General features: G+C 44.1%; 1 protein-coding gene across 4 annotated transcripts; it reads left to right on the top strand.

Moving 5' to 3' along the window:
- Positions 1 to 163,881: 163,881 nt before the first annotated feature.
- On the top strand, positions 163,882 to 969,181 carry ANKRD28 (ankyrin repeat domain 28). Of its 4 annotated transcripts, none has more exons than XM_029589217.1 (28): positions 163,882 to 164,354; positions 276,759 to 276,842; positions 354,338 to 354,416; positions 389,788 to 389,858; positions 428,231 to 428,431; positions 447,146 to 447,233; positions 454,956 to 455,098; positions 469,561 to 469,773; positions 500,078 to 500,156; positions 535,280 to 535,394; positions 552,201 to 552,283; positions 565,748 to 565,811; positions 602,929 to 602,997; positions 603,310 to 603,450; positions 642,684 to 642,795; positions 684,945 to 684,971; positions 685,645 to 685,719; positions 730,228 to 730,429; positions 753,508 to 753,595; positions 774,774 to 774,891; positions 782,245 to 782,464; positions 791,493 to 791,580; positions 791,671 to 791,754; positions 823,300 to 823,445; positions 840,656 to 840,738; positions 867,252 to 867,334; positions 918,968 to 919,059; positions 967,298 to 969,181. In XM_029589217.1, exons 1-28 carry the CDS (start codon positions 164,328 to 164,330, stop codon positions 967,582 to 967,584), a joined length of 3,162 nt encoding a protein of 1,053 aa, XP_029445077.1. In that variant the 5' UTR covers positions 163,882 to 164,327; the 3' UTR covers positions 967,585 to 969,181. The 4 variants fall into 4 exon arrangements, with proteins under 4 accessions (XP_029445077.1, XP_029445076.1, XP_029445078.1 ...); XM_029589216.1 differs by lacking the exon at positions 163,882 to 164,354 and adding an exon at positions 273,905 to 275,337; XM_029589219.1 differs by lacking the exons at positions 163,882 to 164,354; positions 428,231 to 428,431 and adding an exon at positions 273,906 to 275,337.
- The last annotated feature ends 56,013 nt before the right edge of the window (positions 969,182 to 1,025,194 follow it).

Genomic DNA, 1,025,194 nt, shown 5'->3' with positions numbered 1-1,025,194 from the left:
AAAGAAAAGAAGTAAAACTGCGGGTCACAGCCTTGTGCTTAGATTCATTTGCTTTGCTAGCAAAAGATGCGAAGGAGATTGGGCGAGAAGAGAAATCAAGTAATAAGTGTGAAATTAATCTCGGCTCAAAAAGGCACTTCACCTTTTTAACAAAATTCCATGGTTGAAGCCTTTTTTTTTACTTAATTTATGTATTTTCAAACATATTCCATCCAGACAAACTTGGAAAAGAAAAAAAAAAAAGAAAGAACAGCTCTTTAGAAAGGAAATAAGTAAAAATAAAATAAAACAAATAACATAATTTATAAGATCTTAATTAGCCCACAAGGGAAAGGAGATACAAGAAAGAAAACCACCAATGAGGGTTTAATATTAAATAAACTGGACCTTCCTGCATAACTAATATGATTCCCTATTAACCTGACTACCAGAGTACCATAAGGAGACTATGGTCCACCCATCTTCTTACAATCAAGAAATAAAGCTAATTAGGAGGGTTCATAGAAAGTATAGGAACATTTTAAAATTTAACAAAACAAATACAAGGGTAGCAAACAATAAAGTGAGCCTCCAAAGAATTCACTTCTATTTTTCATCTTCAGACATTTCTTTCTAGGTAATTGAGTCTTTTTACATAAATCAGGAAAAATCCACATCTTCCCTCCCAAAAACAATGAACCATGATTACAAAAAAACCCAAACGTATTACAGAATCTTTATCTTGAGCAAAAACAAAAGAAACTAATAAAATTGCCCTTCTAGATTCAGATTCAACAGATTGTTCCAAAATAGTAGTCAAATCCAAAGAAGCACATCCATCAGCAGAATTTGTTCTTGAGACTTAACCCTTTTACCAGTTGGCAGAAAATGTATTTTACTGAAAGGAGGAATTACTGCTTTAGGCATTTTCAAAATGTCAACCAAATACTTCTTAAACAAATCCAGAAATGACATAGTGGAGACCAGGGGCAGATTGCAAGAAAATATCAGCCCAGAGGATTTTTTTCAAAACCATTCAATATCGTATCTGACTCTCTGGTGCACTTTCCCTGCAGCACATGTGTCAACAGCTCCCAAAAGCATGCCAAGTCAACCCTGGAACCTGGCAGAATTGAGCCAAAATATTTCCAAAACAAACTTCATCTTTTCTAAATAAGGAGTTGAGCACATTCTAGATCAGTGATGAGCAGAGCTGCAGGTCCTGTTCCATCTATGCAAATCGATTGGACCCCCTGTTATAAAATTACCTTTTGTGGGGTTGGGATTAGGGCAGCGTGTTTGCCGGCTACGCTGGTTAGCGTGTCGGCCGGGGGTTCCAGTGGGGCTCGATCAGGCTTGTTTAATTCCGGGTGACTGACGTCGGGGGCGCGCATGAGTGCCTGACGTCGGGTCGCATGTAGGCGTGTTGGGAAGTATTGGTAATCGGGGGTAGGATCGCAGCGCACGCGCTTGTTCAGATTTTACAGGGAAGTTTGTGTTTGAATGAAAGGAGCTTCGTGGGAGTGGCAGGGGGCTCGAGCCAATTCCAACGGTGGCGGTACGTCACAGATTTCTAGTCTAAATGTACTGAAGAGAAGCGTTCAGGTTGCCTTGGCAACCAACAGCAACAGTGAACGCATCTCTTCAGTTTTATCTCTGCATTTTTACCTTGTATTTTGTCTTTTGCTTGTATTACATATATTTAATTTGTTGCCAAGTAGTATTCCTGTTCCTGGTGTTCATGTTATGGATCTACGCTGTGTTAGTCAATAAATACATTTTTGAGAATCTTCGCTGTGCTCAGCTTTACTTTTCAGCTCGAAGGTCAGTTACATATAAAGACTGTTTGTTCTCAGATCCATCTTTTGACTTTACAAAATCTTAGTCAAATAAGAGTCCACAAATTTACTTATAACAGTTTGCCAAGGCCATGGATTCAGTGAATCTCTCTGGCCTCCAGGCCATTCCCGGTCTGGCCCAACAGTTGCAACAGCAGCAACACTGTTTAGATGTTTTGTTCGCTATGGTAGAAAGATTAGTTAACCATCTGGAGGCAACACCCTTGGTAGTAACTCTGCCGCTGGCTTCTCCAGTCGTCAGTCCAGCTGCATCTACGCAACTACCAGTGCCACCTCGCTATGCAGGAGATGCCAAGCAGTGCCGAGGTTTCATCAACCATTGTCTCATGCGGTTCTCTCCCCAACCCACGCAGTTCCCATCTGATCAGGGCGACCCATATGACATAGTGATGGCAAAGGTAGCGCCGGCGCCGTTTTGAAGATTGGCAATACGGCCTGCGTGCAGGAGGTCGCTCCCGGACCCCCGCTGGACTTTTGGCAAGTCTTGTGGGGGTCAGGAGACCCCCCCCCAAGCTGGCCAAAAGTCCCTGGGGGTCCAGCGGGGGTCCGGGGGCGATCTCCTGCACGCGTGACGTCGGGAGCCAGGAACCAAAATGGCGCCGGCGCTACCTTTGCCCTGTCACATGATAAGGGCAAAGGGCCACCGGCGCCATTTCTCAATGCAGCCGTGGCCAGAGAGCTGGAGATCGCATCGGGACCCCCCCACTGGACCCCAGGTAATTTAAAACATTTTGGAGGGGTTCGGGAGGGTGGGGGATTTGTTTTAAAGGTTCGGGGTGGGTTTTAGGGTTTTTTTGGTGTGCCCGTTTTCCCGTGCCCTATTTAACAATACAATACAAATGCCCCTGACGATAAATCGGGGGCATTTGTATTGTATCGTGCACTCTAACGATTTTGGACGATTTTAAAATTATCTGATGATAATTTTAATCGTTCAAAAACGATTCACATCCCTACTGCTGGATGTAGATTAGCGAATCCCTTCTGCAGAATCTAACAGTAGTAGAGAGATAGCGGATGCCCTGCAAGGGGCATCCGCTATCTGTTCAAACAAATGGTAATGGAACCCATGAGGGAGAGAGCTACACTTGATTTAGTGCTCACTAACGGAGATAATGTCTCTAATGTCCAGGTGCCCACCTCAGCACCAATGATCATCAAACCGTATGGTTTTATATCACAAATAGGATACGGAGAAGTCGCACGAAGACCCGAGTTCTGCAGTTCAAAAACATGGATTTTGTTGAAATGGGGAAGTACCTGGAGGAAGAACTAGAAGGCTGGGAGAAAATGAGAGATGTGGAACAACAGTGGGCCAAACTAAGAGGAGCAATTGCCAAGGCGCTAATCTATATGTTAGAAAAGTAAAGAAAAGCAAGAGAAAAATGAAACCTATCTGGTAGGGATGTGAATCGTTTTAGGACGATTAAAATTATCGTCCGATAATTTTAATATCGTCTTAAACCGTTATGGAACACAATACAATACAGATTCTAACGATTTATCGTTATAAATCGTTAGAATCGTGAGCCGGCACACTAAAACCCCCTAAAACCCACCCCCGACCCTTTAAATTAAATCCCCCACCCTCCCGAACCCCCCCCAAATAACTTAAATAACCTGCGGGTCCAGCGGCGGTCCGGAACGGCAGCGGTCCGGAACGGGCTCCTGCTCCTGCATCTTGTCGTCTTCGGCCGGCGCCATTTTCCAAAATGGCGCCGAAAAATGGCGGCGGCCATAGACGAAAAAGATTGGACGGCAGGAGGTCCTTCCGGACCCCCGCTGGACTTTTGGCAAGTCTCGTGGGGGTCAGGAGGCCCCCCACAAGCTGGCCAAAAGTTCCTGGAGGTCCAGCGGGGGTCAGGGAGCGATTTCCCGCCGCGAATCGTTTTCGTACGGAAAATGGCGCCGGCAGGAGATCGACTGCAGGAGGTCGTTCAGCGAGGCGCCATTTTGGAAAATGGCGCCGGCCGAAGACGACAAGATGCAGGAGCAGGAGCCCGTTCCGGACCGCTGCCGTTCCTGACCGCCGCTGGACCCGCAGGTTATTTAAGTTATTTGGGGGTGGGGGATTTAATTTAAAGGGTCGGGGGTGGGTTTTAGGGGGTTTTAATGTGCCGGTTTTTCGATTTTTCGATTTTTCGATTTTTTAACGATTTTCACGATTTTTCACGATATTTTACCCCCCCAAACGGCAACAATACGATTCCCTCCCCCTCCCAGCCGAAATCGATCGTTAAGACGATCGAGGACACGATTCACATCCCTACTATCTGGTTCTCAAAGCAGGTGACTGATAAAATAAAAGCTAAAAGAACATCGTTTAAGAAATATAAAGGATCCCAAAGGGAGGATCACAAGGAAGAATATCTGGTGGAACTGAGGGAAACGAAGAAAATAATCAAGAAAGCAAAAAGTCAAGCAGAAGAAAGGATTTCCAAGGAGGTAAAGCGAGGTGACAAAACATTTTTCAAATACATCAGAGAAAGGAGAAAAGTGTTATAGTGAAATTGAAAGGTGAAAAGGAACAATGTGTGGAGAAAGACAAAGAAATGGCAGAAATATTAAACGAATACTTCAGTTCGGTGTTCACTAAAGAGGACCCTGGAGAAGGACCATCGCTAGTTAACAAGAAACTGGAGGGGAGTGGAGTAGATGAAACTCCATTTACAGAAGAGAATGTATGGGAAGAGCTAGGAAACTGAAAGTGGACAAAGCCATGGGGCCTAATGAGGTTCATCCCAGGATACTGAGGGAGCTCAGAGATGTGCTGGAGGGTCCGCTGCGTGACCTGTTCAATAGATCCCTAGAAACAGGAGTGGTGCCGAGTGGAGAAGAGCGGTGGTGGTCCCGCTTCACAAGAGTGGGAGCAGAGAGGAGGCTGGAAAGGCTGGAAACTACAGGCCAGTTAGCCTCTCCGAGGGAGCACTGGATGGCCAGTGCCATCCTTAAAAATGGCGCAGGCCATCCACTGCTCCTACCATGAGACAGGGGCCGGCCAATGGCACGGATACCCTGTCACATGGTAAGGGCAAAGGCCATCGGCGCCATTTTTATTAGTGGCAGCCGACGGCCCGAGAGCGGGAGATCGCTCCCGGGACCCCCACTGGACCACCAGGTACCTGTAAAATGTTTTGGGGGGGTCAGGAGGGTGGGGGAAGCAAAGGGATTAGTTTTAACGGGTCAGGGTGGGTTTTTTGTTTATCGGCTCGGACGCAGCCAATAAACAAAACCGCGATCAGGCCCAATGGAAAAAAACCCACATGTGAATCGGAACCGGAATCCGAACCGATTCCGGATCCGATTCACATCTCTAGTGACTAGGGAATTGGATCGAGGAAGAGCACTCGATGTCATCTACTTGGATTTCAGCAAAGCTTTTGATACGGTCCTGCACAGGAGGCTTGTGAATAAAATGAGAAGCTTAGGAGTGAGTGCCAAGGTGGTGGCCTGGATTGCAAACTGGTTGATGGACAGAAGACAATGTGTGATGGTAAATGGAACTTACTCTGAAGAGAGAGCAGTGTTGAGCAGAGTGCCACAAGGATCGGTGTTGGGACCGGTCCTGTTCAATATCTTTGTGAGTGACATTGTGGACGGGATAGAATGTAAGGTTTGTCTTTTTGCAGATGATACTAAGATCTGCAACAGAGTGGACACGCCGGAAGGAGTGGAGAGAATGAGACAGGATTTAAGGAAGCTGGAAGAATGGTCGAAGATATGGCAGCTGAGATTCAATGCCAAGAAGTGCAGAGTAATGCTTATGGGGTGTGGAAATCTGAAAGAACTGTATTTGATGGGGGGTGAAGGACTGATGTGCACAGAGCAGGAGAGAGACCTTGGGGTGATAGTCTCTAATGATCTGAAGTCGGCGAAACAATGTGACAAGGCGATAGCTGAAGCCAGAAGAATGCTAGGCTGCATAGAGAGAGGAATATCTAGTAAGAGAAAGGAAGTAATGATCCCCATGTACAGGGCCTTGGTGAGGCCTCACCTGGAATACTGTGTTCGGTTCTGGAGACTGTATCTCCAAAGGGACAGAGACAGGATGGAGGCGGTCCAAAGAAGGGCAACCAAAAAGGTGGATGGTCTTCAAAAAATGACATATGAAGAGAAATTTAAGAACCTAAATATGTATACATATATGTATATGTATACAAATATGTATATGGAAGAGAGGAGGAGCAGGGGTGATATGATACAGACTTTCAGATACTTGAAAGGTTTTAATGATCCATGGTCAACAACAAACTTTTTCCGTTGAAAAAAATCAGTAGAACTAGGGGGTCACGATTTGAAATTCCAGGAAGGAAGACTCAGAAACAATGTCAGGAAGTATTTCTTGACGGAGAGGGTGGTTGATGCCAGGAATACCCTTCCGGAGGAAGTGGTGAAGACTAAAACTGTGAAGGATTTCAAAGGGGCATGGGATAAATACTGTGCAACCTCAGATTCAATAGAGTAGGACTTAAAATTATGGACGAAAAGTATTGGGAATAAACCGGTAGTAAAAATAACCCAGTGCTCTTCACCTTAAACAGGATATTATAGACGCTGCACAGCTAACAAATATCAAAGATGACCATCATACTAGGCTTCCTCGTAAGGGCTTTCGCCTATTCAACTCGGCCTTATAAATAATCATAGGTCATATTGTTGAAACTAATTTTTTAAATATTTTTCTTATGCAATTAAAACTCGCAAAGTCATAGGCTGTGTTCAGCCCAAAATCATATTATGCTTTGTGCAAATCCATCATGTGAAATTTCAACTTATCTTAAACACTTCGATATGTGAATGGAAATTGTCAGTCTTAAACCATAACGATAATCGCAGTGCTGATGACCCGACACGGAGCCGTGTTTCGGACTGCTTTCACCATTTGCCAGTCCTTCTTCAAGGGTGATAATTACAGTTGTTGAACCTATTCAAAAATGGCGCTTCAGCCATGCCAATGCCAATGCCAATGCCAAAAAAACGCTGAAGCGCCATTTTTGAATAGGTTCAACAACTGTAATTATCACCCTTGAAGAAGGACTGGCAGATGGTGAAAGCAGTCCGAAACACGGCTCCGTGTCGGGTCATCAGCACTGCGATTATCGTTATGGTTTAAGACTGACAATTTCCATTCACATATCGAAGTGTTTAAGATAAGTTGAAATTTCACATGATGGATTTGCACAAAGCATAATATGATTTTGGGCTGAACACAGCCTATGACTTTGCGAGTTTTAATTGCATAAGAAAAATATTTAAAAAATTAGTTTCAACGATATGACCTATGATTATTTATAAGGCCGAGTTGAATAGGCGAAAGCCCTTATGAGGAAGCCTAGTATGATGGTCATCTTTGATATTTGTTAGCTGTGCAGCGTCTATAAATACTGTGCATCCATAAAGGCTAGAGGATGGGAATGAAGAGAAGAGCCATGGGGGTGGCTTGCTGGAATGGTGGCTACTACCTGGTGATTACTACCATTACTCAATAAGCCTTCACACGGTTAATGCAACTCCAAGATTGCTCTCTGCTTCAATGGCAAGGGGAAATGTGGAAAAGAGGATTTGCATTCAGACAACAATCAACAAGGTCTGAACTACACAGTCTGGGTAAACAACTAAGCATGGGGGTAGTTGCTATTTGTGGCAGTTACTACCCTAAACCAATTAAACCTGATACTTCACTTTGAATGCATATACAGCGTTGCTCTCTGCTTCCACGGCAGGGGGAAATGTGGAAAAGACTATTTACATTCAGACAACATCCACCAAGGCATTGATCTGTGCAGTCTGGGAAAACAAGCATCAGGGTATCTTGCTTGATGCAGAGGTTACTACCCTTAACTGTTAAGCCTTATGCTCACCTTTGATGCAACTCCAACATTACTCTCTGCATCAATAGCAGGGGGTGGCAGGAAATTTGAATCAAATAGTTACCAACAAGGTCCCTGAACTTGGTGATCAGTGAAACAGATAAATATGGGAAAATAAGTGTGGGAGCTTGTTGAGCAGACTGGATGGGCCGATTGGTCTTTTTCTGCCATCATTTCTATGTTTCTATGTAAGTATCTTAAAATCCAAAAATAGCCCGTTTTTAAAATATTTTGAAAATGCTGCTTAAATGTTAGCCTACCGTCAAATATAATACCCAAATTACAGACAGAGTCCCTAAACGGGATAGTCACACCTATAATCTATATAGAACTTATATTGTGGCTAACTAAAAAGTCAGCTTATCTAGAAAAACAAATAATCTCCGTCTTCTGAAAATTCAAGACCATATGATTTCGTCCCATCCAATTACTAAGTAGTTGCACACTAGTTGCAATTTTATTTAGAAGTTTCCTAAGGTTCCCATCAACAACAAAATAAAGTTGTAAATCATCAGTGTACATTCTAAAGGGTATCCCTAGCTCATCGAGAAGAGAGCAGAGTAGCCGCAAGTATATATTAAAGAGAGTAGCTGCCAATACTGACCTTTGTGGTACTCCATTCGAAATATTAAACCAATCAGAGAGTTCCCCTCCCAAATTTACCCCCTGCTGTCTTGATTCAAAATATGAACAAAACCACCCAAATACTGACCCACAGATACCTATTGAGTTTAGCCTCCCAGACAGTATACTATGGGAAACAGTATCAAATGCCAAGGCAACATCAAGAAAAAGCACTGTTACTGCCTCACCTCTGTCTAGGGTCTGCAATAAAAAATCTATAATAGATCTCAGAAGAGTTTCTGTGCTGTGTCGTAATCTAAAGCCACATTGAATTGGATGCAGGATCTGATTAGAAGAGAAAAAAATCACTCAACTGGATTCACTAGGGATAGGTCCTGTCAGACAAATCTGATTGATTTTTTTTGATAGGGTGGCTAGCGAATTGGACAGGGAAGAGCGCTCAATGTGATTTACTTGGATTTTAGTAAAGCTTTTGGTACAGTCCTACATAGAAGACTCATGAATAAAATGAGAAGCTTGGGAGTGAGCACCAAGGTGGTGGCATGGATTACAAACTGGTTGATGGAAAGAAGACAGCGTGTGATGGTAAATAGGACCTGCTTTCAAGAGAAAATGATGTTCAGTGGAGTGCCACAGGGATCGGTGTTGGGACAGGTTCTGTTCAATATCTTTGTGAACAACATTGCAAAAGGATAGAATGTAAAATTTGTCTATTTGCAGATGATACTAAGATCTGCAAAAGAGTGGACATGCTGGAAGGAGTAGAGAAAATGAGATGTGATTTAAGGAAGCTTGAACAGAGAGCAAAGGTATGGCAGCTGGGATTCAATGCCAAGAAGTGCAGAGCCATGCATCTGGGGTGTGGTTATCCAAAAGAGCTGTATGTGATGGGGGGTGAAGGGGGTTGTGCACAGAGCAAGAGAAAGACCTTGGGGTGTAGTGTCTAGCGATCTGAAGACAGCGAAGCAATGTGACAAGGCAACAGCAAAAGCCAGAAGAATGCTGGGCTGCATTGAGAGAAGAATAACCAGTAAGAAAATGGAGGTGATAAGCCCCTTGTACAGGTCCTTGGTGAGGCCTTACCTGGAGTACTGTGTTCAGTTCTGGAGACCGGATCTCAAAAGGGACAGAGACAGGATGAAGGTGGTCCAGAGAAGGGTGACTAAAATGGTGGTGGGTCTCCATCAAATGACATATGAGAAGAGGTTGAAAGTTCTAAATATATATACCCTAGAGAGAGGAGGTACAGGGGAGATATGATACAAACCTGCAGATATCTGAAAGGTTTGAATAAAGCACAATCAACGACAAACCTTTTCCATTGGAAAGAAATCAGTAGAACTAGGGATCACGAAATGAAACTACAGGGAGTATGACTCAGAAGCAATGTCAGGCAATATTTCTTCACAGAAAGGGTGGTGGATGCCTGGAATGCCCTTCCAGAGGAAGTGGTGAAGACAAAAACAGTAAAAGATTTCAAAGGGGCATGGGATAAACACTGTGGATCCCTTAAGGCTAGAGGATAGGAATGAAGAAAAGAGTGCATGAGGGTAACTGGCTGCTGTGGCCTTTAGGCTGTTGATGCAATTCCATCATTGCTCTCTCCTTCAATGGCAGGAGGAAAAGGGGAATTAGATTCAGACAGCAACCAACAAGGACATTGAATTACACAGTCTGGGAAAATAAGCATGGGAGTAACTTGCTGATACAGTGGTTACTACCCTTAACCAATAAGCCTTAATGCTGTTGATGCAACTCCAACATTGCTTTCTGCTTCAATTGCAAGAGGTAATGGGGAATTGGACTCAGACAGCAACCAAAAAGGACCCTTACTTTGACAGTCTGGGAAACTGATAATTATAAAGGTGGCTTGTATGGCCAGTAGTTACTACCATAAGCTTGCTGGGCAGACTGGATGGACCATTTGGTCCTTTTCTGCTGTCATTTCTATGTTTCTATATGTTTCTATGAAAATGAATTACTTTTTTCCAGTAGTTTACCCATAGAGAATAAGTTGGAAATGGGGCTATAGCTGGACATTTGATCCAGTTGTAAAATACCTTGCTTTAAAACAGGTCTAATAGTTGTCTGTTTGAATCTCATAGGAACAATTCCTTCTTTTAATGACAGATTAATCAGTGAAACAAAACTTTCACTGACCTCCTCTCATAAAATATACAACGAGCAGGCATAATGAATTATTTTCTTCGCTCATTCTCCTCTTGGGTTCTGTAAATCCAACTTCCTCAAAGGAATGCCAGGTTCCCAAAGATTCAGCAAAACTAGTCACAGGCTCTAGGGTTAACTGAATTGAAACAACTTAATGGTTAATCTGATCACAAGTAGCTCCCACTTTATTTTTTAAATAGCTTGCAAATTCTTCAGAAGATAAAATATAAGATATTTGATCCTGATGGGATCGCTCATTAATCTTTTTTACAGTACTATATAAGTCTAATGGCCGATAAAGTGACTTATGTGGAAGAGATGTATGTATAATAGTTTTTCCTTGCCACATTGAAGGCATATCTATATTCCTGATGACTAATGCTAAACGACTGGAAAGCTTCTTCAAAATTAATTTTCTCCAAGCCTTCTCATTGCGCCTCATTACCTGCTTTAACTAAATCAATGAACCATCAAACCATGGAACTCTACAACTTGGATTTCATCGCCTTTGTTGTACTAATGGGCACTACAATCATAGATAGAAACCAAAGAATCAACAATAGAATTAGCCATACTTTCAACAGAATTGAAGGTAAGATGGTTTTAACAGTAGACCATGTAGCTTTGAAATTATCTAAATCAGTTGGAGTCCTTACCCACCGCTTTGTTAAAATATTAGACCAGCTGAGCTCTTTTTTTAGCAATAGTAAATTGAAACTTAATCAAATAATGATCGGTCCATAATACTGGTAGCATAGATGAGATCTCAATTACCTTAGAGAGTGCTAGCTCTTCTGGGCATATTAGATCATCCAGAATATGGCCACCATGATTTGTTGGGGAGGACACAATGGAAACAAGATCAATGGAAATCAGGAAATCTAAGAATTCATTAAGAATTCCCTTAGGCTTACAATTCAAATGAAGGTTCAAATCACCCAAAAGAACAATCTTTGGGTATTGAACCAAAAGTGAGTTAAAAAAACTCATAATTACAATTTTAATTTTTAGCAAGAATTTTGGGAAGGCACTATGCCAGTGATGGCGAACTCCAGTCCTCAAGTGCCACAAACAGGCCAGGTTCTCAGGATATCTACAATGAATATGCATGAGAAAGATTTGCATGCACTGCCTCTATTCTATCTCATGCATATTCATTGTGGATATCCTAAAAACATGGCCTATTTGTGGCTCTCGAGGACTGGAGTTCGCCATCACTGCAATACGCCAATACAAAAACTACACATAATTTAAAGACAACACTCTCACAACTATGCCCTCTCTTATATGACAGAGACTGAAGAGCAAAACAATTTTTATTAAAAAAATCTAAAACCCCATCTCCTTTCTTCCCTATCCTATTGTCTAACAAATAAGAATAACCATCCGGACAATTCAAGTTTAATAAAGGTATTTCAGTTTCTGACAACCAAGTTTCCGCAAGGAATGCCTTCAAAGATAAAACTTCAGCATTTGAAAAGCTCAGCTTAAGCTTAATTGATAACATTCCAAGCATCTGTCTTGAAACATATAGCCTCAGTATTTGAAAAGCACAATTTAGGAGCATTCAGCTGCCCACAAACATCTTCCAGAACTGAAGAGCTCTTATTTTAGAACTTAGGCATGCAGAACTTCTGGTTATGCAAGCCATACAGGAAGTCGCATGATTGAGGAGCTCCATTGGGGTTGAACATAATTCAGCATTTAAACCTTTTTTTGTGAATTTTCTGTACTCACAAATATTATCATTTGTGTGGAGGCAACACAAATATTCAGCTTTTTAACCCGGCATGACTACAGAAATGCCTCAACAGGTGAGAGATAAAGCAAAAGCAATTCTAGTAATGGTGACTGACATGGAATCGATGCTGGACACACTGAAAGACAAGATGATAAAGGAAATATCAAAGAATGTGTCCATTACCATTACTGACGGTTTGATCAGCCTTAAGACCTCTGTGAATGAAATGTGTGACTCTTTATGATGTAGTTGGCATTCTGTGGGCTTCTCCTGCCACCCACCATACTTACCCCACAGGGTAGGCCTCATCTGTTGCTCTCCTAAATGGCTGGCCTCTCAGAATACCTGCGGCACTTCGCCGTGCACCTGCACATCAGGATGCTTTCAATAGTCCTTGCGGCAGGACACAGCTGACATCCTCTGGCCCCGCTCCTAAAGCATGCACATGCCAGATGCTTCTAACTTTAAAGGGCTTGCAGTGAGAAAAGGCTGAAGGCACCTCTGGATGATGTCACACCTCTGGTGTGACATCATCCAGAGGTGCCTTCAGCCTTCAACCCATGCATCCAGAGGTGCCTTCAGCCTTCAACCCATGCATCCAGAGGTGCCTTCAACCCATGCTACTTAGTAGAGAGACCCATTGCCTCGGCAATGGGTCTCTCTACTAAGTAGCATGGGTTGCTTCAGTGTCTCTTCATTCTCCAGTTCTTGTCTTCACCTTCAGTTCCAGTGGTTCCTGTGTCTTCGTTCTCCAGTCCTTGTCTTCATCTTCAGTTCCTGCATCTTTGTTCTCCAGTCCTTGTCTTCATCTTCAGTTCAAGTGATTCATGTCTTCCACGTCAGTCTCTGTAATCAGTTCTTCAGCTCTTCTAAATCTCCTTGTCTGCCCTTCTGTTCTCCACCTTATCTTCCTGCCCTGTCTATCCCGCCTTTCCCTGCAAACAGATTCTCGATATTGACCTCGGCCTCCCTCCTGGACATTCTTGAATGCCGCCTGCCACTGACCATTGCCTTCTTCCACACTCACCTGGCCTCCCTCTACTCCTTCCTGGTGACCCCCACATATCTCTCTATTGTTAGCAGAGGCCCCCACCTAAGACCTGCTGACCCCAGAACCCAAAGGTTCAATCCAAGGGGAATATGGGCTGGTAAAGAGCTCCAACTCCACCTGCGTCCAAGGGTCCATGAATCCAACAGATTGCCAAGGTCATGAACCCAGCAGATGTGACAGTTCTGTAGGCCATCCTGGATCTTGCCCATAAGCTACATGACCAATAGAAGATCCTGGAGATCCTGGCAACCACCATGGACTAACAGTTCATGTGACTGGACACCCTCTCTGTGTGGCTCCACCACTTTTTGTGCCAGCACCATCACCATCCATAGCTTCCAACCATCCCATACCCCAGCTTTCAGCTCTTCCTTGGTATGCTGGAGACTCCAAGTGGTGCTGGGGTTCTTGAATCAGTGCCAAATGCACTTCTCATTACAAGCACCACTATTTTCTGATGATCTCATGAAAACCATGAATATCCTCTCACTGTTGGATGGAGTAGCCTTAGCGTGGGCCTCTCCCCTTTGTGAGCATGAGGATCCTTTGCTGTATAACCTACAGCAATTCACAGACCAGTTCCGGACCGTCTTTGAAGAGCCAGGCCAGATGACCACCATGGGCTTGTAGGGAGATATCTTATGTTTTACCACTGAATCACCATATATGAATCATAATAGCCAAGAAATGTACAGGCCAGTTGCTGACAAGCCCCAAACACTGTCACAGCAAGAGAAAGAACATATGCCCTTAGCAATATGGCAATATCTCAGTGGAAAAAGAAGAGACTTTGCCCTGATACACTGAAAGATACTTTAAATACAGACAGAGATACAATATGACTTAAGCTCAAAAGCAGGAGTCATAGATGAGCCAAAGCAGAGTCCAGAGGTCACAAAGACCCTCACCTTTGGAAGAGAGAGGGGGCAGTCTGAGACAGAGGAAAACAGTCTGAAACACAGCTTGGTATACAGATGTGGCAGTTCTCCCTCCAAGGAAATGGGGAGAGGAAAAAGACCTACAATGCAGCAAAGACTCTCCACCCACTACGTGATTATGCATGAGCTTGTACATATTTATCAAAAGGAAAGTATAAGATGGGGGCAAAGAAGAAGAAGAGAGCAAGACCCGAAAAAGCAAAGGACCCCCTGGAGAAGCAAACCCTGAGGGGGAATCCTGAGAAAACCCCTGAAACCAGAGAAGGAACCCCTGAAAGAAAAGCAAGGGAAACTCAAAGCAGACCAGTAGCCCTGCTATCAAGGATGGAGAAGACTAGATGTGGCCAAGAGACTGGGGCAGGAGACCAGGCAGAGGAAACACCCTGCTGAGAGGCAGAGAGTGACATGGAGTCTGAGATAGTGAAGGGCGAGAGCAAGCCCAGATATCCCGGCAAGTACCTGAGCCAGAAGCAAGTCTTCTTCTGGGACCAACCACTCTGCCAGTATCAAGCCCAGGGAGCAAGCCTCTCCCCTACCCACCTTCTTCAGATCTCCAGCCAGTGTCTGCTTCAGAGATAAAACAGAGGGATGTCGCCTGAAGCTGGGACTAGGGGATAAGTAAGTTAGCCACAAATATTAATATATTAAGCAGGCTAAGGTTTATGGCATGTTGTTACCACCCATGATACCAAACTTTCTTTAGGGAAAACTGGTGCTTAGTGGCCAGGATATTACAGACAAGAATTGTTATTATTTTCTAAATGTTAAACCCTGTCTTTTCTTGACTTAGGATTGTGAAGTAAGGAGGGAAGGTAATTGGAAGTGTCCTGTAGCAGACAGGTCCCTGCACCTCTAAACTTGCTTACAGGCTCTAAATTGCTGCATCTTTACCAGGGCTCTAGAACACTGTTGGAGTACGTCATTGAGTTTCAGACCTTAGCTATTCAGCTCAACTGGTGAGAAGACTGTCTCACTACCATCTTCCTGGAGGATGAGGGCACCTAATATCAAAGACGAACTCACTGCTCAAGACTTCCCAGCCTCTTTGGAATAGATTATTTCCCTCACCAGGAAGATTGACCACAGACTCCTGCAGAGGGCATGGGAGGTTTGCTCCCCGCATAGGAATATTACCTTGGCACCCCGTTTCCAGCGGCCACTTTCACTTCTGGCTCCTGCTTCTCTGACCCCTGCTTCCTACGAAGAGCCCATGCAAATGGGATGCAGCTGTCTGGCACCCGAGGAGAGACTCTGTCGCAAGCAGCAGGGGCTGTGCATATAGGGGTAGATTTTTAAACCTGTGCGAGCACACACATGTGTGCGCGCTACCCAGCGTGCACACATGGACACGTGATTTTATAACATCGCGCGCACCTTGTGCGCACCTTGCACATGCCGAGCCCATGCCAGACCATGCTGCCTTCACCCGTTCCCTCCCAGGCTGCTTCCTCCCCGAAATCGGAGCGGCCTCGGATGGAACTTCCCTAACCCCCACACCACCTTCCCTTCTCTTCCCCTACCTCCTCCATCCTTTCCCCCTACCTTTTTCGGATTTTTTTTTCTTGTTTTAAAACTTACTTCAGCCCTGGGGTTGAAGTAAGTTGCGTGCGCTGGCCAACTGCTGGCGCGTGATCCCCGGCACAACGGCAAATGGCCGCTGTGCCAGGAGCCTCTGACCCTACCCCGCCCCTTTTTGCAAGCCCCGGGACTTAAACACATCCCGAGGCTTTACACGCATTGCCGGGCCTTTTGAAAATCCAGCCCATATTGTGCTGGTTAGAGACACCTCATGATCCTAGGTCTTACTATTCTAGCTCCCCAACTACTACACTCCGTGATTTTGGAATTAAGTCACATCAGCTTTTCCACACAAGTATTTGTGGATTCAGGTTCCAGCGAGAACTTTATCATGGAAGAATTAGTGAAACAACTTCTCATTACTTCAGTCCAGAGAACCCCTCCCCTGATAATTTTGTCTATCCATGGAGACCCTCTGCCTGGCCAGATCACTTTGACTACCATGTTGGTGACCTTAAGCACAGGCCTGCTCCATCAGAAGAAATTTAGTTTACATGTGATGCTATCCACCCCATTGTTCTGGGATTGTCTTGGCTCCAGGAGCACCATCCCCAATTTGATTGGATTACTCTTCAACTCATCAGATGGGGTCAAGACTGCAGGGTCTCTTGCCTGAAGAATGTGGAACCTCTTCACTGCCTATGAAAATCTACTACCCTACTGGGGCTCCCTCCACAGTACGTGGACTTTGAAGACATTTTTTCAAAGAAAAAGGTCGCAACCCTGCCTCCTAACCACTCATACAACTGCAGAATTGAGTTCCTTCCAGACACCAAGCCCCCTTGGGGAAAGGTCTACCCCTTGTCACTTCCCTAGACTCAAGTCATGTCTGAATATATTCGGAAAAACTTAGAACGTGGCTTCATCCACCCTTCTTCCTCCCCGGCTAGAGCCGGATTTTTCTTCGTGGCAAGAAAGGATGGCACCCTCAGGCCATGCATTGATTACCAGGGATTGAACACTATCACAAAAAAAGGACAGTTATCCTTTATCTGAGCTCTTCAATTGCCATCAATGTGCAAAGATTTTCACCAAATTAGACCTCAGAGGAGCATATAACCTTGTCCGAATCAAGGCAGGTGTTGAGTGGAAAACAGATTTTAACAATCGTGATGGGCATTACAAGTATTTAGTCATGCCCTTCGGGCTTTGCAACATACCAGAATTTTTCCAAATGATGGTCTATGAAATTTTTCATGATTTACATTACAGTTGTGTGGTCATTTATCTAGATGACATATTGATCTTCTCTCAAGATCTCACTCATTGCCGAAATGTGCACACAGCTCTGCAACACCTGCAAGAGAATAACTTACTAGCCAAGCTGGAAAAGTGCCTTTTCAAGAAAGAAGAACTCCCCTTCCTGAGGTACATTATCTCATGTGACTGATTCTAAATGGATCCTGATAAAGTGAAGGCTATCAGGGACTGACCTCGTCCAGTGGGACTTTAAGCACTGCAAAGGTTCATGGGGTTTGCCAATTATTATCGTTTGTTTATCCCAAACTACTCCTCCGTGGAAGCCCCTCTCACGGCTCTTACCTGTAAGGATGCCAGTACCAAGAACTGCCCCCCCCCCCCCCCCCCCCCCGAAGCTATGGAGGCATTCTACAAACTGAAGACCATTTTTTTGGAAGGGTCCTGTCTATATCATCCAGACCCCACTCAGCCCTTCGTCCTGGAAGTTGTCACTTCCACACTGGACATAGGGGCAATTTTAAACCAACACTTGCCAGAAGGAGCACTTTGGTCCTGTTCTTTCTTCTTGAACAAATTCTTGCCAGGGGAACACAAATTCAGCATCGGAGATAGAGAACTCTTGGCAGTTAAATTAGCTCTTGAAGTGTGGGGTCATCTGCTTAAAGGATCTCAACAGCGTATCAGAATATATACAGATCACAACAACCTCAAACATCTTCAACTTGCTTAGCAACTAAATGCAAGGCAAGCTCACTAGTCCTTGTTCTTATTGCGCTTTGACTTCAAGTTGCAGTATGGCCCCCATACTCAAGAATGGACAGATGACCTCTCATGCCCCTTCCAGATGCTGACAAGGAGGTTAACCGTCCATGAAATTATGCTGTTGTAAAGTTCTATGGAAAAGGATCGTGATTATAATCAGTAATAAGTATTTTAAGCAAGCTGTTGTGCTGTGGTATATATACTGCAGTGCATGAACTGGAATTCGTGTGAGACTAAAAAACCTTTGGATAGTGATTGATTTAAGGAAGACATTTAGAGAAGATTTGAGCGACGTGAAGAAGCGGTGTGGGAAGATTGGTGAAAACAGTGATGCTTTGATTTAGAAGACAATATTGGAATTCTGGAGGGATTTTGTCTGAAATTCACTTTGATGAATGTCCCCTGAAGAAGCCCGTTGAGGGTGAAACAAGGGTCCTCATTGGGAGCTGTATGAGTTATACCAATTGAAGTTGGGAATTCAATCTACTTATACTGTGGGAAGCTTAAGAATTATGCCAGTTGAAGTTGGGATTTCATTCTATTGATACTGTGTTGTTATTGTCATTGTTATTATTGAACCTCATTGTGGATTTTGGGTAACTTCCATATTGTATTATGTGGCACAATTTAGTATACTGGGGATCTGTTCTCTTACTACATGAAATTTTATTTGGGACAATGAAACACGTATTAATGAGTGTGTATGAGTGTAATAAGGTATGAGTGGTTGGGAATGTGTGAGTGTTGATTAGGGGGGTATGATTATGTTTTAATCATTAAGACTGTGGGATAGTTTGTTGTTGAAAACACCACATGTTAGGGGTATGAAGAAGATCTTAAAAAATAGTTTGTTTAAGCATACTATCGGACATAAGCTCTATTATATATGTACTCGCAATTATTGCATCATGTTAGTTTCTGTTCATCTGACAGTTTTTCTAATAATTAGCTTAGTTCTACCCCCGTTTTCCTAGTTCTATGTAACCCCTGTTCTATGTAATGCTTTTTGCAATGTTTTTGTTTCACTGTAAACCGATATAATATGTAATTCTCCACATGAATGTCGGTATATAAAAGTCCTAAATAAATAAATAAATAAATGTTAATAAAAAATTATTAGGTGATTGTGGAAATAAATGTTATTTTAACATATAGGTACCTCTGATCATTTTGATGATATTTATATGACACATTCAGAGGGTTTGCACTTATTTTGTATTGACCTTCCAGACCAAGGACATCCCAGAGCCTCTCAGATATGTCATTGACACTAATAAAATTTTTCTTGCTACCTCCATGAACATCCCTCCAGGGAAGATGATCATCCCTTCCCAACTGCATGAAAAGGTATTGAAATGGGCCCATGACTCTTGTGTTGCAGGTCACCCTGGATGGACTCAAACCTTTGAATTGCTTCAGTGATACTACTGGTGGCCCCAAATGAAGCAAGATGTCAAAGTCTACATGGATTCGTACCCTAACTGCGCACAGCAAAAAACACTGCATGGCCAACCCTGGGGGCTGTTACAGCCATTGCAAGCCCCCAGGGAACCCTGGACCCAACTATCCATGGATTTCATCGTAGACCTTACCCTCTCAGATGGTGCCACCATGACCTGGGTGGTCATAGATCATTTTTTTTAAATGCTACACTTTGTCCTACTACTGGGCTTCCCATCTGCACCAGAATTGGCCCACCTCTTTAGGGTTCACAGCTTCCACTTGCATGGTTTGCCAAAACATAACTTGTCGGACCATGGAGTACAATTTACTACAAAATACTGGCGGTCCTTCTGTAAAAAAATTTGGAATCACATTAGAGTTCACTACAGCATATCACCCACAAGGAAATGGACAAGCTGAATGCACCAACAGGACTCTCAAGACCTTTCTCCATTTGTACGTCAATGAGTGCAGGACAATTGGACCACTCTCCTACCCTGGACTGAGTTTCCTCAAAATATCTATGTTAATGCAGTCCTCTCCTTTTTGACTGGTCTATGGGAAGCAGCCTTTACCCCCTCTACTACTACTGGCCACAGTGCCCTCACCAGCATCCCAACTGTCTGCCCAGGAATTGCAAGAACTATGGGTACAGACCAACACTCTAATTCAGAAGGCTGCTGACAGGTCCAAAAGGACTGCAGATGCTCACAGTAGACCAGCACCTCAATTTAAGATTGGAGAGAAAGTGTGGCTAAACACACAGCACCTACCCCTACGAGACCCGTCTATGCATCTTGCCCCATTTACATTGAATCCTTCCCTGTACTTCAAAGAGGCAAGGGGTGGCTTGCTTGCGGGAATGACGGCTACTACCTGGAGATTAATATCCTTATTCAATAAACATACACACAGTTAATGCGACTCCAATATTGCTCCATGCTTCAACGGCAAGAGGAAATGTGGAAAAAAGGATTTGCATCCACAAAAAAGTAGAGATGTGCTTCGTTTTTTTCTACCGGGTCGTTTTTCGGTTCGAATACTTCGTGGTATAATTCGGGTCTTCTCGTTTCGTTTTCGGTTCGTTTGCCCGAAAACGAAATGAGAAACCCGAAACCGGACCGAAAAACGAATCGGTAACGAAGCGAAAAAAAAAAACCACCCCAAGCATTTAAAAACATTTTTAAGCATTTTCGTACATATATAACAACCCCCCCCATCCCGATCCCTCCCCAAGACTTACGAAGATCCCTGGTGGTCCAGCGGAGTCCCGGCTTCCATTTGCCATGCCCTCCGTGCCCTAGTTCGTGCCAGTGCAAGCTGCGCGCCAAAATGGTGCCGAATAGCCCGAACGACCATGTCACAGGGGCTTTCGGCGCTATTGGTCAGCCCCTGTCACATGGCCATCGGCGCCATCTTGTGCTCCTATCATGTGACAGGAGCTGACCAATGGCGCCGAAAGCCTCTGTGACATAGTATGGGCAAAGGCTATCGGCGCCATTTTGGTTACTGGCAGCCGAAAACGAAATCGCTTTCGGACCCTTGCTGGACCCCCAGGGATTATTGGCAAGCCTTGGGGGGGTCAGGAGGGGGCTCCTGTCACATGATAGGAGCACAAGATGGCGCCGATGGCCATGTGACAGGGGCTGACCAATAGCGCCGAAAGCCCCTGTGACATGGTCGTTCGGGCTATTCGGCACCATTTTGGCGCGTGGCTTGCACTGGCACGAACTAGGGCACGGAGGGCATGGCAAATGGAAGCCGGGACTCCGCTGGACCACCAGGGATCTTCGTAAGTCTTGGGGAGGGATCGGGGGGTGGTGTATTATAATTAATTTAAATTTGGGGTGGTTTGGGGTGGTTTTTAATAAAAAAAAATAATTTTTGCCCCTCTCCCCAGGCAAACCCGAAAACGAATTTTCCCCCGAATTGCGGGGAAAATTTCGTTTCCGGTTTCGGGGGCTCCGAAATAACGGCGTTTATGTCGTGTTTCGGATACTCCGAAACAGAAACGAATTAGGAAATTTCGTTAAATTTCCTAAATAGGGCGAAAAACGAACCACATCTCTACAAAAAAGCAGAGGAGTAGCTTGCTTGTTACGGCAGTTACTACCCCAAATCAGATAAGCCTGATACTTCACTTTCAATGCACATCCAGCATAGCTCTCTCCTTCAACGGCAGGGAAAATGAAGAAAAGATGATTTATATTCAGCATCAACCAACAAGGAATGAATTACATAGTCTGGGTAAACAAATAAGCATGGGAGTAGCTGGCTTGTTACGGCGGTTACTACCCCAAATCAAATAAGCCTGATACTTCACTTTCAATGCACATCCAGCATAGCTCTCTCCTTCAACGGCAGGGAAAATGAAGAAAAGATGATTTATATTCAGCATCAACCAACGAGGAATGAATTACATAGTCTGGGTAAACAAATAAGCATGGGTGTAGCTTATTTCAATCGTCCGAAGCCCGATTCACATCCCTAATAGATATCAAGGCAGACAGAACACAAACATAATGACAGACTACTGCTGGTGTTTACAGTGTGACAACCCTGATCATAACTATTCCAGAGCATCCAAAAAGAGAAACTTTCTCCCTAACAATTAAAATTTATACAACTATTGCTCACTTGGTTAGATTTTAGACTTGTTTTTTGCATGAAACAAATATATTACATGCTATCGCTTCTTCAGAACTTCTTATTACCCTTGATATTCTACCTTATAATCTTTAATCAAACATTTCTCATTTGTGAAAAAATTTGACGTATTGCATATTTTTTGACTTCATATTTGGAATCAGCACCTTTCATTTGGGTAAAATCTGCAAAACTAATTAGGTCAGCAGAAAACGTTTTTCAAATGTAGACCAGTGTAATTGATCCTTCCTGTATTCTCTTACCATCTTCAGTAACTATTCCTCCTGGTAAGAATGTGGTATCTCACCGTCTCCGACCTAAAGTCTTAAAATGAGCCTATGATTTGAGAATCGCTGGATATCCTGGACAAAAGCGAACCCTGGAGCTCCTTTGGCGTTACTACTGGTGGCCTCGAATGCAGACTGATGTGAAGGCCTATATGGAATACTGCCCCATTTGTGCCCAGCAAAAGCCATTGGTGGGGAAACCGAGGGGACTATTACAACCCATACCTCCTCCTAAGGAGCCCTGGATGCCTATATTCTCGGACTTGCTTGTAGATCTTCCCCCGTCCAAAGACAATACGGTAATTTGTGTTGTTATCGACAGGTTCGCTAATATGGCTCTCTTCTCTCCTCTTCCAGGCCTGCCCTCAGCTCCAGAATTGGCCCAATAGTTCATCTCACATATATTTTGACTACATGGACTTCCTAAATATATTATTTCTGATAGAGGCATGCAATTCACCGCCAAGTACTGGCGTGCCCTGTTTCGCAAATTTGACATTACCCTAGATCATATTACTGCTTATCACCCTCAGGCCAATGGTCAGGCAGAGAGAACTAATAGAACATTAAAGACCTTTCTAAGATCCTATGTCAACCAATGCCAGAATGACTGGTCTACCCTTTTAACATGCTGATCAAACTGGCTTTGTAAAGGCTAGATATGGGGTGAGCAACATCACAAGGGAGATTGAAGCTTTATGGACTTCCAAAATCCTAGATCAACAATCCTAGATCAATCCTAGATCGGAGCTCCCTCCCAACTAAACTCAGAATTCAAGAAAACCTAAAAACATTCAAAAAAGAATTAAAAACTTGGTTGTTCAACAAAGCATATCAAACCATCCAAAGAATCAACTAATCATCACTGCCCTCCATTACAACCTCATGTTTAAATGAATATCAGCACAATACTTTTCTAAAATAAGAATGAACTCGTTTTAATCTTAAGCATGAATTTGTTTACTACTAAGCCTAATAACATGTTATGTTTTTACACCCCTTGTCAACCCCTTTATCCCTATAACCTTATTTTGTAAACCGTTATGATGGCGTTATTTTGACGTTTCCAAATGACGGTATATAAAACTCGTTAAATAAAAAATAAAAAAAAACCAAGGGGTTTTGTAAGTTTAGATTCAGAAAAGGCCTTTAATAAGGTACAATAACCTTATTTATTTTGGGTGTTGTCGAAGTATGGTTTAGTATATAGTATGTAGTTCTTATATACTAATACACAGGCTTATATATTAATACACAGGCTAGACTTACTTCATTATTGATAATATCTTCACCAATAAGTCTACATTGTGGTAGACAACAAGAATGTCTGTGATCTCCGTTTCTATATATATTGACAATAGAACCCTTGGCCATTAAATTTAGACTTACCTCTGCAGTGCATGGCTTTCAGATAGGCAGTATTGTGCATAAAATAAGTTTATTTGCAGGTGATATGGTTCCTTTTTTGCAGACCCATATACTTCTTTGCGGCTGCATTACAATTTGGTTCCTTTGCTGGTTTAAAATTGAATTATGATAATAAATCAGAAGTCCTTTCTACTAGTTCTCTGATAAAGGATAACTGGCCTAGTATATTCCCTAGGGGTGTGCATTCGTTTGCAACGTATCGCGAATCCGCAACATATATGGCCGGATTCATTGTATTCGTTGCGTCGCGAAACGTATCGTGATTTCCCACGAATATAACGAATCACGGCTGAATCATAAACACCCCCCCCCTCCACCCTCCTGACTCCCCCCCCAAGACTTGCCTAAATTCCCTGGTGGTCCAGCGGGGGTCCCGGAGTGTCTCCTGCCCTCCCTCCATCGGCTGCCGGCGCCATCTTGTGCTCCTACCATGTGACAAGGGCCGACCAATGGCAGCGGTAGCCCCTGTGACATAGTAAGGGCAAAGGCTATTGGCACCATTTTGATTACTGGCAGCCGACGGCCCGAGTGCAGGAGATCGCTCCCGGACCCTCGCTGGACCACTAGGGACTTTTGGCAAGTCTTGGGTGACTCTCCTGACCCCCACAAGACTTGCCAAAAGTACAGCGGGGGTCCGGGAGCAACCTCCTGCACTCGGGCCGTCAGCTCCCAGTATTCAAAATGGCGCCGATAGCCTTTGCCCTCACTAAGTCACAGGGGCTGACGGTCGGACTATCGGCTATCGGCACCATTTTGAATACTGGCAGCCGATAGCCTTTGTCCTCACTATGTCACAGGGGCCGGCGGACCCCCGCTGGACCACCAGGGACTTTTGGCAAGTCTTGTGGGGTTCAGGAGGGTCCCCCAAGGCTTGCCAAAAGTCCCTGGAATTTAGGCAAGTCTTGCGGGGGGGCAGGTGGGGGGTGGTTGTAGTTAATTAAATTAAAAGGGAAATGAATAAGAATGGCACGTATCAACGGATCGGGGGGCCCCTTTGAATGGATACAACGTATCTGGCCCCGACGAATACGAATGCCATATGAAACGTATGTGGCTCCTCTGCACATCCCTAATATTCCCATTACATTGGGCTAATGGTTTGATTAAATATTTGGGTATGTACATAGTTGAATTGAATCAGTTGTATCAGCTTAATGTGGAAGCCAAAGATAAACCAACTTGTTATGCAGCTAACAACTGAGAAAGAACTTCCCCTTTCTTTATTTGGCAGATCTGCTTTGTTTAAGATGATTTTGTTCTCAAAACTCTTATTTATCTTGCGAATGATTCCTTATTGGTTAAAGTCCAAAGATATCTTGTCCTTGAACATAGCATTACAGTTCTTTCTATGGAGGGGTAAAGGTGCTAAGATTAGTTATGTTAAATTTCTTCAGCCTTGTACATATGGCGGACTTAATCTTCCTGATTTTTGTTTTATAATTTTGCATGCCAGATGAGATTTATCTGGGAAGAGTTCTTGCGACTCTATACTTATGGTACAAAAGGAATGCTAGCATCCTATACAACTTCTTTTTCTTTGGCCTCTATTTCGCATATGACTGTAACTGATATTCCTTTAAAGCTAAGGACTCTTCCTTATTTCTGCCGATATTAAGGGCGTGGAAATGTATTACTAAATGGGCCAGGACTTCTCATACTATTTCTAGTTATTTGCCCTTTATAGGCAATAAAGATTTCTCTCCTGGTTCGGACAATAGAATTTTTACTATTTGGTATAATAAAGGTCTATGCACTGTGACAGATTTCTATTGAACTGCTCATAATACTTTATAGTCTTTTAAACAATTACGTGAGATTTATGCCCTTCCTCGTAGACACATTTTTATGCTTTTTTGCAAGCACATCACTATGTTCAAGCATTGCAGCCCAGTTCCCTCTTTTTTTTTTTTTCAGAATGACTCCTTGGATTTGGAAAATAAAAACACTGGGTATAAAAGGCAATAGATTTCCTCATTGGTATAAGTTATGTCTGTATAAGATATTATCAGCTGTCTTGAATAGTTTATCATTGTTTTGGAGCACTGCTCTTGGTTCTTTAGTTACTTTCGAAGATTTGATCTTTCATATTTTCCCATTTAAGTAAGGGTTCTATTGAGGTTCGTTTCCAAGAGGTGCAATTTAAAATATTATATCATGAATATGTTGATGCTATATAAGTGCACAGAATGGGTGTTGTTCCCTTGGCAGCCTGTAACAAGTGTCACATAATTTGATGGTTCTATGGTTCACAATTTGGCATTATGTTCTACAATTTTTCTTTTTGGGATTCTATTTTCAATTTTTTTGATAATGTTTCCTGTAAACCCTCATTTACAGGTAAAAAATTGTTACTAGGCTCTTTAGAATAGGCAGATTTATCCCCTGGTTATTAGAAATTTCTCAATATTGCTTTATTGATTGCAAAATATTGTATACTGTTATGTTGACTTGACCCCAAACCTCCTACATTCTCACTGTGGCGACAACATATGTTAAATTGGATGCAATCAGAACGTATTGGTGTCATATACATCTCCAAAAAAGTAGCTAAAGACTACATTATGACTTGGAAACAGTTTTATTTATTGTTACCACCATTGCTTAAGACAAAAATTGAAAAAACTGAAATACTCAGTTGTCTATTTCCACTGCTTTCTGGAATTCCTGATCTTTTCTTTTTTTTCATAAGTTTATAGTTTCAGTGAATGATTGTACGAGTGTTGGCCCTGTGTTGTCTATATGTGGCCACTACAGTAGCCAAATTGTAGGGTTTTTTTCTCTTATTGTAAAAATAAGATGTGAACTTACATTTACATGAAGTAAGTTCTATTCTTATCTTTTTTTTCTTTTTGATTTATTGCTCTCCTCTTACTCAATCATTGATGATTGTTGTTACCTTTCTATATAATATGACATCTTTATAAATAAATGTTACAAATAAAGCAGTTAGGCATGTAGTTTTAACCATTCTCAAGCCTACTAGTCTAGCAGAGTGTTGTGATCATGCTTGTTATGCAGTCTTCCAACCACCAGAGATGCCTGTGGAGCTGCTCCTATTCTGGCTTCAGTCATTGCCTCAATGATCTCATGAATCAGCAGGGCTCTGCCTATTTAAGCCTGCCTCTAGCTTTGCTCACTGCCTTGTCATTGAGTCACCTCAGCTCTCTGCTTGGCCTTGTCTTGCTTTGGACTACTCTCTGGCCTCCAGGCCTCCCAGTCTTGTTTTGCTTTTGCCTTGTCCTGTGGCCTTCTCAGGTCTTTTGCCTTTGCCTTGTCCTATGGCCTTCTCAGGCCTTCTGCTTCTGCCTTGTCCTGTGGCCTTCTCAGGCCTTCGCAGGCCTGCTTTCTAGTCTGTTGCCGTCAGGCTTTTGTGTTCCTTGTTCTATTTTGTCCTGTCCTTGTCTTGTCTTGCTATTTCTGTTCCAGTCTGTTCCAGAATTCCATGCTTACATGCACCCGGTTCAAGACTCCAGTTGCATGCTTACCTGATTCCAGCCTCGCCTTGTCGCTAGTCTCCAATCCTGCACCTGTACATCAGCCACAATTTAAATCCTGCTGGCTGCCAGAACTCAAGGGTTTAACCTGTGGGGGAGGCCGAAGATCCTTCATCCTGTCTGCGTCTATCCTGAAGTCCTAGTCTGCCCCTGTGGGGATTCACCAGCCCTAGCTGGGCCTGCAGCCTTAACACAGTGCAGGGTTTCTTCTTATGAAACAACTAAGTAGACTTGATTAATAATTAAGCACAAGGTTTAAATATACTGCTCTTACGTCTCCATTACTGTCTCCACCAAGTTTATGTTAAGTTTGACTAGCATTACATCAGATCTGTGAATGCTTTCATTGATTGAGTTTAAATGTATAACTTCCTTGATTAAACTGTTTCAGTTTTCCCTAAACCTAAATTAACAAATGTTCCAACATAAACCAGTAAATTTCAGCCTTTGCAGTGGCAAGTGCTTCCCTCTTATTTATATAATCAGTATGTGCAACCCTTTCTAGATAATATGGGCCACTAATGCAAATTAAACCACCCATTCTTTACAAACTTTTTCCTTTCACAGAGCTGCTATCAAAGTAACTTGCTTTCAGCAGTAGTTTGCGCTCTGAGGGCCAGATTTTAAATCACCTACGTGCGGTTCTTTCTGCAATACTATGTGTGAATAATCACCTTCCCACCAATTCTTACATAGCACATCAATCACGCGGAAATGAAAATCTTGAAATTCATGCCGATGTTCCTGGAAATATGTAACCAAAGGAGCACTCTATAATCCTCACACTAATGGCCAGAGAAATTTTTCCTACATAAATGTTTTTGCATGGGCATTCTATGATATAAATGATCTCAAGCTACTATTGCTTATTAATTAATAACAGTTTATGGATTTTTCCTCTAGGAACTTATCCAAATCTTTTTTAAGCCCAGTTGCACTAACTGCTGTAACCACATCCTCTGGCAATGAATTCCAGAGCTTAACTGTGAACTGAGTAAAAAGAATTTTCTTTGATTTGTTTTAAATGAGCTACTTGCCAACTTCATGGAATGCCCTCTAGTCCTTCTATTATTTGAGAGAGTAAATAACCAATTTACATTAACCTGTTCAAGTCCTTTGATGATTTTGTAGACCTCTATCATATCCCCCCTCAGTCATCTCTTCTCCAAACTGAACAGTCCTAACCTCTTCAACCTTTCCTCATAGGGGAGCTGTTCCATCCCCTTTATCATTTGGTTGCCCTTCTCTGCACTTTCTCCAGTGCAACAATATCTTTTTTGAGATGCGGCGACCAGAATTGCACACAGTATTCAAGATGCGGTCTCACCATGGAGCGGTACAGTGGCATTATGACATCCACCATTTTATTTGCCATTCCCTTCCTAATAATTCCTAACATTATGTTTGCTATTTTGATCGCCACAGCACACTGAGCCGATGATTTCAATGTATATCCACTATGATGCTTCGATCTCTTTCCTGGGTGGTAACTCCTAAGATAGAACCTAACCTAATTACAGCAAGGGTTATTTTTCAATATATGCATCACCTTGAGCTTGTCCATATTAAATTTCATATGCCATTTGGAAGCCCAATCTTCCAGTCTCACAAGGTCCTCCTGCAATTTATCACAATCTGCTTGAGTTTAAACTACTCTGCATAATTTTGTGTCATCTGCATTTGATCACCTCACTTGTCATACCCCTTTCCAGATCATTTATAGACATATTTCAAAGGACCGGTCCAAGTACAGCTCCCTGAGGCACTCCACTGTTTACCTTTTTCCACTCTGTTTCATGGCTTTTAATCAGTTTGCAATCCACAAAAGGACGTCACTTCCTATCCCATGAATTTTTAGTTTTCTTAGAAGCCTCTCATGCGAGACTTTGTCGAACGCCTCTGAAAATCCAAATACACCATATCTATCAGTTCACCTTTGTCAACAAGTTTATTCACTCCTTCAAAAAAAATGTAGGAGATTTGTGTGGCACGCCTTCCTTTGGGTAAATCCATACTGGCTGTGTCCCATTAAACCATGTCTACCTAAATGTTTGCCAATTAAATGTATGTCATCGTTCACTGCTATACACTCTAACTCTCCCATCTTAGACTTCTGGCTTGAGCATACAAACATTTCAAAGTGTGTTTTTTGTTTGTATTAACATTCTGCTTTTCAGTTGACAGGGATAAATTGGAATCTTTTAGCTCAGGTTAGTCTTTAATTATAGGCACTTGGACTACTTTTCTTATTATTGGACACTCTCTGTTGGGATGCTCTAACTCTAATGCTTCATTAGTGTCTTTCAAAGATACCTCCCTCCGAACCATGCATTGGTCAGTGACTGTCAGCTTTCCTCTTTGATTTAGTTTAAAAGCTGCTCTGTCTCCTTTGTAAAGGAGATAGAGCACAGTCAAATTTTAAGTAACTATTGTAATCAGTGGGTTTACGATTTAGCATCATTTCAATACCCATCAATGTTTTTCTAATGAGCAGATCTAGGAATGAAATTAGTGTCATGAATAGTCACAGTAAATTTAAGATTTGAGTCTAACTGATTCAACCAGAATACAAACTGATCAAACTGAGCCATTGACCCACTGCACAGTAGAATAATGTCATCAATATAAAATATTTCCATAAGTGAAAAATTATTGAAAAGGGTGATGGGGCTACCAAGATGACTAAAAAAAAACATATAGAGGTTAGCAAAATCCGGTGCCATCACTGCACCCTTCACAGTCCCATGGACCTGTTGGTAGAACTGGTGATCAAAAGCAAAAAAGTTCTTGGTAAATGCTAGTTCTATCAATTTGATAAAAAATGAGGTGGGGATGCAATGTGGCTGTATTCATTGATCAAAATAATATTCATCAACCTCTAAAGCACGGGACTGAGGGTTGTTCATGTATTGTTCTTCAACATCCAAGAAGATCAGAAGTGGCACAATTCAAAGAATCTAATAAAGTAATCTTATGCTGAGAGTCCCTAAAATAAGATGGCAACTCAAGAACAAAAGTTACCAGATAATTTCAACAAACTTTAACAGAGCATATAATGAGTTTCTTCCTGAGACTATTTATTTAGTCATTTATTTATTTATTTATTTATTTATTTATTTATTTAAAAAGCTTATATACCGCACTCTTCTACAGGATGCCCAAGGTGGTTTACATATTAAAACATATATAATTAAAAGTCAATAACAAACACAGAACAACTATGTTTTGCATAGGAGGGTTAACCAGTCTTTTATGTATTTTGGGTAAAATATAGAATACTGGAACAATCAGATTACTCTTTTGCCACAAGATCCTACTATGGATCTGAAAATTGTTGTTGACCAGGTGGTGGATGGAGCTCTCGCTGTGGGTTTTCTGATGATAAAAGAAGCCACATTTTTTTTTAAAGCCATCCATCAGTCTGGAAGTGAATACCAGTGTCAAGATAAGTGATTTTTGTCTCTCTGATGCAGGGTAAGCCTAAAACATCAGCTGGTGTTTGGGTTGCATTGATTTTACCATGTTTTGCAGTCCTTGAGACAATGGGGTAGTTGGGCTTGAACATTACTCTTATCATTTTGATAATGATGATTGAAATGAAATTGGATTGCTTTGAGTACACATAACCATTTTTATCTGCAAATAAAAAATATTTACCAAAAATTGGACATTTGGGTTGGATGATTGAGAAGACTGGAGAGCCATCTTCTGACCCTAGTTGGTCACTTGAGAGGCTTTAAAAGACTGTTTGCTGACACCCATTCTTTATTGATGTGAGCCGTGCCTGTCTCTTTTATGATTCTGGCTAAGAACACATTTACTTCAAAAAGTGTGCTACAGTCAACATTGACATTTCTGGGTCTTATTTAATTTCCAACAGCTCTACCATATTTTCACCCAGGCAACAAGTCATTTGAAAACAGAACCCCTTATATTTCTCATCATAGCTGTCAGCTATTATGTTAGCTGGATTTCTTTAAAGGTGTTCTGCCAGGTTTGGTTTCATGGAATTACTGATTGGATTTTACAGCAACCAAGATTCTAACATCTTCAAATTTATATAATGATGAAAGTAAAACAATGAAATAAAAACCCTTTAAAAATGAAATACATCACTAACTTGATATAAAAAAATAATGGTAAGATGCTATGATCATTCTTTTAAAAAGTCGCTCTTTTCCTTTATGCCAGCAGCTGCTAGACTTTTGTGTTTCATATTTTGCACTAGTAGGAGCTGGCAAGGGACTGACTGCTGTTGGTCATTTATTGCATGATGAAGTCATTTTGTTTTAGAAAAGATGACTTTCTAATAAAAGGTGGATTACTGGGCTACTCTTGTAAACGTTCTTTTGAATTACACACCAATGTCTGAAGCAGTAGATTGCAACCATGCTCAAAGCATTCTGTAAATAACTGACAGAAAATCAAGAAGAACAATTAGTTATTGATCATATACAGAACATCCAGAACAGGTAGAAATAGACCCAGAAAATACTGAATAGCTGCAGTTGGAGCATATAGAAATCACAGTGCACTCCCAAAGTAGACAAAAATGATAATGGAAACCAAATAAGTATGGAATAAACCAGAGGATTTCTAGTGGCAAAGAGGATGGTAATGAAGCATTGGGGTAAACCTGCACAATGTCGTAATTACAACCAAAACAGCTGTGGTATGACTGTATTGGGCTTCCAAGAAGGTACTGGAGGCAACCAGCATGAAAGGGCAGTTAAAACCCTAAACAACAGTGCTAGAACAGCACCAGGCTTCCAAGAAGGTTGGAGTGGCCTGCATGGAAGGATCATGGTTAAAACCCAATAATAATGAGGATCATGCATGTTGCGATGATGATGATGATAATGTAGAGTTAGATCTTGGGTACAACTGTGCTTTTATTAGGTCAATTCCTCAAAAAGATGTGAGCCAAAAGAGGGTTCTGGTAAACAAGGGTAACTCTTTTCTAATTCCCATGAATGCTATCCCCCACCATCCCCATCATTTGGATAGCATATGCAGTGTATAGATTTTATTTTATTTATTTATTTGGCATTTTTATATACCGACATCCATTTGCACATCGTATCGGTTTACAAATAACTTGGAACTTGTAGGCAAGGCCTTTACATGGAACAGTAACTATAATTAAAAGAGAAACAAGAAACCAATTTACAAAAGAGGAAAACTAAATTAAAAAATTACAAAAATAATCAGTGACTGTATCACAGAGATGTGAGTGCATGCCATCCTAACAAGATGTGAGTGCATGCCATCCTAACAAGTCTGGCATAGAGAATGAAACCTTAGAATTGTGCAAAAGATATGGGCATGAGAACACGGCAAAGTATATGTGGTTGAGATACTTTTATTAACCACCTCTATGATAACAGCTCATAGTGGTGTACAATACAAATATAAATATAACAAAGTCATAAAATAAAACATACATATAAATAAAAGCATAATATAATAGATATAGATAAAAATAACAATACCAAGCTATAATCACACTATGGATCAAAGACTGCAAATAAAACAAGGTAAGGAAAATTTATTGAAAGCTGCATTACACAGCCAAGCCTTGAAACTCTTTCAAAAACTAAGATATTCTATTTCCACTCTCAGCTCTTGAGGTATAGAGTTCCAGACTTTGGGCCTTATTTTCCAATATCGCATTGGTAACGCATTAGGGGGCGTTACCAATGCAAATGAGGCTTCTTTCGTGCAGTGGGGAAACATCGTGTGCGGCGATGTTTTCACCATTCGCGAAAACATTAGTGCCGCACGCAATGTTTTCCCACTGCACGATGATTCTTTCAGTGTTTTATCGCGGTGCACAATATTTGCCAGTTTCATGTATCGTGGTGCATGATATTTGGCACTTTTTGGAGATAGTCCCAGACAGCCTGTTGCAGGCTCTGGGGGGGGAAGAGAGAGAGAGAGAGAGAGAGAGAGAGAGAGAGAGAGAGAGAGAGGAGAGAGAGAGAGAGAGAGAGAGAGAGAGAGAGAGAGAGAGAGAGAGAGAGAGAGAGAGAGAGAGAGAACCTTACTATAGTGCCTATGCCCTACATAGGTATTTGAATCCCTATGGGAGGGCTACCTACTAACTCGGGGTGGGGATTAGGTATGAGCGTCGGGGGTTGGGGGCCACTTTTGCATTCCACATGAGACCTACGGACAGAACAGTGGTCTCTAGTGCAGATTTGCTGGCCGTCGGAGTGAGGACGCTCACTCCAAGCGGAGATTTGGCCAACATTCTCTCCACCTAGCATGTTGTTGCCCAGGTAGAGTGTCCATCAAGCTAGGTAGAGAGAACGTTGCCCAAACCACTTCTTGGTGTGAGCGTCCTCACTCCGACGGCCAGCAAATCTGCACTAGAGACCACTGTTCTGTCCGTAGGTCTCATGTGGAATGCAAAAGTGGCCCCCAACCCCCGACGCTCATACCTAATCCCCACCCCGAGTTAGTAGGTAGCCCTCCCATAGGGATTCAAATACCTATGTAGGGCATAGGCACTATAAGAAAAAGCTTTCTTGCTGCTCTCAACTTGCTTGATCAAAGAAGGAGGCAGTAGAACAAGCAGCAATTCTTGAGAGAATTGTAGGGTCTCTTTTTGGAGCACATAGCTTCAGTTATTTGGGGCAACCATTTGTCAATGCCCTAAAAATCAAGGAAAGTATCTTAAATGAAGCCTTAAAGGCAATCAAAAGTGAATGCAGGCTTTTCAGAGCAGGCATGGCATGATAACTCATCTCCAATCACATTGATAAATGATCTGCAATATTCTGAACAAGCTTATAAAGTTGTTGTGTGGGGGGGTGTAGCCCTATGAGGAGAGAATTGCAATAGTCTAATTGTGTTATAATTAAAGCACAGCTAACAGAGGTTAAATGGGTGCAGATAACTGACAGTCTGAAGTTGTGAAATTTCGGTAAATTGAGCCCTAGGATTTAGAGGAGCATTTATGGATATGCATGTTGTATATGCAGATTGATACTCTTTAAACTGGCAAAATGTTTGGCACAGAAGTGTACCATTGCTAAAATCCAGAGATTTTTTTTTTTTTGGCTTTACGAAGGAAAAGAAGGCCTATGAGAAGATGTGTGAATGTGTATGGCCCAGAAAGTAGGCTCCTGGGTAGAAGTTCTAGTTACATTAGGATGTGGTTTGCCCAGAGTTAATTCAGAAAGTTTCCCAAAAAATATTAATTTACAAAAATGAAAACAAGGGAAATAGACTATTAAGAGGCAAAATGTTTGGGGTTTGTTTTTTTTTAAAAGATGCATTGTAAGATAAAGTGATAATCTGTCTGCTGGAGGATCATTATTATCTTTAGAAAAGTTTGGGGGGGTTTTTCTGGCTAGTATGTGCAATACTTGAAAATGTTTAACAGGATCAGAGAAATGCAGTGCTGCAGAGTCAGACATGGAAACAAGTCAGGCCAAAATACACAATCAGAATTCCCAGAAAATAAAAGGTCAGACTTCAGTGTGATTCAGACCTCATCCAACATAATGGAATTTCAGGAGGAAATTACAGACGATGGAAACTTTTACACATTAGAAGTGATTTCCGTGTCCTCAGGCATTCAGAATCCACCGCAAAAAAAAAAAAAAAAAAAGTTTTTCCAGTATTTGGAAGATTTTTGGAAAAGTCTTGAGAACTCAGTCAAGATTTTTTTTGCTCCAGATCAAACTTCAAAGAAAATTTAGATTTTTCTTTCTACTAATTTTGCCGTCACAGTGACTCTTGTTTTCAGGACTAGGACAGGAACCTGATAGAAATGCGCGTGGGCTTTATTGGAAGATGCAGTGTGCGTGCCAGTGCATGCAGCACCCATTAGGTGAGGGCAGATAATAAAGTGAGAGGCTTAAGTGAGGCCAATGAGCAGCAACAGAGCTTGTAAGCTGCAGAAACCCCAGGTCCATAAAAGTTCAGATGTATGTAGTAGTATTTATGTTGGCACTGTTTTTACACTCGAAATGCAAATATTTTCTGTTTGTGCTCTCTCCCTGGAATATCGCTTTGCAAAAATATTTGAACAACTTTAAATTTTACAGAATGCAGGCCTTGCTGCTTGTCATAAGGTCTTTATCTCATATTATAGGGGGGTTTTTTGTTTTCTTTTCTATTCCAGGGGTATCCATAGCTTCCAGCTCAAGGGGCCTAGCCCTTGCCCTGAGTCTGTGCAAGTTGCCACAGTGCCCGAAATCTCACCTGCGTTAGGGTATAGGGGGGGGGGAAAAGAGCCAGAGCTGGGGTCTGCCCTAGAAGAAAGGCCCACCTGCTGCTTATGAGCCAGAGGTGGCTCTGTTAGTTATAGCCAAGTAAGCTGAGGAGGCTTACATACCTGCAAACAGACAAACAGCCCTGTAACTCCAACCTGGAGGACTTGGGATGCTCCATAGGGGTTCATAAAGTTCCACTGGGGATATTCTAATGCAGAGGCTCCCAACCCTGTCCTGGACGACACCCAGCAAGTCAGGTTTTCAGGATATCTGCAATGAATATGGTAAGATAAGTTTGCATGCAATGGAGGGAGTGCATACAAATCTCCCTTGTGCATATTCATTGCAGATATCCTGAAAACCTGAATGGCTGGGGGTCCTCCAGGACAAGCTTGGGAACGACTGTTCTAGTATTCTTGGCAATTTTAAGTTTGTAAGGCAGGGGTGGCCAACTCGAGAGCCACAAACAGGGCAAGTTTTCAGGATATCCACCATGAATATGCATGAGATAGATCTGTATATAATAGAGGCAGTGCATGCAAATCTACCTCATGCATATTCATGGTGGATATCCTGAAAACCTGGCCTGTTTGTGGTTCTTGAGGATTGGAGTTGGCCACCCCTGTTATAAGTATTGCATTTGATGGCTCGCAGGGACAGCCTGCAAGCTCTCACCTTCACGGCCGGCACTCTCCAGCTGGTCGCTGCTGTCCTCGACACGGCGGATGCTGCCGAACGCTGCCAGCTCCTGTCTCTTCCTGCACCCCTTAGGCACACGAGCGCCCAACGGGCCTCTTAAAGGAACCGTGGCAGGAAAGCCCCCGCAGCCCTTACTGATAACATCATCCTTTTTACTCTTTATAAGAGCAGCTTCCCTGACACACTCTGCCTCAGCAACAGGTCCAGCTACGATTGTAGTGCGTGTTGCTTCCTGCCTTCGTCTGCCCAGCCTATTCTTGCCTTTGTATGCCTAGCCTATTTCTACCTTAATCTGCCCTGCCTACTCCTGCTTTGCTTGCCCAGCCTGTCTCAGCCCTATCCGTCTCTCTTCCTCTTTCTCGGACAGACACCTGGTTTTGGCCCTTGTCTGGACTCTCGATACACCTGATAACTGCCTGTCATTTGTCCTTGCCTGGGCTCTCGAGATGCCTGACCACCGCCTGCCTACGACCCTAGCCTGGCCTTGGACCACGACTCTAGTCATTAGCAAAGACCCTCGCCTAATTCCTGCCGGCCCCAGCACCCAAAAGGCTCAACCCAAGGGGAATGTGGGCTGGTAAAGGTGAAGCTCCAGGCCGGTCTCTGCTTCACCTGGGTCTGCCTTCTGGTGGTGAGAACCTGCAGGTCTCTTTCCTGCAGGCAGAGCCAGCCTCCTGTCCAGTCTGTGCTTTATACACACCCCAGCCTAAGGGTCTACAGATACAACAATAAGTTGTGCTGTGGATCCTGGGATAAGGAAAATCTGTAAACCTGAGCACCAGTGAAGCAAGCCTGCTGAACCTGTTGGTAGCATTTGTCATATATGTGAACGTTACTGGAATATTCGGACCCAGACTGGATTGACTGTGAGTACTGTGAACATATTGTTACATGGTTATAATCAAGTTAATGAAGGTGAAAAGAACGTGTTACCTTTTATGCTATGAAGAAACCCCGCACTAAATGAGAAGATAGCCCTGTTTCAATTCCTGTGGCTGGCAACCCGACTAGGCTCCAGGATGGGAACAGCCTGCAGTAACAGGCCCAACACTGTTGGGCCTGTTACTGCAGGCCCAACAGTGTTACCTGTTACCACAGGAGGAAAATGTGGTACTAGCTGCTGAAAAATTTAGGGAACAGCCAAATCAGATTCTAAGCTATTCCTCCCTCCTCCTTCCCAGCAGGAGGAAAGCAGCTGCAGTGCTTCTTATCTGTAACTTCCTGCTTTCTCTTCTGCTGACTTTACTAGGAAAACTGAGACGTGCGTTGATCATCTTTTTGGAAATTGCAGAATATAGAACCTGTGAAGTCATACTTCATAGTACAGCTGGTAGAGGAGGAAGCAGGTAAAAAGCATTGATGCAGCTTTTCTTCTGCCAGTGGAGCGGGGATCTTGTGGTCTGGTGTGAAGCAGGGAGGATCATTACGGGAGAGCAACAACAAAGGGAGAATGTGGGGAGGCTGGAAGAATGAAGGGGGGATGACAATGGGGAGAGAAAGCGAAAACTGAAGCTGGGGAGCAACTAATTAATTGGGGGAGGGTGGGCAAAGGGGCTGGCGGATGAGAGCAAGGGCAGATGGAGCAGTGGGATGGCAAGCAAGGGGACAAAGGGGTAAGAGCTAGGGGTCTTCAGGAGGCGAGAGAGTGAGCAAGGAGGGCCTAGGAGGTGAGAGCAGGAAAGGTGAGTTAGCAAATGAGGGGGGGGGATGGAGGAATGAGGGAGTGAGGAAGAGGAACTAGGGGTGAGAGGAAGAGAAATTTGAGGAGCTGAGAGTGAGGAAGGGGACAGGGGGTATGAGATAGCAAGTGAGAGGAACTGGATAGGTAGGAATGAGCAAATGGGGGGGCTGTGGTGGAAAGTGATCATTAAGAAGAAAGAGGGAGAAAGTGACAGAAGAACAAACCTGCTATGGGGCAGCGCTCCATCATTTGATCCAGATTGGAAGATCAGGATCAGGCAGGCCTAGCCACCTATGACATTAAGTGTAACTGAAACCAGTTGATCTTTTTAAAATGATATTTAATTGTATTTTATTTTGGAAGTTTTAGCCAGCCTTTCCAAATAATGCCCAAGGCAGTTTACAGCCTTTTTTTTTAGTTTTAGAATTCAAATGCAAGTTCCTACCTAAAAAAGCTTATAATTTAAATGGGTACCTGAGGCAAGGGGACATAAAATGACTTTCCTAAAGTCACAAGAAGTGGGATTCAAACCTTGCTTTCCCCGATTTTCAGCCCATTGTTCTAACCCCTAGGCCATTCTCTTTTAAATGGTTTACATATAACATGAATGTTGAGTTAGTTATGACCGTCGGTCGCAGACGTCTTGTGCTGCCCTGCTTCCCTTTCCAGGCCTGCTGATGGCGGGGGCCAGCCTCTACCGCCGTCTATCTCATGGTTCCTTGTGGCGGCTGGGACGCCGCCGCCACCCTTGTCGACTCCGTGCCTTCCTAGGCGCACACGCGTGTGCACCACCGGGCCCTCTTTTGAAGTTCTACAGCGGGAACCTCAGGGGTGGCCCTGACTGATGACAATATTTGGTCCAGGGTTCTTAAGCCCCGCCTTCGCCCCCTGCTAGCCAAGTTTGCAACGAGTTCCATGGCTACTCTATTAGCTCCTGTCTCCTCGGACCTGTGGTGACTGTCTCGGACCCTTCTTGGACTCTGGACCCTGGCTCAGGTACCCGCTCCTCGGGGGGGGGGCCCGCATACGCTCTCTCCGGAGACCCGGTCTCCTGGCTTCCCCCGCTCCTCGGGCTAGCCCTACGCCTTCCAGGAGTCCTACCCGCCTGCTTCCCGCTCCTCGGGGTTGCCTCTGGAAATGCTCTCACCACTTGGGAGATCTATCTCCATGCTCCCCCATTCCTCGAAGCAGTGCCTACGTTCTATACCAGAGACTGTCTGTGCTTCCCTGCTCCTTGGGGCAATGCCGAAGTTCAAACACCAATGGTTGCCGGTACTTCCCCGCTTCTTGGGGTTGCCTACATCATTACCTGGAGACCCGACTCGGGCCACCCCGCTCCGCGGGTTAGCCTACGTATTCACATCAGTACCTTCCTCTCTACGCAGCTCAGCCCCTCGGGGTTGCCTCTGCAGTATACCTCCTGCACTTCCTGCCTCACGCTTCCCGCTCCTCGGGCCTCTCTAGTGTCACCCTCTCGGAGGTCTCTGCCCAGGTACTGCTCTCCAGCCCAACCTGCTTACTGTGGGGTTCTTCATTGCTGTCTCTCTCACCCCGCTCCTCGGGACCTCCCCACAGATTCTCTCCCAGAGCTCCTGCTATACCTGACCTCGCCCCCCCCCCCCCCCCCCCCCGACGGTGTGGACCTGTGTGGCTCCTCCCCACAGGTGGTAACAACCTCACCTCGGGCCAAGGGTCCAGGAAACCCACAAACCATAACAGAGTTTTAGGAGAGGAGATTATGATTCTTCGGTTTAATTATCAAAATGTGGGGAGGGGGGAGAAAGGCCCTATGGGCCCGTGCCCAGCCCATGATTTGTCAATAGGCACCCATTATGCTTCTGCCTAGGGTGGTAAACATTTAGGGGCAGCAGGCTGGCTAAGATTTGCTGCCTTCCAGCTCTGCTGAATCTCATTCAACATAGGACAGCCCTCTGCTACCCTGTAACAGACCCTTACTGGAGCTGGGGGGGAGGGTTAACAGCACCAGAAGTGCTTGGAGCAGCAAATCTAAATCCATCCCTGCCCATGCACCTGATCTTTTAAGTACCTGGCAACACCTCTGTTCTTTTCTATGCCCAAATGGGGTGACTTTAAGGGTATAATTCTACTGAAAGATTTTGGTAAATTTAGAAGGGGAATTTGGAATTATTTTGGTGTATTCCATCTATCTGAGTCATACTTCTATGCTAAATAAACAGTGATGAATCTGTGATTTCAAAGGTCAAACTTGGATTGGAAAAAAGTCAAAAAAGTCATAATCATATATATTATATTCAATCATGTTTAGAACCTTTTAACCACGCTATTTATTTATTAACTCGTTTGTTATTTATTAACTGTCAGCAATATATACTAATTCGTTAATTTAATTAATATGTTCAATGTTCAATGTTTATGTTCAATGTTCAATGTTAATTAATATGTTCAATGTTCAATGTAAACCGCTAAATGAAGTGATAGTTCTTGTTTCTTGTAAACCGGGGTGATATGTATTTTATACAGGAACCTCCGGTATATAAACCCAATAAATAAATAAATAAATAAATAAATAAATAAAGTAAATCTTGTTAAAGTTTATTCACGCTATAAATATTGGCTCTAGCAGAAATATTTTCCCCCATATTGATCCCTGTCGATTCTTTTTTTTATAGTAGTCAAATCCTGCTACTAAAAAATCTCTTTACTACAAGCAGGGTTATCTTTGAGCCCATTTGTAGAAAAATGTAGCCCTGTACAGGAAATGTTTAATTTCCTTGATTGCAAGGGATTAGAAAACACAATCTGCTGTGAAAATTTAGCAGAATACATGATCCTCCTCCAGTTCCCTGGCTAGCACTCAGCTTCTGGCTTGAACCATGCTTGAACAGCTGGCAGCCTTACATGTTTCCAATACATAAGAGAAAATATTGAGAATGCAGCAGGTCTTAGTTCTCCTAAGGAATAATTTCTAAGGACCCTGGCATAAAGGCCAACATAGAAACCCACAATAGCTTGTACAACAACAATTGGCCATATAAAAGCAACAGAGATGGCAATTTGTTTGATCCCAAATTGGAAAACACAATGATGAGTTGATTTATCGTTTGATTCATTACAATTGAACCAAAATAATGAAGCACCCAAAAATATCCAAATCTTTTTTTGATTCATTCAGTTCCAATAGAGTCTATATGTGAAGCAAAGCAATGCATTTTTTTTTACTTCAAGCCAGAAAGAGCAGAGCTGGTTGGCGATGGGAGAAGGAAGGAATAGGAACAATCATGATGAAGAAAATTTTCAACCAACCCATCCTAGCTGCATGTCCTGACTTCATCATTTTTAGGTGAAAATGAACTATGAGCAATCACTATTTTTTTTTTTTAAATCTCAGAAAGAGAAGGCAGAGATTTTAAAGCAGGAGTGGGGGGATGTTTTTTTCTGAATCAGTAGTGATATGGTTCATCTATTTATTTATTTAGGCATTTTATATAACATTGTTCCAAAAGAAGATCACAACAGTTTAAAGTTTAATGGCTTACAGTATTATCATTCATAATCATGGTCAACGATCATACGCTTTGTACCATCTTTCATAGAGAAGATCACAACGGTTTACAGTATTAGCAATCATATTCATGGTCACAGATCATATGCTTTGTGTTATTGTTCACCTTTCTAATTCAACATTCCAGTGAATACAAATTTTAACTCATAGTTATGCATTTTCAAGGATGTCATAGTGGTTCCTATCTAATTTAGTTCCTATTAATTCATTCTAACTCTACATAATAGTGAAAACAGATTCTAATCCTATTAGTAATACCTATCTGTCATTCATTATATATTGTTTTTTCGACTAGCGTTATCTTGGGTACCATCAATGCAATTATCAGGTTTATAGAAGTTTATGTTAAATCGTATACCTTTCTAAACAGACATGTTTTTAGTTCACGCTTGAAGTTCTTTCTTTCTGTTATCTGATGTAATGGCTCTGGAAGAGAGTTCCACAGTTTGGGGCCTACTATTGCAAACATTCGGACTCTTATTTGCATTAAGTGAGAGTTCCAAGTGGAGAGTACCAATAGGAGACCTTTGTTTTGTGATCTTAGGTCTCTTTGAGGTGTATAGTGTTATAGTGTCACTCCTAATAGGCATGGATCAATATTGTTGATGATGGTAAAAATTAGGGATAACACTGTTACGGCCGCCGGCCACAACGGTCCGCAACCGGGGCCAGCCACTCACCCGCGGCGTCGGGCCCTTCCTGGGACGGCCGCAGGAGCCGGCAGCCGCCGCTGAGATCCCCTTCGCGGCCGTGCTGATTCCAAGATGTCCGCCGTCCTGCTGACTCTGCCCCCGCCGGGCTTCCTAGAGTTGCGCACATGGCTGCCGAGATGATTTAAAGGGGCCATGACAGGAAATGGTCATGGCTCCTCTTCGAGACTTCTTCCTGGTGCCCTATATTTAAGGCAAGGTCTGCTTCTCAGACCTTGCCTTGGTATCTTGGCTCTTGGTCCTGTGCCTTGAGTTCTTGGTCTGCTGTCTGCTTGTCTGGTTCCTGTTTGTCCTGATCTTGTTCCTGGTTCTCCCCTGTTGGATGGATTTCCTCTGGCTTCGACCCCTGGACTGGCTTCCGACCACTCTTCTGGCTTCGACCCCTGAACCAGCTTCCGACCACTCTTCTGGCTTCGACCCCTGGATCAGTTTCCGACCATTCTTCTGGCTTAGACCCTCAGACCGACTTCGGACTATTCTCCGAAGATCTACACTTGAATCAACTTTGACCTGCTGGAGATGCCAGCTATCTGGATTACACGACCTGCAGGAGGTGCCTGGATCCAGATCTTCTTCGGCCTCCAGGGAGTCTTCTAAGTCCCAGCAGCCGGGTTCCTACGGGCTCCTCCTGGGGGAATCGCGAGCTTCCAGGGTGAAGTTTTCATTCCACGTCTACATCACCAGGCCTCGCCTTCCGACGGTAGGGACTTAAGAGGGTTTACTCTCCTAGGTAGCGCTAACTCTACCTCGGACCAAGAGTCCACTGCCAGAACTATAATAGTATACCAAGGCCATGGACCCGGTAGAGGTCTCTGATCTGCAAGTCCATCCAGGTCTCACCCAAAGGATGTTGGAGCAACAGTAGATAATGGAGTCCTTGGCATTTTCCATCAGTCAACTCCACGCTCACTTGGATGCAGTGGTCGCAGCTCAAGCCAGTCCTCCACCAACATCGACAGCATCTGTAATACCGACATACCCCCGTCCGGTAATTCCTCTACCTGTGCCGCCACGTTACTCCGGTGAACCTTGTTTGTGTCTGGGGTTTCTCGACCAATGCAACATGCACTTCCGTCTTCAAGCTAATCTCTTTCCAGATGATTTAACGAAGACGACTTACATCTTGTCCCTGTTAGAAGGCAAGGCATTGACTTGGGCCTCTCCGCTGTGGCATCTTTCAGATCCAGTTCTACAGGATTTTCCTCATTTTTTGGAGTTATTTAAAACTGTGTTTGAGGAACCCGGTAAAGAGGCCGCCGCGGGGGCTGATCTGCTTCATATCCGTCAAGGAGGACGTACACTCACCGACTACATGATTGAATTTAGAATTTTAGCCTCTGAACTCCATTGGGAGGAATGCGTTCTTCGGACCATCTTTCTTGAAGGACTATCCGCTAAAATTAAGGACTAGCTGGCAGCTTGGGAACTCCCTTCCTCATTGAACTCCCTCATTGAACTAGCAACTAATATTAACCACCGTCTGCAAGAAAGGGCTCGTGAGACTCTGGGTTTGAGTAGGCATATGACTCATGGGTTTGAGTAGGCATCAGACTCATGTCGGGCCAAGGGCAGGCCTTAGCTCCGTGGCGCACCGTGATTGATCCCTCGATATAAGGAAGTTCCTGTCTACGCTTCCTTGCCATGGCAATCGGGTCGGTTTGTTCTAAGATTGCTTCTGCGTTTGTTCCTGCTCTTGCCTGTTCCTAGTCTCATTCCAGGATCCTGATGTTCCAGTTCTGTTCCTGATTCGTTCCTGCATCCTAGTTCCTGTTTCCTGCTTGTTCCTGCGTTCGTCTGTCTGTCTACCCAGGTAGTACCCTCGGACTGTCTTACTGGTACTGACCTCAGCTTGCTCCTGACCTGCCTGCTTGCCTGCCACCTGCCTCACAACCTCAGCCTGCTCCTGACCTGCCTGCCTGCCTGCCGTCTGCCTCAGACCTCAGCTTGCTCCTGACCTACCAGCCTACCTTTGACATCGTCTGACCTCCGGTACCTGACCCCTGCTTTGCTGACCATTCCTCGGACTGACCTCTGGATCTCGACCTTTGCCTGCCTGACCTTGTCTCCAGATTCTGGCTCTGTTCCTTGCCTTGCCATCACCAACTCTGTTCTGGTTCTCCTTGCTCCAACCAGCCTCCAACTTCGAACCCGATCGCGCTCCCCCTGTCCCTGCGAGGCCCACCTAAGTCCAAGCTGCCCAGGTCCATACGGGCTCCTCCCAGGGGGACCTCGAGCTTCCAGTGGTGAAGCTCTTCACAGCTTCTCTCTCCTCCAGTGCTCCGCCCCCTAGGGGCAGTTACCTCCTGTTCCCTTTCAGGAGAACTCCTCTACTATCCCAGGACAAGGGTCCACCCTCCGAGCGCAACAGTGGTATGCCGTGGAGCGACACAGAGACATAATCACATTCTCTGTTTTATTCACTGTTCTCATCCTAATAATTCCTAACATCCTGTTAGCTTTTTTGACCAGCTCCGCACACTGAGCTGATGATTTCAGTGTATTATCCACTATGATGTCTAGAACTTTTTCCTGGGTAGTAACTCCTAATATGAAACCTAACTTCATGTGACTATAGCGTGGGTTATTTTTCTCTATGTGCATCATTTTGCACTTGTCCACATTAAATTTCATCTGCCATTTGAATGCCCAATATTCCAGTATCGCAAAATAATTTGGTGTTATCCATAAATTTGATCACCTTACTTATTGTTCTCCTTTCCAGATCATTTATAAATATACTGAAAAGCACCAATCCAAGTACAGGTTTCTGAGGCACTCCATTGTTTACCTTTTTCCACCGAGAAAACTGACCATTCATGTTTAAATTTGTTTATTGAAATTTTAAACTGTATAACACACAGTAGCCAGGGTGCGTGTACTATGCAACACCCTGGTGGCAAGTATACAATGGAGGAAGCAATCAAAATAAACCCCTCCCAAACACACCCATCCCTCCCTTAAAGCTCAACAAATCCATAAGATAGGTGCATAACCCCTGAAAACCTACCCCTGTGCGCGCCGAGCCTATTTTGCATAGGCTCGGCGGTGCACGCAAGTCCCGGGATGCGCGTATGTCACGGGGATTTAAAAAATGGGCGGTCCGGGGACGATCCGGGGGCATGGCGGTGGTCCAGGGGTGGGAACGGGGGTGGGAACGGGAGCATTCCTGAGACCTCCGGCACAATAGCCATGCTGGAGGTTTGCGCACCGGCAGCTGACCGGCACGAGCCAAAATAAGGTGGGGGGGGATTTAGATAGGGCTGGGGGTGGGTTAGATAGGGAAAGGGAGGGAAAGGTGGGGAGAAGCGAAAAAAAGTTCCCTCCGAGGCCAGGAAAAGCTATCAGGGCTCCCCTTGGGCTCGATGCGCACAAGGTGCACAAGTGTGCACCCCCTTGCACGCGCCAACCCCGGATTTTATAACATGCGTGTAGAAGACGCGCATGTTATAAAATCGGGTGTACATTTGTGCGTGCCGGGTAGCACTCACAAATGTACCCCACGTGCATAATATTAAAAATCTGCCCTTATATATGTTGCATAAAAATGTTGTTCGCTCTAAAAGCATTTTTTGTGCATATAAATCATATTGTAAGCATACAAAACTAGCTTGATGGACTCTCTACCTGAGTCAAGCTAGGTGGAGAGAACATTGCCCAAATTTCATCTTTGGGTGAGTTTTCTCTCTCCGTAGGTCATCAAATCTTCACAAGAGACCACTGTTCTGCTCATAAGTCTCACGTTGAATGTCAAAGTGGCCCCTAATCCCCTACACTAATACTTAAACCTCACCTCGAGTTACTAGGTGGGCCACCCATAGGGATACAAATACCTATCTAGGGAGAGGATATTATGGCTTCTCTCCCTCTCTCTCTCTCTCTCTCTCTCATGGCTAGGCAGGAGCTTCAAGTCTAATTCCTCCTCTTTTTCAAATTTGCATTGCACCATACGATATGGTGCTATCACATGCGTTAACGGGGCTTTTCACATGCAATAAGCCCTTAACACATGCGGAAACGCCTTAGCGCATTTTGATAAATGACCCCCTAAGTTTGTACCTGAGGCAATTGAGGGTAAAGTGACTTGTATGAATGATATAAAATGCTCACGTCCCTGGGTGTGGGCCGAGAAGCACATGTGCACCTGCATGCCATCCCTGTGTCTTTAAATAGTTCTCCAGCACTGCCCTTGCACAAGTGCTGAATACTATAAAACTGAAGGGATCACATGCAGCTGCTCGTTGCCTGACCAAGAAAGAGGTATGATATGAGAAAGGAGCGGAACAGTTTTCAGACCCTATCAAAATCATTGTGATCAGAGTGGATTACCCTTCCTCCTAATTACCAATTGAAGGAATATGTGCATGCAAGAGTATCTCAGTATCTCATGGTAGGCCTGGTAATGTACGAGAGGCTGGGAGATTTAGCTGTGGCATGTCAGGAGCAGCCACCCTGTATTTCACATAGCAAGTCTTTCATGTCCAGTGTGTGACTCCTTATGAATGGCTGAAAGTATAATTTTATGTGATATTTAGCATCTGTTACCTCAGGTACAAACGGGAATGTGTAATCCCATCTGGAGACAGAGATATTCCCACAGTACGTAAATGTAATCCACTTTGAAGTGCCAAAAAGCACGATATAAATAAATAAATACTCTGTGTTTATCATGCTTGCATTGTCTATTTTCATTTTTATTTCTGGATGCCGATGTTCCAACTTTTATGCACTGCATGCCCCTTCTTACATATGTGTCCTTTTGCCTTTGTATGCACTTTCTCCTTGTGTCCAGGTGTAAGGAGGTTGAGCCAGATGGAATTGGAATAAGTCAATTGTCTTCAGACAGCCTGACCTTCATCAATTTTTTAGAATTATCATAAAGAGAACACTGGGTCCCCAGCTACACTGATAGTATTCTTTGTTCTTGAGATTGACAAGGATTGGACTTTGAAATTAATTATGGCCACAAAAACTACTCTCTCTTGGGGAACCAGGGTTCATGTTTTTCCTAATGTGATAGCAAAGCCACTCAGATGAAACAGAGGAAATTTCTGGAGTTACAATATCAAGCTGAGGTAGTTGAGGCCATATTTAGGCCCAGATTTCCTTGTAACACATAAGAACATAAGAAATTGCCATGCTGGGTCAGACCAAGCCCAGCATCCTGTTTCCAAAAGAGGCAAAACCAGGCCACAAGAACCTGGCAATTACTCAAACACCAAGAAGATTCCATGCTACTGATGCAATTAATAGCAATGGCTATTCCCTAAGTAAACTTGATTAATAGCAGTTACTGGACTTCTCCTCCAAGAACTTATCCAAACCTTTTTTAAACCCAGCTACACTAACTGCACTAACTACATCCTCTGGCAACAAATTCCAGAGTTTAATTGTGCGGTGAGTGAAAAAGAACTTTCTCCGATTAGTTTTAAATGTGCCACATGCTAACTTCATGGAGTGCCCCCTAGTCTTTCTATTATCTGAAAGCATAAATAACCGAGTCACATCTACCCGTTCTAGACCTCTCATGATTTTAAACACTTCTATCATATCCCCCCTCAGCCGTCTCTTCTCCAAGCTGAAAAGTCCTAACCTCTTTATCCTTTCCTCATAGGGGAGCTGTTCCATCCCCTTTATCATTTTGGTCACCCTTTTCTGTACCTTTCTAGTGCAACTATATCTTTTTTGAGATTCGGCGACCAGAATTGTACACAGTATTCAAGGTGCGGTCTCACCATGGAGCGATACAGAGGCATTATGACATTTTCCATTTTATTAACTATTCCCTTCCTAATAATTCCCAACATTCTGTTTGCCTTTTTGACTGCTGCATCACACTGAGCTATTTTAGTTGTATCTTGTTTATGATCTGTGATGGCTGCTAGTGGAAATGCCCTTCAATGTAATCTTTGAGTGGGCTAATAATAATAATATTTTAAGTTCGCAGCCTGTTATAGTGAGTCTAAAATTATTATAAAATCATATGTCCCATTGTACTTTTCTTTCTATGATATGTTTTGTGACTTGTTTCCATTTCAAGAATTTGTTTGCTTGAAAATGAATAGTTGCGTGTAAACATTAAATAAACTAAAAGAAAATCCCAAAGAAACAAAATTAAATTGAATTAAATTTTGTCCATGTGTGTATGCACATTATGTACTGTATATTCACACACATGGAAAGAGCAAAATTGTGCCGTGACAGCAGTTATGAAAACCACAGATGCATTTTAATGAATTTTTCTGAAAGTAAAATTTCGAGAAGGAAGGATCAAATTTCCTTCATGGAACGAAAAAGAATATGGAATTAGTTCTAGTTTTGGAAGCTTTTCAGTTAAGTAAACTACACACAGTTTTCTTGGTTCCCATCCATTACCCTCCTGCTCTTCCTGCAAAGAAGAGCTAGAAATGATTCCTAGTTCGTAGGCCTGTTTAGAGATAGAAAAGAGGACTTGTTCCCCTGGGATTCATCTGGTAAATCACAAGAAGCATCATTTTAAAAGTCCTGCTTATCATCATGAAAGGGAACTAGAAATATTAAAAAAAAAAAAAAAAAGAAGTTCAAAACATAGGCATTTGAGGAAAATGATTTTAGAAAACACAGTAGAATAACGGATCTTCAGCTTTTGAACCTGAATGTTTTCGAGAAGGCAATCCTAAAGGCCATTTTTTCCTCATATGATGATTATCCGTGGTCATTGGTCTGATTCCATGTTTTCAGGTAGGCTCTTACTGTGTGCATTTCATTAAATGCGCTTGAGAACGTTTTTTTGCAGGCATTGAATTTAAATACAATCCAGGCAAATACGATTGTTTGAACATGAAGATATATAAACATAGGGCTTGATTCATCCACCAGAGGTCTGGGCCTCCGCTGGGTGAATAGCAGCCGAATAGCAGCTTTTACTTAATGGCTGCTGCTTGGTCTCTTTTCAAACAATCAAATGTTTTGTGGAAGGGCCCAAAAAAAAGATATTTGGAGCATGCAAGAGGTGGAACCCACCCAGACTCTCTGTAATTAGTAGGACAACCAGGTGTTTGTTTACAAGACTGTTTGTAAGCAGGAACAGGATGCAGATTTGTCCTGTTTTCCAGTCTAGTCACACATTAAAAAAACCCGACTAATACCATACCTTAAATAAGAAATTAGTTAATCTACAAATAAAGTAGATATAAACTAAAATAACATTTGAAAAACTGTGTACAAAATGGATTTTTCTTGGCGTGCTGTGCAGGCTCTGAAACTCTCACACATGGTACCAAACAGTAATCTAGACTAGCCAGACAAAATGGATAATAATCATTTCACTTTTTTTTATTTTAAATGAATACAGTTCCAATAGATATTTAAAAAAAATACTTATGGTAAGGTGCTGTGTGTGGGTTCATCCCACTGCTCAAATAAAATGTGAGGGGATGAAGGCCATGTGAATCCTCATTGAATAGGTAGATTCCGTACTTCAACAATATCTATAAGTTCAATGTGAAAACATTTATCAGACTGACTAAATTATTTTCTAAATAAGACCCTAGTACATGTGCAGCCAACTCCAGTCCCCAAGAGCCACACAGGTCTGTTTTCAGGATATCGACAATGAATATGCATGAGATAGATTTGCAGGCATTGCTTCCCTTGTATGCACATCTATCTCATGTATTTATTCATTTTAAAAGGTCTTCTAACTCCCATGTTCCACAGGAAAGTTTCCAGCAGCTTACAAAGGCAAAGAACTCTGTGTACAATCTTAAAAACAAATAATTATATCTGTTACAGCATCTCATGCATGTTCATTATGGAAATCCTGAAAACCAGACCTGTCTACGGTTCTTGAGGACCGGAGTTGGCTATCCCTGCACTAATGTCACAACAAATGATAATGCCAACAAAGGACAGTTGAAATATTTGCTCCATCTTTACGTGGACTTATGAAATGTATTTATTCTGATGCCAACTATTCTGAACTTTACCATTAAGTTAGGGGTTTGCTTTTTAAGTCCTTTTTTTCCGCATTCTCCCATTATTTAAAATGATTACATCTAAAATGAAGGCTTTTACACCTGTTTCTAACTTAGATGTTCTACTGCAGTGGTTCCCAAACCTGTCCTGGAGGACCCCCAGCCAGTTAGGATTTCAGGATATCCACAATGAATATGTATGAGATACATTTGTACATCATGGAGACTCGATATATGCAAATGTATCTCATACATATTCATTATAGACATTCTGAAGACACGACTGGCTGAGGGTCCCCCAGGACAGGTTTGGGAACCTCTGTTCCACCAAAGCTTAAGCATTTTTCATTTCATTGATTTGATATGTTTTTAACAGAAATATACTGTGGATTCTGTTATCTATGCCAAATACAGCATAGGGATAGTGAATTGGAGGTTACAGAAAGTAGTGGATGGAAAATAGAAGACTGTGGATTGGGCAGAGAAAGGAGACTGGTCAGGTAGTAGTTGGAGGATTAGTGCCATTCTTAGGAATGAACAGATAGGGACCAAGAGAAGGAGGTAAACAAACAACTTGGAAATTCATGTGTGCAAATGCTCGTAATCTAATAAAATCATTGATTATTAGCCACTATGCTGGAAGATGACATTGGTTTGGCTGTAATCACTGAATCATGGTTCAGTACTAATCAGATAACTGTACCAAGAGAAAGGACAGGATTGGAAAAAATATGTGGAAGAGTAGCTTTATATGTTAAGGACAACATAAAAACCATTGAGAGATAAAGTGAGCAAGGAGCAGGTAAGTTGCTGTGGATTGTCTTATTTTGTATTTCTTTATTTATCAGTTTTTTAACATACAATGCGAAAAATAAAGTTTACATCACTATATCAGCAAACTTAATTTCCACAAAAACAGTTAGAAAGAAACAGAAGAATCTGAGACAAATAATATGGAACAATTCTGTTAGACAGTTACAATATTAGGAGAAGTGTAGCAGCTATTTATTCAATTATTCACCTGGTTGGTTAGGTATTACTGGCAACTTCTTTATACTCTCTAAATATTTTCTCATTTGTTCAGGTTCATAATAGATAAACCTTTTCCCTTGATGTTGCATTAGGCACTTACACTGATATCTAATGTTAACCTGTGCCCAATCTTTCTGGCTTCTTGACTTAATCCAACAAAAATGTTTCTACGAATCTGTGTATCCTTTACAATATCAGGATATATTTGTAGTTTTTGACCAAGAAACACTTTATTTCAATTTTTCAAAAAGGTTCTTAGAACCAAGTCTCTTTCTGATGGGAAATTGAAAGAAACTAATAAAGTACCTCTCTGTTCAATTTGTTCTTCTGAAGGGGTCTCTAAATAAGCTGTCAAATCTAAATCAAGTTTAATATTAGGGTACTCTTTCTTTCCTTCATTTCCATTTCTTACCAAAGGAATGAAATAGATTTTTGAGATTTGTGGTAGTTTATCAGAAGGTATTAATAATACATCCTTTAGATATTTTTTAAATTGTTCTTTAAGAGAAATCAATTTAACATTGGGAAAGTTGAGAATTCTCAAATTCAAATATCTCATTTTATTCTCCATATTTTCTAACCTCCTTCTTAATCCTAACTCTGATTGAATCATTGTTGTTTGTACCTTCTGAACAGATGTTATCTTATTTGTAATCTCAACAATTTGCTCTGCATTTTTATTTACCCTAGGTTCAATCAAAGATAACATTTCTTGAGAATTATTCATTGAGGTAGCTAATAAAGATATTGATTTTTCCATTGTTGTTATTGCTTGCCAAATTGTTTCTAATGTAATTACCTTAGGTTTATCTATTTTAGGTATAATTATACCAGCACTTACCATCCCTACTCGGCAGGTTTCGGAAATCATTTGGATTTCCCCTGTCGAATCACCTCCCTCCTCCATTGATTTTCCTGTAGTTCCCACAGTGACTCCCTCTGCCTCCAGAATTCCTTTGGTACCTTCCCCAGGAACCTGGAGCAGTCCCTGTGGGTTTCCAAGAAAAGGGGGTGGGGGGATAACCGGTGCACCTGGGGACAAAGATGTTTGATTGTCCAAGAGGGATAGGTTTTGTTCCTTACCCAAACCCTCAACGGACTGCTCTCCCGGTGTAGAAGCTGCAGCTGGGGTAAAGAAACCTTGTATTTTTGATTGGATAGAGGAATTTTGGGCAGAGGCAGTGGGCTCTGACCTCAATCGCCTCTTCCACTTAGTATGAGGCATAACTTGAGAATAGATAGAGGCTTCCTACCAAACTCTCCTTCCTAAATTTCCCCAGAGTCTTCTGGATAAGGAGAAAGACATTCAAAACACAAAACAAGCAATTTAAAAGAGAAAACAATGGCAGCTGAGCCTGAGCGTGGAGGAGGTACCTGGGTGAGCTGCAGGAGCGACTTCCAACATCCCCTTGCCGGCCCTGACGTCATCTTTGGGACCCGAGGCGCCTACAAAATCGGCGCTGTGCGGCGTTCAGGCTGCAGCTGAGCCTGAGCGTGGAGGAGGTACCTGGGTGAGCTGCAGGAGCGACTTCCAACATCCCCTTGCCGGCCCTGACGTCATCTTTGGGACCCGAGGCGCCTACAAAATCGGCGCTGTGCGGCGTTCAGGCTGCAGCTGAGCCTGAGCGTGGAGGAGGTACCTGGGTGAGCTGCAGGAGCGACTTCCAACATCCCCTTGCCGGCCCTGACGTCATCTTTGGGACCCGAGGCGCCTACAAAATCGGCGCTGTGCGGCGTTCAGGCTGCAGCTGAGCCTGAGCGTGGAGGAGGTACCTGGGTGAGCTGCAGGAGCGACTTCCAACATCCCCTTGCCGGCCCTGACGTCATCTTTGGGACCCGAGGCGCCTACAAAATCGGCGCTGTGCGGCGTTCAGGCTGCAGCTGAGCCTGAGCGTGGAGGAGGTACCTGGGTGAGCTGCAGGAGCGACTTCCAACATCCCCTTGCCGGCCCTGACGTCATCTTTGGGACCCGAGGCGCCTACAAAATCGGCGCTTTGCGGCGCACCGCAGCCGCCGGCGCACCGCCAAAGCCGCACGCGCCTAAGGGGCGCGCGCGGCTTTGTCCAGCTTAGTACGGATTAGTGCGGATGGGCAGGGCACTATCCTCGCGACCACTCAGCCGCCACAGAAGCCCAGAGGAATACTGCACATAGTAAGTTGGACTTATAAGCGACCTCTCTTGGAAACTGAATAATAAAGTTTGTTATGCCTCCTAAACGAAAGGGGAGGGTAAGGGTGTATCCTCAGGCACCCCTCCCATCCCCAATCCAACAAGAGATTGTCCGCTATATGACTAACGCAGCTCTGAAATCTCCGGCAACCAAGGATACTGCAGACCCAGCTCTTATGGGAGAAAGAACTGGGTCATTAGAGGAGGCTTCGCTGAGTCCAAACCTGGGATTGCCACCAATACAGAGGGGAAGTGAAACCTCGCCTGGGAATTCAATACAGCAGTTTAATTCCACTGAGTCCAAGTTAATCTTGGTAAATCGTGAAGAAAGCCCTCCAGGCATGGAAGGTGGTGAGGACGAAGCTACAGAATTTCTGGGAGCTTGTTCAACCCCAATTACCAGGAATGGAGGGGAAGATCCTGCTCCCAGTCACGAGGTAATAGAGATTCCAACACGCCCTCAGGTGGTAACACTGGAACAGTTGTGGGACTTGATGACTGTAATGAATATGAATATGAAGGGTTTGGAAAAAAAGATAGATCTTATTGCAGGGAATAATCTGCAGAGTGTAATGGCAGTACGAGAAGAGGTAAAAAAGTCTGAGGAAAGAATCCAAAAATTAGAGGATAAAGAGAAAAAAAATATGGAATTTCAGGCTGTTGTAGCTAAAGATAGAAATTCATTATCGGAAAGCAGAATAATAGATAGAGGGGTTTTACTTGTAGCATTTCAGAATTTACTAGACCTTAATAAGGTCATGAGAAAATATTTTTCAATATACCGCATATCATTCTGTGACGATGTGAAAAAAGATTTTTCCCGACCTATCATATGCTACTCAGCAAAAAAGAAAGGAATTTTTGGTTCACCATCAGGCAGTAATTTCTATGGGATACTCTTTCACTCTGAGATTTCCCTGCAAATGTATGCTGAAGAAGGAACAAGACACTTTTGTGTTTTTCACACCTGATCAGTTAATTAATTTTATAGAACAAAGGAGAACAGTCACTTCTCCTACACCTCCCAGTGAGTAGTAAATTAGTATTCAGAGCATAACTATGGATGATGTATGGAAAGAGAATTTAATTTGTTTTAGTACTCCCCTTATTTACTGAGCTTCTGTTTTTGTTTGTTGGTGGGTAACAATTTCTGATTGATGGGAAAATAATAACAAGAGAGAATTGTAGAGGAATTAAGTTGGAAACTTCACGAAATGTATACTTATTATTGGTTTTTTGTATTGAATTGAAAAAAGTCAATAAAGATATAAATTTAAAAAAAAAAAGAGAAAACAATAAGATTTATAAAAAGTCCAAAACAAAGTCGAAACTAAGTCACGAGCGCCCCTTGGGCACGCGCGGCTTAGGCGATGCACCGGCGGATGCGATGCGCCGCAGTCTTACCGGGTAATAATGCCCAGCTGGAGTGACGTCACACAAGAGGGCGGGGCTTCAGGGACGCCGTCGGGGCTAGGTCCAGCGAGACCTTACCCCCGGAGGACTGAGCAGTTCTTTTCACCTCTTTTTTGCAAGTTTCACAAAGAATTCTTTCCCAAGTAAGTCTTGTTCCAGCTCCAGCTTTAAGGTCCCCGCTGAGCTGATGTCACACGGGAGGGCGGGGCTTCAGGGACACCGTCGGGGCTAGGTCCAGCGATACTTTACCCCCGGAGCACTGAGCAGTTCTTTTCACCTTCTTTTTGCAAGTTTCCCAAAGAATTCTTTCTCCCAAGTAAGTCTTGTTCCAGCTCCAGCTTTAAGGTCCCCACTGAGCTGATGTCACACGGGAGGGCGGGGCTTCAGGGATGCCATTGGGGCTAGGTCCAGCGAGACCTTACCCCTGGAGCACTGAGCAGTTCTTTTCACCTCCTTTTTGCTGTTTCACAAAGAATTCTTTCTCCCGTGTGGATTGTCTTAAAGAAATATGAGGAGTTTATATTCTAGACGTGTAATCTATAGGCCGCTATCATAAAAGGAATAGAAATATTTGGAGAGGATAGAATCCATCTATCAGACAGGATGCAAAGGAGAGGTGCTGTTAATGGGATACTTAAGTTTTCCAGATGAAGACTAGAGTGCCAGTTGCAGGATCAACTAGAAGTAAGGATGCTAGAATCAAGGCAAGAGATATTTCTCAAGCAACTAGTTGAGGAATCAATCATGAAAAGGTGATACTGGAACCAATACTGACAAATGGAGATGGTGTCCTGAGGTTACGGTAGGGGAAAAACCTGGGTCTCAGTGATCACCATACTATGTAGTTCAACATGAACAGTGGATTAGGAACAAATTAAGGGCTCGATTTACAAAGCATTTCCCCATAGACACAGAATGGAAGAAAAGCCTTAGTAAATCAGGCCCTCTACTTGAATATTTTCTCTTCCAGAAACTGCAGGAAAGTAAATCCTTGGGCAAACAATGTGCTATTTTAAAACTGTCCAAGCAAACTGAATTGGGAACATTTTGTACTTGTTTTGCCCTATTGTTGCCAAAAACTTAAATCTGCACAAGGTCTGGTTTTCAATAGGATTTTGTATTTTATTATCCTTCTCTTATTTCAGTTGTGCTTCTCTTACCCAACTAATATGAATGTCTCTATATTTCTCAACTACCTCGCCCTCATTTTTTAAATTTCTCTTCCACCTATTATTTGTCTTTTCCTTAATTCCACGACTCTCTCCTATTTGTTTTGTTGTCATCATCCCTATTTCTTCTTTTCTTTTTCCCATTTTGCCTCTCTTCAGTTTGCTTCCACCAAATACTTTTCTCTCTCCACGTCTGTTTTTTCTCTCTCTTGGTTTTATTTCTGCCTCACTGGCATGGGGGAGGGGAAGGATGCTTCAAGCTATATCATCAAAATTTGCCAAACGAATAACTGCTGAAATACCTCTTGCTTCAAGGCATTAAATAGGGACATCTGAATGTAGTCAGTTGCTGTGTCACTGTCTAGGTATGCAGGGGTGGTTGAGGGTTCAGAAGGACCTTTCTTGTGTCCTAACCCTTAGAAAGCAGGTTCCCTCTTTGGCCCAGTTCAGCTTTGGAGTTGAACCAGTTGCCTGAAGTAGGACCTTTAGTGGTCACCCACCCTTTAACCATATGGGATACATCCCAAATGTCAAAACTGTTTCCTTCTTCTAGACTGCAAAGTCTCCATCGAAGGCTATTGCCACTTGGTTAGCTCTTGGGGATTGCTGGGTTGTATATGTAACCCCACCCTGCTGTGCCTCTCCTGCACGGTGGGTACATAAACGTATTTGTTACTCTTCGGGGCTGGAGTCTTTCCCTGGCTAGCTGCTCTGTCTCCCTCACTTCCCCAGGTATGGATTCGTTGGACTGGGGAAAGAAAGGAGTCCTTTCAGGGGAGAGGGGTGATTACTTTACACATTTACTTTTGTTTGCAGTAAATCCCCTGGGGAGAATGTCTCTCTTTTATGTGGGTACAGTGAATACAGAATAAATACTCTGGAGTCATTTGAGCAGTGTCCAAAATAAAAGTCTTTACTTTTAGCACTGTTGATGAATAGCACAAAACTCAAACTGCAACACCACAGAAGTATCTCCTCAATTTCTTTACAATTTCTTCCCTCTATCTGTGCAGGACTCACTTGTTTCGGAACCAGGCAAAACTCTCACTCTCTGGGATTAATTAAAAGTAGCTTGCAGATGGTCAGGGTCTTTTAAACTGGGCAAAACCCCTTCCAAAACTGATAACTTTGCAAAAACAGTCTATGGCACAGAGAGTTATATCCTCTCTTTCTCTCCCCAGGGAGGTAAACCCCAGAAGGGTGTTTCCAGTTAGTGAAATGTTTCTTTACTCATGGTTAGGAGATCTTCTGGATCTTCTTTTATTTTACACAGTCTTTTTAGTACTCTCTGTTCATGGTAAGGAATGCTTTTGGAAACAAGCAGTTCTCTTCAAACAGGAAGGAAAGGGGAGCCAAACTTCCTCCTGGATCTTCTAACAAAAGGAACAGAATCAAAATAGTGGTGTGTGTCCCCCTCACAGCAGGTCACCACCACTTCAGGGGTCTATCTTTCTTATCCCTGGGTGGCCCACACCAGGGTTCCCCAATCCCTGCATGTAAGACAGGCCCAGATGTCCAGGGAGGCTTCTAATAAAAATCTAAAAAATCCCTTAAAGTAACCCCAGAGAGAAAACTCCATCAAACAGGTTGCATACTGGAAGGAGAAAACCCTCCCAACTCTGTTCAGGACCCACAGGCTGGGCTGGCCTGCTTTTGCTGACTGGGCCTACAAAACCAATAAAAGTTAACTTCTCTACGCCTCTGCACTCTCTGAAAACCTAAAGGGACTGCCTCCTGAGCTCAGTTTGGACAGCTCCTAATAGACTCTCAGGGGGATGGCCATTCCAGACTCCATAAGAGAAGGAACTGTATTTGAATGGTACCTCCCACCGCTCTAACCTTCTCTCTATAGCTTAACTTAGGATTCACCCAGATCTTATTAGTGGTAGGACTGTGGTCCCTGTCACATATATGTCATTCTCCTTTTCTTCTATACTTCCATAGTCCCATCAATTTTTTATAATATATATATGATAATTATTATATATATGCATGTAACAGAAACCTGATTCTGTTACCAGTAAGGCCTGGGAACATCCTCAGTTAGAGATAGTGTAATTAGAGGGAATAGTTGGGGAAGGATCCATTCGGTACAGCCTCTCCTTTTGAGGGTGCTGGGCTGGACGTCCCTATGTGTGTTATAAAGCAGCTCTTTACTGAGAGCTCAGGGGATGCAGTCTTAACTTGAGCATTTTGGAGGAGGTTGAAGAGTTTTGTGTCTGAGTTAGTTTTGCGCCTACTTGGAGATTTATGCTCCATCCAGCTTGGAACCTCTGGGACAGGTTTGGGGACTCCGCTCCTGCTGCCCACGCCTGAGTTGCAGGGTGGTTGGCTCAGGATATTTTGGGGATTATTACTTTTGTTGTAAGAGGACTGTGAGACCCCAGGGTGTTGCTTGGGGAGAGGTTGTTGGGAAGCCTCTCCTTGGGGAGATAGAATCAACTAACCAGAGTAACCAGCCCCAGAGACTAAGACATTCTTTTATTGCCCCATCGGAACAGAACGCGCTCCCGAAGGTGGGGTCACATGTATATTATTATACCTGCTTATCATGGTCTGTATACCTGCTGATGTCATTAGGAGGGCCTACTTGCCAATGTCATTAGGAACGAAAGTCATGATGTGTATTTTGGAAGTATTAACAATGTTTTTCTAATATTCTGCTGGAGGTTGTAATATTATGCACCCATATTGGGGGTTGTTTTTAGGTTGTAATCTGCATTGATCAGGCCAATAATACGGAAAAGTGGAATATATGCTCCTAAATCAAATTAAAATAAAATATTTAAGTGTCCTGTGAATGGTAGGGTTTTGGGGTTCAGACCCCTGCATTCATCAGAATTCCACCCCAGAGGTCCTTCTTGCTTCTGCACTGAGGTTTCCTTTCCTGACTGCTTTGTATTACTCCCTGGGACTGAAATAGAGCAACTCCCATTTCATTACTTATCCTATTCACCTTTGCTCCTTTCTTGTCTGATTTTCTTCTTCTTGGGTGAGTGAAAATACTATCGCACCCATGTTTTGTATTTTTCTCTTACCTTTCTCTTCCTTCTCTCCCTCTGTCTTGTGTCTTTTTGGAAATTGTGAGATGATAAGCTAACTCCTGTTCAGTGCATGCTTACAACTATGCTCTATGGTAGTGACTCACCAAATAAGATACCTTTGTGACCCAAATGTTACCCATCTTAAGTATAAAGAGTGTGGGGGGGGGGGGGGGAGAGGGAATGTATTAAAGGAGTTGGATGGGTTTTTGGGGGTACTTAAGAATGTTTTACTCTGTAGTTTGTGTCAGGGTGACGCAGAGTCCACTCACCCTGGCTTATGCTGGTTGCCATGTTCATGTTTCAATAAACAGATTTAAACATATACAGGTTGCATATATACTATTACTTTTTTAAAACATGTCAGCAGTCTGTTTGATTCACTTCAATCATTTACTTTGAGTGTACCTGATATCTAGCAGATCTGTGGCATGCAGTCTGAGCAGAACTACATTCAATTGCAGTTGCTGCATTCATTTATGTGATTGCTATCCAACTCTGCGGTACATAGGAACAAACGAAACAACACTATTATTATGTTATTCAGTTATGCTCTTCCCCATCAGTAAAAGAAATAAGGGAGAAGAGATGAAATGTTTTATGTTTTTACAGTATAGTGGGTGACTGTCTTCTGGCTGTCTTCTTCACGCTTCAGATGAAATGTCAAATGAGATTTGTGGATTGAATTACCACCACCAGTAAATTCTTTCCACAGGAAATCTGGGAATGTGACAAAGAAAAATTTAAAATGGCAGAAGTCATCTCACTAATTCTAAAATGGAAAATTGGAAATAAAAAGGGTACAAGCTTAGCTTTGCTCTAGGGCAGCAGAGTAATCCTATCTGACACTAGGATACACTTCAGGCCAGCTCTCTAGAGAAGAGGATTTGCATAGAAGTAATATTAAAAGCAGAAAGAAAATGAATCATGTTAGCAGAATTTTTAAAATGTCATCACTTTTCCTTACACCAAGACAGTTTTTGTATTAAGCAACAGTATTAATCTGGCATATATTGTGCCTCATCTCTTTTAAAATTTAGCTTGCAGTGATTGTTAAGAAATGAGCAAAACAGCAAAACAGAACAAAAAAGAGCAGTTTACGATAAAACTCAAGGAACACGCAAGGCAGTCAATTAGGTCATACAGTATGGCAAATGCTGTCGTTTCTGCAACAAATGGCCTGTGAGACCAGCTGTGTGCCATCGCAACAAGGACGGAAAAAATTGTTCTTGCAAACATCATCTACCAAAGATAAGTCAAGATATTTCTTAACAACTAACCTCTGCACAAGATAGCCCCAACCAAAAAGGAAGAAGGAATAGAAGAAACAAAGCAGAGATAAACAGAAAAGGAAAATGATTTAAAAAAGGGGCAGAAAAGAAGATACCAGTAACAACTTACTTGCCCTATTAAACTAGAAAGAAATACTGCAGAGCTGTGGGCCTTCTATCAAATATTTGTTTTCAAGAAAATTTAAGAAAAGACGCCGTACATTGTGCTATTTGTTCTTGTTGCCGCTTTCCTAGGTGATTTCCTTCCTAGTATTAGTAAGCATATGCCAACTCCTAGATAGCCAGTCCTTAAAAGAAGGGAGGTCCAGAAACTTCCATGGAGCAGCAACTTTGGATAATTTCCAAGGCCATATCTGCAGAAATATCAGTTTACCCTCAGTGAGCAAAGACACTCCTAGGGGTTGGGGTGTGCCCTTCCATGCTTACTTTTGCATTTTCAGAGTATGCATGTAAATTTTTCTGGATATTCCATGTGCACAAAGTAGTAGATGTACGGGGAGTTTTGTCGAGATAATTTTCAAAAAGAAAATATGTGCATACTTGCCCTTTGAAATGTAGTGTAAAGTCTGCAGGTAAGTGCCTTAAAATCTATGCAAGCTGTTCTAAAAATATCCACTAACAACATACAATATGTAGAGATCCTACCAGATCTCTACCAGACGTATTTGGTTTCACCTAAAGTAGAGGAGAGAACAGTGCTAGGAAAGGTGAGTGTGGGTTTATAACTCCACCATCTGGGAGATTGTAAGTGGTATGCACCCATGCAATATAAACTCAAGCCACCATTTTCTTGTGTGGACTTTTTAGTTATTCCTTGAAGAGGCAGCATTTCACTCTACTGTTGCCGGTTCATTTATTTTACCTAGGGAAGACCTTTGAGCCTCTAGGGCTGAGGCTTCGGTAAAGGAAAGTATAAGGGTGTTTTCTCCTAATGTTAAGATGACCCAATAGAGACCTTTTGTTTTAAGGAGGAAGTTGTTTCCCTTTCTAAGACATTGGTTTTCCCACATGCCTGAGGACTCATCCAGGGGCTCAGTGTATGCCATTTAGAGGCATGGTGCCTCTTGACCAGGGAACACAGGTGGACTCTATCTAGTTCTGATGGAGGAGTAGGCTTTCATTCATTCCTGGGAGAAAAGAGTAAAGGAGAGAGAAGGAGACTTTGTAGACTCATCTTCAGGTTCACTATCATCTCAATGAGATAACAGAAGAGAAGAAGTACAACAGGTACCCATCAGGTATCAACAGAGAAGAGAGAAAGGACAAGAGAAGAGCTACAGGAAATTGGAGCTTTGTTTATGGATATGATTGTTGCGGTCCCCACAGCTTCCTCCCCTGTCGGGCTCGGGGCCTCTTACCTTCCCGCGGACCGCGGAGGCGGATCCCCTGCTCTTGGACTACCAGACCGCGTGGGTCCCGTGCTTCCCTCAGAGGACTCCTCGCTAGGCCCTGACTGTGCTTCACTCGAACTGGGGCTCCCTTGCCTTCCTCCGCGAGGAAGGACGCCGGTCTCCACCCGGGCCCAGCCGCATGGCTCTGGCCCTGCCTCACGAAAACGCCGCCGAAGCCTCCCTGGACTCCACCCTCCTCGACGGCCTTGCGCACGCGCGAGGGCTGGGTACTTCAGCCCCGGCACCCGGAAGTGCTGCTCCGCCCCCGAGGTGATGTCACGCTGCGGCTAAAGTATATAAGCAGACTCCGGACTACGCTTCTGTTGCTGATTCCTGGTCTTGACCCCGGCTTGTTCCTGATGCTCCCGCTTGCCGCCTGCCTCGACCCTGGTCTGCCTGCTGACTCCAGACTACGCTTCTGTTGCTGATTCCTGGTCTTGACTCCGGCTTGTTCCTGATGCTCCCGCTTGCTGCCTGCCTCGACCCCGGCCTGCCTGCCGACCCCGGACTACAGTTTCGCTGCTATTCTTGGTCTTGACTCAGGTCCGTCCCTCGACCTTGGATGCCAGTCTTGCTGCTGATTCCCGAGGCCTGCTCCTAGTGTGCTCCAGACCTTCCATCTGGCCTCGACCTCGGCCGTGGCCCTGCTGGGCCCCTGACCTCAGGACTCAAGTACTCTGGCCAGCCTAGGCCCAGTCCTCCTTGCAGCCTCTGTTCCCGCCCACGGACTAACTCAGACTCTGGGCTCCAGTCCTTGGTTACCTAGTCCTTGTTCCACTGCCTGGCAGCTACCTCCTACGTCTCACACCTAGCCCCGCGGTCGGTCCCTATGGGCGCCTCCTGGGGGGCACCGCACCGCGCGGGTGAAGTCCTCAGCCATCCATCACCCCCTCTGCCTACCGGCCACACCCTTACCAACCTCCCGGCTGGCCCAAGGGTCCACGACTCCGCTTGAACGCAACAATGATCACATTGACTAAAAAGACTAATCCCTATCAATTGGGAGGGAGCTTACCAGCTGCCCAAATTGATTGTAAAGGAAGGGAAACTACACTTATTAATTGAAATTGGAGGTTATTCATCAATACAAACTGAAGGAGAAAAGGTCACAAATTTATTCAAGAACTAAATTTGTAACAACACACGTATTTCACAACAACAAAAGCTGCAAAGAACCTTTTCCATCAACTGCAAAACTTATCAGTAAAGGTTATGTTGAAAACCATTCAATGCTTTCAGCATGATTATTGCTGCCAGTTACTTTTGAGTGATCATTGGTATTCTTTACAATGAATTTTAAATTGAGATTTGACTTGAAGGAATGCATAGGGCATTGATTATTCTTACTCTTGTACAAGGAATCATGGACACTCAGATGAATTAAAACATGGGAAGACATTTTCTACTCACTACCGCCACCTCTGGTGGCTTCATAAACTGTCTAATAAAAGATATAATCTGTGTTTGTGTGTCCGGAGCTGAACCTGACCTGTGGCCCCTCACGGGACTTCCCCCCATGGGCGTGGTCAGCTGCCACAGTGTCCAAGGGTCCACCCAAACCCTACAAAACATAATATACTGACAATTGATGCTGAGAAAGCATTCAATTTAGTGCACTGCCATTCTTATCTAAATTACTTGAAAAAATGTGTTTTGAAACCTTCTTTGTTAAATGGATTAACAAACTATATGACTCTCCTGAAGCCTGCCTTAAAATTAATGGGGGATATTCTGATTCTTTTATGGATCAACGGGGAAAAGACAAGGGTGTCCATTATCCCCCTTCTTTTTGCAATATTTTTGGAAACTCTCGCCAATCGAATCAGAAACAATCCCCAAATACAGGGGATTGAAGTGGGAGATTTCTCTACAAACCTCGCGCTTTTTACAGATGACATTTTGTTTACGGTGTCTGAACCAGCTACATCCCTTCCTGAGATCATAGCAGAGATATCAAAATTTTGCTCTGTTTCAGGATTTAAAATCAACTGGGACAAGTCTGAAATCCTAAATGTAACAGACCCGACTCCACAAATTAAAGCACTTCAAACTGCATTCCCATTTAAATGGGCCTCACAAAAAATAAAATATTTGGGGATATACTTCAGACCCTTACAGAACCTATTCCAATTGAATTATTCTCCTCTCTTAGCAAAAATTTATAAAGAGATGGAAGAGTGGGATAGGTACCACATTTTGTGGACGGGTAGAATAGCAGCAGTAAAGATGAATAACTTACCACGCATCATCTATTTATTTCAAACTCTTCCCATAGCTGTCCCCTCTGAGTTTCTGACCTGTTGACAACGATGCATATTAAGATTTATCTGGAGGGGTACGATACCTAGAGTATCCAAGAAAGTTCTATATTTTACAAATTTACAGAGAGGATTAGGAGTACCTAACTTACACTGGTATCATACAGCTGCTCATTTAAGAGCAATTATAGAATGGCATAAAGAACCTATTACCAAACCTTGGATAAAACTTGAACAAGCCAAGATAAAAAATATACCATTGCAAGCCCTTATATGGCAATCAAAAAGACTTGGCATAAAATACAAACGATTCCCGCCACATTAGAGACCTCTCTGCAAATCTGGGATCAATGGCGAGTAAAACTAACGAGGGATAGAGTTTATTATAACAGCACATTTCTTTTTCATAACTCTTTATTCCCCTCGGGCTTACCGCCTCGAGCTTTTCATGAGTGGAAGACCAGGGGCATAATAAAGTCGGAACACGTCTGGGAACCTAATGGAGTTCTAGATTTTCCCACATTATGTCTGAGATATAACCTACCTGACAAAGAAATTTATTTGTACCTCCAGATCAAGCACTTCCTATCTGCCCCCTGTGTAACTGGTAGCTTAATAAAAAGAGGTCTCTTTTTTTGAGGGTGAGGAGCGAAAAAAATTCCCAGAGTATCATCTAAATTATACACGCTCATGAACTCAGATCTTCAGGCGAAACCACATTATAAATGGGCAAGGGAAAAGGATTTGGCCAGAGAACTAGAACATGAAAGGTGGAAGGAGTTTTATCAAGAGGTGGGGAAAGGTTTAATAGCCTCATCCCTTATCGAATATTGCTATAAGATGTTATTTCATTGGCATTATTACCCGGCTCAATTACATAAGATTTTTCCTGAAGTTTCTGACAAATGCTGGAAAGATTGCAAGACAATAGGCACTTACATCTCTGGTGGGAGTGCCCATCTGTTCAAGCTTTCTGGCAGAAGATTTTTAAATGGGTCTTGTTGATTTGTCATATAGAACCTGTCTTCTCACCCAGCCAAGTTCTGTTAAATTTTGCTGGAGGGATAGAAGACACTTGTCAAAAGAAATTAGTGAAGTATACATTTATAGCCGCTCGATGTGACCTTTCAAAATATTGGTGGAAACCATGTACCCCTTCATTACAGGAAGTTCCAGGAAAGGTCTCTACTATTTACCGTCTAGGGAAAATAACAGCATTTAAAAATAAGACTAAGGGGACCTTTGTGAAAATATGGGCACCATATGAGGTTTACATGTTGGACTGCTTATGTTGTGACATTTGATTCCTTTGCTTTTATGATAGACAAATTAAAAAGAGGTACAACAAACTGTTTGATTTACTATACCGGTAGTTTATAAAAAATGATTAGTTTCACTAGGATTGGGAAGAGGGAAGTGGGAGGGTATGGGAAGGTAATAAATTGAAGTGAAATTTATGCGGAGTTTTCCATGAATACAGTTTAGCCTGATTATTATGGTCTTTTAAAACTTTGATGTAAACAACTTACCAAGAGATTGATGACCGAATATATATAATTTGCATAGCTATTTATGCTTGGCTAAATATGTATGCGTTTTACTTTCTTCTAATAAACATTAGAATGAAAAAGAAAATGTTGCAGTAATTTTATGAGTTTGACAGATGCTTGGTCTTGCTTGTAAATATACTATTTTTAACATAAGGCGTGGGGGTAACCTGCTCGGTGTGGCAGTTACTGCCCTTGGCAGACACTTGGAAATAACCTACACGGAACGGCAGTTGCTGCCATGGGAAGCTTGTTGGGCAGACTGGATGGACCATTTGGTCTTTTTCTTCCGACAATACTATGTTACTATGTTTCTTAACACTTGGGGTCCCAGTGTCATGCTTTGAACCACATGGTTCTAAATCACCCAATCAGGCCCTGGCAAGGGAGGAGGTAGGCTGCGCCTGAGCAACTGAAACTCCCATCATCCAGCTAGCATCGGGTGAGTTAAGGGATCGGAGGGGGTGTGGGGGAGAATCTATCCTACTGCCACCGGCCTCTTTCTAGCTGCTTCAGTTGGGTTATCAGCCCATGGGATAGCCAGGGGTGGGGGGGGGGGGGGGAGGGAAAGAGTGAATGGACCATTAACCCATGGATAAGGCGACCCTGTTTTTTTAAATGAATTTTGAGATTTAAATTTCTCGACTTATACATGAGTATATAAGGTAATTAAAGGGTATGAGCATCTTACAAAAATTCCAGCACACAAACAAAATCACCTGTCCAAAAAGACAAGATTATCAGTGGTCTAATGAAGGCTTTAAATGACAAGTCCAGTTTCCACTATATTTTTCAGAAATTCTGTAGCCTGTTTTAAAGGAGATACAATGAAGTTTAGACATTTTGGTTGCAGGAACGACATTCATGTAGATTTAATTTGCCTGTTCTTGCAATACAGAAAGTATATTCATTGTTTTTAAGTGAGTTATAGTGCTGTAAAGCCTGTGCTACTGGAAAAAAGATCGTCCTGTTGACCCCCTCTTGTGTTCAATGTTTAAAACAACAGTGCTGGGATAGTACTCACAGCCCAGCTAACCTTGCTTTCACTTCAGGCCCTTTTCCCTGATTGTCCTAAAAACTGAGAACACATTGAGACTGCACAGTACTGTGCTAACTATTATTAGGCTCCTTGTGCCACATTCAATGCAATCATGTTTTCTTTTGTTTCCATAACTATCAGGCAAAGGAAGGGAGGGGCAATTATATTAAACAGACCTCTAACTCACTTCCACATCTTACTGACTCCTTATCATCAGAGTAGTCGCCTCTTCTTCCCTACATCAATTTCAGTGGCAGAATCTTCCTACATATCAGACTTACTCTTGTTTCTTTCAGTTTCATTCACATTTCATCTTTGATGGAATAGTAAAAAGATCATGCGTAAAAAAAAAAGAGGAATGGTACCATTTCCACTTAGGGAGTGGGGTACACTTTGTCATCCCTGAGAAAAATAAACTACTGCATTTTTTTTATGTCTTTTGATTGATCAGACTGCATGAAAGCAAGCAGCAGTCTGGACCTGCTACTCTTGCTTTGGATGGTGCAGGGAGGCCCCCCTCTTCCTACCTTCCTGACTGGCTCTTGCTGCAAGCTGTGAGGTTAAGTGGAAGGGCTCTCTGGCAGCATGACACACCACTTCAGAAGATTCTAGTGGCATCTGGAAATCAGAACAGAACAGCACAACTGCAGAACTTCAAGGGAAATTCAATTTCAGCCCCACTGCACTTGTATTTGCTGCTCTGATCCATTGATCATAGACTACAATTTGCAGTAGTTACATAAAGGGAAATAATCAAAGCCATTTCCACAGCTAAAACATCATTTTACTGGTAGAACTGGGTTGCTTTAAAATTAGCCACCTTCAATGCAGGAAATATTTGAACCCCATTGATAGGAGGCGTTCCTCATTTTTAATTCAGGGGAAGGAAAACATGTATGCAGATGATATTCTTAAATTCATTATTTTCAAGGATGAAAATACCCAGAGACATATCAGACACAGATTTCTGCAGGTGCGTTTTCTGGCAAAGCAAAGCTGTATGCTGAGTTTTACTTTGTTATGGGTAAAAAGTACCCAAACTGGCAGGAGACCCTTGTCCATCATATTAGGCCTTCTTCCAAGTTGTTCAGGCATCTCTCCACCCAGTAATGTTAACAGCAGCTAATATGGAGGACAATTTGCAAAGCTGTTATCTGTTTCACCACATTTTATCCAGGTAAATTCTCCCTTTTTAGCCCTTTCTCCGAAGGGCTAAAAAGTATATGTAGAGTTCACAATGCATGAAATTTAATTTCAGCTGTATTAAAAAGGGGCATTACCAGGGGTAGAGGGCTCTTGTTTAAGACAGGGGAGTTAAGTATGTGTGCAGAATGGCTTTTTCAAATCTATATACCTATTTTTCCTTCTCCTGCTGAAAAGGGAGGTGCAAAGACCAGGTACCCATGTAAGCTCATTTAAAAAAAAAACAAAACATGCACACAATTTTGTTTCAAAATGACCTTCCAGCTTCATAGGTTGCACCTAGGTGGGCTACTGAAAATTGCCCCCAATATGTCCATCTTAAAATGAAATACAATACAACTTTTAAAATTCCTTCAATTAATTCTATATCTTATCATTGTTTGTTTGTTTTTTAATTTCCCCTTGGGGCCAGCCAGCTCTGTCCTTCAAACTGTATTGCTGCATACTCTGGCACAGGAGATTTTATTTCAAGCCTTCTGTAGGATGGGGTTGATGGAGCTCAGGCATGCCACTGAAGCAATGTACTCAAGCTCCAGGAAAAAAGGAAGGGTGGTGGAGGCCAAGCTTGAGTCAAATGTAGAGGGCAGTGGTAGGAGAGAGGGTTGAGGGGTTGAGTGGAAGACATGAAGCAAGATGCTGGGCAGACTGGATGGGCCGTTGGTCTTCTTCTGCCGTCACTTCTATGTTTCTATGTTTCTATGATGCTAATTTTGATTTGTGTATGGGAATTTGTTTGGAAAAATCCCATCTAGGAAGACTTGATGGACCAATTGGTCTTTTTCTGCCATCATTTTCTATGTTATGTTATGTTATGTTATGTTATCCCTACTAGTAGCACATAAAATGAGTGTCTAATGCTGGGTTTCTTTTATGATTCTGGCACCAGCCTCTGTGGGTTCAAACTTCACATTTTTAGTCGGGTAGATGGTGTACTGGTCCTGACCTTCAGACAAGGGCAATATTTTCACAGGCTGAACAGAGAAAAGTATCAAAATTATCATTTCCCCCCCTGCAATCAAGTGACTGAACCTCTATAAAAGACTCGCACTTCAGACCCACAGTCCTGGAGTTAAGTAACTAGACTCTCACTCACTGCAGTGTATGGCAAAATAACTTTTATTCTTCTGGGGTCAATACACAATAAAAATCACCAAACAGATAAGTCACAGAATTCACAGATGAGATAAACAGCAAAGCAAAAAAAGAAAAATACACTTTAAGCCTTCTCATCTCTAACATTCAGATCTTAATCTGGTTCCCAAATATCCTTGTGATATTCGTCATTCTTCAAACAAGATTCCATTAGTACTCACATTCCTTCACAAAATAATTTTTTTATTTTTATTTTTTTTAAATTCCTTCATAGAATTCTTCTCAGCAGTACTTCATATAACACCTTAAGCAATTCCCACAAGGTAATTACGGTCTATATGTATTTTTGATTCCATGGTAACATAGCTCTGTTGTGCTAGATAACCCTGCAGATCCACCAAGAATCACTGCTAAATACCATGGGGTAGATATTCAAAATACAATATAATCAAATGAAAGATAACAATCTGTATTCAACAAACAACATTCAAAAAATACTGTATATATATTTTTAATATCAGTTATACATACAAACAGAAATACTGAATATACATTTTATACATCGATTCTAAATACAGGCATTAATAAATATATCATAACAATTCAGGTACTATATAAATATACCTTTTAAGGCACACAGACATTTTAAACACCCCTTTGTACAGCGCCTCTGGGTGGATGCCTCCCGAGCCCCCCAATCCTTTGATTGTGGCATGCAAAATGCTTATGCTAAATGATTTGCAACAGTTAGCGTTAGGCAAAGAGAGGGTTAGACATAATCTCCCCAGGGAAGAATTTCAGGCCATTTTGATATTGAAGGATGACATCTCATTAGCTGTGAGACCTGCTGATAAAGGGGGGGGGGGGGGTCCTAGTGGTTTTGGATAGAATGGAGCAGTGCTTCTCAACCCAGACCTCAAGGCAGACCTAACCAGTCAGGTTTTCAGGATATCCACAATGAATATGCATGAGATAGATTTGCATACAAGGTGTCTATCTCATGCATACTTATTGTGGATATTCTGAAAACCTGACAGGGTAAGTGTGCCACCTTCATTGTTTATTGACCTTTAAGGTAGATATTCAAAAGCCATTTATATGGATAACTGAAAAGTTATCTGGGTAAACGGCTAATTTGGCAATTTCAGCCAGTTATCCAGCTAAATTATAGCTGGATATACAAGGGGCATTCCAAGGGCGTTCCAGAGGAGGCTTCAGTTATCCGGCTAATTTAGCTAAGTATTGAGTAAATCCAGCTAAGCTAGATAACTGCTTCAGAGGAGGTCTAAAGTTTCAGAGGAGGCCTAAAGTTATCATGCCTGGTGTGGCCAGATAACTAGCTACTTTCCCAGCTATCTTCAGAAATATCTAGGTAAGACGTACACCTTAAAAAAAAACGCACACACACACTAAGTCGTGGGCCTCCTAACCCAATGCCCCCCCCCCCCCCCGCCCCCTCTACATGTCTCTACCCCCACTCTCCCCCTGCTGACCAAGAAAGCTGCTGCAACCTATAAAATAACAAAAGAGGATCGCCACCGGCCTGGGCCTCCCCCCTTCCCTCTCCACTAAAAAATCTTTACATTACCCTTTCTGCGCCCCCTCCACAAACAGCCACACACACACACCCCTGTCCCAGGCAGACACCCTCCCACCCACCCATTGCCTTCAAAATCGGCCTCCGTGTCCTGCCGGGATTGCTGGTGATTTATTTGAGATAGTTACAGACGGTCTATTTTGAGGTGTGTGTTTTTATTTATTAGTAGTATAGGACCAGAATTAGGGCCTAGACCTATGGAAACAAGAGACAGAAATGAGAAGAGAAAGACGGCAGTATCAAGGTAGGAATCTGAGAAGATATTTAAGATAAAATGGGGAAGAGACTTGAGAAATGTACCATGGAAATATATGCAACTAAAAAGTTTAATACTATAACCTTTTTTTGTTTATTGTTCTCTTTTACCTGGTGGGTGGTGACTTGGATTCCTAAAATAATGGTGGACTTTGGTTAATTTGGCATAGAATTTCATAATTCCTGTACTCTATTCCATCAGCTATTTCTATCATGACTTAATATGACCATGTTTTTCTCTCAAGAATTCCTGAAGGTAGACTTCAGCCCTAATTTTCAAAGCGGATTTACACATGTAAAGCCGCTTTGAAAATTTGCAGGACCATGAGTATCTTAGCACGGCGAAGGTAAATACATTTACACTTGCAGCCGTAAATGCCCATGTGAACATTTACCTGCATACTTCTGAAAACTGAAAGTAAGCAAGTAATTGATGTTTTCGCCCCAGCTCTATCCCTGGAAACACCTTTTTGCAGTACATATAAAAGTATACACAAAATCACTTCTGCACCTATTTCTATGCATAAAAACCCTCTGGGGTAATTTTAAAAAAGCCATTATATGCATGTAAAAGTTTTGATAATTATTCCTAAAATGAATTATAAATAAAAGCTTTTAGAAGAAGAATGTATAACCTTTTTCAATTTAAATGTCAGATTACATTACTTATGAACTTTATTTTATTTGGATTTATTATCTGCCTTTTTGAATACAAAATTCACCAAAGATACCATGCATTAGAGCTGTAACATACAGCTCTAATGCATAGATGTAGCAGATTAACAATTCAAATCTGAAGGAGAAGGTGCACAGCTGAGGACTAACTTGGAATAGATCAACAAAAAATACACAACATCTCAACAAAACAACAGCAGCACATTTAGGCTGTACTGTGTGGTGCCAGGCAGTCTGTAGCAGTTGGTTTCCTTCTAATGCATAGGGAGCAGGCTTCCCACTGCTTTCAAGGGTGGAGGTAGTTATGGCATTAAAGTCCTGGCGGAAGAGGCAGGCCTTCCTGAAGTGGTATGTGGCCCCTGTGCCACAGAGAGGTATATAGAAGCTGAATATTGGGCCGATCCAGTACTGACGTATAAAAAAAAGTGCGGCAGTATCAGGCGCCCGCTTATTTGATGCGCACACATTTTGGTTCTCGATCCGCTCAATTCAGTATTCAAAGTAGACGCGAATCCAAGTGGCGTCAAAGGAGCGCCAAAAGCACGCCTATGAAGCGGTAGGCATTCGCAATCGATTTTACTGTATAGGGCGGTATAGAGCGGTATAGAGCACCTATACAGTATCCAGGGTGTGCTGGCTCCATACCTGTCATTTCTAATCTCATTTTGAAAATGTAGGAAATGTTATCGATCTGGAAATGTTACATTCCAAACTTTTCATCGATCTGGAAACTTATCCCATTTTCCCCCCCTTTGTGACATCATCGCCACGTCATAATCCTACCTTGGACGTGTTTATAAGTCGCATCGCCAAGTAGCAAAAATCCTTTTGTATTCGGTTCGGGCCAGGACAAAACGGTTACAGCGGTACCTTTGGATATCATTCGGAAGATCGGCAACACTTTCAGCAGGTAAGTGGATGGTTCTTTACAACAGACCCTGCATGGACACCGGGGCCACTGCCCTGAGCTGCCCTGAACATCCAGATATCCTTGATCGGAGGCCCCGCTACTTTCCATGTCCGGGTGCTCAAGGCAGCAGCCATGGACATTGGAAGGCAGCGAGGCCTCCGATCATGGACGTCCGGAAAGAGGCAGGAACGTCGGCCCCTAACTTCCACATCCGGGCGCCTGTAAAGGCCTGGAAAGGCGCTCAAGGCAGCCTGGACATCCGGAAATAGATGCCTTCCAATGTCCATGGCCACTGCCTTGAGCACCTTGAGCGCCCAGACGTGCAAGGTAGGGGCCTCCAATCATGGACGTTCCCGCCTCTTTCCGGACGTCCATGATTGGAGGCCCCACTGCCTTCCAACGTCCATGGCCGCTGCCTTGAGCCCCTTGAACACCCGGACATGCAAAGTAGGGGCCCCCGATAATGGCGCTCAAGGCAGCGGCCATGGATGTCTTTATTGCATGTTCTGCATGTGTTCTTCCGTTTTGTTGATTTTCCCTCTTTATTGTATTCAATCTTTATTGTATGTTCTGCATGTGCTCCTCTTCTGTTTTGTTGATTTTCACTGTTTACTGTGCTCCTCTTCTGTTTTGTTGATTTTGACTGTTTATTGTATTCAATCTTTATTGTATGCTCTGTGTGTGCTCCTCTTCTGTTTTGTTGATTTTCATTGTTTATTGTATTCAATCTTTATTGTATGCTCTGCATGTGCTCCTCTTCTGTTTTGTTGATTTTCACTGTTTATTGTATTCAATCTTTATTGTATGCTCTGCATGTGCTCCTCTTCCTTCGGGGTCATTCTCTTCTTGATTATCGCTTCATTCATTGATATCTTTCCTCCGTTTTTTTTTTTTCTCCTATTCAGACAATCATGCCAGGAAAACATTCCATTGCACGGGTAGAGGCAGAGTCCGGAGATCGGCAACCAATGGAAGGCACTAGTTCAGGCTGTTGCTTGATGTTGTCCATGGGCTTCTCTTGTTTCTGGTTCAATATTTTTTTCATTTATTCTGCTTCGGTCAATTTCCATCATGCTGTCTCTCCATTCATTCTTCTTTTTTTTTCCCATTCAGGCATGCTGGAAAACGTACTATTGCGCAGGTTGAGGCAGAGTACGATGAACATCAGGAGCAGGAAGGCACAAGTTCTAGCCAGCCGTCCAAAAAGTGAACCCGTAACGCTCGCTTCACAGATGAAGAAAAGGATTTACTGTGCCGTGCTGTCTATGACAAATATAAAGTTCTCTTCCAGTCCAAGGTTTCTTGCTCCACAAAGAAACGGATTTGGGAGAAGATCGCGCAGGATGTGAGCTCCCTTTCTGTCACGCCCAGGGTCGTAAAACAGGTACAGCACCGGTGGCGTGACACTAGAAAAGAGGTAAAAGAAAAGGCTGCCAAAATTGACGCGGCAGCAGAGAGGACCGGCGGAGGACCACGTTGTAATATTGTGTTGACACCCGTGGAGGAGCTGGTTCTCAGTACTATGAGGCCAGAGGTTGTCGTCGGTGTGCACACACAGTTTGGCGCTGACACAGGAGCAAGTCGAGGTAGGCATAAACGTATATCTTGTTTGCATTGGATGTTGACTTTTGTAAACTGACAACGCTAACTGCAACCTCTTTCTCCATCTTTCTCCACAGATCGCGTGAACAATGGTGACATAACTAGTGACGAATCCATTCCCACGCCAGACGATTTTGTATTCCCCATGTCGAACGTGAACTCCCGCAGTCAACACGTCTCCACAGAGGAAGTAGTCACACTTAATCTGTTCGAGGTGTCTCCTGAGAGCCAACAACCTGGGGCATCTGCAGCCCTGGAAGCGTCAATAACAGAACCTGAGGCATCTGTCGCCATGGAACCATTTCTAGCATCAGAACCATATCCGCTACAGGCTGCTGCTCCACCGGCACAGGAAATATCACAGGACTTGGAACAGGCATTATTCGGAATAGATGGCCTAAGTGAGCAGTTTATGAATGGAATCACCTCTCGACAGGATCACCACAATGACTCCATTTTCCAGGAAATGAGGTTGATCCGAGCCGACATCAATGGTACGCTGGCTTCCCACGCGATTTTGATGAAGGAAATGATGACAGACTTGATTGGTGCCATTAGAGATGTCGCCTCAGCTTTTCGTTCCATTAAACAATAAATTTGAAATAAAAATTATCTTTTGCATAAACTTTTTTATATGCCATGCCACTCCCGACAACACACAAAAGTTTAATGCAATAAATCAATCTCGTACAATTTTTAAATTCAAAAAACTAGGTATATTTTTAAACTATTTACAAATGTTTTTTTGGGTGGAAAATAAAATAAAAATAATTTTTTTGTGAGGGCATGGGGAAGGAAAGGGGAGGGACTGTACCATGGGGGAAGAGGAGGATCATCGTCATTGACGTTGATCAGACGGTGCCAAGCCTGCAGAAGCCCGTGCCATGACGAGCAGGGACTGAGCTCCTGCCATTGTACGCAGGAGCTCAATTATCTCCCGCTGGCCACGGCGCAGGTCTTGCAGGATGGTCACCGCCTGCACTGCCATTCCCTCCTGGACCTCCAGGCTGAGAATCAACTGTTCCAGAAGGACCAGCACAACATCCAGGCACCCCTCAAGGGCTGAGGGCCCTTCCCCAGCTGCTGCGCCAGCTTCTGGCCATCGACCCGCCCCTGGAAGCCCAGGAGAGACAGGGTTGATAACGTCAATGACGATGTCCTCCTCATCTCCCATGGCAGGTGGGGCAGGAGAGAGGGGGGTGGCAAAATAACTGGGGGGGGCTCAATAGCTGGGGGGGGGGGGCACAATAATGGGGAGGGGCTGAATAACTGGTGGGGGGGGCCATGTCGGGTGGATCATCCCCTTCCTCCTCTGCCGATGTGTCTGAAGAGAGAAAAAGTGAAAGCGTTACTGCTGTTGCACATACAAACATCCAGAACTTATCAACATTTTAAACAAGACCCTAACCTCTAGCATTACAGTGTGTATGACATTTAAAAATGCAAATGTGATCGACGTGCCACATGGCATTAAACATCCACATACATTTACTATGCTGATGCTATTAAAAGCTCACCTTGCTGTTCCTCTGGAGGAGCAGATTCAGTGGTAGATGACCCCTGCGTGGTGCTCTCTGAAAACAGAAATAGCAAAAGTGTCACAGCTACGCATGCAAAGATCCAGAATGGTACAAATGTTAAATTTCTTATTGACATTACTAAAGAAGACCTTGCCACTTGCATGGCAACCATGACAATTGCTAACAGCACATACCTTCTTCCGCTCTGCGGTGGGCCCGCAGGTATTCGGACTCCTCCTGCCTGATGCACCTTGCCCACTTTTCAATGCCTCAACCTGGCGGGAATACAACAGAAATAGGAAACACAAGTTGATATAAAACTTTTACTTTGCTTTTGAGGCAAAAAACAATTCAAACCAAACAAGTCAAACAAGTCAAGTGTCAGTTTTTCTTTTCTCACCCACAGCAATACAAAACAACCCCCAAAATACTAAATGTAATTTTACTTGGTTCAAACAAGTCAAGTGTCAGTTTTTCTTTTCTCACCCTCAGCAATACAAAACAACCCCCAAAATACTAAATGTAATTTTATTTGTTTTTTTCCTGCATGCTAGAAGCTTACAAGCAACATAGACCAGACCTTAGCCAACCACAACATAGGCCTACGAACTTACCTCCCTCGGGTAGGAAGACTGGGCGTTGAATTGCACCCTGAGCGCCCGCCAGGCCTCATCAGCCCAGTCCTGGTCCCGCGGGTGCCCAGGGCGGAAATACAGGTGGCCTTCATCTTCAATTATTAAGGATGCCAGCAGCCTGGCATCCCCCTTGGTAAAGTTAGGCATCCTGCCACGCGGCATGATGTTAGTGTTTAACAAAATGGCCATCCGGGCACGGCGTTACACATGCAAGCGTCATGCCACCTGCTCCCAGTGTCTGTACAGGTGATGGACTCGCGGAGCCGCAGGGACGCCTAATTGTGGATGCCGGAAGAAGGCCTGGCGCGGAGTCCTTCACCCGGCATCCATACAGACATCCATGTCTGCGATGGACCCGAGGAGCCACAGGGACGCCTAATTGTGGACGCAGGAAGAAGGCTTGATGCGGCGTCCTTCACCCAGCGTCCATACAGGTGTCCATGTTTGCAATGGACCCGCGGAGCCAAAGAGACGCCTAATTGTGGACGCCGGAAGAAGGCCTGGCGTGGTGTCCTTCACCCGGCGTCCATACAGGCATCCATGGCTGCGATGGACCTGCGGAGCCGCAGGGACGCTGAAATAACTTAAGGTAAGAAGCTATAATAAAAGGAAAGGAAGCTATTTATTGAGGATTAAATGTGAACACAATTCAAGACCTAATGGAAAACAAAGAGAGGACAAGGGGAAATTCAAACTCTATTTTATTTGTTTCACAATTATTTGTTAATTTAAATCGACTTTTGTGCTTGCTGGGAAATGGTTTGATGGATGGATCGGCTTGCTGGGTGTTACGCTCTTCTATCCAAATGGGAGGAGCTAGCAATCTGTTACGCTTACCTCCTCCAGAGGGGAGGAGTTAGTAATCTGCTGTCACTCACTCCGCCAGGAGGGCGGAGTTGGCAAGCTGTTCTTCTGTGCTCCTGAAAGGAGAAGGAGTAGCGATATGACATGACCTGCTCCTCCAGAGGGGAGGAGTTAGCTATCTGTAATTCTATTAGCGAACTGCTGTTAGATGCTCCTATAAGGAAAGGAAGTAGCAAACTGTATCAATCTGCTAAGGAATAGCAATCTGTTATAGGCTGCTGGCAAGTCTCAGAGAAAGAGAGTAGCTGTCTATATAATACTTCCGTGAGTGGAGTCAGTGGTCTGTAGTGGTTGGCTCCCACAAGGTGACAATGGTGAAAGGAATGACCACTTAGAGGAAATGGTGAATCCCTGGGCCGATGGCAGATGACAGAGTCCCCAGGAGGAGATCCTGAGAGGAACCACCGGCTAGGCTAGAATATGAGATAAACACAATAGTTCTTTATTAGACTGGAAGCTGGACCACCAGAGGTGGCAGTAGTGAGTCGCTGTGTCCGGCAATGCTGAAGTCCTTCTGATACTGGAATATAATCTCTGGGTCGCTGAGCTGTAGAGAGAGACTAGGAGTAGTGAGTAGAAAGGGTATATTAGATACAAGATGATACACTCACAATAGTAGATGTCTGCAATGGTCTCTATGCCACAGAGAGTCTTCAGTACATTCAGGAACAGGAACCGTAGGCGAGCACTGGTTCCCACAGTCTGTAATAAGAACTCACAATTGCTGTATATGAAATGGCTTCTAGAGTAGAAGAGAGTCTGTATAAGATTCTAGGAACATGGACCCTCTTGGGGCAAGTACCGATTCCTATCTGTAATCCTGCCAATGTAACTCTTGATCTCTGTACCTGCGATAATGTCTTGGACGGAATGGAGTCTTCAGAGCAATAGGAATGTAGGCCCTCGTGGAGCGAATACCAATTCCTATGTAATAGAACTCACTGTGTTCATGTCCGCGATTGCGTCCAGGAAACGAGGAGTCATCGGGAACATGGCGGATCCGTAGCGTCAGGCCAGCCCGGGGGAACCGGGACCAAGAGGCGGAGAGAAGCCACGGCTGCACTGTCCGTCAGAGCCAAAGGGAGTCGCATCCCAGGTAGAGAGGGTGGGGCGAGGGGCGAGAAGAGGCACGGATGCATCACTGGGAAATGGCTAGATGGATGGATCACAGCTCCTGAAAGAAACACAACACAAGATTTAACATACAATTGTGTACAGGCAATTAAAGTATTATATCTCAAATTTTGCAGAGCTATGAGCAACAATAAAAACGCTATATCGAATGGAGAAATTAATGTATAATAGATAAGAACTTACAGGAGAAATAAGTTTCGATGATCCTTTGTCAGACATCATTTCCCCGTGCAGTGTTGTCCGCCTCAGCAGCTGGTTCCACAGGCGGATCTGGCAGCAAATCTTCTGCTACCTCTGCATGCACACCAAATCGCTGACAAATGTTGTGTAGCATGCAGCAGGCAACAATGATGTTCACCACCTTTTCTGCACTGTACTGCAGGGCTCCCCCAGAGTGATCCAGACATCGGAATCGTCCTTTCAGAACTCCAAAAGTACACTCGATAACGTTTCTGGTGCTGCCATGAGCCCCATTGTAGCGTTTTTCTGCCGCAGTGTGTGGAGACTGGAGTGGAGTTAGCAACTAGGGCTTACAGCCATAGCCACCATCACCTATAGGGGGAATAATCAGGAATGCATCAAAAACTACATCACATATATAAATGAACACATATTGTATACCGGACATCCCAGATATAGAATCCCAGGCTCGGTCACTTACCAAGTAACCGTCACCATACTTTCCTTCTGGGAAATGAGTGCCCATAGACGAATGTGCCAGAATGTAGTCGTCATGACAGCTCCCAGGATACTTCGCTATAACATTTAGAATCCAAAGGTGTGCATCGCAAACCACTTGAACATTCATTGAATGGAAGTGCTTGAAATTCCGGAAGGAACTCTCTTCCTCCGACCTGGGGGAAAACACAATATGGGTGCAGTCTATAGCACCCAATACGTTCGGCATCCCTGCAATACCCATGAACCCACTGCAGATCTGTTGCAGCTCCACTGGATCTGTAGGATACACGATATACTTCCTCATCCACTTCATCATGGCCTTCAAGACCTGTGCCAGATGCCGTGAAAAGGAGGCCTGTGTCATACCCGCAATGACATTCATGGGGGTTTGAAAACTTTCGGTACCAAAAACATTTAAGGCACCAAGAAGTTTCATCAACCCTGGCACAGCATGGTGGCGATTGGCCAGTGGATCAAGGTCTCAGCGCAGATCTTCATAGAGGAACCGGATTGCCCATGAACTCAGCCGGTAGGTTCAGACTACATCTCGCTCCGACATGCCAAAGATAGTTGTCCGTGGGCGAATGATACGTCCAGGTCTGCCGATGGCCCTTCCTGGTCTACCGATGTCCCTGTCCTGTGCACGGATGACTCTATCCCGCTGTGCCTGCGTAAAAATCAACACAAGAAAATCAGCCTAATACATCTTGATTATTCACTTCATATATAGAAGCGGAACCTCAGGGACGCATAATTGTAGACTCCCAGACACAAAATGCTAACCTTAGATATTAAAAAAACAACACATGTGCATACCTCCTCCAGTCTTTGTGCCAGGTACTCCTGTTAGCTGTTGTCTCCCATAGGCCGTCTAGAATTCACTCGTAGAGCATTTCTTAATCTCCTTCGCATCCGTTGAAAAAAAATCGCCAAAGCCAATATATACATGTAGTCCATGACGCTGTCCAATGCTGTCCGTTGGATATTCACGACTGTCAAGAGCACAGCACCACACTAACGCCAGGGTCAGGGTAGGCAGTAAATATTGAGGGTAAAGACACGAAAAATGTGCAGGTTAAAGACGAGCTATTTTGGGCGCAAGTTACTGTATCGAGGGGAATAGCTAATCAGCTCATTATACATCATTAAACACCATTAACATAGCATCTACATGTGGTGGGTGTCAATTGTTATGCGTCGTTTTCAGCACCCGCTAAGGACACGGTAGAGCGTATACTGGATCGCGCATCCGTCTTACGCATCTAAAACGTGCATCCAAGTCGCGTAAAAAAGCGCACAAGCCGGCCCACGCTTTACTGTATCGGCCTTTTAGAAGAAGAATTTATAACATTTTTCAATTTAAATGTCAGATTACATTACTTATGAACTTTATTTATTTTATTTGGATTTATTATCTGCCATTTTGAATACAAAAATCACCAAAGGTACTACGCATTAGAGCTGTAACATACAGCTCTAATGCGTAGATGTAGCAGCTTAAAAATTCAAATTTGAAGGAGAAGGTGCACAGCTGAGGACTAACTTGGAATAGATCAACAAAAAATACACATCTCAACAAAACAACAGCAGCACATTTACAGGTCGATACTGTAACATGCGGTTAAAGATTTCCCGTCTGTAACGTGCTGGGAGCGCACAATTCGGACGCGTAAGGCGATCCAGCGATACAGTCTTCAGTTTCACGCGTCCTTAGCGCTTCTTAAAACAGACGCATAACCCTTTCCGCACGCAGCATGTATATGATATGTAAATGAACGAATTAGCTGTATAATGAAGGAATTAGCTATTCCCCTCCGATACTGTGACGCGCGCTCAGATCATCTCCTTTGTAACCCGCTATTTTGCCGCGGCCTTAACGTGTTAGTTTACCGCCTACCCTCTACTTGGTGCTAGTGTGGTGTTAGTGTGGTGTTCGAAAATTAAAACGGGAATAAAGTGTAAAAAATGGTGTAAAAAAATTGCTTACCTGCCCTGGCCCCGTCGGTCTCCGGTGCAGCCCCAGTCCTGTCCCCTCCTCCCGAAGCAAAAAAAAAAACGAAAAAGTAGCAAGGCTCGGGCCTGCTACGGTAGTCCCTTCTCCCTTCTCCTCTCCTCCCAATTTCGGCGCTCAAGGCGGCCGGGTGGGCGTGCATTCAACCAGGCAGAGGGAGCCGGCGGCGAAAGCGGCCACCGGCTCCCTCTGCCTGGATGAATGCACGGCCCCCGCTGGCAGTGAATGAATGCCCGTGCGATTTCGGCGCTCAAGGCGGCCGTGCATTCATCCAGGCAGAGGGAGCCGGTGGCGAAAGCGGCCTCCGGCTCCCTCTGCCTGGATGAATGCACGGCCCCCGCCGGCAGTGAATGAATGCCCGTGCGATTTCAGCGCTCAAGGCAGTCACATGCCGTGAGGTCGTGACGTCACGGCATGTGACTGCCTTGAGCACCGAAATCGCACGGGCATTCATCCAGGCAGAGGGAGCTGGCAGCGAAAACGGCCTCTGGCTCCCTCTGCCTGGATGAATGCACGGCTGTGACGTTGTGACTGCCTTGAGCGCCAAAATCGCACGGGCATTCATTCACTGCCGGCGGGGGCCGTGCATTCATCCAGGCAGAGGGAGCCCGAGGACGCTTTCGCCGCCGGCTCCCTCTGCCTGGATGAATGCACGGCCGCCTTGAGCGCCGAAATCGCACGGGCATTCGTTCACTGCCGGCGGGGGCCGTGCATTCATCCAGGCAGAGGGAGCCGGAGGCCGCTTTCGCCGCCGGCTCCTTCTGCCTGGATGAATGCACGCCCACCCGGCCGCCTTGAGCGCCGAAATCGGGAGGAGAGGAGAAGGGAGAAGGGACTACCGTAGCAGGCCCGAGCCTTGCTACTTTTTCGGGTTTTTTTTTTTTTTGCTTCGGGAGGAGGGGACAGGACTGGGGCTGCACCGGAGACCGGACGGGGCCAGGGCAGGTGAGCGGGGGCTGGGGGAAAGTTTGCCGAGCATCGGGGAACATAACTGTCCACTTCCTGGTATCTGTCATTTCAAATGTCATTTGAAATGACAGATACCAGCACGGCCGTGAAGCGTTAGGCCCGCGAACCCAGGATACTGTATAGGCGCTCTATACAGTAAAATGGGTTGCGCGGGCCTAACGCTTGCCTAAGGCTTCGCAGCCGCGGCATGCATTTGCATGCAATTTGAAGAGAGTATCGAGCGGTAGGTGAAGAGAACTGTGCGAGCGGGGAACGAGGGTGCGCCTGACACTGCCGCACTGTTTCTACCGCGGCCTTAGAGTATCGATCTGTTAGGCTGTACTATGTGGTGCCAGGAAGTCTGTAGCAGTTGGTTTCCTTCTAATGCATAGGGAGCAGGTTTCAGACTGCTTTCAAGGGTGGAGGTAGTTATGGCATTAAAGTCCTGGCGGAAGTGGTATGTGGCATGTGGCCCCTGTGCCACAGAGAGGTGTATAGAAGCTGAATATCAGGTCAATACAGTAAAGTGTGGCCGCGGTTACCCTGCTCCTAACCCGCTCTCTACTCACTTTTTGGCCGTGTTAGTCCAACCCGCGATACACTATCCCCTTTAACCTACTCTTACTGCCTCTTTCAGTCACCGGGTAACCCCTTCCTCCCGCGGCATGTATATTACATGTAAACAATCGAATTAGCTATTCCCTCCCATACAGTAACGCGCGCCCCGACTATCGCTTTTTTACCCTTTCACTTTGCTGCGCATTTAACCTGCTAATTTACCGCCTACCCCTACCCCTGCATTAGAGGCAGGGGTAAGGGTAGACGGCAAACTTTCCCCCAAAAGGAAACCTAAAAACCTAAAATCCCCTCCTCCCGAAGCAACTTGACATGTTACCAACTTACTTTTTGTTGCTTTCAGCCCCTTCCCTTCTCTGCCGTCCTCCGGAGGGGGCAGCCGGCGGCGAAAGCAGCTTGCAGCGGTCCCCTCCACGCAGGTCCCGGTTCTCCTGGCTCAGCCCTCATCTGAAGATTGTGAAGTCAGGTAAGAGCCCACTGTTCTGTGCCCTCTCCAGTCACGGCACGAGCGAAGCAAAGCGAAGTGTACTTTCATTGGCTTGAGCGCCCGTCAATTTGGGCGCTCAAGCCAATGAAAGCACATGGACGGGCGTTCGTGACGCACACCGTGATGTCACGCCCGCCCGTCCATGTGCATACATTGGCTTGAGCGCCCGTCAATTTGGAATTCAGACAGAGCTTGTTGTTTTCAGTCCACTCTTGGATGGCTGTGAGGAAGGTATTTAGCTTTTTTTTTATTGCCATTATTGAGTCCATGTCCATAGGTAGTATGAGCTGGATATTGTCCGCCTAAGTTGTTACATATTATGGAGATCATTTTCAAAAGCACATAAGCACATAAACCCTGGTTTTATGCATGTAAATGGTCTTTTGAAAATTGCCCCAGGACTGTGTGCATTAAAGTACATGCAAAAGCCATTTTATCCATACTTTTACATGCATTAAATAGAGGCATTCCGAGGGTGGAGTTGGAATGGAGACAAAACTTAGATGCATGCTTTTGATTTTCGAAAGTATGCACGTAAATATACGTGCACAAAGTTACACCTACTCCTGAGGTGCGAGTTTGTTGGCTGTGTTTATATACACACCCGCAAATTTTCAAAGTGGATTTATGCTCGTAAATCTTCTTTGAAAATCCCAGATAAAGTCTGCAGGTAAAAAGTACCTGCAGACTTTAGACTATGTGGGCTGTATGAAAACTACCCTCATATGTATTTTTTTTTATTGTTTTCAAAATTATGAATGTAATAACTGACATATTGCTTACGCTGATTGCACTTCCTGCACTATTAAGGACATGCTATTACTGGCATTTTTCTTTTGGAGGGGAGCTGGAGGAACAATCGCATACTGTAACTTTTTCTGTCCCTTCTGTCCCTCCCTCACCTCATATCTCCCTGAAGTCACAAATCAACAATCTAAACGTGGGCTGCTGGAAGTGGAGGAGCAGAAGGAAATTAGAGGAGTAATGGAGGTGTGGAAGGGAATAGTTGAGCTGAGAGTGTGACATAGTGAGTGGTCTTTGGCTTGCCAGAGAACAGATTTAATCTGGACTCTGGCTATCCTTTTGCAATTTGTTTTTTGTTGGGTTTTTTTACATTCAAAAATTAACAAAACACAAGCCTGCTTACCTCAGCAGTGCTGGAAATGGAAAATCTACAGTTTACATATATAAGTCATTTAGCAAAATTCCTGCATTCTCCTTGTATCATCTGGGGCTTCCTCTCCTCTCTGAGACCTGCCTTCTTAACCCACTCCCCCCCCCCCCCCCCCACCAGGGGAAACACTCTGCATGCAGGATTCCCTTGTGGGCGAAATGCCTGGTGCTGGACTTTTAAGGAGGCTCTAACATGCCTTCCTTTACAGAGAGAAACAAGGACATTGAGAAGAGAGGAATATTGGTAAGGGTAAGATAGAAGGGTTGAAAGAAATGCTAAGAGGGAGATAAGAAAATAGAGGCAGAAGGCTTGGAGGTAGAGTGTTGAGTTAGAGAAGACAAGGGAAAATGGGAGGATGGGTCTAGGAGAGGAAGAAGAGGAAAGAGACAAAGGAAGGTTGAAGAGTGGGAGATGAAGGAGGAAGAGAGGGCAATGAAAGATGGAAATGAAAGAGTGATATACTGCAGGAAGGATATGGAGGGGAAGATTATAAAAATATCATTCTTCTTAATGGCGCAGCAGTTCTTCCTTTTTTCTTATAGCTCAATTAGAGCCAACGCTAGGATTCTGGCACTGTGAGCCTTCATTCACAACTGTCAACTACTGGAGATTTTCCCCCTGTTTTAATAGATCCACCCTCCCTCTGCTCCTAGTCTTGTCATAGCAGCAGTGGTCCTGAGACCGGGAGCTGTGCACCAGAGCTCTTCCTAGAGCCCTCTATCATGGGATCTAAAGCCGGCTACCACGTATTATCCTTAACAATGGCCATGACTCCCTCACCCCAGAGGGGTAGTAAACTCTGCCTCTGCAGCATCCCTAGCCCCAGACAATCCAGGGTGCAGAAGACCCAACTCAGAGATTGCAGTACACAGGCTAGCCCATAAAAATCTCATTCTTTGGCGACTTATTTCCTCTCCTAGTTCAATCATCCTTGTTATTTGTAACTGCTTTCTTCCACACTATGGGCCTGATTTTAAAAAGCATTTACTCGAGTAAAACAGGGTTTTACTCGAGTAAATGCACTTTACTTGAGTAAGTGAGCTTTTGAAAATTGCTATAATATATGCCATTGAATTGTCCATAGGATTTACTTGTGTAAGTGCACTTTACTCCAGTAAATGGCTTTTGAAAATTGCTACAATAGTAGTTACATTTACATGTGTAACTCCTTTTGAAAATTACCCCCTTGAGTTCTAGTCTGAAGTTTATTATGCACCCCTGTTTAACTGTAAACCAGCATGATGTGATTGTATCATGAATGCCGGTATATAAAAACCTTAAATAAATAAAATAAATAAATAAATGAACACTTGGTATTCTGCCTTTTCTCAAAGTTGGTTTTAAGGCAGATTACAATAAATGTAAATGAACAGAGGCAATAGAACAGCTTACAACTGAATCAGAATGTGCAATTAGTGCAGCATTAGGATCCAACATGAAAATCCCATTTAGTATCTTGACAGCTACAGAGAACCTAATCTCCATACCAAGGCCACGTCCACTAGATACAGAACGAGAAAAAGCAAAACCTTAGCAAATCAGGCCTGAGATCTTGGTGAATGCTGAGAAGGCACTATGCTACCTGCCTCTTTTGTAGCCACCACTCCTCCTCTACCTGCATACTTCCTGTTTAGATTGAGGGAAGAGAGGACCCCGCAGGGACAGGGTACACAGTGCTCTCTGAACATCTCCATGGCTTACCCTGCCGCTACTGCTGGAATAGGAAAAGGAGCTTAGAGGGCTGCAAGAAGCTGGGGGAGGATACAGAGGCCAGACAGAGTGGTGTGAGAGTAAGAGAGGGATACAGAGGGGTGATAGAGGATGGTGGCTGGGGGCAGAGGTGAATATGCACCATAGATACATTTGCTTTTTTGTCCTCTGTTTTCATGCAGTAAACGCTGGGGTACATACATTTTGGTACAAACTTTCAGGCCTGCATAAAAATTAAACACTGCACCACAATGTTAATGTAATAATAACAGGAGCATGGGAGAAGTCATGCTCCCATGCTCGTACTTCCCCTTTTCTTTGAAGTGAGAGCATGTGCAGAGCTGCCAGTTTTTAAGAGGGAAACTTTTTTTTTTTAGCAAATGCCTCGTCCCTTCCAATTCTACGCTCTCCCCCCCCCCCCCCCCCCCCCCCCGCGCCCTGCACCAAATGAATACTTGCAGGTCTGAGAGGGTAAACTGCAATGATAAGTGGAAAAAAAACCTCTGAAATTATATTGCAGAGATGGAATGCATAAATTTTAGATCCTGCCAGTGAACTGCCTAAACGGTGTATCCACGTTGATAGGCCAAAACCTTTTAGCAAAATGTAATCAGTGTTGGATGGCACTGACCAGGCTGTCTCTGGTCACTGTGATGTATTTATCTTAGTCCCTGAGAATGTTCTAAGCTCAGGATTGCTTGTTCATGTATGTTCCATAAACACAGTTGCTATGGATGGGAGCTTGCGTCATATGATATTTGCCATTTTCTAGCAGATGCATATATTACTAAGAGGATGGAGAAATAAGTTGTCATTATCTTGGTTTGTGGGAAGCTTCATGACAGCTTAGCAGCTGAACAGCTAATTAGGGTCTGTAGTCACCATTTTAGCAGATCAGACAGGAGAGCTGGAAATAGAGGAAGAGGAAGAAAGAAGGAAGAAATCCCTTGCTGTAAGAAGAGCAATAAAAGACGCTTGTATTATTACATGAAGCAATAAATGAGCAGATTATCAGTCAGTGTACTTGTGTCTCATCTATGCAAGAATGATGGATATCAGCTAGACTCTCATACAGCAAGTACATTTATTCTAAATGCAACAGAGTAACTAATGGTATTGCTGGGAATGGTTCGAGGCATGATACTGGTCACAGGGAACTAAGGTGTTGTTAGTAGGGTTGCCAACTTTTCCATAGACCAGGATAGGAGGTGGGGTGGGGGAATGGTACCTCCTCATTTGCATAAATTTTAGATCCTGCCAGGGAACTGCCTAAACAGTGTATCTATGTATCTGCAGAACCACTGGGAGCTGAGGGCTGGGCTGTGCACCACCTCCTCTCCCTATGCTGTCCAATCGCAGCATGGGAAAGGAGGCAGGGATACAGCACAGCTCTCCTCTGATAGGCTCCAGCCTGTCTTTCTCTTCCTCTAACTAAGAGGCTATGGGAAAAAGGAGGATCCACCTGCAAAACCAGACATTTAGCATCCGGTCAGTACCTCTAATTGTACAGAATGCCTGAAAATCTGCCTGTCTAGTCCAAAACTGGACAGTTGATAACCCTAGTTGTTAGATGTAGAGGGGGGTGCCATTTTCTACCCCTAAGAAAATATCCCTGCCCCTTACAAGCATGTTGTATATGGCTTCAGCTGGTCTCAGTGCCTTCAGTATGTCTGTCCTTTGGTGATACCAGGGAGCGTCAGTGTGGTAAGGAGAAGCACCACTCCCATTGAGAGGATTGGCCACTGTTGGAAACAGGATGCTGGGCTTGATGGACCCTTGGTCTGACCCAGTATGGCATTTTCTTATGTTCTTATGTTCTCAATAAAGTAGGGGTATAAAAACCCCTGCTGCCATGTGAGCAAGAGGAGAGTTTTGAGGATGGATTGAGGATCTGGAGGAGTTGGATTGTAAGTCCTAAAGTCCTGAGTGGTGTTCAGAGCCCTCTGACACTGAGGGGCTCCAATAGGCCCGTCTCCCACTGAGCTGGTCCCAGAGACATTTAAAAGGTGTGAGTGGAGGAGAAGAATTCCAGGGAAAAAATATCTTAAAGACCTAGATGAGAGAAAAGAATTTCCCTTAGAGTTTTGTGGATCTGTGCACTGGAAGGTGCAAAGAGAAAAGGTAGCCTGCCTGGAAAGGTTCACCAGAGTCAGAGGCAGTTTCAGCTAAAATCAGCCCAAGACTCAAAGGAGAGAGAGAGAGAAGAGAGAGAGAGGAAGAGAAAAGGACATTGGAGAAACAGATTACATGTATCAAAGAGGTACTGGGAGGTCCCAGGGAGGAAGAGGGGACCTGTCCTGAAGAACGGGCCTGTTTGAAGGAGAGGTGGAAAGAGACAGATTTTTTATTTTTAGTGCTGAGGATTTGAGTTACAGTATTGGAGTACTATCCTATGGGGCGGATTTTAAAAGGCCCTCGCGCGTAAATCTTTCCGGATTTACGCGCGCAGGGCCCTCTCGCGCCGTTGCGGCTATTTTGCATAGGCCGCCGGCACGCATAAAGCCCCGGGATGTGCGTAAGTCCCGGGGCTTTCGAAAAGGGGTGGGAGGGGGCATGTCCGGGGCGTTCCCGAAACGACGTGGCATTTCGGGGGCGTGCCGTGGCGTTTCGGGGGCGGGCCCGGGGGTGTGGCACCGGCCCGGGGGTGTGGTTGAGGCCTCCGGACCAGCCCCCGGGACCGGAGGACGGAGCGGGGCTGCCGGTGACGCGTGCAAAGTTAGGGGGGGGTTTAGATAGGGCCGGGGGGTGGATTAGGTAGGGGAAGGTGGGGGGAGGGCGATTTAATTGCAATACCATCATAGGTAAACCCTGCTCCATTGTTATTCATTTTGTTTTTTGTATGTCCCATTTTATATGTGTATCATTTTTTGACATATATTTATGTTTTAAATCTTTTCCTTAAGCTATGTTCAGTTTTTATGTTTATTAATTTTTTATTATTTGATTCATCAGTGTCTGTATATTTAAAATGTCTATATGTGTGATTTTTATTTATTTATATTTATAATAGCCCCTGAAGCTGCTCATGAATGAGCAAAACTCAGACTGAGTCGGGCTGTTTACGACGATTTGTGATAATAAAGAATCCTTGGTGTTTTACTGGTCTTCTACTTTTGGTTGGGACACTGGAAGAGGCCTGCTGGAATAATGCTGTCGCAGGATCCCATCCTCATGGTGGCAAAAAAGTGGGCCTCGGAAGAAAGGCCGTCACAAGATCCCATCCCTGCAATGGTGAAGAAGAGGTCCGGAGCTGCAATGCCTTTGTGGGATCCCATCCCCGCAACAGCGGAAGTAGGAGTTTGGTTGTGCCTAATGAAAAGGTCCCGTGGGGGGAGGGGGAGGTGAGAATAGAAGCCTGGGTATGTGTGGGTGTGGATTAGAATGAGAGCCTGAGTGTGTGGGTGTGTGGGGGAGAAATGGGAACCTGAGTGGGTATGTGTGGGTGAGAATGGGAACCTGAGTGTGCATCTATCAGTGTATAAGAAAGGGAGCCTGAGTGTGCATCTGTCTGTGTATAAAAATGGGAGCCTGGGTACAGAACTGTGTGTGTGAGAATGGGAGCCTGGGGGTGTGTGTGAGAGAGTGAAAACTTGTGTTTCTGGTAGAGCATGTGAGAGTGAGCGCTTTTGACTGAAGAAAGTATAAACCTTCTCCCAGAATTTCCAAGTCTTTATCCACACTTGGAATGGGTAGAATATAGTACCAATTACTCAATTAACTATCAAGTCCAATATCTCATACCTCTCCAATAATCTTCTATTTTTTCATTCCCTCTAGTCAGTTCCAAGAAGTACTGATTTACTCCTCTTTTTTCTAATATTCCTCTTCTGGGACCATATTGGAAAATCTCAGAAAAAAATTACTTCACACTTTCTCTCTGGTAATGAATAGGAATCCATTCCTCCTTTATAACAAATTGATACAGCTATTCTTTAGGGTCTTTCTAGATGAAAGACACCTCTTTTCCGGACAAACAATAATACTGAGTCCCAGGGCCTTAGGATTCTCAGATGATGAAGACACAGCACAGGTGAAATATTACTAAAAAAAATAATAGGGGGAAACTATATAAGAGACAGGACAGATGGGAAAACTTCCTTCTCCCAAACCAAAGTCTCAGAAAATGGGGACCAAAAACATAAGGTGAAGGCTCTCTGATCCAACTCTCTTTATCCAAGCCTCTGTGAAGAAAACCCTCAGAGTCCTTATTCCTTGGAAAAAAATAAACAAACAAAAGTGAGAACTGCACAAAGCAGGGCAAACCCACAGCAGGGTAACTCGGGAACCTAACCAGATAATCCACAAAAGAAACCCACACCCTAAAATGGTAGCAGGGGTTTATATACTGCTAGAGCACGCCATCTACAGCTCCCACATGGGGGAGTCAGAGCCCCAAACTCTCTACACCAAATCTCTCTGAACCTCCCCGGCATTTTGGACACTTCTTTTGGGAAGGGAAACCAAAAGGTTCCTTACATAAGATAAATATTTAAATACTAGTGAAAAGTGCCTGGTCTGTGTGGATATCCTCCGATAAGGGCAAGTAGGAAAGGGCGAACATCAAAAGGGCATCAATAAAAGAGCGCCACGAACAAAGGCGCGGCTTAATAAAAGCGAAGATGAAGAACTGCGAACCTCATAATGGTGATGAGATTAAAGGCCCGTGCTAATAAAGGAGGTGATGAATATGGGCACCTCTAACGCCTTTATTAGCACGGGCCTTTAATCTCTTTTATTGAAGCCCTTTTGATCTTCTCCTTTTCCTGCCACAAGTCTTTTATAAATAGAGAGAGATATTTACATATAAACCCCCCTCTTCAGGAACTCCCAGAATGCAGGGGCACACTGCTGTACCCAGGGCCACTCTTATTCCCAGCTCTCCTCCTTTACACTAACACAGTCCACTGGCCCTGGAGTGCTGGGATTCATTCTGGAGAGGAGGAGGATAAACCTCCGGAGCCTTAGGTTCACAAGGACTCATTTCCTTCCATCTCCCTTAGATCATAGTTCTTACGCTTGGGATATCCTTACTTGAGGGACACTTTACCACTGAAGAATAATGCTGGACACTATGTTGGGTGTTCAACTGCAACCAGAAACACTTAAAAGTCCAATTGAAAACAAAAATTCTCCAGATAATCTTCACACAAAAATTAAACAGTCCAAACGTGCCTCTTTCTCAGGTTTAATAGCTGAGTCGAGCACTAAGGAAAACCTAACACTCCTGAGTGATAGAGTAGGCTCCTTCTAGATCTGGGATCTCCTATCTCTTTCTCTGATGGTACTGGGGACCTCTGGGTTAGAAAGTCCCAAAAGTGTTAAAAAAAAAAAAATCCAAAACCTTTCACCTTCTCTGAGGGCAGGAACTGTGACAAAAATTCCACTGAAAACATAAAACAAACGTCTTGCTGCATGCAAATGGCTCTGCACAAGTACTTCACTCTCCATCTCTGACCAGTCCCTGCTCTCCCTTCTTACCTGGACGAAAGGAGGTCACAGCACCTTCCTGACCTTCCAAAGCAGGGGTAACAGACTTCCTCGGGTAGGAACAGGATCCCAGAAAAACAAATGCTCAGAAAAATAAAAACAGTTCTCGATCTCTTCTCCGCTCTCAGAGACACCTCCTGCTAGACTGTGGGTTGCTTAGCCAGGAATATGTCTCTATTCCCAGGTACCAGGCTGTGAGGCCTAGAATGAGGACAACACTTCAGCACATCTCTTTCCCAAACAAACTCTAACTCAAAAATCCACACTTTTCCTCATGCGCAACCAGCTTTTATAGTGCACTGCTGACCAATCCAGCCAGGCCTCTGTGGAGGTACTGCAGTGATGGTCTGCATCCTAGCTTAGGGCTTAAAATGGGACAATTTGGTTAGTGGGGATCTAGTGGGTCCCTCATATATATGTAACCCCTATGTCCAAAGGGTCACTTTCTCAGCCTTAAAGATGCATTTTAAAAGGCATGCACACACCAAAATTAGGATATATTCGCACATGAAGTACATGTGCATGTGCACCCGATTTTAAAAGGCACCCACATGCGTGAATATCTCAGTTTGAACCAATAAAGGGCATGGATTGGGCGTGGTTTGAGTGGAGCAGGGGCATTCTGGGGCGGAGCCAAGAGATGTGCACATAAGTAGGTACACACCTGGGCACAAACCCAGGTCCAGTGCTGCATAACTTTACTTCTCCTTTTGAGGAGGTGTAAGTCTAAATACAATTGTTTCCAGGCATCTCTGAGCTGTTTGAAGGGTCTGGGTTTACTGGAGGGGATGCAGGCTAATGAACTAAGGGAGTTAAGAGGACTTAGCTGTACACTGGGCAAACTGGTGGGCAAACTGGTGAAACTGGTCATGGCATGGATGCGTACCTGTTATAAAATTCCCCCACTTATGTGACTCAAACCTGACTTTACGCAGCTGTGTACACCCACTTGCAAAATTGAGCATACATATATGCGTGCTTGGGCTAGTTTATAACATATGCACCTATGTGCCCACAGGTCATAAAATGACCACATATCTGGCCGCACACCGACACACACGTATATATGCACCCCTCGCCCGTTTGAAAGTTTCCATCCCTGAGAGCATTGGGTAAACACTCTAAGGTGAGGAAATAGTCTCTTCTGGGTTGTGGGCTAGGGGCAGGCAAATCTGCAGGGCCAAACTGAGCCGAGGACACTCACTAATGCACCTCCAAAAATCCACTGTCCACTTCAAGGGTTGTGCTCCAAATAAAAAAAATATATATTTTATTTAAGCAGAACCTTCAATCAGTCCAAAAATATTTTAAAAAACCCAACAATATTCAGGAAAAGATCTCAAGTTTCACCCACTGTCATTTATAAGTTCAAGAATATCAAATCACAAATCTCTATATATTCTCTTCAGTCTGCACTAGGCCCAAGCATCCATAAAATCCCGATACTAAGTCCAGTCTTTTACTCAAAACACTTGTTTGGATGGCTCCCTCTTTTGTAGAAGGACTTTTAGTTTCTCAGCCCTGCCCCGAAACTCCAACCAGGCACAGTTCTTTTTTCTGATCCCGATGGCCCTCTTCACAGTTACATTTCTCTTGATACCACTTCAGATTCAAAGTCCAAACTTCCTTCAATTCCCTCAGGCTTCCTGAGATACTTTGAGCGTATCTCTGCCCAAAGTCCTTCTCCTCCACCCCTGTAACCCCATGGAGAGGGTCACGTTTACATCCTTCTGCTGGCTCGGTGACTCGGGGAGCTTCAGGCCAAGGAATTTTATAATTTTCTAGTTAAACCATGCCCATAGGGCTGTACCAAACTGTCTGTCAAAGAGTTATTTGTAATCAAAAGATGACCTTTGTTTGCTAGAAACTTCCCGACTCACATCAACAGAACCCTTCATGGATTTCCATTAGGAGAAAATAACCAACTTTATACAATGCATCACCAATATTTTGCACTCTGCTCACTCTCTGTGGCAGACAGGGGCCACATATATATGGAAAAATCTGTGCAATTAACATGGATAGATCTCCTATACCAGAGCTTCCCAAGCTTGACCTGCCAGTTGTGTTTTCAGGAGACCATCCATGAATATGCCTGAGATAAATTACCTGAGATAAATGACCATATATTGAGTCTCCATGATAAGCACATTTATCTCAGGCATATTCATGGTGTATCTCCTGAAAAGCCAACTGGCTGTGGGGTCTCCAGGACAGGTTTGGGAAGCCCTGTAATAATACATAGCCCATAAAGAACCAGAAAACTTGGTGATGGTGAGGTACTAAGAGAATTTCACTTGGCTGTGTCTGGAAAGTTCTTGTTTTAGCTTTCAGGTTTATCTGAAGGGCAGTTTCTTTTACTGAAGTGTAGTGGTCCTTAAGTACTGTTTGTTTGATAGCAATGCTGACTGTATAGAAAATTAAAACATTTCAATTGCCGCTCAAAGTGCAATAGACATTCTTCCTATTTTGTAGTGTCCCCATTTCAAGTAAAGTGGATTTGTAATGCTATTGTGCATGCACTTCATTCTCTTTTAGTAAGAAGACGAAGATTGTAGCAGGATCAGTTGCAATACATAATTCTTGCTACATTTTTTGTGATTTTATCCTCAATCCCCAGGGCAGCATCCCTGCTCCTTTAAAAAAAAATAAAATGTGCTTTTCTATCAGCCACTTTACCCACTCCCCTCCCTGGACAATCATATCTACCTACAAACTTATTCCCCTATTGATATTTACATTTCCCAAGGGAACTCCTTAAGTGTTTGTAGCCTAAACACTGCTCTGCCATTTCTGATCCAGGCATGAAGTAAATGTGAGACACACTTCGGATTAAAAAAAAAGTAAGATGATTAAATAAATGAATGTATATGAAAGATGCACAAATGAACAGTAACCAGGGTTGAAGCTTTGACGATTAGCGCTACTGCTCTGCTCGCAAATTTCAAACTTGTGCTAATGTAAATCAATCTGGTAAAAAAAATTAATGATTAAAAAACAAGTTTGTTTATGCTCTCTCTGTGCACCAAATTCTCGCAAGGAACATCCTGAGGGTGCACCAAGAACGCAACCCGTGTCTAGGAAGTCCAAGATGTAAACTGAAAGAATCTTCAGCTCACTCAGGTACGGCCACCGATGGCAAAGTTTAAAGGGGATGGATGAGCTCCTGCGGATGGTCCAGACCTTCGCACGTCTGATAGAAATGGAGTTTCTCATGGGGTGGTGCACTGCTCAAAGCATCCAGATGGTATCTGAGGAAATCGGCTGGCACTCAGAGCAAGGACAGAATTTCTGTACTGAATCCACCTTAAAAGTCTCGCCAGTTAAAAAAAACCAAAAAAAAAAAAACCAATGTGAATCATACACATACAGAGTACAGCAATGGCCTCCCCACTTCCCTGTAACAACCACCCTGCTCATCCCTTCTGTTTTTCACCTGGTGGAAGTTTTTTATGCAGATCCAAGGGAGGAGTCCTCTCATCGTGACTGAAAATGCCGTCCTATTTTTATTTTTTATTAAGATACTGTCTGAAACATATGGCCAGTTCTCCAGAAATTTTTGGACCTGATGGAAGCCTCCTTAGATCAACAAGTTTCTGTTTGAACAGTGTAAAAGAATGTGCTTCCCGCCCCTCACTGGGACCAGAAGTGCATTCAGTTTTCATTCTTTCTTTCATTTTTGATCCCTGTCACGTTATCAGAATTATCACAGAAACAGTAGCATTCCAATCTACCTTTTCTTTTTTTTTTTTTTTAACAGGACTTTGCAGTGTTTGTGCAACCGTTACTCTTCGTCTGGTTATAGAATTAAATCATGAAGTGTGTGGTTAGTGTGCGTTTACCATTCCGAACTTACCTGGAATTCAGCGGACCTTTCTCAGCACAGCAGCCAGCCCTAGGGATGCAATCTCTAAAGGTATTTTCTCCACTGTCACATGATGGCAGGTCAGGAGCTAGAATAACTGGGGAGTGGGAGGTGTAGCAACAACTTTGTTAATCCTGCATATGTCTGGTTTGGGTGCAGTGCCTTGCTCTGCTGCAAATTTTGTCTGGCTGACCCTCATAATGAGCTGGGCCAAAAGCCACCACCAATGCAAGACCTATCCAGAAAGTTGTATTTCATGCTACGCTAGCTTGACAGTTTTAAAACTAAACTAATAAGTCTGGCAACACTATTATTGCTTTCTGAACTGGTTCGGCTGCTATTCCCACACTAAATTCATAAGGACTGGCTGTTGAATTTGATGATTCTAGTTTGAAAGCCACTGTCCCTTTCTCTCCATTTATTAGTTTCGAAACTATGAATTCCTGCTGTGAGGCCTTCCTGCTGGGCTGTTTCTCAGACAACATAAGTAAAAAGAAATGCAGATGAAAAGAAGAAGCGATGATACACACACACCAAGGATTCCGCTCCTGAACCAGTCTGCTTTTAAGACCAGTTGAGGACTAAAAGTGGCAAATTTGGAGCCTCGTCTCTTTGTAATTTATGTGGCAAATGGAATGAATACATGTGATTCACTAAGCTGTACGTCAACAAGACACCGATTGTCTAATGGTTGGGCTCATGGGGCATGTGTGCTTGATGTGAGAAACAAAGCAAATCCTGAAACAGAAAAAGAAGTACTTTGTAGTAAAACATGAGAATGGGCCCCTCAGCTTTACTAACAATCTATCTGAGTTTCACATGCACAAATCTTACCTTATTCTGCATGATGAACTGACCTCAATGTAACCCCTGGGTGGGAAAAATCAGATAACAGACCCAAAGGCACACAATAAAAGTTCGGAATATATTTGTAAAATTCTCCAAAGTGTTCGATCAATCTGAGTCTCCAGGACTCCCTGTGGGAGGAAATTTAGCTTCAAGGCCCTTTTGCATTGTTAAATAATTACACTGCCCAGCAAGTCCCTTGTAAACAGCACTGATAATCTCCAACAATCTATTGTAGCAATAATCATGCTGAAAACTGAGTGGTTTCCAACTTTACTGATAGTTGCTAAGATGGATGAAAAGTTCTTTTTAGCTCTTTGATGTTAAGTCCAATTGATTTACAGGTTGAAATAAATAAATCTGTGACCACCCTCTTCCAGAATTTGTAATAACCAGTTCCTTAATGATTTAGCTCCTTCACCTTTCTAATGAGTCAGACTGAAGAAAGTGTAAGCCTTCTCCCAATTTCCCAAATTTATATCACATTCTTCCCACTGTGAAATGGTCAAGTTGGTAGTTCCAATTACTTAGAGTGAAAAGTGGCAATTTTCATATCTCCTCTGAAATCATCTCCATTCTCCTAAATCTTCTGGTGAGGCCATTATCAAAGTCCTCTTCAGGCCCAAACTCTTAGCTCTGTATTACACTGTCTGAATTTATACAAAAATACTTTTAAAAACAAGAATCAAAAGTAGTTACAATTCTTCTTCCTATATTTCTGATCAGATGCATGCATTCTGATTGTAAAAAAAAAAAAAAAAAGGGTTATTGTGCAAAACGTTAATTACAAAAAAGTGGAAGTTGGGAACCATGTTCAAAGGTAAAGAGGAGTTTAGTTTTTTGTTATTTTCATGCCCAGCCAGTTTTAGCCAAGCAAGTCCTGTTTGGTGGTCCTAGCTAGGGTCGGGAGGGTTTCTGCCCAGCCAGTACACAACCTGTCTAGTGGGAGATCTCTCTGAGTGCATTTGTTCAACTTTTACTTTTTAAGTGTAGGGGCCTTGCTGAAGCCTATTCAACTCCTCGCTCAGGGAACGGGGAACCCTGGGTCTGGGCCTAGGCAGGTTAGGAAGACCTGCCCCCCATTTGCCTTGGTGAGTAGGGGGTGCCAGTGACCTGTTGTGAGCCACACCAGAGTTATCTTCAGTTCTGTAAGCCTAATTTCAAGATACAGGTTGAAAGTTCTGACTGCCCTTCCTTCCTGCTGTGAGCATTGAGAATTCTGTTCCAAGGGAATCCCTCCACTCAGGGATCCAAAGAAAAAGCAAGGGACTGCATAAGAGCCAAGAAGGTTTGAATCATTCAACAGTGAATAAAAAGCAAAGCCTAACATCTGTGAAGCTACTCATCCGGTGCTTCAGTAACCTTGGGGAGAGAGAAAACTCAGGCCTGGTGCGACTGGGTATGCATGCCGTGCATTTCCACGGGGCAACATACCTGGGGGTGGCATGCCGGCGGCAGCAAGAGAAGCCAGGAGCCGCCGGTGGAGCCTACCCCTTCGGCGATTGAAGAAGGAGAGAAGCTGCAAGCTGTTGGTTCTCAACCTGCTGGTTGAAAATGAGGGGCCCAGGTCTTCTATTTGTTTATGTGTGGAAGAGCACACACACAGCTTCCACACCCCGCCTCCTCCCCCCAAGCATGAAGGTAAATAGGCCCTGTTGGAGTTCATCCCACCACAGCCCTATGGCAAGAGGAGGCCCATGGGGCCATGGTGGAGCTCATCCGACCACAGCCCGGTGACAACAGAAGGCCATGTGTGTATATGTGTGAACTTGTATGTGTGAGTGAGTGAGAGCCTGTGTGTGTGTGTGTCTGTGTGTCTGTGGGTCTGTGTGTGTCTGTGTGAGAGCTTATATGTGTCTTTGTCTGTGTGAGAGTCTGTGTGCCTGTGAATGTGTCTGTATGAGAGCCTGTGTGCTTGTGTGTTTGTGTTTTTTTGTGTGCCTGTGAGAGCCCATGTGTCACATATAGGCTCTCACAGGCACACGCACACACACACACATAGGGGTAGATTTTCAAAAACGGCACGTTGGCGTACTTTTGTTGGCGCTCCAGGCGCAAACAAAAGTACGCGGGATTTTAGTAGATACGCGCGTATCCGCTAAAATCCTGGATCGGCGCACGCAAGGCTGCCTATTCCGTGTAGCCGGCGCGCGCCGAGCCGCGCAGCCTGCCGCTGTTCCCTCGGAGGGAATTCGCTAATGCCCTCCCCTCACCTTCCCCTCCCTTCCTCTACCTAACCCACCCCCCCGGCCCTGTCTAAACCCCCCCCTACCTTTGTTGGGGGATTTACGCCTCCCAGAGGGAGAAGTAAATCCCCGCACGCCAGCGGGCCACTGGCGCGCCTAGACGCAACCCGGGGGCAGTTCCGGAGGGCACGGCCACGCCCCTGGACCGCCCCGGGCCGAAACCACACCCCCGGGCCCGCCCCCGAAACTCTGCGTCCCGCCCCGAAAACGGCGCACCGCTCGGCCCCGCCCCCGACACGCCCCCGACACGCCCCCCTCGGAAAACCCCGGGACTTACGCTAGTCCCGGGGCTCTGCGCGCGCCGGTAGGCCTATTGAACATAGGCACACCGGCACGCAGGGCCCTGCTCGCGTAAATCCAGGCGGATTTACGCGAGCAGGGCCGCGTAAATCCGCCTGGATTTACGCGGCCCTGCTCGTAATCCGCCCCATAATGTATCTGTGAGGGAGAGGAAGCCTGTGTATGTTAGAGAGAGGGAGTGTGTGAGAGAATGAATTTCTTATCATTCGTGTGTGTGAGAGAGAAGATAAAATTTGTGTGGCTCTACCTCCCATAATCCACAACAATCTCAGGGTGTCTGGAAATCAGAAGATCACAGGTATGGAGAGCAGAAGGTTTTTTAATCCTTATTAGTTTTCATTATAGGGTGTAATTTGATGATTCTGCTCTTTCAAAATATTTAATTTTGGGGGGGGCAACAGAACATTTTTAAATTATTGGATTTTTTTATTTATCAGATGTTTCGAAATATTTTATTGGTGTATGGGAAATTTTGTAGATACTATTCATTAACTGGTTTGAAATATTTATTCTTTTTCTGAATATGATTTTACTATTATGATTGATGTTTTATATTTCTTGATTTTATTATTTAATGTTTTATGAAGAATGATAATGTTTTTCCATTGTTGCTCTGCATATAGAGACTAGCTCCAGTTCAGTTCAGTTCCAGTTCAGTTCAGTTCTTCTCAGCACATTTCTATTTATACTTTCTGATCTCTTTATTCTGTATTTGGTTAGGGTCTCTCTATGTTCTGCATATGTGTCTGAGGTGAGGTATTTTGCTGGTATGTAATTTCTGTGTAGGGATCTATAAAAACATAAGAACATAAGAAATCGCCATGTTGGGTCAGACCAAGGGTCCATCAAACCCAGCATCCTGTTTCCAACAGAGGCCAAACCAGGCCACAAGAACCTGGCAAGTACCCAAACACCAAGAAGATCCCATGCTACAAATGCCAGTAATAGCAGAGGCCATTCCCAAAGTCAACTTTATTAATAGCAGTTAATGGACTTCTCCTCCAAGAACGTATCTAAACCTTTTTGAACCCAATTACACTAACTGCACTAACCACAACCTCTGGCAACAAATTCCAGAGCTTAATTGTGCGTTGAGTGAAAAAGAATTTTCTATGATTAATCTTAAATGTGCTACTTGCTAACTTCTTGGAATGCCCCCTAGTCCTTCTATTATCCGAAAGTATAAATAACCGTTTCACATCTACTCGTTCAAGACCTCTCATGATTTTAAAGACCTCTATCATATCCCCCCTCAGCCGTCACTTCTCCCGCTGAACAGCCCTATCTTCTTCAGCCTTTCCTCATAGGGGAGTTGTTCCATCCCCTTTATCATTTTGGTTGCCCTTCTCTGTACCTTCTCCATCGCAAACTATATCTTTTTTGAGATGCGGTGACCAGAATTGTACAAAGGATTCAAGGTGCAGTCTCACCATGGAGCGATTCAGAGGCATTATGACATTTTCTGTTTTATTAATCATTCCCTTCCTAATAATTCCTAACATTCTGTTTGCTTTTTTGACTGCTGCAGCACACTGAGCCAATGATTTCAAAGTATTATCCACTATGTTGCCTAGATCTTTTTCCTGGGTGGTAGGTACTAATATGGAACATAACATTGTGTAACTACATCACAATCCGCTTGTGTAACTACTCTGAATACTTTTGTATCATCCGCAAATGTGATAACCTTCCTCGTTGTATTACTTTCCAGATCATTTATAAATATATTGAAAAGCAGTGGTCCAAGTACATATCCCTGAGGCACTCCACTGTTTACCCTTTTCCACTGGGAAAATTGACCATTTAATCCTACTCTCTGTTTCCTGTTTTTTAACCAGATGTAATTCACGAAAGGACATTGCCTCCTATTCCATGTCTTTTTAGTTTTCTTAGAAGCCTCTCATGAGGGACTTTGACAAATGCCTTCTGGAAATCAAAATATACTACATCTACCGGTTCAGCCTTGTTTCCTAATAAGAGTTTTATTGGTGTTCTAGGGCCTGGTGTAATATGTGCAGTGTTGCCTTTTCATAGATAAGGTTGTTTTGGTATGGGAGGTTAACTATATTGTAATGGTAATTCCGTTTATTCATGACTTTCTGAGGGCCAAGCCCACACTCAGCACACATTACAAAAAGTCTAATTCCATAGGAGCTCCAAGAGTCTTTTTTTGCAGTTTTCTGGTTCACACCACAGGAGTGCATGTAAATATCATATGCATGATGTAAGTAATATTTTTGCCTCAGAAGACTGCACTTTCAAATGTTCTTTTTCATATAAAATTTGTTATAAATGCATAATTTAATTGTGTGTGTCTGTAAAGGGTGTGGGAATGTGTGTGTGGGGGGGTGGGGGGGGGAGGTATGCAAGGCTGTAAGTTTTGCCTAGGGTAGCTCATACCCTTCCCTATCCATGGGTTCTGGGGTGGGGGGGCATGTCAGTTTTTAAAAATATAGATTTAAGGACAGAGCCAGGCTAGATGGACCTGGGACAGACACTGAATGAATCGGGGGGGGGGGGGGGGGGGGGGGGAGGGGGGCAGCACAGTAACTTTTCGCACAGAGCAGCAAAAAAGCCAGCACCAGCCCTGAGAAAACTTTATCTCTCAGTGCAGAGATAGAAAGAGAGTACTTTGCTAGTTGGAAGGAGTGTTTCTGCCCATTCAAAGGATGCCCAGCCCACCTGGATAACCTATTTTCCAAGCCCTAGATGATAAGAGATTCCCTTGGTTGGCCCCAGATATTCCTGTACAGATTGAAGAAGATATTGTAACCAAGTAGTTCAGTGTGCTGCTGTGGATCAAGATTTGTGCCATTTCTCATACATTATTTTCGGTAAAGAATTATTTTGGACACTCACACATTGATTCCTGTCTTTATTTGGCACCCCAGAACACACAGTAAAGTTAAGTGTAATATCACTACAGGAAGCCAGAGAGAGGGAGAGCTAGCCACCCTGCACTGGGAACCAAGAAGACTCCTTTCATTCTCCAAGCTAACAAACCTACCACCTGGGAAGGAAGGGAGAAAAGCACAGCTAACCTGGGGTCCTGTCCCAAAGAGCTTACACATTTTTTTATGGCCCCCATTGATGTGCAATCCGCACCCGAGGATGGAGTTACATAAAATGGCGCTCAAGAGCGTTGGGCTTACAGTGCAGGATGTGAAGACGGATGAAATCAATGTAAGATTCGTTGCAGAACAACTTATACAGTTAACCGGCTGTATTGGGAAAGCATTGCAAATTTCACCAATTTGGCCACCGTTCCCGCCAAAATCATCACTCCCGCCAATGTATACAGTAGCAAGGAAAAGCGCGCCAAAATAGGGGACATGTCGCCGAACGCGTGACATCATTGCCAAAACGTTGCTGGTACGTCAGCGCAACGTCATCACGCAAGCACTTCAGCACAAGGCACAGCCTACACGGAGTACATTCTCAGTGTCGCAGTGGATCTGGACGCAGCAAGCACCAATATCAACTATGCAACATTCCAGACTCGAATGGTCATGGCCAGGTCCCGCCCGTTCTGGCACAAACAGCAGTCATCACTCTGCCTGTGGCTCAGAGAAGGGGTCCGATCAACAGCAAAAAATTTGCGGCAGTGTAGGATCACTGGAGTACCTGACAACTTGGGTACTTGCCAGGAACTTGTGACTTGGATTGGCCACTGGTGGAATCAGGATGTTGGGCGTGATGGACCCTTGGTCTGACCCAGTAAGGCATATCTTATGTTTTTATGACCTGTGCAGGGGAGTTTCGTCAAGCAACGCCATGACCTCTACTGAGATGGTGACTTTCTTTACCCCTCATGGGAGAGTCAAGGTCACTCTCCAAATTGCCCAAGCGATGGAAGCATGTGAATGCCAGCACTGCTACAGCTTGCAGCTGGCACAACCAGTCCAGCTCCAGCGCTGTTATTGTCTTGACCTGATGTATAGAGCGGCCAATTTAACCAGCACTGTGTCGGCTCCCAGAGTGACCAGCACCCAGTTTGCTACTACCCTGGAGGGAGTTGCCATTAATGGATGGTCCTATTCCAAAACAGAGATTGCCCACCTAGGGGCGGATTTTCAGAGCCCTGCTCGCCTAAATCTGCCCAAAACCGGGCGGATTTAGGCGAGCAGGGCCCTGCGCGCCGGGAAGCCTATTTTACATAGGCCTACCGGCGTGCGCAGAGCCCCGGGACTCGCGTAAGTCCCGGGGTTCTCCGAGGGGGGCGTGTCGGGGGCGGGCCCGGTCGTCGCGGCGTTTCGGGGGCGTGTCGGCAGCGTTTTGGGGGCAGGTACGGGGGCATGGCTACGGCCCGGGGCGGTCCGGGGGCGTGGCCGCGCCCTCCGTACCCGCCCCCAGGTCGCAGCCCGGCGCGTAAGAGGCCCGCTGGCGCGCGGGGATTTACGCCTCCCTCCGGGAGGCGTAAATCCCCTGACAAAGGTAAGGGGGGGGTTTAGACAGGGCCAGGCGGGTGGGTTAGGTAGGGGAAGGGAGGGGAAGGTGAGGGGAGGGCAAAGGAAAGTTCCCTCCGAGGCCGCTCCGATTTCGGAGCGGCCTTGGAGGGAACGGGGGTAGGCTGCGCGGCTCGGCGCGCGCCGGCTATACAAAATCCATAGCCTTGCGCGCGTCGATCCAGGTTTTTAGCAGATTCGCGCGGCTCCGCGCGTATCTACTAAAATCCAGTGTACTTTTGTTTGCGCCTGGAGCGCAAACAAAAGTAGGCTATTCGCGCTCCTTTTAAAATCCGCCCCCAAGTGTATAACTTAATACATAACAAAATCGTCACTTGCTTCTAATGTTTTAACTAAGATATTTACTGTAGCCTTACTCAAAATTTTGTTTATGAAATCAAAAAATCTTTTGGAAGGACGGGGATGGTTTCATATAGTTAATGTCCGGCAACCCGCTCGGTGCCTTTATCGTTTAATCATCAACACACCCTCCAACCTCCGTATTTTTATTTCAAAAATGTATTTTAAAAACTTTTCAGAGATAGGCCTCAGTAAATTCCATTCTTTATTCTTTTTTTATTATTATTCTTTGTTTTGTCTTTATTTTCTTCGTGCAAAAGCACTATCTATTGTTACCCCAAACCGTCAGAAATTGAGTTGCTCTACTTAGCTTTAAAATGTCTTCGAATTAATCCCGTCTTGCGCATATCCATATGCATATGGATAAACCCTGAGGAAGACATTGGATGTCGAAACTTGCGCAAGTCGGGATTAATTCGAAGACATTTTAAAGCTAAGTAGAGCAACTCAATTTCTGATGGTTTGGGGTAACAATAGATAGTGCTTTTGCACGAAGAAAATAAAGACAAAACAAAGAATAATAATAAAAAAAGAATAAAGAATGGAATTTACTGAGGCCTATCTCTGAAAAGTTTTTAAAATACATTTTTGAAATAAAAATACGGAGGTTGGAGGGTGTGTTGATGATTAAACGATAAAGGCACCGAGCGGGTTGCCGGACATTAACTATATGAAACCATCCCCGTCCTTCCAAAAGTTTTTTTGATTTCATAAACAAATTTTGAGTAAGGCTCAGTAAATACCTTAGTTAAAACATTAGAACCAAGTGATGATTTTTTTATGTATTAATGGATGGTCAGCATCACCATCCTTACTGGATTCGATGACAGTGAGGACCATGCTATCACAAAGTTGGCAGCAGAAGCTACAGCCACCGGTCCTGCCATTTCCAAAGTCGGCGGCAGAATATTTCCTTCTGAAGAGGCGGATGAAGCCTACAAGACCAGCATTTTGGTGAGTCAGCTGTGCCAGAACCTGAACAATCACCATCGAAGCTGGGTAGACCCGACTGGGGAGACCTGGTAGAGGCAGCATTCCCGCTATCGCAGTTGGAGGCAGATAGGGCTTCTGAAAGAGGTAGGCCTCCCCTTAGGAGACTGCTCACCCAAGCAGGGCCCTGGGAAATGGGGCAAATTATGCCAGCAATGCAGCCCGGAGAAACCATGAGAGGAAGAGACCGCTGGTTGGATGCAGGGTCAACCAGTTCCTGCTCATCGGGAAGAACACCGAGAGGAAAGAAAGAAGGGGTCAAGGAGTCGGCCCAGTGGAACATGGCCAGCAGCGCAAGAGTGGCCCAAGAAAGATTTCACATTATGCCACCCAAAGTCAATCTATATGCAAAAGAGTCAAAAACCTGCAGAGAATACTGCATCAAGCAATGAAGGGGTGCCAAGTGATCTCCAGTTCAGGGGTTTCTTCAGCAGCACACCCGGATCTGGGCAGACTGGATCTCCATACATCAGGTCCCCAGCATCCAGTGGCACTCTCATACAGCGGGTTGTGGATGCCTAGCAAATAGTTCGAGCAGGCTATGCAGGTGAATATTCGAAAACAATCATGGGTTGTCCCTAGTACCTGTCCTGATGCTAAGAAGCTGCTCAGAGCCTCCCAAGCAGAGAGGTTAGTCTGCCGGAGGGTGCACCTGGATTTCGGACTGTACTACTCTTATGTGCCCATGTATTTAGCTTATTGGATGTTGCAGAATTTTTTGGTTGTGTTTTGACTTTTTTTCTTGCTCCATTAATTTTATGGACAGCTGATACAGCCAGTTGCACAGATTCAGTCAGACTGTCAAGCTTGCTGTACTTCATCATTCTTACTCGGCTCATGAGATTGCTGCACCTTTGTACTCAGCTGCAGTGTTTTTGCTAATACTTGATCTGTTTTTATGGGAAAGACTACTGGAGCTTTGGTTACCTGCTTCTTTATGGTTTCTTCGTCTTAGTATTTTTCTTTTTCATTTTGGACCCTCAATAGCTGCTTTTTGTCATCTCAGTGTGCAGCAGCTTGTTGTCATCTTACACTGCACTGCAAGAAGACCTCAGACTTTATATTTGCTGACTCATTCTCATTTTCAGAACTGTCCAATTTTAAATTTCTTTTTACCTTTTTCGTCTGCTATAGTCATCTAATTCAGCAGGCTGACAGACTTTAGATACACTATACTCTGTGGTTGTCCACTACAGTGATTTTTTTTTGTTTTTGTTTGTGGTTCATTTTTTCTTTTATCTATCTTCTTTTCACTCTGTTCACTGTATTTTTGGGTTGGTTATCTTTTAAGAGTAGTTAGGTTGGGGGTAGGTGGATAGAGATTATAAGGGGAGAATTGCATCAAAGTTTAAGTATGTCAGTTGGTCATCTCTCTAGGTCCCGAAGAACATCTCTCCTGGGGGTTTCTTGACCACTCTAGTTTGTGATTGTTCCTGCCAGTTTTCTAGCCAAAGGGTGGTGAGATCCCTAGGGCTATTTGATTGTTTTTGGCTGGGTTGGGTGGTGTGAGTAATAGGGAGGTTGAGGTTAATAGGTCACTAGGCCTAGGGGTTGGTAGGGACAGGACAGGTGGAAGTTTTGTAGGAAGTTGGGGTTGGCTACTAGGTCATTAGGTAAGTGGGGTAAGTAGCATGCTAGCAGAGCAGACAAAATGTACTGCAACTTAACTGTTCTGTTTCTGATAGTCATTCTTTATGATAGAGGAGTATATTTTTTTACTGATTTGTCATGTCTCTTTTTCTTATCTTTTTTTATATATGCTTATATATAAATGAGTCCTTTGTGAATCCTGTATCTCTTAATGTTAAAGGAATTTCCTCTCTGATCAAAAGGAAGCAAATTCTTCAATTTGCTAATTGAAATAAAGTTAAAATATTATTGTTTCAAGAAACCCATCTTATGAACTCAGAGCTTGAAAAAACAAAAGCTGGCTGGATTGATTTGATTTATTATTCTTTCTACGACTCAACAAGTCAAGGTGTTTGCATTTTAGTTGATAAAAACCTGCCTATGACAATCCATCGTTTCATTGTGGACACGAAAGGCAGGAATGTTATTCTTGAATACTCTTTATATTCTGTGAATTTTACACTTGTTAATTTATGGTCCTAACTTTGATCAGGTGGAATTTTATCAGATGCTTACTGACACAATTGCACTTTTTGTTTTGATAAGCAATTGTGAATTCTTGAGTCATAGAAAGAATAATAAATCAAATCAATCCAGCCAGCTTTTGTTTTTTCATGCTCTGTTGGCATCGGTAGGTGGATCCTGAAATGTTTGCCCTGATCCATTATTGGATGTTACGATGCTGCTCGTGGAGCCCATCCTGCGAGCAGCCTCTCACCTGCCGATGCTGCTACTGCTCCAGCAGGATGTCCTCTTCACCCGGCCCGACACCGTGCCACTGCCTTCTCACAGCCTAGGCCGCTCTGGACCACTACTGCCGCTCCCGTGCAGCCTGACGCCACTGCCGCTCCTCTTCCTCATTGCATTGCTGGGCTCACCGGTGCATGCAGGTCCAGTGGAGGGCTGAGCCTGCCTTGTTCCTGATGTTCCACGCCTTGATCCTGGTCCAGCCTTGTTCCAGCTCCAGCCCATGCCTGAACACTCTCACCTCCCATGGTGTGTGTCTCAGGGCTCCTCCCTGAGCCGCGCCATGGCCCAAGGGCTCACAATCCCTCTACAGTAAGCGACTGCACCTCTGCGCTCGCAAGATTGGATAAAACTTTCCAGCCTAAGGCTTTAGTTAATACTTTCCAATTAATTGATATCAAGAGAAGGCAGCATCCTAACGAAAGAGACTATACCTTTTATTCCCCAAGGCATAACATGTACAGTAGTCATGACTATTTCATGTGCACCTCAAACATGGTCATTCAAATTCATAAAAGTGATATTTTGATCTGTGCCATTTCTGACCATCATCCTGTTGGGATTCATCTCTCTATTAATTTCTCCTGAACTAAAACGTTTTCCAGGAGGCTGATTACTTCAGTGTTGGGGACAAGCATTTCCTGACTTTACTCAGAGAGGCTATTTCCAAATTTAATCTTCATTATCCGGAGGTGGAGTATGCATCTGTCCTTTGATGGTAAGCTTTGAAATCATTCCTCGGGGAAACATTATTAATTATGCTAGTTTCTTTCAAAAGGAATGGAGGAAAAAAGTGGATGTCCTTTTGATTAAAATTAGGGGCTTAGAAGCCCAACATAAAAGCAATTGCTCAGCCAGGACTTTAAAACTGTTGGAGGAAAATAGAAAGGAACTAAAGTCCGTGGAAGTCTGTAAAATGGAGAAAAGTTTAAAATATACTCAACTTAAATTTTATGAACATAGTGACAAACCTGTGGCCCTTCTGGCTAAAGAAGTCAAGAAGAAGGCTTGTAGATCTACTTTTATTGGTAGATCAACAAGCAGGTGATAGTCAAGAAGCCCTGAATCCAAATGGGGACCTATGAGTGGTTAAGCCATAAGAAATCCTGCTTACATCTGGTTCTCCCAGTTTGGGGACATAACAATTGAAGAAAATCCCCAGAGTATCTCATTACTCCAAAGCAGAGAGAGAAACCTTTTGAAACGCTGCAGCATTGAGTCTTTTATTGGACTTCGTTTCATCATACTTTGGCTTCATCTCATTTAGGATTTTCCATCAAACTGTTTCTTCTAAGTAACCAGTGCTCCCCAATACTTGGACTCTTCACAGTGTTAAGTGTTAAGAAGTTTTTTCAAGCATAAGGATTTTTTAATATGTTTTTATTTGTATACAAAAACTCCTAAAAGATTCATAGACATTGTCCTCTATATGACCAATGATTATACCCACTATGTTCATTTGGACATAAGTCATATAGACCATTTAAGCAGTGTAATGCTGTACTACATGATGGTCATACAAAAAAAAACTAAGTAAAAGTATCCTTTACTTAACTTTTGGTTGGGGACTGTGCAGCATTTAGAGTGAAATTATTTTCCTTTTGGTACTTCTATATATGACAACCCCACAGCTATCTGGTCCAGCTCTTTTGGAATTTTTGCTCATTTACAATACCCTTTCAGGGTATAAAGTTAACTATGAGAAGTCTGAGCTGTTCCTGGTTGGTGATAAGATGACTATCCCTGCCCGCCTATCAATATTTTGGGTGGTAAAAGAGGGCTTTAAATATTTAGGTGTGTTTGTCATGAGGAAATTTAAAGATCTTTATTCCAAAACCTACAGTGCCTTAATCGGGAAGATTAAACAAGATATGCTGAACTGGAAAAATTTAGCCATTTCTTGGGTGAGCAGGATTAATTTACTAAAAATGAATATACTCCTCAAGCTATTACATATGTTTCAGAATATTCCTTGCACTATTCCTGCCAGTGTTTTTGCTGATTTGCACAATTTCATTAATAAGTTTATATGGAAGCATAGATGAGCCTGGATTCAGCTCAGCCAGGTTTGGCTTCCCAAGAGACAGGATGGCACTGTCCTTCCTACCTGCAGCTATACTATTGAGCCATGCGATTGGTCTGCTTGAAGATATGATTTAATAACTCTGATGCTCTTTGGCTAGCATTAGAAAAAAGGCAAGCTGATATGGTTAATTTGGTTGTACTCCCTTTCTTGCCCCCGATGCTCCACCTTGTCAGCAATCTGTTGAGCCAGTGCCGTTCTAGCACACACCCTGGAGATAGGCGTAACATTTCTTGGGCAGGGAGAAGGAGATTCTGTCTCCATAACTCCTATATATGAAACTTCTATTGTTTCAGGATATACTTTCTCTGCAGTCTTTAAAGAATAGAGAGACCAGGGCTTGATTTTAATTTCCCAACTTCGGGATAATAATAGTTTTCAGACTTTTTTTTAACCCTGACTCCCATGCATGTTATTTGCAATTAAGACAAGCCTTGACTGGTCATTTTGACTTGACTAAACTTCTCAGACCTTGGAATGATCTGGAAGACTTTCTGATTAATATGGATGCTTTAGCTAAAAGCATTATAACATTATACCTAGATATGTTAACTGCCAAACTGAGTTCAGCAACTCCAAAGCCTTTGATTGATACTTGGATTGCAGACTTAGGCTTAAACCTGTGTTCCAAAAATTGAAAAACGATATGGGTTTCTGCTTTCTGTATATCCATTTGTGCTAGGTGGGTGGAGCTAATGGTTAAGTTGTTACGTAGAACATATCATACCCCTGTCTTTTACGCTAAACTTTTTTCAGATACGAAATGCTGCCTGTTGGAGAGGTGTGGTGAGGCTGACACATATCTGCATATATAGTGGCACTGTCAGGGAGTCTGGCAATTTTGGTCATGGTTGGTGCAGGAAATAGCCGACATACTGGACATCTTAGTATATTTTAAGCCCTTATTGGGTCTCTTAGGGCTGTGGGACAGGTCCATGGTTCCTGTGAAATTTAAACCTTGGTTGGGCAGTTGTTACTGGCGGCTTGGTTCACCATTTCATCTTTCTGGAAATGTAACCCTTGCCTAGACTTTTGGTATGTCCAGGTGCATGATAAGCTGATCTTGAAAAGCTAAGATATGATCTTAAATGAGAGAATTTTAAATATGATATAATATGGGATTCCTATCATCAGTTCTACAGTCTTGCATGATATGCTTATTTTTCTTCCCTTTTTCACATATGGTATAGACTGTTTTGATGCAAGCATATATACTATTTCTTTATCACCTACTGTATTGTTTTCATCTGCTTTTGATTATTTAATTGTTGTATTCTGTAAAAATCTAAAATAAAGAGTTAAAAAAGGAAAAAGGATAATCATGTGCTGCAAGGACAACCTCTAATCATTGCCAGATAAATGGGGTCAAAGACCCAGACCTGTATTGCCTGATGCAATTGTTCAGTGATGGTGTAGGAAAGGGAAGAAAACAGGCGCAAACTATTTTTAGAAAAGGAAAAAGAGAAAATCAGTGCACAAAGGAGTTGGCTTGCATGTAATTAAAAAACATAAACTAGCAGCTTAATTCAGCTGTGTTTCCCGCAGCTGTTTCCAGGGTAAAGAAAATGTAATTTACAGTTACACTGCTGCCACTACAGTGGAACTGCTGTATTTGATATTGCTCCCAGCAGGCTCACAGACGGCAAGGCTGTCAGTGTGACCTTGATGAGGAATGCAGGATAACTGAAGAATGGTGCAGTAATTGAACAAGATGGCTGGTAGTATAAAGTATGGATGACAGCCCTTGGCTTGCATTTGTTAATACGCTCCTGGAAGCCTTTTATTGTGCTTTAGAAAGTTGCGTAAGCCTAGAGCAAATGGAGTTCTAATGATCTGGAACTTGTTGCTGCAGAAACTATGTTTTTGATGCAGCTTAGTCAGGATTTTTCTAGCCTTGACAGAATGGCTGAAGCATGCGCTCTACGATATGGAGCTGCCCTGCACAAGTTCCCAAATGTCTCTCAGCTGACATTTCCTTGGCACAGGTTTAGAGGATAAAAAAAAAAAAAAACCTCTTCTACTCAGCTGATTTTTAGCTTGAGCTTGTGAGAGAGAGCTGCATTGATAATGACAGTAGATGTGGTAGGCACCTAACAATAGCTGACAAATCATTTATTTCTGATTCAGGCATAAGAAATTGTGATTATTAAGACATTTTTCCAATTTAAAACAAGGAGGTAATTCATATATTTAAGTGGATTAATCACTCATAAATTAGATCAGACTAAGGGCATTATACAAAAAGGGCTTTTTCCTATTCTGTACCTACGGGGATAAAAAAAACTTGATTGAATAAGGCCCAAATAGTTCTGCAAATTCAAGCTCTCTCCTTATACCCAGAAAATATACCACTTGAGCAACGATAATGCAAGCAACCCTATAGCAGACAGCCAGTGATGGCCTAAAATTACCCATGAGAAGATTGGTCAAGCTGCAGGTCCATGTGGAGGGCCATTTTCAAGGTCATTTACCCAGGTATATGTTGCGCCGAGGTGGGGTTGACGCTACCCATAGGAGGGATCCTACAGGTCCCCACCATCAGTAGGCAGAGATGGCTAATTGACGGAGGCTGGCTGGCACTTCACCAATACCAGCCCTCGTTCCCCGCGGGTTGAGCCTTTGGGTGCCAGGGCCGGCTGGACTTAGGTGGCCTCCGTCGGTGGTCGTCGATGGATGGATCGAGGTCAGCCCAGAGGCAGCAACAGGGATAAGATTCAGTCTGTACTGAACGAGACGGAGTCCCAGAGACCCGGGCGCCAATAGGAACACAGTCTGACAGGGGACGCCTGAACAAGAGCAGGCTGAAACCTGAATAAGCCACGTCCAGGACAAAGACTGAAGAGACGTCGTTGAGCAGGCTGGGTTCAAGGCTGGCAGCAATCTGGAAGTGGTGGCAAGCAAGGCTGAGGTCTGGACGAGGAGAGAATCAATGGAGTGGTCAGGCAATGCAGAGGTCCGAGGCTGGAGAGAGGCAACGGAGTAGTCAGGCAATGCAGAGGTCCGGGGCTGGAGAGAGGCAATGGAGTAGTCAGGCTATGCATAGATCCGGGGCTGGAGAGAGGCAACGGAGTAGTCAGGCAATGCAGAGGTCAAACCAGGTCAGCAATCCGAAGGAAGACGAAGGCACTGGAACACAGGAACGAGGAAACAGGAATGAGAAGACTCAGGGTTAGGAACCAGGAACAGACGAAGCAACGAGCACTCAACTAATAAGGGGACCTGTTGCAAAGGCAATCTGAGGAAGTGGGGCCCGGGCTTATATACCGGTACTCCGCTGACATCATCATCCGGGGCCTGCGGCTAGGTTCCCGCCGCGGGCCCTACTTAAGGTTTGGCTGTGCGCACGTGTGCACCTAGGGAGGAGCGTGGCGCTGGTCAGGACAGCATCTCTTCGCAGGCCACGCGGAGAGGCCTGACGCGGAGCACCAAGAGCTGCAGTAGAGTCGGAGGCACCAGGGGCAGCCTGAGGACGGAGTTGGTGGCCCCCAGCCGCCAGAGATGAGGGACCAAGCACTGGATTGCTTTGGAAAAGGTGAGGGGGCCGAGCTGCGGGTCTGCTGCAGCCGGAGCTCGTAACAGATGGTATACCTATGGCTGTAGTACTGGATATGCCACTTCTAGAGGCCACCATAGTTGTTGTAGAAATGCTGAAGAATCACTCTTCCCTGTGGAGGATTGCCATGGATCCAGCAATAATACTTGCTCCACAGACACTGCACTAGCAGAGCTGGTGGAAGAGTATTAGATACATTAGTCAAAACTTCAGCCATGTGCCCCCACCCCACCCAGGAGCATTCCTCTCCCTCTCTCCATCCTTGCCTGGTCCCAGGAACATTCCTCTTTCTCGCTACCCATCCCCCCTTAGCCTCAGCCCTAACCTAGCCCTAACCCTAGCTCCAGTATCATTCCTTTCCTTTCCTCTTCCCCCCCATCCCCCAGCTCCTGGACCCTGGTTGTGCTGAGAAAACAGTAGAGGAGCATTTCACTAGTTCCTGCCACCACAGGTGAGGCCTGGGAATGCAGCCAACAGTTTCAGCATTGCTGCAAAACCAGAAATGAAGCCGGGTCATGGCACTACTGAAAGCCCCAGCTCCAGGAGAGAGCCGGCAGAGCAAAGAAGGTAGAGGAAGTGGCAGGAAGCACACTGGCAAGCTTCCAGCACTACAGTAAGGCTTGAGCTGCAATTGATGCCAGACCTATCCAGTCTTGTCGCTGCCGTCTCCAAAACTGTAGCAGTCTAGGTGGCCACCTAATCTGCCCAGTGCTTCCACTGGTCCTGTGAACTAGATGCTACAGATTTCCCATATCAGCTTGGAAACTTTGGCACTCAGTGCTGATTTACTGTCAATAGATGTTGCTCATGAGAGGCTTCTAGGAAAAGTTAAAAGTCATGGGATAGGTGGCGATGTCCTTTCGGGGATTGCAAACTGGCTAAAAGACAGGAAACAGAGAGTAGGATTAAATGGACAATTTTCTCAGTGGAAGGGAGTGGGCAGTGGAGTGCCTCAGGGATCTGTATTGGGACCCTTACTTTTCAATATATTTATAAATGATCTGGAAAGAAATACGACGAGTGAGATAATCAAATTTGCAGATGACACAAAATTGTTCAGAGTAGTTAAATCACAAGCAGATTGTGATAAATTGCAGGAAGACCTTGTGAGACTGGAAAATTGGGCGTCCAAATGGCAGATGAAATTTAATGTGGATATGCAAGGTGATGCATATAGGGAAAAATAACCCATGCTATAATTACACAATGTTGGGTTCCATATTGGGTGCTACAACCCAAGAAAGAGATCTAGGCGTCATAATGGATAGCACATTGAAATCGTCAGTTCAGTGTGTTGCGGCATTCAAAAAAGCAAACAGAATGTTGGGAATTATTAGAAAGGGAATGGTGAATAAAACGGAAAATGTCATGCTTCTGTATCGCTCCATGGTGAGACCGCACCTTGAATACTGTGTACAATTCTGGTCGCCGCATCTCAAAAAAGATATAATTGTGATGGAGAAGGTACAGAGAAGGGCTACCAAAATGATAAGGGGAATGGAACAGCTCCCCTATGAGGAAAGACTAAAGAGGTTAGGACTTTTCATCTTGGAGAAGAGATGGCTGAGGGGGGATATGATAGAGATGTTTAAAATTATGAGAGGTCTAGAATGGGTAGATGTGAATCGGTTATTTACTCTTTCGGATAATAGAAAGACTAGGGGGCACTCCATGAAGTTAGCATGGGGCACATTTAAAACTAATCGGAGAAAGTTCTTTTTTACTCAATGCACAATTAAACTCTGGAATTTGTTGCCAGAGGATGTGGTTAGTGCAGTTAGTATAGCTGTGTTTAAAAAAGGATTGGATAAGTTCTTGGAGGAGAAGTCCATTACCTGCTATTAAATTCACTTAGAGAATAGCCATTGCCATTAGCAATGGTAACATGGAATAGACTTAGTTTTTGGGTACTTGCCAGGTTCTTATGGCCTGGATTGGCCACTGTTGGAAACAGGATGCTGGGCTTGATGGACTCTTGGTCTGACCCAGTATGGCATTTTCTTATGTTCTTATGTTCTAAAGTAGATGGTCAGGTGGCAGCTTATATGCCAACCATGCAGGACCATGCAGTACATTGTGGACCAACATGAGGAAGAGAGATACTATAGAGACCTAAGTCCCTGAATTCTGTAGGATGCATGATTTCAAAATGTTTCTAGGATTGCTAACAGGTCAAGTTTTCAGGATATCCCTAATGAATATGGAGAAGGGTAGGATAGATGCATGCAAATCTATCACATGAATATTCATTAGGGATACACTAAAAACCCAACCTGTTGGTGGCCCTAGAAGGCTGAGAGTGAACACCACTGCAATATTCAATTAAACTAATTTTGACTGAACTTTGTTAGGCAATAAACTATTGCCCTTTGGGGAGAAAGTATAATCTCCAGAGCAGAATTATAACTTCATCCAATGACTATGGGCACGATAATCCCCTGTCAATCATGTTTCTCCCCTTGAAAGTATTATTTTCAACTGTAGCAGTCCGATCAAGTTAATGTTTCTGTAAGAAATAATACTAGTAGAAGCATAAGTGGTATAAAGATTAAACAGAAAGTCAATAATTCAACATTTCTAAATGTTAAATAAACAGATCCAATATTTTACCAATTTAAAAGGGAGGAGATGATAATCCCTCCAGTATGTCTCCCCAGTATAAAACACTGATTCACTGCCTTTTTTTTTTATCCTTTATTGCTATACTTAGACTTTTCCCAAAAAAATCCATATGAAGTGAGTGAACTATGTGATAGCAGTAATTGTCCCCTAATAATTGTTCAAATTATCATCCCTGCTTTTTTATTTTAAGATATGAATCATCAGCTTTACCTGTAGTTTTCTGTCCTCCCACTGTTTTCGCTTTCAGGACTGCAGTAAGTTATTCATACAGCAGTTCTGGGAACGCTCATCCAGGGCCTAGGGTAATGCAATTGAAAAATTCATTTCTTAGAGTGTGAACTGTGATGCCACACTCAAGACAACAACAACTGCCAATATATTAATAGCATTATGGATGAGTCATAGAGCTGTCAGGGGAAAAAAAAACTACAATAATAACGATGATGAAAATATTTTCCTGTAGTTTATTTTATCAATGGATGTGCTAGCTCCATTTAAAAAAAAATAAATTTCCAGCATGAAACCTATTGAACACCAGCAGATGCAAGCTCTGTTGGTAAAGCATTGCATCTTAAAAAGATATGCATTCCAACAATTAAAGTGGCCTATCATCAACTGTGTTCTATCACTCCCTAGGGGAAAGGATTGAGATAGTATTTTCAATAAATGGGAACAGTTTTATATCTATACGCTTGAGATTGCTTCCCTACTGGATCTCAATGAAGAAACAGTGGCACCCACTATTTTGAATGGTGGTTCAGCTATATTTGTTCTTTCATCAAACATATTTTTATAACTTTTATTATATACACAGTTGACAAGTGTTACTATTATATTTTAAACAATATTCAAAACTGTTCATGATCTTATGCTGATAACATTTAAATATTTTTCAAGCAATAATTTGGTTTGAAACTTATGTTATGATCGGTTGATTTTCAGTCTCTATCCACATGTATAAAATGGTGGTGTCTTCCATTTGTGTAGGAAGAATCATTAACAGCAGTTGAATCTATCATAGGCAGTGTTCGAACTAGACAGCCCCTGATGAAGACCCGAGTTTTGAAACATTGAGCCGGTATTGACAGTTGATGTTGACAGTCTTCCTTCTATGGGAAGGTAAGTAATGTGAATTTTTAGGAGAATTTTTAGTGCATAGACAAAAATTTTAACCCCTGTTTCAGTGTTTGGGCCTCGAAGGATCCCATGGCCAACTTTTCTATCTCTCTCTCTTTCTGCTCCACAGCCTCAGAGGTCAGGTTTTTAACTGACAAAGGGGAGGAATATTCATCTAAGACCCAAGGTATGTTGGTGACTTTCTTTTTCTTTGTCCTGGGGAGGTCTCTCTTCACTTTCAGTGGGAGGGATGTGAGTGCCAACAAAATAAATCTGGACGCTTGAGTTGGGTGTCCAAGCAAAACTTTGCTGTAGCAATTATTCGAAAGCAAATTGTGGCATTGTACACATTTCTTTCTTTCTTTCTTTAAGTGTTTTATATACCATCATTCCATGTGAGAATCACTAGTTCACAATGATGTACAGGTTTGACACTTACAGACGATGAGTTATGGAGGTAGGCATACACAGCAGAGTTAAACAGGGAAAATAAACTGTAGCAATAGAGGTAGGCATACACTTCAGAGATAAACTAGGAAAACAATCTAAAACTAGTGGAATACTATAAAGATAGACACATACAGAGCAAACGTAACCAGATTATAGGGAGAGTTGAGAGTAATTGGGTAAAGTTCAGGGCATATTTTGGTCATCGGGGAATTGGGTATACCAGATTATAGGGAGGGCTGAGGATCAGGACATATTTTGGTCATCAGAGTCAAGGCAGATTAGATGTACCAGTCAAACAGTAGGCACATCTGTTCTTGGCACAAAACACTTTATCACAATTCTCCAGCTTTCTTTATCTTTGCAAGTATTTTTCAGTAAATGGGCCAGGGAAAGAACTCATGCTCCAGGGCTTAGAAAAGCAAGACTTCCCAGGTAGACAGGAAGATCTTCTTTTATGGGTGAAAAATCCCCTTCAAAAAATACTGACAGACAAAAAAACATCAAGGTCTCATCCACTGCAGGACTCCTACTTATAATTCTTTTCTCCAGGGTGAAGACTCCAGATATGGGGGTCTCCAGATGTAACAAAAAAAGATCATACTCAGTTCTCTTTCTCCAGATGTCCAGGCATCAAGGAACAAACAGATTTTTCTGGTTGTCCCCACTTTAGGGCAGGAGCGGTGGCAGCAAAACTTCCCTCAAAACATAAGGCAAATCTTCAGAAAAAAAAAGTAAAAACTGGAACTGTCTTGCAGCAAGTTGCCCCTGATCCAGCCACTGTTAGTGTGATGGAAAGCAGCGGAATCTCCACTACTGGCTTTTCCAAGCAAAGGGACCCCCCAAAAGTCCCCTAACCTACCTCAAGTACCAGATATCTCACATAAAAACTCTCAAAACAAGTCCAAAAATCCCTTAAACAATCTGGAACACCCTCACTGGACAGGACTTGTACCAGCAAGGGAATTGCCCCCTTCCGATTCAGTGCAGAGTCCAAGCCGTGAGGCCTAGCACACCAAGAATAAGAAGAACATCAACTCAGGAAAAACAGCTCCTTCTCTTCTATTTCAAACTGAAAATGCGACCCCCTCTAGCTATGATGCAACCTGCTTGTACACCAGCAGGGGGCTAGCCATTCCAGCAACCTCTGTGGAGGTGCTGTTCTGAAAATGGTGCACCCTCCCTCTACTATCTCCTACTCCCAGCTGAAAGGGTTTAGGAAGGAACTAGGGTCATGTAGTGGCGATTGTAAATCGCTTTGAGAGATGAAATCAGTGAAGCTAAATAAGCTAAAGCGAAATGAAATAGTAAAACTAAACGAAATAAGTAAAGCTAAAGTAAAGATAAATCAGAAAAAAACTTGACGTTCAGAAATAAACTAAAGACCTGGCTGATTCAACAAGCCTTCCCCTAATTCAGATCCGCCCCAGCTACTAATGCCTTATATTCAGTGCACTCCATTTCAGACATAGTAAATGATTTGTTATAGTTACCGAGTTACCTTCCGCTATTGACTTCTTCTCCCCAGTTCCATTACTCTTGCTTTATTGTAACTTTTGCCTTTCTCCGCTATGTTAATGTTAACATTATAACCCCCTGTTTCTTGTAAACCGACATGATACGATCTGTATCATGAATGTCGGTATAAAAAAGCACTAAATAAATAAAATAAATAAAGCAATTAAGAGGTATTTCTAAAAAAATTATAAATAAATCCAAAGGGTTGCCACAAAATGTATTAGAAAATTGTTGCATTGACAGTTTTTGAGAGCGATGATTACATACATATGATAGCCTCTAAGCATTAGCATTGGTGCAAAGATAGCATTCTAATAGGATGGTCTCATTTGTGCTACCAATTGAATCATTCATATGGTGCAGGAGGATTTCATTTTGGTATTATATAACTTTCCTACCTATCAGGTTCTCTTTGATTAGAGAAGCATCGCTTTTTTTTTGTGTGCCAGAAATCAGATTTTTTTTACTTTATTTAAAAAGGAATTTTTTTTCCCATTCTGTGCCCACAGAGAAAAATCTATATTGAATAGATCTTTTAGTGAGAAGGAATTAAGGAAAGTCATGTACACAACCATGTAACATTCAGTCAAGTATCACACGAGGGTATTAGGAAAAGGCGGCAAATGTTTCTTGAACCAGTCCAAAAAAATCCAGAAGGAAATTTTAAAATATATAATATGAAAGTGTTTTTTCATTAAGACCTCAACCACATATTAATGTGCGATCGGTGAAAAGCAGCATAAGAGTAACAGCTGGGCGGAGAAAATTGCAAAGACAAAACATGATGATGGATAAAGAAGGCAAGGCCCTCTAGTCTGCCCTGCTTTCCCTGATCTTCAGTTTTAGTTTCAGTTATGCTCATCCGAGGAACTCCAGACTCAACTGCCTATCAGGACTTCTATGCATATCAGGACCTCTTTTTCTAGAACTTTCTTTCCACTTGAAAAAATGCTTCTTATCAAAGATTTAAACCTTTGAGATATTTGCATGTCTCTATCACACCTCCCCCCCCTCTCTCTCTCCTCTAGAGTGGGCATATTTAATTCCTTACGTCTTATCTCATGAGGCTTATGATGCAGACACTGTGGCATTTTGGCAGCCCTCCCCTAGACTGTCTCTTCTTTTGGATTATACATCCACGGGCCCGATATTCAGACATCGGACAGCTGGATAAGTAGGGCTATCCAGTTATGTTCAGCAGCCGCTAGGTAGCTGGATAAGTCACTTATCTGGTTATCTGGCTAGCCAGCTATATTGGGGACGGACAGTGGCTATCTTGGGGATGGATCAGGGCAGCGCTACTTAACCAGATAACTTATCTGGTTAAGTAGTAATGTTAAGAGTTAGCCAAATAAGTTTTCCATCTAAATTAGATCTGCTCAATAGCAGGTCTAAACTTAGACAGATATAACTTATCCAGCTAAGTAGAAACTTCTACGCAGATATTTAGCAGCATTGTCATGCCACTGAATATTCTTGTAACTTAGCCAGATAAGTGTTTTCCGGCTACTCTACTTAGCTGTATAGGCTATGAATATCTACCGCATTAATATTTTCCTTACATTCACCACTACCTTGATCACCCCAAGATTTTTCTTCTGTTTAGTGCCTACATATATCTCACTCTCCATCTTGTACTGCTTTCTTAGGTTTCTATGTTTCAAATGCATGACTCTGCACTTCTTTGTATTAAATCTTAGTTGCAAAACTTTTCAAGATTCTTAGCATCAACCATAGAAAGACACTTCAGCATACTATAAATAATTATACCTCAGTCTGTTAAGTTACTATAGCTTTGTTTCCTCTTCTCCCAGTTGAACAGCCTTGTTTTTATTGTAACTGCATTGACTCTCTTCACTTGTTCAAGGTTCAAAGTTATCACTCCCACTGTTATTTTGTAAATCAGCAGGATGTGATTGTATCATGAATGCCGGTATAGAAAACCGCTAAATAAATAAAATAAATAAATAAGATTTCTTAGTCTGCATCTTATTTTTTTTCTACTCTATCTAGCATATCCACCTTATTTTGTATTTTAGTATCCTTTGCAAATAAACCTTCCCTACTAGTCCCTCTGTAACATCAAACAGAACTGGGCCCAGAAGTGATTTCAATGCCCCCTTTCTTTAGGAAGAGGAAAACAACTTTTCTTAAGATGTATTTATTTCCTGTTCTCATAGCTCCAGCAGGTTTTGAACATACACATGTATCTTCATTTTTGTGTGGAACCATTAGGAATTCTGGGATCTGAGCCAAGATAGTCCCGCCTTACAATATATCGTTAGTAAAAGATCTGGAAAGGAGGAAATGAATAGCAATAGCTCCAATTTACAACATACTATTTGATTCTACTGATTTTCTTGCTGTATCACATTTCTCTGGATACACAGTTTCTTCCCTTCTCTTTTACTGAAAACATTTGCCAATGCTGACATAGTCTGTGGGCAATGTGTTAGCAAAGTTGATACCAAATTGGAGTAACAGAAAATGTTCCTTTGTTAGTTTCTATAACTTGATTTACATTTGTAACATTAATAAAATCAGCCAGTCACAGTTATCTCTAGTCAGAGTATGAGTGCAAGGCATATGAATGTTATCAGTACACTATGGGGTTTTTTTGGTCTTAATAATTATGTAACATCTTTTCTGCTCTGTTATTTTAAGATAGTAAATTTCTTCAAGAGTTCTTTTGAGATGTCCTGGCATAAGACTCTTTGAATTAGATTGATTTTGGCATCCAAAATGCATGGACAAAATATTTGAACGATTAAAGGATATGTCAATACAAGGCAATTTCAAAACTGCACAAAACATGCACTATGGAAATCAAAGATCAAACATAGGAAAGCCTCATAGTGCTTAATTTAAATATATTTCAACATGTTTCTACAGCACTATTTCCATTGGAGACATTAGGAACTGGAGGATGGAAAAATGAGTATTTAATATTTGTGAGTCAGGGATTTTGGAAATAAAAGGAAGAAATATATAATTTGACACTAGCAAGAAGACTATGGCAGTGGCCTAGGGTGGTTGGACTGGGAAAAGTAAAGTATTAGAATTAGGGTTACAAAAGGCTTCATGTCATCTAACAAAAGCAAGACTACAACTGCATGGATGCAAATGTTGTGGAGGTAGACCCTTGGCCCAAGGTGGAGTTGGCGCTACCCATGGGGAAACCCCCATGGGTCCCCACCGTTGGGAGGTGAGGCCAAACAGGAAGCGGCGGCCGACTGGAGCTTTGCCAATATCAGCCCTCATTCCCTGCAGGTTGAGCCTTTGGGTACCGGGGCCGGCTAGTCTTAGGCTGGCCTCCGCATGGTTGATCCCAGAAAGAGTGTCCAAGGCAGGATGCCAGGAAGCAGCAGAGATGCAGGGTCAGAAGGAGCAAAGTTGAAGACAAGGCCAGATTCCAGAAACCCGGATAGACAGAAGCAGGCAAGCGATTAGGAACAAAGTTAAGTCCGGGCTTATGAGTAGGCAGATGCCTAAGAAAGGCCAAGTCCTAAGACAATCAGCTGGAGACGAGACCAGGTCCAAGCTGGAGTCAGGGCAGACGGCTGAAGACAAGGTCAGGTTCAAGCTGAAGTCAGGGCAGGTGGCTGAAGACAAGGTCAGGTTCAAGCTGAAGTTGAGGAAGGTGACTGGAGACAAGGTCAGGTCCGAGCGAGGGTCAAGCCAGGGAATCCGTCCAGAGAGTAGTGTTGCGACTGTCGCTGCCCGACGTCTCCACTACGCCCACCTTACCTCTTTGGCGACTCCCTCTTTGCCTGTTGGAGGTTTGGAGTCATCGTGCCATTCTCCTCCGGCGTCCCCGGACCGGCTGAACGCCGCACTCCGCCATGTTCCTAGCAGCCTAAGGGCATGCGCGTGGTGCGGCCCTGACTCAAGTACCAGCAGTGGCGCGAACCTCAGGGGTGTCCCCCTGAGGTGACATCATCTCCACCGGATATTTAAGATCTCTGAGATCGCTAACTAATCGAGTTAGCATGGAGTTGGATTCCAACGGAATAGGAAAGGATTTCTTACGCTCCTAGCTACTCTGCCTTCTCGGATTTACCAGGGGTACCCGCTCCTCAGGGGCCTCGTTTCTCTTTGCTTTTCAGATCACAGTCTGGAACCGGTACTCGCTCCTCGAGGACCCTGTACCCGGACTTGCTACTGAATTCCACTTCTGCCAGGAAGTCATCGTTGCCTACAACACCAGTGAGATACAATCTCTCTCTCAGAGCGTTCCCTGGAACCAGGTACTCGCTCCTCAAGGGCCTACTTCTTTCCAGCTCCTGGGCTGCTTCTAAGAGACTATTGTGTGAGTGTTACCATCAAGGTTCTGTTCCTGAACTCTGCATACCCTGCCTACTCACTATCTTCAGTTTCTCTACAGCTCAGTCATCCAGGATCGCTGTTCCAGTTTCTGAGGGACTACAGCCCAGCCGGGCGTTCCAGCTCACTACTGCCACCTCTGGTGGTTCCATATACTGTCTAATAAAAGAACTAGTGTGTGTCTGTCTCCATACTCTGAGCCTGACCGGTGGTCCCTCTCGGGATCTTTCCCCGGGGGCGTGGTCATCTGCCACCGGCCCAAGGATCCACCCACAACAAGTAGTCAGGTACAAGTGAGGGTCAAAGCCAAGGAATCCATCCAAAGGGTAGGGGGAACAGGAAACTGGAACTGGAACACAAGGACTAGAACAGAATCAGGTATTGGAACAGGAACATGAATGCTGGAACAGGAACAGGTACTGGAACAGGAACATGAACGAGCAGCAACTAAGCACACAACAGGAAGTGTGGAGACCTGTTGCCAAGGCGAAGAATGAATGGCGAAGCCCGGCTTATATAGTAAGGCTGAGAGACGTCATCATCCGGGGCCGCGAGAGGGTTTCCTGCCACGGCCCCTTTAAAGTCAGCGAAGGTATGCGCGTGCGCATACCTTCGCTGACCTTCGCAGCCCTCCTTAGGTATGCGCACGCGCATACCTAAGGAGGGCTGGCTGGAACTAGGCGATGGCGGCGTCTCCCCTCGACGCACGCGGGGAGACCCGACCGGGACCGGAGGAGGCCGCGGAGCTGCTGGAGGAGCCTGGGAGCGTGGCAGGGCGACTGCCTACCACTGCCAAGGAGGAAGGGCCAGGTCCGGGACCTGGATGTCGGGGAACACAACTGTACCCCCCCCTTTACGTCCCCCTCTTTGAAGTCTGGGTTTGCCCAATGGGCTTGGTGGAACTGCTGAAGGAGCCCTTTATCCAGGATATTACAGGCTGGTTCCCAGGAATTTTCTTCGGGACTGTACCCTTCTCAAGAGAGGATGTACTCCCAACTGCGGCCTCTCCTCCGGACATCCAAGACTTCTTGTTCTCAGTAGATCGTGTCAGTCTCTGAGACGACTTGTAAGGGTACTGGATCCTTATGGGATGGCAAGAAAGTACTACAGGCTTGAGTAGCGAGACATGGAAAGAGTGTGTACTCCCAGCGTAGATGGTAGACGGAGCTGATAGGTCACTGGACCAATGCATCGAGCAACCAGGAAAGGCCCGATATACCTGGGAGCGAACCTCTGAGAGGGGAGCTTCAAAAGGATATGATGGGTGCTCAGCCAGAGTTTGTCATCAGGTTGGAATTCAGGAGCAGGTCTGTGAAGGGCGACTGAGGATTTCTTGGCACGTATGGCCGCTTGACACAATCATTGGTTAGTGTGCGTCCATAAGGCCTGAAGGGCAACCGCAGTTGCCTGGGCTGCTGGAGAAGGCACCGTAAGGGGGATCGGCAAAGGAGGCCGTGGCAGTCTGCCATACACCAGAGAAAAAGGGGAGACTCCCGTGGCTGGAGTGATGTGAGAATTATGAGAAAATTCGGTCCACGGGAGCAGTTGGGCCCAGTTGTCTTGCTGATCATTGGAGTAAGCATGGAGAAAGCACTTGAGGGAGCGGTTCATCCGCTCGGCTTGGCCATTGGCCTGGGGATGGTAAGCAGTGGTTAGGCTGATGGAGATTCCAAATTTTTTGCAGTAGTGGGCGACAAACTGAGGCCCCCTGTCAGAGGCGATGTCTTCAGGCAATCCATGGAGACGGAAAACGTGGAGAAAGAACAGACATGCAAGTTCAGGCGCTGAGGGCAAGGTGGGAAGCGGAACAAAATGAGCCATCTTGGAGAACCTGTCCATGACCACCCAGATGACAGTGTTCCCCATCTACACTGGAAGGTCCACCACGAAATCAGTGGACAGTTGAATCCAGGGTTCTTCAAGGGCAGGCAGAGGCTGCAGCAGGCCCCAAGGTTGACCCACAGGAGGTTTCTGTTGAGCACACATAGGATAGAGGTCTATGTAAGCACACGTGTCAGAGGACATGGTGGGCTACCAGTAGTAGCACTGTAGGAGGGACATAGTCTGGGTGTGTCCAGGATGGCCAGCTATTCTAGATTTGTGTGCCCACTGTAGCATTTTTTCACAAAGCCTGCAGGGCACCACTGTTTTCCCTGCAGGCACAGTCACAGCGGCAGACAAGGAGATGCAGGCTAGGTCTATGATATGCCAAGGCTCGTCTTGGGAATCCTCAGATTCAAACGAACGAGACAAGGCATCAGCCCGGAAATTCTTCCCGGCTGGACGATATCGGAGATCAAAGTCAAATCGGGTAAAGAATAATGCCCAGCATGCCTGGCAAACGTTTAAACACTGGGCATGCCGGAGATGCTCCATGTTCTTGTGGTCTGTGAAAATCGTGAACCCTCCAGCCAGGGGAGCCATTCCTCAAGAGGAAGTTTGATTGCAAGCAGTTCTCGATCCCTGATGCTATAGTTTCGCTCCACGGGGGAGAACTTATGGGAATAGAAAGAACAAGGACGCAGAACCCCTTTTGGGGAATGCTGACTCACCACCACCCTGGCTCCAATAGTGGAAGCATCAACTTCAACAATGAAGGGGCGGTTCGGGTCCAGGTGTCGCAAGCAGGGTCCTAGCATGAAGGCATCTTCCCTTCATCTTCCCATATCACTTCCCTTACGGGTAAGGGCCGTGAGGGGTGCGGCAACTAGAGAGTAATTGGCTATGAAATGGCAGTAGTAGTTGGTAAAACCAAGGAACCGCTGGAGTGCTCGGAGGCCCATAGGTCGGGGCCAGTCTTGGATGCTTCATAGCTTACTGGGTCCATGGAGAAACCATGACGGGAAATGATATATCCCAGGAAGAGTAAGCTCTGCTTCTTAAATAAGCACTTATCTAGCTTGTGAAAAGGCGATTCCCCCGCAGGCGCTGCAGCACCGTGCGGACATCCAAACGAAGGGTGGCAAGATTCTTAGAGAAAATAAGGATGTCGTCTAGGTAGGCAACGGCCTTCACGTAGAGCAGGTTGCGAAAGATTTCATTGATCATGTGCTAGAACACCGCAGGGGCATTGCAAAGGCCGAATGGCATCACATGGTATTCGTAATAACCATCCCTGGTATTAAAGGCTGTCTTCCAGACATCTTAGGGACAGATACGAACCATGTTGCAGGCTCCTCGTAAGTCCAGCTTGGTGAAAATGGTCACCCCCTTGGAGGCGATTGAACAACTCAATAATCAAAGGCAGAGAGTAGTTATCCTTGCGAGTGATGGCATTCAAGCCATGATAGTCTATGCATGGTCATAGTGATCCATCCTTCTTGGTGACAAAGAAGAAGCCTGCACCAGCAAGCAACGTGGAGGGACTGATAAAGCCTTTAGCCAAGTTTTCACGGATATAGTCTGACATAGCTCGGGTCTCAGGTACAGACAAGGGGTAAGTCCTGCCCCTAGGGGGTGTGGTACCCAGTAACAGGTCAATTGGGCAGACAAACTCACAGTGTGGCGGGAGGATGTTAGCCTTCTGTTTCAAGAACACATCCCCAAAGTCAGTGTATGGTGCAGGGAGGCAGGGAGCCACTCATTAACCCTCCTTTGTTCTATCTTGTTGTATGCTTGAAGACTCTTCTTGCCTTTTTCAGTGATAAGCAGTTAGAGTAGAAAATAAAATACATGTGAGGAATTATACTAATTGTGAACAATAAATGGAAAAACATGTGATGCTGCTGCACAGTATAGCCAGAACGGATTCCCAAACCAAAATCTTGCCCATTGCATTGGTTAAGGGCTGAGAGAGTGATGGAGTAGCAGTTAAACACGGCCACCAAGCAGGCACAATGGTGAGATCTACTGGCAAGTCTCAGAGGAAACATTCGCATGCTGGAATCTCAAAGGAGTTGCAATCCATGTCCCCCAGTCAGAAAACTTGTTTCTGTAATGACTGACTGGTTGACATTGGGGGAAGAAAAATGGAAATAGAATCCTGACTCCAATGTACAACGGGTCTCAGATGCAGACCTCTTCTTTCACAAATGGTAGCAAACAGGGCTGAAGCAGGATGCAGTGAAAGCTAGTTAGGTGAAAAAATAAACCCAGGATTTTCTGCTGATCTGCAATGCCAACAGCAGGAATACATGGAAGTGAATACTAATCTACACAAGAGGAGGCTTTCCAATGTGCTTCTTTATCCTGACAAGCTTAAAGTTTATGGGAATGGCAAGTCTAGAGTATTCAAATCCATCACAGAGGTAGAGAATTACTCAAAGCTGGAGGGAGGCAGCACATCTAATTCTGCTGACTGAAATGCAATTTTTGTGTTTAGGAGGTTTGTTAATCCTATCTTGCCCTGGCTCCACAGAAGCATGGTGTGATATGCATTGATGGTTGGGTCTGATCATGCACTCATTTTTCTTTTCTGCAGTTTTGGGGTTGGGGTTTTTTTTTGGGGGGGGGAGGGGGATTGGACTTTTGCATGTTTTTCTTGTTCTACAGTCTACAATAATGTTTCCCAATCCTCTCCTGGAGGCACATCTAGCCAATCAGGTTTTCAGGAGTGCCACAATGAATATGCATAAAATAGGTTTGCATACCCTGCGTCCCCAATGTTTGACAATCAATCTTATGCATATTCATTATGGATATCTTGAAAACCTGACTGGTTAGGTGTGTCTCCAGAAGAGGGTTGGGAAACTAGTCTACAATATGGATGGACCCCTTTCTCAAGATGCATTTTGTTGGACTTTTGCTATGCTGGGGTTTTTGCAATGTTTAAAGTTATGTGCCCATAGGCAGGCTATTTTGCCTTGTTTTCTCTTTTCTCTTACTCTTTTCTGTAGGCCAGGAATTGTTGCATTGTCCATGTGCAGTTGCATTTGTGACAGAAAATAGACCCTCGAATGGTGGTTGCAGTATCCCTTACTTCTGCTGTGCACATGGGATAGAGGCAACTGCACAGACTGAAATGTTATCCATGTGCCATCTTTTCCCACTGCTGCTACATCTCCTTTTTCAGTGGGTGACTACAACAAGGTGGATACTGAGGTACATTTGCGTGACTTTGCTGCAGGAACAAAGTAGTCAAGCGTATGCCATCAGTTTTGATTCTTGGAGTAAGATTTCTCCAAACGTTTTTGGTTCATATCAGTAGCTTATTATAGACAGTCTGGGGTGTTCTTGTCCTTGAATCTTTACCCACTTAAAATTTAGGTGCAGGATTTGGGGCAATTTTTTAAGACCTCTGGTTTTGTTAACATGTTATATGACAACAGGCTTTTTGTGATGGTCTTTAATCTATATAAATAAAAATCTTAAATAGTTTGGACAAAATCACTAATCTCAGAAACCACTGAATCGATTGCTTTCAAATTTGGACACAACCTTCATTTCGCATACAGGAAGGTTCTCCTGTACTTACATTACAGATATGTCACACCTGTGACAGGTAAAATAGGTTTAAAAAATTTTTCCAGAAAACAGCGACATCTGCTGGACGTAAGCGCCATCTGTTACACCTTACACTAACACATGCTACACTAATCATTTTGCCAGTCCAGGTCCACGTTTCACTTCCATTTTAACACATTCGCGCACTTTTTTCGCCAGAAGATAACTATTTCCTTTACAGATAAAATACACCCCCCACCCTCCTCACACCCCCCCACACACATGCCAAATTGATTTACTTCCCACAGCCTCCCAACACACACAAAACCACCCTTCTCACACACCCCACACACATGCCAAATTTATTTACTTCCCACAGCCTCCCAACACACACAAAACCACCCTCCTCACACCCCCCATACACATGCCAAATTTATTTACTTCCCACAGCATCCCAACACACACAAAACCACCCTCCTCACACCCCCCATACACATGCCAAATTTATTTACTTCCCAGCCCCTCACAACACACACAAAACCTGACAGAAGTCTGGGAGGCTCCAGCGGGGGGCCAGGACCTGTCCGGGACACATCTTCTGCACTACGGCCGTCAGCTGCCAGCAATCAACATGGCGCCGACGGCCCTTTCCCTTACTATGCCACTCAGGGACACCAATGGTGGCAGTAGCCCATGTGACATAGTAAGGGCGAGGGCCCCTCGGCGCCATTTTCAGAACTGGCAGCCGGCGACCCTTTGCCCTTACTATGTCAGAGGACCTACCACTGCCATTTCTCCACCCCACTGACATAGTAAGGGCAAAGGGCCGTCGGAACCCATTTCAGTGCTCGCAGCCGACGCCAATACATCGCTCCCGGACTGCTCCTGAAAGCCCACTACACTGACTGACATTTTTATCAGGTCTCGGGGGGTCTGGAGGGTGGGGGGGTGGTAATGAATTTATTGCAAACATCTTGGGGAGGGGTCACGAGGGGGGGGCAGGTTTCATTCATTCGGCAACTCTGGGGGGATAGGGGGTGGGCTACTGTTTTTCGCAGGGCTGGGGGAGTGGGGGCAGGAGAGTGTGGGATGGTTAGTTTAAGAGAACGTTTCTCATAGGGTTGTTTTTTGGGGGAAGGGGGAGATTCACACACAAATACATACACTACACTTGCACGATCTCGGGAACGCACCAAAATGGCCCTCCCCAGACCACAAAACAAATTTGGGAGTGCAAATTTGGTTAGGCACTCCCCTATTTGGCTACATAACATGCACAGACGCCCAGGGACAGACCACAGGTAGCACCAACAATTTTAATTTCCCAGGTCTTGGGGGGGGGGGAGGAGGGTGGGGGTTATTATTTGATTTAAAGGGTTGGGATTGGGGTTTTGGGGGGGGTGGGGCGGTTCCCACAAAAATAGAAAGACAAAAGTTTTCTGATCTGAAGGGTAGGCAGTAGGCGGGGGGAGGTGACAGTGAGGGGAGGGAGAATGAGGGGAGAGGTGAGTGTGAGGGGAGAGAGTTGGAGTGGGGACAGGGGAGGGAAGGGGGGGGTGAGTGACCAAGGGGGAGGAGGATGAGTGACTGAGGTAAATGAGCAAGGGGAAGGGGGAGGGATGAAAAAGAACCTGACTCTGCCACTGCAACACGTGGCGGGGTAATGCTAGTTTTGTACAATTATGTTCAAAGTTTATGGGTTACACTGCAGGCTATTTTTTTTTAGAGGGGGATTTTTGTGAACAGGCAAGTGATCTGAGGGGGGCAGTGGGATTCAATAGTTGGGAGATGGGTGTTGGAGGCAGGCTGGGGGTCCTGAGGCTTCTCCCACCTCTTTGCCTGCTTACCATATGGGTGTTTGGGGTTGGAGATGTGTACATAGGTAATTTGTGCTATTGTTATTGCTCAGATTGTGATAGGAATCTGAATATAAGAACATAAGAACATGCCATACTGGGTCAGACCAAGGGTCCATCAAGCCCAGCATCCTGTTTCCAACAGTGGCCAATCCAGGCCATAAGAACCTGGCAAGTACCCAAAAACTAAGTCTGCATTGTTGGATATTTGCTGGTTGGGTGGGCTGTTGTGTTGGTAGGTATCAATGCCTAGGGGATGGGGGTTGATGGGCTGGTTTGGGGAAGGGGGCTGTTTTATTGAAGTTATGTCTTTAAAATTTAAAAATGGACAGACTTGAAGGAGTTATATCATGAATTGCGTTTACTTTTGGTTCTGGAGTCACAATTCAGCTGTGGAGTTGGGTCCCATCATGTTTTGGATTTCACACTGGGCTTACCTTTGTTGTCATTGCCTGACTATAATTTTTGATTATGGGGGATTTGAATATTAAGGTGCAGGGTGTACCTTCGCTCAATGTGCGGGGTATATCATTGTCTATTAAGAGACAGAAAATGCTTCAATTTTTCAAATATATTGGGGCTCAGATTGCTTTTTAGGATACACACCTGACTGATCAGGAATATATGAAATTTAAAACGGACTGGTGGGTCAGGTTTATTGTGCCTCTTATAACTCTAAAAGTTGTGGAGTTTGTGTTCTAATAAATAAATCCTTGCCTGTATTGATACAGCAAATCATTTGGGACCCTGAGGGTCAGTGGATTGCCTTAGTATGTGATTTTTTTCTCTGACAGCATTATTCTGGCTCATGTTTATGGTCCTAACGTGGGACAGGTTTCTTTCTATAGTGAGCTGCAGACTTGCTGATATGCTTGCTGGTCACGGCAGGCTGCCATAACCTGCTACACTTACCCCCAACACCGCTGCAGGCTCGGGACGCTGCCATCTCCTGCAGGTTGCTGCTCCTCCATCTCCCCTTAGACACATGCGCATGGCAAGCACTAAAACTAGTAGGCCCCACGGTGGGAAAAGTGGCTCCGGTGCTCGCAGATGACATCAGCATGGTGGGGCATTTAAACCCCAGTCATGGTCCATGCAGACAACTCAGCAACGGGTCCTCTGTCTAGCCAGCAAATGTATTCTTCCAGTTTGTCTAGCCTTGCCTCGTCCAGTTTGTCCAGCCTTATCTTATCCAGCTCATCCAGCATTGCCTCATCCAGTCTGTCCAGCTTGCCTTACCCAGCCTTGCCCTGTTCCTGCCCTTGCCCTGTCTCTGTTGCCTGGCCCTGCCCGCCTGCCTTGTCTTCGGAGTCTTGTCTTGCCTTGTCCATCATGTGCTGTCTTGGCCTGATCCTCTGGTTCTGGTGTCTCATATGGACTTTGACTTCTCTCTTGCATGCTGTCTGGCCCTAAACCTGCCTTGTACCCTGACTCCGTCCTGCTTGCTGCCTGCCCTGACTCTTGGCCCGTCTCTGGACTCTCTCTTGGATCACCCTAAGGACTCACTTAAGTCCTGCCAGCCCCTGGAACCCAAGGGCTCAACCTGTGGAGAAAGGGACTAGTTTAGATGAAGCTCCAGTCTGTCCCAGACCTGTGCATGTTTGTCAGCTGTCGGCGTGAGCCTAATTGGCTCGCTCACGAGGCATCATCAACCATGCCACAGCACAAGGGCTCACAATCCTTATGCTTGCTTAAAGGGTTTGTCTGATTTGCCATTGGTGGTGGGGTTCTGTTATTGACCCTAAGAAAGACAGATTTTCTGGTTTCACCCATGCATATGATAGTCATAAAAATCTTTTAAAGTTAATTTCTCATCTTTATTTGCAAGATTTATGGATAACACAGAACCTCTCTAGTAGAGATTACACTTGTTTTTCAGCACATATTCATTCATATAGTAGAATTGATTATTTTATATGCTCAGTTTCTATGCTGGCTAAGATTCAATCTTGTGATATCCTGACTAGCACCATTTCTAATCATCCTATCTCTGTGTTGTTTTCTCCATTACAGACTTAATGCTTCATTTCCTGAACATCAGCAATTTACTGCTTTGGTGGAGGGAGGCAATGGCTGTCTTTTTATTTAATCTCTGTTTGTTTTACTACTAAATCATACTATGGGAAACTTTTAAGGCCAGGGTGTGTGGGCACATCATTGGGTCTGCTAGCCGTATTAATAAAATTATAAGGCAGAAGATCTAGAGCTTAAAATAGGTTTGGAGAGTAAGCATACAATCATGGGTTCCAGCAAAAATATGTGCTGAACTTAAAATGGCTAGAGAAGAGTTTAAGTCCCTTCGGGTGGAGAGTATTGAAAAGTCCTTGCGGTTTTTGAAAATATACATACATGGCAATGTCATGTAAACTTTTTTTTTTTTTCAGGTAATGCAAAGAAAAAAAGCATAGGACTTTTGGTAGTAATAATGATCCACTGAAGTTCATTACCAACAGTGCCCGTTGTTTAACTCCTTTAGCTGAGGACAGAGAGGTGGAGATTTTGGGGAGGCACCATTTGGTACAACCCCTCCCTTTGGGGGTGCTGGCATGGCTGCCCCCCCCCCCCCCCCCGTGAGGAAATAAAAGCAACTGTCCCTGAGAGCTCAGGAGGCAGTGCAGCTTGAGTTAAGAGTTTGGAGGAAGTATAGGAGGGTTTCCTTAGCTGGATTTTTGGAAGGATTCAGGCAAATCCTGCCTGGGGTCCCTGAGAAAGGTCGCGAGGCTGCCCTTCCAGTTCCCTCAGTAGCTGGCTGGGTTTGCTTCCAGGGTTGTTTGGGGTTTTTGCTGAATTTTTTATTTCTAAGAGGCCTGGGTGTTGCCTGGAGAGAGGTCATGTGGAAACCTTTCCTTGGAGCAGTCCAGGATAGGGAAGCCTGGTCCCTCTGCACCCGCCTGTGAGTAGAAAGGAATGGTGGTGACCCACTGCAGAGAACTTCTGGTGTTTTGGGACTCAGATTTTTGGAAAGAGACTTTTGGTTAAAAGAGCAGGGAAGGAGAGTTTTGCTGCCCTCTTCCTACCCTGACAAGGGGAACATCTGATGGCTGAGTTTTCCTGAGGGGGATCCTTTTCCATAAAGGATTCAAGAGAGAGAGAGAGTAAACTTGGACATTTGGAAGGTAATTTTCAAAGGTGTTATGTGCATAAATGTAACGTACTATCATAGCAATTTTCAAAAGCCATTTACTTGTGTAACGTGTACTTTATGCGAGTAAAGTGCATTTACATGCGTAAACCCAGTTTTACACATGCAAATGCTTTTCAAAATCAGGCCATTGGAGAACTGTGAATAAGATCAAATTAAAACTAAGTCTGAGGACCCCCACCTGGAGTCTTCACCCCTGGGGAGAGAGGAGATTGGGACTCGCTATGCATAGACTGTTACCATTTTTACCAGCATTGGAAGGGTCTTTTACTGAACACACAAAGATACCCTGTCCACTTTGGAACCTCATTTTATCCAAGCCCTGGACAGTGAGTGTTTTCCTTTGTCTTGGAGGTAAGAGATCCATGCACAGATAGAGGAAGCACTGTAAACTGAAAAGACCAGCTGTGGTGTTAGGAACTGTGTTTCATCTGTGCCATTAAGTCATCTGATTCACCTTCAGTACAGTTTTCTTTTGGACACTCAGAGTTTCCTGTGTGTTATTGGCACTGACAGCATTCACAGCAGTAAAAGATTTACACCTCTCCTAGGGAAAAGAGTTTCAAAGGCACCCCTGTCACTTCAGGCCTCAAAGGAGAAATTCCTTCCTCCCACCAGCAATTGACCTAAGCCCTGGGGCAAAAGAATTGTGTAAGAGCAAGTATGAGTGGATCCAGCCCCAAGACAAATAAATTATTTTATGGCCCCATTGGTAGTGAGCAGCTACCCGATAACAGGCTTACAGTAAGATTAAACAGCCTTCTGGTTACAAGTGCTTTCTGCCCTCTGAAATTTCTGAAACTTTTGGTAATTTTTACAGGTCCTTATATACTCCAGACCACACTTCTAGTCAGGCGAAAATTGAGACCTTTTTTATCTCGATTCATCTTCCCTCACTAATGGAAGAGCAGAGACAGAGATTGGAGGCTCCAATAAGTGGTCAGGAAATATATAATGCTACAATGTCTCTTTCATTGAGCTGTCCTGGTTTGGATGGATACCCTGGCCAATTATCCCTCCTTGTTTATCAAGATTTCAATTGCAAGCATCTAAATTGTATTATTTGCGGGTTATTGTTACAAAGAAGCCCAATACATTATTTAGCACAAACTACATTCCCTTCACTGCTAAACTGTTTGTAAGCAATCAATTGCTGCAACAATCTTGATCCTATCTCTTTAAAATAATTTAGAAACAGTTCCAAAACAAAATTGTTTTAAATATAATTCCTACTGGTGCAGTTCAGGATGGGCATAATGAACCTTTGTCTATCCTAAGAAACAGAAAGCATTGTTACATTGTTTGTTGTTGATGCTCAGCATGATTTTGCTACACTAGAAGCAAGCTCTACTGCCATATGCACAAGCAGGGCCAGTGCAAGAGTATTAAGAGCCCTAGGCAAACCTTCAGCCTTACACATTCTTTTTCCCAAATGACTTTCAAGCCCCCAGCTTGCCATCCTGAGAATTTGCTAATAAAACTCAATAGTCATGATCACCTCGACAGCAACCCTCCCAAAACCGATCCTTTAAAAACATAAAATTTGACATCATACTTTTAAATATTTAACTTTGTTTTATATAATATAAACATTTCAGAGATCATGGGGCAGATATTCAGCTACAGAACGGCTAGTAAAGTTGACCGGATGCACTTATCTGGCTAAATTAACTGGGATATTCTGCGACGCAGCAGCACTGTTGAATATATCTGGCTATGTTAAACTTAGCTGGATATGTCTATCCAGCTAACCTTTGAGCAACCCTACAGCGTGACCAGAGTTAGCGGGATAGGTTAGCCGCCTAACTCCAAATGTTGGAGTTAGCCGGTTAACTTATCCCACTAACTCTGCTCCTTCTAAGAACACCTACCTCCCGTCTCAGGAATGCCCCCGACTTATCTGTCTAAATTCTAGCCGGATAAGCTATTTAATATTGCGGCTAAGCCATTTAGACAGATAACTTTTCAGTTATCCGTCTAAATGGCTTTTGAATATCGGCTTCCATATCACAGTGTCTTATGAATGCATAATCAGTGATTTTTTGGGGGCATAGATTTCAAAAAAAGAATCAAGAAATACATAAATTGAAAGAAATCTATACCACATTGCCAGAAGGTAACCTCTGAAATGGATGGCTGGCCTTAACTAGAATGTACCTCACACCATACAAAAAAAAAAATAAAATAAAATTCTGTTATTGTCTCAGAAACAGTGACTCAAACTCCCTCCGTAACACAAAAACTTGCAAAATAGACACTCTGGTACTGATATCTAGCACTACTTTGCTGGATAAATAGGGACTTATTGAGGTAAGTGGCAGCCGCTGATTATCTGGCTATGTTCAGCAGCTGCCACTTAGCTGGATAAGTATTTATCTGGCTAAGTAGACAGTCAGATATCTTTTGGTTGGACAATGGATGGATCAGAGCGGAGTTACTTATCCAGTTACCTTAACTGGATATGTGCCAATATTCAGACTTATCCGATTATGCTAACCAAATAAGTTAGACCTGCTCGACAGCAGATCTAATGTTAACTGGATATAATTTATCCCAGCTAACTAGAACTTATTCAAGTATATCCAAGTATATTCAGCAGCATAGCTATGCTGCTGAATATCCCATCTAAATTAGCCAAATAAGTTATATCCGGCTAACTTAAATAGCCAGATATCTTTGAATATTGGGCCCTCTCTGTTTATATTGCAAACCTCCCATACCAAAACAGCACTAACTCCCAGAACTTAAACAGCATCATCCTTACCTATGAAAATTTTTTTCTACCCTTGTTATCTAGGAAGAAGTAGCAGCAGAAGATAATTATACTGCCCATTACAGCTTGCCACTAGGATTGCACCAGCCCTGAGAAAACCCCCCCCCCCCCCTATAATACACATTCAGACTATCTAAGTTTAGATTATTTATATGCAAGATCCTTAAAAGCTTTCCAAAGTTATAAAATGTTTTATATTTAAATTGTAAATAAAAATCATTTTTACCTTTTGTCTTTTTCTCACATCATACCATTCTCTCTCCTCTGCTTCATCTTCTGGCTTCTCCTGACTCCTTTCCCCATTTTTCTTTCTTTCTTTCTTTATTTTGAATTTTTATATACCGACATTCATGTGCAAACAGTACATATCATATCGGTTTACAGTGAAACTAGGGAAGCATAAAACGATAGCCTTACATCAAACAGGGTTACAGGAACTGGGATCAACAATAACATATGGATGGTATGGGCTTCCTGTTATAAATCAGCCTTACATTAAACCATGATATAGGACCTGCAGTCAGGTCTAAACATATAAAAACTCAGATAATAAGATACCTGATTGAAAGAACTTGCATGAAAAAAATGATGGAAGAACGAGACTGAAAAACTTGAAAGAAGCAAGACCTGTCTACAGGTAGAGTCTGGTTGGAAGTTCAGGAGGCTTCACTGAGTAGGTAATTCCTGTTGTACTAGGAAAGGCAGACGGAACCTAAGAATTTATTGAAAGGCTTGAGTGAATAGCCAGGTTTTGAGTCTTTTTTTAAAGGTGGTCAAAGATCTTTCTTGCCGGAGGTCTGGCGGGAGAGCATTCCAATGTGAAGGGCCAGCTGAGGAGAGGGCTCGTTTCAATAGGGAGCATATGATAGGGGGGGAGTAAAGCGTATCTCTATATGCAGATCTGATCGGTCTGGTGGAATTGTGTAGACGAAAGGGGATATTTTGATCCGCAGGGGTGAGGTTGTGTATGGCTTTGTGTATGATCATAAGCACTTTATATTGGATATGGAATTTAATTGGAAGCCAATGAAGGTTGCGCAGAATGAGTGTAATGTGCTCTCTTTTGTTGGTCTTGGTTAAAATCCTCGCCATAGCGTTCTGCAGCATCTGCAGGGGTTTGATGGTATTGGCTGGTAGACCGAGCAGAAGCAAATTGCAGTAGTCTATTTTCGAAAAAATGATGGTTTGAAGAACAGAGCGGAAATCTTGGAAATGTAGAAGGGGTCTCAGTCATTTTAGGACTTGTAGCTTGAAAAAACAGTCTTTTGTGGTGTTATTGACAAATGTTTTGAGATTCAGTTGGTTGTCCATGATGACATCAAGGTTTCTTACATGGGCGGAGAAGATAGGTGGAGTGGTGAGCTGGCTGTTGGGGATTGTTTTAGTGTCATCCATGGAGATGAGGAGGAGTTCTGTTTTATTGGTGTTAAGGACTAAGTTGAGGCTTGTGAGAAGGTGGTTAATAGATTGAAGGCAGTTGTTCCAGAAGCAGAGGGTTTTGTGGAGAGAGTCCTTAATCGGGATGAGTATTTGCACATTGTCGGCATATATGTAGTGAGTTAGTTTTAAATTTATTAGGAGCTGGCAGAGAGGGAGAAGGTAGATGTTGAATAGAGTTGGGGAGAGAGAGGAACCTTGGGGGACTCCTCTGGTTGAGCTAACAGGGTGGGATTCCTTGTTGTTGATTTTGACCTTGTAGAATCTGTTGCACAGATTCTACAAGGTCAAAAAAGTCTTTCTATGACTTTCTTCCTTTCTCCAGCAATTCCCTTCCCCTTCCATGTCACTTCGCCCCACTTCTGATCTCTGTTTCTTCTTTCCCACTTCACAGCTTTCATTCTTTTGCTCTCATCTATTTTCAGCTCTTATGCCTCTATTCTCATCTTGTTCTTCCATCATACCATGCTAGCCATTCATTTCTGGTATCTCACTTCCAACCAATCAACTTTCTCTTACTCTCCAACCAGTTGTCTTCCCTCTTTTCCATTACCCGCTCCTGTCCTTCCGTCTTTGTCTTCCTCATGCCCCCCTTTGTTCTCTCCCTTCTCTCCTCATATCCCCAGTCCCTCTCCCTTTGGGGTGGATTTTCGAATGTGCGTGTGTGTATCCAGGTGTGCGCACAGTTTCCGGTGCATGCACATGGACGCGATTTTATAACATGCATGCATTATGGGAGTATCTACTGCTCCGCACAACTGTACAACCCATAAATTACTGCTAGCAACATTTTTTACTGGGTGAGGAGCCTTCTTCATAATTTAGACAATGCTGCTTGACGTTCTTTGCTTTGGGACTTGGTTGTCGAAGCTGTCCTGTGCTTTTTCTCTTATGTGTGTTTCTGAAGTTAAAGCAGTTAGAGTGTGGGTCAAGATAAAAATTTACATAGGTATTACAGCAGAGAGACTTAAAGGGAGAAGCACTACAATTTACTGTACTAAACATGTCCATCCCAAAAAAACAATGGTTGTCAAAGGGAAGAGAAGAAAAAGAGCCCTTAAATTAATAACTATTACTTTTTTGCTACACGCTCCCTTTCTAGGGGGAATTTACCCTTGCTCCAGAAGCCTCTTCTTTCCCCTAGTAAGCAATGTTCCCTCTAAGGACTGGGTTGCTGTGTGCAAATATTTTTTGTTTCATTACCGTGAGGACTACTTTCTTTGATGCAAAAAGCCTATCACTATTATACTCACAGCAACCCAGTGCTTGGAGGGAACATTGGTAGCAGCATGCACACAAACTTTATCACACACTAACACACTTGCATATTCATTCTCATAGTCTAACACACATACATGCTCATTCTCACAAACACACACACACACACTTTCTCTCATTCCTCTCATTCACTCCCCAGATTCACATGCACATGCATACTCACTCAATTCTCCTTCTCTTCCACACACACACTCATCTCAGTAACTAAACCCTTCACTGCCAAACACTTTGAGAAGTAACACAGACATCTGCAAAAAACGACACCTAGAACCTTGCCATACCATACCAGCACTATCTCAGGAATCAAACAGCATCATACTTATCTATGACACGGCAGCAATGCAAATATTATACCATGCCCTAGAACACTAATACACCACCTACTGGAGTTAACAGAACAAGCTGTACTGCTACAAAGCCCTACAGAAAAACTACATGCCAGCAGAAATACTGCACCTCAGTTACACAGACAGACCCTTACCTAATTCAGAATAAGGCACTACAAATTAGAAACAGAAACATGCAGACAAAAATAAAATGGAATGCCTGAGAAATCAGACTGAACAGTGGACTACTTAAGAAAGAACAAAATACAAAGATGTAGGATATCACGTGACGCTGTGAGAGGGAGCGGATGTAGCCAACCCTCTCTGGCTCCCTTTTCACTGATCCAACCCCAACCTGTGCCGTTTTATCGACTCTGCTGACTCCAGACAACATTTCTAGTCGGCTGCAGATACGTGGACCTGGTTTCAGTTACGATGTCGACGCAGACTGCACGTAGGGAGAAGGATCAGGCGAAGGAAAAATCGCGGCCTGCGGACACGGCGTCCCATGAGGATGCCGGCATGGTGGACTCCCCGGTGTCGGAGAATTGGGCAGATCTACAGGCTGCAGTAGTGGAAACCCTCGAGCCCGAATTTAAAATAACTGTCCTACCAGATCGGGGAGGTGACCTCGGCGATTGCTGGATACGAGGTGCGTTTCTCGGCACTGGAGCAAAGGATTTCCAATTGTGAAGATGGCGCGCAGAGCACGAGGTCGGAGGTCGCGGCGCTACAGGCCGCGATCGTCCGGCACACCGAATGCCGCAAGGACCTGGAAAACAGGTCCCAGAGTTCCAATCTGCACCTGATTGGTCTCCCGGAGGCCATTGAAGACCGAGACCTGCCACGATTGTTGGAGCGCTGGCTAACCCAAGAACTCTCCCTGGCTAAGGAACATGGCCCCCTGCACATCGAGAGGGCCCATCGCCTGGGGCAGAAGCGCACCCACCAAGAGAAACCAAGAGTAGTGTAATGTTTTTTTGGGGACAGAACGCAGCTTGATTCTGTACCTGGTGTACTGGCTGGGGGGGGGGGGAGAGATGGGCTCCTGGTTTTACTGTTTCATGAGGTTTGTAATTTCATACTGTTCACAATTATAGCTGTAGACGCCTTCATAGTCTACGCATTGGGGTAGATTTTCAGAGCCCTGCTCGCCTAAATCCGCCCAAAACCGGGCGGATTTACGCGAGCAGGGCCCTGCGCGCCGGTGAGCCTATTTTACATAGGCTCACCGGCGCGCGCACAACCCCGGGACTCGCGTAAGTCCCGGGGTTTTCGGAGTGGGCGTGTCGGGAGGCGTGTCGGGGGGCGGGGCCGGATTGCGCGGCGTTTCGGGGGCGTGCCGGCAGCGTTTTGGGGGCGGGTACGGGGGCGTGGCTACGCCCCGGGGCGGTCCGGGGGCGTGGCCTCGCCCTCCGTACCCGCCCCCAGGTCGCGGCCCGGCGCGCAGGGGTCCCGCTCGCGCGCGGGGATTTACGCCTCCCTCTGGGAGGCGTAAATCCCCCGACAAAGGTAGGATCGGGGTTTAGACAGGGCCGGGCGGGTGGGTTAGGTAGGGGAAGGGAGGGGAAGGTGAGGGGAGGGCAAAGGAAAGTTCCCTTCTAGGCCGCTCCGATTTCGGAGCGGCCTAGGAGGGAACGGGGGTAGGCTGCGCGGCTCGGCGCGCGCAGGCTATACGAAATCGATAGCCTTGCGCGCGCCGATCCAGGATTTTAGCCGATACGCGCGACTATGCGCGTATCTACTAAAATCCAGCGTACTTTTGTTTGCGCCTGGAGCGCAAACAAAAGTAGGCTGTTCGCGCTCGTTTGAAAATCTACCCCATTATGTTCTAGTTTCTTCTCTGTTCTATGCTGACAGCAATTTGAAATATAATTGTGGGTGAGGTATTCTTCTGTTAATTTTTTTGCTGATTATTTCTGGGTACCCACGATGTTCTTGTGGGGCGGGGATGGGGTTGGTGAGGGAGGGGAGGAGCTTCAGTGTCTAGTGTGATCTCAAAGGAGGGGGTTAGTTAAGATGAGATTTCAAGGGAATGGGGGTGGGAGACGATGGAAGCAGGTGAAGAGGATGAACAAGGGGCGGGGATGGGAAGGGTGGGCTGCTGGGAAAGGAGAGGGTTCCAGGTCCTGGCAATATGGTGACTTGGGGTATATGGTTATGTGGTTGGTGTACGGGGTGGGGAACTCACTGTCACAGGGAGATGGCCAGAGCTGGGATGGTCATTTTTCCCTTGGAGTTGGAAATTTCTCATTGTTTAGATTATTCTACAGTGGAATGATATGGGGTAGATGGCTAATCGTGGCCTTAAATTGATTTTATGCAATGTGTGTGGTATCAATTCGCCCATTAAAAGGTCTAAAATTTTACAGGCATTGAAAAGACAATCACCAGATATAGTATTTTTGCAAAAGACACATCTTAATGATGTCGAGCATAAGAAATTGCATCAAACTTGGGTGGAATCGGTGCACTTTGCATCTGCTACCACGAGTTCGGCAGGGGTGGCTGTACTGGTTCGCAAAAATACCCCGCTGCAGATTCTCTCTGAACTCAAGGACCCTCAGGGTCGCTTTATCATTTTAGAAGCTCAGATTAATCAGACTCCCTTGGTGCTCTGTAATATATATGCCCCGAACTCACATCAAATGCCTTTCAGAATTTGCATAAATTACTACTCCCACTTTGCATAAATTACTACTCCCACTTTGCGGGATCCTGAGTTGGATAGGTCCTCAACTGTGCGGAAGGCAGGGGTTATGGGGTGGGGGTTCCACCTCTTTGAAGATAACTTACATTTAGCTGATACTTGGCGCACCTTACATCCCTTTGAGCGAGACTTCACACATATTTCTAGAGCGCTTGCGACCCACTCACGCATAGATTACTTGCTGATCAGTATGCACTCTTTTTCCAAAGTCTCTGGGGTGGGAATTGGGGATATTGCCATTTCAGACCATGCCCCCATCTGGGTTGAATTGGCGCTACTTCCCCCAGATGGTGCCCGACGTCATTGGCGCTTCCCCTATTATCTGGCCACGGATAGTGCATTTCAAGCATTTTTACTCGAGAGATGGAAAGATTTTGCAACACTTAATGCCCAACATAGCGGGGATCCTACACTATTTTGGGATACAGCCAAGGCTGTACTCCGGGGAGACATCATTTCATACCTAGCCCACCAGAAAAAAGGCTGTTGATACTTACCAAGAAACTTCGGCAGGCTAAATTGGCGTTATTGAGATCTCATACGTCAGCTACAAAGGGGGCTAACCTGGCCACTCAGTCTGCGCTTAACTCTCTCTTACATCAACGGGCCAAACACAGTCTACTATTCTATCAACATCGGCTTTACCGACATGGCAATAAATCAGGGAAGCTTCTGGCTAACCTAGTCAAGTCCAGCAGGGGCTCTCACCATATCGCAGCTATTCGTAACTCCAATGGATGTATAGTACATGACACCCACAATATCTTGAATGCTTTTAAAGATTACTACTCCACGCTTTATCAGGCGGATGGTTGGCATCCTTATAAATGGGAGGCCTCCTGTGCTCATCTAAAGCTTCCTTCACTTACCCTGACCCAGACTGAGTGGCTAAATAGGACTATTTCTGAGGAGGAGGTCCGGAAGGTCATACGAGGCTCCCCAAGATTTAAGACCCCGGGGCCGGATGGCTATAGTTCTGAATTCTACCGCTGCCTAAGTGAGCCTATCTCCCCACTTCTTTCATTAGTATTTAACGCATTGATATCTGAGGGTACTTTCCCGGTTAACGGCAATGTGGCTCATATCACCCTGATCCCTAAACCAGGGAAATATCCTTTGCAGCCTGCTTTCTTTGCCCCATTTCCCTGCTAAATGTGGACCACAAACTCCTAGCAAAGATTTTGGTGGATAGGCTGGGTGCTATTCTGAAACAAATGATCCAACCGGGGCAGGTGGGATTTGTTAAGAAACGTTATGCATTGACTAATATTTGATGCCTGGCAGTGGCTATAGACTTATGCACTCGGCACCACGCTCCTTTTCTCATTGCAAGTTTGGATGCAGAAAAGGCTTTTGATTATGTGGAGTGGGGATTTATGTTCGGCCTCTTGGGGGAGATGGGGTTTGGGGGCTTTTTCTATCAAGCGCTCCAACTTTTGTATACTAATCCGGTTGCTTCATTGCTGGTGAATGGTCAATGCTCCCCCTCTTTCCCTGGGTTTCGAGACACATGGCAAGGATGTCCTTTATCCCCCCCCCCCCCCCCCTACGTTTCTTACTGATTCTGGAGCCCTTATTATTGGCCATTCAGGCCTCTTATGAGATTCGAGGGCTATTATTTCACGCCCATGGACAGAAAGAGGTCTTTAAATATGCTGCTTTTTCAGATGATTTATTGGTCTTTCTCACTAGTCCCTGTCATTCCTTGCCAGCCTTATTGGGAGTGGTTCAGGACTATGGCATATTTTCCAGCCTGCGGATTAATTGGGACAAATCCGAGGCTCTGGGCTTCCCGTCGACTCTCCGAGAGCAGTGGGGGGCCCTTCCCTTTGCATTGGGCGGAAGGCACTATAAAATATTTGGGGATAGGTCTCTCCCTGGACCTTTCGGCTATGTATGTTCTCAATATTCCGAGGTTGCTCAAGTATACCAGGGAAAAACTCAGTCTCTGGAAAAATTTGCCACTTTCCCTGGGAGGGGGGGGGGGGGGCATATTAATCTGTTCAAAATGACCCTCTTGCCTAAATGGTTATATGTGTTACAAAACCTACCTCTGTCATTTAGACGTTGTGACAATATTGCCCTGCAAAAAATGATGAGGCATTTTATTTGGCAGGGAAAGAGAGCATGTGTACCACTCTCTTGGCTTACCCTGCGTTGGGGTGCTGGTGGTATGGGCGTCCCCAATTTCAGTTCTTATTGTACGGTGGCAAATCTCCGTATTATTCAGGAATGGATACTGGGTACATCCTTTTATATAAATATCTTGGCAGAGCGTACTGTGGTGGCTCCACTAGATCTTAAGTATGTCTTGAGGGGGCCGAGCAAAGAGCTACTGTCTGCGCTCTCCCAAAATCCGCTGATTGTTCCAACTCGAAAGGCCTGGGTGTACCTAACAAGGCAGCTGGGTATGCCCCAACGCTGTCCTTACCTTCTTCCAGTACAAGGAAACCCAGAGTTTCTCCCTGACTCCCAAGATGCCAGCCTAAGGGGATGGGCACAGAAAGGCATTACCCACCTGGGATACGTGATGGATCCTGAAGGGGCCCTGCTGTCGTTTACCACCGTACAGGGGATTTATGGCTTAACTACAGCCCAGATTTTTGGCTATATCCAACTCAGGCACTATGTATTGTCCTTAAAGCTTGATAGCCAAAGTCCAGCTCATTTTTTGGCCTTAGAATCCTTTCTACATTTGGAGAGGCAAAGCCCTCTATCCCTTTCTATGTATTATAGGGGACTCCAACGGGATATGTCGAAGTGCATGTAGGTCACCTCAGTAGAGCATTGGGAAAAAGATGGAGTATTCAAGATCTCAGTGACAATTTTTTCTGCTTGTATGGGAACTTAACCAGCACCACTGGTAATATGTATTTTCGGGAAATGCAATATAAATTTCTGCAGAGGGCCTTTATCTCCCCACAAGTAGCTTGGCGAGCACATCTTATTTCGGACTCAACATGTCCTCACTGTCATTTTGCTATTGGTACGCTATCTCATGTTTTTTGGGACTGCCCTCTCATACAGCTGTTCTGGGGGAAAATTGTAAATTATCTGCAGCATTTATTGAAGGTGCAATTCACGGTCACTCCGCAGCTGATTTTATTTGATTGCATTCCCCAGTCTGTCATTAGAAAAGTGGGTTGGCATACTCTGGCTAAAAAGGCCTGGCTGGTGGGGAAAAAAGTTATTTTACTTAATTGGATGGAACATTCAGCGCCCTCCTATTGGACTTGGCATAATCACTTTCATCGCATGATGCAAATGGACAACCTCAGTTCTAAACTTTCACTGGCACAGCGTCGACTTTTCTTGGGAACTTGGGAGGTATATCAGCAAGCCTTGCCGCACCACGCTCGGAGTTTGATCCTCAATGACTGAACGCTGAATGAAAACTGCACACTTGGACGAGATATGGGTTCCCATATTCTTGATTTTGTTTTGATCACCGACTATCTTGTCGTATCATTGTGTCTTATCTGCTAGGACCTGGGTGGGAGGGTGGGGGGATGGAGCTGGGGATGGGGGGGGGGGGGAGGAAAAAGGGGGGGGCATGGGGGCACTGTGTTTCCTGTACACATTGATTCTTAGGTTCTCGTCCTCCTGTAGTTGTTTGATGAATCTGGTATGGGGGATGTATCAGAGTGCAGCATCCCTGAATACCACCCAGTAAGGGCCACCAGGATGGGCGACCCTGGCGTTTAGAACCTGTGTGGAAATGGGCACACAGGAAAAAATATATAATGGGTGTTTCCTATTATTCGATGAGCATCATTGTCAATATCTGTATTCTGTTCTATGTTTCACTGTTTCACTGAAACCCATGTTTTACAGTTTAGTGTGATACACTCAATAAAAAAAATTGTTTCCTCTTCTTCCACAAAGATGTAGTGCACATTCCCAAAGATAACAATGCCAATTACTAAAAATTCAAAATATATATATATATTTTTACTTTTGTTGTCTGATCTTATTTTTTTTTAATTGATTGGTCCCAGGCTTTTTTCCCCCACATTTCCTTTCTCAGTCTTTTACCAATTCCTTTTACAGGGTTTTGGTTTTTTTTCCTGTTTCTTCTCTCTCTACCTGTCTTGTTCCCTTCCTCTCTCAAACACACATTCAGGTTCTCATTCTCATGCAGTCTCTCTCTCTCTCACGCACATACAGCAATCACTTTCACATGCTGTCTCTCTCTGATACATACACACTGGCTCTTTTACATGTTGTCTCACTCACACACACACACACACATAGGCTCTCGCTCTCACACAGTTTCTCAACTCTCTCTCCCCTCTGGGTTTTCTCTTCTTGGACCACATGAGATGGGATCCATAGCGGCCCTGCTACAGACACTGCTCCTTTTCTGCACATGGGCTGTCACTTCTCCTCCTTCCTGACTGCGTCTCTGACAACTTTTTTCTTCCAAGCTGTGCAGGCAGGAAGGAGCACCTGGAGTTTTGGGGCCTCTTCTATTCTTTGTGCCATGGTGGGATGAACTCCACCACAGCCCTGCCAGTCTCCTCACTTGTTTCCTCACTGTGCATGGCAGTGAAAAAAGTTTTGCATGCCCGTGAATGCGCACAACTTAGAGGGAACAGTGCTAGTAAGAACACAGAACTGAAAGCTACTAACTCAAGGTCCTATCAGAGAGATTGACATAAGGCAAGACAAACTCCTTAAAAAAAATCATAAAGGTTAAAAACATAAAACTAAATAAAGTCATGGTGAAAAGCAGTACCTGATATGGTTGTATTATTGTACACATGATATATATGGACTATTTTGGAGGTATGTTTCAGCATATGGGAGGAGGGTTGTGTGGAAAAGTGTTCTAACTCCAGCATTTGATTGGTGTGAACCCCAAGAAAGATAAATGCCAGGAGAAATACACATTGTGGTCACCTGTCTTTTTAATTAATAGACTGTAAATGTGTTTTTATGCACTGTGGTCATGTACCTGGTTTTTAAAAGCTTAATATATTCCAATTTTAAATGCAATATCAATAAAGTGACATTTTTATTGACAGACAAGTCACTTCATCAGTGTGACTCCATTTTATTACATGTCTGATCCCAGTGCTGCCCCTTAACAGGCCCTGCATGCTTGATCCAAAGATTTCTAAGACCAGTCCCAAGTGTGGAAATCTCTGGACCAAGGAGGCACAGCCTATGACACCATAACTCACTTGCCCACCCACTGGGGAATAACCCACAAGTAACTTTTTATCATTATTTCACTTCAAAAGTAATTGTAGAGGTAAAAATGTAAGATTGACTTCAAAGCAACTGCATATTCAGTAGGAGTCCAGTAATATTTCAAAAGCCACACAGACACCCAGGGAAACTGAACATATGCTAGCTAGCCTATGCAACGAAAGTCCATATGTGCAATCAACAGATCCATAAACTCGAGACGAGACGACCAAGAGGGATAAGCATCTGCGCCAGAAGAAAGAGCAGGAGTGCAACTGTCATTTCTGCATTCTGCAGAGATGAGGGATGATGATGCACCCATCTGTATAAGAGAAGGAAAAGAGAAAAAAAGTAAGAAAAGTAAGTCTGAAGCCATCTAGTGCCCACCAGGGAACCAGCAAGAATTGTGCTGTGAAATAGTGGAATGTATATACTCTTGGGAAGAGAAGAGACAAGCAGTGATGGCAATTCTAGCGATGGCAGAGACAAGGTGTCCAAGTGGGAAAAGCATCTGTGCTGGAAAGAAGAGCAGCAGCGCAACCACTATTTCTGCTTTCTAGGAAGACGAGCAATGACATTGCACCAACCTGCAAAAGAAAGGGAAAAGAGAAAAAAAAGTGAGAAAAGCAAGTTTGAAGCCATCCAGTGTCCACTGGGGAACAATACTCACGGGAGGAGAGGAGAAGAGCGTCAGTGGCAGGTCCTGCATTGGCAGAGATGAGGCATCTGAGTAGGAGAAGCATTTGCATAGAGAGCAGGTGTTTGAGTGAAAGAAGCATCTGTACCGGAAAGAAGAGAAGGAGTGCAACCTCCATTTCTGCCTACTGCAGCAACAAGCGCCAATGATGCACCATTAGGAAATAAAGTCTCATCCATCATGCAGCCCTAAGAAGACAGTGTAATGTGGTTCAGAAACAGTCATTGGAGGTCTGGTGTGGCAGATGACAGCTGATGTCTTGCTACTCTTCATAGGAAGGGGTTCCTGGGGCTGTCATTCATCTAGCCTGGGCTGGGTAGGATTCAGAAACAGACATTTGTGGTCCAGTGTGGCAGATGACAATCAATGTCTTGCTGTTCTCTGTTGAAGGTGGTTCCTGGGGCTGTCATTGGTCTGGCATGGGTTGGGTGGGATTCAGAGACAGACACTGGTAGTCTGCTATGGCAATTGACTGCAGGATAATCATTGATGGTCCAGCATGGGTCTAAAAAAAAAGTGGACCATACCAAAACGTCCAGCTCTGAAACTGTTGTCAGCTGCACATCGCAGGGTGTGGGGGAGTGGCATGCCCAGGATACTTGATGGACAGCAATGTGCCAGCAACTGGTCACAGAAGAGAACAGAAAGAAAGTCATGGGCGATACAGCATGGGGTCAGAATAGGTCCAGTTGGAAACATTGGTGGCAAGGCATAAGGTCAGGTCCAATACAGTCAGGAACAGTGGGATCTTGCCTCGAGGACACTAATATATATATAAATATATATTCTGCTTTATGGCACTTCACATTATACCCCTCTGGGGATAGGTGTTTCCCTATCCCCAGAGTGATTATAATCTAAATTTGTACCTGAGGCAATGGAGGGTAAAGTGGCTTGTCCAAGGTCATGTGGAGTGGCAGTGGGATTTGAATGCTGGTTCATAGCACTAGGTTACTCTTCCATTCCATCCATGGTTCCTACATCTAGCTCTACTTGGGGAGCTACTGTGTTCGGTGATTTCAGAGTTTGATGAAGAGCTTGCCTCGTGGGGGAACATGCGCCCATGGATAAGAGTTCTGTTCATTTCCCTTATGGACAACTCAAGTCCTCACAGGACACTATCAATGTCATTGAATGAAGCTCAAACTCTATCATCCAAAACATTGGCTACAGCAGTGCTCTCCCTCGCAGTCTGGACTCTCCTCAGCTGACCATCTTCTTCCTCCTGCATTCTATCTTTTGTTGTATTACCATCCAACACGCCATCATACTGGCCTCGATGAGTTCCTGCCATGCAGGTAATTCCACCTCAACCTGTTCTGCCATTGCGTCAATGCTATAGAGTGGTGTTCCTATTGGTGGGAGAATGTTGTGATATGGACCCTCACCGCTGACCATAGTGGCACCTGTAGAAATGCCCTCGCTGGTGTCAAGTGTTGGTACATTCAGGATGTCTGACATGGATGTGTATGACAGGTTCCTCTGTGGCAGGCTCCTCTGCGGCCATCGGCCAATGATCATCTGGGAAAAAAAAAAAGACATGTCAGAGTCAAGTACTATTACATCTGTAATGGCCCCTTCAGGCGCATTACCATCAAGCCCTGGATGAATCCTTAGTTCAGCTAGAGAAGTATAGGTTAGTAAGTGGGGAGTTTTCCATTCAAAAGGAGCCTCCTCCCTTTGAGAGCTGGAATGGCCATCCCTTTTGGAAGGTTTTTTTAAGCAGCTCTCTCCAGAGAGTCTGTGGGCAGTATCTTATGGTTTGCTAAGAATTAGGAAGAAGTAGAAGAATCTTTTTGTGTTGCATTTTCAGGCCCACTCGAGGGGAACCAGGCAGAACCTGCCTGAGGATCCTGAGCAGGGCCAGAAGGTGATTCCATCAGGTCCACTCATTGGCTGGTTGGGATTTCCCTCCAGGTTGATTTTCAGGTTTTTACACTTTTTCCCTGGTAGGAGCCCTTTGAGACCCTTGGGCATTACCTGGGCATCAGTTGCACATGGTAGGCCGCCTTCTGTCCAGCGCTTGCACCTCGTGATCAGTGCCACCTTGGCATTGATAGCCCCTCAGGTGTCCTGCCTTTGATGCTTCAGTTGGTCCACTGTTCTGGTTGTCACTGACAGGCTGCTGACATCCTTGGCAATGCTCTTCCAGATCTTCTTCTTGTCCTTCAAGATTGACTTCTGCCTGAAGAGCGCACGGTGTCTTTCACAGATCTGCTGCATCAGAAGATACTTCTCTTCCTCTGTGAAGTGCACATTATGCTGATGCTGCTTCTACTCCGTCTGCTGGCTCCCACTTGCTGATCACTCCCAGATGATGACTGGGGTGGGTCCCTACTCCCACTATCTGCTTCTCTCTGCTCCTCCCCCTGCTCTGATCCCCTCCACCCATTTTCTTTTCTTCCCCTAAAACTACCATTTCTATCTCATGCACGCCATTCCTCTCCCACCCCATCTCCTCTTTCTGGCTGCACTCCACCGATTGATGCACCACACTCCTCCTGGCCTTTCGGTCATCACTCACCTGCCTTTCATGCTCACCTGCTCCCTCACTCACACTCCCTCTATCATGCTCCATTCTCTCCACAACCATGAACACCCACTTCATTTTCAGGAACCGAAATACAGATGAACAAATCACAGAGCAACAATCAGATGCACTCTAAAGCAGCAGTTCTCAACCAGTGTGTCACCATGCACCAGCAGGTGTGTCATGCACTTCCTGGTCTCCCGCTGTTCCCCCCTCCCTCTCCTCACCCTAGCGAGAAGCACACAATTCTTCAACGAACACTGCTGCCTTTCCTGCCTGGAAAGCACATTCAAGCTTGGAAAGGAACAGCAGCAATGTTTGTGGAAGCCAGCAACAGGATCATGGCCTTTTCTTCTTCCCGCCCCTGCGGCCCAGAAGAGGAAGTGATGTTTACTGGGTGTGGGAGAAGAAGAAAGGGCCATGCTGCCACCACTGCAGAAATCCTGTCTCAAGAATTCCTCCACCTCCTGTGATTGTGGGAGCACTTCCATCTCCTTTCTGAGGCAGTCCTTCATCACTGCAGACCTGGGACAGCTAATCGATGGATTTTTCAAACAGCCGCGTGGCAGGAAATTGCCATGGCTGCATTCTTAGCTGACTGCCCCTCTGCTCTGCACTGCAATGATTGCAGCACAAGAAAACAGCTGAGTGCTGCCTTTTTACCATTGCAGGGTCAGGGGAGTCACTCCTGCTGCAGTTCCCAGCCTGTCACACTTCTGCTTTAATTGCAGCATACTGGCTGCCTTGTGCTGTAGCTGCCTTGTGTGCTGGGGGTGAGTGAGACAGAGAGAGTGAGCCAGCATATGTGTAAGTGTGTGAGAGAATGTGTGTGATTGAGAATGTGTTTGTAAGTAAGAAAGAGAATGTGTGAGAGCAAGAGACTGGTCAGGGAGGTGACTGGTGTGGGTGTGAGAAAGATTGGTCAGAGAAGTGACTAGTATGTGTGTGTGAGAGAGAGACTGGTCAGGGAGGTGACTGGTGTGAGAGAAAGATTAGTCAGGGAGGTGACTAGTTTGTGTATAAGAGAGAGAGATTGGTCAGAGAGGTGACTGGTGTGTGTGTAAGAGAGAGAGATTGGTCAGAGAGGTGACTGGTGTGTGTGTTTGTGTGCGTGAGAGACAGATTGGTCAGGGAGGTGACTGATGTGTGTGTGTGTGAGAGAAATTGGCCAGGGAGGTGACTGGTGTGGGTGTGTGAAAAAAAGAGATTGGTCAAAGTGACTGGTATGTATCAGAGAAAGAGAAGAGAGAGAGAGAGACTGGTCAAGGAGATGACTGGTGTGTGAGAGACAGAAAGTGTGTGTGTGTGAGACAGATTAATAATGGGCCCTAAGGAAGAGGAGCATGAGGACAGAGCTTCAGCAGCCATTGCTGCTTCTGGTGTGTGCTATTGGCCTACAAGGGAAAGGAGTAGGAGAGCTGCTGGAGAGGGTAGGTAAAAGTGGCATTTTAAGTTTATCTTTCTTGATTGACTGCCATTTTAATTATTGGGTATTATGGGATGTGTCTGCTGTTTGAAATATTTTATTGGTGTTTAGAGAATTGCTAATAATTTTCTAAGTTTGTAATGATTTGATGTTATTCTATTTATCAGTTGTTTTGAAAACATTTATTATATTTATTATTCTAGTTTTAGAATTATTTTATATTTATTCAGAAATGTGTAAATAGAAATTGTGAAGACAAAAACTGAACTGGAAACAGCAAGAAGCTAGACTGAGTGTATGCAGTGCAACCATGGAAAAATAAAAATGTTAACTTGATGGTCACTTTATTCTATATTTGGTGAATGTCTGTCTGTGTTCTGTTTGTGTGATCCAGGTAAGGGTATTCTGCAAGCTTGTAGTTTCTGTGTAGGGATCTATAGTAACTTGGCTTGTTCTGTTTTCCTAATAGGAGGTGTATTGGTGTTTAGGGCCTGGTTAAATATTTGTAGTGCTGCCTTTTCATAGGTAGGGTTGTTACTGTTTGAGTGCATTCTATAATGCAGGTGTAACTTTTTGCACATTAGTTTGGATACATTATTGCAGATCCTGGGAGTCTGTTACATGCTATATTTCTTTTTCCATTTCTCCAGTTTTGCATTGCATGGAGAATGGCTTTTCTGGGTTTCAATTCCAGTTTCTGTCTCCATATTTGTAATTTGCAGTCTTTCTGTATTTGGTGAAGGTCGAGTCTATGTGTGTGACTGAGGTGAGATATTTTATTAACATGCAGGCATTTGTACCAATCGTATTTGTTGTGTTTTCTCAATAGGTCATGCATTACTGTTTTTTTCATAAGGAGGGCTATTGCGCCTGGTAAGAGAGAGAGTTTATGTTCTGTACTGAGATCACACCAGAAATATCTTTTTTATATGGTAAATTGAACAAGGAATGTCCTAGTTTTGTTCTGCACCCATTGTTGGGGGGTGGGGGGGTGATTCCTGTAGATACAGAGTATATGTTTACATTTAGCCCCATGAAGATCATGTGTTCAGTGTATCACGCATGTGAGAACCATCTGTCAGGTATGTCCCGACAGAAAAAAGTTGAGAACCACTGCTCTAAAGAATCATTCATCAAGAACACAGACAAAAGACTAAGGATAGGAAACAGCAAGGGAAAAGCAAGAAGCACAAAAGGCACCACTCAGCAATCGCAAAACACCAAGAATGACCACAATTTCTACATCACGAAAACCTCCAACGCCTAGTCCAGAGATTGTCTAACACCACTCAACACTGACAAAATGGCCCCAGAAGAGGCTGCCTTTTATTTCCATAAGAGAAGTGTCCACGAAAACAGACATCTGTGTACCATCACTCATACTACAGGTCATCCTAGGTCACTTCTATCAACCAACCAATAGGGAACACTGCAGAATTTCTCCAAATGGCGCCAATTTTAGTGTGATTTCCTGCATGTTGGTTTTGGCATGCTTTTTTGGTTTACCACAGATTTATAGCGCCAGTTTGATTTGCATACCATTAGTTTATAGCATCGCATGAGATTGCAAGTTTTTAATGCATGCATTACTAAAAATTGGTGCTATAATTTGGTGCCATTTTTATGCAGGTTTTATTACATTAGTCCCAACGTGATTTAAAAGCACGTTGACCCAGTTTGTGGTGCTGTTAGGACCTATTGTTTTATTTTGACTGCAGTTGCTCTTTGACATCCCTGAATAGCTGACACCCTAGGCAACTACTTAGTCTGCCTTATGATTAAGCCAGCCTTAAGAACAAAAATGGCCTTAAGAACAAAAATGAAAGTGCAATAATTCTTTAAAAATGTGGCAGTACTGTCCACTGCCGTATATAGGACCTCGATTTGATTCCTTGGTCAGATTTTCTATTCTGTTAACCAGGGTTGGGGATGCTGTGAAGGCAGGGTTTACGGCCCCTGAGGAAAGGGAATCTTATCCATCGTGTGATGGTGACACCTAGTATTAAAACTTATGTTCCATGATTACAGGATTCTGGATAGAGTCCTAGTGTGTAGCCTCTGGCTGACAATTATCACTACGATGACTTGGGTAAAATAGGAAGGGGGATATACAATAGGGGGAAAAAAGCCCCGGGCAGTTGTAAATGAAGGCCAGTTTTGATTGACAAACAGCAAGGCCAAAACAAATCAAGCAATAAATAAAACAAAAATTCAGAATAAGCTGCATGCAGAGCATGGAAATCACTGGAGAATTTTAATAAACCCTGAAGTGACTTAGTCCAGGACCTCAATATATATAAAAAATCCTTTCCCTTTCTGTTTATTAAGAGCTATTATGTAGAATGGAAGATAAAAAAGGATGCATGGTCTATTGGAAGATGCATGCACACTCATTGTGTCATCTTGATGTGGTTACCTTATGGGCATACTAGCTCCTTCCTTGTGGCCTATATTTACCATATCTTTGTGCTGTCTAGATTAAAATAATAATATTCAGCTCTGTTCAGTTCTATTGTAACTTTGCTGCTTTATATATGAAAATCTATTAGAAAATATTTGTTGAATGTTTTTATTTTTCTTGAAATTATTTTCATATTTCACTGCAATAGAATATAAAGCAAAAAGAAAGAAAATGGCCACCTGGCTCCATAGAGTTCCATAAGAGGAAAAGAACATAAGAACATAAGATATGCCATACTGGGTCAGAACAAGGGTCCATAAAGCCCAGTATCCTGTCTCTAACGGTGGCCAATCACAAGTAACTGACAAGTACCCAAACATTAAATAGATCCCATGCTACTAATGCTGGCAGCAAGCAGTGGCTATTCCTAGCAGTTTATGGACTTCTCCTTCAGGAACTTATCCAAACCTTTTTTAAACCCAGCTACACTAACTACCTTAACAACATCTTCTGGCAATTAATTCCAGAGCTTGTGCATTGAGTGAAAAAGAATTATCTCTGATTTGTGTTAAATGTGCTAGTTGCTAACTTCATGGAGTGCCTCCTAGTCCTTATTTTATCCGAAAGAGTAAATTATTGTTTCACATTCATCCGTTCAAGTCCTTTCATGATTTTGCAGCCCTCTAGCATATCTTCCCTTAGCTGCCTCTTCTCCAAGCTGAACACCTAACCTCTTTAGCCTTTTCTCATAGGGGAACTGTTCCATCCCCTTTATCATTTTGGTGCCCATTCTCTATATTGTTTCCAGTGCAACTATATATTTTTTGAGATGTGGCAACCAGACTCGCATACAGTATTCAAGGTGTGGTCTAACCACTGAGCGATACATTATGATATCCTCCATTTTATTTACCATTCCCTTTCTAATAATTCCTAACATTCTTTTTGCTTTTTTGACCGCCACAGCACACTGAGCCAACGATTTCAATGTAATATCAACTATGATGCCCAAATCTTTTTCCTGGGTGGTAACCCATAAAATGGAACCAAACTTCATGTAGTTTCAGCACACCAGTCCGAATACATTCTACCCCAATGAAAGTGACTTATGTTGGAAGCAATGTGGTGAAAGGGGTACTTTTTGGCACCAATGGTGGGGATGTTTATGGATAAGGTTCTCGGGCAGCACCTGCCAATAACTCCCTTGCAGATATTGCTAAATTTACCACTAGATATGCCAGCACAAACATGGGCTTTAGTTCATCAAATCATAATTTCTGTTCATTGTGAATTGGCATTATTTTGGAAAACTAGTGAGATACCTACTTTGGAAAATGTGGTAGCCAAACTTGACAAAACGTGCTTTCTATATAAATTGACAGCAATCAGGAATCATTACTTATCGAAATTTCAAAAGATATGGGACCCATTTTATAAATGGAAAACAGAGTCTGCTTATTGCTTATAAGTTTGCTCTGGAAAGCCGTTGTCATTTAAGTTGATTGACATTCTGTTTAGTCGGTTCAGTGTGCTGCGGCAGTCAAAAAAGCAAACAGAATGTTGGGAATTATTAGAAAGGGAATGGTGAATAAAACGGAAAATGTCACATAATGCCTCTGTATTGCTCCATGGTGAGACCGCACCTTGAATACTGTGTACAATTCTGGTTGCCGCATCTCAAAAAAGATATAATTGCGATGGAGAAGGTACAGAGAAGGGCTACCAAAATGATAAGGGGAATGGAACAGCTCTCCCCTATGAGGAAAGACTAAAGAGGTTAGGACTTTTCAGCTTGGAGAAGAGACGGCTGAGGGGGGATATGATAGAGATGTTTAAAATCATGAGAGGTCTAGAACGGGTAGATGTGAATCGGTTATTTACTCTTTCGGATAGTAGAAAGGCTAAGGGGCACTCCATGAAGTTAGCATGGGGCACATTTAAAATTAATCGGAGAAAGTTCTTTTTTACTCAACGCACAATAAAGCTCTGGAATTTGTTGCCAGAGGATGTGGTTAGTGCAGTTAGTATAGCTGTGTTTAAAAAAGGATTGGATAAGTTCTTGGAGGAGAAGTCCATTACCTGCTATTAAGTTCACTTAAAGAATAGCCACTGCCATTAGCAATGGTAACATGGAATAGACTTATGGCCGGATTTTAAATGCCCTGCGCGCGTAAATCCGGCCGGATTTACGTGCGCAGGGCACATGCGCGCCGGTGCGCCTATTTTGCATAGGCTGCCGGCGTGTGCAGAGCCCCGGGACGTGCGTAAGTCCCGGGGCTTCGTAAAAGGGGCATGTCGGGGGCGTTCCGTGAATGACGCGGTGTTTCGGGGGCGGGCCTGGGGGCGTGGCGCCGGCCCGGGGGCGTGGTCGAGGCCTCCAGACCAGTCCCCGGGTCGGGTGATGGCGCGCCAGCAGCTTGCTGGCTCGTGCAGATTTACATCTGCTTTCAGCAGGCGTAAATCTGCCAACAAAGGTAAGGGGGGGGGGTTTAGATAGGGCCGGGGCGGGGGGGGGGGTTAGGTAGGGGAAGGGAGGGGAAGGTGGAGGGAGGGCGAAGGAAAGTTCCCTCCAAGGCCGCTCCGAAATCGGAGCGGCCTTGGAGGGAACAGGCAGCGCATGCTGGGCTCGGCGCGCGCAGGTTGCACAAATGTGCACCCCCTTGCGCGCGCCGACCCCGGATTTTATAAGATACGCGCAGCTACGTGCGTATCTTATAAAATCCAGCGTACTTTTGTTCGCGCCTGGTGAGCGAACAAAAGTACGCGCTCGCGCAAAATTATAAAATCTACCCCTTAGTTATTGGGTACTTGCCAGGTTCTTATGGCTTCGATGGGCCACTGTTGGAAACAGGATGCTGGGCTTGATGGACCCTTGGTCTGACCCAGTATGGCATTTTCTTATGTTCTTAGGACTTACTGATGGATGCAGGACTTTTTACAGATTGAAGAATCTCACTGATGGTAATCAGCGTGTTATTTTGGGAGGGGGATGGGGGAAACATGTACAATTTGCTCATTTGTGTATAATGATAAATACCTGTTGTAATTGATTATTGAGCTCTGGATAATTATTTGTTTGAATATGAAAATAAAAATGCAATTAAAAAAAAAAAATAAAGGGCAACTTTGTAAAGTTAGACTTCGAGATTGAATCGGCAGACCAATTTCTCAGCCATAGCTGACACTTAGCCGCAGCTACCGAAACCACCCCTCTGGCCGAAGTATGGACCAAATTGCAGCCCGCATCTGCCAAAAAGGCGGCTTCTGGTTCCATCATTGTCCTGGAATGTATACCAGACTCATTGACCTCCTCAGAGAGCAGCAAACAAAAGCAAATCACCAGGAAACAGCAAGAAGGTCATTGCCATATCCTCAAAGACCTGCTTAAGTATAACCTCAATTCTTCTATCCTGTGCATCCTTTAAAGCCGCTCCCCTTCAATGGGAATAGTCGTCCACTTGGTAATGGCACAGACAAGTGCATCCACCCTTGGAAAACGCAATTGCTCTCTCTCAACCGGATCCAGAGGGTACAGTCCATCCAAGACTCATTCAAGATAAATTAATTCTTGAAGAGCCTCCATAATAGGGCAGAAATATGAGGCTTTACGCAAGGAAACCAGAATGGGATTTTTCTTTGGCTCAGACATAGCTTCAACTCCAGGTACCCCCAACATCTTTAATGACTGGGAAATGAGATCTGTTAACTCATCTCTATGAAAGAATCGCAACATAATTCTATAAAGTTTCAATCACGGAGGAATCTCCCCATCCTCCAGCGAGTAAGGATCGGTCTCATTATCCATGGCATTTGGATCCCTATCGGGAAAATTTGCTCCAGGCGTACTCTGACACTTACCCGCAGCACCAGGAAAATTGGTTCTTACCTGCTAAATTTCGTTCCTGTAGTACCAAAGATCAGTCCAGACCGCTGGGTTGTGTCTCCCTTCCAGCAGATGGAGTCAGAAAAGAAACTGAAAAGGCACCCCCTCTTAGTCCGGTTTACCACCTGCGATCCTTCAGTACAATAAATATCAAAGCAGAATGAAGAAATTTAACAACCAATGGTTAGACCAAAAAACTAATTTGAACGATAAACCTTGAAAAACTATGGAGTGCTGACTTGAACATTTCTTGTTGAACAGTTGTGATATTTTTATATTCTGCAGAAAAACTGATCAAAAACCGAGCGGACTCTCCAGAACAGAATATCCTGGGCGGGCATCTGGACTGATCCTTGGTACTACAGGAATGAAAATTAGCAGGTAAGAACCAATTTTCCTTTCCCTCTCCGTACCAGGATCAGTCCAGACCGCTGGGATGTACCCAAGCTGCCCTAAATGGGGTGGGACCCGGACAGTCCCGCTCGAAGCACACTGCTGCCAAAACAATCGACATCCGGGTCTCAGATGTCCAAACGGTAATGCTTAGCAAAAGTGTGTAAAGATTTCCAAGTAGCTGCTCGGCAAAACTCCTGCGGCGAAACACACTGGCTTTCCGCCCAAGATGCCGCTTGAGATCTGATCGAATGAGCTTTTAGACCATCCGGCACTGGCCTCCCATGACATATATATGCCGAAGCTATAGCTTCCTTCAACCAACGGGCAATGGTAGCCTTAGATGCCTGACATCCTCTTTTAGGACAGCTCCATAGGACAATAGGATGATCTGACAAATGAAAATCATTAGTCACCTCCTAATACCAAAGGAGGATCCGTCGGACATCTAATTTCCGCAAATTGTGATCCTGAGAAGAGTTCCGATCCAGATCTAGGAAAGCTGGCAGCTGCACTGATTGATTCAAATGAAAGGCAGACACGACCTTCGGTAGAAAAGAGGGTACCGTTTGAAGCGATATCCCGGACTCCGAAATCCGCAAAAACGGTTCCCTACAGGATAACGCTTGAAGCTCAGATATCTGCCTGGCCGAACAGATAGCCACGAGAAAAACAGCCTTGAGCGTTAAATCCTTTAATGTGGCCCACTTGAGAGGCTTAAACGGAGGACTGCATAAACCCCGGAGAACCAGATTCAAACTCCAAGAAAGACAGACTGGACGAACCGGAGGATTAAGATGCTTGGCACCCCTCAAAAATCGTGCCATATCCGGATGGGTCACAAGAGATACACCGTCAACCTGCCCTCTTAAAGGACCCAGAGCTGCCACTTGTACTCGATGAGAGCTGTACGCCAAACCTTTCCTCAATCCCTCTTGTAAGAAGGCCGGAATTTGTCCAATAGTGGCTCGCCCCGGTGAAACTCCCAAGCTGCTACACCATGAATCGAAAACCTTCCAGACCTGAACATATGTGAGCGAAGTGGAAGTTTTGCGCGCCCATAGGAGGGTGGAAATAACCGAATACGGGTAACCCTTCTTCCTCAACTGTCTCCTTTCATAAGCCAAGTCGCTAGACAGAAGCAAGCCACCTGATCGAAGAATACTGGACCCTGTCGAAGTAGATTTGGAAGATGACTGAGATGCAAAGGGCCGTCCACCGCCAAGTTGATCAGGTCTGCGAACCACGGCCTCCTTGGCCACTCCGGAGCAATGAGAATGACAGACCTTGGGTGGCCTCTATTCTTCTTAAGACTTTGCCCATTAATGGCCAAGGGGGAAAAACGTAGAGCAGGATGTCGCGGGGCCACGGAAGGACCAGGGCACTACTACTTCCACCCTGTGCTCTTGTCTGTGACTGAAGAAACGAGCCGCCTTCGCATTCTGCAGAATTGCCATCAGATCCAGACTGGGCACGCCCCACCGATGAGTCAGGAGCTGCATTGCTTCCTTGGACAGCTCCCACTCTCCGGGATCTAACTGTTGGCAACTGAGAAAATCCGCCTGCATGTTGTCCACACCGGCTATGTGAGATACCGCTAACCGAGTCAGATTGTGTTTCGCCCAGACCATCAGTTCGTCCGCTTCCCCGCCACCAGCCGACTTCGTGTGCCCCCTTGATGATTGATATATGCCACAGTTGTCACATTGTCGGACAGAATTCGTACCGACTGATGCCGGACGAGCGGGAGAAAAGCGCGCAGTGCGAGGTGCACCGCTCTTGTTTCCAAAAGATTTATGGTCCACTTTGCCTCTTGACATGTCCATCGACCTTGTGCTGTTCGTGATTTGCAAACTGCTCCCCAACCGGAGAGACTGGCATCCGTCATCACAATTACCCACTGAGGATTCTCCAGATCAACCCCACATAGTAAATGTTCGGGAATTAACCACCATTCTAGGCTGGATCTGGTTGGGTCCATGAGTGGCAGGGGTAATTGAAACTCCTCTGACTTGGGATCCTAGCGGGAAAGCAACACCCTCTGCAAAGGTCTCATATGAGCAAAGGCCCAGGGGGACCAATTCCAGAGTAGACGCCATAGAGCCAAGAACTTGCAAATAGTCCCACACTTTGGGCATTGATAAGTCCAACAACCGCTGGATCTGAGCTGTCAGCTTGTCTATCCACTCCTGCTGAAGAAAAACCTTGCCAATAGCTGTGTCAAAGTGGGCTCCTAAGAAGTCCAACACTTGGGACGGGATCAAGTGGCTCTTGGTGAAGTTGACGATCTAGCCGAGAGAGTGTAGACGCTGCATTACCGAACGCACCACCAACTTGCAAAGCTCTTCTGTCTTCGCACGAATGAGCCACTCATCCAAATAGGGATGAACCAAGATCCCTTCTCTCCTGAGGGCCACTGCCACCATTACCATCACCGTGGTGAAGACGTGGGCAGCCGTCGCTAACCCGAATGGCAGCGCTTGAAACTGGTAATGCTCGCCCCTGATCATGAACCGCAGAAACCTCTGATGATGCTCCTGGATCCCTATGTGAAGGTAAGCTTCCGTCAGATCCAAAGAGGCCAAAAATTCTCCTTTGTGGACAGCCGCAATGACTGACCTCAAAGTCTCCGTGCAAAAACGAGGCACCCGAAGTGCCCTGTTCACTTTCTTCAGGTCTAAGATTGGGCAGAAGGAGCCCTCCTTTTTGGAACCATGAAATATATGGAGTATCGGCCTGTTCGGAGCTTGGAAGGCGGAACTGGAACAATGGCTCTCAGGGCTTTCAAGTGAGACAAGGTTTGGTCCACCACCAGCTGCTTTGCCCGAGATCCGCAAGGGGACACCAGAAAAAGGTCTCTTAGCGGACGAGCAAAATCTAAAGCGTAGCCATGTTCTATGATGTTTAGGACCCACTGATCCGAAGTTATCTTGACCCATTCCTCGTGAAACAGAGAGAGACGACCTCCAATCTCCGGAATGGAGGAGTGGGCCGGCGCACCTTCATTGGGTAGACTTGTTGCCGGAGAAGCTTTGGAAGCTCCACCATGAGCTGGCCGCCGGCCTCAAAAGGAAAGCGCCCAAGCCTGAGACCTCGTCGGCGGCTGCCGAGGAGCAAAGGCCGGGGCTCTGCTGGACAAAACCGACATTGCCCCCGAAAATGACCCCAAAAGGAACCGAATGTCCTAAAGGATCTAGGCTTGTCCTCCAGCAACTTATACACTTTATTGTCCCCTAAGGACTTAATAAGCAACTCAACGCAACTCAATTTTCTTAGGGCTTCCTAAATCTACCCTAAAACCGCTACAATTACTGCAGAATGCCGCTGCACGAGTGCTCACTGGCAAAAAGAAGTTTGATCACATCTCTCCAACTCTAAAAAACCTTCATTGGCTTCCAATTTCACAAAGAATTAAATACAAGTCCTTAACCATTCTACATAACGAAATTTACAAGGACAACAATTCATCTCTGGATAACATGATTGCAATTCACAAATCACCCCGCTCTTCAAGGTCTTCTGACAAATTACAACTAATCATTCCCCCACTGTCATCTGCGAAACTATCCGCTACAAGACATAGAGCCTTCTCGATAGCTGGACCGACAGAATGGAACTCCATCCCAGGATACCTAAGTTCTATCAGAGATTCCAAAACCTTCAAAAAAGAATTTAAAACATGGTTGTTTAGACAATCATTCGCGGACTGCTATGATTAATATCAATTTTTCATCTTGAACCCTAAAGTTCCTTTAATAAGTATCTTATAACCAAGTCTTAAATTGTCTCCTGATAACATGTTATACTCTGCTTTTTGCAGAGATGTTATAGTTCTGTTATCTGTACTGCGTTATTTCTTATAACATGTTCATTGTATAATGTTGTTACTCTGTAAACCGGGGTGAAGGCCCACAGCTATACTTCGGTATAAAAAAGAATATAAATAAAAAAGAATATAAATAAATAAGCTGTTCGAAATCATCGCTAAACAGAAGCTTGCCTTTAAACAGGAAGGAACTTGTTGTGTTTGTGGCATTGTGGACCCTTGGTCACTGTGAAGATGACTCTGCCCACGGGGAGGAGCCCCGTGGGGAACACAGTGATAGACTAAACTCAGATAGCAGACACGATAGAATGGAAGGCTTTATTGTACTGCTGTGGGTAGATGGAATGAAGCAGGAAGATAAGGCACTGAGGTCTGTGAGGTGCCAATACATTCAATAGTCTCAGAAGTAGATTCTCACCCAGATGTTTCAGAGAGGCGGGGACCCGCGGTGTGGGCAGCACCGAGCCTGGTGGGTGGCGTTGGAGCACCAGATCGCAAAGGTACTCACAGGAGTGTAGGTGTCTTCCTGGTAGAGAATGGTGGGACCGAAGGTCCGTGGTACAGAATACTAGAACGGTAGGCCCTTGAGGAGCAAGTACCAGGTAGTCCAGAGGTCTTGTAGAATAAGAGAGAGACCCCCGAGGAGCGGTTGTCTCAATTAGTAAGGCCCCAAAGGGAGATGGAAGCAAGAGACCCACAAGGAGCGGGTGTCTTGAGCTTCTGAAGGAGCGAGGCCCTTGGAGTGTAGAGCGGCATCTAAGCGAGCAGCCTAGAACGGTCAGAGTAGCTTAACCAAAGTCCAGCGTAGGAGGGGAATCTGAGAAAAAAGGGAGTCGCACGAAGAAATCCTGGAGAAGCTAGAGATGCAAGAGGGAAGTCCAAAAGAAGGTAATGCTTGTATGAAGAAATCCTGGAATAGCTTGAGAGGCAAAGGGAAGTTCAGAAGAAGGTAATGCTTGTATGAAGAAATACTGGAACAACTTGAGATGCAAAGGGAAGTCAACAGAGAAGTCCTTGCTAACTCAAGGAATGGAGGACGGAAGAAGCTTTAAATAACCCGCTTTGGACGATGTCATCCATGGGGCAGGATCAGGGCTTCCCGCCCTGGTTCCTTTAAACATCTTGCGCTGGCGTGCGCACGCGTAGGTATGTCCAGGAGGCGGAGTTCAGGGAGACAGCAGCATCCCGGGCTTGAGCCCAGGCACTCCGCCCGCGAGGTAGGCTGCGAAACGCCGCGAAATGCTGGGAGGTGCTCTGCCCTCCTCCGGAGAAGCAGGAAGTCTGGCCAGCTATGAGGTGAGTAGCTCGGCCACATCGAGCGGAACTGAGTAGCGCAACAGAACTCAACTGAGACTTAGACGAGACATCAGCAGACCAATTTCGGAGCCAAAGAAGCCTCCTGGCCGACACTGCCATGGACATTGTACGCGATGAAGGATCAGGACTGCAGGTTCTGTCAACCTCATCTGCTGGAGTCAGAGAAATACTGAAGGATCACAGGTGGCACACTGGATTAAGAGGGGGTGCCTTTTCAGTTTCTTCTCTGACTCCATCTGCTGGGAGATACAACCCAGGGGTCTGGACTGATCCTGGTATGTACAGGGAACTCCCGTTCTCAAGACATTTTTTTTTAAACTTTACCTGAGCTCAGCCCGTCCCGGCTGAGTACAAGCATGGTCTCTGGCTGCAGGGGGAGAGGGTATATACCTTCACTGCTGCACTTGGCTTCCTGTACCCACTTGCCTTTTAGCTGTTTTTTTACAGCTAAGTTCACACCAGCTAAAAAGCCAGCTACTGGACCAAGGCACTCATTTGAGGGACCATGGAAATCACCTCAGGAATTCTCAACTGAGAGAGGGATTTTAATGTATCACAACAGGAGAGTGGGGCAAATTAATTTTCTTCTTCTTTTCTCCTTAACTTTAAAGCAATCCCCAGTAGGGAGATGTACATCCACTATCTGCTGGAGATGGAGAATGCTGGGGGGCTGATGTCACTGCAGGGGTATATGTACTGTGATGTCAGCTTTGCTCTGTCTCCATCTGCTGCTAGAGGTGTATAAACCCACTGGTTCTGGCTTCATCTGTCTAGATGCTAAAATAGTATAATAATTTTGTCTCTCCAATCCAATTTGCATTTGTTTGAAGTTAAGGCCAAGATGCCAAATAGAATAAAATGGTTTGTTTTTTTAAAGTTGATAAAGCAAATATTTTCTTTGAGGAACTGATTTTACATGTGCATTAATCATTGCAAAGATGTGAGTAGAGGTATGGTGTTTGCAGAGGAACCCAACCTGAATGGTATGCAAGCTTTTGCTGTACATTAATTTGATTTATATTTTACTTTTTCAGGCATTTCAAAGAAGATTACATTCAAATATTTCCCTATCTCCAGAAGGTTTACAATCTAAATTTGCACCCAAGGTACTAGGTAAAGTTTGAAAGAGCATCAGTTGGATCTCCTAGTTTCCCTGGCTCCTAGCTCAATACTCTAACCAACAGGCTACTCCATTCAAACATACGCTCTAGCAATTTCACGAGGTTTTTCTCCCTCCCCACTGATGGTGGGAAACTGCTAGAATGTAAAAATCTCGAAACACTTGACCCACAACAGCAGGTTTCTCCAAAGCTACCACTTTCGCTCCAAACAACCTGCCCGACTTCCTATGACCCCCCCCACCCCCCATGCTCCGCCCCCTTCCTTCCCACAACGAGCAGCGCCGTGGTTACTCCCCCCGCCACCAAACCCCAGAGGCAACCAATCCCGGTGCCTGTTACTTTGTAGAGAGCGCTTTCTACCTCTCCGCTACCTCACCTTCCCCTTGCTTGGGGGAGGGTAGCGGGTATTCGCCCAATCAGCCTCGGCCTTGACGCTTGGTGACGCGGCGGCAGCGGGGTGGCAGGGTTTAGTCGCGGTTGGTCCGTTTCTGGCGAGGGAGGTGCGGGGCGCGTGCGCATGCGTACACGCGCGCGCACGCACGCGAGCGGGGCGGAGAGCTGGGAAGCCGTGGCCGTTCCTGACAGGAGCCAGCGGCGCGGTGACTGGAGGCGGCCGGGGAAGGCTCGGGGTGGGAGGCAGAGGAGGAGGAGGAGGACTTCGGTCAATTCTGGCCCGAGAGACAGAGAGAGTCTGCTGAGGGGGAGGCGGACGGGACAGTGTGACCGGCGGTGGCGGTGCCGCGGAGCCGCAACGTGCTGTACGGTGGGGGTCTCTGCGGTCGGGGGGCCACCATGGTGTTTTTGAAGCTCCGGGAACAGGTAAGGTGATGAGCTCGGCGCTCCCGGGTTGGGGAGTAGGGAGGGGGGGGGGCTGACGCGAGGACTCGTCGGTCTGCTGTTACCGGGAGTTATTTCTAAAGTGTGCGGGCCCCGGGGGTGGGCGACAGGTGCTGGAGTCCAGGACCGCCTCCTGGCGGCTGAGGGATCCTGTGCGCTGCGGAAACGCGTCGAGTCCCATTTCTGTGGCAGCTCCGGATTCACACACACACTCTAGAAACAAGTTGGGGAGTGAGTTTGTGTGTGTGTGTACATGTTATTAGATATCATGTTCTTCTGACTTATAGACAATCCGCCTCTCTGGGAGTTCCAGCTCTTGTGCCGGTGGGCTCAGGTAACGTCGGCTTGGGCCTAACAGGTGGGAGTATGGCTCGGGGCTGGTGCTCTTTTCCTAGAGGAGCTGTAGGGAGTAGGGTGGTCCGTCCTATTTCTTTACGTATGTTGACATTGGCTACCGAGGCTCCTTGCATTTCCGATGCCTTATTTTTTATAAGCTTTCTCTTTCTTAGCTAGACTGCATATACTTGAATTGTATGTGCTATTTGTAGAGCTGCAAGGTGCTACTAATTTCTTATTCAGAGTCTCTCGTTAGCTCTGCTCTACTCTTACACGTTATCTTCATAAATTGTTTATACAAGGGTCTTCCAGGAGCCTTCTACCGGCATGCGATTGCTTTAGACTAGAGTATGCAGAAACCTTTGCTGCTTTGGTACAGTGGGAGACACTAGCAACTGGATTTGTAAAGCCATACACCATATGATGCTTAATGTGAGTGTGATAAACGTATTAACATTCAGTTGTATTGCCTTCAGCTTAAACATTTTAAAAAGAGGTAAATTTGCACACAAGACCATTCAAGCAAATTACATTTTACTTCAAGTGGCAGGGATTCTGAAAGTTAGCCTTAATTTTAGATTTTTAAGCTAAATTGGATTATTAGTGTATAAATTATGAAATTTTGTTTTTATATTTTGATTTTACCTCACCTGGACTATTTATTAATTTTCACAATTATAAAGCATCATATCCTTGCACACAGAAAAAACCATGAAAATTAGCTAAAGTACAATATTACACAAAAACCCCCAAAATAAGGAAGTGTCAAAAACAGTAATTTCCAGTGTTTCAAACAAATTAGGGAGGAGAAGTTGAAACCAAGGAGACCTAAGGAAAATAATGAAAAAGAAAAATACTTAAAATGAAAAAAAAAATCTGCAGCTAATAGATCTCATCACTGGACTTATTTAAGGACTCGAGGAAGATGTTAATATTCTTCTGGAGTCCAAAAATGACATCAATTGCTCATTAGCAAAGAAAATGTAACAGCTATTCTATTTAATCATGCATTTACACAGAATAAAAGAAGCATCCAATGTAATAACTTGCCTTAAAACAAGAAGTCCTTTCCTCCTCTCTTGAGTTAATTTAGACAGATCAGGAAAAATCGTAACAACTTGGCCATGAAAACAAGTTTGTTTCTAAAATGTAATCTCATCACATTGCTAAGGTCACCATCAGTCAGCAAAATTCCATGCACTGTAATTCAGGGCCTGAGTTTTCCAAGAAATTTGTCAGATTAAAAAGTTCTGTAGAAGATGAACAGCTTTGATTTTGTTGAAAATTAGATTGAGCGGGCATAGGCAAAAAAACCCAAACCTTGTTAATAGAACTTGGTTAGACTCAAAATATAATACATCAAGAAAATATTTCTTTAATGTCATGGATGGTGTCTCACTTATCACTTTAGGAAAATTTAACATGCCAAGATTTAGATGATTTTCTAGAAATTCTAATCTTCTGGAAAGGAAATACCGATTTTTAACCAAGGTAATATTAACAGCATTAATGTCTCTCTCTATAACTTAAATTTTGTTTGTGCTCCACAATTGACCTTCATGTTTCATCACCAGTGGCTCAAATGTAGACAGAAACATGGATAATCTTGCCTGCACGGTCATTGAGGGATTGATTTCCCAAAGTCCTTAGCTTCCAAACAGGCCGATACAGTACAGTGCGCTCCAACGTTTTAAGGGGCAGAAAACGCGCGTCCAATCCACCGAACCTAATAGCACCCTCAACATGCAAATGTAAATTTGCACAAAAGACCATTCAAGCAAATTACATTTTACTTTAAGTGGCAGGGATTCTGAAAGTTAGCCTTAATTTTAGATTTTTAAGCTAAATTGGATTTTGTTTATATATTAGTGTATAAATTGTTTATGAACGTTTGTATTTTTATATTTTGATTTTACCTCACCTGGACTATTTTATTAATTTTCACAATTATAAAGCAAATGCATGTTGAGGGCCCTATTAGGTATGCCCGCGGGATTCAGTAAGTAAAATGTGCAGCCAAGCAGCACATTTTACTTTCAGAAATTAGCGCCTACTTAAAGGTAGGCGCTAATTTCTTCGGTGACCGGGAAAGTGCACAGAAAAGCAGTAAAAACTGCTTTTCTGTGCACCCTCCAACTTAATATCATGACGATATTAAGTCGGAGGTCCCGAAGGGTAAAAAAAAAAAAGGAAAAAAAATTTGAAGTCGGCTGGCGGCTGTCGGGTCGAAAACCGGACGCTCAATTTTGCTGCGTCAGGTTTGCGAGCCCTTAGCTCTCAGTGGGGTCGAGAACCGATGCCGGCAAAATTGAGCGTCGGCTGTCAAACCCGCTGACAGCCGTCGCTCCGGGCCAAAAAGAGGTGCTAGGGACGCGCTAGTGTCCCTGGCGCCTCCTTTTGCCCGTTTCTACCGCCGGACCTAATTTAATACTGCATCGAGTGCACAGGCGAGTGGCCTGTACGCGCGCCGGGAGAGCAGGCGTTCGCCCGCTCTCCCACAGACTTTACTGAATCGGCCTAAAAGTGATTCCAGGGTCACTACTGTCAGTTTTGATGGTATTTTGAAAGACTTACCAGGACGAACATGCTGCTTCATCTATGGTAAACCAGAAGGTAGAGATTCCAAAACAACTTCTGGATCACTACCAAAATCTAATCAAAGGGAGCGAGACTGCAGGGCAGAGTCAGTTCCTCTGAGATCCTACACAGATGACAAGACCTTACTGCCTACCTGTTCCGCAGCAATAATGTCATTTGCAAGTGCCATTGGAAACTTATATGGGGAGTTGCATCTCTCAGCCGGTGGAGGTCTTTAATCTAAGGGGCTGAGGGAAACCTCCCCAGTGATACGGACTTTCCTTCGCCGGAAATCACAATGGGATATTGACATCTTGTACAGCAGATTGCTGTGAATAAAATACATTTTTTGTAGCGAGGGTGTTTGAACAATGTTCCCTCTACTTTTTGAAAGGCCTCAAGCGCAAACTTGTTTTTCTTTTGTGCAGAATTTTTATAACTGATTTAAAATTTGTGCGTTACGAGCTAGTATAATGCAAATAATATCTGGTTTTCTGGTTCGCAATATGTTCTGCCGTGTACAGGTGTTTATGACCTGTGTGCATGTGCACAGCTTAGCGAGAGCAGTGGTGCTGAAAGCCCCTTTTTGGTCCCTACATCTAGATAGGGACCTTTGTTTTCAGTTTTTATTTTATTTTCCTTTGGAATTTATCAGTGTTATGCTAAAAAAAAAAAAAAAAGCGGCAGGAAATCAGTGGGAAAGGTTTTCCACTGATTTTCTTCTGTTTTTGTTATAATAAACATACATTTTTGGAGAATGTAAAATAAAAACTGAAAATGGAAGGCCCTGTCCTATAGGTGAAGCCAGGGGTGTGCTATTGCACTTCCATCAACTTTACTTCAACTAGGGTTATTTTGCATTGTGATTAATTCATAATTGTAATCATATATGGATTTGAATACACTTTTTAATGTTTAAGCTCAAGTATTTTTCATTGTGGTTGTTGTAACAAAAGTTGTTTTTCCTGGGATAATCACGCCTAATGGATTTGTTTTGTGCACACCATGACAGGAGTGGCTCTCACTCATGACCCAGGGTATGCTGGGTATGATTCGGTCTTTTAAATTTATTGCTGATGCCTTTCTTTAAACTTGCATTGTGCCAATGACGGCTTCCTTCTGGAGGTCATATCTACAGGCAGCACATCCAAGATGTGCTTGGAAGTTTTTAAATCAAGTTGGTGGTGCTCAATACAGTTAGAAGTGTGTGTATCTTTGTCACATTTTCTTGGTCTGATTGCATCTCTTGGTACTTGTTGATTTTCTTTCTCTCCATATATCAAACAGTGTAGTTGCTTGGTACTTACACTTCTTTTAGCAATGATGGTCTTCTTTTTTTATCATTTTTTTCCATATTTTACCACAATATGTTTTCTAATGGGTTCAATATTGTCATGCTCATAATGTTTTTTTCTATTTATCCATCTGTAATGTATCTAGAACTAGAATAGTCTACAAATAGCCTATTTATGTAGCTAGTTGCAATTTAACAATTTTAATTTCTAGGTTTATTTTTCCCTGTTTTTGTATTGAGCATTTTTTTTGTCTTGGTTTGTGACTAAATACAGAACGTGCTGGTTTTATTGCTTTCTGGGATTCACTTCTGCAGGAAGTAACATGAAAATGAGAAGTATTGTAATTCACATTGATATAGCATGTATGGAAATTGAATACTTGTTCTCTATCATAAAGAACTTTGAAGAGCTACAGGCATTAGTATTAAATGAAGAAAAGCTATTTATTAGTTGATTTATCCTTTTTTTTTTTTTTTACTAGTCATTTCCCTCCTCCTGCTTTTAACATCTAACTCAATCAGAATTAGAATCTGTTGGGCTGAGATACCATGAGAACATTTGTTCATAACTACCGGGGGGGGGGGGGGGGGGGTTTCAGCTATTTTTTTTCTCTGTCCCCTTTAACTCAACCCATCATTGCAGTGAGGGTCTTCTGCTAGGTGCAACAAACCATGGTTCCTTCCTGAATGTGGCTAATGTGGACCTTTATCTGACCTCTAGGTGCTGTCATTGTGTGATAACTGAGGCACCTTTGCCACAGGGTCTGAGAATGCCAACTCTGAAACATTCCTGGACAGTCCAGGGAGCAGAATAGCTGACTTAGGAATCCAATCTAAGTCCTATGCATGGCAGTTTCAACAATGTCTGGCCCTGTTGATTATCTTAAAAAAAAAAATAAATTTGTGAAATATTTCTTCAAAAAATGGATATAGCCTTTTCACAGATGGCAAACATGCATAGCAGAGACAACTTTATTGATCTGCTGCAATACAATAATAAAGAAAATGACAGAAAAATTATATAAAAATTCACCATAAACAAATGCAACGAAGCAGCTATTACAGTATTCAGAAGTCATATTAAAATTGTTTATTGCAGGAAGAAAATTGATCAAAAAGTTACTTCCTGTCAAAATGAACTTATGTGCCACTTGGCAAAAGTAAAACAGTTTTTTTATGATTTAACTTGGTGTTTGGGGGGGGGGTCTATATATATTTCAAAATGTTGATGTAATGTTTTGAGTCCTCTGCCATTGTTCAGTCTCTTCTGGGCGTAGGACATTTGAAATTGCTGGCTTTATTGTGCTATGGGATGAATTGGCTGCCAGAATCCTGTAGAAAATTCCCATAATGCAACAAGGAAGTCTCTCTTTCATGTGCTGAATTGTAAACAATTTAGTTGGGAGAGACAGCGTTAGTGCTAAGGAAGTGATAAACACCTTTTTGAAACAAACAAATGTAGTCTGAGCTCCTGGCATCCTCCTGCTATGAATATAGGCAGGTGCAGTGAACCACACAGGTGATTCTTGGGATGACTTCATAGGATTTTTCCAGAAATTGTAAGGAAGGCTTCTGTGGATGGTTGGTTGGGTGTTCTGTACCAAACCACAGCAGAAACGTCTTCCCCTTTTATTAATGCAACCAAAAAAGAAGCAGCAAATATCACTTCAAAATTTTCTTTTAAACTTTTTCTTTCAGAATTTCCCAATTCATAATGCAGACAAACACAGCATCAGACCATTGGTGCAACAAATTCAATAAATTGTCTCCTGCTACACAATGGGCTACAAACATGTTAGCTTCATTCATGTGCTGGTTCCTTAGGCAAACTTAACCCCTTTCAGACCAACCTAATAATCATGAATGCACTTATCTTATATAAATGTAGCTCATAAACATAAACCACAGTCACTTTTAGAACGGCTCCAACGCTGTGTCATCTCTAGTCATCTTGAAACGCAACCCCACAAAGGCCCATGTTTCAGCAACTCACTCGCCTGCATCAGGGGTCAAAATTTCTAAAAATACTAGCTATAACAAACACACAACAAAGTAACAAAGTCCCCTGGCAAACCCATATGCCTTCAAACATATATCTCCTTTATTAATGGCTTAACGCTCAACCCTATATCCAGTCTGATGATAACATTTAAACACAACAGTCGTTAATTACACTTCAAGATGTCAAATGTAAATTCATAAGCACCAACCCTGTCCAGTCCTTAACGCCATTTACACTAACACATAACCCAAAATGCATCTGCTAACAGCAGGCATCCTAATCTATCTCTTTTTATTTAACCCAAATGAATGTACAGAATTCAACCTGTAAATCCATCGCTGTTCTCTACATATTAATAAAGCATCCAAATTGCCCCCTTGTGCGTCCAAAGCCACTTTTTCCAAAACTGCAAAAGTGAAATTAGCAGATGAGTGCTGCCTAGCTAAACAATGCGCAATCACAGATGCCTCGACCCATAATAGAGCTCTGATGCTCTATCATTGTTTTCAAAGATCTTTCAGCAGAGTGGTTTTTGTGTGATGGCTTTCCCTGGTGTTTGGGAGAATGGGCCTAGTTTTTCAGCAGCACATATAAGAATGTGTTGGAGACTTTCTCTGTTTTCCAATTCAGTGTCTGCAAGTGAAACAAGTGTGGGCTGATATGGTGAAGTTAAATAAGAGACTGATCTGCATCGACCTGCATGCTAGCACATTGAGTATGTGAGAGCCCAGCACATCCTGCGTGGTTTGCGAATGTTTTTATATGGATAATACTGAACTGCAGGCCTTGTCTTTCCGGGAGCCATTCGTTCGGATGACTCTGGGGGCATTACAGCTGCGTACTGTTCCATCCTTCTTGCCCAAGGTAGTCTTGGACTTTAATTTGAATCGGTCCATCTCCTTGCCGACCCTGGATAAGTTCAGGGATGCTGAGGAGTTTCACCTTTTCTGCTCCTTGGATGTTAAGCATCTTGTAGGGTGGTATCTGGAGGGCTCTTGAGTCTTTTCAAAAGATGGATCGCCTGTTTGTTTTCCATGGTGGGAGTAAGCAGGGCACTCCGGCTTCATGGACTACCTTAGCTGCTTGGATTAAGGAGGCGGTCACAGCCGTGTATGTGGATGCTGGAAAGTTGATGCCTACTCAGGGCCCATTCCGCTGGGGTTCAGGCAGTGTCATGGGCGGAGGTTAGTTTGTCTTCCATTGCTATCTGCTGAGCTGTGACGTGGTCCTCCTTATAGGTTTTCTCGTCTGGATGTGCAGGCCCGAGAAGATGTAGCCTTTGCATGCAAGCAGCCTCCCACCCTGTTGGAGTAGCTTTGGTACATCCTACTGATCCTGAGTCTATCTGTCTACACGCTAGGAAATGGAGAAATTACTTACCTGATAATTTTGTTTTCCTTAGTGTAGACAGATGGACTCAGCTTCCTGCCTTTGGTTGCCGCATGAGTTTGTCAGTAGTCCTCCTGTGGGGCTCTGGGTCCCAAGGGATTACTGGTAAGTGTTCATCCAGTCCTTAGCTTGGGGTGCCTAGAATCATACATGAGTTCAGTGTTTATGGTTGGTTGAGTACAGTTCTGTTTACTTGTTTTTAATCAAGTTTTTTGTTAGTCTGTCCACAGTTGCTTTTGAAGAGAATACTGGCTGGCTGGGGTCAGTACAGGACTATATATACTGTGACGTCAGCTTGCTCCGTCTCCATCTGCTGGCAGGGGAGCATAAACCACTGGTCCTGAGTCCATCTGTCTACATGCTAGGAAAACAATTATCCGGTAAATAATTTCTTCATTACTTTCATTATGTTTGAAGGCTATCGTGGAGGCTTATGAATCATCTCTAAAAGATTTCCAAACTACCATGGCTATGTTTATCAAGGATTTGAAAACTCAGGAACATACATTTTATCTTTCAGACAGGTGAAACCAGTAGTTTATGCACCTCTACCAGCAGATGGAGACGGAGCAAAGCTGACATCATTGTATTTGTACCCCTGCAGTGATATGAGCTTGCCAGTATTCTGTCTCCAGCAGATGGTGGACGTGTAGCTCCCTACTGGGGATTGCTTAAAAAAAGTAAAGGATTATTTGTCCCTTTCTCCTGTGGTGATACCTTATGGGTCCCTACCTCAGTTGAGAATTGCCGAGGTGATTTCTGTGGGGTCTGATGAGTGCCTTGGTCCAGTAGCTGGTTTTTCAACTGGTGTGGACTTTGCTGTAAAGAAAAAAAAATCCCCAAAAAACAGCTGAAAGGCAAGCAGGAAGCCGAACATGGCGGTGAAGATATATGCCCTCTCCCCCCACAGCCGGAGACCAACCTCGTACTGAATTGGGATGGGCTGAGCTCAGGTAAAGGGTAATTAAAAAAAAATAAAAAATATAGAGAAGAGAGTTGGGTAAGGATTCCTTCTGCCCCACCCCTGGTCTTCATGCTGGCGTGAGATCATAAGGTCGTTCCTGCCTCTTCGAGAGCTCAGGGATGTGGTCAGCTGGCGGGTTGAGAAGCCTTTATGGCTTGGCCCTGCTAACATGGCTTGTCTTCCTCGCTGCATTACAGGCTGCAGCAGCATTTTCGTGCATTTTTTGTGCACCAAAGACTGCCCTCTTCAGTTTCTGTTGGTTCGTGCTTATGCATCTGGCAGAGCAGCCAGTTGTGTACTTAGTTGGGTTCTGAGGGAGCTCAGTTTGTGCACTTATTATGGAACACTGAGTTCCTAAGTTTTGCATGTCTAAATTTTGCATGTACTATTGTCAGACGCCTGTTAGGGCTTATTGATGAATTGATGGTGCCCATAGCAAAGAAGCCTAAGTGCCTTGCCCTATGTGTTGCTTGTCATATTCGGGCATCTAAGCCTGGCGTTCCCTCTAACTCAGTGATGGCTAACCTATGACACGCGTGTCAGAGGTGACACGCCGAGATGTTTTTGCTGACACGCGCAGCATTTCATGGACTATCGGGAATTTTTTTTTTTTTTTTATCGGCTGCACTGAGCCTTTTTTTTTTTTTGGCTGCGCCGACCCTTTAAAATTAGGTTTTTAGTATCCCCCCACCCTCCGGACCTCTCCAACCCACCTCCCCAATGCCCCTGGGCGCAGGGAGGCTCATTCGGCGCAGCGATAGGCAGGGCCGTGGTGAGGCTCACGTCACCACGGCCCGAAGAAACATTGCATTTAAACGTGCTGATGCTCCTCCTCCTTCCTGCCTGTACGGCCCCGGAAGTAAACGTTGCCGGAGCCGCGTGGGCAGGAAGGAGGTGAAGCATCAGCGCATGCAGAAGAGGACCAGCACTTGTGCTTACGGGCCGCCTTGAATTCCAAGTCACAGCGGCCCGAGAAGAGGAAGAGGCCCGGTAGCAGGGCCACCGCAGCCCGAGAAGATCAGGGCCGCTGCAGGGCCCATCCTGCGGCGACCCGCGAAGAGGAGGCCCAGAGGTGAGAGAGAGGCTGAGGGTCTGTAGAGTGTGTGTGTGTGCGTGTATGAGATGAGTTGAGAGATTGTGTTTGAGAGTGAGGACCTGAATGTTTCAAGAGACAGCATGTGCTTGAGCAAGACAGCATGTGGGGGAGAGAGAGAGAGAGAGAGCCTGTGTGTGAGAGTCAGACAGCATGTGCCAGTGAGAGACTGTGTGTGTGTATGAATGATTGTATGAGAGAGCATGTGAGAGCCCGTGTGTGTGTGAGAGAGAAATGCATGTGAGAATGAGACCCTGACTGTGTGTTTGAGGGAAGAAGATGGAGAGAAAAGAAACAGAAAAAAAGACAATATAAAAGGAATTGGCAAAAAAAATAAGAAAGGGAAGGTAGGAAAAAAAAAGCCTGTGACCAGCCAATTAGAAAACTAAGATCAGACAGCAAAGGCAAAAAAAAATATATAGATTACTTTTTAGTGATTGGCACATGTAATCTTTGGGAATGTGCAAGAATAGCACTTTCTCAACGGATCTCACAATGTACGAGATCAGCATGGAGAAAGTGGAAGCCCACAGGGCCTGCACAGAGGAGGCAGCAGAATGGACTTCAGTGTCAGTAGCAGCAATCGGCACCTCCCCAATAGCCATGTGGCAGCAGTGACAGTGGCAGCAGAGGAATGAGAGAGGTTCCGAGGTTGCTGGCAAAAGAGAGGGGGGGTCTGCCTTTAGTGTGTGCATGTGTATGAATGGGACTCTGCCTGGGGGGTGTATGTGTGTGAATGCATGGGTGCCTGCCTGGGGGTCTGTGTGTGTGAGAATGAATGTGTGCATGCCTGGGGGATGGGGAGGGAGTGGTGTGAAAATGAATGGGAGCCAATAAAAGAAACAGACTGACAGATGAAGTTTGTAACTCTTGCCTGGGCTTGAAGTGTACGAAATACCAACCTTCAATTGAAGATTTAGCCAATGAAATTCAGCAATAAAAAAGGCACTAAGCAGGTAAGGTAAAGAATTATTTGTTTTTGCTTTATTAATAAATACAGTACATATATTAAAATTATAACTTGTTATTAATTAGAGCTACAAATATCACAAAATTATGGATTTTTCTAGAAGTGACACACCACCCGAGTTATGCTTGGGTTTTTTATGAATTTTGACACACTGAGCTCAAAAGGTTGGCCATCACTGCTCTAACTTGTTTCAGCGCTTTTTGGAAGCTCAGGACGAATAGCTTCAGTCTGATTTTACTAAGCCCGGTTCTTCCCAGCCTGGTGTGGGAATGGAAGAACTGCCAGAAGGGTCGCCTGACTTTGGAGCTTCCCTAACTGGATCATCAGTGGGGGAAGGTAGTTCTGTGGGCACAGGCCAGGTGCCCCCTGCTTTTGGCATAGATCCCTCTGCCTTTTCTTAGGTAGGATTTTTTTTTCAAGGACTGTAGTCTCTTCTTCAGGCTCTGACCTCGGCCCTGGCCACTGTTAACAGATCAGGGTTGCAGGCAGTGAAATCCTGCATCCCTGGTCCTGCAGGTAAGCATTGGAGTACGCCGGGAGCCGGTCTTCCCGATAGGGATCCAGATGGCACGGATGATGATGAAGCTGATTCTTCCTGGAGGATGGGGGAAATTTCTTCGGGATTGCAGCTATATAGAACTGTGGAGGCTCTTTCGTAAAGATGAGTTACTATCTCTGATTTCCCAGTCATTTTATTTTTTTATTTTAAAACATTTATTACCCGCCCTTCCTACGTTCAGGTCGGGGTACAATAAAACACACAAAATGCATGCAGATGCTGGGAATGCCTGGGATTGAATCCATGTCTGAGCCAAAGAAAGATCCCATTTTGATTTTTTTGCATAAAGCCTCATGTTTCTTCTCTATTTTGGAGGCCATTCAAGAATTAATTGATCTTGAGTAGGACGCCCCGGAAACTAACTTAAAAAAATGGGGGGGGGGGGAGTCTTGGAAGGACTGTACCCCCTGGATCCAGTTGTGAGAGAACAGTTACATTTTCCGAAGGTGAATGTGTTTGGGTCTGCTGTCCCTAAGCAGATGACTATTCCCGTAGAAGGGGGAGCGGCCCTGAAGGATGCCTAGGATAGGAGAATTGAGGCTATCCTTCAGCAGGCCTTTGAAGCAATGAATTTGCAGATAGCTTCGTGTTGTTCTCTGGTGGTTTTCTCTTGTTTACTTCTCTTGCAGGAGATTGATGAATCTGATGTGAATTCCAGGGCAGATGCAGGCTGTGATTTGGTCTGCACTTCGGTAATAGCGGCAAGGCGTCAGCTATGGCTGAGAAATTGGTTGGCTGATTTAATCTTGAAGTCTAACCTTATGAAGTTACCTTTTAAAGGCTTGCTCTTGTTTGGGAGCGAGCTGGAGAAAATGGCCAATAAGTGGGGCGAGTCCCCGGGTTCCTCAATTACTTGAGGATAAGAAGCAGGCGCCATGATCCTTCAGCACGAGAAGTCATACTAGGGGGTTCAGCCATTTTCAACCCTATAGAGCAGGGGTCAGGAACCTTTTTGGCTGAGAGAGCCATAAACGCCACATATTTTAAAATGTAATTCCATGAGAGCCATACAATATGTTTAAAACTAAATACAAGTAAATGTGTGCATTTTATGTAAGATCACACTTTTAAAGTACAATAAGTCTCTGAAAATATTACACCAGGCCTTAAGACACCAATACATCTCCTATTAGGAAAACGGACCAAGTCAGGCTGCTATAGAGTCCTACACAGAAACTACACGCCAGCAGAAAACCTCACCTGAATCACGTGCTGTCCCTCACCTAACATAGAATAAAGAGACCAAAACGCATAACAAGAAGCATGCAGAAAAAACTGAATTGGAAACTGCAACAAGCCAGAGTCTCTGTATGCAGTGTAACAAAGGAAAAAAGAAACATCACCCATCCTTATAAAACAAATCAAGAAATATAAAATCATCAGCAGTAAAACTGTACTAACAAAAAGAACATATTTCGAAACAGCTGATGAGTGGAATATCCAATAATTAAAAACTCATATAAAACATTTCCAGATACCAACAAAATATTTCAAAATAGCAGACACAAAGACCCAGTAATGAAAAATAAGGATACAAAAATTTTTTTGCTCTGCATACCTGGGAACGTTTGATATCCAGGTGTCCTGAGATTGTTCTGAATTAGCAGGAGGCGGGGTGGTTTGCTTGGAACTTTCTCCTCTCTGTCACATACCAGCGCTCTCTCTCACACTGGCTCTCAATGACACACCTATACACACATGCTCTCAGTACTCACATATACCCATGTTTTTTCTCTCTCACTTATATAGGCTCTTAATTACGCATTTACACACATGCTATCTTTTCACGCTTACACACACACACAGGCTTTCAATCACACACATACATGCTGTCTTTTTCTCTCACACACAGACTCTCATTCACATGCTTACAAACATGTCCTCTTTCTCTCATTTACACACAGGCTCTCAATCACATACTCACATGCTCCCTCACCTAAATCAGCTCTCAATCACACACAGACACACATGATCTCTCTCTTACTTATACATACAGGCTCTTAATCATACATACACATGATTTCTCTCACACACAAAGGATCTCAATCATACACACATACTCTTTCACACAAACAGGTTTTCAATCACAAACTTACACATACAGGTTCCCAATGGTAAACTTACATTCATGCTCTCTCTCTCTCACAGGCAGGCTCTCAATCACAGACATACTCTTTCACATGTACAGGCTCTCAATCATTCACATACATGCATCTCACACACACACACACACACACACAGGGCCCCCCCCCCCCCCCCCGCGGCCCGGAAGAGGAAATGGAGAGTATTGGGTGCCTGCACGGCAAGAAGAGGCCACGCTAGTGCGCTCGGCATCAGCCCGAAGAAAAGAAGACTGCAGCGCGGCTCGGAGGAAAATGAAGAGGTTCAACCGCGGCCGATGGGACTCCGCCTCCGCGAGGGCTGAAAATGAAGAGGTTAGCGTTGGGAGGAGGCTGCTGCTGCCACGAGTTCCCGGGGTGGGGGAGAGAGAGAGTGAATGAACGAGCAAGCTTGCTCGCTCATTCACTCTCTCTCACCCCCACCCCCACCCCGGGAACTCGTGGCAGCAGCAGCCTCCTCCCAACGCTAACCTCTTCATTTTCAGCCCTCGCGGAGGCGGAGTCCCATCGGCCGCGGTTGAACCTCTTCATTTTCCTCCGAGCCGCGCTGCAGTCTTCTTTTCTTCGGGCCGATGCCGAGCGCACTAGCGGGGCCTCTTCTTGCCGCGCACGCACCCGATACTCTCCATTTCCTCTTCCGGGCCGGGGGGGGGGGGGGGGGGAAAGAAGAGAGCACGTCGGTGCCGCTGACTCCAGCTGTCCTGCCGCATTCCGCCCGGGCTGACAGCATTTTAAGCCCGGGCGGAGGAGGACCGGGGAGCAGCTGGGTCAGCGGGAAAGTGTGGCGACTGTCTGCGAGCCAGATGCAGCCCTCAAAAGAGCCATATCTGGCTAGCGAGCCATGGGTTCCCGACCCCTGCTATAGAGGAATGGCTTTTCAGAGGACTCAACCTTTGGGTAGATCTCAGTCCTTTTGCGCCAGGCAGCCCAGATGTGGGTGCAGGCTCAGGTAATGGAGCATCCCGAGGCTCCAAATGAAGGTGTGCCGACCCACCTCTGGGGAAGGATATAGTTGGTCGCCTCTGTCTTTTCTTTTTTTTTATTGGAGTAGGTCGAGGTCACATTATAGACCAGTGGGTTCTGGAGGTGATAAATGGCTATGCACTGGAGTTTTGCAGTGTTCCTTGGGACATGTTCATAGTGTCTCCATGCAAATCTACAATGAAGAGACAGGCAATGGAGTGTACGTTGTTGAGACTCCTCAGCCTATGGGCTGTGGTTCCAGTGCCAGCAACTCGAGAAAATATGAGCTGATATTCCATTTATTTCGTTGTGCCCAAGATGGAGGGCTCTTTTTGTCCTATCATAGATCTCAAGAGAGTCAGCTCTCATTTGCATGGAAATCTTGCACTCAGTGAAAACGGCAATACATTCGGGGCAGTTCCTGATGTCTCTGGATCTGTCTGAGGCGAACCTGCATATTCCCATTTGGCTAGAGCATCAATGATTTCTGCATTTTGCAGTTTTGGGGTGTGATCAATTTCGAGCGCTACCTTTTGGTTTGGCCACCGCGCCCAGAACTTTTTACAAGGTTGTGGTGGTAGCAGCAGTGGCGACGCAGTTGAGAAGATGGGATCCTGGTACACCCGTACTTGGACGACTGGCTGATTTGTGCCCAGAGTCTGGAAGAGAGCCTCTGGATCTCGCACAAGTGATCTTGCTTCTGGAGCTAAGTTGGGTCATGAACCTGGCCAAGAGCAATCTTCAGCCAGCACAATTGCTAAAGTATCTCGGTGTTTGGTTCGACACGAATCAGGGCAGGGTGTTCCTGTTGGAGGGCGGTATTCAGAAACTGATGGCACAGGTGCATCTATTGATGAGCACAATATGCCCGACAGTGTGGTCCTATCTTCAGGCGATTCCGGATGTAGTGCTGAGGGCGAGGGTGCATATGCATCCTCTTCAGCACACTTTGCTGTCTCGATGAAGCCCACAGTCTCAAGACTATTTTTGATTCTGCTCCAACTGCTGATTGAGGTCTGCACTCTCCTGCAGTGGTGGTCAAAAGCATGTCATTTAAGAGAGGTGGTTTCCCTAAGATCACCGGACTGGCTAGTACACAAGACAGATGCGAGCCTCCAAGGTTGGGGAGCTCACTGTCAGGAGCTGTCAGCGCAAGGGCGCTGGAGTGGAGAAGAGTCTCTCTGGAGCCTCAATTGGCTGGAAGCTTGTGCAGTCTGGTTGGCATGCTTGCGGTTTGGTGATTAGATTGCAGGGTTGAGCGTTCCGGATAATGTCAGACAATGCAACGACAGTGGCTTACATAATTGGCAGGGAGGAATCAAGAACCAGCAAGTGTTGCAGGGAATAGCCCAACTTATGGAATGGGTGGAACTGTATCTTCAGGAGATCTCAGCCTTGCACTTTGCAGGAAAAGACAATGTAGGAACCGACTTTCTCTGCAGACAGTGTGGATCCAGGAGAATGGGAATTGTCAAACGAGGCATTTCAGCTAATAATGGATTGCTGGGGCCTTCCATGTATGGATCTAGTGGTGACTTCTCGCAATGCGAAAGTCCCTCGCTTCAGTCGCAGGAGAGCTACAAAGTCTTTGGCCATCGATGTCCTTGTGCTAGAGTGGCTGTAGGACAAGCTGTATGCCTTTCTCCTGTGGCCCATGTTGGGCAGAATTATTCAGAAGATCGAGAGTCACAAGGGGATAGTGCTGGTGGCACCAGATTGACCCAGAAGACCATGGTATGCAGATTTGTGAAGACTTCTGGTGGACTCTCCTCTCCGGTTTCTGGTACACAGGGATCTGCTACGGCAGGGCCTTGTTCTTCATGAAGATCAGAAACTATTTTGTCTTATGGTATGGCCCTTAAGAGGGCTTGTTTGCTGAAGCATGGTTATTCTATTGTGGTGAATGTCACTTTGCTACAAGCTAGCAAGTTCTCCACTTCCTTAGCCTATATGCAGGTTTGGCAAGTGTTTGAGGCTTGGTATGAAGATCAAGGGGTTCTTCGTTCGGTTAAGATCCCGCTCGTTTTGGAATTTTTGCAGACTCCTGAAGAACCCTCTTTCGTAACATGCTTATGTTATCTCGTGCTATTGTTGGTTGATCTTTATTTTTATGTCTTTTATTGTGTATGTGTTATTAATTTTATGTATGTTTTACTGTAAATCGCTTAGACCTATTTTGTGTTAAGCGATTAATAAATTTTAATAAATACAAAAGGGTTGGTCCTTAATTCACTAAAGGTACGGGAGGTGGCTCTTGCCTGTTTCAGAGGTCAGGTGAATGGTGGGCCCCTGTCAGTTCATCCAGATGTGGCCTGTTTCTTGAAAGAATTGAAGCAACTTCATCCTCCTTTGTGGTTACCGGTACCCTTGTGGAGTCTTAATCTAGTTTTGGAATTTTTAGTAGGCCCTACTTTTTCACTCGATGCATGACCTTTCCTTGAGGTTACTGACTAAAAACTGTTTCTTGTGGCAATTTGTTCTGCGCATCACATATCCAAGCTACAGGTCTTGTCTTTCCAGGAATCGTTTCTACTAGTGATTCCGGGGAGATACAGCTGTATACTGTTCCTTCTTTTTTGCCAAAAGTGGTCTCGGATTTTCACTTGAATTGGTCTATTTCTCTGCCGTCTCTGAACAGCCAAGAGATGCGGAAGAATACTGCCTGTTTCGGCCCTTGGATGTCAAGAGGCATATCTTGAGGTATTTAGAAGTTTCTGAACTCTCAGTAAGACAGACCAGCTGTTTTATATTCCATGGTGAGAGTAAACAGGGTGAGTTGGTGTTGCAGGCTACAATAGCCTGCTGGATGAAGGAGGTAATCACGGCCATGTATGTGGATGCAGAGCAGCTGTTGCCTAGTCAGGTTTGGGCTCAGGCAGTGTCATGCATGGAGGTTAGATTGTTGACGCCTGTCAACATTTGCCTAGCTGCCTTCTCTTTCGTACCATCTGTAATGGATTTTTTTCCCAAGTAGAATTATGTTTTAATGGATTTATTAGGTCTCTATTTGCGTCAGTTCTTTTTTGGCAGCGATAGAATGTCGGCAGATGATTCGATAGTTTGTGGTCCTTCTAAGTGGACACCCTCTGGTTCAGTTGATCTTGTAAGTCACACATTTAGCAAATTGATACGAATGGACACTCGCGATGTTTCCAGCAGGTATTCAATATGATGAAAAAGGAACATATGGCAATAAGAGAATTACAGTCTGATTGTTCATTTGTTGTGAAAGCAGCTGACAAAGGGGGAGCAATAGTAGTTATGGATAGCACAGCTTATAAAGCAGAAGTGTTGTCAGCTCTCCAATAAGTCCTTTTATATGGTGTTGACAGCGAATCCAGCAGTTGATATCAAGTCTTGGATAGACAACACTTTGGAGGCAGCATTTTTAAGATCTTGGCGCACTAACAGAATATAATTTTTTGCAAACTGAGTCACCGGCAACACCGGTCATGTGTATATTAACCAAAATACACAAGTCTATGGTAAAACCTGCTGGGTTTTTGTTAGAACCTCTGTCAGTTTATGCTGACAGATTTCTGAGACCTTATGTCTTGAAGGTGTCCTGTTATGTATGGGACTCAGCTGATATTATTAATATGTTGCAAGTTTATCAGGGTCCATTCCAGTCGTAGGGTTTAGCTACAATTGATATTGTTTTCATTGTATACTAATATACCACAAAGGGAAGCTTTGGCAATTATAGAAGAAAAATTACAATTTAAAGAGATGTTGACACAGATTCCCTCTTCATTGTCTGTCTGTGAACTAGCCGCTTATGCCTTTTATGAGAACTTTTTTATGTTTAATGTTTTTTTTTTTTTTTAATAAATAGGTGAAGGGTGTAGTAATGGGCACAACGATGGCTCCTGATGTAGCCAAGCTATATGTGGGTTGTTTTGAAGATAGATGGCTTAAAGTGTGTCCTGTTGATTAAGTTGAGGCGTTGGTACATCAATATTCTTGTGTTATGGGCAGATCAGTCATCTTTCGAATAGTTCATGTCCTGGCTAAATCTTTGTGATAGTAATTTGCAGTTCACTTACACTTCAGTATCAAGGTTGTTTCATTTTTGGACATTAGAAAACTCGATTTGGGCCTGAGGGTTTTCACTTTTCTTTATATAAAAACACCCCCACTGATCGCAACACTTTATTGCATTGCCAAAGTTGTCATCCGATTGATAAAACTGACCTACCTGTAAGTAGTCTTTCATTTAAGGCGTGTGCTCATTGTTGTCTGATTTTAAAATGAAAGCATGGGAGATGCGGATGCATTTTAATCAGAGGGACTATCTGAAAGCTGTGGTAAATAAGGCCTGTATGCAAGTAAGGTGGATTAAGAGAGACTTGCTGTTACAACTTCGTGCACAGGAACAAGAGAAGCGGATTGTGTGTTTTGGCATTTTCGCCACAGATTTATCAAGTGCAACGAAGCATAAAGAAACATTGGGGTGTATTACAGTTTTATCCAGCGTTCCAAAAGGCCCCTGTGTCCTCTTTTACAAGAGAATGCAACACACGTGATAAGTTGATGCTCTCCATGTTTAATGACATTGACGTTCCTTCCAGTATAGTGGCAGCAGGTGGCCACAACCCCTGTGGGAGATGTTCTGTATGTGCACAGTCATTTGATGGGGATGTTATTACCTTTGGTTCCACTTTATATGTATAGAAGGAGTTTAAATTTTATGGTGCAAGCGCCCACTTATCTATGTTGGGAAAACCAGAGGATCTTTAACAAGAATGATAGAGCATCAGAATTCTATTATGAGACAGCAGGTTGAGGCACCTGTAGTTGTGCATTGTTTAGCTAAGCAGCATTCATATGCTAATTTCACTTTTGTGGTTTTGGATGCATAAGGGAGCTATTTGGAAGCTTTATTAATACATAGAGAACAGTGATGGATTTACAAATTGAATTCTGTGCATCTGTTTGAGCTAAATAAAGAGATTGGGGTACTTGCTGTTAGCACATGCAATCAGTTATGTATTAGTGTGAATGGCGTTAAAGTTGGTGCGTATGACATTTTCATTTGACATCGTGGAGTATGATTAGTTATTGTGGTGTTTAAATGTTATGATCATATTGGGTACATGGTTGAGCATTAAGCCGTTAATGAAGGAGATATGATGTGTTTGAAGGTATGTGGGCGTATGGGTTTGCTGGAGGACTTTGTTACTTTATTTTGTTGTGTGTTATGGCTAATATTTTTGTTTCTATTCTTAGAATTTTTGATCCCTGATGCAGGCGAGTGAGTTGCTGAAAAATGGGCCTATGTTGGGTTTTGTTTCAAGATGACTAGAGACAACACACCGTTGGAGCCATTCTGAAAGTGACTGTGGTTTATGTTTATGAGCTACATTTATATAAGATAAGTGCATTCATGATTATTAGGTTGGGCTGAAAGGGGTTAAGTTTGCCTAAGGAACCAGCACATGAATGAAGCTAATGGTGCTTTTTTTCTAAGACTATAGCCCATTGTGTGGCAAGAGACAGTTTATTGAATTTGTAGCACCAATGGTCTGATGCTGTGTTTGTCTGCATTATGAATTGGGAAATTAAAAAAAAAAGTTTAAAAGAAATTTGAAGTGATATTTGATGCTTCTTTATTGGTTGCATTACTATGGTTGGGGGTTTCTGTGCTGTTCTTTTGTTATTTGTTTTCCGTTGTTGGAGAAAGTTCTTGCAAGATTGCAACTTTTTTTTTTTTTTTGCACTATTCTGAATCATAGATGAGTGTCTTTTGAAAACAGTTTTTGTTTTCTTTAGTCAGTTTAGATAGGCCTTTAGACACTTTTATGCTTTTTATCTAGGTTTTTTTAAATTTAATGATTTGAGCAAGTCATAGTTTCTCTTCACTGATGCACATTTGGCACTTGTGATGTCAGTTTTTGCTGTTTTGATATGTTTTTTCTAAAATTTCTTATTCTGTTGAATTTACATCTTTTTTTTTTTCCTCACCGTGATTGAAAGACACCAGCAGCTTCAGAAGATGGTCCTAAACCCTCAAGATCATCATTCTGGGTTCTACAAATGATTGGTGAAGATCATGACATCTTTATGCTACTGCTATTACAAGTTGTCATAGTGAGAGTTGTGAGCCTTGTAGGAGAGGATCTGCACCCACCTGACCAGTGCAAGTAAATACAACTCAACGTTGACATCAAAGCCCAAGGGAAAGAGTCTTGTTAAACCAGTCCTCAGTTGCTTCAACTCCTGAGTTACAGAATAAGCTTTGGAGTAAGAACAAGACCCTCTACCTCTGTCTGACTCATCACAAGGGCTTGAAAGACTCTAAAGCAGGCAAAACTAAGCCTTGAGTGGAGGCTTTTGTGTGCTGGTGCTTTTTATCAACACATGGCTGTGATGGCTTGAGCATGGTGCAAATTCTGAAGCTCAGGTGCAACTTCATTTGGAGGAACCACATAGCCTTCCGTGCAGAGGCCAAATTTAATGTGTTCTCCCAGAGGCCATCAACAATTCTTATCACTCTAGATGTTGAGGTTAGCATAGGAAAGATGATCATGGCATCAAATTTAAATGATGCTTTATGAGCACCATGGTGCACTTGTCAGACTTTTTGACAGCTGTGGATTTGCTAGACTCTTCAGTATCTGCTGGTTCAGATTTCTTTGCGTGGACAAAGATGAGGGTGGCATCAGCCTCATCAGCCAGAATAGTTGCAGAAATAACTCTTAATTCCAATCAGGTTTACAGTTAAACCTGTGCCATTTGCATCTGTGGTGCCTAGGTTGGCCCATCCTCAGAGTGGTCATCCTATTGAGGACTCTTGTGTTGAAGATGTATTTAGGCTCTAAAGACGTTCTGAGTACACCCTGTGCAACTGACAGGAAATCATTCCCATTGGAGAAGGTTCCTTTCTGTACAAAAAGCAAGGAAAGGGGCTGATGAATACTATAAAACTTCTACTTTGCAAATGTTTACATGAGTCTGTGTGGACTTCATAATCCAATAGGATCAAATTGTTGTAAGTGGTTTTAATGTGATGTAGTACCTCAGTTTCATCAATTTTGTGATTAATTGATTTAAAAATCTGGGAAATTAAAGTATCCTGGTCCAGTTCAATGGTTTTTCATTTTATGTATTGCTTAATAAATTCAAAATGTTCAGATATCAAACTCATAATACAATTAATTATTTATACGGATCTTGCAGTTGTCAAACCTTTCATACAATATCTTCACTAGTAGTGAACAAAATCAAGTCTAATGAATGCTGTTTTGTTCAAAAACCGCTTCAGGGACAGAATCTCAACATCCATACATCAGACCATTACTTCAATAGTGCTGCTTCTTGCTTCATTTTAAGAGTCCTGCGGCACTATCCAACTAAAAACTGGCAGAACAATGTCTCATCCAGTCATATTTAACTAATTCAACTGTTATAGTTCAAATGTTCGTCAGCTTCTGTGATACCAAAAACATACAACTCCATAATCAGATACATATGTTAGTGGGGCTTTCTAGCTGTACTGCATTACTGTCTTGTTTCTTCTTAATTCTTGAAATTTCTTCAGACAGAAATATGGGACACAATTCTCACCCTACAACTCACCAAAAAAAACACTCTATGCTGTGATTTTAATCCCTGCGGATGAATGGAGTCCAGTTTTATAAATCCAGTGATGTTAAGTCTGGTAAAGGAACTGTTCATGATCACCTCTACTGTTGTCCACCCTTACATGGTTAATTACCAGGCTTTGTGGCTCATGAAAAGAGCCCATCCTCGAAGGAATATTGTTCCTGAGTTGGGGACACAAGTTTTTCTTTTTAAGACAGCTTCAATGTTTTTCAATTTTTTCTTCGAGCCAGGTTTTATTAAAGAAAACTAGCAAATTTAACAATTTTTGTAGAACAATATCAAAATGCATGAATATTTGCAAACAAGATAGAACTCTTAATTTTTTTACATCATAGGAACTCTCCCCTCCCTCCCTTCCCCTAGCCTATAGAAGTCATAGGAAATCATAGGGTATAAGGATAGAAAACAAGAAAAATCACACAATACCATGGTTATGCAGCCACAATATAAAATGAGAACATATCTTTTCAAATCTATCTAAGGCATTAGTGTATTATCCACCTGGTATGAGCTGGCATTTTTCTGGAAGAGGGTTCCTATCCCTTTATTGGAGGCGGTATGTCAGCACTTGGGGACAATTTATCATCTGTCCCAAGTGCTGACATACCACTTCCAATGAAGGGATAGGGACCCTCTTCCATAAAAATGCCAGGTCGCACCAGGTGGCTAATTCAATAATCTTAATAAATGAATGAACCATACTATGAACAATAGGAAGAATAGGCAAACTCAAAAAAAAATACGTAGCTTCTAATGGAAAAGTAGTACCAGTTATATCAGTGATCAAAGTACATGGTCCAATAATTATGGCTAACTGGGCAATCCCACCAAATACAACAGTCCCCCTCCTCCCCCCGCAGTCACAGGCACTTATCCCTACTGAGTAAATTTTATGGAAATGATTAGGAGTAAGATACTATTGAAGCAGTATTTTATAGCCGTTGTCAACTAAAAGAAGAAACAAAATATTTATCCACAATCAAGAAGCAATGAGATTCAGACAAATTCTCATCAAGATCCCTTTCCCAGGCCACAATATATTTGGGCTTCTTTAAGCATAGTATAAATCTTTGAGATTAATCCTTTAATACTATCTGCCTTTAAACAGAAGACTTCAAATAGTCTTCTGTTTAAAGAAGATCGGATAACATTTGACTGCCCCACAAAATGTTTAACTTGGGAAAGAGAAGATTGGTCCCTTAACCTTAATGGAAACATATTCTGTAACAAAGGAAATTAAATTATACCCTTCCCAAACATGTTCTAATCTCGAAATTCCTATACTCATCCAATGCTAACATGTTAGAAGAAATCCCAGGCTTAAAATCATTATTATGAAATAAAGATGAACGAAAGAAGAAATCTCTGTTCCTATTAATACATTCTTTCCACTTAATCCATAAACTGTGTAAAATGAGTATAAGGGGATTTGAATGATAAGGAAACCATACCATAGTGCTGAGTGGCATTGTACCCACAAAGTGATGTTCTATGTGCAACTGCTGAATTTTATTTTCCATGTGCCAGTGTACCATTGCCTGAAGCTGGGAGGTAGGAAACTATTATTAAATGTTAGAAACACCAAGGCTGATACGAGATTATCTGTGAAACCTAAGGTAGCCTGCATCACCAAATATAATGAAGAATCTTACTTTTTTGCGAAGCTTTCAGCATTTTGTCAATATTAAGATTGGGCAAAGTTTGAAAAAAAATAAAGGCGGGGCAAAACATTCAATTTAACTGAAGCTATACTGCCCAACCAAATCAAACTGTATAGCTTCCATTTCTCAAGATCCTGAGAGATAGCAGCAAGGAGACAAATTAAATTGGAACTGATCCGATTTCATGCCAGTATGGACCAATGATTATTTAATGCTATCTTTAGCCCATTTAAGTGGAAATTGTATCTTTAAAAAATTCACAAATGGTTTATCCAAAGAAATATTCAAAATATCACACTTTGTCTATATTCACCTTAAATCTAGAAACCTGATCAAATACTGCAGAAAGTGAAGATTCAAGGCTGGCTAGAGTGAACTTAAGATTCTCTGTGAACAAAGAGATCTTAGTCTGTCTTGCCCATTGTTAGAGACCAGCTCCCCAGAGGGGAGGAGTTAGCAATCTGTATGATTCTGGATACTCCCGTTGAAGGAGGAGTTAATCTATAAGCGATCACCCCGCCAGGGGTGAAGTAGCACTCTGTTACGGATCTTGCTAAGGAGTAGCAATCTGTTAGTGCTCTGCTCTTCCAGAGGGAAGGAGTAGTAACTGTTATGCTTGTTCTTGTAGAAAGATGAACCAACAACCTGTATGATTCCCACGGGGAGATAGCTATCTGATATGGATCAGCTTCCGCAGAGTGAGGAATGATGGTCTGATGTGGGTTGGCTCCCACAGAGTGGTAGATCATAATACTGCTCTTATTAGTGTAGGAATAACACAGTAGAAATAGTGAATCCCTGGGTCGATGGCAGTTGACAGCGCCCTCAAGTGCAGATCCTGAGAGAGACCACCGGCTAGGCTGGAGTATTGGGACAAACACAGTTCTTTATTAGACTGGAAATAAAACCACCAGAGGTGGCAGTAGTAAGTTGATATGCCTGGCAGGGCTGAAGTCCCTTTGATACTGGAACAACGATCTCTGAGTTGTTGAGCTGTAAGGAGAGACTATAGGTAGTGAGTAGACAGGGTATGCTGAGCATAACCAGTGATAGATGATACATTCACAATTGTAGATCTCTGTAGTCTTCTATATGCAACAGAGTCTTCAGTATTCAGGAACAGGAGCCGCAGGCAAGTACTGGTTCTTGTAAGCAGTCTGAAATAGAACTCACAATTGTAGATCTCTGTAGTTTATTTAGAGATTTTTTATATACCGCGGCACGTTAAGCACATCACCTCGATTTACAATAAACAATAATTCAGCAACAAGCTTTACAATCTATAGGCCATCGAACAGAACATGTATCAACGAAACTCAATGCAAAATAGTAGAAACATATAACACAATTAATACAAGCTTAATATGGAAGTTATATAAAACTAGGTATCAAATAACTAGGTATTATCAAATAAGAGTAGTCAGTTGAGTAGTAGATTGTATTCTATTTGGAGTAGGGTAATGTATTGACGGGGAGAAATATATATATTAAAAAGATGTTGCCAGAGAAAATTTCTCGAGGTATTGTGAATAACAGTGGGGGAGAGAGAGTTTGGCGGTTCCAAAGAGTAAATTTCCCATTATGAGTAAGCTTGTTCGAATATCCAGGTTTTAAGGTTTTGTTTAAACTTCTTATGGCAGGGCTCCTGGCGTAGGTCAGTAGGCATTTTATTCCAAATGTTGGTTCCAGCAATAGTAAATGAGCGTTCTCTCGTCGAAACATGCTTGATATGTTTGAGTATGGAAGTCTGGAGTTTGGCTTGGTGAATTGTTCTTGTTGGTCTATGTGATTTGTGGAAAGTGAAATGTTCAGAGAACCATTGCATATCTTGATTATAGATGGACTTGTGTATGAGGGTAAGGACTTTGTATAATATCCTGGAAGCTACCGGTAGCCAGTGAAGGGATTGTAGGGCGGGGGTAATGTGTTCGTAGCGGGGTGCATTAGTGAGTATGCAGGCAGCTGCATTTTGTAGCATCTGTAACGGTTGTAGCAAATTTTTAGGCAGACCTAGAAGGATAGAATTGCAGTAGTCAAGTTTGGACAATATTGTGACTTGTAGAACTGTTCGGAAGTCATGAGGGTGTAGGAGAGATTTAATTCTTTTCAGAGTATGAAGTTTAAAGAATCCATTTTTAACGGTGGCAGCTATGAATTTTTTCAAAGAGAAATGGTTGTCAACGATTACGCCGAGGCTGCGTACCTGCTGTACAATGAGAGGGCTAGATTGTGAAAGAAGGGTAGGGTTGAGGGAGGAATTGTTTTGTGGTGTGATGATTAGTTCTGTCTTGCTAGTATTTATTGCCAGGAAGTTTTCCGTGAGTAGATTCTTTATTTCTGCGAGAGCAGTATCCCAGCTTTTCAGGGCATTAGGTAGTGAGTCCTTAATGGGGATTAGGATTTGCATTAGGATATAGTGTCTTCTATATGCAACAGAGAGTCTTCAGTATTCAGGAACAGGAGCCGCAGGCGAGTACTGGTTCTTGTAAGCAGTCTGAAATAGAACTCACAATTGTATATCTCTGTAGTGTCTTCTATATGCAACAGAGAGTATTCAGGAACAGGAGCCGCAGGCGAGTACTGGTTCCTATAAGCAGTCTGAAATAGAACTCACAATAACTGTGTATGGGATGGCTTCTGGAATAGAAGAGAGGCTAGGAGAGATTTAGGAATGTAGGTCCTCATGGAGCGAGTACCGGTTCCTATCTGTTAATCTGTAATAGTAATCCATAAGATATAGGTATGCGATATCTTCTGAAGAAGAAGAGAGTATGAGAGAGGAATTAGGAGCATAGGCCCTCATGGAGCGAGTACCGATTCCTATCTGCAATGGTAACTAACGATCTCCGTACCTGCGATAACATCTTAGACTGAAGGGAGCCTTAGCGATTAGGAACAGTGGAGCGAGTACCGGTTCCTGTCTGTAATAGGACTCACTGTGTACATGTCTGTGATCGCCTCCAGGCAATAGGAGTCTTCGGGAATGTAGGCCCTCAAGGAGCAATTATCGGACCCCGTCCAACAATTTGAAATCGAGAGAGAGAGAGAGAGCATAGCCCCCAAGGAGCGGGTACTCCTGGTAAGTTTGAAAAGGTCGAGCAGTGGAGAAGAATTCCCCTTGCTGACTCAGAACGTAGTTGCAAGTAGCGTGGACTGCTGAAGCAAGTCCCGTTGGAGTTCCTTGCTAACTCGCTAGTAGTTAGCAAACAAAGATCTTTTCAATTGAAAATGGATGACGTCAGTATGGGGGGGATGCCCCCGAGGTTCGCGCCCTTGCTGGTACAAAGTCTGGAGTGCCCACCCTTGCGTCATCAGGAACATGGCGGATCTGTAGTGTCAAGCCAGCCCGGGATACCGGGACCAAGAGGCGGCGAGAAGCTGCGGCTGCATCTGTCCGTCTGAGCCGAAGGGAGACGCCACAAAGGTAGAGAGGGTGGAGCGAGGGTGAGAATAGGCACGAACGCAACCCCCATCTCAACTCCTGTTATTATATTAGTGCGAAGAATCCTTTCAGCAAAGGGATGCAAAAACAATTACAAAAAGAAGGGGAGACAGCAGGCAGCCCTACCTATTTCCTTGACTAACTAACTAACTTTTTGGGGGTTGCGTTCTGAGTCAGCAAGGGGAATTCTTCTCCACTGCTCGACCTTTTCAAACTTACCAGGAGTACCCGCTCCTTGGGGGCTATGCTCTCTCTCTCTCTCTCTCGATTTCAAATTGTTGGACGGGGTCCGATAATTGCTCCTTGAGGGCCTACATTCCCGAAGACTCCTATTGCCTGGAGGCGATCACAGACATGTACACAGTGAGTCCTATTGCAGACAGGAACCGGTACTCGCTCCACTGTTCCTAATCGCTAAGGCTCCCTTCAGTCTAAGATGTTATCGCAGGTACGGAGATCGTTAGTTACCATTGCAGATAGGAATCGGTACTCGCTCCATGAGGGCCTATGCTCCTAATTCCTCTCTCATACTCTCTTCTTCTTCAGAAGATATCGCATACCTATATCTTATGGATTACTATTACAGATTAACAGATAGGAACCGGTACTCGCTCCATGAAATTTCCTGATCCAAGTAATAAAATTAGGCCCAAATTTCATCTTCTCCAATAATTTAAACAAAAACTACCAATTCAATCTATCAAGACTTCTCAGTATCAATTGCAAAAAGCGGATAAGGCAACCTCTTGCTCATCACCCACCAGATTAAATCTAGTATTTTGGGCACATTATCTGCAGCCATCCAGCCTGGGATAAATCCCTATTGATACTTGTGAATCAGAAAAGTGGCTAAGTAATTTTGCTAATCAGCTAAACTTTCACAAAGATTTTTAAATCCAAATTAAGGAACAAGATGGGCCTATAAGAACTATATAAAGTAGCATCCTTACCACTTTTTGAAGTAACAGTTATCCTAGCCAGAGGGAAGTTGGGAGGGATTGAGATCCATTCTGGATTTACGTTGGCCTTCCGTCCACCTGGCCAAAATAAGATGCATGATGAAATGCCAAGAGAAATAAGGGAAGCTAACCAATTTGGCAGCACAGTAATAATGGGGGATTTCAATTATCCCAATATTGACTCTATAAATGCTAGAGGTAAAGTTCCTAGATGGAAAAGAAAATGATTGCTTCATTAAGCAATTGGTTCAGGAACAGATGAGAGGGAGCAATTTTAGATCTAATTCTTAGTAAAATGTAGGATTTGCTGAGAGAAGTAACAATAGTGGGGCCACTTGGCAATAGTGATTTCAACATGATCAAATTTGAATTGAATGGAAGGGGGGACTAAGTAAATCTACAGCTCTAGCACTAAACTTTCAAAAAGGAGACTTTGATAAAATGAGGAAAATAATTAGAAAAAAAATAGGAAAGCTGTACAGCAAACATGGACATTGTTTAAAAATACCATCTTAGATGGGCAGTCCATATGAATTCCAGGCATTAAGAAAGATAGAAGGAAGACCAAATGACTGTTAGCATTGTTAAAAAGCAAGGTGAAAAAAGCTAATCTAAAGAATAAAAACAGAACATATAGAAAGACATGGTTTAATAGGACACAGCCAACATGGATTTACCCAAAGGAAATGTTGCCTCAAAAATCTGTGACATTTTTTTGAAAGGGTTAATAAATGTGTAGATAAAGGCGAACCGGTAGATGTAGCGTATTTGGAATTTCAGAAGGCGTTTGACAAAGTCCCTCATGAGAGGTTTCTAAGAAAACTAAAAACTCATGGGATAGGAGGAGATGTCCTTTCGTGGATTACAAATTGGTTAAAGATAGGAAACAGAGTAGGATTAAATGTCCAGTTTTCTCAGTGGAAAAAGGTAAACATTGGAGTTCTTCAGGGATCTGTACTTGGATTGGTGCTTTTTAGTATATTTATAAATGATCTGGAAAAGGATACGATGAGTGAGGTGATCAAATTTGCAGATGACACAATTTATTCAGAGTAGTTAAATTATATACAGATTGTGATAAATTGCAGGAGAACCTTGCAAGATGGGAAGATTGGGCATACAAATGGCAGATGAACTTTAATGTGGACACCTTATTTAACATTTACATGCTCCCCCTCACAAACCTCCTCTCCAACCTTGGTATCACACACTTCATCTATGCGGATGATGTGCAAATCCTCATCCCTTTCAAAAACTCTGTTCTCACTGCACTCCAAAACTGGAACACCATTCTCGCCTCCATAAACCAGCTCCTCACTGACATGCACCTAGACCTCAATCCGCAAAAAACTGAACTCCTCCTCGTCTCCTCTAGACATGCAGCCGCACCCACTCTCTCCACTCTCCATTCCCCCAACTTTCTCTCCGACACAAGAAACCTGGGTGTTATACTTGATAACCAACTAACATTCAAACCATACATCAAATCTATCCTTAGCAGCTGCTATTTCAAACTTCAAACCCTCAAAAAACTCAAACCCCTTCTCTACTTCTCCGATTTCCGCACGGTACTCCAATCCATAATTTTCTCAAAAATTGATTACTGTAACGCTCTCCTACTTGGACTCCCTTCTAGCCACATCAAACCTCTACAACTCCTCCAAAACGCTACTGCACGCATCCTCACCAGTGTCAATAAGAAAGACCACATCACTCCCACCCTCATTGATCTCCACTGGCTTCCCATTCACTCACGAATTATTTACAAGACCCTCACCCTCATCCACAAAAGTATTACTAATGAACACTGCAACTGGCTAAACCCACCCTTCCTCCCTCGTACCTCCACAAGACCCACCCGTGCTTCCCTCCGTGGAACACTTATCCCTCCCTCCATAAAATCCACTAGACTCATTTCCACCACCAATAGAGCCCTTTCCCTTGCAGGCCCCTCCCTCTGGAACTCTATGCCTCTTAATCTACGTACCGAAACCTCCACACCTACTTTCAAGAAGAAACTCAAAACCTGGCTTTTCCTCCAAGCATACCCCCATTCTTCATCATCTTCACCAACTAACACGCTAGCCCAACCATCATCCCTCTCCAACACCCCCCTTTCAGAACCTACACCCAACACCCTCCCCCTCTAAAGTTTCCTACATCTCCTGTATATAACCAGTGTACAACATCTGTATATATATCCAGTGTACAACTTCTGTATATAACCATTGTACATATTTCTTCCTCGAATCCCTATTCACATTTTATCCCCATGTATCTATTTGCACCCTCCCCCTGCCCCCCCTTTGTATCGACCCCCCCCCCCCCCTCATCCCTCCCCAGTTACTTAGTTATTTGTTCTGTTACTGCGTTTTACGTTATACACCGTTCTCTGTAAAGGCTATGCCTATATACTTTCTGTTGTAAGTTACTTGTGAACCGGCACGATGTGCAAACGGTTGCCGGTATATAAAATTAAATAAATAAAATAAATAAATAAATAAAGTGCAAGGTGGTGCACATAGAGAAAAATAACTCATAGCGTAGTTACACAAGAGTTAATACCCAGGAAAAAGATTTAGGCATCATAGAGAATGGAATAATTTGATATAATTGTCCAAGGCTGTTTAATGAATTTTCTGAAGAATGAGGCACGCTTTCTTTATTTTAAGTTTGTTTTAGATTTATTTCATATTATCTTATTTTGGTAACTTGTTTTTAGAAAATATTGTACTTTTGGATTATTTTATGATTTCTTGATTTTACTGTTGTATTTATTGTAAACCATTGTGATTGAATATGGAAGGACGGTATATAAAAGCTTTAAATAAATAGTGGAAAATACATTGAAATTGTCAGCTCAGTGTGATGCGGCAGTCAAAAAAACAATGTTAGGAATTATTAGGAAGGAAGGAAATGGTGAATAAAACGGAGGATGTCATAATGCCTCTGTATCGCTATGGTGAGACCACACCTTGAATACTGTGCAATTCTAGCATTCAAAGAAGATATTGTTGCACTGGAGAAGGTACAGAGAAGGCTGACCAAAATAAAGGGGGTGGAAAGGCTAAAGAGGTTAGGGCTGTTCAGCTTGGAGAAGAGATGGCTTAGGGGGGTTTTGATAAAGATCTATAAAATCATGAGAGGAGTAGAACAGGTAAAGGTGACTCAGATATTTCCTCTCTCAGATATTAGGACTAGGGGCACGCCATGAGTTAGCAAGTAGCACATTTAAAACAAGTCAGAGAAAATCTTCACTCAATGTGCATTTAAGCTCTGGAATTCGTTGCTGGAAAATGTAGCTAGGGCAGTTATTGTAGCTGAGTTTTAAAAAAAATGTTTGGATAAGTTCCAGGAAGAGAAGTCCATAAAATCAAGTTAACAGGGAATAGCCACTGCTATTGTTGGCATTAGTAGATGAGATCTATTTAATGTTTGGATACTTGCCAAGTACTTGTAGCCTGGATTGGCCACTGTTGGAAATAGGATGCTGGGCTTAATGGACCCTTGTCTGACCCAGTATGCCAACTTCTTATGTTCTTCTGTCCCTTCTGAAAGCTGAATAGCCATAACCTTTTAGCCTTTCCTCATAGGGGAGCCATTCCATTTCTTTTATCATTTTGGTTGCCCTTCTCTGTACCTTCTGTAGTGCACCAATCTCTTTTTGAGATGCGGCGCCCAGAATTGCACATAGTATTCAAAGCGCTGTCTCACCATTTCCTTCCTAATAATTCCTAACATTGGCCTGGATTTATCAAAATGCACTAAATATCGCATGCGATAGGAAAAGGGGCATGTTTTATGGTAATAGCGCACTTTGCAATAAACTGCCTATCTTAGCGCTTCGCATAGGTATTAGCGCAAACTGCGATAACTTTTTTGCACTTCGCGATAAGTGCCAGAATTGTTGTATTTCCTACATACAACCACTGGGGGGGGGACGGGGGGACACCATTTTAAGCTGCTGGAGATCCAGCCTAGCTATCAGGGCCCTTCTACAACCACTAGGGGAGAGAGCGAGAGCCTAGCCATAATGCCCTCATACTAGGTAGGTATTTATACCTCTATATGAGGCCTACCTAGTCACTCGAGGTGAGATTTAGGTATTAGTGTAGGAGTTAGGGGCCACTTTGTCATTCAAAGTAAGACGTATGAACATTTGTGCAATGTTCTCTCAACCCAGCTTGATGTTACCCAGGTAGAGAATCCATCAAGCTGGGTTGAGAGAACATTGCACAAATCTCATCTTTGTGTGAGTTTCCTCACTCTGAAGTCATCAAATCTTCGCAAGAGAGCACTGTTCTGTTCGTACGTGAAGGTGAAATTGGACCACATGATGACAGCTGGACCCAGATTACTACAGTTACTGGACCCTACACCATGACTCCAATTTCCCTTGAACAGAAGAACTGGTATGCAGCCCTGGAAGTGGAGGATGAGAAACCATCCCAGGATGATGAGGAACTGAAACTTGTAAACCCCAAAGTTGCGGACTCAACAACCACTGCACCTAGGAGGCAAAAGGTAGTGGTAGTTGGTGATTTGCTTTTAAAGGGCACAAAGGCATCCATCTGCCAGCTGGACATGGTGTCCCAAGAATGCAAGAGAGATTGCTGGACAGATTGCCGAAAATCTTTAAGCCTACTGACTATTATCCAATGCTGCTTATCTATGTTGGCACAAATGATACTGCTAAGTGCCCCACAGATCGTATCAAAAGTGATTTCATGGCATTGGGAAAGAGTATAAAGCAGGTACATGCCAGGTGATATTTTTCTCCATACTAATCAAGGATAAAGCATCAGGCAGGGAAGCTTGCATTCAGGAGATAAATGAATGACTGCATAGATGTCAGTGAGAGCGTTTAGGCTTTCTGGACCACGGGATGATTTTTCAAGAAGATCTGAGCAGAAATGGGGTGTAGCATCTTCCAACACAAATGGGCAAATCTACTGAGGAGGGCTTTAAACTATGGTCTTCGAGGATGAGTGAATAAAACAAATACTTATATAGAAATGGAAAAAAAGGGCAACATCTGGAAAGCTATGTACATTATTGCTCATTGTATAGGGGAAAAAAATCCCAGATCTAAAGGCAGTGATGGAATAACCTGATTTGGATGTAGTGGCTATCACAGAGATGTGGTAGATGGAAAACCATGACTGGGATATAGTTATACCAGGATACAATCTCTATTCAGGAATGACTGGGTAGGAAGGAAGGGAGGAAGTGTGGCATTATACATAAAAGAATATTAAAGCAACAGAATTGCAGGGCTTGCGAGATTTGGCGAAAGCACTGTGGGTTAATTTGGAAAGAGGGAATGGAACATCTATTTATATTGGTGTAATATACAGACTTCCATCAAGGATAGAAGAAATGGACAGATTTAATAGAGGATATTCATGAAATTGAAACCCCCCCCCCCCCTCCAATAGCAATCTGCTGGATGTTGATTGGGATATCTCGGCTGCAACATCGCTTCAGGTACAAACTTGGGGATTGATTCATTAAGGCTTTTCTCTCATTCTGTTCTATGGGAAAAATGCTTATTTAATCAGGCCCTTAGATTGTAAGCCCTCTGGGGATAGAGAAATACACCCAGTACCTGAATGTAATCAGATTTGAAGTACCTGAAAAAGCAGAATACAAATCAAATAATAAAGAAGCAGGGAGATCCTGGAATGTCTGCAAGGAGAATTTTGTCAATGGAACCTATATGGGCAATACTGGATCTGTTGTAATGGATGATCATTTGAGATCTGGTGGTTCAGTATTAGAGCATAGAAGATGCAGATTCATTCAAAGGTGAAGGTCCTAGACTTCAGGAAAACTAACTTTGTTAAAATGGGAGAGTACCTTGTGGAGTCAGCTAGTTGGGAAAATCTAGGAGAAGTAGAAGAGCAGTGGGCAAAATTAAAGATGATATAAAGACAAAGAATCTTTTTATTAGGAAAGTAAATAAATGGTAAAAGGACAAAGAGGCTGCTATAGTTTTGTAAAGAAGCTGAAAAGGTAAAAGAAAAGGTTAATGTTCATAAACCTGAAGAGATCACAGAGGAAGCTGGGCGACAATAACTGGAAAATATAAGAGAAGTAAGAAAAGTTGTTAGGAATGCAAAAATTCAAATGAGAGAAAATCATAGCAAATATCGTAAAATGGAGGGACAAAACATTTTTAGATATGTTAATGATAGAAGGAAGTGCAAAAGTGGCATTGTGAGACTCAAGTGAAGGGGAGGAATATGTAGAGGATAAGGAAAAAGCAAACTTGCTTAACAAATATTTCTGTTCAGTGTTCATTGTGGATAGTCCAGGAGCAAGATAACATAAAACGAACATAAATAAGATTGGAAGCAAGGAAAACTTCAATTGATTTTCAGAAAAGTTTGTTTGTGAGGGGCAAACAAAACTTAAAGTAGATAAGGCAATGGTGCCAGATATGAAACATCCTAAAAGAACGTAGAGAAAGCCTAGCAGTACTGCTGGCTGGCTTCCTTAATGCTGCTTTAAAGTTGGGGGAGGCTGTAGACAGGTGGCCGTGGATCCTATTCATAAAAATGGAAGTAAGGAGGAGGTAGGGGAACTACAGGCAGGTTAGTCTGACCTCTGTGATGAGCAACTTAACGGAATAGCTGTTAAGACAGAGGATATTGTGGTGTTTAGAATTCAAAGGATTGCAAGATCCAAAGCAGCATGCTTTTAGCAGAGGTAGAACTTGTCAGGTCAATCTTACAAATTTCTTTGATCAAGAACATAAGTTGCCATACTGGGTCAGACCGAGGATCCATCAGGCTCAGCATCCTGTTTCTAACTTTGGCCAATCCAAGATAAAAGTACCTGGCAAGTACCTAAACATTAAATAGATCCCATGTGTAATAGGTGGTTTGAGTGTGAACCCTTGTTGCTGTGCCATAGTTGACCACGCCTTATAGCAAGACAGGCTGGAGCTTCTCGTATACCAACCGCCTCCCCTGCATGTTGAACCCTTGGGTTCTGGCAGCTGGCATATGTTAGGACTAATATCCTGCTGTCCTAGGAGAACATCTGTTACAGGTAAGCAACTCTGCTTTCTCCCAGTTGAAAGAGCTGCATTACTGATGGACCCAGTAAGATCTCCTTCAGTGGGATTGAATGTTAGTAAGGTCAGTCCTGGTCCTTCTTAGACACATGGCTGCTACAGTGCATATGGTTCCTCTGACTCATTACCATATGCAGGGCCTTTGTGGGCCTCAAAAGTCATTGGGATCAGTGTATCAGCCATTATCCCATAAATGTAATCCACTGTAAATGGTGGAGCATGCAGATAATACATTTTTCCCGTCGATAGCAGGGCTGAATTAGCCATGCTGTCATGGGAACATCCTCTGGGTGACGTGAAGCGGAGCTTGCCAAAGCTGTTACAGAGCTTAGCTCTGTGTGGCTGCATGTGTGTTCCTACGCAGGAAGGTAGTTTCTCCTTAGTCTGTTCTTTCCGCGAGCGCAAACAGATGCAGAGCTGTCTCTCTCCTCAGTTAAAGAGCAAACTTTCTTCAGCCGATTGACCGACCAAAAAAAAAACCAAACCAAAACTGTCACGCAGGTATACCCCGACCCTCGGGATTCAAACCGTGTGCGTGTGGCAAAATTATGTCCATAACAGATGGACTTTCGGCCTGTTATATATGTCTGGGCCCAAACCTCGAGTAGGTGATATGCAAACATGGCCACATGTTGCCTAGGGCCCAAAGGCAGAGGGCACAGAAAATTGAAAATCTACAGCTTGCAGCCAAGGGCTCGTGTGCCGCCCATTCTTCACCAGGGCTGGCACCGAAACAGGCCCACAAAGAAAAGAGGGCATCGTCCCCTAGGGCCCCATGGATCTATTAAGCAAAGGAGCAACAAATCAAAACCAAAACATAGCCATCGCAACTTGCCTCGACGCGATCGTCGGCCTTCCGAAGCATCGGCGCCAGCACAGAGACCTTTATCTGGGGACACCGTGCGCAATACCATGCATGCGCCTTCGACGTGACCGTCTGCTGGAGGCTTCGATGCGGCTGTCGATGCAGGAACAGCAGACTCATACTGTGATGCAATCTTTGGCGCAGGCATTGGGAAGCAGCTGCGTCGATTATCAGCAGGAACCGACGCAACGCCTTTACTCCCGGGAACCTCGCCAAGATGAAGAAGAGGGCAATATCCCCTCTGATCATTCTTTAGTTCCACAGCCTCGATTGCCTAAACGCACATCTGGAAACACAGATGCCCAGGGTCAACAAACAGGACAGATGAGGACTTCATTGACGTTTCCTCCCCTTCCGACTCCCAGGATTCTTCATCTTCATCATCCCTGCAGGTCTACTCAGATCTCTCATCCATTTCCTGACAGTGTCATACCTCCACACAGGCAATCCCAAGGCAACTACCAGGGGATGGTAATACTTCACCTTTCCCCTGGCTCTCACCGGAGTTGTCTCCACAACCATATTCCTCACCAGGGTCGTCCACGGGATACCCTTCTTAACCTGCAGAAGAACCCCAGGAACCCTACTCCCTCCTCCCCCCCCCCCCCCCCGATAATCTGTCATATCCTAAGTTCATTGAAAAGTGGGCTCCACCCTGCACATTGAGATCCACAAGCTCCTGGATCCATTTGGGCATTCTAAAGATATTTGAACTTCTGGCAGAACCAACGGCTCTCCCATCCCACTACATGTTGGATGCGGTCCTGGAGAAATCTTGGGATACACCATTCGCCATGACACCAGTTTCCAGGAAGACAGACTTAAAAGTTCAGCATGAAACAATCACCACTCTGCACTCTTCCCCCCCCCCCCCCCCCCCCCCCCCCAGGTACCACATGCTTCTATAGTGGTCGAGTCAGCCATGAAACTTGTGAAAAATACAAGATTGCAATCCAGCATGCCACCGGGGAAAGACCATCACTACCTAAATGAGTTTGCGAGGAGATCCTTCTAATCTGCCATGTTGGGTGCTCGGATCCTCCAGCACCAATTTTATATTGTGCAATATTTGTATGAATGCCTACAACTCATAAAAGGTCTTATGCCAGATTCTGGTCCTTCATTTCCCCCACCGCAACCCATCCAGGACATGGAGGAAGGTATACGCCGCCATCTATGCACAATATATGAAGTGTTCGAGACATCCAGAGCATCGGCATCCACGATAGCTGCGCGATGCTTGGCATGGCTTCGAGTCAGTGCGATACATAAAGATGTTCATGAGAAGCTACCCAACCTCCCCTGTTGAGGAGATAATCTGTTTGGCAACAGATTACAGGAAACAGTATCCCAATTAAAGGAAAAAAATGTGGCGGTACCCTAACCAACCCGACGGATCACACCGTATTCACTCGACGGTACTTCATCCCGTTCCGTAGACAACCGTACCAGAGACTGCTTTATCGGGCCTACCCTCTGTACTGTCCACCCACCTTTCCACAACAACGCCAGCAATCAGAACAACAGCAACAATGACGAGGCATACCCAGAGCCCAGTGACAACAGGGGCAGCAACCCCCTGCCAACCCGAAGGCCCCACCAACTTTTGAGCTTCACGGGGCAACCACCCACTACTGCAGTGGGAGGCAGGATATAGTCTTCCTACAGCGCCTGGTCAAGAATCACCTCGATCATTGGGTTTTGGATATTGTGTGCCACGGTTATCAACTACATTTCAAATCCGGACCCCCACCTTACCCAACCACACAACCATCACGGAAGTGTGAAGTAGCCCTCTACAGTTAGCGGAAGAAATCTCCGCTCTTCAGCTTTAGAACGCAATCCATCTTCTGCCCAATTCTCTCTGGAATATGGGTTTCTACTCCCTCTATTTCCTAATTCCCAAGTTTCTGGTACGAGAAAAGTTCAAGATGTCTTCCCTCAAGACCGCTCTTCCTCTTCTTCATCCCAACAATTAGATGTGCTTCCTAGACTTGAAGGATGCCTACACGCACACCCCAATGGCACCCTTCCTCATGGCGATATGTGTGCTTCCAGTTCAATGGCCAGCACTACCAATACAAAGTTCTCCCCTTCGGCCGCTCCCTGAGTCTTCACAAAGTGCATGGCAGTGGTGGTGGCCCTCCTCAGGAAACAAGGAATCCAGTTGTTTCCTTACCTTGACGACTGGCTCTTAGTAGCCTTGGACCCAAAGACTCTACAATGCCACCTTCTCCAAACCATCCCCTGTTTCCAGGAACTGGGGCTGATCATCAACTACGAGAAATCGATCCTCCAGCCCTCATAAAACCTACAGTTCATTGGTGCGTATCTCAGCACATCCCAGGGCAGGGCCTTCCTTCCCCGGGATCGGAGGTTGGAGCTTTGCCGACTGGCAAAAGAACTTTGCTCCACCACAAAACTCTCTGCTCGTCAGATACTCATAGTTTGAGTCATATGGCAGCAGCCATTCACACAGTTCCCCATACCAGACTACACATGTGTTGGCTTCAGTGGAGCCTGAAAAGACAAAGGTCACAATACTGTCACCCACTATCCTGAATAGTCTCCCTGACTCAAGAAATGACTAAAGACTTGGACTGGTGGCTAAAAGCCCATATACACACCAAGGGCGCTGTTCCGACTGCTACCCCACAGCGTAGTCCTCACGACAGATGCATCACACACAGGATGGCATGCCCATCTGGACTACCTGCAAACACAAGGTCAATGGTCCCCTTGAAATCAATCCTACCAAATCAACCTCCTGGAGTTGAGGACCATCAGACATGCCCTCTGGACTTTTGTCACTCACTTACAAGGGAAAAGGATCATGGTATATACTGACAACCAAGTAGCCATGTTATCCCAGGACAAGCAGGATGATAGTCCTCACATATGGGTGGTGTCACTGGACGGAGTCCTATCACGGAAAACGTTCTGTCAAAGTTTCTAGAAACTTTTGACTGGCACACTGAGCCCACTGAGCATGCCCAGCATGCCATGATTCCTTGAGCCACAGGGGTCTCCCTTCAGTCTTCTTTTTTCTGCGCTGCAGTTAGCCTCGCGGTGAAGGAGCCCTGTGTGATACCTCACACATTTTTTCCTCACGGAAAAAGTTGAAAAATTCTCAAATTGAATTCCCTTCATAGAGGTCTCCCATTTTCCATCTGTTGGTGAGTAAACTTTTGTCGCAGTCGATACTGTTCCGACTTTTCTTGACAGAAAGCCGTCGACGGCTGTCCGGCCTTCATAATGACAACAGGGTTTAAAAAATGCCCAAATTACCCTCACACCATGTCCATCACCAACCCTCATGTTGAGTGTGTCCTCTGGGCGAGGGACATAGTGTCGCCACATGTCCACAATGTGCCGAGGTGACGGCCAAAGGCAGACGGGCCTGTCTGGAGAAGATGGAAAGCCTTTTTCATATTCAGCTACTTCCGTCGACATCGACACAGTCGTCACTGGCAGGAGTGGCTAAAAAGTTAGTAATTAAGACCAAGTGGCGTCCCGATGGCAGCGGTGACAGACTGTCCCCGACTTCATCTCGGTCATTCATTAAATCGACCTCAGTGCTCGAAAAGAAAAGAACCGAAAATCGTGAGAATCATCAACACCGACACCGGACTTCTACCCCCGATGTCGATACCCATCGATCCTCCACTGAAGAGGGCTAGAGTAGAAGAGCCATCAATGCCCCTTACTCCAAGGCGGTCCACACTGATATCAGTGCTGGATACTGCGCCACCACAGGGATCTGTGGAAGAGCCAGTTCTGCCTTCTCTGCCATCCCTTATAGCTGCTCTGACCTCACCAGCTATAAGGGAGGAACTGGACGGTTTCATCCACCAGGCAGTAAGGGAAGCTTAACGAGACATTCATCCATCGGTGCCGATGCCAGCACCGACACTGATGCCCATACTGACACCGATGCTAGACTAGATGCCCTGGTCGGTGCCTTGCCGATGCCACCGAAGACACAGATAGATTAACCAATTCTTGATCCTCGGGATGACGATGCCTCTGATAATTCACAGATGCCTGAGCCAATACCGGGACCATCGGGAATTTCTCAACCGAGGCGCCCGATTACTCCATCGATGCCGCATCAACCTCCATTGATGCCATCGACAAAACCATTGATACCTTCACATCATTCGGTGCCATTTTTCATCCCTCACTCCATTCCTCCACGGCGTACTTTTATCAGACACTGATTCTTCTTCAGAAGATGTATTATCAGATCCATCTCCACCAGAAGACCTCTCCTTTTCCAGTTTTGTGAAAGACATGTAAGATACAATTCCTTTCCAGTTGGTCACTGAGGAAGACACGAGGCAAAAATCTCTGGAGTTTCTACAATTTGTAGATCCCCCTAAAGAAGTACTTGCCATACCAGTGCATGAAGTCCTCGATCTCCAGCATAGGCTGTGGGAGCATCCTTGTTCAATTCCACCAGTGAACAAGCGGACTGACGCCACTTACTTGGTCCAACATATACCAGGTTTTCAAAAACCTCAACTCCCTCACCAGTCTGTAGTGGTGGAGTTCACGCAAAAAAGATCCAAAAGAATCCGCCCTCATTCATCCACACCCCCTGGCAAGGAGCAAAAATTCCTAGATGGTCTGGGGCGAAAAATGTTCCAAGATTCCATGCTTGTCTCCAGAATTGCATCATACCAACTATATATGACACACTACCAACAAAATTTGTGGAAACAGATGCAGGAGTTGTCTGAATCTCTGCCTCAGCAACACCAAGAGGCCTTCACTTATATTATTCCTAAAGGCCTAGAAGCAGGTAAGCACGAAGTGCGTGCAGCCTATGACTGCTTTGAAACATCTTCCAGAATGGCAGCAATGGGGATTAGCACCCGTAGATGGGCTTGCCTAAAGGCTTCTGACTTCAGGCCTGAGGTTCAGGACAAATTGGCAGACCTACCTTGTACTGGGGACATTCTTTTTGGAGAAAAGGTACGTTACGCAGCTCAAGGAAAATGAGACACTGCAACAACACTCCGCTGTTCCAGCAGAGACTTCATCTTCTGCAAAACGCTCAGCCAGAAAAGATACCAGGAAACCTTATTACAGACCACGAAGGTATTATCCACCAACTCCTCGTGGTAGGACAACAAGACCATCTCAAAGAGGTCAATCCAGAAAACCAAGGGCATCCAGGCCTCCGCCTCCCCCTCAGACAGGCCCAGCATCGGGGTTTTGAAAACCTGCCAGAGAACAGCAGCCACTCCATGAACCTGATCCCAGATGTTCCGGTTGGAGGCCAATCTCCTTCTTTCTACCCAATTGGTTAAAAATCACAACAGATCAATGGGTACTATCCATAATAAACCAAGGTTACCAACTGGTTTTCTCACAGTGCCCAAGGACTCTCCACCAAAGTCCCTTTTTGAGTACACAAAGATCATACCACTCTTCTGCAAACAGAATTCACTACCCTCCTGAGAGCCAGGGCCGTGGAACCAGTTCCCTGACCTAAGCAGGACAGAGGATTCTACTCCCGCTATTTTCTCATTCCGGAGAAAACAGGAGGCCTATGTCCCATCTTAGACCTCTGAAATCTCAACAAATTTCTACGGAAAGAAAATTCAGCATGCTCTCCTTAGGCACCATGCTTCCCCTTCTTCGAGCAGGCGATTGGCTCTGTTCTCTGGATCTTCAAGACTCTTACGCTCACATTCCAATATTCCCACCTCACCGCAAGTACCTGCGCTTCCTAGTGGGACATCAACACTTTCAATACCAGGTTCTGCCTTTCGGACTGGCCTTGGCTCCCCGTGTATTCACAAAGTGCCAGGCGGTGGCAGCTGCCCATTTACGCAAGGAAAGCATACACGTTTTTCCTTTTCTGGACGACTGGCTCATCAAAAGCCAATCAAGTCAAGGAGTTCTCAATTCTATAGAGCTCAAAATCAATCTGCTTCACTCATTGGGATTTCTAATCAACTACCAAAAATCCCACCTCATACCATCTCGCCTTTTACAGTTCATTGGAGCAGAATTGAACACCACTGTATCAAAAGCCTTCCTCCCAAAAGACCGTGCAGACACACTCTCCAGATTAGTGAAATCTCTGCGCACAAAGGAAGCGGCGACAGCCCATCAGTTCCTAACTCTGCTAGGCCATATGGCTTCCACAGTCCACGTCACTCCTATGGCCAGATTAGCCATGAGAATAACGCAATGGACATTGAGATCACAAAGGCTCCAAATCATTCAACCACTGTCGTCTCCAATTCAAATAACCCACCGGTTACGTTCATCTCTCCTCTGGTGGATGAACAAGAATAACTTGCTGTTATGGTTTCGAGGTGTTTGAGTAGATTCTTGGGTACTGCGGAGATGGCCACTCCCACAGGGAGGAGCCCCGTGAGGAACCGCAATACTAGGCTAGACTTTATACACGCAGACACAGAGAATTCGTGTTTATTATACAGCTTGGTGGTACTGCCCAGGAGATGGCAGCAGTGAGGTAACTCAGTAGAGTAGTCCAGGGGTCCTCAGCAGAGGAGACCCGTCCCACACTTCAATGATGGTAGGTAGCGCTGGGTAGAGGAGAGAGTCCCGGATGTAGACTCGCAGCGCTGAAGCTGAAGGTGAGACAAGCTGACAAGTTTAGTTTACTCACTGAATAGAAAGCTGTATTAGATGATGATCCTGGCAGGGAGAGCAGGCCCTTGAGGAGCGAGTACCTGGTATCCCAGGTAGGCACCTGAAAGAAAGCATAGGGCCCCTGAGGAACGGGTGCCCAGGTTAGAGGTGAATGGCCCCAGAGGACAGAGAGAACTTTCAGTGGCAGCAAGGAAGCGGCAGAGTAGCTTAGACCAGAGGCATTCCAATCCTTGCTAACTCAGTTTGTTAGCCAACGAAGGGTAGGCTAAATACCCGGATGGCGTGACGTCACTCGGAGGGGACGCCCCCGAGGTTCCCGCCATGACGTGGATAAAGACGTTGATGGCATGCGCGCGCGCACCCTAGGAGACCCTCGGGAGAAACATGGTGAACACCGTCGCCGTAGCCGTTCCGGGGACGCCGGAGAGAGTGGCATGATGACGTGGCAGCAGCCATCTTCCCAAGGCTAGTATAGAGAGACGGAAGAAAGGTGAAGCACAGAGGTCGAAGCCGTCTGAGACCAGACGCAACACTTGCTTAACAGGCTTATCTTTTCAGCAACCAGTTCCACAAGTAACCTTAACTACAGATGCATCCACCTTAGGTTGGGGAGTGCATATAAACAATCTCCAAACTCAAGGTTCTTGGACAAACCTCGAAGCAACATTTCAAATCAACTTCCTAGAGCTTCGAGCTATACGTTATGCTCTCTATGCGTTCAAGGACTGCCTTTCACACAAGACTGTTCTAATAGAAACAGACAACACAGTTGCCATGTGGTACCTGAACAAACAAGGGGGTACGGGCTCTTATCTCCTCTGCCAAGAAGCCGCACAAATTTGGGACTGGGCCTTGTCACATTCCATGTTTCTCCGGGCCACTTATCTAGCAGGCATACACAACATAGTTGCAGATCGCCTTAGTCGTCAGTTCCAACCCCATGAGTGGTCCCTGGATCCTTTAGTAGTGGCCAGGATATTCCAACGTTGGGGTCAGCCATCGATGGACCTCTTTGCATCTGAACTGAATCACAAAGTGGACAGATTCTGCTTCCTGCACAAACAGAGAAACCACTTAGCCAAGGACGCCTTTGCTTGTCCCTTGAACTCAGATCTTCTATATGCGTATCTCTCGATACCGCTAATACCCAAAATTCTAGCAAAGCTACAACAGGACAAAGGGTCAATGATACTCATAGCTCTGTATTGGCCTCAACAGGTGTGGTTTCTCCTACTGCTAGACCTCTCGATCAGGGAACCACTTCGCCTGGGCACAGCACCCACTCTCATAACTCAGGATCAGGGCAGGTTGAGCCAACCCAACCTTCAAACCCTATCCCTCACAGCCTGGATGTTGAAAGCTTGATCCTGCAACCACTCAATCTTTCAACTAATGTCTCTCAAGTGCTTGTAGCTTCACGAAAACCTTCCACACGAAAGTCCTATCATCGTAAGTGGAAAAGATTCACCACATGATGTACGCAGAAAAGTATGGATCCTTTTTTCTGCCCCACATCATCTTTATTAGACTATCTCTGGCACCTTTCAGACTCTGGTCTTCAGACTACGTCAGTAAGGGTACATCTGAGTGCCATCTCAGCTTACCAAAAGGAGTAGGGGATGCCTCGATATCGGCGCAACCCCTTGTCAGTAGATTTATGAGAGGTTTAATTCAGCTAAACCCCTGTTACGGCCACCTGTCACAGACTGGGACCTTAATGTAGTACTAACAACACTCATGCGTTCTCCCTTTGAGCCTTTAGATTCCTGCGATATTAAATTTCTTACATGGAAAGTTCACTTCTTAATAAATTATTACATCTGCTAGAAGAGTTAGTGAGTTACAAGCACTTGTCACATACTCACCCTATACAAGGTTCCTACATGACCGAGTGGTCCTCCGTACTCACCCTAAATTCCTTCCCAAGGTAGTTACGGATTTCCACTTGAATCAGTCCATAGTCTTGCCCACATTCTTCCCAAGACCTCACTCTCACCAAGGTGAACGGGTTTTGCACACCTTAGACTGTAAACGTGCATTTGCATATTACCTAGACCACACTGCAGTCCATAGGAAATCCACCCAGCTCTTTGTTTCTTTTGATAAAAACAAACCAGGTAAGGCAGTGGGCAAACAAACTCTCTCCAACTGGCTACCAGAGTGTATAGATTTCTGCTATGAAAAAGCAGGCCTTCCTCTCCAGGGATGAGTAAAGGCACACTTAATAAGAGCGATGTCAACCTCAGTAGCGCACTATCGTTCAGTTCCAATTGCTGAGATTTGTAAGGCTGCAACATGGAGCTCTCTTCACACATTTGCAGCCCATTACTGCTTGGACATGGAAGGACGACAAAATTCACCCTACGGACAATCTGCTTAAAGAACTTATTTCCAGTCTGATTCCAAATCCTTCCACATCAACCTGCTGTGATTTCAGGCTGCTTCATCTTTTCCAACAGTACACCAGTTGTTGTGCCTGTTGTACAAGTTGTGTGCTGTTGGTCCACTACAAATATGACTCAGCCTGTAGCTTGCTAATCACCCATATGTGAGGACTATCATCCTGCTTGTCCTAGGATAAAGCAAAATTGCTTACTTGAAATAGGTGTTATCCCAGGACAGCAGGATGTAGTCCTCACGAAACCCACCCGCCAGCCTGCGGAGTTGGGTCCTAAACGATTTATTATTTTAATTTTTGCTAACGCTTATTGCTACAAACGAGACTGAAGGGAGACCCCTGTGGCTCGAGGGATCATGGCATGCTGGGCATGCTCAGTGGGCTCAGTGTGAAAGTCAAAAGTTTCTAAACACTTTGACAGAATGTTTTCCGTGATAGGGCTCTGTCCAGTGATGTCACACACATGTGAGGACTACATCCTGCTGTCCTGGGATAACACCTATTACAGGTAAGCAATTTTGCTTTCTACATCAACAAGCAAGGAGGGTCCGGTTCATGGAACCTCTGCAGAGAAGCGATCCTCATCTTAGAATGGACAGGCCTCCATTCAATCCTTCTGCAAGCAACGTACCTACCAGGAATCGACAGCAATCGAGCAGACAGATTGAGCCGAATATTCCACCCTCACGAGTGGTCGCTATACCAGCAGGTGGCCGACGACATCTTTGGCCACTGGGGAGTTCCGACCATAGACCTCTTCGCCACAGAGTAGAACAGGAAGCTGCCATGTTTCTGCTAGGTATTTCCCAGTCTTCTCCGCACAGTGCAAGATACCTTTCTATTTCCTTGGTCGGAGGGACTACTGTATGCCTTTCCCTCGATTCCGCTCTATACTCGCACGATTCAGAAGTGCAAACAGGATGTAGCAAATCTAATCCTAATCGCTCCAGCGTGGCCCAGGCAACCCTAGTATGCTTATCTGCTCTGTTTGTCAATCGAACCACCCATTCCACTGGACTACAGGAGGAACCTCCTATCCCAAGAAGAGGGCTTCCTCCTCACCTGATGCAGGACTCGCTGCATCTATTTGGCATGGAGATTGAACGGTCATTACTAAGGGAGCAAGGAATCTCCCTGACCGCTCAAGACGTCCTGATGCTACCAGAAAACCCTCTACCAGACTAAATTACCAGTTGAAATGGAAGCGATATTCGACCTGGTGCATACAACATCACTTGGACCCATTCGACTGCTCGCCAGAAACCCTCCTGGACTACCTACACATGCTGTATATGGCAGGATTGGCAATGCCTTTGGTTAGAGTCCACCTTGGTGCCATTGCAGCCTACCACAAACGAGACCAAGGTCACCCAATCTCTAACCATCCACTGGTTACATGATTCATTAGGGGCCTCTGTCATCTTAGACCCCCGATGTCTAAACCACCAGTGGCCTGGGATCTCAATCTCGTTTTGGAGCAGCTGATGCTGCTGCCATTTGAACCTATGGAATCCTCACACATAAAATACCTCACGTGGAAGGTAGTTTTTGCTTTTAGCAGTCACATCTACAAGATGTGTGAGCAAACTACAGGCGCTGGTACACTATGCACTGTATCTACAGTTTTATCACCACAAAGTGGTACTGTGGACTCACCCCTCCTTCCTACCGAAGGTGGTTTCTGCTTTCCATCTTACGGCTCGATACAGTAAAGTGGGGCCACGGTTACCCCGCTCCTAACCTGCTTTCTACTCACTTTCCGGCCGCGTTAGCCCTTCCTGCGATTACACTATCCCCTTTAACCCATCCTCACCGCCTCCTTAAATCACCGGGTAATCCCTTCCGCACGCGGCATGTATATTAGATGTAAACCATCGAATTAGCTATCCTCTCCCATACAGTAACGCGCGCCCCGACTATCGCTTTTTTACCCTGCCGTTTTGCCGCGCATTTAACCTGCTCATTTACCGCCTATCCTTACCCCTGCGTTAGAGGCAGGGGTAAGGGTAGACAGCAAACTTTCCCCCCAAAAAGAAACCTAAAAATATAAAATCCCCTCCTCCCGAAGCTACTCGACATGTTATCAACTTACTTTTTGTTGCTTTCAGCCCCTTCAACCTTCTCTGCTGTGCCCCGGAGGGGGCAGCCAGCGGCGAAAGCGGCTTGCAGTGGCACGGCCCCCCCCCCCCCCCCCCCGCGCAGGTCCCAGTTCTCCTGGCTCTCGACGATGTTCCCGCAGGTACTCCAGCTCGACTTCTGGCTGACAGCTACCCCCCCCCCCCATTGGCATGAGCGCCCAAATAGCCAATGAAAGCACAGGGACGGGCGGGCGTGATGTCACGATGTCACGCCCGTCCTTGTGCTTTCATTGGCTTGAGCGCCCAACAATTTGGGCGCTCATGCCAATGAAAGCACAGGGATGGCCGTGACATCACGCCCGCCCGTCCCTGTGCTTTCATTGGCTTGAGCGCCTGTCAATTTGGGCGCTCATGCCAATGAAAGCACAGGGACGGCCGTGACGTCACGCCTGCCCGTCCCTGTGCTTTCATTGGCTTGAGCGCCCATCAGTTTGGACGCTCAAGCCAATGATAGCACAGGGACGGGCGGGCGTGACGACTTTTTTTTTTTTTTTTTTCCTCCTTGGCTGCACCCGCGCTCTTCTTTTAATTTCTTGGCCGCTGCTAGAACATCATTGAGAGCCAGGAGAACCGGGACCGGGGGACACCGCTGCAAGCTGCTTTTGCCGCCGGCTGCCCCCTCTCCGGAGGACGGCAGAGAAGGCTGAAAGGGCTGAAAAACAACAAAAGGTAAATTGGCACATGTCGAGCCGCTTCGGGAGGAGGGGATTTTAGGTTTTTAGGTTTTCATCGGTTAAAGTTGGGATCCACTTCCTGGGGCCTGTCATTTCAAATGTCATTTGAAATGACAGGTACCAGCGCACCCAGGATACTGTATAGGCGCTGTATTAAGCGCCTATACAGTAAAATGGGTTGCGCGGGCCTAACGCTTCGCCTAACGCTTCTTGGACGCTGTTTACATTTGCATGAGATTATAGTACAGGATCGAGCGGTAGGTGAGCCGGACTGTGCGTGCGGCAACCGCGGGTGCGCCCGGCACTAACGCAGCTCTTCCTACCTGCCCTTACTGGATCGACCTGTTAATCAGTCCATTGAACTGCCGACATTCTTTCCAAAACCTCACCAGAATGACAGAGAACGTCTATTGCACACACTAGACTGTAAAAGAGCGTTATCCTACCACAGAAGACGGACTCATTCTGACACTAAGTATTCCAACTATTTGTCACCTTTAACCCGAATGCCCCTGGCCTATCAGTGGCAAAGTTATCTATTTCCAGCTGGATTTCCCAATGCATCCAGTTCTGCTATGACAAGTGAAACACTCTGCTCCCGGGTAAGCTGAATGCTCAACTACGAGCGGTCGCCACCTCTGTTGCCCACCTACGGCACATACCGCCCCTGGACATCTGCAAAGCTGCCACACGGTTGTCTTTCATATTTACCATACCTTCAATTTTTTTTTCATAGTAGGGGGTGGTTCTGGGAACTCATGCCAAGTTCCTTCCAAAAGTGCTATCTGCATTTCACATTAATCAAGCTATTGTGCTACTTAAATTCTTTCCAAGATCTCATGAGCACAAAGGAGAATGGACTTTTCATTTTTTGGACTGTAAGAGAACCTTACATCCTTACAGTAGAGCTTCTCAACTATTCATGTATTTTGATCCCAATAGACTGGGAAGGGCAGTTGCGAAACGAATTTTGTCCAGTTGGCTAGCAAACTATATATGCATTTTTATGTGCTGGTTGGCTTAAAGATTAGACTGTCAAGGCTCATCAAGTGAGAATGATGGTGACCTCAGTAGCTCATCTCAGGGCCACGTCTATTGATGACATTTGCAAAGCTGCTGCTTGATCATCTGTGTTGCACCTTCATATCCCACTATTATCTGGACCGGACGTCCTGAGGAGACAGTAATTTTTGACAAGCAGTTCTGTGTAGCCTGTACACCTGATGTGCTGTGTTGTTTTTAGTAAGTGCTTCTGCTGTACAACCCTCAGTTTGTGGCCTCCCTATGTGTAATGACAAATTCATGCTCGCTTATTGACAGGGGTTCTCCATAGACAGGATGAATTAGCTATTCTTGTTGACCACCTCATTAAAGCTTGAGCTCTGAAGAAACTGAGGGGCTTATGAAGCACTGTGTATGCACGAGAACTCCTGTGCATACTCAGTAAAGTCTTTACTGAGCGCTAAGAGCTGAGTCTATCTGTGCTGTCAGATGATATTACCCATGCATAATGGCTAATTCATCCTTTTGTTTATAGAGAACACCTGTTTAAAAGTAAGCAAACTTGTTTTCTTATGTTTTTTTCCTACATAGATGTCATATTTCTTTGCTTTACTATTCTGTGTCTATCCCACAAAACACACACTTGGTTCTAAAAACCCCCATCACTGAAGTCTTGATTGCTTTGGATATAAAGGATAACTTCCACTGCTTTTCTCCGAGAACAAGCAGGCTGGTAATCCTGACACATGGGTGGTGACATTATCAGATAGAACTCCAATGCGGGAAAACTGTAAAAGTTTCTAGAACTTTGACTAGGCACACTGAGCATGTCCAGAATGCCCTATATCACGTGTCTATGCGGGGTCCCTCTCCAGTCTCTCTTTTTCCATGGAGCTGTAAGCTTTGCAGTGTGAGTGAGCTCACTTTGGCTATTTTTGGTCTTGTGGAAAACTTTGGTTTTTTTCTTGCGGTTTTTGAGATTTTTTTTAAGTTCTGTTGCCGGATCCCTCTTGGTGCCCTCCCTTGGTGTCCTAGTCAGTTTTCTTAGATTCAGATAAGTTTACTTTTGCAGTAGATTCCCGTGGCGGCAGTGCATCGGTGCCCGCTGGCCATCTATGTCTAGCCGCCATCGCTTTTGGTTTGTCCCCCTTTTGTTTCATCTGTCATGGCCACATCCAGTTTTTTGGTGATGCCTCCAGTGCCCAAGGACTATGTCCATCTCAGATCCACATGAGATGTGTGTCCTTTGCCTGGTGGCATTACATTATGTCTGGGGTTGCAGCTTATGCACCCAGATGACCCCGAAAGGATGTCTATTTCGACTTGACAAGATGGCGAAGCTCTTCGGGTCGAAGAAGTCCAAGCTAATGGCGGCATCAACATGGAAGGACCAAGGAACCACACCAGTGGACTGCGAGCCGTCGACATTGGTGGGACCTTCGGTTCTGTTGATGCTGCCAGTGGACAGGGGCATCGGAGACCGACCATAGTACATCTCCTCCAGGCCGAGGATGTCTAGTTTCTTATCATTGTCCTCGGCACCTGGGAAGGACCAAGCTGAGCATTGAGGGAAGCAGAAGAAGCATTGGCACCGATCCTTGTCAATGCACAGTGCTGGGCACGGGATGCACCTCGCCATGATGCCCCCCCGAAATACCCCCGTGGCGAGGTGCAAGGGATCCAAGACGGGCTCCACCGGTCCTGATGCCAGTCACTGATCTGCCTCGAGGGTCCGAAGAGGATCTGGCCACCCCTCCTTCCTTCCAGTTGGGGTTGGAATTGGCAATGTTTGGGGAGAAGCCGGAGCACCAAGTCCAGCTAGCGGTGGACCGGGCGCTGCAGGTGGCACAGATGGACCTGGTGCCGCCGATCTCGTACCGCTTCTGGATAAGCTCAATGTGCTTATCTGTGCATTACCGACCCAGTTGGCGCTGGTACCTGGGACAGCATTGGGACCTTCCCCTATCAATACAGTGGTCATTGCCAGCTCCACCAAAGCTGGCAGAGATGCAAAAGCCTACAGCTCTGCCTCCAGTTGTACCAGTGTCTGCACCTCTGGACAAAGGCTGAGCATCTTGGAACCCCGTACCTGTGGCTTACAGAGAGGATGAGGAACCCTATGATCACTGGGGGATTGACACTTCAGAGTCCTCAGACGAAGGCTCCAGGGGTCTCCCTTCAGAACCTTCTCCTCTAGAGGAGTGAAGGAAGTCTCCGCCTGAGGACTTAATCTTTGCAGGTTTTGTGAGGGTGATGGCGGAAGCCATCCCCATTTGTTATTGATGGAGGAGGATGCCAAGCACAAAATGCTTGAGATTCTCCAGTTCCTGGAGCCTCCTAAGGAGATCTTGGTGGTCCTGGTACATGAGATTCTTAAGGAGTTGCTCTGAGGATATGGGATCAAGCCCTCACAATGCCTCCCATTGTTAAGAAGGCAGACGGGGTTCTACCTCATCCAGAAGGCTTCTGGATTCAATAAGCATCAGCTGCCTTACCAGTCAGTGGTTGAATCCACCCTTAAGAGGGACAAGTGTGCTCGGACTTCTTTGGCAACCCCCGGGGAAGGACCATAAATGATGGACGCTCTTGGGAGGAAGGTGTTTCAAGGCAGCATGCTCATTGCCTGCATCGCTGTCTACCAGATCTGCAAGACCCAGTACTAGCAGGACATCTGGAAGCAGGTGCTGCAGGTGGCCGAGCATCTGCCTCAACAGCAGCAGGGCATCCTCTATGTCCCTGGAGCATAAAGGCCTGGAATGTGGAAACACAAGGTCTGTGCGATTTATGATGATTTCTAGACTGCATTGAGTCTTTGCATCAGTAATCTGTACCCACAGAATGGCATGGCTGTGGGCCTCGGATCGCCAACCAGAGGTACAGGAATGACTTGCCGACGTACCATATTCTGGAGAAAATCTTTGGAAATAGGGTAAGTGGTGCTGTGACCCAGCTTCGAGACCACCATGAAACCCTCCAGTACTCTGGATCCATCCTCCTCTTATAGGAGATGGGCGAGACAGGGGCCAAGAAATTCATTTTTTCGCCAAGAGAGAAGTACTATCCTCTGCCCCCTCATCCCCATCAACACCATCAAGGCTCCCGTAGCTATCCTAGACAGCAGAGAGCCCCCAATCCCCAGCCGGCTCTTCATTCAACTCTGGGGATGGAGTTTTGACTGAGTCATAGGGGAGTGTATGTCAGTTGGCTGTACCCAGAAAAATGGACTCTTCGGTCGGATGAAGGCTGTGGTTCTTTGTGTACCAGTGGCCCAGTATAACCTTGGACTAGTGGATTCTGTCCATTGTCCGTCAGGGATACCAATTGAACATTTTGGGTGTCGGGCCAAATTGCCTTCTGTGCCCGTTTTGGATGTTGAGAGGTTAATCCTGTAGGATGTCTCTCGGGTCCTGGTAGCTTCTAGAACGCCTTCCACTAGAAAATCTTAGGGACTGAAGTAGAGGAGGTTTTCCGTGTGGGCTGAGCAGAAGGCCCTTGATCTGTTCCCCTACCCTACACAAAATCTGATTGACTACCTCCTACACCTATCGGAGACTGACTTAAAGACCAACTCTTTTAGACTTCACCTAAGTGCAGTTGGTGCATACCATCAAGGTGAGATGGTATGCCCATCTCTGTACAGCCTATAGTAGACTGCTTCATGCGGGGCCTGCTTCAGTTGAAGGCTCCCCTAAGACCTCTGGAGTGTCTTGGGACCTCAAGGTGGTGGTAGCTCAGCTAATGAAAGCTCCTTTTGAGTACTGCACACCTGTGATCTGAAGTACCTGACCTTGGAAGGTTATATTTTTGATGGCAGTCACTTCAGTGCGCAAGGTCAGCGAGCTCCAGGCCTTAGTGACTTATCTACCTTATACTAAGCTTTATCATGACAGGGGGGTAATGCGTACACACCCTAAGTTCCTGCCTATGGTGGTGACTGATTTCCATCTTAACCAGGGAATCGTTCTGACAATTTTCCAGGCAGCATTCATACCAAGGTGAACATGCACTGTACTGTTTGGACTGCACTGTTTAGACTCTGTCTGGAGTGGACAGAAGCCCATAGGCAGGCCACCTAACTTTATTTCTTTTGATAGGTATAGGTTCAGAGTGGTCGTTGCCAAATGGGCACTATCCAGTTGGCTAGTAGATTGCATCTCCTTCTGTTATGCCCAGGCAGGACTGCATTTTGAGGGCCATGTCAAGGCTTACTCTGTCAGAGCATGGCTGCTTTGGTGGCCCACATGCGAGCAGTTCCTGTGGAGGAGATCTGCAAGGTTGTGACGTGGAGTTCTCGCCACATTTTCATTTCATTATTGTCTGGCTAGGGATGGCTAACGCGACAGTAGGTTTGGCCTGCCTGTCCTTCGGAACCTGTTTGAGGTATAAAACTCAATTCTTCATCTAGGGCCCGTTGTTTGGGTTCAGGCTGTCTTCCCCCCTCTGTTACCAACAGTACTGGTGGTGGTGTGCCCATTGGCACCTAGTTGGGTGTCTGTTGGTCCCCTTTTGTGTTGGGGAACAGACTATAGGTAGGGATTCACTCGTCTGAGGACTACCATCCTGCTTGTCCTCGGAGAAAGCAGAGTTGCTTACCTGTAAAAGCTGTTCTCCGAGGACAGCAGGATGGTAGTCCTCATGAAACCCACCTGTGGAGTTGGGTTTCTCCTATTTTTTATTTTAATCATAATTCTATATTATAAGACTGGAGAGGGTCCTCGCATGAATGCATGGTGTAGAGCATACTGGGCATGCTCAGTGTGCCTAGTCAAAGTTCTAGTAACTTTGACATAGGTTTTCCGCATTGGGGCTCCATATGATGATGTCACCCATGTGTGAGGACTAACATCCTACTGTCCTTGGAGAGCACCTGCTACAGGTAAGCAACTCTTTTTTCTTCCCCCGTGCCCCCCCCCCCCACACCAAAGCTTGCTTACTATTTTCAATGTTCTCTTCACATAAGTTAACAAACAAGTTGTAAGTGGAAACTTTTTTTTTTTTTTAAATTGGGCTTAGCAGTGAATTTGTGACTAGGTTATGGGAGCTATGCTCCCTTCCTTTGATTTGTGGAAAACAAAGTATGTATGAAGTTATCTGAAAATACAAATTACAGGTTAGATTAGTGTGGTAATGTGGTTTTTGTGTGTAATGTGTTTACAGAAGAGTAAAATATGTTTAATCTTTTTCTAGGTATTCAAGTAGACTAACATGGCAACCATGTCAATTTTATTCTGTAAAATTCCACTAGATGGAGAAGTTGTAGTAGAATTTGTACTGAGCACAAAAATGTAGAAATGCAAATTCTGAGTACTAAGTGCCATCTAATATAGAATGCTTAATGAATTCATCTTTTCCATTTGACAGAGATTAATGACAATCTAAAATGCTTCTATGACTGGGTATGCTTCTGCTATAGTACGTCTTCTGTTTTCAAACTTGTCAGGCTACCGTAAATGAATATAGATCATGTACTATTGAATTTGAGAATTTGGAAACTGCCTCTGTTTAAAAGAAAAAAGGACCCTTTAAAAAAATATATAGTTCTGTTATTGATTCCAGCAGTGTTATGATAGTGGGAATTTGGCTTCTGATATCTCTGCAGGAATTCAGCACCATATATGTATATTCAGCTGCTGCAGTTTATAAAAATCAGAACATAACTTCCATACTGTGTCAAATTTCTATACCAGCATCCTATTTGTGATACTGGCGAATAGCATGTGCTTATAAGGAGTGTATAAGACTGTCACTGCAATAAATGCATGCATGAAATAACATCAGAAGCTAGCTTGAATTATCATAGTCTCAAATTATAAATGATTAACACCCCCCCCCCCAAAAAAAAGAACTTTGTTTCCAGAATAAGTTTTAGATGATAAATGATTAGTTTGCAATGATATTTAAAGGACTATGGCAGACTATGTTGGTACTTTCACAAAATGATGCCCTCTTTTTCTTCTTTCTTGTAATCCTTATGACACTGTGGTTCCTTCTAAGTATGGTGTTTGTGCATCATCCAATAACCCCAATTCATTTTGCCACTGGAAGGCAAATAGCAAGAGTTGATGAAAAACTGTAGTTAAAATATTTTGATCTGAAAAATAGAATATTCATTAGCACATATCAAAGATATATATGTTCACAAAAACACATTTACTCAGATGTATGTGCTTTTTATTTGTCTCTTTGAGCACTCGGACTCAAATATATTTACTCCTACGTTAGGTTGATGTAAGTCTGGTCCTGAGAGTTGCTGCAACAATGAATGCATCTCCAACTTTCTATGGAAACTATTTTGACACTTCTAAAACTTTTGTATACTTGCTAAAAAAGAAAAAAAAAGTGTAGTTAGTGGGGTGCCGCGGGGTTAAATAGATTAGGGCTCTTTAGCTCTGAAAAGAGATGACTAAGAGGGTATACGATTGAGATTTATAAAATTGAGTGCTGTGGAATGGGTAAATAGGGCATAGCTATTTACCTTTTCAAACTACATTAGGACTAGGGAACACTCCATGAAACTAGTGACAGTCATATTTAAAACAAATCATAGGAGGTATTTTTTTCACTTAGCAACAATCAAGTGATGGAATCTGTTTCCAGAGAACTTAGTCAAAGCATTTAAAATAGTAGGGCTCAAACGAGGAGTGGACAAGTTTCTGAAGGGAAAGTCCATAAACATATTTTAGCCAGGTGGACTTAGGAAAGCCAGCACTTTTTCCAGGGAGTGAGAGACAAAAAACAGACAAACCTTTGGGGACCTGGACTGGACACTGTCTGTGACAGGATACTGGGCTTGATGGACCTTAGTCTGACTCAGCATAGTAGTACTTGTGTTCTTAACCATCTTTATTTTTTAAACTCACATAATATCACTAAAGAAGAAGGGGAAGATAATGGGTTTAAGGTGAAAAGCAGCATTGACACATGTGAAATGATTATAAATCAAATTATTGAGGAGGTACTTTTGAAAATGTTTGAACAATGCCTTGGCGCCTAATGGTGCCCCCTTGACATTTACCCATAGTTACTTGCTGCATCTACAACCAATGCAGAGTAGTGTAGAATCTGATGAAAATGTTGCTTGCATATACTGTTGCCTTTCTCTGTATTCCTCAGTCTAGAGTCTTACTGTTTTTTTGTTACAAGGAAAATAGCCTTGCTTGCCTGAGAATAGATTTAATCCTACTCTAAATCAATGAATTTTATGATCATTGAACCTGTCCAAGTGGCAAATAACATTCTTTGAGATCTCTGATCTTTCTATTGTTTCTTGGAACATTTTGCTTTGATTGTGAAGGAGTCCATTCTCCAAATTGAGGGTCTCTGTACATCAGGGCAGTAGAAAGATATGACAACTTATTTTGAACCTCATAGTTGTCATCTTTACTTTAGCACTTATTTTTTGTTGTGTTAGATCCATGCATTTTGATCAGAATCACAGGGTAAATCTTTGTTTCAGGTTCTGAAATCCTTTTCACAGATGTGCGCACACAACCTTTATGATCACATATGGCAGCATTAGGACACTGAATGGGTCAATGAAAGAAGCTATAAGTTCCATCCTTTTTGTTCTTAAAGGCAATTTAACAGGGGTCTTGCCTAGAAACCGCTTTCTTCTTTGAGATTAAACTGTCCGGTGCTGCAGTCTACGAAGCCTTGAGTCGTTTACTGGCAGCTATATCGGGAGTGTATCCATTTGGGTCTACCCATCTTTTGTTCAGTAACTCAGCTCTTTATTTGCTTAGGGATCACACTTAAAATTGGTCATGTTCCCAGTTTCATCTTCAGTTCACCGATGATGGTGGCTGTCTTCTGGAGGAAGGGGAGATTCCCCCAGATTTGGAGCCACATAGAACTCTCTTCCATTTTTTTCATAGAGATGAGTTGCCGAGCTTGATCTCTCAGATATTGAAGACTCTTGGAGTGGCTGGAGCTGTCTCCTCAGGGGTACAGAAGGAGGACCCCATTTTGGTTACCCTATGCAAAGTTTCATGTTTCTTTCCCCTCCTGGTTGCGATTCAGGAGTTGATTGATCTGGAATGGAGATCTCCAGAGCTGTCCTTCAAAGGGGGGTGTGCCTTGACGGATATATATCCCTTGGATTTGCAGGCCAGCGAACAGTTGCATTTTCCTAAGGTGGATGCTTTGGTGTGTTCTGTTACGAAGTGAACCACCATCCAGGTAGAGGGAGGTGCAGCTCTTAAGGATGCTTAAGATAGGAGAATTTGGGTTATCTTAAAGAAAGCCTTTGAGGCAGTGGAAATGAGCTTGCAAATTGTGTGTTATTGTGCCCTGGTAGCTCGAGCTATTTTGTGTCTTTCTCAAGAATCTAGCAGTACCACGTCAGATATCGGACCTATGGTAGAACCAGGGGCTGCTACCTTAGCTGATGCGGGCTTTGACCTGGTTTGCACAGCTGCCAGAGGAGTTGCTTCTGTTATAGCTGCTGGATGATAGCCATGGCTACACAACTGGTTGGCAGATACTATTTCAAAGTCCAATCTTACTAAGCTGCTCTTTAAGGGTTTGCTTCTATTTGGCAGTGAGTTGGAGAAACTGGCAAATAAATTGGGGGAAACCTAGGTCCCTTGCTTGCCAGATGACAAGAAGCTGGTTTCCTGGACTTTTCGGGCAAGTGGCCACTCTCGAGATTACTGGTGTTTTCGACCTTATAGGGGGAGTTCTTTCCAGAGAGCCTGACCCTTTCGCATATCTGTCCTTTCACCCACGAAGATCTGGAAAGGATGCGGGCTCCAGAACTGGAACAGTTAAATCTTCTCAATAAAGACTTGTGGGCTCACCTGTTGGTGCAGAAGATAGGTGGGTTCCTATCTCGTTTTTATCACAGATGGGTCCAGATTATTTCAGATCAGTGGGTCCTTGAAGTGGTTCGTGACAGATATGCTCTGGAATTTCTTCTCATTCTGCCGGATGCCTTTATGATATCTCCATGCAGCTCTTTTCAGTAGCGGATAGCAGTGGACGTTACATTACAAACGCTAGACCTGAAAATGGTGATTCCTGTTCCCGAATCACAGCAAAATATGGGCTGTTATTCCATTTATTTTGTCCTGCTCTAGAAGGAAGGGTCTTTTCAACCCATACAGGATCTCAGGGGCATCAACCATCATTTATGAGTCATGCCTTTCAGGATAGAAATGGTGCGCTCTGTCATGGTAGTATAAGCAGGGGAATACCTCACGTCTCTGTATCTGATGGAGGCATATCTTCATATTCCCATTCGTTGGGAACATAACCATTCCCTAGGTTTGCTATTCTGAAACATTACCAGTTTCAGGCCTTAACTTTTAGCTGGCCAAGGTACCTGGGATCATTTCCAAGGTCATGGTGTTGGTAGCAGTGGCCCTACATAAAGATGGGATTCTAGTTCACCCCTATCTGGACAATTGGTTGATTCGGGCCAAGAGCGTGGAAGACAGACTTTGCACTTCTCGCAGAGTAGTTTCATTGCTACAGGACCTAGACTGGGTGGTGAATCTGGCCTAGAGCAAGATGCAGCTCAGACTTTGGAGTATCTCTGGGTTCGCTTTGATACGAAGCAGAGTATTTCTGCCAGAGACTCAAATCCAAAGGTTGATGGGTCGAGTTTAAACCCTGATGAACACTGCTTGTCGAACTGTGCGGTCTTATCTGCAGGTCCTAGGATTGGTGGCTGCTGCATTGGAAGTAGATTCCTGGGGAAGGGCATATATGTGACCTCTTCAACGCACATTGCTTTCTCGATGGAACCCACAGTCCCAGAATTATGTGGTGAGGCTGCTCCTACCAGTGGAGGTGAGGTCTCAGTTGAACTGGTGGTTACAGATGAATCATCTTAGGAAGGGAGTTTCCCTGGAGACGCCAGATTGATAGATACTCATGACAAATGTGAGCCATGTGGGCTGGGGGGGGGGTTCAGTGTCAGGAATTGATGGTGCAAGTCGCTGGGGAGCGGCAGTGGATCATCATCAGATTGGAAGCATGGGCGGTTCAGTTAGCATACTTGTGGTTCACTGAACATCTAGAGGTTTGAGTGGTCTGGATAATGTCTGACAATGCAACGTTGGCTTACATCAATCATCAGGGTGAAACCAAGAGACAACAGGTGTGAAGGGAGATAGATGCGCACATGGTGTGGGCAGAACAAAGTCTTTTAGCATATCTGTCTCTCACATTGCCGGAAAAGACAGTATCAGATCAGACTTTCTCAGCAGGAGAAACCTGGACCTAGGAAAATGGGAGCTGGCGGACAAAGCCTTACAGCCCCTTTTGAACCACTGGGGCCTACTGGACCTAGACCTGTTGGCAACCTTCAACAATGCAAAGGTTCCACGCTTTTTCAGTCGCAGATGAGACCCAAAAGTGCTAGGCATAGACGCTCTCTATGCAGAAAGTCTGTGAGGGAGTCAGTTGGACCGTAAGATGATCGAGGAGTTAAAGGGGCACTTAGAGAAGATAAGGCCATTGCAGAAAGATTAAATGATTTCTTTGCTTCGGTGTTACTGAAGAGGATGTTGGGGAGGTACCCATACTGGAGAAGTTTTTCATGGGTAATGATTCAGATGGACTGAACCAAATCACGGTGAACCTAGAAGATGTGGTAGGCCTGATTGACAAACTGAAGAGTACTAAATCACCTGGACCGGATGGTATACACCCCAGAGTTCTGAAGGAACTAATGAAATTTCAGATCTATTAGTAAAAATTTGTAACCTATCATTAAAATCATCCATTGTACCTGAAGGCTGGAGGATAGCTAATGTAACCCCAATATTTAAAAAGGGCTCCAGGGGGATCCGGGAAACTACAGACTGGTTAGCCTGACTTCAGTGCCAGGGAAAATAGTGGAAAGTGTTCTAAACATCAAAATCACAGAACATATAGAAAGACATGGTTTAATGGAACAAAGTTAGCATGGCTTTACCCAAGGCAAGTCTTGCCTCACAAATCTGCTTCACTTTTTTGAAGGAGTTAATAAACATGTAGTGTATTTGGTTTTTTCAGAAGGCGTTTGACAAAGTTCCCCATGAGAGGCTTCTAGGAAAAGTAAAAAGTCATGGGACGGGTGGAGATGTCCCTTTCGTGGATTGCAAACTGGCTAAAAGACAAGAAACAGAGTAGGGATTAAATGGACAATTTTCTGAGTGGAAGGGAGTTGGCAGTGGAGTGCCTCAGGGATCTGTATTGGGACCCTTACTTTTCAATATATTTATAAATGATCTGGAAAGAAATACGACGAGTGAGGTAATCAAATTTGCAGATGACACAAAATTGTTCAGAGTAGTTAAATCACAAGGAGATTGTGCTAAATTGCAGGAAGACCTTGTGGGACTGGAAAATTGGGCATCGAAATGGCAGATGAAATTTAATGTGGATAAGTGCAAGGTGATGCATATAGGGAAAAATAACCCATGCTATAGTTACACAATTTTAGGTTCCATATTAGGTGCTACCACCCAAGAACGAGATCTAGGTGTCATAGTGGCTAACACATTGAAATCGTCGGTTCAGTGTGCTGCAGCACTTAAAAAAGCAAACAAATGTTGGGAATTATTAGAAAGGGAATGGTGAATAAAACGGAAAATGTCATAATGCCTCTGTATCTCTCCATGGTGAGACCGCAACTTGAATACTGTGTACATTTCTGGTCGCAGCATCTCAAAAAAGATATAATTGTGATGGAGAAGGTACAGAGAAGGGCGACCAAAATGATAAGGGGAATGGAACAGCTCCCCAAAAGTAACTGAGCTATTTTTGCTCTCTTTCTGCTTCAGGCCTTAGCACCTCATCAGTAAGAGTGCATCTCCGTGTCATATCAGCTTAACATGTTCAAATCAAGGGCAAGCCAATTTCCACTCATCCATTAGTTTTCAAGTTCACGAAAGGCTTATGGCACATTAAACCTCCAATTGTGAAATCTGTGCCATGGACCTAAACATGGTTCTGGCACAACTGATGAAGCCACTATTTGAACCATTGGTCGGCCTCTCTCAAATTTCTGACATGGAAAGTAATATTCGTTGTAGCACTAACATCAGCAAGAAGAGTCAGTAAGTGTCAGTTCATTAAATATGATGGTGCTCCACAACCATCTAAAGTTTGTACCAAAAGTAGTTATCAGCTTTCCATATTAATCAAGCCATGGTGTTAGCTACATTCTTCCTGAGACTACACACACTTGAAGGTGAGAGAGCCCTTCATACCTTATAACGTAGAGTCTTGGCTTACTAAAGGACTCAGCCACATCATCAGGCTTTGCAACAGTCTCTTATGATCCTAAAAGAGTGGGCATAACAGTGGCTAAACATACATTATCCAACTGATTAGCAGATTGTATCGTGTACTACTCTACACTAGGACTACAAATTTCAGACACCATCAAAGCTCATCAGGTTAGAGCCATGGCTGCCTTAGTGGCTCATCTGCAAGCTATACCTCTCGAAGACATTTGCAAAGCTGCATCATGGTCATCTGTACACACCTTTGTGTCCCATTATTGTCTGGACAATCTCTCACAGAATGACAGTAAATTCAGACAAGCAATTTTGTGTCGCCTATATACCCAGTAATCTACTCTCCACGGTGGGGTCTGAGTTGCTTATTTAATAAATCTTCAGTTTGGGACTCCCCACATGTCATGGTTAATCTCAGTTTATTGACAGAGAAAGCAAGTTTGCTTATCATAAACCATGTTCTCTGTAGACAGCAGGATGAATTAGCCATGCTAAATACCTGCCTGCCTGCCTCCCTAGAGAGTTGACTACCTAGCTAGAATTAGCTTTAAAATCACAAGGCAGTGCCTGCATGGGAATTCCTGTCCATACTCTACCAGCTAAGAAAGAGGGTTCCGTTTGCTGCTGGATAACGTCACCCATATGTCATGGCTAATTCATCCTGCACTCTGTTTACAGTAAGCAAACTTGCTGTCTGGAGACATCTTTTTTTTTTTTGTCAGTCTCTATGTGTGAATCTATTGAAGCTGCATGTTGGAGAAAGTGAATTGCTTCCCTGCAATTGTGGTTTTCTAATAGCAGCTCAATGAATTCCCACCGCCCACATGACGTCCATTGAGGAATTACGGTTCTCAGTTCTTTATTTAAGCCCTTGCCAAAAAAAAAAAAAAAGGGAACTGGTCAGCTGTTGTCATATTATCTAGTTGCTTAGCGACTTGCTGAAAAGCATCAAGATTCCAAACAGCATGGTAAGTTCTTTCCATGCAGAACAAGAGAGTGACTCCATTGCACTCTTCAACTGCTGTTGGAGAATCACAATTGCATGTAAGCAATTTGCCCTTCTCTGATGTGCAAAAAAACTTGATTCATATGTTTATCTTAGAAATTTTACCTGCCTTTTTGTCCTGTTTAAATTGGAGTTAAGCTTGTCTTGTTTTCCTTTTCTTATTAATTTGCAGGCTTTGCCTGATACATCTAGCACTGATTAAGGTGCCAATCCTTTTCCAGTACTTTTTCATATATAATTAACAGCAGTTAGTGCCAGTGCTAAGCCTATATATAACACTGGTAGTAATGTTTGATACAGAAAGCCTATGGCTTTTAATCTTCTTTTCAGTATTGTTTACATTTTGTCCCTTGCTGTAGCTCAGTAGTTCTCAGCTTTTGTCATCTAGAGCCCCACTTGATAAGGTGCCTCTGGTTATAGTCCTCTCTCAACTCATTCCTACTCATTCCTACTCTGCTCTCCTCTTCTTTTTTTCATATGTTTTTAGTTTCCCCTTCCATGTCCTGCTTCCTTTTCCATTTTCCTTAAACCCAGGCCACGTATTCACAGCTGCAGCATGGTGATAGAGAGCAACATGCATTCTCAAATTGTCTCCCCTTTCCCCTCCTCTGCTGCTTTGTGCTATAGCCATGGTTCAGGATGTGGAGCGTATCCCAATTCATCGAGGACTTGGGGTTGGGGGATCTTTTTTTTTTTTATTTTGAAACTGTTCATAGAAACACACAGTCAAATAACAGTATAACCACAAAGTTCACACTCTGATAATCCTACGTTTAAAATACGTTTAAAAAAAAAAAGTACATATGCATGTAGGTTCAGTGACTATATCACCACTCATAAACTCAAAACAATCCAACAAGAGGAAAACTACAAAGTCCTGGCAAGGAATTTCATACAACATTCTCATAAAAATAAAATGAGCATTATCTTTATAAAACATAAATAGAAATGACGGCAGAAAAGGACCAAACAGCCCATCCAGTCTGCCCAGCAAGCTCTCATACTTATCAGTTTCCCATACGTATCAGTCTCCCAGACTGCCAAGGTCAGGGCTCTTGTTACTGTTTGAGTCCAATTTTTCTTCCACCCCCTGTCGTTGAAACGATGTTGGAGTTGCATCAGAAATGTAGTATCAGGCTTATAGGTTAAGGGTAGTAACTGCCACATCAAGCAAGTTACCCCCATGCTTATTTCTCACAGACTGTACAGTTCGATGTCTTTGGTTGTTGTCTGAATCTAATTTCTCTTTTCCTCTTTACCCCCTGCCATTGAAACAGGGAGCAAAGATGGAGTTGCATCATCTGTAGGAAGGCTTATTGGTTAAGGGTAGTAACCACCACACCAGCAAACTACTCCCATGCCTCTTATTTCATTTCCCTCCTCTAGCCTTTAGGTATACACAGTGTTTATCCCTTGCCCTTTTGAAATCTTTCACCATTTTTGTCTTCACCGCCTCCTTCAGAAGGGCATTCCAGGCAACTACCACCCTCTGTGAAGAAATATTTCCTGACATTGATTTTGAGTCGTTCTCCCTGGAGTTGCATCTCATGGCCCCTAGTTCTACTGATCTCCTTCCTAAAGAAAAGGTTTGTTGTTGATCGTGGATCATTAAAACCCTTCAAGTATCTGAAGGTCTGTATCATATCTCCTCTGCTCCTCCTCTCCTTCAATATATACATAGTTTGGTCCTTCAACCTCTCCTCATAAGTCATTTGATGGAGGCCTATGGTAGCCCTTCTCTGGACCGCCTCCATCCTGTCTCTGTCCCTTTTGAGTTACGGTCTCCAGAACTGAACACATTACTCCAGATGAGGCCTCACCAAGGACATGTACAATGGGATTATTACTTCCTTTTTCTTACTAGTTATTCCTCTCTCTATGCAGCCCAGTATTCTTCTACTTTAGCTATCACCTTGTCACATTGCTTCACCATTTTCAGATCGCTAGACACTATCACCCCAAGGTCTCTCTCCTGCTCTGTGCATAGCAGCATGTCAACCCCCATCACATACATTTCTTTCAGATTACCGCATTCCAGATGCATAAATCTGCACTACTTGGCATTAAATCCCAGTTGCCATATCTTCGACTACTCTTCAAGCTTCCTTAAATCTTGTCTCATTCTCTTCACTCCTTCCAGCATGTCCACTGTGTTACAGATCTTAGTATCATCCTCAAATAGACAAACTTTACCTTCTATCCCTTCTGCAATGTCGCTCACAAAGAAGTTGAACAGAACCAGTCCCAACACTGATCCCTGAGGCACTCCACTTAACACCATTCTTTCTTCAGAATAGGTTCCATTTACCATCACATGCCGTCTTCTAACCGTCAACCAGTTAGTAATCCACACCACAACCTTGGCATCCACTCCTAAGCTTCTCATTTTGTTCATGAGTCTTCGTAGTGGGACCATATCAAAGGCTTTATTAAAATCAAGTAAATCACATTGAGCGCTCCTCCCTGATCCAATTCTCTAGTCACCCAATCAAAGAAATCAATCAGATTCATCTGACAGGATCTTCCTCTGGTGAATCTATGCTGTCTCGGATTGAGCAACCCACCAGATTGTAGGTAGTTCACTATCCTTTCTTTCAGCAAAGTCTCCATTAATTTTCCCACCACTGAGGTGAGACTAACAGCCTGTAATTTCCAGCCTCCTCTCTGCTCCCACTCTTGTGAAGTGGGACCACCATTGCTCTTCTCCAGTTTCTCGGCACCACTCCCTTTTCCAGGGATCTAGTGAACAGGTCAGGAAGTGGGCTCACCAGCACATCTGAGCTCCCTCAGTATCCTAGGATGAATCTGATTAGGCCCCATGGCTTTGTCCACTTTGTTTTCTTAGCTTTGCCCATACAATCTCTTCCGTAAACGTAGATTCGTCTACTCCATCCTAACTAGTACGTCGTCTCCAGTCCCAATACCTCCCCCGTATTGAATCATATTGTGCAGCCTTATCCCAATTCATTATGTAATCTTGTCCATCAGGGCAATTTCCACTAGAGTAGTATACCAGTAAAAGAGTCATGGACAATCCTTCCAAAACAAGGTAATGGTGAGTCGAGCAGCATGTAAACAAAGATCCACCAACCTCCATCTATTCTTGTTCAAATCTACCTTATTCTAGTACCCCAGGAGGCATAACTGTGGGATCAGATCAAAGGGAGGAGCCAGCTATATCTTGAATAGTCATATTTTTCTCTCTCCAAAACGTTTGTACCTTAACACAGTCCCACCACATGTGAAAAATTAAATTTTTGTTTTGGAACATTGTGTTTTATATCTATATAAATAAAAATGTTAAATAGTTTGTACGTCATCACTAATCTTGCCAACCGCTTAACCGAATGTGTTCAAATTTGCACACAACATTCATTTCCCATACGGGAAGGATCTTATACACTTACATTACATATAGGTCACACCTGTGACAGGTAATACAAGTTTAAAAATTGCTTACACAAAAAAGCGACATCTGGTGGCCGTCAGTTCAAGCGCAACCTCTTACACCTTTCTCACACACACACACTCACGCACCACACCCCACCTCCACACAGGGCTATTGTCTTTCATTCACACTCCCTCATAACACACAGAAATCCACACTCATCACACCACACACCCCCACCCACACGCCTGCCAATGTCACTTACTTCACCCACCCTCCCAAAACACACCAAAACACGAATTCCTGGCTGCTCCATTGGGAAGCCATGCATTTCACACACCCTCCGAATTTAAATTAAAGTACCCTCTTCCACCCACCCACGCACTGCACTACGATCACACACTACACCTGAAACAAGTCTGTGCTTCTCCGCCGGCACTACAGGAACGGTCCGGGACACATCGCATTCAGTAGGGCCGTCGGATGCCAGCAAGCAAAATGGTGCCGGCGGACCTTGCCCTTACTATGCTATACGGAGAAAACAATGACGTCTGTACACCATGTGACATAGTAAGGGCAAGAGCCCGTCGGCGCCATATCCTCAGCGGACATTTGCCCTTACTAGGTCAGGAATCCTGACGCACCACTTTCACCGGTGAAGTTTTGCGACATGGCAGCCGGTGGAACAAACCCTAGCACACACCCTCGCCACCGGCTGGCAGTTTACACAGGTAGCTGGGGAGGAGCACGGTGGGGGACCGTTCTTATTTTCCGCCACGCGTTTTTCACAGGGGGGGGGGGCCACTCATTCTCCACATCTCCCGAGAGGGGGGCTGTAGCGTGGGTTGCTCTATTTCGCCGGGTTGGGGGGGGGCTGGGAAGGTGTGCTTGCATATTTAAACTATTCTTTGCTGGTGCTGTTCATTTGGGGTAAATAAAAAACCAAAAAAAACACACTAACTGTAACCTTTACTGCTCTGTTCTGTTTTTTCAACTTAACCAGGCTCAGCCACAGCAACGCGTGGCAGGGTTCAGCTAGTATTTTATATGTGTAAGATGGTTTAAAGTGCTTGTGTGTTTTATATGCATTTTTACTGGTTATTGTATTATTGTACTGTTTTATTTGTACACTCAGTTGTAATCTGCCCAGAACAGATATTTGGTAAGTGGTTGGAATAGAAGTGTCTCTAAATAAATAAAATAGGTCCAAAGGGCTAGAATAACTAAACTTAGAAAAAAAAACCCCCTCTTGATACCTATACACTCTATGTAATAACTTGTCTTCTCAGAAGACAAGCAGGATGGTAGTCCTCACATGGGTGACATCATCGGATGGAGCCCGGCATGGAACTTTGATCTCAAAGAATCTAGAACTTGCAAATATATTCTACGGAGCATGTGCAGCTGTAGTCGTCACTCAGTCCCTTAGTCTTTTTTCACAGAGCCATGTGGTCGTGGGAGCCGTGTGTGTCATGGTATTCAGCTTTGCTCTCTCCTCACTTTTTTTGTAAGTGATTGTTTCTAGAGTTTGAGCTTTTTTTCCTTTACTTTACAGTATTTTTATTTCTTTTCTTCTTCTTTCCTCTGCCAGCACATGGCGGGCATTAGATCCTGTGCAGTCTGGCAGAGTCTGTTTCTATTGCTTATTAAATAAATACCTCATCATTTAGTATCTCTGTCCTCTCCTTGCTCTGCCTATTTTTGTACCTTTGTCAAGTGCTGGCAGGATTGACTGTAAGCCGCTGAGCCTGGGGACTCGCCTGAGTGCTGGCAGGACTGACTGTAAGCCGCTGAGCCTGGGGACTCACCTGAGTTTTACCCGGGCAGGAATTCCATGTTTTTCACTAATCGATCAATGTCTGTGGAGGTTCAGATAGTGCAGAGATTGAGGACCAACTGTTTTTGTGAGGGGGAGAGCTCATCCTCCCCACATTCAAAGGAACTAGTCTCCATGGGCAGGAGCCCTGGATGATGTAGCCTCCCCTCCTGCTTGCTGGTGATGGCAGTACAATCTCCTTGTGAGAGAGGGTGAGCAGGAGCCTGGGCAAGCAGCTTACTGCCTCACCTTCGGTGTCATATCCAGTAATGGTTGCCGGTGCACGTTTGGGGCCAGAGTACTGTTGATCTTAAGCAACAATGTCAGAACCGCATTGGGGACCAGGACTGCATTGAAAACCATGGTTACCCTTGATGCCGTTGAGGTGCTGGGGCACCCTCAATGCCATCAGGGTGCGTGACTGCCCACGTTGCTGTAAAGGCCTTCTGTGCCGTAGGCATCTGTGGACGTGGAGTCTCGATGCACCGGAGTCATCGAGCGCCTTGGGCCTCGATGTGGAGTAGTGGCACAGACCTCTAGTATCTGGGACCAGGTATGCCATCAAGTGCCATGACCCCCCTCGATGCCGATACACTCAGGCCATTGATGCCTCAGTACCATTAAGGTGCATGAGGGGCCGTACCTCAATGCTGTGGAGGTACGTGACCTCTGTGCCATCGAGGTGTGAAGCTGTCCCGATACTATCGGGCATGTTGGCCACCAATGCCTTTTGTTGCCACTCTAGACGTCGAGCACCATTGAGTGCCCTGGTCGTCCCTGACTCCATCAACTGCTAGGGCTCTTGATCCCTCGAGTACCACTGAAGCCCTCGAGCAATAGGGATTTCTGCCTTGAACAGATCGAACGTCGGGGTTGCCATTTACTCAAGGCACCCTAGTTCGCCAAGGCATCCAAGCACAGTGCTCTGGTGCCCTCGAGGCTCCTTGGCAGCTTCCTAGCGGAGCACTGAAGGCATTGTGCTGTCCCATCACTGTCCTTCAGCTCTCGTGCACCATGGATGCCGATGATCTCGGGGGGCTTGAGCCTCTAAGATCGGGTGGCATTGGAGGCCCCGCCTGGATTTGTGTTTATAAGCACTAGCAAGGCTATTGGCCTTAGCCGCTGGCAAGGGATGCCATCAAGCTAGCAGCAACAACATTCTCGGACGGATAGTTGAACCGAGGAGAACAGTCGATGGTGCTGGAAGTCATTGTTTCCTCTGGGCAGGATGAGACGTGTCGGGGCTGCAGCCTTTGCCTGCAGGTGTCCCAGGCATCTTTGATACCACCGGTCCATCAATGCCTTTATGCACCGGGGTCTCTATCGCTGTCACTGGGCTGTTGAGGTCCGCGGGTGCCTGTGGTGCCGGGGATGGCACTATATAACATCAAACTTATCAAGATGCGATCGCGTTGTTTGGTGCCCTTGTGAGTGCGAAAGCGCTATGAGCCCTACAGGTGCTGTCACCACTGTGGGCACCAGTGGATGTGGTCAGATGCTGCATGACATGACCATAGAGCACCATGGGCAGCACAGTTGGTAGCCATGGACTTCGCTGCTGCTGTTCCATGAGGGAAATGGCGATGAGCCATTCCTGATGCACTTTCAAGAACTGTGTCCAGCCTCTTGGAGCTTTATCAGGTGCTGGAGGGGGCGACGCTATAAAATGCCACCCACCATACCATACCCAAAGCCCCAATGGGAGAGTTAGAGCATATAGCACTGGATAAAGAGCTAGATATAATTGACATCTCAGAGACATGGTGGAAGGAGGATAACCAATGGGCCACTGTTTTACTAGGGTACAAATTATTTTGAAATGATAGGATGGATCAAATTGGTAGAGGGTGGCACTATGTTAGAGAGCATTGAGTCAAACAGGATAAAAGTTTTGCAGGAAACAAAATGCAATGTTGAATCTTTATTGGTAGAAATTCCAGGTGAAAAAGGGAATAAAATAGCAAGGATAGTGTATTACTGTCCATCTGGCCAGAATGAACTAACAGACAATGAAATGCTAAATGAAATTAGGAAAGGTAACAAAATCAGCAGCACAATAATAGTGGGAGATTTCAGTTACCCCAGTATTGACTGGGTGAATGTTACATCACGATATTCTAGAGAAGTAAAGTTCCTAGATGAAATAAATGATTGCTTCAAGGAGCAGCTGGTACAAGAAAGAACAAGAGGGGAAACTATTTTAGATCTAGTCCTTAGTGGAACACAGGATTTGGTGCGAGAGGTAACAGTGTTGGAGCCATTTGGCAATAGTGATCACAAAATTATCAAATTTAACTTAATAACTAGAGGGAACGTAAGAATGAAATCTACTACAAAAGCATTTAATTTGCAGAAAGGTGACTATGATAAAATGAGGAAAATGGTTAGGAAAAAACTGAATGGAGCAACTGCAAATGTTAAGAGTTTAGCTTAGGCATGGATGTTTAAAAATGCCATCTTGGAAGCCCAGAGCAGATGGATTCCACACATTAGAAAAGGTGGAAAGAAGGCTAAACGACTACCGGCATGGTTGAAAGGTAAGGTGTTAGAGGCTATAATATCTAAAAGAACACCTTTCAAGAAATGGAAAAGGGATCTGAATGAAGACAAAAAGGAAACAGCATAAGCACTGGCAAGTCAGATGCAAAGCATTGATAAGGAAGACAAAGAGAATTTGAAAAGAAGCTTGCTGTAGAAGCAAAAACTCATAATAAAAACTTTTTCAGGTAAGAACATAAGAAATTGCCATCTCCATCGAACTATATCTTTTTTGAGATGCACTGCAGAAGGTACAGAGAAGGCCTACCAAAATGATAAAGGGGATGGAACAACTCCCCTACAAGGAAAGGCTGAAGAAACATAGAAACATAGAAATAACGGCAGAAGAAGACCAAACGGCCCATCCAGTCTGCCCAACAAGTTTTGCACCTTTTTTTTTTCCCATACTTATCTGTTTCTCTTGGCTCTTAGTAACCTTTTGGTTCTATTTCCCTTCCACCCCCACCATTAATGTAGAGAGCAGTGTTGGAGCTGCATCTAAGTGAAATATCTAGCTTAATTAGTTAGGGGTAGTACCGCCGCAATAAGCAAGCTACACCCATGCTTATTTGTTTACTCAGACTATGTAATTCAATCCTTGTTGGTTGTCTGTATATAGATCCACTTTTCTTCATTCCCCCTGCCGTTGAAGCAGAGAGTTATGCTGGATATGCATTGAAAGTGAAGTATCAGACTTTCTCCCCTGCCGTTGAAGCAGAGAGCTATGCTGGTATGGTTGAAGTGTCAGACTTTCTCCCCTGCCGTTGAAGCAGAGAGCTAGACTTTCTCCCCTGCCGTTGAAGCAGAGAGCTATGCTGGATATGCATTGAAAGTGAAGTATCAGGCTTATTTGGTTTGGGGTAGTAACTGCCATAAAAAGCAAGCTCCTCCCTGCTTTTTTGTGAATGCAAATCTTTTTTTTTCCCACATTCATTTACGTCCTGTAGACTTTATGGATCCACAGTGTTTATCCCACGCCCCTTTGAAGTCTTTCACACTTCTGGTCTTCACCACTTCCTCCGGAAGGGCATTCCAGGCATCCACTACCCTCTCCGTGAAGAAATACTTCCTGACATTGGTTCTGAGTCTTCTTCCCTGGAGCTTCAAATCGTGACCCCTGGTTCTGCTGATTTTTTTCCGATGGAAAAGGTTTGTCATTGTCTTTGGATCATTAAAACCTTTCAAGTATCTGAAAGTCTGTATCATTATTATTATTATTTTATTTTTTAGTTTTTTCTATACCGGCATTCATGAGAGAATCACATCATGCTGGTTTACAATAAACAGGGGAGTGATAAAAGGTATAGTGAACGAAATAAATAACCGGTGCTGAACAAAAAACAGTTACAGTTACAATACAACAGGGATAAGTACAACTAGGAGCAGAGAAAAAATGATAGGAAAATTAACATAATATATTAACCGAAATTTGACGAGGTACATTTACAAAAGATTATGGTATTTGCTAGGTCTTGTCCATTTGAACTTATTGTAGTTTTTTACGTAAGGGTGGTGATAGGAAGTAATGGTTTTCTGCATATGGGTAGTGATTGGAAGATGGTTAGAGGAGAGTTATGATTTAATCTGAGTCTGGGAAGGCTTTTTTGAATAGCCACGTTTTGAGTCTTTTCCTGAAAGTTGGGAGGCAAGGTTCCTGCCGTAGTTCCGGTGGGATGGAGTTCCAAAGAGGAGAGGTGCTGCTGTGGAGAAAGCCCTGTCTCTGAAGGTTATATGAAGGGAGGTTTTGGAATGAGGTACCTGAAGAGATTCCTTATAGTACTCTCTTATGGGTCTGGAGGATGTGTGTTTTTTGAAAAAAATCATATCACCTCTACTCCTCCTTTCCTCCAGGGTGTACATATTTAGATTCTTCAATCTCTCCTCATAAGTCATTCGATGAAGACCTTCCACCTTTTTGGTCGCCCTTCTCTGGACCGCCTCCATCTCGTCTCTGTCTCTTCGGAGATACGGTCTCCAGAACTGAACACAGTATTCCAGGTGAGGCCTCACCAAGGACCTGTACAAGGGGATAATCACTTCCCTTTTCTTACTCGATATTCCTCTCTCTATGCAGCCCAGCATTCTTCTGGCTTTAGCTATCACCTTGTCACATTATTTCGCCGACTTCAGATCATTAGACACTATCACCCCAAGGTCTCTCTCCTGCTCCGTGCACATCAGCCCTTCTCCCCCCATCGAATACGGTTCTTTTGGATTTCCACTCCCCATATGCATGACTCTGCACTTCTTGGCATTGAATCTCAGCTGCCATATCTTCGACCACTCTTCCAGCTTCCTTAAATCCCGTCTCATTCTTTCCACTCCTTCCGGTGCGTCCATTCTGTTGCAGATCTTAGTGTCATCCGCAAAAAGAGAAACCTTACCTTCTATCCCGTCCGCAATGTCGCTCACAAAGATATTGAACAGGACCGGTCCCAACACCGATCCTTGAGGTACACCGCTTAAAACCACACTCTCTTCAGAGAGTTCCATTTACCATCACACATTGTCTTCTGTCCGTCAACCAGTTTGCAATCCAGGCCACCACCTCGGCACTCACTCCTAAGCTTCTCATTTTATTCACCAGTCTCCTGTGCGGGACCGTATCAAAAGCTTTGCTGAAATCCAAGTAGATGTCATCGAGTGCTCTTCCTTGATCCAATTCCTTGGTTACCCAGTCAAAAAAGTCAATCAGATTTGTCTGACAGGATCTTCTCCTGGTGAATCCATGCTGCCTCTGGTCCATCAATTCTCCCGACTGTAGATAGTACACTATTCTCTCTTTCAACAGTGACTCCATTACTTTTCCCACCACCGAAGTGAGGCTAATCGGTCTGTAGTTGCCAACCTCTTCTCTGTTCCCACTCTTGTGAAGCGGGACCACCACCGCTCTTCTCCAATCACTCGGCACCACTCCCGTTTCTAGGGATCTATTGAACAGGTCACACAGCAGACCCGCCAGCACATCTCTGAGCTCCCTCAGTATCCTGGGATGAACCTCATCAGGCCCCATGGCTTTGTCCACTTTCAGTTTCTTCAGCTCTTCCCATACATTTTCTACTGTAAATGGAGTTACATCTACTCCACTCCCCTTCAGTTTCTTGTTAACTAGGGATGGTCCTTCTCCAGGGTCCTCCTTAGTGAACACAGAACAGAAGTATTCGTTTAATATTTCTGCCATTTCTTCGTCTCTCTCCACACATCGATCCTTTCCACCTTTCAATTTCACTATACTACTTTGAACTTTTCTCTTTTCACTGATGTATCTGAAAAATGTTTTGTCACCTCTTTACCTCCTTGGCAATCCTCTCTTCTGCTTGACGTTTTGCTCTCTTGATTAATTTCTTCGTCTCCCTCAGTTCTACCAGATATTCTTTGTGCTCCTCCCTTTGGGATCTTTTATATTTCTTGAATGCTATTCTTTTAGCCTTTATTTTGTCAGCCACCTCCTTTGAGAACCAGATAGGTTTCATTTTTCTTTTGCTTTTCTTTACTTTTCTAACATATAGATTAGTTGCCTTGGCAATTGCTCCTTTTAGATTGGTCCACTGTTGATCCACATCTCTCTCATTCTCCCAGCCTTTTAGTTCTTCCTCCAGGTACTTCCCCATTTCATCAAAGTCTGTGTTTTTGAACTGCAAAACTCAGGTTTTTGTGCTTCTTTTCCATATCTTTTTTGTGATATTAAACCATACCGTTTGATGATCACTGGTGCTGAGGTGGGCGCCCACCTGGACATCAGAGACATTATCTCCATTAGTGAGCACTAAGTCAAGTATAGCTCCTTCTCTCGTGGGTTCCATAACCATTTGTTTGAACAAAGCTACTTGCAGGGCATCCACTATTTCTCTACTATTAGATTCTGCAGATGGGATTCTCCAGTCTACATCTGGCATATTAAAGTCTCCAACGATCACCACTTCTCCCTTCTTTCCCATCTTTTGAATGTCTTCAACCAGATCTCTGTCCAGCTCTTCTTTTTGGTTTGGAGGCCTGTAAACCACTCCAATAAAAATGGATGTCCCATCTTTTTTTAGGTTGGCCCATAATGCTTCTTCATTGCCCCATCTTCCTTGCAGCTCCGATGCTTGGATATTATTTCTACTGTAATCACAAACTGATAAATATGATGTGAAAAAATCTTCAATTCAACAATAACATCATATATTTGGAAACCAAATTTAGATTGTTGTTGTGAACTGGAATCTCATAAATTGCTCACTCGTAGCATCAATAGCTTAATTCAAGCTTTCATCAGTCTTACTCTTTTAGACTGTGAATATAAATTTTCAGTCATTGATTCCAGTTCCTCAAAGCGATTGGGACACAGTGAAAGAATTTTAAAGTTTTTTAAAAGTTTTTTTAAAGTTTTTTTGGAGCTATCACTATATAATAAAATTGTTGGGGCTCCGTTTTATCTTTTTAACGCTGTTTGTTTTTATAACAATTTGTGCATGAGAATCATTGTTTATTCTTTTAACAGGTGAAAAAGCTACTCTTTATTAGAGCTGCCGCCGTTCTGTTTGTGTGCGAGTTGCCGCTGCTCCGTTTAACTTGTGAAGCTAGATACCGCCGCTTTATTTAACTCAAGCTGGCAGGCTGTGTGCGAGTCACAGTATTGCTGTGATCCTCAGATTACCGGCATTGTATTGGCTCCAACAGAAATTTGTGAGTGCTGTTAGTTCATGAAGATCCCAGCTCCAAAGTGATTCAGTTCCCAAAGCACATGAGACTCTGAAGAAGTTAGGGCTGTTCAGCTTGAAGAAGAGATGGCTGAGGGAGGATATGATAGAGGTTTTTAAAATCATGAGAGGTCTAGAACGGGTAGATGTGATTCGATTATTTACTCGTTCGGATAATAGGACTAGGGGGCACTCCATGAACTTAGCAAGTAGCACATTTAAAACAAATCGGAGAAAACGTTTTCACTCAATGCACAATTAAGCTCTGGAATTTGCTAGAGGGTGTGGTTAGTGCAGTTAATGTAGCTGGGTTTAAAAAAGTTTTGGATAAGTTCTTGGAGGAGAAGTCCATTAACTACTATTAATCAAGTTGACTTTGGGAATAGCCACTGCTATTACTGGCATCAGAAGCATGGGATCTACTTAGTTTGGGTACTTGCCAGGTACTTGTAACCTGGTTTGGCCACTGTTGGAAACAGGATGCTGGGCTTGATGGACCCTTGGTCTGACCCAGTGGTAACAGAAGGAGAGTTTTTGGACTTGACGGAGGCCTATCTCCATATTCTTGTAAAGGAAGAATACCAGAAGCAACTGAAATTTGCAATCCTGTGAGTTCGTTTCCAGTTTTGTACACTCCTATTTGGCCTGGCAACAGCTTAAAGAACCTTTTCCAAGGTGATAGTAGTGGTGGCAATGGCTCTTAGTTGAGAAGAGATTTTTGGTTCCTTTGTATCTGGATGATTGGCTTTCTGAGCAAAGTTTGCAGCAGAGAGTGAGGTGGCCACTGCCAGGGTGGTATAGTTACTGGTTGGTTAACTTTGCCAAGGGTAAGTTGGTTGCTTCACCAGAATTTGGAGTACCTGAGGATTTTGTTCCACATAAAAAGGGCACAGGGGTGGGCAAACTATTTTATGCTGGGGCCAACCACATTACAAGTTATCAGCATCAGCAGGGGCCGGAGGTTCCCCCTTGGAGTTCCGTGGCATGACAGACAAAATCCCAGCACTTGCTGTGGGCATTTCAATATCCAACAGGTTAAGCACCACCCTTTTTAGCACATGAGGAGCCCCTGAAATCATGGATCCCAGCCTCTTCCAAAATCAGCAAAACCTTCAGCCCAACAGAAATGCATTTTAAGGGCAAGAGGCCCAAAGAATTTTCCTGGCTAGCAGACTACCTCACCTCGGTCACAATTGGAGAACACAGACTCTCACCAAATAAGAATAATAAGACCATAAACTATAAATAGAAAGATGCAGATAAAAAACTGAACTGGAAATCACTAATAGCCAGACTCCTGTGCAGTGCAAACGTTCAGAAACATCATCGTATAGCTAAGGGTTTGCTGTTGGCTATGGTCTGAGAGCGCATCCTACCAGGGTACAGACAGACCTCCATTTGAGTTTTCCTTTGTAAATGTGCAATGTGGCTGTGTAGACTTCATTATATTCCTTTGTAAATCATTATTGACATGTCTGAGCTAGCAAAGAGGAGTCCTTTGGCCCTGGAGTTTTGAGAGCAGGGCTGGTAGGTAGTATTCTACCAAGGTGTGATAACTTGGGTACATCCTATGCATCTGGATTGCTCTGGATGAATGAGGAGGAAGGAGAAATGTAATCTTACCTGATAATTTTCTTTCCGTGACTCCAGCCAGATCAGTTCAGGTCTTTCTTTCCAGAGGTATACATATTTCAGATGCAGGTATTTAAGTGGGTTGTTGGGATTAACTATGCAGAATATGTACCATTTTAGAGGGCTGTGGTTGGTCCAGATAAGTATGTTGATTCCAAATGTTGGTCTATTTTAGTTGTTCTTCCCGAATGTCTTGTTGGTTTGGAAATGTAGGCAATGTTTACAATTGTTAGTTTGTTACATTCAATACTGGCAGGCTGAGGGCAGCATGGGGACTCTAAAAGTGGTGATGCCAGCCTATCTATTGTTCTCTGCTTCCATCTGCTTGTAGGGGAGTATAAACCCATGTGTGTGGACTGGTCTGACTGGACTCAAGGAAAGGAAGTTTATCAGGCAAGATACAAATTTTCACTTCCTCCTCGGCCTTCTCACCCTTCCACTCTCAACCAATTTGTCCTCTCCCTAAATTTTTTCCCCTCACCTGCTGTTTCTCTCCTTTCCCATCTTTCTTCTTCTGCTGTTATGCTTTTTCCTGCATTTCCTTATTCTTTCCTACAGGTTGAAGCAGTGGGAGCCACACCAAACATCTATATCAGCTTCTCTAATAGAGGTGATGCGACATGAGAATTTCTAAAGTGGAAATCGCAGTCACACCACCTCTATTGTAGAAGCTGGAAAATGTGCCTTATGTGTGTGGGTGTGAAGGAATGATGAGTCCTGGAGGAAGCGTGTGTGTGTGTGTGTGTGTGTGTGTGTGTGTGTGTTGGGGGGGGGAGGGGGGTAGGGGGGTGGAGTTGAGGGAGGTAGAAGTGGTGAGACTGCAGTGGGAGAGGATGGGGAGAGATTGTAAGGGTTTGCAAGACTGCTTGGAGGGAGGATGAAGGCATGGTACTATGAAGGGAAAGAATGGGAGAAGAGTGGGATCCAGTCACAGTAAGGGAAGAAAGAAGTTATCTTTGAGTATGCTAGTTGATAATGCAATTTTCCTGTCTTTTCTGTTTCCATCTGAGAGGGAGACTACATTCTTATCCTGCTGGTAGATGATGCTGGTGCATTAAAATCTTACATCACAGCTGTTTACATACTCAATATTATATTTCAAAAAATAAAGTTTGCCACACTTATTACTTTGCAGTGCAGTATTGGGATATTTGCATCCTGTGACATCTCCTGTGCTTTATAGAGTAAAATGTAAAATTTAGGTTTATACAAATCACACTTGCACTGCTCAGACATGTTTTATATATATAATTTTCAAAGAGTCTTCTGCGGATAAAGTAGTATTTTATCCACAGAAATGGCCCTTTATTTTTTTTATTTATTTTAAAAACATCTCGCAACTATTCCCTGTAGAAAATTACGTATCTGATATGCATGTAAAATTATGCACTTACCTGGTCAGAGTTACGTGAACGATATGATGTGGGTGGTCCAGATGTATTCCCATACTTGCAAATGGATCACTATTTGAAATCTTTGCCTTCGGCCTTCCTGCACCTTCCCATGTTTCAGAAGCTTGAGGAGATGCTGTAACTATCCAGAGCTCAGGCTCCCTCTATCTCCACTTATTATCGCTCCTTAATTAAAGACAGTAGCAAAGAGGTTTTTGATGTTCTGGCTGCTCGTTGGAATATTGACGGGGAGTATCTCGTGACTGCTTATATGCTGCGGGTTTGCTTTAGGGGGGTGCCCAAGATCTCGAGTAATAGCGCCTATCGGGAGACGCAATATAAGTTTCTAGGACGGGCCTATATTTCCCCTCAGAGGGCGTTCCAGCAACGGCTAGTGCGATCAGACTGTTGTCTTCGCTGCCCAGACTGTGTTGGCACTTTGATCCATGCCTTTTGGTCCTGTCCGGGGGTACTGCGGTTCTGGACTCTTATTGCTAAATATTTAGCGGAAATTTTGGGGGTCTCCATTCCAATTGCCCCTACTTGGTTGCTCTTTGGGTATATTCCAGCAGTGCGCATTCGGGATCTGGGCACCGCCTCTTCATTCAAAAAGCTGGAGTGGTGAGGAAAAGAGTAATTTTATTGCAATGGCGAGAGGTGGATCCACCCTCTTTTTGGGTGTGGAGAAATCTCCTTTACACTATGATGCATATGGAATCTTTCTTCCCGTACGCTGCCTCAGCTGAGAGCCCGGTTCTTGGACATATGGGAGCCCTATCTCCAAGCACTTCCTCATCGCGCCAGAAGTAGAATCCTAAACGCCTGACGTCGAGGTGATTGACCTGTTAGCTTTCTCCAGCCATCATATCCTTCTGGTACCAAGCGCGGTACAGCTCTGTGGATGAACTGGACACTACATTTGCGTAGACCTGTTGCGTGACAGAGAAGTTGGGTGGTTGTGGGTGGGGGGGGGGGGGGGGGGGGGGATATTGTTGGTATGGTTTCTATGATGTTGCTTTCAGTGTCGCTGGGAAGCGGGTGCAGAACCAACCCGTGACCAGACGGTTGTTTATGTATAACACGTGAAACTTAATAAAAATTGTTGCAACATAAATAAATAAATAAATACATACAGCTAAAAAGGCAAAAAAAAATAAATTATGCACCTACACACTGTATGCACGTACTTTTACATGCATAGGGGAAAGAAATCTGAGTAGGTTTGGACTTACATGCATACTTTTTGATTTTAAAAGTATGGGGCAAATTTTTAAGGCCCGGCGCATGCAAATACTGGGAGATACACACGTGGCTGAGCAGTGCACACATTGAGCGCATCTTCGAAACTGCCCAGTCATGCGCGTATCTCCTGGTATGTGAGGAAGTGCTGGGCCTTTAGAAAAGGGGTGGGCCAGGTTAAGGGTTTGGGTGGGAGCGGGGCAGGGGACGGCCGGGACAGTGGCCATTAGGCTCTGTCCCGGGTAAGCTGCTGAGGCATGGAACTTACTGCTGCTCCTGGGAGCAAGTAAGTTTAAAAAAAATAAATAAAAAAAATGAGGGTAGATAAGGGTATGTTTTAGGGGTCAGGGAGGAGAGGGGAAAAGGGAGAAAGGGAGAGGTAGGGGGATAGGGAAGTTCCCTCCCAGTTCATTCCTTAATTGGAGTAAACTTGATTGCATCACTGCGTGTTTTTTACTAAAATTCCCTCCCCATGCATATGCGACTGGGCACCCGTGTGCACATGCGTGCACCGATATAAAATCGGGTGCACATGTGCATGCGGGTATCGGATTTTCTCTCGCAGGTTTTAAAATTTTACCCCTATGTGTATAAATTCTCTTGGCAAAACCATGCACATCAAATAGGTGTAATTGTGTGCGCATAGTTTTGTTGAGGTAATTTTAAAAGCAAATTTATACACACACATTCACTTTGAAAATTGGTGCAGCTTGGCGCATAAGTCTGCAAACATTTGCAACCTGTTATAAAAGTAGCCCCAAAGTAGCCCCCACAGCTCCTAATGTGTTTTTTAGGTGCATTCTTTATTCTTCTGTTATGACAGTTTGTGATTCTTTTTTGTGTCGTTCCTAATTTTCTTTACTGAAAATGTCTGGAAAGGAATATGACGAGTGAGGTTATCAAATTTGCGGATGATACAAAATTATTCAGAGTAGTTAAATCATAAGCAGATTGTGATACATTACAGGAGGACCTTGCAAGACTGGAAGATTGGGCATCCAAATAGCAGATGAAATTTAATGTGGACAAGTGCAAGGTGATGCATATAGGGAAAAATAACCCTTGCTGTAGTTACACGATATTAGGTTCCATATTAGGAGCTACCACCCAGGAAAAAGATCTAGGCATCATAGTGGATAGAATTTTAAAATCAGCTCAGTGTGCTGCAGCAGTTAGAAAAGCAAACAGAATGTTAGGAATTATTAGGAAGGGAATGGTTAATAAAACGGAAAATGTCATAATGCCTCTGTATCGCTCCATGGTGAGACCGCACCTGGAATACTGTGTACAATTCTGGTCGCCGCATCTCAAAAAAGATATAGTTGCGATGGAGAAGGTACAGAAAAGGGCAACCAAAATGATAAATGGGATGGAACAGCTCCCCATATGAGGAAAGGCTGAAGAGGTTAGGGCTGTTCAGTTTGGAGAAGAGACGGCTGAGGGGGGATATGATAGAGGTCTTTAAGATCATGAGAGGTCTTGAACAAGTAGATGTGACTCGGTTATTTATACTTTCGAATAATAGAAGGACTAGGGGGCATTCCATGAAGTTAGCAAGTAGCACATTTAAGATTAATCGGAGAAAATTCTTTTTCACTCAATGCACAATAAAGCTCTGGAATTTGTTTGCAGAGGATGTGGTTAGTGCAATTAGTGTAGCTGGGTTCAAAAAAGATTTGGATAAGTTCATGGAGGAGAAGTCCGTTAATGGCTATTAATCAAGTTGACTTAGGGAACAGCCACTGCCATTAATTGCATCAGTACAAGGGATCTTCTTAGTGTTTGGGTAATTGCCAGGTTTTTGTGGCCTGGTTTGGCCTCTGTTGGAAACAGGATGCTGGGCTTGATGGACCCTTGGTCTGACCCAGCATGGCAATTCTTGTTCTTAAGGAAGATAGAGTGAGGATTTAATGTTCTGCTATTTGTGACCATGATGATTAGTACCTAGATATGAATGTGCAGCATTATGACTGACTGATCTGCAACATTTTTTGTACATTTGAATTTTGTTTTAAGTTCAGTTTTGGTTTTATTAAGCTAAAGCTGTAGTTAGATACACATACCAGTATAATCTTGGAAACAAAATGATCCCCGGAGATTTTTTGCTTTTATAGGAGTGAGTTAGTTCTAAGCATGCAAACTGGTATTTTGTGAAATGTCTGCTTCATGTGGTTGGAAATACCCAAAGATCTTATGAGTCACTATCAAAGAATTTAAATAGTTATATTCAGCATTTGTCTCCACCCTTCTATAACCCAAAAATGTCATGAATTCTTTTTTTTCTCCAGTGTTTCCCAGATGGCAATGTTACTCGGAAATGGTTCTTTCTTTGTTAGTCATTTCCATTTGAAAATGTAAGGAATATGTTCCCTTTCACCACATGCATTTCTTCATGGGAATTGTACTGGGATTTCAAAACTGTTTCTAGTTATAAGGGCAAATGTTTGGTTTCCCTAGTAACTTGGTGTAACATTGATTCTCTGATGACAAGCAGGTGCAGTGAAGCCACATACATGTCACATGACTCTGTCTCATGCCAATGTGGGGGATTGTTCCAGAGCAGAGAGCTTCTAGGCATGTGTGGTGATTTCCTGTGCGCCCTTGAACCTGCAGCCACTCAGTCCCCTCCCTCTCTCACCATTGTCTGAAGAGGAAGTTCCCTGGACTGCTCTACAGCTGGCTTTTACCTGAAGACATTTTTTTTTTCTTACCAGATACTATTTTTGCACCTTCTTCTTAGAAAATACCCTAGTTAGATTTTCAGCATTATTTTAAATCTCTTCACTGCTGCCTACTGGCACAGAGGCATAGCAGTTTTCACCCTGTGGACGTATATGTAGTGTTAGCATTTCAGCTGGAAAATTTCTTCTCCTATTTCTTTACTCTGAAGATTTTTTTTTATTTGCATCTTAGATTTTTCTTGCCATGTCTGAAAAGCAAGCCAGCTGCTTCAAAACGTGTCTAAAATACTCACAATGTACCTCGTGAATTGTCACACTGAGTGTTGCAGTTGTCAAGGTGCAAATCATGTTTGTGTGGTTTCTGTGCTGACATATCACAGATAGTGGGTTGGATCCTCCAGGAAAGATTCCATGCTTATTTGTCTGATATGAGTAAACACAGCTTGAAGCTGGCCACAAAAGCTCAAAGAGAAAAGTCAGGAATCTAGCTATGATCATGCTGGTGGCCAGGCTTTATTGAAGTGGTCCTCAGTCAATTTTATGTCATAGGTTGAAGCCAGATCCAGGACTTGGGACAAAACCCACACCTATAGCTTGAGCCGGTATAAGGGCAGAAAGACTTGACTTAAGTTTAAGTGAGCGACACTGACCCTCAAGTGAAGGCTTTGGTACAGTGACTCTCCTAATAGACAAGGCTCCAATGGTGCTCTTACTTTCTTCAAGTTGTAATATTTGTGTACTGGGGAGTCAGATACGAGGTTTGTGTGCTATGCAAGCCTCCAGAAGAGCTTGTGGCAAAGTAGGCCCATGGTGCTCAGGAGGTAGCATCTGGTCCATTGATTGACAGGGCCAGTAGAATCATTTTTTTGACCTGGCAGTTTCTTCCTGCTCCTATATACTTCCAGCTCAGTTTCAACTAGGTCTGTGATCTGATGCCATGAACTTTAATTTGTCACTTCCCAGGGATTTTTCTGTTGTATAACTTCCACCATCTTCAACATACCTAGTCTGGTTATTGCAGAGACAGGCCTTTGCCTGAGGCCATGCACTGGGGCTGCTTCTGGAAGCCTGCAGTCATGGATTTTGATTCCAGTCATTAGGTGTCATCCTTTAAACAATGACCATAAATCCCTGCTCCCCTACCCTGTGGTCTGTGAACTACAGGAATAGTCTTGAAAGAGGGCTAGGGCAGGGTGGGCAAACTTTTTTTATGCTGGGGTCAAGTTATAGTCCTCTATGATGCGCTGAGGGGGGGAATACCCTTGGAGTTAATCATTAATTCATAATTACAATAAAATAGCAATAATCATAAGAACAAGTGCAATGCAGATCTAGGACAGTTCACATTACAAGCCATCATGGAAAACAAGTATTCAAATTTTGGTATCCAGCAAAAAATAAAATTCTCCACTGCTAAACACTTGAAGTAACAGAAACCCCTGCAAAAAAAAAAAAAAAAAAAAGACGCCTAGAACTTTGCCACATCATACCATAACAGCACTAACTCTCAGGACTCGGCACACACAGGCTCCCACTCTTTCATACACATGTACACAGAGGCTCCTACTCACTGTCACATGCGTATGCGCTCAGGCTCATATAGGCTTTCACTGTCACACATGCACAGGCTCTCTCTTACAGATATACACTCTCACACACACTGTCTTACATATGGCATCTTTTTTAGCCACTGCCAGACCTCTCCTTCGGCTGCTGTGGGATTGGGGGTCTATGGCAGCCCTCTCTGCTACTGAGTGGGATCTGTGGTGGTCTTACTGCAGGCCCATTCATCTGTTATCTGGCAGCCTTGATTGGGTGGATTCCTGCCCTTATGTACCTTTAGCTGCTGACATCAAACTGATTGTAAGCCCTCTCGGGATAGGGAAATACCTACAGTATCTGAATGTAATCTGCTTTGAAGTGCTGAATAAAGTGTGAAAAGCAGAATATAAAAATCTAAATAAATAAAATCATCAGAGTCCCACTGGCGTATCAATAAAAGAGGCCTGCTGAAGGGCGTGATGGCAGACCCACAATGATGATGTAATGTCATTCAGTGTTGGCGGGCTGGATATAAGAGCGAAAAGAAAAATGTATGTGGGCCAAAAAAACGGTCATCGGGCCTATTCTGGGTGTGGGCCTTAATTTTCCTACCAGGGCTAGGTAAATAAATCTCTGGACCTGAAGACAGCTTTGTTAGCATCCTTTTCATGCTTCTGCTTGGTGATTTCAGGGTTCCCACATCTCACTTGTTGTGGAAAAAATAATTGGCAAGGAATGGTGTTATTTTTATAGATTCTGAAGCTAATTTTGCTGTTTGTTTTTGTTTTTTTAAATTGATTTGTAATATTAGTCCCCTGAGGAGAGAGCTCTGTACTTGGCCTATCAAGACATACTGCTGTTCCTTTGTTTCTTAATGTAGTGAGAATAAAGGAAAATCACCTTAAAGTGGTGAGTTCAGTGGGGTATTATGAGAAGCAGTGTCTTCAGAGTATATGTCCAGGGTGGTTATTACCTGCTCCAAAAATCTTTAACCCAACTTGAATAAAAATTAAATGATTAAATTTGTGGCATATGCACTTGGAATGGTCATAAGCCAATAACATATGAAAGTACCACCTTCCATCCTAAAAATTTTTATTCAAGTTGTGTTAAAGATTTTTGGAGCAGGTGTAAAACACTTGTGGGAATGTTTAGAATTTTTTTGCAGATTTGTTTTCTTAGCATCCAGAACAAGTGGATTATGGAGATGGAGCAAACTGACGTCACAGTATAGGTACCCCTGCGATGACATCAGCCTGCCAGTATTCTCCATCTCCAGCAGATAGGGAATATGCATCTCACCACTGGGAATTGCTTCATTTTAAAGAAAAGGAGAATTAAGGAAATAAATTCACCACGCTCTCCTGTGGTGATACCAAATGGTCCCTCCCACAGTTGAGAATTCCTGAGGTGATTTCCGTAGTCCCTCAGACGAGTGGATTTAGCTGTATGAGCAGCTGAAAGGCAGCGGATGCAGGAAGCCAAGCACGGCAGTGACAGCACATGCCCTCTCCTCCTGCAGCTGGAGAATGCCTCTGTACTCAGCCAGGTAAGGCTGAGCTCCAGTAAGTTAAATAAATAAATAAATTATAGAGAGACTTAGGTTTTTTTGTTGTGCAGGGCTTCCTCCTTCCCTGGTTTCCGTGCGCTGGTCTGACATTAGACCCGCTCCGTGGGAGGTTGAGGGATGTGGGCAGCCTTGGTGGATTAGGCAGCCTCTTTAGGCTAGGCCCTGCTCCGAGGCTTTTTGCTGCGCGCCGTGTAGTAGGCTGTAACGGCTTTTTGCAAGCTTTCTAAGGCTGCCCTCTACAGGATTGTCATTCTGGCGTGTGCGTCTAGCTGTGCATCCAGGTTGTGTGCCCAGTTTTTGGAGAAACAGTCGGGCCTTGTAGTCTGTGTGCCCACATTAAGTGATGCCGTAGTGGCAGCCCACTTACCTCTGCACACAAGTGGTACTGTGTGCTTACGTTTTTTTTGTGCGCTTATTTTTTGGATGCCTAGGTGTGTGCGCCTAAGTGTTGGACACACTTTTTTTTATATGTGCCTAGTTGAGCGCGTATTAAAAAATAAAATAAAACAGCTAGACGCACGCTTCTGGCCACCGCTCAGTGCACTGTCAGCCATAATGGTGCCTATATCTATGAAGCTTAAGTGTCTTTCTCTTTGCACTGCTTGTCATATTAGAGCGTCTGAGCCAGGAGTGCCCACTGATTTGTGCCAGTGCTGTTTGGAGGCTCAGGGAGAATTGTCTTCCTCTGATTTCACTAAGCCTGGTTCTTCCCAGCTAGATGTGGGTCTGGGTAAAGACGACTCAGGTGCGGCACCTGATTTTGGAACTTCCCTAACTGGTTCCTCAGTAGGGGAAGGTAGCTCATGGAGTACACCGAGGTACCTCCTGATCTGGATACTTCTACTTTTTCATGGGTAGAATTTTTCTAGGAGTTGCAATCCTTTCTTCAGGCTCAGCCTCAGTACTGTCCAATGCTCCTAGAGCAGAAGCGCAGGTAGGAACCTTGCCTGGACCTTCTGTTCAGTGTTGGAGTACTCCTAGAGAGGCAGCGGGACCTCTGGATAGAAATCTGGATGGCACGGATGACTATGCTGATCCTTCCTCTCTTGAGGATGGTGAAATCCCCCCCAGATTAGAACCATATAGAACTATGTTACAGTTCTTTCATAAAGATGAACTGCCAGCTCTGATTTCCCAGGCCTTGAAAATGCTTTGAGTTCCTGGGGCAAATTCAGTGTTGGAGCCAAGAGAAATTCCATTTTGGTTTCCTTGCGTCAAGCCTCTTGTGCTTTTCCTCGTGATCAAGGCCATTCAAGAATTGATTGATCTTGAGTGGGGCACCCTAGAGGCTAATCTCAAAGGAGGTGGGATTTTGGAAGGCCTGTACCCTCTGGATCCAGTGGTAAGAGAGCACTTTCGTTTTCTGAAGGTAGATGCACTTGTGTGTGTGCAGTCTCTGAGTGGACCACTATTCCCGTGGAAGGGAGGGTGTAGCCTTGAAAGATGCTCATAATAAAAAGATTGAGACTATTCTTAAGCAAGCATTTGAAGCAGTAGCAATGACCTTGCAGATCACTTATTTTTGTTCTTTGGTGGTTTACTCATGTTTGCTTCTCTCCCAGGAGGTCGATGACTCTGGGGTAAACTCCAGGTCAGTTATGGAACTAGCTGCTGCCTTCTTGGCAGATGCGGGTTGTGATTTAGTCTACACTTCAACCAGAGGGGTGGCTTTCATTGTAGCATCCAGGCATCAGTTATGGTTGAGAAATTGGTTGGCCAATGCGACCTCTAAGGCTAACCTCACCAAATTACCCTTTAACGGCTCGCTTTTGATTGGCAGCGAGTTGGAGAAACTGGCCAGTAAGTGGGGCGAATCTCCGGTTCCTTGTTTGCAGTAAGATAAGAAGGAAGTGCAGCACTCCCTTAACATGAGAGAGTGTGCTAGACAATTCAAGCGTTTTTGACCCTATAGAGGAGCGACCTTTCAGAGGACTTGACACTTTGGTAGTTCTCAGTCCTTTCGTCCCCGACAACCCAGAAGAGGTGCAGGCTTGGGTAGTGGAATCTTCCAATCCTCCCAATGAAGGTTTGCTGATTCACCCTTGAACAGGCGATAAGGGGATGCCTCTTTCTCTTTTATCAGAGGTGGGTCAAAATCACATTGGATCAGTGGGTTCTCGAGGTGATACAAGAAGGATATGCGATGGAGTTTTGCAGTTTTACTTGGGACATGTTCATGGACTCTCCCTGCCACTCCCCGCAGAAGAAGCAGATAATGGGAGGGTACATTGGCAAGGCTCCTCAGTCTGCGGGCTGTGGTTCCAGTGCTCATGTCTCAAGAAAATATGGGGTGATATTCCATTTTTCATTGTGCCAAAAAAGAAGGGCTCTTTTTGTCCCATCCTGAACCTCAAAGGCATTCAGTTTGACACAAAGCAAGGGAAGTTGTTCCTACCGGAAGCTTGAATTCAGAAGTTGCTAGCTCAACTCCGTCTGTTGTTGAACACTCTGTGCCAGACCTTATGGTCTTACCTGCAGGACCTTGGCTTAATGGTGGCGACCCTGGAAGTGGTATCATGGGTGAGGGTGCATATGCGTCCTCTTCAGCCCTTCTGTCTCGGTGGAATCCGCAGTTTCAGGACTATTTGATTCAGCTCCACCTGCTGATGGAGGTCTCCTCCCAACTGCAGTTGTGGCTGCAGGCGGTTCATCTACAGAAGGGAGTTTCCCTGTCCCTATCGGACTGGCTAGTACTGACAATGGATGCGAGTCTCCTTGGTTAAGGAGCTCACTGCAAGGAGCTGACAGCGCAAGGATGCTGGAGTGCAGAAGAGTCTCTTCGAAACATCAATCGGCTGGAAGCCAGGGTGGTCCAGTTGGCATGTTTACAGTTTGGTGACGCGCTGCAGGATCGATCGTCTGAGTAATGTCGGACAGTGCAATGACTGAGGCTTATATCAATCGTCAGGGAGGTACCAAGAGCCAACAAGTGTTGCAAGAAATAGATCAACTTATAGAATGGGCAGAGATGTATCTCCAAATGATCTCAGCCTCACACATAGCAGGTAAAGACAATGTAAGAGCAGACTTTCTCAGGAGGGAGAGTCTGGAACCAGGAGAGTGGGTGTTATCAGATGAGGCATTTCAACTGATTCGGGATTGCTGGGGTCTCCCGTTCATAGACCTGTTGGCGACTTTGCGCAGGGAAGTAAGTTCCATGATTCGTTAGCTGCAGAAGAGGTCCAAAGTCATTGGGAATCAATGCCCTAGTGCAGGAGTGGCCAGAAGACAAGTTGCTGTATGCCTTTCCTCCATGGCCCATGTTGTGCAGATTGATTCGCAGGATTGAACGCCACAGAGGGATAGTGCTCTTGGTCACTCCATATTGGCCCAGGAGACCATGGTATGCAGATCTGCAGAGGCTCCTGATGGATTCACCTCTTCGACTTCCAGTGCTCAGGGACCTGACCTTCACAAAGATCCATGTTTCAGCAAGCAAGCCCTTGAAAGGGCTTGCTTGCTGAAACATGGATACTCTGCAGCAGTGAGATCCACCTTACTAAGAGCTAGAACGTTTTCCACTTCCTTGGATTATGTGCGGGTTTGGAGAGTGTTTGAGGCCTGGTATGAGGATCGACGTACTCTTCCTTCCTTGGTCAAGATTCTGCTCATTTTGGAATTTTTGCAAGATGGCTTGAAAAAAGGCTTGACTCTCAGTTCCTAAAAGGTACAAGTAGCGGCTCTCGCCTGTTTCAACGGTCAGGTGTATGCTTGTTGGCTCATTCTGATATTGCCTGTTTTCTGAAAGGAATGAAATATTTTCGTTGTCCTTTGTGGTTTCCCGTGCCCTTATGAAGTCTTAATTTGGTTTTGGATTTTTTGGCAGGCTGTACTTTTAGACTGCTATGTACTCTCTTCTTGCCATTGCTGACCTTGAAAATGGTGTTCCTTGTGGCAATTTGTTCTGTGCGTAGGGTTTCTGAACTGCAGGTCTTGTCTTGCTGGGAGCCATTTCTCCAGGTGACTCCAAGGGCGGTACAGATGCGTACTGTTCTTTCCTTTTTATTGAAGGTGGTTACTGAGTTTCACTTGAATCAGTCCATCTCTCTTCTGTTTCTGACAGAGAGAGAGATGCAGAGGAGTATCGTCTGTTGTGACCCTTGGATGTCAAGAGACATATTGCAAGGTATCTAGAGGTTACTGAGCCTTTGCAGAAGTCAGATCGCCTGTTTCTTTCACGGCGGTACTAGACAGGGAGAGCCAGCTTCGTGGGCTACAATAGCTCGCTGGGTTAAGGAGCTGGTCACGGCTGCATACGTGGAAGCTGGGAAGCCGTTACCTAGTCAGGTTAGGGCTTATTCTACTAGGGCTCAGGCAGTGTCATGGGCGGAGGTTAGATTGTTGTCTCGCATTGACATTTACCAAGCTGCGACATGGTCCTCTTTACACACCTATTCCAGGTATTGTCTGGATGTGCAGGCCCAGGAGAATGCAGCCTTTGCATGTGCGGTTTTGACAGGACTGCGCACAGCCTCCCATCCTATTTGGGAGTAGCTTGGGTACATCCCACTTGTCTGGATTCATCTGACTGGTCGCTTAGAAATGAGAAATTACTACTTACCTGATAATTTCCTTTTCTTTAGGATAGTCATGAATCCAGCTTCCCTTCCTTGGCTGCCAAATGATTGCATATTGATCCTCCTGTGTGCCTACATGTTACAGGGATTACTGGTAAGTGTTACTCCAGTCCCTAGTCTAGTGTTATTACATTCTTGTCTGAGCTCAGTGTTTCCGGTTGGCTGAGTATTGCAATGGTTATCTTTTTTTATCAAGTTTTTTGCTAATCTGTCCACAGTTGCTTTAGAAGAAAATACTGGCAGTCTGATGTCACTGCAGGGGGTATATATATACTAGAGATGTGAATCGGAACTGAAATCCGAACCGATTCTGGTTCCGATTCACATCTATAGAGATGTGAATCGGAACTGAAATCCGAACCGATTCTGGTTCTGATTCACATCTATAGAGATGTGAATTGGAACTGAAATCCGAACCGATTCTGGTTCCGATTCACATCTCTAATATACTGTGACGTCAGTTTGCTCTGTCTCCATCTATTGGTAGAGGTGCATAACCTACTTGTTCTGGATTCATCTGACTGTCCTAAAGAAAAGGAAATTATCAGGTAAGAAGTAATTTCTCAGTGTTCCCTGTGCAGAGAGTTGTTTGCTATTTGGGGTGGTTATTGGGCACGACTGGTGCTACAGTTCCAGCCTTGGGCAGGGACTGAAAGACATCCAGACTTTCCTTGGAGCTTGCTTTCTTTGTGACGGGTGGGGAAGAGATTAAGTACAAGACATGGTTACAAGTTAGGGAAAGAGCACTGTCACTGGCTGGCCCCGTGCTATGGAACACCATGCCACTCGACATAAGGCTGCAGAGAAATTTGAAAATATTCAAAACCAATCTAAAAACCTGGCTCTTTAAACAAGCTTTTTACAAAGATAGAGATAAGGAGAAAAACAGTTGAAAGATAGACGCACCAAACTAGAAGTTATTACTTGTAACCTACAAATACATATTAAGGTTAAATTTAAACAGCCTAATATGTTCCTAACAAACAAGCTTAACTTACACATACAGTTTTTTTTATATATTAAATTGTTACTGTTCTTTGATGGCACATGGTTAATTTGTAATCTATAGCACTCATATTTTTTCATTATCGTGCCCTTTTGTAAACCATTGTGATGGTTATCTAACCCGACGACGGTATAGAAGAGGTTTTAAATAAATAAATAAATCGTTTTAAAGCTTGCCGTTGGTAGATAAATCCCAAGTGCTAAAATTCAGTGTCTGGCACTTGCTGGAAACAGATGCTTCTGGTAGGGCACAGGAATAGAGCCCAAGGAAAGCTACAACTGATGCCCTTGCCAGCTGGGTCTGGGACGAAGTGCAGCAGCCTAGTGCTGCTACTAGATCACTTGAGATATCCCCGAGGGAGTGAAAAGTGCCTGGAAACAGGGAAAGAAGATGGAGTTGAAGGGAGAGAGAGAGTACCTGTAGGAAGGGGTGAGTTGGAGAATGCCAAGAAGCATGGAAAAATGCTGGGAAGGATGTGGAGTTGGATGGAGATTGCTTAGGGGAAAAGGAGGTGTTTGGGAGTGCTTGGAAGCTGAGAAAGAAACTGGGAGGGAAAGGAGGGTGGGCACGCCAGAAGAAAGAGAAAAGCTGGAAGAGGTGTGAGGGAGGCAAAAGGGAAAGTGCCTGGAGGAGAGGGAAGGGAAAGCAAGATCAAAAAAGTAAAATGTACTCAAAATAAAAAAAAAAAAACCCAATGTACTAAACAAAGAAAGAAACAGCCCCTTCCTCCCATCTCCAAACAAAACATGAAAGTAAAATAAGCCAAAAAAACAAAACATTGGCACCTCAAACCTCAACTTTCCTAAAAAGTTCACACCTCTTTCTATAGCTAATGTTCTCCTGTTCCAGGATGTCCCGGAGGCTGTCGGGATGGTGTGTGTGTTTTTTTTGGAGGCAGTTTTTCCAGTCCCATTAGCAGAAAGATTTTTGCGCGGGTCCCTTTGACTGCATTCAGTACATCAAGCTATCAGTCTGAGGGACTGATTGTACACAGTGCCGGTGCTAGCATTTTTGCTGCCCTGTGCTGTCGTCCCCCTTTCTGTTTTTTTTGTGGGGTTTTCTTTTTTTTACACAAAATTTCTTTTCCCCAATAACAAATACAATGCATCTGACAAAGTGGACTATCCTCGAAAGCTTATGCTTTAATAAATCTGTTAAACTATAAGGTGCCACTCATTTCCTATCGTTTCAGCATACAATAGAAACTGTCAGTCTCATGCTCTATCCGAATCTCTTTTCTATCGCCGAAAAAAAGCCCTGCTCTCTCCAGCGATCCAAATTGTGAAAATCAATACACTCCCCTGAACCTGTTTTACCCCATGTCCAGGAATGATCCTCTGGTGCTCCTTTCCCCACCTACCAGTATATAAAATTGATGTGGGCTGGGCCTTGTAAGTAGCAACAGTTTGTTGTACAGAAAAACATGCATTGCTGTGGTGCCAACCAGAAAACCCTGCAAAAAAAGACACTTGGAACCCATATAGTACTATTGTAACGGGTCTTAGGTGTGGGTTTGGCCCCTGGACAGCCAGCAATAGAGTAAAAATACCAAAACAGTACTTACTGCAAGCATTCAAACAGGAACAACCCTATGAAAAGGCAAATATTACACCAGGCCCTAAAACACCTCCTATTAGAAAAGCAGAACAAACCAGTCTGCTCTAAATTCCTACATAGAAACTATACATGCTAGAAGAATACCTCACCAGAACACAGACAGACCTTCACCAAATATAGAATAAAGAGGCCATAAAATAGAAATGTATAGATGAAACTGAACTGGAAACTCAAACATGCTAGACTGTATATTATAAAGCAATGGGAAAACAGAATCACGAATTCTCATAAATCAAACAAAATCAAGAACATAAGAAATTGCCATACTGGGTCAGACCAAGGGTCCATCAAGCCCAGCATCCTGTTTCCAACAGAGGCCAAACCAGGCCACAAGAACCTGGCAATTACCCAAACACTAAGAAGATCCCATGCCACTGATGCAATTAATAGCAGTGGCTATTCCCTAAGTAAATTTGATTAATTGTCATTAATGGACTTCTCCTCCAAGAACGTATCCAAACCTTTTTTGAACCCAGCTACACTAACCACATCCTCTGGCAACAAATTCCAGAGCTTTATTGTGCGTTGAGTGAAAAAGAATTTTCTCTGATTAGTCTTAAATGTGCTACTTGCTAACTTCATGGAATGCCCCCTAGTCCTTCTATTATTCGAAAGTGTAAATAACTGAGTCACATCTACTCATTCAAGACCTCTATCATATCCCCCCTCAGCCGTCTCTTCTCCAGGCTGAACAGCCCTAACCTCTTCAGCCTTTCCTCATAGGGGAGCTGTTCCATCCCCTTTATCATTGTGGTTGCCCTTCTCTGTACCTTCTCTGTACCTTCTCCATCAATCATAATAAGCCATACTATTAAAAAGAATATTGCCAAAAAAGATGACAAATAGAATAGCATCAAATAATTATGAACTCATATATAAAATTTTAAAAATTTCCAAACAGCAATAAAATATTTCAAAATAGCAAACACATCAAACACCTAATTAAAACAAGAAGGGAAAAATACCTTGCTTCCCATTCCTAAAAATCTTTGATTTCCAGGCACCCTGACCTTGTAGTGGATTAGTGGGGGTGGCAAAATTTTTCACCCACCTCCCAAGGCAGGCTCCCATTCACAGACAAACACACCTATCCCCCCCAGGCAGATATTCACATCCACCCATCCAAGACCTGCTCCCATTCATACCCAGCAATCCTCCTACCTCAAGCACACTCCAATTCACTTGTCCATCCCAGGCAGGCTCCCATTCACAACCACTCATCCCAGGCAGGCTCCTATTCTCTCGCACACAAATACCTATTCCCCCGCAGGGCAGGTTCCCATTCACAACCAACCACCCTCCTCAGGCATGCTTCCATTCACAACCAAATAATCTATCCACCCATCCCAGGCAAGCTCCCATTCATGACAACTCATCCCAAACAGGTTCCCATTCTCAAACACATACACCCGGCCACCCCCCCCCCCCGGCAGGCTTCATTCACAGCTATTCCCCCCCCCCCCAAGGGGATACAGACAGACAGACACACCCGTTCCTTAAGAGAGCGCAGGATTCGTGTCAGAGCTCTGTAGGCATCCTACCTGTGGCTGCTCCTTGTGTACAGGCTGGCCCGTGGTATTCGACACTCACACTGCTTGAATGCTTATCTTGTGCATCATGAGATGACCATACAGGAAGTGCTAGCACCACAAGTATTGAGTACCACAGGGCTAGCAGCACACAAGGAGGAATTGTAGAATGAGCTCCCGTCCGCATGGGCGTCTGCAATCTTTTGGTCCTGGTGGGATGGGGTCCATTGGCGACTACATAGGCCTCTTGCTGCTCCCTGTCCTGGGCCCTCTTTCATCGCAGCTGCCACATTCCTGGGTGTGCTGCCCTGTGCAATCGCACGGTTTGCACACCGGTAGAGCTGGGCCTGATTGTACACATCTGGCCTGGCAGAGTGTCATGAACAGTGGCTGAAGTTTGTGGGCGGAGTACATTTCCATTTGAAACCATTGTAATTCTGCTTTGCATTGACACTAAAACTTTTTACAAAAAGTTGTCAACCCTGTGATAGTCTAAGGGAAGAAAGGTATTTTTTTCTTTCTCAAATTTACTGTACGAGTAGAGTTTAATATTCTGGAAGATCACAGATGGGCTTTCAGTCGGAGGAAGTCCTATTTGTCTCTGTCTCAGTGTTTGTGTCCTTTTGGGGCAAAGTTTGCCACTTGAAAGGGTTTAGTGGTGGTTTGTTTGTTTATTTATTTATTTATTTTTTACGTTGAATAAAGTGTCACGGCTGAAGGAGGCGACCATAAGATTCAGATGCCTCAAGTTAGCCATTGGCAGGGCAGTAAGGCTGAGGTTGGAGCAGACTTGAGCCAAGCCACACTGCTTCCTAATCCAGTCCTTTTCCTCCTGTTATTCCCAGTTACCTCCTGTCCTGAAGGGAACACGCGGGGAGGGGTGAGGTTGAAGTGGATATTTTATTTATTTATTTATATATATTCTGCCTTTAGTGACTGGTCAGCCACTTCAGAATGGATTACATTCAGGTACTTTAGGTATTTCCCTGTCCCCAGAGGACTGGTAGCTGAGGATTAGAAATTGCGTTCTTGATTTCAGTGTATGATTTAAGGCTGAGCTTAAAATATTTAACTCCTGATGCAGTAAGTTAATGCTGTCTAAAGGCATCAGGATTTTAAAACAAACAAACAAAAAAAAAAGCATAAACTTTACAATGTGCGTTTGACACAGACTGAACGCACATTTTAACTCAGGAAGGGAAGAGAGGTATCATTGACTGGCCATTATCTAGGTAAGTGGCAGCAGCTGCTCCTGCCATGACTTACTGGTTAAATACTGATTTATCTGGTTATCTGTTATTGGGTAGCAGCTTCCAGATAGCCAGATAAGTCGCTACAGAAACTTTGAAAATCTGCCATAGGAATCCTGGTTATCTGCAATCCCATGGTAACTGCTGCAGAATCTTTTTTTTTTTTTTGAGACAGAAATTGCCATTCCTTGTATAATTGCTAGAAACCAATAACAGTTCAGTTGATGCCAGCTGCCTCAAGTCTTACAACTCTCGGATGCCTACAGTTCCTATTTCCTTACAGGGCTGTGTCCCCATACTCTCTTAATATTGGCCAAGAAGCCACTACAATCTTTTTTTTCTCTTACCACTATCAGGCAGCAACTGCAACAGTCTTTCCTTCTCCATCCTGATAGGGCCAATGGCTGCTGCACCTGCTAACAGAATTTGAATGCTGCTGACAGTAGTTATTCCTGTTGGAAATGTGAGGCTTGGAGGAAATTGAACACTGTGACTACAGCAGAAGAAAGCATGCCAAAGATAGCATTGAGGGGGGAATGTGAAAAGTGGGGCCAGAGGCAGTGTTGGAGATGGATGGTGGGGTAGAAAGACAGTACCAAAATCAACAATGGGGTTGGAGAGGTTGGGTGTTACAGGAGGCATGTGGAGGGGGAGGCACAGGGTTGTGACACTAGGGTAAGAATTGGGAAGGAAAGATATGGAAGAGTAAGAACCCTGAGTTAAGAAAGGAAAGAGGTTGACAATAGGAATGGATGGACGAGGGACTGAAAATATTGAGGGCATGATTGTAGATTTTTTTTTTTCGCTCCTGCTCCATCCCCTACTCCCTGTTTTTTGTAATTTCCTCCTTTCTCAAGTTTATTGTAAACTGGCGTGATGTGCTTCCACGAACACCGGTATATTAAAAGCTGTTAAAATAAAATAAATAAATAAATAAATAAATTAAGATATGAGAGGGAGTGAGAATAGGGAGGGGTGAAAGACCAGAGGGGAGGATGAAATGAGATTGGGGGAGAGAGGCTTTATTCCATTTGGGTGGAAAAGATGTTAATGAGTTAGTGGGGTAGGAGGAAAAAGCATGCGGCATGAATACAAGTTAAACAAAAACAACTCCTCCAAAAAGAGATCCCCCAAAACAAGTGGAAAAAAAAACATTTCAAAAGGAAACAGGTCTAGAATTGCATGGCAGTTTATGATCCCATGACCCTACATGGGTGCATTTTTGACTTGTGGTTGCTGTGTGATGTTGGAGGACTAGGGTATGGGTGGGATGTAGTGTGTGTGTGTGTCAGTCACTTCCTTTTCACCATCTTTCCCCACTCCATTTCTCTTCCCATTCCATTCCATCCTGCCCTGTCTTCAGTACTCTTCATCTTTTTTTTTCTTCAGGTGTAAGTTCTGTGTTCTCCAGTTGCCCTCCTCTCTCCACCATTAAAATCACAAGATATGCCATACTGGGTCAGAACAAGGATCCATCAAGCCCAGCATCCTGTCTCTTAACAGTGACCAGTCCAAGTCACAAGTACCTTGCAAGTCCCCAAACATTAACAGATCCCATGTTACTAATGCCAGCAACAAGCAGTGGTTATTCTCTATTAATTAAAAAGTTTATGGACTTTTCTTCCAGGAACTTACCCAAACCATTTTTAAACTCAGCTACACTAGCTGCCTTAACAACATCCTCTGAGAATGAATTCCAGAGCTTAATTGTGCATTGAATGAGAGAGTTTTTGTCAATTTGTTTTAAATATGCTACTTTCTAACTTCATGGAGTGCCCCCTGGACCTTGTATTATCTGGAAGAGTAAATAACTATTTCATATTTACCCATTCAAGTCCTTTCATGATTTTGTAGATCTCTATCATATCTCTCTTGAGCCATCTCTTCTCGAAGCTGATCAGCCCTAATCTCTTTAGCCTTTCCTCCTAGGGAAGCCTTTCCATGCCCTTTATCATTTTGGTCGGCCTTCTCTGTACTTTCTCAAGTGCAGCTATATATGTTTTGAAATACGGTGACCAGAATTGCATACAGTATTGGTGTTGCTATTGCTCCTTTACTTTGGTGGGAGATGGGGTAGGGAATGGGCTGTGCTGCAGCTCCACTCTTTGGCCACAGCTGCCACTACTCTGGCAGCCATGCTTCTTGGTTGACCGGGTCTGGTTTCCCTGCCTGCTGCCCTGCTCAGTTCAGCTTCCATAGGTCATCTCTTGGACTGGCAGGGCCTAGCCTTCCTGTCAGCTCTGCTTTTCCTTCTGCCAGCATGCATTTTCTTTTGTTTGTAGGGCCTGACCTACCTTTCTTCTTGTCCAGCATGGTTTCAGTGCTTAGTTTGTACTTTTGTCTGCTTGCTCTCTAGTTTTATCTGTAATGTCTTTTCTGACAGTGTCGTAGACAGTCAAAAGTGAAAATTGTAATTGTTTAGAAATTGCATGGAACATGCTAAAAAATGAAAATGATTGTCAGACATAGAATAGAAAAATATTGTAAGGGCACATTGTCTTAAAACAATAGTTTCATTAAAATTTGCTTTTCTTCATATAATATGCATGCAGATGTGTTGCAAAAGTGCTCCATAATCTCACTATGCCATAGAATGTTTCAAATTTTGCTGCAGAATCTATCCTTGAGCTAGCAGAGGAAACCAGAGTCCTATATGTAATCTTGTAAATTTAAGTTGGCATAATTTGCAATTATATCTTGAGCCTTAGCTGTGGAGAGAAACATACTGACCTATTAATGGGTAAAATACAACAGATGAGTCCATATTTGTTTCATTCGTAATCCCCCAAAACAAATGAAGGGGTCCCATGAATGAATTGAAAAATGTCTCATTTATTTCTCCCATTCAAGTCTATGTCCCTTTGAAGTCTATGGCTTTGTACTGCTGAGCAAAAAATTTGTAACTGTGGGAACTAACTCTTGCCTGTGTGACCTCACAGCTTTACAGAACTGAGTTAGGACAAGATGGCAAGGAAACTACGGAAGACAAATCACAGTGCAGCATCTTTTTAACTAACCTGTAGGAACCACAGAAAGCAGGATTTTTTTTTTTTAAAGCCCTTGAGGGGGGGGACAATTCTGCTTTCTGTGGTTCCTCCTATTTAGTATTGTGACAGTACTAATAGGTAGAATCACAGAAAGCAGTATTTTTTAATTTTTTTGTCAGCCCTTGAGCACAGCATGTTTTAACGCCTGCTCCTGGGCAGGTGTTACATTTGCAATGTTAAAATGGGTGCTGTTGCTGTGTGGCAATTTTTTACATTGCAGGGTAATAACCAATATCCTCATCTAAATGGAATTTGCATGTGAGTGCTATTAGCTATGTACTCGATTGGATGCATTAATCCCGGTATTGCATTGGGAATTATTTTTAGTGCATCCAACCATGTGTTGCATGCTGACCTGAGCGCCCGATATTTTATCGGCCTGAGAGAGTTTAAATAAAGGTTAGAAATTTTTGGATTTGGCACTGTTAAAGGACTGCTTCTGATCTTCTCTGTTTTGCAGTGGTGCCACACTGTGCAAGAAAGAGATACAATACACTGCTGTTAATTTGGATTTTTCTCTTCATTGGGGGAGGGTTGGGGTGGGAGACAGGAGATTGCAGTTACAGCAGTGCTGGTGTGGTTTTTTTTTTTCCGTCTGTCTGGACACCAGTGAAGTGAGCAGAGTACCCTCAGAAACTGAAGAGAAGTATCTTACTAGACTGCCAGCCTTTTTGGTTCTGTTAGTACTTAAGTTTTTTTGTGTGTGGAGTTAGCACTAATGTGCACAGCACACATATACTGTATATGTGTCTGTGTGTGACATTTCTCTGTATAATGAGGGGGTACTATGATTGGATATACAGTTACAATATAAAATTCATTTGTAATATGCAAACTCCTACTGGGCAGTGCATTTCAACAAATTCCATCATGTCAGGAAAAGGGAGAAGGAATGTTGGCAGGGGCAGAGAAAGTGGTGCAGCCCAGTCTGTCTAGTAGCAGTGATTTAAAAAAAAAACCCAAACATGTCTTGCCATGAAATTAAAGCGAGACTTTTTAAGCCATAGAATGGCAGGAGTAGAAAGTATTGGCAACTCAAGACAGAAGCAGTTGAAATTTGGGGATCATGTGCCACTGATGCTTGTTCTTCTCCCTCTTGTTTTGGAGCGGAGGGAAAAGGTGGGAGAGCCATCCAAGGCAGACAGTAGTAGGGCAGGGGCATGGACTGGGGCAGCAGAAGTGCAATAGCCAAAACCAGCTGCTTCTCTACATTGGTTACTGCTTTTGAAGCAATGGAGGCAGTATTCAACAATTGATTCTGAGGAAGAATCTTGTCTGGGATTCCCTGAATCAGAACTTGAACAGCAAGTAGCTGAAGAAAATTTGGATCTGACAGTGAGAGAGAGCAGTTGAGTTTTTCAAAAGTTCTTGGTTTACCAGAGGATTAAAAGCACGTGCCGTGCTCTTTCGGCATGAGGGGCCGTGCTAGGGGTATCAGACATTTTTGACCCTACAGAGAAACGACTTCTCGGAGGGCTCGAACTCTGAGTAGTTCTCAGTCCTTTTGACTCATGTAGCCCAGACGAGGCATAGGCTCAGGTGGCAATGCATCCCGACCACCCTCAATGAAGGTGTGCTGACCAACCTGCTAGAACTGGAGATAGGGGTTCGCCTGCCCCCCTTTCAGAGGTGGGTCAAGATCACATCAGACCAGTGGGTTCTGGAGGTGAAAAGGGATGGCCATGCTCTGGAGTTCTGCATTCCTTGAGATAACTTCATGTTGTCTCCCTGCGACTCTCCTGAAATGAAGCTGGCAGTGGAGGTTACATTGTCGAGGCCCCTGAGCTGGTGGGCTGTGTTTCCAGTGCTTATGTCACAAGACAGTACAGGCCGTTATTCCATTTATTTCAGTGTACTCAAGAAGGCAGTTTCCTTTTGCCCCATTCTGGTCCTATAAAAAGTCAATAGTCATTGCGAATGGCTCATTTATGCATGGAAACCTTACGCTCAGTGATAATGGCAGTACAGTCGGGGGAGTTTTTTGTGTGTCTGTATTTGTCAGAGGTGAATCTATATATTCCCATTCTGCCGAAGCAGCATCAATTTCTGCAGTTCGATGTTTTGGGGGTGACATTATTAGTTTTCAAGCGCTACCTTTTGGCCACCACACCCAGGACCTTCTTCAAGTTCCTGGTGGTGTTAGCAACAGTGTTGAGACAGGATGGTATTCTGGTCCACACATACTTAGACATTTTGATAATTTGGGATAGGGAATGGAGAGTGTCTTCAGGCCTTATGCAAAGTGGTTTCCATGCTACAATTTGTAGATTGGGTGGTGAACTTAGCCAAGAGCAAGTTAAAGCTGTCTCAGACAATGGAGTGTCTTGGTGATCGTTTCAACACAAAGCAAGGCAGGGTGTCCTGCCGGAGGCCCGCATTCAGAAATGGATAGCGCAGGTGCGTCTGTTGAAAGAAGCAATTCGCCCGGAGGTATGGTTTTACCTGTAGCTGTTTGGTTGATGGTAGCCACCCTAGAAGTGGTTCTGTGGGCAAGGGCACATATGTGTCCTCTTCAGTGAACAGTGCTTGCACAATGAAGTCCATGGTCTCGGGACTTCTCGAGGCTTCAGTTACCAGTGAAGATTAGCATCCGAATGCAGAGGTGGTTGAAAGCAGATCATGTAAGGAAGGACATTTCCCCATGAACTCCGGACTGACTGGTATGATGGATACGAGCCTCCAGGGTTGGAGGCTCACTGTCAGGAGTTTGATGGCGCAGGGGTGCTAGACTGCAGAGGAGTCTCTCTGGAGCATCAATCTTCTGGAAGTATGTGCCATTCATTTGGCATGCTTGCGATGTGTTGACTGCTGGCAGACTCAAGTGCTCCAAGTAATGACAGACACTGCGACGATAGTGGCTTACATCAGTTGCCAGGAAGGCAACAAGAGCCAGCAAATTTGCAGGAAATAGTCTAGCTCTTGGAATGGGTGGATGTACATCTTCAGGAAATCTGTCTCCCACATTGTGGGAGAAGACAATGTAAGAGCCGATTTTTTTTTTTTTTTTTTTTCAGCAGTCTGGATCCAGGAGAATGGGAATTGTCGGACCAAGCGTTCTAGCTCATAGTGGGCCACTGGAGCCTACTGTTTATAGACTTGATGGCGACATCACTCAGTGCTAAGGTTCCTCCCCTTTTTCATTTGCAGATAATATCTGAAGTCCTTGGCCATCGACACTCTTAAGCAGAAGTGGCTGGAAGACATGCTTCAGTATGCTTTTTCCCTTGCTCATGTTGGGGAAAAGTGATTTGGAAGATCAAAGGACACACGGAGTGGTGCTTCTGGTGGAATGCAGATTTGCGGAGGCTCCTGGCAGACTCTCTCCTTTCCAGTTACCGGTCCACAGAGACCTGCTATGATAGGGACCTATTCTTTGTGTAGGTCTGTCAGATTTTGTCTTTTGGAAGGGCTCATTTGCTGAAGCATGGAATTTCCACTGCTGTGACTTCCACCTTGCTTTGAGCACAAAAGTTCTCCCCTTCTTTAGATTACATTCATGTTTGGAGGGTGTTTGAGGCTGGTGTGAGGAATGATGCTTGATTCCTCGTTTGGTTAAGATCCTGCTTATTTTGGAATTTTCACAGGATGGGTCACCTAAGGGCCTGGCCCTTAATTCTTGAAGGTGCAGGTGACAGCTCTTGCCTTTTTTCAAGGGTCAGGTGAATGGCAGACCCTTGTCGGCCAATCGATGTGGCCCAGTTTTTGTAGGAGGTGAGGCTTCTTCGTCCTCCCTTGTGATTGCTGGTGCCCTCATGGAGCCTTAATCTGGTTCTGAAATTTTGGCGATTTTCCACTTTTCAGCCACTGTGTAGCTGTTTGAGGTTAAAGTCTTGAAGAAGGCGTTTCTTGTGGTGAATTGTTTTGTGTCTGTTCTGAGCTGCGGGCTCTTTCTTGCCAGAAACCGTTCCAGCAGGTGACTCCAGGGGTGGTCCAGTTTCTAACTGTTCCGTCCTTTTTTGCCGAATGTGGCCTCAGATTTTCATTTGAACCAATCTATTTCCCTGCTAATGCTGGATAGGGAGAAAGATGTACATGCATTTCATCTGTTGTGGATCTTGGAAGTCGAGGCATCTGATGTGGTATTGGAGATTATTAAAACCTCTCAGGAAGACTTGACCGCCTGTTTGTTTTCCATAGTGGAGGTAAACAGGGTGAGTCTGCGTCACAGGCTACGTTAGCCCGTTAGCTAACGTAGCCTCAGCATCAGCATGAGGTTATCACTGCTTTGTATGTAGCTACTGCGTAACTGTTGCCTAGACAGGTTAGGGCCATTCCACTAGAGCTCAGACAGTGTCATGGGCAGAGCTTCGATTGTTGTCTTCCATCGAGATTTGCTGAACTGCAATGTGCTCCTCCTCACACACTTTTTACAGGTATTACCGCCTGGATGTGCAGGCCTGGGAGAATGCAGCCTCTGTGTGTGAGATGTTGTTTGAACCTTGGGCAGCCTCCTGCCCTGTTGTAAATAGCTTTGGTACATCCCACCGTTTGTGGATTAACCTATCTGAATGCTGAGAAATCAGAAATTACTACTTACCTGATAATTTCCTTTTCTCTAGTGAAGACAGGTTAATCCACCTTCCTGCCCTTGGCTGCCGGCCTTTGGTGTGTGTTTCCGGGGATAACTGATGTGTTAATTTTAGTACCTAGATTAGTGATGTTACCCTCTTTGTCTGAGCTCAGTGTTTCCTGTTGACTGAGTACTTGAGTAGCTGTCTATTAAAAGTTATAATCAAGTGTTAGTTTGTCCATAGTTGGATTTTGCAGAAAATACTGGTAGGCTGTCGACGGTGCAGAGGGTATATATACTGTGACGTCAGCTTTGCTCCGTCTCCATCTGCTGGGAGAGGTGCATAACTCACTGGTTGTGGGTTAACCTGTCTTCACTAGAGAAAAGGAAATTATCAGATAAGTAATTTCTCTTTATTGGGTGCATCAGTTTAAATAGAATTCTTAACAATTTATAGCTGGTTTACATAGAAAATTACTGTTCTTTTCTCCATCTAAAACAGGGATGAATTGTCCATAATGCATGAGTGATGTCATTTGACAGTGCTGACATGGACATACTTCTCAGAGCTCAGTGAAGTCTTTACAGAGCATATGTGGGAGTTCTCACACGTGCATACTGCCTCAGTCTTTCGTTGTCTGAGCTACTGCACAGACATTTCCCAGTTTCTCAAATGTTTTTATCTTTTGACCTTGTACCTTCTTTTACTGCTTCATTGCTTTTTCAAAAATCTTTTGCTGCTGCTTTTAACAAAATTAAAAAGTATACTGCCTGTGGTAAGCAGTTTAAGGCCTGCTTTTGTGGGCACTGAATGACCATCACAGATATGTACTTAGTCTGCTATCAATGCTTGGGCTCGGACCACAACTCCTGTAGGTTGTACAGCTGTGATCTTTTTTCCATAGGGTATGGCTGTATTGTGCTAGGAAGAAGGGGGACTAAGGAAGGTGCCGATGGATAAGAGCCCCAAGCCTTGGCACAACGCCAGAAATAATAAGAACTGCTATATGGGTCAGATCAAAGGTCCATGAAGTCCAATATCCTGTTTCCAATAGTGGCCAATCCCGGGTCCCAAATAGACAAATTCTATGTTGTTTATGCCCAAGCATAAGCAGTAGCTTTCCCCAAGACTGTCTAGTTAATAGTTTACGGACTTTTCCTCCATGAACTTGTCCATACCTTTTTTTAAAACCCAGGTATGTTAACTACCCTTACCATATCCTCTGGTAATGAATTTTAGAGCTTAAATGTGTATTCAGTGAAAGTATTTTCACAGATTTGTTTTAAATGTGCTACTTAGTAACTTCATTGTGTGTCCCTTAGTGTTTTTACTTTTTGAAAGTGTAAATGACTGATTTGCATTTACCTGTCCCACTTCATTCTCATGATTCTATATACTTCTATCATCTTCCTTCTGTCATCTCTTCTCCAAATTGAAAAGCCTTAACCTATTTAACCTTTCCTTGTAGGTTCCATTCGGTTTATAATTGTGTTCACTCTTCTTTGAATCTCTGCCAATATTGCTATATCTTTTTGTGAGATGTGGCAACCAAAATTGCACATAGTACTTTAGTTGGGGTTGCACCATGGAACAGTGCAGAGGTGGTATGATATTTTCCATATGTTCTCCATTCCTTTCCTAATAATTCCTAATGTTTGCTTTTTTGACCACTGCTAACTCCCTGAGTTGAGGATTTTACTGTATTGTCCATAATGGCACCTAGATCCCTATCCTGGGTGGTGCCTCCTAATATATGGAATGTAATTAGTCTGGATTACTCTTCCTAATGTGCAACACTTTGCACTTGTCCACTTTAAATTCCATCTGCCATTTGGATGCCCAGTCTCTCAAAGTCCTCCTGCAATTTCTCCCAATCTGCTGTAATTTAACAGCTGAGAATTTTTTGACTGAGGGTAATAGAGGCTATTGCTTGCCTCTTCCAAACAATGAAGCTGCTTTTTGTCAAGGAGAAAAGCATCATTGGGCTCCCGGGGTAAGAAGTCAAGACAGGAAGCTTCTCCCACTCAGTTCTGCAAGCACAGGAAGGCTCCCTACTCCCCTTCCCCCTGGCAATACTGGCTTCTGGATTTACCTTAGGTCTGGATTGAGAGTGGCACAGAAGCCTGGAGAGGCTCAGAGATGCACCTAAATGGCAAGAGGTGCCACCTTTTGGGGTCCTTCTCCTCGGAGCTGAAAAGATCAGGGTCATTAGCACAGGGCTCTGCAAGAGCAGGCCCTTCTTTGATGCTGAGGCAGAACATAGCCTCGTTGGCACAGATACCTTTTTCATTAATGGATCAAAAGATCCCCATGGCACTAAACCATCAGATTTATCTGAACCCAGGGCTGACCCAGGGCATCCTCCGTGTCAGAGGCATGGAGCTTGAAATCTAGGGTGCAGTCCACTCACTTGGAGAAGCAGCAGCATCAGTGATGTCAAAGCATCCTAGGGTGGATGTCATGACATGGCAGGAGCTACCCGAGTCATCTAAGGAGTAGGATGCTTTTCAACGAAAGTTGTTGATGCAACCGATGTGGAGCATCTTGGCTCTGTCTGCCTTTATGGCAGGAATGGCAGTGGTGCCAGGTGCCGTTTTCAGCCTTACTGGCAACCCTGAGTATTGATGAGCCAATCTGGATTTCTGAAGAGGATGTGTCTTCCAGCTCAGGAGGTTTCCCCAGCCAGTAGGAGTCCAGTTGTTGGCACTAGAATTTCTTGGCTACTTAAACCTTGAAGTCCAAAGAGGAAGATTAGAACCTTACCTCTCCAAGATGGAGGACATTTTCACATACAGTAGGACTGCTCCAAATTTCTTGCCGGTACACACTTTACCGCAACAGCTTCCAGCATTGAGAGTAAGTCCTCACCATGAGCTGGTGGATTTTTCATCTTCCAGGGGAAAACATTCACACATTGGGGGTGAAGAAGTGGGTTTAGTCTGCTCTGAGTTTCTCCCGGAGGTCTCTGATTTGGTCATCACCTTCTATCATCAGGATTGTGACTTAGCGTTCCCCGTCGTCAGTAGACGAGGAGAATTCAACAGGGATTCTATTCGATCCCCTTGTACACATGCTGCAGCATGCCACGCCTCTGGAGGATCTCTGCCATGCCAGGTTCTTAGATGGAGTTTTTACTAACTTTTCCATCACTGTCAGGAAAGAAACAGACCCGAGAACAGATGTCTTCGGGCTCCTTCAGGTTCTTCAACCCCCATTGTACTTCTCCGGGATCTTTAGATGAGGGTGTTGCAGATGATTACTTCATGCCTTATGGTGGCTTGAAAGGTGGAAATGATATATTGAGTGCAGGCTCCCTGGAATTTGTGTGGTCCAATTATCACATCATTCTGTGGTGGTGAAATTTGTTAAAGGATGCTAAGCAACATATCCCTTGGAAGGACCCAAAGGTGCTGGATGCGTTTGGGAAGAAAGTCTTCCAAGGTTCTCTGAGTGCCCTGCTTGCAACTCATTAGCTCTACATTGTGCAGTATTTGCATGAATGTGTCTAGAAGCTAAAACCGTTGTTGGAATTGTCAGACTATGAACAGGTAGACATCCATGGAGCATTAGAAGATATGCAAGGACATGAGAAGCACCTTATTTGTTTCATATACAAAACATCTGATACTGTGGCCAAGACCATAGCTACTTCTGTAGGAGCCCGAAGACCCATATGATTAAGGGCGAGTGATTTTCGCAGATTTACGCAGATTTACCTTGTACAGGTAATAACTTATTCGGTGACAAAGTTAGAGAAACAGTAGATCAAGTTAAGGAGCAGCAGTTTTCACTGCATATTTTATCAACTGTGGTGGGAGACCAGCTGGCTCTCACCTCATACTATAATTTCTCTTATAAGTTCCCAATCTTCCAAAGGCACCCTTTTCATCCCATTGGAAATTCCTCAGGTTTGTGATGAAGGATGCACATTACTCATACAAGGTGCTTCTCTTTGGCTGCCTGGTGGCCTCAAGGATGTTCACAAAAAGCCTTGCAGTAGTGGCATCACAGATTTGATGGCAGAGATTCTTTCATGCTAAATTTATAAACCCAAACAATATAACATGAAAAAATTATGAATTCAAAAAGAGACCTGTTATATGGATGTCAATAATCTGAGTGTACCTTCATACGATGCTGTAAAAAAATACGGCTATCGTGACTGTGAAGCCTATGTGTAGGCTTTAAAAATCATTAGGTACCCCAGTGTTGGATTCACTGTCACAACATCTAATGTTTCACTGGAATACCGGTCTCTCTTGCGCATATCCAGCCCTTGAAGAAGGAGCCAGCCTCCGAAACATCAGGATGTCGGCTGAGGCAAGACCGACTATAATTTTGAGATAAGTGAATATTGCAACAGTATCCACGTGATCATTTCAGCAACAATTGCACAGTGGACAGTGAGCACTACAAAAGTTTGCATTCCAACACTGGGGTACCTAATGATTTTTAAAGCCTACACATAGGCTTCACAGTCACGATAGCCGTATTTTTTTACAGCATCGTATGAAGGTACACTCAGATTATTGACATCCATATAACAGAGATTCTTTCATGCCATTCCTGGATGATTGGTTGGTGGTGGGTCCATTTCCACAAGAGTTCTAGAGTCCTTCAAAGTCCCAGTGGCTCATCTAGTCCTTGGGTTTCCTAGACTGTTTTGCCCAATCAAATCTGGTTCTAGCTCAAAGAATTCAGTTCGTAGGAGCCTAGATAAATTCGCTTAAGGAGGAAAGTGTTTCTTCCTGTCCAAAGGGCCGCATTGTTGAGGGCCTAGTAAGAGTCTTCCTACGACAGGACCAAGCATCAATATTGGACACATGGCAGCAGCTGTGCATATACAGTACCTCTGACTCCTCTGCACACGTGGAGCCGTCAGTGTGGGGTCTAAAGCAAATGGGATTAGCTTTATCAATGATGTATCTCCCCTGGAAAATGTTTCTCATGGTTGTCTTTCAGCACGAAGAGTAAATAAACTACGAGTTTGGTTTCATATTCACTATATTTTAGTTTTTTCTTAAGTTCCTTCTGAAAGTGGTATCTGCATTCCACATTAATCAAGCTATTGCACTGCTTACGTTTTTTCCAAGACTACAATGCACAGAAGAGAAAAAGCTTGTCACTCCTTGGACTGTAAGAGAGCCCTAGCATATTTCTTAAAGAGAACTCAGCCTCATGGTCATGCTTTCCAACTCTGAGTCATTTGCTCCAATAGATTGGGAAGGGCAGTTGCCAAACAAACTTTGTCCAATTGACTAGTGGACTGTATAGAACACTGTTATGCACTGGCAGGCTTACAGATTAGACTCTAAGGCTCATTAAGTGAGAGCCATGGCACCCTCTCAGGACTACTTGAATTAGGCATTTGTAAAGCTGCTACTTGGTCATTTGTGCATGCTTTCACATCCCACTACTATCTGTACAGCACGTCCCAAAGAGACGGTAACTTAGGTCAAGTAGTTCTACACACAGGGTTGCCAGTTGGCTCCAGATTTTCAGGACAGGTTGATCCAGTCCTGGTTTTGTGCCCCTGCATGCAGATACTTAGTCTTGCTTTTCTTAGGGAATGCAATAGGGAAAGCAGAATAAGTCACAGCATGCAATGGGGTAAAACTAGGACTAGATCAACCTGTTCTGAAAATCTGGAGCCAATTGGCAACCCTAACTAAGCTGCCTTTTCACCCTATAATCCACTCTCCACTTAGTGTGCTTCAGGTTGTCTTTAAGTATTGCTCCGTAGTGCAGCCCACTCATAATAGCTAATTCAGCCCTGCTTGTCAATTGAGTAAGCAAATTTGCTTACCTGTAAACAGGGTTCCTGTAAACAGGATGAATTAACCATACTTACTACCCACCCACTTCATTGGCATTGACTACTTTGCTAAAGCTTAAGCTCTGGAAGAGGCTGAGGGGCTTACGAGACTGCGTTCATGGGAGCTCTCCTGCATGCTCCGTAAAACAGGGCTTCCCAGACTTTTAGCCAATATTGACCACATTTTATCCTTTGAAAATTCATATGACCCCCGAAAACGACCAAAACAAATTAGTAAGGATGCAATCCCCCTCCAGTGGTCACTCCAGCTGATTCTGCCTCTGAACCTCCACTTTCACCAGTCGATCCATTCTCTTAATTTCCACCCCTTCCAGAGGGCTTTAACTTCCTCCCCTCCAGCGGAACCCCTTTTTCAACCTCAGCCCATCTTACATCTCCTAGCTTCTTTCACCTCTCCAGCCATTTTCATATCCCCTTAGCTGCTTCTCTCTCACCCCCAATTCCTTTTAAACCACCTACTGACCCTCTCTCATCCCCTCTCTCTTGCCCTATCTCCTATTCCCTCCTCAATTTCATCTCCCATCCTCACTTTCAATTCTCCCAGCCTCATTTCCAGTCCTCTCATCCCCCAATTCCTCTTCCCTGGCTGATCTTCTGATAGTCCTCTTCTCTCATCCTCCATTGCTAATCCCTTTCTAGCTGATTTGAACCCTCAAAACTCTCCTGCATCTGATCCATCCCTTCAAGCAGCCCCTTCTCCAAACAGCCTCCCTGCCAGGATCAGGAGCAACATTTTCCTTTGGCCCTGGGCCACAGTTGATGACAACCGATGGGAAAAGAGGGCAGGCAGCTGAAAGGGGCAACATTTTTCTTTTGGGTAAATTCAGTGGTTGTGTTATGTGGAAAGAGAGGAGCAGTGGCAGTGTCCACTGGCCTATGCACACTCAGTCCTCCCTCATGACTGCTCCCAAGCCCAGTGGTGATCTGCAGTGGCAGCAGCATTAGTAATGAAAATCAGCACAAGGCCTGAGCCAGTGCAGGTTTACAGGCTCTAATCCCTCCTCGAGCAGGCCTTTCCCATTGCCTTGAAAACTCATGGGAGGGGTGGGATCACTTCAGGGCCTGTTAGTGTGTGCTGGCTCACAGGCCTCATGCTAACTTCCACTATTGTTGCTGGCACCTGAAGAGCACTGCTGTTTGAGGAACCTGTGACCCCCAGCTGAAGGTTTTGTGACCCATTTGGGGTCCCGGCCCATAGTTTGGGAAGCACTGCCGTAAAGTTTTTTACTGAGCTCAGAGTGCAGGGTCTGTGTCTGCATTGTCAGATGAGGTCACCCTTTGTGTTTCTTATTCATCCTGTCTACAGAGAACTCTGTTTACAAGTAAGCAAACTTTCTTTTCTGTTCATTTTTAGCTGATTGAAAATGCTTTTTGAGGCATTTTTTTTTTTTTTAAAGGGTTAAGTGTTTGGGATGTATTTTCCTTACATATGAAAGTAGTTAAACTGTACAGTTGGTCTGCAGTCATACCAAATTTTCTTGTGGCTTACAGTGGAAAATGTTAAAAGCACAGTCACTATTGAATTAAAAAAACATTTAAGCTGATTAGTCACAGCACTAGTATGCTTATTTATATTGTGAGCCTTGTTCAAGAGAGGGTGGTCTGCTCTCTTCAGGTCCCTCCCTCTCCCCCCTCCCTCAGAGGAAGTTACAGCTTCACTCAAAGCAGTAGCTGGCTTCCTGGCTCTCTGATAACATGTGAGCATTACTGGGCAATTTATCCTGCTGTTCTGCAGTCTGTGCTTTTTAGAGAACAGCTCAGTTGGAATTGCTGCTGTGTAGGCTTGATTTATGGGTTTTTTTTAGGTTCTTCTATTACTGCCTGTTTACGAAATAGCGTTTTGGCTTTTGCAAAACCATCTACTGAATGAAGAGCTTGTCTAAACTACAGAGAAAATAATTTTTATTTGATGTTTGGAAAGGAAGACTGACTCAAAGATTTTAGAGTAAAGAAGTTCGCTTACAGCAGATTCATCAGACTGATTTTTTTCTTCCTGATCAAGGGCTGTTACCGGAGAAAGATTCTCGTTGATCAAAGGGGAACCCTTTAATGATAAACCACTTTTTCAGGATAAATCCGAAGCAATAATTCCTGTTTTTATGCTTTTGGGAGCTTGTGGTGTTGGAGCATTATACAGCATTTACTGCCTTTTACATTCCCTGCCGAAGCAACCACAGTAACTGCCTGATGGAGGAAAAATGAAAGCTTAGCATTGCTTTTGTAGCTCATAGAGAACAGCTATTTATGTTTCTGTCATTTGGGACCTTGGGATTAAACCAGCCGAATCGCACTGGGAGTAATGTTGTCCCTTGTGATCTGACTCATCACATGTTAATGTACTGCAGCATTGCAATTTGAAGTGGCTTTTTTATATATGCGAAAATCTACGTGCTGTGAATTCGTGCTAAGAATAAAGAAAATAGTTCTGAAAAAAAGGAATATATTTACAGTTGTTACAGCAAAGTTCCAAGGGCAAAAGCATGGGATAAATACAATTTAAATTTTTTTTTTTTTTAATTTTGTGAAGGCAAAGAGACTAACCTTGCAGTATGAGATATTATCATTTGTCCTAGGAATTGTTGTGCAGATTGGTGTCATGTTATCCTAAACCCTGTTTTATATGTTGATGGCTTTGTTTGATATGAAATAGTAAATCTAATCATAAATTAGTAAGATTTTTCATACCACGTTCTGCTGCATCTCTATAGGTCTACAATGCGTTTATTGTAATTCTTTAAAGAAAGTTTTCAGAGATGCACAATATGAATGTTAGATTAAAAAAAAATCTGATGGTTGTAACTGATTGCATACTTTAATTTTTAGTCTGCAATCATTTTTTAACTTCATTTTTCCTACATACTAAAATATGAGTGCATGTAAATTTTAACTTAACACACCAACACTGGTGAAGTCAAATGCATTATGGTTACAAGCAAGGATAGAAAAGCAAGAGCAGAAACTATTTGGTGTACTTTCCCTACTGTGACTTTTTATGGTACCGCTTGACATATAGTCTTGATTTAAAACTGGATGGAATGAGTCGAGTATGTATAGTTGTTTTGGAAGAGGTGGAAGATGATGCGCCAACATTTATTTCTAAGTCGCCTCAGGAAAATGTGTGTTGTCGCCCCTCGCCTTCTGGAAATGTAATGGTAAGATGTCGCCTTAAATCAGATATGCCCTTCTGACTGTAACCATGCAGCAAAATTCGTGTGTGTGTGTTATATGCTTCACATAAACCTACCAAGAAGTACATCAGCACAGTAGATCTCGTCGTGCAGATGGAACACATTCAGATGCAGAGCACGTTCATTTGTGTTCTCAGGTTTGTAAAGCAAAAGGGATAAACTCAAGACTTGTAAATGTTTATTTTGCACCATATAAAAGAACAGTAAACCAAGTTAGGATGTCTCAAATACACATCTAAAAATCTTTTTATAGAGCATGTAGTAAGCTAAAGCTATAAGTCTGAAGAATTGTAGTTGCTATAGAACTTTCTTGACTTTTTCCTTTAATTTTAAACTTGTATGTTGCACTATCACCATTTCTAAGCAGGTAACAGGATAACCATTCATAAAATGATCATACACATACATACAAAAAACAGAGAGCAAAAGGCAGAAACCACAGCAATTTGAGATGGAATAATCCCAGTCAAGATCAGAAATAGGCCCAAGATTTAAAGGCAGTTGTCCCTGTTAATCCCCAAGACCTACAGTTATTAGTTCAAAGATCTCTGTTAATCTGAACTCAGAGAAAATTATGTAACCATCATTGCCACACTACAAACTGATATAACTAGTGTAGCAATTTTTTGTGCAAATTTTAAAAATATACTGCTTATATGAACATCAGTATTTTGGTAGTCCTTTCCATAGGCATATATGCTTAAAAAAATCAGTTAAACATGCCCATTTGCTTTATAGAGAGGCATAAACTGGAGAGTCTACTTTCTTGAAAAGTAAACATAGCTTCTGTATTTCTCATCTGTTTATATTTTTGATTATAAGAACACACCCCGTAACAAGTTTTTGCGTGTTTTTCACTTTACTGTTTAAGGTTACTGTTATCTCAAGGGTCAGCAATATTCCTTTATATGTCATCATTAAATCGTAAGCACAGCATATATAAACAGGAAGGCTTCAAATCAAAACTTTTTCCTAGATTTATTGAATCAAAAGATAATTTTTAAATTTCAAAAGTACCCACTTTTAATATATTGATATGTATTAGATTATTACCAGAAATCTTAAAAATATTCAAGTATACATATGTATTTTCAAGAAAAATACACTTAATTCCTTAGGTTCTCTTTTTCCTCTCCCCCATAGATTTACTGGTTAACTTTTAAACAAAACATGATGCAACTCAAGAAGCCCCCTTTTAATTTATTTCTAACACTGAAAAAATGTGCTATAAAATTTAGAATAAAGCATTCACTGTTTCATTGTCTTCTGAAGAATCTTTTTTATCATCTTAACTTGACATTTAAATGTTATGTCTTTAGAAAAACACATGCTGAACTTAAGATGTTACTTTTACACACTCATTCTTACATTTATTTGATTTGCAGCCACCACTAGTTCAGGCCATATTTAATGGGGACCCTGATGAAGTCCGGGCACTGATATTTAAGAAAGAAGATGTTAACTTCCAGGTAAAAATGAAAATTAATTTTACATAATTTTGATTTGATTGTTTTAATAATTTTGCAGTTGTGGGATTTGTTTCATTTGCCTGTTTTCAATTAAATGGACTAGAAGTGATTTTTAAAGTATAGATAAATATTGTTTGTAAAACTCTGACTTGAAGGAAAAGTTACTGCATCCAGTTTTCATTGCATTGTTAAGCAGTTGTCTTTTGCTGATATGTTAAAGTTTTTGCTCTTTAGATTTTAGCCTATATTATCTGTCAATATATGGGACACATGCTTCTACTCATTCTCTTTCCCTTCCCTTAGTTTCAGTCAAACTATACTATTTTTCCCGCCGACTTTCCTCATGGCTATTTAAATTTCCACATGACTATGTCCTTAAAGGCTAGCTGTGAGCCAGTAGGAGTACATATGCAGTATATCATTCTCTTGACTTCTAAGTGAAACACATATGCATTTTCCTAGGCCCCACTCCTGTACCTCAGTATTGTCCTGCCAGGCAAGGAGATCTGTTTCAGATTAATTTATCTCTTGGGTTCTTATTTCAAAATTTTCAGTTTTGAGGTTTCATCTGATTGTTTTCTCTTACCAGTTTTAGAAGCTTAAATTTGCTTTGGTTAAAGAGCATTTGTGTTCAATTATGTCTTGCCAGTTTGGGTCATGTAGGATAATAGTACCTGCTGGTTTGGCTGATCAGTGTCACTCTTGTATGTATACGTTCTCATGATGCTGCCTTCCTTCCAAGATTCCTTCTATTGCTTCTCCTCCCTCAGATTTCACTTGGGATTGCAGGAATGCAAAAGTAGTATTCTCATATTGCATGCCTCTGTTCTACCCATGGGTGGCCCAGTGGTTCCGATGGTACAGCTGAGGCTTATTCCACTGCCTGATAAGCTTCTAACAGATGGCCTGTATCACAATTTGAAAAAAACTTGGTCTAGTTTCCAAAATATGATTAAGGCCAATTTCATCCATGGATTCCTTGTGATTGTGGGACCTCCAGAGGGCTATGTGCTGAGGATATGAGCCTGAAATTGTTGACATCTAGCTGGCTAAGCCCTATTTGCTTTTGTGAGGGAAAGCATTATCTGGTGGTAGAAAGGCATGTGTATCGATTGCCAAGTTTGTCCTGTACCAGATGCAAGGGTTAGAAACAACCAGCAATTGATTTTAAGACAACGTTCATGGAGAATATATTGTCTCAGTAGTGCCTAATCAATCTGCTCAGTCTGCAGGCTGGCAGATCAGAGAGGGTGGCGAGGCTTCTGGATTCCAAAAGCAGGAAGGGTGGGCAGCAGTGGATGAGACCTTGGAAGGGGGTAATACTGAAAAGATATTGGCTCTCTATTTTGAACTGAATCTAAGCTTTATAAGGAAAGCATCAAACGTTTTCAGTCTTCAACTCAAAACGCTTCTTTCCCCACCAGAGAGAGACAGTTAAGCCGTTTAGACCCTTTTCTGACAACCAACTCCTTCCAGAAAGATATCTCCAGTATCCTTGGTAGTGCCATTCTGTACAAAAGAGGAGCTGGTGACTAGAAGGACTCAGTTATTTGCAGAATTAGATGGTGGTTAACCACAAAGGTGGTATTGTTTTTCATGTTAGAAACAGAGAAGCCTGATAAGTTCAGGAAGGCAGATTTAAAAAGTCTGCCTGTTCACCCTGTGATAAAAGATTATAGAGAAGGAATGGGCTCACTCAGCATGCAAGAGAATCATTCTGTAATGTCTTTCAAAACTACAGAGGCTACTGAAGGAAGCCGTGGACTAATGAGACATGTTCCTGAGTTGGGAATGCTGTATCAAGACTATAAAAGCATGCAGCTATTCTGTTGAGGAAACAATTACTCTGCAAGATAGCATGGATGGGCACAAGGAAATATCTCCAAAAAAGGATATTATGAGCTTAATGGGGCCATATTATAGTATGCAGGGGCCTCAGCGTATATGCTCATAGTTATCATGAAGTGAGCTCACCAGCTGGAGGAGAAAAATCTGATGGCAGGGAAAGATAGATGCGAGTCTAGTTCTCTTGTATCTCTCATAAGACTGACAGCCAAGTACCTTACAGTGCTAGCTAAAGGGCCTGTAGCTAAATTAGTGATTGACTGACATTTCCTCAGAGGAGCACTTGATTGGCTTACTCTTTGAAAGTAAATATCTACTTGTCTCGCATCTGGGTAAGATTTGACAGAGTAAGATGACTTTCCTGTCACCAGAGAGCACCTCAGAGGTACTTGCCTTACAGATCCTTTGAGGACTACAGAAAGAGGTTTACTTTTATACCTTCCTGGAACTTCCAGTCTCATAGCTCCCTGCCCACTCAGAACTGGGAAGAAGCAAGCTGAAAAGTGTCTTAAGTAGTCTTCCTATTCTTCCTGCCCTGAAGGAGGTACTGGGGCTGGGAAATCTCATTGGTACTGGGAAGTCTGGATTGCATCAGTAAGGGCCAAATCAGTTGTAAGAGTGATAAAAGGTTATGCCATTGTTTGGATTACACAGACCAAAGATTGTTTGCTTTAAAATCCCAGGAGACAGAGAAGTCCTGCAGAAGATGAGGATAGAGAAGTCCTGCAGAAGATGAGGCATTTGTTAGACATAGCAGTGATTCCTTTGTCAGGTGCTTGTTTAAATTTGGTGGTGCCTTGAGACTTATCCATCATTATGGCAGTAAGATTGAAGGATTTTCTGTATACCTGTATACAAGAACTCTATTTCCGCATTCCTATCAAGTTTTTCACCATTAAGCAGAAGTCCTTCTGGTGACACTATCAGCATTTTCAGCATAGAGCCCCTTACTATTTAGCATGATATCTGCTCCAGAGGTGTTCTCAAAAGTGCTGTTTGCTCTAAGTAGCAATTCTTCAGGAACTAGGGATATTTATATATGCTTACCTGGACAATGTACTGATAAAATCCATGTGCTTTTCTGTGGCAATAGACTTGAGAGAGAGTTGTGAAATCACTGCAGGATCCACAGCTGAATCAACTGGGAAAAGTCTTATTTTGAGCCTTAGAGGATACAGCATGCATATTTATTTAAAAAGTGTATAACCTGCACTATCAACATTTCTAGGTGGTTTACAGTAATCCATTCATAATTACAAATGCCAAAATAAACTTAAAAACATAATAAGATACAGATAATACCAAAAGACAAAAATGCTTCTCAAGTGTGGACTTAGCTGCTTCCAGATTAATCATTTTAAATGACTCCATAATCTACTTCAGAAAGCCTGCTTAAAGAGGTGCATTTTTAGCAATTCCTTAAACCTCAGAAGAGATTTTTCTATCCTAAACTCATCTGGTAAAGTGTTCCTCAGGTTTTGCCCCACTATACAAAAAAGATGTTCCCAAGAGACTGAGTCTTAAGCTGCTGGATGGGAGGTTATATTAACAAATTCCTTGAAGCTGATCTCAATGGTCATACTGGTGGAGAAATCTTAACAAAATTAATTGGGATCAAGGCCATAAATGGCCTTGAATACTAATAACAGTACCTTAAATTTTAATATCCAAATAATGGGTAGCCAGCAAAAGTCCTGCAGTATTGGAGATGTGTGACCAGTTCTTACTCCTGTGGGAATTCTGCGCAAAAAAATGTAAAATTCTGTGCACAAAAACTTAAAATTCTGTAAAATTCTGCATCCTTTATATTGGTCAAAATAACACAATTTACATGGCAGTCTTTAAGTAATACTATATTAAGAGTCAACACAATCCTGAAGTAAGACATTAATATAAGACGCCTAAATTATAACAACTCATAAATAAAATTAGCATATATGACCATCATACTAGGATTCATCATATAGTAAAATACTTTGACTCGGCCTTATGCATAATCATTGGTCAAAAGTTCAATTTTTTTTAAATATTTTTTTAAATTAATGTGCAACAGTGAATGTCCATTGACAGTCTTATATAATATATTGTGTTCTTCTTAGTAACAATGGGGCGGATTTTAAAAGGGTTACATGCACCGAGCCTATTTTGCATAGGCTCGGCAATGCGCGCAAGCCCCGGGATGCGCATATGTCCTGGGGCTTGAAAAAGGGGGCGGGGCAGGAGCCTCCAGGCACAGTGGCCATTTGCCACTATGCCTGGGATTGCGGGCCAGCCGTCGCTGGTGCGGTAACCTACGCCTGTCCGGAGGCAGGCACAACTTCGCGAGCAAAGGTAAGGCGGGGTTTTAGATAGGGCTGGGGGGCAGGTTAGGTAGGGGAAGATGGGGGGTGGCGGAAAGAAAGTTCCCTCTGAGGCCGCTCCATCCAAGGCCGCTCCGATTCGGAGCGGCCTTGGATGGAGCAGGGAAAGCCATTAGGGCTCCCCTAGGGCTCGGCACGCGCAAGGTGCACAAGTGTGCACCCCCTTGCGTGCGCCGACCCCGGATTTTACAACATGCGCACACATGTTATAAAATCAGGCGTAGATTTGTGCGCGCCGGGTTGTGCGCACAAATCTATGCCCGCGCCTAAGTTTTAAAATCTGACCCAATGTATTACACTTATCTTTTCCTTGTGATTGATATAGAGTTGAAACTTCAGTTCCAAATTGCAAGCCTAAGTATCTGAAATCTATGATGGTGGAATATGTTTCTTCCTGTGTGGAGGAGTTTGGGCCTGAGAGGGCAAAGTGGCCAGGGGAGTAGGGAGAGCCAAGTGGAAGGGACACTTTTATAGTAGAATTTCTAGGGAAATTCTACTCAAAATATTTAAAATTCTGCATCTCTAATAACTTTTTTATTAATTTAAATGTAATTACTTAAATACTTGAAAAAACAAAAAACTGTCAAAGAGATGGAATCTTAAACTGACCAATTTCTAAATACCATCACCATACCACGGCAAAAGATGCTGTAGCCTTAATTATTGAGAACAAAGAGACCTCATACAAATGTGGCTGGGTTACCCTTTGCAGTGCCCAAAACGCCACTCAGGTTGTGCGGTGATAACTTTTCTGAGTGCACCGTCATCAAAGTTCAAATCATCGGTCTCTTTGTTAAAGGATGAAAGTAAGGACAACTTGTGTCGGTTTACTAGCAAAAAGTTAGGCAGTGAGAAATTATCATCATTATTGTCATAACATTTTACTTATCGTAGCGTTGGTAGCGTTGTAGCGGAGTGTGCAGTAAGGATATAAATGTTGGCACTGGGCCAGTGCCAACATTTATATCCTTACTGCACACAACCTGAGTGGCGTTTTGGGCACTGCAAAGGGTAACCCAGCCACATTTGTATGAGGTCTCTTTGTTCTCAATAATTAAGGCTACAGCATCTTTTGCCGTGGTATGGTGATGATTACTTAAATACTGTCATGTAAACTGTGTTGTTTTGACCAATATAAAGTTTGCAGAATTTTAAGTTTTTGTGCGCAGAATTCCCCCAGGAGTAATGTACACACACCCTCATACAGGCTCCCTCATTCTCTCGCACACACACATTCCCTCATACAGGGTCCCTCTCTCCTGCATACACACCCAATCAAGTTCCCTTTCTCTGTCACACACACATCCTCACACAGGCTACCTATGTCTCTCATGCACCCCTTCACACAGGTTCTCTCACACACATATACAATCCATTGACACAGGCTAGCACCCTCATATACACACGATCCCTTTTTCATACACACCAGCTCCCAATCTCTCACACACATACACATTCCTTCTCAATCTCCTCATATAGGTTCGTGGCATGCTGGGGTCTCCTCTGCCATTTTCTACGCAGAATTTGGCAATTTTGTGCAGGGGGAGAATTTAGCGCAGAATCCCCCCAGGACTAAGATCTGTAATCCGGCAACAACTCATTCAGTGGAATTTTGCACAATTTGCAATGCACGGAAACTTGATTGATGGAGTCCAATATAGAGCACATTGCAATAAATCTAGAACAGATCACTAACAAATGGGTGACAGTCATTAAATCTGAAACTGACCAGACAAGTTTTCATAGTTGGAGCATCTGCAATTTATAAAATGAAGATTTTACAACATTCCAAACTTGGAGTAGCAAAGATAAAGAAGAATCCATAGAAAATCCTAAATTACAAACTTGTCTGACAATAGAGATCTGCATGCCGCTGTCAGTAAGAAAATTGAGAATGTCAGCGGAAGGAAATCTGGCTAAACAAAGTATTTCAGTTTCTTAATTGATTTCAGACAGTAGGTGATCTTCTCAAATGTCTCTGTTATAGGTGATAGAATAGGCACAGAGAACTGAATATTATATCTATTAAATTGGAAAAATATAGATATTGAATAATGGTACAGATAAGGCCGAACCCTGAGGAACATCAGCATTCAGCCTGATGAGAAAAATAGAATTTCTTAGCGTTCAGACAGGTGGGTCCAGAATCAGTGGGTTAAGCCCGGTCCTTCCCAGCTTATTGCGGGAAAGGGAACAAAGTTGCCAGAGATCTTGCCTGGAATTGGGACTCCCCTAACTGGTTTCTCAGCGGGGGAAGGTAGTTCATTGGGGACAGTACTAACACCCCCTAGTTTTGGCTTGGATCTATCTACCTTTTCTTAGGTAGAATTTTTTCAAGGGTTGCAGGTTTTTCTTCAGGTTCAGTCGTTGGCCCCAGTTAATAGCGATTCAAGATCAGTCTGACAATCCCCGCGCACCTGGTATTGCGGTAAGTGTTGAAGTAAGTCTAGGCCTGTTGCGTGGTGCTCCGATAGGGACCTGGATGGCCCGGATAATGAAACCGATCCTTATTCCATGGAGGATGGGGAGATTCCTCTGGGGCTGGAGCCGTGTAGATCTATGTTGCGTTTCTTTCATAGAGATGAGTTACTGGCTCTGATTTCTCAGACATTGAAGATGCTAGGAGTACTGGGGTGGGGGGGCTGATTACTTGTCGGAGCCAAAGAAAGATCCCATATTGACTTCTTTGTGTAAAGCCTCATCTTTCTGTCTATTATGGAGGCTCTTCAAGAATTAATTGATCTTGAATGGGGTGCCCTGAAGCTAATTTTAAAGGGGGACGAACCTTGGAAGGGTTGTAACCTTTGGATCCAGCTGTGAGGGAGTAGTTGCATTTTCTGAAAGTGGATGAGCTTATGTGTGCTGAATCCAAGCGCACAACTGTTCCCGTGGAAAGGGGAGCGGCATTGAAGGATGCTTAAGATAGAAGACTTGAGGTCATCCTTAAGCAAGCCTTTGAAGCAATGGCAATGAATTTGCAAATAGTTTCATGTTGCTCTCTTGTTGCTTCCTCTTGCTTACTTTCTCAAGAAGTCAACAAATCAGGTGTGAGTTCTAGGGCAGTGATGGAACCAGTAACTGCCTTTTTGTCTGATGCAGGCTGTGATCTGATCCGCACTCCGGCCAGAGGGGTGGCTTCGGTAGTAGCAGCCAGATGCCAGCTATGGCTCAGGAATTGGTTGGCCGATACAATTTCAAAGTCTAGTCTTTCTAAATTGGCCTTTAAAAGAGCACTCTTGTTTGGGAGTGAGCTGGAGAATATGGCCAATAAGTGGGGTAAGGCCCAGATTCCTTGGTTTTCAGAGGACTAACGCAGATGCTGCGCTCTTTCGGCACGAGAGAGGGGTTTCAGATGTTTTTGTCCCTATAGAGGATTTGGCCCTTGGGCAGGACTTGGTCCTTTCTACCCAGCAACCCAGAAGGCTCAGGTAGTGGTGCCCCCCACCCCCCGCATTGTTCAATGAATGTGTGCTGACCTACCCCCGGGAGCAGGAGATAGGGGATTGCCTCTTTCTATTTTATCGGCGGTGAGTGCTGAAAGTGATGAGACTGTTATGCTCTGGAGTTTTAGTGTTCCTCGGGTCATCTTCATGGTGTCTCCCTGCAACTCTACACAGAAGACTAGCAGTGTAGTGTATGTTATCAAGATGACTCAGCCTGTGGATTGTAGTTCCAGTGCCCAGGTCCCAAGAAAATATGGGCTGATATTCCGTTTACTTTGTTGAGCCAAAGAAGGAAGGTTCCTATTGCTCCATCCTAGATCTCAAGGGAGTCAACCGTCATTTGCAGTGACTCGATTTCACATGGAAACCTTATACTCTGTGATAATGGCAGTACAGTCAGGGGAATTTGACATCACTGGATTTGTCAGAATCATAACTTCATATTCCTATCCGACTGGAGCATTAGCAATTTGGTTTTGGATTTCTTGCCGGGTTCCACCTTCCAATCGCTGCTTAGCTTGTCCTTGAGGTTTCTTACATTGAAAATGGTGTTTCTTGTGGCGGTTTGTTCTACACGAAGAATCTCCGAACTTCAGGCATTGTCTTGCCAGGCACTCTGGGGGTGATACAGATACGTACTGTTCCGTCTTTTTTGCCCAGGGTGGTCTCGGATTTCCATTTGAATCAATCAGTTTCCCTGCCGTCTCTGGACAGAGAGAGAGATGCGGATGAATATTGCCTGTTATGATGCTTGGATGTTAAGAGGCATATTTTGAGGTATTTTGAGGTTTCTGAACATCTCAGGAACCAGTGCACCTGCAGGATAAAGGGAGGTAGTCACGGCCGCGTATGTGGATGCTGAGCAACCATTGCCTAGTCAGGTTAGGGATCAGGGGCAGGGATCAGGGGCAGAGATCAGATTCTCGCATCTAGATTTGCCGAGCTGCGACGTGGTCCTCCTTACATACCTTTTCCAGGCATTATCGCCTGGATGTGCAAGCCTGGGAGGGCTCAGCCTTCGGAATGCAGTTTTGACTGGACCGTGGGCAGCCTCCCACCCTGTTTGGAAGTAGCTTTGGTACATCCCACTTGTTCTGGATCCACCTGTCTGAACACTAAGAAAGGAGAAATGACTATTTTCTTGATGATTTCCTTTTCTTTAGTACAGACAAGTGGCTCCACCTTCCCGCCCTTGGCTGCCAAATGGTTGTGCTATGGTCCTCCTGCGTGACTACATGTTCCAGGGAGTACTGCTAACTGTCAGTCCAGTCCCTAGACTAATGTCATTGCACTCCTTGTCTGAGCTCAGTGGTTTCCTGTTGGCTGAGTACTGGAGTGGTTATTTGTAAATAATCCAAGTTTTTGTTAATTTGTCCACAGTTGGCTTTTTTTTTTTTTTAAATTTATACTTTATTGAATTTCTTGCCATTTAACAATGCACATGAAAAAAGAAAAGTTTGATTTACATCATCATTAATTAAACAAGAGGAAAAAGAAATACTTTCACATAATTATTAATATGAAACCAAACAACCAGCCCACATTATGGGGAACCATCCAAAGATATTTTTCAAGGAAAATAACTCAAACAACAAGCTAATATTTGGAGATGAACCTTGCAATTATTAATACCAGTTAAATATTCCCAATTTCTGGGGTTGTTACAATGACCTGTCCTCCTTTATCTGCAAGAAAATTTTCAAGATGAGTTGGTTCCTGAAAAACAAATCTGTTCTTTTGATAAGTAACTAGACATTTGCAGGGAAATTTAAGATAGAAGGTTGCCCCAAGGGCCAATACCTTCTGTCTTAATAACAGCAACTGTTTTCTTCTTGCTTGTGTATCCTTTGATACATCCGGGAACACCTGGATTTTCTGACCGCAAAAACTAAATTCTTTGTTTCTAAAGTACTTCTGAAGTACTAAATTTTTATCCTGTTCTAGGCTAAATTCTACTATTAAGGTAGATCTAGACTGGATGTCATCCACTGAGGCCTCCAATAAGGCTGTTAGATTAGGACTATCTGTAGTTAATGCCTCTATTTCCCCCTCAGGTAATAATACCTCTCTTCTCCTTGTTGAAACATAAAACATTTTAGATATAGCCAATTCTTTTGTAATACTCAGAATTTCCTTAGTATATTTAGCAAATAATTCTTGAGAAGATAATAACCTAGTAAAAGGGAAATTTAAAAACCTTAAATTTTTTCTTCTCATGGCATTTTCTAGGCCTTCCAGTTTTCTATACATAATCAAAGAATCTTTGATATAAGTTGTCCCAGTGGCTTGCAAAGCTGTTATTTGCTTAGACGAAGTACCAGATTGCATGTCTAACTGTTGTAGTCTTTTGTCATGATCATCCAGGGTTTTCCCTGTTTCTTTAGAAAAATTGGAGGACTGTCTCATGGATGAAGATAGCAACTTCTCCAATTTTGTAACCGCCTTCCACACATCTACCAGCGTTATGTTCTCAGGATTGACTATTTCATCATCATTCAGTTTTTCAGAAATCATTTGTCTACCCCCATCTGTTAGTAACAGTCCTTCCTGGCCTGCTGGTAGATCTGCTGACACAGCTGATGTTATTAAAGCTGGCGTACCTGGGGCGATACCTGTAGCCCCAGTTTCCTCAGCAGATATATTGAGACACTGGTTACTGGCAGGACTTAAGGAAGCACCAGAGGAAAAGGATATATCAGGAATAACCTCCCTAGAAGGTTGACTCACCATTCTTGTGAGGTGATGGTCCATTGGTCCTGAAACTTCCTTCCTGACTGGAGTGGATACCACCATTTTGGCCTTCCTCTTTTTTCCCATCGATGTTTAAATACACAAGTAGAGATCTTATTCAAAGAGTCAAATCTCTACCAGGGGCGCACGGCTTCGGCAGCGCGCCGGTGGCTGCGCGCCGCAGCCCCCGATTTAAATAGGGGCAGTCGGGCTCAAAATGACGTCAGAGGTAGGCGGAGTTAAGTTGTACCGGGGCGGGTTGTTGTACTTCCTTCTCTGTCCTTCTCGCCTCAGCTGTTCCGGACACGCTGAAATCGCTCTCAGCGTGCTTCTCCTTCGCAGGCTCCCGCTTTCCTCATTGCAGCCCCCGATTTAAATAGGGGCAGTCGGGCTCAAAATGACGTCAGAGGTAGGCGGAGTTAAGTTGTACCGGGGCGGGTTGTTGTACTTCCTTCTCCGTCCTTCTCGCCTTAGCTGTTCCGGACACGCTGAAATCGCTCTCAGCGTGCTTCTCCTTCGCAGGCTCCCCTACAGTTGGCTTTTGCTGAGAATACTGGCAGGCTGATGTCAGTGCAGGGGTATATATATCCATGATGTCAGCTTTGCTGTGTGTCCATCTGCTGGTAGAGGTGCGTAACCCACTAGTTCTGCATCCATCTGTCTGTACTAAAGAAAAGGAAATTATCAGGTAAGTAGTAATTTCTCCCTTCTGAACTTGATTTTCAGCTCTTTGAAAATGAGCTGCTAAAAGATTGAAACCACTTTAGAACAGAGGACAGACCAAACTGTTTCAAGCATTGCACCATGATTGTATGATCAATAGTATCAAAAGCTGATGAAAGATCTAACATAGAAAAAAAAATCAACATTATCAAATCCTCAGCAAATTACATCAAATGTAGAGAGTAGAGAGTTGGTATTGTGTGCAGTCTCTAAACCAAACTTATCATCCAACAGTGATTTCTCTTCAATAATAATTAAAAAAAAAAAAAAAAAGTTGTGGAACATTATCTTTTCTAAGAGCTTAGCCAAGAAAAGAAGGTTGGAAATTGGGTGATAATTCCCCAAATTAGTTGAATCAAATTTAGGTATTTTTAGCACTGGCCAAACTGATGCCATCTTCAGTTTATAAGGTACAGAGCCCTCACTTAAAGAGCAGTTCACAAAGGTGGTAATGAATTCTGCTAAATCTTCTCTTAAAAGCATCATGGGAGCATTAAACCAGTCAGCAAAAGGCAAGTGTTTTTTATGCCAGCAATAATTGGTGCAACTTCACTAGAAGAAACCGTATTGAACTGATTCCAAGTCTAGCAGAATCCAGTCTTAGATCAAAAAAAGGAGTTGAGTTTAAGATAAGATAAAAACTCTTACTGCCCACTTTATCATAAAAAAATTGAACAAACCCATCAGAGCTAAATCTAATTTCCAATTAACATTAGGATGTATACACAATGTTAAAGATCTAACAGTGTAGAAAACTCATGAGGATGACTAGGTGTGGCTTGAATGCATACGGAATAGTGATGCCTTTTTAAATCTGCCAGTGTTCTAAAATCGTTTAGCAGAGCTAAATACAACTGTGAGCCATAAGAAGCCTTTGTTTTTCACCAGCACTTTTCAGCACAACAGATTTGCTGTTCCATGGCCAAAAGATTATTGTACCAAGAGGCCTTGTGATGCCTATTAAGGTTCACATTTCTAAGCTGAACAATCGAATTTAAAGCACATTGTAGGGACTGATTCCATATAGCAACAGCACTCGCAGAATCACTCACATTTGCAGTTAGTTCAGGAATCCAAATCTCATGAAGTTTCTCAACCTCAAACTGGCTCTGCTTCATAACTCTAATTCGTGATGCATGTAAAGCAACAGAAGCAACTGATATGACTGTATACAATCTAATCCTAAAATGATCACATCAGGGGCTTTCAAAACACATAAGATCATAGCTAGCATAACAAGGTGATTTAGATTTCAAGAATAAAAGGCTAAGAGTATGGCAAAGTTTATGGGTGGATTGCTGAATAATCTGCAACCAACCAATCCAACCATAGTTGTCAAAATAATTTTACAACTCTTTGACATCGGACACGCATCAATATGTAAATTAAAATCTAAAACAAAATTCTTCATATCTGCATTAAAATTAAGTAAAAAATTCAATCTGTGATGACTAGCATGGGTGTGAGTCCTTTATGCTGTGGCGTAGTTGACGCAGCCTGAGGCGAACCTACAAGGCCTACACCGACAGCTGGCAAACGCACCCTGATGCGGGACAGGCTGGAGCTTTGCCAATATTAGCAGTCTCCCCTGCAGGTTGAGCCCTTGGGTTTTGGAGGCTTAAAAGACTTAGATGGGTCCCAAGGGCAGTGTAGAGAGCAAGAGTGCAAGGGCATGCCAGGGTCAGGGCAGGCAGCAGGCTGGAGATACCAGGACAGGCGGCAGGCAGTCTTGGTAAAGTCCAAAGCCAAGAGGTCAGTATCAGGAAATCAGGTCAAGAATGGACGAAGACACAAGAAACACTGGATAAGACAGGCTGGGCAAGGCAAGACTGGACGATGGGAACACAGAAACAAGGAACCAGGAAGGCAGGAATAACACACACTGCTCTAGATAGGAGAGCTGTTGCTGAGGCGACCAATGCTGTGGGGCTTTTGCTTAAATAGCTTGATAGGGCCAATGTCATCAGGAAACGTGCCTCTGTTTCCTTCCATAGGGCCTATAATATGCATACACATGCCTAAGGGGAGGCCTATGTCGACAGCTGGCGAACACACCCTGATGCAGGACAGGCTTGACCTTCATCTATTCCAGCTGCCTCTCCACAGACTGAACGCTTTTGGCGGCTGGCAGGACTTAGGAGGGTCCCAAGGGCGGTGCAGAAAGCAAGAGTCGAAGGGCATGCCAGGGTCAGCACAGGCAGCAGGCTGGACATACTAGGTCAGGCCAAGGGTTGGGGCAGGCTGCAAGCAAGCATAGTCAGGTGCAAGGCAAGAGATCAGGTCCAGGCGGCAGGCAGTCGTGGTCAGGTCCAAAACAAGAGGTCAGTATCAGGATGTCAGGCCAAGGATGGATGAAGACCCACAAGAAATACTGAACAAGGCATGCTGGGCAAGGGAAGGCTGGACAACAGGAACGCATCAGGAACTCGCACAGCTCTAGGCAGGAGACTCAATGCTGAGGTGAGGCAATGCTGCACGGCCGTTTCTTAAATAGCCTGATAGGGCTGATGTCATCGGGACATACCACTCTGAATTTACTATCGTGGAAACTATATTATGTGCGCACATGTGCAAGCCTAAGGGGAGGTGGTGATCGGCGGTGTGCAGCAATGGCAGCATTCTCCCATGACAGGAGGCCTCTGGCAGCGTCGGGCGGCAGCTCAGGGGCAGTCCTGTGAGCCGCCAAACGTAACAGAGTCAATGGGTAGGAACTTAAAAAGGTAAGAGGGCCATACATTAAACAAATCCCCCATACAGAATTATGAATTGCCAAGATCTCCAGATTTGCAACAGACTCTGTTGCTATAAGAAACATATTTAGAACCATGATTAGAACATATTTTGACCACTCCTAAAAGACTGCTACTTCTCCTCGTAGGTTTGGATTGGGAAATTCTCTTAGGTCAAGCGGGATGGTAGTCCTCATGCATGTGTGTCATCATCTGATGGAGCCTGGCATGGAAAACGTATAACAAAGTTTCTCGAACTTTGAGCCTCACTGAACATGCCCATTTATGCATTGTGCAATATCGTAAGCACAGCACCACAGAAATTTCTATCAATAAATTAAAAAAAAGAGGTGCAAAACCAATTCTTTACAAAAATGTAAATCTTGACTTGATCTTAAAAAGGTATTTTTTATGTTAATACTGAATAACTTCAAATGCTTAGAACTTGCTATCAGAATACATTGGTGTTTGTATTTCTATCGGCTTCCATCATCTATTTAATGTTTTGAGTACTCGCCAGGTACTTGTGACCTGGATTGGCCACTGTTGGAAACCGGATACTGGGTTTGATGGACTCTTCGTCTGACCCAGTGTGGCATGTCTTATGTTCTTATGCCTCTTGCCTGCAATGGGCTATAAGCATAATCAGTTAAAAGCACTCATCATATCAATCATATACCGGTTCTTGAGACATACATAAAATGACTTGTAAAGTGAAGAAAAATAATCCACACAACTAATAGATTATCTTGTTGGTCTTCAAATCGACTGCAGATTTCCCCACCATGTTGCAAATACAAAAGTTAGATCCAACCCCACACAGGCTCTTATTTCGGCAACAATGCCTTCCTCAGCGGTCAAAGCTGCCTAGTGGAGTAATTTCAGCAAAGTATGAAAGCAGTTAAGGGCTGGTTGATAGAAAATGAATTGTTCAACTGTGAAAAAAACGAATATTTTATTGTTATTGTTAGGGAGAACCTATTTCCAACCCGTGTTGACCGTGAATTTTGATAATCACCTGGCATGAAAGCGGAGACCCATAATTTAGGTATTATGTTGGATTCTACATTGACACTGAAGGCTTAGGTTAAAAAGGTAACCTAGATGGCATTTTTTAAAATTGTTTTAAGGTGTTTAAGAAACATTTTATTAGTTGATGATTTTTAATTGACCAGGCATTAGTTCTCAGCTATCTGAACTAAGGTAATGGTATTTATGCAGGAATGCCAGTTAATTTGTTAAAAATCCAATTGATTCAAAATGCTGCAGTCAAGGTGATATTTAATTTACCTTGGAGGCTTTCTCTTGAGCCATATTTGCAGAAATCACATTGGTTTCCAGTTTAAAATGTATGCCATCATATATAAACTCATTAAGATAAAATCAAATGGGGTGGCAGGTAAACTTGCTAAATATGTCCCTACCTGTACACTAAGATCTACCTCTCAAGACTTACTAATTATGCCTTCTATACAGGATTAACATCTTAGTGTTACCAGATCAAGAGCATATTCAATTGCAGTGCCTTTTATGTGGAATAGACTACCTGTATGGCTGCAACAAGAGCAGGGTTATTTAAGATTTAGGAAATTATTGAAAACTGAATTATTTAGGAATGCATACAGTGGGGAAGAAGATTAAAGACTGAGAATGTGCGTTGGTTTGTACAGGACATATGTTTTATTGCAGTTATTCTTTTTAGTATAGTCTGTAAATTGTTTTATTTTGATTTTATGTTTGTTAATCTGTTGAATGGATGGATTATGCGGAATATAAAATAAATCTATTGGGTGTCCTAACAAAGCGTTCTCCAAGCCTGTCTTGGGGGCTAGTAGCACATCAGGAGATACTGTTTTTCTCTGAAAATAATATCTCCTGATAGTATCTATCAGATTTATTTTTTCTTCCTCTTAATGGCCAGAGTGGTTGAACCCTTTCCACCAGGCAAAGAGGGTGAGGATTTTAGTTCTGGTACTTCCCGATTCCAAAGAAACTGGCGGGTTCCATCCCATTCTAGACCTAAGGGCCTTGAACAAGTTTCTCAGGAGGGAAAAATTCAAGATGATTTCCCTGCACGCCTTCATCTGTTTTCTGCAAAAAGGGGAATGGCCATGCTCTCTTGAGCCAAAGGACATCTACACTCACATAGATTTCCCAGTCACTGGAAGTTCCTCAGATTTGTGGTGGGAAAGCGGTCTGTCATTTGTTCTGGCGTCAGCCCCACATTTCTTCACAAAATGCTTAGCTGTGGTGGCAATGCACCTTCACAGACTGAGGGTGCATGTGTTACTCTATCTGGATGATTGGCTGGTCAAGAACATATCTCAGGCAGCTGTTGACGAGTCAGTGCATGTGACCATCTGGGTGTTGGAGTCACCCGGCTTTGTCAACTACCCCAAGTCTCATCGCGGCCTGTCACTTCAATTGGAATTTATTGGAGCTCTGCTAGACACAACTCAGGCCAGAGCCTTCCTTCTGCAGGAATAGGCTGTCACCCTGATAGCCATTGTGGCAGAGATCCAAGAGTAAACAGACATCAGCTTGGCACATGTTGAGGTTGTTAGGCCACATGGTTGCAACCATTCATGTCATTCCTTATGGCACAACTGTTGTCCGCCCAGGAGTGTGAGTAGTAGATAAACTTCCTGGAGCGCAGGTGATGCGATACGCAGTATGGGCTTTCAGAGAATAGCTGTCCAACAACATTGTACTAATTCAGACAGACAAACAAGTGGTGATGTTTTACATCAAGAAGCAGGACGTAAGGGATCCTACTTTCTGTGTCTGAAGGTGGGCCAGTTGTGGACCCTGGGTTCGCTCTCAAGGGATGGTGTTAAGAGCCATGTCTGGAGAATGTGGTGGCAGACAGTCTGAGTTGGTCCTTCAGACCCCATGAATGGTCCCTGGACCAGAGAGTAGCGAATAGGGTTGTCCGCCTCTGAGGGGCCGTAGAGGTGGATGTGTTCACAGCTCTCTGGAACAGAAAAGTTCCTCTCTTCTGTTTCCTGTACAGGGCACATGGCAAGCTACTCTCGAATAATTTTGCCTTCCATTGGGGATAGGGTCTTCTGTATGTGTATTCTCCGGTTCCACTGGTTGCAAAGGCTTTGTTTTAAGCTCAGAGAGGACAAGGGGGCTATGAAAATAGCCGAGATAGGTTTGGTTTTCACTTCAGGAGCTGTCCATCCAGAAACTGGTAAGTTTGGGGATTTCCCCAGCTCTCATCACTCAGGATCAAAGCAGAATGTGGCATTTCAACCTTCAAGCTCCTTTGCTCACAGCTTGGATGTTGAAAGGCTGATCTGCAACCTCTTGATCTTTGAGGATGTGTCTTTGTGGATTCCAGACCGCCTTCTTCGAGAAGGTCCAATGGACTGAAGTGGGGGAGGTGTGTGTTGCATGATGTGAGCAAAGGGCCTTAGACCCCTTTTCCTGCTCAACACAAAAACTGATTGACCACAGTTTACATTTCTCCGGTGCTGGCCATAAGACCAACTCAATCAGGGTTCATCTTGGTGCGATTGGCACAAAGCATCTCCATGTAGAAGACAAGCCGATCTCTGTATTGCTTTTATTTGTATGCTTCATGTGGGGTCTGCTTCACTTAAAGCCTCCTTTAAGCCCTTCTGCTGTTTCATGGGATCTCAATGTGGTTTTGGCTCAATTAATGAAAGCTTCTTTTGAGTTACTTTGCTCCTGTAACCTATAAGGTTGTATTTTTGGTGGCAGTCAGTTGAGCGTGCAGGGTCAGTGAAATTTCAGGCCTTAGTGACTTACCCACTTTATACTAAGTTTATTCATGATGTTGTTGTCTTGCGTGTGCACCCTAAGTTCCTGCCTAAGGTGGTGTCAGAATTTTATCTTGATCAATCCATTGTCCTTTAAACATTTTTTTCTCAGGCCTCATTCCCACCAAGATGAACAAGCCTTGCAACAGTTTGGACTGCAAGAGAGCCATGGCTTTCTATCTGGAGCAGACAGAAGCCCATAGAAAGTCCACCCATCTTTTTGTTTCTTTTGATCATGGCAAACTGGAGATTTCCGAGCATGTAGCAGATGGACTCAGGACCAATGGGTATAGTGTACTCCTGCTAGCAGTTGGAGATGGATCAGATTTCAATCTGACGTCAGTCCCTAGTACATATACCCCTGCAGGAAGTGCAGCTCTTCAGTATTTTCTGTCTCCATAGCAGTTAGGGACCATCTGCACGCTCTCACAGCGTTAGAACCAACTCAAAGTAGAAAACCCAAAATTTGAAGAAAATCTACCTCTGAAGACGAGCCCCGCTCTCCTGCGATGATACCCTCGGGTCCCTCCCCCAGTTGAGATTTCCCGAGGTGATTTCCGTGGTCCCTCTGAGGTAAGCCTTGGTCCGGCGGCCGAATCGCGGCAAGGACCTAGCCCCCGATCCCGGGCGCGGCTGAGAGGCAGTGGGTGCACCCTCGAGCGCGGCGGTGAAGGTATTTTCCCTCTCCCCCTGCAGCCGGAGACCGCCTGGAACGCAGCCGGGAAGCGCCAAAGACAAGGTAAGGTAGAGATCCTCAGCGTTGACTCCGGTCTCCGAGGTTCGAGGAGTCGCACAGGTCGCCGGCCGGGACCAGTGCCGCCGGGTTGATCCACCCTAGCAGGGCCAGGCCCCGGTTAGTTTCAAGTGTCTACCCATGTGGAGACCCTCCGAGGTGGTTGCCATATTGCCCGAGTGGTCGCCGTCGCCATCTTGGCCCTATTCGCCCTCCGTTCGTTGGCTCATCCCGAGCGCACAAGTCTAGCTAGGGGCACAAATTACATGTGCGCATAAAGCCACACGTACATAAACCTTGTGCGCATAAAGTTACACGCACAAGGGCCGTGCGCATAAGTTATACGCGCGCCGCACACCTACCGGGCTGAGCGCATAACCATGACTTGGGCGCACAACTGCGCGCACAACCCACACGCATATCTTAGACGTGCCGGAGTGCATAAGGGATTACGCGCCGATAACCACGGCACCACCGGAAACAGAGATAAAGGCTCAAGGCCTCTGCCCAGCATGCCATGTCAGAGCCGCACAAAGTGAGGAGGCCAATGCCTTGTGCGCTCAGTGCGAGGAGGCCCTGGGATATCCAGCCCAGGGCCAGTCCCACCCAGGGCCGAGTAATAGCGCCTCGGTGGGTACCCCGGACCTAGCAAATCCAGCGGGACACCCCCGCAGACGGGGACCCCCAGGGACCCAGCGCCACTTGGCTTGGATCTGGCGTCTATCTCATGGGTGGAGTTCTTCAAAGGACTACATACCTTTGTTCACATGCAAACGGAACCTCTGGCTGATCAGCCACATTTGCCGCCAGAAGACCTGTATGCCCCAGGCCCCTCGAGACCTAGACAAAGGTTTCCACTGCCCAGAAGCCCCACCTACAGGGACACGGACTACTCTGAAGAGGAAGCAGAGCCCCTAGAAGAGGGGGAACTTCCCCCGAACCATGAGACGCTTCTTCACCAAGGACGAGCTCCCTGACCTGGTCACTCACAGCCTGAGGGAGCTCGCTATCCCGGGCCCAGGTGCTTCGGGGGAGCCTAAGCCGAATCCCCTGCTAGAGGGCCTCCGCCAGACCTCTCACCATTTCCCTCTATTACAAGCCGTCCAGCAGCTAATTGACCTGGAATGGAGTGCTCCAGAGTCCTCATTCAAAGGGGGACGAGCTATGGCAGCCATGTACCCCTTGGACCCGGCGGCCAAAGACCTCCTGACATGCCCAAAAGTTGATGCCATGGTCTGTGTGGTCTCAAAGCGCACTACTATCCCTGTGGAGGGAGGAGCAGCACTCAAAGACGCACATGACCGGCGCCTGGAATCCATCCTTAAACAGTCTTTTGACGTAGCTGCTATGTCCCCTGCTATGTCCCCTCTTCCTTCCACACCCCTCTCTTTCAGGCCATTCCTCCCCCGCTCTTGATCCCCTTTTTTCAGGCCATTTCTCCCTTCTATAACTTACCAAATTGTTTTAAGTTTTCTTCATGTACTAATTTATTTGTTGCGCCCAAGTTATCTCCTCCCTTGTTCTATGTAAGACAACTTTTGTTACTGTCAATGTTTTGTTGCTATGTAAACCGGAATGATAATTAACTCCGTTAATTGAACTTCGGTATAAAAAAGTTATAAATAAATAAATAAATAGCAGCCTGCTGCACCATAGTGACACGTGCCTGCTTATCTCAGACCAGGAGCAACACCCCTGGAGAAGTCATAGAACCAGCAGTATCATTCCTTACAGACGCTGCTTCCGATCTGGTGCATACTGTGGCCAGAGGAGTGTCATCTGCGGTGGCTGCCAGGAGACAACTCTGGCTCCGAAGCTGGTCAGCCGATGCATCTTCCAAAACTCGCCTCACAAGGATGCCCTTCAAAGGATCCCTCCTGTTTGGCAGTGAGCTAGAGAAACTGGCCGACAAATGGGGCGAGTCCCCATTGTCTATACTACTGCCGCGCCTACCGGAGGACAGGGCTAAGAGAAACCAGCGACCCTTCCCCCGATCTTTCAGGGGCAGAAGCTCTCAGCGCTTCAATCCATACAGAAACAACTATCAAGCGCCCCGACCTACGGGCAGGAACCAGTCCTTTCGGAACAAGCACAACAAGAGGGGAACCAGCTCAGGTGCAGGCTCCAGCCGTACCCCACAATGAGATTCAGCCGACCCATCCAAGGGACGAAGCCATAGAGGGCAGACTATCCCTATTCTACCACAGATGGGTCGAGATAACTTTGGACAAGTGGGTCCTAGCCATCATTCGGGAGGGGTACTATGTGGATTTCCTGCGAACCCCTCCGGACAAGTTCGTGGAATCCCCCTGCCACGACCTCCCCAAGAGGGCGGCAGTCGAAGCTACATTGACCAGGCTACTGGCCCTTGAGGCCATCATCCCAGTCCCTCCACAAGAAATAAATACTGGGCATTATTCAATTTATTTTATCGTCCCCATCCTGGACCTCAAGTCAGTCAACTGCCACCTAAGGATTCCCCGCTTCCGCATGGAAACCCTATGCTCCGTAATAAGGGCGATACAACCGGGAGAGTTTCTCACATCCCTGGATCTTTCGGAGGCCTACCTACACATCCCAATTCATCAGGAACACCAGCGCTATCTACGCTTCAAATTCCTGGACAGTCACTACCAGTTCCCGGCACTACCCTTCGGGTTAGCCACAGCACCCCGGACGTTCTGATCGAATCCTGGAAACCTTCGACCAGGAAGTCCTACAGCTCAAAATGGAAAGGCTTTTCCATCTAGTGGGGGGGGCATGGGTTAGACCCGTTCTCGTGCCCTCTCCCCTGTCTGTTGGACTACCTGTGGCACTGGTTCGAGTTTGGGCTCCGGACAGTTCTGTCAGAGTGCACCTCAGCGCTGTTTCATGTGGGGTCTCTTCCAACTGAAGCCCCCTCTTCGGCCACCAGCAGCCTCCTGGGACCTCAACATTGTTTTGGGAAGACTAATGCGGCCTCACTTTGAGCCTCTGCAGTCCTGTGACCTGAAGTTCCTCACCTGGATAGCCATATTCCTGGTGGCGATCACTTCCGCTCGCAGGGTCAGTGAGCTTCAGGCCTTGGTTACATATGCACTGTATACGAAGTTCTACAACGGCCGAGTGGTCTTGCGTATGCATCTTAAGTTCCTGCCCAAGGTGGTGACTGATTTTCACATCAATCGATTGTTTTACCCACCTTCTTTCCGAGGCCACATTCCCACCCTGGGAACGTGCTGTCCACACCCTGTACTATAAACGGGTGTCCCAGAAAGCATGGCTAATTCATCCTGCTATCTACAGAAAACACTGTTTATGGTAAGCAAACTTGCTTTTAATAGTACATGATTTCATTTTCCCTTTCAGAAGGTTGTACAGTATATTGGGTGCATAAATCTTGCTAGTCATATGGCACAAGTTCATACAAAGGATGCATTTTCTGTTTAGGAAAAGAAAAGCTGTTTAAGGACATCCTTCTGGGAGGGAGACAGTTAAATTGAAGCAGCACATAGTTCACATGCGCGTGCATACATACAGATTGACATATTTGTTTCTCAGACTAACAATAAACAGATTATTTTTATACTGTAATATAGAAGTCAAAAGCATCAAAGCTGTTTTGTTTTTTGAAATGTATTTAATCTCTTCCCATGTGACTAGTCTATTTTGATTTTCTCATAATGAGGGGTAGAAATAAAAGTATCCTCGGAATACTTTTTAGAATTGTTTTGGATAATGAGGATGCTTTGAATTATTTATGATGGTAAAGGTTAAAGAAAAATTCTCATGCAGTATTTATCTTCTGTTTCATTTCATCCTTAGAAGTCTTCCCTTCAAGGCTAACTGAACAATTTTTTATTGGTTTGGCTGGAAGTCCAATAGCTAGCTTGTAGAATTAAACTACACATTCAGGTAGAGGCCCAATGAAGCCCGTTTCTAAAACCAAACAAGTGTGATGATTACCATATCTTCTCTCTTGCTGTTCTCAGACCATGAAGTAGAGGGAATGGATGTGCATGTTCAGTTTCTATATACATTTGTGCTGGGTGCATGGATTGACTTTATCTTTCGAAAAGGAAACTTTGAAATCTTTTGACAAAAAAACATAAGTGGTTATGTATGGAAAGGATTAGAAGTGCATAATACTTAAGTGCTCACATTCACAAGTCAGATTAAATGTGGTCAGAAAATAAGGTTAGATCTTTTGCATTTGGGCCCAGGGCATAGATTCACAGATGTAGAACTCTTTCCTTGTGGATTCACCACAGTACTTCTTTCCATTAGGGGCTTTCCTAATAAATGTAGTATAAATTTAATTTGAATAAATCTTCCTCCACTATCATTGCTCTGTGCTTGAGATTTGACTTTCTCCATGGGTGAAGAGGATGGAACTTTACTAGACAGAGCTAGAAAAGTACAGAAGATTTTTCTGCATATGTGTATCCAGTACCACACAGCCATGTGTCACAAAGCTCCCTCAGCCTTTTTCTACAGAATGAGACGGATGAGTTCCCACTTCAGGAAACTTTCTTCAGTTTTAAGGCTCCCTCAGGATCTCTTTCAGAACTTTTTCTTTCAAACTCCTTTTTTGTTGTCTTTGCCTCAACTATGATAAGCCTGAGATCTTTTTTGGTCAAATGCCCAAACTCCATTTTTCCCACAGTGGCGGACTTGAAAGCCATGCTGTTTAAGTTGTACCCTACTTATAACAGGAGAAGATCATGGAGTATTTGTGTTGTCTGGGACTTGAACATGATATTCTCGCATATCTTAAAGAGCCATAAAACTTCGAAGGCTCTATCTTCAGGATATATTTCAGATTATCCTGAAAACTGACAGCATCAAAATCTTTGAAACCAATAGCATCGAAGATGTCCAGTTCAACTCATGAACCTTTGTTGTCTAAGGGTGTCACTACCTCTTTGGAATCAAGATCAAGGCAAGTTAAGAGTATGTCTAACAGCCACTCTTTCCTTACTCCTCTAGACCAGCGCTTCTCAACCGGTGTGTCACTAATCACTGGCAGGTGTGTTGCGTGCTCCCAGTCTCTCCCGCTACTCTTCCTTCCCTGCTGCCGTTGCTGCCGGGCTAACAGCACGTTCAAGCCCAATGAGAAAGGCAGCGTTGTTAGAGGAAGCTGTGGCACCCGTGGCTGGCCTTTAGTTCTTTCCACACCTGCCCCGGAACAGGAAGTGATACGCAGTGCAGTGTGCGGGAAGGAGAAAGAGCCATGCTGCATGGAAAAGTAGCAGCGGCGGCAGCAGTATTGGCCCCCGAACAATAGCGTGGCCCAGAGCAATCGAAGCAGCCGGCAATCGGCAAAGGAGACAGCAGTATAAGCCTCCAGCGGCCGATGGGATTCTTCTTTCTTGGCCTGCAGGGGCTGGAGGAAGCTGCTGCAGCTACCATTTGTGCTGGGGGAAGGAAGTGAGTGAGAGAGAAAGAAGACAGCCAGCCTGTAAGTGAGAGAATGTGTGTGATTGTGATTGAGAGCATGTGTGTGTGTGAGAGAGCATGTGTGTGATTGAGAGAAACTGGTCAGAGAGGTGATGTGTATATGTGAGAGACAATAAAAGTGAATGGTCAGGGAGATGACTGGTGTGTGAGAGTGAGAGATTGGTTAGGGAGGTGACTGATGTGTGTGTGCGTGAGAGTGAGAGAGAGAAAAAAAGCATGGAAGTGAGAAATCTGGGTATGTGAGAAAGCATGGGAGTAAGAAGCCTGGTGTTGTGGGGGGTGTGTGTGTGAATGAAAGCATGGGACTGAGAAGCCTGTATATGTGAGAGAGCATGGGAGTGGGAAGCCTGTGTGTGTGCATGCATGAGAGAGAGACTGGTTGGTAAGGTGATGGAGTGTGTAAGAGAGAGAAAGCGATTATGGGAATGAGAAGTCTGCATGTGGATAGAGTGAGCATGGGAGTGAGAAACCTGGGTGTGTGTGAGACACAGTATGGGAGTGAGAAGCCCGTATATGTAAGGTAGAACACGGGAATGGGAAGCCTGTGTGTGTGTATGACATGAGAGAAACTGTTCAGGAAGGTGACTGGTGTATGTGTCAAAGACTGGTTGGGAGATGATTGGTGTGTGAGACACAGAAACTGGTAATGGGGGTGTGATGGTATGGTGTGTGTGTGTGTGAGAGACAGAGACTGGTCATGGGCCCTAAGGAAGAGGACCATGAGTATAGAGCTTAGCCACTACTGCTTCTTCTGGTGTGTGCTACGGCCTGCATGGAAGAGGACAGGAGAGTAGGAGAGCTGCTGGAGGGGGTAAGTAAAGGTGGCTTTTCCTGGCGTGTAGCCAGATGGACTCAGAACGAATGGGGATAGTATCCACGTGCTAGCAGTTGGAGATGGATCTGACGTCAGCACGGGGTATATATATCCCCACAGGAAGTGTAGCAACTTAGTAATTTCCGTCTCCAAAGCAGTTTGGAGTGCCTGCACGCTAGTTGAGCGTGCTTTCCAAGACTACTTTAATTTTTCTCTTTTCTTATCATTCTAGATTCTAATTTCTACTTTTTACCAAAATATCGAGCCCCGCGCTCCTGCAGTGATACCCAGGGGGTCACTCCCCCAGTTGAGCTTCCCGGGGTAATTTCCGTGATCCCCCGGAGGTGTAAGTCCTCGGTCCGGTGGCCGACTTGCGGCAGGGACACACAGCCCCCTGGCGAGGTTCGGGTGAGGCTTACGAGGCGCCTCGGTCCCGGCGTGGACGAGGCTGCGGGTGCATATCCTCAAACGCGCTGGTGAAGGTGTTTGCCCGCTCTCCCCGCAGCCGGAGACCGCCTGGGTTCCAGCCGAGAAGCGCCGAGGTTCAGGTGAGGCGTACATCTCGTGTTTCGGGTCTCCGAAGGTACAGAGGATCGGCGGCGTGGCACGCCAAGGGGGGCGCCATTTTGTGGACCGCGTTCAGGTAGGGCGCCGGTAATGGGCGCAGGTTTCTTCCTCCTTGTGCGTATATTGCTAAACCGCTTGTTGCTGAGAGCATATTGAATGCCACTGAGCGTGTATTGCTAAACCGCCTGTGGCTGAGAGCATATTGAATGCCATTAAGCGTGTATTGCTAACCGCATATTACTGTGAGCATATTGAAGGCCATTAAGCGTGTATTGCTAACCGCATATTACTGTGAGCATATTGAAGGCCATTAAGCGTGTATTGCTAACCGCATATTACTGTGAGCATATTGACTGCCATTGAGCGTGTATTGCTATCTGCTTATTGCTGAGAGCCTATTAAAAGCCATTGAGCATGCTTTGCTAACCACTTATTGCTGAGAGCCTATGGAATGCCATTTAGCGTGTATTACTGACCGCTTATAGCTGAGAGCCTATTGAAAGCCATAGAGTGTGTATTGCTAACTGCATATTGCTGAGTGCATATTGCATACAATTGAGCTGTTTTCATGGCCGCCTATTGCTGAGAACATATTGTTAGTGTGCGCCTGTTGTATTGCGTGCATATTGCTGCCGCATATTATTATTATTGTGCGCCTGTTCTATTAAGCGCATATTGCTGCCGCATATTATTACTATTGTGCGCCTGTTGTATTAAGCGCCTATTGCTGCCGCATATTATTATTATTGTGCGCCTGTTATATTAAGCATTCAGCGCATACTTTTCAATGGATCAGAATGCTGCAGCGTCTTCAGCGGCGGCGCCGCCTGCCTCGGGCATTAAAGCCCTGGGCCTCTGCTCTGCATGCCAGCTTAGAGCCACACACAGTGAAGAGCCAGACTCCTTATGTGCCCAATATGAGGAGGCCGTGGGACCCTTGGGCAAGACCCGTCTCAGCCGCGATTTGCCAACAGTTCCCCAGGGGTTACCCCGGATTTAGCGGGCAGTCTCGACCACTCGGGAATCCCGGGGGATCTTGTACCCCGGCGATTAGAGGCTGCTTCCATTTCCTGGGTGGATCTCTTTAAGGGGATTCATGCCTTTGTGCAGATGCAAATGGCTTCTCATCCAGGCCCTGCGGTACCTGCTGTTCCGGTTGTTCCCGCGGTTGCTGCGGTTCCTGCGGTGGCTGCGGCGGCGGCGGCTGCTGCGGCTGCCGCTGCAGTGGCAGCTCCTGCGGAGCCTGTTCCTGGACCCTCACGCCCCTATCGTGAGCAGGTCCTTCTGCTGCTGGACAGTCCGGATCAGTCAGACGAGGAGGTTTCACCGGATGAATCCGAACTCCCGGACGAGGGTGAGCTTCCCCCAGGGATTGAGCCATATAGAACCATGAGGCGGTTCTTCCCCAAGGAGGATCTCTCCGACCTGGTGTCTCAGTGTCTGGCAGAGTTGGATATTACAGGTCCCAGCACTACGGTCCCCTCTGCGCAGAACCCCCTGCTGGAAGGTCTTCGTCCTACAGACCGCCATTTTCCATTCTTGCAAGCAGCACAACAACTGATAGATTTAGAATGGGCGGCACCAGCGGCTTCCTTCAAGGGAGGCCGGGCCCTCACGGGCATGTACCCATTGGCACCGGCTATCCAGGACTTGCTGGCGTGCCCTCAGGTGGACGCCTTGATTAGCGCTGTGGTTAAGTGCACTACCATTCCAGTCGAAGGGGGGACGGCCCTCAAGGAGCCTCATGACCGGCGACTGGACGCCATTCTGAAGCAGACCTTTGAGGTGGCAGCTCTATCTTTGCGGATTGCGACCTGCTGCACAGTGGTGACGCGTGCCTGTTTGTCACAGGTTAGGAACAACGCTCCTGCAGCTGACATGGAGTCAGCTCTCTCGTTCCTCACGGATGCTGCATCTGACTTAGTCCGGACAACAGCTAAGGGGATCTCTTCCTCCGTAGCTGCCAGAAGGCAGCTCTGGATCCGGAGATGGTCGGCTGATGCGCCTTCAAAGACACGCCTCACCAGATTGCCTTTTAAGGGCTCTTTCCTGTTTGGCAGCGACCTTGATAAACTGGTCAGCACATGGGGCGCTTCTCCAGTACCCTCGCCTACCGGAAGATCGATTCAGAAGGGGCCAGCGCGCCTTTCCAAGGCCCTCCAGGGGCAGGAGTTCACAGCGCTTTGTTCCTTACAGGGGTCGCTACCAGGCACCACGTCCTCAGGCCAGGAATCAGTCCTTTCGGATCAAGCAGCGCAAGAGGGGAGCAGGCCCGGGCTCAGGTCCCGGCCGCGCCTCACAATGAGAATCCGCCGATTCATCTGGGGGACGGAGCCATAGGGGGCAGGTTAACCCTTTTCTACCCCAGATGGGTCGAGATCACGTCGGAACAGTGGGTCCTCGCCATTATCCGAGAGGGATATTATTTGGACTTTCATCATCTCCCTCCGGACAAGTTTGTGGAATCTTCATGTCCCAGACACAAGAAGGCAGCCTTGGAAGCTACCTTGGCGAGGCTCCTGTCCTTGAAAGCCATCATCCCAGTACCTGCATGGGAAGTGAATTCTGGACACTATTCCATTTATTTCATGGTACCCAAGAAAGGGGGCACCTTTCAGCCTGTGCTGGACCTCAAGTCAGTCAATCGCTACTTACGGGTACCGAGGTTTCGCATGGAGACTCTGTGCTCCGTCAAGGCTGCAGTACAGCCAGGAGAATTCCTCACGGCGTTAGACCTGTCAGAGGCATACCTGCATATCCCGATCCATCCGGATCATCAGCGCTACCTACGCTTCAAGGTTCTAGGCCGCCACTTCCAGTTTCGGGCTCTGCCCTTCGGGTTGGCCACGTCACCACGAACATTCACCAAGGTGGTCGTAGTGGTAGCAGTGGCACTCAGGCGGGAAGGAATTCTGGTCCATCCCTACCTAGACGACTGGCTGATCAGGGCGAAGTCTAGAGAGGAGAGCCTTCGGACAACCGACAGAGTGATCGCCCTTCTGGAAAGCTTGGGCTGGGTCATCAACCTCAGCAAGAGTTGCCTACAGCCTTCCCAGTCATTGGAATACCTGGGAGTGCAGTTCGACACGCAGGCAGACACAGTCAGTCTCACTGCCAAGAGAAGGTTGAAACTTCAGACGCGTATCCAGTACTTGATGGGAGCCAGTCGGCCCATAGCTTGGGATTATCTGCAGGTTCTTGGTCTCATGGCATCCACCCTGGAGGTGGTACCTTGGGCAAGGGCCCATATGAGACCTCTACAACACTCCCTGCTCTCTCGCTGGAGCCCTCGTCTACAGAACTATTCCACGCACCTACCTCTGCCTGCCAGAGTCCGGACATAGTTACGGTGGTGGCTGCAGTCCGACCACATGAGCAAGGGGTCGAGGATGTCCTCTCCCATGTGGATGCTGCTCACCACAGATGCCAGCCTGAGCGGCTGGGGAGCACACTGTGAAGGACTCACCGCACAAGGGCGGTGGCGCGGAGAAGAGTCAGCGTGGAACATCAACCGTCTAGAGGCTCGGGCAGTCTGATTGGCATGCCTTCGATTTGTGCACAAACTGAAGAACAGAGCAGTCAGAGTGATGTCGGCAATGCCACCACAGTGGCATACATCAACCGTCAGGGCGGAACCAGAAGCCGACAAGTATCTCTGGAGATCGCCCCACTGATGGTTTGGGCAGAGGCGAATCTTCAGGACATCTCCGCCGTCCACATTGCCGGGAAGGACAACACCACGGCAGACTTCCTCAGCAGAGAACGTCTAAATCCAGGAGAGTGGCAGCTGTCACCCACAGCCTTCCAGATGATTGTGGATCACTGGGGGATTCCGGACATGGATTTACTGGCGGACAGGTCCAATGCTCAAGTACCCAGATACTTCAGCCGCAAGCGCGACCCGTTCTCCCACGGAATCGATGTCCTGGTCCAGCCGTGGCCTCCAGGGACTCTGCTATACGCCTTTCCTCCGTGGCCTCTGCTGGGCGCCATCATCCACAAGAATCGGAATCCCCGGGGCTTACTTCTGCTAGTGGCACCAGATTGGCTGAGAAGACCCTGGTACGCAGTCTGGCCAGACTGAAGAAAAGAGGTTACTCGGAGCCCGTGATAGATACCCTCCTCCGAGCTCGCAAGTTTTCCACATCCCTCACCTACGTAAGGATCTAGAGAGTCTTTGAAGCATGGTGCGACACTCATGGCACTAATCCACATGCGACCACAATCCCTATTGTGTTGGATTTCCTGCAGGATGGACTTCAGAAGGGTCTCTCCCTCAGCTCCATCAAGGTTCAGGTGGCTGCGCTGTCTTGCTATGGTCCCCGGAGGGATGGCAAGACCATCGCCAAGCACCCAGATGTTTCTCGCTTCCTGCAAGGAGTCAAGCATATTCGTCCGCCACTGAAGTGGTCAGTACCCTTATGGAACCTCAATCTTGTTTTGGATTTCCTCGTGGGGTCCACCTTCAGACCCCTTCGGGGCCTGTCTCTTCGTTCTCTAACCTTGAAGATGGTGTTCTTGCTGGCTGTATGTTCAGCACGCCGCATCTCAGAGCTACAAGCACTGTCCTGCCGTGATCCATTCCTCAGAATCACTCCGGAAGGCTATCCATCTTCACACGGTTCCCTCCTTTCTACCGAAAGTGGTTTCAACAGTTTCATCTTAACCAAACCATATCCTTGCCGACCACGGCGGGTTTGAAGAAATCTGAAGAAGGGCGTTTATTACGCCATCTCGACGTTGGCAGATTGCTGCCCAGATATCTGGAAGTGACACACGAACTACGAAAGACGGGACCATCTGTTCGTCTTGCACAGCGGGAAGAAGCAAGGTGAAGCGGCCTCGCGGCCCACCATCGCCCGCTGGATTAAAGAAGTTATCAGAGCAGCTTACGTAGAGGCTGGGAAAGTCTCCGCCTCTACAGGTCAAGGCTCATTCTACCCAGAAACACAAGCGGCATCCTGGGCGGAATCCAGGCTGCTGTCCGCCTGCAGAAATATGTAAAGCGGCGACATGGTCCTCCCTCCATACCTTCTCCAGATTCTACCGTCTGGATGTCCAGGCTAGGGAGGATTCAGCATTTGCGAGGGCGGTCCTACATGGTCCTCGGGCAGCCTCCCGCCCAGGCTGGGAGTAAAGCTTTTGTACATCCCATTCGTTCTGAGTCCATCTGGCTACACGCCAGGAAATGTTGAGATTACTACCTGATAATCTCCTTTCCTTAGTGTAGACAGATGGACTCAGCATCCCGCCCAGCTGCCTGTGTACATGGGTTTTCACCGAATTCAAGGTAAGGCCATGTCCTTTGTTTACATAAGAGCGTACACTCTACCAGGTGTCGACGTCTTCTGGTGGGAATGCTGGGCGGTCTCCAGCTACTATCAATCAGTCAGGGGAATCCGGTTTTCACTTTTCACTGAGCGTCAGTACACACATCCATAACAGCTTTTGCAAAGGAAGATTACTAAGTTGCTACGCTTTCCTGTGGGGATATATATACCCCGTGCTGACGTTCAGATCCGTGTCCAACTGCTTAGCACGCGGATACTATCCCCATTCGTTCTGAGTCCATCTGTCTAACACTAAGGAAAAGGAGATTATCAGGTAGTAATCTCAACATTTTAAAGTTTATCTTTCTTGATTGACTGCCATTTTAAATTATTTTAATATTATGTGATATGTCTGCTTTTTTGAAATATTTATTGGTGTTTGGAGAATTTTTAATAGTTTTTATGAGTTTTTAATTGTTGGATGTTATTCTGTTCATAGCTGTTTTGAAACATTTATTCTGCTTATTAGTATAGTTTTACAATTATTTCTGTGTGGGGATCTATAGCTGCTTGCTAGTTCTGTTTTTCTAATAGGAGGTGTATTGGTGTTTAGGGCCTGATTTAATATTTGTAGTGTTGCCTTTTCATAGATAGGGTTGTTACTGGTTGAGTTCATTCCATAATACAGATGTAACTGTGTGCAGATTAGTTTATGTGCATTACTACAGATCCTGGGAGTATGTTAGGTCGGTTCTGTGTGTGTTACCGAGGTGAGATATTTTACTAGCATGTAAGTGTTTGTATCAGTCTTATTTGTTGTGTTTTCTCAAGTAGGGCTATTCAGTTTGGTAGCAGAAGGAGTTTGAGTTGCTGTTACTGAGATGGCAACAGAACCAGAATATCTTTTTTTGTTGGGTGAGTTGTATGGGGAATGTCGTAATTCTGCTTTACATCCATTATTGTGGGTTGGGGGGGGGGGGGGGGGGGTTCCCATGGATGGAAACTGTACTTTTACATCTAGCCCCATGACGATCATGGGTTCAGTGTGTCATGCATGTGAGAACCATCTGTCAGGTGTGTCCCAACAGAAAAAAGGTTGAGAACCACTGCTCTAGACAATGCACCAGGGTTGACTGTGAACTATCGAGGCTGAGCAACAGCCTCTGGCATTGATGTTTCAACATCAGTCTAGTCCTTTGGCTTAGTCCAAAGACAATGATGATTTCATGGAAGTTTGTGTTCCTAAGATATCAAAGTAAGAGGAGATCCCTTCAATGCAGAATGCATCGCTAATGTTTCCTATAACACCTAATTTGCCTGTCTCTTCTGTTCAAATGAGATAACTATTTCTGTATTGACAAGCAGGACTGAATTATCCATGACATGTGTGATGTCATCCAATGTTGCTAAACAGACCCATCTCTCAAAACTTCAGTAAAACCTTATTGAGCATGCACAGTGGTTCCCGCACTGCCTCATGAATCCTTGGTCTAATTTTGTCTGAGCTTCCTCAAGGACATGTGCCCTCTCTTGTGTTTTTCTCTCTGGATTTCTTCCTCATTGCCTTTTTGGGTTTGTTTTTTTTTCACACTGCTTTGGCAGCCCATCAACAGCACTTCATGTGCTTTTTTTTTTTTTTTTAAAGAAAACATTTAAGGATGTTAAAGGAAAAGCAAATGTCCAAGAAGCCAGTCAACAGTGGCTTCAGGGTTTTGCATCTGTGGGCACCTGATGTTTGGCGCTGATTCTCATGGGTGTTCTACAAGTGCCTTGTACTAATTAATTCATTTGCACTCTATGCCTTTCGCCTTGTTGTTCTCTCCTTCCCTGCCCCTTCTCTTTACTCCTCCCCCCCCCCCATTGTATTTCTCATAGTTCTATGTAAACAGATATGATGTACCTACTAATATCTGTATATAAAAGCTGTTAAATAAATAAATAAATAAAGTGCTTGGGCCCTAATCATGTTATGGAGAATTGTTACAACTCAATTATGGCCAAAATAGTCCTGGGCCTGGAAGATGCAGGAACTCAGAAGGGTGCTGAAGGGTAAGTACTGGCATGAGGTGTGGCGCTTTATGTCCAGGATGGCATAGAGTCCAACAGGATAAACATCCTGCATGAGACTAAATATAAAATTGAATCTTTATGGGTAGAAATCCCTTGTGTGTCGGGGAAGACTATAGTGATAGGGGTATACTACCGTCCACCTGGTCAAGATGGTGAGACGGACAGTGAAATGCTAAGAGAAATTAGGGAAGCTAACCAAATTGGTAGTGCAGTAATAATGGGAGACTTCAATTACCCCAATATTGACTGGGTAAATGTATCATCGGGACACGCTAGAGAGATAACGTTCCTGGATGGAAAAAATGATAGCTTTATGGAGCAATTGGTTCAGGAACCAACGAGAGAGGGAGCAATTTTAGATCTAATTCTCAGTGGAGCACAGGACTTGGTGAGAGAGGTAACGGTGTGGGGCCGCTTGGCAATAGTGATCAAAATATGATCAAATTTGATTTAATGACTGGAAGAGGAACAGTGTGCAAATCCAAGGCTCTCGTGCTAAACTTTCAAAAGGGAAACTTTGATAAAATGAGAAAAATTGTTAGAAAAAAACTGAAAGGAGCAGCTACAAAAGTAAAAAATGTCCAAGAGGTGTGGTCATTGTTAAAAAATACCATTCTAGAAGCACAGTCTAGATGTATTCCACACATTAAGAAAGGTGGAAAGAAGGCAAACCGACTACCGGCATGGTTAAAAGGGGAGGTGAAAGAAGCTATTTTAGCCAAAAGATCTTCATTCAAAAATTGGAAGAAGGATCCAACAGAAGAAAATAGGATAAAGCATAAACGTTGGCAAGTTAAATGTAAGATTGATAAGACAGGCTAAGAGAGAATTTGAAAAGAAGTTGGCTGTAGAGGCAAAAACTTACAGTAAAAACCTTTTTAAATATATCCGAAGCAGAAAGCCTGTGAGGGAGTCAGTTGGACCGTTAGATGATCGAGGGGTTAAAGGGGCACTTAGAGAAGATAAGGCCATCGCGGAAAGATTAAATGATTTCTTTGTGTCGGTGTTTACTGAAGAGGATGTTGGAGAGGTACCCGTAATGGAGAAGGTTTTCATGGGTAATGATTCAGATGGACTGAATCAAATCACCGGTGAACCTAGAAGATGTGGTAGGCCTGATTGACAACTGAAGAGTAGTAAATCACCCGGACCGGATGGTATACACCCCAGAGTTCTGAAGGAACTAAAAAATGAAATTTGATTACCTATTAGTAAAATTTGTAACATATCATTAAAAATCATCAATTGTACCTGAAGACTGGAGGATAAAATGTAACCCCAATATTTAAAAAGGTCTCCAGGGGCGATCTGGGAAACTACAGACCGGTTAGCCTGATTTCAGTGCCAGGAAAAATAGTGGAAAGTGTTCTAAACATCAAAATCACAGAACAGTATAGAAAGTCATGGTTTAATGGAACAAAGTCAGCATGGCTTTACCCAGGGCAAGTCTTGCCTCACAAATCTGCTTCACTTTTTTTCAAGGAGTTTAAATAAACATGTGGATAAAGGTGAACCTGTAGATGTAGTATACTTGGATTTTCAGAAGGCGTTTGACAAAGTTCCTCATGAGAGGCTTCTAGGAAAAGTATAAAAGTCATGGGATAGGTGGCGATGTCCTTGTCGTGGATTGCAAACTGGCTAAAAGACAGGAAACCGAGAGTAGGAATTAAATGGACAATTTTCTCAGTGGAAGGGAGTGGACAGTGGAGTGCCTCAGGGATCTGTATTGGGACCCTTACTTTCAATATATTTATAAATGATCTGGAAAGAAATACGACGAGTGAGATAATCAAGTTTGCAGATGACACAACATTGTTCAGAGTAGTTAAATCACAAGCAGATTGTGATAAATTGCAGGAAGACCTTGTGAGACTGGAAAATTGGGCATCCAAATGGCAGATGAAATTTAATGTGGATAAATGCAAGGTGATGCATATAGGGAAAAATAACCCATGCTATAATTACACAATGTTGGGTTCCATATTAGGTGCTACAACCCAAGAAAGAGATCTAGGCGTCATAGTGGATAACACATTGAAATCGTCGGTTCAGTGTGCTGCGGCAGTCAAAAAAGTAAACAGAATGTTGGGAATTATTAGAAAGGGAATGGTGAATAAAACAGAAAATGTCATAATGCCTCTGTATCGCTCCATGGTGAGACAGCACCTTGAATACTGTGTACAATTCTGGTCGCCGCATCTCAAAAAAGATATAATTGCGATGGAGAAGGTACAGAGAAGGGCTACCAAAATGATAAGGGGAATGGAACAGCTCCCCTATGAGGAAAGACTAAAGAGGTTAGGACTTTTCAGCTTGGAGAAGAGATGACTGAGGGGGGATATGATAGAAATGTTTAAAATCATGAGAGGTCTAGAACGGGTAGATGTGAATCGGTATTTACTCTTTCGGATAGTAGAAAGACTAGAGGGCACTCCATGAAGTTAGCATGGGGCACATTTAAAACTAATCGGAGAAAGTTCTTTTTACTCAACGCTCAATTAAAACTCTGGAATTTGTTGCCAGAGGATGTGGTTAGTGAAGGTTAGTATAGCTGTGTTTAAAAAAGGATTGGATAAGTTCTTGGTGGAGAAGTCCATTACCTGCTATTAAGTTCACTTAGAGAATAGCCACTGCCATTAGCAATGGTAACGTGGAATAGACTTAGTTTTTGGGTACTTGCTAGGTTCTTATGGCCTGGATTGGCCACTGTTGGAAACAGGATGCTGGGCTTGATGGACCCTTGGTCTGACCCAGTATGGCATTTTCTTATGTTCTTATGAATCCAGGCATTGGAGCCCCTCCTTTTCCTGGAACAGTACTTCTTCAGATTCATACTGTGTGAAGGTAAGCCTGGGTTTTTCACCTCTTATATCCTGCTCAGTTGGGAAGGCTTCTCCCCCCCACCCCATCATGTCAGTTCTTGGATATGTCCCAAGGCTGGAGTCAAGCAAGGTGAAAGAGGCCCATGGCGCTAGTAGAGGCATGGAGCAAGGCGCCTATGTGGGGTCCATCCCTGTGGGAAGGCCCATAGGAGCCGAAGAGACATAAGCATGTGCTCAGTAAGGTCCCTATGTTGTGTTCGACTGGCACTAGGAAGGACGGGCTGCTTCAGCATAGGTGTCATCTTTTCTGGCGTGGATAGTTCTCATGGCACCAATACATCTAGTCTACTTAGGCCCCAGCTTCATGAGGATGTTATTTATTGCTTCAGCATGGAGTACCTACTCCAAGGCACAATTAAAACACTTGGTGTGGAGTCGTACAGTAGCAATGCATTTGGTGCTATTGGCACAAGAAGCTGTGGTGCTGTCAGAGAAGATGCCAATCTTATCTCTGCTGGCATGGAAGACTGCACATAGTTTTTATGCAGTGTTACAGCAGAGTCTGCTTTCTGTTTCTTGAATGGTACCTCTTTTAGCTTACCATAAAAACATGCTGGCATTTGTTTGGTCTTCCTTCAACCTTTTTTTTTTTTTTTTTTAAATACTCTTTATTAACAGTATGAATATAATATGGACAATATCCTCGACAGCAGACAACATTAACAATCACATTTTTTCCCCAAACATAAACCCCTCCATTCCCAATAAAATAGACATACAATGCGGGTACCAGGAAAGAATTCAGCTGTTAATTTGTTTTAACAGAGGTTTAAATGGAAAATTACTTATTTTCTGAATGTCATCTGGCAATCCTTTAATATCAATCTCTCCCATAACTTCAACAGTTTTCTGAGTCCAAACTCAATACATCCAACATGTGTACTCTCCATAGCCCCATATCTGGCAGTTCCTTTTCTAACCATTTAGGCAAAATATCTTTTGTTAACAGCTGTAATTTTCTAAAAATAATTTGAAATTTACCAATAATTTACCTCAATCCAGTGTATCAAGCACATGTTTAATGAGCCTGGGTGCCACCTCCTTCTTAGTAAACTTAAAAGAAAAACAAAAATATATATAAAATGGATATTACTAAATTTAATATATGCCATGTCTCATTCTTATTCAACTCCAAATAGAGGAAAAAAAGATTTACACATTTCTTTGGAGACTTGTATATCTCATCATTCAACTGGAATGTAATATCAATTGCAGAAATAAAAATAGAGAGAACTGTTTAAGAAGAGTATTAAGACAAACAATATTATGAAATGCTTGAAACCACTCAAGAACTCTTAGCAAGTTAAACCACCTCCCTTCCACAAGTTCTATTCCGGAAGGTAAGCATAAATATCTTCACCACCACCTGAGCCACTTTTACTTTTTCTAGAAATTGCATTCCTCCATTATATCAAATCTTTAGCTTTGCAGGGAAGAGTAAAGGAAATCTGATTGTTTTCCTTAACCAGCTCCAATAAAATAGAGTAAATTCCTTATCTTTTCTGGCCACTCCACTGGAGAAATCTTGGATTATTAAAATCTTGACTTTGATGTTGCAAGTTTTGCTTCTTTCAGTAAGTTTGAAGAATGAAATTTTTATGAGCATTGTTCATTGAATGTTTTCTCTTTCAAAGCTCACTTTACCCAATCAATCCACCAGGCTCACCTCTTGAATTAACCAATAACTGACCAAGTTGCTATTCACAACTATTTATAGTATTTCTTTATATTGCAGATTGCGCCTTCTGGATTGGTTTCTAGATCTTCAGCCTTAGTTTCTCTCTTTCACAGCTATTTCCATCTTTGCACTTTTTTTCTTCAGCTTGTTCTCCAAGTTAGAAATTTGCGCCTCAGCTTAGTCTATGCATTTAGCAGTTTCAGCAATAAGTGTTGTTAATGGTACCAATTTAATCAGATGTCGCTGCATTGGAGAGCAGGTTTGAGAATATAAGCATTTAGTGAGGCCTGTAATGAAAGCATCACAGTAGGCCCATCTTCCTTTACATTCTTGCTATTGGCCATTTTGTGTTCAGCAGATTCATTTTGTCTTATTTTTGTTTCATAACCCTTTCTTCCTTTCTCCTGAACAAACTTTTCATATACTCAATAAGATTAAAGTGTCACTTGAGTGGTTAAAAGCTAAAGTAAGAAAGTGGTAAAACACTGTTTAGATAGGTGGCACCTGGAATTCTCATGCTGTACAACTTCCAGAGCTTACCTGCATCATGCGACTTCCATGATGCTGTTTTTTTGTTTTTTTTTTATTTTTGTGGTCCTGGCACCAGCTGTCAGTTTCTCCACCTATGGAAAGCCAGAACAATCTTTTATAATTTATAGAATACATTTTATCTGAGCTCCCGAGATGGTATTTTCAAACAGTACCCAGTCCTCATGCAAACTTTTAAATCTTTGCAACTTCTCCTTTTAGGTTTGTTTTTTTTTTTTTCTATCTAAATTTAATGTCTTTAAATTTAGATAGAAAAAAAACAAACAATGGTTTTAATCCATAAAGCTTTAAATGGTTTTAATCCATAAAGCTTTAAATGGAGAAACTCTCACCTTTTATTAGCACATTGCTAAAGATTTATAGACCAGTACATACTTTAAAATCTGAGAGAAGGTTGGCAGTTACTTCTCAAGCAAGAACTGTTATGTTTGCTGGTCCTCAATGGAGATATATATGCAAAACCGTTAACAAACACCTTTAAATCCTTTTTTTCATAGGCATTAGCCTTCTTGATATGAAGCACTGATCTGATTTTTTAAACTTAGAGCATGCAGTTGAATGGTATCTAGATGTATTGGCTGTATTCTGTGTGTATTTTATAATTTCTATGAATGTGAAACTTGACTTTGCCTAGAACATTATTATTTTTATTAAACTTGAAATACTGCCCGTAAATCAATTTAACCAAGTGGTTTACAATAAAAACATTCATAAAATTGGTCAGAATACATAGAAACAAGTCAAAATATTAGTATACAATGTTGTCATTATTATACACAAAATGTAGCCCAGCAGACAAGGTCTGCCACAAGTTGACAATCATAGGTCTGAGTAAACAAACATGTTTTTACTACTTTTTGAAACATAATTTTTTAACTCTGTATGAATGTCAGTAGAGCATTCCAGAGGAGTGGAGCCTGCTAGGTAAATAAATAGTCACTAGTAACATCCAGCCTGATGACCAAAGAAGATGGAAGATAAGAAAACACTTTCAAGATGAAATCAAAGTGTAGGATGGAGTGTAAGAAGTCAGAAATTTTGACAGATACAGGGAGAAACAAAATAGAGGGTTGAGAAAGTGAGATACAGAATTTTGAATTTGAATTGGCAGGTAACCAGTGTAATGTGTATAAGATTGGGGACCACGTAATCAGATCTTTTTTTTCAAGCCATAAATAACCTTGGCAGGTGTATTCTGAACTATTTGCAATCATTTAAGGGGGGAGGGGGGGGGGGGAGACCTAGGAGAAGGCATTTGCAATAGCTAAGTCTGGAAATTATTAAATGCATGAATTAAGAGTCAAGTCATGGGACTCAAGGAGCAAATGAAGGTGACAAATATAACAGAGGAAACTATCTTTAAACAGTATTAGAATATATGGAAACTTGGATAACTTGGACTCCAAGAGCAGTAATTTCATTTTTAAGCAAAATGGGAGAGCTGAGCATTGGTGGGTGTGTAAATTGATCATGTCTTATTTTGGTAATCCAGAGAACTGATTTTAAAGGATCAACCTTTTAATTTATGATTGAAGAGCCAACCAGTCACAAGGCAAGTGTTAAAATCCTTAAGTAAAAATGAAATTTTTGTTTTAACAAAAGCAGTAGTCTAGATAAAGAGGGTGTGAATCTGCAGTTTTGAATCAGAATAGCCAGAAGGGAAAGATATATATTAAAGAGGAGAGGGGAAAGAATAGAACCTTGTGGGACCTCCAAAAGTAATAACCCAGTATTTGAGAGATGTTGGTTCCATTCAACTTTGAAAGAGCAATCCTGTAAATAAGAACAAAAACAGGCCAGAGTTAAGTCAGTAAGGCAAATTTCTTCTAGGTGCATGAGAAGTTCATGGTCTATGGTGTCAAAGAAAGTACTCATATCCAGCATGACAAATAAAAGCGTCTTTGCCACCATCTGCCTGAATCCTATTATTTGTGAAATATGTTTATTAGTTTCAAGACTGCAATACACACCATAGTCCTGGATAACAATAACAATAACAATAGAGCATAAAATGCGCAAACAAATAATACCAGGAGAGACCATTGCAAACCAGATATGCATTAGCCAACAATATAGCAATAGAACAGAGTTTACACAGCAATGGGAAAGCAGGTGGATATATAACAGGCAATAACATAACAGTAACTCTGTCTGCATCCCGGAACACAAGGAAGCTCAATGGAAGTTTCATAATATTGTGCAATGGATATGATGTAATGGATATGATGCATATTCCCCCCACTAGTGCCTACCCCCCCCTCCCTCACCCTCCCAAGTAACCCTTTCCCCTTATCCCCCCCTCCCTTCCCGGTTCCCCGGCGTGTGAAAAGGTTGTCGTATATGTGCTATGTGTGTCACCACAGTGAGACATACCCTGCCATAGGACAGGCAGTGCCAACGCTGCGTGTGTACAAGGTATGAGTAAAGAGTGTCACAGTCCGTGAATAGTCTGAGAATAGCTGCCCTTGTTTCAAACCCTGTCAGAGATCGCCACTACACAAGGGACTGCAACCGCCAGACTGCTAATTTGACATCTAGGAAGTCGCAGGTGTCAGATAATCCTCTAGCGGCTTCCAGATGGCATTCATCTCCAGCTTCCTTTTCCCTGAAGCCACCTGCCCGCTAGAATACTCCAGGGTGTATAGTCGGATCAACAGTTTAAACCATGTTTCATAATTGGGGCCTTCTGGAGAGACCCAACATGCTAGTATAGATTTTTTCCCCGTCAAACTTATTTTTTGTATAAACTTCAGACTATATTTATTTGGTATGTGTGCGGGTGCTTTATTAACTCCAAATAACCACAGCATAGGGTCCATAGGTAGTTGTGTTTGAAGCAGCTGATTACACTTGTCAACAATTTGTCCCCAGAAGGTATTAATAACCGAACAGGACCAGAAATTATGAGCATAGGACCCAACATCAGATTTGCACTTCAAACATGCCCTGAATCCTATTATTGACCAGAGCCAGTAGAGCAGTTTTGATGCTGTGCCCCTTTCAGAATCCAGTCTGATAGGGTTGCAAGATATTGGTTTTTGAAATGGTTATTTAGTTGGTCAAAGACAACCTTTTTAATAATTTTTGATAATAGAGCAAGGTTAGAAATTGGCCTATATAGGTAGCTAAAACAGAGGAGTCTTAAGGATTGTTCCTTTAGTAAGGGCTGAACATTTGCAGCTTTAAGTTGTTTGGCAAGTGTTCCATAGGCTAAGGAAGAATTAATCGATGAAATGGGCTTGGCTATTCCTGAAAATGAATTTTTCAATAATTTTGAAAGCATGGGGTCTAATTGAGAAGTATTAAGATGTAAAGAACTAAGCAATAGTCCCATGCTGACAGCAGAAGTCGAATTGAAAGAAGGAAAATTACTTCTCAGGGAAGAAATAGACAGTATAGATTATTGGTTGACTGCTTAACAGAGTTGAAATCTTTGCAGATGGTGCTCATCTTACTTAAAAAAAAATCAGTGAAACCCTCAGCGGAACATGGGTTGACTAGAGGCTGACTGGAGAGATGGACAATGGTTTTAAACTGGCAGGGGAGGCTGGCTGCCAATGTGATTTTGTTAGAGTTGTTTTCGTAGATAATATTTCTGATTGGTAGTGTCTGTCGGCCTTAATGCATTTGTTCTTGAACTCTGCCAATTTGTGCTGGCATTGGAATTGTTCAAAGTGGCAGACTTGCTTTTTTAAGGTTCTTAGCCTAGGATGGTTCCAGGGATGTGAGAAATGATGGTGAAGTGTTTGGATTAAAGAAATGATTTTATCAATGGAGGAACTAAGGGTACTGTTCCATGTATCATTCTGGTGATCTAGAGGGAGGGAATCAAAATTAGGAGGAAAGAAGTCAAGTTTAGAAGCAAATAAGATACAAATCTATTTGCTTAAGACTCCTGGCTTGAATGATTTTCTCATCTCGAGAAAAACTTGGAGAGTTATGGTTATGACTGAAAGATCAGAGAATGGTCAGTCCATAGGAAAGTAAATGAGAAAGAATTAGCAAACAGTAAATCATTAGAAGAAATAACAAGATCTAGAGTATAGTCTGTTTTGTGATTGGGGAAAGTGACCCTTTCAGTTAAGCTTAGGTCAGAGAAATGAAATTTTTATCTGATAGCTAAACTTGATTATTGGCATGGACATTACAATTTCACACAATTAGCAAGTTCTTATAATAGGTAGAAAGATCAGAAATGAAATCTATCTTTTCAGAAAGTAAAGATAGGAGAAGAGTCAGGAGAATTATAGATTAGGAGAAAAGTGAGTTATATTGCTGAGGAGAATTGGGCTAAAAAAAAAAAAAAAAAGTTAATGCACTTAGATGATCTGAACCGTAATTCTTTAAGGCCTAAAGTCTTGCGATAAAGAATCACTACCCTGCCTCCAGAGCGATGATTCTTGCACTTGTAAAAGAAAGAGAAGTCCGAAGGACAAGTTTGAGTGAGACAAAGAGTCACCGTTTTTGAGCCAAGTCGCAGTCAGAAATAGAATATGAAGTTTAGATAAGAGAATCAAATCTTTGATGTAATTGTACTTAAAATTAAGGGATCTGACCCTTAAAAGGCCACAAGAAATATTTGAACTAAAGGGAAGGATGGAGTGGTTAAGCTGGGGAACAGGGATAAGATATTCATGTGTAAGGGAGCAGAATGAATACGGATGATGAGAAAGATTACCTTTATTTATTTTACTTATTTATAAAATTTATAGCCTTATATATACCATTGCTGCAAATTATAGGAATAGATGACATAATAGAAATAACTAGAATAAGAACAGTGAAAGTAAAAGACTATGTAAATAACATTGCGAAAACTCAAAGTATAAACAAAAAGCTAAAAACATAGGGGCAGATTTTAAAAGCCCTGCGCTCCGGTGTGCCTATGTTGCATAGGCTGCCGGCTCGCACAAAGCCCTGGGACGCACGTAAGTCAAGGGGCTTTGCTTGGGGGGGGGGGGGGGGGGGGGGGTGGGGGGGCGTGTCGGGGCGGCACTGCATTTGGGGGGCGTTCTGGGGCGGGGCCGTGGGCATGGTGCCGGCTTTGTGGCGTTCCGGGGGCATGGCCGAGACCTCCGAACCAGTCCCCGGGCCGGCAGGCGTAACTTTCTGAACAAAGGTAGGGGGGGGGATTTAGTTAGGGCTGGGGGGTGGGTTAGGTAGGGGAAGGGAGGGGAAGGTGACGGGGGCGGAAAAAAAGTTCCCCTCCGAGGCCGCTCCGGTTTCGGAGCGGCCTCGGAGGGAATGGAGGCAGGCTGCTCGGCTCGGCGCGCGCAGGTTGTACAATTGTGCAACCCTCTGCGCGCGCCGACCTTGGATTTGATAACATGTGCCCGGCAGCGTGCACATGTTATAAAATCGGGCGTAGATTTGTTCGCGCCGGGTTGCGTGAACAAATCTACACCCGCGCATAACTTTAAAAATGTACCCCATAGTGAATTAAGATAAAAATATTAAAGCAAGTTTTAAAACTCAGAGGACTAAAATGGAAAAAAACTAATAAACGTAATGAGCAAAATAAGATAAATACCTAAATATATCACAAAATCAAGTGAATAAAAGCTAATAAGTAAACTAAAAAGTGGGGAAAAAAACTCAAGTATAATAAGATTAGAATAAAGAATAAAATAACTAAGATGAAATAAAGGTAAAAAAAATAGATAAAAACAGGGCAGATACAAGATAGGAATCAAATAATATGGAATTGAATGCATGGTAAGATTTAGAAGGAACAGGCAATTAATACAAGACGCTTTATAAAATAAGTGAGCATAGTGCTAATAGAAGAATGCTGGAATACAAGTTCATATGAAAGGTAGATAAGCAAGTAAAAACTAATAAACAGGTCTCAAGCATAAAATTAAAATACATAATAAAACTTAAAATAGACGAGTATGGTACAAAACAGGGAAGGAAGCAGAAATAAAACACTAAATGGATTATAAATGAATAACAGTAAAAAAAAAAAAAAGAAAATCGTGTGAATAAGTCAAGACTAATAAAAATGTTATAGTCAGATCAAAATAAATGTGGGACTAATCAAAAATCAGGGTATAATAAAATCAATAAATAGGATAAGACATACAGTTAAACAGAGAATAAAATTTCTCAACATTAGGCAATGAGCAGGATAAAGTAACTAAACATAAGCAAGTAAAAAAAAATAACACAATCATTTAGATTGCAGCCATAAGACAATACTAATACTGAAAAGATAAAAATTAACATAAGTTAAAAAGTTACAAGTTAAAGTATATACAATGGAACAGATAAGAGTGGAAATGCATAATAATTGATGAGATTGAAAGAGGGAATGGGAATGGAGAGAGAGAGCAATCAGTATTAGCGAGTTTGCTTGAGCCAATGGAGGAAAAGAAAAAAATGAGCCAACAGGAGATATGTATAAATAATTGTCACTGCAAAAAGCTGGAATAAATTAGAGAGTCTGAAGTGATGTAAGATGACCGGGTCTGACGGGGAATCAAGACTCAGCCTCCCAAACATTGCAAGAAAGCAGTAGGAACAGCAGGAGCAGTAAAACTTGACCAAACCTGGCAAGTTCTTACCAGGTCAGGTAGGTAGGTGATGGCAGAATTGGGCAGATAGTAAAGTCCCTGGAGGAAGCTGGAAATTGAACAGGTTTCTGAACCTACTATGGGAAAGTAGTAACAGCAGGAGCAGTAAAAGATGATTAAACATGGCAAGTCCTTACTGCATCAGGTAGGCAGGTGGTGGTTATAAATGTTTTAAAATTTCCTTATTCTACCATAATCTCCCTTTTTAAAATTATAGGCTATTGCAGCAGTTTTACTGAATGCCCTTCCTATATTGATTGTCAGATTTGATAGCATCATCACTATTGCTTAGGGCAGAGCTTTCCAAACTGTGTGTCGGGACACGTTAGTGTGTTGCCTGCAGTGTGCAGGTGTGTCGCGCAAAGCCCGGTCAACTCTGATGCGAGTTTGGGCTTTTTTTTTCTAGAGATTCACTTTTTTTTTTCAGTTTATGGGTTGCTTATTATTGGGTGATTTTTGCTGTCAATCGCGTTTTTTTGGGGGGCTTGGTGGGTGGAACGAGCCCAGCCATCCTTGCATTGGCTGCTGCTGCCGATGAGGCCTGGCCATGAGGAGTACTGACTGCAAGCAGCAGTGTCTGGTGATCATGGAAGGGAGTGAAGCACTTAACTGGCACAATCAAAAAGACGAGGTACATGAGTTTGGGGGCCAGAACATGTGCTGGGGAGAGAGAGATGAGTGAGTGGGGGGGGCAAACGTGCTGGGGGGAGGAGAGAGATGAGTGTGTGGGGGACAGACAATTTGTTTTATTATTGTTTCTCATAAATTATAACAATAACATGAATCTTGGAATATATATTTTTAATATAAATTTAAGGTTTTCATGAGATAGGTGGTGTCGTGAAACATTTTATTTATGTATATATTTAAGGAAACATACATAAATTGTCGAAATATGTTTCGTTCTTTTTACCCTTTAACCTCTGGTTTACTAGTAGACTGAATTACCGTGTCGTGAAATTATGTTTGTCTAAAAAGTGTCACCAACATGAAAAGTTTGGAAAGCTCTGGCTTAGGGGCTTTACCACAGAAACCTCTTGTACCAGTTTGTGCGTTCCACTAAGGACTAGCTCTAACATATGGTAGTTGCCTCTCTTGCTTGTTCTAGGACCAGCTGCTCTATGAAATAGTCATTTATGGCATCTAAGAACTTATCCTGATAAAAAAAAAAAAAAAAATGGATCCAGTGAATACTGGAGTAATTTAAATCTCCCATTATTATTGTGTTGTCAAATTTGCCTTGCTAATTTCAGCTACCATTTTAATGTCTGTTTCTTTATCTTGGCTAGGTGGACAGTACTATACACCTTGTGTATGGCTTGTGTTTGGGAAACATTAGGAAAATTCAGGGCCTGAGGCTAAACTAAACAAAAGCTGCTAATTAATATCTTGTTTGTTAGAATTCTGTGCCTAGACATGCTTGGACAGCTTCAAAGGAATAGCATACTGTACATAATAACCCCATTGACTGTAGCCTCCGTAATATAAATACACAATGGAAAGACTTTATGCTCTGAATTAATTCCTGGAAGCACATGGAAGGATCTTTAGTTGTAAAATGTGCTGGAAGTAACTTGAGCATGAATTGGCTGAAAAGGAACAGCTTTTAGACAGATCGGTGGAAACCCAGGGAAAATATGTGCATGTTTTTATTTAAATTTGTCTAGCAGAACAACCAGATTGAGACCAGCCTTGTTTTCAACTAGGTACTAAGGAAAGGGAGTGGGTAGCAGATTGCTGAGCATATTAAAACAGTAGATCACTTACATCAATTAAATTGCAAATCAAAACATTTACAAATATTTAGTTATTAAATATTAATGTTAAGAGGATTTGAAGCTAATGTGGGTCATTTTTGCAGGTGAGGTGAAAATGTGTTATTCTTTGAAGACAAGGAAACTCACCAGTCGTGCAGATGGTTGATACCATCATTGCTTAGTCCATATAGGACTTTTTTTTTTTTTTTTTTCTCGATTATTCTAGGCAATGTGCCTCAGATTTTTTCCTCCACACAACTGTGCTTTTTTTTGCTTTAGAACATAGCAGTGTTTCCTTGCTGGCTTTGCCTTTCTTGACTGATCATTACATTTTTTTTTCTTTACATGCCCCGAAACATTTTATGCACCTACAAGTTCCATACCCAGGATTTTTAATACTTCGTACATTTTCTTATATTGTACTTCGTACATTTTCTCCTGGTCATGTTGTTTTTCTTCTTGGGTCAACTTCTAAGTGAAATAATTTACCTATTTTTCACGATATCCACTGTAATATGCATGAGAGAGATTTGCATGCACTTCCTCCACTGGTTTGCAAATCTAGCTGATGCATATTCATTGTGGATATATTCTAAAAGTCAGGTTTGTTTCTGGCTCTTGAGGTCCGGAGTGGGCCACTCCTGTTCTAGATGCTTGGGCAGCCTGATTTTTGGAATTAAGAACATAAGAAATTGCCATACTGGGTCAGACCAAGGGTCCATCAAGCCCATCATCCTGTTTCCAACAGTGGCCAATCCAGTTCTTTTCAAAGAGGTATGGTTGATGTTAGTTTGAGAGAAATTTTTGACGTGATATGCTGTAGCAGCTTCAAGAACTAGTTTTCTGTCATTGGTGGCTATATGACCATCAAGTTGCACAAATGTAATGAGTGGTAACTATAACGTTTGTCTATCACATGGCTACCTAATTTCAAAGATTTCTTTGGCTTTGAATGGTATAACAGAAAATAAGATCTCTTTGTGATGCTTGACATATGATGCCAAACTTTTCTGCTTGGATTTCAATAATATATTTGTGTAATGTCTTGGTTTGCCATACTGCAGGTACAGTCTTTGGCCAGGACCACAGACCACAACTCTTTCTGGAACCCAGTACATGGGCCCTCTGTGTTTGGTTGCATGGCTGCATTGTCACTTCACCCTCACCCAGCAATGTTTATCATAATTTTGTGTTATCTTCCTTAAAATAAATACATAAACCCCTGGAAAATATGAAAATTGGGGTTTTTTTTTTTTTTTTTTTGCAAAAGCATATTCACCATATGTTGATGGGTCATTGGTGGTATTCCCCTTTTCTTTTCTTGCAAGGCAGCCCTTAGCTATAGAATTCCACTTGTGTGACTGATTGCTCCTAATTGTTCTCACAGGACAAGCAGGATGGTTATCCTCACAAATGGGTGACATCGAGGATGGAGCCCAACCACGGAAAACTTCTGTCAAAGTTTCTAGAACTTTGACTGGCCCCTAATGGGCATGCCCAAGCACGGCACTAACCCTGCAGCCAGCAGGGGTCCCCCCTTCAGTCTTCTTTTTTCCGCGCAGCAGTAACCACGCAGTTAAGGAGCTCTTACCAACATTCCTGACAGGACATTCTTCTTAAACTTCTTTGAAGTAAAATTAGCCCCACAAGGAGTCCCTCTTCTACCCAAATTAGTCTGTGCTGTTTCGGTAAGTTTTTGCCCGTTTTTTGCCGATTACTGTCGAGTTTGGCCTTCGCGGCCTGCTGGCCGTCGACCATCCCGCGGCTACATTTTTTTGATTAATGGCCATGGCGTCGGGGTTTCCGTCGGTGCCCAGACTGTACGCACACCATGTCTATCACAGACCCATATAGAGTCTGTGTATTATGTTTAGGGAGTGAGCATGATGTCCTGACTTGCACCAAAAGGTCGCAAAGCCAGAATGGAGAAGATGGGACTCCTATTCCATGCTCACACTCCGACGCCGTCCATCTCATCGATGTCCTCGGAACTGGCACCGTCGAAGTCCTTCCATCGTCGGCAACCTCCTGGTGACCGTTTACCATTGACGTCTCCACGGCCATCGACCCCCCGTACCTTCCCCCGAGGATCGTGGGGATCGGAGGAGAAGCATCGTCATCGACATCGCAAGTCTCGGACCATCGAGGAATCGAAGTCTTCGACCCTCGGTACCGTCCGAGCCACCACCGAAGAAGTCTCGATCAGAAGTGGCACCGTCCACTTCTGTTTCTGAGACATTGAGGCAACCCTCACCCCATCGGGGTTTGGGAGCCGCGATTCCACCCGGTTGATTGTGGTCCCTCCGGCTCAGCCTCAGCCTCCCTCTTCCGCGAGCAGGGTATTGTTACCCCAGGTCTCCGGGAAGAACTGGACTGGCTGGTCCAGGAGGCCATCGATAAAGTGATGCAACGGTTCCAGACTCCTTCGGCACTGACTCTGCCACCGAGAGTGGAACCAGTCACCGACCCGATTCCAGCAGCGCTGGCACCGCTGCTCGCCCGGATGGAAGCGCTAATGAGCGCCCTTCCACCGGTGATACCTGGGTCACAGACAGCACCGGTGCGCTCTCCGATGCTATTTCATCGGGTGCAGAAACACCGTATCGAATTCCTCCTTCGGGAGTAGTTCCCCATCGGTGCCGTGTTGTCCATCGCCACCGATACCTTCCTCTGTGGCGATACGCACTTCGGCTCCATCGATGCCTTCGATGCCCGCACCAATGCCTCCAAAGGTATTTTCGATGCCTCCGGTGATTCCTTCGGATTTTCGGAGCCTCAGCCGGGACCTTCAGGTATCCAACCCCCTTGTTGTCCTACAGGTCAACATCCTGACCCTTATGACACCTGGGGTGATGATACTTCCACAGATACCGATGATTTACCTTCACCACCCTCTCCTGCTGAAAGCAGAAAGTGTTCTCCCCCTGAGGACCTCTCTTTCACAAATTTGTGAAGGAAATGTCGGAATTGGTCCCTTTTCAGCTTCAATCTGAGCAAGATGACAGGCCACCAAATGATGGAATTACTCCAATTTTTGGATGCCCCAAAAAGTCATCACTTCCATACCAATTCATCAGGTTTTTCTAGACCTTCTTAAAAGAATTGGGAAACTCCTGGATCTGTTGCTCCAGTAAATAAAAAAAGCTGACTCTACTTACCTTGTACAGTCAGCACCTGGCTTTTCAAAACCACAGCTAGACCACCACTCAGTGGTGGTAGAGTCCGCTCAAAAGAAAGCTAAAAGAATGAAGCCATACTCATCCATACCTCCTACCAAGGAGAGTAAGTTCTTACTATAGGCAGAAAAGTATACCAGGGAGCCATGCTCATTTCCAGGATAGCTTCTTATCAGCTGTATATGACCCAATACAACAGGGTCATTTTTAAGCAGATACAAGAATTGTCAGATACCTTACCAGAACAGTTCCAACAGCACCTTCAAACCCTCATACTTAAAGGATTTGAAGCTGGAAAGCATGAGATAAGAACATCTTACGACATCTTCGATGCTTCCACTAGACTATCTGCTACTGCCATCTCAGCAAGACGCTGGGCTTGGCTTAAGTCTTCTGACCTTCGCCCGGAGGTTCAGGACAGGCTCTCTGACCTGCCCTGTTTAGGGGATAATTTGTTTGGTGAGCAAATTCACCAAATAGTTGCTGAATTAAAGGATCATCACGAGACCCTTAAGCAGCTTTCATCCATTCATTCTGACCTCCCTTCTAAACAACCTTTTAAGAGGGAGCTCAAAAAGTCATTCTTCCGTCCGAGGAAGTATTATCCCCCTCACAGCAAGCCTAGATCAACGAGGCCATATCAAAAGCCTCTGCCTCGCCAACCTAGAAAACAAAAGCCCACAGCAGTTCCGCAACCAGGCCCTGCGTCGGGGTTTTGACTTTCACTTAGAGAGCAGATGCCTAGTCCCTCTACCAAGCATACCAGTAGGAGGTTGACTAAGCCACCTCAGAAAAATGGCGTCGCATCACCACAGATCAATGGGTGCTAGCGATAATTGCGCAAGGTTACCATCTAAACTTCCTAACTCTTCCTTCGGACTCTCCACCTCTACAAGCGTGGAGACTTACCGACCACTCTGTTCTTCTAGAGCAGGAAGTTTCCCTTCTCCTCCAGGCAAGCGCTATAGAACCAGTTCCTCTCTCACAACACGGACTAGGGTTCTACTCCAGGTACTTTCTGATCCCAAAAAAGTCAGGAGGACTTCGACCAATCCTGGACCTGCGGGCTCCCAACAAGTACCTTCACAGAGAAAAGTTCAAGATGGTAACCCTGGGCTCGCTTCTCCCTCTTCTGCAAAAAGAGGACTGGCTCTGCTCTCTAGACCTCAAGGACGCTTATACCCACATTGCGATAACTCAGTCTCATTGCAAATACCTCCGATTCCTAGTAGGCCAAAACCACTATCAATACCGAGTGCTCCCATTTGGCCTAGCATCCACACCACAAGTCTTCACCAAATGTCTCGTAGTGGTTGCAGCGTTCCTCAGGAAGGCAGGCGTCCATGTCTACCCCTATTTGGACGACTGGTTGATCAGGGCCACAACCCAGCAAACAGCTCGGTCTTCTCTGACCCTGACAATCCAAACTCTGATTTCTCTAGGATTTCTTGTCAACTACGAGAAATCCTACTTACTCCCATCTCAAACCTTATCCTTCATTGGAGCAGACTTGGACACTTTACAAGCAAAAGCCTTCCTTCCTCATCAACGTGTTCAAACCCTTGTGTCCCTAGCTTGCCAGTTGCAGTCTCAACCCACAGCAACAGCTCGCCAATTTCTCATTCTGCTGGGACACATGGCCTCCTCAGTTTATGTGACTCCAATGGCCCGTTTAGCCATGAGAGTCATGCAATGGACTCTGAAATCACAATGGATCCAAGCAATTCAGCCTCTGTCGACCATTCTTCGCATCACCGATGCACTCCGTCTGCCTCTTGCCTGGTGGAAAAATCAGTCCAACCTCTTACAGGGCTTGCCCTTTCACCCACCAGACCCTCAAATAATTCTCACCACCGACGCTTCCAACCTCGGCTGGGGGAGCCCATGTAAACAGTCTACAAACTCAAGGATTCTGGTCTCTAGAGGAAGCCAAACACCAGATAAATTTCCTGGAGCTTCGAGCAATCCGATACGCTCTCAGAGCTTTTCAAGATTGCCTATCAAATCATATAATCTTGACCCAGACGGACAACCAGGTGGCCATGTGGTACATCAACAAACAGGGAGGCACAGGCTCTTTCCTTCTTTGTCAGGAAACTGTGCAGATTTGGGCAGAAGCCCTCTCCCGTTCCATGTACCTCAGGGCCACCTACTTGCAGGGAGTAGACAATGTCTTAGCAGACCGGCTAAGCCGTGTCTTCCAACCACACGAGTGGTCACTCAATCCCTTGGTAGCGACCTCTCTTTTCCAGAAATGGGGTTATCCCCACATAGACCTCTTTGCGTCCCCTCAGAACCACAAAGTGGCCAATTACTGCTCTCTCATTCAGTCTCAGCACTCTCGGCCCAGGGATGCATTCTCCCTCCCGTGGACAACCGGTCTGCTTTATGCATTCCCTCCACTTCCTCTTCTGTCGAAGACTCTTGTGAAGCTACGTCAGGACAAGGGAACCATGATCCTGATAGCACTGCACTGGCCATGCCAAGTGTGGTTTCCCATACTCCAGGATCTCTCCATCCGCAGACACATTCCCCTGGGAACGGACCCGCATCTGATCACTCAAAACGACGGATGCCTCCTCCATCCCAATCTCCAAGCCTCGTCCCTGACGGCATGGATATTGAAAGGTTAGTCCTTCAACCATTTAACCTATCGGATTCAGTTTCTCGTGTCCTCATCGCTTCACGAAAGCCTTCTACAAGAAAATCTTACTCCTATAAATGGAAAAGGTACACATCATGGTGGACTTCGCAGTCCCTTGATCCTCTTTCCTGTCCAATTCCTAACTTTTTGGACTATCTTTGGCATCTTTCGGAATCAGGTCAAAAGACCTCTTCCATTAGAATGCATGTCAGTGCGGTAGCCGCCTTCCATAAAGGTATCGGGGGTGTCCCTATTTCAGTACAACCCCTTGTAACACGCTTTCTTAAAGGCTTGCTTCATTTGAAGCAAGGGAAGGTCCAATGAAACAAACCGGAAGGTGGTCCACGTAGCCAAGGCGAAAAAACAAAGGGGACTACCTTACACCGTGGAAAGACTTTTATTAGAAAAGCCCGACTCAAAATACAAGCTGAGTTTCACCAAAAGGCTGCATCAGGGGCTTTGTCAGTCAGTAGAACATCTTGCAAAACTGGCACTGCAACTAAGTGCAGCCTTTTGGCGAAACTCAGCTTGTATTTTGAGTCGGGCTTTTCTAATAAAAGTCTTTCCACGGTGTAAGGTAGTCCCCTTTGTTTTTTCGCCTTTGCTTCATTTGAAGCCACCTTTAAGTCCTCCGGCCCCATCTTGGGACCTTAATCTGGTTCTTGGTCGCCTTATGAAACCACCCTTTCGAACCTCTTCACTCCTGTGACCTTAAATATCTCACATGGAAAGTGATATTTCTTCTGGCTATCACTTCAGCTCGCAGGGTTAGTGAGTTACAGGCCCTAGTTAACTATCCGCCTTACACTAAACTCCTGCAGGACCGGGCGGTACTCCGCACTCACCCTAAATTCTTACCTAAGGTAGTTTCGGAGTTTCATATTAATCAATACATCATACTACCTATTTTCTTTCCCAGGCCCCACTCCAACTCCGGGGAACAGACTCTGCATACCCTCGACTGTAAACGTGCTCTAGCTTTCTATCTAGACCGCACAGTTGCCCATAGGAAAAGCACTCAATTATTCGTCTCTTTCCATCCTAACAAGTTAGGGCAACCTGTGGGTAAGCAGGCTCTTTCCTCCTGGTTGGCGGACTGCATCTCTTTCTGCTATCAGCAAGCTGGCATTCCTTTTCAAGACCGTATTAAGGCACACTCTGTGAGGGCCATGGCGACTTCAGTAGCACACCTTCGATTGGTGCCGCTTCCTGACATCTGCAGGGCTGCTACCTGGAGTTCTCTCCATACATTTGCAGCCCACTACTGTTTGGACAAAGCTGGAAGACAGGATTCCATCTTCGGCCAATCTGTCTTGCGTAACCTTTTTCCAGCATGATGTACCAACACCCTTCCGCCTACCCGGTGGGGTGCGGATGTCCTCTACCAAATTCCACCCCAGTTGTTGTGCCTGTTGCACGCCGTTGGGTACTTTTGGTGCATGTTTGGACATCCTCAGCTCGGTACTCACCCATTTGTGAGGACAACCATCCTGCTTGTCCTGTGAGAAAGCAAATGTTGCTTACCTGATGTAACAGGTGTTCTCACAGGACAGCAGGATGTTAGTCCTCACGAAACCCGCCCGCCGCCCCGCGGTGTTGGGTTCGTTTTTATTTTATTTTTAGGCACTGCCTGTAGCTTTGAAACAAGACTGAAGGGGGACCCCTGCTGGCTGCAGGGTTAGTGCCGTGCTGGGCATGCCCAGTAGGGGCCAGTCAAAGTTCTGGAAACTTTGACAGAAGTTTTCCGTGGTTGGGCTCCATCCTCGATGTCACCCATTTGTGAGGACTAACATCCTGCTGTCCTGTGAGAACACCTGTTACCATCAGGTAAGCAACATTTGCTTCCTCAAAGAAAGTGGTAATAGGTATTCTCTGTGGATAGCAGGATAATCGACCACATGTACTCACCCTCCTCCCCTTTGGAGCTGGTTTCTTTAAAGCTGTTATATATGATTGAGGGGACCCCATGCCCCAGCAGCTACATAGGAAGTTCCTCTTATTCCCAAAAAGCCACATAGGCTTTTCCATGACTCTGGAGACTGGTACTGTTATACAATGTCACCACTTATGTGGCTGATTATCCTGCTGTCCATAGGGAACACCCATTACAGATGAGTAAGTGTTATCCTTTCCTTCAGTAATTTTTTCACCACTAGGGTAAGGTTATTTATTTATTTGTTCACTTTTATTTACCGGCATTCGTGTTAACTTCATGTCGGTTTACAGGGCAAAACAAATACAGACTGAATCATAAATAGATATACAATATAAAACATTTCAACAAACTTAGGCAAGAAAATTCTTCAAAAACAGTTAATCTAAAAAATAACTCATTGTATAGTACAAATAAATCACATACTTAAATCACTATAAACTTAAAATCAATTTGGTCTGTAACTTCCAACCTCCTTTCTATTACCATTTTTATGAAGCGGGACAACATCCATTCTTTTCCAGTCCTGCAAAATGGCTCCTGTCGGCAAAGATCTATTGAACACATCCATCAGTGGAGTTACAAGATGAGCTCTTAATATCATAAGATATGTAACATCTAGCCCCATAACTCTTTATTTGCGGTTTTATTAGTTCTGACTAAACCCTTCTGTAAATGGTGTGGTAGCTAGCCTTGTACCATATATGTCCCTCCCAACAATTGGGAGCCTTTCTCTAATACCTTTTTCATTGAATACCTAATATATCAGAACGATCACTGTAAAAACTTTGAATTGCTACTTAAATTGGCTAAATTCATATACAAATTAAAATTCTGTGTTTTGTATGTCTCAGCTGCCACACAACCAAGAAAAACACATCAGAAGGTTTAAGCAAAGATTTGCAGATTGATTGCATCAGGATTAGCCCATTATTCTGAACTAGTTAATTAAATTGCACTGGAATTTGCTTTTATTTCAGTTTGCAGATCTTTATTGCTGGTTGATTCTCAAAGCAACAATTATTCCTGGTTCTTCACTCCCAAATTGATGTAGGAGGCAATGGAATGTAGTTTGTTCCTTTCTTTTCTTACCCTTTTATTTTAATTATTCTATATATTACTTGGCAATACATACAAGATTGTTATGCCAATAAAAAGTAATGTTTAGTCAAAATAATTTAGTAAAGTGCTGGAGCAAATGCTCTGCATTTTCACTTTGCTTCTTCAGGGTTGTATATGTATTATAGCATTTTAATAAATGTTTATTTTCCAAATGCTGGCTTCTGAAGCTTTTTATCTAGTTAACATATCTGTCTTGGGCAGCTTTTTTTTAAACAGAGCTGAATATGCAGTGTTCATGTAACTCGTGTAACAGGTTCCTAATTCAGAACTGAAGCAGAGATACTCCAATTGTATCTTAAAGAAATTTTGCTTATGCCCAGCACTTTTTCTTATCAAATTGTGACCAAAAATCATTTTAAATGCTACTGAAAAACAGTTGGTCATACAGGATGTTATATCCTTATCTGAAATTGAGCTCTTCCATTTATCTTGAAGATAATACTCCTGAGGAGCTTGGTTTAAAGCAAAAAATGTTGTTTTGTTTATCTATTATTCCAGTGTATATGTTGAGGCATGAGAGTTTTTGCATGGGATGTAATTGTTGAAGTTTTGCTGTTTGCAAACTCAGGAAGGAAGCAAACCTGAAATGCATATTGTGGCTTTGTTCTACTTATGTAAGACTTTGTAGTATGTGAATATTACTCAAATAAAACTGTACTTTGTACTGAAAGTCGGCCAGCTCCTCCTCTACCTTGTAATTTGTATTCCCTACAGCAGATCAATCTAAGAAGACTCTGGCAAGACTGCAGATGATGCAGAATTCAGCAGCCAGAGTTCTGACTGGCAGCTCTAGAATGGGATAGGGCTACCAGTCCAGGGATGTTGGAGTCCCTAGGGTTTGTTTTCAATTACCCAAAGTCCCATCTCAGCTCGTTGCCTCAATTGGACTTCATAGGAGCCCTGCTAGACACGGCTCAGGCCAAGGCCTTTCTGCTTCGCCAGAGGGCTGTCGCTGTGGTGTACATTGCAGCAGAGATTCAACAGAGCCAGCAGGTGTCAGCCTGGCACATGTTGAGGCTGTTAGGTCATATGGCCGCAACCGTCCATGTTACTCCCTTGGCACATTTACATATGCGCAGAACCCAATGGGGACCCTGAGGTCACAGTGGAGTCTGGCTACTTAGAGTCTCCAGGATTGCATCCTAGTCACCCTGTCTTTCCGGGAATATTTGTCCTGGTTGGCGGGCACTTTCCAATCTGGAAAAGGGGATCTCGTTTCAGAGTGTCCCCACTCAAATTGTCCTAACCACGGATTCATCTACCCTGGGGTGGGGAGCTCATGTAGATGGGCTCGGTACGCAGGATCTTTGGTCTACTCAGGAACATTTTTGTCAATTCATCTTCCTGGAGTTTCGGGCAGTTGAGTATGCTCTATGGGTCTTCAGAGATAGACTGTCCAACAAAGTTGTTCTGATCCAGACCTACAACCAGGTTGCCATGTGGTATTTCAACAATCAGGGAGGCAAGGGATCGTACTTCCTGTGCCAGGAAGCAGTCCAGATATGTTTGTGGGCCCTATTTCATGGGATGGTTCTCAGGGCCATGTACTTGGCCGGGATGGAGAACATAGTGCAGACAGGCTGAGTCAAGCCTTCAGACCTCATGAGTGGTCCCTGGACCAGTGGATAGCGAATTGGATATTCCGCCTCTGGGGGAGCCTGGATGTAGATCGTTCGCACACCCCTGCAACAGGAAGATACATGGGTTCTGCTCACTGCACAGGACAGATGGCAAACCAGCCTCTGATGCTCTCACTGTCATTGGGGCAAGGGTCTTCTCTATGCCCCTCATTGGCTGAGACAAGTCTGATTCCCACTCCTTTGTGAGTTGTCCATCTGGAGACCGATCACTCTGGGGACTTCCCCAGATCTCATCACGCAAGACCAAGGCAGGCTGCGGCAGCCCAACCTCCAGGCCCTGTCGCTCATAGCCTGAATGTTGAGAGATTAATCCTGCTGCCACTTGATCTTTCAGAAGATATGTCTCAGGTTCCAGTGGCTTCTAGAAAACTTTCCACTAGAAAGTCCTATGGACTGAAGTGGAGGAGGTTTTCTGTGTAGTGAGAGCAGAAGGCTCTAGATCCGATTTCCTGCCCCACACAAAACATGCTTGATTAGCTTCTACGTCTATCGGAGGCTGATTTAAAAACCAACTCCGTTAGAGTTCATCTTAGTGTAATTGATACATACCACCATGGTGTAGATGGTACATCCATCTCTATACAGCCTATAGTTGTATTTTTCATGCAGGGCCTGCTTCAATTGAACCCTCCTGTAAGATCTTCCACTGTGACTTGGGACCTCAGCATGGTGTTAGCTGATGAAAGCTCCTTTTGAGCTGCTGCACACCTGAACAACCTGACCTGGAAGGTCATATTTTTGGTGTCAGTCACTTTGCACACAGGATCAGCAAGCTTCAGGCCTTAGTGATTTATCCACCTTATACTAAGTCATATCATGACAGGGGTGTTCTTTAAGTCTCTGCCTAAGGTGGTGATGGATTCCCATCTTAAAACAGTCAGTTGTCCTGCCAGTATTTTTTCCTAGGCCCCATACACACCAAGGCAAATGAGCCTTTTACAGTTTGGACTGCAAGCGAGCCTTAGCCTTCTATTTGGAGCTGACAGAAACCCATAGACAGTCCGCCCAACTTTTTGATTCTTTTGATAAGAGTAGGTTGGGCGCTGCCGTTGGCAGACACCATCCAATTGGCTAGCAGATTGCATCTTCTGTTATGCCAAGGTGGGATTGCATCTTGGAGGTCATGTCAAGGCTCATTCTGACAGAGCCATGGCAGAGTCGGTGACCCACTTGCAAGCATTTCCCGTGGAGGAGATCTGCAAGGCTGAGAAGTGAAGTTCTCTCCACACATTCACATCTCAAGTGCCTGGATAGGGTTAGCCGATGCAACAGTAAGTTCGGCCAATCTGTTCTTCGGAACCTGTTTGAGGTGTACACCCCAGCTCTCCTAAGCTAGGGCCTGTTGTTTGGGTTCAGGTTGTCTCCCCCTCTGTTACCAACAGCACAGATGGTGTTGTGCCCGGTGATACCTGTTTAGATGTCTGTTGTTCCCCTTTTGTGTTAAGGAGCAGCCTGTAGCTAAGGATTCACCCATATCTGAGGGCTACCATCCTGCTTGTCCTTGGAGAAAGCAAAGTTGTTTACCTGTAACGGGTGTTTTCTAAGGGACAGTAGGATGTTAGTCCTTACAAAACCCGCCCGCCACCCCACGGAGTTGGGTTTCTCCTATTTTTCATTTTTATTGTACTTCTATGTTATGAGACTGAAGAGAGCCCCATGGGACGCATGGTATAGGGCATGCTGGGCATGCTCAGTGTGCCTAGTCAAAGTTTATACTGAAAATGCGAAATAGGCATGCACCCAAGTTTAATATCCACAGCTGTTTTCTTTATCTTTTATCTTTTAAAAATGCTAGAAGCGCTATATTTATGCTTTTAGTATTTTTATTGATTTAATACTTGTTTTTATTATATTTTATTTTTAACAGCTAATGTGTTTTTTGTAACTTTCATTCTTTTAATTATTTTAGCTGTTAATTCTTTTATGACTGATTGTAATTTCATCACTTTTATATATTTATTGAAATGTTAACCGCTGTGAAGGCTATGCTGAGACAACGGTATATAAATGACAAACTTTGACATACGTTTTCCGCATCAGGGCTCCATCTGATGATGTCACCCATGTGTAAGGGCTAACATCCTACTGTCCTCTAAGAACACCTGTTACAGATGAGCAACTCTGCTTTCTTACCACCTACAAATGATAAAAGAAGGGGGCCACCTGGATCTTTGTTACAAAATAAAAAAAGAGGATTCAAATAGAACTGGTGGCGTTTGCGATAACATATCTGAGAATGTTTTTCTTGCATTCACTGCTGTATAATCCAAGTATTTTAGTAGCTTACTGAATGTGGAAAATGTCCTCCATCTGGCCACTGGCAAACAAACAGCTACATTTCGGCAGGTTATATTCCTCAAAATGGGCCCAAGATGCACACTGCAATAGTCAATACAAGGAGGACAATTTCCAAAGCAATATGGGTAAATTGGCTATCTGAAAATTTCCCTTGATTCAATTTAAAGTAATATATAATACAAACCCAATAGAGTACTAAATCGCTAATACTATATAACAAAAAAAACCAATAACCGTAACAAACCTGATGAGAGAAAATAAAATCTGTATAATATATATACTATACAAATGCTAATCACATAGAAATTAATCGAAATAAATAAATTAATCAGTCTCAAATCATGTCTAAGTTAACCCCATATATAGACCTACAGTATTCCACTGATGTTGTATTCAATTGCATGCAAACATTTTTAGGCACTCCTGGTCAAATTGTATGTTTCAATGAATTTCTAAGTAAACAAAAGCCTACATAACCTTTATATTGTATGAAATTAAAAGCATCTTTCTGCAATTTTTAATGCAAAAGTATTTATTTGCTGATTAACAGATTTAAAATAGCACAGTGAATATGATGTGCAAATGTTTGGACATTCTGGCAGCTGATTAATTAAAACTATTTTTTTAAATGTTGATTAACTGATTAGATCTTCAGTTAGATGAAGTCAATTCTAGGGTTGAAGAAATATTCTGACCCTTCTGATCTCTCACAGGCTGATGCAGAAAGCTGCATTGAGCACAATGTACAGCTTTACCCGTATTTGAATGCTCATTTTGTGTGCATAAACCTTACTGCAATGCAGAAAAGAGTTTGTGCTCACAAAATGTGTGTTCTCAAATGTGAATAATGCTTATTGCCCTCACATGGAAATCCTATGTAAATGAGGGTATTAAGCAGTACTTCCCAATGCAAATAGGTGCGCTCTTTATATGCTGGAAACTTAACTCCTGGGTCAGAGATGGAGTTAGGTTTTCAGCACTGTTGTATGGGCACAGAAAAGAAGCCTTTCCCATTCCGCCTCTATTTGGCTGGATAAGTATGACTTATCTGACTATCTCGCCACGGTTAGCTGCCACCATTTAGCCAGATAAGTCAGTATTTATGCGATTATCTGGCTGCGGTTAGCTGTTGCAACCTAGCCAGATAAATCCATATTTATCTGGCTAAGTGGTGGCGGCTAACTGTATCCAGATAATCAGATAAATACTGAGTTATCCTGTTAAGCGATGGTGGCTGACTACCTCGGGTAATTACTATTTGACTATCTCTTTGTGAAATCTATGCTTGGTCTTTCTTCCCCTGTCCCCCCCCCCCCCCCCCTTCCCCTCTTGAGTTAAAGTGTGCATTTGGCCTGTGCTGAACACACATTTTACAATTAACGTGCTTATTTTTAAAGCTCCAGTTGCATTCACATAGCATTAGCTTACTGCATTAAGTTAGTGTTTTTTTTATTCTGAGCATTAAAACTGTGTGCTCAAAACCAGCTTTCTGTTTCTTAATGCTCAGATTATTGCATCATAAGAACAGAAGTTATCTAACTGGATCAGACCAAGGTTCATCAAGCTCAGCATCCTGTTTCTAATTGTAACCAATCTAGGCTACAAGCACCTAGCAAGTATACAAACATTAACTAGATCCCATGCTACAGATGCTGGTAATAAACAGTGGCTATGATGCTGGGAGCTGCTACTAGAGTGCGAGCCCAGCTACACCATACAAGCCCCTTTCCCCAAAATAAAAGGCATAAAAAAATAAAGTGGAAATCAACAGGCTGTAGCTTTTATTTAATAACATCCTAAATACATTACCCTGTATCTGGGTTGGTATAAATTTTCTATAATTGGATCTATGACCCCTTACCACCCGCCACATCACCAAGCAAGGCAGCACAATCAACCCTGACTACCGCCACATTTCCAAGGAAGGGGACCCTAAATCCCTAGCGTGGTACTTGTCCTTCAGATGATGTGCCCTTTCTGTCAGCCCTGTGGCTGATGTACCTCCGTGGGACAGCTTCATCCTGTTGTGAGAACTCCCCACTGGCTGGGGTACTCACTATAAACATGAGGGAGTGCCTGCACTTGCCTTGTGCCCCCCACAACCGTGTTTAGCTGCAGCCATCTTATGTATGCCCAAACAAACCCTCTAGGGCCTCCTTTACAGGATAGTAACCAATATTAGACAGATGTATCTTGTCTTGCCGGTAAAGACCTTCACAATTATATTTCACCCACTCATAAGAACATGCCATACTGGGTCAGACCAAGGGTCCATCAAGCCCAGCATCCTGTTTCCAACAGTGGCCAATCCAGGCCATAAGAACCTGGCAAGTACCCAAAAACTAAGTCTATTCCATGTTACCGTTGCTAGTAATAGCAGTGGCTATTTTCTAAGTCAACTTAATTAATAGCAGGTAATGGACTTCTCCTCCAAGAACTTATCCAATCCTTTTTTAAACACAGCTATACTAACTGCACTAACCACATCCTCTGGCAACAAATTCCAGAGTTTAATTGTGCGTTGAGTAAAAAAGAACTTTCTCCGATTAGTTTTAAATGTGCCCCATGCTAACTTCATGGAGTGCCCCCTAGTCTTTCTATTATCCGAAAGAGTAAATAACTGATTCACATCTACCCGTTCTACACCTCTCATGATTTTAAACACCTCTATCGTATCCCCCCTCAGCCGTCTCTTCTCCAAGCTGAAAAGTCCTAACCTCTTTAGTCTTTCCTCATAGGGGAGCTGTTCCATTCCCCTTATTTTGATATCCATTCTCTGTACCTTCTCCATCACAATTATATCTTTTTTTTGAGATGCGACCAGAATTGTACACAGTATTCAAGGTGCGGTCTCACCATGGAGCAATAGAGGCATTATGACATTTTCCGTTTTATTCACCATTCCCTTTCTAATAATTCCCAACATTCTTATGCTTTTTTGACTGCCGCAGCACACTGAACCGACGATTTCAATGTGTTAGCCACTATGACGCCTAGATCTCTTTCTTGGGTTGTAGCACCTAATATGGAACCTAACATTGTGTAACTATAGCATGCGTTATTTTTCCTTATAGGCATCACCTTGCACTTATCCACATTAAATTTCATCTGCCATTTTGAAGCCCAATTTTCCAGTCTCACAAGGTCTTCCTGCAATTTCACAATCTGCTTGTTATTTAACTACTCTGAACAATTTTGTATCATCTGCAAATTTGATTACCTCACTCGTCGTATTTCTTTCCAGATCATTTATAAATATATTGAAAAGTAAGTGTCCCAATACAGATCCCTGAGGCACTCCACTGCCCACTCCCTTCCACTGAGAAAATTGTCCATTTAATCCTACTCTCGGTTTCCTGTCTTTTAGCCAGTTTGCAATCCACGAAAGGACATCGCCACCAATCCCATTACTTTTTACTTTTCCTAGAAGCCTCTCATGAGGAACTTTGTCAAACGCTTTCTGAAAATCCAAGTATACTACATCTACCGGTTCACCTTTATCCACATGTTTATTAACTCCTTCAAAAAAGTGAAGCAGATTTGTGAGGCAAGACTTGCCTTGGGTAAAGCCATGCTGACTTTGTTCCATTAAACCATGTCTTTCTATATGTTCTGTGATTTTGATGTTTAGAACACTTTCCACTATTTTCCTGGCACTGAAGTCAGGCTAACCGGTCTGTAGTTTCCCGGATCGCCCCTGGAGCCTTTTTTAAATATTGGGGTTACATTTGCTATCCTCCAGTCTTCAGGTACAATGGATGATTTTAATGATTTTAATAAGCCACCACCTGGACCCAGCACTTGGCCCCAGGTCACAGGCCCACTCATTTTCCTAAGTCAACATGATTGATAGCCGTTTATGGACTTTTCTGCCAAGAACTTATCCAAACCTTTTTTAAACCCAGCTACACTCACTGCCTTAATCACAACCTCTGGCAATGAATTCCAGAGTTTAATTGTGCATTGAGTGAAAAAGAATGTTCTGATTTGTTTTAAATGTGTTGCTTACTAACTTCATGGAGTGCCCCCCCTAGTTCTTGTATTATCATAGAGAGTAAATAACTGATTCACATTTACCCATTCAAGTTCATTCAAGCTTCAGCATGTCAGGTTGTGATTTTTGTTCTCTCTAATTTCAATGGACATGGGCTCCTCTATGCAGCAATTATCTGCGCATAGAGGAGCCCATGTTTATAAAGGGAAAAGCAATAAAAAAAAAACCCCCAACATTTTCAGCTAGCAATTTTAACCATCAGAAACATTAAGAAATGGAAGCTACATGAAACTGTTGAAGTCAAGACGAGATCTAGAAGACTAAGCAAAATCTCTAATAGAACTTCCCAAAAACTGGTCAGATCTGCAAACAGAACCCACAGGTTACTGCAAGCAACCTGGTGAAAAGTTTAGCTGACATTATAGTAACTCTGTACAGGTGCACAGTACGGTGTTGCTTAAACAGTGATCTGCATGGGAGAGTTGTCAGAAGGAAACTTTCCATGACTTCATCACAAAAGTCCTCATCGCAGTGTTTCCCCAACCTTCTTCTGGAGGCACACTTAACCAGTTGGGTTTTCTGGATATCCATAATGAATATGCATGAGGGAGATTTGCGTACTTTGGAGATCCAGGGTATGCAAATCTACCTCATGCATATTCATTATGACATTCCTGAAGACCCAACTGATCTCATTTGCTGGAAGAGCATATTATAAATAAACTGATGATGGTTAGGTGTGCCTTCAGAACAGAGTTTGGAAACAGTGATTATAAAGTATGCATAACAAGCCTTTATATGCCTGAAACCTTTTGGAAAAAAGTGCTTTGGACTGATGAAAGAAACATTGAACTGTTTGGCCACAACCACTATGTTTAACAGTTGAAATTGCTAGCTGGAAGCATATAGGGCGCTTTTTATAGCCTTCCACTGCTTTATAAGAGTGAATTACAGTATTTTCATTTTCAAATGCTTAGAGAGTTGCTTAGAGGGGCCCATAGTGTAAACTCAGAAGTATGAAGGCAGAAAGACCATATGGTCCATCTAGTCTGCCCATCTGTCCATTTAATTTAGTATTATAATTCTCATCATATTCTTAAAGATCCCCTGTATTTATCTCTTGCTTTCTTGAATTCAGATACTGTTTTTGTCTCTACCACTTTCACTGGGAGACTGTTCCATGCATCCACCACCCTCTCCGAAAAGTAATATTTACTAAAATTGCTCCTGAGTCTACTTCCTTTCAACCTCATCAGATGACACTTCATTCTAGAGCAGGGGTCAGGAACCTTTTTGGCTGAGAGCCATAAACGCCACATATTTTAAAATGTAATTCCATGAGAGCCATACAATATGTTTAAAACTAAATACAAGTAAATGTGTGCATTTTATGTAAGATCACACTTTTAAAGTACAATAAGTCTCTGAAAATATTACACCAGGTCTTAAGATACCAATACATCTCCTATTAGGAAAACGGACCAAGTCAGGCTGCTATAGAGTCCTACACAGAAACTACACGCCAGCAGAAAACCTCACCTGAATCACGTGCTGTCCCTCACCTAACATAGAATAAAGAGACCAAAACGCATAACAAGAAGCATGCAGAAAAAATTGAATTGGAAACTGCAACAAGCCAGAGTCTCTGTATGCAGTGTAACAAAGGAAAAAAGAAACATCACCCATCCTTATAAAACAAATCAAGAAATATAAAATCATCAGCAGTAAAACTGTACTAACAAAAAGAACATATTTCGAAACAGCTGATGAGTGGAATATCCAATAATTAAAAACTCATATAAAACATTTCCAGATACCAACAAAATATTTCAAAATAGCAGACACAAAGACCCAGTAATGAAAAATAATAAGGATACAAAATTTTTTTTGCTCTGCATACCTGGGAACGTTTGATATCCAGGTGTCCTGAGATTGTTCTGAATTAGCAGGAGGTGGGGTGGTTTGCTTGGAACTTTCTCCTCTCTGTCACATACCAGCGCTCTCTTTCACACTGGCTCTCAATGACACACTTATACACACATGCTCTCAGTACTCACATATACACATGTTTTTTCTCTCTCACTTATATAGGCTCTTAATTACACATTTACACACATGCTGTGTATCTTTTCACGCTTACACACACACACAGGCTTTCAATCACATAAATACATGCTGTCTTTTTCTCTCACACACAGACTCTCATTCACATGCTTACAAACATGTCCTCTCTTTCTCACAGGACAAGCAGGATGGTTGTCCTCACAAATGGGTGACATCGAGGATGGAGCCCACCACGGAAAACTTCTGTCAAAGTTTAACAGAACTTTGACTGGCCCCTACTGGGCATGCCCAGCGCGGCACTGACCCTGCAGCCAGCAGGGGTCTCCCTTCAGTCTTCTTTTTTCCGCGCAGCAGTTGCCACGCGGCGAAAGGAGCTCTTTACCACGTTCCTGACAGGAAATCGGAATTTTATATTCTGAAGAAAATTTGCCCCTCAGGGGTCTCCCTTCGACCAAATTTTACATCTCGCGGAACTCCGGTAAGTTTTTTGCCGTTTTTGGTCGACTTACGTCGAGTTTGGCCCTTGAGGCCTGTCGACGGTCACCAATCCCGCGACTAAATTTTTGGCCCAAGGCCATGGCGACGGAGTTTCGTCGATGTCCGGATTGTACCCGGACTATGTCAATCACAGACCCCCATAGGGTCTGCATTTTGTGTTTAGGCAGCGAGCATGATGTCCTGACTTGCACCAAATGTGCCTTAATGACACCCAAAGGTCACAAAGCCAGGATGGAGAAGATGGGGCTCCTCTTCCATGCTCGCACCCCAACGCCATCGATAGCATCGACGTCATCGGAACCGGCACCATCGAAGTTGCACCATCATCGTCAACCCTCCGGTGACCGTCCACCATCGATGACTTCCCGGCCGTCGACTCCCGTCCCTTCCCCGGATGGGCGAGGGGATCGGAAAGAAAAACATCGCCATCGACTGCACAAGTCTCGGCCCATCGAGGATCCAGAACCATCGACCTCCGTACAGACCGAGCCACCGACTAAAAAGCCTCGATCAGACCTGGCACCGTCCACGTCTCGTTCGCAGGCACCGAGGAAACCCTCACCCCCTCGGGGTGTGGGAGCCGTGATCCCACCGGTTACGGTGGTCCCTCCGGCTCAGCCTCAGCCTCCCGCTCCCGTCGAGCCGGGTCTCGTTACCCCTGGTCTCCGGGCAGAACTGGACCGGCTGGTCCAGGAGGCCATCGAAAAGGCGATGCAGAAGTTCCAACCTCCACCGGCACCGACTCCGGCACCGACTCCAGCACCGAGGAAGGAACCGACCACCGAGCCACTGGTGGGAGCACTAGCACCGCTACTGCACCGCATGGAAGCGCTTCTAACGGCCCTTCCATCGGTGATTTCAGTAGCACCGACAACACCACCGTCTCAGACAGGATTATCATCGGGAGGGGAAACACCGTTCGTAATTCCCCCTTCAGGGGTGGTCCCATCGGTGCCTTCTCATCCCTCGCCACCGATATATCCTTCGGCTCCATCGATTCCAAGGCCGGCACCGATTCCATCGACAGCACCGAAGCCCTCAATGCCGTTTCCAGCTCCGCCTTCAGCACCGATGCCATCGAGATTATACGCGATACCCTCGGTGGTTCCTCTTAATATCCCTGACCCTCAACCAGGACCTTCAGGGCTTCAAGCCCCGCATGATCCCTATGATACCTGGGGTGATGATACCTCTTCTGACACGGATTTATCTTCACCACCGTCTCCTACAGAGAGCAGAAAGCGTTCTCCTCCTGAGGATCTCTCTTTCATCAATTTTGTGAAGGAGATGTCAGAGTTAGTCCCTTTTCAGCTACAATCTGAAAAAGATGACAGGCACCAGATGATGGAACTACTCCAATTTCTGGATGCTCCCAAAATCATCGCTTCCATCCCTATTCACCAGGTGTTTCTAGATCTTCTAAAGAAAAACTGGGAATCTCCTTCATCTGTCTCCCCAGTCAATAAGAAAGCTGACTCCACATATCTTGTCCAGTCAGCACCGGGATTTCAGAAGCCTCAACTGGATCATCGCTCTGTCGTTGTTGAGTCAGCTCAAAAGAAAGCTAAGCGTCTAAAGCCACACTCTTCAACTCCACCTACCAAGGATAACAAATTCCTAGATAGTGTAGGAAGGAAGGTGTATCACGGAGCTATGTTAATTTCACGCATAGCTTCGTATCAGCTTTATATGACTCAATATAACAGAGCTATCCTAAAACAGATGCAAGAATATGCGGACACCTTGCCTGAGCAATATCAACCACAGCTTCAAGCCCTCCTTAACAAAGGGTTTGAGGCCGGGAAGCATGAAATTAGGACTGCATATGACATCTTCGATGCTTCCACAAAAGTTTCAGCCACAGCCATCTCAGCCAGACGTTGGGCTTGGCTAAAATCATCAGACCTTCGCCCAGAGGTCCAGGATCGGCTATCTGATTTACCCTGCCTAGGGGACAACTTGTTTGGAGAACAAATTCAACAAATAGTAGCCGAATTAAAAGATCACCATGAGACGTTAAAACAACTCTCATCCACGCCTTCTGATGTGACCTCCAAACAACCATCTAAGAAAGACTCTAAAAAGTCGTTCTTTAGGCCGCGTCGGTATTACCCTCCATCGGCTAAGCCTCGACCTACACGGTCTTCCAACAGAGCTCAGCCACGCCAGCCTCGTAAGCAAAGACCCACAGTAGCCCCACCCCCTGGGCCTGCGGCGGGCCTTTGACTTCCCTGTAGAGAGCACTTGCCAAACCCCTCTTCCAGCCATCCCTGTGGGAGGTCGACTGTGCCACTTTTTAGACCGCTGGCTACAGATCACCTCAGATCAGTGGGTACTAACAATTATAGCACAGGGTTACCACCTCAACTTCACTACTCTTTCTGCAGACTCCCCGCCTCTACAAGCATGGAGTCTGACCAGCCACTTGGCTCACTTACAACAAGAAGTATTCCTTCTTCTGCAATCATACGCTATAGAACCCGTCCCTCCCTCTCAGCAAGGAAAGGGATTCTACTCCAGGTACTTCCTGATACCAAAGAAATCAGGGGGGCTTCGTCCCATCTTAGACCTTCGAGCCCTCAACAAGTACCTTCAAAAGGAAAGGTTCAAGATGGTAACCCTGGGCTCGCTTCTCCCTCTACTGCAAAGAGGGGATTGGCTATGCTCTCTCGACCTCAAAGACGCTTATACCCACATTGCGATAACACAATCCCATCGCAAGTACCTGCGGTTTCTGGTGGGCCGAAACCATTACCAATATCGAGTACTACCTTTCGGCCTGGCATCTACACCATGAGTCTTTACCAAATGCCTCGTCGTGGTAGCAGCATTCCTCAGGAAGGAAGGTGTCCACGTCTACCCCTACCTGGACGATTGGTTAATCAGGGCCTCCACCCAACAGATTGCTCAATCCTCCCTAAAACTGACAATTCAAACACACCTTTCCTTAGGGTTTCTTGTCAATTACGAGAAATCTTGCTTAGTCCCATCTCAAACCTTATCCTTCATTGGGGCAGACTTGGACACCTTACAGGCAAAGGCTTACCTTCCTCATCAAAGGGTCCAGACTCTGATATCCCTAGCTCGCCAGCTCCAGTCTCAAAACACTGCCACAGCTCGCCAATTCCTCCTTCTCCTAGGACACATGGCATCCTCGGTTCAAGTCACTCCCATGACCCGACTAGCCATGAGAGTTACCCAATGGACTCTGCGACACAATGGATCCAAGCTCTTCAGCCTCTGTCCTCCATTGTCACAATTACACAAGCGCTACGCCTGTCTTTAACTTGGTGGACGACTCAAGACAACCTCCTTCAGGGCTTACCTTTTCTTCTACCAGATCCACAAGTAATCCTAACCACCGATGCTTCCCACATCGGTTGGGGGGCCCATGTGGACGATTTACAAACTCAAGGCCTCTGGTCTCGAGAGGAAGCCGAACACCAGATAAATTTCTTGGAACTGCGAGCAATCCGCTATGCGCTCAGAACTTTCCAAGCTCACCTATCGAATCAGATAATCTTGATCCAGACAGACATCCAGGTGGCCATGTGGTACATAAACAAGCAGGGAGGCACAGGCTCCTTCCTTCTGTGTCAGGAAGCTGTGCAGATTTGGGCAGAAGCCCTCTCCCACTCCATGTACCTCAGGGCCACCTACCTGCCGGGAGTAGACAATGTATTGGCAGACCAGCTGAGCCGTGTCTTCCAACCACACGAGTGGTCACTCAATCCTCTCGTAGCGACCTCTCTGTTTCACAAGTGGGATTATCCTGACATAGACCTCTTTGCGTCTCCTCAGAACCACAAAGTGGACAATTACTGCTCTCTCATTCGGAGCCAGCACTCTCGGCCGAGGGATGCCTTCTCCCTCAAGTGGGCAACCGGTCTGCTCTATGCATTCCCTCCACTTCCTCTTCTGTCAAGGACTCTCGTGAAGCTACGCCAGGACGGAGGAACCATGATCCTGATAGCACCGCACTGGCCACGCCAAGTGTGGTTTCCCATACTCCAGGATCTCTCCATCTGCAGGCACATTCCCTTGGGGACGGACCCGCATCTACTCACTCAAAACGACGGATGCCTCCTCCATCCCAACCTCCAGGCCTTGTCCCTGACGGCATGGATTTTGAAAGGTTAGTCCTTCAGCCTTTTAACCTTTCGGATACGGTTTCTCATGTCCTGATAGCTTCGCGAAAGCCCTCCACCAGAAGATCCTATTCATATAAATGGAAAAGGTACACATCATGGTGCACTTCTCAGTCCCTTGATCCCCTTTCCTGTCCAATCTCTAACTTCTTGGACTATTTATGGCATCTCTCAGAATCAGGTCTTAAAACCTCTTCCATAAGGATGCATGTCAGTGCGGTAGCCGCCTTCCATAAATGTATCGGGGGTGTCCCTATCTCAGTACAACCCTTGGTAACACGCTTTCTTAAAGGCTTGCTCCATCTGAAGCCACCCTTACGTCCTCCGGCCCCATCCTGGGACCTTAATCTGGTTCTTGGTCGTCTAATGAAACCATCTTTCGAACCTCTGCACTCCTGTGAATTAAAGTATCTCACATGGAAAATGTTATTCCTTTTGGCCATCACTTCAGCACGCAGGATTAGTGAATTACAGGCCCTAGTCACCTACCCGCCTTACACTAAACTCCTGCAGGACCGGGCGGTACTCCGCACTCACCCTAAATTTTTACCTAAGGTAGTTTCGGAGTTTCATATCAATCAATCCATAATACTACCTATCTTTTTTCCCAGGCCCCACTCCAGCTCCGGGGAACAGACTCTGCATACCTTAGACTGTAAACGAGCTCTAGCTTTTTATCTAGACCATACAGTTTCTCACAGAAAGAGCACTCAATTATTCGTCTCTTTCCATCCTAACAAGTTAGGACAACCTGTGGGTAAGCAGGCTCTTTCCTCCTGGTTGGCGGACTGCATTACTTTTTGCTATCAGCAAGCTGGCATTCCTTTCCAAGACCGTGTTAAAGCACACTCTGTGAGGGCCATGGCGACTTCAGTAGCACACCTTCGATCGGTGCCGCTTCCTGACATCTGTAAGGCTGCCACCTGGCGTTCTCTCCATACCTTTGCAGCCCACTATTGTTTGGACAAAGCTGGAAGACAGGACTCCATCTTCGGCCAATCTGTCTTGCGTAACCTTTTTCCAACATGATGTACCAACACCCTTCCACCTTCCCGGTAGGGTGCGGATGCCCTTTCCCAAATTCCACCCCAGTTGTTGTGCCTGTTGCACGCCGTTGGGTGCCTTTGGTGCAAGTCAGGACATCCTCAGCTCGGTACTCACCCATTTGTGAGGACAACCATCCTGCTTGTCCTGTGAGAAAGCAAATGTTGCTTACCTGATGTAGCAGGTGTTCTCACAGGACAGCAGGATGTTAGTCCTCACGAAACCCGCCCGCCACCCCGCGGTGTTGGATTCGTTTTCTTTTTTACTTTTTTGGCACTGCCTGTAGCTTTGGAAATCAGACTGAAGGGAGACCCCTGCTGGCTGCAGGGTCAGTGCCGTGCTGGGCATGCCCAGTAGGGGCCAGTCAAAGTTCTGTTAAACTTTGACAGAAGTTTTCTGTGGTGGGCTCCATCCTCGATGTCACCCATTTGTGAGGACTAACATCCTGCTGTCCTGTGAGAACACCTGTTACATCAGGTAAGCAACATTTGCTTTCTCTCATTTATACACAGGCTCTCAATCACATACTCACATCCTCCCTCACCTAAATCAGTTCTCAATCACACACAGACACACATGATCTCTCTCTTACTTATACACACAGGCTCTTAATCATACATACACATGATTTCTCTCACACACAAAGGATCTCAATCATACACACATACTCTTTCACACAAACAGGTTTTCAATCACAAACTTACACATACAGGTTCCCAATGGTAAACTTACATTCATGCTCTCTCTCTCTCACAGGCAGGCTCTCAATCACAGACATACTCTCTTTCACATGTACAGGCTCTCAATCATTCACATACATGCGATCTCTCACACACACAGGCCCGTTCCCCCCCCCCCCCCCCCCGCGGCCCGGAAGTGGAGAGTATCGGGTGCCTGCGCGGCAAGAAGAGGCCACGCTAGTGGCTCGGCATCGGCCCGAAGAAAAGAAGACTGTGCAGCGCGGCTCGGAGGAAAATGAAGAGCTTCAACCACGGCCGATGGGACTCCGCCTCCGCGAGGGCTAAAAATGAAGGAGATTAGCGTTGGGAGGAGGCTGCTGCTGCCGCGAGTTCCCGGGGTGGGGGAGAGAGAGAGAGTGAATGAGCGAGCAAACACACATGCTTGCTCGCTCATTCACTCTCTCTCTCCCCCACCCCGGGAACTCGCGGCAGCAGCAGCCTCCTCCCAACGCTAACCTCCTTCATTTTCAGCCCTCGCGGAGGTGGAGTCCCATCGGCCGCGGTTGAACCTCTTCATTTTTCTCCGAGCCGCGCTGCAGTCTTCTTTTCTTTGGGCCAATGCCGAGCGCACTAGCGTGGCCTCTTCTTGCCGCGCACGTACCCGATACTCTCCACTTCCTCTTCCGGGCCGCGGGGGGGGGGGGGGGGGGGGCGGGAAGAAGAGAGCATGCCGGTGCCGCTGACTCCAGCTGTCCTGCCGCGTTCCGCCCGGGCTGACAGCATTTTAAGCCCGGGCGGAGGAGGACCGGGGAGCAGCTGGGTCAGCGGGAAAGTGTGGCGACACTTGTCTGCGAGCCAGATGCAGCCCTCAAAAGAGCCATATCTGGCTCGCGAGCCATGGGTTCCCGACCCCTGTTCTAGAGTCTCCTTTCCATTGAAAAAGGCTCACCTCCTGTGCATGGAAACCTTTGAGACATTTGAATGTCTCTATCAGATCACTTCTATCTCTCCTTTCCTCTAGGATATACACGTTTAGTCTATCTGCATCTGCTTTAAGATGAAGACCACTGACAGTTTAGTAACCACCCTCTGGACTGACTCCATTATGTTTATATCCTTTTGAAGGTGCAGTCTCCAGAATTTTACACAATATTCCAAGTGAGGTTTCACCAGGGATCTATACAGAGGCAATATCACCTTCCTTTTTCTGCTGACCATTCTTCACCCTTTGAAGTCCATCATCTTTCTGGCTTTTAACCTTTATCCATCTGTTTGGCCACCTTAAGATCATCAGGTACAAAACCCCCAGATCCCACTCTTCCTTTGTGCTTAGAAAAATTTCACCTCTAAAACTGTTACTTTCCTTTGGGTTTTTGCATCCTAAATGCATTTCTCTGCATTTTTTTAGCATTAAATCTTAGCTGTCAGAACTTAGACCATTCCTTGAGCTTTGCTAGAATCCTCCTCATGTTTTCCATACCTTCCTGGCTGTCCACCCTGTTACAGTTTTTGTGGTATCAGCAAAAAGACAAACCTTTCCTGACAATCCTTCCGTTATGTCACTCACAAAAATGTAAAGAACCAGTCTAAGGACTGATCCCTGAGGCACACTGCTAAAACCCCCTCCTCAGAGAATACTCCATTTACAATGGTACATAATTTGAGTGTCAGGCTGAGCCATATAAAAAGTTAGAAGGAGCAGCAGTGGGATTTGAACCCTGGTTTCCCTAGTTCATAGCCCACTTCTCTAACCACTAGGCAACTTCTCCACTCCAGTAGCAGACATACTATTTGATTTTTGGGGGCTGCTGTCAATAGATATATTGGCCTTGGAACAAAACAGAAAACTAAATCAATTTTGCTCAGTTGTACTTGGTGAGCTCAAGATAGCTCAGGACGCTTTCCTGTTCGACCAGGGAGCAAGCCTCATGTACACTTTTCCATCGATACCTTTGATTGCTTGAATGGTGCAGAAACTTCTCCAGCATTATGCTTGCCTGGTCCTCATAACTCCAGTATGTCCCTGACAGATAACATTTTCATATCTAGTTCAACTCTCCAGCAGTCCCCCCATATGTTTAGGGACAGACCTTACTCTGTTGATTCAAGATGGAAGAATGCTTTATCATTCCAGCCTTCCAGCCCTCAACCTAACAGCTTGGATATTGAGTGCTTGATAATTGCTGATCTTGATCTACCCACAGAGAAAATGGTCATACTAGTCTTGCCCACGAAGTCCACTAGGAGAAATTATATTTTCAAATGGAATACGGTATATATTCCAAATAGTACCAACAGAATAATTTGGATCCATTCTCTTGTGAATCAAGGTATTTGCTGAAGTATTTACTCCACCTTTCTGATTCAGGTCTCTCCACATCTTCAGTGCGCATGCAACTCTGTGCCATAGTAGCGTGGCATATGCTCTAGTAGATAGTAAGCCAATCTCTACTTATTCATTAATGTTTAAATTCATGAAAAGATTATGACTAGGGTGGCCAATTCCAGGCTTCAAGATCCACAAACTGGCCTGGTTTTCCAGATATCCATAACAAATATAAATGAAGTAGATTTGCATGTACTGTCTCCATTGTATAGAAATCTATCTCATGCATATTGCTCCATCGTGAGACCGCACCTTGAATACTGTGTACAATTCTGGTTGCCGTATCTCAAAAAAGATATAATTGCGATGGAGAAGGTACAGAGAAGGGCGACCAAAATGATAAGGGGAATGGAACAGCTCCCCTGTGAGGAAAGACTAAAGAGGTTAGGACTTTTCAGCTTGGAGAAGAGACAGCTGAGGGGGAATATGATAGAGGTGTTTAAAATCATGAGAGGTCTAGAAAGGGTAGATGTGAATCGGTTATTTACTCTTTTGGATAATAGAAAGACTAGGGGGCACTCCATGAAGTTAGCATGGGGCACATTTAAAACTAATCGGAGAAAGTTCTTTTTTACTCAACGCACAATTAAACTCTGGAATTTGTTGCCAGAGGATGTGGTTAGTGCAGTTAGTATAGCTGTGTTTAAAAAAGGATTGGATAAGTTCTTGGAGGAGAAGTCCATTACCTGCTATTAATTAAGTTGACTTAGAAAATAGCTACTGCTATTACTAGCAACGGTAATATTGAATAGACTTAGTTTTTGGGTACTTGCCAGGTTCTTATCGCCTGGATTGGCCTCTGTTGGAAACAGGATGCTGGGCTTGATGGACCCTTGGTCTGACCCAGTATGGCATGTTCTTATGAAATCTGGAAAACCAGGTTTGTTTGTGGCTCTCGAGGACTCCTGGACTATGGCATGTCAAATCAGTGCAGAAACCATTGGTTCCATGTGACTTGAACGTTGTCATTTCTCAAATCATGAAGCCTCCTTTTGCACCATTAGTCAGTTTCACTTAAGTTCTTGACATGGAAAGTATTATTATGGTAACCGTTACATCAGCTAGAAGAGTCAGCAAATTCTAAGCTCTTGTTTACTATCCACCTTAACATGTAATTCTTCCACGAGAGGATGGTCCTCTACTCACCCAAAGTTTCTGCTGAAGGTTGTTTCAGCTTTTCATTTCAGTCAGTCCTTCGTATTACCTACCTTCTTTCCAAAATCTTATGTTCATGATTGGGAGAAAATGTGCCTTTCTGAAATTGTCAGTCCTTGAGAAGTTGTTGAGACAGTAATGGGATGCAAATGTTACTCCTGAGGGAATTCTGCGCTACTGCGGAACGCAGAATTTGCGCAGAATTGCCAAATTCTGCACAGAAAATAGCAGAGAGACCCCTGCATGCCGCAAACGGCGTGCGTCACATGGCATACGGTCTGTTCGTGGCAAAGATGAAGGCCCCGTGTACTGCGGGACGCGCTCCATTTGCGGCGAAGTGAAGGCCCGGCATGCCGTTTGCGGCACACGAGGGGCCTTCCCTTTTTGCTGCGAATGGCGCGCTGGACCTTCATCTTTGCATTGAACGGAGCACGTCCTGCGGCATGCCGGTGAGAGAGAGAACGTGTGTCGGGGAGGAGAGAGTGAGAGAGAGCATGGGGGGGGGGGGATGCCAGTGAGAGAGAGAGTGTGTGTGAGAGAGAGGGGAGGGTGACAGAGAGTGGTTGGTAAGAGGGGGGGGGGGGAGGGTGTGAGAGAGAGCATGGGAGGTAAGAGAGGAGGGTGGATGCTTGAGTGTGGGTTTCAGAGAGAGGGAGCCTATATGAGGGGAGGGGGATGCCGGTGAGAGAGAGAATGTGTATGTGAGAGGAGAGGGGGTGTGGGGGGAGGGTGAGAGACAGCTTGGTAAGAGGGGGAGTGGGGGGATGTTTGAGTGTGGATTTCAGAGAGGGAGCCTATATGAGAGGAGGGTGTGAGAGCATGGGAGGTGAGGGAGGGGGGCTGGGGGGATACTTGAGTGTGGGTTTCAGAGAGGGAGCCTATATGAGGAGAGAGGGTGTAGGGGAGGGTGAGAAACAGCTTGGTTGGTAAGAGGGGGGGAGTGGGGGGGATGCTTGTGTGGGTTTCAGAGAGGGAGCCTATATGAGGGGAGGGTGACAGAGAGCAGGAGGGTGTGAGAGAGCATGGGAAGTGAGAGAGGGGGGGGCTGGAGGGATGCTTGAGTGTGGGTTTCAGAGAGAGGGAGTCTATATGAGGATAATTGTGAAGGAGTGTGTATGTGTGTGAGAGATTGGGAGCTCGTGTGTATGAAAAAGGGATTGTGTGAGGGTGCTAGCCTGTGTGAAGGGATTGTGTATTTGTGAGACAGAGCCTGTGTAAAGGGCTGCGTGAGAGAGAGACATAGGTAGCCTGTGTGAGGATGTACGTGTGAAAGAGAAAGGGAGCTTGTGTGGGTGTGTATGCAAGAGAGAGGGCCCTGTATGAGGGGATGTGTGTGAGGGAGCCTTTGAGGGTGTGTGTATGTGGAAGGGACACTTACAATGATTTTCTAGGGAAATTCTGCTCAAAATATTTAAAATTCTGCAACTTTAAGTAATAACTTTTTTCTGTAATAATTTAAAATGTAATAACTTAAAGACTCATGTAAATTGTTATTTTGACCAATATAAAGTTTGCAGAATTTTGCAGAATTTTCAGTTTTTGTGCGCAGAATTCCCCCCAGGAGTAAAATGTGTAAACTGACAACCAAGTTGCAGCTTTGCAAGATGCCTCTGAAAGATATTTCTCACAACTGAACAATGGAAGAGACCATAGCTCTCACTTGATGAGCTTTGATGGAGTCTTTTGTCTGCACACTGCCAAGGTATAGCAGTGTTGAATGCATTCTGCTATCCAGCTGGACAATGTGCACTTGATAACTGGCAGTGCATAGTCTGTTAGCATCATATAACTCAAAGAACTGAGAAGAATTACAATGTGTCTGAGTTTTTTTCTGCTCTTTTGCAGTCTAAGGGATAAATGATTTTCTCCCCTTCATGAACATAAGATTTTGGAGTCCAGATTGCTTATGCAGCAATCGCTCTGTTGCAAGTCTGATTGGGACACCCCAATTATGATGGTAATTCAGCCTGCTTATCGAAGGGAAAAAGCAAGTTTGCTTACTGTAAATTGTATTTTCCATAGATAGGATGAATTAACCATGGAATAGTCGACTACATGGCTAGATTTAGCTCTGATGTAGACTGAGGAGGCTGTGGGAACTCTCACACATGCTCAGAGCTTAAAGCTCTATTAGCATGGAAAGACTAGTCCATTCTGTACCACCGGATGATGTCACCCACATGTAATGGCGAATTCATCCTGCTATCTATGGAAAACACCTTTTACAGTAAGCAGAATTGCTTTATACAGTCAGTACTCTAAGAGGATAACATGTAGGGATATTACCACTATCAAACTGTTGCACATGACACAAGAGTTTTAGATAGGTAAAGGAAAGGTTTGTTCAGTAGGCTCACCTCCAAAATGAATAAACATAAATATGATATAGAAAGAGGGAGAAAATATACTTTACAATTTTATTTGTAATACAATTTTGAACATTTCTTTTGTATACACATTTTCATATCCAAAATTTTACTAAAACTAACAATAGCCCAGGGTCACCACATATACTTGTTCTTTTTCAAGACTATTATACACACCTCATAATACAACCAACAGCCATACACACATTGCACTCGAGTTTTGGAACAATAAATTAAAACATTGACAATATTAGAATCTTATTTCTAAATGTATTTGCTTCCTAATGTGTTCATTTTTTAATACTGAAGAATCCTTTACTTTTAAACAGCCTTATTTATACTCTGTGCTTCAGATTGTACAAGTAAATAAAATGTAGCTATTTTTCTTACCACAGGATAATGAAAAGAGGACTCCTTTACATGCTGCTGCGTATCTGGGAGATGCTGAAATTATTGAACTACTTATATTATCTGGTATGTTCATGTTTATTTCACAAGATTTTAAGTAAAAAAAATAAACACAATAAGCATTTCCATCTAGCACCTAGATGCTAATGCAATAATTTTCCCATAGATAAGCAGCTGAATTAGCCGTGCTATCTGGGTACGTCCTCCGTGCCACTAGGTGGCAGAGCTCTCTAAGAATACCCAAAGTCTTTAGATGAGGTGTTGTCTCCTGCCTGTGCCTACTCGAAGCTCCTCAGTCTGTTTTTTTCCGCGCGACTGATCGCACGCAGAGCTCTACAGTTCTTGTGAGGAAAGGTTGCTGTGAAGAGAAAAACTTCAATTATTTCTTCAAAACTTCAAATTTCATTACAGAATACTTACATCATGCCTCGTCCAGGTTTTAAATTCTGTGACTGTGGCAAAATAATATCTGTAACCGACAGACATCAATTTTGTTACATTTGCCTTGGTCCAAAACATGATCAGGTAAACTGTACTGATTGTGGACGGATGTCCCCCAAGGGCACAGCGCCAGAGAGCAGCGCGGATTACCCAGCTCAGAGAGGAGGCAACGGGCTCGTATGCCCCCTCTGACGCTTCAGCCAGGTCGGCTCCGGGACCGCAGTCAACCCCTAAGACCCATGCCCTTTAGAGGTCTGCTTCTGCTGACCCTCCAGGCCTCAAGCAGAAAAAGAAAACTAAAAATCCTTTGATGCAAGCTGCTGGGGACATGCCGCTGACACAGCCTGCTTCGGACGCGTCGAGACCTTTAGATAGGCCGACTCAGCGGTGCCCGATGCCTCTGGGAAAGATCAACGTACTGACGCATTGGGGCAGCACCGATGCAGCGGAGAAGCACCGGCGCACCAAAACATCTGAAGAGCGTCGACACCTCGAAGCACCTAAGGAAGATCAGTGCAGCAGCGTATCTACACCTCGGCAACCTGTAAAACAATATAAAAAACATACATCAGGTCATAAAAGGCCTAGGAGCCCATCCCCACTCTTAGTGGTGGACTCGGAGGATTCCTTATCTCCACCACAATTATCAGAGGCCTCTTCCCATTCATCTGATGTTTTTTCAGGACTTTCTATAGCATCTCAAGATCGTAGAAGACCCTTATATCACGAACCTCTACATTCCAAACTCCCTTATCCACCTGAGGATATTGGACGTCCACAAGGACCGAACCAGGACATCCTTAAGGCAGCCGTGCCTCAGTCGGGTCAAGGACCGAATATCAGACCCTCCACATCAGTTTCGGCTTCTGATACACTGACACAGATTACCTCTATCTTGTCACAATTTCTAACATCAGTTCAGCAGCAAAATCAACCAACCCCAGATCCACCGACGGAGGTGCCTTCATCACCTATACCTGGGCCAGCACCAAAGATGCTGCCTAGCAGACAATCCCCTCGGCCAGTAGATTCTCCTACTCCATCTTCATCACCAGGGTTGTCAACTGGCTAACTGTCTGACCCACAGGAATTGCCTCCAGAACCAGTATCACCACCGGAGGATCTCACATACTCCCAATCTTTTAGAGAAAGTTGGTCATAGATTGGGAGTAGAAACGAAAAAGATTCCCGACCCTAGACAAGAGATGTTTGATGTATTAAAAATATTTGATACTCTGGCTGAACCTACAGTACTCCCTTCTCATCCAGTGCTGGAATCTCTTTTGGAAAAGATTTGGGATTCTCCAAATTCCACGACTCCAACTTCAAGAAAGACGGATTTGAAGTATAGGATGCGAGATTCCCCTTTTTACACCAATGTGCAGTTACTGCACGCGTCTGTCGTGGTTGAATCAGCCATGCAAAAGGCACGCAAATCTCCCTTACATTCAAATAATCCGTCTGGCAAAAACAACAAAAATCTGGATGACTTTGCACGGAAAGCGTACCAATCGGGAATCCTTAACGCTAAGATACAGAACCATCAATTTTATGTAGCTCAGTATCTTTTTGAATGCCTTCAGTCCTTAAAACCTTTGCTACAACAAAGCTCGGCAGATAATACAATTCCATCTGAATTCCATGATATGGAAGAGGGGCTATGGCATCTGGTACGTTCCATTTGAGGAGTTTGAAACCTCTGCAAAAACAACAGATAATGCTATATTTATTTATTTTATTTATTTTTAATTTTTATATACCGGAATTCCTGTATGCAATACAAATCAATCCGGTTTACAAGTAACAAAAAGGTTGCCCTGGTCTGGGAGGTTAGACCAGGGTTTTTTACATAGAACATTGAACAATAACAATCAACCAATGAACATTATTACAAGGAACAGTGAAATATCAATAATATTTAACAAATAATAAATAACCTGGCTATAGCAGCCAGGAGACTGGCATGGTTACGTGCAAGTGCAATACGTGAAGATGTTCACCATAAGCTGACCAACCTACCTTGTCGCCGCGATAACTTATTCGGGGATTAACTTACAGAAACTGTGGCGAAGTCAAAAGAGCAGAAAGTAGCTGTACTTTCCTTAACTCAACATGATTCTTCATCATCTAAACATCAATTCGGTTCATATAAAAAACCTTACCAGAGACGTCAATATCGGCTTTATACTACCTATAGGCCCCAACCATATCAATCAAACCGCCAACAGCCTTTCCAACAACCAGCTTCTCATCAACGCCCACATGCACCATGTCAACCATGCCAGACTACAGACCCTCAACCCCCTAAAAACCAATAGAGCTTTTTAGAAATGATTCCGCCACCACTACATGCCCAGATAGTAGGTCGACTTTCCCACTTCTTCACACAATGGAGCCAATATCACAACGGATTCCTGGATCCTGAACATAAGAGACGGGTATTCCCTCAATTTTATATTCCCGCCTTGTCTTCTGCATTTGAGTACCAAAAGATCTCAGAGTATTCATTGGGAGATTCTCCTTCAAGAGGTCAGTCACTTACTTCAACAACACTATGTACAGGAAGTACACCCCTCCCAACATCTGAGGGGATTTTATTCAAAATACTTCCTCATTCCCAAGAAATCCGGAGGTCTACGTCCAATTCTGGACCTACACTTCCTCAAACACATTCGGAAAGAAAAACTAAAAATGACTTCTCTCAAATCAATTCTTCCATTCCTGCAACCCATGGATTGGATGTGATCCATAGATTTAAAGGATGCTTATGCTCATATCCCAATGCATCCCAAATCTTGGAATTACCTATGCTTTCAGGTAGGAAAAAGACATTTTCAATACAAAGTCCTTCCCTTCGGTCTCTCATCTGCTTCCAGGGTATTTATGAAATGCCTAGTGGTAGAGGTGGCACACCCCCATCGTCGGGGGATTCAAATATTTCCTTATGTGGACGATTGGCTACTAGTAGCCCCAACTCCATCTTCTCCGAAACAGTTTAATTCAAACAATCAATTGCCTAGACAATCTGGGTCTCCTGATAAATTACGAAAAATCTCATCTTCAACCTACCCAGACCTTGGACTTCATAGGGGCATCCATAAACACCATTCAGGACAAAGCTTTCTTGCCTCAACCCCGGGCCATAGTGCTTATTTTTCTAGCCCAACATCTCATAAATCTTGCGACTACCTCTGCCTGCCAAATCTTGACTGTCCTGGGTCATATGGCAGCATATACATATGTAGTCCCGAACACAAGACTTCACATCTGTCACCTTCAATGGGGTTTAAAACACCAATGGTCTCAATTCCGAAGCCCTTTGTCCACCCAAGTGAGACTAACCAACAGCATGAAAACGGACCTTCAATGGTGGATTCGCCCACCAGCATTGACAGAAGGCTCACCACTAAGGCCTCCTCGGCATCAATTGATTCTTACCACAGATTCCTTCCCCACAGGATGGGGAGCCCATATTGACAACCTACAAACTCAAGGATTGTGGTCGTTCCAGGAACGCACTTACCACATCAATCTCCTGGAACTACGAGCCATCAAATACGCTCTTCGAGCTTTCAGACACAAGCTACGGCAACATGTCGTCGTGATCCATACCGACAACCAAGTGGCAATGTTTTAAGTAAACAAGCAAGGAGGGTCCAGTTCATGGAACCTCTGCAAAGAAATGGTAGAGATCCTGGACTAGTCTCACAGCAGGGGAATCTCCCTACAAGCCACAGATATTCCTGGAATCAACAATTCCAAAGTAGACAAGTTGAGCAGAAATTTTCACCCACACGAATGGGAACTAGACCAACGCGTGGCTGACCGGATATTTCAATTTGGGATCTTCCCCAAATAGATCTTTTTGCAACAGAACGTAACAGAAAGGTTCCCCTCTTATGCTTAGTTTACTCCAGTGTTCACTGTCTGATACAAGACGCATTCCTACTGGATTGGTCTCAACATCAGATCTCTCGCACAATACAGAGGTGCATCGAGGACAAAACGGACCTAATTCTGATTGCGCCAGCATGGCCACGTCAACCATGGTACTCTTACCTACTCCAACTATCGATCTCCAGACCAATTCCTCTGGGGAACGCCCCCACTCTTCTCACCCAGCAAAAGGGTTCACTTCTCCATCCACTCCACACATCCTTGAATCTCACTGCATGGAGATTGAACGGCTCACGTTCCAAAACCTAAACATATCTCCACAACTACAAGATATTTTAGTAGCTTCAAGGAAACTATCCACCCATCTGAACTATCAACATAAGTGGAAACATTATGCCACATGGTGTTCCTCTATGGACATTGATGTACTCACATGCCCACCTGAAAGGCTATTGACTTACCTCCACCTCCAAGATTTGGCCACCGCTTCCTTATGTGTTCATCTCAGCGCGATATCCGGGTATCACACTCCTCTCAATGGAGAATCTATAACATGTCATGCTCTAGTTTCCCGATTTATGAAGGGCATTCTACATTTATGACCTCCAATCAAGAAACCCCCAGTGCCTTGGGATGTTAACCCAGTTTTGGAACAACGTATGCTACCACCCTTTGAACCAATGCACAGCTGCCATCCTAGATACCTTTCCTGGAAAGTAATGTTCTTAATTGCCCGAACTTCCGCATGAAGAATCAGCAAACTTCAGGCACTGGCTCACTGTTCTCCTTACTTGGAATTCTACCATGACAAAGTTACACTATGTACACACCCTAACTTTCTACCTAAGGTAGTTTCCACCTTTCATGTAAACCAAACCATAACACTACCGATCTTTCATTCTAAACCACACGCAAACAACAGCGAGCGGCATCTTCGTTCCTTAGACTGTAAACGTGCTCTTGCATATTATAAACAACACACTCTATCTCCTACAAGACCTTCACAACTCTTCCTCTCATTTAATCTGAACGCGCCAGGTCTTCCTGTATCAAAGAGAACATTATCTTCCTGGCTTACCAACTGCATACATTTCTGTTACCAAAAGCGTTCGGAATCATTATCTGCCACACCCAAAGCACACCAGATTCGTGCCATGGCTGCATCCGTTGCTTATTTTCATGATGTATCTCTCTTAGATATCTGCAAAGCAGCCATATGGTCTTCACTTTACACCTTCGCATCCCACTACTGCTTGGAAAAACAGGCGTGGGATGACACAAAAATGGGGCAGATAATTCTCCAAAAGAACCCTTAATTAGTTCAATCACTTTAGAACTGTCCACATCCTATTCTGTATTGAGCGATAACTGACATACAAAGGACCATATGCCTACTATGCTCAATACTCAGCTGGGGACTCCCAGACAGCATGGCTAATTCAGCTGCTATCTACGGAAAACACCGTTTACGGTAAGCAAACTTGCTTTTCTTGTAAAAAATGTTTAAAGGGAGAAATGCTCATTTTTGTTCTCACAATTTTGGCATATATAGATAATTTAATGACTGAATTGAGAATACATAGTGTCATGTTGATTACTTTTAAAATGGAACAAAAGACATTTTAATATTGATGAATATGGAATTTATTTGCCAATTTGACCTTTTCTGTTTTCCTGTCTTTAAAAAATGCAGGTACACTGCTGCATATTGTTACACAGTAGTTTGAATTTAACTGTTCTCTGAGAGCAAATTTCCAGAATACTTTAAAACAGAGTGCTTCTGAAAAAGTTTAAGCAGGGCCTTAGATGCAAGCAGAGCTCCAGTTTATCAGTGCGTGGATAGGACAATGATGCAGGGAAGAAAGCTTTCGATTCGTTAGGAACTGGGCAACATTCTGGGGGATGGGTAGCCTATTCTGATGGGTTGGGCTTCATGTTAACCAGAGTGGACCCGGCTGCCAGTGCTAACTTTTTAAAAGGAGAGAAAGAGAAGCTTTTAAACTAGATTATAGGGAAAAACAGTCTTGTAGAAGCACATGGTTTGGAGGAAAGTATTTGTCACTTCACCCTCCATTGCATCAGGTGCAAACTTAGGCGGTCACTTACTATGTTATTGCATAATTTTGTTTGCCTGCAGTGCACGTGCAAAAAAATAAAATCGCAAATGAGCATGCAGATAAGCAAATTCCATGGAAATGAAAGTCCCTTTTGTCTTCTTGCGTTAGAATAATATGCGTTTTTGGATGAAATAGTGCAAAAAATAAGTACGTCTTTTCATTTTGGGATAGGGTTTTGTTTGTTTGGTTTTTTTTTTTTTACACAAAATAATGTGAAAACGGGCAATATCACACGTTGTTTTTTCAGTTTCTCCCAGACCTGTCTATAGAGGCCTGCAACAATAAAAAGAAATCTTAAATTACCAGGCCAGGATTCCAGGAGCCTCAGTGTTAGGTGGCTATGTAGTAGTATTGGTACACAGGCAGCTATTCAGCAGCACCAAGTGGGAAGGGAAACAGAGATGCCACATAGAGAAGTCCCTAGCACAGGGGGCAGAGCAGAAACAGGTACTGGTGGGTCAGCAGGGTTAAAGTCTAGTATCACCATGCAGGAGGTGACACTGAGCCCACCACAGGGAGTGCATCTTTCATACCTGCACCACATTACTGGGTCTTCCAGAGAAGGAGGTCATCTCAAGGTACTGATTAAACTCTCAGGCCATAATGAAATTATTTGTAGATCGGAAAGAAGACCTCAGTACTGTCACTGAGAGGTCCAATGCCATATCAGATCTTATGAAACTGTTGAGCTCCCTCCGTTGCATAGCTTCAGGTTCTTTCCAAACAAATGGGGTTATAGGGGACATCTCAGAAGCATCTTTTCGAGGTGCTTGAATCAGATAACTGCAAGCCATACACAGCCACATTCGTACTTAACATTAGATTCTTTACTGAAAGGCAGGAATTGCTAGCACTTAAGAGGGGCTTCTAAAACATGACACAGTTTCCCCTTGTTCTGGGAGTTCTCCTAGGACAAGCAGGATGGTAGTCCTCACATATGGGTGACATCATCTGATGGAACCCGGCATGGAAAACTATTGTCAAAAGTTTCTAGAAATTTTGGCTAGCAGACTGAGCATGCCCAGCCTGCTACTGTCCACTTGAGGGTCCCCCTTCAGTCTCTTCTTTTCCACGGTGCAGTTGCTTTGTGGTCCATGGGGCTCCAACTTTTTCAAATTGTTTCCTCGATCTGTCGAGTTGTGTTCCAGATCCTTGTCTGGTCCCCCTTCGCGGGGTACGCCACTGGGGTACGCCGGATGTGGACCTGTTCATCTCCCCTCTCAATCACAAGATGAGCAGATTCTGCTCCCTAGTAGCAGGGAACTACCATCCGGCCTGCGATGCCTTCTCCCTTCAGTGGGGGCAGGGTCTCCTGTATGCGTAACTACTTTTCCCGCTCATCTCGAAGACTCTGTCAATGCTTCAGGAGGACAGGGGACCATGATTCTCGTGGCACCCTTCTGGCCTTGGCAGGTATGGTTCCCACTTCTCCAGGACCTATTGGTGCGTGCGCCCATCCCACTAGGGAGGGTTCCTGACCTCATATCGCAGAACCAGGGCACTCTGTGCCACCCAAACCTCCGGGCACTGGCCCTCATGGCTTGGATGTTGAGCGCATAATCCTCCAGCCCTTACAGCTCTCGGATGGTGTTTCCCGGGTCCTGATCGAATTCCGGAAACCTTTGACCAGGAAGTCCTACAGCTCAAAATGGAAACACTTGTCCATCTGGTGCGGAGGGCATGGTGCCCTCTCCCCAGGCTGCTGGAATACCTGTGGCACTTGTCCGAGTTGGGACTCCAGACCAGTTCTGTCACAGTGCACCTCAGCGTGGTCAGCACATACTACCAAGGGGTCGCTGGTACGCCTGTTTCGGTCCAGTCCCTCATTGGCCATTTCATGCGGGACCATGATTCTCGTGGCACCCTTCTGGCCTTGGCAGGTATAGTTCCCACCGCAAACACCTTCTGAAAATCCAAATACACCACCTTTATTCACATGTTCACCTTTGTCCACATGTTTATTCTTCACTTCCAAAAAAATGTAGGAGATTTGTGAGGCGAAAAGATCGAGGGGTTCTTCCTTGTTCAGTTCAGATCCTACTCATTTTGAAATTTTTACAGGATGGTTGGAATAAAGTCTGACCATAATTCATTAAAGGTACAGGTAGCAGCCCGAGCCATGGCATAGTTGGTGGCTCGTCTGCGATCTGTCCCCATGGGGAGATCTGCTAAGCTGCGACGTGGATGTCTCTCCATTTCACCACAGTTTAGCCTGGGATGGCCAAGACAACAGTAGGTTTGGCCAGTCTGTCCTGCAGAATTTGTTTGTGTTTCAGGGTTTATGTGAATGGTGAACCCTTGTCGGCTCATCCAGATGTGGCCCGTTTCTTGAAAGGAGTGAAACATCTTCATCCTCCCTTGTGGTTTCCGGTGCCCTTGTGGAGTCTCAATCCAGTTTTGGATTTCTTAGTGGGCCCTAAGTTTTGACCGATGCGTAGCCTTTCTTTGCGGTTACTGACTTTGAAAATAGTGTTCCTTGTGGCGACTTGTTCTGCGCGTAGAATATCCGAGCTGCAGGCCTTGTCTTGCCATGAGCTGTTCCTTTGAGTGATTCCAGGAGCGATACAGCTACGTACTGTTCCTTCCTTTTTTGCCAAAAGTGGTCTTGGATTTGCACTTGAATCAGTCCATTTCTTCGCTGTGTCTGGATAGAGAGAGAGTTGTGGAGGAATATTGCCTGTTGCAATCCTTGGATGTTAAGAGACATATTGTGTGGTATCTGGAATTTGTAAACCTCTCAGGAAGACTGATCTCCTGTTTGTCCTCCACAATGGAGGCAAACAAGGCGAGCCGGGTTCGCGGGCTACAATAGCTGACTAAAGTAATGTGGTAGTCACGGCTGCGTATGTGGATGCTGAGCAGCCATTGTTTAGACAGATTAGGACTCATTCTCTATGGCTCAGGCAGTGTCATGGGCAGAGCTTAGATTATCTCCTGTAGACATTTGCCGAGCTGCGACGTGATCCTCCTTACTCACCTTTTCCAAGTATTTTCGTCTGGATGTGCAGGCCTGGGAGGACGCAGCCTTTGCACATGTGGTTTTGATTAAACTGCGGGCAGCCTCCTGACCTATTCAAGAGTAGCTTGGGTACATCCCACTGGTTCTGGATTCATTTGTTTAGATGTTAAGAAATGAGAAATTACTACTTACCAGATAATTTCCTTTTCTTTAGGATAGACAAGATGAATCCAGCTTCCTGCCCTTGGCTGCTGAATAATTGTGCTATGGTCCTCCTGCATGGCTACATGGTCCAGGGTTTACTGGTAAGTTTTAATCTAATCCCCAGACCATTGTTAATACATTTTGTCTGAGCTCATTTTTTCCTGGCGACGGAGTACTCGAATGGCTATCTGGTGTTAATCTAGTTTTTGTTAGCCTGTCCACAGTTGGCTTTTGCAGAGAATACTGGTGGGTTGACTGTGATGTCAGCTCCATCTCCATCTGTTGGTAGAAGTGCGTAACCCACTGGTTCTGGATTCATCTGGCCTAAACAAAATGAAATTATCAGGTAAGTAGTAATTCTCAATCTCTCTGATGTGTCTCAAGTTATTTTGGATTCCATTAGGAAGCCCTGTGGAAATTAAAATGGAAGAGATTTGCTTTGTGATGTGAGCAGAGGACCCTAGACCCTTTCTCCCACTCCACACAAAATCTGCTTAAGTGCCTTCTATATTTGTCCAAGTCTGGTCTCAAGACCAACTCAGTAAGAATTCACTTTATTGCAGTTGACGTTTACCACCAGCATATAGAAACTCTGTACAGCTTCAGCTTGTCCAGTGTATGTGGGACTTACTTCATTAGGCCTCCCATCAGACATCCAGCAGTGTCTTGGGACTTCAGTGTGGTTTTGTCCCAGCTGATGAAAACTCCTTTTAAGCCACTGCACTTCTTTGACCTGAAGTACCAGACCTGGAAGGTTGTATTTTTGGTGGACATCCACAGCAAGCAGGGTTGTGAGTGTCGGGCACTAGTAATTTATGTACCCTATACCAAGTTGCCTAAGGTGGTGTCTGAGTGTCATTTTAACCAGTCTATTGTCTTTGCAGCATTTTTTCCCAGGCCACATGTCCACCAAGGTGAGCAAGCACTGCACAGTTTGGACTACAAGAGAGCCTTGGCCTTCTACCTGAAGCAGACTGAAGCCCATTGAAAGTCCACCCAGCTTTTATTTGTTTTGACATCAACAAATTGGTGGTTACTTATGCCAAACAGATTTTATTCAGTTAGATAATAGATTGCATTTCCTTCTATTATGCTCAAGCGGGCCTGAATCTGGTGGGCCATATCAAGATTGACACTGTTGGAGCCATGGCATTGTTGGTGGCTCACCTACGATCTGCCCAATGGAGGAGATCTGTTAAGCTGCGACATGGATTTCTCTCCACACATTGGCATCTCACCACTGTTTAGCCAGGGATGGCTGAGACAACAGTAGGTTTGTCCAGTCTGTCCTGCAGAATTTGTTTGAGGTATAGAACACAACTCCACTCCTTCCTAGGGCCCATTGTATTTGTTCCAGGCTGCCCTCATAAATAAGATAAAATGTAAAAAAATAAAAAATACTTAATAAGATGGAGTGTCTTCAGGTCGGAGAAGACTGAGCCATTGGCATTAGAGGCATCAGTATGTTGTGCCTGTTGAAAAAAAAGTGAAAACTATTTCCATTTGGGGCAATCTGTAGCTAAGGATTCCCCACTTGTGAGGACTGTCCTCAGAAAAATTAGAGTTGCTTATCTATGACCATATTCTCTGAGGATGGCAGGATATCAGTTTTCACGAAACCCACCCACCTCCCCTTAAGTTGGCTTCCTTTAAATATGATAACATACAAGACTGAAGGAGACCCTGCATAGTCACATGGTGTGTTGGCATGCTGGGCATGCCCATTGAAAGTTCTAGAAACTTGTTTTTTTTTATTTCAATAATTTCTATTTAGTATACAACAAAGAAGTGGTAAGTATAGAAACAGTCTTCAGGTGTCCGCAGAAACATAATGATATAGAGGAGATCAAATTTTCTTCATACAAACTAATTAGTTCATTTTTTTCAGCTGTGACCAGAAACCTTTTGACATAAACATTTCGGGCCAAGCTCCATTGAATGATTTCCTCCACTTGTGAGGACTGATATCCTGCTGTACATGGAGAACACTTGTTACAAATGAGCGATTTTGCTAGTCAGTTGATTATAGTGTTTGGATTTTCAGAAAGTCCCCCATGCATGAGACCTCAAGAAATTAAAAAACTCATGGGATAAGAGGCAGTATCCTATTATGGACCTGTGACAGGGTCTGCTTTCCAAATGGAGAAAGGTCATTAATGGAGTACCACAGGGATCTGTACTGGAACATGTGCTGTTTTAACATGTTCATAAATGATCTGGAAATACGAATAAGTGATTTTATCAAATTTGCAGATAAGACAGCATTATTCAATGTTGTATAAACTGCAGTGGATTGTGTGGATTTGCAGAAGGAACTTGTGAGGCTAGGAGATTGGGTATCTGAATGGCAGATGGAATTAAAAGTGGAAAACTGCAAAGCGATGCATATAGTACTCTTGGGGGAATTCTAGGCAAAAAAAGTCTCCTATTTTATTTTTTATTTTTTTCATAATACAATATTACGAGACTTAAAAGGGACCTCACATAGATGTGTGGTTAGTGGCATGCTGGGCATACTCAGTGTGCCAAAGTTTCTAGAAACTGACAAAAGTTTTCCGTGCCGGGCTCCATTTGTTGATGTCACCCACATGTGAGGACTAACAACCTGCTGTCCTATAACATTTGTTACAGGTAAGCAGCTCTGCTTTCTTGCAGGTCTACTCTTTGATGGGCATGTCAAGGCTCACATTAAGTCTGTGGAGACTTTCGAAGAGATATGCAAGGCTGGAATGTGGAGCTTTGTTCACAGATCCACCAGTCACTATTTATCATATTTATGAGAGACTTGATCAATTAAAATATCTAGGCAATGTACAAAACCGGTAACAATTGAAACAGTCCATTTAAAATTACTACATCCAGTATTATAAAACCGCTGGTGGTCGGGATTCTAGGTTTGGATTGTCTGTTCCAAGGCCTGTTTGTGGAGTAGAGATCAACTCTTATACTACTGTGAGCCATTTCTATTGGTTTCTAGATTTTGTGTTCTATATTCTGTGGTTTAAAAAAGCAAAATGAAGTGATAAGATTTCTTCTCACAAAAATATAGTTTACTTTTGAGTGTTGCTCCTATTTCCCCCTTTTAAATTGAAGACTACCCTTAGCTAAGTAGTCCTGTGTGTGTAGATGGTTATTCTTGTTTTCTATTAAAGAAAAGATAATTGCTTACCTAATTGATCTTTAATAGCAGCAGTACAAAGATCCACACAATGTTCCTGCCTCTGTATTCAAGAGTTATTATTACTACTGCATTTTTCAAATTGTAAAGTAAGCTCATTTATTCAATACACTGGAGAGTAGGACATATTGCAGTGCGTAGGAAATTGGCACGTGATCAGAAGCTTTTATTGAATAGGTTTAGAAGAATTCTGTATGCCTGCACAAGATGGAGTTATATGACCCATCTGTGCATTGTCCTGCTATTCAAATGCAGTAGGAAGGTAAGGCACTGTATGCCCCAAAGAAAGTGGAACCTAGCTATCCATGCCTGGCAAGCTGCCTATTAATTACCATGCTCCGGGGCACATGCTGTAACTAGGAAGAAGTGGCATGCATGACAATACGTGCTCTCAGAAAGGAGCTCCTACATGTTTGAGCAGTTGCCGATGTCTCTTATTACTGAGAGCAGAGCCTGGATCTCAGTATCAGGCAGTGGTGACTTTTCTGTGGCACACCTGATCAGGCGTGAAGGCACACTGGTTGAGGAACACCATTTTAAAACAAGAGTGAAATTGGAGTTCAGGGGACTGGCTTTGGACATCAAACAGACAATTTTAGTTTATTGTAATTGCTTGTATGTTTGTTTACTGTATGGATTATATATTTATTTTTTTTGTTATAAATTTAAAAAAATGATTCATCTTAGGCTAGAGGGGAAGTAGGTGTGGACTAAGTTGCAAAAAGGAACTCATTGAGAGAAAACAAAAATATAAAAGGGAAGCCTGTTAATGAGGATGTGACTATTAAAGCTATTTGCTGCTTGGAAAATCCTGTTTATAAAAATAACTTTATCACCAAATCTAGGGAAAAACTTAAGACCTTATGTATAAAATGTTGAAATCTCAGAACATAACTTACTTTATTGCTTCATTTGGGGGGGGGGGGGGGGAGCTGGGTTCAGTTGTTTTGTTCCTTTTTGCTTCCAGCACCGTTGGACCTGACCTGATAAAGTGCTATGAACATTCATTTGCTATTAGGGGACATTCCTTGTTATGTGGAATTGCTAGAGTTTTATATTATGTGTTCATATAGGTACAAACATCTTATTCTGAAAAGCAGGCAATTATGAATACTTGCCTGCTTTTCAGAATAAGATGTTTGTACTTGGGCAGACTAGATAGGTCATATGGTCTTTTTCTGATATTTCATTTCTATTTTTCTCCAAGGACAAGAAGGATGGCAGTCCTCATAAGTGGGTGATGACATTGGATGAGCCCAGCATTGACCTTTTATCTCAAAATTTATACAACTTTGAGCATGCCATGCATCCATGTGGGGACCTTTGGTCTCATCTTTTCAACAGAGCTCTACTGGTTGTGGATCTTTGCTCTTTTTCTCTCTCTGGATTCTTAGATTTAATCTCTGGGCAGGAATTCCTTCATCACAGGGTCCTGTAGTCTTATTCTTCCCTTTTAGCAATCCTTAGGTAGATTTTTCAGTTGGATCTTTGTTTGCTTTTTGGGCTCTTTTGTGTTGCTCTAGAACCAGTATACTGAGGGACATCAATTGTATGTCATTGAGTCTTTTGATTTTGCTGTTGGTTTTACATCAGTATCCCAAATAGATAAGTGTTACAAGCAGCTTCAAGAGATACCTCCTGTGTGACAGGGTCATGTCTATCACAGATCCTCATGATAGGTGGTCCTGTGCCTGGAGTCTAGTCACAACTTCGAGAAGTCTCGTCCTAGGGGGGCAAAGGTTCTGATTTGATCTCATGGAAAAGCACTTCAGGAACCGTAAAACCAATCCATCAGAATCTTCATTGACATCAGCAGACCCAGAAGCCACACTGGATGCTGGTAGTTCATTGTAACTAAGAGGACATTGAACCCCCGATAGCATCGAGCACTGGGAAGTATTGGAGAGAAAGACAATCTGTGTCTTTCTTCTCCCTGAAAAAAGCAAATGATTCAGCCTCTTTCGCTTTGGCAATGAGGAATTCTGGTTGCTGAGGGTTGAGCAAAGACCAAGAAGCATTTCGTTGCTGAGAGTTGAGCAAAGACCAAGAAGCATTGCCATCTATCTTCATTGATGCACAGTGCTGGGGGGGGGGGGGGCGCATTCCATTCCCGAAGCATTCCCGTGGAGAAGAGATCTGCTTGATGCATTTACAGGAATCGCAACAGTTTCCAGGGGTCCTGGTATCTGCTGTTGATACCTCAGGTTTCCCATGAGAATGTGACCATATCTTTTGCCTGTCATCCTGTGTTGATATCGCAATCTTTGAAGAGGAGCTGACTAGAAAGATCTAGCAGGCCTTGGACAAGGCAATGCAAAGCACTGGTGCCACCAGCATTGAGAGCATCAGTGCTGATGCAGACTGAGGTCCAGCCAGTGCTGGAATCCCAGCGGCTGCCTGGAAGTTCAGTATCGATGTTGATTCTTGGAGGAGAATTGACATTGGTGTCTGCTGCACCAATGGTGATCTCCAGCCTATGAGGGGTGGGGAGTAGCTTTCCCGAGATGCAGGAGAATTTTGGAATCCAGGCCCCAACAGGCAAGTACTTTCCCCTCTGAGCCCTTGTCTGCTGGCCAGGTGAGATCTGGGTTCTCATCACTTGGAGCTCGGATTTGGAGTATTCTTGAGATATGGCTACAGGTCTGGGGATTTCTCTGAAGGGGAAGAATTGACAGGTCTCCCCTCTGACCCCTTTCTCTACAGAAGAGAGAAAAGTGTCTTTCTGAGTACCTCCCTTTGCTGGACTCATCCACAGAATGGTTGAGGCCATGCTATTTACTATGAAAAAGGAGGATAAATCCAGGAACAGGATGCTTGGTACTATACAGTTTATGGAATCTCCTTAGGAGATTGTGGAAGTCCCAGTGCACAAGATCCTTCAGAAGGTATAGATAAGAATGTGGGGAAAAGCCCTTCTCTGTGGCTCTTGTGACTAAGAAAGCATATGTGATTTATATTGTCTAGGAAGCTTCTGGATTTGAAGAGAGACAGCATTTTTCTGGGTTCCAGAACCTTGGATGTTCTTGGAAGGAAAGGTTTTTTTTTTTTTGTTTTTTTTTTCCCCAGGCAGCTATACTTAATGCCTACATAGACTCTTATTGGCTCTATTTTTACCTGGACACTGGTGTCTCCAGGGCACCATCGGTGAACTTGGCATCTAGTGCACACTCTGTATGGTGTGGAGACATGAGATGCTGATGTTGATTCTGTCTGTTAAATCTCTGGTGTTGAAGAAACTGGCAAGAACACTCTGGTGTGGGCAACAGAAACTTTGGGGTGGAGCCCAACCAGATCAATATGAAATGCCTTGGAACCTAATCTTTCTTTGGAGCCAAGTATATCTGATCTGTTCCAGCAAGTGAAGAGAGGCCTATTGTTTTTGAAGAGGATGTCTTTCTTCCAGCTCCAGCCCAGAGAGCACAACAACCAGTGGACCAGCTCATTTTGTTGGTGAAAAATGTCTTTCCCTCCTTAATTACTGAAGACAGGAGAGATGCCTGAAGCCTCTTCTCTCTAAAATGGGAGATATTTTTTCCACAAACTGGAGCTCCACTAATGTATAGCCACTGCAGGAGTTGCCAGCCATAGATGTTGGTCTCCCTGCACCTGACAAGCCTCTTTAGTTGGGGAATCCCACCCTGAGCTGGAGGATGAGGAGGGTGCTACAGTTAGATCAGCTTCCCTCCTGGGCATGTCCTCTCCTATGCATCAGAGGCCTTTCCTCAATCACCATCTTCATCATCAGTCATGTATCAGTGATGGATTTCCATCAGACACTTTCTCTGAGGACAAGCAGGATGGTAGTCCCCACACGTGGGTGACATCAGATGGTGCCCAGCATGGAAAACTTGTCAATTTCTAGAACTTTGACTTAGCCTCTTTGAGCATGCTCAGCATGCATTATATCATGTGTCCATGTGGGATCTCCTTCAGTCTCTTCTTTTCTGTGGAGCCTGCTGCTTTGCGGTTGAGTGAGCCTTATTCTTTTTGGGTGTACTTGGTCTGTGTTGGAAAAACTTTTCACGTGGTTTTCTTCCTTTTTTTTTTTCCTCTGCCTCCTTCAATCAACATCGGGTCCCTCTTGAGTTTCCCTCTAACTCCCTAGATAGGGTTTTTGACGGGCTGGCGGCGTGGTCAGTGCTTGCTGGCCATTGACATCTGTCACCATTGATTTTGACATTGCATTCCTTTTCTTTTGTCCCGTCATGTCCACCTCCAGTTTTAAGCGATGCCTCCGGTGCACAATGATTATGTCTATCATGGACCCGCATGATAGATGTGTCCTCTGCCTGGGGGCATCGCATGATGTCCGGGATTGCTGCAAGTGCTCTCAGATGACCCCGAAGGGACGCAAAGTCCGACTTAATAAGATGGAGTGTCTTCAGGTCGGAGAAGACAGCAATTGGCATTAGAGGCATCGGTATGGAGGGACAACAGAGCTGCACCGATGGACTCTGGGCCATTGACATCAGTGGGGCAGTCGTTCTATCGATGACGTCCGCTGATAGAGGCACCAGAGACTGGCCATTGTCAAGCTCCTCTAGGCCAAGGATATTGGGCTCTCGTCATTGGCCTTAGCACTGGGAAGACCCATGCTTAGCATCAAGGGAAGCCGAAGAAGTATTGACATCGGTCCCCATTGATGGTCTCCTCTCAGATTTATCTCCTCCAGAGGGAGCCAAGGAAGTCTCCCACCTGAGGACCTCTCCTTCGCAGGTTTTGTTAGATTGATGGTCGAGGCCATCCCCTTTCAGTTATTACCTAAAGAGTATACCAGGTACATAATGCTCAATATCCTTCAGTTTGTGGAGTCTCCTATGAAAATCGTGGCAGTCTCAGTGCACGAGATCCTTAAGGAGATGCTGTTGAGGATTAGGAACACCCACTCTCAGTGCCTCCCCGTGAACAAGAAGGTGGACACAGTCTATCATATCTTGAAGGCTCCCAGGTTCGACAAGTGGTGGTCGAGTCTGCTCTCAAGTGAGCCAAGCGTTCTAAGACTTGTTCCTCAGTGCCCCTGGGGAAGGATCATAGAGTGATGGAAGCTCATGGGAGGAAGGTTTTCCAGGGAGTATGCTTATTGCCCGCAGACCCTCCTACCAGCTCTACATGAGCCAGTAATCGTGGGACATCTGGAAGCAGGTGCAGGAGGTGGCCGAGCAGTTGCAGCAGCAGGACACACTCCTCTTGCTGGTGCTACCAGATCCCAAAACGTGTTCGGAAGACAATTTGGCAGGTCATCCAATACGTTCACAATTGGGGTCCCGTGACGGACAATGGAAAGAACCCATGAGTCTGATGTTATCTGGGCCCCTGGTTCGCAAAGAACCGCAGCCTTCCCCTGACCAGCAGATCCAGCGCCCTCAGGTTCAGGTAACTGGGCTATGCTTCCTTACGATCCAGTCAAAACCCCATCCCTGGAGCTGACGGAGGCACCGGCTGGGGCTTTAGAGCTCTTTGCTACCTGGGATGACCACGAGAACTCTGGTATTGCTGACAGAAGCGAGACGGCAGAGGATAATACTTTATTTGAAAAAAGAAAGAGGACTTCTGCCCTGATCTCGCCGATCTCCTGGATGAGGAGCACAGGTCAGGAGGGCTAGTGGAGAGTTGCTGAAGGGTCTCAATCTTTAATTCAGACCCGTCTGTTTGCACATCTTTGATAGGAGGTGGAATCGCTCCTTCAGCAGTAAAGCTAGTTTCTTCCTGGGGGTGTAGCCAGGGGTTTTATTTCCATTACTTCCTCATCTCCAAGAAAATCAGGGACTGAGATCTATCCTGGATTTATGAAGTGAACAGACTACTAACTGAAGAGAAATTAAAAATGAACTCCCTCCGCATGATTCTCCCATTAATTCAACCTGAGGATTGGATGTGCATCTTGAACCTCAAGCATTCCTTTGCTCATATCTTAATTGATTGATTTTACTGTAGATATCTCAGATTTTAGTGGAGGGGTTCATTTCTAGTACAAGGTTCTTCCCTTTCACCTGTCTGCAGCCCTGAGAATGTTCACCAAGTGCCTGGCTGTGAGTGGTAGCAGTATACCTGTGTTTGCTGGAAATTTGTGTCTTCCCTTTACCTAGATAATTAATTGGCGATGGGGTTCTCCCAGTCTAGGGTTCTGGAGACCCCCGAAGAAAACCTTTTAACTCTTTCAATCCCTAGGATTGCTGGTTAACTTTGCCAAGTCAAGCCTCATCTCTGTCCAAAGGATTCATTTCTTGGGCGCATGGATAGCTTTGGTCAGGAGCAATTATTCCTCTCTGATGAAACTGTTGTGCTAAGGAGCCTGGTGAAGACCCTCCTGCAATAGATTTGGACTCTATATAAGTTAGTTTTGGTCAGCCAGGGCCACATGGCTGTGAAAATGCATGTCACTCCAATGACTCCGCTGAACATGAGTTCTTCAGTGGTGCCTTTGATGTCAGTGGAACCTACTCTGGCAATCATTTTATGGCATCTCAGTGATTGGGATGAAAGGGATGTGATCTTTGACAGAGGGGTAATGGTGGTGGGGCCGCTTGGCAATAGTGATCATAATATGATCAAATTTGATTTAATGACTGGAAGGGGACAGTAAGCAAATCCACGGCTCTCGTGCTAAACTTTCAAAAGGGAAACTTTGATAAAATGAGAAAAATAGTTAGAAAAAAACTGAAAGGAGCAGCTACAAAAGTAAAAAGTGTGCAAGAGGCGTGGTCATTGTTAAAAAAAAATACCATCCTAGAAGCAAAATCCAGATGTATTCCACACATTAAGAAAGGTGGAAAGAAGGCAAAACGATTACCGGCATGGTTAAAAGGGGAGGAGAAAGAAGCTATTTTAGCCAAAAGATCTTCATTCAAAAATTGGAAGAAGGATCCAACAGAAGAAAATAGGATAATGCATAAATGTTGGCAAGTCAAATGTAAGACATTGATAAGACAGGCTAAGAGAGAATTTGAAAAGAAGTTGGCCGTAGAGGCAGAAACTCACAGTACAAACTTTTAAAAATATATCCGAAGCAGAAAGCCTGTGAGGGAGTCAGGTGGACCGTTAGATGATCGAGGGGTTAAAGGGGCACTTAGAGAAGATAAGGCCATTGCGGAAAGATTAAATGATTTCTTTTCTTCGGTGTTTACTGAAGAGGATGTCTGGGAGGTACCCGTACTGGAGAAGGTTTTCATGGGCAATGATTCAGATGGACTGAATCAAATCACAGTGAACCTAGAAGATGTGGTAGGCCTGATTGACAAACTGAAGAGTAGTAAATCACCTGGAACGGATGGTATACACCCCAGAGTTCTGAAGGAACTAAAAAATGAAATTTCAGACCTATTAGTAAAAATTTGTAACCTATCATTAAAATCATCCATTGTACCTGGAGACTGGAGGATAGCTAATGTAACCCCCATATTTAAAAAGGGCTCCAGGGGCGATCCGGGAAACTACAGACCAGTTAGCCTGACTTCAGTGCCAGGAAAAATAGTGGAAAGTATTCTAAACATCAAAATCACAGAACATATAGAAAGACATGGTTTAATGGAACAAAGTCAGCATGGCTTTACCCAAGGCAAGTCTTGCCTCACAAATCTGCTTCACTTTTTTGAAGGAGTTAATAAACATGTGGATAAAGGTGAAACTGTAGATGTAGTGTACTTGGATTTTCAGAAGGCATTTGACAAAGTTCCTTATGAGAGGCTTCTAGGAAAAATAAAAAGTCATGGGATAGGTGGCGATGTCCTTTCGTGGATTACAAACTGGCTAAAAGACAGGAAACAGAGAGTAGGATTAAATGGACAATTTTCTCAGTGGAAGGGTGTGGGCAGTGGAGTGCCTCAGAGATCTGTATTGGGACCCTTACTTTTCAATATATTTATAAATAATCTGGAAAGAAATACGACAAGTGAGGTAATCAGATTTGCAGATGATACAAAATTGTTCAGAGTAGTTAAATCACAAGCAGATTGTGATAAATTGCAGGAAGACCTTGTGAAGCTGGAAAATTAGGCGTCAAAATGGCAGATGAAATTTAATGTGTACAAGTGCAAGGTGATGCATATAGGGAAAAATAACCCATGCTATAGTTACACAATGTTAGGTTCCATATTAGATGCTACTACCCAAGAAAGAGACCTAGGCGTCAGAGTAGATAACACATTGAAATCGTCCGTTCAGTGTGCTGCGGCAATCAAAAAAGCAAACAGTGTTGGGAATTATTAGAAAGGGAATGGTGAATAAAACGGAAAATGTCATAATGCCTCTGTATCGCTCCATGGTGAGACCGCACCTTGAATACTGTATACAATTCTGGTCGCCGCATCTCAAAAAAGATATAATTGCGATGGAGAAGGTACAGAGAAGGGCGACCAAAATGATAAAGGGAATGGAACAGCTCCCCTATGAGGAAAGACTAAAGAGATTAGGACTTTTCAGCTTGGAGAAGAGACGGCTGAGGGGGATATAATAGAGGTGTTTAAAATCATGAGATGTCTAGAACGGGTAGATGTGAATCGGTATTTTACTCTTTCGGATAATAGAAAGACTAGGGGGCCACTCCATGAAGTTAGCATGTGGCACATTTAAAACTAATCGGAGAAAATTCTTTCACTCAATGCACAATTAAACTCTGGAATTTGTGCCAGAAGATGTGGTTAGTGCAGTTAGTATAGCTGTGTTTAAAAAAGGATTGGATAAGTTCTTGGAGGAGAAATCCATTACCTGCTATTAATTAAGTTGACTTAGATAATAACCACCGCTATTACTAGCAACAGTAACATGGAATAGACTTAGTTTTTGGGTACCTGCCAGGTTCTTATTGCCTGGATTGGCCACTGTTGGAAACAGGATGCTGGACTTGATGGACCCTTGGTCTGACCCAGTATAGCATGTTCTTATGTTCTAAAGCAGCCTTACAATGCTGGTTGAAACCAGTCCTGGAAGTGGGTCGTCCTCTGTGGGCTTAGCCTCACCTAGTGCCCTTTTCCACAGATGCTTGCATCAGGATGTAGGGAGCTCATATTGGTACTGCTCAGACTCAAGGGATGTGATCTTTGACAGAGAGCCATCTTCAGATAAACCTCCTAGAGCTGTGTGTTATTCGATATGCATTAAAGGTTTTCTCTCACGTCTGGTAGGAATGAGAATCTTAATTCAAGCAATCAAGTAGCAATGTTCTATGTAAACAATTAAGGGGGCACAGGCTTATTTTCCCTCTGTCAAGAAGTGGGCTGTCAGTCACGGTGCTCATCTACAAGTAACATATCTTCCAAAATTCCTAAACACTCTAGCAGACTGCCTCAGCCACATCCTTCTGTTGGTGGATAGGTTCTTCAATCTCTGTGGTCAGCTGACAATACACTTGTTTGCTTCAGAGAGCAACAGGAAAGTTAAAAAGTTTGGTTTCATGCTTCCAAGCAGGTTTAGTTAAGCTTTCGATGCTCTTCTGCTACACTGGGATGTCAGCCTTTTATTAGCATATCCATCAATTCCTGTTAATTGCAAGGACAATTCAGAAAATGTTTCGAGGCCGTGCTAGAATAATTCTCATTGCTCCAACATGGCCAAGACGGGTGCGGTTCCCCTACTTCATTCAGTTGTCTGAGGCTTCCAAACCCGTCATGCAGGAAAACAGACAACTCTGCTATCCGAACCTCTTCTCTCCAGCCTTCATATTATGGATGTTTGACATACAGTAGTTTCCTCCCATCTTCTTCCAAAGGTAGCGGATGAGGTCTAGATCTCTATTTGCAATTATAGAATCTATAGAAAATCCAATAGCTGTAAATGGAAAAGGTTCTTGGCCAGGTGTCAAGCTGGCTGCTCCATTACTAGCTTTCCCTTTCTTCATTGGGGCTCAGTATATCCTTGGTGAAAATATGTCTCAGTGCTGTTGTGGTATACCATCAACAGGTGGAGAGTGCACCAATATCTATTAATCCTTGGATTCAACATTTATGAAGGAATTGTGGCATAATAAACCTCCTTTGCCTTGGGATCTTAATGTTGTCTTAGCTCATCTTATGAAGCCTCCATTTGAACCTCTAGAGTCAGTTAAGTTGTCATAGAAAATTACATTTTTGGTAGCCATCACATTTGATCATTGGGGCAGTGAATTGTAAACACTGGTCTCCTATTCACCATACCTTCAATAGGGTGGTCATATGTACTGACCTGAAGATTCTTCCAAAGGTGATGTCAGCTTTTCATATCAATCAAGCCATTTTTCTTCCTACTTTTTTCCAGGACCTCATTCACATAAGGGTAAGAAATCTCTCTATTTCTTGAATTATAAGAGATCCTTGGCCTATTATTTGAGAAGAACTTAGCTTCATTGTCAGATTTCTCATTTGTTTGTATCATTTGATCCTAATAGATTGGAAATAGCAGTTGCCAAGAGAACTCTACCCAATTGACTGGTGGAGTGTATTGCACATTATGTGCTGGCTGATTTACAGATTAGACTATGGAGACTTATCAAGTAAGAGCTACGGCGGCTTCAGTGGCTCACCTAAGGATTGCTTCAGTTGAAGACATCTGCAAAGCTCCAACTTGGTTGTCTGTGCACACCTTCACATCTCACTACTGTCTGGACAGCGGATGAAGGGATGACAGTTTTTGGATAAGCCCTTCTGCACAACCAGTTCACCTACTAGTCCAGTCTTTACTGGTGAGAGTGGATTGATCGTTCAGAAGTGTTCCACAGTACAAATCTCAGTTTGAGCCTATCCATATGTCATAGTAACTCAGCCCTGCTTGTCGATTGAGAAAGCAAGTTTGCTTACCTGTAAATAGAAGTTCTCAGCAGACAGGAAGAATTAGACATGCTTATTTCCTGCCTGCCTCCCCAGAGAGTTGACTACCTTGCTAAAGATTAAGCTGCAAAATAGACTGAAGGGCTCATGAGTTAGTATACACGCAAGAATATCTGAAAATGCTCAGCAAGACTTTTACTACGCTTTGAGAGATGGATCCATTCGGTGCTGTTATATGACATAATTCATATGTCATGGCTAATTCATCCAGCTAGAAATCTTGGATTTTGGTATGAGAAAAAGGTTCTAGATCTTTTGTACTCCGCACAAAAGCTTCTGGATTACTTTCTGCATTTTTCAGTCGGGTCTCAAAATCCAACTCACTAAGGGTTCATCTCAGTACAGTTGTTACTTATAACCACCATATTAGAAGGTAGACCTATGTCTGTACAACCTTTAGTTATCCAATTCATGTGGGACTTTCTTCACTTGTAGTCTCCCATCAAGCCTCTCACAGTATCTAGATAGTTCAGTGTGAGATTGACTCTTCTGATGAAAGCTCCATTTTGAGCCTCTGTATGCCTGTGAGCTGAAGCATCTTACCTAGAAGCTTGTATTTTTGGGATTGGTGACTTTGGAGCGCAGAGTTGGTGCACTCCAGGCTCTAGTAACTTATCCACTTTAAACCAAGGTTTTCCATGATAGGGTGGTTCTCACCCACCCCCCTAAAATTCTGTTTAAGGTACCAGTTCCGGAGATGATTTTCAAGGTCGTTGAGTCAGACGAACTGAACCAAATTACTGTGAACCTGGAAGATGTAGTAGGCCAGATTGACAAACTAAAGAGTAGCAAATCACCTGGACCGGATGGTATGCATCCTAGGGTACTGAAGGAACTAAAAAATGAAATGTCTGATCTATTAGTTAAAATTTGTAACCTATCATTAAAATCATCCATTGTACCTAAAGACTGGAGGGTGGCCAATGTAACTTCAATATTTAAAAAGGGCTCTAGGGGCAATCGGGGTAACTATAGACCAGTGAACCTGACTTCAGTGCTGGGAAAAATAGTGGAAATTATTCTAAAGATCAAAATCGTAGTGCATATAGAAAGACATGGTTTAATGGAACATAGTCAACATGGATTTACTCAAGGGAAGTCTTGCCTAACAAATCTGCTTCATTTTTTTGAAGAGGTTAATAAACATGTGGATAAATGTGAACCGGTAGATGTAGTGTATTTGGATTTTAGAAGGTGTTTGACAAAGTACCTCATGAGAGGCTTCTAAGAAAACTAAAAAGTCATGGGATAGGAGGCGATGTCCTTTCGTGAATTACAAACTGGTTAAAAGACAGGAAACAGAGAGTAGGATTAAATGGTCAATTTTCTCAGTAGAAAAGGGTAAACAGTAGAGTGCCTCATGGATCTGTACTTGGACCACTGCTTTTCAATATATTTATAAATGATCTGGAAAGTAATACGAGTAAGGTTATCACATTTGAGGATGATACAAAATTATTCAGAGTAGTTAAATCACAAGCGGATTATGATGTAGTTACACAATGTTAGGTTCCATATTAGTAGCTACCACCCAGGAAAAAGATCTAGGCATCATAGTGGATAATACTTTGAAATCATCGGCTCAGTGTGCTGCAGCAGTCAAAAAAGCAAACAGAATGTTAGGAATTATTAGGAAGGGAATGATTAATAAAACAGAAAATGTCATAATGCCTCTGTATCGCTCCATGGTGAGACTGCACCTTGAATACGTTGTACAATTCTGGTCGCCACATCTCAAAAAAGATATAGTTGTGATGGAGAAGGTACAGAGAAGGGCAACCAAAATGATAAAGGGAATGGAGCAGCTCCCCTGTGAGGAAAGGCTGAAGAGGTCAGGGCTGTTCAGCTTGGAGAAGAGATGGCTGAGGGGGGATATGATAGCGGTCTTTAAGATCATGAGAGGTCTTGAATGAGTAGATGTGAATCTGTTATTTACACTTTCAGATAATAGGAGGAGTAGGGGGCATTCCATGAAGTTAGCAAGTAGCACATTTAAGACTAATCGGGGAAAATTCTTTTTCACTCAACGCACAATAAAGTTCTGGAATTTGTTGCCAGAGGATGTAATTAGTGTAGCTGGGTTCAAAAAAGGTTTGGATAAGTTCTTGGAGGAGAAGTCCATTAACTGCTATTAATCAAGTTTACTTAGAGAATAGCCATTGTTATTAATTGCATCCGTAGAATGGGATCTTCTTGGTGTTTGAATGATTGCCAGGTTCTTGTGGCCTGGTTTGGCCTCTGTTGGAAACAGGATGCTGGGTTTGATGGACCCTTGGTTGGACCCACATGGCAATTTCTTTAATTTTTATGTTATTTTTGGACTTTTATCTAATCACTCAGTTTCCCTTCCAACCTTCTTTCCCAGACCAGATGACCCTTAATATGAAGAGGCGCTGACAGTTTGAACTATAAAAACTTTGGCATTCTGCCTGGAGTGGACTGAAGCCTATAAAATGTCTAACACCCCCCCCCCCCCCCCCCCACTTTGTGTTTCTTTTGACACTAGCAAACGTGTGTTTTTGCCATTGCCAAACACACATTATCCATGTGGCTAGTAGATTGCATATCCTTCTGTTATGCTCAGGCGGGTCTGAATCTGGTGGGTCATGTTGAGGCTCGTATAGTCAAAGCCATGGCACTGTCTGTAACCCATTGAAGATTGGCCTCCATAGAGGGTATCTGTAAAACTGTGACATTGAGTTTTTGCCATACATTCACATTGCATTTTTATTTGGATGGGACTCCAGACATGACTATATTTTTTGGCCAGTCTGTCCTGAGGAGTCTCTGAGGTGTAGAACTCAACTCTTTTTGTTTGTGTTCCAAGTTGGCCCTTTAAAAAGGCATATACAGAAAAAAGGCTTGCTGCTCCAAAAACAATTTGGTTGTCCTTGGCATTATGTTGGTTCTTTCCCCTTTTTTCATTTGGAGAAGTCTGTAACTAGGGAATCCCTACTTCTGAGAATTGCCATCCTGCTTGTCCTTGGAGAAAGCAGAGTTTCTTACCTGTAACAGATGTTTTTTGAGGACAGCAGGGATGTTAGTCCTCATGAAAATTGCCTCCCTCCCCTTGGAGTTGGATTCTCCAAAGATTTGCTAAGGAATTAGACTGAAGGGGCCCCTGCTTTGATGCATGGTAGTATGGCATGCTCAAAGTTCTAGAAACTTTGAGATAAAAAGTTTTATGCCAGGCTTCATCTAGTGATGTCACCTAATTGTGAAGACTGCCATCCTGCTGTCCTCAGAGAGCACCTGTTACAAGTAAGCAACCTCTGCTTTCTGTGATTCTTCATTCAACATTTCTGCTTCAATTGGATTTAGTCTTAAAAAAAAAAAAAAAAAAAAAAAAAGGGAAATGCACCAATACACTGCTGTAGCGTAGGAGTGCATTGATGTAAAAGAGGATTTCTTATCAGTCATATGTGACTTGTAATCAGATCAAATACTTCAGTGATTGATAACAAGAAGGCAATAGAGGTTATAACTCCATCAAATATTTTACTATAAATGATTCATGGGCTGTGTCTTGTATGCAGGTAATCAGCTGTTAAACTATTGGAGTGGAGTGAAGCAAAGCCTCTTGCATGCCATTTTTTCCCGATTCTTTGTTCAACCATAACTAGAATGTCTAGCTGTGCAATATGTACATTCTCCTCTGGTTTTTACCCTCTCCTCTTTCCTCACTATACTTCACCTTTATGGCTTCACTTCTGTGTCAGATTCAGATAACTTTATTGGCATGACAATTTATATGTTCTGCTGAAGTAATACAAAGAACCATTAAAATAGAGAGAATGAAAAAGGAAAAAATTATGAAATAACAGTAAAATAGTTACTGCTTACAGAAAGTACAATAACAGGGACAGACTAGTGAGTCTGACTTCAGTGCTGGGAAAAATCATGGAAACTGTTATAAAAAAATAAAATCACAAAACATTTAGATAGACATGGATTGATGGAAACAGCATGGATTTGCCCAAGGGAAGTCTTGCCTCACAAATCTCCTACATTTTTTTGAAGGGGGTGAATAATCATGTGGACAAAGGTAAACGATAGATGTGATATATTTGGATTTTCAGAATGTTCAACAAAGTCCCACATGAGAGACTTCTAAGAAAACTAAAATGTCATGGAATAGGAAGCTATGTCCTTTTGTGAATTGCAAGCTGATTAAAAGTCAGGAAACTGAGTAGGATGAAATGGTCTGTTTTCATAGTTGAAAAAGGTAAATAGTGGAGTGCCTCACGGATCTGTTCTTGGATTGGTGCTTTTTAATATATTTATAAATGATCTGGAAAGGGTTATGATGAGTAAGGTAATCAAATTTGCGGATGACCAAAATTATGCAGAGAAGTTAAAGCTCAAGCAGATTGTGATGATTTGCAAGAGGACCTTGCAGACTGGAAGAGTGGGCTTCCAAATGGCAGATGAAATTTAACCTGAATGAGTGCAAAGTGATGCATATAGGGAAAAATAACCCTTGCTGTAGTTACCCAATGTTAGGTTCTATCTTAGAAGTTACCACCCAGGAAAGAGATCTAGGCGTCATAGTGGATAATATATTGAAATCGTTGTCTCTGTGTGCTGTGACGATCAAAAAAGCAAACAGTATGATAGGAATTATTAGGAAGGGAATGGCAAATAAAAGGATGTCAAAATGGCTTTGTATCACTCCATGGTGAGACTGCATCTTGAATACTGTGTGCAGGTCTGGTCACCGCATCTCAAAAAAGATATAGTTGCATTGGAGAAAGTGCAGAAAAGGGTGATCAAAATAAGGGACATGGAACGGCTGCCCTATGAGGAAAGGCTAAAGAAGTTAGGGCTGTTGGAGAAGAGATGACTGAGGTGGGATAGGATAGAGGTCTACAAAATCATGATAGGACTTGAACAAGTTAATGTAAATCAGTTATTTACTCTCTCAGATAATAGAAGGACCAGGGGGCATTCCATGAAGTTAGCAAGTAGCTCATTTAAAACAAATTGAACAAAATTCTTTTTCACTTGGCACATAGTTAAGCTCTGGAATTCATTGCCAGAGGATGTGGTTACAGCAGTTAGTGTAAGTGGGTTTAAAAAAGGTTTGGATAAGTTCCTAGAGGCAAAATCAATAAACTGCTATTAATTAATAAGCAGTAGTAGTTTGTGATTTATTTAATGTTTGGGTACTTGCTAGGTACTTGTGACTTGGATTGGCCACTGTTGGAGACAGGATGCTAGGCTTGATGGACCCTTGGTCTGACTCAGTATGGAATATCTTATGTTCTTATGTTATGTAGGGTCAAGCTTCTGTTTGGGGGTGCTGTTCTGTGCTGTCCCTGGTCAGATTTCATTTCTGGCTTGATGGTAGGTTTTCCCATAGATAAGTAGCTGAATTAGCCATGCTGTCTGGGTACGTCCTCCGTGCCACTAGGTGGCGGAGCTCTCTAAGATCACCCAAAGTTTTTTGGTGAGGTGTTCCTCCCTGCATACCAGCCGTGTCTCCTCGAGGCTCCTCAGTCTGTTTTTTTCCGCACAACTGAATGCATGCGAAGCTCTTCTCTCTGTGAGGAAAGGAAAACTTCTGTGGAAAAAACCTGACAGGAAACTGTTTTAAACCTTGGAAAAGGATACTCCCTTCACTAAACATGCCTAGACCAGGGTTTAAGTTTTGTGAATGTGGGAAAATCATGTCTGTGACAGACACCAATTTTGTTATTTATGCCTCGGTCCTAGACATGACCAGGCTAATTGCAGGGACTGCAGCCGCATGTCCCCACGGGCACAGCGCCAAAGAGCTGAGAAAATCACCTGTTTAAGAGAGGGAGCATCGGGCTCGTATGCCCCCTCTGAAACTTCAGTAAAATCGGCTCCGGGACTGAAGTCGACTCCCAAAGCCCAAGGCCACCAAAGGCCTACCTCTGCGGAGCCTCCCAGTTCAAAGAAAAGTAAAAAATCCAAAATCCAACTGACGCAGAGCGCGGGAGATGCGCTGAGATCGCGTTCCGCATCACATGCGTCAATGCCTCATGACGTCGAGGCACCTTGGCATGAATGCGTTGAAGAAACTTCACGGCATCGAAGATCCGAAGCACTGAAAGTATATCGACGCACTGACGTGTCAACACACCATCGACGCTCCGACTCCATGCATCGACGTACCCAAGACACTGCGTCAAAACCGAAGCAAAATGGCACACAACTTGTACAACCGACGCTGCCGACGCAACCAGGCATAACACACAAAAAGCACTTTACAGAATATAAAAGAAGAAGAAGTCCTTCACCATTAGTGTTATCACTGGAATAAAGTCCATCTCCCCCACGGAGATCCGACTCTTTTTCTTCTTTTACTTCTTCGGAAGTTCTCTCTGTACTGTCTATGACTTCTCATAGACACGAAGTCTGGGATCTGCCAGAACCGGTTCATTCGCCCGTGGATGAGAGCCATCCAAAGGCTACTGACACTAATATTCAAAAAGTGGATGTATTACCATCACATCTCCAAACAAAGCCAACACCATCCACTTCAACTTCGGCTTCAAATACCATCTTGCAAATTACTAGCATTTTATCTCAATTTTTGGAATCCATTGAGAAACACCAACCTCTTCCCGCTGAACCACAAGAGAGGCCTTCGTCCCCTCAGCCGGGACCAGCACCGAAAACACTACCTAGAGCCCCTTCACCTCTACTGAGTGACTCTTCATCTTCTTCTCCGGGATCATCAACGGGATACCCGTCCGACCCACAAGAGTTGCCACCGGAGCCCATCTCCCCGCCAAAAGATCTCACATATTCTCAATTTCTGGAAAAAGTGGGTCTCCGGTTGGGCATGGAAACCAAAAAGATACCAGACCCCAGACAAGAAATGTTTGGCGTTCTTAAAAATTTTTGACACTCCTGCTGAACCTACAGCACTACCTTTCCATCCAGTTTTAGATTCACTCTTGGAAAAGTCCTGGGACTCGAGGAAAACAGACTTGAAATATAGAATATGTGACTCACCTTTCTACACAAACATACAACTACCACACGCTTCAGTGGTTGTAGAATCAGCCATGCAGAAAGCAAGGAAAACCAGGCTACACTCAAACAACCCACCAGGTCGTGACAATAAAACTTTGGATGATTTCGCTAAAAAAGCTTACCAATCAGGGGTTCTAAACGTCAAAATACAAAATCATCAATTTTATGTGGCGCAATACCTTTGAGTGTCTGCAATCTTTGAAACCTATTTTGCAGCAGGGATCGCTTGATAACACCACTCCACCTGAATTCCATGATATGGAAGAAGGGTCTTCGTCATCTCATGCGATCTATTATGAGGGATTTGAAACCTCAGCAAAAACAGCTAGGCGACTGGCTTGGTTACGTGCAAGTGTCATACGTGATGACGTGCATGAAAAGCTTGCCAGTCTTCCCTGTAGACCAGACAATTTGTTCGGAGACAAATTGACGGAAACTGTTGCTAAATTAAAAGAACAAAAGGTAGCAGTACTCTCGCTAACTCAGCACGAGACACCATCCTTTAAGTGACCCTTCTGTTCATATAAAAAACCTTATCCCAGCCAATATCTTCCTTACCCTGTCTAAAGGCCACAGCAATATCCAACTCCTCGTCAACAGCATTACCAACAGCCAGCTCCTTGTCAGCGGTCACGCGATCCCAGTCAGCCACACCATGCAGCTGATCCTCAACCATTCAAAAATCAGCAAAGCTTTTAGGGATAACACAGCCACCACTACCCGACCAGAAAGTTGGAGGATGGCTGTCCCACTTTCTGTCTCAATGGAGCACTATAACATCGGACTCATGAGTCCTCAATATCATATGGAACGGATACTCTCTCAATTTTACATCCCTTCCATCACTACCACATCCAGTGGCATCCAAGCACCAGGGAGTTCATCGGGAAATTCTCCTTCGGGACGTACACCAGCTACTCCACCAACACTTATACAGGAGATGCCTGCATCCTCATACCACAAGTGATTCTATTCACAATACTTCCTCATCCCCAAAAAATCGGGGGGGGGGGGGGGGCTCCACACTATTCTAGACCTACGTTCCCTCAACAAATTCATAACTAAGGAGAAATTCAAAATGACCTCTCTCAAATCCATTCTTCCCTTCCTAAAACCAGGAGACTGGATGTGCTCCATAGTTCTGAAAGACGTGTACGCCCATATACCAATGCATCCAAATTCTTGGACTTACCTCTGTTTTCAGATGAACATGAGACATTTCCAGTACAAAGTTCTTCAGTTAGATCTCGCTTCTGCACCAAGAGTATTCACGAAATGTCTAGTGTCGACAGGGAATTCAAATCTTTCCATATCTAGATGACTGACTGTTAGTAGCCCCAATCCAATCCTTCTACGGAACAATTTACTTCAGACGATAAACTGCCTAGACAGTCTAAGTCTTCTCATAAATTACGAAAACTCATATCCACAACAGACACAAATGCTGACCTTTATAGGAGCTTCTATAGACACCATTCAAGACAGAGCTTTCCTACCACAACCTTGAGCACTGGCTCTCGCTACACTGGTTCAGCATCTTTTACAACTTGCCAGAACTTCAGCCCATCAAGTCTTAAGTTTGCTGGGTCACATGGCAGCATGCATCTTTGTGATCCCACACATGAGACTGCATATCTGACTACAATGGGTCCTAAAAACACAATGATCTCAATTCCTAAGTCCATTATCAACACCTGTACAACTAACAACTGACATGAGTCAACCTCCACTGGTGGCTGACTCCACTGGCATTGACGGAAGGCTCACTTCTCAGACCTCTTCGACACCAATTGATTCTCACCACAGACGCCTCCCCCAGAGGCTGGGGAGCCCATCTTTCCAACCTTCAAACTCAAGGGTTATGGTCCACCCATGAGCGCAATTATTACATAAATTTCTTGGAATTGAGGGCTATCAAGTATGCCCTTCAAGCTTTCCAACATGCCCTTCTGCACCATGTCGTCATGATCCACACTGACAATCAAGTGGCAATGTTTTACATAAACAAGCAAGGCGGGTCCGATTCATGGAACCTTTGTAGAGAAACAATACAGATTCTGGATTGGGCCCACTCCAAGGAGATCTCCCTCCAAGCCACGTATCTACCCAGGATCAACAACTCCAAGGCAGACAAGTTGAGCAGAATCTTTCACCCTCTCGAGTGGGAGTTCGATCAAAATGCTGCCAACTGTCTCTTCTCCATTTGGGGTCTTCCTCAAATAGATTACTTTGCAACAGAACACAACAAGATAGTCTATCTCTTTTGCTCAGTGTACCCCAATGCATGCTGGCTGACACAAGATGCTTTTCTCCTGGACTGGTCTCAGGACCTCCTGTATGCGTTCCCTCCTATTCACTGATCTCCCGCACGATACAGAGGTGCATCGAAGCCAGTTAGAATTTGATCCTCATCGCTCCAGCATGGCCACGTCAACCATGGTACAGCTACCTAGTTCAACTATCAATTTGCAAACCGATACCTCTAGGAAATGCCCCGATCCTCCTCACCCAACAACGAGGATCACTACTCCATCCACTACATGCATCACTGAATCTCACTGCATGGAGATTGAAAGGGTCATGTTCCAAAATCTGAACATATCACCTCAACTGGAAGATATTTTGATCACATCCAGGAAACCATTAACACGAGAGAATTATCAACGCAAATGGGCACATTACGTATCCTGGTGTTCCTCAGCAAAGGCAGACCCACTAACTTAAACCCTCACCCACCCTCCCTCCCCTCGCCCTCCCCCTCCTCTCCCCCCCCTTCCTCCCTCCTTAAATCTTCTGCTCCATTGGTTCCTTTTGTAATGCCTTTGTACTGTTTTATTTTGTTCAGTTTCTGTCTTTTATTCTTTTGGTTAGTAATATTATATTACATTGTTTATAAAGTTATCTTGTTATACTGCTATATTGTTTTGCTGTATCTCATCTGAGTTCTTTGTAAACCGGCATGATGTGCTTCACGAATGTCGGTAAATAAAAGTAAGTAAATAAATAAATAAATAATGTGTCCACTGGAACTTCTTCTTAGTTTCCTTCATCTACTTTATACTCAAGGTCTGGCCACTGCCTCTCTTTGTGTTCACCTTAGTGCCATAGCAGCTTACCACACTCCCCTAAACACGGAATCAATAGCCTGTCATGCTCTAATTTCTCGCTTTATGGAGGGTGTTCTACATCTACGACCCCCCTTAAAGAAACATCAGTGCCACGGGATGTCAACCCAGTTCTGGAACAACTCATGTTACCACCTTTCGAACCAATGGACAGCTGCCATATTCGATACCTATCCTGGACAATCCTATTTTTAGTCGCCCTTACATCCGCAAGGCGAATTAGTGAACTCCAAGCGCTAGTATACTACCGACCTTATCTTGAATTCTACCACAACACATCCTAATTTTCTTCCAAAAGTGGTCTCTACCTTTCACTTGAATCAGACCATTACTTTGCCAACATTCCATCCAAAACCGCACGCAAATGACAGCGAGCGGCGTCTCCATCCATTAGACTGCAAACGTGCACTTGCATATTACAAGAAACGAACTCAGTCTACCAACAGACATTCACAACCTTTCCTCTGATTCAATCCAAACGCTCCAGGACTTCCTGTATCTAAAAACTTTATCATCCTGGATCTCTAACTGCATCCATTTCTGATACCAAAAACATTCTGAAACCTTATGCTCCACACCCAAAGCCCATCAAGTACGAGCAATAGCTGCCTCCGTCGCACATCTTCACAGTATACCTATCTCAGACATCTATAAAGCAGCCACATGGTCCTCATTGCACACAGTCACTTCTCATTATTGTTTAGACAAACAAACCAAAGATGATGCAGAGATGGGGCGGATAATCCTATCCAAGAGCACTTCTACTTCAACTCACTTATAGGAACTGTCTGCGTATTGTATAATATCGAGCTTTCAATTACATATAAACAATTACATAAACTACACGCTCAATACTTCAGCTGGTGACTCCCAGACAGCTTGGCTAATTCAGCTGCTTATCTATGGGAAAAAAGCAATTTTGCTTACCGTAAATGGTGTTTTCCGTAGATAGCAGATGAATTAGCCATGCTTTCCTGCCTGCCTCCCCGGTTAGTTCGGCATTCCATTTTATCTTGCTTTGACATGGACTGAGGAGCCTTGAGGAGACGGCTGGTATGCAGGGAGAAACATCTCCAAAAGACTTTGGGTGATCTTAGAGAGCTCCGCCACCTAGTGGCACGGAGGACGTGCCCAGACAGCATGGCTAATTCATCTACTTTCTATGGAAAACACCGTTTACGGTAAGCAAACTTGCTTTTACCACATATTTTACTGCAGTGTCTCTACCGTCTGTTCACTGCCCCATTTTCTCAGGTATACGTGCTTTGCAAATCATATTGATTCCATTTTGTGTTTTTATAATTATATGACTGAGTCCAAACCTTCTAGTTTGGTTTAATAATTTTTGGCATAGGTACAAACTTAGACAAAAAAGGTTTTAGTGAATAAGATTCCATAATTGTGTTTTCTCCTCAGTAGTCAAATAATTTTGGTGTATCTAATTCCCCAGTTTTCCCAGAAGTCTCTGCTGACTTGTACTGATGGCTGTAAACAATTTTTACTTTTGGTAAGCAATGTGTTGCGGTTCTACCCAGTTAGTGAGGAGCAGAGTTGCCATGCTGATTGTATGTTTCTCCAACATCCCTAATTTATTTGATCCTAAATTTCTAATGCACAGGTCTTATTGTAATAGCATAAAGCATTATTTGTTGGGATTGATACCTTCAGTTTTGTTTTGTAATTAAACTAATTCATTTTTTTTTCTTTTACAGGAGCTAGAGTAAATGCCAAAGACAGCAAATGGTTGACACCTTTGCACAGAGCGGTTGCATCTTGTAGTGAGGTATTAAATATATTTAGAATGATTTATATAGATAAGATCCTATATGACACAGTTCACCATTCCTATGTTAAATAGAATGAAAGAGGACCTCTAGTATTTTAAACATTTTGGTTTTCTTTTTCTTATTTTTCTATGAAAATTCTAACAGCTGTCCTAGTTTTCAGTATAAAACAATTTACCCTGATAAACTATGGAATGAATTTTTAAAGGATATGGCAGAGTCTCCAGTCAGCTATTGCTTTTAATTCTACTTTTTATTTACAGTGCATTCAGAAAGTATTCAGATCTCTTCACTTTTTCCACATTTTGTTGCATTACAGCCTTATTCTAAATTGGATAATATGCATTTTTCCCTCCTCAGTCTACACACAATACCCCATAATGACAAAGCCAAATCAGGTTTGTAGAAATTTGTGCAAATTAAAAAAAAAATTGAAATATCACATTTACTTAAGTATTTTGACCCTTTATTCATTACTTTGTTGAAGCACCTTTTACAGCAATTACAACCTCAAGTTGTCTTGGGTATGGTGCTACAATCTTGGTACCCTGGATTTGGGGATTTTCACCCATTCTCTGCAGATTCTGTCAGGTTGGATGGGGAGCGTTAATATACAGCTATTTTCAGGTTTTTCCAGAGATGTTCGATCTGGTTCAAGTCCGGGCTTTTGCTGGGTCACTCAAGGACATTTACAGACTTGTCCCAAAGCCACTACTACGTTGTCTTGGCTGTCTGCTTAGTGTTGTTCTTCTGATGAAAGATAAATTGTCACCCCAGTCTGAGGTCCAGAGTGTTCTGGAGCAGGTTTTCATCAAGAATCTCTCTGTACTTTGCTTTGTTCATCTTTCCCTCGATCCTTATTAGTCTCCCTGTTCCTACAGTTTAAAAACATCCCCACAGCATGATACTACCACCACCATGCTTTACCGTAGAGATGGTATTGGCTTAGTAATGAGCATTGCCTGGTTTCTTCCAGACATGATGCTTGGCATTCAAGCAAATTAGTTCAATCTTTGTTTAATTAGACCCGAGAATCTTTCTTTTGGCAACTCCAAGCGGGCTATCATTTTCCTTTTACCGAGGAGTGGCTTCTGTCTGGCTACTCTACCATAATGGCTTGTTTGGTGGAGTGCTGCAGAGATGATTGTTCTGGAAGGTTCTCCCATCTCGACAACGGAATTCTGGAGCTCTATCAGAGTGACCATCTGGTTCTTGGTCACCTCCCTGACCAAGGCCCTTCTCCCCAGATTGCTCAGTTTGGGTGGGTAGCCAGCTCTAAAGTCCTGATGGTTCCAGATTTCTTCCATTTAAGAATGATGGAGGCCGCTGTGTTCTTCGGGGTCTTCAATGCTGCAGCAATTTTTTTGTACCCTTCCCCAGAGGTTTACAGACATTTCCTTCAACTTCATGGCTATGATTTTGTTCTGACAAGCACTGTAAACTATGGGACCTTGTATAGACAGGTGTGTGCCTTTCTAAATCATGTCCAATTAGTTGAATTTACCACAGATGGACTTCAGTCAAGTTGGAGAAACATCTCAAGAATGATCAATGAAAACAGGATGCATCTGAGCTCAATTTTGAGTGTTATAGCAAAGGGTCTGAATATTTACGTAAATATGATATATGTTTATTTTTAATTAATTTGCACAAATTTCTACAAACCTGATTTCACTTTGTCATCTGGTATTCTGTGTAGATTGAGGAGAGAAAAAATGAATATTATCCATTTTAGAATACGGCTGTAACGTAACACAAATGTGTAAAAAGTGACGAGGTCTGAATACTTTCTGAATGCACTGTACATTCCTCCAAAAGGAGTGTAGTGAATTTTCAGAAGTAATATATTTAATTTTTTAAAAGGTGTATTTGAGTTCTCCCCAAGATTTCATTTGCCTTTTTATCTTAAGGAAAAAAGTGGTTGAGGGCTCATTGGAGAAAAACTGATTTGAAATAGAAAAGAACCTTTTTGAGTTCAGTGATAAGAACAGCAGATGTCATAAAACATTGACTCATCATATGATAAGGAAGTTCAGGAAGTGCTGAACCTAAAGATGCAAACAGGATAAAAAAGGCATCAAACATAGAAGTGATTCTATAGCAAAAGAAAAAAGCCTGATTTTCCTAGTGTGTAGCCAGATGAACTCAGGACCAATGGGTTTTGTGATCCCCTGCTAGCAGATGAAGACAGAGGCAGGTTTCAAATCTGACGTCACCCTCGATATATCCCTGCAGTGACCTCAGCCATTCGGTATCTTGCTGTCTCCTAGCAGATGTGGATGTGCTATCCCTACACCAGCATTGGTGTTTAGTGGGATTGCAGTAATCATTAAAAGAAGGAAATTTTACCTTTGAATTGGAGAAAGATCGAGCCCTGCTCTCCTGTGGTGATATCTAATGATCCCTCCCCCAGTTGAGAATTTCTGAGGCGGTTTCCAAGATCCCGAGGAGGTGTGCCTTGGTCCGGTAGCCGGTTTCCGCCATAGATTTTGCTGCTGAAGCAGCTGAAAGGCAGCAGGTGCAGGAAGCCGAGCGTGGCAGTGACAGCCAAAGCCCTCTTCCCCTGCATCTGGGGACAGTCTCTGTACTCAGCCGGTAAGTGCTGAGCCCAGGTAAGTAAAAGTAGGATTCCTCCGATTCAGAGACGTGGAAGGGCTCCGCTAAGTCTTTCCTCTAATCTCTTGCTCGGTGCGCCGTACCACGATATTACTGATCCTGTTGGGGCAAGGGAAGGGGGTTTCCGAGCAGGTTGAGTGGCCCTCCAATGGGCTAGGCCTCACTTCAGGCTCGGTGGGCACTCCACGTGGCAGGCTGCGGCGGCACCATCTTGCTCATAGTTTTGTGCGACACCATTTTTCCCATAGACTGTCGGTACGCACGGTGTGAGTCTGCCCTACTGTGTGCTTAATGCGTGCATACCTGTGCGCATACAGGCATGCATAACCGCGTGCATACATGCGCGAGTAAGTACACACATACACTTGTGCACAACCGGAAATGTATACTTACGCGTCGGGGTGGATTTGTGCACGCTCGAGTCCAAGCGCTAGCCGGCTGAACGCACAAGCTACAGCAAAGAAGCACAAGCGATACTCTTTGTGCTGCCTGCCATATTAGGACTGCTCAATCTGACCTAGAATCCTTCCTATGTCAGCACTGTGAGGAGGCCCAGGAAGGGCTGGACTCTCAGAACTTTTCCAAGCCTGGACCCTCGCAGTTAGAGGACGAGTCAGCTCAGATCCAGGGTGCCACCTTATCCGGTGGCACCCTGGATCTGAGCAATCCCCCAGGGCTGCATCCTCAGAAGAGGGCAGTTAGCAGCGCCTACCCCAGTTCCTCCAGGCTAGGTATGGACCCAGCAACCTTTTCTCGGGTGGAATTCTTTCAGGGCCTTCAAGCCTTTGTTCAGCGCAGTCAGCTCCTGCCCCTGCCTAGGCTGAGCCCCAGCCGGGAAGACTTTGTCCTCCCGACATGCCTCATCTCACCAAGTTGTACCCCTGACAAGGGACCCAGACACCACAGATGATGAAGGGGATGAGACTCATTGGAAGATGGGAAAATCCCTCCAGGCATGGAGCCATACCAGACCATGTTACATATCTTTCTACAGAGATGAATTGCTGGCCATGGTTTCCCAGACCCTGAAAACTCTGGGATTTGATGGCATGGACCTTATGATGGAACCAAAGAAGAATCCCATCCTGGTGTCTTTAAGGAAAGCCTCTTGCTATTTCTCGGTGCTGGAAGCCATCCAAGAGTTGATTGACCTGGAGTGGGATGCTCCGGAAGCCCACCTTAAAGGAGGTCAGGCATTGGAGGCCCCCGTACCCTCTGGACCCGAAGGCCAGATAATGCCTGTACTTCCAGAAAGTGGATGACCTGGTCTGCACCGTTTCGAAGCAACAACTATCCCAGAGGAGGGAGGAGCACCCTTGAAGGATGCGCATGAATAGGCAGTTGGAGACCATCCATAAGCAAGTCTTTGATGCAATAGCAATGACACTACAGATCATTTCCTGTTGTGCCCTGGTGGCTTGCTTGTGTCTACTTCTCTCGAGAGAGGCAGATAGCTCAGGGGCACATTCCAGAGAGGCGAAGGAACCAGCTATGGCCTTCCTAGCGGATGCAAGCTCTGGCCTAGTGCGCATACCTTGGCCAGAGGAGTATCCTCAGTGGTGATGGCCAGAAAACAGCCATGGCTGCAAAATTGGTTAGCGGACACGACCTCTAAGGCAAGCCTCACAAAGATGCCCTTTAAGGGATCCCTCCTATTCAGAAGTGAATTAAAAAAGCTAGCCAATAAGAACATAAGAAATTGCCATGCTGGGTCAGATCAAGAATCCATCAAGCCCAGCATCCTGTTTCCAAAAGAGGCCAAACCAGACCACAAGAACCTGGCCATTACCCAAACACCAAGAAGATCCCATGCTACTGATGCAATTAACAGCAGTGGCTATTCCCTAAGTAAACTTGATTAATAGCAGTTAATGGACATCTGCAAGAATTTATCCGAACCTTTTTTGAACCCAGCTACACTAACTGCACTAACCACATCCTCTGGCAACAAATTCCAGAGCTTCGATGTGAGTTGAGTGAAAAAGAATTTTCTACGATTAGTCTTAAATGTGCTACTTGCTAACTTCATGGAATGCCCCCTAGTCCTTGTATTATCCGAAAGTGTAAATAACTGATTCACATCTACTCGTTCAAGACCTCTATCATATCCCCCCTCAGCCGTCTCTTCTCCAAGCTGAACAGGCCTAACCTCTTCAGCCTTTCCTCATAGGGGAGCTGTTCCATCCCCTTTATCATTTTGGTTGCCCTTCTCTGTACCTTCTCCATCGCAACTATATCTGTTTTGAGATGCGGCGACCAGAATTGTATAAGGTATTCAAGGTGCGGTCTCACCATGGAATGATACAGAGGCATTAGGAAATTTTCCGTTTTAGTAACCATTCCCTTCCTAATAATTCCTAACATTCTGTTTGCTATTTTGACTGCTGAAGCACACTGAGCCAACGATTTTAAAGTATTATCCACTATGATGCCTAGAACTTTTTCCTGAGTGGTAGTTCCTAATATGGAACCTAACATCATGTAACTACAGCAAGGGTTATTTTTCCCTATTTGAAACACCTTGCACTTGTCCACATTAAATTTCATCTGCCATATGGATGCCCAATCTTCCAATCTTGCAAGGTCCTCCTGTAATGTATCACAGTCCGCTTGTGATTTAACTACTCTGAATAATTCTGTATCGTCCGCAAATTTGATAATCTCACTCACCCGTATTCCTTTCCAGATCATGTATATATTGAAAAGCACCGGTCCAAGTACAGATCCCTGAGGCACTCCACTGTTTACCCTTTTCCACTGAGAAAATTTGACCATTTAGTCCTACTCTGTTTCCTGTCTTTTAACCAGTTTGTAATCCACGAAAGGACATCTCCTCCTATTCCATGACTTTTTAGTTTTCTTAGAAGCTTCTCATGAGGGACTTTGTCAAACGCCTTCTGAAAATCCAAATACACTACATCTACCGGTTCACCTTTATCCACATGTTTATTAACCCCTTCAAAAAAATGAAGCAGATTTGTTAGGCAAGACTTCCCTTGGGTAAATCCATGTTGACTATGTTCCATTAAACCATGTCTTTCTATATGCTCTACGATTTTTACCTTTAGAATAGTTTCCACTATTTTTCCCGGCATTGAAGTCAGGCTCACTGGTCTATACTTACCCGGATCGCCCCTGGAGCCCTTTTCAAATATTGGGGATACATTGGCCACCCTCCAGTCTTCAGGTACAATGGATGATTTTAATGATAGGTTACAAATTTTAACTAATAGATCAGTGGGGTGAATCACCAGTGCCTCGGCTACCAGAAGCTAAGAAAAGGTTGTAGTGCCCCTCGGTCATGAGGGATTGGGCCAGGGGCTCCCACCGCTTTTGGCCCTACAAAAACTCATTATTTCAGACATCTTGGCTCTCTGGAAGGTTTCAATCCTTTTGAGCCGACAACCAAAAAGAGAAACTTGTTCGGGCCTAGGTTTGGCCCAAACTTCCCAATGACGTTTTGCCGACCCATCCACGGGATGAAGAGATAGGGGGTTGACTATCCCTGTTCTATCAGCAGGGGGTCGAGATCACGGTGGGCAAATGGTACTGGACATCATGCAAGAAGTATACACTCTGGAATTCTGCAGCATCCCTTGGGGCATGTTCATGATGTCACCTTGCCACTCCCAGCATAAGAAACTGGCAGTGGAATCTACCTAAAATTTTTGTTTGTTCTTCACATGGGGGATGTTGAAAATAAAATTTTTTTTTATTTTCTGTATGTATCGCTCTCTGTTTGTTATTTTCAACAGGGAGTAAACAAGGCGAAGCAGCTTCACTAGCTACCATAGCTCGCTGAATCAAGGAAGTGATCACGGGAGCTTATGTAGAGGCAGGGAAGCCATTACCCTTGCAGGTTAAAGCTCATTCCACTAGAGCCCAGGAATTATCCTGGGCGGAAGCTGAGCTGCTGTCTCCCGTTGACATCTGCCAAGCAGCGACGTTGTCTTCCTTGCACACCTTTTTCAGGTTCTATCACCTGGACGTCCAAGCCCGAGAGGACGCAGCCTTTGTGAGGGCGGTGCTAACCGACCCGTGGGCAGCCTTCCACCCCATTCAGGAGTTGCTATTGTAAATCACATTGGTCCTGAGTCCATCTGGCTACATGCTAGGAAATGGAGAAATGACTTTTCTGATAATTTCGTTTCCCTTAGTGTAGACAGATGGACTCAGCATCCTGCCCACGGCTGCCCATGAACAGTAGCAAGGAATCGCCCATGAGGTGAATCTCGATTCCAAGAGGTTACGGGTAATCCGTCACTCTTTCCCTAGATCAGGGCATCTATAATATTGCTGGGATTCAGCGCTTATGTTTGGTTGAGTACAGTTACTGTCATCCATTTTTTTTTAATTCTTTCGAGTTTTTTTTTATCAAGTGTTAATCAAATTTTAATCAGGTTTTTCAATAGTATGTCCACAATGGCGTTTGAAGGGAATACTGAATGGCTGAGGTCACTGCAGGGGTATATCTAGGGTGATATCAGTTTTGAAACCTGACGCCATCTCCATCTGCTAGCAGGGGAGCACATAAACCTTTGGTCCTGAGTCCATCTGTCTGCACTAAGGAAAACAAAATTATCAGGTAAATCATTTCTCCATTTTATGACCTCAAGGGAATCATCAGTGTTGTTGGTTATAAGCTTCAAAATAAATTATATCTCTTTATTATATTTTATTTTTTTGCTGCTGCTAGTGACCTCCAAACTTACCTTTGGTTTGAGGGTGACATGCTGACTAAAAAAGTCCCTTTCTTTAAAACATCTATATCAATTCATACCATATAATTGTGAAGTAAGAAAAGGCGTAGCTTAATTAAAATATTTGAGTTTAAGCACGTCTCAGTATCAGTAGGTCACTGATATTGAATTACTTGCTGTAATGTGATATAGGTAAGTGTGGGTTGACTGGGTATAGTTTGGGCTTTTTAACATTTCAAATGTGAATCTTTGAAGAGTAAGTTGAGTGCCAAATTCTGTTGTGAAGTATTAATGCTTTGATAAAGATGCAAGATATAAGGACTTAAAACATACTTTGTTTTAAATATGGTAATTGGCAGTGTAGCTCAAATTATGCATTTAGAGCTATGAATTTAGAATGCATAAGTACTGGCAAGTCAGATGCAAAGCATTGATAAAGAAGGCAAAGAGAGAATTTAAAAAGAAGCTTGTGGAAGCAAAAACTCAAAAACTTTTTCAGGTACATTTGAGGTAAAAAAAAAACAAACCTGCAGGGGAGTCAGTTGGACCATTAGATGATCAAGGGTAAAAGGGACACTTAGGTATGACAAAGCTATAGCAGAGAAACTAAATGAATTATTTGCTTCGGTATTTACTGAGGAAGATGTAAGAGATATTCCCATGAACATGCATATTCAATCAATTACTGTGAGCCAACGGTTTGGCGGGCTTTTTCACTAAATATCGCGATAACCATAAGAACATTTAAAAGCCATCATTTTTCCAACTCACTGTTTTCTGCTTCACTATGCGCTGCGGTTTCCTACCGATGCTCACAGTAATTGATTGAATGCGGGGGAGCCCGTTATTGCCACTTATTATGAAAGACTGTATCACACAATTCGGTAACTCGATCAATTATTCAAATACTGCTCTGAGTGGCATTGACCGCACTCGCAGCGCTAAGGTTTTGTTACTTAACCAATTGCATATGGCATTTTTCTGAATGCAACATCTGCGGCATTGACCGCACAGACATCGTTAAGAATCATTTTCAGTATCTTGTGATGGTATCACATTGAAGTTAATTTATCCAAAAGAAGCTATTTATACAGTAGCCCCTGAGGCAGCTCATACGTGAGCGAAACTCGGCCAGAGTCTGGCAAGTTCAAATAAAGAATCCCTTGTTACACCGATCCTGTTGTTTCTTCGCTACCCAGCATTATTGATCGGCTTCCGCTTTGTTTTTTGGGATAATTTAATGAGTGCTGAATCATTCCCATCTTATATGCAGCTCTGGTTCAGATATAAACTTCAATTTGCCCCATGTTGTAAACTTCTCTCTCCTCCTGGGTCTCCACCTATTTTTCTCCTTGTAGCGCTGAATTACCTCTTCAAATAGCTCAACATAGTAAAACATCACCCTACAAGAGGCCCTTGTTTCTCCATAATCGGCTTCGTCAGGGGGAACGTAACCATCAAAACGTTTTTACCACAATGCTTATAATTTCAGACCTGCTGCTTTCACCTGGAGTATTTCACCATTAGCCAGCTCCAACCAAGTTGAACAACACACCTGGGGTTACCACCTGTTCATCCGAGTCCTAGAGCCGTGGGGTATCTCTACCGATCCACCTTAAGAACACAGTACATCCCACCTCTGAGGATTGGTCTGCCTGAGTGGAGAGAAAGGAGAAATTACTATTTACCTGATAATGCCCTTTCCTCTAAGGAAGGAAGGCCAATCCATAACCTGTCCTGGGCTGCCTACTTGCTTTTAGTTTATCTCTTAGATCGGACGATGAAGAGTGTTATTTCTGTAACTTTGTTTGCAGGACTGGTAAATGCCATGACCAGCCTCTAAGGTTACTGCATGTTAATTCTTTTAACTGAGCTCAGTGTTCCCATTAGGTTGGAATCATGAGTGGTTGTCTGTTGTCATGTTCAAGTATAATCAGTTTGTCCATAGTTTGGAGTTTTCAGAGAATACTGGCAGGATGATGTCTGGACAGGGCTATATGTCTGTGATGTCAGCGAGTCAGTTTTACTTTGTCTCCATCTGCGGGTAGAGTTGCGTAACCCACTTATCTGGATTGGCCTGCCTTCCTTAGACGAAAGGATATTACTAGGTAAGTAGTAATTTCTCCTTTTTTACTCAATGCATAATTAAGCTCGGGAATTTGTTGCCAGAGGATGTGGTGAAAGCTACTAGTGTAGATGCATTTAAAAAGGTTTTGGACAAGTTACCGGGGGAAAGTCCATTAACCATTATTAAGGTAGAGTTGCAAAAATCCACTGCTTATTCTTGGAATAAGCAGCTTGAAATCTATCTACCCCTTGGGATCCTGCCAGGTATTTGTGACCTGACTTGGCCACTGTTGGAAACAGGATACCGGGCTTGATGGAACTTTGGTCTGACCTAATATGGCAAGTTTTATATTTTTATGTTAATGTTCACAATAAAATAAGCAGAAGGACCTGTTCAAAGTCCTTGGAAGCAAAAGAATTAAGTAGTTTTACATACATGCACATATACATATGTAGAGCATGATGATAGAAAGATAGCAGAATCCGGTCCTGCCCAATATAGTGTTTTTTTTGCTTCTGCTCATCAGGTTATCAAGGACTGGGGGCTACTGCAAAATAAGTGTTTACAGCCCTGGGGAAAGGAATCCCAGCTATCACATAGTAGTGACAATTGTCAGTGAGATGGCATGCATGAGCTCTGGGTTCCAAAGGAAGCAGCAGTCTGTGGCCACCTACTGAAATCTGTTTCTTAGATGACTGGGTTAGAGCAGTGGTGTTCAGATCTGTTTTAGGATATCCTTAATGATTATTTATGGGAGAGATTTAAATACACTAATCTAATTTTTAACCCAGTGTATGCAGATATATCTGATGGATATACATTAGGGTGGGGAGCTGGAATACTATTTTGTTTGAGCCCCATTATTAAGGTCTAATTGTGGGGAAAACTTTTAGCTACAGTCAGTGAAAACATATAGATTCTGAATGGACTGGAAACTCAAGTGTGAAGAAAGATGAACTAGGCTGAGGCGGTGGGGTGATGGGTGATGAGGTAATGGCTATATAGTCAACCCACTTTTCATGGGTTTTTGTTTTTTTTTTAAATCTCTGGCTGTACTTTTTCTTTCTTACATGTAAGGGTTTTCTCTACCTGTCCCTTTCTTTTGTGAATTTACCATTTTGCCCCACCACCTCCTTTAAAGAATTTTTCATAGTAGATGATGGCAGAAAAAAATGCAATTGATTCATCCAGTCTGCCCAGCAAGTTTATTTTATTTTTATTTTTTTAGGGTAGTAACTGCTGCTCTGTGCAGGTTTCCCCAGTTAACCCAGGTTACCCATTGTCTTCATTTCCAACCTTTAGCCACTTGGGTCCTCAATTTATCCCATGCCTTTTCAAATTTCATTACCATTCTTGTCTTCACTACCTTGTCTGGGAGTGCATTCCAGGCATCCACTACCCTTTCCGTGAAGTATTTCTGGATGTTGCTGCTGAGTTTACCCTCTCAGAGTTTTATATCATGACCACTAGTTCTACAGCTTTCTTTTATTATACAAGGTTTGATTTGTATGCATCAGGAATTTGTCTGTATCATATCTCCCGTTTCTCCTCTCCTCCATTATTTATATATATTTAGGTTTTTCAGTCTCATCTCATAAGATACCACACCATTTTGGCTGCCCTTCTCTGGACCTCTTTCATTCTGTTCCTATCCTTTTTGAGATAGTCTCCAGAACTGAACAGAGTATTCCAGGTGAGGCCTGTACAGGGCATCATCATCATCTTTTTCTTGCTGGTTATGCCTCTCTCTATGCAGCCCAGCATCCCTCTGGCCTTAGCCACTGCCTTGTCATATTGCTTCATTACTTCAGATTGTCCGACACTGTCGCACCATGATTTCTCTCTCCAGTTCTGTGCATATCAGTCTTTTACCTCCTGACACATACAGCAACTTTGGATTTCTGCACCCCCAAATGCATAATTCTGCATTTTTGGCAAAACTTTAACCACTACTTCCTGAACATACCCAGATCAGTCCAGAACAGTGGGTTGTGTATCCCTACCAGCAGGTGGAGTCAGAGAACAATTAGAACTTTGGGCACTGCTACATAACTAGAGTGCCACCTGTAGTCACTCAGTATTTCTTTGACTCCAGCGGGTGATACAGATGCACACCTGCAGTCTTTAGTTATATTTTTTATTTAGTTTGAATTTAAGTTTTTGGTTTACGGTCGCTTCCTGAGGTGTTAGACGCCTTTGTGGGCCATCCCTCAGTAGAAGCCGGTCGTCCGGGGAATTGGATATTCCTGTCAGGGTTTCGCTCACTACAGTTTGGTGTCGGACGACCAGGGGCTCCTGGCTATTCACCACCGTCTCTGCTACAGCTGCTCCCTTGTCTCCTGCAACAGCTTTTCTCTGTGTCTTGGTAAAGTTTATTTAAAAAAAGAAAAAAAAAAAAGCTGTTTTCACTGCAGCTGACTGACAGTCTTCAGTGCTGAGGTAAGGAGAGGTGCAGGAGGGGACCGGGTCTTTTAAGGCCGGCCGGGGAAGCTGTCAGCAGTGTTCCCCTCAGCTCCCGGGCCTCCGGGTCGTTTTCTGAGGGCATGAGTGAGTTTTTTTCTCCATGTGCCTCGTTTACTCGCCGCTTCCCTGCTGGGGGCCTTGCGTTTTCACTATAGACAGGCTCCTTTCCCGCGGCCCGGCTGCGCGCGTTTTTTTCTCCTCAGCCGGTAGTCTCTTAGCCCGCAGCATGAAAAGTTTTGTTTTTTTTGTTTTTTTTTCTGGTCCTGCCTGACTGAAATTTTCTTCTCGTCACGGCTCTGAGCATTTCTTTTTTTATTCATGCCCTTTTCTATTTCACTTCAGACTATCGGCGTGCTGCTGCGGATGGGACCGAAAACAGAATCGCAGGCCTGCCGTGCTTGTGGGTCACGCGGCCAGGCGTTAGATGAGGCCTCATTATGCGCAGCTTGCTCCCCGGGGTTAGAGGGCTCTTCTTGCCTCCTCCCTCGGGGTGGGAACGTCTGTCTCGGCTTCGCGGGAAGAAGATTCTCCGCCTGTTCTAGCCCTGGTGAGAGAAGACCTCACCGGGGGAACTGATGATATCACCCCAGCCGACTCTCCAGTGGGGGAAGGGGGGACCTGGAGGGGTTTTCCCCAGAATTTGTCCTCCTTATGCACCAGGCTTTCCTGGCAAGGAAACGCTCGGCGGTAAAGCGGCCCGGTCTCCTAGGGGCAGGTTGGGACCCGCCTGAGAAAAGAGGTCGGGGTACAGACCCTCGTCAGCGCCTCCTTGATCAGGCTCACCCCACTGGGAATTCTCCCCAGGGTACGCGAGATCTGAACCCGGGGTCTGGGGCGACGCTGGCTTCTGGGGTAGTAGGGGGCAGCAGACCCGGATCCGCAGCCGTATCCGGCTGATGTGTGGATACTGATGATCCGGATGAACCCAATGACCCTACTGCAGAGGGGGGATGACACCAGCGTGGTGTGTTTGTTCAAGCGGGATGAGTTAAGAACCCTCATTCCCCAGGTCCTTGAAGTTCTGGGACTTAAGGTTTCTCAAGAAGAGTCTGACAAAGAGAGCGTCAATCCAGTCCTCGACGGCATTAGGGGTCCCACGACATCTTTTCCTCTGCCTAAGAAGGTTTGCAAACTAGTGACCCGGGAGTGAGAGATTCCGGCTTGAAGGTGGGCAGAGCTGTGACGAAACTGTACCCGTTATCGTCTGATGTTTTGGATTTACTGAAGATTCCAAAGGTGGGCGCCGCGGTCTCGGCAGTCACGAAAAAGACCACTATATGGTTGCTGGGGCGGCTGCCCTTAAGGATGATATGCAGTATTGCAAGCTGGAGATCCAGTTGAAGCGAGCATTCAAGGTTGCCGCATTTAGCCTTTGGGCGGCGGTTTGGACTAGCCTCATGCAGAGGGGCCTGTCTGTGTTGGGTCCAGGAGTTGGCTGCCGGGGCAACAGTGGGGCTCTGCAGTCCGCCCGCCTAGAAGCAGGCATCGCTTATGTTGCAGATGCTTTGTATGATGTGGTGAGGACCTCGGCGAGAGGTATGGTGCCTTGGTGTCAGCGCGGCGTCTCCTCTGGCTGCAAAATTGGGTGGCGGATTTGTCCTCCAAGTCCCAGCTTTGTAAACCCTTTAAGGGCAAGCTCTTGTTTGGGGAGGATCTGGATCATCTGGTAAAGCTGCTTGCTGAATCCAAGGTTGCCGGAAGAAAAAAGATCTTCTAAGAAAGTCTTTCCTCCTAGAGCTAGGTTTCGGGACTCTCGCTGCTTCAGAGCAGGTAGATACTCTGCACCTCCTACTTCTAAACCTGCTTCAGGGCAACAGCAGTCCTTTTGAGGGAGTCGCTAGCCTGCAAGAGATTCGAGACATCTTTGTGCAGGAAGTAATAAAACCCCCCAATGAATCTACGAGCACCCATTCCATCATCAAAACTGTCGGAGGCAGATTATCCAACTTTTACACGGAATGGGCAAGAATTACATCAGACCGCTGGGTCTTAGAAGTGATCAAAGACGGGTATGCACTGGCGTTCTCGTGCCCGGTTCGGGAGGTTTTTGTGGAGTTCCGAGTGGCCTCATGTGTCAAGCGAGAGGCAGTCCGGGTGACTCTACGAAGACTTCTCGAGCTCAAAGCTATTGTCCCAGTTCCGGAGGCTCAACAGGGACGAGGTCGGTACTCCGTGTACTTTGTGGTCCCCAAAAAGGAGGGCACTTTTCGGCCCATCTTCGAACTGCAGAAGGTGAACCGTTGCCTTCGGGTTCCTTGCTTTCGTATGGAAACCCTGAGGACAGTGATGGCTGCGGTTCGAAAAGGGGAATTTCTCACTTCTCTGGACCTCACTGAGGCGTATTTACACATTCCGATCCGGCTGAATCACCAGAGGTTTCTGCGGTTCAAGGTCTTGGGACGAAACTTCCAATTTCGAGCCCTCCCATTTGGTCTCGCAACAGCTCCTTGCACGTTCACCAAGGTGATGGTGGTGGTGGCGGCCTTCCTCTGTCAGGAGGGAATCTTGGTCCACCCATACCTGGATGCCTGGTTGATTCGCGCAAAGTCTCGGAAGGACTGCGAGAGATCAGTGCACATGGTGGTGATTATATTGCAATCCCTAGGTTGGGTAATCAATGTGCAGAAGAGTCATGTGGAACCCATTCAGAAGTTGATTTATCTCTGAGCACAATTTGATACCTTGCTGGGCAAAGTGTTTCTAGCGGCAGACCAAATAGGGAAGTTGCAGGAACAAATACATTCTCACAGGACAAGCAGGATGGTTGTCCTCACAAATGGGTGACATCGAGGATGGAGCCCAACATACTTTCCTCCACCTCAGCACAGGGTGAAGAGAGCATCAGCAGCAGCACTTCCAGGCTCATTGGGGGAAGATAAAATTGGTGTCCCACCAGGCAATGTTGGCAATGTCATGCTCTGGGTGAAAGAGGAAACAGCCTCCCACAGGGCCAGAAATTGGAGAAGGAAGCAAGAGTATCCTCCTGTCAGTCCCAATTAAGGAGCAGTCAGCCGGCTTACATCTGTTCTGATGAGAGAGCAACTTCCTGCTGGCCCTACAACACACCTCCCAGGACCTTGCATCACACCAATGTGTCCTGACACACCTGTTGAGAACCACTATCCCAGAAGATTAAGAAAGCCATTGACTTCAATAAGTGTCCTTGGTGTAAACTACTCATGTTTTTATTGGCCTTCACCTGGCCCTGAATACGTCCAAAACAGAAATGATCCTCATTTCTCATCCACAATACCCTAAACTAAAGATCATCTCCAAAGACCCAGCCTTTAGCTCCTTGTACTCGCAATCTAGTGTAAGAGACTTGGGGGTTTTCCTAGACCAGCAACTCAGCCTAAAAAAGCACATAAATTCAACGCTTAAAGAAGGCTTTTTTAAACTCAATGTCTTAAAAACCTCCAACCTTTACTTCATCAACAGGATTTCTGGACAGTCATCCAGGCTACCCTCTCCTCTAAATTCGACTACTGCAACTTCCTCCTGCTTGGGCTCCCCTATTCTACCATAAAACCTTTACAAATGTTCCAAAATGCAGTAGCCAGGGTCATCACAAATACTAGAAAAAGCGCCCACATCACACCCATACTCAAAGACCTCCACTGGCTCCCCATCCCCTCAAGTATCCTGTTTAAAACACTCACTATTATCCACAAAGCCATTTATAGTCACAACTCCAGCTGGCCAGATGAACCTTTCTGCCTCACACTTTCCAACCGGCCCACTAGGACAGACAAAGCAGGAACTCTTCAAGTACCTTCCCTCAAAAAGGCCCACCTATCATGCACTCGGGAGCACTCCATTTCCATTGCTGGCCCCATGCACTGGAACTCCCTCCCCTCCTCTCTCCGGCTTGAACCCTGCTCCAACAAATTTAAGAAAAAACTAAAGACATGACTCTTTAGACAGGCCTACCCTGACGAGACCTCAGCCTTCTCACCTCTGCTCCCCTGAGCCCACCCATCCTCTTCCTCCATCAATTCTGCTCATTTTTGTAATTAGTTTCTGCTATGTTAGCATTACATGCTCATTTTTGTAAGTAGTTTATCTGCTATGTTAGCACAACACTGTTAGATGCGTTACCCGTTACTACTTTCTGTTATGTATCTCACCTGCTTTCGTTTCTCTCGTTTACCCCCACCCCCTAACTGTTTTTTGTACTTTTCCACTCTTTTAGTTACAATGTAAACCGGTATGATGTTGTACACTAATGTCGGTATATAAAAGTCCTAAATAAATAAAAATCCCCATGATACATGTGTACTTTGCCTGGGGGAGGACCACAATTTCTCAGGATGTTCCTGATGTGGAAAGATATGACCCTTTAGAGGATGTCATTCCTGTTAAGAGCTAATGGAAAAGCTTTTTGGGAGAGTTAAGTCTAGCTCATTGGCATTGGAACCATCTGCATTGAGGGATCCAGGAGTTGCACAGGCTTCTGGTAGTGAATCATCATCAGGAGATAAGTCCCTCTCAGCATTGAGCAGCCATAGGGGCCAGGGAGATAGGCCATCACCCAGCTTCTCCACTTGAAAAAAAGCAAAGGGTTATGCTTTGGTTCCAGCATTGAAGAGCCCAGATGGTGTGCATCAAGCGAAGGCCAAGACTTATCTGCATCGGTCTACATCTGCATGCAATATCAGGAGTGGAGAAGTTCTGGCTGCTGCCTTGAATCCCCTAAGGTGTTCCTGTAGAGAGGACAACTCTTCCTCTCATCATTCTCAGGACTGGCAGCAGCTCCAAGAGTTTAGATGCCAGCCTCCAAACTTTCAAGAGTGATGAGGAAGACATGGCCTCTCCTTCTGCTTGCCAGAAGCATTGTCAGTATTTTGACAGGGAAATGGACAGAAGGATCCAGGAAACGTTGGACTGAAAGATTGCAAGCTTTCGAAATCCATAACCTTACAGACTGAAGTTCAACCTCTGCTGGAGACACTTAAGAGCATCTGGTGGAGGGATCCTGATACCGGCTCCTGGGGAACATGGACATCTGGTACAACCACACTGATGTTAATTTACAATGCATCAGTTGAATAAGCTTCTCTAAGGCACACAGGGTCTAGTCCTTAACATACAAAAGCTGTGCTCACTGAGGCCTTGTCTGCTAGCTGGATGCAAGCTCAGTCCACAGTGTTAACCAACTATTCTGTCTTGGACTCTGAGTATTTCTGGGGATATAGAAATGAGCTGAGGGGGAGGGAGTTAACAGGTCTCCCTTCAGATCTTTCTCCTCCATAGGCAAGAGGTATTTTCTCTAGAGCAGTGGTTCTCAACCTTTCTAATGTCGTGACCCCGAAATACAGTTCCTCATGTTGTGGTGACCCCTTGCCCCGCCCTCGCAGGGCGAGGGCGGGGTGAGGGTGGGACTTTGGTCAAATGGGGGCGGGGTTATGGATGGGGTTGGATTTTAGTGCATACTTATTTATTATGACATTTACAAACAGAACCACCATTCCTCATAAAACAATAAAATTAAGAAACATAAAGCATCAGTTATAATAGTAAAACCATACTAATAAAAGAATATTTTAAAATTACTGATAAATAGAATTTCTATTAATTAAAATCATATACATTTTTATAATTTCACACACACCAATAATATTTCAAAACAGCACATATATCAAATAACACACAATAATTAAAACTAATAAGGATTTTAAAAGCCCCTGCTGTCCATACATGGGAGCTCTTGATTTCCAGTCACCCTGATATTGTCGAGGATTAGGAGGTTATCCTCTCTCTCTCACACATACTCACATGTCCATTCTCTCTCACACATACACTGTCACATACTTACACATTCATGCTCTTATACCCACCATAACCTCTCACTCTCACAGACACTGATACACTCTTAGGGTGTAAGACACTCTCTCTCCCCCCCCCCCCCCCACTCACAACACCACACTCTTACTCCCCTGGATTTTCTCATACACACTCATGCTCTCACTCTTACTGGCTCCCTCACAACCTCAGAGCCTCTCAGATAAAACTCTATGCAGCAGAAATAATGCTGAATGTTGAGAATTGTGTTATGCAGACTAATCTGGAAAATGCACTAATTTCTACATGAGTCATAATGAATCAGTCCTCAGCTGCAGGCATCAATTGATTATCCTGGCTCCCTTTATGTTTGCCAAATACAGTTCATGTGTAACAGCAATCCTAATTCTCCACCAGATCAAGCTGATTTCACATTCCACTTCATACTTTGTCACCTTCAGCTGAGTCAAACAATTAATCTAATTACTGCCACTGCTGCCACGTGGCTATTGGGGAGACACTGATTGCTGCTATTGGCACTGAAGCCCATTCTGCTGCCTCCTCTGTGCAGGCCCCGTGGGTTTCCACTTCCTCCATGTTGATCTCGTACATTGTGAGATCCGCCATAGAGAAAGTGCTACTCTTGCACATTCCCAAAGATTACATGTGCCAATCAGTAAAAAGTATTTTTTTTTACATCTGCTTCCCTTTCTAATTTTTGCCATTTCCTTTTATATTGCCTTTTTTCTATTTCTTTTCTCTCCACCTGTCTTCTTCCCTCAAACACACAGTCAGGTTCTCATTCTCACATGCATTTCTCTCTCACACACACATACACAGGCTCTCACTGGCACAGGCTATCTGAGTCTCACACACAGGCTCTCTCACACCCCCACATGCTGCCTTGCTCAAGCACAGGCTCTCACTCTTACATGCTGTCTCTTTCACACACACAGAGGCTCTCACATGCTGTCTCTGCAAACACACACAGTCTCTGAACATCTCATACTCACACACACCTCTCTCTCACCTCTGGGCCTCTTCTTTACGGGTTGCCACAGGATGGGCTCTGCAGTGGCCCTAGTCTTCCCGGCCCCGCTGCTCCTCTTCTGCACGCGGCTGAAGCGCCTCTTCTACCCACGCGGCTGACACGCCTCCTCCTTCCTCCCCATGCGGCTCCGGCAACATTTGTCTTCCGGGGCAGGGCAGGCAGGAAGGCAGTAGGAGGAGCACCTGCAGTGGCTGATACACCTCCTTCCTGCCTGCGTGGCTCCAGCAACATACGTCACTGCGACGCGCTACCTTTTTGGGCCATGTCTCTTCTCTTTTGGGGTTGGAGGAGGCAGGTTGCCAGCTTCGCCCCGCCTCCCCGCAGCAGCCGTGGCGCCACGGACCGGCAAAAAACCCCAATGGCCCGGTACTGGTCCGCGGACCGGTGGTTGGGGACCTGCTTTTAGGCGACCCCTGCGTTTTGGTCGTTCGACCCCCGCCGGGGTCGCGACCCACAGGTTGAGAACCGCTGCTCTAGAGGATTTCTCCTTTGCTGACTTTGTAAAAAGAATGGCAGATGCCATTCCATTTGAATCATAGAAGGAGAAAGAGTCTGGGGCCAAGATGCTCAACATCCTCATGTTCGTGAATCTCCTCAAGTTTATTGTGACAGTTGCTGTCCACGAGATTTCAGGAGATGCAGATAAGAAAATGAGAGAACCCTCCTCTCTGTCTCCAATGAATAAGGAGGATGACACAATATATCACATCTAGAAAGCTCCCAGATTTGAGAATCACAACTTCCTCATCAGTTGGTTGTAGTTGATTCGGCCCTCAAAAAGGTGACAAGATCTAGAACCCACTCCTCTGTACTCCCGGGGAAGGATTTCCATGTTTTGCATGTATTGGCTCTCCTCCAGCTCTTTATGAGCCAGTACATGCAAAACATCCTGAAAAATGTGGAAGTTTTGTCAGAGTACCTCCCTCAAGATCAGCATGATTCCCTGGAGTTACTAGTGGACAAGAGGTAGGACTGTGGAAAACACACAGTCCTGTCCTTTGATGTTTTTGAAGTGGTCGAAGGTTTGGCAATTGAGATTCAATGCCAAGAAATGCAAAGGCATGCATTTGTTAAACAGCAATCCAAAGGAGTTGTATGGTTAGAAGGCGAAGGTCTGATGTGCACAAACTGGAAGAAAGACCTTGGGGTGATAGTAACTGAAGGTGATAAAGCAATGTGACAAAGCGGTGGCTAAGGCCTGATGCTGGGCTACATCGAAAGAGGCAAAGCCAGCAGGAAGAAGGAGGTGATAATGCTGTTGTACAGATTCTTGGTGAGACCTCATTTGGAATACTGTGTTCCGGTCTGGAGTCCTCATCTAAAAGGATAAGGACAGAATGGAAGCGGATCAGAGAAAGGTGACCAAAATGTTGTGGGGTCTGTACAGAAAACCATATGAGATGAGACTGAAGGACCTTAAAATGTATACCCTGGAGAAGAGCCGTGATAGACTTTCAAATATCTGAAAGGAATTAATGATGCATAAAAATCATATGTTTTCCAATGGAAAGGAACCTATAAAACGAGGACTCATGGGGAAGACTCAGGAACAATATTTCTTCACAGAAAGGGTGGTGGATGCATAGCATGCTCTCCCAGAAGTGATGAAGACAAGAATGGTAATGGAGTTAAAAAGAATGTGGGACAAACAGAGGATCCCCTGCTGGCTAGAGAATGGAAAAGAAGGAATGGAGTAACTTTTCTATTTTACCTAAAGTTTACATTTTTGCTTGGGGGTAGCTTGCAAGGAGCATCAGTTGCTACTACCCTTAACAGAAGGCTTGGGTGGGTAGCCTGCACATAATGACACTTGCTACTAACCTTAATAGAAGACTTGGGGGTAGTCTGCATGGAGTGGCAGTTGCTACTACCATAAACTTGCTGGGCAGAGTGGATGTAACATTTTGATCTTTACTCACTATATTACTATGTTACTATGAGTGTGTCTGCAGTGGGTATTGGTGCCTGCGTACTTGCATAGCAACAAGCCTCAGAAAAATATCTAAAACAGATTCATTGACTTGTCTTCAAGGGAGAATCTTTTTGGAGAAGAGGACTCTCTATTGCCATGCCAAACCTTCTCTCCTCATCCTGGAGGTATTTGATTGGAGCACTGAGGAGATCTTATCCTCTGCTCCCCTCATATCTGTCAACAGCAGGGAGAGATGATGGGGTGGTTCTAAATATTTCCTGTTCCAAAGAGAACAGGGGACGCTGTCCCATTCTAATAAGAAAATAAGATATGCCATACTGGGTCAGACCAAGAGTCCATCAAGCCCAGCATTCTGTCTCCAACAGTGGCCAATCCAAGTCACAAGTACTTGACAAGTATCCAAACATTAGATAGCTCACAAGCTACTATGGCTTAATAATTACCATCATAGCAGTTTATGGATTTATCCTTTAGGAGCTTATCCAAATCTTTCTTAAACCCAGTTACACTAACTGCTGTAACCACATCCTCTAGCAATGAATTCCAAAGCTTAACTATGTGCTGAGTGAAAAAGAATTTTGTTCGATTTGTTTTAAATGAGCTACTTGCTAACTTCATGGAGTTGCCCCCTGGTCCTTCTATTATCTGAGAGTAAATAACCAATTTACATTAACTTGTTCAACTCCTTTCATGATTTTGAAGACTTCTGTCATATCCCTCCTCAGTTGTCTCTTCTCTAAACTGAACAGCCCTAACTTCTTTAGCCTTTCCTCATAGGGCAGCCGTTCCATGCTCCTTATTTTGGTCACCCTTCTCTGCACTGTCTCCAGTGCAGCTATATCCTTTTTGAGATGCAGTGACCAGAACTGCACACAGTATTCAAGGAGTGGTCTCACCATGGAGCGATACAGAGGCATTATGTTATCCTCCGTTTTATTTTCCATTCCCTTCTTAATTCCTAACATTCTGTTTGCTTTGATTGTCACAGCACACTGGGCCAACAATTTCAATGAAATCCTAAGGGCTTTGAACAAATTCCTGGTAAAGGCAAAATTCAAGATGGTTTCCTGGGCATTTTAATCCCTTTCCTAGAAAAAGGGGCCTAGTTATGCTCCCTAGATCTAAAGAATGCTTACACCCACAGAGAGAGAGAGCTCCAGGTCAAAGGGAAGTATCTCAGATTTTTAGTATACAAATGCTACTTCCAGTTCTGCATACTGCCCTTCATCCCAATGTTTGCGACACTTGTATTCACATAATGTCCTCTGGTATGGCTGCGCATCTAGGCAGATTGGAGATGCATGTATTTCCCCACCAGAATGATTGGCTGGTCAAGAATGTGTGTCAAAAAGGTGCTATAGAACCAATGAGCAAAATCATCCAGGTATTGGAGTTGCTAGGGTTTGTCATAAATTACCCAAGTATCATTTCAGCCCATCATCTCAGAGTTGGAATTTATGGGCAGAAGCCTTTCTTCCATAGCAGAGGATCATCATGTTGATGTCCACAGTGGAGGGGGATACAAATGAGTTGGCAGACAAAGGAGATGTTGAGGATGTTGGACCTAATCAGTACATATCACTCCCCTGACACATCTTCATATTGGATGGGCCCAGTGGACCCTGATGTCATAGTGGACTCGAGTCACTCATTATCTACAAGACAAGATCCGCGTCTCTCAGCAACTCAAGCACTCTATATCCTGGTGGCTGATTCAATCCGATCTGGCCAAAAGAATCTCCTTCCAAATTCCTCCAATGCAAATTGTCCTTATTATGGAGGCATCTGACCTGAGCTGGGGAGCTGATGTAGAGGAGCTTCACATCCAAGGCCTCTGGTTTGCTCAGGAAAACACTTCAACCCTAGAGCTAAGGGTGATAAGATAGACGCTAAAGGCTTCCAGAGATTGTACAACAAAATTGTCCTCATTCAGACAATCTGATCACTATGTTCTATTCAAACAAGCAGGGAGGAACAAGCTTGTATCTCTGTCAGGAAACTGTCCACATGTGGAACTGGGACATTTCTCATGGAATGGTTCTGAGGGCCATGTGCCTGGCCAGTAAGGAGATTATCCTGGAACCTCATGAATGGTCCCTGGACAGGGGAGTGAGTTGCAAACCAGATTTTCTGTGAGTGGAGAACATTCATGGGAGATCTGTTTGGTCTCTTTTGAACAAAAAGGTCCCCAAATTTTTGCTCCAGAAGAGGGAGGCAAGGCAAGCTAAACTCTGATGTCTTCTCCCTTAATTGGGAGAAGAGGGCCTTCTGTATGCTTCTCCTCCAGTTCTTCTGATGGCAAGAACCCTACTATAACTCAGATAAGGGGAACCATGATTAAGAACATAATATATATGCCATACTGGGTCAGACCAAGGATCCATGAAGTCCAGTATCCTGTTTCCAACAGTGGCCAATCCAAGTAACAAGTACCTGGCAAGTACCCAAACAGATAAATCACAAGCTACTGTTGCTTATTAATTACCATAATAGTTTATGGATTTTTCCTTTAGGAACTTAACCAAGCCTTTTTTAAACCCAGTTACACTAACTGCTGTAACTATATCTTCTGCAATGAATTCCAGAGCTTAACTATGTGCTGAGTGAAAAAGAATTTTGTTCGATTTGTTTTAAATGTGCTACTTGCTAACTTCATGGAGTGCCCCCATAGTCCATTAGAGGGCTATGATTCTCCTTCAGAAAGTCTCTTCTCTGCCAGCTTGTGACTTTGGATCCCCTGTTAATGAGCTCAACAGAGGTTACCATGCAACAGTTTATTACTCTGAGCTGTCTGAGGAAAAAGCTAAATTTCTAAGCTATGCCCAATGATGGCACATCCTATGGTCAGCCAGGGGCAGCTCCTTCTTCTATGTCCCCTAACTTTCTAGGGTTACTGGGAGCTAAAATGCTGAGGTGTGGAATTGCAAGGCCTTTTAGATCCCTGGTGTTTTTAGTTCCAGATACTGGTGAACTTGTTGATTGGTGGTGAGGTCAAGGTAGTGGGGATTTGGTGTTAAGGTCACCACTGCCACTGCCACTCTCCACTGCCACTTCAGCCTCACTATCTCTAGACAAGGGATCAAGGATGGGGTACAATAGTAAAGGGAAACTATTTTCTTTTGATCTCTTGAACTTAACTGCTTGTTCGTTTCTCTTGTGAAGGAGAGCAGAGGATGCAAAGACTACAGTATAAACTGGCTAGGGGTTTTGACAGGATTGGGGAAACATTGCTCAGATTCCAGTGTTGCTGTTGTAATACCTCCCATTTAAGGGGAGGATGAGAGTTTAAGTAAAACCAGAGTATCACAAATCAGTCGTCATCAGCACAATCACTGAGGAGAATAAGGCCCTATTCCAAGTTCTCATCCAGGAATTGCTTTTGTAGCTTCTCAGGGTCAGGAAATGTTCCATTCTTTCCTATTTAGAGGCCCATGGGACCTGACCAATTTACATCAGAGGTATGAGGATAGGGTCTAGTTATGTGTATTCCATAGACTCCTAAAATGTTGGGGATCTCAGTCCCATCCTGTTATTAGTGTTATGCAATGCCTGTTAAGGGAAAGCTTGAGATGATTTCCCTTGATGCCTTAGGGGACAGATCCAAGTCCTGCAGATTACATCTGAGTAGTTCTTTCCAGATCTTAGAGAGCATATTCCTAGTAGAGGAAGTCCATGTCCAATATTGTATCCTGTTGGTTTTGTATTAGAATCCCACATTTCACAATGCCGGTATGGGCACCTGCACAAATTAACAGTGCAAGAATTTCCTGCCCGGACAGGTGAACATTTGTTAGCAGTGCTTAAGGAGTTGCCACATGAGGAAGGTGCATCTGGATTTTGGAACGAGGGTTACTTATATTTTTTCCTGAATTCAAGGGGATTGATGGAACCTCTGCTAAGTGTGGCTGGGGAGGAAAGAAAATATTTCTCCTGCTTAAGGTGATTGATGTCTGCTGTGGAGTGGATAAACGTCACCTGATGTCAGTTCAGGACAGATCAGTTTAGTCCTTATAGGATTGACTGCAGTTCTTCTGTGTTGCAATGTCACAGTTAATATTACATTAGCCACTAAAATGTGGTGGTTCCAACCATGCCACATCTCCTGAGCAACATCCACAGTAGTCATCTGCAAGAGACTGAGTAGTGGCTGATTCATTTCAAAGTTGTCTTGACTATGGAAGTCTCCAACTTTGGACTGAGGAGTTCAGATAGGGGGTTCCATCACCAAGTTCTCAATCACTCCATGGAATGTCATTGGCTTCCTTGAGTGAAGGACAGTAATTGTTATTCCAGGACAAGCAGGATGCTAGTCCTCACATATGGGTGACGTCACTGACGGAGCCCTATTGCGGGAAAAACTTCTGTCAAAGTTTTTAGAAACTTTTGACTGGCACTGTGAGGCCACTGAGCATGCCTAGCATGCCATAATATTCTCTGCCACAGGGATCTCACTCTAGTCTTCGTTTTTCTGCGCTGCTGCAAGCATCACGGTTATCGGAGCCCTCTGAGACTTACTCTCAGTTTCTGACTTAAAGTCATTATTTGAAAATCTCTCCCTCATGGGATCTCACTCTTTTCTCCTCTTCACTGGCTGGTGAAGTTTTTCAGCGTTTATATTTTAATAACACTAATTCAAATTTTTTCTCTCAGTCATCGACGGCCATTGATATCACAATGGCGTCTGATTTCAAAAAATGCCCGACCTGTAATCGCACCATGTCGATAACAGACCCGCATCTAGAATGCGTCATCTGTTTAGGTGAAAAACCCGACACTTCCTTCTGTCAGCAATGCCAAGAGATGACACCAGAAGGAAGAAAATTGAGACAGGAAAAAATAGAACAACTTTTCCATCTACAATTGATTCCTTCTCCATCGACTTCTTCAAAATCATAAACGGCAAGAGCTCCAAAGAAAATTTTGCTGAAAAAGCGCCGACCGGACAGTTCGGGAGGCAGACCCTCGCCAACTCCGTTGACGGTATCGATACGTTCAGATACAGAGGTAAGGCCTAGACATAAACACCGTCATCGGCATGCCTCGACATCACTGACCGTTTCCTCCCATGAGGAACCGAGTGAAAAACGGCCTAAACACAAAGATACCTCGCCGTCGCCTAGGCCTCCCTCTGTAGAACTGGCTCCACCGCAAGTAATACTATCTCCGCCTCCACCAGTGTCAAGCAAGACTTGACATAGTTCATAAAAGAAGCGGTACTGCAGGCCATAAAGGAGCATATACCGGTGACTACACAGATGCCGGCAGTATCGCCGATTCCGGTGACGTCTTCTTTACCTCTGACGTCACCGGTGCCGGTACAGCCAATACCGATGACCGATCCGCCGATGCCGGGTACCTTACCGATGCTGGGGGAATCCCCGATGCCGCGGACATCAAGAACACTTACTCCATCGATGCCGATATCGATGCCTCCTCTCTTTTCGGAGATCACATCGATGCGAACCACATCTTCTGTTCAAATATCAGTGCCTATTTTCACCTCTGCACCGTCTCATAAGAAAACTGGAACATCAATATGGCTGATTCTATCCCCTTTAAATTGGAATCAGAACAGGATCTCCGCCAACAGACCCTAGAGGTCTTACAATTTGTTGATCCTCCTAAACAAGTAATGGCAATACCCATACATGATGTCCTCCTACAACTGCAACATCAACTGTGGGAGCATCCCTGTTCTGTTCCCTCAGTAAATAAAAAGGATGGACACCACGTACTTGGTTCAAGCCACGGCTGGCTATCAGAAATCACAACTACCCCACAATTCAGTATTTGTGGAATCTGCATAGAAAAAAGCTAAAAGGACAAGAGTTCACTCATCCAATCCTCCTGGAAAGGACAACAGGTTTTTAGATTCTCTTGGCCGCAAGGTATTTCAAGGTACAATGCTCAATTCTAGGATTTCCTCCTATCAATTGTATATCACCCAATACCAGAGAAACCTCTGGAAGCAAATGGAAGAATTTATTCCATCTCTTCCACAAGAATATAGGGAGCCTGCACAAAACATCACCAACAAAGTTTCGAGGCTGGTAAACATGAGGTAAGAGCTGCATACGATGGTTTCGAGACAGCTTCACGGGTGGCGGCCTCAGGCATTAGTGCCAGAAGGTGGGCCTGGCTCAAGGCCTCAGACCTTAGGCCAGAAGTCCAAGATAAATTGGTAGACCTCCCCTGTACAGGGGACAGTTTATTTGGTACAAAGGTACAAGAGGCGGTGTCTCAGTTGAAAGAACATATTGAAATCTTGAGACAACTTTCCTCCCTTCTCCAGGACCCCACTGCACATGCCACCCGTAGACCTCCAAGGAGAGACATGAGACGACCTTTTTACTGTCAAAAAAGATATTATCCTCCTGCGTCTAGGCCCAGGCAATCCAGAACCCAGCAAAGAACACAATCACGTCAGCAAAGAACAGCTAGGCCCCAACCTGCTCCTCAGACAGGACCTGCAGCGGGCTTTTGAAAATCCATCCAGGGAACTCAGGCTCTCCATACATCCTCGACCAGAACTCCCAGTAGGAGGCAGATTATCCAAATTTTACCACAATTGGGTTGCAATAACAACGGATCAATGGGTTCTGTCCATAATATCTCGAGGATACCAACTCAACTTTCTCTCAATTCCCACAGAATTTCCACCGACTCAGGTTCATCTCAACAAACATCACATGTTTCAACTACAAGTAGAATTGTCCACCCTTCTGAAATCCAGGGCTGTAGAACCGGTGCTCTGGTCTCAGCAGGGCAGAGGATTCTATTCCCGGTATTTTCTCATTCCAAAGAAAACCGGGGGCCTACATCCCATCTCGATCTCAGAAATCTCAACAAATTTCTCAAGAAAGAGAAGTTCAGGATGATTTCTCTAGGCACCATGCTTCCACTTCTTCAAACAGGAGATTGGCTCTGTTCTCTGGATCTTCAAGACGCTTACGCTCACATTCCAATATTCCCTCCTCATCGCAAGTACCTGCGCTTCATGGTGGGTCAGCAGCATTTCCAATACAGAGTTCTGCCATTCAGACTTGCCTCTGCTCCCAGAGTATTCACAAAATGTCTAGCAGTAATAGCAGCACACTTGCACAAACAAAGTGTCCATGTGTTTCCATATCTAGACGACTGGCTCATCAGAAGTCCATCTCTACAAGGAGCTCTAACTTCTCTCAATCAATCACTGTTCTCCATTCGATGGGTTTTCTCATCAATTATCAAAAATCCCATCTTACTCCATCTCATCTCCTTCAATTCATAGGAGCAGAATTGAACACCACCCTTGCCAAGGCCTTTCTACCCGAAGATTGAGCAGAAACACTATCCCTATTGGCAAACTCGATTCATTCAAACAAACAAGCAACAGCTCACCAGTTCCTAACTTTACTAGGCACAGGGCATCCACAGTTCATGTCACTCCTACAGCAAGGCTAGCCATGCGAGTAACTCAATGGACTTTAAGATCACAATGGATCCAAGCCATTCAACCTCTGCATTCTTCAATTCAAGTAACCCACCAGCTACGTTCATCTCTACTTTGGTGGGCGAACAAGGACAATTTGCGCAAGGGCCTACCCTTCCAACAACCGGTCCCACAGATAACGTTAACTACAGATGCATCCACCTTGGGTTGGGGAGCTCACATAGACACTCTCCAAACTCAGGGGACTTGGACAAAACTCGAAGCAACATTTCAAATCAACTTCCTGGAGCTTTGAGCTATACGCTATGCGTTGCATGCGTTGCATGCGTTCAAGGACTGCCTTTCTCACCAGACTGTTCTGATCCAAACGGACAACACAGTAGCCATGTGGTACATCAACAAACAGGGAGGTGCGGGTTCGTATCTCCTTTGTCAAGAAGCTGCACAGATTTGGGGCTGGGCCCTCAACCACTCAATGTATCTCTGGGCAACTTATCTGGCAGGCATTCACAACATAGTGGCAGATCGACTCAGTCGTCAATTCCAACCACACGAATGGTCCCTGGATCTCTCAGTAGTGACCAGGATATTTCAACATTAGGGACAACCAACAAGAGACCTCTTTGCGTCACATCTAAATCACAAAGTGGAAAAATTCTGTTCTCTACACAAACAGAAGAGCCAGCCAGCCGAGGACGCCTTTGCTCGCCCTTGGAACTCAGGCCTACTATACGCGTATCCTCCGATACCACTCATAACCAAAACTCTAGTGAAGCTACAACAGGACAAGGGGTCCATGATACTCATAGCCCCGTATTGGCCTCGACAAGTATGGTTCCCCACACTTCTAGACGTCTTAGTCAGGGATCCAATTCGCCTGGGAGTAGCTCCCACTCTCATAACTCAGGATCAGGGCAGGTTGCGCCATCCCAACCTTCAATCCCTATCCCTGACAGCATGGATGTTGAAAGCTTAATTTTACAACCACTCAATCTTTCAACCAATGTATCTCAAGTGCTTATAGCTTCATGCAAACCTTCCACACGAAAGAACTATTCTTCCAAATGGAAACGATTCACCTTGTGGTGCAGGCAAAACAATATTGATCCTTTCACTTGCCCCACTACTTCTCTCCTAGACTACTTATACCATCTTTCAGACTCTGGTCTCCAGACTTCATCTGTAAGAGTCCATTTAAGTGCAGTCTCAGCTTACCATAACAAGATGGGAGATGCACCTATATCCACACAACCTCTTGTCAGCAGGTTTATGAGAGGTTTAACTCAAATTAGACTACTAATTCGGCCTCCAGCCACAGAATGGGACCTGAATATGGTTTTAACAAGACTAATGCATTCTCCTTTCGAACCCATTGATTCCTGTGATCCTAAATTTCTCACATTGAAGACTATCTTCCTCATAGCCATTACATCAGCTAGAAGGGTTAGTGAGTTACAAGCACTTGTCATGTACTCATCCTATACAGAATTCCTACATGACAGAGTGGTTCTCCGTACACATCCAAAATTCCTCCCCAAGGTAGTTACGGAATTCCACTTGAACCAATCTATAGTTTTACCCACATTCTTCCCAAGGCCTCATTCTCACCAAGGAGAACAGGCTTTACATACTTTGGACTGTAAGCATGCGCTATCTTTTTATTTAAACCGCACTGCAGTCCACAGGAAATCCAATCAACTTTTTGTTTCTTATGATCCAAACAAACCGGGTAAAGCTGTGGGTAAACATACTCTCTCTAACTGGTTGGCAGATTGCATACAGTTTTGCTATGAAAAAGCAGGCCTTCCTCTCCAAGGGCGAGTAAAGGCACATTCAGTAAGAGCAATGTCAACCTCAGTAGCACACTTTCGTTTAGTCCCAGTTCTTGACATATGTAAAGCAGCAACATGGAGTTCTCTTCACACCTTTGCAGCTCATTACTGTTTGGATAAACAGGGATGACAAGATTCAGCCTACGGACAATCCGTTTTAAAGAACTTGTTTCCAGTCTCAACCCAACTCCTTCTACATCCAACCTATTGTGATCTTCCACTGACTCATTTCAACTACAATAATTCACTATTGCCTCAATCTGAAATGAATCAGCCTCTAGCTTGCTAATCACCCATATGTGAGGACTAGCATCCTGCTTGACCTGGGATAAAGCAAAATTGCTTAACTTGTAATAGGTGTTATCCCAGAACAGCAGGATGTAGTCCTCATGAAACCCACCCACCTCCCCGCGGAGTTGGGTCTTATTCCAATTCTTGGTTTACTATTTTAATTTTGCTAAAGCTTATTGCTACATACAAGACTAGAGTGAGACCCCTGTGGCAGAGAATATTATGGCATACTGGGCATGCTCAGTGGCCTCTCAGTGCCAGTCAAAAGTTTCTAGAAACTTTGACAGAAGCTTTTCCCGCAATAGGGCTCAGTCAGTGACGTCACCCATATGTGAGGACTACATCCTGCTGTCCTGGGATAACACCTATTACAAGGTAAGCAATTTTGCTTTACCCTAAAGTCTTTTGAGATTTGATGGACCAAATTGATCCTTGTCCAAATGGACATTCATTTGTACCTCTTGTAACAGGAAACTGTCCTGTGGAAGAAAGGAGACATTTTTTGAAATATCCTTGGGGAGATGTGCCAAGTAGACAAGGAGTCTGTCCTGGCAGTCAGACTGAACCTGGTCCTGGAACGCTCAATAGTCCTTGGTCAAGGATAAAGTTTAGATATTGCACAGATGCAACACACTAGTGGTACATTTGTTTCCCTCTCCTTGAACAGAGTTTCCTGCCTAGGGGAGCACAGCAATTTTCTCTGGATATCCTCATCCTAGATTGGAATCTGGGTTTTTCTATGAGCTTTTCTTCCAGTTATTCTGATTTATTAGGCCCTACGTAAAGTTGGAAGAATCTAGGAAACTATGTTCCTCATAGCTCCCTATTAGCTGAGACATTCAGTTCAAGCTCCTTGGGGATATGTCTGTCAGGGATCTCATCAGGTTGAAGAATTCTCCAATGCTCATCTTTAAGAACCAGAATCTCAACATGGGATTTTGGTTCTGTTAGCTAGATGCCCAAAGGCTGGCCCTGCAATCCTGGTGATGTCTTCTATTCCTCTGGCATACAGAAGGAGGAGAGCCCATGGTGTGGGAAGACAAATTTCACTGGGTGGTTTGAGGGAGAGGTCCCGTTCCCCTGTTTTACATGAAATCTGTTTGATCATCTCCTACATTTCTCCAAGTCGGTTGAATAACAGATCCAGATAAATTTCACCGAGGACAAGCAGAATGGTAGTCTTCACACATGGGTGACATCATCTGATGGAGACCTGATGTGGAAAACATATGTCAACGTTTCTAGAGCTGTAAGCCTCGTGGTCTGATTGAGCTCACCTTGGTTGTTTCTGGCCTAGTGGAAAACTTATTTCATCAAGGTTTTCGCAGTTTTTCAATATTAATTCATTGCCTAGTCCTCTTGGTTCCTTCCCGTAGTATCCTATTCAGGGTTTTCAGCGTTTCTGGTAAGTTTTATTTTGCGGTCGTTTCCCCCTGCAGCTGCTGTGACCCAGTGCCCACCGGCTATTAACAGCCGCTACCTTTGTTTTTTGTTTGTGGCCACTTGTTTTTTCGTTCTGTCGTGACCACATCCGGTTTTCATCGTTTCCCGAGGACCATGTCCATTACGGATCCTCACAAAGATATGTGTACTCTGCCTGGGGGCATCACATGACGTCTGGGGTTGTTGCTTGTTTGCACAAATAACCCTGAAGAGATGTCTTCTTCAACTTGACAAGATGGATCAGCTCTTCTGGTTGAGGAAGTCCAAGTCATCGGTATTGGTAGCATCGTCATCGTTGTACCTTGGAGCCATACCGATAGACATTATGCCATCAACATCACCTGGACTGTCTGTTCTGTCAGTGCTGTTGGCAGATAGATGCGCCGGAGACAGACTATTGTTGATCTCCTCTGGGCCAAGGACAGCAGAGTTCATAGTCTTCTGTCTTGGCACCGGGAAAAGACTGGGACAAGCATCGAGGGAAGCCTTTAAGAAGCATCGGCATGGGTCACTGTCGATGCACGTGCTGGGCATGGGGATGGACCAGCTTTTGCTGCGATGCCCCCAAAGAGACCCCCGCAGCAAGGAGGGCCTATCCACTACCAATGCCGGGGGTCCACAGTGGTCTCTATCAGTCCTGGTGCCAGTCACCAATCCACTTCGTGGATACGAAGATATAGCTACCCCCTCATTCCTCCCAGTCAATGTTGACATTGGTAGCGTTTGAGGAGGAGCTGGACCGTTGTTTCCAGCTAGCGGTGGATCGGACACTGCAGGGCAATGGGCCTGTGGCACCGAAAGCACTTGATCCGGTTCTGCTTACTGCTACTGGAGAAGCTCAACGTCCTCATCGGTGTGTTACCAACCCAGCTGGCACCAGTGCCTGGTGAGGTACCAAGGCCTCCCCCTGCCGATACGGTGGTCATTGCTGGTTCCTCCTCAGAGGAAACTCTGCCGATGCCAGCAGAGACACCGAGGCCTGTAGTACCCTGCCCAGTTCTACCAGCACCTGCACCTCTGGACGAAGGCCGAGAACCTAGGCCCCATCCCTTGTAGCATACAATGAGGATGAGGAGTCCCTATGACCACTGGGGGGGGGGATGATCGATGGAGTCCTCCAAGGGCTCTGATGGTCTCCCATCAGACCCTTCTCCTCCAGTTGAACGGAGGAAGTCCCTGCCTGAGGACTTAACCTTTGCAGGATTGGTGAGGGTGATGGCAAAGGCCATCAAATTTCAACTTTTAATAGAGGAGGATGCCAAGCACAAAATGCTTGAGATCCTAGAGTTCGTGGAGCCTCCTAAGGAGGTCGTGATAGTCCCAGTACTTGATATCCTTAAGGAGTTGCTGCTGAGGATACGGGAACACCCTCTCACAGTGCCTCCCATTAACAAGAAGTGGACAGGGCTCTACGCATCCAGAAGGCTGCCGAATTTGATAAGCGTTAGCTGCCTCACCAGTCTTTGGGGTTGAATCTGCTCTCAAGAGGGCTAAGTGCTTTCAGATCAATTTCTCAGTGCCCCTGGGAAAGGACCACAGAGCGATGGATGCTCTTGGGGGAAGGCGTTCCAAGATGCCATGCATATTTTCTACATCGCTGCCTACCAGCTCTACATGAGCCAGTACTCGCGGGACATCTGGAAGCAGATGCAGGCGGTAGCTGAGCAGCTCTCTCAACAGCAGCAAGACACCCTTACGTCGCTGATGTACAAGGGTCTGGAGTGCAGAAAACATGATGTCCGGGCAACCTACAATGTTTTCGAAATGGCACTGAGTGTGTCTGCAGTGGGAATTGACGCCTGCAGAGTGGCATGGCTGCGGGCCTCGGAACTTTGACCAGACGTACTGGAACAACTTGCTGACGTGCCGTGTACTGGATAGAATCTCTTCGGTGATAGGGTGAGAGATGCTGTGGCCCAACTTCGAGATAACCATGAGACCATCCAACAACTCTTCGCCAGTATGCCGAACCAGTCGTCCTCATCCAGGAGGCTGTCGATGCCAGGGCCAAGGAAATCTTTCTTTCACCAGAGGAAGTACTAACCTCTGCCTCCTCGCTCCCATCAACACCATCAGGGATCTCATGGCCGTCCCAGGCAGCAGAGAGCCCACAAACCCCAGCCAGCACCTTAGTCCACTCGGGGACGGGGTTTTAACTGGCCCGAAGGGAGCATATCCCAGTTGCCTGTACCTGGGACACTGGGTCGGGGCAGGCTGCAGTTCTTTGTGAACCAGTGGCCCACTGTAACCTCGGACCAGTGAGTTTTATCCATAGTCTGCCAAGGGTACCAATTAAATCTATTTATTGGGTGTCCTGCCAAATTGCCTTCAGTTCCCATAGTTTGGGGGCCGGTAATGCATCAGGAGGTACTACAAGTAGCACTCTCTTCCCTCTTAACAGCCAGAGCAGTTGAGCCTTTACCACCAGGGCAAAGAGGGTGGGGATTGTACTTCAGTACTTTCTGATTCCAAAGAGAACAGCATGACTCCATCCCATCCTAGACCTAAGGGCCTTGAACAAGTTTCTAAAATGAGAAAAGTTCAAGATAGTTTCCCTGGGCACCTTGCAAAAAGTGGACTGGCTATGCTCCCTCGACCTAAAGGAAGCATATACTTATATCGAGATCTTTCCCGGTCACAGGAAGTATCTCCAATTTGTTGTGGGAACACAGCACTTCCAGTACTGGGTGTTGCCATTCGGGCTTGCATCTGCTCCATGGGTCTTCACAAAATGACTGGCCTTGGTGGCTTTGCAACTCCGAAGTCTGGGAGTACATGTCTTCCTGTATCTGGACGATTGGCTGATCAAGAGTATATCTCAGGCAGGGGCTGTCGGATCCATGTGCGTGACTATTCAGGTGTTGCAGTCATTAGCGTTCATTCTCAACTACCCAAAGTCCTATCTCAACCCGTTACCTCAGTTGGACTTCATAAGAGCCCTGCTACACATGGCTCAGGCCAAGGCCTTTCTGCCTTGCCAGAGGGCTGTCGATGTGGCGTCCATTATGGCAGAAATTCAACAGAGCCAGCAGGTGTCAACCTGGCACATATTTAGGCTTTTGGACCATTTGACCACAACCATTCTTGTTACTCCCTTGGAACATGTACAGATGTGCAGAGCCCAGTGGACTTTGAGGTCACAGTGGTGCCAGGTCACTCAGAGCCTCCAGAATTGCATCCAAGTCACCCCCGTCTCTCCGAGATTCATTGTCCCGGTGGTGGGCACTTTCCAATCTGGAACAGGGGATCTCGTTTCGGGGTCTCCCCACTCAAATTGTTCTAACCACAGATTCATGTACCCTAGGGTGGGGAGCTCATGTAGATAGGCTCGGTACCCAGGGTCTTTGGGCAACTCGGGAAAGTTCTTGTCAAATCAACTTCTTGGAACTTCAGGCGATCAGATTCATGCTATGGGCTTTCAGAGATAGACTGTCCAACAAAGTTGTTCTGATCCAGACCGATGACCAGGTTGCCATGTGGTATATCAACAAGCAGGGATGCATGGGGATTGTATCTCCTGTATCAAGAAGCGGTCAGACGTGGTCATGGGCCCTGTCGCACGGAATGGTTCCCAGGGCCGTGTAACTGGCCGAGATGGAGAACGTGGTAGCAGAGAGGCTGAGTTGAGCCTTCAAACCCCATGAGTGGTCCCTCGACCAGGGGGTAGCGAGTAGGATATTCTGCCTCTGGGGGAGCCTGGACATAGATCTGTATGCATCCCCCTGCAACAGGAAAGTACCTTGGTTCTACTCACTGCACAGGACAGATGGCAAACCAGCCTTGGATGCACTCTCCCGTCAGTGAGGCAAGGGTCTTTTGTATGGTATCCTCCGATTCCCTTAGTGGCAAATACACTCATGAAGCTTTACAAAGGCAAAGGGACTATGATTCTCATAGCCCCTTGTTGGCCGAGACAGGACTGGATTTCACTCCTGCAGGAATTGTCCATCCAGAGGCTGATCAGTCTGGGGACTTCCCCAGATTTCATCATTCAAGATGAAGGCAGACTGTGGCATCCCAGCCTCCAGGTGCTGTCCCTCACAGCCTGGATGTTGATAGGTTAATCCTGCAGCTTCTTGATCGTTTAGAAGATGTGTGTCAGGTCCTGGTGGCTTCTAGAAAGCTTTCCACTAGAAAGTCCTATGGACTGAAGTGGAGGAGATTGTCTGTGTAGTGTGAACAGAAGGCTCTAGATCTGTTCTCCTGCCCCATACAAAAACTGCTTGATTAACTTCTACACCTATCGGAGGCTGGCTTAAAAACCAACTCAGAGTTCATCTTAATTCAATTGGCGCATACCACGACGGTGTAGATGGTATGCCCATCTCTGCACAGCCTATCATTCTACTTTTCATGCGAGGCTTGCTTCAATTGAAGCCTCCCCTAAGGCCTCCTGCTGTGTCTTGGGACCTCAACGTGGTGTTAGCTCAGCTGATGAAAACTCCTTTTGAACTGCTGCACACCTGTGACCTGAAGTACCTGACTTGGAAGGTCATATTTTTGGTGGTGCTCACTTCAGCACACAGGATCAGCAAACTCCACGCCTTAGCGACGTATCTACCTTATATTAAGTTCTGTCAATGCAGGGTGGTCTTGCGTGCACATCCAAGTTCCTGCCTAAGGTGGTGATGGATTTCCATCTTAACCAGTCAAGCATCCTGCCAATATTCTTTCCCAGGCCCCATTTGTACCAAGGTGAGTGAGCACTGCACAGTTTGAATTGCAAGCGAGCCTTAGTCTTCTGTCTGGAGCAGACAGAAGCCCATAGACAGCCCACCCAACTTTTTGTTTCTTCTGGTAAGAATAGGTTAAGCGTTGCCATTGCCAAACACATTATCCAATTGGCTAGCAGATTTCATCTCCTTCTGTTATGCTTAGATGGGACTGCATCTTGGAGATCATGTCAAGACTCATTCGGTCAGTCATGGTAGAGTCGGTGGCCCACTTGCGAACAGCTCCCGTGGAGGAGATATGCAAGACTGCGACGTGGAGTTCTCTCTACATATTCACATCACATTACGGTCTGTATAGGGATGGCCGATGTAACAATAGGTTCGGCCAGTCTGTCCTTCGGAACCTGTTTGAGGTGTAGAACCCAACTCTCCCACCTAGGGCCTGTTTGGGTTCAGGCTGCCTTCCCCTTTGTTACCAACAGCAGCGCTGGTGTTGTGCCTGTTGGCACCTAGTTAGGTGTCTGTTGGTCCCCTTTTGTTTTGGGAAGCAAAACAAAAAGGGATTAACATCCTGTTTGTCCTCGGGGAAAAAGCAGAGTTGCTTACCTGTAATAGGTGTTCTCTGATGATAGCAGGATGTTAGTCCTCATGAAACTCACCTACCACCACACGGAGTTGGGTTTCTCCCATTTTTTATTTTAATCATAATTCTATGTTATGAGACTGAAAAGGGACCCTGTGGTATAGAGCATGCTGGGCATACTTAGTGCGCCTAGTCCAAGTTCTAGAATCTTGATATAAGTTTTCCGCATCAGGGCGCCATCTGATGATATCACCCATGTGTGAGGACTAACATTCTGCCATCTTCAGAGAACACCTGTTACAAGTAAGCAACTCTACTCTCTGTACCGCTTTAGCTGTATTTTGTTTATGGGGCGGCTTCATTTGTATCTCATTGCTGAACCTTTTGCTGTGTTGTGGAATCTTAGCATCAGTGCTCTTTTAAGCTTCTGGGTTCTTGTCAGCTATGTTTCTGACCTGTAAGGTCAAATTTGCTAGTGGTCACTTCAGCAGGTGGGGTCTTTCAGCTCCAGTCCCTAGTGCTTTTCCCACATTGCTCTAATTTTTTTTCCTAGTAAGTGTTTTTTTCTTTGTATGTTTATAGTCATTGCCTATGGTCTTGCATAAGTCTGTAAAGGTGAGCTACTGTTTCTGTTTGGATATGAATGATCCATAGCCTTCTGACTGGAGCAGTCTAAAGCCCTAGATAAATCTACTCAGGTTTTCTTGACAACAATAAACTGGAATGACTAGTTCTACTTATCCTGGTTAGTGAATTTTGCCCTTTTTCATTTTCAGGAAGACCTGGACTTGGTGGGGCATTTCAAGGCTCATTGTACTGGAGCTACAACTTTGTCAGAAGCAAAGTTTTTCTAGACACTTTCACACCTGACCCCTGTTCCTGTTTCAGCAGGGTTTCCTGATGCAAAACAGAATTTTGATATGTCTTGCAGAGTCTCTTTGAAGAATTCCATCCCTCCTAGGGACCGATATTTTGTTTGACTGTCATAAAAAGAAGGAAAAACCAGTCTTTTTTGTGATACTGTTTAATTTTCCTTTATCTTTTTATTGGTGGCTGCTTGTAGTTTGCTAATCTCTATGTGAGGACTGCCATCCTGCTTGTCCTCAGAGAAAGTGAAGTTAATTACCTGTAATGTTAATTTTTTAATGGACAGCACAGTGTCAATCTTCACAAAATTCTCCACCTTTTGGAGTTGGTTTCTACAAGTCTTAGCTTTATGCATGGACTAAAATGCCATTTGAAGTGAAAGTTCCGTTGATGATGCCACGCCATGTGTGAGGACTTATATCTTGCTGTCCATCGGAGAACCAGCATTACAGATAAGTAACTTCACTATTTAGAGAGAGAGAATTTTTTTCATAATACCCTTTGCGGTTCTTGCATATACAACCACATTTATTGAGGAGAATAAAAACCTACATGGACAATAAACACAGCACACAGTTAAATTCCTCGTAGTTGAAACATTTCTCTTACAATTATTCTTTATTTGCTGATATTTTCAGGATGCTGTTCAGGTATTATTGAAGCATTCAGCTGATGTCAATGCTCGTGACAAAAACTGGCAGACACCCTTACACATATCTGCTGCAAATAAAGCTGTAAAGTGTGCTGAGGCTTTGGTTCCTCTTCTAAGTAATGTAAATGTGTCAGATCGAGCTGGTAGAACTGCACTGCATCATGCAGCCTTCAGTGGTCACGTAGAGGTAAGGGCAGTTTTCTTTATTTCTACTTTTCATTCTTTATTTTTTTTCTTTTATTACTAAACTTTTTTGCACCTTAGTAAATGCATTAATATGGCTTAGTTAAAAATGTATCTTCATAATTTTCTTCTTGACAGCTGTAAGAAAAGTTAGTTTTGTTAAGTAGAAGGTTATTGAAGTCATATACACTAGATAATCAAGTGTTAAATAAGCTGTGTCCAATATTAATGTCAGTATTGCGTTTGGCAGTCCGCGGGCTTGCCCCATGGACTGCCGCACTCACCTCCAGCTCCAAGCCAGAGGGAACAAACTGTGAGGCCAACACGCTCAGCTCGCTTCTGACACTATCTTCCTGGCCCCTCCTAAGGTGCGTGTCTGCCCGATACTGATGTATTTAAAAGGCCCGCAGCGGGAAAAGGCCAGCAGTGCCCATTAATGACCTCACTATCAAAGGCCTATAAGAGATCACTGCAGCAGCTGCTCCTTGCTTCGGCAGTAGGTCCACTACTGTTTAATAGAGCGAGTTTCCTCAGCATTCCTGACTGTGTTCCTGATCTTTGTCTCTTCAGTTCCTTGTCTCCTATTTTCCATGTTCCTTGTCTTTGTCCTGTGGCTAGTCTTCAGTATTCATTGTCTTCTGTTGTCTCGTCTGCCCGCCTGTGCTATTCTTGCTTCCCTGCCTGCGCACCCATCCTCCTTTCCCTTGGTCAGATCTCCGGTTCTCACTTTGGCTTGCCTTGGACTCTGTTTGAACTCCGCCTGCCACTGTCAACTGCCTGCTCTCTGACCATATCCATATTCCTCCTGCCACTGACCACTGCCTGCTCTCCAACCATGTCTGAACTCCGCCTCCCACTGACCACTGCCTGTTCTTTGACTTATGTCTGATCTCCACCTGTCCCGGACCCTGGCCTGTAACCTGACCATCTTTACAGATCTCCAGTTTGTCAGCAGAGGCCCCCACCTAAGACCTGCTGGCCTTGGCACCCGAGGGCTCAACCTAAGGGGAACAAGGGCTGGTATAGGCGAAGCTCCAGTCAAACCTGTGCCTCATCCAGTTCCGCCAGCCGATGGTGGGGACCTGCAGGGTTCCACTCTGCAGGCTGCGCCAACTCCATCTCGGCCCCAAGGTTCATGCCCACAACAGTCAGCAGCTGTATTATAGTTGTAGTCTCTGAATTCCTGCAAGTCAGCAACAAGGGCCATAAAATTGCAGAGCCATGAAAAAAAATCTGCAAACTTGGACAGAGCCAAGAGAAGGGAGCTGGGGGTGGTGGCATATGTGTAAGGCCTCTCATAACTTTTTTGCCTAACTTTGATCTACTTTCCAGCAAAAGGAAGAGAACAGTATTTTCACACCACATCTGCTGTTGCTTAGGATCAGACTAATGGTTTGACCCACATAGTGACCCAATACATCTCTATGAAGTATTGTGTGGTTCAAAAAGCAAGTCTGGCCTTAGGTAGCAGTAGAAGGAAGACATGGCATAAAACGCCTCTTCTCCTGTAAGCCTATTATAGACTAGGTATCAGGATTTTGGGGGAAAAGGTAGGAGAGAGTTAAGTAGTGGGGGGGAGGGGCAGAGAGATGGAACAAGGACCCTGTGGATGGGAGAAAGGGATGAGGGAGTGACAGGAGGAGGAGGATGAGAGAACAAGGGATTGGGGGCATAGATGAAACAGGGGAAGTTAATAAAGAGAGGGATGAGAAGATGGGTGGTGAGGCTGGGGAAAAGAAGAGGGTAGGAGGAATTGAGGGGTTGAATAGTGAGGCAGAGTGTAGGGCTGGAAAACAGAAGTGAGATAATGGAGAGAGGAAAAACTGCAAAAGTTGTCAAACAAAACAGGAGGAGAAGAGTTTAAGAAGAAAGGAGAAAATAGCAGAAGGGTGGTGCCAGGCAAGATAAAAGACAAGCTGAGATGAGAGAAAGTCTATTGTGAGAAGAGAACATAAGATAGAAAAATTGAAAATTAAACATGAAGCAAAAATGGAATGAAGGAAAACTGAAAACCAAAATAAAATATACAGCCACACATAAGAGATCAGAAAAACTACTTTGTTTAGTTTCTTTTATGGAAATTGGCCTTATAAGATCACCCTGTCTTGTCTGCCTGTTCCCCTGCCAATATCCTTTGAACTGTTTATCAAATTTCATTCCAATTTTTGCCCTATATAGAACAGATGATAGTGGTACTGCCTGCCCTGCTACTCCCTGCCCTGTGCTCCAGGCTTGCACATTTTTCCTGTGCCCCCAATACTTAGAATACCTTTTTGTTTTTACCCTAATTTCCTACAGAGCAGTAGTCTTCATCATTCTCTGTGAACAAGTAGGACAAATCAACAACACAAGTGGGTGATGTCATCTGATGGCACAGAAACAGAAGCTGCTTTTGAGAAAAAAGTCTTTCTGAGCATACATGGGAATTCCTGCTCAGCTGCCCCTGCCTGAGGCACCTCAGTCTTTTTTTTGTCTGCCAAAGTAAATAGAAGTATTGCTCCCTCTCTTCAGCTGCTGCTGAGTTTTTTTTTCTTTTTTTTTCTTAAGCTTTTTCCATATTTTTTTCTCATTTCAGTTTTTTCTTTTATTCTTTTCAAGCCTCTAAAAAAAATTAGTATTCTAGATTTTCTCAGCTCTTTCCTTATGTCGGACAAAGAATCTCGATCAGGTAAAACGCCTTTCAAATTATATTCCCACTGACAGGACTTCCATGACTTTTGTCATGATATATCTGCCTGCTCAGCATGTAGAAGAATGTCCTCATAAGCTCAAAATAAGAGAGCTTATGAAGTAATATTTTTTCATTCCCATCAGATGAGAAGAGAGTATTCTTAGGTAGACCAGTATATAGCTTGAAAAGGTCAATAATCTAGAAGTCATAATCATATATCAGAGTTCCTGCATGGAGCAAAAGGTGTCCAGGAAAAGTTCTCCATCAGTGCCATCCTCTTCGAAGAGACATTGCACCAATGATATTTCAGAGTCAAAGTCATCGAAGTTGAAAACTGCAGATGTTGGCTTGAAGGCAGAGTTCTGATGTTTGTGTTGTCTGCACCATCCACTTCAGCAGACTCCTGTTTATCTCAGTATATAGTCTCTTCAAGAATCTGCAGATGAAGATGTGGTTGGTGCCATATAAAGTCTTCCAGTAGCCTGAAATATGGAATCCAGTGATTTCCAGGCTTTGGGGTAGTTCCACTGCTGCATCACTCTGATGTGGAATTGACGTTGAAGTGGGTAAAATATGCCCAGTAACATGCTAACATGCCTTTTAGAAAGGATCCAAAAGTGTTGGATATGTTTGGAAGAAAGTCTTCCAGGAATCCTTCTTAGCATATGGATTGTGACTCTCCAGTTGTTTTTACAAAAGTGTGTGTGCACAAGCTGAAGTCTTTGACAAAATCATCAGAACCTGGGCATGCCAAATTCTGTCAGGCTGTGGAAGATACAAATGAGCTTGAGAAGTATCTTATCTATTCCGTATATGAAGCTTTTAATACCATGGCTAGAACCTTAGCTCTGAAGATGTACACAACCATCTGGCAGATTGTCCCTTATTTAGTGATAAGGTGCAGATTGTGGCTTTGATTAAGAAACCTCTATCTACTCTGTAGTTGCTCTCTGCAGCAGTGGGAGACCAGGTGACCCCAGCTGTCTCTGTTCTGTTCTGATAGGTAATTCTGAGTAAGAAAGATGTTATTAAGGAGTTCCCTTAAAGATTTCTCTCTTTACCTCAGAATACTATGTCACATAAGTTTAACACATCAGCGCTCCTTAGAGTTGTATGTATCATTTTGAGCTCAGTTAATTGTTTGAGATCAGAGCCACTCAATAACTCAGTCAGAGATATATTCTTAAAAAAGAATGTCCATTTGTGGATTTGAATATAAGGTGTTGATGTTGATCCAAAAAATGTTGAACCAGGTTGGTGCTCTCTGGCTTAGCGCAGTGTTACGGATATGTATTCCCACAAGAAATTTAAGATCACAAGATAAATGATTCCTTGAGATTCCATGACATACCTTAGTAAAATTAGAGATCGAACATTTTCCATAGTCGGTCCAATATTATGGAATAACATGCTGATAGATTAAGAACTGAAATCACCACTAGCATTTTATTAAAGAAAACAACTTCTAAAAACGTGCGGGCCGATTCAGTAAAATGTGCGGGAGAGCCAGCGCTTGGAGGCGAGCACCCGCTCTCCCAACGTGCTCCCAGGCCACTCTCTTGGGCGCGTGATTCAGTATGCAAATGAGGGTCCGCGCTGATAAGGAGGCGCTAGGGACACTAATTTTACCGGCATCGGTAAAATTGAGCATCCGTTTTCCAACCCGCGGGCTGTACAGAGGGTGTACAGAAAAGCAGTTTTATCCCAGGACAAGCAGGATGCTAGTCCTCACATATGGGTGACGTCACTGACAGAGCCCTATTGCGGGAAAACTTTCTGTCAAAGTTTCTAGAAACATTTGACTGCCACTCTGAGCCCACTGAGAATGCCCAGCATGCCATGATGATATTCTCTGCCACAGGGGTCTCTCTTCAGTCTTCGTTTTTCCGCGCTGCGTTAAGCATCGCGGAGATAGGAGTCCTGTGAGTTTCCTCACAGATTTTTTGACTGAAAAGTCAGTGATTTTCAAAATATTTTTCTCCCACAAGGGATCTCTCTCATTTCCACCGGACAGTGAGAAATTAGTCTTGTTTTTACTGTAAGTAAAAACTCTCTCTCAAAATTTTTCTCCCTCTTTTCATCGACGGCTGTTGGTGAAAAGATGGCTTCGGGGTTTAAAAAATGTCCGATCTGCTATTGGTCTATGTCCATAACAGACCCACACCTTGAGTGTGTTCTCTGTTTAGGGGACAAGCACGATGTCTCATCCTGCCTTCAATGTGCAGAGATGACTCCCAAAGGAAGAAAACTTAGACAGGAGAAAATGGAACACCTTTTTCATCTCCAGCTTCTTCCTTCTCCTTCGATGTTGATGAAATCGTCCCCAACAGGAGTTTCCAAAAAAGTTTTGCTGAAAAAATGTCGTCTGGAGGGATCGGGAGATCAAGTATCGACTTCGACGTCGATAAGGTCGGTAGTCGAGCATAGGCCCAAACATAGGCACCGACATCAACTCACACTGACAGCGTTAACTCCTTCCCCGGGAGAACTGACCACAAAAAGGCAAAAGGACCAGGAAATTCCGCTACCACAGTCAGGGCCTACATCATCGATCGAACCTCCACAGACATCGGTGGAGGTATTGTCAACACCCACACCACCACCGCATACAGCTACTCCATCTACCCCAGGTGTATCGCAGGAATTGTCGATTTTTATAAGACAAGCGGTAATCAAGGCCCTAAAGGAATAGATTCTGGCGACTGCGCCGATGCTGGCGATGATGCCGGTGACATCACCGATGCCGGTGACAACACTGATGCCGGTTCTTGAACTGATGCTGATAACAATGCGATTGTCGATGACCTTACTAACACTGGTAACCATACCGATGCCGATGTTCACAATTGCACTGATGCCAGGGACTAAATCGATAACAACTACGGTGACTTCAAAACGACCACCGAAGACAACAGCTCCATCTTCGGTCCTGAAGCCGTCACCATTGGTGCCACTTCCTCCTGGGGATTCAGGACACCCAGAGTCAGCACTATATCAGGCCTTAATGAAAAAATATCAGGATCTGCTTGATTCTCTTCCTTCTAATCCACAGGAAGAGCATATGGAGGAGTCACCTATTGAAGATCCATTACCAGGACCTTCAGGAATTCCTCTACCTCCTAAAACTTCAACAACTTCTCCACAAATCCAAGAATATGTACTTGGAGTGACACACAATCTGATACTTCATCTGAAGATTTTATGTCAGATCCATCTCCACCAGATCCACGGAAGAAATCTCCTCCAGAAGATTTTTCCTTCACAACCTTTGTCCAGGAAATGGCTGACACCATTCCATTCAAATTAGTGTCAGAGCAGGATACCAGACAGCAAACCCTGGAGGTACTTCAATTTATAGACCCTCCAAAGCAAGTGGTAGCTATACCAGTGCATGATGTTCTCCTAGATTTGCAACATCGTATTTGGGAACATCCCTGTTCAGTGCCAGCTGTCAATAAACGAATGGACAGTACATACTTGGTTCAGTCTGCTCCTGGCTACCAGAAGACACAGCTCCCTCACCAATCGGTAGTGGTGGAGTCTGCACAGAAAAAAATCCAAAAGAATTAGACCACATTAGACCACATTCCTCAAATCCCCCAGGTAAAGATCATAGGTTTTTGGATTCCCTGGGCCAGAAGGCCTACCAAGGGGCCATGTTAAATTCGAGAATCTCTTCATACCAACTTTACATGATCCAATATCAAAGAGATTTATGGAAACAAATGCAAGCGTTTATGCCATCTCTTCCATCTCAATATCAAGAGGCAGCCCAAGCCATCATCCACAAGGGATTGGAGGCAGGTAAACATGAGGTACGCACATCCTATGACGGGTTTGAGACAGCTTCCAGGGTGCCTGAGGTCCAAGATAAATTAGTGGATCTGCCATGCTTGGGAGATAATCTTTTTGGATCCAAAGTCCAGGATGCAGTTACTCAGTTAAAAGAACATACTGAAACCCTGAGACAGCTTTCCTCAATTCCACAGGATCCCCCTACGCACTCTGGGCGTAGGCCTCAACGGAAAGAAACCAGAAGACCCTTTTATAGACAAAAGAGGTACTACTCTCCTACATCTAAGACCAGGCCTTCTAGAACACAGCAAAGGCCTCAACCCAGACAATCTAGGGTGACTAGGCCTCAACCTATGCCACAGACAGGGCCTGCTGCCGGCTTTTGAAACCACTTCCAGAGAACACAGCTACCTCTCCAATCCTCAGCCAGAACTTCTGGTAGGAGGTCGAGTATCCTGCTTTTACAACAATTGGATTGCAATAACAGACCAATGGGTACTTGCAATAGTTTCTCGAGGTTACCAACTCATTTTCCTCTCAATTCCAACAGATTCTCCTCCGAGACCTCTTTCTCTCAGCGAAAGTCACATACTCCAATTGCAAGTAGAATTATGCACCCTTCTGAAAGCCAGGGCTGTAGAACCAGTACCCAGGACTCAGCAGGGCAGAGGATTCTATTCCCGTTATTTCCTCATTCCAAAGAAAACCGGAGGCCTAGGTCCAATCTAGACCTCAGAAATCTCAACAAATTTCTGAAGAAAGAAAAGCTCAGGATGGTTTCTCTAAGCACCATGCTTCCGCTTCTTCAAACAGGAGATTGGCTTTGTTCTCTGGATCTACAAGACGCTTACACTCACATTCCAATATTCCCTCCTCATCGCAAGTATCTGCGCTTCATGGTAGGTCATCAACATTTCCAGTACAGAGTACTACCATTCGGTCTTGCCTCTGCTCCCAGAGTATTCACCAAATGTCTGGCAGTAATAGCAGCACACTTGCACAAGGAAAGTGTCCATGTATTTCCCTATTTAGACAACTGGCTCATCAGAAGTCAATCTCAACAAGGAGCTCTGGCTTCTCTCAGTCGAACAATTACTCTACTTCATTCCATGGGCTTTCTCATCAATTATCAAAAGTCCCATCTCACATCGGAGAAAGTTCTTTTTTACTCAACGCACAATTAAACTCTGGAATTTGTTGCCAGAGAATGTGGTTAGTGCAGTTAGTATAGCTGTGTTTAAAAAAGGATTGGATAAGTTCTTGGAGGAGAAGCCAATTACCTGCTATTAAGTTCACTTAGAGAATAGCCACTGCCATTAGCAATGGTTACATGGAATAGAATTAGTTTTTGTGTACTTGCCAGGTTCTTATGGCCTGGATTGGCCACTGTTGGAAACAGGATGCTGGGCTTGATGGACCCTTGGTCTGACCCAGTATGGCATTTTCTTATGTTCTTATGTTCTTCTCACCTGCTTCAATTCATAGGAGCAGAATTGAACACCATCCTCTCAAAGGCCTTTCTACTCGAGGATTGGGCAGACACACTTTCCCTTCTGGCAAATTCCATTCACTCAACGAAACAAGCAACAGCTCATCAGTTTCTAACCTTACTAGGCCACATGGTCTCCACAGTTCATGTCACTTCTATGGCAAGGCTAGCCATGAGAGTAACCCAATGGACTTTAAGATCACAATGGATCCAAGCCATTCAACCACTGTACTCTCCAATTCAAGTAACCCACCAGCTACGTTCCTCTCTTCTTTGGTGGTTGAGCAAGGACAATTTGCGCAAGGGCCTACCCTTCCACCAACCAGTCCCACAGATAATTTTAACTACAGATACATCCACCTTGGGTTGGGGAGCTCACATAGACAATCTCCAAACCCAAGGTACTTGGACAAAACTCGAAGCAACATTTCAAATCTATTTCCTAGAACTTCGAGCTATACGTTACGCATTGCATGCGTTCAAGGACTGCCTTTCATACAAGACTGCTCTCATCCAAACGGATAACACAGTTGCCATGTGGTACAGCCACAAACAGGGAGGTACGGGCTCTCGTATATCCTTTGTCAAGAAGCTGCACAGATTTGGGGCTGGGCCCTGAACCATTCAATGTTCCTCCGGGCCACTTATCTGGCAGGCATTCACAATGTAGTGGCGGATCGATTCAGCCGTCAGTTCCAACCACACGAATGGTCCCTGGATCCCTCAGTAGCGACCAGGATATTTCGACGTTGGGGACAACAAACAATAGACCTCTTTGCGTCACATCTGGATCACAAAGTGGACAAATTCTGTTCTCTACACAAACAGAAAAACATGCCAGCAAAGGACGCTTTAGCTCGCCCTTGTAACTCAGGCCTTGTATACGCGTTTCCTCCAATACCGCTCATAACCAAAACTCTAGTGAAGCTTCAACAGGACAAGGGGACCATGATACTCATAGCCCCACATTGGCCTCGACAAGTATGGTTTCCCACACTTCTAGACCTCTCGATCAGGGATCCTATTTGTCTGGGTGTAGCTCCCACTCTCATAACTCAGGATCAGGCTCGTTTGGGCCATCCCAACCTTCATTCCCTATCCCTGACAGCATGGATGTTGAAAGCTTGATCTTACAACCACTCAATCTTTCAACCAATGTATCTCAAGTGCTTATAGCTTCACGTAAACCTTCAACACGGAAGAGCTATTCTTCAAAATGGAAAAGGTTTACTTTGTGGTGCAGGCAAAAGAGTATTGATCCTTTCACCTGCCCCACAACTTTTCTGCTAGATGACTTACAACCCCCTTCCTCCTCTGTCTCCCTCTCCCATTCCCTTCTCCCTTTCAACCCTCCCTTTCATCTTCTCCCTCGCTGCCAGGGCCAGCCGACCGCTCCACATGACCGACGTAGACCCATCGGGGTCAGGAGCCACCACGACCGCCTCGCTCGTCCCTCCTGCAACACGCTCCGAGGCCCGCCCACCCGTCGACGTCACCGCCTGCTACCGGGAAGGCCTTAAAGCCTGAAGCTTACCTCTGGCGCTCTGCGCCGGGCGTCGCGCGCCCCGCGTCGCGCGCCCCTTGTTGTGCCCCTTAGTGTTGCAACTTAGTGTCATCACTTTTTATTTGACATTGCCCCCCCACCCTTTCCCCCTCCCCTTACCACCTTACACTACACTGCTCTCCTTCACACCCACTACCCTCCTCAGTATCATAACTTCCACGCCCATCATAACATGTTCGGACACCCCATACCCATCCTCAGACACCACACCTACAAACCCATCTCTCAGTCTTTGACTCACCCGACACACCAACCCAGACTTCCACTTCTAATCATGCTCACTCCCCTTACCCAACTCCTTGGCCTCGCAGCATTCTCTCTCCTGCTCTTTAATTCACAATCGATAGTAAAAAAAAACAACAAAACGCATATTCTCCACGACATCCTCTTAGATGAAAAACCTGATATTCGCTATCACAGAGACTTAGCTTAAGGACACAGACATAGTCTTGCTTAACCAGCTTCCCAATCACAGCTATGACATTTTCTCTATCCCTAGACCCAAAAAACGAGGTGGAGGATTACTGCTCGCAGCTAAAAAAGACCTGAAACTTATGCTCCACCCTGTCCATATGGCATCCAGATTCAAAATAGGTCTCTTTAAATCCCCACAACTACAGATCTGTCGTATCTATGCACCACCTGGCCTGCTGGACAAAAACTCATCCCCCTCATTGAATTTATCATTCAAAACATTTATTTATTTATTTATTTATTTATTTATTTATTTATTTATTTCTTTTATATACCGACGTTCGATCGAGATATCACATCGGTTTCCAGATAACTAAAAGAATAGGGTAGTAACAGCCCTATTTTACATTATAACATTGTAATAAATATAATAAATTATAACATTGTAATAAATATAACGAATTGTAATATATTGTAATATATTATTGTATAAATATATTATTGTATAAATATATTCTTGTATAAATATATTCTTGTATAAATATATTATTGTATAAATATATTATTGTATAAATATTGTATAATATATTATTGTATAAATATAACAAATTGTAATATATTATAACATTGTAATAAATATAACATCATCATTAATAACCCCGCTATCATTCTGGGAGACTTCAACATACATGTCGACACTTTTCCACTCTCCCCCACCTGCAAAAGTATCATATCCTCACTAAATGCAATGGGTTTCAAGCAAATCATAATAAACCCCATGCATAAAGCAGGTCACACCCTAGACCTCATATTCACCAACAAATCCATCTCACCTGAAACCCCTATCCCACACCCCAATACCCTGGTCCGACCACTATCTCATACGTACCAATGTCTCTATAAAAAGTGTAGCCCCCCAAACACACTCAGCAACTAATACTATCCACTTCCATAAACCCTGCTCCAAAGAGGAACTCACCATGGCCCTCACAAATGACCTTCACAAATTAGACTTATTGTATACCAACTCAGCCATATCCTCATGGATCTCACTCACCAGCAATGTCCTTGACAAAATTTGTCCACTAGAATAAAAAAATATCAATCCCTCTAACACCTCTAAAAAAAAAAAAACAAAAACAAAAAAAAAACCAACCCTGGTACACGCCAGAATTAAAAATACTTAAACGCAACCTCGGAAACCTTACACAGCCCCGACATGTATTGGTTCAATGACTCCTTATTCTTCCACAAATCCAACAGACCTACAAGATCCCAACATGCCACCACCCTACTTCCCCATAAATCTACCCTCCTCAATACCACTAAAGAACGCACCCTATCCATAGCAGGTCCCTCTGCTTGGAACGCGATGCCAGCTGACATTCGGCAGGAACTATACCCCAAAACATTTAAACAAAAACTTAAAACATGGTTATTCAGACAAGTCTTCACTTGATCCTTCCCCTCCCTTCACCACTCCCCCTTCCCCTCGCACCCTTTGCCTTGTACATCTATTTTTCAGCTTGTTATTTTAACCTGTGCTATGCCTATTTTACCAAATTAATGTAAATATGTACAAATTTCATATTCCCCCTCCCATCCCCCTGGCCCATACTCCTCTTGCGTTTTTGTTTTATATCTAAAATATTGTTATCCTCTTTTTACAATGTACTCCTTCCTCTTCCCAGTTTCCTTTGTTCCCTGTTTATTGTAAAGCACTTTGCTAAGTTCAATGTCACCTGGAAACCGATATGATGATGTCCTACGAATGTCGGTATACAAAACACACAAATAAAATAAATAAATAAAATCAATCCGCATATTCTCCTTAAGGAGATCATGTTTTGTGCTAAGACCCTAAACCCACCCCTCCCCCTTTTTTCCAGCTTCTTATAGCCATTACTGCTGCAATAATTTTCCCCTTCATTCTGTTTGACTACAACTCCTCCATTTAGAATTACTTTTCTATATACCTGACTTTGCAACAATAAATGAATATCACCAGATTCTGCTGAAGGCAGCTAGTCCAAAACATTGAACAGTCAGGTCCAAAATAATGAAAGGTGTATTGATGAAAAGCTGCTGGTTTATCTGCTATTCCAGGACAGTATTCTCAATTTTATGATGTACTAGTAATAATATCCAGGGCTTAATTCAATGTATCATCCACTTCAGCACCCAAATAAATAACATTAAAACAAACTGATAGCCTTCAATAGTTGTCCTGACAACCTAACCAGATCTGTGGGCTCGTGCGAGCCATTCTTCGCCTCTTTCTCCATCTTGTCCACCTCTGTTGCTGACACAAACCATTTGACTCCATCTTTGTGTGCAACTCCCAACTTGGCCAGATAAAGCAAAGCAGAGTGGATACTTAATGAGACTAGCTTGGAACAAAGCGGTGATCTCTGCACTGATAATTTCATCAAATATCGAAATAGCAATATTTTCCTCCCTTTGTGACTTGGTTATTTCCTATCTTGCAGTGCTTGCAGAGTCTCAAATTATGGGCAAAATTAAGCACACAAGCGATTACTGCACAAGACCACTCCATGTTGTCTCTATGGAGGCCTAACTGTTGGGCCCGTTCAATTCGCAACTCTCCATAAACATTAGAGAGATTCAGTTCTTGAGGCAGCCACGATTCCAGGAAGCCTGGCAACTCCCGATCTCCCAGGAACTCTGGAAATCCTATGAAGCATAGGTTATTTCAACAAGATCTGTTCTTCAGATCTTCTAGCCGCTCATCTTGCTTATTTAAAGCCACTTTAAGTGTGGTTACCTCAGTCTGGATGTTGCACAGGCCATCCTGTGTATCCGATATCCTTTGCTCGGCCTCTGTGACTTGCCACTCAAACCCTTTCAAAGTCGCCAAGATTTTGTCCAGTTTGTTGGAAATCTTTTTTAGCTTGGGCCCCAGTGCTTCCACAGCTACCGTTTTTAGTTCTGTAATCACTGTCATTTTATTAAAGTCCTGCTCTATTCCGAAACGCCTGTCCACCATCTTGGAATCTGCTGGCTTGTTTTTCTATTTTACTTTCTCTTCCTTTGCCAGTTGAGCTGACATACCCAGGCCTAGAGAAAACAACTGACAACACTATCTTCCATGGGAGGATGAAAAAATCGGCTGAAAGTGCAGTCGGGAGAGGGTGGATTGAGAGAGGAGGGCCCAAGAAAGGAAAACTACATCTTACCTCCCTCACAGCGGCACGAGAAAGGATGGTGTTTTTAAATAATGAGATTAAAAACAAAATACAACCGCCTCACCTCAAAAACCACACAAATCGTTAAAGACGCTGCAATTCATATATATATGACCTTCATACTAGGCATCATCGTGAAGTGTAAGACACTGATAGAACTCTGCCTTATTCATAATCATCGGTCATCATTACAAAGTCTTTATGGTAAAGTGACCAAAAATGTGAATAATATTTTTTAGTTTTTTAATAAGCTAGTGAACATAAATTGTCCCACAGTTTTCTTTGTTTAAACTAAGACCAAAACTTTTTTTTTTTTTTTAAAAAAGAGCTACTTAGCTTGTCCTGTTGTGAATAGATCTTGTCATTCCCACAGCAAGTATGTATCTTCAGTTATTCAAAATTGCCGTAAATGTTAACGATTATACACAGATGCCATGGTTATTTAAAGATACCGCCAATGCAAAAGCCTGACACGGTCCATGTTTCGGAGAATGGTCCTTCTTCATGGGGCAAAGAAATGTGTCTAAAAAAAACCCCCCCCCCACCAATTGGAGTGGAAAAAATTCATGAACTATAATAACAAAGAAATAAAGGATTTTAAATGTAGAAACAGGTACTTACTTCCATGTATCAGCATTCACTGGTTAACAGCATCAGTTTCCGGCAAAGCGTACCGGAACTGTGCGTTACCTGCGCATTTGTAAATCCATCCTGATGTCAAATCAAAATGTCGTCAAAAAGAGAAACAATGGTGGAAAACAATTGATGATGAGCAATAAATCAATTCATAAAATGGAATACCATTCCAAGGCAATGTTCAGGCCATGAGGATGGACACTGTTCAATTGGTAAATCCATTCTTGTTCTTTAAAATTCAATATTTTTTGATTTCCCCACCTCGGATTAGGTGTTATCTTGTCAATAACCCGCCACTTGAGATCCTGAAAACTTGAGAGTCTGTTGAATACAATGGGCCACAATAGGAGCCTGTAATTTTGCCATCGACAAACAGCTACGATGTTCAGTAAGTCTCGTGCGGATGGAACGTTTGGTTCTACTTACATAATATTTGTCACAGGGGCATATAATGATATAAATAACGTTGAATGATGTACAATGGGAGAAGGACTGGGCTTGATGATAAATGCCAGAGTGATCATACCAGGAAATTCCAGAAATGGTCAATTGACACATTAAACAATTATGACTTGGCCAGTGGCCAAGAGGTGATGGATGTGAAATTGATCTTGGTAATAGATAAGAGTGCACCAGATAGTCATGGAGGTCTCCATATTAATCCCGAGCTGTCAATTAGCGGAAGATGAACTATTTGTCAACAGATGGATTTCCATACTAAATAACTGCTCACTTGACATCATGCACTTGATAGTCGAGACCATAAAGAAATATTCAATACTATTAAAACCTCCTGTGATGAAGTCAAATCCCATCTACAGTTACATGAAGGATTGGAAGAATATGACAGAAGACTTCATGAACATAACCAGCTTATCGATAAATTCAGATCTGATTTGAAATAAAATAAAATTTACAAATTTAAGCGCGATGAAACGGACTACTCTTCTGGCAACATATATCCATGGCAACGTTGTTAAGCTTTAAAACCGAAAAATGTAGCTTTTGCCTTATCTTCCGAGGAGTGGTCATCAGATTCGGATGATGAACCCTCTAATATTCATAATCCACCACCTATGTTTTCAGATCAATGTTGGGGCAGTTTCAGAACATCAACTAGACATTTTGGACTGCTTATCTTTTTTTGCCATCGAGGGACATCATGGGTGGGCATGGAAGCCCGCCCCCAAACGTGATCTGAAAGCCTAAAGAATCTTCCATAGTAAATTTGTCTTCATTGTCTCTTACTCCCCCATCAAATCAATCTCTTGGAAAAAGGTCTTTCTTTTGTTCCTTTTTACAACTATGATTCCTTCCAGTGTAGATGAGATTTGTTCCAGGTTTTTTTTTTTCGGAAGATACAAATAGTAGTATATTTTTTCCAACATCTTCCGATTGTGGAATCTTCAGTTGTGTTTCCGAAATCTAATTGGATTGCCCCAGGTCCGGTTGACCCCCACATCAAATCTTTTATTGATTTGGTCCTATATGATTTAAAGATAATGGATTCCTCATCTGATCCACCACTTTATAATCTCACAAAACTGGAACATAAAGCTTTAATTGCCCTTAAAATGGATTCTTCTATTGTTATAAAACAAGCAGATAAGGAAGGAGCAGTAGTTTTACAAAACAGACACTTATTATCATACCGTTATTTCACATTTATCTGATGTTACCAACTACCAAGTTCTGTCAGTGGACCCTGGTCCTTTTTTACATCATCAGATTTCTGAACTGGTAGATGATTCTTAACAGGATCCCAACTATCTACATGGTTCCTAAGACTGATAAGGATTTAAAGAACCCCCTGGAAAACCTGTTGTCACCACCATTGGATCTTTACTAGAACAGTTATCGATCTTTGTTGAGCAGATTTTGCAACCGATAATTCCTACCATACCATCTTATGTCTAGGACTCAAAACACACATGCTCAGTATTCTTATGTCCATCGCTAATGTGCAGCAAGCCTTTTTGATCACCTTAGATATACAGGCCCTATATACCAGTATTCCACAAAATCAAGCACTTATGGTAATACCTCGATCCTTACAATCCAGACCTCGTCCTCATGGTGTACCAACAAGCTTCATTATGTTATTGGCGACTTTAGTACTGTAAGGAAATTATTTCATCTTTGACAATGTATTTTATAAACAAACCCATGGCACCGCTATTGGCGCCACCATGGCTCCTAGTTTAGCCAATCTATATGTGGCATATTTTGAAGACCAACATCTATACTCAGTGCCATGCTTTCAACATATTTCATCCTGGTTCATATATATTGACAATATCTTTTTCCTTTGGCATGGAGGAGAAGTCGATCTCCTACAATTTATAGATTGGATTTACTCTTTGGATCAACATCTACACTTCATGATGACCAACCATTTTAACCAGATTAACTTTTTGGACATTCTTATTAAAAAGGATGGTGATAATCTAGCAACCATAATTTATAGGAAACCATGTGACAAAAACATTCTGCTGCATTTTTCTAGTTTTCATCTGCACCATTTGAAAAAGAACTTGCCCGTTGGCCAATTTTTGAGACTTTGTCACCTGTGTTCTACCAAAGATGAGTTCCTTCTTCCAGCCCAACATCTATTTCGTAGGCTACTGCTACGAGGCTGTCCTTATACATATAAAAGGGCTACTAACACGGAACGACAATGGCTCCTTTTAGATACATCTACATCTGATTCTAAGGTTCCTTTAGTATGCACCTTGTGATATTCTTCTAAAGCGATGAAGGTTGCTTCATTACTTTGCCACCATTGGCGATTATTAAAATGTATCCAGTCTTTAAAGAACAGCCTTTGATCACTTATAGTCGGGGTAAAAATCTCTGTGACTATCTGGTGCACACTTATCTATTACCAAGATCAATTTCAGATCCACCATCACCTCTTGGCTATTGGCCATGTCATAATTGCTCGATGTGTCAATTGACCATTTCTGGAACGTCCTGGTATCATCACTCTGGCATTCATCATCAAGCCCGGTCCTTCTCTGATTGTATATCATTCAACGTTATTTATATCAATATATGCCCCTGTGACAAATATTATGTAGGTAGAACCAAACGTTTCATCCGCACGAGACTTATTGAACATTGTAGCTGTTTGTCAACGGCAAAACTACAGGCTCCTATTGTGGCTCATTGTATTCAATAGTCTCACAGTTTTCAGGATCTCAAGTGGTGAGTTAGTGATAAGATAACACCTAATCTGAGAGGGGGGGGGGGGGGAGATCCAAAATGTTTATTCAATCTTAAAGAACAAGAATGGATTTACCGATTGAACAGTGTCCATCCTCAAGACCTCAACATTGTCGTGGAATGGTATTCCATTTTATGAATTGATTTATTGCTCATCACCAATTGTTTTTCACCATTGTTTCTTTTTTTTTTTTACGTCATTTTGATTGACATCAGGATGGGTTTAAAATAGTTAAGGTACACTTTGCCGGAAACTGATGCTGTTAACCAGTGAATGCTGATACATGGAAATAAGTACCTGTTTCTACATTTAAAAACCTTTATATCTTCGTTGTTATAGTTATTCATGAATTTTTTCCACTCCAATTGGTATTTTTTAGACTCATTTCTTTGCCCCATGAAAAAGAACCATTCTCCGAAACACGGACCATGTCGGGCTTTTGCATTTGCGGCATCTTTAAATAACCATTGCATCTGTGTATAATCGTTAATAACATTTATGACAATTTTGAATAACTGTGAAGATATGTACAGCACCACTGTGGGAATGACAAGATCTATTCACAACAGGACAAGCCTAAGTAGCTCTTTTAAAAAAAAAAAAAAAGTTTTGATCTTTGTTTAAACAGAAAACTGGGACAATTTATATTCACTAGCATATTAAAAACTAAAAAATATTATTCACACTTTTTGATCACTTTGTCATAAAGACTTTGTAACGATGACCAATGATTATAAATAAGGCAGAGTTCTATCAGTGTCTTACACTTCACAATGACGCCTAATATGAAAGTCATATATATGAATTTCAGCATCTTTAACGATTTGTGTGGTTTTTGAGGTGAGGCAGTTGTATTTTGTTTTTGATTTAATTATTGACTACCAAACCTGATTCATATTTGAGAGTTTCGTGAAGTTTAGTGCAGATTTTTAAATAATGTCCATGACTGATGTAAACTCTTAACTTTTGTAGCTACACCTTTTGTTTTTTTTCTAACTATTTTGGTTACGGTTATGGTTTTGGTTTATTTATTTATATGCCCTACTATGAAATCGCCCTAGGTGGCTTATAAAAAATTACATAATAAAATACAACAAAATAAACACATTCAAAATTACTTCGCATTCAACAATAAAATTTCCCTAAACAGTGTACATAAAAACAGTCACATTGAAATATTAAAATAAAATTAAAACCTAAATCAATTAAATTTTATGGAGGTTTGTTTTTTTTATCATGAAAGGGAGTTCTGTCTGTCAGTTGCTGCAGATGTACTTGCTGATATCTGTAAGCGGCTATCTGGATTATAAATAATTTAAAAGGATAGGTACTGCTGGATTCCATTATAAAATGGTAGGAAGATCTACTGTTTTGAAACAGACTGATGAATTCTCCATCCTTAATCCAAGCATATAGTGTTAAGAATTGGATCCAAACAATATAAAATGAATTTAATGCCTTATTGCTTAGTAATGGACACATTTACTGGAGACAGCTTCTGGGGAGGTCCTGCATAATTTTTGTACAGAATAAAGTACAGAGAATACACATTATTTAAGCTGTAACTTTATAGAGTACAGCATATGCTTACAAGGGATTTTAACTTTAAAACATTTTTTAGAAAATGAAATGTTCTATTTTTATAATTTTTTGCATGGAAACAAGGCAGATTTAAAACAGTGGGTGAGTGTTCTGATTTATTTTTTCCTTCCTGCAGATGGTCAGTTTGCTTTTGTCAAGAGGTGCCAATATTAGTGCATTTGACAAAAAGGACCGGCGGGCTATTCACTGGGCTGCTTATATGGGTAAGTATTTCCTGCAGTTAACTTATTTGTGAAATAGCTAATTGATTTAATTATTTTTGAACTAGGGAGATAAGTTCTCGTGCATAAATTTGACTTTAGAACAACTACCTTTTGAAGAATAATTTCAAGTGAGTATTGCCACCAGAGCTAAGTGAAACATTTAGCTCAGGGGGGAACAGTACTTGAATCTCCCAGATCATGGTGTTGTCTATTGGGACTCCAGTAGTTGTTGGTTGTTCCTCCAGGTAGGTTTTCAGATTGTTTTTACATTTCACCATCTCAGTTCCTTGAACTCCCTCCTCAGCATCTGCCTGGGGCTGCCATGTTAGAATGCTCCTCCAAAAAGCTACATTTTAACAACTTTTCTGAACATGAAGTAATGCTATTGCCTCCAAACCTCTTTTGGTAATTTGTTCCAGGGGGCCGGGTCTACTGTCAGGAATGTTCCCTCTCTTGATGTAACTAGTTCTAAATCATGCAGCAAAGGAACTGTCAGCAATGCTTCCTGACTTATCCCTCATGACTCAATTTGTTTAATAATTCATATATATTAATTTTAATTATTGTGAGATTTTTTCCATAAATATGAAAATCTTTAGAAGATCTTAAATGCATTCTGCAAGAAGATTGTTCATTTATTTATTTAAAATCTTTTCTATACCGTCGTTTAGTTATGTACTATCACAAAGGTTTACAGGGAGGCACAAATATTCAAGTTTGTGTATACTATTCTAACAAGAGTGCCCATTGGGCAAAGGGGAACTGTGGATCAGTTAGCACCATCTGACCTTTGCTGTTGCCAGGACAGGAGGAACCAGGCATCACTCCTGCCCTTAGGGAAATAAGCAAGCCCTTTTAGGGGTAAGGGAGTGCTGTAAGGGGAGGGAGAAGATGGGATCTTGGGATGTCTGTACCTAGATATAGAAGAAGAGGAGCTTTTGTTTTCTTCTGCTGGGGGTAGTATTTATCAATTGGGTTTTATACCAGGTTGAAAGATGTGGGGTTTGAATTTGTTGAGGGGAGTTTATCCCAGGACAAGCAGGATGCTAGTCCTCACATATGGGTGACGTCACTCACGGAGCCCTAATGCGGGAAAAACTTCTGGCAAAGTTTCTAGAAGCTTTTGACTTGCAGCCTGGGGCTACTGAGCATGCCCGGCTTGCCATGATATTCCCTGCCACAGGGGTCTCACTTCAGTCTTCGTTTTTCCGCGCTGCCATTGACATCGCGGTCACAGGAGCCCTGTGAGGTTTTCCTCACAAGTTGACTAAAAAAGTCAATATTTTCTTTAAACTTTTTGCCCCATTTAGGGTCTCATAGTGATTGTCACTGGATGGTGACAAAGAAATTAGCTTCCGCTAATAAATTTAGCATTTTTTCATCGACAGCCGTCGAGTCACGATGGCATCAGGCTTCAAAAAGTGCCCAGCCTATAACCGAACAATCTCCATAACGGACCCGCATATAGAATGCGTTTGGTGCCTCGGAGGACAGCATGACATCGCTTCCTGTCCAGAATGCCAGGAGATGACTGCAAAAGGCAGAAAACTCCGCCAAGAAAAAATGGCACAGATTTTTCAAATCCAATCGGGGCTTTCACCGACAACTTCCACAAAATCATCGCCGGTAGGCCTTACTAAAAAGATTCTTCTCAAAAAACGACTTCCAGAGGGTTCGGGCGATGCCTCTTCACAAACACCCTCTACTTCATCGACAAGGTCTGTATCTGAACCAAGATCGAAGCATAAGCACCGACGGCATCGTACTATCCCGCTGCTTCCGCCGCCAGACGAACCGATCGCTAAGAAGCAAAAATCGTCTTCACCTACAGTGACTTCCGTTCCCTAGGTTCCGGCATCGATACCGTCGATCTTGCCGCAGTCATCAACTTCGATTCCTGACTTGACTTTGTTAATCAAGCAAATTGTCACCGATGCCTTAAAGCAACAAATTCCGGCGCCATTGCCGATGCCGATACCCATGTCTATGCCGGCGGGACCGCCGATGTCAGAAGTTTCTTCGATACCGGCTTCATAGCCGGTGCCGGCGACTTCACCGATGATACAAGTTTCATCGATACCGGCTTTACAGCCGATGCCGGCGTATACGCCGATGCCAGCGGTATCTTCGATGTCTTTGATTCCGCTGATGTCTACCTCGATGCAGATAACAACATCGATGACGGAGCCTGTTCAGGCATTCATCCCATCGATACCATCGGTGCCTTTACCTTTCTCGATGCCTTCGATGCCAACCCGGCCTATAACATCGATGATTCCTATCTCGATATTTTCCTTTACGACATCATCGATGCCATCTGTTACACAGCCGATGTCTCTCTATACAATGGCACCATACAAACCTCCTTTGCAAAGGAAAACCACTTCCATGCAAAAGTCATCGGGGAAATTCAAGCATTCCTTGCCAAAACCTTCTACTACAGCTCCAGACACTTCCAGTTCTGAAGCAGCATTGCACAGCCTTCTCACTAAAAGATATCAGGACCTTCTGGCTTCCTTGCCTATTATGCCTGGGCAAGAAGAGGAGGAACAAGAAACTTCACCTGACCCACAAGATCCATTACAAGGTCGTTCTGGGATACCTCCACCTCAAAAGCCTATGCCTGCTCCATATCAAACACCAACTTCTGATACCTGGTCAGACACCGCATCTGAGCCCTCATCAGAAGACTTTATGTCTGATCCCTCTCCACCTCAGTCCAAAAAACAGTCACCTCCAGAGGACCTTTCATTTTCCTCCTTTATCCAGGAGATGTCTGAGTCCATACCTTTTCAACCACAAGCGGAAAAAGATGAGAGGCAACAGACACTGGAAATTCTACAGTTTGTAGATCCTCCTAAGCACAATCTGACCATCCCTATCCATGAAGTGCTACTTCAACTCCAGCAGAGGATTTGGGAACACCCCTGTACAACTCCTGCTGTTAATAAAAGGGTAGATTCTACCTATCTTGTTCAATCTGCACCAGGATATGAGAAAACTCAACTTCCTCACAATTCACTTGTAGTTGAATCTGCTCAAAAGAAATCTCGCAGGACCAGAACCCATGCCTCAATCCCTCCAGGAAAGGACAACAGATTTTTAGATCAGATGGGAAGAAAAATCTATCAAGGGGCCATGCTAAACTCAAAGATTTCAGCATACCAACTTTACATGACTCAACACCAGAGAAATCTCTGGAAACAGATTGAAGAATTTGTACCTTCTCTGCCTCAACAATACCAAGAGGCAGCACAAAACATAATTCAAAAAGGCTTAGATGCAGGAAAGCACGAGGTCAGAGCCGCCTATGATGCTTTTGAAACATCTTCCAGAACAGCAGCATCAGGAATTAGCGCCAGAAGGTGGGCCTGGCTAAAGGCCTCTGATTTACGGCCAGAAGTCCAGGACAAACTGGTAGACCTTCCCTGTCAGGGAGATAATTTATTTGGCACCAAAGTTCAGGACGCTGTGGCTCAGCTTCGAGAGCACTCGGAGACTCTAAAACAACTCTCCGTGCTACCTCATGACCCTGCATCCCACACAAGTCGCAGACCACCGCGTAGGGAGACAAAACGTCCTTTCTATAGGCCAAAAAGGTACTATCCTCCCACTTCTAGACCAAGACTTCCAAGGTCTCAACAAAGACCTCAACAAAGACAGCAGCGGTCTGCGAGGCCCCAACCAGCTCCTCAAACAGGACCTGCCTCGGGTTTTTGAAATGAAATTCAGAGAACAAGGCCTATATTCCAATCCCCAAACCACCTTGCCAGTTGGAGGAAGAATATCCCATTTCTACAAAGAGTGGACATCAATAACATCTGATCATTGGGTCCTTTCGATAATTCATCAAGGCTACCGCCTCGACTTCACATCATTCCCTCAGGAGTTTCCACCACACAACTCCCATCTCAATCACAATCACATACTTCAATTACAAACAGAATTATCCGCTCTTCTGCAATCAAGAGGTGTGGAACAAGTACCACACAGTCAGAAGGGCAGAGGATTCTATTCACGGTATTTCCTCATTCCAAAGAAAACCGGAGGCCTACGTCCCATTCTAGATCTCAGAAATCTCAACAAATTCTTAAAAAAAGAAAAGTTCAGGATGGTTTCTCTAGGCACCATGCTTCCACTTCTACTCAAGGGAGATTGGCTTTGTTCTCTGGATCTTCAAGATGCTTACACACATTCCTATATTCCTGCCTCATCGCAAATATCTGCGATTCACAGTAGGCCATCAGCATTTCCAATATAGAGTGTTACCGTTTGGCCTGGCTAGAGCTCCCAGAGTATTCACCAAATGCCTGGCAGTGATAGCAGCACACTTACACAAACAAGGTGTTCATGTTTTTCCTTATCTCGACGATTGGCTCATCAAAAGTCAATCTCAACAAGGAGCAATAACTTCACTAAATCGCACAATAGCTATACTTCACTGACTGGGATTCCTCATCAATTATCAGAAATCCCACATGACTCCTTCTTCTAATCTACTCCAATTCATAGGAGCAGAATTAAACACAGACATTGCACAGGCTTTTCTACCAGAAGATCGTGCAGACACACTGTCCCTGTTGGCACATTCAATTTCCTTACAACAAGCGACAGCCCATCAGTTCCTCACCTTACTAGACCACATGGCCTCAACAGTTCAAGTCACTCCTATGGCACGATTCGCCATGAGAGTAACCCAATGGACTCTATGTTCACAATGGATCCAAGCCATTCAGCCATTACACTTTCCAATCCAAGTAACCCACCAACTACGCTCATCGCTACGATGGTGGACAACCAAGGACAATTTACGCAAGGGTCTACCCTTCCAGAAACCAGTACCTCAGATAACATTAACTACAGATGCATCCACCTTGGGGTGGGGAGCTCACATAAAATCTCTTCAAACTCAAGGAACTTGGACAAAACTCGAAGCCACATATCAGATCAATTTTCTGGAACTTCGAGCTATATGTTATGCGCTTCATGCATTCAAGGACTGCCTTTCACACAAGTCTGTTCTGATCCAAACAGACAATACAGTAGCTATGTGGTACATCAACAAACAGGGAGGTACGGGCTCGTATCTCCTTTGTCAAGAAGCTGCACAAATTTGGGGCTGGGCCTTGAACCACTCAATATACCTACAGGCCACTTATCTAGCAGGAATTCAAAATGTGCTAGCAGTCGTCAGTTCCAGCCACACGAATGGTCCCTGAATTCCTCAGTAGCGACCAAGATATTCCAACATTGGGGACAACCAACAACAGACCTCTTTGCGTTGCATCTGAATCACAAAGTAGACAACTTCTGTTCTCTACACAAACAAAAGAATCAGCCAGCCAAGGACGCTTTTGCTCGCTCTTGGAACTCAGGCCTCCTATATGCATATCCTCCAATACTGCTCATAACGAAAATTCTAGTGAAACTACAGCAAGACAAGGGGACCATGATACTCATAGCCCCATACTGGCCTCGACAAGTATGGTTTCCCACACTGCTAGACCTCTCAGTCAGGGATCCAATACGCCTGGGAGTAGCTCCCAATCTCATAACTCAGGATCACGGTCGGTTGCGCCATCCCAACCTCCAATCCCTATCTTTGACAGCATGGATGTTGAAAGCTTAATTTTACAACCACTCAATCTGTCAACAAATGTTTCTCAAGTGCTTATAGCTTCATGCAAACCATCCACTAGAAAGAATTATTCTTTCAAATGGAAAAGGTTCACTCTGTGGTGCAGACAGAACCATATTGATCCTTTCACTTGCCCCACTACTTCTCTTTTAGACTATTTATACTATCTTTCAGACTCTGGTCTTCAGACTTCATCAATCAGAGTACATTTGAGTGCAATCTCAGCTTATCATAACAAGTTGGGAGATGCACCTATATCCACACAACCTCTTGTCGGTAGGTTTATGAGAGGTCTAACTCACCTTAAACCACCAATTCAGCCTCCAGTCACAGAATGGGATCTGAATCTGGTTTTAACAGCATTAATGCGTTCTCCTTTCGAACCCATACATTCTTGTGATCTCAGATTTCTTACATGGAAGACTATCTTCCTCATAGCCATTACATCAGCTAGAAGAGTTAGTGAGTTACAAGCACTTGTCACATATGAACCTTATACAAAGTTTCTACATGACAGAGTGGTTCTCCGTACACACCCAAAATTCCTTCCTAAGGTAGGTCCGGAATTCCACTTAAATCAAACCATAGTTCTACCCACATTCTTTCCAAGGCCTCATTCTCACCAAGGGTAAGAGCTTTACATACTTTGGACTGTAAACGTGCATTGTCTTTTTATTTAAATCGCACTACATCCCTCAGAAAATCCAATCAGCTTTTTGTTTCTTATGATCCAAATAAGCCAGGTAAAGCAGTGGGCAAGCATACTCTATCCAACTGGTTAGCAGATTGCATACAATTTTGCTATGAAGAAGCAGGCCTTCCTCTTCAAGGGCGAGTAAAAGCACATTCAATACGAGCAATGTCAACTTCAGTAGCACATTTTCGTTCAGTGCCAATCATTGACATATGTAAAGCAGCAACATGGAGTTCTCTTCACACCTTTGCAGCTCATTACTGTCTGGATAAACAAGGACGACAAGATTCAGCCTATGGACAATCTGTCTTAAAGAACTTGTTTCCAGTTTAATCCCAACTCCTTCTACAACCATTCTGCTGTGATCTTCGGCTGACTCATTTCCTCAATAACACATCACTGCTACCTGCATGGACAATGACTCAGCCTCTAGCTTGCTAATCACCCATATGTGAGGACTAGCATCCTGCTTGTCCTGGGATAAAGCAAAATTGCTTACCTTGTAATAGGTGTTATCCCAGGACAGCAGGATGTAGTCCTCACAGAACCCACCCGCCACCCCGCGGAGTTGGGCCTCAGACCTTTATTATTTTATTTTTTGCTAACGCTTATTGCTACATACGAGACTGAAGTGAGACCCCTGTGGCAGGGAATATCATGGCATGCCGGGCATGCTCAGTAGCCCCAGGCTGCCAGTCAAAAGCTTCTAGAAACTTTGCCAGAAGTTTTCCCACATTAGGGCTCCGTGAGTGACGTCACCCATATGTGAGGACTACATCCTGCTGTCCTTGGATAACACCTATTACAAGGTAAGCAATTTTGCTTAACTTCTGGGGTGTGCACCACGGACTGTGTACCACTTTTATTTTTGAGGGCCAGTAACATGGGATTCGTTAAGGGCTTAGTGCCCTTTAGTAAATACTGTTTGCCATGGGATGATAATCTGTGTTAAAAGCATGTTTTAATGCACTTTTGTAAATAGATACCTTTGTTACTTAAACACACACAGCTGTAGTTTAAAATGCTATGCATCCTAAATAATTAACCTTTAGAATTACTCAGGTGGTGCTAAATACACCAATCTATCATTGCAACATCAAAAACATGTTTAAGTAGACAATTTTCCTTTTTTTTTTTTTTTTTTTATTTCTGAAGAACTGCAATGTGATTTTTTTTTTTTGTACCCTGTTTACATTTCAGAAAATTAGTATAATGGTTTTCTGATAGTCTTTGAAAAATAAATCTTTTGGTAGCCTGTGGAGGTATGTGACTTGCACCTCTTACCACTTTCTTTTTAATTATGTTACAGGATATAGATGAATGCATAGATTAACGTATTCTTTATATTATTGCCTCCTTCTCCTCTTTTTTTTTCTTCTAAATTGCTCAGGACACATTGACGTTGTTAAGTTACTTGTGACCCATGGAGCTGAAATCACATGCAAAGACAAGAAATCCTATACACCTCTACATGCTGCAGCCTCCAGTGGAATGATTGGGGTAGTCAAGTATCTTTTAGATCTTGGAGTAGATGTAAGTATAGAATATCAAAAGAATTGTATGATAGAATTATGAAGGCCTGTATCTTGGAGTAGGCAGGTAATGAGAGCTGGAGCGGAGCTGGATCTGCATCCAAGAAATGGAGTCATCAGGTAGGTTACAAGGCTGGAAAAAGTACTAGAAACAGGTTGAAATTGCAGGTCAAGAAACAGGACAGTGGCAGTAGCAGAACTAGTAAACACTGGAATTGGTATAACTGCAGGAAGGAACTTCAGTAGAATTTAACCTGATAATTTGTGACTTTACTAGCTAAATGACTTTTGAATATTTCTGCCACTTATCTGGCTAAAGTTTTTCCTAGGACAAGCAGAATGGTAGGCCTCACACATGAGTGTCATCAGATGGAGCCCGGCACAGAAAACTTCTGTCAAAGTTCTAGAAACTTTGGCACACTGAGCGTGCCCAGCATGCCACTATCCCTGCATCCATGTGGGGTCTCTCTTCAGTCCTTTCTTTTCCACGGCGCTATAGTCTCGCAGAGGTGGAGCTTGTGCCTTTTAGTGGAAAACTAGTCTTTTTTTCTTTGTGAAAATTTTTCTTTTTCGTATTTTTTCCTGCGCTGGGTTCTTTGCAGTCTCTGCAAAGAACCGGGGCTGGACATCGACCCTTCTCGGGGCCCTGAAGAGGAGTCTTTACCAACCCTCTTTCCTCAGCCTCTGCTATCATCCGAGGCCTTCGAGGAGGAGTTGGAACATCGGGTGTGCCTGGCGGTGGAACGAGCTTTGCAGGAGCCAGAGGCCTCGCCACTGATACCGGTGCATTCTCCGATTCCTGAGCCTTCGCCGACTCCTTTAAGACCAGCTCCTGCATCGATGCCTGTGCGGATGCAGACTGCAGTGACTGGGCTGGAACTGTTGTTTGACCACCTCAATGTCCTCTGTCCTCCCAACCCAGTTGATGCCAGTGTTTTGCGATTCCTTGGTACCCTGTATGGCCCAGAAGCGCAAGCATCTGAGTTGGTCCTCGTCGGGGACTCCTCGGGTGATGAAGACCATCTATGCCATTTGCACCTCAAGGTCCCTCGGCACCTCCGAGGCCAGCCCTCTAGGTCTCTTGATTCCCCCAAGCCTTCCGGTGCTTATGCCTAAGGCCATGCCCGGGGCCCCACGCTCCCCCTCTCCGGGTGGTCTTGAAGAGCCCAAAGGACCATATGACCCCTGGGGCCAGGATAACTCAGATGCCTCATTGCTGGACTCTGCTGACCTTCTGTCAGATCCTTCCCCTTCGGAGGAACAGAGGCGTTCCCCTCTGGAGGACTTAACCTTTGCTGGGTTCGTCTGTGCAATGGCCGAAGCTATTCCCTTCCAGCTTATGATGGAAGAGGATGCCCGCCATAAAATGCTCGCAATTTTCCAAATTGTCGACTCCCTGAAGGAGGTCGTAGTTCCCGGTGCATGAGATCTTCCGGGACCTGCTTCTCCGACTCTGGGAACACCCCGGTTAACCGGAAGACCGATAGGGTGTACTTAGTACAGTAGGCTGTAGGCTTCGAAAAGCATCAGCTTCCCCACCAGTCAGTGGATTTGAATTGGTGCTCAAGAAGGCAAAGTGGTCAAAAACCCATGTGTCAGCTCCTCTGGGTAAAGACAACCGGGCATGGGATGCCATGGCACAGAGAGTATACCAGGGATCCATGCTAATAACCCAGATTGCCTCCTATCTCTTGTACATGACACAGTGTATCCACAACCTCTGGAAACAAGTCCCAGGAGGTGGCAGACAGTCTGCCAGAGCAGCCCTAGGAAACCCTGATGACCCTCGCCCAACAGGGCCTTGAATGTGGTAAGCACTATGATATCTTTGAGGCAGCAGGATGTGTAGTGGCAGCAGGTATTTCTGCCTGTTGTCTAGCCTGGCTTTAGGCCTTGGACCTTCATCTTGACATTCAGGACCGGCTGGCGGAATTGTCTTACACTGGGGATAACCTTTTTGGTGACGAGGTCAAGGAAGCAGTCGCACAATTAAAGGACCACCACGAGACCCTGCAGCATGTCTGCCGGACCCTCGGCCTCACCAGCCTCTTCCAAGTGCTTGCTTCACCTGGGATCGATGAGACCGTTCTATAGGCCTAGAAAGTACTTCCCTCTGGTTCCGAGCGCCAGGGGCAGATCCGGCCAGCAGCAGGGCCCACACCCACAGCCAGCCCCCCAAGCCAGTCCCACTACTGGATTTTGACTGGCAACGAGGGAGCATTTGCCAGCCATCTCTTCCGGTGCGGCTCTGCTTGTTCGCAGACCAGTGGCCGACTGTGACGTTGGACTGATGGGTCCTATCCGTCGTCAGGTGAGGTTATTGACTGAATCTTGTGGGCACTCCACTAGATTCTTCCCTGAGCCCACAGTGGGGTCCTGTCTCTCATCCAGAGCTGCTTCAAGAGGAATTCTCAGCTTTTCTTCAGGCCAGAGCAGTGGAACCAGTTCCTCAGGGGCAGCAGGGTCAGGGGTTTTACTCCCATTACTTTCTGATTCTAAAGAAAACAGGAGGCCTTCGACCCATTATGGAATTGGGAGCCTTGAACAGATTCCTAAAAAAGGAAAAGTTCAAGATGGTATCCTTGGGCACCATAATTCCCCTGTTGAATCAAGGAGGAGTGGCTTTGCTTTTTCAGCCTAAAGGACACATACGTGCACATTGCAATCCTCCCAAGTCACAGAAGGTATCTTCACTTTGTGGTGGGGCTTCAATATTTTCAGTACCGCATGCTCCTGTTTGACCTTGGTGCCATGGGTATTCACAAAATGTCTTGCTGTGGTGGGGGCTTATCTGCACCAACTCTGAGTCCAAGTGTTTCCATACCTGGACTACTAGCTGGTGCAAAGCGACACTCAAGCCAGGGCACTGCACAACACCATTCAGGTCCTGGAATATCTGGGGTTTTTAATCAACTACCTAGTTAAACCTTCGCCCCTCAACGCTGCTTGCTTTCATCGGAGCTGTCCATGACGCATCACAAGCCAAGGCCTTCCTGCCTCATGACAGTGTGTGTGTAATGGCCTTCCTTGCAAGGGAAATCCAGTAAAGCAGCCTGGTTTCGGCACGGAGCATGTTGCAGCTCTTGGGGTGCATGGCCACGGCCGTGCATGTCATTCCCTTTGCCCGTCTCCATATGTGACAATTCCCAGTGATCACAGGCCACCCTGGGCCTCCAGGTCCATATCCAGGTGTACTCCACCGCTCAGGACCTCCTTGACTTGGACATCTCCTCTCAAGCTAGACTGCGGTATTCCCTTCCGGCACCCTCACCTCAGGTTGTGTTGATCACGGACGCGTCCCACCTGGTGGGGAGTCTATGTCGATGGCCTCTGTACCGAGGGTTTCTGGACTGCGCAGGAGTCGCAGTGCCAGATAAACCTCTTGGAATTGAGCGCGATCTGGTACACCCTATGGCCCTTCCAGGATCGCTTGGCCAACAAATTCATCCTCGTTTAGATGGACAACCAAGTGGCCATGTAGTATATCATTAAGCAGGGAGGTACCAAGTCCTTCCTCCTTTGTCAGGAGGCAGTGCAAATCTGGAGCTGGGCACTGGTGCAGGGGATGTTTCTCTGAGCTGTATACCTGGCGGGTGCACAGAACACCCTAGTGGACCGGCTGAGCTGCACCTTCCAACCTCACAAGTGGTCTCTGAAACAGGAGGTAGCAGATCGGCTCTTCCGTCTCTGGGGGACCCCGAACGTGGATCTGTTCACCTCCCCCAGCAACGTGAAGGTGCCCCGGTACTGCTCTTTTAACCAGGTCGGATGTTGTGCCAGCCACGGACGCCCTTTGCGATCCATTGGGGGATGGGCCTCCTGTATGCCTATCCTCCTCTTCCATTAGTGTTGAAGACTGTCCTGAAACTTTGCCAAGACCCAGGGATCCATGGTCCTGGTCACCCCGCATTGGCCATGACAGGAATGGTTCTTGCTTCTGCGGCAACTGGCCCGGCGGAACCTGATCCCTCTGGGGACGGCTCCAGACCTCCTCTCCCAGGACCAGGGCAGACTGCGCCATCCCAACCTCCATGCCTTGTCCCTAAAGGCATGGATGTTGAAAGGTTGAGCCTGTAACCCCTGTGGCTCTTTCGGAGGACGTGACCAGGGTCCTGGTGGCTTCCAGGAAGCCGTCCACTAGGAAGTCATGCAATGAAGTGGAAGAGTTTCACCATATGGTGCAAGCAGAAGGATCCCAATCCCTTCTCTTGCCCTGTCTGACACCTCCTGAACTACCTTCTACACCTTTCGGAGGCAGGTCTTAAAACTAACTCTGTGCGGGTGTACCTCAGCACCATAGGTGCATACCATCAAGACGTGGGCAGTTCGCCCATCTCGCTGCAGCCTATCGGGGGGTGGTTCAGGTGAGGGCTTCTTCAGCTGCAGCCTCCACTGCGACCCCCCTGCAGTGTTATTGGACCTGAACATGGTTCTGGTCTAGCTGATGAAATGCCATTTGAGCCACTATGTTTATGCGCAATCAAGCATTTGGCACTGAAGTTGGTCTTCTTGATAGCGGTCACATCAGCGCTCTGGGTCAGTGAGGTGCACGCCTTAGTAACTTATCCACCCTGCACTAGATTCTATCATGACAGGATGGTTCTGCACACACGCCCCTCATTTCTGCCCAAGGTGGTTACAGATTTCTATCTTAACCAGGCCATGGTTCTGCCTACTTTCTTCCCCCAGCCTCATACCGGCCCAGGGGAGAGGGTGCTTCATACCTTGGATTGTAAGAGGGCCCTAGCCTTCTACCTGGACTGTATGGCGGGCCACAGGCTGTGCACCCAGCTGTTTATCTCGTTTGACTCCAATTGGCTGGGCAGAAATGTTACCAAGCAGACTCTTTCAACCTGGATAGCAGACTGTATCTCTGTCTGCTATCACCAGGAGGGCCTGCACTTAGAGTGCACTCCGTAAGGGCCATGGCGACCTCGGAGGCCTACCTCCGTGCAGTTCAATTGGGAGAGATCTGCAGAGCTGTGCCATGGAGTTCCCTTCACACTTTTGCTGCACATTATTGTCTGGACAGGGGCAGCCAACAAGATGGCTTTGGCTAGTCTGTCCTGTGCAACCTTTTTCAGCTGTGAACCCAACTCTTCCACCGAGGGCCCCTGGTTTTTTGTTCAGGCTGTCCCCGCGGTCACCACCAGCACCTCTGTTGGGCCCTTTGGCACCTGGTTCAGTGTTTATTGGTTCTTTTGTGTCGGGACTGGCCTGTAGCTAGGGATTCACCCATGTATGAGGGCTACCATCCTGCTTGTCCTAGGAGAAAGTGCAATTGCTCACCTGTAACAGGTGTTCTCACAGGACAAGCAGGATGGTAGTCCTCGCATATGGGTGACATCAGGTCGGAGCCCAATCACGGAAAACTTCTGTCAAAGTTTCCAGAACTTTGACTGGCCCCTACTGGGCATGCCCAGCATGGCACTAACCCTGCAGCCAGCAGGGGTCCCCCTTCAGTCTTCTTTTTTCCGCGCAGCAGCAGCCTCGCGGTTTAGAAGCTCTGAATTGATTCCTGACAGGAATTTTTCCTAACGGAATTAATTTAAAATACTTCACACCACAGGGGTCCCCCCTCTAGCTTTCTTCGACCGTGGTACTCTGGTAAGTTTTTTTCACCGTAGCCCCAGTACACAGGAAGGCTGACACTCATGTTTGCTCCCAGCCTTTGAAAAGCAATCTACAAATTTTGAACTAAAAGGTTATAATTTTCGGCCTTGAAGTTGCCAAGAAAGTCTGTAATCATGTCAGAAAAAGCAGACCAAGCATCCTTTTCTATGGTTTTCATGGTATTGAGTAATTCTCTGTCTTTGATTAGAAGCCTAATATGTGGGCCATCAAATATGCCAGCTTTCAACTTCTCATGTGAACGAGCAGGAAATTTGGAAATTCAGCATGTCTTTCTGCGCATCGTATTCAGCATATCTAAATAATAATGTTATGAGAGTTTGAGTAGACAGCATTTTGCGGAAAAACCAGACGTAACTGGAGGAAACAGATGTGATTTTTGGATTCAGCACAGTAAAATACATGTTATCTTGTAGTCAGCAAAATTGATGTAGACCAGTATTATGGATGCACAGCTGAATAACCCACCAAAGTTAGCTGGATAAGCTCTTCTGGCTAAATTTACAAGCCGGCCAGTGACTGAATATTACCCCCCTGAAAGACTTGAATCTCCAAACTCTGTGTCAAAACTTTGGTTCCAGTCTTGTAGTTTGAGCCAGCGTGTAACAAATCCGATAAGTGGGCGAGTCAACCTTCAATTTGATACAGTTTCCTGTTGTTTTGCAGCTCTTTTTGACTGAGCCCCAGCCAAAGTCTGTTACCTAAAGGTGGACTTGGTTACCTGAAAAAGTCTTCTTTGCTGCTTCCCCTTGCTTCAGTTCCCAAGCTGATCTGAAGGTTAAGATGCCGAGGCTGATCCTAGTTCAAGAACCCTGGGATTTGGTCTGTCAGAACTAAGGTGTGCCAATATCGACTATCCGTCCGCTGCAATTGTTGCAGAATGCCGCGGCACGACTTCTGTCTGACACAAAAAAGTTCGATCATGTTTCCCCTGTACTGATGAAGTTACACTGGTTACCGGTCCAGTCCCGTATTCAATACAAGTGCCTAACTTTAATTCATAAAGCCATATATGGTAGTAATTCCGAATGGCTAAATGCCTCATTACGCATTCATGTCCCAGTCCGGAATCTGAGCTCACTAGGTCAAGCCCTATTGACAATACCATCACCCAAATTAGCCCATCTCGGTTCAGTGAGGGAGAGGTTCTTGTCACTGGCAGGACCAAAGATGTGGAATTCCGTACCTGTTGAAATTCGTACAGAGGAAAATATCAATAGCTTCAAGAAGCAGATAAAAACCTGGTTATTCGAGCAGGCTTTTATCCAAAATAGTTGACCCTTCCTTCCTCAGTTTTACTTAGCGGATGAGGTAGAATAAGGAGAATAAGGGGAAGAAGGGTTAGAAGGGAAGGGGGGAAAGATGGGAAAGAGGGTGTGAAGAAGGGAAGGAGGAAGAGAAAGAAAGGAGGAAGGGAAAGAAATGATTGGGGTTTTATCTGTATTGTATTTTAAAATGGTTTTAGACTATGTAAAAGTATTGTTTTATTAATTTCACGTTTTTGAAAAATGATGTAATATGTATAACGATAGGTTTAGTATAAGTGTGTTTTGAATGTTGCTACTGCAAATTCTATCAGTGTAAACCGCCTTGAAATTAAGTTGAAAGCCGGTATATAAAGCTGAATAAAATAAAAAATAAATAAATAAGACATTTTTCTTCAGCTCTTTCCTGCCAAATGCCTAGTCTTGGCTGCTTCACCAAATGTAATTGTCCCAGAAACAAGAGAGCTGGTTTCTGCTTAGGTGACCAAAAGTCTAGTTGATTGTTGAAGTAATTATTAAAACCTTGATGGACAAAAGTTAGAAACTGGTTGAATGGTAGGCAATGAAGGGGATTGGTAAATGGAGTTCATCTGAAGAGAAAAGGGATTACTAATGCCATGTTATATGGATCTCTGGTAAGTTTAGTTCAGTGGTTTTATATATGATGTTACAGAAGGGTAAATAGGAAAGATTTGTTTATTTACATAGACATTAAGATCTGCAGCAGGGCATATATCCTCCAGATGGAGTGGAGAAATGGCATGATTTAAGAATACTTGAAGAATGGTCAAGGTCAGGCTAAACAATACCTTGGGTGGTCGGGTGGGGTAGAGGAGGAAGAGAGGGGCTGGTCCTTCTCTGACGTTGTGACCCACCCAGGGGGGTGGAGGGCTTCCCTCCGGTGGCCAGTCCCCTTCCATTGACAACTGCACAAGAACTTACTTCCACTGCAGTGGCAGCATGTATCACTCTCCCTTGGTTGCCTGCCTGTCTTGCCCACCCATTCTGACAGGTCTGGTCAAGAGTTTAGCAACTAATATTTAATGTAAGAAGGAGAGTATCATGTGTTTTTGAGGAAATGTGGTTAAAGTCAAAGGTCAAATTGTAAGATATTGCAACGGAAGGGGAGGTGGATGGACGAGATGGGCCTGGCAGTCTTTATTTGTCATATTCTGTGTTCGCCATTGAAATTAATTTTTAAAATGGTCAGTTCTTGAAGTAGTCTTCAAAATAAGTTTATACAAACTTATACATAGTTATATCATAGGTTATGGAAGTTCATACTACATAAAATTGGTGTGAAGAGAATCGTTCTCTTTTGCTAGTTTCTAAATGAAAAGCAGAGTTGCTTACCTGAAACAGGTGTTCTCACAGGACAGCAGGCTTAGTCCTCACATATGGGTGACATCAGGATGGAGCCCAATCACGAAACACTTTTGTCAAAGTTTCTAGAACTTTGACTGGCACCTACCGGGCATGTCCAGTATGGCACTAACCCTGCATCCAGCAGGGGTCCCCCTTCACTCTCGTGTATAGCAAAAAGTACATGCGAAAAATAAAATAACAAATCACTAGCGAACCCAACTTCACAGGGTGGCAGGCGGGTTTCGTGAGGACTAACATCCCGCTATCCTGTGAGAACACCTGTTACAGGTAAGCAACTCTGCTTTATCACAGGACAAGCAGGATGGTAGTCCTCACATATGGGTGAGTAGCGAGCTGAGATGCCCGAGCAATACACCAAATGCACCCAAAGACGTGCCATCAGGCAAAACAAACAGGGATGAAGTTGGGTAGGAGGTATCCCTGAAACCCTGAACGGGTCGCTGTGTAGGATATGGGTGTTAGTGTAGTAAGCTGAGAATAAGTTGCATAGAACAGACTGGCCAAAAACGGAATCTTGCCGGCCAGCCTTATCTAAGCAATAATGGACTGTGAAGGTATGGAGAGAGCTCCAGGTCGCAGCCTTACAAATATCAACAAGTGGCACCGACCGAAGTGAGCCACAGAGGTTGCCACGGCCCTAACAGAGTGTACTTTCACACGGTTTTGTAGCGGAATGCCTGCTTGCTGGTAGCAAAAGGAGATACAGTCTTCCAACCAGGAGGAAAGGGTCTGTTTTCCCACTGGATTTCCCAATTTGATGTTATCGAAAGAAACGAATAATTGAGTGGACTTTCTGTGGGCTGACGTGCACTCTAGATAAAAGGCTAGGGCACGTTTGCAGTCCAGGGAATGTAGAGCCTTTTCTTCTGGATTTGAATGGGGCTTGGGAAGAAAGAAAGTTGGTAAGATGATGGATTCATTAAGATGAAATTCCAACACTACCTTTGGTAAAAACGTAGGGTGTGTACAGAGGACCACTCTATTATGTAGAATTTTAGTGTAAGGCGGGTAGGTGACTAATGCCTGTAACTCACTAACTCTACAAGCAGATGTTTAGCGAGAAGAAAAATGACTTTCCAGGTGATGTAGTGGAGCTCACAGGAGTGGAGAGGCTCAAACGGAGATTTCATGAGCCGCCCTAAGACCACGTTAAGGTCCCAAGCGGGAGCCAGAGGGCGCAATGGAGGTTTCAGGTGGAGCAAACATCTCATAAAGCGTGTGACTAAAGGCTATGTTGAAATAGAGACATCACCTATTCCATTGTGGAAGGCGGCTACCGCACTGACATGCACTCTTATAGTTAAGCTGAGAATAAGTTGCGTAGAACAGACTGACCAAAAACGGAATCTTGCCGGCCAGCCTTATCTAAGCAATAATGGGCTGCGAAGGTATGGAGAGAGCTCCAGGTTGCAGCTTACAAATATCAACAAGTAGCACCGACTGAAGGTGAGCCACAGAGTGTTTTCAGACCTGATTCTGACAGATGCCAGAGATAGTCCAGAAACTTCGCAGTGGAGCAAGTGAAGGGGTCTATGGACATAGATGTGCACCAGACCGTAAACCTTTTCCACTTGGAACGATAAGAGCGTCTTGTGAAAGGCTTTTGTGATGCTATCAGGACTCTGGATACTGACTCTGAAAGGTTAAGGGGTTGAAGTATTAACCTTTCAGGCACCCGTTGCTCTGAGTTATCAGAAGCGGATCCTTCCCTAGAGGGATGCGCTAGCGAACTGATAGATCCTCAAGAATGGGAACCAGACTTGGCGTGGCCAGTGAGGGACTATGAGAATCATTAAGCCCTTATCTCTTCGTAACTTCACCAGAGTCTTTGATATGAGCGGAAGTGGGGGGTACGCATAGAGGAGACCGCTGGACCATGAGAGGGCGAAAGCTTCCCTCGGCTGTGAGTGAGCGAGCAGAAGTTCTCTACTTTGTGGTTGTGGAAGGAAGCAAAGAGGTCTGTGGGTGGATACCCCCCAATATTGGGAAGATTGTGTCCGCTACCGCAGGGTTGCGAGACCACTCGTGCGGATGGAAGGTCCGGCTCAACCTGTCTGCCAGAGCATTCTCCATGCCTGCCAAGTAGGTTGCTCTGAGGTACATCGAGTGGGAAAGAGCCCACACCCATAGCTGTGCAGCTTCCTGACACAGAAGGTAGGAGCCCATTCCTCCTTGCTTGTTGATGTACCATATCGCTACCTGGTTGTCTGTTTGAATCAGGATGGTCTTGTTTGAGAGGCAATCCTGAAAGACTCTGAGGGCATATCTGATCACTCGAAGTTCTAAGAAATTTGATGATTGGCTTCCTCTGGAGACCAGGGACCCTGAGTCTGTAGGTCATTGACATGAGCACCCCAACCTAGATTGGAGGCGTCTGTCGTCATGACAATTTGAGGCTCTGGAACCTGAAAGGGAAGGCCTTGAAGGAGGTTGGAGAGCTGCATCCACCAGGCCAGCAACAGGCGGAGCTGCTTGGTAACATGGGCAATGCTCGACATTGGCTGGTAAGCCTGAGTCCACTGGAACTTTAGAGTCCACTGCGTGACTCTCATGGCGAGGCGGGTCATTGGCGTGACATGTACAGCGGGACGCCATGTGACCCAGCAAAATGAGAAAATGATGAGCTGTCGAATAATGTCGATTCTGAAGGCATTGTGCGAGGGATATGAGAGTACGAGTTCGGACCTGAGGGAAGAATGCTCTTGCCTGCATGGTGCCCAGGTCGGCTTCTATGTAGGATAGGGTTTGAGATGGAACTAGGCTGGACTTGGGGTGGTTGATCAGGAGCCCGAGAGACAGCAACGTATGAATAGTGAGACGTAAGGAGGCTAATTCATCCGTCTGAGTCCTTATCAGCCAATCATTGAGATAAGGGTAGACATGGACGCCCTGACATTTCAGGTAGGCCGCTACCACTACAAGGCACTTGGTGAAGACTCAAGAAGCGGATGATAGGCTGAACGGCAGTACCCGGTACTGAAAATGCCGGGGGCCGACCAGGAAACGAAGGAATTTGTGGTGGGACAGAGTGATCGAGATGTGTGTATACGCATCCTGAAGATCTACAGAGCAAAGCCAATCTTCTCTTTGTAGAAGAGGCAGTAGAGAACCCAAGGTCACCATCCTGACATTCTCCCTCTGTAGATATTTGTTTAAGGCACGCAGGTCCAGTATTGGATGAATGCCACCTAACGTTTTTGGGATGAGGAAATACCTGGAATAGACCCCCTGCCCTTGCTGCGAGAGGGGCACTGGTTCTATTGCCCGGGATTTCAGGAGGGTTGATATCTCCTTTTCTAGAAGAGAGGAGTGGTCGGATGAACCCCACGTCGGCCGAAGTAGGGAGTCTGCTGGTACCGATATGAAGTTGAGGTGATAGCCTTGGGTCAGTACAACAAGTACCCACTGGTGTGCCATATGTTGGTGAAATGGCACAGTCGACCGCCACCTGGTATGGACGGTAGAGGAGGTTGGCTTATGCTCTCCAGCGAGGAGTCAAAATCTAGCAGCTGGGCCCGGTTGAGGGGCTGGCTGGGTCTTCTGAGGTTGGACTTGCCTGGGCTGACCCTTCTGGTAAGGCCTGGAAGGACAACCTCGAGCAGCAGGAGGATAATATCTCTGTGGCTTGAAAGACGGTCCTCTTAGAAGTGGATGGGAAATCAGAGGGTACTGAAGAAAGCTGGCGCAGCGTTTCATGGTGGTCCTTTAGCTGTGCCACTGTTTCCTGGATTTTGTCCCAGAAAAGATTATCTCCAGCGCAGGGTAGGTCTGCTAACCGGTCCTGCACCTCTGGTCGTAGGTCTGAGGACTTCAGCCAGGTCCACCTTCTTGCACTAATCCCCGCTGCAGACACTCTGGAGGCAGTGTCAAATATGTCATAGGCAGCGCGGACCTCGTGCTTGCCAGTATCTTGGCCTTTTTGAGCCAGAGCATTGAATGGATCCTGGAATTGTTCTGGTAAAAATTCAGAGAAATCTTGGATCTCCTTGAACAGGTCCCTGTTATACTGGGTCATGTATAACTGGAAGGAAGCAATGCGAGAAATGAGCATTGAGCCATGGAAGACACGCCTACCAAAAGCATCCAGGGACCTCTGTTCTTTCCCTGGAGGTATGGAGGAATGAGGTTTAGAACTTTGTGCCGCCTTCTGGGCTGACTCCACAACCACAGAATGGTGATCCAGCTGTGTTCTTTAAAAGCCAGGGGCTGTCTGAAAAGGTAGGTGGCATCTGTCTTTCGGTTGACAGGTGATACTGAGCCTGGGTGCTCCCAATTCCTTTTCAGCAGGTCAATTAGGATTTCATGAATAGGAGTAGACATGATTTCTTTTGGGGCAACAAGAAACTGGAGTACTTCCAGCATCTTGTGCCTCGAGTCCTCTTCTGTCTGAAGATGAAATGGAATTGTTTCAGACATTTCCTTTATGAAATTAATAAAAGAGAGATCCTCTGGAGGAGAGCATCATCTTTCCTCAGGGGGAGAGGGCTCTGAAGGCAAATCATTAGAATCCTGGGAAGAGTATTCGGTCCAAGGATCGTAAGGTTGATCCCCAGCTCCCACAGGATCACTAGAGGGAAGAAATGGTGTTAGTCCTGAAGGATCAGACCTAGGCATCGATGGTGGCATCGACAGCATCGATGGAGGACGATGCGGAACCGATGGCAGTACCGATGGAACCGGCAACATCGGGTGAGTTGATGGCATAATTCCAGACGGCGGTATGGGTATCTGTGTTTCCTCATCTTCCGTTGACAAAGGTATTGGCGTTAGAAGGTGGTGGACATACCGGTACTCTCGATTCCACTGGTGGAAGAGCCCTGATCAGCACATCCAGTCTACCTAGAAGCGGTGCAAGCACCGTGGGCATCGGGTCGATGACTGAGGCTGGCATCGGTGTCTGTGCCGATGGAGGTTGGAAGCCCTGAAGTGCCTTACTGATGGCCTCTTGGATCATACGATCCAATTCCTTGAGGAAGCCTAGGGCATGTAACCCCAGCCCAGAGAGGGAGGCAATAGTGGCGTAGCCGGAGGGTCCACCGGTTAAAGTGAAGTCGCGGCTCCCTGCACCGATGAAGGTGACCCAGTCACAGAGGAGGATGGGGTCTTCTCTGGACAGGATTTCTTTGACTGTGGCTCTGTCGACGCCGATGCAGAGGGCTTGCCTGGATCAGCGGACTGAGGCTTCCGATGCCGGTGTCGGCGCTTTTCACGATGTTCTCCTCGGTCCTTCTCCTGAGGTGATGAGGAAGAAGTCGACACCTTTGGAGTAGTCTATGCTGGTCGGACAGCACCGGTGTCCTGCTGCTGGCGAGAGGTCGATGGCACCGGCTCAGACGAGGTCGATGGAGTCGGGGGGGTTTTGAATGAAAAAGAAACTCCATCTTCTCTAAACGGGCCTTACGGCCTTTTGGTGACATTTGGGCACATTTGGTGAAAGTTAGGGTGTCATGGTCGGACCCCAAGCACAATACACAAACTCTATGCGGGTCTGTGATGGACATTGTCCAAGGACAATCGGGGCACTGACGAAAAACCCGACGCCATGGCTTCGACAAAAATTTAGCCGTGGTGCGGTTGATGGCTGGAAGGTCCCCGAAGGGAAAACTCGACGAGAATAGACCACAAACGAGGGTAAAGCCTTACCTTTCGACTGCGGAGTACGGATATCGATAGGGGGACCCCTATGGGGTAGAATTTTTTGAAACTTTTGAAAGATGTTCCATGAGGAAAATTCCTGTCTGGAATCTCTAGAGAGCTACTGCTGCATAGATAAAGAGACTGAAGGGGGACCCCTGCTGAATGCAGGGTTAGTGCCATGCTGGGCATGCCCAGTAGGTGCCAAAGTTCTAGAAACTTTGACAAAAGTACTTGCCAGGTACTTGTGGCCTGGATTGGCCACTGAGGGAAACAGGATGCTGGGCTTGATGGACCCTTGGTCTGACCTAGTATAGGCATATTCTTATGTTCCATGATTGGGCTTCATCCTGATGATGTCACCCATATGTGAGGACTACCATCCTGCTTGTCCTGTGAGAAAGGCATTGATAAATATTTGCAATGTGGAATTCTGTATTTATAGTAGAAACCTATGATAACTGGTTTTCAAATCATGCCATCAGAGCTGTCATATGGTAGTCTAAAAATACAATCTAATCTCTGTTCATTGCCCTTTTTTCAACAGATGAATGAGCCAAATGCTTATGGAAACACACCTCTTCATGTAGCTTGTTACAATGGCCAAGATGTTGTAGTGAATGAACTTATAGACAGTGGTGCTAATGTAAATCAAGTGAATGAGAAAGGTTTTACTCCTTTGCATTTTGCTGCTGCATCAACACATGGAGCGTTATGTTTAGAACTTTTGGTCTGTAATGGAGCAGATGTAAATATTAAGGTATGTAAGCTTCTCATATATTTTCTCTCTCTCTCTCTATATATATATATCCATGTGTAACTATATATATTTTTTAAATTTATTGTATCTAATTCAAATTTTTCTTTACAGGATACATTCTAACAAAAAGTAGTTATGTATTTCTCTGAGGACAAGCCAGGGTATGAGAGTCCTCACAGGTGGGTGATATCATCAGACACAACAATGGGGGAAGCACTGACTTCACAGCTTCTAGAATTTTCAGAGCTCTACTGAATGTGTACAGGACTATTCTGCATCACATGAGGACTTGCACTTTTTTTTTTTCAGTTGTCTGTCTTTTTTTCTACATTTTTTCCACATGGGACCCTCTGTTTCAAAAGTTCTCCTTTGACAAGCAGGCATGAATTAACTGTAACGTGTGAATGATTCATCCGATGGTGCTGACATGGACCTAGTTCTCAGAGCTCAGTAATGACTCTTCAGAGAATGTTGACAGTCCCCATGCTCGCATGTGCTACCTCATGTGCCCGTTGGTTTTGCTTCTTCTCCCAGGACAAGCAGGATGGTAGTCCTCACATATGGGTGACATCATCAGATGGAGCCCTGTCACGGAAAACTTTTGTCAGTTTCTAGAACTTTGATTGGCACACTGAGCATGCTCAGCATGCCATTAACCCTACGGCCACCAGGGGTCCCCCTTCAGTCTCCTTTTTCCGCGCAGCAGTTGCCGGTTTAGGAGCTCTGTGAGAAATTTCTCACAACTTTCCTCACGGAAATGTTTTAAGTTTAACTTCTTAAAAAATCCCTCACTGGGGGATAACCAATGGGATAGTGCTATATCAGGGTACAAATTATATTGTAATGATAGGGAGGATCAACTTGGTGAGGGTGTGGTACTTTATGTCTGGGAGGGTATAGAGTCCAACAGGATAGAGATCATACAAGAGACTAAATGCTCAGTAGAATCTATATGAGTAGAAATCCCATGTGTGCCTGGTAAGATTATAGTGACTGGAGTATACTACCGTCCACCTGGATAAAATGGTCAGACAGATGACGAAATGCTAAGAGAAATCAGGGAAGCTAACCAGTTTGGCAGTGCAGTAATATTGGGAGATTTCAATTACCTCAATATTGCCTGGGAAAATGTAACAGGACATGCTAGAGACATAAAGTTCCTGGATGGAATAAATGACTGCTTCATGGAGCAATTGGTTCAGGAGCCAATGAGAGAGGGAACTATTTTTTATTTAATTCTTAGTGGAATGTAGAATTTGGTAAGAGAGGTCCACTTGGCAATAGTGATCATAACATGATCAATTTGAACTAATAACTGGAAGGGGGACAGTAAGTACATCTACAGCTCTAATGCTAAATTTTCAAAAGGGAAACTTTGATAAAATGAAAATAGTTAGAAAAAACTGAAAGGTGCAGCTGCAAAGGTTAAAAGTGTTCAACAGGCATGGACATTGTTTAAAAGTACAATCCTAGATGCGCAGTCCAGATGATTTCTACGCATTAAGAAAGGTGGAAGGAAGGCAAAACGGTTACTGGCATGGTTAAAAGGTGAGGTGAAAGAGGCTATTTTAGCCAAAAAAAAAATCTTCAAAAATTGGAAGAAGAATCCATCTGAAGAAAATAGGAAAAATGGATGTTTGTAATTTTATTTTTCTAGTTTTATGAAGCTGATTTTAGTATATTTATTGTATATTATTATTTATTGTTGTGAACCGTTACGATGGACCCTGAGTGCAGGTATACAAAATCCAATAAATAAATAAAAAGCATAAGCATTGTTAAGTGTAAAACATTGATAAGACAGGCGAAGAGAGAATTTGAAATGAAGTTGGCTGTAGAGGCAAAAATTCATAATAAAAAGTTTAAAAAATATATCCGATGCAAGAAACCTGTGAGGGAATCGGTTGGACCGTTAGATGACCGAGGAGTTAAAGGGGCTCTTAGGGAAGATAAGGCATTGCAGAAAGACTAAATGTGTTTACTAATGAGGATGTTGGGGAGGTACCGATTCCGGAGATGGTTTTCAAGGGTGATGAGCCAGATGAACTGAACCAAATCACTGTGAACCTGGAAGATGTAGTAGGCCAGATTGACAAACTAAAGAGTAGCAAATCATCTGGACCAGATGGTATGCATCCCATGGCTCTGAAGGAACTACAAAATGAAATTTCAGATCTATTAGTTAAAATGTTTAACCTGTCATTAAAATCATCCATAAGAACATAAGAAAATGCCATACTGGGTCAAGCCCAGCATCCTGCTTCCAACAGTGGCCAATCCAGGCCACAAGAACCTGGCAAGTACCCAAAAACTAAGTCTATTCCATATTACCGTTGCTAATGGCAGTGGCTATTCTCTAGGTGAACTTAATAGCAGGTAATGGACTTCTCCTCCAAGAACTTATCCAATCCTTTTTTAAACACAGCTATACTAACTGCACTAACCACATCCTCTGGCAACAAATTCCAGAGTTTAATTGTGCGTTGAGTAAAAAAGAACTTTCTCCGATTAGTTTTAAATGTGCCCCATGCTAACTTCATGGAGTGCCCCCTAGTCTTTCTATTATCCGAAAGATCCATTGTACCTGAAGACTAGAGGGGTGGCCAATGTAACCCCGTTATTTAAAAAGGGCTCCTTGCAATAATCTCCCAAGAGATGATATAGTACATTTGTTCAAATTCACTGATGAAGATATATCAAGCAGCAAGAAATATGGAATTGATTACTAGTAGTTGTACATAGATATTTGTCCCAGGACAAGCAGGATGATAGTCCTCACATATGGGTGATGTCACCAGATGGAGCCTATCACGGAAAACTTTCTGTCAAAGTTTCTAGAAACATTTGACTGGCACACTGAGCCCATTGAGCATGCCCAGCATGCCATGATCCCTCGAGCCAAGGGGTCTCCCTTTAGTCTTTTTTCTGCGCTGCAGTTAGCCTTGCGGTGAAGGAGCCCTGTGTGATTCCTCACACAATAATTTTCCTCACGGAAAAAGTTTAAAAATTCTCAAAATTAATCCCCTTCGTAGGGGTCTCCCATTTTCACCGATTGGTGAGTACTAAATTTTTTCTCCGGTTGATACAGTTTCAAAAGTTTTTCTTGTCAGAAGGCTGTCGATGGCTGTCCGGCCTTCACAATGGCAACGGGATTTTAAAAAAATGCCCAAATTGCCCTCGCACGATGTCCATCACAGACCCGCATGTCGAGTGTGTCCTGTGTTTGGGCAAGGGACATTAGTGTATCGACGTCCACCAATGTGCCGAGATGACGGCCAAAGGCAGACGGGCCCGTCTGGAAAGATGGAACATCTCTTTCATATTCAATTACTGCCATCGACATAGACACAGTCGTCTCCGGCAGGAGTGGCCAAAATGTTGGTAATTAGAACCAAGTGATGTCCCGATGGAAGCGGTGACAGTCCGTCCCCGACTCCATCTCGGTTATCGATAAAATCGACCTCGGGGCTCGAGAAAAAAGGCACCGAGCATCGCAAAAAGCATCGCCACCGCCATCGACGGACTTCTACCCCCAATGTCGGATCGATTCCCGGAGCGACCTCAATACTCTTCGAGCCGCCACCGAAAAGGGCTCGAATGGAACAGCCATAGACACCCTCGATGCCTCTCAGTCCTAGGCAATCCCCACCGATATCGGTGCCGGGTACCGCGCCACCCAAGGGATCTGTGGAAGAGCCGGTTCCGCCTTCTCTGCCACCCTCTATAGTTACTCTGACCTCACCAGCTATACGGGAGGAACTGGACGGATTCATCTGCCAGGCAGTTAGGGATGCTCTGCAAGATATCCATCTACGCCGATGCCTGCCTGCACTAGAGATGAGCTTGGTTTTTTACTACTGGGTCGTTTTTTGAGTCGGACGCTTTGGGGTAAATTTTCCTCTGTTAGTTTTTTGGAAAAACGAAACCGGCCCAAAAAACGACGCGGGAAACGAAGCTCAAAAAAACCCACCCCAAGTATTAAAATGTACTATAAAACATTAAATACAACCCCCCCCCCCCCCCCCACCATCCCGATCCCTCCCCAAGACCTACCAACATCCTTGGTGGTCCAGCGGGGTCCCATGAGCGATTTGTCCCTCCGTGCGTCTGGCCTGCCTTGCTCAAAATGGCGCCGAAAGCCTCTGACCTACTATGTCACAGGGGCTACCGGTGCCATTGGTCAGCCCCTGTCACATGGCCATTGGCGCCATCTTGTGCTCCTGACAGGGTCTGAGCAATGGCACCGGTAGCGCCTGTGACATAGTATGGGCAAAGGCTATCGGCGCCATTTTGATTACTGGTAGCCGATGGCGAGATTGCTCCCAGATCACCGCTGGACCCCCAGTCCCGGAGCGATCGGCTGCCAGTAATCAAAATGGCGCTGATAGCTTTTGCCCATACTATGTCACAGGGGCTACCGGTGCCATTGGTCAGCCCCTGTCACATGGTAGGAGCACAAGATGGTGCCGATGGCCATGTGACAGGGGCTGACCAATGGCACCGATAGCCCCTGTGACATGGTAGGTCAGAGGCTGTCGGCGCCATTTTGAGCGAGGCAGGCCAGATGGCACAGAGGGACAAATCACTCGCGGGACCCCGCTGGAACACCAGGGATGTTAGTAAGTCTTGGGGAGGGATCGGGATGGTGGAGGGGGGGGGGTTGTATTATACTAAATTTTAATGCTTGGGGTGGTTTTTTAATTAAAAAAAAAAAAAGTGCTCCTCCCCCCGTACAAACCCGAAAAACAAATTTTTCTCATAGTTTGGGGAAAATCTGTTTTGGGGGGGCGGGGCTCCCGAACCACGACGAATTAGGCAATTTCGTTAAAATTGCCTAATTCGTCATAAACGAATGCACATCTCTGGCCTGCACCGATGCGCACGCCGGACCTTTCCCTCTTCACACCGATACTCGCTAAGCTTGATGCCTTACTCTGTGCCCTCCCGATGCAGCCACTACCATTGGGCACGGTCACCGATCCTCGAGCCCAGGGAAGACGGCACCTCTGGGAATTCACCAGTGCCTGAGCCTATGCCAAGACCATTGGGGATTTCTCATCTGAGGCAACCGTTTTCTTTTTTTTTTCCCATTTATAGCTTTTATTGGCAAGAAACAAAACAGAAATGCATCAGGTACATAGTAAATGCAACCATAATAGAACAAAATACGCATGTACAGCATAACTGAAAGCCATTTTACCCAAATATACCCCCGAGAAACCCCCCACCCCTTCCCGTAGAGGTAGCTGATATATAACATAACATGTGGACACTTGGTGATCAAGAGACAAGCTATTACACTGCATAGTATAAAGAGACCTAGAAAGTGACATAGAAAGTGACAAGCCCCATGACAATGCAATCACCTCAAACCCTAGGAAGACCCCTTTGAGGCTGTGATCCCCTGGGTTGGTACATAGGTAGCGAGGCGCTCCAAGCCGACAGTCAGCCAGCCCCGCCGTTACTTTGCCACAGAATTGCGTAGCCATCGTTCATACTGGCCCCAGACCTTATGAAAGTTTTGAGTCGACGCATTTCGGAATGCTGTAATCTTGCCCAGAGTATGTGTGTTTAGAACCATTGCTTGTACCATGGATAGCGTCGGGACACTGGGAGCCTTCCAGCTGCGTGCTATAGCACATCTGGTCGCCGTAATCACAAATTTAATAAAGATATTATGAAATCTTGATCTATCTTGGAGCTCCTCGTTCAGTAATGCTTGGGCTGGTGTAAGCTGAATACATGTGTTCAAAATCGTTGATATCCACGTCGATATAGACGTCCAAAGGTCTTGAATTTTGGGACATTGCCACCAGAGATGAAAAAAAGTACCTCGCTCTTGGCAAAGTTTCCAACAAAGTCCCTGAGTAGCGGGCGAGTAGTGCTGAATAAGACTCGGGGTGACATACCATCGAAAGTATAACTTATATCCATTTTCTATATGCTGGGTTGAGATCAGTCCCTTCCTCAAAAGTAGAAATGTCCGCAGCCAATCCTCCTTAGTCCTATCGCACTGCAGATCCGCCTGCCACGCTTGAATATGAGAGGCTGACAGAACAAAATCATCACTTAATAAACAATATAGATTGGTGATATGTTTGGTAACCAAATGGGCCTGACAACACATACTTTCAAAAGTAGTAATACCCTTTGCCAGGTCACCTGCCACCCGATGTCTAAGAAAAAAGTGTCTAACTTGTAGGTAGCGGAAAAGATCCGCAGGCCCCAGTTGGAATTGGCGACAAAGTGTAGGAAAGGTGGTCAGCCCCCCAGGAGACCAGATGTGCGACCATTGCAATATACCTTTGTCTATCCAAGTTTTAAAAGCGGTCGGAGTGCCTGCTGGACGAAACTTCCCATGGTAAAATAAGTGGGTACTATGGAAAAAACCTCGCCCTCCCACTAATGTGTTCTTCCAACGGTTCCAAACGGACATGGTGGCCTGTACGGTCTCCGGTAAGATCAGTCTGGGACACCAGGAGGCACGAGCCTGCCACAGCAACGCCTTAAGAGGGAAGTCCCCTAGTAAAGCTTGCTCCAATTGTACCCATGGCTTACAGTGTTTAAAATCATGCCACTCTATAGCCGCCTTCAGGTGGGCCGCGCCATGATAACGGGCAAGATTAGGCACTCCCAACCCACCCCTCTGCCTAGGCACAAACAAGGTCCGCTGTGCTATCCGAGATCGTTTCCCCTTCCACAAATATTTGTTTAATCTCTTTTGCCATTTATCCAACAGATGAACAGGAACAACTATGGGTAGAGTCTGTAGCAAGTACAGAATCCGGGGCAAAATGTTCATCTTTAATACTGCAAGTCGTCCCAGCCAGGAAATGTGATACCTATCCCACTCCTCTAAATCTTTATATATTTTGGCCAGTAGGGGGGTATAATTCAAGTGGAATAAATCGTCGTCCGTGCCCAGATAGACCCCCAGATACTTTAATTTACGGGTAGCCCACCTAAAAGGGAACTGCAATTTAATGCAGTCCATCAAGGCTGGGGAGGCAGTAACGTTTAGCAATTCCGATTTTTCCCAGTTGACAGAGAACCCCGAAACCCTGCTAAAAGCCTCTAACTCATCAGAGACTGCGTGCAGAGATCGAAGAGGGTCAGTAATAGTGAACAAAATATCATCTGCAAAAAGGGACAGTTTCGAGGTAAACTCTCCAACCTGCACGCCTGAGATTAAGGGATTGCTGCGTATGCGATGGGTAAAGGGCTCCAAGAAGAGGGCAAAGAGCAAGGGCGAGAGCGGGCATCCCTGTCTGGTACCCCTACCAACCGCAAACGAAGAAGAATACCCCCCATTAATTTTCAGACAAGCAGTGGGTGCTTCATATAATTTTTGTATCCAGTTAATAAACTTGTCCCCCAAATTGAATGAACGCAGGGTGTGAAACAAAAATGGCCAGTGCACGTAGTCAAAGGCCTTTTCAGCATCGATGGCTAACAGTAGCATGGGAATATTGTGCGAGCGCGCCCACCCCATGGCTGCAACCGTTTTTCGGACATTATCCGATGCCATACGGCCCGGGATGAAGCCTGATTGATCGGGATGTACCAAGCCAGGTAAGGACACATTTAACCTATGGGCCAATATTTTTGCTAATAATTTCATGTCTAAATTAATTAAAGAAATGGGGCGATAAGAGCCGCAGACCGTGGGATCTCGGCCCGGTTTCGCCAACAATGTGACCCCCGCCATATTGTCTACCTGGGACAGCGACACCGGCCCCTGCAATGAGTTATATAGTGAGACCAGCGGAGGCACCAATAAAGTCATGAATTTTTTATAAAATAAGGCAGTATAGCCATCGAGTCCGGGCGACTTGCCTGGCTTTAGCGATTTAATGGCCCAAGTCACTTCCGCTGCAGTTATATCCCGGGCTAGGAATACCTGGGCCTCAGTTGTAACTTGTGGTAGTGGGGTATCGTGAAAGTACGCCTCCAGCTCCACCTGTTGGATATCCATTTTCGGGGCATAAAGTGTCGTATAAAAACGGAGAAAGCGCTGCCTAATGTCAGCATTTGAGGTCAGCATCCTCCCGTTTTCATCTTTTAATTTTACAATATTAGTCTGGGCATATTGGACCTTCAATTTGCGTGCTAACTGTCGTCCCGCCTTATTACCCCCTTCATAATATAGCTGCTTACTACGAGTCAAATTATGGGCTATTTGGGCTGCTTCCAGGTCCGCTAGGCGCTTGCGCAAAGCATCGATTTGCTCCAAAAGGCCCTTGTCCCCAGTAACCAAATGTGTTCTCCCCAACTGTTGCAAGCGCGATAGATCAACTTTTTCCCGCTGTCTACAACGCTTGACATAAGCACCCCTGGCGATAAGCTTGCCACGCAGCACCGCTTTTAAGCAGTCCCAGAGTACAATTGGGGAGATATTAGGGGTATCATTCAATTGGAAATATTCCTGAATATCCCCATATAATTGGGTACAAAAGTCCTCCTCCTCGAGGAGACTATCATTAAGCCTCCAGTATTTTTGTCCTTTATCATAGCCGGCAAAATGAAAGTCCATAAATACCGGGCCATGATCGGACCAGGTGATAGGGCCCAGGGTCGGGTCAATCACCTGGGCACAGCAGCCCCTATCCACTAACAAATAGTCGATGCGCGAGTAGGTTTTATGCACTTTAGACAGGAAGGTATAATTCCTAGATTTGGGGTGCCAGACCCGCCACACATCAACCAGGCCATGATGCCGCAGGAAGCGGCGGAAAGCCTGCCGGTCAGTCCGTCTAGACGGTGGATTAGAGTGAGAATTGTCTAGACGTGGGTCTACTGTCAGATTAAAGTCACCTCCCAAGAGTATATGGCCCTCCGCCCAAAGATCAATAAGCTGCGAGAGGCCGTCCAAATAGACACCCTGTCCCTCGTTGGGGGCATATGAACTAATTAGGGTATACCTGTCCCCTCCAATAGCGATAACCAGTAAAAGATATCGTCCCTCCGGATCCGTCCGACATAATATTTCTTCATAAATCAGATCTTTATGCATAAGTATTCCCACGCCTAAGTACTTTCGAGCTAGTGGCCTAGCGGCCCAATACTGCCTAGGAAAACTAGGATGCTTAAGCAGACGCTCATATCTCTTCTTTAAATGGGTTTCCTGTACAAAGGCTATCTTAGTATGATAGAAATTCAAATCATCAAACAGCGATTGTCGTTTAAGAGGTGTATTCAGTCCCTTTACATTTAGGGACATAACGTTAAAGGCCGTCATGAGTTAATAAATTCATAGGTTAGTATCCCAAAGTCTGTCACCTGTGGTCTCTCCCCCTCTACCAAGCTAGGTTGTCTGTAATACTGTGCTATCCAAGTGTCCCCTCTAGCAATGTGGCCACAGTAAGTGCTGCCCTCTAACGTCCCTTCCCGCTTTCCCCCCTCCCCCACAGCCTGTTCCCTTTCCCAGGGCCATGCTGTCTGAATAAGGGAGGAGTCAATCATCCCAGCATAGCCTTTCCCCAAGACATCTTAAACTCTAAAAGAAACATGTACTGACAAATTGGGGCATCCCCAACATATAAACTGTTGAACTCAGAACCTGAAAACATCACATGGAAACAGATATATGCAATAGTAAACAGGTCAGCACGGATAAATCGTTCCAGAAAGTGAACTTTGAAAGCGAGGACCTGCTCATGACACCCAGACAGGTCAAAGCATCAACTTCACAAAAAGAAAGCATTTAGCCCTCCTCGGGCCATTAGATTCACGCGGTCCAAGCTCAACGCGGTGGGGGTGAATCAGGCTGTCGCCGCAGCCTCCTATCCCCTCTGTTCACCCGTTGCCAGCGCGGTGGTCCCTCTTTTCGCACGGGTGGCTTTGGAAGAGACGATAAACCCAAAATTTCAGGGTAATCAGCGTCACGCAGGATAGTGGAGGCCTCCGCCGGCGTGTTCGCCCTGAGTGCTTCACCCTTCAAAGTAAAGTTGAGCCCAAAGGGAAACAACCATCTATACCTGATATTTTCTTTCCGAAGAAGATCCGTAATAGGTTTAAAGTCCCTCCGCTTCTTTATGGTTGTGGGTGAGAGGTCTATAAAAATCATGACCTCATGGCCCTGCCATTTCCAGCTAGTTTGCTGCCGGGCGATGCTGGCGATTTTTTCTTTAACAGCAAATTCATGGTAGCAGGCTATAATATCTTTTGGCAGATTATTCACACGGGGTCCAAAGACTCTGTGCGCCCGCTCTATTTTCACCTCCGCCTCCTGCCCCGTGGAAGCCGTTCCCTCGCCTGCAGTAAGAAGCATTTTGCTAATCTGGACCACCGTGCCTATACAGTCCGCGTAGTCAGGTCCCTCCGGAATACCTCTAAACCGGAGATTGTGGCGCCTTGACCGGTTTTCTAGGTCTTCCATTTTATTTTGCAGTCGTTCCATTTCTTCTTGCATAGTATTGAAGGTATCATGCTGCTCCTTGATGTCTGCGCTGTTTGCCTCCGCCCTGGTTTCAACTTCAAATAAGCGGCGGCCATGTTCTGCGACGTCCCCTTTGAGCTCCTCGATGGAGGACATAATAGCTTCGGTTTTTGCAGCGATTTCCGCCTTGATTTCGGCGAACCAGCCCTTCATGTCCTCCCTAGAAGGAATCGCATTTTCCGCCACGAGGGTGACCGCCGTCGCCGCCTCGAGGTCCGCTGCCTCGGTTCCAGCGCCCGCCATGTTGGTTACGTGAGGCTCTCCTTCCAGCGGTAGTTTAGTATATGAATACTTTTTCAAGTCGATCGCTTTCCTCCTAAGAGACATCTGCCGGTAATCCCAGTGGCGGTAAAAGCTTTTATTACGCGAAAGCGCCGGTCGGGGTGCCCGATGTCAGTAGATTCAGCTGATGTCTGGCGAGAGACTCGGGGTTAGCCAGCCATTTGCTGGGATGACGTCACATCCTCCTGAGGCAACCGTTTTCTCCATCGGTTCCATTAATTCAACCATCGATGCCACCGATGAAACCATCGATACCTTCGATCCCCAGTTTCATACCTCACTCCACTCCTCCACGGCGTCCATCAGATACCTGGGATGAAGGGGACACAGATTCTTCATCGGAGGATATTTTATCGGACCCATGCCCACCGCGGAAGAAAGGAGGAAGTCGCCACCGGAGGACCTCTCCTTTTCCAATTTTGTAAAAGAGATGTCAGATACCGTTTCTTTCCAGTTGGTAGCTGAAGAGGACATGACACAGAAAACCCTGGAGGTCTTGCAATTTATAGGTCCTCCTAAGGAGGTACTTGCCATACCAGTGCATGAAGTCCTCATTGATCTCCAGCATAGGCTGTGGGAGCATCCTTGTTCAATTCTACCAGTGAACAAGCAGACTGACGCCACATACCTGGTTCAGCATATACCGGGTTTTCAAAAACCTCAACTCCCGCACCAATCTGTAGTTGTGGAGTTTGCCCAAAAGAAGTCAGAGAATCCGCCCACACTCATCTACGCCTCCTGGCCAAGGAGCAGAAATTCCTAGATACTCTTGGCCAGAAAATGTTCCATGCTCGTCTCCAGAATTGCATCATATCAATTATATATGACTTAATACCAGCGCAATTTATGGAAGCAAATGCAGGAATTATCTGAATCTCTGCCTCAGCAACACCAAGATTCCTTTAATAACATTATTTATAAGGGCCTAGAGGCAGGTAAGCACGAAGTCCATGCAGCCTATGAGAGTTTTGAAACATCTTCCAGAATGGCTGCAACAGGAATTAGTGCCCGCAGATAGTCTTGGCTAAAGGCTTCTGACCTCAGGCCTGAGGTTCAAGAAAAATTGGCAGACCTGCCTTGTACTGGAAACAACCTTTTTGGAGAGAAAGGTACAAGATGCTGTGGCGCTGCTAAAGGAACATTCTGAAACTCTGCGCCAACTCTCCACAGTTCCAACAGAGACACCCTCTTCTGTGCGGCGCACAGCCAGAAAGGACACCAGGAAACCATATTACAGACCACGAAGATACTATCCTCCAGCTCCTCATGGTAAGCCATCAACACCATCCCAGAAGGGTCAATCTAGGCAACCAAGGGTGCCCAGGCCTCAGTTTAGTTTAGTTTATTGGTTTTTATATACCGACACATCAGACAAGCCTTCACATCGGTTTACACATAATAAAAAGATTAGAAATACAATAATCATAAATAGTAACAGCTAAAACTATATAAGGTAAAAGAATAAATTAGCTGTTAAGAAAGATAAAATCATAGATTAAATAAATAGCATAATCATAAAACACTAAGATACAATTAAACTAAAATATAGGGAATAGCTCATCAGAATGGTTTGCTTATTTCTGGTCATGCTGGTTAGCTGATTCATATTCTGCAAATGCGCATTTAAACAGCCTCCTCCTCAGACAGGCCCAGCATTGGGAGTTTGAAAACCTGTCAGAGGACAGCAGCCACTCCACCAACCCAATCCCAGATCTACCAGTGGGAGGTCAGATCTCCTTCTTTCTACCCAATTGGTCAAATATCACAACAGATCAATGGGTACTTTTCCATTATAACACAAGGTTACCATCTTGATTTTCTCACAGTACCCAACCACTCTCACACAGTACTCACAGTACCCAACCACTCTCCACCACGTTTACTTTGGGTACCAAAGATCATTCCTCTGTTCTTCAAACAGAATTATCCACCCTCCTGAAAGCCAGGACTGTGGATTTTACTCCCGCTGTTTTCTCATTCCAAAGAAAACAGGAGGCCTTAGACCTCCGAAAAGTCAACAAATTTCTACGGAAAGAGAAGTTCAGAATGGTATCCTTAGGCACCATGCTTCCCCTTCTTCAGACAGGAGATTGGCTCTGTTCTCTGGATCTTCAAGACGCTTACACTCACATTCCAATATTTCCCCCTCATCGCAAGTTCCAGCGTTTTCTGGTGGGTCATCAACATTTTCAATACCGGGTACTACCATTCGGACTTGCCTCCGCACTGAGAGTATTCACAAAGTGCTTACAGTAGCAGCGGCCCATCTACGCAAAGAAAGCATACATGTATTTCCTTATCTAGATGACTGGCTCATGAAGAGCCAATCAAGACAAGGAGATCTCAACTCGCTCAAGCACACAATCAATCTGCTTCACTCATTGGGATTTCTAATCAACTACCAAAAATCCCATCTTATACCATCTCGCCTTCTTCAGTTCATCAGAGCAGAATTGAACACCATCGTATCCATAGAAATGACGGCAGAAGAAGACCAAACGGCCCATCCAGTCTGCCCAGCAAGCTTTTGCACTTTTTTTTTCTTCATACTTATCTGTTACTCTTGGCCCTTAGTAACCTTTTGGTTCTATTTCCCTTCCACCCCCACCATCAATGTAGAGAGCAGTGTTGGAACTGCATCTAAGTTAAGTAGCTTAATTAGTTAGGGGTATTAACCGCCGCAATAAGCAAGCTACAACCATGCGTGTTTGTTTACCCAGACTATGTAATTCAGTCCTTGGTTGTTGTCTGTATAGATCCCTCTTTGCTTCATTCCCCCCTGCCGTTGAAGTAGAGAGCTACGCTGGATATGCATGAAGTATCAGTCTTTCTCCCCTGCATATGAAGCAGAGAGCTATGCTTGATATGCATTGAAAGTGAAGTATCAGGCTTATTTGGTTTGGGGTAGTAACTGCCGTAAAGCAAGCTTCTCCCCGCTTTTTTGTGAATGGAAATCCTTTTTTCCACATTTCCTCTTGTCGTTGAAGCTTAGAGCAATGTTGGAGTCCCATTAACCGTGTGTATGTTTATTGAATAAGGGTATTATCTCCAGGAGTAGCCGTCATTCCCGCGAGCCACCCACTCTTCATTCACATCCTCTAGACTTTATGGATCCACAGTATTTATCCACACCCCTTTGAAGTCCTTCACAATTCTGGTCTTCACCACTTCCTCCGGAAGGGCATTCCAGGCATCCACCACCCTCTCCGTGAAGAAATACTTCCTGACATTGGTTCTGAGTCTTCCTTCCTGGAGTTTTAAATCGTGACCCCTGGGTCTGCTGATTTTTTTTCCAATGGAAAAGGTTTGTCGATATCTTTGGATCATTAAAACCTTTCAAGTATCTGAAAGTCTGTATCATATCACCTCTGCTCTTCCTTTCCTCCAGGGTGTACATATTTAGATTTTTCAATCTCTCCTCATAAGCCATTCGATGAAGACATCCACATTTTTTGGTCGCCCATAACTGGACTGCCTCCATCCTCTCTCTGGCCCTTTGGAGATACGGTCTCCAGAACTGAGCACAGTACTCCAGGTAGGCCTCACCAAGGACCTGTACAAGGGGATAATCACTTCCCTTTTCTTACTTGATATTCCTTTCTCTATGCAGCCCAGCTTTCTTCTGGCTTTAGCTATCGCCTTGTCACATTGTTTCGCCGACTTTAGATCGTTTGACACTATCACACCAAGGTCTCTCTCCTGCTCTGTGCACATCAGCCCTTCACCCCCCATCGAATACAGTTCTTTTGGATTTCCACACCAAAGCCTTCCTCCCAAAAGACCATGCAGAGACACACTCCAAATTAGCGAACTCTCTGCGCACAAAGCAAACAGCGACGGCCCATCAGTTCCTAACTCTGCTTGGACAAATGGCTTCCACGGTCCATGTTAACCCTATGGTCCGATTAGCAATGAGAATAATGCAATGGACATTGAGATCTCAGTGGCTCCAAGCCATTCAACCACTGTCATCTCTAATTCAAATATCCCACCAGTTAACGTTCATCTCTCCTTTGGTGGGCGAACATGAACAACTTGCTCACAGGCCTACCTTTTCAGCAACCAGTTCCACAAGTAACCTTAACTACAGATGCATCCACCTTGGGTTGGGGAGCACATAAAGTCTTCAAACTCAAGGTACTTGGACAAAACTTGAAGCAACTTTCCAAATCAAATTCTTGGAGCTTCGAGCTATACGTTATTCTCTCTATGCATTCAAGGACTGCCTTTCACACAAGACTGTTCTAATACAGACAGACAACACAGTTGCCATGGGGTACCTGAACAAACAAGGAGGTACGGGCTTTTATTTCCTTTGCCAAGAAGCCGCACAAATTTGGGACTGGGCCCTGACACATTCCATGTTTCTTCAGGCCACTTATCTAGCAGGCACACAATATAGTAGCAGTTCGCCTCAGTCATCAGTTCTAACCCCACGAGGGGTCCCTGGATCCTCTAGTAGCGACCAAGTTATTTCAATGTTGGGGTCAGCCAACAATAGACCTCTTTGCATCCAAACTGAATCACAAAGTGGACAGGTTCTGCTCCCTACTCAAACAGAAAAACCAGTTAGCCACAGACGCCTTTGCTCGCCCCTGGAACTCCGGCCTTCTCTACGCATATCCTCCGATACCGCTAATAACCACAATTCTGGTAAAACTACAACAGGACAAAGGATCAATGATACTCATAGCCTCGTATTGGCCTCGACAAGTATGGTTTCCCATACTTCTCGATCAGGGAACCACTTCGCCTGGGCACAGCACCCACTCTCATAACTCAGGATCAGGGCAGGTTGCGCCACCCCAACCTTCAATCCCTATCCACACAGCCTGGATGTTGAAAGCATAATCCTTCAACCAAATGTATCTCAATGTTGAAAGCATAATCTTTCAACTAATGTATCTCAAGTACTTGTAGCTTCACGAAAGCCTTCCACACGAAAATCCTATTGTTGCAAGTGGAAGAGATTTACTACATGGTGCACACAGAAAAGTATTGACCCCTTTTCCTGCCCCACATCATCTTCACTAGATTATCTCTGGCACCTTTCAGACTCTGGTCTCCAAACTTCGTCAGTAAGGGTACACCTGAGTGCTATTTCAGCTTACCACAAGGGAGTAGGGGATGCCCCGATATCAGCACAACCCCCTTGTCAGTAGGTTTGAGAGGTTTAATTAAGCTTAAACCCCCTTTGCGACCACCAGTCACAGAATGGGACCTTAATGTGGTACTAGCAAGACTCATGCGTTCTCCTTTTAAACCCATGGATGCATGCGATATTAAATTTTTTACATGGAAAGTTCTCTTCCTAGTAGCTATTACATCTGCTAGAAGAGTTAGTGAGTTACAAGCACTTGTAACATTCTCACTTTATACCAGGTTTCTACATGACCGAGTGGTACTCCGTACTCACCCTAAATTCCTTTCCAAGGTGGTTACTGACTTCCACTTGAATCAGTTTATAAATTTGCCCACATTCTTTCCCAGACCTCACTTGCACCAAGGTGAAAAAGTTTTACACACCTTAGACTGTAAACGCGCGTTAGCATATTATTTATAATGCACTAAAGTCTCTAGAAACTCTACCCAGCTTTTTGTTTCTTTTGACAAAAACAAACCAGGTAAAGCAGTGGGCAAACAAACACTCTCTAACTGGCTAGCAGATTGTATAGACTTCTGCTATGAAAAAGCAGGCCTTTCTGTCCAGGGACGAGTAAAGGCGCACTCAGAGCAATGGCAATCTCAGTATCACACTATCGTTCAGTACCAATTGCTGACATCTGCAAAGCTGCAACATGGAGCTCTCTTCACACATTTGCAGCTCATTACTGCCTGGACAAGGAAGGACGACAAGATTCAGCCTTTGGACAATCTGACAAAAAACGTATTTCCAGTGTAATCCCATCTCCTTCCACATCCAAGCTGCTGTGATTTCAGGCTGCCTCATTTTTTCCAACAGTACACCAGTTGTTGAGCCTGTTGCACAAGTTGTACACTGTTGGACCACTACAAATATGACTCAGCCTGTAGGCTTGCTAATCACCCATATGTGAGGACTATCATCCTGTTTGTCCTGGGATAAAGCAAAATTGCTTACCTGTAATAGGTGTTATCCCAGGACAGCAGGATGTAGTCCTCACGAAACCCACCCGCCAACCCATGGAGTTGGGTCAGACACGTTTTATTATTTTATTTTTTGCTAACGCTTATTGCTATAAACGAGACTAAAGGGAGACCCCTGTGGCAGGGAATATCATGGCATGCCGGGCATGCTCAGTGGACTCTGTGTGCCAGTCAAAAGTTTCTAGAAACTTTGACAAAGTTTTCCATGATAGGGCTCCGTCCGGTGATGTCACCCATAGGATAACACCTATTACAGGTAAGCAATTTTACTATATCAGCCTTTATCAAAGAGAAAAGAGTTGAAGTCCATTACTGATGTAGTTAAGAAAAGAAAATCGTGTAGGTGGACATTTTCATTCAAAGTTTTTTTTTACTATTGGAGTAATAACACAAACCTTTGGCGGATACTTGCCATGCAGGTTTGGTAAGCTCTGAGTAGTCTGGAAACCATCTCCAAAAGTTCAAAGCAGTAAACAGAGATAGCTAAAAGTTCCAAATAAAAACAGGAGGCTGATGTAAATCAGTGAGTGATGATGATGATGGACTTGCAATAAAGAGCTTTATAAGGGCAATGGTCTGTAATTTATAGAACTGAGCCAGTTCAAGCTGAGATAATTTTCTGGAATATTAAGAGGACATGTGTGAAAACTATGGGAATTGTAGATAGTTTTGATTGTATCTCACATGGTTTGATATTTTTGGAGAAATCTAAGGCTTTATTGGATTTGGCTCAGATTATGACATGTTCAAGATGGAGCCATTTCTTTGAAAAGTACGCTGAATATTCTTCATAAAACAAGGAGATAGTCTTTATTGCTTTGTTTGGCTATGGTTGACATGTTACATGCTGTTATAGGGCCCTGTAGATGGGCTTTCATTTTGTATTTTCCATTTCTTCTATTTTTATAATTGATGTAAATTTAACCCTGAATTGAGTTTGAAATATTGGTAAAAAGATTTTCATATTAGGGTGCATTTTTCTGGAGAAGAACAGAAGAAAAGTGGAGTAGTGAGGATCAAAACTGAGATATGCAGACAGTTCTGTTGTACCTTAACATTTGTTGTGTGGGTGCATGCGTGAATGTGTATTGGCAATTTTGCAGGAGTGGCTTAAGGCAATATGCCGTCTGAGGCAAAGGATGTGTTGTTGCTCCATGCATGTCCCCCTCCCCTCCCAAGGCATGGCACAGGTCAAATTAGAGAGCCAGCAGGACAGGGGGATCCCCCTTGGAGTTTGACCCTTTCAATGATTTGAAGATTTGAAATGCTAGGGAAGTGGGGTGGCAGGGGTCTGGGTTCCCAGAGGCGTGGCAGATAGTGTCAGTAATAATATTTCTAGGGAGCTGGCAACCATGCCACATTCTCGGGAATCCTACCACTTGCCTCCCACCTTTCCCCAGCATCTACCCCTGGTGATGTAATAGATGGGTAAAAGGTGGCACACTGTGTGTGTGGCACATATTTTCAGGTATAGTGCAAGGGTATTAACACCCTAAACAAACCTTTGCAGCCTTGTTCCCAGCCTTCCCCATCCACAATTCATATTATGCATTTATTTAAAAATGTTTAATTAACCACTTCCACAGCCCTAAATGGGAGATTTTATATGAAAAAGGGCATTCAAAGTACAGTCTTCTGAGATAAAAATATCACTTACAATGTTCATATTTACATGCACCGCTGTGGTACCATCCATAAAACCCTGTAAAAAAGACACCTGGAATCCATATGTTATTAAACCTATTGTAAAGCACGTTGGGCATAGCTTGGTCCTCAGAAAGCCATGTGTAAATATAAATAAAATGTACAAACCTCCCGTAACAAACAGCACCAACTGCAACACTCAAACATTAACAACCCTGAAAAGGTAACATTGCAAATATTAAACAGGACCTAAAACACCAGTATACCATCTATTAGGAAAATGGAACAAGCCAGGCTACTATAGAACCCTGCAAAGAAACTACACACTAGCAGAATATCTCAACTTGGTAACAATTGCAGATGCCAGACAGACCTCCACTGAATAGAGCATAGAGACCATAAAGTTTAAAAAGAAACTGGAGACAAAAATTGGACTGGTAACCACTGAAAGCCAGACTCTCTATGCGGTACAACAATGCAAAAGCAATTATCCACATTCCTTATACAATAAAATCAAGAAATGTAAAGCATCAATCATAATAAACTATTACATTTTTCAAAACAGCTAATGAATAGAACATCTAATATTAAAGTAATGAGGATAAAATTTCCCCAAAATCAATGAAATATTTCAAAACAGCAAACAAATCAAACACCCAATAATTAAAACTAATAAGGATAAACATTTTCCCACTCCACATACCTAGGAACATTTGATTTCCAGATGCTTTGAGATTATTGTGGATTAGTGAGAGGGGGAGGAGAGGGCACATAGATCTTCTCCTCTCTCATACACACACGCACACACACTCATTCATTTGCACACACACTTGTTCACTGTCTCTCACCCCCTTCCCTTCTCATTCACCCCTTCCTTTTCACTTGCCCCCCTTTCTCCTCCTCTCTCGGTGAATAATTTGACTGGTTGGGTATATCCTGAGGACTGGTTTGAGAACCCCTGCTCTAGAACAAAATACACTTTGAACTGGGAAGTGCAAGTTAGAAAATAGAATAAGCTGGTTGATTATAGATCCTGAGTAACTGAAAATTCACTGTCAGACAAGTTAGGCAATAAAAAATGCACATGTACAATGCATATATAAACAAATCAACCTTAACTCCTATCTACTTCATCACCCTTCTCCCACCTATCCTTTTCCCTCTTCCTCCCACATTTCACCCCCAGTGCTCTACCCTGAAGCTCTGTCATGCTTGAGTCTCCCAGAAATTGTTCTTCATTCTACTTTTCAAACAGATCCCAATTTTTTGAAAATACTTGTATTCTGTTTCTAGAGTAGGTCTTGTGACCAATCGATGAGAAAGGCATCTGGAGCGAGCCTGAAGGGGCTCGGGTAAACTGAGCAAAATTTCTCTAGCTTCCTGAGTCACTTCTGGATTCCGTTCCCATTCGTGTAGGCAAAACATTCTGCTTAGTTTGTCCATTGTGGAGTTGTGTATCCCTGGCAGATAAGTTGCCTGTAGTGAGATGGATCTTTGATGAGCCCATTCCAGTATTTGCACTGCTTCCTTGCAGAGGTTCCAAGAACCGGCCCCCCTCCTTTGTTTATATAAAACATGGTCACTTGGTTGTCTGTGTGCACCATGACTATTTTCCCTTGTAAGGAATCTTCAAAGGCTCGAAGGGCATTTTTTTACTGCCCTGAGCTCCAGAAGATTGATATGAAGTGTCTGCTCGAACGGGGTCCATGGACCTTGTGTCTGTAACGTTTGCAGATGAGCTCCCCATCCTGAGGGAGATGCATCCGTGGTGAGTACCACTTGATGTCGAAGGGGTCTCAGTGGTGAACCCAAGGAAAGTGTTTGTGGGAGTAACCACCATTGTAGGTCCCTTTTCATGCTGGTGGACAAGGAAATGGGTGTGGACAATGGCTGTAGATATTGAGTCCATTGAAGTTTGAGACCCCATTGTAGGTGGCGCATATGAAGGTGTGTGTGTGTGGAACCACATAAATGGCTGCCGCCATGTGCCCCAGAACAGTGAGTACTTGATGAGCTGGTACTGTCGCACTGTGAAGTAGTGTCGTAGAGATTGTAAAGAGAGCTAGTGCTCTTGGGTGAGGTAGGAAAGCCTTGTCTTGGATCGTATCGATGTAGTCTCCTATGAATTGTAAAGTATGAGTGGGCTCCAGTTTCGACTTCTCGTAGTTGAGGAGTCCAAGGTTGTCCAGGCAAGAAATCATTTTGAGAAGATTGTCCCGTAATAGGTGTGGATTGGATGCTACTAGGAGCCAATTGTCCAGGTAGGGAAAGATTTGTACCTTCTGATGACGAAGGTGCGCTACCGACACTGCCATGCATTTGGTGAAAACTCTGGGGGCCGAAGCCAGGCCGAATGGAAGAACTTTGTACTGGAAATGTTGATTGTCTGCCTGGAAAGAAAGGTACCAATGCACCCCAGTTCCTGGTGTTATGTGAGCATAAGCATCTTTCAAGTCCAGTGAGCACATCCAGTCCCCGGGTTGAAGGAATGAAGAATGGATTTGAGAGAAGTCATTTTGAACGTCTCCTTGTGTAAGTGTTTGTTGAGAGAACATAGGTCCAGAATCGGGTGTAAACCTGTTTTCTTGGGAATTAGGAAATATTGGGAATAGAAGCCCTGATGAAATTCCTGGGGAGGTAGCTTCTGAATGCACTGATTTTGTAAAATAAGTTGGATTTCTTGTAGGATATGTTCCTTCTGAGTTACGAACTTCTGAGGAACCCAGTGTGGGAGGGTTGGGAGGGATGAGAAATTGAGGGCATAGCCCTTCTGTATTATTGATAAAACCTATTGATCCGAAGTAATGTGATTTTAGGCTGGAAGATAGTTGGACAACCTTCCTCCGACTGGGGATGATGGTGGCATTGTCATTTTTAAAAACTCGACTGGGCTTTTGCCAGTTGAGGATTGGGTTGTTGCTGTGGTTGCTAGGATTTCTAGTACGCTGGCGTGCAGGCTGCTATTGATAAGTCTGTTGCCTTGATGGCTGATTGTACTGAGCCTTATAATAAGTGTAAGGTCTAAAGGTCTTATAAGAAGACCTACGATAAGAAGTCAAGGAAGAATACTGACGTCGTGAAGTATGTGGACGTTGCGGCGATGTTAAGGAAAGAACTGCTATTTTTTGCTCCTTGAGTTTTGTTACACTATCAGTGAACTGATCTCCAAACAAATTGTCTGGATGACATGGTAAATTAGCCAATTTGTCGTGGACATCGTCCCTTATGGCACTAGATCGCAACCACATGAGGCGTCTGGCTGCTAAGGCATTTGCTGAAGTCTTAGACGAAACATCAAAATCTTCGTAGATGGATCTCAGTAAATGATGCAAACCTTCCTCAAGGTTATAGTATTGAGGAGGTAAGGAAGTAGCTGCAGAGGATTGCTGAAGATGTGGTTGCAATGCTTGCAGACTCTCGAAAAGATTGCGTTATGTAAAACTGGTGGTTTTGAATTCGGGCATTGAGCATCACAGAGGAATATGCCTTCTTTTGCAAAGTCATCCGATATCTTATTATCTTTAGTTGGCGGTGTGTTGGAGTGAATTCTGGATTTGCGAGCCTTTTGCATCGCCGACTCAACTGCCACTGACTGGTGTGGAAGTTGAACAGTGGTATAGAAAGGAGAATCCTTCATTTTGTATTTCAGGTCAACTTTACAAGATGTTGGGGGAACTGTCAAGGGAATAGCCCAAGATTTCTCCAGTAAAGCTCTCAATGCAGTGTGTTGTGGAAGGGCCACTGGTTCAGATGATGTCCAAGATTTTGAGGATACCCAGCATTTCTTGACAAGGATCTGGTATCTTCTTGGTCTGTATGTTGAGTAATTGACCCACCTTGTTTATGAACTGAGAATAGGTAAGGTCCTCTGGTGGTGATGAAGGCTCTGGAGGTATCTCATCTGGGTCAGACGGGTAACCCATGATGAATCTGAAGAGGGATCCTCCCAAGGGAGACGCTGGGGAGATTGGGATATCCCGTGCATTAGAGGAATCTTAGATGTTTGTACCGATCTGCTTGTGGTATAGACGGAAGCAGTTTCGGTGGTAACTGAGATTGCTCTGTTGACTGTAAAAATTGAATCAGAAGAGTAGTAATCTGAGAAATAGCTTGATTTGCTAAGCCCGACGTAGACTGATCTTGTAAGTGTCTTACGTGGGGTGGAAGAGCGGGTGGAAGAGGCTACTTGGTTGGTGAAGGAGGATTATCTGAACCCTTGGAGTCAATGGAAATATGAGACAGTGCCCCAGGTGAAGATGGGGACTCATCTGACATAGAAAGTGGAGATGTAGGTTGAGCGCTACTCATCTCCTATGTTGGCGAAGCTTCTCTGCGTCTTTTGTGACCCTGAGTGATGCTTCTTAGGGTGTTTCTGTGTCAAATGCATCGATGCAGTGTCGAATGTGTCGAGCAAAGGTGTCTGCATTGGTAACATTACATTTCCCTGTGTCGATGTGGCAGTGCTTCGATGCGTCGATGCTTTGATCTCGACGCATGTGTCAGTGAAGCATGCGGCCACGATGCCCCCGATGCATCTCCTGTGCTCTGAGCCGATTTTCAGCTGGCGCTTAGCGGACAGTGTCCTGACCTGTGGGGGTCGACTGAAGAAGCCCTCTTCTTCAAAGGGGACTTTTTCTTCAACGTTGGAGCTGGAACTGATTTGACAGAGACTTCTGAAGAGGCATAAGAGCCTGAAGTCCTGGATCTCAGCTCATGATGTTCTTTCTGCCTCCGGTTCTAAGGGGACATTTTCTTGCAGTCCGCACAAGTCGACTGGTCGTGGGTCCTGAGGCAGAAGTGGCAGGAGATGTGGCTATCTGTAGCCGACATTAACTTGCCACAGGAACAGAATTTTAAGCCCAGATGAGGCTTTTCTTTTGTGGATTTTAAAGTAGTTTTACCTGTGGTAATCATTTCTTTTAAGTTTTAACTTTTTTAAAGACTTTTTCCTCACAGAATATAACTTTCTCTGGAGAAAGAGCTCCGCATGCCCTAACGGTCTCGCGGAAAAAAACTTACTGAGGAGACTGAGGTAATCCTGTCAGGATACAGGAGGGAGCACCTAGCTGAAAGACTTTGAGAGACTTAGAGAGCTCCGCCACCTAGTGGCACGGAAGATGTACCCAGACAGCATGGCTAATTCAGCTGCTTATCTAAGTGAAAAATAATATTCCTCTATAATGGAGACCTGTAAGTTAGTAGTGCATTTCCTAGAACATGTGGGATTTGTTGTAAACTATTCAAAGTCAAATTGAACTTATTGCTACAACTGGAGTTCATTGGAGCCCTGTTCAATTCTCAGGAAAAATGTTTTCATCTGATAGACAGGAAAACAAGTCTCATTTGCACAGTGAGCAAGATATTCATCTGCTTTATAACTATAGCCTGAAAGTTTCTCAGGATGCTAAGCTATATGGCTTCAATGCTTTACATTTTCCTAATGGCTAGATTCCACATGAGAGAGTCCCAGTGACATTTAAGGTCATTGTGGAATCTGTGCTTGTAAAATCTCCATTAAATATAGGAAACAGATAACTAAAAAAAACAATTCCCATTTTGGTGGCTTTGCAGGGACAGTGTCACAACCAGTCTACCTATCCACCTAACTGAATAACAGATAGTTCTGACTACAGATGCATCACTTCTGGGCTGGGAAGCACATACACAAAACCTTCAAATACAAAGAGAGATGTGTTGCCACATCAGCCTTTTGGAGCTACAAGGCATAAAACTTTATCTGATTACTTTTCGGCACCTGATGGCCAACAAAATATTAATTCAAACAGACAATCACAATGTTTTACATCAATAAACAGGAATGGGGTCTTATCTTCTATGTCTGGAAACAGAATTTGGGACTGGGCAATATTTCACTTTTATTCCCATTCTACCACTGCCATTAATAGCAACGATCTTAGAGAAATTGAAGGAAGATCAGAGGACCATGGTCCTAACAACTTCTTCCTGTTCCCAGGCAGATATGGTATCCCCTTCAACTTTCCATGAAGGGTCCAATCTGTCTGAAGCTTTCTCCAACCCTGATTTCACAGAACCAAGGCAACCCTTTTTCATCCAAATATCTGTTCTCCAGCATTAACAGCTTGAATTAAAGGGACTGTAGTCTCTTCATTTTGTTACTCTGATGTTTCTCAAGTACTTCTGGCATCAAAAAAGCAGTCCACTAGGACCTCATTCATTCAAGTGAAAAATATTTATTATTTGGTGCACAAGCAGAAGCTTATGCCTGTTCTCCGGTTGTATACTAAAATTACTGGATTAAAAATAGAATTCATCCTAGCACATGTACTACTTACCACAGTCAAGAGAGGAAAAGCCAGTATCTTTCTATCATCTAGTACAGTGGTTTTCAACCTTTTTTCTGTGGGAACACATCTGACAAATGATGCTCACATGTGACACTGATTTATCACAGGGCTAAATGTAAAAACCTACTCTGCATCCACAGGAACCCCCTTCTTCTCAACAATGGGTGCAGAGCAGAACTAGAACATCTCCTTATAAAACTCACTATACAAAAAAGATATTCTTCCGGTGTCATTCCACTAACAGCAACACAAACTCCCTGTACTACCAGGCACATTGTAAAATAATGCAAAACCTAAAAAATAAAAACATTCAGCATATGTGTAGCAAATGTGCCATATCATAGCAACACTAACTCCATGGACTCAAACAGCAACAGCCCTACCTATGAAAAGGTAACAGTGAATAACCAATGCATGTCCTATTGATAGCACAACAAAGACCGATACAAGTGCCTCCATGCTAGTAAATACCTCACCTCTGTCACACACACACAGATTGACTTTCACCAAATACAGATTTAAAGACCACAAATGTGGAGACAAAAATGAGTGGAAATACCAAGTAGCCAATCTGCATGCAGTGCAAAACTGGAGAACTAAAAACAAATACATTTCCTCCTACACTAAGCAAAGTACAAAGAAGAAATGCACATTCTGAAAATTTACATATTATGGCTCCTGCACCCTGCCACTTCCCCTCCATGCTCCCATCTTACCTCACTTCTCCCAAATATTCCCTTTTCAATCATCCCCTCACATTCTCAATCCCTGCCCAGCATTCTTTACCCTTCCATCTCCCTGCATTCTTTTCCTGGTGCTCCCTCTTTTTCCTGCTTGACTCTGTCTCCTTCCTGCCCACTCCCCCTTTCTGCCCAGCATGCCCCCGAATCCCTCTTTTCAACCCCTTCTTGCCTAGCAGCCCCCCATTTCCCCCTCACCCTCCCCAGTAATCCCCACCCCTTTTTTCCACTCCTACCTGCTCAGCAGCCCTGACCTCCTTCCCCCACCCCTTCCTGGTTAGCACATTCCTGTCTCCCTTTCCCCATGCCTTTCTACCTAAGAGCACTCTGGCCCTTTCTCTTCTACAATCTTCCTCATCTAGTAATAACCACATCCCTTCTCCCCAACCTTTCCTACCTAACAGCATCCATACCATGTCTCCCTACTTCCTTCCCCAGCCTAACACACACCCCACATTTTCCCCCATACCTCTCCATGCCTAGCAGCATGCCTAGACTTCCTCTGCCCCCCTACACCACCCAGCAAATTCTGATGATCTCTCTCCTCCCCTCTCCCTGCCTACAGCACCCTCATTTTTCCCTCCTATCTCCCAGCCAACAGAAAAGCCACCAGTCCAATCCAGAATCTCCTTCCGTTGCTTCTTACTGGCAGCAGATAAAGGCAAGAAGAACTGGGTAGTGGAGGAGGAGATGGCAGCAGCAAAAATTTGCAGTGGATCTTTGCATGTAGAGCATTCGTCTCTCCTCCTCAAACTCTTGCTGCCACTGTCGCTTCTAGGCCCAGTAGGGTGAAGAGAGCATCAGCAGCATCACTTCAGGGCCCAGCAGGGGAAGAAAATGTTTGTGTTCTAACAAGCCCAGAAAAGCAGGAGTTGATCATACCTTGCTCTGATCTAGGTGAAGGAGGAAGGAACAGCCTCCCACTGAGCCAGGAAGAGAAGAAGGAAGTAAAAGCAGCTTCCCATTGGCCCGATAAAGGACAAGAAAGTCGACTCCCTTCCCCTGGGTTATGACACAGCTCCCGGGATCATGCAACACATCTGAGAACTGTTGCTCTAGTATCTCATTTTCTGAAAGGCCTACTTTACATAAAGCCTCCTTAAAACCACCGGCACTGTTCTGTATCTGAGCATGGTCCTCTTAATTGATGAAATCACCCTGTGAGCCCATAGATTTATGTAATTTCAAATAAAGGTAGTATTTGCATTAGTCACTTTTGCCAGAAGTCTCCAAGCGTCTGGCATTAGTGAATTATCCACCATGCAGAAAATTCTTTAACAGAGTAGTTTCCAAAATTTCTACCAAATGTAATGTCTCTGGTTTTTATTTAAATTTATAGTCCACATCCCCATTCATTTTATGCACAAAGGGATTTCAGTATTTATTTTTTTTATTTAGCATTTTTTATATACCGATGTATAGCAGAGTTGCCTTCACTCCGGTTTACAATTATAACAACTTGTTACATTTAAAATTTAGTTTAACAGTAACTGTAGAAACTGGTATATAACAATAATATAAGTAAAACAAGATGTATAGTAGGATAGGTACACCGAAATATCTGAGTTCAAGTCATAAAGGGGGACATTTGTAGTTAGAGAAGGAAAGTTAGACATTTGAGGGAGATTGAATGTCAGAGGGCTATGGAATTATCTTGTAAGATCATTGTGCTTGCTGTCATTAAGAGTTTGGCTGAGTAGCCAGGCTTTTAGGTCTTTTTTAAAAGATTTTATGTTTTCTTGTGCGGTTAGGTAATGAGGTAACGAATTCCATAACTTCGGGCCAATGATGGAGATGGCTCTGTTTCTGGTGGAGGACAGTTTGGCATATGGAAGTGATGGAATCACTAGTTGAAGTTTACTAGTTGTTCTTGTCGTGCGTAGAGAACTATGAATATGTATGATGTCATCAAGGGCTGTGTAGTTTGCTTTATAAATTGCTTTATGAAGAATTGTGATAACTTTGAAATCTATTCTTTTCTCTATTGGTAGCCACTGTAACTGGTTGAGGACAGGTATAATGTGTTCAGATTTTCTTTTGCCCGTTAGGACTCTGGCGGCAGCATTCTGAAGTAGCTGCAGAGGTCTTAAGGACGACTTAGGTAGGCCAATTAGGAGCGAGTTGCAATAGTCCAGACCGGAAAAGATGAGGGCTTGAAGGATGATTTTGAAATCATGAGGGTGAAGTAGAGGTTTCAGGTGTTTTCATTACTTGTAGTTTATGAAAGCCTTCCTTTGTTCTTGTGGAGATGTGTTTTTTATAGTTTAGATCATTATCCAACCAAATGCCCAGGTCTTTTACGTTGTCTTTAAGTTGAATGTGGGTATTGTCAAGTTGGAAGGGTGGTGTAGTTTTTGGTCCAGAGTTTTTTCTTGCGATTAGGATACATTCAGTTTTGCTCATATTTAAACATAATTTAAGATTGATTAGCATGTTTCTGATTGCATTAAGGTGTGATGCTGCTCTTGACATTGCATCTTCTATGGAGGAAGAAATTGGAATGAGGATTTGTATATCATCAGCGTACATGTAGTACGTTATGTCAAGACTTGAAAGGAGGTGGCATAGAGGAATAAGGTAAATGTTGAAAAGAATGGGTGATAGAGCTGATCCTTGTGGCACTCCTGTTTCGAGGGGGATAGCGTTAGATGCTATATTGTTGTAGGAGACTTTGAAATGTCTATTTTTAAGGAAGGATGTAAACCAGTTTAGAGTTGTGCCCGCGAGCCCAATGGATTCAAGGCTGGAAATAAGCATTTTGTGGTCCACTGTGTCGAAGGCTGCGGAGAGGTCCAAGAGTAATAGTAAGAACCCTTTTTTGTTGTTGAATCCTCTTAGGGATAGTATTAGAGAGATTGAGTAAGAGGGTTTCGGTACTGTGGTTTTTTCTAAATCCAAATTGGATGGGAAAAAATATTTTGATGTCGTCTAGATGTTCGTTGAGTTGTTTCAGAACCGCCTTCTCCGTCAATTTGGCAAAAAAGGGTAGGTTAGAGATTGGGCGGTAATTGTTTAGGTCATCAGGGTTGAGGTTTTTTTCCTTTAGCAGAGGTGTGATTGTAGCAATTTTTAACTTGGGGGGAAGCTCGCCTTCCTCGAGAGATTTGTTGATGATTGCTGCAATTGTCGGAGCTATTGGATGACCAATTTCTTTTAGTACTCGGGTGGGAATGGTGTCTAAGTCATGACGTGCTGGGTTGATTTTTCTCATCATTTTTTCTGTTTCCGTAATGGAGATAGGTCTGAAGACAAGCCAAGGAACTTAAAATACAGAATTATGTAAAACTACAAATCACTAATTTAAAAGGTCACAAAGTATGATTTATAAACATTCTATGAGCACAAAGGACAGGCAAAAAGCCAACTACAGGAGGAGGAACTGTTGGAGAAGAGGAGTGGCAACAGAAACTAATAAATGTAATATGAAAAGAGTAAGATTGACAGTAAATATATAAATAAATGAAAACCAACATAAGAAATATAAAATAAGAAAAGGGGAAGAGTTTGGTAAATAGATTTTCGAAATGCTGGTTATTGTCCATGCATCTGAACATATCAAAAGATCTCAGCATATTTTGATTTGTCACAATCATCTGAATATCTATTCCACTTAAAGTAAGGTGGATAGGGGTATGAGAAAGAAAAAAAAATGGCATGAAAAAAGTTTTTCATTTAGTAGTAGAAAAGTGTATTCTGTCTGAGAGTACACGCTCTGTTTTACCTGCATGCTATTGGAAGAATCTGATATCTCTATCTCTGTTCCAGTGTGTAAAGTATATAGTCCTTCAGCTCTTGATTAAACCTGTTTCTACCTCTCTCTCTCTCCTTTCTTTTAATTTCACTTTATTTATGAACTGTCATTGTATTTGTAGCATACTCATGCAAATGTCTAAATGGTCCAACAAAGATAGTTGACTAAACTTGGGAAGATGAACATGGGGTGGTTTGTAAACTGAGATTTCCATGGAAAAGTAAGGGAAGGGCAGACAATGATAAGCTATAGAGCTTTGAATGAATGGGCATCACTGAGCTGGATTTTGTAAATGGTAACTCAATCTGCTGTAGGAAGAAGGACCTGCTGTAGGAGACCTACAGTAGCTTAACAGCTTTTTACTACAAGTTTGTTTGGTTGCTATAGATAATGTCTCACAAAACAAAGTTCCCCTGCTTATATTTTTATATTGTGATTGTAATTGTTATTAAAAAAAAAACTTACTGTAATTAATATTTTAACTGCGACTGTGCACTTTAATAAGCTAAATAAAATCTTATTATAGGACCCATCATATATAGAGCCGATACATCGGCAAGCTCATTGAGCAATTAAATCATTGCCCTGCCCTTTATTTGCATAATCATTAGTCCTGTATTATTTTTAAAATTAATTTCAATGTTTATTGAAATTTTTTATATACACTTAAAATTTTACTTAGCTTTAGATCAAGATGTTGCTCTCACACTCTCACTTCATGTGATGGTCCTATAAGATAATTTTGAGCTTATTACAGTGCACAATTGCAATTAAAGTAGCTATGTTACACTAAGGTTTTTTGATAATTACAATCACAATATAAAAATATATGCAGTGGAACTTTGTTGGTTTCTACTTTTGGACTGCGGTTAGTGTGCTATAGAAATGTAGCAACAAATTTTAAATTGGATCATTAGCTGCTCATTTTATAAGCCCACTGAATTTATCATGTAGTAATCAATTTTTAATAACTTTTTGTTTCTGTTTAATTTTCTAGAGTAAAGATGGAAAAACACCGTTGCACATGACAGCAATCCATGGTAGATTCTCAAGATCACAAACCATAATCCAGAATGGTAAAAAAAAATTGTATTTGGACAATTTTTACTTTTTACATAAGAACATAAGAAATTGCCATGCTGGGTCAGAACAAGGGTCCGTTAAGCCCAGCATCCTGTTTCCAACAGTGGCCAAACCAGGCCACAAGAATCAGGCAATTAGCCAAACACTAAGAAGATCGCATGCTACTGATGTAATTAATAGCAGTGGCCATTCCCTAAGTAAACTTGATTAATAGCAGTTAATGGACTTCTCCTCCAAGAACTTATCCAAACCTTTTTTGAACCCAGCTACACTAACTGCACTAACCACATCCTCTGGCAACAAATTCCAGAGCTTAATTGTATGTTGAGTGAAAAAGAATTTTCTCCGATTAGTCTTAAATGTACTACTTGCTAATTTCATGGAATGCCCCCTGGTCCTTCTTTTATCTGAAAGTGTAAATAACCGATTCACATCTACTCGTTCAAGACCTCTATCATATCCCCCCTCAGCTGTCTCTTCTCCAGGCTGAACAGCCCCAACTTTTATTCATTCCCTTCAAGTAGTTATGCTGTCAAGGATGTTTGAGCTTGTGTTAAGCAATACAGATCCTACACTGAGGTCCTTTATTAGTTCAGAAAAATCAGTAATGCCCTACAGTCCATATTGACTAATAAATGGAGGGCTTTTTTCTATTATAAATCAAATTTCAGTTGAAAAAGAAAAAGGGTAAACAATTCAAACTTTTATAAATGTACTTCCTAAAAGAGATGTTCCTTCTGAGAACAAAAGGCTCCTCTGTAACCACTTCAACTAAGTAGTTGGAAAGCAAAGAATGCAAAAAGGCTTGCTTGTTTTATGGCGCCTGTAAGTGAATGAACCAGATTTATTGTATGACTGTTATTGTACCCTGCATTTTTGGAGGAGTTTGTAATTTCTGTGGAACTCATAGCCCACATAAGTCGCGTGTATACTTTTTTTTTTTAAATTAAAATTATATTACAGTTGTTTCTTCATTCAACAATGGCAAGATGAGAATTGATAGAGATAATTATAGCCATCGTGGTTATTTATTTCTATTTATTTATTTATTTTAAAGTATTTATTACTTGTGCCCTCCAGTACAGTTCGGGGTGAGGTACATTCATTAAAACAAAAATATACTAAAAGACACAAATAATTGCCATAATGTCTCAAATAACAGAGCTGAATACATTAGGCACCACTTAGGAATTATTAACGAGTGAATAAAAGCCAGTGATGGAGCACTTTCCTAGACCAACTGATTGACTAAGGCAGTATTTCCATTACAGTCCTAGAGGCATATCTAACCAGTCTGGGTTTCAGGATAGCTGCAATGAATTTGTATATAAAAGATTTGCATGCACTGGGTATCCAGTTTGTACAAGTATCTTATGTATTCACAACGGATATCCTGAAAACTAAACAGATAGTTGTGCCAGCAGGACAAGGTGGGAATCACTGGGACTAAAGAATATGAAGTAGATTTTAAAAGCCCTGCGTGTGCAAAAACGGCCACATACGTGCGTAAATGGGCTGCATAAGAGCGTCGCAAATTTTAAATAGCTGGAAAGTAGGTGGAGAAGGGGCAGGGCATGAGCATTTCAGAGGCGGGGCCAGCACTGACGCATGTAACTCCTAATTTTCCTCAGCCGGCATGCACATGTTACACATGCCACTTTGCTACAGCTCCTCGGTATGCGTAAGAGTCGGGTGGGAGAGAGAGAGAGACTATAAGGCTCAGTCTGATACTCTATATATGGATCATTGTAAGGGGGCACTTTGATTTGGGGTGAATTTCTTTTGGGGGGAGGGGGTGTTGCAGACATATTCAGAGCTATCCATTATAAAATTGACATGAAAGAATTTTAGACCTTATAAGTGATGAAAAGTAAAGACTGCAGTGTACAAATCAACTCCTCTTGTTAGATTTTTCATCATGTATCTTACGCGTGCAGAGCTGCAAACATACGTACTTGAAGAGTATTTTATAACCTACACATATAGTTCATAAAATAGATCTTTCTCCCAGGACAAGCAGGTAGTCCTCACATATGGGTGACATCAATGGAGCCCTATCACGGAACACTTTTTTGTCAAAGTTTCTAGAACTTTGACTGACACACTGAGCATGCCCAGCATGGCATTAACCCTGCATCCAGCAGCGTTCCCCCTTCAGTCTCTTTTTTATTCCGTGCAGCAGTTGCCTCGCGGTCCTTAGGAGCTCTGTGAGAATTTCTCACAAATTTTCCTCACAGAACTTTTTCTCTCAAAACATTTGAATTTTTCCCCGTCCCGGGGTCCCCCATCAACTGCCGACCTCCGCTAACGTTCCGGTAAGTTTACCACATTTGTTGCGGTCGGTTCCCGGCGGTGTTCTTATCGGAGTCCGACAGCCACCGACCCTGCACCTCTCCCTTTTTCAACATGGCGACCGGGTTTCGGAAGTGCCCCGAGTGTCCGAGGACTATGGCCATTATGGATCCTCAAGACATCTGTGTTTTATGCTTGGGGATGTCCAACGATGTACTAGTTGTGCTCAAATGGCCCCTAAAGGCCGCCGCGCCTGCCTGGAGAAGATGGAGCACCTGTTTGCCTCTAAGCGCTTATCTCCAGCCAAAAGCGCACCGAGTTGGAAGATTTCTTCATCCTCGACTCCTTCTCGATTGACATCTCAACATCGAGAGACCAGTAACCGGCTTGTCACCGACATCGTCCCACTCAAAGGCTTCAACATCCTTGGTGCCAGAGGACTGGGCCGAGCATCGTGAGAAGCACTGGCACCAATACGAATCCTCATCCGGTGCCAGCACCGACAAGCCATCTGCATCGACCTCGGCAGAGCCGCTTTCCAAGAAATCCCGGGGAGAGGAGCCCCCATCCTCCTCTGGACCCGGGTGGGGAACCGAGGCGTTCCCCACCTACAACGGTGCCGGGTTGTAGGTGGGGAACGCCTCAGGCCTACTCAGCCTCCAACCCTGGCTGCTGCGTTACCCACACTAGCCTTCCGGGAGGAATTGGACCGGATGGTCCTAGAGGCAGTCCTTCAGGCCCTTCGGGGATTTCAGTCACCGCTGGCGCAGACTCCCATACCAACGCCTGATCCGGTGCCTACTATGTTGGCTCCACTCCTCGAACGTCTGGATACCCTGATCGGTGCACTTCCATCGGTGCCCGCTCCTTCCAGACCATCGGCACCTCCACAACCGGCGATCCCTCCTCTGGCATCGATCCCAATTCTTCTGTCTTTGGACGATGAAGAACCGGACCGTGCCCATTCTCCTCTCCGGGAGCCACCGAGGCCAGAGCCAATTCCTGGGTCATCGGGTTTACTCGTACCCCAATGTCCATCAAAAACATCGATGCCATTGATACCACCACCACCGTCCTGGGTGCTGCCTCCGCCTATCTCGGTGCCTCAACATTTTCCATCGGTGCCACCTCCTCATCCAGCTAGACTTGGACTTCTTCCTCCCATCTGAAGGCTCGCAGGGTGGAGGAGACCCACCATATGACTCTTGGGGTAATGATTCCTCTGACTCTCAAGACTCTAACGACCTTCTGTCAGAGCCTTCACCACCAGAAGAAAGACGCTGCTCCCTTCCGGAGGACCTATCATTTGCCAATTTTATAAAGGAGATGTCTGAAACCATCCCCTTTAAATTGCAAACTGAGGAGGATGCCAGGCATAAAATGCTGGAGGTGCTTCAGTTCGTTGATGCCCCCAAAGAGGTAATGGCAATTCTGGTCCACGAAGTTCTACTTGACCTCTTACACCGTACCTGGGAGCACCCTGGAACAGTGCCACCAGTCAATAGAAAAACTGACGCTACATACCTGGTTCAGTCAGCTCCAGGTTTTCAAAAGAGCCAGCTACCCCACCACTCCGTAGTGGTGGAATCCGCCCATAAAAAAGGCTAAGAGATCCCGGCCTCACTCTTCTGCCCTGCCTGGCAAAGGACAGAAGTCCTTGATCGCCTTCGGCCGCAGAGTTTTCCAGGGATCTATGCTGATGGCCCGTATAGCAGCCTACCAGCTATACATGACACAATACACCAGAAATCTCTGGAAACAAGTTTAAGACTTCTCTGAGACCCTGCCTGAAGAATTCCAGGAAGGATTGTCTACCATCCTCCAGAAGGGACTCTAGGCTGGGAAACACGAGGTCAGGGCAGCGTATGATATCTTCGACACTGCCTCCAGAGTATCAGCGGCAGGAATAAGCACCAGGCACTAGGCTTGGCTTAAATCCTCTGACTTGTGCCAGGACAGGTTAGCAGACCTTCCATGCACAGGGGACAATTTGTTTGGTGAAAAAATTCAAGAGGCAGTGGCGCAGCTCAGACCACCATGAAACTTTGCACCAACTGTCCCCGCATACTTCTCGTCTACCACCAAAAGAACATTTCGACGAGAACCTAGAAGAGTAACCTATAAACCACGCAGGTATTCATCCCGGGCTAGACTGACCAGTCCCTCTCACAGAGGCCAGCCTCGTCAGCACAGGTCCCCAAAACCCAACCAGCTCCTCAGACTGGTCCTGCATTGGGGTTTTGATTCTAGAGAGCAACAGTCAAACCCCCCCCCCCCCCCCCCCACCATCTTTCCTGTGGGAGGCTGCCTGTGCCACTTTGCCAACAAAGGCACACAATCAACACTGAACAATGGGTCCTTTCTATAGCAGCCCACGGTTACCATCTAAATTTCCTTACACTATACCGGACTCTCCACTGCGTCCGGCGTGGAGTCTAACCGACCACACTCCACTTCTTGAGGCAGAACTCTCAATCCTCCTACAGTCTAATGCCGTGGAACTGGTTTCCCGACTGCAACGAGGAAAAGGGTCTTACTCTAGATATTTTCTAATTCCAAAAAAGTCGGGTGGCATACGTCCTATATTGGACCTCCGCGCCCTAAACAAACATTTCTGCAAGGAAAAGTTCAGGATGGTTACCTTGGGCACCATGCTCCCTCTCCTGCAAAAGGGAAATTGGCTCTGCTCTCTAGATCTTCAGGAGGAGTTTGCCCATATAGCCATATTCCCTCCTCATCGAAAATATCTCAGATTCATAGTAGGTCACAGGCATTTCCAATACCGGGTGCTGCCGTTCGGCCTGGCATCAGCACCCTGAGTATTTACGAAATGCCTGGTAGTAGTGGCAGCTAACCTAAGTCAGAGCAGTATCCATGTCTATCCATATGTAGATGATTGGCTACTCAGAGGTCCATCCAAGAAGGCAGTACTTCAATCCCTCTGTCTTGCCATACAACTGCTACAGTCCTTGGGTTTTCTCATAAACTATCCCAAATCTCATCTGACTCCGTCACACATCCTCTCATTCATCGGAACAGTTCTAAACACCATTCAAGCCAGAGCGTTCCTCCCAAAGGACCGAGCACGCACACTGTCAGCCTTGGCCAAAGCAGTACAGTCTCGCCAAACCACTTCAGCTCATCACCTGTTAACCTTGCTAGGACACATGGCATCTACAGTTCACATTACCCCAATGGCTCGACTAGCCATGAGAGAAACATAATGGACTTTAAAGTCCCAGTGATCCCAATCAAACCAAGATCTGTTACAGGTTGTCCATGTAACCAGCCAGCTTCGCCACTCACTAGCTTGGTGGATACAAGAGTTCAATCTTCAGATAGGAATATCCTTTCAACCTCCAGATCCTCAGATTATGTTGACCACAGATGTCTCCAACATGGGTTGGGGAGCCCATGTCAAAGAACTACAAACCCAGGGAACCTGGACCAGGGCAGAAGCAAACCACCAGATAAATTTTCTGGAGCTCCGGGCGATACTGTATGCCCTATTCGCATTTCAGGATTGCCTGTCCAACAAGGTAATCCTAATTCAAACAGACAACCAGGTAGTGATGTGATAATCTCAACAAGCAAGGGGACACAGGTCCGTGCACATTAGTTTTTTTACCCACCCCACCCCAGATGCATGATTCTGCACTTAATGGCTTTGAATCCCAGCTGCCAAACCTTCGACCACTCTTAAAGCTTTCTTAAATCACTTTCAATTCTCTCTACTCCTTCAGACATATCCACTCTGTTGCAGACCTTAGTATCATCAGTAATAGGCACACTTTATCTTCTATCCCTTCCTCAGTATTGCTTATGAAGATATTGAATACAAACTGGCCTCAAATCAATCCTTGTGACACTCAACACTAAACTTTCTTCAGAATACGTTCCATTTACCAATATGCGTGTTCTTCTGTCAGTCAACGAATTTGTTATCCACTCTTATCACCTTGGCACCCATTGCCAGCTTCTCATTTTATTCATGAGCCTCATAGAAAGCTTTGCTGAAATCCAAGTAAATCACATCAGGTGCCCTTCCTTGATCCTGTTCTCTAGTCAATCAAAAATTTAGATATGTCTAGGGGTGGAGTCAAGATGGCGACTTGAACGCGTGTGCTCTCATTACCTGCTCCAGCGTTTCTGGAAAAAAAAACCATTTCCAATTATTTTCAATGCCTCCGAAAAGAAAAGGGAGACCCAGGAACTATTCCTCGGCAGCTGTGGTCACCTTGGCGCAGCAAACCATCAAGCAATGCGCTGTAAAACCGGTAAATTTGGAGCTAAGAGGTCCGGCTGTCAGGTCACAGGAAGGAGACTGTGACCTGACCTCAGAAGGGAGTATCCCTTAGCCCCCTTGATGAGCGATTGCCTCCGGCAGTGCATGGGACCTCAACACCACGGCTGGAAGCGAGTCCCGGGGTGGACAGCGTTCTTCAGCTTGAGGGAGTGGCAGAGAGGAGAAGCCCCGCGCAGACCTCCACAGAACATGGAGAGATGGTGTTGGAGTGCAGGACTCGGAGGAAGGAGGAGACCAGAGGAGTGTAGGAGGTGAGAGGCTCGTGGTGTAACCTCCCCCTCTACCTGATGCTACATTGAATATCGTGAAACCGGAGGTGGTACCATTAGATTCATTATGGAATCTTTCGTCAGCCTTGGTTAAGGCTCTAGAGGATTGTTCTGGGAAAATTGGTTCGCTGTCGCATCAAATGGGCACATTAAATACTAGTTTTCAAGATCAAAAACAGGATACCTCTGTGAAATTGAAAAATATGGATATTGAAATAAAGCAAGTTAAGCAGGTACAGGCAACAATTATACAGAACTGTGGTCTTATGAATAGAAGACTTGAAAATATGGAAAACGTAATGAGGCATTTAAATTTGAGGGTATTAAATTTCCCCAGGGTGGTTGGAGAATTGCCGAGAGTGACTATTAAACGATATTTCCTGGATGTATTGGAAATTTCCCCTGAACAATCTCCACCCCTGGATAAGGTATATTTTCTACCTATTCGTACAAACCAAAAAATACAAATGGCTTCTAATGTTTTAGAAAATTTGAAAACTTTTCTTGAAACATCTACACCTGAAATAGCAGAAAGAACTACTTTATTAATATCTTTCTTTAATGAGTTTGATTTAGGTAAAGTTATGCGTGCCTACTTTAAAAAGATTCAAGCCATGTTTATGGGAGGAAATGTGAGGATTTATCCTGGTTTAACTAAAGCGACGCAGGTGAAAAGAGAGAACTTTTTAGCTTTGAAATCGGAAGCGCTAGCACTAGGAGCATCATTCTTTTTAAGATTCCCCTGTAAATGTGTAGTAAAATTTGAAAGAAATAACTATATATTTTTCCAACCTGACCAATTCAAGAGCTTTATTGAAGCAAAAAAGGCATCCCTGCAAATAAGCAGTGGGTAAATCGTTTATAAATAATGTCCGGTTATTATGAAGTCACCTTTTCTTTAGATTTAATATTGCCTGTATTCTCCTTTAATTTGTATTTACTTCACCCCCCAGATAATAGGGGTCTAACGGGTTTATAACAATTGATATAGTATTTCCGTTTTGAGATATGTTAATTGGGTTAAAATGAATTTCTTCAATTGTATTGAACCATATTTCATGACAAAATGGATGCTTTGTAAGCTGTTAAAAATTAATAAAGATAAAATAAAAAAAAAATTAGATATGTCTGACAGGACCTTCTCCTGGTGAATCCAAACTGCTTAAGGTCTTCAACCCACCGGATTGTACATAATTCACTATCCTTTCCTTCAGCACAATCTCCATTAATTTTCCCACCACTGAGATGAGGCTAACCAGCTTGTAGTTTCCAGCCTCTTCTCTATCACTCTTGTGAAGCAGGACCACAACCACTCTTCTCCAATCTTGCACCATCTCTCCAGTTTCCAGGGATCTATTGAACAGGTCTTTCAGCAGACCTGCCAGCATATCTTTGAACTCCCTTACTATCATGGAATGTCCTCATCTGACCCCATGGCCTTATCTACTTTGTTTTCCTAGCTCTTCCCATATATTCTCTTCTGTGAATGGGGTTGCGTCTACCCACTCCCATCCATGGTCTTGTCACCAGAAATGGTCCTTCTCCAGGGTCTTCTTTCACTGAACTGAAATATCTACAGTACATGAATGTTATCTGCTTTGAAGTGGCTGAAAGGCAGAATATAAATAAAGTAAAAAACAAGTATTTGTTTAATATTTCTGCCATTTCCTCATCTTTCTCCACACATTGCTGCTTGACATCTACCAATTTTACTGTACAAACTCAGTCCTTCCTTCTTTCTCTGATGTATCTGAAAAATGTTTTGTTGCCTCACTTTATCTCTTTGGAAATCCTTTCTTCTGGTTAACCTTTTGCTTTTCTGATTTCTTTCTTCATCTCCCTCAGCTTCACCAGGTATTCTTCCCTGTGTTCTTTTTTTTTGGATCTTTTGTGCTTCTTGAATGCTGTTCTTTTTGCCTTTATTTTTTCACCCACTTCCTTTAAGAGCCATATTGGTTTCTTTTTCCTCCTATTTTTATTTACTTTTCTAACATTAGATTTGTTGCCTTTGCAGTAGCTCCTTTTAATTTGGCCCACCTCACCCATTTTCTCCCAGTCTTCTAGTTATTCCTTCAGGTATGGCCCCATTTTGATATTCTTTATTTTATAAATTCAAAACTTGGATTTTCAAGTGATTTCTCTCTATCCTGGCTGCAATATCAACTTGCCATACCTGATGATCACTAGTGCCCAGATATTAGAGATGATATCCCTTTTTGTGAGCACTGAGTCGAGTATCACACCATCCCTTATGCGTGTTCCATTACATTTTGTTTGAGCAGTGCCCCTTGAAGGGCATCCATTATCTCTCTTTTTGCAAATTCTGCAGAAAGGATACTCCAGTTCACATCTGGAAAATGAATATCTGTGACAAGCAGCACTTCCCCCTTCTTTCCCACCTTTTTGATTTTGTCAACCAAATCCCTGATCAGTTCTTCTGAGTTGTAGGCCAGTAGACCACATTGGTGTAAATGGAAGCACCATCTTCCATTTTAGGACAGCCCATGATGCTTCTTCCCTACCTCACATCCCTTGCATTTCAGTTGCTTGGATATTGTTTTTGACATAAAAAGCTGCTATTCTCCCTTTTTTTGTCTTTCCTTAACAAATTTTAGCCCGGGATGACCATATCCCAATCATGGGATTCATTGAACCATGTCTCTGTAATAGTAACAATGCCCAAATCTGCCTCCACCATTAGGGCTTGCAGGTCTGGGATTTTATTATTTGACTATGTGCATTTGTGGTCATAGCTTTCCAATTTTTCTCCCTTTGTTTGTTGCTCTTCCTAGTCACCTTTTCTGCTTTTTTGAGCTGATTTTTATTTTATCCCAGGACAAGCAGGATAGTAGTCCTCACATATGGGTGACATTGATGGAGCCCTATTGCGGAAAACTTTGTCAAAGTTTGTAGAAACTTTTGATTGGCCCTGTGAGGCCACTGAGCATGCCCAGCATGTCATGATATTCTCTGCCACAGGGGTCTCTCTTCAGTCTTCGTTTTTCAGCGCTGCTTTAGGCATCGCGGAGCAGGAGCCTTTGTGAGTTTCCTCACAGTTTTTGTCTGACAAAAAATCAGATTTCACCATTCATTTTCTCCCATATTGGGGTCTCTCAGGTTTCCACCGGCTGGTGAGTAAATCTTGGTCTCTTTTTTACTCTTTGAGTAAAATTTTTTCCTCTCACGTTTCCTCTCATTTCATCGACGGCTGTCGACGTTAAAATGACCATGGGATTTAAAAAATGTCCCAACTGTAATTGGACAATGTCCATTTCAGACCCACACCTCGAGTGTGTGCTTTCTTTAGGGGAAAAACACGACGTAACAACCTGTCCCAAATGTGCAGAAATGACCGCGAAGGGAAGAAAGGCCCGCCAATAAAAGTGGAGCACTTATTCCATCTACAACTTCTGCCATCTCCTTCCACATTGACTCAATCGTCTCCGGCCGGAGTCTCCAAATGCATAGTTTTGAAAAAACGTCGTCCGGAAGGGTCGGGGGACCATCCATCGCCAACATCATCGATAGCATCGACGAAGTCAGTGACCAAACACCGTTCGAAGCACCGCCATCGGCACCGACACCAGATTAGTCCAGAGGTTCTAAAAGTGGGTCTTTTGCAGTGTGCCCCACAACATTGACTCTTTCTACTGATGCCTCCATCAACAGGTAGGAGGCCCATACTGATGTTGTTTGGATGCAAAGATCATGTCCCAAGTGGATAGTTATTTGTGTATTGAACTCCTGGAGCTACAAGCTATCTGATGTGCTCTAAGAGTGTTCTTTCTCACAGGACAAGCAGGATGGTAGTCCTCACATATGGGTGACATCACAGGATGGAGCCCAATCACAGAACACTTTTGTCAAAGTTTCTAGAACTTTGACTGGCACCTACTGGGCATGCCCAGCATGGCACTAAACCTGCAGCCAGCAGGGGTCCCTCTTCAGTCTTCTTTTTTCCATGCAGCAGTAGCTACGTGGATTAAGGAGCTCCACAGAGATTCCTGACAGGAATTTTCCTCACGGAATTACTAAAAACTTTCATACCCCACAGGGGTCCCTCCTTCGAATTTTTGACTCCACGGTACTCCGGTAAGTTTTTTTTACCCGGTTTCGATCGATTCCCGTCGAGTTAGGCCCTCGTGGCCTACTGGCCGTCAACCGTACCGAGGCTAAATTTTTCAAAGGCCATGGCGTCAGGGTTCCGTCGGTGCCTGGACTGTACTCGCACCATGTCCATTACAGACCCGCATAAAGTCTGGGTAATGTGTCTCGGGTGCGAGCATGATGTCCTGACTTGCGCCAAATGTGCCTTAATTACACCAAAAGGTCGCAAGACCAGAATGGAGAAAATGGAACTTCTCATCCGTTCTCAAACTCCGACGCCGTCTATTGCATCGACGTCGTCTGAACCGGCACCATCCACTTCGCGCCAGTATCGGCCGGTAACCGTCCAGCGTCAACGACTTCTCAGCCTTCAACTATCTCTACTCCCCCTCAGGACCGAGGGGATCATAGAGAGAAACATCGGCATCGACACCGCAAGTCTCGGACCATCGAGGAAGGAAAATCTTTGACCTCGCCATCGACTGAGCTGCCATCGAAGAAACCCCATCCAGAAAAGGCACCAAACCTTTTTGCGACCGGGTCACCGAGGCAGCCCTCACCCGGACGGATTTCGGGAGCCGCGACTCCGCCTTTAATGGTAGTCCCTCCGGCTATGCCTCTGCCTCCTACTTTCCTTCTGGAGCCGGAGCTACTTGCTCCAGGTCTCCATGAAGAACTGGACCAGATGGTTCAAGAGGCCATCGATAAGGCGATGCACAGACTCCAAGTTCCTCCGACACCGGTGCCGATTGTGGAACCGACCACCAATCCGATTCTGGCAGCACTGGCTGCTCTCGAAGATGGAAGCGCTTATAGCCGCTTTTCCACCGATGGATCCTAGGTCACCGATGGCTCCAGTGCCCTCCCCACTTACTCTGTCATTGGGAGGGGAAACACCGTTCCGCATTCCTCCAGCGGGAGTTCTTCCGATGCCTTAACCATCGATGCCGATGCGCCCATCAGCGCTACCGATCCATCCATCGATGCCTGCACCGGTGCCTCCAGCACTTCCCTCGATGCCTTCAGAACCTAGACCGGGACCTTCAGGAATACCATCATCCCGTCCTTCTCAGGCTCCTAGAGGGGTAGGTCCTGATCCCTATGACACCTGGACCAACGATTCTTCTCAAGACACCGATAACTTGCCATCGCCACCTTCTCCTACTGAAAGCAGGAAGCTTTCTCCTCCAGAGGACCTATACTTCAAAAATTTTGTGAAGGAAATGTCTGAATTGGTTCCCTTCCAATTGCAGACTGAACAAGATGACAGTCATCAAATGATGGAGCTGTTCCAATTCCTGGATGCTCCCAAGGAAATAACCTCCATCCCTATTCACCAGGTTCTTTTCGATCTCCTCAAAAAGAACTGGGACCACCCTGGTTCTATTGCTCCAGTCAACAGAAAAGCTGATACCACTTATTTGGTCCAGTCAGCCCCAGGATTCCAGAAACCTCAGCTGGATCACCAATATGTGGTTGTAGAATCTGCCCAAAAGAGGGCAAAAAGATCAAAACCCCACTCTTCCTTTCCCCCAGGTAAGAAACAGAAATTCCTGGATGCCATTGGCTGGTGTGTCTTCCAAGGTTCCATGCTTATCTCTCAGATCGCCTCCTACCAGTGGTATATGACCCAGTACAACAGGGTCTTATTCAAGCAGATACAGGACTTTGCAGAGTTCCTGCCTCAGCAATTCCAGGAACAACGTCTAACCCTAGTACACAAGGGTTTTGAGGCAAGGAAGCATGAAATAAGATCTTATGATATCTTTGACACCGCTTCCAGGGTACCTGCAACTGCTATTTCGGCAAGAAGATGGGCCTGGCTTAAGTCTTCGGACTTGCGCTCTGAAGTACAAGACATATTATCTGATCTGGCCTGCATAGGAGACAATCTGTTTGGGGGACAGATTCAGCGGACGGTGGCGGAACTCAAGGACCATCATGAGACCCTTCGCCAGCTTTCTCTGATGCCCTCTGAGTTTTCCTCCAAACAGCCTTTCAGGAAGGATACTAAAATGTCATTCTTCCGTCCAAAGAAGTCCTATCCACCACAGTCTAGAACTCGTTCCACGAGACCTTTCCAAAAGGCCCAGTCTCGTCAACCTCTTAAGCAAAAGCCACAAGCAGCTCCTCAACCGGTTTTTGACTCCTGCATAGAGAGCAGCAGCCAGTTTCCACTGCCTCAGATACCAGTGGGAGGTCGATTATGCCATTTCAACAACAGGTGGCACACAGTCACCTCAGACCAGTGGATCCTCACCATAATCTCTCAAGGTTATCACCTGAACTTTCTCGCCATTCCACCGGACTCCCCACCTCTACAAGCGTGGAGAACATCCGACCACTCACTACTCCTGGAGCAGGAGGTCTCCCTCCTCCAGTCCAGAGCAATAGAGCCAGTACCTTACTCTCAACAAGGCCTAGGATTCTATTCCCGGTACTTTCTAATCTCCCAAAAATCGGGAGGCGTTCATCCAATTCTGGACCTACATGCCCTCAACAAGTACCTCCAACGAGAAAAGTTCAAGATGGTAACCTTGGGTTCCCTCCTTCCTCTTCTGCAAAGAGGAGACTGGCTCTACTCTCTTGATCTCCAAGATACGTACACACACATTGCGATAAATCCATCTCATCGCAGGTTCCTGAGATTTCTAGTAGGCCCCAAGCACTATCAATACCAAGTGCTCCCATTTGGCCTGGCATCTGCACCATGAGTCTTCAAGTGCCTCGTAGTAGTAGAAGCCTTCCTCAGGACTCAAGGTGTTCACGTCTACCCTTACCTAGATGATTGGTTGATCAGGGCTCCCACTCAGTAAGCTGCTCTGTTGTTCCTACGTCTTACTTTACATACTCTGACTTCGCTAGGATTTCTCGTCAACTACACAAAATCCTGCTTAGTCCCATCTCAAACTTTGTCATTCATAGGGGCAGACTTGGACACCTTGCAGGCAAAGGCATTTCTGCCTCGACAGCAAGCTCTCACTCTCATCTCCCTCGCATACAAGCTACAGTCTCAGCGCCGCACGACTGCATGCTACTTCCTCATCCTACTGGGACACATGGCATCCTCAGAAACAGGTAACCCCAATGGCCCGCTTGGCCATGAGAGTCATGCGGTGGACTCTAAGGTCACAATGGACTCAGTCCGTCCAATCTCTATCAACCACTGTCCACATCACCAACTCACTCTGACAGTCTCTAGCCTGGTGGAAAAATCAGATCTATCTCCTCCAAGGCCTGCCCTTCCAGGCTCCAGACCCTCAAATAATTCTCACCACCAATGCTTCCAACCTCAACTGGGGAGCCCATGTGGCCAATTTGCAAACACAAGGAACTTGGTCTCCAGAGGAAGCCAAACACCAAATCAGTTTCCTGGAGCTTCGAGCAATCAGATATGCTGTCAGGTATTTCAGGATCGCCTTTCCAATCAGGTCATCCTGATTCAGTCGGACAACCAGGTGGCCATGTGGTACATCAACAAACAGGGAGGGACGGGCTCCTACCTACTGTGTCAGGAAACTGCGCATATTTGGGCGGAGGCCCTCTCCCACTCGATGTACCTGAGGGCCACCTATTTGCCCGTTAGTGGACAATGTGTTGGCAGACAACCTAAGTCACGCTTTCCATCCGCACGAGTGGTCCCTCAACCCCACAGTAGAGGATGCAATGTTCCAACGTTGGGGTCATCCTCGCATAGACCTCTTTGCGTCACCTCAAAACCGCAAGGTAGATAACATTTGCTTTTTCACTCGCAGCCAACACTCACAGCCAAGAGATGTGTTCTCCCTCTCATGGGCAACCGGTCTCCTATATGCATTCTCTCCACTTCCGCTTCTTTCAAAGACTCTCGTGAAGTTACGTCAGGACAAAGGATGCATGATCCTGATAGCACTTCTCTGGCCTCACCAAGTGTGGTATCCAATACTTCAGGATCTCTCCATTTGCAGGCACATTCCCTTGGGAACACACCCGCTTCTGATCACTCAGAACGGCTACCCCAATCTTCAAGCTTTGTCCCTGACTGCCTGGATGTTGAAAGGTTAATTCTTCAACCACTTAACCTTTCGGTGCCAGTTTCCCGTGTCCTGATTGCTTCACGGAATACTTCCACGAGAAAGTCTTGCCTATACAAATGGAACAGGTTTAAGTCATGGTGTTCTTCTCAATCCCTTGATCCCTTTACCTGTTCCACCACGAAGTTTCTAGACTATCTCTGGCACTTGTCAGAATCAGGTCTAAAAACTTCATCAGAATGCATGTCAGTGCGGTGGCCGCTTTCCATAAAGGTGTTGGGGATGTTCCTATTTCAGTACAACCCCTCGTAACACGTTTTCTGAAAGGCTTGCTTCACCTCAAGTCTCCACTACGCCCTCCGGGCCCCTTCTTGGGACCTCAATCTGGTTTTGGGTCGGCTCATGAAACCACCATCCGAGCCTCTCACATCCTGTGATCTTCGCTATCTCACATGGAAAGTGATTTTTCTTTTGGCAATCACATCTGCTTGCAGAGGTAGTGACTTACAGGCCCTAGTTACCTATCCGCCTTACACTAAACTTCTGCAGGACCGGGCAGTACTCCGCACTCGCCCTAAGTTCTTACCTAAGGTAGTATCGGAGTTTCACATTAATCAATCCATTATACTACCTACCTTCTTTCCCAGGCCCCATTCCAGTCCAGGAGAACAGGCTCTGCATACCCTTGACTGCAAGCGGGCTCTAGCCTTCTATCCAGACCGTACAGCTGCCCACAGGAAAAGCACTCAATTGTTTGTCTCTTTCCATTCCATCAAATTGGGGCAGCCTGTGGGTAAACAGACTCTCTCCTCCTGGTTAGCGGACTGCATATCCTTTTTCTATCAGTAAGCAGGCATTCCACTTCAAGACCGTGTTAAACCATACTGTGCGTGTGCCATGGCGACTTCGGTAGCACACCTACGCTCGGTGCCGCTTCCTGACATTTGCAGGGCTTTTACCTTGAGTTATCTCCATACCTTTACAGCCCATTATTGCTTAGACAAGGCCGGAAGACGAGATTCCATCTTCGGCCAGACTGTCTTGCGCAACCTTTTTACAACTTGATGTACCAACACCCTTCCGCCTGCCCATTAGGGTTCAGGATGCCCTCTACCAAATTCCACCCCAGTCCTTGTGCCTCTTGCACATCTTGGGTACATTTGGTGCATTTCTCGGGCATCCTCAGCTCGCTACTCACCTATATGTGAGGACTACCATCCTGCTTGTCCTGAAATCAAAATGAAAAAAAGAGATGTAGAACAATGGACGACATTCGAGATGGTTTCTGAAATGGAAATTGAATCAATGTTAAAAAAACTAAACCTGGCCCCGCATGCATCCGACACAAAACCAACCACTGAAATAAAAAATGTAGCCAACAGAGTATCACTAACATTAACAAAGATAGCGAACCTATCATTAGAGGAAGGAATCATGTCAGATAGTCTAAAAGGGGCAATTGTAAAACCAATTCTAAAGAAGAAAAACACTTAACCTGAGCAATTACAGACCAATTTCAAACCTACCCCTAATCGCAAAACTAATTGAAAAAACTATAAAAAAGCAACTAGCGGAACACTTAAATAATAATAACATCTTGTATCCATCACAGCATGGCTTTAGAAAACACTATAGCACAGAAAGACTCCTGCTAGCACTAACAGACAACATCATGAGAGGATTCGACAACGGCAAACATTATATCTTAGTGATGCTGGACCTCTCAGCAGCATTTGATACTGTAAATCATGAAATCCTTTTAAATAGACTAAAGGAAATAGGTTTAAGTAACATAACTATCAAATGGTTTAGATCATATCTATGCAACAGATATTTCCAAGTTCCAAATCAAAGACATAATGTCAGAGAAAATACACTTACAAACAGGGGTTCCACAGGGGTCAGCTCTATCTGCTACCCTCTTTAACATATACCTATTATTATTGTGCCACCTACTAGCCGGTCTAGGCATAACACACTATATATACGCTGACGATATTCAGCTAATACTACCCATAGATGAAACTCTTGAAAAAACACTAAACTTAGCCAATATGTACCTTGATATCATAAAACAACTACTAAACCAAATGGAGCTAGTAATCAATATTGAAAAAACAGAATACCTACACTTAGAACGCAAAAAGAATGAGATCATTCAAAATACAATCACACTCAAAAACAACCAAAAAATAGAACTAGCAGAGAAAGTATGAAACCTAGGAGTTATAATCGACTCAGAATTAAGCCTAAAACAACATATATCATTAAAAGTGAGAGAGGGATACACCAAACTCATGGTTCTCAGAAGACTCAAACCACTGCTAACAACTACAAACTTTCGTTCAGTACTACAAGCATTGATTTTTGCAAGCACCGACTACTGTAATGCCTTACTACTAGGTCTACCATACACATCACTCAGACCACTACAAATTCTACAAAACACTGCTGCAAGAATTTTGACCGGAAAAAGTAAAAAAGACCACATCACAGAAACCCTAGCCGAGTTACACTGGCTACCAGTTGAACAAAGAATTCAATACAAAACACTTTGCACCATACATAAATTAATACACAACGAAAAAGCAGATTGATTTAACACAGCCCTCCGCGTTCACGTACCAAACAGAAATCTAAGATCAGCTAACAAAGCACTCCTTACAATTCCATCAATAAAAATAGCAAGACTCACCCAGGTACGGGAGAGAGCTCTATCCTTGGCAGGACCCATACTGTGGAACACCATGCCTTTAGAGTTAAGATTACAAAGTGACAACAAATCCTTTCGAAAAATCCTGGCTATTTAAGCAAGCTTATCAAAGAAAGTAGGTGAGTAGTGAAGCCGGTGAAGTGCGAAGTATGAACAAATGAAAAATGAAAATCAGACACACAACACCACAATCAATACGTGTGTAGCTGTATTTTATTTTTATATTACTGTCTTATCATCCATCAATATAAGATAAAGTGACACTGATAAAGTTAGCATTGCTTTTAATACCGAAAAAAATAAAAAAACTCCGAACAGTATTGTATCACACTCCAATTATTTTATTTTAAAAAACTATGTACCAGACAGATATGACACTTGGGTAAAGTAATGTCTCAGCATCCTTATTTTTATGTGCCTATTGTAAACCGTTGTGACGGAAGCTACTTAAAGACGGTATAGAAAAGACTTTAACTAAATAAATAAAGCAGAGTTGCTTACCTGTAACAGGTGTTCTCACAGGACAGCAGGAATGTTATTCCTCACGAAATCCTCCCGCCACCCCATGGTGTTAGATTCATTTTCTTATTTTATTTTTTGGCACTTCTTGTAGCTTTAAATAAGACTGAAGAGGGTCCTCTGCTGGCTGCAGGTTTAGTGCCATGCTGGGCATGCCCAGTAGGTGCCAGTCAAAGGTCTAGAAACTCTGACAAAAGTGTTCCGTGATTGGGCTCCATCCTGTGATGTCACCCATATGTGAGGACTAACATCCTGCTGTCCTGTGAGAACACCTGTTACAGGTAAGCAACATTTGCTTTCACCACCTTTTGGGAAATATCTTAATCCAGCCTAGAAAGTGGCAATGTTCTGCATATACATGCAGGAAGGTATGAACTCTTATGATCTCTACCAGGTGGCTCTCCAAATGTGGTCATAGGCAGAACATCACAACGCCTATCTGCTGGCAGCCTACCTTCTAGGAATCCAGAATAAAATGGGGACTGCTTCTGTAGAGTGTTTCAAAGGCATGAGTGGACCTTGGTTTAAAGGGTCATTGATGACTTGTTCAGTTGCTGGGGAATGCGAGGAATGGATGTGTTTGCCTCACAAGATAACAGAAAGGTCAAGACATTCTGCTTCATGCATCTGAGCAGCTACAGATCTGCTCCTGATGCTTTTGTGCTAGACTGGCATGTCTGTCAGTCTAGGTGTACCTGCAGATTCCTCTAATCACCAGGACTGTCCAGATGTTTGTTAGGGACAACTCAAGGGTAATCCTTACAGCACTGGCTTGGCCATAGCAAGTGTATCCATGTCTCATCCGTCTCAGTTCAGTCTCTGGTTTCATTAGGAATGTCTTGGTATCTCTTCACACAGCAGGACGGCAAGTTCTGCCAAGTGATCTTGCCATCACTGGTCTTCACAGCATGGATATTGAATGTGCAATAGTTTCCTGCTTACTTTTTCCCAAGGAGATGAAGGATGTGCTGATTTCCACCAAGAAACCTTCAACCAGAAAATCCTACCATCTCAAATGGATGGTGTGGGACTGATCAGCTGGATTCCTTCTTCTATGGCCTGAGGAATTTGCCTAAATATATATTCTTCTCATCTTCAGTCCTCAACACCTCTTCAATCAAAGTACGTCTGAGTGCTATTGCAGCATATCAGCAGATGGCAAAGGCTTTGGTATCAAAGTTCATGAAAAGTCTGTTGCCTTCCAAACCTCTGGTCAGTAAACCTCCAGTGCCTTGGGACCTCAGAGTAGTCCTAGCGCAACTCATGAAACCTCCATTCAAACTTCTAAAGTCAGTGGATCTGAAGTTTCTCACCTGGAAAATGTTGCTCCTTTGGTGTTAGTTTGTCATAAAAAGTAAGCAAGCTTCAGGGTTTGGTTTCATATTCTTCATAGCTTCAGTTTTTTTTCACAATGATTGGGGAAAGTGGGGGAGGACTACGAACTCACCCCAAGTTCCTTCTTAAAGTCATATCTGCATTCCATATTCATCAGGCTATTGTGCTGCCAGTGTTCTTTCCAAGGCTGCATATGCACAAAGGAAAATGGGCTTTTCAATCCTTGGACTGCAAAAGAGTCCTTGCATGTTGTTTAAAGAGGACAAAACCTCACTGTGAAGTTTCTCAACTGTTTGTGTCTTTAGATCCCAACAGAATTGGATGTGGAATTTGCTGCTGGACTGTATAGTCCATTGTTACATACTGGCTGATTTACAAACACCGACAAGGCTCATCAAGTGAGAGCCATGATGACTTCAGTAGCTTATCTCAGGGCCACTTCCATTGAAGACATGTGCAAAGTTTCTACGTGGTCATCTGTTTACATCTTGACATCCCACTAATGTCTGGACAGCATATCCGGAGAAGACTGTAACTTTGGACAAACAGTTCTTCACAGCCTGGTCACTCAGTAGTCCACTCACACCCAGTGGGACTGGGTTGCCTTTTAAGTATTGCTTCATAATGCAACCCTCGGCTTGGGGACTCCCCATATCTTTTAGATAATTCATACTTGCTTGTTGACAGAGAAAGCAGGTTTGCTTACCTGTAAACAGGTTACTCCATAAACAGCAAGATGAATTAGCCACACTTAATATCTGCCTACTTCCCTTCTTGGAGTGTCAACTGCCTTACTAAAGCTTAAGCTCTGGAAGAGACTCAGAAGTGCATGACATAGTGTGAGCATACCGGAACTCTCTTGCATGCTTAGTCAAAATTTCACAGAATTCTGAGAGCTGGTTCCATGTCTGACATCGGATGATGTCACCCCCATGTGTTTTAGTTAATTCATCCTATCTGTAGATAACCCCATTTAGGGATAAGCAAACTTGCTTTCTGATCCCCATCATTGCCAGCTTTATTCATTCATAGAGTGCATACATCATTTTTGAATGGGCTTCAGGTAGCCCATGGATGGTCTTCAGTGCCTAAAGGTTTTGCTCAAAATTTGTAAATAGAATTAGAGTGCTTTAGTAGTAGTCTCTCAGTGCATCACTAACATTTTATGGGGAGGATTTGAACCTACTCTGACTGTATTTCTATATGGTTAGAAAACAAACTGACCAATTAGATTGACTAAACTAAATGATTCAACTCCAGCAAAAGTAGCAAGATCTGTCAAGACAATTTATTTTCCATTTTCCAAAGATCAGATGTCAAAGAGAAGTATTTTAAATGGAGTCACATTAGAAACACAGATGTCAATAAATTAGGATCACTTGCTATATCCAGGCTGCCCATTTGTGCTTGCCTACTGTGGTGTCAGATCTTTATCTTCTCCTGCTCTTTCCACGCCACTTAGATCTCTTTGAGGTAGAATCTCAAAAGCACCACTGAGTGGTGAAGTTAACTGGTTAACTTTGGATATTCAGACACATCTAACCATGTAAAATTGTGACTGAATATCTGGTTAAATCTAACCATACAGAACTTGTGTGGTTAAATTTAGGGCAGCCATTTGTATAAGCAGAGTTGGCCAAACATATGTAGCCAGTTAGCTTTGAATATCAAACTAGCAGGCTAAATTTGAAAAACCTGCAATGGACCCCCCCAAGTCCGGAAAATTTGTGTGCATAACAATTTTGGGCAGTCAGATTTTAGCCATTAAGGAGGGGATGGAGGCTGTAATATTTGCTTTTAGTCCTTGATGACTACAAATAGCTCGGGTTTTCAGGATATCCCTAATGATATGCATGAAAGGTTTGCACATAATGGAGACAGGGTGCATGCACACCCATTTCATGCATATTCATTAGGGATATCCTGAAAACCCGATGTGTTTGCAGCCTTCAAGGGATGGAAATGAATACTACTGGTGTAGGGGGATTTTTAACTGATCAGAAGAATGCAGTTATTTATTTATTTATTTATTTTAAAACTTTTCTATACCGTCGCTAAGTTAGGTACCATCGCAACGGTTTTAACCCCATAAATCTTTTTTAATATTGACCTCTGTGTCCTAAGCATGCTTGAATTCTGCCTCCGTTTTGGTATGTACTATCTCGGCTGAAAACCTGTTCCAGGTGTTCACCATCGTCTTGGAGAATTTCTTAATCCTTGAGCTTTTCATTGTATGAAAAATGCTAGCTTTTGTTATATTTTTGAAGATCACATGACTTCTCATTGAGAGCTACAAACTGGGCTGGTTTTCAGGATAATACTTATTTAGCATCTTTATAGTAGTACTGAATTTACGCAGTGCTGAACAAATAAATAAATAAGTATTCAACCTCAAATTCCTTGGTGCCCAGCCCATTGCTCTGACTCCTAGACTACTCTTCCTCCTAAGGTTATCCATAATGAATAATTATCAAATGTATTTACAAGCTTACAGTCTTAGGAACAAAGCTAGTTTGTCTAGCTGCTTATCCTGAAGACTAAGCTCTGTTTGCAGCCCTCAGGAGCCACAGTTGAGAATCTCTGTTCTATAGAGTATGGTTTTAGCTCCTTCTATTGCTATGTGTGACTTGTAGGGCAGACCATGTACCATTTTGGTAACTTGCCCTTGAATTGTTTCCATCATATTAATGGTGGTTTGTAAATATGATTTCTAGAACTGTATGTAGTGCTCAAAGTGGGGTCTCACTAAACACTGGTAAAGAGGGGTAATATTTCCCTATTTCTACTAATACCTTTTTATGCACCCAAGTATATTGTTAGCTTTCCCAAATACTTTGCCGCACTGTCTATCATGTGGTTATCAGAGATGATCCTCAGGATGCTTTGCTGTTTAGTGACTGCTATCTCTTCCTCTCCAAAATATGTGGCTGTTGAAGTTTGCACCCCACATGCATAATTGTGCATCATATTTTATTAAACCATAATCTGTTTTGTTTTTGCTTATATACCATCTTTTTCTTAGAAAACCTCCCAAAGCAGTTTACAATAAAATGCATTGATACAATATAGTATAACAAATCTTCTCCAAATGTTTTATCATTCTTTCAGTTTTTAAAGTTATGTATTCACCCCTGGCTTGTATACTGAGTGACAGTTTTTCTGCAAACAGGCATACTGTCTTTTTTTAGGGCTTCTACAATGTCACTTATAAAGACATTGAAGAGGATTGGGTCTACGATTGATCCCTGTGGTCTACTAATCACGTTTCCTTCAGTAGAGTGAAGTCCATTGACCACCATATTGAATGCTGCCGCTTATCATCCAGTTCATAATTCTTTTCTAACTGTAGACTGGTTGTCTTGCTCACCAGTCTTCTATGTAAAACAGTGTCAAAGGCCTTGCTTAAATCTAGATAGGCCACAACTCTCCATTCCCAATCTACTATCCTGGTCACTTCATTAAAGAATGTAATCAGGTTTATTCAACAAGATCTTTCCCTTGTGAAACCTTTTTGCCTAGTATCTTGTCACCCACTAGCTTCATAGTACTCCAGTATTCTGTCCTTTTAATTGATTTCTATTACCTTGCTCACCACTGGTATCAAATTAACAAATGTGTAATTTTCAATTTGCTGTTTGCTCCTACCTCTGTGGAACAGTAGTGCATTTGCTCTACTTTATTTGTTTGGAACATCCCCTGTTTCAACTAATAACTTTAAACAGAGCTGTGAGGGGTACGGTCAGACCTTCTTTGAGCAACTTCAGTATTTTAGGATGTACCCTATCAGGTCCTATTTTCTTGCCTGTTTTCAGTTGTGCAAGTTCTGGAATATTATGGTGCAAACAATGTGTTTAGCTCTGCAGTCCCTTAGGCCTTTGAATTTGGTCTGTCACTCTCATAAGACTGGGTGTTGAATTCTTTAAACATAAGGCATGACTTCAGATAAAGGCCATACAGACCATCCAATCTGCCCTTCCACATCTCCTGCTCAACTTTATAGTAGTCCCCCCCCCCCCCCTTCTCCTTCGGAGATCCTCTGTGCTTTACCCATAGTTTCTTGAATTCTGATATTGTCCTTGTCTCCACTGTCTATATAGGGAGGCTGTTTTATGTGTCCACTACCCTTTCTATAAAGAAATATCTCCTTAGATTACTCTTTAGTCCACCCCCTTTCACCCAAATCCTATGACCCCTCATTCTAGAGCCTCCTTTCCATTGAAAGAGGCCTTTCTTCTGTGCATTTATTCCTTAAGTATTTAAATGTCTCTTAGATCTCCCCTTTCCTCCAGGGTATATATGTTTAGATCTTTTTTTCTATGTGCTTTATGATGAAAACTTCTGACCATTTTAATAACTGTCCTCTGGATAGATCTGGATATATCCTTTTGAAATTATAGTCTTCAAAATTATACACAGCATTTCAAATGAGGTCTTACCAGAGACACATACAGAGACAATTTTACCTTTCCTCTCCTGCTACCTATTCTTCTCCCTGGTCACACAAGCATCATTCTGGCTTTTGCCATTAACCAATCTACTTGTTTGGCCACCTTAAGATCATTAGATATGATCGCACTATGATCCCACTCTTGTTTTTTTGCACAGGAGAATCTCACACTCTATACTGAATTGTTCCCTTGGGTTTTTGCAATCCAAATACATAACCTTGCATTTCCTAGCGTGTAGCCAGATGGACTCAGAACAAGTGGGTATAGTGTGCTCGTGCTAGCAGTTGGAGACGGATCTGACGTCAGCACGGGTACATATACCCCCACAGGAAGTGAGACAATTCAGTAATTTCCATCTCCAAAGCAGTTTGGAGAGCCTGCACGCTCGCTGAGCGTGTTTCCAATCTACTTTCTATTTTCTACTTTCTAGTTACTAAATTTCTACAGGAACATCGAGCCCCGCACTCCTGCGGTGATACCCTCGGGTCCCTCCCCCAGTTGAGTTTCCCGAGGTGATTTCCGTGATCCCTCGGAGGTTTAGGCCTCGGTCCGGTGGCCGAATCGCGGCAGGGACCTAGCCCCCGAGCGAAAAGGGCTTGGGTCAGGCTGAGAGGCGCCTTGGTCCCGGCGTGGACTTGGGAGGCAGCGGGTGCATTCCTCAAGCGCGGCGGTGAAGGTATTTCCCCTCTCCCCCCGCAGCTGGAGACCGCCCGGGTTTCAGCCAGGAAGCGCCGAGAATCAGGTAAGGCGTACATCTTTTCCTTTTGGTCTCCGAGGTACGAGGATCGGCAGCGTTGCCTGTATTCGGCACGCCGCGGAGGTCGCCATTTTGTCGGCCTTGTTAAGGTATTGAGCGCCCATGATAGGCGCCTGTATCGTATTGAGCGCATATGTGATGACCGCATCTTATTAAGCGTATATTGTCTATCATTTAGCGTATATTACTGACCGCATATTATTGAGCGTATATTGCTGACCGCATATTGTTGAGCGCATATTGTATCAGGCGTATATAGCTGCCGCTTATTATTGAGCGCATATTGTATCGGACACATATTATAATGAGCGTATATTGCTGTCCGCATATTATTGAGCGCATATTGTATTAAGCGTATATAGCTGCCGCTTATTATTGAGCGCATATTGTATTGAGCGCATATTGTATTGAGCGCATATTGTATTGAGCGCATATTGTATTGAGCGCATTTTGTATTAAGCGCATATTGTATTAAGCGTATATAGCTACTGCATGTTATTGAGCGCTTATTGTATTGAGCGCATATTGCTGCCACATATTCTTAAGCGCATATTTTTTAGCGATGGAACATTCAAATGCCCCGGCGTCTCCGGTGGAGGCGCCTCCTGATTCCGGCGTGAAAGCTCTCGGCCTCTGCTCAGCATGCCAGCTTAGGGCCACGCACAGCGAGGAGCCAGACTCCCTTTGTGCCCAATGTGAGGAGGCAGTGGGAGCCTCGGGCCAGGACCAGTCTCAACCGAGGTTTGCTGACAGTACCCCAGGGGCCACCCCGGATCTCGCGAGCAGTCTCGAACAACCTGGGATTCCGGGGGACCTGGTACCCCGACGACTTGAGACCACTTCCATTTCCTGGGTGGATCTCTTTAAGGGGATCCATGCCTTTGTGCAGATGCAATCAGCTTCCTGTCCAGGCCCTGCTGTTGCTGCTGCTGCGGTTGCTGCTTCAGCGGATCCTGCCCCTGGACCTTCGCGCCCTTATCGTGGGCAAGTACACCCGCCTCCAGGTAGTCCGGTTCAGGCGGACCCTGATGTTTCAGAGGACGAATCAGAACCCTCCGAGGAGGGGGAACTTCCCTCGGGGATTGAGCCATATCGAACCATGAGGCGGTTCTTTCCCAAGGAAGATCTCTCCGACCTAGTATCTCAGTGCCTGGCGGAGTTGGATATTACAGGCCCCAGCACTACGGTGCCATCTACACAGAACCCTCTGCTGGAAGGTCTTCGTCCTACAGCCCACCATTTTCCCTTCTTGAAAGCCGCACAGCAACTGATAGATCTGGAATGGGCTGCACCAGCGGCCTCATTCAAAGGGGGTCGGGGCCTGATAGGCATGTACCCCCTGGATCCGGCAATCAAGGAGATGCTGGCGTGCCCTTAGGTGGACGCCTTGGTTAGCATGGTAGTCAAGCGCACTACCATTCCAGTTGAGGGGGGGCGGCCCTCAAGGAACCTCATGACCGGCGACTGGACGCCATCCTGAAACAGACATTTGAGGTGGCAGCTCTGTCTTTGCGAATAGCAACCTGCTGCACAGTGGTGACGCGTTCCTGTTTGTCACAGGTCAGGAACAATGCTCCAGCGGCGGACATGGAGTCCGCTCTCTCGTTCCTCACGGATGCTGCATCTGACCTAGTCCGTACAACAGCCAAGGGGATCTCATCTTCTGTAGCTGCCAGGAGGCAGCTCTGGATACGGAACTGGTCAGCCGATGCTCCTTCGAAGACATGCCTCACCAGAATGCCCTTTAGGGGTTCTCTCCTGTTCGGCAGCGACCTTGTTAATCTGGCCAGCACATGGGGTGCCTCCCCAATACCTCGCCTACCGGAAGATAGGTTCAAGAGGAACCAGCGCGCCTTTCCGAGGCCTTCCCAAGGGAGAAGCTCCCAACGCTTCATTCCCTACAGGGGTCGCTACCAGGCACCTCGTCCTCAGGCCAGGAACCAGTCCTTTCGGACCAAGCAGCATAAGAGGGGAGCCGGCTCAGGTTCAGGGCCCGGCCGCGCCTCCCAATGAGAATCAGCCGATCCATCCGGGGGACGGAGCCATAGGGGGCAGGTTAAACCTCTTCTACCCCAGATGGGTCGAGATTACGTCGGACTAGTGGGTCCTCGCATTTATACGAGAGGGGTATTATCTGGACTTCCATCATCTCCCTCCGGACAGGTTTGTGGAATCTCCGTGTCCAAGCCACAAGAAGGCAGCATTGGAAGCTACCCTGGCGAGGCTCCTGTCCTTGAAAGCCATAATCCCAGTACCTGCCTGGGAAATGGATTCTGGGTACTATTCCATTTATTTCATGGTACCCAAGAAGGAGGGCACTTTCCGGCCCGTATTGGACCTCAAGTCAGTCAACCGATACTTACGGGTCCCGAGGTTTCGCATGGAAACTCTGCGCTCAGTCAAGACTGCAGTACAGCCAGGAGAATTCCTCATGGCCTTAGACTTGTCAGAAGCCTACCTGCATATCCCGATCCATCCGGATCATCAGCGCTACCTACGCTTCAAGGTTCTGGGACGCCACTTCCAATTCCGGGCTTTGCCCTTTGGGCTAGCCACGGCGCCGCGGACCTTCACCAAGGTGATCGTAGTGGTAGCAGCGGCGCTCAGACGGGAAGGAATCCTGGTCCATCCCTACGTAGACGATTGGCTGATCAGGGCGAAATCACGAGAAGAGAGCCATCGGGCAACCAACAGAGTGATCGCTCTTCTGGAAAGCCTGGGATGGGTAGTCAACCTAAACAAGAGTTGCCTACAGCCTTCCCAATCACTGGAATACCTGGGAGTCCAGTTCAACACCCAGGCAGACAAAGTCAGTCTCACCACCAAGAGAAGGTTAAAACTTCAGACGCGTCTCCGGTCCTTGATGGGAGCCAGCCGGCCCATAGCTTGGGATTATCTGCAGGTTCTCGGCCTCATGGCATCCACCCTGGAAGTGGTACCCTGGGCAAGGGCCCATATGAGAACTCTACAAAGCTCCCTGCTCTCTCGCTGGAGTCCCCGCTTCCGGAATTACTCCATGCATCTACCTCTACCAGCCAGGGTGCGGACCCAGTTACGGTGGTGGCTGCAGTCCAACCACACGAGCAGGGGGTTGAAGATGTCCTCCCCCACGTGGATTCTGCTCACCACAGATGCCAGCCTGAGCGGATGGGGAGCACACTGCGAAGAACTCACCGCCCAAGGGCGGTGGAACAGAGAAGAAGCGGGGTGGAACATCAACCGCCTAGAGGCACGGGCAGCCCAGTTAGCCTGCCTACAATTTGCTCACAGACTGCGGAACCGGGCAGTCAGAGTGATGTCCGACAACGCCACCACGGTGGCATACATCAACCGTCAGGGCGGAACCAGAAGCCGACAGGTGTCCCTAGAGATAGCCCCGCTGATGGCTTGGGCAGAGGCAAATCTTCAGGACATCTCCGCCGTCCACATCGCCGGAAGGGACAACACCACGGCAGACTTCCTCAGCAGAGTAAGCCTAAATCCGGGGGAATGGCAGCTGTCGCCCACAACCTTCCAGATGATTGTGGATCACTGGGGGATTCCGGACATGGACTTATTAGCGGACAGGTCCAATGCTCAAGTACCCAGATACTTCAGCCGCAAGCGAGATCCGTTCTCTCACGGGATCGACGCCCTGGTTCAGCCATGGCCTCCAGGGACCCTGCTATATGCCTTTCCTCCGTGGCCCCTGCTGGGCACCCTTATCCACAAGATTCAGAAGCACCGGGGCCTAGTTCTTCTAGTGCAGTGGTTCTCAACCCTGTCCTGGGGACCCCACAGCCAGTCGGGTTTTCATGATATCCACAATGAATATGCATGAGAGAAAATTTGCATGTTATGGAGGCAGTGCATGCAAATTTTCTCTCATGCATATTCATTGTGGATATCATGAAAACCCGACTGGCTGTCGGGTCCCCAGGACAGGGTTGAGAACCACTGTTCTAGTGGCACCGGACTGGCCAAGAAGACCCTGGTTACGCGGTCATGAGAAGACTACTGGCAGGGGAGCCCCTTCCCCTGCCTCCGCTCAGGGACCTGTTACATCAAGGTCCCATCCTTCACGAGGATCCAGCTCAATTCTCTCTTACGGTCTGGCCATTGAGAGGGCTAGACTGAAGAAAAGAGGTTACTCTGAGCCAGTGATAGATACACTCCTCCGAGCTCGCAAGTTCTCCACATCCCTCACCTACGTCAGGATTTGGAGAGTGTTTGAAGCCTGGTGCGACACTCATGGCACCAATCCACATGCGACTACTATCCCTATTGTTCTGGATTTCCTGCAGGATGGGCTTCAGTAGGGTCTCTCCCTCAGCTCCATCAAGGTTCAGGTGGCTGCGCTGTCTTGCTACGGTCCCAGGAGGGATGCCAAGACCATTGCCACGCATCCAGATGTTTCTCGCTTCCTGAAAGGAGTCAAGCACATTCGTCCGCCACTGAAGTGGCCAGTGCCTTTGTGTAACCTCAACATAGTTTTGGATTTCCTCGCGGGATCCACCTTCAGACCCCTTCGGGGCCTGTCTCTCCGTTCTCTCACTTTGAAGATGGTGTTCTTGCTGGCTGTATGTTCAGCACGCCGCATTTCGGAACTACAAGCGATGTCTTGCCGTGATCCCTTTCTCAGGATCACTCCTGAGGCTATCCATCTTCGCACGGTTCCATCCTTCTTGCCTAAGGTAGTCTCACAATTTCACCTCAACCAAACCATATCCTTGCCAACCACGGCAGGTTTGAAGAAATCTGAAGAAGGGCGTTTGCTACGCCATCTCGACATCGGCAGATTACTGCCCAGATATCTGGAAATGACAGAAACAGTACGAAAAACTGACCATCTGTTCGTCCTTCACAGCGGCAAGAAACAAGGAGAAGCGGCCTCTCGGCCCACTATTGCCAGCTGGATTAAAGAAGTTATCAGAGCAGCCTACGTAGAGGCCGCTCTGATAACTCCTGGCACCTCTACAGGTCAAGGCTCATTCTACCAGAGCCCAAGCAACATCTTGGGCAGAATGTAGGATGCTGTCGCCTGCAGAAATATGTAAAGCGGCAACATGGTCCTCCCTCCATACCTTCTCCAGGTTCTACCATCTGGATGTCCAGGCCAGGGAGGACACAGCATTTGCAAGGGCAGTCCTACGCGGTCCTCAGGCAGCCTCCCACCCAGTCCGGGAGTAAAGCTTTTGTACATCCCACTTGTTCTGAGTCCATCTGGCTACACGCTAGGAAATATTGAGATTACTTACCTGATAATCTCGTTTTCCTTAGTGTAGACAGATGGACTCAGCATCCCGCCCGGCTGCCGGTATATAGGGGTTTTACCAATTCAAGGTAAGCATTATCACTTCTTACATGAGTGAGTCCACTCTACCAGTTGTCGACGCCTTCCATTTGGGAATGCTGGCGGTCTCCAGCTACTATCAATCGGTCAGGGGAATCCTGTTTTCACTATTTCATTGATCGTCAGTACACATATATCCATAACAACTTTTGCAAGGAAGATTACTGAATTGTCTCACTTCCTGTGGGGGTATATGTACCCGTGCTGACGTCAGATCCGTCTCCAACTGCTAGCACGAGCACACTATACCCACTTGTTCTGAGTCCATCTGTCTACACTAAGGAAAACGAGATTATCAGGTAAGTAATCTCAACATTTTAGCATTAAATCTTAGCTGCCAAATACAATTCCTAGGTCTCTCTTATTTTTATTTATTTTATATACCGACATTTGATCTGAGATATCACAGCGGTTTACATTCAGGTACTGTAGGTATTTCTCTATCCCCAGAAGGCTTACAATCTAAGTTTTGTACCTGAGACAATGGAGGGTAAAGTGACTTGCTCAAGGTCACAAGGAGTGACAGTGGGACTCGAACCCTGGTCTCCTGGTTCATAGCCCACTGCTCTAACTACTAGGCTATTCCTCCTCCCTCTTCATGTTTTTCACACCTTCCAATCTGTCTACCTTGTTGCAGATTTTGCTGGTATTCGTAAAAAGGCAGTCCTTTCCCAATAGCCCTTCTGCAATATCGCTTACAAAAATGTTGAACAGGACCAGGCGCCAATCTGGCACGCCAATGGTAACCCTCCTTTCCTTGGAATGAGCTTAGTTTACTACTATACTTTGCGACCTCCCGCTCAACCAGTTTCTAGCCCATTCAGTGACTTTAGGGCCCATACATAGGGCACTCAGTTTGTATATATATTTTTTTAAATTTATAACCCATACACCTATTACTCCTGGGGAAATTCTGCGCACAAAAACATAAAAATCTGCAAAAATTCTGTAAACTTTATATTGGTCAAAATAACACATTTTACATGACAGTCTTTAAGTAATTACATTTTAAATTAATACAGAAAAAAGTTTTTACTTAAAGATGCAGAATTTTAAATATTTTGAGCAGATTTCCCTAGAAATTCACTGTAAGTGTCCCTTCCACTTGCTCTCCCTACTCCCCTGGCCACTTTGCCCTCTCAGGCCCCAACTCCTCTACCTGCCAGTATCTCTCCCCTCCACCTCTAGGCTCAACCCCTTCCACTCTATTGCCAGTCCCAGAGTTTGTCCCCATTCTCAGTACTGCCCCTCACACAGGCTCCCTCTGTCCCTCCCTCTCTCTCACACATGCTCCCTCTCTCTAATACACACACACACACCCTAATACAGGTTCCCTCACTCTCTCGCACAAACACGTACACACACACACACACACACACACACACCCTTTTTCATACACACGAGCTCCCAATCTCTCTCACACATACACACTCCTTCACAATCTCCTCATAAGAACATAAGAACATAAGAAAATGCCATACTGGGTCAGACCAAGGGTCCATCAAGCCCAGCATCCTGTTTCCAACAGTGGCCAATCCAGGCCATAAGAACCTGGCAAGTACCCAAAAACTAAGTCTATTCCATGTAACCATTGCTAATGGCAGTGGCTATTCTCTAAGTGAACTTAATAGCAGGTAATGGACTTCTCCTGCAAGAACTTATCCAATCCTTTTTTAAACACAGCTATACTAACTGCACGAACCACATTCTCTGGCAACAAATTCCAGAGTTTAATTGTGCGTTGAGTAAAAAAGAACTTTCTCCGATTAGTTTTAAATGTGCCCCATGCTAACTTCATGGAGTGTCCCCTAGTCTTTCTACTATCCGAAAGAGTAAATAACCGATTCACATCTACCCGTTCTAGACCTCTCATGATTTTAAACACCTCTATCATATCCCCCCTCAGTCGTCTCTTCTCCAAGCTGAAAAGTCCTAACCTCTTTAGTCTTTCCTCATAGGGGAGTTGTTCCATTCCCCTTATCATTTTGGTAGCCCTTCTCTGTACCTTCTCCATCGCAATTATATCTTTTTTGAGATGCGGCGACCAGAATTGTACACAGTATTCAAGGTGTGGTCTCACCATGGAGCGATACAGAGGCATTATGACATTTTCCGTTTTATTCATCATTCCTTTTCTAATAATTCCCAACATTCTGTTTGCTTTTTTGACTGCCGCAGCACACTGAACCGACGATTTCAATGTGTTATCCACTATGACACCTAGATCTCTTTCTTGGGTTGTAGCACCTAATATGGAACCCAACATCGTGTAATTATAGCATGGGTTATTTTTCCCTATATGCATCACCTTGCACTTATCCACATTAAATTTCATCTGCCATTTGGATGCCCAATTTTCCAGTCTCACAAGGTCTTCCTGCAATTTATCACAATCTGCTTGTGATTTAACTACTCTGAACAATTTTGTGTCATCTGCAAATTTGATTATCTCACTCGTCGTATTTCTTTCCAGATCATTTATAAATATATTGAACAGTAAGGGTCCCAATACAGATCCCTGAGGCACTCCACTGTCCACTCCCTTCCACTGAGAAAATTGCCCATTTAATCCTACTCTCTGTTTCCTGTCTTTTAGCCAGTTTGCAATCCACGAAAGGACATCGCCACCTATCCCATGACTTTTTACTTTTCCTAGAAGCCTCTCATGAGGAACTTTGTCAAACGCCTTCTGAAAATCCAAGTATACTATATCTACCGGTTCACCTTTATCCACATGTTTATTAACTCCTTCATAAAAGTGAAGCAGATTTGTGAGGCAAGACTTGCCCTGGGTAAAGCCATGCTGACTTTGTTCCATTAAACCATGTCTTTCTATATGTTCTGTGATTTTGATGTTTAGAACACTTTCCACTATTTTTCCTGGCACTGAAGTCAGGCTAACCGGTCTGTAGTTTCCCGGATCGCCCCTGGAGCCCTTTTTAAATATTGGGGTTACATTTGCTATCCTCCAGTCTTCAGGTACAATGGATGATTTTAATGATAAGTTACAAATTTTTACTAATAGGTCTGAAATTTCATTTTTTAGTTCCTTCAGAACTCTGGGGTGTATACCATCTGGTCCAGGTGATTTACTACTCTTCAGTTTGTCAATCAGGCCTACCACATCTTCTAGGTTCACCGTGATTTGATTCAGTCCATCTGAATCATTACCCATGAAAACCTTCTCCATTACGGGTACCTCCCCAACATCCTCTTCAGTAAACACTGAAGCAAAGAAATCATTTAATCTTTCCGCGATGGCCTTATCTTCTCTAAGTGCCCCTTTAACCCCTCGATCATCTAACGGTCCAACTGACTCCCTCACAGGCTTTCTGCTTTGGATATATTTAAAAAAGTTTTTACTGTGAGTTTTTGCCTCTACAGCCAACTTCTTTTCAAATTCTCTCTTAGCCTGTCTTATCAATGTCTTACATTTAACTTGCCAATGTTTATGCTTTATCCTATTTTCTTCTGTTGGATCCTTCTTCCAATTTTTGAATGAAGATCTTTTGGCTAAAATAGCTTCTTTCACCTCCCCTTTTAACCATGCCGGTAATCGTTTTGCCTTCTTTCCACCTTTCTTAATGTGTGGAATACATCTGGACTGTGCTTCTAGAATGGTATTTTTTAACAATGACCACGCCTCTTGGACATTTTTTACTTTTGTAGCTGCTCCTTTCAGTTTTTTTCTAACAATTTTTCTCATTTTATCAAAGTTTCCCTTTTGAAAGTTTAGCACGAGAGCCTTGGATTTGCACACTGTTCCTTTTCCAGTCATTAAATCAAATTTGATCATATTATGATCACTATTGCCAAGCGGCCCTACCACCGTTACCTCTCTCACCAAGTCCTGTGCTCCACTGAGAATTAGATCTAAAATTGTTCCCTTTCTCGTCGGTTCCTGAACCAATTGTTCCATAAAGCTATCATTTATTCCATCCAGGAACGTTATCTCTCTAGCGTGACCCGATGATACATTTACCCAGTCTATATTGGGGTAATTGAAGTCTCCCATTATTACTGCACTACCAATTTGGTTAGCTTCCCTAATTTCTCTTAGCATTTCACTGTCCATCTCACCATCTTGACCAGGTGGACGGTAGTATACCCCTATCACTGTAGTCTTCCCTGATACACAAGGGATTTCTACCCATAAAGATTCAATTTTGTATTTAGTCTCATGCAGGATGTTTATCCTGTTGGACTCTATGTCATCCCGGACATAGGCTTCCTCTCTCTGAATCCCACACTCAAGCATCCCCCCACCTCCCCCCCCCCCTGCTCTCTTACCTCTTTTACCTCCCATGCTTTCTCACACACACCCCTCCCCTCTTTCACACCCATTCTCTCTCACCGGGGCCTTTATCTTCGCCACACTCCGTTCGTGGCAAATGGGGGCCTTCCATCTTCGCTGCGAACGGCTCGCTGGGGCCTTCGTCTTCACGCACCCCGTTCGCAGCATGCTGGGATCTCCTCTGCTATTTTCTGCGCAGAATTGCCAAATTCTGCGCAGGGGGGATTTCTGCGCAAATTCTGCACTCCACAGTAGCGCAGAATTTCCCCAGGACCTATGTGGAACTGCATCAAAGGGCTTGCTGAAATCCAAATACATTACATCTAGTACTCTCCCCAACCTGTTGGTCATCAAGTCAATAAAATTGATTACATTTGTCTGACAAGACTTACCTCTGGTAAACCATGTTGCATTGGATTCTAAAAACCACATTATCTTCTGTTTTAGTAGTGATTCCACTCATTTACTCACCACTGAAGTCAGACTAAATTACCTATAGTTCCCAGATTTCTCCTTATTTCTACTTTTGTGAAGAGGAACCCAATCTGCCTGGCTTCAGTGTGTGCCACTCAGGAAAGCTTCCTGAGGTTTTAGAATGTACACTCTACCCAATTAGTCTGGTTTCATTAGAAATATTATTTTCTTGCATTTAAATCCCACCCCATCAATTATAGGATATTATATTCATATTCTAACAAACCGCTGTATGTGTGTTTATACTTGCATTACAGGAGCTGAGATAGACTGTGAAGACAAGAATGGGAACACTCCTTTGCATATAGCAGCTCGTTATGGCCATGAGCTACTTATAAACACTCTAATTACAAGTGGTGCTGACACTGCAAAGTAAGTAATCCTTATTCCCTTGGACAAATCTTTCCGTATTAATTATTAATCTGGTGGCCCTAGCAGGGCAATATGATGATGGCTTTTTTTGACCTCAATATCATCTTGAAAATGTATTTTTAAAATGCTATTTAATTAGCATTGGAAAAGTTTAAACTTTCAATTATAATTATAGTGTGTAACTGCATCTTAATCAGAAAGTTAATATTTATAGGTTAGAGCATAATATAATCAAAGTAAATTAGAACTTAAAGTAGAATTCTGTATTAATGAGCTTTGCATAGCCCTACAAGTTAGGTGAGCCTACACTAAATTTCCTGAGGCTTTCCAGAGCCCCTCTAATATTGTGGAGGCCGCCTTGCCATAAAATGGATCAGGCACCTATTCTTTACTGAAAAAACAAAACAAAACGCCATTGTGCCTCAGGCATTTATTTTCATTTTTTTCAGAATTTGTATATTTGCAGTGATGTAAGTTTGCAGTGATGTAAGTTTGTGAAAATGAGTATTCATTTCACCTTACTTTACTTTGTTTGGTTAACTCATGTTTCCAAAGCATTTTATTCCCATTTGACAGCCTTTCACTAATGGATCTGATTGACATGGATGAAGCAGATTTATAGGTATAAGTCCATAGGTTGTGAGAAGCAGGGGGAGGAGTTCATGAAAAATGTAACCATCCTTTTCAGCAAAATCCAAGTGTGGGTGTAGCTTACTAACACAAATGAAATCAATATGTGTCCAAGTGTGAGAGTGAAGTATCCAATCATTGAGTTGATATACGTTTTAACAGGTGTCCCTTATTTAATTTCTGTTTGTTTGCCACAGAGTTAAATATTTCATATAGTACTGAAAACCATTCACTTTATTTCAAACAGAGACAAACTTTTCAAAAGCAAAGAGGTTTAAAGCAAATAAGTCCCCTGACATGGCCATGTTTTGCCTGTCTGCTTCTTTGGGAGGGACAAAGCTAAGAGAACATCCAGAGTTAACATGAATGACTAATAAGATCAGTGCTTAACTCTGAAGGTTCTTTTAGCTTTGTCCCTCCCGAAGAAGCCAACAAGCAAAACATGGCCACTGTTTGATATAGTGAATAGTTTTGCAGCATTGTATTGAAGAATTTAACTCTGTGGCAAATAATTAAATATGGAGCACCTATTAAAGTTTATAATTATTACAACTCAACGTTTCAATACTTCACTCTCATACTCTTTAAGAACATAAGAAATTGCCATACTGGGTCAGACCAAGGGTCCATCAAGCCCAGCATCCTGTTTTCAACAGTGGCCAAACTAGGCTACAAGTACCTGGCAAGTACCCAAAACCTAAGTAAATCCCATGCTACTGTTGCTAATAATAGCAGTGGCTATTTTCTAAGTCAACTTGATTAATAGCAAGTAACGGACTTCTCCTCCAAGAGCTTATCCAAACCTTTTTTAAACCCACTTACACTGACTGCACTAACCACATCCCTAGCAACAAATTCCAGAGTTTAACTGTGCGTTGAGTGAAAAAGAATTTTCTCTGATTAGTTTTAAATGTGCTACATACTAACTTCATGGAGTGCCCCTTAGTCCTTCTATTATCCGAAAGAGTAAATAACCGATTCACATTTACCTGTTCGAGAACTCTCATGATTTTAAAGATCTCTATCATATCCCCCCCAAGCTGTCTCTTCTCCAAACTGAACAGCCCTAACCTCTTTAGTCTTTCCTCATAGGGGAGCTGTTCCATTCCCTTTATTATTTTGGTCGCCCTTCTATGTACCTTCTCCATTGCAGCTATATCTTTTTTTGAGATGCGGCGACCAGAATTGTACACAGTATTCAAGGTGCGGTCTCACCATGGAGTGATATAGAGGCATTATAACATTTTCCGTTTTATTCACCATTCCCTTCCTAATAATTCCTAACATTCTGTTTGCTTTTTTGACTGCCGCAGCACACTGAGCCGATGATTTCAATGTATTTTCCACTATGACACCTAGATCTCTTTCCTGGGTGGTAGCTCTTGATATGGAACCTAACATCCTGTAACTACAGCATGAGTTATTTTTCCTTATATGCATCACCTTGCACTTATCCATATTAAATTTCATCTGCCATTTGGATGCCCAATTTTCCAGTCTCACAAGGTCCTCCTGTAATTTATCATAATCTGCTTGTGATTTAACTACTCTGAATAATTTTGTATCATCTGCAAATTTGATTACCTCACTCATATTCCTTTCCAGATCATTTATAACTATATTGAAAAGCACGGGTCCCTGTACAGTCCACTGCCCATCTCCCTCCATTGAGAAAATTGTTGCTTTAATCCTACTCTCTGTTTCCTGTCTTTTAACCAGTTTGTAATCCATGAAAGGACATTGCCACCTATCCCATAACTTTTTTCATTTCCTAGAAGCCTCTCATTTACACTTACATTTGTTAAAATTTCTTAATCGCTCAACACAATGAAGGCTGAGTATCAAATGCCTTCTGAAAATCCAAATACACTACATCTACCAGTTCACCTTTATCTACATATCAGAAGCTGTATATATTGTATATATTGTATATATTTCACCTTTATCTACTATATATTATATATATATAATATATATAACTACATATATAATATATAATATATAACTACATATCAGAAGCTGTATATATTGTATATATTGGACTCCATATTTATTTTGTACACTTGTATATTATTAATCTCCTCTATCTCTCTTTTTTTCTTACAATCCCAGTTCATTAGCCCTTGTTAATTGTAACTGCTTCTCTTCATCACGTTATTTATGTTTTTGGTTGTATTCCTCGCACCCCTGTTTTCTGTAAACCGACATGATGTGAACGAGTTCATGAATGCCGGTATAAAAAAACCTTAAATAAATAAATAAATAAAAATATTTATTAACCCCTTCAAAAAAGTGAAGCAGATTTGTTAGGCAAGACTTGCCCTGGGTAAAGCCATGCTGACTTTGTTCCATTAAACCATGTCTTTCTATATGTTCTGTAATTTTGCTATTTAGAACACTTTCCACTATTTTTCCTGGCACTGAAGTCAGGCTAACTGGTCTGTAGTTTCCCGAATCACCCCTGGAGCCCTTTTTAAATATTGGGGGTTACATTAGCCACCCTCCAATCTTCAGTCTTTCTGTGACACACCATCTTGTATAGTACAAAATGATTACTTTTGCTCTGGAGAGAATTTTAATGGCTAAGCATGCACATCATATATCTAATTTAAGAGCTATGAATTTGAGAGTACATTAATTTACTAGAGATGGAGAGCCATAAGGATTGAAAGAAGTATTATGTGTTACACTATTGGGCAGACAGGCACACTAGAAGACACAGCACCATACTTGAACTAATCTGTCTCTTTTCTTAGCATCCATTCAGATGAATCCAGAACCAAGTGGGTTATGCACGTCTACCAGCATATGGAGAATGGTGCAAACTGATATCACAGTTATATACACCCTTGCAGTGACAGCCTGCCAGTATTTTCATCTCTAGCAGATGGTGGACATGCATCTCCCTACTGAGGATTGCTTCAATTTAAAAATAAATAAATAAATTCATCCCGCTCTCCTGCAGTGATATCAAAAGGTCCTTCCACCAATTGAGAATTCCTGAGGTGATTTCTGTGGTCCCTCGGATGAGTGCCTTGGTCTGGTAGCTGGTTTTTCAACTGGCGGGGCTTAGCTGTTAAGCAGCTGAAAGGCAGCGAGCGCAGGAAGCAGAGTGCAGCGGTGATGGCAAATGTCCTCTCTCCTGCAGCCAGAGACCATGTCTGTACTCAGCCGGGTAAGTCTGAGGTCAGGTAAGTTAAAAAAAAAAAAAAATTAGAGACAGAGAAGGAGGGTTTTTTTTGCTCTAGTGCTTCCTCCTTCCCCTGGTCTCTGTGCTCAGCGTGCCATTCCGACGTTTGTCCCTCTCTGTGGGAGGTCGAGGGACGTGGGCAGCCTTGCAGGTTTAGGCAGCCTCTGTAGGCTAGGCCCCACTCTGAGGCTTTTTCGCTTAGCACTGTGTGGTGGGCCCCAAAGACGTTTCGCACGCTTTCTTTAGGCTATCCTCTACAGGACTGTCTGTTCGGTGTGTGCATCTAGCTGTTCGTCCAAGTTGTGCATCCAGTTTTTGGATGCTTAGGCAGGCCTAGTAGTCTGTGAGTCCAAGTTATGCGGCATCTTAAGTAATTGTCCATTTACCTGTGCACACAATTTGAGCATTGCTATGAGCTTAATTTTTTTATGCTGCCTATCCTAGGGACACCTAAGTGTTGGATGCCTAGGTTGGATACCTAGAATTTTTGGATGCCTAAAAAAAATAAAAAAGCTAGACATACACTTCCAGCTGTTGATCAGTGTGCTGCCGATCTAATGGCCCCTATATCTAAGAAACCTAAGCACCTTTCTCCTTGCACTGCCTGTCATATTCGGGCATCTCAACCAGAAGAGCCGGCTGACTTGTGTCAGTGCTGTTTGTAGGCTCAGGGAGAATTTTCTTCCTCTGATTTCACTAAGCCTGGTTCTTCCCTGCCGGATGTAGGTTTGGGTAAAGGCTTTTCAGGTGGAGCGCATGATTTTGGAACTCCCCTAACTGGTTCTTCAGTAGAGGAAGGCAGCTCAGTGAGTACGTCCCAGGTACCCCTGGTCTGGATACTTCTACATTTTCATGGGTAGAATTTGTCCAGGGGTTGCAATCCTTTCTTTAGGCGCAGTCCTCAGCCCCGACCAATGCTCCCAGGGCAGAGCTGCAAGTGCAAACCTTGCCTGGATCTACTAGTAAGTGCCGGAGTACTCTTAGAGCAGCAGCGGGACTACCCAATAAAGATCCAGATGACACTGATGATGATGCCGATCCTGACTCTCTTGAGGATGGTGAAATTCCTCTAGGATTAGAACCGTATAGGACTATGTTACGGTTCTTCCATACAGATAAACTGCCGGCCCTGATTTCCCAGACCTCGAAAATGCTGGGAGTACCTGGGGCCGATTCCATGTCTGAGCAAAGACGAATCCCATTTTGGTTTCTCTGTGTAAAGCCTCTTGTTTTTTTTCTGTGATGGAGGCCATTCAAAAATTGATTGATCTAAGTGGGATGCCCTAGAGGCTAATTTCAAAGGAGGTCGGGTTTTGGAAGGCCTGTACCCTTTGGATCCAGTGGTGAGAGTGATTACGTTTTCCGAAGGTGGATGCACTTGTATGTGCAGTCTCCAAGCTGACGACTATCCCCCAGGAGGGAGGAGTGGCCTTGAAGCATGTACATGATAGGAGGATTGAAACTATCCTTAAGCAGGTATTTGAAGCAGTGGCAATGACTTTGCAAATAGCTTCTTCTTGTTCCCTGGTGGCTCGCTCTTGTTTACTTCTCTTTCAAGAAGTTGATTACTCTGGGGTGAATTCCAGGGCAGTTATAGAACCAGAGGCTGCCACCTTGGCAGATGCAGGCTGTGATGTGGTCTGCACCTCAGCCAGAGGGGTGGCTTCGATAATAGCAGCAAGGCGTTAGTTATGGCTGAGAAATTTGTCAGCTGATGCGACCTTCAACACTAACCTCACAAAATTGCCCTTTAAAGGCTTGCTCTTGTTTGGGAGCGAGTTGGAGAAACTGGCCAGTAAGTAGGGCAGATTACCAGTTCCTCGATTACTGGAGGATAAGAAGCAGACGCCTCACTCCTTTAGCATGAGAGGTCGTGCTAGGGGATCCAAGCATTTTCGACCCTATAGAGGAGCGACTTTTCAGAAGACTCAACTTTTTGGAAGGTCTCAGTCCTTTTGTCTCAGCCCAGAAGAGGTGCGAGCTCGGGTACTAGATCCTCCTGAGCCTCCCAATGAAGGTTTGCCGACCCACCCCCGGGAGCAGGAGATAGTGGGTTGCCCCTTTCTCTTCTATCAGAGGTGGGTCGAGCTCACATCGGATCAGTGGGTCTTGGAGGTGATATGAGAAGGATATGCGCTGGAGTTTCGCAGTATTCCTTGGGACGTGTTCATGGTCTTTCCCTGTCACTCCCCACAGAAGCAAGCAGTGGAGAATACATTGGTAAGGCTCCTCAGTCTGAGGGCTGTGATTTCGGTGCCCCTGTCTCAAGAAGATATGGGGCAATATTTAATTTATTTCGTTGTGCCCAAGAAAGAGGGATCCTTTTGTCCCATCCTAGATCTCAAGGGTGTCAACCGTCATCTGCGGGTGACGCATTTTCGCATGGAGATCTTGCACTCAGTGATAATGGCTGTACAGTCGGGGGAATTTATGACCTCTTTTGACCTGTCTAAACATATCTTCACATTTCCATTCGACTAGAACATCAGTGCTTTCTCTGGTTCACAGTTTTGGGATGCCATTATCAGTTTTGGGCACTGCTTTTTGGTGTGTCCACCACTTTCAGGACCTTTTCCATGATAATGGTAGCAGTTGCGGCAGAATTGAGAAAGGATGGGATCCTAGTACACTTGTATTTGGAAAACTGTCTGAAGCCAAGTCACTGGAGGAGAGCCATCTGGTGTCCCACAAGGTGATCTCCCTGTTGCAAGAGCTCAGCTGGGTTGTGAATCTGGTGAAAAGTAGTCTTCAGCCTGCTCAGTTGTTAGAATACCTTGGGGTTCGGTTCGATGCAAAGCAGGGCAAGACAAAGAGAAAGGATGTAGAGGAGTATCATTTGTTTGCAACCCTTGGTTGTCAAGAGACATTGTCCGGTATCTGGATGTTACTAAGCCTTTACAGAAGATGGATTGCTTGTATGTCCTTCACGGCGGTACTAGGCAGGGATAGCTGGCCTTGTATTAACTAGTGTTAATACATTCTTGTTTGAGCTCAGTGGTGCCTGTTGGCCGAATATTGAAATGGTTATCTGTTTAATCAAGTTTTGCTAGTCTTTCCACAGTGTTTTTGAAGAGAATACTGGCAGACTGATGTCACTGTGGGGGGTATATAGAGATGTGCTTCGTTTTTATCTGCCGGGTTGGGTTTCTGGTCATTTTTTTTTCTCGGCAATTTTTCTCCGAAAAAAAAACAGAAAAACCCCCCACCCAACCCTTCAAATTTACTTAAATACAACCTCCCCCCCACCACCACCATCCCGATCCCCCCCCCAAGACTTACTAAAAGCTCTGGGGGTCCCGGGAGCGATCTCTCCCTCTCGGGCCGTCAGCTGCCAGTAAACAGAATGGCGTCGGAGGCCCTTTGCCCTTACCATGTGAGAGGGGCTACTGGTGCCATTGGTCGGCCCCTGTCTCATGGAAGGAGCAAAGGAATTTAGGGATGTGATATGAAAGCCATCAGGCATAATTTTTTTTAATGTTTTAGAGATGACACTTAAATCAATTGATTGAGTAATTGACTGCTTTTACGAAGAAAGGACAAAAGGTCAGAATCAGATAACTACCAATTTGTCAACTTGATATCTGCAGTAAACAATCAACTAATGCAAGGAAAAAAACCCAAACTCAAAAACAAAATATTTCACTCAATCTTTCCACATTCATAAGAAACAAACTTGAGAGAGAAACTTTCAAAGAAAAGCTGAAGCATTTCTGAAAAGACAAATAACTTTGTCTTTAAAATGTTTTGGCTATTTTGGTTTTTCAGTTTTTTTAAGGGGGCTTATACTCATGCTTGCTTAAGTTCTCATACCAGTGCTTGCTATTTTGCATTTAAATATCTTATCAAAATACTTTCTAAAATACTTCTCTGCACAATGCTGCATATGTTTCATAGCGCTTTATCTTTAAAAAGAAAAGGTGAAACCCCCCTCCCCCCCCCCCACTAGTAAACTACTTGCCAATGGCTGTTTAGGGTCATAGAGCTACTACCTTAAGGGTACAAAACTGTTTATGCTTGAAAGGAGAGAAGTTTTCTAACACAAGAAAGCCTAATGTGAGAAGTACCATACTGGGTCACATCAATGGTTCATTGAGCCCAAAATCCTGTTTCTGGCAGTGGCCAATCAGACAGGTCAATACAGTAAAGTGCGGCCGCGGTTACCCTGCTTCTAACCCGCCTTCTACTCACAATTTGGCCGCGTTAGTCCAACCCGCGATTCACTATCCCCTTTAACCCATTCTTGCCGCCTCTTTAAATCAACAAGTAACCCCTTCCGCCCGCGGCATGTATATGAGATGTAAACTATCGGATTAGCTATCCCCCCCCCCCCCCCTCATTCAGTAACGCGTGCCCTGACTATCGCTTTTTTAACCTGCAGTTTAGCCTCTGCGGGAAAAGTAAGTTAAACTTTGCGTGTCGGGTCGCGAGGGGATTTCAAATGTTGCTTGAGCGCCCAAATTTCGCTTTTTTCACTTTTCGTTGCTTCGGGAGGAGGGTAGAGAGGACTGGGCTGCCCTGGAGACTGGCACCCATGGACACGGCCAGGGCAGGTGAGCGAGGGCTGGGGGAAAGTTTGCCGCCTACCCTTACCCCCCTGCCTCTAACGCAGGGGTAGGGGTAGGCGGTAAATTAGCAGGTTAAACGCGCAGCTGCTGTCGTCGTCTCTGTTGCTGTTACTTATCTCATTTCTACTACTCCATAACTTTGAAGCAACATCTCATTTTTGTTTTTTACTGCTGCTGTCGCCATCTCTGTTGCTAAGTAACAGCAACAGAGACGGCGACAGCAGCAGTAAAAAACAAAAATGAGATGAGTTGTTTCAAAGTTATGAAGTAGTAGAAATGAGATAAGTTGTTTTAGCTCACTAGGATACACACTGAAAGGTATTTTAAAAGGGTAATCTTTAGAGTAAATTTCACTTATGGTATAAAGACAAAAAAATGAACGGAAAGAAGTAAATGACGTTATAAAAGTGCAAATAAATAAGAGGAGTTGCAACCCTTCGTGGGCAAGAGCCCAGCAGATTGAAGCACTGAACACTCTGATACCAATTTCTGGATTTTAAAAATTAATTGATAATGTATTACTGTAACTTACAGTTACCCTCATGTTTAAGAAGGAGTTTTTTGGTATTGTAAATTGAGGGGTATTGCCATTGATTTTGAAGGTTTATTACTTAAAGACTGTCATGTAAATTGTGTTATTTTGACCAATATAAAGCTTGCAGAATTTTGCAGAATTCCCCCAGGAGTAATATATTGGAACCCTCTACCTCATCCTGGGTCCTCTCCTCTTCTCCCCTATGTCAAATGCTGAGCCATCTTCTGCTGCCCCCCCCCCAAACCCTGTCACACAGTTATTTGAGTCCTCTCCCTTGCCTCCCACACATACACATTTGAGACCTCCATCTTCTCCCACTCCCCATTACTGTTTGCTGTTATCCCTCCACCAACTCCCAGTTCATCTATGTCTGTGCAATCAGTTTCAGACAGTCTATCTCAACTTCAAGCCTTTTCATTTTCACAGTCCTTTGTTGCATAGTGCCAGTGAAGCTTGCCACATACAGCTGTCTTGCGGTAAGAAGTGAACAGCAGGTCATGTGAAGCTGTGGGGCCTTGTGTAGTTCATAGAGCAAAACTGGTCTTTGCTGCACAATTAAGAGATTGACGATGGATAGATAATGTGCACAACAATGCCTCTATCATCTGCTGAGTACCAGCTGCAAATCTGGTATTGGGCAAAGGATAGGGGAGGAAAGAAGATTTATTTATTTATTTATTTATTTATTTAAAATTTTTATATACCGACATTCATCCAGGATATCATATCGGTTCACATTGTAACGCAAGAACAAACGCACGGCATGGCGCTTTACATTGAACAGTAAAAACATGATAAGGCATTAACGAGAGGGGGGAACAATAACATGGGAAGTTTTGCAATAAAATTATAAACAAAGTTTGCAATTAGTTGGAAGGGATGGGTGATTGGATCGTGTGGTGCAGGGAAAGAGGAAGAGAGGACTGTCTTTTTAGCTCTGAGCCAGTGGGCCATGTGAAATTCTGGACACTGGCTGAGGCTCAATTCTGATGTAATTAGTTTCACCATGGGGGTACTTTGTGGTCTTGCAGACCCAGTTGTCCTGTTTGCTCCCCTATTCCTTCACCCTTCCCTGCAATGCTGGTTCAAACAATTGGGCCGATACAGTACAGTGCGCTCCGACAGAGCGCACTGTTAGCTGGCTTTTGGACGCGCTAGCTTTACCCCTTATTCAGTAAGAGGTAATAGCGCGTCCAAAACGCGCGTCCAACCCCCCAACCCTAATAGCGCCCTAATAGGGCCATCAACATGCATTTGCATGTTGATGGCCCTATTAGGTATTCCTGCGCGATTCAGTAAGCAAAATGTGCAGCCAAGCTGCACATTTTGCTTTCAGAAACTAGCGCCTACCCAAAGGTAGGCGCTAGTTTCTGCCGGCACCGGGAAAGTGCACAGAAAAGAAGTAAAAACTGCTTTTCTGCGCACCCTCCTACTTAATATCATGGCGATATCAAGTCGGAGGTCCCGAATGTTTAAAAAAGTAAAAAATTAAAAAAAAAAATTTTTTTAAATGGGCCCGCGCCTGTCGGGTCGAAAACCGGATGCTCAATTTTGCCAGCATCCGGTTTCCGAGCCTGTGGCTGTCAACGGGCTCGGAACTGACTCGAGAACTGACGCTGGCAAAATTGAGCGTCGGCTGTCAAACCCGCTAACAGCCACCGCTTCCGTCAAAAAAGAGGCGCTAGGGACGGCTAGTGTCCTGGCGCCTCTTTTTACCGCTGGGCCTAATTTAAATAAATTAAGATACTGAATCGCGCGCACAGGAGAGTGGCCTGTATTGGCCCGAATGTTAAAAGGAATGATTACTAAATGAATAAAATAGTTGTATTCATGAGGCTGATAAATCAGAACAAATTTCTTTCTGAAGCACTGAAAAATTACACAAATATATAGATGGTTATCTGTCATTGGCTGATAATGCAGACATATATAAAGTATTATTTTGAGATTTCATCTAGAATATGGCCTCTCCAAAAGGGCCTAGAATAGAGGCAATCCAGAAGAAGCTACTGAAATGGTTCTGAGTCTGCATCATAAGTTTAATCAAGTGAGACTAAAGAACCTACATATTGTATACCCTAAAAGGGAAAAAGGAGAAAGTGGATTATTAAACATTGGAATTCCTCAAAGTATAAATAATTTATAAGAAGCGAGCATTTTATTTTAGTAGAAAGGAAGTTCTAGAACTAAAGGTCATGAGCCTCCAAACAATTTAGAGTAAGGGGTAACATAAAATATTTCTTCAAAGAAGGGGGTGAAACAATCTCCCAGTGAAGGTGGTGGAGGCAAAAACAGTAACTGAATTCAAGAAAGCATGAGATAAGTTCAAAGGATCCTTTGTTATGAGGAAGTGAAGGTAAAGCCAGAGTTTTAGTATTGCAACAGGAAAGGAAAACGGGCAGACTAGATGTGCCTAGGCAGTTTTTTATCTGCCATCATCTTATAGTCCTTATGTTTTCCACAGTTTTTTGTTAAATTTTATAGTATGACTGTCCAAGCCCTCTGTGATGGGGCTTTTAGGAAAAGCTTTGACAGTTATACAAAAATAAATCTCCTCTGTATTTTGTGGAAAGTTGTTATTCCCTGTGACCAGATTGACACAGAGCAATCTGAAAGGAAGAATTTGCCTTGGTTGTGAATTCTTGTTCATTGAGTTCTCTGTAATTATGGACTGAATCTTCTGACTTGTTTTATTGTTTAATTTTTCACTAAACTTATAAGAATGTCATTCTGGCAAGCTAAAGGAGAGCTTGCACAGTAGTTTAAAAAAAAAAGGGGATACTTAGCATTACTGTCCTGTAGACTGTAGAGCATCTCTGTTTTTCCCTGCTTGATTGAAAACACAAACTCAATAGTTCAGAATAATATCTGAAGATTTGGAAAACAAACCAGTCAACAAATAACACATTTTTTCTTTATCTAGTTGATACAAAAGAATCCACACTTTTATTTTATTTATGACAGTCTAATTCTTCCACATTAAATATTGTTTAACATACTTTTTGTGTGACCATTGTAAAGGAGAATTTGCTGGAGTGCTGTAGCATGCATCAGAAATAAACTGAAATTGTTACGTTTTTTTTTTTTTCAAACTAATGCTATAGCATTTGTAATACACACTGCAATGGCACTAAGTGAAATTACATTTTCCGTAAATCCTGAGTTTGCTTGAATTCATAAATGTTTATCAGTGGTGATCACAGAATTAATTTATTATATATTGAAAGAAGGACCCAGGATTTAAAAGTACCCAGTAGTATAGATGAACATATGTAACTGCAGCAGTATATGAGCAAGTATGTGTTTTTGCTAACATCATAGCTATTAAAGGATGTGGTGTATTCATATTTCTGTTAAGTGTTTATCATTTTAATATATTGCAGAATAAATTGCATTGTTTATACATAGTGCTGTCACTTGGTAACATTTTGAAGAACTAGATCACAGTGACTGCAGGCTTGTCTTAGTTTTCAGGAATATTCAAAATGGTTTGCTTAAATTTCATGCAATTACAGGAAGGTCAGTCTTCAAAATATCACTAGCTGTACCCTTTAACTTGTAAATTCTGCTCAAATGCTGCAATGATTGATGCAAAATAAATATCAATCAATCTGTTTAAAAGAAAACTCACATTCCCTTGTGAAGTAGGAATATTAAGTACACAGATAGGTATTGTACATAGAAACATAGAAAAGGCTGCAAAAAAGGACCTACGGTCCATCCATTCTACCCAGCAAGTTTATGGTAGTTTCTGTTGAGCCATAACAAGTCCCCCATTCTTATCAGTTTCCCAGGCCATCAAAGTCAGGTCACTTGTTGGTGGTGGTTGTTAGAGTCCAAATTCCCCCTGTTACCTTCTGCCGTAGAGTACTGTTTAAGTTGCATCAAGAGTTTCAGGCTTATTGGTTAAGGGTAGTAACAGCATGTTTATTTTTCCCAGACCACAAAATTCAGTGTCCTAGTTATTTGCTGTCTATATTTAATTCCCTTTTTCCTCCTTTCTCCCTGCCATTGAAGTAGAGAGCAATGTTGAAGTTGTGGTTTATTTGTTAAGGGTAGTAACCGCCTCACCCCCATGTACTCCTTTCTTCATTTCTATCCCCATTGCCCCTTTTGAAATCTTTCACCGTTTTTGTCTTCACCCACCTCTCTCACACACACACCACACACCTGGAATGCCTCTGAGAGGGCATTCCAGGCATCCACCTCTGTGAAGAATATATTTCTTGACATTGTTTTTGCCTCTCAGAGTTCTGACACTGTCACTCCAAGGTCCCTCTCATGCTCCGTGCACAACAACCCTCACCCCCATCACATAATGCTCCTTTTGGATTACTGCCCCCACATGTATGACTCTGCATTTCTTGGCATGAATCCAGCTGCCATATCTTTGACCCACTCTTATAAGCTTCCTTAAATCACTTCTCATTCTGTCTACTCCTCCTGGTATGTCCACTCTGTTACAGATCTTAGTATCATCCACAAATAGACAAACTTTACCTTCTATCCCTTCCGCAATGTCGCTCACAAAGATATTGAACAGAACTGGTCCCAACACCTATCCTTGTGGTACTCCACTTAATACTGGTAGGTCTCTCTCCACTTCATATCAGCATTCACCATCACACACTGTCTTCTGTCTGATAACCAGTTTTGTAATCCGGTCCACCAACTTGGCATTCATTCCCAAGCTTCTCATTTTATTCACAAGCCTCCTATGCAAGACTGTATCAAAAGCCTTGCTGAAATCCAAGTAGATCACATTGAGCGCTCTCCTTGATCCAGTTCTTTAGTCACCCAATCAAAAAAGTCAGTCGGATTTGTCTGACAAGACAGTCCCCTAGTGAATCCATACTGCCTGGGGTCCAGCAATCCTCCTGGACTATAGATGGTTCACTATCCTTTCCTTCAGCAGAATCTCCATTCATTTACCCACCACCCTTGGTGAGGCTAACCAGGCCTGTAGTTTCCAGCCTCCTCTCTGCTTCCACTCTTGTGGAGCAGAACCACCACCACTCTTTTTCAATCATTCGGCACCTCTCCCATTTGCAGGGATCTATTCACATAGCAGACCCCCAGCACATATCTGAGCTCCCTCAGTATCCTGTGATGTACCCTCATCCGTCCCCATGGCCTTGTCCACTTTCAATTTTCCTAGATCTTTTCCATACATTCTCTTCTGTAAACAGAGTTTCATCCATCCCATCTCCACTAATGTTTTGTCAACCAGCAGAGATCCTTCTCCAGGGTATTGCTTTAGTGAACACCGATCTGAAAGTATTTGTTTAATATTTCTGCCTTTCTTCATCTCTCCACACATTGATCATTGTCACCTTTCAGTTTCACCATACCACTTTGGACCTTTCTCTGATATATCTGAAAAATGTTTTGTCACCTCTCTTTACCTCTTTGGCAATCCTTTCTTCCACCTAACTTTTGCTTTCTTGATTTCCTTCTTCGTCTCCCTCAGTTTCAAGCAATATTCTTCCGTGTTTCTCATTTTGGGATCCTTTATATTTCTTGAATGCTGCTCCTTTTGCTTTTATTTTATCAGCCATCTCCTTTGAGAATCAGATCAGTTTCTTATTTCTCTTACTTTTGTTTACTCTTCTAACATATGGATTTGTTGCCTTTGTAATTGCTCCTTTTGGTTTGGCCCACTGTTCCACCTCAACCATTTTCTCCCAGTCTTCTTTGACAAAGTCCGTATTTTTGAAATTCAAAACCCGGATCTTTGTGTGACTTCTTTGCATCCTATTTGCAATATCCAACCATACTGTTTGTTGATCACTAGTGCTGAGGTGAGTGCCCACCCGGACATTAAAGACATTTCCCCTGTTAGTGAGCACCAAGTTGAGTATTGCATTTTCCCTCATGGGTTCTATTACCATTTGTTTGAACAGAGCCCCTTGAAGGGCATCCACTATCTCTCTTCTTCTGGTAGATTCCACAGAAGGAATTCTCCAGTCTACGTCTGGCAGATTAAAATCTCCAACAGTCAACACTTCTTCCTTCTTTTCCACATTTGTGGATGTTTTCGACCAGATCTCTGTCAAGTTCTTCCGATTGTGTTGGAAGCCTGTATACCACTCCAGTAAAAAAGGATGCACCATCATCTGTTTTTAGGCCGGCCCATAATGCTTTTTCTCTACTCCTCAGCCCTTGCAGTTCAGTTGCTTGGATATTTTTTGATATAAAGAGCTACTCCTCCCCCTTTTCTGTCTTATCTGTCCTTCCTTAAGTTATAGCCTGGGATGGCCGCATCCCAATCGTGAGACTCCGTGAACCATGTCTCCGTGACAGCAACAATGTCCAAGACTACCTCCACCATTAGGGCCTGCAAGTCTGGGATTTTGTTGCCCAAACTACAAGTATTTGTAGTCATAGATTTCTACTTTCTTTCCCTTGATTTGTTTTGCTTCTTAAACACCTGTTCCGCTTTTTTGAGCTGCTTGATTTTGTTATCTCCTCCCACATCGTTTATAGCTTTTATTGCTTGGGGATGACATGTCACTTTCATTGACCGCCTCCTGCCACCCCCGTTCTGTAGTTTAAATGCCTGGTAATATATGTTCTGAATTTCTCAGATAGTATTCTCTTTCCTGCTACTGACAAATGTAGGCCATCCTTTCCATATAGCCTTTTACTGCTTCATACTCTACCCCATCCTCCAATGTGTCCAAAACCACTGTCTGTACACCAGCTTTTGAGCCAGGAATTGAAATTACCAATATGGCCTAGCATCTCATTACCCTTTCCTTGAACAAGTAATACTTCCGAAAAGGCAATAGTCTTTGCAGTGTGTCTTATTTTTCTTAGATTTTGGAAATCTTTTTGTACTTCATGGATACCATTTCTGTTGAGGTCATTGATCCTCAGATGGATGACAACACTGATATCAAAGTTTCTACTTTCTTCTTCAATGACTTTGACTATCTGGTCAGTATTTTTTCTAGCTGATGATCCTAGAAGGTATTTAACTTATGTCCCCATCAAAAAGGTGCTCCCAAATTGGTTCCTCTGATAATTGAATCTCCCAGCAGAAGCAGTTTTCTTTTCTGACATTTGAGTCTGTTGAAGGGCTTCTGGGTGCATAGGGTGACTTCACTTTTAGAAATCCCCTCAAAATCTGTTGCTGAGGTTTCTGTGTTCTCCAATGCAGAAAATGCATTTTGTAGGGGTACTACTGGAGAGAGAAGAGTGGGTGTCTCTTCTTCACAGGCCTTATTCTGCCAGAGCCCACCATTATCTAATTGTTCCTGGGTTTTTAAAATCTGGAAGCCTGACTTCTCTGTGGACGTGGGGGTTGACGCTCAGGGTGCTGTAAAGTTTGGGAAGGTTGGTGCCTTTTTGTCACATTTCTTGTTCTACCAGAACCCACTGTAAACCATTTTTTGCTGTGTTTCTGTACCCTCTGTGGGAGATGTGTGAGAGATTTTGGATGGTTCAAGGACTAGGAGATTAATTGAAAGGTGGATCATTTCTCCCTTAGATGAATCAGCTCCATTTTGATTACATTCAGCTGAAGGCAAAAGAGGCACCCTTTTGTTCTTCAAATGATAGGCCTTGGGACATAAGCACCACAGTTGTTGCAATGAATGAAAGACATTTTGTAAAATACTCACTAATCCCTTAAAGGTTTATAGATAAGATAAAATGTAGGCTCTAGCAAAGAGTTTTAATCGATATTTGAAATAGAAGTAAAGCACTATTTTTAGTCAGGTAAAATATGTAATCCAATTGTTCAGTTGTTCCAATTGATACAAGAAAAGATACAAGATTAATTCTTGGATACACTTTTTTTGTAGTTCCAGTTTTTTTTTTTTTTATCATTTACATGTATTGACATATATGGTAATTTTTTTTATATTTATCATATGTTTTAGACGAGGTATCCATGGGATGTTCCCTCTACACTTGGCAGCTTTAAGTGGCTTTTCAGATTGCTGCAGGAAGCTACTTTCTTCAGGTATGCCTGCATACTGTCATACAATATACACGTAGGGAAAGGAAAGATTCCTACAATCCTGTCCTTGGACCCCATAGCCAGTTGGGCTTTCAGGATATCCACAATAAATATGCAGCAGATGAGTTTGCATATTATGGAGGCTCAGTATATGCAGATTTATCTCATGAATATTAATTGTGGATATCCTGAATACCTGACTGGCTGTGGGGTTCCCAGGACAGGTTTGGGAAGGCCCGGCCCTACAAAATTGTTATTTCTATAGCTGAATGCTAGAGTTTATTCTTAGCAATGCAGTGCAGAAAAATTGGACAGACTGGATTCCTCAATCAATATTTAGTTGCCAGCATCTACTGTATATCTATTCTCATTTGGTTATCAAAGGAATCAATAAATACATGGCCTTGATAAATTAAAAATTATACAAATCTAAAAGGGAAAAACAATATTACATAAATTTTCCAAGGACAAGCAGGTTGGTAGTCCTTCCACATGGGTGACATCAGATGGAGTCCCAAATGCAGAAGACATGTCAAAATTTCTAAAACTTTGACTAGGCATATTCTATACCTTGCGTCCATGCGGGGTCCCTCTCCAGTCTCCCTTTTTCCGCAGAGCTAAAAGCCTTGCGGTGTGAGTGAGCTTACATTGACTGTTTTTTGGCTGTGCTATTCCATCGCCAGGCCCCTCTCTGTGCCTTCCATAGTGCTGTGCTCCTAGTCAGGTTTTTTGGCGATTCTGGTAAGCTTCCTTTCGTGGTCGATTCACTATGGCAGCGGTGCATCAGTGCCCGCCGGCCATTGCCGCCCCACCGCCATAGTTTTCAGTTTGTGCCCTTTTTGTTTCATTCAACATGGCCATGTCTGGTTTTCGGCGATGCACCTGGGGGCATCGCATGACGTACAGGATTGTCGTTTATGCATCTAGATGATCCCGACGGGACGTCTGTTTCAACTCAACAAGATGGAGCAGCTCCTCGGGTCAAAGAAGTCAGAGGCATTGGCATCGAAGGACCAAGGAGCCACACCGAGCCATCGGCATCAACGGGACCATCGTTTTAGTTGATGGCATCGGCGTATAGGAGTGCTGGAGACCATCCACCGTCGATCTCTTCCAGGCCAAGGACATTAGATTCCTTGTCATCTGCCTTGGCACTGGGGAAGGACCCAGCCGAGTATTGAAGGAAGCTGAAGACATATCGGCACCAGTCCCCATCGATGCACAGTGCCAGGCATGCACCGGCTCATGCCGTGATGCCCTCAAAGCAACCCCCACAGCGAGGAGTGCCAGTCCTCCATTGGTGCCGGAGGTCCATGACGATCTCCACTGGTCCCCATGCCAATCACTAAACCACCTTGAGGGTCTGAAGAGGATTTAGCCAACCCTCCATCCTCTCAGTCAGTGTTGACATTGGTAACATTTGAGGAGGAGCTGGAGTATCAAGTCCAGTTAGCAGTCGACTGGGCAATACAGAGTAGAGATGTGAATCGGAACCAGAATCGCTTCGGATTTCAGTTCCGATTCACATCTCTATAGATGTGAATCGGAACCAGAATCGGTTCGGATTTCAGTTCCGATTCACATCTCTAATACAGAGCTTTGGTCCTGTGGCACTGATGGCACTAGAACCGGTACCACCTGTCCTTGTACCGCTTCTGGAGAAGCTCAACATACTCAACAGTACGTTATTGTCGCAGCTAGTGTTGGCTCTCGGGACAGCATTGCTGCCTATTGGGGCACTGAAGTCTACCACCCCCCCAACCCATCCAGTTTTACCAGAGCCTGCACCTCTGGACGAAGGCTGAGAAACTTGGGACCCATCCCCTGTTGCTTACATTGAGGATGAGGAACCTTATGACCCCCTGGGGGGATGATGCTTCAGAGTCCTCAGAGGATCTCCCATCAGACCCTTCTCCTCCAGAAGGAAGTCTCTGCCTGACTACTTGACCTTTGCAGGGTTTGTGAGGGTGATGGCAGAAGCTGTTCCATTTCAGTTAACAGAGGAGGATGCCAGGCACAAAATGTTTGAGATCCTCTAGTTCATGGAGCCTCCTAAGGAGATCATGGCAGTCCCAGTGCACAAGATCCTTAAGGAGCTGCTGCTGAGGATATGGGAATACCCCCTCACTGTGTCTCCTGTTAATAAGAAGGCAGACAGGGTCTACCTCATCCAGAAGGTTGCCAGATTCGATAATCGTCAGCTTCCCCACCAGTCTCTGGTGGTTGAATCTGGTCTCAAGAGGGCCAAGTGCTCTTGGACTCATTCCTTGGTGCCCCCAGAGAAGAGCCATAAAGCGATGGACGCTCTTGGGAGGAATGTATTTCAATGCGCTATGCTCATTGCCCACATCTGTCTACCAGCTGTACACGAGCCAGTACTCGTGGGACATCTGGAAGCAGGTGCAGAAGGTGGCCGAGCAGATCCCTCAACAGCAGCAGGACACCCTCAGGTCGCTGGTGCAGGGCCTGGAGTATGGAAAACCCAAGGTAAGTGTGACCTTGCGATGTTTTCAAGACAGCATCGAGAGTCTCTGTAGCGAGAATTGGCACCTGCAGAAAGGCATGGCTGCAGGCCTCAGATCTCCGACCAGAGGTATAGGAAAGACTCGCCGACGTGTCATATACTGGCGAGAATCTTTTTGGAGATAGGGTGAAGGACGCTTGTAGCCCAGCTTTGGGACCAATATGAAACACTCCCACAAATCCACCAGTACTCCAGACCCATTCTCTTCTAGGAGACTGAAAAGACCGGGGCCACAGAAGTCTTTCTTTCGTGAAAGGATGTATTATCCTCCTCCCCCTCACTCCAGTCAACACCATCAGGGCTCCCGCAGCCGTCTTAAGCAGCAGAGAGCCCCCAAGCCCCCAGCCAGTTCCTCAGTCAACTTCGGGGATGGAATTTTGAATGGATTGTAGGGAGCGTATGCCAGTTGCCCGTACCCAGGATGATGGACCCATCGGTCGGGGGAAGGCTGCAGTTCTTTGTGAACCAATGACTAATATAACCTCGGACCAGTGGGTTCTGTCCTTCATCTGTCAGGAGTACCAATTGAACCTATTGGGTATCCTGACAAATTGCACGGTGCCCATTTTACGGGCCAATAGTGCATCAGGAGGTACTACAAACGGAGTTCTCCTTCCTCTTAATAGCCAGAGTGGTCAAACCCATACCACAAGTCAAAGAGCGTGGGGATTCTACTCCAGGTACTTCCTGATTCCAAAGAGGACAGGAGGACTCCGTCTCATCCTAGACCTAAGGGCCTTGAACAAGTTTCTAAGAAAAGGAAGTTCAATGGATTCCCTGGGCACCTTGAACCTCCTTTTGCAAAAAGTGGACTGGCTATGCTCCCTCGACTTAAAGGATGCATACACTTATGGAGATCTTCCCCAGTTAGAGGAAGTATTTCTGATTTGTTGTGGGAAAACAGCACTTCCAGTACCGGTTGTTGCCGCTCTGGCTAACGTCAGCCCCATTGATCTTCACAAAATGCTTGTCCGTAGTAGCGGCACACCTCCGCAGGCTAGGAGTGCATGTTTTCCCATATCTGGACGATTGGCTGGTCAAGAGCACATCTCAAGCAGGGGCCTTCAGGTCCATGCACTTGACCATCCGGGTGTTGGAGTCACTAATGTCCATTCTCAACTAGCCAAAGTCCCATCTCAGCCTGTCATTTCAGTTGGACTTCATAGGAGTGCTGCTAGATATGGCACAGACAAAGGCCTTCCTGCCTCACCAGAGGGCTGTCACCTTGGCAACTATTGCAGCAGAGATTCAGAAGAGCCAGCAGGTATCAAATTGGCAAATGTTGAAGTTGTTGGACCAAATGCCACAACTGTCCACGCCCTTGGCATTTTTACACATGCGCAGAGCCCAATAGACCCTGAGGTCGCAGTGGCACCAGGCCACTCAGAGCCTCCAGGATTGCATCCAAGTCACCTAGTATCTCTGGGACTCGTTGTCCTGGTGGCAGTTACTTCCAAATCTCATTTTGAAGTCCCTCTACCCAAATTTCTTTAACCACAGATGCATCCACCCTGCGGTGTGGAGCTCATGTAGATGGGCTCAGTACTCAGGGTCTCTGGTCCAACCAGGAATGCTGTTGTCAAATCAACTTCCTGGAGCTTCTGGCAATCAAGTTTGAGCTGTAGGCTTTCAGAGATCAGCTGTCCAACAAAGTTGTCCTGATCCACACAGACAACCAAGTAGCCATGTGGTATGTCAGCAAGCAGGGAGGAATGGAATCGTACCTCCAGTGTCAGGAAGCAGTCTAGATCTAGTTGTGGGCCCTGCTCCATGGGATGGTGCTTGTACCTGGCCGGGACGAATAAAGTAGTAGCAGACAGGCTGAGCCGAGCCTTCAAACTCCACGAATGGTCCCTAGACCAGGGGTTAGCGTATTGGATATTCTGACTCTTGGGGAGCCCATTCATAGAACTGTTCGCATCCACCTGCAACAGGAAGGTGCCTCGGTTCTGCTCCCTGTACAGGTCAGATGGAAAATCAGCCTTGGATATCCTCACCCATCATTGGAACAAGTGTCTTCTGTATGCATGTCCTCCAATTCCCTTAGTGGTGAAGACTCTTTCAAAGCTTTGCGATGACAGGGAGACTATGATCCTCATAGCCCCTCATTGGCTGCTTTCCACACACGGGAGTTGTCCATCCGGAGACTGATCAGTCTGGGGACTTCCCCAGATCTCATCATGCAAGACCAACGCCCTGTCGCTCAAAGCCTGGATGTTGAGAGGTTAATCCTGCAACCACTTGATCTTTCAGAGGATGTGTTTTTGGTCCTAGTGGCTTCTAGAAAGCCTTCCACTAGAAAGACATTGTGATAGAGTACATGACAGAAAGCTTCAGGCTGCCTTAAGGCAGCTATCTGGACTGGTCCACCTTAAGACAGACAGGAAGGGGATCCTCGGGTGGGGCATTTCCCTGAGGGTGGGGATAAGAGGTGAGGCCCTGAGAGAGAAAAGAAGGCCCCAGGAAAAAGAAGGAAGCTGTAATTAAGTGCTGTGTCTGTTTTGGAAGTTTTTCTTTTGCTTGTCAGTCTGCTGTTATATAAATCTGTAAATAAACTGATGAAAAGCAGCCAGACTCCAGCCTGGTCTGTTCTACGGCCTACCCCAGTCCCAGGCTGCTCCAAGAACCTCACATATGGTGTTTGAAGTGGGATTACCTGCTCTAAGTGCCTGCACCAGCCAGGGACCCACCTAGCAGAAAAAAAAATTGGGGGAGGGGGGGGACGGGGGACCTGGCTGCAGCAGCAGCCCCGCACAGGATTTTGTTTTTATGGGAAATATGGTTTGTTTATTGGTACCAGCTAAGGAGAGAAGCTCCGCTGGAGTGAAGGAACAAAAGAAGTGAGGCAGAGCTGGAGAAGCAGGCTTTTCTTTTGTTTATTTTCCTGAAAGGAAGGAGAAATGTTTCTGGCCTTGAAGGGGCAGGAGCTCAGAATAGCCTTAGCAGGAACCTCTCTGAGAAATGGAGCAGTTACTGCAAAGCCCCTGGTAGAGGGACAGCAACAGCTCTGGGCAGCCGCTCAGACTCAGTAATGCCGCAGCAGCTACAGCAACAATTGTAGCAACACCCGGAAGCCCAAGCACAGCTTAATGCCCAGTTACTGCAAAGGATACAAGCGGTAGGGGGCCGCTGAGGTAGACATTGGAACGGAAACAGAGTCCCCCCAACCAACACTGGAAATCTGGGTGACAAAGATGGAGCCCCAAGATGACCCGGAAGCATTCCGGGTCACCTTTGAGAGGGTAGCGGAGGCCATGGCCTGGCCTAGTCTCAATGGCAACAAATGAGGAAATGCAGTAGGTTTCCAATGAGTCCCAAAACAACTTCAACATTGTGATAAATTTAACTTTTTATTGGCGGCAACTCCATTGCTTAAAGAAGGCACATTTTTTAGACAAGGTCCCCTGACACGGACCCGTGTTTCGCCAAACGCGGCTGCATCGGGAGGGACGTATTTAAGGCGGAATTCATAAGCTTAGACGCTTAGCGCTTGGAGATGTTTATGTTGAGCAGCCGCGTTTGGCGAAACACGGGTCCGTGTCGGGGGACCTTGTCTAAAAAAATGTGCCACCTTGAAGCAATGGAGTTGCCGCCAATAAAAAGTTAAATTTATCACAACGTTGAAGTTGTTTTGGGACTCATTGAAATCTACTGCATTTCCTCATTTGTTGTTACTGTATGTTTGAAGTGCAGTACCTCGCTCCATGTTTTGTTTTGTGGATTCCTAGGTCTCAGTGGGCCATGAGAGTGGCCCCACATTTAACCGGTGAGGCCCAGGCCGCATACCGGGCCCTTAAAAACCAGCAAGCCCAAGATTATCAGGAGGTCAAGGCTGCCATACTCTATAGACTGGGACTGTCTAAGGAATCTTATCGGGAAAAGTTTCCGGGGCTTAACCTTTACACCAGGAGAGAGGCCCCGATTTCTGGCTCAGAAATTAAAGGACCGGTGCTGGTGGTGGCTAGAACCTGATTAAAAAAAAAAAAAAAAAAAGGAGTCGAAGTGACGGAGGCTGTCGTGGTGGAACAGTTTGTGGATGTTCTCCCCTCCCGAGTGTGTGAATGGGTGCGCAGACAGACAGTGGTGACCCTGAAGGATGTGGTTTCCCTAGTAGAGCGTTATTTGGATGCTGCAGACATAGGCCTTGTGCTCACTCCAGCAGAGAAGAATTCCTGAATAAAGTGCCTAGAGAAGGGAAGGAGAGAGTCGAGGGGCAGAACCTTAAGCTGCTGTATCGGCCAAGAAGTGGAGAGTCTCCCCACCCCCCAAAACCCCGATAACGCATTAGAAGGGCCTGAGGGTGGAAGGAGTAAACGCCCAGAAGCAGTGATGCCCAAAGGGACCTGCTTCAACTGTGGAGAGAGGGGGCACTTTGCTCGTGACTGCTGTTGAGCGGAGGATGAATCTATGGTCGTCAACTTGGTAGCCCCTCAACCCTGCTCATTTGTGGACATTCCCCGCTCAGGGTTTGTTACCTTCATGGTTCCGGTGGAGTTAGATGGTGACCCGACCCAGGCCCTAGTAGTCTCGGGAAGTGTAAAAACTAATTCGGAGGGAACTGGTCAAAAGAATACAGATTGATTATGAACAGACAGTGACCCTCGCATACATGGAGACCAGAGACAATATCCGAACAGTCAGATCCTGTTGAAGACTCCAGTGGGACAAGCTACAATAGAAGTGGGAGTGCTCCCCTGGATACCATATCCTGTGATACTGGGATGAGATTATCCAGACTTTGGGACTCTCTGGACCCGGCTTATGAGGGGCCCAGATGACTCCAGCGAGGAAGAGGCCTCATTTCCGGGGGTCTTTCCGTTAGAAGACCCAGACTTATATTGTAATAATTCTAAGACACCCAAGCCTTGTAGACAGTGTAGGCTAGAAAAGTATAATTATACCTAACGTTTAGAGGCAGCCATGGAGTTAGAGGGGGCTACCCACCCCATAGGGGTTCACTCAGACTGGACAGGTGAAGGAAACCCCGGGAATTTTAGGTGGGCCCAACAAGAAGATGGGACACTAAAAGGGGCCCGGGAGAGTATACAGATGATAGATGGGGAATTAGTATTTGGGGTGGAGGGTCAAAAGCCAGCCCCCCCCCACACACTTTTTTTGTACTCAAGAAAAATCTAGTATACAGAGTAGCAAAGGGGAATCTGGAAGGCAAAATGGTTGAGCAGCTTTTGGTCCCCCAACAGTATCATCAGCAAGTGTTACAGCTCACCCATAGTCATCTCTTGGGGGACCACCTAGGGGAAGAGAAGACACGAGAGAAGATTCTAGCCCAGTTCTATTGGCCTGTCTTGTATCGATACGTTCAGGACTATTGTCAGTCCTGCCCTACCTGTCAGCTGACCAGATCAGCGGCAAACGCGCACGGGTCCCTAGTACCCATGCCAATTATAGGGACACCTTTTGAGAGGGTCGCGATGGACTTGGTAGGCCCCTTAGAGAGATCTAGCCGCAGAAGAAACAATATATCCTGGTCATTCTCGACTATGCGACCAGGTATCCAGAAGCTATTCCCCTACGAGATACGAAGACTCAAACAATAGCCATGGCATTGGTGGAGGTGATTTCAAAGATTGGGTTAACCAAAGAGATATTAACCGACCAAGGGACCCCCGTTTGTCTCTAAAGTGATGAAGCAAGTTTGTGCATTATTGCAAGTAAAAACCCTGCAAACATCAGTTTTCCATCCACAAACTGATGGGCCTCGTGGTGCGCTTAACAAAACTCTCAAGCAGATATTGAGGAAGTTCATCACGGAAGATGACAAGAATTGGGACTTACTCTTGCCTTATATATTGTTCAACGTCTCGGGAGGTCCCTCAAAATTCGACCAGGTTTTTTCCTTCCATTCAAATTATTGTATGGTAGAAGACCACAGGGAATCCTGGATGTAGTATGAGAGACCTGGGAGGAGGAGACCCAACTCTGGACAGAATTTGGCCAACTATGTGATCAAGATGCAGGAACGACTGTGGAGGGCAAGGGGAGGCTGCCCAGACTACCCAAGCCCGGCAATATAACCCGGTCCGCTGTTCATCGGGTCTTCCAGCTGGGTGACCGTGTAACTATTGTTACTACCATCTTCAGAAAGTAAATTGTTGTCCCGTTGGCAAGGTCCGTATGAGGTACTGGAGAAGATGAGCATGGTGGATTATAAAGTGGCCCAACCGGACAAGCGGAAGAAGGCCCAGATCGTTCACATAAATCACTGAAAAAGTGGGTTGCTCCGACTTGCAGTCCGGTCCAAGAAGAGGACTTTGGTCCAGACGTTTCACAAACTTCCGGGTCCCATATGGAGACCAACTTTCCACAACACAGAAAGTGGACCTAGATAAACTGGTGACTCGGAATAAAGATGTCTTTTCGACTATGCCCGGAAGAACTCACCTAGCTTGTCACGACATTATTACAACCCCAGGAGTTATAGTTAAACAGTGGCCCTACCAAGTTCCCGAAGCTAGGAGGCAGGTTGTAGAAGCTGAGGTGAAAGAAATGCTTTGACTTGGGGTAATAGAGGAATACAATAGCAATTGGTCCTTGCCTATTGTACTGGTACCTAAACCGGATGGTAGTATCCGGTTCTGTATTGACTTCCGGAAGGTCAATGAGGCTTCGAAGCCGGACACATACCTGATGCCCTGTATGGATGAACTCATTGAACACCTGGGAACTGCCCAGTTCATCTCCACGATTGATTTGACAAAGGGATACTGGCAAGTTCCCCTTATACCAACTGCAAAGGAAAAGATGGCTTTCTCAACACCGGGAGGACACTTCCAGTTTACGGTCCTGCCATTTGGACTTCATGGGGCTCCAGCTACATTCCAGCACGTGGTCAACCGCTTGCTATGCCCACATCAGGGTTATGCAGCGGCCTATCTTGACGGCATTGTTATTTACAGTGGAGATACACCTAAGGCAACTACAGGCAGTACTTGCAAGTCTACGAAGGGCTGGCTGACAGCCAACCCAAAGAAATGTAAATTAGGGGGTCAAGAAGTACAATATCTGGGAGAGGAAATGTCTACCCATAGGCGTGGAAAATAGAAGCAGTTACCCAAGTACAGTCCCAAAGACAAAGAGTAAGTTAAGAGTCTTTATAGGTCTCATTGGTTACTATCGATGGTTCATACCAGATGTTTCAGAAAAGGCGGAACCCCTCACACGCCTGTTACAAAAGAAAGCCCCAGAGAAGGTTAAATGGTCTGCAGAGGCGGAGGAAGCCTTCCAGGGTTTAAAGAAAGCCTTATGCTCTGAACCTGTTTTGCTAAGCCCTGACTTTACCAAGCCCTTTATAGTACAGACAGATGCATCAGAGATGGGGCTAGGAGCCATCCTCGCACAAGAGAAAGAAGACCGGGAACACCTAGTAGCCTTCGTTAGCAGGAAGCTTCTACCCCGAGAGAGGACGCTATTCTACGATAGAGAAAGAGGCCTTAGCTGTCAAATGGGCCTTGGAGGCTTTTCGTTACTACCTCCTACTGGGCCGCCAGTTCACGCTGGTGACTGATCACCAACCCCTTGTCTGGGTCGCTCGGAATAAGGAGTCCAATGGACGAGTAATGAGGTGGTTTCTGGCACTCCAACCATTTGACTTTAAAGTCTGACACAGAGCAGGGAAAGTGAACGCAAATGCTGACTTCTTTCTAGGGAAGTCTCCCTTTTACAAGCAGGCGATCAACTAAGGAAAGTAGAGCTGATGGGGAGGGAGTGTGATAGAGTACATGACAGAAAGCCTCAGACTGCTTTAAGGGACCGGCTCCAGCTATCTGGCCCGGTCCACCTTAAGACAGACAGGAAGGGGATTCTCGGGTGGGGCGTTTCCTTGAGGTAGGGGATAAGAGGTGAGGCCCTGAGAGAGAAAAGAAGGCCCCAGGAAGAAGAAAGAAGCTGTAATTAAGTGCTGTGTCTGTTCTGGAAGTTTTTCTTTTGCTTGTCAGTCTGCTGAGGTAAGCAGCTATTTTCTTCAGTTCTGTTATATAAATCTGTAAATAAACTGGTGAAAAGCAGCCAGATTCCAGCCTGGTCTGTTCTACGGCCTACCCCAGTCCCAGGCTGCTCCAAGGCCCTCACAGACTGTGGGCTGAAATGGAGGAGGTTTTCCATATGGTGTGAGCAGAAGGCTTTAGATCTGTTCTCCTGCTCCACACAAAAACTGCTTGATTACCTCCTACACCTACTCCATTCGAGTTCATCTCAGTGCATTTGGCGCATACCAGCAAGGTATAGATGGTACGCCCATCACTGTATAGCCTATAGTTGTACGCTTCATGCCTCCCGCCGTGTCTTGGGACCTCAACGTAGTGTTAGCTCAGCCGATGAAAGCTCCTTTTGAGCCACTGTGCACTTGTGATTGAAGTACCTGACCTGGACGTTCATATTTATGGTGGCGGTCACTTTAATGCACAGGGTCAGCGAGCTCCAGGCCTTAGTGATTAATCCACCTTATACTAAGTTTTATCATGATAGGGTGGTCTTGTGTATGCAACCTGAGTTCCTGCCTAAGGTGGTGAATGATTTTCATCTTAACCAGTCAATTGTCCTGCCAATATTCTTTCCCAGACCCCATTCGCACCAAGGCTAATGAGCACTGCACAGTTTGGATTGCAAGCAAGCCTTGGCCTCTGTCTGGAGCAGACCAAAGCCCATAGACAATCCACCCAACTTTTTCTTTTCTTTTGACAAGAATAGATTGGGCATTGCCATTGCCAAATAGACACTATCCAGTTGTCTAGCAGATTGCATTTCCTTCTATTATGCCCAGGCAGGGCTGCATCTTTGAGAGTCATGTGAAGGCTCATTCTATTAGAGCCATGGCAGCGTCTGTGGCCCGCTTGCGAGCAGTTCCCATGGACAAGATCTGCAAGGCTACTACATAGAGTTCTCTCCACACGTTCACATCTCATTACTGACTGGATAGGGATAGCCGATGCAACAGTAGGTTTGGCCAGTCCTTCCTTTGGAACCTGTTTGAGGTGTAGAACCCAACTCCCCCACATAGAGCCTGTTGTTTGGGTTCATGCTGTCTCCCCCTTTGTTACCAACCGGTGTTCTTATGCCCGTTGGCACCGGTTAGGTGTCTGTTGGTCCCTTTTTGTATTGGGGAGCAGTCTGTACCTAAGGATTCACCTATTTTTGAGAACTACCATCCTGCTTGTTCTCAGGGAAAGCAGAATTTCTTACCTCTAACAGGAGTTCTCTGAGGACAGCAGGATGATTAGTCCTTATGAAACCTGCCCACCACCCTGTGGAGTGGGTTTCTCCTATTTTTTATTTAAATTATAATTTTGTTAAAAGATTGAAGAGGGACCACGCGTGATATAGGACATGCTGGGCATGCTAAGTGTGCCTAGTCAAAGTTCTAGAATATTTGACAAGTTTTCCACATCGGGGCTCCATCTGATAATGTCACCCATGTGTGAGGACTAACATCCTGCTGTCCTCGGTCCTGTTAGAGGTAAGCAACTCTGCTATCTCTGCTGGCAGCATATGAGCCATCAAGCTCAGTGACACATCTTCAAGGGAGAATGCCAACAAAAGGTCAATGTCCTGTTTGGGCTGAGAATCTTCTGCTGCTATTGGGATGTCATGTTAATCACAAAATCATCCATTGGACTACTTAAGGCTGTGAAACAAGGGTATATTGTAACAAGGAGTAAGATTTCACCGCCTTTCTTTTGTCCATGAAAATCAACAAACATAGTTTAGGAAGCAGAAGGGTCCGAAATCACAAAAAAGGGCAAGAGCATATCCTCCTTTGAAATCAGCATCTTGGGTACCCTCCGCCCTCGATTGTCTTTATAATATCCATATTCTTGTAAAGATGGAAGGATCCTTAGCGTTCTTGCAATCCAGGGAATTGTCTTTTACCTGGAGTGGACTCAAGTTTGTAGAAATTCTACCCGTCTTGTTTTATTTGACTGAAATAGGTGTGGGAGTATGGAGCCAATAAGCACTGTTTCTGATTGGCTAGCAGACTGCATCTCCTTCTGTTATTCACAGGTAATCCTGACATGTCATGTCAAAATCCTTAATTTTAGGGCCATGGTAACATTGGTCACCTATCCTAAAGTCCTCCTCCATTGAGGAGCAGTGAGATAGAGTTTAGTACATTACTCTCTGAACAGTATTTCTTGACTGGACAGTAGGACTGTCCAATCTCCACAGTCTCTTTGTAGATAGAGCCAACTTCATCCCTCCTAAGGCTTATGTTATAATTTTGGGTTACTTCCCTGTTTTATTTAGAAAAAAAATTACAAAAAATGAAAAGATTTGTCAACATATTTCCACTCATTGTTGGACATCCCTTTATTTGGAAGCACATATGTTGATTCAGTGAACTGCTTGCCTTCAGAGAAGCAAATTTGCTTGTTTTATAAGAAGTATTCTCTTAGACAAGTTCAGCAGTCATCCCCCCCCCCCCCCCCCCGAATCCCACAACCCCTGAAGTTTTTATATGGAAGTGAAAGAAGCTGCAGGAACTACCATGTATTGGTACCGAAAACCTTTTGCCCTTTCCAGAAAGCTCTGTAATGTTTGATGCAGAGTACAGTTAAATAATCCATATGTCTAACTAAAAAGAGAGCAGTGTTAAAGATAGGCAACTTTGCTATATCAAACATGTTCTTAACATTTTTGTACTGTATATATGGTTCAGAGTTTTTGTGTTACCACTGGGCACTTGCAAAGCTGAACTCCCCAGACCAAGTTTAGCTTTTTACATGGGTTAAAGGTTATGTTCATTGCAGCCGAATGCCTAGAACTGCACAGTAAATCCATTCTGATGGTCCATCTAGCCAAGAATGTCTTGTAACAACGTTAGATTATTTTATATCTTCATAAAAGTGAAATGGCATTTCTGTCAGGGTAAAGGGATAAGGTGTTGCACTACATGCATGATTTTATAAAAGGCTTATTAATTTTTTTAGGCTTTGACATAGACACCCCAGATGATTTTAACAGGACATGTCTTCATGCAGCTGCAGCTGGAGGGTATGTTTTATTTCTATATTTTGTATGAAAAAGATTTTGAAAACAATGGCAATCAACTTCTCACTTTTCAACATTGATATTCCCCAGTTGGCAGAGGTAGAATCCATACTAATATCTGGAGACCCTGTCATGTCTTAGCTGGTTAGTTATTCTACTGTAATCTTTTCCTGCAGCGAGAAATGGCTGTTCCTAGTCAGAAGCTGCTGTTGAGGAAAATCAGAGAATAAAAAAGAATAATGTGTGAAATAAAGATGCAATGTTAAAAGTATGCACATGTTAATAAAGACTTGGGAAAATTCTTCACTATGGCATATCCATGCAAAGTCTTTCTGGTTCTATCATCACAGGGCAGAGATCTGGGCTTGCGTAAAAGGTTCTGGAAAATATTTTGGAACAATTGCCCTTTGAGTTTTTTCACGGTTGCATAAAACTTGTATACAATATTTCTCCCAGAACAAGCAGGATGGTACTCCTCACATGTGGGTAATGTCACTGGACGGAGCCCTATAACGGGAAAACTTTCTGTCAAAGTTTCTAGAACTTTTGACCGGCACACTGAGCATGCCCAGCATGTCATAATCCCTGTAGCCTCAGGGGGTCTCCCTTCAGTCTCTTTATTTTTTCCCGCGCTGCAGTTTGCCTCGCGGTTAGGAGCTTTGTGAGAATTCTCTCACGGAAAAAACTTGATTACTTCATTAAAAAGTTCCCTCATAAGGGTCTCCCATCACGATATTGTTTTTCATCGCTCGGTGAGTAAAGTCACTATCCCTGGTCGTTTCCTGCCCCTACCTTTTTTGATGTCTGCAGGCCATCGGCCGATTTTGGACCGCAACCTCTGCCATCATGGCAACAGGTTTCCGAAAATGTACGAAATGCCCCCGTACCATGTCGATTACCGACCCACATGATGTCTGTGTGCTGTGCCTTGGCTCATCACATGACGTTTTTCACTGCCCAAGTTGTGCCCAGATGACTCCGAAGGGTAGGCGGGCTCACCTCAACAAGATGGAGACCCTGTTTAAAATCAAGCTGACTCCATCAACATCCACCCAATCGTCATCGGCAGGAGCATTGAAAAAATTAGTCATCAAACCTTGCCGGGAGCACCAGGGCAGCGGTGACCGTCCGTCATGACTTCGTCTAGGGCATCTGTATCATCTTCCTCTGTGCTGGAGAAAGACCGGACCGAGCACCAAGGGAAGCACTACACCGGCACCAACACCGCATCGGCCTCTATGGCTATCGAGCCGCTTGTGAAGAGGACATGGGTAGAAGAGCCTTTAACACCCTCTGCACCCGAAAACCTAAGGCGATCCCCACCGATATTGGTGCTGGGTACTGAGCCACCACATGTCCCTGTGGAGGTTCCAGTAGCGCCTAGCCTGCCTCCCCCTGTAGCTGTGATATCTACACCAGCTTTCAGGGAGAAACTGGGCGGTTTCATCCGCCAGGCAGTGCTCGATGCTCTCCGAGACTTACAGCCATCAATGCCGGCCCCCATATCAACACAGACACTGGAGCCATAGATATTTACACCATTGCTAACCAGTCTGGATGCACTCATCGGTGCCCTTCCACACAGCCCGGGCCACCAATGCCAAAGCAACCCGCAAAGTCTCTGAAAGTCCCGATTCCCGGATCCTCAGAGGACGAAGGCACGGACTCCAGTCCACTTTCAACACTGATTCTACTGATGCCAGAACCAATGCCTGGTCCATCAGGCTCTCGGGACCGAGAGGCCCACGTTGCCCCTCGATGCCTTCGGTACCGCCGAATTCCACACTGGTTCCACCGCATCTTCTATTGAGGCCGTCAAAGGATCCATCGGTGCCAACACGTCCAACAGTACCAACCTTCTTCCTTTCCTCAGGATCTTGACTAGAGACCTTTTCTGACACATGAGAAGATGTTGACACCAACACATCCACGGAGGACATCTTATCAGAACCATCTACTCTGGAAGAAAGGAGAAAATCTTCCCCAGAAGATCTCGCCTTCGCTAATTTTGTAAGGGAGATGTCATAGACAATCCCCTTTGACCTGATTACAGAGGAGGACATGCCACAAAACATTGAAAGTCCAGTTTGTTGATGCTCCGAAAGAAGTTATGGCTATCCCTGTCCACGAAGTGCTAGTGGATCTCCAGCATCACCTCTGGGAGCATCCTTGTACTGACCAGCCAGTGAATAAGAGGACAGATTAAACTTATCTGGTCCAACATTTTCCTGGATTCCAAAAGCCACAACTACCCGATCAATCAGTGGTGGTTGAGTCTGCACAGAAGAAGGCCAAAAGACTGCGACCTCGCTCTTCAATACCTCCTGGCAAAGACCAAAAATTCCTTGATATTTTGGGTTGCAAGATGTTTAAGGACTCTATGCTAGTGTCGCGCATAGCTGCATACCAACTTTACATGACATAGTATCAAAGGAATTTCTGGAAGCAGGTTCAGGGAATAGCCGACTCTCTTCCCCAACAACAACAAGATAGTCTCAATGCCATACTACAGAAAGGCCTTGAGGCTGGGAAACATGAGGTTCGTGCTGCTTGTGACTCCTTTGAAACAGCTTCTCGCTTGTCGGCAACGGGAGTCAGTGCCAGGAGGTGGGCCTGGCTGAAAGCATCTGACTTGAGACCTGAAGTCCAAGAAAAACTTGCTGATTTGCCATGTACCAGTGAAAACCTATTCAGAGACAAGATACAAGACACAGTGGCTCAACTAAAAGACCACAATGAGATCCTACGGCAATTATCTACAGTTACTACCGAGGCCCCTTCCTCTGCAAGAAGATCCACCAGAAGGGACCCTAGAAAACCATTTTATTGCCCATGCAGATACTACCCACCTACATCTCGCATGAGGCCAACCAGGCCGTCTCAGAGAGCACATCCTTGACAGCCTAAGACATCCAGGCCTCAGCCACTACCACAAACAGGCCAAGCCTCTGGATTTTGAGACCTATCCAGAGAACAGCAGCCGCTCCACAAATCCACATCCAGATTTGCCAGTAGGAGGTCAAATTCACCACTTCATAACCAACTGGCTCAACATTACCACAAACCAATGGCTTATATCAGTCATAACCCAGGTATACCATCTAAACTTCCTCGGACTCACCACCCAATCCTCTGTGGATGCAAAAAGATCACACAAGTCTTCTAGAATCAGAACTGTCCACCCTTCTGGGCACCAGGGCTGTGGAACCTGTTCCCCGGGCACAACAGGGCAGAGGGTTCTACCCCCGCTATTTTCTCATTCCAAAGAAATCAGGCGGCCTCCGCCCCATCTTAGACCTCCGCAATCTCAACAAATTTCTACAAAAAGAAAAATTCAGGATGGTGTCCTTGGGCATCATGCTTCCCCTTCTGCAAAAAGGAGATTGGCTCTGTTCTCTGGATCTTCAAAACGCTTACACTCACATTCCAATATTCCCACATCACTACAAGTACTTGCGTTTCCTAGTGGGACATCAACACTTTCAGTACTGGGTCCTGCCTTTTGGACTTGCCTCGGCACTACGTGTATTTACAAAGTGCCTAGCAGTGGCTGCGGCCCATCTACGCAAGAAAAACATACACGTCTTTCCTTACCTGGACGACTGGCTCATCAAGAGCCAATCCAAACAAGGAGCTCTTGACACTCTCAAGCTCACTATCAATCTACTACACTCGTTGGGATTTCTCATCAACTACCAAAATCCCACCTGACTCCATCTCACATCCTGACTTTCATTGGAGCAGATTTGGATGCCAAAGTGGCAAAGGCCTTCCTGCCCAATGGCTGCGCAGAGACACTCTCCAAGTTAGCTACGTCTCTGCGCACAAAACACACAGCTTCAGCCCATCAATTCCTAACTATGCTGGGCCACTTGACTTCCACGGTCCACGTTACTCTTATGGCCAGATTGGCCATGAGAATAACTCAATGGACTTTGAAATCTCAGTGGCTCCAAGCCACTCAACCTCTGTCAACCCAGATTTATGTAACCCACCAACTACGTCAATCACTTCTCTGGTGGACAAACAAAGCCAACTTGCTAACAGGTTTACACTTCCAGCAACCAGTTCCACAAGTCACCTTGACAACAGATGCATCCAACTTGGGTTGGGGAGCTCATGTGAACAACCTTCAAACTTAAGGTACTTGGACACAGCTCGAAGCAAGCTATCAAATCAATTTCCTAGAGCTTCGAGCCATACGTTATGCTCTCTATGCGTTCAAGGACTGTCTCTCAAACAAGACTGTGCTCATAGAGACAGACAACACTGTCGCAATGTGCTACTTAAACAAGGTGGCACAGGTTCTTATCTCCTCTGCCAAGAAGCCGCACAGATCTGGGCATGGGCCCTTGCACAATCCATGCATCTCCGGGCACTTATCTGGCAGGCATACAGAATGTCCTAGCAGATCGCCTCAGTCAACAGTTCCATCCCCACGAATGATCACTGGATCCTGTGATAGTGACCAGAATCTTCCAACGCTGGGGTCAACCAGCCATCGACCTCTTTGCATCCGAACTGAATCACAGAGTGGACAGATTCTGCTGCCTACACAAGCAGAAAAACACGTTAGCCATGGATGCCTTCGCTCGCCCCTGGATCAAAGGCCTCCTATGCGCGTATCCTCCGATACCGCTGATAGCCAAACCTCTTGTGAAACTACAACAGAACAAAGGAACAATGATTCTCATAGCCCCATACTGGCCTCAACAAGTATGGTTTTCCATGCTTCTCGACCTATCCATCCGAGAACCCATATGCCTGGGCACAGCGCCCACTCTCATAACTTAGAACCAAGGCATGTTACGCCATCCAAACCTTCAAATCCTATCCCTCACAGCCTGTATGTTGAAAGCTTGATCCTCCAACTGCTCAACCTTTCAACTGATGTCTCTCAAGTGCTTGTAGCTTCACGAAAGCCTTCCACACGAAAATCCTATCGCTCTAAGTCGAATAGATTTACCATATGGTGCACGCAAAAAGGTATCGCCCCACTTCGTCTCTATTGGACTATCTCTGGCACCTTTCAGACTCTGGTCTCCAGACTTCCTCGGTGAAGGTACATCTGAGTGCCATCTCAGAGTACCACAAGGGAGTAGGGGATGCCCCGGTTACAGCACAACACCTTGTGAGTCGGTTTATGAGGGGCCTTCTGCAACTTCAGCCCCCTCTACGGCCACCAGTCACCGAGTGGGACCTAAATGGAGTACTTGCAAGACTCATGCGCTCCCTGTTTGAGCCTTTGCACTCCAGCAATGTTATCATTTCTTACATGGAAAGTTCTCTTCCTGGTAGCCATTACATCTGCTAGAAGGGTTAGTGAGTTACAAGCAGTTGTCACATACTCTCACCCTATACAAGGTTCCTACATGACCGAGTGGTACTCTGTACTCACCCTAAACTCCTTCCCAAGGTGGTTACTGACTTCCACTTAAATCAGTCTATAGTCTTGCCCACCTTTTTCCCAAGGCCCCACTCTCACCAAGGTGAGAGGGTTTTACACACCTTAGTCTGTAAACGTGCACTTGCATTTTACCTAGACCACGCTGCAGTCCATAGGAAAATCCACCTAACTCTTTGTTTCCTTGGATAAAAACAAACCAGGAGTTGCAGTGGGCAAACAGACTCTCTCCAATTGGCTAGCAGACTGTATTGAATTCTGCTATAACAAAGCAGGCCTTCCTCTCCAGGGATGAGTGAAGATGCACTCAGTAAGAGCCATGGCAGCCTCAGTAGCACACTATCATTCAGTACCGATTGCTGAGATTTGTAATGCTGCAACATGGAGCTCTCTTCACTCATTTGCAGCACATTACTGCCTGGATAAGGAAGGATGCCAAGACTCTGCCTTTGGCCAATCTGTCTTGAAGAACTTCTTTCCAGTATAATCCCAACTCCTTCCACATCCAGTCTACTGTGGTTTTCAGGCTGCCTCATTTTTCCCAACAGCACACCAGCTGTTGTGCCTGTTGCACAAGTTGTATGCTGTTGGCTCAAACAAATATGAGTCAGCCTGTAGCTTGCTAATCACCCACAAGTGAGGACTACCATCCTGCTTGTCCTGGAAGAAAGCAGAGTTGCTTACCTGTAACAGGTGTTTTCCCAGGACAGCAGGATGAGTTCCTCATGAAACCCATCCGCCACCCCGCGGAGTTGGGTCCGAAAAGTTTTATTATTTTATTTTTTGCTCGCACCTTTTGCTACAAACAAGACTGAAGGGAGACCCCTGTGGCTACAGGGATTATGGCATGCTGGGCATGCTCAGCGTGCCAATCAAAAGTTCTAGAAACTTTGACAGAAAAACTTTCCGTGATAGGGCTCCATCCAGTGTCATCACCCACATGTGAGGACTACATCCTGCTGTCCTGGGAGAACACCTGTTATAGGTAAGCAACTCTGCTTTCTCTGGCACCTATGATGCAAATTTTCCTGATACCCTAAATAGATTTGGGATCTAATTTGGCATGTTAGTTTTGTTTTTTTTTAACTAAATATATATGTTAACTATCTTGTTAATTTCCCATCCAGTATCTGTTTTTCAAGTAGCCAAATAGTTGATCTGGTGGATAAGTAGAATAATAATTAGTCCTTTTAATCCAGTTCAACTGAATGTCAGTACTTCAATTTTTTAATTTAATTTTTATTTTACTGAACATTTAATAAACACGTTATATAAAAATATTAATCCAGCACATAAGCATCCAAGATACTGAGCATAACTACAAATATATAAAGAACACAATATAAAAAACCATAGCAATGAGAGGAAATACAGATAGGAAATGTCTAATACAACAAAAGCCCAAATTAAACCTACTCCTAAAACACGAAAAAAAAAGAAATAAAGAAGCCCACTACAAAAAGCAATATTCAATGTCACCAAAAAGATTGCCACAGAGATTGGCCCCAATAGTAACAAATGAAGAAGAAAAAATAGCACACAAAATAGAGAAATAAATTAGGAGACAAGATTACCAGGAAAATACTCACTCCCTAGTGGATCCAGATTCCCAAAATCAACCAAGTCTAAAAGGGCTTCCGAATTTTGGGACATCCAGGTATGAATCCCTCACCCAGTGTGTCAGCAATTCTATAGCATAAATATGCCATAAATTTGAAATCACAAAGAAATAGAGGTTTTAGAGGGGGAAGTCCATTGCAAAGCGATAAGATTATGTGCCGCCACTAACATATGAATAAATAACATAGGGCACCTAGCGGGGGTTACAAATTATAACCTAAAAGTATAATAGAAGGATCCAGAGGGAGTTTCACCTTGGTAATTTGGCAAGTTCATGAAATAATCTCAGACCAAAATATTGTAATGACAGGACCTCCCCATCAGACGTGGAAAAAAGAACCTCTTTCCCCACACCATCGCTTTTAAACCGCATTCTATGCATTTTCACAGGGTTAAGGTACCAACTGTAAGACTCCTGAACAGAGGCAGTAATAGAGATACCTTTATGAAATCGAAGAAAAAACATCCTCCCAATCTTCATCAGACAACTTAAACCCCAAATCCTTGTATTTATTTATTTGCTTAAAGCATGTATTCCGCAAATCTAAATTTCTAAGCAGTCTAACAAAGAAACATTCATAAAATCTTAAATAACATAGACAATGCACAAATACAATAAATAACATGCCAATGTCCATATAACAGCCTACATATTTATAGTTTGCACTCCAGATTTTATACAAACCTTAAATTCTGATACATAAATGTTTTTTATCGAGTAATCTACTCCCTACTTGCTACACATCATGCGGGAAAGCTTGAGAAAACAAAAGGTTTTTAAAAAGTTTCTTAAATTTTAACAAATGGGAACAGCCTTAGATTTAGTTGTCATTAACAATTTAAAAATAATATAAATTAGGATTACATTTTGAGAGTAATTGATCAAATTTTCGAAGGCTGTTAATCCCCTACAGTATTTCAACTTTACAGGGGCCTGTAAAGCTCGCCCCTTAAGTTGTAAATACTGGAATACTGGGACGATATTTTCTTGTACAAAACAGTTTAGCAAGCTACTCTAACCAAGTTCCTGCCCCGCAATGAGCTTATCCAGTGTTGGAGCCTTACACTGTGGATCGAGCTACATCTGGAGGTGAGTGATATGTTTTTGATCTGACTAAAAGGGGTTTTCAACCCTGCAGAAGACTGTAAGTTGCCATAGCCAAGGTGAAAAAATATAAAAATTAGTCAAATACCTCTCTGTGCTCTCCTGTGTTCTTCAAGAACAAGCATCCAGCACTCACTGTTAACAAGTCGGGAAAAGGATTGTACTCTTTAGCCTGCCCAGAAAACAGTTCTACATAGCCAGCAGAGAAAGAAACCAGAAGAATGCCTGGAGTCCATTTAAGGAAGAAAAAAGGTGCAAATTGGCTGTGTGAGGGGCGGGAGTCGGCCAGGAGTTGGAGCCAGGAGCCAGGAAGAAAGGAGTGCATTGAGCAGCCCTGCAATCAGTTCTTCTCCTGAAGAGCTAATTATAGAGAGGGAGAGACAGAAGTCCACACTCTGTGAAAATAGAGAGACATAGCACTGGGAAAGAGAAACTGATGGACTCTGGTCTTTGTATAAGAGCCGGAAACCAGGCCATCTATCTGTTTAGTACCAAGTAAACCATTTGAGGCAAACTCTCCAGGAGAGAGAGAGAGCTTTCACACACTACAGTGTTCATCTGTTTGGGTCGACGCCTAGCCAGCTCCACCATCAAGAGGGAACTTCTTCATTTTCTTGATTGTTTTTTTTCCGCATAGTTTACAATCTGATGACATTGGGGTGGATCTGTTCTGCCCCTCTCTTTTTTTAGTATTCAGGTGTAAAGGCAGTTTCTGAAAGTTCTGTACTTTACTACCTTTCCCTCTATCTTTCTCTATCAGCTGTTACGTGGGGGTTTTTGTGTGCCCTTGGGCCTCGGCCCGACCCCAGACGGATCCAGGACCGAACAGAGGGTTGGTGGCGTGTCCCAGCACGGCAGACACACGGTCTTATCCTCTGCCAGGCCTGCAAGCTCCTGAGCCAACAAGATGATGTTGGAAGGTGAACAGTCCTCCGACCGTTGCCAAGCCCTTTCGGACCCTGCCGCTTAGGAATCGCATGGAGCAGCAGGCTGGCCCTGAGGATGAGGGCAGACGGAGGCCTTGACACAAAGACATGAGACTATGACCAGGGCGAAGACATCACAGATGAGGGCTGATGCGACGGCATCACAGACGAAGGTTGATGTGAAGACATGATGAACAAAGCTGATGCGACGGCATCACAGACGAGACGAGGAACTTGACAAAGTCCAGACGAGAAGCTGGGAAAGTTAGACATTGGCACTGTCTCTCAGGGCGCCCTACACAGCCCACCTTCACGGGCAGACCCAATGGGCTGGTCAAGGACCACCCTGTCCCACTGCATGCCCTACACAGCCTGAGGAGGCTGGTCACAGATCACGTGGAGAGCGGGACAAGCGCAGGAAGGAATCCAGCCGAGGCGGGACTTCGATGACGGAGCCGGTGTCATCCGGTGCACCACAAAGGCTGGCAGGACAGGACGGCTCAGGAGCACAGGACACAAGTCCACTGCAGGCAACTCCCATGACGAAGACGCGTCACCCTGGAATCCAAAGTGCCGGTAGAACAGAAGGCTCAAGAGCACAGGAGGAGCACCAAGGAACCTGGAACATCAGGAAGCGGGACATCAGACGACGAGACATCAGGAGACCTGGACGAGGACCTCAGGTGACGAAGACATGACACAAAGCGGACAAGACTAGGAGCTCCACGAAGAACACAAAGGACTTGACGGAGCGCTGGAAGGCAGAATCCTCCAGGAGCGAAGTAACTCCGATGCAAGGCGAAGACGAAATGCAGGAGCAGCCCTTTTATAGGGCTGGTACAGGAAACAGTCTGAAGTTGGGGCCCAGGGCATATCCGGCCGTGGGCCCTTTAAATCTTGAAGAGAGGCGCGGCCGCGCGCCTAGAGAGGAAGCAGGAAGCTGTGCAGGACCATGGACAGCGGCCCTGCACCGATGTCTGCGCAGAGGAAGCAGGGCTGGGACTAGAGACAGGCCCCCGACGACAGCAGCAGCTCCTGCCGCTGCAGGAGGCCCCAAGGACGGCTCCAGCTGCCAATCCAGACTGGGGCTTGCGGCCTCCAGCCGCGAAGATGACCAGGACGTCGGCGGCGGCAACCAGCCACGAAGAGGAGGCAGCAGAAGTCCGCAGTTCCTGCCGCCGTGAAGGGAAACCCAATCGGCGGCCTCCGGGCTGCGTGAAGAAACAGAGTCCGCGGCTGTGTGCCATGATGGAAAACGCAGAAAGCAGCATGGTAAGGAGCCTGCTCGCGGGGGACCGTGGGCAGGAGTCATAACATCAGCATTCCCTTTTTTTTTTTTTTAACTATCCATGAGTATGTTGGTTGCCCTGGTTAACAGGCTATATCCAGTGTTTATTTGGTATTGCTTGGTTTAAAATAAGAAAACTGCAAGTTTATATTATATTTTGCTACTATACTTTTCCCATTTACATAAGAACATAAGAGATGCCATACTTGGCCAGACCATCAAGCCCTGTAACCTGTCTCCAACAGTGGCCAATCCAAGTCTCAAGTACCTGACAAGTGCCCAGACATTAAATTGATCCCATGCTACTAATGCCAGCACCAAGCAGTGGCTATTCCCTATTGATAAATAGCAATTTATGGGCTTTCCTCCAGGAACTTATCTAAACCTTTTTTAAACCCAGCCACACTAGCTGCCTTAAACAAATCCTTTGGCAACGAATTACAGAACTTAATTGTGCATTATGAAAAAGAATGTTCTCTGATGTTTTAAATGTGCTACTTGCTAACTTCATGGAGTGCTCCCTAGTCCTTGCATTATCCAAAAGAGTAAATAACCATTTCACATTTACTCGTTCAAGGCCTTTCATGATTTTGTAGCCCTCTGTCATATCTCTCCTCAGCCGTTCTTCTCCAAGCTGAACAGCCCCACTCTCTTTAACATTTCCTCATAGGGGAGCTGTTCCATGCCCTTCATTTTGTTCGCCCTTCTGTATATTTTCTTCAGTCAACTGTATTTTTTCTTGAGATGTGGCAACCAGAATTGGACACAGTATTCAAAGTGCGGTCTAACCATTTAACAATACGGAGGCATTGTGACATCCTCCGTTTTATTTGCCATTCCCTTCCTAATAAATCCTAACATTGGGGTTTTTTTTGGACCACCACAGCACACTGAGCCAATCATTTCAAATTAATATCAACTGACACCCAGATCTTTTTTTCGGGATGGTAACTCCTAAAATGGAACCTAACGTGTAGCTACAGCATGGGTTATTTGTCCTTATTTGCATCACCTTAGACTTACCCACATTATATTTCATCTGCCCTATGAACATCCAATCATCCAATCTCACAAGGTCCTCCTGCAATTTATCACAATTTGCTTGTGATTTAACTACTCTGAATAATTTTGTGTCATCTGAAAATTTGATCACTTCACTTGTCCTACCTCTTTTCAGATCATTTATAAATATATTAAAAAGCACTGGTCCAAGTACAGATCCCTGAGGCACTACACTGTTTATCTTTTTCCACTGTAAAAATAGACCATTTAATCCTATTCTCTGTTTCCTGACTTTTAAACAGTTTGCAGTCCACAAAAGGACCTCTCCTCCTATCCCATGACTTTTTAATTTTCTTAGAAGCCTCTCATGATGGACTTTGTAGGTCGCCTTCTGAAAATCTAAATAACACCACATCTACCAGTTCACCTTATCCACATGCTTATTCACCCCTTCAAAAAAAAAAAAAGTAGCAGAATTGTGAGGCAAGACTTCCCTTGGGTATATCCAAGTTGGCTGTGTCCCATTAAATCATGTCTGTCTATATGTTGTGTGATTTTATTCTTCAATAGTTTCATTGATTTTTCCTGGCACTGAAGTCAGGCTTACTGGTCTATAGGTTCCCAGATCATCTCTGGAGCCCTCTTTATATATCGGGGTTACATAATGACAGGTTACAAATTACTTGTAATAGGTCTGAAATTTCATTTTTTAGTTCCTTCAGAACCCTGGGATGTATACCATCCAGTACAGCTGATTTACTACTCTTCAGTTTGTTCATCTAGTCTACTACATCTTCCAGTTTCACCTTGATTCAGGTCAGTTCATCTGAATCATTACCCTTGAAAACAGTCTCCGGAATGAGTGTCTCCCCAATATCCCCCTCATTAAACACCGAAGCAAAGAATTAATTTAATCTTTCCTCAATGGCCTTATCTTCCCTAAGTGCCCCTTTAACCCCTTGATCACCTAACTGTCCAATTGACTCCCTCTGATACTTCCTGCTTCGGATTTATTTTAAAAAGTTTGAGATTTTGCCTCTATAGCTAGCTTCTTTTCAAATTCTCTTTTAGCCTGTCTTATCAATGTTTTACATTTAACTTGCCAATGCTTATGTTTTTTCCTATTTTCTTCAGATGGATCCTCCTTCCACTTTTTGAAGGAAAATCTTTGGGATAAAATATCCTTTCACTTCACCTTTTAACCATACCATCAATCATTTGGCCTTCTTTCCACCTTTCCATATGGACTGTGCTTCTAAGATGGTATTTTTTTTTAACAACGTCATTGCCCTTTGTACACTCTTAATCTTTGTAGCGGCACTTTTCAGTTTTTTCTAACTATTTTTCTTATTTTATTAATTTCCCTTTTGAAAGTTTAGTGGATTTACTTATAGTCCCCCTTATTGTTATTAATTCAAATTTGATCGTTATAATCACTGTTGCCAAGCAGCCCCACCACAGTTACCTTTCTCACCAATTCCTGCACTGCACTAAGAATTAGATCTAAAATAGCTCCCTCTCTCATCTGTTCCTGAGCCAATTGCTCCTTAAAGCTGTCATTTATTCCATCCAGGAACTTTATCTCTTTAGCATGTCCTGATTTTACTTTTACCCAGTTCCATATTGGGGTAATTGAAATCTCTCATTATTACTGCTCAACCAATTTGGTTAACTTCCCTAATTTCTCTTTCCATTTCATCGCCTGTCTCATCATTTTGGCCAGGTGGACAGTAGTATACTCTTATCGCTATACTCTTTCCTGACACACATGGGATTTCTACCCATAAAGATTCTGTTGTGCATTTAGTCTCTTTAGTGTTCTGGTTGGATTTACTAACTACTTACACATTACTAGTAAAAGGGTTAATTAGTGGTGTTCTAGTGTGATGATTTTATCTGGCTGGGGTGCCACAAATATTTGGGAAGGGCATAGAATTATGGTATCAGGACCCAGGATCCTGTTTCATCCTATGAACCCAAAGATAAATCATATTAGTAACTATAACTTATCATTTGATACACTCGAGCCCAAGCATAGGGTAATTTATAGTCCGGACCAAGGGGGAGGCACAACAGAATATCCAAAAGAGAATTATGGTCAAAAGATTGATCCACTCTATAAAGATCTCCAGAGGACAATAATGGGATATTCACCATAGAAAAATGAGAGGAAATCCAGGTTATTCCAGATGAAGATAAGGAAAAGAGGAGCGCTTTCAAGACACTGAGACAAAATACCATACATCTAGAATTGATACAAAAGAGTAGGTTATAGAAAATAATTTTCTTGATTTACAGGAGGCTCAAAGAGGGGAATAGCAAAAGATTTATCAAGAACAAGTTCCCTTCCCATCGGAATCCAGTGTTTATCTGCATAGTCATCCAGAAAATAACACTTTTCAACAACATCGCCTGGTAATAAGCCCTACAGTCAGGAAGCACAAGTCCACCTAAATCTGTCCACACAAAACATGAAACCCATCTCTGGACTTTATACCTGGCCATATAAAATCCAAAATTGTTTTAAGTTTCTTAAAAAATATATAAGGAATACGAATGGGCAACATATCAAACAAAAATAAACCAGGGGAGAATATTCATTTTGATAGTAGCAATCCTGCCAAACCAAGAAATTTGCAAGAGGGAGACCAAAATTTATCATTTTGGATTTTACTAAATAATGATAAATAATTCAACTTTGAGTTTTTCCAGATGATTGAGTATGATAACTTTAAATACTTCAAAATATTATTCCACCTGAAACATAGAAACATAGAAATGACGGCAGAAGAAGACCAAATGGCCCATCCAGTCTGCCCAGCAAGCTTCACACATTTTTTTCTCTCATACTTATCTTTTTCTCCTAACTCTTGGTTCTATTTCCCTTCCACCCCCACCATTAATGTAGAGAGCAGTGATGGAGCTGCATCCAAGTGAAATACCTAGCTTGATTAGTTAGGGGTAGTAGGGGTAGTAACCGCTGCAATAAGCAAGCTACACCCATGTTTATTCCCTTTACCCAGACTATGTCATACAGCCCCTATTGGTTGTTTTTCTTCTCTCCTGCCGTTGAAGCGGAGAGCCATGCTGGTTATGCATTGAAAGTGAAGTATCAGGCCCTTTTGGTTTAGGGTAGTAACCGCCGTAACAAGCCAGCTACTCCCTGCTTTGTGAGTGCGAATCTTTTTTTTTTTTTTCTTCTCCCCTGCAGTTGAAGCTATTCTGGATATGCGTGAAGCCTCAGCTTTTCTTATTCCCCTGCTGTTGAAGCAGAGAGCTATGCTGGAAATGCTTGATGTATCAGCCTTTCTCCCATGCCATGAAGCAGAGAGCCATGCTGGATATGCATCGAAAGCGAAGTATCAGGCACATTTGGTTTGGGGTAGTAACCGCCGTAATAAGCCAGCTACTCCCCGCTTTGTGAGTGCGAACCCTCTTTTCTTCTCCCCTGCCGTTGAAGCAGAGAACTATGCTGTATATGCTTGGAAAGTGAAGTATTAGGCTTATTTGGTTTGGGGTAGTAACCGCCGTAACAAGCCAGCTACTCCCCTCTTTGTGATTGCAAATCCTTTTTTCCACATTTCCTCTTGCCGTTGAAGCTTAGAGCGATGTTGGAGTCACAGTAAGCATCTGTATGTTTATTTAATAAGGGTATTGTCTCCGGGCAGTAGCCATCGTTCTGGTGAGCCACCCACTCTACATTGGCGGTCTCTTGACTTTATGGATCCACAGTGTTTATCCCACGCCCCTTTGAAGTCCCTCACAGTTCTGGTCTTCACCACTTCCTCCGGAAGGGCCATTCCAGGCATCCACCACCCTCTCCGTGAAGAAATACTTCCTGACATTGGTTCTGAATCTTCCTCCCTGGAGCTTCAAATCGTGACCCCTGGTTCTGCTGATTTTCTTCCTACGGAAAAGGTTTGTCGTTGTCTTTGGATCATTAAAACCTTTCAAGTATCTGAAAGTCTGTATCATATCACCTCTGCTCCTCCTCTTCTCCAGGGTGTACATATTTAGATTCTTCAATCTCTCCTCGTACGTCATCCGATGAAGATCCTCCACCTTCCTGGTCGCCCTTCTCTGTACCGCTTCCATCTTGTCTTTGTCTTTTTGAAGATACAGCCTCCAGAACTGAACACAGTACTCCAGGTGAGGCCTCACCAAGGACCTGTACAGGGGAATAATCACTTCCCTTTTCTTACTCGATATTCCTCTCTCTATGCATCCCAGCATTCTTCTGGCTTTTGCTATCGCCTTGTCGCATTGTTTCACAGACTTCATATCATTAGATACTATCACCCCAAGGTCCCTCTCCTGCTCCGTGCACATCAGCCTTCCCCCCCCCCCATCGAATACATTTCATTCGGATTTCCACTCCCCATATGCATGACTTTGCATTTCTTTGCATTGAATCTCAGCTGCCATGTCTTCGACCACTCTTCCAGTTTCCTTAGATCCCATCTCATTCTCTCCACTCCTTCCGGCATGTCCACTCTGTTGCAGATCTTAGTGTCATCCGCAAAAAGACAAACCTTACCTTCAATCCCGTCCGCAATGTCGCTCACAAAGATATTGAACAGGACCGGTCCCAACACCGATCCTTGCGGTACACCACTTATAACCGCTCTCTCCTCAGAGAAGGTTCCATTTACCATCACACATTGTCTTCTGTCCGTCAACCAATTTGCAATCCAGGTCACCACATCGGCACTCACTCCCAAGCTTCTCGTTTTATTCACCAGTCTCCTGTGCGGAACCGTATCAAAAGCTTTGCTGAAATCCAAGTATATGATATCGAGTGCTCTTCCTTGATCCAATTCCTTGGTTACCCAGTCAAAAAAGTCAATCAGATTTGTCTGACAGGATCTTCCCCTGGTGAATCCATGTTGCCTCTGGTCCATCGATTCTCCGGACTGTAGATTGTTCACTATTCTCTCTTTCAGCAGTGACTCCATTACTTTTCCCACCACCGAAGTGAGGCTAACTGGTCTGTAGTTTCCAGCCTCCTCCCTGTTGCCACTCTTGTGAAGCGGGACCACCACCGCTCTTCTCCAATCACTCGGCACCACTCCCGTTTCTAGGGATCTATTGAACAGGTCACACAGCGGAGCCGCCAGAACATCTCTGAGCTCCCTCAATATCCTTGGATGAATCCCATCAGGCCCCATGGCTTTGTCCACTTTCAGGTTCTTTTAGCTCTTCCCACACATTTTCTACTGTGAAAGGATTTTCATCTATTCCACTTCCCTCCAGTTTCTTGTTGTGTAGAGATGGTCCTTCTCCAGGGTCTTCTTTAGTGAACACAGAGCTGAAGTATTCGTTTAATATTTCTGCCATTTCTTCGTCACTCTCCACACATTGATCATTACCACCTTTCAATTTTGCTATACCACTTTGGACCTTTCTCTTTTCGCTGATGTATCTGAAAAATGTTTTGTCACCATTTTTTATCTCCTTGGCAATCCTCTCCTCCGCTTGACTTTTTGCCAAGTTGATTAATTTCTTTGTCTCCCTCAGTTGATTCAAATATGCTGCTTTGTGCTCCTCCCTTTGGGATCTTTTATATATCTTGAATGCTGTTCTTTTAGCTTTAATTTTGTCAGCCACCTCCTTTGAGAACCAGATAGGTTTCAGTTTCCTTTTGCTTTTCTTTACATTTCTAACATATAGAGCAGTTGCCTTGGTGATTGCTCCTTTTAGATTGGTCCACTGCTGATCCACATCTCTCTCGTTCTCCCATCCTATTAGTTCTTCCTCCAGGTACTTACCCATTTCCTCAAAGTCTGTGTTTTTGAACTGTAAAACTCGGGTCTTTGTGGTTCTTTTCCCTATTCTTTTATTGATATTAAACCATACCGTTTGATGGTCACTGCTGCTGAGGTGGGCGCCCACCTGGACATCTGAGACATTATCTGCATTAGTGAGCACTAAGTCGAGTATAGCTCCTTCTCTTGTGGGTTCCAACACCATTTGTTTGAACAAAGATACTTGCATGGCATCCACTATCGCTCTACTATTTATAGTTTCTGCAGATGGGATTTTCCAGTCTACATCTGGCATATTAAAGTCACCCACGATCACCACTTCTCCCTTCTTACCTATCTTATGGATGTCTTCAACCAGCTCTCTGTCCAGCTCTTCCTTTTGGTTTGGAGGCCTGTAAACCACTCCAATATAAATGGATGCTCCGTCATCTTTTTTTAGGTCGAGCCATAGAGCTTCTTCCTTACCCCAACTTCCTTGTAGCTCAGTTGCTTGGATTTTTTGTCTGACATAAAGAGCCACACCTCCCCCTTTTCTATCCTTTCTGTCCTTCCTTAACAAGTTGTAGCCTGGTATTGTTGTATCCCATTCATGAGAAGGGGAAAGGTTCCTCAGTGTATGATGACATACATTAATTCCCAATATCCTGACATCTTGATAAACGCATTAAGACACAATATGACATATAAAGTTTGAAGTGGGTTTGTTAATATAGAATAACATTATCAGCAAATAGAGCAATCCTATTATCACTATCATCTGTGCTCTGAATGCCCAAATAAGCAGGATGTTGACAAATCAATACCTCTAAGGTTTCCATTGCAAGTGCAAATGATAGTGGTGATAGGGCACATTTCTTACCTCTGAACCTGGAGAACTTTGAAGAGATCATGCCATTCACTCTTATTTGAGCCTCAGGGTTAGAATAAAGACTTTGAATCTACTTTAAGAAATTCATCCCAAAACCAAATTTGCAAAGAATAATAGGATAAAATGGGTGTATTTATAATCTTATCAAAGGCCTTCTCTATGTCTAAAGAGATTAATATAGCTTTAACCTCAGAGCCCTGTACATGGTGCATTAAAATCCAATATATGCTTAATGTTTTCCACTTGCCTGGCTTTTATAAAAGCAGTTTGGTCTTTCTGTCTGATAAGCCAAAACTTTGGCTAATATCTTATCATAACTTAGAAGAGAGATAGGTCTATAATAACTACATTCAATAGGATCTTTCCTCTTCTTAAATATAACCGAAATAGAGGGTAGCAGAGAAAAAAGAGGAAGGAATCCTCCAGACAAACACCATTATATAAAGCAATAAGCTGGGGTGCAAGGGAATCAGCAAAGGTCTTGAAAAACAAGAAAAAAACCCATCTTCCTCTGGACACTTGTCATTACCCAGATCCTGAGTCTTGTTCTGAACCTCGATACAGAAATAGGAGCTTCAAGTCTCTTAAAGGCATCACCAGGAGTCATAGACTGAACAAGATCATTTAAAAAAGGTTAATCTCATCCTCACTAGCACAGAGTTCAGAAAAATAATAAGCCTAAAAGCCTCACATATTTTGCTGACATCATGAGAGATCCTAACAGTAATTAAATTAGAAATAGCGGAAACCTTCAATTTGTGGGCTAGCAACTTATCTACCTTGTTGTCATAGAATATTTGTTTAACTTTACGAATAGTCTTACAAACATTTTGAGTGATAATAGACTTAAGAATAGCTGTCTTATGTAAAACCACCTCCTGAAGGTGAGTAAAACAGTACCTCTTATTCAATAACTTGCCATTACATAGCTCAACTCTTGGCCTTTCTTCCAGTACCCCAGCATTTTGTATTCTGGACACACTTAAAGCAGCCAACTTTCCTCAAGTTAGCGTTGGTAGCCTTCCATAGAACATTGCCAGATACATCACCTGTATCATTTCATTCAAAAAATTCCTCGATGGCCAGCTCCATGGCAGAGCAAACAAGCTCATCCCGTAACAATCATCCAATTTCCATCCTCTAGATGTCTGATCCCGGATATCCAAAACCCATTTAAGCACAATGGGAGTGTGGATCAACCATTCAATAAGTCCAATTTCTGCCTCTCTAACTGAGCCAAGCTGTAACTTATCCACAAAAATTGTTGATTCTAGAATAGGATTCTAGAATAGGCAGGGTTTAATAAAAAGAAAAATTATTTTTAGTAGGATAAAGAAAACTCCAGGGATCTACAAGCCCAGTATCAGACAGCTGTTCAAAAACTAAAGCATTATGTTTGGGGTCCTCGGAAACCGGACCAGTTTTGTCCAACATAGGAGAAATCAATTTAAAATCCCCACCTATGAACAATATGCCCTTATAAAAGAGCATACAATCAGAGAAACAGGGAGAAATTAATTCAACATGATTGGTATTTGGATAATATATAGAATCCAAAGTGAAGGGACATCCTGCCATCTTGCCCTTAACAAAAAATATAGCGTCCATTCGGATCTTTCCACCCCCCTCCTTGAGCTTAGCCAAGCAAAGAAAGAAGCAATATACTTTTAGTAGGAAACTGTCAATTTTAAAGTGAGTCTCCTGAGTAAAATAGACTAAAATCTTATTTTTAAGAGATTTATATTCAGAGACAGTCTGGATAGCAAAATCTGGAGTAGAGGAGTAGCCTAATAGTTAGAGCAATGGACTGAGAAGCAGGGAAACCAGAGTTCATATCCTATTGTCAGTCCTTGTGACCTTGGGCAAGTCACTTCATCCTCCATTGCCTCAGGTACCAGCTTAGATTGTGAGCCCTCTAAGGTCAGGGGAAAGTCCTCCTGTACCTAAATATAACTCACCTTGAGCTCCAGTGAAAAGGCATGAGCTAACATTAAATAAATAAGTAAAGTTAGTCACATAAACTTATCTGGCTAACTTTGGTGGTATATTCAATAGTGCAGCCACACTATTGAATGTAACTGGCTATCTTAAAATTAGCTGGCTAACTTTAAGATAGGTCTTAGGCCCAACCAGACTTAGCCAGCTAAGTTATTCAGCTAACTCTAAATTTTGAAGTTAGCTGGTTAACTTAGCCAGTTAAATTCTAGCTGTCTATCTTATTAGCCGGCTAGAATTTAGCCGGATAAGAGTCCAAATATTAATTTAGCTGGCTAACTTTCACATTCCAAAAGAAACAAGAAAACTGGAAACAACTTGATATAAAGGAAACACAGAGGGTATGCTAATGGTAGTGACAATTCCCCCAAAGAACTGAAAACAGACTGTTAGGAATCATAGAGAAAACAAAACAAAAAAAATAAACTAAATATTAAGAGAATCCCAACAAATAATCTCCATCACATCCGAATTACCAGGAAAATTGGCCTGACCTGCAGAACCAGTCAAGCAACACCAGACTGTAACCCAAAATCAGGGATAGATGAAAGTGTACCCTGACCCATACTAACTCCCACCAATTGTGCAAAAAGACCCAGACTTTAAAGAAGTATGAGAAAGAAAAGGAGACAGAGGAAGCAAAGATCTAGGAAAAAGAAAACCAGTCCACCACCCAACTGAACCATAAAATATAAACAGTTACGAAATGAAAGAGGGTATATTACCAAGGAAAACAATTTGAGTTACATCATCAAATATCTGCAAAAGTTGGATAAAGACAGACATGTAAAAGGCGAAAAGTGTTCAATAATAACACATTTTTTCAGGGAAATACATGTTCTCATAGCAACAGACCACCTCTCCGTATCAAAAACATTCCTAAAAATGAACAGTAGACATCTTCAGATAATCTAAGACACAATGAAAAGTCAGACAAAAAGGGAGGAATATAAATCCCAAATAGGAGCAAAAGACAAAACATTTGCCGCAAAGGGGAGAATCAACCAAGAGGATACTCTGTTTGTTCCTGTAGTTATGATGATGCCATATTCTTAGAGATAATTCTGATCACTCCAAGAATGAAGGAGACTATTGACCTCTATTAGAGTTCACTCTACCCACTGTGCAATCCACTACTTCTCTATATTCATCCAGGTCTATGAAACGATAGTCCTTCCCATCAAAATGAATAACACAGGCTGAAAGGAAATCCCCTTCAATATCTGATACCTAGAAATCTTCATTTTCTGTTTTATTCTATTTTGCTTTGGAATTTGTGTTACAACGGAAGTCAGTGGAAAAAGTACTTTGATATAACACACCGGAGAAAAATCAGTAGAAGTAATTTTTCCACCGATTTCTTTTGTTCTAATATTGAAATTTTCAGTCAAAATAAAATAACTGAGAACGAAGGTCCCTACTGAATCTTTGTCTCTAACTAAGGAGTTCAGGGGGCCAGAACTCTTCATATGTTCCAAGGTATACTTAGATCCTGAAATGTTTATCATCTTCATCCCCTTAAGTCATGTCCTCTGTGCCTGCAAACAGAAATAATGTAGACAAACAATAATAGTCCAGGGAAAATTTCAACCATCCACCTAAGGTTTCCCAGTGCTATTTGTTCTGTCAAATTTCAGTGTTTAAACTATACACTCACTACAGAGGGACTCAGCAATATATAATGCCCAAATTTTATTGTATACACAATTTTATCCAATGTATTTAACACACATCTTACATAAATCCTACTGTGTGTAATTATGATCTCCCTAACATTAAAACAATATCATTCATACCTTACCCTCCATTCAATACATCCATACCACTCAAATCATCCGCATCACTCATAATTCCTAAAATCACTAACAACCTTTTATACTTGCATAATTAGTACCCCTTCATATGACATGATAGGTTACATGAATATCCAGTCATAATATACATGTATCAACCTCAAACAATGTGATATGCATCTATATAAATATGCATCCTTTAATCAATCTGTATAAATGCACTTCTTTCAATTGTTTTAATAATTACAGGCTTAATCCTGCTGCACTGTTCCGACGAGACTCTCGTTTCGCCCGTAAAAACGGGCTTCTTCAGGGAATGATGATTATCTTTAGCGCTAATATGTTATCATGCTGACATCGTTAGTATACAGTTGTCTTCATGTTAGGTACTGCATTTATACCCATTCACCAATCACCGTCAAAAGGGTAACATCTTCATCAATACTTCTGTATTATGCAAGAGGTATCCACACATAGCACTGGACTCTATAAACAACATTGAAATACCGTTTACCAACATTCTGATATCACTTACAACTGTACTAAAAACCTGCACCTTATATTTATACTAAAAACCTGCACCATTAACTGGCAAATTTGTTCTCTATGTTAAATTCCTATTGCCTTTGCTCTGCCCCAAGTTATGTTATTCCCCATCGCCTTTTCATTGCTCCAAGTTTTGTTATATCCCTGTTTTATTGTAACTGCAATTATTTCTCTCAGCACCTGTTAATGTTCTTATTTATATCTCCTTTTGCACCCATAGTTAATTGTAAACCGGCATGATGCGATTCCAATCGCGAATGCCGGTTTAGAAAAACTCTAAATAAATAAATAAATATTTAAATAGTACCAGCCAATTCTGCCGAAGCTATACATCAATTTGTCACCGGCTCATATTCTTGTCAACTTCTTCTGTCTGGAGTTAACCATCCATTTCAGAAAAACGTAAGTTTGTCCACGTTCAAATGGCATCCATGCAAACGTTAAAGCTTTGTACGCTTGCTCACCTACATTGAATGAATAATTAATTCTCCATTAAACTTCACTAACCTATACATACTGTTAACATAACAGATATATCTTAAAATTGTTCAATGTTTCCTGATACGGCACTATCCATACTAGCCCGTATTTACTTGCACATCAGCATAAAACACCCTTGTTCCTTCCACATCGGCATACATGACCCTTACTTATCCAAGCAAATGTATCTATTGACTTAGACCATAACTAACCATAAACTTTATGAACTCGATGACCAAACTTCGGACTTGAACTATACACATTAAGCGTACTTACCGGAATTAAGGTGTTCTTCTGCTAACCCACAGGATGCTAACTACCGCACGCGACGTAAACTATCTATTTAAACTCCCACACACAAATCACACTTGCTTCTCGCTTACCTACCTGGAGTGTCATACATCCGGGTCTTACTAGCCTCGGACATCCCAAGCCACAACGTCATACATCCGGGACTTGCTAGCCCCAGGTATCTCAAAATCAAGGCAAGTTAACAAACCAACAGTATTAAAACTCTTGCCTCTCCCTCATACGTCAAATGGAACACTGTGTATTCTTAAACAGCTATCAGATATCCTTAACCACTCCACAGAACCTATCACACTCCATAGAATGCTTCCCATTCTATCATCTCATTAATCCCACGCGGGTAAACTGTGTCCCATTGATATATGTATTTTTGTTCAGTTTTTCTTAGTATATTGGTTGTATCACCTTGCTGGCGTACCTGACATTGTTGAATGACAAAAAACTTAAGATGTTCAATATTATGCTTGGCATCACTCCAATGAGCAACCAGAGGGGCGCCTATTTTACCAGTTCTAAGTCTACTTTTATGCTCTATAATTCGCTGTCTGATCTGCCTTGTATACCCAATGTATAGAAGTTCACAAGGGCAGATGATAGCATAAATTACCATGGTAGACCCACATATGAATCTGCCCCTAATGGTAAAAGGGTGCTTCCAATGGGGTACATTAAAAGTTTTAATCTCCCATACATTATTACATACGGAACACCCAACGCATTTAACCTGTCCCCAACTTTCCTGCACCTCTGCTTTGTCTGATCTAGATAACATGGATCTTAAATTTAACCCTCTGTGCATTGCAAAAATGGGTGGCTCTTCAAAACCGGGCAAAGCTACAGTCACCTTTGGAATTGTTGAAGAGTTATTTTGTGAATATTCTAAAAATTCCGTTGGAAAATATCCCAGTGGTAGCAACTGTTTACTATCAGGTGTTAACGTGCTCATGGAAGTGGAGATTCTAAACAGAGAGAAAATCAAGAACTACAAGAGGAAGATACTTTGGATATTACCAACTTTTTGGAAAAATCATTTGAAATGGACATTGCTCTACGAGCAACGTTAATAGTTCAGTTTTCCTCAAGGATTGAGAGAGATAATGTATTAAAACAGTATTTTAGATTTCAAAATGTAAAATTTTTTGGTCAGCCAATACGCATTTTCCCCGACATAGCCAGGTCGACACAATTAAGCAGAAAAAATTCTTAGAGTTAAGGAAGGAAGGAAGCAGTGGAGAGAGGAGAACGATTTATATTGTATATATTCCTTGCTAAGGAACTAGAGCACCTAGACCTCTCCGACGCAAACTCAGCAACTTCATCATGGACCAACATCACTAAAAAGGTTGCAGATCAAATATGCCCCATGACAACTAAATCTATCAATCCAAACAAAGACAGCAGGAGACCCTGGTTCACACCGGAGCTAAAAAAACATAAACACGAGTTGAGATGCAAGGAACAAAATTGGCGAAAAAATCCATCTTCAACCACCCTCCTCATCTACAAATCATGCCTTAATTCATACAGAAACAACATCAACACAACAAAGAGAATATTCTTCTCCAAAAAAATCCACCACCTCATTTTCGATTCAAGAGCTCTTTTCTCCTATGTATCATCCCTCACAAAACCCCCGGCGACTACCATTCCAGACGATCAAGCACTAAATAAAGCGAACGAGCTGGCAGACTTCTTTGACAACAAAATCACCTCACTCCTAGCCCCCCTCAAGGGACCATCTACACATCCAAACCACGTATTTGGTTTACAACCACCACTCCCAATAGATCAACAACCATCGCAACCAACCGTCCAACAACTTAACACCTCACTAACAATACTCAACACTTTTGAGCCCACATCCACATTAGAAATAGAGAATATCCTCAAGAAGATAAAACCATCCTCCCATCCATCAGACCATATTCCATCCAACAAACTGAGTCTGATCACCAACACCATAGCCAAACCTTTAGCAGATATCATTAACTGCTCTCTCACCCAAGGACATGTCCCGAACCAACTTAAGTTAGCCATTCTCAAACCGCTTCTCAAAAAACCCAACTTGCCCACCTCAGACCCAGCTAACTTTAGACCCATAGCAAACCTCCCTATGATTGCCAAAGTTATGGAGAAAGTTGTCAACAAACAACTTACAGAATTTCTTGACGAAAACAATATCCTCACCTCAAACCAATTTGGCTTTCGTAAGTCTATGAATACCGAATTGCTATTAACATCATTATCAGACACTATCATCTTCAACCTAGAAAAGGGCCAACCTTGCCTCCTCGCTCTCCTGGCTCTCTCATCAGCATTTGATACCGTAAACCACACGTACCTCCTGCAACGCCTAATAGACATCGGCATTACAGGAGCAGCTCTTAACTGGTTCAAATCATTTTTGGAGAACAGATCATACAAGGTCAAGATAAATAACAAAGAGTCCCACACCATCGAATCCAAGAGGGGGGTACCGCAAGGATCATCCCTCTCTCCGACTCTTTTCAATATTTATCTGCTCCCGCTCTGTCAACTACTCACTAACCTTAAACTAAGGCATTACCTATACGCGGATGATATTCAAATCCTCATCCCTATAGAAGATTCCCTACACAAAGCCATATCATTCTGGAATAAATGTCTGTCAGCTATCAACAATCTACTCACCAGCCTCAACTTGGTTCTAAACAAAAACAAAACCGAAATCCTCATTATAGCACCGGAAAACTATACCCCCTCCTCACATTCTAACACTAACCAACATCCGGACACCGCAGGGCTCTCCACCACGCAACAAGTTAGAGACCTGGGAGTCATCATAGACAGCAGACTCAGTCTCAACAAATTCGTCAACAACACAACAAAAGAATGTTTATTTAAACTTTAAACTTCAAACAATAAAGAAACTCAAACCACTCCTCCTTTACAGAGACTTCCGCATGGTTTTACAAGCCATCATACTCCCAAAGCTGGATTACTGTAACTCTCTCCTCCTAGGCCTACCAGCATGCACCACCAAACCACTTCAGATGGTCCTGAACGCCTTCGCAAGAATTCTCTCAAATGCCAAAAAAAGAGATCATATCACCCCAATCCTCCACCACCTCCACTGGCTTCCGATTAAATACAGGATCCAGTTCAAGTCTTTAATGATGATACATAAGGCCTTACACAACATCACACCTCTCAACTTAACATTTCAAATTCAACTACACTCATCCGTGAAACCAACCAGAAGCGCTTATCAGAACAGACTAATCACACAACCGGCGAAATCCGCTCTGAGGAAACGTGCACTATCCACAGCGGGCCCTTCACTTTGGAACTCTCTCCCTCCAGACCTGCGTCTAGAACCATGCCACACTACATTTAAAAAGAAACTTAAGACTTGGTTGTTCAAACAAGCTTTCCCCTTGAGCCAATGATCAGGAAGAAAAGTATTTTCACTCCCACATGCCATGTTATTTATTGATTTATTTATTTTCACTCCCACATGCCATGTTATTTATTGATTTATTTAACTGCATGTTTATTAACGGTCTAATATTATACACTATTTGCTTACTTTGATTAGTTTTTGTTATATGTTAAAACTTGTTCACTTCGTTTGTTCAATGGAAAAACTTGCTTACTTCATTTGTTCAATTGTAAAAACGTTTTTCCTAATTCTGTTCTATGTAAACCGCTAAATGTAGCGATAGTTACTGTTCCTTGTAAACCGGGGTGATATGTATATTATACAGGAACCTCCGGTATATAAATTTTATAAATAAATAAATAAATAAATATTGCATTTTCCTTGTCGATGCCTAATAACTCGTGGAGATGTAAAGTATATCTTTACAGATCCGGAGCAATTACGTAAACATCTTGATTCCCTTGTGCAATCCTAGTGTGAATCCAAAAGTTGTTGGGATTAAGATGAATGTTTGGTGACTCACAGATAATCTGAAAGTAATATTTGTATTGTAATTTTCTTTATTATATCTGCTATAGTCACCCTTGATCTCCCCATATTTCTTAAAATATAATAGATCAATGTACATGTCCCCAGATATACATGTATAATTTCTTTGTATTTTATCTTAGAGTGAATAGATAGAGAATGTCTATTTTTCTTTCTTTATTGTAATCTGGGTGGAATACGTGTAACGTTGAAATATTACTTTGTTATGAAATTAAAAATCAATAAAGATTAAATTACAAAACTGGGCAATGTCTGCAAAATCTGTCAATGCTTCAATATGCTTTGTTTGATCTGATGGGACTTTGCACATACTAACGATGTCAGCATGATAATATATTAGCGCTAAAGATAATCATCATTCCCTGAAGAAGCCCATCTTTACTGGCGAAACGAGAGTCTCGTCGGAACAGTGCAGCAGTGTTGAATATGGAGGCAATGAAGACGCATCAGGCAGGTTTCATCGCAGGCAGGAAAAAGGGGCCGAGCACTCCCAAGGGTGCTCTTTTTATTGTACATTCATACAAAGGCGGATGATGTGTCATCACATGATTGGTTCCTTTCCACATAGCAACAGACGTGACTCTAAACTATTGGCTTGGCTCAGGGGGTGTGTACGGATCATTTCATTGGCTGCTGAATTCTATACCTCCTGTCTTTGTCCTGCCCCTGACTAGGGAACACCCAGCCCTTATTTCAGGCAATCAGGGTTAATTATAAGCTAGAGAAATACATGACAGTCAGGTATCCTTTCCTAGGCAGAGAGGCTTAAGCACAAGTGATGCTTTTATTCAGTGCAAGGCCAGGGAGAAGGGAAGATAGTGTAAAACCCTGACATGGCTTGCTGGCAAGCGCATATTTCCCACACAGCAGGATTAACCCTTAAAACAATTGAAAGAAGTGCATTTATACAGATTGATTAAAGGATGCATATTTATATAGATGCATATCACATTGTTTGAGGTTGATACATGTATATTATGACTGGATATTCATGTAACCTATCACGTCATATGAAGGGGTACTAATTATGCAAGTATAAAAGGTTAGTGATTTTAGGAATTATGAGTGTTGCGGATGATTTGAGTAGTATGGATGTATTGAATGGAGGGTAAGGTATGAATGATATTGTTTTAATGTTAGGGAGATCATAATTACATATAGTAGGATTTATGTAAGATGTGTGTTAAATACATTGGATAAAATTGTGTATACAATAAAATTTGGGCATTATATATTGCTGAGTCCCTCTGTAGTGAGTGTATAGTTTATATGTGGAACAGAGGTATTGCATGAAATTTCAGTATTTGTCATGACAAGAACAAAAACAGAAGAAAATCATTTTTAAAAAATGACTAATTTTCTGACTAAACATTGGAGTTTATTTGGTAGTCAGAAGCCAGGACAACAAAACAATATTAAGTAGATTCTCCCACCCACCAACTTAGCAGCATCCCCATCCACTGCCCAGCATGTCCCCCTCTCCCCACCTCCAGTCGGGAATCTGCCTCTCTCCCTGCCTCCCCTGCATTACAACAGCATTCATCCTTTCCAGTGGTGGTACTAGGCTTATTCACTTTCAGCAGTATGCTTGAAGCTCCTGTATGCTGAAGCACTGCACTTCTGTTTTTATGCAGGGATGGGTAGCCTGCCAGGAAGTGCTTCTGGTGGACAGGGCTTGCCATTATGAAATCTAGTAAGGCTGTTTGTCTGATGCAATTCTATAGTTGTCCCCCTTGAAACAGCTCTTTTGCGAAACATGACTTGTGTTGGAGGTCAGGTATCTTTGCATCCCGTCTGCATTGACACTACTGGCTATCAGATGTTCTTTTACATGACATGTAACTTTTAATAAATAATTTGAATTTGGAAAAGTGATCTGTGAGCTGTTTTGGTACACCCTCCTTACTCCTTGCATATATGATTTGGGTGCACTCCTTTTTGCCTGCTATATATGTATGTAAATATGTCATGGACATTATAAATATCAAATATAAAATGACTGCTGGCAGGCAGTAGCAGATTGTTACACCAGTAAAATTCTGCCCTTCTTTGCATTTATTCCTGCTGAAGCTTTCAGTCTTTTATGTTTTACTTGGCTTGAGAAGGCATGCTGAAATATAAGCAGTTCTCATGATCTTTTTCATTGGCGGATATTGTTATAGGGCCCATCATTATTTTTGTCAGTCTAGCCATCCCAGCAGGAGAAGCTGGGGCCAGGTTTGAGCAGACTGGCAGCAGGAGGAGTTGGTGTTGAGGGCTTCCACACCTATTATATGGGGCAGCACACTGGGAGCCTGAGGACCCTTAAGAGCCTGCAAAACCCAGAGTCATTTTTTTCTTCCTCTGTTAAGGTTCTCTGTACCTGAAGCTCCTTAATGTCATTACAAATGAGTGGAGCAGTTGTAATGATACTAGCTGCTAGCCCCCCCCTAGAAGATATCTTCAAATCGGCCAGCGCAACCATGATAGCAATATGACTAAGACCAGAACTCTGAACCCGTTGTAGTGGCTTGAGACCAGTATGACTTTTGAATCTCCAGCTTTGGATGCAGAAAATGAAGTAGCTCCCCAGTACTTTATGCTGCAGACCTTATGGCAACTTGGCAAGCAATCCAGTGCCTCAGAAGGGATTTGCTACTTAAGATAACTTTTAAAGGTAAAATCTAAGTCTCAAAGGGCAAAGCAAATGCAGGAAAAATACTGTCCAGTCTCTAACAGATTCAATTATCAGACATGACCAGAAATAGAAGAACTTGATTCCTTTTGTAGCTGAGAACAGTCTCTATATGTCTGGGAAAATTTAAGCGTTACAAAATCTTTTTGCTAAAAGTATATTTGAGTCAACAGCTTTCCATGATTCAATAATATATTGAGTGGATTTATTTAAGGATTATTTGATCAAATGTTTCAATTGGGGTTTTTTTTAGCCATATTGCCCTACTAATTCATGAAAGTTTATTTTAAAAGGTTTATATACCGCACGCTGTAAAGAATAGTCAAGGTGGTTTACATGTTAAAATATACATAATAAAAGCCAATAATATAAACAAAGTTTGTTTCAAAATCTGCTTTCCTTTGCAGGCTTTATCAGTGATTCAGGAATTGGGCACATCATTTGTTACTGCTTCTAATAAAGGGAATTTACTAGTTATCCTAGTTTTGGAACTGGATGAAAATGTGTTCTTTTTTTCAAAATGTCTACTTTTCATGGGTTAAATATTGTTATTCCTATTACCCCATTTCCCTCTAAACTGTAATGGCAACTAATCTAGTCTCATCTTTAGTCACTTGCTTCCATTACCATGCCTTATTTAGGACTAAATCTGACCATCCTTGAATTAGAGAGCCACTTCGATGTTAGGAAACAAAGGCTCTTTACCAATATAACAGGTGTCCTCTGAAGATAGCTTTTCAGCAATTGCACAAACCCTCCCTGCTCCCCTTTGGAATTTTTTTCCCCCAAGTCATAGCTTTTATATCACACCGAAGGGAAACTCAGCAGTATGGGAACTACTGTGCATAGACAGTAAAAGGCTTTTCTCTGAAGACCAGCAGGATGGCAGTCCTCACATGTGGGTGACATCAGATGGAGCCCAGCATAGACCTTTGATTTCAAAGCTTCTTGAAGTTTTGTGTATGCTCTTCTGGGCATGTGCAGCCCTAGCTGTCCTGTGGTAAGACACCTCAGTCTCATTTTTTTCTGCATAACCTACAAGTCAAGGTTTTTGTTTTTTGCTCTCTTTCACAGATATTGCAATAAACGTTTCTGGAGCTGCAGGAGCTGTGTTTTCCTTGCAGGGTCCTACAGATTTGTTTTCCCTCTTGAGTACCTATAGGGAGGTTTGGTTTATTTTTTTATTTTTTAACCCTTTATTTCTGTTGACCACATATTGCACTGGCCTGGTGCCCAGAGCAGCCTCGTAAAGGTTATTTCTCAGCCTTCATGTTGTGGGTTTTTCTTTTTTTGCCTTAGCCTAATCCCTCATGGGACTTGCAGTTTTCAGGGCCCCTATGTAAGCAGGCAAAGCTTCTTACCCTGGGTACACACTATAGTGTCTCTGGAGGCCCTATGAAGTTCCTGCCATTTTTATATAGGATTTTAGGAATTCCGGGAGACTTGATCTGACTGGGTATCAACAGAAACTCCAACACTGAGGGATCTAGAATGGCTGGTGCCGGATGAAGTGTTACTGTGGGGAGGAGAGCTCATTCTTCCCACAATCTTAGGAACCGCCCTTGTCTCCATGAACTCAGTTATCACCTCTGATGCCCTGGATGACATGGTCTCCCCCTCCTACCTGCCATCCTGTCTCAGTAGGGCAGTCTTCAAGGAGGAGCTGGAGAGCCTGGGCATGGGAGCAATCAACAGTGCTAATACACTGATGGTGTCATGCTCTTAAGTCCGCGCACATCTAGTAGCCAGTGCATCAGTGGGAATCACTGTGCCAGTGGATTAGACACTGATGGAATGAGCGCCTAGTACTGATGGAATCAGCTGCCAACAGAAAAACTAGCACCAGGCAAAATCGTCCATCAGCACTGATGTAATTGATGTCCAGAGGAATCAGCAGCTGGGTGTTGACTGAATCAATGCCGGGCGCTGCTGATTTGATATCTGGCATCCATGCGTTGATGTCAGATACTGCTGCACCATTGGAAATTTAGTTGCTGTGCACCTCTGAGCTTCGAGCACCAGTGCACTGTTACAGGTGGGTAAACATATTAGGCATATTTGCAGATGTTCAGCCAAGCCCCTTAGATGAGCAAAATCCTTCCCACTCCTGGTGGACTATCAAGTTTGGATGGGTTATTAGAGAAGAAGAGTTATGGATCAGAGCCTTTATTCGCCACCTCCTCAAGAAGTGAGTCTCTAGAGGATCCTATCTCTGATAGCTCATGCACTGGATTCTCTGTTACTGTGCAAGTGCTCTGAAGTGAAACCTCTTACTGGGGGCTATGCTCGTTAATGGTATAGCCTATGATCAGCAGGGGAATTGTTGGAGCAATTCCTTCCAGACCACCATATATGGATCAAGGGTTTGTTAGACCCTTAATATTTTTCATTCCCTATACTGGTGAACTACCTCTTTGAAAAGCAGAGGTGCCTTAGTGTTAAGGTCACTCCCTACCTGTTCTATGGCCACTATAGCCCCCACTAGCCACAGCCAAGGCTGGGATGGGCACTATAGTGAAAGGAGAGGGTCTTCCTATGATCTCTCCTCCCATCAGCAGTTTTTTCCCTCACTCTTGTGACAGAGTGGACAGCCTACAAATTACAGTGTAGCCCAGCCAGGACCTGACTTGGGGGTTTGACACAATGAGGGAATTATTGCCCAGATCCTAGTGTCACCATTGTGATACATCCCAGTCAAGAGGGGATGAGACATCAATTACCTCAATACCCCAATATTGACTGGGTAAATGTATCATCGGGACACGCTAGAGAGATAACATTCCTGGATGGAATAAATGATAGCTTTATGGAGCAATTGGTTCAGGAACCAACGAGAGAGGGAGCCATTTTAGATTTAATTCTCAGTGGAGCACAGGATTTGGTGAGAGAGGTAACTCTGGTGGGGCTGCTTGGCAATAGTGATCATAATATGATCAAATTTGAATTAATGACTGGAAGAACAACAGTATGCAAATCCACAGCTCTCGTGCTAAACTTTCAAAAGGGAAACTTTGATAACATGAGAAAAATTGTTAGATAAAAACTGAAAGGAGCAGCTACAAAAGTAAAATGTGTGCAAGAGGCGTGGTCATTGTTAAAAAAATACCATTCTAGAAGCACAGTCCAGATGTATTCCACACATTAAGAAAGGTGGAAAGAAGGCAAAACGATTGCCGGCATGGTTAAAAGGGGAGGTGAAAGAAGCTATTTTAGCCAAAAGATCTTCATTCAAAAATTGGAAGAAGGATCCAACAGAAGAAAATAGGATAAAGCATAAACGTTGGCAAGTTAAATGTAAGACATTGATAAGACAGGCTAAGAGAGAATTTGAAAAGAAGTTGGCCGTAGAGGCAAAAACTCACGGTAAAAACTTTAAAAAATATATCCGAAGCAGAAAGCCTGTGAGGGAGTCAGTTGGACCGTTAGATGATCGAGGGGTTAAAGGGGCACTTAGAGAAGATAAGGCCATTGCGGAAAGATTAAATGATTTCTTTGCTTCGGTGTTTACTGAAGAGAATGTTGGGGAGGTACCCGTACTGGAGAAGGTTTTCATGGGTAATGATTCAGAGGGACTGAATCAAATCACGGTGAACCTAGAAGATGTGGTAGATCTGATTGACAAACTGAAGAGTAGTAACTCACCTGGACCGGATGGTATACACCCCAGAGTTCTGAAGGAACTAAAAAATGAAATTTCAGACCTATTAGTAAAAATTTGTAACCTATCATTAAAATCATCCATTGTACCTGAAGATTGGAGGATAGCTAATGTAACCCCAATATTTTAAAAGGGCTCATTTTTGTTAGTGGTCACTCAATAGACAACATTGCCACAGCACCTGGTGCTTTTCTCACATTCTTCAGTTTTTTCCTAGTAATTTTTCTGTGCACTTTTATAGAGACTGACTAATGTACATAATTCTGTAAAAGTAATCTGTTACTTTTCGATACAAGTAATCCACAGCCTTTCATCTAAAGGGCTCTAAATCCTGAGATAGTCTACTCAGGTTTTCTTCTTCACACCAATAAACTTGGGGTGAACATAGCCAAGAGCTCTATTTCTTTGGTTAGTGAATTGTGCCCTTTCCCTCACCTAGGAAGACCTGGATCTAGTGGGTCATGTCAAAGCTCACTGTACTGGATCTCTGACTATGCTTGATTTGAAGCAGTGAGATGGGATTTTCTCCACATATTCACAGCGCACCCCTGTTTTGGCAGGGATTCCTTTCAGCTTGGAGAAGAGATGACTGAGGGGGGGGGGGGGATATGATAGAGGTGTTTAAAATCATGAGAGGTCTAGAACGGGTAGATGTGAATTGGTTATTTACTCTTTCGGATAGTAGAAAGACTAGGGAGCACTCCATGAAGTTAGCATGGGGCACATTTAAAACTAATCGGAGAAAGTTCTTTTTTACTCAACGCACAATTAAACTCTGGAATTTGTTGCCAGAGGATGTGGTTAGTGCAGTTAGTTTAGCTGTGTTTAAAAAAGGATTGGATAAGTTCTTGGAGGAGAAGTCCATTACCTGCTATTAAGTTCACCTAGAGAATAGTCACTGCCATTAGCAATGGTAACATGGAATAGACTTAGTTTTTGGGTACTTGCCAGGTTCTTATGGCCTGGATTGGCCACTGTTGGAAGCAGGATGCTGGGCTTGATGGACCCTTGGTCTGACCCAGTATGGCATTTTCTTATGTTCTTATGTTCCTGATGTGGAACTGAATTTTAAACCATCTGTCCTATGGAGTCTCCTGTTATTGGTCAATCTGCCACAAAAAAAAAAAAAAAAAAAAGAAAAACAAATAATGGGAGATTGGCCAGATGTCACCCAAAACAGTAATACCTATGGTACTATTCAGTTTTTTCCCTTTTGTTTGAGACAGCCTGTAGCTTGGGAGTTCCCCATATGTGAGCATTGCAATCCTGCTTGTCCTCCAAGAAAGTGGAGTTACTTGTTAGTTCTTCAGTGGCCAGCAGGATGTCAGTCCTTGCAACATCTTTCCCACCTCCTCTTGATGTTGGCGTCTCCAAGAATTAGCTTTTTTTGTTTAACTTTTTATTTAAAGTAAAGCAGCATATAACAAAAAATACAGGTAATATAGTTCAACTAGAACATCTCCATAAACATAGATAAGTCAAAAGAAACAAATGAGCATTTGGCAGCAAAGTATTTGAAATCATTCTTGCAAATAATTTCAATATATCCCGCATCTCTTTAGATTTAGACCAAACATGACCAGTGCACCTAAGTTGCATGCAATGTTCAATAAGGTGACATGCATCTGTGTGTGCATTAATTTTTCAGTTAAGGCTATATCATTAAACTGTTTCATCCAGTGTACAAGAAGAGGTGGTGACTTCCTCAAAATTGCAATAAACTGGCAGTGTATACCATCTGATCGCGCAATGAATGCTTCTCCTTGCTCACTGTAAAGTACCTATAGTGTCTTAGCTAGCACATACTTGCTGTTAAACTCACATCTACTTTCAGGATTCTTTTGATCTCTACCTATACCACTTTCCAGATTGTTTGCACATGAGAATATGGCCATCATATATGCATGTAATGAGTGCATATATATGCATATATACACTCATTCACAGCAACATATTATTATCCATCACAACTGTATCATATATATCCATTTTTTGCTATACATCTATATATATACAATTTTATAATACATATTTATTAATTGATACAGTTGGCTGAAATGTAAATATTCTTTGTTCAGTTTCCTCCCCCTTCCAGATCCTAGTTAATCTTCCTTGTTTTTTTGTAACTTTCTCACATCCATAATATTGTTATAATATTTTAAGTTTCTTACTGTATTTGAAGTTGAATTGGGAATGTTGATTACTAAGTTACTCTCTTCCTTTACACACATTGGGGCGGATTTTCAGAGCCCTGCTCGCCGGTGAGCCTATTTTACATAGGCCTACTGGCGCGCGCAGAGCCCCGGGACTCGCGTAAGTCCCGGGGTTCTCCGAGGGGGGCGTGTCGGGGGGCGGGCCCGGTCGTCGTGGCGTTTAGGGGGCGTGTTGGCAGCGTTTTGGGGGTGGGTACGGGGGCATGGCTACGGCCCGGTGCGGTCCGGGGGTGTGGCCACACCCTCCGTACCCGCCCCCAGGTCGCGTCCCGGCGCGCAAGAGGCCCGCTGGCGCGCGGGGATTTACGCCTCCCAGAGGGAGGCGTAAATCCCCCGACAAAGGTAAGGGGGGGGGGGCTTAGACAGGGCCGGGTGGGTGGGTTAGGTAGGGGAAGGTGAGGGGAGGGCAAAAGGAAGTTCCCTCCGAGGCCGCTCCGATTTCGGAGCGGCCTCGGAGGGAACGGGGGTAGGCTGCGTGGCTCGGCGCGCGCCGGCTATACAAAATCAATAGCCTTGCGCGCGCCGATCCAGGTTTTTAGCAGATACGCGCGGCTCCGCGCGTATCTACTAAAATCCAGCTTACTTTTGCTTGCGCCTGATGCGCCAGCAAAAGTAGGCCAATTCGCGCTATTTGAAAATCTACCCCATTGTTAATTGTAAACCGGGTTGATGTGGTTCCAGTCATGAAATTCGGTATAATAAAAATAATAAATAAATAAATAAATAAATGTAAGTTCTAACCCGACTGCAACCTCGCTAGTAAAAAGGTGAGGAAAAAGGAAAAAATTTACATAATTTGTGGGGTATCATTAAGCCCTGTTGAAAAGCTTGTACATTAATTCAACTCTGTGACTGCAAAGGGGAAATCATATGCGATCTCCTCCATATCACATTCCATACTTTCCAATCAAGCTTCAGCTCAAGATCTCTCTTCCATTTCTCCACCAGTGGTAACAGACACTCCCCAACAGCCTGCATAGCCTTGTACATAACCGATACTACTTTCCTAGTGATGTGATATCATACATAAGTATTTCCTCAATAGCAGAGGGTTTTCTTCCTTCCCACATTAATCTATCGAGCTTTAATGCCTCATGAATTTTAGCATAGATTGGAAAAGACAAGAATATGATGGCAAAATCAGCCTGTAGTGATTCAAAGGGAATCCACCCAATTTTTATCCCATAATTGCCCCATGTATCTAAGATCTATATCCACCAACCCTGTATCTCCTCATTAAAGGTATGAATGGACAAGCTTGAGTTGTGACTTAATAAAGATGCTGATGATAAAACACCCTTTGGGATTTGGAAAAATAGGCTTTGGATATATCAGTATAGAATTTCATATGTTTATACCTTTAGTTAGATTTTCTTGTAAAGGTGATCAACGGCAAGGCAGTATTTGCATATTCCATGTGGTCTATTCCCAGAGCTTTGTAAAGGAAAGCATATTGTTTTTCCCAACGCATATAATCAATCCATTTATATAATTTTCTTTCTAGGAACTTGGAATGTCTAAACCTCTTACTGAACACTGGTGCAGATTTCAATAAAAAGGACAAATTTGGAAGGTAAGATATATTTTATTCTTCATGGCTGTAACTTTCAACTGCTGTTTGCATATCTCTCACTGGAACCTGAGCTTTTATAAAAAAAAGATTTTATTGAAAATTCATAAAATGTTTTCTAAATTGACTTTGTATTCTTGCTGTAAAGATCAGATTATATTGCTATAGAAATCTGTCTCATAAGTAGAAACAAAAAGTATTCTGTTTTCTGCATATAATTTGATTTATGAAAGATCAATTTGTAATAATGTGGCATTTAATTTGTGTCCCGTTACAATGTAAGAGCTGTTTTCTGTTTTTGACAACACAATATAGAACTCCACTGCACTATGCTGCTGCCAATTGTAATTATCAGTGCCTGTTTGCCCTCGTGGGATCTGGGGCTAGTGTAAATGACCTTGATGAGAGAGGCTGTTCACCCTTGCATTATGCAGCTGCATCAGACACAGATGGCAAGTAAGTCAAATGCGTTTTTCACATACTTGATATTTAAATTAAATATGTTTTTCTTCTATAGCATAGTTTAGATGAGTGTGCTGGGTTTTTTTTTTATATCTTTTCCTGGGGTACTTCACAAAAAAAAAAAACCCAGCAAAAAGTAAAGAAGTATTTCGCCATTACAGTGATATGTGAGTATAGAGGAATTATCTTACCTGTTAATTTTCTTTTCCTTTAATCCTGCTGCCCCAGTCCAGACATGTGGATTATCACCTCCTCCTAACAGATGAAGACAAAGGACACATCTTTGTCTATAACATCAAGACCAGTACTTAGGGTGGTGCAACTCAGTGAAAGGTCAGTAACCTTATGTCAAAACAATGGAAGTAAATACTTCTAAAACCAATCCCTATCAACTTTTAATAATGTCAAACAATATAGGAGAATCCTTCAAAAAGGCCTTCTTCCATCAGGAATAGAATGGAAGAAGAAAATAAGAGAAGAAAAGGAATTGGAGATAGTACTTGGGCTCTTTGCCCCCCTCCTATAAAAAAGCGAGGAAACATTTTGCAATTTGAGACTTTAAACATATAGAAAAACACAGCCACTGACTTTCCAGTGGATTCTGCACTGGTGTAACAGGATTAAAGGAAAGGAAAAGAAATAGGTAAGACTACATTTCTCCTTCCTTCGCATACTGTTACATCAGTCCAGACGTGGGAATTACCCAAAACCCAGTTAACATGGATGAGAAGCAGAAAGGGCTACCTTTAACATGCTTGCTCCAATGACTGCATCTGCCCTAGCTTGAATGTTTCATGAAAGAATGTAAAGACCAAGTAGCTGCCTTACAAATATCCTCTGGACTAACTGCAGAAACTTTAGTCTATGAAGAAGCCTGAGATTTTGTTGAATGAGCGTGCAGAGTTTCCTGAATTTGGCAACTTTTCAATAAGTATGCAGAAGAGATTGCTTCTTTGATCCACTGAGACAAAGATGCTTTCAAAATTGCTTTTCCCTTATGATTCCCTGTCAGATTGCCTCTAGGGGATAGTTACCTTAAGATATCTAAGGAGAACTCAACAACTGTAGATAAGCTGAAGAAACCCTTTTGCCCCAAGAAAATCCTCCTTCGCAAAGCATGAAAGAGTTATCTGATTCAAATGAAAAGGTGAAACAGCTTTAGGCAAAAAAGAAAGTGGGCAAAATGATACTGAATCTGCAGAAAAAAAAACAAGGATCTCTGCCAGATAATACAATTCTTATACATTTCTGGTTAAATAAATCACAACCAGAAACTGCTTTAAGGGGAAAATTCAAAGAGGTATATTTAAGCAGCTCAAAAGGAGAACCCACCAAAACACTGAGCACCAAATTAAGATTTTTAATTAAATTTAATTAGAATTAAGTTTCTTAATCCAAAGGTTCAGGCGATGTGATATACTCCAATGAATGTCGGTATATAAAAACAATAAAATAAATAAACATACATATTATTTAAAACATAAAACACATCAAACAAAATTTCAAATCAATAAATAAATAACAGTACAAAATGAGCATATTGGGGATCCAGCATCCTGAAGGTAGGACAAATATGCTTCATCCCATGGAGAAAGCAAGACATGTGAATGATAGGCCACAGAGAACACTCAGATTAGACCTCTATAGTAAGTGGAGTCAGAGGAGTAGCCTAGTGGTTAGAGCCAAAGCTATGAACTAAGGAAACCAGGGTTCAAATTCCACTACCGCTCCTTGTGACCTTAGACAAGTCACTGTACCCTCCATTGCAGGTACAAACTTAGATTGTAAAACCTTTGGGGATAGGGAAATGCCTACGTACCTGAATGTAATCGCTTTGAAGGGTCAAAAAGCAGAATATCAATCAATTAAGTGATCCCTGCCGTCTGAACCATCAGGAAATTAAGGGCTAGACCTTTTTGCAGGCCTCTCTACAAAAAGGAATATCTGCCTTCCAAGATGACATTACCAATTCCTTGCAACATACCTCAGAGATGTTGCACCTGGACATGTGCCGGCAAAGTCGACATTCTCAGACTTCATCAAACTGGAAATCATTGTTGAATAACCTTCCTATGCAAAAGCCATCTTTCAAGGGCCAAGCTGTAAGACAGAATTCTGTCATCTATTACTAACAGCCACTGACATAAGAGATCTCAAATGCATTGAAATCGAAGTGAGTTACTGATCATCAGCCTCACCAGATACACATACCATGGTCTCTCTTACCTGTCTGGAGCCATAAGAATTACTAAGGACCAATGGTCTTCTATTCTCCTTATTCTCCTGTCTATTAGGGGCCAAGGTGAGACATACAGAATTTTATACTGATGCCTTGATACATCTGGCAATGGATGTATCAAGACATTGATTCTGAAAGACCCCCCACTCTTTTCTTCAGCTGAAGAACCTGTCAGCTTTGGAATTTTTGTAAGTCACTATCAGAGCCATGTGAGGAATGCACAATGGCCCACTACTATCTGCAAGGCCTGCCGGCTGAACTCCCTCTCTCCAGGATCCAAGATGTTTCTCCTGAGAAGGTTGGCTTGAACCTTTTCTACTCCTGAAATATCAGTCGCTAACAGATGGAGAGTATATTACATTCTACCCATATAAACAGAAGCTCGCCTCCTAAGCTACCATTATACTCAAAGTGCCTACCCTACCTGTTAACATAGGATACTGCCATAGCATTGTCCAAAAGCATCCAAACCGCTGCCCTCCCCCCCCAAAGGCAGAAATTGTAACAGAGCTAACCTGATGTCCCTGGTCTCCAACCTGTTCATGGACTCTTCTCCTTTGAGTACAGGTATTGGGCCACTTGACCGCAACAGTGGGCTTCTTAGTCCATGAGTCTCATGTCAGTCATGCCTAGAATTCAACTGGGAAGCTCCAGATTCATCTCTTTGATATATTCACAGGAGTAGCCCACTGTCTTTGGCACTCCCTGATGGAAGGCTGAAAGAACAGACTGATATGATAATCTTGAGACCGTATGGTTCACCTTGCTAGCAGAGATGTTTATAAATGTTGCATGTATACCCCAGCCCAAGGAATCAACTCTAGCATAGTTGCTAACGAACCCAGAAGCTGAAGATAGTCCCACAAGCTGAATGATCTGTAAGCATAGAAGGCCTGCACCTGGGATAACAACTTGACTATCCTGTTCTGAATCAAAAAGACTCTGTCCATCTTGGTATCAAACTGAGCTCCTAGGTACTCCAGCAACTGGGAAGGGCAAACATTGCTCTTTGAATAATTCACTATCCTTTTCAGTCTTTCCAGAATCTGAGCAACTATGGCCTAGGCCACTTGGCCCTACTGAAATGTCTTGGTCCTAATGAGTCAAGTGTCCAGGTATGGATGAACCTAGATACCTTCTCTATGCAAGAAGACTCCCATAATCACCATCACCTTTGAAAGGGTCTAGGATTATGTGGCAAATCTTAACAGCAAGGCTCTGAACTGAAAATGCATGACCAGTATGCAAAACCGAAATAACTTCTGATACTTTTCCCTCAAGGGAATATGAAAATACACCTCTGAGAAATCCTGAGCAGCAAGAAACTCTTCCTGTCTGATCACCCTAATGACAGAGTGAATAATCTGCATTTGAAAACGCAAAACCTGCAGACACATGTTGAACCCTTTAAGGTCCAGATTCAGCCGTAATCCTGGCATCATGAAATATTACCCCAACTTTTGGGCAGTACCGGGATGACTGCTTCCAACCACTAGAGCCTGTCCAAACTAGCTTTCATTGCTCTTGGACTTTGACCCACAGTTGTCAGAGAGGGGAAAAGTGAACTCCAAGGGATATCCATCCTGAGCAATCTCAAGAAACCAAAGGTCTGAAGTGATGCAGGACCACTATTGGGCAAACTGGAGCAGGTCATCGTCCATCGGAATTAACCCAGGAGGGGCCTGCTGAATCTCACTAGATCACTCTGGAAGACGTGGAGGCCCTAATAAATGTCAAACCTAAGTCTTCTCACTTGAACCAGGGTCTGCTAGGTCTTGGGTGGTGTCTTGTGCTCAGAGCCACAGAATGGTTCAGAGAAAGCCAACCTTATACTAAAGTTAGCCTTCTATTTAGCCCCACCCCTGAGGATCTGGATTGGTTATCAAGGGATTCAAAAGCAGTGCTGGGACACCTGAGGGTTGTTCCTAGTATTTAGACAGCATGGAGGTGAAAAGAAATTGTGGAATCCCAGAGGAGACCCATGAGTCCTTTCCTTGGATGTGGATTAATGTTATATTGTGCTAAAGTCTGGAAGCCTGTACCTTTGTTTGTAACCAGAAGTCTTGTCTGCTTTTGTGCTGTTAACTGAGAAAATCTACAGTGAAAAGACCTGGAATGAATTCATGGACTGAAAGGAAGCCTTACCCTAATTGTGAAGTACCTCTTAAGTTTTACCTGCATTTAATAAGTCATGAACTGTTTTGCTATGTTTCTAATTAAGAAACTATTGCAACATTAATCCTATGTGCATATGCTGCAGAGGTCTTCAGGCTCACACTCGCCCCCTGAAAGGGCTGATTCTTTCCTCAAAACTTACTTGACTGAGCCGCAGACTGTCTTCATGGGCAATATCTTCTGGCCTCCCTAAAATAGCACTGGTCCCTTTTACCTTGGCAGGCTATACAGGATTTATTTTCTTGATTTTTCTCCAACATGCAGGAAGGGGATCACCAGAGAGGAAACTGGTAGTGTACATTACAGGGAAGTTCTTTTTGATGGGAACAGCCACCGTTTTGGATGTTCCTGGTTGCCTGCCTGAGCCCTGAGCTGAGGGAGCTTGTCCATGAGCATTGGGCCCACCAATCCTGCTCCCTGAAGGGGAGATAGGATTGGAGGCTGCAGGATCTTCTGGTATTTTTCCTCAGGATAGGTTCTCAGCAGAGAAGTTAAGGACAATGCAGCAAATGTTTTGAGTCATGCAGAGACCTGGTGGGGAGAAAGGCTGTCAATAACCCCGTGCCCTCTGCAATGGCAGACCCTCTCTACCATGCTCCGGCTCTCTTCCCAAGCATAATGGCACAGTACCAAACAGCTTTTAACCCCTCCATCACAGCCCCCAGGCAATTGCCAGTTTCTACCTGTACTTTGCACTGGAGCCACACACACCACTACCACTACCACCTGAACTATCAGAGAATCGGCTAGCAGTTCCACCTCTCAATCCTAATCCAAGTGCTGCTTGAAACACAAAATAACATTGACTGATTGTTCCTTCCAATCTTCTTCTTATTTCCCCTCAAAAACACAGCTTTACTCAAGGCTGCTCAGGGAGAAGCAGAGAGACCTAGACAGAGATACCATCATGGCGGGGAGGAAGAGGGAAACAGGAGGGGGAAACAAAAAGAAAACAGGGTAAGAGGGAGAGAGAAGACGCAAGAGAAGGTGCTGACAACTCAACCAAGCGTAGACAAACGACCATTATGAAAGCCCAAATTTTGCTGCACCAGACCAGTGTTATCCTACCATCTGCTGAAGTCATAGATTATTGGTCTTTGACTGAGTTGTACCACCTTAAATACTGGTGATGTCACAGAAAAGGTTTGTCCTATATCTCAATCTGCTAGTCGAATGTGGTAACTCATGTATCTAGACTGGTGTAGCAAGATGCAAAGGAATGGAATCATGGCAAGCTGAAAACTTGAGGTTCCAGATACGCAAGTTTGAAAAGGTAGGTTTCTAGTCTGTACCAGAAAATGGATAGTAAAGTAGGGATTTTGAGCATCAAATGGCAGTCTTAAGAATGGGGAAGGCTCAGTAATGAGTTCCTGTGTAGTGTGAGGAGTTAAAATGAAGAATACTTGATCAAGAACAAAGCGAGCAAGATACAGAATAATAGTGAATGGGGAGCCAAGCCACAATACATTATGCAAATGTGAAAGAATTCATGCAAAGTTCTGTGTTTGGAGCACTTTATCCACTGAACATGGGACACACCTATGAAATAAAACCAATTTCTTCATCAGTTAAGTTGATAGAATTAGTTTTTGTGTTATAAAGCTGTAGCAACTGAAAAATGTATCATATCATTTGTTCTTCTGGTGAAAATATATTATGGTCGATATTCAGAATTTTTGTTTGACTAAATTTGGGAGTTAATCAGACAAACATTGCTGTTTGAAATTTCACACACCTTGCCCTCATTGATTGGCTAAATTTTATGTGGGCAAATTGTAGCCCGGACAAAATAAAGGCAGTGCTGGGGAAATTCCCACAATATAGTTAAACTTTGACTCATCATTGCTTCTCAGTGGAAGGGAGTGGACAGTGGAGTGCCTCAGGGATCTGTATTGGGACCCTTACTGTTCAATATATTTATAAATGATCTGGAAAGAAATACGACGAGTGAGATAATCAAATTTGCAGATTACACAAAATTGTTCAGAGTAGTTAAATCACAAGCAGATTGTGATAAATTGCAGGAAGACCTTGTGAGACTGGAAAATTGGGCATCCAAATGGCAGATGAAATTTAATGTGGATAAGTGCAAGGTGATGCATATAGAGAAAAATAACCCATGCTATAATTACACGATGTTGGGTTCCATATTAGGTGCTACAACCCAAGAAAGAGATCTAGGTGTCATAGTGGATAACACATTGAAATCGTCGGTTCAGTGTGCTGCGGCAGTCAAAAAAGCAAACAGAATGTTGGGAATTATTAGAAAAGGAATGATGAATAAAACGGAAAATGTCATAATGCCTCTGTATCGCTCCATGGTGAGACCGCACCTTGAATACTGTGTACAATTCTGGTCACCGCATCTCAAAAAAGATATAATTGCGATGGAGAAGGTACAGAGAAGGGCTACCAAAATGATAAGGGGAATGGAACAACTCCCCTATGAGGAAAGACTAAAGAGGTTAGGACTTTTCAGCTTGGAGAAGAGATGACTGAGGGGGGGATATGATAGAGGTGTTTAAAATCATGAGAGGTCTAGAACGGGTAGATGTGAATCGGTTATTTACTCTTTCGGATAGTAGAAAGACTAGGGGACACTCCATGAAGTTAGCATGGGGCACATTTAAAACTAATCGGAGAAAGTTCTTTTTTACTCAACACACAATTAAACTCTGGAATTTGTTGCCAGAGAATGTGGTTCGTGCAGTTAGTATAGCTGTGTTTAAAAAAGGATTGGATAAGTTCTTGGAGGAGAAGTCCATTACCTGCTATTAAGTTCACTTAGAGAATAGCCACTGCCATTAGCAATGGTTACATGGAATAGACTTAGTTTTTGGGTACTTGCCAGGTTCTTATGGCCTGGATTGGCCACTGTTGGAAACAGGATGCTGGGCTTGATGGACCCTTGGTCTGACCCAGTATGGCATTTTCTTATGTTCTTATATGGTGCTGGCCAGCCAGGGTTGGCCAAATGGGCCTAAAGTTTACCAGGCAACTTTGTCCAATTAACTTTAGACTGGATATAGTGAATTGGACAAATCTGTCCAATGAGGTTTAAATCTGTCCAATTAATTTAAACCTCATGCAGCCTACTATGTTTACAATTATATTTTCAACATATGTAAAAGAGCTGTTTAACTAGAGTTTCTGCTCTCACTTGGTATACAATGCAGTAATTTTTTTTTTTAAACATATTTTAAACAAAGCCGGCCCCCTTTTATGGAACTCCATCCCACCAGACCTCAGACAAGAACCCAGCCTCCCAATCTTCAGGAAAAGACTTAAGACCTGGCTGTTCAAAAAAGCATTCCCGGACACTGATTAACCCTTGCAGCCTGTTGAACTACCTCCCATTGTAAAAATGTTAATTTAATGTAAATATCTTTATCTAATGTTATCCTCTCCCTTTCTTCTCTACTCCCAGTTCTAGTACCTTGTTATTTGTAACTGCTTCCTCCTCACTAATAGGTTACTCATTTGTTCTTTGTACACCCCTGTTCTATGTAAACCGGCATGATGTGATTGTATCATGAATGCCGGTATATAAAAATTTTAAATAAATAAATATATATATATATATATATATATATATATATATATATATATATATATATATATATATATATATATATATATATATATATATATATATATAATTTATCTTAAAATAATTTTATATTTTAGCCATTAAGGTATATAAAGTATCTTTTCTACACTTGAAATAGTATTCAGTAGGTCATTGTGGAGAAATGGCAAATTATTGAAAGCATCATAAAAAAAATACTGAATGCTGTTGAGGTATTGCCCATACCTGTTTGAAGTAGTCTGCATGTTTTTTCAGTAAGTAAAGTCTCAAGGAATATTGAAATGTGGATCTTTCTTGGGTAAGATGTGAATTTTTCCATAGTAAGTGTGTACTAAACAGACTACATTCAGTTTTCTAAAGATTAGAAACAAGGATCTCCAGTATTTGTAAGTTTTAATATCTTTCAATAACAAATCAATAGCAAAAGAAGCTCCCTTCCCCTGGGGTAGACTCTCAACACAGATCAGTACTATATAATTGCCATAGGGTTGCACAGCAAATCTTGTCTCTCAAATCCAAGTTTACTCTGTTGACAAGTAGGATTTTATCAGCCACACAAGTGGGTGACATCATCTTATGGTGCCAAGACAGAAAGCTCACAGAGTTCAAAGTCCTAGAAGGTCTTTCTGCACATATATGGACTTCCCGTGAGTCTCCAACTCTTTCCACCCTATCAAACTGATATGAATTGCTCTGATGTTTTTTCCTGTTTTACATTTTTTTATTCTTTATTTTATCAAGTTTCTTTAGGAAAAAAAATTAATTTAGATGGTAGTACCATTTTCCTTTCCTTTGACATTAGCCATTATTTTTTCCTCCAAAATTGAGTCTGACATCGCCTTAGATTTTCAAGACGGAATTGAAACTGGGCTTCAAAAGATATGCAAGATGCTGACTGACTGCCATGATTGCTGTTTCAGATGTCTGTCCTTTCTCACAATGTGCCATTTGCACTTGCATGTCCCCCAGGGCCAGAAGATTCAAGAACCACACATACCATGAATTTTTAGAATCACTTTACTTCTCCTCCAGAGAAAAGGGGAGGGACCATCACCCAAACTAAAAAAAAAAAAAAAGCAGAGCTTTCTCATGCTTGGAGTCATGATTTTGTGTAAGTGCTGCCTCCCTACTCCCCCTCGCCCAGCAGTAAAGAGGGAGGTAAGTCATGCTCTTCAAAGAAAGGAAGAGAGGTAACAACTATACTCTGTTGAAGATTACTGGTGCAGTGAAGGACAGTAAGGCCACCAAGGCACATGGAGCACAAAGAAGATCAACGCAGAGTTTGATGCTGTAAGCCAGCACATTTAACCAGCATAGTCACAATTTCTCACTAGCGCAAAAATTTTCTCTGTGCTCACTGAGCAGTTTGAAAAGACTAGAAATAACCTAATGATACCGCCACCATAAGAAGAGATGTCTCTACTGAGAATGCCAATTCTAGTCCCAAAATAGGATGATGCCTCACTGGCGATTCTTCCCACTATAACAGATCAACATTCTTTCTAAACAAGATGTGGGAAGACTTTGCAAAGAATTATTTAGCTGATGTATCCAGGTTGCTTCCATCACCTCCATAAGAGGAAGTGACCCCTAGTTTGGACACTGTGGCTTTAAAATTGGATACCCAGTCAACTATTCTACCTTAAGGCAGGGATGAAATTGTTCAAACCCATTCAGAATCAGAAAAGTCTTCTCTTCTCAAGGATAAGACATATCCAGAACTCCCTCTTATTGATTCTCAAAAGGGCTTGGATTACTCTAGTGCATCATTGTCAAGAGGACGAACAATCCATAGGTCTTCCTTCTGATCCCTCCTCTCACCAGCACAGGAATACATCTCCTGAAGACATGGCCTACTCCACCTTAATTTAATTATTTATATTCTGCCTCCTACTCCAATTTAGTAGCTCCAAAGCTGATAACATTCCTTTCAAAAGCAATACAATTTACAGCATAATTTAGTAAATCTAAGGCTAATAGCATTCATCTCTAAAATGAATAAAATCTGCAATACATTAATTCCAATTCCACTTTATTTCTTGATGAATCGCATTTCTTACAAATCAGATGTACATAAAATATATAAAAAAAGAAATTTTACATAAAAATAGTATTAAAAAATTTTAAAACAGATAAAACAAGATAAAAGCGAAATAAACTAGGAAACATTGAAAGGACAAACTAAAATTATAAAATAAACAAATGCATCATGAAACAATGAAAGATTTAAAATATCAACAAGTTTACATAAAACAGTAATTGTAACAGTGGTCATTAGAATATTAAGAGAAGTCAGAGAAGGCCCTGGAGAAAATAAAAGCTTTTAGAGTCTTTCTAAATTTGAAGTAAACATAATTACATAGCACAGATCCTGTCCGCCTGTGCCCACAGACCCTGCAATTTCTGCCCCTTGCATGGGCTACTCTGGTAACAGAAAGCCCATGCTGGAGAATGGGGATGGGCACTCCAGATTCTGCATGCAGGAACCAGACAGACCCTGTGCTGAGTTTAATTCAAGTTCTTGTTGTAAACTTAGAATGGATACAGAAGAAAATGTTGGTAGGATATGGAGGGAGATGTGCATTGGGAGATCAGCAGAGAGGGGAAAATCCAGGCAGGGGCCCAGTAATGATTACTTTGGGGGGGGGGAGAATAGGGAGGATACTCTCCTTAATCTTTCAGTGGATTCAGAGAGAAACATATGAACTTCCCTACCCCCCACACACATCCTCTGAGTTTTGGGGGAATGGGGTATTTTTCCTCTCCCTATGCACTCCTATGCTGTCCTTGATGATTTTTGGGAAGGGCAAAGAATTCCCCTTGCACCTTGCAATGATTTTAGGAGTTCAAGAGACCCCCCCATCTACCCTCCAATGATCTCAGGGGTATGGGGGTACAGGAGGTAGCTAAGGAAATTCCTTTCAAATTACAAGGTAAATCAAAACTTAGAAAAGATACCTTGATCAAGAACATTCATGCTTGTAGGCCAGTCATGGCACTTCCAGTACACAGGCTGCTTTAGAGTGTGTCTGAGACCTCTCTCCATTCTCTTTGTGTCAAGAGGTTGGATCTTAAATACAGAGTTAACCATCTCCTAGTTCAACTTCCACCGTCACTCTTTCGTAAAATCAGGCTTAAAAACTAAGTACTCCAAAACACATTCCAACAAGATGCCAGGATATTGGACAACATGGCAGAAATGGTCTTTCAAGGAGCTATGCTAACTCATCATATGATTATATGCACTCTTGTCTGAAATGATTACAATTGCTAGCAAAAGAACTTCCAATATTTTTATTTATTTATTTATTTAAGTGATTTTATATACCAACAACCGTTTGCACATCGTGCCGGTTTACAAGTAACTTACAACCAATAGATATATAGGCAATGCCTTTACAAAAAACAGTATGCAACATAAACGCAGTAACAGAGCAAGTAACTAAATAACTTGGGGAGGGAGGGATGTGGGTAGTCGAGACAAGGGAGGGGGCAGGGGGAGGGTGAAACAGAGACACATGAGGATAAGATATGTACAGGGAATGGAGGAACAATTGGTATGTACACTGGTTATATACAAAATTGTATAAGCGCGAAAACAACAGTCGTTGAAGTGAGGTTATATGTGAGGTTGTACAAAGTAACATTCTTTATATGCAAAAGGTTAAGTGAGACATTTGTAATTCCTTAGAGGGGTTAGAGGGGGTAGGTGTTGGGTGTATATATATATATAAAAAGAAATGCTTTATTCATGGCATTCTGAAGATAGAAGACTGTTGCAAACATCTAATAAGATCAGCCTATGATACCTATGACACTTCTTCTAGAACTTTGGCAGTAGCCATTGGAGTCAGAAGACTTGTTTGGTTGAGTGCATCCTAGTCTCCATGACAATATTCAGGAGAAGTCTGTAGATGCTCCATGACCAAGAGATAATCTCTTTGGCTGAGAAAATAAAAGTGTTAAGGATCATTGTGCTGCCCTCCTTACCCTTTCAACAGCTACAGTAGAATAACCTTCTACCTCTTGAAAAGTTCAGCCTTAAGTCTATAGAAGGCAGTATTACTAGCCAAGAAGAGGAAACCAACAGTATCCCTATCTACACCCTTGACTGTAAGAGCAACAGCAGCAGCATCATAAACAGTCCACATAAGAGAGGAGGCAACCTAAGTCTCTATAAAAGATGCACGCCAAAGCTAATCCTAATTTTTGACTGCAACTTCAACAAATCTGCCTACCAAGACAAAATTCCAGTGAGGAGGGAAGACTTCTATATTTCAAACAAGCATAATTTTCAATAACCGACCGAATCATCCTAAAAAATTATATTTCAAGGATACTGATTGAATCTCAGATCTGCTTCCCAAAAGAATCCACCCAAAAGTTTGTTTGTTCAACAAGAGTTTTTAATCCTATTACTAGCCAATTCAGTAGAATCTGTTCATTGCAAGAAAAGAACTTTGGAGTTATATTCTGAGTACTTTCTGATTCTAAAGAAGACAGGCAGTCTTTAACCTATTTTTCTTGGAAAGTTGTATTTTTAATGAGGTCCATATTAAGACACAGTCCGACTAGGAAAGTTAACCAGATAAACTTATCCGGCTAACTTTGGAGGTATATTCAGTAGTGAAACACTATTGAATATAGACATTTATCTTAGTTAAATGCCTAACTATAGTCACCTAACTTCAGAACACTTCTTTGGCCTGACCAGACTTAGCCGGCTAAGTCATCCGGCTAATTGAATATTCGAGTTAGCCAGCTAACTGAACTCCCTACAGTTATGCTCTCGGAACGCCCCTAACTTAATCAGCTAAATTCTAGCCGCCTAACTTATTAAGCGGCTAGAATTTAGCCGGATATGTGCCCAAATATTCATTTAGCTGTCTAACTTCTAAATTAGCTGGATAAATGCTTTTGAATATGGACTTCAGTAAATTACCTTTGCTCAAAGAATAATTGAATTACATGCACTAATCTCTTTTACAATAGAGTAGTTTTAAAACTTACCCTGAATTTCTCCTAAAAGTGGTTTCTCAGTTTCAGTTGAATCAGTCTATTATGATGCCAACAATCTTTCAAAGACCACATGTCCATAAAGCGAGCGGTCTCGTCGTACATTAGACTGTGGAAGAGCTTCACTTGTCTATTTCAAAGGATGTAGTCCCACAGAAGGTCATCACAACTGTTCCTTTATTTTAATCCAATCAAATTTCATTCTTCAATTACAAAGACAACTCTTTCTACTTGGATTTCTAATTGCATCACTTACAGCTACAGTCAAGCAGGAGTACATTTTCAGATTAAAGTAAAGGCCCATCATGCAAGAGCTGCAGCAACTTCTTTAGTACATCTGCACTCTGTTTCCATAGAAGATATCTGCAAAGCAACTATATTATTCTAAAAATTCTTCACTGGCTACCCATTCGCTACAGAATTCTCTTCAAGACACTTATTATTATCCACAAAACCTTATTTCAAGAATCCTCGCTCCAACTTACCATACCCCTCAAACCACACTCCTCTGCAAGACCCACCAGATCTGCATATAGAGATTCCCTCCAGGTTCCCCCCAAAAAATCCGTTTTTCACATCTCTGTTGAAAAACGAGCACTATCAATTGCTGGTCCGCATCACTGGAACTCCCTCCCGCCAGATCTCCACCAGGAACATTGCCATATCACGTTCAGAAAAAGATTAAAAACTTGGCTGTTCGCTCAAGCATACCCCTGAAAAAGCCTCAGGGTCACCCACACAGTCTCATACCCCACGGATGCGTCCATTTCCGCAACTTAAAGGAACTGTTGTTCGACTAATTGCACTATCTTATAACTTGCTTAATTCATATACACTATGTAAATTTGTACATAATTCTTATCCTGTAAGCACCCTCTCCTGCTTTTTGCCCTTCTCTCCAGTTAGAATTTGTTTAACCTTTCTTTTCTCTAACAGCCTAGTTCCACGTTCCCTGTTATAATGTAACTTTTGCTTTCTCTGTTAACTGGTTCCCCCTAGTTTATTGTAAACTGGTACGATAAGACCTGGTCTTGAGCATCGGTATATTAAAAGAATTTAAATAAATAAAATAAATAAATATATGATTTTCAATCATGTGAGGAGGAGAGAAATAGGTTGTATTCACATCAGCTCCAGCAACAAAATTGAAAAAACTTTATTTTCTCTAGACTAAATTTATAATTTCCACATGTCTGTTCAGTTTGTGTTGAAATTCCAGTCCTCACATTTATTTGCAATTTATTTCTTTTATTTAGACTTATATTTTTGTTGGGGGGAAGGCTCCAACAAGAACAAGGGTCACAACAAGGGAGGACTCTAAGCTGAGGCAGGGAGCAGTGTTGTCATTGAGTCACTGAAGTGTAAGTCAGTATAGCATAGACTATGGCCCTATGAGGGCCCCTGCAGGCAGGAGGCTGCACCGAAGCCAGGGTTGAAACACACTGATCACCAAGTGCATCAACTACTGCAATTCTCTGATCCATGGCATCGCACAATATCAGAAGCCTCCAACTTTTACAGAGCACAGCAACTAGATTTCTTGTAGGGGCCAAATCTTTTGACCATATTAAGCCAATTTTGCATTTCTTTGCTGGTTCCCTGTCTGGAGAAAGATAAAATTTAAAATACTTTGCTATGTCTTCAAATGCATGAATTAACTGGCCTGTGGATATCTTTCACAACTTCTGCTCTCCTATGCCCCTACAAGAGAGCTTTGATCCTTCTAACAGGCCCTTCTGTCCTCCACTCCAGTAGCTTTATTTACATTAACATGTACAAGACTTTGCACATTCAGCTGCTTTACCCCTAAAATATGAAACAATGCTGCTCCTGCAAACTTAACTCATATTTTGGGAAAAAGGTTAAAGCTTAGCTATATGCTGTTGCAGGCTGCTCCTTCTGGAGAAGGGTCATTGCTGATCCTGGGTAGTAACCGCCATAACAAGCAAGCTACTCCCACATTTATTTGTTTCCCCAACATGTGCAATTTAGTCCTTGTTGGTTGTTGTCTGAATATAAACATCTTTTCTTCATTTCCCCCTGTCGATGAAGCAGTGAGCTGCGCTATATATCTATGCAAAGTGAGGTATCAGGCTTATTTGGTTTGGGGTAGTAACCGCTACTCCCATGCTTATTCGTGAATGCAAATCCTTTTCCCCACATTTCCTCTTCCCGTTGAAGCATAGAGCAATGTTGGAGTCGCATTAACCGTGTGTATGTTTATTGAATTAAGGGTATTAATCACCAGGTAGTAGCCGTCATTCCCGCAAGCCACCCCTATGCCTCTTCTCTTCATTCACATCCTCTAGACTTTATGGATCCACAGGGTTTATCCACACCCCTTTGAAATCCTTCACAGTTTTGGTCTTCACCACTTCCTCCGGAAGAGCATTCCAGGCATCTACCACTTTTTCCGTGAAGAAATACTTCCGGACATTGGTTCTGAGTCTTCCTCCCTGGAGTTTTAAATCGTGACTCCTGGTTCTGCTGTTTTTTTCTAAAGGAAAAGGTTTGTCATTGTCTTTGGATCATTAAAACCTTTCAAGTATCTGAAAATCTGTATCATAACACCCCTGCTCCTCCTTTCCTCTAGGGTATACATATTTAGATTCTTCAATCTCTCATAAGTCATTCAATGAAGACCATCCACCTTTTTGGTTGCCCTTCTCTGGACCGCCTCCATCCTGTCTCTGTCCCTTCGGAGATATGGTCTCCAGAACTGAGCACAGTACTCTAGGCGTGAGGCCTCACCAAGGACCTGTACAAGGGGATAATCACTTCCCTTTTCTTACTCTATATTCCTCTCTCTATGCAGCCCAGCATTCTTCTGGCTTTAGCTATCGCCTTGTCACATTGTTTCGCCGAGATTTTAGATGTTATATGTGTGTGATTTAATTAAATAAATATTTTTGAAAAGTAACACAGGTATATATTGTATATTTAATTGAATCTCAGCTGCCATATCTTCGACCACTCTTCCTTAAATCCCATCTCATTCCCTTCACTCCTTCCGGCGTGTCCACTCTGTTGCAGATCTTAGTATCATCCGCAAATAGACAAACCTTACCTTCTATCCCATCCAAGATGTTGCTCACAAAGATATTGAACAGGACCAGTCCCAACCCCGACCCTTGCGGCACTCCACTCATTACTGCTCTCTTCCAAGTAAGTTCCTTTTATCTTCTGATATTAGAGAGAAAGCACAGGGCTGCTTCTACGGCCAAGTCCAAAAGCAAATCACGTTCAAGCAGCATTGCCTAAATTATCAGGAAATCTGCTTACCAGTAATTTTGTTATGGGTTTGACATTGTTATGGGTTTGACATTTGCTTGGTTTTGATTGTAAGTATTCTCCTAGGACAGGCAGAATGGTAGCCCTCACATATGGGTGACATCATCCGATGGAGCCTGGCACGGAAAACTTTTGTCAAAGTTTCTAGAAGCTTTGACCAGCACATTAAGCATGCCCAGCATGCTGCTATCCACATGTCCAAGCGAGGTCCCCCTTCAGTCTCTCTTCTTTTCCATGGTGCAGTTGCCTCGCGTTCGATGGAACTCTTCAATTTCCTTGTTTTTTTTTCGATAATTTTCAAGTGTTTTCCCAAATTCCTCGTCGGGTCCCCCTTCGGTCGGTGCCTCCTCTGAACAGTAGGTTGTTTTATTGCCCTTTTTTCCAACTTTGCAGTTGATTCCCGACTTCTCGCCTCATGGTGACTAACAGTCGTCGAATGCACGCTGGACAATTATGGCGTCGACCGGTTTTCATCGGTGCCCGCAGACAATTTCCATCATGGGACCCGCATGAGGTTTGCATCCTTTGCCTGGGGGCCTCTCACGACATCCACAGGTGCCGTCTGTGCAACCAGATGACACCCAAAGGGCGTCGGGCATGTTTCAATAAGATGGAGACACTTTTTGGGGCCACTAAGTCTACTCCCTCTTCGCCTGTTTTGGTTCCAATGACGCCGAGAGATCGCGGGGAGCCGTCTGATACGCTTCTCCTAATGGACCCTCTCGCCAGAACTTCCAGGGATCGAGGGGATGGGGATAGATCCTCGATGATCTCCCTGCTCACCAGGACATCAGGATCATCAGCTTCCTTGGCACCAGGGAAAGACTGGGCCAAGCACCGAAGGAGATCCTGCGAGCATCAACACCAATCACAGTCTATGCACGGTTTCAGTTCTGAAGCAGCACCGGCCATCGGAGGCCCCATCCTCCGATTCCCTCGGTAGCCCTAGGTGTACCCCACTGACACTGGTGCTGAGCACCATGCCACCTCGGAGACCCAAGGAAGAGCCAGTAACGCTTCATACTCCTCCATCAGTCCTGGCCATGCCGGACTTTCAGGAGCAGTTGGACCGCAGGATGCAATCCACAGTGCTCAAAGCGCTCCAAAGTGTTGAGCTACTGGTGCCACCAGCCCCCATAGCGGTGCCCGAGCCTCCGCCATCGATGTTAGCACCACTGCTAGAGTGTCTGGAGGTCCTCTTAGGTGCACTTCCGATGCAGCCAGTGCCCGAAGGTCCTTCGGTTCCCCAATGGCCTCCGATGCCCTCCATCAGAGCGATCCCAATTCTCAGGTCCTCCAAGGAGGAAGATGTGGCCGGTACTGTTTTTCCTCGTACACAGTTCCTGGAGCCTTTGCCGGGTCTCTGCAGCCTACCATGGCCTCCAGTCCCCTTGATGCCAGGGGAGCCATTGATGCCCATGGTGCCCTCCAGGCCTCCAAAGCCGTCTGAGCCCAGGATTGATACCCCTCACGGCTCTCACCCATGGCATGTTGGTCCCAGTGAAAAGGGAAGGGCCTTACAACCCTTGGGGTGACGACTCCACGGACTCGTCCTCTGACTACTTGGATGACCCCCTCTCAGAGCCCTCTCCACTGGAGGAAAGGCGCTGATCGACACCCGAGGACATGTCCTTTGCGTTGTTTGTCAGGGCCATGGCTGAGGCCATTCCCTTTCAGCTGCTAATGGAGGAGAATGCGCAACATAAGATGCTGGAAATGCTCCAGTTTTTCGACATTTCTAAGGAAATCGTGGCAGTCCCTATCCACGATATTTTTAAGGACCTCCTCCTCCGCATGTGGGAGCATGTGGGAGCAGTCTCTTGAAACGGGTCCAGAACTTCGCGGAAGGCCTGCCACCACAGCAGCAAGAGGCCCTCTCGGCAATTTCCCTGTTGGGTCTCGAAGCGGGAAAGCATGAGGTGTAATCCACCTACGTTGTCTTTAAGACAACAGCCCGTGTAGCAGCAGTGGGCATTGGTGCCAGGAGAATGTCGTGGCTTTGGGCCTCTGGCCAGAGGTGCAGGATAGGCTGGCCGACACCCCCCCCCCCCTGCACAGATGAAAACCTGTTTGGGGATAAGGTCCGGGATGCGGTAGCGCAATTGAAGAACCATCATGATACCCTTCAACAGCTGTCTACTAGTGCCTCTGAAGGCCCGTCCTCGGCCAGGAAATCCTTCAGGCCGGGTTCCCGGAAGCCCTTTTACCGGCAGAGGAAGTATTATCCTCCAGCCCCCTGGGCTCGTATGCCACGCACTGGCTCCAGGGACCGTCGTCACCAGCAGCAAGTCCCCAAACCCCAGCCAGCAAGCCTTGGCCACAAGCTTTTGACTGGCAACAAGTGAGCAGATGTCAGTTGACTGTATCCCTGGCGCCGCATCCCCTGGTGGGAGGCAGGCACCTTGGCTTCGCCCATCTCTGGAAAGGGATCAAGTCAGACCGCTGGGTCCTTACCATTATTCGCCATGGGTACCATCTAAATTTCAGCCGGCTCCCGGAGACCTCTCTCCCATGTCTATCGTGGGGTTCATCCGCCTATCAGGCGGATGAACCCCATGCCCTCCTTGTGGTGGGGCACTGATGAACAGATGAACCTCGACACCCTCCTTGTGGTGGGGCACGGTGGAACCGCTCCCTCACAATCAACGAGGCTGGTGGAACCAGTCCCTCACAATCAACAAGGCTGAGGGTTCTATTCGAGGTATTTCCTCATTCCAAAAAGGAATGGCTGCTTGCGCCCCATTCTCAACCTCAGGGCATTGAACAAGTTTCTCGTAAGAGAAAAGTTCAAGATGGTCTGTCTGGGCATCCTGATCCCGCTTCTCAGGAGGAGATTGGCTTTGCTCCCTCAATCTCAAGGAGGCTTATGCACACATTGCACTCATCTCCAGCCACCGCAAGTACCTCTACTTCGTGGTGGGGAAAGCACATTACAAGTACAAAGTTCTGCCCTTTGGGCTGGCATTGGCCCCCCACATTTTTACCAAATGCTTGGTGGTGGCCACCTTCCTCAGCCGTCGCTCGGTGCACGTGTTTCCCTACCTGGACAACTGGTTGGTCAAGAGTGACTCCCATTCAGGAGCCTTGCATGCTCTGACCTTGACGGTGCAGACGGGGTTCATCATAAACTTCCCCAAGTCTCATCTCTGTCCGTCTCTCAAGTTAGACTTCATAGGTGCCAGGCTGGACACGGTGCAAGCGAAAGCTTTTTTGCTCCGAGACCGGGTGATTACCTTTGCCTCACTGGGTCACCCTTGTCTGGAACAGTCGGAGGATGCCAGCTCGCCTTCTGTTCCGCCTGCTGGGCCACATGGCGGCCTTCATCCATGTGACCTCTCTGGCTAGCCTCCGCATGAGGAATGCCCAGTGGACCCTATGGTCCCAGTGGTGGAGGGCTTCCCAGGATCTCAAGGCGCCCATCTTTAGTCATGGACCCTCTAAGAATGTCTCTTTCCTGGTGGGAAGATTTCTCCAACCTGGAAAGGGGGCTTCCCTTCCAGCCCCCTCCGCCTCAGGTGATTCTCACCACAGATGCCTCCCCTCACGGCTGGGGAGCCCATGTGAACAGTATCCACACGCAAGGTCACTGGACTGCCTCCGAAGCCCGCTGCCAGATAAACTTCCTGGAGCTTTGGGTAATCTTATACGCCCTGTGGGCGTTCACGGACCGGTTGTCTTCCAAGGAAATCCTGATTTAGACAGATAACCAAGTTGCAATGAGGTATATCAACAAGCAGGCTGTGAGGTGGTGCAGGTGTGGACCTGGGCCCTTTCGCAGGGCATGTTGCTCCAAGTGACTTACCTGCTGGACCATCTGAATGTGCTAGCGGGACCGCCTGAGCCATTCCTTCCAACCACATGCATGGTCCTTCAACCCAGAAGTAGGGGCCAAACTCTTTCACCGGTGGGGAATGCCAGATGTGGATCTCTGTCTCCCCACTCAACCACAAGGTGAGCAAGTTTTGCTCCCTGGTGCCATGGGATGGACTTCTGGTCTGCGATGGCTTCTCCCTCCACTGGAGGAAGGGCCTGCTGTATGCTTACTCCCTCTGCCGCTCCTCTCAAGGACTTTCCTGAAGCTTCAGCAGGACAGGGGGACTATGGTACTCGTTGTGCCTCCTGCCAGGACCTGTCAGTGCAAGTGCCCATCCGGCTGGGGACAGCACCCGATCTCATCTCACAGATTCAGGGCAGCCTGCGCCATCCCAACCTCCGGGCGCTGGCCCTCATGGCTTGGATGTTGAGCGCATAGCCCTCCAGCCCTTGGGGCTGTCGGACTGTGTCTCCCAGGTCCTGGTAGCATCTCAAAAGCATTCCACCAGGAAGTCCTACAGCTTGAAGTGGAAAAGAGTCTCCATTTGGTGTTCAGATCATGATTTGGATCCTTTCTCATGCCCCCTTCCCTGGCTGTTGGACTATCTCGGGCATCTGTCTGAGTCTGGCCTTCAGACCAGCTCTGTCACGGTGCACCTCAGCGCGGTCAGCGTGTACCATCGCGGTTTCGCTGTCACACCTGTTTCGGTCCAACCCTTAGTGGGCCGCTTCATGCTGGGCCTCCTCCAGCTGAAATCCCCATTGTGGCTTCCGGTTGCATCCTGAGACCTCAGCGTGGTCCTGGCGCGGCTCATGCGCCCTCCTTTTGAACCGCTGCAGTCCTGCGACCTGAAGTTCCTCAACTGGAAAGTCATATTCCTGGTGGTGATCACTTCGGCTCATAGGGTCAGTGAGTTCCAGGTGCTGGTCATGTACACACCATACACAAAGTTCTTTCATGATCGTATGGTTCTATGTACACATCCTACGTTTCTGACCAAGGTTACGACTGGTTTCCATCTCAATCGGTCCATTGTCTTACCCACCTTCTTTCCGAGGCCTCATTCCCACCCAGGGGAACGAGCTTCTCCATACCTTGGACTGTAAAAGGGCCTTTGCCTTCTATCTGGATCACACAATAGGCCATAGGCAGTCTACCCAGCTCTTTGTGTCTTTTGATTCCAACAGGCTGGGAGTGGCAGTGGGTAAACAGACCTTGCAAACTGGTTGGCAGATTGCATTACCTTTTGCTATGCACAGGCAGACCTCCCGCTGGCTGGCAGAGTAAAGGCTCATTCTGCGGGCTATGGCGACTTTGTTATGCGCAGTCCTCATCGTCTAAATTTGCCGGGCCGCCTCCTGGAGTTCTCTTCACACGTTTGCGGCTCACTACTGCCTGGACAAAGATGGACATCAGGACAGTGCCTTCGGTCAGTCCATCCTGCGCAACCTGTTCCAGTCCTGAACCCACCTCTTTGTGCTTCTATGGAACCAGACAGTCCCCTGCTGGCCTCCAGTGCCTCAGTTGTATTGTGCCCGTTGACACCTTGTTCGGTCGCTGCTGGTATCTCCAGTTCATGGGGACAGTCTGGAGCTTGGTATTCACCCATATGAGAGGACTACCATCCTGCTTGTCGTAGGAGAAAGCGCAGTTGCTTACCTGTACTCAGGAAACCTAACTGAAGAGTCACTCAGGAAATCTAACTGAAGTGTACATCTCCTAAGGGATTGTTTTGCACTAATTTACCTTAGAAGCACATTATAAATTAGAAGGAAAAGAGCTCAGTAACCCACATTCCAGTGGGAACACTGAGAGGAGAGGATCACCTTGCTGGTGGCTGAAAGGAATCAGTAAGTTTTTGCTTCGGACATTGTCTTTTTTAAAAGTATTGGGGCAAAGTTAACTATTTGGGAATATTATTTAGTGTGTTTGTGTGTTTGTGCCTTTAATAGTCAGAAAGGCAGTGAATAAACAAGTTAGACTGTTTGCATTTTTAAATAGTCAGTCAGTAAGGTAGCAGTAGGTAGGCAGTAAATAAACAAGTTAGACTGTTTGTATTTTTAGTCAGTCAATAAGGTAGCAGTAGGTAGTGTGTTTATTTTTAAAAGTCTGCAGAACTGAGTGTTCTCCAGACTTTTAAAGAGCTGAGTGTTTGTATTTAATACTAACTGAGTGCTTGTATTGAAAAAAACAAAAACACAAAAAAAAACCCCAACCCAAAAAGTAGCCAGAAGCTAGAAATAAGCTAGGAGCAGTGTATACCAAACTAAAAAAGTTGAATAGTTCAGCTCAGTTACTCACTTTGGAAAGGTGTTGAGGTAGTGTGATTGGGTTTGAATAGGGACCAACATTTGTTAATCAAGGGAGCAGTGAGTCACTCAGGCTGACTAACTGAAGTTAGACTGTTTGTATTTCCCAACCCTCCCACCCCTCGCCCACCCACCCCTAGCTCATCCCTTAATTTATAGGCAGGTGCCACCTTCACAAAAAAAAACAAAACATCAACAAAAACTTTATTGAGAATTCAATCAGACCCCGGTAGGCCACTACCAGACACATAGTGAATTCACTAATACATTTAAAGGAAGTTAGACACATTCCTACTCCTATAGCAACCTAAAACTTAACTAGGAACTGATCAAAATTGAGATGAAGGCAGCAGTCCAACAGCAAGAGGGGGGCTTCCCAGTCTTTTGCATCGAGTGTCACATGTATGATTTTTTACCCACCGGTGAGAAGTTGTACATGTGCATGTGATGCAAAGAGCTTCTGGCTCTCAGAGAACGAGTCCGATCTCTGGAGGCTAGAGTGGCAGACCTGGAGGAGCTGAGGCAGACAGAGAGGTATATATATATTCAGGAACATAGTAGTCAAGTCCCAACTTCAGACTGGCAGCCCTGGTGCTGCCTTGGAGGAAGAAGGTCTCATGATGGGAGAGCACCAACCAGGTGTAGCAGGAAAGGATCCTGTAGCAAGGACCTGCTCTCCAGGTGATGCATTATCCTTTCGCACTGAGGATATCTCCCCAAGGCCTACTGCCCAGGAGGGAAGGGTTAGGTCGGGCGTCATAGTTGGTGATTCGATTATTAGGAATGTAGATAGCTGGGTGGCTGGTGGGCGTGAGGATCGCCTGGTAACATGCCTACCTGGTGCGAAGGTGGCGGACCTCACGCGTCACCTAGATAGGATTTTAGACAGTGCTGGGGAGGAGCCGGCTGTCGTGGTACATGTGGGCACCAACGACATAGGAAAATGTGGGAAGGAGGTTCTGGAAGCCAAATTTAGGCTCTTAGGTAGAAAGCTTAAATCCAGAACCTCCAGGGTAGCATTCTCTGAAATGCTCCCTGTTCCACGTGCAGGTCACCAGAGGCAGGCAGAGCTCCGGAGTCTCAATGCGTGGATGAGACGATGGTGCAAGGAAGAGGGATACAGTTTTGTTAGGAACTGGGGAACCTTTTGGGGAAGGGGGAGTCTCTTCCGAAGGGATGGGCTCCACCTTAACCAGGGTGGAACCAGACTGCTGGCGCTAACCTTTAAAAAGGAGATAGAGCAGCTTTTAAACTAGAACAAAGGGGAAAGCCGACAGTCGCTCAGCAGCGCATGGTTCGGAGAGAGGTATCTTTAAAGGATAATAATGAAGCATTAGAATTAGGGCATCCCGACAGAGAGGTTCCAATAATTAGAAAAGTAGTCCAAGTGCCTGTAACTAAAAACTCACCTGAGCTAAAAAATTCTAACTTATCCCTATCAATTAAAAAGCAGAATGAAAATACAAACAAAAAACAAACTTTGAAATGTTTGTATGCTAATGCCAGAAGTCTAAGAAGTAAGATGGGAGAATTAGAATGTATAGCAGTAAATGATGACATAGACTAGATTGGCATCTCAGAGACATGGTGGAAAGAGGATAACCAATGGGACAGTGCTATACCAGGGTACAAATTATATCGCAATGACAGAGAGGAGCACTTGGGAGGAGGTGTGGCGCTTTATGTCCGGGATGGCATAGAGTCCAACAGGATAAACATCCTGCATGAGACTAAATACAAAATTTAATCTTTATGGGTAGAAATCCCTTGTATGTCGGGGAAGACTATAGTGATAGGGGTATATTACCGTCCACCTGGTCAAGATGGTGAGACGGACAGTGAAATGGTAAGAGAAATTAGGGAAGCTAACCAAATTGGTACTGCAGTAATAATGGGAGACTTCAATTACCCTAATATAGACTGGGTAAATGTATCATCGGGTCATGCTAGAGAGATAACGTTCCTGGATGGAATAAATGATAGCTTTATGGAGCAATTGGTTCAGGAACTGACGAGGGCGGGAGCAATTTTAGATCTAATTCTCAGTGGAGCACAGGACTTGGTGAGAGAGGTAAAGGTGTTGGGGCCGCTTGGCAATAGTGATCATAATATGATCACATTTGATTTAATGACTGGAAAAGGAACAGTGTGCAAATCCAAGGCTCTCGTGCTAAACTTTCAAAAGGGAAACTTTGATAAAATGAGAAAAATTGTTAGAAAAAAACTGAAAGGAGCAACTACAAAAGTAAAAAAAATGTGCAAGAGGTGTGGTCATTGTTAAAAAAATACCATTCTAGAAGCACAGTCCAGATGTATTCCACACATTAAGAAAGGTGGAAAGAAGGCAAAACTATTACCGGCATGGTTAAAAGGGGAGGTGAAAGAAGCTATTTTAGCCAAAAGATCTTCATTCAGAAATTGGAAGAAGGATCCAACAGAAGAAAATAGGATAAAGCATAAACATTGGCAAGTTAAATGTAAGACATTGATAAAACAGGCTAAGAGAGAATTTGAAAAGAAGTTGGCTGTAGAGGCAAAGACTCACAGTAAAAACTTTTTTAAATATATCCGAAGCAGAAAGCCCGTGAGGGAGTCAGTTGGACCGTTAGATGATCGAGGGTTTAAATGGGCACTTAGAGAAGATAAGGCCATCGCGGAAAGATTAAATGATTTCTTTGCTTCGGTGTTTACTGAAGAGGATGTCGGGGAGGTACCCGTACTGGAGAAGGTTTTCATGGGCAATGATTCAGATGGACTGAATCAAATCACAGTGAACCTAGAAGATGTGGTAGGCCTGATTGACAAACTGAAGAGTAGTAAATCACCTGGACCGGATGGTATACACCCCAGAGTTCTGAAGGAACTAAAAAATGAAATTTCAGACCTATTAGTAAAAATTTGTAACTTATCATTAAAATCATCCATTGTACCTGAAGACTGGAGGATAGCAAATGTAACCCCAATATTTAAAAAGGGCTCCAGGGGCGATCCGGGAAACTACAGACCAGTTAGCCTGACTTCAGTGCCAGGAAAAATAGTGGAAAGTGTTCTAAACATCAAAATCACAGAACATATAGAAAGACATGGTTTAATGGAACAAAGTCAGCATGGCTTTACCCAGGGCAAGTCTTGCTTCACAAATCTGCTTCACTTTTTTGAAGGAGTTAATAAACATGTGGATAAAGGTGAACCGGTAGATATAGTATACTTGGATTTTCAGAAGGCGTTTCCTAGAAGCCTCATGAGAGGCTTCTAGGAAAAGTAAAAAGTCATGGGATAGGTGGCGATGTCCTGTCGTGGATTGCAAACTGGCTAAAAGACAAGAAACAGAGAGTAGGATTAAATGGGCAATTTTCTCAGTGGAAGGGAGTGGACAGTGGAGTGCCTCAGGGATCTGTATTGGGACCCTTACTTTTCAATATATTTATAAATGATCTGGAAAGAAATACGAGTGAGATAATCAAATTTGCAGATGACACAAAATTGTTCAGAGTAGTTAAATCACAAGCAGATTGTGATAAATTGCAGGAAGACCTTGTGAGACTGGAAAATTGGGCATCCAAATGGCAGATGAAATTTAATGTGGATAAGTGCAAGGTGATGCATATAGGGAAAAATAACCCATGCTATAATTACACAATGTTGGGTTCCATATTAGGTGCTACAACCCAAGAAAGAGATCTTGGTGTCATAGTGGATAACACATTGAAATTGTCAGTACAGTGTGCTGTGGCAGTCAAAAAAGCAAACAGAATGTTGGGAATTATTAGAAAGGGAATGGTGAATAAAATGGAAAATGTCATAATGCCTCTGTATCGCTCCATGGTGAGACCGCACCTTGAATACTGTGTGCAATTCTGGTCACCGCATCTCAAAAAAGATATAATTGTGATGGAGAAGGTACAAAGAAGGGCTACCAAAATGATAAGGGGAATGGAACAACTCCCCTATGAGGAAAGACTAAAGAGGTTAGGACTTTTCAGCTTGGAGAAGAGACGACTGAGGGGGGATATGATAGAGGTGTTTAAAATCATGAGAGGTCTAGAACGGGTAGATGTGAATCGGTTATTTACTCTTTCGGATAGTAGAAAGACTAGGGGGCACTCCATGAAGTTAGCATGGGGCACATTTAAAACTAATCAGAGAAAGTTCTTTTTTACTCAACGCACAATTAAACTCTGGAATTTGTTGCCAGAGGATGTGGTTAGTGCAGTTAGTATAGCTGTGTTTAAAAAAGGATTGGATAAGTTCTTGGAGAAGAAGCCCATTACCTGCTATTAAGTTCACTTAGAGAATAGCCACTGACATTAGCAATGGTAACATGGAATAGACTTAGTTTTTGGGTACTTGCCAGGTTCTTATGGCCTGGATTGACCACTGTTGGAAACAGGATGCTGGGCTTGATGGACCCTTGGTCTGACCCAGTATGGCATTTTCTTACATTCTTATGTTCTTATGTAACAGGTATTCTCCTAGGACAGCAGGATGCTAGTCCTCAGGAATCCCGCCCACCTCCCCACAGTGTGGGTTCTTCCTCAGTTTGTTTTATTTTTTGCTCGTTTTTTGCTGTGTTACAAGACTGAAGAGGGACCTCACATGGACGTGCGGATAGCAGCATGCTGGGCATGCTCAGTGTGCTGGTCAAAGCTTCTAGAAACCGACAAAAGTTTTCAGTGCTGGGCTCCATCGGATGATGTCATCCATATGTGAGGACTAACTTCCTGCTGTCCTAGGAGAACACCTGTTACAGATAAGCAACTGTGCTCTATCCTTAACATAAAACATGGGGGTAACCTACACAAAGCGGCAGTTAACTACAATTAGAAACTTGCTGGGAAGACTGGATGGACCATTTGGTCTCTTTCTGCCAACAATCCTATGTTTCTATTTTTCTGTGTTTAAGTAAGATGGGTGAGTTAGACTGTATAGCACTGAATGAAACCAAAACTCACAATGAGCACCTAATTGCTTTAGAGGAATTCCTAAACACAAATTGAAAAACCACAATTTGAATCCTCCGTAATGAATTATCTATTTAGGTCTATGATCCTTCTGATCCCAAAACCAGGTAAAACAATTCAAGCAACATTTAAATAAATGTGTATTTGAAGAAAATTTTTTTTAGGGAGAGAGAGGAACGTTTCATATATCGTTATCATAAATCCCCACCAGGGGTAATATGATTATAATTATAATCATAAACGAACCTCCTCCGTCCGATATTTTTCTTAAGATAAATGTGATGACACCAAGTGCAAACCTTTCTAGTGTGTTTTTATAAAATTCTTCTTTGTTAACGGTGAAAAAATTTCACTCCAACGGCTGTGAAAAAACAAATATGAAAGTCCCGGCAAAATTATAGTAATCCCGAAGGGTATTGATGACTGATTTAAATGCTTGTGAACAACCCCGTTAGGCATAGAAGATTGTAAATGAAGGCTTAAAAACTAAGCTCCTTCAACATCCCGACTTATCTGATGTTGTTGATGGGTAACCGACGCAGCCGTGTTTCAGGTCCATCCAGGGACCTTTCATCAGGGGTTTCGTCCTCCTTCAACGCTTAGTCAGTGGGTGTTGAAATATTGTCTGCTAGGTCTCACACATGAGGTTGACTCTATCCGGGTTAGACAACGCTGAGAATTACCGGATGTACCTTTTTGAACTTGGTGGTGAGATAGCCGCGTAGCCAATCCGTGCAGAGCTCTGATGTCACAACGTACAAGTCTGAACAACCAATCAAAAAGAACACGATTTATTTATTTATTTATTTGACAACTTTTATATACCGGTATTAGTAAGCATACATCATACCGGTTCACATTGTAACTAATAGGCTGAAATTACAATCAACAGGGAGGGGAAACCGGGGGGAATATACATAGAGCAGAAGGCATTGAAATTAAAGCATTAAAACTGAAACGGGCTATTTACAGGTCTAAATATAAAGGCTTAACAAGTTACTTACAGAAGTCTATATACAAATGGGTTCAATTTAGGTGGGCTGGAAGGGGGGGGAGGAGGGGTAGAGATTAATCTGGGTAGGCTTGTCGGAAGAGCCACGTTTTAAGTTTTTTTTCTGAATTTGGAGTAACATGGCTCCAGCCTGAGTGTGGTAGGGAGGGCGTTCCATTGTTTGGGGCCTGCAATGGATAGTGCGCGATCCCTGGTAGAGGAGTGGTGGGCTTTTTTTAAAGGGGGAATAGAGAGGGTGCCTTTGTTGACAGATCGGATGGGTCGTTCAGAGCGTGTGGGACAAAAGGGTTCGTCAAGCCAGTTAGAGTTGTAAGAGTGGATGGATTTGTGTACTATGGTTAGGATTTTAAAGAGAATACGGGATGCGATGGGGAGCCAGTGGAGTTCTTTGAGTATGGGAGTGATGTGATCGGCTTTCCGTGAGTTGGTGATGACCCTAGCGATAGCATTTTGGAACATTTGTAAGGGTTTGGTGGTGGAGGAGGGTAGACCGAGGAGGAGGGCATTACAGTAGTCAAGCTTAGAGGAGAGGGTCGCTTGGACGACAGTACGGAAGTCATGATAGTGGAGGAGGGGTCTGAGTTTCTTCAGAATATTGAGTTTGAAGAAACCTTCTTTGAGGATGGAGTTGATCTGTTTTTTTAGGTTGAGTTGTTGATCTAGAATTACCCCAAGGTCCCTTACAGTGGGTTGGGACATTATGGTGCTGAAAGCTGGGTCGTTGAAGATCAGGGGTTTAGGAGGGAGGTGAGAAGAGATAAGGAGCAGCTCTGTTTTGGAGGAGTTTAGTGCGAGGTGAATGTTGGTGAGGAAGTCATTTATGTTGGCAAGACATGTGTTCCAGAATGCAAGGGCATCTGAGAGAGAGTTGTGAATGGGAATGATGATTTGCCCGTCGTCTGCATAGAGGTAGAATTTGAGGCCGAGGTCTGTGAGGAGCTGGCATAGAGGAGTGAGATAAATATTGAAGAGAGTAGAGGAGAGGGAGGAGCCTTGGGGGACATCTTGAGACAGGGGGTAGAGTGTGGAATTGGCGTTTCCTATCTTGACGGAGAACTTTCTGTTAGATAAGTAGGATTTGAGCCATAGCAGGGCTAGGCCTGAGATGCCTATTTCAGTTAAGCGGTTGATGAGGTAGTTGTGATTGATGGTATCAAAGGCAGCTGAGATGTCGAGGAGGGCGAGGAGGTAACAGTTGCCTTCGTCCATGCCTATGAGCAAGTGGTCTGTGAGGGAGAGCAGGAGAGTTTCTGTATTGAGGTATTTACGGAAGCCGTATTGGGCTGGATGCAGGATGTTATTGTTTTCAAGATATTCTGTAAGTTGGATGTTCACAATCTTTTCCATGATTTTGGAGAGGAAGGGCAGGTTAAAGATAGGGCGGAAGTTGGCGGGGTCTTTGGGGTCTAATGCCAGTTTTTTTAGGAGGGGCTTGACAATAGCTTGTTTGAGGGCATCTGGGACACAGAGCCTGAAGAGAGGGAGGAGTTTATAATGTCTGCGATAGGTTTGGATATAGAATTTGGGATGGAGAGGAGGGATTTAGTGGGAATGGTGTCTGAGGGGTGGGATGCGGGTTTGAGTTTTCTGAGAATAGATTCCACTTCTTTAGAGGAGGTCAGTTCAAGGGTTCAGAGGGTAGGTGTAGTGGGGGAAGGTTGAAGGGGGGGGGAAGGGGGGGGAAGGGGGGTTGAAGGAGAAGGGTGTTGAAATCTGCGGAGGATGTTAGTGATTTTTGCGAGGAAGTATTGGGCGATTTCTTCGCTCTTGGCGGTGGCTTCATTTTCAGGGATAGCGGGCTGGGAGGATTTGGTGAGGTTGGCAACATAATTGAAGAGGGCTTTCGGGTTGTACATGTACTGGTGGATCTTGGAGGCATAGAAATCTCGTTTGGTTTTGAGGGTGGTTATTCTATAATGGTGAAGGGCAGTTTTGTAGCTTGAGGCGAGTTGGGGGGGAGGGGGCTTTACGCCAGATTCTCTCTCGCTGCCTGAGGTTATTTTTTAGGGATCTTAATTCTGTCGTGTACCATGGTTGATGGTTTTTTGTGGATTGGGGAAGGTTATGTTTGGAGATGGGACATAATTTGTCAGCAATTTCAAGAGTTATGCTGAACCAGGATGTGATGGCAGTTTCTGGACTGGAGCAGTCAAGGTTAGTAGAGGCGTTGGAGATGGCAAGAGCCAGTTCATCTCCTGAGCAGGGTTTCCTAAAGGTAATGGTAGTGTTGTTTAAGGGAGTGGGGGTAGTGGGGAAGTTAAGAGGGAGTAAGGCTTCTATGAGGAAGTGGTCCGACCAGGGTACAGGGGAGCAGATGGGGGGGGGTGGGATGGGAGGAAGCAATGGTTGATGAATATAAGGTCCAGAGAGTGTCCAGCTTGATGGGTGGGGGAGGCAACAATTTGTCTAAGGCCTATTGCTTGGAGTGCAGTGAGGAATGTCTCACAAGAAGGGGTAAGGGGGGTGGCATCAACATGGAGATTGAAGTCTCCTAGTATGATGGAAGGAATTTCGATGTTAATGTTGGCAGATAAGAATTCATTTAAGGGGGAGGGGTCCCGTTCGATGGAGCCAGGCGGAGCATAAATAAGACAAATCTGTAGAGAAGGGGACTTGAAGAGGCCGATTTCTAGTTTGGTGGGTGAGGTGGGGTGGGAAAGTTTGAGATTAAGGTGTTTCTTGAAGGCTAGGAGGATGCCACCTCCTCTTTTCTTAGGTCTTGGAATGGATAGGAATTCGTAAGAGTGGGTCGGTAGCTGGTTCATGAGGACTATGTCTGTTTCTTTGAGCCAGGTTTCCGTGATCGCACAGATGTCAGGATTGGCATCAGTGAGGAGGTCATTTAGAATGGGGTTTTTTTTAGAGAGTGATTGGGCATTGAACAGAATGATAGAGAGGGTAGTGAGTCCTAGCAATTGGTTGAGGGGGGTCGTGAGGATAGGAAGGAGGGACTTGTAAGAGGGGGGTGATCGGAAGGGAAGGAAATGGGGGGCGTCTGTTGTGGGGGGAGGTGGATGCGGCGTATGTGTTGTGTGGTCATTGTGGTTAAGGAGGCAGGGGGTGAGAGAGAGAGAGGGGTAGGCAGGATGGAGACTGAGTAGGTGTAGGTCAGTACAGGGCGGGTGTAAAGTATCAGGGTGTTTAGCTGAGGGAAGGGCACAATGCCGAATATACAATGCAAGAAAGTACACCATGCAGATAAGACAATGCAGATAATACAGTTTAGGATATATGCTGTAGAGATAAGGTGCAGGTTGGATGGTTTAGGATATAAGTTGAGGGTTATATATGCTAGTTGAACAGTGCAGATTATACAGTGCTATGAGACACAGATTATACAGCGCTATGACAACACAGGTTAGACCATAAAGATTATACAGTGCGGGTGGAACGATACTGATAGAGCAGAGCGTTTCGAGGTGTTAGGGTGGCTAGTAGGGCAAGGGGGGGGGGAGTAGTCCAACAGCTGGGGAAGGGCTAACGAGCTCCAGTGAGGGAGGAGATAAGTTCTTTGGGGAGGAGGTGCCTACTCACTCCGGAGTTCCAGGATCCGGGTAGGTCTTGGCTGAGGGCTGGCGGGCTGGCAGCGATACTTCAGGGCCAAAGGGACTTCTGATCGATGAACGGAAGGGCCAGGTGGTGCTTCAGGGGTCCTGTAGGGCAGTCCGAAGGGGCTGCATGAAGGGGCGCACAAAGGGGCTGGCCCCTTTGTTGTGCTCCTTTGGCGCGCGGCGCCGGGAAGGAGCAGGTTCTTAAAGGCTCGGTCGGGGCAGCCTGATTGGCTGTCTGAAGATGGAGAGCTCCGATTGGTCGGGAGGACACGGGCGGAGCAAGCTGCCAGACGGAGGAGGCTCGACGGGGCAGAGGGAGCCGCGTGGTCGGCCGGGTGGACCCGCTGGGGTAAGAGTTTTTAAAATCTAGGCCTTACCCCGGTGGGTTCCTTGCGCCAATTGCGCAGGCCTGCGATCCCCTCGGGTCGTCCGGATGCTCGCCCAGTTGTTATTTGAACCCAGCAAATTGAATTACAATATGGAATTCCAATCCAGTGATTCATTCAAGCCTTGTGGGGCTTGTGATTTTAGTGTAAAAATCCAAAAGGCCTCCCACTTGTTTAGAAGTCTGATCCGATCACCCCCACGAGAGGATGTCAACACCTGATCGAGAATCGTCCATTTAAATCTATGAAAGCGTGGCTCTGTTGAACACAATGCGGAATGATGGGAGCTGTCAAGGTCTCTGTGTTTAATTTGGATTTATGCTCATTTAAGCGTATTCTGATTTTCCTGGTAGTTCTTCCAATATATACCTTAGGGCAGGTACACATGATGGCATATACAACAAACTCTGAGTCGCATGTGGTGTGTGATTTTCGAACAACTTTATACCCAGTGAGAGGTTCAGTCCATATTTCTCCATCTATGTTATTTCGACAATGAGGGCAATGCCCACACTGATTATGACTGCCACTGGGCTTATCAACTCGATAATCTATGACAGCATGAATGAGCTTATCACGAATACTGGAGCCCCGTGTAGTGACAATTAAAGGAAGTTCTTTAAAAACCTCATGTAGCGCTAACACAGGCCAATGTTGGCGAATTGAAGATGCAATAACAGAGGTAGCGACTGATTGATTCAATACACAAACTAGTGCAGGATCTTGTTTCATAGGCTTATAAGCGAGCAATGATGACCTATCCGAGTATTATAGTAATCCCGAAGGGTATTGATGACTGATTTAAATGCTTGTGAACAACCCCGGGCATACAAACGGGCTAAATACTCGGATAGGTCATCATTGCTCGCTTATAAGCCTATGAAACAAGATCCTGCACTAGTTTGTGTGTTGAATCAATCAATGGCTAGAAATTACATGAGTGATAAGGAAGAGTATCGCAGTGGATGTTTACTGCCATGCACCAGGCCGCTGTGTCGGGGCACTCGGCCATGCCCCCGGACCACCCACACGCCCCCGGACACGCCCCGATCCCTAACCGCAGCACCTGGCCACGCCCCCTGACCGCCCCTTTTTGCAAGCCCCGGGACTTACGCGCATCCCGGGGCTTGCGCGCGCCGCCGAGCCTATGCAAAATAGGCTCGGCGTATCTTACGCGCGTAATAGGCTCGGGTATCTTACGCGCGTACCCCTTTGAAAATCTACCCCTAAGCCTACTACTTTATGGGTTTACTGGGTGGCACCAGAGGAATGCATGTATTTCTGTAGAAAAAAATGGTGCCAGTTACAGAGCCAGCTGTCACCATTTTTACATACTGATTGGTGGATGGCTCCTGCCCAGTTTTGGCATTGAGGTTCAGGGGATGTGTTAAGTTTTAAAAGCTCAGATCGCTGGAGGGAGCAAGGCTTTTTTCAAGTGGGAAGGGGGCCTATGACAGAATATAAGACAGTTTCTACTGTGGTCACTGGGAAAAACAACATTGTGTTAAAATAAAAAAAGGGGGGGGGGGACAAAGGAGGGGGGCAGCACAGTAATTGTTTACACAGGGCAACAAATATGCTAGCACAGGCCCTGCCTGCGGCCACCAGGAAATCCCATTCTGCCCAATGGCAGAGGTGGAGGAGGGTGAGTGACAGAAAAGGAAGGTATGATTGGAAGGGAGGGAGGTGAGTGACTGAGAGGGAAGAGGGTGGGGGGGGTGAGCGACTGAAGGGAAGGTGAGTAGGAGTGAGTGACTGTGAGAGAAGGGGGTTGAGTGACTGGGAGGGAAGGGAAGAGTGGCAAGTCAGACTAAAGTGGAAGAGAGGAGTAAGAAAAGAGGGTAGAAGAGGTGGATGGGTGTATGTATGTATGACAAAGGAGAACATTTGAATGTTTCCTCCTCCCCTGCTCCCCCACCCCTCCCCACTTTTCCACGACAATCTCAGGGTGACTAAAAATCAAAAGTTCCTAGGTATAGAGAGGGGGAAATTTTTTATCCTTATTAGTTTTATTGTATTGAAATATTATATTGATTTTTGGAAATGTTTAACATTTATTTTATCCTTATTCTTATTTATTGCATCTGTCATTTGAAATACTGTTTTTATTAGTATGGTTTACTATTATGATGGATTTATATTTCTTGTTTTTGTTTCATGGGAAATGGTATTTCTGTTTTTGCACTATTGCACTGTATATGAGTCTGGCTGGGAGGTCTGGGAGGGGAGAGGATGCTCAGGAGCAAAACTACTAGGGACTGGTGGAAAAAAGGGCTAGGGAGCAAGACTGCTGAGACTGGGAGGGGAGAGGGAGCATTTGGATTTTCAGAAGACATTTGACAAAAGTCCCTCATGAGAGGCTTCTAAGAAAACTAAAGAATCATGGGATAGGAGGCGAATTCCTTTTTTGCATTACAAACTGGTTAAAAGACAGGAAACAGGAAGTAGGATTAAATGATCAGTTTTCTCAGTGGAAAAAGGTAAGTAGTGGAGTGCCTCAGGGATCTGTTTTGACCAGTGCTTTTTATTATATTTATAAATGATCTGGAAAAAAGGTATGATGAGTGAGGTGGTCAAATTTGCAGATGATTCAAAATCTTCAGAGTAGGTAAATCACAAGTGGATTATGATAAATTGTAGGAGGACCTTGCAAGACTGGAAGATTGGGCTTCCAAATGACAGATGAAATTTACTGTGGACAAGTGCAAGGTGATGCATATAGGGAAAAATAACCCATTGTGTGCCAGGTGTTACATAACCTTTGCCTCCCCCTTTGCAGCAGTAACTAGAAATCTGATAGAAACATGTAATATACTATTTTAATGAACATTCAAAATGGAATTAAACAACATATAATAGTCGGTGTGCCTACAGCTAGCTTGCAAAAAGGCTTTAAAAAGAGTGGGTTATGAACACAACAAATTTTGAAATAATCAGTATCATTTTCCAAATTTAATAAGACCAATTGAAAATTTTGATACAAAGTTTTGGTGGAATAATGGCCCTCAGCACTTTGCTTCAACATTAAATTCTCCACCTCATCCTTAATAATGACACCTATGTTTTTGGCAGCATTCAGGTCTGGTGAATTCCCTGGCCAAATGTCGTTACCCAAAAAGTCAATGCCATTTTTTTTAAGTAGCTGTTACCTGTTGGCTCACATGCATGGTGCCGCCTTATGGACAAAAGTAGCTTTGCCTACTACCAAAACGTTTTCCAGATTACTCAAAAATAGATAACATTTTCGGTTAAAATTGTATTAAAAAAATAGGTGCCATCCCAAGATTCCCCTCGTTCTTTGATTACTCACAACATTTTCTTCGCTGTGAACATGACAAAAAGACCAATGCAAGCAGGGTTTCGGATAGTCTGATGATGATCCTCATTGCTAATTTCATTTTTTGACAAAACGCGATCATTTTGAAAATTTAGTTTTCGAATTCACCAAGTGAAAAATTCATCGGAAGGCACTAAATGAAAGAAATAATCTTCATCCCAATTTCATAACCAATTCGCCAGCAGAGCCTATCTTGGATATTGGTTTTAGTTTTCTGTGGTTTCGAAATAACATGAAACGTCTGGATACCAGCCCTCATTAGAAAATGATAAACTGTTCCTCTATCAATTTTTCTCCTCCTCTCTTCCAAAATCATTCATGCCACCTAGTAACAGCTTTTTTTGTGCTAGTTGCTGGAATTTTCAATAGTTTTTTTACTTTCTTGAGACAGTTTTTGCAATTGACCATCACCAAATTCAGTAAAACACTTGTCGACAGTCTTGCTCCATGTCCTCTGAACCCAGCTTTTGTTTTGACCTAATTTTTCAGCAATCCACTTTTTCGTAATAAAGATTGCTCCAGCATCAATCGCCGCATGAAATGCAGTACACTTAATACAGTCAATCTGATACTGTTTTTTGCTGTTGTACATTATGGCCATAAATAAATTTAAGAAATGTATAAGGTACTTTTAAATTCCAAATTGAATGTCTTACAAAATGGTACAAAAATTATATAATCCAGTAGGGCACTCGGGGTAGGGGGAGGCAAAGGTTATGCATCACCTAGTAGTTACATGAGGTTAGGTTCCATAATAGGAGTTACCACCCAGGAAACAGATCTAGGCATCATAGTGGATAATACATTGAAATTGTCCATTCAGTGTGTTGTGCCAGTGAAAAAAAGCAAACAATGTTAGGAGTTATTAGGTAGGGAATAGTGAATAAAATGGAGAATATCGTAATGCCCTTATCGCACCATGTTAAGACTGCCCCAGTATGCAATTCAGGTCACCACATCTCAAAAACTATAGTTGCACTGAAGAAGGTACTGAGAAGGAAAACCAAAATGATAGAGGAGGGGCTAAAGAAGTTAGGGCTGTTCAGCTTGGAGAAGAGATGGCTGAGGGGGGATATGATAGAGGTCTATAAAATCATGAAATTACTTGAACGGGTAAATGTGATTTGGTTATTTACTCTTTCAGATAATGGAAGGACTAGGAGGCACTCCATGAAGTTAGCAAGTAGCATATTTAAAACAAATCAGAGGAAAAATCTTTTTCACTCAATGCCCGATTAAGCTCTGGAATGTTTTGTCAGAGGATGTGGTTAAGGCAATTAATGTAACTGGGTTTTAAAAAGGTGTGGATAAGTTCTTGGAGGAGAAGTCCGTAAACTGCTATTAATTATGAATACTTAAGGAATAGCCACTTCTTATTACTAACATCAATAGCTCGGTATATATTTAATGTTTGGGTACTTGCCAGATATTTATATCTGGATTGGCCACTGTTGGAAATAAGATGCTGGGCATGATGGTCCCTCAGTTTGACCCTATAAAGCAACTTCTTATGTTTTTATCACTGCAGGGGACTGGGAGGGGAGATGGAACAAGATTGCTGAGGGCTGGGAGAGTAGGACTGCTATTGCCTCTGTTTCTCTAAGGTGGGAAGAATTTGATTTTCTCTGTCATTTAGATTTATATATATATATATATATATATATGTATTTTATTTTTTTTTATATAGTACTGGGAAATTTTGGAAGAATGTATACATTTTGCATCACAGTCCTTGGCTCTTAGTCCTCCTTCTTTATCAGAGGCTGTTTTTTGTTTGCTTGCAGTACCACAGAGGGAAGAGGCAAAGGAAACACTTTTGGCAGCCTATCTTCTGTCAGGGAAGCCTTTGCCTCATAGGCAGCTCACGGTAGTCTGTCTGTTCATTTCTATTTCGGGATTTGTATTAGTGTGATTTTCTGACCACACACATTTCTAGAAGGAGGATGAGGGAGGGGCTCAGGGGAGGTGACATAAATCATTGGCCCCCTAGCGCCAGAGACCCTCGGTATGCCTCGGCCTAACTCTTTCAGATTAAAAGCAGGTTCCCACCCGTTTCTTCATGAAAATGTTGGTCTACATGTCGACAGTCCATGTTACCCCTTTTGCATATCTCTAACATATGATAGGCTCAGAGGCATCTCAAGTTTCATTGGAACCAGCATGTATAACAATTTTCTCTCAAAGTAAATATATCCAACACTCTGATCCATTCTCTTGCATGGTGGATGCATCCTGCAGATCTATTGAAGGTTCAGTTTTTTTCATCAAAAAATTTCAAATTAAAATAACCACAGACCACAGATGCCAGCATTTTTTCTGAGATCACACACCAATAAGAGTGTACAGGTTCTTCATATATTGGACCTCAGAAACAGCTTTATTGTTCTATTTGGAGAAAACAAAGTCATACAGAAAGGCTTCACAACTAATCATATTAAACCTAGTTAAATAAGAGCGTTCAATATCAAAAAGGATTTTTTCCACTTGAATTTCTGATTCAGTTTCTTGCTATTGGTCAGGACAGCATCTTCAAAATAAAGTAAAACCTTTCAAGTTCAGACTATCACAACTTCCTTAGCCCATCTTTGCTCTGCTTCCGTAGAAGATATCTGCAAGACTGCCATCTTTTGTCCATGACCTCACTGTTTTTATACTGCCCTGAAAATGGTGCTCATCAAGACAGTTCTTTTGGCCAAGCAGTTCTCAAGAGTTAATTCCTTCAACACTCCTCCCTATTCTTTATTAAAATGCAGGTTGCATGCTCCACTATGAATATAAAAGCATGATAAATATTTATAAGCAACTCTCTGCTTGGGAGAACCCACTTATATAGCTTATTCATGTTCTGCTTGTTCAAAGCAAAAGCAAAATTGCTTACTTGTAACAGGTATTCTTCATAGATAGCAGGACAAATCAGCCACATAATCCAGCCTTCCTCCCTTATAGAGTTGAAGGCTAGCTGCTATAAAAACTGAGTAGACTAGCATGATGGACACTGTGCAGGAAGGTCCACATAGAGTAAAAGTTTTGTGAGTCTGTCTCCCAACTACAATCCATAAATTTGAGGATGGCTTCTAATTTTACTTACTAGCAAGTGCAAACAAGAATGGGGATAATGGACAACCCTGCCTAGTCTCAGTTGGCGAGAAATGAGAGGCTAGAACACTGTTCTTATTAATTTGGGAAAAAAATTGTAGGGTGTGTATGTCCTACTTCACAAATTTCTTGACATATGTTTACTTAGTCATTTTATCCCAGAATTTGAGCATTCTAACTTAATTTCAATAATGAAAAGTTAATGGCAGTAGGAAAGAATTAAATACAAGTTAGTATTTATAAAGATTGCTTGTTTTTACCATAGCAGTTTCTCTTAGTACACCCACCACCCCCATATACCGTGCAAAATATATATTTCTGCTAGGAGTTTTACAACATTAACATAGTTTTCTGTGACTTTGACGTCATTCTTTGTCTTCAGAATAGTTCTGATTTCCACTTAGTATGTAAATTATCTTTTTCTTATTTGGTTTGTTTTTTTTTAACTTAGGTGCCTGGAATACCTATTAAGAAATGATGCAAATCCTGGGATTCGAGACAAACAAGGTTACAATGCAGTTCATTATTCTGCTGCTTATGGCCACCGCCTGTGTCTTGAATTGGTAAGAATTTTCAAGTAGAAAAAGATAATATGATTTTGTTTCATATCTGAGATACAAGATTAAAGAGATTATATAAAGTATATAATGGGATCTAGCAGAAAATAGTTAAGATCTTTTGTCAGTTATTAGGACTATAATTCAAATGGGAAAATATAAATACATTTTACATTTATCCCTCATGCATGCACATAATCTTTTTAATCTCAATATGTGTCTATGGAAAAAAGTCCTTATTAAATGAGGTAAAGTATGCCTATGCCACATATAAAGAGGAACATCATTCATCTGGTTTCAGCAGTAGTATATATTGGATTGGGAGATTCATGTTGATTACTTTAATTGCTAATTCAGAATAAAGCATCCTGCTGCATCATGGCCTGGTGCTTTTGTGCTAATACCTGAATCTTCTTGGCTAACTGCTCTTCAAAAAGAAAAAATATATCGGTGAAATGTTACCATCATACTCGAGAAACACATGCAACCCCTGTTGTGTATTTTTTTTTCCTGCATTTTTTTTTTCCTTTTTATTGATGTTAATAAAGATTTTTATCTAAGTTATCCTACTTAATCAGGTATCTTCCATGTCAGTTGATATTTGTGGCCTGGTAGTTTTCTCCTGCTCCTTGCATTGTGGATGTGTGGAACTTTCTCCTGAAGCAGGTGGTGAAAGCTAAAACAACATGAATTTAAGAGGGCTTAGAATAAGCACAAAGGATCCTTGGTTGCAAAATGTGAAGAGATAGCAGAAGCATGAACTGATGGCACATGTTTGTGTTTAAAATGCCCTACTTTAAAGATTCATCAGCCAGGTTTGAGGTTGCCAGAATAAATGGCAAAATGGGAAATTTGAAAACATTTAAGTCCTAACAGAAATGCAGTGGCATGACTGATCTTTCTGGCAGGCTGTGATGATACAATTAACTAGTAGCTGGATCTGTCTGGCATGCTGCAAGTGTGTCCATTCTTGTCAATAGAGGCGACCCTAAAACAGTGAACGGGCTGGGGTCCAAGGTCAAGATAAGGAAAGTTTCATAATGAAGTGCCCCTGATACCAAAATAAAAAGGTTATGGCAACCACCTTCAGCCTGGGTTGAGCCCTCAGGTTTTGATGACCACCAGGCCTTTGGCCACACACTAACCAGTACCAGGGGATGGAGTACCAGACACAATGAACATAACCATGAATCAAATCCAGAAGAACCAACTCACAGTTAAGAACAATTTGAGAGACAGTATCAGAAGAAAACACTACAAGTTGAGATCCTGGGAACAGCAAGACCTCCACAGAGAAACTGGTAGCACATAGAGACACGCTGGCTTAATATAGGGCCAAGCTCTCTAAGAAAGCAGGCAAGGTCTCAGTATATATGCATAAAAGAACAGGAAATGCCCTCAGCCAAGATGGCCCTGAGAAGACGTGAGAACCGTACAGCTGGACGAGTGACCAAACCAGCTGGTGGGAGTACAGAAATTAATTCTAAACCAAGGTCTTGCAAACTGGTCCATCCACAGGCTGGAAGCGGAACCTCACAGCAAGTACAGTAATAACTAGAATTTCCAGCAGAAGTGCAGGTGCTCACATAGCTAAGTCTTTCTGGCAGGCTATGCAGGGGACCTAGAAGGCTGGATGTTCAGGAAATGGTCACACTAGTATTGTTAGCAATTTAGATTTAGGTTGCATTGATAAAATTAAACCAGCAGCTGCAGGTATATCTGGTAGGATACATTTTATCCTTAGTTGACTTTCAATTCAGGTTGTGTCAAGGAAGGAAAATATATGCTAATAGATTTGTAAATGACCTTAAATTTATCTCACCAAGGCCATCCTTTAGAAATCTTATATATGAAAATGAAAAACTGCTTTCACCACATTTTAACTATAATGGGAAAGGGAATACAGAGTGAATGAGAATATCCCACTTTTGTCCCCTAAGCAACATCCTGAAGCCCGTAGTAAGATTATGAATTTGTTCTGGTGTTTTGAAGCCTGTTAATTTATTAATCTCACTCCATTCTTTTCATGTGGGGTTTATTTTAATGCTCAGTCTGTAAGAAACCCAGATAACCCAGGACTTCCCAGACTGTGGGTTGGAATCCCAAATGGAGGCACCAAACTTTCAGTTGGGGGTCAGAAGTGCCTCAATGTCAGCATTATTCAGATGGCCAGCAGCATTAGTAGTGGAAGACAGCATGAGGCCTGTGAGCAAGCAGATGCTCACAGGCCTTGCAGTGGCACTGCCTTTTGCATTAGTTTCTGAGGGGGTAAACAGAAAGCCCTGCATGAGGAGAGATCAGTGCCACTGAAAAAGCCCTGTGAGCTTGCACTAGTTTACAATCCCCGTGTTGACTTCATTAGTTATTCTACTGCAGCTTGAAGATTATTCGGGCTTGGGATCAGCCATGAAGGGGACAGGAGGAGATTGCCACTGCTTCTCCCTCCACCTACTACTGAATCTACCCAAGAGTAAAATTTTGTCTGCCTTACATTCCCAGCCAGTACCCAGTGGAAAATGTTGCCACTGACCTGGCCAGAGGGATAATTGGAGAAGAGACTATTTGAAAGGGTGGATGAGAAGCAGGTGAGTTTTGAGGAATAGATAAAGTGAAGAGAGATTGGCTGGGGAGGGGGAAAGGGGGAATGACATCATCTGGAGGATATATGAGGAGGTGTAGTGGGTAGAAGGATAGGTATTTTGCCTTTCAGTCTGGATCATGCAAACACTAAGAAAATCATGACACCTGACTATGGCTTATGTGAAAATATGAAAAGCTATATTTTTCTGTATAATATATGCACAGTCAGATGCTTATGACAATGTCTGTGACAATAACAAATAAAACAGGTGTGGTAACTTGAGTGGTAGTGGCTTGGGACACCCAGAGGAAAAAGAGACAGACTCTGGCTGTTCCATAGGGTACACTTTATTTACAATGTAAAAATCAGCAGAAAACAAAATAAGGCAGCTCAGCTTAGCTTCAGGTTATACACAGTCCTGGCAAAAGTCAACTCAAACAAAACACACAGCTCACCTTGGCTTCAAATTATGCCTAATTCTCACACATAACAAGTCTTGACATGTGGTACTTCTCTGCCAACTCCCTGTGCCTCTCTAACCCTTCTAGGTCCTGAGGTCTTATACTCTGGTGAAGGGCTCCTTCCTTCACCCAAGATTCCATGTGGGGCTCATTCTTAAGGAAGGTCGGGCGAGACAGCCGTGCCTATTCTCTTAAGGTAGTCTGAGGGAGTTTTCTATACATTCCCTCATGACAGGTTATATATCTGCACAATGAGCAAGGGAAAATAATCTTCCCCAGTCTAACAATAAGCGGTCACTTTCCTGAAAGAGCATTCACCCCAGGTTCCCAGATGAGTGACAGGTATTGTCTCAGTGGGCAAATTGTAATGGTACCAGAGATTCTTTTGTCTTTGCTGAGATGGTCTTGCTGAAGTGGTCTGTTTAAGCTCTCAGAGAATCTGCCAATCCCATCAGGAGCTAGGGTCTTATCCCTATATCTGGACTTGCGCTGTACAGTTTTCTTTATTTCCTAGCTCTCCTGAAGTATTGCCAAACTAACAGATCAGAAAAAAACTACTGTGTATGTCAGGACTACTTTAAAATTGTGGATTCTGGTGTTTTATTCACTACTTCTAATCGCCATATTGTCTAGATATTCTCTCTAACATGTGGGACTACTGGCCTTACATTTAATACAATCTGTTAGACACTCAATAATGAAAATCTGCGTCAGTATCATTAATATTATTTAAATAAAAGCAATCATATAACTATTATTTCAGAAGCAAATACTACTGTAATATCAAAATAGATAAGAATGTGTGTACTTTCAAAAGCTAAAAAGCGCACGCGTATCCATAAGGTCTGTAAATCTTATATCCAGGTTTATAAACCAAATCTGGGCTGATGCCATGTGTTTTTCCAGCTTTCAGTGCTTTCTTTTATTTATTAGTATTGTGCTTCACTGTTGACTTGTACTTCCATATTTTGTCAGTACTAACTTATGATCATATTCTTACATTAAATGGGGCCTACCCTGTTCCTATCACATACATCTATATAATTGCAAAGGGAAGACTGACCAACACAAGTAAGTTTTACAGTGAATTCAAGTAAGCACAAAGCTGCATCCTATAACTATGAATCATCATACCTGTATTTTTCTTTCATACGGAGCTAAATTAACCCTTCGCCGACACACAAAACCTATCCCTAGCACAGGTGGTGGAGGGTAAAGGGGGGGATAAGCTGGATGGAATGCGAGAGAAGGGGAAGAGGGGATGAGAGTGAGGAGGGAATGAGAGAGGGGATGATACAGAGGTCAGCTGGGTTTATAAGAAAGGATTTGGGGGGGGGGGGGGTTGTTAAACAAAAAGCACTTACAGCAGCTTTCTTTAACATCTATCTGATTCCTCTATGTCGTCCCTTAACGAGTGTTAGGGTGCAATGTAAACTGTATGCAGACAACATACAGTTTTTCTTTCCTTTGAAGTTTTCATGGTCACAACTGAACAATTGATTGCCTTGTGTTTATCCTCTATATATACACTCTCTTTAAGCATCACTAAAACTCAAATCATTCTTTCATGGTTTCCCATTACAAATATTCCAGACAGGATTGTTTTGAGTGACCAGGAGATTGTCATTCCACATTATGTCCAGAACTTTGGTGTCACTGACTCTTCTCTGTTTATGCAGGATCAAGTTAAGTCTGAAATTCAATCTTCATTTTTCAAATTTCAACTGTTAAGACACTTGAAATCTCTCCTTGACCCTCCAGAATTTTGCACAGTGCTTCAGTCTCTTTCTATTCTCTAGACTCGCTATTGAAACACTCTTTTTCACTCTTCTTTCCCACCTACATAATTCAGCCATTTACAAATAATACCAAATTCTGTTTGCCCTGTTAACAATACAACCTTTACACACGAACATATCATTCAAGTTTTTCAAGCTCTCCATTGGCTTCCCATCTCTTACCGCATTCAATACAAACTAGCCACAATCTATCTGCTTAATTCTGTCTCTTCACTTAGATCACTGGCTCACTGAAGTTTCTACACAGCCCTTGCAGTTCATTGAGATTGTGCAAAACCAAAATCTGCTGGATGTTCACTTCCACAATATTGGCCCACGTTGATGAAACCCCGAGAACACTCCTTCTCACGGCTGGCCCACCCTTTGGAATTCTCTTCCAGAGATATATGATGTATTACAGATCCAACATTTTTTAGGAAGATATTACACACACCTCTTCAGATGTGTCACAGGTTAAATATTTGTGTGTGTGTGATATATATAAAAAAAAAATATAGAGGGAAAAGCATCCATTGAAGTTTCAGCAGCAGGTGCAGCCTAAACTCAGACCAGTTTTTAATGACTTTAGTTCTTCCTCCTGGAATGGGGAGGATGGTTCAAGCCTTTCTCCTAGAATGTGGGGAAGGTGTTTAAGGGTTTAGACCGTGCACACTGGTACCCCTGCCCAAGGGCTCTGACCTGGGGGGGGGGGGGCTAATCTCATATATAACAGTTATTGGGATTATACCTGGGGGCTTGAACCCAAGGGCTTATCCCCTACACAAATGGCCACACACAATTACTGGGATTATACCTGAGGGCTTGAACCCAGGAGCTTATCCCCAACACAAAGAGCCACACACAAACTTTGATTCAGTACATCACGGTTCCAGGTAAATTAATTTTATTTGAGCAATAGGAGGATAGAACAAATAAAATCAGATCAAATAGAAGAAGTAATGGTAGATAACAACAATTGCTAAAGAGATATAAAAAGCTTACATTTCCAAAGGATCAGCTGTACCATCACGTCCAGGGCTCTCTCTCCCCCTCTCTCTTTCTCACTGTCTTCCCTTATACACTACAAACGCTTGTGAAAGCAACAGTTTCCCTCCCTCTGAGTTCTTAGTTTTCAGAAACAGCTGTACGGCCTTCATTCTCTCTATCAGGCTTTAGTATAAGTTAGTTGCTTGCTTTCTCATCATAGACTTAGTGTATAACTAAATAAACAGGCTCTTGCCTGTTCATAAACATTTCACAGTGTAAGATAGTAAACAGGAGTTCACTCAGAGGTTGGCCTATGGCCTTCAAACTAGTCTGTGTCTGGGTGAAAACTCTGAATCCATACAGCCTATCCTCTATAAACATCCTTAGCAAAAGTACCAAAAATTGACTCCAACAAAAGGATTCAGTCCTTCCTCCTGGAATTGGCTCCATGTTAACAAGGACCTGAAAATTGTGAAGTATGGCTACTGCTTATGTTTCTCTTACCATCTTCTAACAAAACAGATTTTCAGTCTTCAGCTTCAAACCCTTCTCAATCTTCCCAGCTAGAGTTGAAGTCACTCTTTCAGTAGAACATAGATGAGGCTGTACTTCTCAGGAATGTGGCCAGAGATTCTATTCCTGATCTTTCCTAATCTCCAAGAAGTCAAGGAATTGAGGCCTATACTGTTCTTGCGGAGATTGAACAAATTGTAGATTCTGGAGAGATTCAAGATGAACTCCATCCAGATTATTTTTCTTTCATTCAACCAAGGGATTTGGATCTGTGTTATGGATCAAAAAGACACTTACACATATATTCCCTTTCATCCCACGTACTGAAATTTTCCTCAGGTTTGTGTTGAAGGACATGCTTTACCAGTACTTGGTGCTCCCCTTCAGCTTCTTGACGGACCTGAGGGTGTTCACGAAGTGCCTTGCAGTAGTGATGCAGCTTCAGCAGCAGGGAGTCTGCTTGTTCCCATATCTGAACGATTGCATGGTGGCAGGTCCATCTGTAGTAAGGAGTTCTGGAGTCTCTTGAGACCATCAGGCTTCTTCAATCTCTGAGTTTCCTGGTCAACTTTGCCAAGTCAAACCTGGTTCTCTGTCAAAGAATTCAAGTTTCATAAGAGCTGGTACAGACTTGCCTCAAAAAAAAAATAAATTTCTCTCCATCAAAGAACCACATTGCTGATGAGTCTAGTAAATTCTCTCCTTCAATAGGTCCGAGCATCAGCAAGTTTGGTACTGGTCCTCAGCACATGGCTGCTGTGGTACATGTGGTTCCTCTGACTCATCTGCACATGTGGGGCTTTCAGTGGAGCCTCTAAAGCCAATGGGATCATCTCTATCAGCTATTTTCCCACCAAATCTCCAAGACCTCTGGAACGTGAGCATCCCTTCAGTGAGGGATGAATCTGGAAGTTCTAAAAGTAGGTCTTTCACTGTGCATTCCACCACATCAAGTGACTACTAAACATCTCCACCAAGGATTAGGGAGTGCATATGGTGCAGTGTAAATCCAAGGATTGTGGTGTGCAGTGGAGAGTCATCTACAAATCAACCACCTGTAGCTGTAGGCCTCCCACTATGCTCTAAGGGCTTTCTGCCACATTTCAGGAAAGAGAATCTTTGATCTCAATGGAAAAACCAATTTGCTATGTTCTACATAAACAAGCAGGGGAGGTATGAGCTCTTATGCTGTTTTCTAGGAGGCCCTCCAAATTTGGTTTTGGGTAGGACATTGCATTGCCCATCTCCAAGTGACCCTACCTTCTGGGAGTCTAGATTATGTTGGTTGACCACATCAGCAGTGTGTTTTAGAACAACATGAATGGGCCTTAGATCAAGGAATCACAGATTACTTATGTCAGTCACTGAGGAAGGGCCAGTTCTGACCTGTTTGCCTCAGAAGACAACAATGTTCCTGTATCCAAATAGCTACAGATAACTCCTGACACTTTTGTCTAGACTAGAGCATCAGTCTTCTCTGTGCATACCTTCAGATTCTTCTAATCTCCTGGACTGTCCAGAAGATCATAGGAACAAAGTGAGGATGATAATCCTAGCATCAGTCTAGCCACGGTATACGCATTCTCCATATCTTGTCTCTGTCAATTCAGTTTCAGGTTCCATTGGGAAGTCTCCAACTTTCATTACACAGGAGGAAGGCAGATTCTGCCATCCAAATCTGCCATCGGTAGCTCTTAACAGTGGTGAATGTAGAATACCCAGTAGTCTCCTCCTTGCAAATTCCGAAAGAGCTGGAGGATAAGAACAATAAGAAAATGCCATACTGGGTCAGACCAAGGGTTCATCAAGCCCCAGCATCCTGCTTCCAACAGTGACCAATCCAGGCCACAAGAACCAGGCAAGTACCCAAAAACTAAGTCTATTCCATGTTACCATTGCTAATGGCAGTGGCTATTCTCTAGGGTGAACTTAATAGCAGGTAATGGACTTCTCCTCCAAGAACTTATCCAATCCTTTTTAAACACAGCTATACTAAATGCATTAACCACATCCTCTGGCAACAAATTCCAGAGTTTAATTGTGCGTTGAGTGAAAAAAGAACTTTCTCCAATTAGTTTTAAATGTGCCCCATGCTAAACTTCATGAGTGCCCCCTAGCCTTTCTACTATCTGAAAGAGTAAATAACCATTCACGTCTACCCGTTCTAGACCTCTCACGATTTTAAACACCTCTATCATATCCCCCCTCAGTCGTCTCTTCTCTAAGCTGAAAAGTCCTAAACCTCTTTAGACTTTCCTCATAGGGGAGTTGTTCCATTCCCTTTATCATTTTGGTAGCCCTTCTCTGTACCTTCTCCATCGCAATTATATCTTTTTGAGATGCGGCGACCAGAATTTTACACAGTATTCAAGGTTGCGGTCTCACCATGGGAGCGATACAGAGGCATTATGACATTTTCCATTTTATTCACCATTCCCTTTCTAATAATTCCCAACATTCTGTTTGCTTTTTTGACTGCCCGCAGCACACTGAACCGACGATTTCAATGTGTTATCCACTATTGACACCTAGATTCTCTTTCTTGGGTTGTAGCACCTAATATGGAACCCAACATGTGTAATTATAGGCATGGGTTATTTTTCCCTATATGCATCACCTTGCACTTATCCACATTAAATTTAATCTGCCATTGGATGCCCAATTTCCAGTCTCACAAGGTCTTTCCTGCAATTTATCACAATCTGCTTGTGATTTAACTACTCTGAACAATTTTGTGTCATCTGCAAATTTGATTATCTCACTCGTCAGATTTCTTTCCAGATCATTTATAAATATATTGAAAAGTAAGGGTCCCAATGCAGATCCCTGAGGCACTCCACTGTCCACTCCCTTCCACGGAGAAAATTGTCCATTTAATCCTACTCTCTGTTTCCTGTCTTTTAGCCAGTTTGCAATCCATGAAAGGGACATCGCCACCTATCCCATGACTTTTACTTTTCCTAGAAGCCTCTCATGAGGAACTTTGTCAAACTCCTTCTGAAAATCCAAGTATACTATATCTACCGGTTCACCTTTATCCACATGTTTATTAACTCCTTCAAAAAAGTGAAGCAGATTTGTGAGGCAAGACTTGCCCTGGGTAAAGCCATGCTGACTTTGTTCCATGTTATGCTTTCCACCAGTAAGACTTCAACAAAAAGATTATGGTTTCAAATGGAAGAAGTTCTCAGTTTAGTGTAGGACGAGCCAGTTGGATCACTTCTCCTGTGTCATGAGGGACTTCAAAATCTGTTCTGCCTCTCATCCTCAAGCCTTAGCACCTTTTCAGTCAAAGCCGATCTTAGTGCTATTGCAGTGTATCACCAGCAGGTGGAAGGAGCTCTGATCTCTCTCCCACCATTTGGCATTAAAGTTCATGAATAGGTTTGTGTACTTTGGCAGAATGTTAGGAATTATTGGGAATGGTAAATAATAGGATAGATGTCATAATGCCTCTATATCACTCCATGGTGAGACCGCATCTTGAATGCTGTATGCAATTCTGATCACCGCATCTCAAAAAGGATATAGTTGCACTGGCGAAAGTGCAGAGAAAGGTGACCAAAATAAGGGGCATGGAAAGGCTGCCCTATGAGGAAAGGCTAAAGAAGTTAGGGCTGTTCAGTTTGGAGAAGAGAAACCACTGAGGCAGGATATGATGGAGGTCTACAAAATCATGAAAGGACTTGAAGAAGTTAATGTAAATCAGTTATTTACTTTCTCAGATAATAGAAGGACCAGGGGACACTCCATGAAGTTAGCAAATAGCTCATTTCAAACAAATTGAAGAAAATTCTTTTTCACTCAGCACATAGTTAAGCTCTAGAATTCATTGCCAGAGGATGTGGTTACAGCAGTTAATGTAACTGGGTTTAAAAAAGGTTTGGATAAGTTCCTAGAGGGAAAAATCCATAAACTGCTATTAATTAATAAGAAGAGTAGCTTGTGATTTATTTAATGTTTGGGTACTTGCCAAGTATTTGTGACTTCGATTAGCCACTGTTGGAAACAGGAAACTGGGGTTGATGGATCCCTGGTCTGACCCAGTATGGCATCTCTTATATTATTCCAAACCTCCAGTCTATTACCCTCCAGTGTTTTGGGACTCCAGTATAATCTTAGCTCAAACTCATGAAACCTCCTTTTGTTAAGGAAGTTTTAAGGATAGAATTTGGCACTTAGGGGTAAATTTTAATACCCCTAAGTGCGTCCATGTGCGCGCGCTACCCGGCGCGCACACATGGGCGCCCCAATTTTATAACATGTGCACACATGTTATAAAATCAGGATCAGCGTGCGCAAGGGAGTGCATCTTGCGCGTGCCGACGCCCGCGGCCTTCCCCATTCCCTCCCCAGGCTGCTCAGATTTCAGAGCAGCATCGGAGGGAGATTCCTAACCCCCTAACCTAACCTAACCTCCCTTCCCCTTTCCCCTAACCCTCCCACCCCCCTAGCCCTATCCTAAACCCCCTTCGACCTTTGTTTTACCTTTTGCGCGTGCTCTGGGCAAGGGTAAGCTGCACGAACCGCAGCCTGCCGGCACGCAATTGTCCAACACAGCGGCAAATGGCAGCTGTGCCGGAGGCCTCTGGCCTGGCCCGCCCCACCCCCTGCCCCGCCCCTTTTATGCACGTAGGGCTTTGAAAATCTGCCCCTTAATGTATAAATTGTGTATCTTTGTGGTTTAAGCCTAGTTGAAGAATAGGATGATGAGCCATGTGTACCTATGGTCCACAAGTACACATTTACTCTGGAACCTTTCAATATTTTTGGCACAGTGCTAAGACTCTGAAATCATGTATATAATGTAATTTATTTATGGTAAATATGTATAGGTAAATTTATATTTCCAAAGTCCATTAACTGCTATTAATCAAGTTTACTTAGGGATAGCCACTGCTATTAATTGCATCAGTGCATCAGTAGCATGGATCTTCTAGGTGTTTGGGTAATTGCCAGGTTCTTGTGGCCTGGTTTGGCCTCTGTTGGAAACAGGATGCCTGGGCCTGATGGACCTTGTCTGACCCAGCATGTGCAAATTTCTTATGTTCTTAAGTTCAATTTTCAATTCCCCATACTGTATAATATGCAAATAGTGCTTTCTAACTAGTCAGTGTCCTCCCTTTTCTTACTGATCCCTGAAGTGAAATATCTGTAACATAGGAGTCGATTATGGCCTCTTCATGGTCTCCTCCTGGGCCTTTGCCCACTCTACATGGTCTGGTTCTGTCTCCTTCTGGTTACATCTGCTGCTGGGCTGTTTTATATCTGCTTTGGTCTGATTCTGGCTGTCTGGGTCGTATGCCCAAGGCCTGATCATCTGCCCAAGTTTCTGCATTGGGGCTGATGCCTTGTTTTGCCCAGATACGTTGGGGCTGAGTGTTTTCCATATTCCTAGGCTCAGGCCTTGCTCTTTTATAGGGCTTTCTTATGAAATGAAGGAGGCAAGATTGCATATGTCTCAGTTCATTTGTTGGATCTGATTGTACATATTTCATTTTATTGGTTGGACCTGAGTATGAATCCACACTCCTAAAATATCAGGGCAATCTGGGTTATTTGGGTCAAAAGAGACCAAAATGGTTCATCACAACATCATATGCTGTTTAGTTTCTTCTCCCATGTGATCGGGCAGTGGAAGAAGTGTCTGACTAAGAGGCCTGCCCTCATAAGAACATAAGAAATTGCCTTGCTGGGTCAGACCAAGGGTCCATCAAGCCCAGCATCCTGTTTCCAACAGAGGCCAAAACCAGGCCACAAGAACCTGGCAATTACCCAAACACTAAGAAGATCCCATGCTACTGATGCAATTAATAGCAGTGGCAATTCCCTAAGTAAAATTGATTAATAGCCATTAATGGACTTCTTCTCCAAGAACTTATCCAAACCTTTTTTGAACCCAGCTACACTAACTGCACTATAACCACATCCTCTGGCAACAAATTCCAGAGCTTTATTGTGCGTTGAGTGAAAAAGAATTTTCTCCGATTAGTCTTAAATGTGCTACTTGCTAACTTCATGGAATGCCCCCTAGTCCTTCTATTATTCGAAAGTGTAAATAACAGAGTTACATATACTTGTTTCAAGACCTCTCATGATCTTAAAGACCTCTATCATATCCCCCCTCAGCAGTCTCTTCTCCAAGCTGAACAGCCCTAACCTCTTCAGCCTTTTCCTCATAGGGGAGCTGTTCCATCCCCTTTATCATTTTGGTTGCCCTTCTCTGTACCTTCTCCATCGAATTATAGCTTTTTTGAGATGCGGCGACCAGAATTGTACACAGTATTCAAGGTGCGGTCTCACCATGGAGCGATACAGAGGCATTATGACATTTTCCGTTCTATTAGCCATTCCCTTCCTAATAATTCTTAACATTCTATTTGCTTTTTTGACTGCTGCAGCACACTGAGCCGACTATTTTAAAGTATTATCCATTATGATGCCTAGATCTTTTTCCTGGGTGGTAGCTCCTAATATGAAACCTAACATCGTGTAACTACAGCAAGGGTTATTTTTCACTATATGCAACACCTTGCACTTGTCCACATAAATTTCATCTGCCATTTGGATGCCCAATCTTCCAGTCTTGCCAAGGTCCTCCTGTAATGTATCACAGTCTGCCTTGTGATTTAACTACTCTGAATAATTTTTATCATCTGCAAATTTGATAACCTCACTCGTCGTATTCCTTTGCAGATCATTTATATATATATATTGAAAAGCACTGGTCCAAGTACAGATCTCTGAGGCACTCCACTGTTTACCCTTTTCCACTGAGAAAATTGACCATTTAATCCTACTCTCTGTTTCCTGGTCTTTTAACCAGTTTGTAATCCACGAAAGGACATCGCCTCCTATCCCATGACTTTTTAGTTTTCGTAGAAGTCTCTCATGAGGGACTTTGTCAACACCTTCTGAAAATCCAAATACACTACATCTACTGGTTCACCTTTATCCACATGTTTATTAAGCCCTTCAAAAAAATGATGCAGATTTGTTAGGCAAGACTTCCCTTGGGTAAATCCCTGTTGACTGTGTCCCATTAAATCATGTCTTTCTATATTCTCTATGATTTTGATCTTGAGAATAGTTTCCACTATTTTTCCCGGCACTGAAGCCTGGCTCCCTGGTCTATAGTTACCCGGATCGCCCCTGGAGCCTATTTTAAATATTGGGGTTACATTGGCCAGTCTTCAGGTACAATGGATGATTTTAATGATAGGTTACAAATTTTAACTAATAGATCAGAAATTTCATTTTTGAGTTCCTTCAGAACCCTAGGATGGATTACCATCTGGTCCAGGGTGATTTGCTACTCTTTAGTTTGTCAATCTGGCCTACTACATCTTCCCAGGTTCACAGTGATTTCATTCAGTTCGTCTGACTCATTACCCCTGAAAACCATCTCCGGAACTGGTATCTCCCAACATCCTCATTAGTAAACACGGAGGCAAGAATTCATTTAGTCTTTCTGCAATGGCCTTATCTTCCCTGAGAGCCCCTTTAACCCCTCTGTCATCTAATGGTGCAACCTACTCCCTCACATATTTCTTGCTTTGGATATATTTTAAAAAGTTTTTATTACGAGTTTTGCCTCTATGGTCAACCTCATTTCAAATTCCCTCTCACCTTTCTTATCAATGTTTTACACTTACCTTGACAATGCTTATGTTTTATCCTATTTTCTTCAGGCATTTTTGAAGGATGTTTTTTTGGCTAAAATAGCCTCTTTCACCTCACCTTTTAACCATGACTGTAATCGTTTTGCCTTCCTTCCACCTTACTTAATGCACGGAATATATATGGACTGCGCCTCTAGCATTGTATTTTAAACAATGTCCAAGCCTGTTGAACACGTTAACCTTTTGCAGCTGCACCGTTCAGTTTTTTCTAACTATTTTCCTCATTTTATCAAAGTTTCCCTTTTTAAAATTTAGTGTTAGAGCTGCAGATTTACTTATTTGTCCCCCCTTCCAGTTATTAGTTTAAAATTTGATCATGTTATGATCACTGTTGCCAAGTGGCCCCCACCACTGTTATACTTCTCTCACCAAATCTTGCGTTCCACTAAGAATATATTTAAAATAGCTCCCTCTCTTGTTGGTTCCTGAACCAATTGCTCCATGAAGCAATCATTTATTACATCCAGGAACTTTATGTCTCTAGCAAGTCCTGATGTTACATTACCCCAGTCAATATTGGGTAATTGAAATCTCCCATTATTATTGCACTGCCAAATTGGTTTGCTTCCCTGATTTCTCTTAGCATTTCATCATCTGTCTGACCATTTTGTCCAGGTGGACGGTAGTATACTCCTGTTACTATACTCTTACCCAACACACATGGGATTTCTACCCATATAGATTCTACTGAGCATTTACTCTCTTGTATGAACTTTATCCTGTTGGATTCTATACCCTCCTGGACATAAAGTGCCACATCCCCACCAAGTTGATCCTCCCTATCATTGCGATATAATTTGTACCCTGATATAGCACTGTCCCATTGGTTATCCTCCTTCCACCAAGTCCTCTGTGATGCCAGTTATTCAGTCTCATCATTTGCTGCTATACACTCTCACGCTCCCATCTTACTTCTTAGACTTCTGGCATTGCCATACAGACATTTCAAAGTGTGGTTTTTTGCTTGTTTTAACAACCTGCTTTTCAGTTGTTTGGAATAATTCGGAAATCATTAGCTTTGGTGATTTTTTACATATAGGCATATGAACTATGTTTGCTTTTAATGGAACCTCTCTGTTGGGATGCCCTAACTCTCCTGTTTCATTAGAATCCTTCAAGGATACATTTCTCCGAACCATGCACTGCTGAGTGACTATCGGCTTTTCCCCTTGTTCTAGTTTAAAAGCTGCTCTATCTCCTTTTGAAAGTTAGTGCCAGCAGCTTGGTTCCATTCTGTTAAGGTGGAGCCCATCCTTTCGGAAAAGTCTCCCCTTTCCCCAAAAGTTTCCCCAGTTCCTACAAAGCTGAATCCCTCTTCCCTGCACCATCGTCTCATCCATGCATTGAAACTCTAGAGCTTTGCCTGCCTCTGGGGACCTGCACGTGGAACAGGAAGCATTTCAGAGAATGCCACCCTCATTGGTTGTTTCTACTCTTAAAATATATATGATGCTTATGATATATCTTATTCTGCAGCTGTCATCTGTCAGTCGATATCTGGCAAGGCTGAACTTCTTGGTCTCCCCTCCAATCATGACCTCATTCTTGTCTATACTTGGCCAAGTTCCAACAAGGCTCTTGTTTGCCCCAGCAACAGGGTCCACTTGCTCTGCAGCTGAAAACTGTTATAGCTCTGACTTTTAAATATTGCCAGATATTTCTTTTAGCAGAAAGTCCAAATGCTGAAAAAGTCTTAAGCCTAGTATTTCTTGTAGTTTGGTTAGTGTATGTGTTTAAATGTCCGTATTCTTTAAAATGTCCATTTTATCCATAGTATTACCATTGCAGAAACTGTTTCTTTTAAATGTCCATTATTCCTTGCGTTGTAAGAGGCTTATATTGTGGTTCAAAAATAAAAATGTCCATATGAGAGATTTCTTAGAAACAAATATGGCATTCTTCAGGAGCTTATCCTGACTCCCTATAACTAATCTTATATGTAATTCTCCTCCTGAGATTTGTGCAATGTTCTCTCAGCCTAGCTTGATGGACTCTCTACCTGGATAACATCAAGCTGGGTTGAGAGTACACTGTACAAATCTCATCTTTGAGTGAGTTTCCTCACTCCGAAGGTCATCAAATCTTCACAAGAGAGTACTGTTCTGTTCGTATGTCTCACTTTGAATGTCAAAGTGGCCCCTAACCCCTACACTAATACCTAAACCTCGCCTCGAGTGACTAGGTAGGCCTCATACCTACCTAGTATGAGAGCATTATGGCTTCTCTCTCTCTCTCTCTCTCTCTCTCCCTCCCCCTCCCTCCCTGCCCTCAGTGGCCCTGATAGTAAACATGGTCCCCCCAGTGGTTGTTTGTTGGAAATACAATTCTGGCAGTTATCTCAAATTGCAAAAAAGTTATCACAATTTGCAGTAACTTAGCGCTTCGCATAGGTATTAGCACAAATTTGCAAAACCTAGGAAATATGATGGTAGCACTGGCAACTGAATTGTTTTCTAAGATAGTCACACATAATATAAGGGAGGATCCTAGATACATTGCTGGGAGGTATGGGAACAATTGTGGTAAGTTTCAATTCTATGCAAATAGGATTGACAAATGAATTAACTGTTTTGGCCCAGTATGTTAACAACTTACATAATTTACAGATGTTGTTACAGGAACATTTTCTAAATTCTCACAAATAGAAGTTTCCTAGCGTGTAGCCAGATGGACTCAGAACAAGTGGGTATAGTGTGCTCGTGCTAGCAGTTGGAGACGGATTTGACGTCAGCACGGGTATATATGCCCCCACAGGAAGTGAGACAATTCAGTAATTTCCGTCTCCAAAGCAGTTTGGAGAGCCTGCACGCTCGCTGAGCGTGTTTCCAATACTACTTTCTACTTTTTACTTTCTACTTGCTAAAATTCTACAGAACAACGAGCCCCGCACTCCTGCGGTGATACTCTCGGGTCCCTCCCCCAGTTGAGTTTCCAGAGGTGATTTCCGTGATCCCTCGGAGGTCTTACGCCTCGGTCCGGTGGCCGAATCGCTGCAGGGACCTAGCCCCCGAGCGAGAAGGGCTTGGGGTCGGGCTGAGAGGCGCCTCTGTCCCGGCGTGGACCTTGAGGTAGCGGGTGCATTTCCTCAAGCGCGGCGGTGAAGCTATTTCCCCTCTCCCCCCCCGCAGCTGGAGACCGCCCGGGTTCCAGCCGGGAAGCGCCGAGGATCAGGTAAGGCGTACATCTCTTACTTTTGGTCTCCGATGTACGAGGATCTACGGCGTTGCCTGTAGGCGGCACGCCGCGGAGGTCGCCATTTTGTCGGCCTTGTTCAGGTATATATTGTATTGAGCGTATATTGCTGACCACATATTATTGAGCGCATATTGTATATCATTTAGCGCTGACCACATATTGTTGAGCGTATATTGTATTGAGCGTATATTGCTGATCGCATATTGAGCGCATATTGTATTGAGCGCATATTGTATTAGGTGCATATTCTTCAGTGCGCAATGGAACATTCGAATGCCCCGGCGTCTCCGGCGGTGCCGCCTGATTCCGGCGTGAAAGCTCTCGGCCTCTGCTCAGCATGCCAGCTTAGAGCCACGCAGAGCGAGGAGCCAGACTCCCTTTGTGCCCAATGTGAGGAGGCAGTGGGAGCCTCGGGCCAGGACCAGTCTCAACCGAGGTTTGCTGACAGTTCCCCAGGGGCCACCCTGGATCTAGCAGGCAGTCTCGAACAACCTGGGATCCCGGAGGACCTGGTACCCCGACGACTAGAGACCGCTTCCATTTCCTGGGTGGATCTCTTTAAGGGGATCCATGTCTTTGTACAGATGCAATCAGCTTCCCGTCCAGGCCCTGCTGCTGCTCCAGCTGATCCTGCCCCTGGACCTTCGCGCCCTTATCGTGGGCAAGAACGCCCGCCTCCGGGCAGTCCGGTTCAGGCAGACCCTGATGTTTCAGAGGACGAGTCCGAACCCTCCGAGGAGGGGGAACTTCCCTTGGGGATTGAGCCATATCGATCCATGAGGCGGGTTCTTTCCCAAGGAAGATCTCTCCGACCTGGTATCTCAGTGCCTGGCGGAGTTGGCTATTTCAGGCCCCAGCACTACGGTGCCATCTACACAGAACCTCTGCTGGAAGGTCTTCGTCCTACAGCCCGCCATTTTCCCTTCTTGCAAGCCGCACAGCAACTGATAGATTTGGAATGGGCTGCACCAGCGGCCTCATTCAAAGGGGGTCGGGCCCTGATGGGCATGTACCCCCTGGATCCGGCAATCAAGGAGATGCTGGCGTGCCCTCAGGTGGACGCCTTGGTTAGCGCGGTGGTCAAGCGCACTACCATTCCAGTTGAGGGGGGGCGGCCCTCAAGGACCCTCATGACCGGCGACTGGACGCCATCCTGAAACAGACCTTTGAGGGTGGCAGCTCTATCTTTGCGAATCGCAACCTGCTGCACAGTGGTGACGCATTCCTGTTTTCACAGGTCAGGAACAATGCTCCAGCAGCAGACATGGAGTCCGCTCTCTCGTTCCTCACGGATGCTGCATCCGACCTAGTCCGTACAACAACCAAGGGGATCTCATCCTCTCTAGCTGCCAGGAGGCAGCTCTGGATACGGAATTGGTCAGCCGATGCTCCTTCTAAGACACGCCTCACCAGAATGCCCTTTAAGGGCTCTCTCCTGTTCGGCAGCGACCTTGATAAACTGGCCAGCACATGGGGCGCCTCTCCAGTACCTCGACTACCGGAAGATAGGCTCAAGAGGAACCAGCGCGCCTTTCCAAGGCCATCCAGAGGCAGAAGCTCCCAACGCTTCACTCCCTATAGGAGTCGCTACCAGGCACCCTCGTCCTCAGGCCAGGAACCAGGCCTTTCGGACCAAGCAGCAGAAGAGGGGAGCCGGCTTGGGTTCAGGGCCCAGCCGCGCCTCCCAATGAGAATCAGCCGATCCATCCGGGGGACGGAGCCATAGGGGGCAGGTTAACCCTCTTCTACCCCAGATGGGTCAAGATTACATCGGACCAGTGGGTCCTCGCCATCATCCGAGAGGGGTATTATATGGACTTCCATCATCTCCCTCCGGACAGGTTTGTGGAATCTCTGTGTCCAATCCACAAGAAGGCAGCATTGGAAGCTACTCGGAGCCAGTGATAGATACACTCCTCCGAGCTTGCAAGTTCTCCACATCCCTCACCTACGTCAGGATTTGGAGAGTGTTTGAAGCCTGGTGCGACACTCATGGCACCAATCCACATGCGACCACAATCCCTATTGTTTTGGATTTCCTGCAAGATGGACTTCAGAAGGGTCTCTCCCTCAGCTCCATCAAGGTTCAGGTGGCTGTGCTGTCTTGCTACGGTCCCAGGAGGGATGGCAAGACCTTTGCCACCCACCCAGATGTTTCCCGTTTCCTGAAAGGAGTCAAGCACATTCGTCCGCCACTGAAGTGGCCAGTGCCCCTGTGGAACCTCAACATTGTTTTGGATTTCCTCGCGGGATCCACCTTCAGACCCCTTCGGGGCCTGTCTCTCCGTTCGCTAACTTTGAAGATGGTGTTCCTGCTGGCAGTGTGTTCAGCACGCCGCATCTCAGAGCTACAAGCACTGTCCTGCCGTGATCCCTTTCTCAGAATCACTCCTGAGGCTATCCATCTTCACACGGTTCCATCCTTCTTGCCTAAGGTAGTCTCACAATTTCACCTCAACCAGACCATATCCTTGCCAACCACGGCGGGTCTGAAGAAATCAGAAGAAGGGCGTTTGCTACGCCATCTCGACATTGGCAGATTGCTGCCCAGATATCTGGACATGACAGAAGCCGTACGAAAGACGGACCATCTGTTCGTCTTGCACAGCGGGAAGAAACAAGGAGAAGCGGCCTCTCGGCCCACCATCGCCCACTGGATTAAAGAAGTTATCAGAGCGGCCTACGTAGAGGCCGGGAAGTCACCGCCTCTACAAGTCAAGGCTCATTCTAGCAGAGCCCAAGCAGCATCTTGGGCAGAATCTAGGATGCTGTCGCCTGCAGAATATGTAAAGCGGCGACATGGGCCTCCCTCCATACCTTCTCCAGGTTCTACCGACTGGATGTCCAGGCCAGGGAGGACACAGCATTTGCAAGGGCAGTCCTACGCGGTCCTCAGGCAGCCTCCCACCCAGTCCGGGAGTACATCCCACTGTTCTGAGTCCATCTGGCTACACGCTAGGAAATGTTGAGATTACTTACATGATAATCTCGTTTTCCTTAGTGTAGACAGATGGACTCAGCATCCCGCCCGGCTGCCGGTATACATGGGTTTCACCGATTCAAGGTAAGCCTTATCACTTCTTACATGAGTGCGTCCATTCTACCAGGTGTCGACGCCTTCCGGTTGGGAATGCTGGCGGTCTCCAGCTACTATCAATCGGTCAGGGGAATCCTGTTTTCACTATTTCATTGATTGTCAGTACACATATATCCATAACAGCTTTTGCAAGGAAGATTACTGAATTGTCTCACTTCCTGTGGGGGTATATGTACCCGTGCTGACGTCAGATCCGTCTCCAACTTCTAGCACGAGCACACTATACCCACTTGTTCTGAGTCCATCTGTCTACACTAAGGAAAACGAGATTATCAGGTAAGTAATCTCAACATTAATTTGTCCTCTGTTATCTACAAAAATGTAGAACATTACAAGAATTTTGACATATATTACTACTAATGTTTGCAACATATTACTCCTATATGTTCAGAAATAATTGATTTAGGGAAAATGACCATACCTTCTAGATCACACAAATTTCCCCCCTTCTGAATATAGCAACTTCTGGCATGTACAGAGGTTGTTGTATACAACCTCAGTTTAGTTATAAGACCAAAGAACACTCAGAAATGTAATTGCTATTCTATTAAGGTACATGGTTATACAATAAAAGCCTTGTTAATTTACCTTATCTTTCCACAAAGTATTTATTTATTTGTTTACGTTTTTTCTAGACCGATATTCGTTGGGAAACTTCATATCGGTTTACATAGAACAGGCAATGCAGCATGAAAGCTTTATAGGGAACATTATAACTTCAAAACATAAAAGGGTGGGAAGCATGGGAAAAGCTTTACAGGGGAGCTTATAACTTCAAAACTTAAAAGGGTGGGAAGCGTGGGAAATATGTGGGGGAAATAGGTAATTAAAATACAAAATTAACTTCGATACATAACATTTTAACTTAAATACATGACATTATTTGTGTAAGTCATATCTTTACACATTATTAGAACATCCTAGTACTGTCCTCAATGGTATGGAATATGACAATCTTTCTTTTAGACAAACATACATAAAGTATCAAAAATTAATCTAATTTCACATACACTATGTAGGTATTTATACTTTGTAATTCAATAGATGACTACGTTTCAAGCCAAATGGAAACAATTAAATATTTTAGTGCACATACAAACAGTAGACTTTATGTAATGTAATTACATTTGAGAAAAATCAACTGTTATTATCTGTATTGAAGTTTAACTAATGTAAATACATTTGGAGTATTATATATCTATATCATTATATAATTTAATATTTTCTATTCCCCCATGATATCTCAAATATAATGAAGGGGGGAGTGTTATGATTAGAGCTTGGGTGGAGAATTACATATAAGATTAGTAATAAGGAGTCAGGATAAGCACCTGAAGAATTCCATATTTGTCTTTTAAAAGCCTCTCATATGGACATTTTTATTTTTGGCCTACCATATAAGCCTTTATTTCTTTTTTTATGGGAGGGGAAGGGAGTTGCACTTTTTATTCATATTTGACTTGTTTCTCTTCACAGCTGAAACTTGTTTATTTTCATTTCGTTTTCTTTGTCTGTTGCACCCTTTTCTTCTCAGGATACACTTTGCAGTAGTCGAAGCCATGATTATATTAAGCCTGGAATCTTGCAACACACTTTTTCTTAGTCTTTCAGGAAATCTACTGTTTTTGCAAATTTGACAGAACAGTGTCACTTGCATTATCACCGCCATTGCCTAATTTGACTTTATACGATAATCTCCACGCTGAGAAGGCCAAGTGGTCTAAAACTCATTCCTCGTTGCCCCCTAAGGAAGGAATCTAGAACTCTTGACACCATTGGGGCAAAGGTTTTTCAGGGTGCTATGCTCAATGCATGCATAGCTTCCTATCAGCTTTTCATGGGCCAGTATATGCAGAACTTCCTGAATAAAAATGTAAGACTATAATCTATCTTTGGTGTAAAACCATACATTAACACCTTCTGGAAATATAATAATCAGAGGTCATGTCCTACAACTGTCCATATTTTTTTTTTTTTTTTTTAGCTTCCAGTGATTAGATCTTTAAATGCCTGCCAGAACAGCCATTTTTACATCAGGTGCTCACCGCAATTTCTCAGACATTGTGTTCCATAAAATGGAACTGGCTAATTGGCTAGCAGGTTGTATCTCCTTCTGTTACACCTAGGTGGGGCTGAATATGGTGAGCAATATCAAGACCCACACTGACCCATGGCATGTTGATGGCTCAGTTTGCGATCATTCCCCCTGGAGATCTGCAAGGCTCTGATGTGGTGTTCTCCCACATATTCACATTTCACTGTTTGGCCAGAATGGCTGATGTGGAGATAGATTTGGCCACCCTGTCCTGTGGAACTTGTTTGAGGTTTAGAACCCTTTCCCTCCTAGGGCTTGTTGTTTTTGTTCCAGGCTGCCTCTTAGGTTAAGTATAAAATGGAAAAAAAGGTTTGTTTCCAACAAAAATATTGTGGTTCCCATTAACACTTGTTGTCCCCCCCCCCCCTTTTTTTTTTGTTAGGGGAAACCTGTAACTAGGGATTCCCCATGTGTAAAGACTGCCATCATGCTTGTCCTAGGAGAAAGAGTTGCTCAGAGGTCAGCAGGATATCAGTCTTCATGAAACCTGCCCATCTCCTCTTGGAGTTAGATTTTCTGTTAATGCTTAAATACAAGACTGAAGGTATCCCGCATGACATAATGGCATACATGGCCATGCCCAGTGAGGTACAATCAAATTCTAGAAAATTTAACATAAGTTTTCCATACTGGGCTCCATCAGATGATGGTAACCCCAATATGAGGACTGACATTTTGCTATCCTAGGAGAACACCTATTTCAGGCAAGCAACTCTGTGTTGCATGATTTTGTATGGACATCTTCTTTTTAAATTTTGTTACAGCAAAAACAGACCACAGTAGTAGGTAGTATAGCGCTGGTTACGTTCATGGAACCTTGTCTTACAGACCTCAAAAGACTTAACAAAGAATTTAATTTTAACATATTCATTGTTTATTCATAGTTGCTTGCAGAGAACAGAAACCAATAATCTGTTCTCTTCAAGCAATTGCGAATAAACAATGAATATGTTAAAATTAATTCTTTAAGTCTCTTCGATTGAATTCTGTAAGACAAGGTTCCATGAAGGTAACCAGCGCTATACTATTTACTACTGTGGTCTGTACCTATTACTGTATACCGCTCATTGTCTCCACTCCTCATTAGCTACAGCAAAAAGAGAGTCAGAAAGAACCCCAAAATTATGATACATGCACCAATGTATAGATGAGGACTAAATAAAGAATGATCAACAACTCTGGTCGGCAGTAATAATTCTGATTATAGTAACAAAGAAAGGTATCAATTAAGCCTGACGGCGTGTCCTACTATGGTAAGCTAGAACCTCCCAGACAGTTCAATCATCCATCTTCCAAACAATTTTTTAAAGTGTTTTTTCAAGAACGCATATAAAATAAATGAGATAGTCCAAAGTGTTAGTAAGTAATGAACCCAACAGCACGGCTGATAAATCGCTGAAACTAGCTTCCTCAGGGGTAAAATGGCATTTGTAATCCATTATGACTGTTATCTTAAAATAATTGTGGAGAATTTCAAATCAAACCAAGAGAAAGTGAACAAAAATACTTATCTGCACGCCAGAAATACCATTCATTCCAGGACTAATAGTCTACGGAAGGGTCCTCAGAACAGACCACTAAAGACAAGGGCACAAGTCTTTTTGTAAAGGTTGAATATTGACATCGGGAGAGATCTACCTGCAATCATTAAACACACCACTGGTGATGATGAACTGACATAGCCATACAGACACTTTCGCACTGATCAGCCTAAAAAACACACTCAAGTCCAATTCAGCCAGTAGTCCCATCAGGGAAACTGACTGTAATCTAAAAATCCATTTCTAGCGTGTAGCAGATGGACTCAAAACAAGTGGGTATAGTGTGCTCGTGCTAGCAGTAGTGAGACGGATCTGACATCAGAAAGAGGGTACATATACCCCCACAGAAAGTGCAGCAATTCAGTAATTTCCTTCTCCAAAGCAGTTTGGAGCTACCTCACGCTCGCTGAGCGTTTTTCCAAATTCCTAACGACTAATTCATAGAAGAAGCCTACCTGAAGACGAGCCCCGCACTCCTGCGGTGATACCATTCGGTCCCTCCCCCAGTTGAGTTTCCCGAGGTGATTTCCGTGGTCCCCTTGGAGGTAAGAGCCTCGGTCCGGTGGCCGACTCGCGGCAGGGACCTAGCCCCCGAGTGAGAAGGGCTCGGGCGCGGCACAGAGGCAGCCTCGGTCCCGGTGAGGACTTGGCCCCCGAGCGAGACGAGTTCGGGCGCGGCCTAGAGGCAGCGGGTGCATGTCCTCGAGCGCTGCGGTGACGGTAATCACCCTCTCCCCCCGCAGCCGGAGACCGCCCGGGTCGCAGCCGGGAAGCGCCGAAGACAAGGTAAGGCGTACATCTTTACTTGCTGGTCTCCGAGGAAGCGAGGATTAGCGGGGTCTGCCTACGTGGCAGCCCGCCAAGGAGGTCGCCATTTTGCCTGCCTGCTCGCCGACGCCATCTGCCCTGGTTTGTTACCTCGCTCTAGCGCTCAGGCCAGACTGCGCGCATAGGCGACGGGCGTATATGTTAGGCGCCCGAAAATACTTGGGCGCATATTCGGTAAAGGCGTACAGTGAAGTCACCTTGATTCATGTTGATAGGCGCACGTTGCTTCACGTAAGCTGATAGGTGCACGTTGCTAAGCGCACGCTGCTAAGCCGCGCTGATAAGGCCATTGCAGAAAGACTAAATGAATTATTTGCCTCCGTGTTTACTAATGAGGATGTTGGGGAGATACCAGTTCCGGAGATGGTTTTCAGGGGTGATGACTCAGACGAACTGAACGAAATCACTGTGAACCTGGAAGATGTAGTAGGCCAGATTGACAAACTAAAGAGTAGCAAATCACCTGGACCGGATGGTATGCATCCTAGGGTTCTGAAGGAACTCAAAAATGAAATTTTTGATCTATTAGTTAAAATTTGTAACCTATCATTAAAATCATCCATTGTACCTGAAGACTGGAGGGTGGCCAATGTAACCCCAATATTTAAAAAAGGCTCCAGGGGCGATCCGGGTAATTATAGACCAGTGAGCCTGACTTCAGTGCCGGGAAAAATAGTGGAAACTATTCTCAAGATCAAAATTGTAGAGCATATAGAAAGACATGATTTAATGGGACACAGTCAACATGGATTTACCCAAGGGAAGGTCTTGCCTAACAAATCTGCTTCATTTTTTTGAAGGGGTTAATAAACATGTGGATAAAGGTGAACCGGTAGATGTAGTGTATTTGGATTTTCAGAAGGCGTTTGACAAAGTCCCTCATGAGAGGCTTCTACGAAAACTAAAAAGTCATGGGATAGGAGGTGATGTCCTTTCGTGGATTACAAACTGGTTAAAAGACAGGAAACAGAGAGTAGGATTAAATGGTCAATATTCTCAGTGGAAAAGGGTAAACAGTGGAGTACCTCAGGGATCTGTATTGGGACCGGTGCTTTTCAATATATATATAAATGATCTGTAAAGGAATACGACTAGTGAAGTTATCAAATTTGCGGATGATACAAAATTATTCAGAGTAGTTAAATCACAAGCAGACTGTGATACATTACAGGAGGACCTTGCAAGACTGGAAGATTGGGCATCCAAATGGCAGATGAAATTTAATGTGGACAAGTGCAAGGTGATGCACATAGGGAAAAATAACCCTTGCTGTAGTTACACGATGTTAGGTTCCATGTTAGGAGCTACCACCCAGGAAAAAGATCTAGGCATCATAGTGGATAATACTTTAAAATCGTCGGCTCAGTGTGCTGTAGCAGTCAAAAAAGCAAATAGAATGTTAGGAATTATTAGGAAGGGAATGGTTAATAGAACGGAAAATGTCATAATGCCTCTGTATCGCTCAATGGTGAGACCGCACCTTGAATACTGTGTACAATTCTGGTCGCCGCATCTCAAAAAAGATATAGTTGCGATGGAGAAGGTACAGAGAAGGGCAACCAAAATGATAAAGGGGATGGAACAGCTCCCCTATGAGGAAAGGCTGAAGAGGTTAGGGTTGTTCAGCTTGGAGAAGAGACGGCTGAGGGGGGGATATGATAGAGGTCTTTAAGATCATGAGAGGTCTTGAACGAGTAGATGTGACTCGGTTATTTACACTTTCGAATAATAGAAGGACTAGGGGGCATTCCATGAAGTTAGCAAGTAACACATTTAAGACTAATCGGAGAAAATTCTTTTTCACTCAACGCACAATAAAGCTCTGGAATTTGTTGCCAGAGAAGGTAGTTAGTGCAGTTAGTGTAGCTGGGTTCAAAAAAGGTTTGGATAAGTTCTTGAAGGAGAAGTCCATTAATGGCTATTAATCAATTATACTTAGGGAATAGCCACTGCTATTAATTGCATCTTATGTTCTTATGTTCCAATTAAATTTGCGATAGTCATTGGAGCAAAACATCAAACTACCAAAATAACATATAACTTTAAAAGGGGAGATTATGATTAGATGAAGAAACTAGTTATAAGAAAACTTAGAGGAGCAGTTACAAGGGTTAAAAGTCTGCATCAGGCATGGGAACTGTAAAAACATTGGAAGCCCTAAAAAATCAGCCGTGTGCTTAGATTGAAGTGGCATTGCGCTATCTGCAACAGAGAACTAGAAGGCTCATTTGTGTACTTTTCTCAGAAGCCCCAGCAGAGGATTCCAAAGGACACTATGAGCCATTTAGTTTTCTGCTTTCACAGCCTTTGAATACCAGAGAGCTGGAAGACTCATTTGCATACTTTTCCCAGGAGCTCCATCAGAGGATTCCAGAAGACACAGTGAGCTATCTATGTTTCAGCTTTCACAGCTCCTGCATTCTTTCTAGCACCAGAGTGCTCATTTGATACTTCTTTTAGCAGCTGCAGTTTCCAGCTTCAGAAAACTGGAAGGCTCATTTGCATACTTTTCCCAGCAGCCCTAGCAAAGGACTTCAGAGAACATTGAAAACCATTGAGGTTTCAGCTTTCACAGCCCCCATACTCTTTCTGGCACCAGAAGACCTGAAGGCTCATCTGTATACTTTTCCCAGCAGTCCCAGCAGAAAGTACTGCAAGCCTTCTAGGTTAAACTTTCATAGCCCCCTCACTCTTTCAAACAGCAGAGGACCAGAAGGCTCATCTGTATACTTCTTCTAGCAGTCCTAGCAGAAGACTACAGAGGACATCGTGAGCCATCTAAAGCTTCAGCTCCCACAGCCCAACTAACATATTTCCCATTCTTTCTAGTGGCAGAGGATCAGAAGGCATACGTGAAAACACTATTTCCTATAAATTTTCAACAGATGTATTTATTTGATACAATAACAGGGAATTCAAAATAAGGGTTAATAATGTGTGTATCTGGGTAGTTATAAGAAGATTAATTGTAGTCTCTGCAGGATCACTAACAAACAAATATAAAATAAAGCAATAGATTAAAAGTTCTTTAGATTAGTTTGCACACTCCTACTCCCTTAGAAATGTTACATCGCTAACAACTCTGTTAGCCAGAGAATGTGGTTAGTGCAGTTAGTATAGCTGTGTTTAAAAAAGGATTGGATAAGTTCTTGGAGAAGAAGTCCATTACCTGCTATTAAGTTCACTTAGAGAATAGCCACTGCCATTAGCAATGGTAACATGGAATAGACTTAGTTTTTGGGTACTTGCCAGGTTCTTATGGCCTGGATTCGCCACTGTTGGAAACAGGATGCTGGGCTTGATGGACCCTTGGTCTGACCCAGTATGGCATTTTCTTATGTTCTTATGATAGGCGCCCTTGCTAAGGCACGCTGATAGGCGCATGTCCATTGGCGCACGTTGATAAGCGCCCGTTGTTAGGCGCACGTTCATAGGCGCCCGTCAATAAGCGCACGCTAATAAGCGCACGTTCCTAGGCGCAAGTGGACAGGCGCACGTGGATAAGCGCACAGCTTTCGCGCATATTACAAGGCGCATTCTCCAGCTGGGAGGAGATAACAGACGAGATGGAGTGTAAGAGAGCCCATGCGTCCGCAGAGCCGGCACCTCCAGAATCAGGCATAAGAGCTCTAAGCCTCTGTTCAGCATGCAACCTCAGAGCCACACTGAGCGAGGATGCAGACTCCCTATGTGCCCAATGTGAGGAGGCCCTGGGAGTTCCAGGCCAGGACCGGTCCCAGCCCAGCGTACTTTCCAGTTCCTCAGGGAACACCCCGGTCTTAGCAGGCCGCGGTGAGCAGCCAGGGAACCCGAGAGACCTGGTGCCCCTAAGGCCGGATCCTGCTTCGCTCTCCTGGGTGGAATTATTCAAGGGGATTCACGCCTTTGTCAAGATGCAGTCTGATCCCCGAATGGGTCCATACGTACCGGATGCCCCGGCCCCTGGATCCTCAAGACCTAGGCATGGCCACTCGCCACCCGGAAGCCCCACTTATGGGGATTCAGATTGCTCTGAGGAAGATGACGAGCCCCCCGAGGAGGGAGAACTTCCCTCGGGGATAGAACCATATCAGACCATGAGACGCTTCTTTCGGAAAGAGGATCTCCCAGGCCTGGTCTCTCAATGCCTGTCAGAACTGGCTATCCCGGGCCAGGACACCTCAGGGGAACCTAGAATGAACCCCCTGCTAGAGGGCCTGCGCCAAACGACTCACCATTTCCCCCTCCTACAAGCAGCACAGCAGCTAACTGATCTGGAATGGAATGCACCGGAGGCCTCATTCAAAGGGGGTCGGGCCTTGTCTGGCATGTACCCCCTGGACCCGGTGACCAAGGAGCTGCTGGCGTGCCCCAAGGTAGACGCCATAGTTAGCGCAATTGTGAAGCGCACCACCATTCCGGTGGAGGTGGGAGCAGCCCTCAAGGATGCACATGACCCGCGCATGGACGCCATTCTGAAACAAGCCTTTGAGGTGGCAGCCATGTCCATACGAATTGCGACCTGCTGCACCGTGGTGACGCGTTCCTGTTTATCACAAGCTAGGAACAACACCCCGGGAGAAGAAATGTAATCAGCTCTCTCGTTCCTCACTGACGCAGCCTCCGACCTAGTCCGTTCGGCAGCCAAGAGGGTGTCATCCTCATTGGCAGCCAGGAGACAGCTCTGGCTATGTAATTGGGCGGCCGACTCTTCCTCCAAGACACGCCTCACAAGAATGCCCTTTAAGGGATCCCTCCTGTTCGGCAGCGATCTCGAGAAACTGGGCTAATAGATGGGGCGCCTCTCCATTACCCCGTCTACCAGAAGACAGGTCAAGGAGGAGCCAGCGTTTTTTTCCTAGGCCATCCAGAGGTAAAAACTCTCAGTGCTTCAACCCTTACAGGGCTCGCTACCAAACACCTCGTTCGCAGACCAGGAACCAGTCCTTTCGGACCAAGCACAACAAGAGGAGAACCGGCTCGGGTTCTGGTCCCGGCCGCACCCCACAATGAGAATCAGCCGACCCATCTGAGGGTAGAAGCCATAGGGGGCAAGCTGACCCTCTTCTACCGCAGGTGGGTCGAGATTACCTCAGACCATTGGGTCCTCGCCATCATCCGAGAAGGGTATTACCTGGACTTTCTTCGGCTCCCTCCGGACAAGTTTGTGGAATCTCCTTGTTCACCCCTCAAGAGGGCGGCACTGGAAGCGACCTTGCGGAGGCTCCTGTCCCTAAAAGCCATAATCCCAGTGCCTGCATGGGAGATAAATTCTGGGCATTATTCCATTTATTTCATGGTACCCAAGAAAGAGGGCACTTTCAGGCCTGTCCTGGACCTCAAGTCAGTCAACCGACACTCCCGGGTCCCCAGCATTCGCATGGAAACTCTGCGGTCAGTCAAGAGTGCAATAAAGCCAGGGGAGTTTCTCACATCCCTAGATCTGTCAGAGGCCTACTTGCGAATCCCAATCCATCGCGATCACCAGCGCTACTTGCGCTTCAAAGTCCTGAACTAACACTTCCAGTTCCGAGCTTTACCCTTCGGGTTAGCCACCGTGCCGCGGACCTTTACCAAGGTCATAGTAGTAGTGGTGGCATCACTCAGGAAGGAAGGAATTCTCGTCCATCCCTACCTGGACGATTGGTTGATCAGGGCAAAGTCACCAGAGGAGAGCCACCAGGCAACCTTCAGAGTTATATCTCTTCTGGAAAGCCTAAGAGTTCCCTACAGCCTTCTCAGTCGCTGGAATACCTAGGAGTCCGATTCGACACCCAGGAAGACAAAGTCAGTCTGACCTCAAAGAGGAGATCAAAGCTCCGGAATCGTCTGCAGGCCCTGCTGAGCGCCACCCGGCCCACAGCTTGGGATTACCTACAGGTCCTCGGCCTCATGGCATCCACTCTGGAGGTGATACCATGGGCGCGGGCTCATATGAGACCACTGCAACGCGCCCTCCTATCTCGGTGGAGCCCACGATCACAGAACTACACCGTACATCTACCTCTACCAGCCAGAGTGCGGAATCAGCTACGGTTGCGGTTGCAGCCCGGCCACATGAGCCGGGGGTCAAGAATGTCCTCGCCAACCTGGACCCTGCTCACTACAGATGCCAGCCTGAACGGATGGGGAGCACACTGCGAAGAACTCACCGCCCAAGGGCGGTGGAACAAAGAAGAGTCGGGTGGAACATCAACCGACTAGAGGCACGGGCAGTCAGGCTAGCCTGCCTGCGATTTGCCCACAGACTTCGAAACAGAGCGGTCAGGGTGATGTCGGACAACGCCACCACGGTGGCATACATCAACCGACAGGGCGGAACCAGAAGCCAACAGGTATCCTTAGAAATAACGCCCCTGATGGCTTGGGCAGAGGCGAATCTTCAGGACATCTCCGCCGTCCACATCGCCGGGAAGGACAACACCACGGCAGACTTCCTCAGCAGAGAAAGCCTAAATCCGGGGGAATGGCAGCTCTCGCCTACTGCTTTCCAGATGATTGTGGATCAGTGGGGGCTCCGGGCATGGACCTACTAGCGGACAGGTCCAACGCTCAAGTACTCAGGTACTTCAGTCGCAGGCGAGATCCTCTCTCCCACGGGATCGACGCTCTGGTACAGCCATGGCCTCGGGATCCTGCTATATGCTTTTCCTCCATGGCCCCTGCTGGGCGCCATTATACACAATATTCAGCGGCACAGAAGCCTAGTTCTTCTAGTGGCCCCGGACTGGCCAAGAAGACCCTGGTACGCAGACATGAGAAGACTGCTGGCAGGGAATCCACTGCCCCTGCCTCCACACAGGGACCTGCTGAGGCAAGGTCCCATCCTTCACGAGGATCCAGCTCAATTCTCTCTTATGGTCTGGCCATTGAGAGGGCTCAACTGAAGAAAAGGGGATACTTGGGGCCGGTAATAGATACTCTCCTCCGAGCATGCAAGTTCTCCACATCACTAACATATATAAGGATTTGGAGAGTATATGAAGCCTGGTGCGACACTCACAGCACCAATCCACATGCTGTTAAAATCCCTATCATTTTGGATTTCCTGCAAGATGGACTTCAGAAGGGTCTATCCCTCAATTCCATCAAGTTTCAAGTGGCAGCTCTATCCTGCTACGGTCCCAGGAGTGACAGCAACAGCATTGCCACACACCCAGACGTTTCACGTTTCCTGAAAGGAGTCAAACACATTCGCCCGCCACTGAAGTGGCCAGTGCCCCTGTGGAACCTCAACCTAGTTTGGAATTTCTAGCGGGACCTGCCTTCAGACCCCTTCGAGGCCTGTCCCTCCGTTTGTTAACCTTGAAGATGGTGTTCCTGCTGGCCGTATGCTCAGCACGCCGCATCTCAGAGCTACAAGCGCTGTCCTGCCGTGATCTGTTTCTCAGAATCACTCCAGAGGCTATCCATCTTCGCACGGTTCCTTCCTTCTTACCCAAAGTAGTCTCACACTTCCACCTCAACCAAACCATATCCTTGCCAACCACGGAAGGTTTGAAGAAGTCGGAAGAAGGTCGAATACTGTGCCATCTCGACATCTGCAGGCTGCTGTCCAGGTACCTGGAAATGTCAGAAGCAGTACGAAAGACGGACCACCTGTTCGTCCTTCACAGCGGGAAGAAGCAAGGGGAAGCGGCCTCACGGGCAACCATCACCCGCTGGATCAAAGAAGTTATCAAGGCGGCCTACGTAGAAGCGGGAAAACCACCACCTCTATGGGTCAAGGCTCACTCTACCAGAGCGCAGGCGGCCTCCTGGGCAGAAACTAGGATGCTGTCGCCGGCAGAGATATGTAAAGCGGCAACGTGGTCCTCCCTCCATACCTTCTCCAGATTCTACCGTCTGGACGTCCAGGCCAGGGAGGACACAGCATTTGCGAGGGCAATCCTAAATGGACCTCGGGCAGCCTCCCACCCAGTCCGGGAGTAGCTTTTGTACATCCCACTTGTTTTGAGTCCATCTGCTACACGCTAGGAAATGTAGAGATTACTTACCTGATAATCTCGTTTTCCTTAGTGTGTGCAGATGGACTCAGCATCCCGCCCGGCTGCCGGTATACATGGGGATTCACCGACTCACGGTAAGTCATGTTTTCATATATAGGGTATCCACCCTGCCGGGTGTCGACGCCTTCCGGTTGAGGACACTGGCGGACTCCAGCTACTATCAATCGGTCAGGGTAATCCTGTTCATTTAATCGATCGGTCAGTCACACATATATCCATAAAACTTTTGCAAGGAAGATTACTGAATTGCTGCACTTCCTGTGGGGGTATATGTACCCCGTGCTGACGTCAGATCCGTCTCCAACTGCTAGCACGAGCATACTATACCCACTTGTTTTGAGTCCATCTGCATATACTAAGGAAAACAAGATTATCAGGTAAGTAATCTCTACATTTTTGTTCTAATTGCAATGGATTCCAATTAAGATCCCCCCCCCCCCCAAAACCCCTGAGGGAGTCAGTTGGTCAATGACACAGAATTGTAAATCATCAGAACAGTGAAACATTTCGTCACAATCTGCTACCAAAGGTACACTAAGGCGATGATGATGTATCAAGCTTGAACGATGTTCAATCATACAAGCCTTTATCATGCGTTTGGTTTTCCCCATGTACACTTTATCACAGGGGCACCTAATAAGGTAAACAACTTCTGTAAATAAGCATGATGTATGGTGTTTCAGCTTAATGACAAAACTCGTCGCGGACACTGTCAAAGATAAAACATTCATTGACATATGACAAACAGAACAGTGGCCGTAGGGACTGTGAGCTCCAATAGGAGTATCAACTGACCCAACTGGCTGGTGTGTAAAATCAATGTGGACCAACAAATCTTTTAGATTATTGCCTTTAGTATATGCAATTATAGAAGGTTCTCCAAAAATATCATTAATCTGTAGGATTCTTCAGTTCCAAAAATCGAAGCCCAAACTGCATGGACTTGTGGTGAGGAAGGAAGTACATAAGTACTGCGCATTACCTCGGCTATCTGAGGGAGAAATAGCCATTCTCAATGGCTGAACCTAGCTCTTAAATAGGGTTTTCTCTCACAAGATTTAGGGTAACCCCTGGCCAGAAACCAATTACTGAGTAATTTAGCCTGTATCTTAAAATAATCAACAGATGAACAGACCCAGCACAGTGAAAGAAAACTGGCTCATCAGAAGGCTTTCTTTCAAAGTCTGTGAGTAACAACTAGAAAAGTACAAGAGCGTATTTGAGTTGACTGGCTTGCGATACAAGGTATTAAACCCACAGATGTTTTGCAAATCAAAATATCCAAAAAAGGAATTTGGTGTGTATGTGTATTGGCTGTAAACTGTAAATAACAATCCAATGAATTCAGTCAAACTAAAAATTCTTGAAAGCTGGACATTAAACCCTTCCACAGAAAAAAATAAAATAAAAAGTCATCAATGTAGCATTTCCAAAGTGAGATCTGTGTTTTGAACGGAAAATCCACAAGATAGTTGGTTTCAAAATCCGCAACATACAGATTTGCTAAGACTGGGGCCCTAGTGATACCCATTGCTGTTCCCCATATCTTTTGGTAGAACACTTTATTGAAAGCAAAAAAAATGTTCATCAAAGCTATTTCTAAGAGATGAACTAGAAAATCGGTGGGTATTCGATGTGGTCTTATTCACTGATCGAGGCAATGAGTTGCTACTGTAATGGCATCCCTTTGTGGGCTATTTATGTATAGGGCTTCAAATCCAGTGTTACTAAAGTAAGATCGGTAGTGTCCAAATGCAATTGTTCCAGAAAGGAAATCATAGCTTGAGAGTCACAGACATATGATGGAAGCTGAGGAAAAAATGGTGCCAGGAAAAAAATCAATAAAATGAGACAGTTCTTCTAATAGTGAATTTTTACTTGAAACGATAGGACATCTGGGCATATCTACAAGCCTTTTGGGGATCTTAGGTAGTATTTGGGACACAGGTGTTACTGAAAATGATTTTAATAAAAATGAGACTTCTTTAGATGTAAGAAATCCACTATCTCGGGCAGATGTAACAATAGCCGAGATTTCTTGCTGAAGCATAGGCATTGGGTCTTGTGTCAACGACCGGTAAAAATGGGTATCGTTGAGCTGCCGGTAAATCTCTCTAACATATTGTTGTCAGTCAAGTAACACTATTGTGCCTCCCTTGTCAGCTGGTTTGATATCATCATCAGAGGCTCTCTGCAGATCTTGTAATGCTTGAGACTCCTGTTGATTCAGATTGCAATATTGGTTGCATGGGCACTCAGCAGCCAATTATGAAGATCCTGTTACTCAAGCTGGTGAAAAGTTTTTATCGCGGCATCCTCACCACCTGGAGGTATCCAAGTGGATGGGTTCCTCAATATTGACAGGTCTGCCATAGGTGGATGTTGAGCAAAAAAAATGTCAAATCTTAAGGGAGTGAACAAACTGAAATAAACTTTCTTCACAGGCAAATAAGTCAAACTGGTGAGTTGGCACAAAAGAGAGCCCTCGTTCTAAAACTCGTTACAGTGTTGAAGAGAAGGGGAAGGATGGTAAATTCAAAATTGGAGATTCCTGGACATCTGTGACTGGGTGAGTCATGGTGGAAAGTTTGCATATTTGTTGATGGTAAAAGCTGCTGGATTCTATTCGAGCATGATAAGTACCCCAGCGGCCTCTTGTGCACTGCCCTAAAAAAAGAAGAAAAATTCGGTCTGAGTTGTTCCACGAGTAGAGCGATTACTAACTCATGTCGCCTTGTCACCAAAAGAATCTTCCCCACTTGAATCGAAAGTCACATGTTTTGTTTTGGTTTTTTTTTAGAGACACTAGTCATGCGACTGCCCAACCATGGATAAACTCTGGGCCCTTCAAATAGTCAAGTTCATCTCGGCAAAATTTATCAAATTTTATTTTCTTTAGATCTGCGCGAAACTCATCTAGAGCATCCTCCACAGATTTTAAATGTATAATGCTTCAAAGTCATATTGGACTGCAATGAAGTTTTATGCTAATCAGTTTCTTCATTTAGCTGAAATTCTGATTTTTGTGCAGCGATGATTAAAATCATTGTCTAAGCTGCATTTGTTCAATATCGCATTCCAGTCAGCCAGAAAGTCAGGATCTTCAGTGTAGAGATGCGGTTCTTTAAGGATACGTAAACCCCTAGGTATCCGTTGAACTCTACAATTCTCTAGCAATGTGTCAGCATGACGTTTTGTCAGAACCGAATGGCGTAACAGCCTCTGTAGTGTTACCCATTGATCGTCACCAGTAGTTCTAGAAGAAGAAAAGATAAAGGGTTTTGTCAAAAGCGTTTGCAAATCAGCCTCAGAAAAACTCAATTTTTTTTTAAACTTTCAGTGCTCATGACTGGAACCACAATAATTCACAGCAAAAACAGTCAGAAAGAACCTCAAAATTATGAAAAACCTACCAATATATAGATAGGGACTAAATAAAGAATGATCAACAAACTCTGGTCGGCAGTAATAACTCCAATATTGTAACAACTAAACGAAGGTGTCATCAAGCCTGACTGCATGTCCTGCTATGGTAAGCTAGAACCGCCTGAACAGTTCAAACATCCACCTTTCAAACAATTTTATTTTTTTTTAGTGTTTTCAAGAAAGCATATAAAACAAATGAGCATAACAGTCCAAAGTGTTAGTGAATAGCGAACCTAACAGCACTGCCGGTGTTTCGCTGAAACTAGCGCCCTCAGGGGTAAAATGACATTTGTAATCCACTATGACTGTTACCTGCAAAATAATTATGGAGAATTTCAGAACAAATCCAAAGAGAGAGAGAACTAAAATACTTATCTGCACTCCAGAAATACCATTCATAGCAGGACATGAAGTCTCACAGAAGTGCCTCAGAAAGGGAAGAGGAGGGCACAAGTCTTTTTGTAAAGGTCAATAATGCCATCAGGAGAGATCCACCTGCAATCATTAAACACATACTGGTGGTGATGAACTGACATAAACACTTTTCTAGTTGTCACCCACAGACTTTGAAAGAAATCTTCTGGTGATCCAGTTCTTTCACTACATCGGGTCTGTTCATTTGTTGATGATTTTAAGACACAGGCTAAATTACTCGGGCCAGGGGGTCCCTAAATCTTGTGTGAGAAAAGCCTGTTTAAGAGCTAGGTTCAGCCATTGGGAATGGCTTTTTCTCCCTCAGAAAGCCAACAAGGTAACACAGTACTTGTGTTCCTTTCTCACCACATGTCCATGCAATTTGGGCTTTGATCTTACGGAACTGGAGAATCCTACAGATTCGTGATTATTTTTGGAGAACCTCCTAGAGTTGCATTTACTAGAAGGAATAAGCAAAATGATTTGTTAGTCCACTCCGACTTTACCAACTGACCAGTCGAGTTAATTGGTCCTCCTAGTGGAGCTCACCATCCCTGAGTTCACTGCTCTGTCATGTGTCAATGAATGTTTCATCTTTGACAGCATCCGCCACAAATTTTGTCATTAAGCTAAAACACTATACATCATGTTTATCTTTAGCAGTTGTTTACCTTATTAGGTACCCCTGTGATAAAGTGTATGTGGGGAAAATGAAATGTATGATAATGACTCGTATGATTGAACATCATTCAAGCTTGACACATCATCATCGTCTTGGTACAGCTTTGGTAGCACATTGTGACTAAATGTTTCACAGTTTTGATTTACAATTCTGTGTCATTGACCAACTGTCTGCTCACTGGCGTGGGGTGGGGGACCTTAACCAGAATTTGTTGCAATTAGAACAAAAATGGATTTTTAGATTATAGTCCATCTCCCTGATGGGACTGATTGCTGAATTTGACTTGTGTGTTTATAGGCTAATCAGTGCACCTTATTGCTATGTCTGTTTGCCTATGTCAGTTCATCGTCACCAGTGTATGTTTAATTATTGCAGGCAGATTTCTCTTGCCATTGTTATTGAATTTTACAAAAAGACTTCTGCCCTTCTCTTCAGTGGTCCATTGTGAGACACTTCCTTGAGACTACACGTCCTTTGAGTGGTATTTCTAGCTTGCAGATAAGTATTTTAGTTCTCTTTCTCTTAGGATTTGTTTTGAAATTCTCCATAATTATTTTGCAGATAACAGTCGTAGTGGATTACAAATGTCATTTTATCCCTGAGGAAGCTGGTTTCAGTGAAATACTGGGTATGCTGTGGATTGCTGTTCACTAACACTTTGGACTGTTATGCTCATTTGTTTTATATGCTTTCTTGAAAAAACTACCAAAAAAAAATTGTTTGGAAGCTGGATGATTCAACTGTCCAGACGGTTCTAGCTTACCATAGCAGGACAGGCCATCAGGCTTGCTGACACCTTCCTTTAGTTGTTACTATATTGGAGTTATTACTGCCAACCAGAGTTTGTTGATCATTCTTTATTTAGACCTCATCTATACATTGCTGGGTTCTTTGTTAGAGATTGGGGCAGATTTTCAAAGGCTAAGCGTGTAACCCGAGAAAATCTGCCCCTGTGCGTGCTGAGCCTATTTTGCATAGGCTTGGTGGCGGGCGCAAGCCCCGGGCCATGAGTATGCCCCGGGGCTTCAAAAAAGGGGCGTTCCAGGGGCGGGGCCCGGGGGTGGGACCAAGGCCTCCAGAAAAGCCACTGTGCCGGGGGATGGTGCACCTGCAGCCAGCCGGCACGCGCAAGTTACGCCAGCCTGGAGGCAGGCGTAACTTCAACGATGACAGTAGGGGGAGGGTTTTTAGATAGGGCTGGGAGGCGGGTTAGATAGGGGAAGGGAGGGGGGGCGGAAGGAAAGTTCCCTCCGAGGCCGCTCCGATTTCAAAGCGTCCTCGGAGGGAACTGAGGAAGCCTGCGAGGCTCGGCGCGCACAAGTTGCACAATTGTACACCCCCTTGCGCGCGCCGACCCTAGATTTTATAATATGCGCGCGGCAGCACGCACATGTTATAAAATCGGGCGTAGATTTTATAACATGTGCGCGAACAAATCTACGCCCACGCACAGGTTTGAAGATCTGCCCCATTCTGTAAGTATGAAATGTGAAATATATGCCATTTATGTTTGTTTTTGCCTGTAAGCTGCCATGAACTGTTTTTGAGACGCAATGGAAGTGTTAGTGGAAATGCAGGTGTTTGTATAGCTAAATCTATTTGTCAGGCAATGCAAGGGACCTAGGGGTTCTAGAAGCTTGGGCAGTGGCCATGCTGGTTACAGATGGCTGTTGATATCATTACAGAGCTTTGTGGATAGACTTGGGAAGGTTGTAGTCCTGAGTGTAAACCAAGTGGCAGATTATGTATGTTCATTTGCCTAAGATGGCGGAGTACAAATGACGATGAAGAGGTATCTCTGCTCCTGGATGAAGAAAGATCTTATAAGCAGTTAGACTGAACAGCTGGGATGTATCCTCATAGACAGTGTGGACAGGAATAACTGTGCAGACTGGATAGGTCAGCTGGGTTTTTTTCTAAACCATTTACTATGTTACTAATATGTTTATTATTTGTTTGATTTGTGGAAAAATTGATTGCTAGAAAATGTTGGAAAAATGTATGGCCTAGATTTATCAAAATGCTATAAATATAGCGGAAATAGCATCTGTGATTAAAAATAAAACAAAATAACGGGGGGAGGGGGCAAGGTTAGGCTAATTATCTTGCTCCTGCATCACATAGTCAATTTCCATCACTCCTGCGCCATTTTTTGCTTCACATGCTGATTAATAAATCGCAGAGAGAGAGCCTTTCTATAGATTGTCTGGCACTCTACATATGTATCACTGTAGAGGGGCACTTTGAATCGGGGTGGGTTTTAGAAAGTGGGGGGGTTGGGAGGTGGTGTTTCAGAAACACCACCTCCAGTCTGACATATTCATAGTCTTTGACTACAAATCTTTAGCGATGTCACTTTTACTATGAATACCTCAGATTGTTTCTGTAACACCACCCCCAACCCCCCCCCCAAGCCTTCTGAAACCCACCCCGATTCAAAATGCCCCACTACAGTAAAACATATATAGAGAATGTCAGACTGATTCTATACAGAGGCGCTCTGTCTCCCTCCCTCTCCCCCGCGCTAAAAATATTTTTTCCGTGTGTTGCTATATTGCATTGGGTGCTACCGGCCCTCATTACCATTAACTCCACCCCAAATTCCTCCCACTGGAATACTCAATGTGGAATTTGCATTTGTGTTGTTTATTGTGTGCGTTAGGGCCCTAACGCAAATTGATAAAAAACATAGTATGTTTGCAACACTCCAGTGCTTCTGAGCATTATATCAGTTAAGAAATAAATTTGATGTATTGAATTGTTGGTGATCTGAATTAATGATTGTTCTCTCAAATACTTTTCTGAATGGAGAATGGAAGGCTAAAAAGTTTGATCATAGATCAAATGTTAAACCACAAGTAGCCTTCTGAGATGCAAAGCCTCATTTACCTAGAATAATCTCCAGGGGCGGATTGTGGGAAAATAGTGGCCTGGGGGATTTTTCTCCATACTGGCCCATGGGTACCCAATTACATATACAATATAATTTACATATATATATGTACACATTCCTATATTTCGGCATGGTCCTCCTGTATCAACACAGTACTATTTGCCAAAACTCAAAGAATAACAACCCCACCTATGTAAAAGAATACCACAAATATTACACCAGAATCTAAAATATCAATACACCTCCTATCAGGAAAACAGAACAGGCCAAGCTACTACAGATCCCTACAGAGAAACCACATGCTAAAAGAATGCTTCATCTCAGTCTTTTCATGCAGAACACAAATTCTCACCAAATACAGAATAAAGCCACATAAAGTATAAATAGAAATGTGCAGACAAAAACTAAACTGTAAAACATATCACTCCAGACTCTGTACAGTGCAACAATGGAAAAACAAGAGTCACCATTCCTCTTGAAACAATCAATAAAATCAAGATATATAAATCATGAATCATAAAATAATACTAATAAAATAATTTCAGAACAGCTGATGAATAGAATATCCAATAATTAAAGACTCAAGCAAATTTTGAAACCTTTACCAAACACCAATAAAATATTTCAAACAGCAGACACATCACATACTATCCAATAATTAAAATGGTAGTCAATCAAGAAAAATGAACTTAAAAAGCCACCTTTACCAACCCTCTCCAGCAGTTCTCCTACTCCTTTCCCCTTGCAGGCCACACCAGAAGCAACAGTAGCTGCTGAAGCTGTCCTCATGGTCCTCTTCCTTAGGGACCACAACAGTGTCTTCTCTCTCTCTCGCACACGCACACACACACACACACACACACAAGCACACACATACCAGTCATCTCTCTGATCAGTCTCACACATACACACGTCACCTCTCTGGCCAGTCTCTCTCAATCACACAATGCTCTCGCTCCCTCTTACACACAGGATTTCAATCACACACATGCTCTCTCTATTTCACTTACACACAAGCTCTCGATCACACACATGTTCTATCTCATTTACGAACAGGCTCAAGCATACACATATGCCCTCTCTCTCACAGCCACAAGACAGCCAAAAACATGCTCCATCTCTCTCTCGCACACACATATTGACTCAAACAAGCACCCTCCCTGACTCACATATACACCACACACATACAGAAGCACCCTCCCTGCCTCACACACAGAAGCACCATTCCTTTCTCATATACACACACAACACACACACACACAGAAGCACCGTTCCTTTCTCACATACACACAGAAGCACCCTTCCAATCTAAGGCCCCAGCATGGTCTCCGGCGGGGGCCGAAGAAATTAAAATCAAGACCGGCAAGGCCGAAGAAATTAAAATCGAGACCGGCAGGGGCCGAAGAAAAGAAGATGGGCACAGCCCAGCCAGCCCCTGCTTGAGGCTGGCTGGGAGGCGCCCATCTTCTTTTCTTCGGCCGGCGCCGGCCTCGATTTTAATTTATTTGGCCCCCGCCGGCTTGGTCTCCCGCGGGGGCTGGCCGATCTTCTTTTCTTCAGCCTCCGCCGGCCTTGATTTTTATTTCTTCAGCCCCCGCTGGCTTGGTCTCCAGCGGGGGCTGGCTGGGAGGCGCTGAGGCTGGGCTGAGGAAGAGCCACATGGTCGAGACCACGTGACCAGCTAGACCGGCCCACCGGGGGAAGCCTGATCCCCCGATAGGCCAATCCGCCCCTGATGATCTCTCAGCAGCAGAAAATAGAAACAAAAACACAATAACTAGTTTTGACAGTGAGGATAAATAAGACATTGAAGCATGCATTTTATGATTATACTGGTATAGTGTTAAACCTTGTAGATTGTAATAGTTTAATTACTCAAATTGTAATTTAGATTTTTACTACTTTTTATAGCTATGTCTTGTTTTAAAGTTAGAACATGTATTGATTGTACTATTTCAACAATTTTTTCTTACAATACACACTTTTTTTTTCAGATTGCAAGAGAGACTCCTCTAGATGTAGTAAGTGTGTATAGTTTCATTGTCATACTTGCATAAAAATGGAATTTCTAAATGGAAATGAAATGCATAGTCTAAAGCTTTAAATATAGAATAATCACATGCCTCCCAAAAGTAAATTAGGCATATTCTAAAGTGCTGATTAATTCTTTATGAACATTTCGTAGTTAATGTTCATTTGAAAAAAAGATTAAGTTCAACTCACTTCACAGTCACCCAGTTTTTGTGAACCAGAGGAAGGAAAAAATAAGTTCCTTAGTATACAATATGTTATCACATACAAATAAGATAACAGGTAAATGCTTTAAGAACTTGTTGATGCCTTTATTTTTAGGAGCTGGATATAATAATTGCAGAGCTGGGACAAGGTATCTTTCAACAATAAATTTGAAAATTATATCTCCCCCCCCCCCCCCCAATTAAACTATATAGTACTCTGTTTTTACAATATTTAATGTAACACTTAAAAATCCAAATTTCATTCATTGTGCGGCACTCTAGGCAAGTGCCTCAATCATCTACCCCTTGTCCTGGTTCTGAATAATGATGCTATGCAAGAAGCATTTACTAATATCTCTGGGGGAAAATAAAATGTGTGGTAGGATAATGTTTTTTTATTAATTTTATTTTAAAGGTGTATTTTCTGGATTATTACTGAGATTTCTTTTCTTTAAAGCTAATGGAAACATCAAGTACTGATATGTTGAGTGATGCAGACAGCAGAGCACCAATAAGTCCATTGCACTTAGCTGTAAGTTCCCAATTATGCTGATGATTTTTTTTGTGTAGGAACAACTTTGAATATATCAAAATATGTAGCAGGGAAATCTCATGTGAAATAGGCCAGGGATATTCGATAGAGAGGAGCAGTAGCACATGAAACCTAGTTCATGTAGAATTAGTATATTGCATTGAATTTTCTTTATACATAAGACCCAAATAGGCAAAGGTTATTGGTCAATTTTGGGCATAAATTAATTACATCTTGTATGATCTTACAGTTCAACCTAAATGGAAAAATTGAAATTTAGAAACTGCATTTGTAACATGACATCTTATTAAAGCAGTTTATATGTTTAATAACCTGCTTCATCCCTCGTGTCTTAGTTTGATATCTAAATAAAAACTAGGCAACTTCATATTATGATCACCTTTCATTATTAAGTATATTTTCCTCTCAAGTCACTCTTCCACTATTTATAGTGTATTAAAATTAATGCTAGCAAGATGACCAAGTATATCTGTATTCCCATAACTTGCCTGTTCCTTTTTAATGTTGGAGTGACAAAATTGGAGAAACCATCTTGAAATTATAACACTTTCTCACAGGACAAGCAGGGTGGTAGTCCTCACACATGGGTGACATCATTAGGATGGAGCCCAATAACAGAACACTTTTGTCAAAGTTTCTAGAACTTTGACTGGCACTACTGAGCATGCCCAGCATGCCACGAACCCTGCATCCAGCAGGGGTCCCCCTTCAGTCTCTTTTTTTTCCGCGCAGCTTTAGCCACGCGAAGTGAGGAGCTCTCTCACAGATTCCTGACAGGAATTTTTCCTCAGGGATTATTTTCAGAATTTGCAAAATTTCTCACCCCATCCGGGGTCCCCCTGTCCACCGTCAATACCCGCGACCATAAGGTAAGCTTTACCTCGATTTTCGGTCGGTTACCGATGGTTCTAGGTTTTAGGCCCGATGGTCACCAACCGCGCCACGGCTTAAATTTTCGACGGTAGCGATGGCGAGGGGTTTTTGTAGGTGCCCCGACTGTCCTAGGACAATGTCCATCACAGACCCTCACCAGGTTTGTATACTCTGGGCCCTACCCAGGACGTGGACACGTACCAACTATGCCCAAATGACCCCTAAGGGATGTCGGGCCCAGTTAGAAAAGATGGTTTTTCTCACAGGATAAGCAGGATGGTAGTCCTCACATATGGGTGACATCACAGGATGGAGCCCAGTCACGGAACACTTTTGTCAAAGTTTCTAGAACTTTGACTAGCCCCCTACTGGGCATGCCCAGCATGGCACCAACCCTGCAGCCAGCAGGGGTCCCTCTTCAGTCTTCTTTTTTCCGCGCAGCAGTAGCCACGCGGTTAAGGAGCTCTGCAAGGATTCCTGACAGGAATTTTCCTCACGGAATTATTTAAAGTTAAATTGCCCCACAGGGGTCCCTCCGTTAACTTTTTTCAGTCCGTGGTACTCCGGTAAGTTTTTTACCCGTTTTCCGTTGATTACTGTCGAGTTTGGCCCTCGTGGCCTACTGGTCCTCGACCGTACCATGGCTCGATTTTTTCTATGGCCATGGCGTCGGGGTTCCGTCTGTGTCCGGACTGTACTTGTACCATGTCCATTACAGACCCGCATAAAGTCTGTGTAATGTGTCTTGGACGAGAGCACGATGTCTTTACCTGCATCAAATGTGCCCTAATGACACCAAAAGGTCGCAAGACCAGAATGGAGAAGATGGGTCTTCTCTTTCATGCTCAAACCCTGACTCTGTCCATTGCATCGACGTCATCTGAACCGGCACTGTCAACTTCGCGTCAGCATCGACCACCGACCGGTGCCCGCCCGGCGTCGATCACTTCTCGGCCATCGGCATCGAAAGTCTCGGACCATCGAGGCATCAAAACCATCGACCTCGCCATTGTCCAAGCCGCCGCCGAAAAAACCCTGTCCAGAAAAGGTACCGACCTTTTCGGCGACCGGGTCACCGAGGCAATCCTCACCCGACAGGGCGTTGGGAGCCGCGACTCCGCCTCTAACGGTGGTCCCTCCGGCTATGCCTCTGCTTCCTTCTTCTGTTCTGGAGCTGGGAATGCTTGCTCCAGGTCTCCGAGAAGAACTGAACCGGATGGTTCAGGAGGCCATCGACAAGGCGATGCAGCGACTCCAGGTTCCCCCGGCACCGATATCGGTACTGATAGTGGAACTGAGCACCGACCCGATTCCAGCAGCATTGGCACCGCTGCTATCGAGGATGGAAGCGCTTATTGCTGCTTTTCCATCGGTGGACCCCGGGTCACCGATGGCTCTGGTGCCCTCCCCACTGACTTTATCATTAGAAGGAGAAATACCGTTCCGCATCCCTCCATCGGGAGTTTTGCCTCAGCCATCGAGATCGATATTGATACCTTCATCGGCGCCATCGAGCCATCCACCGATGCCTGCGCCAGGGCCTTCATTGCTTTCATTGGTGCCTCCGGTTATTCCTCCAATGCCTTCGGAGCCTAAACCGGGACCTTCAGGTATCCAACTACCCCGTCCCTCTACAGTTCCTAGAGCGACAGGTGCTGATCCTTATGATACCTGGACTGATGATTCTTCCCCGGACACCGATGATTTGCCTTCATCACCTTCACCCACTGAAAGTAGAAAGCGTTCTCCTCCAGAGGACCTTTCTTTCATAAATTTTGTGAAGGACATGTCTGAATTTTATTTATTTTATTTTATTTATTTAAAAATGTTTATATACCGCTTTTACAATTCAAAAGAATTAATCAAAACGGTTTACAACAAACATACATAATAAATAAATAAAAGAAAACAAAATCATAAAATAATACAAGACTAAAAAGACATTCATGCCCTGCAAAATTAAACAGAAACTAAATTGAATTTGTATTATAGCTCAAAGAAAAATGTATCTGACTGAAAAATGATGGTGAAGAGAAAATGAATGGATAATAATTTTGGGAGTTGATGAATAAACTGTATGCTTTCTGAAATTTATTTATTTATTTATTTAAGAACTTTTACTATACCGACGTTCGTGAGGCACATCACGCCGGTTTACAAAAAACTGAGGCAGGCATCAATTTTTTAAATGATTTTTTAAACTGTTGTGTAGAAGAAATAAGACGAAGAGAATTGGTCCCCTTCAGTTACTGACGGAACAGGATGACAGACATCAAATGATGGAGTTGCTTCAATTCTTGGATGCGCCCAAGGAAATCACCTCCATCCCCATCCATCAAGTTCTTCTTGACCTTCTCAAAAAGAACTGGTAACATCCTGGCTCCATTGCACCAGTCTACAGAAAAACTGATTCTATTTGGTGCAGTCAGCTCCAGGCTTTCAAAAGCCTCAGTTGGATCACCAGTCTGTGGTGGTTGAATCTGCGCAAAAGAAAGCAAAAACGTCGAAAACTCATACTTCCTTTTCCCCTGGCAAGGAACAGAAGTTTTTGGACACCATTGGTCGCTGAGTCTTTCAAGGATCAATGCTCATCCTCCGAATTGCTGCTTACCAATTATATATGACCCAATATAATAGGGTCATTTTTAAGCAACTACAAGACTTGACAAACCTCCATGCCTCAGTCACTTCCAGAAAAGTTCCACACCGTACTTAATAAGGGTTTGGAGGTAGGCAAACATGAGATTAGATCATGTTACGATATCTATGACACGGCAACCAGAGTATCTGCAGCCACTATTTCAGCAAGACGATAGGCTTGGCTCAAGTCTTCAGACCTTCGTCCAGAAGTGCAAAAACGGTTATCCGACCTCCCCTGCATAGGAGACAATCTCTTTGGCGAGCAGATTCAAAAGACAGTGGCTGAACTAAAGGACCATCATGAGACTCTCAGACAGCTCTCTGATACCTTCGGATTACCCTTCTAAACAGCCTTTCTGGAAGGACTCTAAAAAGTCTTTCTACAGACCAAAGAAGTTGTACCCGCCAGCAGCCAGATGCCATTCTGCGAGACCATTCCTCAAATCACAGTCTCGTCAGACCCGAAAACAAAAGCCACAGACAGCCCCCCAGCCGGGCCCTGCTTCTGGCTTTTGACTCTTGCGTAGAGAGCAGAAGCCAGATTCCATTACCAAATGTCCCAATGGGAGGCCGCTTGTGCCATTTCAACAACATATGGCAATCAATCACCTCTGACCACTGGGTCCTAGCAATAATTGCTCAAGGCTATCATCTCAACTTTCTCTCCATCCCACCGGATTCCCCACCTCTAATGACGTGGAAAACATCCAACCATTCACTGCTCCTGGAGCAGGAAGCCTCGCTCCTACTCCAGTCCAGAGCGATAGAACTAGTCCCATTGCCTCAGCAAGGCCTCGGGTTCTATTCCCGGTACTTTCTAATCCCCAAAAGATTGGGAAGCGTTCGTCCAATTTTGGATCCTCGAGCCCTCAACAAGTACCTTCAGAGAGAAAAGTACAAGATGGTAACCTTAGGCTCCCTGCTTCATCTTCTTCAAAGAGGAGACTGGCTCTGCTCTCTCGACCTCCAGGACGCATACACTCGTATTGCGATAACTCCATCTCATCGCAAATTCCTGAGGTTTCTCATAGGCCCCAAGCACTATCAATACCGAGTGCTTCCATTCGGCCTAGCGTCTGCACCACGAGTCTTTACAAAATATCTCGTCGTGGTTGCCGCCTTCCTCAGGACTCAAGGTGTTCACATCTAACCCTATCTGGACGACTGGTTGATCAGGGCTCCGACGCAGCAATCCGCTTTGTCATCCCTCAATCTCACCTTAAACACTCTACTTTCACTCTGATTTCTCGTCAGTTACGCCAAATCCTCCTTAGTCCCATCTCATACCTTATCGTTCATTGGGGCAGACTTGGACATCTTACAGGCGAAGGCTTTCCTGCTTTGACAACGAGCCCTCACTCTCGTGTCTCTGGCACATCAGCTGCAGTTTTAACACTCGACAACTGCTCATCGTTTTGTCACCCTTCTAGGACACATGGTGTCCTCAGTTCAGGTCACACCAATGGCCCGCCTGGCCATGAGAGTTACACAGTGGACTCTAAGGTCGCAATGGACACAGTTCCTTCAGCCCCTGTCGACCATTGTCTACGTCACCAACTCACTCAGTCTGTCTCTCGCCTGGTGGACGAATCACATCAATCTTCTACAGGGCTTGCCCTTTCAGGCGCCAAACCCTCAAATAACTCTAACCACCGATGCTTCCAACTTTGGGTGGGGAGCCCATGTGTCCGATCTCCCGACACAAGGTTCCTGGTCTCCAAAGGAAGCCAAACACCAAATAAATTTCCTGGAGTTACGAGCAATTCGATACGCTCTCAGAGTATTTCAGGATCGCCTGCCCAGTCAAGTCATCCTGATCCAGACGGACAACCAGGTGGCCATGTGGTACATCAACAAGCAGGGAGGGATAGGAGCCTACCTTCTGTGTCAGGAAGCTGCACAGATATGGGCAGAGGCCCTCTCCCACTCAATGTACCTCAGGGCCACCTACTTGCCGGGAGTGGACAACGTGTTGGCAGACAAGTTGAGTCGCACCTTCCAACCGCACGAGTGGTTTCTAAACCCCTCAGTAGTGAACTCCATCTTCCAAGAATGGGGTTATCCTCAAATAGACCTCTTTGCATCACCTCAAAATCGCAAAGCAGACAACTTCTGCTCGCTCACTAGCAGCCAACACCATCAAACAAGAGACGCGTTCTCCCTATCATGGTCAACCGCTCTCCTGTATGCATTCCCTCCACTTCCACTCTCTCGAAGACTCTCGTGAAGTTATGTCAGGACAAGGGAACCATGATCCTGATAGCACCCCACTGGCCCCGCCAAGTGTGGTTTCCAATTCTCCAGGATCTTTCCATTCGCAGGCATATTCCTCTGGGAACAGACCCGCTTCTAATCACTCAAAACGACGGGTGCCTTCGCCACCCCAATCTTCATGCCCTGTCCCTGACAGCATGGATGTTGAAAGGTTAATCCTTCAGCCGCTTAACCTTTCTGATCCAGTCTCCCGTGTCTTGATTGCTTCACGGAAGCCTTCCAGAGAAAATCGTATTCCTACAAATGGAAAAGGTTCATGTCATGGTGCTCTTCTCAGGCCCTTGATCCTTTTACCTGTCCAATCCCGAAGTTTCTAGACTACCTACCTCTTCACTTGTCAGAGGTAAGTCTTAAAACTTCCTCCATTAGAATGCATGTCAGTGCGGTAGCCGCCTTCCATAAAGGTATCAGGGATGTCCCTATCTCAGTACAACGCCTTGTCACACGCTTTCTGAAAGGCTTGCTTCACCTCAAGCCTCCTGCTTCCTCCGGCCCCTTCTTGGGACCTCAACCTGGTTTTGAGTCAGCTCATGAAACCACCGTTTGAGCCTCTTCAAACTTGTGAACTTCGCTTTCTCACATGGAAAGTGATTTTCCTTTTGACTATCATTTCGGCTCGCAGAGTTAATGAGTTACAGGCCCTAGTTACCTATCCGCCTTACACTAAACTTCTGCAGGACCGGGCAGTACTTCACACTCACCCTAAATTCTTACCTAAGGTAGTATCAGAGTTTCATCTCAATCAATCCATTATACTACCTACCTTCTTTCCCAGGCCCCATGCTAATCCAGGAGAAAAGGCTCTGTATACCCTTGACTGCAAACGGGCTCTAGCCTTCTATCTAGACTGTACAGCTGCCCACAGGAAGAGCACTCAATTATTTGTGTCTTTCCATCCTAACAAATTGGGGCAGCCTGGGGGTAAGCAGTCTCTCTCCTCCTGGCTAGCGGACTGCCTATCCTTTTGCTATCAGCAAGCGGGCATTCCACTCCAAGACCGTGTTAAAGCACACTCTGTGAGGGCCATGGCAAATTCAGTAGCACACCTGTGATCGGTGTCGCTTCCTCACATTTGCAGGGCTGCCACCTCGAGTTCTCTCCATACCTTTACAGCCCACTATTGCTTAGACAAAGCCGGAAGACAAGATTCCATTTTCGGCCAGTCTGTCTTGCGTAACTTATTTACGACGTGACGTATCAACACCCTTCCGCCTGCCCGGTGGGGTTCAAGATGCCCTCTACCAAATTCCACCCCAGTTGTTGTGCCTGTTGCACGCCTTTGGGTACATTTGGTGCATGTTCGGACATCCTCAGCTCGGTACTCACCCATATGTGAGGACTACCATCCTGCTTGACCTGTGAGAAAGCAAATGTTGCTTACCTGTAACAGGTGTTCTCACAGGACAGCAGGATGTTAGTCCTCACGAAACCCGCCCGCCACTCTGTGGTGTTGGGTTCGTTTTATTATTTTACAAGCCGTTAAGCCCGTTAAAACGGGCTACATTAACATTTTTTTTTGGGATCATTTCCTTCCCCCTCATGCTCCCTCCCACCTCCCCCACTCTCTCCCCTCAGTCACTCCTCTCTCTCCCCCCCTCCCTCCCTCAGTCACTCCCCCCTCCTCCCTCCCTCAGTCACTCCCATCTCCCCCTCCCCTCAGTCACTCCTCCCCTGAGTCACTCCTCTCTCCCCCCTCCCCTCAGTCACTCCTCCCTCCCTCCTCCCCTGAGTCACTCCTCCCTCCCCCCTCCCTCTTCCCCTCAGTCACTCCTCCCTCCCCTCAGTCACTCCTCCCTCCCTCCTCCCCCTGAGTCACTCCTCTCTCCCCCCCCCCCCCCCTCCTCCCCTCAGTCACTCCTCTCTCCCTCCTCCCCTCAGTCGATCTCCGCCGAAGACCGGGAGCGGCGGCCCGAAGACCCGGAGCGGCGGCGGCGGCCCGAAGACCCGGAGCGGCAGGAGCGGTGGCCCGAAGACCCGGAGCGGCGGGAGCGGCAGCGGCGGCCCGAAGAGCGGCGGCGGCGGCACCGGCCCGAAGACCCGGGCTGGAGTGGCAGCGGCGGCCCAAAGACCCGTCGCGGCAGGAGCGGCGGCCCGAAGACCCGGAGCGGCGGCGGCATGCGCGCGAGGGAGGGAAGTCCCTCCCTCGCGCGCATGCCGCCGCCGCTCCGGGTCTTCGGGCCGCCGCTCCTGCCGCTCCAGGTCTTCGGGCCGCCGCTCCGGGTCTTCGGGCCGGTGCCGCCGCCGCTCCGGGTCTTCGGGCCGCCACTCCTGCCGCTCCGGGTCTTCGGGCCGCCTCTTCGGGCCACCGCCGCCGCTCCGGGTCTTCGGGCCGGTGCCGCCGCCGCCGCTTCCGCCGCTCCGGGTCTTCGGGCCGCCGCTCCTACAGCGCCATTTTTATTTTTAAGAGACACACTGTGACCGACATGCTCGCATGCGCGGTAGAGCTCCTCTCTACTGCGCATTTGCGGCACGTCGGTCAACCTTCGGGGGCAGGATTGATTTTTCGGCACTACCTGTAGCTTTTAAATAAGACTGAAGAGGGACCCCTGCTGGCTGCAGGGTTGGTGCCATGCTGGGCATGCCCAGAAGGGGCCAGTCAAAGTTCTAAAAACTTTGACAAAAGTGTTCCGTGATTGGGCTCTATCCTGTGATGCCACCCATATGTGAGGTCTAACATCCTGCTGTCCTGTGAGAACACCTGTTACAGGTAAGCAACATTTGCTTTCTGTTTCATACAAAATAGCTCCCGCCATCTAAGGCCTCCACGTCATCAACGCCGTCACCTTCCGAGTCTCATCATCGATCGGACACCGATGACTCTCAATCGAAATCGAAGACTTCAGCTTCTACTTCCTCGGCATGGGCAAGGCCAAGCATCAACATCAGCATCGAAAGACTGCGCCGTCTGATCCAGGCGCACCGGTGACCTCGACTTCAACATTGACTGAGCCACCGAAGAAGAAGGCCCGTGCCGAGGAGCCCCAACCTCCGTGTTGGGTACATCTAGGCGTTCCCCACCTTCGGTGGGGGCGGCAGCCGAGATTCCACATATACCTGTGGACCTTCCGGCAGCGCCTATCCAGCCTCCCACTCCATAATTGGTCTTAACACCACCAGCTTTCTGTGAGGAATTGAACTGGATGGTTCCTGAGGCAGTGGTGCAGGCCCTCCATGGATGTCTGGCTCCATTGACACCGATGCCAATTCAGATCGCTGCTCCGGATCCATTACTTGAAAGACTGGACTTCCTCATCTGTGCTCTGCTAGCGGCATTGGTGAAAACACTGATTTCCTAGCGAGTAGCAGATGGACTCAAAACAAGTGGGTATAGTGTGCTCGTGCTAGCAGTTGGAGACTGATCTGACGTCAGCACGGGTACATATACCCCCACAGGAAGTGTAGCAATTCAGTAATTTCCGTCTCCAAAGCAGTTTGGAGCTACCTCACGCTCGCTGAGCGTGTTTCCAAATTCTACAACGACTAAATTCCTAGAAGAAACCTACTGAAGACGAGCCCCGCACTCCTGCGGTGATATCATTCGGTCCCTCCCCCAGTTGAGTTTCCCGAGCCGACTTCCGTGGTCCCTCGGAGAGTAGGAGCCTCGGTCCGGTGGCCGACTCGCGGCAGGGACCTAGCCCCCGAGTGAGAAGGGCTCGGGCGCGGCATAGGGACAGCCTCGGTCCCGGCGAGGACTTGGCCCCCGAGCGAGACGAGTTCGAGCGCGGCCTAGAGGCAGCGGGTGCACTTCCTTGAGCGCGGCGGTGAAGGTACTCACCCTCTCCCCCCGCAGCCGGAGACCGCCCGGGTCGTAGCCGGGAAGCACCGAAGACAAGGTAAGGCGTACATCTTTACTGTGGTCTCCGAGGAAGTGAGGATTTGCGGGGCCTGCCTACGGGGCGGCCCGCCAAGGAGGTCGCCATTTTACCTGCCTACTCGCCTTCGCCACCTAGATGTACGTTGCTGTACGCACGCTGAGTTAGGCGCACGTTGCTGTATGCACGCTGAGTTAGGCGCACGTTGCTAAGCGCATGCGGATTGGCGCACGTTCATAGGCGCACATCCATAAGACGCACGTTCATAGGCGCACGTTCATAAGACGCCGTCGGTAGGTGCACGTTCATAAGACGCCGTCGGTAGGCGCACGCTCATAGCCGCACGTTCATAAGACGCCGTTGGTAGGCGCACGTTCATAAGACGCCGTTGGTAGGCGCACGTTCATAAGACGCCGTTGATAGGCGCACGCTCATAGGCGCACGTTCATAAGATGCCGTTCATAGGCGCACGTTCATAAGACGCCGTTCATAGGCGCACGTTCATAGGCGCACGTTCATAAGACGCCGTTCATAGGCGCACGTTCATAAGACGCCGTTGAAAGGCGCACGCTCATAGGCGCACGTTCATAAAACGCCGTTGGTAGGCACACGTTTATAGGCGCGCGCTCATAAGACGCCTGTTGGTAGGCGCACGTTCATAAGACGCCTGTTCGTAGGCGCATACAGCTAAGTGCAGGTTGATAAGCGCACACTCATAAGATAAGCGCATATTAGTAGGCGATACATATTGCAAAGCGTATGGAGCATAAGAGAGCCCATACGTCCGCAGAGCCGGCACCTCCAGAATCAGGCATAAGAGCTCTAAGCCTCTGCTCAGCATGCAACCTCAGAGCCACTCAGAGCGAGGAAGCAGACTCACTATGTGCCCAATGTGAGGAGGCCATGGGAGTTCCAGGACAGGACCGGTCCCAGCCCAGCGGTTCCTCAGGGAACACTCCGGACTTAGTAGGCCGCGGTACGCAGCCAGGGAACCCGAGGGACCTGGTGCCCTTAAGGCCAGATCCGGCTTCACTCTCCTGGGTGGAATTTTTCAAGAGGATCCACGCCTTTGTCCAGATGCAGTCTGCTCCTCGAATGGGCCTTTCTGTTCCAGATGATCCGACCCCTGGACCCTCGAGACCTAGGCACGGCCATTCGCCACCCGGAAGCCCCACTTATGGGGATTCGGATTGCTCCGAGGAAGATGAGGAGCCCCCCCGAGGAGGGAGAACTTCCCTCTGAGATAGAACCCTATTGGACCATGAGACGCTTCTTTCGGAAAGAGGATCTTCCAGGCCTGGTCTCACAATGCCTATCAGAACTTGCTATTCCGGGCCAAGACACCCCAGGGGACCCTAAAAGGAACCCCCTGTTAGAGGGCCTGCGCCAAACGGCTCACCATTTTCCCCTCCTACAAGCAGCACAGTAGCTAATAGATCTGGAATGGACTGCGCCGGAGGCCTCATTCAAAGGGGGTCGGGCCTTGTCAGGCATGTACCCTCTGGACCCGGCGTCCAAGGAGCTGCTGGTGTGCCCCAAGGTAGACGCCACAGTTAACGCAATTGTGAAGCGCACCACCATTCCGGTGGAGGGGGGAGCGGCCCTCAAGGATACACATGACCGGTGCATGGACACCATTCTGAAACAAGCCTTCGAGGTAGCAGCCATGTCTCTACGAATCGCGACCTGCTGCACCGTGGTGATGCGTTCCTGTTTATCACAAGCTAGGAACAACACCCCGGGAGAAGACATGGAATCAGCTCTCGCATTTCTCACTGACGCAGCTTCCAACCTCGTCCGTACGGCAGCCCAAGGGAGTGTCATCCTCAGTGGCAGCCAGGAGACAGCTCTGGCTACGTAATTGGGCTGCCGACTCTTCCTCCAAGACGTGCCTCACAAGAATGCCCTTTAAGGGATCCCTACTGTTCGGCAGCGATCCTGAGAAATTGGTTAATAAATGGGGTGCCTCTCCATTACCCCGTCTACCAGAAGACAGGTCGAGCAGGAGCCAGCGTTCTTTTTCTAGACCATCCAGAGGTAGAAACTCTCAGCGCTTCAACCCTTACAGGGCTCGCTATCAAGCACCTCGTTCTCCGGCCAGGAACCAGCCCTTTCGGGCTAAGCACAAGAGGAGAACCGGCTCAGGGTCTGGTCCCGTCCGCAACCCACAATGACAATCAGCCGACCCATCCGGGGGTAGCAGCCTTAGGGGGCAGGCTAACCCTCTTCTACCGCAGGTGGGTCGAGATTACTTCGGACCAGTGGGTCCTCGCCATCATCCGAGAAGGATATTACCTGGATTTTCTTCGGCTCCCGATAGACAAGTTTGTGGAATCTCCTTGTTCGCCTCTCAAGAAGGCGACACTAGAAGTTACCTTACAGAGGCTCCTGGCACTAAAAGCCATAATCCCAGTGTCTGCAGGGGAGATAAATTCTGGGCATTATTCCATTTATTTCATAGTACCCAAGAAGGAGGGCACTTTCAGGCCCGTCCTGGACCTCAAGTCAGTCAACCGACACCTACGGGTCCCCAGCTTTCGCATGGAAACTCTATGGTCTGTCAAGAATGCAGTACAGCCAGGGGAGTTTCTCACCTCCCTAGATCTGTCAGAAGCCTATTTGCATATCCCAATCCATCGGGATCACCAGCGCTGTTTACACTTCAAAGTCCTGAATCAGCACTTCCAGTTCCGAGCTTTACCCTTCGGGTTAGTCACCGCGCCGCGGATCTTTACCAAGGTCATAGTAGTAGTGGCGGCAGCACTCAGGAAGGAAGGAATTCTCATCCATCCCTACTTGGACGATTGGCTGATCAGAGCAAAATCACCGGAGGAGAGCCACCAGGCAACCAACAGAGTTATAGCTCTTCTGGAAAGCCTAGGATGGGTAGTAAACTTGAACAAGAGTTCCCTACAGCCTTCTCAGTCGCTGGAATACCTAGGGGTCCGATTCGACACCCAGGAAGACAAGGTCAGCCTGACCTCCAAGAGAAGATCAAAGCTCCGGAATCGTCTGCAGGCCCTGCTTGAGCGCCAGCCGGCCCACAGCTCGGGATTACCTACAGGTCCTCAGCCTCATGGCATCCACTCTGGAGGTGATACCATGGGCGCGGGCTCATATGAGACCATTACAATGCGCCCTCCTATCCCGGTGGAGCCCACGATCACAGAACTACACCGTACACCTACCTCTACCAGCCAGAGTGCGCAATCAGCTACGGTGGTGGTTGCAGCCCGGCCATATGAGCCAGGGGTCAAGAATGTCCTCCCCAACCTGGACCCTGCTCACTACAGATGCCAGCCTGAACGGATGGGGAGCACACTGTGAAGAACTCACCGCCCAAAGGCGGTGGAACATCAACCAGCTAGAGGCACGGGCAGTCAGGCTAGCGTGCCTGCGATTTGCCCACAGACTTCGCAACAGAGCGCTCAGAGTGATGTCAGACAACGCCACCACGGTGGCATACATCAACCGACAGGGCGGAACCAGAAGCCAACAGGTATCCCTAGAAATAGCCCCCCTGATGACTTGGGCAGAAGCGAATCTCCAGGACATCTCCGCCGTTCACATCGCCGGGAAGGACAACACCACGGCAGACTTCCTCAGCAGAGAAAGCCTAAATCCAGGGGAATGGCAGCTGTCGCCCACAGCTTTCCAGATGATTGTGGATCAGTGGGGGACGCCGGGCATGGACCTATTAGCAGACAGGTCCAACGCTCAAGTACCCAGATATTTCAGCCACAGGCGGGATCCGCTATCCCAGGGGATCGATGCCCTGGTACAGTCATGGCCTCAGGGAATCCTGCTATATGCCTTTCCTCCGTGGCCCCTGCTGGGCGCCATTATACACAAGATTCAGCGACACAGAGGCTTAGTTCTTCTAGTGGCCCTGGATTGGCCAAGAAGACCCTGGTACGCAGACATGAGAACACTACTGGCAGGGAATCCTCTACCTCTGCCTCCATACAGGGACCTGCTGTGGCAAGGTCCCATCCTCCACGAGGATCCAGCTCAGTTCTCTCTTATGGTCTGGCCATTGAGAGGGCTAGATTGAAGAAAAGAGGATACTCGGAGCCGGTAAGAGATACACTCCTCCGAGCACGCAAGTTCTACACATCACTGACATATATCAGGATCTGGAGAGGTTTTGAAGCCTGGTGCGACTCTCACAGCACCAATTCACATGCTGCTAAGATTCCTATCATTTTGGACTTCCTAAAAGATGGACTTCAGAAGGTTCTGTCCCTCAACTCCATCAAGGTTCAGGTAGCAGCGCTGTCTTGTTACGGTCCCAGGAGTGACGGCAACACCATTGCCAAACACCCAGACATCTCACGTTTCCTGAAAGGAGTCAAACACATTCGCCCGCCACTGAAGTGGCCAGTGCCCTTGTGGAACCTCAACCTAGTGTTGGAATTTCTAGCGGGACCCGCCTTCAGGCCCCTCCGAGGTCTGTCTCTCCTTTTATTAACCTTGAAGATGGTGTTCTTGCTGGCTGTGTGTTCAGCACGCCGCATCTCAGAGCTACAAGCACTGTCCTGCCGTGATCCATTTCTCAGAATCACTCCAGAGGCTATCCATCTTCGCACGGTTCCTTCCTTCTTACCCAAAGTAGTCTCACAATTTCACCTCAACCAAACCATATCCTTGCCAAGCACGGAAGGTTTGAAGAAGTCAGAAGAAGGTCGAATACTGCGTCATCTCGACATCGGCAGAATGCTGGCCAGATACTTGGAAATGTCAGAAGCAGTACGAAAGACGGACCATCTGTTCGTCCTTCACAGCGGGAAGAAGCAAGGGGAAGCGGCCTCACGGCCAACCATCGCCCGCTGGATCAAAGAAGTTATCAAGGCGGCCTACGTAGAGGCAGGAAAACCACCGCCTCTACAGGTCAAGGCTCACTCTATCAGAGCGCAATCGGCCTCTTGGGTAGAAACTAGGATGCTGTCGCCTGCAGAGATATGTAAAGCGGCGACGTGGTCCTCCCTCCATACCTTCTCCAGATTCTACCGTCTGGACGTTCAGGCCAGGGAGGACACAGCATTTGCGAGGGCAATCCTTAACGGATCTCGGGCAGCCTCCCGCCCAGTCCGGGAGTAGCTTTTGTACATCCCACTTGTTTTGAGTCCATCTGCTACACGCTAGGAAATATAGAGATTACTTACCTGATAATCTCCTTTTCCTTTGTGTATGCAGATGGACTCAGCATCCCGCCCGGCTGCCGGCATATGTGGGGATTCACCGACTCACGGTAAGCCATGTTTTTGTTATATAGGGCATCCACCCTGCCGGGTGTCGACGCCTTCCGGCTGAGAACACTGGCGGTCTCCAATTGGTCACGGTTATCCTGTTTATTTAATCGATCGGTCAGTCACACATATGTCCATAAAGCTTTTGCAAGGAAGATTACTGAATTGCTACACTTCCTGTGGGGGTATATGTACCCGTGCTGACGTCAGATCCGTCTCCAACTGCTAGCACGAGCACACTATACCCATCTGCATACACTAAGGAAAATGAGATTATCAGGTAAGTAATCTCTACATTCGTTATGATCCATCGATGCCCATCCATCTCTCCTCAGAGGAGGAGGGAACATCGATGCCAGATCCGATTCCAGGGCCTTCAGTGCCACCTCTGCCTCTGATGCTGCATTGACCATTACTGATGCCGATGCCACCGGTGCCTCCTCCGATACCTTCGGTGCCCCGACCTCCTCCGGCCGGAGAAGGCCCTTTTTGCCATCTGTAGTCCTATTGGTTGCTGGGGATCAACCCTAACAGCCCTGGACCGATGATTCCTCAGACTCCCAGGACACCGGGGTTATCCCGTCTAAACCTTCTTCTCCAGAGGAAAGGCAAAGATCCCTGCCAGAAGTTCTCTCCTTCATAAATTTTATCAAGGAGATGTCAGAGACCATACCCTTTACCCACCAGACTGAAGAAGACTTCAGACACAAAATACTAGAAGTCCTTCAGTTTGTCAATGCACCTAAGGAGGTTATGTCCTTCCCAGTTTATGAGGTCCTCCTTGACCTTCAGCGCAACTGGGAGAATCCAGGTACGGTCCCACCTGTCCAACCGTAAGACTGATGCTACTTATTTAGTCCAATCAGCACCTGGCTTCCAGAAGACTCAACTGTCCCACCCATTCAGTGGTGGTTGAATCTGCCCTGAAGGCCAGAAGACCCACGGCCTCATTCTTCCACGCCTCCTGGAAAGGAGCAGAAATTCCTTGATGCTTTTGGTCACAGATTCTTTCATGGATCTATGCTAATTTACCATATTGTGGCCTACCAACTATATATGACGCAATACAACAGGAACCTATTTAAGCAACTGCAGGAGTTTTCTGATTCCCTTCCAGACCAGTTCGAGGACCAGCTCAACTCTATTCTCAAAAAAGGCCTTGATGCTGGCAAGCATGAGGTGCGGGCCGCTTATGACATCTTCGACACTGCTTCCAGGGTGTCAGCAGCTAGGATAAGTGCCAGGAGGTGGGCATGGCTGAAATCCTCTGATCTGCGCACAGAAGTTCAGGAGCGGTTAGCGGATCTCCCCTGCACGGGAGATAATCTATTCGGCGAGAAGATCCAGAAGAATGTCGCACAGCTCAACGATCATAACTCTCTGGCCATTCAGAAGAGAGGCAAAAAGATCCACCTTCAAAGCACATAGATACTACCCTCCTCCAGCTTGGTCTCGTCCAACCAGACCTTATCATAAGGCTCAACCTCACCAGGCCAGGCCTCAAAAGACACAGCCACCTCCGCAACCTGGCCCTTCTTTGGGATTTTGACTTCCCACTAGAGAGCGATTGTCGACTTCCACCTCTGCCATCTCTACTAGTTGGCGGCCATCTCTGCCACTTCGCCACCACGTGGCATACGATTAGCATGGATCAGTGAGTCCTGTCGGTCGTAGCTCAAAGTTACCATCTAAACTTCCTCTCAATACCGTCGGACTCTCCACCTCGTCCGGGATGGAGTTCCACCGACCACTTTCCACTTCTAGAAGAGGAAATAACATCCCTCCTACAAGTTAATGCCATAGAACAAGTTCCGCCTCTAAAAAGGGGGAAAGGGCGTCTACTCCTGATATTTCCTAATACCAAAAAAATCGGGGGGCATTTGTACAATCTTAGATCTTCGTGCCCTAAACAGGCATCTTTGAAAGGAGAAGTTCAGTATGGTAACCTTAGGCTCTCTATTCCCTCTTCTCCAACAGGGAGATTGGCTTTGCTCTCTAGATCTACAAGACACGTATATGCATATAGCAATAACCCCGTCTCACAGAAAATACCTCCGGTTCCTCGTCGGAAACCGGAGCTTCCAGTACAGAGTGCTTCCGTTTGGCCTGGCATCGGCCCCTCGTGTCTTCACAAAATGCCTGGCAGTAGTAGCGGCATACTTAAGGCGACTAGGCACTCATGTCTACCCTTATTCAGACGACTGGTTACTGAGGGCCCCGTCTGCGGAGGCCGTTCTTCAATCCCTCCATCTCACCTTGCGACTACTACTGTCCTTGGGATTTCTAGTCAATTATCAAAAGTCCAATTTGACTCCATTCCAACTCCTTTCCTTCATTGGAGCGGATCTCGACACTATCCAAGCAAAAGCTTTTCTTCCCAAGGACCACACTCATACGCTTGCAATACTTGCACACACTATACAGACTAGCCGAACCACGATGTCTCGTAATGTTCTCATCTTGTTGGGCCACATGGCATCCTCGGTTCATGTTACACAGATGGCTTGACTTGCCATGATAGTAACACAGTGGACATTAAAGTCCCAGTGGTCTCAGGCCCACCAGCCAAAGTCCAACTTTGGCCATGTCACAAGGCAGCTTCATCTCTCTCTGGCTTGGTGGATCCAGGAGTCCAACCTGGTCAGAGGGCTACCTTTCCAAGCTCCAGAACCCCAGATAACGCTGACAACAGATGCTTCCACTCTAGGTTGGGGAGCCCATGTCCACAACCTGCAAACCCAGGGAACCTGGTCTGCAGCAGAATCACATCAGATAAATTTTCTGGAGCTCAGGGCAATCAGATATGCCCTTCTAGCCTTCAAAGATTGCCTATCCAACAAGGCAGTCCTAATCCAAACAGACAATCAAGTAGCGATGTGGTACATCAACAAGCAGGGTGGAACCGAATCCTACCTGCTGTATTAGGAAGTAGCAAAAATCTGGGCTTCAGCTCTCTCTTATTCCATGCTATTGAGAGCAACCTACCTGGCGGGCGTGGACAGTGTACTAGTGGACAAACTCAGTCTCATGTTTCATCCCCACGAGTGGTCCCTGAACCCCATGATGGCGGAGAGCATATTCCAGAAGTGAGAGTATCAGAATATAGACCTCTTTGCGTCGATTCACCACCACTAAGTAGAGAACTTCTGTTCCCTACATCGCAATCACAGAACTCCACCAAGGGACGCCTTCGCCCTCTCTTGGGCAACAGGTCTCCTGTATGCCTATCCCCCACTTCCACTCGTAAGCAAGACTCTCATGAAGTTACGACAGGACAAGGGCCTCATGATTCTCATAGCCCCTTACTGACCGCGCCAGGTGTGGTTTCTCATCCTTTGCGACCTCTCAGTCCGTCAACAAATTCTTCTAGACACAGATCTGTCTCTGATTTCTCAGAACAGCGGACAGCTGCATCATCTGAACCTCCAGGCCCTGTCGCTGACAGCCTGGATGTTGAAAGGCTAATCTTACAACCACTCAACCTCTCAGACTCGGTATCCCAAGTCCTGGTAGCTTCATGAAAGCCTTCTACTAGGAAATCTTATCATTCCAAATGGAAAAGGTTTTCCTCATGGGGCACACCAAAGGAATTAGATCCCTTTACCTGCCCCACAATGAAGTTTCTAGACTACCTCTGGAACCTCTCAGAGTCTGGTCTGCAAACTTCATCCATTAGAGTTCATGTCAGTGCGGTGGCTGCCTTCCATAAAGGTACAGGTGATGTCTCGATTTCGAGACAACCCTTAGTGGTACGCTTTATGAAGGACTTGCTATACCTCAAGCCCCCTCTCCGTCCCCTGGCCCCTCCTTGGGACCTTAACGTGGTATTAGCATGACTCATGAAACCTCCGTTTGAGCCTCTGCAATCCTGTGAGTTATGTCATCTTACTTGGAAAGTACTCTTCCTTCTTGCTGTGACCTCTGCTTGCAGGATCAGTGAGATACAGGCACTGGTAACATACCTCCCTAACATGAAATTTCTTCATAATCGGGTGGTTCTTCGAACTCATCCTAAATTTTTACCAAAGGTAATCTCTGAATTTCATTTAAATCAATCCATTGTTCTACCTACTTTCTTTCCAAGAACCCACTCACATCCAGGTGAGCGGGCTCTGCATTCCTTGGATTGCAAGCATGCACTAGCCTTTTATTTGGAACGCACTGCAGCCCATAGGAAGTCCACCCAGTTGTTTGTCTCCTTAGATAAAACTAAACTGGGTATCCCTGTGGGCAAGCAGAGCCTGTCGTCCTGGCTGGCAGACTGTATTTCTTTCTGCTACCAGCAAGCAGGTCTTCCACTCCAGGGATGCTTTAAAGCGCACACTATTCGAGCAATGTCTACCTCAGTAGCATACCTTCGTTCTGTGCCTCTTGCTGACATTTGCAGGGCTGCTACATGGAGTTCTTTCCATACCTTTGCAGCTCATTGCCTGGACAAGGCTGGCAGACAAGATTCGATCTTTGGCCAGTCTGTCTTCCCAATTTATTCTCAGCTTAATACCCAACTTCCTTCCAATGTCCCGCTGGGATTTTCAGGCTGCCCTGTTAACCAAACTCACCCCTGTTGTTGTGCCTGTTGCACGTCTTTGGGTGCTTTTGGTACATTACTTGGGCATCCTCAGCTCATTATTCACCCATGTGTGAGGACTACCATCCTGCTTGTCCTGTGAGAAAGTAGAGTTGCTTACCTGTAACAGGTGTTCTCACAGGACAGCAGGATGTTAGTCCTCACGAAACCGGCTCGCCACCCCGTGGAGTTGGGTTCGCTTGTGATTTGTTGTTTTATTTTTCGCACGCATTTTTGTTATACACGAGACTGAAGGGGGACCCCTGCTGGATGCAGGGTTGGTGGCTTGCTGGGCATGCTCAGTAGTGCCAGTCAAAGTTCTAGAAACTTTGACAAAAGTGTTCCATGATTGGGCTCCATCCTGATGATGTCACCCATGTGTGAGGAATAACATCTGCTCTTCTGTGAGAACACCTGTTATAGGTAAGCAGCTCTGCTTTTCTGATGCTAAACAGCTACAGTGAGCCATATGATATATACTGTGTCTAGAATTGAAGGAATCTTAGAACATTCATAGTAAGTGTTCACACATGCATAAATGTTTCCAACACATTACCAAACCTACTGCTCTTCATTTTCTTTATCTGTCGAAAAAGGAGTATGTCCCATAACATTACTGTGGCCATTTTATATCTTCAGTCATTTTTAGATCCTTTTTGTCTCTTAAGTGAATGAAAACATTTTTCTAGTAGGATTGTTTTTTAAAATTTCTTCTCTCTTAGTCTTACTGGTTAGGCTTTTTGACCGATTTCACATTTGTCTTTGTTTTTCACAGCCACCTCAGCTAGATGCATGATAGAAGCTTTGGCTCTCCTGAGCTACATACAATGTATGCAACTTAAGTCATATTTTTTCTTCCAGTGCATTTTTCTTTTGTTTTAAAAAAAAAAAGTCATCTTTCAGATGTCATATCCATTATTTATTCAGACCATTGGCAGGAAGCAAAGAGCTCACAGAAGATGTCTTTTATTTATCATAATGAGTAGTGCAGCTGGTTGGGTGAAGGTTATAATGTCTGTGTCCAGTTTTTTTCCACTAACATAGAAACATGACAGCAGAAAAAGACCATATGGTCCATCCAATCTGCCCAACCATCCAGTTAATTTAGCGTTATAATTCTCATTGCTTCCTTAGAGATCCCCTGTGTTTACCACATGCTTTCTTGAATTCAGATACTGTTGATGATGATATGGGAAATTTGGATCCAGCAGGAGAGGCTTTGAGCCTACCTGATTGAAACAAATAAGCCCACCTCCTAGCTGGCCTCTACACCTGCTAAAAAGACCCAGGGAACTGACCAGGCCTCACTGAATATGTTCTCAATCACTTTGACTCTTCATTCTGAGGCTTGTCCCATGAGCTGGACTTGTTCAGCTTCCTCATCACAAATGTTTGAAGGATTCACCTCACATGTGGGCGAGTGCCGTGACTCAAACAAAAGCAATAGTATACTTCTGCAAGAGCTTAGACATAGCCAAAATGTTCCATGCTGCAAAGCATCTGCCCTTGGAGGTCTTTCTGATCCAAGGCTGGTCCATAAGAGTTTCTCAAGAGCTATCCTCTGTGTCTCTCTTCTCACCTAGTCTTCATGGATCTGTAGTTCCCCTATGAGGCCAACACCAATATTCCTAAAAAAGCTGCAGGGCTGTGTATGTGTCATACAAAATTGAGTCTCTGGAAATAAGATAGATGCTTGACTATTTTTTCTCTTCACGTATGCAGACAAGCTGGACCTTTCTGACACAGGCAAATGCCTGGTATGAAGGTTAATACATAAGTTTATTTGCAGAGCTGTCCTAGAAACAAAGGAAGGACTTATGTACCTGGAAAAACAGACCTGGCAATGGTCCCCTCTATCTGGATTTCACATCTTCATTGTCCAAACATCCCTTCCCCCCCCCCTCCCCCCCCCCCCCAAATCAGTGTTTGTGAGCTTATCAGAAACAGCTTGCATCCCTAAGTCTGGTCAGCATCATGCCACCAGATGAATTGAATTTTGAAAAAACCCAACGTGTTGGACCAGTAGGATGGGCCACACTAAAGACTAAAGATCCTTTCCTAATGGGCTAAGGAGAAGAATACCTATAAAAGGGAAAGACAAAAGAAAGTGTTTCACTTTTGGCCACATGGAGTTTTGGCAAGGACTCAGATTTATTTTATTTTATTTATTTAACATTTTTTATATACTGAGGTTCTGGTAACAATGTTATCAATCAAATACCTCAGATACCAATAACAATGTTATCAATCAAATACCTCAGATACCTCTCCACCCACTTCTAGCATGGGACAGAACTGTTGTAGCTCTCGTCCTGGAGATATAAGGATCTCCCAGATGTGCTAATTTGATACCAGAGGGAACGGACACCTCTCCTGTCACGAGACAGCCACAGATGATCCTTCAGCTGCCAGTAGAAGAGCTTAACACAGAGACTGTAAAGAAGATGGTAGTACTACTAAATTAGAATAATCATATTTTGGAACCTCTAGTACATAACACACAGAATTTTGAATTTATTAATTACTTCAACTATGGTTGATCAGAGTTCATTTTAATCAGAACAAGGATTCATTCATTTTGTCTAATGTTAGAGGTTTTATTGAGAGTATTATCAATTTAAATATAATTGATATAATAACTGTTTAGGTGATTTAGAAAGTTAGAGGCAGTTACAATTTCTAAAGTAGCATTACAGCTAATTGACCAGAAGCTTGGCACAAATTTCATTCAAAGCAATCACAACTATGTAGCTACCCACACAAAAGATAACTTCAGACCTCTTAATTAAAAGTTAGTTTGTTTTCTCACCATGCTGGTAAGCAGCAGTTAAGAGATAGGTAACTTCTCTTTGTGAAGGTATCTGTGTTCTTTTATGTGCTGGTCCAGCACTCTGCGTCTGCTGGTCCAGCACTCCGCATCTGATCCCAATGATCAGGCTGAAGTGTGTGCAGACTTCTGATCCCCCTGGGTATATGCTCTCTCCCCCCGATAGTGGGAACGCCTTGATGCTTTGTTTCACTTGCTTTATAGCAGTCTGCATAATGCATAAAAATCAATGCATATGGATGAGGGCCAAGCACAGGTCTCTGATTGCGAGTTTGATACACTTTTTTTTTATATAGGTGAAGAGTTCATGTTAGCATAGAGACCTGCTTAGTCTCAAATTGCCGTTAGAGATAAGCGTCCTCCAATCAGTATCAAAGCCTTTTGTTTCAGCAGAGCTCACAGTAGACAAACTGGCGCCCATGCCAGGATAGGTTTTACAACCTATGCATTCCTCCCTTAAGATCTTTATTTCTCAGTCTCAGCACAAATAGACGAATGGCCATGATGCTTTGCTGTCAATCTTCCATTTTCTTTGGTTCGGAGTGAATGAGCTCCTTTTAAGATATACTCAGAAAATGTTGGTCTGAATTCATCCTACACTAGAACATTCTGCTCACTGACAGGTCTATCCAGTACCGAGCGGTAGGAAGAGCTGCGTTAGTGCCAGGCGCACCCGCGGTTGCCGCACGCACAGTGCAGCTCACCTACCGCTCGATCCTGAACTATAATTTCATGCAAATGTAAACCGCGTCTAAGAAGGGTCCATGAAGCGTTAGGCCCGCGCAACCCATTTTACTGGATAGAGCGCCTATACAGTATCCTGGGTGCGCGGACCTAACGCTTCACGCCAGGCTGGTATCTGTCATTTCAAATGTCATTTGAAATGACAGATACCAGGAAGTCGGGACTGCCAGTCCCCCCTCCCATCCTCCCGAAGCAGCCTTGCTCCGGGAGGAGGGAAGAAGGGGCTGGCAGTACGAAGCGGCGAAGCGACTTACTTTTTGCACCCCCCTCCGGACATCGGACGACCTCTCCTGCCTCCAGCTGCTCGCGAAGATGGACGCCTGCAAAAAGTAAGTCGCTTCGCCGCTTCACACTGTCAGTGTCTCTTCTTCCCTCCTCCCGAAGCAGGGCGCGAAAAGCAGCCTTAGGGAGGAGGGAAGAAGAGACACTGACAGTGTGAAGCGGCGAAGCGACTTACTTTTTGCTTTTACGTTTTTTTCGCTTTTTTTTTTTTGCTTCGGGAGGAGGGGAGAGGACTGGGGCTGCCCCGGAGACCGGCACCCATGATCGCGGCCGGGGCAGGTGAGCGGGGGCTGGGGGAAAGCTTGCCACCTACCCTTACCCCTGCCTCTACCGCAGGGGTAAGGGTAGGCGGTAAGTTAGCAGGTTAAACGCGCGACAAAACGGCAGGGAAAGATAGCGATAGTCGGGGCGCGGGTTAAGGGATGCTAGGGAATAGCTAATTCGCTCGTTTGCATGCAATATACATGCCGCGTGCGGAAAGGGTTGCCCGGGGATTTTAGGACGTGGTAGGAGTAGGTTAAAGGGGATTCGGGATCGCAGGAAGGGCTAACGCGGGTTAGGAGCGGGGTAAACGCGGCCGCACTTTACTGGATAGACCCGTGAGACTTTCCACCCACACAGGTGTGGCAGGTAACTCACTTCCAGTGACTTTTCCATGAGCTCCAGGTATGTGTCTGTATCGACTCCAACCTTAAACAGGTCAAGGATTAAGTCAGTCAAATTAGCAGAGGTACTCACGCCAACGACATTTAACCTTGATCTCAGACAATTTTGCTTTTAAGCCAGTGTCTTTGGTACTATTTGATCCTGAGCCAGCTTAGCCTCCAGCTCCTCCCCAAACAGTCAACGAGACAGAGTTTCAGTAGTCCTTGGGCTTCCTAATAGCTTCACGGACCGTGGTTCTGAAAACAACCACATTCAGCTCCCACATTAAAGCATGGTGTTTGAATCAACTGTCAAGTCTGACATGTTTGTCCCACCAGGTCCCAGAGTCTAAAATCCTGGACCTCATTGGAAAGTGGTTCTTTCAAAACGCCATTCTTTCATCCTTTTTACAAGTCTACATAACCAATTACTTTTAACACCGTGTGGTGTGATGTGCAAATTTTTGCTTAATATTTCCCTTAGGAAAAAATAAGAAGTTGCACTCCCTTCTTGCTAGAGGAGGAGGCATGTCAGATGTATCTAACCTATTCAACCTATAAAGCATTTGAGATGGTGATGAAAGCCTCTTCCTTGGTGTTTGATGCTTACATAGGTGTGAGATTGCAAGCTTCAGGGAAGACAGATCATCTGGACTATACGGTATTTACCCCAGAGTGTTAAAAGAACTCAGGTATGAAATTGCAGCTTTATTACTAGTAATCTGTAATTTATAATTAAAATTAGCCACCAAAGATGTGAAGGTGGTCAGTAAAATGCCAGTTCTCCATAGACAAATGAGACAAATCCAGCCACACAAGTGGGTGAAATCACTGCACAGCCCTATAACAGAGCTCGCTCTCTATAAAACTCAGATAGACCTAGAAGTCTCTCAGTATGCATAGATGATTCTTCACATTTGCACATGCCTCTACAGTCCTTTTTCTTTCACTGAAGCAAAAGAATGTTTTTCTATGCACTATTGCCACTGTATTTTTCACATTTTCACAGGTTTTCGGTGGTGTTTTGCTCTTTTCTTCTCTTTCACTTTTTTTGATTGAGCCATCTCAAAAAAAAAAAAGAGTATTTTTTCTTGCCTGATTCCCAAAACAACTACTGTATGTGGGAGAAAAGTTCCAGATCAGGTTAAAAAACCCTTATAAACTGTTCTAAATGCAGACACATTTCCAGCCTGGATCTGCATGTTATCTGTCTTTGAGTTGGCTTGACGCAGGACATGCCTAATTGTTCTGCATGTGGAAGTATGCCCCCCCCCCCCCGTGTGTTATGTACTAGAGGTTCCAAAATATGTAGTTTCCTGGATCGCCCCTGGAGCCCTTTGTAAATATTGGGGTTACATTAGCCACCCTCCAGTCTTCAGGTACAATGGATGATTTTAATGATAGGTTACAAATTTTTACTAATATATCTGAAATTTCATTTTTGAGTTCTTTCAGAACCCTGGGGGGAATACCATCCGGTCCAGGTGACTTACTACTCTTCAGTTTGTCAATCAGACCTACCACATCTTCTAGGTTCACCAAGATTTGGTTTAGTCCATCTGAATTATTACCCATGAAAACCTTCTCAGGAACAGGTATCTCCCCAACAATCCTCTTCAGTAAACACCGAAGCAAAGAAATCGTTTAATCTTTCCACGATAGCCTTATCTTCTCTAAGTGCTCCTTTAATCCCTTGATCATCTAACGGTCCAACTGACTCCCTCACAGGCTTGCTTCGGATATATTTTAAAAAGCTTTTACTGTGAGTTCTTGCCTCTACGGCCAACTTCTTTTCAAATTCTCTCTTGACCATCGGCAGAGTGTTTGTGCTTAATTCGCATTGTGCAGAATGATTTTACTAGCCCTATACTGGCTAAAACAGACTTGGCTTCCTTGACTGCAAGGGCTATCAGTTTCTCAGCCAATCACCTACCTATATTTCTATATCTGCTGTCTCAGTATGAGGGCACACTTCTCCACCCCAACCTTTTAATCGTTAGCATGGACAGCCTGGGTGTTCAACACCAACTCCCAGGAACAATACCTTTATCTACAGAGATTAAAGCGGTGTTCATTGCAGCAAGAAAGCCTTTAAAGAGACATTCTTATGGCTTTAAATGGAGAAGATTCTTGATATGAGATTGGGCTCACCATCAAGATCATTTAAGTTGTAGTATTTCAACATTATTACAATATCCTCTCCATCTTTCGGAATAAAGGTTGAAAACAAACTCTATCAGAGTACTTTTAAGTTCTATAGGAACATATCATCAACCATCAGAAGGTTTCTCAATATCAAAGATTTCAATAATAGCAAAATTCATAAAAGGCTTAAACAATTTGCACCCACCTATAAAAGAACCTCCAATACAGTGGGCTTTAAACTTATTAGCCCTCATGAAATCATCCTTCAAACCTGTGGCAAAGAATGAATACAAATTTCTTTTGTGGAAAACAGTTTCTCGTCGCAATCACTTCATCTACAAAATTAAGTAATTGATCTCCTTTCTTACAAATATTCAAGAAGAAAGTTATGTTATGAACTCACCCAAAATGTATGCCAAAAGTGGTTAGTCAGTTCCACTTACCGTAAATCAATCTATAGTTCTATCTACATTCTTTCTGAAGCTGCACTCCAGCACATCAGAACATACATGTTATACATTGAACTATAGAAGAGCTTTACTTTTCTATTTAGTAACTAAGAAAAAGTGCCTGGCATTGCTCAAGTAGTCTGATCTATAACTGCCTTTGTGTGTGCACCTATAGGTGTGGGGGGCCGATGCCTCTGCGGAACTGGCCTGTGTGTGTCTCCTATGTACTTGTCTGTGTGTCTGCCTGTATGTATAGCTTATGTGTGTGGGAGCCTGTGTGTGCTTCTATGAGCTTTTGCAAGCATGTGTGCCTATTCCTGCCTGTCCCTGTGTGGGGGAGTGTGAGAGATAGGGCTTCACCAGGCATTACTTGGGTTGACCGGTCAATAACAATCTGTCTGAATGCACCTGTGTGTAGGCATGAGTGCATGTGCTTGTGTTTGGGGGAACCTGTGTTTGTCCCTCTGTGTGAGCCTGTGCACACCTGCATGTGCCTATGCCTGCCTGTCTCTATGTGGGAGCATGAGAGACAGAGCTTTGCAAACAGATCATATTAGCGAACATTACTCAATATTGCTTTGGTTGCCTGGTCAGTAACAAACTGAGTATATGCATGTGCCTGTGCGTGAATGTTTGAGAGACCCTCTGTGTGTGTGTGTGTGTGTGTGTGTGTGTGTGTGTGCGTGCGTGTGTATCTGCCTCTGAGTACATGTGTATGTGCCTGCCTGCCTTTATGTGCCTATGTATGTTTTCAACAGTGCTTTCAGACACAGCATGCTATCTCTGCACATTGCACCTTCTATTGTTCCAGGCGCCACCTGGTGGCCAGAGACAGACTCGACAATGTGACTGACTTAAGCCTTTTGTGTGTGTGTATGTGTGTGTATATATATGTATGTATATAAAATATGTGCACACTATATATAGAAAGATGATAAAACCACTAAGAAAGTCTTCTGTATTGGTAATCTTAATAAGATCCAAATAAACAAGGTAAATGCAATCTTCTTGGTTGTCAGACTGCAGTGCATTCTGGTATAAAGCAGAAAATATATATTTCCTGAAAAAGATGTATGGTACCTGAATGTAGCTTGCCTTGAGCTGCCAATAAAAAGGTGGGATCTAAATACATAATAAATAAATAAAACTTATTAAGTTTGAGTTTTGGCAACTTCAGTAGCGTTTCTTCAATCAGTCCCTATTTGGGTCATCTACAAGACAGCAACATGGTCCTTCATTCATACCTTTGCCAAGCACTATTGTCTCAATCAAGACCCTTGAACGGACAGTGTGTTTGACAAATCAATTCTCAAAAATCTTTTCAAATACATACTCTCACACCACTATAATGACGCGGGTTGCTTAGAAGTATGTTTATATCACTGAGCTTGTAAAATGAAGCATCCTTCAGCTAGGGAATCCCCATTTATATTGCTGTTTTTGTCCTGCTTGTTCACGGAGAAAGTGAAATTACTTACCTGTAACAGGTATTCTCCATAGACAACAGGACAAATCAGCCACACAACCCCTCCCACCTCCCTGTAGAGTTGAAGTTTTAGCTACTGAAATAATGAGGAGACTCACACAGCACCAGTGCATGGGAACTCCGGCACATGCTCAGATAAGTGTTCTTTCTGAGCTCTAAGAGGGCATGTCTAGACCGTTGCTGTTGAATGACATCCCACATTTGTGTAGCTGATTTGTCCTGTAAATGGAAACTGGTTTTGGCCCCAGAAATAGATACTTCTGTGATGCATCCAAAGAGTACATCAGAATATCACACCCTTGTTAAGAATATATTTCGTTTATTCATAATTATGTGAAAAAGATCCTATCTACTCCTCTTCCATCAATAATAATGGCGCCTATTTTGGAAAAGTCTGCAACTGAACTACAGTCTGAGTCAACAGTTCCTCTCTACCAAAAGTCCCTAAAGTTACAGGAGGAGAAACGTCATAGTTTGGCATCATCGGGGGAAAAACAATTTCCTAAAAACATAAGATTTGCCATACTGGGTCAGACCAAAGTGCCATCAAGGCCAGTATCTTTTTTTTCAACGGTGGTCAATCCAGGTCACTAGTACCTGGCAGGATCCCAAAAGGTTGATAGATTCAGTGCTGCCAGGGATAAGCAGTGGATTTCCCCAAGTCCACCTTAACAATGTTTTATGAACCTTTCTTCCAGGAACTTGTCTAAACCTTTTCTAAACCCAGCTACACTAAAAGCTTTCACCACATCTTCCAGCAACAATTCCAGAGTTTAATTATGTATTGAGTAAAAAAAATATTTTCTCCTATTTGTCTTAAATGTATCACCGACTATGTTCAGCACCATTGACCAGGCACTGGGTTTCCCATTGAGCACCCTGGTCATCCCTGAGGCCACTGACTGCTAGGGCTCTTGGAAGCCCCCACATGACCCTGCAGCTCTCGGGTGGTTTGGCCTTGAATGGCTTGAGCACAGGGCTCGCCATCTACTTGAGGCACCCTGGTATGCTGGGGCTTCCAAGCGCAGTGGTCCTGTGTCCTCGAGGCTCCTGGTTTTGGGGATGCTGTTATCCCACTGTTCTTCTTCACTCCGCTGGGCATTACTGTGACATTGGTGCAAAGCATGTGCGGTCAGGAAAGGCTAGTCACTGAGGAGCTCTGTGTTGTCCCTTCATGGGCTACGATTTTTGGACCTTCACTGGCGATGATCTCAGCATTGGAGGCCCAGCAGATGCATACGCCGTCGGTGTTAATGGGCGTTAGCGAGACTTTCATCAAACTTAGTACTTGTGAGGCCATCGAGCTTGCTGCATAGACGTCCTCAGATGAATAAGGGAGCCAAGGGGAACAGTCGATGGCGCTGGCGGTCATCAGTGATCTGTGTGTGTCTGCAGGGCCTCTCCCTGCAGACACCAATGACTTCCTTGGTCCTGGCAGTCCATCGATACCTTCAGGCACCAGAGTCTCCATCGGGGCCACCGGACGATCAGTGTCCACGGTTGCCTGTGGTATCAGGGTTGACGCTATGTGCCATAGAACTGATTAGGGTTCGATTAAATGCCATCAAAGCCCTGGGTGTAGAGTCATTGGGTGCCCTTGTTTTGGCTTTGTGTTGGTGAGCGCGAATGCGCCATGGGCCCTATGGACACTGTCACCGCTCTGGGCACAAGTGGCTAGAGGTCGTTAGGACATGACCACAGATCCCCATGGGCACCTTCGGTCATCAGGGACTTCGCTGCTGTCATTCCCTGAGGGAATCGAAGGTGAGCCATTCCTGATGCAGTTTTGAGAGACTGCCTCTCTAAGCGTTATCAGGTACTGGAGGGGGTGATGCAATAGATTACCACCCTCCACCATGCCTTACCCAGAGCACCAATGGTTTTGGGGATGCTGTTATCACACTGTTCTTCACTCCGTTGGGCATTACTGAGACAGTGGTGCAAAGCATATGCAGTCGGGAAAGGCCAGGCATCTACTCCTAGTGCCTCGACCAATGGCAGATGGCATTCTCCCTGTCTGTACAATCCTTAGCCATACCAGGGTTCTGCCATTGTACCATCTTGGTCTCAACCTCCGTCAGTTCTGCGCCACACAGTGGTGAGGAGCATTGGCGGAGGAGGCGACATCACACACTCTGTCGTGAGGCAGCATGTAGCCACCGACTCTGGCATGTGCTGCTCTGTCCTCACTGTGGTGTGGGATTCCTCAGGCACTGTGCATAGGAACATAAGTTTGCCTCCAACCGTAGGTTGGGATACCACCGCATGAGTACCACTCAGCATGCTTTTACAGCAGAGAGCTCATTCCTCCGGTTGCCCTCTGCCCTCTGCCGTCTGGGTATCTCTGTATGTATGTTTTTCCCTCCGAGCAAACACAACAGGCTGTGTTCTGCAGACATAGATCTGACCTAGAACTGTGTTCCTGGTCAGACCCTGAGGGGAGTAGACACTGGGAGAGTGGTTTAGGAATCCTCTCCTCCCTCAGCAGAGGAATGTGTTTTTCAACCTCTCCCATGTACAAAACCCCATTTTTGCAGGTTTTTCTCTGAACCAGGGCCTCAATTCTTTGAAGTGATGCATCTCCTTGGAGGCCAGGGAATGGCAGCGGTGGTCGTCGGACCTTTTGCTGGGGCCTCTCCGTGGATTACAGTAGCATCCTCCCCCATCTGAGGCTGGCTGCCTGTGGTGGGTTGGTCGTTTTGGCACTTAAGTGATCAATGATTGTGCCTCATCTCTTCTCTGGGGAGTTGAAAGTTCTTTTGGGATTGGGAGGCCATTAATAGAATAAAAGTAAAATTATAAAAATGTAAAAGATGAATATAAAAATAATCTATATTAAAAAAACTAAAAAAGAAAGAATAAAAAATAGAAAAACAAGGGGAATTGTTAAAAAAAAAAAAAAAGTATTATTGGATCGGTTAGTTTAAAAAGAACGGTTCATGTTAGTAAAATTAAGTGTTACTGGAATTACCTCTTAAGGTCACGACAGTGTGTAGACTTCAGGTTCTTTCAATTAGACTGGCTCCAAAAAACATCACAAAGTGGTTTGCGTGTAACAACAGCAGGAAATCTACAAAAAATTAATTAAAACATGTCTGATACTATACCTTTTACACTGATCATGGAGGAAGATGCTCGCCATAAAATGTTGGAGGTCTTACAATTTGTAGATGCTCCAAAATAAATAATGGCAATACTGGTACATGAAGATCTTTTGGACCTCATGCACCTGCCTGTGGGAACATCCAGGTACGGTACCCCCAGTCAATAAAAAGACAGATGCTACCTTCCTGGTTCAACAAGTCCCAGGTTTTCAAAAGAGTCAGCTGCCCCACCACTCTGTAGTCATGGAATCAGCTCAGACAAAGGTTAAACGATCGCGTCCACATTCTTCTGCCCCTCCTGGTAAGGATCAGAAAGCATTGGATGCGTTGGGACGAAGGATTTTCCAAGGGTCCATGTTGATATCACGAATTGCGGCATATCAACTATACATGACCCAATATAATAGAAATCTCTGGAAACAATTCCAAGAGATTGCGGAGACACTACCACAGCAACAACAGGAAACCTCCATCCTACAAAAAGGAATGGAAGCAGGTAAACATGAAGTCAGAGTTGCCTATGATTCTTTTGAAACAACATCCAGAGTCTCGGCAGCAGGCATCAGTTCTAAAGGCCTCAGATCTACGCCCGGCAGGGCAGGACAAACTGGCAGATCTACCCTATACCGGAGACAACCTGTTTGGGGATAAGATCCAGGACGCAGTGGCCCAGTTTAAAGGACCATCATGAGACCCTGCGCCAGTTGTCAACTGTCTCCCCAGATGTTCCCTCCATAGCCCATAGGGCCATACGTAGAGAACCCAAGAAACAATTCTACAGGCCACATAGATATTACCTCCTGCATCCCGTGCACAACCGGCTTGGGCACCTCAGAGGGGACATGCGCGCACACACTAGAACATCTAGACCACAGCCAGCTCCACAAGCTAACCTTACATCTGGATTTTGACTCTTTCCCAGAGTGCAGCAGCCATATTCCAGTGGGGGGGCCACCTGAGCCACTTTGCAACAAATTGGCATCCAATTACCACGGACCAGTGGGTACTGTCTATCGTAACCCACAATTACCTTCTAAATATGTCAAAAATACCCCTGGACTTCCCACCCAATCCATCCTGGAGTTGGGATGACCACTGAGGAAAACCCGAATCATAGCTCTCAACCCTTCTGTCAGTCAGAGCTGTGGAACCGGTTCCACCGAATCAGCAGGGAAAAGGGTTCTACTCCAGATAATTCCTTATTCCAAAAAAGACTGGCAGCCTCCGGCCTATTCTGGAACTCCATGCCTTGAATACATTTCTTCACAAGGAACGGTTCAGGATGGTATCCCTGGGCACCATGCTTCCTCTACTTTAACAAGGGGATTGGCTCTGCTCTCTGGACCTTCAAGATGCATACGCCCATGTTTCGATCTCCCCTCCTCAACGCAAATATCTGCAATTTGTGGTGGGCCACTGTCACTATCAATACAAGGTACTACCATTCGGCCTAGCCTCGGTGCCTTGAGTCTTTACGAAGTGCCTGGCAGTCATGACTGCGCAGTTACACAGTAGAGGCGTATACGTTTTTGCATACTGGACAACTGGCTCATAAAAATCCAGACAAAACAAGGAGCCCTCGACTCTCTCGGTCTCACCATAAGGCTTCTAAGCTCATTGGGATTTCTAATAAATTACCCCAAAACCCAATTGATACCGTCTCTTCTCTCCTTTATAGGAACAGACCTAGACACAACACTGTCCAGAGCATTCTTACCCAACGACTGGGCGATTACGCTGTCCAACCTTGCCAGCTTTATCCGCCATCGAAAAAGAGCCTCAGCTGGCCAGCTACTAAGATTGCTCGACTACATGGCATCAACAGTCCATGTCAACCCTATGGCACGTCTTGCCATGAGAGTGACCCAATGAACTCTGAAATCCCAGTGGCGAAAAGCTACTCAGCTGCTGTCATCCATGGTACACATAACCAGCCAGCTTCGTCTGTCCCTTGCCTGGTGGACACACAAAGCCAACTTACAAGTGGGTCTTCCTTTCCAGCAACCGGCTCCTCAAGTGACCTTAATTACGGATGCCTCCAACCTGGGTTGGAGAACCCACATCCAAGGCCTTCAAACTCAAGGGACTTGGACAAAAGCTGAAGCGACCCATTGAATCAACTTTCTGGAGCTTTGAGCAATGCGGTACGCCCTTTATGCATTTCAGGATTACCTCTCCAACAAAGTTGTCCTGATTCAAACAAACAACCAAGTTGCAATGTGGTACCTGAACAAACAGGGGGGCATGAGATCGTATCTGCTTTGCCAGGAGGTGGCGCAGATTTGGGCCAGGGCCCTATCGCACTCAATACTACTGCGAGCCACTTATCTAGCGGGCACACAGAATGCACTGGTGGACCGCCTCAGCCGACATTTCTAGCCTCACGAATGGTCTCTGGATCCCTCGGTTGCGAGCAGAATCTTCCACCGGTGGGGTCATCTGATCATCGACCTCTTTGCGTCCAGTCAGAACCACAAAGTGGAAAATGTCTGCTCCCTGCACGGGGACCGGCATGCATCAGCCAGGGATGCCTTCGCCCGTCCCTGGAACAAAAGCCTGCTTTACACGTATCCTCCAATTCTGCTTATAGGCAAGACTCTCGTGAATCTACAACAGGACCGGGGCTCAATGATTCTCATTGCCCCGTACTTGCCGCGCCAAATTTGGTTTCCCATACTTCGCGACCTCTCCGTCCAGGACCCCATTCGCCTGGGCACGTTGCCCAACTTCATAACACAGAATCACGGCAAGTTACATCACCCGAACCTCCAGGCCCTCTCTGACTGCCTGGAAGTTGAAAGGATGATTCTACAACCATACAACCAATAAAGAGATTTATCTTGTGGTGCACACAAAAGGGCTTCGACCCCCCCCCCCTTTTCTTGCCCCACATCCAGTCTGTTAGATTATCTCTGGCACCTCTCGGAATCTGGTCTCCAGACATCATCTATCCAAGTGCATCTTTGTGCCATCTCTGCTTACAGTCAAGGAATAGGGGATGCCCCGATAACGGCTCGACCCCTGGTGAGTCGCTTCATGAGAGGCTTAGTACAAAGTAAGCCTCCTCTACGGCCACCGGTCGTGGCATGGGACCTCAATGTCGTACTTACACGGCTCATGCACACTCCTTTTGAGCCATTGCATTCCTGCGAACTAAGATACCTTACATGGAAAGTACCTTTCCTAGTAGCCATCACGTCTGCTCGCAGGGTAAGTGAGTTACAGGCCCTTGTGACCTACTCATCCAACACAAGGTTCCTCCATGACCAGGTGGTTTGCCGCACTCACCCTAAATTCCTTCCTAAGGTGGTAACTGATTTCCATTTAAATCAGTCCATAGTCTTGCCCACTTTCTTTCCAAGACCTTATGCTCACCCAGGTGAGCGAGCTCTCCACACCTTGGACTGTAAGCATGCTCTTGCATTTTACTTAGACCACACTACAGCCCACAGGAAGTCCACCCAACTCTTTGTCTCTTTTGATAAGATCAAACTTGGGAATGCGGTGGGCAAGCAAACACTAGCAAACTGGTTGGCAGACTGCATTGCATTCTGTTACCAGCAAGCAGACCTTCCACTACAGGGACGAGTGAAGGCACACTCAGTCAGAGCAATGGCAATGTCAGTAGCACACTGCCGTTCAGTACCGATTGTTGATATCTGCAAGGCTGCAACATGGAGCTCTCTCCACACCTTCGCAGTTCACTACTGTCTGAACAAGGCTGGACGACAGGATTCCGTCTTTGGCCAGTCTGTCCTAAGAAATATTTTTCCAGTGTAGGCTTCCAACTTGTCCTACCTCGACCCGCTGTAAATTTCAGGCTGCCTCATCCTTGCCAGTTGTTGTGCCTGTTGCACATGTTCAGTGCTGCTTGGCCTCATATGTATGACTCAGCCTGTAGCTTGCTATTCACCCATATGTGAGGACTACCATCCTGCTTGTCCTGGGAGAAAGCAGAGTTGCTTACCTGTAACAGGTGTTCTCCTAGGACAGCAGGATATTAGTCCTCACAAAACCCACCCGTCACCCCGCGGTGTTGGGTTCGCTTAAGTTTTATTATTTTATTTTTCGCTCGTATGTTTGCTACAAACGAGACTGAAGGGGGACCCCTGCCAGCTGCAGGGTTAGTGGCATGCTGGGCATGCTCAGGGTGCCAGTCAAAGTTCTAGAAACTTTGACAAAAGTGTTCCATGACAGGGCTCCATCTGATGATGTCACCCATATGTGAGGACTATCATCCTGCTGTCCTGGAAGAACACCTGGTTACAGGTAAGCAACTCTGCTTTCTCCATTCCCAGAGGAAGGGATGGCACTGCTCTGACTTGCGTTTGCTCTCGGTTTCTCACCAGCCCCAAGAATGGGTCGAGTGGTAGCGTGCTGTCTCAGGCACTCTAAGATGCAGCAGGCCTATTTACAAGGGAGCCTGTGTTGCTCCCCGGTGACTCTTCAGGGTGTTTCCCCTGTTCAGGAGTCACTTTGATATCTGCTGGGCTCTGTGGGTGTCTTTTCTTAGGGACCACTATTGCCAGTCATTCTTGTCTTGTGGGTCCCTCCTATGTGAGGAAATACTAGACCATCAAATGGGCGAGCATGTCTTTCCCTTTTCGCCATGTCCATGGCTGAGGGAGTTGGTGGCTGAGTGACCCTGCAACAGAGGCGCTGCTCTTTGCTCGAGGTAACATGCAAGCTATTCTTCCCCTTTTTTGGGATCACCCTGACTGCGGACAGGAGAGACCTGGATCATGCAATGATTGTCCATTGCTGGACTGTGTGCTTGCTCGGGGGGGAAGTATATGCAGTCATGGCTGGGATAGTGAAACCTCAGTTGGGTGCTTGACAGTCTGTTCCAAGATCACCCTGGGCCTGCTCTGGTGCCCTTCAGGTTTCTGGGCCGGTAATGAAATCCTGTTCTACCGGGGTTTGCACATGCGACTCCCCAGCTTCCTGTCTCCTAGTAAAGTTTTCAGGATTTCTCCCCTGGGGTATTCGCTCTGTTTCTTCTGTTCCAAGCAGGCTGATGGCTCTATCTCTGTGGGTAACTCCCTGCTGGTTTCAGCAGTGAGTTGTTCGCTTGGGGTTGATAGTCAACTGGGCAGCTTGTGCTTGCCCCCGGCAGTTCACCAGTCTGCCTCCTTGTATTCTTTGCTCCTTCCGACTTCCGGTTGGATTGATTAGGGGGGGACAAGCTAAGGCACCCGTTATATAACTTCTGTATACCTGCAGGGAAGGATACACCACATTTTTCTGGCCAATATTGCCTTTGGCTTTTCTCATTTCTCTAGGTTGCCCAAAGGGCCTTCCTGCTCCCCTGTGCTATCCTGTGGACAGGATAGATGAACCTGTTCTTGACAGATGGCTTTTGGGTGAGCTTCAGGCCTATCTCATCTCCCTGCTTGGGAGTTTTGGGTTACAGTTCTGTTTTGGGGATTGCTCTTCATCCCCTGAAACTTTTGACGCTGTCCTGCACAATCATCTAGGTCTGATACTTTGGCATCCAGTGTCTGTCCCAGGCCCTGCAATGTTTTGCTGCTTGTTTTTCTAAGCGTAGTTTGGGTTTCTTCTGCCCATTATGCCTACCGGTCAAACCTGGATACTCTTTTGCAGAGACATTCAGTCCTTCAGATGTCAGTGGACCGCAGTTTCTCTCTGGGGGGCTCTCAGACCCCAGTTTGTTTTTCGGTTGTCTTTTTTAATACGAACAGAGACTGTGTGGTCTTTGTCCAAGAGTTTTTCTCTTGTCTACATCTCTGGGTTCTTCCTGTAACCAGGAGGTTCTAGACCTACTGCTGTTGTCAGGGTTTACTTATCAGGAACCCTGCTTGTACTGTTTTCCATGATGCGGAGTTTGCTTCTGCTTACACTTGTATCACTCCTCTGCCTTAGGCACCCCTGCTACGCAGGAGGGTTTGTGTCTCCATTCTTTTCTATGGTTTTCTTTGTAGAACCCAACTCTTCTCCAGCCTGGACCCCTGGTGAGTAGGCTGCCTCACAGGCAAAGGAGAGAGGTAGTGCTTTAGTATTGTGCAGTTTCCCACTTTGTCCTCTTTGGGCAACCTATAACTAGGGATTCACCCATGTGTGAGGTCTACCATCCTGCTTGTCCTAGGAGAAAGCAGAGTTGCTTACCTGTAACAGGTGTTCTCCTAGGACAGCAGGATGTTAGTCCTCACGAAACCCACTTGCCTGCCCTGGGAATTGGTTTCTCCATGTATTAGCTATGTCATGGACTGAGGGACTCTGCCTAGGGGGCAGGGTGATGACTACAGCTGCACATGCTCAGTAGGGCATGTTTGAGAGTTCTGGAATCTTTGAGATCAAAGTTCCTTGCCAGGCTCCATCCGATGATGTCACTCCTTGTGTGAGGAATAACATCTTGCTGTCCTCGGAGAACATGTGTTACAGGACAGCAACTCTGCTTAACTTTAAGGATATCACTTCTGCATGGAGGTAACCTGCACAGAGCGGCAGACACTACCATCTTTAACAATAGGCATGGGGATAACCTGCACGGAGTGGCAGTTAATACCAAAAATAACTTGCTGGGCAGACTAGGTGGATCTTTGTTCTCTGTCTGCTATCATTTACTATGTTACAATATTCTTCATTTGTTTCCTAGCATCCTGCTTGCTTTTTGTCTGCCATATTGTCCACAGTGACTCTGAGATCCTTTTCCTGAGGGTGACTATATGAAACTCAACAATGTGTACCTGCAGTTAGAGAAAAATAGTCCTACCGTGTTTCCCCGAAAATAAGACAGTGTCTTATATTAATTTTTGCTACCAAAGATGCACTAGGCCTTATTTTCAGGGGATGTCTTATTTTTCCATGAAGAAGAATTCACATATATTGTTGAACAAAAAAATGAATAGTTGTCTGGTTATGCTGGTTTGTGATGACAACTAACTGTGAATCCTGCAGGGTAAAAAAATCACAGCTGCATGCTCTGGTGTTCTGTGTGATGGGCATGCTCCCAAATAAAAACTTTGCTAGGTCTTACTTTCGGGGGAGGTCTTATATTTAGCAATTCAGCAAAACCTCTACTAGGTCTTATTTTTGGGGGATGTCTTATTTTCGGGGAGTCCACAAGCCACCAAGCACAACAAAGCACTCTAAATCAATTACACACCACGGGTGAGTGCTAAGGAAGAGGTTCCACAGTCCAAGAATTTCCAAAACAAGTTATATCACCAAAAATGATTTTATTCTTTATAGCGGCAACTCCACTGTATAAATAAAGATGGTTTTAAACCAAAGGGTCCCCCGACACGGACCCGTGTTTCGCAAAGGGCTGCATCGGGGGGGACGCACATAGGGCTTTAAATATAATCTGTAAATAAAACATAAAATAAAGGACTGTGTCAAAGAATGCATGCCAATGCCGTACAGACACCAAAAGTGTAATAACAATTGTTAACTCACCAAGTTGAAGTATCCATTGACAGGTGACAGGGAGCGCGTAGTCTATCTTTAAACATGGAGTTTTAAACAAATGAAAAAGGCGCCAAAATCGTTCATAGACCAATCAGCTGAGGGCTTCCCTCCACCAATCCGAACACAGAATTTTTGTCCAATCAGCAGATCACAAACAATCAGATGAAGTGCACCCATTCAATTTCTTTGTTGAGCCCTGCTGGAACCACAGTGTTTAACCGATGAATCCACCGTTGTTCACAACGGATCAAATAAGTGTCAAAATCACCCCCTCTGGGAAGGGGGGCGATCACTTCGACTACGAAGAAAAATAAATCAGAAATAGTGTGGGATAACGCTGTCCAGTGTTCTACCAAGGGGGCTAAAGTGCGTGAATGCTTGATATTAGAGCGATGCTCTATAATTCTAGTCCTGATTTGTCTGTTAGTTTTTCCGATGTATAGCTTGTCACAGGGGCAACGTATAGCATAGATTACTCCCGTGGAGCTACAGTCAGATAAGTCAAAAAGTGTGAATAACTTCCCCGAATTCGGGTCAAGAAAATTGGACATCCGACGGGTATGTTTACAGACGGAACAAGACCCACAAGGGGTATGTTCGCCCTGTATCAGTTTACGTGTATTCTGTAGGAAGTCAGAATGAGTTAAGATGTCTCTAAGGTTCCTGCCTCTACGGTAAGTGAAACGTAAAGAGCTTTGGAAGAGGTTTGAAAATGACAAGGCTGACCAATGTTTTCGGACAATCGATGCGATATCATGACTCAAAAGAGAGAATGGTAAAATACAATTAACCATCTTATCTGAATCTTTTTGTGTCGGTAAAAACAGCAAGTCCCGATTAACATTTAAAGCTCTTTTATAGGCGCGCTTCAAAATTTGTGAAGGGTACCCCCTCTGTCTAAACCGGAACACCATCTCCTTAGCTTTAACCATGTACTCAGCTCTGGAGGAACAGAGCCTCCGTAGCCGGAGGAACTGACCTGTGGGAATATTAGTCTTAAGAATTCTGGGATGACAACTATCAAATTTGAGAATGGTATTGCGGTCAGTGTCTTTCCTGTAGATTGAAGTCTTAAATGATCCATTGTCTATCATAATAAGCATGTCTAAAAAAGAAATACCTGAGTGGTGTAGGTTAAAGCTAAATTGAAGGTGTGGATTACAAGAATTCAGCCAATCTAAAAACATGAAAAACTGAACCTCAGTCCCTAACCAAATCAGCAGGACATCATCGATGTACCGAAACCAGGCGTGTATGAATACTTGCCAGAGGGAAGGGTAAATGTGGGTCTCCTCAAAATGGGCCACGTACAGGCATGCTAAACTGGGGGCCATGGTGGCGCCCATGGCTGTACCTTTAACTTGTTGGTAAAACTGATTTTCAAAACGAAAATAATTTTTGGTAAGTGCTAAATTGGTGAGTTGCATCAAAAATGTTGTAGGGACACGATAAGGTGTTGGCCGTTTATTAAGGACAGCCTCAATAATCGTCAATGCTTCCTGCTGGGGTATATTGGAATAAAGTGAAGTAATGTCCAAAGTCACTAGCAGACATGAAACTGGAAACTGTAAGTCATTTAACAGAGTAATCAGGTGAGCTGAATCACGGACAAACGATTTAATGTACGGGATTGTCGGTCTCAAAAAAATGTCCACAAATTTAGAAAGAGGTTCCAGTATCGATCCAATCCCGGATACGATCGGACGTCCCGGTGGATCTACCAAGGATTTATGGATCTTCGGTAGTACGTAAAAGACAGGAACAATGGGAAATGGAGCTGTCAAAAATTTTGCCTCTCGTTGGGTAATGTAACGATTGGTTAGGGCATCTTGCACTAAGGTAGAGATTTCATTTTTCAATAGATCTGTAGGGTCAGACTGTAAAGGTAAGTAAAATGTGGCATCATTCAATTGACGGTAAACCTCGGATTTATAATTAATACGATCCATGACAACCACCCCGCCCCCCTTGTCAGCGGACTTAATAATCACTGTAGGGTCTACTGCTAATGAAGATAATGACAAGCTTTCGTCTCTAGTGAGATTATATCGTGTATGCTGACGTGAGTGGGAGAGGAGGTGGATGTCACGTTGTATCAATTTTTCAAACACCGTCAACATCGGGTCAATAGGACCAGGAGGGATCCATTTTGATTTTACCGAAACCAGAGATCCATCAGGAAGGGATTGGTTATTCTGAAAAAACAATTTCAGATTACATTACACTTGTCCACATTAAATTTAATTTGCCATTTAGATGCCCAGTTTCATAAGGTCTCTCTGCAGCTCCTCACAATCCACTTGTGTTTTAAATAATTGTGTCATATGCAGATTTGGTCATCAGATGTTCATGTTCCTTTTCTTCTTTTTATTTGAAGAAGGCTAAAAGGGTTAGTATTCCTGTCAATATCTTTATTTATTTATTTAAAAACTCTTCTATACCGTCATTAAGTTAGTTAACCATCACAACGGTTTACAGAAAGGCACTATAATAAAAATTATGAGTGGTATAGATTACCAATTAAAAACATGTGCCATCATAGTACAGTTACAATTTATACAATAACTGTGTGTGTAGTTTAGGCTTTTTTGTTAGGAACATTTTAGGCGGATTGAGTTTAACATTAATATGCATTAGTAGGATAAGAATAACAACCTCTAGCTTGGTGCGTCCTTATGAATCAACTGATTTTCTCCTTCTCTTTATCTTTGTAGAAAGCTTGTTTAAAGAGCCATGTTTTCAGATTAGTTTTGAATATTTTCAAATTTCTCTGCAGCCTTATTTCAAGTGGCATGGTGTTCCATAGTACGGGACCAGCCAGTGACAGTGCTCGATCCCTTACTTGTGTGAGGCATGCTGTTTTGACAGAGGGGACAGTTAGTAGAGCCTTGTTAGCAGATCTCAGATTTCTTTGCGGGACATGTATGCACAGTGCAGTGTAACTGCTTGTCAGAGAAAACAATCTGCTATACTTTGATTAAAATAGTACAATGGGACACACAATGAGCTTGTCACTTCATTTGTGATTTGTTCTTATTCCAAGTGCAGTTAAAAGCTAACAGGCCGATTCAGTAAAGTCCGCGGGAGAGCGGACAAACGCCCTCTCTCCCGGTGCGCACCGGCCCCTTGCCCCACGATTCAGTATTCAAATTAGGTGGTGCGGTAGAAACGGGGAAAGGAGGCGCTAGGGACACTAGCGCGTCCATAGCACCTCCTTTTAGCCCAGAGCGGCGGCTGTCAGCGAGTTTGACAGCCGACGCTCAATTTTGCTGGTGTCTGTTCTCGAGCCCGCTGACAGCCACGGGCTCGGAAACCGGACGCTGGCAAAATTGAGCATCCGGTTTTCGGCCCATCAGCCGCGGGCCGAATTCACATTTTTTTTTTAAACCTTTTTTTACTCTTCGGGACCTCCGACTTTATATCGCCATGATATTAAGTTGCAGGGTGCACAGAAAAGCTGTTTTTACTGCTTTTCTGTGCACTTTCCCGGTGCCGGAAGAAATTAGCGCCTACCTTTGGGTCGGTGCTAATTTCTGAAAGTAAAATGTGCGACTTGGCTGCACATTTTACTTTCTGTATCCCGCGCGCAAACCTAATAGGGCCCTCAACATGCATTTGCATGTTGAGGGCGCTATTAGGTGCCACGGGTTGGACGCGCGTTTTCCTCCCCTTACTGAATAAGGGGTAAGGGAAAACGCGCGTCCAAGAGCAGGCTAACATAAGCGGAAGCGTATGTTAGCCTGCTCTTGGACGCGCCTGTAAGTTAGGCAAGCAAATGAGAAGCAGTTGGTCAACACATGGGAAACTCCTGCATATGCATAAAAACTTTCTGAGAAAACTGTGTAACAGTGGTTCTCAGCCTAGTCCTTGAGATTTATCCAGTCTACATGGTTTTCAGGATATCCACAATGAATATGCATATGAGATGTTTGCATTCACTGTCTCCATTGTATGCAAATATATTTATTTATTTATTTATTTGAAGCTTTTATATACCGAGGTTTAGCGCATGCCTTCACCCCGGTTTACATTGAAACGAAACAATGGTACATAGAACAAGAAGTGAAACAAAAGTATATGCATATAGCAGGTCATGGAGCAGGTTGTAACCTATATATTAATTGCAAAACTCCTTAAAATCAGACTGGCTGGACAGGTCTTAAGAATTAGGTTAAGAAACACTGTTCTGGAAGAGTCCTCTGATACCATTTGCAGGCTATGCAGTCCATCTGTGTGGCTCATTGTACTGCTGTTAGAGAATAATGGTTATAGGTGAGCAGTTTCCTCCCCCCCCCCCCCCCCAATCATGAAAAAATTCAAAAAGAGAAAGGGTTGTTATATTTTATTTATAAATAGTTTGTTATATGAAGAAAATCTTCTTGTTGATTATCCTGCTCTAAAGTTTGTTTTTTGTCACACTTTTTAATATAGTATCTATGTATTACTAGTGGACCCCTGCCAAGCGTTGCAGTGGCTGAGTCAGATTCTTTGCCCTCCCTGCCCCTTCCCCTTGCTCATTTAGCTCAGTCACTCATCCTCTTCCCCTTGGTCACTCCCCCCCCCCCCCCCACTTCCCTCCCCTGTCCCCATTCCAACTCTGTCCTCTCAAACTCACCTCTCCCCTCATTCTTCCTCCCCTGACAGTTACTTCCCTCGTCATTCTCCCTCCCCTCACTGTCACCTCAGTGACTCCCCACCTGTTTTGTAACCTTTCGGAGATGGTGCACATTTTGTGTATGTGTTTGTGTGTGCCCTCCCCCTTTGCACCCCAAAGTAATCCCCACAGAAACGTTGAGTTTATATAAGCCTCCCCCCCCCCCCCCGGCCGGTGAAATAGACTAACCCACAAGAGTTGCAGAATCTCGGAACTGCCCCCCCCCCCCCCCCCGAACATGGACACAAGAACATCCCCACACCCCTCCCCCCTGCAGGCCTGACGATACCTTTCAAAAATGGTAGTCTGTGGAGCGGGCGTTCGTTCCGGCATGGAAGTATTGGCGCCACGCCCTCGAGGTGGAGCAGTGGAAGCGGTCATCTCACTCAGATAGTAAGGGCGAAGGTGCGCCGGTTGCCAGTTCAGAAAATGGCGTCGACGGGCCCTCGCCCTTACTATATCACATGGGCTACTGCTGCTATTGGCGTTCTCAAGTGTCCTAGAAAGAGAGAGAGCCGTCGGTGCCATTTTGATTGCTGGCAGCCGACAGCCGTAGTGTATGCGATATGTCCCGGAGCGGTGTTGCCCCCCCCCCCCCCCCCCCCCCCCCCGCTGGAACAGCCCGAACTATTCTGCAGTTTTCCGTGCGTTCGGAGGTTGAGGGCAGTAAATAGAAAAGTCATGTGCGTGAGGGGTGTGAGGAGGGTGTTTGTGTGTGAGTTCGTAGGGTGTGGGAATTGCAAACATGTGGCATGTTAGTGGCCTCCCGGTGTAGCATGCTGGTATTTAGTGGGTTTTTGTGTGTTTTTTGAGGGTGTGTGAAATAAGTACAATTGGCATGTGTGCGGGGGGGTGTGAGGAGGGTGGATTTGTGTCTGCTCGGAGGGTGTGTGAATCGCAAACATTGGTCACATGTGTGTGAGCGTTTATGCAAGGTGTAAGAGCTTCCGCTTATGTCCACCAGATGTCGCTGTTTTGTGGAACCAAAATTTAAAACATTTTTACCAGCCCTGGTGTGACATATATGTAATGTAAGTGTAGAAGATCCTTGCCATATGTGAGGTGAAACTTGTGTCCAAATTTGAACGCAATCGGTTAAGTGGTTGCTGAGATTAGCGATTTGGTACAAACAATTTAACATTTTTATTTTTATTTATATAGATTATTGCCCTGTGTGCCCCATTACTGGTCATCCTCCTTTATTATAAAATGGCAACCTTTTGTTTACAGAGTCAAAGAGAGACTTGAAATATCTGTTACCTTTAGCTATTGACTTTAAAAACAGATTGTTTCAATTGTCTCTTAGGCCTATCACGGTCATCACCAAGCTCTAGAGATTCTGGTGCAGTCTTTACTGGACCTGGATGTAAGGAACAGTTATGGAAGGACACCTTTGGACCTTGCTGCTTTTAAAGGACATGTTGAATGTGTAGATGTACTCATTAATCAAGGAGCATCAATCTTGGTGAAAGACTATGTTGTGAAGAGAACTCCAATACATGCTGCAGGTATGTTGTGCTGAAAGTCTATTCTTGGATTTGGTGATCTACCGGAGTTTGAAATGCCTACACTTTTATTTTCAGACATTAAGCTCTTCAGGCAGCAGAAGATAAATGAGGGAATAAACATACTCCAGGGATTTTTTTTTTTTTTTTAAAGACATATCCAATTTCTTGGTGGTTTACAAAAAGCACTAATAATAAATCTACCATATATCCACAATATTTATACAGATAATAAAAATTAGAACATAAGAACATAACATCATAACATAGTAAGAACATATAAAATGATAAAAAAAATCAAAATATCTTAAAATCTTAAGATTATAAAAGTTTAAATAATGTAATAGAAATCATATCATCATAAGATAACACATTTATTACCCTGCTTTCCTTAGTTTGGAGTATATAAATTTAATTTTAATAAAATCAGTATTTACACAATAAAACAAAATACAATAAACAAGTCAGGAATACATGACAATAACATTGCAAGGGATAGTAAAAATGTCAGTGCCTAGAGGATGCTCACTATCAATTACCGGTATGTAAAGGACTCAAGCTTGGGCGGACTACATGTCGAACGCTAGCTTGAAAAGGCGGGTTTTTAGAGCCTTTTTAAAAGTTTTTGAATCATTGATATTACATATTAGTTATGGAAGCAAGTTCCAAAATTATGGTCCAGCTACTGAGAATGAAAGTTCTTGAGTTTAATTGAGGCACGCTAATTTAAAGGAGGGAACGTCTAGGAGGCCTTGTTTGGTTGATCTTAATGTGCAAGGGAGTATAGATTTTTAGAGTAGATGATATCCATGGCGAACTTTATTCCTTTTCAGTATAGGATAAGTACAGCTATAGAAAAATTTTTTTACATTGTAAAGGAAAACACATTTTAATGTTATCAAGTAGTAGACACCTATAGGCTGATATAACAAACTGCACTAGACAATGCACGGCTTTACTTCTGGTATAATACACTTTGTGTACTAAAATTGCTTCCTGACAAGTTTTTATCATGCACAAAATGTGCAGTATATCAGAAGTAAAAAATTGAGTTCATTTTATTGCATTTTCCATGCAAATGTATGGAAATGACCTGCATATTGAATTACTTCCAATGCTGCAGTATGCCAAAATTTAGTTTACTTTTTTACTTTCTTTTTTTTTCAAAACTTGAAGTTAAATTGTAACTTCCATGTATTTTTTATGCAGTAAATGGAAGTTAACAAAATATATATATCCCTACAAAACAAAACCAATACCTCCCTCAATAAATAATCAATATAGCAAATGTTGCTTACCTGATGTAACAGGTGTTCTCACAGGACAGCAGGATGTTAGTCCTCACAAATGGGTGACATCGAGGATGGAGCCCAACCACGGAAAACTTCTGTCAAAGTTTCAGGAACTTTGACTGGCCCCTACTGGGCATGCCCAGCACGGCACTAACCCTGCAGCCAGCAGGGGTCTCCCTTCAGTCTTGTTTTTATAGCTACAGGCAGTGCTTAAAAAGTAAAATAAACGAACCCAACACCGCGGGGTGGCGGGCGGGTTTCGTGAGGACTAACATCCTGCTGTCCTGTGAGAACACCTGTTACATCAGGTAAGCAACATTTGCTTTCTCACAGGACAAGCAGGATGGTTGTCCTCACAAATGGGTGAGTACCGAGCTGAGGATGTCCTGACTTGCACCAAGTGTACCCAAGGGCGTGCAACAGGCACAACAACTGGGGAGGAATTTGGTAAGGCCATCCGCACCCTACCGGGAGGTGGAAGGGTGTTGGTACATCAAGTTGGAAAAAGGTTACGCAAGACAGATTGGCCGAAGATGGAATCTTGTCTTCCAGCTTTATCCAAACAATAGTGGGCTGCAAAGGTATGGAGGGAACTCCAGGTTGCAGCTTTGCAGATGTCAGGAAGCGGCACCGATCGAAGGTGAGCTACTGAAGTTGCCATGGCCCTCACAGAGTGTGCTTTGACACGGTCTTGGAAAGGAATGCCAGCTTGCTGATAGCAAAAGGAAATGCAGTCCGCCAACCAGGAGGAAAGAGCCTGCTTACCCACAGGTTGTCCTAACTTGTTAGGATGGAAAGAGACAAATAATTGAGTGCTCTTCCTGTGAGAAACTGTACGGTCTAGATAAAAAGCTAGAGCTCGTTTACAGTCTAGGGTATGCAGAGTCTGTTCCCCGGAGTTGGAGTGGGGCCTGGGAAAGAAGATAGGTAGTATGATGGATTGATTGATATGAAACTCCGAAACTACCTTAGGCAAAAAGTTAGGGTGAGTGCGGAGTACCGCCCGGTCCTGCAGGAGTTTAGTGTAAGGCGGATAGGTAACTAGGGCCTGTAATTCACTAACCCTGCGAGCTGAAGTAACAGCCAAAAGGAATAATACTTTCCATGTGAGATATTTTAGGTCACAGGAGTGAAGAGGTTTGAAAGGTGGTTTCATAAGGCGACCAAGAACCAGATTAAGGTCCCAAGATGGGGCCGGAGGACGTAAAGGTGGCTTCAAATGGAGCAAGCCTTTAAGAAAGCGTGTTACAAGGGGTTGTACTGAAATAGGAATACCCCCGATACCTTTATGGAAGGCGGCTACCGCACTGACATGCATCCTTATAGAAGAGGTCTTTAGACCTGATTCTGATCGGTGCCATAAATAGTCCAAGAATTTAGAGATTGGACAGGAAAGGGGATCAAGGGACTGAGAAGTGCACCATGATGTGTACCTTTTCCATTTGTATGAGTAAGATTTTCTTGTCGAAGGCTTTCGTGAAGCTATCAAGACACGAGAAACCGAATCCGAAAGGTTAAATGGCTGAAGGACTAACCTTTCAACATCCATGCCGTCAGGGGACAAGGCTTGGAGGTTGGGATGGAGGAGGCATCCGTCGTTTTGAGTGAGCAGATGCGGGTCCTTTCCCAGAGGAATGTGCCTGCGGATGGAGAGATCCTGGAGTATGGGAAACCACACTTGGCGTGGCCAGTGCGGTGCTATTAGGATCATGGTTCCCCTGTCCTGGCGGAGCTTCACGAGAGTCCTCGACAGAAGAGGAAGTGGAGGGAATGCATAGAGTAGACCGGTCGTCCACGTGAGGGAGAATGCATCCCTCGGCCGAGAGTGCTGGCTCCGAATGAGAGAGCAGTAATTGTCCACTTTGTGGTTCTGAGGGGACGCAAAGAGGTCTATGTGGGGATAACCCCACTTGTGAAATAGAGAGGTCGCTACCAGAGGATTGAGTGACCACTCGTGTGGTTGGAAGACACGGCTCAGCTGGTCTGCCAGTACATTGTCTACTCCCAGCAGGTAGGTGGCCCTGAGGTACATGGAGCGGGAGAGGGCTTCTGCCCAAATCTGCGCAGCTTCCTGACACAGAAGGAAGGAGCCTGTGCCCCCCTTCTTGTTTATGTACCACATGGCCACTTGGCTGTCTGTTTGGATTAAGATTGCATGGTTCGATAGGCAATCTTGAAAAGTCCTGAGAGCATAGCGAATTGCTCGGAGCTCCAGGAAATTTATCTGGTGTTTGGCTTCCTCTAGTGACCAGAATCCTTGAGTTTGTAGATTGTTGACATGGGCTCCCCAACCGATGTTGGAAGCGTCGGTGGTGAGGATGACCTGAGGATCTGGTGGAAGAAAGGGCAAGCCCTTTAGGAGGTTGAATTGATTCGTCCACCAGGCAAGAGACAGACGAAGAGCGTTGGAGATGCGTACCATGGAGGACAGAGGCTGAACAGCTTGAGTCCATTGGCGTCTCAGAGTCCATTGTGTGACTCTCATGGCCAGTCGGGCCGTGGGAGTCACATAAACAGAAGAGGCCATGTGTCCCAGAAGAACGAGGAATTGGCGAGCTGTGGCTGTGTGTTGAGACTGCAGCTGGCGAGCTAGGGACACCAGGGTTTGGACCTGTTGATGAGGAAGGAAGGCTTTTGCCTGTAAGGTGTCCAAGTCTGCCCCTATGAAGGATAAGGTTTGAGATGGGACTAAGTAGGATTTCTCGTAATTGACAAGAAACCCTAGAGAAAGCAAAGTTTGAATTGTTAGAGTCAGGGAGGACCGAGCAAGTTGCTGGGTTGGGGCCCTGATCAACCAATCGTCCAGGTAGGGGTAGACGTGGACACCTTCCTTCCTTAGGAACGCTGCAACCACCACGAGGCACTTGGTAAACACTCGTGGTGCGGATGCCAGGCCGAAAGGTAATACACGATATTGGTAGTGATTTCGGCCTACTAGAAAACGCAGGTATTTGCGATGAGATTGTGTGATCGCAATGTGGGTATATGCGTCTTTCAGGTCTAGAGAGCATAGCCAATCCCCTTTTTGCAGCAGAGGGAGAAGCGCGCCCAGGGTTACCATCTTGAACTTCTCCTTGTGAAGGTACTTGTTGAGGGCCCGTAGGTCCAGGATGGGACGAAGCCCCCCTGACTTTTTTGGGATCAGGAAGTACCTGGAGTAGAACCCCAGTCCTTGTTGTAAGGGAGTAACGGGTTCTATAGAATTTGATTGTAGGAGAAGAGAAACTTCCTGCTCTAACAGAATAGAGTGATCGGAGAGACTCCACGGCTGCAGGGGTGGGGAGTCCAGAGGGAGGGTCAGGAAGTTGAGATGGTAACCTTGTGCGATTATAGCTATCACCCACTGATCTGTGGTGATATGACGCCACCTTTCTAGAAAGTGGCACAGCCGACCTCCTACTGGTATAGCTGGAAGAGGGGTTTGGCAAGTGCTCTCTAAGTGAGAGTCAAAAACCCGCCACAGGGCCAGGTGGTGGAGCTGCTGCGGGCTTTTGTTTTCGAGTCTGGCGAGGTTGAGCCTTGTGATAAGACCTTGCAGGCCGAGGCTTAGAGGACGGGGGATAATACTTTTGTGGCCGGAAGAAAGACTTTTTGGAGTCTTTTCTAAACGGCTGCTTAGAAGGCAAGTCAGGAGGAATGGATGAGAGCTGTTTAAGGGTCTCATGGTGATCCTTTAGTTCAGCAACAATTTGCTGAATTTGCTCACTGAACAAATTATCCCCAAGACAAGGTAAGTCAGAAAGCCTATCTTGAACTTCTGGACGAAAGTCAGATGACTTGAGCCAAGCCCAGCGTCTAGCAGAAATAGCTGTAGCAGAAAGTCTAGTGGAAGCATCAAATATGTCATAAGCTGTTCTTATTTCATGCTTCCCCGCTTCAAACCCTTTGTCGAGAAGGGATTGAAGCTGTGGCTGGAACTGTTCTGGCAAGGTGTCTGAATAGTCCTGCATTTGTTTTAGAATGACTCTATTATATTGAGTCATATAGAGCTGATAAGAAGCTATCCTGGAAATCAGCATAGCTCCTTGATATACCTTTCTACCTATACTATCAAGGAATTTATTTTCCTTAGTAGGAGGTATGGAAGAGTGTGGTTTTAGTCGTTTAGCTTTCTTTTGAGCTGATTCTACGACTACAGAATGATGGTCCAATTGTGGTTTTTGAAAACCAGGTGCTGACTGTACGAGATAGGTAGAGTCAGCTTTTTTGTTTACGGGAGCAACATACCCAGGAGATTCCCAATTCTTCTTTAGAAGGTCTAGGAAAACCTGATGAATTGGAATAGAGGTAATGACTTTTGGGGCATCCAGGAACTGAAGTAATTCCATCATCTGGTGCCTGTCATCGTGTTCAGACTGGAGTTGGAAAGGAACCAACTCCGACATTTCCTTCACAAAGTTAATGAAAGAGAGGTCCTCAGGTGGAGAACGCTTTCTACTTCCCGTAGGAGAAGGTGGTGAAGGCAAATCATCAGTGTCAGTAGAGGTATCATCACCCCAAGTGTCGTAAGGATCAGGTTGGTGACCTGTAGGAGCACGAGGGGGTTGAACACCTGAAGGCACTGGTTGAGGCTCCGAGAAATTGGAAGGAACCACTGGGGGCATCGAGAATACTCTCGATGGAATCGATGTCGGAATCGGTGCCGGCATCGAAGGAACCGGTGTCGGTCTCGATGGAATCGGTGCCGGCATCGGAAACCTCGGTGGAGCAGAGGTGCGTATCGCCCCCGAGGAAGAGATCGGTGGCGAGGGACGACGTGGCACCGATGGAACTATCCCCGAAGGGGGAATTCGATACGGTGTTTCTCCACTTGATGAAAAACCTGTCGGTGACAGCGGTCTTGCTGGTGTCGGTGACACAGGTACCACCGGTGGAAGGGCTGTCATGAGCGCTTCCATCCGGTTTAGCAGCGGAGCCAGTGCTGCTGCAATCGGCTCGGTGACCGGTTCCACTCTCGGTGCCGGAGTCGGTGCCGGAGGAGTCTGGAACCGTTGCATCGCCTTGTCGATGGCCTCCTGGACCAGCCGGTCCAGTTCTGCCTGGAGACCAGGGGTAACAAGACCCGGCTCGACGGGAGAGGGAGGCTGAGGCTGGGCCGGAGGGACCACCGTCACCGGTGGAATCGCGGCTCCCAAACCCAAAGGGGGTGAGGGTTGGCTCGGTGCCTGCGAAACAAGAGGGGACGTGCCACCTCTGATCGAGGCTTCTTTGTCGGTGGCTCAGTCGGTGCAGAGGTCGATGACGTCGATTCCTCGATTGGCCGAGACTTATGACGTCGATGGCGATGTTTCTCCTTTCGATCCCCTCGAGCATCAGGGGAAGGAACAGGAGTCGATGGCCGTGAGGTCACCGAAGGCGGACGGTCACCGAAGGGTTGTCGATGATGATGAGACCTCGACGGTGCCGGTTCCGATGACGTCGATGCAATCGATGGGGTTGGGGTGCGGACATGGAAGAGGAGCCCCATCTTCTCCATTCTGGCTTTGTGACCTTTTGGTGTCATTAGGGCACATTTGGTGCAAGTCAGAACATCATGCTCACTCCCTAAGCACAAAACACAGACTCTATGAGGGTCTGTGATTGACATAGTTCGGGTACAGTCCGGGCACCGACGGAAACCCGACGCCATGGCAGTAGGCCAAAAATTTAGCCGCGGGACTGTCGACTGCCAACGGGCCTCAAGGGCCAAAGTCGACTGTAGTCGAAGAAAATGACGGCAAAACTTACCGAAGTTCCGCGGGTTGAAAAATTTATCGAAGGGAGACCCCTGAGGGGCAAATTTTTCTTTAAAGAAGTAAATTCTTAAATTCCTGTCAGGAACGTGGTTAAGAGCTCTTTCACCGCGTGGCTACTGCTGCGCGGAAAAAAGAAGACTGAAGGGAGACCCCTGCTGGCTGCAGGGTTAGTGCCGTGCTGGGCATGCCCAGTAGGGGCCAGTCAAAGTTCCTGAAACTTTCACAGAAGTTTTCCGTGGTTGGGCTCCATCCTCGATGTCACCCATTTGTGAGGACAACCATCCTGCTTGTCCTGTGAGAATAGACCTTTATTACAATATTTTCCAAATTTAACTATATTGATTTTTATAAAAACCTGTCTGTTGCCCTTTTTTTTTTTTTTTTTTTTTTACAGGTAAAGAATACTTTAATTTTTGTTTTATAACAAATATGTCACAAATCACTCACTCACACACACATACCATTCTAAAAACAATATCACTGCATATTCCTGTATCTCTTTGTTATTATTTTGGAGAGTCAGATAATAGTACTTTTCAACTGGAACATGTATAGTACCATAAGTTAAACACAGCTATTTCTCTGATTTATTTTCTTACATGCTCATTTTCTAAACAAATGTTATCTAGTGTGTCATTGCACATCATGGAGATCTGTTACAAAGTAGAAGAATTCAAGCATCACGTCCTCAATATGCAAGCATGATTCACACAGAGAGGATGCCCTCGGAAAGTTAAGAGAGCAACAGGGATTTGTAGACTCTAGTTAAGGCTCCTATTGATCGCCTCATATGTACCATCCCATATTCTAGTACAGTGGTTCCCAACCCTTTCCTGGGGGCCATCAGCCAGTCAGGTTTTCAGGATGTCCACAATGAATATGCATGAGAGAAAATTTGCATGCACTGCCTCCATAACATGCAAATTTTCTCTCATGCATATTCATTGTGGATATCCTAAAAACCCGACTGGCTGGGGGTCCCAGGACAGAGTTGGGAACCACTGCTCTAGAAGAACAGAAGAGATACAGCATATTATTTTGAATCATTGGAATATGTTGACAGTACATGATTCATTTTGTGAGCCATCTATATTTGCAAAAGCATGTGGGCATAATATTAGAGATTATTTGGTGAACCCTTCTAGTTATGATACAACACTGTATATTGAGACATGGGTACAGTACAAGTGTGGTAAATGTGTAGTGTGCCCTAATGTAATGCAGATAAGGTATTTCCAACATTCAAGCCTTCCTATTAAACATTCTTCAGGGCCATTACACATGTTCTACTTCATAAGTTGTTTATGTAGTGCAATGCCTGTGTTTAAAATTATATATAGAACATAGCAAGAGATCCATTAAAAATGTATTATCTAACACAAAAGTTGTATTAGAACACCAAAAGTGGATGCTCCTTTCGTTTCTCATTGGATCCAGTATGGGCATATTGTTGATCAGCTTCAGTCTTTTATAATTCATCATTTACCCATGATTAGGGGTGGACACATTACATTATGTTTGCAACATAAGGAGCAAGGAGCCGCGCGTATCTTATAAAATCCGGGGTTGGCGCGCGCAAGGGGGTGCACATTTGTGCAACCTGCGCGCGCCGAGCCCAGCGCGCGCTGCCTGTTCCCTCCTAGGCTGCTCCGATTTCGGAGCGGCCTCGGAGGGAACTTTCCTTCGCCCTCCCCCCACCTTCCCCTCCCTTCCCCTACCTAACCCACCCCCCCCGGCCCTATCTAACCCCCCCCCCCTTACCTTTGTCGGCAAAGTTACAGCAGGCGTAACTTTGCGCGCGTCGGCCGGCTGCCCCGCTCCGTGGTCCGGTCCCGGGGGCTGTTCCGGAGGCCGCGGCCATGCCCCAGGGCCGAAACTATGCCCACGTCGCAGCGCCCTAAACGCCGCGTCATCCCGACACGCCCCCCGACATGCCTCCGACAGGAAGCCCCGGGACTTACGCACGTCCCGGGGCTCTGCGCACGCCGGCGGCCTATGCAAAATAGGTGCGCCGGCGCGCGCAGGGGTTTTAAAATCCGCCCCTAAGTGTTTAAATAAGCCTCAAGATGAAATGTTATGGAAAGTAAATCTAGTCCGGGGTGGACTTGTGACAAGATTATTCTTTTAAGCAACACACCATTAGAGCGTTGCCTTCGGTGCAGTCCTGATGGGTTTGTGCCCTTGTAAAAATCACTACAATAGCACTGGTTCCTCCTTTGGAACAGGGTGAAACAAAAGCTTTTGTAGAGGAGTTTGTCTACATATGAGGAGGGTGTCCAGTCACCGTTTACCTTTGGGAACTGTTAGAACTTGTTTGTTGAACTGAAGGTGCTTGTTCATTGATCATCTTTGGACCTGGTGGAATTTATTATGAACTTTATGTATTTATTTATTTAACACTTTTTTATACCGACCTTCATAGTAATAACCATATCGGATCGGTTTACATAAAACAAGGGTATAACTGAAGCAATAAATAAAAAAAATAAATAAATAAATAAATAAATAAAAAACTAAAGAACTTTGTAACAGATCTCCATGATGTGCACTGTGTACAATTCTGGTCGCCGCATCTCTAAAAAGATATAGTTGCGATGGAGAAGGTACAGAGAAGGGTGACGAAAATGATAAGGGGAATGGAACAGCTCCCCTATGAGGAAAGACTAAAGAGGTTAGGACTTTTCAGCTTGGAGAAGAGACGACTGAGGGGGGGGATGTGATAGTGGTCTTTAAAATCATGAGAGGTCTAGAACAGGTAGATGTGAATCGGTTATTTACTCTTTCAGATAATAGAAATACTAGGGGGCACTCCATGAAGTTAGCACGTGGTACATTTAAAACTAATCAGAGAAAGTTCTTTTTCACTCAACACATAATTAAACTCTGGAATTTGTTGCCAGAGGATTTGGTTAGTGCAGTTAGTATAGTTCTGTTTAAAAAAGGTTTGGCTAAGTTCTTGGAGAAGTCCATTACTTGCTAATAATTAAGTTGACTTAGAAAATAGTAAGGATGTGCATTCGTTTCATTCATTTCCTATACAACCATGTAATATTAAACAAATGAAATGAATGCACATCTGATTGACATGTAATACGAAACAAGTGAAACGAATGCACATCCCTAGAAAATAGCCACTGCTGTTACTAGCAGCAATAACATGGAATAGACTTAGTTTTTGGGTACTTGCCAGGTTCTTATGGCCTGGATTGGCCACTGTTGGAAACAGGATGCTGGGTTTGATGGACCCTTGGTCTGACCCAGTATGGCATGTTCTTATGCAATGGTACAATAGAGAAAGTTTGTTTAGAAAATGAGTGTGAAAGAAAATAAATAAGAGAAATAGCTGTGCTTAACATATGGTATTATATAATACATTTCAGTTGAAAAAGACTATTGTATATCTCTCCAAAATAACATGATACAGGGACATGCACTGATATTGTTTTTAGAATGGTATATGTGAGTGAGTGGGTGATTTGTGAGATTTGATATAAACAAAAACTGAAGTATTCTTTACTTGTAAGATAAGGCAATGGACAGGGTGATGATACCTCTACAGACACCGATGATTTGCCTTCCACCCTCTCCTGCGGAAAGTAGAAAGCGTTCTCCCCCTGAGGACCTCTCTTACATAAATTTTGTGAAGGAAATGTCGGAGTTGGTTTTCAGCTTCAATCGGAGCAAGATGACAGGCACCAGATGATGGAGTTGCTCCAATTCTTGGATGCCCCTAAAGTCATCACCTCTATTCCAATTCATCAGGTTTTTTTGGACCTTCTAAAAAAGAATTGGGAATCTCCTGGATCTGTTGCTCCAGTAAACAAAAAAGCTGACTCTACCTATCTTGTACAGTCAGCACCTGGCTTTCAGAAACCACAGCTAGACCACCACTCTGTTGTGGTAGAATCAGCTCAAAGGAAAGCTAAAAGAATAAAGCCACATTCTTCCATACCTCCTACTAAGGAAAATAAATTCCTAGATAGTATAGGTAGGAAAGTATACCAAGGAGCCATGCTGATTTCCAGAATAGCCTCTTATCAGCTATATATGACCCAATACAATAGGGTCATCCTTAAACAGATACAGGAGTACTCAGATGCCTTACCAGAACAATTCCAGCCACAACTTCAATCCCTACTAAATAAAGGGTTTGAAGCTGGGAAGCATGAGATACGAACAGCTTATGACGTTTTTGATGCTTCCACTAGACTTTCTGCTACGGCCATCTCTGCCAGACACTGGGCTTGGCTTAAGTCGTCTGACCTTCGCCCGGAAGTTCAGGACAGGCTCTCTGACTTGCCCTGTCTAGGGGACAACTTGTTTGGTGAGCAAATTCAGCAAATTGTTGCTGAATTGAAGGATCATCATGAGACACTTAAACAGCTCTCATCCATTCCTTCTGACTTACCTTCTAAACAGCCGTTTAAGAAGGACCCAAAAAAGTCATTCTTCCGTCCACGGAAGTATTATCCCCCAATAGCCAAGTCTAGGTCTGCGAGGCCTTATCATAAATCTCAGCCTCGCCAGTCTCGTAAACAAAAGCCCGCAGCAGCTCCACAACCTGGCCCTGCATCGGGTTTTTTACTTTCAATTACAGAGCAGACGCCACATCCCTCTTCCTACCATACCAGTAGGGGGTCGGTTAAGCCACTTTCTAGAAAAATGGCATCACATCACCACAGATCAATGGGTGATAGCGATAATTGCACAGGGTTACCACCTCAACTTCCTGACTCTCCCTTCGGACTCCCCACCCCTGCAGGCGTGGAGACTCACCGATCACTCCGTTCTTCTAGAGCAGGAAGTTTCCCTTCTCCTCCAGTCAAACGCTATAGAACCCATTCCTCCCTCACAACAAGGACTAGGGTTCTATTCCAGGTACTTTCTGATCCCAAAAAAGTCAGGAGGTCTTCGACCAATCCTGGACCTACGGGCTCTCAACAAATACCTTTACAGAAAGAAGTTCAAGATGGTAACCCTGGGATCGCTTCTCCCTCTGCTGCAAAGAGGGGACTGGCTATGCTCTCTAGACCTAAAAGACGCCTATACTCACATTGCGATAACTCAACCTCATCGCAAATACCTCCGTTTTTTAGTAGGCCAAAATCACTACCAATACAGAGTATTCCCTTTCGGCCTGGCATCCGCACCACGAGTTTTTACCAAATGTCTCGTGGTGGTTGCAGCTTTTCTCAGGAAGGAAGGTGTCCACTTCTACCCCTACCTGGACGATTGGTTAATCAGGGCCCCAACCCAGCAAATCGCTCGGTCCTCCCTGACCCTGACAATTCAAACTCTACTTTCTCTAGGGTTTCTTGTCAATTACGAAAAATCCTGCTTAGTCCCGTCTCAGACCTTATCCTTCATTGGGGCAGACTTGGACACCTTACAAGCAAAAGCCTTCCTTCCTTATCAATGAGTCCAAATCCTTGTGTCTCTAGCTTGCCAGTTGCAGTCTCAACGCACAGCAACAGCTCGCCAATTCCTCATTCTGCTGGGACACATGGCCTCCTCAGTTCATGTGACTCCCATGGCCCGCCTGGCCATGAGAGTCATGCAATGGACTCTGAGATCACAATGGATCCAAGCTGTTCAGCCTCTGTCCTCCATTGTTCGCATCACCGATGCACTCCGTCTGTCTCTTGCCTGGTGGACAAATCAATCCAACCTCCTATGGGGCTTGCCTTTTCACCTACCAGATCCTCAAATAATTCTCACAACCGATGCTTCCAACGTCGGTTGGGGAGCCCATGTAAACAATTTACAAACCCAAGGATTCTGGTCTCCAGAGGAAGCCAAACACCAGATAAACTTCCTGGAACTTCGAGCAATACGATATGCTCTCAGGACTTTTCAAGATTGCCTATCGACCCATGTCATCTTGATTCAGACGGACAACCAGGTGGCCATGTGGTACATAAACAAGCAGGGGGGGCACAGGTTCCTTTCTTTTGTGTCAGGAAGCTGCGCAGATTTGGGCAGAAGCCCTCTCCCGTTCCATGTACCTCAGGGCCACCTACTTGCCGGGAGCAGACAATGTATTGGCAGACCAGCTGAACCGTGTCTTCCAACCACACGAGTGGTCACTCAATCCCTTGGTAGCGACCTCTCTTTTCCAGAAATGGGGTTATCCCCCATATAGACCTCTTTGCGTCCCCTCAGAACCAGAAAGTGGCCAATTACTGCTCTCTCATTCGGAGCCAGCACTCTCGGCCCAGGGATGCATTCTCCCTCATGTGGACAACCGGTCTGCTTTATGCATTCCCTCCACTTCCTCTTCTGTCGAAGACTCTCGTGAAGCTACGTCAGGACAGGGGAGCTATGATCCTGATAGCACCACACTGGCCACGCCAAGTGTGGTTTCCCATACTTCAGGATCTCTCCATCCACAGGCACATTCCTCTGGGAAAGGACCCGCATTTGCTCACTCAAAACGATGGATGCCTCCTCCATCCCAACCTCCAAGCCTTGTCCCTGACGGCATGGATGTTGAAAGATTAGTCCTTCAGCCATTTAACCTTTCGGATTCAGTTTCTCGTGTCCTGATCGCTTCACGAAAGCCTTCCACAAGAAAATCTTATTCCTACAAATGGAAAAGGTATACATCATGGTGCACTTCTCAGTCCCTTGATCCCCTTTCCTGTCCAATTTCTAAATTTTTGGACTATCTCTGGCATCTATCAGAATCAGGTCTAAAGACCTCTTCCATTAGAATGCATGTCAGTGCGGTAGCCGCCTTCCATAAAGGTATCGGGGGTGTCCCTATTTCAGTACAACCCCTTGTAACACGCTTTCTTAAAGGATTGCTCCATTTGAAGCCACCTTTACGTCCTCCGGCCCCATCTTGGGACCTTAATCTGGTTCTTGGTCGCCTTATGAAACCTCCTTTCGAACCTCTTCACTCCTGTGACCTAAAATATCTCACATGGAAAGTGTTATTCCTTTTGGCTATCACTTCAGCTCGCAGGGTTAGTGAATTACAGGCCCTAGTTACCTATCCGCCTTACACTAAACTCCTGCAGGACCGGGCGGTACTCCGCACTCACCCTAAATTCTTACCTAAGGTAGTTTCGGAGTTTCATATTAATCAATCCATCATACTACCTATCTACTTTCCCAGGCCCAACTCCAACTCCGGGGAACAGACTCTGCATACCCTCGACTGTAAACGTGCTCTAGCTTTCTATCTAGAACGTACAGTTGCCCACAGGAAGAGCACTCAATTATTCATCTCTTTCCATCCTAACAAGTTAGGTCAACCTGTGGGTAAGCAGGCTCTTTCCTCCTGGTTGGCGGACTGCATCTCCTTTTGCTATCAGCAAGCTGGCATTCCTTTCCAAGACCGTGTCAAAGCACACTCTGTGAGGGCCATGGCGACTTCAGTAGCACACCTTCGATCGGTGCCGCTTCCTGACATCTGCAAGGCTGCCACCTGGAGTTCCCTCCATACATTTGCAGCCCATTATTGCTTGGACAAAGCTGGAAGACAGGATTCCATCTTCGGCCAGTCTGTCTTGCGTAACCTTTTTCCAGCATGATGTACCAACACTCTTCCACCTTCCCGGTAGGGTGCGGATGCCCTCTACCAAATTTCACCCCAGTTGTTGTGCCTGTTGCACGCCGTTGGATACATTTGGTGCATGTTCGGACATCCTCAGCTCGGTACTCACCCATTTGTGAGGACAACCATCCTGCTTGTCCTGTGAGAAAGCAAATGTTGCTTACCTGATGTAACAGGTGTTCTCACAGGACAGCAGGATGTTAGTCCTCACGAAACCCACCCGCCACCCCGCGGTGTTGGGTTCGTTTTTATTTTATTTTTCGGCACTGCCTGTAGCTTTGAAACAAGACTGAAGGGAGGCCCCTGCTGGCTGCAGGGTTAGTGCCGTGCTGGGCATGCCCAGTAGGGGCCAGTCAAAGTTCCTGAAACTTTGACAGAAGTTTTCCGTGGTTGGGCTCCATCCTCGATGTCACCCATTTGTGAGGACTAACATCCTGCTGTCTTGTGAGAACACCTGTTACATCAGGTAAGCAACATTTGCTATATCTTCTGTACTTTGTGTTATGTTGAAAGACAAACATTTTGGGGCATCTGAGTCCTGGAGAGAGTCCATGTTTGTAACGAGGACAAATGAATGAACATATATGGTTCTGACAAATGGCTATCAGGCTGCCAGGTGTAGACTATCTTCTGTGAGGAGTTATGACTCTAACTACCTCAATAGCTGGTAGGAACAAACTTGGCACAGACATTATTGATGGTTGATGACAAACAGGCCAGAAACAGTATATTTGGTCCTCAGTAGGTAAACAAAGTGCCCAAGGTAGTCTGTAATCAACAGTGTCCTAATTGATGTGTCAGTCTGGGTGAGTGACATGCTTTGTTTGCCTCTAACTATATCTGTGGCTAGAGGTGATGTGGGGGCTGCTTGTTGTCTTCCTTACCATGCTAATGCATAAACTAGAGCAAGCGCTGTATGCACTCAATTAGCATTTGGACACAAGCAATCCTGTGCTTCCACTCTTTGCGATGGATGCTACAGTTATGCTAATATAAAGGCGGGGAGAAAATGGCCTTACAGATTGTAACCAAATATTCCATCTTGGCCTGACAGTATTGATTCATTCAGTCGAGAGGGGAATGTGTAAATTGGCAGCATCAGAGCTCAGATATGTTGTGCCATTTTGCTGGATGAGTAGATATCTGCCTATAGTGTACACACACCCCCCCCCCCCCCCCCGGCACCTGAGCCTCTCCCACCCAGTATCTGGAGTAGGCTTATTTGTATTGGTATTGGGGGATGTGTCTGGTTGGTAGAACTTCAGCTGCCGGGGAGGCAGTAGTGGTATTTGAAGTGGGGAGGGGGATGATGTCAACTTCTTTTGGGGATGCAGAGATGGCAGGAAAGGGGTGGGGACAAATGGTGGCTTCATGCCAAGTCCTTTCATGTTCACCAGCTTAAATGGGTTGGGGAAGGGGTCCTGGCCAGTGGGTTGATACCTGGGGGCAGGAGGTGGCAGGAAACCTGCCAACACCCCTATTTGATGTTCTGTTTTCCTAGACAGAGGCCTACTTACCCACATATCTGTATAAGATTTATTGGTAACTAGACAGTGACCCTGCCACACAAGGCCCATTATTTGAGGCTTACCCTGCCATATGTTTATGCTGACAGGAAAGGCCTATAGTGAATCTGCCTTATGTAGCTGCATACCTTTTGGGTGCATACATTAGGTGGTACTTTGTTCCTGCTGATTATAGGGAACAGGTCCTGCTGCTAACTGGAGCGGCCTCATTTGTCCACTACCCGGCATCATGATTATGCACCTATTTGCAGCCTACTTGAAGACCGTATCATTCTGGAAAGTGGTCTCTATTAAAAGCTCATAGATGCTGCTGTGTGACAAGTGTGGACGATGGAGGTGTGGAGGATAGAGATTCCCCACTGCCTAAGAGCAGACAGTGATGAGGTCTGCTGTTGCTTGGGACCAGGCAGACTTCAACAGACTGGCTCCCACCCTTGCACTACCTTTGGTTGTGGATCTGTGGATACCGATTAGCATCCTTAGCTACACAGCAAAAATTTAAGAAGGCCCAGACAGTCCATATTGAAAGAGTGCACTCAAGGGGGACAGCAAAGTTCAAGTAGCAGGCAGCAGGACCATGACTGATGAGCGCAGCATGGAGAAAGGAGCCCAGGAGATGAAATACCATCATGGAGGAGGCAGCAGGATGAGATGAGAAGCGACATCATAATGAAGGCAGCAGCAGAACCAGGAGATGAGACATGAGAAGACACACCAGCAGGACTGTGACTGGAGACCTCATTAAGGAGGCAGGACTATGGACAGAGCATGGAGGAGGACATAAGGAAGCAGCAGAACAATACTGGCAGACAGTAGACTGTCCACATCAGCAAGCTGGCACAGGAACTCTGTAGAGAGGACTGGCCTGGCTTGTTTGGACAAGTCATCTTTGAGTGAAATGTTTTACCCGTAACAACTTTCCAACTTGGGGGACCTCATGAGCCTTTTCCTCACCTTGGCTTTTGGATTGGAGGTAGCATTTGTTTGATGAGCCAACCCCTGGCCCATCCTTCTAGTCGGTGATTGCTGTATGGAATGGAGTCCTAGGAAGCTGAGAAGGGCATGGATGGAGGCTCTGGCAATCTTTGAATGATTTGTGTCGATGCAGTCGTCATTTATAGATGTGACAACAGTGGTTAGGCTCTGCGTAAGGGCTGCTGTCTGATCTCTCAGGACCTGGATGTGGCTGATCTGAGCCTTTCTCAAACGCACCAGCTCTGCCTGTATGTGGTGGATGTTGAGCCCATGCCTCCTTTCCATGCAGTCGAGCATCTCATGCATTGTCAGCTTTGGCGCTGCTGGTGCTGTGGTTTGTGGTCCTTGAGCCACTGTCTGGGGGCTCCAAAGTTGGCATGTCTGGGCTGTTGGGCTGATCTTGCTGGGTGTCTGCTGCGTCTTGCTGGTGACAGGGTGTATTAGAGGCAGGTGGGGATGGGACAGCTGGCTACCATGACAGGGATGACTCCTCCATGAAGCCAGAGAGGTTAAGAATCATGTTGTCTTGATGCCAGGTGTGCCAGTATCTGGAGGTGTTATGACGGCAGCTGCTGCGGCTGCTTCTCGTCACTCCACTGGGTTTGTGTATCCAGATGGAAAATTGCAGGGGTCCCTGGGGCTTCATGGCTGGGACTGGCATGTTCCTGGGCAAGAGCTGTGGAAACAAAGAAGACATAAATATGAATGCTAAGAAGTACACATGTACTGTTTGGCATAAGATATGCACTTTGCATCAATCAATGTGAGCATCTTATGCCAAAATATGTGGTGGTCTGTAGCAGACTTGAAATTTACAGGTGAGGTGAACTTACTGGCCCCGGCTCACGTGGTGTCCAGGTTCTCTTCCATCCCCTCGAACACATCCGGTCCCAACCGTTCCCTCAGGCGCTACTCCAACGGGGTCAGGACTATGGGGCAAGAAACTCCTATCTGTCGCAGATACTTATTATGGCTCACCACCTTGTTCTTCAGCTGCCCCTTTATGTCACAGTAGTGGTGGGCCACCTGCTCTCCAGTCCTTTTTATTCTGCTAAGCCAGGGTACGGCCTGGGCGATGTTGCACCATATCTGGCCCTTAGCTGCCCTGGATGTCTTTGCCACATGGTTCCCGAACAAAATGCTGTAGTTCTTGAGGACCCCAGTGATGATCATGATATTGTCCTAGATGTTGCACGAAGACGAGTCTGACCTGCCTGGCTGCCAGATGAGCAGGTTGCCACTTCCGGAGAGGTGTCACTTTCCTCACTCTTGTACCCACTCCCCTCCCTTCCACCCCCCACCCCCCCCCACCGCTTACTCCTGCCTACTTTGCCGTCCTCCTCCTGCCACACTCACCAGCCTATCCCCTTCCCTCTCTTGCCTCCTTTTATACCTTCCCTCCTCCGTATCTTTACTCCTGTCCCTACTCCTCCTCCTCCTACCACTCTTGCTCTCTTCCCTCCTCCCCCTCCTCTCACCTCTCTTCTCCTCTCTCCCCATGCCTCTCACATTCCATCCTCTCCAGCTCCTCACTCCTCCACCACACAAAGACAAACTTGACAGACCAAAATTTCCACACACAGAAGGACAAAGGTAAAGAGATCATAATACTGAACGGCAGAACAATGCACTCAGAAATTGTAAAACTCCAACTCCCCTAAACTCCAAGAAATTACCTCCTCACTCTCCCATGCCTGGCACACCTTCAAAGAAGCAGCTGCAAGAAGCTGGTATATATAAAGAAAGAAAATAACACGCCAGATGTAAACTGATGCATGATACGTAAAATGATGCGCGACACACTAATGTGTCGCACAGTGAGATTATCATTTTAAGCTGCGCAATTTACCTACATGATGCCACAGATCAGAAATTTCACTAACCATGCCCATTTTTTTATCACAGACACTATTGCACCATATTTCTGCTTTATTTATATTATTTTGATGATTCTAGGCCATAGTGTGCAATATTATTTTGCAGTCAGCATAGGGATTAAGATTAAGTACATTGGAAGATTGGAAAATTCAGTGATTTTTGAGCAGAAAAGACTGTTGACTTTGTGCATCTTTAATATGTAAGGTGGATCATTAAAAACATTTGTGCTGCTGATTACATATAAAGGTTTACCCATGCTTTTTGTGTATTGTGCTCTTTTTTAAAGTTATTCCTGGGGGAATTCTGCACATAAAAACGTAAAATTCTTCAAACTTTATATTGGTCAAAATAACACAATTTACATGACAGTTTTTAAGTAATTTCATTTTAAATTAATACAGAAAACATTATTACTTAGATGCAGAATTTTAAATATTTTGAGCAGAATTTCCCTAGAAATTCACTGTAAGAGTGTCCCTTCCACTCACTCTCCCTACTCCCTTAGCCACTTTGCCCTCTCAGACCCCAACTCCTCCACCTGCCAGTATCTCGCTCCTCCCCTCTAGGCTCAATCCTTTCCACTCTATGGCCAGTCCCAGAGTTTGACTCCATTCTCAGTACTGTCCCTCACACAGGCTCTCTCTGTCCCTCCCTCGATCAGACACATGCTCCCTCTCTCTAGTACACATACACACACCCTCATAAAGGCTCCCTCACTCTCTCGTACACACACATCCCCTCATACAGGGTTCCTCTCTCTTGCATACACACCCACACAAGCTCCCTTTCTCTCTCTCACATACATCCTCACTCAGGCTACCTGTGTCTCTCATGCACCCCTTCATGCAGGCTCTGTCTTACATATACACAATCCCTTCACACAGTCCTGCACCCAAGCATACACTGAATCCCTTTTTCATACTCACAAGCTCTCAATCTCTCACAGACATACACACTCCTTCACAATCTCTTCATGTAGTCTCTGGCACCCACACTCAAGTATCCCCCTCCCCCCCCTGCTCTCTCACCCCCCCCTGTGCGCTCTCACCCTCTCCTCCCCTCTCCCTGCTCACCTTCCCCTCTTTCACACACCTCTCTCCTCTCTCACACACCTTCCCCTTTCTCACACCCCTCTCCCTCTCCTCACACACACATTGACTCTCACTGGGGCCTTCATCTTCACCACGAACGGCAACCCGGGGCCTTCATCTTTGCCGCAAGCGGAGCACATTCTGCGACACACGGGGGCCTTCATCTTCACCGTGAACAGCGCGCCGGGGCCTCCATCTTCACGTGCTCCGTTCGTGGCATGCCAGAGTCTCCTCTGCCATTTTCTGCACAGGGGAGGAATTCTATGCTCCGCAGTAGCACAGAATTCCCCCAGGCCGGCTTCTTTGGGAGGGGCTATAGCCAGGAAACATTTCAAACCAACATACTCCACAGTGATATATCCTGGCTACAGTCCCTTCCGAAGAAGCCACACAGCGAAACATGGCTATGTCGGGGGACCATAACGCTCAATAAGATTATATGGGACGCAGTGGCAATATCAAGTTTTGTTGTTGAAATTTATATCTGGAATAAAACGGTACAAAGACAAAGAAGCATCTGGATATACTTTTATTGACATTGAATACAAGAACATTTTTCCTCACATTTTCTGATAATTTCATATTTATATGAGGTGTTTATATCCAGTCCTGCTTTACTATTTAATAGATTATTAAGGAATTATTTATTATTCAGCATCTGTTTATGCAGCATTGTATTGAACACAGGCTGACAAAACATATAGACAAAAACAAATAAGAGGCTTTGATTTGGGAAGAACTAAACCAGGTAGGTTATAGATAGGGATAAACTGCAAAAACGTAATCTATGAAAGAAAAGCAGAGACAGGGTAGGAACATAGGCCCAAACCTGACTCTCTGTTAACTGACAAGGATCCACAAACTGTTCTCAACCAAAGGCACAAAAATATATTATCTCATTCTAGCATGGCCATCAAATTAACACAAATTCCAAAACAATCATAATTAGTAAAGTTGATTTATCTGCAATTAGGGAATCATTACAAGTAGGTTTCCAGATCTGGAAGCAAGCAATTTTAAAGTAATTTTAACAGGAGACATTCTCATATAAGAACATAAAAAGTGCCATGCTGGGTCAGAACAAGTTCTATCAAGCCCAGTATCCTGTCAGATCTCAAATAGTAGATCTGTTTCTTGTATCTCATTACCATGGATAAGCGCTGGCTTTCTCAAGTCTGCCTGGCTAGTAACTGTTTATGGACTTGGTGAGACCACATCCTGAATACTATGTACAGTTCTGATCATCGCATCTCAAAAAAGATATAGTTGCACTGGAGAAAGTGCAGAGAAGAGTGACCAAAATAAGTGGTATGGAAAGGCTAAGGAAATTAGGGCTGTTCAGTTTGGAGAAGACGACTGAGGGGGGATATGATAGAGGTCTACAAAATCATCAAAGGACTTGAACAGGTTAATGTAAATCAGTTATTTAGTCTCTCAGATAATAGAAGAACTAGGGGGCACTCCATTAAGTTAGCAAGTAGTTCATTTAAAACATATCAAAGAATATTTTTTTCACTCAGTGCATGGTTAAGTTCTGGAATTCATTGCCAGAGGATGTGGTTACAGCAGATAGTGTAACTGGGTTTGAAAAAGGTTTGGATAAGTTCCTAGAGAAAAATCCATAAACCGCTATTAATTAATAAGCAATAGTAGCTTGACATTTATTTAATTTTTGGGTATTTCCCAGATGTGTGTGACTTGGATTGGCCACTCTTGGAAACAGGATACTGGGCTTGATGGATTGGTCTGGTCCAGTATGGCATATCTTGTCTTATGACTTTTCCTTCATAGAATTGTCCAGCTCTCTTTTGAATCCTGCTATGATAGTTCCCTTGATCACATTCTCTGGCAACAAATTCCATAGCTTGATTATGCAGAAACACTTCTCACACACAGGGAAAACAAGACTTTTCTCCTCTCAGTTCCCTAGGAGTCATAAAATATTCTCAACCAAGCAAAGAGACAAAAATATACATTATTCTTGTATTGCCAACAAATTCACACATACCCCAAATACCCTTTCAAATAGTACTAGAATTAGGAGACACTGCTTGAAACTAACTGATAGCAGATTTAAAATAAATTTAAGAAAGAATGTTTTCAGTCAAACTGTGGAATTAGTTTTCATAGGATATGGTTAACATTAAAAGTATAGCTTAGTTTAAAAAAGTTTCTGGAGGACAGGTTGATTAACAATTAGCCACATACGCATGGGGATTGCCACTACCCATACATCTAGGAATGAGAGGCAGAGACTGGATCTGCCAGGAATGCTAGACTCCATAGACCACTAGACCATGCTCTGATGAGTCTTGTCTGCTTTTCATCAATTCATGATTATCCTCCCTTTAAAATGCTATGATCTTCTAATTTAGGGCCAGATTTATGCTTGAGGCTGAAAAAGGTCATAAAGTCTGCATGTCAGCTTGCTTGCACAATTTTGAAATACACATCTATACCACAAAGTTTTAATTTCCTGCTCCCTTCTGGAAGGGGAGAAAGGATTCATGCACTTTGTGTGATCAAAATATTTTGTAAAAACTCCATGGATCTTTAAATTTAGCACTTTCTGGCAAAAGTCTGAGTGTATTTTGCACAAGGTTTTGTTTGCATGATATTTTCCCTTCCAGAATTTGTACCTTTTTGTTCTACTTTTGGTCAAAACTTAAATCTGTCCTCAAGTGTTTTATGCTTGTATAGATCTATGTATTTTATTATGTAAGTGAATAAGTTTTTGCCATTTCTCAAATTTAAGACAATTTGTTTTGTCCTTTTCTGAAAGTAAGCCTTTGAATGCCCAAACTTTCTCCAGTTTTGATAATTTTGCGATATCTTCCTCAATAACAAAAGAAGTGCCAAGATCATTTTTCACCATTGCTTTTTAAGCTGGCACTTAAGTATACTGTATGTTGTTCATCCTTACCTTAAGAATGAGAAACTAGGTATATCTTTCATTTAATTTGATATTATCCAGGTGTTTCCCATTTTAAAAAAAATTTTTTGTTTTTTTCTTTAAATCCTAGCTACAAATGGTCATTCAGAATGCTTACGGCTGTTGATAGGAAATGCTGATGTACAGATAGCAGTGGATATTCAAGATGGAAATGGACAGTAAGAAACAAATTATTCTTGTCTTAGAACATTCCCTCAGATACTTGATTTTGTAACTGTAAGCTGCTTAATGGAATATGTAAACCTTGAGGCTAGCCTACTGTGCATGTAGAGTGTAATATTGTCATAAAATAGAAATTATGATTGGGCTAAATAGAAAACTTCAGTTTTCAGTGCCCTCAGTCTGGAACCTTTCACAAAATGGAATTTATAAAAATGTAAAACTAATTACCAGTATAGTTGAATGCAAGGTCAAAATTCAAAAGGCATCTATTTAAAAAAAAAAAAAAGCTTATTTAGTGCCCAATTCCCCTGTTGTCCTGACTTTGATTCATTATGTATAAGTTGTACTGCAAGACTTTAACATCTGTAAATAAAAATAATGCTACCTGTACATTCAAACACACACGTGTCTTATGAAATATTTGCATATGTAATTTATACACACATACTGTAGGATTACAATATGACAAGTAGAAACAGTGTCACTATTAACAATATTCTCAATATGGTAGTAGTGAAGGATGAAATCTTTAAAAAAGAAACTAACATACCATAATTAATTGTCAATGCAAGATATTAGCACAGAATTGTGAATGACCATCATATATGGGCACAATGTGTTCTGTAGATACATATTATTCAGTGTGCTTTGCACATCAAATTCTTGCCACAATATTTAATCATCAGTCATTTTTTGGTTTTTTTTTAGTGATGCAATATTAGCAAACTTGTGAAAATAATAAAGAATTCTTTCACATGATAAAGAATTGCCACGATATTATTCATTATATTATGAATAATAATAACTTGACTTAACTTGAGTGATGTTATAAGCCCAGCTAGATGGTAGAGTTAAACTGCAAAAAACGCCCAACACGGTCCATGTTTCGGAAAACGGGATTCCTTCTTCACGGGGCTCATTGTTTAGTAATTCCGGTGTTTCTTCGGCGATGTAAAACAACTTATGGAAAAATCAACAAAAGTTCAATAATATAGCCATTTAAATATTTTAAGTATCAATATGATGAGTCCAAATATCAAAGTTCAAAATTTCTCAAAGATGTTACCAAGCAAAACTGCACTTCGGCAATCTAATTAGATGACATACCTTTTAAACATGTACTCATCTTACCGCAAGTAGTATTGAATGACAGTGGTTTTGGCGGGCTATTTCAAGGTAATCTGAAGTGGAGCCAGAAATGACGCTGATGACCCTAAAAGGAATGAAGAGTGACGTATACAACTGGAAAAGACGTATATAACCAATTTTGGGTAGCGATTGAAGTTAATTGCTTGCAGGACTGTGTTTCAAAATGGCATCTGAATCGGAAATGATGTAGATACCCAAATAAGGAGTAACTGTTTCCGATGACATAGATGACCAATTAAGGACAGATATCGATCTCTGTGATAGAACGGAGCGCCCAATGAAGATTATAACTGCAAAATTGGATTACAAAATAGAGTACCATTCAACGGCTAAGTTAAGCCCGTTGGGATGTACAGTGTTTAATGTGTGAATCCATTTTTGTTCTCTTAAATTTAAAATCGATTGAGGATATCTCCCCCCCCCCCCTCATTCATCACTATTTGATCAATGACCCTCCATCTTAGATCCTCAAAAAAATATGCCAGTTTGATATAATGCGCTAATATTGGCGCTTGAATTTTAGATGTAGATAAACAGCTTCGATGTTCTATAAGCCGTGTTCGGATCAGTCATTTAGTACGACCTATATAAAATTTGTTGCAGGGACATGTAATCATGTAGATCACCAACTCTGAATTACAGTCTGTGTAGGTATGCGCATTATGAATAGTGAGCAAACAAAGAAGCAGCACACCTCTCCAATATTATCAACAACCAAAGCAAGAGAGGGAAAAGGATCAATCGTCCAATTCACACCTTTAACTGAATCATAGGCAAATGACAATATCATATAAATCTGTGCTTAGAAGTTTCAATCTGCGGCCTCTCGCCTCTCAATGGGCCGCAAGCCTTAATCAGCTTACAAAGCAACATGTAATGTATAATCATTTATCGTCATCTGCACATATCAGTATTCAATCTATTTAAAGTGCAATAATTTCACCACAATCTTATTTCCAAACTACCCTAAAAAAGGTTGTAAATGTAAACCAAAAATTATACTTCCCACCAACATTAAAATCTGAAAATTTCCAAAATTCAAAATTTGTTGAAAAAAGAGATACTTAGCCAATGCCTCATAAGGTATCACATTAGCGCTAATGTGATACCTTATGAGGCATTGGCTAAGTATCTCTTTTTTCAACAAATTTTGAATTTTGGAAATTTTCAGATTTTAATGTTGGTGGGAAGTATAATTTTTGGTTTACATTTACAACCTTTTTTAGGGTAGTTTGGAAATAAGATTGTGGTGAAATTATTGCACTTTAAATAGATTGAATACTGATATGTGCAGATGACGATAAATGATTATACATTACATGTTGCTTTGTAAGCTGATTAAGGCTTGCGGCCCATTGAGAGGCGAGAGGCCGCAGATTGAAACTTCTAAGCACAGATTTATATGATATTGTCATTTGCCTATGATTCAGTTAAAGGTATCATTATGAATAGTGCCCATGTGTTCCGTCCATGAAGGACCCGAAATTGTCGAAGAACACATGGAACATTTGGTGCAGCGCCAATGGCCAATACGAATAGCAGGATTCTATAATGGAGTGTCACTGGAGTGTCTCTCAAATTGCAACCTCTACTATAGGCTATGATGGGGAAATCTTTAAACACAGAATGAACTTTCAAAATATGCCAATATATTTTTATTAGTCCTACAATGTATTTAGCTTTAGTTGAATAGCGTAATGTGCATACTAGCGGAGTTTCTGAAGAAGAATCTGAGTTGCATTAATTTTTTGGACATTAAAATCATTAAACAAGACACCAGTTTTATTACTACAATTTATAGAAAATCTACAGACAAAAATACACTATTACATTTCACAAGTTTCCACCCTTATCATTTGAAGAAAAACCTTCCTACAGAACAATTCCTTCGACTACGCCGACTTTGTACTACTAGAACGGAATTTGAGCTTCAAGCTGATATATTTTCAAGGAAATTATTATCTAAAGATTACCCTTTTAAAGTGATAAAATCAGCACATAAGCGTACCAGTAACGCTGAACGACAATGGTTGTTACTTGATAGCTCAGATTCTTTTTCAGAAACTCCGCTAGTATGCACAATCCGTCCACCACAACCTTAGCGGCCTACAAATCACGCCTAAACGCCTACAGGAAAGTCATCAACAGAACAAAGAGAGAATTTTTCTCAAAAAAGATCCATCACTTCATCTTCGATTCCAAAGCTTTGTTCTCCTATGTATCAGCCCTCACCAAACAGTCCACTCCTCTCATTCCAGATGACCAAGCTACCAGTAAAGCCATAGAATTGGCTGACTTTGAGAAAAAAATTGCTACCCTCATAGCGCCCCTCACGGCGCCCACTCCGCCGCCGCCCCCCCCCCCCCCCTCCAGTCATCAACAAAACTCATCTCTAGTCTCCTTCGAGTCTACGTCTTCTCTTGAAATAGAAAATATCCTCAAGAAAATTAAACCCTCTTCACACCCGTTAGACCACATACCGTCCAACCTGCTCTTCACCATTCCAAACATCATCGCCAAGCCTATAGCAGAAGTCATAAACTGCTCTCTTGCTCAAGGGCTTGTCCCAAACCAACTCAAGCTCGCAATGCTGAAACCTCTATTAAAAAAAACCCAACCTATCACCATCGGACCCAGCCAACTTCCGCCCAATAGCAAACTTGCCCATGATCGCCAAACTTATGGAAAAAATCATAAACAAACAGCTATCTGAATACCTGGAAGAAAACGATATTCTCGCCCCAACACAATTTGGCTTCCGTAAGTCACTTAACACGGAATCATTACTATCCTCCTTCTCTGATACCATCCTCCTAAACTTGGAAAAAGGCCACCATATCTTCTCGCTCTTCTGGATCTATCCGCAGCCTTTGACATCGTGAACCATACTATTCTATTAAGCGACTTGCAGACATTGGCATCAAGGGCACTGCATTCAATTGGTTCAAATCCTTCCTAGAAAACAGGTTCTTCAAAGTGAGGATCAATAATAAAGAATCACACCCAGTCAGATCCAACTTGGGAGTCCCCCAGGGATCATCTCTCTCACCCACCCTATTCAACATCTACCTCCTCCCGCTCTGCCATCTACTCACCAATCTAAACTTAACTCACTTACCTCTATGCGGACGACATTCAGATCCTCATCCCTATCACAGAGTCGCTTCACAAAACATGGTCCCATTGGAATAGTTGCCTCCAGGCCATCAATCGACTTCTCACCAGCCTCAACCTTGTCCTCAATAACAACAATACAAAGATCCTTCTAATAGCTCAAGACAACAACAACATTCCTCTCAACTCACCCAGCTTCTCCCAACTATCCAAAATTCCATTTAATCACGCACCACACGTGAGAGACCTGGGTGTCCTGCTCGACAACCAGATTAACTTGAAAAAATTAATCAATAACACCTCCAAGGAATGCTTTTACAAATTGCAAGTACTCAGAAAACTAAAACCACTCCTACACCTCCGGGATTTCCGCTGGGTGCTCCAATCAATCATCTTGTCAAAAATGGATTACTGCAACTCCCTTCTTCTGGGTCTACCGGCCAACACCGTTAAACCCTTAAAGATGGTCCAGAACGCGACCGCCAGGATACTTACCAACGCCAACAAAAGAGATCACATCACCCCCATCTGTCAGAACCTCCACTGGTTACCAGTCAAATTCAGGATTCTCTTCAAAGCCCTCATGATGATCCATAAAGCCCTATACAATATCGCCCTCTCAATCTAACTTTCCAACTACGGCCACACATCTCAAACAGATCAGAAGAGCATACAAAGACACTCTTTACATCCCTCCTGCTAAACTTCATTAAGGAAGTGTGCCCTGTCCACAGCTGGTCCCCTCCTTTGGAACTCCCTCCCTCCGGACCTCCGCCAAGAACCCTGCCCTCTGGTTTTTAAAAAGAAGCTGAAAACCTGGCTATTCAGCCAGGCCTTCGTAGAGAGATAACCCTCCCACTGTTATCGCCCGCTAGCTGATTCAGATCTACCAGCTATCCTCAGCTACTCCAGTATTTCCCTTTAGCATGGCATTCCCCTAAGTTCATTTTGAGGTTTCATCCTATATAGCCCTAGGTTTATTTTATACCTTAGTATTATTTTGAGGTCTCATCCTTTATAGCCCAATGTTTATATTATACCTCAGTATACTTCTATTGTACCAAATGTTCTTTGTTGCCTTTTTTGTGTTTTTGTTCATTATACCTCATGTTCTTTGTACCCGCCTCACGGCGATTGTTCAGTTTATATGTAAACCGGTGCGATATGTATCATATACAGGAACATCGGTATATAAAAATTAAAAATAAATAATAAATAAATAAATAGTATACACATTACGCTATTCAACTAAAGCTAAGTAGGACTAATACAAAAAAAATATTGGTATATTTTGAAAGTTCATTCTGTGTTTAAAGATTTCCCCATCATAGCCTACAGTAGAGATTGCAATTTGAAAGATATGTTAGTACGATCCTTTTTCAGTGACACTCTATTGCTGAATCCTGCTATTCGTATTGGCCATTGGCCCTGCAACAAATGTTCCATGTGTTCTTCGACAATTTCAGGACCTTCATGGACGGATCACATGGGCACTATTCATAATGCGCATACCTACACAAACTAATTCGAAGTTGATCTACATGATTTCATGTCCCTGCAACAAACTTTATATAGGTCGTACTAAACGACTGATCTGAACACAGCTTATAGAACATCGAAGCTGTTTATCTACATCTAAAATTCAAGCGCCAATAGTAGCGCATTGTATCAAACGGTCACATTCTTTTGAGGATCTAAGACGGAGGGTCATTGATCAAATAGTGATGAATGAGAGGGGGGTGATCCTCAATCGATTTTAAATTTAAGAGAACAAAAATGGATTCACACATTAAACACTGTACATCCCAACGGGCTTAACTTAGCCGTTGAATGGTACTCTATTTTGTAATCCAATTTTGCAGTTATAATCTTCATTGGGCGCTCCGTTCTATCACAGAGATCGATATCTGGCCTTAATTGGTCATCTACGTCATCGGGAACAGTTACTCCTTATTTGGGTATCTACATCATTTCCGATTCAGATGCCATTTTGACACACAGTCCTGCAAGCAATTAACTTCAATCGCTACCCAAAATTGGTTATATACGTCATTTCCAGTGGTATACGTCACTCTTCATTCCTTTTAGGGTCATCAGCGTCATTTCCGGCTCCACTTCAGATTACCTTGAAATAGCCTGCCAAAACCACTGTCATTCAATACTACTTGCGGTAAGATGCGTACATGTTTAAAAGGTATGTCATCTAATTAGATTGCTGAAGTGCAGTTTTGCTTGGTCACATCTTTGAGAAATTTTGCACTTTGATATTTGGACTCATCATATTGATACTTAAAATTTTTAAATGGCTATATTATTGAACTTTTGTTGATTTTTCCATAAGTTGATTTACATCGCCGGAGAAACACCGGAATTACCAAACAATGAGCCCCGTGAAGAAGGAATCCCGCTTTCCGAAACATGGACCGGGTCGGGCGTTTTTTGCAGTTTAGCTCTGCCATCTAGCTGGGCTTATGACATCACTCAAGTTAAGTCAAGTTATTATTATTCATAATATAGTGAATAATATCGTGGCAATTATCACGAGAGAGAATACTTTTATTATTTTCACAAGTTTGCTAATATTGCATCACTTAAAAAAAACCCAAAAAATGACCGATGATTAAATATTGTGGCAAGAATTTGATGTGTAAAGCACACTGAATAATGTGTATCTACAGAACACATTGTGCCCATATATATAGCAATTCTGTGCTAATATTTTGTGTTGACAATTAATTATGGTATGTTAGTTTCTTTTTTAAAGATGTAATACAATATGAGCCATATAGGGGATCTGAATTCAGTGCCCAGAAATGACAGCTCTTCTTTGAGCCAGCAGGATTGCAAGAGAGTTCCGGCTATTGGACATTAATGATACCTATTGGCCAGGTTCATGATACATACACACAAGGTTCTAGAGGGAGCCTCAGTTTATGATCTTTGGCCATAGGACTGCAATAGCTGATCTCTTAGGGGTGAAGTGGACATGAGAGGAAAATAGCTAGGGAAAAAAGAATAAAATGTTCTCAGTCGGCAAGCAGAGCTGAATTAGCCATGACACGTGGGTAATGTTATCTGATAGCACTTAAAGGACCCTTCTCTCTTAGCTCATACAGCTTTTGTTCTACTGAGCATGTGTGAGAGTTGCCTCTTGAACCCCTCGGTCTTTCTTTTTCTGAGAATCAGCACGGATGTGTATCCTCTCTCTCTAGTTTTTCTTGATAGATGTTGTTGGTATCTTCGTTCTGTCAAGTTTTTTTTTTTCAAATAATAAATTGCCTCACTGTCTTGCTAGCCCCCCAAACAGCACTTTTGAGTGTTAACTTAAAAATAAAACATTTCTGCACAGAAATATCCAGCACCAAGCAACCTACCATCAGTGGCTTCAAAGACTGTTTATGCCGTTGGTTCTCAACAGGTGTGTTGGGACACACTGGTGTGTCGCAAGGTCCTAGGAGGTGTGTCGCAGGGCCTGGTGGGAGTTGGTTGACTTCTCTTACATTGGGCCTGATGGGAGGCTACTCTCACTTCCTTTGCTTCTTTCTGGCCCAGTGGGAGGCTGTTTCCTCCTTCACTCAGATCAGAGCGAAACATTGCCAGCTCCTGCTGTTCTGAGCCTGATGGGCTACGAACTTTATTTTCCCCCTTGTTCTAGCTTTTAAACTAGAACAAGGGGGAAAGCCGACAGTCACTCAGCAGTGCATGGTTCGGAGAAATGTATCCTTGAAGGATACTAATGAAACAGGAGAGTTAGGGCATCCCAACAGAGAGGTTCCATTAAAAGCAAACATAGTTCATATGCCTATATGTAAAAAATCACCAAAGCTAATGATTTCCGAATTATCCCAAATAACTGAAAAGCAGGTTGTTAAAACAAGCAAAAACCACACTTTGAATTGTCTGTATGCCAATGCCAGAAGTCTAAGAAGTAAGATGGGAGAGTTAGAGTATATAGCAGCAAATGATGAGATTGACATAATTGGCATCACAGAGACTTGGTGGAAGGAGGATAATCAATGGGACAGTGCTATAGCAGGGTACAAATTATATCACAATGATAGGGAGGATCAACTTGGTGGGGGTGTGGCACTTTATGTCTGGGAGGGTATAGAGTCCAACAGGATAAAGATCATACAAGAGAGTAAATGCTCAGTAGAATCTATATGGGCAGAAACCCCATGTGTGTTGGGTAAGAGTATAGTGATAGGCGTATACTACCATCCACCTGGACAAAATGGTCAGACAGATGATGAAATGCTAAGAGAAATCAGGGAAGCAAACCAATTTGGCAGTGCAATAATAATGGGAGATTTCAATTACCCCAATATTGACTGGGTAAATGTAACATCAGGACTTGCTAGAGACATAAAGTTCCTGGATGTAATACATAATTGCTTCATGGAGCAATTGGTTCAGAAACCAACAAGAGAGGGAGCTATTTTAGATTTAATTCTTAGTGGAACGCAAGATTTGGTGAGAAAAGTAACGGTGGTGGGGCCACTTGGCAACAGTGATCATAACATCAAATTTAAACTAATAAATGGAAGGGGGACAATAAGTAAATCTGCAGCTCTAACACTAAATTTTAAAAAGGGAAACTTTGATAAAATGAGGAAAATAGTTAGAAAAAAACTGAAAGGTGCAGCTGCAAAGGTTAAAAGTGTTCAACAGGCTTGGACATTGTTTAAAAATACAATCCTAGAGGCGCAGTCCATATGTATTCCGTGCATTAAGAAAGGTGGAAGGAAGGCAAAACGATTACCGTCATGGTTAAAAGGTGAGGTGAAAGAGGCTATTTTAGCCAAAAAAAATCTTTCAAAAATTGGAAGAAGGATCCATCTGAAGAAAATAGGATAAAACATAAGCATTGTCTAGGTAAGTGTAAAACATTGATAAGACAGGCGAAGAGAGAATTTGAAATGAAGTTGACCATAGAGGCAAAAACTCATAATAAAAACTTTTTTAAATATATCCAAAGCAAGAAAACTGTGAGGGAGTCGGTTGGACCATTAGATGACAGAGGGGTTAAAGGGGCTCCTAGGGAAGATAAGGCCATTGCAGAAAGACTAAATGAATTCTTTGCCTCCGTGTTTACTAATGAGGATGTTGGGGAGATACCAGTTCCCGAGATGGTTTTCAGGGGTGATGAGTCAGACGAACTGAACGAAATCACTGTGAACCTAGAAGATGTAGTATGCCAGATTGACAAACTAAAGAATAGCAAATCACCTGGACCAGATGGTATGCATCCTAGGTTCTGAAGGAACTCAAAAATGAAATTTCTGATCTATTAGTTAAAATTTGTAACCTTTCATTAAAATCATCCATTGTACCTGAAGACTGGAGGGTGGCCAATATAACCCCAATATTTAAAAAAGGCTCCAGGGGCGATCCGGGTAACTATAGACCAGTGAGCCTGACTTCAGTGCCGGGAAAAATAGTGGAAACTATTCTTAAGATCAAAATTGTAGAGCATATAGAAAGACATGATTTAATAGGGACACAGTCAACATGGATTTACCCAAGGGAAGTCTTGCCTAACAAATCTGCTTCATTTTTTTGAAGGGATTAATAAACATGTGGATATAGGTGAACCGGTAGATATAGTGTATTTGGATTTTCAGAAGGCGTTTGACAAAGTCCCTCATGAGAGGCTTTTACGAAAACTAAAAAGTCATGGGATAGGAGGCGATGTCCTTTCGTGGATTACAAACTGGTTAAAAGACAGGAAACAGAGAGTAGGATTAAATGGTCAATTTTCTCAGTGGAAAAGGGTAAACAGTGGAGTGCCTCAGGGATCTGTACTTGGAACGGTGCTTTTCAATATATATATATAAATGATCTGGAAAGGAATAAGACGAGTGAGGTTATCAAATTTGCGGATGATACAAAATTATTCAGAGTAGTTAAATCACAAGCAGACTATGATACATTACAGGAGTACCTTGCAAGACTGGAAGATTGGGCATCCAAATGGCAGATGAAATTTAATGTGGACAAGTGCAAGGTGTTGCATATAGTGAAAAATAACCCTTGCTGTAGTTACACGATGTTAGGTTCCATATAAGGAGCTACCACCCAGGAAAAAGATCTAGACATCATAGTGGATAATACTTTAAAATCGTCGGTTCAGTGTGCTGCAGCAGTCAAAAAAGCAAATAGAATGTTAAGAATTATTAGGAAGGGAATGGTTAATAGAACGGAAAATGTCATAATGCCGCTATATCGCTCCATGGTGAGACCGCACCTTGAATACTGTGTACAATTCTGGTCACCGCATCTCAAAAAAGATATAGTTGCAATGGAGAAGGTACAGAGAAGGGCAACCAAAATGATAAAGGGGATGGAACAGCTCCCCTGTGAGGAAAGGCTCAAGAGGTTAGGGCTGTTCAGCTTGGAGAAGAGACGGCTGAGGGGGGGATATGATAGAGGTCTTTAAGATCATGAGAGGTCTTGAACGAGTAGATGTGACTTGGTTATTTACACTTTTGAATAATAGAAGGACCAGGGGGCATTCTATGAAGTTAGCAAGTAGCACATTTAAGACTAATCGGAGAAAATTCTTTTTCACTCAACATACAGTAAAACTCTGGAATTTGTTGCCAGAGGATATGGTTAGTAAGGATGTGAATCGTTTTTGAACGATTAAAATTATCGTGGCGCCGGCCATCCAGTGCTCCTACCATGTGACAGGGGCCAGCCAATGGCACGGATACCCTGTCACATGGTAAGGGCAAAGGGGCATCGGCGCCATTTTTTTTTTTTTAGAACAGCTGATGCCTGGGAACGGGAAATCTCTCCCCAAGGCCCCCCTGGACCACCAGGTCATTTTAAAAGGTTTTGGGGGGGTCAGGAGGGGGGGGGTCGATTTAAAGGGTCGGGTGGGTTGTTTTTTTTTTAGCGGCGCGGGCCTCCCTAAAAAAAAAAATTAGCGATGTGAATTGGAATCTGAAACGATTCCAATTCACATATCTTAACGATCAGATTCCCCGCCCCCCCCCCCCCCCCGGCCGAATCTGATCGTTAATACGATCTGGCACATGATTCACATCTCTAATCTCTTTACCCTGTGGAGGGTGGGGGAAAGGAGGTTGGGGATGCTGGGAAAATGAAGGTGGAATGGAGAGGGAGTGTGGGGGCTGCTGAACAGGAAAGGATGAGAAACAGGGGGGTCGAGGTAGCTGGGTAGACAGGGAGATGGGATAAAGAGGGTAGAGCGAGTCAAGCAGGTAAGAGAAGGAGCACAGGGAAGAGAATGTGGGGGTCAAATGCTGGGTAGGGATATGAGTGTGAGCCGATGATTTAAATGGAATAATTGGGAAAAGTGAAGGATGACGGAGGCATGGAAGGAGAGTGACAGGGGGCAAGAAACATATGCCAATTCTAGGAATGTGCTTTCTCCCAGGACAAGCAGAATGGTAGTCCTCACAAATGGGTGACATCAGATGGAGCCCTGTCACGGAATACTTTTGTCAAAGTTTCTAGAACTTTGACTGGCACACTGAGCATGCCCAGCATGCCATTAACCCTGTAGCCACCAGGGGTCCGCCTTCAGTCTCTTTTTTTTTCTGCGCACCATACTCCTCTGGACCCGGGACCCTCAGGCATTCCCTACTGATAATGGTGCCGGGTACTGAGCCTCTACAGATCACTGTGGAGCATCCAGTAATGCCTAGCCTACCTCCTACTCCAGGCGCAGTGCTATCAATGCCAGCCTTCAGGGAGGAATTGGACAAACTGGTCCAAGAGGCAGTGCTCGATGCCCTTCGGGGAATTAAGTCACCACCGGCGCCGGCCCACATACCGGCACTGGAGGATGTTTGCACCGCTTCTTGAGCACCTGGACACCCTCATCGGTGCCCAGCCAACTCAACTCATGTCATCGGACACGCTAGCACAAAGTCAACCATTGAGGCCTCCACAGGTCCTGATTCCCATACCGGGTTCCTCGGAGGAAGAAGAAGGGACTTCTGGCCTGATCCCGGCATGGGATCCATCAATGCCGGAGCCTGTTCCAGGGCCATCGGGGCTATCAGTGCCTAAGCGTACCTCATCCGCTTCAGTGCCTTCGATGCCAGTGCCGCATCCAGCAATGCCACCTCAATATCCAGCGATGCCTTCTCGCCCTCTAGGCTCTGGTATCCATCCTCCCTCAGAATTACCAGAAGGTGAGGAAGAAACACCCTATGATCCATGGGAGGATGCATCCTCGGACCATTCCTCATTTGAGGAATTGCTCTCAGAACCTTCACCCCCGGAAGAAAGGCGTTGATCTCCTCCTGAAAACCTCTCCTTTGCCAGCTTTGTCAAAGAGATGTCTGAATCTATCCCATTTCCATTGATGATGGAGGAAAACACTCGCCATGAGATGCTTGGAGGTCTTACAATTTGTAGATGCTTCAAAACAGGTAATGGCGATTCCAATACATGAAGTACTGCTTGATCTCTTGCACTGCTTGAGGGCCCATCCAGGTACTGTACCTCCAGTCAACAGAAAGACAGATGCTATGTACCTGGTTCAACAAGCCCCAGGCTTTCAAAAGAGCCAGCTGTCCCACTATTCTGTAGTGATGGAATCAGCCCAAAAGAAGGCTAAAAGATCCCGTCCACACTTCTCTGCTCCTCCTGGTAAGGAACAGAAGGCATGAGATGCATTGGGACACAGTGTCTTTCAGGGGTCCATGTTGATAGCGCAAATAGCAGCATATCAGTTATACAAGACCAGGAATTTGCAGAGACCTTACCACAACAACAGCAAGAGAACTTGACCTCCATCCTACAAAAAGGATTGGAAGCAGGTAAACACGATGTCAGAGCTGCGTATGACTCTTTTGAGATGGCATCCAGAGTCTCAGCAGTGGGCATTAGTGCTAGGCGTTGGGCCTGGCTCAAGGCCTCAGACTTATGCCCGGAGGTGCAGAACAAACTTGCAGATCTCCCCTGTACAGGAGAAAACCTATTTGGGGATAAGATCCAAGCCGCAATGGCCCAGTTAAAAGACCATCATGAGACCCTGCACCAACTTTCAACTGTCACCTCAGAGGCACCCTCCATAGCCAGCAGGGCTCTGCACAGGGACACCAGGAAACAATTTTATAGACCGCATAGGTATTATCCTCCCACATCCCATGCTCAACCAGCTCGAGCCCCTCAAAGAGGACATGCATGCCAAGCAAGGACAGCTAAAGCACAGCCAGCTCCACAAGGATTCTAATCCAGGTATTTCCTAATTCCAAAAAAGACTGGCGGCCTCCGGCCTATTCTGGACATCCATGCCTTAAACACGTTTCTTTGCAAGGAACGGTTCAGGATGGTGTCCCTGGGCACCATGCTACCTCTGCTACATCAAAGGGATTGGCTCTGCTCTTTGGACCTTCATGACGCAAATGCCCATATTGCAATCTTCCCTCCTCATCACAAGTACCTGCGATTCGTGGTGGGTCACAGGCATTATCAATACAGAGTACTGCCATTCGGCCTCGCCTCGGCGCCCCGAGTGTTCACGAAGTGCCTGGCAGTAGTGGCTGCACATTTACACCGCAAGGGCGTACATGTCTTTCCATATCTGGACGACTGGCTCATAAAAAGCCAGTCCAAACAAGGGGCCCTCGACTCCCTCGATCTCACTATACGGCTCCTGCACTCACTGGGATTTCTGATCAACTACCCGAAATCCCACTTGACACCATTTCACCATCTCTCCTTTTAGGAGCAGACCTAGACACCACGGTAGCCAAAGGGTTCTTACCTGATGACCGTGCAACCAAGCTGACCAGCCTCGCCAGCTCACCCCAATGGCACGCTTAGCCATGAGACTGACACAATGGACTTTAAAGTCTGTGGCATCAAGCCACTCAGCTGCTTATTTCCCTTGTCCACATAACAAGTCAACTTCGTTTGTCCCACGAGGCCAACTTACAAACAGGTCTACCCTTCCAGCAACCAGCTCCTCAGGTAACCTTCATCACGGGCGCTTCCAACCTAGGTTGGGGAGCCCATGTCAAAGGCCTTCAACCCAAGGGACTTGGACAAACACCTAAGCGTTTTGTCAGATCAACTTCCTGGAGCTTCGGGCGAAGCGGTACACCCTTTATGCATTCAGGGACTGCCTATCCAACAAGTTAGTCTTGATTCAAACAGACAATTAGGTAGCAATGTGGTACCTGAACAAACAGGGAGGCACAAGATCTTATCTGCTCTGCCAAGAGGCGGCGCAGATTTGGGCCTGGGCCCTGTCGCACTCAATACAACTACAAGCACTTATCTGGCAGGCACACAGAATGCAGTAGCGGAACGCCTCAGCCGAAATTTCCAGTCCCACGAATGGTCTCTGGATCTCTCTGTTGCGAGCAGAATCTTTCTCCATGGAGTCAACCGACCATCAACCTCTTTGCATCCGAACAGAACCGCAACAGTGGAATGCTACTGCTCCCTACACAGGGACCGAAGAGCACAAACCATGGATGTCTTCGCCTGCTCCTGGAACTCAGGTCTTCTGTATGCGTACCCTCTGATTCCGTTAATCAGCAAGACTCTCGTGAAGCTACAACAGGACCGAGGCTTAATGATACTCATAATCCTGTATTGGCCACGCCAAGTCTGGTTTTCCATACTTCTCGACCTCTCTGTTCAGAAACACAGAATCACGGCAAGTTACGCCAAACGAACCTCCAGACCCTATCTCTGACGGCCTGGATGTTGAAAGGTTGCTACTACAACCCCTCAACCTTTCTACAAGCGTATCTCAAGTCCTTGTAGCTTCACGTAAGCCTTCCACGCAGAAATCTTACCGCTCTAAATGGAAAAGGTTTACAGGGTGGTGCATACAAAAGAACATTAACCCCTTTTTCTGCCCGACACCAGCACTCTTGGATTATCTCTGGCACCTCTCGGAATCTGGACTACAGACTTCCTCCAGACGAGTACACCTCAGTGCCATCTTTGCTTACCATCAAGAAGTAGAGGATGCACCCATTACGGCGCAACCCCTGGTGAGTAGATTTAGAAGAGGCTTAATACAGCGTAAGCCACCTCTATGACCACCAGTTGTGGCATGGGACCTCAACATGGTACTTGTATGGCTCATGCGTTCTCCTTTTGAGCCATTGCACTCCTGTGAACTTCAATATCTTACATGGAAAGTAATTTTCCTAGTAGCAATCACATCTGCTCGCAGGGTAAGTGAGTTACAGGCCCTTGTTACCTACTCACCTTACACAAGGTTCCTTCATGACCGGGTGGTTCTCCGAACTCACCCTAAATTCCTTCCTAAGGTGTTAACTGATTTCCATTTAAATCAGTCCATAGTTTTTCTTCCCAAGACCTCATGCTCACCCGGGTGAGCGAGCTCTGCACACCTTGAACTGTAAACGTGCACTTGCATTTTATTTAGATCGCACTGCAGCCCATAGGAAGTCCACCCAACTGTTTGTTTCTTTTGACAAAAACAAGCTTGGAGTTGCGGTGGACTCTCTCCAACTGGTTGGCAGACTGCATTGAATTCTGCTACCAGCAAGTAGGCCTTCCACTTCAGGGACGAGTGAAGGCACAGTCAGGGCTATGGCAATGTCAGTAGCACACTACAGTTCAGTACCTATTGCTGACATCTGCAAGGCTGCAACATGGAGCTCTCTCCACACCTTCGCAGCTCACTACTGCCTGAACAAGGCTGGACACCAGGATTCCATCTTTGGCCAGTCTGTCCTAAGAAATTTGTTTCCAGTGTAGGCTTCCAACTCATCCTACCTCGACCCGCTGTAAATTTCAGGCTGCCTCATCCTTGCTAACAGCACCCCAGTTGTGCCTGTTGCACATGTTCAGTTCTGCTTGGCCTCATATGTATGACTCAGCCTGGAGCTTGCTATTCACTCATATGTGAGGACTACCATCCTGCTTGTCCTGGGAGAAAGCAGAGTTGCTTACCTGTAACAGGTGTTCTCCCAGGACAGCAGGATGTTAGTCCTCACGAAACCCACCCGCCATCCTGCGGAGTTGGGTTTGATAACATTTTCTTATTTATTTTTCGCTCATACCTTTGCTACAAATGAGACTGAAGGGGGGGACTCCTGGTGGCTACAGGGATAGTGGCATGCTCAGTGTACCAGTCAAAGTTCTAGAAACTGACAAAATTATTCCGTGACAGGGCTCCATCTGATGATGTCACCCATGTGTGAGGACTAACATCCTGCTGTCCTGGGAGAACACCTATTACAGGTAAGCAACTCTGCTTTCCTGGCATGTAGCAGATGGACTCAAAACAAGTGGGTATAGTGTGCTCGTGCTAGCAGTTGGAGACGGATCTGACGTCAGCACGGGTACATATACCCCCGCAGGAAGTGCAGCAATTCTGTAATTTCCGTCTACCAAGCAGTTCGGAGCTAACTCACGCTCGCTGAGCGTGTTTCCAAATTCTACACGACTAAATTCATAGAAGAAACCTACCTGAAGAACGAGCCCCGCACTCCTGCGGTGATACCAGTCGGTCCCTCCCCCAGTTGAGTTTCCCGAGGCGATTTCCGTGGCCCCTCGGAGGTAAGTGCCTCGGTCAGGTGGCCGGCTCGTGGCAGGGACCTAGCCCCCGAGTGGGAAGGGCTCGGGCGCGGCATAGAGGTAGCCTCGGTCCTGGCGTGGACTTGGCCCCCGAGCGAGACGAGTTCGGGCGCGGCCCAGAGGCAGCGGGTACACTTCCTCGAGCACGGCGGTGACGGTACTCACCCTCTCCCCCCGCAGCCGAGACCGCCCGGGTCGCAACCGGGAAGCGCCGAAGACAAGGTAAGGCGTACATCTGTACCTGTTGGTCTCCGAGGAAGCGAGGATTTGCAGACTCTGCCTATGTGGCAATCCGCCACGGAGGGTCGCCATTTTCCTGCCTGGTTTATCACGCTGATAAGCATCTGTTCCTAGGCGTACATGGAGCATAAGAGAGCCCATGCGTCAGCGGAGCCGGCCCCTCCAGCATCAGGCATGAGCCTCTGCTCGGCATCCAACCTCAGAGCCATACAGAGCGAGGAAGCAGACTCCCTATGTGCCCAATGTGAAGAGGCCCTGGGAGTTCCAGGCCAGGACCGGTCGCAGCCCAGTGTACTTGCCAGTTCCTCAGGGAATACCCCGGACCTAGCAGGCAGCAGTGAGCAGCCGGGGAACCGGAGGGACCTGGTACCCCTCAGACCAGATTCTGCTTCGCTCTCCTGGGTGGAATTATTCAAGGGGATTCATGCTTTTGTCACAATGCAGGCTGCTCCCCGAGCGGATCCATACGTACCGGATGACCCGACCCCTGGACCCTCAAGGCCTAGGCACGGCCACGCACCACCCGGAACCCCCACTTACGGGGATTCAGATTGCCCTGAGGAAGACGACGAGTCCCCCGAGGAGGGAGAACTTCCCTTGGGGGTTGAACCATATCGGACCATGAGGCGCTTCTTTCTGAAAGAGGACCTCCCAGGTCTGATCTCTCAATGCCTGTCGGAGCTGACTATTCCGGGCCATGACGCCCCAGAAGAACCTAGAATGAACCCCTGTTAGAGGGCCTGCGCCAAACGTCTCACCATTTTCCCCTCCTACAAGCAGCTCAGCAGTTAATCAATCTGGAATGGAATACGCCGGAGGCCTCATTCAAAGGGGGTCGGGCCTTGGCTGGCATGTACCCCTTAGACCCGGCAACCAAGGAGAAGCTGGCGTGCCCCCCCAGGTAGACGCCATAGTTAGCGCAATTGTGAAGCGCACCACCATTCCGGTGGAGGGGGGGACGGCCCTCAGGGATACACATGACCGGCGCATGGACACCATTCTGAAACAAGTCTTTGAGGTGGCAGCCATGTCCCTACGAATTGCGACCTGCTGCACCGTGGTGACACGTTCCTGTTTATCACAGGCCAGGAACAACACTCCGGGAGAAGAAATGGAATCAGCCCTCTCATTCCTCACTGATGCAGCCTCCGACTTAGTCCGTACGGCAGCCAAAGGAGTGTCATCCTCGGTGGCGGCCAGGAGACAGCTCTGGCTACGTAATTGGTCGGCCGACTCCTCCTCCAAGACACGCCTCACGAGAATGCCCTTTGAGGGATCCCTCCTGTTCGGCAGCAACCTTGAGAAACTGGCCAATAAATGGGGCGCCTCTCCATTACCCCATCTACCAGAAGACTGGTCAAGGAGAAACCAGCGCCCCTTTCCTAGACCATCCAGAGATAGAACCTCTCAGCGCTTCAACCCTTACAGGACTCACTACCAAGCACCTCGTTCACAGGCCAGGAACCAGTCCTTTCGGCCTAAGCACAACAAGAGGGGGAACAGGCTCGGGTTCGGGCCCCGGCCGTACCCCACAATGACAATCAGCCGACCCATCTGGGGGTAGCAGCCATAGGGGGCAGGCTATCCCTCTTCTACCGCAGGTGGGTCGAGATTACCTCGGATCAGTGGGTCCTCGCCATCATCCGAGAAGGGTATTACCTGGATTTTCTTCGGCTTCCGCCGGACAGGTTTGTGGAATCTCCTTGTTTGCCCATCAAGAGGACGGCCCTAGAAGTTACTTTGCGGAGACTCCTGTCCCTAAAGGCCATAATATATTCCATAGCATCTACCCATTGATGCCTGTTATATGTAAGGGCTCCTCCCAGCATCCTGTTTCCAATAGTGGCCAATCCAGGCTACAAGTACCTGGCAAGTACCCAAAAACTAAGTATATCCCATGCTACTGATGCTAGTAATAGCAGTGGCTGTTTTCTAAATCAACTTGATTAATAGCAGGTAAATGGACTTCTCCTCCAAGAACTTATCCAAACCTTTTTTAAACCCAGCCACACTAACTGCACTAACCACATCCCCTGGCAATAAATTCCAGAGATAATTGTGCGTTGAGTGAAAATATTTTCTCCGATTAGTTTTAAATGTGCTGCATGCTACATTCATGGAGTGCCCCTGGTCCTTTTATTATCCAAAAGAGTAAATAAACCCATTCACATTTACAAGACCTCTATCATATCCCCCCTCAGCCGTCTCTTCTCCAAGCTGAAAAGTCCTAACCTCTTTAGTCTTTCCTCATAGGGGAGCTGTTCCATCTCCTTTATCATTTTGGTTGCCCTTCTCTGTACCTTCTCCATCGCAACTATATATTTTTTTGAGATTTGGCAACCAGAATTGTACACAGTATTCAAGGTGCGTTCTCACCATGGAGCGATATAGAGGCATTATGACATTTTCCATTAGGTCTTAACTTACCCCTATTTTGATGGCGAGTGCTATTTTGTCAATTGTTTTGCTTACCTCAATCTCATCCCGTAATCACGATGGTACCGTATCTCATCTGATCTCGTTGGGGTTATTAAGAAATATTCATTTCCTGAGGGCTCCATGTACACAGGGAGTTCACATTATTACCTGCCTTGGCAGGGAGTTCACAGAATCATTACCTGACCTTTCAGGGAGTTCAATATCATTACCTGAGGCTTGTGTCACTCAGGGAGTTCAAATCATTACCCGAGGCGTAAATCACTCGGGGAGTTCACGGCCTTGAGGCGTAAATCTCTCAGGCAAAGGCTGCCCAGGGCGTATATCTCCTGGCAGAAGGCTGGCAATTAAAAAAATATCTCAGTCTTATATCTCTAAATGATAATCTTGATTAAGAAAAGCAAAGAAAAGTACATAAAGGAAAAGCAAGAAATTACCTGAGATCCGCAGCACACCCAGGGAGCGAAATCAGAGGGAGTTCAGTCTGCCCGAGCCCGCATTCTCCACCAAAATGAACTTACCCCACCTGGTTTCCTCCCCTGAAATAGCCAGTGATGAAACAGACTTTCCGTTTCAAAACATAACATTTATTGAGTAGCTTAGAGATCTTATAAGAGCTGGCAGGATTTACTAATTTCATACATGCATACAGAAATCAAGATAGCGGAAACGATAAGGAATCAGATTGTGTTTCCTTATGGGAGTAAACGTAGCCAATTACAAAATATACTGTTTCTCGAGCCATGCTGTTTACTCATCATTTTAAATTTGCATTAGACTTTTATAGACTGATAAACATGGCTCTCATATTCTTCCCCTCTCCCTTCTCTCATCCCCTAATTCTGCTGGTACTTTTCCTTCATGTGCCTCTCAGACATCACGCATTCTGCTTACGTAGTACTTCCTTTGTTTAATTTCTTGGCACCTTTCTTATCTCACATTTGCCCTGCATTCTCACGCCGTTCTCAGCCTTGGGCTGACAGTTACATTTTTCTGTCTTCAGGCCTTCTTATTCCAGTTACTTGTTAACATGTAGTTTTTTCTTAAAGCAGCAATTAACAAATAACCTAAATCTTCACTTGCTATCTACATCTTCCATTCTCTATGGTTGGAAGAAAAATAAATGAAAAGTTTACCACCTGTAAGTGTTGGTCAATGTGAACATCCTCTTTGATTTTGAAGACCACCTTAGCTAAGTAGTTCCATCAGTGTAATTCACTGTAGTTGTTTGTCGTCAGGAAAAAAAGGAATTGCTTACATGTAATTGTTCCTTGATGACAGCAATACAGTATACCAAGCTACCCATCCATTTTCCTATCTTGGCATTGTTGTTACCCAGTACAAGTTAATTGCTTAGCTGTGTTATGCAGTAAACTGAGGAGCAGCAAGTTCAGCAGCACACTGAAAACCCCTGTATGTGCTCAAAAGCTTGTTAGGAAAACTCTTTAGAAGAATCCTCCATGTTAAAATAACACTCAAATGCAATAAGTGTGGCTCATTGTACTGCTATTTGAAAATAATAATTATAGATAAGTTATTGCATTTCCTATGTAAATAAATAAAAACAGAAGACTTGCCATACTGGGTCAGTCCAAAGGTTCATTGGAATAAAATATTGCTGACCACTGGCAGTGTTATCATAAACCTTCATCTATGCTTTCCTTATTTGCATCTTGTATTGCTCAGGACCCCTTTGATGTTGTCTGTTCTGAATGGGCATACAGACTGTGTTTACTCGCTGCTTAATAAAGGAGCAAATGTAGATGCCAAAGATAAATGGGGAAGGACGGCATTACACAGAGGGGTAAGATGAAAATGTCAACCTTTTATTCTGTTATTTCTCATTTACACATCTTTTTCTCTTTATGGGCAGAGGAAAAAACTTTATACCAGCAATAATATGTTTGTTTTCGAGTGTACTGTGCTTAATATCTGAATTTTATTGTTAACTAATATTTTGATATATGGTATCCAACTTCCTTTAGCCTTAATGTATTATGTTTGGTTAATTTTTCCTTCAAATCATGTGAAGCAAAAAAATTAAAAACATGCAAAAGCTGTCAACAGTATTAAACAAGGAAAGTGAGAGAGAATGGCTACAGTTTTCTGTTTAAAAAAAACCAACATAAGAACATAAGAAAATGCCATACTGGGTCAGACCAAGGGTCCATCAAGCCCAGCATCCTGTTTCCAACAGTGGCCAATCCAGGCCATAAGAACCTGGCAAGTACCCAAAAACTAAGTCTATTCCATGTAACCACTGCTAAAAATTTCTAAATCATGGGGAAACTTGTTATTGCAGGAGAAAGCGATTTGCTAATGCTTTTACAAAATAGCTTTAGTATACACAGTTGTTTGGTTAAGTTTTAGTGATATTTAAGTATTTTTCAATGATTTGTTAAGAAATAAAAATAACCGAGCGTTACATTGTGCTTTCCTACTTTTAATATGCATTATAATTTAGGAGATTGAGCTCTGTTTTTAGGTATTCCTCTTATTCTATGTCTACCGGAAAATATTTTGAGAATAAGACCTAATGATAGTAATGTTTTGTTTATGCACACTTTTAGATTAATTTTTTTGTATGTCTGTGTACTTTAAAATATTCATTCACAAAATGTGTTGCTATCAAATGTACCCACAATTAAAGAATTATTTTTATGCATAAAATTTTTTTTCACCAACTTCGCTGCCTGCTGGAGAAGAAGAAGGTTGCCACATTTTGCCAATTGTACTATATTTTTGTTAAGGGACTCTTGATATCTTATCCCTGTTCTTTTTGAGATGTTTTGCACAAACTCACCAATGATCTGTACATAATTCTAGCCTCAGATATGAGGCAGAAACTACAGGAGTATATAAATGTGCTGCCAAATAACCACCTCACCACTGGGACAGTGGAAGGGCACTATACCTGGAAAGTTAGGATTTGCTCACCTTCAGAGGAAGTTAGAAAATGTACTTACATACATGTTAGCATTAGAAGTTGGCATGCTGATGATGCTATTTAACATCTATTTAGCACTAGTTACTAAACTCCTTGCTAGTGTTTGTGACGGGTACAACATTTTTGCTGATATACAATTTTTCATTCGATTACATCCAACTTGGAATTAAAATCTGGAACATCTTCATATCTGCATTTTTTCTATTAATAGGGATGTGAATCGTTTTTTGACGATTTAAAATATCGTCCGATATATTTTAAATCGTCAAAAATCGTTAGGGCCACGATACAATACCAATTCCCCCGATTTATCGTCAAAAAATCGTAAATCGGGGGAAGGGGGAGGGCAGGAAAACCGGCACACTAAAACACCCTAAAACCCACCCCCGACCCTTTAAATTAAATCCCCCACCCTCCCGAACCCCCCCCAAATGCCTTAAATTACCTGGGGGTCCAGCGGCACACTAAAACCCCCTAAAACCCACCCCGACCCTTTAAATTAAATCCCCCACCCTCCCGAACCCCCCCCCCATGCCTTAAATTACCTGGGGGTCCGTAGCGGCGGTCCGTAGCTTAAATTACCTCCGTGGCGGCGGTCCGTAGCTAAATCGGGGGAAGGGGGAGAGCAGGAAAACCGGCACACTAAATCGTGTAGTCTTCAGCCGGCGCCATTTTGCAAAATGGCCGCCGCAAAATGGCGGCGGCCATAGACCAAAATGATTCGACGCAGGAGGTCGTTCCGGACCCCCGCTGGACTTTTGGCAAGTCTTGTGGGGGTCAGGAGGCCCCCCCCCCCAAGCTGGCCAAAAGTTCCTGGGGGTCCAGCGGGGGTCAAGGAGCGATTTCCTGCCGCGGATCGTTTTCCATACGGAAAATGGCGCCGGCAGGAGATCGACTGCAGGAGGTCGTTCAGCGCCGCCATTTTGCAGCCGCCATTTTGCAAAATGGCACCGGCTGAAGACTACACGATTTAGTGTGCCGGTTTTCCTGCTCTCCCCCTTCCCCCGATTTAGCTACGGACCGCCGCTATGGAGGTAATTTAAGCTACGGACCGCCGCTACGGATCCCCAGGTAATTTAAGGCATTTGGGGGGGGGGTTCGGGAGGGTGGGGGATTTAATTTAAAGGGTCGGGGTGGGTTTTAGGGGGTTTTAGTGTGCCGTGTTTTAGTGTGCCGCTGGACCCCCAGGTAATTTAAGGCATTTGGGGGGGGGTTCGGGAGGGTGGGGGATTTAATTTAAAGGGTCGGGGGTGGGTTTTAGGGGGTTTTAGTGTGCCGGCTCATGATTTTAACGATTTTCACGATACTTTACACACCCAAACGGCAACAATACGATTCCCTCCCCCTCCCAGCCGAAATCGATCGTTAAGACGATCGAGGACACGATTCACATCTCTATCTATTAAACAATGGCTACACCAAAATAAATTATTACTGATTCAGAGACCACATTCTATTTTCATCAGGAATCTATTCTGATTGACAACTCAGGTTTTCCAATTAAAGCCCCTTTCAAAAGCTTAGGGGTTCTGATTGAGTCTTCTCTCTTTTTAGCCCCAGATTAAAACCATAATTAAATCAGGGTTTTTCAAGTTACATGTGCTCGCAGGATTAAGAAATCTTTTGCGTAATCATGATTTCCATACAATTGTTTAAGCATCTATTTTTCCTCATTGATTACTGTAACAGTCCATATTTGGGTCTTCGTTAAAATCATTACATCCTTTACAGTTGTTGCTAAACTCTGTTGCATAATTGATCACTGGGACTAAGCAGCATAAATATATAACCCTGGAACTTAATAGTTTGCATTGGTTGCCAGTGCAACAGCAAATTGCCTATAAGCTCAGGATGACAATTTTCAAACTAATTAATTCATACTCTTGTCCCTGGTCCTAATGCACTACTAAAAATATACGAACCCTCTCATCAACTGAGATCTTCCCAACGAGCACTGCTCGATGTGCCTTCAGTCAGATTTGCTCGCCTTACGACAACTAGGAAGTCTGCCTTTTCATTTGCGGCACCTATATATACCAATACTTTACCAATGAAACTCAGAATATCTGAATGCATAAAAAAGTTTCAAATCCTTCTAAAGTGTTTCTTGTTAAAACAAGCATTTGATTGAGAACGTCAGTACTGACCCTTCTGTGTAATGCATTTGTTTGAAATACTATGTTGTTTTTTTATGGTTGTTTTTTTTTATTATAAATGTTTTATCTTTTTGTACATCACTTAGGCCATATGTGTTAAGTAATAAATACATTTTAATAAATGAAATGAAATGCACCTTTCTACAAGAAAAGCACATTAAGTCCTTATTTTCATTCAATTGTTTCCCCTTCTCTTTTTGTATCACCATATCTCCTTTCTTTTCCCTCTCTTTCTTTCCTTACTACAGATTTTCTTACTTTTCTTGACTCTGCTTCTACTTCTCCTCCTTTCCTGTTTTGTAGAGATTACCTCCTCTCTACAGCAATTCTGTCATTCCTCCCCAATCCTTCCCTTTGTGCTGTCTTTCCTGTCTCTTTGCTCTGAGCCTTTATTTCCCCTATTTCTGTTCTCTCCTTTGTCCCCTGCTCCTCTTTTCTCTGCTGTTTTTGTTACCCTTCCCCCTCTGTTGCACTCACTCTTTCCAGCTGTTCACTTAGCATTGCTGGCATTTAAGAGTGTGTGGGCAAAAAAGTGATTCTTTTCATGCTCCTGCTTCCTTCCTATGGTCCACCACTGATTATTGCCCCTTTCTAAAACCAGTGGGAGTAGATGAGCAGGAGCTTGGGAGAGATGTGCTTCTTGCCTGTAACCCTGTCCCTCTACTGAGACTATAAATATTACCAATTACAAAGTATAGTTTTGAAATATTCCACAGTACATAGATTCGTTTTTCATAAGCATTCTTTCTAAACTTTTAATCCTGAGTTTCAACAATACAATGATAAAGTTCACAGATGTTCAGGATTCCATTAAAAATTCCCAATCCTGTTACCAGCCCTCTTAAAAAAAAAAAAAAATCACAAAGGAACAAAAAAAAGACTGTATCCAAGAAGAAGAAAAACATCATGTGAAGGAATATATAAGAAATTCCCTCAGAATACCTTAGAGGACCAGCCACAGCTATCTGGCCTAGTCCTCTTTAAGAGCCAACCCAGTAAGGGATTCTGGGCCAGGGAGGATCCATGCAGCCTTGGATAAAAAGGCAGGGCCCAGGAGGCTGGGGAAACTCCACAAAGGAGGCAGGAAACTAGCCTAAGCATGGACTGCATATATTTGTTGTGAGAAAGCTGAGGTAAGCGGCCTTTTTGCTCTACTTTGGTTTTGCTTATAAATAGTTTGTGTGGAACCAGCCAGAGTTTGGCCTCCTTTTTATATCCTCACTATTCCCAACTTGTGGCCACTCCTGAGCAACCACATATGGTGGCAGCAGTGGGACCTCTGTTCTAAGTAGGGAGCACAGAGACAGAAGAAGAAAAAAAAATTTTATCCTGGGGCCTGCTGCAGGGGATAGCACAGGACTTTATTATATAAGACCAAGGGGTTAGCCCCGCCTGAAACAGCTAGGGAAATAACTAGTTATAGTTGGACAGGCCAGAAATATTTTTTTTTCTGCAACTCTCCTTCCCTGGAAACTCACTAAGCTCGAGGCTTGTGGAGGAGCAGAGAACATGAATCGAATTGTACATGTCCTGGCAGAGAGCTAACAGCTTCAGAAAGTCACTCAGATTTTACATGAGCAATTCACCCGGCAGCGGGGGATGCTGGTACAGATTGTTCAAGCCAGGCAGGCTACCACAACCCAAGGAAATCTACTCCCATCCTGTTTAAGATGAAGGCAAGGGAAGACCCAGAGGTTTTCATGAAAAACTTTGAAAGGACCTCCCACATGATGGGTTGGTCAGAAGGCAACTGGAACACATACCTGGCAAACTTGCTCGTGGGCAAGTGCCAAACATTCAATTCGGATGACAAGGCAACCTATGCAGAAGTCAAGACCACCATTCTAGAAAGGGCTGGGTATACCTCAGAAACCTACCAGCAAAAGTACCAGTGGGGTGTCCTACAGCTTCCATTGACTGAAAAAGGCCAGGTGGAAATGGCTGCAACCGGAAGCAAAGACTGGCCTCAAGGTCACCAGGCAGGTGCTTCTGGAACTGGTCCTAGTCGGGATTGACCAGCCCATGTGGGATTGGGCCTGCCACCACCCAGGACACACTTTGGAAAAAGCACTAAAAGTGGCAAATGCCTTTCACCAGGCACAATTAATGACCAGTGTGGTATGGAGAGCAAAAGACCATAGCAATGATTCTCTGGGGGGAGGGGGAGGGGATAAGCTCACTGTAATCAGGCCACTCACCACAGTCTCTCACCTGCTTCAACTGTGGAAAAAGAGGTCATTTGGAAAGGGACTGTCATTATGAGGGAAGTGAAGTTATGAAGGTCAGCTTAGTGATACAGCCAACAGTAGAGGGTTAAGTCCACTTGAATAAAGACAAATCTCCAAAGCAGGGACGATCCTCAAATCGAAGGAAAAAAGGGACCTCAGGGATACTATTACAACCCAGGAACAAGGCTATGGATAAGTTTTCCTTCTGTGCCCTTTGACCAGGAAATGGACATGAGGAATCTCACTGCCTGTATGTAATGGCAGAAAACAAAGAGCCCTTGGGAGAAACGGGTAAAGCCAATGGGGAACACGTCCCATAGGCATGATCTTTTTGTAAGACAGAGGACCATACAGACAAAAAAAAATGTCTGTGGCTTGAAGACATGGAGTGGAAATGCAAGCCGGCAGAACAGCGCAAGAAGGAGCAGGAGCCAGAGGCAGAGCTTCAGAATGAGAACGGAAAGTGGGAACACAACTGAGCAAACAGTATTGCAAAACTTCAAAACTGTAACTTAGTGGGTATTTCACATCAAGGACTTAAGGAATTTGTGATCCAGGTGGAATTGGACACAGTTTTCACCCAGGCTTTAGTGCATTCAGGATCTGGCAAGACTCTTGTTCGTGAGGACCTGCTCCAGAAAGAGCACATCAACCATAAAAGAAAAGAGACACTGTATACATAGGGACAAACAGAAGTATCCAACCAGCCAGATTCTGCTAATGACCCTGGGAGGATAAGCTATTATGGAAGGCGGGTGTCCTTCCCAAGCTTCCATACTAGGTCATCCCAGTTTGCAACCCTGTGGTGCCAACTCACAGGTAACTGGGGTAGTCCACCTGGAGACAGGACATCCTTGAGGAGGAACCAGGAATTAGTCCAGGCACGGCTGAACGTTTGACAAGACACAAGGCCTGAGGGGGGAGGATATGCGAGAGAGTATATAAGAAACTCCCTCAGAGCACATTAAAGGACCAGCCACAACTATCTGGACTAATCCTATTTAAGTGCCAATCCAGCAAGGGATTCTGGGCCAGAGAGGTTCCCTGCAGCCTTGGATAAGAAGGCAGGGTTCAGAAGGTTGGAGAGACCCCAGAGAGAAAGCAGGAAGCCAGAGTAAGCAAGGACTGTGTATATTTGATTGTTGTGAGATTCCTGAGGTAAGTGGCCTCTATGCTGAACTTTGATTTTGCTTGTAAATAAAGTGTTTGTGTGGATTCAGCTACTCGTAGTTTGGCCTCCTTTTTGTATTTCTGGCTGTTTCCCCAACTTATGGCTGCTTCCGAGTGACTACACACCACCACAATTGAAAATTATATCTTTAATAACATATAACCTTTAGAATTGTCATTAAAACTAAGCTTTCTGCTGTTAGTGCATTTGTCTTTTTTTTATTGAAATTTTGATAATGCAGGACAACAGTAAACTTAGATACAATATCTGGTGAAAAATAAGGAAAAGTGAAAATACTGTTCGACATGATTTTATTGTATTATGGTTTTTTATTTTACCTTATTTGTAATTATGTTAACTACTATATGGTTTATGTATTTTTTCCATCTGTTAACCACTGAGATACCCTGATAACTGTTGGTACATCAAATAAATACATAAAAATGTACTGTAATCATTTTGAGACATAAACTGCAGACTTTGTTTCTGATACTGGGAAAAGTTTCAACTTTTGGTCTAATGGTTTGACATTATTAAAACTCCTCTGGTTATATTTTCAGAATTTAGATTAATACTTGTATATCTACAAAAGTGTAGACATCTATTTGTAAGTTGCATGTATAGATATATTTATGCTTGTGTACTGTATTTTCAGGCTGTGACAGGACATGAAGAATGTGTAGAGGCTTTGCTTCAGCATGGTGCTAACTTTTTATCAAGAGACCGCAGAGGTCGAACACCTATACACTTGGCTGCTGCTTGTGGACATATTGGTGTTCTTGGAACACTTTTGCAGACAGCAGCATCTATAGATATTGTTTCTGCTGTAGCAGACAATCATGGATATACATCTCTTCACTGGGCATGTTATAATGGTATGTATAATATATATATATATATATATGTGCACATAGTCAAAAAGCAATGGACAGTAAATGAAATCAAAAATAGTTCCCGCAAATTACACAAGTGTCAAAAACAAAAACAAGGAACATTAGCAAAACCAAAATATTTTTATTCATGAATATCTAATACTAATACACTAGTATCTATTGCTTAAAAACAATTAAAAAAAACAATCAGAACAATAAATTCTTCCTGCAAAGTTTTTCTTACAAATGTGACCGCACAAAACTGTAATACATTCCACAGATGACAGTCAAGTCACTTTAAATATTCACAATGGTTTAAAGCAGACGATTTGAAGATAACACCTTCAAACCCCTGGAACTCAGTTCACAACCACATTGTTGACACAGAGTTGCATTTTCTCAAATCACCAGAAAAGTGAAAGATGATACAAAATAGCTGTTTTTCATAAAGCCCCAGAGATAAAAGGTGTTATGAAGTAGCTGTTTTCCATATAGCCCCAAAACAAAGGCCTTAAATGTTTCATCGCTGAATGGCTTTCATCAGGGGGAAACCATAAACATATGCTGACAAAAGAATAACTCAATACAGTTTACTAACATGAAGATATCATATACAGCAGTAGTAAATAAAAATTTCCTGGCATGTAGCCAGATGGACTCAGTACGAATGGGATAGTATCCGCAGTAGTAAATAAAAAATAATTTGTAAGAAAATTTTTAAAAGTATAGTACTTACATATTACAATATGCCGGTCAGCATTTAATAAAAAGAATAACAGATCTGAATCAGGATTTACATTTGGATAGAGAATCTGACAGAATTAAAAAATAAAGGTGATCAATAAGCATGTGATTGTTTCTAAACCAAATCACTTTAACTCGCATGTCAAAATTCGTAACAAGCTCACCTCTGCCATTCCCGTCCCGACCAGAGGTTGAGTAGAATAAAGCGGTTGGCTGGTTAATAGTAAGTCACGGTTGAAAAACAAGCCTCTCTTGTAGGCACGTCGGACAATCTTACGAGGATATCCACAATCAAGCAATTTTTGCACATAGTCAGATTGTTGTATATATCCTTCACTAATGCTGCAAATCTGTCGCAGTCTTAAAAATTGACCAATTAGAATATTATTGCGTAAATTTGAGGGGAGAAAACTACGGTAATGGAGGAGAGTATTTCTATCCATAATTTTAGAATGAACAATAGTTGTTAATTTATTACCATTTCATCTGAGCACTAGATGCAAAAAAGCTATCTGAGCAGAATTATATTGAAAAGAAAATTGTAAATGTTGATTCTGGGTATTGAGCCATTCGATAAAAGATCCAAAGCAGAGACAGAGTCTTTCCAAATAAAGACATCATCAATAAACCAAGTCCACAGAAGAATCTTAGGCCAAAAAGAAGATGGATAAACAAAGGTTTCTTCAAATTAAGTCATTAATACATGCCATTGAGGATGCCATGGTGGCACCCATGGCTGTGCCCTTTATCTGCTGGCAAAATTGTTTATTAAAACAAAAAATGTTTTCCTTAAGGGCAATTGTTGTAAGATCTACAACAAAATCTCAAAACTGGCAGAAAAACTATGACGATGAATCAAAATTTTCCGAATACTGTCCAATGAATGGTCCTGGGGAATAATTGTGCATAATGAAGAAATGTCGGTTGTAACTAGTAAACATGTATCAAATCCAAGATCCAAAGTTTTGATAATCTGAATGAAGTGTGTGGAATCCTGAATGTAAGATCAGGCAGAAGAAATGGTAGGGCGTAAAAAAGTGTTACCATGTTGTGATAATGGCTCCAATAAAGATCCTAGACCAGAAATAATAGGTCTCCTGGGTATTGTTACCAGCAATTTATGAATTTTAGGTGATAAATAAAAGACTGGTAACAGAGGGCATAGTTCTAGTAAGAAATTATATTCAGATGTAGTAATGAATTTTTGATGAAGACCTTCTTTTAGAATAGAAGCCATACATGTTTGTAATTCCATAGTGGGATCCTTTCCAAGACAATTGGTGAAGCACTTCAGTATCACATGTGGACTTATCCATAATGACAGTACTGCCCCCTTTATCTGTGAGGCAGATGATGATATTGGCATCTTGTCGCAGTGTATTGCATGCTTGTTGTTCGTGGTATGAGAGATTGTCAAAAGAATGGATATGCTGCACTTCTAACCGATCAACGGCTTGTAATACCAATTGCTCAAAAGTAGCAATAACCAGATCAACAACTTTCTGAGTTTCAAGCTAAATCTGCTAATTTTTTTTCTATTCAGTTAGCTGAATATAAGGATAATATGCAGAAATACTGAGTCGAATTAAAAGCATCCAAGATTAAGAAATTTCAAAGATATGAACATGACTATAGCAAAGGCTACATTTATCCATGGATGGATAAAAATAGACCTGCCAAAAAATCTCAGCCCTTTGATAGTTCCTCTAGTGATTCTTTTGATGATGAAAACATAGAACATAAGAAATTGCCATGCTGGGTCAGACCAAGCATCCCTCAAGCCCAGCATCCTGTTTCCAACAGAGGCCAAGCCAGGCCACAAGAACCTGGCAACCACCCAAACACCAAGACGATCCCATGCTACTGATGCCAGTAATAGCAGAGGCCATTCCCTAAGTCAACTTGATTAATAGCAGTTAATGGACTTCTCCTCCAAGAACTTATCCAAACCTTTTTTATATCCAGCTATATTAACTGCACTAACCACATCCTCTGGTAACAAATTCCAGAGCTTTATTGTGCGTTGAGTGAAAAAGAATTTTCTCCGATTAGTCTTAAATGTGCTGCTTGATAACTTCATGGAGTGCCCCCCCACCTGGTCCTTCTATTATCCAAAAGTGTAAATAACCGATTTATATCTACTCATTCAAGACCTCTCATGATTTTAAAGACCTCTATGTCTATGTGCCATTAAACCATGTCTTTCTATATGTTCTGTGATTCTGATATTTAGAACACTTTCCACTATTTTTCCTGGCACTGAAGTAAGGCTAACTGGTCTGTAGTTTCCCAGATCACCCCTGGAGCCCTTTTTAAATATTGGGGTTACATTAGCCACCCTCCAGTCTTCAGGTACAATGGATGATTTTAATGATAGGTTCCAAATATTTGCTGATAGGTCTGAAATTTCATTTTTGAGTGTATACCATCTGGTCCAGGTGATTTATTACTCTTCAGTTTGTCAATCAGGAATACCACATCTTCTAGGTTTACTGTGATTTGATTCAGTCCATCTGAATCATTACCCATGAAAACCTTCTCCGGTACGGGTGTGTCCCCAACATCCTCTTCAGTAAACACAGAAGCAAAGAAATCATTTAATCTTTCCGCGATGGCCTTATCTTCTCTAAGTGTCCCTTTAACCCCTTGATCATCTAATGGTCCAACTGACTCCCTCACAGGCTTTCTGCTTTGGATATATTTTAAAAAGTTTTTACTGTGAGATTTTGCCTCTATGGCCAGCTTCTTTTCAAATTCTCTCTTAGCCTGTCTTATCAATGTCTTACATTTAACTTGCCAACTATTATGCATTATCCTATTTTCTTCTGTTGGATCTTTCTTCCAATTTTTGAATGAAGATCTTTTGGATAAAATAGCATCTTTCACCTCCCCTTTTAACCATTCTGGTAATCGTTTTGCCTTCCTTCCACCTTTCTTAATGAATGGAATACATCTGATCTGTGCTTCTAGGATGGTATTTTTTAACAATAAGCATGCCTCTTGCACACTTTTTACCTTTGTAGCTGCTCCTTTCAGTTTTTTTCTAACTAGTTTTCTCATTTTATCAAAGTTTCCCTTTTGAAAGTTTAGCACAAGAGCCGTGGATTTGCTTACTGTCCTTCTTCCAGTCATTAATTCAAATTTGATCATATTATGATCACTATTGCCAAGCAGCCCTACCACCGTTACCCCTCTCACCAAATCTTGTGCTCCACTGAGAATTAGATCTAAAATTGCTCCCTCTCTCGTCAGTTCCTGAACCAATTGCTCCATAAAACTGTCATTTATTCCATCCAGGAGCTTTATCTCTCTAGCATGTCCCGATGATACATTTACCCAGTCAATATTGGGGTAATTGAAATCTCACACTATAAACAGTTATGATCAAACACAACGAATACAAATCTTCACTAGAAAGACGTCATGTAAATATGATTTTGCTTAATGTGCTGTTTACTTACAGAGCCATCATAACACCTGCAGGCATACCAGTGTTTTTTGCTTTGAGGTCTTGCCACTTCAGGTCACGTTTAATCATTGGCTCTAGTCCTTTATTCTACTACTTGTATTTTTTAGGTTTTTGAATTTTTTCCATAAAATTCTGTGTCGGGGTTAAATCTTCCTTGAAGTGACTCTAAATGTCAGAATTACAAATCAGTCCGACGCGCGTTTCGCATCGCTGCATCAGGGACTGAAACACACTCCGCTTCAGTTTTTTACGGATTGCCCCGTTACTCAGATTACTTGCTTGGCTATTATTTTTCCAACCTTGCCGCCTTACGGCGGCAAGGTTGGAAAACAGGGCAATCCGTAAAAAACTGGAAAACGGGGCAATCCGTAAAAAACTGAAGCGGAGTGTGTTTCAGTCCCTGATGCAGCGATGCGAAACGCGCGTCGGACTGATTCGTAATTCTGACATTTAGAGTCACTTCAAGGAAGATTTAACCCCGACACAGAATTTTATGGAAAAAATTCAAAAACCTAAAAAATACAAGTAGTAGAATAAAGGACTAGAGCCAATGATTAAACGTGACCTGAAGTGGCAAGACCTCAAAGCAAAAAACGCTGGTATGCCTGCAGGTGTTATGATGGCTCTGTAAGTAAACAGCACATTAAGCAAAATCATATTTACATGACGTCTTTCTAGGGTAATTGAAATCTCCAATTATTACCGCACTACTTAGCATTTCACTGTCCGTCTCACCATCTTGGCCAGGAGGACGGTAGTATACTCCTATCACTATAGTCTTCCCCAACACACAAGGAATTTTTATCCATAAAGATTTGATTATGCATTTAGTCTCATGCAGGATGTTTATCCTGTTGGACTCTATGCCATCCCGGACATAAACTGCTACACCACCTCCCGGGTGCTCTTCTCTGTCATTGTGGTATCATTGGACCCCGGCATAGCACTGTCCCATTGGTTATCCTCCTTCCATCATGTCTCTGAGATGCCAATTAAGTCTGTCATCATTCACTGCTATACATTCTAATTCTCTCATCTTACTTCTTAGACTTCTGGCATTAGCATACAAACATTTCAAAGTTTGTTTTTTGTTTGTATTTTCATTCTACTTTTTAATTGATAGGGATAAGTTAGAATGTTTTAACTCAGGTGAGTTTTTAGTTACAGGCACTTGGACTACTTTTCTTATTATTGGAACCTCACTGTCGGGATGCTCTAATTCTAATGCGTCATTATCCTTTGAAGATACCTCCCTTCGAACCATGTGCTGCTGAGCAACTGTCGGCTTTCCCCTTTGTTCTAGTTTAAAAGCTGCTCTATCTCCTTTTTAAAGATTAGCGCCAGCAGTCTGGTTCCACCCTGGTTAAGGTGGAGCCCATTCCTTCAGAAGAGACTCCCCCTTCCCCAAAAGGTTCCCCAGTGCCTTACAAAACTGAATCCCTCTTTCTTGCACATCATCTCATCCACGCATTGAGACTCTGGAGCTCTGCCTGCTTCTGGAAACCTACGCGTGGAACAGGGAGCATTTCAGAGAATGCTACCCTGGAGGTTCTGGATTTAAGCTTTATACCTAAGAGCTTAAATTTGGCTTCCAGAACCTCCCTCCCACATTTTCCTATGTCATTGATGCCCACATGTACCATGATAGCCGGCTCCTCCCCAGTACTGTCTAAAATCCTATCTAGATGACACATGAGGTCCACCACCTTCACACCAGGTAGGCATGTTACCAGGTGATCCTCACGCCCACCAGCCACCCGGCTGTCTACATTCCTAATAAGCGAATCAACAACTATGACAGCCAACCTAACCCTTCCCTCCTGGGCAGTAGGCCTTGGAGAGACATCCTAGGTGCGAAAGGACAATGCACCACCTGGAGAGCAGGTCCTTGCTACAGGATCCTTTCCTGCTGCACCAGGTTGATGCTCTCCGATCATGAGACCTTCTTCCTCCAAGGCAGTACTGGGGCTGTCAGTCTGAAGTTGGGACTTGGCTACTATGTCCCTGAAGGTCTCATCTATATACCTCTCTGTCTGCCTCAGCTCCTCCAGGTCTGCCACGCTAGCCTCCAGAGATCTGACTTGTCTCTGAGAGACAGGAGCTCTTTGCATCGCTTGCACATGTACAATTTCTCACCGGCGGGTAAAAAAATAATACATGTGACACTGAATGCAAAAGACTGGGACGCCCCCCTCTTGCTGCTGGACTGCTGCCTTCATCTCTAATTTGTTCAGTTCCTAATGAAGTTTTAGGTTGCTATGGGAGTAGGAATGTGTCTAATTAGCATCCTTTAAATGTATTAGTGAATTCACTATATGTCTGGTCCTGGCCTACAGGGGAATGATTAAACTCTCGATAAGGTGTGGGGAATTCGTGAAGTGAAGTTAAAAGGCTGTGTTTTGTTTTGTTTTTTTTGGGGGGGGGGTTAGTGTGAAAGTGGCACCTGCCTATAAATTAAATGATGAGCTAGAGATGAGAGGGTTCAGAAATACAAACAGTCTAACTTCTGTTTATTCTCTGCATTACTGACTATTAAAAGCACAAACACAGTAAATAATATTCCCTAATAGTTAACTTCACCCCAATACTTAAAAAAAAAAAAAAATTTCCCAAGCAAAACTTGATTCCTTTCAGCCACCAACAAGGTGATCCTCTCCTCTCAGTGCTCCCACTGGATTGTGGGTTGTGAACTCTTCCCTTGCAATATATATTGTGCTTCTAAGATAAATTAGTGCAAAACAATCACTTTGGAGATTTATATTACAGTTAGTTGTCCTGCGTGACTCACTGCAGTTCTGATTAACAAATGATGGTACCAAATTACACTACCCTTAACACCTTTCTAAGGTGAGTAACTGAACTAAACTTTTCAACCTTTTACAACCTTTTTACTTAGGTATACACTGCTCCTAGCTTATTTCTAGCTTCTGGCTACCTTTTTTTTTAAAATATATATACAAACACTCTAACCTCTACTTATTAGTTGCCTTACTGACTATTTAAAAATACAAACAGTCTTAACTTCTGTTTATTCACTGCCTTACTGACTATTAAAAACACAAACACACTAAATAATATTCCCCAATAGTTAATTTCGCCCCAATGCTTTTAAAAAAGAAAATTTCCCAAGCAAAACTTACTGATTCCTTTCAGCCACCAGCAAGGATCATATCTGAGGCCTTTTTTAAAAATCTGTGTCACATTGGCCAACTTACAGTCTTCAGGAATCATAGTTGTTTTTAATGAAAGGTTACAGTTTACTAATAACAGGTTAGCAATTTTATGTTTTAGTTCTTTTAGAACTTGAGGAGTGGATGACATCCTGTCCCAGTGAATTGTTACTCTTTAGTTTGTCAATCTGATCTATTACATCCTCCATAGTCACAGATATTTGTTTTAGTTGCTCAAAATTTCCATCCTTAAAGCATTTTTCTGGTGTGGGTATGTGCCCAAACAATTCACAAAAGCCCCAACAACAAACTTATTCCAGAATCCACACAGTCATATAAACTCACAAAAACAAAATTGGTCAACTGGGCATATAACTTGATTTTCTATAAACCCATACTTTATGTAAAAAACTCTTTTTATGCAGACATTTATGTGGGACCGACAACCCTAATCTCTTCAATTTTATAAAAGTAAGGACCTTACTGGAGTGAAGATATGGAACTGGTCCCGGACGAATAACAAAACAATATAAGAATGTGAGCAAGTGTATTCAGTTTTTTCCCCCTGAGGCAGACAGAAGTTCGAAGCATATCATGTCGGGGTTGGATCGGACATTTGATGACAAGATAAATGCGGGAATACTTTGATGCTCATTTGAAAAGGAATTTTGTTCTGTGAATGTGCGGGACTGTTTTCGGTGATTTCTAAAGATTTTTTTAAAAATACAAAATAACATAAAAAAATATAGATAGGATTAAATAAAGAAAATTGGACTTTCCTCCTGAATTGGCTCTTTTATAAAATTGAAGAGCTTAGGGTTGTCGGTCCCACATAAATGTCTGCATAAAAATCCTTAATCATTGTGACCATATCAACCTCCTGCAGGTTTTATGTCATTGCTCTGTTATACCCAGTCTTTAGTGTCATTATGACAAATGTACACACATATGAACATAACTGCAGTTTATTTATGATCACTCTCACATTAGGTATTCATGTTGATACAGTATTTATTTATTTACATTAGATAATTATGTTGTCACAGCAATCTTTTTTTACATGTTGATGAATGTATGTTTTCAATTTATGTACAGTATTCACATCTTGTTGACTTAAGTGCAAACAACTGAACATCTTTCATTTTAATACACAATCTTGTATCTATTTGCTTTTGTATGTATGTATATACATTTATGTATCTATGTCTTTCACATATGTGTGTTTTTTAATTTGAAATTTTATTCTCAGTAGCCCCTGAGGCAGCTCCTGTGTGAGCGAAACTTGGCCAGAGTCGGGCAAGTTCTAATAAAGTCCCTTGACACACCAATCTCCTTTGTTCCTTCGCTACTCAGCAATATTGGATCAGCTTCCACTTTGTTTTTTGGATAATATATACTGGGCCACTGAACTTGTATTAGGCACATAGTTATATTTATTTTTTGTCACCAAATTTGAGAGTACATCAATATTCATCATTAGTATTAATCTTGCTTGTATTCAGCATACAGTAAAAAGAAAACCACTGTGGAACTTATAAAGCAAATGAGGGCAATCAAATGTAGTCAAGTTGTGTGATTATTTTTTTAAATATATTTCACTATTTCCTTATTATAGTCTTCTGATGGTCTTTGATCTCTTTTTGCCTAGGCCACGATACCTGTGTAGAACTGCTTTTGGAACAGGATGTTTTCCAGAGAACGGAAGGAAATGCTTTCAGCCCTTTGCATTGTGCTGTGTAAGAAAACCAAGATTTATCTAAGGTTTAGTTTCACAAAGAATTCACTTAACAGGTTCTCTATCACTGTCTGTCTTTTTCTTGTGATAGGATAAATGACAATGAAGGTGCTGCTGAAATGCTTATAGATACATTGGGTACCAGCATTGTAAATTCAATAGATTCAAAAGGAAGGTAAGAAAATAATTTAGTCATTTTTATGTTCTGATAAGTATCATGGTTCTATTTTGCACCATTTTGATAGAAAAACATTTGCACTTTCAAGTAATATATTAAAAAAATGAATTACTGTCTCTGGTTCTATACTTTTTGTATAATTTCTCCTGCTTTAATTACTTAAAACAAGTATTCTGAGTTTTAGTACAAAAGATGAAATGCCTCACCACTAGATAGACTTTCTACAAAAGAAAACAGAAATCTAGAAATATATTTTTTGATGTCGTCAACTATACAGTATACTACATCTAAAAGAAGAAGTACCATTAAAATGTTTTATTTTCCCTAAATGCTCCTCAGGCCTCAGCATACCTGCTAAGATTACTTTATAAGTAGGGATCATCGTTTTCAGTTTTTATTTTTCTGGGGAATTTCTAAGTTTTCAAGGAACAAAAATGGGAGAAAAGCAGAAGGAAATGACATTTTTTCCATTGTTTTTCTCCCATTTTTTGTTCCTTATAAAATCCACTGATAAATTCCCAGGAAAGATAAAATAAAAACTCAAATTGAAAGGCCTTATTTATAAAGTAATTACTGTAGCTGGGGGATGAGGTTAGTAGTTTAAGCAAAATCATCAACTTTAAAAAAGTCTTTTCCTGGTTTCAGCATGCCTGCCGCATCACATAATTGTTTTTGATGTTGAAATGCAGATCTGGCAGCAGTATTCTAGATGGATGAGACCATCTGCGGCAGAAGACAGGGCTGAGCCAGAATCACTGCACAACTTCAGCTCTCTCCAGTCCTGTACACCTTTCTATTCCTAGGGGGGACCAGGGGGAGGCAGGAACACTGCCCTAGGATGGGAGTAAGGGAAAGGGAGAGGAAATTTAAGAGGTTATTTTCTAAAGCTTTATCGCGTGCGTTAGGGCCTTAACCCACGCGATAAGGCCTTTTCGCATGCAATATAATAAAAATTAGGGGGAGGGGAGGAGTCAGGGTGGGGAGGGGGCGGAATAGGCATTGGTTTCGCTGCTGGCGATAATGTTACTAACATTATCGTCGGCAGTAGCACACCGAATAGCACCACCTTTCACGGTGGCACTATTCGATGCGAAAGCCGGCACACCGCCGTGGTGCGAAGGCTGCGGGCTTTCGCAAGATTCATGATTCTACGAAAAATGATGAATCCAGGCCTTAATTACATGCATACTCTTATTACTGTGGTGAGGAGTCAAAACTGTTTGTTTGCCAGTTTCTGATTGTAAACCCTTTCTCCCCAAGAGAAAAGGAATGAAATAAAGTAGACAAAAACAATTGCCTGTAATTGACTTTATATTAAAGAGCATTTGTCAAATCAGCACATCTCACGTAAGTAAGGGAAAGAGCACTGTCACTGGCTGGTCCCGTACTATGGAACACCATGCCACTCGAAATAAGACTACAGAGAAATCTGAAATTATTCAAAACTAATGTGAAAACCTGGCTTTTTAAACAAGCATTTTATAAAGATAAAGAGAAGGAGAAAAATAGTTGATAGATAAGGATGCACCAAGCTAGAAGTTATTAGTAACCTACTAAAGCATATTAATGTTAAAATCAAACTGCCTAACTTGTTCCTAACAATCAGGATTAACTTACACACTTAGTTTATTATTTTAAATTGTTACCGTACTATGATGGCACATGATTAATTTGTAATCTATACCACTCATATTTCTCTTTATCGTGCCCTTCTGTAAACCGTTGTGATGGTTATTTAACTTAACGACGGTATAGAAAAGTTTTTAAATAAATAAAATGCCAGGAAAACAACTTTACCTGATAACAGATATACTGAAATTTGTTTAATTCTTATGATGTATCTCGCTTGATGCCACATTGAAGAAAACAATGTTTCTGTAAAGTTCCTTATGTAAGAAATGTAACCTCTACATGTTTGAAAGTTTACCAATATAACACACATACAAAATGTTGATTAAAGGTCATGGTACTAGTTCGCTCCAACTGATGCTTAAACATAAGAATATAACACTTTGAAAATGAGTTACTTTTTGGATGCATAAATGTTGTGCAGTTAAATGGAGAGGTATTAGGACATAAATGCAAAGTCTTGCCTCCCATCATTGTCTAAATATCACTCAGTTTTTCATTTAACATAAGCATATAATATGTTTTAGGGGAGTCAATTTTCAAACTATCTGTATTGGAAAAGGTCCTCAGCTATCTTTTGCCTACAGACTTTGCACCCATTTCAAAGAGAAAATATGTACATACTTTCACTTCAAAACTTGCTTTATGTATAACGTACCCTTGGACATTTGCATCTGATTTTCTTGTGGATAGTTTTTTTATGAAAAATAATGCATATAGATTTGGAAATATAATCTGTATGTTATTTTCTGATCTGCCCAAAAGCACCCTGATAGGAATGCCTCCCTTAAAAGCAGCCAAAAATTGTTTTTGTTTTCATTAAAAAGTTGATTGGTCATTGAATGAGAAAATTCATTATTGTTTGAGACTATTTACTAAGGTGCAGTAATGAATGTTAAAACACCAAAATAATTGCTTAAGACACATTAAATCTGTGTAAACATGTTCTTGCGGAACAGAGGTGAGGGGGCTTTGTGTCAGCCAGAGCCATTTTGAATAGTAGAGCAAGCAGGACAGGAGTGATTGGGAATTGCTCCAGTCTAAACATGTGCTAATCATTGCCAGATGATGGAGGTATTTGTTGGGGAACTTAGGGGAAGGAAGTCAGTTGGGGGAGGAGCCCTTTTTATTCTCAGGGGACAGAGAAGAGGGTCTTCTAGGGGTAGGGGAGGTTGCTTCTTTAGGTGGGAATGACTGCCTTGATTTACTGTGCCTGGCAGTACTTGGTTTGTTTTCCCACAATTTGTCATATTACCAGTCATTAATAACTTAACAGAGGAGAAACAAAGAGGAAGACAAAATTGTCAGATAAAAAGCAGTATCCTATAACCAGTCAATCTATGGCTGACAGTTGAAATATATTGTTGGCAATGTGAACTATAATAACTAAGCAGACTGAACTAGTTGGTTTTTTTCTGTCATTATTTACTGTGTTTCTGTGTAAGTGCATGAGCCAGGATAGGGGAAGAGCACAGAGTCAGAGAAAGTAGAGCTTATGCAGCAATACTTTTGGCTTTGTCTGATGCTCAACTACAGCTGTAGATCTCATCTATCAATACAGTTACTACCAATTCTACAGTCAAACATGAGAATTATATTGTCTGGAACATGCTGAAGCCTGGAAACGATGATAGATAGGGTTTTAAAGTTGGTGATTTTGTGTTACAATAACTTTGTTAAACAGCCTCTTCAATTTGGGGGAAGTTTAATTTGATGGTACTTAGCAGTCATGTTATAACTATCTGATGTAACAAAGAAAAGTATTGCTTGAGTTTCACAGACCGTTTACACTATTCACAGTAGCTGATTTTAAATGACGGTAGTATTTAAAACAATGAAGATATTGATCTTTTCTTTATAAAAGATACATGAAAGCTCTATAAAAAGTGTATTAAGAAAATATTTCTGCTAATCAGAAAATTTTGAACTGGTTGAGAAACATCAAAAAAATGCTATATTCACATTTGTGTAAGAGAAAAATGCAGTGTACTAAGCACCACTATTTAACTTTTTTTTGTTGTCTATTCTTTTTTATTTTATTTTTTAGTATAGATTTATCATTATATGAATGCATTTTAGAAAAACGAAATAATTACATATGAGAAGTAGAAACTGCTTTTGCTATACATATGTGAGCTTTTATTGATTTCAGTGGTATTTGGCAAGGGCAAAATTTGCAGTAAATGGCAGAAAGTAACTTACATAATTTTAAAAAATGGCAAAATTCTTCTAGTGAAATGAAAACTCATAAACCAGTCAACAATTTTAAACAGTGATCAACTATTTGTGTTTAATATTTCCCTTCCAGAGCTTTTTGTCCTCTCTGGGGAGAGTATCTGCCAACTTAAATTAAAATTAACTTTTTTAAAAGGAAAAATTGCTGTCAGATACTTTCCAGAGCTTTCCTTTCTCTTATATTTGAAAGAGAGGAGGTTTCTGACAGAAGTTTGAAAGTATTTCAGCATTCTATTGTTGCCTTGAAAAATCTCTTCTTTCATCTCTATCCATGTGTGAACTACTGGCAAAAAGCATAAAATACTATATTTTGCTATTTCCTCCCATTTTTTCAAGGCTTGTTTGAGGTACTGCACTCTCTCATATCCTATATTAGCCATGTAATGGCTTTAGAGAAATGTAGAAGACCTTGGTACATCAGGGCCAGTTGGTCCACCCCACTTGCCCATTTGTGCCTGTATACTTTGCTGTCGCAGGCCTTGCTCAATCTGTGGTCTCTTCTGAATAGGATTCTGCCTACCATTGATCTCTGTGATACTGTACTGGTTACTAGAACTTCGCCAATGTGAAGTTGTGACCACTATTTTGAGTTTTGTGGCTTAACGAGCTTCTCACTAAGTTTAGAATTTTTCTTCCAACTCCAAGTAGCTAGCTACTTGCCAATCTACTGTGTGAAATAGTGTCAGATATTGTACTAAAATCCAGAAAAGCTTTTTTGGCTCCTACCAGCTCTTCTGGAAGTCTGTTCCAGGTGACCAGCATTTTCTTAATGGAAAATATATTTTCTCACATTCTTTTAATGCTTCCCACCATTTAGCTTCATGTGATTACTTGTTCTTGAGCTTTTCATTCTATGGAAAATGGTATCTTCTACATTCTTTTTTTCTTTAGAATACATCTTTAGCTCCCTCACTCTGTGTATGGTTTATTGTGCAGGCACTGTTGAATTGTAGAATTGTATCTGCCTTATCATTGTTTTCCAGAATTGCACACACTACTCAATATGGAGTCTTATCAGAGATCTGTACAGAGAAAATATAACTTTTACTAGGTGTACAGCTTTTATATTGACTTTCCTAACTACTTTAACTGGCTACCTTGAGATGATCAGAGATGACCAGTACCCAAGGTCTCTTTCCCATTTTAGTGACTGCTATTTTTTCCCTGCCCAGCTAGCAGTTGGCCTTTGTATTTCTTCACTCCACATACATGATTTTGTATTGACCTCTTTTGTCTTATCCATCCCTTTGGTATGTTTATTCTATTGCAGATTTTCATATAATCTGCAAATAGGCACATTTCTAGTCTTTCCACAGTGTTATTTATGAAGACATTGAATAGGATTCTGCCTACCATTGATCTCTGTGACACTGTACTGGTTACTAGAACTTCACCAATGTGAAGTTGTGACCACCATTTTGAGTTTCGTGGCTTAACCAGCTTCTCACAGAGTTTAGAATTTTTCTTCCAACTCCAAGTAGGTAGCTGCCTGCCAATCTACATTGTGAAATAGTGTCAGATATTGTACTAAAATCCAGAAAAGCCATATCTTCTGCACCTCCCTGATCAATTCACAAAAATTAATCCCATTTGGTTGGCATGGTCTTCCCCTTGTAAGGCCATGGTGCCTAAGATCCTGTAACCTGCTGCTTTCAAAATATTACACTATTCTGACTTTCAGTAGTGTTTTTGTTGCTTTGTCTGGCATTGTTATCAAGCTAATAGATCTGTAGTCTTTATTTCCAACTTCATAAAACACTACATCTACTTTTCGCCAGTCTCTTGGAACCTCTCTTATTTAAAGTGATAAATTAAACAGATCTGTGAAAGGGTATCTTTCTTGATATTCCCATTGCCTTGTCTATCTTCAATTGGGTAGTTTTTATGGAAATAACCTTGCATACTACCTCCAAAGCAAATGGTAATTTGTTTTATCTCTCAGCCCCTTATGCCCTTGCCTTTTGTCTTTGGTCTTTCACCTACAGTATCTTTAGTTTGAATACCCAGCAAAACTAATATTTTAAGATACCTACTTGCTTTGATCCTTCTTGTCCTTAAACCTATTCTTCCCTTTAAGTCTTATAATTTCTGTTTTCACTTGTATGCCTAAAAAGAGTTTAATCCCATCATTTTACTGATGGACAATTTAATCCATTTGTGTTTTTACTGATCTAACAGTTCTTCCTCCCTCCCTTTGCTTCTTTTAGTAATGTCTGTTCTTCTGTATCTCTGTTTTGTGAACGTAATTTTTTGTTCTTTTTCTCCTACTTTGGTGAACCATGATGGTCTGTTCTCGCTCCCTTGCTGAAATACTTAGAAAACAAATTTGTTGCCATTTCACTATTACCTTTTTTTCTAAATTTTTTTTTTCTAATTTCATGTCCAGATTTTGCCCCTCTACTTAGCTCCTGTTGCCTTCACTACGGTTCACATACCTATTCCTCACCCCACTAGCCGTTTAATTATATTGTACAGTGACACCCTTATATGCCCCTCTGTTCCATGATTTCAATTTGGTGCAATACCTTAGCGTCAACCCCTAGTTTTCTGTTTCTTAGTTCAAGACCTAAGCCTAAGCCTCTGCGACCACGGATGTATTATATTTACTCTCTCTGGGACACTGTTTTCTGTACAAATGTTAAATGTTGTTCTGCTTGTTTGTTGGTTAATAAGATATTTATTATTAGTTCTTTGTAATTGTTCACATTTGAAGCTCTGTTAATGTTCTATGTAATTGCTTTCATTTACCGAAGCACTGTTTTCTGTTCAATGTAAACCGAACTGATTTGTAAACCCTTACAAGAATTTCGGTATATAAAACTATTAAATAAATAAATAAATAAATAAATAAAGACAAGCCATTCACTGTCAAACAAATGGGTGACATGACCATGCTCAGCACTAAATGACAAAATGTCTCCAGCTCTATGGAAAGGGCAAAGTCCTTTCTCTGCTCATATGTATTATTTTCCACACTATCACCACCCCACACCTCTCCCCAGTTTATTTACCTTTGACTGGGGGAGAGAATTCCTCCAAAAGGGAGGAGGGATGGTTTGTGTGGTTGAATTGCTGGCTTCAGTGAACACCTGTTACAGGTAACTTACTAAAATTTGTTTGAAGACAAGCAGTTCACAAGTCATATGCCATGCTTCCTGTTGGTCAGGAGTGGAAATGAAGCATCACATCCAGCTGAGGATTTCAACAAGCTACTTCTATCATACCAAAATATATTAAAGTCCTCCCTAAAAAGAGCAGTAAATTGAGAGCATGTTTCTCAGTACCTCATGGGCATGATTCTCACACTCTGAATTTTTTTAGACAAAGCATTACCAAAACACACTTTATATTCCAGTCTCCATAGCTTCATATCAGATCTATATGATGCAATACATGCACACAATTCTGGAAGGGTCCCAATGATCTTTTTTTTTTCTCAAGAAAAATCAGCAGAATTTCATCTCCCTGATGGAGATAAGGAATGTTAAAAGCATTTAGTCCCTACAACTTACACAGCTTTTGAAATGGCATCCAGAGCCTCTACTCTGGCTGTTGACACCTGCAGAGTCTCATCTGCCAGCCTCAGGCCTTCATATGGATCTGCAGGAAAAGTTTGCAGACATGCCTTGCAATAGTGGAAATCTCCAAGAAAATAAGGTCAGAGAAGAGGTGGAACTCTAAAAGACCACCATTCTGTGCTTCAAACCCTATCCATTGCCACATCCTAACTATCCTTCATATCTCAGAAGTTTCACAATAGACTCCCTACGAATCAGCTTTTTTCCTCAGAAGCAACACTTTCCATGTTGTCACAGGCAAGCATTCTAGGCCTTATCATTGCAAACAAAGAAACTAAATATAGTGACAGTATTACTCCATGTTTGAAATCTCTTTATTGGCTCCCAGTATTTGAATGTTGACATTTCAAAGTTTCAGCGCTTGCTGATAAAGTAGTGTATGGGGAAGCATTTTAATGGTTTAAATCATCTGTTTGTACCATATGAAGCGACTCTTCTTCTATAATCCAGGGAGCATACTCTACTTGCTATTCCTTATTTTAAAAAATTTTAGATCTCAAGAGACTAGGAATAGGATTTTTTCATTTGCTATGCCAGTATTGTGGCATTCCCTACCAAATGAACTCCGGAAAGAGAGGGATTACCTGAAGTTCCACAAAATTCTGAAGGCAATGTTGTTTCAGCAAGTTTTTTGGTAGAAGTATTTTTTTTTATTGTGTGCTTTTACTTTTATGTATTTTATTTGTCTATTATTTTTATTTTGTTTTATAGTGTTTGTCATTTTTAAATTTTTTATTGTGTTTACCTTTTGTGTATGTAACTGTTGTAATCTGCATTGAACAAATGTTTTAAATAAGTAGTCCCATATTGCCTCCCAATCAAAAATAGAGTTGGATTTTAATTGGATCCATAGGAGATAGCCAGAATCTCATTCTCTAATGTGGTCTCCATGGTGCATGGAGATTGAGCATTTTAATAAACTGTTAGCCTGTTATAACATCAGATAGCTGAGTTCTCTGCATAGTAAAGGAAAGCTACAGATTAGATCTACTGGGAATCCTTCCAAATCTCCCACCCAAAAGACCTTTTCAAGTTGCAAATCTCCTCCCTTTTGCAGGCCATAGCAGTTTAATCTGTTGTTCTGCGTGACAGGTTGAGGATTTTACTTCAGGTACTTCTAGGATTCCAAAAAAAGGAAGGATTCCATTCCATCTTAGACCTATGGGCCCTCAACAAAATCCTGAAAAGGGAAGAGGTCAAGGTAGCTCTCCTAGGCTCTTGTAATTATCCTTGTGAGTAAAAAAGGCTGACTATATTCTCTGTATCTAAGAGGATTGCACCTACATAAAGAGGCATCCCAGTTACAGAAGATATCTCATTTTTGTAGTGGGGAAACAATTCCTCCAGTACCATGTAATGCTCCTTGGCCTATCTTTTGCACCACGGGTATTCACAAAATGTCTTGCATTTCAATACAACTGGGATTTCCTGTGGTTCCCTTGTACGACTGAACAATCAAGAGCATATCTCAGTCAGGAGTAGACAAATTCCATGCTGAGCATTATCTAGGTGCTAAAATCATAATGGTTCATCATCAGCTACCCCAATCTGAACCTAGTACCACAGTTGGAGTTCATGGGGGCTCTGCTAGAAATGACTTGAGCCATGGTTTATCTCCCCACCAATAGGAGCAAAACTGTAGTGGCCAAGATGGAAAGAGTAATTCAGTCAGTGAACAGTTTAGTCCATGTTGAGAATAGTTGGCCTTATGACTTCCACAGGTTATGAAACTCCTATGCCTTCAAATAAAACAAATGAGAAAGAACACAATTTTGAAACTTACATACATTTTTAATATAATTTCTAGAAAAAGTATATAACTCAGTTAATATAATACACATTAGATATCTTACTGTGATACATTTAATATAATTTCCACAAAAATATGCAAATTCATTACATGTTGGATGTCCTATTTAATACAACTGGTATTACCATTAGGAAATCAATATGAACAAGATAGGAAGATGAAAAAACTATATCCAATGCTAAAATTCACACACAATCAAACCTCATGTGCTGGTAAGGTTAAACTTACAGCCACTCACACAACCATACATCTACACACACTTCTGTATCTATTAAAAATCACCAAGAACATATACTAATCTACAATTTGAAGACCACTCTTTTTCATCTTCCTCTCTTGTTCATATTGATTTCCTTGTATTATCCCCTTCATATCATGTTCTTATTGACCTTCATGTATTATCCTCAACAAAAGATCCCTTGTTTCACCTCTAACAGGCTTCTTCAGGGGGAATTATGTGGTCACCAAGACACGCTCTTAAAATCCAACATCAATGTTTCACAAAGTCTCCTCTTTACTTTGATGTGTTGTCCACATATTGTGCGTCCAATGCTTGCAATATTGAAACCCTCATCATCTGACCATTGCTAATCCAATGTTACCGCTACATTGCTCCATGAAAATGCTGTATCAACTCGCCATCTAACCTGCTCATTACCAGGAACCCGGTGTCAACTAATTTTCAACTAAATTGTTCCTGCGGTATCTTGAGCATTTCCAAGATCATTCTAGGATCAAAATTATAGGTCCTGCTGTTGTGCACTCCATCGGTATTCTGCATATTTTAAAATGGGGTCAACACCAGATTTGAGTAATTTTCTGGGAACCATTTTGAATTCTCTCATAAGCTGAACAAGCTTTGAATCCTTAGTGTCCCTCCCGATGCAGCCCCATCAACAAAACACTTCCATGTTGAGGAACTGTACTACTTTTGAGGATTGTCTAAATAAACCTCTCGTTTACTTGAGAACTGATCATTTGTTTCTGAATCCAAGAACAGACATTTAATGTCATACATCCTCTTCCTGCTAAAAACTGTCCCCTCACCCATAGGCCTTATTGAGAAATAATTTCTCTCGTTAGATATTAGGCAAGTGACCAAACCAGGGAACTCAGGTGATGATCTGTCCCTTGCCTAGCTGAATCATTTTGGACTGATAAATGTGCAACAATAATTTATTACCTGACAGAGACACATTTGCAGCTATCAGGCCACACCTGTCCTCCCTATTGCCATTAACTCTCCCACCCACATGATGGCAAAAATTGCTATTGAGAAGACAGATCAAAAAAGAGTTGCCTCAAATTCTTAGGAGATACTAATGGTAATAATAGCCATAGGGCTTACAAACATTTGTGGGTGATAGATCTATGGGTGTCTGGACTTAAGCCAGTCTTCCAAGCTCGTCCAGACATGACCTTTTTACCACAAAATCCAGCAAAGGATTGGGCCAGCCAAAGACCCTGGAAAAAAGTCTAAGCTCACTAAGTAAGAATGTACAGTGCCCCTAGAACCCCCTAATGCTTGGTAAAAATGTTAAGTGTTTGGAAACCAGACCCTGCGGCTCGTTCTTACTTATACAGATGTCCATCAGCCGATTTAATCCCCTGACATAAGCTGTCCAGGTGGCAGGGGCCACAAATCTGTTCAGCAATTCCCATGCTGCTGGGCTCCACTTGTCCACGATCTGGTATAGAGGTTCTGGTTTCCTTTGCTTCTGGTGAAAACTCCCTGAATATGGAGCACTGGCAACAAGAAAAGTCTCAGCAATTTGATTCTGCAAGCCTGGCATATGTTTTGCCTAAAAAGCAAAGCGGAAGCCGATCTAGTAGGCTGTGTAACAGTGAAGAGAACAAGAATCGGATGATGAAAAAAACCCTTTATTGAATTTTGCCTGACTCTGGCTGAGTTTTGCTCTTTTGTGTAGAGCTGCCTCAGGGGCAATCTATTAGGCAGGACTTATGGTGTGCCTGCAGGGCTGATGTCACAGTGTCATATATATAAGCTGATGCCTGTTGTGTCATGAAACTCTACTTGATTATATTGTAATGCCACGTAGCACCATGAGTGTAGATGACTTCATTCAATATGCATCGTCAAACACAGTTAGAGATTATGTGACTGCGGAGTATCATAACAGCAGTGCAGCCGCAATAAGTCCTGCCGCATAAGTCCTGCCTAATAGATTGCCCCTGAGGCAGCTCTACACAAAAGAGTGAAACTTGGCCAGAGTCGGGCAAAATTCAATAAAGGGCTTTTTTCATCATATGTTTTGCCTATACAGCAATGTTGAATTGTAAGCACCTAAAAAGAAATACCCTCAACAACTGGAAAACCAGGAAGCACTTGCGGATCAGCAGTTCATAACTTCAAACACTGCCATGTTATCACATCAAAATATCACTCTCTTGTTGCTCAGTCGGTCACACAGATATGTAAGGCAGCAACAATGAGGAAGAGCTTGAGAGTGCTGGTGAGAACAGTGCTTCTCAGTGGCCCCCCACACTGGCAGCCATGTGGCAGTGCACCAGGAGCCTGGCAGGAAAGTCTGTATAATTCCAAGTCATTACTGTAAAGGGGAGGGAATGAGAAAAGGAAGTCATATAGAAACCCCATTAAACTAAGACACCCTTATCCTGTGCTTATCTTTATTGACTCTGATTAATGTCAATGTTAGCCTGCGCAAGAATGTTCGCCCCATGAATATGACCTTGTGGACAAATGCGAGAGATAATGTGAGAGATCTCAGCTGAGCACATGGTGACCTTTTTTGCCACCCAATCCAGGCAGACCAAAGAAAACAACTTGGTCAATTTGTCCTGAGGCAGCCTAAACACCATTGCCCTGGAGTTGAGCTCAGTGCCCAAAGTGAGGCGCCTGACAAGACTTTCATGTTTGTCAACAGCCAACCAGTTGCTGGAATTAGAATAACAGGTCCACATAGACAAAGGACGTATTAGGTCCCACAAATAAGAAATCATCCAAATAATGGGTAATGTTGGGGGATCCCAGAGTGTTGACAGTCTCCCAATGCAAGAAAGTGCTAAACATTTCAAAATAAGTGCAGGATATCACTAGAACAACCGCCGGCACATTTTCATGCCAGTGCAAATTTTAAAAGCTTGCTCAGTCAGTGTACATGATCATAACAGGTTGCAATTCTGTGACATCATTATGATGACCTTTGATTTCTGAAACTTTTACACACACACACTCCACTCCCTTCAGTTTTTGCTCAAAATGTCATGCAACCTAGAACAGCCACCAGAATGTTTTCATGCTAGTGAATGTTTCTCTCTTTCCACTCATCCTAATTTGTCTTGTGAGATGCTTTGACTTCTGTCTGCACTCTGACAGGTGCTTTAGTGATTCCTCAAATCAGCACAACTCCTTCCACCTCACTTTTCCACTTCGCCCCATACCCACTGTGAATTTGCATCATCTGCAGCGTCTTAGCTTGCCAAGCATATTGTTGTTGTTCCCCTTTGTTTCATCAACAAAACATATGTCCTGCCCTTGGAGTTCACTCTCTAGTTTGATTTCCTAGACAGTGAGTTTCACAACAGCTGCAAAGCTGGTCCACATCACAGTGGATGAATAGGTCTTCCTGAGGATGTGGTTAGTTGAAGTTAGTGTAGCTGGGTTTAAAAAAAGGGTTGGATAAGTTCTTAGAGAAGAAGTCCATTAACTGCTTTAATCAAGTTGACTTAGGGAATGGCCAATGCTATTACTGGCATCAGTAGCATGGGATCTTCTTAGTGTTTGGATACTTGCCAGGTTCTTGTGGCCTGGTTTGGCCTCTGTTGGAAATAGGATGTCGGACTTGATGGACCCTTGGTCTGTCCCAGCATGGCAATTTCCTATGTTCTTATGATGAAACACAGGTGCCAGTTTTTGCAGTTCATGGCTTCTAAGCTAGGTAAGTAGGACCAGAAAAATAGAGTGCAGATAGCAATCACAGCACCTCACAAGACAAATCAGGATGAGCATAAAGAGAGATACATTCACTGGCACAAAAATGTGCTATTGGCTGTTCTAGGGTGTACAGCTTTTTGAGCAAAAACTGAAGGGGGGTGGTGGAGGTAAACTTTTCAGAAATCAAAGGTCATCATGTAATCTTATTAGTAATGACATGCAAAGTCCTGAGTTAACTTTCCAAGGGCAGTGTGTACAGTAGACAATAAATGGCAGGTTTATGTACTGTATATCATACCATACATTTAGGCCTGACTCGAATTACATTGTGGTTGTGTACAATACTGACAGTCATAAATGATGAAAATTCACAGCATTTCAACTCACAATCATATACACGGATTGTGAGAGCCTTTACACTTCTCAATTGCATAAAAATGTGCCTCCAGTGAAACTGTATTTCGATGTGAAAAGTTTCATCAAATACCTGTAAAAACATTGTTAAAATGTGAAAGATTTGTATTGTAAATAATTCCTAAGTTGTCTTTGTTATAGGGCCTAACACATAGTTGCATATTGTTGTACTGGTGGCAGTTCTAGGGTGTTAGCCACAGCTGGGTGGCTATCCATAGACTGTACCTCCAAAATTTTGAAATAAATAGACAAAATGCAGAATTATTGTCTGTATTTATTATAGAGCATCAATTTGTGCATCAAAACCCTTTATTTTGTTTCAGTTATGGAGCCTAAATCATAGTGGCATAAAAACATGCTGGCAGCACACCTAGGTAATAAAAAAAAAAAAGTTGGCCTTTCTAGTGATAATGGAATGCTCTATAGACATTCACTTCTTAAGCTTATATACTGCCTTATACCCCTACAAAGGACCCCCAAAGCAGTTTAGATTGTATGAAATAAAAGACATCACTACAGCATGACACAAACAAAATAATTTAACAAAGCTAAATGTGGCCCTTCCCAACCCTCATTCTCCCTTAAATGCCAGTACTCGTATGCACTTGCCAAAGTAAAATGCGTCTTTATACTAGACACCAAGCAATGGAAAGCTGTTAACATTTACTGGAAATAGCTGGAATAATGACTCTATATCTACCTTGGCTATGCAAGAGCCTGCTTCACTCTGCCAAAGCATATCCATTGCACAGCCAGTTGAGGCGTATTGCACAGAACGCTGTTCTTATGGACCAAAAATCATTCATAGATGATTCTTTTGGGTTTGAGAGGTTATATTTACCAGGCTCCTTTTTAGGCACAATTGCTAAAAGAGAGAATATCATGTCACGGAAGGGTCTAAGAGGGAACGGTCTGGCTCAAGAGGACAATTTTTTCTCAAATCACCCAGGCATAGCAGTGGGCATTGGGAACCATGGATGTGGCCAGAGGGCCTACACACAAACCAGAGAACAAAATGCCTGTTGCCTCCCTATGCAGGTGGACAGACAGGAGCCAATCGCCTGTTCCCAGTAAACTGGGATGGAAGCCCTTTGAAAGAGACCCGCCTCCTGTGTATGGAATCCTTGGAGGCATATAAAAGTATCTATCATATCTCCAGTACCTTGCTTTTCCTCTAGGATATACATGTTTATGTAATTCCTCTAGGATATACATGTTATATGTAATTGCCCACAAGCAAGCTTATTCAACTGTTCTCTGTAAACCAATTTGATTTACATATAATGTAAGAAGATCGGTATATAAAAACAATAAATAAATAAATAAATAAATAAATGTTTGATCTTTTTCTGTCCCCATATGCTTTAGAATGAAGACCACTGAGCCTTTTAGTAGCCACCTTCTGGACTGACTCCAACCTATTTATATCCTTTTGAAGGTGCAGTCTTCAGAATTATACACAGTATTCCAAATTAGCTCTTACCAGAGACCTATACAATAGTAATATCTCCCTTTTTCTGATGACCATTCCTCTCCCTATGTAGCCAAGCATCTTTCTGGCTTGTGCTATTGCTTTATCCACTTGTTTGCCCACCTTAAGATCAACAAATATGATCAACCCCAGCTCCTACTCTTCTGTCATGCTTAGATGAATTTCACCTCCAGTACCGTACCTCTCCCCTGGGTCTTTGCAACTCTGCTTTATGTTCCATCAATAAAAACATAAGAATTTGTCATACTGAGTGAGACCAAGGGTCCCTCAAGCTCAGCATCCTATCTTCAACAGTGGCTAATCCAGGTTACAAGTACCTGGCAAAATCCCAAACAGTAAATAGATCCCATGCTTCTATTGCGCAGTATTAATTAGTCACTATTCTTAAGTCTACTTGGTTAATAAGTTCTTCCAGGAACTTGTCCAAACCTTTGTTAAACCACCTATGCTAACTCCCTTAACCACATTCTTAGGCAATGAATTACAGAGCTTAATTGTACATTGGATGAAAAAAAAATTTATCTGGTTTTGTTTTAAATGTGCTACTTATTAACCTCGAGTGTCCCCTAGTCTTTGTATTTTTTGAAAGAGTAAATAACCGATTTACATTTACCCATTCTAATCCATTCATGATTTTGCAGACCTCCCCCCTCAGTCATCTCTTTTCCAAGCTGAACAGCCCCAAACGCTTTAGCCTTTCCTCATAGAGGAGCCATTCCATCTCCTTTACCGATGTGGAGAACAACTGATCACTCCATCCTTCTGGAACAGGAGGTCTCCCTCCTCCTCCATTCCAAGGCAATAGAATCAGTACAGTACTCTCAGTGCGACCTAGGGTTCTATTCCCAGTACTTTCTAATCCCCAAAAATTCGGGAGGTGTTCATCCAATTCTGGACCTACGTGCCCTCAACAAGTACCTCCAGCGAGAGAGAAGTCGAAATGGTAACCTTGGGCTCTCTTCTTCCTCTTCTACAAAGAGGAGACTGGCTCTGCTCTCTATACCCCCAGGACACATACACTCATATTGCGATAATTCCATCCCATCGCAAATACCTAAGGTTTCTAGTAGGCCCCAAGCACTATCAGTACCAAGTGCTTCCATTCGGCCTCGCGTCTGTACCACGAATCTTCACAAAATGCCTCGTCGTAGTTGCAGCCTTCCTCAGGACTCAAGGTGTTCACGTCTACCCCTAACTAGATGATTGGTTAATCAGGGCTCCCATTCAGCAAGCTGCTCTGTTGTCCCTACATCTTACCTTTCACACTCTAATTTCACTTGGATTTTTCGTCAACTACTACAAATCCTACTTAGTCCCATCTCAAACCTTATCGTTCATTGGGGCAGACTTGGACACCTTGCAGGCAAAGGCTTTTCTGCCTCAACAGCGAGCTCTCACTCTCGTGTCTCTTCCACACCCGCTGCAGTCTCAGCACTCCACGCCTGCACATCACTTTCTCATCCTCCTGGGACACATAGCGTCCTCAGTTCAGGTCACCCCAATGACCCACTTGGCCATGAGAGTCACGCAGTTGACTCTAAGGTCACAATGGACTCAATCCATTCAGCCCCTGTCGACCATTGTCCATGTAACCGACTCACTCCGTCAGTCTCTCGCCTGGTGAAGAAATCAGGTCAATCTCCTCCAAGGCTTGCCCTTCGAGGCTCCGGACCCTCAAATAACTCTCACCACTGATGCTTCCAACCTCTCAGCTGGGGAGCCCACGTGGCCGATCTGCAGACACAAGGATCTTGGTCTCCAGAGGAAGTCAAACACCAAATAAATGTCCTGGAGCTTCGAGCAATCAGATATGCTCTCAGAGTATTTCAGGATCATGTCTCCAATCAAGTCATCCTGATCCAGATGGACAACCAGGTGGCCATGTGGTACATCAACAAACAGGGAAGGACAGGCTCCTACCTTCTGTATCAGGAAGCTGCACAGATCTGGGCAGAGGCCCTCTCCCACTTGATGTACCTCAGGGCGACCTACTTGCCAGGAGTAGGCAATGTGTTGGCAGACAAGCTGAGTCGCACCTTTCAACCACACGAGTGGTCTCTCAACCCCTCAATAGCGAACTCGATCTTCCAACAGTGAGGTTATCCTCAAATAGACCTCTTTGCGTCACCTCAAAATCGCAAAATAGACAACTTCTGCTCTCTTACTCGCAGTCAACACTATTAGCCAAGAGATGCGTTCTCCCTCTCATGGACAACCTGTCTCCTATATGCATTCCCTTCACTTCCACTTCTCTCGAAGACTCTCGTGAAATTACATCAGGACAAGGGAACCATGATCCTGATAGCACCTCACTGGCTACGCAAGTGTGGTTTCCAGTACTTCAGGATATCTCCATTTGCAGACTCATTCCCTTGGGAAAGGACCCGCTTCTAATTACTCAAAACGGCGGGTACCTACGCCACCCCAATCTTCAAGCCTTGTCCCTGACGGCATGGATGTTGAAAGGTTAATCTTTCAGCCACTTAACCTTTCTGAACCAGTTTCCCATGTCCTGATTGCTTCACGGAAGCCTTCCACGAGAAAATTGTATTCTTACAAATGGACCAGGTTTACGTCATGGTGCTCTTCTCAGTCCCTTGACCCCTTTACCTGTCCAATCCCGAAGTTTCTGGACTATCTCTGGCACTTGTCAGAGTCAGGTCTAAAAACTTCCTCCATCAGAATGCATGTCAGTGCGGTAGCCGCCTTCCATAAAGGTGTTGGGGATGTTCCCATATCAGTACAACCCCTTGTAACACGTTTTTTGAAGGGCTTGCTTCACCTCAAGCCTCCTCTGCGTCCTCCGGGCCCCTTCTTGGGACCTCAACCTAGTTTTGGGTCGGCTAATGAAACCACCATTCGAGCCTCTTCAATCCTGTGACCTTCGATATCTCACATGGAAAGTGATTTACCTTTTGGCAATCACTTCCGCTCGCAGAGTTAGTGAATTACAGGCTCTAGTTACCTGTCCGCCTTACACTAAACTTCTGAAGGACCAGGCAGTACTCCGCACTCACCCTAAATTCTTGCCTAAGGTAGTTTCAGAGTTTCATCTCAATCAGTCCATTATACTACCTACATTTTTTCCCAGGCCCCATTCCAATCCAGGAGAGCAGGCTCTACATACCCTTGACTGCAAACGGGCTCTAGCGTTCTAGCTAGATCGTACAGCTGCCCAGAGGAAAAGCACTCAATTGTTTGTCTCTTTCCATTCTATCAAATTGGGGCAGCCTGTGGGTAAACAGACTCTCCCCTCCTGGTTGGCGGACTGCATATCCTTTTGCTCTCAGCAAGCGGGCATTCCACTTCAAGACCGTGTTAAAGCACACTCTGTGAGGGCCATGGCAACTTCAGTAGCACACCTACGCTCAGTGCCGCTTCCTGACATTTGCAGGGCTGCCACCTGGAGTTCTCCATACCTTTACAGCCCATTATTGCTTAGACAAAGCCGGAAGATAAGATTCCATCTTCGGCCAGTCTGTCTTGCGCAACCTATTTACAACGTGATGTACCAACACCCTTCCACCTGCCCGGTGGGATTCAGGATGCCCTCGGCCAAATTTCATCCCAAGCCTAGTGCCTTGCACGCCTGGGTACATTTGGTGCATACTCGGACATCCTCAGCTCGGTACTCACCCATATGTGAGGACTAGCATCCTGCTTGTCCTGTGAGAAAGCAAATGTTGCTTACCTGTAACAGGTGTTCTCACAGGACAGCAGATTGTTAGTCCTCACGAAACCTGCCCGCCGCCCCACGGTGTTGGGTTCGTAACGTTTTCTTATTTTATTTTCAGCACTACCTGTAGCTTTTTAACAAGACTAAAAGGGGACCCCTGCTGGCTGCAGGGTTAGTGCCATGCTGGGCATGCCCAGTAGGGGCCAGTCAAAGTTCTGGAAACTTTGACAGAAGTGTTCCGTGATTGGGCTCCATCCTGTGATGTCACCCATATGTGAGGAATAACATCCTGCTGTCCTGTGAGAACACCTGTTACAGGTAAGCAACATTTGCTTTTCACTGAATCTTGGTTACTAGATTCTGACCACCTTGTTCTAAATCAAATCTGTCCTCCAGGCTATTCCTTTGTCTCACAATGTCGTCCAAAAGGACGAGGGTGGTGGACTACTTATTATATACAAAAGTAGTTGGTGTATTAAAATTGAACATCTTAATGAAACTCTTCCCTGGAAATGCTAATTCTCCCAGGACAAGCATGATGGTAGATCTCACATGTGGGTGATGTCACTGGATGGAGCCCTATCATGGAAACATTTCTGTCAAAGTTTCTAGAACTTTTGATTGATACACTGAGCATGCCCAGCCTGCCATGATCCCTGTAGCCACAGGGGTCTCCCTTCAGTCTCTTTTTTTTACCGCGCTGTAGTTTGCCTCGCAGTTAGGAGCTCTATGAGAATTTCTCACACAATTTTCCTCACAGAAAAAATTAATATTTTGCTTCAAAAAACATTCCCTCATAGGGGTCTCCCATCGGGATAGTGTTAGTCCATCGTTCAGTGAGTAAGTTCACTATTCCCGGTTGATTCCCGCTCCCACCTTTTTCGGTGTCCGCAGGCCATCGACCGTTTTTGGGCCTCAACCTCTGCCATTATGGCAACAGGTTTCCGAAAATGTCCGGAGTGTCCCCAAACCATGTCGATTACCGGCCCACATGATGTCTGTGTGCTGTGCCTCAGCTCATCACACGTGTCTGCCCAAGTTGTGCCCAGATGACTCCGAAGAGTAGGCGGGCTCGCATCGACAAGATGGAGATTCTATTCAAAATCAAGTTGACTCCATTGACATCCATCCAATCATCACCAGCAGGATCATTGAAAAAGTTAGTCATAAAACCTCGCCGGGAGCACCAGGGCAGTGGTGACCGTCCGTCACCGACTCCGTCCAAGGCATCTACATCATCCACCTCGGTGCTGGGGAAAGACCGGACCGAGCACCAAGGGAAGCACTGACACCAGCACCGATGCAAGCTGGCACTGATCCCGTATCGGCTTCGATGGCTATCGAGCCGCTTGCGAAGAAGACACTGGTAGAGGAGCCTCTAACACTCTCTTCCCCCGAAAAACCAAGGCGATCCCCACCGATATTGGTGCCGGGTACTGAGTCCCCCATAGGTCCCTGTGGAGGTGCCAATAGTGCCTAGCCTGCCACCCCTTGTAGCTGTGATATCTGCACCAGCTTTCAGGGAGGAACTGAATGGTTTCATCCGCCAGGCAGTGCTTGATGCTCTCCAAGACCTACAACCATCGATGTCGACCCCCATACCTACATCGGAGCCATCGATATTTTCACCGTTGCTAACCAGGCTGGATACACTCATCGGTGCCCTTCCAACACAACCCGGGCCACCAATGCCAAAGCAACCTGTAAAGCTTCTGAAATTCCCGATTCCCATTCCAGGGTCCTCAGATGACGAAGGTAGGGATTCCAGTCCTCTGTCACAGATACCAGAACTGATTTCTAGTCCATCAGGGCTCTCAGGACCGAGAGGCCCTCATTTTCCATCAATGCCTCCGGTTCCGCCGAAACCCGCATCCAAGCCACCGCATTTTCCATTGAGGCCATCGAAGGATCCATCGATGCCAGCCCATCCTACCGTACCAATCTTCTTCCCTCCTTCAGGATCTCGACAAGAGACCTTTTCTGACACATGGGAAGATGTTGCCACTAACACATCCATGGAGGATATCTTATCAGAACCATCTCCTCCAGAGGATCTCTCCTTTGCCAATTTTATTAGGGAGATGTCAGAGACAATTCCGTTTGAGCTTATTACAGAAGAGGACACGCCAAAAAACAGATGTTCTCCAATTTGTGGATGCACTTAAAGAAGTGATGGCTATACTAGTACACGAAGTGCTAGTAGATCTGCAACATTGTCTCTAGGAACATCTTTGTGCTGTTCAGCCTGTGAATAAAAGGACAGATGCGACATATCTGTCCAACATATTCCTGATTTCCAAAAACCACAATTACCCCATCAGTCGGTGGTAGTTGAGTCTGCACAAAAGAATGACAGAAGACTGCGACCACACTCTTCAGCACCTCCTGGCAAAGACCAAAAATTCCTTGATATCTTAGGTCACAAGATGTTTCAAGGTTCTATGCTAGTGTCACGCATAGCTGCATACCAACTTTACATGACACAGTATCAAAGAAATCTCTGAAAGCAGGTTCAGGGAATAGCCAACTCTCTTCCCCAACAGCAACAAGATAAGTCTCAATGCCATACTACATAAAGGCCTTGAGGCTGGCAAACATGAGGTTCATGCTGCGTACGACTCCTTTGATACAGCTTCTCGCATGTCAGTGACAGGAATCAGTGCCAGGAGGTGGGCCTGGCTAAAATCCTCTGACTTGATACCTGAAGTCCAAGACATACTTGCCAATTTGCCATGTACTGGTGAAAATCTATTCGGCGACAAGATACAAGATGCAGTGGCTCAATTAAAAGACCATAATGAGACCCTGCGACAATTATCCACAGTGACTACCGAGATCCCTTCTTCTGCACGAAGATCCACTAGAAGGGACCCTAGGAAACAATTTTATCGCCCACGCAGATACTATCCATCTGCATCTCGCGTGAGGCCAATTAGACCATCTCAGAAAACACATCCTCGACAGCCCAAGATATCCAGGCCTCAGCCACCACCGCAAACAGGCTAGGCCTCCCGATTTTGAGACATATCCAGAGAATAGCAGTCCCTCCATAAATCCCAAACCAGATTTGAAAGTAGGAGGTCAAATTCGCCACTTCATGACTAACTGGCTCAACATAACCACAGACCTAATGAGTTATATCCATCATAACCCAGGGATACCATCTATACTTCCTCTTGGTACCCTCGGACTTACCACCAAATCCACTGTAGATGCAAGAAGATCACAAAGGTCTTCTAGAGTCAGAACTGTCCACCCTTCGGGCTCCAGGACTGTGGAACCTGTTCCCCGAGCACAGTAGGGCAGAGGGTTCTACTTCCGCTATTTTCTCATTCCAAAGAAATCAGGCAACCTCCGCCCCATCTTAAACCTCCGCAATCTCAACAAATTTATACAAAAAGAAAATTCAGAATGGTGTCCTTGGGCACCATGCTTCCCCTTCTGCAAAAATGAGATTGGCTCTGTTCTCTGGATCTTCAAGACGCTTACGCTCACATTCCAATCTTCCCCCCTCACTGCAAGTACCTGCATTTCCTCGTGGGACATCAACACTTTCAGTACCGGGTCCTGCCTTTTGGACTTGCCTCAGCACCCCAGTATTTACAAAGTGCCTAGCAGTGGCTGTGGCCCATCTATGCAAGAAAAGCATACACATTTTTCCTTACCTGGATGACTGGCTCATCAAGAGCCAATCCAAACAAGGAACTCTCGACGCTCTCAAGCTCACTATCAATCTGATACATTCTCTGGGATTTCTCATCAACTACCAAAAATCCCAACTGACTCCATCTCACCTCCTGGCTTTCATCAGAGCAGATTTGGACACCACAGTAGCAAAGGCCTTCCTGCCCAATGACCGCGCAGACACACTCTCCAGACTAGCTGTATTTCTGCGTACAAAGAAAACAGCCTCAGCCCATCAATTCTTAAAATTGCTGGGACACATGGCTTCCACGGTCCACGTCACTCCTACGGCCAGGCTGGCCATGAGAATAACTCAATGGACGTTCAAATCTCAATGGCTCCAAGCCATTCAACCACTTTCATCCTGGATTCAAGTAACCCACCAGTTACATTTCTCGCTTCTCTGGTGGACGACAAAGGCAACTTACTAACAGGTCTACCTTTTCAGCAACCAGTTCCACAGATAACTTTGAACACAGACGCATCCACCTTGGGTTGGGGAGCTCATGTGAACAATCTTCAAACTCAAGGTACTTGCACACAGCTCAAAGCGACGTTTCAGATCAACTTCCTAGAGCTTCGAGCTATACGTTATGCTCTATATACATTCAAGGACTGTCTTTCATACAAGACTGTTCTCATACAAACAGACAACACAGTTGCAATGTGGTACTTGAACAAGCAGGGCGGCACAGGCTCTTATCTCCTCTGCCAAGAAGCCACGCAGATCTGGGACTGGGTCCTTGCACACTCCATGTATCTAAGTCCGCTTATCTCGCAGGCTTGCAGAATGTAGTAGCAGATCGCCTCAGCCGACATTTCCATCCCCACGAGTGGTCTCTGGATTTTGTGGTAACGACCAGAATCTTCCAACGCTGGGGTCAACCAACAATAAACCTCTTTGCATCCAAACTGAATCACAAAGTGGACAGATTCTGCTCTCTGCACAGGCAACAAAACAAGTTAACCATGGATGCCTTCGCTCGCCCCTGGAACACAGGCCTCCTATACACGTACCCCTGATACCATTGATAGCCAGAACTCTCGTGAAGCTACAACAGGACAAAGAGTCAATGATACTCATAGCCCCATATTGGCCTCAACAAGTATGGTTTCCCATGCTTCTCTATCTCTCAATCAGAGAACCCATTCGCCTGGGCACAGCATCCACTCTAACAACTCAGAACCAAGGCATATTACGACATCCGAACCTTCAGACCCTATCCTTCACAGCCTGGATGTTGAAAGCTTGATCCTCCAACCACTCAACCTTTCAACTGATGTTTCTCAAGTGGTTGTAGCCTCACGATAGCCTTGCACATGAAAATCCTATCGTTCTAAGTGGAAAAGATTCACCACGTTGGTGCACGCAAAAAGGTATTGACCCCTTTTCCTGCCCTATGCCATCTCTATTAAACTATCTCTGGCACCTTTCAGACTCCGGTCACCAGACTTCTTTGGTGAGGGTTCACCTGAGTGCTATCTCAGCATACCACAAAGGAGTTGGGGATGCCACGGTAACAGCGCAACCCCTTGTGAGAAGATTTATGAGGGGCCTACTACATCTCAAGCCCCCTCTACGGCCACCAGTCACTGAATGGGACCTAAATGTAGTACTTACAAGGCTCATGTGCTCCCCGTTTGAGCCTTTGCACTCCTGTAATGTTAAATTTCTTACATGGAAAGTTCTCTTGCTAGTAGCCATTACATCTGCTCGAAGGGTTAGTGAGTTACAAGCACTTGTTACATACTCACCCTATACCAGGTTCCTACATGACCGAGTGGTCCTACGTACTCACCCTAATTTCCTTCCCAAGGTGGTTACTGCCTTCCACTTGAATCAGTCTATGGTCTTGCCCACATTTTTCCCAAGGCCTCACTCTCACCAGGGCGAGAGAGTTTTACACACCTTGGATTGTAAACGTGCACTTGCATTTTACCTAGACCGCACTGCAGTCCATAAGAAATCCACCCAACTCTTTGTTTCTTTTGACAAAAACAGACTAGGAGTAGCAGTGGGCAAACAAACTCTCTCCAACTGGCTAACAGACTGTATTGAATTCTGCTATGAAAAAATAGGCCTTCCTCTCCAGGGACGAGTGAATGCGCACTCAGTAAGAGCCATGGCAACCTCAGTAGCACACTATCGTTCAGTACCGATTGCTGACATATGCAAAGCTGCAACATGGAGCTCTCTTCACACATTTGCAGCACATTACTGTCTGGACAAGGAAAGATGTCAAGCCTCTGCCTTTGGCCAATCCGTCTTGAAAAACTTATTTCCAGTATAATCAAGTCCTTCCACATCCAGTATGTTGTGATTTTCAGGCTGCCTCATTTTTCCCAATAGTATGCCAGTTGTTGTGCCTGTTTCACAAGTTGTATGCTGTTGGTCCACACAAATATGAGTCAGCCTGTAGCTTGCTAATCACCCACATGTGAGGGCTACCATCCTGCTTGTCCTGGGAGAAAGCAGAGTTGCTTACCTGTAATAGGTGTTCTCCCAGGATAGCAGGATATAGTCCTCACGAAACCTACCCGCCACCCCGCGGAGTTGGGTCCGAAATATTTTATTATTTTATTTTTTCGCTCACACCTTTTGCTACAAATAAGACTAAAGGGAGACCCCTGTGGCTGCAGGGATCATGGCATGCTGGACATGCTCAGTGTGCCAGTCAAAAGTTGTAGAAACTTTGACAGCAAAGTTTTCCGTGATAGGGCTCCATTCAATGATGTAAGCAACTCTGCTTTATCTCCTCAAACCATTTTTCCATTTGTTTAGTCTATGCCCCGCCCAAACTCTTTCTTACTGACCTATCGCCGTTTTTTGATCAACTATTACTCTCCAGATTTGATTTAAATAAAATGGTCGTTCTAGGTGATTTTAATTTACATGTCAATAAATCTCCCATCCCCAACCGTTGTGCTCTGTTTTTACATATATTATTTTCTCTTGGATGGCATCAAATTATCCAGGCCCCTGCACACAAGTTTGGTCACATTCTGGACCTTACGTTTGTCAATGATTCCACTCATCCACACGGCTCACAAACTTTAAATATTTCCCCTTTGCATAGTCTGACCATTATTTAATTAAATTTCACCTTTTCATTTCTTACCCTAAAGACCTCACATCACAGGCATCTGCTTCATGTCCCCATCGTGGGGCAATCGATGCCACTCTATTGAACACAAATATCTCTCCTCTTCTTGCAAGCTTGTCATTTGAAAATTTTTCTGATGTGTTACTTCAGTGGAACTCCACCTTATACTCTGTACTCAATGAGATAGCTCCTCTAAAAACTATCAATTTTAATATAACCAAATCTCTACCTTGGCTCAAGTCTACGCCTATTAAAACTGCCCATCAAAATCTTAGGAGAGCAGAACGCCTTTGGAGGAAGGCTTCTACCTCTGAGCGTGCTCAAGCCTTCCGCTCACTTTTCACCAATTATCAATCTCTTACCAATCATGCTATGAAAAAACATTTTTCTCAACAAATTTGTGAAGTAGGATATAAACCCAAAGTGTTATTTTCTATTGCCAATAGACTAACAAATCCATATCCCTCTCAAACTGTCCCCATTGATTCTCTCTCTGCTTAGTCATTCCTCATCTTTTTTAACCTAAAAATAGAAAAAATTTGCCTCTTTTTTGTCGGTTCCAAATAGGCATACCAATCCCTCTCCCCAAACTTCTCTCTGGGAAAGATTTGACTTTGTTTCCTCCACTGAGGTTGAGGAATTTATAGCTAAGTCCAATGACACTTTGTGTCCTTTATTTCCCTGCCCTTCTTCCCTCTTCAAAGCCTCAAGAAACACACTGTCTCTAATTTTTTCTAAACTAATCAATTTGTCACTTAGCGAGGATGTTATTCCCTCAACCTTATAAAGGGCAGTAGTCCGCCCACTGCTCAAGAAAAGCAATCTGGATCCCACCAATCCCAGCAACTATAGACCCATATCTGCTTTGCCATTTTTTCAAAATGTCTTGATTCCACTGTTCTGTGCCAGTTAAGTGATCATCTTGAGAAACTTGATCTGCTAGATCCCCACCAATACAGTTTCAGGCGCTCCCTAAGTACTGAGCTCCTATTACTTTCCCTCACATACACCTTAAGGAGAGGCCAACAGTTTCTTCTCCTCTCATTAGACATTTCTTCTGCTTTTGACACCATCGATCCTGACATTCCTCTTTTTTGCCTCCAAGAATATGACCTTTCTGGTACTGTTCTCACTTGGTTCCAGTCATATCTGTCTAATCAATCTTAATCTGTCAAATTCAAAAACGAATCTTCTGCTCTTTCTCTTATCAAAACTGCTGCCTCTCAAGGATCTGCACTTTCCTCCGACCTTTTTAATATTTATTTATCTCCTATCTGCAAAATCCTCTCCACTCTGACTACTATAAACTATATGCCGGTGACAAACAGTTTGTTCTTCATATTTGCTCATCTTGGCAGGACACTGTTGAATATCTTTAACATTTGTTTTTGTACAATAAAAAAACTAGTTAACGCACAATAAACTTTCACTAAACATACCTAAAACACAATTCTTAGTGGTTCATAGCCCCTACTCTTCTTTCAGTGAAAAGACCCTCACTCTAGATCAGTGGTTCTCAACTTTTTTTTCGGCCGGAACACACCTGATAGATGGTTCTCACATGCATGACACACTGCTCATTACAATCTGCAGCAGAAATTAAAAAAAATAAATAAAAAAGGCTCCAGATTACTCTTATTGTTGAGAATGACACAAGGGAAAAAGAGTACTCTCTCCGAGCCTAAATTATTTAAATAGTAAACCTCCCATACCAGAACAGCATCAACTTTCAGCACACAACAGTAACCACTTTACCTAAGAAAAGGCAACACTGAAAATATTACACCAGGCCTTAAAACTCCAATACTTCTGTTAGGAAAATGGAACAAGCCAGGCTCCTGTAGAGCCCTACCCAGAAACTACATGCAGCAGAATACCTCACCTCAATCACATATGCAGATCCTCACCTAACAGAATAAATAGACCATTAAGCATAAATAGAAACATGCAGACAAAACTGAACTGGAAACCACAACAAGCCCAGAGTCTCTGTATGCAGTGCACAAATGAAAAAGAGAAATCACCAGTCCTTATAAAATAAAGCAAGAAATATAAAATCAATAGCATTAAAACCATACTAATAAAAAGAACAGATTATTTCAAAATAATTGATGAATGGAATATCCAGTAATTAAAAACTCATATAAAAAATTTCTAGATACCAATAAAATATTTCCAATAATTAAAAATAAGGATTAAAAATGCTCTGTTCTCCATACTGGAAACGTTCGATTTCCAGGTGCCCTGAGATTGTTGTAAATTAGGAGGAGGAGGAGGTGGTGTTTGACAATTTCTTTCCCCTAGTCACACACATGCTCTCTCTCTCTCACATAAGCTCTCATTCACACAATTACACATTTGCTCTTTCTCACTTAGGCTCTCAATCACATAATTACACACATGCTCTCACACAAACAGGTTCTTAATCACACAATTAGATACATGCTGTCACACACACACACACACGATCTCAAAAACATATGCTCACTCACTCACTCTCCCCACCGAACTAGTGGCTGCAACAGCCTCCTCCTGTTCCAGCCCTTGCAGCCTCAAGAAAGATGTCCCATCAACCGCGGAGGCTGACATTGATTCTCGTTTAGCTCTGGTGCTGTTGATCTTCTTCGGGCTGACTCTGCAGAGACTTAACAGGATCTCTTCTTCCCATGCTTGCAGCTGCTGCATTCTACTTCCTCCTCCGTGCTGTGGGGGCAGGAAGAAGAGATCATGCTGGTGCTACTGACTCCAGCTGTCCTGCCGCGTTCCGCCCGGGCAGAGGAAGAGTTCCATTTCGCTGGAGCAAGAGGAGCAGCTGGGCCAGCAGGAGGACTGGAAAGTGTGGCGACACACTGGTTGAGAACTACTGCTCTAGATAATCTCTCCTTTCCCATCAAGAGTCGTATTAAAGGTCTTGGAATAATTTTAGACAACACTCTTTCTTTTCGTCCCCAAATAAAACAGGTCATTTCTCATGGATTCTATAGACTTCGTGTCCTTGCAGGTCTCAGGAATCTTTTATACTTGTCTGAATTCCGTACAGTTCTACAAGCATCTATTTTCCCCATTGTTGATTACCGTAATAGTCTATATACAGACATTTCTCTCACTTTACTGCTGTTGAACTCCGCTTCACGTCTGCTATCAGGATTAAAACATAGGGACCATATTGCCTCCACTTTAATCAAATTACTTTGACTCCCAATTAATAAGAGAGTGAGATATAAAGACTGAAATGTTGATTTTTAAACTACTCAACGACCAGACCTGCCACTGGGCCAATGCAATACTGAAATTTTATCAACCCAGCAGAGTCTTGCGCGCTTCACAACATGGTCAGCTTGAGATTTCATCACCCAAAGTCGCACAATTACATGTGATCCATGAGTGTGCCTTTTCCATTGCTGGGCCCACTCTCTGGAATTCTTTTCCAATAGATATCAGACAATGTGACTCGGTGAAAAATTGCAGAAAGCAAGTTTCATTTCATTTCATTTATTAAAATTTATTAATCGCCTAACACTTAACAAGGCCTAGGCGATAAACAAGGATACATACATAATAAAAACCAAATAGAATACAAACAACAAATTTCAGCTTCACAGAAACCAAGCCGCAAAATACCAAATATTAATGGTACATTTACTATTTTAGACATAAGAGCATATTCCAAAAATTGAATATTCAATTAATAAATCGTCATATATCTTTTAATGAGCAGATTAAGAACATTCATGCAGCCTCATTTATCATTAAACGCACGATGAAGCAGATATTCCTTAAATGCCGTTTTAAATTTTTTAACATCTTCTAAAGATATGAGGTCAAAAGGAAGAAGGTTCCATGGAATGGGTGCCGCAATGGAGAAAGAAGTCTCCCTAGTACAGGCTTTTATGTTCAGTCTAGCATATTTTTAAACTTTCTACTTTTATTTTAAATATTGTTTATTTTGCTATGTGTCTGTTTATATTTATTTTACTTGTATTATCATGTTTTATGATTTTCTCCATTAATGATTTTTATTCTTATTTTATTTGTTTTATTCTAGTGTTATATTGGTATTTTTTTATGATTGCATTCTTGTTTATCACCTAGTCGTTTTTAGTATTAGGCAATTCATAAAGATGAATAAAATGTAAATATACCCGCTGTCCACACTGGAGCAAAGGCTATGTCCAAATATATCAAAGAAATCTGGACTGAAGGTTAACTCACCCTTCGTCACCTGATGGGGACAGCTTCTTTTTCATGGGGAAAAAGGACTGCTCGCTACATCCCGCATCAACTACTGTGATCTCAACACTATTACCAAGAAGAACCATTATGCTCTTCCCTTGATCACAGAGCTCTTCAACAGCTTCTGAGGGGCGCAGATATTTACCAAGCTGAACCTACAGGGAGCCTGCAATCTGATTAGAATCTGAGAGGGCAACAAATGGAACACAACCTTTAATACCAGAGATAGACATCATGAATACATAGTGATTGAGTTCTGCAGTGACCCCACAGTCTTTCAATTTATGGTCAATGAGATCTTTCAGGATATTCTCTATTCGCATGTGGTGGTATATCTTAATGATATTCTAGTCTTTTCTAAATCTCTAAAAGAACAAGTCATGTGAAGCAAGTCTTTTAGAGGCTCCATGAGCACTATCTTTATGTAAGGTTAAAGGAAAGTACCTTTGAACAGGAGAAACTCCAATTCCTGGGATATATCATCTCCCGGCAAGGGCTTCGCATGGAGTCGGAAAAGTTGAAAGCCATCCGGGAATGGCCCCAGCCTGTGGGCCTCAACACCCTGCATTGCTTCCTTGGGTTCGCAAACTACTATAGACAATTCATTTAAGGCTATTCTACATTGGTGGCCCCCACTCACACCCCTTACCAAGAGGGGCTCAGATACCAAGAACTGGACATCAGTGCTATTCAGGATTTAAGCACCGAAAGGAGGAATTCACTCACAACCTGTTTCTGTAGCCCCCACGACATGTCATATTAACCCTGCGAGATTGTGATTGCTACCATGGTGATATTCCCTTCTGCGAAGCCTGTTCCTTAGCGTTTACAGCAGAAAGTTCTTTAGTGGGCCCATGATTTCCAGTTGGCAAGCCACCCAGATGTCACCAGAATGCTGAAGTTAATTTTCCACAATCGCCACTACTTTTAGAGTTAACTTTTTCATATAAATGACATGCTTCTACCATTTATAGAATATTTAGTATTTGCACCCTTATTTAGGTGAAGTGCATCTGTGAATTATTGTTCAAGCTTTAATATTAAATCTTAATGATTACTATAATTCTCTTGTAGTAGGGCTTCCAAAATGACAATTACACAGGCTTCAACTTGTGTGAAAAACAATGGCTCGTTTGATTACAGGAACAAAACCCTGGGATCATATATACCAGTACTAACAGCCTCAGAGAATAGATTCTAAATTACTGTTTGTTTTTTTGAATTATACATACGTGTTCCCTATAATATTTGCTGAGCCTATCAACCTCAGCGAACATTGAGTTCTTCACAACAAATTTTACTGGAGATTCCTATCTTTAAGTTGATAGAATATAAGCAAAGAGCATTTTTCTGTACAGGAAAATATGCACAGCCTGGCTTTTTGCTAAAAGCTTTGGATTATTGCCTCGCTTTGTATATGTGCTAAGCAGTTTCATTTTGTTCAATTGTATTTTCTTTGTACACTGCCTTGTAGCCTATTTGGGAAAGGCAATTAATAGATTTAAAATTAAAATAAGCCTTTTTTTTTCCTGTTTTATAACTGTCCTTTTTTTTTTCCCTATTTTATGCTTGAATTTATCTGTTTTTAAATTGATCAATTATATGCTAATGGTATTTATATTGATGTTATCACTATTAGATTAATATTTATTTTTTATATAGTTTTTATGAAATGTTATCCCACAGGAAAGGCATGTAATTAAACATTATTATTTTGACACAATATCAAAGTATTCATGAATGTTTTGTGAATTTGTGTAATGCTTTTCAGGACACCTCTCCATGCCGCAGCTTTCACAGATCATGTGGAATGTTTACAACTTCTTCTCAGCCATAATGCGCAAGTGAATGCTGTTGATTCTTTTGGGAAGACATCACTAATGATGGCTGCAGAAAATGGACAAACTAATGCAGTTGGTAAAAAAAAAAAAAATTGTTGCCTTGATGTATTTTTCAATACAGTCTGTAGCCTAGTAAATGAGAAGTCATTAGTTCTATTTCATAAAGTATTTAAATCAGGACAGTGCCAGGAAAATAGTCTGTTGATGCAATTAAAACCAAGGCTTTAATAGAAAGAAAAATGAGTGATTTAACTGTCAATCTAAAGCAATGAATACTCCTGGGAAATTCTGCGCAAAAAAATTTAAATCTGCGCACAAAAACTTTATTCTGCAAACTTTATATTGGTCAAAATAACACAATTTACATGACAGTCTTTAAGTAATTTCATTTTAAATTAATACAGAAAAAAGTTATTACGTAAAGATGCAGAATTTTAAATATTTTGAGCAGAATTTCCCTAGAAATTCAGGTAAGTGTGTCCCTGCCACTCGCTCTCCCTACTCCCCTGGCCACTTTGCTCACTCAGGCCCCAACTCCTCCATCTGCCAGTATCTCTCCCCTCCACTCCACCTCTAGGCTCAGCCCCTTCCACTCTATTGCCAGTCCCAGAGTTTGACCCCATTCTCAGTACTGCCCCTCACACAGGCTCCCTCTGTCCCTCCCTCTCTCACACACAGGCTCCCTCTCTCTAATACACATACACACACCCTCATACAGGCTCCCTCACTTTCTCGCACATACACACATCCCCTCATACGGGTCCCTCTTTCTTGCATACACAAGTTCCCTTTCTCTCGCACACATACATCCTTACACAGGCTATTTGTGTCTCTCTCACAAACCCATTCACACAGGCTCTGTCTTACACATGCACAATCCCTTCACACAGGCTAGCATCCTCACATACACACGATTCCTTTTTCATACACACGAGCTCCCAATCTCTTTCACACATACACACTCCTTCATAATCTCCTCGTATAGGCTCCCTCTCTCTGAAACCCACACTCAAGCATCCCCCTCCCATGCTCTCTCTCACACCCTCCTGCTCTCTCACCCTCCCCTTCCCCTCTCCTCTCCTCCCTCTCACACACACATTCTCTCTTACCGGGGCCTTCCATTTTTGCCGCGAGCGGAGTACACTCCGCAGCACACGGGGGCCTTCATCTTCACCGTGAATGGAGCACATTCCGCAGCACACGGGACACGCTCCATTCACGGCATGCCAGGATCTCCTCTGCTATTTTCTGTGCAGAATTGCCAAAAATGGCAATTCTGTGCAGGGAGGGAATTTTGCGCAAATTCTGCGCTCCATAGTAGCTCAGAATTCCCCCAGGACTAAATGAAAATTGTTCTATGTGCCAATATTAACAGGCTACATTGTAATAGGCTTGAAATTAGTGGGACAGGTTTGACACTTATTACAGACCCATAAATCAATCAAGCAAAATGTTTTGGAAATCATATGTTTGTTCCTATGGATCAGAAAGTTTTGAAATTTGCATTTAAAGGGTTATTAAATAAGGATAAAAATTGTTCGTCTACTCAGAATACAGCAGTACAGTTGGTAATAGCTTTTTTGTACTTTTACTGAACATATGTTTTAATTGGCCTAGATTCTGGGGGAGTGGGGAGGCTGTATTTTAATTTATTTTTACAAACCGAATATATTTGAGTTGCTAAATTAAGTCCTGATAGAACTGCTTTCTGGTTAACTGAAGTTTTACTTTTAGCGATAATATTTCAGACTGAGGCTAAACACACATAATAGAGCTGTACACATTGTCAGCATTTAAAAAAAAATCCAGTATAATTAGTGGTACACAAGTTGTCATATAGGGTCAGACCGAAGATCCATCAAGCACAGCATCCTGTTTTGAACAGTGGCCAATCTGGGATACAAGTACCTGGCAAATACCCAAGCATTAAATAGATTCTGTGCTATTAATGCCGGTAATAAGTGGTTATTTCACTTAAGTTTTTAAGTGGCTATTACAATTACGTTTTTGGTTCCCTAAAGCTTTATTGTAATGATCAAATACAGTGACTTACAAAAGTATTCGACCCCCTAAAAAGTCAGCAAATTTGTATGGATTACAAATGACACTTGCACAGCTTGTTCCAGAAAGTATGTTTATTGCAAACCAGTATGCTCTTAAAGTAAATTTTCAAAGACACAATTCATTATTTCTCACAGGACAAGCAGGATGGTAGTCCTCACATATGGGTGACATCAACAGGATGGAGCCCAATCTAGAACTTTGACTGGCACCTACTGGGCATGCCCAGCAACACACCGACCCTGCATCCAGCAGGGGTCCCCCTTCAGTCTCTTTTTTTTCCACTCAGCAGTAGCCACGCGGGTTAAGGAGCTATCTTGAGATTCCTGACAGGAATTTTCCTCACAGAACTTCTTTAAAAATTTTCAAAAACATTCTACCCCATAGGGGACCCCCTATCAATATCTGTACTCTGTGGTCGAAAGGTAAGGTTTTACCCTAGTTTGCGGTCGATTCCTGTCGAGTTTTCCCTTTGGGGTCTACCGGCCAACGACTGCACTGAGGCTAAAATGTTTGTTGAAGCCATGGCGTCGGGTTTTCGTCGGTGCCCCGATTGTCCTCGGACAATGTCCATCACAGACCCGCATAGAGTTTGTGTATTGTGCTTGGGGTCCTACCATGATAACCTAACTTGCACCAAATGTGCCCAGATGACGCCAACGGGCCGCAAAACCCGTTTGGAGAAGATGGAGTTTCATTTTCATTCAAAACTCCCGACTCCATCGACCGCTTCATCTGAGCCAGTGCCTTCGACCTCTCGTCAGCAATGGGACACCAGTGCTGCCCGACCGGCATATACTACTCCGAAGGTGTCGACTTCTTCCTCTTCACCTCAGGAAAAGAACCGAGGAGAACATCGTGAAAAACGTCGACACCGGCATTGGAAGGCTGAGTCCGCCGAACCAGGCAAGTCCTTGGCATCGGCGTCAACAGAGCCACCGACAAAAAAAAATCCCGTCCAGGGAAGTCCCCATCCTCCTCTGTGACCGTGTCACCGAGGCGTTCCCCACCTTCATCGGTGCAGGGAGCCGCGACTCCACTTTTGCCGGTGGACCCTTCGGCTACCCCACTGCTGCCTCCTACTCTGGTGCTGGGGTTCTCCACCCTAGGCTTCCGCAAGGAATTGGATCGGATGATCCAAGAGGCCATTGGTAAAGCACTGCAGGACTTCCAGCCTTCATCGATGCCAATACTAATGTCCAAGCCGGTCACCAATCCGATTCCCATGGCGCTCGCACCACTACTGGGTAGATTGGATGCGTTGCTCGGTGCCCTTCCACAGATAGAACCGAAAACACCGGTATGTCCTCTTCCTTCGATGCCGATACCTGTATCATCAGAAGACGAGGAAACACCGTTACCCATACTGCCATCTGGAATTCTACCACCGACTCATCCATCGGTCGCCGGTTCCATCGGTGTCACCTCCGATACCATCGATGCCTAGGCCTGGTCCTTCGGGATTAACGCCTTTTTTCCCTTCTGAAGATCCTCAGGGAGCTGGTGATCAACCTTATGATTCTTCCCAGGATACCGATAATCTGCCTTCAGAGCCCTCCCCTCCTGAAGTGAGAAGACGTTTTCCTCCAGAGGATCTGTCCTTTATTAACTTCATCGAAGAAATGTCTGAAACAATTCCATTTCAGCTTCAGACAGAAGAAGATTCAAGGCACAAAATGCTGGAAGTACTCCAGTTTCTTGATGCTCCTAAGGAAATCATGTCATTTCCCATTCATGAAATACTAATTGACCTGCTAAAGAGAAATTGGGAGCATCTAGGTTCAGTTCCACCTGTCAACCGTAAGACAGATGCCACCTATCTTGTGCAGTCAGCTCCTGGGTTTCAAAGATCACAACTGGATCATCACTCTGTGGTTGTGGAATCAGCCCAGAAAAAGGCACGACGTTCCAAACCTCATTCCTCCATATCTCCAGGAAAGAAACAGAAATCCCTAGATACTTTTGGCAGACAGGTTTTTCATGGCTCAATGCTTATATCTCACATTGCTTCCTACCAGTTGTACATGACCCAGTATAACAGAAACTTTTTTAAGAAGATACAGGATTTCTCTGAATCTTTACCTGACCAATTCCAGGATGACCTTAATGCTCTAGCTCAGAAAGGCCTGGATGCTGGTAAGCATGAGGTCCGCGCTGCGTACAACATATTTGACACTGCCTCTAGGGTGTCCGCAGCGGGGATTAGTGCAAGAAGGTGGGCCTGGTTGAAATCCTCCGACCTCAGACCAGAGGTACAGGTCAGGTTGGTTGACCTGCCATGTGCTGGGGATAATCTCTTCGGAGACAAAATTCAGGAGACTGTGGCACAGCTGAGTTCCCTGTACGTACCAGGATCAGTCCAGACAGTGGTTATTATCCCTGTCCAGCAGATGGAGTCAGAACAAAAATTCCAAAGGGGCGGTCCTATATGACCTCATCCCCTGAGCCTCAATCCTCAGTAATTTCTGACTCCAGCAGATTGAGCACGGGACTTGCTAGTCCCCAGTGCAGGTTTTCAGGTTTTTCCTGTTTTCTTGGAGGGATCAAGAATAATAAAAAAAAATATATATATATAAGAGAAGGATTGAGAATTTTTAGTTAGCCTGTTTTCTGTTCTCACAGTATTTTTTTTTTTGAGACCGGAGAGTCTACAGGAACTTGCTGACTAGCTGTTTTCTCAGTTTTCCTTTCTTTCTTTCTTCTATTTGGGTAAGTGTTATTTTTTACTTACAGATTATTTCTTCCTCTTGCCGTTTTCGGCACTGGAGGTTTGAATTTTCACTTTTTTGAGGTCCTGTCAGGGCTCCTGACTGCGCTCCTCTGACCCCCTCCCTCTGACTGTTTCGTTTTCAGCACTGACCCGCGGCCCCGCGAAGCGCATTCCCCGGGGCCGCTAACCGCTGGAAGGTTTTCCGCCAGGGTTTTCTTTGGGTCAGTGAGAGGGAGGGAAGGCGACTCGAGCGTCGTGGACGCGATTCGCCAGGTTTTCAGTTTCCTCCGTTTACCGCTCAGACTGTTTCCTGCCTTACCGTGAGCAGATATTTTCTCCTCATGTCGAGACCCCATAATTGTATTATTTGCGGTCGTCAAGGAAGCCGTTTTTCTATGGACGGCAGATGTTCGACCTGCCTCACTGCCGGTGAAGTTAGCTCGCCGCAAGGGGAAGGCACAGGAGACCTAACAGATGAAGCTGTTTCTAGTCAGCGGCAGGCTCCATTCCCGCGGAGCGCGGGAACGGCGGCCATTTTGTTGTCAGGAGACGACGCTGATATTTCGGACGGAGAGGAAACAGCTGTTCAAGTCTCGAAGCAACCGGCAATTTTACCGCCCCCGTCTCACACGGATGGCAGGTTTTCAGTTGCGGAGGTTCCAGGGGGTCCTCCTCTGGGTTTACCCGCTTTTTCTCCGGAATTTGTTCTTTTGATGCACCGGGCTTTTTTGCAAAGTTCCAGTCAGGCTATGGGTATTGGTCTGGGTCCCCCTCCTCCCAAACTGCCGCGTTTAGACATCTCCTTGTCTAATTCTCCCACGCAACGGAGTGTACAGCCCATTACATTACCACTAACTCAAACTACTGCGACCATAGGTCCTCCACGGGCTCCTCCTGCGCTCCCACAAGGGGACACGACTCAGGATACAGCTGGGGATGACCTCGCTCTATCCACTCAAATGGAGGGTGATGATCCCAGGGTTCTCCGTATATTTCAGGCGGATGAGTTAGAGGGTCTTATCCCGCATATTCTTCAGGAGATGGACATTGATCCTCCCCCGGACCCAATGCCTACTGATCCAAAAATAAGAAAGGGAGACCCTCTCTTAGCAGGACTCAGACCTCAAGCGAAAGCTTTTCCGACCCATCCCAGCTTCTTGCAATTAATTTCAGGTGAATGGGACAAACCAGACGCTTCCCTCAGAGTTAGCAGAGCCATGGAAAAGCTTTATCCTCTTCCATTGGATTTTCTGGAACTTCTTAAGGTCCCTGCGGTTGACTCGGCTGTCTCGGCGGTCACTAAGAGTACAACTATACCGGTAACGGGCGGTACAGCTTTAAAGGACCTACAGGATCGAAAGCTGGAAGTTCTCCTCAAGCGTATCTTCGAGGTTTCAGCACTTGGGGTACGAGCGGCAATCTGTAGCGCTCTGGCGCAAAGAGCGGGTCTCCGGTGGGTTCAACAATTACTCACCTCTCAGGATCTTCCAGACTCCGAGGCTCAGCAGGCAGATAGAGTCTGTGATGGCTTATGGGGCGGACGCTCTGTATGATCTCCTCCGAGTCCTATCTAGATCCATGGTAGCTGCTGTTTCGGCGCGTCGTCTTTTGTGGTTACGTAATTGGTCGGCGGATTCTTCCTCCAAGACACGTCTTGGTTCTTTGCCTTTTAAGGGTAAGTTTCTTTTTGGAGAGGATTTGGATCAAATTATTAAATCGCTTAATGAGAATGCTGTGCATAAGCTTCCAGAAGATAGACCACGTGCTTCCAGGTCGTTCAGTTTCTCTAGAAATCGTTCCCGGAACCAGCGTCGTGCACGGACAAATAGATAACAGCAAGCACCACGGACACCTTCATATCGTTCTCAGGGATGGAATCGGTCCTTTCGTGGACGAAGAACCGGCAAGGATGCTCCAGGACCACAAGCTGTTCCGAAACCACCTCAATGATGCCAGATTGACCCACGAGCCGACTCCTCGGGTGGGAGGCCGGCTCGCTCTTTTTTACACAGAGTGGGCCTCCATCACGTCGGATCAGTGGGTTCTGGATATCATAAGGCACGGTTACGCATTGGATTTTGTCCACGTCCCCAGGGACAGATTTCTCTTCTCTCCTTGCGGTTCCGCTCAAAAACAGACAGCTGTTCAACAGACGCTGCAGCACCTGATAGCGTTGGGAGCAATAAGGCGGGTTTCCGCCAACGAGTTGGGTCGGGGCCACTATTCCATCTATTTCTTGGTTCCCAAGAAAGAGGGAACGTTCCGTCCTATTCTGGATCTCAAGTCGATCAACAAAGCGCTACGGGTCCCTCGTTTCCGCATGGAAACTCTACGTTCAGTGTTAGCGGCGGTTCATCAAGGAGAGTTTCTCACATCTTTAGATCTCACGGAGGCGTACCTCCACATTCCGATTCATTCGGACTACCAAAGATTTCTTCGATTCAAGATCCTGGGGCAACATTTCCAATTCCAGGCTCTACCGTTTGGTCTAGCAACAGCACCGCGGGTTTTTACAAAGGTAATGGTCGTGGTGGCGGCAGCTCTCCGCCGAGAAGGGATCATGGTTCACCCGTATTTGGACGATTGGCTCATACGGGCGAAGTCTCGGATCCAGGGACTTCAAGCTGTGAACCGGGTCGTTTCTCTGTTACAGTCACTAGGTTGGATAATCAACTACAACAAGAGTCATCTCATACCCTCCCAGTCATTGGACTATCTGGGCGCCCATTTCGATACGAGGGAAGGAAAAGTGTTCCTAAGGCTGGAAAGAGCACAGGCCTTAAGGATGCAGGTGCGGCGTTTCATGTCTCTATCGGATCCGACAGCCTGGAACTACCTGCAAGTACTAGGGACCATGGCATCCACGATCGATCTAGTCCCATGGGCTTTTGCTCATCTCCGACCCTTGCAGAGGGCGTTACTGTCTCGTTGGAAGCCAGTCTCACAGGATTACCAGGCGGTCCTTCCGATTCCATCGGACACCCGGCTCAGTCTCGGTTGGTGGTTAGATCCTCAGTGCCTAGCCAAAGGAGTCTCTCTAGAGACACCGGACTGGATAGTGGTCACCACGGATGCAAGCTTAACCGGATGGGGAGCGGTCTGTCAGGCGAGCTCCATCCAGGGCACTTGGACGCAGGAACAGAGGCAGTGGCCCATCAATCGTCTGGAGACCAGAGCAGTCAGGCTTGCCCTGAAGGGGTTTCTACCGCTAGTCCGTCAGAAAGCCGTCAGAATACTGTCAGACAATGCCACTACGGTATCGTACGTCAACCGGCAGGGAGGAACAAGAAGTCGGCTGGTAGCGTGGGAAGCAGAGCAGCTGATGCAGTGGGCAGAGCGCCACTTGCTTCGACTAGCGGCTTCTCACATAGCAGGCGTGGACAACGTAGAAGCGGACTTCCTAAGTCGCCAGCGTCTGGATCCCGGAGAGTGGGAACTATCCTTGAACGCGATGGATCTGATAGAGTGCCGTTGGGGGAAACCTCACATGGATCTCATGGCCACAGCGAAAAACACAAAAGCTCCTCGCTTCTTCAGTCGCAGACGAGAACACGGCGCGGAAGGAGTCGATGCTCTGGTTCTACCGTGGCCCAGGCACGTACTTCTATATGTCTTTCCTCCATGGCCCCTGGTGGGGAAGGTGCTCCGTCAAATAGAGTCTCATCCAGGTCCGGTGGTTCTGGTAGCCCCGGAGTGGCCACGTCGTCCCTGGTTCGCAGATCTTCTCCATCTAGCACGCGACGGTCCATTACGTCTCGGTCATCTACCTCGTCTTCTCAGACAGGGACCCATATTTTTCAAGGAGGCCGATCGCTTTTGTCTTGCGGCCTGGCTTTTGAAAGGCGCAAACTGAGGCGTCGGGGATATCCGGAATCGGTGATTTCCACCCTTCTGCATGCCAGAAAGACGTCGACCTCCGTAACGTTCGTGAGTCTGGAAAGTCTTTGAAGATTGGTGTGTTGCTCGCTCCATTGTTCCGGGAAGTGCATCGGTGGCTCAGATCTTGGATTTCCTTCAGTCAGGTCTGGAGATGGGTTTAGCCTACAACTCCATTAGGCTTCAGGTGTCTGCGTTGGGAGCTCTGCTTTACAATGGTAAAGATGCTCATATCTCTTCGCACCCAGATATTACTCGTTTTCTCAAGGGGGTGAGACAACTGAAGCCTCCGTCTAGACCGCCTTGTCCGTCCTGGAATCTTAACTTGGTTCTCCGGGCTCTGGGTGAGGCACCTTTCGAGCCGTTAAAGGCTGTCACTCTTAAGGATCTCACACTTAAGTCTATTTTTCTAGTGGCAATTAGTTCAGCTCGGCGTATCTCAGAATTACAGGCTCTTTCCTGCCGAGAACCTTTTCTGCGATTCTCCGATGACGGAGTTTCGTTGAGAACGGTACCTTCCTTCCTTCCTAAGGTTGTATCTTCCTTTCATTTAAATCAATCGCTAGAACTTCCCTCTTTCGCGGCGACGGAACCAAGACACCTACGGGTTTTGGACGTTAGGAGATGTCTCATGCAATATTTGACGGTCACCAATGAGTTCCGTCTCTCCGATCATCTATTCGTTCTTTGGTCAGGCCCTAGAAAGGGGCACAAGGCGTCCAAGGCCACCATTGCTAGATGGTTGAAATCTGCAATTTCCTCAGCGTATATAGGGGTTGGACGTCAACCTCCGCTAGCAGTTAAGGCACACTCCCTTCGGGCGCAGGCTGCTTCGTGGGCAGAAAACTCTTCTGTTTCGACACAGGAGATTTGCCGGGCGGCCACCTGGAAGTCTCTCCATACTTTCTCTAGGCACTATCGTTTGGATGTGCGGGCCCCTGTTTTTGGGTCCTTCGGCGATAGTGTTCTTAGAGCAGGGCTTTCATCGGCCCACCCAGTGTAGGGAAGCTTTGGTACATCCCACTGTCTGGACTGATCCTGGTACGTACAGGGAAAAGAAAATTATTTCTCACCTGCTAATTTTCGTTCCTGTAGTACCAAGGATCAGTCCAGACGCCCTCCCTGTTGTTTGTGGATGGTTTTTGGGATACGCCTCTGCTCTTTTTTTCTCTATACTTTTCTGTATACTACAAGATACCTTGGGGCTCCAGGGTTTTTTACTTGAACAGTTTTCTGGTTTGCAAGTTTCAAGTTTTTACTTATTTTAACGTTATACAAAGTTCTGAATTTTCAGTATTTTCTTCTATATGTTCAGTTCTTGATCCCTCTGTCTCTTCTCTTCTTGGCTTTGTAAGTCTAGTTACTGAGGATTGAGGCTCAGGGGATGAGGTCATATAGGACCGCCCCTTTGGAATTTTTGTTCTGACTCCATCTGCTGGACAGGGATAATAACCACTGTCTGGACTGATCCTTGGTACTACAGGAACGAAAATTAGCAGGTGAGAAATAATTTTCTTTTCTCGTCCACCTCCAAGAGGACATTCAGGCGAGACCTTAAGCGACCGGCCTACAAACCAAGAAGGTATTATCCTCCGGCTTCCCGAGGTCACCCTTCCAAACCTTATCAAAAAGGTCAGTCCAGGCAGTCCCGACCTCAGAAGACCCAACCTGCTCTTCAGCCAGGACCAGCATCAGGGTTTTGACTCCTTCCTGGAGAGCATAAGCCAGCCTCCTCTTCCATCAGTACCGGGCGGCGGTCGGTTGGGTCACTTCACCAACACTTGGCACACAATCACCACCGATCAGTGGGTACTTGCAGTAGTCACTCAGGGTTACCACCTCAACTTCCTGACTGTACCGGCAGACTCCCCAACTCGGCTGACGTGTGGAACAGGAGGTATAAACCCTTCTCCAGTCCCGGGCAATAGAACCAGTGCCCCTCTCCCAATGGGGGCAGGGGTTCTATTCCCGGTGTTTCCTCATCCCAAAAATGTCAGGTGGCGTTCGTCCAATTCTGGACCTTCGCGCCCTAAACAAGCATCTCCAAAGAAAGAAGTTAAAGATGGTAACCTTGGGGTTTCTACTTCCTCTTCTTCAAAAAGGAGGTTGGCTATGCTCTCTAGATCTCCAGGATGAATACACACACACACCTCAATTATTCCATCTCATCGCAAATTCCTGCTATTCCTGGTAGGCCCGCGTCACTTCCAGTACCGTGTACTGCCATTCGGCCTGGCATCTGCTCCACAAGTATTCACCAAGTGCCTCGTGGTAGTCGCAGCCTTCCTCAGGAGTCAGGGTGTCGAACCAGCAACTCAGCAAGCTGCATTGGCGTCCTTGCGTCTCACTCTCCATACCCTGATCGCCTTAGGGTTTCTAATCAACTATCCCAAATCCAAGATAGTTCCATCCCAAACCCTATCTTTTATAGGGGCCGACCTAGACACTATACAGGCGAAAGCCTTCCTCCCTCAGGATCGAACTTTCACCCTGGCTTCTCTGGCACATCTTTTACAAACTCAAGTATCCTCAACTGCTCGTCACTTCCTTATACTGCTAGGCCGCATGGCATCCTCGGTGCATGTCACTCCGATGGCCCGCCTAGCCATGCGAGTTATGCAGTTGACCCAAAAATCCCAGTGGGTTCAAGCTTGTTAGCCAATGTCCAGTATTGTTCACATTACCCCACAGCTCTGACTATCGCTGGCCTGGTGGATGAAACATTCCAATCTAACTCAAGGCCTTCCATTTCCATTTCAAATTACCTTGACAACAGACGCCTCCAACCTAGGGTGGGGTGCTCATGTCGGCAACCTGCAGACTCAGGGAACCTGGTCTCCAGAGGAAGCCAACATCAGATACATTTCCTGGAGCTTCGGGCAATCAGATATGCCCTCAGAGTCCTTCAGGATTGCCTCTCAAACAAGACCATCCTGATTCAAGCTGACAACCAGGTGGTGATGTGGCACATCAACAAGCAAGGGGGAACGGGCACCTACCTCCTGTGTCAGGAAGCTGCACAGATATGGGCGTGGGCCCTTTCCCACTCGATGTACCTCACAGCCACCTACTTGCCGGTGGCAATGTGTTGGTGGACAAGTTGAGCCGCACGTTTCTTCCGCACGAGTGGTCTCTCAACCTCACAGTAGCGGACACAATATTCGAACATTGGGGTTACCCTCACATAGACCTCTTTGTGTCAGTTCACAACCGCAAAGTAGAAAACTTCTGCTCCCTCATTTGCAGCCACCACTCGCAAACGAGAGACGCTTTCGCCCTCTCGTGGGCCAGCGGTCTCCTCTATGCATGCCCTCCATTTCCACTCATATCGAAGATTCTTGTGAAGTTACGGGAGGACAAGGGCGTAATAATTCTGAAAGCCTCTCACTGGCCACGCCAGGTGTGGTTTCCAATTCTCCAGGATTTATCAGTAAGCCGCCACATTCCTCTGGGGAAGGATCCGCTTCTGATAACTCAGAACAACGGATGCCTGCGCCACCCCAACCTCCAGGCCCTATCTCTGACTGCCTGGATGTTGAAAGGTTAATACTCCAACCTCTTAACCTTTCAGAGTCGGTGTCCCGAGTCCTGGTAGCTTCACGAAAGCCTTCCACGAGAAAGTCTTATCATTCCAAATGGAAGAAGTTTACAGTATGGTGCACATCTATGTCCTTAGACCTCTTCGCTTATTCCACTGTGAAGTTTCTGGACTATCTCTGGCACTTGTTGGAGGCAGGCCTGAAAACTTCCTCCATCAGCGTGCATGTCAGCACGTTAGCCGCATTTCTTAAAGGCGTGGTGGATGTTCCTATTTCGACACAACCCTTAGTAACATGCTTTGAGAGGTTTGCTCCACTTAAAACCTCCACTGCGCCCTCCGGCCCCTGCTTGGGACCTTAACGTAGTTTTGGGGCGGCTTATGAAACCTCCGTTTGAGCCTCTCCACTCCTTTGATCTTCGTTATCTCACGTGGAAAGTAGTTTTCCTTCTCGCTATCATGTCCGCTCGCAGAGTTAGTGAATTGCAGGCATTAGTTACCTACCCGCCTTACACTAAAATTCTGCATGACAGGGTAGTTCTCCGCACTCACCCTAAAGGGCCAACTCAAAATCCACACACTAAGATGGTGGCAGGTGTTTATATTCTCTGAGAGCACACACGTCTAGGCTCCCACATGGAGGAGCTAAAAACCCATACTAAGTACTTCTCTATTCTCCCTTTAACAAATGGAACAATCCTTTCTGATAAAAACTCATACTGGTAGAAATCCATTGAAATCTCTATATATGTAACTGGATGTCCTCTTAAATGTTATCACTTACATAAAACTAGATTGAGGTTGAATCCTGTAATGAGAATACCACCATCCTAGAAGCACAATCCAGATGTATTCCACACATTAAGAAAGGTGGAAAGCAGGCAAAACAATTACCGGCATGGTTAAAAGGGGAGGTGAAAGAAGCTATTTTAGCCAAAAGATCTTCATTCAAAAATTGGAAGAAGGATCCAACAGAGGAAAATAGGAAAATGCATAAACATTGGCAAGTTAAATGTAAGACATTGATAAGACAAGCTAAGAGAGAATTTGAAAAGAAGTTGGCCATAGAGGCAAAAACTCACAGTAAAAACTTTTTAAAATATATCCGAAGCAGAAAGTCTGTGAGGGAGTCATTTGGACCATTAGATGATCGAGGGGTTAAAGGGGCACTTAAAGATAAGGCCATCGCGGAAAGATTAAATGATTTCTTTTCTTCTGTGTTTACTGAAGAGGATGTTGGGGAGGTACCCGTACTGGAGAAGGTTTTCATGGGTAATGATTCAGATGGACTGAACCAAATCACGGTGAACCTAGAAGATGTGGTAGACCTGATTGATAACCTGAAGAGAAGTAAATCACCTGGACCGGATGGTATACACCCCAGAGTTCTGAAGGAACTAAAAAATGAAATTTCAGACCTATTAGTAAAAATTTGTAACCTATCATTAAAATCATCCACTGTACCTGAAGACTGGAGGATAGCTAATGTAACCCCCATATTTAAAAAGGGCTCCAGGGGAGATCCGGGAAATTACAGACCGGTTAGCCTGACTTCAGTGCCAGGAAAAATAGTGGAAAGTGTTCTAAACATCAAAATCTCAAAACATATAGACAGACATGGTTTAATGGAACAAAGTAGGCATGGCTTTACCCAAGGCAAGTCTTGCCTCACAAATCTGCTTCACTTTTATGAAGGAGTTAATAAACATGTGGATAAAGGTGAACCAGTAGATATAGTATACTTGGATTTTCAGAAGGCATTTGACAAAGTTCCTCATGAGAGGCTTCTAGGAAAAATAAAAAGTCATGGGATAGGTGGCAATGTCCTTTCGTGGATTACAAACTGGCTAAAAGACACGAAACAGAGAGTAGGATTAAATGGACAATTTTCTCAGTTGAAGGGAGTGGGCAGTGGAGTGCCTCAGGGATCTGTACTGGGACCCTTACTTTTCAATATATTTATAAATGATCTGGAAAGAAATACGACGAGTGAGGTAATCAAATTTGCAGATGATACAAAATTGTTCAGAGTAGTTAAATCACAAGCAGATTGTGATAAATTGCAGGAAGACCTTGTGAGGCTGGAAAATTGGGCATCTAAATGGCAGATGAAATTTAATATGGACAAGTGCAAGGTGATGCATATAGGGAAAAATAACCCATGCTATAGTTACACAATGTTAGGTTCCATATTAGGTGCTACTACCCAAGAAAGAGATCTAGGCGTCATAGTGGATAACACATTGAAATCATCGGTTCAGTGTGCTGCGGCAGTCAAAAAAGCAAACAGAATATTGGGAATTATTAGAAAGGGAATGATGAATAAAACGGAAAATGTCATAATGCCTCTGTATCGCTCCTTGGTGAGACCGCACCTTGAATATTGTATACAATTCTGGTCGCCACTTGTTAAAAAAGATATAATTGCGATGGAGAAGGTACAGAGAAGGGCTACCAAAATGATAAAGGGAATGGAACAGCTCCCCCATGAGGAAAGACTAAAGAGGTTAGGACTTTTCAGCTTGGAGAAGAGACGGCTGAGGGGGATATGATAAGAGATGTTTAAAATCATGAGAGGTCTAGAACGGGTAGATGTGAATCATTTTTTTACTCTTTCGGATAATAGAAAGACTAGGGGGCACCCCATGAAGTTAGCATGTGGCACATTTAAAACTAATCAGAGAAAGTTCTTTTTCACTCAACGCACAATTAAACTCTGGAATTTGTTGCCAGAGGTTGTGGTTAGTGCAGTTAGTATAGCTTTGTTTAAAAAAGGATTGGATAAGTTCTTGGAGGAGAAGTCCATTACCTGCTATTAATTAAGTTGACTTAGATAATAACCACCGCTATTACTAGCAACGGTAACATGGAATAGACTTAGTTTTTGGGTACTTGCCAGGTTCTTATGGCCTGGATTGGCCACTGTTGGAAACAGGATGCTGGGCTTGATGGACCCTTGGTCTGACCCAATATGGCATGTTCTTATGTTCTTTACTCTCTAGGAGGAATGGGGGATAGGACTGAGAACAGCATGTAATCTGACAGGAAGTGTTACTGCTTGAAGATACTGATAGCCTCAGGGGTCCAGCAGAAGCCCTCTATAGGACTTAAGTATCTGTTGCTATTTGTATTGTAATTTCCCTTCCAAATAGTTTTTTCTTCTCTGATTTGTAAACATCTAACTCTTTCCCTTCTGTTTCTTTTCATGTTTGCTTGCTTCTTGATGTCTTTTTTTTCTATTTTTATAAGATTTCATGTAAATACAAGCATAAACTTGTACAGAAAAAGCAACCAATAAGCAATAAATATAATAAATCAAAAAACAGCTGCTTACATACACCAATATAATATTTGAAGGAAGCCCCAGAAAATACCAGGAGAAACAAAGGCAAAAATAACAAAAGCAGTCTCTTTCAAGAAGACACACATTCCTATTCTAATTAAATCCAGACAACATCCCTGCTAAACTCACCATCATCCCAAAATCACATCGAGTTCCTGAGGACCCATCTCTTCCAAAAGCTCTAGAATCAATTTTTTAAAGAAAAGTCTCATTAGCCAATACAAGCAAACATTTACAAAGGGAACGTAAAAAGAATCTAGTCCCCAAAGCCTCATAACACATGTCCAGACATTTTTTCCTTCACTCTAATCTGATCAGGAAAAACCCAAACTTTGAAACCCATAAACAGGGTTTGGGTATGACAAAAATACAAAGAACCAAATCTTAATCTCGCAAAAAAGCAAACATCACAAATAAGGCAGCTGTATGTATATTCAATATATCAACCAACCTCGTTGCCTTGTGCAAAAACTCTGCAACACGCTACATAACAAGGTAACTGCTCGTTATGAGGACATTTGTACGGGTTCCGACCCTGAAGCAGTCTTTGTGTTCTGACTGCTCCCCTCTGGACGGCTCCCGTGGTTTATTCTTTATTATGTGTTCAAACCAATTTTTCTTTTTTGCTTTTTTACTTGAAATTAAAAAGTCCACTACCCAATTCTCTCATCAGTATACCCGTATGGCAGACCGACCCTTTACCTTCAATTTCGTCAATACTTATGTGCACTTGCTGCATACGTTTTGTTAGCTAAATCCAATGAGGCTTAGGTCCGGTCCGCCTGCCCGACACGGTCCATGTTTCGGCGGTTGCCTGCTTCAGGGGCTGCGGGAACTGGAATGGAATCGAGTTTACCTATGGACTGTTTTTCTCCGTAATCTCATTCCCGTGAGCGGCGCCTTCACGACTTGTAAGTGAAGGCGCAGCTCACGGGAATGAGATTACGGAGAAAAACAGTCCATAGGTAAACTCGATTCCATTCCAGTTCCCGCAGCCCCTGAAGCAGGCAACCGCCGAAACATGGACCGTGTCGGGCAGGCGGACCGGACCTAAGCCTCATTGGATTTAGCTAACAAAACTTATGCAGCAAGTGCACATAAGTATTGACGAAATTGAAGGTAAAGGGTCGGTCTGCCATACGGGTATACTGATGAGAGAATTGGGTAGTGGACTTTTTAATTTCAAGTAAAAAAGCAAAAAAGAAAAATTGGTTTGAACGCATAATAAAGAATAAACCACGGGAGCCGTCCAGAGGGGAGCAGTCAGAACACAAAGACTGCTTCAGGGTCGGAACCCGTACAAATGTCCTCATAACGAGCAGTTACCTTGTTATGTAGCGTGTTGCAGAGTATGTATATTCAAAGCAACCCCAGCTTATTTGGTGTTTCCAGCCTCTATTCCTCTTCCATTAGGAAGAAAAGCCTTACAAACGAGGGGCATGTTGTATTTGTTCTTGCAGCCCTTTCTCTCTTCTCTCCTTGTCACTTCATCTTTGACAAGCCGTTGTAGGAATTCTCAAATGGAGAAAAGAGGATTACTTCACATTGGTACCACAGTTCTGTCTGTTTTCACTGAGTTACCAGGAAAAGGCTTTCCCTCCCTAACTGTAGGAAGCTGGGTTTCAAACTGTATTTAATATGGTTCACATGATAGAATTGCAGTATTCAGTTATTCATACTTGGGGTCAAAGATTAATGTATTAAATTTGAGGATGCTTGTTAGGAACTGTAGTTCACACAAATTTGTATTCATTTCAGAGGTACTGGTTAGCAGTGCAAAGGCTGACCTAACCTTGCAAGATAACAATAAGAATGCAGCACTCCATTTGGCTTGCAGCAAGGTATGTACTTGTTTTAACATTTTGGATAATAGAAAACTAATTTGAGGAAAAATGTTTTGAATTATCTTACTGTTACAATGGAAGTAATTAATATTTTAATAAATTTGATTGAACTAAATTTCTATTGTTGATTTCTTCACATTAGCTTTGTTGAGCTTGGAGCACTGTGGGAGACATTCTTATTGTGATGAAATCTGGCATCGTTAATTATTCCAGAAAGCTACCTTTTGCCACTGTAGTCACATTAGATCACTGTTAGAGCCCGATCTACAGGCTGATACAGTAAAGTCTGCGAGAGAGCGGGCGAATGCCTGCTCTCCCGGCATGTGCACCGGCCACTCGCCGGTGCGCACGATGCAGTATTTAAATGAGGCCCGGCAGCCTTTTTGACGGGAGCGGCGGCTGTCAGTGGCTTTGACAGCCGACGCTTAATTTTGCCGGCATTGGTTCTCGAGCCCGCTGACAGCCAAGGCTTGGAAACCGGACGCCGGCAAAATTGAGCGTCTGGTTTTCAGCCCGACAGCCGCAGGCCGAATTCAAAATTTTTTTTATTTTTTACCTTTTTTTTACTCTTCGGGACCTCCGACTTAATATCGCCATGATATTTCCCGGTGCCGGAAGAAATTAGCGCCAACCTTTGGGTCGGCGCTAATTTCTGAAAGTAAAATGTGTGGCTTGGCTGCACATTTTACTTTTTGTATCCTGCATGCATACCTAATAGGGCCATCAACATGCATTTGCATGTTGAGGGCGCTATTAGGTGCCGCAGGTTGGACGTGCGTTTTCCTCCCCTTACTGAATAAGGGGTAAGGGAAAACGCGCGTCCAAGACCAGGCTAACAGTGCGCTCCGTCGGAGCGCACTGTACTGTATCGGCCTGCTAGATAGCAGACTAGTCTGTGAGGGAGAAAATGCTTAAGACTGTATAATACCACCAAAAAGCAACCACATAGATATCCTCAAGAGTCATGCCTTGGCGGGGGGAGGGGAGTCAAAGATACCGCTAATGGATTAATTCCTGGCTACTTGAGCTTTGCTGTAAACTTGGATGATGTGGGAGGGGAGTTCCTCTTTAAAATGTTATCAGTATGGCCGAACAAAATGGGAAGACAAGGACTTGTCTTCTGAACATTGTCAAACTTCCATGATACGTTTTGTGCTTTGGCCAGCCTGCATTTCTGGGGAAGTTTCCATTGCCCAGTCTAGATATGAAGCGATCATCCAGCAAGAACTGGATATAATTCTTATTCTCTGTGGACAAGCAGGATAAATTCATTCTCACAAGTGAGTGATGTCATCCAATAGGGCCGAGAAGGAAAACACTTCTCAATTTTTCTGAACTCTTAGTTTTCCCATCTTGGCACCATCAGGCAACATCTCCCATTTGTGTGGCTGATTAATCCTTCTATCCATCGAGATAAAACATTATTAGTGGTCCTGACTATTGAGCTCCTACTCTAATTTTAGAATGCACTTTCACTGCCAAGCTATTTATGTCATCTGATATCAATATGGCAAGGACCTTGGCACCTGACAAAGGGGTGAACTGGAAGATTTTGGACTAATCCAAAAGTATGCAACCATATGTGAGACAGGCCATGGGAAATCAGGTCAGGTGATAGCTCCAGTGAGTGCTGTAGAACCCAGGGCTATCAGAAGCAATACTGACCAGCCAATGGGAACTCACAATTCTGTAGGAATGACTACGGTGAATCTCTCTCCCTCTGTTGAAGCTGTTGCTAGCTGAAGAATGTTATAGAAAAGCCATAAATAATTATTTTGAAGTTGTAATGGGCAGTTATTATAGCCCTTGACCCTTTGATCTCCTAAAGTCTGAAGAATTTGTAGACATTTACAATATAATTGATTACTCAGGAAAGATTGAGACCTTGGTTCAGAGGACTAGCACATTAGAAGGTTCTAATTCGGTTATATCTAAAGATAACACTGGGGAACAATTTTTAACATAATTCCTGTTGAGTTCAATTTTTCAGCTGTTTTAGACTTAAATAGGCATGCTGATTTCAAAACTGCAGTTAGTTTTCTTCTATCACGTCAAGTTTTTTTCTCTATCTTAGGCCTGGATTTATCAAAATGCACTAAATATCGCATGCGATAGGAAAAGGGGCATGTTTTATGGTAATAGGCTGTTTATCGCAAAGTGCGCTATCTTAGCGCTTTGCATAGGTGTTGGCCTTAAAATGGTCTGCTTCCTTCTTGGTCTGCAACGCGAATACACCAAGTATCCTGTTTTCTGTGTATGTGGGACAGCAGAGCTCGTGAGAAGCATTAGCTGCAGGCGAATTGGCCTCCAAGATCTGACCTCAAACCTGGTGATCCAAACATTCTACATGAGCCACTTGTTGACAGAAAGAACATTATATTCCCACCTCTGCACATAAAACTGGGTCTCATGAAGCAATTTGTTAAAGCTTTGCTAACTGGAAGGAGACTGTTTCAAGTATCTCATTTTGGCATTTCCTAGCCTGTCGTTTGAAAAGATAAAGGCTGGTGTGTTTGACGGTCCACAGATTCGGCAGCTCATTAAAGATGAACATTTCATCGGGACAATGTCAGAACTCCAAAAGAATGCTTGGTTGTCATTCAAAAACCTTGTCAGGGACTTTCTTGGGAAATACACGAGCACAGAATTACACCGAAATTGTCCAGAAACTCTTGGAGAACTTCAAAATGCTTCGTTGCAACATGAGCATCAAGGTGCATTTTCTGCATAGTCATCTTGCTGACTTCCCAAAAAACCTTGGTGCAGTCAGTGATGAGCAAGGTGAACGATTCCACCAAGATTTGAAGGTCATGGAGGCACGGTAATAGGGTAGATGGGATGTACATATGATGGCTGACTATTGTTGGAGCATCAGGCGAGATTGTCCACAGATTGAACACTGCCGGAAAAGCTATAAGCGTAAATTTTTACCTTAATATGTATGTTTGGTAGCAGAACTTTACTTCTTGTACACAATTTGATTTACAGTAACAATATATAGCCTTTGTATGAATAAAATAAATTTAAACAGTATATTCAGGTAGTTTATTTTTATTTCCTTCGTATGTACATTTTGTATAATTTTTGGGACAAAGGGAGGGTATCCTGTACCTTAAACATTTGACATGTTAGAGAAAAACTGGGGTCATTTTTGGATTCAGATGTCAAAAGTTAGTCAAAAACAAGTGTCAGATCTAACTCAATGAAAATTGTGTTCCCCAGTGTAATATATCTACAAAATTGGAGAATCAGGCCAGATATATCTGAGGTTTATAAATTTCCCATTGTCTCCTACCTTATTCCTTTGTGTGACGTATTTGAGCACATCCTGGAGATATTTTCTTAAAGTTCCAAGTGACGCTATTCTTCCTTTGGCTGGGATGTATTCTGTGAGGATAAGCAGGATAGCAGTTCTCACACATGGATGGAGCCTGCACAGAACTTTGATTTCAAATATTTTAGAGCTTTCAGCATGCTCTACTGCAGAGTCTGTAAGACATGGTGCTTTGACCTCTGCCTCAGTTACTGCAGTGAAATTTCTGGAGCTTCTGTTTTTTCTAGTATGGCCCTGCAAGATTTTTTCCCATATGTATATTTGGGTAGTTTGTGGTTATTTCAAATGTTTTTCCCTTTTTTAAGGTTTCTCTTGGCCTGCCACATGGAAGGGCCCAGTGCAGCCTGGCAGAGGTTTCTTCTTTCCTTTAATAAATAAGGCTGCATTAGCAGCTTGTTTAGTGTTGTCTCCTTCAATTCATCTGTTTTTGTGCCTTTGGTGCCTCATGGGACCTGCAGTTTGCATATTTTACGGGTAGGCCTCTAGCCTGGGAGCTTGCTTGAGCTCTCATCAAGGCAGAAGTTCCATGATATTTCGTTCAACCACTGCACACTGGACATTCGAACAGCGAAGAAATCCAGGCAGGGCATGGTGCAAGAGTATATGGCACCTTAGATAGACCTTCAGTCATGCACCCCCATCCTCAACTTTATCTATTGGTGACAGCTCAGCACAGCATTCTCTTGTTTAGCAGTATTGTCATTCCCTCTCCAAGCCTCGTGCTACTGGAATCTTGCCACCTCCAAAATTTTGGTACTCTTGGAAACCGCCTAGTTTAATTAATGGAAGCACTGGCCCAAAACCCAGGACTGAAATGTTCCTATGGGAAAGAGAGCTCATCCCACCTTCCTCAGAGGGCATCAAATTCCCTCAGTATCGAGAATCGGTAAGGACCACAAGAACACACCATCATTTGAGTTTTCCCTTTCAAAGAAGGCCAAGGATTCACTGGCTTCAGCTCTGGAGTCGAGTGAAGGCAATGAAGCATCAGCTATAGTCTCCATCAATGCATGATGCTGGGAGCAGGAACATTCTGACTGAGGCTATGGATCCCCCAAAGTGATCCCGCAAAGAGAGTTTATTCTTGATGCATTCCCAGGAACTGCAACACTCTTTAAGGGTCCAGGTGTCTGCCATCGACACATCTCTGGCTTCCCAGTAAGACTTGGCCTCCTCCCCTGCCTCCCAACCAGTGATGCTATCATAGAAACAGAGATGAAGGCAGAAAAGGACCAAATGGTCCATCCAGTCTGCCCAGTAAGCTTATGGTAGTATCTGCTGTGCCATGTAGATTACCCCATGCTTATCTGTTTCCCAGACCATAAAACTCAGGGCTTTCATTGTTTGCTGTTTGAATCCAATTCTCCATTACCCCCATGCTTATCAGTTTTCCATACTAGCCCTCGTTGATTGCTGTTGAATCCAATTCCCTGTTATGCCTTGCTGTTGAAGCAGAGAGCATTGTCTGACTTGTATCAAAGAATCAGTCTTATTGGTAAAGGGTTGTAACCGCTGCTTCAGCAAATTGCCCCCATACTTGTTTCCCTAGACCGTAAAAGTCGGGTCCCCCAGTTGCTGAACGAATCCAATTCCTCTTTTCCCCCTGCCATTGAAACAGAGCAATGTTTTGAGTTGCATCAGCAATCTGTGAGGATGAGTTGGATATGTAAATCCAACAGGCCTTGTATAAGGCCATATGGAGCATTGGTGCCCCTGCATAGAGTGCATTGATGTCAATACATCTGTTGAATCTATTCAGCTGCCTAGTAGCCAGGTACTTGCACCAGTGCCAAATAAATCACCTGGACCGGATGGTATACACCCCAGAGTTCTGAAGGAACGAAAAAATGAAATTTCAGACCTATTAGTAAAAGTTTGTAACCTATCATTAAAATCATCCATTGTACCTGAAGATTGGAGGATAGCAAATGTAACCCCAATATTTAAAGAGGGCTCCAGGGGCGATCCGGGAAACTACAGATCGGTTAGCCTGACTTCAGTGCCTGGAAAAATAATGGAAAGTGTTCTAAACATCAAAATCACAGAACATATAGAAAGACATGGTTTAATGGAACAAAGTCAGCATGGCTTTACCTAAGGCAAGTCTTGCCTCACAAATCTGCTTCACTTTTTTGAAGGAGTTAATAAACATTGGATAAAGGTGAACTGGTAGATGTAGTATACTTGGATTTTCAGAAGGCGTTTGACAAAGTTCCTCATGAGAGGCTTCTAGGAAAAGTAAAAACTCATGGGATAGGTGGTGATGTCCTTTCGTGGATTACAAACTGGCTAAAAGACAGGAAACAGAGAGTAGGATTAAATGGCCAATTTTCTCAGTGGAAGGGAGTGGATAGTGGAGTGCCTCAGGGATCTGTATTGGGACCCTTACTTTTCAATATATTTATAAATGATCTGGAAAGAAATACGACGAGTGAGATAATCAAATTTGCAGATGACACAAAATTGTTCAGAGTAGTTAAATCACAAGCAGATTGTGATAAATTGCAGGAAGGCCTTGTGAGACTGGAAAATTGGGCATCCAAATGGCAGATGAAATTTAATGTGGATAAGTGCAAGCTGATGCATATAGGGAAAAATAACCCATGCTATAATTACACAATGTTGGGTTCCATATTAGGTGCTACAAACCAAGAAAGAGATCTAGGCGTCATAGTGGATAACACATTGAAATCGTCAGTTCAGTGTGCTGCGGCAGTCAAAAAAGCAAACAGAATGTTAGGAATTATTAGAAAGGGAATGGTAAATAAAACGGAAAATATCATAATGCCTCTGTATCGCTCCATGGTGAGACCAAACCTTGAATACTGTGTACAGTTCTGGTCGCCGCATCTCAAAAAAGCTATAATTGCGATGGAGAAGGTACAGAGAAAGGCTACCAAAATGATAAGGGGAATGAAACAGCTCCCCTATGAGGAAAGATTAAAGAGGTTAGGACTTTTCAGCTTGGAGAAGAGATGGCTGAGGGGGGATATGATAAGAGATGTTTAAAATCATGAGAGGTCTAGAACAGGTAGATGTGAATCGGTTATTTACTCTTTTGGATAGTAGAAAGACTAGGGGGCACTCCATGAAGTTAGCATGGGGCACATTTAAAACTAATCTGAGAAAGTTCTTTTTTACTCAACGCACAATTAAACTCTGGAATATGTTGCCAGAGGATGTGGTTAGTGCAGTTAGTATAGCTGTGTTTAAAAAAGGATTGGATAAGTTCTTGGAGGAGAAGTCCATTACCTGCTATTAAGTTCACTTAGAGAATAGCCACTGCCCTTAGCAACGGTAACATAGAATAGACTTAATTTTTGGGTACTTGCCAGGTTCTTATGGCCTGGATTGGCCACTGTTGGAAACAGGATGCTGGGCTTGATGGACCCTTGGTCTGACCTAGTATGGCATTTTCTTATGTTCTTATGTCATCTGTTCCTGGAGGGAAATTGGTATCAATGGCGGCTGCACCAGTAATGATCTCCAGTTCATCAGGGGAGGAAGCTTCACTGATTTGCAGAAATTCCTCAGGTTCCAAGCCCCAACAGACAAGCATTTTCCTCTCTGAGGCTTTGTCTGCAGAAAAGGCAGCATCTGGGTCTTCTCCCCAAGTGTTTGGCTGGATCAGACTCTATATTCCTAACGGTAGAGGGCTTTGAATACTGTGGATTTTGGAAATTCCTGCTGAGCCAGCAGTGATACTATTCACTCAATCCTATGGGATTGAGAATATTGGATAATTCAGCCTCTTGGCCCCCCAGCAGCTAGAAAACTGGACCTCAAATATAGGATCCAACAATCTCTAGGCTGCTATGGTCCAACTGCTGCACCAGTCTGCGGTTATGGAGTCAACGTTGAAATGGGCTAAAAAGAGCAGGATTTTCTCAAACAAGGACACCCTAGGTTGTTGGACATCTTCAAGAAGAAAGTCTTTCAGAGTTCACTGCTCAATACCCACTTTGCTGCCCATCAACTTTACATGGTACAATATTTACATGGCTGCATCAATAAATTGAAAGTTCTCATAGAGTCCCTCAAGTGGAAGCAGCAAGGCTATCAGCAAACCTTTTTGAATACAAAATAGTATGATTATCTCTGGTCAGTGTATGAATTATTGAAAAGAAATGATACCGCAGCAAGATCCTCTGGTGCAGCAATTAGAGCTAGCAACCTACATGAGGACATTCATGAAAAGTTGCCTGTTTTTCCATGGTCCAGGGACAAGATTAGATAAATTGTCAGCCCCATCAAGGAGCAACTTGTGACAATTCAGTACTTATCAATAAGGGTGGAATAGCCTTCTTCATCTATACATCCTTACTTTTCTTATAAATATCCCTTCTTCCAGAGATGCCCTTTCCACCAATTCGAGTGCTAATGTCCCCCTTATGCAGCAGCTTCTGGCTCGTGAACATCAGCATGAGAGACATCCTAAAACACAACAGCAGGCCCATCCCAAGACTGCTCTGAGTTTTTAACAAGTCTTGATCCTCACAACTCAACCCTACCATTTGGGGATGGATTCACCTGTTCCTGGAAGAGTGGTGGAAGATCACCAAGGACTGTTGGGTCCTCAGAATTGTAGAGTCTGGGTACTGTTTGCACTTCTCTTGTCTCCCGGTGCTTCATCCATTTTTAGCCTTCAATCCAAATCCATTTTACTTAACCCAGCTGTCTCTCGAGATGGATTCACTTTTCAACCAGCAGGCAATAGACCCTATCTTTCCCAAAGACCATGGCAAGGGGTTCTTCTGCCGCTATTTCCTTATCCCAAGAAGTAAACTAATTTATATAGTGTATCTGGATTTCTAGAAAACATTTGAGAAAGTCCCTCATGAGAAACTTCTGAGGAAATTAAAGTGTTATGGGATAGGAGGCAATGTTCTATTGTAGATTGGGAACTGGTTAAAAGAGAACAAGAGAGTATGACTAAATGATCCATTTTCTCAGTGGAGAAGGGTGAATATTGGAATACCCCAGGGATCTATAAATGACCTGGAAGTGAGTATGAGTGAGGTGATCAGATTTGTAGATGACATAAAATTAGTCAGTTTTAAATCACAAGAAGATTATGAAAAATTGTAAGAGTCCTTGCAAGACTGGGAGACTAAGCATGCAATGGCAAATTATATTTAATGTGGACAAATGCAAAGTGATGCATTTAGAGAAGAACAATCTAAATTGTAGTTACACAGGACAAGGCTCCACATTAGGAATCACCAATGAGGAAAAGGTTGTCTGTTGTGGATAATGTGTTGAAATCCTTTGCTCAATGTGTGGCGGCAGCCAAGAAAGCAAATGGATGCAAAGAATTATTAGGAAAGGAACTGGGGAACCTTTTGGGCTCCACCTTAACCAGGGTGGAACCAAGCTGCTGACACTAACCTTTAAAAAGGAGATAGAGCAGCTTTTAAACTAGAACAAAGGAGAAAGCCAACAGTCGCTCAGCAACGCATGGTTCAGAGTGAGGTATCTTCAAAGGATATTAATGACGAATTAGAATTAGGGCATCCCAACAGTGAGAGTCCAATAATAAGAAACGTAGTCCACGTTCCTGTAATTAAAAACTCACCTGAGCTAAAAGATTCCAATTTATCCCTATCAATTAAAAAGCAGAATGAAAATACAACCAAAAAACACACTTTGAAATGTTTGTATGCTAATGCCAGAAGTCTAAGTAAGATGGGAGAATTAGCATGTAGAGCAGTGAATGATGACAGACTTAATTAGCATCTCAGAGACATGGTGGAAGGAGGATAACCAATGGGACAGTGCTATACCGGGTACAAATTATATCGCAATGACATGATAGCATAGAGCACAACAGGATAAAGATCCTGCATGAGACTAAATGCACAATCGAATCTTTATGGGTAGAAATCCCTTGTGTGTTGGAGAAGAGTATAGTGATAGGAGAATTCTACTATCCACTGACCAAGATGGTGAGACGGACAGTGAAATGCTAAGAGAAATTTATGGAACTAGCCAAATTGGTAGTGAAGTAATTCAAGAGATTTCAATTTCCCCAATATTGACTGGGTAAATGTAACATCGGGGCATGCTAGAGAGATAAAGTTCCTGAATGGAATAAATTATAGTTTTATGGAGCAATTGGTTCAAGAGCCAACGAGAGAGGGAGGAATTTTAGATCTAATTCTCAGTGGAGCACAGGATTTGGTGAGAGTGTTAACGGTAGGACCGCTTGTCAATAGTGATCATAATATGATCAAATTTAATTAATGACTTGAAGGGGACAGTAAGCAAATCCACGGCTCTAGTGCTAAACTTTCAAAAGGGAAACTTTGGTAAAATGAGAAAAATAGCAAAAAACTGAAAAGAGCGGCTACAAAGGTAAAAAGTATGCAAAAGACATGGACATTGTTAAAAAATGCCATCCTAGAAGCACAGTCCAGATGTACTCCATACATTAAGAAAGGTGGAAGGAAGGCAAAACGATTACCGGCATGGTTAAAAGGTGAGGTGGAAGAGGCTATTTTAGCCAAAAAATCTACATTTAAAAATTGGAAGAAGGATCCAACAGAAGAAAATAGGATAAAGCATAAGCATTGGCAAGTTAAATGTAAGACAATTTGAAAAGAAGTTGGCCATAGAGGCAAAATGCACAGTAAAAACTTTTTTAAATATATCCGAAGCAGAAAGCCTGTGAGGGAGTCAGTTGGCCCGTTATATGATCGAGGGATTAAAGGGGCACTTAGAGAAGATAAGGCCATCGTGGAAAAATTAAATGATTTTTCTTCAGTGTTTACTGAAGAGGATGTTGGGGAGATACCTGTTCTGGAGAATAATTTAATGGGTAATGATTCAGATGAACTGAACCAAATCATGGTAAACCTAGAAGATGTGGAAGGCCTGATTGACAAACTGAAGAGTAGTAAATCACCTGGACCAGATGGTGTACACCCCAGGGTTCTGAAGGAACTCAAAAATGAAATTTCAGATCTGTTAGTAAAAATGTGTAGCCTATCATTAAAATCATCCATTGTACCTGAAGACTGGAGGATAGCAAATGTTTAAAAAGGGCTGCAGGGGCGATCCGGGAAACTACAGACCAGATAGCCTGACTTCCATGCCAGACAAAATAGTGGAAAGTGTTCTAAAGATCAAAATCACAGAACATATAGAAAGACATGGTTTAATGGAATAAAGTCAGCATGGCTTTACCCATGGCAAGTCTTGCCTCATAAATCTTCTTCATTTTTTTGAAAGGGTTAATAAACATGTACATAAAGGTGAACCGATAGATGTAGTGTATTTGGATTTTCAGAAGGCATTTGACAAAGTTCCTCATGAGAAACTTATAGGAAAAGTAAAAAGTCATGGGATAGATGGCGATGTCCTTTCGTGGATTTCAAAGTGGTTAAAAGATAGGAAACAGAGCATAGGATTAAATGGACAATTTTCTCAGTGGAGGGGGGTGCGCAGTGGAGTGCCTCAGGGATCTGTACTAGGACCCGTGCTTTTCAATATATTTATAAATGATCTGGAAAGGAATACGACGAGTGAGATAATCAAATTTGCTGATGGTACAAAATTATTCAAAGTAGCTAAATCACAAGCAGATTGTGATAAATTGCAGGAGGGCCTTGTGAGACTGGAAAATTGGGCATCCAAATGGCACATGAAATTTAATGTGGATAAGTGCAAGGTGATGCATATAGGGAAAAATAACCCATGCTATAGTTACTCGATGTTAGGTTCCATATTAGGAGCTACCACCCAGGAAAGAGATCTAAGCATCATAGTGGATAATACATTGAAATCGTCGGCTCAGTGAGCTGCAGCAGTCAAAAAAGCAAACAATGTTAGGAATTATTAGGAAGGGAATGGTGAATAAAATGGAAAAAGTCATAATGTGTCTGTATCACTCCAAGGTGAGACTGTACCTTGAATACTGTGTACAATTCTGGTCACTGCCTCTCAGAAAAGATATAGTTGCAATAGAGAAGGTTCAGAGAAGGGCGACCAAAATGATAAAGGAGATGGAGCAGGTCCCTTATGAGGAAAGACTAAAGAGGTTAGGGCTGTTCAGTTTGGAGAAGAGATAGCTGAGGGGGGATATGATAGAGGTGTTTAAAATCCTGAGAGGTCTAGAACGGGTAAATGTGAATCAGTTATTTACTGAATGCACAATTAAACTCTGGAATTTTTTGCCATGGGGTGTGGTTAGTGCAGTTAGTATAGCTTGTTTAAAACAGGTTTGGATAAGTTCTTGGAGGAGAAGTCCATTACTCACTATTAATCAAGTTGACTTAGAAAATAGCCACTGCTTTTACTAGCATCAGTAGCATGGGATAAACTTAGTTTTTGGGTACTTGCCAGGTACTTGTAGCCTAGATTGGCTACTGTTGGAAACAGGATGCAGGACTTGATGGACCCTTGGTCTGACCCAGTTTGGCATTTTCTTATGTTTTTAGAATATCATAATGTCTCTGTATCGCTCCACGGTGCAACCGTTTCTTCAGTACTGTGTGCATTTCTCATCTCTGCAACTCAAAAAAGACATAGCAGAATTAGAAAAGGTACAGAGAAGGACAACAAAAATGATAAAGGAGATGGAATGATTCCCCATTGAGGAAAGGCTAAACAGGTTAGGGCTTTTCAGTTTGGAGAAGAAATGGCTGATATGATAGAAGTCTATAAAATAATGAGCGAACAGCTGTTTGCATGTTTGCCTGCGAAAAGAAAAGGCAAGGTGCGGGTATTTCCCTCTGACCCTCCCTTGCCCGAAGTTCAGAAGCGGATTACTGACTTTGCGACCGCTCTAGTGGTGAAAATGGGTGACGAAGTCCCCGCTGCGGCGTTTGGAGAGGGAGCTCCAGCGCTGCCTGGGGAGGTCAGCCTCAGTCCCCCCGGATTACCGACCTCCACTGGCGCCTGTGCAGCGGGCGGACCCCCAGCATGTGGCGCCCTCTGATGACATCATCCACTCGCCGGAGGGGGGACGCCGAGATGGAGAAGTGGTGCTACCCTGGAGACTCTCTTCTAGCTTGCTGGGAGCAGCAGCTACGCCAGGTCTGGAAGATCCGGAGCCATCAATGTCTCCAGTTGACCCGAGTGAAGAGGAGAAGAGACTGCTGGAGGTTTCATCGGTGGGAATTTCAGCATCGTCGATGGAGCGGGAAAGGGGTGAGTTTTCAATATCCCCTAAACCGGCCACGGTGACCCTGGACTTGCTGTGGGACGTGATGGCCAATATTGGCAGTTTGTTAAAGAAGCAGATGATAGATATAAGAAAGTGGAGGCAGAAATGCAAGCCTTGAATCTTAAGGCGGAGGGTCATTTTAAAGATTTTGGAAAAAGGCTGAAAGAAGTTGAGAAAACAACTGTACAAGCTCAAATGGTGAATGTTAAAATGATTAAAGATCTAGGATCCCAGTCTAAAAGACTGGAGTCGTTGGAAAACTACAACAGACATTTGAACTTGAGATTCTTGAACTTTCCATGTGCTTTAGGAGAAGATATCCAAAGCACATTAAAAAAGTTTTTCCTAGAGAATTTAAAGTTTGAAGAATCTAAATTGCCAATTGTTAATAAAGCTTATTTCCTAACTAAGATGGATAGGAGAATCGTGGGAAATCAATTGGGAATGTTAGAGAATCTTACTCAGTTTATAGAAAGTTCGGCGATTGAGATATTGGGCAGGGGTACATTGTTAGTATCCTTTGTCATAGAAAAAGATATCAGCAATGTGATGAGGGCGTACTTTCAAAATTCGTCTGAAAATTTCTGTGGTCAATTGGTTAAGATTTTCCCAGACTTTGCTAGACCCACCCAATTAAGAAGACAGGAATTTATTAAATTAAGACCTCAAGTGGTGGCTTTAGGCTACACATTTGTATTAAGATATCCTTGTAGATGTCTTATTAAAGGAAAAGGAGAAAATTTTGCATTTACTGCTGTAGAACAACTTAAGTCTTTCTTAAATGCTAGGACTGTGACCATAGTTCCACAACAAGTAAATTGAGGTAATCATTAAAGTATAACATCACTATAACGTTAAGCCAGTTATACCTTGTTAGTTTTTTGCAATTACTCCCTTTGGAATCTGGCCCCACTCCAGTAATCTTTGTTTCTTCGAATGGCATATATGTGTTTAGATGTAATTTTTCAAGGTGTAGAAATGAATGTTTAATTTCTTTTTTTATGCTTTTCTGTATTATTTTCCTGTAAAGTATGATTTATGAATACTTTATGAAAAAATTAATAAATTATGAATTGGAAAAAAAAAATAATGAGCGGAGGTGAACCGGTAAACACGAATCTGTTGGTTTAGTCTTTCAAAAAGTACAAAGACTAGGGGACATGCAAAGAATTTGCTAAGTGATACATTTTAGTCAAATAAGAAAAAATATTTTTTTTACTCAATGCATAATTAAACTCTGGAATTCATTGCTGGAGGATGTGGTGAAAGATGTTGGTGTAGCTAGGTTTAAAAAAGGCTTAGACAAGTTCCGGAAGAAGTCTATAAACCATTATTGAGATTGATTTGGGGAAAATCCAAGCAGGATCAAATCTTATCAACCATTTTGTATCCTGCCAGGTACTTGTGATCTGGATTGACCACTTTTGGAAACAAGATACTGGGCTTGATGGACGTTTAGTCTAACCCAGTATGGCAAATCTTATTCAAGTCAAGAGGATTGAAACCCATCCTGGATTTACGAAGTCTGAACAAGAATCTGTTACGGAAAAAGTTTAAAATGAACTCCCTCCATACCATTCTGTCCTTCTTCATCCAGGTGGGAAATTGGATGTGCACCCTGGATCTGGTACTGGGGAGGTTGCAACCCATCTGCATACTTCTCCCAGCTTCCTCAGTGGTCTACTCTGGAAATCAACATAACCCGCCTTGGTCCTGAGCTGCTTCCAATCTGTGTTCTAGCAGCTGACCAGGTACTGGGGATGTTGCAGGCCTCTCTTTATGTCTTGTGGCTCCTTTACATTTTCTCTTTCTGATGCTAATCCTCCCCAGTCTTATTCCTTACTGAAAACTACCTCTAACAACAAGCCCACCTTCCTCATTCCCTATATTATTTCTCACCTGCCATTCTGTCGTCTGCACTGTCCACTGCTATTGAACTTCAAAGTTTTCCTCATCTCATCCAACCATCTTCATTCTATTTGACAGCATATCATCCTTGTTGCTTTTGTCACCCCTCTGTCTCTTATACGTATTCTCTTGCTGCTGCTCCTCCTACTCTCAGCTAAGGATATCAGCCCCAGTCCTGGCTCTCCAAGGCAATTTTCACCCCATTGGTGCATATGAAACAATTACCCTCTCATCTTATCACTATTCCCCTGCTCTCTCCCACTTCCTTTCTTGTGTTCCCTCTAGAATGCTCACTCTGTTTCCAAGAAGTTTACCTATATTCATGACCTCTTTATTTCTCATACTCTTCATCTCCTTGCCTTGACTGAGATCTGGCTTTCCTCTAGAGACTCTGCTTCAGTTGCTGCTTTTTGTCTTGGAGGTTATCGTTTCTACCATACATCTCATACAGTAGGCCACAGTGATGGTGTTAGACTGCTGTCCTCCCCCTCCTGTAGGTTTCAACCCCTTCTTCCACCTTGATATCATTCTGTTTCTTCCTTTCAGGTTCACTCCATCCTCCTATTCACCCCACTACCTCTCCAGATAACTGTCATTTATCAACCACATGATAAATCCCCCTCCTCCTTTCTCATCAACTTTGATTCCTGGCTTTCCTACTTCTTTGACCCATCCTCCCCTTCCCTTAATCTTAGCAGCTTGAAGCTCTAATAATAATTTTTTGGCTCTTATACCTCAAAACTCCTTTCCTTAACGTGCTTTATCCTATTTTCCTCTGTTGGATCCTTCTTCCAATTTTTGATTGAAGATCTTTTGGCTAAAATAGCCTTCACACAGTGAGGTTATTGAAGAGACGAAAATGTCTCTTCTGTGGTGGCTCGATCCACAGATCCTGGAGATAAGTGCTCCCCTTCAAACTCTGCCTCATCAAGTAACATTACTGACAGATTCATTCATCGGGGGCCATGCACATAGGCCCTTTCCAAACTCAAGGGATCTGATCAACAACTGAATGTCTTTATTCGATCACCCTCTGGGAGCTGCAAGTCATTCACCATGCATTTAGAGTGTTTTCGCATCTCCTTCAGGGAAAGAGAATTCAGATCTAAACAGAAAACCAATTAGAAATTTTATGTAAACAAACAAGGGGGCGCAGGGTCTTGAACCCTCTGCAGCAGTCTGAAAATTTGGGAGTGGACTCACAATCGCAGAGCTTTACTCAAAGCAATTTATCTTCCTAGAATCTTCAACATGCTAGTTGATCACCTCAGCAAGGTATTGGCTCCCCACAATTAGTGTTACAAACAGACTAGTGAATCACTGGGGTCATCCTTCAGTCAATCTGTTTGTCAGAAGACAACTGGAAAGACAACAAATGTTGCTCATTCTTCAAAGCAAGTCCAGATCTGCTCCAGATGCTTTTCTGCTAAACTAAGATGCAGATCTGCTGTATGCCTTTCTGCCACTTCCTTGGTAAAGAGGACAATGCAGAAGATACTCAAAGATCGGGCTCATGTTCTCTATTTCAGTTCCTGATGCCTGGAATAATCTTCCCTTATAGATCAGGGAAGAAACTTCATTAATGCTTTTTTGCCATAAATTAAAGTCCTGGCTGATAACTTCTGAGCTCAACTTAGAACTTTTAAGAATTTTAAGCTAAAGTTTCCCTAGTTCAATATTGTTTTTAATCAATTGATGGAAAGTTGATGTTATCCATCCTTTGATATCAAAGCTCATGAAGGGTGAATGGCATACAAGACCTCCATTGCAAAGCCACCCATGCTATGGGATCTCAATGTTGTCTTGTCACAACTGATGAAGCCTCCCCCTATGAACTGTTGGCGTCCGCTTCCCTAAAGTTTTTTTTACTTGGAAAGTAGAATTTCTAGTCGCCATCACTTTGGCTAGAAAAGTCAGTGAGTTAAAAATTGGCTCATTACTCTCCGTAACTACAGTTTTTCCACAACATAGTAGTGCTCTGCACTCACCAAATTTCAACCAAACATTGTTTCGGCATTTCATTTAAATCAAACCATTGTTTTGGCCACTTTCTTTTCAAAACCTCATGCACATAAAGGGAGAAGGCCCTGCATTCAGTAGACTACAAAAGGACTTTGGCCTATTACCTGAAGATAACTCAACCACATCAGCAGATTTCTCAGATTTCTTTTTTCTCTTATGACCCTAACAGACTAGGAATAGCTGTCACCAAGCACAGATTATCCAACTGGCTAGCAATCTGAATTATACATTGCTATGCTCTGGCTAGCCTCCAGTCAGCACTCCAGAACCTTAGCTCATCTAAGAGCCATGTCCATTGAAGACATCTGCAAAGCTGCAGCTTGATTGTCAGTTCATAGCTTCACGCCCTATTACTACCTCGACAATCTGTAAGCAAGTGACAGTAGCTTTGGGTAACCTGTTCGTCCAGTAGACCACTCTCCACTGGGGTGGGGAGCGGTCCCAAGTTGCTTTTTCAGTAAGTTTCTGCTGCAGTCCTCAGCTTGGAACTATCCAGAAGTGGGGCTTTGAATATTGCTAAACCTGTTATCAAGTTAAAGTATGTCTTATGTTTAACAATACACATACTTTTACCATTAAATAAAGAGGAGGCCAGTTGAGGAACTGTGGAGAGGAAATACATATGTACTTCTTTGTAATCAACATACCTACAGAGTTTCTAACAGAAAAATTACATGTGGAGAAAGCAGGCACAAGCTCTGAAAGCAATCTTTCCAGGGCAGTAATCAAAGTAAAAGCCTGTAAGGCAGAGCCATAGCCAGCCTATGGCCACGGCCATAGGCACGTTCACCATCACCCTGAAGCATCCCCCCTACGCAGTGAGAAGTAGCATGGCCCAGAGGGACGTTAGATGTATCGGACTCCTCCTCTGCCCTGGCAGTGAGGAGCATAGTGCCGAAAGAAACATCAGGTTCCTTTTCCATGCCCTGCTCTGGCAGTGACGAACAGCACAGCCCGCAAGGCTGTGAAAAGTATCAGCCTCCTCTTTCACCGCCCCAGCAGTAAGGAGCTGCCCAGCCCATGGAGCTGTGAGACACATTGGCCTCCATCCCCCCACCATTCTGGTAATGAGAAGCAGTGTAACCCAACAGGCTGCAAGAAACATCGGCAGCCTCCTCCTCCCTCTCCATGCTTCTGTAGTGAGATTCAGTGCGGCCAACAAGAAAAAAAAAAAGCATTGGCCTCCTCCAAACTCAGCCTCCCCCCCCCCCCCCCAGCAGTGAAAAGCAGCATGGCCTACGAAGCGCAAAAAGCATAGTCTCCCACTAAATACTCCACCCCCCCAGCCCTCCCCCTAAGTCAGAAGCAGGAGTAGCACTGCACAAATGAAGGCTAAAAGAAAACTGAAGAGTCTAATGGTCCTTGGGGGCTGAAGAAGGAGGCTGCTGCTGCTACCCATTGTGCTTCCAAAGGGGAAAAACAAAGATTATGTGTATGTGTGAGCATTTGAGAAAGCATGTGAGTGATTGAGCATATGAGAGTATAAGAGCAACAACATGTTTGATTGAGTATGTGAGAGAGAGCATATGAATGTCATTAAGCATATGAGGGAGAGAGCATATGAGTCTGTGTATTTGAGTGATTGCACAAGAGAGCATATGAGCCTGTGTGTGTGTGTGTGTGATTGAGCATGTGAGCGAGAGAGTGAATGAACATATTTGTGTATGGTTGAGCATGAGAGAGGAAATTCCGAGCATGTTTGAGCATGAGAGAGAGAAAGCATATGAGTGTGTGTAAATAGTTCAGCATGTGAAACTAGAGGGAACAAGAATGTGTGTATGTATATAGTTGAGCATAAGAGAGAAAGCAGACTAGCATGTTTGTGTATATATAATTGAGCATGTGAGAGAGAGAGCATATAAGCCTGTGTGAGTGATTGAGCATGTGAGAGAGCAGATGAGCGTGTGTGTATGTGATTGAGCATGTGAGAGAGCATATGAGCGTGTGTGTATGTGATTGAGCTTGTGAGAGAGCATATCAGCATGTGTGTGTGTGTGATTGAGCATGTGAGAGAAAGCATATCAGCATGTTTGTGTGATTGAGCATGAGAGAAAGCGTATGAGCATGTGTATATATTCAGCATGTGAAACAGAACAAGAATGTGTGTATGTATATAGTTGAGCATGTGAGAGAGAGTGTGTAAATGTCTGTGTATATATGATTGAGCATAGAGATAGTACATGAGTGAGTGTGTGTGGTTGATCATGTGTAAGAGAGAGCAAGCATGGAGAAAGTTTGTGCGCAACAACCCCCACCCCACATGCTAATCCATGATCATCTCAGGGCATCTGGAAATCAAAGGTTAACAGGTATGGAAAGCAAGAGATTGATTTTTTTCTCACAGGACAAACAGGATGGTAGTCCTCACATATGGGTGACATCATCAGGATGGAGCCCAATCACGGAAAACTCCTGTCAAAGTCTCCAGAACCCCGATTGGCCCCTACTGGGCCTGCCCAGCATGGCACCAACCCTGCAGCCAGCAGGGGTCCCCCCTTCAGTCTTCTTTTTTCCGCGCAGCAGTAGCCTCGCGGTTTAGGAGCTCTGAACTGATTCCTGACAGGAATTTTTCTTAATGGAATTAAATTAAAATACTTCGCCCCACAGGGGTCCCCCCTCTAACTTTCCTCGACCGTGGTACTCCGGTAAGTTTTTTCACCGTTTTTCGTCTATTCCCATCGAGTTTGGCCCTCACGGCCTACTGGCCATTGACCGTACCGCAGCTCGATTTTTTTCCATGGCGTCGGGCTTTTGTCGGTGCCCAGACTGTACTCGCACCATGTCTATCACAGACCCTCATGGAGTCTGTGTTTTGTGTTTAGGCCGTGAGCATGATGTCCTAACTTGCACCAAGTGTGCCCTCATGACACCTAAGGGTCGCAAAGCCAGAATGGAGAAGATGGGACTCCTCTTCCGTGCTCACACCCCGACGCCGTCCATCGCATCGACGTCCTCGGAACTGGCCGTCGAAGTCGCACCATCGACAACCGTCCGGTGACCACCCTCCATCGACATCCTCACGGCCATCGACTCCTGTATCTCCCCCTCAAGATCGAGGGGATCGTAGGGAGAAGCATCGACATCGTAGGCCTCGGACTGTCGAGGGAGCGAAATCATCGACTGAGCCACCGTCCGAGCCACCGTTGAAGAAGCCCCATCCAGGAGCGGCACCGACCATTCCTGCGACCGGGACATCGAGGCCACCCTCACCCGATCGGGGTTCGGGAGTCGCGATTCCGCCTGTAAAGGTGGTCCCTCCGACTGTGCCTCAGCCTCCCTCTTCCGTCACAGAGCCGGAGCTGATTGCCCCAGGTCTCCGGGAAGAACTGGACCGGCTGGTCCAGGAGGCCATCGACAAAGCGATGCAATGACTCCAGGTCCCTCCGACACCGGCACCGAGAGTGGAACCGGTCACCGACCCGATTCCAGCAGCGCTGGCACCGCTGCTATCCCGGATGGAGGTGCTCATGACTGCCCTTCCACCGGTGATTCCCGGGTCTCCGATGGCTCTGGTGCACTCCCCGATGGCTGCTTCATCGGGAGGAGAAACACCGTTTTGCATTCCTCCTTCGGGGGTAGTGCCTCAGCCATCGATGCCATGCCGTCCCTCGCCACCGATTCACTCATCGGGGGCGATACGCACATCGATGCCTTCGATGCCGACACCGATGCCCCCCAATGTGTCCGCGGTGCCCTTGGCGATTCCTTCGATTTTCTCGAAGCCTCAGCCGGGCCCTTCGGATATCCAACCACCCTCTCGTCCTACAGGTCAGCCTTCTGATCCTTTTGACACTTGGGGTGATGATACCTCCGCAGACACCGATGATTTACCTTCACCTCCTTCTCCTGCTGAAAGTAGAAAGCGTTCTCCTCCAGAGGACCTCTCTTTCATTAATTTTGTGAAGGAAATGTCTGAGATGGTCCCTTTTCAACTTCAGACGGAGCAAGATGATATGCACCAGATGATGGAGCTTCTCCAATTCCTGGATACCCCCAAAGTTATCACCTCTATTCCCATTCATCAAGTTCTTCTTAACCTCCTCAAAAAGAACTGGGAAAATCCTGGATCTATAGCCCCAGTACACAGGAAAGCTGACACTACTTACCTAGTACAGTCAGCCCCGGGCTTTCAAAAGTCTCAGCTTGACCACCACTCAGTTGTGGTAGAGTCAGCTCAGAAGAAAGCGAAAAGAACGAAGCCACACTCCTCTACCCCTCCTGTCAAGAAACACAAGTTCCTAGACAATATTGGTCAACGAGTGTTCCAAGGGGCCATGCTCATCTCTAGAATTGCTTCTTACCAGCTGTACATGACCCAATACAATAGGGTCATCTTTAAGCAAATACAGGACTTCTCTGAAACCCTGCCTGACCAATTCCAAGAACATCTTCAAACCCTTGTCAATAAGGGCTTTGAAACAGTAAAGCATGAAATAAGAGCAGCTTACGATATCTTAGACACCTCCACTAGAGTGTCTGCAACTGCCATTTCAGCACGGCGTTGGGCCTGGCTCAAGTCCTCGGACCTTCGCACAGAAGTACAAGACAGGCTCTCCGACCTGCCCTGTATTGGTGACAATCTATTCGGTGAACAGATTCAGCAAATAGTGGCTGAGTTGAAGGATCACCATGAGACACTCAAACAGCTCTCATCGATTCCTTCTGACTTCCCGTCTAGACAGCCCTCCAAGAAGGACCCTAAGAAGTCATTCTTCCGCCCAAGGAAGTACTATCCTCCACCGACAAGGACCCGAGTGACGAGGACTTATCATAAATCCCAGCCTTGCCAGCCTCGCAAGCAAAAGTCACAAGCAGCTCCCCAGCCGGGGCCTGCTTCAGACTTTTGACTTTCACTTGGAGAGCAGCAGCCTAATTCCTTTGCCAAGCATACCGGTGGGAGGTCGACTATGCCACTTTCATGGAATGTGGCAAACAATCACAACCGACAAATGGATGCGGGCAATCATTGCTCAGGGCTACCATCTGAATTTTCTTGCTGTCCCACAGGACTCCCCACCGCTACAAGCGTGGAGACTAGCCGACCACTCTGTGCTTCTGGAGCAGGAGGTCGCCCTTCTTCTCCAGTTAAGAGCAATAGAACCCGTTCCTCTTTCACAACAAGGCCTAGGGTTCTATTCTCGGTACTTTTTGGTCCCAAAAGATCTGGGGGCCTTTGTCCAATTCTGGACCTACGTGCCCTCAACAAGTACCTCCAGTGGGAAAAGTTCAAGATGGTCACCTTGGGCTCCCTTTTACCCCTTCTACAAAGAGGAAACTGGCTCTGCTCTCTAGACCTCCAGGACACATACACCCACATTGCGATAGCTCCAGCTCATCGCAAGTACCTCCGGTTCTTAGTAGGCCCAAAGCATTATCAATACCGGTTGCTTCCATTCGGCCTAGCATCGGCACCACGAGTCTTTACCAAATGTCTTGTAGTTGTCGCAGCCTTCCTCAGGAAAGAAGGTGTTCACGTCTACCCCTATCTAGACGACTGGTTAATCAGGGCCCCAACCCAGCAAGCAGCTCGATCGTCCCTGGATTTGACCCTACACACTCTAATTTGTCTAGGATTTCTCGTCAATTACGAGAAATCCTATTTAATCCCATCTCAAACCTTGTCTTTCATTGGGGCAGACTTGGACACCTTACAGGCAAAAGCCTTCCTACCTCTACAACGAGTACAAACCCTCGTGTCTCTCGCTCACCAGTTGCAATCTCAGTACACAGCCACTCCTCGGCAATTCCTTGTCCTTCTCGGACACATGGCGTCCTCAGTCCATCTCACTCCAATGGCCCGCCTTGCCATGAGAGTCATGCATTGGACTCTACAGTCACAATGGACTCAAGCGACTCAACCTCTCTCAACCATTGTCTACATCACCGACGCACTCCGTCTGTCTCTCGCCTGGTGGAAAGATCACAACAATCTCCTCCAGGAACTGCCTTTTCATCTACTGGATCCTCAACTCATTCTCACCACCGATGCTTCCAACCTCGGCTGGGGAGCTCATGTTAAACGATCTACAGACACAAGGATCTTGGTCTCAAGAGGAATCCAAACACCAGATAAATTTCCTGGAGCTTCAAGCAATGCGATATGCTCTCAGAGCTTTTCAGGATTACCTATCAAATCACGTCATCCTGATTCAGACGGACAACCAGGTGGCCATGTGGTACATCAACAAGCAGGGAGGCACAGGCTCCTTCCTCCTGTGTCAGGAGGCCACTCAGATTTGGGCGGAAGCGCTCTCCCACTCGATGTACGTCAGGGCCACCTACTTGCCGGGAGTGGACAATCTCTTGGCGGACAAAGTGACTCGTGTCTTCCAACCACACGAGTGGTCGCTCAATCCCTTGGTAGCGACCTCTCTCTTCCAGCAATGGGGATATCCCCAAATAGACCTCTTTGCGTCCCCTCAGAACCACAAAGTAGACAATTACTGCTCCCTCATTCGGAGCGAGCGCTCTCAGCCCAGAGATGCATTCTCCCTCTCGTGGGCAGTCTGACTGCTTTATGCATTCCCTCCACTTCCTCTTCTCTCGAAGACTCTCGTGAAGCTCCGACAGGGCAAGGGAACCATGATCCTGATAGCACCTCACTGGCCATGCCAAGTGTGGTTTCCAGTACTCCAGGATCTCTCCATCCGCAGGCACATTCCCTTGGGAAAGGACCCGCTCCTGATCACTCAGAACGATGGATGTCTACGCCATCCCAATCTTCAGGCCTTGTCCCTGACGGCATGGATGTTGAAAGGTTAATTCTTCAGCCGCTTAACCTTTCAGATTCGGTTTCTCGTGTTCTCATTGCTTCACGGAAGCCTTCCACAAGAAAGTCTTATTCCTATAAATGGAAAAGGTTTACATCATGGTGTTCTTCACAGACCCTTGATCCCTTTTCCTGTCCAATCCCGAGATTTTTGGACTATCTCTGGCATTTATCGGAATCCGGTCTAAAGACTTCCTCAATCAGAATGCATGTCAGTGTGGTAGCCGCCTTCCATAAAGGTGTCGGGGATGTCCCTATATCGGTACAACCCCTCGTAACACGTTTTCTTAAAGGCTTGTTTCATATCAAGCCACCCTTACGGCCTCCAGCCCCTTCTTGGGACCTTAATCTGGTTCTTGGTCAGCTCATGAAACCTCCATTTGAGCCTCTTCACTTCTGTGACCTAAAATATCTCACATGGAAGGTGATTTTCCTTCTAGCTATCACTTCAGCTCGCAGGGTTAGTGAATTACAGGCCCTAGTTACCTATCCGCCTTACACTAAACTCCTGCAGGACCGGGCGGTACTCCGCACTCACCCTAAATTCTTACCTAAGGTAGTTTCGGAGTTTCACATTAATCAATCCATCATACTACCTACCTTTTTTCCCAGGCCCCATTCCAATCCAGGAGAACAGGCTCTGCATACCCTCGACTGTGAACGGGCTCTAGCGTTCTACCTAGACCGTACAGTTGTCCACAGGAAGAGCACTCAGCTATCCGTCTCCTTCCATTCCAACAAATTAAGCAGCCTGTGGGTAAGCAGACTCTCTCCTCCTGGTTGGCGGACTGCATATCCTTTTGCTATCAGCAAGCAGGCATTCCTTTTCACGACCGTGTTAAAGCACACTCGGTGAGGGCCATTGCAACTTCAGTAGCACACCTACTATCGGTGCCGCTTCCTGACATTTGCAGGGCTGCCACCTGGAGCTCACTCCACACCTTCGCAGCCCACTATTGCTTGGACAAAGCCGGAAGACAAGATTCCATCTTCGGCCAATCTGTCCTACGTAACCTGTTTCCAACGTGACGTACCAACACCCTTCCGCCTGCCGGTGGGGTTCAGGATGCCCTCTACCAAATTCCACCCCAGGTGTTGTGCCTGTTGCATGCCGTTGGGTACATTTGGTGCATGTTCGGACATCCTCAGCTCGGTACTCACCCAAACGTGAGGACTACCATCCTGCTTGTCCTGTGAGAAAGCAAATGTTGCTTACCTGTAACAGGTGTTCTCTCAGGACAGCAGGATGTTAGTCCTCACGAAACCCGCCCGCCGCCCCGCAGTGTTGGGTTCGTAACGCTTTGTTGTTTTATTTTTTAGGCACTGCCTGTAGCTATAAAATAAGACTGAAGGGGGACCCTTGCTGGCTGCAGGGTTGGTGCCATTCTGGGCATGCCCAGTAGGACCAGTTGGGGTTCTGGAGACTTTGACAGGAGTTTTCCATGATTGGGCTCTATCCTGATGATGTCACCCATATGTGAGGACTAACATCCTGCTGTCCTGTAAGAACACCTGTTACAGGTAAGCAACATTTGCTATCCTTATAGTTTTAATTAATGGGTGTTATGTATCAGCTGTTTTGAAATATGTTGTCATTTTGAAAATTTAATATTAATTTTTAATTATTAGATGTTCTGTTTGTCAGGACTTTTTAAATATTTATAATTTTTATTAGCATAGACTTACTATTATAATTTATATTTTTTTATTTTGTTTGTTTTATGAGGCATGATGTTTCTGTTTTTCCATGGTTGCACTGCATACAGAATCTGGCTTATTGTGGTTTCTAGTTCAGTTTTCATCTGAATGTTTATACTTACACTTTATGATCTTTGTTCATTTTTTGGTGAGGATCTGACACTGTTCTGCATGTGTGAACAAGGTGAGGTGTTCTGCTAGCATGTAGTTTTGTGTTGGATCTATAGTAGCTTGACCTGTTCTGTTTTACTAATAGCAAGTGTATTGGTGTTTTAGGGGCTGGTGTAATATTTACAATGTTGCCTTTTCATAGGTAGGATTGTTACTGTTTGAGTGCTAGCATGTAGTACTGTTTTTGTATGGGAGGTTTACTATATTGTAATTGTTTACTCATGGCTTTTAAGGGCCAAGCCTACACCTAACATACGTTACCATAAGCCTAATACCATAAGGGTTCCATATGGTTGGGGGGTTTTTTACATTTTTTTTTGCAGGGTTTTCTGCATGCAAATATAATATAGATGATGATGTAAGTGATATTTTTCCTCAGATTGTACTTTTTCATGTGAAATCTGGTATGATGAATAATTTTTAATTGTTTGTGGGGAAGGCATGACTGGATGGGGTCTGGATTGGGTGCCATGACTGCAGGGTTCTGAAGGGAGCCCTGGTGCATGGCCCCCAGCCTAGGACCTACACTGAAGTGATTGGAATAAATAAGTTAGGAGAGGATATAAAATAAGGAGAAAAAAGATCCTCAGTATTTGGGAATGAAGGCTCATGGCGCCAGGATCTCTGTATTGGTAATGACTGAGCTAGAAGCCCAAAGGAGCAGGAAGAAACTGCTGGGTCAAAATAAAACCCGAAGCCCCCTACATTTAGCAGATGCTCCCCGCTGCTGTGTTATATATGGTGTTCAGGGTGAGGGTGCACTGTTTTACTTGGCCATAGGTGTCAAATAGCCTGGTTACAACTCTTCTGTGAGAGCTTTTGCTATGATTATTGGTACAAACCCCACAGATTAAAGTACCCATGGTATTTGCACCAATGGAGCACTTTTTATCATTGCCCCCATAGTTCTATATGATTTCCTATCTTTTATGTTACTTTATCATTCCCCTTTTCCTGTGTATTGCCCACGTTTTCTCATCCTTTTTTTATATTTTATTATTTGCTATACGCCTTTGTTTGATTATATTTAACAGCTCATGTTGTTTTATTTTATCATTCAATATGTTTTATAATGTTTTAATGTTTTATTATTTAGTTTACATTTGTTTCTTATCACTTTATGTATGTACATTTTTTTTCTCTGCCTAGGCCTTTCTGTGTTAAGCAGCCTATAAATCCAAATATATGTAAATTTGCATGTGGTTTTTATCTTTTTATTTTTTTTCTGTATATTGTCTTATTTCTGATTCATGCAAGTTTTATTCTCCTTCATCAAGATTTAATTGAAGAAATTTTAAACTGCATATAAAAAAGAGGAATGTCCTGGGGTTTTTCTCTATTCATAGATAAATAACAGGAGTTTATATTATAGAGAAATTTTGCTTGACTTAACAGACTTGTGAAAAAAGAATGGGTAAACTAAATATGCATGTTTTATTTAGGGTCATGAAACTAGTGCCTTGTTAATATTGGAGAGAATTACAGATAGAAACCTCATCAATGCAACAAATGCAGCCTTGCAAACGTAAGTGTTCTTTCTTTCTTTCGTGCAGTTGATTATGCGTTTACTTTATTAGTACTTTTCTGAAGATGTGCAGCATTTTTTAGGTGTGTGTGCTCATTTATAACTGTAAATACTGGCTAATAAAACAGTGTTAGCAACATTTATGGCTTCTTATTTTATAGATAATTCAGTTGGCTGTTAAAAGAAGTAAAATAATTGATTCCCATTTTTTCATTCTGATGCGTATACTGTACTTTTAAAGCTGTACAAGTTATACAAAACTCTGCGGTATGAAAAGTAACGGGTACGTCAAGATTTGAACATATCACTCCTGTTCTAAAAGCCCTTCATTGTTTACCTGTTGAATTATTTATTATTTATTTATTTAACAGTTTTATATACCGAAAATCTTGTAAAAGTTACAAATCAGTTCGGTTTACATTGAAACAGTAAACAGTGCTTCAGAAGAGAGCAATTACATTGAACTAGGTATTACAATAACATAAAAAATAAATGAAAATAAAACAAAACAGTTAACCTTGTAAAAGTAACAGTGTCTCGGAGAGAGCAAATATATTGAACACGGGAAAGTATAAGTTCAGATCTTGAACTGAAAAAAGAGGACCAGGGATTGCGGACAACAAGGATTGCATAAAACTAAGATCATGGAGCTGCGGACGTATCCAGAGGGTAACTCAACAAAAAATAAGAGGATAAAGGGTTATGATTAGGTTAGAGACCGTAGTGATGGCAAGAGATCTTAGCAAAGGGGCTAAAGCTGGACATGTAGTTTGTCTCAAGCGATAGAAATAATGGGGAGAGTCAAAAAAGGATAACTAATGATCGGGCTGATTTTGATTCAGAAGATTATCTGAATAAGCAAAGGCCTGGTTGAACAACCAGGTTTTGAGTCTTTTCTTAAATGTGACCGGGCAGTGTTCAAGTCGGAGGTCTGGAGGAAGCGAGTTCCAGTGTGTGGGACCAGACGCTGAGAGGGCTCTCTTTCTTGAAGTTGTTTTGAGAGCGGGAACCTGGAGGGTGTCTTTATATGCTGCTCTTACCGGCCTGGATGGTAATCGCAGTCTAAGAGGGATCTTGAGTTCCAGGGAGGTGATGTTGAAAATCGCTTTGTGAGTGATGATTAGAACTTTGTACAGGATTCTGTATTTGATTGGGAGCCAGTGGAGGTTCATCAGGATGGGAGTGATGTGGTCCCATTTTTTGGATCTTGTTAGAATTCTGGCTGCGGCATTTTGCAACAACTGTAAAGGTTTGATGGTGTTTGCAGGTAGGCCGATCAGAAGAGAGTTGCAATAGTCTATTTTTGAGAAGATGATTGCCTGAAGCACAGTGCGGAAGTCATGGAAGTGGAGGAGAGGTCTAAGTCGTTTTAAGACTTGGAGTTTGAAAAAGCAGTTCTTGGTTGTGTTGTTGATGAAGCTTTTGAAGTTAAGTTGTTTATCCATGAGGACTCCCAAATTTCTGACTTGGGAGGAGAAGGTAGGAAGGGTTGCAGGATGGGGGTTGGGCAGTGTGAAATTACCGTCGTGTGAGATGAGTAGATATTCCGTCTTTTTTGTGTTCAGGATCAAGTTGAGGCTTGATAGAAGGTTGTTTATGGACTTGAAGCAGGTGTCCCAGAACTCGAGGGTTTTGTTTAATGATTCGGTGATCGGTATGAGAATTTGTACGTCGTCTGCGTACAGATAAAAGATTAGATTAAGATTGGAGAGGAGTTGGCAGAGAGAGAGCAGGTAGATATTGAAGAGGGTTGGGGATAATGAGGAGCCTTAGGGAACTCCCAAAGTAGAGCAGACAGGGTGTGACTCTTCGTTGTTAATTTTGACCTTGTAGGTCCTGTTTTGAAGGAACGACCTGAACCAGCTAAGGACGGTGCCTTTGATGCCGATGTCCGATAGTTGATCTAACAGATAGGCGTGGTTAACCATGTCAAAAGCCGCAGAAAGGTCGAGGAGAATGAGAAGACACTGTTGTTTTTTGTCCAGACTTATGAGTATGGTGTCTGTGAGTGTGATTAGGAGTGTTTCAGTGTTGCGGGCTTTCCTGAATCCGAACTGATGTGGGGAGAGGATTTTGTTGTTGTTCAAGAATTCTGTGAGTTGCTGGTTTACTATTCTTTCCAAACTTTTGGCGATGAATGGAAGGTTTGCAATAGGGCGGAAATTGGCTGGATCGTCCGGGGAAAGATTAGGCTTTTTTAACAGCGGTTTTAGGATAGCAAGTTTAAGTGGGTCAGGGACATGGCCCTGTGAGAGGGAACAATTGATGATCTCTGCAATATGCTTGGAAATGGTACTAGGAATGGAGATAAGCAAGTTAGATGGGATTGTGTCCAAAGGGTGAGATGCAGGTTTGAGCTTTTTGAGAATGATTTCTATCTCCAATGAAGATGTAGGCTCGAAGGTTTCAAGTTTTGTGATCGGCAGTGCAGTTGTAGTAATGGGGGGTGGAGGGAGAGGAATATTGTTAGTCGTGAGCGGAGCAATGAGGTTTAAGATTTTCTTATTGAAGTAAGTGGCTAGTTCAGCAGCTTTGCTTGCGGCTTGATCATCTGGAACCGCAGTAGGTGATGGCTTGGTGAGTGAGGACACAAGAGTAAATAAAGCATTTGGGTCGTAGATGAAATGATGGATTTTTTGAGAGTAGAAGTTTCTTTTTGTGCGAAGGATGGCGATCCTGTAATGGTGCATAATTGATCTGTATGCCGTCAGGTTACTTGAAGAGGAAGGGTTTTTGCGCCAAAGGTGTTCTCTGCTTCTGAGTTCTCTCTTGATGGTTTTTAGTTCCGGTGTGTACCAAGGTTTCCTGTTGTCGATATTTGATTGAAGGATTTTTGTAGTTAGTGGGCAGGTGATGTCTGCCACTTTTTTAGTGATTTTGGACCAGGAGGCAGTGGGCCGAGTCTGCGTCGGTGAAGTCGAGCTGTTCTAACTCTGAGGTTAGGTGATTGATGAGTGTGTGAGTTGCATAACTTCCTGTAATAGATTGTGGTCTTTTGTGACTGAGATGGGATAGGTTGAAGATTTTTTAAAGTGGTGGAGATCAGCTTGTGATCTGACCATGGGATAGGTGTACAGATTGTGCAAGATGAGGGGGAGAGGCTCTCATTTAAGAAGATCAAATCCAAGGTGTGTCCTGCTTTGTGGGTGGGTTCGTAGATAATTTGTTTGAAGCCCATGAAGTTCAATGAATTAAGAAATGTTTCGCAGCTAGAAGACCGAGGGGTCTCATCCACATGGAGGTTGAAATCTCCCAAAAGAATGGCTGGTTTGTCTGAATTAATATGTTTGGCTATGAGCTCAATTAAAGTCGATGGGTCTGACTCCAGGTAGCCGGGAGGAGCATAGGTGAGGGCAATTTGCAAGTTGTTAGATTTGAAGATGGCAAGTTCTAGGGGGGGAGAGGCGTTTGCCCACTGAAGAGACATTCTAAGTTTTTTATTTGCGGCAAGAAGCAGACCACCACCTCTTTTCTTAGGTCTGGGGATAGAGAAGAAGTTGTAAGAGGTAAGCGGAAGTTGATTGATTAGGGCAATATCTTCTGTTTTTAACCAGGTCTCAGTGATGGCACATAAGTCTGGTTGGGTCTCCAAGAGGTAGTCATGGAGGAGGTGGGGGTTTTTTTGTGAGGGATTGTGCATTTAAAAGCGTTAGGGAGAATAGTGTGAGACCTAGAAGTTGGTTCAAAGGCGAGATCATAATTGGGATTAATCTCTTTTGCAAGATTGAGGGTGAGTAGGGGATTTTTACTAAGTTGCTCCTGCTTTTGTGGAGTATTGGGATGGTGAGAGAGATCATGGTTCACAGCAGTGGTAGACGGTGAGTGAGGAAGGTATGAGTTTACTGCGAGCTAGACAAGCAAAACACCGTAAGAGATTAGTGTGAGAGATTAGTGGTGTTCTTGTTAAGAAGATAAACGAACTTTTTCACAGAGAGCTGCCTAAAAGGGGCTGCACTAAGGGGCGCACAAAGGGGCGGGCCCCTTTGTCGCGCTCCTTCTGCGCGCGTCGCCGGAAGTATGTGCCTGAATTTAAAGGGCTTTTACCTTTATTTTTTTATTTTTTTACGTCCGTTCCTGGTCGGGAATTCCATATAAGAATAACATTCTCACAATAATACATAATGCTTTAAACAATGATTTGCCAATTACTATCAATTTACTTTTAAAATGTTATTGATCAGTTAGAAACTTATTTATTTATTTATGGCTTTTATATATCGACATTAGTGTGCAAACATCATACCGATTTACATTATAACAGACAGCTTGGAAACAAAGTACAATGAACAGGGGGGAGGGAACAAAACGAGCAGTTTGAACGAGAGAATATAGAGTAGGAGGAAGTATAGCCTAACTCATAAATGAGATAAATTATATGAAGAGGTTGAACGAGAGGGCGGTAAGGTACTTATATACAAGGTAAAGATTAAATTTATATACAAGGGAGAGGTAATAAACACAATTCACGTATCAAACATGATTCCTGTAAACAGGAAGGTCCGAGATCCAAATAGCCATTGGGTAGTATGGGGTTGTGTGTGAGAGGAGTGTGGGGAGGGCAGGGGGGCGAGCGGGAAGGGTCTAGTCAGGGTAGGCTCGTCGAAAGAGCCAAGTCTTTAGTTTCTTTCTAAACTTAGCGTAGCATGGTTCAAGTCTAAGCAGGGTAGGTAGGGAACTCCATTGCCTGGGGCCCACAACAGAGATTGCACGGTCCCTTGTGGAGGAGAGGTGGGCTTTTTTGATAGAGGGTACTATGAGAGTTCCTCTGTTGACGGCCCTGGTGGGTCGGTCAGAGTGTATGAAGTGGAAGGGTTCATCTAGCCAGTTGGAGCTATGACAGTAGATGGATTTGTGTATTATTGAGAGAGTTTTAAAGATGATGCGTGATGAGATGGGGAGCCAATGTAGGTCTTTGAGTATAGGGAGTAATATGGTCGGATTTCGTAAGATCTGAAGGGCAGTGTTTTCTCAAAAGAACATCAATCTATCTGAGTCAAGAGACAAATGTTCCCGGTAGCAGATGCTTTATTATGGAATCAACTTCCCAGCACACTGGAAACAGGAATGCAACAAATTGTTTAAAAAAAACAACTGAAGACTCATTTCATTTATTATTTATATACCACACATAACATGCTACAATAGCGATCAAAATGGTTTATTTAAGTTAGCCTTCTTTAAGATCATTGCAACAAATATGAGATTATGCTGAACATGACCATGCTTTTTATTTTGTATATAGAACTATTATGTTTTATTTGTGTGATATAACTTTATGAATGTGACATTTGAAAGCTGCCAAAAACAATGGATTGAACAATCTATATACTTTATAAATAAATTACTTTTTACTATTTTATTTTTTGCCCCAACATTTAAGATTTGTTCAACTGAGCTATAATGCTGAAGGAAACCAGTTCTGTTGAGACTAATGTATCATGAGCCTTCATTCACAACTATTGTAAGGCTTTCCCCTTTTCTAATTTCACCCCTTTCATCTAGCTCAATCATCAGGACAGTCCTTGGTTCCCTCGGCAGCCCAGAATATGTGCACCCTGAAACTAGCCATTAGGTATCACTCTAGTGCAGTGACTCAGACTTTTTCCTCACCGGGTATTGGTGGTTACAGTTTTTGAAAGTAATGCATCTTAAATAAATATGAATGTGTTGCATATGTAGAAATAAACAACTGAAAGTTACTAATAAATAATTGCCATGTTGTATTACTCAGCAAGCAACACAAAGTTAAAATAACAACAGAAAGAGTAAATACAAAAAACAGTAAAATATAACAGTAGGCCACAAAGCATCAGACTCTGTTAACATCTCCCTTTTCTTTGTTCAAGATATACACAATTTTCTTTTGTAAAACGTACTACAAATTAAGCCTCCTTTAGTTTTGCTAGTTCCACCCACACTGTTCAGTAAATGGGCTGGTGTCTATCCCATTGCCATTGGCACACTTGCCAACAAGAATGGTCCTCCTCCAGGTCATCTTTAGCAAACACTGAACTGAAGTGTTTGTTTAATATTTCTGCTTTTCCCTCATCTTTCTCCACAACAATGTCCCTTGTCTCCTTTTAATCTTGCAATACCACCTCTGGCCTTCCTCCTTCCATTGATATAAGTATTTTTGAAATTTGTTAAAAGTTAAAAATCTCATGTAAAAATTTCATGGTAGAATTAGTTGTTGTACTATATATTGTTTCCTCTTTTTTTTTTTTTTTTAAACCAAAATAGTTCCAACAGGTACAACAACTGTCTTTGATGACAACGAGCCTTTTTTCATTCTATTTGTTATGTATAAGGGCAGCCTGGAACTAAAACAATGGCCCTAGGAGGAATGGAGTTGTTCTACACCTCAGAGATTCTCCAAGACAGACTGGCGGAACCTAGTGTTTCATTGGGAAGCCCTGTCTAAACAATAGCATGATGTGAATGCGACGTCGAGTTCTCTCCATATAACTTAGCACATCTCTTCCATGGAGACTGATCTAAGATGGGCTTATGATGCTACCATGGCTTTAACAATATGATCCTTGACATTATGCTCCAGATTCAGGCCCATCTGGGCATAACAGAAGGAGATGCAATCTGCTAGCCAATTGGAAAGAGTATGCTTGGCAACAGCAATCCCCAGTTTGTTGGTGGCAAATGAAACAAAATACAGAGTAGACTTTCAGTGGGCTTCAGTCCACTTCAGGTAGAAGTCCAAGCCTTTATTGAAGTCCAAACTGTGCAGACATGAGGCCTGGGAAGGAATGTTGGAAGAGGCAATTGACTGGTTCAGATGGAATTCCAACACCATCTTAGGTAGATACTTAGGGTGGTTCTGCACATGTATCCTATCATGATAAAAGGTGGATAAATCACTAGAGCCTGGAAAGTTCACAGTCTCTGTGCACTGAAGTCACCGCCACCAAAAATATAACATTGCAGGTCAGGAACTTCAGATCACAGGAGTGCAGCAGCTCAAAGGGAGCTTTTATTAGTTGGGCCAGTACCACTTTGAGGTCTCAAGACACAATGGGAAGCCTAATGAGAGACCTCAAGTGAAGCAGGCCCCGCATGAGTCAAACAATGAAAGGCTGTACGGAGATGGCTCTACCTTCTATATTTTGGCAATAGTAAACAGTTGAACAAAGATGAACTCTTACTGAGTTATTTATTTATTTATTTATTTATTTATTTATTTAACAGTTTTATATACCGAGGTTCTGGTAACAATGTTACTAATCACTTCGGTTTACATATAACATTAGGATGACTAAACATATGAGTCTTACATAGAACAGGTGAGTGAACTTGGACAAAATTGAATTAAAAATAAGGCATAATAAGACAACAAATAAATAACAACAATCTTATGGACAGGCAATAAGAAAGAATAAATTGAGTATCTAGTATTTGAAACTTGTCTAGATGGATATGCAATTGGTTCTAGTATTATTGAATAAAGTAGTATGAAATGAACTTGTCCAGGAAGGGGGATATTGTGAAGATATTGTCAAGAACTGACTCCGAAAGATGAAGAAGATAGGCACATTTTATGTAGAGCAGAGAAAGGGTCTAGCACCTCTTGCTCACACCACAAGGCAAACCACTTACATTTTAGCCTATATGACCTCCTAGTAGAGTCCTTTCTTGAAGCTAACAGTATACAAGACATATAATCTGGGAGTTCCAGGGGTTGCAAAGTTATCCTGTCAGCATCTAGGTTGAGAGCTAGGGACCTGATGTTGGGAAAGCACAATTGCTTGTAATCCTGATTGATGAGAGGCAGGATATTCTGCAGCCTGATCAAATCCCTGATGGATGTCTCCCTCCGAAGTGGGATCCAAATCTGTCTCTATCAAAAGGAGAGGCTATGAGAATTACAGTCCTCTAGTTATCTTTTAGCTTCCACAAAGTCCTTGCAACAAGCAAAATCTGAGGATACGCATCAGCAAGCCATCACTCTAATTGAGGGCAAAGGTATCCAGTGCTAGTTTGTCTTGAGTCCCTTTCTTGGGACAGAAGAGCTTGACCTTCCTGTTCTAAGGGGATGCAAACAGATCTAGCACAGAAGTGTCCCACTCACAGAATATCTGGTTTGTTACCCTCTCCTCTCCCCTTCCCAGTCCAGGAACCATTTATGGGGTTCCAAGACCTGACTCAATCTGTATGCAAGAATATTCTCCTTGCCTGTCAGATGAGAAATGACCCAGTCTCACATCAGGACAGTCTCCTGACGCAGGAGGTATGATTCCATTTCTCCCTTCTTGTTGTAAATCATCACTACTTGATTGTCCGTCTAGACCAGAATTAATTTCTTGCCTAACAGATCACTGAAAGCCTTCAGAGTATTCAAATCACCCTTAGCAACAAGACATTGATCTGATGAAGCTTCTCCTAAGCAGATCAAAAGCACTGACTGAAAAGTCCCTTCATGAGAGCTCCCCATCCCAAGTTGAGCGCATCCATGGTCAGGACAATTTGAACTGGAGGAATTTGAAAGGGTATGCCCATGGTCATATTGAAATTGATTTCACCACCAGGACCAGGGAGTACTTGGGTAACTAAATGATGTGGATGCTGTCTCTGAGATCCTGAGTGGCTTGAAGCTACTGTAATATGATCATCCATTGGGTTGTCTGCATAAGGAAATGTGCCTTTAGAGTAACCTGCACTGTTGACGTCATGAGGCCCAACAGTCTCAACATATCCTTGCTGATACCTGCTGACTCATTTGAATCCTTACCACTGCAGATATCAACATGCTAGCTCTCTGTTATGGAAGAAAGGCTCTTGCCTAGGTCATATATAGCAATAGGCCTGTAAACTCCATTTGAATTGACAGGCTCAAGTCGGAGTAGGGTAGTTGATGATGAACCCTAGCAACTCCAATAGCCAGATGTTCAGCAGATTGATTTTGTAGCACCACTCTATCATCCAGGTAAGGGGATAAATGCACCCCAAGTTTGCATAAATGCGCCACCAGCACATCTAATCATTTATGTGAAGACACATGGAGCAGATGACAGGTCGAATGGCCGTATGCGAATCTGGTGGTGGTGATTCCCCTATTACAAATCTGAGAGATTTTCTGTGACCTGGAAATATCTCTATATGGGTGTGAGATTATGAGAGCATAGCCAGTACCCTGTCTTATGTAAAGGACATTAAAGTGCCCATGGAACCCATCTTGAATTGCCAGTGCAGAAATTTGTTCAAGACTCTTAAGTCTCAGATGGGATGGAGTCGTCCTGTTTTCATTGGAATTAGGAAGTACATGAAGTAAAATCCCTGCCCTCTTTCCCTTGGTGGAACAACTCAGACAATTGGTCTCTAAGAAGGAGGAGAGCTCCTTTTGCAGCTGTTCCTAATGTTGAGACTTACCCCAGGCAGGATCTAGAGCTGATTTGGAGGTACATTCAATAGATGTAATCTGTACCCTGTTCTTCTTTTTTTTTAATTTTCTATTTATTAAGCATTTTTCAATGAAACAAACGTATACAATTGAAAGGAAAACATAGTTATGACAAACAAATAATCCACCAATCATACAGTACAAAGTAATACATAATGTCATAATTCCCATAGTCCCCAATTATGCGGGGAGACCCTACTCAAGAGATGTCTTTTAAGAGGAAATAAACAAAAAACAGATAACTCCGTTTACGAAAGCACTACGAATGAAATGGTTACTTTTCTAAAGAACAGAAATTCACATATTTAGGTTACAGTCTCTAGACTAGGGCTGGCTTCCATTTCAGTAGGTAATTTATCAGTAAGAAATTTACATAACTGGTCAGGCTGGAAGAAAGTATATGTCAATTCTTTAAATTTAATGACACACTTGCAAGGAAACTTGAGGAAGAATAATGCTCCAAGCTGTAATACTCTAGGTTTTAATTCAAGGAAGTGCTTCCTCTTTAATTGAGTTTCCTTGGCTAAGTCCGGGAATATTTGAACATTCATACCAAGAAACATTTGCCGCTGATTTCAGAAATACATTCTGAGGACCCAATCACGATCAGAATCCAATAGAAAGGATATTATAAATGTAGATAGTTGGGCCACTTCTTCAGTAGATGTTTCCAGAATCTCAGAAATATTCAGTGATAATAACTGTTGCATTTCTGCACCTTCTATAGGGATCTTTTTCTTAGAAGGGAGATAATAGATCTTCAATAAAGGAGGTAATGAGGCTTGTGGTATTTTTAAAACTGCTGAAACCGTTAATTTCTTAGGGAAATTAATTACTCTTAAGTTTTTATTCCGCTGATTATTTTCCATATTTTCCAATTTTCTTAGGAAATATAAATTTTCTTTTACCAAATTTTGACAATATTTTTTCATATCTCCCGTCTCCAGCTTCAAAACATCTATTTCCTGTTTAGCTTCAGTTTGTTTCTCTTTTAATTTATTTACTTGCTTTTGTAACTGTCCCACTTTGTTTACTATTGGGCTAATCTGTACAGTCATATTTTTATTCAGTGTCTCAATAGCTAACCAAATTGCCTCCAATGTAAATGCTTCAGGTCTTACCAGAGGTGTTAATGTTACGTCATATTCCTGCAAATCTCCTTCCTCTAAGTCTCCTCTGCTGTGCCATGAAACCAGCTCCTCCAGAGACTGCAATTCTCTTTCATGTGTTTCTCCACCTTCGGACCCGAGAGCTCCTGGTTGAATCGCTCTGGCCGGCTCTTGCTCCGACCTTCGCAAGACCCCCTCCCTGGCGTCATCCAGGAACAATTCCATCCGGGTCAGGTTAGCAGTTCTACTCGCCACCGGGTTCTCATGGGCAGTCCTTTCAGCCGGTGATAGTGATGTTATCAAATCATGGAGGGCACCAGCTGCCAACGAGTCTCCTTGGCATTCCTCCTGCGATTCCTCCCCCAGCTCTCCATTCCTTCTCGTAATGTGCGCGTCCATCAGCCCTTGTATCTGGCCTGTCGACAAGGCTTCCGAATTCAGCCTTTCGAGGGCCCTCCGCTTGCGCCCCGAATGAGGCATTTGGAAATCGTAATGAGGTAAGTGAGAGGAGAGAGACGCAGCATAGCTACTCTCTAGCGCACCATCTTGGATCTCTCCCCTGTTCTTATTATGCTGAGGACCCACATGCCTAAAGCTACACTAGCAAAACAATTCTCCACAAAGTGAACAATCCAAATAGCACACCATAACAATCACTCTGATCACATCAACATCTCCTCATCAAAAGAAATTAATAAATAATAAATAATAAATAAGTGGAATATTTCATACATACATACATGAATATTTCATACATGGAAACTATTGATAATAAGTCTTTTAATGGTGACCTAATATAACATCAAATCTTCCTTATCACTGCAAGTTCAAATATCCATATGCACCTCTTTCTTTTTCTTTTTCTTTTTTTTTTAAATGCAAGTAAAAGTACTTAACTGACAGAGCTGCAGCATAAAATCCACTTGAAAAGTGTCAAACAGGATCCCAATTTGGAGATTTTTCTTCTTCAGGGTTAAATCAGTTCAAAGCTGCTATGCTCACGCAAAGTATCATGGTTCCAAGGTAAAGTCATTTCCAGGGCGGATTGCAGGAAAATATCGGGCAGGGGATTTTTTCAAAACTGGCCCATGGGGTATCTGATGCCCTTGTGCCCTTTTCCTGCAGCACATGTATCTTCCGGCCGTGGTTTTGCAGGCCTCCAGGGCCGCTGCTAGTATTTTTGCTGCCCTGTGCGAACAATTACTGTGCTACCCCACACCCACACACACACACACCTGGCATCATTCAGTCTCTGTCCCGCACCCATAAAAAAAAAGCCCAGCTCCCTCGAGCAATCTATATTTTTAAAAACTGACACACACACACACACACACACACCTCCAAACGGAGCCCATGGTCAAGGGAAGGATATTAGATACCCTAAGCCTTGCGAGCGCACACACGCACACCTCTACAGATGCACGCACACACACACACGCCCTCTACAGATGCGTGTACACCCACAATTCAAATATGCATTTATAACAGATTTTACATGAAAAAACATTCAGAAGTACAATCTGCTGAGGCAAATATCACTTACAATATGCATATTATATTTACATGCACTGCTGTGATGCCAGCCAGAAAATCCTGCAAAAAAGGACACTTGAAACTCCTATGGAATTACAATTTTTGTAATGTATGTTGGTTGTGCCTTGGCCCTCAGAAAGCCATGAATAACGGAATTACCATTACAAAATAGTAAACCCAACCTGAAAAAAAGCTATATTCAAATTCTGCAGTCACCTCACCAAAAAAAAAAGCCCCCCTCCACTGCTAAACCTTTTGTGAAGTAACACAAACCCCTGCCAAAAAAAAAAAAGGGCGCCTAGAACCTTGCCATACCATATAACAGAACTGTCAGGACTCAAATAGCAATCTTATGAAAAAGAAGCAGTGTAAATACTACACCAGGCCTTAGAACATTAATACACCACCTACTGGGATAACAGAACAAACCAGACGGCTACAAACCTCTACAGAGAAACTACATGCTAGCAGCAATACTGCACTTCAGTCACACACAAGCAGAACACAGATTGATCCTTACCTATACAGAAATAAGGGACTACAAAGTAGAAACGGAAACATGCAGGGGAGGTAGTGACATCACTGAAGTAGCTGGCTGACTAAAACAGAGCTCCTACTTCCAACAACCTCAGACTCTATGATTCTCACAGGACAAGCAGGATGGTAGTCCTCACATATGGGTGACATCACAGGATGGAGCCCAATCACGGAACACTTCTGTCAAAGTTTCCAGAACTTTGACTGGCCCCTACTGGGCATCCCCAGCATGGCACTAACCCTACAGCCCCCTTCAGTCTTCTTTTTTCCGCGCAGCAGTAGCCTCGCGGTAAAGGAGCTCTGAAGAGATTCCTGACAGGAATTTTCCTCACGGAATTACTAAAAGTTAAGTTGGCCCACAGGGGTCCCTCTTCTACCTTTTATAACTCCGCTGTACTTCAAGTTTTGACCCGTTTCCTGTCAATTACCATTGTTTGGCCTTCGCGGCCTACTGGCCGTCGACCGTAGCGCAGCTAAATTTTTGCCATGACGTTGGGGTTTCGTCGGTGCCCGGACTGTACCCGCACCATGTCTATCACAGACCCCCATAAAGTCTGTGTAATGTGTTTAGGACGCGAGCACGATGTCTTGACCTGCACCAAATGTGCCCTAATGACACCGAAGGGTCGCAAGGCCAGAATGGAGAAGATGGAACTTCTCTTCCGTGCTCAAACCCCGACTCCGTCCATCGGAACTGGCACTGTCGAATTCGCGCCAGCATCGATCACCAACCGGTGACCGACCGGCATCGGCTTCTACTCGGCCATCGACACCCTCTACTCCCCCTCAGGATCGAGGGGATCACAGGGAAAAACATCGCCATCAACACCATAAGACTCGGACTATCGAGGGAGCAAAATCATCGACCTCGCCATCGTCCGAGCCGCTGTCTCGAAAAAACCCCGTCCAGGAAAGGCACTGACCATTCCTGCGACCGGGTCTCTGAGGCAATCCTCACCCGATCGGGGATCGGGAGCCGCGACTCCACCTGTAACGGTGGTCCCTCCGGCTATGCCTCTGCCTCCTTCTTCTGTTCCGGAGCCGGGGCTGCTTGCTCTAGGTCTCTGAGAAGAACTGGACTGGATGGTCCAGGAGGCCATCGACAAGGCGATGCAACTTCTTCAGGTTCCTCTGGCACCGACTGTGGAACCGATCATCGTCCCGATTCCGGCAGCGCTGGCACTGCTGCTATCCAGGATGGAAGTCCTCATGGCCACTTTTCCATTGATGGATCCCAGGTCTCCGATGGCTCCGATGCCCTCCCCATTGACAGCATCTTCGGGAGGAGAAACACCGTTCCGCATTCCTTCATCCGGAGTTATGCCTCAGCCATCGATGCCTATATGTCCCTCGCCACCGATCCAACCATCGGTGCCGATACATCCATTGGCACCACCGAGCCATCCATCGATGCCTTCGATGCCATCGTTGGTGCCTCCAATAATTCCTCCGATTCCTTCGGAGCCCAGACCTGGACTTTCAGGTATCCAACCACCCTGTCCCCCTCTACTTCCTAGAGGAAAGGGTTTTGACCCTTATGATACCTGGGGTGATGATACCTCATCAGACACCGATGACTTACCTTCACCACCTTCACCCACTGAGAGTAGAAAGTGCTCTCCTCCAGAGGCCCTCTCATTTATACATTTTGTGAAGGAAATGGCTGAATTGGTTCCTTTTCAATTGCAGACAGAACAGGATGATAGGCACCAGATGATGGAGTTGCTCCAATTCCTGGATGCCCCCAAGGTAATAACCTCTATTCCCGTTCATCAGGTTCTTCTTGATCTTCTCAAGAAGAACTGGGAAAATCCAGGAACAATTGCTCCAGTACACAGAAAAGCTGACACTACTTATTTAGTACAGACAGCCCCAGGTTTTCAAAAGTCACAGCTTGATCACCACTCGGTCGTGGTAGAGTCTGCACAAAAGAGGGCAAAGAAGTCAAAACCTCACTCATCTACCCCTCCTGGTAAGGAACAAAAATTCCTGGACAACATTGGACGCAGAGTATTCCAAGGGGTCATGCTCATCTCCCGAATTTCTGCCTATCAGCTTTATATGACCCAATATAACAGGGCCATATTTAAGCAGATACAGGACTTCTCAGACTCCCTGCCTCAGCAATTCCAAGACCAACTACAAACCCTTGTAAGCAAAGGTTTTGAGGCAGGCAAGCATGAGATCAGAACATCTTATGACATATTTGACACCTCTACCAGAGTGTCTGCAGCTGCTATTTCAGCGAGACGGTGGGCCTGGCTCAAGTCTTCTGACCTTCGCCCAGAAGTGCAAGACCGGTTGTCCAACCTGCCCTGTGTAGGAGATAATCTGTTCGGCGAACAGATCCAACAGACGGTGGCTGAACTAAAAGACCATCATGAGACCCTAAAACAGCTCTCTTCGATGCCTTCCGACTTCTCTTCAAAGCAGCCCTTTAGAAAGGACTCCAAGAAGTCGTTCTACTGTCCACGAAAGTCCTACCCACCACCAGCCAGATCCCGTGCTACGAGACCTTATCAGAAACCTCAGTCTCACCAAACCCGAAAACAAAAACCACAAACAGCTCCCCAGCCGGGACCTGCTTCCGGTTTTTGACTTCCACTTGGAGAGCAGCAGCCAGATTCCTCTGTCACACATACCAGTGAGAGGTCGACTGTGCCACTTTCACAACATGTGGCATTCAATCACAACCGACCAATGGGTATTGGCAATCATTGCTCAGGGTTACCATCTGAACTTTCTCGCCCTGCCACCGGACTCCCCACCTCTGCAGACGTGGAGAATGTCCAACCACTCCATGCTTCTGGATCAAGAGGTCTCCCTCCTCCAGTCAAAAGCAATAGAACCTGTTCCATACTCTCAGCAAGGCCTAGGGGTCTATTCCCGGTACTTCCTAATCCCCAAAAAATCGGGAGGCGTCCGTCCTATTCTAGATCTACGGGCCCTCAACAAGTACCTCCAGCGAGAAAAGTTCAAGATGGTCACCTTGGGCTCGCTTCTACCTCTTCTACAAAGAGGAGACTGGCTCTGCTCTCTGGACCTCCAGGACGCATACACCCACATTGTGATCAGTCCAGCTCATCGCAAATACCTGAGATTCCTAGTAGGTCTCAAGCACTATCAATACAGAGTGCTTCCATTTGGCCTAGCATCTGTTCCACGAGTCTTTACAAAATGCCTCGTAATCATCGCAGCATTCCAGAGGACACAAGGTGTTCACGTCTACCCCTATCTGGACGACTGGTTAATCAGGGCTCCCACTCAGCAAGCTGCTCTGTCGTCCCTCAATCTAACCTTACACACTCTAATTTCATTAGGATTTCTCATCAATTACGACAAATCCTACTTAGTCCCATCTCAAACCTTATCGTTCACTGGGGCAATAATGGACACCTTACAGGCAAAGGCTTTCCTGCCTCGACAATGAGCACTGACCATCGTGTCTCTTGCTCACCAACTGCAGTCTCAGCACGCTGCTACTGCACGCCAATTTCTCGTCCTCCTGGGACATATGGCGTCCTCAGTCCATGTCACACCAATGGCCCGCTTGGTCATGAGGCTCATGCACTGGACTCTGAGGTCTCAATGGACTCAAGCTATTCAGCCTCTGTCGACCATTGTCCACATCACCGACTCACTCCATCTGTCCCTCGCCTGGTGGAAAAATCAGAACCATTTCCTCCAGGGATTGCCCTTCCAGGTTGCGCATCCTCAAATCATTCTCACCACCGACGCTTCCAACCTCGGGTGGGGAGCCCATGTAGCTGATCTGCAAACACAAGGCTCTTGGTCTCCAGAGGAAGCCAAACACAAGATAAATTTCCTGGAACTTCGAGCAATAAGATATGCTCTCGGGACTTTTCAGGATCGCCTGTCCAATCAGGTCATCCTAATCCTAATTCAGATGGACAACCAGGTGACCATGTGGTACATCAACAAACAGAGAGGCACAGGCTCCTTCCTTCTGTATCAGGAAGCTGCGCAGATTTGGGCGGAAGTCCTCTCCCAATCGATGTACCTCAGGGCCACCTACTTGCCAGGAGTGGACAATGTGCTGGCAGAACAGCTAAGTCGCATCTTTCAACCGCACGAGTGGTCTCTCAACCCCTCAGTAGCGAACTCCATCTTCCAACAATGGGGATATCCTCAGATGACCTCTTTGCAACCCCTCAGAACCACAAAGTGGACAACTACTGCTCCCTCATTCGCAGCAAACACTCTCAGCCCAGAGATGCATACTCCCTCTCACGGGCAACCGGTCTGCTTTATGCATTCTCTCTACTTCCTCTTCTCTCGAAGACTCTCGTGAAGTTGCGTCAGGACAAGGAAACCATGATCCTGATAGCACCTCACTGGCCTCGCCAAGTGTGGTTTCCAATACTTCAGGATCTCTCCATCTGCAGGCACATTCCTTTGGGAAAGGACCCGCTCCTGATCACTCAAAACGACTGGAGCCTACGCCATCCCAATCTTCAAGCCTTGTCCCTGACGGCATGGATGTTGAAAGGTTAATACTTCAACCACTTAACCTTTCAGATCCAGTTTCCCATGTCTTGATTGCTTCACGAAAGGCTTCCACGAGAAAATCTTACTTTTACAAATGGAAAAGGTTCACGTCATGGTGCTCTTCTCAGTCCCTTGACCCCTTTTCCTGTTCAATCCCAAAGTTTCTGGACTATCTTTGGCATTTGTCAGAATCAGTTCTAAAGACCTCTTCCATCAGAATGCATGTCAATGCGGTAGCCGCCTTCCATAAGGGTATCGGGGATGTTCCTATATCAGTACAACCCTATGTAACACGCTTTTTGAAGGGCTTGCTCCACATCAAGCCTCCACTGCGTCCTCCGGCCCCTTCTTGGGACCTTAATCTAGTTCTGGGTCGGCTCATGAAACCACCATTCGAGTCTCTTCACTCTTGTGAACTCCGATATCTCACATGGAAGTGATTTTCTTTTTGGCAATCACTTCAGCGCGCAGAGTTAGTGAATTGCAGGCCCTAGTTACCTATCCGCCTTACACTAAACTTCTGCAGGACCGGGCGGTACTCTGCACTCACACTAAATTCTTACCTAAGGTAGTCTCGGATTTTCATCTAAACCAATCCATCATACTACCTACCTTTTTTCCCAGGCCCCATGCCAACCCAGGAGAACATGCTCTGCATACGCTTGACTGTAAAAGGGCTCTTGCTTTTTACCTAGACCGTACAGCAGCTCACAGGGAAAGCACTCAATTGTTCGTCTCTTTCCACCCTAACAAGTTGGGAAAGCCTGTGGGTAAGCAGTCTTTCTCCTCCTGGTTGGCGGACTGCATATCCTTTTGCTATCAGCAAGCGGGCATTCCATTTGAAGACCGTGTGAAAGCACACACTGTGAGGGCCATGGCGACTTCAGTAGCACACCTACGATCGGTGCCGCTTCCTGACATTGCAGGGTTGCTTGGTCAAAGCCGGAAGACAAGATTTCATCTTCGGCCAGTCTGTCCTTCGTAACCTGTTTACAACATGACGTACCAACACCCTTCCGCCTGCCCGGTGGGGTTCAGGATGCCCTCTCCCAAATTCTACCCAGTTGTTGTGTCTGTTGCACGCCTTTGGGTACATTTGGTGCAGGTTCGGACATCCTCAGCTCTGTGCTCACCCATATGTGAGGACTAACATCCTGCTTGTCCTGTGAGAAAGCAAATGTTGCTTACCTGTAACAGGTGTTCTCACAGGACAGCAGGATGTTAGTCCTCATGAAACCCGCCCACCGCCCCACGGTGTTGGGTTCGTAACGTTTTGTTGTTTTATTTTTTGGCACTGCCTGTAGCTTTCAAATAAGACTGAAGGGGGACCCCTGCTGGCTGCAGGGTTAGTGCCATGCTGGGCATGCCCAATAGGGGCCAGTCAAAGCCCTGAAGCCCCACCGGTGGAGCGCCATGGCAGGACTTGCCACGCAGGTGGTACAGGAAGTTCATCTTTCATCCACGAACTACATTGCTGGAGATGCCAGAGGAGCACGCGGTTATGAGGTATCACGTTAGCACTCAAGCTATCATGGAATTATTTCAAGAACTCAGAGAGGAATGGATCCCGTCACAGAAAGGTCCCGCACTATACCTGGCCTCGCCAAACTATTGTGCACCTTGCCTTTTCTGGCATCTGGCTCCTTCCAAAAACAGTTGGGCTCGTCGGGGAGTGTCACAAACCTCTTTTTCCCCACTGTCTGGGACAGGTCATAACAGCTATACGTGGTCACATTAATCGTTAAATAAGATTCCTTCGTGAAAGGCAGGACTTTCTGGACATGAAGTGAGACTTTTATGACATTGCCAACTTTCCAAATGTTCTGGGAGCTATTGATTACACTTACATAGCCATCATCCTATCCCATGGTAGGGAGGAGATCTACTGCAAAAGAAAGCTCTTCCACTCTATCAATATGCAAATGGTCTGTGATTCTCGACTGCCCATCCTTGAAATGGTCACCAGGTAACCGGGATCTGCACACAGTTCCTTTATATTTAGGCAATCTGGTCTGTTTAAATGTTTTGAAGAAGGCCTCTACAGTGATGGTTGGCTCATAGGTAAGAGTGCTGCTTTTTTCTATTCTTCTCTTCAGCAATGTATTTACAGCAAACACACTGACTCGTGGGGGGGGGGGGGACTGTCAAGGATGAGGCTGCATCAGTTAAATGACAAGTGACTTGCGCAGCCAGGTGAACTAGCCATAGTGCTAGGGCCCAACTTTCTCTCTCCATGATGTAGAGGCTTACTGATGTTGTGTGTCCCTACTTTTCACTAAGGTCAGTGTGTGACCGAGCACAACAGACTTTCAACTGGTCAGCTTAAAATAAGTGGCAGTTCAAAACCTCTCTTTTGGAGCTGTTAAAAAGTCACTTGTATACCAAAACATTTTTGGGCGCACAGTGCAGGGACTGCCAGGTCAGGCATGTCCCATTAGTGCTCCGTCGACCCTCACTTAATGGTGCCCATATCCGTATCCTGTCTGCAGCGCTTCGGCTCTGACAACCAGGATGTCAGCCACAGTTTGTCTTCACCATCACAGGGGTAGAAGAGTTCAAAGGAAGCTATGGGAGTAGTCTTTTGGAACAATCCAGTGGGAGCACTGAGAGGAGAGGCTCACCTTGCTGGTGGCTGAAAAGAATCAGTAAGTACTGCTTGGGAAAATTTTAAAAACTTTAAAGTATTGGGGAGAAGTAAACTATTGGGGTATATTATTTAGTGTGTTTGTGTGTCTGTATTAATTAGCTAGTCAGAAAGGAAGGCAAAAAAACAGAAGTTTGTGTGTTTATATTTCCCAATCCTCCCACCTACCCCTAGCTTATCCTTTAATTTATAGGCAAGTGTCAATTTCACACCAAAAAAAAAAAAAATTATTCAGCCTTTTAACTTAAATTTAGAAATTCCCCACACCTTATCAAGAGTTTATTCATTCCCATGGGGGTTACTACCAGATATATAGTGAATACACTAATACAGTTAAAGGACCCTAATTGTACGCATTCCTACTCCCATAGCAACCTAAGACTTAACTAGGAACTGAATAAATTTAAGATGAAAGCAGTAGTCCAGCAGCAAGAGGGGGGCCTCCCAGATTTATGCATCAAGTGTCACATCTATGATTTTTTGCTCACCGGTGAGAAATTGTACATGTGCATCTGATGCAAAGAACTCCTGTCTCGAGAGAGATAGTCCGAGTTCTGGAGGCTAGAGTGGCAAACCCGGAGGAACTGAGGCAGACAGAGAGATATAGAGATGAGACCTTCCGGGACGTATTAGCCAAGTCCCTCCTCCAGTCTGGCAGCCCTGGTGCTGCCTTGGAGGAGGAAGGTCTCATGATCGGAGAGCATCAACCTGGTGCAGCAGGAAATAATCCTGTATCAAGGGCCAGCTCTCCAGAGGTATATCCGAAGCAGAAAGCCTGTGAGGGACTCAGTTGGACCGTTAGATGATCGAGGGGTTAAAGGGGCACTTAGAGAAGATAAGGCCATCGCGGAAAGATTAAATGATTTCTTTGCTTCGGTGTTTACTGAAGAGGATGTTGCGGAGGTACCCGTAATGGAGAAGGTTTTCATGGGTAATGATTCAGATGGACTGAATCAAATCACGGTGAACTTAGAAGATGTGGTAGACCTGATTGACAAACTGAAGAGTAGTAAATCACCTGGACCGGATGGTATACACCCCAGAGTTCTGAAGGAACTAAAAAATGAAATTTCAGACCTATTAGTAAAAATTTGTAACCTATCATTAAAATCATCCATTGTACCTGAAGACTGGAGGATAGCAAATGTAACCCCAATATTTAAAAAGGGCTCCAGGGGCGATCCGGGAAACTACAGACCGGTTAGCCTGACTTCAGTGCCAGGAAAAATAGTGGAAAGTGTTCTAAACATCAAAATCACAGATCATATAGAAAGACATGGTTTAATGGAACAAAGTCAGCATGGCTTTACCCAAGGCAAGTCTTGCCTCACAAATCTGCTTCACTTTTTTGAAAGAGTTAATAAACATGTGGATAAAGGTGAACCAGTAGATATAGTATACTTGGATTTTCAGAAGGCGTTTGACAAAGTTCCTCATGAGAGGCTTCTAGGAAAAGTAAAAACTCATGGAATAGGTGACGATGTCCTTTCGTGGATTGCAAACTGGCTAAAAGACAGGAAACAGAGAATAGGATTAAATGGTCATTCCCTGTACGTACCAGGATCAGTCCAGACGGTGGGTTATGTCCCCCGTCCAGCAGATGGAGTCAGAACAGAGCTCGAGGGCTCCGCCTCCTATACCAGCTCACCCTCTGCTGGAGCTCAGTATCTTTCTGACTCCAGCAGATGTGAGTTGGGGAATCAGTGCTTCCCCAGGCTGACAGGTTTTTGAGTCTCTTTCTACTTTTCTTTGAGTCCTTCCTGTCTTTTCTTTGCTAGCTAACAATTTGGATCAAGTTATTTGAAAAAAAAAAAAAAAAAAAGTTTTTATTCTTGTCAGTGGTTTTGAGGAGGCGTGCTTCTCTGTTCTGCCTCCTCCTGCAGTGTCACTTTCCTACGTTTGGGGGTAAGTGTATTTTTTTTTCTGTATAGTTTTTTTCTTGCAGGCGTTTCTCTTTACTTGTCGGCGCTTGCCGGTGCACCCGGCTCTCTCACGCGGTCCTTGACGGTCCTGCGGCCCGGCGAACCCTATCTCGGGCCTGGGCGCGCCGGTAGCGGTTCTTCCCGCCGGCGCCTAAGGATCTGTCAGGCGGGTTGTGTCGGCCTTTTGGCCCCCCCGCGGTGCGCTCTGTTTTTGGCCCCCCCCCCCCCCGAGGCGTTTTCTTATAGCGGCTTCTTCATGCCGCGCTTTTCCCGCTGCGAGACCTGTGGTGAGGCAGGGTCTCGTTTTTCGAAGGAGGGAGTTTGCCCGCGCTGCCTTCCTGAAGGGGAAGGTGGTTCGCGTGGCTCGAGTTCGCGCCCAGCGCCCTCCTCACCTCAGCCAGGGATGTGCGGGCCGGCCACGTCCTCGCCAATGGCGGGAACGGCGGCCGTTTTGGAGCGGGATTTTCCTTCAGAACATGCTCCGGAGGACACAGACGCAGTTCGGGGCGCCCCCCGCCTGCACCGAAGCACCGAGGAAGCTCTATCGGCCCGACCACCGTAAGGGGCCCCTGCGGCTGCGACTTCAGCCAGCCTGCCGTTTTTTTTCCCCGGACTTCATTTTAAAAATGCATACGGCTTACCTGCAGGGCCTGACAGAGCCGGGGGGAGCCCCCTCGGGGCCTCCTGCGCCCAAAGTTCCCAAGCTCTCGTTTCCTGCCTCCGGGCCCCTGACCTCGGCTGGGCCAGCCACAAGCTCCTCGGCTTTGCCATCCCAGCCTCGAGTGGTGAGAGCGGCTCCCCCTTTGGGTCCTGACCCTTCGGACCCTCAGGATCCGGCGCAATTGGAGGGGCAAACGGAGGGCGACGACCCGCGAGCCTTGCGGATCTTTCATAAGGAGGAACTAGAAGACCTTCACCAGACCCTGCAAGAGCTAGATCTGGATCCTCCACCGGACCTCCCGGCGCCTGTGGCTCCGGCGGTTGCAACGTGCTCCAAGAAAGGGGACCCGGTCCTTGCTGCCCTTAGGTCTAGGGCTAAAGCTTTCCCGGTCCATGAGTCTTTTCTCCAGCTCCTCACTGGGGAATGGGACGTCCCTGAAGCGGCATTGAGGGTCACCCGGGCCATGGAGAAATTGTATCCGTTGCCAGAGGATTTCTTAGATCTCATCCGGTTCCCTAAGGTGGACTCGGCGGTCTCAGCGGTGACTAAGCGAACTACGATCCCGGTGACGGGCGGGACGGCCCTACGGGACACACAAGACCGCAAATTGGAGACATTCCTCAAGAGGGTGTTTGAGGTTTCGGCCCTAGGGATGCGAGCTGTCATGTGCAGTTCTTTGACCCAGAGGGCTAGTCTTCTCTGGGTCCAGCAACTCCTGACGTCGCAACAGTTGCCTCCGGAAGAAGCAGCTCAGGCCGACAGCCTGGAATCTGCCATCGCTTATGGGGCAGATGCTCTGTATGACCTTTTTCGCGTTCTGGCCCGCTCCATGGTGTCGGTGGTGGCGGCTTGTCGCCTCCTGTGGCTCCGGCATTGGTCTGCGGACGCCTCCTCCAAATCGAGCCTGGGATCCCTTCCCTTTCGTGGGAAATTACTTTTTGGGAACGACCTGGATCAGATCATGAAGTCTCTGGGGGGAAAATGCAGTGCATCGTCTACCCGAAGATCGGCAGAGGCCTTATAGGCCGTTTGCCTCCACTAGAACCAGGGCTTGAGCACAGCGACGTTACAGATCCTACCGGCAGTCCAATCCTCGCACTGCTCCCAGTAGGTCCCAACCGTGGTCGCGGTCCTTTCGTGGGCGGAGGCCCGCGAGAGAGGGCTCGGGCCAGGGGAACCCCCCCGGCAAATCTACCCAATGATGCCAGACCGACCCACTCCTCCTGTCCGCCCATCGGGGGCCGACTCACAGATTTCGTCGAGGAGTGGGTGAAGATTACTTCAGATCAGTGGGTCCTGGACACCATCCAATACGGTTACGCCTTGGAATTTGTCCGTCTTCCTCGGGACAGATTTCTCTTCTCTCCGTGCGGCTCCGACCTCAAACGGATGGCGGTTCAACAGACACTAGACCGTCTGCAAGCCATAGAGGCTATCGTTCCCGTTCCCTTCGCCGAGGTGGGCTCGGGCCATTATTCCATCTACTTCGTGGTTCCCAAAAAGGACGGCTCGTTCCAGCCCATACTGGATCTGAAGGAAGTGAACCGCTCGCTTCGGGTCAACCGGTTCCGCATGGAGACGCTGCGTTCCGTGATTGCTGCGGTACACCAGGGGGAGTTTCTGGCTTCCCTGGATCTGACAGAGGCAAATCTGCACATTCCAATACGTCCGGACCACAGACGCTACCTACGCTTCAAGATCCTCGGTCAGCACTTTCAGTTTCAGGCCCTACCCTTCGGGCTCGCAACGGCTCCGCGGACCTTCACCAAGATCATGGTGGTGGTGGTGGTGGTGGTGGCGGCGGCCCTCCGGCGGGAGGGGATCTTAGTGCACCCCTACCTGGACGACTGGCTGGTGCGGGCGAAGTCCTTCTCGCATGGGCAGGCCTCGGTGGCCAGAGTCTTGGAGATGCTTCGCTCCCTGGGCTGGGTTGTGAATCTCCCCAAGAGTTCCCTCGTCCCATCCCAATGCTTGGATTTTCTGGGGGCGACCTTCGACACTCAGCAAGGCATGGTCTTCCTGCGGGCGGACAAAGCACTCTCCTTGAGGGAACACGTCCGTCAGTTCGCGACTTTGTCGGAACCCACCGCTTGGAATTACCTACAGCTTCTGGGAGTGATGGCGTTCCACCATCGACATGGTGCCCTGGGCGTTTGCTCACCTACGTCCACTGCAGGCGTCCCTGCTGTCGCGATGGAAACCGGTGTCACAGGAGTATCAGGTGGTTCTACCCCTCCCCCAGTCAGCTCGAGACAGTCTGGTGGTGGCTGGTCCCGGCTCACCTGGCCCGAGGCGTCTCCCTCGACGTTCCCTCTTGGGTGATCGTGACTACCGACGCCAGCCTCATGGGGTGGGGCGCTGTCTGCGAACGAAGCGCCACACAGGGGACGTGGTCCTCGGAAGAGGCGAGGTGGCTGATCAATCGTCTGGAGACCAGAGCAGTACGCCTCGCACTTCGACGTTTCCTCCCCCTAATTCGGAACCGAGAGGTACGAGTTCTTTCGGACAACGCGACCACGGTGGCGTACATCAATCGTCAAGGCGGGACGAGGAGCGAACAGGTCTCCGCCGAAACCACGCTCCTGATGGAATGGGTGGAACTTCATCTGGTTCGGCTCGCGGCCTCCCACATCGCCGGCGTGGACAACGTGCAAGCAGATTACCTGAGTCGTCAGCGGTTGGACCCCGGCGAATGGTCCCTTTCCGACGAGGCGATGACGCTCCTGGTTCGCCATTGGGGAACGCCGTGACTGGACTTGATGGCGACCGCCCTCAACGCCAAGGCCCCGCGCTTCTTCAGTCGCAGAAGGGAGCGCGGCGCGGAGGGGGTGGATGCTCTAGCGCTACCGTGGCCGGCAGATCAGCTCCTCTATGTTTTTCCTCCCTGGCCCTTGGTGGGCAAGATACTTCGCAGGATAGAAACTCACAGCGGCCCCGTGATTCTAGTAGCTCCGGAGTGGCCGCGTCGTCCTTGGTTTGCAGACCTGCTTCACAATGCAGTGGACGGACCGGTACGCCTGAGTCATCTTCCTCGGCTCCTGCAGCAGGGACCGCTATTTTTCGAGCAGGCGGCACTCTTTTGTCTTGCGGCTTGGCTTTTGAACGGCGCCGCCTCCGCCGCCGAGGCTACCCGGAGGCGGTCATCTCTACGATGCTCCGGGCCCGCAAACCGTCTACCTCTGTTGCCTATGTGCGAGTGTGGAAGGTCTTCAAGGCCTGGTGTGCCGATCATGGGGCCCGACCCACGGAGGCGTCGGTGCCTCTGATCCTTCAATTTTTGCAGGACGGGCTGGATAAGGGTCTTGCATACAATTCCCTACGTGTGCAGGTAGCGGCCCTGAATGTTCTGGTACAGACAGCGGTCGCCCTGCCTCTCCAGGCGGATATCGCCCGATTCCTGAAGGGGGCCAAACATCTACGGCCGCTGGTCAGGGACCCTTGTCCGTCGTGGAGTCTTAACCTGGTTCTCCGGGCCCTAGCGGGCGCTCCTTTCAAACCTCTACAGGAGTCTTCGCTTAAAGACCTCACTATGAAGATGGTCTTTCTGGTGGCAATATGCTCTGCCCGTCGCATCTCGGAGCTGCAGGCTCTCTCCTGCAGGGAACCCTACCTTCGCATTTCGGAGGCAGGGATCTTGCTGCGTACAGTACCATCCTTCCTCCCGAAGGTGGTCTCTTCGTTTCACATGAATCAGACGGTGGAACTCCTGGCGTTCTCTCCAGAGGAGTCGAGGTCTCTTCGTCACTTGGACGTCAAGCGAGTCTTACTCCACTACCTGGAGGTTACCAATGACTTTCAGATTTCCGATCATTTGTTTGTGCTCTGGTCGGGACCTAAGAAGGGCTCCTCAGCATCAAAGACGACCATCGCCCGCTGGATCAAGGATGCCATCTCGTCGTCTTACATCGGGGCCGGTCGGGATCCGCCCAGGGGCGTCTGGGCTCATTCTACACGCTCTCAAGCAGCGTCTTGGGCGGAGTCTCGTGCTGTCTCCCCACAGGAAATTTGCCGGGCGGCGATGTGGAAGTCGCTGCATACCTTCGCTAAGCATTATCGCCTAAACCTGGCGCCCTCGGCTCCTGGGCAATTTGGCGATCAGGTTCTCCGAGCAGGGCTCTCAGGGGCCCACCCATAGTAGGGAAGCTTTGGTACATCCCACCGTCTGGACTGATCCTGGTACGTACAGGGAAAAGAAAATTATTCCTTACCTGCTAATTTTCGTTCCTGTAGTACCATGGATCAGTCCAGACGCCCACCACGCTGGGCTCTTGCGACCTGCTCGGATTCATTGTTATCTACTGTCTCTTCTTTCTTCTCTCTGGTTCTCTATCAGAGTTGTACAGCTCCTCACAAGTTGACGTTGGCGACCTCTTTTTGTTAGGTCATGCCTGTTTTATTGTTCTTGATGTTGACTTTCGTCAGGGTTTTGATTCAAATTGTTTTGTTATTGCTCTTTTGGGCTTTGTTATTCACGATACTGAGCTCCAGCAGAGGGTGAGCTGGTATAGGAGGCGGAGCCCTCGAGCTCTGTTCTGACTCCATCTGCTGGACGGGGGACATAACCCACCGTCTGGACTGATCCATGGTACTACAGGAACGAAAATTAGCAGGTAAGGAATAATTTTCTTATTTTCTCAGTGGAAGGGAGTGGGCAGTGGAGTGCCTCAGGGATCTGTATTGGGACCCTTACTTTTCAATATATTTATAAATGATCTGGAAAGAAATACGACGAGTGAGATAATCAAATTTGCAGATGACACAAAATTGTTCAGAGTAGTTAAATCACAAGTAGATTGTGATAAATTGCAGGAAGACCTTGTGAGACTGGAAAATTGGGCATCCAAATGGCAGATGAAATTTAATGTGGATAAGTACAAGGTGATGCATATAGGGAAAAATAACCCATGCTAGAATTACACAATGTTGGGTTCCATATTAGGTGCTACAACCCAAGAAAGAGATCTAGGCGTCATAGTGGATAACACATTGAAATCGTCGGTTCAGTGTGCTGCGGCACTCAAAAAAGCAAACAGAATGTTGGGAATTATTAGAAAGGGAATGGTGAATAAAACGGAAAATATCATAATGCCTCTGTATCGCTCCACGGTGAGACCGCACCTTGAATACTGTGTACAATTCTGGTCGTCGCATCTCAAAAAAGATATAATTGCGATGGAGAAGGTACAGAGAAGGGCTACCAAAATGATAAGGGGAATGGAACAGCTCCCCTATGAGGAAAGACTAAAGAGGTTAGGACTTTTCAGCTTGGAGAAGAGACTACTGAGGGGGGATATGATAGAGATGTTTAAAATCATGAGAGGTCTAGAACAGGTAGATGTGAATCGGTTATTTACTCTTTTGGATAGTAGAAAGACTAGGGGGCACTCCATGAAGTTAGCATGGGGCACATTTAAAACTAATCGGAGAAAGTTCTTTTTTACTCAACGCACAATTAAACTCTGGAATTTGTTGCCAGAGGATGTGGTTAGTGCAGTTAGTATAGCTGTGTTTAAAAAGGGATTGGATAAGTTCTTGGAGGAGAAGTCCATTACCTGCTATTAAGTTCACTTAGAGAATAGCCACCTCCATTAGCAATGGTAACATGGAATAGACTTAGTTTTTGGGTACTTGCCAGGTTCTTATGGCCTGGATTGGCCACTGTTGGAAACAGGATGCTGGGCTTGATGGACCCTTGGTCTGACCCAGTATAGCATTTTCTTATGTTCTTATGCATTATCCTCTAGCACCGAGGATGTGTCTCCCAGGACTACTGCCAAGGAGGGAAGGGTTAAGTCGGCTGTCATAGTTGGTGATTTGATTATTAATAATGTAGACAGCTGGGTGGCTGGTGGGCATGAGGATTGCCTGGTAACATGCATATCTGGTGCAAAGGTGGCGGACCTCATGCGTCACCTAGATAGGATTTTAGACAGTGCTGAGAAGGAGCCAGCTGTCGTGGTACATATCGGCACAATGACATATGAAAATGTGGCAGGGAGGTTCTGGAAGCCAAATTTAGGCTCTTAGGTAGAAAGCTGAAATAAGGAACCTCCAAGGTAGCATTCTCTAAAATGCTCCCTGTTCCACGTGCAGGTGCGTAGAGGCAGGCAGAGCTGCGGAATCAGTGCGTGGATGAGATGGTGGTGCAAGGAAGAGGGATTCAGTTTTGTAAGGAACCGGGGAACCTTTTGGGGAAGGAGGGTTGTCTTTTCCGTTGGGATGGTTTCCACCTTAATCAGAGTCGAACTAGGCTGCTGGCACTAAGCTTTAAAAAGGAGATAGAGCAGTTTTTAAACTAAATCAAAGGGGAAAGCTGACAGACGTTCAGCAGCGCATGGTTCGGAGGGAGGTATCTTCAAAGGATACTAATGAAGCATTATACTTAGGACATCCCAAAGGAGAGGCTCCTATAATAACAAAAGTAGTCCAATTACTTGTAATTAAATACTCACGTGAGCTAAAAGGTTCCATTTTATCTGTCAGTTGAAAAGCAGAATATTTATAGAAACAAAAATGTTTTTATGCTAATGCCAGAAGTCTAAGAAGTAAGATGGGAGAATTAGAGTGAATAGCAGTGAATGATGACATAGACTTAATTGGCAACTCAGAGACATGGTGGAAAGAGGATAACCAATGGGATAGTGCTATACCGGGGTACAAATTATATCGCAATAACAGAGACGAGCATCTTGGTGGTGGGATGGTGCTTTATGTCCAGGATGCCATAGAGTCCAACAGAATTAAGATCCTGCATGGGACTAAATGCACAATCGAATCTTTATCGGTAGAAATCCCTTCTGTGTTGCGGAGGAGAATAGTAATAGGAGTAGATGGTGAGAAGAACAGTGAAATGCTATGAGAAATTAGGGATGTTAACCAAATTGGTAGTGCAGTAATAATGGGAGATTTCAATTACCCCAATATTGACTGGGTAAGTGAAACATCAGGACATGCTAGAGAGATAAAGCTCCTGGATGGAATAAATGACAGTTTTATGGAGCAATTGGTTCAGGAACCGACGATAGAGGGAGCAATTTTTGATCTAGTTCTCAGTGGAGCGCAGGATTTGGTGAGAGAGGTAATGATGATGGAGCCACTTGGCAATAGTGATCATAATATGATCAAACTTGAACTAATGACTGGAAGGGGGGCAGTGAGTAAATCCATGGATTTAGCACTAAATTTTCAAAAGGGAAACTTTGATAAAATGTGGAAAATAAGGAAAATAATTTTTAAAAAACTGAAAGATTCAGCTACAAAGGTAAAAAGTATGCAACAGGTATAGGTATTGCTAAAAAATACCATCCTAGAAGCACAGTCCAGACGTATTCCAAGCATTAAGAAAGGTGGAAGGAAGGTCAAAATATTGCTAGCATGGCTAAAAAGTGAGTTGAAAGAGGCTATTTTAGCCAAAAGATCTTCATTCAAAAATTGAAAGAAGGATCCATCAGAAGAAAATAGGATAAAGCATAATCATTGGCATGTTAAATGTATGACATTGATAAGACAGACTAAGAGACAATTTGAAAAGAAGTTGGCCATAGAGGCAAAAACTCACAATAAAAACTTTTTAAAATATATCCGAAGCAGAAAGCTTGGGAGGGAGTCAGTTGGACCGTTAGATAATCGAGGGGTTAAAGGGGCACTTAGGGGAAGATAAGGCCATCATGGAAAGATTAAAATATTTCTTTGCTTTGGTGTTTACTGAAGAGGATGTTGTGGAGAGACGGTTTTCAAGGGTGATGATTCAGAAGAACTGAACCAAATCACGGTGATCCTTGAAGATGTGATAGGCCAGATTGACAAACTGAGGAGTATTAAATCACCTGAACCGGATGGTACACACCCCAGGGTTCTGAAAGAACTAAAATATGAAATTTTAGACCTATTTCTATTAATTTGTAACCTATCATTAAAATCATCTATTGTACATAAAGAATGGAAAATGGCCAATGTAACCCTGATATTTAAAAAGGGCTCCAGAGGTGATCTGGGAAACTATAGGCCAGTGAGCCTGACTTCAGTGCTGGGAAAAATCATCAAAACTGATATAAAGAATAAAGTCACAAAACATTTAGATATACATGGTTTAGTTAGCACCCAAGGGAAGTCAGATATACATGGTTTAGTCAGCACCCAAGGGAAGTCTTCCCTCACAAATCTCCTACATTTTTTTTGAAGGTGTGAGTAAACATGTGGACAAAGGTGAACCGGTAGATGTGGTGTATTTGGATTTTCAGAAGGCATTTGACAAAGTCCTGTATGAGAGGCTTCTAAGAAAACTAAAAAGTCATGGGCTAGAAGGCGATGTCCTTTTGTGGATTGCAAACTGGTTAAAAGACAGGAAACAGAGAGTAGGATTAAATGGTAAATTTTCACACTGGAAAAATGTAAACAGTGAAGTGCCTCAGGGATCTTTACTTGGACCAGTGCTTTTTAATATATTTATAAATGATCTGGAAAGGGGTATGATGAGTGAGGTGATCAAATTGGCAGATGACACAAGATTATGCAGAGTTGTTAAATCTCAAGCAGACAGTGATAAATTTCAGGAGAAACTTGCAGGCAGATTGGGCTTCCAAATGGCAGATGAAATTTAATGTGGACAAGTGCAAAGTGATGTATATAGGGAAAAATAACCCTTGCTGTAGTTACACAATGTTAGGTTCTATCTTAGAAGTTACCACCCAGGAAAGAGATCTAGGCGTCATAGTGGATAATACATTGAAATCGTCAACTCAGTTTGCTGTGGCGATCAAAAAAGCAAACAATGTTAGGAATTAAGGGAATGGCAAATAAAATGATGGATGTCATAATGCCTCTATATCGCTCCATGGTGAGACTGCATTTTGAATACTGTGTGCAATTCTGGTGACCGCATCTCAAAAAAGATATAGTTGCACTGGAGAAAGTGCAGAGAAGGACAACCAAAATAATGAGCATGGAACGGATGTCCTTTGAAAAAGGCTAAGAAAGTTAGAGCTGTTCAGTTTGGAGAATAGACGACTGAGGGGGAGATATGGTAGAGTTCTACAAAATCATGAAAGGACTTGAACAAGTTAATGTAAATTGGTTATTTACTCTCTCAGGTAATAGAAGGACTAGGGGGCACTCCATGAATTTAGCAAGTAGCTCATTTAAAAGAATCGTAGAATTTTTTTTTCGCTCAGTACATAGTTAAGCTCTGAAATTCATTGCCAGAGGATGTGGTTACAGCAGTTAGTGTAACTGGGTTTTAAAAAGGTTTGGATAAGTTCCTAGAGGAAAAAAATCCATAAACTGCTATTAATTAATAAGCAATAGTACCTTGAGACATATTTAATTTTTAGATACTTGCCAGGTGATTATGGCTTGGATTGACCACTGTTGGAAACAGGATACTGGGCTTGATGGTCACTTGGTCTGACCCAGTATGGCATATCTTATTTTCTTACGTTAATCCTATTCAATGTGTCATGTCTGACAAAAGTGTATTTGTAGAGGACATACTGCAGACCAGCCAGGGACATGAACAATCATAGCACAGGGTTGATGTCTTTCTGCAATGGCATATGTGACAGCTGTGATATACAGGTACAGTGTTATAGGAGTTCTAGAACAGGGTAGAGATTGCTTGCTTGTGAGGGACATGTACACATTTTGTACACACCCCAGATGCATGTTTCCATTCATGAAGATCTGACACAGTGTAACAAAGTACTACAGCTGAGGACTCCAGGGGAGACAAGCTAGCAGAATTGTCATTTTCCAAGCAGAGTCACGACTTTTCAGGTCTTTTCAGGCTTGAGGCCCTTGCTTGTCCACATGGCTGCCATGACTTGTGGCCAACATTGTGGAGTTGCTGTCCTATAAGATGGGTGTCCTGTGGTATTTGAGCATTTTTTACTTAGTGGACACCAAGACCAAGGCAGGTATGCTTGGTGGCAGCACTGAGAGGAGAGGATCACCTTGCTGGTGGCTGAAAGGAATTAGTAAGCTTTGCTTGGGACATTTTCTTTTCTTTTTCTTTTTTTTTTATTGGGGAGAAGTAAACTATTGGGGTATATTATTTAGTGTGTTTGTGCTTTTAATAGTCGATAAGGCAGCTAATAAACAGAAGTTAGTATTTATTTTTAAATAGTCAAGCAGTAAGGCAGCTAATAATCAGCAGGATAAAAGTGCCACCTAATCTATCACCCAAAACATACGCAGCTACATAAGGCAGATTCTCTGTAGTCCTAACCTGCCAGATATGTGTGCTGTCTCTGTAAACCGTTGTGATGGTGCACTACCAAATGACGGTATAGAAAAGATTTTAAATAAATTAATGTACATAATGTACATAATGTTGTCTTATGTGGCAGTATCACTGTCAAGTTACCAGGATATTTCCTATAAGTAAGTAGGTGGGGGCGCTGTTTGCCACGCTCGAGAATGGCTGCCAGAACCTGAGGCTCCACAAAACGATCGATCAGCACCCTTAATTTCCACCAGAAAGTCCACAATATTTGGGCAAGTTACCAAGGCAGTAGCTTCTGCTTCTTAAGTAGTTTAAAATCACTAACAGCGGCGGACGGTCGGCGGTGATCTGAACTTGCTGAGTGGCAGAGACGAACTCGGATACCTGCTTCCCTGTCCGCCATCTTGCAGCGCGGGAAAAATCAACAGTAGCCCGGAACGGACGAGCCCAGTGGTAAATAACAGAGTGAAATAAGTGTCAAAGCAGTCAAGAGTAAGAAACCCTGTCCTGTACTTATTCCTGCAGAGACATACTTCGTGGGAAGCTCCGGTGATTTAGTGCTGGGTCGCTGCTCCCCTCCTCCTTCGATGGGCTGCAACGCGACTGGTTACAAAAAGCATACAGCCTACTTAAATTTCAGTGGACTTTAGCTGCAAACGTTTGGAGAGGTGACATAGCTCTTGGGAGAGCTGAGTGGGCGGCAGGGCTGGACAGGAGTGAGAGGGAGAGCGGACTATCGGGTGCTGTTGCTGCGGAGCCGACGGTCAGAGCAAGGGAGACATCAGAGTCTGTCAATCCTGCTTTCATTTCTATATACAGGCGGTCATCTATGCCCGATGAAATACCTAACAGTCCCAGTCAACTAAAGTGTTGCCTCCCGATGCAGGTCAACCTGGGCAGCAGGTTTTGAGCAGCGGTAACCAGCCATTAGTTATATACAATCAAATCAAACTAAATACATAAATAAATAAATAAATTTGCAGCGCTTGCGCCCGCCATCTTGTCGCAAGGGACGGCGCCGAACCCACGGGGGCTAGGCAAAAACGGCGGTCGGCACTCAGAGCGCGATTACCGGCAGGAACCAGAAAATTTAAAAAGCCTCCCTACTTCGGCTCCAGCTAACACTGCGGGGTGAACAAGCAACCTGGTGTCGGAGGCTGAATTGTCCCCTGGTCCCCCCCTCCCCCTTCTATTTCTCCATTACACACTGGATTGGCTCACTCCCAGAGTCACCGGGCAAGAACCAGCGGAAATACAGTACCTGCTATAGATTGTGAAAGAACGGTGTGCCCCGATTGCGTTGTGTTGGAGGGCTCCGGGGAAGGGGGAGAGGACGGCCTGAATACTAGGGCAGCTGCCACGAGGCCCAACTAACAAATTGATGGGAGAGCTGCAGGGGCTGTGGCCTTTGTGTGCCTCAGCTGCTGGGCAAACCTAACTGCGAGGAGAATAAATAAATAGCAGATGCCTGAGGCTCTACGCTGATAGAGACACAACATACATAATTCCCCCACCCGAAATTAACATATACTTCGGTGAAATACAACAGCTTCAGCTTCAGCACAGCATGAGTTCAGAGGGAGACGGTTTGAGTGAGCGAATCTCAGCGTAATTAAATGCAATCCTAATAGCATTGCTGACAACTTTAATTTAAAAGGAATTCCTAGCACTTACCAGCGCAGGGGAGAGTGCTGCGGGGAGAGAAGGGGACCTGGTGCTAGGAAAACGTGTCTTGCCCCTCCCCCCCCCCCTCCGGAATTACAGCGGACCCGGCAAGCAGAGAAGCAGGAGATAGGTATTTAAAGCGGATAGTCACACTTTAATTAAAGATCTTGGGGAGACTCCCTGCCCCCGGGAAACGTTGTATGGGCGGCAGGTTTGAAAAGAGTCGGAGGAGGGATACCGCCAATTGAATGCTGAAGCCACGTGGACCGGTAGAAAGAGCCAAGGAGCTACGGGTGATAATCAAATTGGCGGCTGTTTATCTATCTGTGACAACCAATAGTTTTCCTGCTTTTAATTCAGTGGCAGTCACAATACAAGGACAAAACATTTAACAGAACTAACTTGGGGGGTGCTGTTTGCCGCGATCAGGGAAGGCTGCTGAAGTCTGGGGCTCCCGCCCTGTGTTTGCTAAAATAATCAATCAACAGTGAAATCAAGGAACCTGGACTTTGAGCGTATTATCAGCCTGGACAAAATTACGGGTAATACCACCTACTTTTCAGAGGTCTTTAGGCCAGGGACAGGAGCTTAGGGACAAGAACAGTTCGGGCTTCTCTATTCTCCCGACCGCCATTTTGGTGGTGAAGTTGCTGGGAAACTAGGAAGAATTCTAACTGCCTTGCCTTCCAATACCAATTGGTTGAGTTAACAGGCATTGAAAAGTCTCTACCCGGCAAACAGCTTAACAAATTATCTAAACTCAGATTCCCTTTGGAAGGTAATATAGAGAACAATAATAACCAGTGAAAGCTTGGGAAGAGACCCTCGTCGATCCAAGCTAATCCAGCTATCAGGAGCATTCAATTTCAACGGGGGAATCAAAAGGAAATCCTTAAGTATGCGGCGTTTGCTGATGAAATTTTGTTATTCCTTACCACTCCACGTCGGTCATTATCAGCCCTTCTAACTCTATTTCATGAATATGAAACGTTTTCAGGTATGAAAATTAACTGGGACAAGTCTGAAGCTCTGGCCTATCCGGCGACCCTTTGGGACCACTGGGGAGAACCCTTTCCCTTAAAATGGGCTCAGGATTCCTTTCGTTATTTGGGTATTAATTTGACTACAGAGCTTCAAGACCTATATAAGAGTAATATATGTCCGTTATTGCAAATTACTCACGAAACATTGCAGGCTTGGCGGGGTTTGCCCTTATCAATTGTGGGGAGGGTAAACTTATTTAAAATGGTGATACTGCCGAAATGGATCTATTTGTTTCAGAATTTTCCTTTATGGCTCAAGCCGATTGATATCATACGACTGGAACGTCTTTTACGGAGATTAATTTGGAAAGATAAGAAAGCTAAAATACCATTGAGCTGGTTGAAATTTCCCTGGGCTAAAGGGGGCATGGGGATACCCGACCTTCACCGTTATAGTATAGCGGCTAATCTTCGTTTTGTACGGGGTTGGTTGTTGGGGGAATCTACCTCTATTAATATGATAGCGGAACACACTTTGATATCTCCCCTAGCAATGGATTATGTTCTCATGAATTCGATGCCCGGATATTCTACTACTCTAGCTAAACACCCACTTCTTTTACCACTCAGGAAAACCTGGTGTTTTCTCACTAAGTTTCTGGGTACCCCTAGAGTCTGTCTTTACCTCTCCTCTATCCAAGGGAACCCAGATTTTACTCCGGGGTCAACCTCACAATGTTTTTGATTGTGGAGGGACAAAGGCATTATATATTTGGGACATGTGTTGGATCGTTCGGGCTCTGTTCTCACCTTTGAATCCATGCAAGAGATGTACGGGCTGTCATCCTTACATATATATGGATACTTGCAAATTCGACACTATGTTATGTCTAAAGGATTGTCCACGCAGCATTTAGCAGCATTTAACAATATTAATGAGCTATTGCAATTGGAGCATGAACGGAGTCCTACTCTCTTGGGTTATTATAAGAGGATAACACGCGGTTCCCCTCTGGAGATGTATAGGGTGTCCGCAGAGCGCTGGAACAGAGACGGAGTTTTTCTGATGACTACTTCGGTGTTTTCAGCCAGCATACGAAGTGTACTTCCTGTAACTAGGAATATGTATTATAGAGAAATGCAGTTAACATTTTTACGAAGGGCTTATGTGACTCCTCAAATTGCTTTCTATGCTGGTTTAACCACTACAGATCAGTGTTTGCGCTGCCAGATGTCTGAGGGACATATGTCACATGTATTTTGGGCCTGCCCATTTACTCAATCCTTTTGGAGATTAATTGTGGGCTATATGGGCAAACTGATTGGAATTAACCTGCCATTATCACCCTATTTATGGCTGTTTCATTGTGTTACACGGTTCTTGGTGAAGGATGTGGACCAGCGAAATCTTCTCAAAAAGGCTGGTCTAGTAGGGAAAAAGGTTATTTTATTATATTGGCAAAACAAAGAGCGGCCTTCGTTTTGGATTTGGCGTAGCCACTTTCATCGATTTAATGCATATGGAGCATTTGAATTCCCGCACTTCACCTAAACAACGTCGTGTCTTTCTTCAGATTTGGGACCTCTATATACAGTCACTCCCCCAAAGAGCTGAAAGTTTGGTACTCAACACTTAAGGGTATGGATCTTGGACATTTGTCTGGGAATGGAGCCTATATATATATATATATATATATATATATATATATATATATATATATATATGGCAAAGACAATGGACTTGTGGAGATGGCATGGTAATAAGGGGGGGGGGGGAAATAGGTTCTAGGGAAGGGAGGGGAAGGGGGAAGCTGATTTAGGGTATGGGGAAGGTTTGAGTTTTATAAAAGAAAATAAGTGTTGCCACATGGTGGCCAGTGGTTTAAGTTACCATTGATGCGGTACTGTTTTCTGTACTGTGGATACCTATGTTTCATGGTTTTTCTTTCATGCAGCACTTAATAAAATTATTTGAACATAAGGTCTCTGTCTAGAAAGAGAGAGCATTAAAATAGGGGTTCTGGCAGGCCGCCTGCCACTCCCCCACCCCCAGATATCAACCCTCTGGCCCAGAACAGAACATATAGAAAGACATGGTTTAATGGAACAAAATCAGCATGGCTTTACCCAAGGCAAGTCTTGCCTCACAAATCTGCTTCACTTTTTTGAAGGGGTTGTTAAACATGTAGAGATAAAGGTGAACCAGTAGATATAGTGTATTTGGATTTTCAGAAGGCATTAGGAAGAGAATGGAAAATAAAATGGAGGATGTCATAATGCCTTTGTATTGCTCGATGGTGAGACCGCACCTTGAATACTGTGTGCAGTTATGGTCACCGCATCTCTAAAAGGATATAGCTGCACTGGACAAAGTGCAGCGAAGGACAACCAAAATGATATGGGCCATGGAAGAGCTACCCTATGAGAAAAGGCTAAAGAAGTTAGGGCTGTTCAGTTTGGAGAAGAGACGACTGAGGGGGGATATGATAGAGGTCTACAAAATCATGAAAGGACTTGAACAAGTTAATGTAAATTGGTTATTTACTCTCTCAGGTAATAGAAGGACCAGGGGGCACTCCATGAAGTTAGCAAGTAGCTCATTTAAAACAAATCAAAGAAAATTATTTTTCACTCAGCTCATAGTTAAACTGTGGAATTCATTGCTAGGGGATGTGGTCTCAGCAGTTAGTGTTACTGGGTTTAAAAAAGGTTTGGATAAGTTCCTGAGGTTAAATCTATAAACTGCTATTATTGTAATTAATAAGCAATAGTAGCTTGTGATCTGTCTAATGTTTGGGTACTTGCTAGGTACATGTGACTTGGATTGGCCACTGTTGGAAACAGGATGCTGGGCTTGATGGACCCTTGGTCTGCCCTAGTATGGCATTTCTTATGTTCTTATGGCAAATGGTGCAGGTGGAACCAATGCCTCCTCTTGATGCAGTCGAGTGTGTCGTGGACAGTTCACTCTGGTGCTTTGGTTGGTGGTGGCTGAGGCTTCAAAGCTGGCATGTCCGAGCTGGTGGGCTGATCTGATTGGGTGTGTGGTGCATCCCGCTGATGACGAGGCAGGCAAGGACTTGCCTGCTTCAAGCTGAAGAGGTGTAGGCTGGTGTCAAGTTGTAGGTGTAAACAAAAGGGGTGGCAGTAGCTGGTGCTGTTCTAGTGGCTGCTACTGCTCCTTCTCTTCCTCGCTCCATTGGGTCTGAGCATCAAGTTGCAAGCTGAGAGCTGGGCCTGCACTGCTGGTTCTTAGGGCTGCACGCCTGGGACCAGCAGGTTCCTGGACGAGAGCTGTGGAAACAAAGAAGACATATAAGTATGAATGCTAAGAAACACACATACTGTTTGGCATAAATGTGCACTTTGCATCAAGCAATGTGAGCATCCTATGCCATGTGTAGCAGACTTCTCATTTACAGGCAACGTGAACTTACGAGCCCTGGCTCACGTCATGCCCAGTGCCTCGTCCATCTCCTCAAACACATCTGTTGAATCAGGTGCTCCTCTATGGAGCTCTGGAATATCGGGCAAGGGACTCCTCCTCCTGTCTGGTGCAGATACTTGTTGTGGTTTGCCACCTTGTTTTTCAGCTGGGCCTTTATATCGCAATAGAAGTGGGTCACCTGCTCTCCGGTCCTCTTTATTCTGATGTGCCGAGATATGGCCTGGGCAGTGGTACACCATATCTGGCCCTTGGCTGCCCTGGACGACTTCACTGAATGGTTCAAAACAGCATGTTGTAATTCTCGAGGACCCAAGCAATGAGCATCTCATTGTCCTCAACACTGAACTTGTATACGTGAAGACAAGCCTGGCTGCCAGTTGAGCAGGTTGTCACTTCCACTTCCAGAGAGGTGTTACTTTCCTCGCTCTCACTCCCACTCCTCGCTTCCCTCTGTAGCAGTAATGAAGACACATCAGGCAGCTTTCATGGCTGGCAGGCAAAGAGAAGGGCTTAGCACTCCTCAGAGCCCTCTTTTATTGTACATTCATACAAAGGCAGATGATGTGTCATTACATGATTGGCTACTTTCCCCATAGCAACAGACGAGTCATTACACCATTGGCTTGGTTCAGGGGGTGTATACGGATCATTTCATTGGCTGCTGAAATCTATACCTCCTGACTTTGTCCTGCCTCTGACTAGGGAACACCCAGCCCTTATTTCAGGCAATCAGGATTAATTATAAGCTATGACAGTCAGGTATCCTTTCCTAGGCAGAGAGGCTTAAGCACACGTGATGCTTTTATTCAGGCAAAGGTCAGGGAGAAGGGAAGTTAGTGTTTAAACCCTGATGAAATGGCTTGCTGGCAAAGCTTATAATTCCCACATCTCACCCTTTCTGTTTTTGTTTAAGCAGCTCAATAAAGCTTTAGACCCTTACTGAAATCTGTTAAGTCTTGGTATGGGCTGGAGATAGGGAAAGGGGGATATGGAGGGAAGAAAGCTTATTCGGCGTGGTGTGCCAGCTGCCGATGAGCTCCTGAATCTCCATATCACCCAGAGCTGGTGCAGCGTGGTGTGCCAACGGCTGCAGGGCTCAGGATTCCCTATTAGGCATCTTACAAGACATCTTTGTATCCGGGCTGAGAGCAAGGTTTCAATATGGATATGAGGTTGGGTATGCACTGAATACAGCATCACAGGCAGATAATTAAGACAATTATGGTCATTATAATAGAAATCACCCTTTTGAGACCAGAAATATCAGGGAGCCAGGACCATAGCCAGTCCCATGGAGAAGTTGGTATTCTGCCTGAAAGTCGTGCATCAGCATCCATGGTTTCTATCTGCTCTATGGTATGTGTGAAGTTTGCTTTATAGTCTGATATGTACACACAGCAATGAGATCCAATTAATGCACAAACACCACCCTTTAAGGCTAAAATAGTGTCTAAGATATAGCTGTTCTGTAATGCTACTTCTCTAATCTGAGAAACTTCTGTTGTGAGTAGTTTTAATGCATGGACTGTCTGATTAAATAGGACAGTAGTCCAGTTAGCTAGGATGTGTAAGTCTCTGTAATTCATATCATTTGGGTTATATAACTACAAAGGGTAAATCCCTCGTCCCCGCTATACTTTCTGCACCTGCTTGGGTCTCCCACTGCACATCCTGAAATCTGCCAATTGCACATATATGTGGTATAATAATGTAAGTGTTCAGTGATTAATACAAAGGTTCGGTTACAATATGGATATTTCCCACCTGAATCCCCTTCCCATCCCCTGTATCATAGTCCCAACAAAGAGCGGCAGTCTCTTGAATACAGCTGCCGATGTGTAGTATGGTATTATTAACTGGAGAGTTAATGAAAACACCTCTCTGTAAAGGATAATTAGTCCATACTGTAAGGTTAAATGGTACAGCATGCATCAGTCGATTCAACAGGTGTGAAAAGTTCTGTGCATCGAGGATGTACATGTTGTCCTGCCAGAGTCCTTGTTCTGAAATCGCCATAGCTGGAGAAATAAGGCAAAGGAGGAGGATGCAGAACACAATTGTTAATGAGTTGGCATTCAGGCAAGAAAAAGGCGGCTAATAAGTTCTCTGGAGTTTTCTCAAGGCCTTGCTGTTCTAAGAGATGTGCAGATTGGTTGGATAGGGCCTTGATCTGTCCCCAGGTCATGTGGTGCTGCTTTTTTCAAGGAGTCCGGTCTCTGTCCTTCTGAGGGCTGTGGAGGCTCAGGGAGAAGTTGGTGATCGGGTCCTGTAGACCTGGACACCTTTCCATCTCTCCACGGCTTGGTATACCTGTGGAAGCAAGCAGAGAAACATATCCTCGTTCCCCTTTTTAAGGGAACGGGACTGTACCAGACATTAAATATTCTATACAAAACTGATGGCTGTGGGTGACTAACCCTAGTCCCATAATGATTACTCATGGCTGTGGTCTTAAATTTGATATGTTTAGATGATTTGTTCAGCCAGTCCTGTTTAGGGGGAAGTCCAGGGGCATTCCCTCCTTTTTGTTTTTGTTTTGTCAAGAGCTCTTAAGAGTATGATTGGCTCTCTCCACAAAGGCTTGCCCTGTGGTGTTGTAGGGGATGCCAAATAAGTATTTAATGTTCAATTATTGACGAAATTCATGTAAAGGAATGGCTGCAGTAAGTAGAGCCATTATCAGTTTTCAGAACAGAGGGTAACCCCATTATCAAGAAAGTTTTTATGCAGTGATCAATTTTCATTCAGTAAAATTGCATAAATGTAAATTAATCATTTAAAGGAAAAGTCATTTGTAGTAAGCTGAATCACAAATGACAAGTATATTGGACATTACATTAAACATATGTTACACAAGACTGACATATATTCATTCATCCTGCAAATATTAATTTACACAAAACTGACACATATTCATCCATCCTGCAAATATTCATTCATGGTCTTCTTGGCATCAAGACAGACAACAGATAACACATAATTTGAGCTAAAAATCTTATCAAAAAGTTATCAAAAACAAAATTAGATCAAGGATCAAAAGTCAAAAGGTGTTAGAAAAATGTTAAAATAAGCTGCAAAGTGTTCATCTTCACATCTCTCATGGCGGGAAGGCTGTCAATCTGGAAAATATTAAAAACTGGCATACAGCAAAAAATTTACTAAGGTAAGGATTAAAGTGAAATTCTTACTTTTTTAACCTTGGATAAATCAATTCTATTCAATTTAATAAAATCAATTTGGATTTGCAAGAAAAGGCTTGGGAGGGATTGCTTTAGATGTAGCAACCTCTATCAGTAAAAATTTTAAGGTTCAGAATTCTGTAAAAATTTTGTGAAAAAGAAAATAAAACTGAAGTTTCTTTAATACAGAAGGTCTGTAGGCCTGAAAAATAAAAACTATTTTACAACAGAATTATTAAAACAATAATATAATATAATCTGTAGAATAGCATAGCGCCTCCTAGTGGAGACACCATCATTACTTTATAGATTGCAACTATTGTTCCAGGTTGCAATCAATAATACTCTGAGCTTACTTTCAATGTGGAATATCAGAATAGAATTTCTTCATATAATTATTAGAATAGGAAATTAAACACGCTATTCAGTAATTTCAGTTCAGTATTAACGAAGTTTGAAAGTATTAAAAAGATTAAAGACAGATTGAGAGGAAGGGCTAGTGTAGTAATGCATTGAAGGTTGAGGGAAAAGATTTGGATCAGCAGGATATCTGATCTGTCTGAGTTATAACATATAGAAACTAGAGAGAGGAACTGCAGTACTAAGTCCAGTTTTTTTTCTTTTCAAAAGTTCTCCCTCCCTCCCTCCCCCATGAGTGGCAAGCAAGAGTTAACAGAAAGACAGAAAAAGGGGGGGAGGAGCAGTGTTTCTCAAAAGAAAAGAACTGCACCCAAGGAGTTAATCCTTCAGTCAATAGGAACTGAAAGATAGCATTGTTTAATAATCTAGATTGCATCATCCAGAGACAATGGCTGGCAAGGACTTGCTGATTTCTTGCAGACAGATTCTATCTTTCTCCTATAGGGAAAATTACAATAAAAATAGAAGTTCTGTGCACTGGCAATTCAAGCAATTGCTTATAAACTTAAATCTCAGAGAAATTGAGTCATTTTAAATGTGAGCCAAATTAATTTTGCAAAAAGTGAACATTTCACATGTAATTTACACAGTATATTATTCAAATTTCAGTACAGTTTTAACATAAGGCTGTGCATACACTTTGTGGGGGAAAATACTCTCAAAGTATGCAGATTTTTTGTAACTGAATTCAAAGAGAAACTACTCCTTAAGCATGCAGTCCCTCTGCAACTGAACATCGAAGACCAAGAGAAACCATTTTTTCCAAATCTGTACTGTCTGTTCAATTACTCTGTTTAATCTGGTCTTAAATAGGTCATTGAAGTGTATAATTAAATCATTTTTTTCATAGTGATTTTCTCTTTGCTTGTAACGCAGGAGTCTAATTAAATCATTTTTTTCATATTGATATTTTCTTTGCTTGTAACGCAGGAGTGCAGCTGCCTGGCCCAAGGTCTTATACGCTGATTTCTTTGAAGACCTGGGGGCATAGCCACTGCTCATGGCACTCCGGGTGGCACTCAACTCTATTGCTGCCACACCCAGCTCTTTAATCCCTTTTGTAATAGGAGAGGCTTGAATCCCTTTCAATAATTCCTCCCTTGTGAGATTTCCATGTTCTAGGTGAAATCCCATGCTGACCGCGGCACATAAATTGTTACCGGGAGCAGCGGTTTGAGATGGTAATTTACCTGGACAAATTGGTGATGCAGAATCAATGACTGTCTCAGGCAATGGCAAATGGGGGTACAGGGAGTCGGTGGTTGGTGGGGGAAGGGCTTGCAGGCAAGATGGAGGGAGGCTAGTTTTTCTGACCTCAGTGTTTTCAGTTTCCTGGGGCCTTTTCTCTGAGGTGGACGCAGAGGAAGCCACAGCTTGAAGTCCTAATAATTCTTTTTCTGTAAGGTTTTCTTTCTGCTGTTTCTGCTGAAATTCAATGCTAATCGCCCCACCCAGGCCAGGTTGTGGTTCAATTGTGCTCAAGGACTGCTTTTCTAAAGAGGTGTGAATGGGCTTGGGTGTGGGTATGGAGAGCTGATACAAAGAATTTGCTGTCTCTGAGGGAGACTGAGCATAAGATGGGGGAAGGGTATTCTGATTGAGTCTACCTGCTTCTAAAAGCACATGGTTTGGAAATGCTGTCTTGAAACTTTTTTTTCCTATGTGTTCTATGGCCTCTGTACATTTTTGCCAGATTAATATTTGCTTTATGGGAGCTCTGGGAGCCATATGAAGACTATTGCCTATTAAAATCCAGTCCTGGATATTCAGAGTTCCCGCCTCCGAATACCAAGGGCAACGGCAAGCTATTTCACTTATTAATTTTTCTAAGTCCCCCAGGCTGATTTGTGCTTTTTCTTTTCTTCTGGTGATGAAATAATGATTATTGATTATTTTCTGCAGCTCCCTGGCATGTAGCCTTTGCTGTACAGATAAATCACTTCCCATGCTCACGAATGTGGGGAACAAACTTGCTGAAAAATACTTTAAAAAATACTAAAAAGTACTTTAAAAATACTTACGATTGCAAATCTGTTGAACGGTACGTACCTAAGCTATGTCCAGCCGAATGAGCAGGGAGTATATCATCACGTCGGGGTCACCAGATGTAGCAGTAATGAAGACGCATCAGGCAGCTTTCATGGCAGGCAGGCAAAGAGAAGGGCTTAGCACTCCTCAGAGCCCTCTTTTATTGTACATTCATACAAAGGCAGATGATGTGTCATTACATGATTGGCTACTTTCCCCATAGCAACAGACGAGTCATTACACCATTGGCTTGGTTCAGGGGGTGTATACGGATCATTTCATTGGCTGCTGAAATCTATACCTCCTGACTTTGTCCTGCCTCTGACTAGGGAACACCCAGCCCTTATTTCAGGCAATCAGGATTAATTATAAGCTATGACAGTCAGGTATCCTTTCCTAGGCAGAGAGGCTTAAGCACAAGTGATGCTTTTATTCAGGCAAAGGTCAGGGAGAAGGGAAGTTAGTGTTTAAACCCTGATGAAATGGCTTGCTGGCAAAGCTTATAATTCCCACACCCTCCCTTCCTCACACCCCTGCACCTGCTCTGCGAACTCCTCCTCCCCTGCCCTGCCCTCTGTCTATCCCTGCCCTGCCATCATCCTCCTGCCACACTCGCATGCCTATCCCCTTCCCCCTTCTGCCACCTCCTACTCCTTCCCTCCTCACTGTCTCTACTCTTGTCCCTACTCCTCCTCCTCCTATCACTCTTGCTCTCCTCTTCCTTCCTCTCCCTCCTTTCCTCATGCCTCTCCTCCTCTCGCCTTCTATGCTCCATCCTCTCCACCACTCTGCACTCCTCCTCACTCTGAACTCCTCTGCACTTCACCACTACCCACTCTTCCAGCACCACTCAAAGACAGACAAACTTGACAAACACACAAAATTTACACACAAAGATAAAGACAAGAGACAAAGGTAAAATTAAACAGATGAGAACAGAAAAAAAGGACAACGCGCTCAGAAATTGCTATATGAACATCCTCTAAACTCCAACCAAGAACTCCCCTCCTCTTCTCTCTCTCACGCCTGACACACCCTCAAAAAGGCAACTGCAGGAATCCAGTATATATAAATAAGCCAGATCTAAAATGACATGTGACAGGTAAAATGAAACGCAAAGCACTAATGCATCGCACAACGCGAATTGCAAAACTTACCTATGCAATGCAGTATATTAGATATTTCCCTAACCACACCCTTTTTTTTTTTTTTTTTTTTAATCGAGGAAGCTAACACAGCATATTTCTGCTTCATAGCATTTTGATGAATCTAGGTCTCTGTTCAAAGCAGATCACAAAATAATCAGTCAAATTACACATTAAAAAATGTATAAAATACAAATAGGGGCAGATTTTTAAAAAATACGCGAGCGCGTACTTTTGTTCGCGCACCAGGCGTGAACAAAAGTACGCTGGATTTTATAAGATACGCGCGTATCTTATAAAATCCGGGGTCGGCGCGCGCAAGGGGGTGCACATTTGTGCAACCTGCACGCGCCGAGCCCAGCGCAAGCTGCATGTTCCCTCCGAGGCCGCTCCGATTTCAGAGTGGCCTCGGAGGGAACTTTTCTTCGCCCTCCCCCCACCTTCCCCTACCTAACCCACCACCCCGGCCCTATCTAAACCCCCCCCTTACCTTTGTCGGCAGCAGCCCCGCTTTGTCCTCCGGTCCCAGGGGCTGGTCCGGAGGCCTCGACCACGCCCCCGGGCCGGCGCCATGCTCCCGGGCCCGCCCCCGAAACGCCAGGGCCCGCCCCTGAAACGCCACGTCGTTTCGGGGACGCCCCGGACACGCCCCCTCCTGCCCCTTTTCGAAAGCTCCGGGACTAACCCGCGTCCCGGGGCTTTACGCGCGCCGGCGGCCTATGCAAAATAGGCGCGCCGGCGCGCACGGCCCTTTTAAAATCCGCCCCATATTTTTGTTACAAATGAAGGCTCATGGTGCAGGAATCTGAACTCTGATTTTGATTGAGCTTGAAGAGAAATAGAGAAAGAAGGAACTACCATCCTTGTTCCCTACCACACACTCTCTACTCCCCCCCTCCCCCAAACCCAGCATACACCTCCAAAAAAAAAAATAATTAGCAAGGGGATTGCATTCACTGTTGGGGGTTTACAGCATGATGTCTCTGTGTCAAGCTCTGAAGACTAAAGTTATTCAGCAACTTCTGTTTGACCCCTAAAACTGATGCACTCTCATTGGTCCTGAAGGCATTGGTATTAAAGGATTCAGGAGCTACATCAACTGCTGGTGGTCCTTCGACATTGAGGAGATCTAAAAAGAGGCCACAGAGCATGGAGCCTTCCCATTTTACCCACTTGATGCATATGAGGGGTTCTTTGGTATCAAATTTGGGCACAAGGAGGCATGGCATCAAGCATTATGCAAAGGCACCCCTGATGATTTCCATTGATGCTGAAGCCCAAGAGTGGGAAGATTGTGGCAGCGTCTTTGCTCACTCCCAAGATGCATCAGCCAGAGGTGAACTCAACCTTTATTCAGTGATACAGCTACAGGCACCTTCAAAGGTCCATACTATAACTGTCAGTTTATCCCTCTCGGTTTTTTATGTCCGCCTCTCCAGTTTTGGCCTCAGCAATGTTTGAGCAAGAATTGGAGTAGATAATCCTTGAGGTTTTCTCTCGGCTTCTCATGCTAGTAAGTATGTCTGCATCAGTTCTAATACCAATGGTACCATGCCTTGAGATTGTTGCTATGACTCTGAATCAATGACTTGCTGTCATGACTCAATTTTGGTGACATCCACACCAAGCCATAACTGAACAGCTTCAGTGAGGAAAGTCTCTCTAGCCTGAGTGCAGCACTGATGTGGGTTTCACCGAACCATAGCATAAAGCACTATGACCTGAGCCACAGAGGTGGCCCTCTTATTTATTATGGCCGTATATATTTTAAAATGAGAAATTATTCATAGTATATTGCTACTGCGATGTTTCTCTGCATTTTTGTGTATTTTTTGCACAAGTTGGTTTTTTTCCCTAAGCTGCTGTTTTTATTTATTCATTCTGAAGTCAATATTCAGTGAGTCGGTGAGCAGGAAAGTTACTCGGGTAGCTCTACCTGGATATTCAGCAGAACATAACTGGTATAAGTATTCTCAAAAATTACCCAGGTAACTTTAGGACAGCTAGTTTTCCAACTAGTCTTACCCACTTAATGTTAGCCAGGTAGCGGTGAACATCACCGATCATTGACTGAGGTTTAGCCCAACCTCTGCAACACCCCTATCTCTGCCTCTTTTTACCTTGCCAAATTGCCCAGATAATGAGTTATCTGGACAAAATTTGGCCAGGAAGCAAAGGGAAATATTTAAATTTGGGGGTTTGTCCTGGTTGCTCTGAAAGTTTACCTGGACAAACTCTTTGAATATCGACCTTGATTTAAAATAATGTAATTTATAAGATGACTAAAATTAATTAATGAAATTACTGTATTTACAATGTAATTTGACAAATTCTTCTTATATTGAGCACAGCTTCAGCATACATAAACTTTCCCAAGAAAATATTTTAAAAAGTCGTGCTGTTTAATTCAAGAGAAAAGTGTCATTTCATTTTCTTTAACTTGCTGCAAGTTTTTACTTGTTAAATAGTTTTGTGTAGAAGGCCATTTTTATTTGTACATTGTTTAAATATTCTTTAAGCACAGTATGAAAGATTTCAATAACATTTGACATTTTTGTGCTTATTCAGTAATGTAAAACATTATGCAAAAGTATGTAAAATTGCTACACACAATAATTGCAGTAGGATTTCCTGATCCTTGCTACTCATCATCTGCCACAGGAAATGATCCAAGGAGAAGTACCAAAATAGTATGGAATTCCCCTCTGTGGGAAGGTATTTATAATGGTTAAATGTTGTAACAATGTTAAATTTTTATTTTTTTTAATTTATATTTTTACAATTATAACATTTACATCAAATGAAATAATCATGTATACAGATGTTTGTACATATATAGTATTCCCATATACGAATTAAACACATCAATAACCAAACACATCTGATTCAGCCCACGTCTAGGGGAGAGGGAAAGTGAGGTTTGAGTAGAATGTCTCTTTGTTTTACTACAATTATTTCCCTTAACCTATTAATTTAAATTGAATTTACGATTTATCCCTTAGAAAACGCTGTAGCTGTGAAGGATCAAAGAAAATGAATTTATTCGAATTATATGTAATTAAACACTTTGGAAATTTTAGAAAAAATATAGCTCCTATATCCAAAGCTGCTTGCTTTAAAGATAAAAACTGTTTCCGTTTGGCTTGTGTGGCACGAGACACATCAGGAAATACCTGAATTTTCTGTCCACAGAAGTCATTATTTTTATTTTGAAAATATTTTCTAAAAAATATATCCTTTTCTTTCTTCAATGAAAAAGTAATTAGCAAGGTAGCTCGGGTTGCTATATTATCCGAAGAATCTTCCAAGAAAGTTGATACTCCAGGGCTTACTAGAGTATCAACACCTCCTTCAGCAGCTAAAGACACTTTCCTTTGGGGAAGATAATACATTTTTGAAATCACAGGAACATTTGATTGGTCATAGGCAAGAATTTCAACTACATATTTCTTAAATAACTCAACATCAGACATCAGTCTAGATATTGGGAAATTTAATAAACGTAGATTATGTGATCTCATTTCATTCTCTAATATTTCTATTCTAGAGTGCAATATCAAATTGTCTTTTATGGAAGATAGACTGGTTGCCTGAAAATTTTTTACAGACTTGTCCAAATTTATTACAACTTGCTCCAGCTTGTCAGTCCTTTTATCCAGGTCTGATAATTTCTCTCTTGTCTCACAGAGAATGTTTGAATCCTGGTCATATTACCCGATATTTTTTTATCAATATTCATTATCAATTTCCATATGTCCAGCATTGACACATTCTCTGCTTCAGATACTTGTTCTTCTACTAAATTACCCAGTTCAAGTACTGATGGACATGGAACTTTATTTTCACAACTAATCTCTGTAATACCTATATTGTCTACATCTACTTGTAAGTTCCTCGCAGTGCTGTCAGCCAACCTCAATTCAGGGTGGCTTTCAACCCCCTGGGGTACATTACTAATAACAGCTAGCGAACTAGCTTCCATCCTAGGTCGCAGAGAGAAATGTAGAGGGAATTTCTGAAACAGACTTTCCCTCTTCTATCCCCCTCTGCATAGGCTCCCCCACTCTTACAATGTGGGAGTCCATTGGTCCAATCCTTTTAGACTGCGGAGAAACAGGAGAAGAAGTATAATTTTTAGACTTGCGTTTTCTGCCCATAATATTTTGTTCAGAAGGGGCGCGCCCCTTTGGCGCGTGGCTTCGGCAGCGCGCCAGCGGCTGCGCGCCGCTATTCTCCTGCTTTTATGAGTCCCTCGGGGCTCCCCCGATGACGTCACTTCCGGGTCCCGCCTACCTCCGGCTCACCTGCGATATTGAAAAGAAGAAAAAAAAACAGCGAAAAATGCAGGTAACTGCTGTTTCTCTCGGTTACTCAAAAACTCTCTCCTCCCATTTGAGCGCCGCTATTCTCCTGCTTTTATGAGTCCCTCGGGGCTCCCCCGATGACGTCACTTCCGGGTCCCGCCTCCCTCCGGCTCACCTGCGATATTGAAAAGAAGAAAAAAAAACAGTGAAAAATGCAGGTAACTGTTGTTTCTCTCGGCTACTCAAAAACTCTCTCTCTTTCCTCCCATTTGAGCGCCGCTATTCTCCTGCTTTTATGAGTCCCTCGGGGCTCCCCCGATGACGTCACTTCCGGGTCCCGCCTCCCTCCGGCTCACCTGCGATATTGAAAAGAAGAAAAAAAAACAGCGAAAAATGCAGGTAACTGCTGTTTCTCTCGGCTACTCAAAAGCTCTCTCCCTCTCCTCCCATTTGAGCGCCGCTATTCTCCTGCTTTTATGAGTCCCTCGGGGCTCCCCCGATGACGTCACTTCCGGGTCCCGCCTCCCTCCGGCTCACCTGCGATATTGAAAAGAAGAAAAAAAAACAGCGAAAAATGCAGGTAACTGCTGTTTCTCTCGGCTACTCAAAAGCTCTCTCTCTCTCCTCCCCAACAATGTTAAATTTTACTATTTTTCAACTTACATGTGGAAATTTCCCTTTGACGTTTGTGGCAGTATGTTTACAATTATGTTTTGATCTGGCTCTCTCCTCCTGCTCCTTTGGGCCTCCTGCTCAGTTGGAACCTAATCTGGTCATTGCAGCGATGGTCTTGAGCCAGGAGCCATGCACTAGGGCTTCTTCTGGAACCCTGAAATCATGGGCTCTGAATCCAGCTACTAGGTGTCACTTTATTGTGATGACCAGGGGCAATAAAACACTACCTCTGCTGCATCCCCAACTGACGTAGGAAGCAGAAGACTCAACTTGGCTATCAAATTGGGGACCTTCCATACAGCAGTACTGCCCCTGAGCCCCACCAGATCAGCTCATTTTAACACATTTTTGAGTCATTTTTATTGTATAAAAATATTGTATTGATCTGATTATAAGACAAGGGGTTTTTGACATTATCTATGTCAGAAAGACTACCTTGCCTTTTAATTGCAGATCAAAGGCCCTACCTCCTCCCCACTGAAGACTGATACAAAAGAGCCCCACCTAAACTGGAGACATGAACGAAAGGCCAGAGCAGGAGGGGAGGCAATGGCTAAGGGTATTATTTAAGACAACTCCAAATATAAGAGGATTTCATTATGTTTAAGGTCATCTTATAATCAGGCCAGTATGGTATTTCTTCCATATTCTTATTCAGGAGAGAGCGTTTCCTTTGATCATTAACTCTGCATGATTTAACCTGAACAATCTTCTTAAGCTATGCTTATAAAATATCACTGTAAAATTTCCATAGTTTTCTGAGATTTTCTTATGTTCATGCATCGTAAATATTTTTTCACTGATCAAGACACCTTTAGTATCCTTCTTTAAACTTTACAGTCCTTAATGATTTCTTTTAGTCTGCTAATCTAATCAGTGTGAATCCATTGGGAAGTACTTAATTGTGAATTAAATGTGCTAGATCTCTACTTACCTAGGTTTTACTGGAACTGATGTTGGCAAGGAAGTCTGACAATTGATGCTGTGCCTGAAAGAGAATGGAGTTCTGAGTTCCAGAACTCTGAAACATAGGAAGAGTTCATGTAACATCTGTTGAGTTATGTGTGTTCTGTGTTCATCTATCAAAATGTAAATTTTTGAAACACAATTATCCTTCAACAGGTGTTGGCATACTGTTGGTCCTTGTAATGGCAAACTAAAAGGCTTCAGTTTTAAAGTATTAATTTAGAATGCATTTTGTAGGATCTGTTTTAATGATCCTGTTTAACTGTTCTTTTAATAGACCCTTGCATGTTGCTGCCCGGAATGGATTAACAGTTGTAGTTCAAGAACTTTTGGGGAAAGGAGCAAGTGTACTTGCTGTAGATGAAAATGGTAAGGCTGAATTCCCTTTCTTTTTCTGGAAACTTATATTTAGTTTGATACGTAATTGCCATCCTATGTTCTCTCTGATGTGTATAGTGCTGATTTTAACCTCTGTGGTAGAATGCATTAGAATAGGAGTTTATAAATGGGTTTTTGTTTTTGTTTTTTTTTAGCACAGAGATGATGAACTTCATACCTTATCTGACCAGTTTGCGACACTTACTAGCACAGTGGTTCTCAAAAAGTGTATCAGGACACACCAGTGTGTCATGAGGCCTTGGGAGGTGTGTCACAGGGCCAGCAGGATGCTGCTGTCTCCTCCTCAGCCTGGGTGGGAGTCAGTTGACTTCTCCATTATTGGGCCTGACAGGAGGCTACTCTCACTTCCACTTCTTCTTTCTGGCCCAGTGAGAAGCTGTTTCCTCCTACACCCAGATCAGAGCAAACATTGCCAATTCCTGCTGTTTTGGGCCTGATGGGACAACAACTTTATCTTCCCCCGAAGGATCTGGAATTGGTGCTGCTGTTGCTGATTTTACCTTCTGGGGGGAGGGAGAAAGGAGGTTAGTGATGTTGGGCAAGAGAGAGGTAGAAAAGAGAGAGTCTGGGAGGTGCTGAGCAGGATGAGGTGGAAAGGAGAGTCAAGCGGGGGGAGAGGGAGTACAGAGAAGGGGATATGGGAATATTGGGGATTGAAAATGCTGGGCAGGGATGTGAGTATGAGGGGATGATTGAAATGGAGTAATTGAGAGTCGTGAGGGATGATAGAGGCATAGAAAGTTGCAAGAATCATAATATGTCAGTTTTGCAAATGTGTATTTCTTCTATCGTTGTATTTTGCTTAGTGTAGGAGGAACTATGTTTCTGATTCTAGTTCTTCAGTTTTGTACTGCATGCAGAGTCATTTTTAGGGGTTTCCATTCCTGTTTCCATTACATTTGTAATTTGTAGTCTTTTATTTTGTATTTGGTGAAGGTCAGTTCTATGTGTGTGTGACCAAGGTGAAGTATTTTACTGGAATGTAGGCATGTATATCAGCCTTACAGGCCGATACAGTACAGTGCGCTTCGACGGAGCACACTGTTAGCCTGCCATTGGACGCGCATTTTCCCTTACCCCTTAGTAAGGGGAGGAAAACGAGCATTCAACCCGCGGCACCTAATAGCGCCCTCAACATGCAAATGCATATTGATGGCCCTATTAGGTATGCGCGAGGCATACAGAAAGTAAAACGTGCAGCCAAGCCGCACATTTTACTTTCAGAAATTAGTGCCAACCCAAAGGTAGGCGCTAATTTCTTCCGGCACCGGGAAAGTGCACAGAAAAGCAGTAAAAACTGCTTTTCTGTGCACCCTCCGACTTAATATCATGGCGATATTAAGTCGGAGGTCCCAAAGAGTAAAAAAAAGTAATTAAAAAAAAAAATGTGAATTCGGCCCGCAGCTGTCGGGCCGAAAACCGGACGCTCAATTTTGCCGGCGTCCGGTGTCCGAACCCGTGGCTGTCAGCGGGCTTGAGAACCGACGCCGGCAAAATTGAGCGTCGGCTGGCAAACCCACTGACAGCCGCCGCTCCGGGCTAAAAGGAGGCGCTATGGACGCGCTAGTGTTCCTAGTGCCTCCTTTTCCCCGTTTCTACCGCACCACCTAATTTGAATACTGAATCGCGCGTACCGGCAAGGGGCAGGTGCGCGCGCCGGGAGAGCGGGCGTTCATCCGCTCTCCCACAGACTTTACTGAATCGGACTGTTATTTTGTTGATTTTTCTCAATAGAACATGCATTGCTGGTGCACTGCTGCTTTGTCATAGGTAGGACTATTGCTATTTGAGTAGTCCAAGTTAGTGCTGCTATGGTACGGCAGGTGCTATACATGTGCTGAGGTGGTTTTTTTTGCAGGTTTTTTATTTTAAAATGTGCCTGGCAGTAGATGGAGTTTGTGTTGCTAACTCCAATGGCCAATCCAGGTCACAAGTAACTGGTAGGATCCTAAGGGGTATATAGGTTCCAAGCTGTTTATCCTAAGAATAAGTAATGGATTTCTGCAACTCTTCCTTAACAATGGTTAATGGACTTTTCCTCCAGGAACTTGTCCAAACTTTTTTTTAAACACAGCTACACTAATGGCGCTCACCACATCCTCTGGCAACGAATTCCAGAGCTTATTTATTTTATTTATTTATTTATTTAAATGCTTTTAAAATATACCGACATTCATAGGACATGTCATGCTGGTTCACAATCAACATTGGAAAGGCGGAAGAGGAAATTACAAATAACAGGGAGGGGGGAGGTGGAGCAGGAAAGGAAAAAGGAGAGGATGGGGGCCAGGTGACAGCAAGCGCAGAAGTTGCGGGAAGGAGAAAGGTAGTGAAGTGTTAGGAGAGAGAGAAATTGATAGGAACTGTGTTAAAAACTGAGTATAAAAATTAACAAATTTACAAAATCAGCAATTCCATATGATGCATCAACAGATTAAAAGGGTAAGGGAAAGGGATGTGGTAGGGGTTTAGGTCTGATTGGAGTCAGGGTATGCTTGTAAGAAGAGCCAGGTTTTGATGCCTTTTTTGAAGTTGGGTAAGGATGGTTCAAGGCGGAGATACGTGGGAAGAGAATTCCAGAGGGAGGGGCCGGCTATGGTAAAGGCTCTCTCTCTAGTGGTTGAGTGGTGTGCTATTTTGAGGGGTGGGATGTGTAAAGTGCCCGCTGTGGAGGCTCTGGATGGACGATTGGATGTACGGAAACGTGGTGTTTCCTTGAGCCATTCGTGGTCGTTTTTGTGAAGCACGTTATGGAGTATTGTAAGGGTTTTGTATTTTATACGGAAAGGGATGGGGAGCCAATGCAGTTCTTTTAAAATGGGTGTAATGTGTTCTCTCTTACGAGTGTCTGTGATGATACGTGCCATGGAGTTCTGCAGGATTTGTAGTATTTGTAGCTTAATTATGTGTAGGATTTATTATGTGTAGGATTTATAATTATGTGTAGGATTAATTATGTGTAGGATTCTGTAGGATTTGTAGCTTAATTATGTGTTGAGTAAAAAAAAAATTTTCTCCTATTAGTTTTAAATGTGTTACCTAATAATTTTATTTTGGGTCCCCTGGTCTTTGTTCTTTTTGAAAGAGTAAATAACTGATTAATGTTTACTTCTTCCATTCCACTCATTATTTTATAAACCTCTATCATATATCCCCGCATCCATCTCTTCACAAGCTGAAGAGTCATAACCTCTTTAGCCTTTCTTCATACGGAAATCATTCCATCGTTGCCCTTCTTTGGTTACCTTCTCTATACCTTTTCTAATTCTGCTACCATATATCATTTTTGAGATGTGGTGCCAGAACTGCACACAATACTGAAAATGAAATTGCACCATGGAGCGATATAAAGGCATTATGATTTTCTGTTTTATTCTCCATGCCTTTCCTAATCCCTAGTATCCTATTTGCTTTATTGGCTGCTGCTGCTGCACACTGGGCAGAAGATTTCAACATATTTTCAACGATGACACCTAAATCAATTTCCTGAGTGGTGACTCTTAATGTGGAACCTTGAAATGTATAGCCATAATTTAGGTTACTCTTCCCTAAGTGCATCACTCTGCCATTATCCACATTAAATTTCTTTTACCATTTGCATGTCCATGCTCCCAGTTTTACGATGTCCTCTTGGAAATTCTTGCACTCTTCTTGTTGTTTAACAGCTTTGAATAATTTTGTATCATCAGCTAATTTGATCACCTCACTTGATGCCATTTCTAGGTCATTTATAAATATATTAAAAAGCAGTGGTCCCAGAACAGATCCCTGGGACACTCTACTATTGACCTTTCTCCATTGGGAAAAATTAGCATTTAGCCCTAATCTCTGTTTTCTATCTGTTAACCAGTTGGCAGGCCACAATAGGACACTGCCCCCTATCCCATGACTTTTTAATTTCCTAAGAACTCTCTCATAAGAGACTGTCAAATGCTTTCTGGAAATCCAGATACACTATATCAACTGGCTCACCTTTATCCACATGTATACTTATGCCCTCAAGAAGATGTAGCAAATTGGTAAGGCAAGATTTCTCTTGGCTAAATCCATGTTAGCTTTGCCCCATTAAACTATGCCTATCCTCAGGGGCGGATTCCCGATGACGGACTTGCCCGGGGATTCGCCGCCCCAGCCAGCCCCGAAGATACCACATGGTCTGCCGAGTGCGGCTCTGTCACAGCTGCGCTCGGCAGACCACATGACTGGAGCAACCAGCTCACCGGGAGATGCCCGATCCCCCGATAGGCCAATCCACCCCTGCCTATCTATGATCAGCAAGTTTTTTATTTATGAACGTTTCTGCCATTTTGCCTGGCACAGATGTCAGACTCACTGGTCTATAATTTTATGGATCACCCTTTGATCCCTTTTTAAAAATTGGTGTTACATTGGCAACCCTCTAGTCTTCAGTACCATAGATGATGATACTGATAGTTTACAAATTTCCAATAGCAGATCTGCAGTTTCATTTCTGTCCTTTCAGCACTCTGGAATGTATACCTTCTGATCCAGGTGATTTGTTACTCTTTAGTTTGTCAATTTGCCCTAGTACATTTTCCAGATTCACTGAGATTTGTTTCAGTTTCTCTGAATCATCACCTTTGCATATCATTTCTGGTATGCATATCTCTCTTTCTCACAGGTCAAGCAGGATGGTAGTCCTCACGTACGGGTGACATCACAGGATGGAGCCCAGTCACGGAACACTTTTGTCAAAGTTTCTAGAACTTTGACTGGCACCTGCTGGGCATGCCCAGGATGGCACTAACCCTGCAACCAGCAGGGGTCCCCCTTCAGTCTTCTTTTTTCCACGCAGCAGTAGCCACGCGGCTTAAGGAGCTCCACAGAGATTCCTGACAGGAAATTTCCTCACGGAATTATTATACAACTTTCTACCCCACAGGGTCCCCCTCTTTCATTTTTACGTCCGCGGTGGTCCAGTAAGTTTTTTACCCGATTCCGGTCGATTCCCGTCGAGTTTGGCCTTCACGGCCTACTGGCCGTCGACCGCACCGTGGCTAAATTTTTTTCACAGGCCATGGCGTTGGGGTTCCATCGATGCCCGGACTGCACCTGCACAATGTCCATTACTGACCCTCACCAGGTATGTGTAATGTGTCTGGGTAGTGAGCATGATGCCCTTACGTGCACCAAATGTGCCGTCATGACACCTAAAGGTCGCACGGCTAGAATGAAGAAAATGGAACTTCTCTTTCGGTCAAAAACCCCAACGCCGTCCATAGCATCGACGTCGTCTGAACCGACACCGTCTATGTCGCACCGGCCGGTGACCAAACAGCATCGACGACTCCACGGCCATCGACACCCTCTGTTCCCCCTCATGAAAAGGACAGAGGTGACCATCAAGAAAAGCATCGGCATCGCCATCACAGGTCTCAGACAGTCGACGCAGGCAAGGCTTCGACGTCGTCATTGTCTGAACCACCATCGAAGAAAGCCCATCCAGAAAAGGCACCGTCCCTATCTGGTTCAGGGTCACAGAGGCAGCCTTCACCGGGGACCGGTGATAGAAGCTGTGATTCCACCTCCAACGGTGATCCCTCCGGCTACGCCTCCTCCTCCTCCGGCATCGGGGCTCCATGCTCCAGGTTTCTGGGAGGAACTGGATCAGATGATTCAGGAGGCCATCGGCAGAGTGATGCAAGGCTTCAAGGTTCCAGCGCTAGCACCGTTACTCATGAGAATGGAAGCGCTGATTGCTGCTTTTCCTCCGAGGGATTCGACGACTCCAATGGACCCAGTGCCGTTCTCTCCAATTCCTCTTTCATCGACGGAAGAAGGAGAAACACCATTCCTTCTGCCATCGGGAGTCCTTCCAATGCCTAGATCATCGGTTTCACTGATTGCATCTTTGTTTCCATCGGTGCACCAACCCGTCCATCGGTGCCACCGGTGACACCATTGATACCTTCGGTGCCTTGCCCGGGACCTTCAGGTATACCAATTTTTCATCCCTCCAAGGAATCTGGGGGTGCTGGAGATGATCCCTACGATACCTGGACTGATGATTTATCCCAGGATACTGATGACTTGCTATTGCCACCCTCTCCTATTTCGGTACAACCCCTCGTAACACGTTTTCTGAAAGGCTTGCTTCACCTCAAGCCTCCTCTGCATCCTCCAGCCCCTTCTTGGGACCTCAATCTGGTTTTGGGTCGGCTCATGTAACCACCATTCGAGCCTCTCCAATCCTGTGATCTTCGCTTTCTCACATGGAAAGTGATATTCCTATTGGCTATAACATCTGCTCGCAGAGTTAGTGAGTTACAGGCCCTAGTTACCTATCCACCTTACACAAAACTTCTACATGACCGGGCAGTACTCCGCACTCACCCAAAGTTCTTGCCTAAGGTAGTATCGGAGTTTCACATTTATCAATCCATTATACTACCCACCTTCTTTCCCAGGCCCCATTCCAATCCAGGAGAGCAAGCTCTGCATACCCTCAACTGCAAACGGGCTCTAGCATTCTACCTAGACCATACAGCTGCCCACAGGCAAAGTACTCAATTGTTTGTTTCCTTTGCTTCCATCAGATTGAGTCAATTGGTGGGTAAGCAGACTCTCTCTCCTCCTGGCTAGCAGACTGCATTTCCTTTTGCTATCAGCAAACAGGCATTCCACTTCAGGACCGTGTTAAAGCACACTCGGTCAGGGCCTTGGCAACTTCTGTAGCACACCTTCGCTCTGTGCCGCTTCCTGATATTTGTAGGGCTACTACCTGGAGTTCTCTCCATACCTTTACAGCCCATTATTGTCTAGTCAAGGCTGGAAGACAAGATTCCATCTTTGGCCAATCTGTCTTCCGCAACCTTTTTGCCACTTGTTGTACCAACTCCCTTCTGCCTACCCATTAGGATTCAGGATGCCCTCTACCAAATTCCACTCCAGTTGTTATGCCTGTTGCATGTCTTTGGTTACATTTGGTGCATGTTCGGACATCCTCAGCTCGGTACTCACCCATATGTGAGGACTACCATCCTGCTTGACCTGTGAGAAAGCAAAATGTTGCTTACCTGTAACAGGTGTTCTCACAGGACAGCAGGATGTTAATCCTCACGAAACCCACCCACCACCCCGGGGTGTTGGGTTCGTTATGTTTTCTTATTTTTATTTTTTGGCACTTTCTTTAGCTTTCAAACAAGACTGAAGGGGGACCCCTGCTGGTTGCAGGGTTAGTGCCATCCTGGGCATGCCCAGTAGGTGCCAGTCAAAGTTCTAGAAACTTTGACAAAAGTGTTCCGTGATTGGGCTCCATCCTGTGATGTCACCCATATGTGAGGACTAACATCCTGCTGTCATGTCATGAGTACTATGTCCTGTTTTTCGGTCGGTTCCTGTCATCTCACTACGGTTTCCCCGGCCTACCAACCGAATTGTGGCCTTCCCTCTCCCTATGTTTTCACAGTTAGCCCCACATAGCCTGCGAGTGTCCTCCTGTGACCCTCTGCCTGGTTATTAGCGCTAGTGGGATAGGGACTTCCACGGTTACCGTTGCCGCCAGGGCCTCTGTCAAATACATGCCTCCATCGATTACCTCGGTACCTTCGTGCAGTCCATGTCCCCATCGCTACAGTCGGTACCCCCATCCAGGCCATCCTGCCTTCTTCGATGCCATTGACACCCTTCCCCCAGTGGCCCGTCGATGCCATCGATCCCTGCATCGATTCTTTCAGTGCCATCAATGTTTTCATCCATGGCGCTGATTTTTCCATCAATGTCATCGATGCCCAGGTGGATGCCATCGATGCACATCTTGGTGTCGTTGTGCCATCGATACCTGGGTTAGTTCCATCGATGCCATCGTCGATTCCATTGATGCCCATGTCTGTGCCACCGATGCCGTCGATGCCAGTCTCCAACCATTGATGCCGTCGATGCCAGTCTCCAACCTTGCCGTCGACGCCCACGTCGTTTCCATCGGTGTCCTCGTCGTTCCTATCGATGCGGCCATCGATTCCGGTATCAATTTCCCGATGCCATCGATGTCTATTCGATTCTTCGATGCCACATCGTTTCCATCGATACCTACGCCGATGCTGTCGGTGCCTTCGTCACTGTTATCTTTGCTCTGCCCAGGCCATCGACGTTTTTTCATCTATATTTTTTACGATACCCTTGAGGCCGCTTCTATGCCGCCATCGATACCGTCAATACTGACATAGCACCTACACGCAATGCCCTCACCTAAACACAGTGCTCCATGCTTTGGGTTCTTAACTAAAGCCCTGTATCAGCCTACAACACTACATAGTGCCAGGAGCAGTGCAGGCATGCTGACAGTCCATCATCATTCGCCATCCAAGACAGCAAGGGCATTGACCTCGGCACTGGGGAAAGACCGGGCACCGGCACGGTGACCGTCCGCCACCGACGCCATCCAAGACATCAGTGGTGCTGGAGAATGCCCGGGCTGAGCAACATCACTACTGCCATCGCCACTGTTCCACACAGTGCTGGCAGTCCTCAGTGCTCCAGAATGACCGGACCGAGTTCCGAGGAATTCTGCACTGGCATCATGATACATGAGTCATAATGGCTCCCCTGTACCCGAGGCGTTCCCCACCGACACCGGTGCGAGGTTCTGACCCTCCACAAATTACTGTGGTAGCGCCAGACACGCTCAGCCTGTCTCCTCTGTACCTGTGCTACCATTCCAGGTTACAGAGTTCAGTCGGACGTTTATGTCCTTCAGCTGTCCCTCGATGCCTCCTGAAATCCATGGAGCCATCGATTTTCACTGGCTCGTCCTTCTGCGATCCATGACAGATGGTAAGTATTCTAATCCCGCTTCAGCAACAGTCCGATTGAGACCTTTTCTCTAAATCAGGCCATATGGTTCGAAAGGTTCTAGGTCGTCTTGTCTTCCAAGAACTGTATTAGTGTCACATATCGCTATTGCCCGCTATATCGGACACAATACCAAGAGAACCTCTCTACCAATCATTTGGGATTGCATCAGGACATCCCCCCGTTGTCAGCAATGGGACTCTGTACTGATTAATACGCTGGCTTCTGGTTCCTAATTGAGGACCGAAATCCCAGATGCATTCGCTGATCTGCTAAACACAAGATCCAGCAAACACTGCCTCAATTGCAAATCCTCCTCGAGGCCTGGCGACAGGTCTTGACGTTTTCTTGTACAGCACACACAAATGCGGGTAAGACTTTTACCGCTTCCGGTCCCGTGGGAGATTACATAATATCCAGATTACATCAGCCTCGCCAGTTGGACACCTCCTGGTCTTTCAACTTGCCGGATATCAGAGCGGCCATCCCACTTGGTACCAAGGTTCAGGGTACAGTCCCCCGGACGCTACAAAGCGCAGGGGGGACGACGACTTTTAATCTCACTATTCTTTCTTTCAACAGAAAGTAGTTACTCTCCGCCCATCCTGGACTTCAGAAATATCAACTTTCTTCAGAAGGGACAGGTAAAATGGTGTCTCTCGTCACCATGCTTCTATACCGCAGTAAGTAGGTTGCCGCTCTCTCCTCTAATCTTTCTATGTGCTTCATGGTGAGTCAACAATATTACAATCCCAAGCTCTGCTGGTTGCTCCAGCTTCGGCAACTTGGGTATTTCATTAAATCACTAGCAGTGACTGCTGTTTCTCTATGGAGTAAAACATCATTCACGCTTTTCCTTGCATGGACAGCTGCATAACAACAGTCAATCCAAGCAAGGAGCTCTATCTTCTTCACAACTCACTATAAATCTACTACCTGGGATTGGTGTTAACTACCATAAATCCCATATAGAACACTTCTGGACACCACAGTCACAATGAACTTCCTGTCCAACAACCGTGCAGACATTCTGACAAATTCCTATATATCTCTGTGCGCATACAACATAACCTCAGTCCCTCAATTCTTTCATTGCTGGGCCACGGGATTTTTTCACCATGCACTTTACTCATAGGTCCAGATTTGCTATGAGTAAGATTCAGTGAAATTTCAATTATCAGTGGATCTAAGCTGTTCAACCGCTTTCGTCCCTGATCTATATTGCAGATCTAGAACCAAAACCTAGGCTGGTCCTGCTCATGCTCGCATTTACTCAGGGTTGCAGAGTTTGAACTAACATCTTCTCAACCCAATATGTGTCTATTCCGCTCCATGCAGAGTTTCACATCAACTTCCTGGAGCTTCGAGCCATGAGTTATGCCTTTATGCCTTACAATACTGCCTCTGCGCTAAACCTTTGTGCATATAGACAGCATAGTGACAATGTGGTATTTCCAACACATAAGCATGCACAACCTCTTAGCTGCTCTGCTAGGAAGCTGCGCAGCTCTACCCTTGGCCCTTGCTCACTCCATGCATCCCCGGGCCACTTATCTAACAGACTTGCTGAACGCACTAGCAGACCTTCTCCATATAGGTTTCCATCCTCTCGGATGGTCTCGGACTACATGTGTAGCAAGAAAAATCTTCTAGCGCTGAGGTCAACTGAACTTGCCCTCTGAGTCTGAATCGAACCATACGGTGGACAGATTATACTCACTACACATGTTTCGAATGCGTTCCCATGGACGCCTTTGCTGCAACAAAGGCCTCTTATATGTTTCTCTTTCGATGCCTCTCATAACCAGCATTCTTATTATGCTGCACCGAGACGGGGTTCACTGTTTCTCAGACCCATGTCCTGGCCGAGACCAGTATGCTTTCCATACTTCTCAATCTATCACACCAGTAACCAATTCGCCTTCTCGCAGGTCAGTCTCATATCATGGACTTACTGATGTTCTCAGGTACTGTTAGCATCACAAAAACCTTCCACACATAAATCTTACCATTCAAAATGGCATGATTTACCACATGGCGCATACAAAAGGGTATTACCCCCTTTTTTTCTACACCACTCCTTTCTCTTACTCCCTCGGATTCTGCTCCCCAGACATCCTCCACATAGGTACACCTCGGTTCCAAATGACAAACCACTTGGGAGTGGGGATACCTGATTAACGGTTCAACCCTTCTGAGTCAGCTTACCATGGGTTATCCACTGATTGTCGCCTCTATTTTTATTGGTTACGGAATGGGGCCTATATTTAGTGCTTACAAGACTCATACGTTCCCCGTTCGAGCCTTGCCATTCCTCTCACTTAACAGTCTGGTATGGGAAATTCTTTCCCTCATAGTCATCACTTCTGCCAACAGCGTCAGTGAGTTCCACACCTTGTCACATACTCACCCGATCCTGCGTTCCTCCGTGACCGAGTGGTCTTACGTATTCAACTTCATATTCTTCTTAAGGTAGACGCAGCATCTCACCTTACTCAGAATATACTCTGCCCACTTTTTCCCAACACCCCTCTCTCACCAGAGCGAGAGGGTTTTCCACTCCTTGGACTGTAAAAGTGCACTTGCATTCTATCTAGACCGCACTACACTCCATAGGAATTACACCTAACTCTTTCCTTATGTGGCAAAAGCCAAGCTTCGAGTTCCAGTGGGCAAACAGACCTTTTCCTCCTAATTGATGATCTGTATCTCTTTCTCCTACCAACAAGCAGGCATTTCATTACAACACTATATGTAACCACACTCTCGGGCCGATACAGTACAGTACGCGCCGACAGAGCGCACTGTTAACCTGCCATTGGACACACGTTTTCCCTTACCCCTTATTCAGTAAGGGGTGGAAAACGCGCGTCCAACCCGCCAAACCTAATAGCGCCCTCAACATGCAAATGCATGTTGATGGCCCTATTAGGTATTCCCGTGCGATTCAGTAAGTAAAATGTGCAGCCAAGCCGCACATTTTACTTTAAGAAATTAGCGCCTATCCAAAGGTAGGTGCTAATTTCTGCCAGCACCGGGAAAGTGCACAGAAAAGCAGTAAAACTGCTTTTCTGTGCACCCTCTGACTTAATATCATGGTGATATTAAGTCGGAGGTCCCGAAGGGTAAAAAAAGTAAAAATTTTAAAAAAAAATTTAAATGGGCCGGCGACTGTCGGGTCGAAAACTGGGTGCTCAATTTTGCCGGTGTCTGGTTTCCGAACCCGTGGCTGTCAGCGGGCTCGAGAACCAACGCCGGCAAAATTGAGCGTCGGCTGTCAAACCCGCTGACAGCTGCTGCTCCAGGCCAAAAGGAGGCACTAGGGACGAGCTAGTGTCCCTAGCACTTCCTTTTGCCCGTTTCTACCGCCGGGCCTAATTTAAATACTGAATCGTGCGCACAGGCGAGTGGCCTGTGCGCTCGCCGGGAGAGCAGGCGTTCGCCCGCTCTCCCGCGGACTTTACTGAATCAGCCCGTCTGTTAGGGCCATACCAGCCTCAATATCTCACCTTCGCCCGGTGCCACTTGTACATATTTGTAAGGCTACGACCTGGAGCTTTCTCCATACCTTTGCAGCCCATTATTGCTTAGATAAGACTGGTCGGCATGCTTCCATGTTAGGCTAGTCCGTCTACTCATCTTCTTTTCGGTTTAACTACCCAACATCCTTCCACCAACCCGTTAAGGGTTTCAGGATGCCCTCCTTACCAAACTCCACCCCCGACGTTGAGCCGTTTGCACGTCTTTGGGTGCATTTGGTGCACTCTCGGGCATCCTGAGCTCAGTACTCACCTATATGTGAGGACTACCATCCTGCTTGTCCTGTGAGAAAGCAAATGTTGCTTACCTGTAACAGGTGTTCTCACAGGACAGCAGGATGTTAGTCCTCACGAAACCCACCCGCCACCCTGTGGAGTTGGGTCTACATACGTTTTACTATTTTAGTTTCGCTTGCACTTTTTGCTACAAGACGAGACTGAGGGGAAACACCTGTGGTCACAGGGATAATTGCAGGTTGAACATGCTCAGTGCACTCAGTGTGCCAGTGTCAGTCAAAGCTTTGAGAAACTTTGACAGAAAAGTTTTCCGTAACAGGGCTCCATCCACTGACATCACCCATATGTGAGGACTAACATCCTGCTGCCTTGTGAGAACACCTGTTACAGGTAAGCAACATTTGCTTTAGACAGTCTTTCAGCATAAATAAGCCCTATCCTCAGTAAACTGCTTTTAGCAGTGCCAATGGGAATACTTTGTCCTTGATATCATAACTTAGATGTTAATACTCTACATCAGGGCATTACGCTTCATGTTCTGACAGCATAATTCATAGTATGTATTATGCTGTCAGAACATGAACCGTTAAAAAAGATACACAGCAAGTTTAACAAGGACAGAATTGAGTGTTTGGGTTGGGGGTTTTTTGGTGGTGTTTATTTTTTTTAATTAATCTGGTAGTAACTTCCTTCTTGCTCTTGTCATCTGGCTTACTATTACCTCAATCTCACAACCCATAATTCTAGGATAGAGTTTGCTGCTGAGTAGCTGACTTTACACAAGAGGTTGTGGTCCTGCTAGCTGAAAATATATATTAAAAAAAAAAAAAGAATTAAAAAAAATGTTATTGCTAAATCACTCTGCAGGATGGTCTTCTCTTTTTTGTTATAGAAAAAGGGGACCTAGAAAATATTGATATACTTTAATAAATTCATCAACCAAGTGTTTTCTCAGTTCATCAAAGTAAGGGTAAACTTTGATATTGCTGTTCTTTCAGGTATAATATCATAATGCTGAATTGTTTGATAAAGTATAAGAAAAGATTTAGTATAGTTGTAGCTGTAATAAAATATCCAGATCCTGAATGGTATACACCTCAGGGTTCTAAAAAAACATTTAGATAGCCAACATGGATTTACCCAAGGGAAGTCTTACCTCACAAATCTCCTAAATGAATAAACATGTGGACAAAGGTGAACAAGTAGATGTGGTATATTTGGATTTCCCGCATGAGAGGCTTCTAAGAAAACCTAAAGTCATGGGATAGGAGGCAATTTCCTTTTGTGGATTGCAAGTTGGTTAAAAGACAGGAAACAGAGAGTAGGATTAGATCGTTTTCACAGTGGAAAAAGGTAAACAGTGGTGTGCCTCAGGGATCTGTACTTGGACCGGTGATTTTTAATATATTTATAAATGATCTGGAAAAGGGTACAATGAGTGAGGTGATCAAATTTGCGGATGACACAAAATTATGCAGAGTAGTTAAATCTCAAGTGGATTGTGATGAATTGCAGGAGGACCTTGTGTGACTGGAAGATTGGGCAGATGAAATTTAACATGAACAAGTGCAATATAGGAAAAAATGCATATAGGAAAAAATAACCCTTGCTATAGTTCACAATGTTAGGTTCTATCTTAAGAGTTACCATCCAGGAAAGAGATCTAGGCATCATATTGGATAATACATTGAAATCGTCGACCCAGTGTGCTGTAGCAACCAAAAAAGCAAACAATGTTAGGAATTATTAGGGAAGGGAATGGAAGATGTCATTATGTCTCTGTATCACTCCATGGTGAGACCGCATTTTGAATACTGTGTGCAATTCTGGTCACCGCATCTCAAAAATGATATAGCTGCACTGGAGAAAGTGCAGAGAAGGGCGACCAAAATGATATGGGGCATGGAACGGCTTCCCTATGAAGAAAGGCTAAAGAACTTAGGGCTGTTCAGTTTGGAGAAGAGACGACTGAGGGGGGATATGATAGAAGTCTACAAAATCATGAAAGGACTTGAACAAGGTAATGTAAATCGGTTATTTACTCTCTCAGATAATAGAAGGACCAGGGGGCACTCCATGAAGTTAGCAAGTAGCTCATTTAAAATACATCGAAGAAAATTCTTTTTCACTCAGCTCATAGTTAAACTCTGGAATTCATTGCCAGAGGATGTGGTTTCAGCAGTTAGTGTTTCTGGGTTTAAAAAAGGTTTGGATAAGTTCCTAGAGGTTAAATCCATAAACTGATATTATGGTAATTAATAAGCAATAGTAGCTTGTGATCTATCTAATGTTTGGGTACTTGCCAGTTACTTGTGACTTGGATTGGCCACTGTTGGAAACAGGATACTGGGCTTGATGGGCCCTTGGTCTGACCCAGTATGGCATTTCATATAAGATCTAAGTAACTTTTCCTTTATTATAATACACAATATTTTGAAAAATGTGTATTATAATCTTATAGCTTTCTTTGATAATGTATTTGACAGAACATTGAATGGATTTATCAAAAGTCATAGGGAATGAAATCACTAACTTCAGTTTAGGTGTGCTACTTATACTTTTGTTTCTGTTTGCTCTAAAATTACTTAATTTAATAGTCTTTGTGATTTTCTGCTAGATCTCAGAACTGGTATGATCACTATATTTCTGTTGAACACTTAGGGCCGAATTTTAAGAGGTACGTGTGGGCGTACATTTGTGTGGGCGTACATTTGTACATGTACGCCCAATTTTATAACATGCGCGCGCAGCCGCAGGCTCCAGCCCCGCCCACGCCTCACCCCCGGACCACCCCGCCTTCGCCCTGCCCCTTTTTTCAAGCCCCGGAACATATGCGCGTCCCAAGGTTTGCACGCGTCGCCGGGCCTATGCAAAATAGGTTCGGCACACGCAGGAGAGGGTTTTTACAGTTACGTGCGTAATATAGGAGCGGACTAGGAGGGAACTGGGCAAAGGCCCTATAGCATCGCCGTACGTTTTTTATAAAATACCCCCCCCTTGCACGTGCAAGTCAGAACCCACGTGCACATGCCAGTACAAAATCAGGCGCATATATGCGCGTAGGTATCAGATTTTATAGCATGCACGCATTGTTATAATATCAGCACATCCATGTGCGCACACTGAGAACCGTGCACATATGGACGCCTGCGCGGCCCTTTAAAAATTTACCCCTGAATATGTTTAGTTTTTTACATGTAGTCACCAAGATCTATTTATATTATTAACAAAAATTAAGTTACTAAATTATAGACTTCAGCTGAACAGTGGATTTGAAATATCAAGGCAGAGGGCAGCAGAGGTTTAGATTGACTATATAATCCATTTTAGTCCTGCAAATTACTGCCTTGTAATATCTAAGCAAGAAAGTTGAATTTGAGAAAATATCAGACTAAACCATTCTAGAAAGATACCATAAAGTTAAAAACAAACGTGATTTTTATTAGTGCAGGCATAATTGGATTCTAGTAATGAAAATCTTTAAGCAAACCTATTTGCAATCAAGATCTTAAGTTCTTTATATTAAGGGAATTTCAGCTAGATATTAGAAGATAGAATATTGGTTAGAAGAGCTAATAAACTCAGGGCAATAAGCTACCAGTTCTACTAAAGTAGCAACACACAGTTTGCATAAATTTCATTTATATGGGCGTCAGATGTTTGGGCCAAAGTACTTCCTGAGAAGATACAATGCCCAACTATGAGACACTCATTAAGAACATAAGAAATTGCCATGCTGGGTCAGACCAAGGGTCCATCAAGCCCAGCATCCTGTTTCCAACAGAGGCCAAAACCAGGCCACAAGAACCTGGCAATTACCCAAATACTAAGAAGATCCCATGCTACTGATGCAATTAATAGCAGTGGCAATTCCCTAAGTATAATTGATTAATAGCTATTAATGGACTTCTCCTCCAAGAACTTATCCAAACCTTTTTTGAACCCAGCTACACTAACTGCACTAACTACCTCCTCTGGCAACAAATTCCAGAGCTTTATTGTGCGTTGAGTGAAAAAGAATTTTCTCCGATTAGTCTTAAATGTGTTACTTGCTAACTTCATGGAATGCCCCCTAGTCCTTCTATTATTCGAAAGTGTAAATAACCGAGTCACATCTACTCGTTCAAGACCTCTCATGATCTTAAAGACCTCTATCATATCCCCCCTCAGCCATATCTTCTCCAAGCTGAACAGCCCTAACCTCTTCAGCCTTTCCTCATAGGGGAACTGTTCCATCCCCTTTATCATTTTGGTTGCCCTTCTCTGTACCTTCTCCATCGCAACTATATCTTTTTTGAGATGCGGCGACCAGAATTGTACACAGTATTCAAGGTGCGGTCTCACCATGGAGCAATACAGAGGCATTATGACATTTTCCGTTCTATTAACCATTCCCTTCCTAATAATTCCTAACATTCTATTTGCTTTTTTGACTGCTGCAGCACACTGAGCCGACGATTTTAAAGTATTATCCACTATGATGCCTAGATCTTTTTCCTGGGTGGTAGCTCCTAATATGGAACCTAACATCGTGTAACTACAGCAAGGGTTATTTTTCCCTATATGCAACACCTTGCACTTGTCCACATTAAATTTCATCTGCCATTTGGATGCCCAATCTTCCAGTCTTGCAAGGTCCTCCTGTAATGTATCACAGTCTGAATGTGATCCACTTGGAAGAGTCTGAAAGGCAGAATACAAATAATAAATAAAATAAAATATTCACAATGTATTTTGCTTAATATTTATGGGTGTGAAGATTTTCATCTGGTCATGTGACTACATTTGGCATCAAGTAGATGGCTTCTTCCAGATCTTTCTGGAAACTCAGGAGGGCATTTCATTACCCATGCATGGTAGTTCCACATAGACCCGCAGTTCCCCTTGATTAATTTTCTCCACTGAGGTAGATGCATTTTTCCTTCTGAGTCCCTGCAAAGCTCAAGAAGCTGATTTTCCTTCAGCATCTTTACTTTAAACCACTCCCTCCCTCCCACCCACCCACACACTTACACCTTCCACTCTAGATTGGTGTTTTGGAAATTCTGGAAGTGTTATTTTTCCTCTGTTTGTCACTGAGCCAGTCCACATTTGATTTTTGAGAGCAGCCCCCTCCTCACCCTCCCTGACTAAACTTTTCTTTTCTTTGGACCATCTTGTAAAGAAAAAAAATTCTTTGTTTTATTTTCCTCATCAGTCTTCCTCACCATATCAAAGAAGGAGATCAGCGGCTTTAGATTCTGTATTAATTGCAAACAAAAGGTATCCATTACAGACAATCACAAAGTTTTCTATAAATGTCTTGTTCAAGGCTATGATGCCTCCGGTGGTAACATTTGCACAAAGATGTCACCTAGAGCATTTTAGACAAATGGATTAACTTGCAAGAAAGGCAAAGAGCCCAGATAAAGCTCCTCAATGCTGGCATTGAAGGCCCAACCCAAGGACCGCAGAACTATACCAAGAGCTGGTGGCTAGGTCATGCCAAGCAAGCCTTCAACCTTCTAGATCTGAAGATGGGTATGTGTGTGTATGGGCAGGTGGGATGGTGGACAATTAAAAAAAAAAACCATGTGGAAAGAGGATAGGAGAAAGTACAGGGTGAGAAAGATGATAGAGAAGGGGTAGGGATCAGGAGTTGGAATATGAGGGGGGAAACAGGACTGGAACCAGGGGAGGGACACTTCCCTTTCCACTCTCTGGATCTCCACCTCTCCCCCAAAAGATCTCAGGACCTCCTCCCCCCCCCCCCCCCCCGCACGAATCTTTCTTCTTCCTCTACCCCTGATTTCCACCTCCTTTTCCACCTCTACCCCCAATCCTCCCTTCTTACCACCTTCCCATTCCCAATCTTCTCTCCCTGTTCCTGATCCTCTTTTCTTCACTACTTCCTCTCCTCTCTTTCCCTTTCCTTATCCTCCCTGGTTTCCCCATCTTTCCTTCCTCTGTGCCTCTATTTTCCTCCCTTATCCCTCTAACCTTCCTGCCTCAGATTTTCTTCATTTCCTCTGAGATCCCTTTTCCCTCTTCTGAAATCTCCTCTCTCCCCATTCCCAGATCCCTTCTCCTCCTTCCCCAGCCCCATTCTCTAAGATCCCTTTTCTTCTATAAAGACTGAAATAAATTAACTGGACAAAGAAATGTCAGAAAACTTTATTTTTTATAAAGTAAAAAAAAACACTATTTAAATTGCAAATATATCCAACATTATTCAAATGTGCCACAAAATTGCTGCAGATTTTGCTAACTCTTGCTGCAGAATCTTGAAAAAATCTGCCACGGGAAACTGGGGGCTGTGATTCATAAACAGTCATTTGTTCTTCCAACAATTTTTCCTAGGTCACATCTTCATAACGATGAAAAGGCTCTTTATTCTCTGAATTGCATGCAAGTTCAGATTTAGGAATAGGCAACTGCCTAGGGTGCCAAGATTTTGAAGATGACAAATACTCAGACAGGAGCCTTTAGGACAGTGGTATTCCCTCACATACTTCAAGGGCCACGAACAGGTTGTGTTTTCAGGATATTGCTAATGAATTATGCATGTGGTAAGTTTACATACACACTGCCTCCATTGTTTGCAAATCTATGTCATGTATATTCATTATGGATATACTGAAAACCCAACCTATTTGCAGGCTGGGAATAAATACCACATCTTTAGGACCATGCCATTTCAAAAAAGTACCAGTGTAGCACTCTGGCATAGTATCCCCCTTCCCTGCTTTCCAGCTCTGGGGGGTGAAACCTCCCACATACACACACATTCTTCCCAAGTTCCAAGAAGGGACCTCTGCCCTCACCCTCTGATCCTGCCTATGGGTGCCGAAATCTTAAATCCAGCACTGATTACAAGAGAGCCATTGTCTTCTACTTTGCCACACCTTCTTTTATGCCCTGGCAGGTCTGACCTTAGAATTATTTGTTAAGGCCTATAGTGTTGCCCATGTAATGTCTACCTCCATTGAGCTTTTCAATCCTGTGGTGTGGAGTTCAGTCCACATAATCACATCCTACTATTTTCTGAACACAGCATCATAATGGGATAGTAGATTTGGACTGCCCATTCTCCAGGACCTCTTACAAAGGTTAATCCTAACTCATCTCTTCAGATTATCTTCCCTGTTCTTAAAAAAAAAAAACAACAACAAATGGAAGTTCAAGAATTGTGAAATAGAAAAGGTATTTCACCAGCAAAGAATGTCTTGCTCATTTGTGTGGTGTTCTTACTTTTTCTATTGAAGTCAGCCCTTAGCTAAGGAGTCCCATGTGTGCCGTGCTGAGTCTAGTCCTTCTGGCCACTGGAGGGTGTTCCAAGATTCTCTGGAAGTGAAACAGCCTCAAGAACATAGTCACTTGTTATTTCTGTTTGTGGTTATTAGATTCTTCTCATTAAAAGCATTATGCTGCATTTGGAATAACTACAGAAAACTGGCACTAATTTGTTAAGAATGTATGTGAGAAAGGTACAAAAAGAAAAGAAAACACTGACTTAGGCCTGCAACAAAATAGTAAGCCAGAAGCATGGAGATCCTGAAATGACCACAAGAACTAAAACTGCAAGGTAATTTAAGAGACATGGAAAAAGTTTAAACAAAGCTTCCTCCTTTGTCAAACAGCAATAAAGGCACATGATGAAAATGTGTAAAAGATTGCCCTGTTTCTAATTGCAGCTGGTCAAGATGCCATAGATATCTATAATACATTATACTTTGCAGAAGCAGAAAGAATTTTGATTCAGTGCTGAAAAAGTTTGAGAGCTACTGCATTCAAAGAAAAAGTCACATAGAGGCATGTTTGCACTTCCTAAATGCAGAAAACATGAAAGTGTTGAAGAATACGTGGCAGATCTGAAGCTCAGGAGTCGGTCTTGTGATTTTGTAGCCCTGATTAATTCACTGGTGAAAGACCAGCTAGAAATGGGCACAAACATTTGCCAGTGAAAGAGAAGTTGCTACTTGAGACAAATCTTACATTTGGCTTCTGAAGTTACACAGACTCAGATGAGGCAATTTGATCACTCAACAATGGTTCTATAATGGCTGTGACAGGAGGAGAAAAACAGCCATCCAAAGGCTGGAATAAAAGTCCACATTAGATATGTTCATTTTTTTTAAAAACAAATGGTAATCTGTACCCAAAATATCCGAGATACATATTTAGCCACTGTGTGGCTCAGGAAGTTAACCAGATAAACTTATCCAACTAACTTAGCCTATATATTCAGCAGCACAGCTCATAGCCCCGTATTGGCCTCAACAAGTATGGTTTCCCATACTCCTCGACCTCTCGATCAGAGAACCAATTCACCTGGGTGTAGCTCCCACTCTCATAACTCAGGATCAGGGTCGGTTGCGCCCTCCCAACCTTCAGTCCCTATCCCTGACAGCATGGATGTTGAAAGCTTGATCTTACAACCACTCAATCTTTCAACTAATGTCTCTCAAGTGCTTATAGCTTCACGTAAACCTTCAACACGAAAGAACTATTCTTCAAAATGGAAAAGGTTTACCTTGTGGTGCACGGCAAAAAACATTGACCCTTTCTCCTGCCCCACAACTTCTCTATTAGACTACTTATGCCATCTTTCAGATTCTGGTCTCCAGACATAATCTGTAAGAGGACATTTAAGTGCAATCTCAGCTTACCATAACAAGACGGGACATGCACCAATATCCATACATCCTCTTGTCAGTAGATTTATGAGAGGTTTAATTCACCTTAAACCACCAATTCAGCCACCTGTCACAGAATGGGACCTGAATCTGGTATTAACAAGGCTCATGCATTCTCCTTTCGAACCCATGACTTCCTGTGCTCTTAAATTCCTCACATGGAAGCCTATCTTCCTCTTAGCCATTACATCGGCTAGAAGGGTTAGTAAGTTACAAGCACTTGTCACGTACTCACCCTATACAAAATTCCTACATGACAGAGTGGTTCTCCGTACACATCCAAAATTCCTCCCAAAAGTAGTTACGGAATTCCACTTGAACCAATTCATAGTTTTGCGCACATTCCTTCCAAAGCCTCATTCTCACCAAGGGGTACGGGCCTGACATACCTTGGACTGTAAACATGCACTAGCATATTACTTAGACCGCATTGCAGTCCACAGGAAATCCACTCAATTCTTTGTATCTTTTGATCCAAACAAATTGGATAACCAGTGGGCAAACACACTCTCTCCAACTGGCTAGCAGATTGCATAGAGTTCTGCTATGAAAAGCAGGCCTTCCTCTCTAAGGGCGAGTAAAGGGGCATTCAGTAAGAACAATGTCAACCTCAGTAGCACACTATCGTTCAGTGCCAATTCTTGACATATGTAAAGCTGCAACATGGAGCTCTCTTCACACTTTTGCAGCTCATTACTGTTTGGACAAAGAAGGACGACAAGATTCAGCCTACGGACAATCTGTCTTAAAGAACTTGTTTCCAGTATAACCCCAACTTCTTCTACATCCAACCTGCTGTGATCTTCGGCTGCCTCATTTTCACCAACAATACTTCAGTGTTGCTTCACTACAAAATGACTCAGCCTCTAGCTTGCTAATCACCCATATGTGAGGACTAGCATCCCTGCTTGTCCTGGGATAAAGCAAAATTGCTTACCTTGTAATAGGTGTTATCCCAGGACAGCAGGATGTAGTCCTCGCGAAACCCACCCGCCACCCCGCAGAGTTGGGTCCGATACGTTTTATTATTTTATTTTTGCTAAAGCTTATTGCTACATACGAGACTGAAGGGAGACCCCTGTGGCAGAGAATATCATGGCATGCTGGGCATGCTCAGTGGGCTCAGAGTGCCAGTCAAAAGTTTCTTGAAACTTTGACAGAAAGTTTTCTGCAATAGGGCTCCATCGATGATGTCACCCATATGTGAGGACTACATCCTGCTGTCCTGGGATAACACCTATTACAAGGTAAGCAATTTTGCTATACTTACATAAACTATCAGAAATGGATGGTGTACTGTTAGGATTTTGCATCATCATTTTCACTGAATTGACTGAAATGATTCTGTCAAGATTACATGAAGACACAGTGGAATAGAAAAAAGCCATTTGAAGAATAAGGAATTATCTTTACTGGCCCAAAATGAATACGGATATAGCTGATTATATTGCTTATTGCCACATATGTCAGAAGTTTCATTACTCAAGATCATAAACCATTATTAAGGTTTACTTGAGAAAATCCATTGCTTATCGCTAAGATAAGCAGCATGGAATCTGTCAATCTTTTGGGATCTTGCCAGGTTCTTGTACCCTGGATTGGCAACTGTGGGAAACAGGATGCTGTGCTTGATGGACCTTTGGTCTGACCCAGTATGGCAAGTCTTATGTTCTTCAAAAAGTTCCTAATTGAACACTACTTTCTTTCACTTTAGGAGAAAATTGAAATAGGTATTTACATCTTTCATGGAAAGCACTTTCTGGAAATCATAGATTATTTCTCAAACTATTCGAGTAGGCAGAGTTGGAAGATATGCAAGTTAGAGGTGATAAAGCATGTTAAGTCTATTCTAGCCTGACATTGGATTCTAAGGGTTGTCATTACTGACAATGGGCCTCGATTTGGCCTATAAAAACCTTCATAGACATCATTTTTCCTCACCTGACATCAAGCCCCAAACTTCTAGAGGGAAATGAATTAGCAAAAAGCAGAAGCATACTGACAAAAGCAAGGGAAGCTGGAGAGGACTCTTATTTGGCTCTGATGAGAAACCATATAGCTGCACAAAACTATAGCAAATCACCAGCAAAACTGTTGTGTGGTCGCAAGATAGTTACAAGGGTACCTATCTTTGAGCCGTAGCTGCCTTACAAATGAAACTGTGATAAATCAAAAACTACAGACAAAAGCCAAACACAACAAGGTTAATGCTAAGCATGCAAGATACCTTACCTCTAGAAGAGAATTCCATGGTTTCCATCCAAGTCCATCAAAGTCCATCCAAGGACCTAAATTCTGGGAGGGACCTGTAAAGTTACATCAGAGCCTGAGTCCCAGATCATATCTGGTAAGGCCTCAAATTCAGAAGAAATAGAAAGCATATGCTTTAGATACCAGCAGATGGAACTCAAGTGCCAGAGTCCAAGGATGATGCCATCCACCCAGCATCTGCTGCTGTGGAAACCAGGACTGCTATATCAGTGACTGAAACAGCCAGCATGACGTCTGTGGCTGATGGGTTTGTCCAACAGAACCATACAATTTACCATGATATGACAGTGTTAGCTGCAAGCAAACCCAACTAGTTCAACGGTGAAATTGGCAGACTTTTAGGACAGAAATGGTCAGTGTAAGATTATATGATTAATCATGTTGTGAGAGTTAATATTTATTATTCATTATTTCTGAAAGATAGATATGCTGATTCTAATCCTTCTGGCCAGTAGAGGGGGTTCCAGGATTCTCTGGGAATGAAACAGCTTCAAGAACATAAGTCACTTGTTACTGTTTATAGTTAGAATTTTCTCAATAACAGTTATGCTGAATCTGGAATCCAGTGTTTGACAATGTAAAATTGTTTTCTGACTCTAATTCTTCTTTACCCCATGCTGTTGAAGCAGAGAGCAATGTTGGAGTGGCATCAAAAGTATCTGGCTTATTGGTTAAAGGTAATTACAGCCACATTAGCAAGTTACTCCCGTGCTTATTTGTTTCCCAGACTGTAAATGTTTTGGCCCTCGTTGATTGCTGTCTGAATCCAAGTCCCCTTTCCCCCTGCCATTGAAGCAGAGAGCAGTGTTGGAGGTGCATCAACAAATGAAAGACAATGGTAAACTTAGTGCACTGCTTGTCTTCAGAGAAAGCAATATAGCTTACCTGAAAAAAGTGCCCTCTGAAAACAGTTAATTGCACAAATCCTCCTCTCCTCATCCCCTCTGAAGTTTGTACACCTGCAGTCAAAGCTGTTATATAGAAATAAGGGAAGCAGCTTAGTTTTTTCCTCCCTGGCTTGGCAGGGCTGGTATTGCTGTGTAAGTAGGATTCACAAGCTCTGGGGGGAGGGAGTTAGTCATCGCACAACTGCAGCATCTGGTGGCCAGATTTAGGACTTATGATTGCAGGATCCTGGAATAGGGTTGCCAACTGGCTCCAGATTTTCAGGACACATTGATCGAGGCCTGATTTTTCGCCATTGCATTGATTTCCATGTTATGCTTCTTAAGAAAAGCAAGACTATAAATCCATGCATGCAGTGGGATAAAACCAGGACTGGATCTACCTATCCTAAAAATCTGAAGCCAGTTGACAACTCTATCCTAGAAGGAGCCCTGGTGCATTTCCCACCCACCCACCCACCCCCCCCCCCTCCCTGTCCAGGTCTGTTGCTGCAATGAGGGGACAATAAAAAAAAAATAAAGTTGGGAGGGGATATAAAAAAAGGAAACAAATTCCCAGATAGTTGCAAATGAAGGCCAATGGCATTTGGTCTCAGCCCTAGTTCCTTTTTAGCTGAAGTCCCAAAAAAAACTGCAAGTTCCAAAAATTGTGAGGAGCAGCAGCAGTAACATTTATTTATTTATTTATTTATTTATTGTTTTTGTTATACCGAGTTTCATGATAGGCATCACATCAACCCGGTTTACAAATAACAAGGAGTGTAAAGCATAACGTAACGTAAAAAACAATATTTTCAATAAGAACCTTGAACTTTAAATACAGTGAATCAGAAAAAGGGAGAGGGAAAGTTACAAAAAACAAGGAAAATAAACTTGGGATGGAAGGGGAGAAATTGAACAGCACAATATTTACATTTCAGCCTATTGATACATTAGAATAGCAAGGGAAAAAATAAGACTATGAAACGGTACATAGGTAATCAAATGAATAAATATGACACAGTTGTGAATGGTAATAGTATGGTAAATATTCAGCAGGAATTAGTGAGAGAGGGTTTGAGGTTGGTTGATTCGTGTTTACATTCCATTATTGCATACGAGTTAGTGCTAGTGAGAGGAGGTTTTATTCAAGGCTTGGAAATGCTTTTTTGAAAAGCCAAGTTTTTAGTCTTTTCCTAAATGTTAAAGAGCATGGCTCTTGTCTCAAATCAGGTGGGATCGAGTTCCAGAGAGCTGGACCTGCTGATGAGAAGGCTCTGAGACTCAAGGATTTATGTTGGTAGGTTTTGGCCTTTGGAATTTGGAGTGACTCTTTGTAGTGTTCCCTGATAGGCCTGGCGGAGGTGAATTTTTTAAGTGGTATTTGTAGGTCGAGTTGCGTGTGTTGGTTGATAGTTTTGTAAATGATGTTAATGGTTTTGTACATGATTCTATAGTGGATCGGAAGCCAATGGAGGTTTTTGAGAATAGGTGAAATGTGGTCAATTTTCCTGGAATTTGTAAGGACTCTGGCTGCAGAGTTCTGAACCATTTGTAAAGGTTTGGTGTAAGAAGCTGGGAGGCCTAATAGTAATGAGTTGCAATAATCTAGTTTGGAAAAGATTATTGCTTGCAAGATTGTTCTGAAGTCCTGAGTGTGAAACAGCGGTTTTATTCTTTTCAGGATATGTAATTTGTAGAAGCAATCTTTGGTGGTTTGGTTAATGAATGTTTTGAGGTTGAGACGATTGTCTAGGATGGCTCCTAAGTCTCTTACGTGGGTTGTTTGAAGGAGTGTGGGTGGTTTAGGAAGTGTGTTATTGTTTTCCGGTGATATGAGCAGGAATTCTGTTTTCGAAGCATTGAGTACAAGGTTTAGACTGTTGAGGAGAAGTTTAATTTCTAATAGGCAACTGTCCCAGTATTCCATTGTTTTTGAGATTGATTCTTTTATAGGGATTACGATCTGTATGTCATCTGCAAAAAGGAAATGTTTCAGGCTTAATTTTGTAAGTAGTTGGCAGAGTGGTAGCAGGTAGACATTGAAAAGGGTGGGTGAAAGTGATGATCCTTGCAGCACTCCTCTATTAGAAGGGTGGTATTGGGATTCTTTATTATGAATTTTGACTCTGTATCCTCTGTTTTCTAGAAATGTTTTGAACCAGTTTAGTGTGGCACCTGTTAAACCAATGTTTGCCAGCTGTTTTAGAAGAAGGGCGTGGTTGACGGTGTCAAAGGCCGCCGAGAAGTCAAGGAGGATTAGTAAATATGCTTGGCCTTTATCAATACCAGAGAGTAGGTAGTCCATGAGTGAAATTAGTAGCGTTTCGGTGCTTGCGGCTTTGCGAAAACCATATTGGTTTGGGGACAGAATACTGTGGTCCTCTAGGTAGTTGGATAGTTGGGTGTTTACCAGTTTTTCCATGATTTTAGCTATAAATGGTAGGTTGGAAATAGGGCGGAAGTTGTTGGGATCACATGCATTTAGATTTGGTTTTTTTAGCAGTGGCTTGATTGAGGCAGTTTTTAGGTCATCTGGGTAGATGCCATGTGATAAGGAGCAGTTTATAATATCTGCTAGGGTTTTTGCTATTGTGTCCGGGATAAGAAGAAGCATTTTGGTAGGGATTTGATCAAATGGGTGTGATGACGGTTTCATTCTTTTTAATACATTTTGTATCTCTGTGATTGTGATGGGTTCAAAGGCATTAAGCTGGATGTCTTTATTTTGGGGAAGATATGTGTTATCTGGAGACGTAGTGTTTGGAATCAGCTGATTAAGGAGATCCGATATTTTTTTGTTAAAATGAAGAGCCAATTCGTCTGCTTTAGTCTGGGCTTGTTCGGGTGGTATATCTGGAGTGATAGGTTTAGTGAGGCTGGAAACAAAGGCGAATAGAGCTTTTGAGTCAAAGCTGAGATGATGAACCTTTCGGGCATAGTAGTCTCTTTTGATTTTCAACGTGGTACTTTTGTAAAGATGGAGTGATCGTTTGTAATCAGAGAGTGAGGCTAGTGAAGGGGCTTTGCGCCATTTTCTTTCTTTTTGCCGAAGTAATTGTTTGAGTTTTCGTAGTTCATCATTATACCAGGGATGTCGTTTGGATGTATTAGCAGACCTTGTTTTGGTTGTCAGTGGGCAGAGAGTGTTTGCTATAGATTTTGTTATTTTGGACCAGGATTGGAGGGCAGCGTTAGGGGTAGATACTTCAATGAGTGGTAGATCCGAGGTTAGAGCTTTACTTAGATGTTCCGAGTTGCAAGGTTTTCTGTATAGGAAAGAGGGTCTTGAGTTGAGTTTGGAGTCTGATCGAGGTAAGGAAAAGCTGGTGGAGATTAGAGAGTGATCTGACCATGGGACCTTTTTGCAATTTGGTTGTTTTGTAAGAGAAATACCAGTGTTTGTAAAGAGTAGATCGAGCGTGTGGCCTGCTTTGTGGGTGGGTTTATTGATTTGTTGTCTGAATCCCATCGCTGACAGTGCGGTGAGGAGGGCTTCACAGTTTGTAGAGAGGGGAACTTTGTCAACATGTAAATTGAAGTCACCCAGGATTATAGCAGGGGAGTCAAGATTGAGATGCAGAGTTATGGTTTCGATGATAGGAGAGGAGTCTGACTCTAGTAAGCCTGGAGGGGCGTAGACTAGCAGGATTTGGAGTTGTTCTGATTTGAACAATCCTAGTTCTAGTTTAGTTACTGTACTGATGGGGTGGTGTGAGAACCTTAAGGATTTTTTTGCAGCTAGGAAGATACCCCCTCCTCTTTTTTTTTGTCTTGGGATGGAGAAGAAATCGTAAGTCTGCGTTGGTAATTGGTTAATGAGTGTGATGTCCGTGGATTTGAGCCATGTTTCTGTTATGGCGCAAACGTCTGGGGTTGTGTCCTGCAGTATGTCGTTGAGTATAAGAGTTTTGTTGGTGAGAGATTGGGCGTTGAATAGGATTATGGTGAATAGGGTGAGGCCTGGTAACTGTGTAGTGGGGGAAATCATGATTGGGATGACTGATTTGTAGGTGCGTGGTCGGTAGTACATTATTGTTCAGGTTGGATCGGTGCTGGATGAGTGCTACTGGAGCTTGGATGTGCTGCTAGAGACTGGATGTGTGCTTCTGTAGCCTGGATAACATGGGAACAACTGCCCCTTAGGCAGTATAAGGCGTTTATATCTTTGTAGAAAGCTCTGGAAAATTGTCTGTTCATCCTCACATAGTCATGTGATCTATGTATGTGACTGGTGAATTAACTATATATGCCCTGAATGCTGGCCATTGATTACCACACTCCAAAGCTCATAGTGTAGCTAGTAAGATGAGGCATTCATGATTACACATATTCTCACAGGACAAGCAGGATGGTAGTCCTCACATATGGGTGACATCATCAGGATGGAGCCCAATCACAGAAAACTTCTGTCAAAGTTTCCAGAACTTTGACTGGCCCCTACTGGGCATGCCCAGCATGGCTCTAACCCTGCAGCCAGCAGGGGTCCCCCTTCAGTCTTCTTTTTTCCGCGCCGCAGTAGCCTCGCGGTTTAGGAGCTCTGAAGAGATTCCTGACAGGAATTTTCCTCACGGAGTTAATTAAATTTGGATTGCCCCACAGGGGTCCCTCCTCTAACTTTTCTCAGGCCGCGGTACTCCGGTAAGTTTTTCACCGGTTTTCGTCGATTACCATCGAGTTTGGCCCTCGCAGCCTACTGGCCGTCGACCATACCGCGGCTCGATTTTGCTATGGCGTCGGGGTTTTGTCGGTGCCCGGACTGTACTCGCACCATGTCTATCACAGACCCTCATGGAGTCTGTGTAATGTGTTTAGGCCGTGAGCCTGATGTCCTGACTTGCACCAAATGTGCCCTCATGACACCAAAAGGTCGCAAAGCTAGAATGGAGAAGATGGGACTCCTTTTCCGTGCTCACACCCCGACGCCGTCCATTGCATCGATGTCATCGGAACCGGCACCGTCGAAGTCGCACCAGCATAGACAACCGTCCGGTGACCACCCGCCATCGACGTCTTCACGGCCACCGACTCCCGTTTCTCCCCCTCAAGATCAAGGGGATCGTAGGGAGAAACTTCGGCATCGTAAGTCTCGGACCGACGAGGGAGCGAAATCATCGACCGAGCCACCGTCCGAGCCACCATCGAAGAAGCCCCGTCCAGGAACGGCACAGACCATTCCTGCGACCGGGACATCGAGGCCACCCTCACCCGATCGGGGTTTGGGAGTTGCGATTCCGCCTGTAAAGGTGGTCCCTCCGACTGTGCCTCAGCCTCCCTCTTCCGTCACGGAGCCGGGGCTGCTTGCCCCAGGTCTCCAGGAAGAACTGGACCAGCTGGTCCAGGAGGCTATCAACAAGGCGATGCAACGACTCCAGGTTCCTCCGGCACCGGCACCGAGAGTGGAACCGGTCACCGACCCGATTCCAGCAGTGCTGGCACCGCTGCTATCCCGGATGGAGGCGCTCATAACCGCCCTTCCACCGGTGATTCCCGGGTCTCCAATGGCTCCGGTGCGCTCCCCGATGACAGCTTCATCGGGAGGAGAAACACCATTCCGCATTCCTCCTTCGGGGGTATTGCCTCAGCCATCGATGCCATGTCGTCCCTCGCCACCGATTCATTCATCGGGGGCGATATGCACATCGGCGCCATTGATGCCTTCGATGCCAGCACCGATACCCCCCAGGGCGTCCACGGTGATTCCTTCAATTTTCTCGGCGCCTCAGCTGGGCCCTTCGGGTATCCAACCCCCTTCTCATCCTACAGGTCAGCCTGCTGATCTTTATGACACCTGGGGTGGTGATACTTCCACAGACACCGATGACTTACCTTCACCTCCCTCTCCTACTGAAAGTAGAAAGCGTTCTCCTCCAGAGGACCTTTCTTTCATTAATTTTGTAAAGGAAATGTTGGAATTGGTCCCTTTTCAGCTTCAGATGGAGCAGGATGATAGGCACCAGATGATGGAGCTTCTCCAGTTTCTGGATGCCCCTAAAGTGATCACTTCTATTCCCATTCATCAAGTTCTTCTTGACCTCCTCAAAAAGAACTGGAAAAATCCTGGATCCATTGCCTCAGTACACAGAAAGGCTGACACTACCTATCTAGTACAGTCAGCCCCTGGCTTTCAAAAATCTCAGCTCAACCACCACTCACTTGTGGTAGAATCGGCTCAAAAGAAAGAAAAAGGACGAAGCCTCACTCCTCTACCCCTCCTGTTAAGGAACACAAGTTCCTAGACAATATTGGTCGATGAGTGTTACAAGGGACCATGCTCATCTCCAGAATTGCTTCTTACCAGCTGTACATGACCCAATACAACAGGGTCATTTTCAAGCAAATACAGGACTTCTCTGAAACCCTGCCTGACCAATTCCAAGAACATCTTCAAATCCTTGTCAACAAGGGGTTTGAGGCAGGAAAGCATGAGATAAGAACAGCTTACGATATCTTCGACACCTCCACTAGAGTGTCTGCAACTGCCATTTCGGCAAGACACTGGGCCTGGCTCAAGTCTTCTGACCTTCGCCCAGAAGTACAAGACAGGCTCTCTGACCTGCCCTGTATAGGAGATAATCTGTTCAGTGAACAGATTCAGCAAATAGTGGCTGAATTAAAGGACCATCATGAGACCCTTAAACAGCTCTCATCGATACCTTCTGACTTCCCCTCTAGACAGCCCTTCAAGAAAGGACTCTAAGAAGTCATTCTTCCGCCCAAGGAAGTACTATCCTCCACCACCAAGGTCCCGAATTACGAGGCCTTATCAAAAACCTCAGCCTCGCCAGCCCCGGAAGCAAAAGCCAAAGCAGCTCACCAGCCGGGGCCTGCTTCAGGTTTTTGACTTTCCCTTGGAGAGCAGCAGCCTGATTCCTCTGCCAAGCATACCAGTGGGAGGTCGATTGTGCCACTTTCATGGCATGTGGCAATCAATCACAACCGACCAATGGGTGCTAGCAATCATTGCTCAGGGTTACCACCTAAACTTTCTTGCTCTTCCACCGGACTCACCACCTCTACAAGCATGGAGAGTAACCGACCACTCCGTCCTTCTGGAGCAGGGGATTTCCCTTCTTCTCCAGTTAAGAGCAATAGAACCCGTCACACTTTCGCAACAAGGCCTAGGGTTCTATTCCTGGTACTTTTCGATCCCCAAAAAATCTGGGGGGCTTCGTCCAATTCTGGACCTACGTGCCCTCAACAAGTTCCTCCAGCGGGAAAAGTTCAAGATGGTAACCTTGGGCTCGCTTCTACCTCTTCTACAAAGAGGAGACTGGCTCTGCTCTCTGAACCTCCAGGACGCATACACCCACATTGCGATATCTCCAGCTCATCGCAAGTACCTCAGGTTTTTAGTAGGCCCAAAGCACTATCAATACCAAGTGCTTCAATTCGGCCTAGCATCGGCACCAGGAGTCTTTACCAAATGTCTCGTAGTTGTCGCAGCTTTTCTCAGGAAAGAAGGTGTTCACGTCTACCCCTATCTAGACAACTGGTTAATCAGGGCCCCAACCCAGCAAGCCACTCGATCGTCCCTGGATTTGACCCTACACACTCTAATTTCTCTAGGATTTCTCGTCAATTACGAGAAATCCTATTTAGTCCCTTCTCAAACCTTGTCGTTCATTGGGGCAGACTTGGACACCTTGCAGGCAAAAGCCTTTCTACCTCAACAACGAGTGCAAACCCTCGTGTCCCTCGCTTACCAGTTGCAGTCTCAGTATACAGCAACAGCTCGGCAATTCCTTGTCCTTCTCGGACACATGGCGTCCTCCGTCCATGTCACACCAATGGCCTGCCTGGCCATGAGGCCCATGCATGGACTCTGAGGTCACAATGGATTCAAGCTACTAAGCCTCTGTCGACCATTGTCCACATCACCGACGCACTCCGTCTGTCTCTCGCCTGGTGGAAAGATCAAAACAATCTCCTCCAAGGACTGCCATTTCAACTACCAGATCCTCAACTCATTCTCACCACCGACGCTTCCAACCTCATGTGGGGAGCCCATGTGAACGATCTACAGACACAAGGATCTTGGTCTCCAGAGGAAGCCAAACACCAGATAAATTTCCTGGAGCTTCGAGCAATGCGATATGCTCTCAGAGCTTTTCAGGATTCCCTATCAACTCACGTCATCCTGATTCAGACGGACAACCAGGTGGCCATGTGGTACATCAACAAGCAGGGAGGCACAGGCTCCTTCCTTCTGTGTCAGGAGGCTGCGCAGATTTGGGCGGAAGCGCTCTCCCACTCGATGTACCTCAGGGCCACCTATTTGCCGGGAGTGCATAATGTCTTGGCAGACAAACTGAGTCGTGTCTTCCAACCGCACGAGTGGTCTTTCAACCTCTCGGTAGCGACCTTCCTCTTCCAGCAATGGGGTTATCCCCAAATATACCTCTTTGTGTCGCCTCAGAACCACAAAGTGGACAATTACTGCTCCCTCATTCGGAGCGAGCGCTCTCAGCCCAGAGATGCATTCTCCCTCTCATGGGCAACTGGTCTGCTTTATGCATTCCCTCCACTTCCTCTTCTCTCGAAGACTCTTGTGAAGCTCCGTCAGGACAAGGGAACCATGATCCTGATAGCACCTCACTGGCCACGCCAAGTGTGGTTTTCCATACTCCAGGATCTCTCCATCCGCAGGCACATTCCCTTGGGAACGGACCTGCATCTGATCACTCAGAACGACAGATGTCTACGCCATCCCAATCTTCAGGCCTTGTCCCTGACGGCATGGATGTTGAAAGGTTAATCCTTCAACCACTTAACCGTGTATGTTATAAAATGGCCACTTCCTTGTGCAAGGGCTGGTAAACGTGTGCATTTGGATGCCCGCATTGCTGTTTCAAAGTTACTGTCCCTGGGAATAGCCACTGCTTATTACTGATATTAGTAGCATGGGACCTGTTTAATGTTTGGGTACTCATCGGGTACTTGTAACCTGGATTGTCCACTGTTGGAAACAGGATGCTGGGCTGGATGGGCCCTCCGTCTGAAACAGTATGGCAACTTCTTATTTATTATTTATTTATTTTTGATTTTTATATGCCGATGTTCCTGTATAATATACATATCACACCGGTTTACAAGGAACTAAAACTGTCGCCTCGGGGCGGAATACATTGAAACATAATAACAGTAAATAACTTAAATAACTTAAAGATACATAAAATGCGAAAAATAACGGAGATATAGTACTACTCAGAACATATGTACAAGGGAGATAGGGGATCAGGGACTATAATGTCATTGTATTCCTCGGGTCTTAGGTCTCCGGGAATGCTTGGGTAAACAGCCAAGTGTTTAGCTTCTTTTTGAAGGTCATAGCGCAGGGTTCTTGGCGCAGGTCCGGAGGGAGCGAATTCCAGAGTGGGGGACCCGCAGTGGAGAGAGAGCGTTTCCTCAGTGAGGTTTTTGCTGGTTGGGAGAGTAGAGTGTTCTTGTATGCACTTCTAATCGGTCTCTTAGCGATGTGCTTCTGCAGATGAAATGTTAGGTTGAGAGGGGAGATGTTGTGCAGGGCCTTGTGTTTCATCATAAGGGCTTTAAAGTGAATCCTGTATTTAATCGGTAGCCAGTGAAGGTGCTGTAGGATGGGGGTGATATGTTCTCTTTTGTTGGTGTTTGTCAGAATTCTGGCCGTCGTGTTCAGGACCATCTGAAGTGGTTTGATGGTGCTAGCGGGAAGGCCCAACAGTAGTGAGTTGCAATAATCCAGTTTCGGGAGGATGATGGATTGTAGTACTAAACGGAAGTCTCGGAAGTGTAAAAGTGGTTTTAATTTTTTTAATACATGCATTTTAAAGAAGCATTCTTTTGTAGTGTTGTTTATGAACTTGCTGAGGTTGAGTCGGTTGTCTAGTAACACACCCAGATCTCTTACTTGCGAAGTGAGGTCAGTTGAGGTGATAGGCCATTGACTAGAAGTAGGAGGGAAGAACGGTATGTAGTTTTCTGGAGCTATCAAGAGGATTTCAGTTTTGTTAGTGTTTAGTACAAGGTTGAGGCTGGAGAGTAGGTTGTTGATTGCTGAGAGACAGTTGTTCCAGTGAGACCAAGTTTTGTGGAGAGATTCCGTTATAGGGATGAGTATTTGTATGTCATCCGCGTATAGGAAGTGTGTTAGCTTGAGGTTGGTTATTAGGTGACAGAGTGGGAGAAGATAAATATTGAAAAGTGTGGGTGACAGTGATGATCCTTGAGGTACCCCCAGCTTTGAGTCAGTGGGGTGAGACTCTTTGTTATTTATCTTGACCTTGTAAAACCTGTTTTCAAGGAAAGATTTGAACCACTCAAATGCTGATCCTGTGATGCCTATGTCGGCTAGACGCTGAAGGAGGCAGGAGTGATTCACTGTGTCAAACGCTGAGGAGAGATCCAGTAGTGCAAGTAGGATCGGTTGACCTTTTTCCAGATTAAGGAGGATGGTGTCTGATTCTGTCTAATAGAGATTCGGTGTTCTAGGACTTCCGGAATCCGAATTGGTTTGATGTGAGGATGTCGTTTTCGTCTAAGAATTCGGATAGTTGTCTGTTTACAACTTTCTCCTTGATTTTTGCAATCATTGGTAAGTTAGCTATGGGTCTGAAGTTGGCTGGGTCTACAGGAGGAAGGTTGGGTTTTTTGAGGAGAGGCTTGAGCATTGCCATCTTGAATTGGTCAGGGACTTGGCCTTGTGAGAGAGAGCGGTTTATGATGTCTGCTACAGGTTTAGCAATGATGTTAGGGATGGAGAGCAGCAGGTTGGATGGAATGTGGTCTAAAGGATGAGACGAGGGTTTCATCTTCTTGAGGATGTTCACTATTTCTAATGCCGACGTCGGCTCGAAGGTGGCAAGGGTAGCTGGGGTTGCATTGAGATGTTGGATGATTGGGTGCGATGGTTGAGAGCCAGATAGGGATGAGTAAGTCGGATGATGAGAGGGCCCCTTGAAGGGGGCGACGAGAGTGGTAATTTTTCTCTCGAAGTAGTCCGCCAGTTCGTTGGCTTTGTTGGTAGCTAGTTCGTCTGGTATGATGGGCGTAGCTGGTTTTGTGAGGGCTGATACATAGGTGAACAGAGCTCTTGAATCAAAGATGAAGTGGTGGATCTTTTTGGAGAAGAATTCTTTTTTGGTTCTGTTAATTTCATTTCTGTATGAATTAAGACAGGATTTATAGGCTAAGAGTGTTGTTGAGGAGGGGCTTTTCCGCCACTTATGCTCCTTCCCTCTGAGCTCCTGTATGAGCGATTTCAGATCCGGGGTGAACCAAGGTTTCCTGTTGTCTTTGTCCCGGTTGAGAGTTTTTGTGGTCATGGGGCACACTTGATCTGCAACCTTATTGGTAATGTTGATCCATGATGTTGTGGCGGTGTTGACGTCCGAAAGGTCCAGGTGAGCTAGTTCCTTGGATAGATGTGAGCTGAGGAGTTCTCCGGTGCATGGTTTCCTGACGGAAACTGAAATTGAGTGTGTTGCTAGTGGCGGGTGCTCCTTGATCTCTAGTACAGAGGAGATGATTCGGTGGTCTGTCCACAGTACCGGTAGGCAAGATGGGTTGGTGTGAGGCGATATTTCTTCATTTATGAAGATAAGGTCTAACGTGTGACCTGCTTTGTGGGTGGGCTCGTTAACAATTTGTCTAAAACCCATATGGCTGAGTGAGGAGAGTAGGGTATTGCAGTTAGAGGATAGCGGTTGAGCATCGACGTGAAGGTTGAAGTCTCCCATCAGGATGGCTGGTTTTCCAGAATTGAGATGTTTTGCGTCTAGTTCGATGATAGGGGATGGATCTGCCTCCAGTATTCCTGGGGGGGGGCGTATATTAGCCCGATTAGTAGGTGTTTTGAGTTGAAGAGAGCGAATTCCATGTTGGCTAGGGTATTGGTAACCTGCAGGGTTAGGCCTAGGCCTTTTTTGGCCGCAAGGAGTAGCCGCCCTCCTCTCTTTTTGAGCCTAGGAATAGAGAGGAAATCGTAGACCTGGGTGGGGAGCTGATTTATTAGGACAGCGTCAGTGTACTTCTTCCAAAAGTACACTTCTTCCAAAAAGTGTACTTCTTATGTACTTCTTCCAAAAAGGAAATCAAAAAATGTATAAATCTCCCCCAATAGCCACTCACAATTTTTTGAATATCAGAATCACTCTTTCTCAATATGGTGAATGAAGTTTGAACTACTTAATGTAATTGTCAATCATTCACATAAAAACATTTAATTCAAGCTCTGTGTTCAATCCTTTTGGATGCAATGTATCAAGTTTGTGTATCCATTTTTGTTCAGCTTGCAACAATTTTTTATTGAAATCTCCTCCCCGCCAGTGTGGAAGTAATCTGTTCAATCACACACACTCTCAATTCTTCAAAAGTATGCCCCATTTCATAGCAATGAGAAACAATGGGTACATTGACCCGAGTGGTTGACAAACTTGATCTATGTTCGATCATTCTTGTCCGCAGCTGTCGTTTTGTTTTGCCCACGTATATCATTTCGCATGGGCAAATGATAATGTATACTAGCCCTATCGATTTACAAGTGGTATGTTTCAACTTTATGGTGAATCGAGGATTCCTCCATTCAAAATTGTTGGTTGACATCATATTTGAACATACGTAACACGATCCGCAGGCTTTGTGTGAACCCTCATTCTGTCTGAATGGTTGAATCTGAATGTACCAATTGGTCCTTTAAATTGGAGCCTTTGGTGTAAGTAAATCTTGATCTAGATTCAAATTCGGCATAATTTTGTAGAATATGCCAATTCTGAAGAATCACATCTCTCGTCATTGGCGCCATATGAGAGACCAGTACTACACAAGTCAGCACCTCTCCATCATCTTTATTGCTCGATAGGAACAGCCACTCCTGGTTTGTGAATTTGGCTCTCAAAAAAGCTAGTTTTAAACAACGTTTCGGATATCCTCGTTCTAAAAAGCGACTCAGATTGATTGCTTAATGTTTATATTCTTCTATTGTAGAACATAAACGAAGCCTGAAAAATTGACCCACTGGCAAATTCTCTTTCAACTTCTGTGGGTGAGCACTAGAAAAATGTAACAGGGCGTTACTACTCACAGGTTTTCGGAACAAGGTGGTTTTAAAACCTTGTTTCTTTTTTTGAATAGTTATGTCCAAAAAAGTAATTTGTTGAACTTGAAAATCTGCTGTGAACCGTAAACAGAGGTTACAAGAATTTAACCATTCCAAAAAATTATTAAACAGCTCCTGAGTCCCTCAAATGGTTGAGTGGAATTAATCCATTTCTCTTCAAATACACCATAAATAAATTTGCTAAATCCGGGGCCATGGTGGCACCCATGGCAGTGCCATGTATTTGCTGAAAGTATGTTTGTACGCGAGAAAACTTTTTGTAAGAGCAATATGTAAAAGGGCTGCCAAAAAATCAGAAAGAATGTGATGTGGATGAGAATGGGATTCAAAATAAACCATAGCAATGTCCAACATTTCTTCCTGCGGGATGCATGTGTACAATGACTCCACGTCTAAAGTCACTAGAAATAAAGCACTTGTATCACAATGAATGCCCACTAAGTAGATGATAATCTGTTGTGAATCCTTGATATATGAAGGTAACTCTGGCACGAACGGAGCTAGGAAATGATCTACAAACTTAGAAAGTGGTTCTAGCAACGAGCCCGTACTAGAAACAATGGGTCTCCCCAGCAGATTTTCAATATTTTTACTCAGGACCTGTTTAATAATTTTTTGGAATGGTTAAATTCTTGTAACCCCTGTTTACGATTCACAGCCGATTTTCAAGTTAACAAATTACTTTTTTGAATATAACTATTAAAAAAAGAAACAAGGTTTTAAAACTACCTTGTTCCGAAAACCTGTGAGTAGTAACACCCTGTTACATTTTTCTAGTGCTCACCCACAGAAGTTGAAAGAGAATTTGCAGGTGGGTCAATTTTTCAGGCTTTGTCGTTTATGTTCTACAATAGAAGAATATCAACATCAAGCAATCAATTTGAGTCGCCGGTTTTTAGAACGAGGATATCCGAAACATTGTGTAAAACGAGCTTTTTTGAGAGCCAAATTCACAAACCGGGAGTGGCTGTTTCTACCGAGCAATAAAGATGATGGAGAGGTGCTGACTTGTGTAGTACCGTTCTTTCATATGGCGCCAATGATGAGAGATGTAATTCTTCAGAATTGACATATTCTACAATATTATGCCGAATTTGAATCTAGACTAAGATTTACTTACACCAAAGGCTCCCCTATGAGGAAAGGCTGAAGAGGTTAGGGCTGATCAGCTTGGAGAAGAGATGGCTGAGGGGGGATTTGATAGAGGTCTTTAAGATCATGAGAGGTCTTGAACGAGTAGATGTGACTCGGTTATTTAATAGAAGGACTAGGGGGCATTCCATGAAGTTAGCAAGTAGCACATTTAAGACTAATCAGAGAAAATTATTTTTCACTCAACGCACAATAAAGCTCTGGAATTTGTTGCCAGAGGATGTTAGTGCAGTTAGTGTAACTGGGTTCAAAAAAGGTTTGGATAAGTTCTTGGAGGAGAAGTCCATTAACGGCTATTAATCAAATTTACTTAGGGAATAGCTACTGCTATTAATTGCATCAGTAGCTTGGGATCTTCTTAGTGTTTGTGTAATTGCCTGGTTCTTGTGGCCTGGTTTGGCCTCTGTTGGAAACAGGATGCTGGTCTTGATGGACCCTTGGTCTGACCCAGCATGGCAATTTCTTATGTTCTTAATTTAAAGGACCAATTTGTACATTCAGATTCAGACAGAATGAGGGTTGACACAAAGCCTGCGGATCGTGTTCCGTATATTCAAATATGATGGCAACCAACAATTTTGAATGTAGGAATCCTCGATTCACCATAAAGTTGAAACAGCATACCACTTGTAAATCGACAGGGACAATAGTATGCATTATCAATTGCCCGTGCAAAATAATGTACGTGGGCAAAACAAAACGACAGCTATGGACAAGAATGATAGAACATAGATCAAGTTTGTCAACCAATCGGGTCAATGCACACATTGTTTCTCATTGCTGTGAAATGGGGCATACTTTTGAAGAATTGAGAGTGTGTGTGATTGAACAGATACTTCCACACTGGCGGGGAGGAGATTTCAATAAAAAATTGTTGCAAGCTGAACAAAAATGGATACACAAACTTGATACATTGCATCCAAAAGGATTGAACACAGAGCTTGCATTAAATGTTTTTTTGTGAATGATTGACAATTACATTAAGTAGTTCACACTTCATTCTCCACATTGAGAAAGAGTGATTCTGATATACAACAAATTGTGAGTGGCTATTGAGGAGATTTATACATTTTTTTATTTCCTTTTTGGAAGAAGTAGTCATTTTGAGTGGGAATCATTTTTGCGCTCTTTTGGTTTTGTTGCAAACTTCTTATGTACTCCACTTCATCTATATTCTTTATTTTTAAACTTTTATTTAACTTGTCAGACATCACATAACCATAGAGAAGAACATATGGGAACAAACATTAGTAAAATAACATTTCCCTACAGTGGTGAACCCCCACACGCATTATACAGCTTCCAAAATCACCACCATACTTTATCATACAACTCCATCTAATCTTTCAACATGTGAGTCAGCTTTTCAATTAAGGCAGTATCTATGCAACCTTGTCCACCAGTGTGCTATAGTAGGAGCTGGCTTCATTTAGTCATAATTCAAATCTTGCTGCAAGTAACGTGGTGAATCAACTTTTTAAAAATTTTTCAACCCCTGTATCATCCCACCAACCCAGGATTCCAAGCGCAGGAGTGAGGTTGAATCGCACCTCTACCATCTGTCCCAGCAACCACGGAACTCTCCTCCAAAAGGACTATACCATTGGACATTCCCACCACACATGCATGCACGATCCCACTTGCCCACATTCTCTCCAGTAGTGGGGAGATGAGGTAACACAGAATTTATGAACTAAAAGAGGATAACGATATATACGTAAAACTAATTTGACCATAGGTTCAGCCCTATGGATACATAAAGCGGACCTATGCACATTGCTCCAAGATTCTTTTCCACTCTGCAGGCTCAAAATGACACTCTAAATCTGCCTTACACTGACTTTCTACAATCAGCGAGTGCTCACGCTCCAGAGCAGTCTTTTAAAAAAAAAAAAAAAAAAAAACCCCTGTATAACACTGAACAGGCCTTACAATACATTGGGCCCGGCAGCAAGGCCTACTCAATTTTGTTAGGGTCCACCCAGATCCATCCTTCAGCCCTATACTTCTCCAACTCCCTCATTATCTTGTCATAATAGATTCATGTCTGTTCCGGTACCTCAAACTCATCCTGAAGGTCAGTAAAAAATTTCAATTGCCCTTCCTCATGTAGATGACCTACCATTGCTTAGCATTCCCACTGAAAGGGGCAGATTTTACAATCTATGCCCGATTTTATAAGAAGCACGCGCTGCTGCGTGCATCTTATAAAATCCAGGTTCGGCGTGCACAATTGTGCAATTTGCATGCGCCGAGCCACACAGCCTGCCTCCATTCCCTCCGAGGCTGCGCCGAAATCAGAGCAGCCTCCGAGGGAACTTTCCTACCGCCTCCCCCCCCCCCCCCCCCTTATCTTTATTTGAGAATTTATGCTTGCCTCTGTTCCGGAGGCTACGGGAACGCCCCCGGGCCGGCGCCCTGGCCCCACCCCCGGAACATACACGCGTCCCGGGGCTTGCGGCAAGATAGGCTCGGCGCGCGCAGGGGCAGGTTGGGGCACCTTTTCAGGGGTTACGGAGTCCGATCTCTGGAGGCTAGAGTGGCAGACCTGGAGGAGCTGAGGCAGACAGAGAGGTATATAGATGAGACCTTCAAGGACATAGTAGCCAAGTCCCAACTTCAGGCTGGCAGCCATGGTGCTGCCTTGGAGGAAGAAGGTTTCATGATTGGAGAGCATCAACCTGATGTAGTAGGAAAGGATCCTGTAGCAAGGACCTGCTCTCCAGGTGATGCACTATCCTTTCCTACCAAGGATATCTCCCCAAGGCCTACTGCCCAGGAGGGGAAGGGTTAGGTCTGCCATCATAGTAGGCGATTCGATTATTAGGAATGTAGACAGCTGGGTGGCTGGTGAGCATGAGGATCGCCTGGTAACATGCCTACCTGGTGCGAAGGAGGTGGACCTCACGTGTCACCTAGATAGGATTTTAGACAGTGCTGGGGAGGAGCCAGCTGTCGTGGTACATGTGGGCACCAGCGACATAGGAAAATGTGGGAGGGAGGTTCTGGAAGCCAAATTTAGACTCTTAGGTAGAAAACTTAAATCCAGAACCTCCAGGGTAGCCTTCTCTGAAATGCTCCCTGTTCGATGCGCAGGTCACCAGAGGCAGGCAGAGCTCCGGAGTCTCAATGCGTGGATGAAACGATGGTGCAAGGAAGAGGGATTCAGTTTTGTTAGGAACTGGGGAACCTTTTGGGGAAGGGGGAGTCTCTTCCGAAGGGATGGGCTCCACCTTAACCAGGGTGGAACCAGACTGCTGGCGCTAACCTTTAAAAAGGAGATAGAGCAGCTTTTAAACTAGAACAAAGGGGAAAGCAGACAGTCGCTCAGCAGCGCATGATTTGGAGAGAGGTATCTTCAAAGGGTACTAATGATGAATTAGAATTAGGGCATCCCGACAGTGAGTTTCCAATAATAAGAAAAGTAGTCCTAGTGCCTGTAACTAAAACTCACCTGAGCTAAAAAATTCTAACTTATACCTATCAATTAAAAAGCAGAATGAAAATACAAACAAAAAACAAACTTTGAAATGTTTGTATGCTAATGCCAGAAGTCTAAGACGTAAAATGGGAGAATTAGAATGTATAGCAGTGAATGATGACATAGACTTAATTGGCATCTCAGAGACATGGTGAAGGAGGACAACCAATGGGACAGTGCTTTAACGGGGTACAAATTATATCGCAATGACAGAGAGGAGCACCTGGGAGGCAATGTGGCGCTTTATGTCTGGGATGGCATAGAGTCCAACAGGATAAACATCCTGCATGAGACTAAATGCACAATTGAATCTTTATGGGTAGAAATCCCTTGTGTGTCGGGGAAGACTATAGTGATAGGATTATACTACCGTCCACCTGGTCAAGATGGTGAGACTGACAGTGAAATGCTAAGAGAAATTAGGGAAGCTAACCAAATTGGTAGTGCGGTAATAATGGGAGACTTCAATTACCCCAATATTGACTGGGTAAATGTATCATCGGGACACACTACAGAGATAAAGTTCCTGGATGGAATAAATGATAGCTTTATGGAGCAATTGGTTCTGGAACCGACGAGAGAGGGAGCAATTTTAGATCTAATTCTCAGTGGAGCACAGGACTTGGTGAGAGAGGTAATGGTGGTGGGGCCGCTTGGCAATAGTGATCATAATATGATCAAATTTGATTTAATGACTGGAAGAGGAACAGTGTGCAAATCCAAGGCTCTCGTGCTAAACTTTCAAAAAGGAAACTGATAAAATGAGAAAAATAGTTGTATTGGGACCCTTACTTTTCAATATATTTATAAATGATCTGGAAAGAAATACGACGAGTGAGATAACCAAATTTGCAGATGACACAAAATTGTTCAGAGTAGTTAAATCACAAGCAGATTGTGATAAATTGCAGGAAGACCTTGTGAGACTGGAAAATTGGGCATCCAAATGGCAGATGAAATTTAATGTGGATAAGTGTAAGGTGATGCATATAGGGGAAAATAACCCATGCTAGAATTACACAATGTTGGGTTCCATAATAGGTGCTACAACCCAAGAAAGAGATCTAGGCGTCATAGTGGATAACACATTGAAATCGTCGGTTCAGTGTGCTGCGGCAGTCAAAAAAGCAAACAATGTTGGGAATTATTAGAAAGGGAATGGTGAATAAAACGGAAAATATCATAATGCCTCTGTATCGCTCCATGGTGAGACCGCACCTTGAATACTGTGTACAATTCTGGTAGTCGCATCTCAAAAAAGATATAATTGCGATGGAGAAGGTACAGAGAAGGGCTACAGAAATGATAAGGGGAATGGAACAGCTCCCCTATGAGGAAAGACTAAAGAGGTTAGGACTTTTCAGCTTGGAGAAGAGACAGCTGAGGGGGGATATGATAGAGATGTTTAAAATTATGAGAGGTCTAAAACGGGTAGATGTGAATCGGTTATTTACTCTTTCGGATAGTAGAAAGACTAGGGGGCACTCCATGAAGTTAGCATGTGGCACATTTAAAACTAATCGGAGAAAGTTCTTTTTTACTCAACGCACAATTAAACTCTGGAATTTTGTTGCCAGAGGATGTGGTTAGTTCAGTTAGTATAGTGGTGTTTAAAAAAGGATTGGATAAGTTCTTGGAGGAGAAGTCCATTACCTGCTATTAAGTTCACGTAGAGAATAGCCACTGCCATTAGCAGTGGTAACATGGAATAGACTTAGTTTTTGGGTACTTGCCAGGTTCTTATGGCCTGGATTGGCCACTGTTGGAAACAGGATACTGGGCTTGATGGACCCTTGGTCTGACCCAGTATGGCATTTTCTTATGTTCTTAGTTAGAAAAAAACTGAAAGGAGCAGCTACAAAAGTAAAAAGTGTGCAAGAGGCGTGGTCATTGCTTAAAAATACCATCCTAGAAGCACAATCCAGATGTATTCCACACATTAAGAAAGGTGGAAAGCAGGCAAAATGATTACCAGCATGGTTAAAAGGGGAGGTGAAAGAAGCTATTTTAGCCAAAAGATCTTCATTCAAAAATTGGAAGAAGGATCCAACAGAGGAAAATAGGAAAATGCATAAACATTGGCAAGTTAAATGTAAGACATTGATAAGACAAGCTAAGGGAGAATTTGAAAAGAAGCTGGCCATAGAGGCAAAAACTCACAGTAAAAACTTTTTAAAATATATCCGAAGCAGAAAGCCTGTGAGGGAATCAGTTGGACCGTTAGTTGATTGAGGGGTTAAAGGGGCACTTAGAGAAGATAAGGCCATCGTGGAAATATTAAATGATTTATTTTCTTCGGTGTTTACTGAAGAGGATGTTGGGGAGGTACCCGTACTGGAGAAGGTTTTCATGGGTAATGATTCAGATGGACTGAACCAAATCACGGTGAACCTAGAAGACCTGATTGATAAACTGAAGAGTAGTAAATCACCTGGACCGGATGGTATACACCCCAGAGTTCTGAAGGAATTGAAAAATGAAATTTCAAGACCTATTAGTAAAAATTTGTAACCTATCATTAAAATCATCTTTTGTACCTGAAGACTGGAGGATAGCTAATGTAACCCCCATATTTAAAAAGGGCTCCAGGGGAGATCCGGTAAATTACAGACCGGTTATCCTGACTTCAGTGCCAGGAAAAATAGTGGAAAGTGTTCTAAACATCAAAATCACAGAACATAAAGAAAGACATGGTTTAATGGAACAAAGTCAGCATGGCTTTACCCAAGGCAAGTCTTGCCTCACAAATCTGCTTCACTTTTTTGAAGGAGTTAATAAATATGTGGATAAAGGTGAACCGGTAGATGTAGTGTACTTGGATTTTCAGAAGGCATTTGACAAAGTTCCTCATGAGAGGCTTCTAGGAAAAGTAAAAAGTCATAGGATAGGTGGCGATGTCCTTTTGTGGATTACAAACTGGCTAAAAGACAGGAAACAGAGTAGGGATTAAATGGACAATTTTATCAGTGGAAGGGAGTGGGCAGTGGAGTGCCTCAAGGATCTGTACTGGGACCCTTACTTTTCAATATATTTATAAATGATCTGGAAAGGAATACGACGAGTGAGGTAATCAAATTTGCAGATGATACAAAATTGTTCAGAGTAGTTAAATCACAAGCTGTTTGTGATAAATTGCAGGAAGACCTTGGGGTAGATTTTCAAAGGGGTACGCACGTAAGATACACGCGTACCCCCCGAAAACCTACCCCAAACCCCCCCTGCGCGCACCGAGCCTATTTTGCATAGGCTCGGCGGCGCGCGCGTACGTCCCAGGGCTTGCAAAAAGGGGCGGTCGGGGGCCTGTGTCGGGGCCTGCTGCGCCGGCGCGCGTAAGTTACTACTGCTCGGAGGCAGTAGTAACTTTTCCGATAAAGGTGGGGGGTGGGTTAGGTATGGGAAGGGAAGGTGCGGGGGGGTAGAAAGAAAGTTCCCTCCGAGGCCGCTCCGATTTCGGAGCGGCCTCGGAGGGAACGGGCAGCGCGCACAGAGCTCAGCGCGCACAAGTTGTACAAATGTGCACCCCCTTGCGCGCGCCGACCCTGGATTTTATAAGATACGCGCGTATCTTATAAAATCCAGCGTACTTTTGTTCGCGCCTGATGCACGAACAAAAGTACGCGTGTACGCTCTCTTTTAAAATGTACCCCCTTGTGAGGCTGGAAAATTGGGCATCTAAATGGCAGATGAAATTTAATGTGGACAAGTGCAAGGTGATGCATATAGGGAAAAATAACCCATGCTATAGTTACATAATGTTAGGTTCCATATTAGGTGCTACTACCCAAGAAAGAGATCTAGGCGTCATAGTGGATAACACATTGAAATCGTCGGTTCAGTGTGCTGCGGCAGTCAAAAAAGCAAACAGAATGTTGGGAATTATTAGAAAGGGAATGGTGAATAAAACGGAAAATGTCATAATGCCTCTGTATCGCTCCATTGTGAGACCGCACCTTGAATATTGTGTACAATTCTGGTCGCCGCATCTCAAAAAAGATATAATTGTGATGGAGAAGGTACAGAGAAGGGCTACCAAAATGATAAAGGGAATGGAACAGCTCCCCTATGAGGAAAGTCTAAAGAGGTTAGGACTTTTCAGCTTGGAGAAGAGACAGCTGAGGGGGGGATATGATGGAGGTATTTTTTACTCAACGCACAATTAAACTCTGGAATGTATTGCCAGAGGATGTGGTTAGTGCAGTTAGTATAGCTGTGTTTAAAAAAGGATTGGATAAGTTCTTGGACGAGAAGTCCTTTACCTGTTATTAATTAAGTTGACTTAGATAATAACCACCGCTATTACTAGCAAAGGTAACATGGAATAGACTTAGTTTTTGGGTACTTGCCAGGTTCTTATGTTCTTATGGACCCGTACTTCCTACTCCCAGACCTTTACACATAGACACTCACACCCGTGTACCGTACAGGCATTAAGAGGGGTTCTCCGACTCACCCTCCTAAACCTTGTGGACAGTGGGGACTGAAGAATGAGCAGCATAAGGTTTGTTTCTCCTTCCAACTCAACCTTCACTGAATACCAGGGAATAGTCCTGGCTTTATGGTACCATGTAAACAAACCTAGCAGCCCAGAAATAGGCCTGTAGATTCGGAAAGGCCATGCCTCCTCTGTCTTTAGGCCGCCATAAAGTTCACCCTTGGAGGTTTTTCGACCCAGCGAAAGCATGAGAGTATCCCATTTATTGTGCGAAAAAATTTGACAGACAAAAAACAAGGCATATGTTGAAACAGGTAATACAACCTCAGTAATACATTCATTTTTGTAACGTTTATCCTCTCCACACAATCCTTTAAATCACTTACCAATGCCCTTACCAATCCTTTAAATCACTCTGTACCTTAGTGAACACTGGTGCAGAGCTTAGCTTATACAAATCACTTACTGAACTAGGGACACACATACTCAGGTACTTAATATACTGATACACCTTCCAAAAAGAGCCCAGACATATAGGAATATCTCTTGGGGTACAGGTACCAAATTGAAATATTTCTGACTTGTGGTAATATCAGCCTTCCAGCCCCTTGAAATTAAAAAAACCAGCTGTTATAACGCTGGAGTCACTATGGGACTTAATTGTGGGGTTAGCTGCTGGACATAATGAACAGGCCTATAGAGTCGAAGAAAACTCCCAGAAAATTACCTCTCTTGAAAAAAATATCAAAATTGTAGAACAAAACCAAGCCATAATGGATATGAAAGAAGAAATGAAGGGAATATCTGACTCTAATACTATTATAATGCAGGAACAGTCTATATTAGCACGCAGATTAGAGTCTGTAGAAAACTACTTGCGTCATCTTAATATAAGACTGTTGAATTTCCCCCGAGTAATGGGGGATGTTCCTCTGATTACATAAAATCTACCTCTTAGTAAATATGTCTCACATAGGGGAACCATCTGCAACTTCAATGAATGTCTGTTTAAAGAAAAAAGTTGTTTATAACAGGCCTTTGAATGATTTACTGCAGTCTATCAGTTTTAACTCCTGAGGTAAGGCATTCCAAATGATTGGAGCAGCAACCAAAACTGCTCATTCCTTGTGCAGCCAGCCGGACTTGTCATAGGTTAGAATGTCTTGAAGCCTTCTCTGTGCAGATTACAATGACCTTGTAGGATTATATATTCTAACCATAGAATTGATCAGTGGACAAGCCTTGCAACCCTATATTTGGTTCTGCACTGGATTGGAAGCCAGTAAAGGTCAGATAAGACTGGCATGATGTGATCTCTAATGCTGCAGAAATTTTAGTGCTAAAAAAAAAATCAATGGAAAAAATTACTTTGTTATAATAAACAAGAAAAATCAGTGGGAAAGTCATTTTTCCATTATTGTTTGTTATAACATTAAAATTTCCCAAGAAAAATGAAATCTGAGAGGGTAGGTCCCTACTTGTAATGACCATGAACAATAGAGAATATGTAGAAAAAAAGATTTCTGCTATGAAAACTGCACTTTCAGGGAGCTTATGGTTACTTTGTTGTTTTTCTACTGTATGCACTAAAAGTGATCTTTAAGGGTTTAATTTTTCTCTTGAATTTCAGGTTACACACCTGCTTTGGCTTGTGCTCCCAACAAGGATGTTGCTGATTGTCTAGCTCTGATTTTGGCCACAATGGCACCCATTTCACCAAGCAGTACGTTACCTTCACTGACGCTGAATGCCATAAATCATTATACCAACACCTCAAAAACTGTAACTTTTGACTCCCTGCCAATCTTGAGGAGTGAGCATAGCTCTTACTGCAGCTTCAATAATATTGGTAGAGAAGATGGATACCCATATACAGAGGAAGATGAACTGAATGATTCAGATTCTGAGACTTACTGAAACCTACTCTACAAGCCCCAGTTGTTGGAAGATACAAACAAAAACAGAACAAACCTGGAAAAAGCAATTCTGTTTGTATATCCTTATGAAAAATGTTTTGGAACATTTTCAGTGTGCAAGTCGATGTAAACTGAGTAGTATACTAGGTTCCTGACCAAGTGCTGTTCACTGCAGGTTCCTTTCATTTTTCTACCTATTGCAAAATTCTTGATGAACAGGACACTGAATATTTAGAATGGATAAGAATGATGAAAGAACATCATAACAGTTTTATTTGTGGTGCCAGGCATGATTTCAGCTTATGGTGCACTATCTTCAGATATGTAAACACTATTGTACAGGAAAAGAAAACTTAACTTAAAATCTTATAAATACAAACATTTTGAAGGCAATAAAAGTTTGGTACAGTAGGCATTGAGTGCACAGCAAATTGCCAAAGGACCAAATAATTAAAAGATTTTCATTTTTGTTTTACATTAAATATTTTTTGTGTGAAAACTGGAATCAGAAGAGAGAGAAGTATTTGTCTTAACATAAGCTTCATTACTTCTGGAAATGGCACTTAGATTTGGTGTTAAATGTTGATTTGTTCATACAATTGCCTTCCAAGACTCTGTTAAATATACCATGAAAGAGAGCAGATGAATATTTCTTTTTTTTCTATCATACTTTTGTAATGCTAAACCTTAAATTAAAACCAGCTAATAAGGTGCAGTCAGGGTGATACGTGTACATTATAATAAAGAAGGGGGAACAGTAATTGTTGCACAGTTTTAGATATTTAACTAGGGGTTTTTAAATTGAATTATTTTTATTTATAGTATGTGGTTTGATTTACTGAAATTAAGCCACACAAAAATTCAAAGAAATCTCCCAGTGCCCGATCACAATAGGCCTGTGCTTCAAGAAAATGGCTTGTCAGTCATTTAACCTCTTCTTGGCCATATCAGTTTATATTAGCGATTACGTCTATGCCGCTATATTGCATTTTTAAATTCTGGAGTCCTAAATGAGAAATGATGAACACAAGTTATTTTCCCTGTTTTGAAAAGGTACACATACAGTCAGGGCTTTTTCAGGAGAGATTTTCATAATGTGTTATGCAGGTCCCTGTGGTATAATGTAGATTTGACCTTTTTAAATTTATAACAGTTACTTTAAACATGTTGCCTACAGAACTGAAAAAGCTATCTCGTGCATAAGCTAAGGTTTGTCTGTTAAATATGACCATTTGGTTTAGCGTTATGAAAAACTTTTACAAAAGAAATTGATTATTTTACATGCAAGGTATTCTTGCATATCCAGGTAAAATACAAATACGTTGCTATAAATCTATTCTAATTTCTTTTATCCATTTTGTATTCTGAAATTGAAAACCTTAATTAAAATGTAAATTATCAGCTGGTTTTCTGAACACAAAGTGTGAAAATGGGACAGTATTTTGATCTATTTGATAATTTTGTGGGTTTTTTGAAGAATTAATAGCATGTATATAGAACTAGTGACTGCTTGAATACTGTATTTACTTGCACTCTTTCAATACATCGAGATTCTTGTATATTTTATGGAGTATAATAAAAACAAGAAGTGCGTTGTATTTTATGAATAATTTGATTTTGTGAATCTGAGCACTAATTATGAAAGGATTACATGGTTGCCATGGCTATCCAAAGTGGTGGTAAATCACCAAGATAAGATATTGTAAGAAAAACAAAATAATATCTTAGGGAGCTTTAACTTTGTTTTGTGTGTGTTTTGGACTGGCCTGGTATCAGTGCTATATATATAATTGTGCAGATGATCTGGGTTTGATTCACAAGCTCAGCTTCTGGTCTTGCTGAATGGAGCTGAGGAGGGAATGTTCCCAGCCCTTGGGAAGGGAAGAAGAGTTCCAGCCATCATGCAACAATAATACCAAGTGACTAGTTCAGAAAACACATGTGGTAGATTTTGGAGGGAAATGCGATCATGCTTCTCAACCAGAAACGTTCACTACAATGACTAGGATAAATGGAATGGGGTTAAAAATTAGACAAAAGTCAGGTAGTTGTGCATAATGCAGGTAACTTTTAAACAGCTTCACGGGCGCACATATACACACATATGCCGGCTCGTGCCAAAGAACGCAGCTGTTTTGATACACATGCACACATATGTATTAAAATAGGATGAACGTGCATACATGTGCGCACAATTTTTTATGGACACATGAATGTATACACAAATGCCTCTACCAAGTAAGTGGGGAAATATTATAAGGGATGCACACCGACGCCATTACTAGTTTTCCCAGTTTGTTTCCAGTTCATCCAGTTAAGTAAGGGATAAGACTTCCAAACCCCCCCCCAACCCCTAGGTTATTAGCCACCCTTTCCCCTTGTCAACCCCAACTCTTAAAACCCCGTTGATTACCCTAGTTTTTTTCATTTTATTACTTACACACCATTCATGGCAGTGGTAAAGTTATGCAGCAGGGGAACCCAGCGCACTTGTGCGCGAAAATACTTATGCATACATTTCATGTTAAAAATCCCAGTATGCCCATGCCCCATCCATGCTCCACCCAGACCATGCTGATGTTCCACTTCTTTTTTGGGCTCTCTTACTTGTGCACGTGCCAGGAGATACACGCGTACATGAGCGCCTTTTAAAATCCGGGCGGTGGCCAGACATACTTGCATATCTCTGGGCTTTGGCATGCGCCAGGCTTTTAAAATTCACCTAAATGGTTCTTGATGTGATATTCTCAGTTGGGGCTAGTTATGATTGGAGTAGAAAGCCAGTATAGCAGGAGGAGGCTTCTAGATGAAAAAAGGATTTGGTTTAAAAATGAAGTTTTCTTCTTTTACATTTTTCACAAGGCTTTCTTTTCTTCTGGTAGTAGGAGAGAGAGGTAAAATATTAACTAAGGTAATTTTCAAAGGATTACATATGTAAATGTAACACTATAGTAGCAATTTTCAAAAATCAAGTCTCTGGACACTTCAATGGCATATATTGTTGCAATTTTCAAAAGCCCACTTACTCAAGTAAAGTGCATTTGCTTGCGTAAAACAAAGTTTATATGAGTAAATGCTTTTTAAAATCAGGTCCTAATGTACAAAATAAACTTAAAGCTAACTGGGGCTCTTCTCACCCCAATATATAACACCTAAAATGGATCTGTATTAAATGGCACCGGCTACCCAAGGACTGCATTTTCTATTAGCCCAACAAGGGACCTCATAAAAACAATCATTCTCCAGTGAAAAACACATCAAATAAAATAGCTATTTGGTTTTCTTTACATGACTTCTACGCAATTGAGTTTTAAGTAAGGAGGTGTACTGTTGAAGAATATAAAACTCACTTCTGCTGTCATCACCAATACTGTTACATAACGCCTTACTTAATCCTGTAGACATCTGGAGGTTCCTACCACTGCTCAGGCCTTCCTATATCACTGCACATGCTCCTACACTGTCCAACCTCCCCATCAACTGGGTTTCTGCTTGTTTTGGGGCAAATACCCTGCCCATAGACAATTCCCTGGTGGTTTCTAGGGACACTGAGACCCCACACAATCCAAGGATCATATAGTTGCTAGAAATGCACCTACAAGCCGAATACAAAAAAATGATGGGATTGTCAGTCACAGGAGAAAATTAACAAACTAAAGAGTTTATTAACAAATAGCAAACAGTGAAAAGATTAAATTTACAAACAGCCAACATATAAAATAAGGATTCATATGGTTCGTGCTAACTAGATAGTTTCACTGTACTTAGGTAGTGCCTGGGGAGGTTCAGGAGAGGCTGTCCTCATAAGGATTTCTAAAGCCTTGGCACAGATCTGGTTTCACTGAACTCCTAGCCAAGACTGGAGAGTTTTTGCAATTTCAGGGTTGGTTGTTTGTGGGCATTCTCCCAGGACAAGCAGGATGGTAGTCCTCACAGATGGGTGACATCAGATGGAGCCCTGTCACGGAACACTTTTGTCAAAGTTTCTAAAACTTTGACTGGCACACTGAGCATGCCCAGCATGCCACCAACCCTGTGGCCACACGGGGTCCCCTTCAGTCTCTTTTTTTTCCGCACAGTGGTTTCCTCGCGGTTAGTGGAGCTCTGTGAGAATTTTTTCCTCACAATTTCTTCATGGAACAATTCAAAGTTTTTCTTCAAGTTTTTCCCCCTCTCCGGGGTCCCCCATCACGCTCAGATTCCTCTGACGTTCGGTAAGTCCGTTTCGCGCTCTTGCGATTGGTTCCTAGCTGCCTTTACCTCTCAGTGGTTGATGGCCACTGACCGCACGCCACCTCTTATTTTATCATGATGACCGGTTTTTGGAAGTGCCAGGAGTGTCCACGGATTATGACCAAAACGGACCCACATTACATCTGCATCCTGTATCTCTGGCCTTCCCATGACGTTCATCGGTGTCCCAACTGTGCTCAGATGACCCCCAAAGGCCAACGCACCTGCCTGAACAAAATGGAGCACTTGTTTCGTTCCAAGCAATCTGCTCCATCGACTCCGGTGCAGGTGCATCGAGTCGTGGGGATCAAACTGACTCGGGACCTTCCCCATCAAAGCCCATCTGAGAGGATCGAGGAGCAGGAGACCGCCCCTCACCAGCATCGAGCAATCGAAGACTTCGGCATCATCTTCCTCCATGCTGGAGAAGGACCGGGCCGAGCACCATGGGAAGCATAGACACCAGCACTGACGGTCGTCACCTTCCGGTGCCAGCACTGTCACCAGAGTGGCATCAGCCTCGGCTAAACCCTTCCAAAGAGGCCCCAGGGAGAGGAGGCCCCATCCTCCTTTGGACCCGGGAGACCAGGACATTCCCCACCGATATTGGTGCCAGGCACCGAGCCTCCGCGGACCCCCGTGGACACTCCAATGTTGCCCAGCCTGCCTCCTACTCTAGGGTCGATGTTGTCCACATCCTCGTTCCGAGAGGAGTTGGACCGGGTGGTCCAACAGGCAGTGCTTAATGCCCTTAGGGGTCTCCAGCCGCCACAGTCGCTGGCCCTCATACCAGCAATGGAACCATGTTGGTGCCTCTACTGGAAAGGCTGGACATGCTGCTCGGTACCTTGCTGATGCAGCCCATGCTGGCAGGCCTCTCTTTTCCCTATCAACCACCGGTGCCTCCTCCCATCTCAATCCCGATTCTGGGCTCCTCGGAGGAGGAAGATGTGACTCCTCACTCATCTCCACGGACGGAACCACCAATGCCGGATCCCGTCCCCGGGCCATCGGGCCTCCCAGTGCTCTCGGTGCCAGCACCACCTCATCGACCATCAGTGTCCACACCCTGTACATTGGGTTTTAGCCTCCCTCCTCGACCCAGGCAGTTTGTCAGTGAGGAAGAGGCCCCTAATGACCCATGGTGGGACGCCTCCTCTGAGTATTCCTCGGAGGCCCCCGAGGACCTTCTGTCAGAGCCTTTCCCCCAGAAGAGAGATGGCGCTCACCTCTGGAGGATCTCTCCTTCGCAAGTTTTGTCCAGGAGATGGCGTAAACCATTCCCTTCCAACTTTCAACAAAAGAGGATGCCCGTCACAAGATGTTGAAGGTCCTATAGTTTGTGGATGCTCCTAAGGGGAGGTGATGGCTTTCCCAGTGCATGAGGTTCTTCTGGACCTCCTTCACCGTCTCTGGAAACATCCAGGTACTGTGCCTCCGGTCAATAGGTAAACAGATGCCACCTACCTAGTACAACAGGCCCTAGGCTTTCAGAAGAGCCAGAATCAGCCCAGAAAAAGGCCAAAAGGACCCCCCTCACTCCTCTGCTGGTCCAGGAAAAAAACAGAGAGCCTTAGACGCCCTGGGTCGAAGGGTTTTCCAGGGTTCCATGCTTATCTCTCGCATAGCGGCATGCCAATTATACATGAACCAGTATAACAGGAACCTCTGGAAACAAGTCCAGGAGTTCGCAGAGACCCTGCCACAACAGTTTCAGGAGGGCCTAGAATCCATCCTCCAGAAAGGACGAGGCTGGAAAACATGAAGTGAAAGCGGCCTATGACGTTTTTGACACAGTGCCAAGGGTCTCAGCGGCAGACAATAGTGCCAGATGTTGTGCCTGGCTAAGGCCTCCGACCTTCGTCTGGAGGTCCAAGAAAAACTGGCTGACCTCCTCTGTACAGAGACAAACTGTTTGGGGACAAAATCCGAGACGCAGTGGCCCAACTCAAAGACCACCATGAGACCCTGCATCAGCTATCAATTGCCACCTCTGATGCTCTTCAGTGACCCGTAGAGGTCCACGTAGGGATACTAGGAAGCAATTTTACAAGCAATGGAGATACTTCCCTCCGGCCTCCCATACTCATTCAGCTCGATCCTCCCAAAGAGGCCACCCTTGCCAACAAAGAGCACCTAGAGCTCAGCCAGCCCCACAGCCTGGTCCTGCAGTTGGCTTTTGACTGGCATCCAGAGAGCAGAAACCAGTCCCCTTTGCCCACACCATCCGACCCACCTATGGGAGGTTGTCTCTGCCACTTCGTCAACAATTGGTTCCCAATTACCACCAACCAATAGGTATTGTCCATCGTAGCATATGGTTACCGCCTGAATCTCCTCACTGTTGCTCCAGGCTCCCCACCCTCCCCAGCGTGGAGCCTTGTGGAACACGCAATGACCCTCGAGTTAGAACTCTCAGCCCTGCTACGGTCCAGAGCCGTGGAATCTGTTCCCTGGGCTCAGCGGGGGACAAAGGTTCTACTCCCAGTATTTTCTCATTCCACAGAGGACTGCGGCCTCAATCCCATCCTCAATCTTTGAGCCTTAAACAGGTTCCTTCGCAGAGAACTGTTCAGAATGGTTTCCTTGGACACCCTACTTCCACTTCTGAATCAAGGGAAATGGCTCTGCTCTCTGGATCTACAGGACTCTTACGTGCACATTGCGATTTTTCCACCTTATCGTAAATATCTGCACTTTGTAGTAGGTCACAGACACTTCCAGTACGGGGTTCTCCCCTTCGGGCTAGCCTCCGCGTCCCAGGTCTTCACAAAGTGCCTGGCAGTGGTGGAAGCACATTTGTGCTGGAACGGGATACATGTGTTCCTATATCTAGACGATTGGCTCATCAAGATTTCGTCAAAAGAGGGAGCTCTTTAGTCCCTCAACATGACGTTAAGCCTCCTCCTTCGTGAACTACCCAAAATCCCAGCTGACTCCGTCCCAGTGACTGACCTTCATCAGAGCAGACCTGGACACCATGGTGGCCAAGGCATTCCTTCCCAGCGAACGCATAGCCACCCTGGCCGGGCTGGCTGGATCCATCCAGCGGACGGCCTCGGCCTACCTGCTCCTGAAGTTGCTGGGTCACATGGCATCTTCGGTGCACGTCATCCCAATGGCCTGCCTAGCCCTGAGGGTCACACAATGGAGCCTGTGATCTCAGTGGCACCAAGCCACTCAGAAACTCTCGGTAATGTAGACAAGCCACAAAAGTGGCCCTGCATAAAAAGGTTTGCCTATCCTTTCTCTGTCATATCCCCCTTGTTTCTCCTCACCTCTAGGGTACACATATTTAGATTCTTAAATCTCTTTCAAAACTTGGTGCACATCCTGCACCATTTTAGTAGTCCTCTAAATCAGTGGTTCTCAACCGGTGTGTCGCCAAGCACTGGCAGGTGTGTCGCAGCTCCCGGTGTTCCACTGCCCCGCTTGTGCTTCCCTTCTCCCCAGGGGTGGGGCTAAAGAATGGAGAGACGCTGCGCACCACCGCTGGAGGCCAGGCCGGCGGGGCCAAAGAAAGAAGAGACCTGCGCGCCAACGGCAGCAGCTGAAGAGCGGAGAGACCTGCACGCCGATGCCAGCGGGGCCGAAGAACATAGAGACGCTGTGCGCCGCTGCCGGCGGCTGAAGACGGAGAGACCCTGCGCACCGCAGGAGGTCAGGCCAGAGGCGGCTGAGAAGTGGAGGCCAGGCTTATTGGGCCAAACAACGAGAAGAGGCTCCATGTGAGCTTGTGTGCCTGTGGTAGAATGGGTGCATGAGAGAGCTTGTATGTGAGTGTGGTAGTAGAATGGGTGCCTGGGTGCATGAGTGAGAGCTTGTGTGTGGTACAATGGGTGCATGAGTGGCATTGTGTGTGTGTGGTAGAATGGGTGCCTGGGTGCATGAGTGAGAGCTTGTGTGTGTGGTACAATGAGTGCATGAGTGGCAGTGTGTGTGTGGTTGTAAGTGACAGAGCATGTGCGTGATTGAGAGAGACTGGTCAGGGAGGTGACTGGTGTGTGTGTATGTGACAAAGACTGGTCAGGGAAGTGACTGGTATGTGTGTGAGAGAGACAGAGACTAGTCAGGGAGGTGACTGGTGTGTGTGTGTGTGTGTGTGTGTGTGAGGAAGAGATACTAGTTAGGGAAGTTACTAGTCTGTGTGAGACAGAGACTGGTTGTGACTGGTTGTGGGCCTTAAAGAAGAGGACTGTGAGGACAGAGCTTCAGCAGCCACTGCTGCTTCTGGTGAGTGCTATTGGTCTGCAAGGGAAAGGAGTAGGAGAGTTACTGGAGAGGGTAAGTAAAGGCAGCTTTTTAAGTTTATTTTTCTTGATTGCCATTTTAATTATTGGGTATTATGTGATGTGTCTGCTGTTTTGAAATATTTTGATATTTAGACAATTTTTATTAATTTTTATGAGTTTTTAATTGTTGGATGTTATTCTGTTCATCAGCTGTTTTGTAACATTTATTAGTATAGTTTTATAGTGGGTATCTATAGCAGCTTGGCTTGCTCTGTTTTCCCAATAGGAGGTGTATTAGTATTTAGGGCCTGGTTAAATATTTGTAGTAATAAATTACTGTCTTTTCATAAGGAGGGGTATTGTGCCTGCCAGTAAAGAGAGTTTGTTTTGCTTTTACTGAGATGTCATCAGATCCAGAATATCTTTTTTTGTATGGTGAGCTGTACGGGTAATGCCCTAGTTCTGCTCTGCACCCATTTTGGGGGGGTCGACGTGGTTCCTGAGGATGCAGAATGTATATTTACATTTTGTCCCGTGACGGTCACATGTTCAGTGTGTCACGCACTTGAGAACCATCTGTCAGGAGTGTCCCGGCCAAAAAAAGGTTGAGAACCACTGCTCTAAATGGCCTCCCCTCTGTCTATATCAGAGGTAGGGAATTCCGGTCCTCAAGTGCCACAAGTTGGTCAGATTTTCAGGATATCCAAAATGAATATGCATGAAATACATTTGCACGTAGTAGAGGCAATGCATGCAAATGCATCTAATGCATATGCAATTTTAATATCTTGAGCATCTGACTGGTGTGTGGCCCTGAAGAACCATAGTTGTCCAGTCAGGAGTGACTGAATCGTCACAGACCAGGAACCAAAAAATCAGAATGCCCAATGCCAAAGAGCCACATGTTTTTTAAATACTTTTAGCGCTAAAAATGTTGCTAATAATAGCATTGTCTTTATCTTCTTAGCACATTCTGCTTCTCTGGTCTGCCAAGGGATAGCCACACACTTGCCACTGTCATCTACTGGATGCCAGGCTTGAACTGCTGGATGCCAGGGGTCACCTAAACACTGCCTCTATCCTCTGCTGGGTGCAAGGGATCAGTCACACTTTGCATCTCTGAAGTTGGTGAAACAATGTGACAAGGCGATAGCTAAAGCCAGAAGAATGCTGGGCTGCATAGAGAAAGGAATATCGAGTAAGAAAAGGGAAGTGATTATCCCCTTGTACAGGTCTTTGGTGAGGCCTCACATGGAGTACTGTGCTCAGTTCTGGAGACTGTATCTCTGAAGGGGCAGAGACAGGATGGAGGCAGTCCATGGAAGGGCGACCAAAAAGTTGGATGGTCTTCATCGAATGACTTATGAGGAGAGATTGAAGAATCTAAATATGTACACCCTGGAGGAAAGGAGGAGCAGAGGTGATATGAAACAGACTTTCAGATACTTGAAAGCTTTTAATGATCCAAAGAAAACGACAAACATTTTGCGTTGGAAAAAAATAAACAGAACCAGGGGTCACGATTTAAAACTCCAGGGAGGAAGACTCAGAACAAATGTCAGGAGGTATTTCTTCACGGAGAGGGTGGTGGATGCCTGGAACGCCCTTCCGGAGGAAGTGTTGAAGACCAAAACTGTGAAGGATTTCAAAGGGGCGTGGGATAAACACTGTGATCCATAAAGTCTTGATGTGAATGAAGAGAAGAGGCATGGGGGTGGCTTGCAGGAATGATGGCTACTACCTGGTGCTTAATACCCTTATTCAATAAACATTCACATGGTTATTGCAATTCCAACATTGCTCTATGCTTCAACGGCAAGAGGAAATGTGGGGAAAAAAGATTTGCATTCACAAAAAAAGCATGGGAGTAGCTTGCTTGTTGCGGCGGTTACTACCCCAAACCAAATAAGCCTGATATTTCACTTTCAATGCATATCCAAGCAGCTCTCTGCTTCAATGGCAGGGGGAATGAAGAAAAGAGGATTTATATTCAGACAACAACCAACAAGGACTGAATTGGACAGGCTGGGTAAACAAATAAGCGTGGGAGTAGCTTGCTTGTTGCCGAAGTTACTACCCTGAACCAATCAAGCCTGATACTTCACTTTGAATACATATACAGCGTAACTCACTGCTTCAACGGCAGGGGGATGAAGAAAAGAGGATTTATATTCAGACAACAACCAACAAGGACTAAATTGCACCGGCTAGGTAAGCAAATAAGCGTGGGAGTAGCTTGCTTATTGCGGCAGTTACTACCCCAAACCAATTAGGCTTGTTACTTCACTTTGATGCAGCTCCAGCACTGCTCTCTACATCAATGGCGGGGGTGAAAGGAAATTAGAACCAAAAAGTTACCAATAAGGGCCCTGACCTCAGTGGTCAGAGTACAGATAAGTATGAAAAAAATAAGTGTGAAAGCTTGCTGGGCAGACTGGATGGGCCATTTGGTTGTCTTCTGCCGTCATTTCTATGTTTCTATGTCTCTCTTCTGCTGAATGATACACTGTCTCCTCTTTCCTGGGGTCCAGTGCCAGCAGGCAGGGGCTGGAAACCTTGCCAGCACTCTACCTTCTCTCCCTGCCCCCCTCTCTGCAGGATGCCAAAGGTCAACCATGCTCTGCCTGTCTCCTCTTCTGGATGTCATGTTTTAGTTACAGACTGCATCAGATTGCCCAGGGTCAAATGCAAGCCATGCTCTATTTCCCTCCTCTGCTGTAGACCATGGTTCAGCCACACTCTGCCTCCTTCTTCTGCTATGGACCAGGAGATCAGTTACACTGCTTCTCTTCGCTCCTGAGGACCAGGGCTCTGCCTCTCTCTTCTGCTGGATATCAGGTATTAGCCACACACTTCCTCTTTTCGGCTCAGGGCCAAATGCCAGCTATAGTCTGCCTCCCTCCTCTGCTGTGGGCCAGGGAGTCAGCCACACTCTGCTTCTTTTCTCTCCTGGTTTCAGCTACACTCTGCCTCTCTCTCTTATACGTGTTGTCAGGGATCAACCACTCTGCCTATCTCCTCTGCTGGATGCCAGTGTTAGCTACACTTTTCCACTTTCTGCTGCTAAGGTCAAAAGCCAGCCACATACTGTGAATGTCCTTTGCAGCAAATCAGGGGCCAGAAAATACTCTTCCTCTCTCCCCTGCTAAATTCTCTCCTTCCTAACTCATTCTCCTATATGGCCGCAATATAATTACAGCAGAAACTGACCATAAGCTGCTGATAGCAATTTTCAAGAACACACTATTGTATGCTCCCAAGCATCTTCAGAACATTGTTTATAAGCCAGGCCCTGAGATTTATATCAATGAATACTTAGCAGAGCTACAGCAGATAAGAATCAGTAGTCCAGTGCAGGGCCTGATATTCAAAGCGCAATCAGCCCTATTTAGCTGAAAAAGCAGGATTTATGCGGCTAAGTAGTGACTTATGAATATGCGCCTACGTTTGACGGCCACCACTTAGCCCTATAAGTCCCCTTATACAGCTAAAAGTTACACGCACAAAAAATAGATGTGTACTAGGCAGATAGAGGTTGGTGTGAGTTAGCCATATAAGTATGCATGTAAGAAAGAGATCTAGGTGTCATAGTGGATAACACATTGAAATCGTCGGTTCAGTGTGCTGCGGCAGTCAAAAAAGCAAACAGAATGTTGGGAATTATTAGAAAAGGAATGATGAATAAAACGGAAAATGTCATAATGCCTCTGTATCGCTCCATGGTGAGACCGCATCTTGAATACTGTGTACAATTCTGGTCGCCGCATCTCAAAAAAGATATAATTGCGATGGAGAAGGTACAGAGAAGGGCTACCAAAATGATAAGGGGAATGGAACAACTCCCCTATGAGGAAAGACTAAAGAAGTTAGGACTTTTCAGCTTGGAGAAGAGACGACTGAGGGGGGATATGATAGAGGTGTTTAAAATCATGAGAGGTCTAGAACGGGTAGATGTGAATCTGTTATTTACTCTTTCGGATAGTAGAAAGACTAGGGGACACTCCATGAAGTTAGCATGGGGCACATTTAAAACTAATCGGAGAAAGTTCTTTTTTACTCAACGCACAATTAAACTCTGGAATTTGTTGCCAGAGAATGTGGTTCGTGCAGTTAGTATAGCTGTGTTTAAAAAAGGATTGGATAAGTTCTTGGAGGAGAAGTCCATTACCTGCTATTAAGTTCACTTAGAGAATAGCCACTGCCATTAGCAATGGTTACATGGAATAGACTTAGTTTTTGGGTACTTGCCAGGTTCTTATGGCCTGGATTGGCCACTGTTGGAAACAGGATGCTGGGCTTGATGGACCCTTGGTCTGACCCAGTATGGCATTTTCTTATGTTCTTATGTTCTTAAGTTTAGACGCCCCATACAGCAAGTCTAAACTTAGCTGGGTAGACTTATCCAGCTAAGTGAATATATATATATCTAAATTCAGCGGCTTTGACTTGCCACTAAATATACATCATAACCTGGCTGGATTAGTCCTAACAGGCTAAGTTACTTGCATGGGGGCAACACAAACGATAGATGCCTAGGAATGTCCGTTAAGATTATTTATTAATTGGAGACTTGTTAATCCAATAAAAAGACCCGCGACTCAGGCCGAGTTTCGCCCCCCCCACAGGGGCTGCCTCAGGGGCTGTATGAGAAATCTCTTACGTACGTATGATTATCTTGTGCCAATGAATTTTCCAAAAAGTCTGTGAATTAGTGGTATATCAGCAGCGTAACCGGTCTCCTTCAAGACGTGATTGAAAGTTTGATAAAGACAGAAATCTTTAATGCGCTGCGATGCGCGCCAAGACTACTATCACTCAAGGCTGTGGGCGTATGGATGTCTTTGAGCCACCAACGCTGGTGCTTGAGTGATAGTAGTCTTGGCGCGGATCGCAGCGCATTAAAGATTTCTGTCTTTATCAAACTTTCAATCAGGTCTTGAAGGAGACCGGTTACGCTGCTGATACACCACTCTAATTCACAGACTTTTTGGAAAATTCATTGGCACAAGATAATCATCATACGTACTGTATATAGGCCTTAAGCCTGAGCTGTGTATTTCCTGACTTTGCTGGCAACATATTTCGCAACCATGTGCTTTGGCAAGCTCAGTACCGGAAGAAGCCAACACCCCAGAGACGATACCTGATTGGACTATAAAGTAACGTTCATGATTGGATATTAGAAGAAGATAATACACCCAGGATGCGCATCAATGTATTTCTATTGGACAATGCTAAAAGTTTAAAAACTCCAGCCCGAGGGCTCTGCACTTTGAGAAGCAAGCTGAATGCCAATTGTCACTGACCTGCATCTCCAGAGAAACAACGACTTCCTCTTTTTCCTTGTTCCTCTTTCTAAACTGCATTTATACTGCATTTGTCTTTGTCAATAAATTTGCCTTTTAGATCATAAAGCTGTCTGAAGGTGCTTTCCGAATACCCGCCAAAAACAGTACATAAGAGATTGCTCATACAGCCCCTGAGGCAGCCCCCGTGGGGGGGCGAAACTCGGCCTGAGTCGGGCGTCTTTTTATTGGATTACCAAGTCTCCAAATAAAGAATCTTAACGGACATTCCTTGGCATCTATCGTTTGTGTTGCCCCCACGGCTTTTTTAGATCGCCTACCTCGTTTTATCAACTCATCTAAGTTACTTGCATGGCCAGCTTTGAATATCTACCCCAGGGTTTTTCAAGTACAGCGGGATCAAACTGACATTGAACCAATCAATCGAGTAGCTAACCCTAATGCCATAGACCAGCGACTGCATCAGATCATACAGCACACTGCAGGAGAATGAGACCTTGCAAGGCATTGAATCTGTGTTTCTGAATGGTTGGCCAGCAAACAAGAAGGAAGTACCTGCTTCTACCTTAAGGGAATACTTGTCATTCAGGGATGAAATTTGCATACAAAATGGAATTCTATACAGAAAGAGCAAGACTAGACATACCTGAATCGCTGTGATCAGATATGCTAACATGCATGCATTCCAGTCATATTGGTGGGGGAAATATAGGTAGGCTGGCCTAACATGCAAGGTGAGATCAAAGTGTTCTACTTGCAACAAATATGCACACAAATAGCAGAAGAAAACTATGATGTTGCATGACACCAACGTGGCCTTGGCAGATTGTCAGGATGGACTTATTCAACTGCTAGGAAAGCATTCTTGTTGATAATTGATCACTATTCAAACTTCTAGGAAACAGAAGTGCTCCCGGACAGGTCTGTGGAAACCACAATCAAATGTTGCAAGTTACAGTTTGCATATTATGTTCAACCAAATTGAGTGATTTCAGATTGCCTCAATTTGCATGCATGCAATTTAAATGATTTGCTACTGATTTTGAGTTTAGCATGTCACTGCATCACCACAGCACCCACAAGCTAATGGCAAAGCTGAATCGGCTATGAAAACAGTGAAAGCTGTGCAAGAAGACAAAAAGGAAAGATGGATGTGATGGATGCTTGAACAGTGTATGCAGATCAGAAAATAAAATCAGCTTTAATCTACAGACTTTCAGACACAGAGGTCCCATATATTTAGTGAAAATGACTGTTAATAGTCCCGGTAGCAGGGCCGCCACAGATCCCATCTTGCAGCAACCTGAGAAGATCAGGACCACCACAGAGCCCATACCATGGCAAACTGCAAAAAGGAGTCTGGGAGGCTGCGGGCCTGTAGAATGTGTGTATGATAGTGAGTTGAGAGTGTTTGTGTGTGTGTGTATTTGTGAGAGAACATACGAGAGTGAGAACCTGTGCCTGTGAGAGACAGCATGAGTGCGAGCCTCTGTGTGTGTGAGAGAGAGCATATGAGGGTGCGAGCCTCTGTGCGTGTGAGAGAAAGCATATGAGGGTGCGAGCCTCTGTGCGTGTAAGAGAAAGCATATGAGAGTGCAAGCCTCTGTGTGTGTGGGAGAGACTTTGTGTGTATGTGTGTGTGTGTGAGAGAGAGGCAGCATGTGAGAGACTGTGTGTGTGAGAGAGAGAGCATTCGAGAGCCTCTGTGTGCATATGAGACAGTATATGGGAGTGAGAGCCTGTATGCAGTGGTCTATTAAGGGGGCTGCCATCTGCCCCGGGTGATAGAAGGGGGGGTGCCAACAAAGGAAGGTCAGCAGCTGTGAGCAGAGCCCATTCCATTCGTGGTAGAAGAAGCAGAAGGAGGCTGGCAGCCGCAAGCAGAGTCCATCCCGCTCACATCAGAAGAAAAGGACAGCCACCAGGCCGCAAGCAATAAAAGATAGTGAAAAGAGCAGATGGATAGCGCAGGTAGCTGAAGAGGGAGAGGGCCAGAATGACCATATGTGAGCCTATGTGATTGAGAGAGGAAGGAGTGTATGTGTATGTATGAAAGTAAGAGACTGGGAGCCTGTATGGGAGTGTGTGTGTGTAGGTAAGTAAGAGACTTAGAAAATGTATGTGTATGGGAGTGAGGGTGCATGTTTGTGTGTGAGGGTGAGCCTGTGTGAAAGGGATATGCATGTGTGAGGGAGAGACAAATGAAGGGAATCTGTGATGGAGATAACAGAGAAATTAATCTTGGGGGAGGTGCCAAAGGAAGTATCCAACATGGGTGCCAAATAATTTAGGTACATCACTGCCTATGTGTGAGAGAGAGAGCATATGAGAGTGGGAACCTATGTGTATGTGAGAGAGAACTTGAGAGCATATATGTGTGTATGTGTAAAAGAGAGTGTGAGAATGAGAGCCTGAGTCTGTGTTTGAGGGAGGAAGGGAAGAAGACAGGTGGAGAGAGAAGATACAGAAAAAAAAAAGACTCTATAAAAGGAACCTGTAAAAAAAATAAATAAATAAATCCTGGTACCAACCAATCAGAAAAATAAGATCAGACAACAAAGATTTTAAAAAAAAATTATTATGAATTTTTTGTGATTGACGTTATTTTTGGGAATGTGCATTTCATTTTTTAAATTTATTCTTTCTTTAGTATTCTGTTCTTCAGAGTCTGGTTTCTCGGATTTTTCATTTTGTTTGTTTGCATGTTTCTGTTTCTAGTTTGTAGAACCTTATTCTGTATTAGGTAAAAGTGTGTCTGTGTTCTGCATGTATAACTGAGGTGCAGTATTTCTGCTGGCATGTAGTTTTTGTATAGGGTTTTGTAGCAGAGCAATCTATATTCAGAAACCTTTCTGCCTAGAACAATTATAACAAATAAAGAGAACTGACCAAAAATACAATATAAAGGCAAGAATTATCAAAATATCAATTTTAAAATTTTTAGGGTGTCAGCAAGCCGGGTTAAAGTGTAAGACCACCATTAAAAAGGAGGTTACCCGGACCACTCGATCATCCAGGTCAAGAGGTCCAGGTAACCTCCTTTGCCTTTGTGTCTTCAAACATTATATTGCACTCTAGATGAAAAAAAAAGCCCATATAGCTTTCATGATCAGAATAGACCATCTTTTTGTACTTCTACTTCTCCTTTGTATGCATGCTTATTTTACTCCCACCTTACAGGCTGCATCAGGGAATGTTCTTTATCACCTTTCAATTGAAACTGAGCTAAAATGTGGGTCCATATACCAATTTTATCTTTGTGTTCATCACTAAATCAAATATGTGCTGCTTTTTTAAATCAAAACTTTAACAGTGGCACAAATGTCTACACATTCCCCTCGTAGGAGAATTTGTACTTGCCAGGTACTTGTGGCCTGGTTTGGCCTCTGTTGGAAACAGGATGCTGGGCTTGATGGACCCTTGGTCTGACCCAGTATGGCATGTTCTTATGTTCTTATGTATATGGAGCAAGGTCTGGTTGACGCCATTTTGGAAAATGGCTTCAACCAGACCTGGGGCACCCCAGACCCTCCTACTGACCAATGCTTATTTTACAGATTAGGGGAATCTGGGGGGTCTTGTGTAGGGGGCCACAAAGCCACCAGTTCATTTTTGAGAGATTGAGGGGTGGGGAGGTTCCTACTGGCCTACACTTTATATTGAAAGGGAGTGTCAGGGAGTCGCTCATTTGTGGTACGGATAGCTAAGGGATTTTTAAGCTTTTTTTTTTTTTCAGGGCTGCCTGAAATGAGGGCTCCAGGCTGGGCAGGGGAGGGGTCTAGTTGGACCCCTAGTGACTTTTTTTTTTTTTTTTTTACTGGTGGGGAGTAGCTGTGTTGGGCCTTTACAGTGATCATGGTCCCGTGCGTTGAAGGTTGCCATCGTGCAAATACAAGGCTCTGACACATTCTTTTTCTCGCAGCCTTTTTCTGTAAGACAAAAGAACTCTACAATACTGCTGTAATATTTTATTGGGGAGGGGGAAATATCATGGGACCCCCCCTCCCCCCCCCCCCCGATTTTGGGCCCCTCCCATGATAAAATATTGCAGCTTAGTGAATCTAGCTCTAAGTTAGCTGGATAAGCACCTCCACCCGGAACCCCCCTCCCCATCTCATCCCCCACTTAGCCAGATAACTATTTAGCCAGATAAATAGTTGTCTGGCTAAGTATCAGCAGCACAACACAGATGAATATTCAAACTTATCCAGCTATGTAGTGCTAAATATTGACTCTTTATTTCTTGGAACCTAGTTTTTTAGATGGTGGTTTGGTTCCTTTCTTATTTTCATTTCTCTATTAACACCCATTGCAAATTTCAAAGCTCATAATAAGATCTTTTGATTGCATGTTTATAATGAAGGTGGATAGTTTCAGATTTTGGGCATTCCATTGTTTGTTTGTTCTTTTTTTTCTTTTTTATAGTTCTATGTGGTATAAGCCATTCCATTAGCAAAAACAAAGTGAAGGTACTAAAAAGGTTAATCTATAGCTTTTGGATAGAGGAAGTTTATTTATTTATTTACAATAATGATTATTCTGCTTCATTACCAAATTCTGTTCAAAGCAGATCATCATAAAATCAGTCAAATTACACATTAAAAAAATGTATAAAATACAAATCAAAACATTTCTAAACACATAAGCCTTCAATAATTTTCTAAGACATTTATAATCTGAAATATCCCGCAATTCCAAAAACAAAGTGCTTCAGAGTGTCAGGGCAGCTAGTAAGAAAGCACAACAGCTGGTTTGCTATAATTGCACTGCCTTAGCCTTAGGGATGGCCAGTAGCTACTGAGTGACTGATCTTAAAACACGCTGAGGGCAATAAGGAATCAGCAATTCCTTCACGTAACTGGGACACTTCCCATATAAATGATACGTCTGATTCGACTTCACTAACACTATCCCATTTGGGTCAACACACCATGTGTCCCACTACATAATAATCCCAGAACAAATACAATCTCCTCCTGCCTAAGATTGACTACGTGTTACATGACTGATCCGAATCGCTAATATGTTAGATTCCAGTATGTTAGATTTCAGTAATTTAAAATGTTGTTTCTCATAATGTTCTATGCAATTTAATTTATTTAATTAATTTCTCCCAGTTCTTCATTGCCTTGTTCTATAAGACATTCGTGTTTTGTCATCCCAAAGTTATATGTAAACCGAAGTGATTGGTAACATTGTTACCAGAACCTCTGTATATAAAAAATGTTAAATAAATAAAGCCTGATGAACCAGGGTTAAGATTTTAAACATTATCCTTGCCTCGATGGGGAGAAAATTCTTTTTCACTCATCATACAATTAAGCTCTGAAATTTGTTGCCAGAGGATGTGGTTAGTGCAGTTAGTGTAGCTGGGTTCAAAAAAGGTTTGGATAAGTTCTTGGAGGAGAAGTCCATTACCTGCTATTAATCAAGTTTACTTAGGGAATAGCCACTGCTATTAATTGCATCAGTAGCATGGGATCTTCTTGGTGTTTGGGTAATTGCCAGGTTCTTGTGGCCTGGTTTGGCCTCTGTTGGAAACAGGATGCTGGGCTTGATGGACCCTTGGTCTGACCCAGCATGGCAATTTCTTATGTTCTTATATTCTAATGTAGGTTTCTCGACAGGAGAAATGTGGGTAGATAGAGGGTATTCTGAGTTCAAGCTAGCTGCTACATTCATTAAAAACTGTAATGTGTGAAGAAGAGACTTCAGGAATCCAATATAAAAAGCAATACAATAATCTAAACTAGATAAAACAAATGAATCATAATTGTTTTAAAATCATCTTTTTCAAATACATATTTCAAATGATCCAACTTCCTAAGCTTAGAAAAAAACTTTTTACCATTGAGCATAGTTGATATTGTAAATTAAAAGCTGAATCAAAGAATACTCCTAAGTCTCGAGCAACCTCTACTGAGGCAAAATCTAAACCATCAAATTGGAGAGAAAGCAACAGATTGGAACCATCAACTCGAGCAATCTGCATAATCTCGTTTTTTGCAGTATTAAGCAATAGACCATTTTGTGTCACCCAACACTTCACTACCTCTATGGACTTAGAAATCTCTTCAGTCACTTCTTCCAAAGACCTCACTACTGGGAACACAAGTTGCAAACCATCAGCATACAGTCTAAAAAAATATTTTTTTTCTTTAGTGAGTCACAAAGAGGATGCAAGTGTATATTAAAAAAAAAAAAGCACACAGCAAATAAACAGGACCCCCAATCTTAAGAAAGACCATTCAGAAGAACATTTACCTATCCTCTCCTGTTGCATCTGATTAAGCAAACATGATGAGAACCATTTCCCCACTGACCCGTTAATCCCAACATCTAGAAGCCTATGCAGTAATATAGCATGAGAGACAAAATCAAAAGCTGCAGAGACATCTACAAAAATTATTACTGCTGAATGTTTCTGGTCTGACTCACAGATAATAAAGTCTGCAACTGAAATCAGTAAGGTCTCAGTGAGTGGCCACAACAAAATCCACTTTGAAAACCTTATTCTCCTCTAAAAATGTAGTCAACTAACCTAAAACTCTCTTTTCAACAACTTTTCCAACTGAAGGTAAAACTGAGACGGCGATAGTTTGCTTGGTCATTACAAGGCTGTAGATTGGACTTCTGAATAGGGCAAACTATCGCCTTTTTGAATAAGTCAGGAAAAACACCCTCACTTAAACAAAGGTTTACTAACTTAGGCCTGGATTCTCTAAGGTCACAGACCTTAGAGAATCCGGAGGTAACAGGGGGCGGAGGGGGGGGGGGGCGGTCCTGCGATAGCCGGCATCGATCGCTCCTCCACGGTGCGATCACTGCCGGCTTTCGCAACGAATAACTACACCATAAAAGGTGTAGTTATTCAGCATGAAACTGGCAGCGATAAGGAATCTTACCTTTCACCGCCAGTGATGTGTCCGTAGCGTCGGTCCCCGTGCCACCCCGACTCCTCCTCTTCTGGGGCAGACTCTGCCCCGAGCTAGCAATCGTACGCGAAAAGGGACTTTTCGCGTGCAAAACGTACCTTTTCGCATGCAATAGCCTTAGAGAATAACCCCCTTAGTCAATGGACCTAAAAATGTTTCACTCATATTATGTGGAAGCCAGAATGGTCAAGCATCCAGTGAACTACGAGATCTCCTAGTCCATCTGTAGGTATTCTTTAGGTTATCCGCCCTTGTTATTTTTTTTCTTTTTCTTTTCCTTTTCCTTTTTATATGATATATCTATGATATATATCTTCTTTTGATTTTTATAATTCAGAATTGCAGGAGCAGCTGGTCTTTTATAGGTGGTCCATTATTATCTGTACAAGAGATGTTACAGACTTTTGACTGATCTCCACTGATTTTTTATCTGCCGGTGAGAAGTTGTACATGTGCATGTGATGCAAAGAGCTCCTGGCTCTCAGAGAATGAGTCCAATCTCTGGAGGCTAGAATGGCAGACCTGGAGGAGCTGAGGCAGACAGAGAGGTATATAGATGAGACCTTCAGGGACATAGTAGCCAAGTCACAACTTCAGACTGGCAGCCCTGGTGCTGCCTTAGAGGAAGAAGGTCTCATGATTGGATAGCATCAACCTGGTGCAGCAGGAAAGGATCCTGTAGCAAGGACCTGCTCTCCAGGTGATGCATTGTCCTTTCGCACCGAGGATATCTCCCCAAGGCTTACTGCCCAGGAGGGAAGGGTTAAGTCTGCTGTCATAGTTGGTGATTCGATTATTAGGAATGTAGATAGCTGGGTGGCTGGAGGGCATGAGGATCGCCTGGTAACATGCCTACCTGGTGCAAAGGTGGCGGACCTCACGCGTCACCTAGATAGGATTTTGGACAGTGCTGGGGAGGAGCAGGCTGTCGTGGTACATGTGGGCACCAACGACATAGGAAAATGTGGGAGGGAGGTTCTGGAAGCCAAATTTAGGCTCTTAGGTAGAAAGCTTAAATCCAGAACCTCCAGGGTGGCATTCTCTGTAATGCTTCCTGTTCCACGTACAGGTCCCCAGAAGCAGGCAGAGATCCAGAGTCTCCAGTGCATGGATGAGACGATGCTGCAAGGAAGGAGGGATTCAGTTTTGTAAGGAACTGGGGAACCTTTTGAGGAAGGGGGAGTCTCTTCCGAAGGGATGGGCTCCACCTTAACCAGGGTGGAACCAGACTGCTGGCGCTAACCTTTAAAAAGGAGAGAGAGCAGCTTTTAAACTAGAACAAAGGGGAAAGCCGACAGTCGCTCAGCAATGCATGGTTCAGAGGGAGGTATCTTCAAAGGATACTAATGATGCATTAGAATTAGGGCATCCTGACAGTGAGGTTCCAATAATAAGAAAAGTAGTTCAAATGCCTGTAACTAAAAACTCACCTGAGCTAAAACAAATTCCAACTTATCCCTATCAATTAAAACAGCGCTTCTCAACCGGTGTGTCGTGACACACCAATGTGTCGCCAAACACCGGCAAGTGTGTCGCGTCTCCTGGTGTCCCACTGCCCCGATGTACTTTCCTTCTCCCTTTTTCCAGCCCCCGTGGGCCAATTGGAACCCTCCTTTCTTCCTACCCCCATTGCCCAATGGGAAGCCGTCTTCATTCTGCCTTCCCCACACAGGCCAATCGGAAACCTCATCCCTTCTACCTGCCAGTGGAAGAAGGAAGAAGGGAGGAAGTCTTTGATTGGCCGGTGAGGCAGGCATCAAAATGCCTGGGGATAGGGTGGGAGGAATAGAAGTGTTGAAGTCTGACGAAGCAAGGCCGCCATGGGACCATGGTGGCGAAGGGGAAACCCGACCCCGACAAAGCAAGGCTGTCATGGGACTCCATTCCCATGGCAGTGAAGAGGAAACCCGACCCTGACCAAGCAAGGCCGCCACAGCCCGTGGTGGCAAAGAGGAAACCCGACCCTGACCAAGCAAGGCCGCCACAGCCCGTGGTGGCAAAGAGGAAACCTGATCCTGACCGAGGCCCCTACGGGAGCCCATCCCCATGGTGGTGAAGAGGAAACCCGACCCCGACCAAGCAAGGCCACCACAGCCCGTGGTAGTGAAGAGGAAACACGATTCTGACCGAGGCCACCCCGGGAGCCCATTCCCATGGTGGCGCAAAAAGAAGGCCCACAGGAGTAAAGCCGCAGCGGAACTGGAACCCATCCCTGCAGTGAAGGAAGAATACATTTTTGGTGAGAACTGGTGTGTCTGTGTGTGAATGAGTGCCTGGATGAGAGCTTGTGTGTCTGTGTGTGAATGAGTGCCTGGGTGAGAGCTTGTGTGTCTGTGTGTGAATGAGTGACTGGGTGAGAGCTTGTGTGTATGTGTGAATGGAAGCCTGGGTGAGAGCTTGTGTCTGTGTGTGTGAATGATTACCTGGGTGAGAGCTTGTGTGTGTGTGTGTGTGTGAATGGGTGCCAGGGTGAGAGCTGGTGTGAATGGGTGCTTGGGTGAGAGCTTGTGTGTGTGTGTGTGTGAATGGAAGCCTGGGGGAGAGCTTGTGTCTGAGGGTGTGAATGAATGCATAGGTGAGAGCCTGTATCTGTGAGTGTGAATGAATGCATGGGTGAGAGCTTATGTCTGTGAATGTGAATGAATGCATGGGTGAGAGCTTGTATCTGTGGGTGTGAGTGGATGCATGGGTGAGAGCTTGTGTGTGTGGGTCTGAATGGGTGCTTGGGTGAGAGCTTGTGTATGTAGGTGTGAATGGGTGCGAGAGCATTTGTGTGTGATTGAGAGCTTGTATATAAGAGACCATGAGTGTGATTGAGAGAGAGACTGGTCAGGAATATGACTAGTGTGAGAGAGACCAAGACTGGTTGTGGGGTCTAATTGGGTGGGTGTGTGTGTGTGAGTGACTGGTTGTGGGGGCTAAGGAAGAGGACTGTGAGGACAGAGCTTCAGCAGCCCTTGCTGCTTCTGGTGAGTGATATTAGCCTGGAAGGGAAAGGAGTAGGAGAGTTGCTGGAGTGGGTAAGTACAGGTGGCTTTTTAAATTTATTTTTCTTGATTGACTGCCATTTTAATTATTGGGTATTATGCAATGTCTGCTGTTTTGAAATATTTTATTGATATTTGGACATGTTTTAATAATTTTTATGAGTTTTTAATTGTTGGATATTATTCTGCTCAGCAGCTGTTTTATAACATTTTTAGTATAGCTTTACAATTATTTCTGTGTGGGGCTCTATAGCAGCTTAGCTTATTCTGTTTTCCCAATAGGAAATTTATTAGTGTTTAGGGCCTGATTTAATAGTTGTATTTCTTAGATAGGATTGTTACTGTTTGAGTGTGTTCCATAATACAGGTGTAACTTTGTGCGGGTTAGTTTGTGTGCATTATTGCAAATCCTGAGAGTCTGTTAGGTGCTATATTTCTCTCTTCATTTTTCCAGGTTCGCACTGCATGCAGAGTGGCTTTTTGGTTTTCCATTCCAGTTTCTGTCTCCATATTTATAATTTGTGGTTTTTCTGTACTTGGTGAAGGGTGTGTGGTGAGGTGAGTTATTTAACTAGCATGTAGGCATTTGTATCAATCTTATTTGTTGTGTTTTCTCAATAGGGTATGCATTAGTGGTAAATTACTGTCTTTTCATAAGGAAGGCTATTTTGCCTGGTAGTAAAAGAAGTTTGTTTTGCTTTTACTGGGATGTCATCAGAACCAGAATATCTTTTTTTGTATGGCAAGTTGTACAGGGTAATACCCTAGATCTGCTCTGTACCCATTGCTGGGGGTTGAGGGGATTCCTGTGGATGCAGAGTGCATGTTTACATTTGGCCCCGTGATGGTCACATGTTCAGTATGTCACGCATGTGAGAACCATCTGTCAGGTGTGTCCCGGCCAAAAAAAGGTTGAGAACCACTGAATTAAAAAGCAGAATGAAAATACAAACAAAAAACAAACTTTAAAATATTTGTATGCAAATGCCAGAAGTCTACAAAGTAAGATGGGAGAATTAGAATGTATAGCAGTGAATGATGACATAGACTTAATTGGCATCTCAGAGACATGGTGGAAGGAGGACAATCAATGAGACAGTGCTATACTGGGGTACAAATTATATCGCAATGACAGAGAGGAGCATCCAGGAGGCGGCGTAGCACTTTATGTCCGGGATGGCATAGAGTCCAACAGGATAAACATCTTGCATGAGACTAAATTCACAATCAACTCTTTATGGGTAGAAATCCCTTGTGTGTTGGGGAATAGTACTCTATCAGTATAGTATTCCCGGAATACTATACTGATAGAGTATACTACTGTCCACCTGGTCAAGATGGTGAGACGGACAGTGAAATGCTAAGAGAAATTAGGGAAGCTAACCAAATTTGTAGTGCGGTAATAATGGGAGATTTCAATTACCCCAATATTAACTGGGTAAATGTATCATCGAGACATGCTAGAGAGATACAGTTCCTGGATGGAATAAATGACAGTTTTATGGAGCAATTGGTTCAGGAACCGACAAGAGAGGGAGCAATTTTAGATCTAATTCTCAGTGGAGCACAGGATTTGGTGAAAGAGGTAACTGTGGTGGGGTTGCTTGACAATAGTGATCATAATATGATGAAATTAGAATTAATGACTAGAAAGGGGACAGTAAGAAAATCCACGGCTCTCGTGCTAAACTTTCAAAAGGGAAACTTTGATAAAATGTGAAAAATAGTTAGAAAAAAACTGAAAGAAGCAGCTACAAAGGTAAAAAGTGTGCAAGAGGCATGGTCATTGTTAAAAAAAAAAATACCATCTTAGAAGCACAGTCCAGATATATTCCACACATTAAGAAAGGTGGAAAGAAGGCAAAACAATCACCAGCATGGTTAAAAGGGGAGGTGAAAGAAGCTATTTTAGCCAAAAGATCTTCATTCAAGAATTGGAAGAAGGATTCAACAGAAGAAAATAGGATAATGCATAAGCATTGGCAAGTTAAAGACATTGATAAGATAGGCTAAGAGAGAATTTGAAAAGAAGTTGGCCGTAGAAGCAAAAACTCATGGTAAAAACTTTTTAAAATATATCCGAATCAGAAAGCCTGTGAGGGAGTCAGTTGGACAGTTAGATGATCAAGGGGTTAAAGGGGCACTTAGAGAAGATAAGGCCATCTCGGAAAGATTAAATGATTTCTTTGCTTCGGTGTTTACTGAAGAGGATGTTGGGGAGGTACCCATACCGGAGAAGGTTTTCATGGGTAATGATTCAGTTGGACTGAACCAAATCATGGTGAACCTAGAAGATGTGGTAGACCTGATTGACAAACTGAAGAGTAGTAAATCACCTGGACCGGATGTTATACATCCCAGGGTTCTGAAGGAGCTATAAAATGAAATTTCAGACCTATTAGTAAAAATTTGTAACATATTATTAAAATCATCCATTGTACCTGAAGACTGGAGGGTGGCTAATGTAACCCCAATATTTAAAAAGGGCTCCAGGGGCAATCCAGGAAACTACAGACCAGTTAGCCTGACTTCAGTACCAGGAAAAAGAGTGGAAAGTGTTCTAAATATCAAAATCACAGAACATTTAGAAAGACATGGTTTAATGGTACAAAGTCAGCATGGCTTTACCAAGGCAAGTCTTGCCTCACAAATCTGCTTCACTTTTTTTTTTGGAAGGCGTTAATAAACATGTGGATAAAGGTGAACCGGTAGATGTAGTGTACTTGGATTTTCAGAAGGCGTTTGACAAAATCCCCCATGAGAGGCTTCTAGGAAAAGTAAAAAGTCATGGGATAGGTGGCAATGTCCTTTCATGGATTACAAACTGACTAAAAGACAGGAAACAGAGTAGGATTAAAAGGACAATTTTCTCAGTGGAAGGGAGTGGGCAATGGAGTGCCTCAGGGATCTGTATTGGGACCCTTACTTTTCAATATATTTATAAATGATCTGGAAAGAAACACGAGGAGGGAGGTAATCAAATTTGCAGATGACACAAAATTGTTCAGAGTAGTTAAATTGTGATAAATTGCAGGAAGACCTTGTGAGACTGGAAAATTGGGCATCGAAATGGCAGATGAAATTTAATGTGCATAAGTGCAAGGTGATGCATATAGGGAAAAATAACCCATACTATAGTTACAAAATGTTAGGTTCCATATTAGGAGCTACCACCCAAGAAAGAGATCTAGGCGTCATAGTGGATAACACAATGAAATCATCGGTTCAGTGTGCTGCGGCAGTCAAGAAAGCAAACAATGTTGGGAATTATTAGAAAGGGAATGGTGAATAAAATGGAAAATGTCATAATGCCTCTGTATCGCTCCATGGTGAGACCGCACCTTCAATACTTTGTACAATTCTGGTTGCCACATCTCAAAAAAGATATAATTGCAATGGAGAATGTACAGAGAAGGGCTACCGAAATGATAAAGGGAATGGAACAGCTCCCCTATGAGGAAAGATTACAGAGGTTAGGACTTTTCAGCTTGGAGAAGAGATGGCTGAGGGGGGATATGATAGAGGTGTTTAAAATTATGAGAGGTCTAGAACGCGTAAATGTGAATCAGTTATTTACTCTTTCGGATAATAAAAGGGGCACTAGGGGGCACTCCATGAAATTAGCATGTGACACATTTAAAACTATTTGGAGAAAGCTCTTTTTCACTCAACGCACAATTAAACTCTGGAATTTGTTGCCAGAGGATGTGGTTAGTGCAGTTAGTGTAGCTGGGTTCAAAAAAGGTTTGCATAAGTTCTTGGAGGAGAAGTCCATTACCTGCTATTAATTAAGTTCACTTAGAAAATAGCCACTGCTATTACTAGCAACAGTAACATGGATAGACTTAGTTTTTGGGTACTTGCCAGGTTCTTATGGCCTGGATTGGCCACTCTTGGAAACAGGATACTGGGCTTGATGGACCCTTGGTCTGACCCAGTATGGCATTTTCTTATGTTCTTAACCCTCAGATGTATTTATTGTGTGTAAAATATTTTAAATGAAATGATTTTCTGTGTTTTTTGAGATTGTATAATTTGCAGTGGTTCTACTGCCTTTCAACAATGCCAGTGGCTGTAAGCTTTGTTCTCTGCTGTCTCCTACATCTTCTGCTAGTTTTATATCATTTATAGACTCATAGATGTTTTTTTAATTATGTTTTTGCATTTTTAATTGACAGCTATACCAATGCTAGATGATATGCCTATATGAATCTATATTATATAAAATAAATGTTGTGATTTATATCCTGGAATGCAGGCAATTCTGCCAAAACATGTCAAGTTTAATATAATTGTGCTGTTTTAATTCGAAAAGTTTCATATACATACATGTTTGATTTCTATTTGTGTTTACGTTTTCAACCTCTTGAATAAAAGTGCAATTTTCTGCTCAGGGTTTTAAATTGAATAACCTTTGTTTTCATCAGCTCTGTTCAACCCCCCGCTCCTCAGCTGTTCATTTTTCTGTGTAGCCTCTTCATTTCCTTTGGAATCAAGACTACACCAAAAATAAATGGGAGAATATTAAAAGACCAGGCATATTAGTTATTAGTTTATATATGAGTATTATTTTCTATGACAGCAGCACTGAAGTTTTCGAGGAGATGAGTCTCCGTGTGAGCAAAAATGAAATAACCACACAAATTGCAGTCTATTAAATGGGTCCCCACCAAGCATCAGTCCAAGTAAAGTATTCAGTTAAATGTTAATATCTGCCCATGGTTGACTTCCAGGTGCTCCTTTCCTGATGTGCTACACCGCTTCCCACATTAGGGCAGGCTGGGCCACTGTTGACCAGCTTGGAGAGAGAGCGGGCACGTCGGGGAAGGGCTGGAGAGCACAAGGGCACGTCGGGTGGCCCCTTCTCCTGTCCCTCACTGCTGCAAGTGGCTCGTCCATGTACTTATTGCTTAAATGGTTAACTGTTTACATGTTAGTACCTAAAATGGCTAACTTTTTAACAAATATATACATCCTTAGTCATATCAGTGTAGCAGCATGGCAGTGATTAAATTAGTTTAATCAGCTACTTCATGCCAGCTGTATATACTCCAAAGCAGCCATCATATATGCTTTAGAGAAAAAAAAACAACTTTCCTCCAAATACTTACAGGTGTGATATATAATACTGAAAAATAGTTATCAAAAGATATTTTTATTTGCCTAGCATGGATGTGTGGGAGCTACCCTTGCTGCATTTACAATTATGACTGTTGAAAGCAATAGGATTAATGAGAGGCAGGTCTAGCAGTTGACACTGAATGCTAATATAGGAGTCCAATATATTATTCGTATTCTATGTCTATGGGGAAAATCTTTTATAATCTGATTTTTTTATTCTGAATATTGACTATTCTTAATTAACCATGAACATTAAAGGCTCTATACTTAGCCTTTCACAGAACCATCTGTATAAATAACATAAATGGAGAAAGTAATGCTGTCTCTGAGTGAGCAGCAAGCTCACCTCGGAGGATCAGGAAGAAGAGAGCAGTCAGGTACAGACTAGGAGCGAAACTGTCTGAACAATTCCTCACTATCCCTTCTCCCCTCATCCATCCAGATGTCAGATTGGCATCCTATGTGTCCCTTTACTACTGCAAGTGCCAAGGCAATGACTCAAGAAGTGAAATCATGTTCAACAGCCCCTTCATTCCAGATCAATTTTAGTCTCCATTTGAACATAGCACCTTGTATTGGCTGAGAATGTAAAAGTCAAGAGCTGCCTCCTCCAAGACCACCTACAATGACACCATAATTGGCCTGAATGAATCAACAAGAGAGAAATAGCATTTTCTTTCTTGGACACCATACACCCTCCTACTCATGACATGCCTACGTGCCAAGTGCCCCACGTCCCAGATGCCACTGACCCACAATCACTTCCATGACGGTGTTGTGGTGTGCTGCGAATGAATAAATCTGTTTCTAACCCTGGAATCTGATATTACAAATCTGGGACTACAGATCAATATGTTATTTAAGCAATAAGACATGCTAGAATAGTCATATCAATAGGATAATAAAGTTATAACTCAGGTATTTAACTTGCATCTGTGTTATATTTTAAGTCTATGTGAAACCTGTCAAAATAAAACATGTATTTGGAATTGTAAAATCCTACTGGGTCTCTACTAAGAAGACTATTCCATTAGTGTAGGTATAGGGAAGCATACCACATATTTTTCAGCTCCCCATGTGGGCTGCTGCAGTAGTTGCTGCCTGACTCTATAAAAAGTAGAGATCCCTAGTGGGAGTGGAGATTTATAGTTTGGTTTTGTCTGGAACAGGAGTGTTTCTTCTAGCTTTCTGTTTCTTTTCCTTCTGTTTTTGTTTAAATGAACTTATTTTCCATTTTTTTATTTCTTGAAGGAAGTTCTCAACTTATCCTTCTATTGTGGAGACATGCAGGCACTGGATACTGGATTGGAACAGAGACAGGCAGGGACCAAACTGGCAGGACAATGACTGGGCTAGGTAGGACTAGGCAAGGATAGGATTAGAACAGGTAACAAGAAGGCCCAACCAGGACATAAGGCAGGGCTAGGCGAAACTAGAAGGCCCGAAGGCCACAAGGCAGGACAGGAAGGCCCAAAAAGGATTGGATTTTTTGTTAATTTTAGATTATTGATTTATTATGTTTGTATTATTGTGTTAATTTTAGATGATTGATTTATTATGTTTGATTAATGTGATTTTTTATGTTTGATTATGTTGTACATCGTCTAGGAAGATTTGGTAAGTTAGATGATTAATAATTAATTTTTAAATAAATAAAATAAATGAGGCCACTGAGCATGGAAGGTAGGCCTGGAAGGATGCAGAGCAAAACAGAGAGGCCTGGAAGTCCACAGAGTAAGGTAGAAAGGCATGGAAGGCCACAGAGCAAGGCCGGGAAACAAGACAAGGATAGCCAGGTTGAAGGAGCCTAGGTGAATTGATGAAGAGGTAAGGAGGGAATGGAGAGACTGGGTTAAGTAGGGCTGGAACTGCCACATCATGTGATCAGTGAGGAGGTGGCTAGAACAGCAGTGAGAGAGGCTTGCTGATGACCTCTGCTGGCAGGGAGGTTGCATAGCAGGTGGAACCATGACGGACTGTTTAGAACCTCTCCTTCTGACAGATTAAATTACCCACCCAAGGTTTGGAAAGAGGCTTGGACTGCTTAAACATTGCCCAGGAAGAGAAGAAGAGTAGTAAAGAATAAGAGTGGCACTCCACTAGTGTAGATCCACTTAAGACTGCAAAAGATATTCTAGAAAGGAGTTGGAATCGTACCCATCAGGTACAACAAGGAGGGAAAGAAACCAGAGGCGTGTGAGACTTGAATATCAAGACATCTGATCAAAGAACATAAGACTTGCCATACTGGTACTGTAAATTGGGAATTGAATGTAATGCATCATCGCACCAGTGTAGAGATATCCTAGGAGAAAACTTCAAAACTACATCTAAGTTAGGAGGTAATCTGGTTGGGAATGTACATTGAGCAAGAGATTGCAGAATCACAGATTTACCCTCAGTAAGTTGTGTTATGGACTGTATGAAGAGTAAAAATGATCCAAAAACTGCACTTGATCAATACACAGTAATAATTAAAGTGCAGAATAAAGTAGGGGTCCACACAATAATTCCAATATGGTATAGAAAATGATTTATTTGGTGGTAGCAACTCCACAAATCTTTAAACAAGTGTCTTACAATATTCTTTAGCAAGTCCCCTGCCACGGATCCCGTGCACTCCCAGACATTTACACTTAGAAATTCAAGCAGATTTAGAATTATCTGCTCTGTCCCTCCCGACGCAGCCTCACGGCGAAACACGGCTGGAGTCAGAGACCAGGCTATGGGTTTCAGTATGATTATTACTATTTGCTACAGAGACTGGAAAAAAACGCCATTGGGGAGTCCTGGAGGATCAAGGGTTAATGGACTGTGTGGTAAAGGAGATAGCTATAGCCCTAGGATCTCCTGTGTGCCTTTATATTCCTAAAGAGGATTTCGGCCCATGGTTTACAGAATTAAATAAATCTCTGCATTTTACAAGAGAAGCAGCTAAGACTATGGACTATGTTAAAGGAACTGCTGGAGCTGGCTCTAACAATGATTTACACCATCAGCTAGTCCACAGGCATTCTATACGTTTGTGAAGGCTCTTCTGAGATAGCATGCAGCATAATCACATGACCATGCATACAACTTTACATGCTGTCTTCAGAAAGCAACAGCTATATATGAGTAAAGCCATCCACCCCACAGAAAAACCCAGAGAACAGTATAGTCCGTGATTTGATTTCATACTTCACAAATATCTTTCCATAAGAAATATTTACGCCCATTACTTATCAACCAAAGTGACTTAGAAGTCCAGATTCCTTTAACATCTGTGAAGAAATGTTCTATCTCTCCACCTGTGTGAAAAGCCTCCCTTCTCTGCTGAACAGCTGTCTCCTTTCGTATGATCCTGTGTGGATGGGCAGACTAGATAAGGCTGTATGATCTTTTTCTGCCATCATGGGTTTTTTCCCCTCTTTATTAATTAATCGATAGTATGCTTAGCAACCTCCAGAGCATTAATTTGCAGATGGATTGGGAAACAATGACTTTTTTTTTTTTTTTTTTTTTACGAATTCCAGAACTGCCAAAGAGTTTGGTCTCATTTGCAGTTACCTTTTTCTAGGTTTCTCATGACTAAGGCCACAGATTAATGGATCAAGAATTCACTACCAAGAAGAATGGCAAAAGATTTGGGAAGCTACACAAGTTCAACAGTTCCAATTAGCCAATTCAAGACGCACAAAAACATTTTGCACCAGTCAAGTCTGACTATAGCCATGCTGTTAAAGATTTACTGACGACCCTAGATTGCTGTTGGAGAGCATTCTCTGATAAGCATTTAGAAGCACAAATGGTGTGACTGTGAGGTAATCCAACCTTACTGGGACACAGTTCTTGAAAGAAGATTATTGGTATTCTCCATCCAGAATCTTATACTTTTTTTTTTTTTTTTTTTTATAATTTTCTCTCTATTATTTTTTTAAATGTATACACATTTAAACAAGGCAAACAAATAATACAGCATAGGAAATCTCAATTTCATAAATGATACAACTAAAGGAAATAAAAACATTGAGTCTGTTTATTTGTTCACATAATCAAGGGGAGAAAGGAAAACGTATCAATATGCAGGTACACCCATAAATATATGTATATCTGCACATAATCACTTATAAAAGGAAATATAAGAGAGAGAGGCAGATCAATTTATTATTATTGGTCTATTTCTCAAATAGTACTATGATGGAGTCTTATTCATTATGGATTTATCACTCAAAAATGTCTCCACATGTAAAGGGTCTGTAAACATAAATTTCTTAGCCTGAAAGGTAACATAGCAACAGCAAGGAAATTTAAAAAAGAAAGGGGCTCCAATTGCCACGCTTTTACTTCAGGGAAAGAAAATGTTTCCTACGGGCCTGAGTGGCTCTAGAGACATCCGGATATATTTCAATTTTCTGACCGCAAAATTTAGTGTCCTTGTTCTTAAAAAAATCCCAAAAGACTTGCTCCTTGTCTAACTCTGATGTAAATGAAACAAATAAGGTTGTCCTATTATTAATTATATCTATTGATTCTTCTAAAAATGTGGACACACCTAAACTGGCAGAATTATCAGTTTCTCCATTTTGAACTTTTCCCACTCCACTTACTCGTTTAGGAAAATAAAAGATTTTTGAGATTTAAGGAATATTATTATCATTATACATAAGTATAGCCTTTAAGAATTTTTTTAACATTTCATATGGAGACAGTAAACGGGTTTGAGGAAAATTAATCAATCTAAGATTTTTTGATCAAATTATATTTTTAATTTTTTCTAATTCACCATGAAACACTAGGTTATCTTTAATATACATACCTTGTGCATTCTGCATTAACTGATATTTAGAAGATAGTTAATTCACAGTTACTTCTAAACCAGCAATTTTCCTACCCTGTTCATCCATATCTGCTCTATTTGCATTTAGTAGAGAAGACAAATAATCCTTTGTTACCTTGTCACCATTTGTTGTACTTGATGGTTGTAAGTCGAGTACTAAGATCATCGCCAGGACTCAAAGTGACTGAAAAAATGCCACTTTCACAGTCCTCTGTAGGCAGGTTGGACATCCTGATAACACGGACGTCCATTGGACCTCGAGGTGGATATAATTTAGGAGAAGATGCTACTATCTTGGCCTTCCTTTTTTCCCCCCATATAGTCACAAACAATAATCAAAAACAAACAGCAAATCAAACAAACCAAACGAATCCGGATGAAGCCATGCGCTGGTGGTAGCAGGGCACCGCTGTGCCTCAAATTTAAAGGGCCGGCAGCCACTCCCCTCCAGCGTTGTAGACCATGCTCTGATCTTAGTTGGTCTCAAACGCAGCAAGGCTGAACTGTTCAAAAAAAAGTAAAGCCCTCGCTTTGCTGATAGGGGATCACAGGAAGTCCAGCTGCTCCTCTCTCTCACCACCGGAGCTCCCCAGAAACGTATACTTTTGCCCTAGTAGATTATGACTCAGTTTTAGATCCTGTTCTTCTAATCTAAAAGTCTCTTATCTGAATCAGCCCAGAAGTGGTGGTGACATACACTGCATGGCAGAAGGTCTGGGATCAATTTCAAACATAGAAACATGACACAGAAAAAGACCGTATGGCCCATCTAGTTTGCCCATCCATCCAATTTAGCTCTATAATTCCCATTACTCCATTTATCCCATGCTTTTTAAATTCTGATACTGTTTTTGTTTCCAACACCTCTACTGGGAGGCTGTTCTACACATCCACCAACCTCTCTGTAAAGAAATATTTACTAATATTATGCCTGAGTCTATCTCCTTTCACCCTTATCCCATGATCCCTAGATCTAGAGCCTCCTTTTTCTTGAAAGAGATTTGCTTCCTGTGCAAGGAAATCTGAGATATTTAAATGTCTCTATCATATCTCCCCTATCTCGCCTTTCCTCTAGGATATACATTTTTAGATCTTTAAGTATATCCCCATATCCTTTAGAATGACGATCACTGACTCTTTTAGTAGCCACACTCTGGACTGATTCCATATTGTTTATATCCTTTTGAAGGTGCAATCTCCAGAATTGTACACAGTATTCCAAATGAGGTCTCACCAGGGACCTATACAGGGGCAATATCACCTCCCTTTTTTTCTGCTATCCATTCCTCTTCCTATGCAGCCATGCATCTTTCTGGCTTTTGCTATTGCTTTAACCAACTGTTTGGCCACCTTAAGATCATCAGATACAATCACCCCCAGATCTCTCTCTTCTTTCATGTATAGAAGAATTTCACCTCCAATACTGTACCTATCCCTTGGTTTTTGCAACCTAAATGCATTAAATTTTAACTGCCAGACTCTAGACCAGGGGTGGGCAAGTCCAGTCCTCGAGGGCTGCAAACCAGTCGGGTTTTCAGGATACCCCTAATGAATATGCATGAAATAGATTTGCATACAACTGAGGCAGCGTGTATGCAGGTCTCTCTCATGCATATTCATTAGGGATATCCTGAAAACCCGACTGGTTTGCAGCCCTCGAGGACTGGAATTGCCCACCCCTGCTCTAGACCATTCCTCAAGCTTTGCTAGATCCCTCCTCATGTTTTTCACACCTTCTTGGTTGTCCACAATGTTGCAGATTTTGGTATCATTAGCAAAAAGACAAACCTTTTGTTAGGATTAGTAAGTATGTGGACCCTGGGCTGAGGTGAGAGATGGTACTGCCCACAGGGAGGAGCCCTGTGAGCCTCACCGTCAGGAGGCGAAGTCTCAGCAGACGTCAGACTCAGCTGTGGAATAGAGTTTTTGTTAGAGCATAGAGAGGCACTGCCCGTGAAGCGGGGAGTGTAGGAGAAAGTCACAGAGTCTGTGCGGTGGGGTATACCCAAGGGGAATACTTCAGTAGAAGATACGACAATGGTCCACAGAGCGGGGTACACCAGTGAGGCTCCTCACTAGATATGTCACAGTAGTGGTCCGCTGCGCGGGGTACACCAATGAGGCTCCTCTGTAAAGATGTCACAGTAGTGGTCTGTAGCGCGGGGTACACCGATGAGGGTTCCACACAAGGATGATATGGTTGAGATCTGTAGAGCAGAGATACTCATAGTAGTACAGGTTCCAGCAGAAATCCCGGGAAACGAAGTAGAAGAGAGTCCAAGGCAATAGCCCTCTGAGGAGCGGATAGCCAGAGGCGAGGAAGGGCCCCGAGGAGCAGATACCCAGAGCATCTCACGCCAAAGGAGCAGGGACTGGAACGGGAGGTCTGTAGCAAGTGAAGCGGATTCAGCAATGAGGAAACTTATTGCCAAGTCGTCAGTAAGCAGGGCCAGCTGGTTTAAATATCCTGGAAGGTTGACGTCATCCGGAGGGGACGCCCCCGAGGTTCCCACCATGAAGTGCTTAATACTGGCCTGTGCGCACGCATGTGTCTATGGGATTACAAGGGCAAGATGGCAGTTGGCAGCGTCTGTGGCGTCCAGGGAGGCCCGGGAACAGTGGGCAGGCCGGTGATAGCTGGTGGATGCCGCAAGTCTTCCCCATGGAGTCAAAGCAGCAAAAATGGAGGTGAGCAACTGTTGTCAGTCGGTGCCAGACGCCCTCTCTCCTCCCTCCTTACCTCTCTGGCGCCTCCCTCTCACACTGCGGGAAGATTGTCTGCCACGGCGTTCTTCTGCCACAAGTCTTCGGGCGTTCCCGGACAGGCTCGACGCTGCTATCTGCCATGTTCCTGGAGGCCTACAGCCCCGACTGAAGTACCGGCAATGGCGCAAACCTCAGGGTGTCCCCCAAAGATGACGTCACTCACGAAGGATGTTTAAGGTCTCAGTATTTGCTAACACATCGAGTTAGCAAGGGGTTTCGCTACCTAAGCTACTCTGCCTCCTTGGACTTACCAGAGGTACCTGCTCCTCGGGGGCCTTGCTCTCTCCTTTGTTTTTCAGGTGACAGTCTGGAACCGGTACTCGCTCCTCAAGGGCCCTTGTTCCCAGACTTGCTTCATATACTCTTCTGCCTGGAAGTCATGACTACCAACTATATCAGCTACTTCAGTGAGTTACCATCGTTCTCTCTGAGCTTTCCCTGGAACCAGGTACTCGCTCCTCAAAGGCCTATACATTCCAGCTCCTGGGCTCCTGTTGGGACATTGTGTGAGTGTTATCATCTACATACCCTGCCTACTCACTATATCTCAGTTTCTCTACAGCTCAGCCTTCAGGGATCGCTGTTCCAGGATATGAGGGACTACAGGCCAGCCGGGCTTTCCAGCTCACTACTGCCATCTCTGGTAGTTCAATATATTGTTTAATAAAAGAACTAGTGTGTCTGTCTCCAAACTCTGAGCCTGACTGGTGGTCCCTCTTGGGATCTTTCCCCGGGGGTGTGGTCATCTGCCACCGGCCCAAGGATCCACCCACAACTATAACAGAAACTGCTAACTCCCTAGCAGATTCTGAACAGATTGCTAACTCCCTAGCAGATTCAGAACAGCAACAGAGGTTGCAGCTGTCTGCGACCGACTGGCGTAACACCTTTCCCAACAATCCTTCCCCTATGTTGTTCACCAAAATGTTGAAAAGAACCAGTCCAGGGATTGATCCATGATGCACATCCCTGGTAACACCCCATTCCTCAGAGAAAGCTCCATTTACCACTACACTTTGTCGCCTTCCACTCAACCAGTTTCTAATCCAGTTAGTCACTCTACGTCTCATACCAGGGACATTCAATTTATTTATGTCTCCTTTGCGGAAATTATTTATTTGTTTATTTTATATACCTTCAATCTGTAAAGAATCTAGATGGTATACAATAAATAAATACAAAATTCAAAATACATTGCAAAAGCTTTATAAAATTAATTAAAACAAGGACAAAACAATTAAAACTAAGTTCATTAAAATATGGTTAAAATAAAAACAGAAAAACTAAGACTATTTATGCTTAAAAGATAAGGATACAGACAATTTAAAAGTTAGTAAAGTGGATACAAAATAAATTTAAGCTAAACTTCTGTAAAAAAAAAAAAAAAATGGGTAAAATAATAAGGTTTTCAAATACCGCAGATCCTGCCCCATAGATGTCCTCACCACAGCTTGCTCTAATTTACCCAATGAAATGGACTACACGTCAGCAGACAATGCCATTTCTACATGGTTCAATATCACCCTCAATATTGCGAATCAAACCTGCCCAATTGCTTCAAAAACCATCAAACCCGCCCAAACAAACAAAAAACCATGGTACTCACCCGAACTCAAATCGCTAAAAACACTCCTCAGGACGTCAGAAAAGCAATGGCGTAAATATCCCTCCCCACAGATAAGAACAGCTTACTATCAACACATGCACCACTACAGGAAATCTATTCTCCAAACGAAACAAGATTACTGCGCAAAAAAAATTCACAATTTCCAATATAATGCAAAAGCTCTTTTCGCCATCGTCTCCAACCTTACTAAATCCCCACCCTTACACCCTCAAGAACCTGGATTCAAAAACCAATGTAATGAATTGGCCCTTTTCTTTCAAAACAAAATCACCTCACTCACTGCCCACTTCCCCCCCTGTTCTGAAAACATAAAATTCACCCTTACTAAGCAAGCTGCCTCTCTCCCATCATTCAACTCCTCATCTTCCCTGGAGATAGAAAACATCCTAAAAAAGATGAAACCTTCCTCTCACCCTGCTGAAACAATTCCAACCAAGCTCCTCTTGTCCATCCCTAAAATTATTGCCAAACCCATATCTAATATTCTCAATTGCTCGCTAGATCAAGGTACCGTCCCAAATATTCTGAAACAAGATGTAGTTAAGCCCATACTTAAAAAACCCAATCTTGGTCCCGCCATCCTAGCCAATTTAGACCCATTTCTAATCTCCTGTTTCTTTCCAAGATCCTAGAAAGATTAGTCAACACACGCTTATCTGACTATCTTGATCAACATAAAATCCTCTCACCTTCACAATTTGGATTTCGGAAACACTTAAGTACCGAAACTTTGGTTCTCACCCTGACAGATACGCTGATTAAAGGAATCGACAGCGGTAACTCTTATCTTCTGGCCATGTTAGACATTTCTGCAGCTTTCGATAGCGTAAATCATAACATCCTTACTAACATCCTCATCAGTATTGGGATCTCAGGCACTGCACTATCCTGGTTACAATCCTATCTACAAAATCGACACTACACAGTCACCATTGATAGCCATGAATCTGACCCTATCAGCCTTGACCGAGGAGTCCCCCAAGGCTCCTCGCTATCGTCAACTTTATTTAACATCTACATGCTCCCACTGGCCAATCTCCTCACTAATATGGGAATTCAACACGTCATCTACGCAGATGATGTGCAAATTCTTTTTCCCTTCACAGACTCCTACCAACAAGCCCTTCAAGCCTGGGATTCTTGCCTCACCGCTATCAACCAGCTCCTCACAGACATACACCTCTCCCTTAATCCCCAAAAAACCGAACTCCTTATCATCTCTTCTAATCATCCCCCACTTTCCAACGCTCTCTCCTCTTCTCCTATCACACTTCCCACACACACTCGAAGCCTTGGCGTCACAATTGACAATCAAATCACTCTTAAACCATTTATTAAAACTATCCTTAAAGACTGCCACTTTAAACTACATACAATCAAAAAGCTCAGACCTCTGCTCTATTTCTCCGACTTTCAAACCGTTCTACAGTCTATTATTTTTTCCAAAATAGACTACTGTAATGCTCTGCTCCTTGGCCTCCCCGCTACCTACATCAAACCCCTACAACTCCCACAGAACGCCTCAGCACGAATCCTCACTAACTCCAAAAAGAAAGACCATATCACTCCAACCCTCAAAGAGCTACACTGGTTACCAATCAACTCAAGAATCCTATACAAAACCTTATCCATCATTCACAAAGCGATTATAAATGATAACACACACTGGCTTAACCCACCCTTCAGACCCCACACCTCCACAAGACCGACTCGCTCCATCCACAAAGGAATGCTTCACCTCCCTTCTATCAAATCCATCAAACTCTCCCCTACAACAAAAAGAGCCTTCTCCCTGGCTGGCCCCACTCTCTGGAACTCCATGCCACCGGACTTACGTCTTGAAACCTTCACCCCTAAATTAAAAAAAAAACCTAAAAACATGGCTGTTCCTTCAAGCCTTCTCCTAAACAGCCCACTAACCCGTTACTTTACTGTTGCTCCTTTTTATCTTATTCCCTTAAACCCCACGCCCCCATCCAACCCAAATCCCTCTTTGACCTCCCCTCTTCCCACCCTCTCCTGCTCTTCACATTTCGATCTGTTTGCTTAATCTAATGATATATTAGTTCCTCGATGTAGTAATGATATACAAATCTGTATTATGTATTATGCCATGTTATTATTGAGTATCATTCTCGAAGATGTATTCTAGATATTCTAATTATAGTCTGTGGGGTAGATTTTCTAAATTTGCGCGATCGCGTACTTTTGTTCGCGCACCAGGCGCAAACAAAAGTACGCTGGATTTTATAAGTTACGCGCGTAGCTTATAAAATCCGGGGTCGGCGCGCGCAAGGGGGTGCACATTTGTGCAACCTGCGTGCGCCGAGCCCAGCGCGTGCTTCCTGTTCCCTCTGAGGCCGCTCCGATTTCGGAGCGGCCTCAGAGGGAACTTTCCTTCGCCCTCCCCCCACCTTCCCCTCCCTTCCCCTACCTAACCCACCCCCCCGGCCCTATCTAAACCCCCCCTTACCTTTGTTCCACGATTTACGCCGGCTAAAAGCAGATGTAAATCTACGCGCGCCAGCGGGCTGCTGGCACACGATCACCCGACCCGGGGGTTGGTCCGGAGGCCTCGACCACGGCCCTGGGCCGGTGCCACGCCCAGGCCCCGCGTCACGCCCCCGAAACGCCGCGTCATTTTAGATACGCCCCCGACACGCCCCTTTTAGAAAGCCCCGCGACTTACGCGCGTCCCGGGGCTCTGCGCACATAAATCCAGCCGGATTTACGCGCGCAGGGCATTTAAAATCCGCCCGAAACTGTCCAATTATCTTATCTCTGCCCTGTAGCTACTGTTAACTCCTAAATTGCTCTCTCTACTTTCATTAACGCTGCAAATAATTTAATTGGTTATTGTTACCATTACTGTTTTATGTTCTATGTAAAGGATGCACCCGTTCCCTGGCACCTCCATTTCTGTTGCATGTAAACCGGTACGATGTGCAAATGGTTATCGGTATATAAAAATGTTAAAATAAATAAATAAAACAAGGGAAAAGGGGAAAAGAATTGTTTAAGGAAAAAAGCATCTGATTGCAAGAATGCTGCTTAGTCCATTGCTTTAAGTTTACATTATCGCGACTGGCTGCTGTATAGTAATTGACAGTATTTAATTTTCATAAGCTTTTTTAAATAGCCAGGTTTTAAGGGTGTTTTTTTTTAATATGCTGATGTCTTTTTGGAGTCTAAGCTCATCTGATAGCGAGTTCCATAGTTTAGGCCCTGCCACTGAGATTGCTCTGTCTCTGACTTCTGATAGATGTGCTGTTCTTATAGAAGGCACTGCACTGTCAAAGTCCTTACTGAAGTCTAAGTACACTATATCTAGCGCTCTCCTTTGATGCAACTTTCTGGTCACCCAATTAAAGAAATGAATCAGATTCATCTGACAAGATTTACCTCTGGGAAAACCATGTTGCCTCGGATCTTGCAATCCATTGGATTCCAAAAACTGCACTATCCTCTGTTTTAGCAGCAATTCCATTAATTTGCTCAACATAGAGGTCAGGCTAACCAGTCTATAGTTCTCAGCCTCTTCCTTACTTCCACTTTTATGAATAGGAACCACATCCACTTGCCTCCAGGTCTCAGGAATTACTTCTGACTCTAAAAAAAAACCAAAAAAAAAAAACATTGAAAAGGTCAGCAAGTGGAGATGTCGGGAAATCTCTAAGTTCCCTTAGTACCCTTGGATGTATCCCAACTGCCCCCATTGCCTTATCTACTTTGTTTAATTAGCTTCTCATAAACACATTGTTCCAAAAATCGATTGAGGTTTATCTGACTTCCAATCTTATTTGTTTTATGTGGTCCTGCTCCAAGCCCTTCTACAGTGAACACCGAATATAAATATTTGTTATTTTGCTTTTTCCTCATCACCTGTGAGGCTCACAATGCTACTTTTGCGTTTCTTCCTATCACTAATATATATATAAAAAAAGGCTTGTCCCCTCGTCTTACCGTATATACTATTTTTTTCTTCCACTTGCATCTTTGCATCCCTGACTACTTTCCCAGTTTCTATTAGCTTTTTCAGATATTGTTGCCTGTCTTCCTCTTTCTGTGATCTCTTGTAGTTGTTCAGCTACTACTTTAGAAAAACATAGCGGCCAGGCTTCTGCTCCTTGGGCTGAAGAAGGCTTGGGATACTATGGAAGCAGCACGCACAGTCCCTGGGAGAAGAGAGTCTCAGCCATCACTCAACAGTGACACCTATAGGCTGGACTTAGGATCCACATTAGCTGAGCTCTGGAGGTAGAGGTGGTTTATGGCTCCTGGCCAAGGACTTTCAAGTGATAGCTGAAATAAGTTGGGAAGAAGATATAAAAGTAGAGGTAAAGCTTCCGCGTAGTCTAGCAGTGGCCAATTCTAACTGACCTGGAAGCCCACAGTAGCAAGAGGAAATTGCTGACTCAAAGAAAAATGTATCTTTCCTCCTTCTTTCTATTGGTATCCCTCTAGAAAAATCCAGCTCCTTCCACCTGATCGCTGTAGATTTACAAAGTCTGGGATCTAGTGGTCTCAGAAAAGCTGATGGTAAAAAAATGACAAGTTGTTAGATATTCTTCCACTTACTCTTCTGTTATTGAATATGTAAAAAAAACCAACAAGCATTTGCCTCTATAGCAACCAATCTGTCCTCCTTATCACTTTTATTAACTTTTCCTCATTTCTCTTTCAGAAAGTTCTTAGCCAGCTTATGTCAGGGCTAATTCCATGTTAAAATGTTTGGTTCTATGTAGTATGGCATTCCGTTTTACTTTCAAGAACACTAATCACATACAGCAACATCTGTGTATGGAATGCAAGTACTGCGTATTGCACTATTTAATATCATATACTGCTTACATAAAATGTTTACAAGGAAAACTACAGATCTACTCAAAATCAGTAACTGTAATAGAGATTTATTCTTACTAGTCATTAGAGTATATCAAGTTTGATTATAGGTTTTGTACTTATTCTTAATTATGAGCATACCGGGCCCCAGGGCAAGGATGGTGAATCACTGATACTGGTGCCAGCTTTGACATTGGCAGAGATTTGAGCTGGCAAAGATGTCAGTGAGTTATAATGATTTTTTTATTTTTTTTTAATTATTACAGCATTGAGTGTGTGCTTCAGCATGGAGAAGAGCGGGCGGACACTCTCATTTCCAGTATTACGGGCTTGGTTCTTCCTGTTCCCGTCTCCCTCTTCGTCCTCCTAAAGCAGCTAAACCTGTAGTGCTGCTTCTTGTGCTTTGGGTTACCCCTTGGTGCACTGACCCTGCTTCAATGTGCACTACCCCCTGGTACTCCTGCCACGGCAGGCAGCAGCGGATACAAAACTTGCCACTGTGGCGCCCTCGCTCGAGTCCATCACAGTGTGGCACGGTCTTGGGCAGCTCACACGTCTTCCTGGGTCCCGGGCCACTGAAGCACTGGCTGCTTCAGGTGCTATGTCAGCCTTTCCAGTTTACAGCCACAGGGATCACCAATGACTGTGCCTCTTTCCTAGGTCCTGGGGGAGTCGAGCATTTCTACAGCCTGCTTTATGACAAATCTTCCTACTGCTGCTGCTGCAAGACCACCTACACGCAGAGCACGGATGACAAAATACGTAGCCCACCCACCCAACGGGGCACATAAAATCTGAGAGGGTCTGGCACCCGTTTGTAGCTGTCGCTCAGTAGGGGGTTCAGTAAGCAACGGCCCAAACAGATCCTGTAGTGGATTGGGCCCAAAGGCATTCCCCAGGCTGGACAGAGAAATATTCACCCACTCTTTTTCCCCGAGACCCTCTTTTGACTGCTTCCCTCCACTGTCATAGCCACAGTATAAGGAGGGACTCACACAATAAAAGATTTCGTCAAACCAATCATAACTTATATTTCTGGGATTTCCAGCAGTCAGCAATTATAAAAACATTTAAAACATTGATTTCATCAGGGGTCTACAGCAGGTATAACAGCAACACTTAAACATAAACATGTAACCCCACCCTGGGGAGCTTACTGCACTCCAGTGGAGCCATAAAAGAATTGTACTGTCTCTTAGGGACTGCTAGACCTCTGGCCAGTTCTCTTCTCACTGTCTCTTTCCCCAGAGCATGGATTCTTGTTATGGGGGGGAAAGATTCAACTTTCAGGGCCCCGAGTGCTAAGGTGGCTTTCCTTCTCTTGCCCGTGGGAGAGGGATTATATGCCCTCACCGTGTGTACAGTAGGTACCAAAGAAGCCCTCTGACATCACTAGCTATGTGTCCCAAAATCAGTCTTTACTGTTGAAAATACTGGTGAAGGGTGACAGAATAAACCTAATCCTCAGCAGCACAGGATTCCTCTTGTGTTCCAATGTCTTTCCCTCTCTCGGTGCTTGGCTCTCAGGGAAACAGCCACCCTCCGGGGCATGGAAAAATGAAGTTGCCAGGTGGACAAGGGGATCCTTGTGTGGGAGGACAAACCCCTCCAGTTCTGGAGAAAGGTTTAACCAGAGCCTCTGCAGAGAGAGTCCAGTTCTTTCTCTCCCCAGGGGATGAAGACACCTGATAGGTGTCCTCAGTGGTGTTAAAGCTTTTACTCACAGTTAATTGAACTCCCAGCACTCTTTTTAGTTCTTATAGAAATCCCCGATAAGAGGGATCCACGCTGGAACAAGAGGCTCCAGCTGCCCTCCTGATGGGTAGGAAGAGGGGCAGCAAAAACTTCCCAGATTTTTTAACCAAAAATCCTTCTTCCCCAGAATTGATACTAATGCTGAAGTTCCTCCTTGCATCAATCTAAGAGGTGAGTCCTCCCTCTCGCTGGGCACTCCAAACATAGGGTTCCCCTTGCCCTAAGTCTAGGTGAGGTCCAGGTGTCTCACAAGGCCCCTACCACAAAAACGTTTAAAGTCCCCAAACTTAACCCATGACAAACACTCTGCAGGTATGGAGTGGGTGACAGAAGTGTGCAGTTCTTGACCAAACCCAAAGGGTCCTAGGCAGGATGGTGCCCAGGCCTCCAGGATGGCCATATAAACTCTAGTAAAGAGAAAATCTCCAGCCTTCCTCCAAACAGCAAACTATTCTGCCCCCCCCCCCCCCCCCCCAGCTCTCTATAGAAAGCCTCACAGAAGGGGATGGGCACTCCAACACCCTCAAAGGGAGGGTCTGCACTGAATGGATCCTCCCCTATTTATCCCTCACTAACTGAAATAAGGTTTCACCCATGACTTACTGATATCCTGACCATAGGATCCATTACAAACAGAAAGGTCTTTGGTTTTTAATTATGTACTTCAATCCTTTTATATAAGAACATAAGAAATTGCCATGCTGGGTCAGACCAAGGGTCCATCAAGCCCAGCATCCTGTTTCCAACAGTGGCCAATCCAGGCCATAAGAACCTGGCAAGTACCCAAAAACTAAGTCTATCCCATTTATGCAATTAATAACAGTTGCTATTCCCTAAGTAAACTTGATTAATAGCCGTTAATGGACTTCTCCTCCAAGAACTTATCCAAACCTTTTTTGAATCTAACTGCACTAACCACGTCTTCTGGCAACAAATTCCAGAGCTTTATTGTACGTTGAATGAAAAATAATTTTCTCCAATTAGTCTTAAATGTGCTACTTGCTAACTTCATGGAATGCCCCCTAGTCCTTCTATTATTTGAAAGTGTAAATGACTCCAAAGTGCTTCCTAATTCTCCTTCAGTAGATTGGGATAAACACAATCTCTTCACCGTTCACCTTCTCACTAGAACAGATTTGCTCCCCTTAAATTCGCTGTTCACTTACAGTGTAGATACATCAATGCTCACTCATTGGACACAGGATGGTCTCACTCACCACATCCAGTAACTCTTCATCCTCTCAAAACAACTCTTCAGAATTTTATTTCAGGCCTTTGCAAAGGATTTCTCTCTTCTCCCCCTTTGGAACTTTCATGGACTGTAGCTCCTCAGCTCACTCCTCACCCTAACTTCTTTTTCTTCTCTTCTGGTCCTCCAGACTGTGGGTGCATATACTAATTTTACTCCTCCTCTTAGACCCAGGTTGGGTACCTTGGTGTTTCTCTGTTAAAAGAAGAAACACTACTTTTACCTCAGGCCTTTCCCCTTGAGAAGGAAAGCCCTTGCAGAGCCCTCTCTTTGGGGAGAGGCTGCTCCGGACTCAATCTTCTAGTGGCTCCCTCCAAACTCCTCTCACCAAACTTTTAACCAGCATTATAGCATCCTCAATTTACTCCCTCCAAAAGAATCTTCTCCCCTCATCACTTAAAGGAGGCACTTTCTAGAAAAGTCACTAGAAATACCCTTCATAAATTTCCTCTGGTTTACCTAGTGGTTTGGTTTTTTTGTTTGTTTTTTCCATTCACTCTGCCGTCTAGTGGCTGTTCCTGGTAACTGCAAGCTTCAGTATTTTTCCCTCCAAAACATGAAAAACTTTATCAACAAGATTCCAGAAATAAGTCAAAGGCCTTCCCACTGAGACTCTTGTATCCAGGCCATACTTTAGTAACAAAGGGCTCATTTAGGATGCCTGTCACATGCACATCATCTAGCACCCATACAGTGAATGACACTGCACTGGCATTTATTTTTGCTGCTCCTTAATCTTTCTGTTACCCTAAGCCAAGGATTCTCAACCCAGTCCTCATGGCACACCTAACCAGTCAGTTTTCCAGGATATCCAGAATGAATGTTTGAGGTAATTTGTAAGCATTACCTCTATTGTATGCAAATCTACCTCATGCATATTCATTGTGGATATCCTCGCTAGGGGGGCTCTGAGGGCTGGGTTGAGAAGCACTACCCTAAACAGTGATCTACTTTGGCTACTTCTCCACCTGCTAAGAATGGCTCTGCACACTGTGCCTTTTCTTTATTTAATTTACTTCATAATTGCATAATCCAAATATAAGAAGTTAAAATGAAGTGGCAAAATTAGTGGCAGAGCATTTCAAGAATATTAAACACCTGAGTATGAAGTAATTAAATGAAACAGCAAGGTGCAAAAATATGCAGAACATTTGCTGCTAAATGTCAATTTTGAAAAGCATCACAAAACTGCTTTCCTAAATGGAAGACAGAAAAACTGTAGTTAGCATATGAGTTAAAAATGTTTAGTAAACAATCTACTTCACTTTATCTAGATCTCCAGTTTTACGAAAAGAAAACATTTGTTTCACATGTTTTTATTTTACTCCCTGCTTCCTTCTACTCCCTTCCAGGCCTCAATCTACTGCTGCTGCTGCCTCCTTCCTCCCTCCTTCCTCCCTCCTAAACCCCAATCTGCCCCCACATCATCTACCCTCTGTCTTGCACCTTATTCTGTTGCTCCTGCCTTCCCTTTCTAGTCTTACCTTCTCCTTCCCTGCCCTAGTCTACAATGGCAACCAATAATTTTGTATTATGTTGGCAGATACTGGTAATTTCACATTTTTCAAGATTTTTCACTTTTACAATAAAATCAGGACCCTGGGCATCGTTCCAGAAAAGTTCCTATGAGACACTCAGCCCTTGAACATAATCTGGAGTAGCTATTCAGTTTTGAGACAAATTATGGTGAACATTTGCAGGCTTATCTACAACAAAATCTGAACTGTTGCACACTGTACTGACATCTCAATAGGATCTGCAGGCGCAGCTTGTAGATGTTACACACAGGAGCTGCGCAGATAAAGATAATGCTACTCAGCAATAATGCATGTCACTGGGAACACCAGCCCAGCATGCAGAGTATCTCTTTTCAGTAACTCTGCGTTTCCTGCCATCAAAGATACATGTCAACATCTATGAGACCTCTTAAATGTTTTCACATCCCCTCCATCCCTGTAAACAGGACAGGGGATGTACTCAGATAGAGGGAGCTACTTCTCTCCGCCAGTATTCTGTTTATTCCAGAAGCAGAAGAAAGCTGAGAACAGAAATTATCAGAAAATAGATGAAACATACAAGGGCAGATTTTATATTTAAATCTGTTTACCTTTGAGAGTATAAGATTATCGCTTTACAGAGGTTAGGGCTGTTCAGCTTGGAGAAGAGATGACTAAGGGGGGATATGATAGAGGTGTTTAAAATCATGAGAGGTCTAGAATGGGTAAATGTGAATCAGTTATTTACTCTTTTGGATAATAGAAGGACTAGGGGGCACTCCATGAAGTTAGCAAGTAGCATATTTAAAACAAATTGGAGGAAATGATTTTTCATTCAATGCACAATTAAGTTCTGGAATTTGTTACTAGAGGATGTGGTTAGTGCAGTTAGTGTAGCTGGATTTAAAAAATGTTTGGACAAGTTCTTGGAGAAGTCCATTAACTGCTATTAATCAAGTTTACTTAGGGAATAGCCACTGCTATTAATTGCATCAGTAGCATGGGTTCTTCTTAGTGTTTGGGTAATTGCCAGGTTCTTATGGCCTGGTTTGGCCACTGTTGGAAACAGAATGCTGGGCTTTATGGACCCTCGTTCTGACCCAGTATGGTATTGTGATAATGTGACTGTCAAACCATGTAAATACTTTGCTCTAGGGATTAGGCACAATGTTAAGGACAACTTGGAAACATGGGAATTAAGAAATGCAGATCACAGTTTTAAGCGGGTGGAAAGACATGCCATATCTTTTGCCATATGATCAGGATAAAAACAGGATGATGTGACTTTCTAGTTTCTGGCCCAAATAACAGAGCTTGAGTGTGGGATGATATGCAAAGAAGGCAAGAAAAAAACCAACAAGCACTTTTATGACCATATAGTTCCTTCGGTCTTTGTGCAATATTAGCTTTTCAGGCTTTTGCTTTGATAGCTTGCCTCATGCTCCCAATATGCCTGATGATGAATAAGCAGAGCTTGTGGGCAGCAGAAATGGCATTCTCCATACTCACAGGCATGTACGCCTTACCCTGTCAGACCTTCTCCTTCCCCTCCACACTGTCAGCCCACACACCCTGCAGGAGCTCTCCATGGGAGCAGAATGTACCTAAATGCCACCGAAATTCACACTGACTATTTATCACCAAGAAGGACATTCACATTTGCATCCAAAACACAAAAATATTGCTTCATCAAATTCAATTATTTAATGTTTGAAGACACCTATATTTTTTTAAAACTTCTATTTCAATGAAAATCTTCAGCATCAATGCCAAAATATAATTTAGTGAGATTATCTAAAAATACTTTTGTCTTGTGTGATAACTGTATGTTATTTAATTTAATTTTTTTTAAATATATATATTTGATGTTATTTGGCACTTACAGAAATCCCCTGGGCTTTAACCTGCCTTGGTGTGCGTGTTGCACAACTGATGTCTCTCATTCCTGTAGCATCTGTCAGCAGCAGACTGTTGAGAAGATGGGAGGTCATTACGGGTCTTCAGAGTTTATCCACCCTTTGGTGCAGATTGCAGTCCACTTCCAGTATCCCAAGGATCAGCAGGTTTGAGGCAAAAGCCACACCTCCACTTGTCAGATCACATGGATTTGTGGTACATCGGGTATGGGGAATCTTAGAATTGAGCTTCTTGACTTCCTGCAGCAGTTCTGTGATGTTTTTGCATATGTATTTACATTAATATGCACATGCAAATTCTTTTTATTGCAAAGATTATAAAATGCTTTCATTTTAACATTAAAATGTTTTCTAATCTTTGTTGTGTTTTTTTTCCTTTTCTTACTCTATTTCACTTTCCTCCATTGCTTGCTTTCCAACATAGGGAACACTAGATAGGATTATATAGTAGGAATCCATGCCCATTTCTCTGTCCTTAGGTTCAAGAAGAAAATGTGAATATCTCAGACAATTTAATAATCAGAAACATTGGTTTGGTATTTTCAGAGAACCGAGCCTCCAAAAAAACATCATTACATTCTATAGAAAACTGTTATAATGCCAGTCCAAACATCATCCCCCCCAAGCCTATCAGCACTGCACATCGTCAGATGCAGTGATTGACAACAGTCTGGACCACTGATATTCTGTGCAGTTTAGCTCAGCAGAGATGGGGAACTTGAACAGCCCAAGGTGCTCACAGCTGATTGAGTTTGAGTGATTGGCTTTCACTGTCTCAAACTCAAGCTCATTAGTATGTGCATGTATGCTGCACTGCATTTGAAAAAGTCCCAAGGATGTCATGAGCTCTCCTGCATATTGCTTCAATGTGATACTGTTCAGGTGTAGTTGTGCCCTCAGTGCTAACCTCACCTTGACTTTCATGTCATTAAATGTCATCCCAGTGCCGGTGGAAAGCATTTTTGGTTGGGAGATGGCCAAGTCAACCAAGCTCCACCCCTTCATCTGGCCCCTTGACCCCCACAACTCTTTCTCTCTTCCAATCCCCCACTTGCTGTCTCCCCCTGCCCAAGCCTTCTCTCCTCTACTCCAGGATCCCATTTCCCCAGCTGATTAGGGGTAGGAGATGGAGAGGGGGTGATGCCTTGGCCATATCCTCTGCCACCTGGCCCAATTGCTGCTTTGAACTGCGCAGTTGTACAGAGTCCCATGCAGTTCAAAGCAGCAGTCTGGCCCAGAGCAGCAGAGGTGAAAGATGAGCCAATGCATTACAGATCTCTTACCTGCAGCTGAATAGCTGCTGCCTGCCGGGGGATCGCTCAAGTTGGCAGACGTAAATAACAAAATAAAGGTGGGGGGGATTTAGGTAGGGCTGGGGGGCAGAAGCAAAGTTCCCTCCAAGGCCGCTCCAATTTCGGAGCAGCCTCAGAGGGAATGGGGAAAGCCATCAGGGCTCTCCTAGGGCTTGGCGTGCGCAAGGTGCACTAGTGTGCACCCCATTGTGCGTGCCGACCCCGCATTTTATAACATGCGCGCGGCTGCGTGCGCATCTTATAAAATTGGGCGTACATTTGTGTGAGCCAGGTAGCGTGCACAAATGTAGGCCCCGCGCGCAGGTTTTAAAATCTGCCCCACGCTGTTTCTTAACCATCAGAGTTGGGCATACTTTCATCTTAGGTAGGGTGACCAGGTTTCCCTCTGGTGTGCTATCCTGTCATTGCGGACTGCCGTGAGTTTGCTCATGTAGTATAACCTGTCTCATGTAGTATAACCTGTCTATTTTGGACTGTACAGTTCCTATGGTTGGAATCCCCGGCTTGCGCCACCATAGAGCTATTTCACATTTAACAGAGGAAACTACTTGTTGAATCCAGCATTGAGCAGGCCTGGTTTCTTGGTCCGGGAATATATTAGACAAAGTTTTGGGGCCCTAGGGATACAAAGATAAAATTAAGAACAGCTTGCCAGAGATGCGCTATGCCTGGGCATTCCCACTACTGATGGGAAGGTTCCAATAGCACCACATCCCTTCCAGCAAAGATTACTGCCACCCCCCACCAAACTTGCTCAATCTGTCAGGGTTAAGATACCATCTATTTAGTACTTTTTACGCATTTTCTTTTATCGCCGAGGATATCGAGCATCTGCTGGTAGTAAGAAATGATTGATCCCAGTTGCTGTCTTCGAGGGCTTCCCCAATGTCTCGTTCTATGCTACTTGAAAGGTGAGCTTACCCTGAGGAACCCCTTTGATGAGAGCCATATTTTTGGAGATAGGTTTTGTGACCTTGTCTGCGTGTGAACAAAAGTTTTCAAATGGGGATTTACCCTGTTTCAGAGTCCTCCCAATTTGTGCTGTGGAGAAAAAATGAAGGATTTGATTGTAAGCAAATAAATCTCTATTGGATAGGTGGTGTGTGCATGGTAGATCACTAAAAGGTAGGAGATTCTGGCCATTCCATAAATGTTCCCAAGTATAGAGCTCTTTCCCTAGCCAGAGCCTGGTCATGTTTGGATGCATACCTGGGGTGAAGGATTTGTCATAAACGAATGGCATTAGGTAACAGGCAGTTTTTTCACCAGCCAGCCTAGACCGCCATTTCCCCCACAAAGTTAAAATTAGTTGGGAGAAAGAGGACAAGCCTGCAACATCTATCCTTCCCCTTTGCCAGGCCCTAACATGTAAAAGTGGGTCGCCTGCCCCTGCAGATGTTATTCTGACCCAGGGTTTTGGGGTCTCCTGAAGGTGCAACTGAATAAGCGCACTTATCTGGGAGGCACTGAAATACGAAGCCAGATTTAGAACTTGGAGGCCACCCCGAGATTTATCCTGGTATAAAGTAGACCGGGCCACCCTAGGTGGCCTACATCTCCAGATAAACCAAAAATGTTTGCGCTGCCATAAAGATCATAGAGTGTCTGGGACTAAGACTGGCAAGGTCTGAAAAAAGTAGCATAGGTGGGGTAAAATACTCATTTTAACTATAGCTATTCTCGCAAACCAGGAGAAATTCCCTTGATCCCAGCAATCCAAGTCTTTTCTAATGCTAGAGAAAAGTAGGCCGTCATTCAGGCGAAATAGCTCACGGTGCTCAGGACCAGTCTTAACGTCCAGATATTTAACCCAATCTTTTGCAATTCGAAATGGCAGGGTATCCTTAATAGTTTTGAAACTAACTGATGACATTGATATATTAAGAAGTTCTGACTTATCCTCATTTACTTTAAAGCCAGAGACTTTAGTATAGGCTCGCGTCTCCTGCAACAAGGGTGAAGAGAAGAGTCTGGGGTTGTCACTGTGAAAAGGAGATCATCTGCAAACATGGACATTTTGTATACAGAGGGCCCCACCTGCACCCCTCAGATGAGAGGATGGGATCTCACTAAGGCCGCAAATGGTTCTAAGGATAAGGCAAACAGGAAGGGCGATAGTGGGCACCCCTGCCGGGTACCTCGTTTCACCAGGAATAGCTGAGTGTATTCTCCATTGATTTTTAGACATCCCCTAGGATTTTCATATAAGCGTTGAACCCAATTAATATAACTAGTTCCTAAGTAAACTTTTCTAAGGATTTTGAAAAGGTATGGCCAGTGGACCTTGTCAAATGCCTTTTCAGCGTCCACTCCCAAGAGCACTATGGGTATATTCTCCTATTTTGCCTTCCAAATGAGTTCTAACACACTACGCACGTTATCAGAGGCCAGTCGGCCAGGGACAAACCCAGACTGATCTTCATGAATTAGAAGGGGAGCCACTTTTCCCAGTCTGGTAGCCAGTATCTTGGCCAGGGGTTTCAGATAGATTTTAGTCAAGGAGATGGGACGATACGACCCACAAAGTTGAGGGGTCTCTCCCACTTTTGGCCAAGATAGTAATACCAGCTAGGTTAGCTTCTGGGGAGATGGAGCTCTCAGACCACAAAGCATTAGTGGTCCGAGTAGTGGTGGGATCACCTCAGCCTGAAAGATTTTATAGAATTTAGCTGTGAAACCATCAAGGCCTGGTGACTTTCCTAACTTCAGGCCTTGAATAGCATGGTAAAGTTCCGTGTGAGTTATCTCAGCATTTAAAAACTTACACGCTTCACCTGTAAGGGATGGTAATTCCACCCTTTGTAGATAATCATCTATGATTAATTCACCTCCCAGATCATCAGAAGCATAGAAGTGGGTGAATCAAGTTCGGATCTCACTAGCATCATATAACATCGACCCTGTGTAATCCTTGATTTTAGTGATAAGAGACTGTGCAGCTCTCTCTTTAAGCTTCCTGGCTTACATGCATCCTGCTTTATTACCAAATTCAAAGTGTTTCTGACGTAAAGTCAAGATGGAAAGCAATTTTCTCTAAATCAAGTGCTTGCAGTTCCCTTTTAATAGACTGAAGTTCGTCTAGTTTTTTAGGATCAAGGGATCGTTTATGACTTAAAGCTAGTTTAGCAATGCGCTGAATAATACTCAGGCATCTGGCATTCCTTTCCTTTTTGAGGAAGCTAGCCCGTGCGATTAGTTTCCCCGACTACTGTTTTCAAACAGTCCCATACCGTACCAGGGGTCACGTCCCCTGTGTAATTCAGTCTCAGATACTCCTGAATATCACCAGATAAGGATTCTAAAGGTTTTGTCATTTGAATAAGCTATCATTTAAGCACCAGTGTAGACTACCAAGGGAATGGTAGGCAGCCTAATTTCTAACCAAATAGGAGCATGGTCGGACCAAGTAATAAGCCCTATGTCTGCCTTAATTACCGTTTCTCCCAGGGGGAAGACTCTGAAAGGCTGCCTCTGCTGACAACTAAGGCTGTATTTTTGACCTGCTTGCTTCTCCAACTAACCTGCCAGACCATCTTCTATCTGCAAGACTGCTGAGACTCTTCCCGGTGCTCGGACCAATCAGCGAGGGCTTGCCCCTCCCATCTGCTGATGTCATCAGCGGGCACAGCCCTTAAAAACGCCATCGGTTGGCCCAGTTTCCACTCTTCCAGGGGAAAGACTCTGAAAGGCTGCCTCTGCTGACAACTGAGGCTGTATTTTCGACCTGCTTGCTTCTCCAACTAACCTACCAGACCATCTTCTATCTGCCGGACCGCTGAGACTCTTCCCGGTGCTCAGGCCAATCAGTGAGGGCTTGCCGCTCCCATCCGCTGACGTCATCAGCAGGCGTGGCGCTTAAAAACACTGTCGGCTGCTTGGCATCACGTGCCAAAGAGCACACTCAATAAGCGTGTTTTTTTTTATCAAGCAAAACATACATTCTGATAGACTTAGATATACAATTGAAACTGAGAAATGTAGAAAAAGGACAAGATCTTTAACTTTTTGCAAAATAGTCTTTATTACGAAACTATGTTACCAGACTTCAAATTGCACCTTCTAGAGATAGTATTAAATTATACATCTTTCATAAAATGTATATATGTGCCTCAATGTAAACTGTTGTGATGGTATACTACTTAACGGTATAGAAAAGATTTTAAATAAATAAATAGTGCCCCCCCCCCCCCTTTGTGCCTTCATTATGAGTGCCAGAAATCCTTTGCCAGTTTAGGGAACGTTCCTTATTTTCTGCTTGGGAAGATTCATTCTGCAGGGCTACTACGGCTGATTTGCTAATACAAACTATCATCACTAATCATCGAAGGAAATACTCAAGACCAATCCGAACCAGCTACAAGCAAGTACGTACTTTGATTCCTATCTGCAAAATAATAGATTCTAAGCTAATGGCACTTACAGTTCTGTCTTGAACCCTTTTTAGTGTACACACAAAACTGCAGATGTGGTGCTTATGATCCATATCAGAAAAAGAAACATTGCCAATGAGATCTGATAACCAGACAAAAGGGATCCATGATGCTGAAACCACAGGCAACAGGAGGGGCTGAAACTCAGACAGAAGAGAGAGATCCTGTGGGAACATAAAAGATACTAATACTGGGGCAATTGTGGGCTAGGATGAAAAGAAATAACCAATTATCATGTTGCTGAGATAAGAAGAAACTGGTAAACAAAGAAAGACATTTTCTATATAAGCAGCTAAAGTGCAGGCAGAAAACTGAAGGAGCTCTGGCAGTGACTGTCAGAACATTTGTCCCTCCTTCCCGATACTCTGTCTTATTTTGCATAAAAATAAATGCTTCTAACCTGACTGAGTACTGAGTTTGTTTATATGTAAACAATGGGATAAGCACTGCAAGAAGTCTTCAATCTGGTGACCAAGACGTGATTCCCAGGCATGGCTTAGAAGGCAGCAAAGGCTGTTTTATCCTCCGCAGGACGGAGACCTGTAGTGTAACCTTGGCAGATACATCTGAGAGAAATCTGTAAAGAGAGTAGCCTCTGCAGAGTGACGTCCAAGAAGATTTTATGACAGTAAGTGAAGCCATACGATGACCAACTTCATAAGGAAGTTGTAAGTATAAAATTTATTTCTATTGCATAGTTTAGTCTAATTTTTTCTGTTTGGGGACACTCAATGAATTTAAGAAAAATTGTGTTTTTGCAATATATATGCTTCAGTATATCTGATTCTGCTCTAGTGTTGCCTGTAGACTGTGCAACATTTCCTTTAAACAAAAAACTTGTACTGGAGCACAACAAAAAGTGGTTTAAGGTAGCAATTTAAAGAATCTTTTAACACTAGGACAAAATTCTGATTTGATTTTTTTAAATTGTTACTTGCCTTTTACAGCCTTGGCAAGTGTCAGTAATTGTTTACAATCGGGTCTTATGTTTATGTCTGATTGCAGTTACGATGTAACTGAATTATTGCGGCTGTCTGTCCAAATCCCGATGGGGATCTGCTCCAGGAATCAAGCCCAATCTCACTATATACTTGCTGTGGACATGCACTACTGTGTAAGAACATAAGAATATAAGAAATTGCCATACTAGGTCAGCCCAAGGGTCCATCATGCTCAGCATCCTGTTTCCAACAGTGGCCAAACCAGGCTATAAGACCCTGGCTAGTACACAAACGCTAAGAAGATCTCATGCTACTGATGCCAGTAGTAGCAGAGGCCATTCCCTAAGTCAACTTGATTAATAGCAGTTAATGGACTTCTCCTCCAAAAACTTATCCAAACCTTTTTTAAACCAGGCTACACTAAATGCACTAACCACATTCTCTGGCAACAAATTCCAGAGCTTAATTGTGCGTTGAGTGAAAAAGAATTTTTTCCGATTAGTTTTAAATGTGCTACTTGCTAACTTAATGGAGTGCCCCCTAGTCCTTCTATTATCTGAAAGTGTAAATAACTGATTTACATCTACTCATTTTAAACCTCTAATGATTTTAAAGACCTCTATCATATTCCCCCCTCAACCATCTCTTCTCCAAGCTCAACAGCCCTAACCTCTTTAGCCTTTCCTCATAAGGGGAGCTGTTCCATCTGCTTTATCATTTTGGTTGCCCTTCTCTGTACCTTCTCCAGTGCAACTATATCTTTTTTGAGATGCAGTGACCAGAACTGTACACAGTACTCAAGGTGTGGTCTCATCATGGAGCAATACAGAGGTATTATGACATTTTCCGTTTTATTCACCATTCCATTCCTAATAATGCCTAACATTCTGTTTGCTTTTTTGACTGCTTCAGCACACTGAGCTGACGATTTCAATGTATTATCCACTACGATGCCTAGATCTTTTTCCTGGGTGGTAGCTCCTAATATGGAACCTAAAAACGTGTAACTTCTGCATGGGTTATTTTTCCCTATATGCAACACCTTGCACTTGGTCCCATTAAATTTCATCTGCCATTTGGATGCCCAACCTTCCAGTCTCGCAAGGTCCTCCTGCAATTTATCACAATCCACTTGCAATTTAACTACGCGGAATAATTTTGTATCATCTGCAAATTTTATTACCTCACTCATCGCATTCTTTTCCAGATCATTGATAAATATATTGAAAAGCACTGGTCCAAGTACAGACCCCTGAGGCACTCCACTGTTTACCCTTTTCCACTGAGAAAATTGACCATTTAATCCTATTCTCTATTTTACTGTCTTTTAATCAGTTTGTAATCCACAAAAGGGATTCAGAATTGGGTCATAGAGAGACTCTGGGGTTTCTCATGTCAGATTGACTATTCTGTTGCTGTAAAAGCAACTGCTAATACTGAAATTTTAGAATTTGAAAGGACACAGGGAGCTGAATATGAATTTGCAGATAAGGAGAACAGAGCTAGTGAGGAGAGGCACAGCGGATATGTAAAACTAAGAGAGTTTCTCATATGCAAATATAAACAGAGGAGAAAACTCGTTCAAATTAATTGAGTTTTCAGTTTAAAAGTTATAAACAGCATGAAAAGGAATTAAAGATGTG

Source organism: Rhinatrema bivittatum, chromosome 2 (assembly GCF_901001135.1).
Source record: "Rhinatrema bivittatum chromosome 2, aRhiBiv1.1, whole genome shotgun sequence".
Classification (NCBI taxonomy): domain Eukaryota; kingdom Metazoa; phylum Chordata; class Amphibia; order Gymnophiona; family Rhinatrematidae; genus Rhinatrema; species Rhinatrema bivittatum.
The sequence above is the reverse complement of the archived record's forward strand: the minus strand, read 5'-3'. Positions and strand labels throughout refer to the sequence as shown.

What these genes read in the sequence shown, in the direction of transcription:
- ANKRD28 (XM_029589216.1), top strand. Translation starts at nt 275,221, where the DNA reads ATGAGTCGAGTATGTATAGTTGTTTTGGAAGAGGTGGAAGATGATGCG. An exon ending in GCATCAGACACAGATGGCAA is followed by an intron (nt 603,451 to 642,683) that starts GTAAGTCAAATG and finishes TTTTTAACTTAG; the next exon opens with GTGCCTGGAATACCTATTAA. An exon ending in TAAGTCCATTGCACTTAGCT is followed by an intron (nt 685,720 to 730,227) that starts GTAAGTTCCCAA and finishes ATTGTCTCTTAG; the next exon opens with GCCTATCACGGTCATCACCA.